This window comes from Triturus cristatus, chromosome 2_2 (assembly GCF_964204655.1).
Source record: "Triturus cristatus chromosome 2_2, aTriCri1.1, whole genome shotgun sequence".
NCBI classification, from domain to species: Eukaryota; Metazoa; Chordata; class Amphibia; order Caudata; family Salamandridae; genus Triturus; species Triturus cristatus.
The window spans coordinates 178,561,876-179,715,308 of NC_140582.1; the positions used below are offsets into that span (position 1 = coordinate 178,561,876).

The 1,153,433-nt window shown below is 44.2% G+C and overlaps 1 protein-coding gene across 5 annotated transcripts; it reads left to right on the forward strand.

Annotated features, from left to right (window-relative positions):
- Window positions 1–169,638: 169,638 nt before the first annotated feature.
- On the forward strand, window positions 169,639–734,930 carry PDLIM5 (PDZ and LIM domain 5). 5 transcript variants are annotated; one of them, XM_085641151.1, is made up of 21 exons: window positions 169,639–169,793; window positions 187,356–187,490; window positions 314,709–314,860; window positions 440,190–440,247; window positions 449,414–449,430; window positions 466,869–466,886; window positions 468,310–468,482; window positions 469,100–469,136; window positions 482,943–482,972; window positions 494,064–494,195; window positions 522,892–523,014; window positions 527,571–527,699; window positions 532,221–532,439; window positions 544,270–544,434; window positions 546,535–546,666; window positions 565,296–565,486; window positions 656,992–657,154; window positions 714,585–714,765; window positions 721,163–721,283; window positions 725,627–725,742; window positions 728,013–734,930. In XM_085641151.1, the coding sequence occupies exons 2-21, from the start codon at window positions 187,395–187,397 to the stop codon at window positions 728,100–728,102; spliced, it is 2,343 nt and encodes a 780-aa protein (XP_085497277.1). In that variant the 5' UTR covers window positions 169,639–169,793; window positions 187,356–187,394; the 3' UTR covers window positions 728,103–734,930. The 5 variants fall into 5 exon arrangements, with proteins under 5 accessions (XP_085497277.1, XP_085497275.1, XP_085497278.1 ...); XM_085641149.1 differs by lacking the exons at window positions 449,414–449,430; window positions 466,869–466,886 and adding an exon at window positions 442,016–442,464; XM_085641150.1 differs by lacking the exons at window positions 449,414–449,430; window positions 466,869–466,886 and adding an exon at window positions 442,016–442,464 and having other exon boundaries at window positions 169,786–170,007.
- Window positions 734,931–1,153,433: the final 418,503 nt, after the last annotated feature.

Here is a 1,153,433-nt window from a genome sequence, read left to right on the forward strand (position 1 = left end):
GATACAGCAGCACATCATCCGCATAGAGGGAAATGAGGTCTTTCCAGTTTGGCGTCCATTGGAGTCCACAAATCATTGGCTCCCACCTGATCCATGCCATCAGCGGCTCCAACACCAGTGCGAAGAGCAACGGGGGCAGTGAACGCACCTGGCGCGTTCCCCGCGTCAGTGGGAAGTCTTTGGATATATGACCATTGGCCACTACATGTGCCAACGGTTTAGTGTAGAGCAGTTGTATCCACGCACAGAATTTCGGGCCAAAGCCTAAGTGTCTAAGGACTGCAAAAAGATATGGCCACTCCACCATGTCAAATGCCATCCGTGCATCAAGGGAAAGGATAACCGCCGGCTCCTGAATATGGGACATCCGAGCCATTATGCCCTGCAGCGGCCGGAGGTTGAGAGCTGTGCTCCTATTGGGCATAAACCCAGATTGATCCGGGTGAATTAGGGTCGTAAGATGTGGGGTCAACCGCGTCGCCAACAGTTTGGCTAATATTTTGGCTTCGGCATTAAGCAACGATATCGGATGGTAAGAGGCGCATTCTTCAGGGGGTTTACCGGGTTTCGGGATCGTCACAATGGTAGCCCTGCATTGATCTTGTGGGAGCTCCTCTGCCTCGAGGCTCTCAAGATACATATTTAAAAGATAAGGTGCAGTCGTAGCGGCCATCTTTTTATACAGTTCAATGGGTAAACCATTAGGTCCCACCGCTTTCCCCGACTGTAGGGAGCCGATAGCCACTTGTAGTTCTTCGACCGTTAGGTCGGCTTCTAGGGTGAGGGCTTCCTCTGGGGATAGTTTAGGCAAATTAATATCCCTAATATACGTTTGAGCCTCTCTCGTCTCTATAGTCGTCCGTGACTCGTATACCTGTTTGAAATACCCGGCTAAAGTATTCACTATTTCTTCCAGCCCAGCCACTAATGAGCCATCTGGTTTCTGTAACTGCGCTATCGTTCTTTGCACTCGCTCCTTTTTATCAAGCCAGGCTAAAAGTTTACTAGCCTTATCACCTATCTCATATATCGTATGCCACGTGGCTTGGAGCCGAGCCCTAGTTGCCTCCAGCTGGTATTCCCTGAACTCACATTGTTTAGCACGCAGGGTTCGGGATGTCTCCAATGATGGATTCTGTGCGTGTTGATCTGTAGCATTAGTCAGGTCGGACTCTATGATATCTAGTTCAGCTTGTTTTGCCCTCTTGTGACCTGTTACAGAAGAAATGGCCTGCCCACGGATCACCGTTTTATATGCTTCCCAAAGAATACTTCTTAGGGATTTGTAAATACCCCGTATACACGGGATAGACCCACTTCCGCGCTTTGTGATGGTTTATGTATGTTAGCATTAATGGCGAGTGGTCTAAAATACCCCTAGGGCGGATCTCAACGTCCATCACATTCGTGAGATGGTCTGCGGCTGTAAAAAAGTAATCGATGCGGGAGAGGCTATTATGTACCCCGACTGAAAAGTGTATTGCTGCACTTCTGGATGTCTTTATCTCCACGCATCTGTAAGCCCAACGGCATCCAAAAAGCCCCCCATACATGCAGTACCTGCCATGTTCTGCCTGGGAGGATACCTATCACTGGTCCCATCAATGACAGCATTGAAGTCCCCACCAATCAGTATCATACCTGCTGGAAGACCCAATAAAAATGCGCTAAGCGCTGGGTGAGCTATTGAGTGAAGGGCCGGGGGAATGTATACTGACACAATATGAAACAGTTTCCCTTCCCATTGACAGGTAATTGCCGCAAATCGACCCTGGTCATCCGTTTGAGTATGTTGTATTATTAGTGGGAACTGTTTACACACTAAAATACCCACACCTCTTGAACCAGAGGAGAACTCAGAGTGCACCACCATTCGGAACCCCCATCGATCCACAGCCCTGCAGGCCGAGCCCACCAAGTGTGTTTCCTGCAGCAGGGCCACCGCCGGTGCACATCTCTTTAAATACTGTAGGACCAGACCTCTCTTTATTTTATCCCCCAGTCCATGTACATTCCATGTAAGCAGCATTAGTGGGTTAATCGGAGACATCGGAGGCAATTGTGAATTATACTCCATTCGTGTCTGCGTCATCCTTTTCCATCACGCACAATCTGCCTTCTCTCAGGATCATTTACATAGTGCATCCAGAAACCTTTTCTAATCACAGACTGGAAGTGTTCCATGTTTGCCCATATAGAAATCAAAACCAATAACAAAAAATACCAACTAATATATTTCCCTCTCTCCCACCCACCTCCCCACCTCCCCCCCTGTCCAAGCCAAACTTCCGTTGATGAACGCCTGGCCATCATGGTATCGAGGTGGGCGTGCGTGAGTGCAGTCAGTATTCAATGGTCTCTCTTGTAGGATACACAGCAGACCCATTATTCGTTTTAGGAAAGACCGCATCCAGTATACCCGTACTCGCATACACATCACAGTTTGGCTAGCCCACAAAAAGTAATAAAAACCATAACAAACCCAAAATGAAGAACAACCCCCCTCTACCACCCCCCTCCCTGCTTCCCTGCCAGACGGACCCCCAACTATCCGCCACCCCAACTTACAGAGTGCTTTATTCCCAATAACAGTGTGGGGGGGAGAAGTCCGTGGAGTGCTGCCGTCCATCCCCTCCTCAAAGACAGGTTATCAACAAGAACACGCTACAGCCCATCCTTCAATTCTGTTACTCTGGTCCTTTTGCCTACCACCTTCGCGTGGGAGGACCATGTTGTCCATATCTTGGACATGTAGCAGCTGCCCTCCTCATACATGGCGAAGCCGTATAGCCTCTCTCTATACTGGCGTGTCCCACGTATGTAACATCTCCGTACTTCAATCCTTGGTCGCAGTCTGATTCGCACGCTCATCCTCACGCTCCCTTCCGTGGTCCCTGGAGTCATCATCTTCTAGGTGTTGCTGTTGTCATCTCTCCGTTCGTCTGGATCCTTCCACTCGCCGCCATCCCTCGAACCAGTCATGGGCCTCCTCCAGGCTCTCAAAAAACCAGGTTTTTCCATCTTCCACTACACGCAGCTTCGCCGGAAACAGCATGGAGTATGGTAGTTCCCTGCGTCGGAGTTCTTTCTTTATCTCAACAGAACTCCTGCAACGTTTAGTTACTGCCGCCGTGTAGTCTGGGAAGAAGGACACCACTGAGTTTTGGATGCGCAGCGGTGGAGCCACCCTTGCCGTTTGTAGTATAGCATCCCTGTCCCGGGCCAAGACTGGTCTAGGGGGAGCCCCGGGTTTGGGCCTACCCCCCGGCCTTATGTGCGCCCTCTCCACAGAGAAGAATTTCAAAAGTCCTCGGGGTTGAAGTCTGTGTTTTATGAGATCCTCAACGTATAGATCCATGGCTGGACTCCCTTCACTTTCGGGGATACCCGTAATTCAGACGTTATTGCGCCGCGAGCTCCCCTCTTGGTCGTCCAGCTACTCCGCCATAAGTTTATTTTCTGCTTCCAAATGACTGACCCTTTGATGCAGCGCAGTGGTGTCCTTTGACAAGGATTTTGTCACTTGCTCAACCTCCGTGACCCTGGCCGTCATCTTCGGAAAGTCTGCCCTCAGGAAGGCGACATCAGTCGAGATGGCCCCTACTGTTGATTGCACTTTATCAAGAGCCGCCATGATATCTTCCAGCGTCACTTTCGTTGCTCCCTCCAGACCTGAGTCTTTGTCAGACACGTCTTTGCGCTCAGGTAGAGTGAGAAGGTCTTTTTGGTCGGCATACTTATCCAATTTGCCCTGTGAGTTCGTGCGCGGGCCCCTGCCCCCCATTTTCGCCCAATTCTGTATTTCGCCAATCGTTAATCGCCGCCGCCTGCCGCGGGAGCACACTCAGCGCGTGGCCTGTCGGTTTTCGCGCCGCGCTGGTAGCTGGAAGTTGGTGGGGCGGTGGATCATTGAAGCGCTGCCAATAAATATGCACCGAAGCACCAGCGACACCTGATCACTCTGCACGACCTCTCTCAGCCTCTCTAGATCATTAGGTAGTGTTCCCGCGCTCAGTCCCAGCCTCAGTCCCAGGCTACGCCAGCCTTATACGCAATATTGCCGCAGATGTCATCAATGGTGCTAGCCGGGGCCCCAGGGAGAAGTTCGTAATTAATTTATGCCCCCCCCCCGACTCAGCAAGGGCCGGTCCGAGCGCTGCTCTGTGTCTCATGCCACCTACCACAGCAGGGGCACTGCAATCTGTTACCTATTTACGTCCGACGGCCGTAGTTGCACGTCAGTCCCGGGCTTCATCCACGGGACCAGGCACACGTGGCAATGGAGGTCACAGCCTTCCCCAGGCGTCCAGTCCCCTCTCCCATCAGCGCGTTCCAATCTGCACACTGGCTCAGGTCGCGCTTGCCCCAGTGTGTGTACCTCGATGCCTCCGCCTCTGCTCGCGGTCTCTCTAGTAGGGCGCCCCTTCCGCTGTGGTCCGCCTCAGTGCTCTACGTAATAACACAGGGCCCGAAGCAGCCCCGTAGGCACCCTGCAAGTGTGGGGGGGGGAGAAGGAATCACAGAATGCGTTCGTTAGTTTTGGCTGGTACAGCTCCCAGCAGCCACCGCCCAGCAAAGCTCCCACTTTGTTCTGCGCTGCCCAGTTGCTCCAGCTTACATCCGACAGACGCAGCTGCACGGCAGTCCCCGGCTTCATCCGCGCATCTAGGCCGCTTCCCTTGGCATGCACTTTCCAGCTTGCGCGGGACTCTTTCCGGCCAACAAGTAGCACGATCGATGCCTCTCACCTTCGGATTTCATAAAATGTCTATTGAGGCAGGATAATTGCCCGGATTTATGACAGATTATTTGGGGAACCGACACCTCCCTCAGAGCTCCTCTAGGTCGCGGCCATCTTGATAGGCTGCAAGCCACGCCCCCGAGTGCTTAACTTTTTGAACCATATGAATTGCCACCACATCGTAACTTTATTGAAATGTATATTAAGGTCACTTAGCAGTGTAAAATTAGATTATTTTAGGCTGAGTTCTGCAACTAACTTTGAGAGTGCTGAGCTGCACTCACTTGCAGGGCCAAGAGGGCGATAAATTAAATTACCTGAGAGGGTGAATGTGGCAGAAAACTACAAAGAAAATTGCATACATTCACTTCCAGAAACTTTTATAGGGGAAACTGCCCTTCTATATTATTTTTAAATATTATTGCTACCCCTCCTCCTCTCCTGTCTTCGCGATCACATCTTTCAATGGTGTAGCCTTGGGGGAGAGCCATAGTTACGCATTGCACTTTTAGTCTTACTCTGGTATTTCACCCTTCTCTGTCTTTTGGTACCTTTTCCCACATATTCAGGGCTTCGTATTATGTGGGTCTTGGTGCTGGTTTCATTTTTTACAGTTTTTCTTTCAGTTTTACAATGATTCTAAGCTCAAAAGTACCATATTTAGGAAAACTCAATGGACCATCTTTTTCAGTAATCTTGTACCACTGGCGAAGCCGTAAACATGTATGTAATTCCAATTACGTTGTCATATAATGTGCAGGCGTACCCTTGGAAAACGCCTCTTCACCTTTCCATTTTGGAATTGTAACATCACCTTTCACAAAACTTTTAAATTCTTGAAAGGATTTCATTATTTTCACAAAGTTCAACAATAATTGGTATAAATAAATAAAATTTAAATTCAATGATTTGATTGTGTTCTGTAAACGTCAAATCTTTTCTCCAATCCTATCACATTTTGCAATCTTGAGGACCTGTTAACTAATCACAATGCACTATTCACACAACAACTGACCTATCACAGCGTGTCTGTGCCGCCATCAACCAATCAGAGAGCGACGGTACACTAGCCAATGTATCCCAGCACTACACTCTGTGGCGTTTGATCTCACTCTTTGCTGCAGTTCCCTCTCCTTTACAATTTCTCTCATACAAACAATTCTACAAATTTAGGCAAAAGAAAATAAACAATAGTTGTCTGTTGCACTAAAGAAATCAAAGACAATTCACCAATCGGACTATTAAGGTTTTTACATCTGCTGACTTTTTACACAAAAGATCAGTAGGAAATCGCCATAATCAATGTAGCGTCACCCTTTGCGCAATCAGGTTCTATCACCCTCAATCAATTGCAGTACAATCACAACAGTATTCTACACTTTTCTTAATATCCATTAAGTGTCTTCTACACCTATCTCAATATCCCAGGATCTTAGGCTACGCTGAGCCTGATAACTCTCCAACTTCTTAAGAATTAACATATAAAATCATCAAATCATTAAACTCACATCTCCAAATTACTTTTCAATAAACGCAATAATGTATCACAAATCATGACATCACTCTATTAATACTCAAACCATCAAAACAGCAACCACCTTCGAAAAGCGCACCTTATCAGTCTTCAAGTTCTGGGCAATGGGCATTGGGATTCGGGCACTCTAACTCTGGCACGTATTTTATAGCTCCTCTTCTCAAGATGTTAAACCATAACTATGCTACCAGAAACTGCTCGAGCTGGAATCAATATAAATATAGACGGTTTTACACCTCTATCTCACACTGTCATGGTTTATCCCCGCTCAAGGTGTTTTGTCTCTTACTTCTCTGCGACAGACCTTTGCCATTGTTTATGAGAAGATCAAGAGTTAAGCATCACACAAATCACAATGCTATTTCTAAGTTTAGGCAAGAGTTTGGTGTAAGTTTCACGGGTTTTATTTTCATTAAAGATTGAGTAACTTCTCATTCTTTTTATTCAATTATTTAAATGTATCAGTCAAATTACAGAATGTATCATAAAAAATCTTGTTAGAACAAATCAGCAAATAATGCATCCAATGCATTCCATAAAGGAAAGAATCTCTATTCTAAAGAATGAGGCTAAAATGGTGTTAGCATAAACCTATAACGAGTTCAACTCCAAGAGGCAAGCGTAAGATAGAGCGTAAGGCACAAAATTCAATCAGCCAATAACAGCTAAACTGCCCCTAAAGAGATATTCACCAAACTCAGTAAAGTCTCAGCAATGAAGCAAAATAGTTATGCAGTAGCAGTTGGAACTGCATTCAGCAATCAAGTCGGAAAAGGGTATCAAATCACTGCTCAGCATCCAACATAATGGGTATGGAGCACGCATTTTTTTACCTTAGGAACACACAGGAATATAAACAGTTGAAAAGAAATGTTGCAGATGCACTTGTATCTTCTTCTCCTCCAATCCAATCAGCTTTCAGTGTTCTTTTGAGAAAAGACTCTCCTTTTCCTTTCTCACGAGTCCACACAAGGAAATGTCAAAGAATTATTATGAAGTATGAAATATTATTAAAACTATGTCTACATATGAGGCCTTTCGATTTTCGACCTCTTATCCCATTGGTATGATTACATTCTTAACCTTCGAATAAAATAAATTGTATTTTAGCTACACAATAGGCTATGTGAAGTAAAAATAGCAGCAGCGAAATAGTATTCAGCACCATCTTTTCATTATAAAATGAGGAACAATATGCCAAAAGATCAACATTTAAGTTTCATGCATTGTATTTAGTACGTGAAATAACAATTTATTTTATTTAACAATAACATGTTATTATTATTTATCAGGAACATTCTGCAATATTATGTGAAGCTTTTATTAAAAACATGTCAGGGTAAGGTCAGCTTTAAGCATTTTATGCACATCTCAGCACTTGGTTTAGTGGTTGATAAAATGAAGCTCGCTTAAACATTTTGAGGCATAGAACTAATAAATATAGCTACATACTGCAGTTTGCACATTTTAATGTCATGTTAGTTCAATAAACATTGCACGTTAAATTTGCACATGGGGGGGCGTGGCCAACTGTCATGGCCGATTGGACGTGATCCCTAAGGCGATTTCGACGCTTCCTGAGGCAGGTCAGCACTAGAAGACGACGAAGACCGCCTTGGAATCGCCCCGTTGCACCTGCATCGGCGAGAACTTGAGCTGCAAGAACTGGCGGTGTTCGGCAGGCGCTCACAGAAAATGGCACCTGATTTCATAGCAGACTCCGGCAGACATGAAGTGTGATACCCTGGACCGTCTTCAACCGCACCGAAGCTCCGAGCTGGAGGAGGCCCATCAGTGAGGCACTCCGGTTGCATCTCCGACGTCAGCACATTTAATTACCAAAGGAGGCAGCTGGGGAGGAACCGGCTGGAGGAATCCCCATTTACAAAATGGCAGGCACGTTGCCGGGAGGATGCCCGGCGGCGGCTCGAACCCCAAGCTGTGCTTGCATAGGCTCCCTGGGCTTGGACCACATACCCCCCCACCAACGCGATGTCCACTTGAGCCCTATTGCTGGTGGGGGGCTCCAGGGGACTAATCACCCGGTCCTTAAAGGTTGCCTGGAAGTGAGCCATGGGGGCATCAACTCACTATCACGTATGAGGCAGCTGTGAGCGGAGGAGAACGCAGGCATACTAGACAGACGGGCATAAGTTCTGGAGAAGCAACTCCCGGGAGGATTGTCCAGGGGCCAACATCTCGATGTGTTTCTTGATGCCTGACCTTAACATGGCCGACGAGCTGTGACCAGCAAGTTCCTTGGGGAGCCCCAGCAACACTTCGAGGGGTGCCGGTCGGGTCCCTCTGCTTGTCCTCAATTGAGGCCCTGGAGCCCTACTAAACTGGAGAGCTGGGAAATAACACCGTGGGGATATAGAGGGCTGATCACATAATAACAAGACTGGAGGCTGGAGTGTCCCCCCAGGTGGCGAATGAGGTGGCCTGGGGCCTGTCTGCGGATCTGAAGGTCAGAAGAGGCGGTCAGGCGCTGACCAGAGAGCAGATCCCCTTATGCCACCCAAAAAGACCCCCAACAATAAGGTCTCCAACTACTATGCTTCCAAGGGCACTGGACTGGCACTGGACTGGCAGGCGAGGAGGCGACAGATCCACCGGGGACCACGGCGCTAACTAGAGAAGGCCTCCTGTCCTCCCTCAGGGATTTAAAAAAGGAACTCTGGGCGGACATCAAGGCTGACATGGATGCTTCCTTTGAGTCATTCCGCGCAGGACTGACAGAAAAAATAATATCCATACAGGTGGATGTGGACTCGGTGGGCACCAGGACGCGGATTATGAGGCAAAATACCAGGAGCTGGCTCCACAGATCTAAGTGACCAACTGCGAGCCACCCTGCTTAAATGTGAGGACTTAGAAAATCGCTCTTGACGCGATAACATCCGAGCCAGAGGCCTAGTAGAAGATTGTGAGGGCCCAGATCTAGAGGCGTTCATGGTGGGCTTGTTCTCCTCGGTGCTGGGAGAAACGGGCCCTGAGATCTGGCTGGAAAGAGTCCACAGGGTGGGGCCGAGGCTGCCGGGAGAAAAATGTCGGCCCCGTGACGTGCTGGCGAATGTTAGCTCATTCAAAATCAAGGAAATTGTCCTCCAAAAAGCGAGAGCCTCTGATAAGGTCACCTTCCAAAATGTTTCGTACGCACTCTACAAGGACGTGGCACAGGCCACGCTCTTACGACGCCAACAGTTCCGCCCGATCACCGATATCCTGCGACAAGAAAATGAGATACCAATGGACATATCCCTTTGGTATAACCTTCCGATGGGACAATAAGTCTCACCATTGCACAGCGCTCAAAGAAGCTGCGGATCTCCTGTGAATCGAGCTCTCTTCCCCAGTGACAAGTCCCCTTCAAAAGATGCAGACAGCGATCGGCGCTGTCGGCAACAAGGTGGAGGCCAATGGCGCACTATGGGCCCAGGGGGTAAGAAACCCACAGAGTAAAGCTTCTTCTGATGACCCCTAGGTGGTACTTCATGAATCTTGGAGGAACTGACGGACCCTAACTGATATGTTGATGCTTGGAGTCTGGATGGAGCGAAGTACTTGCATTTATCTTGACTGAGAGGCTCGCGCCGGGCCTCCTCCCTTGGGGGCGGCCGGAAGAAACCATGGAGAGCTGGATGGCGCAGAGGACTTGCAAGCGTTGTTCCCGTGAGGGGCCCAGCCGTCTGGGCCTCACAAGACAATCCGGTTCCGGACCCTGTCTTTGGGGTCACTTGGGTGCACGATGCCAGATGTGCGAAAATGTTGGGACTGTCCTATCTCCGCTGCGTTAAGGAAGTTCCAACTGGAGGGTGGTGGATGCGGAGGATTTGCATCTTTTATCCCTGACGCCTGCGGTGCCACCGGGACTCTTAGAGTGGACTGGTTTTTTTCAGGGGTCTTCACCCATATGTTCACTGATAATTAGCTGTATATTGTTAAAAACTGTGTGCCTTGATTTCTGCTCATAGAAGGGCTAGAGAATCGGGAATGGTAACGTTCCACGAGTGCGTCTTAATCGGGGGATTTCCCTCGATTCTCCACAATCGCTTTCATTGTTTGTTCTGGTTAGTTAAGTTAATTTGATGTCATGGTGCGCTTTTAATTTTTTTGTTTGCGGGCCCGGGGGTGGTTGGGAGGGGACCCAGGAGCTTCACTTGGGCAGAGACCCAAGCTCAGGGGGTAAAAGGCCAATCAGTTATTAATGGCGGTCAAGGCTTTAACCTGGAATGCCCAGGGCATGAACTCCCCCAACAAACGCCACTGCTTCTGGAAATACCTTCTGGATCACAATGTCCAAGTGGCGACTCTCCAAGAGATGCTCCTCAAACGATCTGTGGAACATAGGTTGCATCATAAAGCCTTTTCCCTTATATTTAGATCTTACCATTCTGCGAAACAAAATGGGGTGGCGCTGCTGTTTCACTCAGGGGTCCCGTTCCGAGCACAAGACACCAAAACGGACAAAAATGGGAGGTTCCTTATGGTACCGGGAGATCTCAGGGGCCGCCTATGCACTTTTGCAGTTATCTATGTACCTAATTTGGGTCAGCAGGACTTTGTTCTCGCCTTCCTTATGACTTTGGAGAATTTCGCTCAGGGGGATATCTTGATATTGGGGGACTTTAATCTTGTTTGGGATCAGATGTTGGACTCATCACATTCACAGAGAGCTCCAGGTGGGATCTTTGGTAAGGCACTTAAATCACAGCTTCAGCTCATGGGGTTGGTGAATGTATGGAGAGAGGCCAATCCCACGGTCCGTGAATATTCTTTCTTCTCCCATTCCCATTGAACTTTCTCCTGCATTAACCACATTTTCATGAGCCAATCCCTGCTCCCCTCGGTGCTGCAAACCCACTTTCACCCGATTTGCCTGTCAGACAATGCCCCTTTAGAGATGGCACTCACCTGGCCGAAACCGCGCCCAAAACACGCGCGCTGGTACTTCCTCAAAATTCCTCTGCAGGGATAGACTTCGCCTCGATGATCTCTGCAAAACTATTAAGGACTTTTTTGCTCAGAATGACCCGGAGGCTACTTCCCATGCAATCACCTAGGACGCTCTCAAAACAGTAGTACGGGGTAAGTGCAATGAACAGGCCCATAAGGCCAGCCCCTCGGTTCTGACAATGAGAAAAGTCAAGGCTCTAAAGGGGAAACGCCAGGCCATTTCTACCAACAGAGCAGAAAAAAACATTTTACGCCTACAGGCCAGGGGATATGAGGGAGGGAACAAAGTGGGGTCCCTAGTAGCCCGTCAACTACGGGCTAAACAGGAAATGGAGTATATCAAACTTATTGTAGATAAGGATGGCATTTCCCATACGACGGAGGAGGGGAAGGCGCAGGCTTTTGAGAAATTTTACCGAACTCTTTACACCCTGGAGTTCCTAGAATCAGTTGTCCAATCAGAATATCTAGATTCCTTGGAGCTCCCTCAAATCGCCGCTCGTTCCAATGATGACTTGGCACAACCCATAACCAGGGAGGAAGTGCAGAAGGTGATTGACTCACTTAAACTCCAGAAAGCGCCACGGCCGGATGGTTTTTCAGCTCATTTCTATCACACCTTCGTGCCGGAACTTGTCCCCTTTTTAACTCTTCTTTTTAATGTCATTGCCTCTACGCAACAAGTCACCCCCTCCATGGGTGAGGCAATCGTGGCAGTGATTCCCAAGCCGGGCAAGGACCCCACAGCCTGCTCTTCTTACCGCCGATAGCGCTCCTCAAACTCGGTGCAAATATTTACTCCAAAATGTTGGCCTCCCGTCTCGAATCAATCCTTCCCGGCCTCATAGACCCCGACCAATCGTGATTTATTAGGGGTCGACAGACCTATGATAATTTGCGTCGCATTATCCATTTAATTGAAAAGGCCCAAAAGAAAAACATCACAGCAGCACTTCTCTCGCTAGACGCGGAGAAAGCTTTTGATCGCATGGAGTGGTCTTTTCTGTTTAAAGTACTTCAGCGCTTTGGCTTCAACGATGTCTTTAAAGGGATGATGCGAGCCAATTATCACTTTCCTAGCTCCCGGGTGCTGGTCAATGGAGTTGCTTCCCTTCCTTTCAACCTGGCCTGCAGGATGAGGCAAGGTTGCCCACTGTTCCCACTCCTTTTCGCTCTGAGCATAGAACCCCAGGATTAGGGGGAATCCGGACATAAGAGGGATACGTTTTGGCACAGACGATCATAAGATTTCGCTTTTTACCGACGACGTGCTTCTCCCAGTCTCAGAACCCCTGATCTCCCTGCCGGCCATTCAAGACGAGCTGGTGAGGTTCGAGCGGGTAGCAGGATTTAAGATTAATCTAACTAAAGTCCTTCTTACTGAATTTGACCCTCCCCAAAGAAGAGTGGAGACGGGTGAAAGAGGTGTCGCCTTTTTGCTGCACCACTAAGGAGATCACCTACCTAGGAGTTAAGCTCACCCCTTGCTTATGAGACCTTTATAAAGCTAACTTCCCCCCCCCTCCTTCGCCAACTAAAATCTGATCTAGGCAATTGGAGTGTGACATACAACACCTGGCTAGGCAAAAAGGAATGCCATCAAAATGAATGCTCTCCCCCGCTTGCTTTACCTCTTTCAGGTGTTGCCTATCCCGGTGGAGGATGGTCTCTTCAGGGAGCTCCAACACATGATTACAAAAAAATTTCTGACAAGGGAAGAGGGCGCACTTGCCCTATGGCCTGCTCGCGAAACCGCACAAACAGGGGGGCCTGGCATTACCGGACTTTCAAGCACATTATCGGGCGGCCCAAATGTGAGTAATCACGAAATGGTCATTGCGAGCCTCGGAGAAGCATTGGCTTCATATAGATAGATAGGTAACGGGGCACACCATCTGGGATCTCTTATGGAAACCAAAGCAGGATAGACCACTCAACGCTTACATCAGCACACCCACTTCCACCACTTTAAGGGTTTGGGATGTCCTTACTAAAAAGTCACACCTTACAACCTTCCCCTCCCCCTACACAACTATCCATTTTAATGCTGCGTTTCCCCCTGCACTTAAGGAAGGACCGTTTGAGGCTTGGAGGGTCGGAGGGTGCCACATGATTTCTCATCTATTTGACAAAGGTGAACTCCTTACCTTCCAAGAATGCAAGACACAATTCGCACTGCCTGCCAAAGAAGAATATCATTACTTGCAGCTGAAACATTGGATTCAGCAACCCCTGGTGCGGCTGGACGCTACCAGGGTTCTGCTCCCCATTGAGAAATTCGCCCAGTCTGGGTCTACATCCAAGGGATGTATTTCCTTCTTATATGCTCTTATACAAACCCTGAGCCCTAGATCGATCCCGTGTTTTAAGCGCTTCTGGGACGCACTTTTGGATTCCCCCTTAGAAGACAAGCAATGGGAACATGTCAGTAGGGATATAGTGAAATACAGTTGTTCCATGTTCCTAAGGGGAGCTCATTATAGGCTTATGTACGATTCGTATCTCTAACCTCAGAAACTCCACAAGATTTTTCCCACCACTTCGAATCGGTGCTGGCGATGTTGTGGCATGCTAGGCGACTTCCGGCACATTTGGTGGGATTGCCCCTCTATACAGCCTTTCTGGAAGGAAATCCTATCCCATATTAAACTTATGCTGGGCTATCCGATTCCCAGCTCTCTGGAACACACGTTGTTGGGGTTACGGGATCCTTCCTTGAAACGCCAAACACAGAGTGATAGATCTGTCATGTGGCTTTGTCTGGGGGCAGCAAAAATGGCAGTGGCCACTGCATGGAAAAAACAGGACGCACCATCTCTAACCCAATGGCATGCGAGGCTGTGGAGTGCGCTGGCGTTGGAGCGCATGGCTGACATTGTTGATGACGCCAGAAAAGGCTTCGATTATATTTGGAATCCATTGGTGAGCTACCTTTCGGAGGGGCTCCCACTGACGGCCTGCGCCCCAAGCCTTAGGGCCCTCAACTTGTTCCATATCTAATCACTCTGCAGCTATAGGGGCACTAAGCAGTACAAAAGCCACCCAAGTGATGGTCACAGCATCCCCATCCTCCTGACCACAGTATTATAATTTGCACCATAACATCATAGTTTTGCTCATTTTTTTTTTTTATAATGTGTAAGTTTCCTTTGCAGGTTACTCTCTTATGAGGGTTGACGGACGTTCATAAGATATAGACTGATTGCAACATGTAGTGATTGTGCTGATTTTAAAATCTTATTTGCCACAGACCTAGTAAAGAAGCTGTAACCGACATGTGAGATCTGTAACTCTGGGCTGCTTATTTCTTTTTTTTTTTACTTGACTAATGTTGCATATGTCATGCTTCTGTTTCACTCTCTAAGAAAATTATAATAAAAAGAATTTGAAATAAATTTGCACGTGTAACATTAAATAGATTAATTTTGCATTTTTATTAAAAACTTTCCATCACCTGGTTTACACTTTTCAATGGCTCAGCTTGTGATTCGTCTCTTCGCTCCAAGCTAGATCAATGCTTGGCTCTCCCCCAGGGAGTCCATGTTCCCTCCTAGAAATGTAGTGTCTCCTACCCCCCTGTCTCTGGAAAATGTCAGTGCTAGTGCCTGCTACTTTACACCATACTTGACACTGTCTTATCTGTGCAGAATCAAACTTTCTAGCAAAAAGGAGTCGGACAGGAGCTGCCATCTTGTCTGAAGTTTGACTCCTTCTCTTTAATTGCATATAGATCAATAAAACACAAACTGTCATCACATACAGATGAAACGTTGGAAGTTTCTCCTTTTCAATACTAGCCCAAATTAACTTTTATAGAGCCAGGAGGTAAGCCTCAAGGCAGCGAAATTCGTCTTCACACTTTGATCACTGCCAGGCATTCCAAAGCCGGATTTCTGGTCAGGGTATGCCCCCTGTATAAGCAGGAACCACCACTCTAGTCAGGGTAAGCCAGATACACACCAAAAGAAAACCTGTGCCCACTCTCTGGTAGCTTGGCACAGAGCAGTCTTGCTTATCATAAGAAGCAATGTGTGAAGTATTTGGGCAACCCACACACACAAAGTAACACAATGATAACACCACATACATTTTCTACATGGGGTTAGAAAAAATGGATCTAATTTTCATGAGTAAAACAAAACCGAAATTACAAAAATCCAAAAAGTAGTACGAGAGTTATGAATTTTTAAAGATTAAATGTATTGCTTAAAAGCAAATAGCACTTTGGGGTTATATGAGGTTGCACTCTACCTAAGTAAATCCAAAGTTCAGGCTGACCATAATGGAAGGCAAGCTGGCTACTGGACTCACACAGGTCCTGCTGAAACAGGATCTTGGATGGAGGAAGCGTCAACTTCAAAGACTCGATGTATCAGTTCTGATTCGTGCAGACGATGAATGCTTTGTCAACGTACCCCTTTACGATGCAGGCACTGCATCATCATCAAGCTTCACTGTCTGTCATCATTGAACTGTGCAGTCCGTCGAAGCGATGTCGTTAATCAGATCTTGCGTCAGCAGCGAAAGGCAATGCTTCAGTTCTGATCGGCATAAAGGCGTCACTGGGTCGATTTTGATGGTTCTGTACAGCAGAAATCACCTTTCAAGGGCCCAGGACTGGATTGGCTCTACTTGGAAGGCAGGACTCACAGACAGCAGAGTCCAGGTGCTGTTGCAGGGCTGAAGGAAGTTGTTGATCACCTTGAGACTTCAGATCAGGGGGCAAGACAACAAGCCCTTAGACTCACTCTGGGTTCAAGTGAGATGGGTCCAATTCTTGTACTCAGCAGAGAAGAGATCAGCAGGAAGCAGTTTTTCTAGAGGAGCAGTCAAGCAGAGTGGCAATCCTTGTAGCACAGCGGTCTTTACCCCTGGCATCGTTCTTCACAGGTTCAGTAGTGTACTGCACTGGAGGAGTCAGAGGCCAAGTACATATATCCAGTTGTGCCTTTGAAGTGGGGGGGACTTCAAAGCAGGCCCTTTAAGTACACAGACCCCCTTTCTTCTGAGGTCTGACTCCAGGTTTTCAGTATGGCGTAATCAGCCCTTAGTGTGGGAAACAGCACACTGCCTATTCAGGTGTAAGTGTCGGCTCCCCCTCTCTTCCTGCCTAGGAAGAGCTATAAGAAAGCAGATGAATGCAAATGAGTTATCTGTCACACCCACCCTTCCTATGTTTGCGGCTGTTTAGAGGAAATGCAGAAGGTGTAGCTGTCACCAAACCCAGACGTGTATTGGAGATACACTGCAAGGCACACAGATCAGTAGGAGCAGAGAAATGTTCACTTTCTAAAAGTGGCATTTCTAAAATAGCAATGTTAAATCCAACTTTACCAGTAAGGAGGATTTATAATTGCCATTTCAATGATACGAAACATGATGCAGCTACTCCTTTCTAGTTAGTAAATACAGCTTAAAGGTGTATTGAGAAATTCCTAATGCTAGCTATGAGAGTAATATTCCTCACAGTAGTAAAAAACAAATTTGGGTGTTTGTCACTATCTGGCATGCAAAACATAAGAGTACATGTCCTACCTTTTACTTACACAGCACCATACCCTGCGGCCTACCCAGGTCCTACCTTAGGGGTGACTTATGGGTACTAAAAGGGGAGTTTAAAGCTTGGCAAGTGTTTTAAATGTCAAATCGAAGTGGCAGTAAGTTTCAAACACAGGCCTTACAATGGCAGGCCTGAGACAGATTTGAAAGGCTACTTGTGTGGGTGGTACAACCAGTGCTGCAGGACCACTAGTAGCATTATATTACAGGCCCTGGGTATATGGCATACCACTTTATAAGGGACTTATATTAATATTGAATAAATTGATGTCAATGTTTATAATGATACAGTCATATGCAAAAATGAAATCACATTTCTATTATATAATTCATTCGCCATGGACCCTCCATCAACCCGACTCCAAAATACGTGGTCCTGCAGGCACTGAGACCTAGGCATGCGGTTACTGATTGACAGGTCACGCATGTAGCCGGCAGACAAACGCATGAACAGGAAACTCAGGTCAATCCCTCAGATAAACGCAGCAAAACAACAATAGTCCAGAGGGATTGAACCCAATAAAGCACATATGGCCGGAAGGGTGCAACCATGATCAAAAACACCATAAAGTCAGATGCCACATGAAGTCAGGGACATACAGCCAATCAGGACACAGCACTTACATTACATGCAGTGATCATGCACCCCTCATGCCAGACATCTGGACATGTTACCCACTGGCCCCCATTGTGTCCACGCAAAGTTGAGGCCCACCTACATTTGTTATCATGGGCCTTTTTAATGACTCCATAGACAAGGCCCACATTCTTTTACCAAAACCTGGATCGACAAAACACTTTGCGATACCCAAAGAAAGGTTTAAAACCTTATTCAGACTGATTGGAGACAGTACACAGACTCACATTAAACCAACTGTTCCCGTTTTGCGAAACACTTCTTGTCTTTTTTTTAAAGTTATATTCATATTCGAGCATCACTTATAAGTAAACTAAATATGCTAAATGTGTATACACCAATGTTACCTTGTTTGGGGAGAAGCACATGCACTTTAGCACTGGTCAGCAGTGGTAAGGTGCTCAGAGTCCTATGGCCAACAAAATGATACTTCTTCAATCCACTTTATTCGAATAATTAAAATCATAAAAGTACAATGCACAACAATACACAGACAAAACAGACATTTAAATATAATATACAAAAAACACTATCACTTATGAGGTCATCATGTGCAAATTTTCAAAATTTAAAAATTTCCATGAACCTAATTTAAGCAGAATTCATCATAAGGTTCCTGTTTTTCTTAAACCTCATAAAAGTACAATACACAACAATACACAGGCAAAACAGACATTTAAATATAATATATAAAAACAATATCACTTAAGAGGTCATCCTGTGCAAATTTATAAAATTTAAAATTTCCGTATGACTAATCGAAACGGTATTCATCATAAGGTTCCTGTTTTTCTTAAGCCTCACGGCAGCAACTAAAAAGCATGCAATATAAAATATATCCCCTGGGTTACTCAACATCTGTAAGTAAACTAACGCTGGTCTAACCTGTAAAAAACCCATACCTCTCAGAATGGGTAACAAAAATGTCATGCGAATGTCAGTATAAAAATGACAAAACATAATAAAGTGTAGGGTATCCTGAGGTGAGAAGTTGTCACAATGGCAAGGTTCTGCATCCTCAGGCTTACAATACTCCGGAAAATCCCCCAGTGAAATGAATCAAATTAAAACGGAACCTAGTTAGGAGCCAGCGATGGAAAGACTTATTCACCAGTACCAAGTATGGTTCAATGTGAATAGTTGTTTTTGTCAAAAAATGAGTTCTAACCAAAGGTTTGCTTAGCTGCTGATCTTCCCGCTCCAACATCAATAAATTCTTAAAATTCAATTTCACCCACAGCACGTCTTCCTTCCGGATCTTATCTGGTGTTTCATACAGATCAGGTCGCCCTATTTTAGATAACATACATTTAACATAGGACAGCCACTTCATTTTATAAGACTTATCTAAATTGACACAATCCCTTAGGATCTGATGATTCAAGGATAAATCGGGATTTAGCCAAGTTTTGAGTCAGCAGAGCAACAAAATGATACAGCTAAAAGAGGAGGAGGTAAAGAGGCAAAAAGTTTGGGGGAAGACCACCATAAGGATGACAGGTCTAACATGCAGTACAGCATTGCAATTGTTCAGGTCTGGCGCATTTTGAATAGAGTTGATTCAAGGGCACATGTTTGTTGTTTTACAAGCATTGGCCCAGTTGTCACAGTAGTAGAAAGCAGAGAGGAGACACAGTCATGAATGACTCTTGTGGCATTTAGCACGCCCTCAGGAGACCCGTCACTCCAGGGTGAGGCACAGACAGATTCACTGTCTACCCTGAAGTAACCCATGCCTTGTTGCTACAACGGTGAGGTCCTACGCTCTGGATTCTGCAGTACTCATCATAAAGATAGGAGGGCCCAATGGAGTCAGGGGCCACACAGCTTTCACACCAAGGAGAGGCAATTAATTCAGTGATCTGTATTATCACTGACCTTTGCAGTGAAGTACCATTCCCATAATTTGTTAATCAGGAACAGGAATTTGCACACAAGTTACATTTTGTGCACCCCTGAGGAGAGTTGAACAAAACATTTAAGAATTTCGATAGTAAGTTAGCTCAGACAGTTAAGGGCTCACTTGGTGCGATCCATGCATAGTTTACATGTTTGTATTTAAGAACTCAGTGACACAGCTTGTCATTCTTCGACATGTGATAGAATAGGCATCGTAAAGCGATTAAATTGGACCCACGCAGTGACTTTTTCCCCCGCCACAAATCAGCATTAACTGAGGCACAAATATGTGAAACAAAAGAACACCCGCCTCAATAGAAGGTAATATGGAGCTAAAGAGCATCATGGTGCAAATTAGCACACAGAGGGGCATATGTACAAGCCCCTATCGCCACGAGAACGTCAGTTTTTGTGATTTTCCATGGCATTAGGTGCCTTGACATATGTACAAGGCAGCGTTAAGCCACTTTAGCGCTGCCTTGTACATAAGGCCCCCTTTCACGCTATGGTTAGCGTGAAAGGGGTGGGCAGTGGGTGTTGCGGTGGGCGTTCCACCACAACACCCATTTATTTTGATGCTGCCCCCTATGCACAAGGGTGGCGTACATAGGAGGAAGCACCAAAATTAAGACCTGGAAAATGAGGGTTTGAGTTAGCAGAAAATGGGTAATAAAATTCAAAGTTGTTCTCAGCCGGTCCCACTAGATAAACCTTGCCCAGGGCCCCAAAAAATATTAAAATGCACCGTCCCCGCTGTTGTGTAATTCTGCTATCCGTGTCATAAGGTATTGTGCTTGACTTTTCCCCTAAACCCTGATCAGCAGTCCCTGCTCCAAGCGGCCCCGTCACCGTGCTCCATGAAGCTGCAACGCCGGGTTTATTTATAGAGCCGCATACCTCCTTCGGGGACAGTGTGGACTGCTTCACATTTCAGAGATAATCTGCCCCTCCTCGAGCCAAAACTCGCGCAGTGACATCACTGCTGCCATCTTGGTGATTACATGATGGAAGCAGGTAGAAGCTCCCGTCTCTGGAAACGGATTGTCCTTCAATCCCCTGCGCTTCAAAGGTCAAACAAACACAAACGAGGCCTCTCCCGGCCTTTGGCCGCAGGTGTCGAAAATTGTTTCTGTGTGGAACGAACATAACCCGGATGAGGGGCGAATGACGCGTGTTCTAGAGATAGACGCATATAAAACATTCTGGCCGCTGTAGCAGGAGGCTATCGGGCTACACGGGCCGGGATGGAACGTAAGATCGGAGTAAATGCCAAATTTATACTTAGAAGTTCGAGATCAAGTGTAACATGCCGGGTTCCAGCAGGCTACGAGAGCAACATAAGGCTAACGGGAACATGTTGTGGTGATCTTTGAGGGTATAATTCGGCGCCCAGTAATACCTCTTCACATCGTTCATACATACTGTACAGTAGTACTTTCCACACTGCCGACTCTTCCACTTAATACCTCTCTCTTCCTCCTCGCACAGTAAAGTAATCAGAGCGGAGACGTTTTCATGTCTCGTGCACATGAGGCCTACAGCCTCCGTCTGCGGCATTAAATGCCCGGAGCCAAACTAGGCCTAGTTTGGGCTGCTATTCAGACAGCTAGATAAATCCCGATATGGGAAACAATTGGATTCGACTTTTGCATACATACTGCACACCTGTAGTTTTCCCCAAAAATATATTTCACCATGAAAATCCTGAGTCAGTTTGTCTGAGGAAAAAAGGTCGGAAAAAGGTAAACTTGTGATACTCGTGGGGTGAAATTTGGATAATGCATGTTATTTATTTATTTAGGAGCTTATAAAGCGCACTAATACCCGAGGGTGTCCTGGCGCTGGATGTTACACCTTATTGCCACCACCACAACTAGGAGTCAGTGGGTAATATTTCACCAGGTACATAGAGCACTCTACTTTCTTAGTATTTGCCAGGTGTAGTATTAAAACATAAAATAACTGGTCATTCAAAATGAAGCTCTTAGAGTCTCATGCTAAACCTATGGTAGCACCCTGCTGCAGCAGCCGTTAGAGTTTTTTTAAAGTTCATAATTTTGAGTAACAAATAATATTGAGTATTAATGATTTTTATGTTGGCTCAAGTCTGTAAATGGTGAAATAATATGTATGCAGTCGAAACAAGTTTATTGTAAGGTTTAGAAGTATGTTTATTAACATGATTTTGTTTTGCCACTGTTTGGTGAAAACTGCATGTTGGATAAATTGGATGCTGATGCTGTCTTTGTTACCTACTCCTGCATTCACCTCTTCCCGTTAGGTTCCCCTATGCATCACCTCCCCCCACAGGCTCCGCAACAGCAAATACAACTGATGTAATGTTTTTCAGTTATAAATACATAGGTGTATTAGTTAAACATTATGGGGCCTATTAGGATGGCGGGCGAACTTTCGTCCGCCCGCCACCCTAGCAGTGCTGGGACCAGCCGCCAGTGGTGTGGCGGTCCTGCACCGGCAATTAGGATGCCACCGCCACGGTAGCGGTGGCGGCGGTGGCATCCCCATCCACAACATTGTGGCGGGCGGTGCTCACAGCACCGCCCGCCACAATGCTGTGGATGCACCTCGTGTATTTGCATGCACAACGTGGCAGGCACTGCGCGGTGCCTGCCATGTTGTGGCTGCAAACCATGTGCACCCCCCACCCCGCCAACACCCTGGGGGCCCTCAACGTGCCCCCCCCCCAGTCAGGAACCGCATGCCTTTCCATGGCAGCAACGCCACCATGGAAAGGCACTCTCCCACCTGCATTGTAATATGGATGGCCGCCACCATATACAGTCCCTTGTCCGCCCGGTCGACTTGTCGACCGGCGGAAAACCGGCAGACGGTCTTTTGGTTCGCCGGGGCCCCCCCCTGCCATGGTAATATGGCGGGGGAAATGGGATGCTGGAGGTGGGAAATGTTGGGAGGATCGCCACCGCCATGCGGGCGGCGGCGATCCGCACGACATACTAATAGACCCCTTAGTGTACTAGATAGATCACAACAGCAAGGACACTTCCATTGTGCTTCCTTAGTTTAGCCTGGCCAGGCACCTTCATGAATTGCCTTTGTTAAATGTTGCTTATTTGGTTCTAAACATCTCCGGGTGACAGTGATGTGGAAAAGCAGAATGTTTTCTAAAAAATGAGATAGGGTTAATGTATAATTTTTCTGGGAGGAATTACTCTGATCCGCCAAAGAACTGTTACATGGGATTATTCCACACTGAATCTGTGCTTTTAGCTAATTTTCTATGCACAAACTCTATATCTGAGCAACTTGATTCTGTGTGTGAGACAGATTTTTTAGAAGTCTTTCCCAATCCACTAGAGACTTTGAATTATTATTATTTTTTTTTTCTTTTTCTACCATTAGGGATACAGCCTGATTATTTCTTGGTTATAGTGCCTTTTTTGAGTATTAAAATTATTTCTGATATCTGACTACTCTGTAATACTTTTGCACTTTGAGCCTTCATGGCATTTATTCTGTACTACTTTATTTGATATGTCTGTAATAAAACCCTTTAACTTTACCCATGGTCTAGTATGCAATTATTGAGTGGTCTTTATGATTTATTATGTTATTCTGCGAAATTGATGTTGGGTGGGTGTCTTTTTATGCAAGATCGATTGGGACTGGAACCTCCTGAGTTAAATTGTGGTTGGCAGAAATTTTTGGTGGTCATGATTATTGGGCCACAATCATAATTGATTAATGGGATACGTGGTTCCATTTCAACACAGCTGCAGTCACAATTTGTACTGTCATTGCGGACTTATCTTTGTGTTGTCTGAAATTTTGGGCTGTCATGATTATTGGGCCACAATCATAATTGATTATTGGGATACGTGGTTCCATTTCAACACAGCTGCAGTCACAATTTGTGCTGTCACTGCGGACTTATCTTTTAGTCACACATACAGCAGAGATCATGCTGGCAAACCACTTCCTAGAGCATGCCCACATTTACTTTGTTTGACTTTACCACAAGCTCTTCTTTGATGCAGTGGTGCTGCCTTTGTGAAGCCTTATTATGATCATCATTCATGTACATGTTTCTACTGCTCTGAATGAGAACCATTGAGTTGGAGAGAGATACACAGCCCCTATATTGCACGGTAGCATAGTGCCTGGAACATCTCATTTGTGGGTGTAGTGTTTTGTATCCAAAGTCTCTTCATTTTACTAGTGTTTTCCTAGTCATGGTGCTATAAATGGTAAGATAAGGTGTTGCAAATCTGAGAAGGAATTTGTTAGTATTCCTCCTTGCTGGTATTGCATGAGGGAGCACTTTGTTTCAGAATGTGGACCTGTGCACCAGCTTTACATGGACCTCCGTTCGGTGAGACAGTACCTGGCTTGACATCACCTTCTAGCCGAAACAGGCCATATTGATTATGTATGTGTCAGTTAAAGCATGAGTATGGTGGGACGTAGTCACATGGCTCTGGTATGTACAATAGGCCCTTGATGGAGCCTAACCTCAAGCTTCATTGAGCCTAACCTCAAGCGCCTTCAATATCCAGCGGAGATGCTGTACCTACATGACCGGACAATGTGGGGGAACCGACAGCAAACATAGCACTATCTTCACGTGCAAATAATTTAGGGCCATATGTAGGTAGCATTATATTTACCGATTCATAAATACCGAATTTTACCGATTCGGTATTTATGAATCGGTAAATAGTATGTAGGTAATTAATCGGTAATCATTGCCGATTCGGTAAATATCGGTATTTATGAATCGGTATTTACCGAATCGGTAATAATGCATCCCTTTCCATTGATTCCTATGGGCCTGGAGGCCCATAGGAATGAATGGGAAGCCAGTTACTATTACTGAATCGGTAAATACCGAATCGGTAATAGGGGAGGCATTATCATGGGTGGCAGGGTGTCACATTGACACCCTGTTGCACCCCTGATTCGTGCATGTGTGCACATGTGGCGCACATACATGCCCTAAGGGCATGTATGTCTGCCACATGGCACTTCACAAATTGCACAAAAATGCTTTTTTAAAGGTATTCGTAATTTACCATCAACTTGTAGTTGGTGGTAAATAACGAATCCAGACACCAATTATGCACTCACTTGAGTGCCCCCTACATAGCATTTCTGGATTCGGTATTTACCGAATCGGTATTTTACCGATTTCTTAAAATTCCGATTCGGTAACCGAATCCAGAAATCAGCCACCTACATCTCAAGTGCCTCAATACCGGTCGGTAATGGGATATTTACCGAATTTCGGCCGTTACCGACCGGTATTTGGCTTCCTACATATAGCCCTTAGTTTCTTTCTTCAGTCTTGCATCCCCAAATTGAATGTTATCTATAAAAGATCCTCAAAATCCTTAAAATGAGGAATGAAAGATTGACTTTTATTTAAAACTTCTGGCTGTAGCCTCTGTTTTTCTTTCAAGATAAATCCTAATAGCCAACAATAACCAATAACACTGGACTAACCACTAAGCTTGGGTTCTGCCTGGCATAAAGAGCTTTAATGCCTCGTCATGGGTAGTAAGCTCTAAATAAATGTCATCACTATTACAGCGAATTTCCTTCTGTTGGCCATGAAGGAAAATGTATCCGCTGCAAGTAGGATCAGCAGATGGGTTTGACAACGACTTCCAGCAAAGACAATTGTGAAGACAGAGACAATTTATCACAGCAGGCACATCAACATTTTCCTGCAACGTGCACATTCGCTGCGCCCGCTGCTAGCTCAAGAGATCAAATAAATGGCATATCAGAACCGAAGAGGAGTTGCAGACAACAGTGAATGCTGCTGCCAAACAGAGGTGGCTAGCGACATGCCTCACTTGGAGAGCAGAAGCAGACGATAGAGGGAAGGAGTGACTTGATGCGATACCTGCCCGTCCAACCCTTGGTTCCTTGTGTGGACCTGCTGCAGTGAGGTCTAATTGGTTACTGGGGAAACACAAGTATTTACAAAAGTAAGAAGCTGACAACTGTTAGCCGCACAATAGTCGAGGGTCGGCAAATCCTATGCAATAAGATGGAGATGTCAGTGGAAGGACATATAACATCAAAGTGTGAGCACAGGAGAGTGCTTAGCCCCACTACCGCCAGCTCAATTAGAACCTTGAAGGATGAGTTGAGCCTGAGATGGGGAGACGTTTGCACAACCTTGTCCCACTCTCAGGGAGCTGGCTGATAGCTGCAGAACAAACACAGATCCTATGGTATGTTGCTACCCTAAATCTGGCTCACTCTGTGCCACACCATCCTCCTAACTAATGCTTAATTTGCCAAAGACATAAGTGCAGGGGACGTTTTTCTTTGAAGTCCACCATCAGTACTGCCAAATGCAAAGATTGTCCAATACCAAAGCTGCCTATTATTGATTCCGTCTCATGCTTTTGTCTTCCATCACCACTACTGCACTACTCTTACTCAAATCCAACACATATCACGTCTTTTTAATTTTAGCCTTTTATTTCAAATCTTTTAGTGTGGTCTACAAGGCGTTTTCTTTTCTAATTCCATGAACTGGTATTATTTGTTGCTGTAATGGAAGGTAATGCAATCTGATGCAGTCGATAGTCATATAACTCGCCGGACAATATCCTTTATCTTTTGAGAATTATGTATATTGTCAATATGTAATAAAATCTAGCCTGATCTAACCCAGTACATTGGCTCTAGCATGTATCTTTTTAGAAATTAAGCATTGGGTTGGAGTAAGTAAATGGGTGAATGATGGGAGGAGTGGATAAACAGGGAAAACATGCATGGTACGTGGGACTGTGTGGGAAACTAAGCAACAAGGTCATAATGGTTTGTATCAATAACAACACATGAAAGTGAACTTAGCCAGCAGACCCTCTTGTTGGTCAATGAGATAGAAAAGGGACCAGTTAGCACGTTCCTGAATAGGAAAATGTCCTTCGTATTGCACTCGGTCTCAGAGATATAATCTCTTTTATGAAATTAAACTCAGGTAAATCGGGGTTGATTCAAGCATAACTTCAGGTTTATTAAACCGTTATTCCAACTTAATAAAGTCAAAGAATTGTTTTCATTCTTTTTCAATACATCATTTGTCCAACTGCCCAATGCATTTCGGGCTTTTTAAGCCCTTCTTCAGGGGCGGTACTCTGAAAGGATAAGGTATAGGATTCAGTATATGCACAGGATTTAAAGAACTAGGTAGAAAAAAGATTGAAAAAAGATATGTGCTCAAACGGTTTCGTTGTACAGTGAATGGCGGTTATAACAAACGCAATCATGTTTAAAACAGTGTTAAATTGGTGCGTTCGTGATTAATGGTAGGTGAGCACGATAACAATTCTAGTGATTTCCAAAGAAGAGACTCGCTGTATATCAAGGTAATTAAAAAAGATTCACTTGCTTAACATATCGGGACAAAACAATATGGTGTAGATAGGTTTGCCAGTATCGTGGGAAAAAGTAAAGACTGAACAAAACAGGAAGGTCTAAATAGTGGTATAGGTTGGGAAATACGAGTGACAAAGAGAAAAGAAATTGCATGCATACAGCGTGGGTATTAGAATAAACAGTGTAGATTTCAGACGATTACCAGATGAAAGAAGATCGAACTTACGGTTAGTAATGATGGTGTACAGATTCTCCTAAAGCCGGGAGAATCGTGTCGGAGACGCTCCGGTAAGTGTAATGAGTCGTAATCATGTGATATATAAACACGTGATAGAAAAAATGCGGGTAAAAACAGCGGGTTAAATCAGAACTACAAAGAAAACAGACTTGTAGTTCCAAACGTAACAAGAGGTCAATAAAGTTAGATGAAACTGAAAGGGTACGAACACCAAAAATAACGTGGTAAACAACAAAAAATAAAGTGGTGAACAAAGGTAGTACAGTTAAATCCGGGAAACTGTAAGGGTACAGTAAGCGTTATAGTGGAAACGCGAGTAGAATTAAGAAGACAGCGAGTGAAGCTGAAAAAACAGCGCAAGTGATTTGGATAATTTAAACAAAGAGGAAAAGTTCTAGAAATATGAAATTATACATAATCATGATGCTGATTAGCGTATTTAGGGGTATCAATGTCATTATACAGTGGTACATGTATATGTGAAAAAATTCATAAACAGAATAAATGCAAAATTCAACATAGGCATGTAAAGTTACACAAGGTAGTGTTACACAAGGTAGTAGGGTGTCCTAAGCCGGGTGAATGTTCAAATCCCAATTTTGGGTGAGTAAAGAAGACATTAGTTACAGAAAACAGCCCAGGTCGTAACGTTCATTAAGACCTTTTGGATGTATGGAGTTCAGCTTATGAATCCAAAATGTTTCTCTTTGTAATAGATATTTGCTGTTGTCTCGTCCCCTCAGATAGGAAATCTGTTCAAGAACTAGAAACCGTAGCTGACAAATGTTGTGCTGATGCTTGTCAAAATGAGTTGCGATTGGTGATTTTGCCTGTTTAGTGCGTATATTGCTTTTGTGTTCATTGATCCGTATGCAAATTTTTCTCTCGGTCTTGCCCACATAAACAAGACCGCATGGACATTTCAGCATGTAAATAAGGTTCTGGCTGTTACATGTAGCTGTAACCTTGAGTTTAATCGTGTTGCCTTGTGAAGGATGTTGGATGGTGGTACCTTTGATGATAGAGTTGCAATTACCACAATTGAGACATGGTAGAGTGCCTTTAAAGGTACTGGTGGTTGATACATCAGCTTTAGATAGTATTTGTTTGAAGTTGCGTGATCTTTGATATGCAAATCTAGGCGGTATTTCACAGATGTTATTGAAATCCATTTCCATGCTTAACATAGGCCAATACCTAAGGATGGTTCTTTTTATGTTGTAACTTTGTGTAGAAAATTTTGACACAAATGTCATTCTCTGATCGGAAGTTTTTGGTGGTTTGGGTGAAAGAAGCATTTGTCGAGTAGATTTGTTTGACTTCAAAATGGCGTTGTCAAGAACTTTGGTGGGATATTTTCGTTGTTCAAATTTGGAAATGCAGGCCAGTTTACTTGATTCAAACAATTAATTGGTGCTTGAGATTCTTTTCAATCGTAGAAGTTGAGAGTAGGGCAAGTGATTCTTGAGAGATGGTTGATGGAAACTGTAGAAGTGAAGGAGGTTATTGCGGTCAGTAGGTTTCGTGTAAACCTCAGTGGTGAGGTGTCCATGGTGTATTGTAACTCTGGTATCCAGGAATGTTATGGATTCTTTGTTTATACAGTGAGTGAATTGAATTCGTTGGTCAACTGTATTGAGAGATTCAATTAGTGATTCCAGGTGATTGATTGAACCATTCCATAGGATAAAAATGTCATCAAGATATCTTTTATAAAGAGTAAGATGTTGGGTCCACTCGTGTTTGGATAGTATGTTGTCCCATTCAAAACGGTGCATGTAGAGGTTCGCGTCTGTCGGGGCGGCACAATTGCCCATGGAAGTACCGGAGCATTGAATGTAAAAAGTTCCTGCCCATTCAAAGTAGCTGTGGTAAAGGGTAAAATGCATAAGTTCCATCAGGAATACTTTGAGATTCTCTGGTTTATCTGTGATCATTAAAAATGACTCGATTGCCTCAATGCCTTTATCATGGGGTATGGAAGTGTAAAGTGAGTTTACATCGATCGTACATAAGACGGTCTCCATGGTTATCAAGTCACGAATAGACTCCAGAATGTTGAGGAAATCAGTGGTGTCCTTGATATAGGTAGTCATTGACTGAACAGAAGCTTGCAAATGTTTGTCCAGGTATTTCCCAACGGGTTCATGTAGCGAGTTCACTGTAGATACAATAGGTCTGAATGGTGGCCTTGTAGCGTTTTTGTGCATTTTGGGGAGCATATAGATGTAAGGTGTAGATGGGTTACTTTTAATCAGATATGTTTTGTCTTCGTCGTTGATAACTCCCTGTTCTAAGGCCGTGTTAACAATGGCTTTTAGCACAACCATAAATTCATTGGTCGGATCCGTTAGGGTGGGCATGTATGTTTCTAAGTTGTTAACATGATCGTTGACGTTTTCAGTGTAAAAGGTGGTATCCATGATGACCAGTGCTCCACCTTTGTCAGCTTGACGTATGGTGATCTCTGGTTTGTTAGCTAGTTCTTTCAAAGCATGTTGTTCTTTTTTAGTTATGTTAGAATATGCTTTTTGTTGTGGTAGCCAATTTTCTTAAGTTCTTTGTTAACAATTGTTTCGTAGGCATCCAATACTTTGTGACTCATGGGTGCTGTAAAAGTGCTTTTGTTGCGGAGTCCCATTAAAGTGTTCTTCCGTGGTATATCTGGAATGTTAAGGATGTTTCGAAAATAATGTTTAAGTCTCAGTAGACGCATGAATTTAAAGAGACTAATATCAGTCTCTAATTGATTGGAATGGTAGGTGGGGATAAAGGAAGTTCCTTTTTGAAGTGTAGCAGTCCAAAGTCGTGTCAGATCGTAAGATGAAAGCACACCACCATACAAATGGATGAAGATGAGAACACCTCCGAACGGAGAACACAAACGTTCATGTACACCAACGAAGAAACCCAACGCATTTATGCACTCTTTGAGGATACCACAGGGTAGAGTCATAGTACTACAACTGTTCAATCTAACATCAGACAATTACTATATACTTCCAAACGAGCCATCAACCAAAAGCTTCACGCAAGCACATTAATACGTTACCACAAGGTACAAAGGATTCCAAGAGGGTTAAGAATAGCCCTCAAATCTACTCTTTGCAAGAACAACCCACGGTTCACAGAAAAATGGGAAGCAATCCTCAACAAATGTTCACTAGATCTAATACTATTAATAGTAGAAGAGTTATCCAAACTCCTTGTAGACCTTCAGAAAGAAATTGATGAACTCCGTGAAGAAATTGCCAGTAAAATCTCTGATATTGATTGGAATGCAACACTTGCAGACCTTAACAAACAACTTGATGAATACACCAAAGAGATTAACGAAAGGAAAACAAGAAAATTTAAGCGCGACAGCGTGGATTATAAATTAGGAGAGGTCTACACATGGGCAGACGCCTACGCCTATAAAAGACAACAACGTCAACAAACAGGACAAAGATCAGATATAGATACAACATCTTCTGATGACTCATCTATTAGAGACAAGACAACTAGAATACCTCAAACTTCACAGTCAAACCTCAGATCAACAGAAACAGGAGACCAACAGCAAACAGCCAATGAGGGCCCAACAACCAGTGGTTCGGGACAATCTCATTTTTTAGGGGCAAGCACAAGGCCACTCGGAGATCCAGGAGGAAAAACATCAACAAAATCAGTGGCCAAGAGCACGCGCAGTCAGAAAACCTCGTGATAAACATCTCATCTTACGATCTGACACGACTTCAGACTACTACACTTCAAAAAGGAACTTCCTTTATCCCCACCTACCATTCCAATCAATTAGAGACTGATATTAGTCTCTTTAAATTCATGCGTCTACTGAGACTTAAACATTATTTTCGAAACATCCTTAACATTCCAGATATACCACGGAAGAACACTTTAATGGGACTCCGCAACAAAAGCACTTTTACAGCACCCATGAGTCACAAAGTATTGGATGCCTACGAAACAATTGTTAACAAAGAACTTAAGAAAATTGGCTACCACAACAAAAAGGCATATTCTAACATAACTAAAAAAGAACAACATGCTTTCAAAGAACTAGCTAACAAACCAGAGATCACCATACATCAAGCTGACAAAGGTGGAGCACTGGTCATCATGGATACCACCTTTTACACTGAAAACGTCAACGATCATGTTAACAACTTAGAAACATACATGCCCACCCTAACGGATCCGACCAATGAATTTATGGTTGTGCTAAAAGCCATTGTTAACACGGCCTTAGAACAGGGAGTTATCAACGACGAAGACAAAACATATCTGATTAAAAGTAACCCATCTACACCTTACATCTATATGCTCCCCAAAATGCACAAAAACGCTACTAGGCCACCATTCAGACCTATTGTATCTACAGTGAACTCGCTACATGAACCCGTTGGGAAATACCTGGACAAACATTTGCAAGCTTCTGTTCAGTCAATGACTACCTATATCAAGGACACCACTGATTTCCTCAACATTCTGGAGTCTATTCGTGACTTGATAACCATGGAGACCGTCTTATGTACCATCGATGTAAACTCACTTTACACTTCCATACCCCATGATAAAGGCATTGAGGCAATCGAGTCATTTTTAATGATCACAGATAAACCAGAGAATCTCAAAGTATTCCTGATGGAACTTATGCATTTTACCCTTTACCACAGCTACTTTGAATGGGCAGGAACTTTTTACATTCAATGCTCCGGTACTTCCATGGGCAATTGTGCCGCCCCGACCTACGCGAACCTCTACATGCACCGTTTTGAATTGGACAACATACTATCCAAACACGAGTGGACCCAACATCTTACTCTTTATAAAAGATATATTAATGACATTTTTATCCTATGGAATGGTTCAATCAATCACCTGGAATCACTAATTGAATCTCTCAATACAGTTGACCAACAAATTCAATTCACTCACTGTATAAACAAAGAATACATAACATTCCTGGATACCAGAGTTACAATACACCATGGACACCTCACTACTGAGGTTTACACGAAACCTACTGACCGCAATAACCTCCTTCACTTCTACAGTTTCCATCAACCATCTCTCAAGAATCACTTGCCCTACTCTCAACTTCTACGATTGAAAAGAATCTCAAGCACCAATGAATTGTTTGAATCAAGTAAACTGGCCTGCATTTCCAAATTTGAACAACGAAAATATCCCACCAAAGTTCTTGACAATGCCATTTTGAAGTCAAACAAGTCTACTCGACAAATGCTTCTTTCACCCAAACCACCAAAAACTTCCGATCAGAGAATGACATTTGTGTCAAAATTTTCTACACAAAGTTACAACATAAAAAGAACCATCCTTAGGTATTGGCCTATGTTAAGCATGGAAATGGATTTCAATAACATCTTTGAAATACTGCCTAGATTTGCATATCAAAGATCACGCAACTTCAAACAAATACTATCTAAAGCTGATGTATCAACCACCAGTACCTTTAAAGGCACTCTACCATGTCTCAATTGTGGTAATTGCAACTCTATCATCAAAGGTACCACCATCCAACATCCTTCACAAGGCAACACGATTAAACTCAAGGTTACAGCTACATGTAACAGCCAGAACCTTATTTACATGCTGAAATGTCCATGCGGTCTTGTTTATGTGGGCAAGACCGAGAGAAAAATTCGCATACGGATCAATGAACACAAAAGCAATATACGCACTAAACAGGCAAAATCACCAATCGCAACTCATTTTGACCAGCATCAGCACAACATTTGTCAGCTACGGTTTCTAGTTCTTGAACAGATTCCCTATCTGAGGGGACGAGACAACAGCAAATATCTATTACAAAGAGAAACATTTTGGATTCATAAGCTGAACTCCATACATCCAAAAGGTCTTAATGAACGTTACGACCTGGGCTGTTTTCTGTAACTAAGGTCTTCTTTACTCACCCAAAATTGGGATTTGAACATTCACCCGGCTTGGGACACCCTACTACCTTGTGTAACACTACCTTGTGTAACTTTACATGCCTATGTTGAATTTTGCATTTATTCTGTTTATGAATTTTTTCACATATACATGTACCACTGTATAATGACATTGATACCCCTAAATACGCTAATCAGCATCATGATTATGTATAATTTCATATTTCTAGAACTTTTCCTCTTTGTTTAAATTATCCAAATCACTTGCGCTGTTTTTTCAGCTTCACTCGCTGTCTTCTTAATTCTACTCGCGTTTCCACTATAACGCTTACTGTACCCTTACAATTTCCCGGATTTAACTGTACTACCTTTGGTCACCACTTTATTTTTTGTTGTTTACCACGTTATTTTTGGTGTTCGTACCCTTTCAGTTTCATCTAACTTTATTGACCTCTTGTTACGTTTGGAACTACAAGTCTGTTTTCTTTGTAGTTCTGATTTAACCCGCTGTTTTTACCCGCATTTTTTCTATCACGTGTTTATATATCACATGATTACGACTCATTACACTTACCGGAGCGTCTCCGACACGATTCTCCCGGCTTTAGGAGAATCTGTACACCATCATTACTAACCGTAAGTTCGATCTTCTTTCATCTGGTAATCGTCTGAAATCTACACTGTTTATTCTAATACCCACGCTGTATGCATGCAATTTCTTTTCTCTTTGTCACTCGTATTTCCCAACCTATACCACTATTTAGACCTTCCTGTTTTGTTCAGTCTTTACTTTTTCCCACGATACTGGCAAACCTATCTACACCATATTGTTTTGTCCCGATATGTTAAGCAAGTGAATCTTTTTTAATTACCTCGATATACAGCGAGTCTCTACTTTGGAAATCACTAGAATTGTTATCGTGCTCACCTACCATTAATCACGAACGCACCAATTTAACACTGTTTTAAACATGATTGCGTTTGTTATAACCGCCATTCACTGTACAACGAAACCGTTTGAGCACATATCTTTTTTCAATCTTTTTTCTACCTAGTTCTTTAAATCCTGTGCATATACTGAATCCTATACCTTATCCTTTCAGAGTACCGCCCCTGAAGAAGGGCTTAAAAAGCCCGAAATGCATTGGGCAGTTGGACAAATGATGTATTGAAAAAGAATGAATACAATTCTTTGACTTTATTAAGTTGGAATAACGGTTTAATAAACCTGAAGTTATGCTTGAATCAACCCCGATTTACCTGAGTTTAATTTCATAAAAGAGATTATATCTCTGAGACCGAGTGCAATACGAAGGACATTTTCCTATTCAGGAACGTGCTAACTGTTTCTACATTTGAATTCCCTACTCAGGGGGATTTATTCGTTTGCACCAACTAACAACTGCTTAAATCATTGACCTGGAAAAACGTGGAGTGCGCACCTTCTGTTCAAGCTTTTTATAGAAAAGGGACCACACATTTCGGACTTAGCATGAATGATCCATTTTTCAATGTGACAGGCAACTTGTAAAGCATTGTGGTGTATACAAGAGAGCCAGTCTGGCAGGCTACAAGAATATATAAATAGAGCGCCATGCCCAGATTCAGTATATGATATATAAATAAAGATTATCTGCCCCGAGACACGTGGTCTTGTATGCCGTTGCACTATATAAATGGAGTATATGCAGTGTGGTTTGTAACTCTTTGCTCTTACGTGCCGTTTCGTTGAAATACCAATGAAATTCCATCACTATAATAATGTTAATGGTAATTTAACCAAATGTGTATTAAAGAGCCAGGAGGCGAGTATGGGGTTAGAAAAGATAAAGATGAAAGAATAAGCAGAGGAGCAACAAAGAAATATAAAAAAGACCAGGGGAAGTAAATAAAAAAAATACTGTGGGATGAGAAAATAGAAACAATGGGAAAATTAAAAAGGGAACGATAAAGCAAATAAGGAAATAATTAGTGGGGGTAAGTCGGGGGACAGGACAAGAAGAACAAGCATGAGGGAGAAAAATTGTGTGAACAGGAACAAGAACAAGAAAGCGAAACACATGGAGAGCAGTGCACACACCAAAAAAAGGGTTGGATATGGAGGAAAAGAGATATCTTTAGTAACAGGAAATTGTGATTGATGGTGAAATAGGATCAGTGGAGAGAAATGAGGAGGGAGGTGGTCAGAAAGACAAAGAACGGAAAATGAGGGTCGAACAGAATACTGCAATGGAAAGGGGGAGGCACACAAGGAAAGTAGGGGAAGAAAAACAATTTGAAAAAGGTGAAAAAGAAACAGAAAGTGGCAAATAAAAAATAGGAGAATTTGAAATAGGAAATTGAAAGGATCAGACATTTGGAGACTGAGGTGAGATGAGAAATACATAAATGATGAACTAAAAATAGGATCTTAAGGTGGAAACTGGATTAGATAAAGACGAGAGAGAGTCTGGGCAACAGGTACTCGTGAGAGCCTTAGAGATAAGAGTTGGAGGGGAACTGTGGGACATACAATTAAAAGGAAAAGAGAGGTAGCCTCTGTGTTACGGATAGGACCAAGGAGGACGGGGCAGTAAGTCTTGGCTGATGGTCTTTGGTTCCAGAGAGGAATGTGCAGAGGTTAAGGGAAGAATGTGAATTTAAGGGGTCAGTCCTTGGAGACTGGATAGTTTGAACTTTGTAGTGAGCTGTGGGAAGAGTGAAATAAAGTGATTTTCGGTGGTTCATAGTCTGCTGCAAGCAATAAAGTCATTAACCTGTTAGGGGCAGGCAAAGGATTCAGTAATTTACTCCTGGTAAGTATGATATAGGACAGACAGACTTAATTTAGAGAAAATGCGCAAAACATTTAGAAGTACCAAAACAGGGACCTAACAAGCTGCATAAATCCTTTTTCCTGAAGTGCCCAGCTAACCAGTAGCAACTGTAACTGGAATGGACTTTGATGTTGGTCTCTGCTGCAGTGAGTCCTTTCCCCGAAGTGTGGTCCTTGAAGTACTAGGAACCTTAGAAGTGGCCAAGAGGAGCTGCTCCAGAAAGTTCTTTTATTTTATGTTATGATAATTAAATTTAATATAACACACAACTCACCCTAGGGCATCTTGGCGCTGCCTACAGCTACAAGCAAGCATCCACAAGAGAGAAAATACTTAAAATAAGGACGCTTTCAACAGTTTCATGAATTGACAGTAGTTAGTGCAGAGGTGAATATGAAGAGGTAGTATGTTCCATTAAGTTGAGACAGGTAGGAAAAGGCTCTACCACCGCATCAATGCAAACGGTGTATGCTCAACAAAGCTTTGTCGTGGTATCTTAAGCTTCTAGTAGATATGTAACGTTTGAGTTTCGGTTGGAGATATCTGGGTCCTTTACCCCATAAGGCATTATGGATGGAGTGGCAGATTTTAAAGATATTTCTCTTCCTTATTGGTAGCCAATGTAAGGATTTCAGCAAGGGGGCCGAAGGCGTTCCGGACGGAATATTGAGAACAAGCCTGGCTGCAGTATTTGGCACCACTTGCAATTTAACCATAAGCGTCTCATTTGCTGCGGCTGGTGGAGCGTTCGCATGATCCAGTCGGCTAACTACAATGGCATGGACTAGCGTTCTTCTGACAGATATCGGAGAATAAGGAAGGATTCTACGTAATAGACGCATGGTGTGAAAACACAATCCAGTAGGAACCAAAATGTGTTCTTTCATAGAAAGGTCTTGGTCAATTTTTACCCGAAGATTCTTCACAGACTGTCTGGGAGACAGAACGGTGCCTAATTTAGAGGGCCACCACTCAACGGACCAAAGAGTTGTTGCCTTGCAAAACAACATGAACACGGTTCTTTCGATACTCAGCTGTAGACAATTAGCTGTCATTGAACTAGAGATGGCTAGCATTCCCTTTGCAAAACGATATTGGGTTTTGGCCAGATATATGTCAAAAGTGTAAATCAGCTGAGTGTCATCACCATAAGATATTATTTCAAAGCTAAATGGCTCTATAATCTTAGCAAGGAGTGCAACATACATGTTGAAAAGAGTAGGACTCAAACATGAACCCTGTGGTACACCCTTCTCCAACCGCATCTTACTGGAGGTGCAGGGAACACGAGCAATTGTTTGGAATATATCTTCTAGGAAGTTTTAGATTAATTTGAGAGCTGTCCCCTGTATACCTATCTCACGCAGTTTCTGCAGCAGCCTTGCGTGAGAAAGCGTATCAAAGGCTGCGGAAAGGACCAGCAGCACTAACATTAATGAAGCTCCAGTGTCAAGTGAGAGTCTTAAAGAGCCCGTGGTGACCAAAAGGGCAGTTTCAGTGCTAAGGCAAGATCTGAATTCAGATTACAATGGATCCTGAATCTGATTCTCTTCGAGATAGGCTGTTAATTGTTTGTTTATTAAGCCTTCTAAAAGTTTTCCCAGAAGAGGTAACAGATACGGGGCGGTAGTTAGATAAGATATTAGAATCCAAATGAGCTTTTTTTAGGATAGGTAGGACTTGCGCAGATTTCCATTCAGAGGGGATAGTGCCTGTTTCAACAGTTAAATTAAACAATGTCTGAATAGCCGGAGTAACCTGGCTAGAGAGTTAAGCCAGAATAAAGATTTATTTCAAACTTAAAATATTAGTGCTGTAGATTTCATTTCATTTGTTCTACATGTAAAATAAATGCACAAAAAATGTATAATAATATTAAAAATAAAAATATAATTTTACCATACACACAGCTCCACCACTGGGTTAGAGATCTTCGAGGAACATTTCTGCATATTGTATTAAACAGAGAACTCAACATCAACATATATTTATGTACAATATTTTTATGAATCAATTTATTGAAAGTAATGATCATATTAATTAAAAGTAATTAAATTATATTTTGTTTGAATAGAATGTAATATAAATTGAAAAAGTGTTGTTAAAATATTTTTTTTTGTTTGAATCTGTTCATTGAGGATTTTCATTTTTACGATACAATGATAATGCAAATGGCAGGTAATATAGCATACATTTTATGATATATGTCCAAAAGGTACATCTCTATGTATATAATGAGATATCTGTATGGTAACCTCTGCAAGTAAGCATTAGAGGGAGAACGTCAGGCAAACCGCTGATGACATTGGAAACCGATTCATTTATTTAAGTAGGAACATAACAGTAACAACTCTAAAGAGATAACGTGGAACCACATGAATTGGCGCCCTCCCCAAATCTCTCACCCACCACTACTAGCAGATATATTGATAATTACCCACTACTAAGATTTTCAGGAAGTGTGTGAGTGAGGGACTTCATGATGAAAAAGAGGGATAAGCATCAGCCAGTATCCCTAGTCTCCATGTCCAGGGCTCCTTACAATGGGTCTGCGCCATTTTCTGACTCGTGTGAGTGGTTAGACTGCAAGTCAGATAAGATAGTATTCCAGTGGGATGCTTCCTGAGTCCAAGTGTGTCTTCTCTATGCAGCGCAACACTTTCTGCTTATGCTCAATTAAGCATTGAGCACACCCAAGCCACAAACAGTGGGGGTTCAGAGGGTTTCCACCTACGGGTAAATGGTACTTAGCCACTATGAATACCAAGTCTAGAAAGCAGGAATTAAACCTGTGTTTCTTGTGCCTGTGATACAAACCCAGGAGGCATATTTCCCACTTGTGCAGGTCCAGGCGCTCAGTACATGCAGAAAGACCTGATGTGATATTGGACTAGTAGTTATGTAAATGGAAGCAGGGTTGCTAGACATGCCCAGCAAGTCTGCATTTATCTGGGGACAGCGCCAGCAAGTGGCATTAGCCCTGAGATAATATCGATTTACATTTGCGGGAGTGAGATTAGCCCTGTGTACTATATAAAGTTGAATAAGCTTAAACCGGGCATTACACGGCACATGCATTGGGCCCTCTAGCAGGGCAGCCCATTCCTTATCTGTGCACGGGTATGTTAAGTCGGTCACACAGCACAGTCTTAGAGTTATAAGCTGTAGAAAAGTGTGGGAGCGGAGTGAATCAGCAAACCATCGTATGAGGTGTCTAACGCTGCCCCTCACGTGTAGATATTGGACCGTGAGATGGATGGGTATGGCATGTCCCCCCATTGGTTTATGATGCAATCCAAAAGAAGTCCAAAGGTAGCCATGATGTAGGTTATAAGTAAGAGGTTTATTAAGCATAGTTACGGGGTGGTAAGTAGGATAATAAGTTCAGTAATTCAGCAGTTGAGCCCCACTAGGAGCAGCATCCTTGCTGCTCAGTCCACGCACTCCAACTGTCTCTCTATCAACCACATCAGGCACTCCAGCATTCCACTACCTCATCAAGCATTCCAACGTTCCATACACATCACATTCATACTGGCTGAGCAGCAGGAAACAGATAGCTAAGGGAAAGGATGCAAGGCAGCATTACAAGTTACAACAGTTTCCCAATGTGACTATCAGTGAGTTATGAAGTAGAAATTGGCCCAGGGATAGGCCATCCTCCTCCATCAGCATCTCGTATGTTGCCAAGGTATCTTCCCTATATAGGTCTCCCAGGGTGTGCAGGCCAGCAACGTGCCATGTTGTCAGTTCGGTTGTCGATGTGGTCCCTCCACTCCGAGGTGTACCAAGCAGTGCTTACCCCTGCACCTAGGAGATCATGTGTTTAGTAATGTAGAGGCACGGATAATAGCATTGAAAAGCCACCCCCAGCAGCAGGGAGTACGGCATTCTAATTTGTGTGCCGGGGTGAAACAGATGCAGCCATTTAGCTATTTTAGATTCGAGAAGTGAGGTAGTAATGCTCAAAATGCAGTGCGGGTAGATCTTCCCGATCTGTGGGTGAGCAGAGCTTTGTTGAAGCTAACCTGCAACTGGACTTATATATTCCGGAACCTGCCCATCAAACACTCAAAGGAATGCAGCTGAGATATTAAGATGGAGGTTAGTAAAGAACCATAGAAGCCGGGGCAAACCACCATTTTTCATAAGGCCACCATCTCCGCGAATGCCAGTGGCAGCATGCACCAAAAGGTCATTTGGGCCCGCAATGATGTTAATGCATGAGTAACTGTGGGCCCTATTCACAAAGGTAATCTGAGACCAAAGTCTAACTTTACAACTTTTTGTATTCACAGATGTCATTTACGACTCGTATCTTTAGGTCCGCACTCATGCTGGAATCTCCGCACACCTGGAGTTATCTCCACATCAGGGCGAGAAACACCTGTGTAAGTGCTTATCATTCACCCGCTTCACCTGAAACACTCCAGTCCAACAGCCAATACCAGCCCTGCAGCAAACATAAAAGTAGAGCTACCACATACAAACCTTTCAGACCTTTCAACATGTCGCTGAATGTGTTTGTTGCTCTGGCCCTTGCCATGCGTCAAGAAGATTTGAGGAGGAGGAGAGTAGAGAGGATAAACCTATTTTGGATGTTCAGCCAAGGTTTCAGGGCCAGATAACGTTTCCCCCCAGGTGTCATCTTGAAGATGGTTTGTGAGTTGGAGCAGGAACTTGACTCTGTGACCTGTTGCTCCCCTGCCATCCCAGCCTATGACAAGGTCCTTGCTGCTCTCCATGTTTTTGCTACAGGGTCATTCCAAAGGGTTTTCAGTGAACTTCTGGGTATCTCACAGGCAAGCAAGTTCCGATGCTTGCATGCTTGCATCGGGTACTGAGCTGCATCAATAGGAGAGCCCATCACCTCTTGTCCGGCGGATGGCTGCGTGAGAATTTGGCAACATGTAGCTACTTGGTAAGTACCAATCACAAAACATGTGTGAAGTGTTTAAATGTAATGTATAAATGCTATCTCATATAAAACAAGTATTTTACAACAATATTCATGATGCCATATACACAACCTCAACAGACACTGCAGGTACCAAAGTATAGATCATTTACTGTACAGGTGCAAGAGGACATGTAATCATGTTCCCAAATGGCCCTCCCAAGATGATGCTGGGTATGCCCTCAACTCCTCACACCATGCAGACGTACACGTACTGTACCTCAGAGTGGGTACAATAGGGCACAAATACATACTCAAACCTTAATAGAGTGCACTTTTGTCTCCTGAAGTCACGATTCAGATGTCTTGACCGTACAGGGGGTGCTGCTGTATTCCCCTGAAGTTGGGTGCAGGCTCATAGTAGCTTGTCGTGTCTTGCACAACTTAGCTTTAAGTCATTGCTTACACATACCTCTGGACCCTCAGCTAGGTCTCAATCTGAGCAACCGAGCAATTGCACACAACAAACGGCAGGGTATGTAAGCCCCTGATCAGCTGGTTGGCACTTTTTTCACCTGAACAACCTGTTGTGTTATGGACAACATGTGGTTTGCAGTCTGTTGTCAATGATGATAGCTGGATATTTAACATTCTGTCCAAAAATAATTCTATCCTGAGACGACTTTGAAAGATACACTCAATGTATATAAACAACAGCTGTTGACAAGAGCAAAAAGATTTGCCACGCAATATGTCATATGTAGATGTCAGCAAACAGTGTTGACAATGTCTCTAAGGAATCCATTGCCTCAGAGGATTAAATGTCTGTGCATGTGTAAGGCCTCCCAGGACCTTTTAACGATGTGGGCCTGATTCACAAAGGGACTTAACTATCGCATTGTGGAGGATTTGCCCCCAACTGCAACAATCCCCCCTCAACCGAAGGGCCTCCAGTATGAGTGATGATTCACTTTTTGAATCTGGCCTGTGTGTCTGGGGATACAAAGCACTGCTTCCCCCGACTTCGGTGTAACACTACAGTCAACACTGAGGGGAACTAATATTGTGGGCTGCATGTACCATTATGCAAAGGAGCAAACTTTTCTGGGATGTGATGTTGTGTTTGGCCACACCCATTCCCTGTTCAAACTGATTTTTATGACCTGCTCTACCATTTGTCTTACGTTCCTAATGTTCCTTTTAGTAAAAATTGCGTTCCAGACCATTTTCGGAATCTCCACTCCATATGCGGAGTCTCCGCTCTGCATGTGGAGAGTACATGCTCGGGCCAGAGAGTCAGAAAACAGGCTGGAACCCAAGATCTTCAAATAGGCAGGAAATACATCACAGGAAGTTGCTGACAGCCATTTTCTGTTCATTCTGAGCCATCCTCTACACCAGATCAGATCCTCTGCCATCCTGCTGTTCTGAATGCCCAAACTGCCCCCAACATAGCTGAGGGATTTGAGGAGAAAGCACCACCTTTCACTGAAAAGGAATTGGACCAATTAGCAGCGGGGGTGCTAGAAAAGTACCCTCAACTGAATGCGGAGCTCCAGGGACAGCTCAATAATACAGCACGCTGCAGAATCTGGACCACCATTGTGGAGCGCTGCAGTGCAGTGGGTGTGTATGACCGATAGGGTAGGGCATGCCATAAGCACTGGGAGGACCTGAAACGCTGGTCCAGGTTGAAAGCCCAGAAAATACTGGGCCAGTCCTCCCAGCACCATGTTCACCAGATCCACCTCTCGCCACTGTACAGGAGGATTCTGAAGGTACCCTGGCTGACTCCCCTTGCTCAGCTGGAGGAGCATGAATAGCAGACAGCTTGTAAGTACATGAACTGTATTATGTGTTTGAAAGTATGCTGTGAGGGGTGACAGAGATGTGCCATCAGGTGCCCCATGTCTCCATTTACTTAATCTGTTCCAATGCAGCAGTCATTATAAGGCCAAAAGCTCACTGTAGTACATAGAATGCACTGAGTGCATTCTAGGACCTGAAGATTTTGGAAGTCTGGAAGAGCCCTACATGTGCATGTGTATGTAAAACTATACTGACAGCACCATTACTAGTGAACCAAGGGCCTTATAACTGCTGTGTGCATTGGGTGAGGAATGGTACAGACACTGTCCAGTGTGTGGATGAGAGAGCTTTGGGTGTTGGATGCTTTAACTTGCATGCCTTTAGTGTGTATCTCATTTCTCCATTTACCTAATATATGCAAATGCAGCAGCCATTATAAGGCCAAAGGCTCACTGTTGCAAATAGAATGCACTGAGCAGGTTGCATTCTGGGACCTGTAGTGTTTGGAAGCCACCAGGGGAAAAGAGCCTCACATGTGCATTTGTATATAAAACTCCACTGGCAGCACCAATACTGGTGAACCTAGAGCCTTATAACTGCTGTGTGCAGTTGGTGATGAATAGTACAGACACTGTCCAGTGTGTGGAAGAGAGGCCTTTGGGTGTAGGATGCTGTAACTTGCATGTCTTTGGTGTGTGTCTCATCTCTCCATTTACCTAATCTGTGCAACTGCAGTAGTCATGATAAGGCCAAAGGCTCACTGTAGCAAATAGAATGCACCAAGCAGAGTGCATTCTGGGACCCGTAGTTTTTGGAAGCCACCCGGGGAAAAGAGCCTCACACATGCATTTGAATGTAAATCTAAATGGGCAGCACGATTACCAGTGAACCAAGGGCCTTATAACTGCTGTGTGCATTGGGTGAGGAATGGTACAGACACTGTCCAGTGTGTTGATGAGAGGCCTTTGGGTGTTGGATGCTGTACCTTGCATGCCTTTTGTAAGTTTGGGTTAAGATTAAGACAGATAATCATGTGACATGGAGTAAAGACAGACTTTGAGATCCTTGTCTCACTCTAAAGTGATACCAACTTCTCCAAGGGGGTCCATCTACACACATCTTCCCAACAGTGGCTCCTTTGACCTTTGTCCTTTCAAGGTAGCTGTAACAACTAGCCACAACTGTTCACCAGAGTACATCACCAACTAAGCAGTCTTTGAAGGCAAAATGTGACACAAGACTGCCTGCTGCTACGAGGGAATATCAAATTATTAGACTCAACTGTTAGCAAAGCTAATATCCAAGCCCTTATTTGAATATGTACACCCAAATCTGCATTTGCATTGTGTCATACAATGCTACACAGCAGATGACATTTGTTAAGTGTAAGATTAAGAGTGCTAAGACTCCATATCACAGGATCATCCCAAAATGTTCCGGACTGTCTCCCATCTCCTTTTGTAGACTGGCATTAGAAGATGCCTATGCAGCATTGACAGGACACACAGATTATAAGAATGCTGCAGGTGAAGGATGGTCAGTACAGAAGTGTATGCCATCTAAATTCAATTAAGAAGTCAATGTGTAAGTCACACCAGGACATCACAGTGAACCTAAACATACTTGAGACTCCAAATCACTTCTATTTGTATAGTGTGATCAAAGGAGAACAAAGTCTGCCCTTGCTTCATGTAGTTATGTGTGTCGTTCTGATGTGTACAACCACTACATGATTTGTCTTCCATTTCAGTGGGCCCAGCTGGCCAAGACCAACAGGACCAGGACTGGGGCAAACCAGTACATCTTTGGTGCACCAGGGGCTACGACCTCTCTCCACAACTGAAGAGGAGGAGAAGAAGGGACCCTCAGCAGGGGAAATGTGCCCACCCAGACAGAACACACCTCGAGTGCTACAGACCGGGTGGAGGCAGAGGACATTATAGGGGAGATGAAGAACTGGACACCTCCAGCCATGGGGGGGAGTTGACTCTCCCCCTGAAAGTCAACACCTTTCATTTGCCGTGGTGTCCACAGGGCAGGTCACATCACATCCTGGGCCTGTCACCAGCCGCTTTCTGACTTTAGAGGCCCCCATTTCATCGGGGTCTCCAACTGCATCCTCTGTCACTAGTCCCCCTCTAAGTGGCTGCCAGGAAGACCCAAACAAAGGCTTTGAGCCTGACACACCACATTCCTCATGTCAGACCCAAATCCCTCCCTATATTTTAATTCCTCTGGCTGCATTCTAGGAAGTTATAGGGGCAGGTGAGGGGAAGCCAAACATGTCCTCTCAGGTCATATTGCAGGTCGGTGATGAGCTGCGTACGTTCTGTGAGGAACATGCAAGATCCATGGCCACCCTCACTGCCTCTATCACTTCCTTGTTTACAGCCATGTTGTCTGCCCATGCCCAACGTCCCTGGCAAACCACCCTCAATGTGTCACCCTGTATGTTGCCCCACACTGTTTCTCACGTACCCCTTGTCTGTCCCAACCACATGGGGTGTCTGTTCCTGCACTGGCCAGCCAGGAGCCTGCATCTGATTCTGAGGATCTGAACATTGTGCAAATTGCGGATGACCAGAGAGATAGTTGACTTACTTAACTATGACTTTCTTTGGACATTTACTTTACCCCTTGTATATAGACTGGTTCCCCTGACACTTCCTGATGTGTTTTGTTTATGTTGCCCAAACCACCTTCAAGTCACCTTATCCATTCTGTGCAAAGAACATTATTTGTTTTCCTTTCTCCCTTCCAAACTGACTGTATACATAAAGCTATATTTTGAATCAACCTAGCTCTATCTTGTTTACGTCATTGTAAATGTTGTGTTCAAAGTTTGGACATATATCTTGGGAGTAGGTAATTACTCTGTACATGATAGCTTGTTACATTGATGATGTTACACTTTTACGTGTGTCACTCACACACATTCATCGTGTTACACAAGGGTGAACAATTGACCATCACTACATAATACACAACTTAGTCTTGACTTATTATGAAATCTGTTTATTGGCATTTTGTTAATATAGACACAGCATAAATCATAAATGGAACATCTCACAGGCAATGAGTCAGGTACTCGGAGGAGTCTCCGCCAAACAACTTAGTCTTGACTTATGAGGACATTTCTCTTTTATTCACATACATTGTGGATAACTTTTTTCTTGTCATCATGAGGAATCGTGCTTTCAACTTTGCAAATTTGGTGGTGATGATCGCTGTGAGTAAGTGCGTTTTCTATGTTGTTGCCGAGGTGCAGGTTGGTGTAGTGCATCTACCTGTACAGGCAGGGGCTGAAGGTGGTTGTACAGTTGGGGCAAGTACCTGGACCGGGCTGAAGGTGTCTGGACAGGTTGTGGAAGTGCCTGGACAGGGGGGTAATGGTGGATGTGCAGTGGGGGGCAGGTGCAAGGGTGGTGGTGACTAGGAATTTTTGCGGCGAGCCTGTGCACCTTGTGCTACAGGTGAGTGGGTGTGATTTGCTGCAGGTAGATGTGATGGCTCCTCTCCCTACGTTGACCTTGAAGGGAAACTTTGGCTCAGTTTCAGCATGCCCTCCATCATCTTCATGGCCAAGGCATGGTATCTTTCACTCTCTTCCCTATGGATGGATATAATGTGATTTATCTTCTTGGACATGTCTTGCCAAGATTTATCTATCATGTCCAACACCTGGGTCAGTCTGTCCACAACCTGAGGGATTTGGCGCATATCCTGCAGTGCCTCTACATGTCTGACAGAGTAACCGCTACGGCAGTAATGTCCTGCCTCACATCAGACTGCTGTTGGAAGAACACCTCCTCCCGCTGGCCAGCATGGCCTTTTGCTATCCCACGTTGCATGAGACAGCCGTGGAGACGACCTTCAGGTCCACCAACAAGGAGGAGGAGTGGCAGGTGCTAGGCTTTGGACGGGCTTTTCTGCCCAGGGGATACCTGCACCACACCAGGGGTGGTGTGTCCCTCAGAGGGTGGGGAGAATGCTTGGGATGCACTGTGTAGGGGAGCTACTACTGCTGTCCTGGATGTGAGGGCTGTGATTGAGTAATGACTGTGTTGGGGTATGTGAGAGCTGTGGCTAATTAGTGCCTGGGCTTTGGCTAATGAGGCACTTTAGCTAATGAGGCACTTTTGCGGCAGAGCGGGGATTGCCTTAGACATTTTGCCCAGTGGACCTAATATTATGGCCAGGGGAACTGACTCCTCATCCACTGTATGAAGGGGCAGAAAGTCTCCATCATGCTTCAATGTATCTGTCTCCTCCTATACTTCCTCTTCCTTCTCCTCTTGTGCATTACTGGCAGCTGAAATGACTGCTTGTGAGAATAGTGGGTTCTCCCCTTCAAATGCCTGTTATCCGCCACTGGTGGAAGGTCTAGTATCCTCCTTGTCTTCAGCACCGGGGAGACAGAGGTTGCAAGTAACCTAGTAAATGATGTGGTGCAACACAAGGGTTGATTCTTTAAAAAAATATATATATTCTTTATTGCAAATTTCCTTCAATACATATCGCAGTTCATAAAGGTTAACTTTCTCCGCCATCACAGCTCCGCCCACTTCCTCCCTAGATTTGATCCAATCGTCAAATTTGTTGCCAAAATAGGTACAACAAAGACAGAAGAAAGAAAAAAAAATTAAGAAAAGACAAAGGCACATAGATAGCCCTATATATGCAGGATCAAATTCACAGCTCTACAATGTCCACTTCTTGCTAATGACCAAGCATATTTTCTATTCCTCCCACTCTCCTAGTACCAAGGATCCCTTCCTGCCCAAATTCAAAAATCCCTACTCCTCAATCCTCTTAATTCACCAGATGTTTGGATCTATATTGCCGAGCCCCTTTTCTGTGCACTACGTCCCGTCTGTTCATATACAGCCATTGCCGACTGATATATCACTAGAAGTCTACCCAGCCATTGTTACCCAGATGGTGGTTCAGGATCCAGCCAGTATGTGGCCAAGCAGAGTCTTAGCACAGCCATGTTAATAAATAAGAATGTCTGGGTCCACCATGAGACTTCCAGATCGCTCACCTCTAAGACCTTCAGCTGGGGAGAGAGAACCACCCGGAATCCCAGATGTGCTTCCAGCAGCTTACCATCATCTCATTTTAAAATATCGAGTTTCGGGCAGTTTGCAAACATGTAGGTGAGATCAGCAGCAAATAACGATCTTGGCTGGGGTGATATAGAGATTAACCCTTTCCGTGCTCATGACGGCCTGGAACCGTCATGATACACGGTGGGCGTGTGCTCATGATGGCTCCAGGCCACCATGGCACCTACCCATGGGGGAAGCACTGGCACTCCCCCATGGGTAGCCCATATGCACCCCCAGGCAGGGATGGCAGCGGAAGAGTTTCCGCTGCCCCCCTCGACCCCCCCCCCTCGGCGATCCTGTGACGTCAGCGCGCACAGCACGTGCCGACGTCATCAGAAAGCGCTGGGATGCCTGGAAGCCATTTACTTTCAGGCGTCCCAAGGAGGAAGAGGTGAGTTTTGGGCTCCGGTGGGGCCAAGGGGGCAGATCCACACGCCTTGAGCCATCAGGGTAGAGGAAACACTGTTTCCTCTCTCCTGATGGCTCAATGCAGGGCATTCCTGCTGCAGGATCACGCACAGCATCGTGATCGTGCAGCAGGAATGCCCCCCACTAGACACCAGGGATGTGTTTTTTTGTAAAAGGAATCGACCCCTTGGGCAAGGGTCGCTTCCTTAGGGGGATAATTTATTTTAAGACTTTTCTGCCCCCCCCTGGGGACAGATCGCCTGAATTATGCAGCGTTTCTGGCCCGGGGGGGGGGAAAGGCAGAAAAGCCCACTAGAGCCACGGATTTTATTAAAATTAAAAAGGAAGCGACCCCTTGGACAAGGGTCGCTTCCAGGGGGCCAATTTTTAAAAAAAATTTATTCTGCCCCCCCACCCGGCCCTTTTTTTGGCCTTTCTGCCCCCGGCAGAAAACACCACTAGACACCAGGGAGTTCTTTAAAATTTAAACGGAAGTGACCCCTTGGGCAAGGGTCGCTTCCGGGGGACTGATGTATTGGTTATCTTTTATTTGCCCCCCCCCTGGTGGCGGATCGGTACGTTTTTGTGACCTTTCTGCCCGGGGGTGGGGGGGGGGCAGAAAACCCCACTAGGCACCAGGGATTTAGTTTTGTGTGTAAGGTGGTAAAATTTGGTTAATGTTTTTTCTGCCCCATTTTTGGCCTTTCTGCCCTAGGCGGGAGGGGGGAGGCAGAAATCCCTACTAGGCACCAGGGACTTATTTCTTTTGCAAGGGGGACACATTTCTGTCTGCTGTTTTCTGCCCCACCTGGGGGACAGATCGGCCTGGCAGACAACCTCACCCGATCCCTTGGGCAAGATCCCCCCCCATTTTTCTCAGCCCTATTTGAAGGACCATTTGGGTAGTGACATAGCGGGTTATTATGTTAATTGCTTTATTTCTTGTGAATTGCAATTGTAATGCTTTATTTCTCCCTTTTTGTTCTAGTGAAAGGCGTTTGCTCTTTAGACTGTTCCAGGTTGCGGTCTTGTTACTGGTGGTTCTGCTGTTTGTGTAGTTACATGTGTTTGGTAAGAGACTTTTTTTTATACAATGTGTTTCATTTACCTACATAAATGTGTTTTTTGCAAATGGTGTAATAATAGCAGTATGTTTGGCTTCTGTGTTTTGAGTGTCAAAATCTTTTTGCATTAGTGCTCGATGTGTATTGGTGGTCTTATGAGTAATTGGTTTTGGTTTTTCTTTCCAGTGGGATATTGTTGCTTTTTGCTGTGTCTCTGCAGAGTAGGTGCTGGTGAGTGTAGCTATCTTTGGCAAGAGAGTTATATTGTTTTTGAGTATATAGATCTTTGTGCTAAAGCCACACTTTGTTTATTACTTATTTTGCACAGTGTTGGTTGTTGTTGACTTGTGTGTGCAGTTTCCTTTCTTAGTAAGGATAATGGCTAGCCGTAGGATTACTGCTCAGCAGGTTGTTGGTATGCTTTTTGAGTCTTCCTCTGACCATGGTTCAGAGACTGACTCTGATTCTGAGGCAGAGGTGGGAGGGGAAGATTCAAGCAGTGAGTTTTCTCTCCACATGAAATCATCGGGTTATGAAGCTACTCTCAGTGCGGATGAAGCTACTCTTAGTGCGGATGAAGTGCCTGTGTTAGAGGAGGACATTGATGTGCCGATAGTGCAGCAAGAGGCATCTGGGATGCAGCCTGGGGCTGCAAGGCTTCCCGATGGTATATTGCGGCAAGAGGCATCTGGGCTGCAGCCTGGGGCTGCAAGGCTTCCCGTTGAAAGTGCTGACCTCTGGGTTGCCCCAGGCATGGTGCAGGCGGCATTGCCAGACTTTACTGGTGTTCCAGGGTGTAGAGTGAATACTGAAAACCTTTTGCCGATACATTTTTTTCAGTTGTTTATGGACGATGTATTTTTGGCAGAGATTGTTGAGCAGACTAATTTGTATGCCGAACAGTTTTTGAGGGACAACAGTTCCAGCCTTAAGCCCCACTCTAGAGCTACCGGTGGACTCCCACAAATCTGGAAAAGATGAAGAAGTTCCTGGGTTTAACTTGTTTGATGGGCTTGCTGAGGAAGCCATCAATGTCTTCATATTGGTCTACTAGTCCCTTGATAACAACGGCTATATTTCCGGCAGTCATGAGTCGTGATAGGTATTTGCTTCTGCTTCGGATGCTACATTTTGTCGATAATGGTTTAGCGTTGGCACGAGATCACCCTGATTGTGACCATCTTTTTAAGATTCGACCTGTCCTTGATCACTTTATGATTGATTTTCTGAGTTCTATGCTCCAGGAAAAGAAATAGCAGTGGATTAGTCTTTGGTGTTGTTCAAGGGCCGCTTGGTTTTTAGGCAATACATTCCTAGTAAGAGGGCACGCTATGGAATTAAGCTGTATATGCTGTGTGACAGTAGGACTGGATATGTCTTAAATTTCAGGGTGTACACCGGTAAGGAATCCAGGATTAACCCCCCTGGTTGTCCGTCCACTTTTGAAGTGACTGAGATAATTGTGTGGGGACTTTGTAGAGGACTTTTTAACAAAGGCCACCATTTATATGTAGATACACTGGTGTGCGGTTGTTCAGGGAATTGGCCAAAGTGGACACTGTTGCTTGTGGCACAATCCGCTCTAACCTTAAAGGTTTCCCAAAAGAATTTGTTTGTCAACAGCTTGTGCAGGGACAGTGCAGTGCAGTGCTTTGCGAGGAACTTCTAGCTGTGAAGTTTTCAGACAGGAGAGATGTCGACATGCTGACTACCATCCATGATGAAAGCACTTCACCTGTGACTGTTTGGAGTCAGGTTGCTGAAGCTTGCAAACCTGTGTGCATTTTAGACTATATTAGGCACATGGGTGGTGTTGACAGAGTAGATCAGAGGTTGGAACCTTACTCTGCTCTTTGTAAGGCTTACATTTGGGATAAATAGTTGGCTATCCATCTTTTCCACTTGGCAACCTTTAATGCTTTTGTTGTGTTCAAGGATTCTTGTCCTGATGCAAAGATGACTTTTGCTAAGTTTTAGGAGTCTGTAATAGGCAGCCTTGTTCTAGTGGAACAGGCAAGTGTTCCTAGAGTTGGAGTGGTGGAGGATGTGGGTAGATTAAAAGATCGCCACTTTCCTGATCACATTTCTCCCACACCCTCAAAAGACTTTCCCACTAGGAGATGTTGGGTCTGTTGGCGAAGAGGTATGTGGAAGGAGACTTGTATGTACTGCCCCGAGTGTCCTTCTAACCCTGGGCTGTGTGTGCCTGCTTGTTTTAGAACGTACCACACGCATAAGAATTTTTTAGAGCATCCATGAGTGGCAAAGTGAACTGCCTGGTCTGTATTGTTTAAAAAAAAATGTTCTGTTTCAAGGTTGGCATTAGTGCAATGTATTTAGTTTCAGATTTTATGTTAGTAGATGTGTATCTATTTGCAATTTGTTTGTGTTTTCTCTTTTGTATAAAGAAATCCTAAATGTTATGGCGGTGTGTGTAGGCTGGCGCTTGGCTGGTGGTGTGCGTGGACTGGCGCATGGCTGGCGGTGGGCGTGGACTGGCGCTTGGCTGGCGGTGTGAGTGGACTGGTGCTTGGCTGGCAGTGTGCGTGGACTGGCACTTGGCTGGTGGTGTGCGTGGACTGGTGCTTGGCTGGTGGTGTGCGTGGACTAGCACTTGGCTGACGGTGTTCGTGGACTGGCGCTTGGCTGGCGGGGTGCGTGGACTGGTGCTTAGCTGGTGGTGTGCATGGACTGGCGCTCAGCTGGTGGTGTGTGAGTAGTGACTTGCTGCTGGTCACTACACAAACTGCTAGCCGAGCGCCACTCCACGCAATCCATCAGATTGCATGGTTGCTGGTGTGAGTGTTGTAATGTGATGGGCCCACGGCTGGCTGTGTGAATGGTTTTGTATGTGTCACACGTATGAAAGGTGGATGAATGGCCTATAAGGTTGGTGCCTTGTCGTGGCTTTACAGCTCACGAGCTGTGAGTGAATGGTTCAGTTTCTCGTCCTTTCAATTATTAACAGTGCATTTCATTTTTGTGAAATCACTTGTTAATACAATTGTATATACTGAACCATCACTCACCCTCGTGCTAAATCCAACCAGTATGTGTGTGAGCTTGAGGTTAGATGGCTGTGCAGTAATATTTGTCTTTTTTGTCTTCCTCAAACAGGGTGTACCTTGTCCCTTTTTATGAATGTTTTAATGTGTTGGTTTCGAGCCTGGTGGTGTGAATGGTCTTGTGTGTATCACGTATGAAAGGTGTGTGAATGGCCTGTACAGCGGTTGGGGCCTTGACGTGGCTTTACAGCTCACGAGATGCGAGTCACTGGTTCAGTTTTTTGTCCTTTCAATTATTGACAGTGCATTTCATTTTTGTGAAATCTCTTGTTAATAACATTTTATATACTCGCTCTCGTGCCAAATCCAACCAGTATGTGTGTGTGCTTGAGGAATAGATGGCTGTCCAGTAATCTTTGTCTGTTTTGTTTCTCTGCCAAGCTGTACATTTCATCTAAGAATATCCTAACAACTGTAGTTTTTGTTGTAAACTAAACACCCATGGGAGTACATAGTGATGTCTCTCTTGTGGTTCCCAACAAGTTATCTTACCCACAATGTCTGCAAACCTCAAAATGTGACTATGACATTTTCCTTGCATTATTATGCTCAAAATTTCACACTGTAGAAAGTAACAACACATTTCCAACCCCCAAGCATTTCTCCAAGTATCCCAATAGAAATGGTACCTCACTTGTATGGGTGGGCCAAGTACCCGCAGCAGGGAAGGGCCCAAAACCTATTGATGCGCCATCAAAATTATCTAGCACAAACCAACCTGGTTTTGCAAGGGGGGTCCCATGAGTTTTTGGCCCGGGGCTCAGCGGACATCTAGGGAAACCTACCAAACCCACACATTTCTGGAAACTAGATACCCAGAGAGTTCAGCGAGGTATGGCTTGCATGGGTCCCGCAACATTCTCCTATGCAGAATCCCCTGCTAACCTCAAATCTCGCTGAAAAAAATCACTTTTTACTCAAATCTCTGTGTGAGAAAGTTCTGGAATCAGCGTGGATCCACAAATTTCCTCCCACCCAGCATTCCCCCAGATCTCCCGATAAAAATGGAACCTCACTTGCGTTGGTGGGTCAAGGACCCGTGACAGGCAAGGGCCCAAAACCCATTGAGGCGACATCAAAATTACCTATCACAAACCAACCTGGTTTTGCAAGGGGGGTCCCTTGAGTTTGTGGCCTGGGGCTTGGCAGCCATCTAGGGAACTCTACCAAACCAACACATTTCTGAAAGTTAGACACCCGGAGGATTCCAGGGAGGTGTAGCTTGCATGGATCCCCCAAAGTTTTCGTACCCAGAATCCCCTGCAAACCTCAAATTTAGCTGAAAAAAATCACTTTTTTCACACAGTTTTATGTGGAATGGTTGTGGCATCACTGGGCTGACACAAATTTCCTACCACCCGATAAAACCGGTGCCTCACTCGTGTGGAAGGCCCATGTACCCGCGACAGGCAAGGGCCCAAAACATATTGAGCCGACATCAAAATTGCCTATCTCAAAACGACCTGGTTTTGCAAGGAGGGTCACCTGGGTTTTTGGCCCGGTGCTCAGCGGCCACCTATGAAAACCTACCAAACCCACACATTTCTGAAAACTAGACTCCCGGGCTATTCCAGGGAGGTATGGCTTGCGTGGATCCCCCAACGTTTCCTTACCCAAAATCCCCTGCAAACCTCAAATTTAGCTGAAAAAATCACTTTTTTCACACATTTTTGTGTGGGAAAGTTGTGGCATCACCAGGCTGACACAAATTTCCTACCACCCAGCGTTCCCCTGGGTCTCCCGATAATAAAGGTGCTGCACCCGCCTGGGAGGCCCAAGCCCCTGCGACAGGCAAGGTCCCAAAACTTATTGAGGCGACATCAAAATTGTCTCAAAACGACCTGGTTTTGCAAAGGGGGTCACCTGGGTTTTTGGCCCGGTGCTCGGCGGCCACCTAGGGAAACCTATCAAACCCACACATTTCTGAAAGCTAGACATCCGGGGAATTCTAGGGAGGTACGGCTTGCGTGGATCCCCCATCGTTTCCTTACCCAGAATCCCCTGAAAACCTCAAATTTAGCTGAAAAATCACTTTTTTCACACATTTTTGTGTGGGAAGTTGTGGCATCACCAGGCAGACACAAATTTCCTACCACCCAGCGTTCCCCCGGGTCTCCCGATAAAAACAGTGCCTCACTCGTCTGGGAGGCCCAAGTACCCGCGACCGGCAAGGGCCCAAAACGTATTGGGGCAACATCAAAATTGCCTATCTCAAAACGACCTGGTTTTGCAAGGGGGGTTACCTGGGTTTTTGGCCCAGAGCTTGGCGGCCACCTAGGGAAACCTACCAAACCCACACATTTCTGAAAACTAGACACCCGGGGGATTCCAGGGAGATATGGCTTTGTGGATGTAACGGTATATTGCTTTCAAAGAGATGTCATAATTAGAAGAAGTTACAGGTGAAAACGTTGACACAAAAGGCTGTTTTTTTCAACCAATTTTCAATTTTTCCTATATTTAACTGTTAGTTTCTACAAAAAAACCTTGAAGGATCTACACAAATGACCCCTTGCTGAATTCAGAATCTTGTCTACTTTTGAAAAATGTATAGCTTTCCAGGATCCATTAATGCTTTCATACCTATTTCTACCAATAACTGGAAGCACAAAAAATGGCAAAAATCGGCTATGTCCCAGAAAATTGCCAAACTGTGTAAAAATTTTGGTTTTCTGACAAAAGTCTGTAATTTCCTAAAAGCTTGGAAAATGGTGATTTCAGACCCACAAACCCTTTTTTGATACCATTTGCGGGACAAAACCCAGACGCTTTAATTTGCAGCACTTTTTTCCCATTTTGCCCCAAAAAACAAAATTTTGCTGTATTTTGGCTAATTTCTGGGAGCCCTCCAGGGGAATCCACAAACCCTGGGTACCTTTAGAATCCCCATGATGTTGGAAAAAAAGGACGAAAATTTGGTGTGGATATCTTATGTGGTCAAAAAGTTACAGGGGCCTAAGCGCGAACTACCCAAAATAGCCAAAAAAAGGCTTAGCACAGGGGGAAAAGGCCTAGCAGCGAAGGGGGTAAACCAGGTTTTGTAACACTGCATCTGTAAATTGGAAGCAATAAAAAATGTCTGAGCTAAATATAGAGAGTCTTCGCATTCTCCAGTCCCAACTTGCAAAAGCTCTGACCAGCGAGCCATATGCTTAGTGAGAACATCCACCATTTCTTTATTTAGTAATTTATTTAGAGTAGCTAATTAAGATGGAGATTTCAGAAATATGTCAACTAGTGCCACCCAAGAGAAACCTGACCTCCCCCCCGCCCATTTAGCCAACAAATATCTTACCTGTAAATACTTAAAGAATTAGGTATTCCCGATCCCGGACATATACTTTATTGTATTGAAGGATAAAATCCCCCCTTCGTCTATGAGGTCCCCAATCTTCCTCAACCTCATCTGGTCCCAATATTTCATATATCCATCTTTAAAGATGTCTGGGTGTAACTATTTTCATACATGGGGGTATAACTATTCACCCAGCCTAGTCCAGGTTTTTTCCGTACAGCTGTCCATACCTTAAATGCACCTATCAAAATTTAGAATCAGACCATTTTAAAATAGCAAAATTCATTGTGGTGCAGAAGACATCCTCGAGCTTCTATACCCAGTACTAATTCATAAATAGAAATTGAAGGCTCCCCCTCAAAACCAACCCTGTCCCTTGTTAATAGCCCTGCCATCTGCTGGAGCATTGATGCCCAATAGTATAATTGACAGTTGTGAATGACACAACCACCTCGGCCCCTCGGGAGAATCAAAAATGTTATAGCCCTCCGAGTGAGTTGGCCGGCCCGTAAAAATTGAGACATCATCTGGTCTAACAATTTAAACCAAAAGCTTTCTACCTCTAAAGGCATGGCCCTAAAAACATTCACATTTTAGGAAGAAATATCATTTTGATGGCATTGCTCCTCCTAATCAATGAAAGCTTCAAGTTATTTATAGGACCAACGTCAGCTTTAAACTCTCGAAGTAAAGGGCCCAGATTTAAATCTACAATTTTCTCCACATCCGCTGTAATATTTATCCAAGATACCTTCCATTCAAAGCTACCCGATAGTCGTTGAGCAGGGCTGTGCTATTCATCACAATTTGGGTTTTACTCTGGTTGAGTAGCTACCCTGAGATATGCACAAAACAATTGGCTTCCCTTTCAATTTCCACAAGGGCATCCACGGGGTTGGGAGTAAAAATCGCAAGGTCATCAGCATATGCTAAAATCTTCGTGTCCTGCCCTTTTTATGCATAGATAAGATCCCGTTATTCTGCTCGATCTTCCTGATTGAAGGGTCGATGTACAGGGCAAACAGCAAGATAGAGCAAGGGCATCCCTGTTGTGTCCACCAGTAGATCGCGATTGGGTCTCATTGCTACAACCCTAGCAACTGGATTCCGATACATCATCTGAATAGCCGTAATAAAGCCCCTGCCCAAGCCATTTCTATCTAGTATAGCCCATAAAAAAGGCCAGGAGATCGTATCAAAGGCTTTCTCTGCATTCAGCAGAATTAATGCCATAGGGCCTCCAGCATTCTTTGAGGCATTAAATAATGCAATCGTCCGCCGAATATGATTGGTCATACTACGACCGTGGACGAAACCATGCTGGACGGACTAAACCAATTTCTTAATCACCACAAAGATTGATTCTAATGCTCTTTGCATCATGGATGATGCACATGTGACCTAGTTTTGGTACACCTACACTTGACAGCTCACACCATAGTACTGAGGTGTTGAATGAAGATGTGCAATGCACAAGCAAACTCACCAGCTCCAGCCACAGGTCTGTGTTGCTTTGAGATACCCCCTGATATCAACTGCTGAACCTGGCAGCTCCTAGGTGTAGCAGAATATGTGGTCCTTGATCCAGCAGCCTGAGAAGGAAGTGACACCATACTTAATGATCTGCATGGCTAATATGCAAACAGGCACACGTGACACATACATAACTGATTGAGTATGTATGTAACTTTTTACACACCAACTAGAGATGCTATGCAGAATGAGATACATTTGCTTAAGTCCTTCCCCAAGGATTTAGATCTCCTGAATGATTTTGGAATCCATTATCGGGAACACGTTATGGCACGCTTACCTGACAGACAGATGTGACTGGCTTTGACTGATGCAGCCAGGATGTCTTGCATACCCCGGGATGGTGTTGTCTGCAGCAATGAGGAAATCCTGCCAGCCGCTGTAATGAGACAAAAATGTCCATAATCAAGTACACAGGATGAAAGCAATGACTTAACATGTATATGTCATTTGTATAGACCAATGATATGCTATTTATAGCGAGTGTGCAGCATGTTTTCCTCCTGACCGTTAAATGCGGGCTCCTGGTCACCAGCAGCAGTTGCCATCTGTTACCTTCACACAGCACTGACATCAATAAGATATCACGTTAACAGACAAACATGTATTAGAAGGTAACTGATCTTTGAAGGAAGGGGGTAATTAGGGTGAACAACTCCGCCTACCTTTGGAGACACCTTCATTGTTAGGCCCGTCATGCATCGTGAGTATCATGTGGTCTGTTGAAAAATCTAAAGGAGTGTACCTCAACATGCATACCAGTTTCTCTTTTGCAGATCATATCACTGCATTGCAGAGTTAATATTCCCTCCCCCGGAGTCACAATGCCCATTTTGGATTGGGAGATCACACATTTGTTCTGTGCAATCTTTGTGTGACCCGAGTTCCCATTATACCACATGGCACTGAAGGGCACCATACTTAACATCTGGTGATGGATAATCTTCATTAATCCAAGACAGCCTGTTTCTCACTTCATGTTACCAAATTATATTTTCAGAATATAACAACCCTGAAGAAGGGCTATCATAGCCCGAAATGCATTGGGATTGTTTAACCAGGTGATTTGTCTTATTGCTTGGTCCATCAATCGATCCACATATGAAAAATTATCATATCAGGAATGTGAATACAAATTAATGAGGAAATTCATTAATGAATTACATCAAAAAGATAATCAAATTGAGTCACATTGATTTTTAACCAAGATCGAAAAATGTAATCCCTTCCCCAGTGGAAATTCAGTAGTGCAACTAAGGGACGCTTCCCTAGGGGGGAGCACTACTTCTTAAGGTCCTGACCAGATGTTACAGCCAACCTTGTAGCAGATGTCACTGTGGGGACTGAATTACTTGATTAAATCATTGGGCCTACAAAGATGAGTGTATTTGTCAGTTAACATTATAGTTGCTGCATGTGATGCACTAGATTTCTGAGTTTAGTTCACTGTTGATGGAATAAAAGTAATATGTCCATGGGTTGTCTGCTAACAATGTAGGCTTTTGGACCCTCTCCTGACCAATTTTACTTACTAGTTTGTGATGGTGGTATGGCTTGCTGTGGCTCATGTTGTTGCCTCCCAGCAGATTCAGGGACCTCTGCTACAGTGGATGACTGTACTCTGGCTGCATGTGGCAATAGAAGAGAACAGAGAAAAGTCAGCAATCAAAAAATGTACATGTACACCTTGTCACAAATTTCCGCACTGCATCTATATGCTAATAGTAATGCTATGTGGAAAAGGCACTTTGTCTATTGCCATTTACCAGTATTAGGTAAATACACTAGCAGGGCTAGGCTCCTGTTTAGGACTAAGGAAATGGGATTTGCCATTTCCATCACAAAGGATTCTGGGACTTGTAGTGGAATGTACGAAAGGAGACACTATGAGGCTCTGACTCACCGTGCTTTTTACACATACTTGGGACAACTTCCATAGTTACAATTGTGGTACAACTCAGACAGACATTTCATATCCATGTTATTGTCCTTACATTTACCTGGTACCACATCACTTACAGGAAACACACATCGTGCATGCAAGGGTGCATTGTGCTGAGGACATCCTCCTCTAGTAGGGTGAGATATAGGCGGGTTCCAAATTGTTCACCAGGGAGAACTCTAGCCACCTCTATCCTGGCATACTTCTCCTTCACCCACCTTTTCTTGTCCTGCCACTTCTTCTTAATGTCAATTACAGTGTGGATATCCTCCCCTAACGCTGTGAACGCAGTGGCTAAATTCTGCCATAGGGCTGCCTTCTGTGTGCCACTGGAGGAGGCCATCTGGCCTTTTGTGGTACCTAACAATGAACTCCAAGATCATGGTGGTTTCCTCCTCAGTATAGTTTTTCTTCCTCCTCTGGGGTAGCACTTTTTGAGGCAAGGTGCAGAGCAGGAATGCAGGAACTCTGTGTGGCCAAACCTGGGCCTTGTTTGAATGTTGCTATTATTGGTTTGAAGTGCAGGTCTTTCAGGTGGTGTCAAATGACTGCAGGTGTAGGTGATTACACTTCATCTGGCCCGAGGTAGAGATTCCACCCTCACTGAGGAGGTTTCGCGCAACCTGCAGAGATTCTGGTCCAGGTGCGGAGAATTCGCCCTGAGTGCAGAGATTCTGGAACAACTGCAGACGTAAAGATACGAGTTGTAAATGACCTCTGTGAATACCAAAAGTTGTAAAGTTAGACCTTTGACTAAGATTAACTTTGTGAATCGAGCCAATTGAAGTTAAAATATGTTGTAATTCAATAATAACTATCTATACTCATTTTAGACATTTTTCTTAACATTGAATAACATTTAGTTAAATGTTTTTATTTTTAAAATAATGTAATTTAATTTAACGTTATTTACTTTGAGGTTTTATTTTAAGTTCCTATCTCTCCATTATATTCTATGGGAGGATGTTGCTGTACCAGTGGTTGGCCATGTTTGGTGCTGGACGTACTTAAACTCTGAGCTGGAGTAAATTACTACTGTTTTTGTCCCGCTTTGTCTGTAGTAACTTTAAAGTGCATCTTGTAAAGAACAACAGGCTTTTTGTTTTGTGGGTGGGTGCGTGTCCCTTCCAAACGCCCTCCTTAAAATACACTTAACCCCTCCTTAATCCTTCATAGATGCAACCTATTTTGAAATAATATGCCCCATTTTTCAATACCCCTGTTGGTCCCTTCCACATATAATAAAAAAATAGCATTGTGTAGTACTATTGTAGTACTACTAAAGTAAAATGCAAAATGTATTTTGTTAATATGCCCCTCAGTGTTTAATGTGTGTACATGGGGGAACAACCTTTACAACGCAACTTTTACAACGCACAACCTTTACAACGCATTTTTTACAACGCATAATCCATTACAACGCATGACATTACAACGCATGACACTACAACGCATTTTTAAAAACTAGCTTTACAACGCATTCCATTACAACGCATACTACCATTACAACGCATACCATTACAACGCATAATATTACACTACACTATCCAACACTTACCCTACTATTGCACCCCCTGGAGTTAGAATAGTAATTTTTACACCTATACTATCCAACACTTACCCTACTGATGCCCCCCCTGGAGTTAGAATAGTAATCTTTACCCCTATACTATCCAACACTTACCCTACCGTTGCACCCCCTGGAGTTAGAATAGTAATTTTTACCCCTATACTATCCAACACTTACCCTACTGTTGCACCCCCTGGAGTTAGAATAGTAATTTTTACCCCTATACTATCCAACACTTACCCTACTGTTGCACCCCCTGGAGTTAGAATAGTAATTTTTACCCCTATACTATCCAACACTTACCCTACTGTTGCACCCCCTGGAGTTAGAATAGTAATTTTTACCCCTATACTATCCAACACTTACCCTACTGTTGCACCCCATGGAGTTAGAATAGTAATTTTTACCCCTATACTATCCAACACTTACCCTACTGTTGCACCCCCTGGAGTTAGAATAGTAATTTTTACCCCTATACTATCCAACACTTACCCTACTGTTGCACCCCCTGGAGTTAGAATAGTAATTTTTACCCCTATACTATCCAACACTTACCCTACTGTTGCACCCCCTGGAGTTAGAATAGTAATTTTTACCCCTATACTATCCAACACTTACCCTACTGTTGCACCCCCTGGAGTTAGAATAGTAATTTTTACCCCTATACTATCCAACACTTACCCCACTGTTGCACCCCCTGGAGTTAGAATAGTAATTTTTACCCCTATACTATCCAACACTTACCCTACTGTTGCACCCCCTGGAGTTAGAAAAGTAACTTTTACCCCTATACTATCTAATACTTACCTTAAATGTAATTTAATATTATGCGTTGTAATGGTATGCGTTGTAAAGGTAGTATGCGTTGTAATGGAAATGCGTTGTAAAGGTATTTTTTAAAAATGCGTTGTAGTGTCATGCGTTGTAATGTAATGCGTTGTAATGGATTATGCGTTGTAAAAAATGCGTTGTAAGTGCATGCGTTGTAAAAGTGTGCGTTGTAACGTCATACATCCGTGTACATGTAAGTGTTTGTGTGCATGATTCAAAGTAGGGTTACTGTACATGGGGGATACAGGAGTTTGAGCTCACATTGTAAACACTTCACACCGACAGACACCTAAACTCAGTCCCAGGAGAGCCTTTGTCTTTTACAGACACAGGATCCCCTAGTTCTGAGTACTGATAAACTGAGCTATCTCCTACCATGTGGTTGAAGTGCCAATAAGAACTGTTATGTTATGATGATTTGTATAGTGTACTAATCGCCTGAGCGTATCCAGGCCTTTGGCAAGGTGTTTAGGTGTGTAGTCCCCAAGGTGTATATATGAAGAGCCAGGTCTTCAGCTTCTTGCAGATCTCAATACGTTAGGAGCTCTGATGTGTTGAGGGAGGTTGCTCTATGTTTTGGGAGTGATGTAGGAGAGCGACCTCCAGTTTTGCTTTTGCGGGTGCGGGGCCTGTGCGAGTGAGAGTGAGGCATCGCATCGGTGTCTGGTTGGTTGGTGAAAGTGTATGTGGCTGTTCAGGTATTCTGGTCCTGTGTTGTGTAGAGCTTTGTATTTGTGTGTGAGAAGTTTGAATTGGCTGCGCTTGTGAATGAGAAGCCAATTAAGCATCCTGAGATGCAGTGTGATGTGGGTGCGGCGTGTTAGGTTGAATATTAATCTTGTGGATGCATTCTGGATGGTCTGAAGTCTGTGTAGGAGTTGTTTGGGGATTCCAGCGTAGAGAGTGTTGACGTAGTCCAGCCTGCTGGTGAGTGCTTTTGTGATTGTCCATTCCGTGTTCTGAGGCAACCATTTGAAGATCTTTCACAGCATGCGTAGGATGTGGAAGCAGGAGCTGCACACTGCGTTGACTTGAGCCATTATGTTGAGCTTGTCATCTAGGATGATCCCTAGATTTCTTGCATTGTCTGTAGGTATGAGTGCTGGTCCTAGCTCCAACAGCCACCAGGTGGAACCACATGAGGAGGACCTTGTTGCCGAAGACCAGTACTTTCATCCTGTCAGAATTGAGCTTCAGGCAGTTGGAAAGAAATTAAATCTGAATTAAGAACATTTTACTGAAAGAAACTAGAAAGAAACTTTTTGTTAGGAATAATAAAATATTTTTTGAAAATAAAAGAAGCTTAGTAAAGAGACATCAGCTTTTCAATTAATGCCTTAGGAAAAGTACTTAATAGGATCATTTTTTTCAAAGTAAGACAGCACCTCTTCCAATAAATGTGACTAGTCTCTCAAAAGTACACACAGTAATCAAAGCTAGTAAGCAGTCATTAAAAAGTGTTTGCATAATCAAGTATGTGCATGTTCATTAGAAAAACACAACCAGAACAGAGAAAACATAAAATATTACAGACATAGCATGTTAGAACTTGTTTAAAACACCAACAGTAGATGTAAAAAAATATAACCTCTAAACTTGGCTTCAACTATGACTGTGTTACAGGTGTGGCATGTCATGGCATCTCCTGGCCGATGAATGAAAGGCTATGTGTGTTGTGGCTCTGACTTCATCAATGTCACATCAGTTGAAGATAAAAATAAACTATTTCGGGGAGGAGCCTAGCGCGCAACCAAGATGGCCGCGTAGGTGCGAGGCTCCCGAGGACCTCCGCAACCTCCTACGTTTATCCTGTCTTCATCCTGCATCGGTTGAGGGGACTGTGTCTGTGAGCCTGAGCCGAGGTGGTACCCGTTTCCCGTTTTCGAATCGGACCTCGGGTGCCGGAGTGAGCACCGATTGAAGTTTGCGGCCTGCTTCTCTCCTGACCCCGGACTCGCGTTTGGGGGCGACCCGGTGGCAAAGTTAACAACAACGGCGGGCTTGGCCTGGCGAGTCGCGTACCCCGCACTTTCACTTTCACTTTCGTGCCCCCTTGCCGTCTTTGCAGGCGGGATCGCGGCGCTCTTAGTGTTGGGGTGGCCTCGCTGGGAGACCCTGCCTGCCTGCCTGCTGTGGCCCGCTCCGCCGTCCTGGGGTGACCCCTCAGAGCCCGTGGCTTTGATTGCTGGCCTTTTACTGCGTGGCTGGTGAGGGTGTGAGACCCGCGACGATGGCCACGAAACAAGATGCCGATCGGTCGAAGGCCAAGTCGACCCGGCGTGGCGCCGCACATCAGGCCAACATCATGGACCGCTACACCCTCCCGAAGGGATCTCCCGGTGGACCGCACAAGTCCTCTGAGTGCCCCCCGGATGCCCCGGCTTTGCCCACAGATCTGACCCTGCAGGACGTCATGGGCGCCATTGCTGAGATGAAGGCCTCGGTGGGCCAGCGGTTTGACACCTTAGCCCATAAAATCGACGCGGTCCTTGTTGATGTCAACCTGGTGAGAGCGGATCTCTCGAAGACTAACGACCGGGTCGATTCTTTGGCCCACACCGCGACAGGCCTCACGACTGAGGTGGCGGCCCTTCAGACGGAGGTGCGCCGGCTTCGTCAGGCGAGTGCGCTCATGGATCGGCGCCTGGAGGATTCCGAAAGCCGGGCCCGGAGGAATAATATCCACATCATCGGAGTACCTGAGGGACGGGAGGAGTCGGCGGCGGATCTTTTTGTGGAGGACCTGATCACTACCCATCTCCAGCCTCGGGGACTGAGTAAATTCTTTGCCGTGGAGAGGGCTCATAGGGTTCCCGGGGGAAGGCCGAAGATCGGAGCCCCTCCGCGGCCTCTTATTGCCCGTATTTTCAATTTTCGGGACAGGGACGCGATCCTGCAGGCCTCCAGGCTGCAAGGGCCGCTTAAGCTGGAGAACATGGAGGTGAACTTTTATCCGGACTTCACCCAAGCGGTCCAGAAGCAGAGATTGAGCTTCCTGGGCGTCAAGCTGCGGCTTCGGGACATGAACTTAAAGTACGCCATGCTCTTCCCGGCCAGGCTGCGGGTGGAGGTAGATGGTCGCACTCCTTTTTTTGACCGTCCTGAAATGGCCGGGGACTGGCTGGACACTTTGTCTGGGGGTCGGGATCGGGATGGCGGGGGGGGCTGCGGGAGGAGAGGGCCCACTGGACCGGGACTGAGGTGCTGATACTGGGACTCACTCTGGACGAAGATGCGGCCACTTTCGGCCAAGCTTAGGGTCTCGTGTTGTTTGTACTTGTTCTCCCTTCTTTGTAGGTGGTGCGGGGTCTCGAAGGGGTGCTCTTTCCTCCTCTAGGGGGTTTACCTAGTTTCCATTATATAGGGGCGACAGGCACACTGCAAGTTGGGGGGGCTGTCTGGGCTCATGCAGGGGTGCTGGGAGGGGGGAGTTTTGTTGGGGCGGTTGGGTTGGGGTGGGGTGTTGTTTAGTTGTACCACAAGGCAACAGTATTATTGTGCTATTCCTAAAGTGCTCTCGGGGGGACGCATGATTGCTTTCGTTTATGATGGGGGGTAGGGGACTGAGTCTTTTGTCCTGGAACGTTAATGGACTGGGGGACAGGATAAAACGAGGTGTGGTCCTGCAGTTCTTGAAACGAATTTCACCAGATATAGTTTTTCTGCAGGAGACGCACCTCATTGGCAACTCCTTTCGTGCTATGAACACACGCGGCTACCGCCTTCTGGCCCACTCGGGCTTCACATCTGGTTCAAGGGGTGTGGGCATCATGGCCAAGACCTCGCTCCCGCTGGAAGTTGATGAGGTGATCCATGATGACAGGGGACGTTACACGGTTCTGGTGGGTAGAATGGAGGGCAGAGTGATTGTCTTTGTTTCTGTTTATGTCCCGCCAGGGTTGCAGGCGACCACCTTTGCGGATCTGGGGCGCCTCCTCCTTGGCCTTCCGGAGGGGATTCTAGTGGTTGGGGGGGATTTTAACGCTGTGGTTTCCGGAACTGAGGACCGTCACCCCCCTAGGGATCTCCCCCGTGCCCAGGCGTGGTTGTCTGGCCTCTTGGACACCTTGGGGCTGGTGGATTGTTGGCGTTTGAAACATCCTACGCAGATACAGTACACTTTTCATTCCGGGGCCCATGGCAGTCTCTCAAGGCTAGATTACGTCCTGGAGCCGGCGGCGCATGCCGGGACGATCGGGGAGGTGCGCCATTTAGCGCGGGGTATTTCAGACCACTCCCCGCTCTTGTTGCACTTCGATATTCTTCCGAGGGGAGAGGGTAGGGTGGTCCCGATTAATCCCTGGTACCTGCGTGACCCCACCATTCGCGCAGAGTTGATTAAGTCCCTTAAGCGATATTTTGACGATAACGTGGGGTCTGTGTCATCGGCGATATCGCTGTGGGAGGAATTTAAGACGGTGATCCGGGGGGATGCCCTGTCCCTTATTTCCTATTCCCGGAGGCGCGAGCGGGAGGAGGTGACCCGTATTGAAACTGAAATCACTGAGTTGGAGGGTGACCTCGAATGTGGGGTGACGGATGACAAACTGCATGTTCTCCGACTCAAGCAGGCGGCCTATAAGGCCCTCGTCACGGAGGCGGCCAGGGGCCTTAGTAGAGAGCAACAGGGGAGACTGTATGATGTGGGTGATAAGGCTGGGAAATTGATTGCGTGGCTGGATAAAAAGAAGAGAGCGAGTCGAGTTGTCCCGTCGATTGAGAGGCCGGATGGTGTGTGTGTCACTGAACCTGAAGACATTGTAGATTGCTTCGCAGACTATTTCCGTAGGGTGTATTCCCCGGTGTCCTCCCGCTCGGAAGAGGATTCCCATGCCCTGCTTAGAGATATCGCGCTGCCTTCCCTTTCGGAGGAGGACAGAGTGTCATTGGACGCCGCCCCAACCTCTGAGGAAATTGCCCTCGCCATACGCTCGGTCGCTTCCGGCAAGGCCATGGGTCCTAATGGTCTTCCCATCGAATTGTACAAGCTGCGACCGGATACGCTGGCGCCACATCTCCGTGCGATGTTCCTCGCGGCCCGTTCGGCGGGTTCCCTCCCGCTAGACCAGCGTCTGGCTACTATCGTGGTTATTCACAAGGAGGGGAGGCCGCGGGACCGGGTCACGTCCTACCGGCCTATTTCGCTGCTGAATGCAGAGCCCAAAATTCTCGCCAAGGTGTTGGCTAATCGGCTGGTTGGCGTGGTGTGCGATTTGATTCACCAGGATCAGTCCGGCTTTATCCCTCATCGCAACACTGCGCTTAACCTGCGGCGCTTGCATGGGGTGCTCGCGCGTGTCCCGTTTATATGGGAGCCGGCCATTTTGTCATCCCTGGACGCCACTATGGCGTTTGACACGCTTGAGTGGCCATATATTTGGGCGACACTGGCGAAGTTTGGGTTTGGCCCGGGATTCATCGGTTGGGTGAAATTGTTGTACTCTGGACCGCTGGCGCAGGTGGTTGTGAACGGCAGAGTGTCGGCTCCGTTTGAGCTGGGCAGGGGCACGCGGCAGGGCTGCCCATTATCACCGCTCCTCTTCGCGCTTGCCTTGGAGCCCCTGGCGGAGTGGCTGCGGTGGCATCCTTCTATTCGTGGTCTCCGATGGACCCCCGAGTACGAGGACCGCGTATCTCTATACGCTGATGATATTCTCCTGTACTTGGCTTCCCCACGTGAATCACTGATAGTACTGGTTGATGTATTGCACTCATTTGGCCTCAACTCTGGCCTGGTCATCAACTGGGCTAAATTGTGTGTGTATGTCCTCACGGGGGAGGATCCTATCCTTCCGCGGGGTTGCCCTATCCAGATCGCCCCGCGGGGATTTAAGTACCTGGGTGTCTTCATTACCCTGGACGCGGAGGCCCGATACAAACAGAACTTGCTTCCCCCCTCCAGCGCCTGAAGGAGGACGTCGCGCGCTGGGGGCGCTTGCCGCTCTCGCCGCTCGGCCGGGCGGCATTGTTTAAGATGATGTCGCTGCCACGCTTCCTGTATGCTTTACAGAACACAATGGACGTTGTCCCGGCGCGCTACTTTCGTGAGGTGGAGAGTTTGCAGCGCCGACTGTTCTGGGAGGGCAGGCCGCGTATCGCCCTGGCGAAGCTGACGCTCCCGTGGTACGACGGGGGGATCGCCCTCCCTGATATCAAGCAATATTACTGGGCCTCCCAGTTGGCTGCGATCAATCACGGCCTTTACGGGCCAGCTCTCAACCCTGCCTTTGAGATGGATAAAATTTTATTGCCGGGTGGTGACTATAATCTGGCGCTTTATTCGAGCTCGCTCGACGCACGTCTGACGGGCCCCACGCGGGTCATGGTACGAGTGTGGCACGCGGCTAACGTGGCGATGGGGTGGAAGGATCGCTTGACCCGGGCGACGCCACTATACGCATCCGAGAGGCTGGGCTCCTTGTGGACCTCAAAGGGCTTTGAGAAGTGGGACATGATAGGCATCAGCAGGGTGGGCGATCTCTGGACGAGGGGGGGATTCAAAACGTTCGACGTGCTGCAGACAGAATTCCAGCTGCAGGACAGGGAGTATTTTCGATATCTGCAGATCCGTCATGCGTTGTGCTCCGTATTTCCGGACGTTGCATCCATCCCGGAGTACTCCCCTCTAGAGGATAGAGTGCTAGATGGGCATGTCCCGGACGGCACGATTTCATTAATTTACAAGAAGCTCATTAATGACCGTTCGGGACTGCTGACTGGCCTTCGCGAGGCGTGGGGGGCTGATGGATTGGAGCTGGATGACGAGGACTGGGTGTCTGCGGTGGCCTCCCCGAAAGAGGTGGCCATACCGGCCCGCCTTCGCTTCGTCCAGCTCAAGATACTCCATAGGGTCTATGTTACGGGACCGAGGCTGATGCGTGTGGGCTATGCTGTGGACGGGTTGTGCAAGCGTGGGTGTGGTTCTTTGGGGACTTTTCTCCATATTTTGTGGGAATGCCCGAAGGTGGAGCGATTCTGACGTGGTGTGCATGAGGTTTTACAGGTAGTTACGCATGTGCAGCTGCTGCCTGAGGCGAGGAGATGTTTTTGAACGTGTGGGAGCCAACCGACTATTCAGTGCCGCAGACGTGGTGGGCGACTCTGGGATATATGGTAGCCAAACGTGACATTGCGCAATTGTGGGGCTCCCAGAGGCCGCCGACCGTCTCGGCGTGGAAGGACAACATGGACTGGTGTATGTTTCGGGAAAAGGTCGTGTATGTTGCGAGAGGTAAGCCTGGGAAATGGATGAAAGTGTGGGGCCCCTGGAACGCCTACCATGGGGGAATCTGTACCCCGCCGCTATTGCCTGATTCGTCACCGGCCCCGTCTCCTTAGCCTGTTTGTCTCCCCGGTGCTGGGCTGTGAGTCTACTTAGTCCCCGTCCTGACCTTTCCCCCCTTCGATATTCCTACGTGTCAGTGTTGTCCCCCCCCCTAGGGGAGCACATGCTGCTATTTCTGACTGTGGGTTGCCTTGTGGACTTGTTTTTTGTTGATTATTTATATGAAAATGAAGCCGTTGTGTGGGGTCCGGATGGTGTGGCTACCAACGCCTCTTTCAACTACTGTGAATTTCCTTCTGCCGCAGCGTGCGTTCTACTGTCTGTATTATATGCTCCTTCTGTGTGCTAGTGGCCGGCCTGGAGGTTGTAGGCCCATCTTTGTATATTTTTTGGATTCTGTAATAAACGGCTTAAAAAAATAAAAAAAAAATAAAAAATAAACTATTTCAATGGTCTGAAACAGTTTATTGGATCATTAAATAAGATACATAGATGTTACAGTGTATAAGCGTTGAAAGTTCTCTGAGCCCCATACTTCAGAAATTTATAGAAAAACCCAAACAACATAACGTTTGTAGATTTATGGCAAGTTAGCCACATAGGACACATTTTTGGAAACAGTGATACAGAGGAGCGTAAAAATCTTTATGTAAACTGTAAATCAACGTTTTCTAATTTGAAGCACCTACAAAATTATAAAGTTCATGGTCCATTATATGACCTAAAAATCGAAGTGCAGCTGTTGTTTTTTGTATAACAGAAATTAAGTACAACACTTTTTTCTTTCTTATGTCACAAACAGAGCAACATTTGCTTTATTTTATTCATTTGAATAACTGGTTTGCTACAATCACAAGAGCATTTGAACAAAAAATCCTTCAGCAGACGTTATATGGTGCATAATTATTTAGCATGTAAGATGGACATATATAGTTAAAGTATTGGGCGAACTGGACTTTATGACATTAGTTTGACAGTACCAACATATGCATTATCAGCCCTTTTGGGGATTTTACTAGCTAACAATTTCATGCCTAATTAGCATCTCGCAAATACGTGATCTAAACAGAATTAGTAGAGGCCCCAATAAATCAGATATGGTCCCAATGCATAATGAGTATTGTTTTGCACTGTAAAGTGTTTATTAAGACAGAGTTCATACATAGTTGTAATTCTAGTTCTGGAAGCTAACATATGATAAAAATGACAGTTTATTTTTGATCATGAAGACATCTAAAATTGAATCAGCCTGTTAAAAAAGCGTTAGTACATTGCAAAAACATTTGAGTGGCATGCATGCATGCAGAACTCTACTACATGTTATTTATATGTTTTTGTAGAATACTACGATGTTTAAGTTCAACATATGTTATTGTTTCAAAGACACTCAGAGACAACATGAGCCTAGTAATACAGACACTAGCATATTAGAAAATACAGATTTGCTACATTTAAGTAGTCCAGGAGTATAAGTGTTGGTTCAAAAAAACTTGCTCACGATGACGGCGAAACCAACACAGGCAGCCCGTCGGTGGCGGTCACACCGCCATCATAATGCTGATTCTGCCCACCACATTAGGATGGCTTGCGGATGTTTGGCGGTCTGAGAGACCGCCGGACACAGATCTGAAGGGCTCAAGGAGCCTCTCGGTCCACTGGAGGAAGTTGTATCCCTACAATAGTGCTGGTGCCTGCTCAGACTCCGCCGTAGGGATTGCAATGTCCCTTTCCGCCGGCCGTTTCATGGTGGTTAACCTGCCCTGAAAAGGCTAGTGGAAAGGGACTTTGGGGGCCCGCCACATAGTGCAGGGATATGCCAAAAAGTGTATCTTTTATACTGCGGTGTGTCTTTGTAGCCCCAGCACCCGCCGCAATATAAAATATACTCTTTGCCTTGAAGGTGGTCTCATCGTGATACCAGTTGCGGGACCGCAAACAACTAGTCGGGTGCTCCCATTTCTGAAGGTATACGTCCAACTGCCATCGCAATCAGGCTCTTAGTGTGAATTGCTAATGTCTCTTATGATGATACACATATAAATACTAATATTCAAGGGAGAAAACCCCTGCAGCTTCCACCTGTCCGTATGCAGAAGGGGTCTAGTCCTAGCCATTTCACAAAGCTAACAAGGTTGTGTTAAGCGTGAGGGGTGGGCCCTTGAAGATGGTGGACACTCAAAGGGTCCAAACTGTGAAGGATGCCACAGAACATCTCAAACCCTTAACAGAGGTCATCAAACAAAGCAAGATTCTAGAGTACCTTTTGTTGGTGATTGTTAGAGATGCAGAACTAGGTAAAGAGAACTGCTCATGCCTCTACATTGAATGGCCCCTTTAAAAATAAGGCCTCACTCAACAGGTGCACAGGTAATGTGAACAAGATGTATTTTAGTGTTCTCTGAAATCCAAAGAAGTGCAGTTTAATTCTTAGGTATTGTTGCAGTCAGTTCCAGAGGGACAGGTCATGTACAAGAAGTGACCTACCTCTGAATCATTTATTTTCACTGTACAAAAGAAAAGGCAGTAGATTGTTGTTGAACTCGGTTGGAGCACAGTATGGTAGTCCTGGGAACCCTAAAGAGGAGTTCAAGACATAGCTATAAAACAAATAGAGTCTTGAACTGCAGTTTTTCTTTGATCGTCAGCCAGATGAGAGCCTTCAGCCCAAGTGTTGTGTGGTCGGAACAATGTGGGTTGCATATGGGCCTGGTTTCATGATTCTGGATATTTTGTAGCTGTGTGAGTTTCATGATTGTCAGCCCAATGTCAATTGCACTAAAGTTGTCAAAGAAGGACATCACAAACACAAGGATTATGGCAACCTTTGAGGTCTCGCAACCAGTGGCAGTCCCTTTATGACAGATTAAGGTAATTTAATGTGTTTTAATGATTGGGTTTGCTGACACAAGTGAGGCAACACGTTCTAGGGAGAATGCACTAGTTGGAAGGTTTGAAAGCAACAAAATGGCTTGCTCTTGGGTCTCTCTGAAAAAGTCCTCAGGCTCCAAATGCTGTGTGGTGATGTGGTACGCGGGGGCATGGTTCAGGAGAGAGCGATACAACAACACGTTTACAGCTGTTGGGAGGATTTAAGCTGCTCCATTATGAACAATCCTGGTCCCTACCTGGTGCAGGCTTCAGAGACCCACTGCCATTCCACAACGCCACCAAGACACAGTACTACCTGATCTCCTCAAACACCTATACATGAGGCAAATGGTACTCTGCCAGAATATCGAGTTTTACATATCGTCCTGCCAAAAACTCATAACCTGAATACCGACTATCACAATATTATGGAGGTAAATATACAAATAGGGAGGATATATATTTACTATTTTTAACTCTGCTTCTATATATTTTGCCAACATATACATCATCAGGGTATACACATGTGTGTTTAAGAATTATAATTCTATTCTTTCCTAAATATCTCTACCATCACGATATTGTGGCAGTCACTCTTCTGGTCACGATGTAACTGCAGGACGATGTTTTGTCAATCACTATTGTGACATACATCTGAGGCAAGCAAGATGAGGTTAGGTGATTTGGTTGGGGCTCTAGTCCTTGGGGAAGGCTCTGGTGAAGAGGTGGATATAAATTAAGGTTCTAGCTACTTGCTCAGACCTTTCTCTGGGTCACCTGTCCATTTGTCTGTCTGCTTGCCTTATTCCATTGTCTTCAATGCTCATCTCACATAATGCTTCTTATACATGTTTCACTGAGATGGCAAGCTCTCCTGGTTATTTCTTTTTAGAAAACACAAAATATCTAATTTATTCAGTGGTCTATTGCATAAACTGTCGTTTTGTTTGCATAATATTTCTTTTTATCTCTGATTCTAGGGTGAAGTGTATCCATTCCTTGTGTGTTTGTTATCTATGTGTCATGTTCCCTTGTATGAGTGGTTGTTGCTGCAAGAACGGTCAGATGGAGTTACCAAAGAACTAACCTGAAATAAAGAAAGGACAAGCATCATTGATGCCATAAACCATACAACTTCAAGGGGGCGGGGTGGGGTAGAAAGGAGTGGCTAGTGCCTGGATTAGACAAAGCAGTTCCACCCTACTTTTGGGTCTTCTGTACAGACATGGCATGCTGACACAGTGATACAAAAGGGGGTGGTGATGGACGGAGCATCAGAACCAATCAAACACTCACACCCAGTCAACAGAACTGGGTTTGATCCACCACCGTTCTTTAGCCCACTCTGCCACCCCAGTTCAGACATGGCCATATGCAAATCAGTCTGACCCTGTGCCTCATGGGAACAGTCCAGCCCGAACTGCCAAGTCATGCCTTCCCTGGACCGGAAACAAGCTTCCTAGGACCGGTTTCTGGCATTTCAGCCGTCTTCAGCCAGGCTTGCTTGAATCCAGTGGCAAAGTGAGCAAGGGACTCACGTCTGAGCATACCCTGCCAACTTATGGCGAACAAAGCGGTACAAAAGGGGGTGGTGATGGACGGAGCATCAGAACCAATCAAACACTCACACCCAGTCAACAGATCTGGGTTTGATCCATCACCGTTCTTTAGCCCACTCTGCCACCCCAGTTCAGACATGGCCATATGCAAATCAGTCTGACACTGTGCCTCATGGGAACAGTCCAGCCCGAACTGCCAAGCTATGCCTTCCCTGGACCGGAAACAAGCTTCCTAGTACCGGTTTCTGGCATTTCAGCCGTCTTCAGCCAGGCTTGCTTGAAACCAGTGGCAAAGTGAGCAAAGGACTCACGTCTGAGCATACCCTGCCAACTTATGGCGAACAAAGCGGTACAAAAGGGGGTGGTGATGGACGGAGCATCAGAACCAATCAAACACTCACACCCAGTCAACAGATCTGGGTTTGATCCATCACCGTTCTTTAGCCCACTCTGCCACCCCAGTTCAGACACAGTGAGGCACGTCAGATGGTAACAAGAGCCATAGGTCCATGAGGGCTCAGGTCCAGGATTTTGGTTTCTGGTCTATTAAGTCAGCACCATTTTAGATGGATATGGTGATAGATTGTTTCATGGAGACAGTCACTTGATCATAGCCCCAAGATCCCCATAATAGGTGTAGGTGGAAACAGAGCTTAATTTGTGCTGGTGGTTGTAGATATTGGGCACCAGCTCTCAGCATGAGGACTTTATATTATCATCAGACTTTGAACCAGAGAAAAGGAGCGAAAGTCAGGAATAGCAGAAAAGAAGAAGAGAAACATGAGAAAAAAGTGACACAGTAAAAGACGAAAAGAAACTGCTTGAGCGAAATAAAGAGTCAGGAAGTGTAGGGTGGTGAAGGAAAGAAGCATAATGTGGAACCAAGACTAGGCAGCCTTCGTATTTAGCAACTCCTTTATTTAGCAGCACAGAAGGCGGACTCCAAATAAAGACTGAGCTCATGCATGCATTTCTTATAGGTCGAGCCTGGGCAGCGGATGCGCTGCTCTGCAAACCATGATGTATTAGAGTATGGCATAGAAGCCCTGCCCACTCTCCGCCTTTATTTGTTATTGGCATTGCCCTTCGTAAATGCTGGCCTCTGATTCATTAATTAGGCTCGTTAGTCCCTCCTCAGTACATCCTTGTCTTCATTCATAACCTCCCATGAGGACTGGCCTTGTTACTGCGGTTGTTACACAATGAGTCTTTTTAGGTCGAGGACTACCGGTCTGCCGAAGGCAGAACCGGAAGTCGAGATTTAATGTTTCCTAGAGTGGCTATTTAGCCCGCCTCTCTTTTTGCTTCTCCTCCATTGGCTGGCTTCCTAAACGGAGGCCAGCCATTGGAGGAGAGAGCCGTCCCTCCAAATAGGCTCCGTCTTTTTCAGATTCGGGGGCGTGTTTCTTGCTGTTCTTTCCACTTTTTAGCCACGCCCTTTTAGAACAGCAGGAACACGCCCCCGAATCCGAAAAAGTTTCGGAGCTTCCATCCGCCATTTTTTTCCCTATTGTCTTGCCGTGAGGATCCATCCGTCCGGCGCCGTGTTCATGCCCCATGCAAGCAAGTGTGGGATGATGCTCACTGCCGGGAGATGGCGAAGGCTGCTTGTCAGAACCGCTACACGCGCGGATCCATCATCAATTTAAGGCCGGCGCGTGGCCGAGGAGCCCCAAAACAGAACACTGGAGGGGGGCAGAGGAAAAAGGTGCACGATCGACGGGGGAGGAGAGCAGTATACGATGAGGCCCTGCACCCGAGCAAGGCCGGAGAGACAAGTGCATTATTACAGTTTGCAGTGAAAGATTCGCCAGGTGCACTCGGCAATAAACACCAAGCCGGCTCTACGGTAGCTGTGTAAGAGTAGTGTCGGCGCAGGTCAAAGGAGGTGGTGTGAAGGTTGACTCGGAGTACAGTACACCACCACCACCATCGTGGGCGTGGATGCAGGTTCACTACCCCAGGACACTGCACATGGAGTCTGTGGCGGAGGATGGCCTCGGCTCTACGGTAGCTGGGGAAAAGTAGTGTCGGCGTAGCTCCAAGGAGGTGGGGTGAAGGTCGACTCGGGGTACAGTACACCATCACCATCGTAGGTGTGGCTGGGTGCAGGTTCACTACCCCATTACACTGCACATAGTCTGTGGCGGAGGCTGGCCTCGGCTCTACGGTAGCTCTGGAAGAGTAGTGTCGGCGTAGCTCCAAGGAGGTGGTGTGAAGGTTGACTCGGGGTACAGTACAACACCACCACCACCATCGTAGGTGCGAGTGCAGGTTCACTACCCCCGGACACTGCACATGGAGTCTGTGGCGGAGGCTGGCCTCGGCTCTACGGTAGCTGGGGAATAGTAGTGTAAGCGTAGGTCAAAGGGGGTGGTGTGATAAAGATTTAATGTTCAGCCGGAGCTTTGAGTGTAACCCCCCCCCCCCACCCGGCCCCCTGCTGAATATTGAGTAATATCTACCTATAGTTACACTACAGTTAGTGGTCTGGTAGTAAGTATTTATGCAAAGGAAGATAACACACGTGGAAAGTAGTCGTGAAAGAGGACGCCTGACTGCACCGAGTGTGCCGTGTTCACCATCCCTGAATAATCCCGTTGACGTCACGCGCTCCTGCTTTCATTAAAAAAAAAAAACTCTTTATACCCTGGCTGCTTAAAAGAAGAGCACGGACAACTTTACAGTTCCTATTTATAAAATCCTTTTCAGCGGTGCACTAAAAATATACAGAGAATCATGAAAAGATGTAAGGGGCTTAAATAAAAAGGAAGTAAAAAACATACAGAGGGCCAACCGCCCTACAAACACAATCAGCAGAATGAATCATTATTCGGGGTTTATTCGGCGTAAAACGCGAGAATTAACAGCGAATTATCTCCCGTTTTATAAGATATCCGTGTGGAGCAATCCACGGTGCAGCTGCTGTGCAGACAGTAGATTTAATTGTTTAATTGCTAATTAAATAAATACAGATAATCTTCTTTTCATCCGCTTCGCAGTGGCTCGGAAGCGGATTCCAGTTGACGGCCTTGCGGTGCGACAGCTGTGCTCCCAGAAGTCTGCTCTCTGGAGGAAGGCGCTTTGTACAGTCATTCGAACCAGAGCCCAGAGTATGGCCAACGGTTCCACCCTCCTCTCCATAAATGACATTTACCTCCAATTCTGAGCTCCTTGCTTCCAGAGGCAGCCTGGGGAAGCGGCAGAGAGGTGCTGAATCCGGACCTTCGAGGCTGGAATTCAAGTGAGGCTGCCTCTAGCTGCCCATCCCAGGCGGTGACCCCATTGGTTAACCTCTCGCTGTAATGACGCCTTCTGCACTTTTCTTCTCTGGTGTGTTTTTGCTTCCTGGAATGCATGTGCTACTTGCACCCATTCCACACCTACAGAAAACCCGGTCTGGTGGTCGAGCCTTGTACCTAGCTCACTCCTGAAGCCTGGATGGACCCACCGCTGCACTTCACAGCCCCCTCCTCACTGCTTGAACCCCAAAAGCAGCTAAAGGCCTACAGAAAACCCGGTCTGGTGGTCGAGCCTTGTGCCTAGCTCACTCCTGAAGCCTGGATGGACCCACCGCTACACATCACAGCCCCCTCCTCGCTGCTTGAATTCCGCAAGAAGCTGGAGCCTGGTGTTTCGAGTAGTCCCACTGTACCCTCGGTGTGCCTCGACTCACGCGGCTGAGCGCTAGGACACCCTGCCGGGTGACCGCACGCCCTACAACTCTGCAGAACACAACACAGTACATACATCCTCCACCAGAGCAATTCTATTTTCCAGCATTGTAAGCATATTATCAACTTCTTAGGAGTATGTATACCTTCTCAAATATTCTTACCAATCCAACATTTTAGAATATATGGCCTGACTTTAAGATATTAAATAAAGCTTTGGTCTTTGATCTTATAATGGGGGCTGAGGTTCATAGCGACAGAAGAGACCGGATGCTCTTGGAACTGATTACATCCAGGTTAGGGTTATGTTTTTGAAGACATCTTGGGGTGCAGTTGTGAGACTCGCCTCAGTTTTGCTTTTAAATGGCGTCGTCCACTTTCTAGTTGTTCGCCCATGTCCATCCATCCTGTTAAATCTCTTGGGAACTCCTTTGCAGATCGAGCCCTTCGCTAAAGATTAGGAACATTCTGAGAGTACTTCCACCTGTGGTTGAAATGGATTCCCAGGTAGTGGCTATCCATCACTGTCCTTCATTATCTTGTTATGCACAATACCATTTTTAGGTCGAGGACTACCGGTCTGCCGAAGGCAGAACCGGAAGTCGAGATTTAATGTTTCCTAGAGTGGCTATTTAGCCCGCCTCTCTTTTTGCTTCTCCTCCATTGGCTGGCTTCCTAAACGGAGGCCAGCCATTGGAGGAGAGAGCCGTCCCTCCAAATAGGCTCCGTCTTTTTCAGATTCGGGGGCGTGTTTCTTGCTGTTCTTTCCACTTTTTAGCCACGCCCTTTTTCGAACAGCAGGAACACGCCCCCGAATCAGAAAAAGTTTGGAAGCTTCTATCCGCCATTTTTTATGTATCGTCTGGCCGTGAGGATCTTCTTGCTGTTGTGCACGAGTAAGGTAAGCCATCTTGTTCTTTTTTCAGCTCTCTGTGAGAGTGTGTGTTTTTTCCTATTTCGAAACTTGCCTGCCACCACAATCTGCAATAAAAACAGCCAAAAGAAGCACATTTACAATATTGGTAAACCTTAATTAAGTGGGATTTATTTGTTTACGTTGGCGCCTTTCACTGCGTCACTCTTGACCCGATCACAAGAGTGATAATACCTTTTTAACAAATGCTATTTATTTGAAGACAAATAACATGAACGTGGACATACATGGCAGGGGGTGGGCAGCGGTATCGGGGGTTCGCAGAGCTCTTGTTGCCATTTAACTGTCAGTGTATTTGAACAAACGGCTCGTGCTGCCTGACGTGAGCAGTGAATGGCTTTGCTGTTTTCCATTATCTTTATGAAATGTTCCCAAGTCTAGGGGTGCTGCAGCCCCAGCCGCGCCCCTACTTCCAGCGACTCTGTCCGTGGGGGAGGGGGGCTTCGCGCCGATTTACTGCTCTCTTTCTCTCTGTTGGAGGGGTGTTGGGTCCGTTTCCTGCCTAGGGGCCGTATACCAGTCTGTATCTATCTGGTCATGGAAGTATCATGCCTGGTGCCTATCATATCTCTTGGTGCTCATGGGGCACTTTGCGGGTGGGATATGGGGGTTCTTTTCTTCTGTTTGTCCTCCTCGGCTCTTCTGGTCAGAGAGCGGGGCGCCTCTCTTGTCCGAGCTGGTCCGTTTCACCCGCTCTCCGTTGCCTCCTAGTGTTGTGTTAAAGGAGTCTCGCGCCTCTCTCGGGCCCACACTTTTTCGGGGAAGGTGTGTGGGGGTGTGTGTGATGAACGTGTTCTGCCTCGTGCCTTTCTCATGGCCTCTCTTCATCGTAAGGGCCCCTATATGGGTAGGTTATTTATGGCTGTTAAGATCTCGAAATGGCCTGATTTCCCGACACGCTTCTCCCTCTGTCCTCATCTCATTTTGCCCCGCATACACCTCACTCTCTCTTTTTTTCTTTACTTCTCCGTCTCCCTCCCCTCTACTTTTTCCTAACACATTTCTTCTTAACGCATTTCCCTCACTACCTTCCGTCCTTCCCCTCACACTACCCATACTCAACCCCTTTCCTGCACCTCGCAATACAACATTTCTTTCCTCTCTCTCCTCCCCCACACACCTCGATGCTCGTTCACTTTGCTGTCACTGACGTCCCCTCACACAGTTTTCACGCTACCTTCTCTGCTTTACCAATACATCGGTAATCGGAAATCATTGGTGCAGACTGTAAACTGGCCCCGGGGCCCAGGAGTGACGGGGGCCCCTTGCTCCATAGTAATGGCTCCTTTTTAATTCCCAACCATAGTACTGGGGATCCCTTTTCTTTGCTTGCAGTAAGGCACTGGCACCCTTCTACGCCATTGCACTTCATTCTCTTTGCTTTTGTCTTTACAAACTCCATTTTCTTCCTCCTTTCCACCCTTTTACTTGCTTTTCTTTCTTATTATTCCCACACCCTATCCCGACTTTCCTTTCCCCACACATTTGTACACAATCTTATAGGTAATGCAGGTAACTATCCACCTCACTCTCTATCTCACTACCTCACTCTCTATCTACCTCACTCTCTCTCACTACCTCACTCTCTATTTCAATACCTCACTCTCTCTATCTCACTACCTCACTCTCTCTCTGCTAATGCAATAGGTATCACATATGCAAAAAAAAGCTAATGCCAATAGAAATGACAATGCCATTTATTTAGGGATACAAAAATGATAAAAAAATAATGAGCAATACCAATAGCTCTACCTATAATATTGCCGAGACCATTGCATTGTAAATGCTTGTTTAGTCTGTAAGCACTATTTTCTTTAAATAGTTTCTTCTACTGCAGGCACAACATGCTTTCCTGCCGCATTCAGTGTGCCATGCGCACTTTCACCTTCTAAGCAGCCCGGGGACAATGGCGGCCACTTCTTTTAATAGGTCTCGCATTTTCAAGAGTTTGAGCTATTGGCATTGTACATGACAATGCCTTTTATTTATGTATTAATTATCAAAACATTTAAACAAAAGGCATTGTCATTTACAATTCCAATAGCTTAAACTGCCACAAATGTTATGTTATGTTATGTTATAAAGGGTTTTATAGCGCGCTCAAATACTCGAGAGTGTCCTGGCGCGTGCAGTTATCAAAGCCCAATGGAGTGGAGGATATGGATCAGCTAATTTAAGAGAAGGGTTTTAAGCTGTTTCTTGAAAAGTCTGAGATCCTCAATATGCCGCAATTCCAGTGGGAGAGAATTCGAGAGATAATCATCCGACGTTGGGTGGCTGCGCGCAAAGCTCTGCTGGGGACATAGAAGCAAAACCGCTTCCTGATGTACAAATGCCCCAAACCATGCAGAGCTCTATGGGCCACCGTGATGACTTTGAATTGCACTCTTTGGGCCACCGGCAGCCAATGCTGGTCTCGTCGGTGCTGTCTCACGCTAGATCTTCCAGAGATGTTAAATAGAAGTCTAGCCGTGGCATTTTGTATGGTCTGCAGTTTTCTCAACAGATATCCTGGGATGCCACAGCATAGTGCATTAGCATAGTCAATGCGAGAAAGAATGAGTGCACGGGCGACCATTTCCTGGCGAGACCTATTGCATTGCAAATGCTAGTTTTTTTTACAAATGAAGCACTGGGTGCAGCTGGGTGTCGTTGGCATGCACGTGAAGCTGAGGTTGCCACCCTGGACGTGATGTACCTTATTGATATTGCGGATTGGTGAGGGGGGACTTCAAGGATGTACGCTGGAGGCCTAGTTTAAGGTGAGGTACATTTTTCTAGACGCAGCAATATATCATGTACAAAAACGTAATAACGTCAGTGGCTTTATCCGGCTCACTATATTTATGACTGGGAAGAGATTTCAGTCCTACAACTGAAGAAATCACTTGGGGAGTGTTCACACAAGTACGAAATAATTGGCATCTCTGATGTGGAAAAATATGACAACCCCTCACCCCAACCCACCCCCTTGCAAAAGCAAGGGTCCCAAGGGGGGCGCGGCAGAGAGTTACAGAGAGGTATTTGGAAAGTATGCATTGCAAACGACCCCTGTGTTCTTTGCTCCAGGAGGCTTTGGCAGTAAGTAACGTGGAAAAAATAGAAGTGTGCAAAGAAATACAGATCCCAGTGTAGGAAGTTAAGTACATGCAGGTGCTGGGAATATTTGGGAAGAGGGATCCATAGACGTGTTGGACCCAACCCAAAGATAGAGGAGACAAGATAATGCAGACAACAGTGACTGAAAAGAAATAGATTTTAATTAAATTAGACATAGAAAATCAAGGCAACTGTATATTTGCAATGGATAACAGTAGAATGCAAGCAAGCCAAACACTGGGAGCAGGAAAAAGAGGTGCTGAGGCAGGTCCTTCAATAAGTTTCAAGGAATCTACGCGATCGATAAACTCCCTAATTCAGATATTGATGAGGTGGTCGTCACAGTGTGGTCTGCAAGGCCGATAGTTAACAGTAAATTAGAGTTAGCCGCCTTCAGCTACTGGCTTGTTAGGGACCGCCCCCTCCAGCCATTGCTTTGAAACAGTGCCAATCACATCTTGGGTCCTCCCAGAGGCATAGGCATCTATCACCTCATGCTGTTGGCTGTGAGGAAGTGGTTCCACTGCAACGCACCAGATGCAATATTACATCTGGAAAATACGCTCATTCATCACACTTTTGGTCACATTAATTATTCATCTAATACTCAAAGAAAGTTATCCTGTTAGCAGGTTCTAACTCTGCAATACACGTTAGTGCCCTCACAATAATAATCAGACATCGTTATCCTTGGAAGTTTAGGAACGGTCTGAAACATGTAGTATGTTTGGAGGAATTTCCAAACTCCTCTTCATCCCCTTTCCAACTTGAAATGGACAGGGATTTTTTTACGTCAGCTAAGAGCTTGAGTAAATCCCCTTCTGCGATGGGAAGGGGAACACTAAGATGTGGTGGAGGTGTGGGTGAAGAGCTTTCCCAGTGGTTTTTTTTTTATCCTTAGAGAAAAAATAGTGAAAAACGTGCATTCACATGGGAGGTTCCACCCTGCACACTCAGCTCACATAACCAGTACCACACAGTATTTAGACTGTGCTGCATTGCATGTACAGTAAACATTGTCTGACACTGATCCCACAACACCCACATTGCACAATATTGCTCTTATACTGTGTCACACTGGACCTCCCAGCATTACATTGCACCATATTGATTTACAAAGCACGCCACACACTCACACTGCCCTTTCCTGAATTTCAGTCAACAGTGTCCTCAGTACACTCACATTTTTAACCTCTACACACACATCACCCCAATGCATACACACTCCCCCATAGCTATAATTATACAACTAGCAGCAGTGTGTAGCTCTGGCATGAAGTTAGCCCTTTAACCCTGCCTGCATCTTCTTCTCTCATTCCTTCACCTCATAAAGACTGTTTTTGCTCACAGTGATCAGAATAGCTCATTGAGAGGTGGCTAGAGGTGCAGCTAGAGTACACATGGTTTAGCCAGAGCTCTGGCATGAATGACATCATAGTAGCTTAATTTAGACAAGACCAGAAGCATAGTGTAAATCTATTCCCCAAGTATGACTGGATTACCTCAAAAAACAAGTAGTGTCACAAAGAATAAAACAGATCCTAGGAAAAAGATGTTGCAGTATGACAGTATGCAATTTGGTTTTTTAAAGGTAAGACATTGGCTAGGCCTGGGCTAAAATTTCGTTCCGTTCGCGGAAATTGCGATAATTTGACATTTTCGCGTTCCGCGGAAAGCGCGAAAATGTCAAAATTTCCGCATTTCGCAGCTTTTCGATAATTTGGTTCTTGCTCGTGCTGTAAAATAATACATTCTCGCGCGCGCGTGATCGCCTTACCTGAATCCCTGCATTCGCCGACAAGTTTTCTTGATCCGGTTTGCGTTCTCCATGAGATGTTGTATTGTTTTTAGCCATTTGCGCTGTCTTGCGACAGTTCGCGCCCGCAGTGACGTCATGCGTCGCGCGATCACGTCTTTCTTCTCGCGATCATGCACCGTGAGACAACTGAAAACAAGATGGCCGCGCCCGCGGGCAACCGCATGGGTAAGTTGGCGAGCCGCAACCATGCAGAAAATCTCGCGAACATGCGGGGAAAAAAATTCCGCATCTTCGCGATATTTCCGCGTGTTTGCGATAATTTTTTACATTTTCGTGATAATTTGCAAAAGTGGATTTTGCAAATTCCGCCCACCCCTAACATTGGCTAGCATTTTCAAAAAGGTAAGACATTGGCTAGCTCTCATTGAGTCTAAAGTTCAACAAACCCTTCAAAATGTTTCACTTTGACCCTTAATGAGTCACTTTCAGTGCAGTGATTCCATAATGTAAGCCAAGTACAATACGAAGGAGGATGTAGTGGGCAGAGGAGTAGAGTGAGATGCTCTGTGGAATGTATGTGGATTTGTAAAGTAGGGTAAAGAATTTCAAAAGTAACTTGTGTGATGTAATAAAGATGGAGAAAGCTAGGCCAAATATTTTCATGCCTGAGGTACGTAGGCTTAATATCTAGAGGCCTTCTTTCTGAATCTGGAGGAGGAATTGAAAAAGTTACATTTGGTGCAGAATTTGGAAAGTTAGCAACTAAAGCCATGTTAATTGGTTTAGAGTCATGCAGCTGAATAAAAACTAGAGTATCAGCCAAGAGTCTAAGGGGAAGATGGAACATTTTCTGGATGGTGCATGGGTGACTGGGGAGGGTGACCATCAATGTGTAGGGGACAGATATTTTTGCTTGTTGTACTGATCCCAAATGTGATATACCGAAGAGAAAGGGAACATACATTCAGAAGATAATTACATCAAATGTGGAATGGATGCTGCGGATAAGCTGTGCAAGAACAAATAGCGCTGAACAGAGAAGGCTCAGTATTTTTATTTGATTGTGGATTAAGACAGTGAGTATGGCAAAGGAAGCAATGGTTCTTTTTTTTTTTTGTCGGCAAAAGAGGCAGCCAGAAAAGCTAACAAAGGGATCAAGTCAAGAAGAGATTCTATTTGAAGGGAGTAGAGGATAGTATCTAGGGTAGAACACATGGAGCATTTGGAGCCAGTGGCAGCTTGTGAACATTGAACATTGAAAGTATTGAGGTATAAATATTTGGTAATAGTTGCCCCTAGCCATGAAAAGTAATGTTGAACTATTCCAAAATCCTTTTAGTGAGAACATTTCAGGCCTGACCCTCTCAAGTTTGAGATTCACATTACCCATCAAAGTGTCAAAGAAATCCTTGCATTTTAATGTAACTGCATTTATATATCACTTACTGCCCCTGAGGAGGCGTTAAGTAATTTATGGCAGGTAGAATTCTTCTTTATTGCCCAAAGTTAGAGTTTAACTTAGTGGGTATGAATTATAGTTGTAAATATGTTGCCTGTTGGGTTAGTCTTGTGCTCTGCCGAAACTGACGCTCTTCCTCCAGTTTCTAGTGATGGATTAAGTTAATAGGAGTTAGGTGTGATTATTAGAGTGAGTTTATGCAAGTAGAAAAAATTAGATAAGTAAATAGGGTGGAGAAGGTTAGGTACTGTGAGATTAAAAGGAGAGGAAAATTTGATTTATGGGTGGGATGAGTAAATAGCATGGCTAAAGGTGCATTTTAAGGAAAGGTCAGAAACTCATATTATGATTTTTTCTTGCTGTAAACTTAAAAAACAGTCATATACAGCGAGACCTTCAGAAAAGCTATCCTTCACAGAGTCCTAGAAAAAGATACAAATGATGATCAAGACATTTGATCCAATCAGAAACTGACATAGTCCATTACAGCCTTTACTAATGGTAGCATGTTGTCTTTTGTGCTCCTTGAAATCGTTCATTTGTGATGCTGTTGTCTTATATCACTGTATGTTTTTGCATTCTTTGTTCAGGTTCATGGACATATTGTATTCTGGCAAGGTTTTGACTTTAATGTCCTCTCCACATTTCAGTGTTTATGTGTTCCAGTGGCCTCTCAGCTGAGCTATGTGCTGTGCTTCCAAGACCTGTTGCTGATCGATGTTCTCTACGGGGTCAAATGCATGCCACATGTCTTGTCAAATATTTCATTCTCTGCATGACACCTGAATGAGTGTCTTCCTCACCCACTTTGAAAACCAAACTATAAACCTGTATTTAGTTTGTCAAGAATAAGTGCTGGGTCAAAGGTGTTGCTCAGAAGCACTTGTCTGCCACTATTGATGGACGGGGAGTCACAAAATAAGTCTGCATAGTCTTGATTCCACCTCATGCCTCTTTAATCCACCAACAGACACACTCTGCCTGCTTTTCTCAATATTACAGGTTATTTTTCATCCCCGCTTTCTTCCTTTTTGTGTCATTGTTTTTCCTTCTTCAAATTGTTGTATTTTTCAGTCTCCTGCTTTGGACAAAGTCTGTTGAGGAAAGTACTGGTCCCAAAAAATGAGTGCCCGTTGGCCCCTCCTGCACCCACTGGCTAAAGGTAGGCATTGCTTAAGATGGAGACATGATGATAGTATTGGTCCTTCATGAGGAAAAATTGCTGAGCATCTGAGGGAGTATGCTTTCTCCACTACTAATGTAGTGTGGAAATTAAACAAGTCATACTCGCTATGGGGGCTTTTCCTAGATCCCCATTCAACATAGGTTTATTGGTCTATTGAGTATTGTTATAAGAATATTTCAAATAGTTGAACAGGTGGAGGCCCATGAGGAATACTGCAGAGTCAACTTCATTTCATTACCACTACTGGAGATCAATCATCTGTGCATGAAAAACTGGCATCTCCCCTAAGATGAAAGTGACACAGACACTGGAAAATCTGCATCACAAGCAATATCCTCTTCTTTTGTAATGCAGCCTGGTGGCCGAACCAGGTACTGTCATTCCACAGTCAAACATTAATTTAGTGTTAGTTACCTGGGTTTTATATTATTATCTCTCATTTTTACATGCTATTATAACCAGGGTTATGGTTACTTTCTACTCTTGGAATAACCTTGTATTCATTTTTGCAACCAAGTCTTCCGATATAAAAGTATAATCAATTATTGTGTCATGCTTAGAGTTTTTATATGTTGGTATTCTCTTGAATTTGATGGAAAAAACTCATTAGGCATTATTCGGCTAAGCTGTTGGAAACTATCACAAAAAAGATTAGTGCCCGTGCTTGACCTGTCGGATGACTTTAGAGAAACAAAATGTATGTTAAAATCATCAGATTATTAAACCAGCAATCGGTTAACCAAGTACTAGTGTTTTTACAATGCCCCACAAAGTAAACAATTGAGTCATTAAGTTACTTCTTCTCATGCTTAGATACATGTTCAATATTATCAGTGGAGAGTCAAAATGTAATAGTACACATTGTAACCATGCTAACTGTATGTCAATAGCCTCCACCTTAACACCCTCTGTTGCGACATAGAATGAGATCCCTCCCTTGGCAAGGCCTTGATTTGTTGAACATGTGGCTGGAAGGGACACTTCTTTGTAGCCAGACATGGGTGTGTCTAGCTCTTTCCACGTTTCTTGAAACATCAAGATTTCAAAGGTTTGTAGGAAGGATATTGTATCTGACTCTGCCAACAACTGTACAAAGATTGTGTACATTCCAGGAACAAAGACTTGTGGGCTTTTTTCCATTGCTAATATTATTCGTACTTCAGTCCCCCCCACTGGATGCTATGTTGGATACGTTTGCTGGGAGCCATGCCCAGTCCTCCATTGTCACTTTACTTTGGAAAGTAGTTCACGAGTGCGCACTCTTGACATCGAGTTTGTGATTGATAGGCCTATGGCTTTATCTGGGTTATTTCTGATTTATTAGCCTATGGCTTTAACTCGGTTATTAAGGAGACCAATCACTCCTCAAAGTAAGGGAGTTATTTACTTTGAGGTACTTTTTCTTATATTAGAGAAACATCCTTTTTTTGGAATTGCCAGCTCCAACACTGAAGGATATTTTGAGGGGGAAACATTTCTAAACCTCAATACCCTATTCTGTAAAGTATGACCTACAATCGATTATTATGATTACAATTGCTTTGTTGGACCAAATAGTGATAGTGGATTCATTTACAGAATTCAATAGGACTTGCCTAAATTGGACTGATAAGAGATCCTCTGATGTAGTTCTGGAATAGATGATATCAGTTTAAATAGTGTTCCTCAATTCAGAATGTCATGCACCCCTCTGGATTCATAACAGGGAGGAAATATAATTTTTGTATCAATAAATAATTCATTTTTTCACGTTTACCCAACTGAGTTCACTACACATGATTCCTTCCCTACCCGAGTGTGGCCCTTCTACTGTTAAACTATTATAGGGAGCGTTTGTTAAATTATAGACAGAGTTAATTCCGTTTTCTAACCTGCACCCAGGAGTGAACTTGTTGGTGGCATTGGAGCTAGCATTCGTATTCTCTGACAATGAAACAGGAAATTGTGATTGCCAAACCTCTCTGCTACTTAAGACATTCATCCTCTTACCCTTAGCATCCCTTTTTGGGGATTCCACTAATTGCGGCCAAGTTGGAAGTTAGGCTGGAATACTTGATTATATACAGAGGAGGCCTCCCCTAGACCTAGCAATATTGAATCCTGCTGTTGAGTGGGTTGTCCAAAAGTTTGGAAATGGGTAAACTATCCATGGGCTTCTTTTCAGACACCTTTCGAAATATCTGATACCATCTTGATTTTATTCCGGGACATATGAAACCTCTTCTTATGTAATCCGGCCTGGTGGGAGAACCAGGTACTGTCATGCTATAGTCAAACATTAATTTAGTGTTAGTAATCTGGGTTTAATATTATTGTAGCCGTTTCTACGGGCTAGTTGTAAGACCTGGGGTCTCCAGGCCCTAAGGGGGTAACGTGACACGAGCGGCTGGGCACCCAAAGGCCTGTGTGTTAAGCGACCATACAACACACGCATCCTCGGAAGCAGTAAACGCACACAATAATGGACGCCACACAATAAGGTGAATGCAAATTAATCAGGTTTTATCTAATCAAGGGATCACATGCGGTGATTTTGGAGGGCAATGTATCTTAGCTTATACACATTCACATTTGCATTACAGTTTCTCATTACCTGTACACTTTAACCTGTGCATTACAGTTGTTCATGACCTGTCCACTTTAACATGTGCATTACAGTTGTTCATGACCTGTACGCTTCAACATGTGCATTACAGTTGTTCATTACCTGTATGCTTTAACATGTGCATTACAGCCTCTCAGTACTGTTACCTCCGCAACCCCTGCAGTATGAACTTCCCTAGTGCTGCGGGCCGGGGCCTGCACACATGGCGTTACGGGTGTCTACGAAGAAACAAAGGCACATGAGCATAACTGGCGGTCATATACTGCCTGCCTAGCACCCTGAGCATAAGCGTGGTGGGCACAGTAAGCGCCTTGCACTCGGGACCTTCACTGGCGAAAGGAGCGCTCGTGGGTTGGTGAATACACAGGAATGATTAGTGCTACTGAGACATAGAACGCATTGAGCACTGTTGAATACAATGGAACGATCAGCGCTACTCTAACATAGAACGCATTGAGCACTGGTAACTACACTTGAGCGATCAGCGCTACTCTAACATAGAACGCATTGAGCATTGGTAAATACAATTGAGCGATCAGTGCTACTCTAACATAGAACGCATTGAGCATTGGTAAATACAATTGGGCGATCAGCGCTACTCCCACATAGAACGCTTGGAACACTGTTGAGTACAATTGAACGATCAGCGCTACGGGGACATAGAACGCTCTGAACACTGTTGAGTCCGGCGAACGGCAGTCCCCAGGAGAGGGTAATCCCACGGAGGGGAGACTCACAATTACGGCGGGAAATCCCATGGAGGGGGGAAAGTCACAGTTCTTGCATGCGGTGTCGTTCCCACCTGGCAGGGGGTGCACCAGGCCTTCCCACGACTCCCGGGGAGCAGGGGGGTGAGTCTCAGGCCGCCACACGGCCGCGCTACCTCCCAGCCCCCGGGGGGTTACCTTGATCTCGTCGCTCGGTTCCGCTCCGGGTCCTCCTTCCGACGCGCGCAACGGCGCGGGACACTCCCGGACACTCGCTCTTACTTCGGATGCTGCGACGGCAGCGACGGGGCCCCGGGCTTCTCCGCGGGCTCCGACTTGACACTGACACTTCCCTGAGGCATACGGGCCGCGGCGGTGATCGCGTTGCGGGTCCTGGCACCCGGGGGGGGTCACAAATTAAGCGGGAGCTCAGCCAGCTCCGCACTCGACAGCAGATCTGCACAGGGGATCACAGGTCAGGTCTGGCAGCGCAGGAAACACAGCACCAGCACCTGGTCGATCCCCAGCAGTCAGGCAATCAGTTGTTTCACGAAGTTACAATAGTCAGCTTGGCATGAAGTTTCAGGATGGTACTTCTGCAGTTTCAAAAGTCAGTCTTTGTGGCGCAGATGATACTGGCGCTCTTGGGGTTCTGTTCCTTGGGGGTAGGGGATGAGTTGCCGACTAGGTCCTTCCTAGTCAGCCTGGGCAGAGGTTCCCTGGGTCCTCCTACTGCTGGGCAAGATCAGTGGGTTTCACAGGATCCCTCACTCACTTAAGAGGCAGCACCTAAGCCCTGTCACTCTCAGAGGCATAAGTCCCTGGCTAGGCCCTACCGCCTACACTCCTGCGTGGATTCTCCAGCTCTGCTTCACCCCACCTGGCCAACTAACTCCAAAAAGTTCCCTCCCTCACTTATGTATCCCTAGGTCAGGTGACCTCTAGCCAAGGCGGCAAAAGTAAAAACCACACCTCCCTTCTAGAAGGTTCCAGCACATTCCAGGAGCTTCCCCATACTACCTAAGGGACAAAAAAGGCGGCCTGGTGTTGCAACATTGTTGTGGGGTTCCAGCCAGCTCCTGGCAGCTAGGGTGCTACTAATAAAGACCACTCTGCAGTAGCAGGGGCCTGTAGCAGCCATCTTGGGAGAAGTAAAAAAACGAAAAAACTCAGGGAAAAGGGCCAAGTCCAACACTAGTATTCTAAAAAGAACAGTGTATTATATAATGATTTGTTTTTCCATTTTGATTCTTTAGTCTTTCGGTTTGCTGATGTGTTATATTCCCTCAGAAGATAATAGAGGTTTTAAACCATCTTAATGACCAAGTCACCATAAGACAGACAAAGGGCCTGATTCGCAAAGGTAGGTTACAATTTTGAGTAAGTTTACACTTTGTAGTAAGTTTACTACTTTCTGTATTCACAAACTCAGAGTGTAAACTACAAAAGTGTAAGCTACATGTCTTCACCCTCAGAATAATGAAATTGGCTTACTTTTGTGTGGGTGGGTGACGTCCCTTCCTAAACTCCTCCCTGCTTCTTGGTACACCATCTCTTACTCCTTCCTAATCCTATCCCCTTTAGTAGTAATGCTACAAGAAACTCTGCAGTCGGGCGGAGAACTCTGCACATATAAGTATAGGCAAAACGTACACTTTATAGCATGTTTTGTAGTACATTTTATAGTGCAGTTTGTGAGTCAGGACTACAATTTTTAATAAGAGTAGTACTGTAATTCTTGTAGATTGAGATACTCGCCCACATTCAGGTGGGATGTTGGCCTTGTGGACACACATACTGAAAATTGAACTATGGAAACTGGTTTGATCTACTAGACCCGTCGAAAATTAGACAGACATCTACATTTTTATCAGACGTTATCAGAGAAGACGATCCAATGGTTAAAGTAGATGATTCTGTGGATTCAAGGTACCGCATTTCAGTGACACAACATTTTAAAGTCTTCAGAATGATTTACTTTGGGCCATGTTTCCGATTACATTAGATGCCACTTTTGCTCAGCGTTGGCCAAATTAGTCAGAAATTAGTGTACATGTCCGATTTTTCATTATGCAGCCCATTCCCCACCAATTATAGACACAAAACGGATGACTTTTCTAACCAAGGACAAAAAGAACCACAAGTATGGCAAAGAAACATATTAATCCAATTGTCAACATAAACTACATGATGTGAATGGACTCCTTTCGAAAATCGCTGAACCAGCTAGGCAACAGGGTATTAAGATGAGTCTGATTGAGATGTCTCATTTGATGCAGACGGTCTGTGGTTCATGAGAAACATTAATAAAGCAATGTCTCAGACCCATTTGAAGATTTTACTCTAAAAAAATAGATCTCAAGCTAATGCAATTTGACAACCTTGAAGGAAGGTAGGCGCAGTAATTACTCTTCAGTGATCACTTTGTTAAAGAATTATCCAAAACTGTAACAACTTTCACTAGATTATGAAACATCTTTCCTGCAAGAGATTTGGTTCATATTGTTTTTTTTTTGTTTTTTTTTTGGAAAGGCCAGAACCAGTAAAGGTCACCCTGCCAGCCGTTTCTAAATAATGAGTCAGTCCAATACTTTGGAAAGCTTCAACCGAACAGTTACCACTATTAACTAACATCTTTCTTGCCTTGGAAATATGGATTCATCTCTAGAGTTGGGAACAAACCAAGAGCGTACAGGGTAACAGTACACACACTTTGTTTTCCTACCTTAGAAATCGTGTGGAAAAATGGATTTTTATCTAAAACATAGCAAACTATTTCAGCAGATCTTTCCCTAGAGCACATGATTTCCAGTTTAAGTCCTACTCTTCACTCATGCTTCAAATTCACTTCACTAATCCCAGTCAGAAACAACTGCAGTAAAAAAGAACAAGAACTGTTAATAAAAGGGGGTGATCGAAAAACTACCCGTTGTTTGTGTGAGTTCATAAGAAAAATCGATTTAGTTCAAATTCTTTGTTGCATAAAAAGTTCTTCCTTGCAGATAGTTCCATTCACCATAGAGACATGAATGGAAATGAGCTGACGTGATAGACCTACTGGACACCTGGAAAGGTACGGCTATTTTACAAAACTGTGAATCAGTTTTAAATACATGAGGTTGGGTGTTTGGTGTGGCCAGTTCTCAACCGATATTTTCCAAAGTCTGGCTTAATAATCAAGACCTAACTCATAGTCGTTTAACAGCAGAATCTTTGGAATTAATAGTCACGTTAGCTTTGCATTAGTCAGACTTTTTGCAGAAATGTGATTTTCTTGGAATAATCTTGGGCTTCCAGTAATACAAATATGTTCAAATCTGCATGGGTATTCTTTTTTTGGTCTGTTATGTTACTGGGGGCTAATTTATTAGGTTATGGATATGTAAGGATAGGGAACTCAATACATTTCAGTGGATTGTCACTGTCTCTCCTCTATGGGGATGAGGCCGTGCTTATTGCTCACACCCCCATAGGTCTGCACTGTCTATTTTTGGGGGTTTATGCAGGACCTGGGTTTAACAACTAATCAGAGGAAGACATTTGTAATGAGGTGCAGGAAAGTTAATGTGAGAGGTGTTCGTTAAGAACACTAAGTTACATTTTTTCTGACTCATTTTCATATCTGGGGGTTATGATTTCACAGAGTGGGTCATGGAAGGCTGCAATTAATGCTAGGAAGTTACATTTTATTAAATTAATTGCTGCTTTGTCTAATTTTGCAAACAAACTTGGTACTAAACCGATTAATAAAAAATTAAAAATATATAAGACCAAGTGTGTCTCAACAGCATTGTATGGGGCGGAGTCATAGAGACTTTGATCCCAAATGAATCCCCTCTAATCTGTGGAAAATTATTTCTTTACGTCCTTATTGACAGTACACCAGAGCTGTTCATCCTAAATTTGCCACTCAGAATTGAGGATGTCGGTTTTAGTTGAGATCCCATGCACACATCCTATCCTGTTGTGGTACAAAGTGTGGACCAGTGTCCACTCTCTTTCAAATCACAAGGTGATCGAGAACTGCCTTAAACTGACAGCATTTTCTCAAATTACTTGGTTGAGAACCTTAAAACAAATTTGCTATGAGTTGTGGCACCCGGAATTTTCTGTGCCCCAAAACCTTGCACCCTGTGTCAAGGAAAGTCTCAAACAAAATGTGCCTCACACTGTGTGAGGAAGCTAAGTTGTCGACCGAACTAATCAAACTCAGTGTTTTTAGGAATCAACTGACTCTGGCCACTTTTTCCTTGCAACCACATTTAAAGTTTGTTCATAATATTCAACACAAGTTTGTCCTGACCCGTTTTAGATTGGATATTTTCCATTGTCTAGTGACATTTCCGACTCTGAATGATTGGTCTAAAATCCTATCTTAATGTCCATTCGATAATACTTCTACTCAAAGCACCTTACACACCTTGTTCAAAGCACCCTACACACCTTTTTATTTTGCAACTCTTGTAAGGACTTAGGAAAAACGAACATTTTACCAATCTTATGTAAACTGAATTTTAAACAACGTCGCCCCACTTTTTTGTGCTTGTAAACTTTACCTTCCCTGCCAATTCATTACTCTTTTGCAAATTATCTGTGTAGAGTTCTACAGTCCTGGAAAAGAAATGATTTTATAGAATGATTTTATGATGGTGAGAGTTGTTTATTGCTGCTGTTTTATTTTATAAAATGTATGCTTTTATGATTTTCGATTAAATCGAATAAAGTTGATTTGTTTTGACTATGGCACTCAGTGAAAATCGTACAGGACTGTCAACTGACCCAGTGTGCCCAATTCCTTGACACACATCAATTTCAATGCCAAGCCAATAGTTCAACCATTTGTCATCTGTTGAGAGCATTAAACTCCCAAACCCACTTCTCTTATATACTGTTAGCTATGGGAGGTCAATCTGGTTATAACATTATTTTCTACATTGACAGGCAATGAAAAACTATTACTTAAAGTTTTAAGAGCAAATTTTGCCTCATATCCTTTTAATGTATATCTTAAGTTAAATCTGATGACTTATCTCACCAACATTTTTCTCTATTCGGGTCTTAGTGTTTCATTACTAGGTATTAAAAAACAAATTCTTCACACACTTACTATCCTTCCTTTCCAAATCATCCAAAATCATGTTTTGTGAAATGTTTGAAAAATTAAGTAAAATAGAGAAGAGACCCGAGAACATCATCTTCACAACAATTACTATCCTCAGATTGAAAATCACATATTGTTTTTTCACCAACTTTGCTTGTTTGTTCGAGTGGATAATGAAGTTTAATGGGGCACCAACATTTTGCAGGCTCATTCAAAAAGAGGTGCAATTTTCTTCTATGGTATTTTGAGCTTGATGTCTTTTGGAGGATATTTCCAGTACAGCTGACTGGTCTAAAGAATATACTTTCTGAATGTTTCGTTGCAGACTAGTGGTAAATGCTTCTATGACTGTTGTCAAAAATGCTTTTATAAACATGTTTTGTCATAAAGCCTCGTGCCCCTGGTCTCCACACCGTTCTCCCTGCTTCTGCCTAGCACCACTGTCTACAGCATCACCGCCCGCCATGAGACCCGAGTCCTTCCAGGTTCGGCGCCACGGTCCGCCTACTGGTGCTTGCGATAATTGTAATTTTCTTTATTTTTGGCATCCACTATAGTCACGTTTAGTCAATATAGCCCTTCTATGTGATTTACTGCTGACCCTTCTGCTCTCCCGCAGTTTTTCTTCCGTCCCCTGGTTCCCGCTGGTTTTCACCCCAAGCCTCTTGCCTCTTTGACAGCCCCTCCGAAGGACTACTTAGCAGACCACTGTGTGACTTCACCGCAAGTGTGCCAAAGCCAAGCCCGTCTACGCCCGTCTGCACCTGGACCACGCCTAGCACCAGAACTCCTGGCCCTCCCTCCATCCATGCTGCACCACACGGAGCTCCTAGCCCTGGACCCTAGACACTAGAACAGCATCTGCTTCACGGTCTCCAAATGATCAACCAAAGGACCCTTCACCTGCCACCACCGACACTTTGCTTGCCACACAAGACACCATGCCCGCAAGGGAGCCCACACTGCCCCCGCTCAGAAGGCTACTAACAAACCGGCACCGTTCAAATGCATCCTGCTCAATGCCCTATACCTCTGCTAACATGCCATAGTAATCTGGCACACCATCACCATGTTCGCCCCGGACGTTGCCTTTATCACTGAAACTTGGGTCAACCCCTCCTTGAACCCCAACATCACCACTGCCACTCCCGTCTGCTAGAAGATGTTACACCAAGACCACACGGACAAACATGGCAGGGGCATCATCATGATCATCAGGGACACCATCTGATGCACCGCCACCAATAACAACCCAATGTCTCTTATGGAACACCTCAACTTCCAACTACAAACCGAAGCTATGACCACGATAAGAGGCACCCTTGCCTACAGAGCCCGGGGACCCCAACTACCCTTCTGTGATGCCATCTCCAACCCTGTTGCCCCCCTTGCCATTGATTCATTCCACTACATCCTGCTTGGCGATTTCAACTTCCACATCGATGACCCCAACAACGTCAATTCTACCGCCCTCCAGGAGAACCTCAACAACATTGGCCTCACCCAACTGGTCACTTAACCCACGCACAAAGTCGGACACACACTCAATGCCATCTTCACCTCCAGCAACAGAATCAAATTCACCTAGGTCACAGAACTCACCTGGAACGACCATGCCATCATTCACTTTACCATCTCCGTTGCCCAGCATCCCCCACCAAGCACCAAAGCACTTCCCACCGCAGCTGGGGAAAGGTAACCAAGACACTCTGGACACAAGCCTCCAACACCACACAACTCAAAACTTCAGCAGACCTTGACCAGGTCATCCAGAACTTCTCTGCCTGGAGCAACAAATGCGCTGACAGAGTCGCCTCACCAAAGCCAGCAAAAACCAACAAAAGCTCGAAACTGGCCAGCTGGTACAACCCAGAGTACAGAATCACCAAGTGCAACTGCTACCGATTCAAGAAGCGTTGGCGCACCACCAAGGACCCTTCGGACAGAGCTGCTCACAAAGCAACCCTCAACAACTATCACCTGCGCATCAAAGAAGCCAAGAGAACAGCTATCACCACACACATTGACACTGCAGCCAACCACACAAAGAAACTCTTCAAAATCGTCAAAGAATACTCCAACTGGACAGCCACAGAGAATACCATCCAACCCTCCCAAAAACTCTATGACAACTTCTCAGATTATTTCCACAGCAAGATTGCCACCACCTACAACAACTTTGACACCCAACGTCCTACTCTCAGCCTTGATAACCTGGACCAACCAGCGATCACCAGCCAAACGATAACCACGTGGTTGCCACTCACAACTTGGACCACCACAGCATCCTCTTTTTTTTTTTTTTAAACAGATTTTATTGGGGTTTAAGCAGGCATACAATAATGAGGTGCTGATTACAGGTACAATAGGTGAAAGCAAAGAAAAAGAAGCAAACACTTTTGTCACAGTTGCTCAGTACTCCCAGTTGTGGAATGGAATAAGAAAAAGAAACATTTTCAATGGCCTGAGACCCAATCTCGGCAACCTCTTACATGGTAACATTATAATAAAAATCTTTATTAAACCACATAGTTCGCTTCTATCAGTCCTTGTGTTCCCTGTTCAACTCTAACCCTCCCACAACGATCCTCCCTCCCTCACCTCCCCCAAGTCATGTCGCTTACAATTGGTCCATATCTTTGTACACTAGGGTTGCCCTATCTTTGATCCGTCTCTCAACCTTGTGGGACTGTGCCGCTAAGTGCTGGGTTGGAGGGCAATTGAGGCAGTGAGCCCGGACCAATGTTCTGCAATCGACTGGATTCGGTGTTGGTGTGTGGAGGTGTTAGTCGGCGTTGTCAGGGACCTCCTCTACTAGGCTGTCTTCCCTTTCCTCATACAGGTGCTTTAGGAGCTCCACCAATGCTATCCATGCCCTAACTGTTTCTAAAGTTTTCTCGCTCCCGTCCTTTTTGCTATTTGCATTCTAGCTGCTCCCTCACATTCTGCCCATTTTTCAAATTCTCTCATCCATCTAGTTACATTAGGGCCTCCCCTTCCAGTGGCTAGTGATATCCCTTTCAGCCAACACTAGTTAGTCTTAGATCTAAAAACTTACTTGTGACCTTGTTCCTGGCTGTGTGGGGGAACCAGTGCAGCAGACGGTAACCTGGGGATACTACTACCGCCCTATCTGTCACATTCGCCAAGACTGGTGTCACCCCTTCCCAGAAGCTACCCAGTTTTGGGCAGTCCCAGAACATATGCAGGAATCCTGCGACCTCCAGATTGCAGCACCACCACAGCCATCATGTCATCCATCTACTCCAGGGCTTCCAATGACCCCTGCCCCCACCATCTTTCCAATCTTGGAGCCAACCCAATCAGCCCAGAACTCACCAGCATCCTCAACACCCCCATCTCCACAGCTAGCTTCCCAGACATCTGGAAGCATGCAGCAGTCAGACACCTCCTAAAGAAGCCCTCTGCTGGCCCCAGCAACCTCAAAAATTACCAACCAATATCCCTGCTCCCCTACTTAGCCAAGATACTTGAGAAAGCCATCAACCAACAGCTCACCGAATACTTGGAGCAAAACCACCTACTCGACCCCACACAATCAGGTTTCCGTGCCAACTACAGCTCAGAGAGCGCACTGATTGCTACCACAGACAACATCAGGATGCTTTTCGATCATAAAGAGATGGTGGTCCTGATTCTCCTTGACCTCTCTGCTGCGTTTGATACCATCTCCCACCACACCCTCATCAACATCGGCATACAGCAAAACGCTTTTAAGGGGATTGCCTCTTTCCTTTCAGGATGCACACAGAGCATCAGACTGCCTCTCTTCACCTCTGCACCCAAGAATATATTTTGCAGCATAACCCAAGGATCATCCCTCAACCCCACCCTGTTCAACATCTACATGACCCCTTTTGCAGACGTCTTCAGATTCCAAGGATTAAACATTATCTCCTCAGTGGACGACACTCAACTAATCCTCTCGCTCGTCGAGGACACTCTCCCACACCAAAACTAACTTCTGCAATGCAATGACCAACATGGAAAAATGGATGAGAGACAGCTGCCTCAAACTCAACTCCGACAAAATAGAAGTACTGATCTTTGAAAGGAACTCCTCCGTATGGGTCCACAGCTGGTGGCCGGCAGAACTTGGGCTAACACCCACACCAACAGACGATGTATGCGACCTATGCAGCATCCTCAACAGCCAGCTTATCATGAAATGACAAGTTAACGCATTCGCCTCCACCTGCTTCCACACCCTCCGCATGCTCCGCAGACTCTTCAGATGCATCCCCATCAACACCAAAAAGACCGTCATGCAGGCCCTTGCCACCAGCTGCTTCGACTATAGCAACGCTCTATTCGCTGGAATCTCCACCCAGCTCCTCAAAAGACTACAGACCATACAAAACACGGCAGCCAGACTAATTTAGGACCAACCCAAACGGACTCACATCACTCCTGACCTCAGAAAACTCAACTGGCTCCCCATTTAGAAGAGATGTTCAAGATCTTCACGCATGCATACAGAGCTCTCCATGACCATGGACCATCTTACATCAACCATCGACTGAACTTTCACCTGCCCACAAGACACCTGCATTCCACTGCCCTTGCCCTCACACACACTCCCAGCCTCTGTCACAGCAGCAGCGGGGGCAGCTCCTTCTCCTTCATCGCAGCAAAGACCTGGAATGGCCTGCCCCTCCAAACAGCACCCTCCCTGGAGAAAATCAAGACCGGCTTTTTGACAGAGACATGACTCCCTCACTACCCAGAGACCCTTGTGACAGTGCTACGCTATACAAATGCAATGGATTGATTGATAAAATATATGTTTTCTACATCTTAGTGAAGAAAAATCCAGATTTTATAAAAGAGGGAAAGTTGAATATTATTCTGTCTCTGTCTGTTTGTACAAGTCATAAATGAAAACATATTACAGAATAAAATGCTTCCCTTCTCTTTTTGCGAATTGTTGTTGTACCATGTTTTTTTCTGGCTCCTTTACAGTCACTTCAAGGCTCAATCTTAGAAGGTCTTTCCCCAAGTGGGATTATTTTTGTTCTTCATGACACGATTTTCCCTCTGTTACTCTTTTCTATCCTTCATGGATATATACAATAGCTTTCCTTCCATTAAAGAGGAAGCTCTTCTGTCAGCCAGGAAATTGAGTTACTATAACATATTCTTATTGGCACATATTGTGATCACCATTGATTGTTTTTTTCTCAATGTCTCAGGGACAGGTAGTATTTCTACTTATTCTTCATTATAAGTGCAATTAAAAGCATAGAATGTCCATATGTGTTTTAATGCAGCAGATGAAAAAGCAGTTCAAATCTGGGTAAAAGATTTCACAGGACATATAATTTTTCTGACTGTATAGAGCATATTTCTTCATGTCAAAAAATCGATATTCTACTGCTTTACATTTTGTATCTTGCTCTTTTCATTTAACTCCTCATTCACATGGTATGGGTGAGGATATACTTGGAATGCCGAGGGTGTAAAAATATTACATTACCTAGATCATAAAATCTTGGGCTGTAACCAGGAGAGGTAGACAGACCGTACAGGCGGCTCGTAGAACAATATTATATTTCAGGGATAGAGTCTTAGGTGCTTGTACTTCAGAAAACAGGAGGGTTAATGTCATAAAAGGCTTAATATAGCAACTGTGTAATTATTCTTAGGTCAGAGTTTCCATTGAAAACCAGTTTTTTTACTTTCCAAAAATAATGTTTATTGCATTGGGGTTTGGCACTTCAAGTTTTTGCTCAGATCCATTTCGAAGATTGCCCTGCACAAAAAAGTAAAACGTGACATTTCCCATTTTACTCTTATAGAAATCTTTGCTCATTGCTTCAGAAAATACACTGAATAGAATTACACCAAACTTGACATGATACTTGAACTTTACTGAAGGATGTGTGTTTGCTTGGTTTGGTGTACATCCATTTAGTAGTTTTTGAGGAATAAGCATTACAAAAATGTATCTGCAGGTGGAAATGGTTAAAATGTTAGAACTATCCAGACCATTAGTCTACACAGTGTCCTCAAACCCTGGTTTGAGAACCGTTTGTGGATCCAAATTTAAAAAAGAATTTTGGATTTGGATCCAAATTTAAAATATAAATACATTTGATTAAATCTGGGGGTATGTCTCCTGTCGTATACTTGAAGTCCACAAATTCCTCCCTGGTTGGTAGACCTGAAGACTCTAATTGGCTCGCCTCATTAAATTTTATCTTGCTGTCACTATTACAGCACACCGGGTATGGTGCCCACCATCTTGGAGTTCATGGAAAAAATTCCAAAGGCAACAGAATGAGCAGAGTGAACACAACCTAACTGCAAGTCTAGGTGTGGGCCCTAATAGAACCACCCCCCAACCATGCCATATGAAATACTTAGAGCTAAGAGGTTATGTAGTAGAGAGATGAACTTTCAGAAAGAGGCATCCCATATAAGTGAAAGATTTGAAGAGAGATGTTACTCCAAAACTGCAACAAGACAATCTGTGATTAGAGCTAATACAATGGAGTAGAAGGAGCATGACTATTAGGAGAGAGATATCTAATAAAGATCATTAGCAGGTGATAATGACTTACATAAATGTTAGTAATATTGTAAATGGAATTTTATATAAACATTGGCATCTTCTGAAAAGAGACATTTATCTAAGATAATATTAGAAGGAGAAACCTCAGATTACATAAAATGGAGTAAGACGCTATGTTTTCAGACCTAGCAATACTGTAAGTTACAAAGCGAAGTAAGAGCAATTCCACAGGCTAGGACAGGAAAAAGCGTTGTTTAAATGTCGTTGTATGTGTTGCGAGTACACAGATGGAAAGGTGGTACATTCTGTTGATAATCTTAGTACTAAATCATATGAAATAAGAGATTTTATGAACTTTAATATGACCTTTTGTATTTATGCGATCACCTGTGTGTGCAAGACAATTTATATAGGATCAACAATTCAGAATTTATGAAAGAGACAGCAGGAAAGTTTATGAGCCTTAAAGAGTAAAGATCCTAAGTATCACCCTAGTACTGCATTTTTTGAAGGATTATCCATAAACTGAGCTCTCAAAGATTAGGTTTACAGGAATAGAAATGGTTAGACAGTATAGAAAAGAGGGGCACAGGACTCTTAGATTACACAATTAAGACACTAGGTGTATACTTACGTTACAATGTGTTAAAAAAGTTATTAACATGAATTAAGAATTTTATATATACATTAAATTCACGGAAAAAACCATAGGTTTCAGGGGCGTTATAGTTAGCTGGACTTTTCCCTCGTACAAAACCAATGAAATTCCCCCGTTATAGTTAGTTCAGCTAACTATAACTCGCGCACCCGCAATGCACTGCTGATGACGTCACATATTACATCACTCATTGTTGTAAATTGAAACAACGATGTGATTAAGCATTCACTAAAGACATTAATTCCCTTACTTTAGATCATGTTTCCTCTGTTATGTTGACCGAAGTTCGGACTCCATTTTGTATTGTCATGCTTCCACGTGTTCCCCACAAGAAGAGTCCAACCTCTGTGTTAGTTGCTCTTGTAATCTGCCTAGTAACAGTCTATAAATAGCTCTTTTGTCCATCTGGCGCATGCCCAGATTTGACCACATCTGTTATCAGTTAGCCTTGCTTGACCATGTTTTCGCGGGCTCAAGGAGTGTGTTAGCTCCGCCCACATATTGATTCAGTATCGAAAATGACCATAAATGGTAATGTTCTTTGGCCTCATGTTGTATCCACCCACTTATGAGCCCCTCTATTGTGTATAAAAGGGGACCATGTACGTAAGTTCTTTGTGCTACTCTATGCAACACTGAAGAGTGTTGTGTGGATTGTAGGACCACCCTTAAGGGTTAATAAATGCTGTCTTTGTACTTTGCAGTTTCCGTGCCAACTTCCTTATAGATTCCATTACAGGAGAGCGAACCCTTGTGTCCTGCGGGCCTAGCTGGGGCCTGTATTCATCAATTGGCGCCCGTCACGTGGGGCTCATCGGCGACTCGGATGCTCGAAGGACTGGTCGCGACGAAGGTGAGGAATTTGGCCAGGGACGTGATCACTGCCAGCGGCGTCTTAGCTCTGGCATCCCGAGGTTTTTCTTCCCTCCCTTCCGAGCTGACCGTCTGGGTGGCGCCGGTCCTCGACTGAGACCTCTTCTGTCGGTCCTGCCGTGAAAGCCGTTTGGGCAATTTTGGAGCTTGGCAGTTGGAATCTGGACTCTTGATTGGTAAGAACCGTTGTACAGTACTTGCTCCGAGTTTTTGAAGCCTGGTCTGGCTATTTGAGTTTGATTTGTGATGACTAGTCATATTTTGTATTTGTCTTTGTGAAAATATATGCGTTGCAACACATATAGGCAGGTAATGTGGAGAGATTTCTCCGGGGCTGTGTAACCTTGAACGGCGCAACGATTAAGTGCCATTTTCTTCATAATATTGCATATTTTGCATTATTTCTGAGCATGCCTGCTTTTAGCGCACTCCGTAAGTGGTGTTGCTGCTTTGGAAACCGGTTGAACCTCGAGGAATCTGCTCCGGCTCCCCCAGAGGGGACTCCTAATAGGGATATGTATGTGAAGCATGGTCTTTCTTCCATAATGTACAGCACAGTATGGAGGAAATATACTAAGAAAGATCCTGAGTTGCGATGGCCTTTGTATGGATCGTTTGATATACGTAAGATTGAGTATGTGGAACAGTGTATGTGTAAACGGCGTGCTCGGCAGGATATGTTTGAGTGTGTGCGGTTGTGGGTGAAGGAAGTGCGTGAGCGAGAGAAGCGTGAGAAAGCGCTGTTTGATAAAGAACAACGGAAGAATGATCATGTGCGAGCACAGGAAGCGAGGCGTCGGGAGGACAAAGAACAAACGGAGAGACAAGAGAAAGAGCGTAGGCTGCAAGTCTCGGGTCAATATGCTGTTCGGCAGCCACTTTATCCTGTCCTTAATAATCTTGATGATGATTTTTATTTATTAGATCGCTCTCCGCCCCCTTATGTGGGCGCATCTGCTCCGAGGCCACAAGATTCTGACCCGGTTCCGGGTAAGGTAGATACGCGGTCCATGCTGTCGGCCGAGCAAATGGCTGAGCTTCGGCAAGTTTCCTTCCGTGCACTTAAGGGCAAGGTGTCCCTGGATGAATTGTTTCATACTTGGGGGCCGTGGCAGGAGAGAGAGAAATTGTATTTTTTGGGTCACTTTGTTGATGAAGTGACTGCTGCTTACCGGAAATATTCCAGTGTTTTTGAGCCTGATGATGTGACATTGGATGCTAAAGCATTGCATAATGGTGTTTTCTCTCCCTCTAAGGCTCCTGACACGGCTCGGCGGCTGTTCGCTTTGCGGGACGCGGTGCTGACCCTTAAAGGAAAAGCGCGCCAACAAGCAGGGGAGGTGAAGCAGTCGGATCCATGTACAGCAGAAGGCCACTCATCCACCTCCCAGTCAGATAAGGATGGCATAGTGCATGCTAAACCAATGCGAGAGGCGGCGCCTTTGTATGTTCCTCCTAAAGGAGCGGGGACTAGCTCGGATATTACCTCCGCCGATGCTAAGGGATATTTTGTGTATAATTGGGTTTATACTCCCTGGCACAGGGCTGACGTCATGGCATTAAAGAATGCGTTGCCTGATCCCCGCAAGAATCCAGCGGCCTTCTACGAAGAAGTCGAGGGGGCCTTGAATTCTTGCATTATGACCTTAGCAGATATAGACCTGTTCTTTGGCCTTATTCTACCACCGGATATGTGGCGATCTGTCCGAAAGGTAGATGATATAGTTGCCTTCAAGGCTCGGTGGTCTGACCTTGAGGATGAGGATAGGGAACGGAAGCCCGCGCAGAAACCACCCCAGAGTATTTTAGACCTCCCTGCTGCTATTCTGACTAAGTTGAAGACAATTATCCCCCCTAAAAAGATTGACTGGAATATGTTAGCTTCATGTAAACAGAAAGCTGACGAGTCCGTTGCGGACTTCTTTACGCGTTTTGAGGAGACGTTTCATGATTTTAGTGGCCAGTCGCTTACTGATGATACGGGTCGCCACCTCTTTGCGGATAAATATGTGGCTAATCTGCTGCTGGCAGTTGCGGCCCGTTTAAAAGCGAGCGAAAGTTCTTGGTCTTCCGCAACCCCGACGGCCCTCCTGACTATCGCTCAGTATTATGAGCGTCAGGAGCAAGAAGCAAAGGGCCAGGAGGAAAAGAAATCGAAAGATCTAAAAACAAAGGTGATGTTGGCACAAGTATATGGCCCGCCCCGACGGGGTAGTAATAGAGGTAGGGGAGGATCTTATGGTCCTCCCTCGGGCCGATCTGATTTGAATAGGAACCAATGTGCGTATTGTAAGCAATCGGGTCATTGGGCTAGGGACTGCCCGGTGTTGCATGCTTCGCGTCAGGGGCATACTCAGGGTGGCCCGCGAGGTAGAGGGGGTTTCTCGAACTTTAGAGGGAATTTTAACGAACAGGCTCGTTCTGACTCTGCTGGGCAGCACCGAGATAGATCAAATGTTTTCGATCGCCAGCACCAGTATCAAGTGTCGGGGATTGACCGATCGGGGTACCATGACTCTCAGCATGCATAGGAATGCGTTGGATGGGGGTTAGAATCAGTTGAGGTACCGGTCGATCAGAAGGGTCCTTATGTATCGGCTGAGGTTTTGGGCTCTACTGATCAGTTCCTAGTGGATACAGGAGCGACACGTAGTGCGCTGTCTAAGCAATTGGTTCCGGGGGCTCCCCCATCCGGCTTAATGGTCACATCGGTAGGGTTTGACGGTACACTCTCCCGAAGCCCTCTTTCGCAGCCCCTCCTGTTTAAGGTTGATTCTTTTTCTGCACCCTGTCCGTTTCTGCTTGCCCCGTACACACCGGACAACATTATGGGCCTTGATATGTTAAAGCATTTTAGGGCTACGATCCGCTGCTCCCCTGCTGGTGTGCGGGTAATATTAAATGACAATTACCCCCGGTCTGAACGGATGTGTGCAATGTCAGAGGATGCGCTGTTAGCTACCCTCCCTCGTGCTTTGTGGGCAACGTCGGATACTGATGTGGGACAAATGGTGATTCCACCGGTCCACATTAGTGTCCAGGAGGGGGCGGTGTTACCACGCCTCCCACAGTACCGTATTTCCCAGGAGGGTGAGGAGGCTCTCATACAGATAGTGCAGGATTTGATTGCGGTAGGGGTAGTGGAGGAGGTTCCCTACAACCTCTGTAACAGTCCGATTCTTCCCATACTGAAAAAGGATACGGATGCCAGAGTTTATCGGTTTATAATTGATTTGAGAGAAGTAAACAAGATCGTGATACCTCAGTACCCAGTGGTTTCCGATATCACGACGTTGCTTACTTTGGTCCCGCCTACGGCGACTATGTTCTCAGTGATCGATTTGAAGAATGCCTTCTTTTCCATTCCCATTCACCCTGATAGCCGATATCTTTTTGGGTTTACATTAAATAATAGATCTTATCGTTTTTGTAGGATCCCCCAGGGCTACACAGAAAGCCCTAGCATTTACAGTCAGGCTTTGAAAAGACAATTGGATTCCTTTGTTCTACTCGAGGGGGTCGCCCTCATTCAATATGTCGATGACATCTTGCTGGCGGCTGACACCCTGGAGTTGTGTGAAAAAAGTATGTTATCTTTACTTTCCTTCTTAGCATCCCACAATCATAAGGTATCTAGGAAGAAATTGCAATTCTGTAGCCCAAAGGTGACTTATTTGGGTCACCTTTTGTCTAAGGAGGGACGTGCACTCACACCGGATCGTATCCAAGTAATTTTGGACACACCGAGACCGTCCACGCAGAAGGACGTGCGTGCATTTTTGGGTCTTGTTTCTTTTTGTAGACAGTGGATATTGGGGTTTTCACATATAGCTAAGCCGGTGAGCAGCCAAAATATCGAAACTAAAATATCTACCTACACAAATATCGAGTTTTTAATATCGATGGGACAGAATATCGATGTCAATAATATCTATGGACAGAATATCGATCCTAAGGTAAGTATTTTAATATCGATGTTAGTAATATCGAAGTTAGTAATATCGACATCAAATATATCGATTTTACTAATACTGATGTTACTAATATCGATATTTATATTATTGTTATGTATTTTATTATGTATTTAATATGTATGTGTTATATGTTTTTAGTTAAGTGTTCTACTGGTTTTAACATATATGTATACAATTTTTATATGTTAACAATGGTTTTTTAAGTCAATTTTGTGTTTTAGTACCGTAGCGGGTTGTGGGTTTATAGGGGAATAGGGTGGGAAGTAATTTAATTATATGGTATTAATTATACATTTTTAGGAATTATAAATTAATTTTAATTATTTTTTGCGTTTAAGTTCTGTAGCGGGTTGTGGGTTTATAGGGGAATAGGGTGGGAAGTAATTTAATTATATGGAATTAATTATACATTTTTAGGAATTATAAATTGATATTGATAAATTTTTGCGTTTAAGTTCTGTAGCGGGTTGTGGGTTTATAGGGGAATAGGGTGGGAAGTAATTTAATTTTAATTAATTAATAATTTATTCTCATTTATTGGTATTGATAATTATATTATTGTTAATTAAGTATTAATTGGTAATTAATTTTTATTAATTGGCAATTAGTTTTAATTAGTTGATTAATTGATAATTATGTTAAGTGTATTATTTTATTAGTGGAGTGTGTTGTGCGTTTATATGGGAATAGTGTTGGAAGTAATTGAAATCTAATTAAGTAATTATTAAATTAGTTGTTGGGTATTGATAATTAATTAATTGGACAATAATTATTAATTGGTAAATATTTTAAATGATAATATTTTGGTTATGAAAAATAATTAATTGTTGATTAATGATTAATTGTGAATTAAATATAATTAAATATTATGCATTGATATTTCTAATTAATATATTAATAAGTAATTATTAATTGGTAATTAATGTGTAATATTTATTATTTTGGCGTATGAAAAATATTTAATAGTTCAATATTTTTAATTGGTAATTAATGTTTCATAATTATTATTTTGCGGTATATATTTTTTTAAATGGTTAAATATATTTTAATTGGTATTTACTTTTTAATAATTCATATGTTTTTGGTTATGAGAAATATTTTATCGTTTAATATTTATTATTTGGTAATTAATATTTATTAATTATTATTTATTGGTATTTATTATTAATGTATTGTTAATTAATTATTCTTTGGTGGTTATGTTTGTAATAATTATTTATTGGTATTTGTAAATAATTTTGAGTTATTTAATAATTAAATCACTAATTATTTTAAAGAATTATTTTATTTATAACTATGTTATTTTTAACTTCTACGCTATCCAACACTTTCCCTACTGTTGCACCCTCTGGAGTTGGAATAGTAAATTTTATCCCTACGCTATCCAACACTTTCCGTACTGTTGCATTCTCTGGAGTTGGAATAGTAATTTTTACCCCTACGCTATCCAACACTTTCCCTACTGTTGCACTCTCTGGAGTGGGAATAGTAATTTTTACCCCTACGCTATCCAACACTTTCCCTTCTGTTGCACTCTTTGGAGTTGGAATAGTAATTTTTACCCCGTCGCTATCCAACACTTTCCCTACTGTTGCACTCTGTGGAGTTGGAATAGTAATTTTTACCCCTACACTATCCAACACTTTCCCTACTGTTGCACTCTCTGGAGTGGAAATAGTAATTTTTACCCCTACGCTATCCAACACTTTCCCTACTGTTGCACTCTCTGGAGTTGGAATAGTAATTTTTACCCTTACGCTATCCAACACTTTCCCTACTGTTGCACTCTCTGGAGTTGGAATAGTAATTTGTACCCCTACGCTATCCAACACTTTCCCTACTGTTGCACTCTCTGGAGTTGGAATAGTAATTTGTACCCCTACGCTATCCAACACTTTCCCTACTGTTGCACTCTCTGGAGTGGGAATAGTAATTTTTTCCCCTTCGCTATCCAACATTTTCCCTACTGTTGCACTCTCTGGAGTTGGAATTGTAATTTTTACCCCTACACTATCCAACACTTTCCCTACTGTTGCACTCTCTGGAGTGGGAATAGTAATTTTTACCCCTACGCTATCCAACACTTTCCCTACTGTTGCACTCTGTGGAGTTGGAATAGTAATTTTTACCCCTACGCTATCCAACACTTTCCCTACTGTTGCACTCTCTGGAGTGGGAATAGTAATTTTTACCCCTACGCTATCCAACACTTTCCCTACTGTTGCACTCTCTGGAGTGGGAATAGTAATTTTTACCCCTACGCTATCCAACACTTTCCCTACTGTTGCACTCTGTGGAGTTGGAATAGTAATTTTTACCCCTACGCTATCCAACACTTTCCCTACTGTTGCACTCTCTGGAGTTGGAATAGTAATTTTTACCCCTCCGCTATCCAACACTTTCCCTACTGTTGCACTCTCTGGAGTGGGAATAGTAATTTTTACCCCTACGCCATCCAACACTTTCCCTATTGTTACACTCCCTGGAGTGGAAATAGTAATTTTTAGCTCTACGCTATCCAAAATTTTCTTTACTGTTTTTTTGTGGAGCTGGAGTAGTAGTTTTATTGTTGATGCTATTTAATATATTTTGTATTATTTTAGCTAATGTAATATATAATTAATTTTAACAATATTCAAATTAAATGTAATTTTTTAAATGTGTTATATATAATTATTTAATTTTTATTCATGTTATTGTTTTATGTGTATGATGTATTTGTAATTTATAATAATTTGTAACAAGTTATAAGTTATTAAAACAATTATTAAAATTTATTATTAAGTAAGTATATATATTATATATTATATGTATATGTTTAATTAATGTTTTATTACATTATATATATTAATTATTAATTTTAAACATTATAACACATATTTAATTATGTTTATTTTATTTATAAGTATTATTTGGTTTATTTTACATTTTTTTTTTAACTAAAAAATACTTTATATTTTTAATAACGATATTTTTGACATTCTATATTTTATTTTCGATATTTTTGTACTTACCATGTTGTAGATAGGATCTCGATATTCTTGTCATCGATATTTTTGTGTCGATATTTTTGTAGGTCGATTTTCTGTCCGTCGATATTCTGTCAGACATTCAGCTAAGCCATTGTTAGCCCTCTTGACAAAGGACACGCCTATCCCAATCCCTTGGTCAGATGAGTGTGATACTGCTTTTCAGCAACTACGACAGGCCCTTTGTTCAGCACCAGTGTTAGGGACCCCTGATTATGCAAAACCCTTTTCGTTGTATGTGCATGAGAAAGATGGATGTGCATTGTCAGTTTTAGTGCAGATGCACGGCGATAAGCAGCGCCCTTGTGCATATTTTTCGGCTGTACTTGATCCTGTCGCCCGAGCATTACCAGGGTGTTTTCGCTCGGTTGCGGCGACAGCTGTGTCAATACGCCAAAGTGAGGGAATTGTGTTATCCCATAAGTTGTTGGTATTAGTCCCCCATGCTGTCGATGCCCTGCTTAATCAAACAAAGACGCAGCATTTGACCAGTGCCCGCTTGACGGGATATGAGTTGACGCTTTTGGCTCCTCATATTACGTTGAAAAGGTGCGTAACGTTAAACCCGGCAACATTGTTGCCATACCCCGAAACCCAGCCTGAGGCGCGGAGAGCACATGATTGTATTCTTGTGACTGAGGAACAAACAAAGGGTCGTATTGATCTCCAGGATACGCCCTTTCCAGATGTAGATGGAGAACTGTGGGTGGACGGATCATGTCTGAAGCTACCAGATGGTACGACTTCAGCAGCGTATGCAATTACCACGTTGCGAACGATAGTGGAGACTGCACGCATACCACAGAAATCAGCTCAAGCAGCGGAACTGATAGCATTAACACGAGCATGTGAGCTCAGTACAGGATTATGTGTGAATGTTTATACAGATAGCCGCTATGCCTTTGGAGTAGCGCATGACTTCGGCCTACTCTGGAAGGAGAGAGGGTTTTTAACGTCGCATGGAGTACAAATAATGCTTGGGGAGTTAGTTCATAATCTTTTAACTGCATTGACATATCCGAAGAAAATTGCCATTGTTTTTTTTTTTTTTTTTTTTTTGAAAACCTTTATTTCGAAATTCAGGACACAGCTATTCAGCCGACAGCCCGAAGGTTCGGCAGCATTGCAAGTTAGATACAGTAATGCGTCCCGGATACAGTACGAAGAGTAATGCAAAGGTCCAATTTTAAATAAACACAGAAAAAACACACAACAAACCCCAGCAAGGCAGAACATTGAAATCCCATGGCGAAAGCCCCCAGGGGAGGCAGGACCCCACTCATCTACTAAGTATAAGACTGTGTGCGGAGGAAGAAGGGGAACCGCAGAGGCCCAGAACGGGTACCAAAACCAAACTGTGCTGGAAGGTAGGTCAGGGGGAAAGCTGTTCCTCGGGAGGTTCCAGATCCGGGGCTAGACATATTCCACCCCTGTATTGGTTCCACCGCCCCCAGATGGCATGCCACTTCCGGGGACGACCTCTAGAGCAGTAGACCGTCTTCTCCCTAAACATGCTCCAATCCATGTTCTCCTTCCACGCGGTCAGTGTAGGGGGACCCGAGGAGCCCCATAGTCGCGCGATATCCCTTTTAGCTACCATGTTACCCAGAGTCACCCATTGGGTCTGTGCCTCATCGAGATCAGTGGGCCCCCAAACGTTCAGGAGGCAACACCGCGCCTCCGGCTGTACCACAATGCCCGTCACCTCCCCCATAACTGCATGGACTCTCCTCCAAAACTCCACAATGACACCACATTCCCAAATGATGTGCAGGAAAGTACCCACCATACCACATCCCCTTCTGCACAGGCCATCCTCCGAGAATCCCATGTGGACCAGCCTTGGCCCCGTAACATACACCCGGTGCAGTATTTTAAGCTGCACCAGCCTCAGACGCGACGGGATCGCAACCTCCTTAGGCGAAGAAACCGCTGACTGCCAGTCCTCATTATCCAACTCGAGGCCATCCCTGGTCCACTGTTCTCTCAGCCCCAATAGCAAGTCTGCCCGGACGTTTATCAACTTCTTATATATGAGCGAAATCGTGCTCTCGGGCATATGACCATCAAGGACTCGGTCCTCAAGGGGAGAGGACTCCGGCACCTTCTCACCCTCCACTAGGACTGATCGGAGGGCGTAACGCAGCTGGATATACCTAAAATACTCCGAAGGCCCTAGCTCAAACTCAGTCTGCAACTCCTCGAAAGACTTCACCCTCCCCTTATGCAGCACATCCCCCACCTTGGATATACCTATCAGATCCCACTTATCAAAGCCCTTCGTATGCCAGAGTCTTCCCAACCTTTCCGATTCAAACAATGGGGTAGCGAGGGTTAGCCTGTCCTTCCAGCCCAGCGAGTCGGTCGCCATCTTCCATACGCGCACCGCCACACCTGTGGGCCCCGTGAGGGACGAGTCTAGGGACCGCGAATACAACGCCCTGTAGTAGTTGCCGCCGCGCAGCAGCCACCTATCCATGGCATACCCAGGGCTGAGGGCAGGACCGTAAAACCCATGGTTGATCGCACTCAACTGCGTGGCCCAGTAGTACCGTCGGATGTCTGGGAGCGCAATGCCCCCATCGTACCATGGGAGCGTCAACTTTGAAATAGCTATTCGCGGCCGCCCATCCCACAGCAACGTCCTTTGGAGGCCTTCGACCTCCCGAAAGTATTTGGCCGGTACCCAGTCCAAGGTGTTCTGGAGGGCGTAGAGGAAGCGGGGAAGAGACATCATTTTGAACAGGGCCGCACGCCCGACAAGGGAGAGCGGCAGCCTCCGCCAACCTTCAACATCTCGCCTCAAGCGTGCCAAGGGGGGGAGCAGGTTCCTCTCATAGCGCACAACAGGATCCATGGATATAAAAATCCCCAAATACTCAAAACCTTGCTGGGCAACCTGTATCGAACATGTTCTAGGGATCGGTGGGACCTCGCCACTAAGAACGTACAAGTACGATTTGCCCCAATTAATCACAAGCCCCGAGTTCCTACCGAACGATGCGAGTACGTCACAGACCACTATAAGTGACTTCTTTGGTGAGGCAAGATACAGCAGGATATCGTCGGCATAAAGCGAAATACGGTCCTCGTGATCAGGCGACCACCGAAGGCCCCGTATATCCAGGTGCCAACGTATCCACGCAGCCAACGGTTCAAGGGCGAGGGCGAACAACAGAGGCGACAGGGGGCAGCCCTGCCGAGTACCCCTTCCAAGCTGAAACGGAGCAGATGCCCGACCATTCACCACAACATTCGCTAGTGGCCCCTCGTACAGCAACCGGACCCAACTCACAAACCCGCGACCGAAACCAAACTTGGCCAGCACGGCCCATAAATATGCCCACTCCACCGTGTCAAAGGCCATCGTGGCATCGAGAGATGCCACAACAGCCGGTTCACGCAGCGTGCCCGCCCTGGCGATGACGCCATGAAGACGCCTAAGGTTCAATGCTGTGTTTCGGTGCGGGATAAAGCCAGATTGATCCGGGTGGACCAGATCGCCAAGTACCCTAATCAGACGGGTAGCCAGGAGTTTGGCCAGAATTTTCGGCTCAGCGTTGAGGAGTGAAATGGGCCGATAGGAGGCGCATCTATCTCGGGGTTTACCCTCTTTGTGTATGACCACGATCGACGCCAGCCGCTGATCCAACGGAAGGATCCCATCTCCCCGCGCCTCCAAAAACATGGCGCGCAGGTGAGGGGCGACCCTATCCGGGAACAGTTTGTACAGATCGATCGGCAGTCCGTTCGGTCCAGAGGCCTTACCCGAATTCAACGCGCGAATCGCCCCCGCCACCTCGTCAACCGTGATGTCGCCATCCAAATCGTCCCTATCTATGTCAGAGAGGCAGGGCAACTCGATATCACGGAGGAGATCAGACGAGTCTTCGGGCGGCCTGTCCGACACAGAGGAATAAACCCTATGAAAATACTCCGCGAAACACTCCACAATCCCTTCAGGTTCCACAATCGCCTCTCCCCCCTCTCCAATCAACTCTGGCACCACTCTATTGACCCGTTCCTTCCTGTCCAGCCACGCCAGGAGTTTCCCTGCCTTATCTCCAACATCATACAGACGGCCCTGTTGTTCCCTGCAGAGGGTCTTGGCGGCGTCCGTCACCAGGTCCCTATACTCCGCCTGCTTCAAGCAAAGCTCATGTCAACAATGGTGGAGTCCACCTCAAAAGGCAGCGACGCTCTAACGAGGATGCCCACACCCCTGGACCCAGAAGAGAATCCCGAGTGTGCAATGAATTTATACCCCTTCCTATTCAGGGCATAGCACGTATTGCCTATGAGGTGCGTCTCCTGCAGCAGTACAACGTCTGGCATTGAGCGTTTCAGAAATTGCAAAACAATCCCCCTCTTAATGCGATCCCCCAAACCATTAACATTCCAGCTTATAACACTTAGGCCTCTACCCCCCATCCTCAAACGGAAAGAGGCCCACCCCACACCCGAGGCGCCACCATGGAACAGCCCTGAGGATAATCATCATGCCTTGCAGAAATAAACCCCTCAATAACAAACTCAAACTCCCCATAACTCCCCCCACCCTGCACCCCTGCTGCAGCTTAAAAAGCCCCCCCAACTTGCAGTGTGCCTGTCGCCCTACAAAAAGAAAAATCTACAAAAAGTACCCTAAGGGAGGAAAAGAGCACCCCTCGTCCTCCCGCAACCCTCCACAGTTACTGCACTCTGTTCAAATCTTCAAATATGGTCAGATCAAGTCAGGCCGGCTTTGAGTTATCAGCCCTGTCCATCCCGGCCACTGTCTCCATGCTCAGCTGTGTCGTCCCCGGTCCGTCGCCGGGGCAAAGCGTCCAGCCATTCGTCGGCCATAACAGGAGAGTCAAAAAAGAATGTCCGATCTTCATGCACCACCCGTAGTCTGGCGGGGAAAAGCATGGCATACTTTAGGTCCCGCTCCCGAAGCCTTCGCTTCACCCCCAGGAAGCTCTGTCGCTGTCTCTGCACCTGCTGGGTAAAGTCCGGATAAAAATTCACCGACGCATTCTGGAAGGGGACTGGGCCCGTCACCCTCGAAGCTTGCAGGATAGCGTCCCGATCTCGAAAATGAAAGAGCCGGGCGACAATCGGCCGCGGCGGGGCACCCGCCTTGGGCCGTCCGCCCGGCACCCTATGGGCCCTTTCCACCGCAAAAAACTTTCCAAGTCCCTTAGGCTTCAGATGATTAAGGACCAAATCTTCCACAAGCAGGTCCGCCGAAGCCTCATCCGAGGACTCCGGGACCCCGATTACGCGCACGTTGTTACGCCTGGACCGGCTCTCGAAGTCCTCCAGCCGGCGGGCGGCGAGGTCACTCTCGGCCCTCAGCTTCCGGACCTCGTTCTGCAGGTCCGCAACCTCATCAGTGAGGCCCGTGGTCTTGTGGTCCAGGTCCCTAACGCGTTCGTTTGTCTTGCCCAGGTCCGAGCGGATCAAATTGACATCCACCAGGATGGCGTCCACCTTATGCGCCAGGGCCTCGAATTGCCTCCCCATCGAGGTCTGCATCCCATCAAGCGCGCCCATGACATCCTGCAGGGAGAGCTCCGGGGTCCCAGGCGAGTCCTCCTTCTGGGCATCCGGCGCCTGGCTCGATCCACTCGGCGATGTCTTCAGGAGGGCGTAGCGGTCCATACTGTTGACTTGGGAATACGTTCCCCGCCTGGTGGACTTAGTCTTCAGCCGATCTCCTTCTGCCTTGCCCGACATAATGGACTCCAGGCAGTCCAATGCAGTGAGGACCGTCCCCTCTCAGAGAGAGGTATAAAGAGTGAGCAGGTCCGCCTTGTTCTGCCAAAGTAGCCCACCGAGCGTCCCTGGGGTTATAGAGCCACCCAGAGCACTACAGTGTCCGGGCAGACAAAGGGAACGAAACCGAAAGTGAAAGAGCGAGGGCCTCCGTCCGGCAGTTCACACCTCACCAGGCCGTTGTTGTTCAACTAGGAGTCGGGCATCCTGCCAACTCTAGCCCCTGGCATCTCCGGGAGTTAGGCCGCAATCTTTCGCTAGTCATAAGTCCGGTTCCCGATGGGCGATCCGACCGCGGGTAGCATCAATCGCCTCCCTGACAACTCAGCAACACGGTGCCATGCATACCATCAGGATTAGAGTCAGGATAGTCGACGGAGGGCGCGAGGGTCTCGGGAGCTCTAAGCTCACGCGGCCATCTTGGTCAAGCGCTAGGCTCCTCCCCCGAAAATTGCCATTGTTAAGTGTAGCGCCCATAGGAAAGTAGTTGACAAAGTTGGAGAAGGGAATGCGTTAGCAGATCGAGTAGCACGAGAGACTGCGATGCAGCCCGGTACTACTGCCATGTATGTAGTGAAGTCACAAGTAGAAAGATGGCATGATGCGAAGGAAGAAGTGCGAGAAATACAGAGGACCGCTTCTGACAAAGAACGGGAGCAATGGTCCAGTGAGGGAGAATTGGATGATGAGGGCTGCTGGAGAAATAAGCAGATGGATAGATGGAAATTACCCACAGCTTTTGTACAACCTATGGTTCAGATGGCACATGGGCTAGCACATGTTGGAGCTTCCGCAATTGTAAAATTGCTTACCCAAGTTTGGGAGCATCCAGAGATTGCTAGCACGGCAAAGAGGGTGGTACAGACCTGTATGATTTGCCTGCGGTACAACCCAGGAAAGGGGACTCGGACCCCAGCAGGAGGGTTCGTAACGCCTACTGCACCCTTTGAGGTTTTGCAGATGGATTACATCCAGCTCGAGCGTTGTAACAATTTGAAGTATGTCCTAGTAGTGGTGTGTGCCTTTAGCAAATGGGTTGAGGCCTACCCTACGAAAGACAATACTGCAATGACTACTGCGAAGCTGCTGCTGAAAGAGTTCTTCCCTCGATATGGCGTCTGTAGACTTCTGTGGAGTGATAATGGGCCTCACTTTGTAGCGGATGTTATAAAGTATGTCTTGAAGGGCCTGGGCATCACCCAGAAGTTTCACGCGGTATTCCACCCTCAGTCTGCGGGACTAGTCGAGAAGTATAATGGTACACTGAAGCTCAAGATCGCTAAAATTCAAGCTTCGACGTCTTTGACTTGGCCAGATGCTCTACCGCTGGCGTTATTGTCAATTAGATCGGTACCACACTCTCGAACTGGCCTTGCACCGTATGAAATTGTTTTTGGACGCCCAATGAATATTTGGGGTCCACCGAAACCTAAAACTGTGTATGATGTACCTTGTGTAATGATGAACGATTATCTGGCACAGTTAACGGATAACTTGGTTTCTATTCATCAACAGGTCCGAGAGGCGCTCCCTGATCGGTCCACCGGTGAAGGACATGGTCTCCGACCTGGTGACCACGTGATGGTAAAAATATTTGACAGAACAAACAGCTTGGAACCGAGATGGGTGGGTCCTGAGCAGGTCCTCCTTGCAACGAGGACGGCTGTGCGAGTCTCCAACAGAAAGAATTGGATCCATTCCCTGCACTGTAGGAAGGTGCCGCCCGGATTGGTGGAACCTGCCGTGCTGACCGATCAACGAGAAATTCTGGCTGCAGAGACAGGCCGTGCTGCGGAGCCAAACGCCACTGAGGAGCTCTTTCCGGACCACGCGACTCCTGGAGGAAGGCGATATCATCTTCGACCAAGGAAGTGAGTTCTCCAGTACAGGGACATACTGTCAGAACGGCCCTTGGGTTAGTGAAACGGAGAGCCGATGAGGCAAGGGGGGGGGATCAGCCCTGCATTAGTGTAGCGACACCCGTCTTGGCCCGCTGGTGAAGAAATCGACCGCTGCCCAAGGGGAAGAGTTCTGACAGACTTTTAGTTTCAGGAAGATATTGGGTTTTATTTTTGACATGGAGAAAAAGAAAATCCTTTGTGCATTAGGGTTCATGTTGACAGTAGCCATTGTTGGAATAACCACATGGTTTGTGGAGGATGTAACTCCCGCTCGGAAAATACTTGTGTTGACAACTCCGGTGCCTGAGGAGCACTACTTTTATACATTACCGTATCAAGAGTTGAAGCATCGACAGTCTTACTTAAACAACACTTTCATCCAGATGCTGCATCATACCCACGTTGCTACGAACGCTACGAACTGTTGGATATGTGGGATGATGCCAGCCCATCAGAAGAAAGGAGGAACGCCATTTATACCACTTCCTTTCTCTCATAATGGCTCTTGTAGAGCATGGTACACTTTGCTTTTTGCCACTCGGAAACCGACAGTGGGACGATTGCTCTTCAGACTCAATAAAGAATGCCACCAAGATAAAAATGGGTATCCGCAAGCGAATGGGACAATTTGGGAGTGGGAAGAGTACCGACCAGACAACGAATCCATTCCCTACATCTTCACGAACACAAGAGACACTGTGGGAAAGGACAAATTTGTGATTCAAGTAGCACAAGCTCAAGCGGACCTGTGTGTCCAGAGTGTGGGTTTTATTCCTGTTGGTGTTAGTGATTGTATTACTGTTCTGAACATTGATGGGTTGAACAATAGTACCTTTTTAGCCTCCCATAATACGTACTTTGTGTGTGGAAATAAAGGTTATTACCGTCTGCCGGCTGGGTGGTCTGGGGTATGTTATGTATCATTTCTATTACCTCCTGTATTCCTAGCACCCGCATCTTATCATAAGGATCTGAAATTATTGAATAATGTGACTGTAAATAGGTATAAACGTACTTTATCAATTGATGATGTAGATCAGACTGATACCAGTCTGCAACAGTATATTGATTTTAATTTAGGACTGTTTTTCTTTGTTGGAGCTGCCCTGAACAGTAGGAAGATCCGAAGATTAACAAGAGTGGTAGAGGCTGTGACAAATCAGACTGCTGCTGCTCTTGGGAATCTTACGGAGGAATTGCAAATTACTAGAATTGTTGCATTGCAGAATCGTATGGTATTAGACGTTATGCTAGCTGACAGAGGAGGAGCCTGTAAAATTATTGGAAGTAGCTGTTGTGTATTTATCCCTGATCATACGCCATCAGTTTATAATGCCATCAATAAACTGCATAAAATTGCAGCTGAGATCCATACAGAAAACGGCACTTGGTCCTTTTCTGGATGGTTTTGGGCGTTAATTACTGCCTGGGGATGGAAGGTTTTAACTGGTCTCTGTATTATTGTAGCAGTTCTGTTCTCGTGCTGTATCTGTGTTCAGTGTGGTCCCTTGCTCTGTTCTGTATGCGTATCATTCTGTATCCCTGATAAGAAAGCTATTGCCGATGTTGCTCACCAGAAACGTCTAGCTAAAGAAGTTGAAGAAATGATGACAATTGACATATATGATGATTATCCTAGCAAACCGGATGTCTTCAGTAAATGCTGAAAGGGTCGTCTGTTGTAAATTGAAACAACGATGTGATTAAGCATTCACTAAAGACATTAATTCCCTTACTTTAGATCATGTTTCCTCTGTTATGTTGACCGAAGTTCGGACTCCATTTTGTATTGTCATGCTTCCACGTGTTCCCCACAAGAAGAGTCCAACCTCTGTGTTAGTTACTCTTGTAATCTGCCTAGTAACAGTCTATAAATAGCTCTTTTGTCCATCTGGCGCATGCCCAGATTTGACCACATCTGTTATCAGTTAGCCTTGCTTGACCATGTTTTCGCGGGCTCAAGGAGTGTGTTAGCTCCGCCCACATATTGATTCAGTATCGAAAATGACCATAAATGGTAATGTTCTTTGGCCTCATGTTGTATCCACCCACTTATGAGCCCCTCTATTGTGTATAAAAGGGGACCATGTACGTAAGTTCTTTGTGCTACTCTATGCAACACTGAAGAGTGTTGTGTGGATTGTAGGACCACCCTTAAGGGTTAATAAATGCTGTCTTTGTACTTTGCAGTTTCCGTGCCAACTTCCTTATAGATTCCATTACAGGAGAGCGAACCCTTGTGTCCTGCGGGCCTAGCTGGGGCCTGTATTCATCATCATGACATGGTCAGTGACATCACTCATGACATCACTGATGACATCTCAAATGACATCACTGATGACATCACTGATGACATCATCCAGTGAATGTGTGTTTTTCTGAAAATTACATATGTTTTATATCTGTATATCTCAAGGTCGATGGAAGAATAAATGGGTATATAAGTGTCTAAATGGATGATTTGTTTTTGAAAAATTGATTGTATAACTGACTGATTAAGTGTATCTTAGTGAATACATGGCATAGTGAGTAATGTTTAAATATGTAAATATCTGTATCAGTCTCTCACTTTGTGTATAAGTGGCTGCATGGGTTGGTGAGTAGCTACATGAGTGTCTATATAGGTTATTAGTTGGTTTTTTGAGTATCAGTATGAGTGTCTGAGTGTCTGTATGGTTCGGTGGGGGGTATTATGTAGTGCATAGGTGCATGAATGAGTGACTCACTGTTTGTATGTGTTGAAGACAGCATGTGTGCAGGACTGTATGGGTGGATGAGTGTGTGCATGGGTGTGTTGGTGAGTGAATGACTGTCTCAATATTGTCTTTATGAGTAACTACATATGTTTTAAACTAGTATATCTGACTATTGGTGTATATAAGTGAGTATATGTGAGAGTGAGAGATTGAAAGAGTTCTTGTATGAATAAGTATGTGTTTCTATAGGTGATTGTTTAAAAGACTAAGTATGTGTAAGTTTCTGTAGAAGTAAGTGTGGTGGTGTGTGTATAACTGTATATGCAAGTACATGGATGATTGATTCTTTATTAGCATGAGTGACTATGTGTGTGAGTAACTCTATGGATGAGTGGCGTTGTGTAACAGGATGTATAGGTGTATGAGTACATATGATGAGTGAGTACATGTATGAGTGACTGTATAGGACTGTTGGTGAATGAGTGGATGTGTATGTGGATCTTAGAATTACTGAATAGGTTGTTGTAACTGGTATTGGTATGTCCATTGTTTTGGAAATTTTAGTTTCTATTTTTGAATGTGTGTATCAAAGGTTATATTAGGGGGAGAGGAGGTCTGCCACTCTATCAAAAGGATGATGTCATCAGTGATGTCATCAGTGATGTCATTTGAGATGTCATCAGTGATGTCATGAGTGATGTCACTGACCATGTCATGAGTGGTGTAATATGTGACATCATCAGCAGTGCATTGCGGGCGCGCGAGTTATAGTTAGCTGAACTAACTATAACGGGGAAATTTCAATGGTTTTGTACGAGTGAAAACTCCAGCTAACTATAACGCCCCTGAAACCTAAGGGGCCCGATTCACAGAACTAACTTAAGACAAAATCCTAAACTTACTACCATTTTTGTATTCACAGAAGGCACTTACTCATTTTGGTATTCACAGAAGACACTTACTCACTTCTGTATTCACAGAAGTTAGGAGTCCTAACTTTAGGACTCCTAAATGCCTTCTGTGAATACCGAAAGTCTTAAAATTAGGATTTTTCTCAGTTTAGGAGTCCTAAAGTTAGGACTCCTAACTTTACTACTACTAAACTGAGAAAAATCCTAATTTTAAGACTTTCGGTATTCACAGAAGGCATTTAGGAGTCCTAAAGTTAGGAGTCCTAACTATACCACTACTAAACTGAGAAAAATCCTAATTTTAAGGCTTTCGGTATTCACAGAAGGCATTTAGGAGTCCTAAAGTTAGGAGTCCTAACTTTACTACTATTAAATTGAGAAAAATCCTAATTTTAAGACTTTCGGTATTCACAGAAGGCATTTAGGAGTCCTAAACTTAGGACTCCTAAATTCTGTGAATACCGAAATAAGTAAGGGCCTTCTGTGAATACCAAAATGAGTAAGTGCCTTCTGTGAATACCACAATGGTAGTAACTTTAGGATTTTGTCTTAAGTTAGTTCTGTGAATCGGGCCCATGGTTTTTTCAGTGAATTTCTAAGGTTTTTTAAATGCTAATTCCTAACTATAACGTGCCTGAAACCTATGTTTTTTTCAGTGAATTTCAAAGCTAATTTCTAACTATGCCTACAGAGATAGGAAATGTGAAGAAAGAAGAAAAAACGCACAGAAAGAAAAAAAAGAAATGCGGAAAGAAGCAACAGAAGTCCTCAAAGACGAAGAAAAGTGCAGGAAGAAGTAGAACGTGCAGAAAGAACAAACAGAAGAGCACAAAGAAGCCTTGTTGCAAAATCATCCTGTACCCTCAACTTTTTCAGACGGATACTGGTGGCAACTGAGTCTGACTAACCAGTCCTAGAGCCAGTGCTATGTTAAAAGACACTCAGAATACAGTGAAAACACCTACATACACTAGGGAACACTATGCGTTGGGGTCCCCCTGTGATTAGCATGACCTCCTCTGTAAGCCCCTAGTATATAATAGGGCAGGGGATTAAAACTACCTCTTAAAACGCGCCACAGGGCGTCTTTGCACACGTCACCTCAGGCCCCGTCCCCTCCCTTCCACACTGTGTAAACACGCCCTGTGGCCGTTTTAAGTTGGGAGATTAAGTCCCCTTGAATCCTGAGGGTCCCTAGGGTCCAACTAGACCACTAGGTACCTCCAGTAAGTGCCACAGAGCTGCGTTGCAGAGAGATGTAAAAAGGGGCACGGCCTAGACCACCTCTCTGCAACGCAGCGCAGTGGCGCTTACTGGAAGCACCTGGTGGGCTAGTTGGCCCCAGGGTCCCTCAGGATTGAAGGGGATTTATTTCCCCAACTTAAAACGCGCCCCGGGGCTTGTTTGCACACGTTAACTCAGGCCCCGTCCCTCCATTCACCACTGTGTAAACACGCCCTGTGGCCCTTTTTAGTTGGGAGATTAAGTTAATTTGAATCCTGAGGGTCCCTAGGGTCCAACTAGACCACTAGGTACCTCCAGTAAGTGCCACAGAGCTGCGTTGCAGAGAGATGTATAAAGGGGCACGGCCTAGACCACCTCTCTGCAACGCAGCGCAGTGGCGCTTTCTGGAAGCACCTGGTGGGCTAGTTGGCCCCCAGGGTCCCTCAGGATTGAAGGGGAATTATTTCCCCAACTTAAAACGCGCCACAGGGCTTGTTTGCACACGTTAACTCAGGCCCCGTCCCTCCATTCACCACTGTGTAAACACGCCCTGTGGCCCTTTTTAGTTGGGAGATTAAGTTAATTTGAATCCTGAGGGTCCCTAGGGTCCAACTAGCCCACTAGGTACCTCCAGTAAGCACCACAGAGCTGCGTTGCAGAGAGGTGTAAAAAATGTGGCACGGCCTGGACCACCTCTCTGCAACGCAGCTCAGTGGCGCTTACAGGAAGCAGCTGGTTGGCTAGTTAGCACCCAGAGGCCCTCAGGATTGAAGGGGGATTATTTCCCCAACTTAAAACGCGCCATAGGGCGTGTTTGCACACGTCACCTCAGGCCCCGTCCCCTCCCTTTCCCACTGTGTAAACACGCCCTGTGGCCGTTTTTTAAGTTGGTAGATTAAGTCCCCTTGAATCCTGAGGGTCCCTAGGGGCAAAATAGCCCACTAGGTATGTCCAGTGAGTGCCATTGCAGAGAGGTTTAAAAAGGGGCGCGGCCTGCACCACCTCTCTGCAACGCAGAGCAGTGGCGCTTACTGGAAGCACCTGGTGGGCTAGTTGGCCCCCAGGGTCCCTCAGGATTGAAAGGGAATTATTTCCCCAACTTAAAACGCGCCACAGGGCGTGTTTGCACACGTCACCTCAGGCCCAGTCCCCTCCCTTCACCACTGTGTAAACGCACCCTGTGGCCTTTCTAAATTGAGAGATTAAGTCCCCTTGAATCCTAAGGGTCCCTAGGGTCAAACTAGCCCACTAGGTACCTCCAGTAAGCGCCACAGAGCTGCGTTGCATAGAGGTGTAAAAAGGGGCATGGCCTCAGAACACCTGTCTGCAACGCAGCTCCCTGGCGCATACTGAAGATACCTGTTGGGCTAGTTGGCCCTCAGGGACCCTCAGTAATGAAGGGGAATTAATTCCCCAACTTACAACTGGCCAGGGGGCGCGTTTGCAGAGTGCTGTAAGGAGGGGGCGTGGCCTCCGGCGCTATGCCGGTCTTTTATTTATTTTATTTTTTTAATAAGGAGGGCTGTGTGGCCACCCTTCTTTTTCTAATTTATTGGCCCTGGGGACCCCATCCCCCAGGGCCTGCACCCTAATTGTTTTGCTGAAAAACATTAATTTGGCCCTCCCAAGGCCTTAATCGGCCCCGGGGACCCCAATCCCCGGGTCATGGCCTTTTTTTTTTATTCTTTAGGAGGGAAGCTGCGTTGCCCCCCTCCTCAGGCCACTTATGGCTTCGTGGACCCCATCCCCCAGGGCCGGCCTTTGTTTTTTATTATTTAAAAAAAATATATATTTATAGAAACACCTAGGACATGCTGGACAAACCGTATGTACCTATCACCATGACGATTTGCGTGATATTCATTAAAAGGCGACTATGTATACAATGAATCCACGTGGAATGTATTTACACCGCTAGTGAAGCTCTGACGTGTCTGACGCCCTACCGTGCCTAATCCCGGCGCCCCCGCCGGTGGGTACTCTCCAAGTAGACACCCTTGTCGTTTATTTATACAAACATGGGTAGCTATTGACGGGCACATTTAATACACACGCACACCAAGCCATTCACAGGGGATTCGAAAAAAATTCGACCAAACTATGCAAGAAACCCCCCTCACGGTTAATAAAACACACATCCACCGCCGGATGTGTAATACTTTTTATTTTACTCTCTGGAAAGGAGATGAACCTCACTTGAGAGTCACAGCGTGCCCCTGGCTGAGCCCAATGCTGTGTTACACCCACCAGTGCCCGCCGAGTGACACACACCTCTGTGTTGTATTCCACCAGCTAGTGCGTATGCTATGACACTCTCTAGCCCATGTGCACTGTAACACCACCCCGTGAATATGTCATGCCACACTTGCCTTCGCATGGGTTATATTGCCCCATCTAACGTGCCTTCCTCGATGCCTTTGTTATAACGCACAGCGCTGTGCCATACATATTACAATCTGGGATCCATATCTTTGTCAAAGTGCATATGCAACGTTGCACTCCCCAGCACATATTTTATATTACAAATTTTGAGACTAGTTAGGTTACACAACACTGCTCTGTGTATATTTCACTCCAAGGCGCATATCGCATAGAACGCGCTAGTGCCTGTGCTATTTTGCGCTCGCCAATGAATCTGTCATTGAGCACATTGTATTGCATATTATATTTCACACCCCGGTTCATCTTATATCACACTTTTTGGTGCATAGTTTATACCATATACTATATCTAGTTTTCATTTTCAATCGTGCTCTCAGGACTATGTTCTATATAACACTGCGTCCACCTACCCTTTTCACGGGCATTACATTTTGTAATGGGGGGTAGAGGGTCAGGGGGTGTTTCTGCCAAGTGAGCCCGGAGTCATAGTCACAAACGTCCTCTTCTTCCTGAATAAAAGTGAGATTATGCTGCATACTTGTTCATATTTTAAGTAGTTCGCGCAGACACACATTTTAAAAACAATAAAGTTCCTAATACCCACCTTCTCTGAACAGTTAGCTTGCTGCCCCATCCACCTCCTCCCTATCCTCTGTTGTCTGAATCCATGGACTAGCCTCCTCCCTCCTGCCATGCATGGTCTGATGTGCTGGCACTGCCCTCCATTTAGCATGATGTACCAGTCCACTCCTCCTGCCCTCCATTGCCCAATTCTATGGCCCATCATTGACCTCCTGCTTAGCCTCTGTGCTTAGCTTGCTGCCCCTATTCTCCTTCCCCCTGCCCTCCGATGTCTTTGTGCATGGCCCTGCTCCATCCTTTTTGCCCACCATGTTCCATGGACCTGCCACTCCTATCTACTCTGAGTGTTCTGTTGAGCTGCCACTCCCCTCCCACCTGCCTAGTATTGTCAGATGACTGTAACCTGTCCCTGCCACCTCCACCCTGCCTGTCCACATGCCATGCCCCTATCCCCTTCCTCCTGTCCTTCATGGTCCATTTTACTGCCACACCCTTCTGCCCTCTGTGGTACTTTAAAATTTGGGACCGCATAGGAGGCAGGGCCCTACCCTGCCTATTCCGGTATCAGCGAACCGCGAATGGCCAATACAGTATGTACAAGTGCTTTGCATAACGTTTTATCGATAAATGCACTTTGTATAGGATATTACACATTGACTTCGCGGGTTCCATCTTGGAGCGGTGGCCATCTTATGGTTGCCCTCACATAGGCTACACATTAAGGACAAGTACAGGCCTTGAGAACACGTGTGCCTTCCATTGACTTCTCTGTGACCTGTGCGACTTGGCTCCACCGCCCCAGGTCAGTCCGGTTCCACGAGCTGCCCGTCCTACGGCCACCTGTGATTAGCATCAGGGTTTGACACACCATAAAGCCTTTTCATCCCACACAAGCCTCCGGCTAATCTCTTTCACACCTGACTCTTCCTGCTTTATGGCTTGTTTTACAAACAGGAGGTGCCCGTGTTTATTGGGGTCTGCTGATATCTGATGTGGGATCTGAGCCTCGCTGGGTAAATAATTGTGGGCTGGCCGAACTGGAATGTGGGATGGTCATCATGACTCTGCCTTTTCGTTTGTAATGAATACATATGAATGACCATATCGTAAAACAAGGAATGTGTGCCTGAAGCATGATATTTTGTATATAAGGAGAAGGCCGTTTCTGTAAGTTGAAGCAGTCTCCTGAGAACATACATTGTGTTGTACTTCTCGGATACCTGTAATTGGTCTGAAGCCAATAAATACGATCTTTGACTTCACCTAGAAGACTCTGTGTTTCTGTGGGTCTGAAACAGGAAGAACTCGAAGTCCTAGGGTGTGTTCCCCTGCACCGCTGGGTTTTAAAAACCCAGTACTTCACCTCCCTTGTCTGTTTTGCTGCAACTGCTCCTCCTGCCTGCCCCGTGTGGTCTGTTGTGAGGCCCCTTCCCCTGAACTCTCTTGTCTGTGCCCAGGTCCTGACCCTCCCTTCTATCCTCCGTGGTCCTTTGTGCATGCCCCTGCACCATCCTTCTTGCCATTGTGCTGCCACTAACCCTCCCGCTTGCCATGCATGGACTTCTGTGCTGCCATGGCCCCTCCCACCTTCCCTGTGTGGTCAGCTAGCTGCCCCTGACCCCCTCCCACCTTCCCTCTATGGTCTGTGTGTATGCCATCATAGTCTCATTGTTGCTCTCCATGGTGTGTCTTGTTTCTAGTGCCACTCCTGCCTGACCTCCATGGTCATCTTGCTGCTCCTGCCCTGCCCCCTAGCCCCCATCCCTCTGTTTCCATGTGCAGACCCCTATTCCCTCCCTCCTGGCTTGGCTGTTCCATTGTAATGCCCCTGATCCGTCCCTCCTGCCCTTTATGGTCTGTTATGCTGCAGCTTTGTCTCCTGTCTGTCCATTATGGTCAGCTAGCTACCATTGCCTCTTTCCCCTCTGTTCTCTGTTGTCCATGTGCATGGTCCTGTCCCCTCCCTATTGCTTTCTATGGATTGTTGTGCTGCACTCCCGTCCCGCATGCCCTGTGTGGTGTATTGTGCTGCTGCACACCCTGATGCCTGCCCTGTAGGGTCAGTTTGGTGCACCTCTCCATGTCCCTCCTGTCCTCTGTTATCTGAGTCCATGTCCCTACCCCAATTCCTCCTGCCTACCATGATCCAATGTACCATACTTGCGAATATTTTGAACTTGGTAAGAAGGAGATTTTGAAAAAAAACTGGGGTATTGATTTTCCCCTTTGAGTTACATTGAAAAGAGGAGATTGTAGATAGGAGACAGATCAAATAAAGCCCATTTGAGCTTAAAAACATTGGACGTTTCCTGGCTGAAACGGGTCTGTTGGCATGTATGGTTTACTACCACTGCCTCTTCCTTCTGCCCACAATGGTTTATTATATTGCCACTGTCTCTCTTGCCAGTCCTGTATTGTTGGTGTGTTGCCCCTGCCCCCCTTTCCACTGCCCGCCATAGTCTGTTGTGCTGCCACTGCCCTTCCTGCCTGCCCAGTGTGGTCAAATTGTTGCCTCTGCACTCTCCTACCTGCCTTCAATTTTCAGAGTCCGTGCCCCTGGCCTCTGCCTCTCAACAGTCTCCCAATGAACAACTAGATTGCTATCATTCTATATTTATTACAAAAGTGTGGAACGCCTGACGTCATCTTGAGGTAATCAAAACTGTAATACCTAGAGCATTTCCTTTAGAAATTACATATATGAGAGGGTCTTATTTGCATTAAAATTATGGTTAGTGCTCTAATCTTTATGTTTTTTATCCAGTTGACTACTTGATTAAATGTTGCACCTAGGGGAGAGGATGTGGTGTTACTTCAAGAGCTGCAGAATTTGCAACTGGGGAACTAGGTTGGAGTTTCTGCTTCAGCTCAACATTCTGTGATTCTGGTCAAATCACTTAATTTCCCCATGTCTACAACCAAAATGAATTTGATCTTGTGTGATGTAACCAATGCTCATGTAAAGCACTCCAATACCTGACAGGTCTTCACTATATAAAACTGCAAATACACACAAAATAAGGGTGTTGCACACTTTTGTCATTGGGCTACATGTGGGCTACATCTGGGTGATATTTGTGCTGCATTTGGGCTATTTTGTCTCTGGTGGCCATCCTGGGAGATTTATTTGTTATGAAGTTTCCTAATTTCCTCATTTACTGCAGTCTCCTCAGTAGGAAATGCTTTCAGTTTTTTACTTTGATTCCATCAAGAAGGTATTCAGATATGTCACACATTTGCCATAAATTCTGAATGTTAGCACTCTAGTTGCTCATTAGATCACTGTAGTAAAGCTACTGCTCACCACGGAAGTCTGCTGCTGGTATTCAAAGTGCATGTTTCAGTCTGCATGTCAGAATTTTTTTATGAAATAGAAGAGGATTTGAGAAGTCAAAATGTGCCCTAATTTTTCTTTCTGCAGCACTAATCATAATTTCTATGGCACAAAGAGCCCCCTCATTTTGTTCCTTTGTAAATTAAATGTTTTAAGTGTTACCACTTTATTCCAATCAAGATAGCTTCAGGTGTGCCATACTTTTGTCATAAGTAAGACTGTCAGCGCTCTAGTTGTTTGTTAGAACACTCTGGGACATTCTGTCATTGGGCTATACTTGGGCTACATCAGGGTGATATTTGGGCTATATTTGGGCTCTTTTGTCTCTGGTGGCCATCTTGGGATATTTATTTGTTATAAAATTTCCTCATTTACTGCAGTCTCCTCAGTAGGAAATACTTTCAGTTTTTTACTTTGGTTCCATCAAGAAGGCATTCAGATGTGTCACACATTTGCCATAAATTCTGAATGTTAGCACTCTAGTTGCTCATTAGATCACTGTAGTAAAGCTACTGCTCACCAGGGAAGTCTGCTGCTGGTATTCAAAGTGCATGTTTCAGTCTGCATGTCAGAATTTTTTTATGAAATAGAAGAGGATTTGAGAAGTCAAAATGTGCCCTAAATTTTCTTTCTGCAGCAATAATCATAATTTCTATGACAAAATTAACCCCCTCATTTTGTTCCTTTGTAAATTAAATGTTTTAAGTGTTACCACTTTATTCCAATCAAGATGGCTTCAGGTGTGCATACTTTTGTCATAAGTAAGGCTGTTAGCGCTCTAGTTGTTCGTTAGAACACTCTGGGACATTCTGTCATTGGGCTATACTTGGGCTACATCTGGGTGATATTTGGGCTACATTTGGGCTCTTTTGTCTCTGGTGGCCATTTTGGGAGACTTATTTGTTATGACGTTTCCTAATTTCCTCATTTACTACAGTCTCCTCAGTAGGAAATACTTTCAGTTTTTTACTTTGATTCCATCAAGAAGGCATTCAGATGTGTCACACATTTGCCATAAATTCAGAATGTTAGCACTCTAGTTGCTTATTAGATCACTGTAGTAAAGCTACTGCTCACCAGGGAAGTCAGTCTGCATATCAGAATTTTTTAATGAAATAGAAGAGGATTTGAGAAGTCACTCAAAATGTGCCCTAATTTTTCTTTCTGCAGCACTAATCATACTTTCTATGGCAAAATGAACCCCCTCATTTTGTTCCTTTTTAAATTAAATGTTTTAAGAGTTACCACTTTATTCCAATCAAGTTAGCTTCAGGTGTGCAATATGTTTGTCATAAGTAGGACTGTTAGCGCCCTAGTTGTTCTTTAGAACACTCTGGGAAGCTGCAGTAGAACACAAAGGAATCAACTGACAGTATCTGCCCTTGTTGGATGTACATGTTTTACTGAGAATGTCAGACTTCATTCTCGCATGACTGAGAAAGATAATGTGAATTTACAGAAAATATGCTCTCAGTTTAGCTTATAGATCACCTTCCAAACCTCTGTGGGAAAAGCATGAGAAAATAGTTTTCTCTCAAACATGATTCATGATATCACAGCAGAAGGCTTTTCACATGGTAAAATCACCTTAGAACACACCACAATTCCTAAAATGAGTATGGTACCATCAAGAAATGATTTATAATGTAACTAAAGTCTTAAAACCTTCTATTAACTGCTATGCTTTTTAATGAGGTGCAATCATGTATATTGGTCCCAAGATGACTGCCAACACTTCTTGGATGAAGTACTGACAGCCAATCAGATCTCACGATGAGATGTGTGGTTAGGCTCCGCCCAGATATATCTATCTTTTTAACTCTAATTTTCTCAGGAACTACTGAACGGATTTACACCATTTAAGAAACAGGCACGAGTCTGAACTGAGGACTACCTCTTTGCCAAATTTGGTGTAATTCCATTCAGCAGTTCGGGTTGTAGCTGCGTCAACAGGTCCTATGGGAAAAAGCATGGGGAAAATGCATTTAGTGACCCCCCTTTTTTCTCGCCCCCTGCTTGACGAATCACCGTGAAATTTTCAGGATAAGAGCGGACCGTAGCTGGCCAAACGTTTTGAAAATTTTGCGAAGATTCGTCAATCGGCGCCAACGTTATTCCAAATAGAATGTTGCGGATTTCCTATGGAAAATAGGTCATAACTATAACTACCTACTGGCAACTGCCAGTAGGTAATGAATTGAACAGATATCTTAAGAAGGATTTAAATCTCATTTTCATATTATTAAACCAAATATTCAGCATGAAGAATAGGTATGAACTGTTAAAGTGGTTAAAGGTCTAATTCTGATGTTTAGTCATAGTAGGGTAGATGACATGTTTTAATCTAATGGACTAACACTAGTAAAGAGTAGTGATGAACTGAAAGATAGCATTTAGGATATGGCGATGTACCAATAGGAAGATTGGCCTAATGTGTAAACGAATTGTTCATACAATGTTGATTCAGCAGTTTGATCAGGAATACAGATACAATTAAATTAATCATTTCGTTTAAAAAAGTGTTTACTTGAGTTTAAATTGTAATGCAGTTGATTTCTTTACAAATATAGTAGTGTTTTAGATCTTAATAAAAATTAATTTAGTGCGGTACTTGGCTACTAATGTTATCACATCTAGATAATACACTGAACATAACGAAAAAACCGTTGAATGGATGGTCGAATGTAGAGGAGGACCACTCATGAAGTGCCGATTTGGGTGTTCAATCAGGAATATGGACACAAGTTAATGACTTTATTGATTGTGGAGAGGTGTGGCTCACTGTGGAGAGGTGTGGCTCACTGGTTAGAGGCGGCAGACCCGTAAGCAGAGGACGGCCCGGGACCAGGGTTCGATTCCCGACGCGGCAGGGTCATGGACCAGGGTCAGCGGGCTCGATAATTCTCGCCTCGGTGCCTTCTCCAGTCAGGGACCACACTCGGCAACTCTGGGCATTAGCTTGCCTCATCTTCACAACGGCCCCCCCAGACTGCCGGGGATGCTTGGTCGCACCTTAGAGATACCCATTAGGGACCATCTCTCAGGGTGAGCCAGGATGGGTTCCCCAGCGGTCGAAGCGCGGAGATACTCCTCCGGGAGTCGATTCTAGCGCTATATAAACCCACAATTAAATTAAATTAAATTAAATTAAATTATCGAGATTCTAAGACTAGGCTATACCTATGTTTTGTATGTAAAGAAGAGGATTTATTTAATAATTAAAACTCCTCTTGGCCCTGGACATCAAATTCAATATATTGTTCTTTGAAAACTTTAATAATAATCGTACATCTGGTTTAAATATTTTGAAAGGTCTGAAATCAACATCCATTAGATATCACCTTCAGAATAGCGTACGTGGTTACACACAGACCCGATGTCATGGAACATCAGGAGTTTGATTAAGGGCTTAGGTTATAGCATGGATTAATTTGTCTAAAGCAGTAACTTTGAGATCACAGTATTATACCGTATAGTACAAAATGTACATTAGGCATTATATATTTTCATTATTACTTTTATTTTTTGTTAGCGTGGATAAGTAACTAACGATTATTACGAAGATTTTCAGAGATGGAATTAGAGTGGTTACTGGGGTGAGCGATATCTTTGATCATAGAGTAGAAATAAATCATTATCAAGCCCTAGGATGCTACCACCATAGCAGCTAACACAGCCATAAAGTTGAAAGGTATAACCATAAGGTTTCAGAATGCCGAGAACAAGTGGCAGCGAGCATCTTGGCCTCAATGGGAATTAAAAGAATGCCACTTGGAGAGAGTACATTTGATAGAAAACAGGTCTCTAAAGGGCACTATGCCACTTTGAAGTTAAGAGGTAAGCAGCCAGACAGGAGGGGCTATTGAAGAAAGAGTAAATTAGTGTTTTTTTATTATTTATAAGCTACTTCAATTTTAATAAAGTATTTTACATTTGTTGTAGGATGAGAAGAAAACCTCAGAAACACAAGACCATGCTTATGAAGTTATACAATTAGAGGTTTTGGAATGTAATTTCAAATTAATTAATAATTGATTCAAGTGTTGACTTGTTGAAATAATTAATTTACCAAGTAAAGATATTTTCTAAAACAATAAGATTACGAGTTTAACAGTATCCAAGCTGATTGTGCTATGAGCTGAATTATGTATTTTGTGCAAAGGATTTAGACCAAGTTATTAAAGTAGTGAAGTTTAACATTGTAATTGTGAAATGGTGATCGCACTAGATCTTCTCCTTTTTTCTAATGATTAGCTCCATAATGCCAAGAATGGACACAAAATACCATTAAAACATGCACTTTGAAAAGATCAGCTTTATCCTAGTGGATCCATTAAGTCAAGGGTGCCTGCAATGTGTGAACAATGTCCACCATAATGCAAGGGTCGAAACTATGCTAGGGGTATTTACCTGCATATTAAGAATGCCCATAATATGCCGCATATAGCATCCATTATGCTGGGTGGGGGTCACCTGGGGCCACCTAACTCATGAATAAATATTGTTTTGTGTGGAGCAGAAAAGTGAAGAAGATGGTATGGTGGGGCTGTAACCATTTTTCTTGAAAATTGCATAAGTCCCATCGGCTGCATACCCTGATGCCAGCAGAGCCTTATAAAATGGTTTATGGACAAGTAGTCAAGCAGCACGGATTGGGGGTGCTTGGCCTCAGCTAGCAATACTACAAGCGACCACATAACTTCTAAGCTTCTGTATTCCAAACTGTAGGAGGCCACTACAGGCATGCAGGGCAGATTCTATTTTGGGTGTTCCCTCATCTCCTTTAAACCTCTAAACCCCCACCAAACACTTGTAGAATGCCCCCAAACTTTGAACCATTATCTTACTGAAGATCTGAAGCTGTGGACTGATTGAGATTAAAGTTGAGTAGTGGGTAGAATTCCTTGGCCTTTCTTTCTTTTTCCCAGTGGTTGAAGCACTTCTACAAGCCTAAATGAATGCATGGACATCGTTTAGGGATCACTTGTGGTTGCAAGTAGTATTCCTGCACTTCTGCGTCCATCACCTCTCTGACACAGACAGAAGAGCTAATACACTTCAGAAAGAAGCTTAAAACATGGCTCTTTCCAAAGGAGTAGCTTAGACCACCGATAGCTTCCAGCAATTGACATCTGCAGAGAAATATGTGTTAACAACAAGTACTGACGTAATACAACGCCAGGATACCCGTGGGGTGATAGTGTGCTTTTTAAGTAGACGTAACATAACATAGCACCTGCAGGCTATTCTGGTAAATGTGTGATAGATCAATCCCATCAATAAAAGCTAAGTGTCTACACAGACTTAAGATCATTTTTCGGCGTTTCCATTCTACGCATCAACAATGCTCATTAAAATGCCTTTTTTATGCTTGAACTTGTGTATATAGACTGAATTAACATCATTGCAATTTAAAACATTTTCATATGCTATGTATAAATGTTTTTATTCATGTGTTTTGGACAGGCCACATATCTAACATAAAATGCCATCTTTGACAAGAGGGATGCCGTCTCTGTCACTCACTCCTGCTTCCCTCTCTGCAAGCACATCTCTCCCCACAGGCTTTGAAGAGCACACAGCTGAGCGGGTGAACTAAAGGTTATTTTCACTGCAGTAGTTGTCCTGTTAGTGTTGAACCTGCTATGGCGCGGATGTAACATTGCAACAAAATTAATAAACAGTTTATTTTTGTATTGGATCCATTCACAGAGAAGGTCCTATTGTCAATGTTTTCAGGGTACCTTGGCGTGCAAATCAACCGTAAAACATACATTTTTCGATGTATTTACATCTTGGGGTGTTCAGATTTTGGGGTATGGTTTTGCTCTCACACAGTATCACCTATGTCACAAAAGGCAGTCTCCAGGGTGGAGAGAAAGCAATGTGTTTACATAAATACTAGGCCAGGGTGGTAAATTTCGTTCCGCTCGTGGAATTTGTGATATTTTGATATTTTCGCGTTCTGCGGAGAGCGCGAAAATGTCAAAACTTTCGCAATCTGCCGTAAAACGGAAGTATTTTTCTTGTTCGCGCTTTAAAAATGTGTTCTCGCGCGCGCGGTCGCGACTTACCGGGTCCCTTCGCAGATGAGTTTTCCTATGCGTTCGCGCACGCCACGAGATGTTGGATTGTTGGTAGCTGGTCGTGCTATCCCGTGAGAGTTTGCGATCGCGAACACGTCATTGCGATCGTGAACACATCATTCGACCCGGAACAGGAAATAAGCATCGCAAGCAAGATGGCCGCGCCCATTAGCGACCGCATGGACAAGTTGGAGATATATTTCCCCACGAGCACGCAAAAACACATCGCGAACGGGCGGGAAAAGCAATTTCCGCATCTTCGCGAAAGTTCCGCGTGCTCGCGGAGATTTTGCGCAATTTCGCGATAATTTGCGAAAGTCAATTTTGAAAATTTCCCCCACCCCTAATAAATACTTCCCTCCTCTTTGACTAGCTCTAAAGCAGTTAAGCAGCACTGAGGGACTTTGGGTCAGAAACTGCTTTGTCTGGTGTGCTTCTGTTTAGGTACAGTGACCTTTGTGCATACGCCAGTGAGATGGGCGAGCAAGTGTACAACATTATCAAAGAACACTTTATTTACAAAGCACATGTTGAACATGGCCGGGGCGGACACAGTGTTCCCTTGTACCAAGGTTGAGAAGAACGAGAACCCCATTTATAGCTAAGAATAACGCTTTTTGTTTAATGCAGAAAAAAAAACAATAGCAAACAAACTGGGAAGTGTTAACATTTTTAAATTAAACAACAGTCTATGCAGATGGTTTGCTGGGCTGTGTGTGTTCCACAGCCACAGGAAAAATAGAACAGCCTTTCCATCAATGTGGCAGAGAGCCAGACATGGTCTAAAATTACCTCTCTCATTTTATTAGTACCATTATCATTATTATGATTTGTGTGGTGACTATTATTATTATGATTAATGAAAATGAGAATATTAACAATGATAGTAATGATAATAACTATAACAATTATAATATTATTAATAATAGTCATAATAATAATGGTAAGAATACATATTCAAAAGTATCATGATTATGGTGATATTATTTTTATCGTCGTTATAATTATGGGTATTTATTGTTAATAATAATAATAATACAAATAATCCTAATAGTCATCATCATTATCATCATAATCATAATAGCAAAAAATGCCTTTTGCCACTGGCATAAAGTTTTGTAAGCACAGTTTGTGCATTTCTCATGAAGGATATTATCTAGGCAGAAACCATATTAAAGCTGCAAGTTCACAGTGATGACAACACACTGTAGCTTGATCCTCCTGTTGTCATTGGTTCATCCACAACTTGCTGTGAGGTCCGGTCCAAGCCATGGGGTTCATGGGTAGCTTGTGCGGGTTTGTTTATAGATTAGGATGCTGAGGGCATCTTTCCAATTGGCACTGCTGAGGGCTAGTGCCCAGCCGGCCAGCCCGCTGTGGCTAAAACCAGCCTCCTGTGGGCTCATACGCAACGTGTGTCACAGAGAATTCATGCTGATCCTTTACTGGAGAGAGGTATGCTCAGGTTTCTGAGGGCTCTTATCCTGCTTAATGAGTTTGCATGCAGCAGGTATAACTCCTGTTCTTCTGGGAAAATTGAAGCCTCCAGTCCAGCATGTTGATGGCTGCTGGCCAGCCTGCAAGTGTGGAGGGTCCCATTCTGGCGGTCAGTGTGAAAGGGTTGTGTGTAGTCTGCTGATAGCTCTGACAAAGCCTGCACGCTTAGGGTGCCTGTCCAGCAGGCTAAATGATTGTTTCTGGATGGCTTGGGATGGTCTCTAACCTGTGGTGATGAGGGCTACCCAGTGCTTAATTTGCAAAAAGAAAAGTGCCAGGGCTCTTGTCAGGAGGCCAATGCCCCTACTGCCACACATTGCCCCACTAGTTCTTCCAGTGAAAGCAACAACACAAGTACTAACATTCACACTCCTACAAGTATGACAATTCGGACTATTTCAGGCCCCCAAAGCTATAAGAATTGCTTGGGTGGCAGGTAATATTTATTTTAATGTATATTGAGTTAATAATTAACTGTTGTTGTGGTCATCTCTGAATTAGCCAGACAGTGCCATCTTGTGGTAGACTGTTACAGGCCCCGGTGCTGACAATTAAGTGCCGGTTCTGAGCACCGGAAACCACTGGCTCAAATTAAGAGCTGGGGCTACTCCTACCAAGAACTCTTATTTGACATCAGTTGATTCTTTTCTAGCCCTTTAAACGGCAGATGTCTATCTTTCTAAAGGCTACTCTCAGGCATCCTGACACTTCTGAGGGATTATAATAGCCAGCTGATAGCTTTTGTCTAGCCCTCTAAGTGTTAATGTCTACCTGGCTTCCATGTTTGCCATAGTAATTTTCTGTGAATTGCAATATCTTCACACAATATTTACAGACACTCAAACTGGCATGGCATGTGGTAACACTTGCAGTTTGATTTAGTGTACGGATATTCATTTTTGGTACATTTATTGTAGGAGCATGTTGCTGAATGTATGTCATTGTATGAAATATTGGGTTGCTTGTGTTCTGGGTCAGGAAAGATCTAGCTCAGCATTTTCAGCTGATCTGTTCCTATGGGAACAGGGTCAAGACAGATATGCATATGACAGGATCCAAACTAAGGTGGCAAGGTGAGCATATGAACAATGGTTTGAAATGCTACCCGAGTGATTGTCAGTGGTTAGACTTATTGCAACCAATCCTCCTGTTTTTGTACAGCCCGAAGTGCAAGGATATGCCCGCACAATGGGTCCTGTGCTCACTGTGGCACTGGAGTCAAGCTGCACCGGACTGATGAGCCCAAATCAAGGTAAAACTGGTCTTCAGTGGTGTGTGTTATAATTCAGGGAGGACCTTGCTTTGGATTTCAGGCTGGTCTGTTCCTATTGAAGCAGGGTCAAGAGTAATTTGCATGACTGGGTCCAAACTGAGGTGGCAGGGTAGAAAAAGAATAATAAGTTTGAATGCTATCCCGAGCACTTGCCAGTGTTGAGACTTATTGCAAGCAATCCTCCGATCATTTTTTGAGCATTTGTTGTACCGCCCTAAGTGAGAAGCCAATGCCCAGAAGTTCACTGTGCCACTGGGGCCAAGTTGCAACCGACTGACGAGCACTAATTAGGGTGAAACTGGTCTTGGGTCATATGTATTCCACTTCAGGGAGAACCTGGCTTGGCTTTTCAGGCTGGTCTATTCCTATCAGAGACAGTTGAGACTGATTTGCATATGGATGGGTCCAAACTAAGGTAATATAGTAGGTAAAAGAATAATGGGTTGGAATGCTACCCGAGAGACTAACAAATGGTTAGTTTTATTGCAGGCATTCCTACCCTTGCCTTCTGTGTGTTTGATGAACAGCCACAAGTGCAAGGGTATGTCCAGACGTAAGTCTGTGCTCACCGTGCCACTGGTGGCAAGCTGCACCCGAGTGACAAGACCCAATCACAGCAAGAACAGTCTTGGGTTGCCTGTGCTCTGGGAGAACCTGACTTGGGCATTTCAGTCAGGTCTATTCCTATTGAAGCAGGGTGGATAATGAGCTGCTTATGGCTGGGTTCAAACTGAGGTGGGATGATCAGAAAAGAACAATGGATTATATTGCTAACCCAACCGATTGCCAGTGGTTAGACTTTTTTTAAAATAATTTTTAATTCAAGTATTTCACCTTCAACATTACAGGTGCAGTGTAAAAAATAATTGCTTGACCCAATGGTCAACATACTTTAAAAAGGTATGGTCATCAATATTACACGTCTTTCCTACAATCTGAGCATTGAACTACTAAAACTGTTATACCCTACCCCTTGCAGTATTCCTCTTTTCTGCCAGTGGTTAGAGTTTATGCAAACATTCCGCCCATCACGTTCTGTGTGTTTGATGTATTCCCCTACGTGGCAAGTGTATGCCCAGATGTGGGTTTAGTACTTACTATGCCACTGAAGCGAAGCTGCATACGATTGATGAGCCCCAATCAGAGCAAAACCGGTGTTGGGCTGCTTGTGGTTCGATTCAGAGAGGACCTGGCTTGGCATTTCGTGCTGCTATGTTCCTATTGGAGCTGGGTTGATATGGATTTGCAAATGGTAGGGTCCAAACTGAGGTGGCATGGTGGGCAAAAGAACAGTGTGTTGGAATGCAACCCCGAGCAATTGCCAATGGTGAGACTTATTGCAAGGATTCCTCCCATCATCTTTTGTATGTTTAAAGTACCGCCCTAAGTGGCAAGGGTATGCCAAGGCGTGGGTCTTGTGCTCACTGTGGAAATGATGCCAAGCTGCACCTGACTGACAAGCCCCAATTGGGGCAAAACAAGTATTGGGTTGCTTGTGTTCCAATTTTGGAGGACCTGGTTTGTCATTTTGGGCTGGTCTGTTCCTATTGGAGCAAAGTCTAGACTGATTTGTATATCGCTGGGTCCATACTGAGGTGGCAGAGCGGGCAAAAGATGGATGGCCTGGAACGCTACCCAAGCAAATGCCAGTGGTTAGACTTATTGCAAGCATTCCTCCCATCACATTTTGTATGTTTGACTCCATAAAACATAGGCAGGTGAGAGGGGTAACTGAAGCAGGCAAAGGAGAGATAGAGAGAAGGGGTACAGGAAAGGCGTGATTTGAAACAGAATTGATTCAGGAAATGTGAGCAGTATGTAAGTTTTTCAGTGTGCAGTTCAGCTGTTGATGTGGGAAGTTTTCCTTTCTGGACCAGTGCCCATGGCAATCTTGCTATACTGCACATATTAAAAAAGAATCCTGTTGTGTCTGTTACTGTCACAGGTGGAACCGGTGTGATCTCTGTGTTTAGTTCTCAAAAGATCTTAGCTATTGTGATGTCTAGCCGTGAATGAACAGAACATGGAGACAGGCCTGTTGCCTTTCAGACAACTCTACTTCTTGTATGGGAGTTGTTAATTAGGTCATTGTACTCCCAAGCATGACTGACATGGGGACAGAACACTTTGTGTGCATCTCTATTTTCTTACTGGGGTTGTATGTTGAGTGCAGTCATACATGGCCCTGAGGTGCTTCGCAAGCCCTGGGTTGGCTATCTCGTTTACAGATCCTGACACAGAGCTTTTATGTTTCCTATCTGGTGCCCCCTGTCCTGCTGTTTCCCGGCTGAAGCCTGTGTATGCCCACCTGATGGTCTCTTCCTGCCCTGTGAATGCATTACTTCCTGTTTACAATGGTCATGATCCAACCTTAGTGTTCACAGTCAGTGGCAGCACAGGGACACACTGATGTATGGCCAACCTTTTAGCTGGTGGTGAGACAACTAGTTGCTTTCTGTTTTTTCCATTACCTGGCCCCCATTGGTTGGTATGGTCCTGTGAACTTCAGATTCTGTGGCCTGGACCTTTCTTCTCTGGCTCTGTGTATGCAGTATGCTGTCTCTGGTTGGGACATCTATCTCTGCTGATCATTTTGAAGACTTCATGGCAATCTCTGTTGTACTTTTCTACCTGCTTCCTCATCTCTTATTTTGCAGTTTTGATTGCTGTCCTCCCCATCCTTAATTTTCTCATGGAGTGTGGATGGGTCATCTTAAAATGAACATATTGGCAATCAATGAAATTGATGCAATAACCAAGCAGTCCATTCTGCTTCATCCGATGGGTGAACATATGGATGAACTGTACCTTCCACGTCCACAGGTGATGACTACAGTGTGCTGCTTGCTGCACTTAACCAGCAGTTTGGCACACAGTCTAGCATGAACTATGAAAGGCTCATTCTGAGACAGACGAAGCAAAGCACAATGGAACCCATTGTCATTTTCCATGTTTGCTTGCATATATTAGCCAACAATTGTGAGCTTGCAGACCAAGAGACGATTTGTGCCCTAGTTGTCCAATATTGCAACTCTGTAAAACTGAGGGGTCTCATCTTTAGGAACCACTTGTGACACTGCAGGCCATGCTCAAGTTCAGATGCTCTTAGGAGCAGTTGGTGGCACATGCCTGATTACAAGGAGAGATAATTTGCTGCCCCTTCTATCAAATCAGAGTTTATAGGATCAGTGAGTGATGTCAGTACTCACCTGGGAAAGTTGGGTGCATTTATACCAGTGTGGTTTTTGTGGCAATTTGCTACCTCACAAATCATCATGCCCTGCAAATGGTAAGTGTTGCTCCCTGTGTGGCCAGATAAATCAGTTGGCAAAATTATGCTGATCTTTTTTGCATCTCCTTCATCTGGCTGGGCGTGGCCCTTGATATTCCAACAGTCAGTAAATCATCTACAGCACTATGAATGCAAAACACCTGAAGAGGAATCCAGCCTGGATGACGAAGAGGATGAGAGAATCCACCCTTGATGACAAAGGACAGAAGTGAATATCTCTTCCCAAGTGTGAATTCCTGATTCATGGGAAATCGGTTGTTGCCTTGATGGACAAAAGTGCATCAGTGTGTGGCACTGCATGGAAAGACAATCAGTCACTTGATCTGGCTCCAGTGTTGTCACTGGCCTGGATAGAATTCTGAGCATGGCAGTATTTCACTACTCCCATATGCTTCGTGCATTCATTGCCAGAAACACCTATGAACAACGCACTATATTAGCCAAATTCTAACTCACTCACACTCATGATGGCATCCTGATTTGCAGCAGCTGATCAGACTCTTCCGCAGATCATATTCACTTTGGTACTTAGTTTTGTAAACGTAAAGACATGCCAGGTGAATTTCAAGGCCTCTTCCAAGTCGCTGCTTATCTGAAAGGCAAACTCATTAAGCTTTATGTAGACTTGTCAATATAACTATTGGCTTATGTCAAAAGAGGATCATGTTCCAAGTGGGTTGCCAAGAAGAGGGATAACCTGTATGGTCTGAAGATGCTGGGCTCATTGAAATGTTGGATGGTTTCTCTCTATGTTTCACCAATAGCTGTCTTACAAAAACCTCAGTAGCCTGGCGAGTCCCTGTATGACTGAATTGCCTATTCACCCGAGACATCAAAAGGGAGAGGCACATCACTCCTACTGTAAGTGACTTGGTGGTGGAAGTCAACAAACTCGAATGTTAAAAACAAACGTCTGGATATGCCAGAAGGTCTGGTTTCATGACATTGTACAGAAAGTAGAAGAGCTTGTACCTGACAATCTCCTGTGACAAAAGACCACTCACTCTCATCATCACTAAGGATATTTCTCCATCTCCATGATCGCACAGCAGTGCTGATTTTATGCGCCTCGCCAATGGGCGTCACCTGTTTATTGTGGTAGACAGCAACAGCAAATACCCTGATGTTCAATCGATGCACTTGACATCCAAAGAAGAAGTGCAATGAAAGCTACAGAATGTTCTCACTGCCCATATAATACTGAATGAAATCTGAATGGACAATGGTCCATAGTTCCTGGGTCTGTGTAAATCAGACCATGCAAATTGCTGCTTCAATGTACATATGGATGTATCTATATGGGGGATTATGCATGGTGCTAAAACTTTACTTAGTGTCATGTGTATATAGGTGTATTAATGCAGGAATATCCGAACATATTTAGATATGTGGATCTATCTCTATACATCTATATGTTAAGATCAGTAATTTGTTACATAGAAAGAATAATAAACAAATCTCAAATCACTTCAATCTTTATCCCATCTCTACTCCCTGGGTCACCTACAACCTTTCTGACTACTATGAACTGCCAAACATCCTCTTCAAACTTCCCCCTCTTTTATATCCAATTCACCCAATTAAAAGGAGTACCTGTTCACTACTTACAATAACAACTCACAGTTTCCCTTTTCTAATTCCTTTCCATTATTTTATCCCTACTCAAAGCACTACAAAAAACATGAGAATTCAAGAGCACAAATTTAACCACAACTAATCCTCAAGGAAAAAAAGGAAGCACATACTACTAATCTACTAACTTTTTTACTCTAATCTTGGGTTCCAGAGTAGCATGCTCCTTGCTGCAAAGTGCTTCATTGCCTCACTAGGGGTAGTAAGTGTTATATATAAATACAATTGACAATTATGATCACAACTGGAAAATCCTGCCTTATTGCCCTACGTCTAAAGGGGAAGTAGGGTGTTTTTCTTTCAGAATATCCTATACAAAAATGCTGTCTAAAAAGATTTTGTATCCTAAATATTGTTTACAAATTATTGTTTCATTGGGTGTGCATTTTCTATTATTGATGCCAATGGGGCAATATTTTTGTAACCAATATTTATTATTAGATATTTTATGTCCTTCTGACTATGATATTTTGGTACTATTCCAGAAGTAGAGGGGTTTGAAAGGACATTGAGACACTGATCAATGTTAATGCTCAAATAGGAATGCTGGAAGTAGTTGATCATTTACATGTTTTGCATAGTTTGTCTACCCAGAACTCTACTCACCTTACCCCAACCACTATCCTATTGGGGCAAGAGATTGATAACACCATTCCCACTTATCTTGTTTGTGCCACACTGGCAACCATTATGAATAGATACAGAGGTATTGCCAAGTCTCTCATGCTCAAATGAGCCACAAGAGACCACCTGATGACCGTGCTATATGTGTGGGAGACAGCGATTTCCTGAGTGACTGCTACCTTGAAAGAAAATGTATTGAAAAGTGCTCTGTTTCAACATGCTCCCCGACCTAATTTACCTTAATTGTTCTATTTATTTTTAAGCTAAATTACTTTTTTTCATAAAAAACAGATATGTAATTTACAATATTATCTAAGTTTCTTTTGTGCAAGCTGAACATCAACAAGACCGAAATCGTGATTTTCTGGAAGAGCACATCACCGTGGGACCCCACATGGTGCATCGTGCAGTGGCTTGATCCCGCCGATAAGACATCCCAGCATGCTGAGTTCAAACTTTGTGAACAATTTACAGGAGCCAATAAAGGAGATCTGCAAGTACAATCCAACATGGTCACATGAATGTTTGGCAGAAGTATTACATCTAGTGAATAATTATGAGGACATGCACATGAAAGATGAGGAGGTGAAGGAAAAGAAATACAAAGAGCTCAAAACTAAGGTGCTGATGCAGCTGACTGATCCCTAGAATAGGGGAAGGGAGGATATAGAGGCAGAGGAGGATAGCAGAGAGCACAGTCAGTCCCACCTCAGGAACAGGGTGTCCAGCACAACATCAACCAGCAGTATCAGACAGGGCCACAAACTTCACAATCATTTTTCAACTACAGACCATTGTGTATACAATTGCCTATTCCCAAAACCGCCCAGGAAGAGAAGGAGGGGAAGTAATAGAGGAGGCGTATCAAACAGAACAGATGAGGGGAGGCAGCATAGACAGCAAGCTGCTGCTGGAAAGAGTCAGAACTATTTTCATAAAAGGGCACAGGAGACACACATGATGCAAGCAGACCATGATTATCAAGCTTTTGATGATGTTAGCTATGTACGCCATGATTACCCTTAGGGCTTGCCAATCGGATTAGTACAGTGGACTGCTGTACCAGTGGACAAAGCGGGTACTAACGTACTAGTGGAGGTTGTGGGCACACCTGTCAAATGTCTCCTCAATGCAGGGGCCACAAACTCCTCCCTTACAAAAAATACACTAACACAGGTTCCACTCTCGGGAACGAATAAACTATCTGTGGGATTCACCAATGTCTTAGTATCCAGCCCTATGTCAGCCCCCTTAAAATATACCATAGGTCACATCATTGATAAGCGCTCCTTTTTATTTATTTTTTAGAAAAATCGGTGCTAATCTTGCAACCACAATTTGTCAGCATTTCGTTACACGTGTGTTCAGATATAGCATTTCTGGAATTAATTGGCGCCATTTACAGTGTTACAGAGAAACAAGTCATCTCTATCGAGTGGATTATATGCTAGGTACACAGTTCCCCCTCTTTTTCATTAATTTAGTCCCTGACATCAGAGATTGTTTCTTCTTGTGGGGGCTCGCATATGGTACCGCGGTAAGCGTTCCATTTTCCCCAAATGCAGGCCCATTTTTTGGGGCAGCCCCTATGGACGTACACAGCTCGCTCTGTCAGAAGCGCTCATTTTTGATTACTGATAAATGTGCACATAAACTACTAGGTTTGAATATATTGACTAAATAAAGGGCAACAATAAAATGTTCTCCAGATGGAGTATATTTGGAAATAGATGGAGGATCACAGCTGTTCGAAAACATGGGCATTGTTAGATCAGGATTGCAGGCAATACCGTGGCACTACTACGATCAACTGATGACAGAGTTTGGAAAAAGCATCAGAATGATGTAGTAAAAATGCATATCGAACCTGTGAGTATCAATGTAAAAAATAATGAGTTTGCCAAAATGATAGCAAGACATAGTAAGTGACTTGTTAGAGGAGGGCATCAGTGGCAGATAGTGACTTTGGAAAGTGGTGGGAGTAAATATAGCTGTTAACATGTGCAGTTCGTACTGATTCTGCTCCCATAGGTGTCCAGGGTAAAGCTTTAAGACCATGGCTGATGACACCCAATGGGAATTCCAAGACCTCAGCTAATACAGCCTCCACGATAGCCATGCCATTTTTGTACACTCAGGTCCAGGTTGAGGGGCTGCGACCTGTTCTTTGAATAATTCCAGAAGACCGTATGTGATTGTGGTGTGTTACACATTTCACAACCTAACTGTATGAGGAGGGATACTTCTGGCAATAACGTTCAATTACATGTGGACACTCCACAAATTCATGCTCCGAAACTGACCTGGACACATGCTGGAAAACTGAGGAGAAATAAAATCATGATTTACACGTAAGTAGTTTATAAACTGTAATATATTGACACTTTGTATCACAGTGCAGCAATGTTTACTTTCACCCACATGTAACCACGTCCATAGGCATTAAAATTACAGAAAAACAAAACGAAATGAGGTCATTCTTATTGATCAGCGCCCTTTCCTATTCCGCATTCTGCATATTGGTGGTTCTATCGGCCACCGCATGACCATTGAGCATTGGTGGGGGGACAAAATTCCACCATAGGAATGTTTTGTCCCAAAAGAAGACTGGTCTGTGCCTTGCCATGGAGTATCAATGTTCCAACCAGTAACACCAATCTAACTACAGTAGAATGTTCCAAATCCATTGTTGCATTGCTTGATTTTTAAAAAGAAACTGATCGATCTATGACTGCGACAAGCACCGGGACAGTTCTCTGCACACTCTGACATGCTTGTTTCAATTCACAGGTTCATGAGCCGAGCGAGGCCAGCGGCTCTGGAACACTGAACACACCTCTGCCTCATCTGATGGAGCAACGCTAGGTGTAGACCAATGGGACACAGCTGCAACTTGGCCTCACGTAGAGCTCTCTGCCTTGCAGTGAAAAGGGACGGAGCACACTGCGAGAGAGGGGCTGTCACAGTCAAATGGCAAATCACTGTGTAGCTTCAAAACTAAGCCACACACTAATTGGTCATGTTGTGCAATTCTCCTATCACCGCATTGCCGCTTGGGCCCGGGCCGTGGCAGTATAGGCCAGCTGCTAACACCAATACTGGAGCTGCTCTCATACTGGTTATAACAGCAAACAGCATGAGAGCAGCATCAAGTTTGGTTTGGTCAGGCAAATCCTATGTTCCATAGTAGCCAAGGGAGCTGCATCTGTGTTCTCCTCAGCTACTAATACAGTGTGGATTTGAGAGGCTTCAAGTGTGCATGTCAGGCTGGACATACCAAAACAACCGTCCAACCAGACAGGCGCACTTCAGATGCATCAACCATGTTCAATGCAATCTCCTCTGCTACCAATGGTCCTGCCCTGAAAGTCACCACTGACCTGGCACAACAGAAAGAGCCCTTATTAATAATTTATTAATAAAAATATGTGATGCGTGGTTCACAGCAGAGGACGGGGCAATGCCCTTACGCCCAAATGGAGAAACTGCCACTGGAGGACATAGTCAAGGAAATAACCGGTAGCCCCTGCAATAGACCCTATACTCCTGGTTCTTAAGATGCACGTCTATAAAACTGAGCTTGCCTCTTGGAGGTTCGTTGTTGATCTGTGTGAAATTAATATGATTGTGGTATCACAGTTTCATGTAGTTCCCAACATTGTGAACATATTGTCTACATTACCTCTGGATATGGGTTTATTTTTAGTGATTGATTTGAAAAATGTATTATTTTCTATTCCTGTGCATGAAGACAGCATGAATTTGTTCTCGTTCTTTGTAGCTGAAAGTTCTTTTTGTTTCACACGAGTTCCTCTGGGCTATAAAGAAAGCCCATCGATTTATAATTAGGCCCTTAAGAGAGAGAGATAGACACTTTTCAGCTCTCACCAAATTCTGTGTCAATTCAATATATAGATGATTTACTATTAGCCAGTGATTCTGAGGAACAATGTGCCACAGATACTATTAACGTATTAAACTTCCTAGTTGCACGTGGGCACAATGTATCTTCAGATAAAATTCAGTTCATTCAACAAGAGGTTTCCTACCTAGGACACCTCTTGTTGAAAGGGCGGAGACAATTGGATACAGAGAGCATTAAAACAATTCTACAGATACCACCAGCTAAGACTCAGAAAGAGGTGCGTGCATTTTTGGGCAGGACTGGCTAATGTTACCATTCAATACCAAATGTCTCTTCATTGGCTAAGCCGTTACTGGCTCTTACCCACAAGGACACACCTGAACCTTTGAGATGGAACTCAGATCATGAAAGCAGCTTTCTTGACATTTGTTAAGCTCTCTGCAAAGCTCCTGCTTTGAGTCTACCTGACTATACTAAAGAGTTTCACCCCTTTGTTCATGAATCTGACGGATATGCTCTTGTGGTTCTCACCGAGCAGCAGGGTGACCATAAAGCACCATGCGCCTATTTCCCTGCCACTCTGGATACTGTAGCCAGGGCCTTACCCTCAGGCTTGAAAGCAGTACCGGCTGCTGCTCTTTCACTACAGCAAGCTGAGACACTGATTATGGGACATAGAGTACACCTATGTGTTCCACACTCAGTAGACCTAATTCTGAATAAGACAAGAACACAACATTTAACCAATGCACATTTAACACAGTATGAAGAGTGTATGTTTAACCCGCATGTGCACATACATAGATGCAATGTTTTGAATCCTGTCACACTACTACCTCATGCTGAGAGTGCAAAGCAACCCTTTGATGATCACAACTGCATTTACAGAATGTAGGAGCAGACAAAGGTCAGAATAGATATGCAGGACAAGACATTTGACAATGCTGAAGGGGAGCTATGGGTGGATGGTTCATGTCTCAGAACAGACGAAGGCAAAAAACATCTGTGGCATATGCAGTTACAAAGTTACGCTCCATGGTTGAGAGATGTAGAGTAATAGAACAATCAGCACAGGTTGCCAAGATTATTGCATTGACTAGAGTGTGAATTAGCAACAGGCAGAACAGTTACCATCTATACAGACAGTCAGTACACATTTAGTGTTGTGCACAACTTTGGAAGACTATGGAAGGAAAGGGGTTTTATTACATCTCAAAGGATAAAGATGGAGCATGGCATATTGATAACAAGACTACAGAATTCTCTAGCTCTCACAGTGAAAGTGGTGATAGTAAAATATAATGCACATAAGAAAGTAACTGACAAGGTGGGCAAAGGGAATGTCTTTGCAGACAAGGGAGCTAAAGAAATAGCAAGGGACACTTCCAACCTCATGTTTGTGACACAGGTACCTATATGGAGCAAATGACTATTCATATGACATTGGAAGGTATATGACAAATGCAAAAGGATGCTACTGAGGAAGAACAAAAATAATGGTCTGTAACTGGCACACATTTGAGTGGGTGCTGGATGGACAAAGCAGGAACAAGGTACATGCTGCCAGATAAGTATTTCTACCCAATGACAGTAACGATGCATAGCCCTGCACACATAGGTAGAGATGGCTTAGTGACTTGTATGACCATGTTCTGGACTAACAATAACATTAGAAAATATGCAGCTGAAGTATGGCAGAGTTGTATGGTGTGGGCTCAGCATAATGTGGGATAAACCGCTCCAGTACCTAAGGGATTCTTTATACAGCCAAAAGTACCCTTTGAGGCTCTGTAACTAGACTATAATGAGATGCCCACAACAAACAAATACAGGTACATTCTTGTGGTGTTGTGAATGTTTTCAAAATGGACAGAAGCGTATCCAGTGAAAGTGAATGACGCAATGGCAACAGCGAAGTGTTTAGTGAAAGACTTAATACGAAGATTCGGTATACCAAAGGGGGTCTGGACAGACAATTGGTCACATTTTGTCAAACAAAGTGATGAACTGCTGTGTAAAGCTCTAGGGGTGAGCCAAATGTTTTGCTTCGCCTATCACCCAAAAGCAGCGGTGCGGTGGAAAAAAAGAATGGCGTGCTCAAAAATAAGATTGCGAAAATATATGTAGAAAACAAAATTAACATGGATAGACGCTTTGCTTATTGCACTTATGAGCATGAGAAACACCCCTGATGCAAGAACAAATCTGAGCCCCCATGAAATAGTAACTGGCAGACCAATGACAGCCCGGCGGGGTTCCAGAAACAGAAATTAAAGCTGCTATGTCAAATGAAATAATGAGAGACTATTGTTCTGCCTTTCCTAAATACCTTGCTTCTATTAACCAGCAGGTGAAAGTGGCCTAGTCTGAGCCTTTGGAAGGTAGAGGGCACCACTTCCAGCCAGGTGACAGGGTGCTGATATGCAGTTTCCAGAGATCCGACTGTCTCCAGCTCTGTTGGATGGGACCAGAACAAGTCTTACTGGCCACGCAGACTGCTATAAAATGCACCAACAACAAGAACTGAATCCATGCATCACATGTGAAGAGGGAACCACGACAAGCAATGCTGCCACCATCGACCACAACCACAACAGAAGGATTTCATCTACACCCACAAAACCTCAGCAACACGACAGCACCATACAACCTGAGGTCACAGAAGAAGAACGACTGATTGACAACTCAGCCAGTAATGGAAATAACCATCTACTCTTACTGTTCTACAATTACTGCTACAAAAATAAAGACCATAAATATTGAGGAAAACGACGAACGGACACTGGTTATTGGACGCATTAGAGATAAACACAGACCTCACCACAGGCCTGAATGTCACCTCTTTCAATATTGACTAAATAATAGACACAGAGTGAAAGCTGCTAAAAGCACATTTTGGTGGTCTAACAGTGTGATATCTGTGTATAGTCCCCCCACACAACCAGCTAGTAAGTGCTAGAAACATCTGTCAGTCATAGTGATGGTGAAGAAAATTCCTTCACTCTCCTGTCAACCCCTACAATCCAGTTTTTGATTTTGATCAAGGCCGTGAGGAGACGCTTGTCAAAGACAACGTGTGGTAATTTATACCTTGTTACTTTGGTCATACTTTTGATTTGCTTAGCAGCGTTTGGTGCACTGTACATAGCAGAAATAATACTGGGTGAAGAGAAGCTCACAAATGGTACTGAAAAAGAGACAATGGAGAATAGTGATGGCCCAAGTGATGCATTAATAGATGATCATCCCCATGTCTATGAGCACAATGATTTCGTGAAAGTACTGCATGAAAAGCATAAGCTTTGCAAGACTCTCTCAGTAATAAAGAGTACGTTCAAAACAAACACAAAGAAAGAAAGCATCATATGTGAGGTAGAAGGCCCCCCGGTACCTTGGTATTCGTCTCTACCACTCCACCGCAGATATGTTCGAGGGTAATCATTGCAGGGCTCTAGCGAGCATTAGGGCTTCGATCGGATTTTGGAAGAGCCTCCCATTGGCTCCCATTGGGAGAGTGGCATTGGCCAAAATGATCATGGTTCCGAGGTTGCTGTACTTTTTTACCAACCTCCCCGTAATCCCGCCCAGGACCTTTTTCCGGGACCTAGACTCCCTTCTTAGTGCGCTCATCTGGGGGTCCAACAGACACAGAATAGCCCTGACAAAACTACAACTGCCCACCACGCAGGGTGGCTTGGGAGCCCCATCCTTCGAAGCCTACTTCTTAGCAGCACAATTGCAATGGCTGTCTCATTGGACAGCAGACAGGTACACTGTGGAAACTCATACCATCGCGGGACGGGTATCGGTTCCGGAGATCCGTCGCTTGCTCCTCCCTGGCACACGCCCAAAGCCCACGTACCCCTTACAGGTGTTGGTCGCACGTAAGTGTATGCTGCGGATACACCGCATGTCCCCGGGGACCCCGTTGTATTCCCCTTTACTCACTCTAGTAGGATGGCCCAATCGGGAACACTACTACACGAATAGCGCGCTTCGCACATGGACGGGATGTGACTTAACAGAGGCAGCGTCCCTTTTCGAGGACAGGCAATTAAGACCGTTCCTTAGTTTGGTGGAGGAATACGGGCTTCCCCCTGGGCAGTTTCTGCTCCACCGCCAACTCCTAGACAGCTACCGGCCACATCAGGACCTAAGTAGCGGGGAACCACACCCACACCCAGTGCTACACACGATCCTACATATGGGAGCAGGACGCCATTTAACTACGTGGCTTTACAAAGCCATACGGGAATTGACTAATAAACCATTGGCGACCCTCCGGGCCACCTGGGAGGCAGAAATCGGGCGGGTGCTTCATGACGGGGAGTGGGGGAAGGCTTTGAGATACCCTAAGAAAGTCTCCAGAAACGCACGGTTTAAAAACATCCAATATTATATCCTACACAGGGCCTATCTCACACCTGCACGCCTCCAACGATTCTACCCTGACACTCAGTTCCTATGCCCCAGATGTCAAGAACAAAACGCAGACTTTCGACATATGTTCTGGAGCTGCTCCGTCATTCAAATCTTCTGGCATCACATTCACACCGCTTTGGGCACCCTCACTGGGCTAACCTGCATGAACACTTGGGAGGCCAGCGCCATAGGCATCTTTCGCATCAGTAAGCAACACAAGGTGCAGACTCGCTTCCTCTCCTGAGCGGTGCTCTTGGCCAAACGCAGCATAGCCATGCATTGGCGTTCCCCCATCGGCCCTCCGGTGGCAGCGTGGGTGGGAGCTACACTCAAATGGGCGGCGGCGGAGGAGGAGACATTACGGGAGGAGGAGGTGAAAGGGACCCGCAAGCACCCTATATCAATGGAATGGGCCATGTTACTATACCAATTTAGGCAGCTCTCCCCGGGGGCGGACCCGCCAGATGACGCATCTACACAACTAATCCGGAGTACACAATCACAGGCTCTGCCCACCTGAACCCGTAGGCTCCCAGCCGTGCGAGACCTTGACAGACCCTAGCTCCAGGCGCACTGTTACGATTTTCGGTCGCAACGACCAGGATAGGCACACATGGTATTAGAGGTACCTCACCATCATGACGCTGCATTCCCCCCCTAGTGCAATTGGATATATTCTTCCATATTCATCCCCTAGTTTACACCTCTGTTGAACCCCAGTTCCTTTGCCATATATGGAACCCGAGATTGTAGGCTGTGAACGTCACGATGATTGTATACACTGTTTAGAACTCTTGGTAACGAATCATCAATCAATACCATTGTTGAGTAACCTTACAGGATGTATGATCGGATACGACCACTTGACGAATATGTATGATGTACAATATATAAAATGTGAAAATGGCAATAAAAATAAGTTTAAAAAAAAAATATGTGAGGTAGAAGAGAGGTGGAGACAGCAGAGTTACCAGGAGATACGCCATGAAATTTGCTGGGGAAGTAGCAAAGGGTTTGATGTTTTTCTTGAGTCCAGTATTGAACTCTAAGGAGATTTAAAAAAATCTGTGCAGAGTCCTGGAAACAGTGGTTAATGACACTACTGCTTGATAGCAAACATGTAAATAGAGATACAAGCTATTAGATTGGTATCACTTCAAAATAGAATGGTTCCAGACATCATGCTTTCAGAAAAGGAAGGCATGTGCAAGATTGAAGGGTCAGAGTGCTGCATGTATGTACCAGATACTCATCGTACCATAATGAAAGTGCTGCAACATCTACATTCCTTGGAAAACTTAGTGCATCATAATGAGGGAACAATAAAAGACTGTTCCTTCGGCTGGGATGGTTTCGGTCAAGAGCCTGGACAATTTGTTTTTTTAATTAATTACCCAGAGAGGCTGGACAATTTTTAAATGTATAATAATACTAGTAGCAGGATTGTTGCTCGTTTGCTGTTGTGTACACATCTGCCCACTCTGACGGGTACCTGTTGCTCCTCTATCTTTGCAGCCTTACAGCCGAAAGCTGTAAAAATTGCTTTGTCCAATGCTATAATAATGCAAGATGCTGTTATAGAAAAACTATGCAGGATAGAAATTGACTGAGTAAACAATAGAACTGATGTTTAAACAAAGTTTCAAGGGCGGTTTGTCAAAGCATACAATATATGTGAACCATCGTTCAACCTTTTTTTAGACGATCGTCTATTTTATGTTTTTGAAGGCAGTTTTTGCAATATTATTGCTTATTAGAAGCTTGTAAGTTTTTCCCTCAGTGATCACAGACTGTGAGAAATGCAGGAGCAGGCACGGAAACGATACCATATCACAGGAATGCTTTATTGGGGTCTTGAGCCTTGAGAACTAAGAAAAGTAATTAGTTGCAAACCACAAGTTTCCTGCCAAGATGCCTGGCTATGAAACCAGTGACTTCTCGTTTCTGGGTGTTTTCAAGTTTCCGATAAGGGCGACCCTGCAGCTGCATACATTATATGATTTAGCTCTCGCAATATTTTCCAATGTATGATCTCATGTATAAAGGCACAATGAAACCCAAGGAGGGTAAACACTTTGGCAGTTTGGTCGACTTTGTGTTTCTGCTCAAGCTTGGGGTAAATAAATGTTGCGCTTTGTTATACCCGGACTGTGCATTGATTGTTATTTCTTTCCAGAGATAACTTTGCTTTGACTCAAATCATTCCTTTTTGCTCTATGGCGGGTCACAGCTGGAATATAGTCCTGGTCAATGAAATATCATAGAAAGGGGCCGAATATAATCAGAATTAAAAATATAATACAGTTCTGCAGTAGACATCAAAACTTTATTTTCAGTTCTAAGTATTTTGATAAAGACTTCAAGCAGCATCTGTCAAATCCTACCCACATTTCCGCAGGAACGCCATGCAAAGATGCAAAGTCCCCAACCTCTCCTGGTCATCTATTGTACCCAACAAAGTCAAAGTACCAACAGTAACCTGCGGAAGAAGGGAAAAGACAAGGAAGGAAACAATGTCCCACAACTGACCCCACTCTAGGACAGGACCAGTTAGCCAGGAACAATCTCTGTTAAATAAAGGACAGAAAATGTATGTATGGAGAGAATTGCTAATCCTTTTAAGTCTATATAATCATATGTGTAAAGCTTGACTACCTGAATAACTCCCTTCGTCCATTAAGTCTGGTAACTGGTGTGACTGAAGGGGTGTTCACATCTACAAAGGTAAAGGGACGAGTATAAAATAAGGGGTTCAGGGGTTAGAAGGCAGAAGAAACATATAAAGAAGAGCACACAGAAACCAACCTATGGACCTATGATGACTGGATGCATATGTAAATCTCTAACGTAAAGCTATCATAAATTTATGTATTACAATATATTAAGGAAATCCACCTTAACATCGGGTGGACCTAATTGAACTTCCTATTCTTTCAGGGATACCCTGGGATAACGCCAAAGCTGGAAAAAAACACAGATCTCCAAAGACATGGGATCCACATTAGATAAGTATTACAGCAATCCGATAAACATAATACATTCAGCGTAGGAAGCGCTGTTACTGTCGGAAATAAATGTAGCTTTCTTTATTTCCTTTTTCTTTACTGCAGGAGTACACTATGTCATCACAAGGAGTCGTGGAATAACACTGGAGCACAAGGGAGCAGTGCAGGACGGATGAGAGGGAAACACTGAAGGGGAACAGGAGGCCAGAAGATGATGGAACAACGAGGGAGTGAGCCGCCCTCTAGAAGACCGGCGCAAGATCCGCAGGACCAACCACCCGGAAGTACAGGTAAGACCCCGGATGTAGAAACTCTAACCCGAATCTAGAACGCGAAGCATCTTCTCTCGGGATAAGCGGGGTTTTAAGCTTGTCCGCCGGTACCCATGCATGTGCTGTAGTGGGGCCGCCCATCGTTGTAGTTCTCTGACCCACAGCGAGCCCTGCAATCATAACAGCAGCAGCAATTTATCAGACACGAAGCTCGTCAAGAAAATGTTGAAAAGTTGATGGATACACAGCATGCAGACACATGTAAAGGGTGCATGTGGGATATGGATATTGTTTGTCAGCCTACTGAGGTGCTAGTAGGGTGACTGCCCCACAGCCATCAAGAGAAATGTGTCCTCTCTCCAGCGATACATTTGCTGGGGTTGTATGACAGAGGCATGCATGGTTGAACCATGCGTGCCTCTTCCACACAGCTCGAACAACGAATGCATCTCAACAACACATTCCTTTACCACGCATGCCTTTACCACACAATTCCGTGGTGAAGGCATGTTTGGTAAAGGGATGTGTGGTAAAGTTCACGCCCCTTTTCCTCCACCCTGAGTCCTAAAATCCTGGGCCCTGCCCTATAACCCGACTCCCCCAAGCCCTAAAAACGGCCCTGCCGCTTAAATCTTAAATTGTCCTGACTCCCCTTGCCTAAAAACTTCCCCTTGCCCTGAATACTGCCCTCACCCTGCCCTGAGCCCTAAAACTCTGACCCTACTTAAAACCTACCCTGACCCCCCTTACCCTGAGCCTTAATACTGCCCCTCCTAATCTGGAAACTGACCCTTCCGGCCCCCCCTGCCCTGAGCCCCTGCCCCCTACCTCAAAACCAACACCGACCTCCGGCCCCCACCCTGAGTCCTAAAATCATCCCACACTTAAAACCTACCTCCGCCTTGAGCCCTAATACCGCCCCCCTCCTTTAAAACCTTAAAACCTACCCCCAGCCCAATTTACCTTGTTGTGTCCCCGTTCTTCGTGCACGTCATAATTTCTTGTTCCTTTCCCCAGCTGCGACCACCTAGAGTGCTGACTGCCTTAACCACGTATATGCGTGGTTCAGCCATATGTGTGGTTAAGGCAAGCAGTGTTCAGTTTGCGTTGAAATGGAAAGTGTGCATTAGGCCGTGTTGTAAAGTCTGTTTCCCGTTTGCTGGTAAGGAGCTAGGATTTCTGTATGAATCTTGCCAAATGTAGTACTGCTATTTGCTATACTTAACCCCTTCGCTACTAGGCCTTTTCCCCTCCTGTGCTAAGCCTTTTTTGGGCTATTTGGGGTAGTGCGCGCTTAGGCCCCTGTAACTTTTTGACCACATTAGGCATCCACGCCAAATTTGCGTCCTTTTCTTCCAACATCATGGAGATTCTAAAGGTACCCAGGGTTTGTGGATTCTCCTAGAGGGTACCCAGAAATTAGTCAAAATACAGCAAAAGTTTTTTTTTTTTGTGAAAAATGGGGAAAAGTGGCTGCAGATGAAAGCGTCTGGGTTTTTCTCTGCAAATGACATTAAAAAAAAGGGTTTGTGGGGCTGAAATCACAATTTCTCCAGCTTTTAGGGAATGACAGATTTTTGTCAGAAATCCAACATTTTTTACACAGTTTTGACATTTTTCTGGGACATACCCTATTTTTGCTATTTTTTGTGCTTTCAACCTCCTTCCAGATAATGGTAGAAATGGGTAGAAAAGCAATAATGGATCCTGGAAAGCTATACATTTTTGAAAAGTAAACAAAATTCTGAATTCAGCAAGGGGTCATTTGTGTAGATCCATCAAGGTTTCTTTATAGAAACTAACAGTTAAATATAGGACAAATTAAAAATTTGTTGAAAAAACCAGCCTTTTGAGTCAACGTTTTCACCTGTAACTTCTTCTAATTATGACATCTTTTTGAAAGCAATGTACCGTTACATCCGGTGGATCTTCTTGGTTGTGGGGATATATAGGACTTGTAGGTTCACCAAGAGCCCAACGAACCCAGAGTAAAACACTGAGCAGCATTTTGTAATGGTTTTTTTTTTTGTTCCGGGTATATAGCAATTATTGTGGGAAAATGTATACATGGAAAAATCGGTATGAAAGACACCTATGTATTTCTGAAATGGGAACAAATTACAGAGTTTAGAAACAGTGCATATTTGCACATTTTCGAAATTGGGAATACTCATACTTGCATGACAATTATTGGTCATTTTTCAAAATGACTTTTTTTTTACACAATGTCTTTCATTTGGAAGGGAGAAATGCATCAAAAATCAATAGGTAATAACAGTTGTTTTACAAATCTGAACTACCCTAAGTCTCCCGATAAAAATGGTACCTCACTTGTGTGGGTAGGCATAGTGCCCACAACAGGAAGTGGCTCAAAACCTAAGGTGAACACACCACATTTTCACACTGAAAATGTACACTTTTTTTGCGAAGAGTCTAGCTATAGTTTTTTAACCCTAGCCCTGCCGGCACCTAAGGAAACCTAGCAAACCTATACATTTTTGAAAACTAGACACCCAGGGGAATCCAGGATGGGGTGACTTGACTGCCTCCCACCATGGTCTGTTACCCAGAATCCCTTGCAAACATAAAAAATTGACAAAAAAAACACATTTTCCCCACATTTCTGTGATGGAAAGTTCTGGAATCTGCGTGGATCCACAAATTTCCACCCACCCCGCGTTCCCCAAAGTCCTACGAGAAAAATGGTACCTCACTTGTGCGGGTCGGCATAGTGCCCGCGACAGGAAACTGCGCAAAACGCAACATGGTCACACCTCAATTTTGCAGTGAAAAATGACCCCTTTTTGGCAAAGTGACTAGCTGTAGTTTTTGAACCCTAGCCCTGCCGGCACCTAGGGAAACCTAGCAAACCTATAAATTTTTTAAAACTAGAACCCCAGGGGAATCCAGGATGGGGTGACTTGACTGCCTCCCACCATGGTCTGTAACCCAGAATCCCTTGCAAACGTAAATAATTGACAAAAAAAACAAATTTTCCCCACATTTCTGTTATGGAAAGTTCTGGAATCTGCGTGGATCCACAAATTTCCACCCACCCCGCGTTCACCAAAGTCCTACGAGAAAAATGGTACCTCACTTGTGCGGGTCGGCATAGTGCCCGCGACAGGAAACGGCGCAAAACGCAACGTGGTCACACCTCAATTTTGCAGTGTAAAATGACCCCTTTTTGGCAAAGTGACTAGCTGTAGTTTTTTAACCCTAGCCCTGCCGGCACCTAGGGAAACCTAGCAAACCTATACATTTTTTAAAACTAGACACCCAGGGGAATCCAGGATGGGGTGAATTGACTGCCTCCCCCCATGGTCTGTTACCCAGAATCCCTTGCAAACGTAAAGAATTGACAAAAAAAACACATTTTTCCCACATTTCTGTGATGGAAAGTTCTGGAATCTGCATGGATCCACAAATTTCCACCCACCCCGCGTTCCCCAAAGTCCTACGAGAAAAATGGTACCTCACTTGTGCGGGTCGGCATAGTGCCCGCGACAGAAAACGGCGCAAAACGCAACGTGGTCACACCTCAATATTGCAGTGAAAAATGACCGTTTTTTGGCAAAGTGACTAGCTGTAGTTTTTGAACCCTAGCCCTGCCGGCACCTAGGGAAACCTAGCAAACCTATACATTTTCGAAAACTAGACACCCAGGGGAATCCAGGATGGGGTAACTTGACTGCCTCCCACCATGGTCTGTTACCCAGAATCCCTTGCAAACGTAAAAAATTGACAAAAAAAACATTTTCCCCACATTTCTGTGATGGAAAAATCTGGAATCTGCGTGGATCCACAAATTTCCACCCACCCCGCGTTCCCCAAAGTCCTACGAGAAAAATGGTACCTCACTTGTGCGGGTCGGCCTAGTGCCCGCAACAGGAAACGGCCCAAAACGCAACGTGGTCACACCTCAATTTTGCAGTGAAAAATGACCCTTTTTTGGCAAAGTGACGAGCTGTAGTTTTTGAACCCTAGCTCTGCCGGCACCGAGAGAAACCTACCAAACCCACATATTTCTGAAAACTAGACACCCGGCCGCTTCCAGGGAGGTATGGCTTGCGTGGATCCCCCAACGTTTCCTTACCCAGAATCCCCTGCAAACCTCAATTTTTGCTGAAAAAATCACTTTTTTCACACATTTTGGGGTGGGAAAGTTGTGGCATCACTGGGCTCACACAAATTTACCACCACCCAGCGTTCCCCCAGGTCTCCCGGTAAAAATGGTGCCTCACTTGTGTGGGAGGCCCAAGTACCCGCGGCAGGCAAGGGCCCAAAACGTAGTGAGGCGACATCAAAATGGCCTATCGCAAAACCACCTTGTTTTGCAAGGGGGGTCACTTGGGTTTTTGACCCGGTGCTCGGCGGCCATCTAGGGAAACCTACCAAACCCATGCATTTCTGAAAACTAGACACTCGGCGGCTTCCAGGAAGGTATGGCTTGCGTGGATCCCCCAACGTTTCCTTACCCAGAATCCCCTGCAAACCTCAATTTTTGCTGAAAAAATCACTTTTTTCACACATTTTGGGGTGGGAAAGTTGTGGCATCACCGGGCTCACACAAATTTACCACCACCCAGCGTTCCCCCAGGTCTCCCGGTAAAAATGGTGCCTCACTTGTGTGGGAGGCCCAAGTACCCGCGGCAGGCAAGGGCCCAAAACGTAGTGAGGCGACATCAAAATGGCCTATCGCAAAACCACCTGGTTTTGCAAAGGGGGGTCACTTGGGTTTTTGGCCCGGTGCTCGGCGGCCATCTAGGGAAACCTACCAAACCCACGCATTTCTGAAAACTAGACACCCGGCGGCTTCCAGGGAGGTATGGCTTGCGTGGATCCCCCAACGTTTCCTTACCCAGAATCCCCTGCAAACCTCAATTTTAGCTGAACAAATCACTTTTTTCACACATTTTGGTGTGGGAAAGTTGTGGCATCACCGGGCTCACACGAATTTACCACCACCCAGCGTTCCCCCAGGTTTCCCGGTAAAAATGGTGCCTCACTTGTGTGGGAGGCCCAAGTACCCGCGGCAGGCAAGGGCCCAAAACGTAGTGAGGCGACATCAAAATGGCCTATCGCAAAACCACTTGGTTTTGCAAGGGGGGTCACTTGGGTTTTTGACCCGGTGCTCGGCGGCCATCTAGGGAAACCTACCAAACCCACGCATTTCTGAAAACTAGACACCCGGCGGCTTCCAGGGAGGTATGGCTTGCGTGGATCCCCCAACGTTTCCTTACCCAGAATCCCCTGCAAACCTCAATTTTAGCTGAAAAATCACTTTTTTCACACACGTTTTGGTGTGGGAAAGTTGTGGCATCACCGGGCTCACACGAATTTACCACCACCCAGCATTCCCCCGGGTCTCCCGGTAAAAATGGTGCCTCACTTGTGTGGGAGGCCCAAGTACCCGCGGCAGGCAAGGGCCCAAAACGTAGTGAGGCGACATCAAAATGGCCTATCGCAAAACCACTTGGTTTTGCAAGGGGGGTCACTTGGGTTTTTGACCCGGTGCTCGGCGGCCATCTAGGGAAACCTACCAAACCCACGCATTTCTGAAAACTAGACACCCGGCGGCTTCCAGGGAGGTATGGCTTGCGTGGATCCCCCAACGTTTCCTTACCCAGAATCCCCTGCAAATCTCAATTTTAGCTGAAAAATCACTTTTTTCACACATTTTGGTGTGGGAAAGTTGTGGCATCACCGGGCTCACACAAATTTACCACCACCCAGCATTCCCCCGGTAAAAATGGTGCCTCACTTGTGTGGGAGGCCCAAGTACCCGCGGCAGGCAAGGGCCCAAAACGTAGTGATGCGACATCAACATTGCCTTTCCCAAATGTCGCCTCACTACGTTTTGGGCCCTTGCCTGCCGTGGGTACTTGGGCCTCCCACACAAGTGAGGCACCATTTTTACCGGGAGACCTGGGGGAACGCTGGGTGGTGGTAAATTTGTGTGAGCCCGGTGATGCCACAACTTTCCCACCCCAAAATGTGTGAAAAAAGTGATTTTTTCAGCTAAGATTGAGGTTTGCAGTGGATTCTGGGTAAGGAAACGTTGGGGGATACCCGCAAGCCATACCTCCCTGGAAGCCGCCGTGTGTCTAGTTTTCAGAAATGTGTGAGTTTGGTAGGTTTCCCTAGATGGCCGCCGAGCACCGGGTCAAAAACCCAAGTGACCCCCCTTGCAAAACCAGTTGGTTTTGCGATAGGCCATTTTGATGTCGCCTCACTACGTTTTAGGCCCTTGCCTACCGCGGGTACTTGGGCCTCCCACACAAGTGAGGCACCATTTTTACCGGGAGACCTGGGGGAACGCTGGGTGGTGGTAAATTTGTGTGAGCCCGGTGATGCCACAACTTTCCCACCCCAAAATGTGTGAAAAAAGTGATTTTTTCAGCTAAAATTGAGGTTTGCAGGGGATTCTGGGTAAGGAAACGTTGGGGTATCCACGCAAGCCATACCTCCCTGGAAGCCGCCGGGTGTCTAGTTTTCAGAAATGCATGGGTTTGGTAGGTTTCCCTAGATGGCCCCCGAGCACTGGGCCAAAAACCCAAGTGACGCCCCTTGCAAAACCAGGTGGTTTTGCGATAGGCCATTTTGATGTCGCCTCACTACGTTTTGGGCCCTTGCCTGCCACGGGTACTTGGGCCTCCCACACAAGTGAGGCACCATTTTTACCGGGAGACCTGGGGGAACGCTGGGTGGTAGTAAATTTGTGTGAGCCCGGTGATGCCACAACTTTCCCACCCCAAAATGTGTGAAAAAAGTGATTTTTTCAGCTAAAATTGAGGTTTGCAGGGGATTCTGGGTAAGAAAACGTTGGGGGATCCACACAAGCCATACCTCCCTGGAAGCCGCCGGGTGTCTAGTTTTCAGAAATGCATGGGTTTGGTAGGTTTCCCTAGATGGCCCCCGAGCACTGGGCCAAAAACCCAAGTGACCCCCCTTGCAAAACCAGGTGGTTTTGCGATAGGCCATTTTGATGTCGCCTCACTACGTTTTGGGCCCTTGCCTGCCGCGGGTACTTGGGCCTCCCACACAAGTGAGGCACCATTTTTACCGGGAGACCTGGGGGAACGCTGGGTGGTGGTAAATTTGTGTGAGCCCGGTGATGCCACAACTTTCCCCCCCCCAAAATGTGTGAAAAAAGGGATTTTTTCAGCTAAAATTGAGGGTTGCAGGGGATTCTGGGTAAGGAAACGTTGGGGGATCCACGCAAGCCATACCTCCCTGGAAGCCGCCGGGTGTCTAGTTTTCAGAAATGCATGGGTTTGGTAGGTTTCTCTAGATGGCCGCTGTGCACCGGGCCAAAAACCAAAGTGCCCCCCTTGCAAAACCAGATTAACTATTGTTCCTACAGCGTGAGAATTTTGGAATAAAATTGCAAAGAAAATGTGGCAGACATTTTGAGGTTTGCAGGACATTGTGGATAAAAAAAACTTTTTGAATTCACAAGAGAGACATCACCATGAACTCCCACGGGTTTTCGACAATATCTACAGTTGGTGGGTTATTCTTACCAGGAAAGTGTACCTTGGCAGAGAAACTAAAGACAAAGATTCCTGCACAACCATCTATTCCTCAACCACACACACATACTGGTTGGATTTGGCACGAGGGCAAGTCATGGTTCAGTGTATTAAATTTTATTAAATAGAGATTTCACAAAAATGAAATGCACTGTCAATAATTAAATTCACAAAAAACCAAACCAATGACTCGCAGCTTGTGAGCTGTAAAGCCACATCAAGGCACCAACCACTTTACAGGCCATTCACACACCTTTCATACGTGATACAAACAAGACCATTCGCACCACCAGGTACAAAAGCAACACATTACAAAATTCACCAAAAAGGGACAAGGTACACCCTGCTTCAGAAAGACAAATATTACTGCACAGCCATCTAATCCGCAAGCACACACACATTCTGGTTGGATTTGGCACGAGGGTGAGTGATGGTTCAGTAGATACAATTGTATTAGCAAGTGATTTCACAAAACATGAAATGCACTGGTAATAATTGAAAGGGCGAGAAACTGAACCATTGACTCACAGCTCGTGAGCTGTAAAGCCACGACAAGGCACCAACCTCTTTACAGGCCATTCATACACCTTTCATACGTGTGAGACATACAAAACCATTCACACCGCCAGCCGCGGGCCCATCACATAACAAAACTCACACCAGCACACAGCGCCATTCAAGGGCCCATCACTTTCACACACCCACAATCCAGACACAGCAACTACACAGGCTGATGGATTGTGTGGAGTGGCACTCAGCTAGCAGTGTGTGTAGTGACCAGCAGAAAGTCACTACTCACACACAGCCAGCCGAGCACCAGTCCACACACACCGCTAGCAGAGCACCAGTCCACACACACCGCTAGCAGAGCGCCAGTCCACGCACACCGCTAGCCAAGCGCCAGTCCAGGCACACCGCCAGCCAATCGCCAGTCCAGGCACACCGCCAGCCAATCGCCAATCCACGCACACCGCCAGCCAAGCTCCAGTCCACGGACACCACCAGCCAAGCACCAGTCCACACACACCACCAGTCCACGCACACCGCCAGCCAAGTACCAGTCCACGCACACCGCCAGCCAAGCACCATTCCACGCACACCGCCTGCCAAGCTCCAGTCCACGCACACCACCAGCCAAGCTCCAGTCCACAGACACCACCAGCCAAGCACCAGTCCGCACACACCACCAGTCCACGCACACCGCCAGCCAAGTACCAGTCCACGCACACCGCCAGCCAAGCACCATTCCACGCACACCGCCAGCCAAGCTCCAGTCCACGCACACCACCAGCCATGCACCAGTCCACGCACACCGCCAGTCCATGCACACCGCCAGTCCACGCACACCGCCAGCCAAGCACCATTCCACGCACACCACCAACCAAGTGCCAGTCCACACACCCCAACAGCCAAGCGCAAGCCTACACACACCGCCATCACATTTAGGATTTTTTTTAGAAAAAAATAAAAACACTAACAAATCGCAAATAGATACAAATCTTCTAACAGAAAATCAGCAACTAAATACATTGCACTAACACCAACCTTGAAACAGAATCAAATTATCCAAAGAATACAGACCAGGCAGTTCACTTTACCACTCATGAATGCTCCCAAAAATTCTTTCGCGTGTGGTACGCTCTAAAACAAGCAGGGACACACAGTGCAGGATGAGAAGGACAGTCGGGGCAGTACATACGACTCTCCTTCCGCGTACCTCTTCGCCAACAGACTCTACATCTCCTACTGGGAAAATCATTTGAGGGTGTGGGAGGAATGTGATCTGGAAAGTGGCGATCTTTCAATCTAGCAACATCCTCCACCACTCCAACTCTAGGAACACTTGCCTGTTCCACTACAACAAGGCTGCCTATTACAGACTCCTGAAACTTAGCAAAAGTCATCTTTGACTCAGGGCAAGAATCCTGGAACACAACAAAAGCATTAAACATTGCCAAGTGGAAAAGATGGATAGCCAACTTCTTGTACCAAATGTAAGCCTTACGAAGAGCAGTGTAAGGTTCCAACCTCTGATCTACTCTATCAACACCACCCATGTGCCTATTATAGTCTAAAATGCACACAGGTTTGCGCGCTTCAGCGACCTGACCCCAAACAGTCACAGGTGCAGTGCTTTCATCATGGATGGTAGTCAGCATGTAGACATCTCTCCTGTCTGAAAACTTCACAGCAAGAAGCTCCTGGCAACGCAACGCACTGCACTGTCCCCGCACAAGCTTTTGACAAACAAGTTCTTTCGGGAAACCTTTACGGTTAGAGCGGATTGTGCCACAAGCAACAGTGTCCACTTTGGCCAATTCCCTGAACAACCGCACACCAGTGTAGAACTTATCTACATATAAATGGTGGCCTTTGTTAAAAAATCCTCTACCAAGTTCCCAAACAATTTTCTCAGTCACTCCAAAAGTGGACGGACAACCAGGGAGGTTAATCCTAGATTCCTTACCGGTGTACACCCTGAAATTAGAGACATATCCAGTCCTACTGTCACACAGCATATACAGCTTTATTCCATAGCGTGCCCTCTTACTAGGAAAGTATTGCCTAAAAACCAAGCGGCCCTTGAACAACACCAAAGACTCATCCACTGCAATTTCTTTCCCAGGGACATAAATCTCAGAAAATCGATCAACAAAGTGATCAAAGACAGGCCTAATCTTAAAAAGACGGTCACACTCAGGGTGATCTCGTGGCAACGCTAAACCATTATCAACAAAATGCATCATCCGAAGCAGAAGCAAATACCTGTCACGACTCATGACTGCCGGAAAAATAGACGTTGCCATCAAGGGACTGCTGGACCAATATGAAGACATTGATGGCTTCCTTAGCAAGCCCATCAAAAAAGTTAAACCCAAGAACTTCTTCATCTCTTCAACATTTGTGGGAGTCCACCGGGTAGCTCTAGAGTATGGCTTAAGACTGGCACTGTTGTCCCTCAAAAACTGTTCGGCATACAAATTAGTCTGCTCAACAATCTATGCCAAAAACACATCGTCCATAAACAACTGAAAAAAATTTACCGGCAAAAAGTTTTCAGTATTCACTCTAGACCCTGGAACACCAGTAAACTCTGGCAATGCCGGCTGCACCATGCCAGGGGCAACCCAGAGGTCATCACTTTCAAAGGGAAGCCTTGCAGCCCCAGCCTGCAGCCCAGATGCCTCTTGCCGCACTACACCAATGGGAAGCCTTGCAGCCCCAGGCTGCAGCCCAGATGCCTCTTGCCGCACTATCGGCACATCAGTCTCCTACTCTAACACAGGCACTTCATCCGCATTAAGAGTATCTTCATCATCCGATGACTCCATACGGAGAGAAAACTTACTGCCAGAATCGTCCCCTGCCTCCTCTCCCTCAGATGCAGAGTCAGTCTCTGAACCATGGTCAGAGGAAGACTCAAACAGCAAACCAACAACCTGCTGAGCAGTAATCCTGCGGTTAGCCATTATACTTACTAAGATAGAAGACTGCACAAACAAGTCAACAACAACCAACAATGTGCAAACCAAGTAAGTAAAGAAATGTGTACCTTTATCACAAAGATCAATGTACTCAAAAACTATACAATTCAATTACAAGAGACAGCTGCACTCACCAGAAACCAACTCTGCAGTGACACAGCAAAAACCAACGATATCCAACTAGAAAGAAGAAAAAAAAACAAATTACTCACAAGACAACAAAATACACATCGAGCACCAATCCAAAAAGTTTTTGACACACAAAAAACAAACATACTGCTATTATTACACCATTTGCAAAAAAAATTCATGCAGAGAAATCAAACACATTTACATTGTACAAAAAGAAAAGTCTCTTACCAAACTACACAAACAGCAGAACCACCAGTAACAACACGGCAAACTGAAAAGAGCAAAAGCCTTCACCTAGAACAAAAAAGTAAAAAAAAAAACATTACTATTGCAATTCACAAAAAATATAACAATAAACATTATAACATCCTATGTTACTACCCAAATGGTCAATCGGGTTGTGTGCCAGGTGGGGCAGAAAACAGCAGGAAAAAAAAAGCTACTCTGTCCCGGGGCGGGTGGGCCAAATACATATTATAAAAATTGCACCCTGGAAGCGACTCTTGCCAAAGGGGTCACTTCCATTTTTATTTACACTAATTCCCTGGAGTCTAGTGGGCTTTTCTGCCCCCCCCCGGGGGCCAGAAACGGACCGAAAGTCGACCGATCTGCCCCCAGGAGGGGCAGAAAAGTCTTCCAAAAAATTATGCCCCCAAGGAAGCGACCCTTGCCCAAGGGGTCGCTCCCTAAATGAAGAACAAGACATCCCTGGTGTCTAGTGGGCTTTTCTGCCCCCCCCCCCCCTGGGTGCAGAAACGGACCAAGAGTCGACCGATCTGCCCCCAGGGGGGGCAGAAAAGTCTTACCGTAAATTATGCCCCCTAGGAAGCGACCCTTGCCCAAGGGGTCGCTTCCGAACTGAATAACAAGACATCCCTGATGTCTAGTGGGCTTTTCTGCCCCCCCCCCCCGGGGGCAGAAACGGACCGAAAGTCGACCGAACTGCCCCCAGAGGGGGCAGAAAAGTCTTAGCATAAATTATGCCCCCTAGGAAGCGACCCTTGCCCAAGGGGTCGCTTCCCAACTGAATAAAAAGACATCCCTGGTGTCTAGTGGGCTTTTCTGCCCCCCCCTGGGGGCAGAAACGGACCAAAAGTCGACCGATCTGCCCCCAGGGGGGGCAGAAAAGTCTAAGCATAAATTATTCCCCCTAGGAAGCGACCCTTACCTAAGGGGTCGCTTCCCAACTGAATAAATAGACATCCCTGGTGTCTAGTGGGGCATCCCTGCTCCACGATCGCGACGCTGTGCGCGATCGTGGGACAGGAATGCCCAGCATTGAGACATCAGGAGAGAGGAAATACTCTTTCCTCTCCCCCGATGCCTCAAGGCCTCCGAATTCTGCGCCCCGCCACACCGGAGCCAAAGACTTACCCTCTCCGTTGGACGCGCTGGAAGAAATGAATTCCAGCGCGTCCAACGCTTCCTGATGACGTCGGCGCGCGCTGTGCGTGCTGACGTCATCAGGAAGCGTGGGGGGGCTCGGGGTGGCAGCGGAAACTCTTCCGCTACCATCCCCCTCTGTGGGGGCACGATCGATGCCCCAGGGGGGGAGCGCCAGCGCTTCCCCCAGGGGCTGTGCTCATGACGGAGCGGTTCCGTCATGAGCACAGCCCAACCGATGCTCATGACGGAACCGCTCCGTCATGAGCATCGAAGGGGTTAAGGATGCAAGATGTATAAATACATTGTTCGTTTACATGTGTGGGTGTACCTATTAGTGAGTGTAAGCATGTACCAATTTGGCCTCTACTTACGCATTATTGCGGAGGGCAGCAAAAGGTCTTGAGCAGGTCCTGAGTTAAGTCCGCCTCGTGGCTCACACCCTTGGATGATTGGCTCTCATAATGTTTGTGCTGAACATGGAAGCAAACGGGTGACAAGAAATATGCTCCATTTTAAACAGCTGTGGTGAAGACTCAAGGCCGCATAAGCATATGCTAAGGAGCAGTGCTTAATTTGTAAATGAATACGTGCAGTACCCATAACTCTAGTAAGAGTCCCATGGCCAGTGCAGTTTAATGTTGGCGCACTGAATAGCAAGGTTCCATGGTCTTAAATCCGTCTCATGGCTCTTTAATCCAGCACCAGAATCTCCTTGCCCCATTGTCTCACTCTTGCAGGTTCCTGCTTTCTCCTTTTGTGATGTTTTTCAGTCTTTATCTTCCCCTGTCTTTCCACTTAGTGTGTGATTCCCTCTGTTGCTATTGTTCAATATCGAATGTGGAAAATAAATGTAGGTCCCCAAAAACAGCCGCTCAAATGAAATACTGCTGAGGGGATCCAGTGGTGACACTGATTTTGAGAACTCATTGATATCAGGCTTTCCACTGAATGATAATGATAATGGTAAATTGTGGGTGCCTTTTCCAGAGATATCCATGCCTGATTCTATGCCCACACAGGGGAGGACAACTTCAGATACAGAGGTGCAATGGCCAGATACCCATTGTCAGTCGTGGTGGAACAATTTGCAGAGTGGGGGTGTTTGGGCAAGCTGTTGGAAAGTCTATTTAACAAACAACTGACTGACTATCTGGAAGTAAACAAAATCTTGGACTCCTCACAATCAGGTTTTAGCGCTTATCATAGTACTGAATCGGCACTAGTGGCCATAATAGACACCATCAGGAGCCAGCTAGATACGGGCACACCCACTATGGTCGTGCTCTTAAACTTATCTGCAGCATTTGACAATGTGTCCCATGTTAAGTTACTCCAAAGACTCTAAGACGTTGTGATTGTGGGGCCTGCCCTAGCTTGGTTCCAGGACTTCCTGAAAAACAGAATGCAGTGTGTCTCGCTGGGAACTTTAACCCCTTCGCCGTGGGGGTAATTCCCCCGTGGCGCGGGGGGGAGGGGGGCGGCGGTGCTGTGCTCGTGACGTGCCCAGCTCGTCATGAGGCACAGTGGAGCTGTGCTCATGACGAGTTGACCTCGTCACGACTCCGCCCACTAATTGATTCTCCTGCACAGGCGGGGAATCAATCGCGCGAGGGCGGAGCGCGGCCGTTATGACGAGCCCAGCTCGTCATGAGCGTAGCTCCACTGTGCCTCATGACGAGCTGGGCTCCTCATAAGCACACAAGGGGTTAAAGGCCATACCTAGGCAGTCAGATGAAGGGGTCCCTCAAGGATCCTGCTTGAGCTTCACACTGTTTAACATTTATGTGACTCCTCTCGCAAAAGTTGTCAGAGCATACAGCTTTGAGATCCTGTCAAACGCAGATGATACGCAGCTGGTCTTGACCTTTGACAAGGACTTTGACAAAGTAAAAGATCGCTTTGTGGAAGGCATGAAAGCAATTGTAAAGTGGATGTCAGACATCTTTCTTCAGCTTAACCGGGGGAAAACGGAGATTACTCTATTTGGGAAAGCTCAAACCCTGTGGACCCCAGACTGGTGGCCACCAGAATTAGGCAAAGCCCCCTACCTCTAGCAAGTTAGTGAAAATCTTAAGAATCAAGCTAGATCAGAAACTCAACATGAAAGATCAAGTCCAATCTACAACGGGCAAGTGCTTCTATGCGCTGCGTCTACTGAAGAGAGTCTCTCCATTTCTTTTATTATCTGCTGCTAAGATCCTAGTACAGGCTCTTGTCATGAGTCAGCTAGATTACAGCGACACTGTTGCATATACATTACTAAAGTAAGGTGTGGTAGTGCATTGTCTTTTACAGACATAACATTTACATTAAAATGGTGACTTAATTTGCATAGCTTGCACATTTACTGATAAACCTACAGAGAGAACAAAAGATGGGTAATGTGTAGCGTTTCAGCAAATATTTACTATTTGCATATCACCAAGGAGAGTGTTTTGATTTGGTTTGTTCCTATTGAAATGTTTCCATCAGAAAAAAATATGCTTTGTTTGTGCTTTCCTTAACTACTGATACATTTTGAAACGTGTGTAGAGTTTATTTACAGATATTTAAATGTTGTTTCTGTATTAGAAAAAAAACAGAGACATCCGATCGCCTTTCCTTTCTCACTCCCTGTACACTAGCAAGATTGTCACATTGTCCATATTACAACATCCTCACACTGCAGTCAGAGAAAGAAAAGAAAGCAATTTAAAATAGTATTAAAAGCATTAAAAGAATCAGCAGCAATTTTTCATAGCCTGACATTCGAGCTTTGTCTTTGAGCGCACAGAAAATGTGACAACATATAAATTTATAAGCATATTTAGCTTTATTGCTCATTCACCTTTTGGACACGAGCATAGTTATTTTAGGGGGTGCTACAGCATCCATCCACCCCCTATGCCTATTGTGACCTCACGCCCAATCTCCTCACACAATGTATGACTTAGTCATGTAATTTGGAGCTGTGTTTTTCTCGTGTTTGTCTATTCAGTTTCATCCCAGCTACTGCGTCTGTTTCTTGAACCCATATTTGGGTAGGAATGCTTTGTCTATCACAAGTGGCATGGGCTGAACCCTTTGTGCAATTCCCAAATGGTCTCGTCCAATGTAAGGTCACACAGTGAATAAATAGACCGGGGTGGAAGGCACTGCCTGGCTCAGACAACTAACTGTACGTCTGGTGTGCGTGTCATGTCCCTGGTTGTACTGCTAGGGACGTGCAGTCCCAAACATAGGGACAGAACAATGCACTGTCACCGGCCCCTGGGGGAAATCGAGACGGGCTATTTTATTTGATGTTTACTGTTCTTTTTTAAAAGAATGGCCAGCGCGTGCGCTTAAAGGTAAACGTGGAAGAGCTGCACGTGGGCGCTGTATACTTTTAAGATTTCATTTAACTTCTTTCGGGGTGAAATCTTGAATTTTGATGATGCAATTTCAATATGTGCATTTGACAGGCTTGAAAGACTGTCCTATGAAAACTGGTCAGTCGCAGAAAACAGTGTTACGATAATAAAAGCTTTCTCCTCTTTTCCGCTCAGATGCTAATGAGTCACATTAAAAAGCCACAGCACTTAGAACTTTATTTGCATTCAACAAACATTATAATAAAAACTGTTTTTACAAATAAACCACTACATAAAAGCGTGATCCAACGGATCTAAAATATTCCCTCGTGAAGAAAAGTCGGTGACGCCAAGAAATCCCGGCGACCTCATCCATGTACAAATCGGCGATTTTTTTACGCTAATAGGAGCTGAAACCCTCGCATGAGTCGAAGTCTTCCTCTCTGTGAAAAAAAATCCTGCCCTGCAAGCTCTTTCCTAGTCTGCAGGGCTGGGAGGGGCAGAGAGCGAGAGGCGGAAGTGAATGGCATGTGTGCTTGTGAGGGAGGGGGGATATAGAAAGAGTGTGCATGCAGAGAGGCAACCAAACTCCCTCTGCGGCTTCCCCCTGTCACAGCTCATCCGCGCGCCGGCCTGCTGTGCCCTCTCGTCTGAGTTTAGGTGAGTGAGTTTGGGGTGTGGATGTTGTACACAAATCGCCAGCAACAGGTTGCAACGCAAGCGCTGTGGAAGGAGGGGAAACGCTCAGCCTGACACAGCTCAGTGACGAGGCTTACTTTAGCTAAGGACAGGGCTGCTGACTGGAAGCAGAAGGCGGGGAGACTAGACTGGTGGTCACGGAGCAGCTCTGTGTTTTATTTCTTCCTGTGTGCTGGTGAGCTGTTTACCCCTTAGTGCTTACAGTAATTCTGTGGCACGCTTAGAAAAGAAATGCTCTTTTTTTTCGCGCACTCCCTATAAATTGTAGTCGCTTCTAGTAATGATAGTATGAATGTGCACAGCATTTGAACTTCCTGCGACCCTGTTTTATCAAAGTATCTAAATTAAGTCACTGCATTGTTCCATGTCTGCTACATTGTTACTTCCTGTATAGAGCTGCAGATCTCTGGACGTGTAAATCGCACTTTTAGACCGAGGACAGCTGTGTAAAAACACACAGGACATACGTTTTTTTTATACTGCTGTCCACGTTCTAAAAGTTTAATTTAAATCTGTCGCCCCCATTCCAAAATGTTGCTTTAAACTGCTGCCCTAACGTTTAATTCTGCTGTCTGGAGCCCCTGTTCCAAAATCCGTTTTTTAAACTTCTGTGCACCGTTCAAGCGATGAATTTAGGTCGCTGCCTCCCATGTATAGAACGTGTGCTTCTCTGAACTATTTTACACTTTCCTATTATTTTTTCTGGTATTATTATGCCCGGATGTGTCAAAAACATCTCGCATCACCCAGTCCCTTTTTCAGCAGGCAGAGATACAACAGTGGATTCACTGAAATGTGTGGCAGTCTTGTAAGCGCACATTTCACCGTTTCTGCTGGTCTTCGGTTTGGTGGAATTACTGCTTTGCTGCATGGTAATTGCATTATTATTACCACCAGCAACAGGTTGGTGGCAAACGGGACAGATCAGTAGTTGCAGGTTATTGCCCATGTTTTCCGCAGAGCGTTAAATACACCGGAAATCTTAGGATGTAATGTGATTACTGCTGTTGTGCATCTCTGCTGTGTTTAGCCCCCTGCGTTGTGTTTTTACTGTCCTGCTGCTGTTGGTTTTCCATACTGCTGGGAATGTAATAGTTAATGAAATGTGAACCTGCTGTAGGGCAGATGATTGCGTGAGGTGCCCTTTCTACTCGGGCTGGGAGTGGCATGGCTGGCACGAAAAAGAGTAGGTGAGGAGCCTGTAATGTGCAGCAAGTGATTTCCACACAGCTTTAGTGGCGGGGGGGGGGGGGGGTGTTGTGTTGCAGACTCACAACCCTCATAACCATTATGCTGCAACAAGTACTTTCAAACTACTAATAATTACGGGTTTTTTCTAATTTTCTAAAAAAAACACTATGAAATATGACCAGATGTTCAGCTGGATAAGCACTGAAGCTTTTGTATTAAATTAAATAATGACAGTTGTGTAAACTACCTTCTTCCTTTTTTTTTTTTAAATGATGTGAATAGGGTGGCCACCTCCTTACGGGTCATTCTGTGTCACTAAGGACAACAGTTTTAGTTCCTGGACTTTTGTTTCATAGCCTAATGGATTCTGGGTGTTGTAGTCTTCTTGCTTCCATAGAGCTATTTAGACAAACGTTCCTGAAATCCATGACTTGTAGTAGGGTACATTGTTAGAACTGGACACAGTGTCCATAATGCCCTGGTCAGGCTAGATGTGCGCTGTGACACCTAAAATAAGCCAAATGTGTTCTAATATAGACCCAGAATGAACGGATTCTTGCCAGATTTCCGGATCATCACACACTATGTGAAAATGTCTCATTTAGTATCATTGTATGTAAACTTATTCTGTGTAAATGTAATTGTGCGGCGCCTTTACATAATGTATCTTTAGGTGTGTTGAGTTTAAGACTAGGGCCTGTTGGTTGGCTTTACAAGTTGGTGGACATTCTTTGAGTTCACATTACTTATTTTATGAACTTAAACATGGTAGCACTTCTGTGTCACTTTTCCAACAATTCCTTGCTCTGGGGTTTCGTTGGGAAAATAGGAGGTTTGAGACTTGTGCAGGGAAGAGCTCATTAAGACTCCTGGGGCCGTATTACATAAGGTACCCCAGGGGCGCAACAGGTATTTGCGCCCGCTTTGCATGCCCCCAGGGCACTTTGGTATTATAGAAGGGGGTGCAGACGCTTGTGCGTCCCCTTCTATAATACCGATAGCACGGGCACACTTAAAGCGCCAGTGCTATCAACAGAGGGTGTTCCCTCATTTGCATAGGGGCGTACCCTATACAAATGAGGAAATTCCATTGACTCTGCGTCCGCGCCATATCACAGATGCGGGCGTAGAGTCAAAGAAGCCCGCAGGAGGCACACTGACAGTGTGCCATTTTAAAAGGTCGCGCACTATCAGTGCGCCCCCTGAGAGCAGCCCTCCGTAAGAGGTAAAGGGGGTCTCGTGCAGGGCTGGACTGGGAACCAAAACCGGCCCTGGCAAAGTGCTCGGCTATCCTGCAAAAACGGACCTGTAACAAAACCGGCCCCCACCCGTGCGGCGCACCGGGGGATTGCCCGGTGCCCTCTACAGCCAGTCCGACCCTGGTCCCGTGGACCCCCCCCCCAAGACATCCCCTTGCAGGCAGGTACAGTCACTGACTACACCCACCTGCAAGGGGATCTCTAATCCCCTTTGAAAGTGCAGGCCGGTTCCACCTGCACTGTGAAAACACGAAGCAGCTGTTCCATGTTTTCACATGAATGCGCTGCCCCCAGTGCATCGCAAGTTTGCGGCTGCCCCCAGGGCAGCGCATTCACCATATTGGGGTGCATTGGCATTGTTTGCGCCCGGAGCACCTTTTCAAAGGTGCACCGGGCGCAAACAATGCCAACACGTATTAAGGCCCCTGTTCTTCTGGTAATCTATAAGCAGCGAGGGCATTCTTCGTTGACATTGGGTGACAATGGAAATTTGTTATTTGATAAGCCCTAAATCACCTGTGATTCCTGACCTGTGGGTATTGCCAGGAATCCAACTGCAAGACATGCTTGTGTAGGGAGTGACGAGAAAGTGATACAAGACCCCTCACAAAAAGCTCCGCCCCCCATTTAGAAAGGCATAGTAGCTGCCAATTGCTAATAAGTAGAACTCTACAGCAACTTCAGGATATGCAAGGAAAGTCATGCAATGCATTGAGCTTTGCTGGGAAATTACAGCTTCTGACACCCATAACAGGCTTGCATTGTAAACTGACTTGGCATGCAATATGTAAATGCTGCTTTTTCATTGGCTGTGGAGCCGGTTAATAAACCCAAAGTAGTGCAGAGGGTCAGTCCTTCTGGGTGTCCTGATCTAACTCGAAGAGTTTGTTAGTAGATGTGGCTCTGCGCCTATTCTGAAGCTGACACGCTGCTACCAAATGATTAGAATGGCCACCTCTGCTCTAATAGAAAGAGAGGACGGCACCCTCTGCTCCCCAAAGCTAGGGTCCCTCCTGCAGTGAGCTTGGTGTTTTGTTGGCACAGTTGAGAGACTCAAAGAGACGAATTAGGTTATGGGTGAGACCTCTGACAAGAGGCGTGTTTTCGAAAGGAATGTGAAGAAAAAGAAGGCAGGTAATATTGTTGAGGCCGCTCCCCAGATTGAGTTGCTCATTAAGATTCTTGCTGGATCCCCACAGTTTTATTTGAGTTTTTGTTGATTGGGTCCTCGCTCCTCAAAAGTTCCCTGAGTGAACTCTTCAGTGGGCAACATTAATTCAGTGTATTAACTGAGTGCCACAGTTAGAAGGTACATGAGTTGCTAATCTGGTTTTAGAATCATAACATAATCTTGTTTTAACAAAGCACACATTACCCCCTTGAGGCTGAATAACAGGTTTTAACTTCTACCCAAACCAATGGTGCCATTTTTATTGTCCTCGAAAGGCTAAGTGGACCCGCCAGGATTTGTACCAATGGCCAAGGGGTCAAACGGGCTATTGGACAGGATGCCGTATCCACTGAGCCCCACAACCTGGCAATACTGTACTTTATTTTTAGGCCCGAAACCTTTCTTCTGCACTTTGTTTTCCTAAAGGATTTGCCGTCTTAACGATTTTTTCCAATGTGTTTTAAGAGTAAAATCTTATTCTAAATGTTGGAGATGCGAAACTTAAAAAAATATAGAGATTGCATTTGCACAGTGTGCCGTTCACACTGGCATGCAAATACAACTTCTTTAAAGGTCTGGAGTTGCCTGTGCAATTAAAAGGACATCAGTATAATAAAGTAGCTGTATGTGGGTGGGAGCAAGGAAAGCCATGCTGGGAGTGGGTTGGGCAGATTTTGGGTGCGGCTTGTTTCACAGACCAGTCTGGGCGAGAGCAAGGTCCTGGTTAGCAGCTAACAATGTGTTGCAGACTTCATAATAATTGTGTTGTGACAGCCAAAAGGAGGTTCTAAGAGCTCTTCTCGGAAAAAAAAGAACATCCTAGGTACTTTTCAAAAGTGTGATGGCCCTTTTGTCACGTTTAAAGGGAGTGAAGCGTGAAGTAATTAATAAATAAAAAACACATTTTGGGTGTTTTTAATTTCACTTGGACTGCTTCTATAGAAATTGCTCTTTGTTCATCTTGTATTGTGGTAAAAAACTCCTTTAAGGGAAGGCCGGATTTTTTTTCTTAAATAGTTGGGTAGGTCTACTACCATCCCGTATTTGGCTGTAATCAATTCCCAGAGTTTGGATGTTCATGAAGTTTTTTCTGTCGAAATGATCTTTCGTGCCATCACACAACAGAAACACTGGCAATCTTTCAAGATGGCTGCTGCTAATTGTCTTTGGGGGGTCATTCTGCTGGATGCATTGATGGCCTTCAGAATCACTGACTGCTCAGTAATCGTATCTTTCTGCTGGATGCATTGATGGCCTTCAGAATCCCTGACTGCTCAGTAATCATATCTTTCTGCTGGATGCATTGATGGCCTTCAGAATCACTGACTGCTCAGTAATCGTATCTTTCTGCTGGATGCATTGATGGCCTTCAGAATCCCTGACTGCTCAGTAATCGTATCTTTCTGCTGGATGCATTGATGGCCTTCAGAATCACTGACTGCTCAGTAATCGTATCTTAGATTAGAGGGAGCTGTAAAATTCAGCTCAGCAATGATGTCTTCATTCCTTCATCAAAATTACAGTTGCGGTTGACTGTGCTGTCCCACAAAGGTCACTGTAGTCTCATGAACACTTTTATGTCACCTCTGAGGTTTTAGGCAGTGCTTGGTTATTGTAAGGTCCTGGATGAAATGTACACTGATGACATCCAAATCTGTGCTGTTGCCTTTTTGATGTAGCTAGTGTTTCATTATATTTGCCCATGGCGGTGGTCGTAGATTGAATACAATCAGTTGAATGGGCTCTGGTGCTTTGGGAACTTGCATGATTTCAAGATGTTTTGCTGTCTCCATATTGTTAATGGCATGGTTTCTAACTTAGAACCGGTAGTTGAAATTTTAGATGGTGAGTCTCCATAGCTACTTGACATGTTAGAATATCAATTGGGAGCTATGTCTCTAACACACACCTAATTTCGTTGTCTGAAAATTATCTAAGTAAAACCAAAGGGGATGATGGACGTAGTGTTGAACATTGCAAGCACTCGCCCCCAGTCAACTGATCTGGGTTTAATCCATCATCATTCTTTAGCTCACTCCGCCACCGCAGTTCAGACATAGCCATATGCAAATCAGTCTGACCCTGTGCCTCATGGGAACAGTCCAGCCCGAACTGCCAAGCCATGTCTTCCCTGGACCGGAAACAAGCATCCTGGGACCGGTTTCTGGCTAATCAGCCGTCATCAGCCAGGCTAGCTTGAATGGGCATACTCTGCCAACTTAGGGCATGAGACACAGGGTCAAGTCTGATTTGCATATGGCTGGGTTCAAACTGGAACCGCATGGTGAGCAAAAAAACGATGGATGTAGGCCCAGCTCCCTGTACTGGGGTGAATGTATGACATTGTTCTGCATTCTGTCCATCAACTGTTGTTTTTGCATTTGTCACCCCGAGTGGGAAGGGTATGCCCAGACGTGGGTCCCGTGCTCTCCATGCCACTGGAAAATAGCATTTAAAAGCATATATATATATCTATAAGCGCGCACCGTGCGCGTACGGTAAAACTTACTGTAATATCTGACTTCATCAGCAGAGGATTGCGGTCGCGTGAGTTATAGTTGCCTGCACTAACTATAACGGGGGAATTTCAATGGTTTTTCACGAGTGAAATGTCCAGCTAACTATAACGTGTGAAACCTATGGTTTTTTAAGTGAATATATATATATATATATATATATTTATATAATCTCAATGCAAGGCTCCATTTCACCAGGGGCCCCCAACCCTGCAGGGCGGGCTCTGCTGTCAGGAATGGAGATCCTGGAGAAATTTGCAACAGAGGATGTGGAGCCACAACACCGACTTACTTCCAGAAAGACTTTATTAGTCTGTGCAGCATAGTTAACTCAGTGTCCTTACGCGTTTCGGCGGATTTCGCCTTGATCAGAGGTGAGTATAATATGAGCCCAGTGGTCACATGGCCCGTGATAACAATTTGGCTCAATCTCCAGCCTATCCTGTACAGGATAAGACAGCAGTTCTCAATCATAACTACAGATTGAGAGAAAAGGATTGAGGTACCTTCGGAATTCAGTGACGAGAACAGAAGGATTTGTTGTTGCCTCCTCTTTGACACCCTAGAGGCCAGTGTGTGTTCTTGAGGGACACTCCTCATATCCATGACAGGCTGAAAAGTCTATTTCTCATGCTCTGCTGAAATTCTTACTCGCACTTAAGAACTATTTAACCCCTTGAGTGCCCATGACGAGATGGTCTCGTCATGGGCCGCGGTTGCGCTGTGCCCATGACGAGACTATCTCGTCATGAGCCCCGCCCGCTAATGAAACGCCCGGCACAGGGCGTGGAAAGGGCGGGGCACTCAAGGGGTTAAATGCAATGCCGAGGGATGTCCTCGAAACTACGTAAGGCAAGGAGGAGTGCCATGGGTTTTTATAGAGAAATGTTACCAATTAGTATAGGCTGGCAACCTCGGGAAGGCAAACATTCACTCTTGTTTTTAGGCCCCTCTGCTGATACTGATAAATGACCGACTCAGTGATCCAAGAAGGGAACCTCCTGTAAGGATGGTGCAAGTGGTAGTAGAGAAAGGTAATCTCCAATATATCCTATATCAATGCCAGTTGCCATATGAGCCCCACTTGTCCACGTGCTACAGAGCTGGAAACAGGCTTACTAAAAAGACCCCACTGTGGTTGTGGACTTCGGTTAAACAGGTAGGCTCTTTGAGGGACTCAAGAGATGGCATCTATTAGACTTCACAAAAGTTAAGTGATATGGTGGTTTGTAAAATGCAACTGAAAAAACACTTGTTACACCAATACCAGCCTGATGGGTCACTACAGCTAACTTGCAGGAAGTTTAAGAAACAAGATATGGGGGTCTGCCAGAATAAACTAATTGACAATATGCATTTATAAACAAGATTATGGTTATACATGTGCTGGATGCATTTGTAGCCTTCTGGGAACATTGGGAGGAGACCCGGGCGGTATAAGTGAAGAGTTGTGGCATAACGATTAGATGGTAGCTCGGGAAGGAGCAATCTTGGCCATGCTTTGTGCAATGCAGGTCATTTGTTTCTGCCACGTGGACTGTGTAAGGGAAAGGTTTTGCATCTGAAATTAAATCACTTGATGCAATCACTTACCCCAACTGGTTGAGATGTGTTTGTGATCGGGGAGATTTTCTTTCACTTGGCTTTGGTATGCAGAGTGGGTCACACATTTTGGAGAGAAGTCCTGCGTGTACCGTTGAAGGTTCCATGCTGGCAGTTGGAAAATGAACTGAGGGTATTTGTTTGGGGCCTTGTAGAGTACCTGCAGTTGTCGGCAGTCAGCAAAGATGCTGTTCAACATGGATCGGGTTTTGACAAAATACCACAAAGCACAGCACCGGTGAGATGAAGAGGCAGTGATTTTGTGGCATAGATAGGTACAACAAGGGGGTGCTTAGGGAATCCATGAGGTGAGTCATGGTAAGAATACATAAGTACCCTAAATTGGGAGTTGGGAGGCAGGAGGGGTATGAAATGCCCCATAATACTGAATGGTCATTTCTTTCCTGTCCAGGCTTTAGCAACAATCTGGGTGAATGGTGTGTTGTTTGCACAGGTTGGACGGGTACTTCGTTCCACATAGTTATTTTATTGTTGTTACATACTTTAACTGTTTGAGATTCTTACTGACTCCTGTCTCTGATTGAAATGCCATTAAAGTTCCATATAAAAAGAAAGGTTGAGAATACTTGACTCTACAACGGAGGTCTAGGGATGCCTGTTGCATTGGGATGCTTATGCAAGAAGGTTAAGGCTTAAGCTAAAATATCTAGTAGGAACATTCAGTTCCACACCCCCCTGCCTGCGCCATAGAAAGGCTGTGCCAGGCCTTTGCAAGAGTGCGAGTTCATTGCCTGTTTACAAGCCACTGAACACCCTTCAATGTTGTGCTGCATGTCTATAGTGGGCGACCAGTACAAAACTGGAGCAAAATAATTGTGTAATTGTTTCAACCTTTTGATACATTGGAGTCTTCACCAGCATAAAGAATGTTGCATTAATCCAGTCCAGGCCTGAGGTTTCTGAATCCAGGGTAAGTTCTATTTTGGTGCATCCTCACCAAGAGGTAGAGCCGCTTTTAATTACCATTCTTATTTGTGGTAAAAATGAAAAGAATTGATTGCAAACTTTTCAAGATTCCTGACTTTGACTACTTGGGCTGGAGTGAGCCCTAAGTAGGAAAAGCTGTTTTTTTCAGGTCGAGGCTATTCTTGCTCGGTTTTAGATGAAGCAGTCAAAGTTTATTCTCAACATAAACTGTCATCCAGCTCCATCAAGGAGAGTCTAGTAGAGTAAAGCTCACGTCCTACTTTTGACATATCAAAGTCACTGGAAAAAACCAAACGACTAATACAAATAGTGGACCTAGTTAAAAGCCTGCAGGGACCCGCTACTAACCAACACGCAGGAGTTAAATGGGACCATTCTGATGGCATAGTGATATATTTTTTAAAAAGTTCATACCATTTTTTTTTTTTTTTTTTTTAAATAAATTTTATATTATTTTCCATTTCCATCTCCACATCATCTCTTACACAGGTGTTGTAAGCATTATTCAGGAAGATTGTGCTCCACCCTTCATCCCTACAAAGTTGTCATATTATGCAACCACAATGATTTACATTATTACCCACAGTCTCGTTGCCTATTATTCGCCAACTTCCGCCCTACCATACCCCTTAAGCCCTTTTCCCCACAACCCTCCCGAAATCCAGAACTACTATTTCTACCCACCCCTACCCTCCCCACCAGTGTGCTCCCCCCCCCCAGTCGTTAATCTCAATGTGCCTTGATCTTTAGGTGTGTGTTCTCTGTGCACTCTTGCAGTTGCTCGGCTTCTCTCCCCCTGCCACCCATCTTCCTCTCCTTCGGTTGTGCTTTCAATCCCTTCATTCTCCCTTGCGCTGTTAACCACCCGTGGTCTAACTGTGGGCCGGCTCATCGTCTTGGTCTCCTCCAGAACCGCGTAACGCTTCAATTAGCGCCTCCCAGGCTCGTGCCACTTCCAACATCGTCTCCTTCTGGGACCTATGCGCCAGTCGTAGCTTGATCACACTCTCACCCGCTGCCCACTTTAGGAATTCGTGTTTCCACCTCTGCACTCTAGGTCCCTGACTATGCTTCCAGTGGCTGGTTATTTCCCTTTTGGCTAGTATCAGTCCCAAATCTACGAATTTGCTGGTTACTTTATTGCGTTTCGTCCGCGGGAACCAGTGCAATAAACCCACTGCCATATCTTTATTAAGTGTTCGCTCTGTTGCCAGCTCCAACGCCCCGAACACGTCTTCCCAATACGCCGTCAGCTTCGGGCAGGACCACACCATATGCTGGAAATCCGCCTCCTCTAGTCCACATCTAGGGCAGCGAGCCTCGTCCGCCCCGAAGATCCGTTTGATATGGCTCAGGGTCATGTATGCCCTGTGCAGCACATAAAACTGTATGAGCTGGAGAAAAAAAAAAGTTCATACCATGTTTGCTTTGCTTAGGGCTGCAATCATCTGTAGTCTGTTCAAGAGGGTCTTGTGACTCATTATGTCAAATGTCTCTAACCGAAATATCCTCTCGTACACATTCAAGCTCCTCCCTTCTTTAAAGCCCAAATGATAGTCATTCAACTGAAGCGTCCATTCCGTGTAGAGTCATAGTTGTACTATAAATATTTTTTCAGGTGCATCCATTGCAAAATTTAGGACTGTTTGGAAATTTTAGTATGGCTAGAAATGCAGTAATGATATCGAGATAACTCGTTGTTGATACAAATAGTTTTTTTTCTTCTATTAAGGAGGGCTGATTAGTGTCCCAAAGGTCTAGTGGATCATATGGCACATTAAACATTTTGTCATTGAATTATGACTTAAAGTAGAGTACAGCGAGGTGTATGTAATAGTATTCATGTGGTGGTGTCCTGTGCTCCTCAGATGCTTCATGGGGAGTTGTTTATTACCACCTACTCTTTTTACATACGCCGGGTAGCACAGTTCGGGTGCCATTAATCTCATCATTTATGGTTTAGCCAACATTTAAGTTGGTAAACCAGGTGTGTACCAGGAAAAAAAGATTTCCAAGTGCCAGACCAAAGGGCCACTCGGCCTCTCTCTCCAATGGCAATTTTATATTAAAGTTTAAATGAGTTTATTCTAGGCATTACCACAAATATGACAATCCGGGACACTCGAAAATAAATGGTATACTATTTGATGAATGTTTGCATTAACAATTTGTGCCTTCTTTGAGTTCCAGAAACCCCAAGAGTTTCTATGTGCCATATTGTATTATGCTTTACATTTTCATAGACATCAAAGCGGACTGTTGTATAGCACATGCTACAAACCATATCAATACTTGGGGTTGACTTACCTTGAAAGGTGCAAACAAATCAACTATGGTTGCATTTAGCCTAAATAATTGGGATTACCATCACAGTTGAAGATCCAAATAGGAGGGGGGTGGGCGCACACTGTCTCACACTCTAGCACTCAGTTTGCCCCGATGCATCATAATAAATGCGGTGCATGATAACACTTTCTTCTGTGTCAGGCTTTAATTTTTCACCCTTTTTGGTGCAGCCAGTGCTGTGCATCTCTAGACACGTGTTTCAGGATAATTGTCCTTCTTCAGTAGAGAGCAACACTTTATTTGGGGGCTGCTGGAGATGCTGCCCAAAGTCTTCTCAGTACCACTCGCTGGGCGCAGGTGCATCAACCAGAGCGCTGGTTAGCTCAAGGGAGCCTTTTCAAATAGGAGGCGGGTGGGCGCACACTGCCTCACACTCCAGCACTCAGTTTGCCCCGATGCATCATAATAAATGCAGTGCATGATAACACTTTCTTCTGTGTCAGGCTTTAGTTTTTCACCCATGTTGGTGCAGCCAGTGCTGTGTATCTCTAGTCTCTGCTGGGACTGTGAGGCAGTGTGCTCCCAACCCACTACAGTTGAAGATCCACATCTAATTTTGTCTAGAGAAGCCAGCACCGGGCAAACTTTTAACATTCGATGTTGCTGATGCTAATGTATGAGATGGTATCCATGTCATAGAAAGTGAAAGGTCACGGTAATGAACACATTTCTGTATGGTGTTGTACTGTAGCCTTTCTGTAGTGTTGTCCTACATCTAGATGATGCCCCAAAGCACTTTAAAGTCCACCAGCTAATAGTTCTGAGGCGCATGGATAAGAGGAGTGCATTGGTGGTGGTATCAACAAGTAGTTTTGAGTATGTGTCATGCGAGATGCCCAGAGATTGTGCTCCTATCTTGTTGCAGTGGCATGTCATTTAATTTTAGGCACTGAGTGGAAAACAAAGAAGAGTGACTATAAGTTCACAAGCAGCATATGCTAAGCAATCCGGACTGTGGCCTTACAGGTGCTTGAACCTCGGTTATAGGATAGTGGGTGACTCTTCTATATAGTAAATGATGGTCGATAGATCTGTTTTGTTTTGGCGGTGCGTTACAAAATTTGTAAAGAGTAGCAGCTACCTCGTGTCTGTCTTTTGTGGTAAATAGAGGTTAGCAGTGAGGTCTTTCTTGATCTCAGACTTTTTTTCGGTTGTTTGGTTTGTTTCAACTGCAGTAAACTAGGTCCCAACCCATTGCTGCCTACTGAGCAATTCAAAGAGCTTTTAAAGATGATTTTTATCGCCACTGGTAACTTGTGTAGTGTTTTGAGGGCAGGGTTAATATTACCTCGTCTCTTAGGATTTGTGTGCCGAGTTATGTTTTTTTGAGGAGGTTTGGCAATTGATTTTTCTAGTCCAGTCTTGATATCAATAGCGACCAGAAAATTCCATATGACAATGGTTTTGCAGGTTGTGCATCACTCCTCTGCCCAGTGTCCAAGTCCAAGCCGACCCCCAAAAAATCTGCAAATATTCTTGCATTTCATTAGTTCACAAGATAGCATGAATGTTGGCTCTTATGACTAACAGAGGTCAAATAACCACGATTTTTTTTGGGGGGGAGGTTGAAGTGGGTTCTATCAGAGCAAAATGTTGGTGTGTGATATAGTTAAGACCAAATAAGCATTGACAAAGCCAGTACTTGTATTTCTTGTGTGGTGGAAATGTGTTCTCAAGCCTCCCCAACAAGACCAGAGAAGCTGCAGCATGGGCATCACGAGGCCAACCTTTCTCACAGACCAGTATAGCATGAGCAGCAGCAATGCATTCTTCTTTTATCGCCAAAGATCAGGTATTGCATGTGTACCAGTATTACAAACATTATGCGCGCCCACAGAATGGGTAGTAAAGAGTTCAGAGCAATTGAGAACGTTTGTACCCATGCAGTGCATTATAATGAATGTCAGAACAGTGCCTGAAATTAAACGCAGGGAAATCGGAAGTCCTGCTCTTTGGTGGAGCCAACTTGATTTGGGATGCCACTTGGTGGCCACAAACCCTGGGAGATGCCCCAGCACCCAAGCAATGTGGTAAAAGCTTAGGCATCCTCATTGACCACACCCTTTCCATGAAGGACCATGTGCGGGCCCTGTGTGGAAGGGGCTTGGCAACTCTGAAAATGCTAAGAAGACTCTTTCCCTGGATCCCATTGGAGTGCAGACAGTCACACAGGCCCTGCCCATTAGCAAGCTAGACTATGGCAATGCCTTGTTCGTAGGCATGGCAGACTACCTCTTTACACGCCTACAGGTACTACAAAACGCGGCAGCGAAATTTGGTATGCAATAAAAGCATACTGAGCTCAGCATCCATGTGCATCAAACAACTCCACTGGCTACCCATGCGACAGAGCAGTGTTCAAGCTACTCAGTCACGCACCTATGGCACAACACTGCAGTGGACCAAGAATTTTACAGAATAAAATCGAATTTTACGCTCCTACGAGGTGCCTACAGTCACTCTACCAAGCGCAGGCCAGGACAAAGCGCATAAGGAAAGTGAGGGCAGGAGGACGTTCGTTCTCATATCTGACAGCAAAAAAGTGGAACGAACTACCTCAAGACCTACGCCTTACGGCAGATTATTTGGTTTTTAGGAAAAAACTTAAAACCCATCTGTTTCCTAAAACCTAATATCTGACAGATCCACTACTCCCGCTGGTAACTGTACAACCAATTCTTGCTACCTAGTGCCGTGATATCCTTCGGGATGATTGTTAGCGCTCTATAAATAAATAAATAAATAAAAGAATTCCGATTTCCTAACATGAAGCTGTGTTCAGTGGGTAGAATGAACATAAGCTCTTAATGTAATGTTACCAGTAGGAGGGATCTATCTATTCAGTATGGTAAAGAGCAGATCTAGGAGGTGTGTGCAGAGCAGGAAAAGACAAGGGTGCTACGTCCAACAACACTAAGGATCGTGGACAATGCTGCTCATGCCTGTTGCCACTTTCCAGCCTGTCTCATATCTGGACTGATCAGAAGCTTTGTGCTCTCAAGTAAACTCATGAGCCCTTCCCCGCACCCCTGCCGCTTCTAAACCCTACTCCCAACCCGCTCCTGAGACTTCATCCAGTCTCGTGGGCACATACAGGCACGCCTGCAGATCTTGGCACCGTACCTTTTTGCCTCAGATCAGCCAATCTCATGGCAGCGCAACCTTAGCCTGTGTTAAATGTGATCATTGCACCACACTTGAGATTGAATGCAAGGTGCACTCTTTAATGTGGAAGTTTGAAGGAAACCAAACCTCACATACCCTGCCAACATATCACCAGTGCTGCAATACCTTGCCCATGCAAGCGCAGTAGCACTGCAATGACAACCAAAAAACAAGCGTAGTTATCTTTCTTGCCATTTATATGCTGAAGAAATGCAGGGAATCCATTGTCTGTGCTGGAAATTGATACTCCAGATCACTTCCATTACCACTGTATCTGGTATCAGTATGTTGTGCTGAGGCAAACAGTGGTAATGATGTGAGGTAGTATTAATGGTATTGTGGGCGACTGAGCTATAGATATGTGCTCTGGGTTTCAATGAGCTACTGGAACTGAGACTGACAGCATGTCTCTCGATATTTGGTGTCCTGCCCTGCAAAGGAAAAATAGCGATAGATACACAATTGAATAGTTTTAGAGCATAAACTAAACGCTACGGTATCAGTTGCGACTCGTCCACTTGCCCCGGAAGGTGCAGAGAACCTTAGAACGACAGAGAATTAACTGCAAAAAGGAATTGCCAAAAAATGGCATTTGCTTGTTACCGCAGGCATCCTGTTCAATCCCACCATAAAGCAGTGATGTCTCAAATATCCAAAATCCCTGTTCACAATGATTCAGATAATCAAAAAAGTCCATGTACTATTAGCGGATGACTGTGGAAACCACCACTGCTCAGCAGGTTCCCCTTCCTCATGCTTGTCATACCAAATGTGCCTGAATTCTAACATTGTTAGGATATATGTTGAAGGGCAAGAAATCCAGAAAGATACTAGACCTCATTCACACAATTTATGTGCACCATAGTCCAGTGTGGCACTGAGCAAATACATCCGCACATGTAGAAGATAGATGTCAATTTGGAGAATCCGAATCCTTTGAAGTTTTCGCCTGCAGATAGCATCCCCTACCTTTCGGGGGGGGGGGGGGTTCTACTGTACTATGCCTTTCGGGGGGGGGGTTCTACTGTACTATGTTTCATAGAAACAGCAGCAAGATGGGTGTTTGCAGCAGAGGAACAGCAAGCTAGCTCTTGTAAAAAGATATTGAACATTTCCAAAGTCATACCTTTGTTGGAATTCACAAAATGTTTTTCACATTCACTTTACTTATACTCTTTGAGTCAAAAGAAAGTAGGCAGATAGGGCTTGAAAAGCACTTCCTTATTTCTTAGGGTGCAGGAAGATGAATTTCTCTAGCCAAGAGAGGTAATTTCCCTGTAGAGAAAAACAGGTGGGACCGTTTGCAGTGCTAGTGCACATGTCCATCAATCCTACTTCAGCGGATTCTCCAACATGGTGACATTCAGCTGGCTTAAGTGTAGAAAAGATTATGCATGCATAGATTCCAAAGACTTGTTTACGTTTCCACACCTCCCCAGCACAGTCCTTCAAGGTAAAAAAACATCATTACGTGTTCCAAAGGAAAGTGCAGAGTGTTAAATTAAGTATTGGCTTCACCTTTGTGGTGCATGCTTGTTTTCATATTCGAATAACTATATAGAGCTCAACAACGTATTGGTCATCGCCAAGTCCATATGTACCAATTGTGGAGTCAACCGTTTGTCTTTGCAAGTGACAACTTTTGGACCATCGCTAACCCAGATCGAAGCGAGCCACACGCAGTCCGTCTGAACAGCACTAAAACATACTTGGATGCGTGAGTGCTGTGATACTCTGCCATCGAGGAGGACCTTACCTAGTACCTCCTGAACAGCACCTGATGAGTTTAAAAGACTGTAAAGATGCTTGGATAATATGAGCATTTCCTCTCCCTCCATGTCCCCTTCACAGACACTAACAAATCATGTTATATTCATTATTATTATTATTATAATATAAAAAGATTTGTACAGCTACTCCAAGAGTGCCCCGGTTCTAACAGTAAAGTCTAGACACCTTGAACTAAAAGGCAGACCCAAAGACAGCTCTTAAGACGTTTTTCAAAAAGCTACTCTGTGGCCCGTAGTTGTAGTGGGAGCGCATTCCACTCCTTGGCAGCCAGATAGGAATAGGAGCTGCCGCCACATTTTTAACTTATGAACCAAGGGATGACCACCAGCAAAGAATTGGATAACCAATGTAACCCAGCCGGTTGATCTGGAATAAATCTGTTGGACAAGCACTAAGGGCCTTTACGATAGAAAGCTCTATTAATAAGAACTAATCCTTTGAACCTGACCCGTTCAGTCACAGGTAACCGCTGTAGATGTTTTAAAGCTGGATGAATGTGTGCTCTCCTCATCTTCGTAAAATACGTCCGTTACTTTTCAGTAGGAAGACTGTTTACTTAAACCACTGACTGTGAGAAGGGCAGCATTGCATTTTGAAACGTGTCGAACTATAATTTCTAAATATATAACCAGTGCTCCAATCTGGGAGCACATCAAATCCGTATTTCCCTTCCAGAATTATCTATTAGTGTTTATGGCACAAGGCGGTTGTTCCTTGCAACAGGTTGGATCCACAAAGTCGTTTATGGGTATGTGAAATAGTACTATAAGAATGCTACCTAAGATACTCATAAATGCCGTGTTGAATCAACCTTAATGTGTCCATCTCCCTATTGGGTAAAGTACAAAAAAAGGCACATGTGAATCGGTCCTGTGGTCCCACTATTAACACCAGGATGCTTTGTAGGAATTGGAACCCTGATGGCATGACATGATATTCATTCCCTTCCACACCAGCACCTATCCTCAATTCCAAGCCTTGCTGCTGCTGAAAGCGTGCCTAGACTTGGGTAACTTTCTGACTGCAAAGCTCCTGGAGGCAATTGGGTTAATAGCGCAAATGAAAAGAAGATTGTAAACTGGCTTGAGATATCCTGGACCACTGAATTCATGGTATGGACATTTTGGCACAAATTCCCTCAGAATTTCACCAAAATTGAAGAATTCAGCAGTGATGTGGTAAAGCAAAAATGAAGGCAACATACATACGTGATCCAAAATTAGTGCTGTTGGCTCCTGGTTTGTTCACAGCGTTGTTATATACAAATATTTAAAAATCCTTTAATGGATTATGGCTCGCTTCTTTTTTGTTCTATTGCATTATATGTAGACCACACTGAAAATCAGTAATTAGTTTCCAGCTTCCCACTTTCTCTTAGTACTGTAAAGTGTAAAAACGTGTCAACTGCTATACTTTCTCTTATTGCTCCTAAGTCCTTATTTTGAAATCTAAATATTATGATTATACAGTTATTTTTTTCTGAACATTAGTACTTGCACCTCAATTGTTGTTTTTGAATTGTTTTTACCAACAGGTGTCTGTTGTTGAAATTGGAACTTAATCGCTCACCATCATGAGTGTGTACAGTGTTTGTCTATCAGGACCCGGACCATTCGGCTTTAGGCTTCAGGGTGGCAGAGATTTCAACACACCACTGACTATCGCCAGGGTAAGGAATTCTTAACTCTGATATCTGATGTGCAGTATGTTTACCTGACACAAGAAATACTTTGAGTACCAATTTCTAGCAGTCTCACCGCTTTTAACCACTTTATTTATCGTTTGGTCACTTATGTAGGGCAATTCACATTTTCACAGAACTGTATGGAATAATATAAGAGTTTTTATCAGTCAGTTCTGTATAGTCCTGAACCACTCATGGAAAAAGGGATTCAGAATAGTCAGGCTTGCAGTTTTCAATTCGTCTGTTCAGTATGTGAATATTGCAAGCATGGCCTCTTCAAAAGAAATAAACAAATGTCAAAAATCATTTAATAGTATAAGATTGATAAATACACACAAGTATGTCCTATCAAACACTTTTATTGATCTTCACAGTGTATGCAGGCTTAAGCGAAAAACAGTGTCTGCGTAGAGAATTGTTGTCCACTTAGGGTGGAAGAGAACTTTAAAGAGAAACTAGCTAATCTAAGAAATAATGGACAAAATTTGTGTTTTGTGATTCACCTTTTGACGATCTCTGCAAAACTAAACATTATGAGGTAAGAAGGATAACAGAAGAAAGTGGAAAGTAAAAATTGACCAGAGACCAGAAACAAAAGCTGGTTTTGTTGTTGGTATAGCTGTCTTTTGTAGCAACTCATTTAGTTTCTAGATTCTACAGCTGAATTATATAAATTGGCATCTTCAATATGTGGCATCCTGTTTTAAGGTGTGCCTTATCTTAGTGTTAATATAGACTTATGAGATTTATATCTCAAATTGGGGCACCAAGAGCAATACGGCCATATCTCCTGGTTAAACTGTGTCTAGATTGTGCACTTTTACAGGTTGCATGTTATTATTTGCCTTTGAATTTCAAATCTACCCTTTAAAGTATTAGGCAAGTATCCATGGTTTATCTCTCACCCTCCACTAACTTTGTGAGAGTGGCCTAGTGGACATTTACGGCTATGCTCACTTTCCCTTTCCGTCGTTTGCCTCCTACTCATAGTTGACAACATTGTTCTGCTGATCTTTATGGCTACATCAGCTACATTTGATTGCCACATATGAGGGGAGGGTGCTCAGGGCAATGCTTGGAATTCCAGGCTCCGCTTTAAGATCAGATCAAATATAATATTTTTAAGAGAGATAGCAGAATATGTGGCTCCACCATTTTCCCCAATGAGTGAAATTTATCAATGTTACCTGCTGGTACCCACAGCTACTCTCTCTGTCTCCCTCTTTTTAATATTTCCCTCCAATGTCTCAGCAACTCTTATCTACCCAATCTAGGATTTCAAATGTATGTAAAGGCAAGCATATTTTAATGTATTTTGTTTTGGAATGAGGTCTTAAGATTTTATCTTTAACCTGTATTTGGTCACACACAGGTGTGCATGTTTAGCAGTGATACACATACACTGTCGGTTTGGGAGCTGCAAGCAAGGTGGAGGGCTACTGCTCCCCAAAACGTGTGCCTCTTTAAGAAGAAATGTCTCTCTCATTATATCACTGCCAATTTATACCACAGATTTTCACCAGCTTCATGTATTTTGTTAGGAGTCCTACTCCTGTCTAATAACCAAATTTCCACTCCACTACCTTCTGTGTTTTCACTATTTGATATGTCTGTTATCTGTGTCTGTTTGTAGCACGCTATTCACTTCTAGCGCGTAATATATCTTTCTAACTGCATTCAAAGGATGATCGGACTCCGAAATTGCACAGATATTGCACTTGACTGTGTGGGTCAAAGGTAACATTATTTGCTGAAATCTATCTTCTATCTTTCCTTTATTGCACTTGCTCTCTCTTTACTCCCCACGATGATTGGATGAAGTCATTTGCTCATCTGGTGAGAGTATGTTTCTGTACCTTTTCACCAGACTCTCTCCCTACCCCGAATACAGGAGTAATAGAAAATGCTATGGAAGGTCTATGTATCTTTGTTCATATAAGCCAGACGGCCCATTGTGCCATTATAGCCAACAGTACTTTGCTTTCTATGATTCACAGTTTTTGCTTTCCCACTGCATTCTGGGGAATTTTAAGTTCAGATCTGCAAGTGTTGCTGCAAAATGTATACGGATTTACTGAAGGTGTCCTATGGGCCTCTCACAATCTAAGTCTAGTCTGCATTTGTGTGATAATTTAGCATTCTGTTTCGTGGTTTGCAATGAGCACTGGACAATTTTATGTTCTGAGTTGTCACATGGGGTGAATTGCAGGTTGGTGAGACAATTTCCCTTGTTAGTCAGCACCTTGAGACCCTCATGGGTGAGTAGTTGCGCTATACCAACTCCTGATTGATTGATTGATCAGTACCTTTCCCTCAAGTCACAGAGCAATGACATCCTTGGATTTGGGTTATGTTAACTTGAATGTGGTAAACATATTTTTAGGTTGGATCTTAGTGTTGTCAAAACATCTCTAAAAGTTTCCAAACGCAAGCCTACAATTTGCCTTTATGGATTATAAATATTTGCAAAAATTGGAATATGTATATTGCTCCGTTTAATTGTCTTCTTATTTTGCTTTCTCTTGATAAGGTGAATACTTAACCCATATAAAAATGATCTGATGTCCATGGGGCAGTATGTTGATGTTTTGTTACTAAACATTTTCCTTCTGCAGGAATTACTTCATCAAATGACCCTCTCCTTCCTGCTGTTTCTTAAGTTACCTAGAGTTTTGGGGTGCAGGGCATCATCTTAATTGTCCTCACACTCTTGAGTGCTTCACACACAGGACCCTTGATTTTGGAGCCAATCTTTAATATGCTAATACTGTTTTATGTGAACTCGTTCCACTTTTTTGTAATGCAAATTTGCTTTGGAGAGCATTACCTCTGATTTTAGTTCTTGGAAGGGAAATGAGGGCTGTAAGCACGTTATTTCTACCAATTTTATGTTTTCCTTTTTTACCACTGTCCTATATGTGTAGATCCACTTATGTCACCCAAAAATGCCAAGTGTTGACTTTTTTTGAATAAAAGTTTTTTTTTTTGGGCTGCAGTAATCTCAAGCTCTCTTGACAGAATTTAAGAACAATTTGTGAACAAAACATTATTTGTACGGCTCTTGCTATTTTTCCATTGGTTAGTCTGCATCTACACGATCATTTCCGGTTCAAATCTTGGTTCTTACATTCTATAGTATAACAAAGTCTGCCGGTTTGCCCTTTTTTCCTAATAACCTGACTGAAATTTCTGATCGACGCAGGGGCTTTTGTAGCATTTGGAACCAAGGGGGCCATTCCACAAAATAATTGTGTATTACCTCCAGTCTGTTGCATAAACTTAGATATTTATTTATTCATTTGTATCGTTTTCTTAGCGCTAACGTGACCCATGAGGGTATCGGAGCGCTTTGCAAATGATTGCATCACTTTCGTAAAGGTTTTCAGAGCTTATGCTTTTTTCAGTAACTCTGAGGCACACACTCAAAGTTTTCCCTAACGTTCATATCGAAAAAACTGTAAACATTCAGTTTAGCCTTTATACATTTAATTAATTGTCTAAATGCGGCTGCCAATAGTGGATTATTTTTTTTCCAGTTTCACTTGCAGCAGTGTGGGAAGCTTACTTCACTGTTGAAGATGGTTGCGGGAAGGAGTGAAAATATATTGATTGTATATGTTCTTGAGGTTAATGAAGGCTATGCTGCTATTATTCCCTACGTAAGAGAAGCTTTCCAGTTGTATGCATGAGGGAAGCTTGCACTGTGGCTGCGTGTGTGGTACCTGTTCTGGGTGTGAGTGCATTTTGGACTTCAGATTCCATGCTATGCGTTTTATGTGTATGAGGATAAAATAGTGAAACCATTTTTTCAGTATGAAGCAGCCAAACCTCTCACACTTGTGATGCTGGTGTTGTTTTTTCCTCCTCTTACTCAACTCATAAGACCACTTTCACTCACCTCTTCCGAGTTGCACTTTTCCTGAGACGGAAACACCCTGGAGGGAAACTCAGAAATCTGCTGGACCTTAATTATCAAGTGTAGTACTTCGTTTTGAGGCACTTTTGCACTGCCACCCTCCTGAAATATTGAGTCCTCAATCATGCCACGTTCAATATACTTTACTTTGAGTGGCTAGGGTACACTTTTTGGAGTTAAATAGTTTGCTACATTCATTTAATGAGAACTTAATTCCTCCCCTCCCCGGGTTTTAACCCTGGGCTATCTGCTGTACCCACATGCAGCAGTGCTCCATTACTTACCTGCTTAGCTTGTGCTGTATAAATATCATTACAAGTACACAACCTATTGACAGTGTGTCAATTCTCAACTTGTTTCTTTTCATTGTATATTTTTCTAAGAGTTTTAGTTTTCATTATGTTTGCTTCTAAGCATGTTCATTTTCATTTTGTATGTGTTTTCAGAACCAACGTTTGATGTCCTTTTTTGGATTATGAAATCCATACAGATATATATATCTATATAAGAATGTTGCGGATTTCCTATGGAAACAGGGTCCTAACTATAACTACCTACTGGCGACCGCCAGTAGGTAATATATATATCTCACCTTGGCCTAATAACATCTCACCCTTTACCACTACTGTCTGTTGTGACATGTTTTTAACATTGACCTGCAAAGTGCATGAATCAATGGGTGGGTTCAGTGACTTGTTGTAAACCAGCAGTGGCAGCCAGTAGTTCTAGGTTTAATTGCGACTCCTAGTGCGTTAGCACATGACAGCAAGACAGACAGGAGGGAGCCAGCAGGAGTGGGCAGACAGGCTATTTTTGTGAAACTGATCCTCGTGCAGTTGAATGCAGGCAGAAAGATATAACAAGTCCACAGCATTAGCTGAAAGGCGCATAGTCCACTGGGCTGATCCAGTGCGTGAGTGGCAAAGTCTCAAGCCAATGCCTGAAAGAGGCTGGTTGAAGAAAGCCAAAGGTTCAAAGGGGTGGGTCCAAAGCCCACTGTAAGTTTATTGGTGTTCTTGACAGCTGTGCTGTCAAAACCGCCCATCTAAACACGGCTGCTTAATTCATGTGCAAAACTGTGTGTGGCATATGGAGCATTGTTCTATGTGCATAACTGTTCTGCAGAGCGTGACACAGATGTGTAGCCCTAAATGGGTTTCAGCTAGGCTAACATTAAAGATGTTGCTTTTACAGTAGACTTGCATTCAGTACGTTTGGTCCCTAGTGGGTCAAGCTCTGGGGTTTATCACTGCATAGGTCACTTAAGTTTTCTTTGACCAGGTTTGACTCGTTAGAAAGCGATGGATCTCTGGGCTCTGTGTATTGTGTCGAACAATATTTGTGATTGAGTCATTTTTAAGGATACGTTACGAACATTCTTCCCTCTTTGCCAGTTTCTCGTAAATATTCCACTATAATATGCAGACTGTGGCCTGTTTTTGGGACGCATCTAGGCTGGTATACCACATGATAAAACATAAATAAACAAATTGTCTGGGAACCCAGCCGGTCCACATTTGTATTTCTATTTTTTTGTCACATCTGCTCGCTACAGGGTTCTCTCTTTTTAGGTCTCGCCTGGCGTTGCAGCGCAAAGCTTTGCTCGCTTGGCGAGAGATATTGTGAGAGAGCAGATTTCAGAAGGGGACTTGAAGCCCCGCCCTTCATTTTCATTGGGTCGCGTCAGCGTTTATGCTAAACGCTGGCTTCCCATTGAAAAGGATGCTTTTTGGCCACTGCCCTTTCACCCTTTCCTCTGGCCCATCCGGACTGGATCGTCTGCTTCACTGCTGTCGTGAAGCAATTTCTTATCTTTATAGGGGCCATCTGTTTCTAATTAGCGCACCCGGCTCACGGCAGACAATGGAGTTGCTCGGCCTGTCCTGCTCTCTCCACTCCCCCCCTCTCTCTCCTCACACTGGCTCTCCTAACCCGGCGTGAATGTATGTTGTGCTGTGAAGTAAACAACTGCACATATTTCTATGGGTAAAAACCACAAGCGATAAGCGGTAACCGAGCGTTCTGAATTCACAACAACATATTTAACTGTTTATTTTAGCACCGCTGTACAGGGTAGCATTTTTGCAGCAGTGCGTTTTGCATGTATTTAAGCCGGAAAGTAAATATAACAGTATGACGTTTTTCAGCAGTCCACAGTGACGCAAGATTTGCAACGGAATACAACATACATGTTTTGTAGAACTGTACATTGAAGAAGACATTTTTACAGCGGTGGGAGTGCTTTGCAGCAGTGCACAATGGGTGTTGTCGGCAGCAGTGTCAGTGAGCGGTGGGCGCTTCGTGGTTATAGTAAATTGTTTCCCTTTCATGCAGCAGTGCTTGTTGCCTCCACTGCCAGGCTTCGCTCGTGCTGTGCACCCACTGCCATGCAAGGGCAATGGTCGCTACATGTCCACGAAAGCGCGAGGGCACGGAAGCATTGTGCCGTGGCCGGTTGGTGAAGATGGAGGACAGGGACGTGCAAGAGACATGGCTGCTGCTTACCCAAGGCTGGGCACGGCCCTGTTGTTCTCCTGAGGCGGCGCCAGGTCCAGCTCCCACAGGCTCGCTCTACCCACAACACATTGTTTCCCTTTCAAGCAGCAGTGCTTGTTGCCTCCACTGCCAGGCTTTGCACGTGCTGTGCACCCACTGCCAGGCAAGGGGAATGGCCGTTACATGTCCACGAAAGCATGAGGGCACAGAAGCATTGTACCGTGGCCGGTTGGTGAAGATGGAGGACATGGGCGTGCAAGAGACACGGCTGCTGCTTACCCAAGGCTGGGCGTGGCCCTGTTGCTCTCCAGCGGTGGCGCCAGGTCCAGTTCCCACAGGCTCGCTCTACCCACAACGGCCCTGTCATTTGTCGCCGGTAGCGGTGGAGAGCTTGTTACTTCGACCTGCGCAAGTGACTCTGAGTTGCAATGTACGTCCAGAAAAACTGTACACCGACTATCTTAAAAAGTTTTAAGAAATCTACGATTCCTTCTAATTATTTCTTCGGTCGAAAAGATTTCCTTGGTCATATTAAGTTGAACAGATATTTTAACGTCATGTGGCTTAACACACTTACCCATGTGCAAGTCAGTTTCAATCTATATGCACAGAACGTCACCTCGTCGATTTGCATAATGTATAACCTCACCCTTCTATGTAGGCTACAAGACGCCTCACCTGTGTGCACGGCACTATATTTCTCTGTTGTGCACAGAATGGTACCATAGCCACGCTATGCAGGGCACAAGTCCTAAAACAAGCATTTGCAATGCAATAGGTCTCGCATTTGTGAGACTTTGAGCTACTGGCATTGTAAATGACAAACCTAAAAGGCATTGTCATTTCATTTACAATGCCAATAGCTTAAAATTTTGCAAATGCGAGACTTATTGCATTGCAAATGCTTGTTCTTTTCTCCCTGCAAGGCTTTTTAGTCCCGGGCGGCCGCCATCTCCTGACTTGCAATAAAGGTCCAGAGGGGAGGGGCTTCACGCGCCTCTTTTGTGCAGCGGTACCCAGTGAGGTGAATTTAAAACTATCTCTTGTTTTCACACTTAATAAGTGCCATAATGTCAGCTTGTTCAAACTGTGACAACTCGAACTACTGGCTCGCTAGCACAGGAGTGCAATTTTTTTTGTCACATGTGCACACCTGCTTTAAAAAAGAAGTGTTTTAGTGTGGGATCTGGTGGGCCAACACTGTACTTGGCCAATTCTTTATTCTTTCCATTTTGTGTTTGTGTATATAATATCTTTTTATTGTTTTCAGACATTATTGTGTATTTACATATCTATTCAGATTCCAGTGATTCAAAGCCAATAGTAATTTTTCTTTGTGCTAATAAGAATCATATATTTTTTGGATGGCCATTAAAAGTAAAAAGCTTTCCATACCTGTTCTGTTACAATGATACATACTTTTTTAACTCAACATTTTACTGCAGGCACATGGTTACATGTATAGAAGTTGGTAAACTTTTGTTTTTTTACTGCTGTTAATTTTGTTGTATATGCTCGCAATAGCAAACAATGTTAGCGCCAGCTAGAACCACACCTATTGTTTTTGCCACAGCGTCTTTTTTGCCCCTACCAAGTGGAATGTTTTCCTACTCTAGGATCCGAATCCAGCTATTTTGAATTCTGGAAACTACTTAAAGCATGATTGTTCAAAGTGTCCCTTTCCCACTAGCCTTTAGTTGTCATACTCTGGTTGTGCCAAAAGCAAAAATCACCTACGGTGTCCTACTTTACTTACCGCAAGCCGTTAGCACCAAGAAACAGATGTTTGTGCACTATGTAGAAACAACTAAATAAAATGAATCAATAACAAAATGTCACTGTGTGCCCACAGCTGTTAAAGTCCTTTATTCGTTTTCACTATATGAGTGCATTTCCTTCAAGTCACTTTGCATGATTCTTCACGTGTTTACCAAACAAGGCTCCAGTTGTTTCGCCTTCAGCCCAGATGCTTTAGAGTAATCTCAAACTCCACCACCTAAATTTACACTGACATGCAGTGGTGACTGATCAATCTGGGTCCTGAAACCAGTGTTCTGGAATTCACTGCCAAAAAGACTGAGGGCATGAAATTGAAGCAATACTAACCTGCCTCTTTCTCAACACTTTTTTTGTCAACATACAGAATTGTACTTTAAGATTCACATTTTCCTATCTTGACAGCGCCAAGGTATCTTTGGGCGTTGTTTGCCTTTTGCAAAAATCTGTGCCTCCGATCGGGAGGTCAGTCTGCTTACAGGTGGAAATCTCTTGACTGTACTAAGATGTGTTCCCTTGTGTTCTCATTCTTGGGCAAGGAGCAGTGCCCGCTGCTTGCAGAGGACCACAGGGTGAGCTCATTTCCTCCTGAGGGCAGAGAGAAATGTATGCTTCTCGGTACAACCAGCAATGAAGACCTTGAGTGGGGGTTATATCCTGACTGACTAGTCTTTTTGACTGCAAAACTTACAAACATGTGAAAAATGTTTTGCTTAATATTTCTCTTTTGTTGTTTCTTTTGCCATATACATAGGTAATTTCTTGATAACTAATTTGTTAAGGTAATTATGAGCCAGAGTTGTGTGTAATTCAGTTCAGTTTTGTAATTGTTCCTAGTTTTTGCTACATTAATTCATGCATGCCAATGAAAAACAGGTTAAATTAAATGTAAAATCTTAGGGATCGCTCTATTGCTCAGGATCAGAGGTGGCCGAGTATAGGTGAAATGTAATGGCATAATTCTACTAGGAACTGTGATCTGTAACGTTGCTACAGTTCCCTTAATCGACTGGGACAGAGTTTTTTTTATTTTTATAAATCCCCCCCCCCCCAAAAAAAAACGAAACTTTCCAGCTTGGGTACTCTTTGTGGGTAGGTTTGAACAGATGCTTGACTTTATAAGCCTGTTTGCATGTTTCAAGTGCTGGTTTTGGATTCCATAGTAATCAATTTGAATGTGCGTATTAGTGCCTAATAGAGGTGACCTGGTCAATTTTGTGTGAACCCGTCCTTAGACAGTTTTCTGGTTCTCCTCAGTCCAGCAGAGCTGTAACTCCGGCTTACATTACACAACCTCTCGGAATAAATTACTTCCTTTGCTTCAACAAAATGTGTGCTGCTTGACTTAGAAGATAGCTCGAGGGTTTTGTTTTCATCCTTTCTTCTACGACCAGTGACAGACAACAAGACTTGGTTTGATATTGGGTTGGCTTCTCTAAGTGACTGTCAGTGGGGTAGGCCAGGAGTGTCCATTTTAGTTTCAGTAGGAACGGCTGTTTATAATTATTCATTTTGCAAGGGGTTATCCTCAAATTATGCAATGGTTCATGCATAGACCAATAGAGCAGCACACCACATGTGTATACCTTGGGGAATGTTGAGACCGAGAGCAGTGATTAACATTAGATCATAATAACCTTGTTTGCAAACCAATAAACTGTTTGTTCTTTTTTACAAAAGGACGGTGCACCAAAGAAAAGTCTTTTCAAATACTCCAATTGTTGTTCTTTTATTCTTATTCAACTCTTAGAGATATCAGACTCAGTCAACGCGTTTCGTTCTTTACGAACTTCGTCAGGGCTGTGAATAGATACAAATACAAACATATATATGTATAAAAAAACACATTATGTACAACATAAAACACAACATACTACATTATTTCTAATACTTAAAAAAGTGACGTTACTATACATTTCTATACAAATGATAAAAACTGAAGAAGAAACAACAAAGAACATATAACATGAGATTCACGTATAAATACATCACAGACAATATTCAATATTTCGACATATTAGTCAAATATACATACAAAACAAGAGTTAAAACTTTCAAGCAACCACATGTATATCCTGCCTGAGTGTGTTTGTAGTCCGATACCCTAGGCAGAAAGTCCAGTTTAGTATTTATATATCAAGAAACCTCATCTCTAAATGAACTATTAGGTTTATGATAAGAGAGTCTTTTATAGGTACTAAATATCTGAGGTTAATATGATTACCACCCGTATTAAGAAAAGTTTCATGTGCCAATTCTTACCATAGATTGTATTTTAGAAACGACCTCCAGGAATTTCAAAAGGTGGTCAACTTCCAATTGGTATGCTTGTTCATAAGAAATGTCATGTGACCTAGTAAGAGTGAATTGTGAAATTGTTATAGCCTCTTTTGGGCATGATAGATTGGAATAAAAGGAAAAGCGCGAGTAACAAGATATTTCCATAGAAAAGCGAGAATCACCTTACCTCTCCAGGTGGCTGAAAGGTGTATATACAGTTAAGATCCTATGTACACCACCGGTTAGTTCAATTAGAGACCGGACTCTTAGTTTGGTCCATAGATAGCGTAAGTAAAATTGAATCAACACTGTTGTTGTATATTTAAGACCAATGTGTAGGCTCTATTTTTCTAAAAACGAAACGGAGAATATCATGAATACCCATTCTCAATCTTATATCATATCACGAACACCCATTCTCAATCTCATATCCTAACATTAATATTCTGACCCACTATTAACGGATTGGCCATGTGAAAGTAGTCAGATACTACGCATTTATGAAAGTAAAGGGGGCTATTGATTGCGACAGCCAATGTCTCCCACCATGCGTTTTTCTACAACCTAAAAACCGATACTGTCGTATAACATATTTGTCTGTTAGAAACAGCAAAGACAAAAACCAGGTTCCTAGTATTTTTAACAAAACGGTAATATGCAACATATTATAGACTGTAAGTATTTCTTTTCGCATTTTCCATCTTTGTAAGATTCCTCCGATATTATACTAAAAAGAAGAAAAGCCGTCGGTTATTACTAATAATAAATCCGCCGAGCTGAGTTGCTATGATCAAAATGTACAATGAATAGATTCACCACATATTACCCCCAAGATGTCACCTAATTACCGCCATGAAGACCAAACTATATCTGTAAGTCGACTTATAGCGGTACTTGTCGCATAAAAAGACATGTCCCCGATAATCTGCAAAGACCACCTATCTCAACCGTTTAACAAAGGAATATTGCGTTAAAGTTCTGTCCCCGATAATTTGCACACAACACCTGTATCATCCGTTTATCATAGAAATATCGCGTTAATTTTCCATCCTCCGTCCCAAAGATATCACTTTAGTTTGTTATCTTCTAAGTAAACTACATAATTCTCGTCTTACCTTAGAAACGGGCGCTTCCTCGAGTTAGCGGCGAAACCATGCCTCATTGGTCGAGCCTCTTAAGTAAGCCCACCCCTCATGTCACGTGAGAGAACCCGGAAGCATTTGGAATGATGTTACGATATTCAAACAGAGTTCCCGAACATATAGGCGCCATTTTGGAATGGTGTACGGGTTTGATAAACCGATAGGACTTTCTAATCACCAAATGAGCATAACGTTTTATCTAGGCTAAAAATGAAGCCCATTTTTTTATTATTTACAAAAGGTGTATGAGGTAAGATTAATTCGAGAGGAATAATGTAGACGCCTCCCATAATAAATAAGCGACATTTGCGAGCAAAAACACCATATAACAATCAGTGATGTCAGTGTAATTTCATACCTGGTTCGACTCGGTCTTAAATTGAACAATCAATTTCATGAATAATAATTGTGTATTCAATATGAGAATCGTTCATTGTGGAATAAAATTTAAGAGAGAGAATATGTATCGCTTGTCTAAATAGACATGTACCGTTTAGAAACATTACTACCATACCCCTGGTTGGCCCCTAAGCTGGTTGGCCATCATATAGCTTTGTGGATATTTTTTGTAAGGTCTGTCATCTAAAAAAACGATTTAGCCCCCTTAATTGAGTGTAACTGGTATACCACCTTCTGATTTCATAAAATGTTACTTTAATACAGATGTTGCCCATTTATTCGCACAAAGGGAAGCATCTTGTGAGTTCAAAAGCTGCCTTTCAGCCCTAGCCGCCTGGATGTGGAACAGTATCTTTCAGCTTAACGTAGGGAAAATTGAATTACATACGTTTGGCCAACTGTCAGTTTCCTGGCTCACTCTAGGTGGCCCACTGAACTGGACTCTCCTCCTGTCCCTCTGACTCATTTGGCAAACTTTGAGTTATGATCGATAATAAGATGTCTTTTCATACTCGCATGAAGCATACTGCATCTACCTCTTCCTGTATTCTAGAAGTGTTTAAAATGATTGTTCCTTTGCCACCTTCTTCCGGTAGGAAGACCATGATTCAAGCCACCTTATTCATCTGCATAGACATTTGCAACTTCCTCTGCCCAAGTACAGTATTTCCAGACTATATTATAGTCTAAGTTAACGTGGGTGCACGCGTAGTATTTGGTCCAGCTTGCATCCTTGCACTGGCTTCCTGTGGCCAAACAGGGTGTATGGAAATGTCCCTATTCCTGTTATAGAGACATCCGTCATATATTGTATGGGTCCCTACTTCATTAGGCATAGTTAAACAGAAAATGTTATCCCAGGAGGAGCTTCCGGTTCTCTTCCTTTTGTTCTTTTTTGTTCCTAGAATAAAAAATAAAAGACCTGCATTCTTGGGAGAAGTTTTTTTCCTCCTTACTGCCAAAGACAGTAATTCCCTTCTTTTGTGCATTACATTACACTGAGAATGATGTTGTTTTTTTTTTTTTTAATATTAAAACATGCGTATTGCCCTTTTAATATATTTATTTATCATCACTTACTGTCTCGTAGCCCCAGAGCAATAGTGCACAAGTCCTTTTCAGTGTATATACAGCACGCACATTTACAGTTATGTATATCCCTAAACCTAATAGATTTTCTCACAGTAATGTTGTGGGGGGAAAAACGTGTATTATTTTGTTTTAAACGCATGACTGTAATAATTATTTCTGAATGTTGCTGTTGTATCTAAATAGTATTCCGTTGCGATACTAAATGGATATAATGCATTTCTTGAGTTTGCCATTGCAATCAAATTAATATTTTGTAATATATATATTGAAAACACAGCACTCCTGTTTTACCCTGTTTTGCTTCATTGACAAATCATCTGTGCAGTTTAGGAAAACCGGCTTGTGATTCTGAGGAAAGGTGCGTTGAAATGAAAAACTCTTAATATTTGCCCTGCGGGGCACCCGTCGCCATGGAGCCTCCGCGCCAAAGGCTCCCTAGTCAGCGCATGTTCCCTTTCCTAACCTGTTGGTGAGTCAGTGGCGCGAAGTTGCACAATGGCCTCCTCTGTACTCGGCCGAGCTCAGCTAATGAATCACAAGGACTAGTTGTTCGTTCGAAACATAAAAATAAAAATTAATGAACGGTGCTGCCGTCTCTCTCGCAACTTAAAAAAAAAAAAAAAACTCGCAAAATCTCGGAAAGCAAACATTATGAATTGCTTCCTGCCAACAATGTGAAGTACTTCCCAAGATTCATAGAACTTCAAAGTCGCTCGCGACAGTTAACAGCTCTTGTCCAAGAAATACTGCCGCGCCGCGCCGCGCCTCGCCACTCCACTGCACGATTATGCAGCCGTGTAGATTAAACAGACCTCAGTGGGAAGCGGGCTCGGGTGCTTTCCGTTATGGAGAGTCGATCTGTCAACCTTAAAATATTACGCTTACATTAAAGTCCAGCGGATTGAAGTCAGGCGCTATTCTTACTGTGCTTAGTAAGTAGCGTAACCCCTCGTGGCCACACTGTGTTCACATGGAAGAGTTTCAATGTAAAGTCCTTGTGTGCTTGAGCCGGTGGAACCCAGCGGGCAGGCGAGGGCAGCAAACGTTGTCTTGGTATTTGGCTGTTTGGGCGGAAATGGGAGTTTCCGCCCAAATGAGGATTACTGTAGCGTTTTGCTGGATACGTTCTAGTGTCTCAGCAGGCACTAGGTTTACCAGCCACTCCCTAGAGGGCTGGACACACATGCACCCCACACCCATCCACCACAGGCGCTAATAAAAGGGCCCGGGTGCAGGTGCTTGTGGCCAGTTAACCAACTACCACACAGTATCTGTGTGCATTATATAGTAGCATGTGGGCCACTACACCACAATTACCACGTATAGTACGAGATCTGTTTTTTCTCCGTAGTCACATTTTGCAAAATAGCTGTGCGGAGAAGTGCCCAGAATGTCGGAAAAAACATGCATGAATAGTTACAGGTACAACTAGTAAAGTGCAAGCTGTATGGGGATGTGGGCACCCCAGCGCCTCCCTATGGGCCAGCCAGGTAAATGCCATTGTAAGACATAAAGTGGTACTGCTTAGTGGTGTTGATGCCTAAACAGGGCCTTTTCCCTACATATAGGTCTCCTGATTGTGGATTGCAATGTTTTGCTGCCCCCCCCCCCCCACCTTTTTGTTACTTTTTTTGGGGGGTGGTTATATAGCGCAAACTAGACCCGAGATATCGGGTATCAGAGCGTTTTACAAGAGCACAAGTTTCATTACAGATGGACACAATCGAGGTCGACCGCTCTAGCCGTAAGGCTACATCCTCTCCCCTTGTAACACTTGTAATATTCCACCCTTTGACACATCAGGAGTTCAGGATTAATATTGGAAGACATTCGGTCCAGCTTCCACAGAATCTCCTTTTCAATGTTTCCATATTTTGCCAACATATTTTTTCACATTCCTAAGATCTGGAGGTTACTGCTTTGTTTGAGAGCAGACTGAAGCTCTCAATGTTTCACAATATAAGTGTCCAGCAATTACTTTTCACTTCCAACCACTGAACTGATCGACTGACCTTTTAGGAGAGGTGGTCAGTATCCTAGTGTTGGACAGAATGCCTGATTCTAGTGCCTATCAAAAGTACCTAATATAGCTCTATCTGCACATGCAAATAATGTTTCTATAGTCTTGCATCCGCACATTGCCTAGTGTCTCAAAAAACATCTTCCGTATTCCTGAATTCTGGTATGAAATCTGACCGTACTTCTGATTGTCGCCACATTTTTCTTTTTTTCAAATGTCTCTCTCTTTCACTTCCATATACTGCAAACCTTCTCTCGTTGAGCACAAGCTACTCTTTCACATGCATGTTTACCTTCTTCTCTAATATTGCATTTCTGCATATTGCCCACAACTCATTTACAAGATCACAACTCGCCTCCTTTCAAAGTCATACCCCTGCAACCTAGCAATACCTCACCTGCTGTAGCTCCTCTGAGCCTCACCCACATTCTGCATGAACTGACATACACCCACCCCCACTAATGGTCACACCCAAGTCCTAATAAATGAATCTATCACAAAGAAACTGTAGTGAATGGTATCCTTGAACACACAAGACTATTACCCATAGCTAACAATAACCAATAACACTGGACAAACCACTAACCTTGGGTTCCGGAACAGTGTGCTGCCTGGCGTAAAGCGCTTTAGTGCCTCGTCAGGGGTAGTAAGCGATATATAAATTCAATTACAGTTCACTTAAAATACCACACCTGGTAATTACTTTGTCATCTGGTATTGGTAACAATGAAAGGTATATTACTAGAGTGATTGCCTGCACCAGTTGCAAAAAGTGAGTGTATATTTGGATCCTTGAAGTATTGTAGAGATTGAGTAGGTGTTTTCTGAAAAAGCAAAGAGGCCTTTGCGAAACAGTGCCCTCTGCTGGCAATGCTTTTTTCCTAGTTTAACTGTGCAGCAAACTACTGTATGTATGTAGTATTTATATAGTGCAAATCTAGCTGCAAGGTGCTGGAGCGCTGTTCAGAGATCACATCAAAGATACGGAGAGAGGAGAGTGGACTGTTTCAGAGTCATTATATATTGGTTTTCAAAGAGTTGCCTCTCCAGCTCTTCTCTTGGATCAGGGTTGGGGCAGACCTGATGGATATCAAGATCTTGTTCCAGATCCGGGGTGCATAGATGGAGGCCCGTTGCCTTTTTTTTTCTTTGAAAAATTAATTTGCCATCTCCAGTCTGATGGTGTCCTGACTGCAGTTGTGCCGAGAGCTACCAGAAAGGTTCTGCTTGTCATAAATGGGGGCCAGTTGAGATGGGTTTATAGATGATGCAACTGGCACGGGCAGCCATTGGTGTTCCATCAGGGTGGGGCTAAAGAGGCATGCCACTGCAAGTAGGAGGCTCTAAAGTTGGGCCCTGTGTGAAGTCTGGGGGGCGGTTGGGCTGGAAGTTGCCATCATCCAGATGCAAGAGTACGACGGCTTCATACAGCAGTTTAAACCCAAATAAACCGGAAAGGCCTCACTGTAGACCACTATCCATGGACTGTTGCCTGGAGTCATTCCAAGAAAAAATTCATAATTGTGTCCGTGTGTATGGAGGGCTTCTTTAGTTGTTGCCATCGGTCCAAGACTGGCCTTTCTCAACGTTTTTTAAAAATGACTAATACATGCCACATATTTTGGGGCTTCTGAACGTGATTTATTGTGTGTTCTTGGTATACAAAGATGTTAGCTTCATTCTGAGTGATATGATAGTAAAATGGAAATGCAACCTCCTCTGAGGAACCCTTAACAATGGAACGTCAAACAATTCCCTCGTATAATCTTTCTTCGAACAACCTTGGGTGTGGATTCTAGAGGTGTCTTCAACTTCGGCTCGAAACCACACAGCATTGTATATGAGAGGGTTATTTATCTATTGCCCCCCTCGAAAGGCACTTACTCTTGCCTTTAGAAAGAGCAAAATGCATGTCTTAATTGCGGGAAAGCTTCTGCAAGAGGTACGTAAATTCCAAAAACGTAGCGAGTTTTGTGGTATTCACCCACTTGTAAAAAAAGAAATGGCCCAACCAGAAAATGCCCTCGCCCTGAACTCAAGTGTGGCACCCCCCATACCGATTGAGTTTTCTTATTTTAAGTCCCCCCTCCCCCCCCCTCCCTCCAAGAGCATAAAATTACACCGGTCCGGGTTCCATGAATCAAGATGGTGAATTTTTATTATGTTTTTATTTTTATGGAGGGTTGAGCCCATCGTAAGGGCAAACAGGGCTGTTTCTAGGTGTTTTGCCATCCTAGGCGAGAATTGAAAAATGCCACCCCTCCCTTTTTCTCCTAATTTGCTCAATTTTTTCGCTGTTAGATTTCAAATTAAAAACATTTTCCCCCTTTTGCCGCCCTAGGTGGCCGCCTAGTCTTGCCTAATGGTAGAAACGGCCCTGAGGGCAAAACAAACAGAGCAAGTCGGTTCCTTGCGTGTTAGTGATGATAAAACTTGCTGGATGCCGGCGGGTGGAAATACATGGACTTTCCATTGCATCTCACGTTCAGCTATAACCCAGTCCGCTGTTGTAACCTAAACCATATATTTGCAGTTGTTTCAATGTTAATTACGGAATGACCGAATTGATGGTTCCCAGGACTTAATCTATTTTTAGTGGCATTGTGGTGCGTACTCGCTTTACTGATAAGGGCCTGTGTGGAGAGGGGCGACAGGCCGCTGAAAGTTTATCTCTTTGAGACCTAGAGGCAAAGGCTGATAACATTGTTTTCAGAATAAGCTTTTTTTTCTACTTCCACCAAATCGGTAATCTGTCTGGTGTCTCTGTCAGTGTGCACACCCACCCACTTGCATAAACAAAAAAAAATGACAACTCGTTTTGTTTTTAGATGCTGGGCCTTTCGTCTTTAAATATCTGGACCAGGCAACATGGCTTTTTCTGCTGCCTATGTAATAAGCGCACAAAAACTCACTTCAGAAAAAAAGTTGCAGAACAGCAATGTGATGTACAAATATAATTACGCCAACTTCTTAATTTGCTTTCTCTTCTGTTTTCAGTGATGTTTGAAGTTTGCTTCCTTACAGTTCCACCAAGAGCCCTCTCTTTATGTCCCCTTTCCCCCAGCCCCCCACTTACATGTACTCACAGAGTGAGCTCTCGCTTCCAGTTGCATCACCATAGTCCAGTTGTTAATACATTTAGACAAAAAATGCTTGTGGAGTTACATAATCAATCAGCATTTGTAGAATGAGGCACTGACCCTTCTGGGGGTATCTGGGCGTTGGGGTGTGAGGTCTCCGTCCTGTCAGCTCCCCATGCCACTGTTCCTGAGAAAACGGCGGGAAGAGGGAAGAAACGAGCAAAAAAAGACAAGACAGTGGGCAGATAAACGAGGTGGCAGGAAGGCGGGACAGAAAAACGAGCTGAAAAAGCAAAACAGAGGGCAGAAAAACTAGCAGAAAAAGGCAAAACGGAGGGCAAAAGAGCCAGCAGAAAAGGCAAAACGGAGGGCAGTAAAACAAGCAGGAAAGGCAAAACAGGGCAGAAAAAAGCAAAACCGGCCAGAAACACTAGCAGAAAAGGCAAAACAGGGGGCAAAAAATTAGCAGAAAAAGGCAAAATGGAGGGCAGAAAAGCAAGCAGAAAAAGACAAAACAGAAGGCAGAAAAACTAGCAGAAAAGGCAAAAAAGCAAGAAACAAGCTGAAGAAGCACAACAGACGGCAGCAGGTAGACAGGTAGCAGAGGGTAGCGGACTGCAGGCAAGCTGGAAAGGAGAACTGACTCTGGGGACCTGGCTCGAGGACCTCATGTTTTTCCTTGTGAGATTCTGTTTTCCTTGTGAGATTCTGGAACAACTCCTAGTAGTGAGAAAACACAAGGAAGTGTGAAGGTGAAGGCATTTCCTGATTAACATGAAAGGAAATACTAATGCCCACCAGAACAAGTCACTTCTCTAAAAACTGGGACCACATATACGACCATTTTTAGTGGTTGCAAACAGCAAATCAGGCTGTTTGCGACCGCTAAAACGGCCTGTAGCATGTACCAACCCTATTTGGCGAGTCAGTAACCAGGTACGGACTCGCAAAATAGGGTTTGCGGGTCACCATGAGCAGGGGGTGTGACGAGGGCGTCCCTTCCTAGTAGCGAGCCGCAGGGGGATGTACGATTGTTTTGCGACCGGAATGCGGCTGCAAAACAATCACAGTTTGCCGCCTATATAAAGTAAGGTGGTAAGCCAGTCACAAACAAGAAGGGGTCCTCAGGGAACCCCTTTCCCTTTGATTGGCAGCAAAAACATTTTTTAAGAGCAGGCAGTGGTCCCATGCGAACCATTTGGAAATTGCAAACAGTATCTGAGACACTGTTGTACATTTAATTTAGCGACTCGCTAATTGCGAGTTACGAAAAAATTGCAATTTGCGTGTCTCAAAATTAAATGGTCATACATATGACCCTTATTGCCTACTGGAGATGAATGAGGCTGAGAAAGAAGGGGGGGTCCTAAAATGTCGTTTTTTTCCCTGTTAATTCCTACAGGAAATTTTGGGACTCAATACAGAAAAAAAAGACTGAATGGAATTACACCAAATTTGGAAAAATGTTGAACTTCAGTCAGCCTGCTTTTCGTCCTTTGGTGTAAATCCGTTGAGCCATTCCTTGGAAACTTTTGTTTAAAGAGATGCTCAAGGTTGGCATGAAATGGTTAAAAAGACAGATATATCTAGACGATAACAGGGGTTTATGATTGGCAGAGAGACCATTTTCCCCAGTCTGCCTTTTCGGTCCCACAGATGGAATGATCCGATTGGCTGGCTGTAACTTGAAGAAAATGTTGCTGCTGCCATTGGAGGATACAGTTCCCATGTCATTCTGTAGTTAAAAGAATATATATATGTCTAAGGGGGCACGGTAGGGACCTAGAGGTACCACCAGCCCCCCACCCCACCGGGCCAAATATTAACAAAAATTGTGAAGCGTTGCTCCAGTGGTACCTAGCACGGCCCTCCAGTGAGGTGCCATGGTGTTACCTGCACGCGGTGCACTGCTGGACCATTCAGCTTCATTAGGTGAAGTTGCCTGGACCCATAAAACCAAGATTGGGATGCTTGATCACAGTACAGTAAAAAAATCAACTATAAATATACTTGTTGAGTCGGTGTCCATGGGGGGCATTGGCAACCATGGAGGTTTTGGTGTATTGTGTGGCCTCTTGCTTTGTCCTGCGCCCGACTCCATGTGCACAGTTAAAGACTATGCACAGTGAGGGATTGGCTGCGGGGCCCTGTGTGGTGAACTCCATGCACGGCTAAATGTTGTGTACATTGGGGGTTTGTGAGCCCACAGGGTTGGGGGCAGTGCCTCTGCCAGGACCTGCACAAATCCCTCACTTCACTCAGCCCTCAGCCACAGACCAGATCCAGCGATTCCACTCCTTGTCATGCGATGTCATATGAGACATCCTTGGTAATGTTATCAATGATGTCATAAGTGATGTAGTATGTGAGGTTATAAACAGTGCATTGCGGGTGTGCAAGTTATAGTTAGTTCAGTGACCTTACTGTTGAACTTGATTTTTTTAAAGTTTTTTTTTTGTAAAGTATTTTTTTTGCTTGTTTCTACACCTAACTATAACATCACTTTAACCTTTTTTTTTTTTTTTTGTCAGGGAATTTCTATTTTTTTGCATAAGCTAAAATCGTATTACATTACCTAACTATACCGTCACACTAACCTTTTTGTTTTTTTCAGTGAAAATAAATACATTTATATATTTATTTTTTTCACAGAAAAAAACAAAAGGTTAGAGTGATGTTAAAGGTTTTACTCAGATTTCAGTCGTACAAAACCAGTGAAATTTAGCTTTTATAGTTACCTGTGCTAACTATAACCTACGCCTCCTTCAATGCACTGCTTATGACCTCACATACTACATCACTCATGACATGGTCCGTAACTACAAAGAGGTAAATCTCCACTAAACAAGGATGGTCCTTCTTAACTACATAAATTAAGTGCATCTTTATTTGGTGGCGATGTCCTCGTATTGCTCGGCATCAAGAAAGCCTCACCAATATCGGCGGGAAACATGCTGGGGGGCCTCTTATTAAGCTGTCCGTCACCCGGGGAAAAGGCGGGAAGGCTTTAGCATACTACTAAAGTGGGTGGGGCCAAACGGGTGAAGAAAGAACCCACTAATCACAGCCACTACAGATTTCACTCTAATAGATGGCGCTCCAATAGATCAATGATTCGTTCACCCCCAACAAGAATTTCAGATTGTTTTTCAATGTGAAATTGCTGAGAAAACACAGTTGCTTTGTCTTCACCAAGCCCAGGAAGTCAGGATCATGTGTCCTTTATAGAAGGAGGGGGGGGCAATGTGGCCCCCTTCCCCAGGCTGATTTCAGCCCTTGGGGTCAGCCAAGAATTAATTGAGGAGGAACCTGCACAGCCCCCCTCCCTGGGCCGATTTCAGCCCTGGGGACCCCATCCCCGGGACCTGGCCTCTTCGTGGCCTGGAGCCCACCCAGGGCATCCAGTGTGCAATATTGGGGACCGTGGGGGGAGCCCCAATGCCCGCAGCCCCGGCCGGCACCCCTCCTCCAGTGGGTGCCAGCATGCACCTGCACGTAGGGAGCATCCAAGAAATGTGGCTCTCTGTGTGCAGGAGCAATTCATCCATCTGTTTTCATGTGGGCAATCTTTGCCCCACCTCATCATGCTAAGGATGAAGTCAGGCTTCATCGCTTAGACCCTAAAAGGGCACTAAGCTTTTATTTTGATCCCACCAAATCATATTGTGTGCAATATAAGCTCTTTGTGGGCTTCTCCGGGGCAAAGAAGAGAAAGCAGTGCAAAAGTGGACCATCTCTCAATGGATTGTTCTCTGTTTAAAGATCTCCTATGCACTGGCAAAGCATAGTCTCCAAAGGGCTTACAGACTAATTCCACCTGAGGTCATGGTTCTTCAACCACAATAGCACATGAAGTACCTGGCTCGGACAATTGGCAGCTGACTACGTGGGCATCAGTACGTTCATGAAGCACTACTACTTTGACAGTCAGGACGGTCAAGAGAACATTTTGCCTGCTGGGTCATGCAGTAATGGTTGAGCAGAGCCAGTACATAGACCCACCACCTCGGAGGTTCTGCTCTGGTATCTATTTACAAGGTGAAGAATCTGTTAGAAGTATCCATCAGAAGAACAAGTTACTTATCTTCAGTAATGATCTTTCTGGTGCGTACTCTTACTGCAGATTCCTTATTGACTCCCCCCGCGCCCCCCCCCCCCTCTTCCCGGTTCTGTGAACGGGGGCTCTTTTTGCATCTAAAATGGTCCTAATCTAGAGATCTGCACGCTGGTCATGCCAATTTGCTCAGCGTCTGAGAACGCATGCAGCCTCCTAAGAAAGAAACTGATGTACGCGTGCAGTGGTAGCATTTGCATTGAACTCGTTTGTGCGGGCGTGTCTGGTGGTGGATTTAAGAGTCTTGAAGTGGAATGAAGACTACATGCTCAACCTTGGCACCCCACCTTTAATAGTACAGGACAAGGACTTCCTTGCAAAAACGTTCTGCAGCGGGGCTTATTCTTTCAGAAATTAAGTACCGAGTGTTCTGTTGCCCCCCACGTAGATTAGTGCTGTATAAACTAAATATATTAGAGCATTTCTCATTGATAGTGCATATGTGCTGAGACACTTATTCTGGGAGCAATTTGGGCAGACTATAGTTTAGCCCTGAAATCCCCAGTTGACAAAGTGTAGGAGAAAGCATGCAGTCTGTCTGGGAGGCCCCACAGGAAAGAAACCACCCCTGGAGTTTAAAATGCATATCTAGCAAGGGAGTTTCCACACAAAGATAAAATCCAAATGTTTGAATTGTTTGTGTTGCTTGGCTGTGAGTACATTGTGAACAATAACATACCAGTCACTCTCTGTGTGACTCCATACTGAATAATTCTGAGTCATTGTCTTCTCACTGGCTCACTCATATCGGGTTTTAAGAAACTTTAGGAAGAAACATCATTTGTAGTGTATTTCAGGCTTTGCCAAAGAAAATGCACTGTACATCTGTTTTCACCTTAATCTTAAGAATTGCTTAAATTGAATGTGTAGTTGGATTGTAAAAATGGCCACCGGAATTGCACGATTCTGTGACGATGGCATTTTCAACATAATTATTGATTTATGAATCTTGTTACATAACCTATAATTTGCTACCTGCTTTGCAGATTTCACCAAAAAATGTTGTTTCCAACTCTAACAATTTAAAAGTTACAAAAAAAGATATGCTGTATATGGTACCTTCAGACTCGTAGTAAAGGTTAACTGATCATGTATTGAACTGATACAGTAAAGAAAAACCCTTAGCCTAGACAGGTAAAATAGCAAAATAATGCTATCAATATATGTGTCGGCTTATGCAGTAAAATGTTCCTTTTCTTGCCAAATAATGTATTCAACACTGCACATAATTTTGTCCTCAATTGTTGCATAATTCCAGGGCCCTGGCTGTAAAACAAATCCAAAATTCATATGAGGGATGTTCTCTTAAAGGCATTCCTGTTTGAGAGGGGTAGACCCTTGTTCTAAAGCTCACTCATCCATCGTTCACAGACATAAAAAAACATTGTTGGGTGGACACTTTGCTATTCTCATGTCATGTCACTGGTTATGAATAGTTTTTGAACTTCCATATTTATTGCCAAGCACTGATGAGGACAGTGTATACTTTTATTCATTTTAATGCGTAGCTTATTTGTAAGGCCTGTCTTGAATGTGTGCCTTTTCTGCAGGGTCACCCGAGATATTTTTTCCTTTTTGCTGAACCATATTTTTGCTGGCCATACAGCTCTATGCACTTTACCCCTGCTAGCTAACAGCAAATTTAACTTGTCAGAATAACCCATTTTTGACAACCTTTAAACTTTCTTTTTAAATATTAATAAGTCACCGTTAAGGAGGCCTTATTGCCCAGAATGCAGGGTGCATGGGATTTAATAGTAGGACATGTAAATGTTTGATTTTAAACAGGAAATACTTAGGATACAATATTAATGTTACCTCCAGCTAGAAAATGGCTACAAATTTAATTTTTGGACTTGTTGAAATATTTATTACAAGCCCAATCACTGGTGAAGTCAGATTTGTAATAAATATTTTGGAAAGGGGACTTTTAGACTGCTGCCTGAAGTCCCGGAAAGCTAATCTAAATTTTTCTCTCTCATTTCCGGCAGTCAGTAATTCGCATTTGAATAGGTGTGAGTGAGGTGTGAAGGAGCAAACAATAGGCCTACCTGATGGGCACAGATGACCATCTGAACATGACACGTGAATATACGGGATGGGGGTGCAAGGGTCCTTTTGACATTAAAGCTTCAAATTGGCAGATCTACTGGGGTTTTTCATGACACTTGGGGGCACACTTCAAAAAGGCCTCCACTGTCGCAGGCAAATGTTTCCTGACTCTTGGACATGGCCATTCTTTGGTTCCCCCCACTCCTCCACCCCCAGCCAGGCAGGCCCCAATCACAGTGGGACTCTGTCTTAATTTACAGCGTCAAAGTCTGTTTGACTGGTCTTCTGGTCTTGCATAGAACAGTTGAACTGCACTTCAGAGGAAGGAAACAGGATGCCAATACAGTTTGGAATCCCTACTCTAATACAGCATGCTTCGCAGAGCAGCGCATGCGCTGCCCAGGCTCGACCTAAGAACAACAACTGCTATAACACGTTGGCGCTTGCCGCCTTTGGCTGAAGTGAAGAAGTGAAAACAGGTGATGTAAATACAATGTTAGCAATAACTAGGCTGTGTAGGTATTTTTGGACGAATTAATATATTTGAATGTAGAAACTCTTAAACAGCAATTCAGTGTATCTTCGCAGACCATGTCAACCTTCAAAAGTTAATAAAATACAGGATAACTGAGGTTTGTGTCAAAACCTGTTTTAATTGGTGACCAGTGACATGCCTCGCTAGTCTAAAAAGAGAAAGAAACGTTTATCTCCCATGTGTCAACTGTATGGTTTACGCAACTGTTTTAAGAAAAAAATGTAATGCCGGTTCTGTGGCAAATGGGCAGAAATTGAGAATTGTTCACAAAATGTAATATGAATTGCAATGGAATGAAAATGTATGTGGACTTCGAATTGTCAAGTATATTGGGGTGGTGTTAGGAACATTTTATTCTGGTGAAAGGTCCCGACGGGTGTGTGTATATATACTGAGGTGGTTTGATCTGGTTTTGGATGGTATGATATTCAAAACACCAAATTATTTAGTGCTACATTTTCTTGGGGCAGGGGCCTTCAATTTGGGGTGCTGGGCCTGAACTGATCATAGGAGGGCTAGGCATAGCCAAGAGGAGCATCATACTGAAAATAGTGTATTGTTTTTAGTAAAAAATACAGAGTGGCATTGAGTAATGGGGCTTCATAAAACTTTTTCTTCACTTATATCTTGGTTGGGAGTAAATGTCAAAGCAGGAGGGCCTCAAATAACTCTTAAAGCCCCTCCCACCCCCATATCTGATAAAAGATCGCACTGTGGATATGTTTACACAGGCTAATAATCATAATTACTGTCAAACATGTATTTGATTGCAGTTTTAACAAGGCATAAATGAGCATAACTGTACTATTTCAACCATTTATTACGATAAGAGCTGCCAAATTTATAGCACAATTGTGAAAAAATGTTTGTTGTTTGAGGGGTTAATTTTTTTTTCTCTTACACGAGAAGGGGCGCTGCATTAAAAAGTTTGAAGGCCAGTGCCATAAGGATATATAATTGTAGTAAAGCATTCCCTTTAATTTCAGTGTTCCAAGCAATAACTCGTATTGCGGCCTAGGATTGTATATCATAAACCCTGGTTCCAAGTCACTCATGAAACCAGATAGTGAAAACTGATAACATCCTCTGCCATATTGTTGAAAAACAGCTGCATGACTAACTAGTGTAAAGGGTTTGAAAGACTGAATTCTTTAACCCCTTCCCTACGGGGGAAATTCCCCCATGGTGCGGGGGGGAGGGGTCCGCGCTGCCACTGTGCTCGTGACGAGCTCCGCTCGTCATGACTCACAGTGGAGCTGTGCTCATGACGAGCTGAGCTCGTCACGACCCCGCCCACTGATGAATTCTCCCGCACAGGTGGGGAATTTATTGCGCGTGGGCGGGCCACGGCCGTAATGACGAGCTCAGCTCGTCATGAGCACAGCTCCACTGTGACTCATGACGAGCTCAGCTCGTCATGAGCATGGAAGGAGTTAAAGACCGACATCTTGCAAAGAACTTCCCTAGTTACGCACATGGTTTGCTTCTTCTGTTTTTTTCACTGTGATGTAGGTGATGCATTCTGTTTGTGCCCATTAATCTGAGGTGAGATCCCTCGATATGTGTGCCACATGCACATATAGAGGTAAGGGCAAGGGCCCACGGATGCACTTCAGTCTTGTAATGAAGGAAATCGTACCCCTCTTCTCTGCATCGGATGGAAACCCTGATATAGGAGTGGCAGGGCCTTGGCGCTCTGCATAGGCTACCTTCATATAGGCTTGAGGCCAAGGATGTCAGTGGAACATTTCAGTCAATTTCATTGGTCACCAGCAGGGGCCGGTGCAGGTAAGAGCGAAGGGGCCGGGTTTGCTGGGGGGGATTCCACAGATGAGCATTAGGGAAGAATAAATAAACAATTTTCCCTTGTTGTTGTCTGTCGAAATCCCCCCACCCCCAACGCTCTTACCTGCATGGGCCGCGGCTGTTGATCAATGAGCAGCAAACCGCATTGGCCGAAATTCCCCATAGACTTCATGTAAGTGACTTTGCAGTTTAGGAACCCCACAGGTTAGATCATACAACCTCAACAATTTTAGGTGAGAGAATGGCATTGAATCTATGAGTTCTTTTTCACTATAGACACCTATCCAAGGTTTCATACAGCCCTATATGCTGTGGTTTGTCTGTTCCCTAGCACTCCATAATTTTATGGACAAAGGAATGAGACATGGTGAGATAAAGTGATGTCCTTGTAATGAACTAATGAAAGCTGGGACTATACCTGTTGGTCTTTATTTTGGAAAACGCACTGGAACAAGTTGAAACATAAATGTACTGGATTTGGTGGTACTTTCCTTATGGGGCTTTCCCTCATTTTCAAGGGAGAGGTCTGCTCTCTTGAACAGAAAAACAGAGACTGTAGACCAACCATGTGCATAGAAAAAGCATATGTGCCCCCCTCCTCGGGGGAACACTAAAAAGGTTGTAGGAGAGTAATACAGGCCATTGCACCTCCTCGCTTGTTCCCTCCCTGACTGGGTCTGCACTGAAGGGCTTTCCACTCTACCCCATTCAAGCTGTGGCTGGTGGTCCTCTGGCACATATTTGGGTAGCCCTTGCAGCCGAACCTTTGCCTTGCAGAGGCCAGAGGTTCTAAAGCACATCCTTAAAAACTGTGTTTCTGTCCTAACAACTGGGTCACACAGGAAGGCTCCCAAAAGGAGCGTTTGTCAGATTCAGGATACATGCTACTGTGTCACGTCTCCTGGGTCCTCACGTGACGATGTACATCCAGTAGACCAGATCTTCTAATTACGCTGCTATTTTTACTCCTGAAAACTTTGAAATTGTTTTAAAAATATGCAGAAACTGTTTCGACTGTTGAAGATCTGTTGGAAATATGTTGTGGTTTGGGAGAGTAGAGTGGTATGGTGAAAGGGGGGTGGAGAGATCCCACAGTGACAAGTAACTTAATGTATGTAGATTTCCGTGTCCACAAAAAAGAGGACAGGGCTCTTGGAGTAGTCTCACGTTGGTAACGATTTGTCCTTTCGTTGCTTAGAGGTATTTTTAGTCGGTATGGTATAGGCGACATATGGCCTAGATCATACTGAGTTTTGGTTGCTTATACAATTGACACATTTTTGTATTATTAATCCTGTCTAGCTAGTGACAAACCATGGAAAATGTTCTATGTGGAGATTATTTAGCTTTCCTCTTTTTAAAGGAGACGTAATTAATACTTATTGTAGGTTCCTCACTAAATGGCTCCAATAATTCATCAAACCTACCTTAAGCATTATAATTATGCAAATCTACAGTGTTAAAGAATTCGAGATTTCTCCAAGAGGGTGCATGCTTTATTGATGGTTTCTTGTTGGCACTCCTTTTCTTAGGAGTCCATGGCATGCTCACGGGATCGGTGGGCTTCCTTGATTTAAAGGGCCGTAGACATAATATAATAAAGTGTCACAGAAGCCAGAGGTACTTTATTTTGTTTATTATGCAAAAAATTGACATTTTGGCCAAAAAAATACGTAGCAACAAAACCACAGTACTTAACCCGTTCCGTGCTCATGACGGAACCACTCCGTCATGAGCCACGGGTGCGCTGTGCTCATGACGGAGTGGTTCCGTCATGCTGCGGCCGTTGGCGGCCGCTCCGCCCATGCGGCGCTAATTCCCCGCCTGTGCGGGCGATTAGCGCAGTGGGCGGAGTCGTGACGGAACCACTCCGTCATGAGCACAGCTCGCACGTGACTCATGACGGAGTGGTTCCGTCACGAGCACGGCGGCACCGCAACTGCCCCCAAACCCCCCCAGCGCCGCGGCGGAATTCCTGCCGCGGCGAAGGGGTTAAGGACCTAGACAGTTCACCAAGACATTCTGTACTTCTAGAAATATGCATGCCAGATGGATAGAGTACACCAGCCCGTCAAGTATCATTCAACATATCAGTCAGGTTATTGACTATGTCCATCTGTTGCTTTCTAATATTAGTAGATTAATTTTTAAGTCGGTTTTGAACGCGGTAAGCGAGGACGTACTGCACAGTTTGACTTGGAGCCTATTTCAGAGGTAGTGTCCAGATAGGTGAAATGAGTGAAAGAGTAAAGCAGCACAAGGAGCTCTAGGGGGATAAGTAGGCGTTGATTAGTCAAGTGAATGTTATGTAAGAATCCTTATCGCTTCATCATTTTCTGATGCTGAGAGATAGATCATGTGAGGCTTTGAATAAAGAGAAAGTATTTTGGAGGTAGCCCATGTTTTTGCTAATGGCCATCTTGGTGTCCCTCATAGGGAGTATGAGTGTGACTGGAAAGGGAGAGGTTTGGCGCCGCAGCCAGGGCGACTGACGCTGGACGCTGGGGATCACGGTTCGATCCCTGGCTCCGGCGGCAGGGGTCTGGTCAGCACCATGCAATAGCTCGCTTAATCTTCTCAACGGTCCCCAGCTCCAAGATCCCCTTCGGGGTGATTTGTGCGCTATACAAGTACTGGATTTACATTTTTACATTTACATGAAGAATTTATCCATTAGTAGGGGCACCATCTCGAAGGGTACTGTAGTATTTTAGCCTACTTTAGCTTACCAAAGATAAGCACAGCGGGTAGTATTTTAGTCAAGTGGCCGGTCGAGGTGGGGAAAGATTTTGCAGCCACTGAGAAATAATATAGTATGCCAAGGTTTCTGGCTGAGGGTATAGGGGTAAGAATATTCAGGAGAGCTAGAATAGGATGAGGAAGATACAAGGGTTCTGATTAGTACTCTGGAATTATATTTAGTGTTTCCTGCCTTGTAACTCCTTGTGCAAGCGTGAAGCCTTTATTACAAACGCGAGTACAGTAAAAATGTGCGGTTACTACCAATCATTTCTTCGAGAGAGGAGACCGCATGGAGTGAGACCCGAGGAGGCTCGAAGAGTAAATATTTTAACATCTTCCCGCCCTGTATTCTCACACAGTGGAATGGAATAGAACACGATGGCGCCTTTGAGAGCCACAGTGGCCGAGACCGGCCTGCACCGCTCGCGCTGCGAGGCGCACTCATCGGGACACGGAGTTAAAGATATAAAACTGCTGACGATTGCATGCCTGGGTGTCATAAGTTTGCGCTGAACTTGGCGCGAGGGAGAAAACATTGATCCTGTTTTAGCATTCCGTGATTTTTCTCCGTCAGCTCCGGTGCTTGATGCGCCAGGTGGCGATGGATTAAATGTCAATGTTGCCAATATGGCCGCCCTATATAAATGGACTCTCTAGCTCTCGGGGGAAGCACGGTAACATCAAAAAGTATCTGTGCCGTGCAGCTATTAACTGGGCAGCACCGTCTGACTTTTGGAAGCGAACACGTATGCAAATTATGTTTTTTTTATTAATCCGATTGATGACTAAATTAGTGCTTTGTTTAACCAGTTCCTTTCCCACATTTGTGTGCAAACGAAAATGTTGAGATTTGCTCTGAACTAGGAAGCTTAAGAAGTGGTGTTTATTAAGCATTAGGCTTATCGACAAATGAATGAAGTGGGCGCAGTTTTTAAAATATGGAAACTGCATCTAGCCTTCAAGCAACTTTGATGACCAATAACTTCTAGGAGTGGCCCTGAAATATTGCCTTTTTTTCGACCAGTGATTTACAACCAGGGGTTGCAATTTTCATGAGAATTGTGCCATAAAATCTTAGAATTTCGTCGTTTCTTTCAACACATCACAGCTTGCTGCTTGGGTTTTCAGTGTCCTGCGTGCCAGACACTTAATATTGCGAAGGCTGATTAACTTTGTTGCGGAGCGTCCAACTGTGAAAATGTTTTCTTTTTTTTGCTGAGAGTATCTGAACAAAATGCTGCATCTTCATTTCAAACAAGCATTGGCAAAGGCAGTAGATGGCACCTATGACATTGGGGTACAGATCTTTGCCATGCTTTTTCCCCATTTATAGATGGCTGCCATGACCGGAGGCCATATATAGAATTTGTAGGTCTCGCCTGAGCCAGCGCATGCATTGCTCCGACCGAGACATTTAGTGGCTGGGTTTCAAAAGTGCTACCCACAGGCTTTTGCCGGCCACCAGCTTGCTGTTACGCGCACAAGCGCGTGCGACGTGCACAGCTGCCATCTGGATTTCTGTAATGGCTCATTAAGCCTTACAGCGCACGTGTGAATCCCCTCCCCTACCCCCTCCCTTCTCCCACTCCCTCCTCGTCAGCTCCTCATTTTCCTTTCAGTTTCGCGCCACACGGCCGTGTCACTTTCACAGCCGCGCGGCCATTGCTTGTTTTGTAAACGCACTGAAGCATCCTGTTACTGCTGTTGTCTTACCTTTTTGTTAACTCTTTCACTTCTGGCAAAGTCTTTGTATTACCGTAAGTGATTACTGCGTGTGCTCCCTGCCTGCGTCTCTCTGTCAGCAGCCGACAGCATAGCTGCACGTAAACAACGAGGAACAAAAAGCGAATTGTTGACTCCGTTCCTATATTTGAATCTCTTGTGAAGTAAGGACGTTTGTAATATCACTTGGTACACGCATATGAAAATATTTTTTAGCCGTGCTCTTGCTGTGTCATGCTCTCCTTGTTCCGTTTCTATGTTAGTTGAAAAGGCTTTCGTTATTCCGTCGGATATTCCATTGTTATCCCTGATCTCACCAATTAGCAGATGGAATACATGTCAAAACATAAAGTGGAAAATTTACAAAGAAATAAATTAACCACAAAATAAACTGTTTTGGAAGCAGTGGCATGGACGATGGATGCACCAGAGAATTTTCTACGTGCATATAGTCCTAATGGAGAAAGTATAAAAACATTTGCGCCAATTATAGAACTATCTATTTTTTTTTTTTTAACAAAATAATTCCGCAGTGAATTAAAAAGCATGTTCTGCACGGCGGCACTACAAAGGCTGCACTGAGATAATATTATCTACTATTCTCCTCCGTGGTCTGACCTTTACAGCTAATGCCTTATCCTGCTGTCGAATGATGTATGAAAAATTGATTGATTTTTGCAGCTTCGAGGGTAAACCAGCGAGAAAATTAATGACACATTGTAGTTTCTTAATACCGGGAATCCAGATATCGTAGTCAGTGCAAACATGGTGGCTTTCGCACGCATCAAAACCGAAATAGTACAGCGGCGGGAAGCCTGGGCAGTGTGGCCTTGAGGCGGAGACTGGAATCTCGCAGCAGGCAGGCGGTGTTTTTTAATGAGTGTCTGCTCTATGCGTTTATCAAAGTCTTACAGCAAATAACGCTGCTTCCAGCCGTCAAATCAGAGTCCTGGTATTAATCCTTAAAAAAACTGTTTAATGAAAGACTACGTGGAGAAAAAATGAGCCTGTGTGCTCGTTGGTCATCAGAGCATAACGCAGCTGCTTTTGTATGTTTTCATGTGTGTATTTTTTAACTCGCCTTTGTTTCTTTTGTGTTGCTCTTTGTTGCGTCTGGGAAATGACTGGTACTTTTCCATTCATGCATAGTAACATTTATCTGACTTCCACATGCCTTCCTTCCATTAAAATATTCAGATACTTTTGCCAGTACAATTCTGCAATATAGGGTATGCATTTTTCGCATTTCATATCCATGCTGTGGGATTGTCTTTTTACAGCAGTGGACAATTCCCTGTAAGGTAAAAACAAGAGCTGTCAAAATCAGTAACCTTAGGGACGCTGTGTTCGTAGTGGGAAACAGCCTTTTCTACGTAGCAGTTACAACGGCATGCGATTAAATCGCATGCCGTTGCAACGCAAAAGGTGTGCATCAGTGGGAAGAAGGTGTTGGATTTAATTCCAACACCTTCCCTACTGTTGCACACACTGGAGTTGGAATAGAAAATGAATCTATTTCAACTTCCAGCGCTCCCCCGACAGAAAGTTGGGGTAAAGGATTCGTTAGTAGTGTATCTGAAAGATTATTATCTGTTTTGAAATTTTTTCTAAAACCTCCTGGAAACTCCACGCTCTATCTAAATAGGAAAGGCTCTGTAAGGGAGATGAAATATATATATATTTTTTTATTTTTTTTATTGAGCAGAGCATTAGGTACATTATTATCATAAAAATTGTTCTTACAAAACCATTAATCTGTTATCATATTCTTATCATAACAAAGAAATTCTTTATGTACAAATGCGTCTATAACAGCTTATGACATCAGGAATACTTCCAACAAAGTGACAATGTGCAAGAACCTTAGAATCAAATACCATAGAAAAAGTGCTAATGCATCTAAAGTGCAACAATCAGAAAAAAGTGCTAGTGCTTCTACAATAAAAACCACAATAAATACTGGTCTGTTTAACCACAGAAGTCGCTTAAGTCATATTATCCATATCTCATGTTAATTTCCCTCCTTCCGTTTTTCAAGATTATCAAAAAACTTCCAGTTCTTACTAAAGTTTTTAATAGCTCCCACGCGTCTCGCATATGCTTCTTCAAAATTCCGAATCCTTTTCATTTTATGAAACCACTTTAAATGTGAAGGGACATCACTAGATTTCCAATTCTGCAGGATTAGGGATCGGGCTACCATGCAAGAGATAAATAAGAAGGCTTCTTCCGCCTTCAATAGCAATATTCTGCCCTTGTATAGTCCAAACAACACAGCCTCAACCTCGGGCTGAACTCTCTTCCCTATAGCTAATTCTATATCGGCAAATATAGCTATCCAGAAAGGTTCTAACCGTGGACAAGTATAAAAAATGTGGTGCCACCCACCTACTCCATTGGCCTGACATCTAAAGCATTTGTTTTCAACGTCTGGATACCTTTTTGCATAGCTTCCGGGGTCAAATAGGAGAGCCAACATGATAGAAAGGCCATCCTTTTAAAATTGGCCGCACGCAAGGATTTGCTTCCTAAATAGGATATAGCTTCCCAATCCTTACGAGATAGAATACATTGTGTCTCACGTCCTATTTTGGCCAAATGGGCTTCTATCAGAGGTACTTGTCCCTGGTTGTGCAGTAATCGGTACCAATTCCCTACCCCTTTTATTTTGGCCCCATAGAGTGCCACCAGAAGATCACTAGGAATATAAAAAATGCCATGAATATTTTTAAAAAAATGAACAATTTGCAAATATTCGAAAAAAAAAAAAAAAACGGTTTCCTAGGGTTTTCTGACCTAGTCAGAGGAGCCAGTTTTTAAAAAAAGGCCTGCAGTCTTGAAGAATAATCCTTTAATGTCTTGTATCTGGTTCTTTTTGGAAGTTTGGAGGTTTTTAAAAACACTCGACTTTAACAATGAATTTCTTGTAGCATTTTATCAATAAAAAAACTATCTCTATTACCTTTAGATCCTATCAGGCCTGCCACTATGTCCAAAAAAGCAGCCTCATAGTAAGTTTTTAAATGAGGCATTGCTAACCCCCCTTGTATGATTGGTAATTGCACTACAGTCAGCTTTACCCTAGCGTTTTTTTCCCCCCAAACAAATTCTTTCATCAATGTTTCCATTTCTTTAAAGAAAGACATATTTACTTTTATAGGGACATTACTAAAAAGAAATGTAAGCAACGGGAGTATGGACATTTTGATTAAGGAAACTCTACCAATCAATGATAAGGGAAGTAAAAGCCATTGATCCAAAAGTTTTTTAATTTTGTCTTTCATTCTTATATAGTTAAGTTTAAATAACTGTTGATGGTGACTGGAAACATAAATCCCAAGATATCTAATAGGGTCTTGTTTAATAGCTTGAGCCCTCCAACGTTGAGGTAAAAGATTAAAATCTGCGTAGAGGGCTAGGACCTCGGTTTTATTAGAATTTATTTTGTAACCCCCAATTAATTCAAAGACTCTAAATTCCCTCAAAACAGTCTCTATATTAGCTTTATCAGGCATCAAATATAAAATTATGTCGTCCGCGAACAGTTTCAACTTTGACATGGCCACGATGGGGGGTCGAATAGCAGCATTATTCCTGATTTTAATTGCCAACGGCTCGATAACAAATTTAAAAAGTAATGGTGAAAGCGGGCAGCCCTGTCTTGTCCCCCGGTTTATTTTTATATTTCCAGCTTGTTTGGAATTTATAATTACCTGAGCCGAAGCCCCTTGGTAGATATTACGTAGCATACTTATAACCTCAAGGGGAAAGCCAAGATGAAAAATTGCTGTGGGTGTCACAAACAAGACTAATGATGTATAAACGAGGCTGGAGTCACGTGACTTTGTTTGAAACAATCTAAAATAAACATGACAATGGTATGAAGAGCTGGAAGTCAGAAATAACAAGCATTGGCATAGCCAATAGGTCTTGCCTTTGGGAGCTTATAAGTGTTAAGCCATGCAACAGTTGATGTTGTTGCACCAAGGATATGGTGCTGCATAACTAAATACTTATAAGGTCCCAAAAGCGAGACCTATTGGCTATGCCAATGCTTGTTTTCTTTGCTATATGAAAAATCACGTCACTATTATCCAGTAATATGTCCCCATATGCCAGACATCTTGCAATGATTTCTTTTAAAGTTGCATTAAGAGAAGTATTCCATGTATAAGCATACATGTGTGGCGACATCTTGGAATGATTTTTCTTAAAGTAATATAAAATTCATGCATAGATTATTGCCTTCGCAATGGCTATTTCAGAATTGTTTTCCTATGGCTTTAAGCAAGAGTTCTCCAGCCTTTTCTGTTATAAGAGCTACTTATGTTCAATGAAAATTATCCCAAGCTACTGTAAGTGATATAATCCATTCAAGTCTGTCAGCAGTGACAACATCATTGCATTAGGCAGGGTTATCCGCAGTAAAGTAAAAATAACATGATCAATTTGGAATGCATCTACATGGGTAATTCATAACAGCCATAGCTGCTATTCCCCAGCACCAAGATAATAAAATGAGTAATAAATGTCCCCAACTCAAATAATAGCTTTACATTCATTTTTGATAACTGAACTGTTTTTCTCCAATCAACAGCTAATGAGTTATGAAAATACACACATTTTCGTCTCAAATACATGCTTCTTAATTTTGGCATACAAATAATAATATAACCAAGCAAAGGCTTTCATGTTAGTAGTCCAAGATGCACACAAGCGAGCTACTCACAGGTAACTGGAGAGCTGCTGGTAGCTCACGAGCTACTCGGAGACGCCTGCTTTAAGTAAGAGCATTCTGAGGCAGCTACCTAGATGAATCAGAATTGTTTAACACTTAACAGTGAGAAAACGGAGATACTACGGTTGGGTAAAAGCTGGCCTATCTTGTCCAATCAGTATTGGCCTACTGATTTGGGCCCTCCTCCCACACCCACTACTCGTGCTAGAAACCTTGGCTTCTGGTTAGACACCAGTCTCTCTCTTGATGACGACTCCTCCAGGACCTCAGCTCATCTTTTTGTATCCTTTGACCACTAAGAAGTGTTCCCCCTCTGTTTCCAGACACTTACAGGAAATCTATTGTACATGCTTTAGTGGGCTGAAGACTGGATTATGGAAACTTTCAGTATTTGGGTCTACCTAAATAAAGAATGCAATGTCAGCAGAGCATCCAGAACGCTGCAGCCTGATTGGTTCTGAGGCTGCCTCAAAGGGAATTGTTCTCCATCTGAAACAACTGCACTGGCTAACAGTATGGAAGAGATGCTTGTTTAAAGCTAGTTGCATTCTCTTTTGCATCTTAATAACATTGGACTGAAATATTTAAGTTCCAGTAGAAGCCCTACATACAATCCAGAAATGAGATCTGCCATGCTCAATCTAGTTTTTATACCTAGATTTAAACAGGAGCAGATGGGAGGATGATATTTCTCCTTTCTTGCCACCAACTTCTGGAATTCCTTACCTCTCTCTGTGCAGTCTCTGGAAAATTAGTCACTCTTACGAAAAAAGATGAAAGCCTAGTTACTTCAGTCCTAGTGTCTCCTTGTGTGTTTTTTGCTGGCGTACAGACCTCGGCGCCCAGATGCCCTGCTTAGGCTGTAGTGTGCTATAAAAATGTTTTTTCTTTAAATAATTAATTCCAAGATGGCCGCCGTGCATGCCTGTGCAGAATAGTCATCTTTGAATGATTTTTCTAGAAGGATAAGTACAACTATGTAAAGAGGGCCATTGCCTACGTGTTCGTACATGTGCATGCATGGGCAGCCTTTTTTACAAGGTTTAAAAACATAAAATGTCTGCCAGCTGACACAACAGAGCATGAGGGGGTTCTGGGATCAAGCAGGCCCTGGGGGCTCATTTTAATGACTAGAGTAATAGGCTGTACAGGATGAAGAGGATCAGGATGAGACGGAGGGAGAGAAAGTAGTCCCTCATGCGCTGCAGTGCAAGGTTGTGATGTAAAGCAGTGGAAGTATACGGCTCATCCCATCAAAACATAGTGAGGACATAATGCTGATTGAATGGGACTAACACAAATATAGGAAAGAAAGACATTGAAACAGCAACAGGAAACTGAGAGAGCAAAGAAAGGCATCAAATCATGAACATGGGGCAGATGCAAAACCTACTGCATTGACTTTGATCCATCTGTAGCTAAAGATGTAAACGAGACCTAAAAAGTGATTCAATTAATGATCACACAAAAGTAGGAGGTAAGGAGAAAAAAAGTGGCTTGGGTGAAGTACAACCCCCTATATGGTCACACAGAATGCCAACATGTGGTGATAATTCTGTCTATGGAATATGGCTTTAAAGCTAATCTAGGAGAAGGAAGAGGTTATTAAATGCTACCACACATGAGCAGAGTGGTGGTTGACTTTAAGCTCAGAGCTATGGCGTTCCATTGTATCATGAAAGAATATAACTTGATCTGTCCAAACGTAATGAAGAGTAAGACTGGGCTGTTAGTAAAAATAGGCAGATGCTCAGGAGATAGTTTCAAAAAGGTGGATGGGATAAGACTCGGATGATTTGAAGACTGCTGTAAGGAATATAGGAAGGACTCTGTTATGGATTGTGAGTTTGTTGCTGTGATTACAAGATGAACAGAACTGAGAGCATAGTTGCATATTTTCTTGTGAAGGCCAATGTGTGATTTGTTGAAATACTTTACCCTGCCAAGGACCAGAGATCTGAATAGGATGTGGCCTACTGAAGAATGCGATGTAACATCTTGAGTGGATGGAATAAATCGAAAGTAACATTACAGGTTACAAGAGTTTTGTGGCGGAGTCTGAAGAAGTGATATTGTGGGTTTGGAACAAGATTGTAGATGCCATTTGTTGCGTTCATGGTAAAATGCTGTGCGAACAGATAGGCCCATAGAGGAAACCCGGTGAACTATCTGTCACCCGCTTTGGAGGTTAGTTGATTAGGGGCCGAGGGAAGGGACGGAAACTAACGTTTTGATGTGGTCAACAAATGAGGGACGGGAGAATCTGAATGAGGAGAATTTACCCTAGAGTGATTGAGGAGAAGAGGAAGAGTATGGGGTGCAGGACAGACCCAGTGGGAAACCTACTGGTAGGAAGGTTGTTGTAGAATAAGAGGAGCACCATCACACTTACTAATAATGGTCACAATTAATATATGTAGCAGTATTAATTGTTGAAAACGTGGTTACCTTATTTGCATTGTGGGTGGAGGGCGGCAGTGGGAGATTCTGAGATTAGGCAGTATTTTTCTGGCATCTGTTAGACTTTTAGTAATTAATTGGTATCATATCTTTGGGGCTAAGTAAAGTGAGGGTGACCTGTGCCTCTTTCAGTAACCCTATTAGCGCATTATTGTCTTGAAACCTTTATTAACTCCAACACTGTACATACCTGAACCTTTTTTGTTCCCCGGCCTTTGCCTGTCTCTCCCTCCATCATGATTGTACAAAAAAAGCACTTTAATTAAGTACTTCACAACGCAGTCCTATAATATGCCTATTAGTGTCAACGTGTTCATGTTAAAGAACAGTAGATGTTGTAGCACCCAGGATAATGTGCTGCATGGCTAAAAACTAATTAGATCCCTAAGGTGAGACTATTGGCTATGCCAATGCTTGTTAATGCTTGATTTTGATCCATGAATAGGCTTGTTAGTCCCTCCTTAGTACCGCCTTGTCTGCATTTGTAACCTCCCATGAGGACTGGACCTTTTACTTGTGTTGTTACTCGGCAGCTTTTATTACCAGTTTGTGAGGACTATTTACTTAATTAATGGGTTCTTTGTTTAGCTGCAGAAGCAGGCACAATGTGCTGTTTGTGTTTTCCCTGCTTTTGATTTTTTTTTTTTGCACTTTCTCCCCCTCGTAATTAGTGAGCAGGTTTCAGCCTGGCCTGCCTGATAGCACAGCAGCGGAGATAGGCAAACGGAGAGGTAGGGCTGTGATGTTGCTATTGTGAGCCAACTTCTTATTTTCTAACCCATAGACTGTGATGCCACAATATGCTGTTTGCCCTCTGCATTTCGCCCTAGCTTGTTTGTTCTTTTACATGCTTGTGTTTTATTTTCAAATTTGCAGATCATGATGTTGCTATTGTGCACTTATTTCTTTTTTCTAACCTATACATTGTGATACCATGACGTGCTATTTGCCTTCTGCAATTTGCCCTGGTTGGTTTGCACTTGTACATGCTTTGGTTTCCTTTTTGTCCCAGATGTGGTATTGTTGCTATTGTGCGTGTATTTTTAGGTCTCGCCTGACCCAGCGCATGCGCTGGTCTGGCGAGACTTATTGAGAGGGCTCCAAAAAGTGCTACCAGGCCAGCCTAGAGCTACAGTGCATGTGCGCGGGCGCGCGCACCGCATTTTATCGCGATTACTTTCACTTTTGCGGCCTGTTTGAAAGTGATTGCGATTGCATAGACAATAGGTCTCGCTTTGGGGACCTTATAAGTATTTAGTTATGCAACTGTTGCATGGCTAAACACTTGTAAGGTCCCAAAGGCGAGACCTATTGGCTATGCCAATGCTTGTTTAATTTTCCAACTATGCAAAAGACTCGGTAACAACATGCTGTTCGCCTTCTGCAATTCACCCTAGTTTGCATATCATTTTACATACTTTGTTTTCCTTTTTTATCTGGGATATCGTAATGCTGCTATTATGCGCGTTTTTTGTATTTTTTTCTAACCCATACACCGTGATGTCACGAAGAACAGTTCTCATTCAGTACCTCAGAATACATGCGATACTTCTTTTTACATGTGTTCTGGCAGTGGAAGTTAGTCTGGTTCTGTTGTATTACTGATCTAAGTTCTCTATTTCTCCCCCTTTACTTGGAGAATATATAGTTAATGTTATATTTGCTGTTCTCAAAGTCTGTTTTGGTTCTCTTAACCCCCTTAAGTTTACCCTTTTTTCCATTTAATGAGGTATACTTATTTCATAGCCAGTGCTTAATTTGAGCCGGGGCTTTCCGGTGCTCAGCACCGGCACTTAATTGGTGTCTGGTGCTCGGCACCAGCGCCTAATTGTCAACACCATACTTAGAACAGTCCACCACATGGTGAAGGTGTTCATCTAATTTAGAGATGAGCAGAACAACTGTAGTTTAGGAGTACAGTGTACATTAAAATTGCTAATACCTGCCTCCTCAGCCTTTCTTTAGTTTTGGACACCTGAAATAATCTGAACTGTCATGCGAGAAAGATGGTTAGTAGTTGTTTTGGCAGCGATGACGAGGATGAAGGGTGGTGCAAGCTGCCATGGCCTTCTGGTCAGAGCCCTGGCACTTAATATTTTACAAATTAAGCACTGTTCATAGCTCCGAAACTCTGTGCTGCTAGAATGGAAGTATGAAAGAGCCACATAGCTGCAAAAAGTTGCTTTCTATTTGTGGTGAAGGGTTAGAGGTCCCATCCTTTGTTTGCTAACTCTGCATTAATGCATAAAGAGCAACAAAATGGGCATTCCTCTTACCAAATGGAACCACAATTTAGACAAGGAAATAGAAATGGCCATGAGCTAGCTTCTAGTTAAGCTTTTTGTATCACTAACTGGCACGATTGAATTCCAATGGTGTTACTTTTTGTTCTTTCATTATAGAAAGATATATTTGTCACAGACAGTATTTTAACCCATACCCAAACACAAACTTAGAATGGACTTGGGGCCAGTCCCTTGGCCACGAGGGGATGGCTTATGTGTCTATTTAAGTTCGCTCTTCCTGATGCAATGACTTTTCTCCCTGTCGGGTTGTCCTGCCCCTGGAGCATTTTGATTTCACCTTCTTTTTTGACTCTGTATAGCATTCCACTGCTGTCGTCGGGAAACTGTATTTTTTTTTGTAGCATTTGTGGTTTAGCAAATCATGGGAGTGCACGTCCGGCACTGCTCTATCTTGCATGCACTTTGCAGCTTCTGCTTTTATCTTGATCCCCCCTCAACCCATCGCACCTTCCCCACCCCAAGTCATTCTTGACTCTGGACACAACGTGGCAGACATTTTTTAACTATATAAAAAGAACATTTGAAGAGAGGCAAACGTTATTATGTACACTTCCAAGATGGCCACCACATTGCGTCTACATGCAACTGAACAACATTCTTAGAAGCATGAAAAATGCAATTCCAAGTTAGCCGTCTGCCTCTCTTGGCATTGTGAATGCCGGTACAATTTTATAAACCTTCACAAAGCCAGTAGCAGCAAATAAGCATGGGCACAGCAAGACAAGTTGGCTTTACCACTGCTTGTTGTTCATCATTGCCATCTTTTTCAAAATCCTCACATATCAGCAGCACTTTGTGCAAGCAATCCCGGCAGTCTTTTTTCTACTTCCTAAGAGATGGTACCACAGTCTTTCCCGGGCATGCTTCTACGTTGAGTCACCTGCCCATCCAGAAGTGCTTGTAGGCTGCAACTCCTTATAAGGCCATGGTGCCCGATGCAGTGAGTTGCATCCGCACAGCTGCTCCTACTCTGCTGCAAAGCTGTCCATCTTTCTGTCTCTGTGGGTGCAAAGATCAGTAGTACCTCTAGTCCCCCCCCCTCCCCCCCCCCACCCCACAGTTTAGCTGCACTGCTTTCTTTCCTTTTTAACATTATGATGCCAGTTAACCTTTAAAACCTGTACAAATGTTTTCACACTTGATCACATTATACAGTTCACTGTTATTTAAAAAAATATATATATATTTTATTTGCTCTTCCTAATAATTAGCCAGTTCTAACTGGTGTTAAAGCTGAGTCCCGGAGCAGCTGATGTGAAAAATAAATAACTACACACTGCATTTTTTCATTCCACTTCTGTTAATCAGCCAGGGAGGCCAGGGGAGGGAGGATGTGCAGACACGTCTGGTTCATGACCTTTTGGCTACCAGGTGTTTGGTCTGGTTTAGTCACGAGCTCCTCCCTCGGAAGCCAGGATTATAACCTGAGTGATACCTGGAAGCAGAAAAAGGCAGACCGTCAGCTTGCACTGGACTGTAAACACTGCAGAGAAATCGGGGGAGGGGGGGAAACAAGCATTGGCAAAGCCAATATGTCTGGTCTATTAGAGCTTTTGGGATTGGCACTGTTCTGTGGCCATGCTGTACCACAGCGCGGTTGCTGTGCACCATGGCTAAAACAAATTTATAAAAGATGAGGCTAACAATAATGCTTTAAAAAAAAAAATTCAACCCACATTATTGCTGGTTGTGTCATATTGCTTTGGGCATGAGGGAGCACCCATTCAGTAGAGGGTGGTTGAGTGGGAAGGGCTGAAGCCAAGCATACAGACAACGAAGGGTGGATGGGTTGGGCTGGGGATAAGCACACGGACAATGTAAGTTGGGCGAGAGACTGGGTGTAAGCGCAGACAGCAGAGGGTGTGGGGAAACCACGTAGAGAATGGAGGGTGGTCGAGAGGCGCTGGGAGCTACACACGTGCAACAGAGGTGGTTGTGAGAGCCGGCGTAAGCACACGGACAACTGAGAGAGGGCAGGAGCAAGCATATGGACAACAGAGGGTGGGCGGGATGGGCTGCAGCAAGCAGACAGACCCCAGAAGGTGGGTGTTAGGGTCTAGGGTATCCACATGGACAACAGAGGGTTGGCAGAAGTTGCTGGTGGAGAAACATGGAAAGGAGAGAAGTACACAAGGGAGATGGCTGAACACACTCACTCTCATAGAGCGCTTAAACAAAACGAAAATTAGTGCCTGAAAAAGGGAGCAATGGAAGTGCATAGTAATGGTCCATGCTTCATGGGAGGGACAAACACTGGAAGAGAAATTAAGCCTAGGAAGCGGATGAATAAGACACAAGCAAATGAGAGTGACAATGAAGCTAGGCATGATTTGAGGCTGACTGTGATGCAGCCATTATCGGTTGTGCCAATTGGATTGGTCTCTGCGAATGCTTGGAAGTAAAAAAGTTCAAAACTTTTTAAAGTCAAGCTTCAGAAATCGACTTTGTCACTTTTTTAGAAGAAAAATCATCTCCGTGTGGGATGCGACTGAAATTTGTAGCTATTGCAGTGGAACCGGATGCCGGATATCTGAAGGCAGTTGGAACCTGCTCTTGTTCTAGAGATTTGGAGACTTCTCACAGACAAAGTTCTAAGTTCCAGTGCAGAATGGGGATGCAGAGGTCTCCGCAAATGACAAAGCTGAAATCCAATCCGACATTCAAGAGCAATCCAGGAACTGTCGGTTGGATACTTTTCCTGGTGTGTCCTTCTGAAGCTCTGGAGGAAATGTTTCCCAAACTCTTTACAGGTGGCCAAACAACCTCAGGGGTATGCTTCTAAGACCCTCAGGAACTCAGGGAAAGGCATTCTCAGGGTTTCAGGCAGAGGCCAATGGCAAAGTCAAGTCCATGTCTAGTGTCCACTGGTCAACTGGGCCATACATGGACTGTTGCAGCATGTTACGTAGCCACACATGAGGTCAGCCAACTGTCCTTCTTTTCCCTGGGTACAGAAGGGAGCAGGTCCAGTTCTTCAGGGCTCCTCTCAGGTCACAGACAGCAGATCCAGTTCTATTCTGATCTTTCGCAGGTTCAAAAAATGTACTGCGGTGCCTTGGGGTGTCACATCAATGGTTGACACGAACTATTGGGTGGCCTACCTACATTTGTAGTTGTTCCTCATTGCCTTACTGCAAACAGGCCAAAATTGCAACATGCCAGGGCAATTCCAATATGACCACAGCCTTCAGCCATACCTACTTGGGGCTATGAGAGCTGGAGTTGTGTAGAGGAGTGGATTATGGAAGTTACTAGTATCCTCCCAGTTGTGTTCTTGTTGTGTTTTTATCACTTTCAAGGGCACAGCATTTTTACATGTGCCATAGACTGGTGTTTCAAACAGGTTTTGATACTGTTGTGCCAACAGAAGTGGCAACAATCCCTACCCTCAATGTCCAGCTAAGCTCAAAGCAGTCCTCCCTTAACATTCACGTTGACCTATGACTCAAAGTGGTCTATTGTGTGGATCGAGAAATGAATTTCATACATTTAAATTTTCAGTACAGGCCGGGCTGCTGCTGGTAAACTAATGCAAATTAGCGTCCTGGAGCTTCAGGCAGGTTGACAGTAACTTTTTTATAAAGTTACTTGTTCTTAATACTTATTAAAACTCTGACTTATTTTTCTACCTGGTACCAAACACAAGATAGGAATATTAATATTTTAAACTGTACTCTGAGTTCTGTATAGGATAGCCAGGCCTTCTGCAGTAAAAATAGCTTTTGGGACCTTGTCACTGTAGGGGCATGGTGACATTAACATTCTATATATCCCACTTTTAAATACCAAACACACTACCCTGTGAGCTTGCAAGGCCTTCATAGTGGTGCGTTGTTCATACTTAAAAGGGAGGTCTTTGCTTGTTAAAATGGTTATTTTGACAGGTTGCACCGCAGGTTTCACACTTTAGCCATCAGTCTACAATGGTAGGCTGGAAAGTCATTTAACTTCCAGGCGCTGGGTGTATTTTCTACCCCATATTGTAGAGACGTAGCAACAAGATAAATGTGTGGATTAAGAATAAGCCTGTTTAATATGTTTAAAGTTGGAGCACAGGCACTTTACTCCTATCTAGCAGGAGTCACCATGCAAAGAGTCCGAAGTCCAGAAAAAAAGGCCCAGAAAAAGGTGAAAAATCTTGGGTGACCACACAGAAAAGGCGGAGTTCCTACAATTAGCTAGCCTCGTTTGCAGTTCCATGAGCATACTGATGCCTTTTCTGCAGCAGTGAGAAATGTTGCTGCACCTCACAGAGCTTCTGGGGAGGAGCTGTGCAGGGAGTCGCACACAAAAGGTACCCTGGGTGTGGCCATTTTCTGTAGGCACATGAGAGTTACAATCTGCATAATACTCTGCACGTCTCTCTGCACATCAAACAGTGTTACAGATGTTAACTATTGATAAGTTAGATACATCAGAGAAACTCTGACCTAGGTCTGATAATGTCCTGTTTTCAACTTCTTAATGGCAGGAGCACAGTGATACTTTACTTGTAAGATTTTTGGGATTCCTACCCTGAACTTCAGGCAAGCAAATTATTTCCACTTACTTACAAGATTCAACATGTATATCTGCGGGGAGCTGCAAACAGTTGAAGAGTACAACATGTAGTACACAGAAATGGTGAAGGAAGTGATATTTCGGTGGCTCGGCGAAGTGTGATCTAGTTGACTCAGCTGCCGAGGGGAATGGCGTTGGAGGTGGAGTTAAACTCTGTGAATTAACATTTTTCACACTGCGTGCATTTGTATGTGTTCGAATTGTTGGGAGTGAGTGTTCACCAGTAAGAGATTCTGTATCTGGGTGGGATGTTTCCTTGCAACCCAGGAAGTCAATTCCACATATAGTTAAAAAGTGGATGTTGGGAGTGGTTGAGTATGCGATTTCTCTGGAGCGGGTAAGCTTACAAAGTTGATCTCACCATGTATATGGTGAGGTACTTCCTTGCAGTGGCAGTGCCTTGTTTTTACCAAGTGAGGAATGTCTGTGAACCTCTCTTACCACACTAGTTGTGTACTGGATATTTAAAGCATGCTTCCTGGAAAATGTGGCATCTGAAAACTCACTCAGTATGGCAAAGGTACTGGTACTCTTAACAGGTTGTGGTCATGCAGTGTCAAGCAGTATGATAACTGCAATAATTCAGATTGATATATAATTCCAATGGAGTTTTAAAAGGTTTCATTTTAATTAGGAAATGGCTGGTGAATAATTGTGTTAGGACTCTTAGTGGCTGGTATGCACAGCTGTTTCTCTGCGACCGGTAGGTGCTGGTATGACTTGCAGTTAAAATCTTTTCCGAGTGCATTACTTAGGGTGATAGAGTGGCTAGATTGAATCAGTCACAGATTGATTATGTAGACAATCGTAGATAAATTTACCCAAGCTTCCAACAAGGAAGAGCCTGCTGGGATAGAAAAGGACGAGAAAATTAAAAGCTGGAAGGAGCCATCCACCTGGAAGGACTTTGCTTCGTCATCATTGGAGAGGTGGAAATCCGGGCCGTTGCATGAGCTTGGAGATCCCCCCCATCTACAAGGCATGAGGCTGCCCGCTCACACATTATGAGCTATGGGCTGTCTGGGGCAGGTACCGGGGCATAGCCTGCCAAAGGACTGAGAACCCACGTGATATACTAGATGCTGAAGTCCCTCTTACAAGGGTAGGACAAGACCTGGGGCCCAGGTGGGAATGGGACCTGACCCAAGGTGGACTGTAATGTAAGCCTGCGATTGAAGTCGGGGGAGAGGGGGGTTTGTTCGTTGGGATATTAGTCAATGCTAATTCAGCAATTTGTATCCAGGGGCTCAGTTGGAATGGCAGACATAAGTTGGGTTTCAAGGTTATCTTTGCACAAGTCGGGCGCATTGTTTTTGACCGAAAACCAATAAAATGTGTTATAAAAAAACGCCATCCAGTAGATGATGTCTTATTCCATCTCAACACACAAGCGTCATCAATCAAAGGCTCATTCTAGAATGTCTGTCTGTAGTAATTGTTGATGGTGCACTGCCTAACGATATTCTTTGTCTGTATATATGTATGTATTTCAATCAAACAATCTATCTTGCATTATATGTAAAACGCTGTGATACCTTCGAGTCTCGCTAGCGCTATATAAACTTATAAATACATAATAAATGTCTTTATTATGTGGAAGGCCCCTCTAAAGGGACCCGCTAAGGAAGGTTGATGCTCTCTGACGTAGCTCTTGCTTTTCTGTGTTTGGTAGCTTTAGCCACATTTAATATCGGGATGTAAGGTATAATAGATAATGCAATAAACAATAAGACAAAAGTACATATACAAATAGTCTCATTTTGCTTCCAAAATACCACTAAAAGTTCAAGAGTAAAAGTGGCAACATGGTTAAGAACTCTTAAAAGTTATTTTACCATAAATAAATATTTAATTCTGGAAAAATATATTTTACCACATTTGCGAAGCAGTGTAATATGTAATCGAGGAAATCACACCTAACGCAAGTCTTTAAAATGGTGAGCAACTTTCAGAGAGCTCCAGCAAGCCATTCCTGAAAGAAAACGGCCAACCAGGGAGGGATCAGAATAGTCCTCATTGAAGAACTGAATTATTATGGAAAGCTACCGTGGGCCACCAAATTCAGTTCATGGACCTCATACAAGCCATTGGGGATGGATTTTGGTCACCTAGCCATAGAGGCTTGAACTGCAACTGAACTTGTTTCCTTTTGGGAGTGAAACAGATGTTGACAGTGGACCCTGCAACAGACCAGCACCTGAACCGCTATCCCTAAATAATATACATATAGTGGAAATCACCCACCAGAGATGTGTGCACACTGTTAATGCACCTGCTGCCACGGTGCAATCCAATACAGGATTTTAACAATTTCAAAACAGTCGCAAAGGTGCACCACAAAACACAACAAAAAGCAGACACATAAGAAATTATCAGGTCCGTGTCCATAGCATTTTTCTTCAAATATCTTCTTTTATTCAAACTGTGTTAAAAACCATTTGTGATTATACAGAAAAGCCTTTTTGGCCCTGGAACTGGAAGGATGCAAAACAGAAATACCCTGGTTTTTCTTGGACAATACAGTCACAAATTAAAATATAAACAAGCTTTAAAACACTAGCAAGCTCTCTGTAAATTAGCAAGGAAGGACTATGGTTCCTCCACCATTTCCAATGCCCAGAATTGCTCGCGTACCCTGTTTACTATGGTGAAAAAACTTGCTGGCTCTGATACAAAGTCAATACCACATATGTTAAATGAACAACAATGCGATAGTTCCGCTAACTACTTTGTGGATAAAGTAGAGCAAATATATTCCATACTGCAAAATACTCCGCTAGTGGTACCTGCTATGCCGCCCTCTACGATCGAGCCTGGTCACAGGGTGAAGGATTCTACTAGATTAGAAACCTGGGTGCTCCTTGATATTAATTATTTAAAAAAGATTTTAAACAGCATTAAATCCGGCTCCCCTTGTGATCTCATCCCTGTATCTGTGTTGCAGCAGTTGGAATCCCTTCTCTCATGTTAATTATGCAGCTGCTTAATGCCTCTATTCAAGAAGCTATTGTCCCTTCGGACTGGAAACATGCTATGGTTCTTCCCCTCTTAAAGAAGGCCAATGCTGACCCAGCCCAGCCATCTAATTTTAGGCCGATTTCTCTACTTCCAACCTATTCTAAAACCCTGGAAAAACATGTTAACCAGCAACTTACTCAATTTGTCGAATCTGTTAACTTTCTACACTCCTCTCAATCCGGCTTTAGGGACGGCTATTCCACAGAGACAACCCTTCTTGGAGTTTCAGAAATGTTACGACAACGACTGGACTCTGGGGACACCGTGGCTCTTATATTGCTCGACCTGAGCGCTGCATTTGACACGGTGTCCCATACTGTGCTAATTAAATCTTTGTAATCCCTTGGCATTACCGGCTCAGCACTCAACTGGCTTTCATCTTTTCTAGCTAAACGGACATTTCAAGTTTTTTCATCTAGAGCCACTTCTAAAACTCACTCTTCTTCTTATGGGGTACCCCAAGGCTCTATCCTAAGTCCTCTTCTATTTAACTTGTATGTTAAACCTTTGGCGACAATTTCAGAGGAGGCTGGGTTGTGCCTTTTCTCTTATGCTGATGATACCCAAATCATCTTTTTCCTCTCTGCGGAAAAGATGCCTGGACCTTCAGTTCATCAGACTGGTCTGAGGAATATTGCATCTTGGATGCAAGCAAATCTACTCAAACTTAACGGCGAAAAAACTGAGGTCCTAATTTTGGGTAAAAATTAAAATCTCTGGGGTCCCCAGCATTGGCCGAGTGAAATGGGTGCTCTTCCTCAGCCCACTGATCATGTCCGTAATTTGGGAGTCATCATTGATGACAAACTTTCTATGAAGCAGCAGGCAGTAAAGGGGGCAGCCACCTGTTTCACCATTTTAAAATGGTTGAAAAAAATTATTTGGATGCTTCCGGTCTCCACTCAGAAAACCATGGTCCAGGCGCTTGTGACATCTAAAATGGACTACGGAAACATCCTTTATTTGAGATCAAAAAAGGATGTTACACGGAGACTACAGGTGGTACAAAACTCTGCTGCCAGGCTGCTCTGCCAGTTCTCTAAAACATCTACCACCTCCAGTGCTTTGTAAAATCTTCAGTGGCTTAAGGTTGAAAACGTGTTAAGTTTAAGGCCCTGAGTTATACGTACAAAATCAAGGTTGGCTCTGCTCCTAAATATCTGCAAACCCTAGTTCACCCCTACCAACCTCCTTGTTTACTATGATCGACCACACAGGGAAAATTCTTGGTGCCTAGGATTAAACTCACAAGAATGGGAGGTCGCTCGTTTGCCTGTCTTGGCCCATCCATGTGGAATTCTCTTCCCATTGCACTTCGCAATGAAACTTCATACATGAATTTTCGTAAACTTTTTAAAACTTGGTTATTTTACCAATAATTCACTTTTAACTGCATTCCTTTGTTTCCTTTTTTATTCTTTCTGGTTTTCATCAGGTTTAGCGTTGGGAAACCCTTGTTTGGGTAGCTGTGCGCTGTATAAAACTAATTTAACATAACATGTAGCAGTAATGCATAGTCCTTGAACTACCCCAGCTGTCAGTCAGATCACCTTCCTGCAATTACATAGTTTCAGGTATAACCTTAGAAGCAAATTTCTGAGGTTCCATTCTCTTCGGAGTTCTTATTTTATGATCTTAACAAATTTCCTTTGCTCATGGCTACAAAAGCTGGGTCATCACTGCTACCTTGCACTGATCTTAATGGCTTCCAGGAACCTGGGCTTTATGTAAAAGACAAAGCCTTGAGGCCAGTGTTGAAGCTGATTAGCCCACTGAGCTTGAAGATAAGGAGCAGGCGGTCCTACCTTCAAAGCAGTCTTTAGTCCAAAGTGGTTCACTAAGGCAATCTGTAGTTTATCATTGGGAACATTGCTGACTTTGGGGGCGCACTGTAGGCTTAAGGAATTCCTACATTCATTTTGTTCTAACCATAATTTCAGACTAAGTGGACATGACGGCTGTGAGGCTTCTCGGGGAAAAAATTACCTTGCTCTCTAGCTTCTCCCTGTGAACCAGTTCAGGAATCTGACACCTGGATACCAGCTACAAACGGGTAGTTGAACCGCCTGCATCATTGGCATCAATGCCTAATGAGTCAATTTAATAGAGGTAGTGAGTGGTGGTGGATTTAAGACTACAAGCCTTGGTATTTGGCACACCGACAATTTAATGCACTGACCATGAGCTTCTGAGCATAGCTTTGGGCACAGGCTCTCTAACCTTTACAGGTTTAGCACTGCTTTCGGCTCTTTTAAAGTAACACTAGGTTTGCAGTAACCAGTATGGACAGCGGTACTAACATCTTAACTTCTGTACAGTTTCTGCTAATTTTTATTGTAGTGTTGCCATTGATAATGAAATAATCTTGGGAAGGCCTACATAATGCAAAATATTATTTGGCTTCCAGTATCCGCTGAACATAGACTAGAAAGTATATCTCTTGCCTTACACCCCAGAGCAAACTTAAGAATTCACCTTTCTAACTATATCTGTTGGCAGTATGACACCATTGTAGGTTGTACAATCTGTAGATGAGCAAACACAGGAAATTGATTTTAAGTGATGAGGGTTTGTGCAAGTGACCTATGTGGTCCCCTGTATACTGAACAATAAAATCCATAATGCAACCAGCAAGGCAACATAGCAAAATGAGCAGCATTGTTTTCAGAATCTGACACCCAGGTTGGCTTTAAGTGCATTTTGTCAATTGCTGTTGTTAAATATTTCCTCTATTTTTCACCCAAAAGCCTGGAGGGCAGTATCATGGCGCTGGACCAGCATTTCAAGCTACCGACTCGACTTCAAAGGAAGACCAGCTTAAGTGGGCTGCATATTAACCGCAGCCAAACCTTTCATGCTGCCCTCACCAGTAAATCCACAGAAGGGGCTGGGTCAGTGACAGAGCTGGTACAGGCCAGGAGGTGTTGGGTGACCCTTGGAGAGGTCAACTCCAGGCCTAAGATCTTTCGAGAAACGCTCAAAGTTTGAAACCTTTCATGTATGCGTTTTTCTTCCAACAGTGGAAAGTTCACTTAGTAAGTAATACTCGAAAGTCGAGTTAAAACCTTTTTGCAGGGCAGCAGCAACTTTGCAACAGGAGCAGGTTTGTAATTCCCTTCATGAAATTTGACTGCGCAAGACATTTAAATGGAGTGGGTTTAAAGAGAAGTAGCTTCATCTTTAGTTCGTTATCCTACATTGCATCGCATAGTATTTTAATATGCTGTATAGAACTCTGCCATTCTCGTTTAAGGACCTGTTCTAGCAAAGTACTTTAGCCAGTGCTTTATGGTCTAACACAGAAATGGTCCAAAATAGATCGGGGAAGATTTACAAGCCCCTTGCGACATTTTTGTACCACCATTGCGTCACTTATTGTGACACAGCTGCGGCGTAAAAAATGTGGCCCATTTACAAGGTGACGCATCTAGGGAGATGCGTCACGGTGTAAAGCCATGCGTCACATTATACCTGCATCAGGTATAATGTATGCAGGGTGGGTGTTCCCACGCAAAAAAAGCCTTGTAGAAGTGACGCAGTAAAATCTACGAGATGTCACTGCGCCACTTCTAGGACGCCACTGCGTCAGAACCTTACGCCTGCTTGAAGCAGGCGTAAGGAGTGACGCAGTACAATCAGGATAGGCATTCCCATGCATTGCTGGAGTTGCGTCGTGCTTGCGACATGACTCTAGCAGTGCGTGACTTTTGCGCCAACAGATGCATCAGAATTTCTGACGCATTTGTCAAACCTTGTAACGTATTGTAAATACGGTGCATCCAAGGGAGCGCAAGGGTTTCTCAGGGTGGCGCAGGGAAAGTGATGCATCTCTACAGATGCGTCACTTTCTTGTAAATCTGCCTCATTGTGTGAGCTAGAATAGGCAATAGTGAGCAACACATCTTTCGCTGGGAGAGCAAGAATTCCACTCTGGAGCAATTTTTTGATGGCATTTACAAGATGAGAATTTGGCGCTAAATTACCAAATGCCATAAAGTCCCAGCATTGACCAAACATAGGACCCAATTTACTGAGGGTATTGTAAATCCTCACCCGAGAGGTAGTATTCCTCACTGGTGCAAATTTACTGTATTTGCACAATACAACAGCATTACACATGGAAAGCCGTGCCACATGCACTAGCGCATGTCATGATTATTTTTAAAGCTGCTGTTTCTTCAGTGCACAAATATTTATAGGATAAAATCCTGCACTAAACAGAGGTATCCAGTTGTACAAATGCATATTTGTTTCTCTTGCTAGTGAAATCTCTTTTTCTAGACCCCAATAATTTTTCGGGGTATTCTTATTCCTTTTCCAAACTGGAACAGCAGTTACTAAACGACTCTGCTATAAAATATCTTTGACTGTGTGCAGGATTGGTAGGGGTCAGACAAGACTTTGTGAATGCCAACAATCTCACAGTTCTATAGGCATTCACTAACGCTCGCTTCACCCCTCTTGCGTGGGATTTACTTCTGCATAGTTAAACGCAGTCTTGACCACAACTACGCAGTAGTGAGACAATTTATTCCTGACATGCATCCTTTAGTGGGCAGCAGTTAGGAGACAAATTAAGCCTTGTTCAATTGTCCAGTGAGTTTTTTGGCCTTGTGACTCAGACTAGCAGATCCAACAAATAGACTGATGGCCGCTAGTTGTACTGCTCATAAAACCTGCTGCAAGTTTGTTAAAGGTAGGGAATGCTACCACTGCTCTTTTCTTGGTCCTGGACAACGGCGGTGTACGTGAGCTTCCGCTTGACTCCTGCGATGCAAGGAAGCTTTTTTAGGTGGCCAGTAATTTGGAACCACTCTTGAATTTGAAACAGGAAGTGTTTGGTTGCTGAATGAGGGGCTGTGCGGGCTCCATTGAGTGTGGCTTTCCTTCCCTAATTTGAAGGTAGCTTTTTGGAGAATTTTGGAATTTTAGTACTGTATATTTATTTAAGTCAAGTAATTTCAATATACATACACACTGAAAAACTCTCAACTGATGTTATACAGGGGTCTGCTAATACAGTTTATTAGCTTATTTTCTAAGATCCAAGAAGTGTGTGGGTCACTGTGTGCCACATGCACTATTTGACTGAGGAAAAAGTTTAGTCCTTGCTAGATAAAAGGGTTTGTGTTGTATGGGATGTGCAACAGAGAACGTTGAATACGTTGGATTTAAGAGGAACACTGATGGCCCTCATTTAATTTAAATTCTTTAAGCTTTAAAAATAAAATGTTTCTCAAACTGTAATTATAGCACAGCGGACTCCAGCGGCTGGGTGCCAATGTGGCTAGTATGGAAACTTTGTCCTGGAGGTCCTGGTGGTTTCTTGTCAGTGGGCATGTGGCAATTGTAAGATGAGTTAATGAAGACATGTGGCAGTCAAGTGTGTAGGCACCGTGTTTTTTACTTGAAGATAATTACAGTTGCCCAGCAGTACTTGATGGACCCAACATGAATGGGCACACTTTTGAAGGCCCCACTTAAGAGGGGCAGTCGAGAGAGCTGGGATATATACAGGACAGTGGCGTGACATAGGCCCCTTGATGTGGGGGGGGGGGGTAGGCTCCAAGGGCCCCCTCAGCACAGTACGCTAACCTGAGAGCTCCTGATTAATTTCGGAGGCGGTGAGGGGCCCTCCATGTACCTTGCAGGGGAGCCCCCTCAAGCTTTGCTACGGCACTGGTACAGGAGTCACATTATGGAGTCAGTTCCAAGCAGGTAGCGTATGGGTGAGCGGCACTGAATGACTAGGGACCAGGTATCGAATCGAGCATTTATGTTTATTCTGTATTATGAAGACTAAATGTGATTTATTTTGTCAATAGGAGTAGGAAGCCGGACGGTTAACAGGTGGAACAGCTGGCTCAGTTTTGTTGTGTGCTGTTGCAGAGCTCCTATAAAGACAAAACTTGTGTGTAAAAACGTCATCAAAGTCAGAAAATAATCACACATTTTCAAACCAACTTCGCGATATAAAGTAAATGAGAAATAGTTTAAACGGCATCCAATGAAAAAATATCTGTTCTTTGTATCAGTATTTAAGATATTTAAGGAAAGTGCTAATTTCCAAAAGGAACCCTCAACAAGGTGTTCTTAAGGCAACCACTGGAGACCAGCCCCAAACCAAAAGAAGCATTTGCAATGCAATAGGTCTCGCATTAATAAAAGTTTGAGCTTTTGGCGTTGCAAATAATAATGCAACACCAATAGCTCTAATTTTCAGTAATACGAGACCCATAGAGTAGAGTGGGGTAGAGTGAAGTGGTGTAGTATAGAATGGAGTAAAGTATGATAGAGTGGAGTGGAGTAGTGTAGTGTGGAGTGGCGTAGAGTTGAGTACAGTGGCGTGGATTGCAGTAGAGTGGCATAGAGTGTCGTAGAGTAGACTGTCATAGAGTAGAGTGTCGAAGAGTTGAGTGGCATAGAGTAGAGTGTCTTAGAGTGGAGTGCCATTGAGTCATACAGTGGAGTGTCAGAGTGGCATAGGGTGTTGTAGAATGGAGTGTGATAGAGTGGTGTAGAGTGGAGTGATGTAGAATGTCGTGGCGCAGAGTAACGTTGAGAGGAGTAAAGTGGTGTGGTGTTTAGTACGTTGGAGCGGCATAGAGTGGAGTGTAGTGGCATAGAGTGGAGTAGAGTGCCGTAGAGTGAAGTGGCGCAGAGTGTCATAGAGTGGAATAAAGTAGTGTGTCATAATGTGGAGTGGCATAGAGTGAAGTAGAGTGGCTTGTAGCGAGCTAGAGTGAAATACAGTGGTGTGGAGTAAAGAGGCGTAAAGTGGAGAAAAGTGGAGCATCATAGAGTGTTGTAGAGTGGAGTGGCATAGAGTTAAGTAGAGTAGAGTGGAGTGGCGTAGAGTGGAGTGGCGTAGAGTGGAGTGGCATAGAGTTGAGTAGAGCGGAGTGGCGTAGAGTAGAGTATCATAGTGGAGTGTCATAGAGTGGAATAAAGTAGTGTGGCATAAAGTGGAGTGGAGTAGAGTGGCTTATAGCGACCTAGAGTGAAATACAGTGGCGTAGAGTGAAGTAAAGAGGTGGAGAAGAGTGGAGTGGAGTAGAGTATGGTAGAGTGTTGTAGAGTGGAGTAAAGTGGCATTGAGTAACAAAATTGACAGGCCTGTTTACAGAAAGCGGGCACTTCTTGTGGAAGAATACAGTAAACAGGTGCTGCTCCACGGGAGAGTGACAGACTTGCTGAACAACCTAAAACAAGTAAAGCCAGCAAATAGAAAGCAAGCAAATGTGAGTTACAAACTACTAAGCCAATGGAAAGAGAGAGAGGCATTAGCAGAGAGTATTACTAAGGGAGAGTGAACTGGAAGAGGAAGAGATAGAGAGAGGCGAGATAGAGAAGATGGGAAAATAGAAGCAGTGGGGAAAAAAGAGGAGGCGGAGAGAGAGGGGGGACAGAGAAAAGCCAGATTGGTAGTGTGAATGAGAGAGAGACAAAGAGGAAAAGAGCAAGAGAAATGGGCGACAAAGGGTGTGAACGAGAGAAATTATAAGAGAAGGGTAGCGAGGGATAGAGAGAGAAAAAGAAAGAGAGAATGAAAGAGATTGTGTGAGAGAGAGAGAGACTACATTAGCGCTCAGAAGATAATTTCCAATTGTTCTGTTTCTAAGGCCCAGACCTGACTCTAAACCACACAGTAAGCCAAGGACGCAGCTATAACTTGTAACCAGTGACCTCTCCCTGCATTGTGCTGTGAGCAGGATATCTGTCTGGGAACGACCTCAGGAAGGCGTGAGTAGATAAAAGAAGAAGGGCAGGGAGCACGGCGAACACACAAGTAGATTATAATAACGTAGGTCACAAGAGTGTTCGAGTCATGGACACAGGAACAGAGAGGGAACACGAGTGGGAACTGGAAAACGGGAGCAAGAGAGGACCGGGGAAGGACAGGACTGAGGAAGAAGAGGGGAAACGGCGAGAGAGGTCTTACGAGCAGGTAAAGGAAAGCAACAGTTCAAAAAAGAGAGAGAAAAAAGCAGGGGGAAAGTGAGAAAAAAACCGAATGGAAAATAATGAGAAAGAAAGAGGGAGCAAGACACGGAAAGAGTGATCGAGGGTCAGAGAGGAAATAAAGTGGTAAAAGAGAATAAGAGGAAAAGAGAGAGCAAGGTGTAAGCGGAGAAGGAATGAGCCCTTACCTGCCGCTCAGTCTCGGAGCCCATGTCTGTGCCAGCATCAGCGAGTGCATGTGAGGGTTGAAAAGAGGCAGCCGGCACTGGCACAGATCTCCAGCGAGCAGTGATGCTGCCTCAGAGGGCCCCACCAAGAGCACATCGGACATGGATACAACATCCAACGAGCAGAGAGACGAAGATGGCAGTGCAGCCTTTGGGAGAAAAGATGTAAGGAGAAAGGCGTGCGCGCGTTGTGCTGAAACGCCGGAGGGAGGGAGGGAAAGCGAAAGCACACCATGCGCGCATTGAGGGAGCCGAGCCATACGCGTGCACATCTCCTGTCTTCCGTACGCGTGCACAAGTCCTGTCCCCCTTCGGCACAGAAAGCAACAACAATAGATCTTGCCAAGGCGAGCAGAGCATGCGCTGCGTCGCTAGGCGAGACCTAAAAAGTCATTAGCAAGCTTTTTAGCCTCATGCAGGCTGGGGGAGTTGGAGGAGACTGTTACCTTTTTGGCTGGAGTGCGCTTCTGTGTCTGAAGTGGAGCTGCAGGTTTTCCCAGTCACAATGAAACTTATGGACTCTATCCTCCCCAACAAAACGCCTTTTGTTGTCTCCACATAAGAAAACTGTATCTGCACGTGCAGTGTCTCCACACATGCAAGGGCAAGTGACAATGGAAATTTGGCCACCCTAGGTGCTATGTATGAAAACGCAAGCTATAGAAAAAATAGGTTTCTATTTAATCTATATGTTAACACTTAACCTTGTAGCATAGCATAACATGCACATAGGAGCACACTCACACTACCATAGGTGAAGCCAACAGCTGCTTGCTATTAGTTCTCTTAAATGTTAAAATATTTTATTTCTTTGTGTAATGTCAAATATAAATCTGTTACTTTACATGGGGTTGGATGTACTTTATTTCTTATAATACATGACATAGTGCTGCATATTCAGCCTTTCCTTGCAGTTGGTTTGTTCATTGTCCTTGCATTCTTCAGTCCATCCTTGGGAACTGTCTCTAATCTACTTATTAACACCTGCACATGCCCCAGAACCTGTGCTTCCTAAAAGGAAACTGCAGCACTGAAGATTTTTTGAGCAGTAGTTGGAGGGTGTTGGATATTCTTAACGTTTGTTTCAAAGTAGTTGGAAAAAAGTCATTACATCACCGAATACCGCTATATTATCACAACTCACTGTCAATAACAATTTAGTACTAACACATGGATTACAGTTGTTCAATTTAATGTCTGTGTGTACTTTTAAGTATTTGTATGTCATTGGTAACATATAACATTCTGTAACAAGCATTGTCAAAACCAAAAAGTCTTGCCTTTGTGACCTGTTAGTTTTTCCAAAACCTTTTGGCAATGTTCCACAGCGTTAGGCTTTTTCCAGACATTGTGCATTATTATATAAAATATGTAATAATAAACAGGCGTTGTGGCTGGCTAGGCCATGTGTGTGTGATGACGTGTATGCATGTGTGCGCAATCGGAATGAAGCAGGTGACTTTTTCTTCAATTTTCTATTAGCCAATCCAAGATGGCAGACATCACTGGGGGCCTCATGTAGGTAGCCAAATACCGGTCGGTAACGGCCGATTTTCGGTAAATATGCCGTTACCGACCGGTATTCAGACAAGTGAGATGTAGGAGTCCAAAAACGACTTTTCGGTAAATATGAGGCGGTAAATACCGAATCATATTTACCGAATTCTAAAATACCGATTCATATTTACCGAAGACATAATTAACGAATCGGTAAACATGAAGTGGTAAATATGAAGTGGTAAAATCTAAAATGACATGTAGGAGCACTCGGTAATTAAGAAATCCAGGAAAATCGGTAAATAAGAGTCGGTAATTAACACGGATTGAAAGCAGGTGGTAACCATCAACAATGCATATAATCAAACCCAAAATGCAACAGCGTGGACAACATGGCCGCAATGTACGTCATTGCAAGGCGCCTACGTCTACAGGCAGCAGGACTGAGGGTGTGGCGACGGGAGGAACAAATCTACAGACAGCGCATCACACTATTCCAGCTGACTGATGCAGAGATACATGAGAGGTACAGGCTAGACCCCGAAACCATCATGGACTTAATCAGGGACCTACACCCACTCCTGGACCATCCAATAAGAAGGGCGCACGCCATACCCCCACATGTGCAGGTGCTCTGCAGCCTACATCTGTTGGCATCCGGCAGTTATCAGGTGGTGATAGCTGCGGTGGGTGGGGTATCCCAGAGTTGCCTGTCACGTTTCTTCAGGAAGGTCCTGGATGCCATGATGCAGAGAATGCACCACTACATAAGCTTCCCGAACACACAGGCTGCACTGCAGAAAACAAAAACTGACTTTTATCACATGGCACAGTTCCCCCATGTCATCGGCTGTATTGATGGTACACACATCCCAATCTGTCCTCCAGCTGATACAGAGCACATCTACAGGAACAGGAAGTCCACCCACTCCATCAATGTGCAGGTGATCTGTGATGCAGGGAACATCATCACAGATATAGTTGCAAAGTATCCGGGGAGCACCCACGACTCTTACATCTTCCAGAATAGTGGGATCTACACACGACTGAGTGCCGGAGAATTCGGAGAGGGATACCTGCTAGGTAAGTAACAGTGCCGCCCCTTGAAACCTGCAAATCATAGTGTATAGAGGCTTGTTACTGATGGTTCCCTTTTACTCATCCAGGCGACAGTGCATATGCATGCCGGTCATTCATCCTCACTCCCTACCTACACCCAGCAACCCAGAGTGAGAGACGATACAACGTGGCACACAAAACAACACGCAATGTGGTGGAGCGCACGTTTGGACTACTGAAGAGCAGGTTCCGCTGCCTCCACAAGAGCGGAGGCGCACGCCAGTACAAACCCATCACCTGCTGCAAGATTATTGCCACTTGTGCAATGCTGCACAACCTTGCCACGAAAAAAGGTACAGACGTGGAACTGACATATTTTGAGGACAACGAGGATGAGTCAGGCCAGCCAGAGGGCAACGCAGCTAGAGTGCCAACTGCAATCGATGGGAGAGAGAGACGGGCAGTGATCACATGCAACTATTTCTGAGTAAGTAAGGGGACACAGCGAGTTGTGAGAAGTCCTGACGTAGTTTTAATGTGGCACCACGCCATGAACACATGAACAGGCCAATCTGGCAATATACCATCTATACAAGGAGTATGTCCAGGGTTACGTCACCCAATGGGAAGTGGCTAAGCAGGGCCACATCAATGTTTGCGCATACGCGCTGCAGTGGTGGATTGCACGGCCTGTGCATCCTCACTAGAGCCAACCCCAAGCCGCCTGCTGCTCCTGCGTGCTTCTGGGACGGGGGGTGTGATGCTGCTGCTGGTGTCGATGCTCTCCGCAGCATCCCCTGCAGCAGTTGTCGACGCCTGACTAGTCAATAGCACCCCTAGTGCACTTGTCACCTGCACCATCCCCCGAGACAGGTCGCTGCAGCACTGTGTTAGGCCCTCCTGCATCGTCACAGAGCGCCGGCACAGCAGAGAAGTCGCAGTTGCCAGACGGTTGAGTGCCCTGCTGGTGGTGTCCCGTCTCTGGCGTTCCCGGCGCCGTGCATCGATGTCAGCATCTAATTTGCTGCACAACTGCTGGATTGACTGGGACATGTCCCGAATGCCCGCAGCCATGCCGCTAATGTTAGTGTCCATGTTGACTAATGTTGTCTTCATCACCCGCATGTGCCTCTGGACTGACATGACTGCCTTTGATTGCAGGCGCTGTTGCTTCAACATTTGGCCCTCGAGCCCCAAGAAGACACCATGGCCGTCAGTGGGTGCTGGTGGACTCTGGACACGCGACCTGCGGCGCCCTCTTGCTTCCGTCTGTGCTGCCTGTGAGGTGTGGGGCACAGTGGCATGGCTCCCTTCCTGGGGCCCGGTGCGGTCTTCTGGGCCCATGCTGTCGTCTGACGAGGTGTCTAAGGCCCGTAGCCTGGCTGCTGGACGCCTCCTCATTCTCACACCTGCAAGCGGAGATGTGGCCGGTGAGTCGAACATGAGTGGCGATGCTGGCTCTGGTGGTGGTGATGCTGGCTCTCGGTGAGGTGATGCTGGCTCTGTGTGCGGCGAGGCTGGCTGTGTTGGTGGTGCGGCTGCCAGTGGGCCTGCTCCCTGGTCTGCACTTGTGCTGGCTAGAGGTGATTTATGTGGCCGGTGTGCCGTCTCTCCTGCAGCATGCCCTGTCCTGCATGATGTCACATCTGTGGACAGAAATACAACATTGGCTCAGTGTCCCCGAAGGGCTGCATTGCAAGCGTCACAATAAATCATTTCACATTCCAATATGTCCCCTGTCTCCTTGTGCCTCGAGTGCGTGACATGCCATGTTGCCCTGTAACATTTACGTCATGGTTAGTGTTGCCCTGACTACATCTCCCGGAATGCATTGCCTGTCTGCACTGACACGTGTGGACTGCAGTGTGATTCTCGTTTCACAATGGGGGATGTGGGATAGGGGTAGGGGGGGCAACATTGCTGTGCTTTCGTCTTACCTTGGTGTGTTGCGGCTCTGGCAGAGCTGTCGGCGTCCCCAAGACCCACGACGCTCTCTTGCTCGATTGTGGCCGCCACCAGCTCCTCCAGTTCGGTGAGGGCAGGTGCCCTGTTGGTTCCACCTCCGGTCTGGCTGGCCTCCTTCTGGATGTCGCCCATCTTCCTCTTGGTTACAATCCTGAGGTCATACCAGCGCTTTTTGAGGACCTCAATGTCCCTGTGGGTCACTCCCACAGCATTGACCTGCGCCTGGATGGCCAGCCATATGTTGCGCTTTTCAGCCTCAGGCACTTGCAGGGATTGCCTTCCAAACAGCTTCTGGTGCTGCTTCACCACCTCCTCCACCAGCACCTGGAGTTCCTTGGGGCTAAATTTCAGCTTCCTCCTCCTTTCCCCTCCGTCTTTCTGTGTTCTCTGGCTGGACATGCTGTTCGTTTACCCGCTCGCACATGCAACGGCTCCCTGCCTCTCCTCTGCACTCCAAGCCTCTCCAGGGTCGGCTGATTATGTACACCTGCCTGGGTGTGGCCACTTCGGCTAATGATGTACACCTGCCTGGGTGTGGGCACTTCCTGGTTGGGTGGGCTGTCGTTGCACTGGATTGGCTGTTTCGTCAAGTCATGTGATTTGATTTACCGAATCCGTACATACCGATTCGGTATTTACCGATTCGGTAAATACCACCTCGGTATTTACCGATTCGGTAAATACCACCTCGGTATTTACCGATTCGGTGAATTCCGATTCGTATTTACCGACTGTTACCGAATCGGTAACTGTTACCGAATTTTTACCTACATATAACTTACCGATTCTAATTTACCGATTCGGTACGGCTCGGTATTTAAGAACCGGTAAAATTTATTTACCTACATGAGGCCCTGGGTGCGGTTAATAAAAAATAAAAAGACAGCTGGGTTGGGAATTAACAGGGGGCTCAATGGGGGGCAAGGAGAGCAAAAGCATTGCACAGGAAGGAGAGCAACGCAGGGAAGAAACACACCAGTATGGGAGACACAGATGAAGGGTGAGAACAATATATGGAGCATTAGGAGAGACAGGAAAAATTACCCGAGAGAGAAAACTGAGGGCAAGAGTGGGAGGTATCTGGGGGCAGCACACACGGGTGAGAAGGAGATGGAGTGCTTAACCAAAAAGCAAAAAAAGTTCCCTAAAATAAGAAGTAGAAAGATAGAAGCCATTCAACTGGAGAGATGGTAAAGAGGCTATACTCAGGGGACAGGCAATCACAAGATGGACAAGCTGAGACAAAGAAAGCTATTGAGAAAGACGGGAGCAAATGAGTGACAAAGTCACCAGTGGGCAAGCTGTAAGCACCTGCACGTTCTTATAAGCCCACAATAGGGTGTTTGCAGCTCGACAGTGTGCACTGTCTATCTGGTATGGTCGACCTAAAAACAAGCTTTCAAAGAAGTGTAATGTATGTGTTGCGTGTTGCGTTTAGTTCAGGGATTTCCTGCATCAGTAATTTTATTTGACTGTGGTTAATGACCAAGCATAATTATGTATTCCTTTTGACAAGGCATTTGTTTGGATAAGCAGCTTGTAAGAAAGACTTGTGTACACTTTATTTATTCTAAGCAATTAATCCTAATAGTGAATAAAGCGAATACAGTGAAGGAAAACATTTTATGTTGCGCATGACTCTGATTCCAACACCCACTCTATAAAATAAATAAAACACAAACGATTAAATAGACTATAATTTGTAAAGTGTAATTTTCACAGCTTCTGGTTAGGGCCAAATTAAAACAGTATTTATTTTAGCTCTGAGACCCCGTATTATTCCTTTTCTTTCTCTCCAGTACCCTTCAGAAAGAGGCAGTGAACCTTATTTCAGAGCAATCGCTTGTGTTAGATAAAAGCAATTCTTCCATCCCATACTATTTGCACAACTGTAATAGTCCTCGTCCTGACGCACCTCAGTGGGGCAGAACCCTGCTAACTGGTCTGTTGGACAACACCCTCATCCCACTTAAGACTGCCCTCCATAAAGTTGCACACGTAATCACAAGACAAAGAAACTACAGTCATATCACCCAAACACTTGGAAACTCCCACTGCCCATCCCCTCCCACCAACCTGCATCTGTCTGAAATCCCTGTGTGTATTTCTCAGAGCGAACATACACAAATACCTGACTACCTAACAGAAAATGTCTCCCTTACCGATTGTGCATGGAACCTCTTCAGCATCAACAAACTAATCGTAGGACACCCTAAAACAAGGAGAAAACAAACCTTCACGTTCGCAGCAACCCCTTCGACCATAGAATATGATCCTGAGACCTATCCTACAGGATATAAAACATACTCTCTCCCTCTCTCCTATACATCTGTAGGGTTGTGCATTATGAAAGCCCTTGATATTATTGTAATCAAGTGTCTAAAATCCACCAGTACTGATCTTCACCATTGTCTTCCAAGCCATTTCTATGTAACCTGCACCTGGTGGTACATAGGGCATAGTTCTATGTGAACACTTTGCTGCTCCTCAGGATATAGCTGTTACAAGTTTTATTTTAGTGCTCATTTGATCACTAGACCCCGAAGAGTCTCAACATTTGTGTGCTGGTTGATGGTCATCTTTTTAACTGAATAAATGTTAGAAGCATATATTACAAATATATGGCGTTTGTCTGTTTTATGGATGGACTTCAAGATTCATCCACTTTGTATGGTAAAATATAAAGTGTTCCATGATACACAATTCTAGTAGTAACGTTTCCGTTCACCCACAGAGAAAGGTGTGAAACTAAGTTTACGAATTCCAGTGGTGACGTCCATGTTTTAGAGCACATTCACCAGCCACTGCCCTGTTTTTGCTTTGCTGTATACATGATCATTTGAGCTGGTCCTGCTGCATTTAGAACTTACCTAGTGTGATACTTAAAAGTGTAACAATGCACATCTGTATTTATTTTTATCTTGTGATAAAACTACAATGTACTTGTTATGTTGCAGCTTAATTCAGGAACAGAGGAAGGGAAAATGCTGCTGGCTCTCTGTTTCAAATTCCTTCTCTGTCTATACAGCTAATTTCTACCCCTCTAATCACAGGCTTAATTGAGTAGCGCCTTCGCTAACCCTTCATTTGCAGTTACCCACCAGCATGATCCAGCCACGCTTAATGCCCCAAACACTAATGCCCCACAAGAGAACCCCCTCCAGCAGTTCTTTGCGGGCAGGCCCAAGCTATGCCTTTTGCAATACTCTACAGAAGACGAGGTTGAGGCTGAGGTTGAGTGCCACTGGAATCAAGCTATCCTGGCTGAAGAGGGGTGAAACCCCGAAACCGGTCCTAGGATGCTTGTTTCCGGTCCAGGGAGGACCTGGCTTGGCAGTTCAGGCTGGACTGTTCCCATGAGGTACAGGGTCAAGACTGATTTGCATATAGCCAGGTCTAAACTGGGGTGGCATGGTGAGCAAAAGAATGATAGATTTAACCCAGATCTCTTGACTGGGGATGAATGTTCTGATTTGTTCTGCATTCCGTCCATCAATTGTGTCTTTTGCTTTGAGGCCCACAGTTGCCATCGGTCTCGGATTCTAAATTTCAAGGTCTCCCAAAGATCTAACAATGCAACCTAGAAAGAGGTCCATTTTGTATTCCTCTTAACTAGAGAGCACAAACAAAATCTTTCTAAGGCAGACATTTCATTGAAATACCCCTTAAAAGCCAGACCCTGGCTAATGTTTATTTTAGACAATCTCTATGAAAGAGTATAACATAGTATATAATGGTAAAATACAAATAAAAAAATATTATTGAATATAAGACCCGCCCCTTGTTTCCCAACTGAATGTAGTAACTAATAATAGATGGAAAAATTAGCCGAACAAAGGCCAACCAGTACCCGTGGATTGTATGGCCAAATACCATCTACGCAGCATTTGAGTGCCAAACAAGTAGACGCATAATTCTTTCTTTTGCGTAGTACAATTTGTAAATGTAGCATGAAAATTTTGACACAGGCACGGTCTTCGTAAATTGTTATAATAAAAAGCAGTACATGGATAAAGAATTTTCTAGCTGGTGCAAATGGCTTGTGTACGCACAGACAACAAAGACAGCATTCTTGATCATACAAAATATGTATGCAGGTATTCCTAGATATTTTTAGCGAATGACCTATGATTTAGATAAAAATCTTAAAGCAGTTAACACCACATTGGGCAATCTTTGATAATCCACATATAAAAAAAGAAGTTTGTCTGTTCCTGGTACTGAAATGAAAAGTCTTAACCATGATCTACCTTGACTGGATCTGGGGGATTATGGTCTGATTACTCGGTGTTACCTGACCGATCGAGACATTGTGGTTTTGACCCACATACAAATGTGACCGGCCCTGCGTGTCTCTAACCATAGCAGTTTTGTGTCTCATATACGATCCTGACTTGCGAGGGTTGTTGATCAGACCCCTGACGCCCATTTTGTTTTTGAATACTGTCGACTTTAGGTGGACGCCCCCAGCCCCTTTACTTGATGCTCTGCAGTGCAAGGAAATAAAAAAAAAGGACATCCGCCACTCCACTGGTGGCCATCTTGGAGTGGAGCTCCCCCCTCCTTTCGCTCTATCCTGATAGAGTCTAAATCTAAAAAGTCTTGCTCCATACGAGTCTCCTTAGGGCTCCCCCCAGCCTTCAGGACGACTGTTATTGTAAATATAAATGAAGCTATAACCGTAATTGTAGTCCTAACTTGCACACATCACATTACTCACTGTATTTCCTATCTATGATCATTTAGCGCGTGGTGTGGCCCATAACTCAATTCCGTCTGGGTTTTCCAACTACACCCCGGGCTTTTGAGCCACCTTAGCTACCCACCCTGCCTGTTGCCACTCTAATTATTTACCTACCCTTTGCGAGTCTGAATTGCTGCTTTCGGTTGCGTGACAATCTGTATTTTCTGTTGAATAGCTATTGGATATTTTTAACCTTATGTGCTTGATGCACCCAAACTGATCCACCCAATCATACCTACCGCTAATTATAACAGTGCGATCATCCTTATTGAATTACCTCATTTTATTATTCTATTTTCGGATTGTTTAAGTTGTCCGTAATTTTATATTGAATGGTGCTAGTTGCTATTTATTATTGCTTTATATGCACTCATAATGGTCTACCTCATTTTGTCTTCTTTCTTCTTTTTTTTTTTTAGTTTCTAATCTTTTCTGATTGTTACGTAGCCTAACACTGATTGATGAAAACGTACAGCTCCACTTGACACTTCTCACCTCCTAGCTCTTCACTGTTTTGTCTATTATTATTGTCTCAAGGATTTGTTTAACCATCATGCCTCCCCTGAACCATACCCTCATGACACTGGACTCACCTATCTCTAGGCATGGCCCCCAACTCTTGGTCCATCCTTTACCCCCAATACCTTTCCAAAAATGTCAAGAAAAACTTTAAACACAAACTTCTATTACGCCACCAAGAAACCTTATTTGCCGACAACTACCTTAGCCTAACCTCCATCATAAAAACTAACTACATCTTCTACTCCAAACGCCCCTCTAAATGGAAAAGTATCTTTCTCCACCACCTTCCTGTCACAAACTCCTGCAAAATCCATTTTGGTCTGAAACTATCCACCACTCCTTCCCACACTTTTCATGGTAAAATTGACATCTCTATTTTCAAATTAGGAAATATCCTTATACAAGCCTCCGAAAACCACCTCACCATTTTTGAACACCACTTCTACTCCCTATCCCAATATCTACTACCTACTCCTACCTCTAACCTCTCAGCCTCGCAAACGCAAGATGCCTTCTCGTCCCCTCTCACCCCGGCCCCAACCTATCCATTCCCTGACCTATCACTCAACAATGAAAACCCCAATACCCTGTTATATTTTCAACCGGCCTCATCAGCATCTCCCCCTCCTCATGACTTTCACTTAACTCCCACAGCCACCCAAACCCCCCTCCTCCTCTTATACTCCGCCCGATCCCCCAACGGCTCCACCAATAACTCCAATCTCCTTATCTCCTAGGAACCTTCCTACAACTCCCTCAACCACCCTAACCCTCCCTCCTCCTCATGATCTCCCGATTGCTCCACTAATAACTCCAATTCCTGCCTCCCCTAGTAACCATCCCCCCATGATCTAACTAACAGCCTTCAAAACCCCTCCTATGCCCCCTTTTCATCTCATGACACCCAGTTGACCCCTGAGAATGCCCTCTCACACCCTTCAATACTACCTCTATTCTGCAACCCTAACACCCCCCACTCCCCTCCAACTGGCTTCCCACCCCATCCACACCCTAGACTGCCATCCCTAACCAACACGGAACACACCCCCCTCCCCCGCGACCTCCTTGCCCCCCTCCCTATCTCACGTCTCACCCAGTCACTCCTCAATATAGAACTCCACCTCTCAACCCTCGTATTAGAACTTTCTTCAATCAGAAATGACGTTAACTCCCTCTCCTCAAGGATCCCTTGCAATCATACCTATCCCTTAGATTCTGTTCAAACGTACCCCACACTCCATCTCCAAAGGAATACGTCCCCTTACGGTAACTCTCCTTCTATACTGATCTGCAGAAATGGTTTACTCAGTCCACCCCTCTCCCCGAGCCATCTCTCCCCTCCTGACCTCCATGACCCCAATAAAGCTCACCCTCTTGTTACCACGACTACTAACACCCTTTCTCTGCATTCTACTATTCCTGTGATACTGGGGACAAGTAGGATCCCGTCCTCCCCAGTCTCGGCCAGACCCCCACAACAACTCTCTGCAATCCATTCCTCCTCCGCCACAAAAAAAACAACCCTAAACCCCTTAACTGCATGCTGGTTAACTGCCGATCGGCAGCATGTCATGCAACAGAAATCACAAACTATCTTTAGTGAAGGCATTGACATAGCCTTTCTTACGGAAACTAGGCTCAATGCCCACTCAACATCAATCCTTGACCTGCTTGCTCTCCCCGGTTACTCCATCCTCAGAAAAGACAGGCTCGATAAAATCGGAGAGGGACTCGCCATAATCTATAAAGAAGAACTTCAACTCTTACCTGTCAACCTTACTACTTGGTGCTGATCTTATAGTTCAGGTATCCCCCCTATTCGCCCACATAACATCTACCATCCCCCTGGTGACCCTCTTTCCTTTGTGGAAGAATTGTTTGATCTTCTTACTCAATCATCGATTTCCAAATCTAGAAACCTCTTTCTCTGAGACTTTAACCTCCACTGGAACAAAAATGATGATCCCGCGGTTATTCTCATCAATGACTTACTTAAAATCAATGACTTGAAACAACTCTGCCATTCTCCAACACACGCCAAAGGAGCCACTCTTGACGCTATCCTCACTAGCAAGGAACTGGCTTCTCTTTCCCACATCATCCCCATTGACTGGTCCGACAACCACCTCATCCTTTTCATGATCAACAGCTCTGTACCCCCACCATACATAAATTCCATCAACCAAAAGAAGTTGACTAGAAATCTCCACCTTATTCCTCCGGGCAAACTGGAGACTAAAATTAAAGCTCACCTAAGCTTTACTCCTCTCTCCCTAAGTGCTAGTGACCTTACACAACATTACAACAAATTAATCGTTGACGTCCTTGACCAAATTGCCCCAGTCAATTTAAAACAGCAGAAACGTAACCCCTCCAAATCCTGGTTTAATAGCGACCTCAACAGTGAACGACGCGCTCTTAGGCAGACTGAACGCACTTGGAGGCAACAGCCTTCCACCTCATATCTTATCCTCCTCAGAGCCGCAAGAGCCAACTACAAAAAACACATCTTTAAAGAAAAGACTTCCTTCTTCCGTTCACAATTTGACCGGGCAAGAAACCAACCTAGGGAATTATTTAGCATTGTCAAAAGCCAAACTGCATCAGCCCCCCCAAATGTATGGCTACGGTCGAGAGATGTGAATAAATTGCTAGCTTCTTCTCAGATAAAATCAATAAGATCGATCAATCCTTCACTCTAGCTCCCCTTCCACATAGCCAACCACCCTTCTTTAACATTCCCTCTAAGTCTCCACCTACCCTTTCCCCTCCCCCGGACTCTTCCCAACTGCCCCCCTTGACCCCCCTTCTGAATCCTACTACATTATCCCCAAACTAAAAAATAATGCATCCCGGAATAACTTTTGTCCAGTTACGGAATGGGATGTCTTCAACATCATCACCAAGCTTAAACCTTCCTCGCATACCAGAGATCCCCTCCCAGCCTATCTTGTCCAAGATCTAAAACACATCATCGCCCCATATTGAACCACTATCATCAACTCCTCCCTAGCCACCGGGAGTATCCCTGCCTCCCTCCAACTAGGACAAATTACCCCCACCATCAAAAATGCTACAGCTGACCCCAATGACTTAAATAATCTGCACCCTATTTCTAACCTTCCTTTCCTATCTAAGGCCCTGGAAAAATGTGCCCTGCTCCAGTTGGGGAAACACATCGACTCATTCAACCTCCTGGACGCATTACAATCAGATTTTCGTAAGGGCTGCAGCACTGAAACAGCTATGCTCAACATAGTTGATGACATCCACCAGTCCTTAGACAAGGGTGAATTCTCCCTTCTCATTCTTCTCGACCTCTCTGCTGCTTTTGATACTGTTAACCATGCCGCCTTACTTAACATTCTCAAAGACCGTTTTGGCTTAAATGGTGCTGTTCTCAAATGGTTCACCTCCTTCTTCCAACATAGAACCCGATAAATTAAAGTCAGCGACTGCCTTTCCAAACCTCTACCGGTCACCTTGGGGGTCCCCCAGGGCTCTATCCTCGCCCCCACTCTATTCAACCTCTTCATGGAACCCCTCACCCTCATTCTTAAGTAAGCGAACATCAGTTACCACCTCTATGCTGACGACACCCAACTTTATTATAAGATCAAATCCCATGCCGATGTCTTGCACCTTAACGATGCCTTGACTAAGATTCAATTCTGGTTCCATCACAACCACCTCAAACTCAACCCTGAAAAAACAGAAATCATTCTGTTCTCTCCTAAAAACAACTCACTCCCTATTCTACACTGGATCTCTTACATCAAAGCACCCAACTGCTCTCTTTCCATCTCTAACTCAGTCAAATCCCTCGGCATCAGCATCGACCAGAACCTCAGTCTTACTCCCCATATAAAAAATTCAGCCAAAGGTGCTCTCTTCACACCCCACATCTTAAAAAAAATTAAACCCTTTATTCCGGCCGATGACTTTAAATCAGTGGTACAATCATTGGTCCTATCTAGACTCGACTACGGTAATGCCACTCTCTCTGGAACTCCTTAAGTCCACCTAGCCCCTATCAAATCCATTCTTAACCTTGTGGCCAGGTTTATTACTGACTGTAAGCGGTTTGATCACATCTCCCCAGTCCTCAAAGACCTTAAATGGCTTCCTATTGAAGGCAGATCCACTTACAAGACTGCTTGTATCACGCACAAAGCCCTCCATCAAAAAACCCCATCCTACCTCTCTGATAAACTCCACAAAGCGGGCTGTACTAGAACTATGAGGAGCACTAACGCTCTCATCCTAGTCCCGCCCTTATTAAAAAAGAAATCTACACAGTCTTGCTCTTTCTCTGGAAACGCGGCCTCCGTATGGAATGCCCTCCCTAAAGAACTACGTTGCAACCCCTCCTACCCCAGCTTCAAAAAAGATCTCAAACAGCTCCTTCTCAACAAATACTGGGGTCCTTAATACATTGTCACTGGACACTTATTCTCACCCCTGTTCTGACTGAATAAATCCCCCCTACTTTGGTCTCACCCCCTTTCCCCCCTCCCATCAAACTCTTTCATTTATGACCACCCCCCCCTTTTCTTAGCATAGATAACCTTCTTCCACCTTCTTCTCCCTTACCACTCACCCTCCTCAGCAGCCCTACACTTTCTCTCCCTCCCATCCCCTAACTTACCTTAGCTTTCTTCCACACATACTATCTGCGATATGTTGTTAGACTTATTGTTTCTTTGTTAATTTTACCTCATTTGATATGAACATTGTTTGCCTTGTTTTATTACTTCAATGTATAAAAGTTATACTGCAATTCTATATTACCAAATCCTGTAAAGCGCTCTGATACTCTTGGGTCCAGCCAGCGCTATATAAAACCTTTAAATAAATAAATAAATAAATGATCGTCAATGGCATATTAAAGAGGGAAGTGTAGAACAAAATTAATTGGAGTCCTGATACACAGACCAAAAAATACCCTCCTCAAATATATGACTTTCTCTTTACCAATTTTCTGTTGCTCTCCTAATGGCTAAATGCCAAATCGGAAACAGTATTTTAGCTGAAAGGGATTTGCAATGCCTAAGGCAATTTCTAGTCTATCAATTGACAGTGCGATATTTTAGTCAGTAGGCTAGCCCGATATCTGGAACCTCCGTTTTAGCTACCTAATTCCAAAAATAGACTTTAACAAATTCCATTTTCTGGCTAGTTATTTTTCTTAGTAAAGATCATTATGTAAAGAAATTCAAATTTCAAATAATGTACATGTTACCCTTGCAGGAAGAATGTACCCCTAAGGTTGCTTGTACATCCACAGAGACAGTTGTCCAGGGAACAAATGGCCAATGTATGCAACTATACCGTTATCAATGTAAACAACCCATTGACAACTTTCATCTCACCTCTTCACACTTGCTGGTCTTGACTTAGCCAATGGTGCACCCCTTGTTATCTGTGTCATCTCTTGAGTATCTAATATTGCTCCAAAAGGGTATGAGTATTCAGGATCGAATTATTTCTTCAGGATTAAAACTGTATAGATGTATCTGTAGCATTCACTAACATTGAGGCTCCTCTCCTCCTTAGAAGCTGTTTTGACCACAGGCAAAAACAAAAGCCTCTATAATTCGTTAAGTAATTGGTATGCCTATTTTTAAGGACAAAAACTGAAACAATGTTAATAGCTGCTCATCAGTGTAAAACCTTTCCAGCTATAAATGACCACCAACTGTCAACCAGAACAGAAAAAAAGTTGAATTCCTTCTAATTCATTCACATGGATACCAACAACATTTACACAACTGTCCTTGAAACAGACCATATAAAACTCAAACCCTTAAATCAGGCATATGATTCCTAATTGACTTTTAAATGGCACACATCAAAGGCCTCTGCTACTGAACTCTAAAACTCCTGATGTATGTTAAACCCTTACTGCTCTTTGAGGCTCCTCTCCTCCTTAGAAGCTGTTTTGACCACAGGCAAAAACAAAAGCCTCTATAATTCGTTAAGTAATTGGTATGCCTATTTTTAAGGACAAAAACTGAAACAATGTTAATAGCTGCTCATCAGTGTAAAACCTTTCCAGCTATAAATGACCACCAACTGTCAACCAGAACAGAAAAAAAGTTGAATTCCTTCTAATTCATTCACATGGATACCAACAACATTTACACAACTGTCCTTGAAACAGACCATATAAAACTCAAACCCTTAAATCAGGCATATGATTCCTAATTGACTTTTAAATGGCACACATCAAAGGCCTCTGCCACTGAACTCTAAAACTCCTGATGTATGTTAAACCCTTACTGCTCTTGACACTTCAGTGCTTCCTCTTAATGTCTACATAATATACCCTTTAGGCAGGCTGGAATGAGAGAGAGTGGTCGGGGATGTTTACAGCTGATCTTCCACAGTAACTTTGAAAGGGGGCATCACAAAGGAAAAACACGTTTTGTTTGTTGTCTTCCCCTGTAGTGGCATAGGCCAAGCTCAAGCCTTATTGTGAGAGATGCTTTGGTCAGGGCAGCCAGTTGTCTGTGACGAACATTTAGGGAATCTTGACTTATCAAGAACTGTCCGAAGAGTTGTTTTAAAGGGTTGAGTGTTTTAACTTCTCCCTCTTTTTTTTTTTTTTTTTTTAAATGAATTAGCCCAATCTCAACACTTTGGAGCACTTTACATGAGCACCAGTTACATTACATAAGGTCACATTGATTTTGTTTTATTTACTGTCTTGTTTTTTTTCACAAGGAGTAACTAACACCAAAATCGTTGCGTACTAAGTACTCTGTTGAGATCCCTTCTAACAAAACACGTGCCTGTAGGATTTAATGTAAAGTAATAACTTTTCACAAAAATATGCCAGGTCTAAAGCCTTTATTATTACATCTGATAATAAACAGATTAGGCCTATACCCATGATCATTGGCTTGCCAAACACAAGCAACTCAGTCCTGCTAGTCAAAAAGTGCAATACAAGCAGTCTTTTTAGTGGACGCACACAAATCCAACCCAATCAAATCTTGTACTCAGGGGAACCAGCATGTGGATGGAGCCTAAGTCCCTCTCTCAGTAGTACTCTGAAAGCTCTTTTTGGTTGATCACAAATGATGGGGAGAGTTGCAATGTCAAGCCAGACCTAAAATTCCATGTAGATTAGTGTAGTCCTCAACATCCCATGGTGCTCTCAAACACAAAATGTCACTCTGAAGTCTAAAGTTAATGATGGAAGGGGAGGGTGCTAAGGCTGCAACACATTCCTCATAACTACTCCTCCCATCTGTGCTACCGCCAGAGGAAAAAAACACACTGTACGTTACCTAGTTGTCAAAGACATTTCAACAGCGTCACAGTGCCATGTGTGTGCCCCCGAAAGTTCAGCGTTAGTCAGCTGTACTGCTGCTACACCTGGATAAATGAACAAAATAATCACTGCTCCTGTAGGGGGAAGCAGTTTCAGGTCGAGCCTCGGCAGCGCATGCGCTGCTGCGAGGCATGCAGTATTGGAGTATGGACTTGAAACCCCGCTTACTCTCCACCCATATTTTTAATTGGTGTGTGTCATTGTCCTTCGCAAACGCTGGCTTCCTATTCGGTATTAGGGTTGTTAGTCCCTCTTGAGTACCACCCTGTCTTCTATTGTTACCTCCCATGAGAACTAGCCATTTTACTAGTGTCCTAACTCTGGAGATTTCATTAGCAGTCCCGAGAACTATTTACTTTACAATTGTACACCGCACTCACAGGACGCCAGCTTCAGCCATGGTAGCTGCTTCCTAACACACTTTGCACTTGTATTTCGCCGAGAAGCAACTTCAGCAATGGTGGTTGCTTGCATTTCTCCAAGAGGCTGTTTATTAATTTTAAAAAAATAGATGACAATTACCGCCCACACCGAGGCTCGAACCCTGTTACCCAGCTCCAGAGTGACAGCTTTGGATGTTAAGTCACTTCCTGGGTTAAAGACAATATGCTTTTTTTAGGGAATTAATCTCAATTTCCATCACTGAGTCACACTCCCACCATTCATGCTTTGTTCTGTAAATGGTAAAATATATGGTGGTTTCTTGTTCCAAACCCTTTTCAAGTCCTTTGTGATCCATTAGGTACATAACCCGGGATATAGCGTAGTGAGTGAAACATTGAAATGTTTTCCTTTTTCTCCGAAACTTCATTATTGTAATGTTTGGCAAAATATTTTTGAACAAAGAACATAACAAACGGCACACGTAAATAACATTATTTGACACATGGGTACGCAGCTCGGTGCAGTCTCCTCAGCGCCTTGCATGTTTCAATGCCATGCCTGCCTCACCCGACAGAGCAGGTGTTCTCCCAACTCAAAACAAATCGGATGTGTTCCTTTGGTGGGGAGGGGTTGTTTTTCTTGCCTCGAACTCGTCAGGCTAAGACCAGATTGTGTTGCTTTTTTTTCATATTTTATTTTTTAATTTTTTATTATTACCATGGCATTGGCTTCATGTGCACTGGTACCGTGCTTTTTTTCTGCACGGCTCCCGCTTTCATCTTTACAACACTGGCGACGCATTTCCAGCACGGCGCTGGTATTCTGTTGGCAAAGCCAATAAGTTGCAGTTATTGGCTTTGTCAACAGAAGTGGGCACGTGCTGATACAATGTGATGAATTTTTTTTTTTACAACATACTAGGTTTGTACCATTTGTTGCCTCCTCGCTTGCACCCTCCTTCCCTCTTTTGCTCCTGCTCCTACAACATGCCTGCAGCTCTAACACACAGCCCGCCTGCCAGTAGGGAAGAGCGTCGTTAGGAGCACATGGCGGGGGTGCTGTGCATTAAAAGACCAGATCATGTTTTTTTTTGGTTTATTTGCTTTTTTATTAGTACCATGGCACATAGGCGGTTTATGAAATTATGTTTGACTTCAGCTGCTAGAAACATGTTAATGGTGAATCAAGCTGATGTAATTTCACAAACCTTGCCTGATTAAGTATTTAGAGTGATATATATATTCACTGAAAAAACCATAGGTTTCACACACGTTATAGTTAGGAATTAGCATTTAAAAAACCTTGCAAATTCAGTGAAAAAACCATAGGTTTCACACATGTTATAGTTAGCTGGACATTTTACTGATAAAAAACCAATGAAATTCCCCCGTTATAGTAAGTGCAGGCAACTATAACTCACGCGACCGCAATCCTCTGCTGATGCTAATACTGTATTTAGACACTTATTTGCCCATGTCTTCTTCCATTAAATTCTAGCTATACATATATTACAAATATTTTTTTTTCATAAAGACACATATGTCATCAGCAGAGGATTGCGGTCGCGTGAGTTATAGTTGCCTGCACTAACTATAACGGGGGAATTTCATTGGTTTTTTATCAGTAAAATGTCCAGCTAACTATAACATGTGTGAAACCTATGGTTTTTTCACTGAATTTGCAAGGTTTTTTAAATGCTAATTCCTAACTATAACGTGTGTGAAACCTATGGTTTTTTCAGTGAATTTGTACGTTTTTTTAAATGCTAAGTTACTTTACGCCATTCGTGGCGTGCGCGCCCACTTAACGCAGTTCGTTCCGTGCGCGCACGGTGAGTTATAGTTGCCTGCACTAACTATAACGGGGGAATTTCATTGGTTTTTTATCAGTAAAATGTCCAGCTAACTATAACATGTGTGAAACCTATGGTTTTTTCACTGAATTTGCAAGGTTTTTTAAATGCTAATTCCTAACTATAACGTGTGTGAAACCTATGGTTTTTTCAGTGAATTTGTACGTTTTTTTAAATGCTAAGTTACTTTACGCCATTCGTGGCGTGCGCGCCCACTTAACGCAGTTCGTTCCGTGCGCGCACGGTGAGTTATAGTTGCCTGCACTAACTATAACGGGGGAATTTCATTGGTTTTTTATCAGTAAAATGTCCAGCTAACTATAACATGTGTGAAACCTATGGTTTTTTCACAGAATTTGCAAGGTTTTTTAAATGCTAATTCCTAACTATAACGTGTGTGAAACCTATGGTTTTTTCAGTGAATTTGTACGTTTTTTTAAATGCTAAGTTACTTTACGCCATTCGTGGCGTGCGCGCCCACTTAACGCAGTTCGTTCCGTGCGCGCACGGTGCGCTTCGCGCACCGCGCGCCCACTTTACGCAGTTAGTGCCGTGCACGCACGGTGGGCTCGCGGTGCGCTACGCGCACCGCGTGCCCACGTTGCGCTAGATGGGCCATGTGCGCACGGTGCGCGACCGTGCGCACATGGAGGACATATGATGCGCTTCGTTGTGAAATGTAATATTTTAATTTATCCTGTTTGTCATATGCCATGCACGAATGGTGCCCTTCGGGAATGATTTGCACATGGGGTGGGGAAAGTATGGATATTTTTATTTTTTTTAATAATTTTTACCGTACGCGTACGGTAAGCGTAATCGGCGAAATTTTCAAAAAAATTATAATTCCGTTTTTGGCCTTGGGGGATCTTTGGTGACACCCTCAACATGGCTAAACGCTTAGGAGCCGTCTAAAAAGCCCCTTTACATATTTTTGGCCTTTGTTTTTTAACCCCCTCTCAGAGTGCGAGAGAGAAAATGGTGGCCGCTACTTCCTGGTTTCGACCGATTCGAATGTTTACTAAGATCTAACAGCCAATCAGAATCGCGCTCGCGCACGTCACCGTATGCGTACGGTAAGCGCACCGTAAGCTGGCTCAGATATATATATTGATTTAAATGCTATTTTCTCAGGAACTACTGAACAGATTTACACCAGACCTACAAAAGGCACTTCCTTGACCTGAGGACTACCTCTCTGCCAAATTTCAAGGAACTCTGTTCAGCCGTTCGGGCTGTAGCTGTGTCTAAAGGTCCTATGGAAAAATGCATGGGAAAAACGCGTTTTGGGACCCCCCTTTTATCTCAGCCCCCGCTTGACGAATCCCCCCAAGACTTTCAAGGTAGGAGCGGAGCGTAGCACCCCATTAGTTTTGAAAATTTCGCGAGGATTCGTCGACCGGCGCCAAAGTTATTCCAAATAGAATGTTGCGGTTTTCCTATGGAAACAGGGTCCTAACTATAACTACCTACTGGCGACCGCCAGTAGGTAATATATATATATATATATATGTATATATATGTATATATATGTATATATATACATATATATCTATATATTTATTTAATTACGGTTTCTTAATTTAAATGGATTAAGATGCAGTTTCAATCTCTATTCTAACATTTTATGTACGCCTAAACTCTAACTTAAATACGTAAGCCATCTGCAGCTCATATGTTTTGCGTTCAGTTGCTAAAATGTACATGAATATAGTGATACACAGTTTTTATCTTATTTTGTTTTAAACTAATCCCTCAAGGTGTTATAGATTGCACCCTTCCTTTAAATAGCTTTACCTCAATAACTTTGTTTCCGCCGCGTGTAAGGTTGTTGTGTTTACTAAGTAATTCAAAAGTAGATTTTAATTTGGGCGTTGTTTACATTTTGTTAGAACCAACCTTCTTGCTCCACTGGCGTTTTTATACCAGGTTTCTAATGCAATTAGGAAATGTATTCGGGCGTTTTTGGTATAGAATTAACACCCTTTCAGAACAACTCTAGATTACACAACGTCATCCTTTCCGCTGTCATGCCTTTTTCCTGTTTCAAATTGCGAGGCCGTGTAAAATGCACAGGAAGTGTATTTAATGAATGGTTTTCTACCTTAAGCATTTGCAATGCAATCGGTCTCGCCTTTGGGACCCTATATGTATTTAGCTATGCAGCGCATTAGCCTAGGAGCTGAAACATCTACTGTTCTTTAACATGGAGGGAAAGTAGGCACCAAACTGCGTGGCATGCCAGGTATGGGAACAGATGGAGAGAAATATTGCCTTTCAGCAGGAAATGGTATAGTCGTAAGCTCTGTTTTTAATATAAAACCGGGGCCTTCGGTGGTCATATCACTGAAAATACAAGATTTGAAAAAAATATTGTCTAGAGGTGCTCGTGGAAGACAATTTCTATGGACTGGAATCTAGAGAATGCTAAAGTGATTCTGGGATTTTACTGACCTCTGCTGGTCGTTTTTAATCAAGAAAGTTAAATAAAGGCAGTTGCTAGAAAAATTAAAAAAATAAAGTCCCTAAGCACAAAGCTTAAGACAGTGAAATAGAGGCAGTTGAACAAGCAGAAAGCAATTCTGGTATTTTACTGTCCTCTACTGGTCGTTTTCTATCAAGACAATTAAATAGAGGCAGTTGAACAGAAAAAAAAGTCCCTTCGCGGAAGCAGACAAGTCCTAGGGCTGATCTCCAGAGCCCACTAAGTACATAAACATATAAGTATATAGTAAAGTATATACAAGAGGTCTCGAATGCTCGACCTAAAAAGAGCTGTTGAATTTAGAATAATTATACTGTTCCATTGTATCATAGAGGATTCTATTTCTTAACCGATCTATTTACACAATATTCAGCATAAAAATTCTCTTAACACTACTGAGATGGACATACTTATCAACCATATCTTCTAAGACAGTAAAAAATGCTCCATTCTTTGCGTTGCCCAATACCAAGTATTTGTTTCTGCCAGCATTCTTTAGATGCGTCCAAGTTAATGAACTAACTGTAAAGGCCATCATGTGTTGGTTTAATGGGAGTATGTCCTTTATGTTTGCAAATGGAGATTCTTGTCATCTGAAACTTTTGCTTTTAGTGCTTCGGCTAGCATTTTAATATAACGGATTGACTAGGACATATGATTGTTTGTCCGTAGTTCATGTAGAGTTTTTTTTCAAATCGTCATACACTCTTGTCTTCGTGTAGAATTTTTGTAAAAAAAATTGTCCTTCCGCTCTGTGTTCCTCCCTATCTGATATCGGAATCTAGCAGCCTCTGGTTTTTATTCCTCTGTGTTCTAAACGTCTGCCTTTCTTAATGTATTGTATCCAAATTTGGAAATTCCTCATATGAAACACACTCAGTACTATTACACACTATAAGACACATACGACCAATAATACTAACGGAACAGCATTTTAAGCTCACCCAAACTGCTGGTGATCGAACCCAAACATTCTGCAATCATTCTTTAGTCGACTAGTCTAGAGGAGTTTTATTAAGGCACTGAAGACTCTGTAAAAGCCTGATTCAGATCGCTATAGTATAGCAGTTTTCTGCCACTTGCTAGTGGGGAGTCTATTGCATACTCTAAGGATCTATGATGGACAATCGTGTAAGCTAAACAGGTATTTACATAAGGCTGGGGTGCTGTCTTCTATCACCATTACAAATCTCCAGACCTTGAGTAATTAGATTGACAGCCTGCATGCTTGCTAAATAAGCATGCGCAATGCAGTAGGTCTTGCATTATTGAGACTTTGAGCTATTGGTGTTGCAAATGCTAAACATTTTTTTGGGGGGGTTAAAAAATATCTCAGTAGTAGCGTAATAACAAAATATATTCCATGACGCAAGAAAAGGGAGCAGTACTACAGACTGTTACTAGATGTCCCTGTGGAGTTGTAAAGGGACCTTTATTAGCCACATAAGGTACTGCACCCTTTATGCAATTATAAAGAGAAAGATTGCAGCTCACCATATGTTTCTATTTGTTTTTATAGTGGGTGAAATTCTTGTTAGCTTGTGTTTTAAAAATGAATCATTGTTGTTTATTTAAATGGTGCATTTTTAAAATGCAAGCTAACAAAAATCTCACTGTTGAAAAATACAAATGGAAACGTATGCTCAGCTGCTATTTTTATATTTATAATTGCAATAAGGATGCAGTACCTTATGTAGCTTAATAGAGGTCCCATTACAACTTTACAGGGTCCTGTGGTACTGCACCCTTTCCTTGCTCAGTGGAACTTTTTTGTATTACTTTTTCTACGGCTGGGATATTTTTTAACAAAAACATTAAAAACAAATTGCATTTGCAACACCAGTAGCTCTAAGTTTTACTAACGCGAGACCTATTGCATTGCAAATGCTTGTGTTCTATGGAAGCACACGTCTGTCCAATCGAAACATGTACCCCTGGCTGCCAGCAAATGGGCAGAGCCAAAGCCCTTCTCCGTAGTATTCCAGACAGCTTTTTTAGGTTGCTCACATTACATCTGTCGACAGTTGCGCTGTGAGGCTAGACCTAAAAATGGATTGCTATGTGGGACTCTTTTGCTAAAAGCAGAGCAGTTAATACTGAAGTTTATCTAAAGATTAAAAGGGGAATTGTGAAATCCTGGTGACTGCTTCACTTTGCCTTCACAAATCAGCGTTATGACCTTCGATATCTCATCTCCTCCAATCGGTCAAGTTTTGTAACTATATAAACCATTGTCGCATAACGTAACTCAGACATGCACACCCTAAGTTTCAAAGTTTCATGGTGTTCATTTATACTTTGTATTGTTTTCAAACCATCAGTTTGTGGAAAAGGGAACTTTCGCCTCTATAAGTAACCAAACTCTGAAACAACCAGAACAGTGTTCCGGTAAATAACTTCAGTTCCATTTCCCAAATGTAATTACATAGGAGGACAAACAGGATACTGTGATCTGCATTGAATGGGGAGGACATTTCAGGTCACAGTATCAACATTTTGAGACCTCATTAGGTCTGACTCCGTAACGCATCTGTCCAGCGACCTATTGTTGCCAATCCATTGTTCCCAATATGTAAAACATTCTGACTCCTATGGAGCGCTTGCACTGTAAAGCACGAAGGCTATTTTACATTTAAAAACAAATTGAGTCATCACACATTCAATTCTTGATTTTATACATGTATTGCATACAGAAAACAATTTTTTCAAATACTGTTTTAATACGATATTTTTATTTAAATTGTTTTGTCAGTACGCAAGAGTGAGCCATTGCCACCACCAATACCACCATTATTATATACCATATTACTACCACCATTACCAAAAGCACTACCACTAAGATTAGCTCTGTTATCAACGCCACCTTCAGGACCAGACTGGGAAGAGAAACCACCCCTGGCAATTCAGCTGGACTGGCCCTGGTCGGTTGGAGGGCCTGTGGGGGTGCTTGCTGCCACTTTTGTTGCGGGGGCCGATATTGCAGCACTGCTGCAAAACCAGTTCCCTGTAACAAAAGCGCCCCCCACCGCTCAAAAACTGCCCTTTACCGTTCAAAAACTGCCCCCCACTGCTCCAAAACTGCCCCCCACTTCTCCAAAACTAGCCCCCACCCTTCCAGCCCACTGGGTAAATTCCCGGTGCTTGCTACAACCAGTCCGGCCCTGGCCACCATTACCAATATCCCCACCATGATCATTACCACCGCATTTGTGAATGTCTTTGTTTACATGCTTTCTCACTTGAAAGCCAGACCTCTTGGCTTTTTTTATGGCAAGCAAAGCAAAATGGCAGTCCCATGATTAAAGAGGGCTGACTTATTACATAATAGTATAACATGAGCGGTCAGAAAACACTTTCAATGCCCTGCCACGCAAATAGTTTCCACTGTACTTAACATACTTCTGATAAACACTCCTCTGTTTTGCGTAGCTTAACCGATCCATCAGAGCAGATCACTGCTTCATTATACAAGGCTTTTCAGTGTTTAAAAAAATGTATTACGGAGTGTTCTGCGGCCTTAACCAATCTACGATAGAATAAGAACTCTCAGCCAGAATGATGCAGTTGTGAACCTTCACCATGCGCGCTTCCCTCTCTTCATAAATTCTACGTGGGAGGTAGGTGTCCTTGAAATAGGCTGCTGACAGGCCGGACTGGTCGTAGTAGGCACTGGGCATTTCCCGGTGGGCTGCCAGGGTTGGGGGCCGGTTTTGGGCCACTGGGGGCCGATTTTGTTTCAGGGCTGTTGTAACGAAATTGTCCGAAACTGGCTGTGGCAAATAGCTCGGCCGCACCCCAACACCCTGGTGGGCTGGCCGAGCACTTTGCCAGGGCCGGTTTTGGTTCACAGTCCGGCCCACTTCGTGGGACAGCCTAGGTTTTTGGAAATGCCATCATGGTAGGATGATGAGTCCAAAAAAAGACATTTTAAACATTGGCTCACGTTGTAGATGTAATGTAAATGTATAGGTATTTATATAGCGCCGATCACCACTACGGGTATCTCAGTGCTGTACTCATACCGCTGAAGGAACCCTTCCTGGCTTTCCATGTGAGGTGTCCACTCCTGGGCACCCCCATGGTGAGGCCAGGCATCCCAGCGCTGTTGGGGCCGTTGTGGAGATTAAGCAAGGTATTGCCCAGAGTTGCAGCGTGGGACCCATGATTAGAATAGGCACTGAGGCGAGAATATTCGGTCCGCGGAATTTATAGCCCAAGCCCCTGCCGCGACGGGAATCGAACCGTGGTCCCGGACCAGTGCTCTGCATCGAGATCTGCCGCTCTAACCATTGAGCCACAGTGTGAACTGTCTCTTTGTTTATTTTTATAGAACAATTCTACTAACTCTTGCTGCCAAAGCTTTGCACGGCCTCAAAATCTGAATGTGCAACTAGTGGGAGAGTACCTTTTATCTAGTGCAGATTGTGAGCTCTGTTGCCTTTGGATGCATGTGTGGGTTTAGTACTTTTAACAGTTGTGGTTTAATGGTGTTGCAAATCGGTAAACTAATACCAAAGTTTGTATTAGCAAGTACTCTGTGCAGCTCTTTAGAAGCTTAAAAAATAATTTCTGGAAACGGATCACCACTGCTAATGCACTGATTTATTTTAATAAAACACACCTACAGTGGATGATTCAGTCCTTCACTGGCAGTTGCTACCTCTCAGAACCTGACCAAGTGGCCAATTCAGAGTTTGGCAGTTAGTCCGCCAGCCTATCAGCCAGTGGAAGCTACGATCTCCGCTCCTCTTGCCAGTGGAAGCTACGATCTCCGCTCCTCTTGCCAGTGGAAGCTATGGTCTCCGCTCCTCTTGCCAGTGGAAGCTATGATCTCCGCTCCTCTTGCCAGTGGAAGCTATGATCTCAGCTCCTCTTGCCAGTGGAAGCTATGGTCTCCGCTTCTCTGCCTCCGCTCCTCTTGCCAGTGGAAGCTACGATCTCCGCTCCTCTTGCCAGTGGAAGCTACGATCTCCGCTCTTCTTGCCAGTGGAAGCTACGATCTCTGCTTCTCTTGCCAGTGAAAGCTATGGTCTCCGCTCCTCTTGCCAGTGGAAGCTATGATCTCCGCTCCTCTTGCCAGTGGAAGCTATGATCTCCGCTCCTCTTGCCAGTGGAAGCTTTGGTCTCCGCTCCTCTTGCCAGTGGAAGCTATGATCTCCGCTCCTCTTGCCAGTGGAAGCTACGATCTCCGCTCCTCTTGCCAGTGGAAGCTATGGTCTCCGGTCCTCTTGCCACTGGAAGCTACGATTTCCGCTCCTCTTGACAGTGGAAGCTACGATCTCCAGTGGAAGCTATGGTCACCGCTCCTCTTGCCAGTGGAAGCTATGATCTCCCCATCTCTTGCCAGGAGGCTGTCCTCGATTCGTGGAGATCCTGGCCACACAAGCAGGGATCTCTGTACCTTCAGTGGAGCTGCTGCAGTTCTGCTCAGTAAAGCTTTGCAGAATGGCCATCTTGATAGATGCACCTTCTTGGTAAGTTTTTGGTTATTCGGTAACAAACTCCCAAAGATGGTGCTTGTTATGAAACCTAAAACATTAATGGCCTACCATGATGAGAGATTTCACTCAGTGACTGGGATGAGCATTCCTTTTCCTTCCTGTTCAGTACCACCAGGATTTCCCTGCCAGTTCCAAAAAAAAATATTTCTTAATCACTCAAAATAGGGTGAACATTCTTACGTACACTGACCCATAGCCTAGTGGCAGTGAAATGTCTATCAAAGGGTTCCACTGACAGCCAGCTGATACTGTTAAACAGAATGGGGCAACTGCAAGTTTGGCAGAGACAACATCAGCTGCTTTGTGGCAGATGCCCCTCATCTGCCAAATTCTAAAGGATGGCCTACGTTTGTGTGCAAACAAAAGTTATGGCGGTCTATGGCAAAAGGAGCCAGAAGAAAACATCCCATCACCGCTCTCAATAGAGTATAAGCAAAACCATCCTGCTCTCACCTACTTAGTGGTTTACGACTGCCCGGTAATCCTGCAGGATAGGGTTTCGTGTGTTATGTAATGTTTCGTGATAAGGAATTTTGTAAGAAGCAAATCACAATAAGTAAAACACATCATTAGATTGTCTTTTAGACAAATTCTGTAGTTTATCAATAAATACAATATCTCTACTACGTTAGTCCCCATGAGTGGTTTACAATTTAGTTTTACTGGTTTGGTGATAATTAAATAGCTGTACATGCATATATTGTATGTAAATGAACTTCTCTAAGGTTTCAGAAATAGGTGGTACTGATAAAAAAAAAAAGAATAAAAATAAAAAAGTCAAACCTTTTGAATGGTTATTCTTTAATCATCAGCGGATTGACAGTAGCTATTATATACAGTTCTGGGGTACCTGAATACTGCTCGGAGTCCTGTACAAATATTCCAATAACATCAAATAATTGCAAATAATTCTGCCTATTTCCCATTTTATTAAGACACAGCTCTGCTTACCTTAACATATGCCTAACTCACCTCGAGAAAATCACCAGCATTAGTTTCAACAATGACCACATTCAGTACTTTCAGGAGCATTCGCCCTGTGAAAATGGTGGTATATGAGAAGTCCCATTTGAAGGCTTGGGGTGTTGTATGGGTGTGCCTGAAAAGATTTATGGAATACACGAGTTTGCAGTCTAGTTGTTTGCAATTGGTAACTCATACCAATCGAGTGTTATCACATGACAAGATGATGAGGAACAAGTTAGATCTTTGTTCAGTATGTCTTGTGAATCACAACCTTTTGTGAGCTGGGCGGCGGGGCAAATTCTTGCACCCCAAACATTTACCTAAACTTACCGTCCACTGATTGGCAAATTGGAGAGGGTGTTAAACCTCAGTTTCATGAGGCAATGTGTCCTGGAGGTAAGGCATCACCCAACACATCAGAAGTACAATCACTTTAGTAAGTACCCACTCTATAACTTTGTTCTGGATCAGTGGAATTAATGTAAAGGTGTTGACACAAAAATCTTAAATATATGTACAGAGTTATAAAGTAATTGCCAAAAAGGCTGTCCGCAAATAGAGCATTAAAGAGCACTACAAAATCCAAATTATTGTAAGTCCTAAGTGAACAGCAAAATCAATAGAGAAACAGACAACATCCCTAGTAAAATAGAAAGTCTACAAGCAAGTTCTGGCTCACCCCCAAATTCAGAGGATTATGTATGGTATTTTTGCATATTAAATCACTAAAACTGCAGAATCGCTGTGGTATTATCAAAAGTGCTACATTCTCAGCAAATATGAGCACCGCTTTAAAAAAGTAATATTGCCTTAGCATCTAAACACTATCACACTATATGATATTGATTCTTCACACTCTATGCTAATGTTTTCCAGAGATGGTAGAGAACAAACTAGATACATGAACAACGGCAAGCGTTTATGAATGTATAGGGCACAATGAGCTAATGGAAGGATCTTGATAGAAGATTCATTTTGTAAATAAATAAAATGGGTAGATGCATAGAGAACAGCAAGAACAATGCTAACAAACAACCATCTGGAACGTCCTCCCCAGCCTAGGAGCATGCAAAGCGAATACACAATACATGGAGCTCTGTAACAGATTTTTTTATTCTTTAGCATACGATTACACACAGCGCTCTCCTTACATCATAACCGTTAATAACCACACCATATATCCTCAAAGCAAGTAAAGTAATTCCTCTGAGTCTGCCCAGAACCCCAAGGGTCCTAGCGCACTGTTGCACTACACTACCACATCCATTTTGGAAAACATGGCTGCCAAGCCTAAATTGAGACCTAGGGAAAGAGTCAGGAAAACACACTTACACATGTCAGGGTATTTGTTTCAAAAGCACTAATACAATACCAACGTGAACATATGTGTTTAACTACATTCTTAACCTTGTTATTGATGCATGAAAATATAAATGCTCAAAATCTTAAGAATTATACAGACTTAAGGACAATGCACCAATATGACAGTTTGCAGATTGCAAATCAGTCAAAGGCTGTGTTAATGTGACTAGACTTATTATATAGTAAAGTGGTTCTTAACCTTCTGACTTCTGTGGACCATCACATAAACTTTACTGGGACCTAGAACCCCCACTGAATCATTATTGGAATCTGGGGACAAGCGTCGGCTTCTCTGCTTTGGTGGAGGAGCATCACCCCACTTGCTCTGGCGAAGGGGCGTGTCAACCCCTGCTATGGCGGAGGAGCAGGAAATCTTCTTTAGTTTTACATTTTTCTCCTTAATTTATATACACTTAATTAATCTTTTAATATTATTTGATCATCTAAGCAGTCACGAACCCCCTAGCAGACTTCGCGGACCACTATAGGTCCCCAAACCACAGGTTGAGAACTTTCAAAAGGTGTGCCAGGCGCAAACAATGATAATGCGCCCTATTATGATGTATGCGCTGCCCACAGGGCAGCCGCGAACTAGTGCTGCCTTAAAGGCAGTGCATTCATGTGAAAATACCGAGCAGCTGCTTCGTGTTTTCACTGTGCAGGCAGCACCCGCCTGCACTTTCAAAGGGGATTAGAGATTCCCTTGTGAGTGCAGTCAGTGACTGCACCCGCCTGCAAGGGGATGTCTGGGGGGTCCATAGGACCCCCTTTCCCCCCTGCAGAAGGCTGCTCTCACCAGACACACTGACAGTGCGCCACCTTTTAAATGGCGCACTGCCAGTGCGCCTCCTGAGGGCTTCTTTGACTCTGTGCCCCGTCTGTATACAGTCAAAGGAATTCCCTCATTTTCATAGGCCACACCCCATGCTAATGAGGGGATGCCCCCTGCAGATAGCTTTAAGTGTGCAGGAGCTATCGGTATTATAGAAGGGGAGACTCAAGCATCTGCACCCCTTTTATAATACCAAAGTGCCCCGGGGGCTCGCAAAGTGGGCGCAAATGCCTGTTACGTCCCTGGGGCGCCTTCTGTAATACAGCCCCAGATATACTTAAAGCTCCCACTATTATACTGATCTTTACACAGAAATACAAACAGGAAACCAGTTTTGATGTCTGTATTTATTTTTCTTCATGCAGATGTGAAAAACAGGATTCATTTTTAATTGCCCCCCCTCATGCTGTCACTCATGAATGAGGACAATTCCTTGCGAAGAATAAATCACTTGCCATATTCTTTTGCCACATTTGTGATGTTTTAGATGTGTATATTGTGTTTTCCACTGCAAGTATCCAAGTGCAGACAAATGTATGTGGAGATGAAAGTTGCAACTTGTTTTTCTTAACATCAACCAAAAATTAATATCAAAATGTTCTGATACGTAGTGCAAACCTTGTGCGTGCTTTTTAGAGCGGTATCTTCACTGTTCTACCTGTGACTTTCATGCTTATATTGTGCTGTCCCTGCCTCTAAAAGAGTCCTTTGCTCCAACCATTACTGGGACCCACTTTATCTGCAACACATCATCATCTAATAGCATGAATTATAGGTAATTCACCCCGCCAGTGACACCAGAGTCGACAACACAAACCTCTCTCCATAGCTTGTGGGAGCTCAGAGAGAGGCGGATGAGAGGGGTTCCTGCTCCACAAGCTCTGTAAAGTTGCCATTTCAGAGCACTTTATTGGTGAGCAGTGCACCTCTCTCTCTTTGTTTTAAATATAATTTTTATTGACATTTTTAAGACTTATTTTGGTACAATCTGTATGTTGTCACAGCAACAGTACGTATATATTCCATACATCAGAGTCTTTCAACAATATTTACAGTAAACTTCATCAGGGGGCATACAATGATCAAATTGCAATGTTCAGTCAACATCTAGTAGCAATTCCTTGCCCCGCTACAGCCCTTCTTCACTTTGGTATTGATGTTGTGTTCCTACTATGTAAACGTTTCGTGCAGGGAATAGTTGTGTCAGTTGTCCACATCTTATACTCTTGTGTAGCTATGCCCTTTATGTGTCTGTGTATGTAATGAGGAGCAGTATAATAATGAAACAAAGTAAAGAAAAGGAAACAAATCTAAGACAAATGCAACTAAGTCTACCAGGGGTCCAGATACCAACAATCTATGTCATCATTTTCTGTTCATGGGTATTAGCCCACCTGGTGGGCCAGGGAGCCGGGGTGGGGGGGGGGGGGGGGGAGTCAGGAGGACAGAGGGGCGGGCACCCGGGGTGATCACCACAGTAGCACGGCCATATCTCGGTCCACTCATTCCGACATCCCCTTCCTACTAATGCCAGACAGCTGCCACTCATGCTCTTGGCCAATATTTGCCTCTCTCGCAGTTTCGGGCTCTACGTTTTCTGCATGTGGCTCTGTTTCGTCCGTCTTACATGCTTCCCATGCCCCTAATATTGCCGCCCTTGGCTCTGCCAGAGGTTTGCGCCTTTTAGTGACTTTATCTTAGTGGATCTGAGCTCTTTCCTCTTATCTCGCCCAGCTGAAAACATCACTTTACCAATCCGATATTTGGGGCTCGTTGCTGCCCTCCATCTGAGGGCTATCCTCCGTTTAGCCAGCAAAAAGGCTAGGTCTGTGAATCTATGTCCCAACCGTTTGGATTCAAGCTTCGGGTAGAGCCCCAGTAAACACACTTCTGGGCAACATGTCATAGTGCGAACTAGGACCCCATTAATAGTCTCCACAATCATTGTCCAGTACTTCTGGAGTTCCGGACAAGACCACTTCATTTGATCAAAATTGGCATCTGTTGGTAAACATCTGGCACATGTCTGATCATCTTTCCTGTACATGATATTTAATTTGTGAGACGTGAGGTAAGTCCTGTGAAGTAAGTTAAACTGTATAAGCTTGAAGTTGGCAATCCTCAATACCTTTTTTGGGCTCCCCACAGCCTTCTTCCATTCCTTCTCCGACAACTACCTACACGCCATGTCCTCCCACCTCTCCCGTAGTCTGGCCAGGGGCATCTGTAACATCTCGATTATCGCCAAGTACAGCCATTTCACCAGGTGCCCTGCAGAACCTAGCGTCATAATCGCCTGGAGGGCCCTGTGTGGGGCAGGCTCTCGTGTGCTGCCACCCCACAGTGCGGCCAGTGCCCCCCTTACATTGTGATAGTTTAAAAACTGACCCGGTGGTAAGTCATGGTACTCGTGGAACTTAGCTTGCAGAATCAATTCACCATCTTGATAACAGTCTCCGATTGACATCACTCCTGCATCTTCTCAGCCCCGTAACTTGCCCTGTGTGAATTGAGGACCTATCCCCATCTGTGGTATACGTTTTATTGGTAGGTCTGGTGTGTAAAGTGGTATTCCCGGCACCCGCTTTGTGCATCTATCCCAACATGTCACTGCTACTTTGAGTAGTACTCGCGTATTTCTAATCTTCTGGTTGGGACTTAACATCCTGGTAAGTAGTACCCCTCAGGAAGTGTGAGCCGGAAGCGTTAGCATTTCCAACCCCCTTCCACCTAGCCATTTGGCCAGCCATTGGAGCTATGCCGCCAAGCAATATGCCTCGAAGTCGGGTGCTCCCAGCCCCCCCCGTTAAAGGCTGTCTCAGAGTCTTCAGGGATACCCTGTTATGTTCACGGTCACACACTAGGTCTCTCAACAGTGTGTCCATAGTTTTAAACCAACTCTCCCGGATCACCACTGGAAGACTGACAAAATTGTATAGCAGTCTCAGTAGCACCACCATCTTGGATTGGGCTACTCTGGCCATGACTGAGAATTTAAGAGAGCGCCAAAAGGTCACATTAGTCTTCAGTGCTCTCAAGGCATCTCCCAGATTCCCTTCCAATAGGTCTATTTGTCGATGGAACACCTGTATTCCCAGGTATTAAAAAGAGCCCTGCGTCCACGTGAGTTCCTCCAGGAGGTCTAGTGGTCTGTCCAGTGTGGGCCTTGCCGGAATTATTCACGTCTTTTTGGTGTTGACTTGCAGTCCGGACAAATCTGCGAACTCTTCTAGGATGGGCAGCACGGTCAATACACCCTGCGGTCCGTTTTGTATATAAACTAAAATGTTGCCCGCATATAAAGAGACTATGTTTGCAGTCCCGTCCAGCATTATCCCATGTCTCGCGCTTTTCTGCCTTAGTCGTTCTGCCAGCGGCTCCATCGCCAAAGCAAAAAACTGCGGCGACAGAAGGCAACCTTGCTGTGTTCCTCTGTGTATGGAGTATTGGGCCGACACTACTCCACCTGTGCGTACTCTAGTCATGGGTCCGTATATAACAGGTGGACCCATTTCAGCCATTCGTTTCCCAACCCCATTCTCCCCATCACTTCTAACAAGAAGTCCCATCGCAAAGAGTTGAAGGCCTTTTCCAGGTCTACTGCCATCACTACTGCATCAGGGAATGTCTCCAATTCTTTGTGGAATAGTACGTGATATAGCCTCCTTAGATTGTTAGATGGCGAACGCGTTGGGATGAACCCGTTTTGGTCGGTATGGACCAATCACTGCATCTGGGGCAGGGGCCGAGTTGCCAGTGCCTTGCTAAGTACTTTAAAGTCAAGGTTTAGCATTGACAGTAGCCTAAGGTCTGCTGTGCTCACTACCTCTTTTTTGGTTTTAGGCAAGGGAACCACCAGTGCCTCTCTGACTTATGTCGGAAGGGATTCTTCCTGTAATGCCTCCCCATACATTTGCTCCATTTTTGGGGCTAATAAGTCAGCAAAGGTGTAATAAGATTCGGCCGGGAGGCCATCTGGCTCTGGGGTTTTCCCACGTGCCATTTCTTTAATGGCTGTTCTAATTTCCTGCGTGGTGACTGATGGTGCCAGGGTGTCTTGAGCGGCCTGGTCTAGTTCTCCCAGACCTAAACCTTCCAAATATGCAATCATCCTTTCTATGCACGCCTCCTTCGATTTCTCATATAACGGCTCATAATATTCCCTAAATGTGGCGTTGATTCCCTTCGGTGACAAAATCGCTTGTCCGCTAGAGTCCAAAATTCTAGGTATCGGGCATCGCCTGCCTTCCGAGCTAATCAGCCTTGTCAGTAGCTTCCCCACTCTGCCCCCTTCCACATGCTGCCTTTCTTGGTACCCTTGTGAATCTAGAAGTCTCAACCTTTCCCAAGTGGTGCTATAATTACTTTTCATGTCAGCAAGGCGTTTCTGGGTGTCAGACCCATTCCTGACCTCCCTATCCAGTGACCATTTTTGGGCCTCTAGGGATTTAAGTTTCTGGTAGATTTCCTTCCTGGCTCCCACTGTCTGTCCCATGCACTGCCCCCTGACCACCACCTTGAAGGCGTCCCACTCCACCAGGGAGGAGCCAGCTGTCCCCTGGTTCTTTTCAAATTATGTTGCTATTGCCCCGGAGAGCTGTTGTCTGAAACACTCATCTTCCAGTAAATTGGGGTCTAACTGCCATAGTGGTATGGGAGCCCTCTCTTAACAGCTGTTTTGCAGAATATCTTTCTATGTCCTGGCAGGGTAAAAAGTATGGCCTCTCTTTCTCACTGTTTGTGTATTCCTGTTATTCTCTCATACAGATATCTAGGCATGTTTAAACACAGTCTTCCTGCCTACAAGCCACTACTGAAAGATCACTAATCCATAAATATACACTGCAGCACCAATGTGCTGTCATGAGCAGAAGAGGCACAAGAATGGAACCTACCTCTTCACCACAAACCTATAGACAGTCATGGATCAACTGCAGCTGATCATTTATTGTGTTGTCATATATTTAAACTGTGAGTATGAGGAGCAGGGTTGTAGTGAAGTGTGCGCCACATTGTGTTGTTCACTGATGAAAGGCAGCAGATCCTTGATTTTGCCTACTCCACATAGTTAATTTATATTTACTTAAAAATGTGGACTTGACATTTCAATCTACTTGCCATGCCATGCTGTACATTCTTAATGTTCTGGCTGGCTGTGGCTCTAATCTGTGGTGTAAATGTGTGAGGGTGCAGGAAAGGTCAACAGGAGGTTCTGAAGTAGACTTCCTGCTTCCAAATAGTTTCTGAAGAGGAGGTGTTTTATGTGTCATCGGAAACGGTCCGAAAAAGGTCCTTCAGTGTCTCAAGAGTGTGTAAGTCCATACTTGGGCACAATTCCTCTAGATCGGAAGGCAGCATGGATATGGAATTATGACTGGTCTCCTGAGATACTTTGGTGACATAGGACCAGTGTATCATTTCAAATAGCCTAATTCAGGGGTTCTTAACCTGTGGTATGGGGACCAGTGGGGGTCCGCGATGCCTAATAAATGGTGGATGGCAAATTATTAGGAAATTTAAGAATGTTATCAGATTATTATTATTATTTGTTTGTAAAACAATTTTTATTAACATTAATCTCGCACCTTTTGTCATACAGGTTTCATTTTCAAGACACACTTTGTAATCATATCGGTTACATTTGTAATTGTACTTTTTAGCAGCCATACATCATCTTACATACAGCACAGGTAGCCTCATGAAGGTATTCCCATTCACGGATCTTGTCCTCCTTAACAATTAAGTGTTGCCCCTTTGTTATTAGCTTAGGTCGGACTCTGAGCCCGACAGCGGGGGTTCGCATATACGACCCCTGAATGTGTTCCATTTTCCCCAAATCCGCTGCCATCTCCGGGGGCAACCCCTATTACCACATACCACCTTTTCCGCAACCATGGCGCCATCTAAGTCACGACACCACCACGCGTGTGAGGGGGTTGATTGCGCCCCCCAGTGTCGTGCAATATTCCTCTTTGCCAATACTAGCCTTTGGTCACCCAGGTTTGTTCGGCGTGATTGAGGTCGGTAGCATCCCATACATTCAATAAACACATCCGTGGCTCCGGGGGAACATCATGACCGGTAACTCGGGAGACCGTTGCCATAACCTCCCTCCAATATCTAGTGATGTCAGGGCAGTCCCATATAGTATGATAAAAGGTACCCTGGAGGCCGCATCCCCGCAGGCAAAGCGAATCATCCGCCCTCCCTATTTTATGAAGTGTGGATCTAGTGTAGTATATCCGGTGCAGTATTTTAAGCTGCACCAATTTTAGTTTGGATGGGATTGCCACCTCCCGCGGGGACGCCGTCGCCTCCTGCCATTCGTGCTCGTCCATGTCTCCTATGTCTGCCTCCCATTTCCTTTTAAGAAGTTCTGTGGGGTCTTTTTGATGGTTCACCAGCTTACGATATGTCAATGATATAGCTTTCTTGGTTAGGTGATCTGTGAGCAAACGATCCTCGAGTGGGGAGGACTCAGGTAGGGTGGTCCCCCTGGGTATGGCTTTCCTTAACCCCTTCGATGCGGCGCCGATTCCCGCTCAGCGCTGACCGTTTCGTGCGCGGGCGTGGTCATGACGGAACGGTTCCGTCATGGGCACAGCTCAACCGACGCTCATGACGGAACCGTTCCGTCATGAGCACCGAAGGGGTTAATGCATGCTGTATTTGCAGAAATTTGAAACATTCCGTTCGTTTCATCTGATATTCTATCTGCGGCTGTTCAAACGGAACCACCTCACCCCGTCTCCAGAGGTCACCGACCCTAGAGAAGCCTATCAGATCCCACCCCGCAAATTCCTTACTTGGGTGCATCATGCCTATATTGGGGGAGACCCATAGCGGCGTTTGTTGAGTGATCACCCCCTCCCAACCAAACCTGCGCTGCGCCGTGTGCCATACGTGGTTATCAGATTATTTAAGCAAAAACGTAAGTTAAAAATTAAAAAGAATTCTGAAAATGTGAAGAAATTGATGACAAAAAATTCAGTTAGTATGCTCAGATTGGTTTATGGGAGCAGTGCAAGTGCATCAAACAGAATGTAGTATGTAGTAAATTGAATTTTAAAAAGCCCTATCCTCCCCATTAAAATTCTGATTTGTTAATATTGGTTTGTGAATCAAATAAATCGTTTCATCTTCTTTGTATTTATTTGATGAATAGTAGTTTTTGTATTGTTTTGAGGTTGAAATCATTGATAATATTTATGCTGGGGTCCCCGGCTTGTAGTAATGAAGCAGTGGGGGTCCTTGTATTCCAATTACGATTCAGTGGGGCATCTCTGGTTTCCGGTAACAATTAAGTTGCAGTCAAACGTTTGAAAAACATTGGCCTAAAGCAATCGTTGTGGGTGGACTCTCTGATGTTTTTATTTTTGGGCCATCAGTCCCAAGTTAAACCGCTATCCTAAAGTTATGCCTTATTTTTCAGCCAAAAAAAACAAATTCTCTCTATATCGCTCATTAATTCCCCTATTTCTTGATGAGACTTGACAAAACCTTTGTATGAAATAATGTATTTAACATTCAACTGCTACCAATACGGGGCTGAATGCTTCTTTGTTGGCAGCCAGCACCCATTCACCTAATAGCGTAGGTCTTATTTGAAAGTAACCAATTGTTTGGAGTATGGATGAGAAACCGTGCTTTATAGTGTCTCAATCCCACAGGTTTCATCAGTGGATCATCTCTTAAGGTCTGATGTAGAGTTAAGTAGACTGGGTACTCTGACGCATATCTGCCCACCTTATTTAGAGTAAGGTGGACCATAAGATTTTCATTAACGGAGCCTCCATTGGCTCCGTAAACCGAAAACATCTACCAACAGCCCAAACAAGTAAAGGCATTACACCACCTGGCCAATTTAGGGTAGATGGTGTTGTCTCTTTTTTCCGGTCAGCCACCACTAGGACACGCCCGATGGTGAAGGCAGAAAAAAAAACATATTGACCACTATACCCATGGAAAAGACTCCCAAGGTGAGGGGGTATTTTTCATTTTCTTCAAAACAAACCCCCACTTGGAAGTTCCCTTCAAGGAACAGAGATGAAAAGTAGGTTGACAGTTTGCTCTAAATGTAATGGATAGTAGTCAGTCAGGATGGTGAGGTGATGTGCTCCACCATCTTGACGAAGGAGTCCAGTGTGTCAAACTTAAAACCAGACCCTACATTTTAGATTGTCTGCATATGTTTAAACATGTATGATCTTTGTGTGTCTGGATATTGTGTGCAAAAGTGTCTACCCCATACAAACTTCAACTTTACAGTCTTGACAATGCTTGTTTTTAATTGTCACCCCATTGGGAAAAACCCATTTGCTGTCTCCTGACACTTTAAGCTTGGTTTTCGTTTAAATGTTTGAAATGATCAGTTATTGGAGGCAAGCCCAGTATTCAGTTTTGTTTTTCTTCTATCCCATGGAAACTCTGTATTCTCGGACCAGCTCTGTTTTAGGTTTCTGCCAGTTTAAATGCAAAAAATGTTTCCAGCATTTTTCAGTGGGCTTAATATGCATCACCACTCACTCAGAAAAGTGGTATTGCTTCAGACTTCTCCGATTAGTGTTAACAATTCTGTCTGAAAACAATGCTTATTTTGCAACACTGTTCAGTAGTATTTTAGTGTACTCTCGGTAGATTCGTTTTGACGTAAACATGCTTGAATCTGCAAAAAAAAAAGAAAAAACCCACAAAAATTCATCTTTTTTGGAACAGTTTCCTTTGATGTGAGGAATTGTTTTCATGTGAGATTATCCCTGAGGCTTCTTGGGAGAAGTCTTATAGACTGGAGGAAGTTCTCAGCAGTTGGCTTAGTAAACAGAGCTGTGACCAGCTGCCCTTGCTTTTCTTCTATATTTAGAAACAATAAAGAGTCTGGGGTATTGTGATTATTGCAGTTCCACAAAGAAATAAGCATTGGCAAAGCCAATAGGTTTTGCGTTGAATGCCGCCTTTTACCTTTCTCAATCCTTGTTTTGTTTTATCATGATTTTTGCAAAGGTTTATTGTTGGGGAAGCTGCTGGGCTTTTGACAATCTAAACAAAATTGGTTAAAAGCAGAAATAGTTTTTTGTCTCTGATGGCACATTTTGCCAAAGTAGGCCCTGGCACTGAATGTAACTACTAGTGAAATTAGCTGATGGAAGATGTGGGCTGATCCTTTCCCCCAAGCTGCTTGATGTAGTGGGCAGAATACAAATACAAATGACACAAAAACAGACCATCGGATGAACAGAGCTGACTGAAAGCCTCCACAAAAAAGTATAATTTAGTTCAATTGAGTTGAAATGTACTATATTTTTTTACATCTACACATAATTTAGTATCATCAAAAGGTCTTGACTAACGCCAGCCCTAAAAATGATTCTAGCGCAAACTGGTCATAGGTTATCAAAACGCTGCATATGTATTGCAGCACCATTCTCTCTGCACAACAAGTTTGCAAAAGATAACTTGTTGCATGGGAATCTTAAAAAAACTGGCTATAAAATGTTGTTCAAGCTGGTCAGAAAGAATATTTCCTTTTTGATATGAAAATACTTTAACTGTTGATGTCAATTCATCTATTGTCACAAACCTACAGGTCTTTCAAGAATGCTGCTCAGAGTTTAGAAGAATCTCAACAATTTGCATATTTTTTAAGGCCTGATTTGTTGAATCTTTGAATGCCTATTAGTGAGACACTAATGTTCTGCAAGACGTTTTAGGTCTCACCTGCCATCAGCGCATGCGCTGTCCCTGTGAAACATATTATTCACCTTAAGGGACTTGGAGCCCACACTTTACTTGCCTTTCATTGGCTTCATTGTCACACTTATTTGCTGCCTCCTAATTGGGCAGCGCTTTCCAATGTCACTTCCTGTTCTTTCGTTTGGAGCAAGGACCAAGTACTGATTGATTTAATTTGATCAGTGTCCTTCCGCTTTCCATCCACTGCTCGCTGTGATTTAGGTACTGTTTTCTTGTTTCTTCACCTAAACCACTTCACAGTGTTGCTTCTTCACCCTCCCCACCCCATCCTTCTCCATGTTGCTTCTTGCTTTTGTCCGTGTTGCTTCTTCTCTCCCACCCTCCTGTTGTCTGTGTTGAATCTGCCATAAGAAACAAAACGAATATGGCACAATCATAGTGCGTTTTATTTGTACCATCCTCCCTCCCTCTTCCCCCAACCCTCCCGTTGTCCAGGTTTCCCACCCTCCCTCTTGTGGTCTGTGTTTTAACATGTTTTGGGAGCCTCCTTTCACCACTGGTAAATTTATTGAAATTGGAGCAGCTAAAGTCTGTACGTTCTAAGCAGTTGTTCCTTTATGAGCATTGAGACCACCTCACAGAATCCTCTTCAAGTGCATTTAATAATGTGGCCACTGTGCATAGGATTTCTGGTTTGTCAGAGCAATTTGTGGATTAAGAGAAATCACTTCTAAAGATGCTTCAAGATGTGCAGCAATGAACGATGCACTTATTTTCCTCTGTCTTTAGAGAACTATCATCAGTGGCACAAAAACGAAAAAAGACCTGGTTATTAAACATATAGGGAGTAAAATCAAAGCTTGTATCAAACTTGTTTTATTTGCGCACAGTGCATTCCTTGATTAATTACATGCTGCGTTACTAATCCTCTTGCCGTGATTGGCCTGCTGTACATCAGGTTTCTCATTGGCATATTACATCCTCTACTGTTTATCTCAAATATTTGCAGGCATTATTGATTTAGTTTTTGTTTTAAAGGCGCTGCCGCTTCCAAATTAACCCCAATCTTATTCTTCACATGCTGTGCGTTTCACCTACTAAGCGACCAGGGGCCATATTACAGTAGTGCCCTGGGGGTACATTTAGCGTTTGTGCCTGCATTGCGTGCCCCTGGGGCACTTTGGTATTACAGAAGGGGCTGCAGATGTTTGTGCGTCCCCTTCTCTTATACCAATAGCGATGGTGCACGTAATGCGCCAGCGCTATCATCAGAGGACGCTCCCTCATTTGCATGGGGTCGTGGCCCAATGCAAATGAGGGAATCCCTTTGCATCTGCGCCCACGCTATGTTATAGATGCGGGCTCAGAGGTAAAGAAGCTGTCCGGAGGCGCACTGCGTGTGCCAACAATAAGGTAGCGCACTGCCATTGCGACTCCTGATGGCAGGCTTCTAGAGGGGGTAAAGGGGTCCCATGGACCCCCCAAGCATCCCTCTGCTGGCAGGTGCCGTCACTCACAGCACCCGCCTGCAATGGGATTTCTAATTGCTCTTCAATGTGCAGGCAGACTCCCGCCTTCACTGTGGAACATGGAGTGGCTTCAAAGCAGCCGCTCTAATTTTCTCAAGAATACGCCGTACCAAGGGAAACATGACTTCACGGCTACCCTGGGGGCAGTACATTCATCTTACTACAGAGCATTTTTCTTGTTTGTGGCAGGCGCACCTTTTGAAAGTGAGACCGGTGCAATCCAAGAAATTGTGTTGTATCTGTGATAAAGGCCCCTGGTGTTTTCATTGTGCCCTGTTAGATGCTGGAGTGTACAATTTTAGAATTTTGCTGTTTCCTCGTTAGGTTTCCCTCTTGCTCATATTAAGCCATTCATGACCTCATGTTTTAATTCATCTTCATTATCAGTCGAATGCAGAGATCAAAGAGCGATAATGTTAATTTTCAACTACCTGTACTATTTTGTACTTTAGTAACGTGTGTTAGGATGCTGACACAAAGAGCTTTTTATCCTTCTCTATGTAAGAGCTGTTGGCTTTAACAGTGTCTTTTAGCCATGTTGTAGATCAGCATGGTCAAAAGTTATTGAGAAAGCGTGCTATTAGCGCATTCTTTTACCTTCCCGCGTCATAGAGCATTTTAACTAACTTTTATAGCACTTTTTAAAAATACTTCTGGCTATGTTGTACAGCAGCCACGCTGCTCCACAACATGGCTAAAAGACATTGGCAAAGCCAATAGCTCTCACATATGCAAGACCTATTGGCTTTGCCAATGCTTTTTTATGTTGGAAAAGGGTGCTTCATGAGTGCTGTAGAATGGACACGTAAAAATTGACACTGAACTCTAGATGACACGTTTTGAAACAAAGCTATTGGGTATAGATTTAAAGAGCTGCTCCTTTTATTACACCAAACGTGTACGCGAGGTTTGTGTTCAGTTGCGTGCAATATTGTATATGTTTTACGACCAAACTCCCAATGTATCCCCATATCCCTTTAGTCAAAAGAGGAGGTGACCCATAACGTTATTTGAAAAATGTGATATATTGCACTTGGTTGAATGAACCTTCTTTTTTCTGTTTCTGTGTCCTATACTCACTTTGTCTGATTGGATCTGGGAAAAAATGGAGGGTATCAGTGCAAACTTTCCTAAAGCTTAGGGTGATGCTACAGTTAAGCAGGAAATTGCATAAGTGTTAAGTATACCAGGTCCTTTAATACTTTACCTTGAATTGTAACAAGTTATGTCATTTCTTGGCTCAGTGTGGGCTGTTTTACTAATCCAGTGCTTAATGTGTTCGCCTGAAAAAGACGTTTGTGAGGCCACAGTAGTGTTGCTGATAGATTAATGTAGCTCACTTGGAGAGCTTCACCCATAATTAGAGCCCACCCAGAATTCATTTTTAAGTTTGGCTCGACAGACACTGTCTACAAGATCTATTGTTACCAAGTTACTAGTGCTTTAAAATATACATAAAGTGGGCTTTGGCTTCACCCAGAAGAGTTTGTCTCTCTTCTCATGCGATTGGCTGTTAGGTGTATCATTTAGCCTCCGGTGAAGTGCTCGCATTGCAAAGCATGGGACACAATTGCACACCTCAAAAGTACTCTAAATCATCACTCACTAAACACTGTAGTTAATAAATGCACTGTTTACAGTATGCAATCGACTTATGTTTTGGCTTGCTTACTGCAGCAGGCCTTTTACATGTTTAGTTAGACTTAAAATGCAAGCCAGAAACTTTGCCTTTGACAATGCTTGTTTTGTTTGAGATTAAAAAGATCTTAATAGTAATAAAGCAGATGTTGGAAAGTCCCTTATTTAATGTTAACATTTTTCATGTACAGAAAGATTTTGTCCTCGTGATGGAAATTGAGTCCAATTCACAGATTTTCCTTCAGTTGATGTTAAGGTTTAGGGCATGGAAGTGATTGGTAATTTTTCAAAGCGATAAACACCCAATATTTGATAATTACCTGCTGTTCATGAACTTTCCAATTATGTTTCTGTTACAACTTTACGCCTGATGAGCAGCAAATGTGCACTACTGGCTTCAAACCGACCAAAAGATCAAGATAGTTTATGTGGATGTAGACATGTTGAGGAAGCTTTTTGTTTTTTTGCATTGCAGTCTTGAGTTAAGGATAATCCGCTTCAGTTTGTTCCTGTTGACTATTGGGAGAACAGCCAGGAGAGAAGCAACACTCACATCTCAATGAAGCACTATACAAAATGTCATGTCATCCATCTGTTTTGAGTTTTTGGCTTGATCCAATACTTCATCACAAACATAAATGATATAAAGGTAATGCATGACCAAGAGTTTGTTCAGAAAGTAGATGAATATGGAAAATGATGATGTGACCAAATGGTGGGCACCCACCTTTTCACTCTGATATGCCATTCTGTGGCCTACATCTTCTGTTTTGCATGGTGGGGGGGGGTGGGGGCTGGGGGGGGGGGGGGGGGGGTTAAGGGACACAGTGGCTCTCAACACCTCATTGCCCATGCAGTAACATACTGTTCATCCACTTTCTTATGCTCCTTGCCTTACTTTGACCACTGCACTTACTGCATATCTCCCAGCACTTTTTTCTTCCCCAATTCCCTTTTCCATAATGAATTGGACGCCATTTTGTTCCCTGGGGTGGTTGGGCTCTCACTTGAGTGGGAGGGGAGGAATCTGTCTTCACTGAAGTTCTGGTTTGTGCTCTCATTACCACCCACGTGTCTGGTAACTCATTTCACAATCTCTTCTGTTCCTCACCAAGTAGTGACTACTGTGTCCCATCTGGTTGCCTTTTCGCTAGTATGCTGATGCCTGCTATTCCTGTCTACCCAGCTCAGTGTGCCACAACTCTCATTTCACACCTCCCTATCCTTTTGTCCACCTTGCAACTACTTCCTCCTTGTTGGGAGAGAACTTCAGATTAACGACTGGAAGGCCATCCAATCATTGGCTTTCAAGCACCTGCACGGCACCCAGAGTTGTCGTCCAGAGCTGCATTATATCGCTGTGCCATATTGATGGGCCATTGAATGAGGAATGAATTGTCGTCTACAGCAGCTGAAATACACTTAATATGTAAGGTTACGTTGGCTGTGAAGCTGTCACGTCAGAGTTTATGTAATTTCTGTAGGTGGGGGGTTTTCAGAAGACCTTTTAAATCATTGTACATTGCTTTTCTCTTTTTATGCTGTGTTTTCTGTCAAATCCAGGTATCTTACCTGATTTAACATTGAAGAGGAAAGATACAGACTGCCACTTGTTGGCTTAAACCTCCAGTGGCGTCAAGTGGCTGGCTCTCATTGAGCAGTTACTAGACTAATTCATCCCAGCGTTTGGGTTGCCGGAGGTGTATCCTATTTCCTGTTTCTTATGTAATTTGAAGCCCTGTAAATTGAGTCTGAAAATTGCACTCGTGAAAAAGCTGTGAGCACAGAAAATTAGATAGTGGGTTCTCCAGTGTTTAAGGTGTAAGGCTCTCTTGGGTTAGGCAGCACATACATGTATATCCATGCTTCAGAAAGTTCTAGGATTAGTCATGTGTCTCTACATTTCACTCTGCTATGGGGTAGGTGTAAGGTGAGCTCATATAAGACAGAGGAATTGAGAGTAGATTGGATTCCAAACCGCAGTACACCTTGGTTACGTAACTGACTCTGACAGATACCATATTAGGACTCGTGGCAATGTGATATACCAATTACACATGCCCTGTTTCTTATGGGAATTATAGACACACTTTCTATAAACAACTCTAGCCCTGAAGAAGCTCTTCTTGGTAAGAGCAAAATGCATTGGTTGTCTGATGTGTGTACTGAAATGTCATATGTAAATAAAGAAAATGTTCATTTGACTACTGTATCAAGAGCAATTTATTGAGACTACATGTACTTTCGTGAGAAACTCCAAGTGAATTTTGCTGCTACTAGTCGGTGCCTCTCCTAAACATATTAATTTGAAGGCTGGATCTAAAGGCAGCCAGGGCCTAGAGGCGGGCGCAACAACAACCCACCAGTTTTTTTTTAGAACATCTGATCCTTCTGCATCACAAGGCTTTTTATGAAGCTGCGCTCTTGCTTTCAGAGGAATCAGATTTTTTACCTGTCTATTTTCCTAGCTCGGCTCTACCAGAAAAAAACCTTACTTAACCCTTTGCATGTGGGCAGTGGTATTTATGTGAGTGTTTCCTGCACTTTAAGCATCAGGAAGAGTGAGACCAACTTTGATTCTCTACATTTTCAAAGCAGCGTTGACCAAATAACTTGTTCAGTATTCTTCATAGCTCGGCTTTGTCTAAACTGACCTTCACAAAAGTGATTCATGGATACAACACTAGAGGCAACTTCCAGGCCCAAAACACAGATACCCTCAATGCAGGACAGTGACCTAAATATCCCTCTATATTTTTGTCATCCACTATGGTTTTTGGGTAGGTGATTGCCATTCTAACGAATTGGGATGTTGAGATCTGTCTACTGTTTTGTCCGGTTGAACGTTTTGTTTTTGCACCTGCTTCACTCAGTCTTCATTGTTATGGCTCCCTGTTATTGAATGGTTCTGAAAGCACATGTAGACTGAATTAGTAGATCCACATGATCATGTATGAGCAAGGATCAGTAAGATGCACTGTGAACCTTACAGCCTAGTATATATCAACAATTTGCATAAATTCTCTTTTCTCCCAGGACTCAATTAGTGATGGATCTTGACCTCATTATAGAAGATTTCTCACTACTAACATACCCCCCCCCCACCCCTTTGTAGTCTACTGGTCTGGTCTGATCATCTGTGGTTCTCTTCCTCATTCTAACTGGCCATCAACCTCCCCCCTGCACAAATGCACCTGAAAAAACCTGCACTCGTCTAATGGAATAGAAGAACGGTATCCAAAGTCAGTCACACTAAACCATGCCAAACCAGCCCAGGTTCATTGACTTTTTCTTCAAACATAGGACAAAGTTGCACAACATTGAAAATATATGACACAACACAAGCTCAGTGTTTCAGCATCATAAGCTTAAAGCCATCAGTGCAGAATACAAATAGTCCTTTCTGAAAACCAAAGAAGAATTCTTTCAGGAGACAACTTTCAATTCTCCTAATCCAGCACACTTCTCTTTCAGAATCATACATATAGATACCTCCCGTCTGGCCAACTGTGCTGCAGCTGCTTTTGTTGCCAAATAGCTTTCTTGTTTTCTCTAACAAAATTAGCATCCTCAAAGGAGAAAAAATATGCCAAATAATTCCAAACCTCAACCTGATCCTGAAACCTTGTCCCACATGAATCTGTTTTGCCCATTCATCCACAAATGACCCCTCTAAGCCAAAGAAAAGATCAAACCCATAAATTACAAGCAATGTGTCTTTCCATTCAACATCATAAAGTCAAATTGTCACCTTTTTGTAAATGCCTTGTGCCTATTGATGAACATCTGACTTTCCTAGGATTTCCACGACACCTCATAAAAAAATGGGGAAGATCGCCCCAAATAGCTTGTCTTAGTCCCAGAGTTTTAGCTAATTTTAGACCCCGTCTCCAACATGCCATGGTTCAGCAAATTCATGAAAGTGTGTTTCAGCAAACAGCTGATTAATTCAATGAAAATCTCCTGCTTCCTGAATCTCAACATGATTTTTGTTTAGGATTACGTACCGAGTCCGCCACTATGAAATGTGGTTCATGACATACATTATATCTCACAGGAAGGTCGCATATGTTTATTACTTTTCATTGAAACCTGTTGGATTTTTAACACAGAATTGTCTTCCATGATCTAGCCCGGAGAGTGTTGGTTCTCCTCATTTTTTGGCAACAGTTTGTGAAGATTGGAAGAATAGGTCTAAAGTACCTTGCACATGAGATCTTGTGTCCCACAAGACTATGCTGCATCCAGCATTGTTCAACCTTAACCTCCATTCCCTCAATGGTGCACTGGTAGATTCCAGTGTCTATAAGCATCCGTACACCAATGACAGACACACACATCTTAAAACTCCAATCATATCTTCTAAAATAATAAAAAAAGATATCTAAGAACTCGGAGTTAAACCTGTAAAGAACTGTTTTCACTGTCATTTCTTCCAAATTCAAGAACCCATTTCATTCTGCTTTTCTGACTGAACTCACTCTTGATTACCTGTATCCCTGACCTAGGTTCGCCATCAGTGGCACTGTTTAGCTAGTTCTGCACTTTATTTAGCAATCCGGGCCAAATTGCTCATGCCTTTCTTCACTTGTCGAAGAAATTCAAACACGACTAGAGCCCTGAACGACTTGAAATTGTTGCATACACTCTGGACATAGACTGACTCCCTCATTCTGTACTGGCCAAGTGCCATGATTATTGCTGATTCCAACAATCCAACAAGGTTATTATCCATGATGTGTCTGGCCTCTTATCTGATAAGAGAAAATGTGAGCACATATCCGTTCTGAAAGACGTACATTGTTTCCCATTCTAGGAAGGAATTACATTGCCGGTCTCAACAGAAGGCCCTTCATCAAGGTAACCCATTATACCTTTATAAATATCTGAACATGTCTGGAGGATGATGAGGAAGACAGTGAGACTAGAACAGCAATCTATGCTACGTCACTGACCTTGAATCAGTTCTTCACTGGTGCAGCAAACAAATCTTTAGACCTCCCTGTGTGTTGATGGTATTAAAGATTCAACTAAACTTTGCACTTCAGGAAAATGTTGCAAACACATCTCTTTCATCCCCTATTGAACTAGCCACATACAGTGCATTACTTCCTTTATGTTTAACAAACCTGACATTCACTTCCCCTGACTCTCAGATAATGAAGAGATGTTGTTATACTCATTACTCTCACTTCCACATGTGTTACAGTGTAAACTCTAGTGTTTCTTGCAGAGTGCACAAATGCCTCCGGGCACAGCTGAGCTATGGAAAGCATAACAAATCATGAATAAGGAAATAGAGCCCCAGTAAATAAACACATTTCCTCATAGACACAAAATTGGTAAAACACTTTGGTACTCCAGGCCCTGGATGCCTGGTGAGTGTTTTTGCTTAGAACAGCTTTCCCACACATTTTGCAGAGTTTATCATCTTATTATTTTTAATAAGGTCTGGTTTAAGACAGCTTTACCTGCCTCACCAGACTACTAGTTTAAACAAGCATTTGCAATGTAATAGGTCTCTCATTACTGATAGTTTGCGGTATTGGTGTTGCAAATAATAATGCAATGCCAGTTGCTCATACTTTTAGTAATGCAAGACCTAGTGCATTGCAAATTCTTGCGTTGTGAGCCAGGAACCAGCTTTGTATGTCTCAGTGCAGTATCGCAAACTGCTCCTAGAGGTCACTAGTGAGTAAGGCACCAGCACTGCATGTCTAGGTGCAGTACCACTAGCTGCTCCTAGAGGTCCCTAGTGAGCAAGGCAACAATATTGCATGCATACAAAGTTGGAGTTAGTGGCATTATAAATGGCAATGTTTTTCACCTAGCCCATGTTGCAGGGTTCAGTGCCATATGTGGCCTTTTTTGGTCACATATGGTACTGCACCCTGCATAAATCCACCCTACCCATAAGGCATTGCATACAAGACAGTTCTACGAGTACATTCAAATAGCTATGTCCATAAACACAATTGGTAGCTTTGAAATGTGACAAAAGAATTATTACATTAATTTCGGATTAGGTTGTACTCTGTGTGGAGCTGATGAAGGGTAATTTATAGACGGTCTCCTATAAATGTGAGATGTTCTAGTGAGTGAAGTAACCACTGCCAGCCTAGCTTAGGACCAAGTGTGTGTCCTGCCTGAACCCTTTGAAGAAAATAGTGCAATGAGGCTGTAATTAAAACCTAGGGAGTAACAACACATGTGACAGGGGGTGTCCTCATGGGAGGTTACAAGAAGAGACAAGGCAGTACTGAGGAGGGACTAATAAGCCTATTGACCAATGAAAAACCAGTATTCTAAAAGGACAGAGACAGGTGCCAATTAGAAAGATGGGCGGAAAGTGGGTGAAGCTTTATGCCCATATCCTGAATACAGCATGTCTCAAAAAAGACAGCGCAAGCACTGCCTAGGCGAGACCTAAAAACACACAAAGGTGGGTGCTTTTGGTCAGTGGGCTTCATCCATTGGTCTGTTTAAACTGACATTCATATTTTGCTTCCGGCCACCGTAGCATACCACAAGGAGTAATAGGACAGCCCACTTTTCCTGCTAGTTCTCTTCAATTTGAGTGACTGCACGAAGCCTGCCCACATTGTTCATATCCGCCTAAAATATTTTTTTTCTCTTTAGTGACAAAGAGGCTTCAAACTATGTTTTTTTTGTTTTATTTTCCTATTCACTTTAAATAGCAGCTATTTATTTTGCTTGCAATTTTTTACGCTCTGTTTGACTATTTATTTTCCATCTCTTTTTAATGTTGCTGTTGTAAAGGCTTAGGTGACAATGTAACATTGTAGCAGCCTAAGAATGTAATCCTTCCTTAGGTGGGAATTTATTCTGGTCTCCACAAATAATAATTATAGTAATATTAATAAATAAATGCATGCCACAGCTCGAAGTTTGATGTTTCAAAAAACATCACTGGTAAAACAGCTACATCAGTGATGTTTTTCAAATTTGAAATTCTAAGCATATGGCAGCAGCTTCTAGAAACAGCTTGTTTTCTTTTACTTTTTGTGACATTAGTTTAAAATAGAAAATAGAAATATTACCATAGCACCTGCTTGCCAGAGCCAAACCTATTGGCTTTGTCAATGCTTGTTTGTTTTGTTGAGAATATTTGTAAAGCAATGGAGAACAGCGGAGAGCGTCATGTAGGCCTGGAAATTACATGACTGAGCTATGCAGGTGGTAGATGAACGGATGGAGGTTTACATAGCTAATGTGTGCATTAAATAATCAGGATTTGAGGTGTGAAAAGTTGAAGTGAGGTTCGTCCATGGCAAAGTCTAAGTCCATGTTTATAGTAAAGTCCTGCCAGAGGTCCTGAGGGTTATGAAAAGCTAAACTTCCTGTGCACTTACATTCATGTGCCAGTGCTGCCAATAAAATACATGAACTTGCATCTACAAAATGTGTACATCATACCTGCCTCATTTGGGAACGTTTTAGGCACATTAGAGGTTTCCTCTTAGTTGGAAATGCTCAATATGTTTCCTTTATGCTGGCATGACCCACAACATAAAATAAATACTTAGTTGGGTGTGGAACAAACTGTTACATCTTACAGACCGCGTTTTGGTCTAAAAACAACCTTTGAGTTTTTCTGAACAAGATCTTTACCCTATTCCTGTGTTACTCAAATCTTTATTCTTATTTCAATGGGAGACTTTTTTCACTTGCTCCGCTAGTAACATTGGCTGTAGTGTGCCCAGACTGAATCATTACTGGAAGGCAGGTAGCCCGGCCTAATCAATTTCTATGATTCAAACCTATAAACAATAGACTAAATTAGAGAAACAAGTATACATTAGACAAGAAACATGGAATATATTTAAATCACAAATAAAAAGTCAACATTTACATTTGGTTGAGGTTTGGAGCTTTTCAAAATGTTTCTAAAAGACTAAGCAATGTGCTAAAGGTTCTAGCAAATCACTACATCTTTTTTGTTTCTATTGCATGAAGTCTTCTAGTCGGAGCATGCCGGTGCTTCAGATGAGGTCACCAATCGTCGATATTAAATTCTGTCTGATTTTCCTGGGGTGTTCCCACAATCTATGAATACCACTTGACTTTTTATCCTCCTTCCAAATTCTATAACATCTACAGAACGCTTCAGAATTTTAAATTTTACTTAGTGATATTTGTTTCAACAGTGACAAACCTCCTTTGCAGGCATTGTGGACCACACGAAAAGAACCACCGCGGTACAGGCTTATGCCACAAAGCATCTTGATCTGTATGTGGATCCTCGACCGAGGCCTCAAATAACATTTTAACTATTTTACTAATGTTGGACAACGGAAGTAAATTGATCAGAATGAGATCAAACCTATTATTTACATTTTTTGAGTTTTCTCAACTTTGTACCTTTAAAAATCCAACGGGGATTTATTTTCATTTGTATCTCACAGTGGTGAATCTTGTTTTAAGTTGCATATGTGCGTCCCCGCCTGCTGCCGTCAGAGCAGGCCCTGTGGATGTGTGCTCAGATACGCCTTTTTGGCTCGGGCATGAGATCTTCTGTCCTTAGTTACTACCTCTGTGTTTGGAAATGAGGCAACCAACGCATGTTCAGACTGCACTTTTCCATGGGCCTAAGGACTAGTCATGCTGGAAGCATGCAGGCACGACAATGAGGCGCGGCGTCAGCTCCCGCCCACTGCCCTGCCCGGAGCAGATGGCACCTATTCTTGAGCAAGACGACCATTGTCAGCAAGAATGCGAATGATATTATTTGGAACTCTTGTGCTACTGGTTCATAGTTTTGAGAGGGTTTCTGGTTACAACCTTTCCTACTAACAAGCGTAGTTCTAAAACCTGGTTACTGACCAGTATTTAGCGGTGGACTGTGTAAAATATAATTTACAGTTTTGTGCCAGTGCTTATCAGATGGCAAGTGTAAAACCAGCTTCTGCAATGACTGGTCACGAATGTGTTTCATTGGTATTTAGGTAGATTGACTACTGCATGAGTGCACTGTACAAGGGCAACGTTGTGACGTTTGCCCAAGTTCATACTGTACTGAAATAGTTCACCAGATAGACAGTGACACATTGAGCATTATTTCACAGAGTATGCAGTTTCTCCAGGTAGGCTTTTAAAAAAAAAAAAAAATCCCTATATGTAGCTCCCCGTCTGATTGTATTATATATGTCTCTGATTGTAACAACTTTATAAACTGATTATATCAAGCGAAGGTGTATGCAGATAGTGAATGTCTTTTTAGGTCTGGCGTGACTGATTTTGATGTCTGTTAGTGCTTCTGTAATTAAAAAAATATATATATATATGATATAGAATGGTTTTGGGTCAGCCCTTTTAGGAATTGGATGCTGGAAATGTAAATCACGTTGTAGGTCTGGCATAGAGAAAGCTTTAGCTTTCTTGAAGACCTCATGCATTCAGAAAAAGTCCTAAAAACAATGTTGGTCTGTTTAAGTGCCATTCACGTTTTGCTTTTGCACAACACAGCGAACAGCACAGGGGAAAGAGTCCGTCATCTGTTCTCTTTAATGTGATAGATGGCATTTTGTTATGCACTTCTTTAGCCCGATACAGTGCCACAGCTGATGGACTAATCTCTGGTTCGATTTCTTATTTTTTTTTGTGTGTGTATTTTTTGCGATGGGTCATTTTTTCACATTTAAACAGTCACCCCACCTTTAGACGGCAATATTTTTGACTTTTTAAAGTCCTTTTGCAAATGTGACAACAATGAATTGGCCAGACCCATTAGCTTACCAGTCCTTGTTTCTCTTTGTTTCCCAAATGTAAGTCCTCTCAGACTATCTATTTTCTGTGTTCTTGGACAATCAAACTTTCAGTTAGGTTTTCTTCACTTAATTTATACTTTCGCATTTATCTTCTCTGAAAGCAGTACTGGTCTTGCACGTTTCATCTTCGGCCTGCTATGTTAGTGTTGCAGTGTGGACTCTGGTAAGATGCAGTGTAAAAGTACATATACATCGATCCCAATAAGTCCTAGGTGGATTTTAATCCTTTAACCGTTTAAAAATGGGCAGTGTTAAATTGTGAAAAATAAAACGAAAGCGTTTGGTCGTTGACTAGTTGGCTACTTGCGGCCAAATAGTTATTATAAATGCACGGGATCATACTCGGCATAATTTACAGTTCAGCTTATTTGCCAAAAAGTGGTGTTAGGCTTGGTTGACCAGGCACTTAAATATTGATGACTGTAAAGTGTAGTGGCTGATTTATTAACGAACAGACCACAATGCACTGGTTTTAGGTCACACACTGTGTTCAAAGTACACCTGTGAGGCAGCTTTAAATACAGCACTAATAGTGCCAATAACAGTCCTGCAAACTGACGCGGTGCCACCATGTGTCACCCAAAATGATCTTCCTTCACACAACCCAGGTGAGAGCTTCTACACACAGTGAAAAGCAAGGTGAGCTGGGAACCGCTGCATAGTGTGGTTTCACAGATGTGTGTTGAGTCTCTTCTCTGCTGATCACAGATTTTGCAACATTTCCAGGAGGCCAGTAGCCACAGAAGCTTTTGGTTGTATTTTTGGGGGCGAGGTAAGCGTGGCTGTAGTGCAGTTCTCCGCGCAACACCACCTCCCTTTCTCTGGTCCTGGGCCCTTAAAGGCCCCTTCACGTCTGATCAGACAGTAGTGGACTCAAGGCTCTAGATTCCTCCTCCCCCTCCTCTCACATCTTGATAATGTATGTGGGTCATTTGTATAGTCTAGAGCTGATAGCTGCACCAACATACCAGCTCTGTCATGTTGAGAGACAAGTAGCAGCATGTGCTGAACACAGCGCTGGCTTGAGGCCCAAAAATATAACCATGGTCAAATAATACACATAATGTCCTAAAGAGGTTTGATGGTTTGTAAGGCTGAGTAATTTACAGTAACCAAACTGATCCTTGGTTTAAGCTCTGTTTAGCAGTCAATGAGTTTCTAAAATCCACTGCTGGATGTTTTTTAGGCAAGCCCAATATGTCATAACAATCTATGGGCAGCATAACTTGGGTATTGTCATTAAAGGAGAGTACATCAATGGTACAGTGTTGCTAATGTCAAACAGAAAAACTTGGTAGACTTTATCGTGGATGTGTAAAAATGAAATCTTGTATAACTCCTTGAGAAGGTGAAACTTCCTCAAAGTGGAAAACACTCAGTTGGGAGTCTGGTGAACCAAAAATGACTTAAAATATCTCATGGGAGCAGGGGCACCATGGGTCCCAATGAGAAACCTTTTAAACAATATTTGATGGTCCACTGTGTAAAGCATCTGAGATCTAACACATTCAGCAATACGTCTAACCCTTAAAAATGTCACCCATCGCTGAAGACAAGCACGGTTGTGTTCATACTAGGATTTAGCATAAAATCAGACTGCATTTGAAAAACCACCTTCACTCTGTTGATGTTTCCACCACTAATACAGACCGACATCAAACAAGGGAGCCTTAAAGAAAGTCCACATACTATAATGAATTTAGCTTCTCTCAGACGGCTTTCATACAGTGTTTATGGGCTAGATACGTTTCCAAAGTGGTTGACGAAGACGGTTTATTTCCCCACTAAGCTGTATCTTTCCATACAGGTTGGAGACAATCTGGAAACTGTAGAGAACTCCCTTTTCAGGTGACGTTTTTTGTTTAATGACAGTCTTTTGCCAGCTGGCTTTAGCACGGCACTGAGCCTGTACCTATACTCTATGCAAATGTGAAGTGATCAACTACTAACACAAAGTTTATAGGACCAAAAATCATCTATTGGCCTTCTCTGAAACGTATTATTGTATGTATTTTTTGTGAGAACCCCATCACCACCTGTGGGAAAGTGGCTGCTAATTCATTCCTAAGCAGAAGCCCTGTTGTGTTGTCATGGGGACGCTCGTTGTCCTAAGGAGACCTCATGCTCTCAGTGGTTGGGCCAAAACGTTGGCCTTTATGACTTCAGTAAATCCATCACTCGTATTTTCTGGGACTTACTGCTGCATCAGTTGTTTTACCGCAGGAATGCTACTGCAGCCGACGTAACGAGGGATATGATGCTGATGGCCAACCAGTGCTGGTGGATCATCAACGGCTATAAACTGTTGGCGCTGGATAAGGTGAAAGAAAAAGACTGAATATGGTTGATTTATGGTGACTCTGAAACTGCGCTACTGTTCAGTGGTTCTTTCTAAGAATTGGTTGTCTAGGAGGCCTTTAACTGTAGAACTTCCAGAATGTTCTATGTTGAGAAACCCATTCAGGCAACCTTTTCCCACATCTGTAACATCACAAAATGTGAAAAACCTAAATCTTTTCCGAGATTGTAATCACACTATTGATTTTAAATGTTTTTACATTATGTTAGTCTCTCGCTGATAGAGGAAGTTGGCTGACAGATCTGTAGTATAAACATATATATCTGATTTATGCATAAGGCTTCCTTCACTATGTATGTACACCTTTTGCTCTTTTGCAGAACCCATATGTTTGGGTTCATCCACAGATCTCTGGATTGTTTTAAAGTTTGCTTTCTTTTTTCTTTTCTTCTAACAAGCTTATAAATAGTCTTCACTATGCATAATGGGATAGTCTATTTTTAGGCCTCGCCTGACCCAGCGCATGCGCTCGTCTGGCGAGACTTATTGAGAGGGCTCCAAAAAGTGCTACCAGGCCAGCCTAGAGCTACAGTGCATGTGCGTGGGTGCGCACGCCGAGCTTTACCGCGATTACTTTCACTTTGCGGCCGCTTTGATGTTTGATCGCGATCACTTTCACTTTCGCGGCCGCAGAGCCGCTTTGCATAGCCAATAGGTCTCGCTTTTGGGACCTTATACGTATTTAGTTATGCAACTGTTGCATGGCTAAACACTTATAAGGTCCCAAAGGCGAGAACTATTGGCTATGCCAATGCTTGTTTAATATACAAGTGATTTTTTTTTTTTTTTTTTTAGATGTTTAGCATGTTACTCCCTTTTTTCGTCTTTTGGCTGCAGTTTCACTGTCCGCCTGTTATTGGAGAGCTGTCTTTTTTTCTGATGTAACTTGAGTGTTGCAACTCACGTGTGCATGGCTTGTTATCCTTTGTTTTGGCACAACAATGTTAATCCAAGGCTGACTATTGTCGGAGTTGCTTAGATTATCTTAAAATGGTAGTGTTGCACAGGTTTTGCTCCGATCCTTCTCAAGCCCCCCTGTTTACAGATTTGATACTTATTTTCTATGGTGTTGAGATTTATTTTATGGTTGTCTGTTAATTTGTTATTTCGCTCAAGGACCCTTCTAAAACTGTAATAGCTGGGCTGACTACCCGCCCTGGATCTTGATTGTTTACCCCCTTTTGTTTGACAGTGTGTTGACCTATCTACATCATTTGTTCCACTGTGCTGGTTTTATTCATGCTTTTGCCACTTTGCTCTGTGGTCTGATACCCGCAAGGGCCATGTTTGCGCTTTATAAACCTTTTCAAATAAATATTACATGCTGCTGTGGATTGCTTAATTCATTTTAGATAGCTGGTGGAGGAATCAAAAAGGTAGGTAATGCAATTATATTGCAGGGTTTTGCTTTTAGGTGTATAAAAGGTGTGGGAAAGATATAGGGAAGCAAAAGCAGCGATTGAGAGACTAAGCAGGGTCTATGGTGTGACAGGAGACATTTGGATTCGAAGGCTAAAGGGTGAATGAAGCTGCTATTGTGCTGCAGTCATTGTGTCCTCTCATTTGATGTTATTCAGTCAGCACATTCACTCAAACACATGTAATACATCACAAGTACCTTTATATAGGGGTTTAATATAGCACTTATGGTTACATGTCTTGTCATGTAATATAGTGCTGTGCATGTCAGAATAGAAGTTCCCTGATTTTGAGGTAACAGAAGTCCTATCCAATTGGGTGAGGGTTGTGCTGACCCGCTTCAAAACACCTCAGTTGCTGCCACCAAATTTGTGGACTAGTGAAAGACCATTTCACATCAAACGCAGAGTAATATAAAAAAAGGAAGAGATTACATATCCAGTGCTTAATTTGTAAATGAAATGGGGCCAGTGCTCAAAGCGCTGCTCTAAAACACATGGCTAAAGCAACTAAATGAGCGCTCACAGAATTCCAAGGCTCTGTATTCCTAAAATCCACCTCATTCATCTTTAATTCGCTAACAGACACCAACATTTGGCTCGCTTTAATCAGTCTGCTCATGGCTGTCTGTCCATCCACGGCTGACTTGAGTACATGTTCAACAGCGACAGGATACCCTTTGGGCGACAGTGCGCTTTACAAGTGCTTAATACAGTACAATACAATACAATACAATACGACATTTGTCTTTATCGCACTTCTGCATGCCCCTGCTTTTTCCCTTTGTGACAGTTTGTCTTTCTCTTCCTCTGTCTTCCGCTTTTTAAATTTTTTCGTCTATTGCTCTCGGTAAGCATCTATGCAGATAATAAGTGCCGGCTCCCAAACATCGGTGCCCCCAGTTGGAAACCACCCTGCACATAAACTCCCTTATAATACAATATACCACAATGAGTGGGACAATTTATAGTGGTAACCACTACAAACAGACCTATCTGGATAAGGAAACTGCACCCACTTTTTAATGGCACGGTTCATAAGTGAACTTATCCCGTCTGGAAAGATAGTACTAACAGGATGGACTCAACCATTTTGGGAGAGTTCTTTCGAAAGGCTACTGGATATGGAAAGGGATCCAGGTTACTACCATTACCTCAAGTTTGACCCAAAGATATTTATATTTGTTATGGGTACCAATTATTATTAGAAATACAACAAAGGTTATATGTTATGAGTACTCATATCTCATGCATCCATATAGGTGCCAACATGTTTCAGCCTGTATTAATGCACAAACGGGTCAAAGGCTTTCGCCTGGGCTAATAAAGATCCCTATCTAAATACTACCTTTACCCATTTATCCATATTAATTCTAAAGAAAATATGGTTTAATACCTTAGTAGTTCGAATCCAAAAACCCTAACTAGAGGATATCAAATCCTCTTGGTCATGTTGGGGAAAGACACTCTGTAGTCAAACAGTCGTCAATAGGTTGTGTCCATGTTTATACTGTCTGCCATATTTTGCGAAAGGACACAACCCCTTGATTTCTCACTCGGATATAATCAGGGTCAGACTTTGCCTGTTTCCTGTACTTTTCATGTAATAACCTGCATGTACAGCGAGAGAACATAAGAGTTTTAAATGATGACCATGTTCTCACATGCAACATACATGAAGGGAAGTGAAGGAGTTAAGGCCTTTACGCAAAATAAGTTGGTAGACATCCTTTCCAGGGGCATAGGTGAAAAGTCACCAGCCCTCTCTTAAATCTCAACTACCTCCAAGCATCTGTCGCTCCATAATCTGTTAAGGAGCTGGTAGCCATACTGCCCTGCGACTGTCCCTATAGCAATACAACACACATAGAGCGCCTCTAGTGGACTTGCAGATATCGAGGCTGCCGGGGACAAAAGTACACAACCAGAACAGATATTCGAACAGAGGCCATGCAGGAATGAATGTCTTGTCTACTAGTTTTATTACTAACCGATTGATTAGTTTTTGACCAGATACAATCTCATGTTTTCAGAAACGAGCCATTCAGTTTGGTATGTCAGTCCATGTGGTTCGAATAACTTGTGCAGCCAAGACTTGTTCCTGGTAATATTACGTTAAAAAGACAAAAATCCGGTGACTCTTTCCCCTTCTCTATGTGTTCACCGCAGTTCAGTATAAAAGTTTGTACAGCGGCCAGAGAAAGCATTTGAAAAATGTCTGCATTATTGTCTAGCGGAAATAAATCAAGCTTTGCACGAGTTATGATACTGCCTTTTAAAGCATGTGTTTTCCATATTCTTGTACATTCCAAAGTGTTTACTTTTTTCATAATGCTTTTTCGTCATTTGGATTATCCAAAGGTTTACAAAATGTCTCCAGATAATTTCTTGCACGGAATACATCCGACACTCAGAGGTCACTTACAAATCCTCTTCTCTGATGTATGGCACACTACAAATGACACTATTGGCCAACTAGAGTAGTGGTTTTCCAATGTTGAACTAGTTCCTCAGGTGTCCCAGATTGAATTGCGACTACCCGGTGCAGAGGAATCCTCTAATTTTGTAAAAAGAACAAAGGCGATGAGTAACAAGCTCTTGTTTAGCTGACAGTATTATATTATGTGTATCAAGCCAAGACACTGGGCAGAGCAAAGCAATATTTGAATCGCCAGAGCTAATGTGGCGATGCTTTTGAGCATCCTCCCAACTGGCCCTCGAGATATTTGTGGCCCTCGATGAAAATATCCATTTATGGGTTTCCCCGTCCATGCACATGAATACGTTCACACTCACAGCAAATCCTGTGCCATGCTTGTGTTTTGTAAGCCACTTATATTTCATTTAGACTTCTAAGAATAATGGAGTTTAGAGTTCATTCAAGTAAAAACATGCCCCCCCCCCCAAGAAGAATGTCTGTCAAGCTGAACAAAGATCAGCCTGAAGGACAATCTACTTGTTCAGGTCAGGCAGCCAGGAGCTTAACATATGCTAAATGTGCATGCACCTGACTGCCTTAGCTGAACTTTGCCAGGCTGGGGATTTCACAGCACTGTGGGCGTAACCTCCTCAAAATTGCAAAAGGGCCTTGAGTTTCTCCCCCTCATGCAGAGGAGGAACATCACTGATTGCCTTGGACCTGCCTGCTTCAGTTTTAAACCCTGTCAATCTGTGACACCTTGTCACCAAGGGACGGTGGGGGGGGGGGGGGAGGGGGGGTCAGCAGTCTCTCTGAGGTCATCCCACTCTGTGATGAGTGTGGGACTGCTGCCTTACCTCTTCGGCTCACCCAAGGTCAGCCTTTATAGGAGGCAGCAGTCCCAACCCTCCTGGGACCTCAGTGACTTCCCTTCTGGAGGGCTACAGTGAAGGTAAGGTTTATATTTTTTGATTGTTTGGTGCGTGTGTGTCTGAATGTGTATGTGTGAGTGAGGTTTGTGAATGTGTGTGTGTTTGTGAATGCATGGGTGTGAGTGAGTGTGTATGTGTGCGTGTGTGCCCCCTCGGCAGCTCAAACCTAAAATTACCGCCTGCCACTGCGTAGTTCGGATCTGCTGTAAAGCACTCTAATGTTCTTTGGACAGGTTAGTGCTATTAAAAAATTGCCAAAACATGCACTTTTTACAATCATTGAGTAATTAAAACATGAGGTGCTTCCATGTTCATGTTTGGCGTTAGCCAAGAGCTTTTGAATATACAAAAATTATGTGTGTAATTTACTCCCTTCCTTTCAGCCAGCTCTTGTTATCTATTGGTATGTTGTCATTCACATTTTGCTTCCTCCCAGTACAGCATACATATAGCATGAGGTAATGGGTCAGCCTACTTCAGCCACCTGCTCACTTTGACTGTATTTTACTCTGTCACAAGAAACACACGTAGACACAAGGTAGTTCCCTTTACTACCATGAACTACTGTGGTAATGTGTGCTTTTTTGAGACCATAATATATATTGAGATTGGGTAGGACATGGTAGAGCACAACAAGAATACCAAAGCCAAAAGATTGTCGCCCATTGCCAGATACATTGGCTTTGCCAATGCTTGTTATAAGAGGTTAATGTTTGTTGAGAGAGACAGCTGGCATTCAAAACATTACTCTTAAAAAATAAAAGCAGCATGTTATTTGCATCCTGACAGCTAGCAGCAGGCTGCTATTAAAGAGGCGAATATATATCCCTATAGCATCCTTGCTAGTCACGTCTATCTATTTTTTCAGCAGCTTACTCCCTGTCAATAAAACAATCAAAATGGGTTGTAATGATTGGAATGGTTTGATTTATCTGCCCCTTGTTGCCTGCTTCCCAGGACAAATACCTGGGTGTGCCCTGTTGATGAGCCGGCCCAAATGCATCCCGTATTTACATCTGCTTTTTATTAAATTTTCCCAAAGAATTGTAGTGAAGCACATCTAGAGTAAAACAACTAGAGGACTAGCACAAATCTTTGTGAAATAGATAGGTACTAACTGACTTGTGATGGAAAATCCAGAATAACTGAATTATTCATTCACTGTTTTTTATATCAGAGCTACAATAACATTGTGTTACTGTGAATACGGCCAATTCCAACAGGGATCCATATACCTAACCGAGAAGTACCCGTATAGTAGGAAGAATCCTGTACTTCAAGCACCTTAGCAGTGCTGCTGATCCCCAGAATTCTCGTCCTGAAGAGACCCTGTATCACGAGAGAGCCGAAACGTCTTCGACAAGTGAAAGAGGGAGTGCCCCTGCGAATTCAAATTTGTTTATGAAAAATGTAATCTACTATACCCTAAAAGGGCTCCCCTTGTTTAATTACCAATAACCATTGTCACCATTCTTGTATAGCACTACATTTATTGCACCTTTTTGGTTATGGTCACTTCACTGCGTTCACAAAGTCACGCCAAATTGTAGAAATGTATATAGTGTAAATACACAAATGAAATATTTTATGTCTCCTTTTCACTTGAAACACTGTCTATGCAAAATAAATTATACTCACTTCGGCTGAAGTGGGTACAGCTAAAATAATTGTTCTGTGGGTTCCTACAAACTTTGCTACAAAAGTAATAGGCCTAATTGAATTGTGGTTTAATTTCTCATTTTTTCTAGTTGTGTTTAAATCACACAAGGTAAATTATTCCTTGCAAGAAAATATATCAAATGATGCAAATGAGTTCCTTGTGAACGTTGTTTTCTGCTTGAATAGCAATACCCAGTTTGCAAGGACATATGGGCCGCTCGTGTCTCTTTGTGGCAAGAGTAAGAAAGGCACCTGGCAGGCAATGGAATAACAGTGGCCAGAGAATCTTCATATGCTACGAGTTAGTGACCACAGCAACCAGGAGTGGAACTTCCTGAGGAAAACCAACGATTCCTTCAATTTCTGTTTAAAATTTGTAGATTGCGCTTCCACCCATATCTCTCAAGGCACTATGATGGTTGCGTAGGTTATGCTAGTACTTGGATAAAGAGAGAGGTTTTCAGCACTCATATGCTGTGGCAGAGAGTTCCTGCGCTTTGGAGCTGCACCTCAAAAAGAGAGCCCGCTGCTTCTAGTCTTCCAATAATGCGGGATATGGAGTAGTGTAGTGCTCCTCCCCCACCCCTGGAAGATCTCTGGCATTTGAGAGACCAGTTGGTGAGCAGTTGCACATCCCTGGTTTGTGAATGTGGATAGTATCTCTGGTCCATAGTTCCTTTCCTTTTGTGTGGGAAAACTGATCAAATTTTATTAATATTATAGATAAACTAAATATGCAGATTGATTGCCACGTTTGAAATTTCGAGCAATGTATATCACAAGCATATCAATGTACGCTTGCTGTGGAATAAGTACACATTTGTAGTCTGTTTCATGGTTTTTTAGGTCGAGCCTAGAGCCAGTGCTCATGCACTGCTCTGCGAAACTTATTGTAGAGGAGTAGGGAATAGAAGCCCCACCCACTCTCCACCCATATTTGCCATTGGCTAATGTCCTTGTCCGTCCTAAATGCTGGCTTCTGAATCATCAATAGGCTTCTTAGTTCCTCCTTAGTATCGCCTCCCCTTCATTTGTCACCTCCTATGGCGACTGGCCCCTTTTCTTCGGTTGTTACACAGTACGTGTTATTTAGACTGTGAGCACTATTTTCTTTAAGGAGGTTCTCCTACTGCAGGCATGACATTGTTTGGTGCCTTCTTGACTTCCCTCCTTCCCTCCCGTTGTAGTGCTTTCTTTGCCCACGTTGTCTGTGCTTTCTCCCTTCGCCCTCCCTCCCGTTGTCCATGCCTTCGTTGTCCGTGCATTCTCCCCACCCTTCTGCCCTCCCGTTGTCCGTGCCATCTTGCTCCCTCGCCCATACTTCCATTGTCTGTGCCTTTTCCCCCGCCCACCCTTCCTCCCTTCCGTTGTCCATGCCTTCTCCACGCCCACCCTCCCTCCCGTTGTCTGTGATGCCTACCCTTTGCAATGCAATGGGTCTCGCTTAAATGCGAGACCTATTGCATTGCAAATGCTTGTTTTGATTCTGGAGAAACATTTCCTTAAGCAAACCTCTACTGCAGAAGTCTTCTTCAGTAACAAGTCTCTTCAAAGTTTTCAAAACCAATGGCATTCTTTGGATGCTGAATCTGTCCTGGTGAATTCCCTTCGTAAAGAAATATTCTCTGCAGACTCTTTTCACAGGATTTCAATAGATCCATTGTTTCCCTTTTATGACCGAAAGTCCCCATACCCTGTTTTTTTACACGTCTTGGTCTACAGTCTGTCTTCTTTGTCGGTGGGATTGGTCAATAACCTATAGCTCATGTTGCCTTTTGTTCTCTTCATTCTAATTATCCTGGCTGGTTCCTCATGCCTTCTCTATGAACTGTGAGCGTTTTCCTTGAACAAGTTCCGCTATGCCTACCTATACTCGGTCATTGATCTTCTACATACTCTTGTATCTCAATGCTCAACTATAGCCTTCTTACTATTCCTCTACCGTACTGCGTCTATCTCTGCAGAATCCTAGTACGTCTTCCATGTTTCATTAAAGTTTGCAGATCTGCAAGCTGCCTGTTTTAGACCTCTGTTTTGAAAATTGGGAGCGTAATGAGTGAGACACATTTTTACCATGTGTCTCTGACTCAGGGCAATGAAATTTGGAGGAACATTTTTAACTGTTTTTTTAAGCTTCATAAAATGAAGTTAAGCAAGGAATCTACTTTTAATAGGAGAAAGTCCCTCAATTTAAAATATTTTAACAAGTCTGTAATGAGAATGCATTGATCCACATAAAATCAAAAATGAGATCTAGATGTCTTCGACGTCACGGTTCAATAATTGGGGTGCATCAAAAGAGATTTTTTGAAGTCCAATCTGGTACAAACAGCTGGTGTGTATTAGTGGTGTACACAGGCGTGTGTGTTCTAATTTTCCCCAAAGCAGACATTTTTGACTCTGAACACTATAGCATCTTCAGCCCAGTGCTCTTGTGCTAATTGTTTATTGTGTGATTTTAGACAAAAGTCGTTGCCTTCCATGATGTTTAAGTGTATCCTCATAACATACCCAAACATCTTCCTTTTCTAAGCTAGCGTGTGTCCGCATTTCCCATTTTGCATCTGGTAGTTCTCTCCTAATCCCCATCTGCCAGGCCACCTCACTCATCAGCTTCAAATCCCAGGCCATAACATGCCATGTGCAAACCATTCAACTTAACTCAGCCACACGTCGTTTGCTGTGTTTTCACCCCCATACCACTTTGTTTCTGTTGTGATAATATGCCACAAGTCTGGTCAAAGGGTACCGCTTGGCACTTTTTGCCCACATGTTAATCTCCACACCTGTCAAGTTTACTGTGTTAGCTGCTTAAAATACCCCCAGGCTACATCTGTCAGTGGAGGAATGTGTAGCACTCTTTAAATGATAAACAATTCATATTTTGTTGAAATATGAACTACTTCCAAGCTGCTAGAATTGATCTTGGGAAACTTGAACAAGTCTCTCTGGAAAAAAAAAAGCTGAGACATAAAAGCAACCTCTCCTCCAAAGAGGGATCCAGGCATACAAGAGTTGATCCCAGATTTGAAATAAGGAGCACATGTGGAAGGGACTTGGTGCATCATAAGTCCTCATCTGACATACAGACAGCGAGGCATTCCTCTGGCGATCCGGATGGTAAATCTAATCAATCTCTCTCTCTCTCTCTCTCTCACACCGCCCTCATGTACTGCAGCCACAACCCAAGAACATTCCACGAGCAACATATACCGATTTTTTGTTTTTCTGCCTAAGGAGGGACATTCCAGTTCAGCACAATTTCCCACCGGGCTTAAAAATAACTTTAATTCTGTTACTGTATGTTTATGTTGGTTTCCTTCTCTTGGATTGTCAAATAACCTATTATGATGTAGTTCTGACACCTTAAAAAAGACAAACAACTTTCTAGCCAAAGATAGCTGATCCTAGACTGTGAGACGAGCCTTCTGGCCCTTATCAAGAAGCCTGTTTCTAAAATCTCAGGAGTAGTCATCAACTGTTGCATCACATTATTGACTTACTTCCCCTACATGGTGGGTGCATGAACCATCGGCTTCCCTCTGAAATTTCAACAGTCAAATGGTTCCACTTCAAGGGATGACCCATCCACTCCAGTAACAACTGGCAATATGTGCAGCCGGTGATAAGAAATAGAGCCATTGCGCCCTTTTCGAGAACCCGTTGACTAGAAATAAAGAAATTGCATTGTATATGTCCCCACCCTTTAGTGTCTAGGCTGCAGTGTGGCAGAAGACTGTCTTGAAACCTGTGTGCTGACTAGAGCAGGAGGGCTCGGCTGGGTTCGTAGCCCGTAATGTCGCTTCCTGGTTTGTCACCCCTATCCTCCCAAGGAGGTACCACACCCATGCTACAGAAAGTCCTGAGTGGCAGAGTGGTCTCTATAAAATGAGAGCCTGATCATATGTGATCCGTGGCACCTGCGATGTGCTGAAGACTGCCCTGTTCTTAATTCCCGTCGGAGCACAGACTGAACGTGAGGTTGGTACGAATTCGAGACTAGGAAAAAAACTGGCATGTGCAGACAATTTGAAGTGTTTGTCACCCAGGGATCAAAAATACATCTAATTTCAGAGGGAAGTTGTAGAATCTTGGAACGAGGCTTACTGTGTTGCCAACAAGGGGCAATGGTGAACTAAGAATCCCTTCTTGAATTTCTATGCCCAAAGGACTGGGACCGTTTATAGACCAGTAGCCTTTTATAGTTTTGTGGCCTGTCAGAAGCAGATTACTAGATGGAGTGATGCTTGCATGTCGTTGGGTAGTGCTAAACTGTAGTCTGCATTTATCCCCGCCCATAATAAATTGTGCCCTGTGGTCTTAAATACTATACAAGGTCACTCTGTCAGTACGAAGAGGCAAGGCTGGTGCCAACTGATCGAGGAGTGTCAAAACAGACACACAACTGGAGATGCTGAGGATGGTCAGGTGAAAGGGTAAACTCCTTGGAGAATATTTTCCTACAGGAAGTGCCTTGAGGGGTGAGTAGTCAGTAAAGCTTTGAGAGAGCCACTCAAAGACTGATGCCTTGAGGATCTTCTAGTAACGAAGTCCTAATGCACGCTGAATACCCTACCCGTAGGAGTTTCTAATTTTATTGAGAGAGTCATGTCTGGGAAACTGACCATGACTCTGTTTTATGTGAGTTCCCAGTCCCTGTATGTTGGAGCTGGTGTCGGAGTATACTGAGGGTGAATTATGTAATAGAATGTTGGTGTGTGGTCTGTAGTGGAAGCTGGGATATAAGGACCGGTTGAGGGTGGAAGGAAACATGACAGGACCTACCTGCTGTTGAGGTAAATTTACCCCACACTTGAATGGCTCCAGGCTTTTGTATGAAGACCCTATCCAATAACTACAACAGCCTTCCATACCTGACACCACCACTTTTCTCCTGCTTCTGTTCTCCCTCTTAACAACCACTGTCTAGCCTCCCTTTTTAGGTCTCACCTGACAGACCGCGCAAGCTATCTAGTTTCGAAAGACTTTACAGCCCAACCATTGCTATCCATTGGCTAGCTTTGTCACTCTCATTTGCTTGCTTCCTATTCAATGACTTGCCTTCCTCTTCTTTTTTTGTCACTCCTGGAGCCTAGCCTCTTAACGATCCTTTTGATTGGCTGACATTCATTCTTCCTCTGCTCACATTTTGGGAATTAATTTCTATGGTCCCACCTGAGACAGCGCATGCGCTGTCACTTCAAGACATTTTGTGTTAGCTTGAAGGCCATCCAAATCTTTCCATTTGTTGGCTTTATTGTCACTCTTATTTGCTGGCTCCTGACTGGACAGGGCATGCTGGGATATCACTTTCTCTTCTTTTGTTTTCCCTTCAGTGAAGCATGGACTAAGAACTGATCATTATTTTTTTTATTAGGGCCATTCCGCTGGGATTTAGGTACTTTTTTTTCTTCTTCTCCCTTTGTTTTTGTTGCTTGTCCCACCATATCCTTCCTGTATTGTAGCTTGCCCCCTCTCACTCCCACTTTGTTGCTTCTCCGTCCTTGCTTGCTCCGTCGTTGTTCCTTCTCCATTCTCGGTCATTGCTTGCCTTTTGTCCCCTCCTGCATTGTTGCTTGCTCATTGTTGCTGCTTCCCCCTGTTGTTGCTTATGCCATATCACCCGCCTCCAAACCATTGTTGCTTGTCCCATCCCTCACGCACCCCTTCCACCATAGAGCTATTTGGCTTTAGCAGTGTGCTTTCAGTCATGCTGTACGGCAGCATGGCTGCTGTATAGCATGGTTGAAAGTAAAAAACACATTGCTATGATTCAGTCAGCATTGCCCATATCATAGCACTTTTGTTTTTACTTTGTTATGCTCTACAGAAGTCCTGCTCCACAACAGCTGTGCTGCTGTACAGCATAGCTAAGAAAACATTTTCAAAGGTAATAGATGTCACATAAGTGCGACCAATTGGATTTGACAATGCTTGTCTTTTTCCTTAGTCCTCTAGAGTGTGTGTGTTTTCTTGTGCTCTTGCTTGTGTGGTTGTTCACTCACCTCACATACCCCCCACAACTCTGTTTTGCCCACACACTTCTCAGGTTGCAATCCTAACAAGGATATTTTTGCTGGGGTAGGGCTGAAGGGTAGACTTTAAAAGTTGTTTTTGTTATATCTCTTGCATTCCACATACTGCATGAACGCACAAGCTGGTGCACAAAGGCTTTTATAGCGCTGGGGGGAAGGACCATCTGCTACACTCCGTGTATGAGGCAGAAGGTGCATTTAACATGATACTTCTCCGAGAGGTCAATAAATCTGCTCCCTGGGCTACTGCAGACCACCAGATGGATGACTCCTGTGAAAAGTAAATGTAGCCTTGGCACTTATTTATTCACTTTGAATTTCTGTTCAGTGTATCCTGGGTGAAAAAAAATTGAAAAAGAAATCATTGACATTTATAATAATTAAAAACATTGAATTCAGTATACTGGTTTGACATACCATAATCAGATGTATCTGCTTTTCCACCAGTATTTTGAAATGTTTTTTTAAATTTATTTTTTTTAAACAATACTTTACAGACCAACATTGGCAAAGCCAACAGCTCTGTACTCTCATTGTAAGGTGAGACCTACTGGCTTTGCCAACGCTTTTTTCTTTTATAAACCTGCCTCTTACTTTGTCGTGAGATGTAGTATTCCAGTGGTCTTTCCCACCCTTTTTTGACTTTCCTCCCCTCTAGTTTATATGTTGACCCTCCGTGATGTTCCCCACCCAACCATGTCTTCCAACCTGTCCTCCTTAATTTCTGCCTTCCTAGTTAAGGTCTGGGTTCCACAAGCATGGGTGCGTAGACATCTACCTTACAATAGAAAGGAAGGGACTGGTTGTAGAAAATCTAATCCAGCATCCCAAGGCAGACTTTACTAGAGCAGTACCTAATTAGTTAGTATACTATAACAACAAAATGGGTCCTTGATTATTCTTTTCTGTAGGCTGCTTGATCGATCTTAGAGGCTACACTACCAATTATGGGTATTGCTTATTTGCATAGGCCACAGAACAAGATTCTCTTTGCTCTTACAGTGTTTACAGACTGATGCTTTGCTTAAATAAATATAAGGTTAACGAAAGAATCTCAGTAAACCTTTCACTAGCAGTTACGTGTGAGCTGTCGCCACACTATGTAGCCAGGTTTCCACTATCCCTGGTACACAGAGTGACTTGGAGGTTGAGTGTGTGCTCTCGACACTAGACCTAAACTCAGTATCCTGGGTTGATTACATCCCATCTACCCTCTGACCTGGCCACCCTTGTCGGCCGATGCCCAATGACACTAACAATGTTTAAGGAATCTGCGCAATGTTTTTTAGTTGACAAATGTTGGGTACAGACACACATGGAAAAATGTTATAGCATGCACTCTTAACTCATGAAACCGTGGAGAGGGGTTTACCGCCTTCAACATACATGCAAAATACAGCTAGTTCTTGTAATAGTTGCTCCTGTTAAATTGTATCTGAAGTTGTTCACAGCAGTGGCGTGCCAGCCTGTGTATACATCATAGCACTTAGTTACAAACAAATATGTCGATAGCTAATACTTTTAAGAATATTCATTCAGTTGTTGATTGAGAGATGATCAATTAAATTTTAGTTTCAGGTGCTTAGAAACAGCAGGGAAGTGCTGGTTTCTCTGCCAATCAGGGAGGCAGTTACAGATCAGATCAGCTCAGGAGTGAGGTACATCCGGGTTAGTAGGTAATATCGGAATTATTTGGTTTAGATCTTTCCTTACTGCACAGGTGAGATTTGTTTTAGCCAAGTTATCAGTGTTTTCTATAATCTGTAGCAGAGACCTTGGCGTGACTCTTGAGATTTAGAGGCGCGTTGTTGGTGGTGCACAACCACTCGTTCATGATATGTCTGGTATTGGTCATGCCATCAGCTGCCGCTCTAAAGGTTGATTCACAGAATTCCCGCGTCACGTACATTAACAAGCCTGCCTCTGAAACTTCGAGTTTTATTTTGGCCAATAGTTTGAGGGTTATTGCACATGAGGTTATGGTTGGCTGCTAGTGTACACCAGCTTCTATTGGTGCCCGGCTCTTACTGCAGAATTCTTGTGCAGAGTGCAGACGACATTGAATGTATGCTCATGAGTTTCCAGATGTAGACTGGGCCTAACTCCATGACGGTGTATCCATTGTAGACTGTCTATTTCTGTGGACACTGTGTAGACTTGGAATTAACTGCCCCCCCCCCCCCCCCCAAATAGTACTCCTTTTTTTTTTTCCTTTCCCAAAACCTTTATTTTGTAAATCAGTGACACAGCTATTCAGCCGACAACCCGGAGGTACGGCAGCTTTAGAAACACAACACATGCGAGCGTCCACATTTCACTGACAGGGAAGTCAAAGGTTCTGTTTTAAATAAACACAAATCCAAACCTAAACACAAGCAAGGCGATAATTACTATAAGCACCAAAAGGGGTTCCCATAATAGTACTCCTTTTAACAGATTTAGAAGCATGAAATCCTGAGTCTGCAGTGATGGCCTCTGAGTTGGACCATATATGTCTGCAGCAGAATCTAAATGAACTGAGATATTACTCCAGAGACTACTGAGTATTATTCAACACCTCACTCAAGCAGACCCAGTATCTTTTGCATAAATCTTCGCGGTTCTCTAATTCAATGTAAATCAGATTAGAGCACTGTGTATTGTTCACATTAGTGCCTACACTTGTATTTACAGTACTGCCTGTTCTGGAAAATGCTGCTTTTAATGACCAACCAAGTGACTATATTCCTAGATGTTTTTAAAGTCTTTTTGCACTTTTTAATGAGTTTGCCTTTGTGTTTTGTAGCTGAACGATGGTGGCAAGGCGGCCAAGGCACAGGTTGGCATCGGGGACAAGGTCCTCACCATCGATGGGATCAAGACCGACGGGATCACTCACCTGGATGCACAGAACATGATCAGAGCCTGCACCGGTGCCTTGAACATGACTCTCCAAAAGTGAGTACAGCATTTCTCAGATGTTGGCAACATACTCAAGCTACTGATGTCTACTTGTATTGGTTAGCGAGGAAATGTGAACGTGGCAGGAGCTAAGGGTCACTTGAAGCTCAATCTCCACCAGTCGAGGCAGTCGGCAGATACCAATGAGAATCCTTGGTTGCAACTGAAGGAACAGTGTTTGTTGCATGTGTGTCACAGTAGTGATTGTCATAGGTCCCTGAGTGAGGTAAATGTTTCTGTGCTTAAAGTTTTAAGTGGAAAGTTGAATACTTCCCAACAAGTATGGTCTATACAGATTTTGGTTGCGTTTTAGAATTTTATTGATGTGCCTCCTATTATGGAGTTGTCTAGAATTTTTTTTCCAAATAATGTAAATCATAAATTATTTCATGCACCAGTTATTAGAACTTCACTTGTGTTTAAGATGCAAAATATCCGGACTTGTTCGTTGTGAGAAGCTTGATGCCGCCTTAGTATTTTTGTGCCTTCACATGATGTAGTATCTGCATTAACCTACTGTTTTATTTGGCCGGTAAGAGCTTTGCTCAATATGACTTTCTGTGCTGCAAACTCTACACATTGTTTTTCTCCACACGGATTTATTTTAAGTGTTTTCAATGAAAAAGCGATAGGTATGAGGATTTTCTTTCTGGGGATACACTCTTAGTTAGCAGATCAACTGAGTCCTAAATCTGTATTAATGGAAGTTTTGAAGGTGTACGAGTTAGTTTATTTTGTCAAAGATGAAGAAGCCTGTCAATATAAAATATTATTTCGACTTCTCAGAATAATAAACTTGAGCATTTATAAAATTGTGTTTGGCCTAGTTTGAGGATGTGTTTTTGTAAAGTGCTCCTGGACGTATTAAATGGATAGCTTGCAGCAAGAGAAAAATATGTTGAATTAGAGAAATAAGTACATACAGGCATAAGAATTATTTTCTGATAGGGGTAGTGTGTAGTTTACACCCTTGGTCTGTGTCTCCTCATTGAATAAGTGTAAACATGCTTGTAATTTTAAATTAACCAGATTTTTTAGCCAGTATATGTTTCAGCCCTACTAGTGGCAGATCTTCAGTTCCCTTCACCCTTTTCTTGTCTAGTGGTAGATTTCCACTTGTGCTGGGTTCATGTCTTTGTGGCATTGTTTTTCTGTTTGCTGTGTTGTGCTCATTGCCACTTACTGCAGAGTTACAGTGTACTTGTTTTATAGACTGGTTGGCACTGCTGCAGAACTGACAGAGCTACCAGATAGTCCTCATTGCCAGTGGTGCTCTATTGTTCTGAATGTGGTGATGCAGTGAGAGTTCAAACAGATCTTCGACGTGTGTAGTCACTTATTTTTTGTTCTGTCGTATTGGAGCATTTGTATAGTGCTTGTTACCATTATGTGGAATGCTGAAGCACTCACCCACACAGATTGCAAGCTACCCCATGTAGGGTGTGTGGTTGGAAGGGTGGTGTTTTTATTTTGAACCTATGTGGGGAAGTGTTTTTGTGGCATGTGGAATGACCACATGAGGTACGATTATCATGTTGTGGCACACAGCGCCCTGCATTGTGATGGGTGAGGGTATGTGAGAGATAGGTAAATTAGAATTGTAATAAGGAGTGTCTCGCTTCGCCACAGGGGCAGTGGGATGCTATGTACCTGTACATTAGTAAGGGTGATGTGGAAAATCAGAGAAGGCTCAGTAATTCATATGGCGACATGTGCCAGGCACAGATGCGTTTGGATGAGTAAAAGGATTGCAAAAGGGCAAGAATGGGAATTGGTGACATAAACAGTAGCTGTGCGCCATTTTATTAATTTATTTATTAAAGGCAGGGTAGGGTGTGGGAGATTGGGTTGTTGGTAGAGGGGGGTAAAACCCTACTTGAGCAACAACCATAATCCTTGTAAAGGTGAATAACAACAAATTTACTACATTAACCTATGCTTAACCCTCTGGTAGCTTAGCACAAAAGCAGTCAGGTTTAACTTGGAGGCAATGTGTAAAATATTTATGGAGCACTTAAACAGCAACAAAGTGAAAACACAGCACAGGAAAATACAATATTTTTTTTATTAATCATTTGTCACAAAAATCTAATCAGTAGAACTGGAGTTATTAATTTTTTAAGCTTAAAGTGGAAAATTGCGCCTAAACGATCAAAGCGCCATCCGTGGACATGTAGTCACACAAGACTGGGGAAAGGTCTAAATTGATGGCCGGCCACGATGGAACGTGGTTTTCGGTACACAAAGGGAATTGGGCCCAGTCTTGTTTGCCTTCAGGCTTGGAATATTAAAGAACAAATGTCTGCGAAAGTAAAGTTCAGCAAGGCAAGCCAGCTGGCCGTTCTGAAGAGGAGAGTAGGCATTGTCTTCGGGAAGCCACTAGATGAAGATTCAGTGAAGATATCTAAGTTTTGACTTAGTCTCTTTTATGGAATTCGAAAATCCCCGTGGGACGAAGCTACAGGCCGCACCCAACAAGGGCTCCATGAGGCCGGATCCCTCTTCTGCAAGGAGCCGCTGAACATTATTGGCTACTGCTGAGAAGAACATAGTGGGAACTGCCGTGAAGTCAGGCCAACCGGCGATGCACTTTGGGTGGATCGGCAAGCAGGTAGGTGCCATTCTCCTCTCTGTTCTCAAAGCACTTTTAGGCAGAAAATGTTTTAAGTCCCAAGTTTTGGATTTGGGCTATCTGGGCACCTTTAGCACCACTTCCAATGGTCCAGAACTGGAGGGGCACAACCTGGAGGATTAGGACTCACTGAGGCTGTGTCCAGGTGATTTTTCAAGATGGTTGTAGCCTTTTCTGTGCCCAATATTCTGATCATCAGACCTGCCAACTAGCCCTTTGAGTCACTCTCGAAGTTTTCGGTTTAGGCAGGACAGTTCATGGAGGGCACAAAGCAGGCATCAGGTAGCATGGTAGTCCTCTTGGTGCTGCCCTCTGAAGTACACAGCAAGCCATAGGCAGCAGGGCATTCCTCTGAGAGTCCTTACTCATGTCCAGAAGTTAACTGAAGAGTGGATGTGAGGGTCCTATTATTATACCTAGTGCCAGCTTTGATGTAGAAGAAACTTTTGGAGTTTTCCCTCCACATATGCATCTGGAATGTCGAGTTTAGCATCAGGTGAGTGTATGTCTTAGTCACTTCCTGCTCCACTGCTTCTGTGTAGATTGGAATTTGAGTTTAAAAAAAGTGAGTAAATGCTACCGTACACTGTTGGATTATTTTTCTTATCCTGCACTTTACCACTATTCTTTCTTTGATTTCTGCTTGACTGTCAGTCTGGTGCCTCACGTATTTCCTGCCCCTGGGCCCCTGCTTTTCTTTGCTTGTTCTGATCCTCTGCCTCCTGAAGTGGTGTGGTTTGCTGCTTGTTGCCGTGCAACTCATGGCAGACGCACTAGGGTGTGGAAATGTTTCTGGAGTGAAGGAAGAGTAGGTTAAGCCTTTGTTTTCTATGTTTGCCTCTTTCCTACTGAGGCCTAATGCATTTTAAGGGATCTTCTGTAGTTTGCATGCAGCTGGGGTGGCATACGGTTTAGTTGCCTTAGTGATGTTCCTGCTTTTAGTTTGGACTTGAACTCTTCAAGGCAATTGGTAAGGGCTGAAGGTAGCGATTCTAACTTGTCCAATTACAGGGAGCAGGTGCAGATGGGGCGTATGGTGTCAGAAACTTGTTGGGCCCCTATAATGAGACTCTTTAGATCAGCGATGTTTGTAGCGATACCAGGGATGAACGTGTTATCTGAGTGTCCATTTTCTTCGATTGGTAGTTAAGAGCTTCAACTGTCGATTGAAAAGTTCTTAAATGGGAGGCCCAGATGTCATTAGCCTTGTTGGCTGAGCCAATTTCATGTGCCATGGATTTGACATCCTGAGAAGTCCCCGCCGAATCTCCTCCGTATGAGGCTACCATTGCTTCCCATTCTACTGGAGTGAGCAAGGGCATTTTGTTGGCCTGGATGCCTTGGGTGGTAGATGTAGTTGCTAAATGTGTGGTAATGGCTGTGTGTTTGCAATTTTTGTTGTGCGATAGTTCTATCTTAGGTGAATTAATGAGCTTGGCTGACAGAGGAACTAAAGCACTCTGCCTGCTCGTATTGAAGTTTGCGGTTGAGCACCTCCATGTTGTGAGTGGTGTTGCATGTTCCAGGTCACTTTCAAGTGCTTTAACGATGAGGTAAAGGTTGTTGCAGTTGACCAAATGGTGTGAGGTTACCATATCAGTGCTGGCTCAAGGGCCTGCTCCTGTATACGCCTGTGAGACGATTGTTGGTGCGGCCTAGCCTGCCTCATGGGATCCTTTGAAGCTTTAAGGTCTTTTGTCAGTCCTCTGTTGGGCTGTGCTTGGTTTACTGGCACAGGCAATGCCCTGCCCTTGGGTAAAGTAGAAATATTAGGATGCAAGTGTTGGCTCATCTCTTTCAAGCTGGGATTGCATACGAGTAGTGATTTGCTGCATTCGTTCAGTTGTTTCTTGGGCCAGGCCGTGTGAGGCAATTTGTTGAAAAATGGTTTGTTCTAGAGGGGAAGGCACACCTGGAATATCTACGTTTGATGTAAAAAATGCTACTGCTGGATCTTTAAGATAAAGAAAAAATGTGGGTTCGGTGCTTTAAGTGCTTTTTGTCCATCGTGAGGGAAGAAAATACATCCTCACTTAAGTGCTTGGATGATATTTGAGGTATGGTCTTTATGGTACCTGGGTCTGCCACTAATGTTGCCAAAGTAGCGGAAGTTGTGGCAACAACTTTTTCTTCCCCCGTGTGAGGTTTTTGCTTTTGCTGGGTCACTGGGGGAGGTCCTCTCTTTGTTCCAGATTTCATATTACTTGTGTTATCGGGGCTTGCTTTTATATAGCTTATGTAGCTTGTGGTTAAGCTTGTACTGCCTTACTCCTTAGGGTTCCTGTGTGTGATTCTGATGGATATGAGCACAGATATCTGAAGGCAGGAAGCAAGGCGCCAAGGGATTGTATGGGGACCTTGTTACCCTGTGTAACCTATTGGGTATGGGGCTAGTTCCCGCGTCCGTGTCAAGTCTGTATTCAATACCAAAGTCCGATTTGGACATATTGGGAGACTGCAGATGGGCAGTGAAAGTGGAAAGTAGAGCTGGAGGAGGAATTGGGGAGACATTGGTAGGCATGCAGGCTAATAAGTGGTGCAGTATATATCGATGATAGCACGGGCAGCGGGTTGCAGGTAGTGCTGTGTGCAGTACAAGTAGCAATAACAGTAGCAGTAGCGGTGTGCAATGTGTGACTGTAAGGCAGGTAAACGGGTGGAAGGCAGCGGTTTGTGTTAGCAATTCACAACTCAATTGAAGGAGCGGTTTAGAGGTGTGGAATATGCTTAAAGTGTGCAGCCCTCACTAAGAGGCACAGACTGCACCAGCCTAATCCGTCCGCGCCTCACAGTGACGAGTCATGGTCCTAAGGCCTTACCTGCATCTCTTCTGACACTGAATCTCTGTGGCAATCAGTTTTCTTTTTGTCCGGCCAGCCCTATGACAACCTGCTAAGTCAGGAGTGTGGCACCTGCTTTGCATGCCCCCGCCTCCTGTACCTTGCTTTGCGCCTAAGCCGGTGGCTGTGTTGGCTCCCGTCGGCTATTATGGGCTGGGGGGATGAAACTTTGAAAGTCCAGATTTCAAGTAGGCCCGCAGTGCCACAGGTCTCACGTCCCTCGCCTCAACATCACATGTTGCAGACCGTTTTTTCCTCTAATTCTCCCATGAGCCGCCTACCCTCCAGAGGGGCGTACTCGGGTATATTAGAAGGTTCCAAGCCCTCTGCATTCCATGGATAACTAAGCTGCATATATTTGAACTTTTGGGTGTTCTGTAATTGATAATCACTTTGGAGGGAACTGAAAGATATGAGATCACCAATGGTAGCAATGCCTATTAGGTCCCAGGTCCTGAATCCCCTCAACTTCCCCAGTTCCTTAAATCTCTCTCTCTTGTCCAGAGTGGGTCTCTCATGTAATCCTATTAGCCCATCCCATACACCTATTTGCCTTAATCCATGCCTCTATCTTTACCTGGGTTACCGGCACCAATATCCTTGCTCCCTTCCACCCATATAGGTAATGTAAGTAGGACCGGGATTAGAATTAAGTTCTTTCTAATGCATATGTGGGATGGTCACCTTGCACATAACCCCAGACATTGACAACTACTAAGTGAGCTGTCCAATAATAAGCTCTCCTATCCGGTAGGGCGATCCCTCCGATATATGGATTTAGTTGTAGTGTCTGCAGGGCCACTCTGGGGTGTCCATTATTTTACAATAGCTGTCAAATTTCCATCTCAATCTTGGTAAAGATCTCTTCCGGGATCTTGTAATATGTGTTTTGTAATATATATAGGAATTTGGGTAGTGTGATCATTTTGAACATGGCCGCCTTGATTACAGTTGTTGATCAAATCTTGACTTGTGCCAACCTTCTTGACCATACAGTTGGACATGAAACGCAGGTAACACCAGTAAGAGCCCCAGATTCTTTGGTTTGTTTAATGCTTCCTACATCTTGGACCCTGAAAATCAGTTTTTCCTTCCAAAATTACTTTAAAATAGTATTTTGTGTAGATTATATACATCTGAGGATCATCCACATTATAGTTCTTCTTCCATTTAGATTGTGTTCATATATGTCTGCTGTTCTTTTTTCAGTTTACTTTAACATTGCATGTTTTTCCTGGATTGCCACGATCAATCATTTAGACTACTTCTAGATTTAAAGTATCCTGCACTCCTGAGAAATCCGATTAATCAATTAAATATTAACCCTTAATAGTTCACAATGTGTATGCTACCAGGCTATGCTTAGCGTATGCATTCCCTCTCACTGGGACTACACCTACCAGTGCCCAGCCCCCTCCTTGATTCGTTATCTTCCCCACGTTCCCAGTCACCTCCTCGCTCTCCACCTTTGATACTCCTACTCCATGTTGGTTTCTATCAGCAATGTTGTTTGCCCTAACTGTCCTGTCAGTCCCAGCGGCTCATTGTTGCTCACACTTACCTTCTGAATAAGGTTATATCAGGCACAGACTGGTTAGTCTAATGTTGGCTCCTTCCAGCTGTATTCTATCTAATGATCCTTCCTCTCTGTTTGAATATTAATATGATCATTGCATATGAATTCCATTGTGAATTCTTTGTTCTGATGCCTCCTAGACCTGGTCCTCACTAAACTAAAACCATAAATAAATACATACAGTTATAAACCGTGAACAGCTCACTGGACAGTGCTAATGGCGCATCCCGAAAAAGGACCTCACAAAATCCACAAAAATCAAATAAACTTTCAAAACTATATTCATTTGACTTGGAGAAAGAACTAAATTGAAGGTCATCATTATTAAATTGATATTGTACAGTGGCCCAGAATGCTTGTCTTCCTTGGTTGCTTCATATCTGCTGGCACATGGATGTTCTTCTTGGTTAATATGACTTTGTAGTAATCTGGAGTCGAAGATCAGTAGAAATGGAAGTTTATTCAAATTAATAATAAAGTTCCCACAGACGGGCACAGTAGTGTGTGCAAGCACCAAGAATGCTTTCTGCAAACTGTCACCCTGCAACTGTTGTTCCACCAACTGTCACCCATCGAACGAGCTTGCGTACCAACTGGCAGCGCGAGACAACTAGCACACACTGACCTCGCGCGGGTAGCGCGCAAGGTGGAAACACTACATACATCTCCTTTTCTTAAGGGAAGAAAACAAGGGAAATGAAGAGGGAGCAAGAGAGTGGCGAGAGAGAGAGAGATAGAGAGTGAGAGAGCGAGAAAGAAAGTGAAATAGGAAGAGAAAGAAAAGAAGAAAGAGCATGAGCAAGAGAAGAAAACCGAAGAAAAATCTCCTGTACCTCAAGGGTATTCTGATAACTCTGGTACTCCTCCTATGAAACGCAAGAGGGTTATTGAGAACATCAACATCACATTGTCTGGAAACAGGATAGTGTCAATGGTTCACATCAGAACTTACTCTAGACTGCTCATTTGCACTATCACCAACTTTTACAATTTTGTTCATATTCCACCAATTACATTTGTTGACAAGTACTGCACTACCACATATCTTATCAATGGAGACAGGTTCGCTGAACTTAGAATCACCCTTTTTGACAAAACCCTGCCTCTTTATTTTGACTAAGTCACCTACAGCAAATTCCCTGTTGGAGACATGTTTCCTAGTATCAAAATATGTCTTTTGTTTGTTTTGGACGTCACCAACTTTGGTTCTAACCATAACATCAAGCTCTGCTGCAGATGTACTGCGTTTGAACCACTTAGACATCCATGCTGGTCTAAAGTTCGTGCTGGGCTTCCTGCCTTTGAGAAGTTCGAAAGGAGAGACACCCGTGGTTGAGCGGGGTGTGGTCCTGTAGAACCACAACATAGTTCTTAGAGCAGCGGGAATAGAGTTGTTATGATCAATGGCCCACCTTATACAATCCCCAATGACTCTGCTTAGCCTCTCCACCAGCCCATTGGTCTGAGGATGATAAAGTGAGCTTTTTAGATGGGCTATAGAAGATTCATTAAGGAATTCTTCAACATCAGCCAAGACTAAATGTACTCCATTGTCAGAGATAAGTTTTGGGAAACCCTCCCTCATGAAGATCTCTTTCATGAATTCCAAAATCTCTTTAGAATCAGCTTTATGTACAAATTTGACTTCAGGCCATTTAGAGTAGTAGTCAACTAACACTATGGCAAACTGAGTCTGATGAGGTAGAGTGTGGAAAGGACCCAAAACATCAATATCCTCTTTGTCCCAGGGATTCTCAGGAAGGGGTATGGGAGAGAGAGGGGGATTAGATGTGCGTAGTGACTTATCACTACCTGCACAAATAGTGCATTTGCTGACTAGATCATCAATGGCCCTGTCCGTTTGGGACCACCAGAAGTACTCACAAATCCTTCGTTTAGTGAGAGTAGCTCCCAGGTGACCCTCATGGGCTTTAGATAAAAGAGTCTTCCTAATACTGTCAGGGGGAGCTAATTTATCTAATCTGAAAATAAGAGCATCTTCAAGTGACAACTCATCATCGATTTTAACAAATGACTGTATATCAACATTAACATTTCTCTCTTTTGGCCACCCATTGATAATGTATTTCTTTACATCATTCAAAATTCCATCAGAATCCATGGCAGAACGCCAGCTGGCTTCACCAACAGAGCACACATTTTGTAGTTCTACACTTGCATTTATGCAGTCTTCATGCTCATCATCGTCAATGTGCTTTTCATCAACTACAGACTGATTTTGAATAGGAGGCAAGCTTGAGAGCGCATCAGCTCGAACGCTCTTTCCTCCAGAGAAGTGTACGACATCAAAGTTGAATTGGAGCAGTTTGGATGCAAGGCGAGCTATATGTGCTGTGATGTTGTGATGGTTGGGGTCTCCCAAGATGGCCACCAACGGTTTGTGGTCAGTTTGTAGGGTAAACTCTCTTCCCCATAGGTAGCACTTGAACTTTTCAATGGCCCACCAACACGCAAGAAGTTCCTTTTCTATGACTGAATAATGTGATTCACAGTCCCTCAATACCCTCGATGCGAAACCAATGGTGTTTTCTTGAGTAAACACATCCTGGGTCAGGACAGCACCCAGACCATAACAGCTAGCATCTACAGTTACTGTGCAGCATAACGAGGGATCAAATGGTTTTAGAGCTTTGACGGAGGTAAGTTGTGTTTTGAGCATTTCAAATGCGTATTTACACTCTTCATCCCATACAAACTCAGTCTGATGTTTTAGCAAATTTGATATGAGGCGTATTCTGGTGGCATAATCATGTATGAAATGTGAATAGAACTCAGTCAGACCCAGCAGAGATGTTACCCCAGTTTTGTCCTTTGGGGCTGAGGCATCCACTATTGCTTGCACAAGGCTGGGTTTTGGCATGACACCGTTGCTAGAGATTATGTGACCCAGGTATTCCACAGAGTCTTTAGAGAACACACATTTGTCACGCTTAAGCACAATTCCATGGTCTTGGAATGTTGAAAGTACCTGACCCAATGTTGCATCATGTTCGGACTGGTCAGCAGCGTATATTAATACATCATCTTGGAAGATTGCCACTTTTTTTTTTCCTTTTGCGGAGATTTACCATCAGGCGCTGGAAAACTGAAGGCCAAAGGGCATGTGACCGAATTGAAACATGCCGGCGGGAGAATTAAGCGCTGTGAGATGACGTGATTCCTTGTCCAGTTCGACCTGGTGATATGCTGACGCCAGATCGAGTTTGGAGAAGATTTTTGCTCCTGCTACCATGCCCAACATTTCGGATATGTTTGGTAGAGGGTGTGAGTCAACCCAAATGACTTTGTTCAAACTGCGCAAGTCAATGCAAATCCTAAACTCATTGTTTTTTTTTCCATGCTACTACTAATGGAGAAGACCAATCCGAAGAGTCTACAGGCTCGATCACTCCTCTCTTGTGCATGGACACCATTTCTTTTTCCAATTCTTCTCTTATACTAAACAGAACACATCTCAATTTATGTTTTATGGGAATTGCGTTTTCTTTTACTTTTATTCTATGTTGGTAACCTTTGATTTTACCCAGTTCCCCAGAGAAAACCTTGGGATATTTATTAAGGAGCTTCTCTACATCTGTAGAATCTCGAATGGCCAAGACTTGTTCCTTTGCGCCAGGGCATAACATCCTGTCAAACAACCCCTGGTGAAACCATCCAAGGATATTTAACCCATGTGTTGCAACATATATATTCTGCCATGAATGCGTCTGTTTTTGAACTCCATAACATCTTCAAAATAACCATGTAGGTCTATTTTTCATCCTTCATATGACACAGGAGCATGATCCGGGGGAAGTAACTGCCTGTTCCCCCATTTATCTCTAAAGAGGGATTCAGTAATCGTGGTGATCCATGCACCTGAATCAACCAGAAGACGTATTTTTTTTCCTCCGACAGTTATCTCAACATAGGGGTCTACACAGTCATTGGGATCACCTGTCCTGATATCACTGTCCTGTAATACTAGAATCATTTATCTCAGCTCTTCCAAAGGATCTTCCTCCTCCGTATCATTGTTGTCCTTGACACATCTTATCTTTACATTTTCTCTTTTATTACTCTGGCATACTTTGTCAAAGTGGCCTACTTTACCACAAGACCGGCACACTACATTTCTTGCAGGACATTGTCTACCATTTTTTGTATGAACCAAGTTACCACACCTAAAACAGATGCCAGTTCTTCTTAAAAAAAAGTAGATTATGGAGCATCTTTGTTTTTCTTGTAGCTAGTAAGGCATACTGACGTGACTACTTCTGTAGACTTGCTTTCAAGTTCCTTCACCGAAATCTGGTAAGTTTCTATACTCTTGGCAATGCGATTGGACTCTTCCAAAGTTGCATTTTCCAACAACAGTAACTTTTGTCTAATAGCTCTGTCAGAACATTGACTTATAAACTGATCGCGAACTAACTGCTCACTAAAGTTTTCAAATCTGCAATCAGCAATCATTTTCCTTAGTGCAGTTATGTAAGTATCAACGTCTTCATCATTCTTTTGGACACGTTTGAAGAATTTGTATCTCAAAACAACTACACTAGGCTGAACATCATATCTTTTTGCTAATTTCCTTATGGTGCTTTGGTATTCGTCTGGCTCTTCACCTTCTACAACTTCTGTCTCAGGCAAATGTTTAAGGGTAGCCCTCCCTTCAAAGCTCAAGGAGTGTAAGAGTAAAAAATATTTTCTTTCAGGTCTGAACCTGTGCGCCCCAATTGCCCCTAACTAGGTCTCAAATGCGTCGAGCCATTGTCTCCATTTGACAGGTGGTTCTCCAGGAGAGTCTAAAAATGGAGGTGGAGGCTGGACTGCCTGCATTCTGTTAATAATTATATACAGCCATAATAAGATGGACAAATTCGCAAACACCCAAAACAGGATTTTTAAAATGTAAATATATACTCAAAGCATGTATGCTATATACATATATATAGTTGAACTAATAGTTCAGTTGGTGTGCGTGTCACTGTGGTTGTGAGTGCACGCCTAAAATTGAACAGTTAAGGTGGACCGTTTTAAAGAAAAATAAATGGAGTGTGTCTCAATGTAACTCCTTAATGAAAAGATCTAATAAACTGATATGGTGTGCGTGTCACCGTGTAGTAAGTGCACACTATAACATTGCAACAATTGAAGGACTTCAATTAAGCATATTTTTAAAATTTTATGAAATTAATAATGAAAATGGTGTGCGTGTCACCGTGGATGTACGTGCACGCTGTAAGCAGGCTGGTATGTAATAGATGGTGTTGGTGTCACCAAAATCCGTAAAGCAACTTCCCTTAAAACTGACCTGGTGTGCGTGTCACCGTGTTAGTAAGTGCACGCTATTTCGTTGAAAAATGTAGACAGCAATGTGCGTGTAACAAATAGTACTTTCCTCACACTGCCGGAAGTTTTCTTGCAAATAAAAATAGTACCTGAAATATCCATGCGGTGAAATGACTTTTAAAATCAGCACGTACTTCTTTAGATAAAATGTGAGCATTGAGCGACTCTCAGATTGAGCCTGCGGAGACTTTAATTAGGCAATAAGCTTCTTTATCACCTGGGCAACCTAACTCTGATGCCGCGGATTGTATTTCCAGAAGAAATGTTGAAGAAAGCTGCCAAGCCTCCTCCTTGATTGTTGCTGTCCTACCAGCGTGCACTACGTCATGAGCAGGAGGGGATCTGGTGATAAACTTTCGGCCCGAAAGCTTCCGGATACCACACGGCACAATTCTGAAGAGATATGCTCACTCGCTGAAGAGAAAGGATACTTACGTGGCCAGTGTCGTCTACTTCTTTTTTTCTTCCACGTGGGTGCTGTGTGGGAACTTCACGTTACTGCTCGTCGCCATGATGAATGTACTAATCTGGAGCCGAAGATCAGTAGAAATGTAAGTTTATTCAAATTAATAATAAAGTTCCCACAGACGGGCATAGTAGTGCGTGCAAGCACCAAGAATGCTGTCTGCAAACTGTCACCCTGCAACTGTCGTTCCACCAACTGTCACCCATCGAACGAGCTTGCGTGCCAACGGGCAGCGCGAGACAACTAGCGCGCACTGACCTTGCGCGGGTAGCGCGCGAGGTGGAAACACTACACACTTCCTCCTGCATTCTCTGGCAGATACAGAAGAAAGGATGGGCAAGGTATGCTCCATCCCTCAACCAATGTGATCTGTCTGGAAAGGGTTGTCTTGTGCAACCAAGGGCTTACTCTTTCTGGCATGGTCAGAAGGTGGAGTTTTTGGACAGCTAGAAGGGTGGGCTTTCTGAACAAACTGGCAGGAATTGCTACAAGCATCAAGGACAGTGTGCTCTAATTGCTTATGTAAAGGAACGTCCTTCTACATACAGAACCAGAGAGGGTTAGAATTGCATAAATGTAAACGTCAGTAGCAATAGGCTTAATCAGGGCAGGGTGCTCAGCATGGACTCTGTGCTCTTTGATGTCCCAGTAAAATGGCTGCTAATGCACTGTCCCTTGTTCGCTATTGCTTAAAATAGAACATTGGAGACCGAAGAGCGAATTTTAGACACAGTGTGCTGAAATAAGTGGAAGTGCCGTGCACTTTGGCTGGTTGGGTAATTATATACTTTGTGATCTCTGTGCTCCTATAGAAACCTAAAGGAAGTTTAAAACCTGCATATTATCAGACAGTAATACAAATTACACATTGCAGTTTATTCCAGTTGAAACATAGGGATTGCTTAATCAAAGTTCTGCTGGTCCAGTAAGGCCGGTTCTAGGATTTGCGGGGCCCGGGCCAAAAGGGAATGTGCAAGGCCCCTCTAATTGACATAAGTGACACTCCTCCTGGGCCGCAGCTCCTCCTTCCAGCCTCCTACAAGCACCTCTTTCACAGCTCATATCGGGCTGAAGGTGTGAGAATAGCTTGAGGGTTGAAAGTTAAAACTGAGGGGGCACTAAAATGCTGGACAATGGGAATCCTGCAGTGTCTATGAATGGTCTCCTTGCAATTGGGACAAGAGGAAGTGTCCCCCTCCCCTAGGCCTCCCGACACCATCCCTGAGACGCCCGGGGGTGGGGGAGGGGGCCCCTCCCATCGACCCTAATTGCAAGGAGACACCTTTCTTTCAGTTGGATCAGCAGGGATCAAAACAACACACCACCAGTGCGGGGGGGGAGGGGGGGGGGCTCATGCTGGTGGGCTGAGTGCGAGGCTCTGGCAGCTGCCCACAGTGCCCATGCCTAGCGCCGGCCCTGTAGGTTCAGGCAAGTGGATGCAATGTCAAGCGCATGCACGTACACTCACACTGACACACAGCCCTCACGCTCTTGACTGTCCCATATCTCTGGGATTTTCACAGGCATTCGGCTGAAAGTGGCCTGCCTTGAGGTGGGGCAGAAGAGTGGGGTGGGGGGAGGGGTTGCTGCTTAATCTCCTGATTCGTGCTTGTTTTCCTGAAACGGTGGTGCTAACGCGTGCGCCTCCCTCAGCGTTCTGCAGCCATAAGTGCTGTGCGGTCCCACACCCTGGTCACTGAAGAGCCCATGGTATGCCAAGTGTGGCTTTTAATAATTTGCACATGATGACAGCAGGGCCCGCCATCAAATGGGCACTAGATCACAAAGTGTGTTGATAAGGAACAGCGGGCACGGACGTTCCAAGCCACTGCGAGCTTTAGAAATGAACAACACTAATTGTTAACCTCCAAAAAGAAAAAATGTGCCCCCCCCCCACCAGTTCCAAAATAGATAAGGCATTGCACATGCTTGAATAATTATAAATTTTACTGTAGTCTAATTGAGTGGTTCTAAAAAATTAGATAATTATGTAAACGGCAGAGGCTGTGATTCACAGACAAGGGCTTAGCATGAGTTGGTTCTTTCAGAGTTAAAGAGGTCTGCTTTCTAGCTAGTGCCCTGCTCTCACTAGAAGGGGAATGTATGGTTGTAAATCATTCTTCAAAAATCGATTTAGGTGTCTGTCAATCTATCGGTTTGTCTATCTCTCTGTTAATCTCGCCATCAAATGTTAGCTAATTTTCCAACCATCTCCCTTAAGTGGAACTCAGAACTGATTGTAGTTTTTAATTCTGGTAGGTGGCCTGTTTAAATGGCAGAGGTCCTGGCTCGTAAAAAGTGAGAATAACTGAAAATCAATGATGATATCCTTCCCCTAAATATGGTGGGGTAACCCCTACACAGGGACGGCTTTAGCACTGGTGGCGCCTGGTGCGACAGTCTTTTGTGGCACCCCCTCCTGACCTACTCTTTGGATTCTTCCGCTACCACCCAGCAAAATTGCCTCTCTTCTCTCCATATCCCCTCTCTCACATACATTTCAGTTGTTTGAAAGCGCTGGTAAAGGCTGGCTTTACTAATCAACTCAGCTATCAACATAAAATACAGATCTGGTCTTTGCAGCAGGCATATTAACCGTCTGCGCTACTTTTTGGTGAGTCAAAACTGCCCCTAGACAAAGCACCATCTCTCTCCCTCTAGCAGGGACATTAATCACCAGAGATATCTTAACATTTGTATTGCTGCCTGAAAACTGAATGTACAAGCAACTCTGCAGCATGTGCTTTTAAATCATTTCATTGCTAAGCACAGCGCCCCCCTCTGAGTCAGTGCCTAGTGCGGCTGCTCTGGTCACACCGCCCTAAAGCCGGCCTTGCCCCTACAGTCCCCCGTTGTCCAGTGGAGCACGGAGAGCTAAGCTCGACTTTTCTTTGGCACAGCTAGCTCAGACTTAAATGGCATAGTCCCTGCAGTTCGCCACCTCTACATGGGGATGGCCATAGCAAGGATGGTGGGAGTGGCACCCACCAACTTCTACACAAGGCTCCCAATCTGTTCACTAAACAATTTCTGCCCCTCCTGGCCCCACAAGTGCATTTTGGGCCATATGCATAAACACATTTTCCCATAAACACAGAATGGGCAAAACCCTTTGATGCATCTGGCCCTTAGTCTTCATATTTTCTCATATCATTGTCTGTGTAGCGTGAAATCAGTGTCTTATGACAAGACATTGGTTCTCCCTTGGATTTTCGTCTATTACAAACTCCGGTTCCGATCGTACCCGGATACTGTCATCAAGGCGTTTGCTACCTTCGAAGTCATACAAAACGTAACCACTTCTTATTTCACTTCACCCCAGATCTTATGCTTCATCTAAAATTTGTAAGGGAATTTCATCACTGCTTGAAACCATCAGCGTCTGTATTGCTTTCTGTCTAACCTCTACCTCCTATCCCTTTCAACAATATCCTCACAACCATCATTTATAGTGAAGTCTCAAACTGTTTGATTTTCCTATGTGGTTCTGGTCCTATGAAGTAGATCAAAATTATGCTGTATCCTCTATTGGTCATATTATAATTCTCATAATTTTGTGTTTGTTGAAATGTGCTGTAAAATGCCATTGATTATTGAGCTGCATTTGTTTTGTGTGATGCTAGTTTAGGGTGGTGAATATATTATTGTCCCCATTAGGGCGATCACTAGAAGGTTATTATGGTGTTAAATGTTGGCCTCATTATGACCAAGCATGGCTGGGCTTCTTGAACCTGTTTCCGAACACAGTACTGTCTTTATGGCAAATTGGTAGTGCATATCCCTGTTTCGTTGATTATCTCTAGGCAGGAAGTAATTCCAATATTACTGTGCAATTGATTGGCATCAGAAGTTCCTCAACGAGGGAATCGGTGCCGCCAGGACGCGTTTACGTCTCTTCACCCAAACTGATATGGTGAACACATACACGTGTTCAGCCTTGACTTTGCCCAAGTCCGACCTATATGCTGGGAATAATCTTTGCTCATAGACTAAGTGATTTCTTACTGGATTTGACTTGCACTCTACTGGCGGTACTGGCCGTTCCGCTAACCTAATTAAGATTATCATACGACACTTGCTTCTCGAAATTTGACTATGATTAAGTTCTGCTGGGTTGGAAGTACCACCGGCATTCCGATCACGCAATACTGCTGATTCACCTCAGACGCCTTCTTATTATCTTGAAATCCTGAATATAACTTGCACTAGTGCCCTACCGGGTTGGAATTCTCACCGGCCAAGGAACATCACAGAGTTCTGGCAACTCCAGTCAGCCCTGAAGAGTCGTGGGACTACGTTTCCCTAACGAAACACGGGTCGGCTGGTTGCGTTTTTCATCGGAATAAAGAAATCACGACATCACCCAAGAATTCTGTACAATTTGCTTTTTAATGACACTTGTATTTCTTGTTTAACTATGTATGTGTGCACAGGATTTAGCTATACTTGTTTGCTGTAGGGTTTCCCTACACATATTAAGGGGTTACAAGGGTCTGCCCTTCCTAGTTAGCACCATACTCACTATTGTGACCCATATACACTGACGTGAATCTGCTGAGCGCCATTACTTCCTATACACTAAAACCCTGAACCTCTAGTACCATTTTTAGGTCTACCTTGCCAGCATATCTGTTTACATACCTGTTGTTAGCAGTACCTTAAAATGTACATCCAAAGGATTATACCTCTTACCCCGTGCTATTGACAGTTTGATGTATCATTCAAGTCCTTGTTGTGTGCGTTCATCGGAAAGCATGGAGGACTACTTTACTTCTCAAAAGTACTCTGAATCATCACACATTAAATTACTTATCTTACACATACATAGTACACAGAGAGCAATTCTTTTTTGTTTTTTCACTACAGCAAGCTATATTTATGTTTTAGTTAGGACATGTGTGCCTGTTTGTCCATGTGCTTCTTTCTTCCCCATTATTCCTCCCCCGTCTTTCCTATTGATTTTCCATGTATGTTAATTTCACATTGATTTTCTTTGTATGAATTGTCCCATTGTCTCTCCGCCTTTCTCTTATCTGTTGCTTTTCCTGGACTATGTTTTCTCATGCAAAAAGCTGTGCCAAAGCTAATGGGTCTGACTTTATTGAGCAAACATATGCATTTATTAAGGTTGTTTAGATGATGAAGAGCTATACATCCATACGAATTAGTTTTCACATTGCTTGTTGGCATTGTCAGTTACTTGACTAAAACCCAATGTCATTGTTTTAGCGTTTTTGTAGCTCACTGAGTTGTGGTTCCTTGGTGTGTTGTGTGATTTCCATTATGGGTGTTGTTAAGACAAACAACCACCAGCTCCGTGATCTGTTATAAGTTTTTTGTTGAGAAATCCTGTTGGGTGGAACCACTCACTCAATATGAGATGTAAGAGGGCAAAAGAATGGATAGGGATGGTCCACCAGACCACCAGCGCTCTGGCACACCTTAAAGCCCCGATCCCTTGTGGTGAGCGGGGGAATGAGTCTTTTTTCCATTACATTAGAAGTTTTGTGCCTACTGCTTTAGAGGGGCACTCCAGTGAATGATGTCACAATAAACCTCAAAACCTTTGCTGACATCATTAAACAAAGCAACACTCTCTAGATTGCCCGTTGTTGGCGATTGTTGGAGATGCACAACTGGGTTTTTTCTCTGCACTGGGCGGCCCCATAAGACCGGCTTAATCAAAAGTATACGGTTCACAATATTTTCGAGCATTCTTTTCTTAGCAGCAGAGTTGGCAGAAGGTCATTTCTTTCCTTCAACACCAGCTAGGCTTGTCTGAAATTGAAACGCCTGGGCGAGGTTGTTCGAAGAAAGCTTGTTTTGATTTGAGTTCTGTTGAAGTACTTACGCTCCTTCTGTCTGCCTCGCCAGTTTCTTAAAGGAGACACAATCCCTTCTGTAGCAGCCAAACAACACACCCTGCTGCGTTCTCCCAGTGGTCTGCAATATTTAAACCCTTCCATGCATCCCCAGGTTTGCCTGGTTAAACAGGTTTCCTGCTGTACTTGTGCACAAAATTTGTGAGGGACTTGTCTATTGTTCCTCAATCTTATTTGACGAATGCTTTTACTAAGAAGTGTTGCCCGTGGAGTCTGGGCAAGCAGCCACCAATGTCTTTCATCCGAAATAAAGACATAGCAGCCTTCCGCATCGCAGGATCTCAGGCATGGTGGTTTGGAGGGATGGTTCCACCCCTCTGCTTGCAGTGGGCTGCCGGACTGTCTCTCCTTGCCAAACACTTATGATCAAAGAGTCTGTTGATTAACACGTCAGGCTGTACTTACTGGTGGATGTGCTTACTTAACCCCTTCGCTGCGGCGCGAATTCCGCCGCAGCGCTGGGGGGGTTTGGGGTGAGCGCGGCGCCGCCATGCTCATGACGGAACCACGCCGTCATGAGTCACGGGCGAGCTGTGCTCATGACGGCGTGGTTCTGTCATGACTCCACCCACTTGCGCTGATCGCCCGTATGGGCGGGGAACAGCGCCGCGTGGGCGGAGCGGCCGCCAACGGCCGCAGCATGACGGGAACCACTCCGTCATGAGCACACGGCGCCCGTGGCTCATGACGGAGTGGTTCCGTCAGAAGCATGCAAGGGGTTAAAATGTCAATTTCGTAAGTAAGAATAAGTGGGGGAGAGGATGTGGCCTTACGGCTAGAGTGGTCGACCTCGCCCCTGGGGAACCGTGTTAGAGTCTCGGCAGGAATGCTCAACATCCTTTGATTCTGGGCAAATCACTTATTCTCCCTGTGCCTACCAAAAAAAAAAAGAATGTTTCCCTCTGTAACGCAACTGGTGCTCATGTAAAGCGCTCCGATACCTTCGGGTCAAGTTCGCCCTATATAAAACTCAGAGAGAAGAAAATAATGATGATAAAGTGCTTCATACCACAAATATGTAGTTTTACAGTAGTCAGTAACGGGTATCGCTGTTGCACACTTTGTTGGCACTCTATTTGCTGTGTACGGTTCAGTGACAAAATAAGTTGACCTGGATTTGAATTTGTAAGCTGCACATCAGTGAATGGCACAGTGAACCAGTAACTCACTGAACAGTATTGCCAGTTGTGTATCCCCTCGAATAAAGATTACCAGAAAGATCAGCAACTATACTTTTACCATAAGCTAGTCTGGATATTATTCTTCAGTCAATTTTTAGGTCTGGGTGGGCCTTTCATTTCATTAAAATGTTAATATACTTACAGGGGTTTTTTAGCCACCCCTTCTAATCTATTGGTCTGTTATTATGTCATTCATATTTTTCTTTCGCCCACTACAGCATAAAGCATGGGGCAGTGGGGCAGCCCACTTCCTAATTTCACTGAAAGTGACTGCATTCAGCCCTTTCACAAGGAACACAACTACACACAAAGTTGTTCCTTTATGTGCCAGGTTCTACTATAGCAATGTGTGCTTTTAAGACCAAAAAAATCAGTTTTACTTTTAGCCAGTGATTTGTTTTTCTAGGCTGCACTCACCAACAATAAAGTTATTCAAAAAACATTGACGGAGCCACAAGACTGGCAGCAAACACCATACCTTTTGGCGTTGCCAATGCTTTTTCTCCTAAATGTGTGATGAGGTACTGTGGAAGTTTACAGAGTTTAAGAGCAGCACCATTGTGTTGCCTGTCAATTGAGAGTTCAGTTGGGAGACCGAGATGGGCTAAAATTAAGACCCTGATATGACCTACTTAACCAGAGAACATCATTTTACGAGACCCATGTGGTGGACAGAGAGTGATAAATCATACTTAGTACTGTGGGAGGTAATCTCACACTGAGCTTCACTAGATGGCTCTGAGGAATTGAATATTTTGATCGTCTGTATGGCCTGGTTGTACACACAGCCTTATTGGGCCACCCATTTTCTTGTCCACTTCTGACTCAACAACCCCACATGATTTTCAGCTTTAGCCACTCTTTCTCGGAGCCATTGGTCCCTCGCCTCTCTCCTACTGTTCTGGTGTCAGTAGCCCTTTCTCACTCATAAAGCGAGACCACTATTTCATCCTGTTTCACAATGGAGTGCTCCGGGCTTCTAATGGCCAGTAGAAGCCTGGAGCATAGACATTCCAATGTTTAACAAAGGTCTCAAAGAGCTCGAGGGGATTTCAACCCCATTGGGCTCTGTGAGGCCTTTGTTTTACAAATTAGAGCATTCTGCTCTCTAGGGGCGGAATGTTCTAATAGCCTTAGAGTCCTCCGTAGCGGGCTTTACTGGCCATTAAAGGCCTGCTCCCTTATTAACATTGGAGCAGGCCTTTAATGGCCTACGGCGGGCTCTACGGCTATAGTATATTCACGACTGGCCTGTAGGATCAGTTGGCCTTGATTTTTGGGTCTCAGCCTGACGTAAGCAGCACATGCGTTGCTCTCGTCATACGAGGCTTCTTGGAATCGATACGATTCCAGAAGCCTCGTCCCAGCTCCGCCTTAAGTTTTGATTTGTGCGCATCGTTTGACGTCACAAATTAGGCCAAAGATAGTGCAATGACTGCACCGAAGGCATGTCCATCGCTGCTTGCCACCCTGTCTCCTTTGATCCACGCCCAGCGGGATTGGATCTCTTACTGGCAGCGGGAGACAGTGTCTCCTAATTAGCCACTATGCACTTTTTTGTTAGCATTCGCCTTTGGCAAAGGCAGCCGCGTGTTTATTTTTTGCATCGCACTTTCACTTAAAGTGAAAGCGTGATGCAATTATAAGCACGCGGCTGCCTTTGCCAAAGCCAAGAGCTTGTTTCTACAGCTCTCTTTTCCCTCAGCTTTCGTTTCCCTTTCTACACTTCTCACATTGTCATTTGTTCTCCCTGCACCATCCTCCCCCATTCATTCAGCTCTATATATTTTCTACCCCACTCCCCCATCTCCGTTCAATTCTTTCCCTCTAGTCCCACATCTCTATTCTCTCTTCTCTTCTCCTTTATTCGCCATCAGGTCCCCACCTCTCCAGCTCCTGTGACTCCTTTTCTTCTCCTCCTCCCTTCGTGGGTCCACTCCACCCTCTTTGTCTCTTCTTCTTCCCATTTCATCTGCTCGTTGTCCCCATCTCTCTCTTTTGCCACTGTATGCTTCTCCCTCCCTCTGTTTTTGTGCCCTCCACCTCCCCACCATACCGCATGTGCGCACATCCCCTACTTTCTTTAACCTCTTGTTTGATGTGATACAGTGGGGGTCTTGTTCCCGGTAAGGAGGGGTTGGGTGAGATATTATGCTAATGGCGCAGAGTCGCACTCCCCTGCCCGGGGCAGCAGATGCACAGGGCAAGCGGCAGGCAGCGAGAGGGACTGAGGCTGTAATCGCGCTAGACCCAGATGGAGCCCCGGAGCCTGCGCAGGTCCACCCTGCTGCTACTGGCCCTTGTCTGGCTGGGGGCGCTGCTGTCCATGGGAGACGCCAAGGGCACCTACTACCACCGCCCGCTGACCTACGGCAGCCGCTACAACCTATACACATTGGGCAGCATCCCGCAGCACTACCCGGGCAGACCCATGGGGAAGCACAAGTAAGACAGCTCCTTTCTCCTGCGTCCGCTACCTGTCTTTGCGCCGGTCCCTGCACGCGCACTGCTTCATTCCCTAAGAGCAGAGACATTGGGATTATGCGGCAGGGGAATACCAAATTATGGAGCAAGGTTGACTGAAATATGTAATAAGAAAAAGCAAGTTATGATGCCTAATGAGATACATTTTTGAAAAAAATACTGCCTTATGTATTCATGTTTACATGTCAATACTGTCAGGGCAAATGTTTCACTTCATTAGTACCACTTAAGGACCCAAATACATCAATAAGCTACAGAAAGGGGACCAGTCAGCCCTTTCAAAGGGGCCTTCACTGCACAGCAGCACGCGTCTTGAGGTTTTGAGTAGCTTTTGATCTGTTTGAGCTAGAAACATTGTTTAATCTGCAGAGTATGCAGGAGATTATTGACTATGTGGCAAATGGGGCAAGTCCTTAATTATGTGCAAAACCCGTGGCTACAAAAACTCCAGCACTCTACTTAACAGTTAGGTCTAGTACTGGTTAAAAATAGGACTCTCAGGGGCGCTAGATCTAAATATGCATCGGGCGCATGGCACCGGGGCCCAGAGGCTACGGGGGCCCATTGATCCTCCATTTTACATCCCATACGTCTGGCAGCAGGGGCACATTCTCCGTGTTTGCATTAGGACCCCTGGCACCCTTGCTCGCCACTGAGGTCCAAATGGGGACCATTGCCCGCTAGTAACAGCCACGAGGGACAGGATGGGGACTGAAGCAGGCATGTGGAAAAGAGTGTGATGTACATTAAAACTTGCATTTCTCTCAGCTGGTTTGAGTCTCGACTGAAGAACAGTGGTTTTGGAGGGCAACACTATTGGAATCAATGGACAGGACTATGTTATGGCGGGGGAGGGGAAGGGTTTCACGGTGAGTGACCCCCACTGAAGTTTAAGGGAAGTATCTCACTTATACTTATTTAAGAAAGGGAAGACCGGTATAGGGTGAATGGCACCTTCCAATCGAGGGATAGGTGAGTGGGGCATGGAGCCGTATGAAAGGAATTGAGTTGGAACCAGCGTTGGCACGTTGCACAAAATTGAGCCCGGAGCAGCTTCGCCATTTGGCGGACGGTAGGAGGCTTCGGCCAGTTGGGTAGATAGTGCCGAAAGGTCCGAATATTTGTTGCTCTAGGCGCTGAACCCGCCAATGTGCAGAATGGTCCCTAACGGCACGCAGAACCCCTTCAGTAGTGATGTCTCGCGCGTCCTGTGCTGAGTTCTTGGAAGGCACAAGTTTCACTTCCAATCATCAGCCTTCGAGGGTTGATGCAATACTTACCAAGTCTTGTGGGTCAGAACTCTTGCTTCCGATGCAACACAGCACATAGATGCCTCCGATGTGATATATATAGTGTGCTATAATGACGACGGTATTATTAACATTATTCTAACGTTCTCAACCGCCTGTTTTTTTTATCATTTGAAAAGGCAGTTCTATTTTTTCTTACCCGTTTTGACTTACACAACTGACGAGCCCCAGACATTCTTGTACACTGTCGCCAAAAACAAATGAATGTGTCTTTGTGTGACGTAAGTGGCGCTCATGTAAAGCACTCCAATACCTTTGGGTCGAGTTCGCGCTATATAAATCTGCAAAAACAAAACGTTTCAGGAGCGCACTCTTCACTATTGGGAAGGCAATATCAGAGCATGGATGGTGCTGCAACAGCCCCACCAGAACTTCAAGCCGAACTCGGCGAGGTAGCTTAGTGAGTTCAGCGCTAGCTGCTGGCGCCTGTTCCGGGCCATCAGTCGCAACTTGTAATCTTGCCCCCAGCGCCCGCCCAGCCGTTCCTCGTTCACGGTGAGCTTAAACTGAGCACCATCGGGCAGGTGCCTAAACAACACTCATCCTATTTATAGCGTTACCAATCCTTCGACCTGTAGGAGCAAGCGCTATAAAGCCATGTATTATTAATTGTAGTAGCGGTATTTCTATTCTGTGCCACAACAAATAAATCACTTTTATGTTGCTGCTGGCCAAGGGCGCTAACACCGCTGGGCGCGCCTAGCTAGGCTCACATTTCACTTGTCTAGACAAGTGCTCATTTATTTGTATCCTTCTGCTGGGGTAAACTAATTGCTTCTAGGCGCTTGATAGAGCCGCGCCAGGCCTGGGGTCGTGATTGCGAAGCTTGATTTGCCGGTGTCTCGCAGTAGTGAAGGAGTTGTAGGGTCTGTAAAGCCTGGGTCAGGGCCCGGTAGCGTCAGGGTGCTGTAGGGAGTTCGGGTACCAGTCCTGGAAGCCCAACTGGACAGAGCAGAGCCGGACTAGACAGTGTAGAGAAGCACTTTTGTAATGTTTATTAAACACCAGGGGTTACTTTTTAATGATGGTACATGTCAGGATGATGGCTTATGTGATTGTTCTATGTTTTTAATGATGCTGCTTTTCATGTTTTATGGACATGTGTCTTAATAAACTTTATTATTACTCCTACAACCAGAAGAGACTAGATAGGAAGCACTATCCGCCTTCAAGGCACACGCTGCTGAGCTGGGGTATCGGCTCCTGGAAGTGCAACGGCTCCATCTATTCAGAGTGCACTGAGGCGCAAAGTGATCCGGGAGGGAGCTCCTGAACTCACTCTTCGCGTGTTTGTGATGGCTGGGCGAGGTCCTGCTACCTCTTGAGAGATAGCTAACCGAAGATGAGCGTCTGCCCTTATACAGCGCAAAACGTGGAAGGTTGTATCATACGTTATGTAGCGCTTCATACTCATGACAAGGCCACTAAGCGCTCCGATGTGAATATGGGGGCACTGGAGACCGTGTCTGCTTCACTTGCAAGAGGGCCGCCTCCTTAAGAGAGCGCGAGCACAGAGGAGCGTTGGGATTTAGATTCTGGAGAGAGGAGAAGGGGAGGAGAGTACTGAAAGTCGAGGTGTCTGGGGAAAAGAAGAGCGCGCGGAACGTAGACGTCTGTGTGAGGAGTTTGTTGGGCGAGTCTGCGGAGTGGAAGAGACTGGGGACTGGGAGAGTCTGAGGAGTGGAACATGGAAGAGGGTGGGGGGAGTGTTTGGGAACTGGAAGAGGCTGCAGGTGAAGATTCTGGGTAGGGAGAGTCTGGGGAGTGGAAGAGGCCGAAGACTGGGGGAGGCTGCAGAGTGGAAAAATGCAATAGGTCTCGCCTTTCATTAAGTTAAAGCCATTTGCTTTGCTATACAATACCATTAGCAAAGCAAATGGTTTTAACTTAATCAAAGGCGAGACCTGTTGCATTTTCAATGCTTGTTCTTTGTGGGGATTGGACAAAATAATTCTGCTTACTGCAAGCCTTCCTTGTTGCGGGGCCTGTCTGCCTGCTGTCCAAAATGAAACAATTTGGTCGAGTGTGGAGAAAGAGCAGGAGACCTGGAATCAGGCAGGGGGAGTTTACAATTCTAGAAACCATCGAGCTACTGCTGTACAGAACCTGTGCTGCTCGTTTCACTTTGATCGTGTTAAAAGGGATCTTAAGAGTAAAAACTATTTCCTTGCTTGTCTTAGCCAATGTTTGTATGTGTAAGTGTGTCTAACAGGATCGCGTGTGTGTTTAGATGAAAGCCAACTGTTGGTTGAATAATGTTGACAGGTGTGGCCTGACGACTAACTTTTTTAACGGTGCCTGGAATGCATTTTCTTGAAATATTGGTTGTGTCTCAGCTTTCTCTCAAAATAAATTATTTTGTGATAGACACTTAGTACCCCATTCTGTCCGAAACATCTGTTTGGTAAGGCTCTCGGTAGAAACAAGATCCTCCTTCCATTAAAATCCTGTGCTCCTCACAGGTTGTCCGTTCTCAGAGTTGGCAAAGTTGCTGAGATCGGCTAGAATATTTGGCCTGGTCACATGTACGTACCACTCAGGGGATGGAGAGAGTGAGAAAAGGTGAAACGAAATTCTCACATCCCCTAAAAGTAACAAAGGTTGCCAAAGGGTCACTCCAAGTCAATGGTAAGGGATGGTGGAGCAAAATAGCGGTAGCGAGACTCAATCCAGAGCATGCAAGTTTAATTAGAAGACACAATGGCCATGTTGACAACAGTCGTTCTTCTGCTAACTTGTGGGTTTCCTCACCACCGCAGGCTTCACATGGCTGTCAGTCATTTCCTGAAGATGTTGCACAGGCTTTCACCACTGTTACTTCGACGGAAGGTATAACTGAACCTATTTCACAAAAGGTCATGGGGATTAGAGGGTCAGAAGATCTCCTCAGTGGGAATGGTTCTTTTGATACTGATGGTTTGGGGTTCGACACTTCTTTTCAACAGGAACCGTGTGACTCCATTCCCAATACACTTAGTGAATCCACTCATGTTCCAAGGTCACTATGCAGTATTTCTTCACCCACCAGGTTACAAGGTTATTACATCTCCTCGTTATTAAATGTTCCGATTTATGTCATATTGCTTCATTGTAGCGTACATTTGCCTTACAAGTTTAGCTGTAACCAGATGTGTCATCACTTGTTTTGTTTCTGTAAAGGGAGGGAGATGATGTAGTGTTGGGGATAGTGTATCTTTCACATCTTTTTCTTCTCGTGCATGCTAGCTGTCACCCAGCATGCAGGCTGTATTTATGTTTGTACTTACACTCAGGTTCTGTGTTCCATCTCCATGGTTGCCAACTCCAACTCAGCCAGTTGGAGTTGGGAACTGATGGAGAGAGGATGGCCAGGACGTGGGCTCCTTTTGTTGTAATAAAGTAACTGAAGTTTTCTACAAATATCAAGTTGACTCCTAGCCTGCTTTCCTTGATATTACCCACCTCTTCAGAGAGGCACAGGACCATTACATATGATGAATCTTAAACACCCTTCTGCGTCTCCTTCCCTCACATTGGCAGTAGAAGGCCCAAAGGAATACATTGGCATGTCTACAAAGGTCTAACTTTCTGAAGTTTAGACCTGTGTTCTAGTTTGACTCTTTAGCATGAGTTCATGCACTCAAACAATGATCCATCTCAGCACCTGAACCCAAATGAAACCAAAATTAATGCTCCTAAAGATGGAAGGCCTCACTACACGCAAGTTACCTTCCCTATGCACAGGCCTCCCTCTGCATGTAGTTCTTGTGGCATTGGTCCTAGCTTAAGGTAACTTTGTAATTGGCTAAAATTCACAGTTTGAATTAATTCAACAAGTTCTGGCACTAAAATAGTATTGTCCGAGTTCAATGCAAGCAAGTTTTTAGCCTATAACTTTGCAGGCATTGTCCCTCTGGCGACAACAATTCCTTGACTAAATCTAATTTTTATTATACAGGTTGGTTGAAGTTGGGAAAAAACGTAGCTTAAGGCTTGAGATTTTCTTTTTGACCGATAAAAGGGAATGGTAAATTTATTTTTCGACTCTCACTCCAACTGAAAACACTTTTCTTGATTTGTGGTCCTTATCCCGGCCAGCGATACAAATCAATCTTTTTAAACAGTGACCAGACTTTGGATGCAAATCAGATGTCCGAGAATGTGACCGAAGATGACAGTGAGATACTTAATAAGAAGTAATGAGATCGTTGGTTCCTTCCTTCTGATCACTGGTTGACATCCCACTTGGGTAACCAGGCAGAAGTCTCAGTGCTATGACCTCCAAAATGTCTTCCAATTGGAGTGACTCGGCATTGTTTGTGAATAAAAATAGCCAATTATTTGACCAAAGAGCATTAAATCTATGCTTATTCTGGTAGCAGAAGTGCAAGGCAACGCCCCTGTTCAATTAACCAACGCCTTCTGAGACAAACTGCTATAAAGAGAAGGTTAACACATGGCAGTCAGGTGGTGACTTTTACCAGTCCTGGGTTTTTATCCGACAACAGTAAAGATTCTTGGACTTTCAGTCCAACATAATATATTGAATATATGAAACCAGTCCCATCACCCTTAACACTGGTAACTGAAAAGCCAAGACTGGCTGTGGACAGACAGGTGTGGGATTGTGAAGGACAGTGTGCTCAAGAGAACACAATGAGAAGAGGAGGCGGTGATAAGGTCAGCCATTTTAATAAACCGTAAGCACATAAGATGACTAAATGACATCAAGGGATCCTCATTCCAGTCTAGTTCTTTATCAAAGAAGTGCAATTTAGAACTTTTGTCCAATTCAGTCAACCGAGGTGAAGAGGGGTCACAACTCCTACGATTCACTGAACTGTTAAAGGAGCAGTCGAACATTCTGGAATATGGTGTTGATAAATTAAGTTGTTTTCAACTCCAATTGTACCTTGTGTAAAAATATCACTCTGAGACATTTCGATCTGGGGATTCTTTAGTAAACGACAAAATAAAAAGCAAAATACATTAAAAAAAAAACAAGCGTGGATCTGAGCCGAAAGAAAAAAAAACTGATGTAGCACAATATGTCCGTCACTGGCCATTAATCATTAAATGTCAATGCAAGGAAAACTTGCTGCGTTCTTATCATAACTTTTGGTGGGGTTCACTGGAAGGAAACATGCCAGACGGCAGCGGCAGACTCCCGCAGCTAGTAACTGGAGGATCAACAGACAAAATAAACAGCAGGCTGCTAATGACTTCCACCTGCTCGCGTCCGTGTTCGAACCCCATGCCAGCCCAAAAATAACCTACCTCCCACATGCCAGTTTTATCAACATCCACAAAATACAGCTTTTATTTTCTCTTGTTAACGGATAATCCTACATTTTTATTACAGTGTCAATCAATTTGAAGGGAAGGCTTTTGTCGGGCAACCAAAAATAAACACGACAATATTAATCACGGGTCCCTAGGTCAAAGATGTAAATTTAGGTCTGCCCACCTGTGTTGGTGACTTGTACATTTATTGTTAAGCAATAGAGAATGTTCCAGGTATGAACTCATCCTCAGGAAGCTATTGTAAGAGGCTGAAGCTCAGCCAAACACCATGCACCACACCTTTGTGATCTCCATGGTAACTCCAGCACACTGTTGATTAAACATCATCTCCAGTGACAGATTTAACAATCCTGCCAATAAAACTGATGATAGATGTCTACTCCCAAAGAGATGTCGGGAGGACCGCAGTACAGAGACATTCCATCATTTTATGTTATGCTATCCGTTTGCGCACTGTTACCATTGAAATGCACCGTGCCCTCCAGTAATGAGTGTGACAGCAAGGGAATGGGAACAGGACCAGATTCTCCCCAGTCTCCCCCAAATAGTTTCCTTTCAGAGGACAGAGCTTTGATGCAACTATAGTAAATTCTCTACAGCCTGTATTGGGCATACATTATTGCAGCGTCAGGTGTGTGCCATAGACTAAACGAATTACAACTATTGTTGGAATATTGAAGCCAAAATGATGATCCAGTTGCTTATCAACATTTGTGCTGATACGCAACCCCTTAGATTAAACATGGCAAGCTATCGGCAGCCATTTTAGGCATGGGAAGGCTATTTTTAGGTCTATTAGTGCCTGCTGCTAGAGACGTAACAGCATTTTGGATATTTTGCAAGCAATACATTTACTGTTCTGCAATTTCCAGGTACAGGCATTGCCACTGTCTATTCAAGAGAAGAAATTGAGGAGGGGAGCTACCCCAGTGTGTAAACACAGCGGGGCGGGGGTTAAATGGTGAGGAATTTTACAAGATGTCCCTATTTGAACAAATTGAATTGCTTATAGGCAGGGTATTGAGACACAGTTATTCAGGTATATGCAAAACACTATATATCATATAAAAGCACTTTAGAAAAGCTCTATGTGAGACAAAATTATTAAAAATATCATTTATTTTCGTCCATATGTAAAAAATAGGCAAATGCCTATGGCTCCCTAAAACGGGTTACAATCTATAATCCTTTCAAAAAGACAGATAAATCAATGCATATTAAAACATAAAAGTTTAAAAGTCGACGCAGCGTTTCGGTGTTGTGTACAATATTTCACCTTCTTCAGGACTTAACAAACTGTTTATTTCATCTCGTATTAAATTTAAGGCTGTATGAAGTAGTGGAGGATGGCCTTCCAGTTTTAAATTTCTGCCAGGTTATATAATTTTCCTGAATAGTATATCAAATGATCTTGTTGTTTGTACCACGAGAAGCCACCAAATATGAATATTGTTTTGTTTCCTATTCCAGGGCTGCTAAAATAGTCATCGATTCTTGTGGTCTCTTAATTCCGAGAGCAAATCAGATTGGATAATTTCTGATTTGTCAGTTCTTAGGGGCAGTTCCTTTGCGTTAGGTGGAAGAAAATTCAATTTATCTTCAGTCTCATAGACCGCCTCGTCGCATTAGTTCGGCCTCCCTGCTCTCGTGGTACCCGGATTTGGACGTACCACGAGAGCAGGGAGGCCGAACTAATGCGACGATTTTCTCATAATTACCCAGGTTCTGAGGGACACAGGGTTACCCCATTGTAATTATACAGTGTTATATATGCAAGCGAATATGGAAGGACAGGATATTTTACTTTCCTAATACCGCTCCTCGAATATATTTGGATAAAGTGTGTTTTCAGGTGCCTTGCCGTAAATACTGGCATATCTGTTCATGCATTGTATTGTAACAGTTACATCGCGCTTACTACCTCTATGTGGGGCACTGAAGTGCAGTGTTCAAATGTTCATTAGGGGTCATTTAGCATAGACAGACATAGTAAATACCTCAAGTGCAACTGAGTCCAGTTCTGTCAACACAGAACCTTTTGAGCTTCAGGCAGGAGTTTATAGAGCAGTGCTAAAAAGCAGTGGACAGTTCTGTGTACATGTACAATGTGTGTCAAAGTGGCAATTCTATAATGCTAATGGGACCCTCTTACAGGCATTCAGGCATTCAGAGCGGAGCAACAAAACCTACTGGGATTCAGCCACCTCTTTCTACAGAATCAACAGCTCACTCTTGCTATGTTCCTGCTATGTTGCCTACTGAAGCACAATCAACTAATTAAAAAAAATATATAGTTATATATCAATGTGCTCTTATAGGTTTTTAATACAGTATTGTCTAGGCTCAGTGGTGAATTAGGGCTCCTCACAGAGAGCATCAGAATCTGCTTTGACTGTAAAAAGTGGTGGTTCCTTTGACACCTGGACAAGAGAGAAACTCGGAAGTGATGGTTAGGGGAGGGAGGAACATGTACTCTGTACAGTACTAGAAAGCACAGTTCATTTGTACTGATTTATAAAGTCGGGGACCAGACATTGTTAGTTACCAAGAATCACTCAGTTTCTTGTTCAAGGCCCGATGCAGAGATTAGAACAGGTCTACAGGTTCAAAGTTCAACAATTGAGCCATTTGACCACACACGTTATTTGTGCTGCCTGATCGGACTTGTTCAATATAATGGGACAACTCACCTCAGTGTTAATAAACTCGAAATGCTCACAGTAGTATGAAAGTTCAGAACAAACTAGAGTAAAGTGGGCTATCCACATGAATCTGTGAGGGAATGCTTGCAATGTGGATGGGCTTCAGAACAGCACTGCGTGGTGCTTCTTCAGGGCTTTTATCATACCACAAGATATAGTTTGGAAAGTTTTGGGGTTCGTTAAAGCTCCTTTAGATGCATTTTGAGATCATCTGTCTTATCATACTCTCTAGTGATTACCATCTGCTCCAGAGTTTCCTGAGGGTGCATGCATGTGGTTTGGGTCTGGTTTTGGGCTTGAGTTCATGCCATTCTAAAGTCTGGGGCATGGAACTCTGTTGCAACGTTAATTTATAAGAAAACAGCCATGTCCTAGAGCTACAAGTTGATGTGTCATGAGGTTCTGTACTTTTTGATGTGAGCTCTACACTGTTGGAACGAGAGTTGCTTGACCTTGAACGGATGTCACTGGGATGCTTCTGTAATAAACCCTCAGTGCTTTTGTGTCTTAAAGTTTGGTCGCTGAATGAGGTGTGAGTAAGATGCCTATGGTTTTCTACAAGAATGTATTGACAAGTCGGCAGCCAGGTATTCGAGCCCAGTAGACTTTCCATTGCATTATACAGAGTATTCCGAGTTAGATACTCTGACATGCCATTAGGGTTAGTTTCACTCTGCATTACAATTAAAGCCTTCCTACTTCCTAATTCTGTGATCTGTGTGGCCAACAGTGTGCTTTTGTGGGAGCCTGATTTACGTCACATTTCAGTAGTTCAGCTGAACCAACAACGGGTCTTATATCAACTCCATCCAAAAGAGAGCGGGGGCCTTCACGAACATGCTCAGATATAAGTTGCCATCCAGGACGAGGGTTTTAATTTTGGGTATTAACATGGATTTAAGGTCTGCTTCAAATATCATTCATAGATTTTACAATTTTTGTGATTGGCTCAGAGTTTTCCTGGGGTTTTAGGGCCGGTCGAATGAGGGGGCCCAGGTAGGCCACCACTTGAAATTGGGAGCTTGCTTTGGATTTTATTCATATTGAGAGGAGTCTTTTCACTGAATAATAAATGTTGCCTGACTCCCTGTGGTGTTATCTTGACTATTTTGGACTGAAATCATATAAAAGGTCCTTTAAACGTTGGAAGTTTGCACTTGGGGAGGTCAGTATAGAACTCTGGGTCAGAGAATTACTGCAATGTGATTCATGTCTCTCTTGACTCGTTATCTGACTCACTGATCCAATTAAAGTAGGCAGCCTGTTGACACTCTTGATGGTTATCTGGTAGCTCTTCCTCTGTCTCTTGCACTGAGCCTCCTGCGTGTTGGTCAGTGACGTGCAGCACTGTCATTCTGGGTACAGCTCAGACTCAGCTGGAGCACGTCTGTGTGCTACGATTTTTTTGCATGATCTATCCAATGTTTATCTTTTGTCACTATGATTGCAAATCGCTTGTATAGTATATTAGATATGCACTGATGAAGACCTCCTATCATGGTCTCCGTGGACGCCACATGCTGGCGCTTCATTCTGAATGATTTGTAAATCTCATCAAGCTTGCTCCACCTTTTTAGGTCTGGCCTAGCGATTCAGCGCATACGCTGCTCGCCTTGGCGAGACCTGTTGTCGTTTGTTTGGTGGCCGAAGGGGGACATGACATGTGCACGAGTGTGGAAGACAGGAGATGTGCACGCATACGGCTTGAGCCGTTATCACAACTCCTGCTCATGCCATACATGTACACATCTCCTGTCCGGGCGTGGCATGCTTACGTCAGCTGCTTCCATTTACCAGCTTGTGAACGGACAGCATTCCACTTGTCGCTTCTTGTTACCATTTGTTATTCAAGTTATGCATTATACACTGTCTTTGCAATGCAGGCAGAAACCACACACACGCAGGTGAACTCGCTTGGCAGCGCTTCCAGAACTCCTGACTGCCACCGCAATGTTTCTGATCTTTTTGTATACCTGGCGGCCGCCGTGCACATAACAGTTTTTTATGCACGGATGCCGTGTTTTTTCTGAGCACGGCGCCACTTGTATATTTATAAAAGTGTGATTTCCACATTCAGTTATTGCTCTTAGATTTCGTTTTACTTGTCAGCAGGTTGGGAAGTGGCTGAATAGCATGCAGGTAGAGGGTTAATGCTCGCAGTTATTGGTAGGTGGGGGCTCTCAGCCCACCTTAATCTGACAGTTAATCTTCTACCATCACTGCGCAGCTCTCTTCACGGACACGACTCACACAAGTGCAAGGTTTATAGTCAGAATTTCAGAGAACGCGCCACAAAATGTAACCATTAAGTAACCACACATGCAATGATAAAACCAGACTGAGACAACATCTGCAACTATGTGCATGCTGTGGTTTCATTTTGGGAGACTAGACGTTTCAAACCTCCCATCTACATAAAGCCAGCCAGGCGTTTTATTTACAAAAGTGAAGAAGGAAGTGAGCTGAACGTACCCAAAACACATGATAGATAATTCAACAAATGAAAAAACAAAACAAACTAAAACCTACTTGGTCTAAACACTGTGCAGTGCAAAAGCGAAACCTCTCTTCCCTTCCTGAAGCTTCTTGTAACGTTATATGCGATTGGCGGCAGGTGCTCAGTGTCATGCGGTGTCATTGGCTATGATGCAGAAATATTGTTGGTGTCTCCTCGGCACTGAGGCACACGTAGCATGTTGCCCACATTTAATTTTTAAGGCAGCTCTTTTGCACAAAACCAATGGGTCTGGTGCTGGCTGCCAGTCGTTTTCCAAACCATTGTTTTGTCTTCTTTTTTGTAAAACTTCATGTTTAGGGGAGCTCCTGGCCCCAGCGAATTTAAAAAAAAAAAAGCTGTATTGGCTAAAAGTAGAAAACATTGTCATAGGACAGTCTGTCACTGAAGAGACCTACTTTGTCTGTGGATGTGCACAGAACATCTACAGAGCAGAATGCCAGACATTCCAACAGACTCGATTCTGATAGGAGACTCCCGATTTCTAGATCCAACAAGCATTTGCAATGCAATAGGTCTCGCATTTGCGAGAGTTTAAGCTTTCAATGCCTTTTATTTATGTTTTGAAAACCAACACGTAAATAAAAGGCATTGTCGTATACAATGCCAATTGCTCAAGCTCTTGCAAGTGCGAGACCAATTGCATTGCAAATGCTTGTTTTGTCATCTGACTGGAATGAGATTTGGTCAAAGCTGAAGGGTGATGAGGGAGAGATCCAAAAGTGATGCCAAACATAAGAACTTATCACTGGGAAACGCAGCTGTGGTGAACGCGTGACTCGTGTGTTGATGAACGATGAGAGAGCAACAGCAGATTGAGATAGGGGTTTGCTGTCAGATATGTTTTGAGATACTTGTCCATGTACAGTAGCAATGATAAATGCAAAAAGCCACATCAAGAACCGTGAAGATAGCCTGGACAAGTTATGTGCGTCTTAGATTAATTAAATCAGCAGTGGTTGTTTTTGGAAATGTTTGGGACTCATATTTCCTGGCTTAATAAAGGTTCATTTCAAATCAGAGACAGAAAAGCACGCAGAGATGCAGAGTGTAATATGCAATTTATTACCATTGCTGACTGTATAGAAGGGCAGTAAAAAAAGCACGCGCATGAGTGATTCCATGTCTTCACTTAATCTTTTTAGTACATTTCAAGATACTCTCTATATTTATGCATATATGGTTCATGACATGCTGTCTTTTCATGCATAAAAGTTATAATCAAAGATATGTAGCAAGAAAAAGAGTGCATGATGCTGTGAAATATAATCTCATTAAATAGACCTTGGGGTTATAAAAAGAGTAACGTTTTCTTCACTTTGAGGATAGTGAGGATGAGATGTGGTAATTCCAAGGAATTTCATTTTTGGGCTGAAGTAATATATGTAGGAATTTAGGTTTCTTAAAATGCTATCTTATTCTAGGCTTATGTGTGACGTAATCATGCTTCCCAGGAGTAAAACATGCTTCCTCCCAATAAAAAAAAAAGTTTATTAATTCAAAAAGTTATTTTTTATGCGAGCAGGTCTTGCTCCTGGATATTCTAAACGAAACCCCAGGTATACCTGGAATAAGAATTGGATACTCACAGAATACACTTTGTAAATTGGGACTTCATATTCTGGCATAATTCAAATTCTACCAGGAGTAAAAAACTATTATAGTAAACGTTTTGTGAATTGGACACCCAGGGCCCGATTCACAGAACTAATTTAAGACAAAATCCTAAACTTACTGCTTTTGGTATTCACAGAAGTTAGGATTTTGTCTTAAGTTTGTCTTAAGACAAACTTAAGACAGACTTAAGTTAGGATTTTGTCTTAAGTCTGTCTTAAGTCTGTCTTAAGTCTGTCTTAAGACAAACTTAAGACAAAATCCTAACTTCTGTGAATACCAAAAGTAGTAAGTTTAGGATTTTGTCTTAAGTTAGTGCTGTGAATCGACCCCCAGACTTTAGGATATTACGTCTTCTAAATCGTTCCAGATGCTAATGCATCAGTTCTATTATAATTACTAATGAACAACTACATGCCAACAAGGACCCCACAAATAAATTTGTTACAGCCTGGGTTACATCCAGAAAGATGAAATAGCATCTCTAAGTGATGTCAAGACATACTCCATAGTTCTTCCATATGCATAACTCACAGTAAATGGGAGCTTTGAGCTCAAAGTGAAGCTTTGAAACCTGCTGTTAGTAGGATCCCATGTATTGATTCACAGCCGTGACTGTCACTTTCAAAACTTTGATAGGTAGTGCCTAACAACAAACTCATCATGCATGCACTCTTGCCTCGCTCAGTTTCGCAATGCGCAATGGTAGCTAAATCAAGCATTTGCAATGCAATTGTTTTTGCATTTACGTGAGCTTAAGCTATTGGCATTGGGAATGAAAATGCGTTTTATTTATGGTTCAAAAACGAAAACATAAATAAAAGGCATTGTCATTCACAATGACAATAGCTCAAACTCGCGTATGTGCAAGACCTGTTGCATTGCAAATGCTTGTTTGCCTGTGCTACACTGAACTGATGCAGACCGCGCTGCAAATTAATTAAATAAAGCAGTGCAGCATCTAAAGTGAAAGCGGACCACGCTGGAATAAGGTAAGACCATTAAAGAAAATGGTGCTCACCCACTAAATACCAGAGACCGTGTAACGAGCCAAGTAAAAGGTCCAGTTGTTATGGAAGGTAACAAATGGCGACAATGATGTACCCAGGAGGGACTAACAAGCCTCATAATAAATCGGAAATCAGCTTTTACGAAGTAGAATGACACCAGCCAATTAGCAACATGGGTGGAGAGTGGGCGGGGCTTCCACTGCTTACTCTATTACAGCATGCCTCGCAGAGCGAGCAGCGCATGCACGCTGGTGCTAGGCTTGACCTAAAAAAAACATGAAACTAGAAGGTCTCCCCATTCTCAGCTGCTTATAGGATTGTTAGCAGAGAGAGATAGTTTCCTGCTTCTTAAAAGTGTAGCAATTTGCTGGCCTGAGGGGCCTTTATTTATTCCAGAGCTGGGCAACAAGGGTAGAGAGGCATCAACCTTCTTTAGTGGTAATGTGCGTATGTGGCACGTTTTCATATTGCTTGCTAAGGGTCTTATGAAGTGAAACTTTGAGCTTGGCAGAGATTTGAAAGCATTGCTGATTGATATATGCTGCGGAACTTTTGAGGTCCAACAGGGATATTTTTATCATGCCTTCATGACTGAACATTACTTCAAATGACTGTCTCTCTCAATGCAGATACGTTTTTAGACTGGGGCGGAGTGGGCTTTGGCACAGGGCTCACACTTTTCTAGGGGCCCCATCATTAAACTTTCAGGACAGTCCCAGACTTTCTAAAGATTTAAAATAACCAGTTTGTATACTTTGTTTTTTAGCGAGCCCGACTGTCCGGCCAGCACAGCCCCCAGCTGAGGGATAGTGAGGGATAAAGAAAAATACTTATAAAAATCTGTTTAGATTCATGAAGCACTCTGACCTTTTAAAATGCATAGGCCCAGCCCAATCTTGCCTTTATGCAGCATGTGTCACTTACTGTGCAGTAAAGATTGCCACTGAGTAGCATCTATGTGACTGCATTGTCTTTATGGAGCTCCTTTCCGACCAGTGTGATAATAGCCTGCTTCCACCTGACTCTGAATTCCAGTCCCATGTAGCACAGGCAGTGCAATAAACAAAAGTACCCATCAGCACAGTTTGCATTGTTGGTTTGCCTATTCCGGCCATTGAGTATGCTTAAAAAAATAAGTGTAGGCAAAAAAAGTAATAATTCCTCAGGGTGGCAGTATTACTTTTGCCGCATGGGGTGCACTTGGGAAATATCTTGTCCTCCATATGAACAACATGTCCTGTAGAGTGGGTGCGCTTTAATTAGCCCGGCATTGGCTTACTCCGATTTTGCAGGTTTCAGCACCTCACTGCTTGCTTGTCACACTACCCCGTGATTTGATCCTCATGGGGGTTTTGAACCGATGCATGGTAAGTGTTAAGTGCGACGGCAGGAGAACTGTATGCCCAGATCTTACATCTGCAGAAGCTGTCAGATGGGAGTGGACGCGCAGACCTTGAGCTTGGCCTATGGTCTTACATCAGGGTGGTAAGAAAACATTCCCAGTACTAAGCCTGCAATTTTTGTTCAGCCACCTGCACAGTATCCATGATGGGGTCGTGAGCAGTTACATTAAGACACTTGCTAGGTGGCTGGCCAAATGGGGAAACAACCTTTACAGTAAGGTTTTTATCAGATTGTACCTTTCCAAAAAGTTTTTTACCATTCATGTTTTTAGAACGCATGCTTTTACAACGTATGCATTTACTGAGCATGTAAGGTAAGTTCGGGGCCATGGGGGCCTCCCCCCCACAAATACATTGTGTATATATATATATATATATGTTTCTCATCCACTCAGCTGTTTGTTTTTTATCCAGCTGCCTGAGCTTGAACTTTCAGGGGTACACACATGATTTTGTAATGCTGTGAAAGTGTCTGAGATAACTCAATCACAGAAACGTACATTCACCCAAGTGTATCTTGGCGCTGAGTAACAGATATTTATTGTTACCCAACTCAATGGTACTCATTTTATCAACCACAGAAGGATGAAAGGCTGAGTGGACCCGCTGGGATTTGAACCTGTGACCATGAGGTCGAACACAGGCCCCCTACAATAGATGCATTAGTTCACTAAGCTACCAGACCCAGCTAATTTACAGTGTTTATCTCTCTGTGGCACCAGCACAGATAAAAGGAGGGCAGCCATTAGGAATGCATTGCAGTTCTAGCACCCTCCCGTTCCATCATTAACTTTTGACTTAAGGGTGCAGCTTTGTGTTTGAGAGCAGTATGTGATGCCCAGGGCTTTACTAATTTACATAGATTTTTAGGTATAACTTGACTCCACAATTTCCGCCTGACCTTATGTGATCAACGTAAAAAAACTTCAGGGATCTACTAAGAGAAGGGCTTTGGCTCCACCCAAATGTTGGTTCCCCTGAGTGCAGGATTTGATGGGCCGAATTAGTGTGCTTTCACTAAAGTGCTTGTATTGCACTTTTTGGCTTGTGGAAAAGTTTGTGCTTGATACAGCAGGATTGAGTTGATTATGGTGATAAGCCAGCGTTCACGCCTGTATGCCTGATCTGTTCATTATTAAATTTTTTGATAAAGGCATTAGGCTTGACGTACGTTTTGTGAAAAGCATTTGCTGAAGTCAATAGGCATTATGTGTGGTTTGTTATTACTCTACAATAAAGGCTACAGATAAGTATTTTGTTACAAGATGTCTCACAGATTACCGTAGTAGACAATTGTTTAGGTGTTTGTTACCATGTATGACAACCAATGATACAGGAGGTTTGCTCCATGAGAACCTTTGTTAGGCCATCTTGGGAGAAATAGTATTTTCCTCCGCCAATTGTAATTTTACGTACCTTTCAAAATGTATGACTGATGGTTGCCTTGTGAAAAAGCCTACTTTCAAAACAGTGGGCCCTAGTTGTTATGGTGACAAGTTACAGGTCTGATTGTTGCCATGGAAACAGTCTGATTTAACACATATTTCATTTGTTTTCAAGTTATATGTACTTGTGGTACATTATATGTTTTGACAATTATAGTTTCAAACATACAGATATTTGATCTTGCATATGTATCCTTACATCCTGTACAGGTATGACTAGGACAGAGATATGCTACTGTGTTTTACAGCTGTTATTGTACAGTAATTATTAGATACAAGTATTAGGATTCACATTTTAAATGAGCAACGTGCCCAACTCCTATCCCCCCACCCTCCTTGCAAAACAAAACAAATAAAAAAACCAATAAAACCAGCTACCATGGTCCCGTCTTGGAAACATTGTCTGATGCCATAGGTCTGGTTTGTTTATTATAAAAATGTGGTGACAAAGACACATGGTCTAACTTAATAATTAGGAAAAGTATCTGATAACAGTTGGTTGTTCATATTGTGTTACAGGCGATATACTGGTATTTTGTTACATTTAGTCTCACAGATAGGTAAGGGTTTATTTAGGTGTTGGCCACCCTCTCCGACAAATGCTGGCAGTTATCACTGTGATGATTCCTATTAGGCCCTATTAAGTGGGGTTGTATATTGTTTGCAAGCTGTCGGCCACAACTCTCCTGAGTTGTGGCGGCTCGTGCGTGTCTCCCGGGCTCCACCACTCTTCGGTCCAAACGTCGGGGCCCTCCAGTTTATTTATTTATTTATTTATTTATGTCATTTATAGAGCGCATGAATCACCCCGGATGGGGTATCCCCGTGCTAAGGACGGTTGGAGGAGCCGGCGGAGTGCTTAAAAAAGTAATGTTTTGAGTTTTTTCCTAAAGGACAGATAATTATTACAGAGACGGAGATCCAGAGGGAGCTGGTTCCACCATAGAGGGGCTAGATAGGAGAATGCTTTGCCTCCTAGTCTAATTTGTTTTATCCTTGGGATGGTGAGGAGGCCTTTCCCTTGGGAACGGAGGGTGCGTGAGGGGGTATATCTAACTAGTTTATCTGCCAGATATGTTGGTCCCATTTGATTAAGGCCTTTGAACACCAGACAGCAAATTTTGAACTGGATTATTTTGCGTATTGGTAACCAGTGTAACCTGCGGAGTAGGGGGAGGGAGGGGGTTCTGTAGGGAGCACTGGCTATCAGGCGGGCTGCTGTGTTCTGGACCACCTGTAAGCTGTTCAAGGAGGATTCCTTTGCAGCGATAAGTAGAGCAATGTAAAGTCCAAGCGGCTAAGTACTAAGGCATGTACCAGTGTTTTCCGAGTGGAGGGGGGGAGGAAATGGAATACTCTACGGAGTAGGCCAAGGGCATGGAAGCATGTTCATTTTGTGGAAGTTATATGGTCGTCCAGATTAAGTTTGCTGTCAATTAGGACCCCTAGGTTTTTGACCACTAATTTAGGGGAAGGGGGCAGGCCTAGTTCTTCTGGCCACCAGCTCGGTGCCCAGCTGTTAACTGCATACTTAAATAGCATAATTTCCGTTTTGCCTGCATTGAGCTGTAGGAAATTATTCCTCATCCATGATGTTATGGTTTTCATGCCTTCCGAGAAGATATTTTTAGTGTTGGGGGAGTCTTTATCAAATGAGAGGAGCAGTTGGGTGTCATCCGCGTATGAGAGAGGGGTGAACCAAATGTTTCGCAGGAGTGTAGCAAGAGGGGCAACGTAAATATTGAATAGGTAGGGGCTGAGACAGGAGCCTGTGGTACTCCCTTTGTTACCGACGTGGTCATGGATTTAAATGGTCCTAGATTTACTGTTTGGGTTCTTCCTTTAAGGAAGTCTCGTAACTAGTCTAGGGCCACGCCCTGAATTCCTATGGTTTGCAGTCTCTCTAGTAAAATCTGGTGTGAGATGGTGTCGAATGCAGCGGACAGGTCGAGCAGTATTAGAATTACTTCTCGGCCCGTGTCCGTCTGCATTCGGATGTTGTCTATGACATTGACTAGAGCTGATTCTGTGCTATGCCGAGGGCGGAATCCGGACTGTGAATGGTCAAGGCAGCCGGATGTTTCAATGAATGTAGAGAGATGAGTGTTGATATGTTTATCCAACAGTTTGCTGTATAGAGGGAGTAAGGAAATTGGCCGATAATTGGATATCACATCGGGGGGGAGTTTGGTGTTTTTTCTTATGGGCATAATCTGTGCTGCTTTCCATTCGCTGGGGAGCTTGCCTTCCTCCATGGATTTGTTAAAAATGTGACAGAGGAGTGCTGCAAGTTCCGCTGCTAGGTTTTTTGATATTTTTGCTGGTATTAGGTCCTTGGGGGAACCTGATTTGGCCGATCTCAAAAGAGATTCTGTTCCTTGAATCGTGAGCAGAGGGAATTCTTGCAGAATAAGTGAGTTAGATGGAGGGGGGTTTTTGTAATGTGTGAGTTATGGTGCATTGCTGTGGAGGTTATTTTGTTGTATATATCGTTTATTTTTTGTGAAAAATGGTTGGTTATGTTGTCACATAGTGCCTGAGTAGGTTCATCTTCTGGGTTACAGGCTTTAGGATTAATGAGGTTGTTAAGTACTTGAAAAAGTACTTTATGGTTGTTGTTTGTTGCCTCTAATTGGTCAGCTATGTGATTTTTCCGGGCGGATTTTATATTTTTGTGGTAAGAATCCAGGGCTAATTTGTATTCACTCTTGTCCAGGGTGTCCTGAGTTCTACGCCATTGCCGTTCAATTTTTTTGCAGCTGCTTTTTTCTGCACGGAGGTCTCCGGAATACCAAGGGGCCTGAATGCGTTTGGAGGTGGAAGAATAGTGTTTCAGAGGAATTAGGGCGTCTATGGTGGATTTAATTGAGTTCTGAAGGGTAGTTATACATGTATCTAATGAGTCAGAGGCGGATTGTTGAGGAGGAATAAATGTGTCATGAAATAGTGTAGGAGTTAGTTTATGCCATTGTCTGTATTCTCGTGATAATGTTTTTTTTGTGGTTGTATGAACGGAGGGGCCTGTTAAATTAAATTCTATAGTGGAGTGATCCGACCAGATCAGAAGGTTGGTTGATCTATATGCTGCGTGCGGTGAGTTGGAAAAGACTAAATCCAGGGTATGGCCACCAATGTGTGTGGGGGCGGTGTTGATTTTTGTAAGTCCTAGCGTAGAGAGCTCGGTCAGGAGAGTAGCTGCCTCTAGGTCGTTGGGGAGCTCGCTATGGAAGTTAAAGTCGCCCAGAAGAAGGAATCTGTTGGAGGATATCACATGTGAGGCAATCATATTAAGGAGGAGGTGGATGGAGTCAGAAATAGGTCCAGGAGGATGATATACAAGTGCTCCTTTCCAACTCAACTGAGAGTGAATGTCTATTCTGAAGGATAAAATTTCAATTTTATCGCTAGTATGTTGGTCGAGTATTGTTGCTTTTATTGGGTCTTTATATATGATGGCTATGCCACCACCTGTCTTACGTTGTCTGTCAACTTTAAGAAGACGATATCCATCAGGTATTGCAATGGCAATGGCAGGGGTGGAAGAGGGTTTTAGCCATGTTTCAGTCAGAAAGACAATGTCAGGGAGGGTGGAGGAAAGTAAGTCCCAGATGTTAATCGCATGTTTAGGCAGTGAACGTACATTGGCTATGAAACAGTTCCAGCTAGTTCTTATTTCCCTTGTATTATCTAGATGTTGTACTATTGGAGGATCAATAGTAAGGGAAGGGGTAATACTTTGAAAGCCACAAAATAAACATGCTAAAGGGCCTTCAATAACTCCGGGGAATTTGTGGGTGCACATGTGGGTTTTTATATGTTGAGCGTGGAGAAGTGTATGGACTTTTAAATGTTTTAACTCTAAACTCGAGTATTTGATAAGTATGGTAGAATGAGAGAGCGAATGAGTGGGAAATTTATCAGAGTTCCTGGCTCCTGGCGACGACCTGGCGCGGACGGGCGCAGACTGGCTTGCCTGTGGCGCGCCCGCTGCACGCGTCCGCTGCGCGTTCGTCCTGACATGCGTTTTATCCCCGGTGCCTCGGAAGGGAGGGGGGAGAGGGGGAGGAATCAATGCCCAAGGTCCACCCTCCGCTCGATCGGCACTTGCCGCGACGGACCGGGGTGCAGGGCAGCTTCAAGCACAACAACAACAAGGACTGTGAACGCCTTCAACAATATTGCCACAATATTCCAGTAAGTTGTTTTTTAAAAATGAGTTAAAAGCAGTTTCTTACGATATGTGCCAATTTCAAATAACTTCAGGTGCGAGCAGCGCAGCTAGCAGCACTCTACTGCGTTCCTCTGGGGTAGTCTCTTTGGCATCCTCTCGAAGGGGAGCGGCGTCCTTGATCCTTTCAGCGTCCTCTTGAAGGGGAGCGGCATCCTCGATCCTCTCTGTGTCTGCTTCCGTTGCCCCCTGCTTCTTTCCAATGGGCGCGCCGATTTCTCCTGCTTCCGGCTTTTTCTGCCTCCTTTGACCTCCGGGGCCGCTACCGGATTGGTCAAGCCCTTGTGTCTCGTCACTTCTGGGGGGGAGTGACTTCCAGGTCAGGTGGGGCGTACTGTGGGGCGGGGAAAAGACTCAGTGTTATGTCGGCTTCATTGCTGCTAGCATATGGACGGTAAGGAACCTGGTTAACATCCGGCTGTTTACCCCTGTGGACCCGCTCCTCCTCACACACCCATATATTAATGCTTACCCATATTAATACATAGAGGGCCATGGGGTCAGATATGTCCTGCTATTGTGTCAGAGTGTCATTTACACTCTGGTTCTATCCATGACAGCGTATTGCATGGGGTAATGGGTCGGACCATATTAGTTATTGTCTGTGACTGATGGAATTTTCTGAACACATGTACATACACTGGAAAATGAGTGCGCTTCAGTGGCAGGGCTAGTGAGCCTGTTTTAGTTTTCAATTTCTCCTTTTATATTTCTCCTTTCGTTTCTTAGCAACTCCTCTTTTTATTTTTATGTGCTCAAGAGGCTATCGCAACTCTTCAGGCTGCAGTAACATTTCACTGGCTTGACATTCATTTAATCTGCAGTGCACAGCATACCACACACCCACTTCCTCTAAACCAGGTGATGATTATGGAATGCTATTATCCATAGTGTTTCACCTTTTTATTGTTCCAAAAAGACTTGGCTGGGTCATCAGTGTTTGTAAATGTCTGGGCAGTTGGCAGATTTTGAGTTAGTTTAATAAATTTAGCAAATCTTGCCAGCTCTATCAGTATTTCCAAGTTAAATGCAGCTCTTTAGCTTCCCTGCACAAACGACCCCATATTTTAACTAAAGTGGCTTTATTAGAGTGTGGTGAGCATTTAGAAGAACTGGGCACATGCAGATCAAATGGGCCAAAGATTCCTCCTTTAAATGACAGTCTACAAGTATCAATGTACACAAGTGACTTCTTGTGACTATTTGAATCTTTGATTGATAGAGCCATGAGTCTTGCAAAGAGGACCTGCTTTAGTGTTGTCTTGGTTAATACACAGTTTAAGAATGGATGCCAACGCTTTTCTTTGAGCGAGTTTAGTAGGACCTGGATTTTGCTGTTGGACTCTTCAATGGATTTAAGGTTTTCCTGCTTGGATGAGAGCCTTGTTTTTTCAATTCAGTTTTTATGGGGATTGGGTGACTTTATAAATTTTCTCAGCTTTCTACAGCCAAATTTAAGTCAAAGCAAGCTGCAGTCAGATAAACTGACCAAGTGTTCTTCCCATTTGTAAAAATGTCCTTCAGGATCACTTTCAGTGTATAAGGAGGTGAAGCGTGGGCTCCGCAGTAGTACCGGACGATGGCTGCCCAGTTCGCTAATGATTGTTTATTCAGCCCAAACTCAAGACATACTAACGAATTACAGATGTGTGTTGGGAATGGGAAGATGTGTTTGTAGACATGGAATTTGCCTGCTCCATGGTGTCCACTAAAGCCCCTAGGAAGACTATTTGGTTATAGCTGAAGGAGGGTAGAAGTTTTGCGTTTATTGCCTTCCATATGGTATGATGGTTGGACCATGTAGAGTGGAGTACAGTTTACACAAGGCGTAGGCCACTGCCTTACCCTTTTCTTCCGTGCGAGTGATGTGCAACTTAGACTTGCTGTTGCTCGGAACCACACACCCAGGTAATTATAATTGGGAGCACTCTTAATTCCCAGGCTTCCCAGTCTCCACTGCAGCCTGTGCTTATTTGGATAGCGCCCAAAGATCAGAAGCATTGTCTTCTTGCAGTTCGCCACCAATTTGTTGTTGATATTATAGGCATTTATCGCATCCAGGGCTCTCTGCATTCCCACCTTTGTGTGATCCAGTAGTATCATATCTTCGGTGTACTGCATCAAGAAAAGATGCTCTTTTCTGATTTTAGGCACTAACAGGTGTGCAGCATTTAAGGATTTTCCTAGGTCAGAAGTGTACAAATTAAGGAGCATGGGCGCAAGGACACATCCATGTTTTAAGCCTTGCCTCCTGTATACTTTATCGGTTTCCGTATTCTGTGTGAGCTTAATTTGGCCCTAAGTTTGGGAATAGAGTGCGATTATGCGGTCCAGCAGCTTTTTCGGATTTCCCCAGCTGTTTAATTTGTTCCAGAAGACATTCCTGTCCACGGCATCGAAATCTACAGAGTAATAGACGACCCCCGCAAAAAGCAGATGACTATTCGGCTGGTTGGCTTGCTCCACCAACTATGCTAGTGCTGTGATGTTATCCGTGGTGGAAGCCACTTCCCTGTAGTCCGATTGATAGAAAGGCAATGTGCCCTCTTCTCTGACCTAGTTATCTTAGTAATAGGCTTGTGAAAGCCTTGGCTTCAATGTCCAGCAGCGCGATCATTATGTAGTTTGTTGGATCTGCATTATCACCCTTTTTATGTATAGGTTGGAGGATCGAAGCCCTCCAGGATTCTGGGATGGAGGCAGTTACGATGCAGTGTTGATAAATAGGAGACAGAAGAGTGGCCTAGAATGTGTGGTCCTCCTTGAATAAATGCCCAGGTAGCCCATTCAGACACAGACCCCATCCTTTATTATTTTTTTAAGAATTTTAGTCACAGAGCTGCAATCCCTATGCATTAAACTTGTTGGAAGGTTAATTATGCGCCGTCCCGTGTTTTTATCTTGCGGTTTGTTCAGCTCTGCCGTGTCCAGTTCCTCGGGGTGTTGGACGCCACTGACACTGGTGGAAGGCGTACAGTACAGTGCTTGAACATGTTTGATCCAGACGCCTGCGGGGACTCCATTGCATCTGTCATGGGAGTGGCCTATTATGTTGTTGATGTACAGCCAGAATTTAGCTGATTGCGTTGTTTCAGGAAGCTGTATACATATAGCCATTACAACTCTGTTTTTGTGCTCCCTTACAGATTTATTGTGTCACTTTCTGGCTGTGGTGCGTTTGATGCTAAGTTCACCACTCCTGTTTAGTTTGTATTGGCATGTGGCATGCCTCGAGGTTCTTTGGCACTCTTTCACCTCCACGCTGTAGCATTGTTGAGAGCGACACCCCTTTACCTTGGTGCGTAATGTTTGTTCTGCCGTGGAGTAGCTAGTATAAGGCCGCTGCCGGCCATTGCAGGAATATGTCAGTTCCTGCACCATCATTCTTCTTCAGCTGCCAGTTGCTTTTCCAATTAGCCAGGCTCGAGGTGTTTATTTTGTTCCATTTCACTCTTCTTAGCAAGTTGAAGGTACTTCCGCCTTGGGTGCGCCCAGCTGTTTAGTATATGGGGGCTGAGAGAATGTAGAGAGATCACGACCGATAATGGGAGGTTGTCGCTGGACTGCTGCTGCTTTATTGAAAAGTTTAAGAGTTGGACCAAGAGGGTGTTACTCAAGAACACATAGTCCAGCATTGAGACGTTATATGACTTGGGCATTTTTTCCGATTTAAATCCATCTTCTGCTGTCTTCATTTGGTAGGTTTCAAGAAATGGGTTAAGAGTGGTGCCTGCAGGATCAAGAGTATGTTTGCTCTCATGCATAGACCCTACATTGCACGTATTAAAATCGCCAGTGATGATTTTCTCGCTAAAGGGATGAGTGTGGATTAACTCTTCCAGGATGACCATGAAATCTCTCATCTTCTCTAGCCTTGGGCTGTCTTTGCATTTGAAATACACAACTATTAGCAATATGGTTGTACTTGGCCTCTTCAGCTTCAAACCCATCAGTAACACAGCCTGTGCCATATCTGTTGTTAGGTTGATTTTTACTGTTGTTATGACCAGTGGCAAGTTAACATAGTTAGAAAGGCCTCCAGAAGGTCTGTCAAACGGGTTGGATTTTTTGGTAGGATGCTGGAATTCCACAAAGCCCAGGATTCGTGACTGGGACAGTAACCACGTTTCTTGCACGCATAGCAGATTGCCTCTCTGCATGAAACCTAGGGCTTCTCTGTTGTTTATTGTACTCTTGAGCCCAAATACGTTCCATGATATGATTGATAAGGGCTTTGCTGATATTTTGTTGTAAGGAGTTATCCAGTTTATTCCCTGAGTGCTTGCAGTGAGTTGGATTCTTCCCTGCCAGGATAGCAGCCAGACAGCCCCAGTCGCTTGTATGATGTGAGACTGGTGAGTCTGCAGTAATTCTGCATAGTGCCATTGGCTTCTTTGGGGAGCAGGAGCATGTCATTCTCAGATTAGAAAAGCAGGTACTGGGTGGAGCAGACTCCGTTCCTCCTAATATGCCCCTCCCTTACTGTTGCGCTGTCCTTGTGCTGGAACTTCCTGTCAACGTGTGCGGATACCTTTCTCATTGGTGCGCCTGAACCCAGATCCCCCAATTAGCAAATTGATCCATTTCTGCCAGTATCTTTTCGTCTACTGTACAATTTATCCAGGTAGCTATTGTTGATCCCTTTGAAGTCATGTGATGTATAGTAGGCCAGTCAGAATATGTTGTAGGATTTGCAAGATGTTTGCTCAATTTAGAATATCTAAGGTCCCTCGTGAGGTGAACTCTGACGTAAAGACTGTGATGTTGTTTTCTGGTTAAGTATTTGTGGGTTCTCTGTTGCGAGTTAGACCCTGGGTCACAGCCAAAGGTGTTCTAAATTGGTGGGCTGGCATGCACAGAGGGAGCTTTGTCCTCCCTTATGGGATTGTCTACTGAGGGGTGTGTCCTCGCCTCTTTAACTTACAAGATGCGGAATCTTGCGAGTTACCTTCCGTGTATGGAGGTGGGGCATCAGGAATCTCATCTATGATTTCTGTGGAGCTTTGTCCTGCGCATAGCCTGTTCAAAGATGGTGGTGGGGCTTTATTTCTGCGCTTTCTGGTGTGTTTGTGCGTGTGCAATGATTGTGTACGGCCCATGTGTGTGCATCCTGATTAATATGTGATTTATTGGCAGACATCTTGTTTTGGAAAATGGGAACTGCTTCTCGGCTGTATTTGCAGCTGATTGAATCTTGGGGCTAGTCTCGGCCGTTGGCGCTGTGCAAACCTTTTCAGGTGGAGCTGGATGTATATGGAATCCTGTTGAGAGATGGCAGGGCTGAATTTTGTAGTTTTTTGTTAGTGCTTCTTCAAGCGCTTCTTTGCTGTTCTGGATAATGGTTTGACAGTGTCTTTGATTTCAGCTGAAATGCTCGTAGATGCTAGTGAGGAGAACTGTGCGTTGGTTTCGTTTTGGCATTGGCTACTTGTATCCAGTAAGGCTGGGTGCATTGTGGTGATGGAGTTATCAGTATTGCTGTGATTAGCAGATACAGAAGTCGCGTCTGGAGTGTCTTGGGAAATGTTTGTGCACCCTGTGTAAGTGGCCAACAGGTTTAAGTTAGAGATGTTGGGTGGGGCATGGATGGTCAGCAGCTCAGTGACTAATGATGTAATGACTCCCGGGAGCGTGCCAAGTTTCTCCATGTTAGGGTGGCATAGGCAATTATCGACTTGAGAGCCAAGTGAGAGTGTCAATTTTGGTAGCCATCGTGGATATTACCATGGCAGTATTCTGTATAATCTGTAGCTCCAGCTTGTGTGATAGCCACATGCGAACATTGATAACTGCAGCCAGGGTCGAGTTATTGATGGTAGTAGAGTGTCTTGGTGGGGTCGGCTGATTTGAGGCTGACTTTTTATGCTACTCGATAAGTGTTCTGTGTCTCTCCCAGCACTGCTGTCACCATCTACTTTAATGCAGCAGTTTTACTGTCTTGATTTTAACAGGGTGGACAGTCTTTCCGGGAGTGAATCAGTGCAACATTCCGAGTTCTTTTTTTTTTTTGCAGAGTTTTATATAGCGTGAACTTGACTCGAATCCAACCAGGTATCAGAGCGCTTTACATAGCACCAGTTACGTTCCATGAGGACACACATCCATTTTTTTTGTTTTGTTTTGTTAGGCACGGGGAGATTAAGTGATTTGCCCAGAATCACAGGATGTTTAGCGTTGTTACCGAGACTCGAACCCAGTTCCCCCAGGTCCGAGGTCGAGTGCCCTAACCGATAGGCCCAACTCCTCTCCCTTCATGGAACAAGACCGTTCTGTGGGGTGCACCAACTCCCCCTCCTTCACCAATTCTGTCTCGCCATGGTGGATTTCCACTCTTACTGTGTTTGCACCATTGTATTGCGGTCTAGAAGTAGAGATGTGACTTTAAAAATGTAAAAAGATTTATTATGGTCACCCCTTACTACATTTCTAGCTAAATGCACAACTCAATCCGCTTCTAAAGTTTATAACTACGAACATCCTTAAAATTAGAATGGTTTACTTATTGTCCATTTATAGTGCCACATAGTTGTTTATTCACTTGTTTAACCTTACAGTACATTATATTTTGACCTCTCCTTTCCTTTTTCTCCCTTTGTTTTTGCCTTTTCTCTTCCTTTCCTTTCCTTTCACCCTTATAAAATGATTAAAATGCACTTAAGCATTTGTTATGTATTTCAATTCAAGTTTCTTATGTTCATAATCTATTATTATAGAATATGTTTAATTTGTTAAGTTCTTATACGTTCATTATCTTCCTTCTATTATCAGAATGTTATAATATTCTTTCTGCTTGTTCATAAATTCGCTTGGATTGTCCTTCAGATGATTACTTTTATTTGTGTTCATTGGCATCTGTTCCTTAATTTTCTTCAATAAAACATTTGTAAATTCAGAAGTAGAGATGTGAGCATTAAACAAGTCTACTAGATGACAACCACCATGTTGCGGTGTGTATTCTTCGTCGGCATTCAAGAGAGAGACAGAGTGCAGGTATCACAACTTATTAGTTACGCGACCCCCAGCAAACAGAAGACTATGGTACTGCACCGCTCCATTATCTCTTAAATCACGACTTGTTAGTGCCTAAACCTATCAATGCCACAAAAGGCACTTTCATTTATAAGCCATAACTTTTGGCACTGCCATTGCTTGTTGAATCGGGGCATTTATAAGTGTGCCTCCAGAGAAATGAAGCTCAGCTTTTCCACTTTAAAAGAATAACACATAAAAGGCATTACAATTACATACTTAATAACTGATATATTCTAAATTCCCTTAGTGTTAATCATGGTGAGACAGCCTCAATTGTGCCTTTAAGTCAGTAACATGTATGTACAGTATGAAACGCTCCATGGGGGAGTTAGGGTAGCAAATGTTGACTGGTTTCTCCTGATATGTGCATTGATGACTGGGTCTTATATCGGATGCTATTGTATGCAACATTGGTTTATTGGTTCGACGGTTGGAAAACCTCAATAAAATATTTTAACAGTATGAAACGCTCCATGTGCATGCCCTCTTACTGTGTATCACCATGGTTTTAGGTGGTATATGCCTTTGTATCCATGCAAACGAGCAATACTTACTGTTCGTATCTGGGGCTGTAATCAACACTGGTCCTATGTTACATTTTCCTCCAATGGATGATACACCTTGATAGACTCTTAGTTGCTTAACCTATCACGTCGCGAGAACAAACATACATAAGTCTGGAGTAAATGTATATATTTTTTTAATTCTAATAAATTCCTGGGAAACTGACACGTTCTTACTCCAAATAAGAACTTATTCACACTTCCTGAAGGAATATGGCGTACAATAACACCTGTGTAAATGCTTTAAAATGTGCCATTGTAGATGAGATGTGAAAATGTTTGCCAGTATCCACCAACTGGCACGTCTGTGGTTTTAAACCAACTTTCCATGGCCTAGAATGACCACACCCCGCCCATGGAGTTTACACTTGAACAAATGCCTTGTGTCCCTATGAAACGAGCCCTGCATGTATTCCCCTGGAAGAAGGCAGGTCATTATTAATCAGGGAAAGCACGTAATCCATCTGTTAATGCTTTAATATAATGAAGAAAATATTTCGTAGTAATTCACAGTCAGTTATAATCGTTTTTTTGTTTCATATTCAGACTATGTGGTTCCTTCCAGACTTGCTAATCAATTGCATTTTTCCTGTTCTACTTAAACTTGGTTTACAGTAGCAGAAATCAAACAGATTTTCCCTTCAACCCCCCACCCCTCCACTCAGCCTCTCCCACTTAACTCCCCTCCTTCATTCATTGTACCGTGTTCTGGTTTTCTGTAAGGCACTCCGCTGCTCATGTTGATGGGTCCGCCCTATATCGATAGTGTAAGAAAATACGTTTTTGGGAAAACCGTGAGTATTATGTGTGCAAACTCAGCCAGACTTCCCCAGCATAATGATATCATGAAACTAAACATTATGCTACTTCTGGATAGTTTGAGTCGGGAAACGGCCATTGCAATGCAGTTAAAACCACGCAATGCCGTTACTACGAAGCTGTTACAACGCATGTTCCTTCACCACGCATGCCTATACAACGAATTTCGAAACAGACCACCCTACCCCACACTTACCAAAGCTGAAGCTGCTCTTCTCACGGTCTAGTCTTTGTTCTGGTTTTTTAGGCCTCGGGGGTTGTCGCAGTTATCAGGTCGGGTTGGGTTTGGTTTGCTTAGGGCTCAGAAGGGACGGTTTTAGGGCTGCAGATTGAGGGGATGTCACTGGGGGTGCATATTAGGGCTCAGAGTCGGGGACAGGATGTTTTTAGGGCTCTGGGTATTGGGTGCAAGGGAGCCGGTGCGTGCAACCAGCAGAGCAAAGGAGGGCATGTCCGAGGCCCTGTGGCCGGCCTTTTGGTTGTTGTGACGACCGGATGACGGGGGTCTTGGGATATGTGGAGCTACTACGCAACATTTAATTCCCATCCTGGTGCCTGGTGTGGCATTTCTGGTCCCAGACAGTGTGATTGTGTGTTCCTGCGTGAATGGGCTGACCCACAACCAGCCACCATGGTGCAGACGGTGCTGCTTTTCTCACACCGGCATCATCTGCTCACTGGCCCAGACTTGTGTCGTGGAGCACTGGCGGGTTCATGGAGGCCCCCAGATGTGCACCACCCTGCAGAACAAGGTACCTCAGTACACTCGGCCCATGGAGTCCTACTGGCGGCACACATTACTACTTATAACTAATAACCCCCCTCTCTTCACCTCCACCCGACTTCAGAGATTAAATGCACAGTGCATAAAAAGATTCCCAAATACATTCTGAACCGCAACCTGGCCATTACCATGCATGCCGCATTTAGAGCACATATGTGCCTTTACCAACCATGGCTTTACAACAAAAATATTGTTGTGAAGGCATGTTTGGTAAAGGAATATGCATTGTGAAAATAAATCATACTAAATGCCTGCATGGTAATGACGCATGCCTTATATTGCCAGCGTAGTAAAGGCATGAGTGGTAATTGCACGTGTGGTTCAGTCATACAGCCGTTGGAGTCAGTTATTGTATGAGCGTTCTTTGGCTACTTCTACTGGCATGGACCCCGTGCTTCTAGCTACCCTCTTATTAAAAAATACAAGTAAGAAATAGAGGTAGGACAATCTTTTATTTTGAGATTGGCATCCTCCTCTAGCAAGTTAATATCCCAGCACCATGTAATGAGTGTGTATGTTAGAAGGTGAGCTTGGATTTTACAGTAAAATCCACCTTTCTGTGAATTACTATTGGTCAAGGCCAGCTTTCCGCTTTAAAGAGAAAGATAAAATGGTAGATGGAATAAAGAATATTTGGGTGAAGAATTATCCTCTTTTGTCGCAGTCCTAGCTATTGTGAGCGGATGTCAAATTGCATTGACAAGATGATTGAAGAGGAATACGCCAAATACAAACCGGTCATCCAACTGAGCACACCACATAGTGTATCTTGCTCACATCACTCCGCTCGCTCAAAGATGCCACACAATCAGCAGCCCAGGGCCTCCACAATTCATCAGGCACAGGGCACGTTACTGAGTCAAGAGAGACATAAGCAGTTGGAAAAGGCCCTTCAGCAGACATATCCTGCGGAAAAACCACAAACAGTTATTTGCATATGGCACCACCATCCAACCAGAACACAATCCCCGGGACATAATATCGCAAGAGGACTCGGACGCCAGTCGGTGATGGAAATCCTGTAGTTACCTGTGAAGGCACTTGAAGACAACGTGAGTGTGGCGAGCCCTTACTAATGGTAGACTGTTCACTATACAAATGCCAGTAATACACCCTGCACATAGGGTGACCAGGCGTCCCGGATTTGCCAAGACGGTCCTGGTTTTTCACCAGCTGCCCTGGCAGATTTCAGGAAATTTAGCTCATGCCCCGTTTTTCTAGAGGGGGTTGACTGAAAACGGCCAGAGGTGCATTTTTATGTTTTACAAAGCAGGGATAGTTGGCAGTTGTTTCAAGAAAGCAATTTAATTAACAGGCAAGATACTGCGTTTAAAAATTGCGTTTTATATATGTTCTAACTGCCTATTCTTTAATTCTCTGCTGAAGAGCGCTGTCATTTTGTGCGCTCGCTTGAAGTAAAAGTGTAGTCCTTCTTCTATTTTTCTGAAATGTCCTGGTTTTTGGCTTTAAAATTCTGGTCACCCTACCTGCACATCCACTTCGCACATGCGCAGTGAGAGCAATTCCTCGGCCCCAGTAACCTGTGTGTTAACTCTAGGCTGAATAAGCATTAAGAGCAAACACATTACTTGGCAACTGTAATACCCTGGAGGAAGGGGTGATCACAGAAAGATAACTTGGAAAAAAACCTCCACATTTGTGTGCCATTGCTATCTCTACCTGTGGCCCTCTAATTGGCATCTGGTTTTACGCCGTCTTTGCACTGCTGAAAGAATTGTATTGCACCTTAATACTGAAATGGGTTTGTTTTGTGTTTGGTAGATTAGTTTTGCATTTAGCAGTCATTTTGCAATTACCCGAATCACTTGAAAAAAGTAAATGCAGGTAATGCTTGTTGGCGAATGTCAGCTTTACCACCCATGAGTAACTTGTGATGACGCTCAGTGACTCACATGCATGGCCTGTCTTCCAGGTGTTGGCTCCTGGAGGCAAACACACCCCCCTTTCACTGTTCGCTGCTAAATATGACAATTCCCTCATGTGAAAGCAGCATTGTCTGATCTGTCTTGGTTCAAAGAGCCTTTCTGCTCACCTCCATTATTCACCCCGGCAGACACTGCCCCGGGGCCTGCATGTGTTGCCAGTGCAGCTGCTTTTCAAGGGATATACTCACCATCACGTGAGCTTTATTGTCACGACTAGAAGGGCTTGGATGAGGGGTTACAGTGTTGCGCTTCTGTTCTGACCCAAAGTAACACGTACACACTAATGTTGCTGGTTAAAAAGACATGACATTCTGTTATTTCCTAAAATAGTAACACATGGCGATTATTTCTGGCATATCTCCCTGTTCTCATACAATAATTGTTTTTTTGGGGGGAGTCTCCTAACGTTCCAGAAAGTTTCAGGAAATGGTTATCTCTGATTTATTTCCGTATCTCTTGGATAGTGCAGATGACACTGAATATGTTTCTCACTCTCCATCGGCTGGTGTGTGACGGGATGGGGAAGATGACACTGAATATGTTTCTCATTCTCTATCGGCTGGTGTGTGACGGGATGGGGAAGATGACACTGAATATGTTTCTCATTCTCTATCGGCTGGTGTGTGACGGGATGGGGCAGATGACACTGAATATGTTTCTCATTCTCCATCGGCTGGTGTGTGACGGGATGGGGCAGATGACCATGAATCTGTTTCTCATTCTCCATCGGCTGGTGTGTGATGGGATGGGGCAGATGACAATGAATCTGTTTCTCATCCTCCATCGGCTGGTGTGTGAAGGGATGGGGCAGATGACAGTGAATCTGTTTCTCATTCTCCATCGGCTGGTGTGTGACGGGATGGGGCAGATGACAATGAATCTGTTTCTCATCCTCCATCGGCTGGTGTGTGACGGGATGGGGCAGATGACACTGAATATGTTTCTCATTCTCCATCGGCTGGTGTGTGACGGGATGGGGCAGATGACACTGAATATGTTTCTCATTCTCCATCGGCTGGTATGTGACGGGATGGGGCAGATGACACTGAATCTGTTTCCCATTCTCCATCGGCTGGTGTGTGACGGGATGGGGAAGATGACACTGAATATGTTTCTCATTCTCCATCGGCTGGTGTGTGACGGGATGGGGCAGATGACCATGAATCTGTTTCTCATTCTCCATCGGCTGGTGTGTGATGGGATGGGGCAGATGACCATGAATCTGTTTCTCATCCTCCATCGGCTGGTGTGTGACGGGATGGGGCAGATGACACTGAATATGTTTCTCATTCTCCATCGGCTGGTATGTGACGGGATGGGGCAGATGACAATGAATCTGTTTCCCATTCTCCATCGGCTGATATGTGACGGGATGGGGCAGATGACCATGAATCTGTTTCTCATTCTCCATCGGCTGGTGTGTGACGGGATGGGGAAGATGACACTGAATATGTTTCTCATTCTCCATCGGCTGGTGTGTGACGGGATGGGGCAGATGACCATGAATCTGTTTCTCATTCTCCATCGGCTGGTGTGTGATGGGATGGGGCAGATGACAATGAATCTGTTTCTCATCCTCCATCGGCTGGTGTGTGACGGGATGGGGCAGATGACACTGAATATGTTTCTCATTCTCCATCGGCTGGTGTGTGACGGGATGGGGCAGATGACAATGAATCTGTTTCTCATTCTCCATCGGCTGGTGTGTGACGGGATGGGGCAGATGACAGTGAATCTGTTTCTCATTCTCCATCGGCTGGTGTGTGACGGGATGGGGCAGATGACAATGAATCTGTTTCTCATCCTCCATCGGCTGGTGTGTGACGGGATGGGGCAGATGACACTGAATATGTTTCTCATTCTCCATCGGCTGGTGTGTGACGGGATGGGGCAGATGACACTGAATATGTTTCTCATTCTCCATCGGCTGGTATGTGACGGGATGGGGCAGATGACAATGAATCTGTTTCCCATTCTCCATCGGCTGGTATGTGACGGGATGGGGCAGATGACAATGAATCTGTTTCTCATTCTCCATCGGCTGGTATGTGACGGGATGGGGCAGATGACAATGAATCTGTTTCCCATTCTCCATCGGCTGGTGTGTGACGGGATGGGGCAGATGACAATGAATCTGTTTCTCATTCTCCATCGGCTGGTGTGTCACAGGATGGGGCAGATGACAATGAATCTGTTTCTCATCCTCCATCGGCTGGTATGTGACGGGATGGGGCAGATGACAATTAATCTGTTTCTCATTCTCCATCAGCTGGTATGTGACGGGATGGGGCAGATGACAATGAATCTGTTTCTCATTCTCCATCGGCTGGTATGTGACGGGATGGGGCAGATGACAATGAATCTGTTTCCCATTCTCCATCGGCTGGTGTGTGAGGTGATGTGGCAGATTACACTGAATCTGTTTCTCATCCTCCATCGGCTGGTATGTGACGGGATGGGGCAGATGACACTGAATATGTTTCTCATCCTCCATCGGCTGGTATGTGACGGTATGGGGCAGATGACAATGAATCTGTTTCCCATTCTCCATCGGCTGGTGTGTGAGGTGATGTGGCAGATTACACTGAATCTGTTTCTCATCCTCCATCGGCTGGTATGTGACGGGATGGGGCAGATGACAATTAATCTGTTTCCCATTCTCCATCGGCTGGTTTGTGAGGTGATGTGGCAGATTACACTGAATCTGTTTCTCATTCTCCATCGGCTGGTGTGTGATGGGATGGGGCAGATGACAATGAATCTGTTTCTCATTCTCCATCGGCTGGTGTGTGACGGGATGGGGAAGATGACAATGAATATGTTTCTCATTCTCCATCGGCTGGTGTGTGACGGGATGGGGCAGATGACAATGAATCTGTTTCTCATTCTCCATCGGCTGGTGTGTGACAGGATGGGGCAGATGACAATGAATCTGTTTCTCATTCTCCATCGGCTGGTGTGTGACAGGCTGGGGCAGATGACAATGAATCTGTTTCTCATTCTCCATCGGCTGGTGTGTGACGGGATGGGGCAGATGACAATGAATCTGTTTCTCATTCTCCATCGGCTGGTGTGTGACGGGATGGGGCAGATGACAATGAATCTGTTTCCCATTCTCCATCGGCTGGTGTGTGAGGTGATGTGGCAGATGACACTGAATCTGTTTCTCATTCTCCATCGGCTGGTATGTGACGGGATGGCGCAGATGACAATGAATCTGTTTCTCATCCTCCATCGGCTTGTGTGTGATGGGACAGATGACAATGAATCTGTTTCTCATTCTCCATAAGCTGGTGTGTGATGGGATGGGGCAGATGAAGTTTCCTCTTCTGTTTGGATTGACGTGTTCTACCTCCAGTTTGTCACTAAGGATGCACCTGGCCAGCGGCTTTATGTTTTGTACTCCTGACAGAGTGTGGTTGGCTGGAGTTTCAGTGTAGGGATTTCTAACATCTTTGTTCACTTGTGGGTATTATGCCGGCCAGAGCTGGGGCAACAGATCTCTTCAAGTCTCTCCCTCCAAGCAGGAGCCCAGGATCACAAGTATATACAGAATCTCAGACTGGGCAACGCAGTGCAGTAACCAGCTAAGAAGACCATATCAAAAGAAGTACCATAAAGGGACCTGCCGAGCTGTTCAAATGCTACCAGCATACTTAAAACCGTACAACTGCGTGCCTGTCTCTCACACTTCATCATCCACCACACCACTATGCGCTGCGTCCCATAACACGATAACCGCACCTTGGTGGTCATCAAGCATGACATAGAAACACTACCCACATAGGATCAAAAAAAAGACAACATCCTTCCAGCCTCATACTACACACTGTGTAGTGTGCTACCCATGTAGGCAAGTACCTCAGGGCCCCACATAGGAGTGGTAAGCACTATACAAATGACACACTACAATACAATACAGTGTCTTCCTGTAGATGTTTTCATAGCCTGGCAGGTTTTGTTTTTCGGGTTCTGTAATTGCTTCAGCAGTCTTTGTTTTTGTAGGTTAAATACCTGAGTGTTCCCGATAGAAGTGAGGTGTGCCAGAACATACCATGCCATCCTTTTAGTTATCATCTCATCAGGTACTTTAATGACAAACTTAGTGTCTCTGGAGGCATGTGTCCTTGAGAAGTAAGGATGGCGTCTGCCTGGAAATTCAGAGATTTGGGAAACAACACATTTAGGATTTGAAGGACCTGGAAAATCTCCCTCCTCCCTCCCAACCCTACCTTCCCCTGGAGCCGTGCTCTTGAAGAAGTTTCTCATTGGTCATTACTAAGTTTTTCACATCTCTGTAACCTACTGTGTGCTACCTTATCATCATATCCATACTGTATCAAAGCAAGAGACGATAATGAATAACATTGACACATCAGTCCCCAGACCAACATTTTAAAAAGTGAATTTTTTTAAATTTTGGTTTGCTTACAAGCGAAAACATAACCAATACTGTGGCTATTCCGTAGTCCACCTAGAACAAGCAAACAAAGGTTGTGACAGAGGGAATGCTGTGGTGAGTTTGCCTTCTAGTGAGGAGAAGCAGTAATAGACCAGGAATGATCCTTGATGCCCTACTTGAAACTGTTTCTCAGTTAAACAGTAAGAAATGCAAGCCAATGCTTCATAGCTGTTGTGATGGAACCACAGGTGTTGCTGGAAGGACAGAAAGCAGCACTTAAAAATAGCAAAGATTCATTAGAAAGGAAAGGACAACAGAAGCATCTAGTAGCTCGAGAAGGTGAAATGAGTCCAGGGAGGGGGGTGGGGGGGGGGTGTTGAGGAGTGTGGTTGGTGACCTCTTGAATGCTTAGGGATTTTTAGGTTTCTCTTTTATGCTGAACTTACGTGGCAAGTCAAGGAACCTCTGTTTCAGGTAGTTTTAGTTCCATAATTTAATTTTCCAGGAAAATGGTCAAAACACACAAATGCTGTCCTATATCAAGCAGATCTTATTTACTGAGACACTCATTTATAAAAAGATGACTACAACAGTTTTTTGGAAGTGCCAGTGTAAATGCAAGAAATACAATCCTGCACAGCATACTCTGGAGCTTCATCCACCACTGGTACAGGTTCCCAGTCAAAAATATCTCATTCCACTCTCTGCTCTTGGGGCATTGTCTCTCTGACCATGACGACCAGCAAGCTGACGATACACGCATTGCATCTTTTCAAAGATAGAATGTTGGTGTAAGTAATTAGTGTAGAATAGGAATCAGACCCTCTATTGTGCTTGATTGATAGGCCCAATGGTTCATTCCATTTGGCAGCAAAGTGCTAGCTTTGGTCTGATGGCTTGTGGACATTGTATGCTAAGTTTTGGGAGGTGGGATTTCCTTTTGTTTTGTATTGTATTGAGCATTTATATAGCACTTAATACGCCTATGTGGGGTGCTGAAGTACTTGCCTACATAAGTAGCATGCTTCACTGTATAGGGTGTGTGGTTGGTAGATGTTGTCTTTGCTTGTGGGAAGTATTTCCATATTGTGCGTGATGTCCAGTGATTATTGTGTTATGGGACGCAGTGCGTAGTAGTTTGTTAGATGATGAATTGTGAGAGATAGACACACAGTTTTATGGTTTCTATGTATGCTTGTAGGTTTGAAAAGCTCTGCGGGTCCCCTTAAAGTATTTCATATGATGTATTCTGCCCAGCGGGTTACTGCACTAGGTTGTCTAATCTGAGATTCGTGTTGTATAGTTGTGGTTCTGAGCTGGCATGGTTGGAACGAGAGAGAGCTCGCATGGTTGGGTGGGCATTTTGCATTATAATCCCTTATCTGATTGTCTTTGTGAGATGTGAAGAAGCAGTCAGAGTTTGAAGATATTTGGTACCTGCAGTGGTGGATTATATTAAAATCCTCCGAATCGTTCAGTAATATGTGACAGATAGTTTTAGTTATCCCATGCCTGTTCATTTGGTGATGGCTGTATTTTGCTTGTACCGTGCTAGTGATAGACAACTCTCACAGCAGATATGTCTTCTGTGAATGTAAGAGTTATATGCTAGAAGTTGTTGCTGACCACTGCATATTATGGTTTTAGTATTACACTGGACCATAACTGTTAAATGTTCAAGTGCATAACTATATAATGGAACATTGAACCATAGGTCAGCCCTTCTTAGCTTACCTGCTCATGAAAGCAGTTTGCTGGTCAAGTTGTTTCAATTCGTGGGTTGTAATTGGAGGATTGTGCTTGAGGGTGCACTGTTTTTTGGGCTTAGTTGTAGCAGTTATCTAGAAAATAGCCATGATTTCACCTGTCTTCAGACGTGTACATGCTCCGGTACTTCTAATGTTGGCTGGTAGTGAGTCAGAGCTTGGCGGCTTGTACTGATAAAGTAGCGCTATACTATACCATATTTATCCTGCTTTACAGCAAGAGAGGGCAATGAATAACTTACCTGTACAAGAATATTGTCACCCAATCCCCAGAACAGAATTCAAAACTGTGCTTTTTTGAATTCAGCTTTGCTTACAACAGGGAACATAAGCAATACAGTGTTTATTCCATAGTCCATCTGGAACAGGTAAACCTAGTTTGGGTGAGAGGGAATGCTGTGGTGAATTTGCCTTCATGTGAGAGGACACTGTAGTTCAGTAGACCAGGAATGGTCTTTGATGCCCTGCTCAGTTAAAAAGTAGGGCAAAGTCATAGCTGTTGTGATGGCACCAGAGGTGTTGTGTGTGTGGGGGGGACAGAAAGCAGCACTTAAAAGTAGCACATTTTCAGAAGAAAGGAAAGGACAACAGAAGCTATCCAGTAGCTAGGGAAGGCGAAATGAGCCCAGGCAGGAAGTGTGGCTGGTGACCTCTTGAACGCTTGGGGATTTTACGGTTTCTCTTTTACGCTAGCACATTGGAGAACTTCCGTTGTAGAAAGCTCTGTTCCATAACTAAATGTGGACACACATAAATGCTGTCCTACAGCAAGCTGATCTTATTCATGGAGGCACACATTTACTTAAAGGTGGCTGCAACTTGTTTGGGATGTGCCTGTGCAAATGCAAGAAATAGGAGCATGCTCTGGAGCTTCATGCACCAATGGCACACATTTCCAGGCCAAAATGTCCTATTGCAGTAAGAACCGCTGTGTGCTCTGGAGCCATCAGGTCTCTGACCGTGAAGGCCAGCAAGCCGACAAGGCACAGATTACATCATTAGAAATGGTATAATGTTGTTATAGGTCATTAGTGTAGAATTGGAGTCAGGCTCTACATTGTGATTGATTGGTAGGACAACGGTTCAATCCGGATGTTGTTCTGAAGGATTGTGGGCATTGGGTGCTAAGTATTGGGAGTCAAGCCCAGTGAGTTAGTGTGTCAAGCAGATAGTTCAGCAGGGAATGAAGCAGGACCTTGGTCATTTTATTGTTGTTTGATATAATATGTTCTGTTCAGCAAGGAACAACTTTGACGAGCTTGGCACCTGGCAGTTTAATAATAGAACCATGAGGCAAATGTATTATTTCATTCATTGATTCATTTAGAAATTTGCCCCTGACAAAACATTGTGCAGGCTGCATACATTACACCTTAAAGGTGCTGGGCAGCAGTTTGAGGGAAGCAGTGCAAATGTAATCAACAAGCTAAACACCTACAATCAAATTATACAGAGAATTAACTTATATTGTTTCGTTAAATAACCCATGTCACAGGAGAATTGCTATAATGTGAATGGAGGGTGTTCGACCATGTACTTTAGAATTTGGGATATTTTACTCCTCTTCTTGCTAATGCTGGGCTGTGATGTGATTTTAAAGACATTTGATTGCTTTGATTGTAATGTGTCGCGCTCTCCTATAGTTTATTTTTCGGACCCAACATGGAGTCCCCAAGGCTTAATCTTCAACAACTGTTTGGCTTTGTGGTTTAAGCGTTGCATATACATATCCTCTCCAACTTGCAAGTTCTAGTAGAGAGCTAACTTGCCAGCATCCATACCTCAAGGCATAAGCATGCAGGACCGGTCTAGGGATTTGTTTTAGGATTTTTATTGGATACAGATGGGTCAAGAGTAGTCAAGTATAATGCCTCTTCACTCTCGTCTTACAGATCACCGATTGGACCCTGCTGTGTTCTTTCATCTTTGCAATGGTATCTTTGCAACAGTCAAGGCAATAGGGTTAACATTGATCTGCCAAGTGGAAAGCGTGTGGTCACTTTCTAATTTAGAAGAGCTGCCTAGGTCGGGAAGGATCTGGAATCTAAGCGACTGGTTAGCGTCATTCAGTATGGATTGCGATTGGCCCTGTGGGTTTATTTTAAGCTGCCTCGGTGGTGCATGCCACACAAGAGAAACAGGGATAAAGATGTATGTTTGGCTGAGGTTTATCACCGGAGCCCAGAATATCACAGATGCTTGCCTTTTTATACTGGCATTATCTTCAGTGACATTTTAGCCTTTCTGGCATGCATGCAGGGAGCCTCTGAGGACAAATTGCACAGACTGTATGAGCAAGAAGGCCAGTAAAGGAAACCCTTAACTGATGAATGATATATGTTGTTAGAGATATTAATGTAAACTTTTCGAATTTGTTAATAAAAACATAGTGGTGGCAAACCAATCTGATTAGCCCTTCCTGTCTGCATTTTCCAGGGATTCCACCATCTGTTATTGCCCTTTATGAATGTTGGCTATTGGTAAGTTTGCTTTTTTATTGCCAACCAAATTTTTTTTTAAAAAATTACAAATATATTTGTATTCAATTTTTTCTGAACATGAATACAATAACATTGCAGCATTCCACAGTAGGCAGATCCATATACATCGTCATTTGCACGATGCGTGCCGGGGGTCGGCAGCGGGAGGAACAAGGAACAAGGGGGGGTCGGAGAAACAGATCCAGCAGTCCTTTGTGCATTTTTACTTGTGACTTCTCGGTGGGCGTCTAAAAGGAGGGACCACCACTCACTGCTTACAATCATCCCCACATCCATTCAACGGCCAGGCCTGCAGAGCCATACAGAGCCTATGAGAGTTCACTTTCTGAAGATTCAGGCAAAGCTAATGTGTTTTCTGATGTGTGTAACTCATCTGAAGCTATGCCACCCCCATTTACCTCCCCATCTGGTTCCTCTAAGTCCCTCTGGCCCTCATCTTGCTCACCCAGGATGTCCGGCATGCTAGCCCAGCTTTCAAGATCCCTTTCTGCATTTTCATCTGTGCTCACATTCCTAAGCTTACATTCCTCCGCTACCGCCCACTACAACAAGTCCAACTTCCACATGGTGGCAGCCCGGGCGTTAGGACTGGCTCAGTGTATAGCTATCCGGCATCGCGCCAGTAGGAGGCCCAGTTGGGCAAATGTATATTGCATTCTTAGTGTTCCTTATGCATCTGAACAGATCACACATGTGGGTAAGCACCTTTCAAGAAGGCCTGCTTTGAAGTGCTACCCTTAAAATGTAAAGGCAAGGTGGCAACTTGCACAGCAGACTAAGCAGGAGAGAGGCTACAACATTGTTGTGAAACGTGATTTAGCTCCAATACAGCCACATCAGGTGGAAGTTGCAAAAGGAACCACACTTCAGCAAGGCATATTCCACTTTACCTTTTGGTAGTATGACTGACAGTAAAACTACTTTTCAAGTGCATGGCAGGGTTGTGATATGTAATGCATAAAACGAAATTAAGAACTTAGAGACTGACCATTATGTTTAAAAAAAATTATTCACTAGTAGCCAGAAGATCTAGAAAATATGAAGTTCATTTTCAAAAGTATAAAAGAAAGCCCAGCACTCCTAAAGGAATGAATGGTAAATAACTATTCAATAGACATCAATGGGAGAAGATAAAAAATAAAAACTTGGACCTGTGGCTCAAGTTAAGTTGACTCCCAGATGCAGTTCATCAAAGAGTTTGACTTTGTACACATTCTTCAAGATGGAAGAAAAAGGTTTCCTTTTTGCAGAGATTTGAAGGTTGTATCTGAACAGGCCTCTGCAGGTTTGTATAAAATTATGAGGATACCTTGTTTAAGAGATAAAATTTATAGTCATATGGATCATAAGGAGAATCTATATGTTGAAGAGTGAGGTGCATTGAGAAGTTGCGGGTTGATGCTAGTAACTTCACTTGGTCAGTTCTCTTTTTGTTGATTTTCTGAAGCTGAATTAGATCCATATGTCTGTGTTGGCCTATTGTATCTAGAGAAGGCTTTAGAGGCCCACAGTGTGATTGAAAGAGCTTGTCCTGAACAAATGTGAAGGGCTTGTATTTCTTCCAAGCAGAACCAAAAATAATCCCAGTCTGGAACTATAACCCATTTTTGGGCTGGGTGCCGCAGTGCTCCTTGATCCTCCAGTAAAAGTCCATAAAACAGCTGGCCTAATTACTGCCTAGCAGTGTTCCAGGTGTTGTAGTGGTACTACCTAGATGGCATTTGGCAATTATTCAAGACCAGCTCTGATGATTCCAGTCCACTTTGTAACACACTGTGGGAGTACAGCAAGCTAGGCAACTGGTTAAATTGCTCCTGCAATCTGCATATTTTCAAGGCAACAGAAATTCCGTAAAGGGTCATCAAAACTCAAAACATTAGTCAATTCTTACTGAATAGGAGATTTGCAAAACACTGAAATACATGACCAATTGGGGAGGCTCACAACATGAAACAAAATGAAAGCATAACTTAGAAAACATATATATACTTCTAACAGGTCTAGATAGATTTTCCAGATAAGATCAAATAATTCCTCTTGACTTTACATTTTACATTTTTTCTTTTACGTTTTTGGTAGATTTACCATGACCATGAGCCATGTGGCAGTAGGTGGTTTGAAGGAACATTTCCGGTCCTTTAGACGATGATTTTGGACATTGTTACGCCTCATAGCTAGAGTTTTGTTGCGTGATTTTAGATTATAATAATATTAAATAGAAACTCCTTGAAAACAAACACAATATCAGTCCATAGAATGAAGTGTAGCTTATTTTGCTCTTCCGCTTACCAGTTTGAAATTAAATGGCATTCTAGAAACATATCTTTTTATGCAGCTTGCAGTGTATTGCATCTCCCAAGACTTCATGTCTTCCAGCAAACCAAGATACACCATCTTGAATGGAGACTGGGAAAGTCGCATAGCAATGTCTTTCGTGTCAGTATGATTCTTAAGTTAACGCTCATATTCAATATGTTGTTGAAGTAATTAGACTATTCATGTTCAGTTGTAGAACATCCAAGCTCTTTTTAACAGTCATGTTTTTTGACAGGTAAAGGTTGAATGTATTTTACCAAGAGTTTGTAGATGTTAGATTTGGAGGACATTGTACTGGAGCAAGAAAAGACTAATCCTGACACTCTTAAAAATATACTATCTCTTGTATATGGAATAATCATCTTAACATTTCTGAGTCTCTAAATGGCAATTCCACAGCTCTTCTTTGCTTTGGCAACTATTAATTATCAGATCTGCAAATGGAACACATTCTCATTTACTTGTTTATGAAAATATTTGATCTTTCAAAGAGTATAGAATAGGATAAGTTTGTAGAGCAGATGGTTCACCCAAAAGGCATGTAGGCACTAGGAGCAATTGACATTTCAAACCACCAATTCAATGAAGAGGCTTTAACAGAACAGAAATGTCTTCAACACCTCCATAAAGGAAATATGACAGGAGGGCAGATAGATAATATTCCAAGTGATAGACCATTCCATAGTTGGGGGGGGGGGGGGGCAAAACGGAGAGACCGAGTACACACCCACCCTGGCTCTTTATTAATGGAACCGAGAAAAGAAGCTGAGAATTAGACTTCAAGTTTCTCTTAGGGGATATGAGGCCTAAAGTGAGCCGCCAAAGGAGATATTTCCAAATTCTCCTCATAAGGCATACAGCTTTAAATGTTATTTTTCGTCTTATCAATACCCACTGGAGTCCAATGTGTGCTTGTGAAACCCAGTCAGTTTTATTCAACCCAAAGACTACTCACAGCCATTTTTTGATTTTTGTGCAGCTGACGCAAAGAGGACTCAGAAAGACCTAGAAACAGAAGGTTGCAATAATCTCTCCTAGCAAGGATGTAGGCTGAATTGACATAACTTGAAGATACAGCTTGGGTAGTGAGAAGGGAAAAACCTTTTTGATTGTTTTTAGTTGAAAGAAACAGGTGGAGGCGATAGCCTTGATCTGAGATTGCGTAGACAGCATGTGGTCAATGTAGACCCTAAGTGATTAAACTGTAATGGTGGGCTCTGGAGCACTGGCTCAGTAAAAGGGCCAAAGGCAATTTTGCCACCTCTCAGGGTGTTTAGCAACTACTTATATTTCTGTTTTGTTGACATTGAGCTATAAAACGTTATCAGCCATCCAGCCCTGAACTGATGGGAAGCAGGATGTGAAATTTGTCATGGGAGGCATGGTAGTCAAGGCATATAATAAAAAGAGTATCATCAATGTCGGAGATTGTCATGCACCCAAACGATCTGTTGAGGTTAAACTTTGGGCGAATGTAGATGTTAAATAGCATGGGACAAAGTGAGGACCCCAGAGGGTTGAGCAGGGTACTGAAATTGAGGAAGTGTCACAGACTGAGCACCTAGGAACAAAACCATTCTAACTTATGACTATTATAACAGAGCTCCTTTAGCCGATTGAGAAGAATATAATGGTTTACTGTGTCAAAGGCTGACGACAATCGATCTAGTTATCACTGGGTAAGTTGCTTCATATATATGCCATGTTGACTGTTTGTTGCTTTGATTTTAGAACATGTTACACAAGGTAAATACTATTGCTAAATTTCTAATACCGCCACAGATTGATTCTGTACAATATTCATTCGGCAAATCTGTTTCTAATTTGAGTAGGTGTCTTTATGAAGATCAAAAAGGAAATGAAAAGTAGAAAAAATATTCTTTGCCACAGACTTGCACTAGTATGCAATTTAGCCTGAAGGATTAGGTGCCAAAGAGTAGGTTGCAAAGAGCTCAGCATACCAGAGACTTGACATACTTTTTGCTTGAACCATCACAGATGTGTCTCCTAAATGGAGACCAAGACTGGTTGTCTATTCCCCTTCATTTTTTACAGTGTTGGAGGAACTAAAGTTGTGCGCATATAAAGGAGGCAATTGAGGGTAGTTCATCTACACAAGATCCTGTTGGTCATGGAACTGTAAGAGAAGGAAGCAGTACTCTGTGTTTTTGAATGTGGTTCTATGCCAGAGTGCACTGATCCTGAGGAAGCTGGATCGTTGTTGTACCTAAAAATATGACGAAATGTCAACACCTTATAAAAGGTAGATAACATATGGCTTTTGATATTTTTCTTTTAATTTTCTTGAGCCCTAAAAACCTACCCCCTTCCGAAAGTGACCCCCAGACCCGGCCCCAGCCCCACTTACCTCACCGCGTCCTTCCTCCCTTTCGCGATCCTTCCTGCATCCGCTCATTCCAGGCAGCAGCTAGACCGCGCACTTCCTTAATCACGCATATGCTTGGTTAAGGCATATGCGTGATTAAGACAAGCTCTGCCCGCTTTGTTGCGACCGTTTCTTCTTTGTATAGTGCAAACCTAACCAAAAGGAAGTTTAACGTACAGTCAATGAGTGACAGGAGAGGCAGCTGGGTTCTGGGCACACAAGTGTTCTGTTTCTTAAATTGAAGCAGCGGTGGGGCGATCCATATGGATACAGGAACGTTGTTTCAGATCCTGGGTGCATAGATTGAAAAGGTTTGCTGCCTTATTTTGTCTTTTTTACACTTCTTGGAGCTTTAGTTAGAGTTTGGAGGACATGATACTCAGTCACAAATATGGAGGCCATCCCGCCCGCAATATTACAACGCATTGCAGTCTCTGGCACATGTAATAAGACAGAAGGGATATCCGTCCTTCTGTCCAACTCTAAATAGGGCCAGTATGATGCTGAAATCTGAAAACGAGGACTGGGCTCTTTTTGCAGCAGTCGGTTATCTTTCGCCTCTCCATCTTCCTCCAGCTCGGATGCTCTATCAAATCTTATCCATGCCACAATTTAGGTACATATTGCTTATGTGCTGCTTTTGTTTGTTATTACTCAAAAGCAGATACACAAAATCTCTGATGGAGTGGCAAAAAACGTATATTTGTAGCCTTTATTACAAGGAAATGGATCAAAAGTTTACACTTTAGCTGCCAATTTGGCTTGGAGTTGCACTGTTCAGATTTCATGTAGAATAGTGAGTCAAGACAAAAAATGACAGCCTTTGGCTGTCTGGCTTTTTGGGCTGTGACCCAAAGCAAACAAATTAATGGTTCCCCAGAGGCCTTAATTATGTAGGTAGAAGTAAGAATGCCTCACATATAATTTGGGCCTTTACATTTGTTGTTTTTCGGGACGTTGGTATGTTTTGTGGTTGTTTGACATCTGAGTTTTCTTTTTATTGTTTTTTTCTGTGAGTTTTTAGCTTTTTCTCTCCTCCACTCTCCACCCCCTCCCCTCCCTTGTTTGGACCACGAAAACATAGTGTTCAGCGCTGTGATCCTCTGCTGTAGTACAGTGCTGTGCATCCTACAGAGATCCTAGATTCATCTATTTGAGGATTGTTGCCTCAAAATGTCGGTTTGTGATAATGAATGGAGACATAAATGTCTGCGCCAAGGTAGATCTGCAGGACCACTAGTTCTGAGACACGGTAGATATGTGCTATACACTGAAAACATCTCACATACAGGAAGTCAAAGGCAAGTTATAAAAATATTTAGTATCCTTAGCCGTGAATCCGTAGTAGATATGTTCAGTGTTATTTTGTGACATAACCTCTTTGCTTTTATTAGTTTTTAAAAAAACATTTGTGCTGGCGTACACTCCATCCTGTCGTTAAGTATTACTTTATGTTTGGTAACAATTTACATTAAAAAATCTGTCATCACCCATAACTGGTTGCCAGCTTTCCTTATGGAGTACTTGGATTAGATTTGTTATGCACACCAAGACCTCTTGCAGCCAAGAGAGACACATGAAACAATAGATTAGAGGTTGCCTAGCAATGCACAATTTCTAGATGAGACAAATCTGTAAGAGCACAGATAAAGTATGGTGCAGGTGTGTGAAGTCTGGCAGAGAGACTACTGACAGGGCCAGCTGGAAAGAGATTACAAAAACAGGAACGCAGATTTTTCAGAGGTCTGTTGGCCGTGGGAACTTAAAGCTGTATATATTTGAAAAAGGACGACTGTAACATGGCCTAATGGTTGCGTGTGCTGCAGCTGTTACGTGTAAATGCCTTGGGATGTGTACCCATGGCTACGTATTGCTAAAGCAACAAGTCCCAAATACTTACTGGTAATCTTTATTATTTCGAGCCTCTGCTTCATTGTCCCAGTATTTATTCTTGAGGTGATTCCTCACCTGCAGACAGGCAGCTCAGATACCCTGTTAGAAATAAATCTAGTGGCAGCTCCACTTGGTAGTTATAGTTAGGTCTGCTTTTCCATAGAAAGAGCATTTTTTGGTTTGCTACTAACTTTGGCCCCGTTGGACGAATCTTCACAAAACTTTCTAAAAAAAAATTAATCCACCTCAGTTTTGGGGGGGGTTCGGTCAAGCCGGAGCCATGGGCGAGAAAAACAGGAGAATGCCAAAACGCAAAATCCCCATGCACTTTCCATGGACTTCTTCAAGATTGGCTCCAGCAAAAACTGCTGAACACAATTACACCAAATTCGACAGGAAGCTAGATCTTGGTCTACAGATTGTGCTTTCCGTAGTTTTTGAGAAATTTAGGGTAAAAAATAATTGTATATTTAGGTAGTTGGGTCCGCGAGAGACTTGAGACACTCTTGCTGGTATGCCAATTTAAAAAATAGAACATTCTGATTGGTTCAGGGAGCTTTATTTCCCTTGGGCCATTTCGCTCCGGCAGGAGTCACACTTCCGCACGAGCTAGCACGCTGATTGGCTGCCAGCAACATAAGAAAAATGCTTTTGGCAGCTTTTAACGGACTCTGGGACTTAGTCTCCTGTCCTGAAGTTCTAAAAGATAAAGATATATGGGGCCGAAAAATGGCAAAAAATGCTGCAATCCTTCAAGACACTTGCAGGATTAAAAAAAAAATGCCAGTCGGGCGCATTTGAAAACTATAAGCCCTGGAGAGCCAACTACCGGGGCTGTATTAATAATAGGGATGGGGGCTGTGTGGATCCCTCCCGAGCCTGCAGAGGTCATGGGGAGCCCACCCCCAGGGCCAAAAATAGTTGAAATGGAGAGTGGGGGCCACGTGGCCTCCCTCCTCGAGCCTGCAGAGGCCCCAGAGATCCCACCCTGGGTCCAGAATTCCTTTATATGGGAAAGGGAGCCATGCACCCCCTTCTCTGAGCCCACCCCTTGGCAACATTCCTTCTTATGAGGAGAGGGCCCCTCTGCCCCATATAGAGCCTTAAAAAGCCTTTGGAAGCCCACCCCGGGCTGATTACTTTAAAGGAGGGTGGCTACTCAGCCCCCCTCCTTGAACCTTTAATGGCCCCGGGGTAACCATCCCCCTGGGGCCGGCTCACAAGCTATGTCCTGGGGAGTCCACCACCTGTACATAGCGGTATCATTACCCGCATCAGCAGGAGCATTTTTATAACTCCTGCCAAGAGGAAGCAAACGCCAAGTCCACTCCTCTTTATTTAAATAAGTGGCAATGGGATATGGGGTCCCCAGGGCCAATAAAGGCTTTGGGGAGGTGGACGGCGCAGCCACCTCCCTTCGAAAAAAAATAAATTCAAGGCTCTGGGGGATGGGTCCACAAGGCCTGAAGAGGCTTGGGGAAGGGGCCACATGCCCCCCCCTCCCCTTTAAACAAAAAAAAAGACCCTGGGGATAGGGTCCCCAGGGCCAGATCCTGAGACCAAACCCACACTGCACATGGCTGAAGGCTGTGCACAGTGTGGGGTTGGCTGCATGTGGGGGTTGGCCGCAGGGCCTCGCTGCAGGCGGGGTTTAGATTTACGTATCGTAATTAAATGTTACTTTACATTAAAAAAACTAGAAATTTACTGAAAAAAACAAAGGTTAAAGTAATGTTATAGTTAGGTGTGATAAAAAGTTCTGCTTTTATTTAATTTGTTTTAAAAACCTTAGTAATTCACTGAAAAAAACAAAGGTTAAAATGACATTATATTCATTATAGGTGAATATGTCAGTGACACCATTAAAGTTTTGAACTAAAAAAAAAAACAACACAGAAATTCACCAGTTGTAGTAGCAGAGCTAAAAATGTACTTGCGCCCCGCTATGCATTGCTTATGACCTCTCATATGGCATCACTCATGACATGTTCTGTGACATAATTTATGATGTCTCTGATGACATCTCAAATTACATCATTGATGACATCACTCATGACATCATCCAATGAGTGTGTTAGTTTATTTGATAGTTTACATAGAGGCGGGTAACTACAATATTACTTTTCTACCTAATTTGGTACAGTCTGGGTGTAGCTAATGGGTGCAAGTGTTTACAAATCACATGTGCTCCTAATGCATCATAGCTGTGTGTATTGAATACGTTGCCGTGGGACTTCCACTGGGGTTCTGTGGGGGAAAAAAGCAATCAAATTGGTTGGTCCCACAGGAATCCCACGAGCCCGAAGGACCTGATTGGCAGCCGCGACATGAAGAAAAATGTTGCGGCTGGATTCGGGACTCTGTCTTAAAATCCTGAAAAATGAAAATAAAAGGGAGGGGGAGGGGGGTGGCAGGGAAGGGACACACTCAAGCCCTTGTGGGGGCTGGAGCTTAAGAGAAACAACATTTTCAATATCATCATAATCCCGGAGGAGTTAGAGCCTAAGCTCCATTAGGTGGGCAAGCCCCTACTAGGAGCACTCTGTTCTTAGTTTGCAGACTGTGAGTAGAGCCCACTCCTTACAGATACCAAGTGCTTTTCAGGGGGGGCAAGTCCTTTGAGCGCTCAGTGCATGGACAGTGGACAGCGGAAAGGCCACTCCCTCCAAAAGACGCATGCCCTGTTAGGTGGGCAAGCCCATATTGCACGCAGGTTGTGCTCAGTGCGCAGAGTGCGTGTAGAGCTCACTCCCTCCAGATTGGCGAGTCCCATTAGGTGGGTGAGCCCATACTACACATAGTCAGTGCTAGGTAAGGCGACTGTGAGTAGAGCCCAATCTATCCAGAGAACTGAGACCCTTATGGCGGGAAAGCCCCTGCTACGCACAGTCCGCGCGGAGTGTGTGTAGAACCCAAACTCTATTGGCTGGGCAAGCCACTATTGGGCACAATCTGCACTCAGAGCGCACACTCTGGGCCCAATTAACGAAGGGCCTCCGTCATTGTGTCGGGGGCCCGCACCCATGGAGGATGCTCTGCAGTGAGTAGCATAACGGCAGTGCGAAGGTCCCGCCACGAGTGTGGTACCCCTGCCATGACTGTATGGCCTATGCCACCAGTGCAAAGGCCCTTTGTGAATCGGGCCCTGCGTGTAGAGGACACTCCCTTCAGACAGCCAAACACAGTTTGTATTAGCGGCTTGCCCACCCGAGAAAACTGCTCTCTGTGTGTAGGTCTTCAGCAAGAGCACGCTCCCTCCACAAATTCAAGACCCCTTACTTAGCGAAGGAGCTACTATGTACAATTAGGAATGTTAGTAATATTTTACTGTACGTTAAGGAAAAACTTATACATTCACTGAAAAAGCAAAGGTTGACTGACATTTCCACCTAACTATAATCTCACTGTAGCCTTTTATTTTCTCAGTGAATTTCTAGGTTTTCTTTGAAAAGTAGGATTTTACCAAACCTAACTATAACGTCACATTAACCTTTGGTTTATTCGTATATATCCGACCCTTTTGACTAAAATAGGCTGTTTGTCTCTAATCATATTCTGAAAGTGCCAAATAGATGTAGAAGCAAAGCTGAGGGCAAGAAGGTAGGACGAGGAAGCAGGGATTCAAAATAATGGATTTCTGAATGAAGGTGATTGGATTTTTGTTAAATACCTGGGACATTAATACTTAGTCTGCCTTCCTTGTCCCAGTCCTTACCTTTTGAGGACATGCCTAGGAGAAGCAACCTCTTCAGGAGACCAGACAAGAGCCAGGAGAACTGAAACACCGCAGTAATTAACTTGGGGTCCACAACGCACAGCATTTAGAACACCTGAGCCAAAACGAGCAGAGTTAGGCCACCCCCATATCCATCATAGAGGTTACCAGAGGTTTCAATGACAGCTGGGGGTATATCTGTCATTGGTGTAGCGCTGCACTGTACTGAGGCCCCATCTGCCCTGCACCAGTTGACGTTATTTCGGAGGCTGCCTGTTCGGATTCCTCTTTTTACTCACAGTACATGCCAGGGGCTTAGCTGTGTTTACTTTATAGGTGGATTGGTGCAAGGGCTAGTAGAGGATGAGGCAACAATATAGAAGGGACGAAAGAAGCAGAGAGGGTAAAAGAACGGGGAGGAGAGCAGGAAACGGTGACCGAATGGGAGAAGGACATAACGTTTAGCAAGAAAAAGAAAGGAGATGATGAGCAAGGTGAGCAAGGGAAAAGGAAAAGGAAGAGAAAGGAACCAGAAATAAGGTAAGATGGGAGAAAGGAGATGAGGATGAGTGAGAGACAGACTAGGAAGAAGACCGAGACTGAGGAATGGGATATAGAAGAGAGCATTAAATGCATGAAGGCGATGTGAGAAGAGAGAGGTGGAGCTAGAGAGGTGAGAAGGAAAGATGAATAGAATGAGAAAGATGGAAACGTCCAAATTACTTTAGTGTGCCGTGACACTGGGGTACAGGTGTGTGTTGGGCATGCTGCACCTCAAGTATAAGATACATTTTAATACCGGCTGCGGGGCTTGTTTCTCTGCTTGCACTAGGGTCCATGACCCCAAGGCTACACCACTGGGGACAACCCAAGTAGCTGTGTAATAGATCCCTTGCGTACTAATACCCCATAATTCAACCCACAAATCTGCTGCCCCTCAGGTAGACATCCCCCAAAATCGAACTAGAAGGGGGAACCCCAACTGATGCAAATGCCTTGGAAATACCCAAACTTCACCAATTACTCAGAGGGCAGAATGTCTCTCCTTGAGGGACCACCCTTCATAAAAAGTGCATCAGGAGAGTGAAAGGGAGAAACAACCTTTACAAAGCATGCATTTACAACGCAAGTCGTTACAACGATGCGTTGTTACATCGCATGCCATTACAACACAGGTCATTACTACGACATGCGGTAGAGGGCGGAAGGTGGTGGATTTTCAATCCAACTCCTTCCCTACTGTTGCACACATTGGAGTTGGAATAGTAAATTATACTATTCCAAATCTCCCCACCGCAAGTCGTAACGACTTGCGTTGTAATGCCAAGCGATGTAACAACGCATTGTTGTAACGAAATGCGTGGTAAACGCATGCATTGTAAAGAATGCTATTCGTGAAAGGTAGACGTATGATCTAAATAAATAGAGACATGCCTGTGGACATTTACGTATGTGGACATTAACAAAGTATAACAAACATTCTTCATTGGAAGAAGAAGCCCTACAGCATACAAGCAGCATTAACTGCAGGAGAAAAATTGGAATGTCAAAGAGAGTTTAGGATGAAAAGGAGCATAGCAAACAAGTCTCTGCAGGAGACAGATTAAACAGGATATGGCAAATGGGCTATTATAGGCAGAAGGAAGGGGAGGGGTCAAGTTAATTACCTGTTTCCCGGTTAGAGCCCACATCAATTGTAAGGGCTGAGAAAAGGAAGATTAATGAGGTGGCGTATGGGAGCTTCTGCCGCTTTTGCTTTATCCATGGTAATTTGCAAGGTATGTTGATTTGGAAACAAATTTAGATTTCGGGAATATACACCATAGTTCACTCATACTTCTGCCTAGACCATTTCTTTTCTTGCTCTGTATGGTATTGCATAGGTTCTTCTTTCTGATAATGTGACAACAGTCAATTTAGGGAAATAAAATCCACACTCCTGCTCTCCTCCTTGTCATGTCTCATGTCTCCTCAGATTCTCAGTCAGCACTGCATTTGTAGGTCTCGCCTGCGATATCGCATGCTCTGCATGCACTCTCGCTTGCTAGAGATATTGTTTACAACAACAGGCTTGCAACCTGTCCATTCCTTACCATTTGTTGGCTTCATTTTCAATCTTATTTACTGCCTTCTAATTGGTCTGCACATGCTGACTTCACTTCCTCTTCTTTCGGCTGGTGCATTGCACTTATTGCTTCAGCTTGCTTGCTGTTCTTCAACTGATTGCGCTGTGATTGAGATACTATTTTTATTTTTTTCTTCTTCTCTTGTCTCCTTTTCCATGTTGCTTGTTCCACCCCTGTGTCGGTATTGCTTCTTCTACCTACTACACCCTTTGTCTGTGTTGCTTCTTACCCTCCCACCCCATTGTATATGTTGCTTCTTCCCATTCCACCCCACTCCATGTTGTCCTCTTTAATTTCTACAAAAATAAACGCATGCTGTTTGTGATGATCTTGCTTCTAGATCATCACATTTGGGTTATTGTCCAGGCTACCTTAAACAGTAGCATTGTCATGGTCCTACAGTGTGCCTAAGCAGGTACCTGGTGGCTCAGCTTCCCGTGAAGCAGTGCTCCATAACTTTTTATGTCATGCACCTTTGGTACAAATTATTTATTAGCCTTCTTATTTTATGAGGAAACTCCAGACAATAACTCCTATGATACTTCAAGAGCTGGGCTATTTCTCAATGTGCTGCGACATAGTGGTAGATCTAACTAGAGTCTCAATCGAAGAATTTCTGACAGGTCTGGGCTTCTGAAAGTGTGGAGGTGCAAGGATAAGTTGGTAGCATATCTCGCTGGAAAAGGGATATAAATCCTATTTTTTTCTGGAGAGGCACACCTTGATACTCTCTGCTTGGCCGGTGCAAAATACCAAGGGCAACTCTGAGTCAGAAATTCTCTTTCAAAGATTTTGTCTGATTTTCGCATACTGAGATTTACTTTGTATGAGTTTTGTAGCCAACCTCTGTCCTGGCAGTTAAGTTTTGACACATTTTTAAATATTTTAAGTTACTCACTCGTCAGGTTTGTGTCATTCGAACAAAATGGTTGATCATGAGGGCCCAGCAGAAGGACCATGAGTCGCCATGGGCCAACAGCAGGATCAGCTACAGAGCTGAGCTTTGATGGCTCTACCGTGGATTCACCTAGATGTGGATCTGAGCGAAGTATGCCACGTTTTCCGAAAATGTTTTGACTTGAAACCAAATACTTACAGTGCCAAATCACTAATTTCGGTAGGGATTTGTGAAATGTCTGCCTAAAGCAGAACGAGGAGATTTGTTTCTCTATTATTGCATCAGGCTTCTGCAGAATTCATAGGAACTGCCTTTTGCATCGTGCTGTTTTGCCATCTGTAATTCCTGATATTCTACTTGATCCTGTAATTAGTTATATGGCACATGATGTGGCATACTATAAAAAAATAGGTCCGCCTTTAGTATAGACTTTCTCATAGTGCAGTACAGAGTATGGCACGGTGTGACACCGGGATTGACATTAGGGTACCTGATACTACCTGCTGAAGCTCTTGAAATGGCAGACAACATTGTATATGCACACCAAAACCTAAGGAACTGTAAGGAGAACCATTCACTCCCTTGGCTATCCTCGTCTGTTCCATGCACATACTTTTCATAGGCCCTCGTTTTGTTTTATGTTTGGGGAGATATAGTGATGATGGGCATGAGAACACAGCCACCTTACAAACCTAGGCATATCTTTAAGGAAGTCTTCCCTCTGCTTTATCCTACCATCTTGCTATTTCTCAAATTTTGTTCACTTTTTCCTGTTTACATTTATCCCTCTCTTCAAATATATTTTTTATGGCTGCCAAAGGACCAGCACCATTCTGACAGTTTCACCCTTCAACTTTCGGGACCTCTTCCTTCATTACATTATTTCATTTACTCTTTGTCATACTCCATAGTGCTTTGAAGCAGACTTAGTGTGGCATAAGTGCTATAAAAGCAACCAACATGACATGCCGTAGTCTATCTCTGTATGTGCCTTGATGATAGACGTAATATATCATTTTGTAGCACATGATACCTATGCTGTATACCGAAGCAAAGGGTATACAGCATAGCAGCTGACACAACATAAGGAAACTAAAGCACAGGATATGTCATATACAATTGAATGGCTGCCTTATTACCTCTGGATAATATGCAGCATTTAACATTGTTCACCACCAGGCACTACTTTATAAACTCCATCATCACGCGGTATGCGAAAACACTCTGCAATGGATTGCTTCAAACTTGGACAGAGATTGGTTTTCATACCACCTTCCATATATACCTCTCACCCAAACACTGTGGCATTCCTTCGGGATCAAATCTTTTCTTCTCTCCTCTTCAGCATCTACCTAACTTCCTTATCCAAACCTTTCACCTTAGATAGTACAGCTAAGCAGGGGGAAAGCAAAACATTTTACAAATGGATGGCACAGAAGGGCTCTACAAGTCAGAACTGTCTCAGTGGCTTAGGTGCATGCATGATGATTAACCACCCAATGCTCAACACCGCAAAGACTGAGATCAAGACCTGTGGGAAATGCACAAACATCATACTATGTACATATAGCCCAAGGAACTTAACACCTCACTGCGTCAAGAGAAGTGAGAAAACAAAGTTTTCTGAATATCAATTGGATGCTGGTGGCGTGGTTGTAGCAGACAGCACTTAACTAGCTCACATACTATTCGTATCTCCCATTACACTCACAGATGGCAATGTTTCTGTTAACCTTCAGGGAAATGCCTAAAGCTATGCAAGAATAATCCTTGTAATAAAAAAGAATATTTTTATTGAGAATAAAAATGATTACACTTAAGGAGAGGACTTTACAAATTGCCGCATTTCTAGGTAATCACAATAGGTGTTGGGAGTCACCAACCCACCTTGAAGCAGCGCGTAATAAGGACGTTGTTGTTTATAATGAAATTCAGTTTTTGCTGGAGAACTACCTCTGTAGTGTTACCTCTGTGAGATTGTTCTCTGATCTAAGTTTTGTATTAGGTGTATCTAGTTGCACCTCCCGCTGTACCTGTGTCTCACTCTGACATTGACTACGCTTGTAGATTGTTGGAGACGTCCAGGAAAGGGCAGAGTTTTCTGCAGTTGTTCTAGGTTTCCGTAGTTATCTGATTTCACTCGAGGTGTCATTATCAGCAATTCAATAATATAATTTGTGTTAAGTAAAACCCAACGTCTTTCTCTGATGTTTGCGAACGGCTACACCACCTATGAGGACATCACATTCCTTTATTCTTAAAGAAGAAATAAACACAAAGGAACCACCAAGTGTCCCCATCCTCAGACTTAAATTTACCCCAGGAGCCTGGTAAGCAGCTCCTCTGAAGTCACCTAGATAGCCCAAAAAAGAATCAGGTGTACCAGCCAGGGCCTCTGCAGAGGAGTCCAAGATGGTCGTTCACCTTGGTCCTTGATACTAGGGTTGAATGGAGATCAGTGGGGTCCTCCCAGTTCTCTGCCTTACTTAAAATGGTGACCCCGAGTAACGCCAATTTACAGTTTGCATAGACGAGAGTTCAAAATGGGCGGGATCTGTGGGAATCGACAACCTGATATTTTTTTTAATTTAGCAAAAAGAGTTGCCCTTCTTTTTGTGAAGTGACTGCCGTAAATTCCAACGGCTGAGATGCCTCAGTTGAAATGTAAGGGAGGGAGTCTCCTGTGCTGTGAAGCCGAAGGCGGGAGGGACAGACACCCAAAAAAGAACCCACCCTTCCCGCCAAAGAGCCTGCTGTCTGACAGAGATGTAAATGTGTGCAATCGCTTAATCGGCAAATGTAAAGGAGAATTTCAAGCCAGTTTTGACTGAATGATGGTGTCACTTGAAGCTTTGTGATATTAAAGATGTTTTTCTTTTTGAGAAATATTATGAGGGTGTTACCAGCTGCGTGCTGGGATGTGTTTTTATTGGACACATTTGCGGCAACTACAGTTTGATTACGCATTGCTAAAATCAATATTTTGAAAGTACTCTCTTTGTTTGACTACTTACATTTAAATATGTTTGCACGTTTTGCGTCAGCCCACCTCATGTTGAGTGTAATACTGCACAACCCACTGATTAGTTCACCTTGCATTTATTTTTTCTTTAAAGTGTGTGCGTTATTTTTTACACAGTTAACTGAAAGAGAAAGTCCAACAAAATAGTTAGAAAATATTTTACTCTTTTAGACACAGCAGGGAGGAGGAGGTTCAATTTTCTAACAACTCACTTACCCTAAAAGTAGTGCAGTTGAGTTGGAAACTGGCTTCATAAATGGTCTGTCATATATAGGCAGTATAGAAGTAAATTATGCGGCAGGACTGACAAGAAAAGGAGAAATGTATGGCATAAATCTACCACCTGTGTGGCAAAGCCATAATTATGCAGAAAATGCTGCCGGAGCGCTAAACGAGCAGCTGCAAAACTGCATAACTCAAGTGGCCTTGTATATGCGTCCCGAAATAGAAAAAAAATCCTTCATGTGCTCTTCATCAGAACTCACTGTAGCTATAGTCGGAGCGCGGCTCACTGAGTCACACAGCCGACCTGACCTCCCACTATTAGATGGATTACGTTCTATTACCGACCTTCTTTTAATACTTTATGGAATATTACAGCACGCACCTGTTGTTTTCCCATTGAAAAAAAGGCTTCACAAGATTCTCGCCCTTTAACGAGGACCCGCACGTGATGCTGGGAACAGACCGAGTGGTTTCCGAATGGATTGTCGAGAGCTGACCAGGCTTTAGCGCCAGATCGAGGCCGTTTCCAATTACATACAAAGAGACTTTACAAATTGTGTGTCCTTGTAATATTTTCACCTATCAATAATTCAAACTGGTTAGTATTTCTCTGGCTGGTTCGGACATCTGATAATTCGGTGTGTGTGTGTATATACACACACACTGGCAGAGCTGTCTTTAGGGCAGTGTGACTGGTGTGGCCGCACTGGGCGCTGACCTGTCGAGGGGGCGCTGAACTCAAGTTGGGGCGCTGTGTTTAGCAATAACTTATGATTGGAGAAATGTGGGGCACTTTTGCCCAGTGGATAGTATCCGAAGAGGCGGTCATGGGGCGTGGGGGCGCCAAAAGTGATTGTTGCACCTGGCGCCGCCAGCGCTAAAACCGGCCCTTCACACTGGCATAATCAATACGTCTAGTGTTGGATGCCGTCCTTTTTAGGTCTCGCCTCACCCAGCGCATGCGCTGGTTTGGCGAGACTTTTAGTGAGGGCTCAAAAAAATGCTATCATGGCCAGCCTAAAGCTACAGTGCATTTGCGCGGGCGCGCGCTTAGGAGCAGAGGCACCATTTGGCAAACCTCATCATGCTCATTAAGCGCCCGCAATCACTTTCGCAGCGCCCCTTTGATGGACTCGTTCAAAGAACATCAAACATCAAAGAACATGTTGTGTTAATGCTTTGCTGCGCCCGTTTGACTTACAATGTGCTTTCTCTTTCCACAAACTCGATGTTTGTGTTCCTTTATTTTGATATGTGTTTAGTATTACTGTCACACACACAACCACAACCACACACACAACCACTCACACAACCACAACCACACACAACCACACACACACAACCACACACAACCCCAAACACAACCACCCACACACAACCACAACCACACACACAACCACACGCACAACCACACCCACAACCACACACAACCACACCCACAACCACACACACAACCACACACAACCACACACACAAACGCACACACCCACAACCACACAGAACCACACCCACAACCACACAACCACACACACAACCCCACTCACAACCACACACACACAACCACACACACAACCACACACACACAGCCACACACACAGCCTCACACACAACCACACACACAACCACACACGCAGCCACACACACACAACCACACACAACCACACACACACAACCACACACACTACCACAACCGCACACACAACCACACACACACAACCACACACACCCACAACCACACACACAACCACACACACACAACCACACACAACCACAACCACACATGCAACCACACACACAACCACACGCACACAATCACACACACAACCGCACACACACACACAACCACACACCCACAATCACACCCACAACCACACACACAACCACACACACAACCACACACCCACAACCACACACACAACCACACACACAAGCACACACACAAGCACACACACAAGCACACACACAGCCACACACACAACCACAACCATACACAACCATACACAACCACAACCATACACACAACCACACACACACACAACCACACAGAACCGCACACACACAACTGCACACACACAACCACACACACACACACACACACACACACACACACACACACACAAAATACACACACAAAACACACACAACCACACACACACACAGCCACAGCCACACAGCCACAACCACACACACAGCCACAACCACACACACAACCAGAACCACACACAAAACCACACACACAACCACCCACAACCACACACACACAACCAGAACCACACACAAAACCACACACACAACCACACACACAACCGCACACAACCACACACAACCACAACCACACACACCACCACACACAACCACACACAACACACACAACCACACACCCGCACACACAACCACACACACACAACCACACCCAACCACACATCCACACCCCCCACACACACACACACAACCACTCACACAACCACACACACCCACACACTACCACGACCACACACACAACAACACACACACAACCACACACAACCACATACACACAGCCACACACACAACCACACACACACAACCACACACACACAACCACACACACAACCACACCCGCAACCACACACACCACACACACACACCACACACACACACAACACAAACACACACCACACACACACATCACACACAACCACAACCACACACACACACCACACACACAACCACACACAACCACACACACACACAACCACACACACACACACCACACACACAACCACACACACACAACCACACACACACAACCACACACACCACACACACACCACACACCACACACACACACCACACACACACCACACACACACACCACACACACACACCACACACACACACACAACCACACTCACACACACCACACACACACACAACCACACACATATAAGCACACATACACACAACCACCCAACCACACACACACCCAACCACACACACACACACCCACACACACAACCGCACCCACAACCACAACCACACACACACACACACACATACCCACACACACAATCACACACACAACCACACACACACACACACACACACAACCACACACAACCACACACACACACAGCCACACACACAGCCACACACACAACCACACACACACACAACCACACCAAGCATTGGCATAGCCAATAGGTCTCGCCTTTGGGACCTTATAAGTGTTTAGCCACGCAGCAGTTGATGTGGTTGCACCAAGGATATTGTGCTGCATAACTAAATACTTAGAAGGTCCCAAAAGCGAGACCTATTGGCTATGCCAATGCTTGTTTACTTTGTCAGTGCGTGGTTGTTTTGCTGTGTTTTTGTAAAACTTTATTGTTGGGGGTTCTGCACGGCCCCTACCCACCAGCATAAAAAATAAACATTGGCTAAAAGCAAACATGTTTTTGGGGCTGAAAAACCACACATTGTTATAGTAGTTTCTGGCACTGATGAGAACATGAAGTTAGCTAGGGGCTGCAGTGGGTGACACACTGCCCCATTTTGTAATTTGTAGGGGTTGGAAGAAATATGTGACTGATCCAGCAACAGACCACTATATGAAGAAGTCTGGCTAGAAGCCTTTATGATAAATTATATTTTTCATTCAGTTTTAGTACAAACAAACGGCTTGTCTAACAGCAGAGACAATAAAAAAAGATCATTAGGCTTTGGTATGAAGCACAAGGCTCTATGTGTGCTACTGCAGAAGAAAACTTGATTTTTACATGAATGAAAATTCCTGCAAGGATGGGCAGGGCAATTGTTTTGATTGACTTCTCTTTCTCTGATTGGTTGAACCTTACTGTTTACCAGTCTACCAGTTTTGTGTGGTAGATAGCTAAAAGTTACTGCCTCTTAAACTCTCAATTGTACTGAATTTTCACCATCCTTTTAAAGGCGGTTTGCTAAGCATATGTCGTCTCCAGGTGGTCTGGTCATGACTCAATGAAAGGTAGGTATATTTAATCAAAAAGAGAGAGAGGGAAAGTGCAGCCACTCTTATTCCACCTGATAGCACAAAAACAACAAAAGAGTGGAAATAAAAAAGTGTGAAACCAAAAGAAGTCACTCCTATTTTGTAAAAGAACCCTCCCTCACCAACCTAGTTGGTGACATGCTTCATCATATGGTTCCCACCAGAGAGGCCGAGTGCCCCTCTGCTGTGCTACGACGCCTGGTTACAGCGGAGCAGGTTGATTTTACTGTGAAAAAGTGATGGTGCAAAAATTGTGTGTATTAAAATTACCTTTATTCACCCTCTAGAAGTTCAATGATGGGGGAATAAGGTAAAGAATAAAAGCAGTGTGGTGGATGTTGTAGACTGGGTAAATTGGCCAGTTACATCCTGTGGTAAAGCAAAAGCAATGGTCTACATGTTTAAGCCTCCTTGTGCCAGTCGCGAGACTTTTGTCAGGACCAAACTGCCACGGCGGTTTGCGCACGCTAAGGACCCTAACCTGAGGCAGAAACACAGAGGTACCGCGTAACTTGCGGTTCTCTCGTGAAGGATAGAGACAACTGAACGGGAAGCACTGAGTGGAGGAAATGGGAGACGAACAGCTGAGGAAAGCAAAGGGGTTGAACGGCCAGGGGAGGATTGAGGGATATATCCTGAGGGAAAACAGAGGAGGGGAGCGGATGGACTAAAGAAGGAGGTGAATTAAGTTGTGACGGATGAGGGCGAGAGAAAGGGATGCATGTTTTTTGGAAAATGAGAATCTGTGAGGAGGACCATGAATCAAAGAGAATGTAGTGAGGGGGAAATTGATATAAAAGTACTGAGAGTAGTATGAGTGGAGGCAATGCGGTGGAGAAATGAGGATTAGGTGTATATTAGAGGCTAAGTGGCTTGGAGAAAATGCCATTCCGGACAACACTTCAGTTTGCAAAGAGGTCCTTTCTCTTGTATGACATTGTCTATTCTAAGATATTCTCAGAATGCTGTGTTGCGGTCTTTAAATGTACTGATATGGTAAGTACCTTTGTTTTTCAGGTCACCTCTGCATGCTTCCTGATGATCAAAATCCTTCGCAAAATCCTGCCTTTTATCCCTCTGCCCCTAAGGAAAACTGTAGTAGGAGCTCTGGTCCTATCTCGCATAGATTATTGCAATGCACTATACTCTGGGATAGGTGAGTGACAGCTCCTAAAACTTCAATCTCTACAGAATGCGGCTGTAAGAGTACTATTGAACCTCCCAAAGCATCATACCACTTCAGCTTGTATGAAGAAGCTACACTGGCTCCCTGTACGTAACCGTATTCAATTCAAGACCTTATGCCTAGTGCACAAAGCAGTCCATGGTGGAGGTGCTGATGACATAAAAACATTATTCCCTCTTTATGTTCCCAGTCGTACTCTCAGATCCACGAACATGGGCCTAGTTGACATCTCTAGATTTAAAAGGGCCCGATGGGGTGGTAAAGCCTTCTCTTTTCAGGCAGCTAGCCTATGGAACAGGTTACCAACCGAATTACGTCTGACAACAAGTAAGACCCTGTTTAGAAAGTCCGTGAAAACTTGGCTATTCACCAGGCCGTAGTTTCTTTCCTACATCTCTCTTCAGCTCAGCGCCAAGACGCCTCGGCATAAGTGCGCTTAATAAATACCTCAGTCAGTCAGTCAGTCAGTCAGGGTTAGCTTGTCTGTACAACATTACATCCCAGTCATGACTAATTGAGAACTTTTTGATGGTGGAGGGAGAACTAGACCTGGACTTGTGGTTGCAGAGCCCCCGCCAGACCCACAGAGATCAGTGGATTGCCAATCCCATATGTATTAATTTCTAGCCCGACTATTCAGAGTGGTGTGGTAAGAGGTACAGGAATGATTGAGGCATGCTGGGAGGAGTATGCTAGTCATTCAATAGGGGCATGTTTTAAGTGACTGCAAACGTCAACTTGAATATATATGTGTGCAAACATACACACTTTGTAGTGCTGCTGTCTTCAAGGTGGCAGGGAAAATCGAGTCCCACATGTTAAATATATTATGCAGAATTGCTCATGGGAGACCCTTACTACTTTTGATTAGTTCTGATAAAATGTTGGGATTATTGTCACTCTAGCAGGGCAGAGAGGTTCATTGTTTGGGATTCACTTTTGCATATCTTGTACAAGGTTGCTAGAAAGGGTAGAAATTTACCATCAGCAAAAGGGAACTAGGAGTAGGGCAAGCAAAAATGGAGGACAAACTTCCTTGGGGTTAATACTGAATCCCATTTGATGCATCAATCAATCAATAATCTTTTGTTAGATTGTCTGGCAAAAATCATGCAAGTGTACATCATAATAATAGCAGCACAATACCAATACAACATGAGTATATTGTCAAGATGCATCAACTTGAAGAATTAAATGGAAGACAAACCAGCCGTATTAAAATGATCAGATGTCATTAAAACCAGTAAAGGTTTACAATACAATCCAGGTTATAAAAGAACAGACAAATACATTACTATCGACCTGTACGTAAACCCCCAGCCAAAAGAATGTACAACAAAGAAACATATTTTAGGTGTGCCCAAAAGCAGTAAGTAAATATAAACAGGTTTAATCTGTTTTAATATCCAACAATCAGAAGCGGCCTTAGATATTTATAACAAAGGGCAGAAAACTTGGGACACATAAGTACCATGTGCATAGAAGTACAAATGGAGATTTTATCACATGTGCAAAAAGGTAAAGTAGATGGTGTGAACTAAACCCTCTTAGGGAATAAAAGCTGCTGAAAAATCTTTAGCCTAAAAAATGTCAGCTATGCTGATTGGGCATATCCAATTGGAGGTAAGGCTCCAGCCCCATAACCCCCCTCCCCATAACAGAATTAACCAGGACATATCCACAAAACTGCTTAGCCAAAGCGAAATTCTGCCGCCTTCTAGGAGAAAGCCTGCTTAACCCACGCAAGATCGTTTTTCACTATGCCCAAAGGCTCAAAGAAAAGACCTGGGTGGGCCAATTCAATAAAAGACTTCTTAAAGTATTGGAGCCCAGCACTCTGGCCTGCTTTATCTAGTGACAGGCAGTCCTGTAAAATAAGTCGGTTTAAGTGTAGATCCTCTTTATACCAAACAGAACACCAGAGAAGGAGTGGACGAAGACAAACAAAATCAGAAATAAAAGCCATACCCAAATGTGGACAAAGCAAAGTTAATATGTTACTAAGTGGGTGCTTTAAAGAAATTCGGGGCCTTGAGTCTTACAGTTCTTGGGCCACATAATTTTTGAAGACCCCTATGTGGTTCAAAGGAATTTGAAAGTTTCCTAAACGATTTTGGAAAAGGCCAGAGGGCATGTGATAATGGTGACAGTTTGCAGTATTATCTAGGTTCACTCTGGAGAAAACATCAACATGGCAGGTTGCAACTGCATTTTAACAAGCATTTGCAATGCAATAGGTCTCACATTTATGCGAGTTTGAGCTCGTTATTGTAAATGACACTGCCTTTTATTTATGTTTTGGTTTTTAAAACCTAAATAGAAGGCGTTGTCATTTACAATGCCAATAGCTCTAACATGCGTAAATGCGAGACCTATTGCATTGCAGATGCTTGTTTTTTTCAGTGTTTCCCCTAGAACAAAGACCCGGTATCAGTACGTGATTGACCAGGCTTATTTACCAAGGAGCAAACCAGACACCTTTGAGTAAACAGCTCTTTCTAATCGTAGGTTTGAGAAGTAACAGACCGTTTGTTAAGGAGTTGAAGTACCCGAAGTTCTAAGTTACGGTTATCCTTGTAAGTAGTTATTTGTGTTTTTTTGTGTGCAGTTTTTTATTGTGCGAAGGTAACGGTACACTTTACATGAGCATCAGTTACATTACACAATGCGAAATTCATGTTTTTCTTGGCAGGTGGGCGCCTAAGTAAATGCTGGCACCCCTCCCTGTAGGAGAGACCTTCCATGGGTATATATGAATCAATGAATGAATCACCCATCAGTATCAAACAAAATCTTAGCATCTTTCCTTGAGATCTGATCGCTTACCTCTCACAACTTTGAGCCTCGATACGAGCACCTGCTTATTCGGTACGAGGATTTGGGGATCTGGACTCTCCGAGTCTGGGTGGAATCCCTGTACCAACTAAATGTGCATTATATTTTATTGGCCGCTAGAATGTGGACTAACATGCAGACATTGGAATAAGGGGTCTTTTTCCTTGTGCCATACCCTATTACGGCTCTTAACCGGTGCCATTTGACAGCTGCTCATGTTCATTGCTGGCTGAGGCGCACACGCAGTCGTGCAGCACGTCCAGGATATTCTGGGGAGTGTTGCCCGCTCCTTCTGTTTTGCAGGAAGAGGCGTGAGGCAGACTATGTGGGACGGCGCCCCTGCCCGAAGCCCCTGCGTGGAGTTACACATGGGTTTCACCTAGTGCAGTTTTGCAGGAGGAGGCGTGAGGCAGACTAGGTGGGGCACGCGCTGTGTTCAAATGCCAGCCCTACGTAGGGAAAGGAGATGTGCATGCGTACAGAGTGCACATCTCCTGTCCGTAAGCGCGTGCACATCTCCTGTCCCCCTTCGGCAGAGAATCCGACTACAATAGGTCTCGCCAAGGCATGCAGCGCATGCGCTGCGTCGCTAGGCGAGACCTAAAAATTAGAGCATCGAATATGCAGTTGTTACTGGACAAATAAACTTTACCAGCAACGTAATTGCACCAGGGAGGGCCTTCACAAGGAAGATCACATTCTGAATTAGCACGCTTCAAATGCACAGAGGGATACTATTTACAAATAACATGTAGGATGATTTCTAGGTCTGGGCTGCATTTTTGCTGGTGTTTGTTTGGAAACAAATATAGTAGTAGGTTGACGTCCTTTCAGTTGTTGCTAGGCTTCTTGGCTTTTATTTATTCTGGGTCGGAGTGTGACGTTGACTGAGTTGTCAGTGGAATGGTTGGACAAAGTGCACAGCATTGATTTTCTGGAGTATTCATACAGCTGACAGTAGTCCCGTTTTTTGGATGAGGAAAGCTATGGAGAGTTATATAGTTGAGTGAGAAATCGAGGTGTAGTGGCTATTCTGAACAATGCACACTTTCATGGTTTTGACAATGTTGTGGGGAGAAAGTTACTAACCTGGTATTTTGTTCCAGGTGGTTGAGATTCCATGGGTTCATACCAAAGGCAGTGGCAGTGTCTGCCCAGAGGTCTGTGATGGTTGAGCTCTTCATTTAGCCAGTTGAGTTTTGGGGTAAATGTGTTTATTTAGTGACGATGGAGAGATGTTAGCGCTTTTTTTCCATTGTTTGTCAAAAAGTATTTAATTTTCTTTGTTGTGGGGTCAAGAATCAAGAGGTTGTACTAAGTTGTTCATTTTAGTGGATGGCAGGAAGTTTGACTACATGTGGCTCACCAAGTTAATAACAGTCTGAAAGCTGTAGGTCCATTTTTCACTTTGGGCGCTGAAAGCAGAAGACAAGAAGTAGAAGACATGACATAACAGACTATAGGTGGGGCAAGGGTTTCAACCACAAAAACAGAGCTTGGGCCACAAGCTATAAAGTGTTTGTGTACCTAAATAAGTAAGTTTGGAAAATTTAGGTGAGAACAGAAAAAATATGGGATTTTTTCCTTTAGGATTACAGATGCAAGGATAGGACATGATAGGAACACAAGGGAAAAGTATTTTAGAGTGGGTATGAAAGTCTTGAACAGGATGAAATGCTATTTGTCACACCCCATGACGAAAGTTTAAGGATATGATGAATAATTGTTTTGTTGATTCTGCCCACCATTACAAGGCATAAGAAAATGTTTAAGTTGTATGGCAGTATGGCCACTAGATAGTAAAATCAGATGGCATGAAACCATATAAAGAACAATTAGCAGGGAATGTTTGTTGTTTGATGCCTTGGCAGTGATATATTGATGTGTGGGCATAACTGTTCCTATTGGTTTGTTAATTTGCAGTTTTAAAGAGTCTCCTACCCAAATTGACAGTGGAGCATGGTGGGCATAATAATCTGGTATAGGACATGGGCCTATCCCTAAATGAAAAGACAGAAAAAGGACTGCATTGACAAAGTGAACGACGGCAAACTACCAGTGTGTGTGCAACTCAGGAGAACATGAACAGGAGTGACAACGCCAGGAGAGGTGAAGGAGGTGGAATCGGAATTGCTGATGTTTTGAGGGGAAGCATGAAAGGGCAGCTCAGTGGCGAGATGGCCACACTCAAGGGAGACAGAACAGTCCATTTGTGGTTTCTGAGGATGGAGATGCACATAGCTGCACTGCACATGGTACTTAAAGGCGTTTTGGCTAAACAGGGTGCAAGTTAGGGGGTCAACGTAGCACCATCTGGAGAGGGCTCTGGATGGCCCTTGAAATAGTTGTTTAGGACTAGGGGATGTTGGATTTAGGTTTAAGTTGTACAGCAGTGAGTAGGGCATTTTCAGTTGTAACCACTGTATGTTGCTTCAAATTAGGTTTATCTTTTTCAAACCCTGGGGTCCATCCATCTGTGGGGTGCCTACCACCCAGACAGGGGGGGGGGCTCCTCTGCTACGGCAGAGGAGCTTCTCCCCACTGACTTTCAGCATGGCAAAAAAGATAAAATAAAATGCTAATAATGCAACGGTATTAACATTTTATTTTCTGTGCTTAGGCAGTTTTGTGGGGCGTGCTGGGCAGTGCAGGAGGGAGGAGTGGTGGCACCCTCCTAAGTGCACATGAATGTTCTCCACCCAGGCTGCATTACATGCCCAGGCTTCCATTCCCCATCTGAGCGCCAAACTGCGTTTTTGATTGGCTTAGGGAAGCCTTGCTGCTTCCTGTTCGAACAGAAGCCAGAAAGAAGACAGAGACGATGGAAGAGAGGGGGCGGATAGCCAGCCGGCTGGCCGGCCGGAATGTGGTCATTAAAAAAATTATTTTTTTTAACTCCACTCCCTTCCTCGACCCCCCCCACCTCCCTACCCACCCAACTAGTGCTTCGTGTTAGCAGCCGCAACTGCAACCAAAATGTAACCCCCAGGACCTAGGTTGTTCAAGTATTTGCAGTTTGTACTATTGTGTGGCCTGTGTGTGTTGTAATATTGGAGAAAATAAACATGTGTACTTTGTGTCCCTATGAGAAGGCTTTTCCACAGCTCCTAGTTTAGCATGACATGGCCACCACTTCAGCTGCAGGAAGGAAGGGGCCAGCTTCGATTAGCTTATCTACTATCAAAAGGTCACATTCCTGAAGGGCTTGCAAGAGCAACATGTACTTAGATAATAAGTCAAGCAGATGTTCTATTACTGAAGTCAAGGTCTCGAGAGTCACATAGGCTGAGAGAAAAAGACTGTTTTCCGGGGCCACATTGGGTAAATAGCTGGGTGTTTCAGCCAGGGGGATAACGCCCCCCAAAAAGAGTAGCACTCCCAATCCTGAGTGGCTAACGAGAGATGAATAGGGAATCAATAAATATTTACTACTAAGAACAAAACTAAGAGGTAAAAATAAAAGATTATTAAGAAAATCTAGACCACTCTATTGCTATAAATGCAAGTAGATAGAGGCAGCATATAAATCCTAAATTCGAAGATATAAGGAGAAAGTAACATATACATATCTTGAAAATGCTTGCATATCTAAGGGAAGATTATCTTACATTTCAGTTGACCATTCAGACTCCTCATCCTCTAGTGGATTTTTCATGCACATTAATAACTATTAGTATTTAGTATGTTTTCACTGCAAGGCAGGTAATTTGAATGCATGAAGCATCTTTGTTATTACCCAGGTAAGTTATACCAATGCCTCACCTTACAGCTAGCCTCCTCAAAAACAAAAAGAATTTCATCACCTGCTTTAAAAGGGCCATCATGTTCTCATGATGTGTCAGTGTCATAATAATCCGTGAAATGTCTGTCAATAACCCTAAAAAGTTCAGACCTTAGCTCATGATACGCAACATTTGGTGAAAAAAGGGTAGTTTCATACCCTACATAATAAGTAATTAATTAAGTCATTCATGCCATATCAAGTCACTGATGTCATATGTTATACCACCAATAATGACATTGATGTAATTTGTAAAAATATCTTTGATGCCATGAGTAAGACCATGACCACTTATTGGAATGGCTATAACTCGCGGTTTTTAGAATTTTTAACCACACCCACTGTCCATTACCTCTGGATGGTAGTGACCTCAGAGCATGTCCTTCATCCATCTGCCTTGTCCCAGTGCTCCTTCCTCTCAGTACCGTTTGCAGTGCTCTCAGGGCATGACCACCCTAAGCTGTGTCGTATGTTCAATGTACCCGCCCTGAATATTGAACTGTCTGCACCATTTGTCTTGTGAGTAAACAACCATAACTTCCCTTTAGCAAACTTTTTCAGTTAAAGCAAAAATGTAGTTATGATACTTCTTCCTAGTATTGATTGAGCCCAGCCTGTGTCCTTGCCTTGTGTGCACTTGGAGGCCCTCTTCCCTCAGAGCTGACTTGGGATTGGCCTAGAACTGTACCTTGTGGCTTTCATTCATATCATGATGCTAGTCCCCTGCCCCTAATAAAGCCAATGTAACTTCTGTAACTGTTTATTACACTTGTCCTTTACCTGTAATCTGGATGAAGACATCTGGTTGCCAGCTGTGAAAGGATTGGCTTCAGTCTGCTTGCAGTCGCAGATGAGACCTGTTCAGTGTAATTCCAGGACTCTTCTATTCCACAACCTTTGTGAGCAGATGTAGTTATTGATCATGGTTCTTGTCATAGGCCAAATGCAATGTTAAAGTGATGTCATTATGAATGCCATTTGTCATCCTGTGAGGATCCTGAACAGTACATTAGAGGCTTTATTGTTGCAGTTAAACTTAATAATTGGGTCAATCAAACAGCATTTGTAGAGCACAGCACTGTCACCCCTAGGGGTATCTGGGTGTTGTGGGTGAGATGTCTCTGTTGAAAAGCCAGGTGTTGAGTTTCTTTCTGAAGTCCGCCAGGCGGGATGCTATTTGAAGATGAAGGGGCAGGTCGTTACAGGTCTTGGCATCATTGTAGGAGAAGGAGCGGCCTCCGCCGCTGCTGTGACTGATGCAGGGGGTTGCACACGGCCAGTGGGGAGGAGCGCAGGTGTCTAGCATGTAATGTAAGTTCAGTTGGAAGTTGATGCAGGCTGGTCCTTGATTGTGGAGAGCTTGTAGGCGTGAGTGAGGATCTTGAACTGGCATTATTTCCGGATGGGGAGTCAGTGGAGGTTTCTGAGGTGGGGTCCATTTGGGGAGGTCCAAAATGAGTCTGGCTGAGCATTCTGTATGGTCTGGAGTCTTATGAGGAGCTGAATGGAGATGCCGGAGTAGAGAGCGTTGTCGTAGTCGAGGTGCCTTCTGATGAGGGCTTGGGAGACTGTCTTTCTGGTGTTGGCTGGGATCCATTTGAAAATTTTGCGGAGCATGCACAGGATGTACAAGCAGGTGGAGGCGACTTCTTTGACTTGTCGTTTCATGGCCAGTTCCCTGTCAAGGATGATGCCTAGGTTGCATGCATGGTCAGTTGGTGTGAGTGTTGGTCTGAGCTCTGCTGGCCACCAGCTGTGGTCCCCTATGGAAGTGTTCTTTCCAAAGATTAGTACTTCTGTCTTCTCAGAGTTGAGTTTAAGACAGTTGCTTCTCATCCAGTTAGCTACGTTGGTCATGGTGTCGCAGAAGTTAGTTCTGGTGGTGGAGGGGTCTTAGGCGATCGAGAGGATACGTTGAGTGTCATCTGCGTAGGAAATTATGTTGAGGCCGTGGGTCTGAGGTTGTCTGTGAGGGGGGGTCATGTAGGTGTTGAACAAGATGGGCTGGGGGATGATCCTTTGGGTACGCTGCATATGACGTCCTTGGGTTTGGAGGTGGAGGTAGGCAGCTGGATGCTCTGTGTGCATTCTGTAAGGAAGAAGGTGATCCACCTGAGGGCGTTTTGCTGTATGCCAATGGTGTAGAGTCTGTGGATGAGGGTGTGGTGGAATAGGGGAACAACCTTTACAACGCAACTTTTATAACGCACTGCCATTACAACAAAACTGTTACAATGCAAATGCATTGACAACGCATGCCATTAAAACGCAAGTCTTTACATCGACTTGCACTAGATGGTGTGCTAACATTAAAAATAGTGTAGTTTACTATCCAAACACCTTCCCTACTGTTACGTGGACTGGAGTTAGAATAGTAAATTACACTTTTTTAATGTTAGCACGCCATCTAGTGCAAGTCGATGTAAAGACTTGCGTTGTAAAGACTTGCGTTGTCACTGCATTTGCGTTGTAAAAATTTCGTTGTAACAGCATGCGTTGTAAAAGCATGCGTTATAACATCATACATCCGGTGGAATATGGTGTTGAACGCAGCAGAGAGATCGAGGGTAATTGCAGTATGTGTCAAGTTTGAATCATCATGTCTATTCAAACGGGATTTGTTTCAGGAATGTTTAATATAGGTTGGTTACTTCAAAATAATGTCACTGCAAATTATTTTACTTTTTAAGTGCATTTTTTGTGTTTTGCAAAGAATACTTTACAGCATGTCCTTTATTTTCCCTGCATTTTGTTCTACATCATCTGTTGTATGTACTGCACACATGCAACATCTATTGACTTTTGCCAGGTTCTGTCCTTTGTGTGCTCTTTTTGCTTTGATATAAATCTGTCCATATTTTATTTTTAATTTACATTACCGTTTTATATTAACAGCTGGGTTTGTGAAGTAGTTAAAAAATGAACATTTGACTCTAAACTCAAATCTGAGTAATTTTCTTACATTGACCATCTCTTGATTTTTTTATCCTGCTCACCTTAACAAAATACATTTGATCTGGCCCTGTGGTGGTAAAGTGAATACACCAAACCCCATATGGGAATGGGACATAACATAGAGTTGTGGTAAATATTTATTTTTCCTCACACTAAAATCTTATCCTTGAGATCTTGACCTTGTCAGACCTACTAAAATTCAGAAAAGCTCTCAAAACATGGCTCTTAAATACTGTCACTCTTCAGGATACTAGCTTATAATGTAGCTAGCTGCTCTTGAACTGGGGGCCGGTTCTCATCTTTGCTGAATGCAAATACCTTTATAAATTAGCACAATAGCAAAGTCAAAATTTAGATGTGTAGTGTGTTAACCTGCTCTTCGACTTAACTAACTCTTCTCTACAGGCTTTCTTGTTTAACAACTGATATACAAATTCTGCTAGCAACTTTAACACTGTGAGCCTGATTCATAAAGGTGTCTTACACATTCGCGTAATTTACACTGGAGTACGTATACTAGTTTTCGGTATTTACAAACTCGGAATGTAAATTTATTGCAAAAGTGAAAGGTTACATGTCTCCATCCCCTGAGTTTAGCAACTGGCGTACTCTGTTATGGGTGGGTGACGTCCCTCTAAAACCCTTCCATAGCCCTCCCTACGGTCTTTTTAATCCTCCATAATCCCATCCTCTTTTTTGAGTAGGCCCCCCCTTTAAAGCCACTCCCCTGTGTTCCATCTACATTTACTACTAAAATGTGTACTTACCTGTGTGAAGACTGCAGTTGGACCAGAGAACTCCGCACAAAAGTATAGGTAATTTCAGAGGTGCAAATTCCGCACATAGGGCTCATTACGATGGCGGGTGGACCCGGGCCGCCCGCCATCGTTGCGGTGTTTGGGACCGCCCGCCAGACATGCGGTGGTCCCACCACTGCAATTAGGATGCGCCCGCCATACTGGTGGGCGCATCCAGGGCATTTAACATTGCGGACAGTGCTGCTGGCTGCAGCACCGTACGCAATGTTAAAATGTGATGCTGTGCATTTCCCAGCACTATGCCTACCACGCAGTGCAGGAAAATATAGGGGGTACCATAGGTACCCCCCCAGTGCAGCAACACCCCCCCCCCCCGCAAACAAGGGGTCCCGCAACGGGCTCCCAAACCCAATCCCCTACAGCCTTTCCATGGCGGCAAGGCCTTTTTTTACCCACATCCTAATTTGGTGGATGGTGCCTGCTAGGCACTGCCACCATTTTAGGCACCCTGCACCGTCCGCTAGGCTAGGCAATCGGTACGATTGCCTTTGGCGGTGAAGCGGTGGATGGACTTTGCGTCCTCCGCGGTACCCACCGCCAGAGACGTTTTAATGCAGGGGCAAGGTGGGCTCTGGCCCAGGGCCCCAGCCTTTCAGGGGGCCCGCTGACAGTCAGCTCCATTTTCCAGAGTTTTTCCCTAATGACCTTAAATATTTCCTAAACAGTTTGTTTTAAATTCTGTTTTCCATTCATTTATTTCTTATGTACCTGATGTGTGAGTGTCTAGTACAGCCATTTTGCAGAGAAATTTTGTGTTTATGTTTCATGCAATATACATAAAAAACGTTTATTTTAGATCAAAACAAGGCCAACATATAAGAAATGGGAGGGCGTCACAGAGATTATTTGCAGGAATATTGGTGAGCTGCTGCTGTGTTACAATATTGAAAACACAAATAACTATCCCTGAATATTAGATGTAAACACATTCAGGGCCTTATTTATGAGAAGTGATTCATGGCTGTGTGAAAACAGGGATGTGTCAATTCTTAGTGCGCCCTCGTTGCGACATGACGGATGTGTCATATTTACTGTATGACGCATCATGTCGCAAGGAGTTACAGATATGTCAGTATTTCTGACAAATCTGTATGCGCAAAAGTGATGCATTGCTGGGGTGTGTCTGAAAATAGACGCAACTCCAGCAATGTGTCCTTTCACATTGGGCAAGCCCCATGTGAAAGGGCCTGCATCCGTCTTATGCCTGCTGTGTGGCAGGTGTAAGATATTGACGCAATGGTGTTGTAGAAGTGGCGCACTGAGTTCTCATAGATTTCAATGCGCCACTTCTACGAGGCATTTTGCGGGGCAACACCCACCCTGCATACATTATGCCTGGCGCAGGTATAATGCGGTGCAGGGGTTTACAAAGTGAAGCATCTGCCTAGATGCGTCACTTTGTAAATTGGGCGCATCATGGCACATTTTTTACGCTGCCGGTGCGGCACAAAAAGTGACGCATTGGCGGCATAAAAGTGAAGCAAGGTCTCATAAATAAGGCCCTTAGAATTTAGACGAGGGTTCCTTTGCACTGTCAGGGGCCTAATGAAATAGTGTATTTAATAAAGCGCACAGCTACTCAGACTAGAGAGTCCTGGCGCGTGACAGTGGGGGGAAAACATGCGTAAAAGACCCATCAGTTATCAAAAAGCCAGGTTTTTAAGTTCTTTCATGAAAGAGAGTAGGTCTGTGGTTAGTCTCAGAGACTCAGGAAGGCTATTCCACAATTTTGGGCCTAGAAAGCCGTGGGATCTGCCTCCAATGCGGGCACTGCATATTTTAGGCATGATGGCCAGGTTGGCATTGGAAGAATTTAGGGGTCTAGCTGTTGTGTAGCGATTAACGCGCTTATTTATGTAGCCGGCTCCTAAGCCATGGAAAGCTATAAAGAAGATGGTCATCGCTTTGAAGCCGATCCGTTCTTTTATGCGGAGAGACTTAAGAATAGGGGTCATACTAGATCTGGGTTTAGGTCTCAGGATGGCTCTGGCCGCCGCGTATTGTACCACTTGTAGGCGCTGGATAAGGGATTTGGGAAGACAGAGGTACAAGCTGTTGACATAGTCAAGCTTTGATGTCACCAGAGTCTGCACCACGATCTTTCTGCTCTCAAGCAGTAACAGTGGCAGGAGTTTTTTTTAGCATCCAGAGTATGCCAAAGCAAGTGCCATTTAGATTTTGGATTGGAAAGCGCATGGAGAGTGTCTTGTCTATGAAAATTCCTATGTTTTTTACTTTCTCCTTTTCAGCGGGCGGGGGCGGCAGATCTTTTGGCCACCAAGCGCTCCAGTCAGGCGTTTATAAATTACCAAAGAAAACAACTTCAGTTTTGTCAGGATTGCACTTCAGCTGATTGATTTTAAGCCAGTTAAAAACCTTTGTGAGGCAAGACCTAATCATTGCCCCGTCAAAGTCGGTTCCTTTTTCACACGTAAAAATCAGCTGAGTGTCATCAGCATAGGAAACAATTTTGGCGCCCTCTTCCTCTACCAGAAATGCTAGGGGATAGATATATATTAAAAAGGGTATGACTGAGAATGGAGCCCTGAGGGACACCTACATTCATGGCTGGAACTGGGGATAAGAAAGGGGGGAGCCAGATGACTTGAGATCTATTTGCCAAGAAGGATGACATCCATGTTAAGGCAGTCCCCCCACAGACTGATTTTAGCAAGTCTCTCCAGGAGCCTCTCATGTGGGACCATATCGAAGGCCGCCTACGTATCGAGCAATATCAGAACAGTCTTGCCTCCCTGGTCCAGCTTACCCTTGAGAAATTCAGTCACTTCCAGCAGAGCGGACTTCATACTGTAGTTAGCCCTAAAACCGGATTGGGACTCATGAAGGAGCTTCCCATCTTCAATGTGTTTTTGGAGGGCCTTGTTTACATGCTTCTCTAGTACTCTGGAGAGGGTCGGAAGAAGGGAGATTGGCCTGTAGTTGGCAGGGTCCGTCGGTTTGGCGTTAGCCTTTTTTATCAGTTGAAGAATCTTAGCATTCTTCCATTATTTCTGCATGTTGCCCGAGGAGAGAGAAGCATTAAAGAGCTGGTTTACTGTGGGATTTATGGTGGGAGCTAATAGGTTTAAGATATTCCCTGGACATGGGTCAGTAGGAGAGCCAGACTTAATGCTTTGGAGAGGGGTCAGTGACTCTTCAAGCTGAAACTCAGGGAAAGCTAGTAAAGATGGAGGATCCAAGAGGTGAAATTTGCTATTAGAACTAAGGTAGAAGGTCAGTTCTTCCTCTGAGATGTTAGTGAAGGCTTGTTGGATCATGGAGATCTTTTTGTGGAAGAATTAAACTATTTACTTAGACCATTCTTCAGTGCATGGCCCTTCCTTTGTGCCGGCTCTCAGGGCAGTAAAGGATTTAACTATGCTAAAGATTTCCTTCCTCTTATTTTGGGCATTTTCTATCTTGGTTTGAAAGAGGTTTTTCTTGGCTGCCTTCACGAGAATGTAATGAGCATTTAAGGTGTCTTTATACACCTTCCTGTCCTCAGGTAGATAGGATTTACGCCATTCTCGTTCAATTGTTCCACAATTTCTGTTGCGAGATCTAAGGGAATCGTTAAACCATGGAGCTGGTGGGGCTGACCTCTTTGAGGAGCAGCAAACAACCAGTACCACTGCATCAATGTTGGTTCGGAGCCATGAATCTATTGAGAGGGCGTCCAAGTCGGGACAGCCAGACAGCTCTGATGAGGAACGACCGAGGGCGTCTGCTAACATCGGGATGGTTATTTTATGGAACGTCCTGTAATTAGAGACTCTCTGCCCTGTGTTAGCTCAAGGGGCTGTGGCAGAGTTGGGAATGACGAATTTTAATAGGAGGTGGTCAGACCAGGTAATGGGAAGAGGTAGGCTTACTGATATGTCAAAGTTGTGAACGATTTGGTCTAGGGTATGGCCCTTCTCATGGGTGGCCAAAGAAACAGATGGAAATATGTTGCAGGCCTGCAGCGCCTCCAACAAGGAAATTGTTTGAGGGTCTCTTCCATTGTCCATATGTATATTGAAATATCCCACAATGAGGCGGCAGTTGTATTTTAAGGCCAGGGAGGTGGTGGCTGTATTAAGCGTAGTAATAACATTTCCAATAGCACTGGGAGGTCTGTAAATCAGAAATCCAGCTATGCTATGGTGGGGGGATAAGGTACAGCAGAAGCCTAAGCAGTCTCGTTTTTTATTGTAAATTATGGCAACACCTCCCTCCTTCCCATTCAATCGGTCCCTCCTAAGAATGTTATAACCCGTAGGGATGGCAGTGAGAAATAAAAGATCAGACTGTTAGTCTAAAAGTAGGCCATAAATTTATGGTTCATGCTTTTGTATAGAGCGACAATTTAAAAGGGTGGCCTTTAAGTCCTCTGTTTTCTTATTGTTTTTACACTTATTATTGCGTGGGAGGATATTGGGTGCGAGTTTCCTGGGCTGAGAGTCCAGTTGCACTTATTGCATCGAAAGTCTACCTCCAACCACGGATCAGTGGCTGTACAGTGACATAATGGTAGCCGCCTAAGGCTAAGCAGTTTTTCCCTATTGCAATATAGTGGAAGAAACTCACCGGAGGGGAACTGGGCAGCATGGCCGGCGCCGAACGCCTCCGGGCGCAGACAGGCTTAACTTTGGCGCCAGCAGCGCGCCAGCTGTGCACGTCCACTTAGCGCGTCCGTTTGCATCGGGAATATATAGGCTAATGCCTATGATGCAAACTGGATCGCCAACGCAGCTGAGGAAGCGGAAACTGCATAGGCATAAGTGAGGAGCCCGATAGTAGCCCCAGCCCTCCACAATCGGCGTATAAGCCGCGGCGGACCAGGACTGGGGGAAAAGCGAGATGCGAATCGAAGCAGCTAAGGAGGTGTAGGCAAGCAGAATCAAGTAAAGTGCAAGGGCGCATAGGTAGGAGAAATTGTTAAAAAGCACAGAGTAATTCAGCCAGACATATACAATTTAAAAAGTAATAAAAACCTAGTAGCAGGGCAGGAAACACCAAATCCTACAGCTATCAGCTGCGCACATCCGTTTGCATCGGGAATATATAGGCTGATGCCTATGATGCAAACTGGATCGCTAGCACAGCTGAGGAAGTGGAAACTGCGTGGGCGGAAGTGAGTAGCCCGATAGTAGCCCCAGTCCTCCGCACAATCGGCGTATTAGCAGCAGCGGACCAGGACTGGAGGAAAACCGAAATGCGAATCGGAGCAGCTAAGGAGGTGTTGGCAAGCAGAATCAAGTAAAGTGCAAGGGCGCATAGGTAGGAGAAATTGTTAAAAAGCACAGAGTAATTCAGCCACACATATACAATTTAAAAAGTATTAAAAATGTAGTAGCAGGGCAGGAAACCCTGAATCCTACACCTGTAAGCTGCAAATGTCCATTTACATCGGGAATATATAGGCTAATGCCTATGATGCAAACTGAATCGCTAGCGCAGCTGAGGAAGCGGAAACTGCGTGGGAAACAGGGGCTCAAATTAGATCATAAATTCAAAGGTGTCCTGAACAGGGGCCCCCAAAATATGTTTGGCCCAGGGCCCCCCAAATCCTTAAGATGCCCCTGCCCACCGCCATCCTAATTGGGCGGTGGGTAATTTGCGGTGTGCTGGAGGAAGGACCGCCATCGCCGGGCCGGCGGTGGCGGTCCTTCCGTCATCCTAATAGCCTCATAGTTTCTGAATAGCACTTTTTTAGCATGTGGTGTTTTACTACAAAATGTACTACAAAGCAGTTTGTGAATCATTCTGCCATGGTGCACGAAACGCTCAAGGAAATAGGATTTTCTTTAATATTTGAAAGGAATAACTTTAAAATTCTCCGAATTCAGATTGTGTGTTAAAAGATGTTGAATTTATTGTTGCATTTTGTGATACTCGTGAGCAAAAACAAAAGTCTAAATGAGATGCAACGTGCAGGGACAATCCTGCTGCTGTTCCTCAGAAGCAGGCATTCCTTCCCTTTTAAGGACGAAGCACAGGCACCTGTGCGCACAAGGCCTTCAGGGGAGAAGCTTTTAAAATAAGGTGCGAACAAAATAGAGCTCGTATGTAATGCTGCCCCTCCTCTACACAACAGGAATATGAGAAACAAAAGCAGTGCGCAGGAAAACAACAACGTAACGCCGAGTTCAAGAACTCCTCGCCTCGAATCGCAAAAAGAGACAACAACTTGCTATACCGGGAACTATTTTATGGCGCGGGGTCTGGATTTCAGAAGTGAAACACTAAAATATGTAACCCGAAACTACAGAACAAAATCAAACATGTTATTCGGCGATTGAATTACTGAAGGAAGAGTTTACATTTTGAATGTCGATTCAGGGCATTAAGTAATGTACCCACATGCTGTTTTTTTTTTAATTTATTTTTATTCTTTCTTTCGATCTCCGCGGCTTACTTTTAATCAAGGAGGTTAAGTGCACCCTTCGGCTTAGCTGTGCTACGTTTAGAGCACTTTTTGTTCCCAGCGCGAGACTTGGCTGGAACATAGCCACTATTTTCTCCCAGCCAGCCCTCAAATGTGAGAGCGCATTTATCGTTGGAAACATTTTAAACTTATCTTGGCTGCGAGTCAGGCTTCACAGAAGGAACTTACTGTCAGCGGCAAAGTGCATTAAACCATTGGCGTTAACGTTACGGCTTCTCTCTTATGTTATCTTCAGTATTGAGAGATATGATATAATTTTGAGGGGAATGCAACACAAAAAAACAGCCTAGTAGTAAGCTCACGCAGGACTTTAAGTGGTGCCGGGTCCTGCCGGTGCTCAGCGCCGGCAGTTCTAAAAAGCAGGTGCTGGGACGGGTTCCTATCGGACTCTCCGTTTTTGCCCTCACCATCAGGGTGAAAAATCTGAACTCTGCAGCAGTACCACCCTTCACTGCCTGTCAGGTAACTTGAAAGAGACTAGGTATAGTTCTTTCACAGTCTCAGAATTTCAGAACCGAAGCATTTTAAACAAGCATTTGCAATGCAATAGGTCTCGCATTATTCAAGTTTGAGCTATTGGCATTGCTAAATAATGCAACACTAATAGCTCAAACTTTAATAATGCAAAGGCCTATTGCATTTTCAATGCTTGTTATGTTCTGGCGTGTCTCAAGTTCCTCTTTGGGTGCTTTGATTGGGGAGGCCACACAGACGCTGGTGACCTTAGATGCTAATGATTGTCGTTAGTTAATTGTCCCCCATGTCTGCTCTTTGTACCAGTTTCCACATTAACCATTTCCCCTTCCTATGCACTAGTGGGCATTGCACATTTGTATGCTCAACCATGTCCTAAGGAGGCCTTTATGACAATGTCACTGGAAGATCATGGATGAACAGACTGGTTATATTTATCATTCTTATCAGCTAGAATAGGTTTGGGGACCTTATTGTCTGCTTTGGAACTAGGAGACTTTATGTGTAACTTGGACTTCCCCAGAGAACTAAATCGTGTGATCGTGGGCAAATTGATTTATTTACTTGTACCTCGGCTCACCTAGGAGACAATATCAGCAGCACTTACACGCTGCTAACCTGTTTCATAAAATACCACTTAACTGATCATAAAACGTTTCCGGGTTACACTAGATGGATACAACTCTGCCCCCGGGAGGTGAGATCAACTAAAGATTGGGCTTTGATGATGACACAGAAAACACGAATACGTATGTCCTGATGCTGTTTACAACCGGATCAAAAGCTGGTAAACGTCTGGTGTGACGTCACTACGGGACGCACTTGCTTCTGCTTTGTTGTGCCACCTGCCCTGTGTCTCGAGAGATCCGAGCGTGGTGGTAACATAGCGTGGTGGTAACATGGCCGCTGGAGGTCTCACCCGCCGTCTTCCACCTCTCCTGGACCTCCACAGACCTGAGGCAGGCGGTAGAATGCAGGTGGCGATGTGCCTGCTGCAGCCACTCCCTTCCCAGTCCATGCAGGCCTCTGATGACCCGTGCTGAGCCTGTCAAGCGTCTCTCTCAGAGCCACAGACAATGTGGTGCCGCGTTTCGGCTCTCAATATGAGAGCGTAGGACACAGCTGTGCAGTGGGAGAGGGTGGGTGGGTATGAGAGGGTGGTGGGGGGGCAGCGGGGAATTTGACTGGACAGAAAATGGTCAGGGCAGGGAGGCAGCAAGAATCTAGGTAATTATTTTTGAGTTTGGTTGGATTTGGAGGATTTTGCAGAGGTTTGTAGGCGAGGGTGGCAGAAGACCAAGTACTTTTTGCGTAGTATGGGAGAGGGCATGAGGAGTATATGCAGAGGGTGGTGTGGGTGGGTGGCAGGAGGCCAGCTATTGTTTTTTTCCATTTGGATTTGGCAAGGGGAGTATTTAGGGGTTGGTGGGAATGACTAGCAAGGAGCTGGGTATTTATTTATTAATTTGCGGAGTGGGAGGATATCTCTCTGGTGATGGAGGTGGGTGGCAGTGGGCTAAGTTTTATAAAAACATTTTTAATTTATGGAGTTTTATATAGAGCGAACTTGACCCGAAGGTATTGGGTATCAGAGCGCTTTACAGAGCACCAATTGCGTTATATGAGGACACATTCACTCTTTCTAATCAAGCACAAAGATTACAATCAAGTGACACAGCTGAGCGTGCTGTGCAAGAAGTATTCCAAAGTGCAGAAATCTTTCTCTAGTGACCGCTGCATTTCTGCGGTAAATGAACCCTCAAGATTTCGGTCTGCAATACAATTTAGGCAAACCCTCTGCAATCTCTAACCCGACACGGATCGCTGCTCCATCGATTGTTGGATTCACCTTACCACTGCAGTCCTCGACTAGTTCAAGTAATAGGAAAGGCAAAAAGACAAGATTCATTTGTTTCCGGAGAGTCTCTGAGCTCTCTTTCGTGCCTGTAAGCTTTATTGCCAGTCTCATCTTTAATGCAGCTCAGTCTTTTCATTCGTGTCGGCCAGTTTGGATAAATCCAGCAATGGAAGCTCCGCTTAGCTGGCGGCGGAGATTGAGCGGACTAATAGTAGCACGTGTGCGTGAGATTACTGGCTCCACAGTGGGACTCAATAGAGATGTGAAGAAATGGCTTATATTTACAATACAACGTCCAGGCGTCATGACATCATTTTAGGAATTGTGAGTAACGAGGTTAAAGATAAATCCATCACAGTTAAAACATGCCCGCGAGTGGTGCACGCACCACTGCAAGGCATATGTTTTCAATTATCGCGCCCGTGTCTGGGCACAATAATTGAAAACATATGGGCTTTGGTGCGCGTAACAGACACCAATAGGCCATGGGCGGAGCAATGCACCCGCCTTTGGCCTATTGCGTGCTCTGTTACAAAAAACACACACACAAAGCCCAATAGCGGATCCCAACAGGAAAAGCACACGCACGAGCATGTGCGATTCCAGGGTCTGTTTTCAAACCCCGGACAAAAAGGCTCTCGCCTGCGCGAGCACTGCTACGCAGTGCAACGCAGTGCAACGCAGGGCGCGAGCCCTAAAAATGTATACAAGGAAGCCATAGTTGTTGCTCATTTATCTTACACAACTAATACCCATTGACAAAGCCAACAGTCCTGGCTTGTTGTAGGTGTAATGTTACTTATTGTATTTATGTCTAGATGCAAAGACCGAAGCAGCAAAATACCAGTCGGGTGGCACACTATGGTAAGTATAGATTTTTAGCTTAGGTGTTTTTAAGCCACATCTTTAATTATATCGAGTGCGCCCATTTGGGAAAGCCCCACAGTTTTTTCATTCCACCTAAAGCCCTGAGCACTCTTCATCTACATGTTGGTGAAAACAAATCAAAAAGTAGCAGAGTGCAAGACACGCAGACAAGACTGGATCCAGGAGTCAAACCTGATGTAAATCCAACCATACACAGGCTGACTGCTATCACGACTCCCTTACTTGGCCAGAGCGCAATTTAACTCCTACCACAGTAATTGGTGTAATTGTGGTAATAAACTTTACGTAAAATGACCAAGATTACGATATTGTGCCATATTGCGTAGTTCGGGTAGAAATTTGAATGCGAGGTGTTCCGCATTGTCTTAAAACAAGCAGCATTTCAGGTAGATTATTTTTTATCCGAGTGAACTGTTCAGGTCATTTCTGTGACTGGAATTACAAATCCAAATGTGAACGACAGCGTTTTGAACGAGGGCGGCTTTAATGTGGGTGGTCCACAAACACTCCAGTTGGATTATTTTACCCAAGTGGACTGTTCACGTAACATTTGAACACAAAATTACAAATCTGAACGCAGGCAGCAGTGTTTTGAACGCAAGGCAGGAAATGGACTCAAAATGACATTTTCAAGTTGAAATTTAACCCATACAGACCAGGCAATTTTTTGTGTGTGAGATGCATTTTGTGTACTTTTGCTGTGATTTCGCGTAATTACACTACACAAAATTATCAGTTACTCCCAGCCGTAGGCCTTACCGCCACTTCTGTCATCTGACTTCCAGGGAATATCAGATGCACTGAGGGTACAAGCCATTTTTTTTCCCGTTGTGTCGCAGGGGTTGCCTGGGAAACTTCTAGTAGTATAACAGCAAACAGCCAATGGGGCCTAACAGCTGGCCTGACCTCTTTTAAAGCAACCCCCTGGTGTTCAGTTCAGGCAAGCCACCGCTTTATGTGCACGGTTCAGCTGTGGTCTTTTGGACTGGTCAGTTATTCAGGAACAACTTTATTGGTATCCCTTCCACAATTCATACTTCTAATGTTTAACATTTTTTATTTTTTTTATTTTTAAAACTTTTATTGATTCTTCAGAATGTACACTGCTATTCAGCCAACAACCCGGAGGCAGGCAGCTTGAGTACAGAGCGGCGTACCGCTCGAGCTGATCTATGTTGTACATTGAAGCAGAGTGTCCAAAGCAGTGTGTTACGTATTTTGCAACAACAACCTTTATAAACAGTAGTCGAGGAATAACAACATACTGCAATGACCAATATCTCTACCTTCACCGCCCTGTGTCCGTGTGGCACGTCCCGGTATAGCGTAGCTTAGCCTCTAGAGCCTCCGCGACGAATATAGCATCCCCCTCTCTCGCACGCCCCCCGACACAAACCACCAACTCTAATGTTTAACATTAATCCACTATCTACCAACATCCTTTGTAGTCACCGCCCTATGGTCTTTACCAGCACATACCCTCAGTGACAACTGGCTCATATATATTCACAAATCTCAGAGCTATTCTGGTAGTTGCATGACCAGGATTTGAGAACTGCTGTCTTCTTTGCATGAACTGGGGCTCAACAAGCGCCTTATACATGATCCTCAAATCTTTCTTTGGGTGTTAAATCCACAGTGCACAATCTACAGTCGCTTTAAGATTTCCCTCCATAAGGGTACGACAATGCTCCAGTGTCACATAGATCACTGCACTCATTGTAGCCTTTGCCATGGCTATCTCGGAGGTCTTCCACCTTCGCTTGCTTGTAAAAACTAAAGTCCATGATTGTAGGAGATACAAATAATTTACTATCTATCACCCAGCACGTGCATTTCAGGCAGTGCTATGCTTGTGATGCTATCTACTGCTTCTTAAGCATCTGATAGATATGTTATGTTCCTCTTTTTTAAAGTTATATTGTTGTGGTTTTATGTTAATGTGGTGGCATGACTGGGATAAATCAGTCAACCCATGTTTCTAGGTTTGACCAAAATGTTTTGTGATCTCTAAATACAAAAAATGTACATGCATACATAATGGGGCTTTAAGTCCTACCCCTTCGGCCATTTATTTCCCGCCTGGCATTCGCATTTCGTATCAGCCGAAGAGACAGTCATTCAATATTTGCATTATCAGGCAGTACAAGTGGTGGTATTTTACCGCTTTACTGTGCATCTGCATTTCGAGGGCAAAGTAGCGAGAGGAGAAAGGAGTCCACTTTGGGACAATATCTCTTACAGCCAGCTCACTATTTCTTGTTGTTTTCATCTTTTTGGTGTTATTTTAGGAGACTATGTGAGAAAGTTTCTCCTGCTACGCTGCTCCTGCCAGCCTCTACATCACTGTTACTGGGCGGTCACTAATTTATCACTTACAGCACCCAGAGATTTTCCTTCATTATCTGCTTGCTAAGGTCATTGCATTTGCACAAGTCATTTCTGTTTTGTAATCTCTTTCTTTCGTTATCTGGAGATTAAATTGTTTTGTTTTATTAAGGAAACCAGGGTTTGCTCATGTTTCCCCTCACAGTACAAATATTCTAGTGAGGGGCAGGCCTCACTTGGTTAGAGGTTTTAGTCCAGCTCTGCCAGAAGCAGCTGGTCCTCTGGCTTTGTTCCTGCTTGGGAAGCAACAACTTGGTTCCTCAATAATTTATTTCCTGCTAACAATTTGTGCCTGAAAATTTTGTGGCTTTTACATGGTGCCTGTCTCTATGCGCCATGAAGACTGCAAACCTATGGGCTTTGCCAATGCTTGTTTTACTTTTTTGCCGTGTATAATGTGTTTCTTCATATAGCTTCGGATGTCAGAGTGGGGTACAACTAGTCTGACAGGTGCAGACCATTTCACACCAGAGGTTATCATGGCAAGTCTGATAGGCAACTGGGTGAAAACCAAAGCAATCCGACTTCATTCTTTCGTGCAGTCAGACTGAAGTAGCAAAGCATGCTGCAGGGCTTCATCTGTACATCCCATGTCACATAAGTCCTCTCACTTTGAAGTCAGAGAAAGAAAAGTAAAAAGCAAACTCCCTCAGAATACAGACTCTGACATTTGACCTCTGTCGTTGAATGCACAACAAATGTGACAAGATAAGAACAAAATGTAATGCCTGCTTACAGAAAGACAGCACTTATGGAAGAATATAAGGAGCATGGTAAACAATCTATAATCCATTAAAGGGACTAACTTAAGCTGGACAGCCTTAAAAAACATAAAGCCAGCAAAGTGAAAGCAAGCAACTGTGAGTTACAAAACAAAAAGCCAATGGTAAGCAATGATCAACATGGATCTCCATAGAAGCTTTCAGAATGTCCCCAGAAAGTCTTTAGCAAACCAGACAGCACAGTAGTCTGGTAGGCTTTGACCTAAAAATGTTTGTTTACCGCACACTGCCCACAGACAACTTGCTGCAAAAATCTCAGTTGAAATTAAAGTTCCAAACAAATAATGTGTTTCAGTGTGTAATGCATGAAGATGATATTGACTAATACCACTGTTAAAATTTGACAGCATACAGCCTCCATTTTACAGGGTTATGTGGTTTTCTCTCTTCCTTGCATGAACATTTTAGGATTTTGCTCTGTCCTAAAATGTATAGGATTTAAATTCACTGAACATGCATCATTGCATTGGACCAGTACCCAACATTGGTCAGAATGTGACAAGATTTAAGTCTGTGTTATAGTAGCAATTGGAGTTTTCTCCACATTGTCCCACTAAAGCAGATGATGCCAGTCTCCACTTGCCTTGTAATGAGAATGACCAGTATTGCATCCACAGTGCATACACATTCACTTTCACACAAGCACCATTACACACTATCACAAACTCAAACACGGTCTTTCAATCCAGCCTACACTATCACGCACCAGTGGCAACTTTTAAACTCTGTATGTGGTAGAGAAGAATCAACCATGAATTCCAAGGTTGAGCTAGGAAAAAGAAAAAGCTCAATCCCACCAACAGAGATTGGTTGGACCTTTCCGGTAATATATAACCAAAACTGGAGCCATATTGTCAATTGCACTGCAAATTGTCCTAAAAGAACATTTAAAAAATGAAAGGTTTCACATGAAGATATTAGAAATAATTAATTACATATTCCACTACTTCAGGTCTTCCATGGTAGTTGTTAGAAATGGGATCTCTCGTTCACAGAGGTATGCACCCTGTCTAAGTAGGGATCACTACCCTAGTCAGGGTAAGTCAGATACCCTACACAGCATAAAATTAACCTGTGCTCACCCTCTGGTAGCTTGGCACAGAGCAGTCAGGCTTAATGTAAAGGCAATTTGTAAAGTATTTGTGCAATATATTAAATACAGTAACACAGCGAAAACACCTCAAAAGACTCCACACCAGTTTCGAAAAATAGAGAATATTAATCTGATTAAAACAACACCAAAATGACAAAAATCCAATCAGTAGAGGTGGAGATAGGAATAGAAAAATTACATCCCAAACGGTACTTAGAAGTCAGTAGCGCTAAAGGGTTACTCGAGGTCGCGCTAGACCCGGCCAAATCTGAAAAGTCAAGCCGACCGCGATAGAGTGCAGATCAGGCACAGTTACAAACAGATCCTGTCAGAGTTTTACAGTCTCAAGTTGAATCAAGAGTCCCATTCACGGGCGAAAAAGCTAGCCGGGAGCAGGATGAGCATTGCTGGAGATGGTCCGTGGGGTGCAAAGAGCCACCGGGTTTAGCGTACAGACTGATTGGGGCCTCGCGGTCGCCAGCGGAGAAGCTGCTGTGCAAAGGGACGTAATTGCACCCGCTTGCGCTTAATCTTCAAGCGAGTGATGTGGTTCCGGAGAGAATGGGCCCTTTCGTGAAAAACCCAAAAGCTTGATTTAAAGAAACTGTAGTGCAGGAAACCCACTTCTAAGACCCATGACTGTAAGGGGCACCTCAGGCAAGGGTAGGACTCACAGATGGCAGAGTCCAGCAACACCAGCAGAGTGGCAAGGAGTCTTTTGTGACCGTGAGACTTCAGAGACCAGGAGACAAGCCAACAAGTTCTTGGAGAATCTTGGGTTCAAGAATGTAGAGCGCAGGTCCAATCCCTCTCACTCCCAGGCAAGAAGCAGTAAGCAGCAGACCAAAACGGCAGAGCAAGTAACAAAGTGGCAGTCCCTCCTGCAGCAAAGCAGCTCTTCTTCTAGGCAGAATGTCCTTGCTTCCAGTAGAGTTCTCATTTGTTGGTGACAAGGGTCCAGCACTTACACCCAAATGCGCCTTTGAAGTAGGGGAGACACCGAAGAGGCCTTTGAAAATCACATGGTCCCTTCCTTTCCTTCCCTGACTTGAGACACACTACAGGGTATTATGCAATCTTTGTGTGGGCCAAACACTGCCCTATTAAGGTGCAAGTGTCAGATCCTCTCTCCCAATCTACCTCAGGAAGTCCAATCAGCCTGGTGATGGGCCATCAGCATGCAAATGTCACAACCCAGCTACTTTTGTGTGACTGTCTAAAGGGAATGAACAAAGCCCAGCTGTCACCCTAACACAGGCGTGCATTCAGAGACAGGCAGAGGCACAGAATAGGTCATGTAAGAAAATGCCAACTTTCTAAAAGTGGCATTTTCAGACCTGCAATTTAAAACCTACTTTACTAAATGTTGTTTTATTAAATTGTGAATCCAGAAACACCAAACTCCAATTTTCTATCTGCTCCCAATGGGAAATTATACTTAAGAGATGTGTAACGGCAATCCCCATGTCAACCTATGAGAGAGAAGGCCTTGCAATACTGAAAAACACATTTATCAGGATTTCACTACCAACACATGTAAAACTCAAAAGTACATGTCGTACTTTTTAAATACACTGCACCCTGCCCACATGGCTACCTAGGGTCTACCTTAGGGGTGACTTACATGTGATAAAAAGGAATGGCTGAACCTGGCAAGTAGGTTAACTTGTCAGATCTAAATGGCAGTTTAAAACTGCACACGTGCGCTTTGTAATGGCAGGCCTGAGCCATGTTTAAAGGGCTACTGAGTAGGTTTTATAATCAGTGCTGCTGGCCCACTAGTAGCATTTACTTTACAGGCGCTGGACACATATAGGGCACATGACTAGGGAACTTGCAAGTAAATTAAATATTCCAATTGTGGATAAACCAATGTTCCCATGTTTAGAGTACAGAGCATATGCACGTTAGCAGTGGTAAAGTGCCCAGAATCCTACAGCCAGCAAAAATGAAGACAGCAAAACAGGAGGTCCGGGGCGAAATGTCAGGGGAACCACAACAAGGATGCCTGGTCAAACAGTAGAAATCAGGACTTTGCCAGAAACGAGGCAAAGGGAAGTAAATTGATTGTCTCAGGATCGCACAGTTCGTAAACTGTACAAACTGTAATCAAACTCCGTTCTTTTGACTTACCAATCTGCACTGAAGCCACTAGACCACATCTGCTTTTTGTTATGTATTATTTTTGTACTTTTTTGCCTTATCTCTGCATACTATCCTTAAAATTGTATTGAGTGTTTTTCTTTTTTGTTTTACTTGGAGGGAGGAGCGTCATATCTGTCCTTTCCAAGACTTTTGGCCAGTGTAGGTTAAACAAACGGGTCACCATCTTTTCTTGCTTCCTTTGACTGGAACACTCTTACTCATGGTCTAAAATCGGACACTTTCCTAACTGCTTTCAAGCTCAACTAATGTGCAGTTTTCCGTCGCTCCCTTACAATATTCCCTTCCCTCACAGCTCTCCTTTTTGCCTTGGTCGCATAGAGTGCACAATGATCACTGTCCTTGCCATAAGGTGTAACATCTTTGTCATGTACCAGTTACTACCGTCTCTACGTTTTGACTTTGTTACTATCGATAGTACCTATAAAAACCTACGTAGCGATTGAGATAACCACTATGTGACATTTCATTGGAAATCTTCTCCAGTGAATATATTAAAATAAAATGCCATTGAGCAGTGGTTTGAAAATGTCATTTATAATGTGAATACAGACATTTTTGAAACCATTCAAACTATTTGCGGACTGTGTTCTTGACGATTCTTCGTGCCTTATAAGGCAAGGCTGGGCAGCTGGAATGTTTTGAATTACATTAAATGTCGAAAAAGAACATTCTTTCATCAAAAATGAAATGATTTGTTTTAATACGCCATCAGTGGGCCACTTTAGATGTTCATGAATGAAGAATAATGGTTCAGCCATTATAATGTCATTCTGGGACTGACTATGCCGTGACTTAAGAGCAGTTGTACTGAGAAACGTGCCACTAATGCAATGTACTTGTTTTGAATCCTGACCAGGACTGTGCAAAACTTTAATTGTGCTTGCAAATTTTGCAAAATTGATTTAAATTTCGCAGAACACGATTGCATATTGTTTTTGCCTGCAGAGAGTACTTTAAGTTTGAAATGTCTCACAGAGTGACAACTTCCATCCAGGCCAGTGTCCTGCTGGTACATTCGGTATCTTTTTTTTTTACACGAGACGGGCCCGCGTGAAATTTTCTGGCCAGATACTGGTAAATTGCACTTTGTACCATACGAGTAACAATTTCTAGTTTACACAAGAAGAATATATGCGATTTTGTAGATCTCTAATCATGGTAAAGTGCAACAGGCAGGTGGAAAGTGCAAAGAGTGGTTTGGAAAACGTTCAGCAGCAAATGGTTCCCTTCCAGTTTTGCACATGTCCTTTACCTTCTTCGCCTAAATATGCATGTGCAATACCAAATCCCATTATTTCGATTTGTGAAATAACTTGTGGTTTATAAACCTTTTGAAAAAGTACTTGCTATTTTGTAGGTATGATTAAATATTGATGTACGCATCTCTATGGAGTGATTGCGATGCTGAAATCTTCCACACAACTAAGGAGGCTGTAAGGAAGCAATATTAATGTCAACATAAATTTGGGTAGGAATTTCCTTTAGAGCATGGATACTCACAAACTTTCTGTCAGGGGACAAAATTACAGTGTGGTTTGTGGCCGAGGGCTGCACCGGTAGGGGTGGGGTCAGAGGGGGGCAGGGCTACAGTAAAAATAATTCAACCTGTTTCAAAACATTAGACAATGCGACAATGCTGTATTTCAAAAGCAGATGTAACTACAAAGAGCATATTTTGATAATACATTTTTATTAGCAGACAATAGCAATCTTAAGAGGCATTGCAAAGCTTCATACACACTTTGACCCCAATTCCATCACAGTCTCTCTCTCTCTCTCCCTCTCAGTCTGTCAGTCTCTCTCTCAGTCTGTCAGTCTCTCTCTCTGTCAGTCCCTCTCTCTGTCAGTCTCTCTGTCTCTCTCTCTACGTCATTCTCAGTCAGTCTCTCTCTTTCTCAGTCAGTCTCTCTCTTTCTCAGTCAGTCTCTCTCTTTCTCAGTCAGTCTCCCTCTTTCTCTCAGTCAGTCTCTCTCTTTCTCTCAGTCTCTCTCTCTCTCAGTCAGTCTCTCTTTCTCTCAGTCAGTCTCTCTCTCTCTCAGTCAGTCTCTCTCATTCTCAGTCAGTCTCTCTCTTTCTCAGTGAGTCTCTCTCTTTTTCAGTCAGTCTCCCTCTTTCTGTCAGTCAGTCTCTCTCTCTGTCAGTCTCTCTCTTTCTGTCAGTCAGTCTTTCTCTCTGTCTTTCTCTCTCAGTCAGTCTCTCTCTGTCAGTCTCTCAGTCAGACTCTCTCTCTCATTCAGTCTCTCTCTGTCAGTCAGTCTCTCTGTCAGTCAGTCAGGCTCTCAGTCAGTCAGGCTCTTAGTCAGTCCCTCTCTTAGTCAGTCAGTCTTGCTCTCAGTCAGTTTCTCTCTCTTTGTCAGTCAGTCTCTCTCTCTGTCAGTTTCTCTCTAAATCACTCTCTCTCTGTCTCTCTCATTCTCTCTCTCTCCGTCAGTCTCTTTCAGTCAGTCTCTCTCTAAGTCAGACTCTCTCTCTCCCTCAGTCAGTCAGTCAGTCTCTCTATCTCTGTCAGTCAGTCTCACTGTCAGTCAGCTCTCTCTGTCAGTCAGTTGGTCAGTCTCTCTCTGTCAGTCAGTCAGTCTCTCTCTGAGTCAGACAGTCTCTCTCTAAGTCAGTCAGTCAGTATCGCAGTCAGTCTCTCTCTCTACTCTCTCTCTTCACTCTCTCTCTTCACTCTCTCTTCGCTCTCTCTCTCCTCTCTCCACTTTCTCTCTCTCTTTCATTCTCTCTCTCCACTCTCTCTCTCTCTTCACTCTCTCTCCACTCTCTCTCCCTCCACTCTCTCCACTTTCTCTCTCTCCACTCTCTTTCTCTCTCTCTCTCTCTCTCTCTCTCTCTCTCTCTCTCCACTCTCCCTACTCTCTCTCTGGGGGGCGAGGGGTACATTATCTGCAAGGTCCGCGGGCCGCCAAGGAAGGCCTGCTGGGCTGCTGGCAGCCCTCCGGCCGTACTATGAGTACCACGGCTTTAGAGTGTATTAATGGTCACCCAGGAATTGACTGGAGTTGTGGTAACAAGGTTCAATACTGTAGCTCTCTCAAAGCGTGGATAGACTGGGTTTTAAAGGTTAGCCTGTGACTTTCTGAGAAGGCAAAAAGACCCTGTTTGTGTGGTGGTATAAAACTTGTAACACATGTAGTGTGTTTTGAGCTACGCTGATAATACATCACGCTACGTATGAAACCCCTGACTTGTAGTTGGCCACAACCATAGTCAAGGTCTGCAAATTGTTGCCTTTAGTTTACTCCCGCAACGGCAGCTTTTAGACATTAGCCGACAGCAGGCTTTAAAGAATCTAATAACACAACACATTCAATTATGGTCTTTAGGGAGAACCTCCGCAGAAGGTAGTAGGTTTCTTAAAATGAGTTGAAAGGTATAATTTCCTGCTACATGTAGCCTAACTCGGAATTCCATGATAACTCTAGAGTGGACGGTTCCAGGGGCACTCTGCAAGGATGTGTTTGTCACCCGTCCACCTGTCCACAATCGCCACTGCCCGTGATGCTCTGCAGAAAGCTCTAGGAAGGCCTAAATGCTCTCAGCTTTATGCAGTGGAGGAAGACAGTTGTTTGTGCAATCACAGGACAGTAAGAAACAAATAGTGTTTCTGATTGCCCTAAACTTTTCTTAGCCCTTATGCACAATAGGCTATTGTAAAGCTGTAAATATGTTTAGGTGTTTATATCTGCCTTCAAGAATACACCCTTGAGGCGTAACCCCTTGTATGTTAGATTACAATCGGTTCAATTCATGTAACTTGTAAACTAATAACTCGAACATTTAACGTGCGGCTACTTCAAGTAAATAGAGTGTGAGAGTTACTGTGTTATTTTGTATTGGAAAAATAAATGCCTCTTCCAATTTAACTTTCTCTGTTCCATCATAAAACACCGCGGGGCATATGTTTAAATTTAACTTGTACTGTGCTTCACTGGCTAAGAAATGCCAACATCTTTTCTTAGAACCAGTAACTGCCCACTGAGTACTAGAGCAGATGTAAATATCTTAAATAGCTACAGACAAGGCCACCAGTAAACATGCATACTAAGTGTTTTAAGGAACTTGAATTTAAGAGAAACCAGGCCCAAGCAGACGGTTTCGTCACTGAACGCTGTTTTATTCAGCTACCATGGCTTCTTTCATTTATTTAGTTTTCTTTTCTTTTGTTTTGTTTGTAAGTATTGTTAAATTTGCATGTTCATAAACAAGCTATTTTTTCAGTTTTTTCGTATCTATTACAATGGCATCCTTTCCTAATTTCTTAATGCCAAACCATGTCTAAATTGTGATGTGGGACATATATCTTCTTGATATCTTTTGCATCCTTGAGGGCTCCTGTAATGTGTATTTTGATTTTGTGTCCAGTAAGGTAACATTGTGCTTGCTCTACCCCTTTAAAAGTGGACATTTCACCGGTAAATCTATTTCTTCCCTATTAAGAGTAGTATCACACACGTTGAAATGTAACCCGTGTTAATAGCCCTTGTGCAGATTACGCAAAAAATTGGAATGCAATGATTTATGTGATTAACAATGCAGTATTATAATAAAAAATAGGTTAAAAAAGAATAGAAATTGTTCTCTGGTTGTATAATAGTTGAGCATGTTTTTGTAGTGAATGCCTTACATCTCCATTTTCCCACTTCTGGGCCACCTTCGTGTGTGTTACTGTTGTCCAGGTAGTTTACATGAATAGCTCTGCTTCTCATCTCTATACACACCACAGCTTCATGGTCCCAGAGAAGAAGAGCAAGCCCAGGTTCCCTGACTAGCCAAAGCCGGACTGGGAGCCCAACTACACCCTGGCAATTTTGTCGGACCAGCCTCCCCACCCCATAGGCTGCAGAGGAGGAGGGTGCACTGCTGCTTTTGTCACTGGGGGCTAATATTGCACCTCTGCAAAACCGGCCCCCATCCTTCCAGCCTCCTGAGGAAACGCCCGATGCCCACTACAGCCAGTCCAGCCCTGACTCTAGCTTTCTGATACCTAATCATTGGATGAAGGGTTCTCCTTTCAATTGTGTCGAGGCTTCCTGACCCACGTGAGAGCTCCTGCCACATAAATAAAAGCAGAGTTGCCCCTATACCTGTCAGCACCCTAGATCCCAAACAATTGCTTTCTGATTGTTTGAAGCCAGGGTATCTATTTACTGATGGTGTGGTGTCAAAGTATGCCTCTCCTCACAATTGGGTTGAAATTCCCATTCTCCAACCACCCCCCCCACTCCTCCCCAGTTTCGCTGTATGCTCCTTCCCAGTCTCTTGAGTAAAAACCCTCTTTTACACTAGTGTGTGAAACCATCAGTCAGGTACATCTTAAGGATTTTGGGGGCCCCTGTTCGGAACATCTTTGAATTTATGATCCAATTTCCGCTCTTTCATGACCTAGTTGGCTAGGTCACTCACAGTGCAGAGGTACACTAATCCAAATTCTAAATTTATTTACATCTAATATTCAGGGATAGTGATGTGTGCTTTCAATATTGTAACACAGCTGCAGCTCACGAATATTACTGCACCCCGAGATACCCTCTGATTTCTTATATGTCAGGTATTGATCTAAAAGAAACGGATTTTAGGGATGTTGCATGAAACATAAATACAACATTTCTCTGTAAAATGTCTGTAATTCACTGCCACCCAACACCCACATTAAAATAAATTAAAGGAAATCTGTATTTAAGACAATCTGTTTAAGAATTATTGTAGGTCCATCATGGGCCCCCCTAAAAGACTGGCCACTTTGCCCATGCCTTAAAACATCTCTGGCATCAGCATTCTCGGGCAGGCAGAAGGGAACTGCGTCTCCTGCCCAGTGAGCTGAGAGAACTGTCCCATTCTTGCCAAATATGTATGGGGCAAGAACCAGAGCGGCACAGGAAATGACTAGGAAGCCATGTGTCTTCTGTGATTGAAGTGCAAATGACAACCGCATATTATCAATGCCTTATTGGCTGTGATGGAAAAACATCAAACCCGTTGCTTTAAAGGGAGTGTGAATGAGTGTTTCAACAGCCGTAGGTTTTGGTAACACTTTATCTATTTCATGAAGACTGAGTATATTAAAAATGCCAATTGGCTAAGACAGGAAAGGAAGAAACAATGACATGAAAAGTATTTGGGAACTTGCTGAATAGCTGAGCTTTTTTTTTTATTTAATCGTGGGGATAAAGTGAATCGGTCTATTTTAGGAGACCCCAAAAGCAATATTAGTCAAGTGAACTTTCATATTAAATAGTGTAGTTTGTGGTGCTTGTGTATGGCCGTTGCAGTAAAGTCACTTTCCCATGACTGATTCCACGTTATCTAAATATTGAAATAAGAGTCAAAATACAACCTTTTTCAGGTGCAAATGTTCTAACCAGCTGGGGTACAAGTGAAGTAACTGGATTTTGAATATGGTCCATGCATGTGTGCTTCTTGTTTGTGTTGGCTGTTTTCTTGCTTTTGTTGCTTTGAATGGTCAGACCAACAACTGGGAGTGATTTGTGATGCACCACAGTGATTCAATTTCTTGAGGTTTTTGTATTTGAAGAGTGGCTTCCCTAACACTAGCCTTAAGAACTTGGAAATGTATGCTTGACTGGTGATTCATGAGCCCATGGTTACTGCCTTAGACTAGTGGAAGTAATGTCTCACACAAAGCGTTCATTTTTATCTGTGTATACAACCCAGCGGTACACATATGCAACGGATCTAGTAGAAAACATAGTCGGGACAAGGGATAGAGTAGTGGGGATTAGGGAATAATTCCTACAACGTGGTAGGGATTAAGGGAATTGAAGGAGGGTTTGGATTGGGGCATGCTAGTACCAAACAGACATCCATATAATAGTAAGACAGTTGTGATTAACAAAATACACATTTAAATCTTCTACAATAGCACTACTGATGATACAGGCTTAAATGTACTCTACCCTGCCCTTGAAGAAAGTCAAGTATTACATACATAGCAACCACTGGTATTGCAACACTCTCCGATAGTAATCAGTCGAGGCAGGGAATAACAGTAACAGAGTTAAAACATATAAAATAATTTACATTTAAAAAAATTAAAAACTTTGATTTATTGATTTTTTTTTTTTCATCAGAACATAACAAAAACAAGCAGTACTAATTTCAAAGTTCATATCAATAGGAATACCACATCCACAAAACCAGACAGTGGTTTGAATAACGGGGCAAAGCATCTTGCAGTGGTACATAGGTGACAGAAGACGTCCATTCAAAATGACTTCATTTTGAGCCCAAGATATGAACTAGATATATTACAACAAAATACATACGTTATCACACTTGGCCGTCGCGTTCATTACAAATTAGCAGAGAATTCACAACATTTTACAACACAGTTTCCGAGCCATCTTCTGAGCTAATATCACCATCTTCATTCAATGTATTGAGAAGGAGCCCCCAGGTCATAATTGCATCCACAGCATTCTCATCAGTACGGGTAAGGTGTATATGGGCCTCTTCCTCTGCACCCTATTCACATATGTTCCTGGGCCATGAGGTTGTCTGTGGCAGCTTGTCACCCATCCAACCAATGGCTATTCTCCTCTTTGTCAATAATAGTGCGAGCTGGGCAAGCTTGGAGGGGATCTTGTGCTCCTTGGACCTTGTCACCACTCCCAGGAGGCAAGTCAGTGGGGTAAGGGAATCACAATGTCAGTTGCCCTTACTATTGTGGGCACTACATTCCCCCAGAAACTCAGTATCCCAGCGCAGGTCCAGGCTAAATGTATAAAAGAAGACCCCAGTTCTCCACAACACGCAAATGGTCGATCCTATTCAACTGCCCAGGGGTCACATAGGTGCAGTGCAGGAAATTAAAATGCAGCAATTTGAATCTGTGGGTGCAGGACACCTGTCTTACAAACTCGCATGCACAGGACCTATCTGTGTCAGTGATAGGCTCCTCAAAGTCTCTGGCCAAAGCCCTGCACTCTGTGCAGGAGTAACTCTCCAGGTCCTCGCCATAAAACAGGGTGATTAGGTGCCTCAATTTCCCCCATTGGATCAATCCGCTAAGTACCGGAGAAGGCCGGGGCACTGCTGGGAACCCAGCCCACACCCCACTTGCCGTGTTTTCCAATTCAGCATAGTGAAGAAAGGTCTCACCCCGAACGCCTCTTGTGCCTCCTGAAATATGAGGAAAACCTCCCAAGGGTACAGGTCACCTGCCGCTTGTCAGCCTCAGAACTTCCACTGTTCCATAGACATATCCCTGTCAATCACTGGAAACGGTGCTAGATCCCACAGGGTGAGCTGCCTGTCATCGTGTGCTCTACGCAGCTCTTTCGTGACCAAAGCCTGCCAGTCCATCGTCGTCTGCTGTACCAGGTAAGGAACCGGAGTTTCAGATCACCCCCTCTCATCAATAAACACACCAGGATATCCTCACCCAACATATCCATGTACATTCTCTTTTCATACTTGTCTGGTTTGGCCAGTGGCGGCGTAATAGTAATTGCGTAAATCTGGGAGAGCAAGGCCCCAACTTCTATATCACGTTAATTAAATAACGTTTTTGAATAAAAATGTATTTAGATTAATTTTATTCATATTAGTCATTTCTAAAAGATCTAAACATTTTTAATGTACATAAAAACATTCTTATACAGTATATGGTAAATGGTTTCTTTTTTTCCGAATGTAAATCACTTGAATCAAAGGCTGACAAATTCAACACAAATGATACAGAAGGGTGTGTGAGGAAAGATTAACATTTTCATTCATTTTATGTAGTTAAAAACAATTTTTAAATAAACAAGTAAAAAAATGTAGAGTGCATGAATAATTTTAGATTTAGTACAGGTTTAGTACTAGATTTAGTCCCTCGTTACTCCAATTTGCCACGTGGACTACCAGAGAAGGTCAATGACACGAAGGCATCGAGCCAGACAATACACTGTGCAATGGCACTGGAAAGACTCTGAATTTGGGGCTCTATTTAATGGCATCGTTCAGACAGATCCAGTTGCCCTGCTTTCTGGGATGGACTTACATCCATCTGTGTGACTGGCAGGTCATTGAGTAAGCCCTCCTGCCATCAGTGTGTAGTTGACACTGAAAGCTTGAGATGGAGCAATTATGTAAAATATACCAACCTCATCTCTCACTTCCTGCAAGATAAATTCTCCATCCATGCTAGCAGTTGGACATTGACTCCTATCTGTTTCTCTAGAAAGTTTCTCGTCAACAGTATCTCACACAAGTTGGCGAACCCAGGAGATACATTGCTACTACTTTTCTCTTATCCAGTTTTCCAGCACATTCAAGGCAATGTTGTTTTCACAAAGAATTTCACCTGAAAGCCCCATATTTCATAGCCACAAAATTTAAGTGCTATACAGGATCAGAAAATAGGCTTAGGCACCAAAATAAAAGTGTTCACCATTAGATAATTAGATAGCTAAAAAGTGGCACAACGTTTGTGAATTGGGGCAGTTTTTAACTTGTAAAGACATGCTGTATAAGTGCTTTTCCAAGATATGAAAGAATGCATGGGTTTTAGCTTGCTGCAGACAATGTTTGTTTTAATATTAGGGAAATATACCGTAAAAAACGGCCCAGCAGACGATAAAGCAGGCCCACAAACAGCCATAATACCAGCCCACAAACAGACCTGCCTTCGGGTACTTCCTTTTTGCCCTATAGGCGAGACACAACTTCGGTACATACCAGGGAAAGACTTCAGTTCTGCTCATCAATTTTATATTTGTATCCAGAAAGTCTGCATTGTAATGTTTGGAAAGAGGACCTTTTCCTTCACTACAGCAGGATGTTGGAATTCTTTACCTTTTTACTTGTGAGGTGGGACCTCTCAATAGAAAGCAGAAAGCCACTTGAGACATGGCTGTTGAATCGATAGCTACCTCATTCCTAGGTCTCGGAATCAGAGGGACAAGTCTACGAGGGAAATGACCACTTAATGAGGTTCGAGGGAGTATTGTACTTGATCTTTTTTCAAAAGATTCTCATCGATAAGGGCTTTGGCAGTGTCATGGACGAACAGCATGTGTGGCTCATTCTCAGAGTAAGTGTGCGCTGTCAGTAAATGGGCATACGCTGCCCAATTTGTACACAATGTGGAGCTGTTTCAAGAAGTTGATCCTCCGTCTCCTTGAGGGCAAGGGATCTTATGGAAGTTATCGGGATCAATATGGTAGGGCAATGATACATCTGAACATAGACCGATCTGTTCGTCTGAGACGTCAACTGGGCAGGTGTTTTGTGTTCACATTTACTTCTTGGATGAGTTTCTGTCTCTTGATCGCCTTGTTGAATCGTTTGCAGAGTCTCAGACAGTGCTGGGGGTTGTGTAAAAGATTTGAAAATCCCCAGGTTTTAATATTGTCTAGCCAATGCCAGTTAAAATGTAAATCTCCTTAAACAGGAAGGGTGCAGGAGACCGTTAGCTGGTTCAAGGAGTAACGCTAAAACATGTAGGAATGCTTTGTACATTTTAGACAGGAACAACACTGACAAGCTTGGCTCCTGATTACTATTAGAGCAGAAAATAGGTCGCTGACTGGAATTCTCTGTTGAAAGCCATCCAGTTTTCTTCAGGTGAATGCATGTAAGCTTCATTATTTTATCAGCATCTATCCAGGCTACCAAACAGGGCTCGAAGGGACTGATTCACAATCGATTTTGCTTACGGAAATACATTCAGTCTAAATTCAACCTCGTAACTCAGTGTGTGTGTGAATGAGAATATTATGTTACTACGCAGAGGTTCAGTGGCAGGAAAGGCAAGGTCAGTGGTCATGCAAAATGAATTAATGGAACACCCATAATCTTGCAAATTCATAATCGTTCATAAGCACTTTTTCTTCTGTTACTGTTCCCCAGTGCCGACGTATCACACTACAACCAGTGTTAACTACTGACACTGCTCACTCATGCAAGTTCTTCGCAGTGACCAAGAATGTGAACTTCATACAATGCTTACTAGGCACATTAAATTGCCATCTAGAGTCCCCTCCTCACGTTGCCATCAGCTGATGGCTCCTGACACTGTGCACGAGTTCCCGCTCCTTAAACCGCTCATGAGTGTCCGATACTGAGGCTAACCGCTTTCATCAGACCCTCAGACCATTCACCAATGCTAGTTCCTTTCAGTGTCCCAACAGGGCTTGCCCCATACACTGCACACAGAGTTCAAACAGAAGCAAGTTATGTAGAAGTGTATAGTCAACTGCAATTCCCACCCTATTAGAACACTGAGATTGACCCTGTCAATGAAAATGGTAAGCTGCGCTACTTTTTGCCTGCACTGTAGCTTCAGTAGTTAGGATCTGATGTACATATGCACTGTAGATGTAAATTTTGATCTCTTGTAAGTGAGGTGGGTGATGGGCGATGGTAGGTTTTTCCCACACATACTGTTGGGTGTTAATTGTCCATCTCCTCGTTAGCTGCTTTTACCTTTGGCTCACGCCCTTAATTGCCTGGACAGGCAATTAATAGTTAACACCCTACGAAGAAGGCAATAACCTTTGTTAATGCACCGAGCAGAGGGTAACGGCACTTTACAATATACTCCAATATCTCCTTTTGGTTTTCTCAGACCATGTAAACAAGAGCATTATGACAATGTGGTGAGGTGGCCTTAGCAACTGATATTTGAATTTATTTATTTCTGGACTGATATTTCAGCTTGATGCTTCTGATGTATATTATATTTTATATCTTTTGTTAAAATAAGTTATAAAATTAAAGGTCATCAAATCAACTAGCGAGAGATCGCATAAAATCATCAATTGACTGCCTCTGAGCTCTTTAACACAACATTGCCCCATGCATAATATTGCATAACAAGAGCCAGTTGGGATGGCCTGAGAAATGTCGGCGAACACTAGAAGTATAGAGGTAATATACGTTTCCACTCTCTGTTGGTTACATCTTGTATGCTTTGCAAAGTGAGAGGGCAGCCATTTCCATGCTTTCTAATGTTGGGTATGGAGTCCCTATATTCAATACCGTGGTTGCACGCACAGAACTTGAAATACAATTATATTGTCAATCCGTTTTCTTCTCCTGATTTCTGAAAATTGAAATTTTTCTAGCCAGCTAACACGTGTTTTGTTGAACCGCTTAACCCAATGACTTCATCAGGGCTTTACATAGTAAAAGTATGTGCGTAAAGTTAAATCTGAATGGTAATGAATATATGTGTAGGGGTGAACGCTGTTGTTGGTGATGGCTTTAAGCGGAGAAAGTTTATTGAAAAGGAGTGGTATCCTGCAGTGTTGAAGTCCCAAATATTGTGTGCTTGTATCGTACACAAACGCTTACTATGTAAAGCCCTGCGGCTTAATTTGGTTGCACCCATTTTATGAAACACATCTTAGATGACTAGAACATTCACATTTAGAAGTTTGAGAAATCTGAAATAAAATAATTTCTTCATGTGTTTGCACCAACAGTAGTGTATATATATATATATATATCATAGCATGCCTGGAAGTCCAGTTTCATTTGAGGAAGACATGTTGTGTTAAACGATAGTGGCAAAAATCGTACCTTCTTCCCTCAAAACATTGTCACATGGTAGTCTCATATGGTAAAAGCAAAATAGTCCTTTGGTGTATTGAAAGGAAGTGTGTGTAATGTGCATTTCATCAAGAAAAATCAGGCGTATTTCGCCATGGTTTCTGTGAGGAAGCAAATCGCGATCCTGTGTTTGTCAGGAGAATGGCTATGCACACCCCAGGCAACCGCTTATAAAATTAGCGGACTTAAATTCCAGAATCAAATTAAAAGTACTCTTGGTGTTTCGAGCCTTCCTTAAAAATGTTTGAAAAATATGTATGATGAAAACCATTGGGTTGAAGCATATTTAACCCCCCTCTGCCTTGTGGGGTGTCTCAAGTATTTCTCAAAGTCTTTGCACAGTAAGAAACATGGTATTCGGGATACTGAGAGAGCGTGTATCCTGCCATTTATAATGATTTTCAGTAGTAAAACATCATTCGAAATGAGGGATAACTGGGTATTTTGGAATCTCAATGTGGGGAAGGTCATGCAGTTGCAGAAGATATGTCCCATCTGATTATTTATCCATGTGACTCCCGTTACCTGCTTCGCTATGTGCTTAATTTCTGTGTGGTGTTGTCGGATATCAAAAAGAACTAGCAAGACTTGCATTCATCTGCCCTATTAGTGCCTTTTGTGCTTAGACAGGGTTTGGCATTTTGCCCCCGGCAAAGATATTCAGATGACTGATTGTTTGTAATGTTTTGACAATATAGTTTCCTAGTTTATGGATATTTATTTATCTCCCTGAATTGTTAAACTTTCTTTTTAAATTGACATTTCCTTCTTATTTTTGTATTTTCCAGAGCTTCTGCTGCACCCAACACTCCGCAGAAGGGAAGTTCGTCCAACCCGGCGACCACAGTGAGTTATGCAAACCTCTATGTTCTCCAGTACAAGATAGGCTTCACCCTCCCATTCCTAGAGTTTATTCAGCTAAACAGATGTACTTCACCTTGTAATAGAAGAGAAGGGAGACAACATGCACTGCCCATGTCGGAGAACAAGCATCTCCATAGCATAGTGGAAACTCCATGTCAATGGCAGGTCTTGTCGGCTTGCACTGTGGTGCGACCTTCATTATGGTTCCTTCTGAGAAGTTGAGAATGTGATTCAAGACATCTCCAACCACACTTTCCTTGAAAGTGCTCTGTGTTAGCTTCAAGTGCACACAGTTTCCTCTAAAGCTGAATAACATAACTTTTGTGACAGAATTACATGGAACCACAGTGGGACCTCAATATGCACTTGAAATGAGATGTTACAGCCTAGTTGGTCTGAAGATGATCTCTATGCAGTACGTGACTGGCCCTGCAAGCCAATGCAGTGTTCATTCTAAATCACAGGGCCATGACCACCAAATCATTCTTCAGGCAGCATGGGGTTTTTGCTAGCAATGAACAGTAATAACAAAAGTAAAATGTAGAACTTCTTAATAGCCACTGCTGCAGGTCTTATTGTCCCTAGTCAATGGTGCTCATTCTTTTTAATGATAAGCTGAGTGTTAGAAACACTGATTTGCTACTCTCAAACGTAGCTCGCTGATTGTTATTGGCCTTGTTCTCCTCTCCAAAAGAGAGTGGTTTAGTGTATTTTGGTACCATTTTCTGCAGCTAAAGTTGTGGGTTTTCCAGATGGGGCTGCTTGGGAAACTACATGTGCTCAATTATGTTTAGGTGGGTAAGGTGGTCATTTGGTATTTTTCTGATTATCCCATGCATTAAAGCACACATGGTGAGGTTCATAGGATTCTAGGCACTCCACTACCTTGTCTTTATGTTCTGAATTCCTTCATATTGTTAAATCACAACCCACTGTGATTCTGTTATTCTGTCTCACTTAGGTTAGTGAGAAGAGCAGTCAAGAGAGTTATTGTCTCCCACAGTGCACGTTAACATGTTAAATGTTTCCCAACGTGCCATTCCCACTAACTGTGGATTTGTGTCTGCAAACAGCTGTGACATACTTTAACTTTTTCCATTAAACAGTACAAATGTACTTGAATAGCCCTACACACAAAGCGTTGTGTGTTAAAAAGTCAGTGGTGGCTGTAGGTGTCACACATGACGCGGAGAACCCTTGCGGGTTTGCATTACCTGTCCAACCTCTCCTCCTCAGAGATGCCTGGGAGGTTCATGGAGGCAATGCCATTCATGTGCTGCTCCAGTGACAACAAATACTTAAGGGTGGAAAGCATATGGGCCAAGAAGGTACACCCAGAGCAGACCTGGCAATAGATCTAGAGCTTCAGCAGACCCAATTACCACCGTTAATCCCTATCCTCAGAAAGAGGAATGGGATCAGCTCAGCAGGAACCTTAAGAAAGAATAGGCATCATATAGGTCAAACTATGAAGTCTTGCTTATTGTGTTTTATGTTTTTGGTTGAGATGATACTTACTTCATTTGATTGTGTTTCTGCTTATGCTACTGCTGCCAGTGATTGTCATAAATTAAGCATGTTATGTGAATGCAGAATTGTATTGTCACTGATAGGAAGGGTGGTTTGCTACTAACGCCACAGAGCAAAAGTGGCTTTTTGACGCCCTGCACACCTTGTAGATGTCAGCGTAACATTCACTGCATGTGGTTGGAGTGTTTTTCCTTGTGGTCTGTCTTTTTGTTTTAAATAGGAAGAGCCTCCGAAGGAAGTATATAAACCTGTGCCTATAGCGCCTCCTGCTGCTACCGTTCCAAAACTTACGTCAACATCGAGTGTGGCCTACAATAAGGCACCGCGCCCATTTGGCGCTGCCTCATCTCCAAAGGTCACATCCATCCCATCGCCTTCCTCTGCCTTCACTGCCACCACATCAGCATCTGTGTCACCTCGTGCCTCGCCCCAGCCTTCGGCCCTGTCTCTGTTGGGTGCAGTCACCCCACCCACCACACCCGGAACACAGGCTTTGGGCAAGCCGAGAACTGAGGGCTCATCCCCATTACTGGGCGCACCCAAGACTGCAGTGACTGCCCCTTGGCAGCCTGCCACAACCAAAGTGCCTTCTGGTGAGAATGCTGGGAAGGTGTTAGATGGGCAGCGGCAAGGAGCCAGAGAGAGTCCGGGCGACAAACAGCCAAACGGGTAGGTGCCTCAACGGTGATCCTGTTAACCACGCTTGAGTTTTGTAATGTAGAAGGGATGAGTTGTGTTCAAAGGCAAACGCATCATGGGAAATCAAACGATTTCTCCTAAATACGATTTTTCTGTTCATATCAGGCAGAAAACACAACATATAAACATTGGAAGTCCCTTTTGTTGAATTTTCCATTGAGGGCACCGATAACCCATGTGTGCACAGAATTGTTAATGATCAGAAATACATTTGTGTCTGTTATCGATCATGAATTAAAGAAAGCCCAAACAATAAAAAACAGAAAACGATTATGTAATCTGATGCGTTTGAATTTGATCAGAACATTCCTGTTAAAACCTACACTTTCTTTAGAAGTGAAAGAAGCAGCAAGCGCCATTTTGTGCAAAGTGGGGCTACCAAAATATTATGGTTCATTGAAAAATGTCTTCCAGAAGCGCGGGCACGGTGTGAGCGGTGGTGACAAATGGGCCTCAAAATCATCACTTTCCTCTAATATTTAGTGGCTGTGCAGTCTCTGTCTGCACCACAATGTCCATATTCCCAAAGAAGTCTCATTTTTGGCATTGGTTCACTTGCGACAGTGGTGTAAGGAGCAGCGGTCTACTTCTAATCTCTTTTCGCTTGTGGTGAAATACTAGTGCCTCAAAAAACATTGTGAATATTTTAGCTGTTTCAGAGACATTTTGCATTTAGTTATCGAGACAAGATGTGCTCACTAAGTAGCCACGTTAGCGGTTTGGGATAGAGGAATGCCTTGATGCATAGAAGATGTTCTAGGAAGTGAGTTCGAAGACCTCTCCACAAGCCTTCATCCTCACTGTGGTCTGTGTGGTTGGAATCCCCACTGGAGTCTGAGGCTCATCAGCTCACCACAAGATCAGTGACGAGTCGCAATCGAGCTGTGGCAAGTCATGGTCGAGCCGACAAACCCCAAACCCTTCTTCACAATTATGCTGTCCCCAGAACTAGGAATTTCAGAAATTTCTCTCATACACGGTCGTTAATATAACAAAAATAAACATGTATGGAGAAATGCTGACAGAATGTAGGCAAAACCAGGGCAGTAAGATATGATTCTACCTCCCCTTGATTGATGGTTCCACTAAATCTTTTCACCTCCATTTCAATAGTAAATAAATATGAGGCCTTGTTCGCGCCATCAGTGTGTGCGGTACAATACTTTTTCCTGCCAAGTATTGTGCTCCATGGATGGCAGGGCCAACACCACATTACTTTGGAAACACCTCTACATGAAACCTAATTAGCATTAAAGGAATTTGCTGACCAAGTAGTTCTTCTGCAAGCTACTGAAAGGTTAAGACCAGCTATAGCGCCATGTTATTAATATATGTTGACTAGGGAAATTGGATCAGACAGTCTCCGTGATGTGTCTCATACCTTGTTCATATATATTATGAAAAGGCTGTGCTTAGACCCATCGGCACCTTTCGGCTTAACTTGAGAGCTGTTAATGGAGACATTGGCTGCATTGTGCCAACAGTTTATCTTTCAATAGCATTTGAAATCGTTTCAATTTGTAGCGATGAAGGGTAACTCTTGAGGACTTATGTAAGTTGAACTAAACACGATTCCTGCTCTCTGAATAACTTGATTATGTAATAAAATGGATGTCGTGTTCTGGCTCAGCCTTGCCAAGATATGATTTGATATCTACTCAGAGATGCAACTAGATAGGCCACAGCCGTCATCACTCCGCATTCCTGTCACTGTAGCGGGGTGCACTGTCGAGTCAAATGCAGTACATTCAGGACAGGCATACGCATCACCGTTAAATAATGCCAAGAGGTAGTCTGTCTTGTTGACTGGAGAGCACGATTGAGATGTTATTTTATTTAGTTTAAGTTGCTCTATGCACATTCGGAATTAACAGTACATATGTACATATATATTCAGTCTAGAATAACTTTGTGAACATGACTGGCATGAACCAGCCAAACCTACTACACACGAACAGATGTCTGTCTGAACAAATGTTGGCGTGCCCATACTTGCTATGCTTGGGTGCCATTTTGACAAAGCCCAGGAGGGTCAAAAGGACCTCCATCTGAGGCAACAGACCGCCGTGTCATTCAGTGTGTGAAACAAGCGGCTCGAATAGTCGGCAACGGCTCAATGCTCCCTGGTTTAATGAATAAAATCAGCAGCTGGAGCAGCACATCTCTCACAGGTTTCATTGTCCCTTCCTCCAGATATGTACATTTTGACAGGAGTGTAGTGAACTTGATGTAGATATTGATAAAGAATTAAGGTATGTCTGCCATTCGTAGATACCTCTCTGGTGTGTCGACAACAGTATTTCCACTGTGGACCTGTTCTTTGTACCCCTATATCTTTTGACCAGTTATCTTTGGAACGGGTCTCCATCTTTGCCATGTCTTTTAGGACCGTAGTGTACATCAAGGTTAGGGTTATGCTTGCCATTGAGACGGCTGCAGCAACACTGATTAGTCCCCAACCCGCTGGTTCTGTAGATCTGATGGGAAGACCAACCCTCACTAATGCCTTGAGTATGAGGTAAAGGACATGGACAGAGGTGTAGAGCAGCCCTTTTGTAAATACTCATTCAAAGAGATGAACTACAGAGAAGTAAGATGTTGTTTGTCCCATAGGTTCTGGATCATCAGCCGTTTACTGGTGATGGATAGCTTAGGGTTCTGTATCAGTTTTATATGAGGAGAGTATACATTATCTGTCTGACATTCAGCCTAATTGTTCCCATGACCATTTTGTACAATCTGCCACATGTATATCAGTTCAAGGCTGCTTCGGTGGCCTCAGACCCATATTTACATGTCTTTGAGGTGCCGCCAAATCCAATTCTAAGCCCCGATGTGGTACCTGTCTGCTATTGTGAAACCATTAAGTGGCAAACTGTGCTTGCTCAATATTATAGTAAACCACAAAGTGTGGTGCAGCTAAGTTACCTTTTAATATGGTCTCTGTAACAAATTCCAACAGATTCGTAGGTGTTTTTCTACCCAAGTTAACCTGATAAGTGTCGACCTCAATTGTTCGAAAAAGCCTTGGGTTGATGGTATCGGAATGTTTTAGAACGGGTAAAGTAACTGTGATAGAATTAGTATTTAGATATGGGCAATACAACCTGCCAGCGTTATGGGCAATTTAACCCATCCACATATATTAGTCTCTATTTGTCCATGAGTTTTTAATAATTCTTTTTCAGAATCACCACCTGATCTCTATGGACTTGTATACAGAGATAGCGGATCAGTTCTTGTCTTTGCGAAGGATAGAGTAAGGGAGGTGAAGTCATTGCGTCATTAACATTTTTGACCAATTAATAGTAAGTCCTGATCATCTACCAAAGGTAGTGATCGCCGTAAGGATGCGGACTAAGTTAGTCTCAGGATCTTTCACAGGAAGCATTATATACTAGTCATACAGGGATGTCAATATCTTAAGCTCCCCAAATTCGTTATCTTTACCACTGTGCACCTCTCTTTGCATGTTAACCAGAGATTCAATGGCAAATTCAAAAATGATTAGGGACAGAGGGCAGCCCAGCCTAGTCCTACGCTGGATTGAGATAGGGTCGGAGATATGGGTATTTACCCATATAGGCGCCATGGGTTTAATAATAAGTAATCTAATCCATTTTGTAATTGCTGCCTCTAGTCCCATTCTACTCAGCAACATTCTCAGGTAATGCCATTCAGTGGAGTACAATGTCTTGGCAGCATTCAAAAACATCGCCACAGCGTTCAGTCTCAGGTCTATCTGCTGCAACACAGTAAACAACCTTGGTAGGTTGTCTGTGGTAGAGCACTTTGATATAAACCACAACTGCTCCAGGAGGACAAGTCCATGTAAAGACACCAGCCTAACGGCTAATACCTTGGCAATATCTTATTGATTGTATTTATAAGTGATGCGGCCTATATGAACCGCAGTCTTGTGCAGGCTTCAGTTTTAGTAGTGTGATCACTACTGCTTCTTTCCCTGTGGGGGGTAGCTTCCCTCTCTAGGGTGCTTTATTATACATGTCAAACAAATAGGGCGCTAAACATTCTCTATACTCCTTATAACAGTCACTAGCCGTCACTGCCCAGAGCCCTACCATTGGTTAACTCTTTTATAGCACAGATTATGTCCTCTATGGTAACCGAGAGCAAAGGAATTCACTCTCTGTCAACCCCAACCAGGCTAATGTAATCTGCTCCAGATATCAAGTAATCTCGTGTTCATCTCCTTGCAATGTAGAGGCGTATAAAGTCTTGTAATATTTTGTACGTTCAGCAAGGATATCTATGGATTGGAATTTTACTTCTCCCTCTATAGTCTCTGTAGTAGCCATGCAGTTGGAGGCCTATCTAGGCTTCACCAAGCCAACAATGTGTGCCCAGCTCATTCGCCTTTACCGTAAATCTGTCCTGCTGCATATTTCCCAAGAAAATTTGTCTCTCTCTCTCTGTCTGCCTCATTGTGAAATTCTTGCAATTCAAGTTGTATTTGTCAGAGGGTATCCGGTCTGTTATCCCTGATGTGCTGAGACTCGAATTGTGTCAGTTGGCCTTCAATCTTGGTAAGAGTGCATCTAATGAATTGTAATGTGAGCTATCCTCTTGGCATACACTCCTCCCTGGATAAGAGCCTTAAAGGCCTCCCAGACAATTCTGCACCCTTGTAATGACTCAATATTTATATAAAAATTTGAAAATATGGCCTGTTTGATTTCCTCTGTAAGAACCATGTTAAGAAGCATGGTGGGCTGAAGATGCCAAAGTGGGGGAATGCTTGGTGCCTGGTATCTGTAGTGTTAGTACCACTGGTGAGTGGTCAGACAGTGTCCGGGTAGATGTAGTACTTTTTCTGACCACCCATTCACATCTTTGATACCCAGCCAGAAATCCAATCTGGAGGCTGACCCATGGGCTGCCGAATAATAGGTATACTCCCGCTTAGCACTTTCTTGCGACCTCCAGATGTCCATCAAGTCATGGCACTTCATCATGTCCAGCAGGGTGGCACGTGCACCCCCATGAAGAGGCATTCTAGTGTTTGAGATGTCTAGGATATCATGCAGTGTCAAATTGAGACCCCCCTCTCCACAACTCCACACACGGCTGTAACTGGAGGCTCTGTGACATAACCGTGCAATAGAATCTAGTGTCATTGTGGTGGGGTCCATATGTATTAATATTAGTCATATGAGTGTGTTGCATGAGGCCTTGAACAATCAAGTATCTTCCTTTGGGGTCTGTCTCCACATGGAGTGGACTAATTTGTTGCCCTTTTCTGATGATTGTAGCAACCCCTTGAATAGGTGGAATAGTTGACAAAGAACCTATACGATCCCTGTTTAGACACATTGAAAATTCTATGTCTCAGAAGATGTTTCCTCATTCAATTACATGTCTTGTTGCCAGAACTTGGCATATTTTTCTAGAATTATTTAAGCCTCGTGCATTCCATGTCATGCATTTAACCTGGGGGGAACTCTACGACCAATCCTACCACCTACAGACTATAGATGTTTAAATCGTGATAGTGTTCAGTGTAATATTGGAACTGGATTGCAAGGTGCCAAGTGTATCACCTTTCACTAGGTCACTGTGGCACTCTGATTCATCATATTAGAACACATTGTACTCACTTTACATCAGAAATCCTAAATATAGGGACACATCGCCCTCTGTTACAGTGTTACATTTGAGGTTCGATTTTGTTGGATTTATGATAGCTTAAGCGGCAATCAGTAGAACCCTACTGATGAAGAAAAATATGTTTTTTCTTCAGCGGAACACTATTCAATGTAATACATCAATATGTACTTGCTGTATTTCTCTGAGTAAGTACAGAAACACTACGTCTTGCCTAGTCTGATACCAATGCTTAAGAGCAAAAAACTCCTATTTCACATTTTCTATCCGTATTGTGGGACAGCACATTTAAGCATGTAGTAGTCTGGTCTATCACAAACTGAAAGCATTACAGAGAATATGTTTAGAGGTTCAGGTTCCATGCAGTGTCCATTAATACCCCTGTTAGCAACATTACCAGGCAAATATTTAAACTTGGAACAGATCTGGGGTGAATCATACCCTAAATTCCCAGTGATGATTTAAGAATTTGATTATTTCTAGTCTAGCTAGTGAGCCCTCCAAATATCACAAATAGTGCTCGTTGAACTGCTGAGTGGTCAGCTGTGAATTTCCGTGCCTGGTGATAATCTGGGGAGAAGCTTCGTGTGAGAGAGACTGAACCATGATCATATATACGGGTGGGTAGAGGTTTTGCTCTTTCAACTCTATCTTTAATTGCCTTATCAACTGCAAAGTTATCTCAACAAATGTAGTTGACCTGTCTCTTGGAAAACCGATACAACCTCTGTCTAACCTTGAAAAATCATCCAGTTGGCAGTTGAATCCCATTCGTCTCTCATAGTCTTCAAAACACCCCTTGAGTTTGCTAACCCAATGAAACAGGCGAGTGCATAATCTATCTCACTTTTCATATAGGAGAACAATAAAACCATCCCCAAGGAGGTTGGAAATAGGACGAGCTAGATGTAAAATCATGAAAACTGTCAATTTAATCAACACTGGGCCAATAAAACGAACTAAATTTTCTTACATATTATATTTGTACACCGCCACCATGCCGTACAGGTCGGGCAGCAGCTTGAATATAATTACCCCACCGGATTTTTCCACAGGGAAGTTTGAAACCTATGCTTTGCACATGAAGGTTCTTGCTGTTTCATGAAAATGGATTGTGGCTTAGCCTTACACTGCTTTGCTATTGTCTTTACCAATGTTTATTTTAACGCTGATGGGTTATTTTATAGAGAAATTAAATATATTGTTAACACCTGCAGGGTTTCCCCAAAAGGGATCATAACACCCCTTATGGTTGTGTTGTAATGTGAAACACTTTCTTTCTTCTTCGTTACAGGTAACAACAGTGACAAAGTTAGTACCCATATCACCGCAGAGGAAACATGGTGATCTGTTGTGTTTGAGTAACAAGCATGCTCCGTTGAATATTGTTTATGGCATCGTGCAAACATGCTTTTTACTTTGTTTTCTTAAAGTAATGCAGACTTGAGATTCGGCTTGGTGTGATGACTTGTTTTGGGGAATGTTCAAGTCTGGCTTAGGGATTGTGATTCACAGGTTGTTTGAAGTGTGTTACCTTCTGTGTGTCACAAACCTCCATTGCTCACTACTCGGTAGTATGTAAAACGAGGAGTAGCGCAACACCAAAATTAATTTCATACTGAATTGACCTTTTCACATTTTTTAGGCCTATCTGGACCTGGTTCCTTTATGTGTCGCTGATAGTTTGTGTGATGGGCTCTTGTAGGTTATCCTGGATTTCCGTTCTTGTTTGTAGAATTCATCAATATCTGTCAAAAACGAAAGTTATTGTACTGCCTCAAGCCTTGTGGTCTTTGTCGAGCTCTCTCTTGTGGGATTATGTGGTGACTTCTTCCAAGACATTGCTGGGGTGTTCTTTCTGCTGCCTTGCGACCATCTGAAAATGAAGGTACTCATCTAATTTTGGTTCCGATGAGTCGTCTTTAGCAGGATGGTATTGTCAGACTTGCCCATTCTTATGGGTAAACACGTCTTCCTTCTTGAAATGTGTCTTGGGTGAAACCTGTGAGTCTGCATCTGAGACCATCCCTCCAAGTTATAACTTCGAATCTGTATGCTTGATTCTTCCAGAGGATATTTTAGGCAAATTCCCCCAAGTCCTGGAGTTATAAAACAACCTGCAGAAGGATCTGTAATAAAGCAGATACTTGCCATATAACCACCTCCTCTCATATGAAGAAATTACAGCCACCGTATTGCACAGAGTGATGTGGTTCTAAAAGGAACCCCGCGGTGTTAGTCTTAAGGTTATACGAGGCTTTTTAATGATGGGGCACAGTTGCCTGGATTCTATTCCTCCTTCTATTGTGTGGATTCTCCTAAACAGCAACCCATGTCCTAGGACATGCAGCTTTATTTACTTATATTTCTATGGCATTGTACCATCAGCTGCTGTCTTTGATCATCCTCACCTCCATCTGTCATATTCCTTTCCCAATCTCTAGCAGGCCAGATCCTTAAAGCTGTCAGGCAAAAATAGTGGCAATGCTCATAACACCTAGCGCCCACATGACTCCCCCCCACCCTGGAGAGTCTGATACACAGGTCTCCCGGACAGCTCATTAGACTAGCCTAATTCTACAAGGTCTATTTCCCACCCAAACTCCCCTTGACTCACTTCTAATGCTGCCCACAGACAAAGTGTAAAAGGCTAGTTAGCAGGATATCTGCATTGGTAAAGGCCTCAACCCTCGCCAGATGCCTTTAGTGTAGAGTTCCTTTGTTTGCATTCTCATTTCATAAGGTGCCAGCGATCAGTGTGACAGTCTTCACATCTTTGATTTTTTTTGTATCTATGTGCCATTATAGATGATGATGACCAACCGTATCCAAATATTTCCCCTCTCTGTACCCTATGAAGGGTCAGTCCTTCTAAAATTACTACTCCATATTCCCCTATACGGATATGCTAGAAACACCAAATACGTTTTGACTTGATGGGTACTCTTGTTTTACAAAGCTCACACCCTTTCCTGAGTGCTGCTCTCTTTTTGCCCCCACCCAGTGGGCTGTATACCCAACTTCTTGCCTTAGTGACTGTACTACTTCTGTTGAGGTCACTCATCCTACCACTTTCTCTCTTTTAAGACCATCTCTCCCATTTTATTGCTGAATTCACTCTCAGCATGCCAATCATTTAAGGCTAGAAGGCACCATTTTAGACAAAGGAATCCCTATCTCCCACACACTCCAAGACATACGAGACACCTAAGGCTGCTAGGCAGCAATTGTGACTGACTTCATCTTATGTGGCCCACCCCTTCACTCACCCGTTCCACCACCACCACGCCTGGTGCTTGAAGAAGCCCAGCAGACCCACTGCTACCATAATTCATTAAGCTTTCTACCCTAGCTGGTCAGATGCCTATGACAGGCAGCCTGCTCATCTCCTCTCACTGCTAAAGCTTTGCTGTCATACACTTTTTAGAGCCTACATGGTTGAATTCCAATAATCTGCATTGCCTTATCACCATGCCCCCTTTCCACACTTTGTTGTGCCTTCCAGAGTAATAAAGGGCAGTAGATAAACCCCAAATGTATATATAAATTTTCCATTCTGGCACCACAGATTTACTCCTTGGTATTTATTCCTGTCTCATGATATCCATTTTCCCCCGGAAGCCGCTGGACATAGTACTCCTTTCCTTGATTATGAGCTGAACTTGCATCATGCCAAGTGGCTTTCAATGAAATCCCAGTGAGTTCAAAATTGGTCTTTCGGTGAAACAAGAGAAATCAATACCTGTAACCTTTCGTTACCTTGGTGACATGGTTTCCTCCTGAATATATAGGAGGATTCAACATTTCTTCTGCTGGAGAAATTGTCGACCCGCCATGTTTTCATTAGTCTAGTCATGATGTGGACAAATTCCAGCAGCTGTATGGTTCCAGATGTACCCTAGCTCCATGTCCTTTATCTGGATCGAGCTACCAGCTCGTCTGTGGATGAGATGTGTTGAAAAGGCTCTACTTTACCAGTGATGCATGAGATCACAAAAGCAGTCACACTAGTATCTTGAACATTTTTGTCTAGAAACCATTGATCAGAGTCTCCTACACGCCCTTTTCAGATGATGACATTGGTGAATGTCTCGGACTAGGATTTTGAAGGGTTCAATAATCCCCATTCATTGAGTAATCGTTGTATTGTGCTCTTGAGAGAAGGTCTAATGTTAATGCATTATAAAAACCTACATTAGGTGACACACTCCTACCAAATCTTCACGAGGTAGAAGAGTTCTGGTGATGGGCAGTGTCGGACTTCAAGCAGAACAAGTGCCAAACAAGTAGATAGTAAGTGTTAATGGTGTCGAGAATATGTTTTCAGAACTGGGGCGCTCTAGATCTGTATTTCATTCTCATCCAGGAAAGCAAGTCAGAATGCCTTGTTGTCTAGGCTAAGACTCTCCTCTCAACATTTGGTCAATTTGTGCTCTTTGCAATTCACTGTCATTCGCAAAGTAGTAATGACGGTTCTCAGAATTCAGGCTCGTTCATAATTCTCGTTACTCTATGGCATATTCAACTCTCTGGCCTACTTCCATAGCCTTCCACACACCTTTATGCCTTAAGAACTTTATGAGCCAAAGATGTCAGTGGCAATCATGGCGACCAGCATAGAAGCATGGTAACAAACAAACAACCCTCTGACCTGGTTGAATGAGGTGCAAGATAACTTAATTCCTGTGTTTTGGACTATTTATTGTGGAGGAAGCGAAAACAATGCACTTTTTTGAGGTCTTTAAAAAGTCAAAGTATTCTCTGCCTTTCATCTTGCTATTAATGAATGCTGGCTATTAATGACTGCAATGAACCACTGACTCACCGTCTATCCTTCCAGCTGATATCTGAAGCTGAGGCAGGCTGGAACCTCTTGTACCCAGTATCAAGCAGTACTGTTCACGGTCAAAGCCCAGTGGGATCCAGAAGGATGGCATGCAAGAAGTGAGATTAGAATAGAATTAGACTCAAGGTTACGGAAAAAATCATGAAAATGAATTGCGCCATTACGACCATACAGTTCCTCCTCATCACTGTGTTTACTACCAGAGGACATACCTTGACAACGACCAACCACATTTTGGAGCATGATGGGATTTAACGTAAGAGAGAAAAAATATATAATACACGACCATTGATTTGATGATGTAAGTCAATCTATAAGGTACATAATTCAACATATTGTAATCAAAACTACAGAATTGCTTATAACAATAATAAGGTATTTTATAGAGCGCACAGTTACTTCAAATGAAGTGTCCCAGCACTAAGGTTTTTATCCCGGGATCCAGAGTGAGAGAGCCACAAGAGGATAAAATTAAATTGATCTAAAGAGCCACATCTTCAGAACTTTCCGAAAGACTGACTCTGACTTTTCCTGCCTGAGCGAGAGGGGAAGAGTGTTCCACATCTTGGTGGCTCGGAAGCCAATGGAGCATCCTCCAATGTGGGCCCTTCTAGTGGCAGGTATAACAGCCAGGCAGGCCACAGCTGACCTTGAATTTCTCTTTGGGGAGTAGGGTGTGACTAGAAGGATATGGTACTGTGGACATTTGTTGTTAAATTCTGTGGCAGTAGCACAAGGCTTTAAAGGAAACCCTTTCCTTCAAAGGCAGCCAATGCAATTTCACCAGGGCAGGGGCTGTCTGTGATCGTTTTGGAAGATTCAGCTGCAGCCGCGCTGCTGCATTTTGCACTCGCTGGAGTCATCAGTCGTGACTGAGAAACCCCTAAATGTAGGACATTACAATAGTCCAACCTGGACATAACCAAGGACTGGACTACTGTCTTCCTAGCAGACTCTAGCAGAAAGCCAAGAATCTTTTTTAGTGCTTTTAAGATCCCAAAACATTGTTTTGCTTGACTCCTAATTTGATTATCAAATGTAAGCCACGATTCTTGACTAGGCTGAGGAACTGATTGAAGGTTGTTTGCCGAGATTAAGACCCCCAGTCTTCCCAGCATTTACCTTGAGATAAATTAGGTTTATCCACTCAGCCACCTTGGATAGGCATGATCTAGCAGAGCCGCAGTATTGGTCGCATCATGAGATAGAGTAATAATCAGCTGGGTATCATTGGTGTATGACACGATGTTAAATCCATAGCACTTGATGATATCAACCAGGGGCTGCGTATACAGATTGAAAAGCGCAGGGCTCACTGAAGAGCCCTGAGGCATCCCCTGCAGTTGACGAAAAACGTTGGATAAAAAATGTTTTTGTGCAACCTGAAACGTGCGGTTCTTTAAAAAGAAGGCAAGCCACAGGAGAGCTTTATCACCAGTCTCAAAGCCATTCAAGTAGAAAGCTGTGGGAAATGGTGTCAAAGGCCACGCTGAGGTCCAGCAAAAGCCAGGCTGTAGTGTCCCCTCTGTCACCAGCACGGTGAATGGATTCGAGGTAAGCAGTAATGTCAACTCTGTACTTTACTCGAAAACGTGATTAAGTCTTCTGAAGCAGGTCTTTTGCCTTAATGAAGGTTGAGAGTTGTTGATTGATATATTTTTCTGCCACCTTAGATGAGAACGGGGGAAACGAGATGGCCCTGAAATTCTCTGGCTTCATGGGATCCAATAGCGGCTTTTTCAAAATCGGCATTATAGTGGCATGTTTACAAGATTGAGGGACCTGTCTTGACCTAAGAGTTCGCAGAGCAGAGGAGCAATGGCAGTTACACCTCGCTCCAGAATAGCTGGATAAGCAGCGTCAGAGTGAGCCCCTTATTTGATCGTTGCCAACAGTGGGAGTAATACCCCAACAGTGATAAATTTAAAACTAGAGAGACCCTCCCTATTCAATGGGGAGTCAAACCAAACCTTGAGAGTGGGAGCATTTCTGACAATCTCAGGGAAGGGAGAATAGATGATAGCAACTTTATCAGAAACGTATTGGGCCATCACTGTCCTCTGATGGTGGAATTGAGGCTCAGACCTGGTCCAAGGAAGAGAGAGATTTAACTATCGAAAAAGTTTGCAAGAGGAGTTCTTGGCCATCTCAGTTTTACCTGCATAGAAATCACACCGCACGATCCTAATCTGCCTGTGGTAGATCTTCAAGGCCGCACAATAGTTGGCCTTGTCAGTAGAGTCAAGGTGTTTACACCAAGCCTGTTCCAGGCATTTGCACTATTTTTTCAGGTCAAGTAACTCCTTGTCAAACCACTCTGCAGAGGGTTTCAGTCTTTCAACGACTTGAGCGTCCATTGGTGCAATTTAATCCAACGCACCCTTAAACCAGTCTCCTAATCTAGAGTTGGCTGGGTCAACACCATTCTCCAGAACTGTGCAAATCTCTTCCAGGGCTTGGATAAATGCTGTGGGGTTCACCTTTGCCCATCCAATGAATGATTGACCTGAGCTATATGATGACGGCGATGTACTCATGGGAATTTGAAAAGGAGCTAAGGGATCAATAACCTCTGGAGTGGGGAATCTACCACCAGATTGGTTAAATTAGAAAAGATGGGGGTCTCAAAGTTTTCCCATCCTGTGAGTCGGGGCTGCGACTAGTTGTACTAGCTGAAGGGCTTCTAAATCTGCCACCAGAGTGGCTGCTGCCTGACAATCAGCGTCCTCAACATTGAGATTAAGATCTCCGACAGCTGTACAATTTGAGTACATTAGGAAGTAGGCTGGTAAAATATCAACTGAGTTGGCTATAAAATTAGACGCTGACACACAAACAGGAGCTAAGCAGCTCTGCTCCCTTCTGGAAGGCTTCCCTGCCAGGTGGAAGATACTAGCGGAATTAACAGTAAAACAAATTAAAAGGTGAGAAATGCAAATTCGTATACAGATTCAAATGACCGGGTAGCCAGGTAATGCCCAGGTAATAGGGTATGGTACTTGATAACATCATTGATAAATACCCTAGTAACGGAGTAAAACAAATCCATCAAGGCAGCCACCTTGAACTCTACTCAGAGGGTAGTGTTCTGTGGATGGAGTGATTGCTAAAAGGGGCATCCCCATTTACGCATTTGCACAAGTAATAGCGAAACGTAAGCAATTGACTGAGAGTAGACACTTCAAGCTTTCTGCCCTTGTGACAAAACCATATTATACAAATTGGGAATCTGTGGATTAAAAAGCCACTGCACGTCCAAAAAGTATGCAGACACCTCCTGTTGAGGAGAATCGTGAGGCGGGAAAGAAGGCAAAACAATATCTTACTCCAAATTAAAAGGCCACTTCTGGACGAAAGTTGACTCGTTGATCGGAATCATCATTCTGTCACAATTTTGAGGTAAGTGTTGTGATCTACCATCACACTGCCCTTACCAATTCTCTAAAAAAAATGTAACAGCCACAATAAATAAACCTTTAGCTGATGGGGAATTACGGGCAGCTTCATTCAGAGCTTCAAAAAGTGGCATCATCAGAGCTTACAATGTTGAGGACGTATCCCAAGAAGGGAGAATGCACATTGGATCCAACATTTTCAAACTTCTGAAGTAAAACCGAACCAGTGAATCCTGATGATGGCAACAAATATATGTAGCTCTTCTTTCCTGCGCAAATTCAGCACAATCCCTGCAGAAAGAAAACACGTGATTAATTTCGATGTGTTCAAAGGATCCTGATTTTGTAGAAGCCACTGTTTTGTGATGCTGGTACATCAACAACGCACTAGAGTGGTGCTAGTCGCATTAGCTGCCCAAGAAAACATACTAGGTCAGTCCAAATTAGAGGTGGGCGAGCCAGGAAATTACCAGGGAGAGCCGAGCCAATGGTGTGGCTTGTCTAATGCAAGCCAAGTCTGGAAAATATTCAAAATGTAAGTTTAGCAACAGATATCATGTAAAACTGTAAATAAGATCTCATTAAAATTTAGAAAAGTAAATTTGTTTAACATGCAGTGCTTTTGACTTTAGTGCCTCAGGTTATATCACTCCATTGAAAAGCATTTGATAAAAGTGATAGTCTAAGCGACATGAACTTAAAACATGAATACCGTCCACCGGAGACGACAATGCCACCAGTGAGCTAACAGGCAAGTCAGTGGCCATGCATACCTGTGTGTGGCAGATTTGCTCGTGTTGCGGTTTAGGGAGGACCCGGCCTGACAGTTCGGGCTGGATTGTCCCTTTTGAGGAGGGTCAAGACTGATTCGCATAGGGCTGGGTCAAAACTGAGGTGGCATGATAGGCAAATGAAGATGCATTGGAATGCTACCATGGGCGATTGCCAGTGGTTAGACTTCTTACAAGCATCCTCCCATCGCCTTTTGTGTGTGTGTTCTAGATTCTTATAATACATGGTGCAACAATATAGTCCAATTAAACCAAAGAGGTGTTAAGGAAGCTCGGTGAAATAAAATATTTGCCTAGGATCAAACTAGTGGTCAACTGGGGAAGCAGGGATTGATCCCTTATTTTTTGGTTTTCACTGTGCTATTCAGGCACTAGATGGAAAGCTCTCTCTCCTTTTTACATCAATACTCACTGCTTTGTTTTTTAGGTCTCGCCTGACCCAGCGCATGCGCTGGTCTGGCGATACTTATTGAGAGGGCTCCAAAAAGTGCTACCAGGCCAGCCTAGGGCTACAGTGCATGTGCGCGGGCGCGCGCGACACTTTTACCGCGTTTACTTTCACTTTAGCGACCGCACGGCCGCTTTGATGTTTGATCGCGATCACTTTCACTTTTGCGTTTGATCGCGATCACTTTCACTTTTGCGGCGCACGGCCGCTTGGCATAGCCAATAGGTCTCGCTTTTGGGACCTTATAAGTGTTTAGTTATGCAACTGTTGCATGGCTAAACACTTATAAGGTCCCAAAGGCGAGACCTATTGGCTATGCCAATGCTTGTTAATTGTTTGTGTGTGAGGTTAGAGCAGGGGTGTCAAGTAGAAGCCACATAAAAGCCTGGCTCGTTATGTGCATGAGAGTCCAAGGGAACCTCGTTCTGAGCCAGAGCCAGGCTTCTGGCTCGAGCTTTCAGTGCCTCACCTACTGCTAACACAAATATTTATTTATATACACGCGCACAGGCATGGTATATCGGGCGCATTCTTTCTCCGGCGTGGAAGGATATAGATGGGAGGGGGTTGGGGGGTGTTCAGTGTTGCATCCAGAAGAGGGCTAAAAAAATGTTTTACAAAGATGCAAATAATGTTCCGATGTTTATTGCAAGATGCAAGCCGGCTATCTTTTTCACGATTGAGAGCTTATTTCAAGTATGAAGTATTGCCATGTGAAAGAATTAAGATGTGTAATATACGGTCCATATATTTTAAATGTAAAATTGTCTTCAAGTGTAGTTCGTTAGAAGATGTGGAAACAAACTTGCACATCGACATGCCTTTGAAGTTTTTGTCAAACTAGTTGCAACAAAGTAAAAGTGAGAGGCTGTCCACAGCTCGGTGGAAACACTGAACCACAGATCCTGTCTGAGCCACAAACATTCAAGTGTTATTAATTGGAAAGACAAATTAGTCCCAGACCGTGTGAAGCTACTGGAACAGAATTTAAAACCACAGTTCATGCTTTATTTGGTGTTTGTCGCCATCTGGCGGAATTCTTTAACCGTATGGAAATTCAACAGTTTATTGAAGGTATATTTGGTAGATAGACTGTAGTTCACTCACATAAAAAGTTGACAGTCATTTTTTGGTGCCAGCTTTTTCAAATTAATTAATACAGATATGTTGTAATTACTCTCGTCCTCTCTAGTAAGCTCGAGGGCAGCTTTGTAACAGTTTTTGTGGCCCATATAGGGATTGTTGGTTCGGTATTTGTCAGCATCGTGTGATCTTTGCATGACGCTAGGGGGTAGAATGATGTTAGGCAGAGATTAGTACTGCATAAGCCAGAGTGGCTATTTGTTTGATAACGTCAAGTTGAGTTGTAAGCTCTATTGTAATTGTTTTGTACTTTAATTGCATTTATAAAGCGCTTACTACCCCTGACGGGGCGTCGAAGCGCTTTTTCGGCGAGTAGCACGCTACTCCGGAACCCAAGGATTAGTGTTGAATTAGTATAGTGAAATATGAAAGTAATTTGAGTGGTGGTTAGGTTAGTCAGTTATTTGGATTCAGAAGTATAATGGAGGGATAGAAGAGGGAAAAAGGGTTGCATTTATATAGCGCTTGTTACCCCTGATGGGGTGCTGAAGCGTTATTTTTTCGCGTAGCACGCTACTCCGGAACCCATAAAGGATTAGTGGTGAATTAGTATAGTGAAATATGAAAGTAATTTGAGTACTGGATGATATGTTAGTCGATTATTGTGATATAATTCGCTACACGACCCCTTTACAAGAGCACGCATGCTTGTGAACCTACAATTTCTAGGTGGGAGGTGGGTGATCGAATATTCCAAGGGGTATGTTCGACCGGGAACCTCCTTACCTGCCAACAAGCTGTTTGCCTCATGGAGGTGACTTTGAAAGTTATGCGTCTTTGGTCGTTTCCTTTAGGATTAATGCATACAATGAAGGGTTTCTTAGTGTCACATATACTATAATAGATCCATATATGCGGATGACGACAGGGCCAGGACAATTTCAGTGGCTGTTAGGTGCAGATGACTAGCTTCAATTAATAATCTTCGGAATAGCTACGTATTTTCATTAATCTCCCAAGGTATAATGAAGTTGGGCCGTTGGCCAGTGCTTGAGGATCTCAGCGCTAGATCTGGCTGATCAGAAACCTGAAAAAAACTCTTGATCGTGCACTGGCCCGTGCACTCAAGAAGGGACTACGTAAACACTTTTCTATTTATCCTCCCAAAATTCTGACTTAACCAAACGCAATATTAGCATGTTGTCTAGCTTGAGTATTAGCATGTTGTCTAGCTTATGACCACCATGACTCTCTGAGGCACAGATGGAGGTATCATCAGTAACATTTCTGCTGCCATCCACCACACCTTGTGAGTTTTGTACCCGCCTTGTGAGTTTTGTACCCTCCTTGCGAGTTTGGTACCCTCCTCGCGAGTTTTGTACCCACCTCGCGAGTCTTGTACACACCTCTTGCAAGCAGCCATTGTGGCTTGCTGTTCCCCATGCTTCCTCCTTCCTCCAGTGCATTAATGTTGTAAGAGCTCTGAACATTCTCTGTGGCAGGTCACCATATTCCTCCGCTTGGTTTCATATTCTGTCCATCCTAACTCTTCCTCTTGCAGCTATGCAAGAGTTCATCCAAGACTCGCTTCACCTTTGAGAACTAGATCCCTGCCATCCAGTAGCAACTTCCGTGTGCATCACCAAAGTCCCCCGCTGGCTTAAATGACCGCCACCTTGCTCCATCTTGCTCCAACTTTTATTGTTAGCAATTTATACAACAGAAATCTGGTTGCATGTTTCGATTTACTAATTCTTTTTTCTTACATATTATTTTGAAACGTTATCGTTTCTCTTTCAATTTGAACTGTACTAGCTTCTTTTTGTGCTCCTCTGTTTGCGGTCCTTCAGTTTTTATTTTGTAAACTATTCTAAAACCCATCAGATTTGCCCCAGGTGCTATATAAAACAGTGACTATAAATATAAAGAAAGGAAGTTTTCCAGTTTTGGGACTGACTAAGATTACGATATTCCCCCCTAAAAAATAGGGCACAGCATAATAAGACATTAGGACATATCTTACATTAATCTTAGGTTAATTGAAGTCTGAATATGTTAAACTTTTTATTTGAGGTAGTTTGGCCATAGAAGATGACAGCTGGATAACACTGCAGCAATTTTTTTAAATTACTTTTTTGGTCATGAATAATGCGCTCACTCCCTCTGAGACCTGCAACCATACTCTTTCTAGAGTTCTGTACTTCCTGTAACATTAATTTTCCCTGCTCGATTTTCTCATAAAATTTAATATTTACTCCTATATTTGTAGTTTGCAATTTGTTTGGAAATTGACCAAAAGTTATAGTAGTTCTGCTTTGAGTCTGTGACTGACAGTTTTTTTGGCCGACTCTGAGACATATATATAAAAAAAAGGGGTTATGCCCATCTGATCATGTGTAACCTGGGCAACAAATATTGGAAACAAAAAAGTGGTACAGTGTAGAGATAAATTTAGAAAAAACGCTCACGCCACAATGAAATAATTAATTTCCAACAGGGATATTACTTAATCAATCATGGATTCCTTCATCAATTTATTACATGAACCTATCTGTCCATCCATCTGCATTCCATATTGTTAAATATGACTGCATCTCTAGGTAGAAAATTAAGACAAAATAATGACAGCATACGAAAACACGACACAAACATTCCACATATTTTAAGTCCGTGCAGAAAACAGGAAAACTCATTATCCATCTGCTCCTCGCTGCTTCCTTATCATTAAAGGCAAGTGGCGGCTATATAGTTAGTCCAACTTTCATTCCACCAGGAGGTAGTCGCTGAGTCAAGGGAGTCGTGGGGCAACTGCCCCATGCTTTTTCCTTCTGACTGCTCTGCTCAACACACAATATATCTTGCTGGACTCCTCCAAATACAACACCGATGCGTTTCGGCGACAATCATTAAAGGCCTTCTCAGGACTAGGCAGACCAGAGAACCCGAGCAAACGAAGGACTTTGTTGAACCTGTGTATTTGCCACAGTGTACGTACAAATATATGGAGGCTGCAGTGCTATCTAAAACTCCACCGTTTTGCAGATTTGCCCTTGTGTCACTTAATGTAGACTTCCTTCCACGTAGGATTGAAAGAACGAGTGGAGGAGAGGAAAGTTCCATGCTCCCTACTCGGTGAGCCCTGTGCCTGTGATCAGATCTACCAAACTTGTGAGTGCAAGAGAATGCTGGTTTCTAGATGCCACAACCGCCACACTATTCACATTCATAAGCATTTACACAAGTGTAAATGCACATGGTGGAAAATGTTGCTTGTATAAGGTCTTAAGAAAAATGCACTTGCCAGGTTTTTTCTTCTATATATACAGAATCATGTCTGTAGAGAAATCCTTTTCCACCCCAGCAATTTTGGTATGATTAAACCGCAAATACGCTATGGACAGGAGGAAGTTTAGGATTAGGTAATTGATTTTGGAATAGGCCTGCAAAAATGTGTCATCCAAACACAAAAACTGGTGTGACACCCTTTACTGGTACCCAGAACAATTTTCCTAGTACACCTATTGCTAATGTCACTCTCTCCACCTACTATACTCCCTGCAGGTTAAACAAGGCAATTCCAAGAATTGGACGAAAGTAGGCTCACTCACGTAATGAGACATGCTTCATCATTTGCCACTTCGTCCCACCCTGGTAAGATGGTGCTACAAGGGCGGAGTCAACCTCAGGGGGGGCTGGCCTGAGGGAGTTTCTAGAAATTACTCATTTTTCTCTGGATATAACTTGGATCCAGTTCAAAATGTAAAAAAGCCTTAGGATAAGCCATAAAGTACCCTTTTATTTAGGTGGTATCCTGGGCTTATTTAAAAACTGTAAGGTGTTGTCAGAAGATGTATACGGTTACTATGACCATTACGTGCTACTGACTGAACTTGCCAACATGTTTCAGCCCAATTATTTGAGCCATATGGAAGTATACCCTCACCAATAAACTAATAGTGCAGAGTACCAAAGAAAGTATATAAGTAAGGGAAGAGGTGTGGTGCAGTGGCCAGGACGGCTGACTCCGTAACATGGGGACTCACGGTTCGATCCCCGGCGACAGGTTAGCCCAGCAACTTGTGACTTTGGGTAATAGCTCGCTTAATCTTCCCCATGGCCCCCAGCGCCGGGACACCTCTCAGGAGGTACCCGTGTGCTTTACAAATGCTGGTATTTCATATTTCAATAAAAGAGAGAACCTACCTCTCCTATAGAAAAGCATCGGGCACATAAACCTAATGTATAAAGGCTAATCGTCTCATGGTCTGTTCGGGGTGGACGCCTCCTATAGTCACACTTGCATCAATGTAGAGCGTCTGCGTTGGTCCTACAGAGACCCCGTGGACCAGCTGACTGGTACCAACTGCCAACATTTGTCGCTGCCCAGAACCTTGCACAGCTGTGACTTTTCACCTGTGTTTTCAGGTTCCTATGCAGGAGCAAACCCTCCCTGCTCATTCAAGGCAATTTAATCCGACGCAAAATTACAGTATTTGACAATTTTACATGATAGTAAATCAACATGCAGGAGTTTATTGATGCTTTGTGAAAATACTGTAAGAATTGGCATTCGTAACACAAGCCATTTGTATCCCTAAGTTGAAGCTTTGTGAATTGGGCATGGCTGTTTAAAAGTGAATAATTTGAAATGTCAGGAATTCGGTTATTATTTGGTATGAAATACCCCAACCAATTTAACAAATACTACTGTCGTTGGTCTGTTGTTTGTTAGTCGTTTCAGCAAAAGGAATCGATCGTTTTAAAATCTGCTGACTCAGGGCATATTTGTAAAGTCACGCCATAGGGGGAATGTTTTGTTCACCTACAAACAAGGCGACCTCATTTTAATTCAACAGATGGTATGTCGCTTCTCTGCAAATTGTTGCAGCCGTGGGCCACCTTGTGGCAGGATTTGAAAATGCATTCATGGAAATTTCATTAAGCGTGTCTAACGCCAGTCCAGTTGTATGTACTGTATTGTATTGCTAATATATCAGCTCAAGTCTGAAGTATGCACCTCTGGCAGCATTTCTTGCCCATTGCCCTTGGCTACCTCCGTGGCGTCACCTAGAAGGAAAAACATTTCACTGCACGTCGGAGGGTCGCCGCTGCTGCTTTATTGCATGCAGAACCGGGCTCCGGTAGAGGAAAGCGAGTCAGTACGTTTGCCAGAGGCACGTGACATCGTAGTACGCCCCCTGGGCCAAAACATCCGAGCCACAGTTGAAAGAAATTAACTTTTCCTTGTTTGTGGTGTGGGTCGCATGCCTAGTCACTTTTAACATTACTGCAGGTGCAAACGCTGTACTGCAGCTTGCTTGCTAAGGTTTAGCCCGACATCTTCAACTCACACGAGTCAGCTCTTCGGAGTACCCCGGCTTCAGCTTTCCTTCCCTGGTCCTTACCCAAAGGCCCCTTTTCTTTTGCATCATGCGGTGACCATCCGATACTGGGGTAATGGCTGTGCTCAGTAGAGTCACAGATGCTACATGCAATAAAACGACCCTTCATGTTTCTTCCGCTCGCAGGGGCGTTTTCCATATCTTTTGAATTCAGCCGGGGGGGAGGGGGGGGCGTATTCATCGTCAAACAATTCTACAGCCTGCTTTCTCCGGGTGCATGCCCTCCACGGTGCTTGGCGCTGTAGACATTGTCTCTTAATGCAGGGCAGTGGCGGCTGGTGACATTTAAACGTGGTAAGGCGTAAAAGTTGCGGCTCAGTGCAATGTGGCAAACTGAGAAAATTTTGAAAAAAAGAGGGGGCAAATGTTTCATTTTCAAGCAAATGTGAGAAAGCAAGAAGGTTACTAACGCAATTGTGTGTAGCTATGACATCAATAAAGAGATTTCATATGATAACGTTGGTAACTGCTTATTCAGTATAACCACAGAGCTTCATAACAGGCTTCGAACTTGCATTGCACACAGTATAAAATAGGATGCTACAGAATACACAAAAAGTTTTAAGATAAGTGTTTCCAAAATATAGATTTACTGCGGACTGCACTCAGTAAGAGCAGTTTTGTTTATAATGCCACGGTCTTTTAAAAGCACACACTTCACACACCTTAGCTGGTAGCTCCCTTACAATACCCGTCAAAAAGAATAAATATGTGTCTTCAGGAAACCTTTTTTTTTTGGCAACCATCTTTAAAAGCTCACACTTTACATTATACCTGGTAGGTCCCTTACAATGCATCTGAAAAAGAATAAACGTGTACCTTCAAGTTATTCCATCAATCAGCCAAATAACCGCTTCCAACCCAGCCACGGTTTGAAGACGGACGCCCATTTACCTGTCTCACCTCACCCGTGACCCCTACCACAAATAGTGCAACTGTCAGCACCCCACCTTCCAAAGGGAAGAAGGAATGTGACATCCAAGAGGGAGAAGGCAGAGAGAGTTTACAGTGCTCCGGCCAGCGTCAACATGATGCTTCTGCCGCTTCTCGCCGCTGGAGTCTGCCTCTCCCTGTTTGCTCGTCCATCCACCGCATGGTTTGGTAAGAGCGAGGAAAAGTTATTCAATTGTCACTCAACTTCCTGCATCGGGCGGTCTAAGAGCAAGCCACCTGTCTAGGCAAAGTGTACCCCAAAACTGTCCGCTTCGACTGAACACTTTACAAATCTCGGTCCAGCCCTATTGCTTATTACATAATAGACGCCAGGCATATTTTTTGTATCTATTTGTGCAGAAAAACACAAAATCTATTTGCGCACTGCATGCATTTGTAATCCTCCTACAGTTGTTGAATTTCCCATACGGGAGACAGTTGACAGACTTTTACATTGTCCTGCAGAAAGACAGAAGGCCCTAAACTGCTCAGTTTTCATTTTTGTATTTAAGTATACACGTGCCCGGTTTGTGCCGAATTCCACGGACGAAAACAAGCACCCACAAACCGAAACTAAACAAATACAGGCACCCATGAACAGAGGCAGAGAAGATGCAGACAGGTGTAATAAATAAAAATCAAAGACAACACACATCCGAACTTGGCACCCTTTACATTTGCAGATTGTGGAGTTGGCGCGCACATTTACATTTCTTACCGGGAAGCAGGCACACTGACAAGAAGGCTTATGTTCAGTGGCGGTTTGCGGGGGGGGAGGGGCGCGCACGGGGGGGGAATGAAATATATATTTTTTAAAACTTACCTCACAGCCGATCCACGCCACCTCTCAGACCTCTGATCCCCTGGGCGCCTTCACTAACGGTACTGGAGGAGGGGCCTGCCAACCCCTCTCAGCCAATCCTGGCGCTGCCAGCAGCGCCAGGATTGGCTGAGCGCACAGCTTACGCTACGCCCGCCGCCTGCCCATTAGGAGACCGAGGGGCTCCTAATGGGCATGCGCAAGGCAGTAAAAACACAAGTACGCATGACTGAGCACGGACTAAAAATTAATCTCCATGCCCACTCATGCGCACTTGTGCTGCCTTTCCCTGGCTTGTGACAATGCATGTCAGTCAACATGACGCCGGACCGCCCACGGTCCGACGTCATGCTGACTGACATACATTGTCAGTTAGTTCTCCCCACCCTCGGCGTCTCTGAACTTAAGTAAACTAAGTTCGGAGACACCGAGGGAGCTGCGGGCGCGGGCGGGTGCGCGGGGGGGCAGGGGGGCTACGCCCCAACGCCCCAATGGACGATCTGCGCCTGATGCAGGGTTGAAACTGCCCACTAGCCAGAGACAAGTGTAGATGTGAACCAGGCAGGACTACAATGAGATGAAGTATTTTCATAATTGGGATTGTTTAAGAAAGTGGCTGAGCTGGTGGCGTGGCTTTGTTTTCCAGCTGTGCATAAAGAGTGATATGCCCACATGGTAACACAAAGCGGACATGCATTCAACAGAACTGTGAGTCTTTTGTATAGAGATAATCCGGAAAGACTCTGACAAGTCAGTCATTTCTCACTAACTTCATTTGAAATTGTGCTTGCAAATGTTTTTTGGGCAAATGCTTTTTCTAACCTTTTAGTTTGTCTTTATCGCTTCACTGCTTTCAACTTCTTTTTAAGCTATTCTTCAATGGGTCCACCTCTGCATGATTTTCCAGTTTTATAAATTACCTTTCTTGTACAGGCTGTTGATGTTAATAATTTTCTTGTTTTCTTTCACTCTTCCTTTGTTCCTCTCTGGCCTCTGATGTCTTTCTTCCCTGTTCTTCTTTAAATGAAAAGGAAAAATCCACCAAGACGGTAATAGCTTAAAAAGTTCACACATTTTATACTTGTGCGAATTTTGTAGTGAAGTAATTCATTGTCTCAATATTCATGTCATCCAATATTGAGACCATGACAGTCTAAATTCAACCTTTTCGATGGTGGCCATTCCAATTGGGTGTTCGCTAGACGAAACAATAACCACCAGGAACATTTTGTGAATACCCAAGCATCATGCTGCAGGGTCTCTGGTTGCAAATGTGTTGTCCATGTCCTGTGTGGGCTGGTGCACTTGTATTTCGAGATGATGTCCGGTTTACGTGTTCCTTTGAGGTGTCTCTCTACGTATATTACCTGGTGAAACATTGCAGTAATCCACGCTGCTCCAGTGTGTCCAACACAAAGACCAAGCGTTGTGATGACTTTTACACAGGTCGACGTGTGCAACTAGTATTTAGTATTCATCTTTGCAATTCAATGCTTGAAACGGATCCACAGACTCAAATTAGTGAACAAGTGCATCAGGAAGTAGGACATATCCAGTCCAGTGATAGTAATTGTGGTGGATTATAATTTTAGACAAAGTTTCTTTTGCGTGATTAGAGTTCTCATGTAAACTGTTTAAGCCACCCACCAATCATTTGTGACTGTAGCTTTTTAAAAACCATGTATCTCTTTTGTAAAAATATTTTGGTAAATGTGTTCAATATCTTGGTACATTATGTGCACAGATTAAGCATTGTCAACAAGTTGTATTGTTAGCTAAAAAAAAAAGGTAAAACCTGTTTTTATTTGTATTAAAATACCTTTCAAGACATTTTAAAAGTGGGTGGCTTCTTGGAATGATTTAAGCTGTTCCAAAATTCATTTGTTTTTAGAACACCAGTTCCCAATTGTATTTGAACAAGAACTAAGTTCGGTAATTCTTTTTGCCTAAAAATGTGTGCCAGATCTATTACACACCTTGTTTTCAAACATCTGAATATTTTAAGGTAATTGCTAGTTTTTAAAAATTAGAAGAACTTCTTATGCAGACTGCCTTCTGAAAATGTGAAGTGATAACTCCAAGAGATGGTTGGTTCTTTTATTACAACCAGGCACCCTCTGTTTGAAAACAAACTAGGTTCTCAATGTGTAGTATCCAGGATCCAAGAACAGTACTCCATTGATGTTTTGCATCCCTTAAATTCTGTGCATTTTACTTCAATTTATAAGTGGGTGTTTAGAGAAGTAGAGCTGCCAAGTCGATTTTTCTCCACCGTGTAGGTTAAGGCATAATGCCCACATGAGAACTGCCCACTGGGGCATCTCTCATGTGGACTTCATGCAGCGGCATGAAGTTGCATGGAGGATTGAAGAACCATTGATCACATTGTTGACTGCTTTGTTAAACTAATTATGTTAAAGATGATTATATTGGAGATGTACTTATTGACTATTTTATTGTTTACCCATACAGCCCACCCCGAAAACACATTGTGGATACGTACACCGATATTTATCACATACCTTCTCACACTGAAGACAGCAAAACACGGCTGATGGATAACACTGAAGACTGGCATCCAAGAACAGGAACCACCCAATCGCGGTCCTTCCGCATTCTTGCCCAAATCACTGGAACTGAAAATAGTGAGTAACCTGATCAAACCTGTTAATTGGCGTGACCCTGTACCAGCACTGTTTAAAGTCTCTCACCGTTTAAAAAAGATTTTGGGGGCACTTTTCAGCTATGACAGCCTTCATCAACCCAACTCCTAGGAGAGCTTCAAATAATAAATCTCCATTTTGTCTAGCACATCCTACTAATTTAATTGAGAATATTTGTTTAGTGCAAGATCGCATATTTTTGCATCTTTACCTGGCCAATGGAGTGCACACCACTGGATCTTACATTTTATAATAGAAGGTGAATTTGTAATAATCACTAGTCAAGAGAATAAATATTGAATGTGATGATAGTTTACTTTGTCAATAATGCAAATAAAAAGTAATGTTATTTTGTTATTATTCCCACGAGAGATAGTTTCATGATACAAGAGTTTGTCGTGTTCTTATCAGGCCTGAAACAGACTTCCATTTGTTGATTAGTTGCATTTACAAGATTAATTTTTTATATACGTAAGGAATATGCCAATAATTACCTTAAAGAATGTACCTAGCATCTCAAGACATGGTGTATAGTTAATGAGTTGGTGCAGACATTTGGTCTCTAGGGTTTTAAAATGTGTTCCTTTTGTGTTTTTTAGTGGCCGAGGCAGAAACGGAAAATAACAAAAATTCAAAGTAAGTCGAAATATTTTGTTCCTCCTGGTTCAATGTAGTCCATATTGTATGGCATGATGTTTTTTTTCATATGACCTACATACATTTAATATTGTGATTTGATGTGTGCATTTCATTGGTGCTCTTTGATGAACCATGTAACATTCAGTTTGCTTGTGTATTTTGATTATCGTTGGTGTTTTCAGGCATTGTGTTGTGTGACACCATGTGGCTAATATTCCATGGTTGCTTTTGCGATTTTTCTGCAGACGAACATCACCTACATGTTAAAGCACAAATGTGTAATTCCCATGATGTGGACACACATTTGTCCTACTCCCCCCCCCCCCATTTCCCTACATTAACCCCCGATTGTCCTAGGCCCCCCCCCCCCCATTGCCCTGCTCCTTGATCGTGTGCATTATATTGAAAGTAAGTGCACGGTGGTGTTGGGAGAAATCTGGTCTGGGTGGTTTGCAAGAATATTCAAGTCTTGCAACTTCATCGCAATCTTGGATTGAGACACATTATTGGAATCTGTGAGACCTTCATTGCGAGATCCACCCCAACGTTACTGATTTGCATTTTTGTTTTTCCTAAAATAAGGACCATGAGCACTAATTTTGGGCTTTTAGATTTCGTCATTAAAATAAGCCTTCTTCTAAGTAAGATCCGGAGTAGTACTTTTTGGAATGGTCGTGAGAGAGCATGTACAGAAGGCTTTATTAAGACTTTTGTTTTGAAATATAATGAAAAACATAACCATTGAGTCCCAATAAAGTGCCAACAGATGACAGACTACTCCAAAAGTCTGTTTGAAAAACATTTTCCTGGGCAATGATTTTGAAAATCTTTGAAGTAATACAGCATATCAAGTATTTCACACACAAAAAATACATACAACTAAGCTGCTTTTGGGAAACTCCTGGCTGGTCTGATCATCCAACAGAAAAGTGTCCCTACTTTTGGCACTGTGGTAAAATATTATTTCTAACTACAGCATTTACTTTTGAGTGTCCCAGGGAGACATAAAGCTAAGTCCATGGGTGAACTAAATTCCTTCTGTAACACGTTATAATGCCAAATTGCATTGGCTCCATTACACTGGTCACCACCTACAGTAAGTTTAGGCAACACAAAGTAATTGAAGACGATATTTTACTATCTGATCTCAACCACGACGATGCACATTTTGCGTTTACTTATAAGGCACCTCTGGGAAATTCCAGGGCAGATAACCGGTGTTACTGTTTCCCAGTGCAAAGCCACACCTTCTTGCCTATTTTTTCAGTCCTGAATGATATCCTCCAACTTTTACTTTGATACCACTAGAGTTGACGTCTGTTGTAGAAAGGTCTAATTTATACAAAGTAAACCTTCATGAGGATTCTTTGTCTTTGGAGAGAAGTAAGAGAATATGAATCGGAAACAATGCGAGAAGATGTCCTAGGTATTCCATGTACTTAGTGTTAAAATGACATTTGGTGGCATTAACTTATAGCGGTTTGTAGCCAACTTCTGAATCGAAACCTTGGGAGTCGTACGCTACAGTATCTCACACATATGATCAGAGCCCTCCCTGCTCTAACGTTCTCTTTATTCATCCAAATGGTAGGATCTTGCGTCTTGGAGCGGCTTCTTTAAGCCCCTCATTGACTGTCATGAGTTGCTAAGACCGTTAAAGACCGACCTGTTTGTGCTTTGTTGATTTTGTTGTGTTTTGGCTAGCGCTTTGACATGATTGCTGTGTCACTAATGTTTACTAATTAAAGAATACTCATAGCCCAACTTCGGTTGTGTCAAAAGCATATTTTGCAGTTTTTGTGCACATAAGCTTATGTTTTGAAGTTTTTGTTAAAATACTTCTCAAAATGTGAATTAGACCAATACGAGGCCAACAAGGCCAGAACATGTATCAAGTGTAAAACATATAGGGTTTTTTGGAGTTGCTTGTGTACAGATTCATTATCAGGATGTTGTATTATCATGCCACTTACCTGGAATATAAAAATTCTACAGTTGAGCAGTTCCTTTGAAGCGTTGGCGGCAGATTGTGTTGCCAGAGGGGGATCAACGAACCCTATTTCGGATGTTCACATCATAGGATGCTTTTACTACCCCACCCACTTTAACTCCTGGTTTAGAAAACGAGTCCGCTCACTGTTTTTAGCACCTGGCATCAGAAAGACATAGCTGTCGGTTACCAGGCTAATGACCCCAACAGTGCAGTACAGGTCAGGGGCATAGTGTGCATGTGTGCAATGCCATTGAGCGCTTAATGTCATGGGTGAGCATTCTCGACATTACAATTTCACTAGTTTGGCACATTGGTCCTAATATGAGGCTCCTACATGCATTACAGGACAATGATTTTTTTAAAATGATTTATTTACTGTTTCAATGGCAGTTACTATTTTGCTTAGGGCCAATAGTCCTCTGTGTCAGCTGGCCCTGTGAAATCAGAACTCCACTGTAATGCCGTATGTGAAGTCAGATGAAGGGCTGTGCATAAGCCGTTTTTTTGCCAACAAATCCCAGTATATTCGTAAAAATTGCTTGAGGTGCAGAAAAGGTTTTGAGCTGGTGTCTCGCGTGACTTTTCTAGGCGAGGACACAGATTGAGTAAAAAAGTCACTCGAGATTACACCTTGGTTTGAACAGAAAATGTCCCTTTCAGCGAGACAGTTTCCGCTTGATTTCCCAATTTGTGTGAAATTTCTCAGCATGCGAAATGGTGACCTTTTTGCCCATTTCACTTAACATGAAATTGTGGAATTATGTGAGATTACGCTTGGCAGCATGAACATTGGTCAAGATCAGGCTGTGTTGTTTAAATGGATGGTAATCTGTAGTTCTGCATGTCCTTTCCTCCACCCAAGAGTTTACATATACCATGGCTTCCATTCAGCTCGAGATTGCTTCACTGGCTTGTACTCATAACGTGTAAACACATTTATGTTAACCTGTGCATCTGTAGGCTGTGTTTTTTAAAGTGATTTCTCAGTTTATTTTAGTGGCTGCAAAATACAGTGTTTTTTTTGCTCTTTAAAGCATCCCAACATGAGGTTGACCTGGATGGTTTGGTGTTGTACAATGGACTCCGGCCTGCATACCTAGCTTTTGCATGGAAACTGCATGGCTTGGTCTGAGGAGCCACGCGTAAATAGAACTAAAAACATCTGTTTTTCTCTGTTTTTGTCCACTCTCTTTTTCCTCAGGGAAAAGACTCCCACTCGTGTCATTAGCCCAAAGTACACAACATTGCGTGACTGGCACCACGGTGTTTCAGCACGTACTCTCAACGTGCAGTGAAACCTTCACAGCCGATGACAACTTGTTCTAGCTGTTGCGCCTCTCTTTTACTTGCGTGCACTTTGTGTATTTTACTTTGCAGAGAACCCCACACTTCTTTGCATTTCTAACAATGTCCTGCAGCTTTGTGTAGGAAGACATTTTAAGCTCACATACAGCTTTGATTTGATAGGCTAAAAACGAGTGCCAAAAAAATCTCGATCAACTCCGTGTTTCTTGTATTGTGTGGCTTGTGCTGTTGTGTGAGTAGTTGAACAGCCGGTGCAGCAGATCAGAGCATGATTAAATACACGAGGAAAACACACAAACGGGAGAGATTTGTGACATTGCTTTTTGTGGGTTTTGCCAAGTTTTGACAGTATGTGTTGTACGCCTCAAGCGCTGCACCTTTATTTGAATAGGAAACCACGACTTTGCTTTGCGTTTTAATGGGGAGCGGTTGTGCCTGCAGGGCCGGCACAGAGCATGAAGCCGTACAAGCGAGTCACCTGCAAAAAGGGAGACCAGAACGAGAAGTGTCCCTGTTGTAAGTCGGACGAAGACTGTGCCCAGCATTTGTTCCTGCAGGTGTGGCTCAAGAGTGCCTCCATTTTGAGAAGCTAGAATGGATGTAGCAAAGAAAAGACTAGTTGCTTAGGGTTGCAGTGCAGCAATGTGAGAGAGTTCCCTGCATGCATAGAAATATATGAAGTTTTAGGAGATGGCATACATGTATACACATTTTGTTTACAGACGGTCCGGGCTGTCACCTTTCTCAGGTCACTAGGGTGGTTTTCAGAGAGGCGAACCTGAGAAAGTTCCCTGAGGCTTTTAAAGTTAATAATGCCAGTTTGGTGTGAATGAAAGGTGTTTGGTTTTGATAGTATGACGTATTGTTAATTCATTCAATTTATGAGGTGTGCAGCGGATTCCATTCTTGACTTTGTTTTCTTTCTAGGGAATCAACCCTTTCACAGTTGTGTTTTGTCCCAGTTGGCATTGCGTTTGTAAATTCTTATGGTTACAAAAAAATCAAGCCAGATGAGAATGCACCTCTTGAATTCAGAGTGTACAAACTCCATACAGCATGTTTTCCTCTTCACTGCGGGGGAAAGCCGCCCTTGCCTCCCGACGAACCATTTTTGTGGGAAATATTGGGTCCAACAATGTCACATTCAAGGAAAAAATGCAATAAAACAACCATACATTTCATGCACTTTGTTGAAACTATGGACAAAGCTGTGGATTTGTACAAGGTTAGATACCCTGTAAATGATCATAAGGCCTACATTCAAATGGACATAAAGTGAATGGTGCTGATGGGTGACACAAAATATTAGCTGCATTTGAATTATTGACTGGAAGCAGAAGGCACTCATTTTATTTTATTAGTTAGGTTTTTTTTCTAAAGTTTTCAGCTTTTAAAATAAATAGCATTGAGCCATGTAATATATTGTATTATATTATGGATGCATTAATTAACATGTGTTTAAGGTTTGAGAAGATTTTGAATAAAGGTTTGTTTGAGCTGTATTGTTTGCTTGGCTTTCTCTCTTTTTCTAGCCTTCTCTTCTTTTCACAGTGACCATTTAATCGGCTGTCGGGAAATGCCATATTTCTTGTTTCAAATGCTTTGCAGATTTGTTGGCTATGTTTTGGTAACCCTGCCATGGGAGGTAACTGATAGGCATGGAAAATTGACTGGTACGACATTTAAGCCTGCTTCATATACAGCTCAAGAATCTGGCTGACAGTATCTTAAATGGTTGGCAAATTTACGTCTGGTGTAAGTAGGGAGTCAAGACCTGGATTTATTCGCTTCCACAATGGTGCTAAGCAGTAGGTCACACCACAATGTTTACTTTAGAAACTCTGCTGTAGGATTATGAAACTCAGAGGCTCACACTCAGTCCTCAAAAGGATGGAGGGTGGGTGGTTCTGTGGTAGATAGTGTGGTGTGTGACACAAAGGATGAGTCTGTATTCATTGTTTCTTAAGAGCAATTGACTTTCCCTCATCCCACCACCTCCTATCCTGACTGTCTACCAGTGCTTAATTTGTCAAGACATCAGCGCTGTGACCATTTTTCAAAATATTAACAAATAGAAATAAAAGTGGTCTGTGATTTGAGTACCGTGTGTGACAAATGACTGACTGCATTCACCACCGTCACAGCCTAGTGTGTTAAATCCACTTACAAAAAAACGTTGTGTGAGTACAGCACAGGCCTCAGACTGAGTGGAGCTGACACCCTACACAGTGCAGGTGGTGAACGCGGTAATTTGTCACACTCTGTGCACCATCTGACTAGTGCCGGGTTCTATAAAATGAGTGCTGGTGGTAAGTACTGGCGCAAATTAACCACTGTTGTCCTCTGAAATTGCTCCCAGATATTAGATATTGCTCCTCAAAAGTTCATATGAGTGTGTTGAATTACTTTGCCATGTGCCAATCCTTGCATGCAAAGAGAGTTAGATATTGCTGACAGACTCTCCGACTAGTACTTCTCCCATTGCAATGAGTTTCACGGCCCCCTGAAACTCCAAAACAAGCAAAGACTGAGAAAAAACAATTGACAAAGTGTACATTCAGACAACTTATTAATTTATTGAATTGCAATTCACCAAATCAAAATGTTCTTCTTGTCAAGGGGTGCATTAATAATCCATTTGGGTATACAGTGCTACATGTTCACACATCTATTTCAATAATTTAATATTGAAAAAGCAACCTATTCTGACTCGCAGTCTAAAATGGAGATGGATTGCTAGAGCTTAGTGAAACAATTTTTTAAAACATTTAGAGCGGTGAAAAATTAAAATGAATACGAAGAATAATACAATAAGAAAACCAACTTACAATCATTAATTTTCGCATATGTGCAAAACTTCAAATGTACTTCTTAATCTAAAAGGTTTAAATCATGACTTATGCAATTTTTGTCATTAGCAGTTCAGCTATGTAACGTTATTTTAAAAAACTATACACAGATACATAATCTAGAATGATATATGTAGCATTTTGATATATGTAGCATTTCACAACTGTGGCACTAATGTAATGGATGAAAATTTGAAGAAAAACAGCAAAGTTTAACTATTTCACAATACTACGGTAAAGGGAAAGGAGTGAAGTGTTGGAATGTGTATATATTGTAGCATTTACTAAATAGTAGTTTAGTACTCATAAGCAGAACAGCTGCAATCTGCATTCAATTTTAGGTAGCGTAGCTCAAATCTACTCCACCAAATGAATTTTTTTTAAATAAAACTTTTTATTAACAAACATCGGCACATAAGCATTCATCAATCAGCTTAGTATCAATATATGCATGACAAATTGAGGCAATACTACTACACAGTACACACAGTAAGGACCTTTCAAGGAGGAAGCAAATCATCAAGTTCAATACTTTGTGGGGGAACGCGAATGTCTCCACGATATGAGTGCCACGGTGACCATATGCGGGACCAATTTTTAGGACAGCCTCGGGCAGTATACACAGTTTTTTCTCTGAACATGCACCATTCCATACTAGTCTCCCACACCTCCAGAGTGGGGGGGGTGGGGTAGCTGCTCCCCAGGCCTGTGCAATATTTCTTTTGGCAAGCATGAAACCCAAAGTGGCCCATTGTGTTTGATGGGTGTTAAGGTCGGTCGGTTCCCATATGTTCAGCAAGCATCTGCGTGCTTCAGGGTAAATGGCAACAGTGAGGACTGCTCTCATCCCTGCGTGTATTTCCCTTCAATATGTTTGAATGAATGTGCATTCCCATATAATGTGCATAAAGGTGCCGACTTGGCCGCATCTTCTGCAAAGGTCCCCTGTTTCCGCTCTTCCCATCTGCACTAGTCGAGGACCGGTCATATATATCCTGTGCAGGATTTTAAGCTGTACTAGCCTTAATCGAGCTGGAATGGCCACCACTCGAGGAGAAGATATCGCCTCCTGCCACTCCTCATCATCCATTTCTATGCCATCTGCCACCCATTTCTGTCGCAATACTGCAAGAGGATCTTCCAAGTTATGTATTCATTTATTCCACCAAATAAATTGATACAGTTTGTGTGTATGATACGTAAAGTCTACTGTGTGATACTGCAGTATGTCTTTACTTTCAAGACTAAATTTGAAACATTCATTACCCCCTCATCTCCCGCCTCGTTGCAGTCCTTACTTGATGAGCGAATGTGCCCATTCACTAATACTGTTCACCACTTTCTAAAGCTGTTTTCTGATTCTGTCATAGGATCCACCCACAAAACCCCTCCCTTCTTCTAGTACTTCCTGTCCTTTTGTTGTGCCCTCGTCACTTCCTAAGGGCTGTGAGGAGTTCCCAGGGTCAACTCTTTCATTTCTAGGAGGTGCTTGGGCCCTCCTATTGATTTCTCCTGTCAGGGTAGGAAAAGTTACATTTATTTCTCTCTCACAAGAAGCTTGTTTTGGTTAGAGGAGTTTACTCTTCTGCTCATTTCCGTGCGGAAGCTTCTGTGTCATTTGGGTGAGTTCAATTGAGTTGAAGCTTTCTGTGCTTTATTCTTTTTCATTTGGCAATCATCCCTTGTTCATTGGTAGTGCAAGTGTGCTGATGTTGTTTAGTAATATCTAGATAGTCACTGTTTGTTTTTTGATAATGCAGCTGCATTGGTGCTGTTTGTTTGTTAATTCTGCGGCAGCTCAGGTGCCTTGTTCATTGATTCCGCTGCTGCTCAGGTACCACCTAATACCGCAGCTGCACATGCGCCGCTTGTGTTTTTTGATACCTCCGCTGTTTAGGCACAGTTTGTTAATTAATACCGCAGAGTCTTAAGTGCCGGCCACTACTGCAGCCACACAAGCACCACTTGTTCATGAATTCTGCGGCTTTCCTGATCTGGAGGGTCTTCTTTATGGGTTTCCCCCATTGCATTGATCCAGAGGGTCTTAGCAAAACCCTAAATGTAATCAGTGGTAATGGTCTCGGTTGCATCAGTTTTAGATCACAAGACTGTGTTTCTACTCCTCAAGAGATTTACATTTTAACAGTAATAGATTTTTCGATTGTTCCTTGCTCCTCTATTGTAGCTTCTGCTACTACTGAGCTCCCTAGGGCTGTTGCTGTGGGATCAGACAGGGCAAGATTCTTCAATACGAGTTATTCTCTTTCTGTTTCCCTATTTAGTGCAGGTTTAAAAAAGAAAATAATCTAGTAAGGCATATTACTGGGCTTCTTTTGACCCTTTGTGTAGAGAAGGTTTTCTCTCCAGTTCAAACTTCAGTTCTTACAGGAGAACTTTGAACATTTTAGGAAGGTTCCTATGACCACCCTCAAATTGCAGAGCTCCACTTTAGAAACATTTAGTTTTCCTTGGAAGGGGTTGGCCTCTGCTGATCCCTCAGTGTCTACACTGATTAGATTATTTGCCATTGTGGGGCCTAGTGGTCAAATTCCCCCTTCAAATGAGATCTTTCCTAGGTCCTGTCTTCTCTTCCAATGAACTTATTTGAACCCTTGAAGTCATCATCTGGAATGTTTTCTCCTCTCAGGAATTTCTTCTGATTTACCTTCTCGTCTGCTGGACAATTAGGTGGATTAGGTGCTCTGGCTTGTCAGAACCCTTCTTACCTTCGGGTTTTTTGAAGAGTGTGTAGTCTAGTCTCTTGATCCAAACAATTCAAGTTGATTCTATTTTCCATGGGTGTTAGGAGATTATTTGCCCTTTCTTACCTTCACAGACATCCAATGTCTCCTTATTGATTAGTCTTTTGGTCACAGAATGGACTAGTTTCATCTGTCTTCAGAGAGTGGCAGTGTATAGGGTCTCAGATACTCTTTTCTCTCATTTTTTCTTCCCTGTCATCAAAAGAAAAAAAGAATAGAGTGAGAAAAAGTACCATCCTCTTCTTCTGTGGCACGATGATCTGGATCAGTTACCTCCTGAGTCTACCAGGCTTGTGTTTAAGGGGATCCTGGACACAATAAAAACTCATTCCTCCTGAGCAATGGCGGAACGTCCTGGGCTAAGAAGGGAGGGGTTTCCGTTAGAGGGATTTGCAGGGCAACAACATGGGCCTCACCTTTTATTTTTATTTTACGCAGTAGGTTGCAAGTTGCCCTTTATTCGGGAATGACTTGTGAGGTCAAAAGTTATTTTGTGGATCTATGTCAGTTTGATTAGTTGCTCCCTTTCAGGTGTGTAAGATGGGTGGGTACATAAGGAGCAAACCTTGAATATTAATAAGAATTCTTATAGCCCTTATTGGTGTTTCTCTGGGTGCATTCCTCTGGCTGATGAAGGAGTGTGTTATCTTGGGCCATACCTCATCAAGTAAGGCCTGGGACGAGGAGGGAGATGCAGAGGTAATTCTCAGATTACCTATGGGTAATCTTCATTACTCTGATTTTTTTCTTCCTCCTCCCAGTACTTATGAACCTCTCACCCGCCCTGATTTCCTTAATCAGACTCTTTGTTAGGGGCTTGGTGGAAAACAGGAAGTACTAGGAGTAGGGTTGGGTTACATTGGTAGATCTTATGATAGAAACAAAAAAACGCTTTTGGAAGTAGTGAGCAGTATTAGGAATGGGCACATTCACTCATCAAGTAGGTACTGGGACGAGGAAGGAAGAATCGGAGTAATGAAGATTACCGGTAAGCAATCTGAGCATTCGGGCATGCTTGAGAAGAGTTGTCAATTAATTATGGCTGTCTGCCAATGAATGTGATGTATTTCCATACTACGGTAGCTATCCCCCTTTCCTGCTTTTGAGGAATTCCGAGAAGCAGCTCTGTGTGCTAAAACCACGTGGTATTGTTCAGTTATCGTAGGAGATCCAATGTGGTGCCTCGCTGACTGTAGCCCTTCCCTAGGAGCATGTTCAAATACAGCTTAGTAGAAGAAAATGTTGCAGATTGTTTGTAAAAGTGTAAAGCGAATTCCTAACAAATTGTTAAAATAGAAAAAGTTTTCCAATTAAAACGCAAAAAAATCTAAGTACAAAATCCATAGTGGAAGACTGCTGTGAATCCAGTGCTGATGAAGCTTGGACAGGAGATCTGTCGTTGTCAAGGCTCTGCATATAAATGCTTTGAATGTAGAGGTTTTGAATTCCTTTATGAATATGCTACTTTCTACTATATCAAATAACACACACCTGGGTATGGGAATGTACTCCTGTGGTCTATTGGACTCCAACGGACATGGTTCCACGCTTTGTGTATGTGCTCAATTCGAATTGGTTTGTGCACTTATGTCTAAAAGGAATATTAAGTAACTAGTAAATTGGGTAGTTTATAAATGGCTGTCACACTTAAAGGCTGTATTTGCATGGAGGGCTTTGATTAACCTCCCAGACTTAGCACAACCTTTCTATGTTATTGGGTTCTTTTCAGGGATTAGAAAATTGACTAATTGTAAATTCATTGTTGTCAACGTAAGCTGTTTATTTCAATAACTGTTTGACTTTGACACTCCTGACTGGTCCAGAATCACAGATAGAGGTAACTGCAAATTTGGGCATGCTAAGAATTTCTAGAACGTTTTATTCAAAGGCCAAAATTTAGAAATGTTATATGTGTGGTGGTTATAATTATGTCAGAAAAATTAATTCTTAATAAATTATTACTACGTTTTCCCAGTTGTATGGAGCTTAGTATTAGTCTCCTAATTCATTAGCCTCTGACTAAGGTTCTAGTTAAAATTTGGTAGCATTCCCTTGCAGAGTAGAAGGTTGTCTATAATCGGTAAGTTGGCCTTCACTTCTCTCTGCTTGTATTTCAAAGCAGTATGCCTCTAACATTGATTTGCACCGCGTTTGAAAGCAATATTTGGTATTTTCAGTTCTCTGTTATTTTCAGGAGATTTCTGTTCTACATCACATAGATTAACTATCAACAGCTTGCAGCTTTTTTCAGAATAAGGTGCAATTAATATACAACAACCTTGCCAAACATTATGGTCAATAACAACCAATCACCCTCTGTGGCAGAGACAGTGCAGTGCAGGCTAACATGTTTTAAACCACTCCTGGCAGATGAAGTAATAAACCTCCTTCAATCGATAAAATCTGGGTCACCTGATGACCCATGCCCCTGTTGTTATGCACCTGGCTGCCGAGAAGATCAGCGAGGTGCTTACCCCCCTGATCAATCAAGTTCTGGCATCCGGGATCTATTCCGCGGCCTGGAAGAGAGCCTGTATTAGGCCAATCCTGAAGAAGCCAACGTTAGACCCCACTGAATGTAAAAACCCATCGACCAATTTCGGGCCTACCTTTTGCAGCCAAGATCCTTAAAAATCGGTCAATAAGACACTGACCAATTATCTAGACACTAACAGGTTGCTGGACCCTACGCAGCATTGTTTTCGACCATGACACTCTACTGAGACTGCTCTGATTGTTGCCACAGAGGGGATCCGGAGGGTGGTGGATGGGGGGGGGGGCAGGGCCGTTCTCGTTCTCCTGGATTTGTCGGCCACATTTGACACCGTGAATCACACGGTGTTGGTGCGGCGGCTGTGGGATGTAGGAATTGGGGAGTCGGCCTTGGCCCTCCTCTCCTTTTTTCTAGAGGACAGGACACAGAGCTTGAGCTGGGACGGTCTACAATCTGATAGCTTCTATCTTCTCTGTGGCGTTCCACAGGGATCGGCTCTGTCCCCGACGTTATTCAACATCTATGTGACGCCACTAGCTAGACTCGTCAGGTAATAAGGTTTCACATTTGTATCCTATGCTGACGATTCACAATTCGTGATATCTGTTGGACAATCCAGAGACCACAGCTGCTAGTTTTTACACCTGTCTAGCGGATATTATGAATTGGATGAGCCTAAGTTTCTTGAAGATCAACACAGAAAAAAACGAAGTGATAGAGTTTGGCAATGGGAAATCCTTGTGGAATAATTCCTGGTGGCCGGCAGAGGCAGGTGAATGTCCCTGCCCTGTCTCGAAGGTCAGGAATCTTGGAGTCATGTTTGATGACAAGCTTAATTTTTCAGCGCCGGTCAATAGTGTAACGTCTGTCAGTTTCTTCCTATTAAAGACCTTACGTAAGATTATTCCTCCCAAACTACAGAAGACAGTAATGGTTACCGTCTTCTTGTCCAAACTGGACTATTGTAACGTGCTGTTCTTGGGTATCGACAAAGTCCAGATAAAAAAACTGCAATCGTTACAGAATGCCGCAGCACGATTACTCTTGAACCTTTCCAAGGGCCATCCTACGTCGCAGGGTATTAGGGCGTTACACTGGCTCCCTATACAACAGCGAGTAGAATTTAAGGCTCTCTGCCTGGTGCACAAGGCACGTTACGGAGGGGGCTCAGATGACATTCAGGAAATGTTCAAGCTTTATACCCCCTCCCGAAATCTCTGATCAGCCAGTCTCGGCTTGATTTGCACCCCCAAGACTCGAAGAGCAAGATGGGGTGGTAGGACTTTGTCCAGTTGTGCAGCAAAGATGTGGAACAAAATGCCAGTGGCTCTGAGGCTTCAATCCAATCTATTACTCTTCAGGAAGGCTTTGAAAATTAGGCTGTTTACAGCCAAGCAGACTTAGCCTAGTCTCAGCTCTTCGCTTACACACACCAGCCCCAAGACGCCTTGGCATTCGAGCGCTTAATAAGCTTTATATCATCATCATCATCATCAACATAGATTTATGCGATTGCACATGTAGGCCCAAGCAGAATTTTCTTCTGAGATTAGCTTTGTTTTTTTACATACCTTGCAGGTGTGGCAAACCTCTTGATTCTAAAATGGGACACCAAAAATGGCACCTTTCCACAATAGTGGCCTTTATTGTCGTTAAAGCAAAACAAATCGACCATGTGTTATTTTAATTTTAATACCAAACCTTAATATTTCAGAATGAAATGACTCCTTAGTTTATATGACGAATTTGATAAATCGTTTAACACTTACTGTCCTGTAATAGTGTTGAACATAGAGAATGCATAACTCGTACATTACTGGTTGATGACTTCCAGACTCTAGATTTCACTTTGCTGTTCCCGCGCAACCGGCATTTGTTACTCCAACATGTGTACTCTTGCTGCAAGAACTATCCAAAATGAAAACGATATACATTTTATTTTTGATTTGCATGTTTAATACAGTGGTCTGCATGTGAAAGAAGCCATCCTGTGATCTATTGGTTTTAGGTGTAACTGTTTCTTGGAATATCCCATAGACCACTTTATTTCCACCTCACCCACCTCCTGCACAGCTTCTCGGAATTGTTAATGCTACAGGGATTTGGTGAATTAAATAACATTGCAATCAATACAGAAATTAGTGTTGTCTACCTTGCATGATGCCAGACCACTATATTCTGTTCTTTGAAAAGATAGCAGGTGACCTAACACTCAAAAGCTTTTAAAGACATCTCTTTTATTATTTGTGACTAGGAACAATTATTTATTTAAGTCATGATTTTTATTTTATTCGTTTTTTTCATTTTACAAGTGAAAGGAAAGGTTTTTAGTACATAGTATTGAGCTGGCTGTGAACTATAAAGCAAAAGTTAAGTCCACTGTGTCCTTGTTTCCATTAGGGAAAGTCAGACCTTACTCGAAGACTTCAGGTAACTGCTGGGATGTTTGACATTAACAGTCACGTGTATCGGAATGTCACACCACTGAGAAAACCTCACACCCCTAATGATGACACCACTTAACTACTGCATTTTTTACTTAAAAAGATTTTCATGTACACGAATGTGAAACCTCGATCCATTTTTATTATACATAGTGCTATTGCTAATCCACGTTCAGCATGCTAACATAAATAATTAAGCCATAAATGTACAATTTTTGAGAGTTATAAAAGTATACTATCTGCTGTTGGAAGAAAAGCCTGTCAAAGGTATTGAAGGGACTGTCAGCCCAAATAGAAACTGTGATACATGGTATATGGTGGACCAGCATATTGCAGTCGAAAGCTTTGAACATTGGCTGAAATATATGGAGACCTGGTGAAGACCTGCAAATCCCTGGACGCTTAGGCCCTATTCTTTGCACATTTTAGTATTTAAATGTGATGTTTCTAAGTGATGCTGATTCTTACTGTTTGGGTTTCAAATGTTCCCTTAAACTCTGATAATTGACAGTGTGACAGAATCACTTTACAATGTGTTGGAATTTTGTAGGCTGGCTAATTTCTATTCCATTGGCAGCCACACCGTGGGTTTGCACACTGCACTGTGGTTTAACACCACCACTGGGTTGTATACTGCAGAAACAGGCAATGTGAAAGCCCAGGAAAGCATCACAGGTGTAAACATAGCCCTTTCATGTCTGAAACGACCATTAAGATTGTACAGCTATGGACTCGTTACCTCTTGAATTGGTTGTATGACGGGACAACGCAGAGAAATACTCTGCATGCCTTTACCACGCGTTTTCCACCCCGCATCTTTTTAGAACACATATACTTTTACAATGTATGCCTTTACCACACATATTTTATATATAAATATTTATGTATATAAATAATGTATTAGCGGGGGAGACCTCCCACACCGCCAAACTTATCTTAAATGCTTGGTAAAGGCATACGCTGTGAAAGCATATGCTTTCTAAAACCATGCGTGGTAAAGGTACAACGTGGTAAAAACCTCATTGTAAATGCTGTTTCCCCTTAAATTAAATGTGTGTTCTTCCCAAATCAGTCAGCTATGACTGATGGAGGCAAGCACTTCACAGATACATTCAAGTGTCTGTGAGTACTAGGCAATATTTGGTTCATGAAACCTAGTTCCATCCATGTTTAATCTGCTTGTAAAGCATTGAAGGCCAGAAAGCAATCATACCCTGCCAGAAGAGGAGGAGATTACCTATGAAAATAAAAGATTTCACCTGTGTACAAAAGACAATGTGTTCACCCTTTTCACAATTGTGACATGAACAGCAAAATTCCTTACACGTTTCGGCCCTAGAAGTAAGGCCTTACATTGCGATGAAAGTCCTGGAGCATGGCCCTTTAATTTCAGTTAAATAAAATCAGGAGCAGTTCTATATGCAGCATGTGAGTCCTTGGGAAATTTATATGAGATTGGTGCTGAAACAGGTACCCCGTGCAATTGTCGCAGGAATGGAAGTATGCATGCTCTCAGTGGAACTAGAGTACCAATGCATAGAGCTGGTACTCTGATAATTTGTACTCTCTGCAGTAAGCCATTCAAGCTTTGCAGAAAGACATTGCTACTATCCAAATTAGCTCTGATGATCATTCACAAAATACCTTGACAATATCCCAAAACCCTGAAGAGGAGGAGCAACAACATGGATCTCTGTAAACACAAGCAGGGACAGGGCTCCAAAAATCCATGGTCAACAGGGGAGGGTATTCAGAAAGAATAGTACACTTGACTCTTGCAAAACTGCTTGGACACTACAAGAATGCCCCTTGACAAACAACATCTTAGACAAACAGGCTCACACACTGGCACACAAACACAGGGTACATACACACAGCTTGGAACACACGGGCAGGTGCACAGAGGCACATAATCAAGCCCATAACATCAATCACATACAGCAAGATAAACTCAGTTGTTTTCATCCCCAAACACATGGTCACACACATCCCATATGCATACGTAGCCAGGCATAGTCAGGACAGGCACACAGATAAAAGTACACATGCACATACAATTCCACTCCCTGCAAATGCCAGTATTTATGAGGGAGACTGTTTTCTAGAAGATGAGGACCACTCAGCCACACGGATACATTTGAATGTGTAAGAGTGTGTTTCCTTACTGCTGGAATACGTCCCTCTCTCAGTGAGGAGTTGAGTACTTCAACCACTTTATGAAGTATTGCCGCGTCCAGGAGACTGATATGCCTTAATGTTCACACTTAATCGCAACTAATTTAGAAAAATCTGGGCTGCCCACAGAAGACAAGGTCGACAAACCCAATTAATAGAACATACGAAAGGTGCGAAACCCAAAATTGATTAATTTTGACGCAGAATATTGGAAGTTCATGGTCCAGGAGAATGTAATCACATGGACTGGGATATTTCTTGAGCTATAACAAATAACTGGAACACACCAAACCATATGAAGGAGCAGCAGAAGCCCCTGAAGCCCCTGGCAATCTTGGAAAAGTCAGAATGAACATCATCCTTTTCTTTCCAAGGTACTGATCCAGCAGCCGCCATGACATGCGGAACAGTGGAAACATTGTAAATCATCAATTCTCTACCAGGCCTGAATCCAATCTCCTCACATGATCTGTTCTCTGTATGATTGTTGGACCCAAGCTTAAATATAGAGAGTCCACGGAGATGGTGTGGGCCAACTGGAACATGGAAGAAATAATCTTGACCAATCATGAAATATTAGGGAACTGAGGAATAATGTTAGAAATGGGATTTCTGGTTGGCTAGGGCATGCACCTAAGCCAGGCAGAAACTGCCACTCTAGTCAGGGCTAGGGAGTTACACACAAGATAATCCCTGCTCACACCCTAGGTAGCTTGGCACGAGCAGTCAGGCTTATCCCAGAGGCAATGTGTAAAGCGTTTGCGCAGCACATACACACAGCAGCGATACACTAGGCACACCACAAAAGAAACCCCACACAAGGTTATATAAAAAATAGCCTTTGTATTACTCCTAAAACACATTAGCATAGAATCTCATGTATACACTGTGCCACCTGGCACTAGGTAATACCTTAGAGGGGATTATATACATTACAGGGCCAATCGGGCCACTGTCATAATTATTCGCACACACAAGTAATGAGACGTAAAATATAATTGGCAGTGCACCAGACCCATAACACATCATACCCCTCCTATGCATAATCATAACTGCACCTAGCGCAAAGCAACCAGTAACTAATGTTCAAACACTGTACTTAGCATAAATCACATTATGTATAAAACACATTAGCCATAAACCAGCAGTGTACCACAGTAACACTGGTAAGGTGCACACATCACCTTATGGCCTTTCGCCCCAACTGAACACACAGTGATCCCAGGCCACCTAGCCTTCCTCGGGGGCCCGTCGTGGGCTTCCCCACAATGCCCTCTGTCCTCCAAAAGACAGGGCTCTATGAGCACGGGGATTCCACCAGCCCGCACTCTAATGGGGACGAGGGTGCATCTCAACCTTGTTTCTCTCATGAGGCCAGCATGTCCCCCACGTTGCAGCTGCCACGATCTGGCATTACAGCTCTGTAGCCAAAAGACATCGGCACCAACAGTGTGCCCTTCCAGCCCCACTCACCGGGGCTTTCCTTTGTGGTTGCAGCTATCCGCTATCTGGCGGTGTAGCTGTCAGTACAGATCGGCACCAACAGTGGGCCTTCCACGCCCCACTCACCGAGGCCTCTCTTGTCTTCCAGCCGGCTCAAAGAGGGTGGCAGGAATCAAGCACCAACCACGTGCCTTTCAGGCCCCGATCACCGGACTTCTCTTTCTCGCCACCACTCTGCCGAACAAGATGGGTGTGAGGCCGGGAGCCCGCGAGGCTCCGTCAGGCTCTGGACTGCACGTGGGGCTCTCCTCCGTACTCCGGGAGCCCCGCCTTGGACCAGGCAGCTTTTGCCTGTCTTTTGCTCTGACCCCACTTCCTCCGCTCGATCCTTACTGCTCTCGTCGTTGTGGGCCCCGCCTACAATCAGGCGGCCACTTGCCTGACTTTTGGCCTCTGGAGCCCTGGATGCCCATGAAGGCCGGGTAGGTTCCCGCTCCATGGTGATGATTGGCGCGGCCCCTGCCTGACTTCCGGCTTGCCGTCCCACCTCCAGGCAGCACATGGGCATCCCCACACCGGGATTCCTTTGGAGCAATGGGCTGCACAGCGCTTTCAAGTGCAAAGACCCCTGGGGCACTCCTCACGCCCCGGGGAGGTGTGGGCCCCCCTGTGGGGCTCCGGTCACCTTGGGGAGGGGAGCGCGGCCCACGATGCTGGGCACAAGTGCTCCTCCCGTCTTCTGGCACCAGGCAATTAACCCTGAAGCGCTCAGTCCCAAATTCAGAGGGCCAGAGCTGGGCACAGACAGGGCAGCACGTAAGGACCCCCAGGAAGCAGCAGCTGGGTCCCATGGCGGTTCCTCCTTGCACAGCAGTCCTGCAACGCAGCTCCAAGTAGGTACAAGAAGCACCAACACTTACATGGGGCCACAGCCACAGTACTTATACCTCACATGTCTTTGTTCTCTCCCCCTGGCACAGGCCGAGGCCCAGTGAAAACCAGTTCTGGGGGGCACCTTAGGAACATCCTTTCAGTGCACAACACCATCCTTTGTCAGTGTAGGCTCTGACCTCAGACACACCACAGGGGGGCAGAGCCAGCATTGTGTGTGGCAGGCCTGAATAGGACAGGTCCTAATGATGCCCAGGTGCTACTCCTCCCACCACTCCAAATGCAGATGGGCCTATTCAGCCTAGCGCTGACTAGTCCAGCCCCTCTGGAGTCACCGCACCTCCCAAGCCAGACATGCAATACACATCAGGCACAAAGACACATAACACACAGAAATGCCAACTTCTAAAAGTGGCATTTCTAAAATAGGGATAATAAATCTGTGCACACCATTACGCAGCATTAATTACCGCTATTCCAACCATAACAAACTTGATCACAGTACTCCTCTCAGATCAGGAATTATCATTGAAACACTTATCAGGGAATCTCCAATACTTCGTATGAGAGGGCAGCCTCACAGTAGTGAGAAACCAAAATGGCTTTTTGTAACTACCAGGACATGCCACACAGTTAAGGCAAAATGTCCTACCTTTCACCTACATTGCTCCCTACCCATAGGGCTATCTAGGGCGTACCTTAGGGTTGACTGATATGTAGTAAAAGGGGAGTCACAGACGTGGCAGCCACTTTGTGTCACGTCACAGCTTCAGTAAACTGTGCGCACAGGTCCTGCAATGGCAGAGGCCTGAGACAGGTTTCAAAGGCTACTTTGGTGGGTGACGCAATCAGCGCTGCAAGCCCACCAATAGTATTTAATTTTCTGGCTCTGGGTGTATGAGATACCACATTACTGGGAACTGATAGGTCAATTAAATTAGCCAAACAGGTGTAGACCAATCTTACCACGTTTTACCCTAGATCACCTGCACTTTACACTGGACAGCAGTGATAAAGTGCCCAGAGTCCTAACACCACCAACACCAGGTCAGAAAAAATACCAGGAGGAAGGCAAAAAGTTCAGGGATGACCCTGCCAAAAAGGGCCAAGTCCAACAGATAACAATAACCACAGGAAGAGAAGAGCCTTACTGAGCTATTCTAGAACAACCACAAAGGGGGAACTCTGAAATGTCTTTATGGCCTGAAAATCAAACTCACCAAAGCAACAGAAATGAAGACTCCTTGTGCCCTAATAGAAGCAGAACAATTCCTCCTGCAGCTTAATCAACCAATGAGGAATGGTGCCAGCTATCAGAAATTGTCTGAACCATGCACAAATCAGCTATAGGAAACATTCTTAAATGAGCCTAGCCTACGATTCAGTTCATTTCTTGGTAGGAACATCGGCAGGCTTAAATATTTTTTTTTAAAGAGAGACAACAACTGGGTTGGCATTTATAACATCTTGCAGTCTATTCTGTTCCCAAGAAACCTCCATAACGGAAGAAACTGAATTGGTAGGCTATGCTTCCCATTGTGTTCAAGCAATAAGGGCTCACCATAGAGCGGAGCAATTATATGAATCTTCACATCCTTTACATTTAAAATTAAAATAACCACTAAAATTAATAACAGCATACGACATCTAATCTTAAAAACCGACAACTGGTTATTCTTTATCTTCAACATTTACCCTAGAACAAATTATCACCAAGACAACATCTAATAAAGTGCAGAGCAGAAGCAAGAAGGGGAGCCACAACTGACTTAATGTTATTCTGTGGCAATTGTAATACTAGACCACATGCGGTGATGCTGGAGCACATGCTATGTAATGACGAGTCTATATGGAGTATCCCAAAGTTTGTATCTCAGTGGTTTCAGGAGAACAACCCCACTCTAAAATGTCATCACCTTAATGGTCAATGGCGTGCACCTTCTGCAGTCTCAGTGGACGCACTCCATCGGTCATGCCAGCAAATATAACCTTTAGGGGTGGCCGTCATGCACGTCTTGTTGAGTATTGAGCCGTGACACCTTGCTGCTGATATGAATATTAAAAGGAGAATCAAAAGCGTCACAACCAGCTATTTGCCAGATTCCTTCTGCCTGGTCTTAAAATGCACCCGTTTAAAATAGAGACACGTCTGGCTTCTGCTAACTTGATATTGAAACCTAAGCGAAAATCAATCATATATGTAAACAGAAAGCTTGTCGCTCAGTCATGGAGAGAGCGAGCACTGGCAATATCCAATAAACTGCAATTTGCAGTTTTGAGGCTTTATTAAATTAACTCTGCCCAGTCCTACCTAGGACGATGTGTCTAAAACATCGACAAAGCCCCCGGGCGACCTTTACCAAGTGGTTTTATGATGAATGCTTGATGTATAAACAGAACTTCATGATAGCAGTAAAGACCAGCCCAATGGGAGAATAAGTTCTCAAAAGCCTAAGGCAAAATTATAAAAGGTTAAGCAAACTCATAAAGAGGCAGCTCCAAAATAAGAGATGGGAGGTGAAACACAATCTCTTAAATCAAAGCACCCTAGGAAATTCTGGGAATTGGTTCGATGTAGCTGGAAGGTTCCCCTTCTGAATATGGAGGCAGGAGTCTGCTCAGCTGAATGGTCCAAGTACTTCTCATCCTTATATGAGAAAGCCAGAAACTCTGATTCGACTTTTGAGGTGGATTCTATTAATGTGTGCAACACATGTAGGACCAAGAAAGATCCTGGTACCTGAATTCTCAGAAGAAGAGTTTATTACAGCAATGAACAAACAAAGACTATTAAAAGCACCAGGTCCCGACAGATTTCCCTCAGACGTTTTCTGCATCGATTTAATACATCAGGTTCTTGTACTTAAAATAGTGTTTAACACTATTTGGCAACATGGAGAAATTCCATCCTTTTTTGAGAAGTTTAATTTTGGTTCCAGCCCATACAAACGGCTCTCATCTGGTCCTGGAAACTATTGCTTAATTTCCCTGCTGGATGATCCAAGGAAAATATACAGTAAACTGCATCTAAAGTGCGTTCAGGATTTAACATAAAATATGAAGATCTTGTCCAATTATCTAGCTGGCTTCAGGAAAGTAATGGGAACTGTATACAAAGAGATGAGACTTTTCTTCACATGCATGGAAAATATACTCTGTATATGGTCTTCGTAGACCTAAAAACAGCATTGATTCATTTGTCAGAACACTTCTCTGTTTTATACTGAGGAGCAGAGATTACCTGAAAATCTCCTTGCTGCCCTCTATAGGCTCCACTGGAAGAATACAGCCAGGGTAAGGTGCAGGCTGGAAGGTGATGCATGCCTGATTTCAGGAAACAAACTGGAGTCAGGCAAGGCTTTGTACTTGTACCGTCCATTCAGTCTGTTTATAAATTGCATCTGTAAACTTATACTGTAGGTAAATTTGGATGTACCAGCAATGGTAGAAAAGAAAATACCTCTACGATTATTTGCTGATGATGTTGTTCATCATTAACTGAGATGGTTTGAGTCCTAATGCAGCTCCAAAAATCTTATCTGCACCAAGCAAACAAAATTCATGGTATTAAACACAACAAAAAACTATCTGAAGTCCACATTCAAAATTAATGGGGCTACCTTAGACCCAGTCAAGTGCTTCAACTACCTAGGAATACGATTTGACATACAACTGTCATGCTCAGAGCAAGTTGCACAGACTGACTCTGCCATGAGCCTGAATTCAGGTGCTATCCTCTGTTTTTCAAAGAAACGTAGTATAAAATTGATAGAACCCGCTCTTTAAGTCTACATAATGGAATCTCTGGCTGTCTGTATATGTCGCCGACCTATGTGTTTTCAGAAAAGTGCAAGGACAGTAAAAGGTCGAGAATTGCTTCCTGCTACATTTATTACGTCTTGGCCGGAGTACACCGATGGGGACACTAGAGACTGAGTTGGCCCTACACAGTATAGAGCAGGTAATCAGTCCAAAAATGAATGGAAGGTGCACTCTAATAGGAGTCGAACAGGAAATACACTTGGGGTCCAAATCAATTCTTCTTTTATTCACAGTTGTTTTGCTAAAAACGGCAAACAGCCAAAGGGTTTCGTTCCCCAGTGCCACGGGAACTTCGTCAGGGCTTACTAAGAATATCGAAACAATTTCAGAGAAAACATCAATATTCAAGTTCCGTGCTTGTGGTGTATGCAAACACTAATATGGAAAATTCGATTCAATCAATCCATGTATTTCTGAAGAGTAAACCAATGATTAAGAATATTTGACTTGTGTCAAGTAAGAGTTCCTAATAAATAGTCAAAGAAGGCAGGTATATATAAAACCTGAGGTGATCCCTTAATGAAGGGAGAGTGAGATACGAAATGAATCGTCAAAACAGGAACAGTAATTTCACACAGGTAATAATGAACGAGAACCATTAGATCCCGCTATCAATATTCTCGTCAGCAATAAGAGAAATAAGACAGAGTTTATCATATTAATACAAAAAAATGTAGGCATACCTACGTAGGAAAGATAGGAGCAACGGAGCTCTCCGAATGTAGGTTAGTGATTAACATTTTGCAGTACTGTGGAAGTAAAACTGTAGCCCAAAATATTGTCACCTCAAAACTTACCTAATTTGATGCTCCCACAGTTCGACTGGATTGGAGGCATTATTAAACCTCAATTTCGAAAGGCAATGTGTCCCCACATAAGACTCCTTCCTGAACATCAATTTAGAGGGTAAAACTGTTTTAAAAATAATGGGGACCACTCAATAATTGAGTTCTAGATCAATGTAAAGTTAAAGGGTTTTATTACAGACTTCAGAAATGAAGCAATATGGGATAATGCCACATAGATCCTCTGAGGCAGAATTAGACATAGTTTGTAAAAATAAGTCCACAATGAGCAGCAAAATCAGTATATAGTGGGGCAGTATTCCTAGTGGAATAGGAACATCTACTGGCTTCCCAAAATCAAAGGGTTTTTATACACAATTCTTGCATAGAATATTAGCAGTTCAGCACATTCATCATAGTGTGAGCAAATGTATCATTTATATATAAAAATCAGAACACAAGAAAAATAAATGTCATTACCTCAACACATAAGCAGCCTCCCAAGTCTCTAATATTTGTCATCTGGAGATGGTCAAACAAATATGAAACATTTAACAATAAGACTTTCATTGACTGAATAAAGTCAGTAAAGGAACGGAAAACATGGCTACTTGTTGCAATTTTTTCATCTGCACCATAGAATATACAGCACCGGCAGCTGTAGTGGAAATAAACCATTATGTTATCAGATTGACTGTTATCTGTGAAGCCTGTGGGAGGGGATGCACCCTGAGGTGGGGGAGTGGAGGAGCGGAGAAACAGGCATGAGCGACAGAGATGGTAGCTATCTCGTTTAAAATCAAGAATTATACGAGTAGGTGGCCTAACTAAAACATATTTATAACTTCACATCTAAACTTCATTAAAAGTTTGCTTCAAATTCAGGTTTGTTAATTCAGTCTGTATATGTTGAACCATGTGTGAAAATCCATAGTACATATCATTATTAATATCAAATATAAACAGGAACAGCTTTTCCACAGTACGCGAGTGATAACATTGGAGTACTACTAAATGTAATCCTGTGTTTTTGTAGGATGGAGCCGGAGACTGGGAGCACAGGGCACTTTTTTGTTGGGTATGCGCATAGACAGCCAGCCAGGGTTGCGCCAAACTTCTTTTTTGCTTTGGAGGGGCAGAAGATGGGTATCAATTGACTATTTCTTTTTGCATGAGGTTGCCAACCAAAGTGCAGAGAGCTGCTTTGCCATATGGTGTTAATCTTGTACAGGGTGAGGTTAGCTGTCACAGACATGGGGGTCTTGGGCAGTATCGGTTTGGCTGGGAGAGGGCAGAACAGATTCTGCAGGATGGGGATGTGTTCGATTTCGAAGAAAAAGCACCTGGATGAAGTTGGTTTTCATGAGCCATTTCTTCCAAACCTGTGTTTTCATGGATATTTAAAGATGATTCACCAAACTGTGTGTAATAACCTGATTCATTTGCTTTCCCTTCCATTGCCAACTTTCCGTGATAGACTATCTAAGAGAACTTTCTAATTCAGCCTTTTAGATAAAGAAGAGAAACCGCTTGGGGCCAAAGCTTATTTGGAGTCCTGACCGAGGTGCATATTCACAGGGTTTTAGCTAGACTGCTTCTTCATTCCTTTTTAGACTCCCTCTTTAATGCATATTAATTCCATCTTCAAAGATGTGTTATATGATGTGTTATATGATACTGCTTCAATCTAAGATGAATTCAGGATACGAATATTTGAAAGGAGTTCACACTCATTTCAGCCTTAAATGTGCCTTGGTGTAATTTGGTTTTGATTTCACTGGGGTTTAATGTTTAAAGCAAGGCTAATCAGATGTGACTATCTCATTTCAGCGCCTCCTGTTGATTGGTGTGTTTGATTTCAAGAGGATGCTTTTATGGTTTAGAATAAGTTCACATCTCTACTCAGTTGGAAGCTTTGGTTTCTTTAATAGTGTTTTATTTTATCCGAAATCTCCTTCAAGCTCTTCTGCAGATCTCTCGAATGGAATAGATGCCAAGACATCTTTAAACGTTGACATGCAATCTGTTGCCACTCAGACCTGTGACATACCAGTTGCCGTAGAGAGCCCGCCCAATCCAGTGTCAGCCGTAAGGTGTGTGCCCGTAGTGATTCCCTCAAGTGATACCACCAATGTCACCTCCCGGTTAGACTAACTGTTTTACACCACTCTTTAACGCTACTATTGAACAGCGTGTCTGTCCACAAGCCATAACACCATCACATTGTCACACACGTTTTTATTTTTTTACTAAGCCAACCTTAAATTGAATTGTGATAAGTGGCCTGCATTCAGTTGTGATTGTGGATCAGTTTATATGCCATAAAGGTATAGTCAATATTTCTAACATGAAGCTGTGTACTTTGTTCAGTTTGACCTGCTGTCTGTTTTTCACTCCCTCAGTTTGTTGTTCCTTCAAAAAGTAATTTCTAGTCTCCATCAGATTTTTCTTCTTTAAGAAATTAATGTAAAAAAAAAAGCTTTGCTTCCTCTTCCACTGTAGCTGCCGTTCACCCTTAAAGGGCGGGGATTGCCTGTATATTCAGGGCTACATAGAAGAATTGTCCACTTTGTTAAAGTCATGGCTCACCTGGATATGAACATTCAAATGTATGTGTTTCTAAGACTGACGCCTTAACAAACCAATCCCAAGGTTATAATGTAGTTTTTTGTAGGGGAAGCATATTGCCATACGCCATGCATCCTTTACCTATGGCAAGAAAATAATAATGCCATAATTTTCACCTGTGCGTGATAACTATTACTCAAATCTCTCGTACTTGGAGATAATCGCGCTAAGTAGCAGACAAGGTCCAATATTCTAGAATGTGAAAGCATTTTGAAGAGCCAGTGCATTCTGGATGTGCATACTTAATGAGGCAAGAATACAAATGAGCACATTTGTAAAGAGAACATTTCCAAGCAGACAAGCCCAACCAGTGCCATACATGTCCTCGACTATCTGAGCTATCTGTTCGACCTCGAATATCTTTATATAAATGTATGAGGAGGTGCTAGCATGATTGCCTCTTCTGGTTTTAGATGTGAATAATCAAACCTGCACCTTGCTCAGGTCATTCTGTTATTAAATGGAAACCCTGTTAATTCTAAAAGACAGAATACTATCGATTGACCAGTCTGAATTGTGGAGAAAATGTATTCGACCTGGGCAAAATTGCAATTGTTTTCCTGTGGAAATGTGTACAGTTCCGGAAAATTATCCAAAATACACTTGGACAGCCTTCATTGTGAAAATTGTACATGAGGTATGCCCTTATGTGCAAAAGTCGCATGAGAGAACTGCTCAATGTTTTTTCCTATAATGTCTAAAGTAACAGGAAGCTTTTCTTGTACAGTACCAGATGACACAGCACACGTCGATTTGAAATGTTTCTCCAAGTCATTTTATGCTCTAATCAGTCTCTTGGGTACGAAATTTACTGGAAAAGCGTTAACAGGGGGAAAAAACTAAAATCGCATGAAATAAACAAAACCCAATAATAGGGTTTCCCGAAAAAGTTTGCTCACCTACCTAGTCTATTTACATTATGATTTTCTGTATGATCATTTCAATGACAAGGTGTAGGTTTGTACTTGTTTCTAGAATATAATTTTTATGTCAATGCAGCTAACTAATTTTATGAGAGTGTGTGGAAGGAGGGGCAAGTCCCACATGGAAAAAAGGTCGCATAGCTGTCTTGACACATTTGACAAACTTACAAAAAAAAAAAATATGATAATGCAGAATAAGACAGCATAAGTGAAGTTAAGAACTCAAAATAGGTGCCCAGGAATCATAGAATTTGCCTGATTGATGACATCACATCATGTATGGAATAATGAAGTGCATTTGTGGTGATCCCAATGATGCAGTCCTCAGGGCGGTGGAAGTCCGCTCTAGGCAGTGTGGTTTGTGGTTTGTAAACAAAAGCAGGCTAAGCCAAGCCATTCAGTATTCTCAGCCTTTGCTCTGAGATTTTTGAATCCACTCTTACAGTGTGGATTGGTAGTTGTAAGTTTGCCATCAATACCCTGTTTATCGGTGTTGCCTAGTTTCTATACTGCTGTAGTAATTATTGTATTCTTGCGTCCACAGTGATTGTCTTAAACGTTTAGCACCACAGTCATCCGTAATTGATTTGCACCCATTTGTCACGTAGGTGTCTTAATTTTTGATATTGTCTCATGTGCCAGTGAATCAGCCTCGCCTGGAACCAGCTAGATCAGGAACTTCCCCCCTTCCTGAACGAATATCTCACACCAAAGGAAGATTTGCACCAAGCAAGCTGTGCCATGCGATTAAAGGTTTTTACAAGGAATCCCTTTTTACTTTTAAAAGGACTTGACAGTCACCTGTGTGGTAAATGAAGATGCGGGGTAGTAAGTAGTATAGGCGAAACAGGATAAGGTTTATTCTCAAGCAAGTAGGTTCGGGTTACCGGTAAAAGTTGGTAGTAGGGAATCAGGAAGGCCCCACCCGGAGCATCATCCCTGCTGCTGAGCCCACCATTCCAACTGACGCTCACTCGAACCATGCACACATCAGCGTTCTATTTCCTCTCATTGGCTGAGCAGCAGGGGATAAATAACTATGGAGAGAATGCATGGCATAGACCTGAAGATACCACAACATGCATAAGGTGAAGAGGGGAATGTATATGTATTCAGTTATGTTAGCCCACAAAGCCCCTAGCCAGCAGCCACGTGGTTCATATCTCACAGCAGTGATTGCCTGCTCCGAGTGCCTGGAATGGTTTCATACCGTGCCAGGTCTGGTGAGGATGAGTTTATGTGCATTACTGGTGCAAGAAAGCAACGTCCTTAGCCACAAATGTTCAAATTCGCAGGGCCATGTCGAAAAGCATTCGCAGCACCACAAGTTCACGTTTCCAAGTCATACCCTCCTTCCTAACCTGTGCTTGGTGAGGTTATTATCTAGCTGGGAGCCTGTACCAAGTGTCAGGAGTCTGAAGAGAGTGCCTTTGTTACACAGTGTATAGCGCCCAAACCCCTGTGTATTCGGATTTCTGTTCGTGGTCAGGCACGAGGCTCCGTGCCAGTTGTTGGAGGTGGGCATTACCTGTTCGTGGACTTAGGCGGAAGACATTGTGTCAGTCTCCTGTGTTAATACGGGTGTTGCATGGGAGACATGAGTAGTAACTGTGATAACCTGCCATATAGCTTTGGTATTGTTTTTGCAGAGGCTGCCCCCAAAGGGGGCCTCGAGGCCCGGCGCCATAACCAATGCCGAGCCTCGGAGCAAACTGTTTTTTCTTAACGCACTAAGATGCCCAGAAGCATGAAAATCACCGCGCTCCCCCCCGCAGTGGCTGATGGGGCCAAAGTGGGTTGCAAACCTCCCAATGGGGGAACCCACCAGCAAGGCGGGAAAACACTCAGGGGGGATATAAGAGCCGCTCACCCAGGTAAGCTCCTATCTTCGTGGAGCGGGGGAGCAGCATCGGCTCTGACGGATTTTGTCCCACCCACCCACACCTAAGGAACAGCAATGTCACAGTGCTGAGAAGCAGGCAAGGCGTTGGCAAAGAGCTACGAGGACAATGGTTGGTACGGAGGCACACCGGAGGGCGGTGTGCCGGAATATGACCACTCACCTTAGTATGCCTCACGGCTCTGTGAGTTGGCCTAAGGGTGTTGCGTAGGACCACTCACTTAGGGATGCCTCACAGCTGGGTGAATTGGCCTACCTAAAGGGGGTAGAAAACGGAGACGGTGCTCGCAGCCCAGCCCCCGCCGGATGGCAGGGCACAAAAGAGTCCAACAAGGTAGCGAGTTGTTGCCTAACTCTGGTACAGAAGCTACCCCCGTGCAATGAGAGTGCAAATCCAACCATACAAAGAAACGACCCAGAAGGGACAAGAAACAAGGCAAGCCTGCAAATGAACTAACTGTCAGTCTAATTGGCTAATTAGCAATGTACATAGGATTTATGGCAGATATGATGTATGACAAAATGCATGTGATTTATGACGCAAATAAGACAATTCACCAAGTATGATTTATGAACAGGGTTGGCAAAGTATTCCAAGCATATACATATATTCCTAATAAAACTGCGGCCAACATATGACCACTACAAGACACCATGGCATGTTGGCTTATGTATTGTGAAGAACACAGTGGGGGAATGTTGCATGTATTCAGGAGGGAGTGGGCACAGTGCCGGGGTTATAACATCCGTGACAAAGCGAAAGCGGAAAATTCCACCAAAAAAGCTTAAACACATGTGACCCTCTCTGTTGAAAATATGAAATAGGCAGACCGTAACAAGTTCCGAAATTCAGCTAGATTTTTACCTCTTGCAACATTTTCCATCTTCTCTTGAGGTGTCTTTCTTTGTCTGCCATTTTGGAGTTAATGCTCTATAACAAATGGATGAACCATCTTTTGATTGCTTCTTAATGCAATATTGTGTGTAGCAGATTGTTTCCGAAAAGGAGAGTCGACATTTCACGCAGTAAAAGCGCAAACTGACAGTATACAGTTTAGACCTTCAAACACAGTCGTGCCTATCAGATTTCAGATGGAATTCTTTAACAAATGTTTGCATGTTAATTACATCATTTCGGACAGTACTAATTCGCTCAGCACCATTTATCATGGGGGATCTTTTTCAAGCCTTTGAGTCTTCCACTGCTTAATACCAAAAAAACAATGTAGCTGCATACTGCAGTATTTTCTGTGAATTACAGCCACAGTGGCCACAAAATCCACGTGGGCGAAAGCAGCGTCTCTGTGAGCCAGTGGCTGAAGTGGTATTTCAGCCTGGTGTCTACTGTCACCCATTCTCAGTATACTGGAACCTGAGTCCAAAGGATTGGCAAAGAAACTTGTGCTTTTACTGAGGTGATATGAGTGAATGCGCAAACGAGTGAGTGAATAAAGACAAGAGATACAGATATACGGTTAATTCTCAATACTCTCCCAAATGTTGTTAAAAAAAAAAGAAAGAAAAAAAGGCCTTGACACTTAAAAATAGAAAACGCTACCGGGAGTTAACAAGTGACATTTACTGCTATGAATTTCGGCGATCAGAAAGTCAAGAGTTGGAGTTTTGGCAAAGCCGATTAAATATTCAAGTCCTCCTGGGTTGGTGGAGTAAGTACCCTTCTTTTGCTTTTAGCAATAAGTATTAGGAGTAGCACTCTGAAAACTGTGGTATGAAAGTAAACGCAGCATAAAACATGTTAATAATATTATTATTGTCTAACAAAGTAAATGAGAGTAGACTGCTCACCCTTACAAAGATCAATTTTTTCCCACTGATTTTGACCTCTTTCTGAAGTCAAGAACATAAAATCGATAGAAAACTTTGAAGAGGAATACTAATTTCCATACATCATAAAGAACATTTGAAAGAGTGTTACAAAATATTTTTAAAAATTTAAAAGACTATAACATGCAAACTCATTTGCGGGGTGAATTACTAAATTAATCAGTTCACTTTTTGTTATGTTACATTTGAGATACAAAGGATGAATATAACATGTCCTTGTTTGAACAAAAGCAGCATTGGGCATACATAAGGTGCATGCTTTAAATCTTGCACTGTACTGTGGCAAAGATCACGTGCTGTTTAGATTTTGCAGACATGACCAATGCTTATTACATGAATTCAAAGGAAGAAGCATTAGTATAACTCGCCTTGCACTGTGGCCGAGACAGAGGTAGATACTTTTTGGTCTGTTTAAAAACTACAATATCTGGAATAGATTTGTACAGTTTCAGATATCATTAAATTAACTTGACCTGGACCTTCCCAATCGGGCTTCAGACTCAACCACAGCACTGACACCGCTCTCCTTGCTGTTACAGATGAAATCTGCACTGTCCTCGACAGAGGCGAAACTGCTGCTCTCAATCTCCCAGACCTCTCAGCGGCCTTTGACATGTCTCCCACCACACGCTCTGTGCAAGACCTCACGACTCCGGCTTCCATGACAAAGCCCTAGAATGGATCCACTCCTTCCTCACAGGTCAAACACAGAGAATCAGACTCCTGCCGTTCAACTCAGAACCCACAGAGATCAGCTGCGGAGTGCCTCAGGGATCCTCCCTGAGCTGCACCCTCTTCAACATGTACATGGCCCTGCTTGCAGGCATCGTTGAAAACCACCGCCTCAACATAGTCTCCTTCGCTGATGACACCCAGCTGATTCTCTACCACACAGATGGACCTACAGCTGCCAAAAACAACTTCCACAACAGGATGAAGGCAGTCACCACCTGGAAAAAGGACAGCTGCCTCAAGATTAACTTGGACAAGACCAGAGTCCTCAACCTGGGCCCCACCCCCTCTGCCTGGGATGACTCCTGGTGGCCCGTAGTGCTGGGAATCTCCCCATGGGCCACACAACGAAACCTCAGCATCATTCTGGGCTTCTAGCTCTCAATGAACTGCCTAATCAACACTGTTTCGTCCTCCTGCTTGCACATGCTCCACCTGCTTCGTAAGGTCTTCAAGTGGATCCCCACTGAGTCCAGGAAAACGGACACCGATGCACTCACCAGCAGCAGACTCGACTACAGCAATGCACTACACGCCGGCACCAACCAGAAGCTCCTAAAGAAACTGCAGATCATCCAGAGTGCCTCCACCAGACTCATCCTGAACATCCCACACAGCAGCCACATCACCGGCCACCTGGGAGACCTTCACTGGCTACCTATTAACAAAAGAATCACCTTCCTGCTCCTCATGCACACCTGCAGAGCCCTCCACAACACCAGACTTGCATACCTCAACCACCGACTCTTCTTCTGCACTCTTACTAGACATCTATGCTCCATCTTACTAGCCCTGGCCACCATCCTGCAAGACCACGGCTGGAGGAAGATCCTTCTCTTACCTCGCTGCAAAGACCTAGAACTCCAGCCTCTGCACCTCAGGCAATAACCATCACTGCCGCAATTGACTTCAAGACCTGGTTCTTCGGCTGAACAACAGATCCACCCCCCCCACTCTGCACCTTGAGACCCTTACGGGTGAGTAGTCGCGCTTTATTAGAAACCTGATTGATTGATTGATTGAACCTAGAAGTTGTATTTTTTTTAACCCCTTCAGTGGCCATGACGAGCTGGACTCGTCATGGGCTGCGGTGGCGCTGTGCCCATGACGAGTCCAGCTCGTCATGGACTCCGCCCGCTAATGCAAAGCGCGGCACTGGGCGGGGAAAGGGGCGGGCATGCAAGGGGTTAAAAGACAGACCCCTCAGAGTCCCCATTTAGCCATTTAATATGCCCTCTTTTATTGCCCGTCAAAACTCGCTCCACTTATAACCCTTCCTCGCCTCAGATGCTCTCACTGGCCAACCTCTTTCCAGGGCTAGCCCCTTGAACACACCCCTCCCACACAACTTCCTGCTTCAAGCCTCTGATCCCCACTCCAACTCCTAACTCGGCTCCAAGCTGGAGGAGATCACCCAGGCCATCCAACAACTCAAGTCTGATGTTAAAAGCATTCTAATTCTCACCTCGGAACTGGCGAAAAAGGGGTGTCCAAGCAAATCTTTCAACTCCTAACCTTGCCTTACCCGCATACCTCGACTCTAGGCCTCCATCACGTCACCCCCTCTCAAAGCTCTCTACAAATCTCAACCCCCCTCACTTCAAATGGAAAACCTTTTCCCTCCCTAATGACCCTACCCGACCCATTAGATTAACTCACCCTCTGACTGACGATGATATTCTCTCGCTCCTACCCGACACTCGACACTCATCGACAATACACCCTATCACTGTCAAATCGGGGCAATTAGGCTGACCCGCATAGAGAACCCAGGTCTTATCCTAGAGCCTTAAATAACAACAACCTCACACTAGTTTCCACCTCACACTAACCCCCGGTCAACACCACTTCAAAGCTCAAATTCATCCTCTTAAATTGCGGATCTGCTGTAAAACACGCAACAGATATCATTGCCCTCATTCTCGACCAAGAGCCGGATATCATAATGCTGACCAAAACCTGGCTTAATGTCTCCTTTGCTCCTATCCTTGACTTACTTGTCCAGCCTAGCTATGACATTATTAGGCTAGATAGATCTTGCGGGCAAGGAGGGGGTATTGTTTGCATCTATCGCAGCAATCTTGTGGCTACACGACTTCATTCTGCAGCTCTCCCTGCATATGAATACCTATGCATTGAGGTCGCGAGCAAAACCAGACAAGTCTTCAAATTCCACTTGTTCTATCATCCCCCTAGAGACAATCTTTCCTTTAATGAACAGATTATGGAAAATATCTTTACCAACGCAGATCATCACAGCACTCAGATCTTCCTTGGAGATTTTAACCTCCACTGGAATGACTAGAATGACCTTTCCGTAGATAGTCCAAAATCTTTCCTTTGTGAATTCGATCTAACCCAGATATGTGATAGCCCCACACACGTCAAAGGAGCTACCCTAGACCTAATCACTGGCAATCCGAAATCTGTACAACTTGATTCTATCATCCCTTGTGACTGGACTGATCACCACTACATCACCTTCCACATCTCAGAATATGTTAGCACGAGCAAAGCTCAACCAAAAAAAAAAAACATTGGCAAAGATCATTGCGAAACATTAAGCTTGATGCCTTGACAACCCTTAGTAATAACATACTACCCCCGATGCTATGACCAGCATCCACGATCTCACTGAACACCACAGTGGGTCCATGACAAGCATTCTAGACATGGTCGCCCCTTTACAGTTAAAAGGAATACCTTCCAAAGTCTCCAAACCCTGATACAAAGGCAGTCTAAACGATGAGAGAAGGAACCCGAGACAAGCGGAAAGAATTTGGAGATCCTCGCCGTCCCTTGATCATTTCAAACATTTGAGATCATTAAGGAATATCTATAATAAGAGCATAAGGCTATGCAAAGCTAACCTTTTTACAAACAAACTGAACCTAGCAAAAAATCGACCAAAAAACTGTTTGAAATTTTTAAATCTCAATCGAACAGCAATATCAACATCCCCCGGATCGGATCACGCCTATTGCAGAATTGTGAAGATTTCTCCTCTTTCTTCAACGGAAAAACATCTAGGTTGGAACATGAACTGCAGCCTGCTTTGGAGCTCTTGCCAATCTCACCTCCTATCAGTTCATACTCCCCTCAATGTTTGGCACCGTCGCTCAAGAACAAAGCATCTAGGAGCGCTTTCGAAATCTTGGATGATAACATCATTCTCCAAATGCTCTCAGCTTTGAAATCATCCAACCACTTCAACGACCCTCTACCATCGAATTTCTTCAAGGACATCAAATTATCCCTACTCCCTCTTTGGGCCAAGATCGTCAATGCCTCACTGATTCAAGACTCTATCCCAGATTGTTTTAAAGCTGGACAGGTTACCCCCATTGCTAAAAAACAGACGGCAGACCAAGCCAACCTTTACAACTTCTGCCCAATCTCCAACATTTCGACCTTGGCCAAGCTCATTGACAAATGTGCCCACCTTCAGCTTTGCAATCACATAGAACGCTTCCAGCTACTAGACCGATTCCAAACCAGCTTCCGTCACGTTCATAGTACAGAATCGGCCATCACCCACATTGTTGATGATGCACTCAAAATGCTGGATCAGAATGATTCTTGCCTTCTGATCCTTCACTAACTATCGTCAGCTTTCGACACAGTCAAACATGACTTCTTACTCAACCTACTGGAACATAGGATGGGTTTTTCAGGGCCCGTCCTTAATTGGTTTGCTTCTTTTCTCCACAATAGAACTCAAAGATTCAAGGTCAACCAATCTATTTCTAACCCTTCCTCAGTCAATCTCTGGGTTTCGCAAGGGTCCACACTCTCTCCAGCTCTCTTCAACCTGTTTATGGAGCCTCTAACTGAAATCTTAAAACTATCCAATATACACTATCATATGTATGCCGACGATACCCAACTGTACCTGAAAGTCACCTCCCCTGATATCAGCGCTCTCAACACTACCCTACTGAAAGCCCAAAACTAGTAACTCTAAATCATCTCAAACTTCATGGTCTGAAAACAAAATTTCTTTTAATCGCTCCACCCAATCATTCTCCTGTCATCTTTAAATGTATGAATCATTAACAGCTCTTAACTGCATACCACACATCATTGACTCCACGAGTTCCTTGGGCATAATGCTCGACAAGAGCCTGGACATGCAGAAGCATATTGCAGCCCTCACCACGGGAGCCAACATCCAAAGGAGCATCCTAAGGAAAATTAATCCTTTTCTCCCGCCCAACGACTTCAAATCCCCTTTGAAGCAAGGATACAACTAAAAATTGCTTGAATGTCTCATAAAGCCTTACACTACAACACCTCACTATACCTTGCACAAAAACGTGTTCTATCTGGTGGCTCCAGGTCCTCCAGAAGTACCAGCACCCTTCTACTGAAGCCGCAGAAATCCGTAAATTAAAAACGTATGATCGAGCCTTCTCAGGTATCACCCCTAGAATTTGGTACTCCCTGCCTCCGGAAATCAGGGTGATCCTTCTACTATTAATTTAAAAAAGGAAGTTAAAGCGTTTCTGATTAACACATTTTTGCCCTGGAATCCCCTTGCCTTGTTCTCACTCAAAGACTTTTCTCCTCTCTGTTTTTATCTTTTTTTATCTGTCTTTTATCGTACTGATTGGATGCAATTTTGTACTCAATTTTATGCTTCAGGTACTCCTTTAGGACCTTGTAACATGCTTTGTTTATTCTTGCTCCTTTATTCTTCATGCTTTAGACTGTTTATGATTATGTATGTATGCCATGCCGACATAGTTTCCCTGCCCTGGCACTTAAGACAACCATGTTGTTTTATTTTAACTCTCTTTTTCGCTCACCTGTAAAGCGCTCTGATGCCCTCATGGATCTTGTTTGCACTATATAAGACTTTTCAAATAAATAAATAAAATGATGAATGACCAAAAAGGTATGAATTCTGTTCAATGCTCCTATGAGGGCTAAGGCTTTATTACCAATATGAGAGAAGTCTGGCTTTTGCTATGGACTCTGTGAGCGCCCTACCCAGGGTATATTCTTTAATCATTTCTAAGGGACTTCTGCCTAGAGTCCAGTGGAAAGAACAGCACTGCTTTCTCCCTTTCAAAGGTGTCACTTTAGTTTTAGCAATATTGATTCTCAAAATGTTTTCTTTCGCCTATGCAATCAGTGCATTCAAATGACGTTGTAGATCGACTGGGGTAAGATCAAAAACAATTCTACTTCTGCATGTAAATCCTGAGCAGCAACACTTGAAGGACGATTCTTCATATTTGCAAACAGGCGTGGTAAATCATACAAATATATGAAGAGCAATAGAGGAACAATACACAGCCCTGTTTCAGGCCATTCCATGTAGAGATTTTAGGGGTTAACTCTTTGTTCCCTCCCAATATAATTGTGCACCAGGTGGAAGAGTGTAAAGTGCTAGTAACCAGTCACTGCAAATTTAAAGGTATTCCTAGCTTAACCAGTTTCTTCATAAGAGTTGGCCTGTCCATCCTGCTAAAAGCTGTCAGAAAACGAGGAAACCAGAGGACAGAATTTGTGATTTAAACACTACATACTTATCTATCATTGATTGCACAATTTCGACATTATCAGTTACTGAGAATTTAGCTCTAAAACGCACTTGTACATAGGGAATCAGTTCTGTTGCAGTGGTCCACTTTTCTAAGTGTTCCAGGACACTACAAGTGAAAGTCTTTCCTGCAGCATCAAGTACAGCAATCTGGCGATAATTATTGGGAATGGAGCAGGAGTCTTTTTTGTGTAGTGGAACCACTATACTTGAGGACCAAGACTACAGGATTTGACCAGTTTCATAGCAGTATGCAAACAGGGGTGATAAGAGCTTTCCGCAAGCTTCAGGGTCTTCTTTCAAAACTTTTAACGGGATCTGGTCTGGACCCATAGCTGCAGATGATCTTGCTCTTCATATGTATGTGAATATCTTCTTGTCTGCTAGTGGTTTTAGCTCCTCAAAATATGCTGGTTGATCAAGCGTTGAATATGACGCTTCTTGTTTGCTTTTGAGTCAACTTTTACTGAATTATAGTGATAAATATATTTAGACCATTCTGAAGCTGGAATTGAGACCATGACGGGAGCTTGTTAATTTCCACTGTATTTCTCAATTTTTTTGCCTCATATTCATAAAGTGTGTTTTGCAAACTTTTTCATATTTAGCCCCCAACCAGAAGCAATTATCTTGTTCAGAGTTCCAGTGAATCTGACCTTGTTTTAAGTCCAATAATGAGGTATTATTTCCTGCCTCTGGCATCAACTTTGGGGTTGTAGATCGATTGATATCCTTATGACTTTGTGGTCACTCCCAGGATAGAAATGACCAAAAAGTTGTGAAAACTAGGGAAACAAATCAAGACTGTAAATTATGTAATCAATAATTGAAGAACCTGTTGCCCCTCCTCTTCAAATGATGCAAGAATGTCCCTGTTCTTTTTGCCATTCAAAATCACTCAGTTGATGCCCGATACTAAATCGAGGAATAGTCTTCATCTTTTATCAGCGGGCAATGGGGGAAAAACGCTTTAGCTGGTGTGGTGCGAGGTATGCTCTATTAAGTATGACAAACTGTATGTTCTACAAGCGGGCATTATGGGAGACTTTGTGTGGGAATTTTAGGGCTCTGTCCCATTCAGAATCATGGAGTGCCCAACCTATATCCGCATACCATGTGTCTCGGAGGGAGGTAAGTGTAGTTCCTGTGTGATCTCTCATAGCCCTGTAGAGCCAGGTAATAAGACGACTTCCCATAGTGAGCAAAGCCTGAACAACTATATGTTTGGGAGGTTCAGTGTTCGCTATGGACCATTGTCCACGAGGAGCGTGCCTTATCCGGTAATACTTTTAAAACTGACCCTTGGAAGAGCAAAGTCATAGATTAGGTGGTCGATGGGAAGAAGCTGGCCATTGAGGAACAAGTCGCCCACTGTTGTGAGAGAGCAATTGTGCCAGGACATCAGATCCCTGATTGAACGAGAGCCAGAAAAAAGCGGGAGACCTTGCAAGAGGAAAGCCAGGGCATATGGGACCACGTGGCACGTAATGGCCAGCGTCCGTTGAAGGCATTTGTGAGCTATACATGCCAAGTGTGGCAGGAGCCAGGGGGTGGGGGGGTGGGTGGGGGAAGCTGCCTTACACAGCAAAAAGTTCTGCTGATCAGTGAGCCTGGGACCGTGTGGCCCTCTGACAGGTAACGCTGTGCCAGCCACTGAGAGATCCACTGTAGTCGGGCTGCTAGATAATATGCCTCAAACAAAGGTGCACCTAGACTTCCCCTCTCAACGAGCAGCTGCAATTTCTTTAGGGTTACTTGGTGGTGCCTGTTGTTTCAGATAAGCTCTCGCAGTAGAGAGTCCAGATTGTTGAAAAAAAATTGCTGGGGGGTATAACTGGAAGGTTGGTGAAATAAGGAAGGCGGGGTAGCAGGAACATTTAGGATAGGGCAATCTTGCCTGTGGGGCTAGCGAGAGTGATTTTCAGAATTAGACTTGGGTTTTTTAGGGCCGTGTAGGCCCTGTGGAGGTTACCTTCAAAAAGATCCATGGGAGAATGGTATAAGCGGACCCCTAGATAACTAGGGCCAGTGTCTCCTCATCTGAACCTCTACAGGGGGCCTCTCAAGGGAAACACTCTATTTCACCAAATTCACCTGTAATCCGGATATACAGCGAAGGTGCTTAACGTGTTGTGGATGTACGAGATGTCAGTGCTTATGTCTCTAATGTAAAGTAGCACATCGTCTGCATAAAGAGAAACTGCATGGGTTATGCCGTCACAAGGGATGCCTCATGCTCCTCCCTCCAAGTGGAGCCAGGAGGCCAAAGGCTCCTCTGTGAGCACAATTAGCAATGAGGAGAGGGGACAACCCTGTCTGGTACTTCTCTAGACTGGAAACGCCGGGGAGACCAAGCCGCCCTGTCGAACTCTAGATCCTGGAGTAGTGTATAGTAATTGTGTATATGACCAAAGGAACTCACCCACCCCCAACGTGGATAGAATCTGGAAGAGGTAATCCCATTCCAGGGTGTCAAATGCCTTCTCTAAATCAAGAATAGCACAAGCGACATAGGGGAATCGGCTGGGGGCCTGGTCCATTAGGTGGAAAAAGTGGCATGTATTGTGAGAAGTACTCTGTCCAGGGATGAAGCCGTTCTGGTCGGGGTGGACTAAGTCTTGCAGGAGTTGGGCATATCATTCAGCAAGTATCTTTCCCAGAATGTTATAGTCCATGCCGAGTATGGCAATGGGACAGTAGGGCACAAGAAGGGTCCGGTCACAGTCGGGCTTTGGTAGTGACGCAAGGACAGATTTCCAATGGGAAGGGGGCAGACTCTTAGTGCATAGGGGCTCCTCGTATACCTCAGCCAAGCGAGGTGCAAGGAGGGCATTCTCCTGTTGCTTTATGAGCAAAAACTATTTTTTTTCATTCAAATAGTGCGACTTCTACGTTTTTACTTTTAGGAAGGTGCTTAGCTCAGTGTAATAAATGCTTCAGTTGATGAGTGTGCCAGAACAACTCTACAAAGAAACACCGAAATCTCGGATGCTGTTTAAATTGTTAAACTAGTACTTGTTTCGAGTGACAGAAGAAGAAAAAGAAAAAAATGTGAGTGTTGTAAGCACTTCTCACTCTTCCTTGGATGAACCGCGATCATCGCCACCATGCACAGGATGATAAAATTGATATATTTTATCAGACTTATGTTCTTTGGATGGGAAAGTTTCCCACAGCAACTCTCTGATGTTGTTTCTGCTGCTGCTTAGCTATTTTTTGGGCTGTAAGTTCATCCAAAGTTTCTCCAAGTATAGTCTTGTGGGATTGGTTAAAATTAAATTGCAAGGTGCCAAATCCAATCCAATGGACAGTTACAAAGTGCATTGCACAATGGCATGACTTTTCAAGATAACTCGTTATGTCTAAGCCCTTCCTCTGCAGTGCGCCTGTGATGGCAAGGCAAGCCCAAGAGCAAAACCAAGACCGGAAGGAGGGTGCAGAACTGCCAAAGGATAGCCACCCTCCACTCCCGCACCTGCAAACAGAGGGAATTCCACCCAAGTCACAACAGGCTCATCCAAGCACCCTAGCGGTTGTGCCCCCAAGCAGCACAAAGCAACAGAAGGACGGCGGCTAAGGCAAAGAAGAACCGTGCCACCACAGCAACACAATGTTCATGGAGAAAGGCCGAAAAACTCCCTAACTGGTGAGCAGTACACTAAGCTACTTCATCTTCGGGGTTCCAGAACCATCGAGGCAACAAGCTTGCCAATAAGCTTGAACTGTCAGGAGGCTCAAGATCCTCTAGAAGCAATAGCACCCTACTGCTAAAGCCACAGCGTTTCGCCAGGAAGACAACCTACAACAGAGCTTTCTCTGGCATCGCCCCCAGAATCAGGAACTCTCTCCCCCCTGAAATAAGATTGACCCCCTCCACTACCTCCTTTAAGAAAAGTCAAACTTTTATTTATGAACCCATTTCTTGAATAGATCATCATCAGAATTCTGCTTCATGAGCTTGCTGTTCTCTTATCATGTATGTAAATTTACTATGTTCATTGATTTGTATGTGTCTGCCTCATTTACTTGTAAAGCGCTCGGATCTGCTGTAAAACACGCAGCAGATATCATTGCCCTCATTCTCGAGCAAGAGCCGGATATCATAATGCTGACCGAAACCTGGCTTAATGTCTCCTCTGCTCCTATCCTTGAGTTACTTGTCCAGCCTAGCTATGACATTATTAGGCTAGATAGATCTTGCGGGCAAGGGGGGGTATTGCTTGCATCTATCGCAGCAATCTTGTGGTTACACAACTTCATTCTGCAGCTCTCCCTGCATATGAATACCTATGCATCGAGGTCGCGAGCAAAACTAGACAAGTCTTCAAATTCCACTTGTTCTATCATCCCCCTAGAGACAATCTTTCCTTTAATGAACAGATTATGGAAAATATCTTTACCAACGCATTATGGAAACGCCCTGTACCTAGGTGCTCCAGTAGCTGTCATTAAAAAACGTCAGCACGCCCAGAATGCCGCAGCAAGACTGCTCACGGGGACGAAATCTAGGTGCTCGGCTAAACCTTCTCTCAAGGCTCTCCACTGGCTCCCCATCCAGGAGCGAATCGCCTTTAAAACCTTATGTATCTCTCATAAAATCTTACAAGGTAAAGGCCCACCTATACTAAAACCACTCATCAAACCCCATAAATCTACCAGACAGCTCAGGTCGGACTCCCTTTTTCTTGCTAGTGTCCCCAGAATAAGAAGATCACGCACGGGTGGGCGCCGCTTTGCATACAACGCACCCAAGCTCTGGAACAGCCTCCCCTTCAGCATTCGCACAGAAAACAATCTGCTTTCATTCCGCAGATTACTGAAAACTTGGCTCTTCCCCCAATAATCCTATACCAGGAGCACTTTCAGGCCGACACTATAGCGCTGGGACGCCCGAGGGTAGCTACGCGCTCTATAAAACCCAAATCAAATCAATCAAATCAAACGCAGATCATCACAGCACTCAGATCTTCCTTGGAGATTTTAACCTCCACTGGAATGACTAGAATGACCTTTCCGTAGATAGTCTAAAATCTTTCCTTTGTGAATTCGATCTAACCCAGATATGTGATAGCCCCACACATGTCAAAGGAGCTACCCTAGACCTAATCATTGGCAATCCGAAATCTGTTCAACTTGATTCTATCATCCCTTGTGACTGGACTGATCACCACTGCATCACCTTCCGCATCTCAGAATATGTTAGCACGAGCAAAGCTCAACCAAAAAAAAACCCAAACATTGGCAAAGATCATTGCGAAACATTAAGCTTGATGCCTTGACAACCCTTAGTAATACCTTAGTAATAACATACTACCCCCCGATGCTATGACCAGCATCCACGATCTCACTGAACACCCCAGTGGGTCCATTACAAGCATTCTAGACATGGTCGCCCCTTTACAGTTAAAAGGAATACCTTCCAAAGTCTCCAAACCCTGATACAAAGGCAGTCTAAACGATGAGAGAAGGAACCCGAGACAAGCGGAAAGAAATTGGAGCTCCTCGCCGTCCCTTGATCATTTCAAACATCTGAGATCACTAAGGAATATCTATAATAAGAGCATAAGGCTATGCAAAGCTAACTTTTTTACAAACCAACTGAACCTAGCAAAAAATCGACCAAAAAAACAGTTTGAAATTTTCAAATCTCAATCGAACAGCAATATCAACATCCCCCGGATCGGATCACGCCTATTGCAGAATTGTGAAGATTTCTCCTCTTTCTTCAACGGAAAAACATCTAAGTTGGAACATGAGCTGCAGCCTGCTTTGGAGCTCTTGCCAATCTCACCTCCTATCAGTTCATACCCCCCTCAATGTTTGGCACCGTCGCTCACTCCAGGTCTTACCCTCAAGAACAAAGCATCTTGGAGCGCTTTCGAAATCTTGGACGATAACATCATTCTCCAAATGCTCTCAGCATTGACATCATCCACCCACTTCTACGACCCTCTACCATCGAATTTCTTCAAGGACATCAGATTATCCCTACTCCCTCTTTGGGCCAAGATCGTCAATGCCTCACTGATTCAAGACTCTATCCCAGATTGTTTCAAAGCTGGACAGGTTACCCCCATTGCTAAAAAACAGACGGCAGACCAAGCCAACCTTTACAACTTCCGCCCACTCTCCAACATTTCGACCTTGGCCGATCGCATTGACAAATGTGTCCACCTTCAGCTTTGCAATCACATAGAACGCTTCCAGCTACTAGACCAATTCCAAACCGGCTTCCGTCACGGTCATAGTACAGAATCGGCCATCACCCACATTGTTGATGATGCACTCAAAATGCTGGATCAGAATGATTCTTGCCTTCTGATCCTTCACTACCTATCGTCATCTTTCAACACAGTCAAACATGACTTCTTACTCAACCTACTGGAACATAGGATGGGTTTTTCAAGGCCCGTCCTTAATTGGTTTGATTCTTTTCTCCACAATAGAACTCAAAGATTCAAGGTCAACCAATCTATTTCTAACCCTTCCTCAGTCAATCTCTGGGTTTCGCAAGGGTCTACACTCTCGCCAGCTCTCTTCAACCTGTTCATGGAGCCTCTAACTGAAATCTTAAAACTATCCAATATACACTATCATATGTATGCCGACGATACCCAACTGTACCTGAAAGTCACCTCCCCTGATATCAGCGCCCTCAACACTACCCTACTGAAAGCCCAAAACTGGTAACTCTATATGATCTCAAACTTAATGCTCTGAAAACAAAATTTCTTTTAATCGCCCCACCCAACCATTCTCCTGTCATCTTTAAATGTATGAATCATTAACAGCTCTTAACTGCATACCACACATCATTGACTCCACGAGTTCCTTGGGCATAATGCTCGACAAGAGCCTGGATACACACAAGCATTTTGCAGCCCTCACTAAGGGAGCCAACATCCGAAGGAGCATCCTAAGGAAAATTAATCCTTTTCTCCCACCCAACGACTTCAAATCCGCGGTGCAATCTCTGGTGATCTCCAAGTTGGACTACAGTAGTGCAACACCTCACTATACCTTGCACAAAAACGTGTTCTATTTGGTGGCTCCTGGTCCTCCAGAAGTACCAGCACCCTTCTACTGAAGCCGCAGAAATCCGTAAATTAAAAACATATGATCGAGCCTTCTCAGGTATCACCCCTAGAATTTGGTACTCCCTGCCTCCGGAAATCAGGGCGATCCCTCTACTATTAATTTAAAAAAGGAAGTTAACGCGTTTCTGATGAACACATTTTTGCCCTAGAATCCCCTTGCCTTGTACTCACTCAAAGAATTGTCTCCTCTCTGTTTTTACCTTTCTTTATCTGTCTTTTATCGTACTGATTGGATGCAATTTTGTACTCAATTTTATGCTTCAGCTACTCCTTTAGGACCTTGTAACATGCTTTGTTTATTCTTGCTCCTTTATTCCTCATGCTTTAGACTGTTTATGATTATGTATGTATGCCATGCCGACATAGTTTCCCTGCCCTGGCACTTCAGACAACCATGTTGTTTTATTTTAACTCTCTTTTTCGCTCACCTGTAAAGCGCTCTGATGCCCTCATGGATCTTGTTTGCACTAGATAAGACTTTTCAAATAAATAAATAAAATGATGAATTTCCAAAAAGGTATGAATTCTGTTCAATGCTCCTATGAGGGCTAAGGCTTTATTACCAATATGAGAGAAGTCTGGCTTTTGCTATGGACTCTGTGAGCGCCCTACCCAGGGTATATTCTTTAATCATTTCTAAGGGACTTCTGCCTAGAGTCCAGTGGAAAGGACAGCACTGCTTTCTCCTTTTCAAAGGTGTCACTTTAGTTTTAGCAATATTGATTCTCAAAATGTTTTCTTTCGCCTATGCAATCAGTGCATTCAAATGACGTTGTAGATCGACTGGGGTAAGATCAAAAACAATTCTACTTCTGTATGTAAATCCTGAGCAGCAACACTTGAAGGACGATTCTTCATATTTGCAAACAGGCGTGGTAGATCATGCAAATATATGAAGAGCAATAGAGGAACAATACACAGCCCTGTTTCAGGCCATTCCATGTAGAGATTTTAGGGGTTAACTCTTTGTTCCCTCCCAATATAATTGTGCACCAGGTGGAAGAGTGTAAAGTGCTAGTAACCAGTCACTGCAAATTTAAAGGTATTCCTAGCTTAACCAGTTTCTTCATAAGAGTTGGCCTGTCCATCCTGCTAAAAGCTGTCAGAAAACGAGGAAACCAGAGGACAGAATTTGTGATTTAAACACTACATACTTATCTATCATTGATTGCACAATTTCGACATTATCAGTTACTGAGAATTTAGCTCTAAAACGCACTTGTACATAGGGAATCAGTTCTGTTGCAGTAGTCCACTTTTCTAAGTGTTCCAGGACACTACAAGTGAAGATCTTTCCTGCAGCATCAAGTACAGCAATCTGGCGATAATTATTGGGAATGGAGCAGGAGTGTTTTTTTGTGTAGTGGAACCACTATACTTGAGGACCAAGACTACAGGATTTGACCAGTTTCATAGCAGTATGCAAACAGGGGTGATAAGAGCTTTCCGCAAGCTTCAGGGTCTTCTTTCAAAACTTTTAACGGGATCTGATCTGGACCCATAGCTGCAGATGATCTTGCTCTTCATATGTATGTGAATATCTTCTTGTCTGCTAGTGGTTTTAGCTCCTCAAAATATGCTGGTTGATCAAGCGTTGAATATGACGCTTCTTGTTTGCTTTTGAGTCAACTTTTACTGAATTATAGTGATAAATATATTTAGCCCATTCTGAAGCTGGAATTGAGACCACGACAGGAGCTTGTTTATTTCCACTGTATTTCTCAATTTTTTTGCCTCATATTCATAAATTGTGTTTTGCAAACTTTTTCATACTTAGCCCCCAACCAGAAGCAATTATCTTGTTCAGAGTTCCAGTGAATCTGACCTTGTTTTAAGTCCAATAATGAGGTACCATTTCCTGCCTCTGGCATCCACTTTGGGGTTGTAGATCGATTGATATCCTTATGACTTTGTGGTCACTCCCAGGATAGAAATGACCAAAAAGTTGTGAAAACTAGGGAAAAAAATCAAGACTGTAAATTATGTAATCAATAATTGAAGAACCTGTTGCCCCTCCTCTTCAAGTGATGCAAGAATGTCCCTATTTTTTTGCCATTCAAAATCACTCAGTTGATGCCCGATACTAAATCGAGGAATAGTCTTCATCTTTTATGAGCGGGCAATGGGGGGAAAACGCTTTAACTGTTGTGGTGCGAGGTATGCTCTATCGAGTATGGCAAAATTTATGTTCTACAAGCGGGCATTATGGGAGACTTTGTGTGGGAATTTTAGGGCTCTGTCCCATATCATGGAGTGCCCAACCTATATCCGCATACCATATGTCTCGGAGGGAGGTAAGTGTAGTTCCTGTGTGATCTATCATTGCCCTGTAGAGCCAGGTAATAAGACGACTTCCCATAGTGAGCAAAGCCTGAACATCTGTATGTGTGGGAGGTTCAGTGTTCGCTATGGACCATTGTCCACGAGGGGCGTGCCTTATCCAGTAATACTTTAAAAACTGACCCCTTGGAAGAGCAAAGTCATAGATTAGGTGGTCGATGGGAAGAAGCTGGCCATTGAGGAACAAGTCGCCCACTGTTGTGAGAGAGCAATCGTGCCAGGACATCAGATACCTGATTGAACAAGAGCCAGAAAAAAGCGGGAGTCCTCACAAGAGGAACGCCAGGGCATATGGGACCACGTGGCACGTAATGGCCAGCGTCCATTGAAGGCATTTATGAGCCAAGCGTGGCAGGAGCCGTGGGGGGGGGGTGGGAATCTGCCTTACACAGCAAAAGGTTCTGCTGATCAGTGAGCCTGGGACCGTGTGGCCCTCTGACAGGTAGCGCTGTGCCAGCCTCTGAGAGATCCACTGTAGTCGGGCTGCTAGATAATATGCCTCAAACAAAGGTGCACCTAGACTTCCCCTCTCAACGGGCAGCTGCAATTTCTGTAGGGTTATTTGGTGGTGCTTGTTGTTTCAGATAAGCTCTCACTGTAGAGAATCCAGATTGTTGAAAAAAATTGCTGGGGGGTATAACTGGAAGGTTGGTGAAATAAGGAAGGCGGGGAGCATGAACATTTTGGATAGGGCGATCTTGCCTGTGGGGCTAGCGAGAGTGATTTTCAGAATTAGACTTGGGTTTTTTAGGTACCTTCAAAAAGATCCACGGGAGAATGGTATAAGCGGATCCCTAGAAAACTAGGGCCAGTGTCTCCTCATCTGAACCTCTACAGGAGACCACTCAAGGGAAACACTCGATTTCACCAAATTCACCTGTAATCTGGATATACAGCGAAGGGCCTTAACGTGTTGTGGATGTACGAGATGTCAGTGCTTACGTCTCTAATGTAAAGTAGCAGATCGTCTGCATAAAGAGAAACTGCATGGGTTATGCCGTCGAGAGGGATGCCTCATGCTCCTCCCTCCAGGTGGAGCCAGGAGGCCAGAGGCTCCTCTGCGAGCATAATTAGCAATGAGGAGAGGTGACAACCCTGTCTGGTACTCCTCTCGACTGGAAACGCCGGGGAGACCAAGCCTCCCAGGCGAACTGTAGATCCGGGAGCAGTGTATAGTAATTGTGTATATGGCCAAAGGCGCTCACCCACCCACAACGTGGACAGTATCTGGAAGAGGTAATCCCATTCCAGGGTGTTAAATGCCTTCTCTAAATCGAGAATAGCACAAGCGGCATAGGGGAATCGGCTGGGGGCCTGGTCCATTAGGTGGAAAAAGTGGCATGTCTTGTGAGAAGTACTCTGTTCAGGGATGAAGCCATTCTAGTCGGGTGGACTAAGTCTGGCAGGAGTTGGGCATATCGTTCAGCAAGTATCTTTCCCAGAATTTTATAGTCCATGCCGAGTATGGCAATGGGACAGTAGGGAACAAGAAGGGTCCGATCACAGTCGGGCTTTGGTAGTGACGCAAGGACAGATTTCCAATGGAAAGGGGGCAGACTCTTAGTGCGTAGGGGCTCCTCATATACCTCATCCAAGCGAGGTGCAAGGAGGGCGTCCTCCTGTTGCTTTATGAGCAAAAACTTGTTTTTTTCATTCAAATAGTGCGACTTTTACGTTTTTTCATTGTCATGATAGCAGGTGACTGCCAGTGATATACTGCAGGAACAAAACCTTAATTACTTTTAATGAATTAAACAGGAAGGTGCTTAGCTCAGTGTAATAAATGCTTCAGTTGATGAGTGTTCCAGAACAACTCTACAAAGAAACACCGAAATCTCGGATGCTGTACACATTTTTAAACTAGTACTTGTTTCGAGTGACAGAAGAAGAAAAAGAAAAAAATGTGAGTGTTGTAAGCCCTTCTCACTCTTCCTTGGACGAATCGCGATCATCGCCACCATCCACAGGATGATGAAATTTATTTATTTTATCAGACTTATGTTCATTGGATGGTAAAGTTTCCCACAGCAACTCTCTGATGTTGTTTCTGCCGCTGCTTAACTATTTTTTGGGCTGAAAGTTCATCCAAATGAGCCCTCGTTTCAGTTTCTCCAAGTATAGTCTTGTGGGATTGGTTAAAATTAAATTGCAAGGTGCCAAATCCAATCCAATGGATAGTTACAAAGTGCATTGCACAATACCATGACTTTTCAAGATAACTCGTTCTGTCTAAGCCCTTCCTCTGCAGTGCGCCGGTGACGGCAAGGCAAGCCCAAGAGCCAAACCAAGACCGGAAGGAGGGTGCAGAACTGCCAAAGGATAGCCACCCTCCACTCCCGCAACTGCAAACAGAGGGAATTTCACCCAAGTCACAACAGGCTCATCCAAGCACCCTAGCGGTAGTGCCCCCCAAGCAGCACAAAGCAACAGAAGGACGGCGGCTAAGGCAAAGAAGAACAGTGCCACCACAGCAACACAATGTTCATGGAGAAAGGCAGAAAAACTCCCTAACTGGTCAGCAGTACACTAAGCTACTTCATCTTTGGGGTTCCAGAACCAGCGAGGCAACAAGCTTGCCAATAAGCTTGAACTGTCAGGAGGCTCAAGATCCTCTAGAAGCAATAGCACCCTACTGCTAAAGCCACAGCGTTTCGCCAGGAAGACAACCTACAACAGAGCTTTCTCTGGCATCGCCCCCAGAATCAGCGACTCTCTCCCCCCTGTAATGAGATTGACCCCCTCCACTATCTCCTTTAAGAAAACAGTCAAACTTTTATTTATGAAAACATTTCTTGAATAGATCATCAGAATGTTGCTTCATGAGCTTGCTGTTCTCTTATCCTGTATGTAAATTTACTATGCTTATTGATTTGTATGTGTCTGACTCATTTACTTGTAAAGCGCTCTGATACCTGCAAGGGTCACGTTCGTGCTATATAAAACTTTTGAAATAAATAAAACAAACAAGGCAGCAGCATAGTGCCCAGTGGGGGGGGGGCACGAGTACGATCAGGAAAACAAAGGAAGGACACCTTTATGATTCTATTACAACCAGAAAAGTGAGCCACCCTTCATATGTGCATGACCGCTAAATATAGTAAAGTCTAAATACAGAAAGGCTGGTCACATTCGGATGCATGCGTGGTACAAATGTCCTTTTAGAAATGTGCCTGGAAGGTCAGATTTTTCCATATAAAAGCTATTTATTTTCTTTTAAAAGTATTTTCCCACAGTGCCTTAGAAAACGGCGGTTTATACATTCCAGAAAAGATTGCTGTACAAGTAAACAAAAATGCACTTCCATAATGAACGCTCTACACTACAGCCAGAAAGCTGTTCCTTGAAGTATCATTAGGCTAGGTTGAGATTGAACTGAGCTCACACTGTTGAGCATTGTATCCGATCTAAAGGCTATGAGCAACTGAGTAGGCCTGGGCAAAATGTGTGCAATTTCCTTATTGGTAACAACACAAAATTTTCAAAAAATTATACAAATTATGTGTTATTGTACGAAATGCCAACTACGGCATTTTGCTCAATGTTTTAGAGCAAAATGTAGCCTGATGTCCATATTTTGCACAAGGATGCATTTCACTCTTTAAAAAAGTGCAAAATCGCATTAGATTCAAGCAACTGCTCATGTTTGGTTCTCATTCATGTTCTTCCCATGCTTTCGCAAAAGGGATTTTACCCAAATGGTCTTCATTACGTCACATGGTATAATGCCAAACTCTCAGGCATTCCGCATGACAGTCTTAGTGTGAAAAGCCGGATATGATGTGAGATTACACGGGTTTAAATTAAATGAAGTTTCACCGAGGCCTACGTCTGGCAAACAGATTCAAAAGTAGCTCCTTGTGTGTAACTGTGCATGCATTGTGTTGGAATTGCAGTGAGCCAATGAACCATCAAAGTGTACTTTTTAGATAGACTTACCAGCTGCCATAACCACTCCCATTCTAACATCCAGAACTCACACCAAGTTCATCAGTTTGCTCTATACGCGCATCACACATGCTACATAAATTTTCTCATCCACTCACTCCCATTATTAGAACAAGCTACTATTATTTATAAAACTTTTAACACTAGTTCTCTTTTACCCAACTTAATTCAGTTATTCAATCTCTGAACCTCACGGGCAAACCAGAGTTTCTTAAGATCCTACCATTTTTTTATTCTTGTTTATTAACAATATGTGTATAGCGCAAACCTAGCCACTTGTGCAGCATAGAGCTTCATACGTAACCAGAAAACATATTAAGGCTACAACATAGAGTTGAGAAGAGATGGTGAGATGTACTACTGTTACGAAAGATGTTTAAAGAAATTATGAAATTCAGGAGCTATAATTACCTGAGTAGCTATAACTTATGTCCCCGCAATGTACTGCTTATGACCGCATATATTACTTCACTCATGACATGGTCAGTGACATCACTGATGACATCTCATATGATATCACTGATAACATCATCTAGTGTCATCTAAAAGTTTGTGTGTTAAATGTATATGCTAAGGTACCACAAAAGTTAAATTAGTATACTTTGTGTACTACTAATGAGTGATTCCTTTTTAGGTCTCGTGTGCGTTGCAGCGCAAAGCTGTCTGCACACCGTTGCTCCTGCTTTTGATGTTAGTGTGTGGTGGCAGCCTCTTTTGTGCTTCTTTGCTACTGCCTGCAATAGCTTGATTGTTTTGTTTCCCTACTAGTGATGGCTGTGTGTTCGTGCCATTGTGTCACACGATCCTTTTCCTGAATTTGAATGCCCCTGGCTGTATGCAGCTTCTGCCCGTATCTACTTCTCAGAATTTTTCATGACTGGAGCCCGTATCCAGAAAACTAATTACTCTGTACTGACAAGAGACAAACACAGTGAAATGTGGAGTGCACAGGGCGCATAGTTCTGCTTTCTGCCTCACCTGCCATTGACCCAGCCCCACACACCCTTGATTGTCCCTCCGTTTCTGTGCGCCTCCTACTATGCTTCTTGGCACAGTGGTATGTATCGATTCCCGGCAGCAGACATCCAAATGAATCCGGTGGGTCAGTTAAGCGCTGCTCTCGAATTTCCTTGTGGCTTTGCAAATGAAAACACAAACACTCCACAGTTTTTTTGTGCTGTGCTTTTCATGCGTAGCAATCCTTATCACTGGTCACGTTCTACCATACTACACCTAGAACAAGTCTGCTCGAGAAGCCGTGTAAACCTGACAGTTTACACCCGCGTGGTGTCGCGCAAGAGGGCTTAGAGAGTTCTCTGGATTCACTTCTTCCGCGTGACAAGCATTAACTTTTCCACGCCCCAACAGTGTGCTAACCTCTTCTTGTTTTCACTGCCATTTTTCTCATTGTTTGTCTATAAGAGCATGTCATCACCCCGAGCAACGCACGCACAGCTTCAGTTGTGCTGCAAACGTGTAATCACATAGGGCGGCAACACCTTGGTCTAAGGCTTCTCCTGAGCCAGACATAGCTGGAGCCCAGAGCATCGCTGCCATTACCTGATCCAGACTGCACTGAATATGCACTGCATTTACAACCTTAAAGGTCGAAGTGCAGTGAAGTCAGCAGGTGAGCAGGGGCGGGAGTAAAAGGTGAGGGTGTTGATATGGGGTGATCACTATATTGCATTAGTACACCTGATCTGTTGCACCATCTGCCCTTCACGTGCATGCATCTGTAAACATCTGTAAACATCAGTAAAAACGGAAAACTGTGAGCCTTACTTATGTTATGACAAACAAGGGGATACTGCGGTTATTGTATACAATCAGTGCTATTCACATTGCAAATAACAATGCCTTTTATTTTTGTTGGCACTGTAAATGAGAATGCCTTTTATTTAAGTTTTAAAAACAGAAATATAAGGAATTGTTATTTGCAATGTAAATAGCTCAAACTCGCGTAAATGCGAGACCTATTCCATTGAGATGAAATACCGCCGGTGCACGGGTTCCTTTATTTGGTGACAAACGTTGTCTGTTTTTAGGTGAAGTTGCTGTCCGTTCAGTATTCTGAGGTGCTTTCATCTGCGCCAGTCGGGGTGTTTGCTCTTTGACCTATTATCTAAAGCACTCTTTCTGTTGTTATAGATGGTGAGGTTCTTTGCATTTTTTTAGCTATTAGTATTGTAAATAACAATGCGGTACAAAAGGGGGTGGTGATGGACGGAGCATCAGAACCAATCAAACACTCACACCCAGTCAACAGATCTAGGTTTGATCCATCACCGTTCTTTAGCCCACTCTGCCACCCCAGTTCAGACATGGCCATATGCAAATCAGTCTGACCCTGTGCCTCATGGGAACATTCCAGCCCGAACTGCCAAGCCATACCTTCCCTGGACCGGAAACAAGCTTCCTAGGACCGGTTTCTGGCATTTCAGCCGTCTTCAGCCAGGCTTGCTTGAATCCAGTGGCAAAGTGAGCAAGGAACTCACGTCTGAGCATACCCTGCCAACTCATGGCGAACAACGCGGTACAAAAGGGGGTGGTGATGGACGGAGCATCAGAACCAATCAAACGCTCACAGCCAGTCAACAGATCTAGGTTTGATCCATCACCGTTCTTTAGCCCACTCTGCCACCCCAGTTCAGACATGGCCTTGTATTTATGTTTTAAAACCCAAAACATAAATAGAAGGCATTGTCATTTACAATGCCAATAGCTCAAAATCGTGTGAATGCGAGACCTATTGCATTGCAAATGCTTGTTTGACATAGTTTGTGAGACGCTGTATGACTGTGTGTATCGTGTGTGAGTGGATGTCTGAGTGACTGTACAGGTGTATGAGTAGCTGTGTGGTTGACAGTGGCTGTGTGCGTGGCGGCATTGGTGAGTGGGTGTTGGTGGCTGTATGGGTGTGTGAGTGAGTAGCTGTGTCAGTGGCGGTATGGGTGGGTGTGTCAGTGACTGTATGGCTGAGTAGGTGTCTTAGTGACTGGGTGTTAAGTGGCTGTATGAGTGAGTTAGTGGCTGTTTGATTGAGTGCTTGGTTAAGTGAGTTGGTGTGTGAGTGGCTGTATGTAAGAGTGAGTGGCTGTGTGAGTGGTTGTATGGGTGAGTGGCTCTGTTGGGAGGCTGTATGGGTGAGCGAGTGAGTGGGTTGGTGTGTGGGTGGCTGCATAGATGAATAATCCCATCAGAGAACAGAGGTGTAAAAATGCAACCTTGCTTGTGTCACCCACCATCTGAAATCCTTATCTTGTCTTCAGTTTTCATCTACAAGTGCCCAAATCCCTTGGTGCAACTCAAATTCTACCAAGGTCTTTGGAATTAATAAAGAGGAACTCAAGACACATTTTTCTATGCATATAATGCAGTAGAGGTTGCAGTGTATCTTTTCTGTTTTAAATCAGTGGCTTTAAACTTAACATGTATGTTTAAGTTCTAAAGTTGGTTAAAGGTATGTGTACAGGTATTTTCATGCAATACATTTTCATTGTTATGTTGCATATTTTGATGATGTTACTGTTTTAGCTAGACAATCACTGTCAACTTTCTTACTTATTTGAACCTTTATGCTGACATTGAATGTGAATTTGGTATCCAGTGTCCCTTCCAGACTACCTTTGCAAATAATACATGATAAAGACGTAAAGCTGAAAATAAGTGGAGAACTTGCCTTTTTTCTTCTCTGTAGATGAGTAATGGAATAATTGATACAATTCATTTTGCTTTTGGAGGTGTGCACTTAATCTGATATGATTTCCTCATGTTTGCTCTTTGATGTTGTATCTTTAACCATCTTTACTTTTTCCTGGTGTTTGGTAGACGGTCCTCTTCTTTCAGCTCTTCAGTTGCAGAACCTGTTCTTCCTTCTTCTCCACCTCTTCCTCCTTCTCTTTCTACTAGATTATCTCTTGGAGCTAACCTCGCAACCTCCTCTCCAGGAAGGTAAATGAGTGCTGTGCTGTAACTATTCAAAACTTCAAATGTAGTAGCAACCTGGGGAAACACTGCTAGGAATAGTTTCTGTCGACTCAGTGCTGTCATGGAAATAGTGTTAGTTTACCTTGATTATGTGATTTTTATTTTAAAACTCATTGAAGGTACAAAAGCCATTTATTACAGCCTTATAGCCCGTGGCGAAGGGTTGTACTGGTTGCCAAAGGCCCTTAACTGCCTCTAAAGGGGGAGTGGGCCATTAACAACCAAAATAGCTTGAGACCGAAAGGCTGTTATTCTTTTAGAACATTCCACCCACTGAGGGTGACATTTTCTAAATTGAAAAGGGGAAACAGAAAGAGAAACATTGAAATGTTGAAGCAGAGGCTTATACCAGCCATTATTAGCCCTCAACTACTTCATTGTCTTCAGTAGAGCTCCCAACTTTCCAATGTTCTAATATGATATATAGTATTTTTTAAAGCCTATGTCAACTATAGATTAACAGCAGAGGACTTACTAACCGCTCATCCCAAATGTGAGCACTATAATAAAGACAAACCAGTAACAAGAGTATCAAGATAATTCTTCATTCAAAGGGTGCCATATCAGACACACATCTTACTACCGTACCATACCTCAAGTGGAGAAAAGAGAAACCCCACCCAAAACAATACATATTTGGTCTGGACATAGTCTTGAATATGGTCAAGTAACAACAAATATAAGCAAATTGAACTGTGATTGTTAGAAATTTAGTTGCTGGTTGACCGGGGTGTGAGCCCTGGTCAAGTAGCAACCTCAATCCTAGTCAGGGTAAGGCACAAGTAAACCCCAAATTAACCTGTGCTCAACCCCCTGGTAGCTTGGCACAGAGCACTCCCACTTAGAGGCAATGTGTAAAGGATTTGTGCAACACTTCAAATACTAAAACAGTGAAAACAATACACAAAAATCCCACACCAGGTTAGAAAAATAGAGCTTAATTTAATAAATAAAAAAATACCAAATGACAAAAATCCAATCAGTAGAACCGGAGTTATGAATGTTTGAACAATAAACTGCAATATAGCGCATATAAGCATAGATCACCAACCGCCGCTATTTGGTTGCGCTGGACCGGGTCAAAGTCAAACATCCAGGCCGACCACAATGTGCGGGTTGGATATAGTCTCAGTTTAGTCCCACTGAGGATTTACTCTCTCAAGCTTTGTGCAAGAGTCCCGTTCGCGTTGGAGAGGGGAGCAAGAAGAGCGCCGCTGTTAGTGGTGGGCATGACGCGAGGAGCAGGTTGGACTTCGAAGACGGGTGGGCTAGAGCCTCACATTGGCGGAATTCTGTTGCGATTGTTGCTTGCTCTGCGAAGTGATGGGCTGGCTGTGGCATGCATCGATTTTTGGTGCGAGCAGCCCGGTTCTGGTGCGAATGGGCCTGGTGGTGAGGGGCCCAAATGCTTGAATTCAAGAGCTCAAGACCAACACCAAGGGTCCAGGACCTGAGAGGCACCACTTGAGGCTCAGAAATGTGTGAAGACGGGTCCAGGAGATGTTGGGGCGCCTCTTTTGTCACTGAGGCACAGATCAGGAGGCCAGCAGACTAACCCTATGAGTCACTCTGGGGTCCTGGGTTCAAGGTGAATTGCAGGTCCAGTTCTTCCTTCCCAGGTCAGTAGCTCATTCAGAGAAGCAGTCCAGCAGAGTGGCAGTCCTTTCAGGAGCACAGCAGTCCTTTCTGGCAGAGTATCCACAGGTCCAGAAATGTAATGATGAGTTGGTGTCTGAGGTCCTTCTTTATACCTTGGTGCCCTGGTTCTGGAAGGTGGGAGAAGATTCTAGGTGGTGACTTTGAAGTGCATGGAATTCCCTACCTCCCCTTCCCTGACTCCAAGCTGGCTGAAGTGACAATGCAGGGTTGTTAGGCCCTTTGCGTGGAGACATGACACAGCCTATTCAGGTATAAGTGAGTCTGGGCCCGGCTCCTCCCTCCTATCCTGTCAGTAAAGGCCCATCTAGTCCCACCTAAGCTCCCATTCTGTGTGGCTGTCTAGGAGGAATACACAAAGGCCAACTGCCAACTATACCCAGGAATGTGGTCAGAGACAGGCTGTAGGCACCAAATGGCTAAGGCAAGAAAATACCAACTTTCTAAAAGTGGCATTTTCAGAAGTGCAATTTCAAATCCGAATTCACCATAAGTTAGGATTTTAAATTGTGATTCCAGAGATACCCAACGTGAAGGGGGTTATCTCTTACCATTTGAAAATTTCACTTATAAAATGTAATAAGGCAACTCCAATGTTATTCTATGAGAGAGACAGACCTTGCAGTCTTAAAAAAAAAATGTAGGTGTTTTTCACTACCAAGACATGCAAAACTTAAAAGTACATTTCCATCCTTTTACATATAGTGCACACTGCCTTATGGGCCGCCCAGGGACTACCCTAGGGGTGACTTATACGTATAAAAAGGGAAGGTTTGGGCCTGAAAAAAGATTTTGTTTGCCAGGTCAACATAGCAGTTTAAATCTGTGCACACAGGCTCTGCAGTGGCAGGCCTGAGACATGTTCAAAGGGCAAACACAAGGAGATGATGGATGGAGTGCTGAAACTTTTCAAACACTCTCCCCCAGTCACAGATCTGGGTTGAATCCATCATTGTTCTTTAGCTCACTTTGCCACCAAAGGGCTACTTAAGTGGGTAGCACAATCAGTCCTGTATGTCCACTAGTAGCATTTCATTTACAGGCCCTGGGTACCTGTAGTCCCACCTTACTAGGGACTTACAAGTAAATTAAGTATGCCAATTGGGTATAAGCCAGTGTTACCATGTTTTAGGGGGAGAGCGCAAAGACAAAACCAAATTTAGCAAAAAGTAGGAGGAGGAAGGCAAAATATTTGGGGGGGACCCTGCTGAGAGGGCCACTGCCAACAGTGATCATTCGAACCCTGAGGTCCGATTCTATTACCAATGTAAAGGACAAAGTTAATAGTTAAATTGGTAATATGCTATCAAAATTGCTATATGTTTTGCAATGATGAGATCCATACAAAAAGTATATTGTGAAGTTTTGAATGCAATCTTAAATAAACATTGCGATCCAATAGCGAAATGTTGTTTCTTGACGGTGTGCTCCAGATCAAATATAAAATGTTTTAATACCTCAATTTAAATGTAATCATTTCCATTAAAGTGTTGGCCGAATTTTGAGACTATATATACATTCAGTCAGGTGTATGGTGTTTATGTTGCTCTCAGGTGGATTTTTTTTTTTAATTCTGCAAGCATAAAAGCTTTCCTTGTGCCCCATTGAACAGTATGAATTAAGAGATTGCAGTGGCTCTATCTAGTAGGTAATACACAGGGCAACATTTTCAGTGAAGTGTTTCTGCAAGACTGAGCAGCAAAAGTGCAGCACTAATTGAAAATTGGTTGAAATAATAATTTTAACAAATGAAATGAGTTGTGAAAATGTTGCATCTTTGAGGCCTATGAAGTGTGGTTTAGTCATGGGAAATGAGTTTCATGTTTTAAAAGGAATTTTTAATGTAAGAAACACAGGAAAAATTCAAGTTGTGGAAGTTATCACCAATCCATGCTTATTTGAAAACTAAAACTATTAATTTAAAAAGTAACTTTTTACAACTTACTATAAATGAAAAATAAGTTTGCAGACCTTAAAATAGATTATATCACTTTGTATATGCCTTCTATGTGATGATTATGGCTTCCCCCTCCATGTAAATAAGTTACCTGGGAGCTGAGAGATGCCGGAACTTAACTTGTCAGACAAGATAATTTTAGATGTTTTAGGTCACTAATGTGGCTGGATGGTGGATAGTGGGATATAGTTTTGAAACACGTTTAATCTTGGGTAAGAAAAACAGGCTGATTTGACAAGAGTACGACGAGCATGGTGTACAAAAGATAAAAGGAGATTGGTTGTTAGAATTCTGAGTATTCTCATACTGTTTTTGGTGAAGTACTAAATATGAAACAAAAGTACCTTTGCTTGGTAACTTTACAGTGTCTTGTAAACCAATATTTTAAATCAATCTGAAATAGAATACATTTCAAAATTTCAAATGTCAATCCTTTCGCCATTTGTATATTCATGACTGCATTTTATCATTCTGATAACATCACCTTTACAAATATTTATTGAGCCTTATAAGATCTAGTGGGTAGACATCGGTATAAATAAATATAGTGAAATTGGAATGATTTAACAACACATCGAACATTGTTAAAACCTTAACCTACATAGTAAATTCCCTACACCTTCTGTTATCAATGTTGCTTCTTCAGGTAGGGAACAAGGATCTGTTCTGGAGTGTCGTAAATTTGTAATCATTTGCTTAGAATATGACTGAGTGTTGGGATTGACGTAATTGTGTGCTGTGCAAATCAGAGACATATTTTTGTTGCGCTATGGTTCCTTCAAGATCACTTGTTGTTTAATCCATGATATTTTACAGTGTTGCCATCATAGTTTAGGAACAGGGTGCGGTGCCTTTTTGTATCTTCTTTGTGGTATTATAATGTTGTTCCTTCTTTCTTTAAATCCAGAAAACTGCTATTTGAGAATCCCTTGGAAGCCTTGCCAAAGTGTGCACCATTTTCACCTCCTGTTATCCAGGTCCTAAAATTGAGCAGTGAAGTAGCAACAGTGTCCAAAATTGCAACTTCCTACACTAGGTAGATCCTCTTGTTCTTGAATACCACAATCCAACTAATTTTTCAAGTGGTAAGGAAGAAAATGATTGGGCCTCATGACAAACCTTTAGGCAAATTGTTTTTGTCTGAAGTGGACATTCAGAAAATGGTGAAATCAGCTATGTCCATTTTGCTTAGCTTGAATTGTGTCGCCAATTTTATCAGCTCCTCTGAATCCATTTACCGTGAGTTTTCAAATGTACAATTCAGTCATACATGTGAAGTTGCTCTTATTTGTTTTACTATGTTTGTTTGCCATACCAGTTCAATCACAAATTCACCATTTAGTTAACCATTTAGTTAACTGATTTTTTTTTTCTGATTTAATTTGGTGTGGTAGTTTCAGGAGTTTTTATATTTTGATCACACAGCAGGAACGTAAATTGTGCATGTGAAAGAGAAAAAGAAAATGAAAGGCATAAAAAAGATGTAAAGAAAGTTTTGGATACAAGTTATTTTAAAAACTACCGACCTTGGTTCAGAAACAAGTTTATTTAGACAATTTGTCCATAAAACATTCAAAAAATGCTCACTTAACAATTGAAACATTTTAAAAGGAACCTCCTCCTAGCTATGCAACCCCCCCAACCCACTACATTTCATCATTAAAATTCTGTTTAACAGATCGTAAAAACCGAGCAATTCCAACTGCCACATCTAAATAACGCATCTCTGACAATAGCTCCACAGCTTTCCTCCTATGAAGAGCATCATATTTACAAAACAGAGGTCTTAACAACTTGATTTGATTTGCGAAATAAAAGACGCAGTCCATAAGAATATGCGTAAGGGAGCATTTAACTTTCAGGGGGCAGAGACCACTATTATTCTGCACCCTGATCCAACAAAGTGTTAAAGTATCTTGGAGCCTGAGTAGAGGCTGCCATGTTCTAAGAGACCAGATTGCACTCTCTCCTTATGACCTGAACCATGGTACCATGGGGGAGTGATAGGAGTCTTTTAAGCACTACCCCTTCCCATCTATCCCATTCATAGGTTGGATCAAGGGGAAAAAACCTCTCCCCCATACAGGCCTAGCGGAAGTATCTTTCCTTCATAAGCCTCTAATAAGGGAATATGAGATAGCCCCCCAAACCTACCATTGAATCTTGACAGACAGTTGGCCTGCAATAGGGTCATCTGCTAAGTGGCATCCCAATGCTCACCCCAATTCAGGTTCCTCCTAAAAATTAAGCCCAGATATTTATATTGATCAACTTGCTCCCCCACCTGCGTATCTAAATGTCAGGAAAAACTCGTCACTTTTTTTCCAAAGATCATGATCTTGGTCTTTACCAGATTAATACAGAGTTGTTTCTGCTTACTATAAGTTGCCAGGGCATTTAGTTTCCTCTACAAACCAATTGGGGTATAATCCAGTAATCCCAAGTCGTCTACATAAAGCAGACAGACGATATGCTGGTTCCCAATTTTTGGCAAAAAGGACGTAAATTGGGAAATAAAGGTAGTGAGGTCGGCCAAACATAGACTAAAAAGCAAGGGTGCTAAAACGCACCCCTGACGCAGGCCGTTATCAATAGAGATTCTTTGTGATAACCAATCCGACTTATTCAACTCCACCTGGGCTTAATTACCAGAATGCAAGGTTTGGAGTGCCCCAAGAAGGTTTGGTGGGAGGTTCCAATGGCAAGTTTTCCCCACAGAATATCCCTGTCCACAGAATCAAAAGCTGTCCGGAAATCTACAAAGCAACAGCACAGCCTTTGATTTTCCTCCAGAGCGTTTTGAATAATGGCCCATAGAGCAAAACAGTGGTCTATGGTGGAATGTCCCTCACGATAGCCCCCTTGTTGTAATGGGATTCTCTTAGTTTCAATGGCCTAATCTTTCAGTTTAGCTAGGATAATCTTGGAAAAGATCTTTATTGAAATATCCAAGAGGCTAATAAGCCTATAGTGAGCAGGGTCTGTACCACTCCCTTTTTTAAAAATTGGTTTCACTATGGACCCTTTCCAGGAAAAGGGTAAAGACCAGACATAGCAATCCAACTAAACAAGGAGGAGTAGAACATGGCCCACCAGACCCTATTTGTTTTAATTATTACTGCTGGGATGTTATTGGGGCCAGCGGCTCGGGAGAGTTTTACTCTCTCGATAACAGCCTTTACTTCCTATACTGAGAACCATATAACCTTGGGGTGTGTGAGTTTGACAATTACTGGACATATGCCAAAAAGCGGTGGATGTTCCATTCAATCTATTTAGACCATTTAGCTATGAATCCATTCTAAATAGACTGGCTGCCTTTTGGCAGATGTATCACATCCACTAAACTCTACGTTGGCCCTATAACCAGTACAATGTTATGAAAGTGAAGGGAATCAAAGATTTATAGCAGCATTGAGTAGTGGTTCAGTTCCTGCAAATACTACTTCTAAATTAACTTGTAGCCCTGAAAGGAGATAATGAATATCCTTTCAGTAAAAGGGATATTTTTAGGAAGTATGTATGCAAGTGGAAGGTTCTGCTCTCTTGCAGCAGAATGTATCTCTTTTCACTGGGAATGTTTAAGCTAAAAGCAACTTAGCAAAAGTGCAGAAGTTGGCAGGACTGGTTTCTCAGATCTCTGTCTATGGCTTTAAATAGCAAGATCGCTCCTCAACACTCCACTTTTCATATACAGCAAAATGTCCAGTTCACGTTGGTTACTGGAATCTCAATGCAACAGTGCCAGTGTCCTTTGCGTGCTGTCCATTCTCTTCTCCCAAAACACAGGTTAGACCTTTCGGAGGAGAAAGCAGGTGAAATGTCCAGTTGTAACTGCTTCACTGGTTTTCTTCCAGGTTGGCACAGGTTTCCTTGGTTCCAGGAACTGTGCCCCTTTCCAGCCGCATGAGAGAACTTGAAGCAGTAACCAGGCTTCTCTGGTAAAGCCCAGGACTCTTGTGAGTCTGGGTGTCAGTGTGAGGTACGTTTTAACAAACCTTGAGCAGTCAAGAGATTCAGGACAGAACTAGAGACAAATCTCCTGAGTCGTCTGTCAGGCTAGCAGTAATTCTGCTCCTCAAAAAGGCAGCGCAGTGGTCTTTCATCCTTCTGTTCAAGTCTGTGGTCTCTTGGAAGTGGGTCAAGCAGGGTATTTCAAAGGGTAAAACCAGTCGGCTTCTGGGAGAGAGCCTTGAGCGAATAGAAACTAAATTCCCAGGTTTTCCCCTATAGTTCTGCCTGTTCTAGAGAAATGCTTTCTGGCCACAATTGGCCATTTCACCACAGATATTGTCCTGGTGGACCTCCCCACCCTTATCCAGTGCTCAGTAGTTCTTAAAATTCCTCCTTGGGTCGACCCAATCCTACCAAGCTTCATTGGAGGTGTCCACCTGCAGGCCACCATCTTCTCCTTGCCTCATGGTGTTTGTCTTCAGTGTTCTGCGTCTGGTGTCCAAATTCAAAGAGAAGAGTGATAAATGAACTAGTCACAAGCAAATATATCTTTAAAAACCTGGGAGCTTTACCTAACTACATTCTGGTTTAATATTTGGTCTGGAACAACTCTTGACTCATATCCAATGATGTGGAAATGTGTTTGAAGAGTAGGCCATCCACAAATGGGGAAACTTTAACCCACGTTTGACAGGTAGTACTGCTGAACTCAGGCAGACTACGTTCAATTTTTGCTAAATGGATCCCGCACACTAGGTTATACAAACCTAAACAGTTCAATGATGTTACAATACTGTACCACCTAGATACTCTAAAGTTGTTTTTTAATACCACTCCCCTATCAAAGCATACTAAAGAAAGGTTGTAATGTGGGTTATGCACTAGAGATATGGTCATTGCAGTTTTCCAGACTGGCGTCAGAAAACATGCTCCTTCTCAGAACATTCTGGTGGCACCTGGCGATTTGTTTGATGAGGGGAGTGTTAGAGTATAACTGCCGGAGACGCATTATAAAGCTGTTTTTTATTCCTGCTAATGGTGAATTGTGTAATCTGCACAGTGTAACCCATACTATGTTTTTCTCACACATGATCACTTGCGCCATGATAGATTTCCATTGTCGGCAAAAACAGATATTGGATGGACGCAGTGCCTATTTTATATAATGGAGAACATTTGCTTTGTGCTTTCATGTAACACACGTTTTCAATTAACTAAAAATTAAAAACTTTAAATTAACTTAAAACTGCAACCCTTATAATGGAAATATTTCTTTGTTGTCATGGAAATAGCATTAAGTACATAAATACATTCTATATTTCAATACATAATCTGATGAACTTTTCCCTAAATTCTGGTTTCTGTCCCTAAACTGGTTCAAATTGGATGGTGTGAACACTTTCTGAAAAGGTTTTGATACATGTATTGAGGATAATTTTTTTTTATTAGCAGTTATGAGTGGTTCCAAATCGGATAACGGCTTATCAATGGGCACTCTTCAAAAAATGTCCGATGTTTGCCGACTTTGTGAGCCCCTAGTTTCTGTTGATGCGTGCCTGCCTTTTTCATCTCATTGATAATTATTATCCATTGTCAAATCAAGGTCTCGTAAAACAATACCCGGCTCTGCATTGCTAGCAAGTGCTCCTGCTGTGCCAAACCCGCTGACAAATGGATCTCATAACAGGGCTTGTGCCGCCAGCCAATGCACAGTGGCTACCCAGACCGCTGAACCAGCCCTGTTTCCATTTGCATCTGTAACGCCTCCTGGTGCAGTACAGCCGCAGGGGTCGCGAGCGCTTGAGCACTCCTCTTCTGTCAGGTATGTTACAAGTCCTGAAATGCTATAAGAACCCCAGGATTGGTGAATTCCCCCATGTAGTACTGTTATTTCCCATATATATTTCTGTGAAAACAGAGGAACGTTTTTTTTAAGGAATACCATATTTTATGGGGAGAGAGGGAATCTTCCTTTTGAGAAAAGCTTAGTCAAAAGAGAAAGTTTTACACAGACCCAGTGAGGAGCACAAACATAAACTCTCCCCCTACTCCATAAATAGTGTTAAAGCATTTGCTAGCCTTTCTTAGCCCTTTAATGTCTTCTCCTCCTTCCCTGGAGTGTCTCTTGTTGTTGCCCATATTGAAAGCAAAGGTCTGGTAGGATAAATAAAGGCTGAAACCTGGTCCAATACAGTGCATAGTTCCTCCCTACTCTTCACCAATACCCCATCATCCTTCCAATGTGCAGAAGCATCACATTAGTGAAAGGTTTGCGTTCACAAGACGCATAATGAATTCATCCACTTAGTAAATGTAAGCACTATACTGATGGTCAAGCATAGGCCATGCTTTTTTACCCACTAGCCATAGTTTTGTATAAAAAAAAAAGTTAGTTATTGGAAAGAAAAAAAAATGCTGTCTCATTGCTGGAATTGGTTTTGCTGGCCACTCTGTTGAGTATAGCTCCCAAAAACGCTTGCATGTGTTGGTAGCAAAGTTGAGATTTTTTGGGCATTGATTGTGAATCCCATATGTGGAGTGCAATAGCTTGTAGAGTATGAGCGAGGTATGGCTCTCCACTAATGCTCTTTGCCAGCCAATCATCTAGGTATGGAAAGATAAGATTGCTGCTGCTTTGAAGATAAACTACTACATCATGCAAGTATTTGGCGAACACCAGCGAGGCTGTGTGTCCCCAGAAAGTAGCTCTTGAAAATTGATTGTTTGCGTGGAACCTGAGATACTGGTTCGGGTGGGTGGTTGGCGATGTCGAAATAGTCATCCTTGAGACTGAGAGTCCCCATGTAGTCCAGAATGCAGAGAAGTGGAATGAAGTTTTGGAGAGTTGTCCTCTTGAAGACTTCTGATATACTGATTGAGCGATGGAAGGTTGAGAATCTACTGCAACGTCCCATCTTTCTTAGGGATACAAAAGTATAAGGAATAGATTCCGTTCCCTCACTGATGTGGTGAGACAGTTTCTATAGCTAAGTTCTGGAGCAACAGCAGCTATTGGAGGGGTTGGGTGATGCTGTGCTGCATGGTGCTATATGTTGGTGGTGTGGAATTCCAGGCATTAGCTGAGGATGATGATGAAATACACCACTACTCAGAGGTTATATCCTTTTGCCGGGGAGGGACAACCTGTTGCGTTCCTCAACAGGTGTTGAGTGGTTGAGATGAATGTGTGGAAGGTCAATGTTTAGACATTGAGATGCCCTTGTTTTGGCACCTCTGGCCTTACCACAATGGTTGGCCTTACCACAACGGTTGCCACGGAGGTCACCTCTACTTTGTGGCCTGTCCTGCTGAACTTTCTGAGAGCACTGATGTAGCTGATATGGCAGTCATTGTGATTTGCCTACTGTTTTTGCTGCAGCTAGCAACTGAATGCGACAACACCATAGCATTTATGGCTGGTTTCGGAATGCTCCCATGGCCTTGGCAGAGTTGGTGTCTTTTTTTTAATTTCTACTTGCATGATTGATTGAAGTGGTCTTTGCCTTCAAAGGGCAAGACAGTGAGGTGTTGCTGTGCCTCAGGTTGGAAACCAGACACTCCTAGTCGTGCATGACTGTTTTGGAGGATGCTGGTGTTCATCTTGTGTGTGACAGCATCAGTGGTGCCGTGGGTACTCCTGGTGCTGGCATTGGAGATTATTTTGCCCTCCTGGACAATTTCTTGCCCTTCGCTTAGAGAGGGTGCTGGCAGAGCTGTCTATTCTCTGCGCGTGGCAGCTTCCACAGCTACCTGCTTACCTGCAACATCAATCTTCGTACTCTCCTTGTCGGGTGGAGGAATATCCTCTTTAGTCTACATGAATACACTTTTTCACCCCGTATGGATTCCAAGAGAATTCAATAAAAAAATATTGTAAATAAAGATGAGGATCTGCTGACATAACCCTTCACACATTGACTAGGTCTTTGAAATTCTCATTGCGATTTCGCTTACTGTCGGCATCTATGTATCTCACTTAGTTCGCCGCTCCACATATCCTGATGTGAGGCATTGAAATGTTGGTGGAAACAGGCTTATCTCAGCGTTTTTAGCCTGCAGTCCTCAATTGTCCTCAATGGAGCACTCAGCTTTCCAATTTTGTAAACAATAGTAACGTGTTTAATTTGTGAAAGAAGTAGTGCCTGAACCCAAAGTTTTGCTCCGAAGCCCCAGTCCTGTGCCATTAAAGGTCGGGGTTCTGAATATCAACGCTGTGTAGTCTTGATTCCATCTCATGCGTTTGATACACTCCCAGAACCCTCTGGGTCTTTATCTGACCTTTTGCAGGGTATTTTTCATTCTTGCTTTTTTCCTTTCACTGTTTTTTCTTCTTTTCCTTCCTACTTCTTCCACCCTTTTGCGTTTTTCTCTCTGTTGCTGTATATCAAAGTCTGTTAAAGAAAAATAAGTGCCCGTGGACCCCCACCTGCAACCACCGGCTAAAATGAAGTACTTAATGCTAAATTCCTTATATTCAGACCTTAGGAAGAGGGGTTTGGCTAATTTTAACTGGGCTCAAAGGAGTTTTTAAGGGCAAACCGTTACTTCCTTGTTACAGAATAAATTGCAGATGTTGGGTTTGAACAAGAAAGGCCTCAGCTCAGGAGTGTATGGTGCTACACCCTTCTCAGGAGATTACGGTTGCACGGTGATAGTATGGACCCATTATAGCTACTCTTAGCTGCCTGTTATAGAAGTGGAGAGCACTGTTGTTGCACATCTAAATATCATTAACAACTCATTACAACTGAACTATTGAGTCATAACTCATTCCTACACTATGTAAGGGGCATTGAGCCTGCTCCCATGATGTTCTTGAGCAAATACCTCTCCCATGGTCTACTTAAGGTTATATGTTACTCTATGAACATTTTTATGTGAAAAGGTATTTTGCCCTTGTTGATATATCTGCACTACACAGGTGTAATAAATAAATAGAGGAACTAGCCAAACTGTGTTGTGCCCCCTGAAGGAAGTCCAACAACACGCTTGTACTTTTATTTGCAGTCAACAGTGCAAAACGTAGAACATCTTCTTGCACATTAGCACATCCCTGAATGCTTAACATCCAGTTTGGTGTGCCGCCGTGTCTGACCACAGAAGAGGCACTTGTAAGGCGGCCAACTTTTATACTGTGGTGGAGAACTGTTATTGCTTACCTTAAAATTGCAGGATATTCACCCATGTGTTTTGACCAATTTGACTGCAGAAATCTGCATGTGTTTGTGGTTTTTGGTGCTAAAAAACTAAATTATGCCTTTGGTGGCACCTTTACAAAAAGGGAATTATGTAATGTAAATTGGCATTTGTAGAGCACTAACTGTCACTCCGCGAGGAGTATCCTGTGTACTGGTATTGTTTTTGTTTGTTATTATGCCAGAATGGTTCATGTTATCTATGCATGCTGCAGTGTTCCAGGTTTCATTAAGGGCAATGGTTGGAACTCAGTAGTATGGGTTCACAACTGTTATGACTGTACTGGGCTTGAAGAAGGAATAGAACATAAATGCTCTCGTTGCATTTAATAGGTCAAGAAATATTGTGAAATTATGAAACGGATCCTAAATTCGTAGGTTCAGAAAATGTGTTTTGGTAGAAATGTTAGAAACATTCTCTTCTGATGGATACTTCTTTCCCAGGCACCAGATTGGATTGAAAGATTTTCATACCAGTGCTCCGGTGGCCCTCTAGGCTGCACTGTGCATCGCCACATTCACTTATTTCCGCCCCTATATTGATGGAGCAGAGCTGCATATAAACTTCATCCCTGCAGGCTGTCAGTTCCTTTCTTCCCATGCCTTCATGTGTCTGTGACAGATCCACACAAGGTGTGCCCTGGGCTCGGGCATGACTCCCAAGTCATGCGATGCATGTGCCCTCATGTACCCGAAGGCAATCCGGGACCCTGAAGCGAAGCTGTTTGTCGTCGAGCACCGAAAGAAGTCACAAACCTTGCTTAAGTCCTGCTCCAAGTTGAGGGCATGGACCTATTCCTGCTCTCAAGGCAGATCCTGTGACTGGTCTTCTTCACAGTCAAAGTCATCCGGTAAATCCAAGACCAAATCGAAGAGGAAGCACAAGAAGGCAAAGCAGTATTCAAACCCATCCTATCTCTCTCTATCTAAAGAGAAGTGACAAGGGTGCCACAAGGTGCCACTCGGTCTCACTCCTGATCTTTGATTGAGGAGATGATCCCACAGTTGATCCGATGAGTGATGCTTCAACAGGTCGAGGCCTTTAAGGAGGTCATGGTGCATATTCATTACCCCCTTTTGGCTCCTTCTGGATCATCTTCTGACCCAGAAGATCTGCAAAGGGCCTTCAGTCAGGTTACAGCCAGTGGATCCTTACCAGCTTTTGAGCCCCTGGACCGTCCTTCCCCCACCTCGAATTCCGCATGCACTCTGGTGCTGACTTCAGATCTGGCTGTAAATCCTACACTGGTCCCTCTTTTGTCAACACTTGTCCAAATAACGCCGGCGCCCGATGTGGATCCAATGCCCACTCACTCTGGTGTCCAACCCCGAGCCGATTTAGTCTCGACTCCGACTGAGTTGTCTCTTCAACTCCGCTCCAATCTGGTTTCCTTACAGCTTGATTCAGACAATACACTCCCACTACCCAAGAACCATCCTCAGAGGTTCCATTATCTTTTTTGGTTCCAATTCTAACCAAAGTTTACCACTGTCCTGAAAAGACTGTAGTGAAGATGGGTAGGACTTCCCCAACATGATGATAGTTTATACATGGAAGTATAGAAGGCCCGTGGGTTTGATACTTAGCCTGATACCGGGTTGATTAACCCCTTAAGGCGCCAACAGAAGAGTGCTTCCTTTGCTGTCGTAATTAAGCATGCTGCTGTGGTCTCAGATGAAGAACTATCCTCTATTGAAGTTAAAACAAATACCCTTACAGATGTTCTGCAACTCAGACCTGCTTCCTCTGAGCCCTTACTCTCATTCAACGAAGCCCTAACTTACACAGTTGTTGACACTTATTCTAAGCCTTTGCTACCTCCACCCCATCACAGGAATAGGACTCAAAAAGGATTAAGGCATTCAGGAAACAACTGTTCTCTTCAGCCAGCCTAGTCTTGAGGTCAGTCAACACGGTTTGGCTACTAGGCCGTTTTACGCACACACGCTGAGACATAGCCAGAGAGATTTTGCCAGCAGTCCAAGAACAAATTAGGGTGTCCTTGGCTTAAACCATTCAAGATGGTCAGGATTCTTTCTTGTCTAGCAGCAGTAGTGTGGTGCTTTGTCGCCATGTGTGGATGCGATTCACAGGTTTTTAGGGTGATGTGCAGGCATCCCTAATGCCAGTCGTCTTCAACTTTTTAATGCTGGCCCCCCAGTAAAGAAATAAAATGCATGGCCCCCCCCCGATATTTCACAATTATTCCACTTTACTGGCAATGTTTAAATATGTCTCGACTTATTTAAACATTGCAGTTAAATTGTGATAACATAGGATATAAATGACAAAAAAACTAGTGATGGCCCATTACAGAGTGTCTTACTGTCGCTCATTTTCCCCCACCGCTTAAAACAAAGCACTGCTATCAGCATCAGGCTTTTGTTTGGCCAGAGCCTGGCGCCCACCCCCCCCCCCCCACCATGGATCACTTGAGGCCACCCTAGGGGGGCCCGCCCTCCAGTTTGAAGACCCCTGCCTTATGCATATTCCTTTTAAAACATCCCACCTATTTGGCAAAGAAACTGATTTTGCCATAGAACGCCTTAAGGAAAGTAGATCCAAAGCACATTCTTTGGGCCTTTTGACCGCTTCCAGAGAGTTTCTTGATCACTTTCGGCCCCTCCAAGGCTACTCCACAGATTTGGCTAATAGGCAACAGCAGGCCCCACTGTCTCGCTGCAGTGACCCCGTCCTGTTGTGGCCAGTGATGGGAATCAGTCAGGCAACAATCAGGTCACCAGATGCACTGATCTCCCAGTCCCCATCCCCTGCTGCATCAGCCCCCATGTTGCTTTAATTTGCCGTTAGTGTTGCAAATCCATCCTGTGAAAGGCAGGATCCAACATTTGGCAATCCATCGCATCCGACAGATGGGTGCTCCAGATCGAGCAGGGCTATGCTTTTCCATTTCTTTCGGACCCACCACATCTTTCCATCTTGCTGCATGAGGTGCAAGCTTGACTATCCAAGGGGGCCATAGAGAGGGCTTAGACTCAGAAATAGGGATAGGTTGTTACTCCGACTATTTCCTTATGCTGAAAAGGATGGAGGTCTTCATCCTATTTCGACCTCGCCCTCTGAAAGGCTGTCTGTGGAAGGACACATTCATAATGGTCTCACTGGCCCAGGTTCTGTCTGCCATGTATCCGGGTGACTGGAAGGTTGCTTTGAACCTACGGAATGCATACTTTCATGTGCCCGTCGTGCTTTCCCTTAGATGTTACCTGTGTTCAAGTTGGCAAAGAGTATTTTCAGTTTGTTGTGCCTGCCTTCAGCCTCATCAGCGCCCCTTGCTTGTTCACAAAAGAGATGCCTATGGTTGTCACCCATCTTTAGAGGTTAGGGATACCAGTTTTCACTTTCAGCGATGACTGACTGTTGAAGGCTCGCCACAGTTAGACATAGACCACCTCCAGGTGATGGCTGATGGCTCCTGACATTTGTGGGGTTCCCGAGCAACAAGCTGAAGTTGCATCTCACTCCTTTTGAGGGACTTTCTTTTATACAAGCTGTCTTGGACACTATGCAGTTCAGGGCCTTTCCTTCATCGCAAAGAGTCCAGGACCTTCTGGCTATGATCTCCATGTTTCAGCCTCGATATTGGATCTTGGTGAGAGCATCTCGGCCTCATCCACTTCGTCATGTGGCATTTGCAGCGTTTGCATTGAGATCTGAAGAATGTGGGCCCAGCACCAAGCAAACCTGTCAAATGTCATCCAGGTTTCAGTGGGGACTGCACCAGATGTGTAATGGTTGCTGCTCGAACACAATATGAACAGCAGCAGACCCCTCTCCCTCCCTATCCAGAGCTGTTAGTGGTGACAGATGCATCTCTTGTGAGTTGGGGATATCATCTGGGAGAGGTGAAGATCAGAGGACTGTGACCTCTGCCAAAAAAACACTTCCATATCAATCTGTTGGAGTTGTGGACCATTTGCCTGGCGTTGAAGGCCTTCCTATATTTCATCAAAGGGAGGCTGGTGCAACTTCTCAGTGAAAACGCCACCGCCAAGTGGTACTGCACCAGGAAGAATGAACCAGGGTCCTGAGTCCTGTTCCAGAAGGCCTTATGCTTGTGGACTTGGTTGGAACCATCACTTTTCTGGGATTGTGAGCTTCCAGGTGGGATCATTGAGCTCCGGGAGAGATTAACTCAGACAGTTGTCCCTAGTGAATAATAATTGGTGGCTATATCCTGAGGTGGCACAGGGCATCATACAAACATGAAAGAAACTTGGCTTGACCTTTCACTGTGGTCGAGAAATCTCAGTGTCCAGATTTGAAATACTTGTGAAAGTCCTCCCTAGGAAATGTATTTTGACTGGGGTGGAACACTTGTTGCCTGTATGCCTTACTGTCTGTGCCTGCCCTGAGCAGAGGTCTGAAGAATATCACGAACGACCAGCCCAAGTCATCCTACTAGAAACGGATTCGGCCAGGAGAATGTGGCCCGTAACTTCTGAGCATATGCATCTGGTCTATCATGCTACCATTTCATGAAGAATATATGTCCAACAGCAGGGCAGGGTTCTCTACCCATGTGTAGAAAACCCTCCACAATCTACACCTCCCTGTGTGGAGATTGAGTGGTGGCGTTTTACTGTATTTGATTTGCCAGCCGAAGTTGTGGTTCTCATCCTGGCTGCCAGGCACCTTTCAATAAAGTCAGTTTTAGCCGTGCGCTGGGACAAATTAAAGGGCCGGTGTGGAGTATGCAAGACAAATCCTCTGCATCGCAATCTGTCAGATATGTTATTATTTGTTTGTCTTTGGCCCAGTAGGGCCTTGAGTTGGCTACTAATTAAAGGTTATTTATTGGGCCTTTCAGCTTTATTCCATTTACCTGGCTAAACATCCTTGTTCAAATCACCTATTGTCATGTGGTTATTAAATGTTTAACACTCATGTCCCCTCCAAAGCGATTGTGATGCCACTGTGGGACTTTCATTTGGTCCTGACATTTCTCTTGTGTTCTCTCTTTGAACTGATGTACAGCTGCTGTTTGCATCTTCTGACACTAAAGACTGTCTCCCTCGTCACAATCGAATCAGCTTGTCAGTTGAGTGAGTTCCAGGTTCTCTTGAAGCAACCCCTCTACACCCCCTTTTTAGGTCTCGGCTAGCGAAGGCTGCGCTTGCGCAGTCTCGCTCGCGAGATTTAATGACTTGGAGAAGAGGGGCTTGCACCCGCCCCTCTTCTCCCCTGTTCTCCATTGGCTGGCCTCTTGAATGCTGGCCAGCCATTGGAGAAGAGGTCAGTCATTCTGATGAGGCCCCGTCCTTTTCGGATCGGGGGCGTGTTTTTTGCAGAAAGTCTAATTATCTCCTCCAGCCAATGGCAAGAGGAGATAACAGCAAAACACGCCCCCGAATCTGAAAAGGACACTGCGTGTCTCCGAGGCATTTCTGCTCTGCCTCGGAGAAAGGCAGTGGTGTGTTCGTCCGCTCCTCCTCTCCTTTCTGTAGAGTGCTGGCCTCTGCCCAGGGTGTTGCTGCATCCACAGTAGTTGAGTGCTTTCTCCTCAGTGGTTGAGTGCTCGCCTCTGCCCAGCGTGCACTTTCTCCTCGGTGCGGTGTTGGTCCATCTCTGCGCACCACGCTGCTCTCTGCTCGGGGAGATGTGCCGTCCGCCCACAGCACTGGCTGCACGCTCGGTGTGTTTGCAGAGCTGCTCCTCCGTGTCACCGCCAGTCCCCGGCTGCCTGTGCCCTCCACCATGCCCCCGGTCTCTCCTCCTCCCGCCCTCCTCACGGAAGCAGCCATTACTGCAAAAGGTTGTATTCACGTGGCGCGCACAACTTTAGAAGGAAATGTTTTAACAGAGCAATGCTGCATGCTTGGGTGTTCGCTACTGCAGACCTAAGCTTCCAAGTCCTTGCACGAGCAGCTCACCCAGTTCAATTTTTGTTTTTTTTGTATCTGGGACTTGTACTTCTGGTTTGTTAATGGGATAATAGGATTACAAAACCCAAAATGCAAAGAAACAAACCTTGAGTGGATGTGCAGCTCACACATAGAACTGGGTAATCTCGGAACTCTGGTATCGAGACTTTCGTAGGGCCGGCACAGAAAATCAATTTACGAATGCGTTGCCCCTTGCTAGCCCCTTGCTGTTTATCGCAAATGGCTCTGCCAAAGGACGCTCATTCTGATCTGAAATATACCCATTAATCAAGTACTCCGATGCACCTGAATTCTAGCCTGAAAGACCACCTGCTGGTCCAGTACTGACAACCACCGCAGCCTAACTTCTGGTGAAACCCTGCCCTGTAGACACCCGACGAATTCCATGACGTCTCCACATTACGCACAACGCTCGTCTAGTCGCCCTGACTTCACCACATGGATATTAGTGACAGAAGCTGGTGGGCCAGTAGTGCATATCCGTGGCATGCCGGGCCGTTGGCATGTGCTGTTACCGCGCAGACTAATGCTAGCCCTCTCTTCACATGCAGGGACAACATGAGGGCTCGGCCCGGCAGGGACATGATGAGCACGTCTGCAGAGAACTGGGTGTGCAGCCAGCACTTCGGCGCTCACAGGACGAGGGAGGTGCCCGGCAGCTGCTGCCCATATCATGCGCCCTCAGGCGGTTAATTTTTTATCCTGACATCACTCTTCTGGGCCGCTGCCCAGGCCGCACAATGTTCTTCCTTCTTACAGCCCTCGAGCACCCAGACAGCCGCGACACTGGAGCAGGGTGTGCCCCGATCCAACCTACACACACACATCACCGATGTCGCACGCACTGGTACCAGGTACGGTTGGCCCTCGTACCGACCTGCATCACTGCTGCACCATGAGAACCACGGGCATCAGGAATGGGTGGGCCTTGCACTGACCCACAACGCCCACCCCATCGCTTCTCAACCCAAGCCACTGCAGCACTCAAAGAGGCAGTACTATCTTTGGCTGGAGTGCTCAGAACCGACCCACACATTATAGAGCCACCCAGGCATTGGCCCATCCACACCTATATAACACTGTGCCGTCGATGTACATGCCAAAGCCAATCCTGCACCTCGAGTCAATGTGAATCTCTGGGTCGCTGACCGAGCGCAATGTGGGCCCTTGCGCTCACCCAGCCATACCTGCATGGTTCACCAACCCACAACATTGAAAGAGTTTTATATAGCGCGAACTAGACCCAAGAATATCAGGTATCAGAGCGCTTTACATGCGCACCAGTTTCGTTACAGATGGACACATTTATTACACCAGTCCATGCCAGCCAAGGTAGGGTAGGCTACGCATCACCCCCACACCAGCCTTGCATGGAGGATTCCCATACCCGCACCAGCCCTACACACCGGTCCCGTGAGGCCTCCGATCGGTTTAAGCGCACTTACAAATGAGAGAGAAAGCAGAGGCAGAGAGGGCAAAGACAGGCACAGGGCAAACGCTTAGTCAAATGTGCGTACTACACCCTGCCCAATGAGTCATACAAAGATACTTAAATCCAGTCAATGATTAACATTACCATAAGCATATAGAACACTTCCCTCCAATACATGACTGCTTACACATATTTCTGCAGTGGTTTATTTATTTATTATAAGAGTTTTATAAAGACCCGAGGACGCGGTCTGGTTACTTCAGAGCGCTAGATACAGAGGGAGGCATTGCTGCGGTAGTACAACTCTTTCAGGAAAAGCCTTAAAGTCCTAGTAGAAGTAAGTCTCTTACATGGAAGCGAGAGTCAGTTTTGGAGGGGTGGCAGAAAGGGTGGGGCATAAGGTGTTAGTGAAAGTTGAGGGTAGGAACGGCGGTATACCTTCACCTTACCTAGCAGATGGAATATGGGCTGAAACGGAGATGTTGTTCAGTACCCTTCACCCGTCGCTGTTACTGCAGAGACATTGGTGTGCATTGTAAGGCAATGCCATTACAGGGATGAACAAGCATTTACAATGCAATGGTCTCGGCATTGGTAAAGTTAGAGCTATTGGCATTGCTCATGACATTATTTTTGTTTATTTTTTTGTTTTTAAAACATTTAAAGAAACCGCATTGTCATGAGCAATGCCAATAGCTCTAACTTTAACAATGCCGAGACCGTTGCATTGTAAATGCTTGTTCCCAGATAAATTGGGACTGAGAAGCAGGCTGGCCTTATATGCAGGTCCACTCTGTCCATTACTTTCAGGGTGGAGCAAAGCCAAAGCAGGGCTGCACGGCGCCACCTAGTGGCCGTAGGAGCGCAGAAAATGTTCTGAACCCACTTTAGAGCCAGGGAAATATTCTAAAGGTGAGGAATGTATTCACCTGATCTGTTGTCAGAAAAAATAATCTGCAAGAAACGGCCTTACTAAATTTAATTGACTTGTTCATTATGCAGGTTTGGATTTAGTGAACCATTCTCAAAATAGGCATCTTACATTTTATGACATTTTTGTTTGATGTAGCTGAATTCTGCTCTCCTTTTTACTCTGCACGTCATTTCTTTCATTTAAGCTTCCACAGCAAAACTTTGTACCTTGAGAATCCACTGGATAGCTTGCCAAAATCCAGTCCGTTCTCTCCTCCCCTTGAGTCATTTCCAGGTCGGAGTTCAATGGACAGGGCAAGTGTTGTCGCTGCGGTCTCTGCTGCTTCTGCTGCCGTTGGTGTTCAAGCCAGGTAGAGCTACAAGGAGTGGTGGTTTGTTTCCTCACACTGTAATTCCCTTATATAAGGCCAACCCTGTCTTGCATGAACTCTATTCACTTGTGTGTCTGTGCGGAAAGTACTTTCAAAAGTTAGAACAGTTCACTCATAGAATGCAGGCTTCATTGTTTTCCTAAAAACTAGTTAAAAAAAATAAAAAATAAAAATCCACATAAAATTGGAAGGTGACTTCACTTGTCCGTTGGTTGGTGTTCAAATAATAATTTTAAAAATGCTCTTGATTAACAGTTGCAACCAAAGTTTTTCGACTAGAATTTTCTTTTTTCTTGTTCAAACTAAAGGTCTTTTACCCTTCGCCAATCAGTCTTATTATGGCAACTTATGATGATGAAATCTTGAGAAATAGCTGTAAAATCAATGGATTGGGCGTACCAAACGTAAATTGTAATATGTAAAAGCAAGGACTATGTGTTTTCATGATGTAGTGCAACGAGCCCTTTAAATGTCTGGAAGTGCAAATGAGCAACCGGTGCACTCGCTTCAAGGCGGCACAGACGCTTGGGCCACTGATGTCATGTTTGTGGTATGTCTGTGCAAAACAGCAGTTGTGGTGGTAAAATTGTAAGATTTATAGGACCTAGGTTTCCATTTCCCCGTGTGGCAAGTCTGCCTTTAAGAGTTCTTTGGAACTTTCTTGGTGCTACTGAGTGTTGGTGAGAGTGGCCGATGAAGTCTACCTGTGAATTTCACACCAGTGACTGGACATTTCATTAACACACCTCACTGCTCTTCCAGTCACCTAAGGCTGGCTTCCTTAAGATGAGGTCAACTGGTTTGCAGCAGGTCCCTGGCCCATACAAGGCACCACCTTCTTGACCTCTCTTCTTTCTCCTCTGTGCCTTGAGGGGGATGCCAAAATAAATCTGTAATCACCTGAACACCTAGCTGTTTAGCTAACCTAAAGTAGAAGGAATGGCTGCCATTACTGCATGTTTAAATCCATATTACATACCTGCAACTTGGAAGCATCCATTGGTTTTACTACTTCTTTACATAAACACAAGCAACGTCAAATATAACGAATAAATTAGTGAATTTTGATCACTAATAGTCTGTACTAGATTATAATGGTGAGCCTATTGTAGAAGGTTCTCTAGTCACAGCAGCTGAGCTACCAGCTTCTTCAAAGGTTACTCCATGTGATGGCGCAAATGACCACTTTGGCATCACATATTAAATATTGATTCATAAGGGGAAGAAAACAGAAGTATGTAAAGCCAGATCCTCACTTTTCATTTGATGTGAGGAGGCTTGTTTCCAGCTCCCAAGCATCCAGGACACTGTACATGTCATGCTGTCTGAGTGTACTTTTTTGACTGCAAAAGCCAAGTAGTGTTACTGTTTACAGACCCAAACCAGTGGCCACCTGTCACTTATATTGATCAGACGAATTACTCAAACCTACCCTACTCCCGCAGTGTGGTACCAGCGGACATTGTTGTGGCGCTAAGTGTGCCACAACCCTAAGTTAGAGGCATCACTTAAGCTGCATTGAGGCCTAAATGTGCCAAATTGAACCTTTTTAATATCCACTACACTTCTATAAATATTTTTTTAATAAATAAATACATTTAATTTGTAAATTGATGTTTCACCACACTTCTGAAAGTCCTGCCACACTTGTGCTGCGCTATATGTCCAAAAGGCCTCTTGACACAGACAGTTCGCCCTGTGCCCATAAGCTCGCTTGGTACAGACTTATGCCCAATTCCCATTTTCCACCTGTAGAATTTATTAAAACATCACTCAGTAGGCACAGACACCAACCCTTATTAGCGCACTTGCAAATTGGCCATGGACTTAGTTTTAACTAACCTTTTCAATGCTGTAGCTTTATGGTAGTTTTACTGGTGGTTTTGTGCATGGTAACCTGTATTTGTACATGTAATGGGTATCCAGGGTTCTATATTCAGCGTTACATTACTTTTTCTGAAGGTTATCTTGCATGTTTAAGTGGTAAAGAGAAAATAATCCTAATCTAATAGTGCCATAAGGCTCTAGTGCTGTTCAGGGCTTAATCCTCTTACAAGCTCTCTGTAAACGCTTGCTTAGGCTCTCCGACCCTTCTCCATATCGCGCTCTACTGGATGCTCTTCTGATCAACCCTGTCACTAGACCATCTCCACCCTACCAGACATCTTCGAGGAAGTCCATGAGCGCTCTGTGTGCACAGGAAGGTATCAGGTGAGAAGTCAAAACAAATTCACAAATGTGCGGCACATCTAATATTAATTTGTTAGTCGGTTTGAGCTTAACTAACAGGCACTTGCACAGAAAGTGACCTTTTCTGCCCACTTGGTTGTGACATAGTGTGTTTTTTCATGCTTGCGTTTCAACTCCCATCGCACGGATCCCATTGTAGCCCATGCTTGAAAAGGATTTTCTTATCACTCTATATAGTCCACCCCTAACTTACTCAGCAATGTGTAAACATTTCAAAGACCATTGGAGGTTTAGAGGTGACCTTTTACATATTTACCTCCTTTTTGCAGTTTTGAGTTTTGTGGGAGTTTTCACGATGGTGGTATTCTAATCAATCAATCTGTATTTATATAGCGTGGCTTATCACCCTGGGGGTGTGGTGTCCATGCACCTAGGAATGGTGAGCCTTAGTCGAGGAGCCAGGTCTTGAGTCCCTTCATGAAGTCGACGAGTGAAGGGGAGGTTCAGAGGTGAAGTAGAGGGTCGTTCAAGGACTTGGCGGTGAAATGGAAGATCGGATGCGCAGGGCATGTGCGAGGGCGAAGGAGGTGGAATGGCGTTGTCTGGTTGACTAGTGGAAGGTCAGGCAGTGGTCAATGTAGGTGGGGTCCGGTGTTGTAGAGGGCCTTGTAGGCGTGCATAAGCAGTTTGAACTGGCACCTTTTATGGGAGCCAGTGGAGGCTTCTGAATAGGGGGGTGATGCTAGTCCGTTTGGGAAGGTCGAGGATGAGTCTGGCTGAGGTGTTCTGTATGATCAATAGATGTTTGAGGAGATGGGTGGTGTTCCAGCGTAGAGTGCATTTCCGTAGTCCAGTTGGCAGGTGATGAGGCTTGAGTCACTGTTTTCTTGATGCTGGCTGGGATACACCTGAAAATCCTACAAAGCATGCGGAGGGTGTGGAAGCAGGAGGAGGCTACTGAGTTGTCCTGGTACTTCTTGGAGTGGTCACTGTCCAGGTTGATCCAGAGGTTGCAGGCGTGGTTAGTAGGGATAGGTGAGTGAGGGTACGAGTGAGGTGGGTTACTATGTATTCACATGGGGAGGTGTTCTTCCCGAAGATGAGCTCTTCTGAGTATCCATGGTTTAGCGAGGCTAGTAGGATTCATAGTCAATATGATGCTTTTTCATCCACTATCCCTCTCTAGAGATGGTTAATTCAGATATGGACCCACCACGCAAACTTCTGTGCAAACAAAAGCCATTGGCCTGGCTCATGAAGTGCTGAGAACACCCATGACTACTCAATCATTTTGGCATTAGTGATTTTCCTTCATGTAGTGTGACTCTCCTAGTCCTTCAGATGCGAGCAAGGTGCAAGCTTCAGGGGCTGTCCTTCAATGAAAGGTTGATTTTATTATACTTGAAAACATGGACAGCTATCCCCAAGGGTGTGGGTTTTCTCTTTATGCTCCTCAGAAGGGGATATTTAGTATATTCTTGGAAAGGATTGCAAAAGGATTGTTTGATCGTAGTCGAGCATTATGTGTGGGGATCAGTGATGTCTTTTTAAGTGTGGGCCACATCTCTTATTTATGAATCTTAAATTAAGAGTATCTGTCCCCCTCCCTCGTGGTGTGGACCGCAGTCCCCATACCCCCACATTCAACCTTCTTTTTTATTGTTCTCACCGTAATTCTTAATACCACAGTGATCTTTCCATGTGTGCCTCGATTCACCTTCCTTGCACGCACCCCAAACACATTTAAGTGTCTACTAAATGGGAAGGGAATGGAGAGGTGAGAGATACCACCCCAGGGTGGAAGTTAAGATGGTGATACCCATTCTTGTACAAGCGATTGGTGTGATTGTGCATGTGTGTCTGTGAAAGGTTTTGTGGCTTCCATTGCTAACCCCATACCCAACGCTACATAGTAAAGTAGCAGTAATCCACATTGGAAGTGTTGAAGGAAGCTTTCTTGAAAGCCCGGTGAGCCAGAATAGTCCTGAGGAAAGAAAGGAGGCAATGTCCTCCAAATTTAAACAGAACTAAAAAAATGGACTGAGGTACTTTGTACTTCTTTGTAGATGCATGTTGTTGCAAGAAAAAAATATTCATAACTTTTAAGTGCGAGCCAGCTACCTGAAATTGTTAGTTTCTGTTCCAGATAGTTAAGGGAAGGTTAGGCTCTCTGAACTAGGGAAGCCAATTTGAAAACACTTCTCATTTCAGAAACCATTGAAGGGAAAAATGAACAGAAGAGATAGGTTCATAATGTCGAGTTCTTTTGACAAACATGCTTACTGTCTGGATACCTGTGAGTAAAGAGTTTCCATTCTGAGGTCCAGACAGACCAAGGGTCTGGAACAGCCTGGATATCCGTTTCTGTAAAAAAAAAAAAGACTTCAGGCCTGATTTTAAGTTTAACAGAGTCTTGTCCATCGGATTGGCGGAGGAAATTAACTCCGCTATCCCAACAGTACTCCATCTGTCAAATTTAGACATGACTGGCAGCCCAGAGGTCATCTCTATACCTTGTAAGAAACCACCATCACATCACATACAAAAGGTTTGGTGGTTGCCCACTGTCAGTTTTGATGGCTGTCCACTATTGTTAATACAGAGGCAGTAGGCCGGACATATTTATCGTGAAACTCGTATGATAAGAGCTGCAGATCTTTATGAACAACTTGTTATTACACTCTGTTAAACCTTAACATAGGTATTACATGGTTTACCATAATCATCAACGGTTTTGTTGTTGGTTACCTTTCTGCAAACCCTTGCACTGTGTTCTTTCTTGTTAGGCTCTCACAAGAAGGTGGTGTATTGCTTTGCCATCTGCAGTTTTATACATATTTCTTATTTTATTAGTTTATGCCCGATGATTGACGTGTAGGAAAGCTTACTCTCAATACAGTAGGCCTGAGCTGGTAATGGTGAAAAACCAGGGGAAAAAAGCTAGAGCCTTGATGGGTTCATTGGGAAAAGTTATGTCAGATGCCGTATGTCTGTACTGTTCATTATGCAAAGTGATTGCGAAGGCAGTAGACATGCTTTATTTGTTGTGAACAGCATCTATTAAAGCTAATAGACCTTCAAGAAAACATCGGTATTGTACTTTGTTAAAGCCTGTACACAGATATTTTGCTGCAGGGAATCCCACACATTACCATAGAAGGCAAGTGTTTTGTGATGTTTACCCCCTTTGACAAATCCTGGGTATAATACATTTGCAGTACAATAATCCTTTTTAGGTCCTCTTATGAGGGATTGTACATTGTTTTACTAATTGCAATTTTGTATTTGACATTGCTTTACAGAATACCTTATGGCTGCCTTATGGGAAAGTTTACACACAATACAGTAGGGCCGGAGAAGCTACGGTGGCAAGCCAATGGTAAACGTTATAGGCAAGATTGGGTCAGAGATGGCACAGTTGTGTCAGACACTGTACGTCTGAACTGTTTAGTATGGATCGTTATAACAAAGATAGAACACATGGATTGTTAAAAGCATTTGTTAAAACCAATAGGTCTTCAGGGGTGGATTGCAATTACAATGTTTTAAAGCCTGTACAGAAATATTTTCTTATATGGAATCTCACATATTAGCATACAGAAGCAGTCGCACAAATGCCTGGGTAGAATATATGCACTGTGCTAAACTTTGTTGAGTATTGGTTTGCCAAATGTTGTTTTGTGCATATTTGTAATTTTATGGCTGTGTTTGTTGGTTGCTTTTGTGTAAATGCTTTTGCTTCAATACATAAGTCCTGGCTTTGCTATTTAAAGTATTTATATAGCTTAGGCATATCCACCTGGCAAAAGAGCACTTTACAAGCATTAAATAAAGGGTATAGTCTGAAGAGATGTGTTTTAAGTCTTTCCCGACAACAGTTGGTTATGATTTAGCCTTCTGAGGTAGTGAATGTAGTTATGTTGATAGGCTAGCGATAAAAGCAATAGGTCTTATTGGCTCATTGGGAAATGTTATGTCAGATGCCGTTGGACTGATATGTTTATTATGAGAAATTTCTACCTAGGCAGTGGGCCAAATACTACAAGGCCACTACTTCTAAAACGAGCGACATTATTGCAATTATATTGCCCTTAGGCTACCATTGCTTTACCATTCCAAAATGGACACCACGTTTTGAAGCATTATGTAGACCATCCTGGAGTGGTAGAATTATTATACACTATGCACAATACTGTTCAAAAATGGCCACCCAATCAATAAATCAATCAAACATTTGTAAAGTTGTCAAGGCACTGGGGTGTGGGGGGGGGGGAGAGGAGAAGCAGCTACTGATCGAACTGCCTGGTCTTAAGAAGTTTCCTGAAGGTCAGCAGGTCCTGGGTTTGTCGCAGGTGGGTGGGAAGGGTGTTCCATGTCTTGGCGGCAAGGTGGGAGAATGATCTGCCGCCGGTGGTCGTTTGGCGGATGCATGGGACAGTGGTGAGGGTGCGGTCCCCGAAGCAAAGCTGGCAGTTCGGGGTGTAGAAGGTGAATCGTTTGTTTAGGTATGCTGGTTCGGCCTTGTGGAGTGCTTTGTGAGAGTGGGTGAGTAGCATGAAGGTGATCCTCTTGTTGACCGGGAGCCAGTGGAGGTCTCGCAGGTTGGCGGAGATGTGGCTGTGGCGAGGCATTCCAAGGATGAGGTGTGCAGAGGCGCTTTGTATGCGTTAAAGTTTTTTCTGGAGTTTGGCCGTGGTTCCCGTGTAGAGGGCGTTGTCGTAGTCCAGCCTGCTGCTGACGAGGGCTTGGGTGAATGTCCTTCTGGTTTCGGTGGGGATCCATCTGTAGATCTTGCGGATCATGCGGAGGGTGTTGAAGCAGGAGGAGGAGACCGCGTTGACTTGCTGGGTCAAAGAGAGCGTTGAGTCCAGGGTGAACCCCAGGTTGTGAGCGTGGTTGGTGGGGGTCCGGCCGTTTCCAGCGTGGCCGGCCACCAGGAGTCGTCCCATGTGGAGAGGGTGGGGCCGTGGATGAGGACCTCCATCTTGTCCGAGTTCAGTTTCAGGCGGCTGGTCTTCATCCACTCTGCGACAGCCTTCATTCCCTCGTGGAGGTTGGATTTGGCGGTGGCCGGACCTTGGTGAGGGAGAGGATCAGCTGAGTGTTGTCGGCGTACGAGATGATGTTGAGGTGGTGCGCTCGGACGATGTTGGTGAGAGGTGCCATGTAGATCTTAAACAGGGTCGGGCTGAGGGATGATCCTTGGGGTATGCCGCAGGTGATCGTGGTGGCTTCGGATCAGAATGGGGGGAGGCGGACTCTCTGGGTTCTGCTGGTGAGGAAGAAGGTGATCCAGTTCAGAGTTTTGTCGCGGATCCCTGCGTCGTGGAGGCGTGTGGTGGCAGATGGTGTCGAAGTTGGCCGATAGGTCAAGGAGGATGAGGGCCGTGGTTTCGCCGTTGTCCAGCAGGGCCCTTATGTCGTCGGTGACAGCGATGAGGGTGGTTTTGGTGCTGTGTTTGCTTTGGAAGCCGGATTGGGAGGAGTCCAGGATGTTGTTCTCCTCAAGGAAGTGGGTCAGTTGTCTGTTGGCGGTCTTCTCAATGACTTTCGCCGGGAACGGGAGCAGGGAGATGGGTCGGAAGTTCTTGAGGTCCTTTGGGTCCGCCTTGGGTTTTTTGAGTAGGGCGTTGATCTCGGCGTGTTTCCAGCTCTCCGTAAAGGTAGCGGTCTCGAAGGATCTGTTGATGATCTTCCGGAGTTGGGGTGCGATGATGGAGCTTGCTTTGTTGAAGATGTGGTGGGGGCAGGGGTCTGAAGGTGAGCCGGAGTGGATGGTGTTAATGATATTGATGGTGTCTTCATCAATGATGTTGTTCCAGGAGAGCAGGAGGTCGGTGTGTTTGGTGGGCATTGAGTCGGGGGTGTCGGCGTCTGTCGTCAGTGTCTGGGTGCCGAAGCTGTCATGGATACCTGCGATCTTGCGATGGAATAAGGTGGCCAGGGAGTCGCAGAGTTCTTGCGATGGCGGGATGTCATTGGCGCTGGGGGTGGCGAGTTCTTTCACAATGTTGAAGAGCTCTTTGTTGTTGTGTGCGTTGTTGTCGATGCGCTCCTTGAAGGAGGTCCTTTTGGCTGATCGGATGAGTTAGTGGTGCTTGCGTCTGGCATTCTTGTGGGCTGCGTGGTTGTCTGGTGTCTGGTCTTGGTGCCACTGCTTCTCAAATCTTCGACAGGCTTGTTTGGAAACCTGGAGGTCGGCGTTGAACTAGATGGCTCTCGTGTCGGTGCGCCTGTTTGAGGGTTTCCTGATCGGGGTGAGGGTGTTGGCGCAATCGTCGATCCATTGTCTGAAGTTGTGGGCCGCTGCATTGGTGTCTGAAGGCTCGGATGGAGAGCCTCGGTCGAGGGTGGTGATAAGCTGGTCTTCAGTGACTTTGTTCCAGCTGCGGTGTGGGATTCGTTGCGGTTGTTTGTGCGCGGTGTGTTTTTCAAAGGAGAAGTGGATGCAGTGGTGGTCGGTCCAGTGGAGTTTGGTGGTGTGGCTGAAGGTGACGTGGTTGCTGGCGGAGAAGATGGGGTCGAGGGTGTGTCCGGCGGAGTGGGTGGGTGTCGTTATGAGCTGTTTGAGTCCAAGGTTGATGAGGTTGTCAATCAAGGTTGTGGAGTTGCTGTCATTTGTGTTCTCGAGGTGGAAGTTCAGGTCTACGAGGAGAATGTAGTCTGTGGAGGCGAGGGTGTGTGTGCTGATGAGGTCAGTGATGGAGTCGCTGAACTGCGGTCGGGGTCCCGGGGGTCTGTAGACGAGGGTTCCTCTGAGGGTGGTGTTGTGATTGACGTGGATCTGGAAGTGTAGGAGTTCGGCCATGCTGAGGGAATCTTCGGTGTTGGTCGAGATTCTGATGGTGTTCCTGTGGGCGATGGCGATTCCTCCTCCTGGTTTGTTGTTTCGGTCCCTGTGGGTGATCTTGTAGCCGTCCGGGATGGCTATGTCGGGTGTCGAGGAGGCATTCATCTAGGTCTCCGTCAGGAAGGCAACGTCCGGGGAGGATGAATCGAGCAGGACCCAGAGTTCGACTGCATGCTTGTGGACTGAGCGGGTGTTGAGCAGTTTGCATCTGAGATGGTTGTGGTCTGCTTTGGTGGGGTGGGCAGGTGTGCGCTGGCAGGTGTAGCTGTAATTTTGACAGGTGAAGGGTCCGTGGGTGAGCTTTGGGGTGGCCTGGAAGCAGGTGGAGGATCGGCCAGCGTTGAGTGCATGGAGGGTGTTGGCGTTGTAGCAGCGTCGGGTGTTATGGCACTCGCGGGGGCCAGGGGGTCTGGCGCTGGGCGCGGTCCAGGCGCGGGCTGGCGCATACGGGCTTCCCTTAGGTGCGGCACGCGGTCTCGCAGCAGTCGGCATTTAAGTATGGGAAGGAGGAGGGGTGTGTGGCTGGGAGGCGGGAGCAGTGCAGGTTACGGTGGGAAAAAGAAGGAAACGCAGTGGTGGCGTTCCGGGTGCTGGCAACCCTCAGCAAGGAGCGAAGAGTGAGAGGAGCAATCCAAATAAAATAAAAGAGAGGATGAAAACAAAATCGGGACCTAGCGGGGGGGGACTCGAACCTGGTCTGTGGGGACCGAGGGCAGAGCGCTGACGAGCTGAGCTGCGGGGGAAGAGCTGATCACTGACCAAGGGTCAGGGGTCTAGCTTGCACTCCCCGCAGCGGTCTGCATTTAAGTAGGGGAGGGGCGTGTGGCTGGGAGGCGGGAGCGGTGCGGGTTATGGTGGGAAAAAGAAGGAAACGCAGTGGTGGCGTTCCGGGTGCGGGCAACCCTCGGCAAGGAGCCAAGAGGGAGAATAAAATAAAAGAGAGGATGAAAAAAATCGGGACCCAGCGGGGGGAGGACTTGAACCTGGTCTGTGGGGACCAAGGGCAGAGCGCTGACGAGCTGAGCTGCGGGGGAAGAGCTGATCACTGATCAATGGGATGAGCTGCCCTCTTGGAATGGTATTGTGGACTATGTATCATTGTTTTACTGCTCCAGATTGGCCAACTCTTTGCTTCTAATCATGGTGCCCATGTAGGAAATTTTAAAAAAAATAGTATGTGCTATATCAATGCACGATGGTCACTGCTTTTAGGCAGTGAAATGTTTTTTTGTTGTTTTTTGTGTGTGTTTTTTGTGTTTACTTTTACTGTTAATTAACTTGCATATGCTTACTGAGTTTATTTTTCTTTTTTTATTGTGGGTGGTATGTGTGTGAATGAGAATAAGTAATTGGGTCAATAAACCGATGCATGGGTGCAAGGGTGAGTAACAGACGTCATATATGATGATTTATTGAATGCCTAAACACACTAACTGGAGGCACTTTTAAGCCAGACTTTTTGGCATTGCCAATGCTTGTTTCTTAGGTGTGCGCTCGCTCGCTGCTGATGGTTGTTTGTTAGCGTAGAGCATTTGCAGCCCAGAAGCGGCCTTTCCATCAAGCAGCAGGAAGTCGGTTCACACAGGGTTGTTACTGAAGATCACAGCAGCCATGTGTTTGAGGTTATGCTGTGTCAAGTCATGGCTTTACCCCATGTCAGCGGCAAAGTTTCAGACATGACAAGAATTGCAGAGACAACGCCAGGAATGTAAACTATAGATAAAGCATGCTGCGCAGAGCTGGAAGCAAGACGATGCTAATTTCTGTGCTGATAAGAAAGACTTTTTTTTATAGTTGTTGTGGAGCTCCTATGTGTCAACTATTAGTGTTTCGCATCCTTTTGTCACTTGGGCGCCGCAAACTGGCTTTTCTAAAAATAAAAAAAAATAAAAAACATCTTAATCGTGTATTCAGTTCAAGGACAACTATCAAATGTCGGACTTGATACAACCCTGACAGAGCAGAACCTCCAATCAAGGGAAAAGAGATTTCCCTTAAAGATGTGTTATGCATTTAATAGTTCGAACCAGTAGCATAACGTAAAATGACGGGGCCCCACTGCAGAATGTGAAGCGGGCCCCTGAGTCTCCCATACCGCACAGATATTAGTAAGAGTTCACCCTTATATGTGTTAAAAATTCTGTAAAAAACTTTTATCATTTTTTATTATGTCTAAGTTGTGACTTGAAATACAGGGCTACATTTTTTATACTAACAGATGGATAAATAAGCTAAGGGGTAAGTACACGGGTTACTGCAGTGATGCAGATGCAACCATTGAGTGAAATGACTTTTCCATATATTATATATGCATTGCGTCAACCCATTATTGTTAGTGTTGCTTGCCATTGATTTCTCTGCATTTTGAAAAAAACTGTTCTGAGTAGGGGTTGCAGTTTTAGATGTCCAAGGCAGCATCCTGGATAGACGTTGTTAGTGCATTTTCTTGACTGGTCACACTTAAATCCTACTTTTATTGTTCTTTGTCAGATGTCGTAGCGGGCTTAAATGTTTTCTAGCTGAATCAGCATCGACAGAATACTTTCTTGTCTCACTTTTTTTCTTTTTATCTGAGTGATACAGTTGAAATCATGTATGTGTTCAACATTGGACGACCAGTCCTCCTACCATTTTGCCTGCTTATACATGCTACAGTATGTAGTGGGGTTTAGGGTTGCACTTTTAGGTATGCTGTCTGAAGGGTGGTGTATTTTGTGGTGTTTTGTTCGATGTGGTGGTTGATGTGAGGCATGATCTGGTGGTATTTGGAATCATCGCTGATGTGGTGTTAAATGGTGGCATGGGATGCCTTGGTGATGACGAGTAAGACGTTGTGCGGTATGGTTTGTTGCGTTATGGTGTTCAGTAACAAGGGCTCAAATATGGTGTACGTTCATTCAGTATTGGGAATTTGGGTTAGCAGCATTTGCTTTCTGACCTGTTATTTAGTGGAGCCCTTTCATATATCATGTTCCTCTGCAAAGGCTATAGTGGAAGGCAGTGCTGTTGTTTGCAGTTGGAGTGTGACACAGGCGGCAGTGTGAGCAAGTAGTTGTCCAGGTGAGCTGAAGCTACTTCCCTGCTGATATTTTGAACTTACTGTAAATTGTTGTAGACTCAATGCTTGGTTAGTAAAAGTTTTTGGGCACCAGGTTCCTACATGGAGATTTGGGTTTCCACTGCTGCTTAAACGAAATGTAAGGGCTCTTGAATTCACTTGAGACACGTTTGGGAACGCATATGGGCCCTGGTTACAACTGGGCTGGAAAATTCCCGCCTCTGCGCAAACCTCCGTGGATGGAATTATGAGTTGTGCAGAGTTTATTGCACCCAGTAATGACCAGATGCAGTAAAGTCTGTACCCCAACATTTTCTGCAGATACCCATTGGCAGGTCAAAACTGCCGCTATCATGACATATGAATATTAGTGTGAAAAGCACCGAAGTCTGCATGTTGTTCTCCATTTTGAGGGGCATAACTCATACATTTTTTGTCTGTTTTATTCCAAATTGTCATGATTTTAAGTAATCAAACAATAAACAATTATATATATTAACTCATAAAGTGTAATATTTACCAGAATGAGAAATACTCCCTGATATCAGGTTTATTGAGTGCAATAAATATTTTATTACCCTTCGGGTACCTAAAATAATGACCATGGATTGAGAGGTTATGAGAAGCACTGCAGTGGCCTTGAACTTGGACACCAAAGGTTAATGTTTGAAAAATGTTATGCAGGGTCCACCATTTGGCATGTGTTTCTGTACTTTAAGGCTACAATATGATTTGTGTTACTGAGGGAGAGGTGTGGCACAGCGGCCAGGGCGGCTGACTCCAGAGCATGGACTCGATCCCCGTCGCTGGAGGCAGCTCAGCCCAGCACCATGTGACTCTGGCCAGTAGCTCACTTAATCTTCCCGAAGGCCCGCAGCGCCTTGAGACCCTTAGGGGTGATTAGTTTGCGCCTTACAAATACCGGGTTAATTAATTAACACTAGTGGGCCTATGCACCTAATTAAGGGGCAGCACCAAAAACATGTGCTAAGAAATGCCTCCTATTACGAGGATCGGAGTAGTAGAACACATTTACGCACATTTTTTTGGATGATTGTGTTGGAAGAGGAGTTTTGTAGGCCGTGAATTAAAATTATCTGGCCAGAGCATCATGCACGTGCTAGGTGCTGCATTGATAATTTGGGGCATGTCGTTCACCGCACCAAGTGGCACAGATAAGCCAATGTTATTCTGAAGAGGGGACCATTTTTACATTCCCAGGTGGCTTAATAATGTTACATACCATCTTTCATAATCTTGAAGGGTTCTTAATACCAATTTAAAAATACCATTTTATGTTGCGGTTTGCTGTAGAAAGTAAGGATTCCCTCCTTCTTTTCAGCTGCTTAAATGGCCTTGAACAGTTAGCCGACACAAGTGGGACGCCGAGGTCTTGCCTGTGGTACCGCATACGTGTACTGAGTTACACTGAAAGAAACTTTGTTTGAAGACTTCCTCAGCTTATTCTCCAACGCCACAGACTGAAAAGACTAAGAATGCCAAAAGGCAATAGAGGATATCTGTTCGTCGGAAATATTTCGAGAACAGATGTTGCAGTTGGTTTGTGTTAGTGGCTTAATTACGAATGCTGGAGTGTTTGCTTAGCTCTTTTGGACCTGTCTTGGTTTCTTTCAGATTGCATTCCTGCCTCTTCTGCTCTCACCTGGGTCAGAGAACTCACTCTGACTGATTGCCACAATGAGTTCATCTACAATTATCACCTCCCAAATCCCCAGCTGGACAGTTGGCAGCAGTGTCGGAACGTACTGAAAGCAGTTCGGTTGGCGCCTGCCAACTAAAATCTTCAATTTGTCAACGAAACACCTCGTTACGGGAGCTGGCTCTGCAAAAACACTCCTCACCGACCCAAAAAGTGTCAAAGCTCTGTTTGCAGGCCTCACTTTTGGCACCAAGAAAATTATGTCAAAGCATGCGACTAATTATGTAATTCCCGATATTTCTATCAACGTTGTAAACACATCTCACTACCAGCATATGTTTCCAAGTGGTGAAGTCAAGACACTAGTTACTCCACAGCTAAGGATTTCTGAGAATCTATTCAATGGACACAATGAAGTGTAAAATTGTCTACTAATAAAGTTAAGGCACATTGTCTTTTAGAGTGTGGTATGGAAAGGTTAGTATTTTTTCTCTGTTTAGTCTTGGTGTTTAACCTGGATGACCATAAACACATTTATCAAAATTAAAGAGTGCAGCTGTTTTAGCACATTAATCTTTGGTGTGCTTAGCTATTTCAGCCCTTGAGTAAGCTAAGATTGCACACCTGTTGGAAACCACAGTTTGGGTCCTGCAGAGACCTGGGGCAGGTCCTGCAGGAGATCAACCACTCCACAGGAGGCACTATGTAAAAGAATAGACCATTTAAATATGTGATCCTTTTCTTCCCTCTTGTGCTGTGGTGTGCTGTTTGTTTTATCCCAGAGCCAAGACATGGTTTCTGCTACACTGATTCCAGAGAGGGTACAGTATATCCTTTGAGGACAGTACTGTCATGCTCAGTGTTTTTTTTATTTTTTATAAATAATCTTCAAAAATGCCTGTTGGATATGTGAACTGAATTCAAAAGTTGGATTATTTAAAGGGGCCATCCAGTGAATGATTCTAAAATAGGTCTCAAAACATAAGCAGACTTTATCAAACAAATGAACATTCTGAAATGCGGGTTGTGGGAGATTCCAAACTGGATGACCATTTTAACACTATTCGTTTCTTCCCTTTTGTTTTACCATCTCCAGCAAGTAAGTATATATTATCTACTGGCGGTCGCCAGTAGATAGTTATAGTTAGGACCGCGATTCCATAGGAAATATGAAAATTCTATTTTGAATAAGTTTGGCGCTGGTTGACGAATCCTCGTGAAATTTTCAAAACTAATGGGGCGCTCCGCTCAGCTCCTACCCTGAAAGTCTCGGGGTGATTCGTCAAGCGGGGGCTGAGAAAAACGGGGGGTCCCAAAACACGTTTTCCCCATGCATTTTCCCATAGGACCTTTAGTCGAAGGTACAGCCCGAACGGCTGAACATTTTACTTTAAATTTGGCAACAAGGTGGTCCTCAGGTCAGGCATGTGCCTTTTGCATATATGGTGTCAATCTGTTCAGTAGTGCCTGAGAAAATTGCAGTTAAAAGCACATAAATATCTATAAGCACGCACCGTGCGCGCACCTTGCGCGCACCTTAACGTGCGCGAGCGTAATTCTGATTGGTGGATTCATGTCAGTCAACATTCGAATCGGTCGAAATCAGGAAATGTCGGCCGCCATTTTGTGTGTTTTGTGTGTGACAGTGAAAAAGAAAGGTGGAGAACGTGAAAAGGGGGCAGGGTAGAGAGTTCCTGACCCCCTAGCCTTTGTCAGGGGGTCCCTGAAGGACCCCGAAGGGTGAAAAAAACATTTATTTTTTTTTCAAAAAATCGCGGGGTGCACGCACGGTGAAAATCCTTAAAAAAACCCCAAAAAATACATTTTAAACGAGCCATTCCATATTACAGGATACAGTCAATCTATAACTATATACATAGGTAGCTTATTGTAAAATAAATATATAAAAAATATAATAAAACATACATAACTTAGCATTTAAAAAGCCTTACAAATTCACTTAAAAAACCATAGGTTTCACACACGTTATAGTTAGGAATTAGCATTTAAAAAACCTTGCAAATTCACTTAAAAAACCATAGGTTTCACACATGTTATAGTTAGCTGGACATTTCACTTGTAAAAAACCATTGAAATTCCCCCGTTATAGTTAGTTCAGATAACTATAACTCGCGCGACCGCCACTCTATCACAAGGATGATGTCATCAGGGATGTCATGACGGATGCCACTGACCATGTCATGAGTGATGTAATATGTGACGTCATCAGCAGTGGATTGCGGGCGCGCGAGTTATAGTTATCTGAACTAACTATAACAGGGGAATTTCAATGGTTTTTTACGAGTGAAATGTCCAGCTAACTTTAACATGTGTGAAACCTATGGTTTTTTTAAGTGAATATATATATATACATATATATATATATATGTGTGTGTTTACATTTTAGATGTACTTAAAACTATTGAATTATGAAAACACAGTTCGTAGATTATTTGGGAGCAAAAGGTACCCCGATATTTAGGCACCCCAAAATTTTACCTCCATGAATCCTCCTATAATTTACTGGATCAGAGATTGTGTTCAACCTCAATTTCATGATGCAGTATGCCGCTGTATTAAGGTATCTTCCAAAGTAGTTCATTAAAATCATTGGATTGAAAGAAACCTACCCAATCATAAACTGAGTGCTAGATCAATGAAAAGTTCAAAGGGTTTTATTACAAATTTCAAACGTTAGTGCCACAGATTCATTGCCACAAGGAACTCAGATGCAGAGTTATACACAGTATGCAAAAGTCACAAAATATTACAAGTCCCAGTGGGCAATAAAATCAGGAAATAATCGGGCATCATGTCGGGTAGAACAGAAAAGCCTTCTGGATCACCCCCAAAATCGTGGGGTTTTGTACACAATTCTTGTATTGGAAATCCGAATTTTTGCAGAATCATGGTGATGTGAGTAAATGTATCCTTTTTTTCAGCAAGTCGGAGCACATGAAAAATAAACGTAATTACCCTAGCACTATCCCATTTCTTGGAATAATTATTCAACATCCTGTATGCTAATGTCATCCGGAGATGTTCTTACAAACAAGAAGCATTTGACAATAAGAATTTCTTCAAATAAATAGATCCAGTTAAGAAACGGAAAAAATAGTTACATGTAACAAGTTTACGTCTGAACTGTGGAAGGTTCTCTGTAAGTTTGACAACAATGGAAAAAAACTAGTATGCCTTGAGCTTGACTGTATGGCGCGAAACCAGTGGTGCGAGGATGTGTGCAGTGGGGAAACACAAGTGAGTGACAGAGTTGACTTCCAACTTGCACAACATGGCGTTTTACACAGAGATGTGGCCTAACTAGAACAATTTAATGACTACACTTGAATACCCTTGGAACATTTGTTCCAAAAGCAGTTGCTTTAATTCAGTGTGCAGACATGAAATCGTACAATTGTGTGAAATTTTTATACATTGATGTTAATGTTGGGCATAATATACCAAAAGGATAGAGCTTTAGTTCTCGTATTCACAGATCTTAGAACAGAGTTAGCCTACTGCAAATAGGACGCATACAAATGGTTAGATATCGGTAGAGCAGACTGATTTAAGAAATAGGCATGATATTGTGGTACCACTCGTTCAGTAAATCATTAATGTTTATTTTTTCGTGTAATTTAGTTTGAATTGAAAACGGACTGACATGGTTATTGTTTTATATCATTTTAGACCCCCGGTGAAAGGTCAACGCAGACCCGAAATGCATTGGGCTTTGTAAAAAAAATCATGGCGGTTTGATTTTGGATGATCTATTGAATGTATTCAATATGAAATATACAAAAGAAGATTTCATTAAAAAGTGATGATTTAATCGCAGAAGAAATAAATGAATTATTTCATCAAACAAGAATTTTTTTTTTTAACTTTGGAGGAGAAACTCTTAAAGTTTCAGTGTGAAAGTGCACACATCCATTGGGGATTGGTTCTCCAGACCTGACATTCAATTGTTTTCAAAAGGCACTGCAAGACACAGTGTAACGGATTGGAGTAGCACACAATTATATTTTGTTGAACATTTGATCATGGAGTGCACTGAGAAACTACATTAATTTGACATTTTCAGATTGCAAATTTTTGACTCTGCGCCCGTGTCTGTAATATGGAGCAGGCGCAGAGTCAAAGGAATTCCCTCATTTGCATAGGGCACACCTCTATGCAAATGAGGGAACACCCTCTGTTGCTAGCGCTGGCGCACTTAAGCGCCAGCGCCATTGGTATTATCCCTGGTGCGCACAAAGTGGGTGCAAACACCCGTTGCACCCCGGGGCACCGTCTGTAATATGGCTCCAGGTGGGGTACTGCTCCAGGCAAGTACACCTGTTTCCTGGTATCTCTGAACCAGAAATCCAGACCCTCTAATTCTTGGCAATAACTTACTACTAAGTAGTTGCTGCATCGGGCTGCCACCTGCCTATTAAAGGACGGGGGTAGCAGAAACATCTCTTGCCAGTTGCCAGCTGGAATTGTGCCTGATCTGGACACCCACTGCCCGTGCTCAATCATCCTCTGCACCAGGGCTTACGTTTCCCACCTGCTTCAAATGAGTGGTAGATTTGTGTGTATCTGGGCCCTTTATTTCTAGTTAAATGAAGAAAAATAACAGAATTGGACCTGGTAATCACAGGACTGCGTATTATTCCCCGTACTTTGAAAATAACTCGTAATCCCCAGATGTGGGTGTGTAGAATCAGAGATTGCAGACCTCGAGTTTTCTGTGCCTATATCTGGGGAACTCCGTGTAACCCCTAGTAATTCTGCTTCTGAAGGAACCCAGAAGAATTCAAGGTAGAGTCCCCATAGTCAATCATGCAAGATTCCCATATGTATTAAGGGCATTGAAAAGCATGCACAGACTCGAGAAACCCTTCTGCGATCCCCTGCTTTCTGTACCTAGGAAATGGTGAGCCCTGGTGCACTTTGCTCACGTGACAACCAGAAAATTACCAACGTGTACTACTACTGTAGACTTCAAGAACACAAGATATGCGAGTTCTTTAAGGCATCTCTCAGAGCATAAGCCACTCTCAAGTGTTCATGAGACGCTGAATCTTAGCTGGAATGGGTCGATTTGGTCACAATCCTTTTGGGATGGGTCTAGTTGAAGGGCGAATGGGCTTCCCTGCGACGATAGTACCTGAGGTGAATGCAACTTGTTCATTTGACTTGGTGTTCAGCAGGACATTGATGCATTTATTTATTTCTGGCAGATCAGTGTTTGACCCAGGAAAATGTTTTTAAATTCCAAATTTGTATCACGAGGCCATTAAAAGTGAATATCAACCTTTGTAAGTCTGTTGACGCTGAACGCTCCTTTAGTGTGTTTTTGAGTTACCAAGTGTATAAGCCATGCCGTGAGGCTAAGGGAGAGACTGGGCTGTAGCTAAGTGAAAAGTTTTTGTTAAGACAGTTTGGCACTTTTCCTACAGTCATGAATTTAGTATGTATGCACTATTATTATGTAATACGGTTTTTATCTGCTTTTTATTTTTACACATGCTTCAGTTTGTTGTATAAACTAAGATGTGTAATACATCTGTGTTTTTATGGTCTCAGATCGAATGAAACTACTTTGAGATCAGTTTGCAATATAAAGAAAAAGTACTAGAAAGTGAGAGGAGCTAGAACACACCCAAGATGGGCACACTTCTTTGGGTCTCTCACTAACCTATTCCCTTTGGTACACAGCGAAGCATCCAGTAGATGCGGAGAACTCCATGAAGGTTAAGTGCCTGACCCATCAGGTGTACCTCTGGGATCCTGCAGCCTCCTCCCTAGGCTTGGTGATCAGTGCTGGAATGTGAGAGTGGTGGTGGTGAGCTAGTCACCTAGACAGGTCTGGGTGTGGGTCTAGTAGACACTGCCAACATGGTCTGAGAAGTTAAGTTAGGGCACCTGCTGTTAAAGAAGCCCAAGGAGGAGCTGGACTCATGGCATAATGGTTGCGGGCATGCTTCCAGGATGGCAGAGAGAGTTGGCGAAAAATTAGCTAGCAGACTTGGAGCAGGGTGCCACATTGTCTCATTCGAGGAAGGGATCAGATCTTCCATTACCTTCCCTGATCAAGTACCCTCACATGGCCCAATGAGATCTGGGTGTATATACTGTTCAAGCCAATACAGGTGTAATTTACACCCTAAAATATATGTGGAATTCCTGACTGGATATTTGTGTTATTTTTTTTAATGGTGTAGAAGCAGATGTGTTTGCAGTATGGGAGTTTATCCCAGTGTGCATTTTTAAAAATAAAATTGATTTTAAAATCAAACTAAAAAGTACTGGGACCTACCAGTCCTAACTGTCCGTAAGATCGCGGTCGATCTGTGTTCTCCATGATGCGCTACCATTAACGAGGAAAGACTTGCATAGGACACCGGCAGTGCTGAGAGAGTAGGAACGAAATAGCAATATATTCTCTTATTTGAGGTACCGTTTGGTCTCAGCCTTTTAAGAGTGATGTCTCTTTTGAAAATTGCCTGATTGATTGCCATCCTGGAGTTTTGTTGTTCGGACAAGTCAATCCCAACACTGGAGCTTGTGTGGTGGTGGTCTTCGTATTTCTTCTTGAACCATTTCTTGCTCAACTGGCCTGAGTCACAAACTGACACACAAGAACAGAAGAAAAGAATCAGGCATGGGTAGTAACTCGTGGTATGGTGCTGGCTGACTGTACCTGTGCGTTTTTCCCCAGTGTTTTCTCTAGTGACTCACACCACTGTGGCGTCACAGAAAGTTAAACCAATGGTGGCAGACGGCACACTCATACCCTTGCTGGAGCAATGTCAGTCTGCACTTTCCACTTCCCACACAGGAGCCTGTGGGATGCTTTTTTGGTGTTAGATGGCTGTTGTGTTGTGTGTGCTTGCTGTTTTTAAGTGGACTGTAGATTTGCAACCACTTGTAGTTGTCTTTGACTGTCTGCCACTAGGTAACTGTCTTCTGAATCTAACTGACAACAGTATGGGATGGCATTATAAGGAAAACAAAGAGCAATGAATAATACAGGCATCACTGCAGATCTTGGTTTGTTTTTAACAGGCCTGTTACTCCTTCTTTCTAAACAGTGACTACCCAGAGCCTCCACAGCCTCCACAGCCTGGATCTTATGCTGCTGCCTCCACTAAAAGTGTGCCAAAAGGACCAGACGGCGGCAGTAAACCAGCTGTTGTCCACATCGCATCCGCGACATCTGCTAAGCCAAGCGGGCCAACGGGCGCTGTCAAGTCCACGGGTTGGCAACCCATCAGCCAAACAGGTAAAACACGCATATTTCAGTTTTTCAAACACTGTGATGGGGAAGGCTTTCGAGAAGAATGTAACCAAATATTTTGTATATAAACAATTTTTAATCTTGTTAGCTATGAGTTGTGTTGATTCCACAGTAGCATCTAAACTGGTTCTCAACAGTGTGTACATGCATGTTTACATCCACAAAATAAAGGTATTGGAATCACCTCCCGCTGATTAAAATTCCATAGTGTAAAATACGCATGAGACTGGGATGCATAGTTTCATTTTATTCTATACAATGATTACTCTTCATGAGTTGATACTCCATAACCCAGTGCAGTATTGTCATTGAATCTCTTTTCAGTGGTCTCTTGGCTTCTTGCTCCGACTCTAAAATTGTGCCCTAAAGCTCTAAAATTGGAGTTTTAGCAGTAGCCAGCTCCAGCTTAGCGGTTACCTCTGCTGGCTTGGGGAAGAGCTAAAGAAGTCTTTTGTTTTCCTTTCTAGATTGTACTGCATTCCCTCCCCATTGTGTCCCTTCCAGTAATATTGCGTATGGTTAGATTTGCACACATCCTACCACCAAAGATAGTCCTCCTCTAGGAATTTGCCTGCTGAAGAGGTAAAGAAATCTTAGGTCATCCAGCCTGGATTGCAGTGAATTTCCAATTGTCCAGAGTGTGAAATTCACGTAAATTCCTTTTACATAATTAAGCGAAATGCCATCCAAGTTATGAACAAGCATTGGCATAGCCAATAGGTCTCGCCTTTGGGACCTTATAAGTGTTTAGCTATGCAACAGTTGCGTAACTAAATACTTATAAGGTCCCAAAAGCGAGACCTATTGGCTATGCAAAGCGGCCCTGCGGCCGCGAAAGTGAAAGTAATCGCGGTAAAGTGCGGCAGGTGCGCCCGCGCACATGCACTGTAGCTCTATGCTGGCCTGGTAGCACTTTTTGGAGCCCTCTCAATAAGTCTCGCCAGACCAGCGCATGCGCTGGGTCAGGCGAGACCTAAAAATTACATGTCTGAAACACACATTTGTCATTTTGTGTTATTTTATTTTGCAAAATGCATCATTGCGATATTTTTTGCTGCAAGGACAAATTTTGCACCACAAACAGCTTCTTGCATTCTGTTCCTGTGCATTCATGGTGAATTTTTACAGCAAGTTGTGCGTTCACTGTGAATGTTTACAGCGAGTAATTACGCACATCAACATAATGGCTTTGTTTCAGGAATTTTGTGTGAAAAGTGCAACATGAAATTACTCCGATTTAGCTTACGAAATTTAATTTTTGCCTTGGTCTACTTTCAACCCTTGTGCAGATGACAGAATTGGTATAATTGAATGAATAAATGATACCTATTCCGTCATCTGTCGGCTTCCCCCCTGCTGCACCCTGCCCCGCCCCACCATGCTTACCTGAGCCGACCGCCGCTGATTTTCAGGATCATTGCATCAGCTGGGTGGTGGAGATTTGTACAACTGCTTGAGGATCTGTGATTCCTGGGCGACCCGCAGGAATTCTCAGTGTTTCCCCTTCCATAGATCTGATCACTGCAGACCAGTGCACATACAAGCACATGGGTGCCACCAGCTGTCAATCTCCCTATTGTATCACACGAGGGGGCTGTATTCACCGTTGTGAAATGTATTACATAATATACAAAAATGAGCTATGGTTTGTGAGAATGGTTATTGGAAAGATACACAAAGGGAACATGCATGCCTCTAAATCGAACATATGTTTTTGAATATCAGCATATGGGGCACTTTTTAAGACCCTATGTTCAAAGTTCAGTGTTGGAACATGGGCGTAAGCAGGGGGAGGGGCAGGAAATGGGTACACACAAATAGTTTAACTTTGTGGAAAATCCCAAATCTCAGCAGTGCTCTTTAGGGTAAAAATATTTTTTATTAGTACAACAAACAATAGGGAACTACTCAGTTTTCATGAAACCTTACCTAGTAAGGCACATTCAAAAAATATAAAGGTTTACACTCCCTCCTTTTAGAAAATGAACAAGAGAAAAAATTCACTCTAATAAATCATCACAACCTACAGGAACTCAGAATTCCAAATGACTTTAGGCAAAAGCAACTGAGCAGATCCAGTCTGCACTCATGGCCTGGAAGTACTCTGTTCACCAATGTTCTTGGACTTCACAGATACTAGCATTTTTAGCCACTTTCTGATGGATAGACACCCTCACAGAAACATTTACTATCACTTTAATGAATTCCAAAGAAACATTGATGGACCTAACTCCTTTAAAAAAATAACTTAAAGGTTTGACGTGTGCTTCAAGTTGAACATGGCAAATCAGGGAAGATCATGAACTCATTGAGCTTTTCCTCACTCTTTGCAGTCACGTTAATGACAGCCCAAGGCTACAATAATGGTACCCATTCCACTTGGTAGATATTATAACGTCCCTGTATATATACTTCAGTCCGAATAGGACGTGAACTCCCAAAGATGTCAGCACTAAAGCACACGAGTGATTTATTGTTCTCATTGGTGGAGGTTGGCAGGGCCCCCAAAACTCTCACTCTGTTTCCCCTCAATGTTTTTCAGGACTTCAGAATTGGAATTTAGCTTGGTCAATCTATTCCATTCATGGCACAGTTTTTGAATTGTTGCAGGCTTGCTTCATGGGCTTGGAGTTGCAAACCTATAGACGCCGCAATTTTGCTCACAAACCATTGATAGGTTGTCGACCTCTCAAAGGAGTGGGACCCTTACACTTTTGTGAATGAGTGGGCGGTGGTACAGGAATTTGTTTTCCAAAATGCAAACGCATTTCCTTTAAGGAAAATGGGCTCCATTAAAAAGGAATAACAATAATACTTTATGTGAATACAATCACAGACATGGGGGTCTGCTGCCTCCAGCAGGCAAGCAACCCAGGGATGACATCCAGTTGGACTGAGTTGCAATTTGCAGCCTACCTTTTGAATACTGATGAGGTAGGGTCGAATTGTTACCCACTCCGAATGATGATTTTGTGAACTGGCCTATTAGTACATAGGTTGGGTCACAAAATTTGATTTTAGTCCTAAAAAGTTGGTGTGCATTTAGTGGTGCTTTTTGTGATAAATCTTACTGTATTCAGACTCTGTTTCAGGCTACTGGAATTATGTGATTCTGTGGCCACTGCTTTTTCCGTGTAGGTATGGATTATCCCCATTTTCCACATAATCCATTTTCTGTTGCATACTCTGCAAATTTCAATGAAACAAAATTGTTTCTACATCAAACGGATCAAAATTTACTAAAAAGGCAGAAACACATGTTGCCACTCATTGGAAAGCCCTTTGCAAATATTGAATGGTCACTTTCAATTTGCTTATTGCTGTGTTTTAGTGTTAATCTGGATCTTGGGAGTTGAAACCTTTGCCAGGAGATTGTTACCATATGAAAATATGGCAAAATAATGAAGTAATACTGTCAAAAAATGGCCTGTATTATGCCTCATAATTAGTTTTTTTGTTGCATAATTCACTCAAACCTGTCACATAAATTGGTCCTCCCCGCCGCATAATTCCAATTGGCCTGCCTATGTTCTCTGTTGAGTGGAAATTCCATTATAAACAGCTATGGTGAGGATCAACTGATGTCAGTACACTAGTTCTTACATGATGTCAGTAGATGTGATAGTATGTGATTTGATTTGTGTGTGTTTTGTTCTTTTATTAGTATTTCTGGCTCGGCAACGCTTTCTTTAATTTAATCAGTTCAACCCATAACTTACAATAGTGGTCTCCAGCTCCGCACCAAATTCTTCTTCTCTGCAATGGATCTTTGCCACTGTTTTAGCATGGAGCATCAATCATAATAATTTCAATAAACATCATAAATGTAGTCATTTATTTCAGTCAATAATGAGAGTTTTGGATCAGGCAAAAGCCTTTATCGCTTATAGTTTAGTATACTGTATTGGTCTCTCTTTTCAGTTAGAATATCAGGTAAATCCGTTTACAGAAATATCAAGAAAATCATGGTTGGAGTCAATTAAGATAATTACAGTGTGTTCCATAAAGGAATGTAAACCATACTCTACTCCAGGTGTGCAACACCCATTGGACTCACAGGGCTTCAGCCCCCCCCCCCCCCCCCTGTCGCGTGTGGCAGCCCGGGATGAGACAGCTCCCGGGCGTGCACACAGCCTCACCCGAGCACTTCACAGGTCTTTAAAAGACCATTTGCATGTTAATGAGGCCTCGCTGTTGTTTCACCCCTTCTAAGAGCCCCTGCAGCTCCACTCTGCCTATGGCTTGAAAGATTCAGCCCCCCCCCGAAATTTTTTGCTTAGCCCCCCCCCCCCCCCGAAATTTGGCTCTAGTTGCGCCTCTGCTCTACTCTAAGGAGATTCTAACCAAACTGAGCCCATAAAGAGTCTTTTTGGAAAAGAGCAAGATTGAAAGGAGCATTGAAATAGAATCAGTTTGAAGCCGAACTCCTCATGAAGAGTAATTCCAGAAACTCGTCTGAGTCTCTTGTCTGGAATCCGCATCAGCAAACAGTCGCAGTAACAACTGTTCCAAGTTAAGCTATGAAAAGTCATATCAGTAGCCATAATCATTGAAGTAAATAGACACCCACAAAGTAGTAGGCGACGGAAATTCCCGTTTGCAGTGGGTCACAGCGAATGAGGTACAAAGTGTTAAGGGAAAAACGTTGGTCGCTAAAGAATGGACTAGACCAGATTGGACTGCACTGCGTTAATTCTATCTAGGAACACATATAATGTAAGCACAAAAGATATGTAACAATCCATGCTGGTGTTAGGTCATCATAAGCCAATGAAGAAGGATCGCAGATGGTCTGCTGCTTCTTTCTTCATTCCACGGTAGATGTACGAAGTCGGCAAGGTGCTATCTACATGTCTCTACTTGGTTGTGAAGCATTCATGTGCGTTATCTTCACTCCGAGTTCCCATGAGAACCCTACAATCTAAACTATTAACTAATGAGTTTTCCACTTCATAGCAATGATATTCCAAAGGGCAGAAACATTTTAGTTGTAACCTACATGATTAAGTCATGAGATTCACATCTTCATATAAGCATTATTGTTTTAATACACTATTCAGCATTCATCATTGTGCATATATGGCAGCTAGAAAACTGAATTTTGATGAGAACATGTAGCTTCGGAAAAGAAGAAACACATTTTTAAAGTCCGCATGTTCTACAGAGATGACACGTTTAATCAGTCAAGTCTGAATCCTTTATCAAATAATTTAGCATTGTTCAGCATTTCCTAATACCATTTATTTATTAAAAAAGAAAATTCACAGAAAGTTATAAAACGGGAGAGGCCTAGTCTAGCCTAGTAGCGTAATACGATAGAGATGAGTGCTTACTGCAAAAATCATGCTATATGTTGATTTTGCATGTTTAAGAAAAGGCACATTTTCCTACGTTTCATTCCATTATGCATTCTTGTGTTAATGTCTAGTGTAAAATATGGCATTTAATTAATCTAAATTCTTCTACTCTATCAGTGTTCAATTGAATATATAATTTCAGATAGATTTAATCAATACAACTTAAATTTAAAACAAAAGTATGTAGTAACGCATTTTAAAGTGTATTAGTAGTTCACATGTACGCTAAAAAAGAAAGGAAAGCCTGTTATTCATGAAAATAATAAACCACATTCTGTCGTAAACCGATACGAAAGGCAGTATTTCGTTTGAATGCTACATAGTACGCAGGCGAAAATATCTTTACTTACTCATTTAGGACCTCTTGCGCTTTTCGCAAGGAATCTTTTTGAATTAGGTAGCTAATGTACAGCAACTGAAGACTGTACTTTATGTTCGTGATGAGGTCGCGTATGTATTTGGAGCCACTGACGATTCACATTTGATAAAATAAGTTGCCGCTAGGCGGTTCAGTAGGAAGCAGCAAGCTATTGCAATATCATATTGAATGTTTAAATCTGCAATACCTCAAATTCCCACATGGTGGCGGAAGTAGACCGGTGTGAGAATTAGATGGGAATACTGTTGGATCTCGCCTGGACGCGCATTAGAACCCAACAGTTTTTTTCCGGCTGAAGTGATGCAGAAAATTGACGCCAATTCTCGTTGACAAAGCAGCGAAATTACCAAAAAAACGTTTTGCAGCTACTGGAACGCTTTTAGGATTTTACATGAACATGTCATCTTTTGTTTGAGGCGACGTTTTTACATTTAACAAGTTTATTAAATGTACACATTTTGTTAAAAGTCACACAGTATCAAGATAAAATTATCAAAAACGAAAAAACGAGCCACGTTCCAGTTTTTTTGTTTTTTTTGTTTATTGGAGCAAATAAACTTTTAGCCAACAAAACGCGCAAAGCAAAGCACTAGTACTCACAATTATACAAAATTGAGTACGAACAAAAGCTTTGTTGTCCATGTCTCTCTATAGTTGGCAGTGATGCTCTAAAATGTGTCAACTTTTCTCTTTCACTTATATTTGCTTGGTTCAAAACTTTGATATGATTGTATATTTTCTCTCCCCCACACTCGAATTAAATACACTGTTTTTTTGTTTGTTTCAAACACTAGACCCCAGTCTCCATGCTTTACCCACCTGGAACCGCGAGGTTCTGTTCCACAAAAAATTACCTTATTCACAGTTCCTGTTCATAGGAATTCAGATGTCATCACAATTCACCCCACTCCACTGCGCATGTGTGGTTCCTTAGGTCTCTGCTCTTGTGAGGTGCGGTTTTCACCAGTGATCGTTTTCTCACCCCATGCCTCCATCTTTAATTATTCTTGTGTCGGCGTGGCTTGCAGACCTGAGCTCTATTCTCCAGATGAGGCCACAGTTGACCAGACTTGTATCGAAGACTCAATTTTCCTGAGAGTCTATTATCGTCTGCAGAGGTAACCCATCCTTTCTCTTCCCACTGGTTTACATTGTTTTTGAGGGCAATAGATAACATGTCGAGACATTCTCGCCCCTCTTTTACTGTTCTTCCCAATCAGTTTCCGCCCCCTAACTGCCTCTGCGCGAGGCTTAATTGACAAGAGCTGACGCCTCCTTCCCTCAGGTTTTCAAAAGCCTTTGCAATTTTTTGATCTAATTTCAGATATAAAATCTGATTAAATGACAGAGAGGCTTGTCACTCTTAATGCCATCTCTGTGGTGTGGGCTATGAATGCAAATATACCAGACCGAGAAATTGTCCTTTCTGTTCTCCACCTTTCACCTTCATTTCCACAAAGCAGTCTCCCTTTTACCACCTCTGCCTGCTTCCTAGGCAGTTGTGGGCATGGTTCATCAGTGTGGCTCCCAAAAAGGTTCTTCAGTTATGGACCATATAATCCTAACAAAATCTTCGAAGGGCTTACTTCACTTTGGGCCTCTGCCGCCACGGGTCATTCTTTTAAACAAGTGGTGAATAAGGCAGTGAAATTTTCCTCACACTTTCAGGGCAAAAAACTATTGATCACGAAAGCTCATGCATAGATTGTAATTGCATTTGTATAGCGCTTACAATCCCAGACAAGACGTCTAAGCACTTATCGGCAAGTAGCACGCTACTCAGGAACCCATAAAGGATTAGTGGTGAGAATTAGTACAGTGAAATATGAAAGTAATTGGAGTGGTGGAAATGTTAGTCAGTTATTTGCATTGAGAAGGACAGAGGAGGGATAGAAGAGGGAAAAAGGTTTGAATGTATATAAAGCTTGCTAGATGGGTATAAAGTCTTATGGCTGCCTACATCCACAGTCAAATCTGAAAACCTTGTATTCATATTGCATTAAGTTAAATTTCATGATGTTAAGGATGGGTGACCTTCCCAATAAAGACATGATCCCACACTAGGAGCATAGCTGGCCAAAACAAACACGCTGCCTATGTGGTTTACAAACAAGAATTTGCAATTCACATTTTGTGTTTGCGCCCAAGCATGACCAACACCTGTAGACACTTTTTACGCAAGCACTTTAACACTTTACAAATAAGATCTTGTAGGGTGGCTTTGAGTCCATGTCTAAGTGGGGCACACCCACAACTCTCATGCAATTTTGTCAGATTTATGGCTGCCCGGATGCCACTACATTGAAACTTGTCAACAGTTAATTGAGATACACACTTATACAATTTGGTAAAGCATGTGATTGATACAGGTGTCCTTCTCTGTTACTATTTTGCATTGCACAATTGGATAAAAGGGTGTGTAAATGGATGAAGTGACATATATTTTATACTGTTTTTCTGGTAGCTGTTTAAGCAGTGTACATTCATGAAATTCATGTTTTAATGGTTGTTTTTAAGGCCTACGCAGAATATGTTGGTGTATACACTTTTTCCTTTGTATTTGGTTCTGTACTGTATGAGTTTTGAACTTTAAGTTAATTTGTGATGATTTTTATCAACCCAAGCAAATAAATAAATAAACTTAGCAAAATCTTCGAGTCACTGGGATGTGAGAAGGTTTGCCCAGCAGAAGGACTATGCTTTATTTTATCTTGTTAAAAGAGTAGCCGATGGGAGTTTAAACATAAATCCACAAAGATACAAAGGGGGTTGGTAAAATATTGTTGCATCTTCTGTACACTGATTAGGACCTGATGAATACTTAAAAATGTCATCCAAAGCATCGCTTCTCTCATCACCAGTGACGGAGTTGTTCAGAAAAGTATTTGTAGCAGCATCTAAGAGGCTCAACTACCTGTGGTTGATAGTGGTCCAGAAAAGAGCTTCTGAATGTGCCAGTGATTATTCTGTGCTGCAACTTTGCAGTAAATGAGTCTATAGTAGCCAGATTCAAAATGCTTTTTGGGCCTTAAAGTATCGTTTGTGGTATCTGTGTATAATATGTGCATGAAGATCTTGCCTTTTAGTGGAGTGGTGTGGCTCACTGGTTAGAGGCGGCAGACCCGGAACCGACGCGGCAGGGTCTTGGGCCAAGGTCAGCGGACTCGATAATTCTCGCCTCGGTGCCTACTCTAACCATGGATCCCACTCAGCAACTCTGGGCAATAGCTTGCTTAATCTCCACTTACGGCCCCATCAGCGCCGGGGATGCTTGTCTTCACCTTGGAGATGCCCAGTAAGGGACCATCTCACAGGGAAAGCCAGGATGGGTTCCCCAGCGGTTTACAGCGCCGGAACGCCCCGTTGCTGGGGCAGCTGTGCGCTTTACAAGTATACAATATTTACATTTACATTTGTTTAGGCAGCCAATTACAGGTGAGCTTTAAGCCTGATCTAAAGGATTGTATCTTAAAGCATGATGGGTTGGCAAAGTGCAGGGGGCGGGGGTGGGGGGGGTCTCAAAGACGTTCTGCCAGAAGAAATGAACATGAAAAAACCAGAGGCAGGCTCCTTCGAGTACAGGGCCAAAGGCTTTGCTATTCCTTCAACACAGCTACAGTAAGTTGGTCAAGGTATCTTCTTTTTTACTAAACATTTTAATGCTGCAACCTAAAATGTAGACAGGTAATAATAACTACTAGCTTAAGATACCACTGCAGGTAAACCTGATGGATATAGAAAAGCTCCTCCAATGCAAGACAGAGCCATTGATCGTATCTTTCTGGCGAATACTTGTCCAGAGAGCGTCATCTTGCATTGTGTCGTTGTTCAGTCTACCCTAAAACTGCTAAGATCTGCTTCTCTCCTGGGATCAAATCTCAGCTCTGTATGAAGGACTACTACTCAGTACTCCTTGAGTTATGCGTAAGGACAGACAAGAATAATTGTCCAGGAGTAATAGCAGCGGTTTTCAATAGTGTGTCAGGACATAACACCCATTGCCGCTTCTGTGCCAATTCATGACCTCCACATTTAACGTGAGAATATGTCGAACCCTATGAGAATCGATTAGGATGTTTGCCAGGGTGCTTTTAACATACGACTGGTTCTATCCAAGATACAGTCTTGATCAAATGTAGCAGGGTGTGGCCTGGTGCATAAGGAAATTTTCAGGATGTGGCTAGTTATGTGATGCACAGTATGCCACACCGCCTGGGTGCTACTCAAATTTGCCAGAGAACTGCCTAAAAATATTCACCTATAAGTTGCGATCACTTTGCTCTAGGATATCAGCATTGGTTATGGTGGAAGGGGGATGTTTAATGTGCCAGAAGCTCCTGATTGTGCTGGCAGCTGCTTTGGGTACCAGGGCTGCTTTTCAAGGTATTAAGTCTGGTGCAGGTGACTTATTTCCCCCTTTATACATATCTTGGAAGCTCGAATTTAAACAGTAGAATCATCCATTTTCTTACAGATAATAATATATTATGATGCCAGTTTACACATTGGACCTAGGGTGTAAAATACGTCATGATACAACAGGTTCTAATTTACCCCATCACACCAAAACAACAATGCCACATTTATTTTCTGTTTCTCTGTAAGTGTGTAGCTCACTACCTAGACAGGTTTTACATGTCTTCATGTATATGAAGGCTTGTCCTACTTTGCACATTCGACTTCCTGAATGTAAACCATCATTGTCATAGCAATTTCTACTGTGCGCCAGAATGCGAGGTACTTGTGTCGCTGAGAATTCAACATGGTTTACTATGTAAAGCACTCTGTCAGGGACCCCAGTGGGGAAGGCTAGTGTAAGCGAAGGTTTAACCCAATAGGAAAGGAGAGACGCCGCGGGGTTCTTTTTGATGCGGTTTATTAGTTTTCAAGAAAAAAGGAAATCAGTTTTGGTTGCTGTCTGGACCAGTAATGATTCACTGCGTATTTTGCACTATTTATGTCTTCATCTTCAGTAATGACTTTATTTTGGGGAAGAATGTATAGTTATTCATTTTCGGCACTTTACCTGAAATGTGTTTACTCGTGTCTCTTGTGTGATATGTATTTTATAACGTATATGTACTTTTATGGTTTGTAAATGAACCGAAATAAAGTATTTATTGATTGATTGATTGAAATCAGTTTTGGTTGCCAGGAGTCATTCCTGTAGTTCACCAGTTTGGGGTAGGCCAGGTTGGTATGCAGGGAGTTCCGTCGTTCTCCAGCCGGTCTTGGGCGTATGGAAGTCAAAGAGACAACAAAAAAGAAACCACTTGTCAGTGGGACGTACTTCGGTATCTCAGACCCAGGGAAGGGAGTGCGAGGGATCACCGGAAACCGCTACCACGTGAAAAAGAAAACGAAGTATAGAACGGAAAATGGTGTCCACCCTCAAAAGTTACCCATTCCCTCCCAGTGCTTTAGTGAAGCCCTGTATGCGACGACGTACCTGCTCCAGTCACACTCCTCCTGGAGTGTGGCGGGCGACACGTGGGGTCGTTGGCCTCCTGGCGTGGCCCGCTTCTCTGGCTCCTCTTGCGGGGCTCCGGACTCTTCTTCGGTGCACTGGTCTCTCCACGGGTTCTCCGACGCTTGTCTCCCTCTCTCTGCTTCTTCGGTCTGCTCTCTCCGGTGCACTGCTGCTCCTCCCTTTACACTGGCATCTTCCTCTGATAGGAGGGCAAGGTCCGACGTCATGCCGCTGGGCTCCTCCTTCCGCTTCATCAAAGGACAATTAAAGGGGCCGTCCACGTCCTGTGAATGGAGTAGCAGGACATGGGAGCGAGTCCTGTTCCCCGTGCTCCTCCTGACACACCCTTAATCTCCAAACCTCTCTCCGCCACTCAAGTCCTTAAAGCTATGGATGTGTCTGCATTGCCCCCGTGTGTAAAGCATTATTGCCATGCCAGGGTCTGCAATTCCTCAGGTTGTAAACTACATTTGTCATTCTTATTTCCACCCGAGTATGCATTGATTAATTTCAGCTTGTGGTTGCCAATGGTATTTATTTTTGGGGGCCGGTACTTAATAGTCTGCATCAGAAATTTACTAAGAGTACAAAAAAAGATGAGAAAGATAGAAAAAAAATCACAAAGGGAGAAAGCAGGAACCTGCAATAGTGAGTTAAAGGAGCAGGGAGTGTCTGGCAGTGGATTAAAGAGGCATGAGGTGGATTTAAGCCTATGCAACCCAGTGGCATAGTTAGGTTTCCATTGGCCCTAGTGCAAGAAAAGTAACTGGGCCTCCTCACAAGGGTGACATTTCAGCCTCTCAGCTGCCTCAACACTCCTCAACCTCCTATAACAGAACTCACTGCAATTCTCATACACACATTTTTGTATTTACACCCTCTGCATGTCCTAGCCATATGCCTAAAAAGCATTAACAAAGCCGACAGGTTTGGCCCTTGCAAAGTCCATGCACACAAAGACACCGCATGCAGGGACCACACTTTACCACTGATACTCTCACATAGGCACATCCCTCATGCTGAACTCACATAGGTACAACGTTCCCCCGGTAGACCACTTACTCTGCACTCACAAAATACAATATTAATCCTTTCTTCTCAGAGGCTCGCCCCTCATAATGCACTCAATAAACATGGCGGCTATTCTACACTCACAAAGTACACTGCTCACTAGGAAGGAGCATAGTTTGGATTGATGGTGACATAGGAGGTACAGGTTGAGTATCTGGTGCATCGTGTCACTAGTACAGTTCAAAGCTATTGAGGTAATCTACACTGAAACCTGAATGTCCACGGAGGTTATATAATCTCCAATAAGTCACACTTGGACCAGCACTGTCGACCATGTGAGTCTGAGCATAGTGGACATTTGTGGAAAAGAGTCTTAGCTTTAAAAAAAGTCCCACTTGCCTTCTAAAAAGAAAGGTGGCTGATTTTTTTGTAGTTCAAGCATATGCTAAACTTAATAAAGAAAACAAAGAAAACTGCCAGCTATATGTTGAGGACATAGGCTTCAATATAAAAGCTTTACACTGGTGTGCCATTCTGCAACACCAAACGAATGTAAGCAGAGCATGCAGAATACAGTTTCAGGATGATTGCCTGGTTTTGAAGCTTGCAGCAGTGATGCGTGGTTCTCCACATAAGAACGTTGTGGTCCAGTAGCAATGGTAGCGCAGCTGCTGGTACTCTCGTTGCTCAGTTAGCACTAGTCTGCATTTGCATGAGCTGCTGGGGATGAACTTAAAGAAAATATCTTTCAGAGGGTGGACTCCTCAGGATTCAGAGTAAGTAGGCAAAATACTGTTACTCAGACTGCCTGACATCCTAAAGACCAGCGGTTGTCTTACTGGGTAGAGCCAAATATTTGCGGCAAAGATAGTTGCTGAAGAGGGCTAATCCACTGCAGAGTAGGTATGCTGTTCTGAAGAGCTGAATAATTATGTTAATGACATTTTGTCCGATGAATAACTGAAGTGGGCTTACTCTAAGCCCATTTTCTGTACGCAAGATTATGTATTATTTTTGCAAAAATATGAGGCTGGTCAGTCAGCTAAACTAGTCTTGTGGTCAGACCAAAATCATACTGACATTGATGGCACACAGGAAGCAGGAGCACAAGGGGTTCTTGTCTCACATGCATAAGACATCCAACACGAGACAAGTGTGTCACAATCTTCCCTGAAAGACACTGAAAAAGGTTGGTACTGCAGGACCAGTGCAAGCTTTCTTCAAAGATATGGAAAAAATGTGGTACTGCAGGGCCAGTGCAAGCATCAGTCAAAGAGATGGATCAAGTTTGGCACTTAAAGGCCAGTGCAGGTTTCCTTCAAAGATCTGGAACAAGTGCGCTGCTTCGAGCCACTGCAAGCTTCCTTCAAAGGCACGGAACAAGGGTGGTACCGCAGGACCACTGCAAGCTTCCTTCAAAGGCACGGAACAAGGGTGCTAATGCAGGACCACTGCAAGCTTCCTTCAAAGGCAGGGAACAAGGGTGGTACTGCAGGACCACTGCAAGCTTCCTTCAAAGGCACGGAACAAGGGTGCTACTGCAGGACCACTGCATGCTTCTTTCAAGGGAACGGAACAAGGGTGCTTCTGCATGACCACTGCAAGCTTCCTTCAAAGGCATGGAACAAGGATGGTACCGAAGGACCTCTGCAAGCTTCCTTCAAAGGCATGGAACAAGGGCAGTACTGCAGGACCACTGCAAGCTTCCTTCAAAGAAACGGAACAAGGGTGGTATTACAGGGCCAGTGCAAGCTACCTTCGAAGACATGGAACAAGTGTGGCACTGGCACTGTGCAGCACTATTTAACACCTACCTTAGATATAAGATGCAAGCAGTATTTCAGTCAGATATGGTACAAGTGTACGGAACAGCACTGGGTTGTGTGTGAGAATTTGATTCACAAGCATTGTAAGGTTTCCATACATCAAACATGTACATTGTGAGGCAGGAGTGTAGGATGTCCTCACATCCATAGAATACATACCTATCTGGTCAGAAATAATGTAAGGTTCCCTTGCAGGCACATAACATAGACAGCATTTGCAGCATCAGTCCAAGCATGTGTGCAATCTCACAAACAATGTGGAGCATTTGGCAGCATTGAAAGTTTCCCTCTCAAGCAACAACCGTACAAGATGGGCATCAGCTAGGGGTGGGCGGAATTTGCGGAATTAACCTTCGCAAATTATCGCGAGAATGTTTAAAATTATCGCAAACAAGCAGAAATATCGCGAAGATGCGGAAGTTTTTTTCCGGCATGTTCGCGAGATTTTCTGCATGGTTGCGGGTCGCCAACTTACCCATGTGGTTGCTTGCGGGCGCGGCCATCTTGTTTTGAGTTGTTCTCGCGGTGCATGATCGCGAGAAGAAAGACGTGATCGCGCGACGCATGACGTCACTGCGGGCGCGAACTGTCGCGAGACAGCGCAAATGGCTAAAAACAATACAACATCTCATGGAGAACGCGACCGGATCAAGAAAACTTGTCGGCGAACGCAGGGATTCAGGTAAGGCGATCGCGCGCGCGTGAGAATGTATCATTTTACAGCGCGAGCAAGAAACAAATTATCGCCAAGCTGCGGAAACCGGAATTTTTGACATTTTCGCGCTCTCCGCGGAACGCAAAAATGTCAAATTATCGCAATTTCCGCGAACGGAACGAAATTTTTGCCCAGGCCTAGCATCAGCAGTGCACGTTAAAATATCCTCACATACTAAACCAGTATCACACTGGCCAGAAAACCTGGGATCAATCCTGGCTCGGCCACTTGATCAAATGTTGTGATGCTAGACAATTTTGGTTTTTTTTGTGCCTTTTATTTTTTTCATTACTGCATGTTAGGAAACCTGAAAATGCGTGAGGATGTGCGCTGTACAAAACTCTCTCTTATATTTGACGTAATAGACTATAATGTTGCTCTGTGTAAAATGAGAATATTTAGCCCACATAAAGGATTCACATGTCAACTAACTTGCCCATTAGTTCACTAATGGTATTGTCGTCAAAGTGTGTGTGGGGGGGTCATGGATGCCTATAAGTTTAAAAACTCTCTCTTTTAGTAAACACCTCTCAATGCAGTGATATAAACTGATGCACTAAGGTGAAACGCTTGTCAAAGAAATTTTTTTTTTTTAAATTTTGGAAACACTTTATCCTATATTTATATAATATGTGTTGCGTGGTTTCCATGCCAAATGTTCCCATTGCTCAGCTTGTGCCTGGGCTCTTAGTGCCAAGACAGACCCTGTCCATTTTTTTTTTTTACCATAAAATGGAAAAAGCAACCATAAAATCATTTGTTTTCCAAGTTCCATTACTCTGTCTTAAGTGAGTCTATGTTCTTTTACTACTTGCCATAGTTTGTCCTCTACCCATCAGGCTGAACGCAGTGATTACTGTGACGGTCTTGTATTTAAGTACCTTCTGAGGGCTGAAGGGGCTCTTGTAGTTGGGCCGCCTCACACCTCTGGGCTCCGGTGCATTGCACCGGTTTCACCACTGGTAGCCACGCCTCTGATGCTGACATTCCTTCTATCACAACTTAAGCAATGTGAGTATGTAAAGCACGCTTAACACTACAGTTTCCCTGGGCTCTCAACATGTAAAGCACTAGTGATGTGCTAGTTTTCCCTGCCGCAATATTTTCATTTTTATTTTTCTAACATTTTTATTGGCATTTTGTAACTGGTAGTATTCATTACATAACATTCAAGTTTAATGATACATACACGGTGTATTCATAAGTCATACATTATTTGTGTGAATTTCATTACTGTTCGTAGTTTCTATGTCCCTTATTTATTGACAACATAGCTACAGTGTGTTACTGTAAACGTCGCTTTATCTTTGGCCCGATCCTTTATTCACTGACATCTGACCTCCCTGAGGGGGCTCACAGATGTTGCCCCGGAAAGCATTCCATTTTCCCCATATCCGTGTCCATTTCTTGGGGCACCCTCTATGCACATCAAATGTTTTCTCTGCTACCATTGCGGTATCCATATCACAGCACCATTGGCGATATGTCAGAGTATTCCCCGTTCCCCAGTGTTGAGCTATATTTCATTTAGCTATCACCATACCTAACATCGCCCAGTCTTTAGCCATATGGTTCAGATCTGTAGGCTCCCAGATATTGAGTAGATATCTCTTTGGCTCCGGCAGGACAGCAGCCCCACCAACCTGTGAAATCATGCGCATGACCGCCTCCCAGTAAGGTGTGATTCCTGGGCAGTCCCATAGTGTGTGGTAGAATGTACCTGGTAAGCCACACTGTCTCAGGCAGAGTGGTGTGTCCGTCTGACCTAGCCGGTGCATAGTTATTCGCGTGTAGTAGATTCGGTGGAGGATTTTTAGTTGTACTAATTTTAATTTGGAGGGTATCGCAATCTCTCGTGGGGATGCGATTGCCTCCTGCCAATCTGTATCATCCAGTTCTCCTTCATCAGTCTGCCAACGCTCCCTAAGGGTTGTCATGGGGTCTGGTTGGTTGTTTATGATTTTTCGATAGGTTTGGGAAATGGCTTTTTTACTCAGGTAATCCATTAAGAGTCTGTCCTCTAATGGCGAGGCCTCTGGTAGTTGCGTTCCTGGTGAGATAACCCCCATGAGTGCGTGTCTGATCTGCATATATCGAAAAGTTTCCGTTGGTGCCAGTCCATATGTTGCTTGAAGTTGAGAGAAGGCAATGACCCCACCCTTCTTCCACAGATCCCCTATCTTTGAGATACCTATTAGGTCCCACTGTCTGAACCCCTTGGTGTTGCGTAGTTTGCCTAACCGTCGTGTTTCCCAGAGTGATGTGGCCTGTATTAGAACCACTTCCCATCCTAATGCTCATTGTGCAGAGAACCAAATTCGGACGGTGTGTGCTGTTGGACCTGTGAGGGTGTTACCCTTTGATTTATTGTACAGTACCCCCATGATTCCCTCTGCCTCAAGGACATGTCTATCCGTGCGGAACGCTGGTTCCTCTTGGGAGACGTGAATCCACTGGTTTATTACTGTGAGCTGTGAAGCCCAGTAATACACTCTTATATTTGGAAGGGCGATTCCGTCATCATACTAGCCCTTCACCAGTTTATGCATGGCTATACGGGTGGAGATTGCTCACTTCGGTGTCAACCGCTTTGAAGTATGCTGGGGGAACCGTGAATGGGGTGTTTTGTAGGGCGTACAGGAATCTGGGGAGTGCCATCATTTTAAAGAGGGCTGCCCTCCCCAATAGTGTTAGCGGTAGTGATCGCCAATGTTTGACATCACGGCAAAATCTTTTGATGGGCTCCATGAGGTTTTCTTCGATAAATTGCATAGGCTGGGGCGTAATATATAATCTGAGGTATTTAAATCCCTGACAGCAATCTGCATTTCACAGTCCCTTGGGAGCTGTGGAGGGGGACCATTAAGCACATAAATGAGTGATTGTGTCCAATTTATGGTGTAACCTGATACTTTCCCATATGCCGCGCAAATGTCTAATAGGGGATTGATGGAGCGCGCAGGGGATGCCGTGTATAGTAACACATCATCCGCATATAGCGAAATACGATCTTCCCATCCCATTGTCCATTTTAATCCTCGGATAACCGGGTCCTTTCTTATCCATGCCGCCATCGGCTCCAGCGCCAGCGTGAACAGGAGCTGTGATAGGGGGCAGCCCTGTCTTGTCCCCCTTCTCAGGGGGAAGTCAGCCGAGATGCAATCATTCACCACCACCTGCGCCAGGGCTCTTGTGTACAGCAGCTTTACCCATGCGCAAAACTTGGGGCCAAAACCCAGATGCCTGAGGACAATGAAGAGGAGTGGCCATTCGACGAGGTTGACTGCCATACGTGTGTCTAGGGAGAGAATAACTGCATCCTCCTTGATTGTGGGTATGCGTGCCATAACATTGCATAGTAACCTCAGGTTTTGTGCTGTGTTGCGGCCCGGCATGAATCCCGATTGGTTCGGGTGGACCAGTGTTGTAAGGTGTGGTTTCAGCCTGGCGGCTAATGCTTTAGCCAGGATTTTGGCTTCTGCATTTATTAATGATATTGGCCGGTAAGATGTGCATTCCTGCTGTGGTTTGCCTGGTTTGTGTATTGCCACTATCGTCGATAGACGCTGATCCCTGGGTAACTCTCCTCTTTCTAAGCTATCTTCATACATGTCAAGCAGATGTGGTATGAGTTGAGTTGCTGCTTTCCTATAGAATTCAATGGGTATACCATTAGGTCCTAGGGCCTTTCCCGTGTGCAATGCACCTATTGCTCATGCGAGTTCGTCTGGAGTCAGGTCTGCCTCCAGCTCTTGAGTGGCACTAGGGGCTAGTGTGGGCATCTGGATATCTTTGATGAAGGCTAGGTTATCGGCTATTGTAGTTGTGGCTATGGGCGTATATACCGTCTCGTAGTGGACCGCTAATGCTTAACTATCTGCTGTGGATCTGCAGTAATAGTCCAATTCTCTAATCTTAGTCGTGCCACCCATCTACCAGCCCTTTCCCGTCTATCTAGCCAGGCTAGCAGCTTGCCCGTCTTATCCCCGACTTCATAGATAGTATGCTGTGTTTTGGTGAGCCTAGCTTTTGCCTCCTCCCACCCCTGCTGCAATATTAAAAGCACCTTCATCATTTCCCTCTCGTGGCATCTCACAAAGCTGCCTTCACTACTAACTGAACTTCCCCAAAATTAGAGCATAATCTGAGTTCTACCCAGGGGTTATACTAAAATTGAAGCCACAATACCACTAAATCCTACATGCGATTTCATATATCACTCCTAAAATATTTACCACATGTATGTTCAGATTTGTGTATCAAAAGGCTCTGAAGGGTTGACTCAGGTGGTTTGACATTTAAATGCCTTTCACTACTTTGAGGATTTTTTTTCTTCCCTCATCTGAATAAGAACTTTTTGAAATTGTATTTAAGCTTTTTCGCTGTGTAGTCAGTTCACATCCATAATCTAGCTGTATTTTGCAAAGGTAACTAATAGCCACAATGGATATAGATTTGTCGCACCTACTGTTCCTGTGGGTAAACAATGCAGCTGTGGATTCTCTCCATATTTTGTGTTGTGGTGTTTAAAGGTATTGCAATTATTCTTCCATCTTTGAGTGCTGTATGTCCACACCCCAAGGACAATGAAAGACATGTAATAATACTGTTGCTAAGAGTATGTGACCTGAACATTGACAATCAACATTCAAACACTGCCATTTTCCAATTGGCTGTGTTGCAGGCTCCATAGTGTTAATCGTTTTATGAGAATGAGTGCATAACCTTCCCTGCTGCCTGTACAAGTGGAGGAGCAAGATATGGACCATGTGCGTTAGCAAGAGCAATAGTAGAATCCCTCATAATTGCTGCCTTCTGAGTGTGTGTGTGCGTGGTTCGTGCGTGGTGTGGTGCGGCACGGAGTGCTTTACTGCCCTGACACTCTCCCTGTCTGATGGTAACCTGAGCCTGTCCTCTTGGGTCATCCCTAGCAACTAGTGTCTTTTTTGGCATATGGGAGTATCTCTAGCATAATGAGTCTCACCTCTTGTTTCATTTTGGACATTCGTGGCATATTGTCTGCAGCTATGGCATGACTGCCCTAACTGGCAATATGATGGCCCTTCTCAACATATTGTGGGCATTTATTGTGTTTTGGTACCCACCTTTGGCATAATGCAGAAACTAGCATAATGAATGGTGGTCATTCATGAAGTATTGCGGGTAGACTTGCTAAGAAGTCTCTACTAGAATGATGATGGCCGTTCTTCACATATTGTGGGCATGCTTGCCATGATGTACCTTCACATTGCATAGTGTGGACATTGACATAATGGAGGCCATTCTTACCATATTTTGGGCATTTCTCGCGTGATAGGTCCACACCTGGTATGATGGTGGTTATTCTTAGCATAGTGTGGGCATCACTGGCATAATTGTGACCATCCATGACAAAATGTGATTTCTGTCATAACTGTGGCTATCCTTGGTGGTGAATGTCACTGGCAAATAAGCATCCATGGTATTGGTTGGTGATGCATGGACATCTAGGGCGCATTCGTCCAATGTGTGGCAGTAGTACATGTTAATACCTAATGAGATTGACAAGTTGTTTTTTGGGGGGAATAGCAAATATCCAATTACTAAAAAGGAAAAATTTGTATTTTAAGGCAAAACTTTTTTTCCCATGAGAATGCCAAATGTTTACTTGTTGGAATTGCTTCTATTTACCATAAATTAAGCTTTCATTTGATAGCAAAAAAAACAATATTTTAAGAAAGTTAATAATGGATGTTTGGGAGTGACATGGTAGCATTTCAAAAATGCACCGAAAGCTAATCGAGTGATGTTTCTAGCAGATGCTAAACAGCATTTGCTTTTTAATTTGCCATTTTAAAAAATAGGCTCGTCTTTAAATGTCAAAACAGCACCTGAGGTTGATTAAATTTTATATATGAAATTTAGTTTGCATCATTAGAGCTTCAAGGTACGTGCTCTATTGATGGGTATTTCTGTGGGCACAGCCCTTTTCTGCAGAATGATTACTTTCCTTTTAACATGGATCCATGTACAGAATCAGCGTTTTGCAAGTGGTTCGTTGGTTTTGACTTATTGACACTTTAGGACCATCGGGAGCAAACGATTGCATAGGTATTACAGCAAGACTGGGAACAAAGCCGGAATTGATAAACTGCATTATGGCTCCATGAGAACAGGGCCCACAGAACTCATTGAGCATGGTGTATTTTAGGCTTATTGGCGCGTGTCATGAAGATCCAGAAGTTGTAACTGGAGCCGGTTGTTCCAGGCAAACGCAGGTGAAGCAGCTTCCTGGTGGTAGTCCCTTTTCAGTTTCATTTGCCATAAGGAGATTCTTATGGCCCGCCTAACAATTTGAGACCCCCTTGCTTGTACCAAGCTATTACGCTTCAACCTATCTAAGACACTATTGCTTTCCTGAACAGCGGTGCTCATGTGGCCTTTCCTCAATTTATTCCAACTCCAATAATTTCTTTTTAATTGTTCTTTCTTAGGGAGGCGGGTAGAAGCTAGATGATTTGGCATGTGTAAGCGAGGCTTTAACATGAGTGCAATAGCGATGGTGAAAGTGCTTTATTGCCACCTGGAAGGAGAAGTGAGGGAGCAGCACGGTCACTGCAGCTTAACCCGGAAGCAAATCAGAAGTGCACCATGAAACATTGTGTGGTTGGTAATTATTTAAATTGTACAAGTCTTTGTTTTTAGGTCTTGCGTGGCGTGGCAGCGCATGCGCTGCTTGCCTCGCGAGAATTATTGTTAACAAGGACTTTCAGAAGAGGGCTTTAAGCCCCGCCCCTCATTTCCTTTGCCTGGCGTCACCGTTTATGCTAAACGGTGACCTGCCATTGGAAATGAGGGTTTTCTGTAGATGCCCTTTCGCCTCCGAGCCGGACTCAGTAGCCTGCTTTGCGTCTGTCACAAAGCACTTTCTTATCTTTTTGGGGCCATGTGTTTCTAATTTGAAACACATGGTCCCATAAAGACAAGAGATCGAGGCTTGTTTACATAGGGTTGGAGCATTTGTGCTCTTTGCTGGGTGGCTTTCTGTTTCAAATTTATTGATGTGCATTTTCTAGATTATTCCCTTTGCATTACAGCCACCATCTTCATCAAGGAACTCATGTAGCACTACAAAGCTAGGGCTTTCAAGAACTAATGTAATCTAATAAATTGAAAAGATTAGAACACAGAAATCCTAAAATTACACTAATTACGCCGGCATAATTAATTTTTTGCAAAGGCCTAAATCATTATAAGAGGTTTACAGAGTGCTTTGTGCCTGTAGTTGCCCGTAAAATTTGACGTCACTGACCTTGCCTAACCTTTTTAGTACAGATCACAGCAGTCTGTAGCTGTGGCACCATTTTGAATTTTGCGTACGCAGCTACATTTAAACAGGCTGACGAAAGTCATCATCCACCCTCTTATTCATCCATCAATTTACTCACTCCCTATCTATGCACCTGTTCATGAATGCACTGCTATCTTATCATCCATTTATCCACCTATCCAGTCACCCTTTCATTCAAAACCATACCACATGTATCCATCACTCTCCGTCGTACCATTGAAACCTCTCATACTTATCTATCGAAGTACACCCACCCAATCCACTAACTCTTCTACCAACGCCTGCATCCACTTAGTCATTTCCCCATCAGCCCACTGACGATCCACTCATTCATTCACCCTCGTACTCATCAATGCATTCACTGGATTACTTCTCAATCCTTACTCACTTATACATCATCCGCCTGTCTATCCCTTAAGATTTGGTTTAGGAGCTTAACGCAGTATGCCGCTAGTGATCTACAGAACTTGAACCCCAAACCTCATTTTAATACTATGATCTCCCAAACAACTCTTTAGAAATTCTTCCCTAACCTATCACTCCTTTGACTCATCCCAAAACTCATTTTACTACTATGATCTCCCTAACCATTTCTAAAGATTTATCCCTCCTCCATCTCACCTTATACTCATCCACAACCTCATCTTACTACTATGATCTTTCAATAAACACTTTCTAGACTCTTCCCTCTTCTATCCCCCATTATCCTTTTCAATTCAACTAACACTCGCATGTCCACTATTCAAATTTCACTATACTAATCCACCACTAATCCTTTTTGGGTTCCGTAGAAGCGTGCTACTCGCAAAAAAGAGCTTCAACCCCTCGTCAGAGGTAGTAAGCGCTATATTAATACAATTACAATACAATACAATGTGCCTGTAGAGTGCCACCGAACTGAACAGGTTACTCCAGATGTAGCCACTTGATTGGGTCACAGTACTCCAGAGCTTGTCTTCATAGTTGGCCTCCAGAACGGTTGTCCAGTCCTGGACACTATAGATCAAAGGTGACTTCCGGAACATGGACAACATGCCCGAAATGGACCCATAATTCAACTAAGTGCACTAAAGTTGGCTTCCGGGCTTGGGCCCCACATTCCGGAATTTTGAAGAAATACACACAGCACTCCACTCCTCTCCAGAAATGGACACAATATATCCGATTTTTCCTCAAGATGTATTAGGAAAACCCCAGGTGGGTAAATGATATGTAAATGCAATATTCTAAATTGATCTTCAAACTCTAGACACAATATTCCAGATACAAATGAGCCCTCCAGAACTAAACACAAGAACATTTTTAATGAATATTCGTGAACCTAAAAGTGCTTTGAAGATTCGGCATTCGGGAATTGAACACAGTACACGGATGTGACCTGCAGAAACGGACACAGTGTGGCAGAGATGCTCTTCAAAATTTGACGCAAAGCTATATGCGAGGACCCCAGACCTGTCTGGACACAATAGACCAGATGAGGCCTCGGATGGCAGTAGCGGTAATCCAATTGCAGATCGATAACTGGAGACAGTTGTCTAAACGTGACTTCCAGAACCGGAAAATGCACAGACAGGATGTAGCCTCCTCAAGTATAAGATAAGGACAGGAAAATCCAACTGGTCGAGTTTTTTTTTTATTTCTGTGTTACATTTAATACATTAAAAATTAGGAGTGCTATTGTGTGTTTATTTTCAGGTAGTGTATTTTTTCAACGATTTTATGAATATAATCAGCCTTTGGAGGCATGTTGTGAGGGTTATGCTGAGATGCTGTTTGATCTCTACACAGCGGTCAAATTGGTGTCATGTGTAATTAATTCCTAGTTCTAGTTCTAATTCTGAAGCTGACATCACTTATTATGCTGGGATAGTTGGGCTCATTGGCCTAATGCTGATATATCTTAATTCGAAACTACCATTCCCAAAATCCAAACTATTCGCTGGGAAAAAAGCCTGAAAGGGTGAGGTCATACATTATGTAACTACCTGGCAACTAGGCACACCTCTCAATGCAAAAACCAAAGGAAATGATGGACGGAGTGTTGAACATTGCAAGCACTCACCCCCAGTCAACTGATCTGGGTTTAATCCATCACCGTTCTTTTGCCCACTCTACCACCCCAGTTCAGACATGGCCATATGCAAATCAGTCTGACCCTGTGCCTCATGGGAACAGTCCAGCCCGAACTGCCAAGCCATGACCTCCCTGGACCGGAAACAAGCTTCCTAGGACCGGTTTCTGGCATTTCAGCTGTCTTCAGCCAGGTTTGCTTGAATCTAGTGGCAAAGTGAGCAAGGGACTCACGTCTGAGCATACCCTGCCAACTTATGGCGAACAAAGCAAAAACCAAAGGAAATGATGGACGGAGTGTTGAACATTGCAAGCACTCACCCCCAGTCAACTGATCTGGGTTTAATCCATCACCGTTCTTTAGCCCACTCTGCCACCCCAGTTCAGACATGGCCATATGCAAATCAGTCTGACCCTGTGCCTCATGGGAACAGTCCAGCCCGAACTGCCAAGCCTCTCAATTCACCATGCAGTAGTGGCTGCCATAAACAAAGGGTGGTGCCTTAGTAGTACAATATTGATTTTTTTTTTTAAATCGATACGTACCTTTAGCTGCCGGCCGCCTCCAGTCATGTCGCACTGCCTCTCCTCTTCCTGCCTGGTCCAAGCAGCCCCTGGGACAGACTCCCATCCAATCCTGAGCGGCAGGAAAGATGCTCCGCTGAGGCCAGGGAGTCTGTGGGGTTTCTCCAGCCCGGCTGTTTAATGCAGCTGGGCTGGAGAAAACCTAAGTGTGCATGTGTGTTTTGGTCAGCCTGAGACGACTGGCCAAACACACATGAGCACTTAACCCCTTCGACGCTCATGGCGGAACGGTTCCGTCATGAGCGTCGGTTGGGCTGTGCTCATGACGGAACCGTTCCGTCATGAGCCCGCCCGCGCAACGAACCTTCAGCGTGGCGCGGGAATCCGCGCCGCGCTGAAGGGGTTAAGGTGTGCATGTAGCACTCCTCCTCCCCCTCCCATGCCTCGGCCTCACCCCTCCCTTCAGCGCTGGCCTCAGTCGGCAAATGCAAAAGAAAATGGTGCAAGAAAATTGTTTTATTTTTCATTTGCTGACTCTGAGCCAGGCAGTGGGGCAACACTCCTCTGCCGTTGCAGAGGAGCTGCCACTGGCACCATGGGCCTGTTTTGGTGTGCATTATTGGTGTCCACTTGGTTCTTCATTTGTGTCAATGATGGCAGGTGGTCTGCATCCATTTTTGGGAACTGGAACTTATTTTTCATCATCAGATTTTGACCCAAAGGAACAAAGAGAAAGACAGAAAAGGGAGAAAAGTGTAGCAAGAGCAATGGGGAAAGTGACAATGTGAAAAAGCGGTGACGAAAGAGAACCTGCACGAATGAGGTATAGAGGGTGCGTAGGGCGGTAGAAGAAAAAAAGGTACGAATTAGAATCAAGACCAGGCAGCCTTGGTTGGTCTTCGGACATCATTGCATTCATTCACCTGTGTCAGCGACGGGCTTCTGTAAAAAAAGCTTTCGGCCTCTTCATTTTTGTTTTATCCAATTAGCTCTGTGTGTACTCTACGAAACGGCCAAGTGTGGTGTTGACCAACTTGCCGTACACAGTGACAGCGAGCCTTAGCTTGTGATGTATATACTGCAGACCGGCAGGTCTTCCGGGTTCTGGCAAACAGCTTGGACCGGGATAGGCTGTCCAGGAAGGAACGGAAATCCTCTGGCCGCGCGCTGCGTACGGCGTGTCACTTCGCTATCCCATATGGTTTTTGTAGCGCACTGGGCCTGACATTGCTTTGGAAAGCTCACGAGGAAATTCTGGAAGGTAATTCACTCATTTCCTCTACTGTCAAGTGCTTGCAAATACAGACCTCTGTCCCGGTTATTTTTACTTTTATAAGAACCGTTTCAAGAAATTGGGTTGTGGAGTCCGTGAAAGCAAAATACAATAAATATTTGCAGGTGTGACTGAAATTTCAACGCTCATCTCTGCGCGGGCATTCTACCCAGTACGCATTGTAATCACAATGCCGAATTCCAGTAACTTCTAGCTGTCTTGCACCTGGTCTGTTTCGTTTTAAAAAATGAATCTGTTTTGCAGTGATGCTATTTCCATTTTAACCATTTTCGTCTTCCCTTTTTTTCATAGGTCTGTTTTTAAACATTTTATTTTAACTTCTAATATTTCATTATTTTAGTTATGCTATATTTGTTTCACACATTAAATGAATTCGAACTTACATTTAGTACAGCACCTTTGTTGGAAATGAAAAAAAAAATTATGTTGATACCTTACTCCTCCTCATAGGATTGGAGGCAAGACTCCCCACAGGGACCTTATTTTCAATTATAGGAAAAATCTGAAACCTGTGGTGCAATCTTTTTTGACTGTGGCAGTACAGAGGCTTTGTCATTTTAGTTCATTCAGTGCATTATTTTAAATAGTTGTTCTCTCTCTCTCTGACTTGATTGGAGCTCAGAAAGTTTACATGAAGGACTGCGACTGACACTTAAAACACCCGTTTTTACTCCCTTAGACCTGCGCCTATTCATCGGACGCAATTTCTAGTTTCAGAAAAGCCTGTTCCCTAAGAATGGGTGAAAGACAGTTGTAAAGATAATATAATATCAGTTTATGAGGCCACACCAATGGAATTGGTCCTTGGTGCTTTAGTGGTAATAATTTTGTCAACCTTGTAAGGATTAACTACTTAGGGGTTAATATCCCTATTCTTCGCCAACTTTATGGATGACGGCACTTAGAATTTAAAGATCTTCACTGAGATCTCTGAGCCTTCAAAAGAAGCAATCACCATGGCGGCACCTCTAAAGGGACTGTAACTGTGCTGAGCGTTACAACATTTTTTTTTTTTTAAAGACCAATTCTCAGAGCCAGAATTTGTTTTTGAAAAGCAAAAAAGTAATGGCCCTGACACACTGGGAGTTTTCTCTCAGTGTCTAGGTGCCGATTTGATTAAATCGGAATGGCCATCCTAAGTAGGATGGATGGTCTGGCATCATTGACTGGCATCCCAGCATCCCAGTATCCGATAGGTTTCCACCATCAGAGCCAGAAGAATCTTGGGCTGGCAGAAACATAGTGGTCTGGCCGACTCATAATGGAGCGGGCAGACCAACAGTTTGGCAGAACGTGTACTCCACCACATTTACGGTGGAGTTCCCTGGCTTTCAAACTCTAAATAAGGACAGTGGTCTTCCCATCTAGATTCCACCCTGTGACCTTGCGTTGACACACTGAGATTACAGAAGGCTCTGAAAACACCCATCTGCGAGGCAGCCTTCGACACTGGAATAAAATTGTCTACTCTATACTGGATGGATTATTTCTCCATGTGTAATCTTCCGCCCTGCAGGATCAGGCAGGGACTTAACATTTTTTATTATTATAAATCTGCATAGAAGGTTATCCGCTGTGCATTCTCTTCTGATCGGTCACTGCAGATTAGAACAGAGAGAGATTTGCCAGCAGTCAAGGGCAGATAGAATGACTATAGCAGACGTAGTGGGCAAGCGTATGAGGCTCCCACTGCATCACAAATGGAGTTATCTTCCATTCTCCTGCCATGGGATAGGCAGCCCATTTTCCTCGTTTACATTAGGGCCTGTAACCCCATTTTACACCACTGTCAGATTGTTACTTCGTCCCAGGACATCAAGGTGAACCCATCACATTTGCAAAGATTAATTACAATGTTGCGCTTTTTTCTTTGCAATGTGTGCCTGTCCTGCACCAGGGACTCCTGGTACTTTAGGCTGTTACAGATATGCAGCTGCAAGCTGGTTTTGAATTGACAAATTGAGTCTTTTTTTCTCTGTTTAGTTGTCCATTCACAATTTGCTGTCAGTTTTTCTTATGGCACTCCTATAAGCTGTTTAATAATTCCCCCAAACCTGTACCTGTTTACTGCTGTTTTTAAAAGTATAACTGTCCGGGCAGTAAAATCAAATGGAAACAGGGCCGGGGAACTCTTTGGTATCCACTGCTTGATAACACAGATGATTTCAATTGTCAGGGAAGGAAGGATTTCTGATCAGCATGGAGACGAAGAGCTTGCAAACCCAGGGGCATTTAATGGCTAACTAATAAGTTACCCTGAAAAAACTCCTCCATTCAGGGGCGGCTAGTAAACCACCTGAAGTCAAAGTCCCTCCCGCCTTTTTATTTATTTTTTAAATCCCACAACTTTCTGCAGACATCAACCCCTCCCTCTGTAGTGATTAGGAAGGGTAAGTATGGAGAATAATGGCACTTTAGATCACAAGCACTTTATGGACTTTTCTCTCAGATTTTGCACAGATGTCTCTAGACAGAAGGGCTACCTGTGAGTTTAACATTTACAGATTTTCATGTCGTTTCTTTTACTTGTATTTGTTATGCAATAAACAGATAGGTCAAATGCTTTGAAACAAACAAGCAACCGCTTTGGTCCTTTAAAGATTTATTTAGTAATAAAGTGTTTCATACCGCATTTCACTCGACCCAAGTATGTGAATGATAGGCGTTACAGCTGTCCAGTTAAACTGTGTGTTTGCTTCATGCTGTTGGCCCAATTACCTACAAACTATTGGCTTTAAGCTTTTTGACAGAGGGTGAATGGCCTGTCTAAGAGGGTTTCTTGATATTTTCCAGATTTTAAGTGTTCTATTGACTGATTTTTATTGCCCCCTCTTGAAAAGAGGTGCCATTTTGTTCTAGACTTGGTGATCATTGACCTCAATTTGATGGTCTTTGCTGGTGGTATCACTGCTGTGACAATGCTTGTCTTGTCCGTAAAGTTTCACCGTAGGCTAAATAATAACCACTAGCATTGTTACGAGTTACTTTGCTGGGCTTACTTGTCGTCTCTTCATTCAGATCTGAAGTATGTTTCATAGATTATAGATTCCTCGTACTGGTTGTCCCTATCTTGCCACTTAGCTGTTCTGAAACCATGCAGAGGTTTGAGTTGTCTACTCACCAGGTCACACTTCACCATCCTCCAGAGATGATTCAGTAAATTAAACGGGCAATATTGTGTGTATTACCTTAGACAGAGCTCCCCATTAGTTTAGCTCACAAAGACACCCCTGGGTTGAAGGAATAAGAGATCTTCTCACAATTCTTACTTTTTGGCCAAAGGAAGGACAAAGCTCTAAAAAAAAATGGGAATAATAGTAACCGTTTTACACGTGGACAGTGGGGACTCTGTAGCAGAAGACAATATATCTAGCTCCCAAGTCCCTCGTCCCATTGTTGCAGTTGAAGGTAATTCACAATTGTTTTAGTGACGGGTGTAATGTGCGCATCACAAATAAAAAAAACCATCACATAAACAACAAATACAACAGCCTGTTTGTGACAAAAGAGCAAAGTGAGCACATTTCGTTTATAGAGGCTTTACATTCATATTGTTTAAGTGCTAAGGCGGCCAGTAGATTCATCTGGATGCTAAAGCTGAGGACTGGGAAGAATATACACGGTGGCTAAGGTGGTTTAAGTGCTTGACAGAAGAGCCCAGTGCAAGGACACGGGTCAAGCAAAGCATGCCAACATTTAGGAACGCGTTTTTGGTCTTCCTACCCCTGGTGAAACTTTCGACATGACACATAGGATTCGAGGCATTTAGAAACAAGCATTGGCATAGCCAATAGGTCTCGCCTTTGGGACCTTATAAGTGTTTAGCCATGCAACAGTTGCATAACTAAATACTTATAAGGTCCCAAAAGTGAGAACTATTGGCTATGCCAAGTGGCCCTGCGTCCGCGAAAGTGAAAGTGATCGCGATCAAACATCAAAGCGGCCGTGAAAGTGAAAGTGATCGCAGTCAAGCGCGGCGCCCGCGCACATGCAATGTGGCTCTAGGCTGGCCTGGTAGCACTTTTTGGAGCCCTCTCAATAAGTCTCGCCAGGCCAGCGCATGCGCTGGGTCAGGCGAGACCTAAAGATGCTGTTGCTATAGGCACGTGACCACTGTATTGATTGAGAACAGTGACATTTTAAATGTGTCAAATTATTATGCTTGTTAATGCCAACGGAACCCGAAATGAGCTAAAACCATAAACTGGCCTCCAAAGTATTCTGGAAACAACTACTGCAAATACAGGCGCAAGCCGTGAATGGAGTGGGAAAACAAAGTCAGTGGGACAGTAGTTTTTTTCTCTGCTTGAATTATTTTGTCGTCAGACTGTGTACATTAATTAAGAACTAGGCTGTGTGAGGATTATGTAAAACAGCTGTTAAGATAAAACTTGCTGCTTTGATAAAATCATAAAATTGTTTCCCTGGTGACCAAGTGGATCATGTGGGATCGCACTTGATGACATTGAAAGTTTCTTGTCAGCTTTGAGGGTGTTTTAATTTGAACCTCTCGGAGTACTTCAAACCGAAGGTGTGGATGGATTCTTTGGTTCAGGACAGACAGGGCGACCCTGTTTATGGACACAGGCGTCCTCCGCTACTACAGTTTGTTTAAATTGACTAAACTAAGTCCTAACAAAGCAAAGAGCTATGAAGTCACTTTGGAGCCATTACAAAAACACACCTCTTTACACGGCAGAAAATGTTACCATATGCCGGGGAAGTGCAGTGACTTCCAGGCCCAGAACAGCACTTTGCAACGGGGCTGTATTTACATTCCAGCAATTTCAGATAAATAAAAAATCTGACCTTTTGGTTAACAGCTTCAGTGTGTTACAGGTTTGAAAATGTTAAAACCTGAACCTAGTGTAAGCAGAAAAGTGCTCCCAGCGAAATACAAATACGGTAGGGAATCGTGTGATTGCCTCATACTATTTATGGAGTACTGTAGCCCCAGTGGCACAGCACTGAGGTGAGGCAGACGTTTGTGGGTTCCTTTTGCAGTCTAAAAGTAAGCAGTGGTAGGATTTTCTGTGTGCTGACCTTACCATCCTGCTGCAGACCGCTTCAGCGGTTTGTTGCGAGCCATAATGTGATCAATGCATGGCCACGGTATTCCACAAACTGTAACACTGTGCCACTCATTGTAGAATATGGCTCTAGTCAGGGCTTTAAGTGGGATGAAAAAAAGGGGGGGAGGATCTCTCAAATGGGCGTGACCAATGTGATTAGGGCGTGACTTATCATACCGAAGTTAAAATTCTGTGCCGCCTGACTGGTAATTTGCTGCTTCTGTCATTGCATCCAGATATATAATACAAGTAACATTACACCTACAACAAGCAAGGACTATTGGCTTTGTCAGTGGTTGTTAGTTACATAAGATAAATAACAACTATGGCTTTGTTGTATTGAATATTGAAAATGCTTCAATTCTGAAATGATGAGACTGAAAGAAGTGTAACAAGTCTTGTCGAAGTTACATCAAAGGCAGTAGAGGGTGGTACCGCTGCAGAGTTAAGATTTTCTTTTTCCTCTTGCGGGTGAGGGCAAAAATGTACAGCCCGGTAGGGATCGGTCTCAGCACCTACTTTTCAAAACTGCTGGTGCTGAGCACTGTCAGGACCCGGCCCACTTAAAGCCTTGGCTCTAGTGATGTGCAAGAGCAGGCGCGGAGCGTCCATTGGGGCGTGGGGGCGTTGCCCCCCCACCCCCGCGCACCCGCCCACGCCCGCAGCTCCCTCGGTGCCTCTGAACTTAGTTTCCTTAAGTTCAGAGACGCCGAGGGTGGGGAGAACTGACAATGCATGTCAGTCAGCATGACGTCGGACCGTGGGTGCTCCGGCGTCATGTTGACTGACATGCATTGTCAGACCAGGCAGCACTGCAGCACAAGTGCGCATGAGTGGGCATGGTGAGCTAGTTTTTAGCCCGTGCCCAGTCATGCACACTTGTGTTTTCACGGAATTGCGCATGCCCATTAGGAGCCCCTCGGTCTCCTAATGGGCAGGTGGCGGGCGAGGAGTAGGCTGTGCCCTCAGCCAATCCTGGCGCTTGACTGAGGGGTTGCCACTGCAGTGCTGACGTGACGTGCTGTACCATCCAGTTTGAGGAGGGCAGAGGCGCCAACGCGGACCAGGAGCAGAGGCGGTCAGGTACATTTTTTCCTTTTAATTTTCATTGTATTCTCCCGTGCGAACCCCCGCGCGTGACCCCCCCTCGCGACTGCTCACACATTCGTTTGCTTATTCTCCTGTGCGACCCCCCACCCCTCCGTGCATGACCCCCCCTGCGACCCCCCCGCGACTGCTCACACGTTCGTTTGCTTCCTTTGCAATCATTTTACGCCTCACCACTTTCAAATGTCACCAGCCGCCCCTGCGCAAGAGTTAATTACTGTAAGCACAGCCATGGCTGGACTGGCCGTACCGGACATCGGATGTTTCTCCGGGAGACTGCAAGAATTGGGGGGGGGGGAGTGGTTTCGTTACTGGGTGGGGGCGCGGTTTTGCAGCAGGGGTGTAGTATCGGCCTCTATTAAGTAAAGCAGCAGGCAAGCGTAATCTACTCAGCACTCACTTTAATTTGCAGTCCCTGTGCTTTGAAAAAATAGGTTATGGTTTTTAAAAGCACCCCCTGCTGAGTTCCTTTTATATTGAGCAGTTTTCAGAAACAATAATATTGCCAAGAAAGCTCTCGTGATTATTCTTCCTGCTGGAAATTGATGGGAGTTTTTGTCTAGTGGCAGTTTTGGCTCATCTAAGGTAACACTGCAGGTTAATATACCTGCTGCAAAGAACGTGTAACACGCAGATCACAGAACAATATTGTACGTACATAGCTCAGTGGGTTATTGCTTTTGTCACAGAGATCCTTTTGTCATTGTGCATTTTTTAAATTACAATCGAAATCTATCATAGTGAGCTATGAACTGCCATCAAAGAGCTGCATGCAAACTGCATGGTACAGGTAAGAAAGTTATGTTTTTTCACTAGTCTTTCATTATCCTAATGTTGCTAATAGGATTTGTTTGGTAGAAATACATTTTAGTAAAGCCAACCCTTGCCGCTGTGCTATATTTTGAACGCCAAGTTTGTGCTTCTCCAGACCAAGCACGCTTAAAAAAATGCCTTCTAGGATGGATGACTCCTGAATCCTGCACCTCGTAGTTCCATTTGTCGTATTTAACATTTTGTATACACTGATTATTCATTGTCTCTATGTCTGTGTAATGAAAAGCGCTCAGACAACCTACACTGGTATGAGAGCTGCTATAAAACCAATAAAATACATGTGGGAACTAGGGCTATGGAGAGATCAGGGTCACTGTTAGAGGGTGATGCTGAGGGAATAATTGAAGGGCCCAACAAAGATTATCGTATTTTGGTGCATGGTAAGGTCACCATTTACAAGCTAATACATTTGAATATATAGTGAAAATCGGTTGTGGAATGCACCATTTTGCCATTACCCCCAAAATGTGCTGCGAGGTAGAGCCCCCCCCACCTTCCTTGTAGTGATCAGGCTAGCGCTCTAAGCTTACTCGCTAAGCAGCGTTTGGGGCTGGTCTGACAAAATTTGCCAGGGCTGCTTAGGTTCTCAGTCCAGCACACAGCCTGCACAGATGTGTCGGCTGCAACTCTCCAGGCCAGGCAGTAGCTTCACATCGAAGGCGCTGGCTGCAGTCGCCCCGCCAACTCTCACTGGGTAACTCTCTGCAGAACTCGTCACAAGGTGAAAGGCAGTTGTCTTGGTGTTCCTGTTGCTTGTTTACGTTTAGTGGGCCCTGTGTTGACCTTTGGGTATCTATGCCTGTCTCAGTGGTTAATTTGTAAAAAAATAAAATAAGCGCTGGGGCTCTCGTCAGGAGGCAGCTTGAACCACCCATTTCTCCTTTTAGCGCAGCCTAAAACAGAACCAACTGCTAACCATGAAATTGGGGAGATGATGTGGTGTTACCCTCGAGCTTCCGACATTGGAGCTGGGAAACCTGGTTTGTGTTTTTGTGTCGGCTCAACATCCTGTGATTTAAGGCGAATCACATAACCTCACTGTGTCTACCATAAATGCAAGTGTCATTAACTGGTGCTCGTGAAAAGCGGCGGTGTTGATGATTAAGTGCTGGTGCTGAGCAGCGGAAACCACCAGCTCAAATTAAGCACTGCCCTGTCTGAATATTAGAAATGGAGCCACAAGTAAAGTGAAAATTAGTCCAAAAAACACAATAGGCCCACCAATATAAAAAAAAAAACCTGCAACCTCGTTATAAGGGTATGTGAAATATTATGGTCTCAATCCAGATCTTGGTGAATAGATGCAAATGCACCTGTATTCAATATCGAAGTCAGATTTTGTTATTACCGTGCACATCTCATCGTTCAATCCAAATGGCATATAAGGCTAGTTTAGCACGGTAGCAATAAATTAAACAACACAGTATAATTTACATTAAAAAGCTTCCGATCCTGTGCTGCTGCCATTGTTTTTAAATGATTAGCAAGATCCACTTGCCGATGCATGCATTAAATACTTGTGTTCTTCTGTGTTGTGTTGCATGTGTATATAACAGTTCTTAACCAATTGCTGTGTCTCTAACCTATTGTTAGCTCATGTCTGCGACTGCAGTGGAAAGCCTGTTAGTGGAAGGGCGTCTGGACCCTAAATCATGCACTACAACACTTTGATGCATGCAGTCCACTTTTAAAAATAGCTCCTACTTTCCCTGTCCCATTGGGACTTTGTCGGAAATTTGCTGCACTGCTTTTTTTTTTTTTTCTCTTGAGGGAGGAGGTTGGAAGTCAACAGCATGTTTGCCATTCTAAACTGATTCTGGCCACCAACTTTGTGAGAGTAAACAATCTGGTAGCCCATAGCTGTGAGCACAGATTTACACTGGGATTATCTCTCTCAGCCAATAAAACGACTAGTATACTTCAAACCGTGAAATGATAGATAACGTCTTGTGAGCCATATTATCCAATGAGAATCCTCCCCGTGCAGTACATTGAACTGATATATCTTATCTAGCCTAACTCAACTATAAAGTGGCCTGGACTCTTAAAGCACAATAGGACCGTACAAATGGTAGAAGTGGGCTATGCAAATTCTCGTAGCCAGTAGAAAAGATTTTTTTTTTATTTGTTTATTTCGTCTGGTCAGACAAGTGATCCATATCTACATTGTAATCATTCAGTTCACGATGCACAAAAGTTAGATATACATATGTACAAGCTTCATCAGGCAGTTATCAGCTGATACATAAGGTGAATCACGAGTACATTAACATTCTCTGCTGTACAGTGAGGCCTACCATATAGCATAAGTATCACATGACATTATTCACCATGACGCTTGTGCATTTAGGTAACAATCGCATGTCCACACTCAACCCCCCACAATGTAGCAAAACATTACCGCCTATCTCATACAGTTTCCTTCACATCTCCTAATGTATCTTAATCATCACTCTGCATATTCAGGAGATATTGTCTTAGCGGTTCCCAGAAATCCCTGGGCCTAGATGCTTGCGGGGGGGGGGCGCTTGCTGCCCCATCTCATGGCCACCCGTGTTTTTGCCAACAGCAGGGATACCGCTAGGAATTTCCGCCTCTTCGCGGGCTTCAATTTATATATCCCCAGCAAGCACACCAGAGGAGTGTTCGGCACTAGTTCGGCCAGCATTCCTGATATTGCCTCCATTATATCTTGCCAGTATTTGTGTATCTGCGGGCATACCCACGCTAGGTGTAGGAAATCGCGTGCATTGTGTCGCATCTTTGGCATTTTTCATGTGTTCTGCGACCGTATCTATGTAATTGAGTCGGGGAGTAATAAAATTGATGCAGAAATTTTAAGTGTATGATACGCAAATTACAATTTGATGTCAGTAACCTTAATTGCGTGCCGCTATAGTCCCAGTCCTGTACTTCGATGGCTTCTAGCCAGTAGAAAAGATGGAGGTTTCTGTGTTCACATGAATGGGACTTATAACCAAGAGCCTAAGCTAAATTCGGACTGAAAATTGAAAATGCGTTTATGGAAGGATTCTGTGCATGTGGGGAAATATTGGTCTCAGTACATCTGCAAGTACTCCTACAGTATGCAATATTCATAGAAGACCTTTATTAAGGATATTTACTTACACTACAAACAAGCTGCACATTTTATCTGCATGACAATGTGGTAGTCCTGGAGGGAAACGCCCTTTAAGATGAAGCCGGGATCACGCTGTGCCTTCACAGCGCCGGCAACAGAATGAATGCGTCTTTAGCACGCAATCGTTCTGCATACAAGTCGTTACAACGACTTGCTGGGGGGGGGCGCAATGGTGGAGTGGTGTTGGAATTAATGTCCAACACCTTCTCTATTTTGCACAGACTGGAGTTGGCATAGTAAATTAAACTATTCCAATTTCCAGTGCCCCCCTTAGGCAAGTCATTAAAATGACTTTCGTGCAGAACAAATGCGTGCTAAAGACGCATTCGTTCAAATGATGGAGTGCATGTATGAAAAACACAGCGGAATTCCGTCATACATTCAGTGCTGGATTCAATCTCTCAGACTTCAACCATTCCTGCAGCTGCCTAACGGAGAGGAGCTGCTACGTGGGTAACACAATATAAGGAGGTTTCTTGCTTAAAAATAGTAATAGCAATGAGTGACAAGTACGCGAATGTGGCGGGTTGACGCCATTTTGATCTTAACAAAAGTTGGACTTTCTGTTCTTTTAAGAGAAATCTGAACTGCAGTTTCTGAGGAAGCCAGCATAATAATTAAATGTTTAATAAATACGTATTTCTCGTGTTTTGCCCAAAGCTAGTCCGTTTGGGAAGAAACTTTACGAAAATGATGGATACTCAGTGGAGTGTATTCAAAATACGTGAAAAAATCTGCAGTCTCTCACCTGGAATCCTAACATTTTTCACCAAATAACACTTTAAAAAAAAAAAAAAAAAAATTTTAGGGAAAAATGATACATTTTCCTGCAACCGTTTCCCCAAAAAATTAAATGAGCAATATTGTTTTTCTCTTACCAGGTCTATACAGTCAATTACTCCTGCCTTATTTAGAGCTCCTGCTAGGAAGAGTGCAGTTTGTTAACCGGCAACATGTCTCTCCTGTAGCTGAGGCATCCCACAATAACATTGGTTCGTCAGTACTTTTAGGTCTTCATCATTGACCTATTTAAAACAAATCTGCAATTTACTCAACCTAGGTTTCCTCCTATGATCGAGTAGAATTCTGACTGTTGAAGGATACGGTCGGAGGGGGGCCGGCACTGCTCTATGCGGACGATGCCGTAATTATGGCAAGGACCTCATTGGCTTTGCAGAGGGCACTGGACGCTTACAATACTTTCATGCGAGATATTGACTTAAAGATAAATGTCACAAAAACTTATGTGATGAATTGTGGAAAAGGCAGCAAGAAAGGAAAGGACTTATTCCTAAATGGTAGTAAACTGGCCAACACCTCTACCTACCCTTACTTAGGGATACTAATAGATGACAAGGGTACCTGGGGCCAAGCAATTAATACCAGAAAACTCCTTTTCATGAGATCCACCTCAGCCCTTGTCAATTTTTCGCAAAAATTAGGTAAAAGATCATCAACAGAACTAATAAAGATCTATAATGCTAAGTGTACCAGTGTAGCACTGTACGGGGCAGGGATTTGGGGCCATCGTAACGTATCTGTGATACAGAAAGTGGAAAACGCATTCCTTAGATATTTATTAGCTGTCCCGGGTTCCACTTCCACCTATGTCTGCCACACTGAGTTAGGAGTCCCCTATTTAACCGATATTATAAAAATCCAGCCAGCAATCCTATGGCACCGTATCTGGAAGTCACAGAGTAATAAATTTAACCAGTTGGTGCTGCAGGACGCTCTGAAGCTGGACCACTCTCTTGACATAGAATGGATTAGATACGTAAGGGACTTCATGACAGACATAGGAAAACCTGAATATTTTTTTAACCCAGCATCAATTTCTGGTCTTTCACGTAAAGAATTCAAAAAATCGTGTTTGCATCACATGGAGAGGCTGAGTTTTGCGATCGAAGCGACAAATTCCACTGTCCTCTCAAATCTCATGTTAACTTCCTCTTTTGGCATGCAATTGTACCTACAAAACACCATTAAGGGTTATGATAGATTTGTTCTCACTCGATTCAGGCTGAACATTTTTCACAGGTTGGTCACCTTTCCATCAGTTAATGACTGGTCCAAAAATGTATCTACCTGCCCATGCGACGACCTATCTTTACAATCAACAATGCATGTCACTCTGTTTTGTAAATTCTATAATGATCTGAGAAGAAAGTGGATAGTGCCAATTTTAAAAATATGGGGCATTCGACAATGTCGTCCTGCCTTTTTGGCCCTCCAACTTCTCGATAATGAAGGCATAATTATAAATGTCGCCTCTTTCTTAAAGAATCTTATTAAACGCCGGAATCACCTAGACTTGGAGCACACTGTTAATTAATGATAGAGCATCTTATTAATGTTACATATCGAAAACTAGCATATGTATACTAATGCTTTGATGAAGCTAAGACGGATATTATTAAACATAAGGTACCCTACGTTGATTTGGGAACACCCCCTAATGCATCCTAATTTTGCTAGTGGGGGCTCTTTTTTCCGTTTCTTAGTGACATAAAACTTATAAATCTTGATTACGTAAAGAAAAATGACTATCAACTGATTACTTAATTATCTAAGATTGCGACTTTGCACATATTTTTACTTCATTGGTAATACTGGATATTTTTAAATAATATCTTTTTTCTAATCTCTGTGATGGTTTACAAAAATATCAAGTAGGCACATAAATGTATCCAAGTGGTAGATTTTCCAAAAGTTGTGCTTCTTCTGGCAGTAATGCTTATAGCACACCCGAGTTTCCGCTTTTCTTTACACCAGTACAATATTTTTCCTAGTTAAGAATTCACTGCCCTTGCACACACACAAAAAGCGGATTCCATGGGTGTTCCTCACTCCCAATTTGACCCCTTATAGCAGCCTGCTGTGGCACACACTATAGTTGCGCCATTTGTGGGTGAAAATCCATTGAAAACATTCACTCGCTTCCTAGTGACCACAGACTTGCCCCATCACAACCTACGTCAGTGCACCTACCCTAAACGTATTACTGTATAAAGTGAAACATTCTGTCAGATATTATATTGCGCTGACGTATGTTTGTGGCAGTAAACAGCAAATACAATGACTGCTGAACAACATGTTGCCTTTGCAACAGGGACGGAATAACGAATGCATCTCGCAGAGGCAGCCCCCACGGGGGCATGAGAGGCCGGCGCCATAACCAATGCCGAGCCCCCGTTGCAAGAACCGGTTTTCGGCGCCAAGAAGCGCCCACAGAGCGGGGAAGTAACCCGCCCCCCCCAGCAGCAGCTGCCGGAGTGGCACCAACCCCCCCCGGCCAATGGGGGCCCTAGCACCATACGCATGGCCCAATGATGGGCGAACACAAGCTGGGGCGAGTTACGCACGGGGGGGATATAAGCATGGCTCCCCCAGGTTGGCTCCTATCCTTGGGAGCGGGGGAGCAGCACCGTTACAACAACATGCATTAGGCCAAGCGGCGTTGGACTTTAAAGTCCAACGCTATCCCTACTGTTACAGTGACTGGAGTTGGAATAGTACATTATACTGTCCTAAAGTCCAGCACCCCCCTCAGGCAAGTCGTTGTAATGACTTGCGTTGTAAATGGAATGCGTGGTTCAGACGCATTCGTTGGTTTGCCCGCGTTGTTAAGTAACACGTGGAAAATGAATGTGTGGTTGTGTCATACACCCGTTTGTTTCATACATTTCCACAGATGATAATTATGTCAATCTGTATTTTTTGAGTTCCTAAACTGAGCTTAAGTGTGCTCATAGACTACACTTGGTATCCCCTAGGTCCTGGTTAACAATGGTCTTGCATTGTGAGTAACTGTAGCTTACTCCTTCCTTAGATGCCGTTTACAGGAGTAAGTCTCTAATTTTTTAGTGTAAAGTTGTCTTATGAACCGTGCCCTTGGAGAGCAGTTAAGTCTTGCTTGAGAATGCAGCATGTTATAAGATTTGGTGCATACTACATATTTAAAACTTTACATATATGTAACCGGGTTCAGTTTGTGTAAATCTCTAGGGCAATGCTTTCCTCTCGTGAAATATGGACCAGGGTGTAGATACAACAATGAAAAACAGGTTCCACCGAGAAAATGACACAAACATTGGAGATGCTGAAGAGCCCTTCATTGAAAATCACCCATCTAGAAGTGTTATTAAAATGCCTCCAGGACAGCTTGTATATAAACCAATCCATCAGGTTTTGGTCGGCAGCCAAATGCAACATTAAAGGAACATTAAACATACAGAGCCGAGCCTGGACATTAAACAGGCAAACACTACATTTCCAAACACTATTTGCGCGCCTTGAATTGCAATCTGACCTCATGGACCGGCCTGGGCTAATGTTACAGTGAGTGCCGGGGCTGTTTATGGATGGCGGTGTTTTAATGAGATCCTTTCTGCCACTGCTCAGGATGTACTGTATTTAGCCATTTAAAGGGTGTTCACACCTTTGAACAGAATGTGTCCTTTTATCAGACTTGTTTCACATTTTAAAACGTTGCTACCCTGTTCTGTATCATTTCTGGTGTTAAAAAGTATTACAACGTGTTTACGTCTTCATACTGTTTTAACTAGGATTCTTGGCGATGATTAACATGTTAAGTGCATTACATAGCCCTGCATTAGCTAAATCATTAGTACTAAAACATACCCTGTTTGGACTAATTTTCATTTAATTTATAGGCCGATCTTGTTATGATAACTCCTTTTTTTCTCTCAGAACACTGACTCTTGGATTATTGTAAGTAACCACTTCAAGTCTCAAAGCAGTGAGTCAACAGGTATTGTCACAGTGTTTGGGTTCCCTGGGGGCAAATCAGTATTCAGAGCCTTCCCCAAATTCAGTAATGAGTAGGTAATGTTATATATGTGGTGCAAGAACGCAATCAACCACCCGGTTTAGCAGCCACAGCGAGGGTAGAGTTCTTGATCAGCCTCTTCTGATGCAACTCGGCAGAAAAAGGCTTATAAATAACGTGAAAGGGTTGAGTGGGTGAAAGCATGGATGAGTGAAAGGGTGAATGTATAGATGATGGATGGAGGGATGAATGAGTGAAATGATGAATGTAAGGGTGGATGTGTGAAAGAATGGATAGATTAGTGAAAGGGGTGGATAGATGGATGAAAGGGTGGATGGATGGATAAGTGAAAGAAAAGATGAATGAATGAAAGGGAGGGTGGATGAATGAGTGAAAGAATGGGGCTGGGGTGTCATGAACCTTCAACTTTAGTAGCTACAGTGGGGTGGAGTTCTTGATGGGCCTCTTCGGTCTGTGTTGGACCCGGCCTCGTGGCGTGGTCTTAACCCTCTTGGATTGTGCTCGTCCCCCGCACCGGCCTACACGGGCCGCCCTTTCAGGCCGCCAGGGACCCCTCCTCCCTTCGAGGTCCCCCTTGGATTGTACCCGTTTTCCTACACCTGCCTCAGCGGCCCCCTTTTCCAGGCCGCACAGGGACCCCTCATCCCTTCGGGGTCCCCCCCATGCTTGCTCCACGCACCAGCCCACGCAGCCCGGCTCCCTCCGGCCTCGGCCCCAGCGAAGCCCCGACCTCGAGGCACCAAGATCTGGCCAGGGGGCACCGCATGGCCACTTCACCACTCCCGAAGGAGGAGAGTTTCGATGGGACCCCTACCGTCCCTCAACACCTAGGTACGATCGTCCTCCGGCCTCCCCAGGCCTGGCGCCTCTCCCGCTGGGCGTCTGGCCTCTCCCAGCCCGGCCTCTCCGCCCCCCCAGGCGCAAGGGTCCGGACATCAAAGGGCTCCAGACCTATATCTGGGGCAACCCCGCATTGGGACAGCAGTTGTATCCCGGAGTCAAGAGCCCTGCTGATGGAATCGCGGCTGACCCTACGGAGAAGAACTCTTGCTGACACTATACCACGAGCCCTGCTGACTGCGTCGCGGCTCCACCTTATTGAGACAAGGAACCTCACGGAACATCGGGGCCCTACTGACGCTGTCGCGGCCCAACCTCGCTGAAACCTCCCCCAGAGCCCTGCTGACGTCGTCGCGGCTCGAGCTGAACTGAACCACCTTAAGAGCCCTGCTGACCTAGTCGCGGCTCAAGCTCCACGAACTGATCACCAGAGCCCTGCTAACGCCGTCGCGGCTCGACCACTCCGGGACCCAGAGTCCCTCCAGCTTGAGGATCAAGAACTGGGCCTAAGGTACCCTCGTATCCAGCTGCTACTAAAGACTGTCCCGCTACCCCGTCCCTACCAAAGACTTTGAGACTCTTGCGGATCCCTCGATCCCCCCTTGTATATACCGATAACCGTAACTTCCTAAATGCTGATAAAGAATTGCTCGTCTTGATAAACATCCTCGAGTCCTGTGTGGTGGTGTTACTGTGCTAGTACGGTATAGGAGAAGGACCTCTCCTAGGAGGCTTCTCAGCAGCGCTCGGCTACTTCGTACAGTGTGGGGGCCCCCCTGGGTGGTCTCTTCGACTCCCCCGGGGTCCGCCTTCCAACAGTCTGCAACTTGGCAGATAATGGTGAATGAGTGAGTGGAACGATGTATGTATGTGTGAGTGAATGAGTGTATGGATGTGTGAGTAAAAGCATGTATGAGTGAGTAGATGGATGCATGTATGAGTGAATGAACTGATGGATAAGTGAAAGGGAGGGTGTAGGGATTGACGAAAGGATGGATGAGGGATTGAGTAGATGGATGATGAGAAAAATGATGGATCAGTAACTGAGTGAAATGGTTAATGGCTGAGTAAAAGGGAAGATGGACTGAGTGAAAAGATGGATGGCTCGGTGAAAGGGAGGATAGATTGATGGGATGAGTGAAAGGAAGGATGAATGGATGGATGGGGTGAAAGGGTGGATGGATGGACGAGCGAAGTGATGGATGGATGAGTAAAAAAAAAGGATGAATCAAAGAGGGGGTGGATAGATGGATGAAAGGATGGATGGATGAGTGAAAGAATGGATGAGTTTAAAGAGGGTAGATGGATGAATGAGTGAAAGAATTAATGGAAGAGTGAAAGGGAGGGTGAATGGATGGGCGGATGAGTGATAGCGGGATGGATGAGTGAGTGGATGGATGAGTGAAAGGATAAATGGATGGATGAGTTGATGGGTGGAAGAGTGGAAGGATGAGTAGATGAATGGATGAGTGAAAGGGAGGAAAGGTGGCTGGTGTGAAAGAGTGGATGGATGGGTGAATGACCAAAAGGGTGGATGGATGAGTGAGAGGGTGGCTGTAGAGCTGAATGAGTGTAAGGATGGATGGATAGAAAGATGGATAGGTTTGACAAATGGGTCTGGAGATGGATGGATAGTTTTTTATACGGATGGGTGGATGGACGGACGGAATGGTGAAGGACTGAATGATAGATGAAATAATGAATGGATGAAAATATAAAGGTAAAATTGTAGATATTAGGTTGCTGGAAGGAGGATAAGATGAAGGGATAAATGCTTATATTGAAGAGACAAAAGAGCTCTTCTGGGGAAGGTTGTGATGGCTCGCTTTGTTTGCTTTGTGCGATAAGACCTTTGGTTCGAAGTGGGGAAGACATTCTAATTTTCTGGCTACTCCCTTGATGTGGTGTGATGTTGTGGTTTATTGTATTCATAAATCCATCTCCGTTGTTGCACCAAAACTCCATTTGCATGTTATGGTGTTCTACTTCCACAAATCAAAGGAACATGGTCCTTCCTTTTACAATGCTCATGATGGTTACGAATCAGGTAAGGACCTGGAGTAGAATGTCTGTCACGGTTGAGATATGGGCTGTCACGAGGCTGGAGATGATGCTATTTTGGGCAGTGCCCACTTATTGTAGAATGAGATTGGTAGATATGCTGATCTCAGTCATTTGCTTATATGAATCATGCTTGGTCATGCTGGGATGCTGGGTGAAGACAAAATGTGTTGAAGGTTAAACTCATAAAAGCGAAACACCCCATTGTTCCCTTATCCAGGGCAGTGTCCACCAGTGTCACCATGTACTTCCGGGTATTGTTGCTTGCTTCTGTGTAAGAGAGCCATATTTCACAGCAGCCTTCTCCCTGTTAAAGGTTTACTCTTGATAGAGCACTGGGCGCGCTACACCAACAACTGTTAGTGCTAGATCTGCTTCACCCCAGAACACTTGTGTACTTTTAACTCTTTTCCTACCAATAATGGACTTCAGCCCCACCTTGGGCATGGCAGGGCGAGGCAAGATCTTGCAGACTGCGCAATTACCATAAAGAATCCTGGCTACACTTACTGTGCTGCTGCCCCAAACTTGCCAGTGAATGTCACCGCCTGCTAGCCCCCTTATTTCTGCCCCAGGGAATAAGAACTTGCAGAAAGGCCTTGGACTTGTGCTTCTCTAATAACACTCCAATGATCCTAGCAAGGCTGGGGAAATTCACTAAAGAGATTCAATTAGCACTCAAATTGTCACGGGAGGACCAGCCAACTCGTGGAACTCCAATTTTTGGCCTCCATTGCTGGGTAGTCCCCCACTTCCAGCAGGCTCTGTTAAGAGCTTGGGGATTGTGATCAGTAATGATCTGTCCATGAAGGCCCAGATTGGCTCAGTGGTATCTGCTTGTTTTTTCCACCTGCAAAGAATCCGGAAGATCAGTAGATTCTTGACCACTGAGGCTTTGACCTTGGTCATTCTACCTCTGGTAATTTCCTGCATGGATTACGCCAACTCACTATATGTTGGCATCCCAGCATATCAATTACATCGCTTGCAGTTGGTGCAGAACCAAGCGGCCAGGTTAATTTTCCGTCAGCCTAGACGGCATTATGTTAGACCTCTGATGAAGAGTCTACATTGGCTTCCTGTGGCTAAACGCTGTGCCTTTAAGCTGGATTGTGCCATCTTTAAAGCCCTCGCTGGGAATGGTCCATCATTCATCTCCTCAAGGATACTGAGCTATATCCCCTCTCGCGACTTGCGTTCTTCCAATCTGAACTTGCTGACCATTCCTTAATTCAAACGCAAAAAACATGGGGGACTTAAATTTGCTGTTTTGGCCCTGCAATTTTGGAACTCGTTTCCTGTGGAACTGAGGTCTGTGACCTCTTATGCACAGTTTAGGAAACAGCGTAAGACCTGGCTGTTCTCCCAGGCATATGATTAAGTTAACTGTCTCGTTGCTGCAGCCTCACCTTGGTTTCAAGCGCCATGAAACCGTTTTGTGTACGTGCACTTAATAAATATTTTTAAAATAACATTTTTAACATAATAGTTGTCGCAGGTGGGCGCTACTGGACCAGATTAAACGCATGCCACACATAGCCCCCACCGAAGTATTCCTCCCTTAGGCCCCAAATCCGTGCCCGTCCATAGCTCATCAGACTCCCACACAAGCATGTTTCTTTTTTGAAGAACCAACCTAATGACATTTTGGACATTCCCGCCCGCCAAGACGCATCAGGAGCACTTAGCACTTTGAGATGCCACTCCTTTCATCTTTTAGGTATTTTTAACTTCGAGAGACTGTACAAAATGTTTTTTATATCTAATTTTTGTATTTACAAAATATTGTGCACGTCGCTTTATGTAATGATTTCAAGTATTTGACCATGAATACATTCATTCGTTTATTAATCTCAGTTCTGTACCTCTTTTAAGAGCAGCCAGTCTGTTTTCTTTATTTGGAGAAAGCCCTTTAAGCCACATTTACTAATCTTGCAGAAATAGGCAGTTCAACAGAAAACCCATGCCCTCGTCTTCCTCTGAAATCAAACTGTAATCTGTAGATGTTGCAGATGAGCACAACTCTGCCTCCAAAAAGAAAAGGGATCACATATCCCCCTGAAGGAGAGGAGTTTAATTTCTTTTGCACCTTTGGGCACTCGTTAACAAGGTCAACTGCATACTCTTTTAGGAAAATCCCTGCCTCTACCATATTCTCTTCCTGAGCACATATCGCCCCCTGGATCTATTGCCTAGAACCCCTCTTGGAAGAGCTGATGCATCTTCTTAATACTCACAGTGAAAAACGAACACCGGTTCCATCGCCACCTTGGAGTTGCACCTATGACAGCATTGCCCTTGCTCATGTTCTGTGGGTCACACAGCAGACTGTGTGTTTCCTGATCTGTAAAAGCTGCTTTCCTAATCTGGAAAGTATACAGCCAGTATCTCATAGTTGTGCCTTGAGGCTTATATTGCCGGAATTAAATGCAGTAGGCCTCATCATATTTATGAGAATGTTAACAAGGTTCCAACTCCTACAGCTCCTGTGACTTCCTGAATTCAGCACAAAACAAATGTTGTCTTTCTAGACTTCAGGTCCCTTACTAATGCCACCTATGTTCCTCAACATGCTTATTCCATTTCGATTAATTAGCTCCAAAGCTTAGCAGCAATTAACACGGAGTGCAAGCCTTCTTAGGGGGCTCCACTTCGGGTCTTCACACCCAGAGATCTTGATCACAGATTCACCTGCGCACTAATAGGGAATACACTGCACATGATGGCCAATGCGTGGCCTTTGGGACTGGGAGTGCACAAGCTTCTAAATCCACCCTCTGGAGCTAAAACATGTCATTATAGTATGTTCTATACATTGCTTCCCTAGCTTGTCTCAAGAGGAAGGTGTGTGGTGGGGCATCATTTCATGAAAGAGCCATGATTGTAATGTGTGCCTGTGGTCTTGAGTGTCCAGGATGTCCATCTATATCATCATTTCCTTTTTGGTGGGAGTGGAAGACTGTAGGAAAGTAGGATCTGCTTCTTAAGGTTACCCCCACTTTTTGCTTGATGTGATGCTGTTTTTGACTAGTCTGACTGGGATCCTGCTAATCAGGACCCCAGTCTATCTCCTTTCTCCCTACATTGTTGTGTTCAGTACTTGGGTACATCCCAGATTGGATACTGGGTACCCTTGTCAGTTTCTAGTATATGGTACCCATGTACCCAGTGCATTGGTACCCCAGAGGTCTCCCATGGGCTGCAGCATGTATTATGCCACCCCTGAGAGACCATTCAAAATGGAACTACAGGCCTGCCATTGTAGTCTGTGTAAGTTGGTGCATACACCACTTACTAAAGATATAGGTTTACTATATCTTAAGGTCACTGCACTTAAAACCTCTAAGTCACCCATATAGCAGGCCTTGACAATCCTTAAGGCAGGGTGCTTGGTTCTAAGTGAGAGGGTGCCCCTGCATGAGCAGAACACCCCTGCAGCCTACGGAGTCCATGGGTTGTCAGTGAAGCAGCCATATACTATATAGAGGAGCACCTTAAACGGTGTGGGAGGTATGATACCAAGCACTGGAAGAGCCCTCTGTTTGGCTCTCAGTGTTCCCGGTACCAGCCTTCTAGTCCCGGACAGCACAAAATGGTTGCTGCCAACCTGAGACACTTTTCTGCCCTCCTGCTGTTGAGCCAAGCTCGAGCCGGGGATGGCAGAACAATAGGCATCCTGTCACAGGGAGGTGTGACCACCTCCTAGACAGAATGTAGTGTATTAGGACTGGGTGGGTGCTCTTGCCAGCGCCTGAGAGTCTGCATGAGGGGCACATTTGGTGTCGCTGTGCATAGTCCAGTTCAAACCAGCCCTGGGAGACGTTGGCTCCTGCTCTGGCACGAAACTGGAAAAGGAAATAGGAGTAACCTCCCTCCTGTCCAGACCCTCCCCGTTGAGGGTCGTCTGAATCTTCCCAACCCTCTCCATAGGGTACTTAAGGGCTTACCTGGATTTAGGTCAGAACTGAAACCACTGCACTTCCACCATTTGGGCACTCTGGACTTTGCTGGACTTCTTTTGGGCCTGACTTCATCTCCCTTCTAGTCTGCTGCATCGTCTGTCTGTGCCTGTTCATTATACAGGAAACTTCTAAGGCCTGTGAAGCATCAAGGACTACCGAAGTGATCTCCCTTGGAGTGAAGGAGTCACTACCCTGCATTCGCAGGCACCGCAACAAAGTCGACCTGTCTGCAGATCCCAAGCTCCTCCGGACTCTGTGGGCTCTGCAACGCAGGTGGTGGTTTTCCTCAGCTCCAGAGGCCTGCTCGACCCCCTTGTGGGGGTTGCAATAACTGAACCCCTGGGCACCATGACCCCTTTGCAGTTGGAAAGGCTTGTTGATATCTTTGTAAGAAGATCTTGAAGCTCCATGTAGCCCCAAGATTGAGCACCTCCAGTGACCAGAATCTTCGGCCACACCGCATCGTGTGCATTGTGACCTGCATCTTTTGGTGAGCTGCTTGAGGTCCTCTTGCAACTCCTGTGCAGAGAGGACTGTGGGTCCATTTGAAGGTCACTTTTGTATTTCTTGGGCCACCCTGATTGCTCAGGGCCTGCCCTGACTCCCCTGCTTGTGGTGAGTCTCCTGGACCTTGCTGGTTCCAACCGTGCACCGTCTTGACTTCCTGCGTGGGTTGCATTTGCTAAGGCTTGTTGGTACTCCCGCCAGACACCGACCCCTCAGCACTCGACATCCTTCGCGGGGCAGCTTGTATCCGGGTTCTGGTCATCCTCAGCATGGCCAGGTTCTCGCAGCTGCAGAGTCAAGTTTACTGTCATCCTTCCTGAAGCACCTGACATCAGAGGGCATCTGTCTTCCAAGTTACTCCTGGTCACTCACGAATGACATAGACTCTGTCCCCTCTGCTTTCAGGTACTCCTCTTCAAGAATCCACATTTGGATTTCTCCGGACGCTTTCTCCTCTTCCAGCAGCGGCTTTTTTCTGAAGTCCTCCATTGGGTTCGACGACTGTTTCCGACGGCACTTCACACCTTTGCACCCGGCTTTCCTGGGATAGGTAACTTGGGTACCATGGTTTCCACAGGTGGGGTGGCTCTCCAACCTTCTGTGTTCCACGGGGTTTCTTCAGGGTCCACTGGGAAGGGTCCCTATTCTTTAGAATTCCAACCACGACTTGCACTTAGACTTTTATGGTGCACGTGATCATGTTCACACATTGCACACGCTCTCCGTGGGGTCCCTATCTACTTTCCTTGGGTGGTTCTGTGGGTCCCCAGCAATTCTACTTCATCTAAACATTGTCCTGACTTGAGTCGTGGTTCTTATACCACTTTCTTAGTATATCATTTGGTCCCCCCCTGGGGCCCACTGTGTATTAGTGCTATTTACTGTGATTCTTTGTTAAAGTATTGTGCGCTTTGTGTCTATATCCATGTAGGAGATACTGTAACGTACCAGATAGTGTTATATAATAATTGCATATTTTCATTAATACTTTGTGTGGTTCTTTTTCATTTAGTCCATACAATAAGATTGCATTCTGGTAAAACAAGCTGCTTTACACTCCTTCAAGACTAAGCCTGAAGGCTGCTCTCCACAGATACCACTTGGGTAGCTTTCTAAGATTGTCTGAGACCTTCTAAATCACCATAAGGGTTGTCTGGACTGGTGGAAGGTGCCCACTTACATTAGTGGACATCATATACCAGGCTAGCTTCTCACAAAGACCCAAGCCAAGTATTCAATGAGCTTCCGGGCGTTTCATGCATGTTACTATATTGCTTTGAGGCCCTGTAAAGAGGTAAGGAAAGTGCAAAAAAAATGTTGCACACTATTTTCTAGATCATAATGTCTTTCCAGGGACCTCTTCAGCGTTTGTTTTTAAAGAAATTATTTTTATTATATATGCTGTCAAGAAAAATTGTAAGATACCTCTTCACTATCCAGTTCTAAAATCATCCAGTAACCAACAAGGAGCAAACCACTGTTATAATTTTTGTGTTAACCTTTAGAACAGCAAATTCAACCAGCTAAGTAACCAATGTTTTTTTGCATCATCTTAGGCTACTCAAAAAGATTCCTCCCTTTGTCTTTAATAAATGTCTGGCCAGTGATAATAAAGGTATTGCAAGAGCTATGAATCGTCAATATGGCTTTCAAGATAAAGCTATCGTCAAGTGAATGATTAATTAACTACCACAATGTCTCTCTACTCCCATTTTCTTAAAAAATCCCAGAGTGTGGTGTGTTCATTACCATTTTTAATCAACAAAGAAGTTGCTTAACCTTAGCTAGTCTAGTTTGTGGGCATTGCAGTTTGCCAAATTTCTTCACGTCAGCCCATCACAGCAACCTATCTCCCATCCCTGTTCTTTTGAAGTTGTCAGTGGCATTCAGCATGTCTGATCATACCTCCTTGTCAACTATACTTGCCCGTCGAAGTGTCACTGATCATCTCTTGACTGGTTTTAATCCTTCCTTTCTGTTTCTTTCTGTCCCTAGTTCTTCCTGCTTTCCTCCCAGTTCCCAAGTCCAGCCACTTTCCCCTAGTAGTCAGTCCAGGGACCACTCCTCTTTTTTTAGGTCTCGCCTGACCCAGCGCATGCGCTGGTCTGGCAAGACTTTTTGAGAGGGCTCCAAAAAGTGCTACCAGGCCAGCCTAGGGGTACAGTGCATGTGCGGGGGCGCGCGCGCGCCTTGCTTGACCATGATTACTTTCACGACCGCACGGCCGCTTTGATGTTAGATCGCGATCACTTTCGCGGCCGCACGGCTGCTTGTTTCAAGTTTGTGTTCCTGTTTATTGGAAAAATGTCTTAATGGTAGCACCTGTTTGCAAGGTTTACCCTTTTTCATTTGTCGTCTTTTATCTGCACAGACAACTGAGCTTGCAGATGTATGGGAGCTGCACATTTGCTTAATCGTTGGCCCTTAATTGGGCACAGGTTGGATCAAACATTGACGCCAAGAAGGATACATAGCTAAGGCAAACGCACCTTTGTATTGTGTATTTTGCAGATGGTTCTTTCATAAATCTCTTTACGCTCGGCACCCTTATCCTTCCAAGTCAGAGGGAGATTTTTTAACATTTTAAATAAAAATAGTATGAATGTATTGCCCTAGAACATGTCTGGCTGCAAATATAGAAGTACCTCTAGGGGGGGGACATGGTCTGCTGCTTGTGAAGAAGGCTGCAATCGTACGCTACTCCAATATCAAAGGCTGTAGTGTTCACAAGTGAGGTGCTGCCTGCAGCCCTAGGACTCGTGTGATGACTTGGATCCCCAGTAGCTGATTTCCCTCGTGGGACGAACTTAATGAGTGTCATCTGCTCCTCTGCACCAGTACTAAGAGGAAACTCTAGCACAGACTCAAATGTGACAGTGTGAAGCAGCCTGACATGCTTGGACTGCCATGCACTGTCGCATCACCCGCGCGTGTCTTCGTTTTGTGACTCACTGCTTCTCCCGTACTCACCTGGTCCAACAGCCATGTTCCTGCTTCTTTCCTGGAAAGGAGCCCAGAAACCAGTCTGAGAGGTACAGCATGCCTGACATCGATGAAGCTTGAGGAGAAAATCAGTGTTTGAGTCAGAACGAGGAGAAGGGGCAATGGGACTTGATGCTTAGTTTACTGAAGTTGTTGTTAAAGTAGTGTCACAGAGGAAGAAGCCTGGGGAAAGCTTAAAGGAATATTAGCAGGGGAAAGGGAGGACGAGAGTGACAGGGACTTATTGGCCCCCAATAACAGGAACAGGGTGTAGGCCATGACACTTCGGAACAGGCACTTCCTGCGAAGGATCCAATTGAAGATATTCATACACTTTTCATCAACCACTGTTCATTAACATATTGCGGCCTTGGACTTCCAATAAAGATTGTCTAAAAAATATATATTGACCCATCATCGAGGGTGAAAGGTCCTGCTATGTCACTTCCAGTGATGTCCTGGAATGGCAGTGGCCTTGTGAAGCTTTATTGAGGAAATTTAAAGGACGGAAGAAGTTTCTTTCATTTTGTGCATTCCTAGAGTTAGACACATAATTGTGTAGTAGCTAATAAACAGTGAATTTCATACATGTCCATGTTTTAATCAATTTCCAGCCCGTTTCCAAAGACTCGCCTGCCTTTACTTTCCTACTGCCCGAAGAGGAACTGTGCCTGACACTGCTACATCCCACCCCTGTGGCTTTAAATCTGATGAGTGCTCATTGGGGGTTTCCTCTCAGACTTAAGGGCTACAGCTGGAGAACCCTTGGTAGCACTGACATGCTTACAGTCATGAGACATGACTGCAAATTAGCAATAGCTGCAGGTAAGCCATGATTGTCTAGGCATTGACGCTTCCGTGCGGATTCAGGTATGCCTGCTCTGTTATACTGATTCTGCTGTTTGGCTTCTGGGAATAAATTCAGACAGCCAGGAGGAATGCGTGGTAGAAGCCCTTCTCAGCATCATTGTTATTGCATATACCATCATGTCACCTGTGTGTGCCACCACACAGAAACAAGGAGCTGCTGTGAGCAACCATCCCGGGACCGCTGGACCCCAGGATATTCTGTCTGGCACATAAAACCAGACAAGCATTGGCATAGCCAATAGGTCTCGCCTTTGGGACCTTATAAGTGCTTAGCCATGCAACAGTTGATGTTGTTGCACCAAGGATATTGTGCTGCATAACTAAACACTTATAAGGTCCCAAAGGCGAGACCTATTGGCTATGCCAATGCTTGTTCCCTCTTAAAACTGCATCCATCAATCGAATGATATTATTGTGTTCTGTCATCTGTATGTGGAAGGCACCCATAGCTTCATTTTGTATTCCGTCTTCTCCCTTCATCTCCAGAATTGATTTTCCAACATCCTAACGACTTTGGTTGTTGAATGTCTAACTACTACTTCTCTGTTTCTAAAATACAAACATGATTTACTTCATTGAATGCACTGCAGATGACACGAGGTCTGAATCCTTTTACTCACCCCCTTAGATCCGAGCTCAATTTGACTAAAGCCGAAACCTCTGTGTGCTTTTGAGTTTGAGCACTCTCCTCATCTTCTCTCTCTGCATTATATCCACTGCTGCCCAGAACTGAACATAGGAGAATTTCTCCCTGGTCGCGGTTCAACACAACTAAATACTCTAGTCATGAGTAAATTGGAACCATGTAATTGCCTCTGGTTTAGACTACCTCATTACTACCTCCTCTTTTAATAGTAGTAAACTGTGTCGCATGCATCTTTTCAGACATTTCAATCTCCAGACACTTATTTACCATATCATTCGATCACTAGGCAAATTCGCTAGGTGCGGAGTACACAGCTCGTTTCTAGCTCCTAACTCAAGTAAGCAAATCCATCCAAAGCTCTGTTTGAAACTTCATCACACAAAGCCCTCCCTGGCACATTCAAGGTCTACCACTCTGCTCAGCAAACTAGAAACTTCTCCGCTGAATCCAAATTCCACTACTTTAGCCTGCTGGATCAGCCTCATTAGCGTCCACTGCCTCGGACAGACGGACGGCCTTCCCTCAAGATTATCCTTTATACTCCCTTAATGCTACTGGTGATGATAGCGTAAATATGACTTATAGTTAATATTCACAGTGTCACAGATTGTGCCTTTTTCTCATCATTATATCACCAGTATCTCTATAAGTACCCACAGAGGCTGATGTAGTCCCTATGTACCATATTCTTAGTTTGCACAGAATTTCTTTTAGAAACTCTGCGTGTCCAATCAGTTGGCAGAGAAACCCAGAAAGGGACCTGAATGTCAGTTGTTGTTAGACACAGAAGGACGGATATTCCAGTCCTCAGGAGACGTTACCAGATAAAAATGGTACAAGGAATAAAATAAAGAATCTTATCCCCAGCCTTTGCAGAAGCATGCACCGTCCTTTGCTCGCTTTTTCTTATGAGATTTCCTAAATAAGGAAATTATTCGGCATTGGGTACCTTTTCTCTTTCGATGCGCTCCATATTTTTAAGACACTTTCACTACCGCTTAGTTCCTAAACAGATCACTGTAGGTATTGTAAAATCTGGAAATACACCGAGAGACACTTGTATAGTAAGTGGGTTACACGCACCATAATTGATAGATTTATCGAAAGTGATGCCAAAAGCTCTTTTATCACTAGAGCCATAAATTCTTCAAATGCTCATCATATGAACTGCTGTTCGGCCCCACATTGAATTGAATTGACACCAGGGGAAAGCTGCGAGCACCTTTCATGATATGCAGAAAGATTAGCACTATTATAATACGGCCAAGGATAAAATGAGAATTCAACAGAAAGTCGTTAAATTTTACGATTGCAGATTACATGATTTATTTTGCTGAAGTTCATGTATCTATCACATAGATTCTGTTGTCCTTGGGAATGCCCAATCAGAGTATTGCTGTGGTTACATACACATCAACCGTAATTTATCCTCCACGCCATGAAGCCACTGCAGAAGAATCAAAGCTTCAAGAAGCCCCAGAGTCTGGACTCTTTGTTCTTCTGATGAAGGGATCTCATCTTTGGCACGCGTGCAATGGTACCCACAACCGATTGCAAGCATATGCCTGGAAATATCAGAGTCCTCATATGTGCGGAGGAACCAACAGGCAGCAATTCTTAGCATGACATTGCACATTTAACAGTCATCACATTCCTATTGCTCTGGTCACAAAACGAAGTCGTTTCCATCAGTTTTGCATGAGGGTGGAGCTCTGACAGCTCATGATGGGGATTCCAGTGGCCCCTTCCTCTCAAAATATGTCAACTTGGATCGAATGCCATTTCCTGTACTGGTCCTATGCCCATTCCTGTGAGGCCCAGCTCCTGAAGGTTCCTGCTGAGGTTGAGGTATCCTGTTACCCGTCACCTGCTGCTTCATTCTTTTTGGTACCATCTTCATGTTGAGGGTGTGTCACTCTGCCATTCCACCATGGTGTACGGTCTTCCAACCGGTTTTAGGGTTGCACTATCTGCCATTCTTACACTTGTTATGTATGCATTCATTTGCCTTATGCCTTTCCTTTCTCCTACAGTGTGATGCAAAGTTGCTGCAGCGTGTTACTATTATTGCAATCAACCCATCCATAACCCCTATGGCATACGTTTTTTTAAATTGTGGTGTCCCGTATCCGCGAAGCCTAACTGCCAGGAGGTTCCAGATCGAAGTACCCAAGGTTTCCCCAAACCCAGTCTGCATTGCCTATTGTGTAAATGCTCATCTTGACATACATCTTCACTTGTGCTTGCAGTAGTTTTACTATGGCATGGTTGCACTCTCCTTTAAGAGGGGAAGTGTGCACTTCACGATGAAGAGTCATCTCTCTGTATTGAATTTGGCCCTGGGTCCACTGGGTTGTGGGCATCTGAGGGAAGGGCAAGGGTCTGGATTGGTGCTTTGTAAAGGGGGCAGGAGGGAGAGAGAAAGAGAGAGAGAAATTTCTGTTATATCGTGGAATTTGTAGACATATACCCATGAACCTATGCATACATAATCCTATCCTCTCGTAATTCAACAGAACACAGCCACAAGCACATTCTGTTTTCTGTTTCAAACTTTTTTAATCTCGAGGTGTTAGCGTTGAAAGGCCCTGGGCAGGTTTAGGAAACTGACGCGGCCTCCTCTTGTAACTGACACTGGTTCACGGACCTCCAGCCTCAACTACACCTGTTTTGTCTCCTCGGGGCACACATGCCAGCATTCCAAGCCTTTCAGACACATGATAATGTTTTAATCCAGCCTGGGCCGCCTTAATCCTTCTTTAATAGTTGTTTTTGACCTTTGATTGTGCGGCGCACGCTTCATGTGCTCTGCTGTAAAAGGGGCCTCAAGCTCGCCACAGTCTGAGGTGTTTGCTTTTCTTCCAGTGCTCCTTCGGCCTTGTTTTCTGTCTGGAATGCCTTCTGCTTGGCGATTAAGGCCTCAGGCACAGCTCATAAAGGGTACAGCTAACACACACAGACCGTCTGTGGAACACGCACCGCGGGGTGCATTACAGGCACTTTACTTTCTCCAGTGCTCGTCTGAGTGCGGTGTGTGTTGGCGGGAAATTTCTTTTTGCATACTTACCTAAGTGATCAGAAATGAAACACATAAAATGTTTCCAACTCAGTTTAGTTTAAAATACAGTGTGCCATGTTTTTAGTCATCGAGGGAGGGGGAAGCCCGGAATGTGCTGTTGAAACAACACTTTAAAGTCTTGGCCGCCGTAGGAAGAAGAGCTAAGGTTATTTACAGGCTTGACGTAACTCCTAAACTTATGTTCAGCTGAGTGCTAAAGTCTTACCCTGTTGCATTGCTATTATCCACCAGAAAGACTACCAAAATGTCTCTGGCCTTAAAACTCTTCAGCTGTCTTTCTAATTTTTACCCAGATTCGGTTTAGCCCCTTGTGTTTAATTGGACTATGCCATTGTTAATGAAACATACGATTGTGGTTAGCATTGGTGTTTTCAAAGTGGAAAAAGAACAAAATCAACATGTTATTTTTTCATAATGCAATATTTATTTCACTGTGCATCTAGAGTTCAGTGAAATGCTCATTTAGATGTCTGTGGGGGAGTTTTGGTATTCCAACCCGCCATGGTATGGATGGCTTGGCATCACAGATTCCATATTGGTGCATTGAACTTGTATAGACACAGGTCACCCTGCCACAGCTTACACTATGCCAGTGTTAAGGAGCACAAAAGAAGTGTCTATGTGGAACAAGTGCCAGCGGTGCTCGAGACAATATAGAAGCACAGATAAAGATGCTTCTCTTAGTACCTCTTGTAACTCAGAAGGCTGTGTGTGGGAGCATTGGAGCCCCTGTACATTTAACGACTGTAAAAAAAAAAAAAGGCCTCCATGCTCCCCCCAATGCGCGCAGCTCATGTTCACAAGCAAGGAGGCAGTCTCATGCGGCCAGATTCTATTCTTCCAAAAGGATAACATTGCACTTCTTGTGTTGGTTTGCAATCACTGATTTTGGTCCGCAGTGGTGGTAACAAACCATTGATAGTACACACAAAAGAGGAGGGGTGATGGTAACGGACTCGCCTACTCTGGACTCCCAGTCAATACTTTTACAAACCAAGAGGAGTAGGGAGTATTACAAATGTTTTCGTCTAGTGGTGGCACATGCTGTGTGTCTTAATACTGCCCTCACTCACACAATTGTGTGACATGCTTCATCATAGGGCTGCTGCAAAACACCCCTGCGCAGCCAACGCCTGGGGTGGAGCAATAGGGTGGGGGAAGACAAACGCAACACAAAAGAGAAAAACAATGATCTCAAAAGTGACTGGGATCACCGGGAGTGAAAGTGCAGTGTATTGTGAGATTAAACTAACTCGGAGGTGTCACTAGGTCTATACTTTATTCCTGGACCCTCCGGCCATGGTTGAAAACGTGAAGGATGGTGGTGATTGGGAGATGTAATTTGCTCCTTACACTCCTCCTTACTGCCAGTTAGTTTACATGTTTCGACTGTGTGTCTGCACCCCTCTGTTGGGGTCGCGCCGGCCTTCCTCAGGACTCTGCCTGTCCCAGTGTATCTGTGTAACTCCCTCACCTTGATTACAGGTTAGAGGGTGTCAGAACCTCCAGTTCTTGTCCAGAGGAAATCCTTGATACCGATCATTTCATTGCAAATCGGAAGGAAGGGGTAATGCCCATTTGAGGATGGGCATTACCAGTCAAAAATCTGTTTGTGACCCGTAATGCCTTTTCATTCAATGTTGTGAATTATGTTTTGCACTTGCAAAGCCAGAGATTTGGACATCGTAGGCTTTTTAAAGTACGGAAACACTCTGTGTTACATTCCATGAATCAATGAGAATTATTTAATTTTCTGAAAAAATATGTTGGGCCAATTTATTGAACATTTTTGTTGCATATGATACTCTTCTAAATGTAAAATGTGGACATTTTTTTATTAAAAATCTCGGAGACTGTGGGTGTAGTTCAGCAGCAAAGCAGAGCTACACAGCAGTTCTCAGCAGTCCTCAGAGGTCTTTTAAGGGGCTAAGCTCTCTCTCTGATCTTCTGGGCCTACTTCTGGTCCCAGCTCCCGTTTGCATCAACCCCGGAGAGCATCAACGGGTGGAGGGAACAGAAGCATACGGTGAGGTTTTTACAGCGGCCATTAAGTTTTCCTCCTAGGCCTCCCTTGCCTGCTTCCGCTTGATTTATCTTGAAAGAGCAGCATGTAGTGGGTTAAGGCACAGAGGTACAGAGGTCTACAGCAGCTGGGAAACCAGGGAGTGCTCAGGGTAGTGAAACAGACACATGGACTGGGTTGAGTGTGACCTCGTTGAGACGACCCCACCAGGTTAGGGAGCTCAGTGTTTGCTCGCCCATGCCACACCAAACATACCAAAAACAATTAAGCCTCCTGTTGCTGTCAAGATGACAATACAGGCTTGACAAATCAAGGGAACCAAGACGTCTACAGGAAAAGTGTGATCCAGTGAGTTCGGTTAACACTTTGCACAGAAACGACTGGGTCAAAAAAAGATTGCAAGGAAACCTAAGATGGACAGTGTGCCAGATAACACGACTAAAGAAAGTGAAGGCCATGGAAATCCATTGATATCACCAATACAGACATTTGGGAAAATGAACTGTAGCTGTAAATTTATGTTTTTAAAAGACATACATTTATTCAGCAGTCATTTATTCAACGACAGAAAATACTGTGGAACTGTCAAATCCACTCATTCCTCAAAAGCCAGATTCACTATTGAATCCTGTTCAATGGTCCAGCATATGTCCATCAATGAATTTGAAAGTAACAGCACCTGGGAACAGTGGAATGTCAGTGGATAAAATGATCATGATACAGGCCCAGGTTGTTGCACCAAGCTATTCTTATTCAACGCCAAGACCTCACCCAACCCAGCACTATCCGCAGACAAACAACTCCATCAGTGGCTCTGCTGAGGAGGCAGGGAACTCCTGGCTGCACTCAATTTCATTTGCAAACCATATGGACCTAGTACAGGCGTTGGAAGTTAAAAACATCAATCTGGATGATGATCATGAAGGGCTATTAAAATCTCAGATCTGCTACTAAAATCTCAGATTAACCAAAGAAGACCCAATTAATGAACATAAGTTGGCGTTAAGCGACCAAGTAACATTAACTCGCCACAGCAGAAGACATTGGCAGAAATACATTTGATGAATCAAAAGTTGGTCGCACTCTGCTCGTCACACCAGCACACTTATTTTAGCAGCCTACACAGCAACCCTACACACTCCCCTACTCCCTGCTGACGAGAGGCAACTACCTCGAAACACGTGTCCAGGGATGGCTAACGCTACACACACTTGCACTCAAGACTCGGGCATAGGCGTACCCGCCGAAGCTGACTTCAGGGACCACAATTCTTTGGGGCAACACGCTGGTAGGTGGAACAGTGTGCGACCAATTGGACTTTTGTTAATATTCACGCTTCTTGAGCCGGTGGAGCTGACGAGCTCATGGTTACGCACCTGCGCGCTACGAGAGGTACTTTACCTGAGAACACTTATTTTAGCAGCCTACACAGCAACCCTACACACTCACCTACTCCCTGCTGACGAGAGGCAACTACCTCGAAACACGTGTCCAGGGATGGCTAACGCTACACACACTTGCACTCAAGACTCGGGCATAGGCGTACCTGCCGAAGCTGACTTCAGGGACCACAATTCTTTGGGGCAACACGCTGGTAGGTGGAGCAGTGTGCGACCAATTGGACTTTTAGAAATACATTTGATGACCATTCTTTGAAGGCAATTAGGAAAAGAAAAACCCCACATACTGTGTCAAAGAATCCCGAAACCTTAGATTTAAAAAAGCAGTGAATATTTTGAACCCACATCATGCTCATTATTAAACATTTTACAAACATCAATCACGGCACTTAATATGCAGTCAGATAAGCTGGACATCCAGATTTACCTTATGAATGTAATAGCTTCCCACATCACCAGCATAAATACTAACTAGAAAAACTGATGGATTTGGTAATAAGGGTGCAAGAAAGAAATCCTCTTGTTCAAATAAACAGTGCGTGTGTCCCAGTTATTGATAAGTTAAGCACTATACCAGCCATTTTAACGAGCATTTTAAACGAAAGGGAAAACTGCAAGTCCTACCCCAAGTACTGACAGCAGAACAACATCATATCTTGGAGACAAGCAAACTGTGCAGTTTCACAGGAGAAAATCTTATTAACTAGGAGCCGAAAGAGCTCACACCACAGGCAATCGATCGGTGAATCTTGCTGAACTAAATAAACCCATGATCCTTGTTCAAACTAAGAGACAGAAAAAACATGCTAGGAAGACAAGGGAGAACCACCAGTGCATAGTGAAAGAAGCAGCTGGCAGCAGCAGACTATATTCTGTCTTTGAGGCTAAGCAGGAACAAAGAGACATGGCAATTGCAAACGCCACAACAAATCCCCTCAAGGACATGGTAATCAAGGAGAAGTTGTTAGTTTCAGACTTACTAGATACATTGCAAACAATGGTAGATACGAATGATAATATCTCTAAGACACCTGAAAATCTCCCAACTCAAGTTCTTTCTAACAAAAGAATGCAACATGTAAATAAGAAGAAGCACTCCGGCAAAACATCCAGCGATCAGGTCCAGATAGGATTGTGTCTCTTGCAGTATGAGAAAAATCAAAAAGTGAATCTAATTCTATACATGATTATCCTTACCGATCATCAAACATTGGAAGAGATGAGAGAAGAGAAGTCAACCAAGGAAATTTAGCCTGTGGTCGAATAATCATGTTAATATACATTACCAACATCAAGCTGCCTGCAAAAGGCGAGTCTGAATGAGCATATTCTCCTAAACCCACAATATGTTTTACAAGGCCAGTATGACATCCTCAATAGAGGAAATATAATGAGAGTATTTGCTGAAATTCACAGTTTGAAGCACCTTAAATCAACTGATCTGTTGTCGGTTAAATTCTTTTCTAATGAGGATTATAAGCAACTTGATCAAACCCTCACTACGTGGATAACCGAAGAGCTCGCACTTTCAGTTATGAATGTTAGACAACAATTTGAAACATGGGCCATAATGCTGTCAAAACGTACAAAGCCAAGTTATCCTCTGCCCCTGTTGATGACGACCAGGAGATTAAGCATAGAATTGGGAACAAGTTCTGCGTGTTCAGTATTATAGTGTGCCCATGGTAAAAAGTGAAAAAATGAAACAAATGAAAAGTCAACTGTTAAGGGATTTGAGCCAGGACCAGTGGAACTGAGTAGCATTTTTTGGGGCTTGTGATCATTTTTTTGTCAGCCTGTCGATATGGAGCGGCCATAGTATAGTGGGTATGACAGTAGCCTTTGATCTACCCATATTGGACTTGGGGAATGGTAATGGTAATGGTAATGGTAATGGTAATAGTAATGGTAATGGTAAAAGTATTTCTAAAGCGCTAACATTCATCCCAAAAGGATATCATGGCGCTAAAATTAAACAATGTACAGAGAGCTGACACAGGCCGATGATAATTTTAATGAGTGTTAGGGAACAATGTGGTTTTGAGTATTTTTCTAAAAGTAAGGTAGCCGTCGGTAAGTCTTGAATCTGTCGGTAAATTATTCCACAGGTTTGCAGCTAAATGTGAGAAGGCACGGCCACCCGCCCGAACCTTCTTTATTCAGGTGGTTACCGCTCTTGCGGTGAATTGGGATCTAAGATTTCTATTTGGTACATAGAAGTTGATTCTATTTTTTAGGATAGTCGGGCCAGTATCATGCAGTACTCTGTGGGTGATGCACAGCATTTTGAAAGAGGCTCTTTCTCTCATTGGCAGCCAGTGTAAGGCTCTCAAACAGCTTGTAGCGGAGTCATATTTTTGTTTGTTACATACCGCTTTTGCTGCCGCATTCTGAACAAGCTGTAACTTTGAAAATAGATAATCCGCCATGCCAACGAATAGGGAATTCCCGTAATCAAGTCTACTAATTAATAGTGACTGGACTAAGATCTTTCTACATTCCAAAGGAATCCAGGGAAACACTCGTCGTAGCATTTTCAGTAGCGCGAAGCCTTTACCACAAATAGTTGTTACGTGGTTTTTCATTGACAATGCATTGTCAATGTGGACTCCCAAATTCCTCGCCGTCTGAGTTGGTTTGGGGGGTGTACCAAGACTGTTGGGCCACCAAGTGTCATCCCAAAGCTGTTGGGAACCGCCGAACAATAGAATCTCCGATTTATCGGCATTTAATTTCAGGCAATGATTATGCATCCAACTAGATAATTCGGTGAGGCAGTTGAGCAGTCTGTTTTTGGAGTCTTCTTCACCATTTAAGGCAATCATTAGTTGCGTATCATCTGCGTATGAGCAGATGTTGACGCCCCACTTCTTCCCAATAGTGGCTAACGATGATACATAAACATTAAATAGTGTTTGGCTTAATGATGCCCCCTGTGGTACATCATACTTGATCTTTCGAGGTGTGGAAGTATAGCTGCCTAGTCGGACAGATTGCGATCTGTCGGATAGAAAAGAGTTCAACCAAGTCAGGGCTTTTCCCTGTATTCCTTTTGCGGCTAACATTCGTGATAAAAGGTTATGGGATACGGTATCAAAAGCCGCTGATAAATCTAACAATATCAGGGCCACCGTTTTACCCACATCAACCTGTTTTCTGATGTCGTCCAGTACTGCCAGGAGAGTTGTCTCAGTACTGTTGTTAGACCTAAAGCCTGTCTGCGAAACATCAAGCAAGTTATTAGTTTCCAAAAAAATTTGACAGCTGTTTATTCACTAGTTTCTCCAACACTTTTGAAAAATATGGCAGCTGTTAGATGGGCCGGTAATTGGCTGGATTGTTTATGTCCGCACCCGCTTTTTTTTAATAAGGGAGTCACTAGTGCTGTTTTCCAGATAGCTGGGAATTCCGCTTGGTCTAGTGACTGGTTTAATACTTGCGTCACTATTGGACCGATTAAAGGAATTTATTGTAAGAAAATGTGGTGTGGGCATGGGTCCAGTGGGGAGCCCGATTTTTAATTTCTGCCGGTCAGGGCACGGCCACTTTTAACAAAGTAAATGGTCGGTTCTTTTGGACGCAAAAAAACATCGCTGAAGTAGGCTCCATTGTGAAGATGGCTTATGTAGAAAAGCAGGGTATTACTCATTCCAACATTATACCCTTCTTTGAGGCTCAGATGAAGAAGATTTGTAATTTAAGCTCAACATCTTCTGAACCTCGCCTGTATAAACAAGATATGTCCCATATGATATCTTTAAACCAAGCAATTAACCATCTTGTTCGAAAACAGCATATACATTTCCTCTTTGGCCGGCAGCAGGAAATCAATCGCCTTAAGCGAGCGAGAAGACGTTTTATGCTCAGTGAAAAAAGAAGGGAGCTTGCTGCTAAGTGGATAGGGCTGAGGGAAGTGCAAGGGCCATGGATTCAAGAAAATATTGGCACTTGATCGCGGACTATTGTGATTCAAGGCAGAGGGCTCTACCCATACCGATTCCAGAAAAGGACTGGGTGGATTACATTTCTCTATTATATGGAAATAATAGCCCAGTTTCTCTCGTGATGACCGATGGGGTTAAATCCGCGTCTAATGAATTTACTGAATTTGGCCCCCTGTGAGGAAAGGAAGTGGTAAATTATATAAAGAATTCTAGAACATCTGGCGCACAAGGGCCGGATGGAATCCCGATAGCACTAATTAACAAGCATTTGCAATGCAATAGGTCTCACATTTGCAAAAGTTTGAGCTTTTGGCATTGTAACTGACTATGCCTTTTATTTATGTTTTAAAAACAAAAACAAAAATAAAAGGCATTATCATTTGCAATGTCAATAGCTCAAACTGTGCAAACCCACATATATTAGCTGGCTAAAACCGGTTAATTCACGGGTGCAATCTCACCTTGATGATGCAAACACCATAATAGCTGGCCTCCTCAAATACTCGGCAGCACCTCTCAGCCATCTTACACTGCTTCACACTTGGTGAAGAGAGCTAAAAACATAGACATCACATCCATTTAAAGAGACCTACACAGGCAGCTACATGAGGCTAGAAATTAATTCAAAATAGTCTGTTCACTCACAAGGCGATTCACCTTAGCTGGGCCTCCTACTCATACCTAAAAAACAAGCTCCACATCACAAGAGGCCAGAGAAACATTAGACAAAAAACACTATTTCATGAAACTGAAATAAATAAAATATCAAAAGCTCCTTTAACGTTCTCCTATCAAGTCCCAAGACTTATAATAACTTCCTTGAAGAACTGCGATGCAATGGAAACTCCCTAGCCTTCTGCAAGGCTCTAGAACTTCACTGTTCATGCTCCATTTGCAACAGGATAATTATTGGACCCATCCCTTGCTACGGGAGCTTCTATTCTTGTTCTATTTTCCTCGCAATTTTGCATCTGCGATGTGAATCTCTGTGCTGTTATCTAGTTCTATGAAAACTGTCTTTGTATGTGAAGTGATGTGCTACCAATGCGGTGAAGTCCTTGCTATACAAGCAGCATGATGAATAAAAAATATCTGCCACCTGTAATGATCATTACAAGACCTTACCCTCCACAAACGTACCAAAACAAAACACTCACATAAGAGTCTATATTCATGACATGCAAGGACACTACAGCTGAACACTCTTCTGCAGAGTCCTAGATTATTTGTACTTGCGCATTTATTCGAGATTTCCATTCTGTAATATGCAGTATTACTTCTTAGAGATCAGGCAAAATAAATCTTTCACTACATATCAAGCTTTGGAAAAAGTCTAGATGGACGAAACACATATAGGCGGTCACATTCACTCATAATATAAAAGATTCATTCAGAAAAAAAAAGCAAACAGAAAAAAAGACGCTGGTTTTTGTTAAATAACTAAACACGGTCATACATGTTTCCTCTACACTAGTGTGTGGTTGTCAATTAAAACATATTTAAGAATGGGGACCAGTTCCTGGATTGAGGTCACAATCCAAGAACCAGTGCTGCAGGGATGTCTAGTAAGCACAGTGCATTTCATTGCTCCTCTTTTGTACTTACCAAAAAAACATCAATGTCAAGATACAACTACATGAGGATCTGAAGAGAAATAAATGAATGCCTCTTTGCTTCTCAAAAAATAAAAGTTACTTGTGTTTGAATAAACCTCAAGCATGTATCCTTGTACTGGGACATGCAAATTGTCACAACCCCAAAGTATAAATAATACAAAATAAATAAACAACCTCAATGTCATGTTTGAGTCGGACCTTGGCAGCACCTTTCAGGTATATGACATTGCTAAGAATACAGATGGCCAGGTCATGATGCTCAGGAAAGCCCTGTCGCAGTTACCTACTCACTGGAACTCTGGAGGGCCTGGTCAGTGCGTTGCCTGGTTTACTGTACCACAAATAATAGCGATCCAAAAAAAAAGTTACAGAATTCCCAACAGATCCAAAACTAATGACTAGCTATAGTGGTATATTTGTTGTAGGTTTTTGAACGCCACACAGGAAAATAACACTTGTTCAATAATCGAGGTAATAATATCTGGGAAACGGTGCTAACAGGGTGAGGATAACCACCAACCTCCTCAAAACTTTGTGACCTAGGCCAACAAATACATTCTAAATTTTTAACAAATCCCTAGCACACGTCAAAAACAGTAAATTTATGAATCAGAAATAAAAGGTGAAAGAGTAAGCACAAAATATCTTGGACATATGTAAGTGCACAGACTGGTTTCGATCACACGCCTTCCTCGCATCATACACAAGATGCGATAACTGCGTTATTCATGCTTTTCCGGGCCTTAAGAACAATATTGGATTAGGATTGAGCAGATTTTGAATCCCTCGAGGGATGGAATTACAACCACGATTCATAATCTTCTTTCTGAAAGGACAGAGCCTTGAAAAAGTCGCTGGATATTACCCCTTTTGCGACGAAACACGTGTTGGCTGCTATTGTCCTAAGGAGATTTTACAGCCTGGAGATACACTGAATTAAAAAAACAAGAAAACTTACATATATCCAAGATATTTTGTGCTTACTCTTTCGCCTTTTATTTCTGATCCATAAATTTATTGTTTTTGACGTGTGCTAGGGATTTGTTAAAAATTTAGATCCAAAACTAAATTCAGATTAAACAAGCATTTGCAATGCAATAGGTCTCGCATTTGTTGCAGTTGGAGCTACTGGCTTTGTAAATGGCAGTGTTTTTTATCAATGTTTTTGTTTGCAGTGGAGTGATTATTTAAAAATTACACACTATACCATATTATAAGCTATTCTAGCAACTGTACAGTAAAGCTATGGCTATTTTAACGTAAAGGAGTGTGAATGGATGAATAAAAATACAAAAAACAGGATCTAAAATTTTACGATGGAATGTATAGCAGGGGACAGGGACTACCGATCACAACAAATGTACTTGAAGTGATTGGAGCATCATATGCAATAAAAAAAATCGCTAGTACGGGGTGTCAGCGACGCTTGTGCAAATGTTGTTCAGCTGGTGAAGTGGTCAGCTCTGTTTGCAGATGCAAAGTGGTGAAAGGTGAAGTATTCAGCTCTGTTTGCAGGCACAAAGGGATGAATGGTGAAGTGGTCACTCTCTTCAGCGGTGAACATGCTCTTTACTGTTGCTCATGGGCATCAAGAGACTCTGCCAGGTCTAAGGCATTCCAGAGACCTTATATGATGGCTGGGGTTTGTAAATGAACCTACATTAAACACCACTATGAGATGAAGCGATTTCTGCAACATCACATGATTTTTCTCCAAAATATGTTTTTTCAGTTTTAGTTTTGGATTCCTGGGATGCTCTGGCATAAGATTCCCGGTTCCACCATGATTCATTTGGTACAGTAAATAAACACAATAACCAAAAATATTCTCAAACTGCAGTTTAACGGAGACGTGGTTTTCTGTGTAACAGACAAACGCCTGACCATGGTCACAGCAGGGGCACGTGCCACCTAATCTAGAGACACTTCTCTCACAGGAGTTGTGCCACTCACCTGCAGCCAAAGCTATGGGTCACGGGAAAAAGGGATGGGGAGTAAGGGGGGTACAGGGAGAGAGAGAAAGGGGGCACAGGGAGAGAGAAATGGGGGCACGGAGAGAAATGGCGGACCGAGCGAGAACGGGGGAAGAGAGGCTGGAAGGGTGAAAACGAAAGGGAGAGAGGGCACTAGTGAGGGGGGTACCGGAAGGGGAAGGAGGTGGACAGGTGATATACATTTTAAAAAGCAGGTCTTTGGCAGTAGGTGATGACTGCTGGCAAAGACCAACACCCGGAAAGGAGGTTTGACATCCGAGCCCCCACTATTATGATGTGAAACTATCATGCAACTACAATATCACAAAAAGGTGCTAGTTTTCCAAAGACACATGACCCGCCTGATGTACACACTACAAGATTCTTATAAGTCCCAAGAACATAAAGACAAATTCATCTGGCACATTGGAAAAAAATGATACTTTTCAATTAGCCCTCCGTATTAAATTTGCACCATTTCTACGCTCGGTTAACAGATATAACTACTACCCAATCAATGGTATTCAATTGATCCACCTCGGAAGAATGAAGGCTGAGGCAGACTTGCCGGGAGTGTAACCTCTGCCCCTTACAAGTGTACGTCTCACTGAGCCCTTCTGCCGGTATTGTGTTGGACAGCTGGTTACAATTCGATCAGTTGAGCCCCTTATGTGTAGCCTTTAAACAGAAACACAGCAAAGCCCGCTTTTGTATTCGCCAGATAACTAGGAAAACCAGCTATACACGAGGCGCAAGCAGCAACCGGAGTCACAGAGGTAGAGAGACCAGCCTTGGCTCTGCCGGTTATGAATAACTTAACATCCACGTACCTACCAAACATGAATTTGTCCTTCTATAATGGATGTGGTATACATGTAAAGTGCTCCAATACCTACGGATTGAGTTTGCGCTAAATAAAAAAAACTAAAAAATAAATACAAACACCTAACAGATCTGTTCCAGGTCAGGCAGCGGAGTCATAGTTCGCCCGACCCTTGTGAAGACAGAGCAGCCGTCCCTGAAAATCACAAATATTTTATGTATAAATCAAGTTAAAAGGAGTACAGGAAAACCATTGGTTGAGCAATAGATCATGAAAGAAGGGTCAAATCATATCCACATTTCATGAGAGAAAACATCTATTCCAATACATTTAGACAGAGATATGTCTCTTTCTTGAGAAAATAATCAGCTGTATATAACAGATATTATGAAAATAGATGATGAAGTCGACGTTTCGGTCTTGGGTGACATCAATCCGTCAGACCATCTTCAGGACAGTTATTATTGCACATAAAAGACCCCAGATTTTCTTTCAATTTTCTGACAGCAGAAGCATATAGAGGGGAGAGTCCTTCCTCTTTTGTTTTTCAAAAGTGTCTTATTCAGAAATGAAGGCGCACAGGTCTAGCCAGATGGCAATAATAACTGTCCTGAAGATGGTCTGACGGATTGATGCCACCCAAGACCGAAACGTCGACTTCATCATCTATTTTCATAATATCTGTTATATACAGCTGATTATTTTCTCAAGAAAGAGACCTATCTCTGTCTAAATGTATTGGAATAGATGTTTTCTCTCATGAAATGTGGATATGATTTGACCCTTCTTTCATGATCTATTGCTCAACCAATGGTTTTCCTGTACTCCTTTTAACTTGATTTATACATAAAATATTTGTGTTTTTTCACAAAAAAAGATTTCCTGTGTTTTTTGCTCTTTATATTTAATGATTGAATCAGTTGATTGATATCTTTGATTGGTGTTAATTTTGAAATACACCTGCCAATTAATTTCTGCTGAACCATATAATTAGATAGTGTATTAGAAACAAAATCCCTTGTTGGCACCTTTACCTTTCAAAATTGTCTGCCCAAGCCCTCAAGGGTATATTGGGTCAACCCCTTCTTTCTGCATCCGTCCCTGAAAATCAGCAGGGCAAGGGCGAGGATGTGGTCCGTCGGCTAAACTGCCGACTTTGGTGCTGGAAACCAGAGTTTGAGCCCCGAGGTCGCATCAACATCCTGTGATTCTGGGCAAATCACTTAATCTCCCTGTGCCTGAATGTGTGATGTAAATACGGTGCTCGTGTAAAGCGCTCCAATAAACTTCGGGTCGAGTTCGTGCTATATATATATGCAAAAAAAAACAAGTGCAAAGGCAAGTAACAGTACAAGGACATGTCGCCAGCTAGTCACATGCACTCATAACCACACCTACAGGCGACGCAACAGCACAGTGAACCCATCTGCCCAACACCGGACATTTTGCAACTTGCTTTTATATGGTGTACGCATAATTATACATTTGCCACACTTGCCTCATACCATCATCTCCTGCATATTTTTCCTTTTCTCGCATAATTTAGCCAACCCTGCCAGTTATACTATAATAAAGTAAACAAACTAAACAGTTCACAGAACTTACCCCAGTAAAACAAGCGTCTTCAAATAGGTCGTGTCTCCAATGAATGTCGCTGATTCGCCTTCTTTGAAAATGTTCAGTGCTGCACGTTTAAATAGAGCATTGGATGCACGAAAGATATCACTAATAGCACTAAGTAAACAAAGTAATTGCTAAAAATGTCCTAAAACATGCCGCCCTAATTATCGCTTGCCATGCAGCTTTTATGACTAATGAAGGCGTGGCAGTGGTGCCAGTAATACGCCTGCTCCCGATCACACCACAGAAAGTGAGAATTATCACAGCATGAGACCCCACAGTAATCATTAGCACAGCATGTTGACAGGCGCCCCAGGCTGCTGGAGCACTCAACTATAATTAATGCGCAGCACGTCTTCCGGAGACGAGCACTCAACTGGAATTAACGCGCACAAGCTGTTCCACTGTGAAGCGCGTTCACAGACCAGAATCGGCTCGTGCCCAGACCAGAATCGGCGCAGCACGTCTTCCGGAGACGAGCACTCAACTGGAATTAACGCGCACAAGCTGTTCCACTGTGAAGCGCGTTCACAGACCAGAATCGGCTCGTGCCCAGACCAGAATCGGCTCGTGCCCAGGTCTGTCTCCCTTGGGAGTAAACACGGCAACAATAGTCTCGTTGGCGGCAGCGCTTCGCGTTGCAACGCCAGCGAGACCTAAGAAAAGGAGCCAGAAGCATGGGGTGATTTTTTAGAGCCACTTTTTAAATATTGTTTCTTTATTCATAACCACCCCCCCCTCTTGGAAGGGGAGCATTATAGTACCCCTGTATGAAAAGGGACCGAAAACGGTGCAGACTAGTTTTAGACAGATTGCCCTCCTGAATGCCTCAGGCAAACTATTTGCAAAAAGCATATTATGCCATTTACAACAATGGGTTTATGATCAGGATATTCTTCCAACGGAACGAGCTGGATTTATAAAGAACCACGGCACACTGGATAATATAGCGGTTGTTCACACAATTGTAGAGAAATATGTTTTCTCCCGAGGGATGCCAATTTATACAGCTTTTATCGATTTCTCCACGGCATTTGACAAGGTGGACCGCCAGACGCTGTGGAGAAAACTTGTCTTCCTTGGCATACCAAATCATCTTTTGGGTCTGATTATGGAATTGCATACAGACACCTGGTGCCAGGTTCTGATGGGAGTTTTGCGGGGGTTATCATGTAAAATTAGAACGCACAATGGGCTTAAGCAGGGTTGTCTATTAGCACCACTTTTATTTTCTTTGTATATCGCTGATCTCCCTGGCGCTCTGAACTCTGTAAGGAGGGATACCCCCAAAATTGGTAAAATGTCCATTGGCTCTCAATTATATGCAGACGATGTTGCCATATTCGATCTAACGCCCATTGGCCTGCAAAGTCGTCTGGAAGCCTTAAGTAAATATGCAGAGGCTCACTTCTTTAAAATTAATATTGCAAAAAGCAAGATTTTGGCTTTTAGCAAGAAGGGACTCAGAACAAAGAGATGTCTAAGATGGATGCTTGGTTCTGAAAACTGGAACTGGTTGACTCGTATTTATATTTAGGGAAGGTTTTTTCCAAAACAGGTCAAGACTTGGAGCATATAAAATATTGGGTTAGCAAAGCTGTCTCCCAAGCAAGTGCATTAAATAGATTTTATAAAACTTGTGAGAGATGCCATTCTAGCCATGTCTTATCAGTTTTTAAGGTCAAAATCCATCCCTCGTTAATGTATGCTGCGGAGGTGTTGGACATGAATTATTGACTCTCGTCCAATAAGGCGAAATGACGAATCCTGCATCAAATTTGCAATTTAAACTCTTTGGCTGCCCCACATGTACTGCGCCTTGAATTTGGATTAGTCTCGTCCTTCATTTTATCCCAAGCAGCGGTTCTCAGGTGTGGTAACTCCCTCCTTTTGGGGGAAGAGGGTACACTAAGGGCCGCCATGAGAATCGAAATCTTTGGCACACTAAAAGAACAATCAACGTTTTTTAGGTCTTTTGTATGTGCAAATGATACTTTCGGTCTTAGTTTGAATCCCGTTTCTCTTATGTCTAAATCTGTACTGAAACAGCTCTTAAAGAAGCTTAGATCCCCTATCAGTTTGGTGAGAGACGCTGCTTTAAGCCTGTCCAGGTCCAGTAATGTGGCGGTCAGTGGGAGCGCTTTGGGGACTAAACCACAGCCTTATTTAACTTGGAATATCCCTCACGGGATTAGAAGGCTGATACTCTTACTGAGATTCAATCTGCTGCCTCTAAGAGATGTTACTGGCATCTGGGATAAAACACCTAGAGAGAAGAGAATTTGTGAATTGTGCCAGTTGCAAATCCAAGATCTGAATCCCGTCTTATTTGAATGTTCAACGCTGCAAAGTGCTAGACGAGTGTTCTTAAAGCCAGGTTTTACCAAATTTAATATTCGCTCTGCTCAGGACGCACGATCTTTGATTTTGTCCCCTCCGATTGAAATGGTTTGTTTTAAGATATATCACGTTTTTAAAAACATTTCTGCCTATTTATTAGAAAATTTTCTAACAGTAGTTTTATTGTTATGACTTAATATTGGCTGGTTGTTATTTGATTGCTTCATGTATTTATAGCACTATTTGCACATCTCTTATTATGTTTGATACAATACTTTTTTTCTGGTTGGTTATTTGATTGTCTTATGTATTTACAGCATTATCTGCACATCTTTCAGTATGTTTGATATAAGAATGTTTATAGCAATGTATAAGGAAAAATTCTGTATTGTATGTAAAGTTTGTCCTTTTAATTTGTTGGTGTGTTTTTGGGGACCTCCATAGGAGTTCCAAAACAAAATAAATAAATTGATTGATTGAGTAGCATTCGCCTTAGATAGAAGAAAAGAGTGAAATCCTAAACAAAGGTTTGGCGAGCCCCAGGACGCCTTGCCAAACCTCATTTCCTGGAATATCACTGGGTCAAAAATATCGTCTCCCTCCCCACCCCCCAATCCCCGCCACTGAACTGGGGTAAATATGAGTTCATAGCTCTACAGGAGACAAGGCTAATTGAGCCTTTGCACTTGGTAGGCTATATGCCCCATCGTGTTAAGGCCACAAGATCACACCGATTTGGGAGATCAAAAGGGGGGGCCTGCCTGTTTATGTATCAATAGACACACAATTGATGGACGGAATGGACTGTTCCCATTGGGCGCAGGGTCAAAACTGATTTGCATATGGCTGGGTCCAAACTGGAATGGCATGGTGAGCAAAACAACGATGGATTTAGGCCCAGATCTCTGTACTGGGGTGAATGTATGACATCGTTCTGCATTCTGTCCATCAATTGTTGGTTTGCATTTGTCACCCCGAGTGGGACGGGAATGCCCAGATGTGGGTCCCGTGCACTTCATGCCACTGGAGTCAAGCTATCCTGGCTGAAGAGGGCTGAAGGCCCGAAACTGGTCCTAGGATGCTTGTTTCCAGTCCAGGGAGGACCTGGCCTGGCAGTTCGGGCTGGGCTGTTCCCATTGGGCGCAGGGTCAAGACTGATTTGCATATGGCTGGGTGCAAACTGGAATGGCATGGTGAGCAAAAAAACGATGGATTTAGGCCCAGATCTCTGTACTGGGGGGAATGTATGACATTGTTCTGCATTCTGTCCATCAATTGTTGTTTTGAGTTTATGAATCAATAGCGTTAAACATCACCTCAGAGCTGCTTTCTTCCTCTGGCTCTGGCCTACAAATAATTGAGTTCAGTACTTGGCACAAACAATCAGCAACTACAGCATTGTTGTTTAATGTCTACGCACACCCCAATGCACAGAAAAAAAACGTTCTGCTTACAAAATAAATCTCTGTGATAACAGAAGTAAGATTTACAAACCCAACATGAGAGGTAGTTGCGACTGGGGATTTCAAAACAAATTTAATGTATACCCCAGACAAAGATGATCATTTAGTTGTAGATAACGCAATCTGGGCAGTGCAGCCACAGTTCGGCCTTCCATCAAAACGCCATGATCCCAACAGGCAAAAACCAGTCACTGCCTTGGAACATCTAGGTATGAGAGTAGTAAATGGCAGAACCCAGGAGGACACACCCCCAAGGTGTACATACTAGGTTGCTAACTCACGTTCAATAATAGACTGTACAATCCTTTCTTTACCATTATATCCATATCTGAGAAAATATGCTGTCAAATACACCACATAAAGTGACCGTTCTTATCAGCAACTTGAGCTGAGTATAAATCTTCAGTGCCCCAGTAGAAGTGGGCTCATTAAAACTACTAATTTAAAACGCTTGAGGTGGATGCATAATTCATTACCTGGCCTGGCCAGCATGGCAAAAGAGATCCTGGAGTCTATATCGTGCCTGAAAGTAGTGAAACAGACACATGGACGAAATTTACATCGAGATTGCTGCTGCATGCTCCTGTAGTAAAATAAACACTAGGTAGCAAGGCCGACAAGCGGTCAGAAGGCTTTTCAAACAAATGCCAAGTCTTAAGAAGGGGATTAAGAAAGGCAATTGGGAAGTTAAGAAATCCCAACCCCCCTTGCATGCATGGAAGACAAGCAAGCACCTGGGAAAACAATATAGAAAACAACTCTGGGACGACCAGAGAACGAAAACAGATGCATTCTCGACAAAGTTTAATGCTAAGCAAGCCAATTCTAGGGCATTCTGGGAGACTATAAATTGTATTGGCAGGGCTTCAAGCATAATAAATAACTCCAGTGTGATGGAGGAATCTTGGGTCGTCCACCTGACTGAGATGTTCCTTGATGGTACACGCTTCAAAAATCCAGTGCAAGCTGAATATATGCATCATTCTACCCAGGAAAAGGTCGTTCGCCTGACGGAGACGTTCTCCAATGATACTCGTGTCGAGAATCTAGTGTGCGCTGAAAGTATGCGTCATTCTACTAAGGAAAGGGTCCCACTCTATTGAGACGTGTGCCTACTTACAGCAGCATGGAAGAGTTGGTGAAAAAGAAATAAACTGTAACATTGGTGAGACTGCAACAAAAGATATTAGCAATTCTAAAAGAATGGGTAATAGTAACATATATTTGGCTGGAATGCCTTTCTGATTAAGCCAGGGTAAACGTATTTGTTTGCCAGACGTTTTTAGGTCTCGCCTGACCCAGCGCATGCGCTGGTCTGGCGAGACTTATTGAGAGGGCTCCAAAAAGTGCTACCAGGCCAGCCTAGAGCTACAGTGCATGTGCGCGGGAGCACGCGCCGCGCTTTACCTCGATTACTTTCACTTTGCGGCCGCACGGCCGCTTTGATGTTTGATCGTGATTGCGATCACTTTCACTTTTGCGGCTGCACGGCCGCTTTGCATAGCCAATAGGTCTCGCTTTTGGGACCTTACAAGTATTTAGTTATGCAACTGTTGCATGGCTAAACAGTTATAAGGTCCCAAAGGCGAGACCTATTGGCTATGCCAATGCTTGTTGTGTATTACTTTGGACTGTCCATCCAGGCATGGGGTCCAGCTAATAAGGTAGTGAAAGTCATAATGGCATGGCGAAGAGATGGTAGCATTGTTACGGGTTTTATTAACCGAAACAATAAAGATTTTTTGGACCTTCGGTACCTTTCTATACAAAATCCGATCCTGATTTGCAAACTCTGCATTAACACATTTTGGCATGTGGAGATGTCACTTACACCAGTGAAAGTTCCACTTAGTTTTCCACAGTCAGATGTGGCAGCTTGTAAGACTTCCCTGGATGATGTCAAGAGAGTAGCTCATGCATTGAGACTCACACTCACATATTCTATGTTTTTAGATAGTCACACACAGCTGTAATGCCTTTCTAATTAAGCCAGGCTGAACGCATTTGTTTGCCAGACATTTTTGTGTATTACTTCGGACTGTCCATCCGGGCATGAGGACCAGCACTATCCACCTAATAAGATAGGGGAAGTAATAATGAAGGGCGAAGAGATGGAGCGCCGGGGCCAAATGTCATTCCACAGGCTATTTTTAAACAAAATCCTGAATACTGTACAAATCCGCTATCGGCACTAAACAAGGAAGTTCAACTAACAGGCTTGATGCTTTTCTGATTAAGTAATGGTGAACGTATTTGTTTTCCAGGCATTTTTTAAAAAGCCACTCATGGGACTAATGTTCCCACAGGTCAGTATGTGCTCTATAATAATAATAATAATAATAATATCCACATTTGTAAAGCGCGAACACTCACCCGTAGGGGTCTCTAGGCGCTAGGGGCTGTCGGGAAGACTAAGTAAGGTGGTCTTGAAATTACGAGGAACTCATTGCTGGGAGTCCTACCTGCTGCCCTGCTGTACCGCGCTGCTGTGCTGTGTGTAGCCGCCGCTCCTGGGCCTCCCACGCTGCGTGTCTCCCCCGCCGCCGCCATTACAACTCGCGGCTGAAGCGGGGGGAGACTACAGCTCCCAGGATTCCTGCGGCCTGACGTAACTCACGCGCCCGGAGGCGCATAAAAGAACGCGCCAGCCCCCGCATCGCGGGACGCGCGCGGGCGGCGCCGGGCTAAGCCCGGGCAAAGGGTGGGCCGTTGTGTGGCCGTTAGGCGGCCGGAGGAGGTCGGGTCGGGCCTACCCCCTTGACTGTTGAGGAGCACGCTACATCTGCAAGTTCATTTCTATTTTAAAAGGATTCTGTCAGTCATGACTAATTGTTGATTTTATCGTGAGACTGTTAAGTAATAGGTCATATTGTGCAGCGTTGTTATAGTTATTGTTACCCATGCTATAAGAAACAGTTGTGAGTTGGTTATTACTGATACACTTGTGGCAGTTATTGCCTCTGTGTTGGTTCCTTAAACTTGCCACTCTCCTGGTTCTCCCGTTTTATTATCTAGAGTCGTAATTGTTTATTAATGTGGCACTATCATGGCTAAAACTAAAATCACAATGGATAATTTTTTGGTCAAAAGGGTTAGCATGATTAACAGTGAAAGAAGGAAGTCGTTGGGAAAGGAGTCTTTCACAGACAACATGGAGTTACCCTTAGACGCTAGTACTAATACTCCTACCACAGTGGACCCTTTAACTGAAGCTCCCTTATTGGGAAATTCGACTTATTCTCCCTTGGATGATGATGACGCTTTAAGTCAAGATGTATTGGTGTCCCCAAAAGAGCCTGTACCACCCCCTTCCCCCCCGAAAAAAGCTGTTAGAAAATGCAGGAAGCCCCAAACTAAGAGGGGAAGTGTCCACCACAAGTCATTGTCAGACCATCCCCAGAGAAGCAGCGTGGTCCACATTGAAACCCCGACCATTAATGAAGTCCAGAATTCTGCTCTCTCGGGGCTCATTGCCAAGATATTTGAGGAAAAACTAGCACTCATGATTAAGCCTCTTGTAGAGAAAATTGAATCATTGTCAACTGGGGTACTGAGACTGGGAGGTCTTTTAGACAAAATGAAACAGCCCACAAATTTGCCCAAGGCACCAATCCATCCTGCTAATTCTGCTAACTCTGCCCTGCTGCCTATACCTGAGGTTGGGAACCCCATCCGCTCTACGAGATTTCCGCGACCAGTTGGCAGTAGTATTCGAACTAACATAGCTCAATCCAACAGTGTGGGGTCTAGGGCTTTTGTACAAAATCTACACTGTGTTAATCTTCCAGCCTGTGAACCTTACGTTATTGTTCTTTCTAACGTTCCTCCCCTTGACCCAGCAACATCCAATTCCTGAGAGGAATCTCACAATTCACTTAAACGGAAAACAGTTGCTTGGTTAAACAAAAATTGTGGCTTTCCTACAAACTTCTCTGACCAAATATTGTCCTCTAGACGAGTCTGCTGGGTAGGCAATACAAGGAAAACATGTAAGGGGGATTGTGTCATTATAAATTTTAGATACCCACAACATGCTGCAACAGTCCTATTAAGAGCAGCGTCTCTTGTATCATGGCAGAATATTGTGGGTGTACACTCTTTGGGCTATTTCTATAGACATCTAGATAGACCAGTACATATTATGAATAGGGAAAGATTTTTGTGTACTAATAGCCCGTCAATTTTTGAAATCCCTACGGAGAATAGATATACAGTACTGAGTACACTTGATATAAATGATTGACTCCCAGAGGATGATAAAAACATAATCCCAGTACCAGTACTAGCTAACCAATTGAGGGGGACTCCTATAAGAAGTGAAGCTTTTGGTCTTAAATCCATAGCATCTCCGAGGTCTTTAGTCGTGTCAGCAGATGAACAGTCATATACTGCTGAGATTTCCCAAGACCAGCTGGGTGAGCAAGTCGAAGCTGGAGTAGATATGATTCTGAAGCCCCATGCAGTACAGCTGGAGGCATTAGGTAATAACATAGATGATTATAGAGTGGAAGCAGTAAATCCTCTAGTCACACTTATGAATGATACTGACAGTGATGACAATATATTAAGAAAACTTCCTTTATGTGTAAATGTTAAATCTAATTTTAGGTTTTTATCTTGGAATATTGCAGGCCTTTCCAGGAACTTAAAGGATGTAGTATGGTGTTCATATATTGAAAACTATGACATTATCCTTTTGCAAGAAACCTGGATGGTAGAAACCCCCCACAGATTAGGATATAAAATCTTTAGCTCTAAAGCAATACCATCAAATAGAGGGAGGGCATCCGGGGGGTTGGTCATCTGGGTCAAAGTTAACTTGGAAATAGAGGTCAGTCAGTTACCCATCCCCTGTCCTGATTTGTTAGTTCTTAAAATTGTGACTAGTGGGAAAGGAGTTATTTATTTAATAAACATTTACAATAGACCGTATCCATCTAACAAGGAATCAAAGGTGATAGAAATTCTGGACTCCACTTTAGAAGATTTAGGACACAATGCTCAGCTTTTAGTTTGTGGAGATCTTAATTGCAAATATGAACCTATTCAGGGCCTAGAAAGTTTGTTCGACGAACAAGACGCTGCCAATGATATTATAACCCTGGAGACTTCAAGTCTTGTTAAAAGTTCAATAGCTGCCACACAGATTTTACAGATGACTGTGTCACATGACTTAAAAGCATGTAATGGTCGTTTTCGTTCAGATAGACCACCGGTTCCCACTTATTTTAAAGGAAACCTTAGGTCACACATAGATTTTGTAATGGCCTCTCGGAATATATGGGGATTAATAATTGATTTTAAGGTAGGTTCCAGAACGGAGCGTGATCACTTCCCTCTCCAATTATGGCTAGACACTGCACCATTTTTCTCTAGACCATATGTTGAAGGCCCATTAAACTCTCCTGTTGGGGAGTTACAGATATCCAATAATAGGCGTGCTATAAAATGGTCATACATTTTGGGTAAAAAAGATGCATTGACCAACATTTATAATAAATTCAATGAAATCATTGGAACACCCCAGTTGCCCTTATTAGGCACACAGGGTGTTCTTGAATTACATTATAAGTTGGTCGATGCCTTAACCCCCCTCTTGAGCAAAGTTTATAAAAAAGAAGGGAACAGTAAAAAGGAACATATTTAGAACTAGAAAACCAATGGTATAATCAAGACTGTAGAAAAGCAAAATCAAGGCTGATTCTGGCAGTAAAATGTGGGAGCCAAATCGATATAAAAGACGCAAGATTCGCCTATAAAAACATTATGAACCAAGCTAAAAAAGCATGGGATGCTGATCTATGGGAGGATTTACTGAGTGCAGCTAAGTTACATGATCAAACTATGTTCTGGAATCTAATTGCCAAGGGAAATAAGAAGGGTAGATCACCCAAGGATATATTTTTGGATGAAATTACTTGGTGTGACCACTTTTCTAAACTCTACTCTAATAGTAAGGATGATCTGTCCCCTGACAATGTAGAAATAAATCTTGACAATAGTATTGTACCATTACATTTTAGCCTAGAAGAAACCAACCAGGCACTATTAGCTGTTAAAATGGGCAAAGCCCCAGGTCCTGATAAAATCCCTGGTGACCTATTGAAACATGATGTGGAAGTGTGGGGACCATACATACACTTTTTAAGTAACTCAGTTGTGGCTGGCTCACCGATACCTGAATCGTGGAAAGGGGCGGAAATTATAACAATATTCAAAAAAGGTGATCGCCATGATCCTTGCAATTACCGTCCTATTAGTTTAATAGATATTTTACAAAAGAATTTCGCCAGACATATTTTAAATAGGATTTTAGACTGGATTGAGGAGACAAAGATATTAAGCAAATACCAAGCAGGTTTTAGATCTAAAATCAGCACAGTTGATCAGGTGTTTAGATTTATGTGCATATGCTGGAAATATATAAATATCAGGAAGGGTAGTCTCTACGTAGCGTTTATGGATTTAAGGGCCGCCTTCGACCTTGTTCCTCGTAAGTTGTTGTGGTCTACACTAAAGAAGATGAGTGTCCCAGGTGAACTACTTAATGAACTTATTAGATTACACAGAGGGAACTATGCTAAAATCAGATGGGGGAAGGCTGGTGAATTATCAAAAGCCATTCCTGTAGATCGAGGCGTCCGCCAAGGTTGCGTTTTAGCCCCTACATTGTTCTCACTGTATGTTAATGATATTCCAAGCTACCTGAGGAATTGTGTCCATGACTCTCCGAAACTAGATGGTGAAATAATCACGTCTCTATTATTTGCTGATGATACTATTCTTATCTCCCAGACCCCGAGAGGTTTGCAAAATTTGGTTAATTCCTTCCAAAAATATTGTGTGGAGAAGGGGTTAGAAATAAATCCATCTAAAACAAAATATATGGCCATAAACTCTAAAAAAAAAAAAAAAAAAACCCTTAGAAAAAACTTGTTCCTAGAGAATCGTATATTGGAACAGGTAGGAAGCTTTAATTATCTGGGTTTGATGTTGGATAATAATTTGACTTGGAAAGGCCAGTTGAATAAAAGTATATTATCCCTCAAACAAAATTCACTGCCCATCTTAAAAGTGCATGGTGCAAGTTATTCTAAAGCCATTTCTCCAGCACTGGAGGTATTTAAAGCAAAGGCCCAATCAGCAGCTCTTTACGGCGCCGAGGTATGGGGATATTGTAACACCAAAAAATTCGGGAAAATAGAAAACTATTTTGTGCGTAGTCTACTTAAAATACCGATTAGAACCCCCGTTGTTCCCGTATTTTTGGATATTAACCTTAAAAGAACAGAGTACCTAGCATCATTGAGTCCACTGCTGTATTGGGTTAGGGTATGGTCAACCCCAGAGCTGAGGGATTACAAGTCTGGTTTGATCGAACTAATTAAGATAGATGAGTATCAGAAAACCCCATGGCTGAAGTATATATCCATGTGGTTCAAGAGACTAGGGCTCTCACATTTCTGGGAGGAGCCCCAGAACATGACTCAGTCTTCCCCAAAAATTCTTAAGGATACTTTCTGGTCTTATGTTAATGGTGAGCTGATCCTTGGATCTATGACTGGCACATTGACCCAGAAATTCCGAAATATAAAATACACACCTAACTTTGAAGAATTTATGGATGAAATTGCCCCCCATTAGCAAAATCACTATATTTACAATTTAGATATGGGGTTTTATTGATTAGCACTTATACATGTAGGTGGGTCGGGGAAAATGGTTCGGAGCTGTGCACCATGTGTTCTCTAGGGGCAAGGGAAGACGTTGCCCATATACTCTTCTTCTGCCCGGCTTATATGAAACCGAGGCTCTGCTGGATTAAACCCCTTTGTAAAAACATGGGGACTGGGTCATATAAAGCAGCTGAGCACATACTAAAAATCTAACACCTCCCAACTGGTGGTGTTTGGTATAAGCAGATTCCTATTTAATGTGTACATTATTAGGAAACGGTCTGGTTACAAACTGTAAATAGCAGAATGGGGACTTTATGGTTCACCCTTGCTGTATTGTATTACATCACCTAGTCTACCTCAGTTTTAAAGTATTATTCATTTTAATTCTGGTTTTTTAATTAAATTAATATTCTTATTTATATCTTAATTGGTATTGCTTAATCATGGAGATAAAATCACCTTCTGTCTATTGTATGCAATTGTATATCATGACTTTGTATGTAAATGTTTTATTATTGTTACACTTGGCTTTTATGGCTATTTAGCCGAAATAAAGTATTGACTGACTGACTGACTAAGCAAGCTATTGCCCAGAGTCACATGGTGCTGGGCTAATCTGCCGCCGGCACCGGGGATCGAACCGTGATCCCCATATTCCGGAGTCTGTCGCCCTGGCCGCGGCGCCACACCTCTTCCCATCCCACCCTCTTCTATCGACAATAAATTACAACAGACACTTCTCCCAAATCAATACTTTAAAGCCAGGTAATGCATCCAAAAATACACAAGTCCCACAGACCAATAGTTTTCAAAATGTATTATCAAAATATATAAATCATTTGATAAATTAATTTTTGATATCACAAGTATACATCAAAGAATTATTTTCAAAACATCAACATTGTACATCAATTGTTAAGGAGCCCCATTAACATGATGAAGAACAGTGAACGTAATATACACATAAAAAAAGCAACAGAACAGAAAACAATACAGATTTGTTAACACAGATGAACAGAAAAGACAACAACAGTGAAGACATGCATACAATTACATACATACATCAAGTTTCAATAGTAATACACTAAATACATATAAGACAAGAAAAAGCAAGAGAAATGAACCGATGCGCTTTTCGGAAGTGAAATGTACACAAAACAATCCTTCATCAGGGCGCTGAGAGAACAAGTATATCAGTGGCCGCATGCCATCTATATATCATGCACTGTGGCTGGTTATATAGTGCAGGGGGCTCTGTGCCAATATGCGTTAAACACAGGTTTTCGGAATAGTATAGGACGCTGATTCAAAACGTTGGAGTGTTACGCTATAGCGGAGGATGCACACAATCCAAGGCACGAGGCACAGTTAATTCAATTGCCAATAATCCGAATAGACCTGTTCCTAGATATAGAACAGAGTATCTTGGTCCCGTGCTACAAGCAATTATGAACCTCCCAGCCGGGACTCACGCTTGTATGAATAGCCCGAATTTTTTTTAAAAATTAGCATCCAGCTCTGTAGCATTATATATGCATTCGGGGTATTATAGGTAAATCTTCAAGTTTCTTAAGCACAGATCCAAGTAGAAGCCGGTCTACGATGTCAATATGGCTGGTCTGCGGTATCCGTATAGAACCGAAATAGTATGTGCTCCATCAACAAACAGGCAATGAAGAACAGGTCCTGTAGGGCTAAACATAACCTTCCCCATTCCTCCAGCAGCCACCACTTATTGCCACCAAAACCCTATTGCTGCCATTTCTGGTGCCGCACTAATATAATTAAGACTATCAGTTTTTTGTGTTTACTGTTTTTACCTATCAATACAGACAGAAAACACAACCAACTATACAGTTGTCTTTATTTATTTTTAAGTATGGACACATTTTTGAATTTGTTCTTATTCTGAGTGATCTTTGATGGTGTCAGTTATGACTACTAAGCCAATAGTAGAACTTTGGAAGGTTGGGAGTTCCATTGAAAACAATGGAGTGCTTTGGGCTTCTAATGGCCGGAAGAAATCCGGAGCTCCAACATTATAATGTTTGTTCACAGCTATTACTGTGCACAAAAGGTCTCAAGGAGCCCGAGGGTATTTCTATCCCCTCAGGCTCCGTGAGGCTTTTTTAAATGTTTTTTTTACAAATTAGAAAATTCTGCCCTCTAGGGGCAAAATGTTTTAATAGCCTTAAAGCCCCCCGTAACGGGCTCTACCAGCCATTAAAGACCCGCTCCCTTGCTAAAGGCCCTCCCCTTCGGCAGGTGCCGTTAGGGCTGGAGCGGGACTTTAATGTCCAGTAGATCCCTCTATTGTGGGCTCTAATGCTATATTTGAACACTGGAATGTTGGGAGCTGCATTGAAATCAATGAAATAGCTCTGGTCTTAGCCTTTTACTCCAACATTCCAATGCTTGTCTATCTATTTCTCGCTTTTTAATTTAGACCATTCTACCCTCAGTGGGTGGAGTGTTCTAATAACCCTAACACTCTTGTGCCTCGGGTAACACCAGTTGCTAAAGGCCTTCTCGCACGTTATAGGCCCTTGCTTGCGGCTCATGCCTATAACTCGGGTTCAGTGCCTTTAACAACTGGAATAGCACTTGGCAGTGGGCTGTAAAGCTATAATAGGTGTGTAGACTATCACACAGGGCAGTTTATAAACACAAATAAAAACGTTTTTCTAATGAAGCTTTAATGTTGCATTGTACTAAAATGTTAAGTTCTTATGATTGCATTGCAGACGAGTGATGCATTACATATAGGGTCTTATACCACTAAAAGCCACGAGGCGTCCATCGGTTAAATAAATGTGGAAATATAGAAGTTTTTAATTAATCTTTTCACAAAACACAAAAATAATACAAATCAATATATATAAAAAGAGAACTACAAATACATATGGATAATTTCAGACTGAATGCGTAAAAAACAAATACCATAAAACTGGGAGGCCTATAAATAATTGAGGGACTGTTGATTTTCATTGCTGAAGATGGTCCTTTCATTATGTCTGTGGTGCTATGCTGATAATAGGACTGTCTCTTACGTTGCACAAGAGCCCTTTTGTTATAATTTGCATTCTATAGATATAATAAAAACACTGTAATCTGCAAAATAATGCAGATTAAAGTTATTTCTGTGCCAATTTTATAAAGTTTCTGTGGTTCATAGACCACAAAATAACGTAGAAATGTGTGTCATTGAGGAATATGACCAATATGTTCACTAGCTTAATCTGAAAACTACTGTACATGTTTGTGAATACCTACTTCAAGAGGTTACATGGCCGAAGATTACACTTTTTGTGCAGCCATGTGCTGGCCTACTAAATGTTTTGGTGTACCAAAGGTTCGATTAATCTGACCCAATAGTGGCAATATGATTAAATACCTACCACAAATTGAGAAGTGTTAGTACGAGTTGTTTGTAGCTAGTGCAACAATACCCCTTTTCTCCAGCAAAAAAAGGATGAAAAACAGAGCCTTGGCTCTTAGGAATCAAACATGTGTCTTTCAAGTTAGGTGCAGAGCTCTAGAATTGGCTCAGGATATATCATGAATATGAAAGACCACTGAAGAAGACCAAGCCACCAGGGGCTCAGACTCGGGAACACTCTCCACCACCGACTGTAGAAACCGAAGGCTTCCCTGCACTTACATCTTGATAAGGTCCTTGCAGCTATAGCGGACACCAAAGCCACTCTCCGGCAAGACGTAAGTGCAGTGACTGTGGGGCTAGATCTACTGTGTGCCAAATACCATAAACTATCTGACCTAGTCACAGACGTTGAAACTTCGATGGTGGAAATACAACCAGTGCAAAAAGTGCTGACCCACAGGGTAGAGGGTTTATCGGAAGGGTGCGCATCCTGGAAAGGTGAGCCAAGGATGTGGAGGGAGATAACAGCTGCAATAACATTAGAGTGGCGGGGCTCCCGGAGGGCGAAGAGGGGACTGACTTGGTGATGTATTTGGAAAATTGGCTCCTGACAGAAGTGGCGCAGAATCCCTTTATCCCCTTCTTTGCCCTGGAGAAGGCCCACAGTGTTCCGGCTCGCCCGCTGTCACCGGGCTGCCCGTCCCGCCCATGGTGGCTGGACTGTTCCACTATAGAGACAATCAGTATCCTCCAGAGAACGTGTGCAGATGGTCCCTTCTCGGTAGACAATGGCAAAGTCTCGGTGTTCCCCGACTTTACAGCATCGTCCAGGCAAAGCGAGCTTCGTTAAAAAGGTCCTCCGAGATGAAGGATTGCAATACTCCCTGATGTTTCCCACAAAACTTAGGATCATACTGGATGGCACAAATCACTTTTGTGATGAACTGGAAGGGGGTTGGAACTGGCTGGAGGCCTACAAAACTGGATCCACACTCCCCAAGGACCAGCCCACAACCAACTAAGCAAAGATCCAGAAAACATGCATAAGGGACCCTTTGTGGAAGATCCTTGAAGGACCTGCCCCCTCTCAAACTGAGCAGGAGTGGGTAGCTGCCCGGCTCTGGTGACTGAGATAGCCATGACACAGAAGACAAACACTGACACGAGCCTTCACCTTAGAGACCTACTTGCTGGGATTGTTCGCCAGACAACGGACATGGAATGTGGGCACTACATTCTTAGATTTAGTTCTGGCCTTGGCTAAAATACATATAGTCATGGTGTGGAAATCTGGGACAGGTCCCGCCATTGAGACTTGGTTGAAGGGTGTCACTGTTTGGGTGTGAGCGAAGAGAGAGCGCTGCTTAAAGAAGACGACTGTGGTATACGTAGACTCCCAATAGCATGGTTGTGGGCGGAGGTGCTAAAGACTTGGGAGCACCCAGGAGGAGGCTGCAGGGGATGGGGTGGACGGCCGGGGTAGGCCAGCCAAAAGATCTGGAGTTGAGCCCCTTGACAATTCTGTTGAAGATGATGATGGGCTCTAACAAAGACGTGCTGCACTGTGCGTGTGGGGACTCACACTGCAACGCGTGGATGCGGAATTACGGGACACGGGGTGGTTCCTTCCTACTACCTCAAAATATATCCCCCCCCCCTTCTGCACCCCTCCTCGCCACTTATTCCCCCCTATCATATGTCTTCCCTCTGCAACTATCACCTTGGCTGAGCCCTTTCCCCCCTCTACCTCCCAGTCCCACACCCCTCACCTACCGGCCACCACACAGCCTGATATCTCCTTCCTATGTGACACCCATATGGGGCGGGAAGATATTCTCCAAGACGAATTGGATTGTTTTTACTTGTTCTTTGTTTATTTAAGTGTATAGGCCTCTACAAACACACTTAAGAGTTTCATTAAATTGTCAACTTATGAAAATGATCAATTGGCAAAAGCTCTCCAAACAACCTTGGAGATGAACAACTGGTGGGGTTGGCTGAAACATGAGTACACAGTTGAGGGGAAGGGGTGTATTATGTACAGCGAAGTGCCTTGTTGTTCTGCCCGGTGATACCAGGAGATCAGATGCTTTTACACTTGAATGAAATCTACTGTATTAACATATATGGTTTCCTTTTTGTTGCAACAAAACCCTAAGAGTATAGTAATATGTCTGTTAGAGGAAGGACAAGTAACATCTGTGTCTCCCACTGTACACTTTGGAACTTCCAAGATCGGACCAAACATTTCTTCGTCTTTTATGTGAATAATGACATAAATATGTATCTGTATTATTACATTGAAATGCTAGTAAGCATACGTTTAAAAACAAAAAAAGACCACTGAAGAAGAAATGTGCACTCCAAGAACAGATCGGATAGGCATAGTCCCCTTTCACCCCCTGACGTCTGTTTACAATTAAAAAAAAAATCCAGTGTGGTCTGTCCAAAAAAATTGAAAACGTTGAGTCGATGCATATGTTCCTTCACTGTAGTTGAAAGTTTTGTGTAGCTTGCATCATTTTCTTGGCAAATTATCTTCCTGGTAAACGCTTCTGTCATTAAAGTTTCTGTGAAATGTCAGAGCCCGTTTGCTTACGTATCGCATTTTGTTTACCTGATTTATTTTTGATTAAGCCTCTACGATCTGAACGTAGCTTTTTGTTTGAGTAAAGTGCTGACAGGTCTCTTACTTGGAGCAAAAAAAAATGCACCCTACCGTGTTTTTAATATTGACATATGTGCTTATTCATCTTGTCGCACATTCCCCCGTCGGCCTGTCATTTTCTTTTGTTTGCTTGCTTCTGTTGTCGGCATGTGTTTGTTTTAATTCCTCCTGATGAACTTTGTTTCGAACTTGGCCTTTAAGGCACCCTCTTACACTTTCATTTACTCTTGCCTCAAGTTTCTCAAAGCTGCTGTGAGCTCTTAAGAAAACATTCTTAGATGAGTTTTGATTTAGGGCGTGTATTCCATTCAGCATTTATTGTGGACATTTGCTAGGAAACACCATCAAACAAAAAGTACTCATTTATATCGCATCATTTGAAGTTAGGCGATAAGCTACGGAGTACAAGTGACGTGACCGTGATGAAGTGCTTTATTATACCTTCAGAGAGTACAGTTCCTGCCTGCGTGCCTTTCTGTGTGAGTTTTGTGCCACTGGGCCGCGAGGTGCGGCGCGGATCCGTTTTCACAGACCACTGTTTAATTAATAATTCCTTTGTCCTCGGAATAGAGGGTCCCTCGTGTGCCCAGCATAAATATCGCATCTCATGTATCAGAGGCTAGGATTATGAGCTAGAGTCTCGGATTTATAAAACGATGATTTGTGGTAACTTTGAAGAAGCGAACCTCCCCATAGTAACCGGGCGCACCTGTCATTTATCAAAGTCATGTGCTTTGACATCCGCGCCCTACGTTAAGCACCAGAGCACGGAAGACTGATTCCAATGCACGAGAGAAGGAATGTACCAGTTTCCAAAACAATAGGGGGCTTTGTCGAAGAGGCGCAGTAATGCGCACTGCTAAGGTACGGTCTTGCGTAACCTGGCTACATGCAGTGAAACGGCTGTCACGCGCATGTAACTTCTGTAATTATTCACCTCTGATCAGTTCCTAATTCGAGATAAATGTTGACGTCACATGGACACCTCGCTGGTCGCGTCGTCGTCCAGACGGTCTCACCCTCCCTGTGGACCTGTCTCAGGTCTGTCCTGTCAGTAGGACTTGTACTTCCTCTTGGAAACTTTCATCGCGCACCTCGGAATTGGTGCTTTCCGGTCCTTCAGCGTGTTTCCCTCTCTTCCAGGAGGTCTCGCTCTTCTGCCCTCTTCGGGGTCTTCTTCAATTCTGCCCTCTTCGGGGTCTTCTTCAATTCTGCCCTCTTCGGGGAGTCCGTGATTCTGGTGGTCTAACCGACCACTGCTCCGACCTCTTTCTGGTCGCCTCTGCTTGGCGTGCTTCCGACTGCTCCCTTCGTTTTCTCTGCTGGATGCGCTTGCTGCGCATTCTGTTCAGTCTTCTGTTCCTGAGACTGTAGCAGCTGTTCCTGTGTTGCTGCGCACTTGCTTGGTGTTGTATTTCCTGTTCAACAACTACGTGTGGAGTTGCCTCTCTTTTGTGCAGTCTCTGTATGCCCTGGCAGTCTTTACTGTAATTTCACTATGGTGCACGGTCTTACCTTTAGCGCTCTCCTCCCATCACTTGGGTTAGTTTCTCTCGCACTGTGCCCTGTGGGAGCTTCATCGAGCAGGGGAAACCACTGCAGTAAGGGCTGCTTTCTCACCTCCTACCATCACACCGTTCTCTTCACTTTGCCTCAATCGTTCTCTATATTGTAGCAACATGCAGATTGCCTTTCTGTGCACTCTCCTTTAGCCTTGTTTTTACACGCAGGCAGCCTTCATTGTGTTCCTGTCAGCACTGCCGTTTATTTTCTTTCGAAGGTGTCGTACTGCTCTAGATGGCACTGTTTGAACTACCATTGAGAGATCTGTCTCCTCAGCAGCTTCGACAATCCGCCGACCCTTGACCCCATCTTCGCAGGAGGGACAAATATCCGCTTCAGCCACACCACCCAGCCCCTCTGGACAGACCACCACGGCGTCCATTTTACCTTCAACACCACCACGCACCCAAGCCTGCCCCTCACCCACCACGAAGGAACAGAGCAAGGTCACAGAGGAACACCTCAACAGCACCCTCTTTCAAGACCCCCCCCCAGCACCTCGACTGACACCAACTCCGCAGCCAAAGAATTTCACCGCTGGATCTCCTGCTGCGCCGACAAGCTCGCACCCCTCCAACACCCTGCCAAACAGCACCCTCTGAAGGCCGCCTGGTTCACCACAGAACTTCAAGAAGTCAGGCACTCCTGTAGACGCCTAGAGAAAACCTGGCGAAACCAGAAAACCATGGAAGCACGGAACAACCACAGGAGTGCCCTGAAGGAATACCACCAGCGCATAAGAGACACTAAACAGACCTTCATAAGAGACAAAGTCCAGACCAACACGACCAACGCCAAGGAACTGTTCAATGTCATACAGCACTTCACCAAACTGCCAAGTGAAGCCACGAATGTCACACCTTCCCAGGAACTCTGCAACAAGCTCAGCTCCTACTTCCATCTGAAGATCAAGGCCCTCTACGACCACTTCAGTGAACAGATGCCGGATACCACCCCCCTCTCCACCACCACAGATAAGCCAACCGTCATGACCTAGAATCCCGCCACAGTCGAACACATCACCGCAACCATGAAGAAAACCCACTCAGGAGCTCCAACGGACCCCTGCCCACCACACATATTCCACAGGGCCGCTGTCGCAATCGGACCCGAACTAGGACGGACCATCAACGCCTCCCTCAGATCTGGCATTCTCCCAGATGACTGAAAGCGGGCGGAGGTTAAACCCCTCCTCAAGAAGCCATCGGCCGACCTAACAGACCTGAAAAACTACCGACCTATGTCTCTCCTTCCCTTCATGGCCAAAGTCACCGAGAGACTCGTGAACGCCCAGCTGACCGCTTTCATCGAAGAGAACTCCATCCTAGATGCCTCAGAATCTGGATTCTTCAGCAACCAGTGCACCGAGACCGCCCTCCTTGCCGCCACTGATGACATCTACATACTACTCACCCAGGGACACACTGCGGCCCTCATCCTTCTAGACCTCTCCGCAGCCTTCGTCACCATCTCACATCGCACGCTCACAGCCAGACTTCACGACGCGGGGGGTACAAGGAGCCGCCCTTGACTGTATCCAATCGTTCCTCTCCGGCAGAACCCAGAGGATCAGACTCCCTCCCTTCCTCTCCAAACCCACCGATATCAACTGCAGAGTACCCCAAGGATCATCGCCCAGCCCCACGCTCTTCAACATCTACATGGCCCCCCTCGCCACCATCGTCAGACAGCATGGGCTCAGCATAGTATCCTACACTGGCGACACCTAGCTCATCCTCTCGCTCACGAAGAATCCCGAAGACACCAGGCTCTGCTTCCATGAAGGAATGAAGGACGTCGCAGCTTGGATGAAAGACAGCTGTTTGAAGCTCAACTCAGAGAAAACCGAGGTCCTCATCCTCGGACCCTGCACCTCCGCCTGGGACAATACTTGGTGGCCTTCCGCCCTCGGGAAGCCACCCACCCCTACAGACCACACACGAAACCTCAGCATCATCCTCGACTCCTCCCTCACTATGAACCGCCAGATCAACGCCGTCGCTTCCACCCGTTTCAACTGTCTACGCATCCTCTGTAAGACCTTCAAATGGATCCCCCCGATTGCAGAAGGACCGTCACCCACGCGCTCATTACCAGCAGACTGGACTACGGCAACGCCCTATATGCCGGAATCAACAGAACTCTATTACACAAATTCCGAACCACCCAGAGCGTCGCAGCCAGACTCATCTTCGGGACACCACATCACAAGCACATGACCCAACACCTACAAGACCTCCACTGGTTCCCCGTAGAGAAGAGGGTCACCTTCAAAATCCTCATCCACACCTACAAATCCCTCAACAACATCGGACCCAAATACCTCAACAAAAGAGTCTCCTTCCACGTACCCAAGAGGAACCTCTGCTCCGCCGACCTCGCCCTAGCAGAGGTCCCCCGCATCCCCAGAAACAGAGCAGGAGGGAGAGCCTTCTCCTACATCGCAGCCAAGACCTGGAACAAACTCCCTGTGAACATCAGACTCTCCCCGACCCTGCACACGTTCAGGAAGGACCTCAAGACCTGGCTCTTCGACGGTTCCGGAGCAGTCCCCCGCCTCCCCCGCCCCCCCCTCCCTCCTGCCCCCAGAGCCTTGAGAACCTCACAGGTGATTAGTGCACTTTATAAATCCCTGATTGATTGAGGGTTAAAAAGACCTAAAGGTCTGTGGTGGTCAAGCTTTCCCGTGTCCTTCCGCCCAGCTCTAGCTTTACGCCTAAGAGCACTTGGAATACTGGAACTTTTAGGTCCGCCTTGATATCAGGAAGTCCTTGCACAGTGCTGTAGGTGTATAGCTATGACTGGCTGTAGGCATCGCTTCTGAATTTGTGCTCTTGGCAGTAGTGCAAGTCTAAGATGGCATTTTTTTCATCTGGCCTTTGTGTACCAAAGTGGGTCCAGCTATAGTAAGGTAAATGCCATGCTTTTGATTTTATCATCTTTAGATCGCAGTAATAAACAATAGCTGTGTAATAAAAGAAAGATGATGCAGAATTATTGGGGTTTGAAAAGTAAAAAAAGAAAAAGCATATATTTTATGTAAATTTGCTCTACGTTTGTAGATCAGATGTTTATTTCCTCACTCTTTTTCCCCATCTACCTAGCTCCTGCAAGCGGAAAGGCACCAAGCAATGCAGGAACTGCTCCAAACAAGAAGCCTGGGTTGCAGCCTTCAGAGACCGAGCAAGACACACTGGTACAGAAACCAGAGCACATCCCTGCTGGGACCCGAACACCAATGTGTGCCCACTGTAACATGGTGATAAGGTCTGTAGAAAGCAATTACAGTTTAATGAATTATTAGTGACAGTTTTTATGCAATCTGCCAAATAATTGTTTGTTGTTGAAAAATGTTCCGGCTGACACAAAAAAATAAATAATACATAGGTCGTGGGTTGCCTTCACCATCAAAAGTAAAGGTTTCCACATATTTTTGCAAAATCTGCAGTTTTCGGGGAAAGACTTGTAAAAACTTGGAAACAGGTTGATTTCAAGCAAATGTATTAGTTGCCCACTCATATCAAATCTTTCTCCAAGACATTGGTACCTGGCTTTCCAAATTTATTTTCCAGTCACTGATCATCAAACCTGCCCTAGTAAAAATTAAGATTTCTAACTTAAACCTAAACTTATTTTTTTCCTTTTGCGTGATCCATAATCTCCAGGGTTTTCCTCTGCACTTCGTGTGAGATATTTTTAATTCTGAGAAGTGTTCACCATGTGTTTCTTATGCATCCAATTTTCAATGTAATTATTTATTTTACTATTTATGCACCAATGAGTTGCGGTGACCTCTTTATAGTACAAGGAGAAACAGGGGTAGGAATGAGACCCAGTTGGGATAACATAAACTGCACGGAGGAGCAAGAGTTAAAGTGAAGGAAGTGGGGAGTCCTGGGTGTAGATACTTGAGAGTCAAAAACATTTTTGCACACTTTAGTATTGTGCGCACTTTTGAAGGATGTTAGGGTCCATCGCATTTCATAATACTATGCCCCATCCTTGCATGGTTCTACGGCTGACTTTTTCCTGATGGTCGGCATGTCGATCAGGTTGTTGTTGTTCAGTCGGAGAGGCTGACGCTGTGTAAAGTTTCTGGAGATAGTCATTTGGGCGATGGTTTAATCATGTGACTCTTAATTGTATAGAACTGGCCTTTGAAAACATATAATGAACTAAAAATCTTCCTTCTTTTATAATGCCCTTGGTAATGTTAAAAATAGGCCCAAAGAACTCTTCAATCTCATTAAGCAACAAACTTCCAAACCCACATCGACACTAGCAGCGGCCTCCGAAGATCTATGTGATAACTTTGCCAACTTCTTAAATGACGAAATCACCAAGATAGAACTCTCCCTGGACGTTCACCATAGTCCACCTGGCAGTAAATTGCCACCAGTGACGGAAGAGATCACTCCCAAGCACCCCGCAAACCTATGGAAATCTTTCAATCCCATCTCCGAAGCAGAGATAATCAAAATGATTTCCAACTCCAAACCATCAGCACACTTCTTGGATCTCATACCTGCCCAACTGGCCAAAAAGCTCAAACCCTCCCTATCCCCACTCTGGACCGAGATTATAAACTGCTCTCTAAGCATTGGAGTCATGCCGGATTGTCTCAAAATCGGCCAAGTCACAACTCTACTGAAAAAAACGGGCTCCGACACAAACAATCTGAACAACTTCAGACCCATCTCCAACCTCCCTCTCCTAGAGGAAATCCTGAAAAGATGTGTTTTCCTCCAACTTACTCAACACCTGGACAGCACCAACCTTCTTGACCCCCACCAATCGAGTTTCATAAAAGGATGCAGCACAGAGACAGCGATCCTAAATATAATAGACGATATGCACAAATCTCTTGACACAGGTCAATGTTGCCTACTCATACTCCTGGACCTATCGGCAGCCTTCGACACGGTTGACCACAGATTTCTCATAAAGACACTTAATGAAAGGGTTGGAGAAGAAGAGGTGGTCTTACAATAGTTCACTTCTTTTCTACAAAACCACACCTAAAGAATCAAAATCAAAAAATTCTTATCAGACCTACTCCCTGTTAGCAGGGGTGTCCCACAAGGATCAGTTCTCTCGCCGCATCTATATGGAACCACTTACCACCATATTAAAAAAACAACAACATTCCCTTCCACCTCTATGCTGACGATACTCAGATCTATCTGGAAACCTCCTCCATCGAAGACTTTCAGAGACTGAACGACACTCTGAGAGAAGTCCAGCACTGGTTATCACACAACCACCTGAAACTAAATCAAGACAAGTCAGAAAAACTCATCATCTCCACAAAGGAGAAGAACCCCCAAATCACAGAATGGTTAAAAGCTATTGATGCTCTCAATCAGAACCCCACCCCAGCCGATTCTGTAAAATCGCTGGGAATCACTCTGGACCCTAAGTTCGACATGAGTAAACACATCAAGAACACTGCAAAGAGCGCCTTCCTCAAACTACTCAACAAAATAAAACCCTTCATCCCTCCCAATGACCTCAAACAAGCCACTCAATCCCTGGTGCTGTCAAGACTAGACTACGGAAATGCAACCCTCACAGGATCAGCAAAATCTCACCTAGCTCCCCTCAGACCAACTCTGAACGGAGCAGCTAGAATGGTCACCGGAGTCAAGAAATATGAACACATCTCGCCTGCACTTAGAGAGCTAAAATGGCTCCCAATCGAAATGCGTGCCAACCTCATAACTGCCTGCCTCACACACAAAGCACTGCACACAGGAAATCCTGCCTACCTGGCCTCAAAACTCCAGAAGGCCGGTCAGGCAAGAAGCCTAAGGAGTAGCAACACCCTGCTCCTTATCCCTCCGAAAACTCGCAAACAGAAAAATGCACCTAGCTCCTTCGCAGGAAGTGCGCCCAAAATCTGGAACTCCATACCAATCCATATCAGGACCAATCTCTCCTACCTAAATTTCAAAACGCAGCTCAAAGACCTCTTCCTTAATCGATCACTCACTAATGGATAGCTAAAACCTAGCTAACGAAGCCTGCCTATAGCAGCATTCAGACACTTTGACACTAAGACCGTACCTCATTAATCTCGCCTAGAGTCACGGTGCTTTCTTCGACGACATTTCTGTGAAGCGTCATTAGACACGGTACACCCTACTATGCTAACATATCTTATGAAGGACAATGTGCTCTTTTTCGAAGATACTCTGTGATGCGTCCTGACTCACTGTACATATTACTGTGTAAATTTATCTTACGTGTGATAATGCTGTAAAGCGCTCTGATAACCTCGGGTCTAGCTAGCGCTATATAAAACTCTTAAATAATTAATAATAATACTTTGCATCCAGCAGGTTGCATTGCACTCAGCATTAAGTGGGTGGAGAGAGTTGATATTGCACCAATACCAAACATACATTTTTCTTTAAAGAAGCGCTCAAGTCACATTCTCCAGTTTTGTGCATTCAATTGTATAATAAAAAAGAATCTCAATTTAAAACCCCAAAGTTCATTAAGAGCCTTTTAAAATGTAATTTCAGAAAATGTATTGCCTGCACCACCCGAATGGAATACATGTCTAACTCTGAACTGTAAATAAAGTTTTGAAATTCAGCTCTACCATTCTAAGGATGATTGTGATGTCTCAGCGGACCACAGGTTTGAAGTTTTAGTGCTCAGGTTCTCAGACTGCCTCAAGAATATGTTTGGAAGAGCTTACTTCCTTCACTATTTTGCCCAATTCCCACTCACAATCCATTTTTCATCAAACCAAAGATTTTAGAAGAGATGTGCGCATTAGAGATCCTGCAGTGAGGATCAGACGGTCATCAGGATCGAGGTCTTGTTTCGACACCCAGTTCTCCTAGTTTAGAGGAGTCGGCAGTCCATGCATTTCTGAAGAACCTCTTAACAATCGCTTTACTTTTTGTTATATTATTTATGTGTTTATACAGCTTGTGTCTAGAGTCCTAGTTCCTCTGTTACAAAAAAGTTGTGCTGTCTTCAGTTTTGGCACAAGGGTTCATAGACTGGCCATACAATGTCTGGTGACACTGACACGAGCAAAACTGATCCAATGGTGGGAAAGTAGTATCGAATAAACACACACTTGGAGGCGCGCCTGCTCTGCTCAGCCAAACGAAGACATAGGATACATGAATACTGCATAAAAAATACATGATCATGCAAAAGATACAAGACAATATTTGTTCGCTGAGAGTGAGAGCACATACCATCATTGGATGAAGCTATCAGCAAACGTGAGCGTTGAGAACATATACTTTGAGATGATGTCACGACAGCAAGCCATGGTTGGTGAATCATAATTCCTTTTTGGCCTGAAATAAACACCATTAATATCCCTTTGGATCTTTATAGCAAATTGGTATTTCGCTTTCCTTTGTCAAGTATTCTTTACCTGTAAATTATATTCCCTCCAAGCTCGCTTATGTTTTTTTCCTATCACTTGTTAGGCGAGCATATATGTGTCTCTGTTGCAATCAAAAGTTTGACTGAAGGCTTAAAGGGCTGCTTGTGGATAGTGTCATGAATGCATTTCCATGCTTGCCAATTGATCCTTGCCTTATTCAAACATGAAGAAAAGAACAGGGTGTAAAAAATAAAATGAGATGGGAAGAATGAAAGGAGCTGGGCAAGCAAAAAACAAAAGAATGAAAGGAGCTGGACAAGCTAGATTAAAAGTTAATTTTGAGGAATAATGATCAAAACGAAGGAGTAGGTTATTTATGCTGACTCATCGCCATTCCGGAGAATTAATGTGAAGTCCTAAATACAAAAGTAACATTATTTCCCACCTTAGTCTCAAAAAATGTTCCCGTCTTCATGACTGTCATGGTTTGCTTTGTTGGGCGGTCAATCCCTCATGGTATATTGATTTGATATTTCAGTGTTCTTCCTCCAAAATGGTATACAGTTTACCCAGGGGTCACTCTTATCACCCATCTCATTTACTATTTATATACTATTTCCAATACCCCTTGTCCTGCGTTATGGGATCAAATGAAGATTACACCCAATTGCTGATAAAAGAAGATGGTTACTCTAAGCAGGATGAAGCAGGAGCATGTCTTGTATTCCTGCAACTATACTTCACTGGTTATAGGTGCAGGGCAGGATCAAATGTAATTACATACTCTTGTGCAAAAGAACCTGTTAGAGCCTGCCCAAGGCTCTCTCCATATGAGTCTCTTTGCTTCTCAGTCCACTTGCCAGCTGAAGCCATCAGAAGCAGGACTGCCGGAACAGGTTTCATGCAAGATGCAGTCTGACGGTGTGTTGGATCCTCAATTATATGACAATCTTCTTCTCTCGTTAAGGACCAAAACTTGTCTCAAGAATGACTTCCCCATGGCAACTGATGCCCAGTGCATGCAGAATCTGTGACTATAAATGCAGTACTTACTCGCTATGGGCTATTCTATCCTGCAGCTTAAAACTTCGTAATCCATATTGAAACAAACCAAATAAAAGTTCTGTAGGCTGCAAAGAAATTGAAGAAATCCAACATACAGGTATACCAGTGATTAACATCCTTTTTAAAGAATCATACATCACCAACCTCACAGATCTGCTGAGCGAACAAGTCCAATACAGATTTGTGCAAAGTATGTGTGTACATGCTATAGCAAACCAACACATTGGACAAATGAACAATCTTTCCCTTTACCAGCCCAGTTCCAGCCTACATATTCTTAACAAAATTATGCTGGGTCTCTAGTCAAATGCAAAACCCATCTTTATCTGGTATGTTGGTTTCAAGTCATCCAGAGCACAGAGATCTTTGCTGGTACTCAAGCACACATTCTTGCTGGACTATTGCAAGTCAGAGGTGCTGATCTGGAAAGAAGTTTCTACCATTCAAATTTTCTTGAAAACGTTCTCAAATGCTTGAGCCCACAAATAGGTGAGTTATCTTTGCACTACAATGGTTTTGTTTCTTGAACTCGTAACCACAGCCAATGGTACGGAATCAACCCACCATACCTTCAGCAGGAATAATTTGTGGTGGAGGGGGGTGCCAGTAGTCTTCATAATAAACATAAGCCCTTCAAGACGTGCATAGCATATTGCATTCAAATGTGCATAGATGACACACTGCCTCTGAGTGGGTTGTTGTTGTTTTTTAACCTTGGTGTAGCCAAATTCGAACCAAAGTTGGTAGTGTTTATGTGAATTAGCAAGAAAATATGCGTTAAATGTGGTAGAGGATGAAATCCTTAACCACAATCCAAAATTATAAAGGTACTGGAAGTAAGAACAAAAAGGGTAGTTTGGGAGGCTAATGTTTGGATAGTTCCTCAGTGGTTTACAGTTCAGAATATGGTACATTTTAGAGGGAATAGGGTCTTGAAAATTGCAATGTCAGAGAAAGGTATTCTGGCATAAGATGAAAACTGATAACATAAAAGCCAGTGCTTTCTTAAAATTTGTCAGCATGGTTTGAAGTTGAGAGTGGAAAGGGTGGAGCATAACAAATGGTTGCCCTTATATTTAAGAGTTAAAGAAAGAATTTCTTAAAGCAGCATTAAAAAAGGCCTATGTTGGAACAATTTTAGAGTCTATCAGTTGAAGATGGAAACTTAAGTAATGCAGATGAACTGTTTTTGGAGCTGTTGGGATATAGGCATTATGCACAAAATTATTAATTAGAAGATTGAATGATCAGCGACTTCTGTCACAAAATAGAAGTAAAACCATATTGCTTATTGCCCTTCTACAGTCAACAAACTGGATATAATAGAACAAGAGTTTACCCATTGAACATCTTGTAATGTATTGCATAAAACTGGATTGCCTGTGTTTTGGGCCTGGTTTTTTAATCACTTTATGTTATTAAAATGTTGTAATGGGGTTATGCAAATACTAAAAGTAAAATTTGGACTTGATTTAAAAAAATAACGCTGCCAGTTGACAAATATTTTTAAAAATCTTCACTCTCCTGAAAATAAACCACCAGGTAGAAATACAGAGTCCTGGTCATTATACAAACTTCTGTGCTTTTATTTTATTAAAAGATTCATACAGCCTTTCTGAAAAAGGAAAAAAAGGGAATCCATATAATATTTTGTTCAAGGTATGTGTGTCTGTAGATACACATGCTGTGCATACTTCTGCCATCTAGTGTTGGGCCTGGATGTGTGCAAGTTGTTTTTCTTTAAAGAAGTCTTTTGAGTCACGAGGTTCAGTGACTCCTCTTCCTGACTCCTCCTCTTGCTGGTAATCGCGTGGGCATCAACACCAACACATCTTTTCGGTTCCCTCTGTAATTTCTAACTGCCAGTATTGTTTTTAACGTGTCTCCCTTTTTCCTTCTACACAGGGTCAATGGCTCGAACTGTGCCCAGGCCATCCTCGGATCGAACTCGGCCTTCCGACTGGTTCCGTACCATGTCATGAGGGTGATGGACAAACGCCTTTTAGATATTGCCCTCGGTGCCACTCAAAATATCTACGGGCTGACCTGCATCAGGTCTGTAACCTTTGCCTTTCACCTGAGCATAATGAGCTCACTTGCGATGGTTGCTGCCCCTTTAGATCGTAGAAGACCCTCCATGACCATCAAGCCCAATGCGTAGAGATGTCGAAGAGGAGTGGTGGAAAACCGGTGGTCCTCTTTGGCACTGAAGAGGTTCAAGAACACCACAATGAGCTGTCTGCAGCCTACGAGGAGGCATTCTCACCAGATGATAGTGCCGGCTTTGACCTGGAGATCGAGGACCTTCCAGCAGCTTAGTAGGCCATGAGTACACACCTTTTCCACCCCTTGATGTAGCTCGCAGGCCTTCACAGGCTGTCCAGGAACATCAGTGGAAGACCCATCCAGCCACCACTGCCCTTGTAGATACAACCATCAACTTCAGGTACACCACCCAGCTCCAGCAGGGTCCCGAAAAGCACTCCAAGCCAACCGACTCTGCACTGATTGTGACCGGCTTTGCATCCACTAAACCATTGGCGCCTAAACCACCAGCGCAAAAACCAACATTGGCATCGAAGTCTTCGGTGCCAAAGTCTACCACCACTGTCAGCAACTAAACAGTTGAGCCACTCCTCCATTGACTCCAAAAAGAAATTGATACTAGACAGAGACCTTTAGCAATACATCCTTGGACAGGCCGGATCATCGCCCTCTGACCTGGAACTGTCATTCATCCACCGAAAAGGCTGCTTTCTTTCCAGGACACCCTAAATGAAGCCCCAGCTCCGAAACATAGGAAAAAAACAGACAAGGCCACCAGTCCACTACCTGCTCCTCCATCACCAACACAGGCCACACAGGAGTTCTCTTCCCCTCACTCTGCACACGGGGATCATCACTTCCATACATTTTGGATATAGAGGGGAGACCCTACCCACATTCCACGCAACCAAATTCCTGGGACACTTAAGATGCTGAGCCCCCAGCAGACATCGACCCTTATCTTTACCCAGCTTGACCATTCCCCCCACATGATTCCACCACATATCAAGAGCTCCTCACAAAAGCTGTGGCCTACCATAAAGTTTCCCTCCTTACAGATCAGATAGAAGAGGATTTCCTTTTTGAGATCGTCTCCTCCACACAATGAACTACACAATACTTCCCTTTATTAAAAGGTATCTTACGTCACACAGCTGACAATTTCCAGGACTCCGTCTGTGCCAGGGTAATACCTTGAGAGGATAAAAAGTATAAGGCATGTCCTTACGTTAGAGGTCAGCTTCCTCCATACTATCATGATGTACATATGGTGTGGAAGAGGGCTAACTCCTAAACAACCAAAGATGCCCATGCCTGATTAACAAAGTAAAAGACTAGACGTGGGAAAAAGAGTGGCAGTGCAGTCTGCTAACCACTGGCATCTTGCCAACTCTGTAGGTCTCTTCGACAGTTGCAACAGAGCCACTTGGGATGAAATGGAGAAACTCCTTCAATACCCCCCAGTGGAAGATGGGTAAAGAGGGTATGAGTTGGTTTATGAAGGGAAATTAATTTTGAACAACACCATATGATGTTCCCTTGATGCCACCTTCACATTGTACAATTTGCCACAGGCCCCATCACCCTCAGGTAGAGATTTTCCAGAGGCACCTATATGATAATAAGTTCAGAGATAGATGCAAATGTCCCTCCTCAAATATAACCCTTGCCACAGTCATCAAGCACTGACTTCACCATTTTGCCTACCCCCTCCCCCCCCCCCCCCCCCCCCAAGCACATAACACCTGTCGGGCTGTCTGCAAAGGTTCTTCTCCACTTAAAGGAACATCAGCTCTGACTACTGGGTGCTGGACATCATACTGCATGGATACTGTCTGGAGCTAACTACCACACCTCCCACGACACCACCCTGCAAACAGACTTTCAGCTGAGCACATAAAACTGCTCTAATAAAAGGTGCAATTGCTTCTTTACAAAGATGCCATTAGGCTGATACAATCCCAACAACAAGACTCAGGAGTGTACTCCCCATGCTTCCTAATTCCCTAGGGAAATAACTCCCTCAGCCCCATTCTAGAACTTAGGCCCACAACAGATGCATCCACTCAGAACATTTCCATATGGTCACCCTTCAGGATGTCATACCTTTTCTACAGCAGGGCAACTTCATGACTGCTCTCGACCTGAAGGACTCGTACTTTTACATACCCATACACCCAGCGCATTGGCGCTACATCAGATTCATGGTAAATGGCAAACACCATCAGTTCAAGGTACTCCAATTCATGGTCACTACAGATCCACAACTGTTCACAAAGTGACTACCAGGGGTAGCTGCTCACATGCATGGGGAGGGCATTCATGTCTTCCCTAATCTAGACTGGCTCATGAAGAGTTCCACTGCCAACTATGCCACAAATAACTTCAGCCCACTATACATCCTGTACGCAATTTGGGATTGACCATCATTGTTGCAAAATCCCACCTCCAACACTGACAAATTCAGCCTTACTTAGGAGCAATCCTCAGCTCAAAAAGCGGCTGGCCTACTCCAATGTTGCAGGAATACTTTTTTCAGACACTCCTTCCGCACTTTCAATAGACCACCAGGTCACAGTCAGGACAGTTGTGCGCCTCCTAGGCATAATGGCCTCCTGTATTGCAATATTGCCCTGCGCAAGACATCACATGCGTCCGTTGCAGGAATGAATTGCACAGCAGTGGTCTCCAACGGAGGGTCATTGGGAAGATCTAGTGTTGGTCAGCTGCCACACTTGTCATTCTCCTGTGGAGGAAAGCCAAACCCCTTGTTGCAGGGGTGGCCTTCTCTCGACCCAGCTCCTCAGGAGACCATCAAAACTCTCTCTCTGGATGGAGATCACATTAGCAAAATTTGATCTTTGAAGGCTATTGGGAACCCACACACCAGGGCCTCAAATCAAATATTAAGTACTCTTAGCAGTTCACCTTGCATTGAGAGCTTTTCTTCCCCAGCTGGTGGGCAAAGTTATCCTTGTCCACTCGGACAACACCACAGCTATGTTTTGTCCTCAAAAACAGGGGGTGGTGACTCTGGCTCCACAGTTCTCTCAGCTCCTCCAGCACAGCTGGCAGTGGGCTCTCCATCACAAAAATCGCCTACTAGCAGAGTACCTCCCTGGGGTACCTCCTGACCTCCTCAGCAGGATGTGGCAATAAATCCACGAGTGGGACCTCCACCCGCAAGTCCTCGTCCAGTACTTTCAGCAATGGAGTATTACCCAAATAGACCTATTCCCAACCATAGGAAATGTAACATACACACACTTTGCATCCAGGTTCCCACAGTCCTAAGCCAAATCACTATGGATGAACTGGTCAAGGATATTTGCCTACGCTTCTCCTCCTCTCCCCCTGTTACCATTAGGGGTTAAGAGGTTATGGCAGACATCCCTCACTCTTATTCTAGTGGCCCACACTTGGGCTCGCCAGTCTTGGTTCAGAACACTTCTAGAATTCTCAGTGGTTATGTATGGCCGGACCTTCTCATGCAGAACCATGAAGAAATATGGCACCCAGACCCCAAGTTTCTCAAGCTTGCGATCTGGCTCTTGAACTCTTCGGATATCTCAAATTACTTCCCGAATGCATGGCCATCCTGAAGGAAGCACATGGACCCACTACCAAAGCATGCTACGTAGTCAAATGGAAACAATTTTTCCACTACAGTCACTCAAAACATATTAACCTGCTCTTAGCTACAGGACATTTTCTGCTACATCTACAAACTTGCAGACTGGTATTCACTTCTATTCAGCTCCATCTAGCCACTGTGGCCGCTTACCTTAAGAGTAGAGAACATCTTATCAAAGTTTCCGCAAGGGCCTCAAGAGGGTAATTCCTCCCTGGACCCCACCAGCTCCATCATGGAACCTCAGAATCATCCTCTCCAGACTCATGGGTCCCCTTTTTGAGTCTCTCCTTTGCAAAACACTACTGTGTGGATATGCTTGCCTACCACCAGGCCAGAGTTGGCCAGGCAGTACTCTGTACACTTTTTCACTCTACTGCAACACCCACATGTTAGCCACCGCTTTTGATAGGACTGCTTTACAGTCTATGGATAGCATGTGTATCTACAGCCATGCATCTCTCAACCTGAAAATGCTACTTACCCATATGTTTGTGACATGTAGTGCTATAGATTCACTTCCGCCCACCCTTCTCCCTAGACACCTTTTGCCGTTGCAGCTACCTTTATATTCTTTACCACTTTTTTTTTTTTTTGCATGGACATCCCTCTGTACATAGATCAGCATCTCACTCCATCGTCAGCCGCCTTTACGGGAGAACACAATCTAGCAATGGAGTTGATGTCCATGCGCATTACCAGAAAGAGGAGGAGTCACCGTACCTCATGACTTCGAAAGACTTCTTTGAAGAAAAACAACTTGTACACGACCGGGCCGAACACTAGATGGCAAAAGTATGTATAGCACGTGAATCTACAGCACTAGATGGCACAAAAAGATGTCTATTGGGTAAGTAACATTTTCCTTTTCACATTCTAAGGTTATTCTAATATTTTAGAATAATGTTCATCTTCTCATGACCTGGATCTTGTGTACAAGACAGAGGAAGACAATAAATAAAAACTGGCACTTGATTACAGGTTTCCAGACACCTTGAGTGCAGGAATGTCAGAACAATCATTTAAGCAACATTTAGACAACTCAAAATCAGGGTTTAAGTTTGGAAGCAAGGTAGCAGTTATCAGAAATACATTGACCACAGCTGAGAGCATGACAATACCCAACATCAGTGAAGAAATGTATGTTAACAGTCTTCTTCAAAGGGATTGGACCAAACTGTGAAAGACTGAATGATTGTCATATTTCCTTCTTACCCCCCTCCCAGATATCAAGGTATTCGATGCACCCCACCCCCTCCTTCCCCGGAAGGACTTCTCCAGTGTTTACGGCAAGTGTTGGTTAACACGCTATAGGTCAGGAACTGACCTGTATGGGTGCCATATTGGCATGTGATCAATTCAAAAGAAGTTTCCCCTCTTAAATTATATCTCAAAGGGCGTGTAACCCTGCTTCACTTTAGTGATGCAACTCTGTTACGGATAGGTAGCCTTGCTGTTTTGGGCAGCCCAATGGTGGCAAAGTAGGAGCATAGGGGATAATGTGTTTAGTCATTTGTACGCTTTGCTACCAGGCGTGGTAGTTCCATCAGCAATTTTCCCTAGTTTCACAGTTTACATTATTTCGGCATTGGCAGCTCACAAGGAATAAATTTGAGATGCAACAGGTGCCCTTTGTTAGGCATAAATCACTATACTTCTCACTCCAATAAAAACTTTTTCCAGCCTTGAAGTTTTAATGTGCTTTATATGATTTTTATGTTTAACTTTAGTAAATATTGCTGACTGTATATTTAATAAAGAAGGTTAATAATTGTATGGATGTTAGCTGGAACAATTAAATGTATTAAAGGATGTGAATTACGGTTAACCGAAAAAATACAGGATTGTATTGTCCTTAGTGAAACGGGAGCCAAAATAGTGTATTTTGAGTACAAAAATAATATAAGAATGGATGGGTTTGTGGGGTTTTGCAGGTAAAAAAAACGGGAAGAGAAAGCTATGGATTTTAACTCATGGATAACATTCACATTCCTAATCGATACATAAAGTGTAAAACATTAAAACATTTTAACTCCTAAATGTATTAATTTGTTTAATTAATGAATTCATTAGTTCAATTCATTATCAATTTATATTAGACCCAGTGATAATTAAGTCTGAACTTAGTACTTTAGCTAAGTGTTTAAATACATGGTAAGTAATTGACAATTAGTTTTAAATATAGTGTATAAAATTGGGGTTGTAGTCTTCAATAGATACACTATGTTTGTTACTTTATTTTAGCAAAAACATAGGATTCTCTTTAACATGCTTTATTTTTATTTTGTGCAAAAGCAACAAATGGTGGACGGGATGCTGAACAATGCAAACATTCACCCCAGTCCCAAAGATCTGGGTTTAATCCATTGTTCTTTTGCTCACCCCGCCACCCCAGTTTGGACACAGCCATATGCAAATCAATTTTGACCCTGTTCTTCTTGGGAGCAGTCCAGCATGAACTGCCAAGCAAGGTCCTCCCTGGACCAGAAACACGCATCCTGGGACTGGTGTCAGGGTATCACCTCTCATCATGCAGGCTAGCTTGAATCCAATGGTGCAGTGAGCACAGGATTAACGTCTGGGCACACCCTTCCCACTTTGGGCGACAAAAGCAAAAGAAACAAAAAGTGGACGGAATGCTGAATAAATCAAACATTCACCCCCAGTCACAAAGATCTGGGTTTAATCCATCATTCTTTTGCTCACCACGCCACCCCAATTTGGACCCAGCCAAATGTAAATCAGTCTTGACCCTGTTCCTCATGGGAACAGTCCAGCCTAGACTACCAAGCCAGATTCAGTTTAAAATAAAATAAAATGTTGTATGAGTTCATATAGTGTAGTAATGCTATATTGGTCACTATCGCCATTTATAGATTTAGGCAGCATTAATTGTATAGAAAAATTATTGATGTTGCCTCCAACATTGTACCTGGCTGTATCTGAAAAACTGCAAGTGAATTTCTTCTATTGTGTTTGCTCCGAAAAACTGTCAAGGGTAAAGGCCACTCCTTATTCAAATGAGTGCTGTTATTTTCCCACAAGTAAAAGTGCAAGTCAGTATAGTTGATGCAGTAATCGCCATAGAATTAATGTTCCTTTTTGTACACAAATAATGTGCACCGACGTGGTTTAGAAATGAGAAGATGCAGACGTTTCAGTGACTTCTCTTATATGCTCAAAATGGCTCCCCAGTATATTGCAGCTTACCTATAGCAGAGTTAAATTCCCCACCACATAACTGTGAACTGGTAGTATTTAAATCTGGTCACTTGTTCGACTCTCTTTTTGAGAACAAATTCTGGCTTTGCTTAGCTGTCACAGAGGTTCCTTTAAAGTGTTCAACCACAAAGAGATATAGAGTCTTACTTAGACTCCATCCTAGGACCAAATGTCTATTGGGAAATTCAATATATTGGATGAGGCCACTCTACGCCACTCCACTTCACACAATGGCACTCTATGGTACTCTACTCCACTTCACTCTACTCTATGCCGTGCTACTCTCCAGTCTATTCCACTGCTCTCCACATCATGCCACACCACTCCACGCCACTCCACTCAACTCTTTGCTGCTCAGCTCTACTGTACATCACCCTATGCCACTCCACTCTGTGCCACTCTACACAATGGCACTCTATGGTACTCTACTTCACTCTACTCTATGCCATGCTACTCTCTAGTCTATTCCACTGCTCTCCACACCACACCACTCCACTCCACTCAGCTCTTTGCTGCACAACTCTACTGTACATCACCCTATGCCACTCTTCTCTGTGCCACTCTACATTACTCCAGTCTATGCCACTCTGTGCCACTTTGCTGCCACTGCACTCTACCCTATGACGCTCCACTGTAATCTACTCCACTTTATGCCACTCTCCACTACACCACACTACTTTACTCCACTACCCTGTATGCCACGCCATTAACTTTTAACCATGCTGAACAGCAGCGATGCTGTTGTACAACATCGCTAAAAGTCATTGGCGTAGTCAACAGCTCTTGCTTGGGAACCCACTAGGTGAGTAAAAGGCCCCTCACACACCAACCTAGTTGGTGTCATGCTTCATCATAGGGGCCCCAACCGGGTGGCCGAGCGCCTCCCGGTTGTGCTGACATGCGTCACTACCTACAACACAGTGACGCACAAAGTTGCCCAGATTATCAAAAGAAATTGGAAAATACTTAACACAGGCAAACTCAACTGGGAACCTCCACTCCTATCTAACAAGAGAGCACGCACCATCAAAGACACTGTTGTGTCCACAAGACCACTCCTCCTTCCCAGGCCTACCAACACGGTCCTGAACACCTGGGGTCTGCCCAACATCAAAGGACATTTCCCCTGCGGCAATTGTAGCGTCTGCCACATCACAGAAACGACCAAAAGCCTACACCTGGAACCAGGCAAAATATGGGAGCTTCACAAACACACGAATTGCAACACTGAAAATGTGGTGTACCGCATAACGTGCCCATGCAATCTCGTCTACATTGGCATGACCACTCGGAAGGTGAAAACCAGGATTTGCGAACATCGAAGCACGATACGCTGCAAGAAGAACATCACCAAAATGACGAATCATTTCCTGGAGAAGGGCCACACCACCAACGATATGAGATGGGTCGTTTTGGAAGCCCTGGATAACAATCTACCCAATATCCAGAACCGCCTGTTTGAACAAGAGCAAAGATGGATTTATCGCCTTTCTAGCCACCTAAATGGGCTGAACGACAATATCCCCTGGAACAGCCTGAGGAGACCCTAACCGTGTGCCTGCAACTATTTGGCATGTATATTAACATTCCCAGCAGGGGCACTGACGCCCCATCCATCATGGCTGTCTCACCCATAGATATTTTAGCCACTGCGCTAATACAAGTCCGCTGTTTAACACCGACTTTTCCAATTCACACTCCGTTTCCTAGTCCCTGCACATGCGCGCCAGAGCAGCATCCCAGACGCACGCACTCTCATCCTGCACTCACAGCTAATCAGTGTCTCGCTCGCACGCATGCGCAGACTGCTTTGCTTCTCGCGCGATCACCGGACTGTCAGCACGTACGCTATGGCTCCCGCCTCCTTAAAATCCCCAACAGTCTTAGACGCTACACCATCCAGGAGCCGGGAGACCACAGTAGGTGCCAAGCGGGTGCTACTCTCTGACCAAGTAAGGTGACGCGCGCTGACTAATGCTGGCATTGCCGGGCTATTGACTGCTATAACTGCCCTCTCTTGACCCTGTATCGTTCCTTCACAGATTCTGTGTCAGGAGGAGCGCACTCCTCCCCTTCCTGATCAGCGATCAATACACAGCCATAGTGTAATATTTTTTCTTTTTCTTTTACTCTTTAATTCTATTACTCATTTGTAGAGCGCCACTCAAGGGTTATCGCCCCTTTTCTGTACAGTGTACCCTAGAGATAATTTGGTACACGCACAACCTACTTGAATATACAAGTCGCACCCTCGCTCACTCGCTGCGACCCAGCCCGACTATTTTAGCCAGTGGCTACACGCCGTCACCGGCTTATAGTTGCCTGCCACACCGTCCAGGCACCCCACGAGAGCAACCCACACGCTCCTTGCTGGCCTCACTGTTAGCTCACCAAGGGCGTATCCCGCCCGCCTAAACATCTGATATCATGAAGCACCAGCCGATAGCCGCATGTCACCACGTGTGTGTTGCCACCTGTACGACCATCTGCCTTTAAAGATCCTTTCACAGTCAGTCAAAGATTACATTTTATAATTGTTTGGTGCGTATTATAGCATCTTTTGCCATCTATGTCTGTGTATTGTTTTCTTTCCCACAGGTTTTTCGCTGCGGTGTCTGCCAATGAGCTGATATCGCTTCCACACACCTTAGAGAGTGTGTAGGTAAATTACCCCCTTTTTATCTTTTTCACTATTCACGTGGCCCTGTTTTGCCACTCACTGCACTTCCTGGTCCTGAAGAAAGCCCCGCACATCCTAAGGTGGGCTGAAACATGTAGACCACACACATAGTCAACTACGAAATTAAATTCCTTTCTTAGTTGCTCCACATAACTTTTAATTTTAATATATCCTGAGCCGCCATCATTAAATTCCCCCGGCAAGGATTCTCAGAGGTATTTTTAACTTTTCACAACATCACACTATCACACCACACCAGCTCCGCTGTAGTCAGGCGTTGCAGCACAACCGGGAGGCGCTCGGCCACCCGGTTGGGGCCCCTATGATGAAGCATGACACCAACTAGGTTGGTGTGTGAGGGGCCTTTTACTCACCTAGTGGGTTCCCAAGCACTGCTTGCCAGTGATCGTACCAACACCAATGGGTCTGTCCATTTTTGATTAATCTTATATATACTACAGGGGATACGGATGCACCCTTGCCTCCCTAGCTCTCCCATTGTTCTCCTCGTAGTCAACAGCTCTCTCAAAGCCGAGAGCTATTGGCATTGCCAATGGTTGTTTTAGGCGAAAATATGGGTAGAAGCCATATGTTTCCACAAAGTGTTCAGTTTTTGACTGCTTTGTTTTGTATTTTTATGATTGCATCTATCTGCATTGTAGTAGTATTATGAGTATCTCCATCTGCCTGCCCCCCAAAGACTAACCCTTATGTGACTGCTCAATGGACGTTATTGTCGTGCATTAAGCATTTACTCGTAAATTAAACTAAAATTCAAAATATATTGCCTCATGAAGTTAAATCGAAATCCAAGCCTTCCAAGAGAAGGCATATAATCTTTCTCAGCCGTAGTTCTGCTTTAAATCACCATGTTACGTTTGTTTTTTATACAATTAAATGTTTTATTGATAACTAGATTAACCAAACATAGATTTCCTAAACGTATTTCATTGATTAATTTGCTGTCTAATAATTGTGGTGCTTAAAATCCCACTGAGGTCATGCCTCCGCCCAATCTTGCAAAGTTATCGAGCATAATTTAATATAGCGTGCAATTATCCTAAATGACATATCGTTTTAGCATCAAGACACTGTCTGTCTGCGTTCTTGAGCAGACCAGGTTTTTTCCACGTTGAGAATGTCTGACACTAATTAATATCAAATGCTAGTGGCGCGCGGCCCAGCGGTGTTCGAGGCCTGTGATCGCGTTTAGCGTTGGTTTTAGTATAATCACAGTTCGTGCCCTTCTTTGTGGCGCAGCTTTTAGAAGGCTTGGCTCAAATGACATTTCATTGTGCACCTGTTTTGAAGCCAAATTGCAGCCCTCTGCAGACATGGATATTCTAAACCAAGGCATTAAGTAACTCTAACCTGTCACGCAAGGCTGGAAGCTGGAAGCTGAAATACAAATTGCTTTACAACCTGCCCCGCATTGTGCAGAACGTCAATGTGCTGCCGCCGCAAATACTGCGTGTGCCTTTGAGAAAGCGGTGCACGGCTTCCTCGGGGCTGTTTTTAGTGTTATATAGGCTGAAGCCTTCTGTCCACATCAGATGCGCAACTAGATTCAAATTTCGGGGAGGGGGGGCAAAGGCTTCCAGCCATAGGAAGGACCTGTGAAGTACTCGGGTGGGGCTGCAATAAGACGATCGTCAGCCCGGGAAGCTGTCTCTGCGGGGGCTGACACACACGACGGGGAATTGGGGGGGGGGGGGAGGGAAGGGGGGGAGGGGGGCAGAAGCTCTTTGTGCCCAATGGACGTTGCTCGCCTGGTCCACATCCAGTCAGGAAAGCCAACCCCAACCCTCCAGCCTAGCATGTCTGTGTTAATTAACTTCAGTCCTGCTGTTTAGTCCATTACATTTTTTTATTTTATTTTTAACTAACCAAACGGTCATCAAGTAATTTAAAACAGCTAAGCCGTTCAGGAAACATTGCTGTCTTTGCGGAATTGCCTCGTAATCCAGCTGCCTGGGAAGAATATCTCCAATCTATGACCAGAAGCATACATGCCATGTCTCTGACACCGACTCTGTGATTGACAGTCCTCAAGGACTTCTGTAACTCTGTAATTGTCACTCAACACCAAGCTGCTGCGCCGACTGTCCCTTCGGAGGGCAAATTCGGTCCTGTGTCTCCTTGTGCCTCCATTAATAATGTATCTTCGGTTAAAGTGTCAATGATTTTTTATCTCCCTTTTTCCCTTTTCATCTCCTTAGTGTTTTCACTATTGGCGGTAGACCAAGGTGGAATCCTACCATTTGCTTGCGTGAAATTAGCCCACTCTTATATGGTTCCTTTAATAATTTCCTGTCTAGTTTAAGAGGTGCACCACTCATACACAGCAGTAGTCTGTGCATTTAACAGCGGTGGGGCCCCGAAAGGGGGGATTTCAAGGGACGATGCAGAGGGAAAATGAAATAATTAATTTCCCCCTGGCATCGTCCCTCGAAATCCCCCCTTACCCGGCCCCACCGCCCCACCGCTGTTACCTGGTCAGACCGCGGCTGCTCATACTCACTGTTGAAAGGCGAATGTCCTAAATAAAGGGGCTGTTATTTCAGCCTTGTAAGTTTGTGTAGTTGTGCATGGTTCTGCATGACAAATAACTATTCCCATAGTTTTCATTGGAACAACTTCCAATAGTTCATCCATACAGTAGGATGCGAAAATTGCGTATGAAACGGGGCAGAAGATCTTAGAAAACGTTGTCCTTTTTATTTTGCACAGCATTCATATACTTTACTCTTTTAAATAAACTGTAAAGTCCCCACTAGTTTCTGTGAATTGTAATGAATTTGACCATATTACTGCTCCCTTGCACGTCAACGGTTAGAAATTTGTATGAAATACTAATTTATCTTTTAAAGCAGAGATACAGAATTTTAATCTTTATCCTCAGTCTCTTGGTAAAGTTATCAAACAGAATCCCACACTGCTCGTATGGACCTTTGGTAGTCGATTTAATGGAAAGCTAACATTCAGAACTCATTTAAATTTCAATCAAACCAATACAGTTCTACAGTCAATGACATGGCGGATGGTATGCAGCCATAAATATTTATTTTAGAATTAATAGTTCTTCACAATAAGCAAAGCTGCAATGATTAATGAAATGTATTATTACAGGAAAAATGTTAAGGTGCTCAAGCACTCTGAATTTAAGTATTTTGAAGGGCAGAATGCAAATAACCAATATGTAAAGAATGCAAAATATCCACACCAAATGTTTCATAAAGGAACTAGCCCTAGCTAAATTAGGAAATTAAAATGTTAGGGGGATTTCTAAAAGGCAAAAGGGGAAGGTGTCAGCAACATATGAACTTCAATGAAAAGTTCAGAGGAGATGAAAGAGTATTTAGCATGAAGCTTCACACTCTGGAAATTCAGAAAGGTACAGAGATCTGCTCCCTTCCGAGTAAGGAAAAAGGTCTCTGTTCTAGCTACTATGGAACACCTATTAAAAGCACAATCAAAGGTCCCAGACCACCTATATTCACTCTCACAGCCCAGAGCCAATCCCATGGGGGCATTTGCTGTAAGCCAGTAACCCCCTAAATTCCCAGTCCAGTAGAATTAGGTACACACGTGCTCGTCCTTGAGAGTTACATCTTCATGGTACGCCGGGCACAGGCGACTCCTTTCATCGTCATTTCGTTCCACCTGTTGACAACTTTTCGTCTTCATCTCTCACTGTCAGCTAATACAAAATTATGAACATTTCTCTAGCTAATGAGGGACTTGATAACACACCTGTAAAGAAAGGAATAAATAGCATATTAACTGTTACAAAATGTGTAACACTCGGCTAAGGCCTAATGTCAAGCTAAGTTAGCTCGAGAATCAAAACTGAGGCAAATTAACACATTATTGACCTTGGGTAAGCAGCTGTTACCATTATATCCAATAAATGTAAATGCATGGGATTTTTATTCTCTACAATACAACTACTTACAATTTCTAAATGTGCACAGCAGTGCTTATCTACAATAATGCATAAAGGTGAAAGACACAAGTTCAATATACAGATTATATATCGAAACATATGAATGTGTTATAAATTAGATCCACAAAAAATGAAGGGAAGTGAGATTGAGCCTTCCCTTGTTCTCCCATCAATTATGCTACTCACTACACGAGAAGCACTTGTCTTTAAAAGGAGAGGGAAACACTGGAATCCCCTAAGTTTTAGAGAAAGCCAAGAAGTAAAAAATCATAACTCTCTTAGGGAGTCCCGACGGGGTGTAAATACTGCCCTCACCCACTCAATGAGTGGAATGCTTCAACATAGGGCAGCTACGACTCCCTGGTGCAGACCAACACCCAGAGAGAAGCGCTGAGAAAAAAGAATATAGAAAAGAAAGAAATCTTAGAATAGGGATCCCTCACGCAACGAACATTTTAAGACTAAGTGGGTATCCGCCAACTGTATTATGGATCCTACTTGACAGGATAAAAAAAGATTAAAATTGAGGGTATATGGGAAAGTTACGATCCCATTAGCTTATCTGCTGTATCAACATGTTTCTGCCGTAAGTCACCGCCCCTAAGGGTCGATGGCATTCGTCTGGATAAGGATCCCTACAAAAGGTTCAAGATACTTTCCCTCCTAGTTTTGTCACTATATGGTCGGGCACTTAAACATGGCTATACTTTTTTATTGAGCCATTTTATTGAGTTTTCCAATTTCAAACATGGTATATAACAGTAAAAGCATTTACGATTAACAGACAATAGATTGCATTACCTCTCTGGAGTATAGTCCACTGGGGTTTTCTAAGCGTTTGGTTGGGTTGTCTATTGTATGGTCATAATGGAGATGTAATGGGTCTGCATGCACTGCCTCTGGTTTTAAGGCTTAATCATTTGGTGTGTCTACTGTGGGTACGGCATGTGGGCATGGTTACCCAACTAGGGCTTCAACTCAGTGAAAGTGGTTGGGTATTGGGCTTGCGTCTGAGTGTTTTCCTTTTGTGGGACATATTGCATTGGGCACAGAGTTATTGTTGTGGTGTTGAGAGGATATACTGTTTCCGTGTGGGGGGCCGTGGTGTGTCCATATGTGGTAGGTGAGGGGGGAGTTGATGGGGGGAATGCTTGTGCACATTTATGAGTGAGAGGTCCAGGATCAGGTGACCTGTATTGTAGGGGTGTTTCTAGGGGATTGAGGTGGTATCTTATCTTGCTTGTAATTTCGATGGAGTGTTACCCACTCCATGGAAATGGATGTGGCGGTGCCGTGTCCCGTTTGCCTCTTCGAGCCTAATTGCATCTTCTTCCGCCGCACCCTATTTAATTACAGCTCCCCGCCAGGCCTCTATTGGAGGCCCTGCAGGTGCTGGTCTGTGCATTGCGATGCATTGTTTTGCTAGGAGGAGGGCTAGCGATGCAAACCTTTTTTCCACTTTTCTATCTTTCCTATGCCTGGTGATGCCCAATGCACTGGCCTCCCATGTGTTGAGGCCCACGAGGCCTGTGATCTCTTGTAGTATGTTGTGCATTTTCGCACAGTAGGGTTGCTGTGCGGCGCTGGTCCAGATCATATGTTGGAAAGCGGGGTTTGGGAGGCCGCAGCGTGGGCATTGGAATTGTGCCAGAGGATAAAAGCATTGAAGCTTCGCTGGTGTCAGATACACCCTATGTAATGTATTCAATTGAAAGTTTTGAAATTCCTGGTTACGTAACACTTTCTTGTAATGTTCTAATGCAGTGTGACATTCTTAATAGTTCAATGTGTGACCAAATTCCTCCTACCATGTTAGCCTAAGGTGGGTGAGTGGTGTGGCTGTAAGCTCTCGAATAGCTCTATTTAAATGTGGCCATACTTGCCCTTTTGGTAGACACACACACCACAGGAAAACAAAACTTTAATTACAGACATTTTGGGGGACTGATGGCATGGCCGATGGTAGGGAGGTGAAGAGCTTATACTATCGAATTATAATTTTGTTATTTGCTATTTCCATATAGGTACACAGACCTACCAAAAGGGCAAGTATAGCCACAATCTGATAGTCATCTAGCAGCAGATTCCTTAACTTAGAATATCCCCAGGCGTCAGACTGGATCTGGAAAATTCTCTGCAGCAGCACCTCCGTGCATCGGGGGATGGCGCCATACGACCCCGCCCTGACGTCGTCCACGTATGTAATGTCAGCGAGGTCATATAAGTCCCTCCCGGCGCGCTGACAGTTTCCTTCTTTTCCACGTGCAACACGGATCCGGAGTAAGCGGTTCCTCTGGCCTGTTTTCAGGCCCCTTTTGACGCTTCGCGTCTGGAACAGTGTGCGTTGCCTTCGGGCTTTAAAACCTGTACCTCGGGGAGGAGCCTAGCGCTTGACCAAGATGGCCGCGTGAGCTTTGAGCTCCCGGGACCCACGCGCCCTCCGTCGATTATCCTGTCTTAAATCCTGTTTTATATGCACGGCATCTTGCAGATGACTCATTGCTGAGGCGATTGATGCTGCCCGGGCTCGGATCGCCCACCGGGAACCGGAGTTGTGCATGGCGGAAGATTGAGGCCTATCTCCGAGGGATGCCAGGGGCTGGCGTTGGCAGGATGCCCGGCCTCTAATTGAACAACAGCGGCCTGGCGAGGTGTGAACTGGCGGACGGAGAACGCCGTACTTTCACTTTCACTTTCTCGCCCTTTGTTTGCCTTGGCCCGGGAGTGCCTTCTGATGCTTTATTATCCTCTGGACGCCTTGCGCCCTACTCTGCCTGGTTATTGCAGATCTGGCTTCTCCTGTTCCCTCTGACTGAGAGAGGGTCGTCTCCTTGCACCGGATTGCTCGGTGCCAGATATGTCGGGTAAAGCAGAGGTGGATAGGCTGAAACCCAAGGCTACCAGGCGGGGAGCCTATACCCAATCCAATAATATGGATCGCTATGCCCAGCAGAAGGGATCGCCTGGTGGATCGGGCCAGTCGCTGGACGTACAGAAGGCTGCCTCATCCCCGACCTCGGAGCTCTCGTTGCAGGATGTCATGGGTGCGCTCGAGGGGATGCAGGCCTCGATTGGGAGACAGTTTGATGCCCTGGCGCATAAAGTGGATACTATCTTGGTGGATGTCAACCTGATCCGCGCGGATTTGGGCAAAACTAATGAGCGGGTTAAATCCCTTGATCTCAAGACCACAGGCCTCGCTGATGATGTCTCGGAACTTCAGACCGAAGTTCGTAAGCTGCGGGCCGAGAACGACCTCTCTGCCCGCCGGCTGGAGGACTTTGAGGGCCGGGCCAGGCGCAACAACGTGCGCATTACTGGGGTCCCGGAATCCTCGGACGAGATCTCCGCAGATCTGCTCGTGGAGGACTTGGTGCTTAACCATCTGAAGCCTAAGGGCCTTGGAATTTTTTTTGCAGTCGAGCGGGCTCACAGAGTTCCTGGCGGGAGGCCCAGGGCGGGAGCCCCTCCGAGACCGATTGTCGCCCGGCTCTTTCACTTCCGAGATCGGGACGCTATTCTGCAAGCATCGCGGGTGACGGGCCCGGTCCCTTATCAGAACGCATCAGTGAGTTTCTATGCTGACTTCACCCAGCTGGTGCAAAAGCAAAGGCAGAGTTTCCTGGGGGTGAAGAGACGTCTTCGGGAGCGGGACCTGAAGTATGCTATGCTTTTCCCTGCCAGACTACGTGTGGTGTATGAGGACCGGACTTTCTTCTTTGAGTCGCCTGCTATGGCCGGAGACTGGTTGGACGCTTTGCCCCGATGACGGACTGGCGGGGATGCTGCCACAGACGTGGAGGGTGACCGGGATGGGCAGGGTTGATGCCTTTGGGGCCAGTCTGACTTGCTTTGGTTCCGGACAATGACTTGAGCTGATTGCAGTAATACGGAGGGTTGCGGGAGGAAGATGGGAGCTCTTTCCTCCCTCAGGGTACTTTTTGTAGTTTTGCGTTATGGTAGGGCGACAGGCACACTGCAAGTTGGGGGGGCTTTGTAAGCTGCAGCAGGGGTGCAGGGTGGGGGGTGGAGTTGGGATTTTGGGGTTGTTGTTGGGGGGTTTGTTTTTGCAAGGCGTAGTAATGGTTGTCAGGGTTGTTTACTGGTGGCACTTCGGGTGTGGGGTGGGCCTCTTAGTGTGTGGGGATGGGGGGTAGGGGCTTCAATATTATTAGCTGGAATGTTAATGGCTTGGGAGATCGTATTAAGCGGGGGATAGTCTTGCAGTTCTTGAAACGGTCTTTGCCGGATGTGGCCCTACTGCAGGAGACACACCTTATAGGTAATACTTGCCATGCTCTTAATAGAAAAGGTTACAAATTCATCGCTCACTCGGGATTCTCCTCAGGCTCCAAGGGTGTGGGTATCCTAGTTAGAGCTTCACTACCTTTCGAGGTGGACTCCACCATTGTTGATGATAGGGGGAGGTTTGTGGCGGTGGCGGGGAGGTGGGAGGGAAGAACGTTGGTGTTGGTTTCGGTTTATGTCCCTCCTGCCCTGCAGGCCTCCACGTTTGCAGATCTGGGCAGGGCCTTGTTGGACCTCCCGGAGGGTATGCTAGTGGTGGGGGGAGACTTTAATGCTGTCGGCTCTGAGTTGCTGGATAGGTACCCGCCCAGGGACACCGGGGGGGCTCAGAAGTGGCTTCCAGACTTTATAGATACATTCGGTTTGGTAGACTGCTGGAGGCTCCGGCACCCCACACAGAGCCAATATACCTTCCACTCCGGGGCGCATGGTAGTCTCTCTTGGATTGATTATCTGCTCACTCTGGCTGCGCACGCCTCATTGGTATCTGAGGCTAGGCATATGGCGCGGGGCATATCTGATCATTCGCCAGTGTGGGTCCGGCTGGATGTCGGCCGCAAGGGAGGGGGCAGGGTTGCTCCTATTAACCCCTGGTACTTCCGTGATCCCAAGATGCGCAGTGCGCTGCTGAAGACAGTTGATCACTATTTTAAGGACAATCAGGGTTCCGTTGACTCGGCTGTGTCGTTGTGGGAAGCATTTAAGACCGTGTTGAGGGGGGAGGCCCTCTCCTTGGTAGTGGCCGCCAAGCGACGGAGAGATGGCGAGGTTATGCAGGTTGAGGATGAGATCGCGGCTTTAGAGGTGGCCCTGGAGGGGGAGGTTACAGCGGCCTCACTGCATGATCTGAGCTTGAAGCAAGCGGAATATAGGGACCTGGTGACGGATGCCGCCCAGACCCTCAGTAGGGAACAGCAGGGTCGCTTGTACGATGTTGGCGATAAGGCCGGGAAACTCCTAGCGTGGCTGGACAAAAAAGAACGTGTTAATAGAGTGGTGCCGGAGCTGACGAGAGAGGGGGGAGAGGTGGTTGTTGATCCCGAGGGTATAGTACAGTGTTTTTCGGATTATTTCCGTATGGTTTACACCTCGGTTTCGGATAGGCCAACTGAGGATTCGCGTGACCTCCTGCGTGACATCGCTCTGCCCTGCCTTTCTGACGTAGATAGAGATGACCTCGATGGAGATATAACGGTTGATGAGGTGGCGGGTGCTATCCGCGCGCTGCACTCGGGCAAGGCCTCAGGCCCAAATGGTTTGCCGATTGACTTGTATAAGCTGTTTCCGGATAGGGTCGCTCCTCACCTGCGCGCCATGTTTGTGGAGGCGAGGGGGAGTGGGTCCCTTCCGTTGGACCAGCGACTGGCGACGATTGTTGTGATCCATAAGGATGGTAAACCCCGGGATAAGTGTGCCTCCTATCGGCCAATATCACTCCTTAATGCTGAGCCGAAAATTCTGGCTAAAATCCTGGCGGGCCGCTTGGTCAGGGTACTTGGAGACCTGATCCACCCGGATCAATCGGGTTTTATCCCACACCGTAACACTGCGTTAAACCTTAGGCGACTTCATGGAGTAATTGCCAGGGCGAGCACGCTGCGTGAACCAGCTATTGTGGCGTCTCTTGATGCCACGATGGCGTTTGATACGGTGGAATGGGAATACCTGTGGGCGGTGCTTGCCAAGTTCGGCTTTGGCCCTGGTTTTGTGAGCTGGGTGAGGTTGCTTTATGAGGGTCCTCTTGCGAGTGTTGTGGTAAATGGGCGAGCGTCGACTCCGTTCCAGCTTGGGAGGGGCACCCGGCAGGGTTGCCCCCTGTCGCCTTTGTTGTTCGCCCTTGCCCTCGAGCCGCTGGCGGCGTGGATACGCTGGCACCCGGATATACGTGGACTTAGATGGTCGCCTGATCACGAGGACCGTATTTCGCTCTATGCCGATGACATCCTGTTATATCTCGCCTCGCCCAAGAACTCGCTTATAGTGGTTTGCGACATTCTGACATCTTTTGGTAAGAACTCTGGTCTCGTCATCAATTGGAGTAAATCATATTTGTATGTTCTGAGCGGCGACGTCCCACCTGTCCCGCGAACTTGTTCGATTCAGATCGCCCAGCGGGGCTTCGTGTACCTGGGGATTTTTATCTCCACTGACTCCACTTTGCGGTATGAGAGGAACCTGCTCCCTCCCCTGGCGCGTTTGCGGCGGGATGTTGCGGCCTGGCGGAGGATGCCGATCTCCCTCCTCGGACGCGCCGCTTTGTTCAAAATGATGTCTCTTCCTCGGTTCCTCTACGCCTTGCAGAATACTCTTGACTGGGTACCGGCCAGTTACTTTCGGGAGGTTGAGAGCCTCCAGCGATCGTTGTTGTGGGATGGGCGGCCGCGCATTGCGATTGCTAAGTTGACGCTTCCGTGGTACGACGGGGGTATTGCGCTTCCGGACATTCGACGCTATTACTGGGCCACCCAGTTGAGCGCGATTAATCATGGTTTCTATGGTCCGGCTCTAAGCCCCGGCTACGCCATGGACCGATGGTTGTTGCGCGGCGGTAATTATCACTGAGCGTTGTACTCGAGATCGCTGGACTCGTCCCTCACAGGGCCCACGGGGGTGGCGGTGCGGGTGTGGAAGTTGGCGACTGACTCGCTGGGCTGGAAGGATAGGCTCACCCTTGCTACCCGTTGTTTGAGTCTGACAAATTGGGGAAGCTTTGGCATACAAAAGGTTTTGAGAAATGGGACTTGATCGGTATCTCCAGGGTTGGAGATTTGCTGATCAAGGGGAGGGTGAAGTCCTTTGAAGAGCTGCAGAAGGAGTATGAGTTGGGGAAATCTGAGTTTTTCCGCTATGTTCAGGTGCGTCATGCCCTGCGGTCAGTTCTCGTAGAAGGTGAGAAGGTGCCTGAATCCTCTCCATTGGAGGACCGGATCCTCGATGGCCATATGCCGGAGAGTACGATCTCTCTTATCTATAAGAAATTGATTAATGTTCGGGCTGACCTGCTATTGGGGCTGCGGGATCAATGGATCAGGGACGGACTTGAGCTGGATGACGAGGACTGGCAGTCTGCGGTTTCCTCTCCTAAGGAGGTTGCGATCCCGTCGCGTCTGCGGCAGGTGCAGCTCAAAATACTCCACAGAGTCTATGTTACGGGGCCAAGGCTGGTTCATATGGGATTTTCTGAGGAGGGCTTATGTAGGAGGGGCTGTGGTATGGTGGGTACCTTCCTGCATATCATTTGGGAATGTGGCGTCATCATGGAATTTTGGAAGAGAGTCCATGCGGTAATGGGGGAGGTGACGGGCATTGTTATGCAGCCGGAGGCACGGTGTTGTCTCCTGAACGTTTGGGGGCCTGCTGATCACGATGAGGCACAGACCCAGTGGGTGACTCTGGGTAACATGGTGGCTGAGCGAGACAATCGCGCGCCTGTGGGGCTCCGCGGGACCCCCCACATTGGCTGCGTGGAAGGAAAACATGGACTGGAATATGTTCAGGGAAAAGACGGTATATTGCGCTAGAGGGCGCCCTCGGAAGTGGCATGCCATTTGGGGGCGGTGGAACCAATATAGGGGGGGCATATGTCTTGCCCCTGATCTGGATCCCCCCGAGGAGCAGCTCTCTCCTTAGCATTCTTTCCAGCTCTGTACATATGTTTTGATTGTTAATTGACTTCTTGGGCCTCTGCTTTTCCCCTTTTTCCTCTTATCACAGCGCTGTGACTGATAGACGAAGGGGGTCCGGTCTCCCCTGAGGGGCAATCACCAGGTGTATTCAGTGTACTTCGCCTTGCTTGGGTTTGGTTTGTGTTTGTGTTTATTTAAAATAGAACCTTTTTGTTTCTCCTTTCTATGCACTGTGGATGCTTCTTTGTATTGCTCTCTTGAAGCTGCCGCACCTCCGGGTTGTCGGCTGAATAGCTGTGTCCTTATTTTTGATGAATAAAGGTTTTATTAAAAAAAAAAAAAACCTGTACCTCCTGTTCGCGGCAAATGTCCGCGACAGACCCACGTCTTACCTGTATGTGGTGTTTGGGCGAACACCACGACTCAACAGATTGCGACACCTGCCAACACCTCAAGCCGAAGTCCTGGTGGGAGCACCGGATGAAGCTTCTTTCGGCTCGACTGTCCTGGTCAGAGTCGTCTCATCCTCCGGCCTTCTCATCGCCGGCAGGTCCCTCTGGTTTCCAGTTGCAGCGTCGCTCGCCCTTTGGGGCCCGGAGACGTCGTTCACCCCTTCTGGGTAAGTCGCGGCACATGTCTCCGAGGTCCACGTCCTCACTTCCGCCTGTTGTCGGGGGCACTAGTTCCTGGAGCCCTCTGGACGTGCGCCCCCGGGAGTCGCCCATCCCCTATCCGCGTGCTGGGGCGACTCGGACCCAAATGGAGGCCTATACCGCGGCCCTGCAGACCTCCCTTGGGTCCGCTCCTGTCCCTGGGGCGTCCTCGGGGCCTCAGCTAATTGCAGGGTCCCTGACCGACTCGCCGGTGGGTTCGCCCCCAGTGCCAATTGAGCCCTTGCCCCCCAGGGATGAAGGAGATATGGTGTCGTCAGGGTGAGACCTGGCTGGGTCCCCCTCTACGACCCATAGCACCCCTGTTGTGCCGCATAGTCCCATGGGTCTCCCTGTGGCATCGCAGGTGGTTGCTGGTGCTCAAAGCCTTGCTTTGGGCACACTTCGGCCCTCCGGACAGGCAGCCACCTGCCCGGAGCCGAGGTTGGCGCCGAACACTCGTGTCATCAGAATGTGACCCAGCAGGGTCCCCCTCTACAACCCATAGCACCCCTGCCGCACCGCATAGTCCTGCGGGGCTCCCTGTGGCGTCGCAGGTGGCTGCTGGTGCTCAAAGCTTTGCTTCGAGCACACCTCGGCCTTCTGGACAGGCAGCCGCCTGCCTGGACCCGATGTCGGCGCCTTTCGGGGCTGAAGGCTCGGGTCCAACTCCGCTTCCTACTTCGGAGTTGGAGCCTGTTGTGGTTGAGGCTGAGTTGGTGCCGGTGCGGCACCGGAGGCCTGCCTCCCCGGCTCCGACGCCATCCCCTTCTTCGGAAGCGGGGCTTGTCGTGGTGGACGTGGACTCAGTGCCGGATGGAGCCGACCCGGTGCCGGATGGAGCAGAGTCAACGCCAAACGGGGCAGGGTCAGCGCCGACCAGAGTTATTTTGGCGCTGCGTCGGCACCGGGTTGTAGAATCTTCTCTGGAAGCTTATGGGGAGAGTTTGGCATCGCTTTCACGTTTGGCTACGCCAGATCTATCTTTGCCTCTGCCCCCCTTAGAACTTTTGGACCCGGCACGATACCCGCCTCCTCAGGAGCCCCATCAGGACCCCCATTCGTCAATGGGGCTTCCTTCCTTTGGGCATTGGTCACACCCTCAGTGTATTGGTAGACTCAGTGTACAGCCCTCGCCTACAGATGAGTTGCTGTCCCCTCCTCGGAGGGCTACCGAGGCCGGTGCGGCATTTCTTAGAGTAGTCTCCTTAGCCACTCATGTTCTAAACATTCAGCCCCCTTCGGTCCACTTGCCTGTGGACACTCTGCTTGGTGTCCTTCACCATGGGTCGGGGAAGGTGGAGCCGCTTCTTCCCTTTGAAGCTTCTCTTTGTGACGCCCTTTTGGGCACCTGGGCTTGACCGGCTTCCGGTGATCCGGTGGCTCGTTCTGTCTTGCACCGCCACTGGCCTGCTCCACATGATCCAGTTTGCTTATTTGTTCACCCAGACGTGAATGGGTTTGTTTTGCAAACTGCCTTCCCTTCCTTGCCTCAGTTAATGCTTCCTCCCTCCAGGGAGTCCAGATGGCTTGAGTTGTGGGGTCGTAACATCTTCGCCTCCACTAGTGCTGCACTTCGTTCACTAAATACAGTGTGTGTCTTGGCTCAGGCTACCTCTGCATTGTGGGACTCTGTATTGTCTCCTTTTTCGGACACCTCTGAAGGCGCTCGTGTTGACCTCCTTCATCTTCTTCGTGATGGCCGTGACCTTGCTGAATTCACGATCCGCTCGGCCTTGGATACTGCCTATTCCTTAGGCTGAGCTATGGCTGGTTCGGTTGCCTTGAGGCGCCATGCTTGGTTGCGGGATAGCGTCTTCCCGGAGAATATCCGGGAGTGACTTGTTGATCTACCCTTTGATGTGGTTTTATTGTTTGATGCCCACGCTGAATCGTCTGTTCGGCGTCTCCTTGCGGGCTTTCGCCCTCCGCCTTAAGCCTATATTTCCCAGGTCTTCTTTTAGCATGTTCTAGGGTGGTTACCCTTTCATTTAGCATCTTTTCAATGCCTTATGCATTTTGAGCTGGCAATAAGACTACTGTGGCAGTGTTCCACTGGATGTTGTGTCTGGCCTCTGACTGTGGTTTGCCCTAAGAGGTGTTCCCCGTTGTTTGGGGTGTCCATACTCCAAGTGGGGTACTTGTATGCTATTATATAGCTCTGCTTTGTTATGTGGGCCTAGAGATCCTTTGGGCTCTATGCGTCCCCTGGTGCTCTTATCTTGCCATTGTACGGTGTTCGATATTGTGACTTGATGCAATCGTCTATACGTCATGGGTTGTCTTGCTTATATGCGTCGTTCTCCTCCTTGGGAGATTTTCATGGTTTTTTTCACACTTAGAATACTGATGCTACCTGCCATTATATTCTAGGTGTGCTCCTATACCTCCCATGTTGCATGGTCGTGGCTCGTTTACCCTTCTTTGCTACCTGGGGTGGCTCCACGGCTTTACACTGCTCCCTTCTTGGTGTGCAGAAACTGAAAGATATCTCTCTTTCTGGCCAAGGGTTCGTTTTTACCCCCAGTTGGAGGATGTGGTCTACAAATCTCAGATTCTTTCCTACATTTATACGCCTATTGGTACTCGGGTGCCTATGCTGCCACTTCCTCCGGATGTGCCCCTCTCATTGGGTATCACCCTATCCTATGTCCGTTGTGCCTGCGGAACAGCTCTTCTAATGTCAGTCGTTCTAGGGTCTGCACCCTACAACTGTATTTCATGAGTTGGTTCTCACCTTACTCTCCAAGCTGCCTGGTTGGGCAGTCCTATGGCCTTTTTTAGCTCCGCCACCTTGTTGTCTCTGTGGCTATCGGCTCTGTGCATGTTAGAGTGATGGCCCGCATCAGAGTGCCCTGCTCGCCCCTGCCCTCCCTTTTTGGTGCCTAGGTGGGCTCTTGGCATCTTTCTTGTTCCTGCCTGTCCTTCTAGGACATTGTTCAGTTTCTACCTCTTGCCCTTCGGTTCCTGGCGATCGCGTCGCCGGCCTTCCTTCCATGGGCTAGCCTGGTAGGCTCTGGTATGGTTGCATCGCTTCATGTTTTTCCCCAACCTTTGGTTAGTGTCTACATAGTGCGCCATTATGCTGAGGGTGGTCCTACTTCCTCCTTCGTTCGGGACTCTCTCTCTTTGTTTGCTATATAGCTGGTGCCGTTTCTACATCTCATACTTATACAGGTGTGGTGTAGCACCATTATGGCATTTGTTTTGGGACGCGTTGCCTCCCGTTATCTTTTGCTCTTCCGAGCTAATTGGGTTGCTGTCTGGTTGTCCTGCCACAGCCTTACCCATTGTCTGTCACTCTGTTGCCGGCACCGTGCTTGAGCACTTTCTGTTGTTCTGTCGCAGAGCAAACCCCCCTGGGGGAATGCCTATGGTATCTATTCTAAGTTAAGGAATCTGCGGCTAGATGTCTCTATCAGATGTACGAGTTACTTACCTTCGGTAACGATGTATCTGATTCCTTAACGTCCACCCATCCTCCCCGCTCTGCGAGAACCTTGCCAGGTGGGCTTCTCCACTTGCCTTTCAGTTGCCATTGGTTTTCTTTCAAAGGTGCTCACATAGTTGCGCCCCTTTCTGAAATACCATTTGCGGCTGCCTCCCTCCAAGGGGCTTTTTCCTGTAGGTGGTGCCTTTTCATTCACTGTCATCAGGAGATTCTTCTTCTTCTCTGGATGTCTTCCTTCCCGCCCACGTTCTCCATTAACTAGAGGCTCTTGTCTCCTATATAGTCGTCTTCTTTGATGATCTCTTCAGCTCTGTTTCACACTTCCATTGTTATAAGGGAAGATACCTTCTTCAAGTACATTGCTGTACTTTCTGTAAGGAAGATACCATCTTACAGTACATTGCAGTTCTTTCTGTGCTCCCTCTTTGTGGGAAGGTACAGTTCTACATGGTAATACCAGTCACAGTTCTACATGGTAATGGCAGTCTATTTTTTGGTCTGTTGAGATATTCTTCCCTTCTTGCTCACACTTTGGGAAGGACCTACGCTTTGCTATGCAGGGTTCTTTCTTACAGCGTAGTTCTGTCTTTTATGATGGTGCTTTGCACCATCTGGCTTATTTATTTTGCGGAATTTTCATCCTTCGCACACTGTTGCCATACTTTCACAGTTTTAGTTGGTGGCTCCGAGTTGTGTGGCGGAAAAGTTTCTCCGAAGAAAACTGTCGTCAGCGCACCGGGTGGGACTTATATGACCTTGCTGATGTCACGTATGTGGATGACGTCAGGGCGCGGTCGTGTGGCTCCGTCCCCCGACGCGTTGAGGTGCTGCTACATAAACTTTTCCAGATCCAGTCTGATGCCTGGGGATATTCTAAGTTAAGGAATCTGCGGCTAGACAATGTCTCTACCAGATACATCATTATCGAAGGTAAGTAACTCTTACTTTAAGTGCCCAATCAAATGGTGACAAGACTAGGAGGGTACGTATCTTGAACCTTTTGTAGGGATCCGTATCCTGACGAATGCCATCGACCCTTATGGGCGGCGACTTTTGGCAGAAACATGTTGATGCGGCAGATAAGGTAATGGGATCGTAACATTCCCATATACCCTCAACTTAAATCTCTTATAATCCTGGCAAGTGGGATACATAATAAAGATTTCTTTCTTTTCTATATTCTTTTTCCTCAGCACTCCTCTCTGGATGTTGCTCTGCACCACGGAGTCGTAGCAGCCCTATGAAAAAGCATGCCACTCATTGAGTGGGTGAGGGCAATATTTACACCCCTTCGGGACTCCCTAAGGGGGTTATGATTTTTCACTTCTTGCCTCTCTCTTAAACTTTGGGGATTCCAGTGTTTCCCTCTCCTTTTAAAGACAAGTCACTCTCGTGTAGTGAGTAGCTGTGTTATAAATTACACTGCTCCAGTGGTTTGCCAGAGGCCAGACTTAGTGGAGAAAAGACTGACTTGAACATGTTTTCGTTGAATCCACAAACCATCAAACTCATTTGCTAAACAACACCTTTGTTTTTTTCAACATCACAGTGGTGCCTCTAGTTTGTCATTAAAAGGATATGGACATTTAGTGCCTCAGTTATACAAAATTGCTATTTATTTTACGGGGCACACTCCGGCAAAGCTTAATTTAAAAGAAAAATATCTGGGTTGTAGAAGCCCAGAACCTGGTGCTCTGGATACCAGGAATGCCAAATATCAAGATTGTCTAGATTTGATTCCTCTGCATGCCTCTTTCTTCCACCAACTTACACATATTGTCTCTCTCTTTCACTCTTGAAGGTGCTTTCTAATCCCTATGTGCACCTTCCTCCACCGTTTTCTATTTTTTCTCATCCTCTTTCTTCTTCCTTTTCTGCCTTTCCCTCTCTCTTGCGCTGGGTCAAAGTCTGATGAATAATGCATCCTTGTCCCCAAAAATGAGTGCTGGTGGCCACCAATTGCAAACAATGTTGCAAATTAAGTAGTGTGCAATACACAAGATCCATACTGGCTACTTTGTGTGAGGAATGTGATGGTGGATCTTTTTCCCAAATACACTTTAAGATCTCAAAGCTAAGCAGTGCTTATAAGGTTGAAATCTTTACTTTGTGCACCGATAACCCTCAAGCTTGACTTATTTGTTCATGTACAAATTTTACCTGGGCTTCTACACTGCCTCCCTTTCCATTGCCTCTTTTCTAACCTCTTCGCCACCCCGGCCCCCCTAACCCTGACAGACCTGCACAGAGCATGACATGGCAAACTGAAATCAGACCCCCTTCTTTTTTGGAAAGTTTCATACAGATTTGTCGACCAGCGTCAAAGTTATTAACAAAACAAAAAAAGGCTTTTCAATGGTAATTGTGAACTAACCATAATTACATAGCTGCTGTCACCTTCCCTTTAAATATATATATATATATATATATATATATATATATATATATATATATATATTCACTGAAAAAACCATAGGTTTCACACATGTTATAGTTAGCTGGACATTTTACTGATAAAAAACCAATGAAATTCCCCCGTTATAGTTACTGCAGGCAACTATAACTCACGCAACCGCAATCCTCTGCTGATGCTAATACTGTATTTAGACACTTATTTGCCCATGTCTTCTTCCATTAAATTTTAGCTTTACATATATTACAAATATTATAAGTTTTTTAAAATGCTAAGTTACTTTACGCCATTCGTGGCGTGCGCGCCCAGTTAACGCAGTTCGTTCCGTGCGCGCACGGTGCGCTTCGCGCACCGTGCGCGCACAGTGAGCACGCGGTGCGCTTCGCGCACCGCGCGCCCACTTTACGCAGTTAGTGCCGTGCACGCACAGTGGTCATGCGGTGCGCTGCGCGCACCGCGTGCCCACGTTAAGCGGGATGGGCCATGTACGCACGATGCGCTTCGCGCACCGTGCGCACATGGGGGACATATTTTGCGCATCTTTGTGAAATGTATTCTTCGGGCACCATTTGCACACGGGGTGGGGAGAATGTGGATAGTTTTTTTTTATATATAATTTTTTACCGGCGATGTTCCGAAAAAAAAAAATTCTTTTTTTTTTGGGCTTGGGGGTGGTTTGGGGACCCCTGTATCAATGCTGGGTGGTTAGGATCTCATGAAACTGCCTCTTTACATATATTTGGGGTACGTTTTTGCTGCCCAACTCAGGAAGCGAGAGAGAAAATGGCGGCCGCCGCTTCCTGGTTTCGACCGACTCGAATGTTTACTAAGATCTAAGAGCCAATCAGAATCGCGCTCGCGCACGCCACCGTACGCGTACGGTAAGCTTACGGTAAGCTTACGGTAAGCGCACCGTAAGCTGCCACAGATATATATATTGATTTAAAGGCTATTTTCTCAGAATCTACTGAACAGATTTACACCAAACCTACAAAAGGCACTTCCTTGACCTGGGGACTACCTCTCTGCCAAATTTCATTAAATTCTGTTCAGCCGTTCGGGCTGTAGCCCTGTCTAAAGGTCCTATGGAAAAATGCATGGGAAAAACGCGTTTTGGGACCCCCCTTTTATCTCAGCCCCCGCTTGACGAATCCCCCCGAGACTTTCAGGGTAGGAGCGGAGCGTAGCGCCCCACCTATTTTGAAAAATTCGCGAGGATTCGTCGACCGGCGCCAAAGTTATTCAAAATAGAATGTTGCGGATTTCCTATGGAAACGTGGTCCTAACTATAACTACCTACTGGCGACCGCCAGTAGGTAATATATATATATATATATACGCATACGCATATGTGTTATGTTTAATTTTAAGAACATAACATTTTTAAATATTTTATTATGTACCTATACTTACTTTTGAGGTAGTGCTCCACCTGATGTAGTGACTTCTAGTTTAGCGCCTGCGATTTAATGACTCCCAAGGTTGAGCTTTCAATGTAGTCGTGGAATACCGCTGGAATAGCCACCACAGCAATCACGTGTTTGTGGAGCATGCCTCATAAGGGCAATCTTTTTGCCTTTACTGGACTGTGCAAGCTGGCTTGACATGGAAAGTCCTCATTTCATTAGGAAGCTCACCTTAAAAGTTTGCCTTTGTGGGTATGCCAATCTAATATGGACACTGCTTCATTTACATCCATTCGATACAGAGTTAAATACAAGGACCACTGTCTAGTAGACAAAGATTTACAAGGCAAATCCCTCCACAATGTCAGGATCCAGCAATTAGCAATTACTGTTTCTTGCATTGTTCTTTCAGTGATCATGACACATTTGTCACTTTACAAAAACTGTAGAAGCTATTAGAGACTGATACTTTCAAGTTCATATGCGCTCCTGATAGTGATAAAGAGAATAACTTGTTATTTTGCGGAGGATTGGATGGAATGTGGGAAAAGAGATAGAGCAGGAAGAGGATGTGAGCATGATTTGAGATTGGATCACAAAGGTTCAATGCAATGGGAACATTATGGTAGGTAAATAGCATTATGTGAGTTCAGTTACCAAGGGATCTTCAGAACAGGACTGTTTTCTGATTTAGCTAGAAAGGAACTTAAATTGGTTGATTGAGTGGATGAGAAGATCTAGCCATTCAAAGTTAGCTCTGGAAGCGGACAGTTGACAGTGTATTGTTTCTTGTGAAACATTTTTTTTAAAGTAATCACCATAAAATGCTAGAATTTTTCATCCATCCCCCTTTAACTTTTAAATGAACCATCGGTTCCAAGAACTGGAAGCCACTTTTTAAATATAATGCACAAATTGACAAGTACATGCACAGTGTAATGCCTGTAAAGGCCTTTGATACAATCAGCCCACATGCATGTGTTTCTTACATGTTGTACATCTAATCTCTACATTCCTACATAAGTATGAGAGTTCACTTCGTTAGATATTTTCCCCTTTACACTTGGAGTTAAAAAAAAAAGTCCATTCCTAACCTTCTACCCCTACTTTCAGTCATTTACCTGCAGTTTTCTTGTGCAGTTTGAGAACTGCTCAAAGCTGTTTCTGAATGGAATACCTTTGTTTTAGAAGGTGGGCAGTGTACAAACCGTGGTACTTGTTTGGCCACCGAGATAGAAATGATTACTTACATTTTTGACAAAAATGAACCTTTTAGGTAGGAGTGACGTTTACTAAAATGTTACATGTAGTCAGCATTGGTCATGGTATTAAACATGGCATAGACCTTCTTTTCTGGAGTGAATACTGCAACCTTTTTAAGTTTAAAGTGAAAGTTTATTAAAATAATTTGCAAGCATAACAGTTAAAAGAGCAATACAAAATCATTGAGAGTATAATCATGAATCATGAAAAAAGAAAACACAAAATAACACCAGCAGAGAGACATAAATGATAACAATAATATAACGTATGTGAGATAAGCAATGAAATATTCAGAGTAATAAAACATAACATCATAAAATAGAACAAGATTTTTTTAACAAAACTACATCATGGAGGTTTAGGTACTTCTTCAATTCGGGGTTTATGAGAATTAGTGGTGTGAGCCATAAGAGATCTCTTTTAATAGCCAACAAAACAGGGTGTATGTAAGCCCTATCAAGTCTGTGATGATAACATACACCATACCCCCATGCTTGAAAGGATATTTGAGAAGACCCCTTCCAAGATTTGCTAATCTGCTGGAAAGCTACTGCTAGGAGTAAATCAATTATATAAAAATCATCAAATCAAATCAGCTTTATTCGATTTTGTTTTTTTACAATAAAAAATCATAAAAGCACAAATGTTAAAAACTGATAAACTTATTACAGTAGTATCACATGATTCAAGGAAATAAGGATGACAGTTCTTATTTTCATAATTAAGTTACGTGCTACAAAGACCATAGAGACAATCCATATATATATATATATACACAAAGGGCTGCAAAAAGGTGATTTTAACAAAACCTTCACATTGTGTTCCGGTACCTGATAACAGTCTTTAAAAAGGAGAAAATTATCATGATAATATGTTCGTTTTCCAGCAGTTGTAACCTTAAAAAAGCTGTTCTACATTGTCTTAGACCCCAGCTTCTAAGTGTAGGCATTAAAAACTTTCTCCTTGGTGCAACATAATATTTACAAAACAAAGTGCAGTGCAGGGCTGTTTGTATTGATTATGTCGTCACATGGGCATACGGGCAAGTTTTTTGTCCAATCGTTAGTTTCAGGGAATGTAACTAATCTAAAAAAGGACCCACAGCGGAAACAAGCTAGAAGCATACAACAAAAACTTCTCTGTACCAATGCCAGGTAGGGTTGTAAACCTGTGCATGTGGTCATTAGATGGTTGTCGATGACTGATTTTTTTCCCTCTCTCTGATCTTTTAGCGTTTTTCTAGATACCGTTTCCATGCTGCTCGGGGAATCAAAATATACTTGGTGGCCAATTTCATGTGTAAATATTTTTATATAATTAATCCATGCCATGTTTGCCACCCTATCTAATTTGAGGCAATCTGAGATTACATCTCTATTAAAACTAGTCTCCGCAGATTTCCACACCTTATGCCATAATAATAGGTGGTTTATTTTAATATATTATAAAAATCATCAGATTGGGATGACCAATAATCAGAAGCACTACCAAGAAAAAGATTAATAAAATTAAAAGGAGAGTGGGAATTAAAAATTGAATTAATGTTTCCAAACTTTTAACCAAAAATCAAAGGTAAGGGAGCATTCAAATAACATATGTTTAAGATCTGCACAGGGATGAGCACAGGACCAACATTTGGGGTAAAGTGTAGGGTCTAATTTATGGAGTCTAACAGGTGTAATAAATAATCTATTATATATAAAAAATAATGTTTGTGTTGTGTTAGCCGCTCTAGAAGACTTTCTTATTTTAGACCAAATCTTATTCCAAAGAGAAGTGGGAAAGGTAGATTGAAGATCTATTTCCCAACAACTTTAGACTTCAGTTTTATCTCTATCCCCTGGAAGGAAAGTTATATGCTTATATATTTGAGATGCAGAAGGTAGTGTGTCTAATAACTTGCAAAGAGGAGAAGAAGAAAATGGAGATATTTGTTCAGAAGAAAGACTGTGGTAAGCCTCTTGTATTGCTGAGGAAAGTAAGCTATATTTATTTTCATACGAGGCCGGAAAAGAAAATACGAGTTTGAGCTTCAGAAAAATGAAGACTGGTACCATTCTGATATAATTGAGATACTCGTTTTAATCCCTTGGAATACCAATCTTTCCAAAATATAACTCTGTTTTTGACCTTAATCAAAACATTATACCAGATAGAGGAAGCTAAAAATGTATCTCTAGATGACTTGAATGACATAAAAATGGGAGACAGAATCCTGCATGTATTCTTGAAAATTGGAGGAGACAAGAAAGAAGGTTTAGAGGAAAAAGACAAACATTCTAACAAAGAAAAGGGATTGAAACAAGATTTCTCCAGGTCAGCCCATAAAGGTATAGGCACACCATTGTTGTCCTGTAATAAAAAAGCCAACTGTTTAAGACAGAATGCCTGATGATACCTGATGAAGTCTAGAAAATTAACACCACCCAGAAGTTTTGGGTTTTTAAGTGTACACAAAGACATCCTAGATATTTTCCCATTCCATAATAATTTGGACAAAATTGAGTAGATTTAAAAAAAATAATGTTTGGGAATAGTGACAGGCATGTTAGAGATATAAAATAATATAACGGGAACAAGCATCATCTTGATGGCATCAAGACGACCCCACCAGGATAAAAATAGGGGACTCCAGCAAGATGTAAGATCAGGTAGGGATGCAGATAAAGAGTTCAAGTTCAAGATGATAGAATTCTTAACAGAATCTGAGAACAACAAGCCAAGATATTTAATTTGATTTAGATTCCAATGAAAGGAAGACGCAATGAAGTCAGCGTGGAAACATAACTTATTTAAGGGAATAATTTCACATTTATCTGCGTTTAACTTGTACCCCCTCCCCCCCCCCCCCCGAAACCTTTGCAAAACTATCTACTTCTAATAAAAAGGCAGGTAAAGATGATTGAGGATGAGACATAAATAACAGAATAACGTCGACGTAAGCTGAGATTTTAAGTTGAGAATTCCCATAAGAAAACCATTAATTTGGGGATTAGTTCGAATCTTTATTAAAAAGGGTTCTAAGGTGAGAATAAATAATAAAGGGGAAAGAGGACAGCCCCGTCGTACACCTCTACGTAGAGAAAAATAAGGAGACATGAGACCATTAGCAGGAATAGAGGATTTGGGAGAATAATAAAGTAATGACACATATTGAATGAACTTGGGACCAAACCCGAACAAAGAGAGGGTAGTAAAGATAAAAGACCAATTAAATCTATCGAATTCCTTTTCTGCGTCTAAAGAGATTGCTGCTAGGGAGGATTTATAAGATTTGGACTTACTAATAACATTAAAAAATAAACGTATGTTATCAGAAAGAAGTCTACCTTTAATAAACCCACATTGTTCTCTCCCAATTAAATGTGGTAAAACTTTCTCCAGGCGTAGAGCTAAAACTTTTGCCAAAATCTTATAATCTAAATTAATCAGGGAGATTGGACAATAATTCTTACATAATTTATGGTCTTTTCCTTCTTTTGGAAGAAGGCAAATCAGTGTTTCTTGAAAGGAACCGCTGGATGTTTTAGTTGAAATAAAATAAAGAAAGAGTAGATGTACTTTAGGAATAAGGAAAGAAGAGAAATGTGAGTAAAATTTGATAGTAAAACCATCAGGTTCAAGAGCTTTGCCTTGCTTAATGGCGTGAATAGCAGTAGAAATGTCTTGAATCTGTATTTCCTGTTCCAATAAAGAAAAATCAAAGTCAGGGTGTGAGGGTACTGAGATGGAGGATAAATAAATAGAGGCATCATGTGTGTCCGACTGAACTTCTGGGGTATAAAGGGTTTAATAACCTTTTGTAAATTCTAAAAGAATATCCTCACTTTTATAAAGAGTTTGATTAGAAGGAGATAGGATAGAATCAATAACAGTACGTTCTTCCTTGATTTTAAGATAATTTGCAAGAAGTTTCCCTGATTTATTTTGACCACCATAGTATTTTGCACTAGCCTTGAGTAGGAAAGAATTAGAATTGTCGGTAGAGATTCGATTGAATTCAAATTTGGCCTTTAACAGATCATTCAAAGTGTTTGTAGATTGGAATTTATAATAAGAATATTCTAGTATCTTAATCTGTGAAGTGAGAGTCTTTAATTTATAAGCAGCTGATTTCCGTTTTTGAAAAACAAAATGAATACTAAAGTCCATGGAGGCGGCTTTAAAGTGTCCCAAACAATTTGAGGAGTAATCCCAGGGGTTTCATTTTCCTTAAAAAAGGTATGTGCAAAATGTTCATAGGTGCGTGTGAATTGTGGATCTGACAGAAGAGCGTTATTAAACCTCCACCGTCAGGTTCCCTCAAGAGGAGGAAGGAGTCCTAAATCTAAAGTTGCTGGGGCATGATCAGAGATCAATATAGATCCTGTATCAGAATTAATAACTCTCTGAGCAAGATTATTAGAAATAAAAATATAATCTAACCTATATTGAGAAAAGTGGGCAGGAGAAAAGAAAGTATATTCTTGGAGAGTGGAATTACATAATCTCCAAGCATCGACAAGAGATCTTTGGGAAAGGGTTGATGTAAATTGAGAATGTTTGTGAGAGGGTATAAATTTGGTTTTAGAGTGTCTGTCTAGGATAGGGTCAAGAACCATATTGCAATCACCACCCACGATCAAATAATAATCAGAATAGGTCATCAACTTAGATAATACTCCTGGCCAAAAAGATTTATCATGTGCAGTAGGTGCATACAAATTAATGATAGTTACTGTAATTTTATCAACAAGTAAAGAGACTGAAACCCATCTGCCATCACAATCCACATCTTGAGTAAGCATTTGTATATTAAGACGTTTGTGACATAAGATAGCCACCCCGTTACGTTTTCCTGACCCTGGAGAGGCAAAGACCTGACCAACCCATTGACGCTTTTACTTAGCAATTTCTTTTTTCAACAACATCTCCTTTTAAAGAGGAAAGATGAGATAAAACCCTCTGACACTTCTAGGGGAACCTAAACCTTTAACATTCCATGAAATGATTCTTAAAGTCATTTATCACGTAACATTAACTTAAGAACATTACCATATATGAGAATAACAGTAACTGGTGCATTATCAGAACAATAGGAAAAGTAGAATAAAAGATCATTTTTGAAAGTAAAAGGGAAAAGCTTGCAAATAGGAAAAAGAAAATAAATAACGAGTAAGTTTTAGAGAAGAGATGAGAAAAAGAATAATATGAACATCTAGTTTTAAAAAGTATTAGACTGAGAAAAAGATATAAGAAAGGTATAAAGATAATTGATAAGGACCATTGTAGGAAAAGAGAAAGTGAAGAAAAAAGAACAAGGAGAACATACAAGAAAGAGTATCATATAAACAAAAAGGTACCAAAACCATGTATGGGATACAAAAAATGACATACCAAAAACACACACAAAGGTCGAGGGTAGTGGAGCCACAAGGAGGGAGGCTACATCAACCGGAACTCCACTGACAGGAATGGGAGGAGGACAAAATACCATCAGATGAACGGGTAATCACATGAATGAATGTGAGGTAGTTGAACCTAATGAAAAATAAATAAAATAGGTTATATACAAAATAACAAATACATTATATAAACCAACAACTAAAACATTTTAGTAAAGTGAAAAGACATAGCAACATTAAACAGCAGATCTTGAAATGTCCATGTCTTCCTGTCAGCAATTTTCCAAAAATCTTTGAAGTAGACGGGGATCCTCATATGTTGTAGTCTTATTTTTATACGTGACCTTAAAGAGACAGGGATGGATAAGGCCAAATCTGGCGTTGATATCTCATAATGCCAGTCTTGTGTCCAAAACTTGCTTCCTTCTATCTGCTGTGGCTTTGGCATAAATCTGTGAGAAGAAAAGATTAGAACCTTGCCATGAGTTTCTTCCTCTTGCTTTAGCAGCTTGTAAAACTCTCAGCAAATCTGTGTATTCCAAAAAGTACAGTATCACCCCTCACGGTTTAGTTGATGAACTTGTCGAGTGAGAGACATGTCCCAAGCGATGAGCACGCTGGATATTCAAAGGTGGAGAATTGGGGATGTCTAACAGTTTTGGAAGAAAAGATTGAAAGAAGGAGAGCGTATTCGTACCCTCAAGTCCCTCTGTCAAGCCATAAATGCAAAGGTTATTGCGACTGTTGCGATTTTCAAGGTTTTCAACCTGCTTCTGAAGACTTGAAATCTGCGACTGCATTGAGGGACCTTGAACCACAGTAGACTAAAATTAATTCACTTTACTCTCCAATTGAACCACTCTACTCTCCATATGAGACCATTTATCGTCTAATTGCTGAAGACGTATATTAGTCTCCTCCATATAAGGCTTAAGAGCTCGAATTTCTTCCAGAATTAACTCCATTGAAATAGGAGGCGGAGATACTGTTGGTGACGGAGGATCTTGTTTGACCCTCTTCACAGGTGATTGTGTTAATGTGCCAGGCAGCTTTGATAATGTTTTAGGGGCAGGCAGTGGAACATTAGAAACTGGGGGGTTTAAAGAGACCTGATCTGAATCCGCCATATCATCCTGGAGAACACTGAAAGGATTATAGTCCACCACCGGCGTAGAAGACATTGCCTTGGAACGTTGAGCAGATTTTGTTCTCTCCATACATGAAGGTCACACAGTAGCAAAAACGAAAAATTTGAGGGGTGAGAGTTTCAATATAGTAAGTATCCATACAAAAATGCCCAAGGAAGATCGAAATGTCAAAAGATAATAAACATATTTCAAGAGTCATTGATGAAGAGTATCATAAATGCACTAGAGAGCATCCTCATTAAAAAATTATGACGAAAAGGCAATAAAACATGTGTTCCTTATTGCTGAACCATGCTGCCTCATTCTGTGAGGAGAAATTCCGCTCGCGGTAAAAAACAAAATGACGGATGTGAGTTTCAGAACACTCGCGTCGGCACACAAAAGACAAAAGAACTGTGCCTCTTACCGCTGGAACACCACAAGGTACTTCAAATTGTGGGCGTCATGTTCATAGAGGCAGTAGCATCCTGCCTAGCCGTTCGTCGTGGCATAGACCGCCGAAATCGGAAAAAAGGCTCCCGCTCCGTCGCAGAGCTCACGGGAGAGCGGCTATCCCTGACGGCGCCCAAGCCACGCCCCCTGAATACTGCAACCTTGATTTTGTCAGCAAGTCATGGGGCGAGAGTTGTGCCTCAGAGGGCAAAACAATTCAGTACTAAGACACTCCTTGTGAAAGATTAACTGTTGAACGGTTACACTTTCTGCTCCCATCACCAACCGTTGCTGCCCTTCCAACTAATATTTTGTCTCTTGGTGCAAGATGGGCAGAAGCCTTACATGAATATGACTTGGTACTGCTCTGATAGGAACAGTTCAGCCCCATCTGCCAGGCAAGGTCCTCTTTACAAGGGAACAGCAGCAAGTAGGCTGAAGCCTTTGTGAGATTGCTTGTGTTCCACTCCTCAGTTTTTTGTCTCAGTGAGATGCTGTAAGTGTCACAGTATGCCCAGATATATGTCCTGTTCTCACTGTGCCATTGGACTCAAGCTGTACCCCACTGAAAAGGCATGAGTATGCTGAAACAGGTCTAGGGGTGCTTGTTCGCTTGTCTGAAGCAGCGCTGGGCTGGGCCGTTGTGGGACCAGGTCTGATTTCCATAGAAATTATGTTTTCAGGATAGCACAGGAACAACTCCCAAATCGGTGACAGTGTAGGTGAATGTGTTTCTCAATGAGGAAAATGTTCGACAGTCACTTGGCCCCCAGAAATGCTCTTTTAATTCTTTAAACACTAATAAACCTGTAAGTTTGCTCTAAACGCTGGCCCCGGAAATTAGAATTTAATACTTTGAGAGCTAATTTATATGCATTTGTGTTTACTTTTTCTTAGAAGAGCAGCATTTTAAAACGATTGTTTCGGTCACGTCTATGTATTTGTCATATTGTGATTGTCATAACCACATTATGTCGCAATACCTGCTAGTTTTCTTCGGTTGGGGAACTATGTTTGTGATCCCAGCAGCTTTCATGCCTTCTGGTATCATCGTATTACCCGACACTCTGAGTAGCCCAGCTCATAGTGGTTTCTCACGCAAGTAAACCAGCACTGCAGAGGCAAGGGGCATTGAGAAATTCAGCCCCACACAGTGCTTAATTTGAGCTTGGGTGGGGGGCACTTAGATTTTCACATCAGACATTTCTTCCAAGCAAGAGAGGGACAAACAAGTAAAGTGGAAAGACGGAGGAAGCGAAATACTGGAAAATAGTAACAAAGGGAAAAAGCAGGAACCTGCAAGAGCGAGGAAAAATGGGCAGGGAGTGTCTGGTAGTAGATTAAAAGGCTTGAGGTGAATTGAAGACTACACTGCTTTGGTATTCTATGGGCATTTAATTACACTGGCCACGGGCTTCTGAGCGGAGCTTTGAGCACCAGCACTAATTAATTTACACATTAAGCACTGGAAATGGAAAGATTGAAAGGAAAAACGACTACACTGTAGTTTTGTACAGCTGTACTATGAATCAGCATAACCGACCCCCCCAAAAACTAGCCTGACACACCATACCTTGCACACCCAACATGAAAATTAACTTTCAATATTGAGTTGCTGAATGGAGATTTAGTTTCTGATTGCATAATAAAATAATCTTTTAAATCTGCAAGATTTCCTGTTACCAGACCCCTCTATTACCCCCATTCCGTGCGTATGTGTTTTTTGTTAGTAAGGCAAGGGAAGGGCGGTCATGTGGGTTACTGTAGCCCAAAACATTTTAATACAAATATATGGAAGCGTAATGCGGACGCTGAGTTAGTCTTCGTCAGTATCCTGTTATGACTTGCCACTGAGGCAGTGAGGAGGGAGTACTTTGTCACACATGATGACTTTTTGTGGTGTTGGCCTTCTCAACTGCTTGTACAGGTATTGGGAGTGTGGGTTAGGGAGGTCTACAGACTGGCAAGTTTTCTAACAGGGAGGCTGTAAACTGTCAGAATATTGTACTTTTTGTTTGTGGCTGTGAGGAAGTTCTGGGTGTACTATATGATATGGCGGTGTGGCCTTATCGAGGATCACACTCACAGATGCCATCTTGGATCCAGTCAGTATCGTTTACTCAATCTTAGTTCAACCCTGGGTAGCTGTGGCTGCGAGCAGTAAGGCTTGGAAAAGGAACTTAGTGTGAAGCATTTTACAGCACTAAACAACAGAATAAGAAAATCACACACCAATAAAAATACACAACAACAATTTATAAAAATAGAGCGTATTTTCATGAATTTTTAGAGATCTTAATCATTAAAATCCATTGGAAGGTTCCCGGCGATACAGATTTTATAAGCTTTTATCACTTTTAAATGCAACCTCAAACAAACATCTGGTAAACAAAAAGTTAGCAAACTTTTCAAGAGTTTGGAAAAGTTAGTGCGGGTATTCTGGCCCAAGATGGGTGACCAAATCTGACAGGGACGAGGTCTAAGGGGTCAATATGGATGCTTTGGACAGTTACTTAGCGACCAGAGTGCTTTTAGAGCAAGTTTCAAACAGTACAGCACGACCGCCATAGAAGTCAATGGAGTGGTTCTGATGCTGAGGGATGCAGGCAAAGATGCTCAAAAGGATGCTCTGGTTGTGGTGCAGTCAACAGGGGTGTCTCGGGGTTGGTTCCTCCGACCACGAATTTCACGACTTTGGCCACGGAGATCGGGGTCCCTCGAAGTCCTCTACGTTGCTGTAGTCCGGCAGCCAATGCTGCATGACTGGTCTTGCTGCACCGTGGTTGGATGCAACTCTTTGGTGGGGGCTGTTGTCCCTTGGGTGCGGCGAATCCAGACTCTGACAGCACTCCTGGGTCCAGCAGACTCTGGTGCATGTTTTGGCTTTCTCAGATTGTCTTTGTTGTGCCCGTCAACTGATAGTGGCAAAACATCTATGGTGGCTACCAAACATGTCTGTTTGGGTTCTTCCAGCTCTTGGAGGTGGTTCCAGGAGATCAGCAGACTGACCCTCGAAGTCACTGGGGTTGGAGAAGGTGGGAAAACTACATTTCTTTGTTGCAGGAGCTGCAGGCACAATCACAGTCTCACTAGCCCAAAAGTGCAGCAGGTGCAGTCTTCACGACGGTGCAGCCTCTTTGTGCAGGTAAAAGGCAGCAGGGCAGTCCTTCTCCAATTCTCTTCTCTTCTCCAATGTGAGCTGAGGGGCAAGGTGCCAGCGGTCCCCTACTTATCCCAGGAAAGTGCCCCAAGGGGACCACGTGGTCACTAGCCAATGGGCTACTGAGTCCCCTCAATCTAGTGACAGAGTTCCTGTGATGTGTGGCATCTGGCTGTCCCAGAAGTCCCCATTCTTGTCCCCTTCAAAATAGCACTGCCCGTCATTGGGAGCAAGAGTAACCAATCCTAGAGGTGTGGCTACAAGTGGGCTACACGCTAACGGGAAAACAGGTTTGGACACAGGTTTTCCTCCCTTAGCTCTGTCTCCTGATTGTCTGCCAGAACAAAAGGCATCCTGCCCAGGAATGTTGTCACAAGCAGCCTTTCAAAGGCGGCTTCACCTTTGAGGCCTGCCATTTGGACTAACACTCTGATTGGCCATTCTGGGAGAGGACCACTAGCTCTGCACCAACTCATGTCCCCATAGGCAGTCGGAAACCAGTCTATGTAAATGCCTTTGTGGGGTCACTGAAAGAACTGGTGTGCAGAGTGGCAACTTTCTAAAAGTTGCTGTACTTTAATAGTGACTATAAATCTTGCCTGGACATCAGGACAGATTTAATGTCACAATTAATTTGATACCTTACTAGACTTTGTTAGGTTGTCCCATTCAGAAGTTAGACAGGCTGGGGTATCAGTGACGAGCCAATGGGGCTCCTGACCTTTCCAAGGCAAAGCGACAACTTGGAAGTGTTACTGTTAAGACATATAGAAAATCATGTCTTACTTAGTAAGATATAACTTCCTGCCATAGGTTTCTATAGGCCTTCGTTAGGGGAGACTTACATATGTCACTTGAGGGAAGTGGTGGCTTTGCCATTTAGATGTAATCACAAAGTTGAACTGGCAGAGTCGCACACTGCCCTGTCAGTCTGCAGTTGCAGGCTGGGGTTCATTTTGTCTCTGTCAAAGGCAGGTTGGTACAAACAGTGCTTCAACCCTGGTGAACACTTTGTCTTACGTTCCCTGGGTACCATAGGTACCATATACTAAGGACTTATAAGCCAGTACTTGCCAGTGCGGTGTATTCAATTCAACATAACTTGGTACGGGGTTAGAACACTGGCACTGAGGTCTGGTCAGCAGGGCTCAGTGCAATCTCATAGTAAAAAAACAGCAGCATCAGTCCAAAAATGTCGGGGGAGAACATGCAAAAAGACGCATGGTCCCATCCAGACGAAAGGTGATGAGCAACTTAACCCTTCTCCTGGTGATTCTTGTCATCTAAGTAGAAAAACCTGGAGAGGCCATCTGCATTGGCATGTCCGGTCTATTTTACACTGTAAAGTCCATACGCTGTAGGAAAATGGACCACCACAACAGTTTGGGGTTCTCTCCTTTTATCTGCATCAGTCATCTAAGAGGCCTGTGGTCTGTTTGAACTATGAAGTGAGTGCCAAATAAGTAGGGTCTTAGCTTCTTCGGGACCAAACAACAATAAAGGTTTCCCTCTCAATGGTACTCCAACACTGCTCTCTTGGGAGGATAGGGGGTGTTGCCTGCTAGTAAAGGCAACTGTTTGATCTTGACCCTGTCCATTTAGCTGTGGCAGTACTGCCCCAATCCCATGTTCTAAAGTATCAGTTTGGACAACAAACACTTTACTAAAGTCAGGTGCTTTAAGGACCGGTGCTAAGCACATAGCTTCCTTAAAGGTGTCATAGGCCTTTTGACATAAGTGGCCTTTTAGGGTTAAAAAGGCAGACCTTTCCGTGGCTCCAGGTGTGAGGGCTATCTGCCTGTAACCTGATGTCTGGTCAAAGATACTCAGATATTTGACAGCCCTAAACCTATTAATGAGAATAGCTCTGGGGATGGGGTGAGCATCAGTCTTTGTGACTATATTTAGGCCAGTTTGGACAACAAACTCTTTACTAAAGTCAGGTGCTTTAAGGACCAGTGCTAAGCACATAGCTTCCTTAAAGGTGTCCTAGGCCTTTTGACATAAGTCAGTCCATATGACGTTCCTTGTCTTTTTTTTTTAAGGTTAGCTCTGTTGAAGGTGCCACTATGGTACTATAGCTTTTTCCAAATCTCCTATAGTACCCAGTCAGGCCTAAGAAGGCTTCGGAGCTTCCAGGCCAGAATTGTCAGGATTTTGGGTTGGAGGGGTTGTACCTGGCCTCCACCTACTTGGTGGCCCAAGTACACTACAGACCCTTGGCCTATCTGGCACTTAGTTGCCTTGATAGTCAGCCCTGCCTGTTGTAGAGCTTGAAGCGTTTCCCTGAGATGGACCACGTGATCTTCCCAGGTGTAACTAAAGAGAGCTATATCATCCTGCATTAACATTTTCCAGGCCTTGAAAGTACGTTTTTCACCAACCTCTAGAAGGTGGCAGGTGTATTTTTCAAACCAAAGGGCATCCCTTTAAACTGAAAGTGGCCTTTTAGGGTTAAAAAGGCAGACCTTTCCTTGGCTCCAGGTGTGAGGGCTATCTGCCTTTAACCTGATGTCAGGTCAAAGCTACTTAGATATTTGACAGCCCTAAACCATTAATGAGCATAGCTCTGGGGATGGGGTGAGCATCAGTCTTTGTGACTATATTTAAGCCTCTTAGGTCCACACAGGACCTTAACTCAGATTTGTCTCCTTTTGAATTGGGTTTGGGCACCAGAACCACTGGGCTGGCCCAAGGACTATTGGAGAACTCAATCACTCCTAACTCTAGCATTTTTGCAACCTCTGCTTCAACGCTACATTTGACCTGGTCTGACAGTCTGTAAATATTACTTTTGAAAGGTAAACTTTCACCTGTGTCCACATCATGTGTGCACCGAGTTGTCATCCCTCGGATCAAGGAAAACAAGTCAGCAAACTGCCCAAGCAAATTGTAACAGTCTCTCTGCTGCTGATTACTTGAAGTGGTAGAGAGAACTATTCCCTCCACTGAATCACCTTTGATATTTGCTGCCATTAGGTCTGGGAGAGTTTCACTTTTCTCTTCCTCTCACTCATCTGCTTCAATGAGCATTGCAATATCAGCTCTGTCATTATGTAAATTTGAGCCTATTAACATGAATCACCCTGTGGGGATGTCCTGGAGTAACTGCGTCCACCAAGTATGTGACTTCTACCTTCTTTTCCAAGATAGGGTAAGGCCCAGTTCATTTGTCTTGGACTGCTCTGTGTGCTGCAGGCTCCAATACCCAAACAAATTGCCCAGTCTGGTGTTCCACCGAGGAAACCTTTGGTCATACTAATGCTTTACAAGCTCTTGGCTGGCGTCCAAGTTTTTATTTATCTTTTTCATGCACTCTGCCAATCTGGGGCGAAGGCCTAGTATATAATCTAGGATGCCCTGTTTGGGCTTCTAGAGAGATCTCTGCCAACCTTCTCTGACAAAGGTTTCCAAAGAGCAGTTTAAAGGGATAGGACCCTACTCTTTTCTGTGGAACCTCACAGTAAGCAAACAACAGGCATGGGATAGGAATATCCCATCTCTTCCAGAGTTTATGAGGCAAACCCATAATCCTACCTTTCATGGTCTTGTTAAATCTTTCAACAAGGCCATTAACTTATCTAAGTATCTGAAATACCCTCCTTAGGAAAACACACTCTGATAAAACAAATACCAAGTAAGGCTCTAGCAACTGCAGGGACAGTGGCTGTCCTTAGGGGTATGACCTTTGGATGTCTAGTGACATGATCCACTACCACTTGGCTTAATATGTACCCTGAGGCAGTAGGTGAGTCTAGCAGACCAACTATATCAATCCTGACCCTCTCAAAGGGAGTCCCCACCACTGGAAGTTGTATGAGGGGAGCCTTTGGCTTGGTGCCTGTCTTGCCATTAGCCTGACAGTAACACAGGAGCTACAAAAACTCCTTGACCTTTTCTGACATCTGAGGCCAATAAAGCCGATTGACCAACCTGTCCCAGGTTTTGGCCTGCCAGATGTCCAACTAAGGGAATGCCATGGGCTAGGTTAAGGAGGAAATCTTTGTACTGTTGAAGGACCACTACTCTCCTGGCTTCCCCTTGTTTGGGGTCCCTTGCCTCACTGTACAGGAGGTCCTCCTCCCAGTATACCTTATGGGTACCACTAACATCTCCTTCCTCCTGTCTGACAGCCAACTCTCTCAGGTCTTCAAGAGTAGGACAGGACTGCTGTTGTTTACTCAAATCCTCACTGGAGGAGCCCCCTGCACCTTGATGTTTTGTCAGGCCAGTCCTTTAGGGCAGTTCCCTCCCTTTCAGAGACCAGGCCTTTCCCCTGAGGAATGGGCTCCTTCTAGCTCTGAGGACTCTTGGGAGTGGCCTTCCCAGGCTTCCCCCCTCTCCTCTTGATGCTAGGGACTTGGTCCACTGTTTTGGGATCCATAGTCCCTTGACAGTCATTTAAGGCTTTTAGTGCTCTGAAGGAGACACATACCCCCTCAGGGAGACCCAGCATTGCTGCGTGGGTCCTTCTCTCCACCTCTGCCCCAGCAGAAGTTTCAAGGTCATTGCCCAATAGATCCACCACAGGGATGGCAAGGGACACAGCTGCTTACTTTGAGCCAGTAACCCCTTCCCACTCAGTCTACCACAACTATGGGATGCGACTTTTTTACATTGCCAGAGTTCACTATCTAATGCACTTCATCTTGAAGAGTCTGGCTTGGGGAAACCAGCCTGGCTATAACCATGGTTATTGTGGCACCTGTATCCCTCCAGGCCTGACCTTCTACCTCATTGATTCTTGGCCACTGCCTATAATTTACCATACTGGCAGGCCAAAGTCGAAGGATACAACCTCTCACCACACAGGCAAACTAAGCTGCCCTCAGTGCAACCCATGCAATCCCCAGGGCCAACTTCCACCCCAATCCCTACACTGGCAATTCCCTTGGAACTATCACCAGGGGGTGCTTTCTTTGTGCGTGTAGGATCTCCCTTCGTGGGCCTTTCCTTACTGTAGCCAAGAAACTGTTTTCCACAACTGCCTAATGACTCTGAAAAATATTGGAAGTTGAACAAGCGCACCCTTTTTGTGGTCTCTGCTCAGGAGTTCTATTTTCTATGTGTAAATCTATTCCCTTTCAAATACAGTGAGCCCCCCTGTCCTCAGAAGTGTGCGCTTCCTGCGCGGAGTGACATTGAGTAGCTCTCCCGCTCCAAGCTTCCTGCTGCTAATTCAAACAGAATGTTTCCCTGAACCTTTCTGTACACTTGTCCAAAACAAATTGAGCGCATCGGATGGAATTCAAGGGTTCCTGTCACGTGACTGGCAAACATTTCCAACTCACTTGTCCTGCTTTTTACCTGCTCTGTCTTGCTGCAAAGGCGCATATGTATGCCTGGAATATATTTATCCAAGGCTAGTCCTGCGTTCTTTTAGAACAAGTATACTTGACTTCTTGTACTTTCGCTAATGTACCAATGCCTTTCATGATACAGAATCGATTTAAGGACAGAAAAGCCTTTAGCTGGATTCACGTTGTCCTTTCTAATCCATTTGCTTGCATCATCGAAAGGGTATGAAAACCTTATGTAATTGAAGATTACTTTGCCTCCCACTCTACAAAGACATGTCAAGTGTCCAAGTAATGCACACATATAGTACATTCACCTAAGAAACCACTTCCGGTCTCTGGGCAGCACATACGCGCATTCTCATTCACATTCTCAAGCCTCCATCTTATTGTCCTCATAGTTACTCCGGGTAATTCAACTTTTTTAGTAGTGAGGCTCACTTCACCAGCAGTGTTTTTTAGTCCAGCGGTTCTTAATCTTTTCACTTCTTCGGTCCCCCCACTTAGTCATTATTGCAAGCTGGGGATCCCCACTGAGCCATTATTGGAAGCCAGGAACCCCAGGCTAAGCAATTTCTATGAAATGAACCTCAAAACAACACACACAAATACAAAAAGAAGTATACACACAACAAATGCTCAAATATTTAAATATTTTGTTTAATTCACAATCAGATCTAGAAAAAGTGTTCACATTTTCAATTTTGCCTCTTTTGTATACACGTTATAAATGTTGATATTATTTAATTTTGTAAAACAGTCGCGGACCCCCAGGCGTCCTTTGACTACAGGTTAAGTACCACTTCTAGGCAGTGAAAATTATCATTAGTAAAATATATACTGGTAATACAATCAACAAATTTAGTTAAAATGATTCATTATTTTACTAATGCAATAAAATCTACACTTAACAAATTACCGAGTTTTAAGAAGCCTTTGGGATGAAAAGCAAAGTTTTACATTAACTGGAATTTTTTCATGTGACAGGAAGGTAGGGTGGCTTCCATGAGTATTTAGGAAACTGCTGCTCAAACATTTCTTGCATTTATGCCTTCCCTACCATAAAACGAGAAGACAATTGAAACAGATGACATTGGAGTATAAATATGCAATTTTATAACTATTAATTGTCTTTGTGTGGTAATATCACAGTAGGCTTCCTCAAATTATGTGGTTCCATCAATAAATTCCTTTTCCTCAACACCTCATGCTTCTTCTCCCTTCCGAGCGATCCAACGGCTCCATTGTTTCTGGGTCATCCAGCCATTTTGCAGCAGCAAAGTCGAATCCCTGGAAATCACTTTTGACACTAAAAGATTTGATACCCAGATCAGGTTCGTAGACCGCGCTTCCTATCATTACTCACGTTTTTCCATTTTCCATGTGATTCCGAGAACTTCAGCCTGAATCGTACTATGAAATCACTTCAGTGGCTTACACCGATGCACCTGTAACAATGAAGGCTCTCTTCCCGCCACATAAGTGCATCATGGAAAGTCTCAAAAATACATAAGCAACAAACAACATCACTGCGTCTCAGGGAGATCAATATTATCATCCAGTCAGACCACAGTCCAGATCCCCACTGCAGCTCAGTCGGTGGTAGGCACGCCATGCTTATAGGACCATCATTATGAAAGACAATGTCTATTAAAGGGATATATTTGTTGTTTGTGGATTATTGTGCGGTTCTTTTTCTTGTTGCAGGGCGGATTCCAGGAATGAAATTCCACCTCTTTTCATGTGGTACTTAATGAGAGATGTACAGGGTTTGGATACCACACGTTTGCCTCGCAATTATCCTGATAACTAGACAGCTTTGTCCCCTGGCAATTTGTTGCAAAGTGATGTTTTCATGATGGGGGCTCCTTCTCTCTTTGTCTTGCTCTACCAGTTGTTCCTGATGTTTATGCTCCTCCCCGAGATTTAACACACCCAGACAGTGAGGCCTCACTCCACTGATACAGAAAGCCACCCCATACCTGCCAACTCATATGGTGCCACTGTGCGTCATATGATGTCGGCTCCCTTCACACGGCCACACAGTGAGGAGCCAAAATCACACTGTGGCACGGAAAACTAGCTAAAAACCAATGTAAACAGTGGATTTCCAGCTCGTTTTCAGAGGCTGTAAGCAACCGATGTCCATTGAAAGGTATGAAAACAACCCAGGACATCGACGACAGCCTCAATGACCCTTTGTTTTGAGTTTTTGTGGGAGGAGGTGGGGGACTTGGTGAGGGGCCCAGTGCCTCTTGGATAGCACTCGCACCAGGCACTGCCATCTCCTCACACCATGAAGTGATTTTGTAAGTTGGAAGGTACGCGCTCCCCATCGCCTCTGTTTTTCCCTCAGCCATGCTCCTATGCACGGCTTGCAATGTTCAGCATCCGAGCCCCTTCCAGAGTGAAAGCAGGGTCTCTGCTGAAGAAGACATTGCATATCTGCTGCCTTTGTTTCTTTGTCAATGCTGGGATTGTTGGGGAGGGAGGGACTTCACTTTGCCTTCGCCGCCCCCTACCTCATCATGATTGGGACCTGCATGCACTGATAGGTCTCCAAAGACTGAATTCACCTCAAGGACAGTGCACTGTGTTCATGGAAGCCAAACGGGGTTCCCTCCTAAAGATATGGCCAACTCTGAGTTTGCTCTGTCAAACTCATCTACCCCTGTATTTTGAAATATAGATGTTTTTCATGTTGTATGTTTGAGAAAGGCTTTCATTTTTGTGTTGTATTAAAATCTGAGAACTTGACGACATAAAAAAAACAAGCATTGGCATAGCCAATAGGTCTCGCCTTTGGGACCTTATAAGTGTTTAGCCATGCATCCCAAAAGCGAGACCTATTGGCTATGCAAAGCGGCCATGCGGACGCGAAAGTGATCGGGATCAAATATCAAAGCGGCAAAAGTGAAAGTACTCACGGTAAAGTGCGGCGCGCGCGCCCGCGCACATGCACTGTGGCTCTAGGCTGGCCTGGTAGCACTTTTTGGAGCCCTCTCAATAAGTCTCGCCAGACCAGCGCATGCGCTGGGTCAGGCGAGACCTAATAAAAGAGCATGTATTATTGACACATTAAGCTGTTTTGTAGAGTACCGATCAATGCTTTTTGGAAACTTGAGTCAACTTTCTTTCATATCTTTAAAAGCGGATTTCTATTTTGAAAACCCAGATGCAGGCTGTGATCTCAGCCAGCAGATGAACCCCATAGCTCGAGAAGGAGCTTGTAGCCGGTTGAAATACAGGGTATAAAGTGTACAGAACACATGACACTTGCTTTCCAAACAGTGACCTTTTCCTTGCCTATTAGTAATTGCTCGTCAGAGTGGAAAGGCACACAAAGTGAAGAGGTAAATACCAGAAACAATGCAATGAAGTGAACCATAGCTTGGACTACCATACGAGGAAATGCATGTACCACTTAGTTTAATGACATTAGCTGATGTGGATATGTAAATACTCTGAAATTGTGAAGAATGCCAAAATTGGACTGAAGACGTGTTTGGACTCCAAGAATACTGTTGATAATGCTCTCATTTTTCATGGTCATACTGTGTAAACTGCACGGTGCACGTATAGAAGCCAGCTGCAGAGGGCTGCACCGATTTTTAAAGAACCTCTGCATAGTTATAGGCCAGAGGTGAGGGCTTCTAATGAGGGAGCAGGGCTTTAATGACTGCTATAACGCTGCGGTATAAGGACCATGAAGCTATTAGAATATTTCACTTAATGAGGATAGAATGTTCTAAATTAAACAGAAAGACAACCATTCCAGTGGTAGAGCAGAAGGTCAAGATTTTACAGTCTTATGCAAAATTCTTTGCTTAATTTGAGCCGGTGTCGGCCACCAGCATTTATTTTTGCGGACCGTCACTTCTTTTCCTACATCAAATATTTACAGAGTGCAAGAGGGGGAGAACGCACAGATCAGTAAAGATGGAGGAAGAGAAAGACGGCAAAACAAAGAGAGAAAGTTAGAACCTGCAAGAGTGAGAGAAAAGGGGCGTGGAGTGTCTGGTAGTGATTAAAGACTACCAGCCTTCGTTTTTGGCACACCGCCGTTTAATCGCACGAGTCGCCGACTTGTTTGCAGAGCTTCAGGCACCGGCACTCTTTCTTTCACAAATTAAGCATTGGCAATTTTTTTTTTCTATTCTGTATTTTTAGTTTAATGACAATTGCAGTTTTTTCTTGTGTTTGTTTTAACAGAGGACCTTTTCTGTTGGCTTTGGGGAAGTCTTGGCATCCTGAAGAGTTTAACTGTGCCCATTGCAAGAAGTCCATGGTCGAGTCCGGATTTGTGGTCGAGAAGGGCTCTCTTTATTGTGATCTGTGCTACGGAAAGTTCTTTGCACCTGAATGCGCCCGCTGCCACAGGAAGATACTTGGGGTATGTAGCAAAATGTGACATGCAGGGTCCCACACTGTGACACTTCTTGCAGATAAATCAAGCATTACTCTATCCTCCCCATTCTTGCTCCAGCAATGACTTCATAATCTTCTCTCCACCCATCCACACACCTTTGGCCATTTTAGGTAGCGCCATCCACCTCTGTAATGTGTCCCCTCAGCACTTCACAGCATTGCATTACCTTGCGCTTCTGTTTGTCCGCTGTAAATCGACATACAAACACAGACGACCAACACATAAGCATGTTGTGAATGCGATTAACTTAATATGTTAACTGATACATTTACCAATGCCTTTTATGGCAATAACAGTTAAATAGGCTACATCTGCAGCATAAAGGTGTGACGTTGTCCTTGTCAGTTCATAGTGTGCACAGGCGTATAAATACACTGAATGTATGCAACTTATCTAGAAGGAGGTGCTATGTCTCCTACCAGTACATAATTTCACAGGTATCTTTCACTATTATGGGGTAACGGTGCTGAATTATCGTTTTGCAAACCTCACATTTAGTACATCATCTGCTCTAGAAATATTCCTCAATGCAAGAAAACGCCGTGCATTTTGTGGTAGGCCAAAAACTAACACAGCCGAGCGTGGGCACAGGTCCTGCTCATTGCATCGCTTTAGAAAGGCTCCATGTAGAAGTCTTCTTAAGTGTCTTATTTTTATTTTTAATGTTTACCACTTTCCATAGTTACCAACTACTGATTTTCTTCCTAACTTTTTTATGCAACTTCTTGAACAGCAATGTCACTTTCTTATTGTGTCCTGATTTTGTAAAATATTTTCTTTAAATGCATACCTGGTTCCACCTACCATTTAAAAGCTATACTACAATTCCACAACTGCTTACTGGTTTGCAAGGCTTGTATGAGTTATTAGAGTTCTCTGCATAATTGCAGCCAGGACATCATCAGACTGCAGACAAGAAGTGAAAACCGATAAACACAAGGCAGCTGGCCTTTTCCATCTGTGCAACCAGGATCTGGAACAATATCCCCATACCCATTAGGATCACCACAATGCTGCTCCTATTTAAGAAAGAGTTGACCTCTCTAAAGAACACTACATCCTAATTCATAAACCGTCGACAATAAGCTGTAGCTCTGATTTCTCATTGACTATCTGCTTGGCTTTGATGCTGTACAGCGCTTTCTGCCTTTTTGGCTAGGTTTGTGCTATAGGAATGCCATATACATACATTGTGCTACAGGATAAAAAGGCATGCGAGCTGTATACCATGGGATAACTGCAGGGATGAATGTCTATGCTTGGCTAGGAAGCCTGGCCATCCTTCGCACTGTTTATTTTGATGACTACTCCTGTGTTCCGTGGTCAATGTACTTGACCATCTCTGTCTATTAGAGATGGTATTTGTTGAGGTTTGACAGCAAAGCCATAGGATCTACTATCCATGATGTGCTCCCAAAGGGCACGCCCAGCCAGAGTCAGTGGCGACTGCAGCACCCTTACGCCTGTTCATTGAGAGACTAGCAGTTGGAGACAAGTGAATCCCAATAAACCCTTGCACTGCATCAATTTATCAACCCTCCCTAGAAACATCCTTGACTGAGATCCTTACTTACCCCCACTAAATTCCCAGGTCTGTATACCAAGGTGTTTATGTATGTGTGTGTGTGTGGGGGGGGAGATTTAGTCTTCCAGTGTGCATTTGTGTGTGTGTGTGTGGTGTGTGCGCCATGCTGTATGACTGCGAAGATGTAATTTGAGTCCTATGAAAGACACAAGTGTCTGCACAAAATTGCCGCTCACCTTTAGTTTCCTTATTGTATTTCCCTGTGGAAACACCTATCTACATGCTGTGCTGCTCCTGGGACTCTTACGTTTGAAGTCCTGGGGAATTTACACTGCAACAAGCTGGGCCACGAAGGATCCTGGCTCCTGTTCCAGGAGCCCATATGTCTCTGTAGGTGGCCGGACCAGCACAGCAACTTTCTGATAGCCAACCACCTAGCAGGATGTTTGAATCCCAGAGAGGACTATCTGAGCAGGCTGGCAGATCATGAGTGGCATCTTCATTCCGAAGGTTGCAAGAGGCATCTTCAATACGTAGAGCATCCCCTGGATAGATCTGTTTGCCATCGGCGAGAAGGATCAATGTCAAAACTACTAACACTGGAGTTTCTTTCTTGAAATTCACTGGTAGATGCAATCTCACTGTTAAGGAGCATTGGTCTCCTGCCCACGTCCCACCACTGCCTCTCCTGCCTCATGGAAAGCCATGGCAGAACAAGTCCAGATCATTTTATTAGCCCCAAGCTGGGCCAGGGGAGTTGTTACCCAGAGCTCCTGCGCATAAAGATTTGCCCTCCGCGACATACTGCATGCATTGTGATTGAAAGGTGGAAGTTAAATGCATTTTAGCTGGCAGTCACAGTAGTTCTCATCCTTGCAGCTCAGGGCCCTACACTGGCGAAAATCATTGGGTGGTGTAACTTGTCATACCGACTGCCAAAATGCTAAACTTTGAGAACTGTTGCACAGATGCTAACTATGACTAATAGTGCTCATAAAGGTTTTTCTGATTGCTCTAATCTCTGTGCACCACATGAATGAAACACTAGCACGCTCTCTGCAACTGCCCTACACTATCTTCTTCTAGGACAAATTGGTGCGGTTGACCCAGGTAACCTTTTTGCCCCAAATTGTGACACCTTTTCACATGGGTCAGTCTATCACTCTGCCAAAACATTTTGCCACACCTCACTCTTCCAAAAAGGAGGAGAGGTTCCATCTGCTTAATCCCAAAAGGGCCATGAGCTTCTACATTGCCACACTCTGCAGTACTGCACAAAAGACCATTGTGGTGAGCATCAGCTCTTGGTGGAATTCTCTGGAGAAAATAAAGGCTAAGTGGTGTAGAAGAGCACTTTGTCCAGGTGAATAGACCTTTGCATTAAAGTTAGGCTGCACAAGCTCATTCTACCAGGGCTAGGGCTGCTATGATGAAATTAACAAGGGGGGGGCGGGAGGTGCTGTTTCTTGGTATCTGTCAGACTGCACATGGCCATTGATGCACACATTCATAAACCACTGCTTCCCTGATGGGCAGGTCCGTTGTGAGGATCATTTTGCCCCCTGGACTTTCTCATCCGAGTCCATTTCTCAGATCCTCCATCTTTGGGAGGTACTGCTGTTGTACCTATTCTAAAGGTAAGGAATCTGTGGTTAGAAGCATCCATAGACATTAGTTACCTTCAGTAATATTCTTTCTGGTGGATAATCTAGCTACGTGCAGATTCCTCCCTGCCTTCAATCACCTTGTTCTGTGGAGTCGACTCCTGAACATTATAATCAGGTTCCAAGTTAGATTTTGGCACACTGTCACCTACTATTTCTTTGAAGTGCTCCATGTCTGAGGGTACAGAATGAGTAAAGATTGATAAAGTAATGTCAGTGTGTGGGGGCCTCCTCGCCATCATTTCTAGGGGGTATGGAGTTATTGCAGAGTCATATTGCGGTAACAGTGGGTGTGCAGGAGCATTGCTCAAAAATACTCCCGATCCAGTCTGACACCTGGAGATATTGTAAAGGTGAGGCATCTACAGTCAGGGTATCCACCAGAAAGAGTGTTATTTAAGGTTAAGCAACTGGTTCATCATGGCGTTTTTTCCAGTAGGTTTTTAGTAACAGGCATAGGAGTGTTGCATAGCTCATCTCCCAAAACATAGAACAAATATTTAAATACAACTCACCTAACACATTTAAATATAATACTGCAAGTTACACCTGTAAAAAGCAAATGTCTAGGCTGGTTAAAGGGGAGCGTACTAGATCCCAAGGATGCAGCTCCTGTCCTACCTGATATCTGTAGGGGGTGGGCCAGGATAGGTCCAAGAGGATGCAAATGGCAACTCCCTAAAACTTTCTTGGGGCAAGAGCGAGTTCCGCAGAAGCATGAAAATCATGCTATTCGAAAAGTGATGTTTTTAGTACAAGGGTGTTCATGGGGAGTTTAGCTGAGCGTAATGAGAAATGACGCTGGATCTTCATGATGCTGGAAAGATTGCAGTAGTCCACAATCATGGGGCTGAGGTGCATTTTTCTGGTGAGTTTGAAACGAGATGTTTACGTTTTATAGAAGGAAAGGGTTGTGGCAATAATGGCGAAAGGGGAAGATATAGGATAGGGAGGTAATGGGGTGGTGTTGGAGGGGCTAAGTAGATTTTTTCACTCATTGTCCCTAATGTTAAATTTCACTGTTAGATCTGCTTCCTCCCTTCCAGCTTTCAAAATCTTGATAAAAGAACTTTATCTACATAGGGCCTGATTTAGATCTCGACAGGTTATTCCAGTGACGTCACAACAGTGACAGATATCCTGTACCTCGAAATATAAATCTTATTATATCCTATGGGATTTTTATTTCGGCAGACGGGATATCCATCACCGTTGTGACGGAGTAACCCGCTTGCCGCGATCTAAATCAGGTCCTTAGCCCTGATCGTTTGGACAGACGTTATCAATGGCTAATTAATTTCCATTTATCTTATGCCATTTGTTCTAGTTCATGACCAATGCATAAAAGTGCTATAGTAAATATAAATATAATAAATAATTAAAAGAGATAAGTTTGAAAGGGGGCAGTTCATTGCGAACCAGTGCCTAATTCCCGTTAGCCAGTTGATAACTCAATTTTAAAGTTTACTTAAAACATACTTCGGCTTCTCTGGCCTTTGGGTTAATAACTGAATTGAGTTCATAGTATGAGAAGCAGTACATTTGTGTGAGATTACCAAATGTGATTGCAGAAGCCAAATGAGAATATGAAGTGTACGCGAGATATGGTGTGGGCTGAGGGGTGCATGCGATTTCGCATAGAGGTATGAAATTCCCCCACTTTTAAGTTGGTGTTTGGCAATTCTGCCCAGCATTAGAGAGCTGTATATGAAAGGAATGATATGAGAGTGCTCGCTACTTTTATACTCCAGGTTACAGATTGTTAAAGGTGAATATTTTGGTAAACTGTGTCGTAGATCAAGGACCAAAATTAAAAATTAAATAACGCAAATATGAACTATACCCTCTCAAGTGCTCCCGATAAACTTTAAAAAGGCAGTATTCCGACCTTTTGCAGTAACTTGCCTCTGCCACTGGGTGGCTCCCTGGGACCTCATTTTACGAAAGTGCTGGCCCAGGTCACAAATGACTTTAAGATGATACCGATGCGGGTGAAATAGTTATGATGTCTTGCAAAATGATGTCACAATGTTCAGAGGAACTTTCTTGGTGTCACCTCAGTTACAGAGGTTTGCAGACGTGGCTGGGGCGTGCTTCAAACTGAGCCTGTTGAGGAATCCGTGTTCCAAGACTCGAGATGAAAAGGGCACAAGGAAGCCAGGCTGGTAATCTAAGGGTGAAGCAAACCTTACCAAAGATGTTTTGGGTTTTGAAGGCGATCACTACAGTTTAGAACTTTTGCTCAGTATGGCACCACGCAAGTTCAAGATCAGGGAACCCTCTCTCCGACTGCAGAACATATGTATTTTCTTCAGTTGATTAGTTAGATTAAAGTTTCTGTACTACTTGTAAGCGTCACAGTTTAAGTCACAGATAATGTGTTTTGGAAAGAAGGTTCCTTATATACATGGGAAGGATGCAAACCTCTGCTCGGGTAGGTAACCCTGCATAGTGTAAATGTCTTCATGCACAGACGAGGAATGCTGTGCCTTAGGTAGACATTAGCAAGTAATGGCAGCGTATGCATGGTTTATACTATATTTTCAATACATTTGTTTACCTATGACTAGACGTTGAAGTGCTTTCGGAAGTTTTCGCACCTTTCTCAGAAAATGGATGCATTTGGCTTGTAGACGCCATGAAAATAAACTTCTTGGCCATTTTAGCAGTGTAAACTTAATACATGCTTACAAAGACTATTTAGGCTACGGAGTTGTTCCTCTGTCTCCTTTTAGTGAAGTCAGTGAATATCGTTTAAGATCAAGGCTACCATAAAATTAGGTAACCGTTTAAAAAAAAACGTTGAATGAGCCTTGTTACCCATGTTGCCGGGGAAAATGTCATTTTAAAATAATTTGAAATTGAAAAACCGAAACAATTGAAAGTCTTATCTCTGATCGAAACCAAATGCTAGAAGGAAAATGTTATTTTATCGCCTCAGATGATTAATTGCCACCCTTGTCAAAAACGCGCACACATTTCAGAATGGGTAGAGTCAGCAGGCCTGGAAGGGGCGTCAATTATTAATAGGTTTCTCGTGTGGCAGCGCCGTGGGACAGAGAGAACAAAGGCAGAGCGTGACACGTCTTTCGGAACCCGATAACCCTCTGTCCACCCCTGTCGCAGTCGCTTACTGATCAGCCCTTTTCTCCTTGTCTCCTCGTTCCAACAGGAAGTGATCAATGCTCTGAAGCAGACGTGGCACGTCACCTGTTTTGTGTGCGTGGCGTGCAGTCAACCGATCCGCAATAATACCTTCCACTTGGAGGACGGCGAGCCCTACTGTGAGGCAGGTGAGCGCTGGTGTTTTGGCCCATGGCGGATCCTGTTGTCTTGTCTCCTGTACAATCTCTTTTTCCCATTTTGTCCACTGACCACTAAACTTTTGTGCTGTGAAATCAGGACCTTTGTTGCCTAGCTTGCTGGCATAATTGCTTACTGTTTAATAATTTGAGAAAGTATCTGCACAGTCATTAAGATGGGGGAGGGGGGGGGGAGGGGGTTGGTTGTTGAGAGGTATAAAAATATAAAATACATTTCACTATTAGCAGGGTGCATGGGAGGGGCCTAAGGGGCAGTCAAAAAGGAGAAGAATGCAGATTGGTAGGGGCACTCAGTGAGAGAAAACACAATATTTTGCAGCCGGGATCGGTGCAGTTAAGAGCGGTGGGGCTGGGTGATGGGGGGGGCGCCCTCTTACCTGCACGGGACGCGGCTGATATTTTGTAAAATAACCTACAATGTTTTGAGGAATATTAAAACAGAGGGAGAGAGGGTGTATGTGCTTTTTTGTCTGTGTGTATGTAAACATTCCTGGTGAAATTACCTATATTTATTAAGGGGGTGTAACCCCCCATGCCCCCAATGCTAAGCCCCCTGGCCCTGCATTGTTTCAGGCCAGTACTCCTTAATGCGATCATTTTACAACATGTGGCAAACTGCAAATCTCAGTTTTTGTCCCTGAATATATCTGGTCATACCTGCCAACTTGAACAGAAATGTAATTGAGGGGGGCGGGGCCTTGGAGGGGGCGGGGCCTCGTGCCAAGAAGTACCCAGGAGGCACTTTTGAACCCCAACCTGCCCCCAAGCCCCTCCCCCCCCCCAAAAAAAAGCTTGCCGTGGCTGGTGCTGATGTTCTGGGGTGTTTTCACACCCATTAATGAATGTCAGCAGTTCAATGCCCGGAAAAGGAGCTGGAAAACCACTACTTACAGCGATTCTCGGCTCGTTTTTCCTGCCACAGTGTGATATCGGCTCTCCACCGGGTGACTGTGTAATGGTAGCCGATAAGGCGTGTCACACGGTGGCACGGTGGGAGTTGGCAGGCATGTTTAGTTGGTATTTTATAAAGTGTGTAATGAAGGCCTTTTTCTGCCTCTAAGCACGGGGGTGGACAGGAGGCTTGAAAGGCAGGACTAGGAAAGAAGACAGGTATTTTATTCAGTAACTAAATATCCTTTTATTTTAATCAACCATTTAAACTTTAAAGTCTGTAGTTCTTCTATATCTATTGGACGACTATTGAAGAGTTATTAATGCATTAGTAACTGCACCTCACTATTCCTCATACAACATGTGCCGGATCCAGGCCTGGCTCCAGGTTTTATTTTTTGGGTGGGCCAAGTTTACATTTGGGTGGGCCACTGTGGGACCACTTTGTCGCTTCTTGTGGTAAGCTACAAGCCTTAGATGACATCATATCTACTTGCAAACAGTCACCATGATACAATGGATCAATTCTGTGTGTATACAGAGCATGTGGAGAGTTATTTGAAAGTAAGAGCAATGTCTGGACCTAAGTGCAAACCCTCAAATTCCAACAGGCCAGGCTTCAAAACAAGTACTTCCAGGCATGATTATCCACTTTTTTACCATCCCTCTCCTGTGCACCTTATCTCACAGCTGACCTTGGGCCCCAGATCAGCCACCATCCAGCTCCACTTGCCTTATTCCCATTAAAAGAAATAGTAAAATCACCTTCAAACTTAAAACAATGACTATAGCAGTAAATATAATTAGCACACACTTTAATATGTTCCACAGTTGCCCTTAAGCCATGACTGCTAATTAAATAGAACCAGAAAGGCCATGACAGGGCCGGCTTTAGCTCTAGTGCGAAAGTCTTTTTTGGTGCCCCACCAAATACCTCTTTCTCCGCAGACACCATTACTACCACCCTCCAACAGTGCTCTTCATCTCTCCGTAGCCACTCTCGCATACGTATTTCATTTGTTGTAAAGCGCTACTCATATCAGTGTAGGGTGTCACAATACTTTACCTTACGCACATATTATGCAGAGACAATGAATCATACAAGTATGTAAATCAGTCTATAGGGAATGTCACATGAGCTAATGAGGATTACACGGTGTAGGAATTACATCTCATCCATACTGGTGGGCAGTATATTTTAAGAGGGTTTGGGCTGGGGAAGCACAAACTCAGGATTTGAAGCATACCCCAGTGGTTGGGGGTTGGCTTTAACAATAAAAATGCATATCGGTCCAAACTCTTTTTACACAAGAATCTCTGTGACAAAAAGCAGTAACCCACTGAGCTATCCACATAAAATACAGCTTATCTGCATTTCAAAACTACCAACAGGCAAAAGATTGATCTCCAGCAGCATCATTAATCACCAGTTATCTGGACATTTTTATTGTTGTCTTGCATCCATGGCCATGATAATGATAAAAACTATTTAAATGAAGAATACACAAATGCCTTGCTGGGCCTGTGCAGATTTAAAAAATAAAAACAAATAGTAACACTTTCTCTTACCTACTCACTTAGTCAAACTTTGTGTCACAGCCTGATCTGATAAGCAGCTGCAGGGGTCAGGAAAGGTGAATAGGAATAAACAAACTTATTTTCTCCAGCGCTGAACAGAAAAGGAAATATTCACACAGCAGGACGGTAGGCAAAAGTTACTCTGTGGCAAATAAAGAATTTGTACCCTTAGCAATGCCCCTAATGTTCCTGCATGACACAGCCCACCTTTCTAAAAGGAGTTGGGTGATTGGGGATGGCTGTAAGAAAGAGCCCTGGTCCCATCACGCAACTCCCAGAACAGAAAGGAAAACAACGTTAGGAGTAACGTTTAAATGAAAAATGTCATTTTGTATTGGCCTTTGCGCCGTCTCTGCAAGGGCCAAGGCTCACATTTGGGTGGGTCTTGCTCATGTTTGGGGGGGCCTGGCCCACCCGCTCATCCCCCTCTAGAACCGGGCCTGGCCGGATCTCCAAATTGCTTAGCAGCCCTGACTCCTGCCACTCAAGTGTCTGCATCAGTCGGTTCCTGGGGGATAGACCACAGAGAATCCATATTTTCAGATGAACATGGCTGCCACGGGGGAGGAGTGATGATGATTACACATTCCCCTCTTTTCACCTATAATGACTTTCTAGATTTAGAGCCCATAATGTGCGTTTTATTGCTTTTCATCTCTTGAAAAATGGATCCGGGGAATGTTTGTACATACACAACATGGAGTCCAGACGTGCCATCCAATGCACAGCTGCTAGGTAGATTGCTCTTCTGATTAGTAACCAGTATTGGCTAAGATTCTAGTAGTACAGTTCCCTGAAATTCTTGTCCTGTTCATGGCAGTGACGTGGTGATCATGAAACGTGAAACCTTATGAACTGGGTGTTATCCTTGTCATGACAGCAGGTTTAAGTTGCTCCTTTTCTCTTACGCAGAGTCATACTGTTTTGTAGTTGCATTTGTGTAGTGATTCTCTCCTCTTTTGAATTTGAAAAGTGATTCTCTTCGCTGTTGAGAAGCTGAAGTGTATTCAGTGGATTTGAAGTATGCATGGCCCTAGGTTGTGCTTAGTTCAAAGAGTGTGAGTTTACAGTGTGGACTACAGGGGAGTGGTTAAGGGTTGGGCATAATGACCATGGTGCTTTTATCATGTCACGTCACATGTAGATGTACTTGAGTGTGAAGTGGAGGGAAGAGGATTGAGAGTGAGAATTGGAGGGAAGGAGATGACACCTACAAAGCTGTGTGGTTGACTGATTCTTCTTTGTGGACAGTATGGCCTGGGGTCATTTGTTGAGCAATAGTTGCGTATTTACTGCTTTGCTGATTTCATCGGGATCTTAGTTGGTTGGTGTTTGTGCCAGGTAGGAATTCAAGAGTTTTGTAGCATGAACAGTGAAGGATGTTCCACTCATTTAGGGCTTCTTGAAAGACTGATGGTCAATGGGAAGGACCAGTCTAGAGCGTGGGGCACAAGTCGGCATTTTCAATGAAGGATCTTTGGATTAAGGAATGTCTGATGCCAAGGAGGACTGCAGGGTCGATGCAGAATACCATCTGGCCTTGGGACCTGCGTGATGTGGTCACTTAGGCTTAGTGATTGTCTGGCTGCTGGATATAGGATTCTTTGTTGTCTTCACAAAAGGTACAGTATGCATAGTTCAGCTGCAGAACCACAAGAGGTATGGTGGCCTAAGTCATATGTGGAAAACATAAGTGCAGGAAATAGAATAGTGATGAAGTTATACTTTTTTTAAAAAAATTAGGTGGCCCTAGATGTCGTGGCTTGTTTTAGTCGGCCATTCATAACCATGTGCAACTGAAAATTCTAGACCTAACCAACTTCTTCTATTTTTCTGGAATGCAGATTACTACTCTCTGTTTGGTACCATGTGTCATGGATGTGAATTCCCAATAGAAGCCGGGGATAGATTTCTGGAAGCTCTGGGCAGTACCTGGCACGACACCTGCTTTGTATGCGCAGTAAGTATCCCTTTTTTCCTTTTGAAGCCTGTGCAAGCTCATGCCCAACCCAACCTCTTCAGAGATGTGGGAGTGACTGATTATGGGTTCATAATCCCTATTTAACCACACACAAAGGCCACTCGTAAGCTCATTGTGCAAGTGTGCGGCTCTTACAGGGATTTGGCACCGCAGACGCCACCAACAGAACGTAACGTGATCAGGTTTGCGGCATACATTGATGTGTGCCAATTAAAAGAGCACAAGACAAAAAGTCAATGTTGGCAGGAGCTCCACGTACAGTCTCTTGGTGCTTTCTGCAAACATGGCATGTATCACTGTTGCAGTAAACTGACGTTGGTTGGCATTCACACATGGGGAGAGGCAGCAGAGTAATCCTCAATGAATTTCTCATGGATTAGTCTTTTCAGTACTCAGTGACTTTATTCCTCCATTCCCAATTGTTTCTTTTTTACTTTTAATTTGTAAATGTACCGTCTAGAATATCTTAGTTTCTACTTACGAAGGTCATAGATTTTGTTTATATCAAAGCGTGCTCTTTTTATTCAGAGTTTCAGCTTTTGTCCTATGTTTAAACAGCATCTACACAGAGAGATACAGTGCTAATGTGCCTCAGAAACACCAGAGGTCTTTTCCGCGTCTAAAGTGTTAGGATTACAAATAAACAACTCACTCAATGAGGAGGGGGCTAGGTAAGCCTTACAGGAGGGCTCTGGTTTCCTACTGACTTTTATAAATAGAAAAACGTCATTAATTGAGCAATGAAAGTTCTAATTAGCATGGATTGCATAAAAAATACAGTAAAAATAAAGTTAAAACATACCCACAAAATGTGACTAAAACAAGAAGAAGAGATACTGGTATGTTAGAAATTCCCTGAAATGATTGTGGGGGAAATGTGATGCATCTGGGCATTCATCATCATTTACATGTTTGGAGGTGAGCACACAGGTGTTAATCAAAAAAAGCCAGGGGAGACCGGATTGATTGCACATGTCCTTTACCCACAATGACGTTGCATGGTGTGATAATAAAATATCTTTCACCATGATGGCATTACTGGAAGTGACTGCAAAAGTCCTGTGTCCTAACTGACATCACGTGACGTCATATTAATGAGGTTAACAAACAGCAAGGGTAAGATTTATAAAGTGGCAAACCTGTCACTGAAGCAAATCAGACCAGGTTACTTTACACGGATGTATTAACTATTATGCTACCAGGATGTGCCAGAGTAAAGTGCATCACCGACCCAAGTATGTCAACATAGGGCTGGACATATTAATCATATGTGAAGTTCAGCCTCAAATAAACAGGGGTATAATACCCTTGCTACATTTTCTGCATGAGCTTTCTCACGTGCATGGGCAGCATCAAAATGAGCAGTACTCACTTGCCAGGCACACCTTTAGTCTTAAATGGCAAGGGAAGACTCCTGATATTTAGGTGCCTAAAATAACCAGGAAAGCCAGCCCAGAATCTTTGGGTGCTAAATGAGTGATATGGTAACAGCACCCAGTTGATGTCTGGCTGGATCATCTTGTGTTTTTGTGCAGATTTTATATAGCCCAAACTCGACCCGAAGGTATTGGAGCGCTTTACATGACCACCAGTTACATTACACAAGGTAGGAGTGGGGAGGTTAAGTGATTTGCCCAGAATCACAGGATGCTGAGCCGATCCCGAGGCTCGAACCCGGTTTCCCAGTTCCAAAGTCGGCAGCTCTAGCCCTAAGGCTACATCCTCGCCCCAGAATCTTGCACTGAGTTTTACCGCTACGCTCACCGACTCGCTGGTTGGCATTCATAATTGGAATGATGCGAACTTTCGTGAAGTTGAATGGCTCAAAAACACTAAACATCCTCTTAACCACACTGAAAAGTGGCGGTGGGTTGCATTCTTTCACGCCTAGATTATTGTGTGTCGCAAAGTCTGTGGAAGCTATCTCTAGCAAAATTGCAGTTTAATGCAGAACTTTGCAATGTGTAGGGTTACACAATATGATCACATTTCATTAGCTGTCTGAGATTTACCTGGCCTTATTAAGGAATTTGACATTTAGTCTTATTCCTGTAGCTAGTCACGTGATCTGCAATATTTTTGTTTATCACTTACGGTGTATATATATATCTGTATCTCATATATTATGTACGGTTTCGGTTCATTGTGCTGCATGGAACCATTTATGGTATGCCAATGTGACTTTAGTGTTCCAGATTTGGACTACACATTGCACCGCTAAATGAATGTTATTTTTTCTTTTATGCCAGGTATGTTGTGAAAGCTTGGAGGGGCAGACTTTCTTCTCCAAGAAGGACAAGCCACTGTGCAAGAAGCATGCCCACTCCGTGAACATGTAACAGTGACACTGGCATCTGGAACAGGAGAAAGTACATACAGCTGGAGGCAGGGGGAGAAGAGGATATGCACGGGGGTGTCCCCTGTTTATCTGCACCATCAGCTGCTAGAATATTTATATATACGTCTCTGGTTTGAAAAAATAATAGTTGGAGGATGGTCTGCGGGCTTTCTATCTTTCTAGATTTTAGCGTTACGAATATTTTTTGATCATGCATGCATGGAAAGCAGAACCCATATAGTTTAAGATATGCAATACATGAATTGTCCACTTCCGGTTTTGTTTTCACCCGGCGGAAAATTGCATTAATTAAGGAAAATACTTAAAAGGTTGCACCTTGACGCAAATGCAAATAAAGTGCACGGAGTGGTTTGCTGTTTTCCTGTTAATGTGGGGGAGGCGTGTGTCTGTCTGTTGCTCTGAAAGATTAGATTTACTTTGATTTCCTAACAGAGCACTCAAATTGTCGTGCTGGCTTTCCACATAAAATAACTTTAGTAAGAATAATTATATTAGCTGGAGTTTCCTGTGGAAGACAGAAGTGATGGGCATCTGAGCTTCTAGCCAAGCAGTGGATTAAAAACAATAACTCTTTTTATTGCAGCCACAGAACGAGCACAACATGGAGGGGTATTATCCATACATCAGGATAGCACACCACAGTCCTCCATCAATCTGTCAACATTTTGTTAGCGCTCCTAAAAGTCTCTAAGAGAGAAACCAAGAGTATTTGAGTCACTTGTGTTGGTTTCTATTTTATTGCACACGTTGTACAATATAGGAAAACCCGCATACAACCTATACGTGCCTCAAGGGAATGCATTGCAGATACTTTTGTCAGTACTTCTAGTAGGGAGCAGAGGAGTCTATCAAAGTATTTTCAATGCGCCCAATCAAAAGGGAGCCATGTATGGCTTTCTTAACATGGAAAAGTTGGTGCTGAATTTCCTAATTATCCAGATAAAGTTAGTTGCAATAAGTTGAGGTGAAAATGTTATAGTAGAGGGTGTAGTAGTAAAAATTACTGGGCAACAGGTTGTATCCAAGACGAGGACAGAGAATAAAAAAAATACAGAATACGTTCAAATTCCAAGTTAGTTTCCATTGCACAATAGACCAGTCCCACAATAACTAATATATAAGCCTGTCTTGCTGCTTCTACATCTATCTTTAACAAATGTCACCTTTGAGTTGTACCTAAAGAACTTTGATGTAGATGTCGGAGCTGTCGGTTTGGAGGATTCCTCCTCCTCACACTGACGTACCGATTCAAATGGATGCTCTGCTTTATGCATCATGGTAACAAGAATTTTTTTAGTCGGCACAGGCCAGAAATCACTGTTCAGCGATGACAACAACTGGCAGATATTTGTGAGTCCAAAGCCATGATTCGTCCAGTATAAGCATCTGGATCAACAAGACAGATTTGTGACCTTCTAATAATTGTGTTAGTTCTTATCACTGTAGAAGTTCTTCTACAAAAGATTTGTCCCTTTTCAAATCTGCCCAAATCACCCTCCTCTAATTGCACTGTTCTTAACTCAGCCATACTTGTATTGTGAGTGTCACTTTTGAGACGAACAATTTTGTTAATATCTCCCTTGCTTACAGCATTTTTATGCATTTTCTAGTAGGTGGTTCTTCAACACGCTTGATAGTCATTCCACATGTTGCCTCCTTTTGTTCTAATTTTTTTTTTTTTTTTTAGTAAGGGGTACTTATTCTTTCATTATAATTGACAAATAATACAATTGTCAACTCTTTCATCCTCTTTGGTCTTTCCTCAGAGAGAGGACGGACCGCAACCAGAACAACTCAGGAGTTCCCCATGAGATGACGACACAAAATGAGTATTAATGGGCATAATTTACAGTCAAAGTACTTATCCTAAACATTTACTTGTGCTTGGCCCTGTCTGTTCCAACTTTGGATATCGCTGTTCGGATAAATCGTGACTTTTTGCCCACCTTGTGAACTTGCAGGTGTTCCAATAGCACACAATTGAGTAACCAGCTAAAGAGCATTGCCAAGATTAATTGAAAGTCTATGATTAGCAAATATCCCAAACTGCTAATAATGGAGTCAGCCAGTGTTCTTTCTGTTGGGGATTCAGAAAACTTACCTCTTTGCATGTTTTCTGTATTCTTGTAGAGAAGTTGTGTGTTTAGCTAGAGTATAATGAACGTGTAAAGAGATTAACACAGTTGAAAGTGACAACCTGCATTTATCTTTTGTGTCCAGCATCTTACTTATTAAAAGGAGGCGAGTACTTTCTGTCATGAACATGAATGATCCAGTTGCAAGAGTATATATTCATGGCCACAACTAGTAGTTTTCTAATAAATGACACTGTGAGGGATAATCCTTGTTTTTCGAAACATCAGGCCTTTATGGGTCTGTATTCACCAACATTCTGCATGCATCTCAATGCTTGGTTCTTTGCATGACTGCAACACTTGTTCTTCACATGACTGCAACGCTGGCCCCACTCTAGAAATGATGTCGCATGTAATGATTGTAAGGGCAACCTGACTCACCCACATGACCATATGTCAGGGTGCTGAGGTGCTGGTACTAAATACACTGGTATGTCTTGACACTCATCCCCAAAACTAGTCATTGACCATAAACACACAAATTGAAGCTGTATTGTGCAAGACAACCTTCCTCAACCTCATTTATGTTCTATGATTCTAGTAATCCACACTTACCAGTCCTTGTCCCTTTTCCTCATTTAGGCACTCTCACCAATGCTCGTTCACACTCACCTTCACTAACCAACTCTATTCACCACTTCTGTGCATTCAATAACCATTCATTCTTTTTCTCCGTCACTCATCCACTCTCCCCACAACGTATTTACTAGTGGCTCATCCATTCTTCCCTTAATTCAGTCACCATTGGCTCACCCACTCAAAACCTAACCCACTTTCCATCTACTGAGCTACTCCTGATTCCTTATCCCTTCCACTATTAATCGTTGACCCACGATTCATCCTGGCACAACCATGCTTACTTACAACCACACCCCTTTTGTTTCTCTGCTCTAATTGTCCTTTACGTAGTCGCCTGCATGCTCACACTCATCTACGCCCCTTATCTCTTAGTATTGCAGAAACACAATCACCGTCAACCCCCTACGCTCAACATTTCGCATTACTGCTCATTAACTCTTACAATTGATCATCATCTCTTACTACCACTTAATTTCCGTCACTCTCGCATACATTTTGTTTACATCATTCAGTCGCTTAGCACACAAATCTTCCAACAAAGGCACCAACACCCACCCCTCACTTATGAACACCCACCACACATTTCACCTCTTTTTCATTGGCGTTAGCTGGACCGACTAGGGTTATCTGCAATGCTTTCACCAATCAAATGTTGATTTTGAGCAAGACCAGTGTAAATGACATAGTTTTAGGAGACCATTTGGGAAAATAGTATCAACTTTTCAGTTTGAACCTACCTCCCAGATAGTTAGAATGCCTCATTGCATGTTCTATGGGATACTGTACAAACCTGTCTTCTTAGCAAGCTCTGTAATCTGTTGTTCAAGCATGGCATATTAAAGCTTTTTCACAGTCACACTCCCTCTTCAAAACTGTACAAAATCCTGAAACTCACTTTACTGTTGAATAACCTCATTAAACACACTGTGTCAAGCAATACAGTCAAAAGCTGGTGAATTAGAAAATGGGGGTATATGTCAGAATTCCTGCATTTATTTTACAGTGATATACTTGTATCAAAATAGCTGGCTACCTAGCAGTTTGGCTTGTATTGCTCATCCTTGGGGATAGCTCGGTTTCATGGGGTTTCTATTGACTCACTCAAAAGCCATTTACCAGTCTGTCTAGAAGTCATTCTCTCTAGTGCACATAAAAAATGAAAACTCTTGTCAAATTTCAAATTGCACAGTATTGGTGGGAGACTGTGTACGTGTGTGATCCAGACACAAACCACGATAGCACCCCTCAAGCAATGCTCCCTCGGTTTGTAGCAAACTGGTGCTTTTGGAGTCCTGTTGCATCTCATTCCTTCACCATACCAGAGCAGAAGGTCTTGCTTCTGGGGCAATATTGGCTTTCAAAGTGATTACGGAAGGTAATCTCCTGCCATCCCTCGGATAATGCAAAAACTATGGTCTTGGTCACAATAACAGTGATGAGTGCCAACATTACTCCATCCACAGTTGGAGAGAGTAAAATAAAGGGCCGCAAGGCCTCCACACACCTGCGATTCCTCTTGTGGACCAGCAAGTGCAAGCAACAAAGTACCACCAATAAAACCAGCCCCTTTTTGGTCTTCCAGCAGAAGAGTGCAGCACTTTCAGAACCTGAATGCATGCCTATTTTTCATGGGCGCAGCCCCTGTGCAAATTAACCCGTCTCATTGTGAGGATCTTGTTTGTGTGTGTATGCTCTGTGGATCCAGAGAATCTCTCCTTCTGATGTGTAGAAGAGGACCACAGGTGTGAACATACTACTACTGTTGGTGCTTCCCCATTGGGTAATGTGCACATTTATTTCCAGAGAGTGATCCTAGATTAGATCTGGATCGAGTAGCTTCTGCAAGAAATACCAAAGCAAAAGTGCCTCGGACCAAATGGTGTCATTTTCCCAAGATGCCCAGTTCTGTAGTGTTTGCTGCATTATTTACTACACACTAGCCAGAAGACAACCTCATGTCAAATTCCACCGTGCAACCGGTCTCGCTTTTCTCCTAACATCAAGTGGGCCATCATGTCCAACATTTTGGTCACAGCTTACAGCAATGGTTAAAATAATGTCTGTAATTTCCTCTTTGCTCCATGCCACAGTGCATTCACAGCGCTCTTATGCAGCTGTAACGTGATTGTCAATTAAGAATGCAGTGATGTGCTAAGTGCCTCCAACATTGGCATAATATAGAATTAAGATCATTGGGCCCGATTCACAAAGGTAAACCGAAACAAAAGTCTAACTTTATGACTTTTGGTATTCCCAAAGGGCATTTACGAGTAGTAAAGTTAAACTTTTGTCTCAGTCCAACTTAAGTTTTAGTCTTAAATTTATCTGAGACTAGACTTTTGCTCTCAGTTAAACATAAGACCAAAACTTAAGTTAAACTGAGACAAAAGTTTAACTTTACTACTCATAAATGCCCTTTGTGAATACCAAAGTCGTAAAGTTAGACTTTCGTCTCAGTTTGCCTTTGTGAAGCGGGCCCCTTGTGTTTATTTATGCCCATAAGTCTCTTTAAGTTGTGCAGAGAGATAAGTGCCCTGTTCCTCTCCTATCAACCCAAGGTCGACATGAGTTATGAACAAAATGCAGATGATTGGAAACATATCTGGTTAGCTGGAACAGAGCTGTGAGTGTTTGGCACTGAGGAGCCTGATGTAAATCAAAGTTCTTTTCTTGGGTAGGAAGTGCTATATGAATGCTGTAATATGATACGACAAATGGTGCACACACAGAGATGAGAATTCAGAGAGCTGGTGTTGAGAATTTACCCACAGACAGCTAGAGTCCACTACCTGTAATGTCTTACTGGCATCTAATTGTCATTGACGCCCATGGTGAATGGCCAGCTATAGCATTATAAGTGCCAGGCCAAGCACGCAATGCCAATACACAACAAATATCAGCAGGACCATGCACTGAAATAATAGCAGTAGTCTGGGTTTTTAGGACAGCCCCAGACAGAATACACAGCACACTTCTGGCGGAGTTCCTTGCTTCAGTATCCATTGGTGATGGTACAGTTTATAATTTAATAAGTTTAATATATGTGCAGTAACTAGCTGCATGTAATTGTTTTCCTAAGGGAATTCACCTCATTCTGAAAAGCAAGTAGCTACTCCAAGATGTTGCAACTTACTGTACATGTGAGCCTATCAATATACCAATATGGTAATGTGCAGTTCTACTAATTAGGGCATTTTTAAGAAAGTGGAAAACCCTAGCTTATTTTCAGTAACCCTATATGTCAGTATCCCTAACCCGATGGATAGTGGGAAGCCAGCAACTTTATGGGTACTCTCAACTAGCGGACCCCATTTTTATCCTTTTTCCCATGCAGGAAATTTCCTCTTAAGGAGGTACCCTTCAATTCTGTGGTGGTGTGTCTGTCTTTCCTACTCTTGACTGCTGATGTGAAGCTTTGTGAATGGTAGCAAAACTACTGCTTTGTAGGTGTGCAATACCGTCCCAATGGCTGCAGACTGCCGACACCCTACTATAACCTTAAATTTACCTCTGTTGAAATTCATGCATAGTGCCAGTTATTCCCACGGCCACCTGCGGGTTGACACTTTAAATATGGATTTGTGAATTGCGTTTACACGTTCAATGTGTTTTTTGCACACTTTGCAAAGAGTTTTGGTAATTGGGCTGTACCATGATATTTTTTTTATTACATTTGAGGAATTTCGGAGTTGACCGATAAATAGCATTGTGTGACATTCCTCTCATAAGTTATTTGCTGGCATGACCATAGTGCAATGGTTAGGACGGTCACTTCCGGACAACGGCTTGTAATCTAATGTACTCCACAAGGAAGGGCTTTCAAAATGGCGCGGAAGAAGAGCTCCGCGGAACTTATTTTCATTTAGATTGTTTGGAAAGGAAAAGGAGCTTTAGAGGAGAACCACATGTCAAGTGCTCATTTTGCTTGTTCTTTTAAAATTTTCTATTTTGTAATAATCAAAGCATATTTGTATGGTCACGGGTTTCTCTTGCAGAAAATGTGGTGTAAATCATGCTTTTCCTCAGATGAAATGCATAGAAATCGTTGCTGTTTTTGCACTGTTTGTCAATAAATGGCTTTTGCGTGTGTTAAATTGTGCCGATTTTATTTCTTATTGTATTCTAAATGAACACGTCTCCTCTTCAGATGACCATATTGGTGCACTTTAACCTGCGAGCCAACAACCGCTTCGTATTCCAAAAACGAAAGTGTATCACATCAGTACTTGTGTTAACATTCTTGCCGCGACAACCCATGTAGAGTTTATTTTCACAGACGGCCTGAAGAGAGCAGTGCCGAGTAAATGATATTTACAATGTGAATAATAACACATAGGCCACACCAAATTGGTTATTTAAAATATTCAGTTATATAGAGGTTGCACCTAGCGGAAAAACGTTACTCCCTTATGATCCTAATTACAATAATCTCTAGTGAAAACAATAATTCTCCCTTGTACACCTAATGAACAATATGGTGAAAAAACACTACTCTCTAGTACACCTAATTAGAAAATTATATATATATATACCCACACACACTCTCTCTCTGTCTCTCTTTCTTCCCCCCCTCCCCACCCCCCCGCGTCTGATGTCTGCCGGTAGCTCGTTCCAGGTCTTGGCTGCAAAGGGAGAGAAGGATCTTCTACCTGCTCTGGCTCTGTGGATGCGCAGGGTTTCAGCCAGTGCTAGGTTGGAAGATCGGAGGTTTCTTTTCGGCACGTGGAAGTTGATTCTGTCGTTGAGTTATTTGGGTCCGTTGTTGTGTAGGTATTTGCAGGCGGGAGTGAGGATTTTGAAAGTGACTCTTTTCTCCATGGGGAGCCAGTGGAGACTTCGTAGGTGGTGGCTGATGTGGTCGTGTTGGGGGATGCCGAGGACCAGTCTGGCGGCAGTGTTCTGTATTGTCTGGAGTTTGCGGAGTAGGGACTTGTTGATGCAGGCATAGAGTGCATTTCTATAGTCCAGTCTGCTGGTGAGGAGTATGTGGGTGACTGTCTCCCTTGACTCAGGGGGGATCCACTTGAAGGTCTTGCGGAGGATGCGGAGGGTGTTGAAGCAGCTGGAGGTGACGGCATTGACTGGTCGGTTCATGGTGAGTCGAGTACGATGCCGAGGTTCTGAGCGTGGTCTGAGGGGGTAGGTGGGCTTCCGAGGGTGGACGGCCATCAGGTGCTGTCCCATGCAGAAGGGGTGGTTCTGAGGACAAGGACTTCTGTCTTCTCGGCGTTGAGCTTTAGGCAGCTGTTGGTCATCCAGACTGCAACGTCTTGCATTCCTTTCTGGAAGTTGAGTTTGGCAGTGGTGGGGTCTTTGGTGAGGGAGAGGATGAGCTGGGTGTCGTTGGCGTAGGATACGATGTTGAGGCCGTGTTGTCAGATGATGGCTGCGAGGGGGGCCATGTAGATCTTGAAGAGGGTGGGGCTCAGGCATGAACCCTGTGGGACTCCACAGGGGATTTTTGTGGGGTCGTAGAGCAAGGATGGCAGTCTGATCCTTTGGCTGCTTCTGGTGAGAAATGATCGGATCCAGTCCAGGGCTGTTCCTTGTATGTCTGCGTTGTGTAGTCTGGTGACTAGTGTGCGGTGGGAGACAATGTCGAAGGCCGCTGATAGGTGGAGTAGGATGAGGGCTGTGGAGTGGCCTTGGTCCATGAGGGTGCGGATGTCATCTGTGGCGGCGAGTAGGGCAGTCTCTGTGCTGTGGTTGCTTCGGAATCCAGATTGGGATGGTTTGATGATGGCGTTCTCTTCAATGAATCGTGTCAGTTTCCTGTTGACTGTTTTCTCTGCAACTTTGGCTGCAAAGGGGAGGAGCGAGAATGGCCGATAGTTCTTGAGGTCGGTGGGGCCAGCTGTGGGCTTCTTGAGCATGGGTCTGACCTCTGCATGCTTCCAGTCGTCTGGGAAGGTGCCTGTTTTGAAGGTGGTGTTGATGATGCATTGTAGTTCGTGTGCGATGGCGGCTCTAAGGTAGATGTGAGGGGGGCAGGGGTCAGTGGGGGCCCCCGAGTGGATGCTTTTCATGGTCGAGGCGGTGTCTTCGGCCGTGATCCGTGTCCAGTTGGAGATGGTGGGCTGGCTGGTGCTTCTGGGGGGCGGGGGCCATCTGTGGCACCTGGTGGATGGTCGATGAGGTTTTCAATTTTGAGGTGGAAATAGGTTCCAAGCTTGTCGCAGAGGTCTTGGGATGGGGTGATGTCTATGGCTTCACTGCATGGGTTGGTGAATTCTTGAATGACATTGAAAAGTTCCTTGGAGTTGGTGGAGTTGGCCAGGATTTTGTTGTGGATGAAGTTCCTCTTGGTGGCTCTGATCTGGTTGGGGTAGTCCGTCATGGCGTCCTTGTAGGTGGTGTGGTTTTCGGTTGTCTTGGTGTTTCTCCAGTTCGTCTCCAGGCATCTGCAGGTGCGTCTGGCTTCTTGGAGAGCGGTGGTGAACCAGGCGGCTTTCCCGGAGCGTTGTCTGTCGGGGTTGCGTAGCGAGCGAGCTCGTCTGCGCAGTTGGAGTTCCAGGTGTGGAGTTCTCTGGCTGTGTCGTTTGCGTCGGGTGCCCAGGTGTGGTTGTCTCGGGTGAGGGTGGAGTTAAGTTGCTTATCGGTAACCTTGCTCCAGTCCCTTCGTGGTGGGCGTGGGGCTGGTTTGGGTGTCTTGGGTTTGTTGATGGCGAAGTGTACGCAGTGGTGGTCGGTCCATGGCGGCTGCGTTGTGTGGCTGAATTGGACGCTGTTTCCTGCCACGAAGATGGGGTCGAGGGTGTGTCCTGCTCTGTGGGTCAGTGTGTTGACGAGTTGTTTAAGTACGATGCTAGCGAGGATGTCACGAAGGATAGTGGAGTTGGGGTTGTCGAGGTAGAAGTTCAGGTCTCCAATGAGTATGTAGTTTGTTGAGGCGAGGGCGTGGAATGCGATGGAGTCGTGATGGTGGTGGCAAAGGGCTTTCGGAGGCCGGGGGGTCTGTAGACCGGAGTGTGGCTTTGGGGGTTGTCTGGATCTGGAAGTGCAGGCATTTGGCGGAGGGGAAGGTTTCGCTGGAGGTAGTGAGGTGGAGGGTGCTCTTGTGGGCGATGGCGAAGCCCCCTCCTCGGTGGTTGGGGTGGTCTTTCCTCTGGATCTTGTATCCATCTGAAATGGTGGTGCAGATGTCGGGGGCGGAGGATGCTTTGGTCAAGGTCTCTGTGAAGAAGGCGATGTCGGGTGAGAGAGAGTCGAGTAGGTTCCATATTTCCATGGCGTGTTTGTGTACGGAGGGTACGTTGAGGAGGATGAATTTTAGGGTGTTGCCGGTGCTGGCATCGGTGGTGTTGGAGGCCAGGGTGACGGTGAGGGTCTGGCAGCAGGGTTGAGTGTGAGGAGGGTGGTGGTGTCGTATCGATGGGTAGTGGGAAGTCCAGGGTTCCTGGCGCTGGCCGCGGTCGGGTCGTGGATGGGCGCAGACGGGCCTGGCTTCGGCGCGCAGCGGCTGCCATTAAGTGGGGGAGGTGGGAGGGAGGAGAGGCTGGGAGGCGGGAGCGGGGGAATTCTGGGGGGAGGGGCTGCAGGGGCGGCAAAAGGCGAAAGGAACAGACAGGCACGAGAAAATAAAACAGTGGTGGAATTAGAGGTTACGGTGGTTGCAGGCAGTTTGGTCCCAGTTGGAGTGGGCAGCAGGCGCTGGAGTTGGCAGCAGCCTCGAACCTCCCAAGGAGGAAGTCGGGGTCTGGAGGCAAGAGACGGAGCAGGGGAGCCGCGGGGATAGAGTGTACCTACACCGAGGGTCAGAGGTCTTACTACACACTCACACACACACACACTTTCTCACTTGCTCTCTCTCCCACCCCCGACACATCAGTATTGAGCATTCCACAATTCCCACTCTGGTGAGGTAGGTCTGTTCCCAGTTTTGCACTGTTAGATATGTTTTAAAGAATACATTTGGAGAAACATATCCCCCTTTCTGGGCACAGCATATATATAAGATTAGCCGCTGCATAAAAAGGATTTAAAAAGGAAATAATGAGCACGCGAGGAACAATGAATTTAATGGCCTCATAACATTCCTGATGCATAAGAGAATGTTTTTAGCTTAATTGGTACTTTTGTGAATTTTAGCCTTCAAATTTACTCGATATATGCAATGTATTGAATTGTAACCAATGCCAGATACTAATGGCGATGTTGAGTCTGTTTACCATGTCCTTTCAAGCCATGCACCATGTGATGTCAATCCCTGCAGTTTTAATGGTGGAGCTATGATGACGCGTTGTGTGAGCAAGGCAGGAAGTGGCGAAACGCGTAGCAAGCAAAACTGCAATAAACACAGCATTTATCTTGTGATCTACTACCTGCGTTGGTGTCCTTTCCCTAATTGAAGGATTTGGAGTTGGAGCTGATATTATTACTATAACTTGCGCGCCCACAATAAACTGCTGATGACATCACATATTACATCACTCATGACATGGTCAGTGACATCACTCATGACATCAATGATGACATCTGAAATTACACATTGTGGATTACGGTCGCGCAAGTTATAGTTACCTGATCTAACTATAACGTGGAATTTCATTGGTTTTTTACGAGTGAAATGTACAGCTAACTATAACATGTGTGAAACCTATGGTTTTTTAAGTGAATTTGCAAGGTTTTTTAAATGATAATTCCTAACTATAACGTGTGTGAAATCTATGGTTTTTTCAGTGAATTTGTACGGTTTTTTAAATGCTAAGTTATGTATTTCTTTTTCTTTTTTTTTTCTGGTTTTTCACTGTGCGCACACCCTGCGCGCACGGTGCGCTTCGCGCACCGTGCACGCACTGTGGGCGCTCGGTGCGCTTCACGCACCGAGCGCCCATGTTGCGCAGTCCATGCCATGCGCGCCTCGCCTTTTTTAAGACATTAACATTTGTTTTTTTCTCCCTTGTGGGTCCTTTAATTTATTTTATAAATGTGATTTTTTTTTTTTTTAAATTTTTTGCCGTGCGCGTACGGTAAGCTTACCGTACGCGTACCCCGTGATTTTTTTTAAAAATTATTAAATTTATTTTTCGTACTTTTGGGTCCTTCTTGGACCCCTGCCAAACACTAGGGGGTCTGCAACTCTCTTCGTTGCCCCCGTTTCACGTTCCCCACCTTTGTTTCTCAGTGCGAGAGACAGAAAATGGCGGCCGACACTTCCTGATTTCGACCGATTCGAATGTTTACAGTCATGTAACCACCAATCAGAATTGAGCTCGCGCACGGCACCGTACGCGTACGGTAAGCTTACGGTAAGCGCACGGAGCGCGCTTACAGATATATATATTGATTTAAATGCTATTTTCTCAGGACCTACTGAACAGATTTACACCAGACCTACAAAAGGCACATCCTCGACCTGAGGACTACCTCTCTGCCAAATTTCAAGTAATTCTGTTCAGGCTGTAGCTGTGTCTAAAGGTCCTATGGAAAAATGCATGGGGAAAACGCGTTTTGGGACCCCCCTTTTTTCTCAGCCCCCGCTTGACGAATCCCCCCAAGACTTTCAGGGTAGGAGCGGAGCGTAGTGCCCCATTACTTTTGAAAATTTCGCGAGGATTCGTCGACCGGCGCCAAAGTTATTCCAAATAGAATGTTGCGGATTTCCTATGGAAACACGGTCCTAACTATAACTATCTACTGGCGACCGCCAGTAGATAATATATGTATATATATATATATATATATATATTCCCACAGCTCGGCTCAGTTTTGTGAACCCCTGGCGATACTTTACTCGGTGCAAAACTGCAGCAGAGCCATGCCGTAATTCATTCGCCAACAGCTTCCTTCTCAGGAGACCAATTAGTGCGCACTCACAGGATTCTTTGTTACCCCAGTTTCCTTTATTTATTCAATAGCATCCAGTTCCACGGAAATACCAACACCTTTCGCTATTAACAGATAACTTGATCACGGTTAATATTATGCATTTGAATCACCCTATAAAATCATCTGATACCAAACATGTGACTGCTGATGTCACTTATTCGTTTACACAGACTTCTGGTCTTTGTGGTCAACAAACCATATATGATATTAACATATTATTACGAAAAACAGCGGTAGCATGTCTCCAAGGTTATACATATTTTCATAACATGAATTGTCGTATCTTTTTATAAATGAAATACATTTGTTTTACCTAAATATGTATGCTTATCATTTTCCTAATATTAGAACTATAAACGAGTGGATAAGATTATGCTAATAGACCAGGTAACAATCTCCACAACAGTCTATGATGTCTATAGAACTATAGATAGTTTATGTATATGGAAAATATAATAGGATTGCCCTTTAATTTAAGAATGTGGAGGGTTGGTAACTAATGAAAATAAAAATAAATAGAGATGTTTAGCAGGAGTTACAATCAAATAAATGTAAACCCCTTTTTTCTTTTATCATGGAGAGATAAAATGAGACTGATTGGCATATCATTGTTCCACAGATTGCTCTAGGGAAGGAATGTCCTTAAATCAGACAAACTAAAGAGAAGTAAGGATATGATATAAGGTAATTGTCCTTTTTGAGTTTTTCCTTATATTTGAAACATTCAATCCAATATGAATATGAGGCCAATGAAATAAACTGAAAAATTAGGACTCCTTTTTATGATAAGATCATAATTGAATATCAATAAATATAGAGCCCATTTGATAGAACAATTACGAACAACCATATGATGTTTAGAGGGTGTATGAAAATACAAAACAGGACTGTAGAAATTGTAAGTTAAACAAAATGGATGCTTTTATTATTGTTCAATAATCAAGGCATGATAAGAGGAGTTATATATAATTAATAATATCAATACACAGAAGTTAATATGATGTAATTACCAACAGGGGTGTGATACAATGGCAACCAACCAGTGTCAATTATAGGAGAGACATATTTTGGGTCTTGAAAAAGATGGAATATTGAATAAAGCCATCGAAACGCGTCGAAGCTGAAATCAACATAATCCGTTGGAAGAGGTTCTCCTAATGAGATAGAATTATACAAAAGGCTTAGGATGAACTATTGAGAAAAGATCTCTGTGAGAACGGATGTGTTAATTAATGACAAAAATTATTGTCTTCTTTTGTCTCTCTGTCATTTGTTTGTTACAGTAAGTGTCTCAATAGAGGAGGTTATTATCAATTGTATGTGAAACTTGTGTTACATGTATTGTGTTTTAAGATATTAGACAGTTCTATGTATTTTTAATTGCATTGGTAATGTGTTTTTAATACATTTTATATAAATATTCTCGAAATATAGTGATTATTATGGTCTTTTGAAGTTGTGGTTTACGTTCTAACACATGGGCTCAAAATTTGGGGTGTGAATAGGACTGAATTTAATTGTTTAACGAATTATTATTGCCAAGAGATAATACATTTTCACTACCTTTTAGTAGTACCCTAATCCCCTGGTTGCAAAGGGGTCTCTCTCATTTCTCCTTTGAAAGTATTTATTTGCATAAATAAAAGACTTAAACGTTGTATATTGCATCTACTTACCTGAAAAATATTCAGGGGGAATACAAACTAGTAGCCTGGGTGCCGCCCTTGTGTTTTGAACAGGTTTACAGGATTAGAGCCATGCATGCTCAGTATCCTATTGATCAGAGAAGTGAAGCCGTTGTAGTTCCTATCATTTTGTTTTCTTGCTATGCTAATTTATTAAATAAAAACTGGAGAACGAAACAACTATCTCATAATACATTTCTTGGAAAAATATACATTCTAATAAAGAGCACTCAACCCGGTTTCGGTCGGCGCTTTGTATTTGAACCTGAATTAAGTACAGGTAGGCAACCGCATCAAGGCCCGCAGTAGTTGAGAGAAACCAGGATCCCCCACCCCAGCCTAAATTATGGGAATCCATGTACTTAGTTATCCATACTACCTCTGCAGGGGTATAGACCATCGACCAGGACTCTCCAGCCATTTCTTCCTGGCCTTTCGTTTCAATCTGACTCTGGGTGTAACAAATCTCTTTCCAGTCAACCTCAAGGATTCCGTGCCAGGTGTTTCGTGGTCTTCCTCTTTTCCTTTTCCATTGAGGGTTCCAGGCCCCTAGCTTGCCTGGTAGTGTTTGATGCAGGCTTGTGGAGGATGCGACCTATCCAGCCCCAGCACCTTTTCATGACTTCTTCAAGAGCAGGGAGTCAGAAAGTCTGCTGCCATTGGTCGTATTTGCTGATGGTGTTTTTACAAGCAGATATGGAGGATTTTTCTCACAGGTGTTAATGAAGGTCTGGACTTTGTTGGTGGTCACTGTTGTCCTCCCAAGTTTCTGCTCCATACAGAAGGACCAATTTAACGTTGGTGTTAAAATGCCAGATTTTGGTTTGCAGTGTTAGGTCCTTGGAGCTCCAGATATTCTTTAGCTGAATGAAGGCAATATTACTTTCCCGATCCTTGCCTTGAAGTTGGCGTCTGTGCCAACCTGCTTGTCTTTGACATTTCACAGGTGGGTGAAGGCCTCAAATTCTTCCAGTGCATCGCTTGCAGGAGTAACTGCAGTTGTGCTGGCTGTGTTAGTCTTCAGGATCTTGGTTTGTCCCCTGTGGATGTTGAGGCCAGGTTGTGCTGATATGGCAGCCACATTGTCGGTCTTCACTTGCATCTGCAGATGGTATGGGAGAGTAGGGCGAGGTCATCTGCAAAGTCCAGGTTGTCGAGCTGCATTCAAGGTGTCCACTGGATCCCATTTCTTCTCCTTGCAGTGGATCTCTTCATGATCAAGTCTATGGCCAGGAGGAAGAGAAGAGGCGAGAGCAAACAACCCTGGTGGACTTCAGTCCTCAGTTGGCTTCCATCAGTTGGCCTCCATGGCCTATCCTGCAGGTCCTTTCCTCGTAAGAGTTCCTGATGATTCTTACAAGTTTATTGTCACACAGTAGTGGCGGAGGAGTTTCCAAAGGGTCTCTCTTTCCAGGCTGTTGAATGCCTACTCACAGTCAATGAAGTGGACTGCGGAGGGGAGTTCCATTCAATCTACTGCTCAATGATGATGCACAGTGTTAGAATCTCATCTGCGCAGGATCTATCTTTGCAGAAACCAGCTTGCTGGTCTTGCAACTGAGCACCGACTTGTTCATTCATTCTGCTCAGGATGACTCTATTGGACGCTTTGCCTGAGGTTGATAGAAAAGTTAGCCCTGTGTAGTTTGCGCAGTTACTCAGGTCACTGTTCTTTGGGATATTGATCAGACATTCCACTTTCCACTCTGATGGCTCCTTTTCCTATTTCCAGATTCTTCCAAACATGGGGTAGAGCATATCTACTGATGATTCAAAGTCTGCCCTCAGTGCCTCTGCAGCAATGTTGTCTGCTTAACCATTTCTCAGATATTTCATGAATTGCCTTATTTCTTCCTTGGTTGGTCTGCTGCAGTCAATTGGTAATCATCCCGGAGAGCTACACGGCGCCGGGAGGGACAAGTTGTTAGCAACAACTCACCTTGATGCAAGTTTGAATATAGGGAGTTGTTCTCACTCCACGCCAGTTCAAGTGTTGAATTACAAAGAACTCGGTTCCCCACGGAAATCATCCTGACACAATTGTAGGGAGTATTCCTTGAGAAGGGTTTTTTACCCTCTGCTCCTGGACCAAGGAGGTAGGGTTAGTACCCATGGGATCTTTTTTTCTTGTGAAGTCCTGAAGAAAGCCGGGGTAATAATTAAATTAATTATTTTTCGGCTGAAACATGTCGACGTTTGTTTGCAGAGTGGAGGGGAGGTGATTCATGATAGACTACCGTACCTCCATCCACAGGTCTAGTTTTTGACCTTTTTAGTCTGGGCAGGGAGTCCATAATTAAAGTCAGATTGACGACATCGCTGGTCCAGTTTTATATTACCATTTCTGCGCCTTTTTTCACATTTGATCCCGTTCAGTGTACTTTTTATGTTTTGTATTGTCTTCACCCTCCCTATTGCTCCACCTCCAGCGTTGGCTAGCACGGAGGTGTGTTAGCAGCCCTATGATGAAGCATGACACAGCTTGCTGTGTGTGAGGGCAGTTTTAGACACCTGGTTATCTCCCACGGTACCCAATAGATCACAGCGATCTGGTTTTATGAGTCCTACTTCTTTGATGTGTGTTTAGGTCATTATAGGAGGTCAAAGTGGGACATATATTCCTCCTATCCCCTTACTCATTTTGTGTGGGGAAAATTGGCAATCATTATCATCTGGCTGTATGTCTGGTTGAGACTGTGGCACGTGCTGGTTCAACAGTTCTTCAAAGTGCTCTACCCATCTTCGTTGTTGACCTTCATTACCCATGATTGTCTTTACAGCTTTGACTTTAACAGGTCTTTCTGGCTTGCTGTATCTGCCAGAGAGTTTCTTTGTTATGTTGTAAGAATTATTTCAAGTTTCCATGGCTTGCTGCTTCTCAGGCTTCTGTGACAAGACCATCAATGAAACTTCACTTGTCGGCTCTTAAGCTTCTCTTTGCTTCCTTGTTGGTTTGGGTGTATTTGCCTTGAGCTTTTGCTTTTTCTGCTCTTGTTCAGCTGGTGTTGATGGTCGCCTTCTCTTCCTTTCTTGCTTGGATTTTACAGAGAGTCTCTGTTGAGATCCATTCTTTATGCTGGCATTTCTTGGGACCTAGTACCTCCTGGCAGGTTAATGTCACTTTATTTGATCTTCTCCCACTGACTTTCTACTGAGTCTCTGTCATTCTCTATTTCTTGCAGGACTTGAAACTTACTTTCTGAGGGTGACTGAGTATTCACCCTGTTTGTGTGCATCTTTGAGGAGGGTGGTGTGATATCCCTGGCATTGGTTTGTCGGTTTCATTCATGCTTTAAATTTAGCCTGTCCATGACAAAGTTATGGTCTGACACCACATCAGCTCCTCCCCTCACTCTTACATCCTGCGGGGACTTCTGGAACTCCTTGGCAATGCATACATGGCTGACCTGATTCTCTTTTGAATGGTCTGGGAACACTCCTGTTGCCATGTGTGTTCTTTTGTGTGGGAATACACTACCGCCTATCGCCAGACTGTTCAGCGCACAGAGATGTGAGCCTTTCACCATTCTCATTCATGTCACCAAAGCCATGGTTGCCCATGACTTCTTTGTACCCAGTGTTATTGCTTCTAATCTTGGCATTGAGGTCCCCTATCAGTAGAAGTTCAGCTTCCTGGTCAATCCTGGAAAGCGCTCAAAATTCATAAACTCACATCAAGCAGTAAATGGGGTGGTGTGCCCTTCCCCTGGGCCAGGTGTTGGCCCCACCTGGGGTCAGGGCCTGCTATTACAGTGTTGCCCCTTTATTCAATGTAAGGAAATACTACTTTTTGTATTATCACCCCCAAATCTTTAGGCTGATGCTTTTGTTTTTTTTACTCTGAAGTTCACTGGGCCCTGCTGACCAGGACCCTCAAAGTGCATCTGCGTTCGGCTGTTCCTGATTTGTAAATTAAACTTACTTCTAAGTCCCCAGTTAAAGGTGCTCAGTGTACCCAGGGCCTGTAAATTAAATGTCACTAGTGGATTGCAGCACTTACTGCGTCACCACTAGAGTGGCAAAGTGAAAACTTGGCTGTTGGTGGGCCACTGCAGCCTAGTCGGGCTGCTTTTAAACTGCCAACCCAACATGAGAAAATAACCCTTTTGCCAGGCCCAAACCTTCCTTTTTTAATATTTATAAGTCACCCCATAGAAAGGCCATAGAAGCACCAAAAGACAGGGTGAAAAATATTAAAAAGGACGCTTTCGTTGGCATGGCTGGATTGCAGAGAGCAGGCCAATAGAGTGGTAGCAGAACTTAAAAATGAGTCCGGCAATACAATCACTGACCCTCAAGAGATTGCTAACACATTTGGGGATTATTATCATAGTGTTTATGCGTCCCAGACGTCTTATACGGAAGCTGACGTGCTCTCATTACTGCAAGATATTTCTTTACCTACGCTTTCAGACGATGAGCAATTAGATCTGGATAAAGATCTTGAAAGCTCGGAAGTAGAAAAAGCCATTCAGGATCTGCGAGGGGGAAAGGCGTCGGGTCCCAATGGCTTGCCCATTGAATTATATAAACTTGCCCCGAGTAAAATTGCACCATACTTGGGTAACATGTTTCAAGAGAGTTGCAAAATAAGAATGCTCCCAACCGACCAGTGGTTAGCAACCATAGTGGTAACCCACAAGAGTGGAAACCCAAGAATCAATGCTCCTCCTATAGGCCAATATTGTTGCTTAATGCAAAAGCCAAGATTCTGGCTAAAATACATACTATTCGTCTATTACACATTATCACAATGTTGGTACATCCCGACCAGTCTGGTTTCATGCCAGCCAGGAATACCTCTCTTAATCTGCGGAAATTGCAAGGGGTACTGGACCGGGCTCAAACGATACGTGAGGATGCGGTGGTGGTGTCTCTCGCCGCGGCCATGGCATTCGATAAGATCAAATGGTCCTGTATGTTCTCAGTATTAATGAAGCTGGGATTCGGGCCGAGCTTTCTGCAATAGGTACAACTCCTATATGCGGAACTACTGGCCCAAATAGTGGTTACAACCATAAATCCCCAACGTTCACACTTGGGAGGGGCACCAGACAGGTCTGCCCTCCTTCCCACCTGCTCTTCGCCCTTGTACTTGAGCCCTTGTCAATGTGGATATGGAAAGACCCTGTTATTAGGGGGCTCAGGTGGGCTGAGGAATGGGGAGATCACATCTCATTGTATGCCGATGATATTTTACTACACATGGCATCGCCTGCAGCCTCCCTGAACAGAGTGCTACATATTTTGATGGTCTTCGAAAGGTTCTCAGGATACAAAATTCATTGGTCCAAGTCCGTCATTTCTATCCTCAGTGGTAATTTGCTCTCCTTACCTAAGGGATTCACTATCTCTGAAGCAGAAACTGGCTTCGAGTACCTGGGGATCATGTTTATAAGGACCCGACTCACTTTTACGAGCATAACCTTCTCCCCCTGTTGCAAAGACTCAGGAGTGATGTCTTGCATTGGAAGACACTCCCATTGTCCCTGCTGGGGCGCACAGCTTTATTAAACAAGCATTTGCAATGCAATAGGTCTCGCATTTATAAGAGTTTGAGCTATTGGCATTTTAAAATTACAATGCCTTTTATTTATGTTTTGGTTTTAAAACAAATAAAAGGCATTGTCATTTACAATGTCAGTAGCATAAACTCGCATAAAAGCAGTGTGTGGAGTGCAGCAGTGTGTGGCGTGCAGCAGTGTGTGGCGTGCAGCAGTGTGAGGTGTGCAGCAGTGTGCGGCGAGCAGCAGTGTGCGGCGTGCAGCAGTGTGCGGCGTGCATCAGTGTGTGGCATGCAGCAGTGTTTTGTGTAGCAGTGTGAGGCATGCCGCACTGTGTGGTGTGCAGCAGTGTGCGGCATGCAGCAGTGTGCGGCGTGCAGCAGTGTGCTGCGTGCAGCAGTGTTGTGCAGCATGCAGCAGTGAGTAATGCATCAGTGTGCAGCAGTGTGTGCCGTGCAGCAGTGTGCGGCATGCAGCAGTGTGTGCCGTGCAGCAGTGTGTGCCGTGCAGCAGTGTGTGCCGTGCAGCAGTTTCGTGTAGCATTGTGCGGCATGCAGCAGTGTGTGGCGTGCAGCAGTGTGTGGCGTGCAGCAGTGTGTGGCGTGCAGCAGTGTGTGACGTGCAGCAGTGTTTTGTGTAGCAGTGTGCGGCGTGCAGCAGTGTGCGGCGTGCAGCAGAGTGCGGCATGCAGCAGTGTGCTGCGTGCAGCAGTGTGTGGTGTGCAGCAGTGTGTGGTGTGCAGCAGTGTGTGGCATGCAGCGGCATGCAGCAGTGTGTGGCGTGCAGCAGTGTGCGTCGTGCAGCAGTGTGTGGCGTGCAGCAGTGTGCAGCGTGCAGCAGTGTGCGGCGTGCAGCAGTGTGTGGCATGCAGCAGTGTGCGGCGTGCAGCAGTGTGCGGCGTGCAGCATGCAGTAGTGAGTAATGCAGCAGTGTGCAGCAGTGTGTGGCATGCAGCAGTGTGTGGCGTGCAGCAGTGTGTGGCGTGCAGCAGTGTGTGGCTTGCAGCAGTGTTTCGTGTAGCATTGTGTGGCGTGCAGCAGTGTGTGGCATGCAGCAGTGTGCGGCGTGCAGCAGTGTGCTGCGTGCAGCAGTGTCGTGCAGCATGCAGCAGTGAGTAATGCAGCAGTGTGCAGCAGTGTGTGGCATGCAGCAGTGTGTGCCGTACAGTAGTGTGTGCCATGCAGCAGAGTGTGGCGTGCAGCAGTGTTTCGTGTAGCATTGTGCGGTGTGCAGCAGTGTGTGGCGTGCAGAAGTGTGTGGTGTGCAGCAGTGTGTGGCGTGCAGCAGTTTTTCTTGTAGCAGTGTGCGGCGTGCAGCAGTGTGCTGCGTGCAGCAGTGTGCTGTGTGCAGCAGTGTGCTGTGTGCAGCAGTGTGTGGCGTGCAGCAGTGTGTGGCGTGCAGCAGTGTGTGGCGTGCAGCGGCATGCAGCAGTGTGTGGCATGCAGCAGTGTGTGGCGTGCAGCAGTGTTTCGTGTAGCAGTGTGCGGCGTGCAGCAGTGTGCGGCGTGCAGCAGTGTGCGGCGTGCAGCAGTGTGCGGCATGCAGCAGTGTGCGGCGTGCATCAGTGTGCTGCATGCAGCAGTGTGTGGCGTGTAGCAGTGTGTGGCATGCAGCAGTGTGTGGCGTGCAGCAGTGTGTGGTGTGCAGCAGTGTGAGGCGTGCAGCAGTGTGAGGCGTGCAGCAGTGTGCGGCGTGCAGCAGTGTGTGGTGTGCAGCAGTGTTTCATGTAGCAGTGTGCGGCGTGCAGCAGTGTGCGGCGTGCAGCAGTGTGCGGCGTGCAGCAGTGTGCTGCGTGCAGCAGTGTGTGGCGTGCAGCAGTGTGTGGCGTGCAGCGGCATGCAGCAGTGTGTGACATGCAGCAGTGTGTGGCGTGTGGCAGTGTGAGGCATGCAGCAGTGGGAGGTGTGCAGCAGTGGGAGGTGTGCAGCAGTGTGAGGCGTGCAGCAGTGTGAGGCGTGCAGCAGTGTGAGGCATGCAGCAGTGTGCGGCGTGCAGCAGTGTGCTGCGTGCAGCAGTGTCGTGCAGCATGCAGCAGTGAGTAATGCAGCAGTGTGTGGCGTGCAGCAGTGTGCGGTGTGCAGCAGTGTTTTGTGTAGCATTGTGCGGTGTGCAGCAGTGTCTGACGTGCAGCAGTGTGTGGCGTGCAGCAGTGTGCGGCGTGCAGCAGTGTGTGGCGTGCAGCAGTTTGCTGCGTGCAGCAGTGTTTCGTGTAGCAGTGTGCGGCGTGCAGCAGTGTGCAGCGTGCAGCAGTGTGCGGCGTGCAGCAGTGTGCGGCATGCAGCAGTCTGCTGCGTGCAGCAGTGTGCTGCGAGCAGCAGTGTGGCATGCAGCAGTGTGCTGCATGCAGCAGTGTGTGGCGTGCAGCGGCATGCAGCAGTGTGTGGCGTGCAGCAGTGTTTCGTGTAGCAGTGTGCGGCGTGCAGCAGTGTGCTGCGTGCAGCAGTGTGTGGCGTGCAGTGGCGTGCAGCGGCATGCAGCAGTGTGCGGCATGCAGCAGTGTGTGGTGTGCAGCAGTGTGTAGCAGTGTGCGGCGTGCAGCAGTGTGCAGCGTGCAGCAGTGTGCGGCGTGCAGCAGTGTGCGGCGTGCAGCAGTGTGCGGCGTGCTGCAGTGTGCGGCATGCAGCAGTGTGTGGCGTGCAGCAGTGTGTGGCGTGCAGCAGTGTGTGGCGTGCAGCAGTGTGTGGCGTGCAGCAGTCTGTAATGCTGCAGTGTGTAATGCAGCAGTGTATGCGCAGCAGTATGTGCGCAGCAGTGTGCAGCATGCAGCAGTGTGTGTCGTGCAGCAGTGTGTGGCGTGCAGCAGTGTGTGGCATGCAGCAGTGTGCGGCGTGCAGCAGTGTGATGCGTGCAGCAGTGTGAGGCGTGCAGCAGTGTGAGGCGTGCAGCAGTGTGTGGCGTGCAGCTGTGCGGTGTGCAGTAGTGTGCTGCGTGCAGCAGTGTGTGGCGTGCAGCAGTGTGTGGCGTGCAGCGGCATGCAGCAGTGTGTAGCATGCAGCAGTGTGTGGTGTGCAGCAGTGTGGCGTGCAGCAGTGTTTCGTGTAGCAGTGTCCAGCGTGCAGCAGTGTGCAGCGTGCAGCAGTGTGTGGCATGCAGCAGTCTGCTGCATGCAGCAGTGTGCTGCGTGCAGCAGTGTGGCATGCAGCAGTGTGCTGCGTGCAGCAGTGTGTGGCGTGCAGCGGCATGCAGCAGTGTGTGGCGTGCAGCAGTGTTTCGTGTAACAGTGTGCGGCGTGCAACAGTGTGCTGCGTGCAGCAGTGTGTGGCGTGCAGTGGCGTGCAGCGGCATGCAGCAGTGTGCGGCATGCAGCAGTGTGTGGTGTTCAGCAGTGTGTAGCAGTGTGCGGCATGCAGCAGTGTGCAGCGTGCAGCAGTGCGGCGTGCAGCAGTGTGCGGCGTGCAGCAGTGTGAGGCGTGCAGCAGTGTGTGGCATGCAGCAGTGTGTGGCGTGCAGCAGTGTGAGGCGTGCAGCAGTGTGAGGCGTGCAGCAGTGTGCGGCGTGCAGCAGTGTGTGTCGTGCAGCAGTGTGTAATGCAGCAGTGTGTAATGCAGGAGTGTATGCGCAGCAGTATGTGCGCAGCAGTGTGCAGCATGCAGCAGTGTGCGGCGTGCAGCAGTGTGCGGTGTGCAGCAGTGTGCGGCATGCAGCAGTGTGCGGCATGCAGCAGTGTGCAGCTGTGAGGCGTGCAGCAGTGTGAGGCGTGCAGCAGTGTGAGGTGTGCAGCAGTGTGAGGCGTGCAGCAGTGTGAGGCGTGCAGCTGTGCAGCATGCAGCAGTGTGCTGCGTGCAGCAGTGTATGGCGTGCAGCAGTGTGTGGCGTGCAGCGGCATGCAGCAGTGTGTGGCATGCAGCAGTGTGTGGCATGCAGCAGTGTGTGGCGTGCAGCAGTGTTTCGTGTAGCAGTGTGCAGCGTGCAGCAGTGTGCAGCGTGCAGCAGTGTGCGGCGTGCAGCAGTGTGCGGCATGCAGCAGTGTGCTGCATGCAGCAGTGTGCTGCATGCAGCAGTGTGGCATGCAGCAGTGTGGCATGCAGCAGTGTGCTGCGTGCAGCAGTGTGTGGCGTGCAGCGGCATGCAGCAGTGTGTGGCGTGCAGCAGTGTTTCGTGTAGCAGTGTGCGGCGTGCAGCAGTGTGCGGCGTGCAGCAGTGTGTAATGCAGCAGTGTGCGGCGTGCAGCAGTGTGCTGCATGCAGCAGTGGGTGGCGTGCAGCGGCGTGCAGTGGCATGCAGCAGTGTGCGGCATGCAGCAGTGTGTGGTGTGCAGCAGTGTGTAGCAGTGTGCGGCGTGCAGCAGTGTGCAGCGTGCAGCAGTGTGCGGCGTGCAGCAGTGTGAGGCGTGCAGCAGTGTGTGGCGTGCAGCAGTGTGAGGCGTGCAGCAGTGTGCGGCGTGCAGCAGTGTGTGGCGTGCAGCAGTGTGTAATGCAGCCGTGTGTAATGCAGCAGTGTATGCGCAGCAGTATGTGCGCAGCAGTGTGCAGCATGCAGCAGTGTGCGGCATGCAGCAGTGTGTGGCGTGCAGCAGTGTGTGGCACGTAGCAGTGTGTGGCACGTAGCAGTGTGTGGCATGTAGCAGTGTGCGGCGTGCAGCAGTGTGAGGTGTGCAGCAGTGTGAGGCGTGCAGCAGTGTGAGGCGTGCAGCAGTGTGTGGCGTGCAGCAGTGTGTGGCGTGCAGCTGTGAGGCGTGCAGCAGTGTGTGGCGTGCAGCAGTGTGTAATGCAGCAGTGTGTAATGCAGCAGTGTGTAATGCAGCAGTGTGCGCAGCAGTGTGAGGCGTGCAGCAGTGTGAGGCGTGCAGCAGTGTGAGGCGTGCAGCAGTGTGCGGCGTGCAGCAGTGTGTGGCGTGCAGCAGTGTGTAATGCAGCCGTGTGTAATGCAGCAGTGTATGCGCAGCAGTATGTGCGCAGCAGTGTGCAGCATGCAGCAGTGTGCGGCATGCAGCAGTGTGTGGCGTGCAGCAGTGTGTGGCACGTAGCAGTGTGTGGCATGTAGCAGTGTGCGGCGTGCAGCAGTGTGAGGTGTGCAGCAGTGTGAGGCGAGCAGCAGTGTGAGGCGTGCAGCAGTGTGAGGCGTGCAGCAGTGTGTGGCGTGCAGCTGTGAGGCGTGCAGCAGTGTGTGGCGTGCAGCAGTGTGTAATGCAGCAGTGTGTAATGCAGCAGTGTGTAATGCAGCAGTGTGCGCAGCAGTGTGTGGCGTGTGGTAGTGTGCGGCGTGTGGTAGTGTGCGGCGTGCAGCAGTGTGTGGCATGCAGCAGTGTGTGGCGTGCAGCAGTGTGTGGTGTGCAGCAGTGTGAGGCGTGCAGCAGTGTGAGGCGTGCAGCAGTGTGCGGCGTGCAGCAGTGTGTGGTGTGCAGCAGTGTTTCATGTAGCAGTGTGCGGCGTGCAGCAGTGTGCGGCGTGCAGCAGTGTGCGGCGTGCAGCAGTGTGCTGCGTGCAGCAGTGTGTGGCGTGCAGCAGTGTGTGGCGTGCAGCGGCATGCAGGAGTGTGTGACATGCAGCAGTGTGTGGCGTGTGGCAGTGTGAGGCATGCAGCAGTGGGAGGTGTGCAGCAGTGGGAGGTGTGCAGCAGTGTGAGGCGTGCAGCAGTGTGAGGCGTGCAGCAGTGTGAGGCATGCAGCAGTGTGCGGCGTGCAGCAGTGTGCTGCGTGCAGCAGTGTCGTGCAGCATGCAGCAGTGAGTAATGCAGCAGTGTGTGGCGTGCAGCAGTGTGCGGTGTGCAGCAGTGTTTTGTGTAGCATTGTGCGGTGTGCAGCAGTGTCTGACCTGCAGCAGTGTGTGGCGTGCAGCAGTGTGCGGCGTGCAGCAGTGTGTGGCGTGCAGCAGTTTGCTGCGTGCAGCAGTGTGTGGCATGCAGCAGTGTGTGGCGTGCAGCAGCATGCAGCAGTGTGTGGCGTGCAGCAGTGTGTGGCGTGCAGCAGTGTGTGGCGTGCAGCAGTGTTTCGTGTAGCAGTGTGCGGCGTGCAGCAGTGTGCAGCGTGCAGCAGTGTGCGGCGTGCAGCAGTGTGCGGCATGCAGCAGTCTGCTGCGTGCAGCAGTGTGCTGCGAGCAGCAGTGTGGCATGCAGCAGTGTGCTGCATGCAGCAGTGTGTGGCGTGCAGCGGCATGCAGCAGTGTGTGGCGTGCAGCAGTGTTTCATGTAGCAGTGTGCGGCGTGCAGCAGTGTGCTGCGTGCAGCAGTGTGTGGCGTGCAGTGGCGTGCAGCGGCATGCAGCAGTGTGCGGCATGCAGCAGTGTGTGGTGTGCAGCAGTGTGTAGCAGTGTGCGGCGTGCAGCAGTGTGCGGCGTGCAGCAGTGTGCGGCGTGCAGCAGTGTGCGGCGTGCAGCAGTGTGCGGCGTGCAGCAGTGTGCGGCATGCAGCAGTGTGTGGCGTGCAGCAGTGTGGCGTGCAGCAGTGTGTGGCGTGCAGCAGTGTGTGGCGTGCAGCAGTGTGTGGCGTGCAGCAGTCTGTAATGCTGCAGTGTGTAATGCAGCAGTGTATGCGCAGCAGTATGTGCGCAGCAGTGTGCAGCATGCAGCAGTGTGTGTCGTGCAGCAGTGTGTGGCGTGCAGCAGTGTGTGGCATGCAGCAGTGTGCGGCGTGCAGCAGTGTGATGCGTGCAGCAGTGTGAGGCGTGCAGCAGTGTGAGGCGTGCAGCAGTGTGTGGCGTGCAGCTGTGCGGTGTGCAGTAGTGTGCTGCGTGCAGCAGTGTGTGGCGTGCAGCAGTGTGTGGCGTGCAGCGGCATGCAGCAGTGTGTAGCATGCAGCAGTGTGTGGTGTGCAGCAGTGTGTGGCGTGCAGCAGTGTTTTGTGTAGCAGTGTCCAGCGTGCAGCAGTGTGCAGCGTGCAGCAGTGTGTGGCATGCAGCAGTCTGCTGCATGCAGCAGTGTGCTGCGTGCAGCAGTGTGGCATGCAGCAGTGTGCTGCGTGCAGCAGTGTGTGGCGTGCAGCGGCATGCAGCAGTGTGTGGCGTGCAGCAGTGTTTCGTGTAACAGTGTGCGGCGTGCAACAGTGTGCTGCGTGCAGCAGTGTGTGGCGTGCAGTGGCGTGCAGCGGCATGCAGCAGTGTGCGGCATGCAGCAGTGTGTGGTGTTCAGCAGTGTGTAGCAGTGTGCGGCATGCAGCAGTGTGCAGCGTGCAGCAGTGCGGCGTGCAGCAGTGTGCGGCGTGCAGCAGTGTGCGGCGTGCAGCAGTGTGTGGCATGCAGCAGTGTGTGGCGTGCAGCAGTGTGAGGCGTGCAGCAGTGTGAGGCGTGCAGCAGTGTGCGGCGTGCAGCAGTGTGTGTCGTGCAGCAGTGTGTAATGCAGCAGTGTGTAATGCAGAAGTGTATGCGCAGCAGTATGTGCGCAGCAGTGTGCAGCATGCAGCAGTGTGCGGCGTGCAGCAGTGTGCGGTGTGCAGCAGTGTGCGGCATGCAGCAGTGTGCGGCATGCAGCAGTGTGCAGCTGTGAGGCGTGCAGCAGTGTGAGGCGTGCAGCAGTGTGAGGTGTGCAGCAGTGTGAGGCGTGCAGCAGTGTGAGGCGTGCAGCTGTGCAGCATGCAGCAGTGTGCTGCGTGCAGCAGTGTATGGCGTGCAGCAGTGTGTGGCGTGCAGCGGCATGCAGCAGTGTGTGGCATGCAGCAGTGTGTGGCATGCAGCAGTGTGTGGCGTGCAGCAGTGTTTCGTGTAGCAGTGTGCAGCGTGCAGCAGTGTGCAGCGTGCAGCAGTGTGCGGCGTGCAGCAGTGTGCGGCATGCAGCAGTGTGCTGCATGCAGCAGTGTGCTGCATGCAGCAGTGTGGCATGCAGCAGTGTGGCATGCAGCAGTGTGCTGCGTGCAGCAGTGTGTGGCGTGCAGCGGCATGCAGCAGTGTGTGGCGTGCAGCAGTGTTTCGTGTAGCAGTGTGCGGCGTGCAGCAGTGTGCGGCGTGCAGCAGTGTGTAATGCAGCAGTGTACGGCATGCAGCAGTGTGCGGCGTGCAGCAGTGTGCTGCATGCAGCAGTGGGTGGCGTGCAGCGGCGTGCAGTGGCATGCAGCAGTGTGCGGCATGCAGCAGTGTGTGGTGTGCAGCAGTGTGTAGCAGTGTGCGGCGTGCAGCAGTGTGCAGCGTGCAGCAGTGTGCGGCGTGCAGCAGTGTGAGGCGTGCAGCAGTGTGTGGCGTGCAGCAGTGTGAGGCGTGCAGCAGTGTGCGGCGTGCAGCAGTGTGTGGCGTGCAGCAGTGTGTAATGCAGCCGTGTGTAATGCAGCAGTGTATGCGCAGCAGTATGTGCGCAGCAGTGTGCAGCATGCAGCAGTGTGCGGCATGCAGCAGTGTGTGGCGTGCAGCAGTGTGTGGCACGTAGCAGTGTGTGGCACGTAGCAGTGTGTGGCATGTAGCAGTGTGCGGCGTGCAGCAGTGTGAGGTGTGCAGCAGTGTGAGGCGTGCAGCAGTGTGAGGCGTGCAGCAGTGTGTGGCGTGCAGCAGTGTGTGGCGTGCAGCTGTGAGGCGTGCAGCAGTGTGTGGCGTGCAGCAGTGTGTAATGCAGCAGTGTGTAATGCAGCAGTGTGTAATGCAGCAGTGTGCGCAGCAGTGTGAGGCGTGCAGCAGTGTGAGGCGTGCAGCAGTGTGAGGCGTGCAGCAGTGTGCGGCGTGCAGCAGTGTGTGGCGTGCAGCAGTGTGTAATGCAGCCGTGTGTAATGCAGCAGTGTATGCGCAGCAGTATGTGCGCAGCAGTGTGCAGCATGCAGCAGTGTGCGGCATGCAGCAGTGTGTGGCGTGCAGCAGTGTGTGGCACGTAGCAGTGTGTGGCATGTAGCAGTGTGCGGCGTGCAGCAGTGTGAGGTGTGCAGCAGTGTGAGGCGAGCAGCAGTGTGAGGCGTGCAGCAGTGTGAGGCGTGCAGCAGTGTGTGGCGTGCAGCTGTGAGGCGTGCAGCAGTGTGTGGCGTGCAGCAGTGTGTAATGCAGCAGTGTGTAATGCAGCAGTGTGTAATGCAGCAGTGTGCGCAGCAGTGTGTGGCGTGTGGTAGTGTGCGGCGTGTGGTAGTGTGCGGCGTGCAGCAGTGTGTGGCATGCAGCAGTGTGTGGCGTGCAGCAGTGTGTGGCATGCAGCAGTGTGTGGCGTGGTTTGTAAACAACAAGAAAAGCGGACATCAAAGGAAGGGTGGTACGGAACGAGCATATGGCGTGTGAGTTATAACGAAAGTTAATTGTTGTAAGAAGGGATGCAGGAAGTGATGCCGAGCACGTGCTGGCGAAAGCAGTCTGCTGCTTTCAAGTCCGATGCCAGATGCCAGCTTCGCGCTTGAATGCCTCACATGCACTGGCCATAAACCGCATTCCTAAGGTCTTGTGCCCCTTACTAAATCTCTCTGAATGTGTGAGGTGGCGCACGCGCAGGAAGTAGCTGGTGGCAAATGGAATGCACGTGGTGGTGCGCGTAACTGCCACCCGATCCGCCTGGGAAGCCTTTGGGAGCATTTTCTGAAGCCCCTACATTAGTCTCGCCTACGCGATAGCCAGGCGAGACCTAAAAATGATGTCTCGTCTGCCTTTCTTACACCTTGCAGAACACCCCGCATTTAGTGGAAGCAGAATATTTCACAGCTATAGACAGAGCCCTAAGAGAACTGTTGTGGGAGGGGAAACCACCTCGTATATCAACTTAGAAATGCGGATGGTATGATGGGGTTATAGGCCTCTCAGATATCAAGAGGTACTACTGTGCAGCACAACTCACTGCCATTAATCGATGCACGTATAGGCCTCAGGGAGATCCGGGATTTTATATGTATAGATGGCTGCTCCCAGAGGGAGGTTTCACAGGAGGGCTGTTAGCCAATCCCACTAAATTGAAACTATCGGGCCCACTGCACATGCGGTCCAGGTTTGGCAGACCGCCACAATGAGCCTAGGCTGGGAGGGTAAGCTTACATTGGCCAGCCCACTTTGGGATGCTGAGCAACTAGGCAATTTATGACACACCAAAGGTTTCGATCAGTGGGACCCAATAGGCATCGCCACGGTTAGGGATCTATGGGGTGCGGAAGGGGTGGTCCCCTTTGCCCAACTGCAGGAGGAGTACGACCTGGCTGACGCAGAACAGTTTAGGTATTTACAGGGTGGCAGAGTGGGCTAAAGAACGGTGATGGATCAAACCCAGATCTGTTAACTGGGTGTGAGTGTTTGATTGGTTCTGATGCTCCGTCCATCACCACCCTCTTTTGTACCGCTTTGTTCGCCATAAGTTGGCAGGGTATGCTCAGACGTGAGTCCCTTGCTCACTTTGCCACTGGATTCAAGCAAGCCTGGCTGAAGATGGCTGAAATGCCAGAAATCGGTCCTAGGAAGCTTGTTTCCGGTCCAGGGAAGGCATGGCTTAGCAGTTCGGGCTGGACTGTTCCCATGAGGTACAGGGTCAGACTGATTTGCATATGGCCATGTCTGAACTGGGGTGGCAGAGTGGGCTAAAGAACGGTGATGGATCAAACCCAGATCTGTTGACTGGGTGTGAGTATTTGATTGGTTCTGATGCTCCGTCCATCACCACCCCCTTTTGTACCGCTTTGTTCGCCATAAGTTGGCAGGGTATGCTCAGACGTGAGTCCCTTGCTCACTTTGCCACTGAATTCAAGCAAGCCTGGCTGAAGAGGGCTGAAATGCCAGAAACTGGTCCTAGGAAGCTTGTTTCCGGTCCAGGGAAGGCATGGCTTAGCAGTTCGGGCTGGACTGTTCCCATGAGGTACAGGGTCAGACTGATTTGCATATGGCCATGTCTGAACTGGGGTGGCAGAGTGGGCTAAAGAACGGTGATGGATCAAACCCAGATCTGTTGACTGGGTGTGAGTGTTTACTTGGTTCTGATGCTCCATCCATCACCACCCCCTTTTGTACCGCTTTGTTCGCCATAAGTTGGCAGGGTATGTTCAGACGTGAGTCCCTTGCTCACTTTGTCACTGGATTCAAGCAAGCCTGGCTGAAGATGGCTGAAATGCCAGAAACCGGTCCTAGGAAGCTTGTTTCCGGTCCAGGGAAGTCATGGCTCAGCAGTTAGGGCTGGTCTGTTCCCATGAGGTACAGGGTCAGACTGATTTGCATATGGCCATGTCTGAACTGGGGTGGCAGAGTGGGCTAAAGAACGGTGATGGATCAAGCCCAGATCTGTTGACTGGGTGTGAGTGTTTGATTGGTTCTGATGCTCCGTCCATCACCACCCCCTTTTGTACCGCTTTGTTCGCCATAAGTTGGCAGGGTATGCTCAGACGGAGTCCCTTGCTCACTTTGCCACTGGATTCAAGCAAGCCTGGCTGAAGATGGCTGAAATGCCAGAAACCGGTCCTAGGAAGCTTGTTTCCGGTCCAGGGAAGGCATGGCTCAGCAGTTCGGGCTGGACTGTTCCCATGAGGTACAGGGTCAGACTGATTTGCATATGGCCATGTCTGAACTGGGGTGGCAGAGTGGGCTAAAGAACGGTGATGGATCAAACCCAGATCTGTTGACTGGGTGTGAGTGTTTGATTGGTTCTGATGCTCCGTCCATCACCACCCCCTTTTGTACCGGACTGTTTCCATTGGGCGCAGGGTCAAGGCTGATTTGCACATGGCTGGGTCCAAACTGGAATGGCATGGTGAGCAAAAGAACAATAGATTTAGGCCCAGATCTCTGTACTGGGGTGAATGTATGACATTGTTCTGCATTCTGTCCATCAATTGTTCTTTTTGCATATGTAGACAGGCTGGCATCTCTTCCAGAGGGGGAAAACCTGTTGCATGAGCTGGGTTTCCAGGAATTACTCATTATACTGGACACACCTCAGTAGTGTGTCCATAGCTCTGACCAAGTGAAGAAAGGTTCAGACATCTTGGATTTTAGGCAGAGAGGTGCATGGTGGGATAGTATAGTACCAATCCCCTAGGAAGTGATGAGAAAGTGGATAGGGCTGCCTATCCTCCTTGGTTGGGGAGTCCCCGCCACCCAAAAACCCCAAGTTGCCGTAAAAGTGGCACCTCTGGGTACCAGCCTCAGAACACTGTTGAACTTAGAACCTGTGGACTTCAGAAAGAAAGGCTGCACTAAGAAAGACTGCACCTGCAGAAACAAGACAGGGCTTCAAAAAGTAGTGGAAACCATGGTCTAGTAGGCTAGACTGCTGTTAAGCTCCAGCAACACAAAAGCTACAGATGTCTTGCATGTGCTAAGTGCCCAGGTGACAAGTTACACCTGGACTTGCTCTGGGCCCCGCTTATGTACCTAGGAGATATATACCTAGAACTTAAAAGGTGTCCCATAGGTACTGGACCCTTGACCAGTGCTAAAGTGTATTGTTTACTCCTAGAAGCTCAAAGATAACGGTTTTTGAAAAAGAACCAGAGGCTCCCACACTATCTCTACTCAGCTCCCCTTTGTTGTTGAAGCCTCCCTGGGCACCCACTTAAAAGTTTTGCCTGTTTATGTACAGCCTCGAACTCCCATTGAGAACAAAGGCTAACACCAGACCGCTGGACTTCGCCTGACGTTGAGCCCCACTCTGGATCCAACCTGCAGAGGACTCTGCCGACAAGCCCATTGACGAGAATAAGAACGAGAAAAGTTTGGTCGGGTCCCACCCTGCCCCTGCATGGGGTCAGACTGATACTTTGACTTTGGTCCAGATCCTTGCGCTCAAGGCTCAGGAAAATGTGTATAAAAACAAAATCATATCTTTAGCCCCCTTCATCAGATATTTGCCATTTTGGTGTCTATTTAAAGATAAAAATATATACTATTTGTATACATTGGAGTGGGGTGTTTCTTGCTTATTAAGACTTTGGGTACTGAAAAATGTTTTATACTTATTCCCTTTGTGTTAAGACTCTGTGCAAAGCGACCCAGGACTGAGCTACGGTTTAAATCAAAGAAACATAACTGGATACACAATAATGACATTATAATTTGGTGAGGCTGACAACCACCCCAACTAATAATCCACTTTTTCACAAGTAAGAACACACATTACAAAAACAGGAACCAAGGCAAAATCGCTAAATAACAAACAAGACAAAATGGTGCAAAAGCAACTCAAAATAGTATCTGAAACAGGAAGTAAGGGCATAAAGGAGGGTTGAAATTGGAGTGTGAGAGGTAAAATAGTCTGAGACAGCTGGTATTTAACAGTGTAGGGGGGCGGGTCGTGGGGCTGGGAGGGGAGGGAATGAAGGAAAGGAAATGAACACTTACCTGTCTGCCACTGCCTCCTCCTCTCCCTATTTGCCTGCTTTCAGGGCAGGAAGCACCAACCTCCCAATAGCCAATCACAATGCTGCAATGCAGTGTTGTGATTGGTCTGAGCGCTGTGGAGCGGCACTCTGCCAGAGAATGGGAGGCTGGGCATGTTCCCGATGCAGGCTGTAATTGAGAACATGCAAAGTGCGTATGATGGTTCGGCTGACCCAAGCATCCTTTGCACTTGGGAGAGGGAAAACCACTCCTCCCTTGCCCTGCTCTGTGAGCAGAGCAGCCATGTCCCTACCCAGCTGAGCAAGGGAAAAAATTAAATATCTAATAGAGACATCTAGCCCCAGATTCCTTAACTTAGAATATCCCCCAGGCGTCAGACTGGATCCGGAAAATCTTTTTTCCCCAGCAATACCTCTGCACGCCGGGAGGCGGCGGCGCCCGATCCATCCTGACGTCGTCCACGGAAGCTGGCATATTTTGAATAGTGATCCTGAAACCAAAGAGAAAATTCCTAAACCTCTCTTCACACATCGTAGAAATAAATCTGAAAGACCTAATGACACGCTCTAGGTTTATTGAAACTACACCGTTCATTCAGAAAACTATTGATGGTTCAGCACCTATTAAAGGCACATACAGATGTTCCAACTTTAAAGCCTGTGACACCGCAATTGTTGGTGCTATTTACAATTATCATGGATATCTTATCACTCCGCACAACTTCTCTAACTGTAAAAGTAAAAACGTTATCTACCTAATGATCTGCCCATGTCATTTGGGCTATGTAGGAGAGACAGCTCGAACATTTAATATTCGCTATACTGAACATCGTTCAGCTATACACACATCCAAAACAAATGCCACACTAGTTAAACATTGTATTGAAAACAAACCTACATCTAACGACTTCAAGTGGTTTATCATCGAAAAAATAGACAACTCAGATAAGTCCAGATCAGAAGACATACGCAAAAAACGTGAAGTGTATTGGATTTTTACCCTTGATATGTTCAAAAACAGATTAAATAGCGAAATCCCATGGGAGAACGCCATCCGTTATAACTATCATTAAATTTCTGGGTTGTTGACTTTTCAATTCTGGATTCATTAGAGCCATTTTGTGCATGTAGAATACCATCCAGTTTTTAGATTCGTTTGTGGGTTCCTTCGATTCGATTCATATCTGTATTTGTATTTTTACTTGACTGTTCATTACCTAGATATGCCACCGCATATCCTCTCTCTCATCGGGCCATGTCTGTATAGTGGTTATTGCTAGTTCCTTTTGGAAATGTTAGCTATTTTTATACATACTCCACTTACATCGCGCTAGACTTGCATGCTCTTTTGCATGCTGCGAATTTCTATCTTGCAATTAGTAAAGGTAGCGCCTTTGCCCCTATTATACTTTTCATTTTATAGATATCCCTTTAGAGGTTTCCTTTTCTTTCCTTTTCGGTCGTAATCTATACTTGCTAGATTAGTGTTCTAGCTTCCTTATCACCTATCCTGATACGTAGACTCGGTATGGCATTTCCTGTATACGCATCATGCGCCTTACGTGATGATCACGGGAAGTAGACCGTCACGTAATTGGCTGTCTCCCCCTTCATAAACTTCCTGTTTCCATCCGTCAGTTCCGTGTCGGTTTGGATTATAGAGAGGCGAGCGTCTACACGCATTGAAGTAAGTACAACTCTGCACTGTAGTCTCTATGTTGGATTAGCGATTCCTTGACCTTTTCCCTGATGTATCAATCTCTACCTTGGAACTTCAGGTTTTAGTTTATCTACGTTTGGTAACTGATGGGTCCATTCCTAAGTTATGGCCATTATCATCTGTATTCCTCGATATATACTATAATCGATTTCATTACATATCTCTTCACAGTTATTTTTTGCCAGTATCCACTAGTGCATTGACGATTTTATCCTCCCATCCCTCGCATCTCTACATAAAAACTTCTGTTGTTATCCATACAGGTAATAACCAGATTTTGTCTTTTGATTACACCGCTGTAGCTGTATATATCATGACTTTAAGTTCATCTGTTGCTTTCCAAGCCTAGCTCCTCCATCATGTATACGTTGTTTCTCAGCCTTTGAATTTCGTTCTACTAGTCTCATTTTTATTTTCGGTGATTTCCTTGACACTTTCTAATTTATTTTCTTTAGCCTCAAGCAGTAAGTTACTGCCCAGGCCACTTGATGTAATCTTTGGTAACTCTGGTGATTTAGGATTAAGCGCCATCCATGACTGATTTAATCATTACCATGGAACAAGAGTTTGCCTAGGTAAATACATCTTTTTATTTTTTCTAGATATCCTAGCAATATTGGACCAGTGTCCGATCATTTTTTATTTATTCTCTACAGAAATCCTGAGTCTGTTTGCTCAAGACTACTTATAGATCCAGCATTAGGACCTTTCAGTCACGGTTTCTCCGTGAATCTCAAGACCCTGGACATTCGGCATCTTTTACCATATTTGCAGAATGTTAATTGTATCCTGAAAAATTCCCTTCTATGCATGTCCATCAGGGACACAGTAGGTGATAGATCCATATACTTGATTATGCGTCATTATTTGTTGGTGATTGGTATCTCTGGGACTCCTATCAAGCAGCACGTACACTGTTTTGTTTCATCGCTCTCACGTTTTAGCACGGTGGTCTCTTATCTTGAGACAACTTTTCATCTCTCAACTATATTATTATATCTTTTACTTCAATTCTGAAGTATTATACCAGTAACTTTTTATAAGTATTGGGTTTTCCTTTTCCCTTTCTTTCGTGTGTGCCAGCCTCATGCTTGTGAACATTTTCAATATGGATACAGTGTACTCCACTATGTTATATATATGTATATGTGGATGACATAGCATACCCTCTACATAGGTCTTTAAACATCTTTTTAACCCCTTCCCCACTCATGACGGAACCGTTCCGTCATGAGCCACGGTTGCCGTGTGCTCATGACGGAACCGTTCCGTCATGACACGACCGTTGGCGGCCGCTCCGCCTACGCGGCGCTGTTTCCCCGCCTGTGCGGGGGGACAACGCAAATGGGCGGAGTCATGACGGAACCGTTCCGTCATGAGCACAGCTCAACCGTGGCTCATGACGGAGCGGCTCCGTCATGAGCACAGGCCCACCGCGCTGCCCCCCTGCCCCCCCCCAGCGCTGCAGCGGAATGTCCGCAGCAGCGAAGGGGTTAAGAAACAAAGTTCTTATCTACTGATGAAATTGTATGTCCATGTGTTCATCTCTGTCTATACACACCCATTTTTGTCTTTTTATTTAGGAATTATCTTGGCTTTTTCCTGAAGAAGGCATCTTCATGCCGAAACGCGCGTAGAAAATTACATCTCTCTACCGAAATTACCATCTTACTTTTCTTGCTTCATAAGCCAGTATATGTAGCATTTCTTTGTTGTCATTATGTATTTTTTTGGAAACACTGTTTTGGGCCAGTAATGTCTATCCTATGTTGTTGTTATTTATATTGTTTCTTTGTACATATTGTCAGATGTTTTATTGAATATAAATAAAAAGATTTAAATCAATTTTGACCGTAGTGAGAATACACTGTCCCAATTAATTAGAATTTTGACATTGTTTCATAATTCTATAATTCATGTTTACTGCCTAGATATGTTATTTTGTTCTTGAACCATTTCCCTGTTCTAGGAGTACCTATTATTTATAGGGGGCCCTTATTTATACATTAGGTTAGTGACGTCAATGGAGCCATATAAGCCCCTCTCGGCGTGCTGATGTCAGTTTTCTTCTTTTCCGCGTCCTAACGTGGATCCGGGAAAGTAATACCTCGGGCCTGTTATTGTTTATTGCAGGCCTTTTTGATGCCCTTTCGCGTCCAGGAACAGTGTGTCGATGCCCTTTGTGGGCTTCAAACCGTGCCGGTCCTGCTCGACAGATGCCGGCGACGGACCCTCAGCAACTCTGTATATGGTGCTTGGGAGAGCACCATGACTCCGTGGAGTGCGATGTTTGCCGCCATCACTGCGGGAACGCCGCATGAAGCTGCTGTCTGCCCGGATGTCCCGAAAAAACCCCTCGCGACTCAGGTCTCCTTCTCCAACGGAGTCGTCCACGCAGCGGGCCGGTTCCGGCACCGTCGCCATCATTCGCCTACCTCAGGTAAGCATTTGCCCCCCCCTCCCTGGCACGCCTCTGGGCCCTACAAGGGGGGTAGGGACTCAGGTTGGGACACCGCTGGTGGGTTTACCCTCGGCTGCAACCGAGTGCCCTGACTCTGACACCAGAGTCACCGCAACGTCGGGACACGGCCTGGAGGGGCATCCCACGACGTCTAGCCCTTCCATAGCGCTGTCGCACAGCCTTCCGAGGCTCCCTGCGGCATCGCTGGAGGTGGCTGCGGCTGCGGTGTGCACGACACTGCTTCGGCGTACTCTCTCCCGCAGGTTTCCACCTCGGGGAATGTTGAGTCTACGCCGGTCCGACTCCGAGCGGTCGAGGCCTTTTTGGAGGTCACCGACGCCTACTCAACTCGGACGGTCGGGACCTTTTCGGAGGTCACCGATGCCGGCTCGACTCGAGGAGTCGAGGCCTTCGGAGGTCGCCGATGCCGGCTCGACTCGAGGAGTCGCGGCCTTTTCGGAGGTTGCCGACGCCGGTTCGACTTGAGGAGTTGAGGCCTTTTCGGAGGTCTCCGACGCCGGCTCCACTCGAGGGGTCGAGAACATTTCGGAGATCGCCGGCTCAACTAGGGGGCGGTTGAGGCCTTTTCGGAGATTGCCGATGCTTGCTCCACTCCGCCAGTCGGGGCCTCTTCAGAGGTCTCCGACGCTGGCTTGATGTCGCCTCGACGCGATTGACGCTGGTACCGTCTCCAGCTTTAGTGGTGGAGGATGTGGTCCCGGTGGGTTCACCATCCCCTGAGTCTCTTCACTGCTCTCCAGAGCAGGGACCAGTGGAGCATTGGCCTACTCATCCTGCTGCTGAGCCTCTTTTAAGTGGCCGGTTTAGCTTGCGTCCATGCTATTGATGACTTGCTTTCACCGCCTCGTGGGGGCCATGAAGGCTAGCGGGACGCTCGTCAGGGCTGTTTGCGGGGCTGCAGATATTTTAAGGATGTAGCCGCTCTCAGTCTCTAGTCCTTCGGAGCCTTTGCTGGATATTCTCCACCAGGGCGCGGGGAACATGGAACCGTACCTTTTGCGGAGTCATTGTTTGACAACCTTCTCGGAACGTGGCCACGGCCCTCCTCAGGGGACCCGTTGTTCGTGCTGTGGCACAACGGCTGGCTCCCACTGACCCCGCCTGTTTGACCCTCCATCCTGGAGCTGGAGGACTTGTGCTTCAGGCAGCTCTCTCTGTGACTCCCGTTCCATTGCATCCTCCCACTCGGGAGTCTCGGTGGTTGCAGTGATGTGGCAGCGATGTGTTTGCATCCGCCAGCTCGGGACTCCGGTCCCTCAACATGTGTGTATTTGCTCGGGCTACATTTGCCCTTTGGGATGCTGTTGACTGGCTCCTCCCCTCCATGCCGGGGATCTCTTGTGCCGATCTGGCCTGCCTAATCAGTGATGGCCATGATATGGCACACTTTTCAATTAGGTCTGCCATGGACACCACGGACACTGTGGTCGTACTATGGCCAGGTCGGTTGCCATACGCCACCACGCATGGTTGCGTTTTCCCAGAGCATGTTCAGGAGTGGCTTAAAGATATACCATTTAATGGGGTCACTCTTTTTGACGCCCATGCTGATTCAGCAGTCAGGCGCCTCCTGTATATGTGTCTCTTTTCTGTTACCCGTTGTGGGCCGCAGATGTTCTGGGTTGCGTGGCTGCTCAGCCGTGTTGTTTACTTATTCTGGTACAGCTGGTTAAGCTGTATTTACTTTTCTTTTGAGCCTCTGCCTACGTGTTTGTCTCAAGAGGGACCCTTCTTTTGTAGGGTTGTTCCTTGCCCTATGTGAGGTATTTGTTGGCAATCATATTGCTACTCTTCTTTTCCCAGCTACCTTGGTGCAAGCTGCCTCTTCCTACTGTTGTAGTATGGCTCTTCTGGTGAGTTCCATAGGCTTGGTTTCTCTCCAAGTGTTAACATTGGTTATCTACGGTTGGTCTGTAATACATCCCCGCCTCCGTAGGGGTTTTTGTCACCCTGGCATGTTCCTACAACCTCGCTGTGCACGTCTTGCCTGTCTATCGGTGGACATGCGCCCCTGGTGGGGGTGGGGGGGGCAGGTCTTCCCTGGCACGGTCTCCGGTTCCTTGCTTCTTGCAGGACACGGGGTCCGGTTTGGCCTTCCTTTCCTGTGCATATTCCTAGTTCTCATGGAGTGGCTCTGGTCTATGCTTTTCTGCCTCTGGATCTGTGCTCCACCCCTGATGTTTTTCTGGGTGTTAGTTCTTACTCCCATTATGGCACAGGTGCTTCTTTAGGTGGCATTTTTGTGTGTGTACTCTTTTCGACGTTCTCCATTTTGGTAGACGGTGTCGGTCTTTGGCGGTGTAGGCTTTTGGCACCAGGCTTCTGTCTGTGCCTTCTTTCTATCCTTTATGGGCAGTCTTGTGGTCTATGTTTCTGCCGTCTCACGGGAGACAAGGATTCTTCCCCCTCGGGCACCTGTATTTCTTTCTGCATTCTTAACTGTTATGCAGCACACTGGTGCCGTGGTGCTGCTTGCATTACTCCCCTATTTAGGATTTAGTCACTCCACGTACGTGTGTCGACATTCCTGTCTCTTGTGTGTATATCGTGGATTCTACACGCCACTGGGGTGCTCGCATACTAAGTCGTTTTTGCCTTAGTGTCAGACATACTTGGTTACTCTTTCCTTCAGGATAGTGTCCTCTTTGTGTTGATAGCCTTGCAGGTTATCCACTCACAGTGGTGCCTTTTAATTCATTTGGCTGCATGCCTACCTCCTGAGCTTTTGATCAAATGGTGGCTCCTCTGTCTCTGTTGGCCCTAGGCTCTGGGCTCGGCCCTACCACTGCTGTCACATGTCCTAGGCAGTACACATTAAGGTGTTTTTTTCTTCCACCCACAGGCCTCATGCTGTGGCTCTGGTTCTTGGGCGGCCAGTCTTCCGACTGTCCCCTGTTTCTTGTGGCTTCCATTGTGGTGTTTGTTCAGGCGGTATGCTCTACCGTTGTCATGTTGTTTTGACCCTTGGTACTTCGTTCCTCTTGGGTTATAGGGACTGATGCCTGGATCATTCTTTGAAGGTATCGCTGCATTGTTTCTTACGTTGGCACTGAACTTTCTAGTTCTGTTTTCCTTTCGTCTGTGTCTGGGCGAGAGAGGTCTCACACCGTCCCTCGTCGGATTTGGTGTTTTTACCATCCCTTGTTCATGCTCCTTAAGGTGGGTCATGGGTCTGATGCCCGTTGTCCTGTTATTGCGGTTTCCACCGTTTTTTCGTCAGCCTCTTGATGAATATGTTCTCCTGGAACTTGGTGGTTGTTTCGCACACCCTCCTCCTATGGGGTATGGCTTTGGTATCTATTCTAAGTTAAGGAGTGTGTGTGTGGTGAACTTCCTAGTAGTCATTCACTTCTAGTCCCTTGTCTTGCAACATGTTGCTTCAACATTGTGGTTCTTTTAATTTCCCTTCTGTGGTGACAGGCTGTGCCTCACTTGTCATATCTTTTGTGCTGCTATTGTTGCCCTTTCGAGGGGGGGCACGGCTTGGCAATTTGTTGGGCCCTTGCCCGCAGCAAGTACTCTGTGAACTCCCTTCAGCCCCTCCGGGAACTGGGTGCTTTTTCAATGATTTTATTCATTTTTAACACATACTGTTCCTGTGCACTTTTTTACACAGCTCCGCGTTGTGGCGCGGAAAAGTTTCCTGTAGAAAACTGACGTCAGCACGCCGGGAGGGGCTTATATGGCTCCATTGACGTCACTTCCGTGGACGACGTCAGGATGGACCGGGCGCCGCCACCTCCCGGCTTGCAGAGATATTGCTGGGGAAAAAAGATTTTCCGGATCCAGTCTGACGCCTGGGGGGATATTCTAAGCTAAGGAATCTGCGGCTAGACTGTGTGTCTACCAGATATATCGTTACTGAAGGTAAGTAACTCTTCCGATAATAACAATGAGTTCTTTTATTTTTTCCTCTTTGACCTGCTCAGCGGGGTAACGTTCCTCCGCCTTAGCGGAGGAGCTGCCACTGAATAGTGATACAAAGAAGAAACCACAAGTAAAGAGGGAGGAAACTTTTTGGTGCAGCCACAATGGTTGTCTCTTTCTGTAGTCACTTGGAATACTGGAAGCTTTGGCTGAAAGTTGATCCTTTATTGAGGGTTGTATTTGTTCGATAACTGCTGCCTCCGTCTGTTATATTGTTGGCAGTACTTCGGTTAGATTTAGTGTGCCCTTTTGGCACCCAGTTTCAGCCATCTCTGAAAGCAGGCGAAGGACAATGCAAGTGATCTGGGGGGGAATGTCCCCTAACATGGATGCAAGGGTGGAAGCCGCGGAGGAAAGGAACATTTCACTTGTCGCAAAGCATAAACTTAAATCCATTAGCAAACTCTTGAAGGGGCCTTCCCACATTCGACATTTTGATGACAGGTTTTTGGCACCCATCAGCCTCAACGCCATAAAATGTGAGCGCGGCCCCGCAGGAATCGCAGACCTGTCATTCATTCATTAAGGAGCGGTGATCCTAGGCGCTATTTACAGCCTATGACTTAAACAGTCTGTTTGCACCAGAATTCCCCCGTCCCTTACGCCGAATGAAAACAACCATTTCAGTCGCTCCAGTGCTGGTGCTCAAAGCAACCAAAACACAGACCTTCAGGGTGTCCCCCGAACAGGCAGATAAAATACAGCCGCGAGGCAGAAAAACAAATTAAACCAGAGCTCAGCTGTACTTTCCTCAGGGCATCAGTATGTGATGCTAAGTCGGACAATATCTTGCTTATATCAGAAACACGTACGGTCTAATTTATGGTTAGTGACCCGGCGTTAATTAGGGAGACTTGCCAGGAACAGTTTTCCTCGTGTACATTTATTACTGCGTCACACGCTGCCGAAAGCAGAATAGGAGGCAGTGAAAGAGACCAGCTCCTCCTCGTAACCAGCTAATTAACAAGGTGCGAAAATTCCGAAGAGAGCGAGTGGTTCTGGCAAAACTAAGGGGGAACTCGGTCTTGTTTAATGGGTGGGAGGAACAGAGCGTTCGAGGAAAGACTGTTGCTACCCAGCAGTCGTCAAATAAAGAAACTGGAATGCTAACCTTGCTTTGTGTGGAACACATCTAAATAAACGAGTTTAATGGGTTCAAGGATTGCAACTCCCCGCAGAGGCACTAATTGCAAAACCACACAAATGCTTGAGTTAGTTACAGCATTGCCAAGCAGAGGGGTCTAGAAGGGCGGAGGGCTTTGCTAACATGTTTGCTCTACACAGGTTATTTATACTTAATATATGAAAGTATAGTATGGAATTTTCTGTATGCGTCTTTGACAGTCACAGCCCAACTCTGTCGACTTTAAAACCCGATAAAAACGTACTTGCAGCATTTACCAGTCCTGACTTCTGGCAAGTTACGCTGTTTATATATAGCGCATTCTCTGTCACTTCTAATGACCCCCGTTGATTCTGCAAGGTGTTTTGAGAAAACAAGTGATGTGTTGTCTCAAGAGTAGCAGCTCCTGTTGTATTCCATTGTGTTGCAGTATTTATATAGCGCTTACTACCCCTATGTTGGGTGCAGAAGCGCTTGTCTACATGAGAAGCAGGCTACACTGTGCTGCTTATGTGGTTGAAAGGATGTTGTCTTTGTTTTGACCCTATATGGGAAGTGTTTCCATGTCATGCAATAACCTAGGAACATTGGGGTAATAGTTGAGGGTGTCTATGCCAACTTTAATAGGGGTCAAGTTTAAGATGAACCAACCTGTTGGTGGGTTATACCCCTTAATCCAAAGTACAATCATGATTAAAAATTAGGATATAGGTCGGTCTCGTATTATATATTTTACAAATTATAAATGAGCCTTGGAGTCCGTAGGTCATCATTTTCTTGTATAGTAATTTAGTAATATCGTAGTCCTTGATCTCAACACTCAAATTTTACAAGGTATTACACCACGTGTTTCGGTCCATGTGGCAAGTTCGCCGAGGGCTTTTTCAAGGCGTAGAAATGTCACAGATGCGTGTCTTCAAGTCCAGACTTCTGGGTCCAAAAACATGTTGCGAATTGCTGTGTGATTCAGAGCTGAAGTATGCTGTATCGGTCCCTACAGTCGTCTCAACGAGATTAATAAATTACTATACAAGAAAATGATGACCTATGGACACAGATAGTCATTTGTTATATGAAATTTAGAAATATATAATACAAGGGACCAACCTATATTCTAAATATTTGTTGTGCGACCACCAGGGTGCAGTAATTGCGTTATGGGACGCAGCAAATATCAGTGTGGTGGATGACGAAGTGTGAGAGACAGACGTGACGTTTTACGGTTTTCAGTATGCTAGTAGCGTTGTCACAAGAAGGGGGGACTAGGAGCTGGTTTGAGAATAAGAGAGGTCCTGCACCTATGCTCCTAAGACAACATTTTATAACGAAGTGGTAACAGTTCCTAAAGGAATAGAGGATAAGTACTCAATAACCCAACTATTGTTAAGAGTAAATTGTGAGTGTCTCCAAAGGATGGTTCAGTGTGCTTGCAAGGGGGTAGAACTCCTGATATCTGTTTCGCCCTCAAACACTCTTGCAAGTGTAAAGCATCTCTACCGGCGTTACCTGATCGGGTGACAGGTTCATGGGCGCCTCCGCGAGGAAGACACGCTTCCTTCCTCGGCTGCCTGACAAAACGCAGACGCGGCCTTCCGTACTCTTAGGGGCGGGTTCCATTTTTTGAGACAACGGACAACACGTGTCTCGGACGATGAGACGTCTCATCCTACCGGACGATACCGGAAGTGGAAGTATAGGGTGTCTTTCCCCAACTCCCACTAACATTGTCTTTATGCACATGGTCCTGAAGAAGCGCACAGGGATCCATTAGGGACCAATTGCTTGTGCAAAACGTGTCGACCATCACTCACTCTTAGTTCACCACACTTTTGTTCAGGGTTTGAGAGCAGGTGGGAACACACTAGTCCCTCCCTTTATTTAGTCTGAAGGAGAGCCTCCAAACCCCAATACTTTTTTAATTTACCTCAAGGACCTTTTATTAAACTTATCTAGGTACCGAGAGGTAATTTTAACTTCCCTTTCGCCCACTCTCTTGGCCCACACACCCACATGCACAAGTACGGCACCTCCTTAAAAGATCTCCAACAAAGAGCCCTCTTGTAGGGCCCGTGAGGGACTGCAGCACCACCCCCACGAGGAGCACCGCCCTATGATGATGCTTTACACTCGCAAGAGTGTGTGAGGGCAAAAAAGATATCAGGAGTTCTACCCCCTTGCAAGCACACTCAACCATCCTTTGGAGACACTCACAATTTACTCTTAACCATAGTTGGGTTATTGAGTACTTATCCTCTATTCCTTTAGGAACTGTTACCACATCGTTCTAAAATGCTAGTAGCGTTGAACAGCTCTGCAGGTCCTTTTATGGTCTTTCTTATGATGTAGTCTGCTGCTTAGCTGGTTACTCCTGTTGAGGTTCATCTCTTTCTGTGCCTGTGCCCCATGTGCATATTGCTGTCTGATTCTGAGATTATTTTGTCTCTGGTATTCAGTGTTCAGGTACCGTGTACTGATTTGCTCCTTTGATGGTGTCCTCAAAGCTGGTTATTTGTTTTACTCTTAATATCCATGTGCTCCCTGCCTGACTACTGCCTTAGTATTATGGGGAATCACAACAGATGTCGAGAATAAGTTGCGTTGGCGTTTTAGGGATAACCAAGTAACTCTATTTGGGAACTTAACTGGCTTGGTATTGAGGAAGAGCTGACAAGACTCAATCCACTAACACCCTCATTTTTGTGAGGTATTTCTTCCAGAGCAATAAATCTGGGTAGAATGACGCTCCCCTGCAATTGCAAGTATATCCCCGGGGCCAGAAATATCAGGGCTGCATACTCCAGTCAACATTTTCCCAGGCTCAGAGACAATAGATTTGTCTCTGCTGATGTAGGAATAGGGACTGTGAGCTGCTGAACAGTGAGGTCCTACCCCCCCCCCCCCCCCTCTGAGCATGGGGGAGCAGAATATGCCCCCAGACAGGATAAAGCCAACCCAAACCCACTACCTGCCCTCCCATCCCACTCCTTGACCCCCCCCTCCCCCACGGGCCACTTTCCAAAATCTTTCAATCTGCACAGAGCAATCGGAATTGCGGAGAACCCAGTATCTCCAGGTCCATGTGGTTATTCCTCATTTTGGAACGAACAGTTGTAATTAACGGATTTAAACGGGGTGAGTGTTGGAATACCAGCAAGAATCAGGAGTTGCTGCCCTCTGTTATCCCTGCACCAAAGTCCACTGAACTCATTATGAGGGTCTAAGTGGTAGGGGGTTGAATACTCGGATACAGTACGACACTGCAGATAAACTCACAAGAACTTCAATATGCGTCAGCACTTTAGCTTTAAAAAGTAAAAAAAAAAAGACCATTTGGAAAGCTATCTTTAAGGTAGTAATGCTATAACATATTCAGTACGTTTACTGAAAAAATATGGGTCAAATTAAAAGGAAATATAAATGTTTGGACGCTGGGAAGTGGCTCACGTGTAATTAGGTGCACTTTTTGACACCCACGAGCTTTAATTTTGAGCAAGCCTGACAACATTTGTACACTGCCAGTTGTGACAGCCCTCGCAAAGGACTGCGCCCTCCCCACCTGGGAGAAGAGGAAAGTCATTTCCATTTTGATGATGCCGTCTTCAAAAGCAACGGGCCATGGCTCTGCAGCGCGGCTTACCTTGGTGGAGAGCCAACGCACAATCATTGACCTGGAGGAGGGCTGCCAAGCCGGATCACAGGAGCCCACAGGTTCAGGTGAGAAGCCTGACACTGGGAGGCGGGAAACTGCAAGACACACTATTTGTTCTTTAAGCAAGCCCGACCCATAAGCTCTCATTTCAGTGCAGCTCTCAGACAGCCCTTGAAAATGTTTTATTGAAAAGGTGAGGAAGGTGAACTGGGGGTCATGAAGGCAGGAAGAGCATGTCTAGAATGCTGATCTGACAGGAGTAAATCTCAACTCAAAGGCCACATGCCTGCAGACATAGCAGCCATGTTGAATTCTCAGTGGTCACTCTAATAGAATAGAAAGAAAACCGATGGTTCAAAGAAAATTAATTCTAAATAACTGGTGTTCGTCAGTGTATCTGTAACGAGTGCCTATCATTCCTTGCAGCAATGGATGCTCCTCCCAAAGATGGCAGAGGGGCTGGCTTGGCTGTGACGGGAAAGTGGTCAGTGGTGTGTGGCTCCGCCAATTGTGTGCCCCTCACATAGTGGGTTGGGTTGTCTGGGTTTTAAAGGAATCAGGCCAATAGTGTGTGAGAATGGGAGTGCAGGGCTGCTGTGCACATTCCCCTCACAAAGATGCGGAGTTGCTGTATGGGCGGGGAATGGTGTTTGGGAGCAGATGTGTGGCACAGCCCCGCATATGCCATTCAAAAAGGTGGCAGGCAGGCTAGCTGGATTCTGAGGGGAGTATGGGTGCTTCACGCTGAGAAGTGTCACACCACACTGGTTGTCAGAAGGCCATTAGTCCACAGTACATGGACTATGGCAGCGAGTGCAACAGAAGGTGGTAGCACCTTCTGCGGCCAAGATACAACCTTCAATGAGATAAGCACTCAGGTGTCATGACATTGGTCTTATGGGTATTGTTCAAGCTCCAATTTGGTCATGTCCGTCATCTTCACAAATACCCTGGGTCTCCATTCTTTGGCAAGGGCTTTTAGGTGTAATTGCTTCAGTTTTATAACAGGGATACAGATTTGGGGACTCCAGACCCAAATCTAGCATTGTTCGAACCGGAGTCAACTCCATACAGTAAAGCCTCATCTGATAAGTATAAAAGAAAATTAAATAAAAGGTATTCACCAAAATGTCCATATGCCCAAAAGCCCACCGCCAAAAATAGCAAGGGCCCCACTCCTCCGAAATGTTGTGGTCCACCAAAGATCGAGCAATGAACTAAATGGTTAAGCAGAGTTAAGTCACTGTTGTCCAGTTAGGGACACAGACTATATGTTACTGGAGACCACAACCAGTTAGGACTAATTTTTTGTAATCTTTTCATTGGGGCAGATGTAGCACTAGGTCAGCACTCCAGTTGGAGCCCAAAGATTCAGGGGCATGCATCTCAAGATTTACCAGCTATCTATCTCAGTCAAGAATCACTTGCTGCACTAGTTCCTTTAGGAATTCGGCTTGAGGGTTAAGGTTAAGTGTTAAGCCTTGTAACCCTAGAGCGCTGCGGCGTCTGCCGCTTTGCCCTAATGAAGGCAGTATCAATCCAACGGACCTAGAATGCTTTAACTAACGATATAAGGGGCTCGCTGCTACTCCAAGACTGCCAGGCCATCAAGCAATTTTAGTTTAGTTCTTAAAAAGCGTCAATATTTGATGACCCTCGATAAAATACAACTCAATAATGGGCCCAACGGGTAATGCTTTCAATTTTCTATAGTTTTGGGTCAGAAAGGAGCAATCATGTTTGAAACTACTTTTATATTTGTACAGTGGTGTAGTAAGGGTGGTGCGGTGGGTGCGGGCCACTACGTGTGTCATCATTGAGGGGGATGACATAATGGCAAAAATATGTGTTTTAAACACATTTGTTTGCCATTTTGTCAAGCCGGCGATGACAAGAAATCACTGAGTGGGGTGACAAAATGGCAAAAATATATGTTTTTTAACACATTTTTGCCATTTTGTCAAGCCCGGGGTGACAAGATATTTTCCGCACCGGGTACCACCTGACCTTGCTATGCCACTGTATTTGTAAAATAAATTTAGTTCTTCCTTCTGAAAAATCTTAAGGCTCACATACAAGTTCAGGTCCACAGAACAGTAAGGCTGGCAGTGGAGGATCAGCAAGAGTTACGTCCACAACTCAATCTTCACTGCTGAGAGCTAAGATTTCTGGTGCAAGGCTACGATTGAAGAACGATGTTACTTAGGTACTGGCAACAGTGACAGCTTTTCTCTACCACTAAGGGTTTATGTCTAGTAATTTCAAGAGTGAGAAATGTGATATTCAGTGGCAGATTTACCATCCTTTCTCACATTGCAACACAGCAAAGCAACTTGCTGTGCAGCGTTGCGTGAAAGGGAGGGGGCAGAAATGAGGGCTCTATATTTACAAAGATATGCAGCATTTCTGCTCTGTTCTTGCACTTTCATGCTGTGATCGGTCTAGGTTCCTATGGAATAATATACTATGAGGTTATGATACATAAGCACAATCACGATATAGAGGGTTAGATAATGGCAGAGCGCGAAGGAACCACTAACACACCGATTACAGTGTAGTATATTTTATGGATTTTTTAAACAATAAAGTTAGGAGTAAACATTATACATCAAAACAACATTTGTGCATAGTGTCCTAAGTGACAAAGGGAACCTAAACCTAAGTGACAATGTGAATATTAAATACAAGGTTTCCACAGTTTGTACAAGTCGACCATTATCATAATAATTCCATGTGAACAGCAGCTATATACAGTGATATGTGCTGGGGTAATTGTCACTGTTAATCCACAAAGGGATTCTACAACGCTACGGCTGTGACATATAATTAATTGAGGCCCTCTGGCCCACCTACATACCCCATTGGATTGACAGCCTGTTCTCACATTGAGTACCCGGACAGGTCCTCATGTGAGCAAACCTTTTTCCTCTTTTCTTCACATGTGGCACATCATTTTCACAAGGCTGCGCAATCATAAATTCAGATGTCCCTTCATCAATAGTCCTGAAGAGACCCCACATTGTTTTGAGGGTTGAAACGCCGTCAACAAACAGAAGAATTGAACCATTCCCCCAGCACATATCACCGTATATAGCTGCTGTTCACATGGAATTATTATGATAATGGTCGACTTGTACAAACTATGGAAACCTTGTATTTAGTATTCACATTGTCACTTAGGTTTTGGTTCCCTTTGTCACTTGGGACACTATGCACAAATGTTGTTTTGATGTATAATGTTTACTCCTAACTTTATTATTTAAAAAATCCATAAAATATACTACACTGTAATCGGTTTGTTAGTGGTTCCTTCGCGCTCTGCCATTATCTAACCCTCTATATTGCTATTGTGCTTATGTATCATAACCTCATAGTATATTATTCCACAGGAACCATTGTTTTTCCTATATAACTATTACCCTGGTTCCTTAGTGAGTAGGGTTCCCCTGTTTTTTCTTGAACTTCGTGTTCTGTCTAGGGCCAATGCCGGCACCCTTGCATCATAGTGCAAGGGTGTATGCGTTAAGGGTAGGATTGTTGTTATGCAGGAAGGGATGCCTTCCTGCAGAAAAACAATCCTTAGAGGGAAATTCCTGGATGAGTGCTGCGGAATGCAGCACACATGGAGAGAGGAGTTAATGAGGAGAAATAAAGACTTTTCTCCTCATTACAACTCTGTCAAGTAGGCACATAATTTTAGTGCAAACTCAGGTTTACGCTTTTTGTAAACCTGGGTTTGCATCAAAATACATGGATGGATGGATGGGAACGCCCATGCTCCACCCATGTAACTCTTTCCCGATGCAAAGTGGTCCAAGACAGTGCTATATTTCTTATATTTACTAAACCATGCAAAGCCACACAAAGGAGTTTTGCATGGCTTAGTAAATCCCAGTTAAGAACTTGCCTTCCGACTACTTGCATCATACAAAGGGCAATGCAAGTTCTTTGAAAATCTGTTTTCGGCAATTGTTTTTTCAAACTGTAATTTCTTGGCTGTAATCGTGTACCCCGAGCATCGAATAAAAGACCCAAATCAAAAGAGGCTTTATTAGTAAGATTAACCCTTCCAGTACTGAACTGATATTTTTTTTCAATGTTTGGGTAGAGTTGCATGACGTAGGTTTTAGTTAGGTTAACCTTTAGGTCCAGATCAGCTATATAGTCGACAAAAGTGTGTTTAAGTATTTGGAGACCCCTTGGCGTACATGCCATAAGAACTGTCTCATCTACATATACGAGTGTATAGGCTTTTATTTTTTTTCATTTTAACCTAGTAAAGCTTATTAAATAGTCAATCATATATAAGTGTGGGGACCGGAAGTTGCCCAATCTGGGGTGCATCATCCCTACTGTGTTCATCTAGCACTTTGCCCACATTATTGTTATAAAGTGTCAAAAAGAATGGGGCGAAAACAAAGCCATCTCACCTCCGCACCGATCACAAACCCTTGTGTACACTCCACATTAATGCCATACCTCACATGGAATTTTCTCCTGTGTAAATCTCTCTTAAGAAATTCACAATATACTGCTTCCCTCCCATCTCAGTCATCAGGTGCCAACATTTGTAGTGATTAACACAGTCATAATTGAATGACAGATAAGGAAACGGTATGAATCATAAACAAAATTGACGTCTCCTGCTTATATTCGTAGAATTTTAGAGTTCTGTATTCTAATAATCTCATGAGAAATTGTGGTTTATTTGAGTCAAATGACATTTTATTGTGTTAATTTGAGATTAAATATTTGCATATATTGTATATGAGTGTCTTACTTTTATGGTTTATTTAAACCGAATAAAGTTATTTGACTGAATGACAGATCCACGAACCCCTCTTAGATTGTGTAAATTTACTTTTAAAAAGACTTAGATTAGACACTGTGCGACAGTTCCTGACCCCTTCCACGAGCCATATTTTATATCAGAAAATGCTTGCTTTTCTTCTGCCCAGCTTTGTAATCTGGATAATCGTATTCTTCCTCCCACCTTCAATGACGAATCAAGAAGAGAGATTTACCGGTAACACCTTGGATTAGCACAATCACCCTTCTTGTATATTGGAACAATCAAGGACGCTGTCCAATTCTTTAAGAACCCTAATCTACATACAGCTTTCAGGATATTTGTCAAGAGCAGGGCCCATAGTGCCTGATTCATTTTAAAGAGGTCAACCAGGACCCCTTCTGGAGAAGAGGCCTTCCCACTATGATTAGAACCAAAAGCTGCTTTCACTTCCTCAAGGGTGGAAACAAGAGGGGCATTTTCCTTTCCTTCATCAATGGATTCCTCTTGCTCACTTGCCTCAATTGAGTTGTGTGCTTAATTTTTGCAAAATACACAGACCATTCTTCTGGTGGAATGACAATCTCAATCAGGGGATTAGACACACATTTGAAAAAAGGATTAATAAATATTTTCCAGAATGTGGTACTATCTTTTAAGATGCTGGCAGCAATTAATGCTAGTCAGCCCTCATCAATTGTTGCTTGTGTCCTGTAAGTCAGATCGGGCTTATATTCCCATCTACAGGCTTTCATCTCATCTCGAATTCTCTTTGGTCTGTTTAATAACACCGTTAAGGATCTAAGGGCTTTAGTACATCTTGTGTCAAACCAACCCTTAGGTTTGTTGTTAGTAGTTTGTAAGGGAATCCTCAACTGCTTTTTTATTCCCACAGCAATTGCTTTAAATACATTTCTGATGTCCTCATCCTTAGGACCCTTTTCTAGTCATACATTAAATTGGATATTATTATGTCTATTAAGTTTTATTAAAAAATCTTCAGGATCAACTCTGCTCCATTTTAGGGTGATACCATTGGTAGAAGCTATTTCTTTATCGTTGACACATTCTACTTCAATAGGCTTGGACAGATAATGCATACGCTTTGGGCAATATGGTAACTTACTCAATTGAATGTGTCTTAAAGTTATGTAGTGGGTGCCCCAGGATGTGTGTGACTAAAATGAAATCAATTGTTGTTTTACATTCTCTGCCCCTAAAGGTGTATTCAAAAATATTCAAAAGGAGCATGCCTCATTGGCAAAAACCACGTTACATTTGAAAATGATATTGTTTATCTTCCCACCCTACCCTTCATGTGGAAAATGTGTTAAGCTTGAATCTGTACCACATAACCTCAAACTTTCTTTGCCAGTAATGAACATACGTGCATATTATAATCCTACCCCAAATCACATAGATAGCCCCACAGCTTGAGGATAAGATTACTTCTAATTGTCTGTCGACTGATTCAATCACATTTGCCCTCTCTGCACTAGAAACATTATTGTAGAAACTAGATAGATACAACTAATCCTTGACTTGCTATAAGAAATCACTTTGAAATATGAGGGATCTAAATTTGTGCGTATTAATGTCAAGGAAGCAATGTTGAGACATATGTTATCAGCCCCCGCCCTTTGCTCTCCCAGCAACTGAAGATACCACTGGTATAAAGTAGGTCATAAACCCATTTATATGGGAGCATTAATGGCCCATGTTTCCTGTAAACAGATAATCCGCAACTTGTTGGCAAACATAAGCCAAATCAGGTTTTGAATTTTTTCTATCAGACCCGCAATACTCCAACACATGAAACTATTCTTATTTGTTTCCCCACAAATATTGTCCTTTTTGTTTGTGACCAAAACTGTAAACAACTGGCAATTTTGTGAATCCGATTGTACTCTCTAAGGTGTGGAATGTCATGATCATGCCTCCCCTCTGTTCTCACTGTTATTAACGGCGTGTGTAGTTGAGATTCAGCAGATTTATTTGTTCGTCATTCATTTTCATCCAACGCCCCCAGTCCAGAACAACTGTTCTTAATAGGGATTTTGGAGATAATGCTCCCATGATCCCAGTCACAATCAGATCCCATGCAATCCACAGGTTCATAGAATTAACCCAATAGAACCGCCTTCATTTTTTAATTGAAGGGCAACAAAGAAAAGAATGTACACAAAATCAACTTAACCATGTTGGGCTATCTGAAATGTATTAATGTGCAGTCCTCCTGAACAACTTTGGTGCTCTTTCCCACCCAGCTGACTCTACGAACCATAATGCAGTTTCCAGAAATTTGGTTTGTAAGGTCTGCTCTCTTCCCGGTAGATGGATATATTTCTTAAACTCTACCATGATTCCCTCTGGTCATCTTCCACAGGGGACATTTTTCAACACCATTACATCTGGGGTAGCCTGTCGCGGGAGGACTAGAGTTACCAAAAAAACATTATCTTGCACTTTGGCTGGTATACGATTATGTGGTGGGTTGAGACTGGGGCTATGAATCTCATCTTCTCCACACAGTGTGTCAGTCTCGAGATACGGTCACCTACATTGTTGGGATTGGCATAGCTGTCCCTCAAGGTTGGTACAAATGCTTTGGTTGGCAATTCTTTTTTGGATTACTTAACAATGCATTTATATCTTGGATTAAACGTAAACAATTGCTTGCAATTCTTTCAACTGCATGTAGTCTAGACATCATCTGATCCACTGAACATTTTACCATCGCCTCGATTCCACTATAGAGCAGCTGCAAAATCGCCATGTACAGGATCAGGAAAAGACTGATCTTTTGCATGGTTTTCTCTGACTGGGTGACTATCAATTTTTCACCATTCTGCGTTAGCTTCCCTTGCCCCAGATGATTTGTGTATTTTTGAAAGATTTAACCACCATTTTCATTTTTCTCTTCGGTCAGGGAGTAGCCTTTAAAATACTGGAGTTATTTTCCATAAGGATTTCTATTTTTAGAGACTCACTGGAAACGCAAGCATTTAAACTGGCTGTATTATATGCCCCCCTCTCACCCTTTTCAACACCAGGTGAATCAACCCTAGGAGTAGAGATAGATACTCTTTCTGTTTCATTACCAGGAACAAAATGAAGACGAGTGATGGCTTACTTCAGGGCCAAGAGGGGGGCCAGCCCAGCCCAGCAGATGGGTGCAGATGGGCCCATCTTTTTTTGAAAATCTGTTTATTGGCATTTCAAGTAATGTACATATACCTTTGCCAAGCATGATAATATGATAACGACAAATCATAAAACAACGTTGCGATTGCACAGGTATCAAATAACGTAACGCCCACCCGCCCCTCCATACCAGTATATACAGCTGCGTTGACAGGTATCCAGTATTATGCCTAACATCATTATCAATCATTGTCTGAATTATTAACAGCCAGTCTTATCAAATATTTCCGCAGTGGTTCCCAAATGTCTCTGGGTCTTGACGTTACTGGTAATTCTTCCGTATATAATGCTAGGTTCTCCGTGCAGTAGACCATGTCTTTCAACCAGTGATCGGGTTTTGGAGCTAGCTTACCATCCCAGTGTAGGGCCATTCGGCGTTTGGCCAGCAGGAGTGAGATGCGCACTAGTTCACCCGTTGCCCCTTTTACGTGCGGTACATGACATAGTAAGCAAATTGGCGGAGTACAGTGCAGCATAGTCTCGGTCATCTCATGAATTTGTTTCAGTACAGGATCCCAGAATAATCTCACTCTATCGCAGCCCCATACAAGATGCAGAAAGTTGGCATCGAGGCGACCGCACCGTTTACAAGCGCTGGTCTCCCTTAGGCCACATCTATGTAATTTAACGGGGGTGTGGTAAGTCTGATGAATGAATTTAAAATTAATAATGCGCAGGTTTCCATTCGGTGTAAGGGCTCCAGTCAGTTTGCAAATGTGTTCCCAGTCCAAGTCTGATAGTGGTGTATCTAGGTCACTATTCCAGTGAGCCAAGCTTCTGCTCAGGTCGAGGGTCTTGTCATTCCGAATTTCTTTATACAGTTTTGTGACTTGTTTATGCCGTGAGGGCGCAACCAATATTATCTGTAAGGCCCTTGACGTGGGCGGTGTAGCTGGATATGTGACGTAGTGAGCTTTAACCGCCTGTCTCAGTCTGTGGATAGTGAAGTTGAACAATAGAGAAGGGTTGGAAATGTGGGCCAAGTCATTTTTCGTGAGAAAGTGTCCGTCTGGGGAATATATCTTGCATAGTTACCATGCCCACCTCCCTCAGTGCCCTGAGTGAGCCCTCCTCCTGTGTTACTGAGAGTGCCGCATGATGTGCAAAAGGCATGGCTGGTGCATATAATGGGAGTTTGCCAGTAATGTTACCTATAGTTTGCCATGCAGCAATAGTCGTGTCCATGGAGTTTATTTCCGATGTCGGCGTGCCTCTGTGTGTGTGCGTGAGCACACCTGAGAGGGGGACAGGATGGGCATCTCCATCCTCCAATGCAACATGTGGAGTGTACGCATGCGGTCGGAACCAGTAATATGCATATTGCGCTTGTGCACATAAATAACATATGAACATATCTGGAGCGTTGAAACCTCCCAGGGCATAGTCTAGTGTCAGCGTGGTCCAGCTCACCCTGGCCTATTTACCTCCCCATATCAATTGGAGTAGTGAGGATCGTATCCCCTTGAAAAAGTGTTGCGTCAGTTTAATCGGAATGTTACTAGATAAATATAAAAAACGCGGTATGATAACCATTTTAATAACAGCTATGCGGTCAGCTAGGAGGAGTGGCAGACAATTCCATCTGTCTAGGTGTTGGTCTAGGGTGACACATGCTCTGCCATAGTTTTCTCTGATTACTACCTCTGGGTCACAGTGTACCCAAATGCCCAAGTATTTCACTGGGTCCGTGGTCCACACTAGGGGGTATTCTACGCTCGGTGGTGGTGTATTAGTTGTGAGGGGTATCATTATCGACTTATTCCAGTTGATCTGCAAGCTGGAAAAAAGCCTGAATCGAATGTATTCCCTCAACACTCTCGCTAAGTGTTGTGCTGTATCTCTTATGAATAGGACCATATCATCGGCGTAGAGTGATATGCCTACAGGTCTATGCAAGAAATTAAGTGCCGTTTCTCTATGGTGCTGTCGGATTATACATGCTAATGGCTCCAGTGCTAATGCAAACAGTAAGGGTGACAATGGGCTCCCTTGTCATGTGCCTCTGTGTATTCTAAATGGAGTAGACGATAGGCCCCCGACACGTACCAGTGCGGACGTGTCTGTATATAATAGTCGGACCCAGCCCGAAAATAATAGCGGAAATCCCATGCGTCTAAGTATGTGAAACATGTAACCCCATTCTATGGAGTCAAAAGCCTTCGCTGCGTCTAACATCACCGCAACAGCAGGAAGAGCGGGATCCAGGACATGAAACATGGCGAAGATAGTCCTCAAATTGTGTGATGTAGAACGTTCCGGTATGAAGCTCAATTGTTCCGGAAGGACGAGGTTGGGCATGAGGGGCTGCAGTCGTGTAGCTAATATTTTTCCTCAGATTTTGGAATCTAGATTTATTAAGGACAGCGGGTGATAAGATTCGCAGGCGTCTGGGGTCTTGTCTTTTTTTAAAAGGGTGATAATTAGCGCTTCGCGGAGGGATGGTGGCAGTGTCCCGGTCTCTTACGCCTCGGCATACATTTCCAGTAGGGGGGGTGTAATCAAATCAATATATTCCTTATAAAACTTAGCTGTGAGCCCATCTGGCCCTGGAGCTTTTTGGTTGGGCAGTGTGCGAATCGCATCCCTGATGTCCGTTTCGCCTATTGGTTGGTCCAGATATTCTCGGTGGTTATCCGACAACCAAGCACATGCTATTTCTGATAGGTACTCTGCTAGATCGTGATCAGATGAGTGTCCCCGTGAGGCATATAACTCTGAGTAGAAACTGCAGAACTGATCTAGGATATCCATAGGGGTGTAAAGGTCCACTCCCTGGGAATCCGTGATCTTGGTTATATGATGATGATCTTCCTGAGTTTGGATTTTAAACGCTAGGGTGCGGCCCGGACGGCCACCTTCGCCAAAAGCTCACGCTGTGTGTCTACGCCCTCTGTGTCTCCGATTCCGCCAGAGAATCATATTCAGTCAGTAGGTCATGAATGCGAGTGAGTGTTTCGGGGCCAGGCGTGGAAGTGTATTGATGTTCTAGTTCTGCAAGTTTTGTTCGGTCCGTTCAAGTTGTCCCCGAATATCTTTTAATATACCAGCTGTACTACCAATGCACACCCCGCATATGGTTACTTTAAAGGCCTCCCAAAGCGTAGCTGCACTCTTCACGGGGCCCGTGTTAATGGTAAAATATTGTTCTATTGCCTGCCTGATAGTGTCGTTGAAAACGGGGTCAAGTAGAGCCTGGGCTCTGAAGCACCAAGTGTAGGGGCGGTGGACGTTTCCCTCAATCTGAAGTGCAAGGTGTACCGGGTTGTGGTCTGACAGTGTGCGCGGTAGTAAGGTAGCGTCCCTGACCCAGTCGTTCGCCCTTCCACTATGTAATTAATAATCCAGTCTGGACCAGCTGCCTTAAGTAGGTGTAGCGTGTGTACCTTTCCTGGTTATTTCATGACGCAGCTGCCAGACATCAAGTAACCCAAATTCAATCATTGCATCATTGACACTCTGGGCTGTCCTAGGTGTGCGCAGGCCATGTGGACTCGATTTATCGGTGTGTGGGTCTAAATAAGTATTAAAATCACCTCCCCACAGAACCACTGCCTCAGGCCACTCTCGTAGCACTGTGTAGATATGTGTAAAGGTCTCCGGCTTATCTGTGACAGGCCCGTATACATTAATCAGAGTGACAAAGGAGTTACCATGCAGCATGGCACAACGCCCTTCTTTGTCCGTGTGTGTATTAATAGGTGTAAAAGAGATGCCCCTCTTGATTAAAATGAGGACCCCTCTGGCATACGAGGAATACGATGCGGCTAGTTTTTACCCTGTCCATCTAAGGGCAATCTTGGTCTCAGAGGTTGTAGTCAAGTGCGTCTCCTGTGTCGGTCTAAATATGCAAACACTTTTCTAATTTTTTTGGGTGTTTAAACCTCTGACGTTCCACGTCAGGCAGTTATATTTTTCACCCATTTTGAGTTACAGTGAGTAAATGCGCGGATTCCATAACTAGGTCAGAACTGGCAAAGATTGCGGTAACCATAAGGTTGGCGTGGTTGATTGGTGCAATCAAATTAACATTCGCCAACTTGGAACTTCCCCATCCACCCTCCCCCACCCACTTCAGCAAACCCCAATCGCCAAAGCGATCCCAGATTATTTCTAACAGTCTCGCCATCCCACCACCCAACCAAACCCACAATAAAACAAAAGTTTTTGGACGGTGTAATTAAATTTCCAGTCCCCAGGAACTTCTCAATTCGGCAGTCTGCAGTCGGATTAGTATACTAATCCAATTGCAGACTGCCGAATTTTCGCTGCGCTACAAAACTTAACAGAATAAACTTCTTCATTTGAGAAGTTGCTGGGGACTGAAAATTTAATCACACCGTCTAAAAAGCACCAGAGTTCACTTACCTGTATCTTTTGATGATTATTCACCTTAAACAAAAGCTACAGAACGATGATCGATTTGACATATACGTATCAATTGTATTCTATAATTCTTGAATCTTTGGAAACACCATTCAGGGGTCAACTGTTAAATTTATGATAGTCCTGAAGATGGTCTCATGGACAAATGCATAGAGACTGAAACGTCGAAATTCACTCTCTTTTCTGGAAAATAATGTACAATGAGAAGAAGTGTTTACAATAGTGACATTGAAGGATTATACAATTGTATTTATTTTCCTCTTGTTACATTGTTTGTATAACTGTTTAGTACCCTTGATACATTTCAAAAGATAAAACCTTTTTCTATATATACCCGTGTTTTGAATATTTGTTTTGTGATTGGTTCATTGGTTCTTATGTCCTCACAAGGAACAAAAATATTTCTTAGTTAAAATACATTTGAATAATATCTCTCTGGCGAGTTTATCAATAATTCTTGCAGTTAAAAATATATATCAAAAGCAATAGAACCGAGTATTCCAAATAAATCCCTTGAAGGCGCCTTTTACCCGTTCACTACACAGGCTACATTCGGCAGTATGTGGGCAACCCCGCTCAGTAAGAAAGAAAGTTCACTGTACCTGGGGGGAACCACAACAGCACGCCGTCAAGTATTCAGCTCAATAAGCCTCCAGGTGATTAGAGGTCGTATCCCCCAGCGTCCGTCGGCGTGACCAAGCGCGCAACAGGATTAGTGTCTGCCGCAGGCTCAGCGAGCCGCAGCGCGGTCCCCCGCTCTTCACCTCTGCAGACACCTCTTCGGAAGATCGCAGGCAGCGGCTCAGAGGCGCGCACCGGGCAGCTCCCCCCCAACCGAGAGCGAGAAGCGATGACCTCCTCACCCCCTCTGGCTGGTGTGCTGGGCAGAATGTACCGTAGATCGGGGAGCCGTTTATTGTCGTTTTGGGAGCAGTTAGGATCGCATTAACCGGGACACTGTGTCCCCACTATTTTACCGACACAGGAGTCCGTCAAGTGCATTACCGATAACAGGCTGTACATTCAGGATATTTGCAGGATTGCGCAGCGACCACAGGAGCTCGCTCACGTAGCGGCCATTTGCAGGCTCGGCTAGCTCCACCTTCCAGATGGGCCCATCTTTGCACGGGAATGTCCCACGCTGCAGGCGCGAAGCAAGCAGAAATGCCTACCTGCCTCCTCCACCCGCAGGGTTATGGGAGAATGAGTACTTCCTTCCTAGACCAGGAATCCGTGATCCACGCTGCGAGTACCAAGCATGCTCACTGATATATCGCTTGAAGAAATTTCGCCCACTCCTCCACCCGCAGGGTTATGGGAGAATAAGTCCTTCCTCCCTGGACCAGAAATCAGCATCCCCGCTGCCGGGGCCAGGCACTCTGGTATTGCATTCTTAGAAATGCCTTCCCACCTCCTCCATATGAGAGGTTTTGGAGGAATGAGTCCTTCGTCCCTGGACCTGGATTCAGCATACTGCACTGCGCAAGCCAGGTGCACTGATATAGCGCCTAGAAAATCCTCCCTGTCTCTTCCACCTGCGGGGTTATGGGAAAATGATTCCTTCCTCCCCAGAACAGAAGCAGCATAATTGAATCTTATCTTTTGCCCACTTTAAGAAAACAAACAGGGTCCCGTGTTTTTAAAACCAGCACCACCCTGACCCCATCATTCTATACCACAAGCAGCATTATACAATGTTTCTTAGCAGTTCCCAAATGCATGGAGTTTCCTTTGAGCAACATAGAGCTAAATTGGACTCCAACACCAATTGCATTTAAGCCAGATGGAATACGTTGGGAGATTAATCTTGAACAATACAAACAGTTACAATGTTTTTTGTGGCATGACCAACCTGGGCTTTTTATATTGAGAATTTAGGGGGTCATTACGATAGCGGTGAATCCGTCAGTGGCGGATACACCACCATCGTGCGGACATTCTCTGCTGGCCAAATTAGGATGGTGGGCGGTTTGCTGGCAGACAGGAAGTCAGTCCGCCACGGTTCCAACACAGGCAATCGTTATGATTGCCTGTCGGACCTCTAAAGCATACCTACAATGGTGGCGTGCCTAGCAGGCACTGTCCGTCATACTAGGATGCTTCATCTCCGCCAGCCTTGAATGGCGGTTCACCCGCCATTCAAAGGTTGGCGGGGATTTACTTCGGGGGCCTGTTGCAGACCAGCCATGTGCAGGGGCACTGCCTTGTAGCACTTGGAGGGCACCTATGATGCCTCCCCACATTTCCCTGCACCATGTAGCAGGCACCGCGTGGTTTCTGCAACATAGTGCAGGGAAATGTAAACTGTGCATCTTCAACATTGCAGCGGGTGCTGCAGCTAGCAGCACCCACCGCAACGTTAAAGATAGTAGATGCGATCGCCACGCTGGCAGTGGCATTGTGATACCCCTGGTGGGACCGCCGCCTTGTAGGCAGGCGGTCCCACTCCCCGACACGATGGCAAACGCACTGAAGTCCGTCCGCCATCGTAATCACCCCCTTAGTTTTCAGCAGAACAACCTGTCATCCAAAGCAAATAAGTACGCCAGATATTTATCTTTTTGTTCATAGCAACATAAACGTAGTATTGATGCTGTTAAAATGCAGTAGCTCTTATGGCTCCAGAACTCCATCTACACCAAACAGGCTGGCAAGGAACCATACTGTATTGGGTACCATTGTAACATTCAGCCTTATTGCAATCTCAGAATTAGACCAAATTGACATACCCCTTATCTGTCTAACAGTAGAAGGTACCAGACATAAATGTGGAATTGAAGGGGAGAGGGGACCAGATGTGAAAGATGAAAGAAAGAGTCTCTGTTTGACTGTGGCTAGTCAAAGGAGTGACACCACCTCAGATGGGTAACGGCAAATAAAGGAACAATTTTTAACACATGAAGAAGATTATGATCTACTGTATTGAACACTGAAAAGGTCCAACAGCGCAAGCAAAATTAGTTGAACACGGTCTACCAGTTTTCTTTTTTTATATGACTGGGTAGATCCACTAAGATAGTCTGTTTTACGATGTGTATGGAAACTTTATAATCTTGCAACCAGAAGATTGTTATTATCCATATTGGTCTGCCCTAGTCAGCAATAATTGACAATAATATAACTTCATCACCCCCCAATTCCTCCTTCACAACAATCCTTTGTTACTTCCTTCACACAGATGAGGGAGGAGGAAGATCCAAACCTCAGCAAGAAAGTTCAAGCTTCAGACCTAGTCAGGGTACCATGCCCAGCAACAAGCATGAAAAAATCTGTTCTTACTCACTGTAGTGGATATCCCAAATCTCATCAACTTCTCCCTTAAAGGAACAGTACTCAATCACCTGAAACATAAAATCAGAACCCTACTCCTAGAGATCCAAGGGCATACCCAAAAGTCACGAATGAGTGGCTGTATCAACCTCCAATACGTGACCAAACCCATGGACAGAAAAGTTACTAGACGACATCAAGAGTACGGGGAGCAGAACCTGATCTTGAAAGACTACTGGTTTGATTTCAGACCACTATATAGCATTGAATCAACACTGGAAAGTATCAGAAGACCTTCTTTCTGCCCTTGATGATGCAAACAAGTAGTTTTGATTCTCCTGGACCTTGGAATTGAAGGTTATTGAGTAAATGACACTCTACTGGAGAGTATTATCTGACTATTCTGTATTTATTTTGCTCTTACGGGTTATAGTGTATCTACTTGTGAGTCCTCATTTCCCAGCACTCGCTTTTATTTGTTATGGTGTGAATTCAAATTCTGTATTCTTTCACTATCTTCTTCCCTTTTAGGATCATGCTGCAGGGAGTTTTTATTTGCATGCTCACAATTGTTTGATACACTGTAGGCAAGTTTAAATAGACTGCCGAAGGGAAGCTTCTTGCACTAGCCTGCCATTTTGCCTGTATAGGGTTTTTTTGCGGGAGCCAAAATTATGGTTTCTTTTTTCACTACATAGGCCAAATGCAAACACTCTTTTTTGCTGCTAGAACATAGCACAGATTTTTGCACTATCAAATGAAGTATAACGCCTTACACCGACCATATGAAATTTGGTGCTAAACTGCACACAAGTGCACATTATAGATGCTGTCTATTCAATTTTAACACATGTTAAAATTGAATAGACAACATTTATATATGCTATGCAACTTTCTAGACTCCAGGCAATGTGCTACTCAGAACTGACTAGGCAGTTGAAATGTCACGGAACACTGAATGAGAGACTTTCAGATGAGCAAGAGGATTTGGATGCCTTTTTAAACAGCCTACGGGAGAATTCCACCCATAATTTCACAGGAAGTATGTTCTAGAGGCTCCCATTATAGATAAATAACATATGGCCACCCTAGATGGCAGTTCGAATGAGTACACACTGCACTTGTTAGTGGATTGTAACACTCTAAATGCAGTAGGGAGTAGTGCTTTGTCCACATCACTGGGGAGCTAAGCTGTGAAGCCAGGGGTGCAGGTCCTAAGACATTTTTCTACATATAGCCTACATATTGTATGCATATTGCCAGTGGAGTTTACTTCTATAATTGGAGAGCTGGTCAGGCTTTGAGGCATGTAACCAATATGATGCCAGTATTCTGTGCGACCTGCTGTTTCCACTACTTGCCTTTATATATCCAGCATAAGTAGCTAGTATAGTCTAGTCTGAAATTCACAAAGGATCCAATGATTAGTACCCTGAAGGCTGATGGAATAAGATTTTAGAGCCTTTTTTAGGTGAGAAAATGTGAAAATGTTCTACAAATCTCATTGTATTCTTATCTTATTAATCAGGGTCATCCATTTTGTGTACTATTCACTTGTTTTCAGTCCAGGGAGGCCCTGGCTTGGCAGTTCAGGCTGGACTCTTCCCATACGGAGTAGGGTCAAGACTAATTTACAAATGGTTGGGTCCAACCTGGGGTGGCATGGTGAGCAGGAAAATTATGGATTTAACCCAGATCTGTGATTAGGGGTCAATGTTTGATATGTTCAGCATTCCGTCCATCATCGTTTTGTGTTGCTCTAGTCACCCTAAGTGGGACTGGTATGCCCAGGCATGGGTCTCGTGGTCACTGTGCCACTGGGTTCAAGCTACCCTGGTTGATAAGGGATGATAACCCGAAACCAGCCCAAGGGTGCCTGTTACTGGTCCTGGAGGACCTGGCTTGGCAGTTCGTGCTGGACTATTCCTATGGGGAGCAGAGTTAAGACTGCTTTGCATAAGCGAAGAGGTGTGGTGCAGCGGCCAGGGCGCCTGACTCCGGACCACGGTGGCTCACGGTTCGATCCCCGGTGCCGGCGGCAGGTAAGCCCAGCACCATGTGACTCTGGGCAATAGCTCGCTTAATCTTCTCAACGGCCCCCAGTGCCGAGACACCTCTTCGGAGGTAGCTGTGCGCTTTACAAATGCTGGATTTCATTTTCATATGGCTGAGTCCAAACTGGGGTGGCATGGCGAGCAAAAAAGATAATGGATGTAACCCAGATATGTGACTGGGGTGAATGTTTGTTATGTTCAGCATTCCGTCCATCATCTTTTTGTGTTGCTATAGTCACCCTAAGTGGGAAGGGTATGCCCCCATGTAGGTCCCATGCTCACTGTGCCAATGGATTCAAGCTAGCCTGGCTGATGAGGGTGTGGTACCCCAAACCAATCCCAGGATGCTTGTTTTCGGTCCAGGGAGGACCTGGCTTGGCAGTTCAAGCTGGACTGGTCCCATGGTGAACAAGGTCAAGATTGATTTGCCTATGGCTGGGTCCAAATTAAGATGGCGTGGTGAGCAAAACAAATGATGGATTTAACCCAGATCTCTGACTTTGGTGAATGTTTGATATGTTCAGCATTCCATCCATCATATTTTTGTGTTGGTACTGTCCATTATAAAGTCATATCTGATAACCATGTGGTCTCAAGATGAAAAATATCTGCTGTAATAATCTCTATATCTGACCGTATTGCTTTGCATGTTATGTCCCATCTGCAGTCTCTTCCAAATCTCTGCGATATTTCCCTTTACTACATGAAGTCTTGTAAACGCATTATTCACCTGCTACCCACAGGTGTGCTTTTACTGCTAAAAATCACAACAAATACGCCAGTTCCAGCATTATACTGTGGTTGACTCCATCCGTTAAATGCCGAAAATATGCAAAGATTTACCACCATTATGCCAGATTAAGAAGTTTTCCTTTTTTTGTAAATATTTTTATTGAGAAAGAAAAAGAAAGACAGTTTCTCCCCCCCACATTTTTTAGTATATCCCGTGCCCATGCCTGCCCCTATCCTACCCACCATTTGAAAACCATCACAGAAATGTAATTGTAGGTTTCTGTTACACATCTACAATTTCTCACTCATACATTAGTGTGGAATATAAATAGAATACATTTCATTAATAGTATACCAAATCACCAAACACATTTCATCTCTTATATCAATTATATCAATTCCATCTTATAGCAGCAAAATCAAAGTGTCAAAGTGCAATTGGAGCTAACAGACTTAAGGTCCCACCTTGAGGCAAATTATCCTTCACGAATCCATAAAGTGCAGGTGCATAATCATGCCCAGATTCTCTTTCTAAATCACCCTCCGATTTCTTTTAACAACATACTACAAAGTGTAGGTTTCAAGGTGCAAGCGTGCAATATATATAGCAGCAAAAAATGTTGATGGGACTATCAGTTCTACCATCTCCTCGTTACACAGCAGGAGTAAGTTGTTTCATCCAGTTGACAAAATATTTCCAAATTCCTGCCCCTTTCTTTTTGGCCCTATACCCCTTCCGTCAATATATAGCTTTCTCAAGATTATAGGTCCCCAACAGGCGAGCTAGCCACTGATGGAATGGAGGGTGGGGGGTTAGGGTCCAGCCAAGCTAAGGCTATACATAATCTATACACTGCCATTTCCATGCATACAAGGGCCCCTCCATCCTTTACTCCCAAATTAGTTATAACCAACATAATTAGCAAGGGAGTGACATTAAGCTGGAGTAGTAATTTCTTCCTTAAAAATTCATCCATCGGGCCACTTATTTCTCTAATAAGTGGCCCAAGCTCGTTACAAGTGGCAGACATATTAATTGAATCTGCCTTGTACACCGCACAGCGCTGGCAGTGTACACCTTTCCCCTCACCCCACTTGGCAATCCGATACGGAGTGCAGTATAATTCAAAGCAGGTTTTATGATACTGTGCTTGAAGATTAGCAGGTATCACAATCTTTAGAGTGTCTAAGAAGGCACTTTTTGGAAACCTGTATCGTTAATGTCTAAAGTCCCTTGCCACTTAGTCGAGCATTTTCCCAGGTCATTTTTCATATATTCATTCAGCAGCTCATACAGCAACCCGATCCTGGGTGAGACAGGCTGTATTATTTTGTCCACAAATTCACACCTCTCAAAATTCTCAGTCCTACCCTCCTTCCTCTGCAGATAATCTCTAACCTGTAGGTATTTAAAAAAATTCCCTATTGGATAAACCAAATTTCGCTCTTAATTCATTGAATGCCATTATGCCATATGATGTAAAAAGGCAGCCTATATACGTCATTCCTGACTTTATCCAGTTATCAAGACTAAAAATCGCTACAAATATCGGGCAGGTGCTTTTTTTGTAAAAGTGGCGTGTAGTAGTTCAGCTTTCCAAGTCCTAGCACGCGCCCTACAAAGGACCACACTGTAAAGGCCATGAGCAATGTCTTAAAGCGCACCTTTTTTTAATAACCATAATCGAGTTGGCGCCAAAGACATCCCCATGCTTTGGGGCCAATCGGTAGTTCAAAGGAGGAGGTGTAATTTAGCTGTCCCCTACTGATGTCCACCCTCAAGAGTATTTAATATTACACTATTGAGGCTGCCCACCAATATAATTTAAGGTTCAGAAGAGCCAAACCGCCACGCTCCCTGGGTAAAGACAAATATTTGATCGATCTTCTAGGTCTAGAATATACCCAGATGAACTGTGCAAATATGCTTTCAAACTTCTTTAGCCAGAGGTTTGAGAGAAAAAAGGGGATTGCTCTTAAGAAATAATATATTTTAGGAAAAAATACCATTTTGATTAAGTTCACTCTACCAATCAGTGTTAGATGCAAGTTATCCGTCTTTTTTAGCGCTTTTTTTAATCTCTGAAGCACATTGCTCTAAATTCCTTTACCACCTCGTCCAGCTCAGCGGTTATCGTAACCCCTAGATATGCTTTTTAAACTACCCAGTAATCCACAAAAGATGCACATTTGTTAATAACTATCTGTGTTTTGTCTCTATTCAGTGCACATCCCAACAGAGCACCTTATCTCTGAGCCTCTACTTCAATTGCTTTTTGGGCCTTTTCTGGGTGGGAGATAACTAGCGCTATGTCACGGCTTAAGCCAACACCTTATCTGCCTGTTCCAACTTAAATAACAGAGGAATATCTGCAGCCAACTCTGTGTTTCAGGAAAGGATAAATATATAATGCAAAAAGGAGCGATGAGCAGGGACACCCTTGTCACGTTCCTCTAGTTGCTTTGAAGGTTTCCGTCAGTTCCCCATTTATAAAAACTGTAGCTCAGGTTCTTCATACAGGGCTTTAACTGCACCAATAAACTGATTCCCTTTCCTATGCATAGATGCCCATAGAAACTGCCAGGAGACCCTATGAAATGCTTTTTCATCATCTAACAAAATTGCAGCCAGAGGGTCTCCTGTCACTTGCCTGGCATCAAACAGCGTGATAATCCTTCTGATGTGTTCCATGGTGCCTCTGCCTGGGATAAAGCCATGTTGTCTCGTAGAAACGACCCTGTGAATAACCTGTGATACACGAGAAGCAAGGGTTTTTGAATATATTTTCACATCCCCATTTATTAAAGTTATTGGGCTAAAGGATCCCAATTCCTCAATAGATTTGTTTTTTTTTGGGAAAACAATGATCTTTGCTGAAGCCCATGATATTGGTGGCGTCATACCTTCTGTAATCTGTACGAACATAGTTGTCATAATTTCCTTCAGCTGTTCCTAAAAGACCTTATATAATTCTGTGGGGATTAAATCAGGTCTGGTTGCTTTCCCTCTTGGTAAACTAGACATGAGTGTAGGTATCCTATCCCAACTTAGTGGTGATTAAGTTGGTCCCTCTCTTCTAATGACAAGGACAACCGTGCTGTATACTCCAAGTACCTTACTATTAGCTCTTCGCTTTGACTCCCTAGACCCCCCCTGATCTTCTGTATATGAAACCTGATAAAATTTAAAGAAAGCTGCTTGGATTTCATTGGCATCAGAAACTAACCCTATCAAGGAAACATTCAGTGCATTGATTTCACTCTGTGTGAGTTCCTGCCTTGTCCTGACTGCGAGTAAATGGGCTTCCCTTTCACTGCACTCATGCATTTCTTCTTGTTATACAGTTGCTCTATCTATGGCCTTCTTCAGCAGTTTTTCCCCAATTGCTGCCTTATTAAATGCTACATCTATTTGAGCTTCCTCTACTCGTTTTTTCTGCTGCAGGGCCGTAATCAACTTACCTTCAGCCTGGGCCAACCTTAGCTGAAGAGACCAAAGGCAAGCCTTTTCCGTTTTCCTCATGGAAAATGGGATTGTTTCTCCCCGGATACCTGCCTTTAATGTATCCCAGACTGTGCCCAGAGAGGCTGTTCCCAGATTCCTTTGTATGAAATCCGGGATCTACTGCCTCATGTGTCCCACATAGGCCTCATCACCAAAAGTGCCCTTTCAAAAGTCCAGGAGGAAGGCTTCTCCAGAAGGCCCCACCATCTTCCTCTAGTACTAAGGGGCTATAATCTGAAAGATATCTGGGGAAACCATCAATTGTGCTCTTCTGCCTAACCAGAAGTGATACAAAAAGTAGAGCAGCCTTACATGTTTCTGGTGAAGGGCAGAATAGTATGTAAATCCATGTTCAAAGGGCCTCATTTTAGCCCAGGCATAGCTCAATCCATGCACCTAGTAAAGTTGCATATTGCTTGAAAAACTTTAGGTTTTCTTCCTCCATATGTTTGCCCCTGTCCCCAACTACAAGGAAGGTTGATATTGAAATTCCCACACATAACTATAGGCAGTTGCCAGTGTGATAAATCATTCGATAGCCCCTCTGGTAGAGAAGGTTCACTGGCATTACTGCCCTAAAGGGAGCATAGTGTGAAGCTAGGTGGTCCTGGAGCTCTGCAACTTGCTATAACCCAGTGCCCATGTGAGTCCGTCCGGACTAGAGGAAACTGTATTGCTTTACTACGGGCGACAATTGCTACCCCCTTGTGTGGGTCCCTTGTGGTGTTGCCCCCCTATACTATACTCTAGGTGGTTTAAAAGGTCTTTTTGTTTACCCTCTACATGAGTTTCTTGCAATCAGACCATATCTGCTTGTAATAATTGCAGCCTTTGGGATACCATCCGCCTCTTTTTCATTTAATTTAAGCCACAAATATTTATCGTTGTAATCCTTAATTTACCCATCTTTGGATTCTATAGTGCTGCACCACACTTTAAGCCTCATCACCCCCACATTCACCTCCCATACCCCTCTCAAGTGAAACTCAACCCACAAAACCCACATAACCCAGTGCCTGCCTAAATCCCTCCCCCATAAAAGTCCCCCTTCCATCCTCCCTACTCTTCCCCAACTCACCCCCAAATAAACAGACGATCAGGCATAGCCTGAATGATGTGCGTCTGACAGACTGCCCCACTGCCCCTCATAATATAGTATAAATCCATTATCAATACTGACTGCTCAGACTCATTTGTTTCTATAATCACCTTGCACAGCACTACAAGGAGCCACCTACTCACTTAGGGGGTTCCCCCCCTTTTTCCTTCCTTCTGATTACTTCTCTGTAGTCCTGTGCTTAAATCTCTGATGAGAAGCTATGAAAAGTTCCTTTGTATTTGATTTTGAGTCTTGCCAGATTCTGAAGAAAGACCTTTGCCCCTACTTTTTGAAAGGTAGAAAACAACTGTCGTAAGCACCTGTGCCGTTCCACCCTTGCGTGTGCAAAGTCAGGCTTAACAAAAAATGAAACCCCGTTGCAAGATTTTGGAGCGTTGGGACGGGCTTGATCATACACCAAATCCCTCAACAGGAATTTCTTGAAAAATACCAATATAGCCCTAGGGTTTTCTTGAGGTTGCGAATTCATCATTAATGGGATTCGATGAGCACGTTGGATTTCGCTATTCCAGTCTAACTTCAATTGCTCAGGGAAAACATTCTTCAAAAAGTGTACTATGTACGTTCTGGGGTTACTACCTTCCACTCCCTCCTAAACACCCAAAAAGCGCAAGCTGTTTCTTCGCTGTCTGTTTTCCTCCTCTGTAGTGAAGAGAACAAGAATTCCCCTTGGAGATCCTAAAACAAACACACTCATACGCAAATACAGACTCACTTCATTACTTATTACCTGTAATTAGATTCAGCATAAAGCTACAGTGGAACCCACCCTCCAGGCTAGTGTACCACCAATTATGAGATCCAACATCAAGGAATATTTTCTTTGTATAAAAAGCTATTTTAATAAAAAAAGTTGTCATTTCTTAATGTGTGTTGTCACAACATTTAAAATGTCATAAAGTTCATATTTGACATGCAATATACAATTTAAAAACAATGTATGCAGTATATAAAAACACTTTTTTGAAATATCTAAAATGACCAATATCTTAACAGGGAACCCTTTTTGCACAGTTAAAAAAAAAGCTGTTGCATTAGCTGATCCAACAGTTCACATCAAGTGTGTGTCCTGGTTTTCCTGCTCTTCCAGCTTGAGCATTACATCTGATAAAGCATCTCCTTGGCCGGTGTTTTGAGCTTTCATAGATTCAACTTTGATTTCTAATGTCTCTGTCCGAGTTTCCACAGAGGTTTACCGCCCAGCGATATCCCCACATTTTTTATTTATTTTACAGATTCCAGCTTGTACTTTTTTAGTTGCGACTCTGGATCTGCGCCTGTCAGTCCTCATGTCTTCTTGCATCTGCCTGATGGACATAAAGATCGCTGTCAATGTGGGCTCTTTCGATTGTGTGTCCATATTTAGATCTTCTTTTGGGCCTTCTTCTGGTCCCTCTTCTTGGGATACAAGCCGAGTGTCAGAGTAATCGCACTTTAACTTATTACCGGCACTTCGCCTCTGGCTGTCTTGGGCAGTCTTTCCTTTTTGTCCCAGTAACTTTCTTCCTCTGCGTCATTTCGCTCATGTCTCTTGAAGTACGGCTGCTGGATTCTAAGAGGCCTTCACTGCTGGATAAAGTATTTTCCTGTCCGGAGGGATGTGACTCATCAGTTAGCGAGAAGAATTTCTCACCTACTAGGTCAGGCCATACTTCTCCTCTACATTGTTGCACAGTATTGGAGAGTCCGACACTCGTCGGGGTCTCAAGCCTTGCTTTCCCCAGGCTGTCCTTAATTTGACCAGTTGTCTCACCCTCCGCCTCTTGTACTCCAGTCTCCTCCGTGACCAGCTGGCTCTTTTCCTCATTTTCACTTAAAATCTCAGGGCAGGAGGTCAGTGAGACAATGGGGAAAACAGCACCTTCTACTAGCTCACAGGGTTCTCTGTCAACTGCCCCTCCATCATGCCTTATACATGAGATGGGCATCACACCAGAATGCCTCCAGTATGTCAACAATTATAACTACTATATCAGATGTTGACCTCATTGTGCCTCAGATGGTTCCGTGTGTCTCATGGGTGATTGGAGAAAGAGCACCATACATGATTGCAGTCTACCACTTTGCCCTTTGTTTTTCTACTTGTTCGCTAAGCAGGGGCATTAACACAGCCAAACAATGTATGGCTTTGGATGCTGGGTGTCATAAGTCTTGCATTCTGTTGGTGTGTTGTCAAGCCTGCCATTGACTTTGAAGCTTGGGCATACAATACTCTGCTAGAAAGGTGAGAGCAGAACAGTTAGAAATAGGGTTATTGATTGGCAACTCAATAAACCCACTCTGATTAAGTTAAAACTATTCTGTGAGAATCACTGCTCAATCCCTCGTAGCTATGGCATAAGCAACAGTCAATTCCAAGAGAAGTATGTGCTATCTCAAGCAGTTAGACACAAAAAGGTGTGTTGGTTCTCTTGCAGAGACTCAATTGCTAACCTCCTGGTACATCACAAGTATCTAAAGTTATTATGAGAATATACTTAACCCACGATTCTTTGTGGCATGCTTCATCATTGGTCTGTTCTCCCCAATATAAACATTTTTCTGGATATCAGCAGGGATCCAGGTGTCTAAAAATGTCTTATGGTATACTCAAATGCTTTCTCTTTTATTAATAGGCATAGATGAAAGATTACAAATGGGATGTCTATTGAAAACCATGTTACATACATTCACTTTATTTTACCAACATTTTTCAAACATCTCTTCTGCCCAATATGGCCATTGGCCTTCTTCAGGGTTAATTCGATCCCTATCTAATGTGAATTAATTTAACATGCAGACCAAAAGTTGAGGCTTAAAGCTTTCATGTCGTTTTTGTTAAAGAAAATTAGATTAGCTGAGATACGAAAGAAAATACTTAAAATTGTTAACATTATTTAAAACCTTTTTGGGCATGTAAATGTAACCGCACCCTTTGTGTGACCACTGCAAAATACACTTTGTGAAGGCTTCTAAGGTTGTATGTGTACACTGCACAACAATTGTGATAAAATTGTTCATCAAACACACGCATTTTGACATTCGCTAACTTGGGTTGCTGTCTCACTTCCTGGACATCAGAAGGGGGGCACTTCCCGGTATCAAAATAGAGGGTCCCTGAGAAGTAAATTTTATGGAGAAGAATCCAGAGAAGGATACTGTAACAATAAACAAAACTACACACTTCTCCGATTTACTTACAGAAAGAGCAATGCGTCTTTAATGCTAGAAGACCATAAGTCAGATCAGTTCCTTTCATGATTGATTCATAATCAATAGAAAATATGTTTATCAGATACATAAAAAGCTAGTAATATTTGTATTCTCAATATACACAAGGTTTTGTGAGCTCCACAATGAAAAAAAGAGAAAGAACATACCTACAGAGAATTACAACAAAAAACTTTCAATAGCAAGTGGGGAAAAGAAACAATCCCACTCAATCATACTTCACAAGGAAAGTGCATATACAAACATAGTAATGACAGAAAAAATAAAAAACAATTTAAAAAAATCATTTTCCCTTATTTTGCAGTTAAAATATTTGAACAGATTTAAAAAATATTATTATTCAATATAGTACACATAAACAGTAATGGTACATTATTTGGATATGCACTTTGTTTGTGAAGTATGATCTGACTTGATCTGATCTGACTAGCATTGTAAACATATTGCTCATTCTGTAAGTAAATTGAGAGAAGTGTGTTGTTTTGTTTGTTGTTAGGGCACTTCCCAGTAGCCACACACTTACAGAAGTAGAGCATTATTTTACATGTGTTAATATTGTCAGCTCAATACATGGGTTCCATATTAATTGATTCTTACCAGTCTTGTTGTCATTAGAAGAGATACGACAAAAATGCATGCAAGACGGAATGACATTAATGTTTTATGTTTGTTATTCAGTCAAAGCCTAGTTATTTGTTTGTTCAAGTAGTGCCAAAAATGTCAAAGTAAGGAACACAACACAATAAAATTCCCAATTTAGAAAAATATGGAAAAGTTAATGAGAAAACAGCCATCCAGATCATCAAAATAGGATAAGGGGAACCAGAGATATGATTTTTTTTCAATGGTTTTGAGGCAAAATGTACCTGGAAAACTCAAGCACCATGGAAAACCAATATATTGAGGTAGAGTGGAACCTAGGTGCAATGTCAGGGCAATCACATCGGAGCCGAGGTTGCATACACCATGCGGGGTGTCTCAGTCACAGGTTTTACCTTCATACTTAGACTTCAACTGCTAGGAAAACTTCTTCTTGTGAGCCCTGAAGCCCCTAGCTACTCAGAGCAGGCTTCCAGGCACCAGGTCACCATTCAGCCCAGGTATCCTGGAGGGATTAGCCATCCTTAGTCAACTGGGCCCTCTTGGAGTCGGGAATCCTTCTGATTTTCCCCCACCCAAAGCAGATAAACAGGAGGCCAAACAGTTCCAAGTCAAGTCAAGTCAAAAAAACTTTATTTCGGACAAAATGTCCTAGAAAGTACATGTAAATAAATAAAAGCAATACAGTTGTGCATACAATTCCAAATTTAGGAAATCATCGAAACATTGCATCGTAAAATTTGGACAGAGATATCACGGTTTTAGTTAGAGAGTTCATGGAGCAATACATATATAAATTAAACTAAAAACAATTTTCCAATAAAAATAGGAAGAAAGATTCCTATAATTAAAACTAATGAATGAATAGGTAGGTAAGAGATAAAAATACAGCATATGCTAACGCAATCAATTTACATTCTGGGTTCTCAAATGGGCCCTTCTAGTGCACCATACCGAAAATAGAAAACCGGCAACCGAATAAACTATTGGGATACTTGTATCAGATTTCAGTATCCTAAATGCTTCAAAACAAGACCTGGTGCCAAGATTCCTACAGATCTGGGCCAACCAGCGACTCCTTGCCTTCTGGTGTCCAGTGCAACAGAAAAAAACGTGGAGCTCTGTTTCCTCAGGGTGATCACACATTGGACAATGGGTCGGATTTTGTTTACTCCATTTAGATGTAAAACAGCGTAGTGGAAGTACCCCGTATCTAAATTGTAAAAAGAGCTTCCTGGCTGCAGGTGGAGTAATGAGATCAATTGCCGGTTCAAAGCGTGAAAAGGCTTTGATTTCTAAAAAGGCACTAGTACATTTCCCTGTCCCAGAGTAATTATTAAGTTGTGCTAGTTTATAATCATTATAACAAGCCTTCATTTGATCCTTTGATATTAACAAACAAGCAGACTCGGGATGAAGCCAACAATCTCCAAGGCCCAGGCTAGTTAGGAGAAGTCTTATGTGGTCAAACCATGGAATTTTCAAAGAACCACATGACCTTAGTACCTCAGAGAGCTCCTCCCTGTATGATGTAAGCTCGGGTGTTGTCCACAGGCGTCGCCAATACATAATGGCTTTAAGTCCCACTACTTCATCTATTGGCGTTATGCCTGTGTCCAGGCGAAGCGGAACCAGAGGGGTACTACGGGGCAGTTTAAATAGCTGTCTTAAATATTGGTTCTCCACCTGCAATAATTTTGGCGTGTTTAGGTGACCCCATAATTCTGCACCATACAGTGGTCCACCCCTTGCCTGAGCCCTATAAATTTCCACAGCTGGACTGACATTTCTTTTGCTGGACTTATTGAAAACCTTCATGATCCCTCCTGAAGTTTGTGCTAGTCTTAACGTAGATTTTGTAATGTGTGCCCCCCAATCCATAGACTCGGTTATTGTAAGTCCCAAATACACAAAGGATGACACACTTTCAAGGGGTTTACCATTTAGGCATGGATTGAGACGTGTACTTTTTGGGCAATTAAATGCCATAAATTTGGTTTTTTTAAGGTTTATTTCTAAACCACGATCCCTACAGAACTCCTCAAATTTATCCAAAACCTTTTGTATCCCCATGGATGATTTGGCAACCAAAAGGGTGTCGTCGGCAAACATCATGGCCGAGATTCTACGAGTGGCTAGCTTGGGGGCATCTAGGTCTTTTGCTGCTGACAGGGTATCAATTAAGCCATTAATGTAGAGGCTAAACAGGGTTGGTGCAAGAACACAACCCTGTCTAACTCCACGATTGATTGGAATAGGAGCAGTGAGATTTCCATCCTTCCCATACCTAATTTGGGCGTAATTACGTTCATGCAAACGTTTAAAAAGATCTATTAAATAAACAGGAACCCCCATCCTACCTAAAACAGACCATAATTTCTCCCTTGGGACCAGGTCAAATGCTGATCTTAGATCAACAAATATTTTAAAAAAAGACTACCCCCCTGCAGGCACACAGTTTTCCAATATAATAATTGCAGTCTTAAGACTTGGTCCAGGGTTTATAATTTTTCTCTGAACCCGGCCTGGAGGATAGACAAGATGTCCCTCTCCTCCATCCAGGATTGTAGTCTGAGGAGGAGAACTCTCGCGAAAATGTTTTGGGAGATGTCTATTAAGCTTATGGGTCTGTAATTGGTGGGGAGAAGTGGGGAACCCTTTTTAAAAATCTGAATGATTTCCGCACCTAACCAGCTTTTAGGAATCTTCATGCCTTGCATAATTGAATTAAAAAGCATCCAAAGATAAGGAGCCCAAATAACAGATTCGCTTTTAAATAGATCTTGTCCAACCCTGGGGCTTTGCCCGGAGCTATACTAGCTAATGCGGTATTTATTTCCTTTATAGAGATGGTCAATATCAGATCATCTTCGAATAAAGGATTTAAGTCTTCGTTAATCGCTGGGCCAGGGGTTGGTGGATCACAGCCATGAGCGTGGATAACTTCAGGTTCCTTGGCATACAAGGTTTCGAAATGGGTCCGCCAGGTCTGTTCATCTAAATTTGGTTCGACCGCACTGCGTAAAGTAGTTGTACCTGAATTGGCTATTCCCCAGAAGGTCCTCATGTCTCTATCACCCAAAGCGATTTTCATAGTAGCCCAGTTTTCTACTTCCCAGCTTTGTTTTGTTTGATTTATAACTATTTTGTAGCGTGCTCTAGCCATCCTTATTGAGGAACGATCTTTGTTTTTAATAGCTGATACCAATACCTTTTTTGCCTTACGGCAGGAGCTATTATACCAAGGATGGATAGGCTGCTTATCTTTTTTCCGTTTTTTTGTTGGGAAAAAGAAATCATAGGTAATTTTACCTAGTTTATCAAACTTTAATTGGGCCTGCTGAAGGTCTAAACTCTCTTTAGTCGAGTTCGACAGGTTGGACGCATCTATAAAAACTGGGAGCAAGGCATCGTATAAAGTGGCCATTTTTGTTTCTGATTGGATAAAATTAGACCATTTCACTCTCTTTCTACAGTGGGAGACCACAAGCCTAGGGTCAAGGGGGTTACCCATATCCAACAAAATCCCTGTATTCAGCGCTTTAAGTTCCACCACAAGGGCGGAATGATCGCTGCCAGTGCGGGGAATTATCTTAAAATCCAGCATCATGTCCCAAAAATGTGAATTGATTAAAATATAATCTAGTATAGACCCCTTGTTCTTGCTATAGAATGTATGGCTATTCGATGTCACAGATGTTGCTCTCCCATTACAGCCACGAAGACTGTGCCTCATAGTGAGACAACTCATCTGGATCGCCAAAGGGGACCAAATTTTAACTTTGTGGCACCCTGACTCTGGGATTTTTAAAAACTGGTCCTCCTCATACAAACCATCCAGTGGCAAACCTTCCAGCGGTTCAAATTGACAATTAAAATCCCCACCTAATATAATCAACTGGTTAGTATCAATGGTACCAAGGAAGGTAGTTAATTCCTCCAAAGTATTGGATTCAATACCTTTTGGAGACGGGCGTGAGTATACATTTATTAAAACAACGGGGGGCCTAGCCGGAAACTGTAACCTGACACATAAAATATCATTAGAGCCTGTGTCTATTACGGTTGCAGAACACCCCAGATGGGAACGTACCGAAATAATAAGACCCCCAGAGGGTCTTCCTTTTCCCTTCGAGGATGCCAGGATGTTAAAACTGGCATATCCTAGTTTAAAAACCACTTTTCTTGCCCAGGTTTCTTGGAACATGCAGATTTCAAACCCATCAATGAACGTACCCCACTCAGGATCGTCAAGTTTACTAGTCAATCCCGCTATGTTCCAAGATAAAACCCTGGTAATTTCGGCTATAGATGAGTTCTTATATGGTAACATAGCTATTTTATATGGGAGGACTTTTGATGGTTCTACACTAGCAATAGGATTACAAACAAGGTGACTCGGGTGATCTATGAGTTCAGAAGGATCGCAACACAGAGAAGAACAACTTGAGTTACTGGAGCCGCTCTGACTCACTTTAACTTGTTCTTCCCTAGTCTTAAAAGTCATCCCTATTATCCTATCCTGGAGCTCAAAATCGGGTGTTGTCGTATCTGTTCCCACATTGATGATAATGTCTGGGTCCCCATGTCAATCCACGCCTTCAAGTGAACTATACCTATTATTGGTGGGGATATTAAAAATTGGATAATTATAAAATAATTGAGCCGGTTTGGGAGGATCCATCTTTAAAAAAGGAGCTCTCCTTTTTAACTGGAATAGATGTTTTTGGTGGAGAGGCCTTATCGGAGGGTAAAAATATCCCAGAGGAAGTAGAATAATGGACCGCCTGTTTTTTCCGTGCTCTGTCGCTAAAATGTGATCAATGATACATGAATTCCTAAAATTAATTATTACACAGTCTCCTTGAATGTCCTTTTGGTGTTTACCAATCCACCCTACCCTTCTTGTGGTCAAGATCTCATGGGTGAACTCATAGCTAAAATTACTGTGATTAGCAAGCCAATGAATGGTTTTATATTTTAGCTCTTCATGAGATTCGAATGAACCCTCCCTTAAAGCAGGAGTTCCTGCTAAGATCAAAACATAAGATGCAGACTCGGGTGGTAGATTGATAGTTGGGGGACCCTGTGTTTGAATATTTGGAGCAAAATCGTTGCAATCTTGATTTGGAAGAGATTCGACCGGCCCCCGTCTACGTGTGACTTCTAGTGGCGCTTGAGGTTGAACCTGGGACGCCAAGTTGATTGGGGCCGGACTACAACCCGCATTAAGGACAGAACCCACCCTATCGTCAGCAGTTATTCCCTGTGGGGTCATATTGGAGGGGGCCTTGGATACTAAGATCAACCCAGATTGCTTACTACTCGATGGGGCCGGGACATTCGCCATACTCCTTTCATTATTTATATTGATTGACGTTTCTTGATTTTGTGCCCGTGCTTTCCACGTTGATAACAGATTATCCAACCTTGCTAGTACAGGGGTTAGTTCTTCTTTAATGATGAGTCTTATCTGCAATTGCAGATTCATCATCAGAGCAGTAACCCACTCAGGTTGAACATTTGCAATTGCAATATCAGCCTCAGAAGGCCTACCTTGGTTCCCCTTCTCCAAGGACACGGCCTGTCCTTTGGTTTTTTTTGTGGGTGGTTTCGTAATGTGTTTGGTTTTTTCTTTACATTTACGACCAAAGCAGCGGGCAGCATCCTCTCTTGGACAATCTAAGGTTTGGATCACCTCAATTAGGCAATGTTCTTTGGGTGGCTCTGTTTCTGGTGATCGTGTGGTGATTAAAGAATCAGAAACTTGAGTAATCTGCTCTAGATTTGGAGTGATAGAGAGACGCCGTTCAGTGCGTTCTATTTCAGTGGCCACTACACCTAAGACTTTCTCCAACATTCTATCTATGGATGTGGGTTTGGACAAGCTCGTTGAGGGGGTAGAATCGTGTTGTCTCACAGTGCAAGCCCGTTTCCCCATCCTCAGACCAAGGCACTATACACTTCAAATTACTCAGTCCCGAAAACTTTCAGCTGGACAACAGAATAAGAGTGTGAATAACAGTTTCTGGAGCTCACACAAAAGATTGTAAATTGTTCGTTATCACTGTCACAAAAGTTGGTATACTCAGTCCCAGCAACACACAACTTCACATGATTGGGCTACTTACAGTACGCAAACGAAGGAGATGTGGCCCAGCCCTGCCTCAGACGGCCCGCCCTTTGCCCGGGCTTAGCCCGGCGCCGCCCGCGCGCGTCCCGCGATGCGGAGGAAGCCGCGGTGTTTTAAGCGCCTCCGGGCGCGTAGCTGGCATCAAGACCCGCAAGGGAGTCTGGGGGCTGTAGTTTCCTCCCGCTCTCGGCCGCAGGATGCAGTGGCGGCGGCGGGGGAGACACAGCGCAGAGAGAGGCACAGGAACGGTGGCAGCAGCGCTGGGCAGCAGGGCAGCAAATGAAACCCCCAGCAGGTAAGCGATTTCCGAGTTGTCGTGGTTCCCGCTCCCCCGAGGGAGCCGCGGTGTTTTAAGCGCCTCCGGGCGCGTAGCTGGCGTCAAGGCCCGCAAGGGAGTCTGGGGGCTGTAGTCTCCTCCCGCTCTCGGCCGCAGGATGCAGTGGCGGCGGCGGGGGAGACACAGCGCAGAGAGAGGCACAGGAACGGTGGCAGCAGCGCTGGGCAGCAGGGCAGCAAATGAAACCCCCAGCAGGTAAGCGATTTCCGAGTTGTCGTGGTTCCAAGACATCTTACAGTGATCTTGGTGAATGGGAGCTGGAACCGGTGAAATGTTATTTACTGATTTAAGGTTCCCCAACCTATCTTTTACTTCCTCGTTTGGACGTGCAACCATCTCCTGTCCATGGAGAATTGGGGTAAACAGTTCCAGTCCCTAGGTGCCAACAGGATTTAGGGGTCCTTGAGTCAGGATTATTTTCCCAACAGGGCCTTCTTCTTCAGTCAGTCTTCCCAGGTACAGGAATGTTCTGGTAAGGTGGTGGTGGAGGTATCAGATTTCTGTGCACTAATCAGTGATTTGAAGAATTCTACTGCCCAATTATAAAATATTTCTCTTAGCCCCCCTATCTCCTTTTGCAGCAGTGCCTTTTTGCCTTACGGTAAAATTAGACAGGATCTTCTGTTTCAAGTTGGCAGTACCCCATTGCCTACAGACAGACCTGTCTTAGCTCCTTGGCCAAGACCCTACCTGACAGTGTCATGAAAAGTTGTTTTCCCTCCTATTGCGCTGGAACCTAATCCTCCAGGAGGGTCTTGTGAATGAATGCGTGAATCCCTCACTTACAACTCTAAGACAAAAAGAGGTAGTGCTAAATCTGTATTTTGTTCTGTCAACTGTTTATGACCACCTCCAGAGAGTTAATCCCTGCTAAATGGACAACAGTTACCAACCATTGGCCATTCCTTGGCAAGCCATTATTTTATGAGACAGTCATTAACTTTCCCTGCCAAAGATATATGTTCCTGCTCCAGAGGTGTGATGAGTGGCAGAACTGATTTTATGCCAGTTCTGGCTCAGACAGCCTATTGTATATTTTTCCAAAGTTACTTTTCTTCTTATGTTATCAAAAATCTAAACCCCTCCCAGATGGGTGAGTGCCCTCGAGCTCCCCGGCCGATAATACACCCACCTTGCTTTACAGTAACAGAGGAAACCAGCCTTGATGGTGCAAAACGGCCGCAGCTTAGCTTTATTCGCATATAAATTTAACAAAACACAGTCCAAATTCAAACATGCATCACATCATCATTGCTCCGAATTGTCCATAACAGCACCTTGTGACAGCCGACCAATCAGTGCCTGGCATTTTCCAGGGCTCAGCTCCTGCCCGCTCTCCTTTTCCGCCCCTCGGTAGGGGTTTCCCGCGGGCCCTCACTGGTCCGGCTGCACCTCCCCAGCCCGCGTGCTTGTTCCCCAGTAAGCCAGATTAAAGAAAAACTATGCAGAAAGTAACTTTGAAGTATTTTTCTAGCCCTTTTCAAAGCAGAGGTGGAAAATATTAATTTTAATCCTACCTAGGCCTGTTAGGGATCAGTCTAGCCTGGCCTACTAAGTAAAAAAGATTTTAGATTTTATTTCACTCAGGGCACACTAACTCAATATGTAGTGTGTCCTATTTTTATATATTAGCACCCTGCCCTTTTGTGCTTACAATGCAATATTAGTGGTAACTCATAAATATATAAAAAATAGGCTTTTTCTTCATGGTGAAGGCATATTTCTTTGCCATGTGTGACTGCAGTGCATTTAAATGTCAGCCTGGTGCTATTGGCAGAAATATATTCTTGTTATTTATATGGGTGTGTAAAAATACACACTGCAGGCATATTTTCCATGCCACAGGTGCACTTAACACACCATTTACAATGGACTTATAGGGAAACCAAACATGGCGTTCACTTGTAGAGCACATGATTTAGAGTGTAAGCACAGGCACTCTACCACTATGTACAGTGGTGAAGTGCACAGAGTTCTAAAGCCAGCAAAATTAGAGTCCAGAAAACCCCCCAAAAATCCTAGGTAGAAATTACGAATTTGCTTCAAGGGCTTCGAGTCCGCACCCACCAACAGTACACATGGAAGGGACAGACCATGGACCACCGGCTCATCGCACATACCTACTTTGATTATATTTTCTTGTCACGCTAAAGTTCTGAACACTTCAAACTACTGGTGTGATGTAATTTCTGAAAGTGCACAGCCTGAAAACCCTGTTGAATGAGCCATCCCGCTTTATTTCCTATGTGGTTTTTCTGTAAATATGTACCTAAATTACATGAAAAATACTCCTTTGTTTGTGTTCAACAAGTGTGTCATGCTGAAAGCTCAATGCAAAACATAGAGTTACTCTTTCTAAGCTGCTCACAGCGACTTGTGGACAAATGAGCCTATAGAATGAATGGCGTGGAGGTCACACCGATCACAAATGAAGTGTGTGTTTGTGTATTGCCACCATTCCAGAAGTCACCCTCTTCTAACCACCCTGACCACTCTACCAACCATCCAAAGCCCCTCCCCTGATTGCTCTTCAACTGGCTTAAAGTTGTAAGTGTCTGGGCTGAAAATATCAAATTCTATTTTTATCTGGGTCTGGTTGTAACCACAATGCACTCTAGGTAGAAAGCTCCCGTGTAACTGCTCCAAGTAAATGAATGCCCACTTTTAGATTAATCTGCTGTCACTCTATTTAACTTTCTAATTCTCCAGACAGAATGGCAGGTAATTTCATGCCTGCGCGTGCAGTGTTTCTTGAAAGAATGCCCCCTTCCACAAAATTCCTAATGAAACTAGGTGGCAAGTTTACATCAGGACCAATAACTGCAGCACACCTTTAAAACACAAATTGCACAGCACGCGCACTGAGAACGCAAAGAAACGCAATGTTGTTTTACTAGGTGAAATTAGTTATTTGCAGGGCTACTAAAATGATACGAATGGCAGTTTGTGGAACAAATAAATACACACAGGAGGGGCACTTGCTTCCCACACAACTCTTCCAATGAATCTGCAATCCACTATTCTCACTGTGGACTTTATTACTGCACACTGACATCTGACTTTTCCTGGGGTGGTTTTGTGAGGAAAGCAAAAACACCAGAGACTATGTAAAATAAATTAGGCTTCTGGCACTTGAAACTTTAGTGAACATATGGGTTTATTTTCTGAACTGTGGAAAAACTTGTCTTGAAAAAACATTTCATTATATTTTTATTTTTTATTTTATTTTTATAATCAGATACAATCACAATTGCTGTTGCAGGGTTAGCCCAGAATGGCCATGGTCGTTCGTACAGTGGTACAAATGTGACTACTGCTTGTATTTTTAAGAGCGAAAGAGAAGAGAGGAGGAAAGGACAGAAAATTTAGTATTGAAACAAAAGAAGGATAGGACAGGCCTGTAGAGAGGTACAGTCGCTTGGCATTACATTTGTGCATGCTGTATTACATCTCACACAAATCGGGTGTTAAAACACGGAATGATCCTTAATTCTAAAACAGAAACGGCTTTCAAAATAAAAAAAATAAAAAACAGCTATGTCTTGCCTGTATTTTTTTTGTAGAAATCGAATAGCTCTGGTGGTTTTGCTATACCCCCCTCAGATGGAAATGACCTGGTGAAAACGGACTCATAACAAAAAGGTTTATTGTCTACACAAAAGCCACAGGTCTATCTTACTTAGAAAACGCTCCTAAGTCCTATTGCCGCGTTTGTATTTTTTTACACTGCGTTCAAGCCCTTCTGGACAATTTTTGAGTCGTTCTCATATAACACAGTGAAAAAATTAGAACCGGTTTATACCTTCTTTATGTGTGCACTCTGAAGGTTAGACACCTGGGCATCTTGTGCTTGCATTCATATAGATTACGTATTCTAGCCCTGACACGCATAAGGAACAGTGCAATATGTAGCCATACAAGTATGATGTGTATCAGCCATGAATTTATATCCAGATGTGTGTTTTGGATGCTAATAATGCGTTTTAATATAGCGCTTCATACCACATTTCTAAGTGCTTTAAATAACTGATTACTCAATTAAACAGTACTGCATTGCCTGACCGCAGGCTGGAAGGCTGAGTCTGCCTTTCTGGAATTCTCACTGGCTACTTTTAGATCATGCCGATGACGGTGTAGCGCGTTAATTCACTGACCCCTCTCCCAAATGTTTCTGCAGCAGGTGGGTTGCTGAAATCTTATATGTTTGCATCAATAGCTGAGATTCCATCGGTGACTCAAGCAGCCAGTACCAGTCCTGGTCTAGTTTGGACGTAGGGGATATTGACTTTGTACCCTGCAGTGAAACTCCTAGCCTAGGTGCAGACAAGCTATCAAGAATCCACAAATAAAGTATTTACAATCAATGAGAGGAAACAAGTAAATCACCTTGTAGCACACATGGAAGAGAATGAGTCAAGTCGAGGCATGCATTTATTAATTAAATAACTTTAAGCATGTGTGTCTGTGTGTATACTGTAAAGTAAGAACGTGGCTATTTTTTATTTTATTAATCGCTCTTTATTAAATCAGTTGCCTCTAGGCACTCCGATCCAAAAGGGGACAGTGATGGACCTCAGTGAACAAACTATCCTTGTCTGCTGTAGAATCATTGGCTAAACTGGAATGTTTCAGTGCCTTGTGAGCATTATTAGCATAGTGGGCTCAAACGTAATTAATCTAGACAGGTATTTCCATATGACCATCATGAATGTAAACACTACACAAGCAAGCTTAAAAGTGATCTGCTTGGTCAGAGGCAGCCAGATGTGTTCTGATGCCAGCTTATTAGCCTTCAGTATCAGCCTCGCTGCTGCATTCTGGAATAATTGATGCAGCCTGATCTGGCCCATGGGTAAAGCCCCCAGAAAGCTATTGGCATATACCACTTTGGCATTAACAAGGGAAAGTACAATTATTTTGTGAGTTCCCTGTGCAAAGTGTTCAGGAAAGCTACAAAGGAGGAGAAGCAAGAACAGCTTGCTTAGTCTATTCTGAAACTGGGGTCGCTAATTGAAAACCTTCCATGTCCCTGTCATGATCACTAGTTTGGAATCTGTGTCACACTCCAATGTGCAATCACATACTTATTCTTTCGGAAACTAGATCCAGTATCATTTCGAGGGTATTTACCAACTACTGATGCATTATGGTAGTTCTATGCTTTTCCAAGGCTGGGAGGTGGATCCCACTGGAAAGTGAATCTAATTCCACTCTGAACACTGCAGTAGTACCTCCAGCATGCTTCCCTCTGCTTCCTTGCTTGAATAGTTGCCATGTTCTGAAATCAGATCCAAAAACCTTTTTTCGGGTCCGGAGTTTTGTTCTGGACCTTCAACTGCTCTCACCTGCACTGTGTTCAACTAACTCGCACCTTATCTGTGTTCCAATCACCCTTTGTGGTGTGATCTGGAAGGAGGGATTTAAGACTGGCTTCTACATCCAGAATTTGTGCCTCAACTGCCTAGTGGGACCTTCATCTTTCTAATCCAGTTACTTTCACTTTGAATCTTTGAAAACCTGTGAAGAATTCTGTTTCTGGCTATTGACATTTGCAGCATCCTGCTTCCCCCTGCTTGCGCCGTGCAGCGTCATGATTTATCTGTATCTTCCTTGCTTCTCAGTCTCAACATTTTTCTGCCTTTCCTTTCTACCCTGATATCCTGAATTTCAGTTTTATACCTGTTGGGCTTCTGGTCATATATTCACTCATGTGGTTCATTTTGCTTCCTTGAGTCTGTTACCTGGTCATCTTTGTTCTGAATTCCAGTGGTAATTCCATGTATTAGCAGGTCATCAGTTGTTTCAATGCCTGTAGGGTACATTCCTCGAGTTCCTTGTTCTGAATCCTAGTTCCAGTTTCCCTGTACCAACAGGGCATTTCATGGCCCAGTGTTTGTTGGGTACAGCCTACTCTTGATCCCAGAATTCCTGTTCTTGATATCTGAATCTCTGTCTGCAATTCCTTGTCTTGAGTTTCCTCCTGCCTCCTGCCTATCTCTATTTTACCCAGGACTCTTGTTAGTTTAGTGTCTGGCTTCAGTCTGTCGCTGTTCTTTCTGATTGTCTTGTTTCCTGTCCTTGATCTCTGTCTGTCATGTATTCTGGTTATTCTTTCCACTTTGGTTTTCTCCATCCAAAGTTCAGTCCACTGTCTATTGCAGTCCTGTTTCCACTTGCAGTGTGACCTCTGGCTTTGTCTCCAATCTGATCAAGTAAGGGAAGACATCTTTTGTTGCACTCAAATCCTTGGGGTCTTATTTTTGTCAGTCTCAGTCAGTCTCAGTCCACTTTTCACGGAGTACAACAGTCTCTAGAACAGCAAGCTGCATGGCTGTTATTTAGAGCAATCTGTTGATGTCAACTCAGAGGCTTGCCCATAGTTCAGAGACCCCTTGTCACATCACAGCACTTCCCTTATTTTGTTAAAAAATGTTTATCCTGTACTCTTGCGTGTATCCTGTGTCTCTCCTTCTCTCCACCATCTCCTATCCTCTGTACTCCTGTGACCACCAAGGCCATGTAGTAAGTCATTACTTGCATGTCGTATAGTCCTAAAGAAATGGTTGATATTTTCATCGATTCTCGTTTTGGAAGAGGGCGACAATAGTAGTTTGTGGGATATGAGTAAAGATGGAGTTTGCGATCCACAGTGGCTTCCTTACAACTTCTCCTGCCCTAAGCAGTTGCTCCATACAGATCTGTTGCACAGCAAAAGCATCATTTTGAGTGGTAGCGTACACAATATAAGATCATAGCTGGTCCATTGCTAGTTATGCAGAACCACCTTGTGGTTCCAAGTGTCAGCATAGACTACTGGTAATTTACTCTAATCTGATGTCACTTATAACCCTCATGGATACAAATCTTATTATTGAGAGCTTCCCATTTATAATTCTTTATATTTTGTGACACTTTCATTTCCAGCCGTGTACCAGCCGTGAACTCTCATCATCACCATATACAAACTGAATAACGTAGGTATACAATATCTCCGTTTGTCACACTGAAGAGCTGACAAACCTCTGATTTCACAGATCCCATCCTGACACATTGATGACTAATGTCTGAAATGGGTGAAAGTGGCCTGGCATGCTACCTTCAAAAGCCACTGTTTCATGAAAGATTCAGAAGAAAGCCGCAGCCTATTACCAAAAGTTTAGCCAACTAATCTAAGACACGACCTTTGATCACCTTATTCAGAAAAGAAAAGGTGCTCGTTGAGAGCTATTTCAAGAGAGTCCTAGGACACGTAGTAGGGTATTGCAAGTGTGACTTTACCAAGCATTTAATTAAGCAGGGCACACTTATTGACATATATAGTAGAGTTTAGAATATGGACCAAATATATTAACAACAAATGAAAGAGGAATTCATAATAGTAGCTGGGGTAGAAATGAGTGGAAAATCTTTCGGTTTCATGGTAATGATTTTCTTTTGAGAATCTTGTAATGTAACAGGTGTGTAATGCAACGAAAACGAACAATATCCTGAACAACAACAGACAATTAAAGAGAATGGCTCATAAGATACCATTTTTGTATCAGAGTAAAATGTCGGAAGTTTTCACATGTCTCTCCTGCTCCTGTGTTATCAAGTACTTTCATGAATGAGGAGCTTGTCTTCAGTACATTTTGCCAATGAACGTTGAACTTTATAATTGGGCTGTGACGGGTTAGGAACATTATTATGACAACTATATACTTTCTTTAAGAGATAGATATGTTCTGTTTTCCCTATAGCCTTTCACGTTTCTGAGCAGTCTTTCCGGCCCTGGCTTGGGGTCAGAATGACTAAAGTTTAGTGCAGGTGCATACATGACAAAAAGCGACTCAAATGGTACTACCCATGACATTTTTCATGCAAAGAGATTTTTTGCAGTGAGGGCAAATCACCGAATGTAATTTTGTTGTACAGCCCTAAAACCCCGATATTCAATGTAAAGGGGGTGTAAAGGGGTGTACAAACACCCCTAAGAATACACGCATACCTATATGTTTACATCTGTAACATATAAGTTCCATAAAGTTACACAGTGGCTGCCCTGTCGTTATGAGAGCTGGGGCTCTGCCCCTGCTTTTTGAAAGCATGATGGTTGTCTGTCAGGCTGAGCAAAGGTCACCCACCTTGTCCGGGTTAACCGGATACGCACTTTACATGTGCTATTGTGCAGGTGCATGGCAGGCTGAGGTTTGTTGGGCTGAAGATTTCACAGCCCCGGGGAAGTGACATCATGAGCCCAGCACAGTCCTGCGAGGATCCACTCACTCATGACAAGGGAGAGCATCACTGATGGCACCAGCCCTATGTGCTTCAGGTCTAAGCCCTAAGCGCCCATGGCTGACGGTCTACCAGTGGCATCTCATGTCATCCTTCCCTAACTTGTCACATAGTGAGGTGGTAACAGGAAGTCTGAATGGCCCCACCCCCTCTGTGGCAAGTTAGGGAAGGTCCTCCTCTCATTGGCTAACCTTTGACAAGGATAGCTAATGACAGGAAGTGTCAGTAGTTTCCGTTTCCAACTTCCCTCCCAAAGCCTCCAGTTCCTTCCTGAAACATCATGCTTCTCACCTCACTGGTCCGGCCATCACTGCCGAGGTGTGGTAAGTACTATATTGAATTCACGCATGGGTGAATGTATGTGTATTTGTGCTCATGTGCTGTGAATGGATAAGTGCAAGTGTGTGAGCGAATGTGCTTGTGAATGGGTGGGTGTGAGTGTGCTTCACTTGTGGATGAATGGGTGTGAGTACTTGCATGCATCTCTGCTTGTGTATGGATGGGTGTGAGTATGTGTGCAAGAGTGTGCTTGTGAATAAGTGGGTCGTGGGTATGTATGCACATGCTTATTTGTGAATGAATCTTGTATGCGTGCACTTGTGAATGTATGGGTCTGAGTGTGTGTGCTTGTGGATAGTGGAAATGACTGCACATTTGTTCCCACCCCACTACACCTCCAAGTTACCAGCTGCTTCCTGAACTTACACAAGCTTCATGACTTAGCCTTGGGTTGTTGTGTGCAGGGATTTGGACTGAATGGAGCGCCTCACATGCAACCCCCCCCCCCACAAGTTTCACATTGCTTATTCATGTTTAGTTTCGCACACATTAGACATTTGTTTTACCACGAGTGCAGGCAGTGACATAATTGTGCACAATGCATGGTAAATACAGCACTACAGTTTATTTTGTTTGCACCACGTAATACTGTAGATTTTTATGCAGCCCTGTGTTGCATGATTTTGAGTAAATCTGTGCCTAGGAACAAGGAATATTGACCACTCACCCAAAAATGGCTTCTGCTTCACTTCATTGCCTTTTAATTATAAAACTGTAGTCTCTGAAAACGAACTCACCTCATACACTCAACCGTGCCCACATTCTTTAGCATATGCAAGGTTTTTCATCTCTTAAACTTTCAGCTATAAAGTTTAGAGGTTTTTACATTTTCAATTGCTTATATATGTTTGCCTTCTTGCCTTGTGCTGCAGGGATTTCAGGGCTCTATGATCAGGCTGCAAAATGTATTTATAAGTTTTGAAGAAAGCCTGCTTGGTTTATTAAGGACAGGTGAGCTATCATGGCTATACCACTAGGTTGTGACAGATGCTGGAGTTGCCATGTTTTCTCTTGCCCATGATATGTAGGGCCATACATGAGCATTTTGACATTGACCCAAAAATCATGACATAAATTGAAAGTAGAACAGATTATGGTAGTAAATGTGCTTGCAACCGAAGAGTTAAAAAGACTGCTGTACATGTAGGGGGTGTATTTAGGCTTCTGATACCAAGGAGTCCCTCTTTACAACCTCTTCAGTGAAGATAAGGCATTTCTGTTCCTTTAGGCGGCATACTTCCATTCCCTTTTCAGTATAATGGTCCAAGCACAGGATGAACCGGCTGTGCGTGTCCTGGGAATGCTCGGTGAAGCGAGGCATGGGATAAAATGCTGCTTCTCTACTAATCAGATGCCAATTGACCCCAGGTTATGTGTGGAATCTTAACTGCGTCCTACATTTTTAGTCAAAAGCAGATGGCCTTCTGGTACACGTAGTTTTGTTCTCAGTGGTGAAAATATGGGCTCCAGAACCTACCAATCAAAACTGTCAACACAGGCTGAAGATTTCACAGATGATCTGGGGACACTAGGTAGCTAAATTTCATGTCTTCCTTTGGCTGTGCTGTGATACCTCGATGATGATCCATACAGCTGAGGAAGAGAACAGCATAAATTGTGCTTTTATTAAAAGTTCTTCATGCTAATCTCCCTAGTTCATTTTAAAGCTGTGACTGCTAGGTGCTGCTGAGAAATAGCAGCAGCCTTCACAGACCTCAGAACAGTGGCTAGTTCTCATACCTCCCTCAATGAAACACTGCAATAAAAATGCTTTTAAAGTCTGGGTTGGGAAAGTGTGAAAGCAAGCCCTGGTCTGTGCTGATCCGCAAAAACCAACAAACTGGCAAAGGCTCTCCATTAAAGTTAATACGTAATTAAAAGGTCCAGAAAAAAGACATTGGAACAAAACAGCAATTAAAAGGTTCAACAATTAAAAGGGATTTTGCAGAATGTGCCATACTTTCTGCATCTTATAGTTTTATTGACATGGCCATGCTGCACTGAAACGCGCATTTTCTTTGAGTATTCACTGTCTGCCAAATGTTGCTTCCTAAATCATTTTTTATTTTAATTTATTATGGTACCGCTTGAACCCTTTCTTGGAGGCAATACACGCTACTTCTCACTCCCGGATAAAGAGTAATGCAAACTTTAGCTTTGAAAAATGCTTACATGTCAAAAAGAAAATGCTCCTATGTAGTCTCCTGATGACAAGGTCAAAGGAATAAGGCGTAGAAACAATGTCTCTGGAAATAAGCGATTTACAGTGGGGTTTGCTTTATATAATGTAATATTGGGAATACTTGTAGTGCGCACATCTGCCATTAGAATTGCTTGGCGGGCCGTGGTCTAACAGGACGTCTGTTCCTTTAGGGTTCTGCTACCTCCCTAGGTGAATAAAAAAATCTTTACTGGGCCATTTTTGTTTGCATATATAGGCTACACAAGTGTTGCATTCCAGCTGATACTTCCAAAGGCAGACTGGCATCCAAAAGACTGGTATGGATAGGGCAGAGTTGGTGAAGTGTAGGACCATCCTGTTCGCATTTCTCAAAGTGTAGTTTGCAGTCAGTCACTTTCACAATCTTTCCATGTCTATCTCAGAACTTTTGTGTTGTAGCATTTATATAGATATATAGCACTTTGTATCTAGTTGCGGAGCCGCAGAAGAGTGTTAGTACCAGGCTGCCCTGTGGTGGAGTGTGTTGCTGACAAAGTGTTATATTGGTTGTGATCCTATGTGGAAAATTGATGTTGTGTGTGAGAAACCAGAGAGGTGCTTTTATCTTGTCTTGGGCTGCATTGCCTAGCAATGTGATGGATTAGGAGTTGTGAGAAACAGGGTCGGACTGGCACATACAGTAGGCAAGGGCACTAAAATAAAAGTGGCCGCATTAAAGAACTAGCAAGTTAAAAAAGTGTCCCATGTTTGGAAATTGGGTCAGTTTTGAACTTGCAAAGTCATGCTGCATGGTTTTTTTTTGTTGCAAGGTATGGAAGACTGCATTATTTTTTTTAATGCAGGCAATGCTTGTTTTAATATCAAGGAAACCATCAGTAAAAACTGGTCTAGAAGATCCTAAACATGCCCATAAACAGCCAAAATCCGACCCACACACAGACCTGTCAGACCATCCCGGGCACTGACTGATTGCCCTATAGCCAGTCCGATCCTGGTGAGGCATAGTTGTGCGGATTGCAGTTGTAATTATCTGACTGCTAATATGTACTCAGCAGGTTCTGTGTTATGTTTCATGGTTTCCATTATGCTTGAAGCAGTCTGGTCAACCTCTACGTAAAATTTTGTGCGTCTGGAAGGAGGACAAGCAGGAGATAAGGAGAAAACACCAGCGATCTACCTGGATGATCTGCATTAAATGTAAAGGAGTTTGGAGCGGATGAAATGAAGTAACACTTGACTAATAAAACGTAACATTACTCATTAATGGCCTCATTGATGGGTTTTTTGCCGTAGGGCTAGCTATATAGTTCTGAACAGGTAAACCCTTGGCCTCAGTGAGAAGGGCTGCCGACGCGTTTCGACCTTCGTGTGAGGACCGTGAGGATTTTCTGAAGGTCTTCCTCAGGGCTGGGAAATTGTGTGTAGGACTCCAAACTTCATGAGTGCCTTGATATCTCTTATGCTAATGTGTTCGTCCAAAGGGACGGAGCGCTTTTTTGTATTTCTTCTTTGTTGTCGGGGGAGAACCCTCTTCTTTTTGGTGCTCTGTTTTACTCGTCGTCTCCGATTTTCTGGGGCTTTTTGTCATCCAACGGTCCCCACACGAAGGTCAAAACGCATCGGCACCCCCCTCACTTAGGCCAAGGGTCTACCTGTTCAGAACTATATAGATTTCAAGGATTTCTACCTAAGCCGGACTTAGACAGTTTAGCTGTTTCATACTCAGACAGGCTCTCCCTGACCTTAACATTTTGGACCCAAAAATAATTATAGTATAGAGGCCGTATAAACTATTAAGACCCTATACTCTGTAAATATAGTAGGACAATCAATATTGTATTTAAAGACCAATGAAATTTTTGTCATGTATGCTATGTTTCATTGTCACTGCACATAGAGTCTTTGCAATTTGTCTATTGAAAAAGTAATTGTCATGTTTGTACAATAGTCTTCTAAGTTTTGGAAAAGAAAACTAAAGAAAAAAACAAATTAATATAACCCTGTCTTGAACATTTTGACTTTTTAGTTTTGTCTATCCAAATCAACAATTGTATGTTGACTCAAACCTTTTCTCACTAAATTTTAAATGTATTAAATATTGTTTACTAATCTTCACCTGCGGCTAAAAAACGTATCTATTAGATACGGTGCATTCCTGTCTTTTTCCCCTGCGCACACTGGGCTGCCGTGCGCCACAGCAGGCACCTTTGCACCATGGTGCAAAGGGGCCTGCGTTGCGGGGATGATTATTTTTGTGAAGGGAGGGAATCCTTCCCGCACAAAAACAATCACGAGAGGCTTTTCCCTCTTTCTATATGTGCTGCAGAATGTAGCACACATAAAAACATGAAAAATGGGGAGAAATAAAGATATTTTTCCTCTTTGTGCCTCCCGTATGCCTCCCCTGGGGAGGTGTAAGTTTTTGACGCTGCCTCAGACTTACGATTACTCGTAAATCTAGGCAATGTCAAAAAACGATGGATGTTGCTGGGAACGTCCCTGGCAACACCCATGGAACGCCCCTTTACACACCGTTTTCTGCATGAGGGGGCACACATTCATAAGGCCATGAAAAGCCACGTAACGTGGCTTTACATGGTCCTATGAATATGCCAGTGGCACATTGCACCATCGGAACTGTAAAAAAGTGACGTTCTGGTGTCTCATAAATGAGGTCCTAAGGCACTTTTGGCATTTGAATTTTCATAGTATATACACAAGCATTAGGGCATAGATGCAAGTGAATTTACTCACTCAATACCAAATGTGAGTTGGTGACATTAGCAGTGGCGGTGTGGCTTTTTAAAGGCAGGTATACTGCCTACTGGCATTAAAAAAACACCTCATGAGGGAGGAAAGAGATGGAAGAGCAGTCAGGTTTGACAGTCTTGGGAGAAACTACACAATCTTTTGAGAACCAGATTTCGCCTACTCCTGCTAGGTCTATGGAGTCTAAATTTTCAAGCAGGTGCTCAGGCCCACAACGCCTGTCAAACTCCCAAATGTTCCCAAAGGCACACAAGCTCTAGTTAGGGAGGCCCTAGTAAGATCATGGTTTGGACCATAGCAGACTAGAACCCTGCTCAGGGTAGAGAAGAAATGCAAAGGGGGTGGGGGGCAGCAATTTTCCTTACTAATAAGTTCAAAAGGAAATATGTATGTTATCGAGACCCCCGCAACCTCTTCTTGGTGGTGACATTGTTTCATAGCATGGTGAAGCAGGCTCTCCCCCTATCCCCTTTTACTGGTAAATGCCTTTATTCCATCGGATGCTCCTTATGATTCACTTCTGTATAAGGTCTTTACATTCATTTAAAACACACTAGACAAAGGGCAAGCTTGTTCCCTTATATTAGTAGGTGACTTAAATTGTAAAATCTCCAATCAGGCCTTTTTACAATTAGGTGATCTCAAAAAAGAGCAAGCTTTAAATATTCCTCCTATTGCCTTACCGACGAAAATAAGAACATATAAGGGAAGAAAGTCTTTAGCTGAGAAGCAATGGTTGCATAATTGCTAATGGGAGATTACTCTTGGATTCCCCGGCACATTAAATGCTAAATCCCTGAGGGAGGGGGAGCATTTTGGACTATGTGGTTGACTGCTCCTTGTTTTATGTGTTGGGTGACCTAAAAGTAATTGATACACTCCTCAGTGATCACTGTTTGTTAGTCTTCACTTTTGGATTAAATGTGTCTTCCATTTTTCTTGGAGGTTCAATAGGGCCTCCTCTAAATTTGATTTAAAAAAACACAGGGTGAACCCAGTGGGACCATAGAAGGATTGCTAGCCTAAAGAGCTAATATGAAATGGCTCTTAATAAGCCAGATGCCTGGATGGGGGTATATTGAAGGGTTGTAATATATCCATGAAACAGATTTTAGCAAGTGCGAATAGGAAAACAGTAAAGTGTAATTGTAAACTTATCTCTCTTGCGATTCTCTAACTAAATAGAGAAATAAACACACCTGTTAGAAAACAGTACATGCAATTTCTGCCCGAGAGGAATGCTAGAGTGTCCCTATTAAAGAGGCTTAGGAGCTGGTTAAAGGCCGCTTAAAAAACTAGGCAAGTGACAGACTATGGGTTGCACTACGAGAGGCTGCTGTCAAGGTCCTTTTGGTCTTTAGTGGCAGAAGGGTGTGGGTCAAGAGTGAGATGGCCCCCCTCGGTAATAGAGAAGGACTGCTAAATTCAATTTATTTCAAATCTTTATGCGGTAAACAGAGAGGTGGTTAGCTCTGATAACCCAGAAAAAGGCAATTTCACCTATATGTCTCCCTCACTCAAGTAAATTGAACTGCCCAATAAAGGAATGTGTGCATTGATTGCAATTGAGACCAGATGATGTCCCAATTTCTATAATAAAACAGGAAGTATCACTCTGGAGTAGAATTGTATTCCCAGTTTTTAAAAGCTGCAATGAGAATAGGAGATTTCTCACCCACCCCCATGGATTGGCAGTATCTTAGTCCTGTTATTCAAAAATGGAGATTATAAGCAGCTGGGAATTTACCACCAGACGGCCCATCTGGATGCAGCGAGTAAAGTGTTTACAAAATGCTTACTGTTTCAGCTAACTGAGTTAGCTGAAGAACACAAAATTATTCCCCCTGAGCTAACGGGTTTTAGAAATCTTGGAACCATAGATAACATTGCTGCTCTACAGCTGATCAATGATAAATATGTAACCATTAGAGGGGGAGTGAACTATGCGGCCCTTATGGACTTCTGCACAACATTTGATAAAGTTGACCAATCACTGTTGTAGAGGAAGCTGTCAGAATTGGGTATGCTGAGTACCCTTCTGCACCTAGTAATTGCGCTTCATAGTTCCACCTGGCGTTGAGTACTGTTGTAGGGACGATCAATGTTTATCAAAGGAGACAGTAACCCAAAATGGTCTAAAACAAGGGTGCCTTTTGGCTTTGTTACTTTTTCTTTATACAGCTCCGACCTTTCTGCCTTCCTGTACCAGGATAAGGCTTGGCCCAGTCAATTGGTGGAAGAGCAGTAGCTTGTTTGCTCTATGCGGATGACATAGTAATCTTGGACCTTACTCCTAAAGATCTTAATAGTCATCTGGAGACCTTGCAACCGTTTGCTCTGATGCATCACTTGAGATTAACATCTCTAAAAGTAAAATAATGTTCTGCCATGGCAAGAAGAAGAAGAACCCCAAATACAATACATTTCTCTGGTTTTGGGTGCCCAAAATATTGGAGTGGTCTTGTCTTACACGTTCCTCTGGAAAATAATATGGAGCAACAGGAGTGATAAGGCTCATGTTGAGAATAATATAAGCAAAGCTCAATCTCAGGCAAGAGGGCTGGGTGCACTCTACAGGGCAACTTCCCCTACCTTCTTGAGGTCTACCGTGAGAAAATTCCTGTTTTGCTACTCTATGTGCTGGAATCCATTGATGTAGGTAGATGGGGCTTCTTAAACAGACCAGAAGGGAGAGTGTTAGGAAACATCACTTCTTATAATTCTGCGATTTTAGTGGTGGCACTAAGGCTGGAAAAGGGTTTAAAAAGTGTTCTTATTCAGGGTCTAGCGGGGTGGTTCATTGGGTGGTGTGTTTGAAGAGGAGCGATGAAGACACTCTAACGTTTCTCATGACGAAAGAAATTCTGGTTAATAAAAAGGAAAAGTCACTGGTCTATAGGAATTTTTTATAGGCTGTAGATCTGCTCCAATTAGATCCTAATACTGCTCTCATATTACCTGCGCTGCAACTTAAGGCCTGCTTAAAACAAGCTATGCAGGCGGCAAATTTCCGTCTGGATAGAGAGGTGTTTTTTTAACTTGTATTGATTGTAATTGTCTTAGTTCAAGTATTTATTGTATCATAATGCACTTTTAGGTCTTTGATCATGTTCATGAATTTGCTCGGTGTCTTTTTATGTATAAGATTATGTTTATGTATTACGTTGACCTCTTTGGAATTTTGTAACATAAACAAATAAACTTGACTTGGGAGAAGAAGTGCTTTGGCGGTCACTGTCCTGCCAGAACAAGAACAAATCTGCCTGCCTCGTGTTAACATTCTGTCCTTGGCGCTCTATGTGAGCCCAGTGCTTTTTCATCATTTCCAGAGACCCATGCTCTTTATAGGTCATGTGGATACTCCCTACTGCCCTTCTAGAGTTTACTCCCTGACAAATTCTACTATCATTTGAAGTAGGAAATACCATATCAGGGTAAAAAATAGAAGATTTGGTGAAAGGAGACATCCCATGCTTCCATTGTTTCAGCTAGTACAGCAGAATGACATAGACTTGGTAGGTCTCATTTGGTGCAGTCTTAGCCTAGCACTTCTCTGATCTGTGAGCTTTGTGAAAAACTGCTTTTATGTTTGTTTCCACACATTAAGTTTCACTCTGATAGTCTCTGCCTCGTCCTTTCAAATTTCCCTTCCTCCCCCATTGACTCTTCTATGACCTCTAGCAAGAGTCATTTGTTCCAAATTTCAATGCTCCAATTAAGTAATTAGAGGGGTGATGTCCAGGATTGGGACTGCCCAAGTCTTCGTAAGTCCTAGCATGTCTTCGCCTGACTAAGGCCTAGCACCAACTAATAAGCTCTTCACAAGACAAGACTTAAAATTAAAACCATGAAGGTTTATTCAAAATTAAGATTACTACAGAAGGTAAAACAGTGTTAGTCAAATCATTATTTATTTATTTTTTTTGAAACCGTTTATTACAAATCTTAAGAATATACAAATATGGGCCCACAACCTTCCGGCCGGCCGCTAGGAATGGCAGAAACATATGGCATACGTTCATAGAACACTTGGCGTTACAAGGAGCATAAGCAGGAGTTATCAACATCATGGGCCACAGCCATAATACCCCACAGTACGGTTTCATTTTATACAAACAACAAGAAAACAACACCCACAAGGCTACCCACAGTCGAAAATAGCAGCACGTGCTCCCCAATGGGGAACCCCAACTATCAGAAGAGTCCAAGGAGGGGGAGGGAAACAGAGCGAGGACTGGGGGAACCCTGTGCCCGGGGCTAGGGGAAGGAGTCAGCTAAGGGGACGGGGCTGGTGAGGCAGCAGGCAGCAACGGTGGCGCGCAGATACTCCCACGGTAGGCGTTCCAGGGGCCCCACACTTTCACCCATGTCCCAGGCTTACCCCTCGCCACATACACCACCTTTTCTCGAAACATGCACCAGTCCATGTGCTCTTTCCAGGCCGACACCGGCGGGGGGTTCTGGGATCCCCACAGTTGCGCAATATCACGCTTAGCAATCATATATCCCAGAGTCACCCACCACGTTTGCGGAGCCGAGTAGTCAGTTGGTTCCCACACATTCAACAGGCATCTCCTCGCTTCCGGCAGCAGCGCAACACGCGTAACCACTCGCAGGACCTCATGCACACTGCGCCAGAATCGCTCCACCTTCGGGCATTCCCATAGAATATGCAGGAAGGTCGCCACGGCACCACAACCACGCTTACACAATCCATCCTCAGTATAGCCCATACGCTGAAGCCTTGGCCCCGTCATGTAGACCCGGTGGAGTATCTTGAGCTGGACGAAGCGAAGGCGAGCCGGTATAGCCACCTCCTTCGGAGAGGCCACCGCGGAGGTCCAGTCCTCATCGTCCAATTCCAGACCGTCGGCAACCCAAGCCTCGCGAAGGCCAATCAGCAAGCCCGATCGATCATTAATCAGTTTTTTATAAATAAGGGAGATCGTACTGTCTGGGACGTGGCCATCTAGCACTCTATCCTCCAGGGGGGAAGACTCCGGGATGGAGGCGACGTCTGGGAAGACTGAGCCCAGTGCATGACGGATCTGCAGGTATCGAAAGTATTCACTGCCCTGCAACTGAAACTCCGTCTGCAGCGTCTCGAATGTTTTGAATCCTCCCCTTGACCAGAGATCCCCCACTTTACTGATGCCTATCATGTCCCATTTCTCGAAGCCCTTCGAGGTCCAGAGAGAGCCCAACTTCTCAGACGCATACAGCGGTGACGCCCGGGTCAAACGGTCCTTCCACCCCATAGCTGCATTAGCCGCATGCCATACTCTGACCATGACACGCGTAGGTCCCGTCAAGCGAGCGTCGGGCGCGCCAGAGTAGAGCGCTCGATTGTAGTCGCCACCGGGCAGTAGCATCTTGTCCATCTCAAATGCCGGGTTCAAGGCGGGCCCATAGAGGCCATGGTTAATTGCAGCTAGCTGGGAGGCCCAGTAATACCGTTTAATATCCGGGAGGGCAATCCCCCCGTCATACCATGGGAGCGTCAACTTCGCCAGGGCAATGCGCGGCCTCCCGTCCCAGAACAGGCGGCGCTGCAAACTCTCCACCTCACGGAAGTAGCGCGCCGGGACTGGGTCCATAGTGTTCTGGAGAGCGTATAAGAAACGTGGCAACGACATCATCTTAAACAACGCCGCCCGGCCGAGCGGCGAAAGCGGCAACCGCCGCCAGCGCACGACGTCCTCCTTCAAACGCTGGAGAGGGGGGAGCAAGTTCCGCTCGTAGCGGGCCTCCGGGTCCAGAGTAATGTAGACACCCAGGTATCGAAACCCCTGAGAGGCAATCTGAATTGGACAACCCTGCGGAAGGACAGGAGCCTCCCCAGAGAGCACATACACGCATGATTTAGCCCAGTTGATGACAAGGCCTGAGTTCCGGCCGAATGAACGTAAAACATCAACCAGGACTATGAGTGACTTACGTGGGGAGGCTAGGTACAAAAGGATGTCGTCAGCGTATAGGGACACACGGTCCTCATACTCGGGGGTCCAACGGAGACCACGGATGGAGGGGTGCCACCGCAGCCACTCCGCCAGGGGCTCCAAGGCCAGCGCAAACAGGAGCGGCGACAAGGGGCAGCCCTGTCGCGTGCCCCGGCCCAGCTCAAATGGGGCCGAAACTCTTCCATTCACCACCACCTGCGCCAATGGGCCCGAATACAACAATTTGACCCAACTGATGAAGCCCGGGCCGAATCCAAACTTCGCCAGCATCGCCCAAATGTATGGCCACTCAAGCGTGTCAAACGCCATAGTGGCGTCCAAGGACGCCAAAATGGCTGGCTCCCGCACGAATGGGACACGTGCGAGCACCCCGTGCAAGCGCCGCAGATTAAGGGCCGTGTTGCGATGGGGGATAAAGCCGGACTGGTCTTGGTGGACCAGGTCGCCCACCACGCCGACCAGCCGATTGGCCAGCACCTTGGCGAGAATTTTGGGCTCCGCATTCAAGAGCGAGATAGGCCGATAGGATGTGACCCGGTCCCGAGGCCTCCCCTCCTTATGGATCACCACGATAGTAGCCAGACGCTGGTCCGGCGGGAGGGAGCCCAGCGAGTGGGCCGCCAGGAACATCGCGCGGAGGTGGGGTGCCAGTACATCTGGTCGCAACTTATATAACTCGATAGGGATGCCATTCGGGCCCATGGCCTTGCCAGAGGCAACCGAACGTATGGCGAGGGCAATTTCGTCGGATGTAGGAGCGGCATCCAGCGACACCCTGTCCTCCTCCGAGAGGGAGGGCAGCGCGATATCCCTAAGCAGGGAATGGGAGTCCTCCTCCGAGCAAGGAGAGACCGGAGAATACACCTCGCGGAAATAATCCGCGAAACAGGAGACAATTTCTTCTGGCTCGGCGACACTCACACCATCCGTCCTCTCAATCAGCGGGACCACACGGTTCACTCTCTCCTTTTTATCCAACCACGCTATCAGTTTGCCCGCCTTATCACCCACATCATACAGTCGCCCCTGTTGCTCCCTACTGAGGCCCCTGGCCGCCTCCGTAACGAGGGCCCTGTAGGCCGCCTGCTTAAGTTGTAGGACATGTAGTGCAGCATCCGTCACTCCGCCCTCTAAATCACCCTCCAATTCAGCAATTTCGGCCTCCACCCGGGTAACCTCCTCCCGCTCGCGCCTCCGGGCATGGGAAATAAGGGACAGGGCCTCTCCTCTGAGAACTGTATTGAAGGCTTCCCACAAGGAGATAGCCGAAGGGACGGACCCCACATTCTCATCAAAGTATCGCTGCAAGGATTTAATCACAGCGGCGCGAATGGTGGGGTCGCGCAGGTACCAGGCATTGATGGGAACTACCCTGCCCTCACCCCTCGGAAGGACATCAAAGTGGAACAGGAGCGGGGAATGATCTGAGATACCCCGCGCCAGATGGCACACCTCCCCCACACTCCCAGCATAGGCCGCCGGGACAAGGACATGATCAAGCCGTGAGAGGCTACCATGGGCCCCCGAGTGGAAAGTGTACTGCTGCTGCGTGGGATGTTTTAAGCGCCAGCAGTCCACCAATCCCAGTGTATCCATGAGGCCGGATAGCCACGCCTGGGCCCGGGGGAGGTCCCTAGGGGGGTGACGATCCAGAGTCCCAGAAACCACCGCATTGAAGTCCCCCCCAACCACTAGGAGTCCCCCGGAAGGCCCAGGAGGAGGCGCCCCAGGTCTGCAAAAGTGGTCGCCTGTAGCCCCGGTGGGACGTATACTGATACCAAGACCACTACTTTGCCTTCCATTCTCCCCACTAAAACAGCATAGCGTCCCCTATCATCATGGCGCACCTCATCAATTTCCAACGGGAGCGAGTTCTTCACCATAATGCCCACACCCCGTGAGCCCGACGTGAAGCCCGAGTGGGCCACCAAACGATAGCCACGCCGATTCATGGCACAAAAAGAGTTTCCAATAAGGTGTGTCTCCTGCAGGAAGACTACATCGGGTGAGATGCGTTTCAAATACTGCAGGACCACACCTCGTTTGATCCTATCCCCCAGTCCATTAACGTTCCAAGACAACAAAGTCAAATCCCTACCCCCCATCACACACAGGAGCCATCAGTCGTCCCCCGGAGAGCACCTTAAAAACAATACAGAAAAGGGTTTGCCTTGTGGTAAAGACGAACAACACCCCACCCCAACTCCCCCACCCCAACAAAACTCCCCCCTCCCTGCACCCCTGCATGAGCCCAAACAGCCCCCCCAAAGTGCAGTGTGCCTGTCGCCCCATAGATGATGAAACTAACTAGACCCCCAGAGGAGGAGGGAGAACCCCCAAGAGACCCCACACGACCTCCACAGGAGGAGACTTACTCGAACAGGCGAACAGTCAAAAGTGACATCAATTTTGTCCAGAGCGAGGCATAATATTAGTCCCTCAGTCCTGATCCGGCGGGCCCTCTCCCCCCACCGCTCCCCCCCCCCACCCCCCCGATCCCGATCCCCAGGCAAGGTATCCAGCCAGTCCCCGGCCGCTTCGGGACGATCAAAAAAGTGCGTGCGGCCATCCAACTCCACCCGCAGCTTAGCCGGGAAAAGCATAGCGTACTTGAGATTTAGGTCCCGTAGACGACGTTTGACTCCGAGAAAGCTTAGTCTCTGCTTTTGGACCGCTGGGGTGAAGTCAGGATAAAAATTTATATCCATATTGTCGAGTCTGACCGGCCCCTGTAGTCTGGAGGATTGCAGGATAGCGTCTCTGTCCCGAAAGTTGAAAATCCGGGCGATGAGAGGCCTCGGGGGGGCTCCGGCCTTGGGCCTTCCCCCGGGAACCCTGTGGGCCCGCTCCACCGCGAAGAATTTACTCAGTCCCCGGGGCTGGAGGTGGGTGAGAATCAAGTCCTCCACGAATAGATCCGCCGCCGCCTCCTCACGTCCCTCAGGCACCCCGAGAATACGGACATTGTTCCTCCGGGCCCGACCCTCAGCATCCTCCAGGCGACGATCCATCAGCGCGCTCGCCTGGCCAAGCCGGCGCACCTCCTTTTGGAGGGCTGCCACATCCGTCGTGAGGCCCGATGTGGTGTGGGCCAAAGAATCGACCCGGTCATTAGTCTTTGATAGATCAGCCCTTACCAGGCCAACATCCACGAGGACCGAGTCAATTTTCTGCGCCAGTGTATCAAAACGCTGGTCCACCGAGGCCTTCATCTCAGCGATGGCGCCCATCACGTCCCGCAGGGTCAGATCCGCGGGCAGAGCAGGAGCATCAGTCGGGCCCTCAGGGGACCTATGCGGCACCTCGGGAGATCCCTTCTGGAGGGTATAGCGGTCCATGCTGTTAGACTGTTGGACTGCGCCACGTCGGGTCGATTTCACCTTTGCCCGATCTCCATCTTGCTTTGTGGACATGGTTCCAGTCACACGGCCGTGCCAGGCACGTCGTGAGGGCGGGCAAGCCGGTTCACGGGATCCGGGGGGGGGGTCACCACAGGGCCGCGGGGCAAGTCACAGCCGGCGGGCCGGCAGGGCACCCCAACGGGGCCACACCACCTCACAGTGCCCCGCGACCCAACCTCGCCGAGACAGCAAGGAGGGTGCAAAAGCGAAAGTGAAAGTGCGGGGTACGCGAGCCGCCGCACCCAGCCCGCCGCTGTTGTTGACTTTGCATCCGGATCACCCCACAACTCCAATCCGGGGTCCGGCGTGGAGAAGGCCGCAAATCTCAATCGGTGCTACCGCCGGAGTCCGAGGTCCAATTTGGAAGCGGAAAGTGGGTGCCACCTCAGCTCGGGCTCACCAACACAGTCCCCTCATCTAGGACAGGATATTGTCAGGATATATGTAGGAGGTCGCGGAGGTCCTCGGGAGCCTCGCACCTACGCGGCCATCTTGGTTGCGCGCTAGGCTCCTCCTCTAGTCAAATCATTATTAATTAGCATTTATAAATAATCAAAAACAAGCAATACAAGAGGATCAACCTAAGGCGTACTTTCAAAGTAGGCATCAGCCTGAAGCAAAGTATAGAATCTGCTCCCCAAAAAAGAGCCAAAAAGGAATGACACATATCCCAAAAACAAGCCATTTTAAAGGATTTGAGGCAGAAAAGCCATGCATTGTACATAGCGAGAAATCAAATAACATAATAGGGCTGGTTTAACAAAGATACATGCGAATTAACCAATGACTGTTCGAATACAGAAAATACATCAAATACGTTACAAAATAAGTATTGTGCTGAATATTAAAAAATAAAATATGACTAAAAAACAAGCGGAGATGACTGCATATGATAACAAGCAAATGTCATATCCCGTTCAAGCAATACATGGCCCATGCAAGTGCCTCAAGCAAAATACCTTGAATTGGTGCTGGTCGAAGAAATATCTTGCTTATGAGTAAGGTACATTAATATAATTGTATTTTATCACCACACAGACATTGTGGAAACCCCCATAGAGACATTCACATGGAAAGGCTTGTTTATGTAAAATAAAAGTGTACACTTCATTCAGAATGCATGTAAATGCAAGCTGGTTGGTGCCACGACTAATGATGCTAAATTAAACACATCGGAATTAGACAAGAATTTCTAATTTTATTAAAAGCATTTCTACCCAAACAATAGTAGTAAAACAGGTGTAATTTACCAATCTGTACAGCTCCTGATTCAGCTACCAAGAATATTTGCTGCAACCAGCAAATTGTGTTAATTGAGTTTACTGGACACTGAAGCTCTTGGCTGCCCTAGTAGAAATCATCGGTTCTCTGACACAATATCGACACCAGAAATACTGTGGCAAAAATAACAAAAACTAAAATATCATTTTCCTTTAAAATATACAGGTCAGAACTGAGATATTGAAAAGAAAATACCGTTTTGTGCTAATACACAGAAAATATGGACAAAAATATCATTTTTCAACATATATATACTTAAACGTTGTAAATCTTAAATACTTTACATATAAGCTTAATATAATGTAAATTAAATGTTTAGGGAATATTTACAAATATACTAATTTAAACAAATATATATGAATGTGTGTATATTGATACAGATATATCATATTTACATAGTGTCAATTTAATTATTCATAAAGAGTAAACAATAAACACAAATACATTTGACTAAAACTATAAGTACATAATAATATATATATTTAAATAATTTTTTTAACACAACTATCAAATATCCAGAAATAATAAATAAACTATTCCCACTCCAATCAATGCAACACTAGGAAAAAACTGGACTCAGGAGAGATAACATTTTTTACTATTGCCACCCCAGTAGGTGCAACAGTATGGAACGTGTTAGACTCAGAAGGAGTACAATTTACTTTTCCCAAACCAGTTTGTACAACAGTAGGGAAAACGTTGGACACCTGGTGGGTAACAATTACTATTCTCACTCCAATTGGGGCAACAGTATGGAAAGCGTTGGACTCAGGAGGGGTCAAATTTACTATTCTCACTCCAGTCAGTGCAGCAGTAGGTAAAGCATTGTACACCGTAGGGGTAAACTTTACTATTCACACTCCAGTCGGTGCAACAGTAGAAAAAGCGTTGGTCACCGGAGGAGTACAATTTACTATTCCCACTCCAGTCTCTGCAACAGTAGGGAAAACGTTTGACTCCGGAGGGGTAGAATTTACTATTCACTCTCCAGTCTGTGCAACAGTAGGGAAAGCGTTGGACACCGGAGGGGTAAAATGTACTTTCCCACTCCAGTCTGTGCAACAGTAGAGACAGACTAGTTCACCTCAAACAAACAACATATTTTAACAACTCTATAAAATAGTCTAAATATAAGAATTAAATATCTAACGCTTAACAAAAATTAAACTAGTTACATAATTATTGCAATGTTTAATAATTATTAATTGAAACACAAATTATTAACTTAAATAAAATACCCCACTATATTCTCACAACCAGCAATTCAAATGTAAATTGAAGTAAAAAGAGTACAACACGAATAAAATATTAAGTAATAAATCAAACTATTTGTAATAAAAGATTAAATATTTATTTATTTATTATTACTTATAACTTCCCACCCTTTTCTCCTACAAATACAACAAAACACACCTGATATATAACATATAAAAATGAATGATTCAATGTTTTACAAAAGTATACATAAATTAAATAATTCAATTACAATTAATATTTAATTAGTAATTCATTATTACTTAATTAACTTCCAACACTATTCCTCTACAATCTAATGACCACACACCCAAATATAACTTAACAAATATGATAATTTCACAATTGACATAATTATAAATTAAATAATTGAAGATTAATTAAAAATAAATAATTTCTTAATTAACTTCCCACTCTATGCCCCTAAAAACCGAACAGCACACACCTAAACTATATCTTAAAAATAATAATTACCCAATTTACATAATAAATTTGAAATCTAATAAATTATTAATTAATTATAATTAATTTACTTCCCACCCTTTATTAATTTCACAATTTACGTAAATAATGATCAATAAACAATTAATTTGTAATTAAAATCAATTATTAATTATTTATCATTAATTTACTTCCCACCCCTACAAATGTCACAACCTGCACCTAAAATAAAACTCGAAAAATATATTAATTACACACTTTACATAATTAATTATAAATTTATCAATTAATTCTAATTAAAATTGATTAATTATTATTTTACTTTCCACCCTTTACCCCTACAAATCCCACAACCCGCAACTAAAATAAAACTCAGAAAATAAATTAATTGCACAACTTAAATAATCAATGCTCAATTAAATGATTAATTTTCATTAAAATTAATTAACAATTATAATTTAATACATTTAGAAACAACTTAAAATATGCAAACTTTATTTAAAACATTAACAATAATTATCCCAAAAATGTATGACACATACAATTAGAACATACTAAAATACATAAAGATAATAAAAAACTATAGTTTTTACAACTATATTTTTGTAAACGATATTAACAACATAGATATTTTTGACATCGATGTTCCTTACCTTAGAAAATCGATATTCTCGTCAACAATATTCCTGCATCGCGATATTTGTAGATCACGATATTAAAAAAACAGATATTTCTGCATCTCAATATTTTTACCTTGATATTTAGTCCAAATACCAAATCATCTAGGTGTCATTTTCTATTTTAGATAACTCTTAATTCAGCCTCTCTGAATGCAAGCGCCCTCCACTATAATATGTTGATTGAGTTTGCTTGACACTGTTTCTCATATCTGCCCAGGAAGAAAGGAGCCCTTTAGGCCACGTTGTCATTCGAAGAACTCCAATTTGAGGCACTATAGGATTTTTTAATGGAAACTTCGCATCAACTCCTAATACTTCAGGGCTGGATGCAGTATTACAGACTAGCTTTCTTGATTCCTGGGTTCATGGCCCATTATGCTGACCATCACTTTTGAAATTGTATCACCCTGTCAACAATTTAAGGGTAAAGGTCCTTATAAATTCTGCAGATTACCAACTTTACAAATCCCTGACGAGACATGTCTTGGTGGCAGACCTGTTAGTGCAGTCTGCTATACAATGCTCACGCCTGCCTTAGGAGAGAGGAACCTTTTGGTTACTTGTATTGTTATATTGCAATGTAGTACTTATATATTACTTCATACCTGCCCCTTTGTACAGTGTATTTACAACAAATAGCAAATAAATGTGGAGACATCAATTAAAAATATAGCCCACAAAAGACCTCAACATCCAGCCTAATGAATAAAATGACCAGAAAACCAGTGTTTAATATGTGAAAGAAAGAGTGGCGGTGCCCGCAGATCTGCTCAGAAGCTGGTGGCTGGTGCATTTAAAAAATTGGCGTGCCAAATACCTAGACTGATAGTCTTTAATCCACTTCCAGACACTCCCTGCCCCTTTATCTCATTTTTGTAGCGTCCGGCTTTCTCTTTTTGTGACAGTTTTGTTGTCTTTCTTTTCCTCTGACTTTCAGATCTGTGAGTTTTTTCCTCTCTTGCACTTGGCAAATATCTGATGCGGGAAAATAGGCGCTGGTCCCCAGAAAATAAGTGTCAGTGGCCGCACCGGCAACCACTGGCAGAAATTCAGCACTTCAGAAACCTGCCTGCCTGGAAAGGATCACAGTTGCAAGAGAAAGATGATCAGGCATGCCCAAGTGCTTCTCTGGTACCATGCAACTCCACTAACATAGTGTAGTGGAAGGAGAGAAATCAAGGTGTAGGTGGGACTGTGGTAGATGGAGGAGAAGGGTATGCCAAGATCACAATGACCACTCCTGTGGGCAGCTGGGATTTGCATGGTGACCTAAACAGCACTGATCATTTGTGCAGAGCATTTACAAAAAAAAAAGAAACCAGATTGCAGAAAAATACATCTGTCCGTCTCGTAACGTGACAGACTATGCCAGCAGCGTACACATACTATTTAGCTGCTAAAATCTTTTTATTGGCTTCTTAATCAAAAGTGGTTTAAAAATGCATAATTGTTTTGATCAGAAGGATGGTTATGGGTATTCATCTAAAGAGAAGACATAAAGGTACCTTTATTATGAACGCTCTTGCGTTCGTCCTCATGCCTGATTCTTATTCTTGGTTTTACAATTTTTCAATTCAGTAAAACTACTTGAATAAAAAAAAGTGTGATCTTCCACTGGATTATCCAAATTTCACTGTGCACGTTATTTTTATATTCTATGAAGTGTTGGCCAAGTTTACAGTGTTTAAAATGCACCATGTGATAATTATGTTTATTATTCCTTTGGCATACCCCTACAACATCACTTCTCTCTCCTCAAGAACTCTCCAGGGTACCGATTGCGGGAGTGGGTCTCTCATCCTGCCAATTTCACCACTGCATTCCGTACTTGTTGTGTTCAATTTATATTGAAGTAAACATGACCAAAAGAGCTAGAATGACAAGAACAAACTTGGACTGAATGAGCTGCTGACACAGGCAATCTCGAAACTTTAGAGACTGGCTTCCCTCAACCTATCTTTAGATCCGAGCAGGTTTTAACAAACTCTGTTAGCTCAATATATTTAAAACATTCCTTATTTTTCACCATCTTTCTCAAAATTTCTTAGTTGGAAGCATCATTGTATTTTTCTTATTGATGTTGCTGGCTTAATGCATTTTTGGCATTTTGTCATGGCTATTGTGTCTGAACATGCTCAAAGCTGCTGATGTTTGTTAACATCATTGCTAAAGTAAAACACTTAAAAAAACACAAATATGGTCTCATTCCCAAAGATATTTATTGGTCTGGTTTGATAGCACAGCAAGATGTATTGTTACCAAGTCATTAAAATATACATAGAGTGGGCTTTGGCTCCACCCGGAAAAGTATCATTCTCTCACTTTACACTATTAGCTGTTGGTGTATCATTCCATCTTCCCGGATGTTCTAACTTTAAAGTGGATGATGGACTATTTTTCATCATAGTACTTTAACTTGTATATGTTTCCCATTCATGAATTCATCCTTTCGCCACAAAAAATAATACTTTGCTGTATGTGTGAGAGATGTAGTACCTCCCTTCTCCACTAGGTGCACCCTAGAAAGCTACCCACCCTTGCTGTACCAGGACATTTTCACATTTTTTATTTTGTTTAATACAAACCATTTTAAACATGATCTTTGCAACCCAGAAGGAAATAGTGAATGAACAAGTGCAAATATATTAGCCAGAACTATTCCAAGATATTGCTTAATTTGGAGGTTTCAGTTTTGACTTGTGGCACAGGCAGTATCCAAAAACCTGTTTGCCCTAGTGAAATGTTAAACTATAAATGTAAATCCGTAATGGCTTTTTTTACAGCATATGATCTGTGAAAACATGCAGTAATAAATGTATTCGGTTGTAATTTGATGCAGCACTGAAAGTAATACTGTTGTAAAGTAAATAGCTGCATTCGGTGTTAACTGTAACTAATTTGTATGGCCAGTTTAAATATGGGGCATTGGGGGATTGGGTCAAACAGCTTTCAGGTGGAACCCGCTAACACTTCAACAGTTGAGACTGTGAGGCGGTTCATTGCAGACTCGAAAAAAACCACAGATGATTGCAAGACACCAAATAAAAGCACGCACAACGAAATCAATTCCCTGACCGCTGCCACACACAAAAACGTTTGAGCCAATTCTGCACGCAGCGAGCTTCAAACTTGCCTATTATTGATTCATCTGTTGCTCATGTTCTCTTTACTCTATGTAAGGCTCTTAAATCTGAACGCAGGCGTCTCTCTCCAACATAGATTAATGGAAATTCCAGAATTCAAAACTGTGAGCATGAGGTTAAACACAGAGGGGCATATTCTCAAGGAGCTATCGCCGAGTTAACGTCACTTTATCACAGACAAACTCGCGATAAAGTTACTGCCCCATTCACAAGCCGGTGCTAACAGCCCATATCACCAGTTTACCTGTGATAGCAACCTCCAAAAACATCACCACGGATGACCCCGGCAACTATCACTAATGATATGCGTTCCCGAGCAAAAAGCCACGACAACACCACTCCACAACATTCTCAACACCCAGCCACATTGGCGAAAAGATCACAAAACATGTGATACGGCACAATAGCAGCAGGAAACTAACACCTGCTCTGACCTGGTGCAAAGTCGGACCACAGCCTGCACCACAAAACGGAGCCCAGCCCAGAGCCACACCTGAAGGGCAACAGATGCCATGGAGCCACTGAGCATGCAGCTCGGAGCCCCAACAGGGCCACAACACCCACCGCCACCACTCCCAGGACCCACCCCCCCCCTGGCATCCCCCCAGGTCAAAGACATGCCACATTAACCACACGGAATCATGTACCAAATAATCTGCCTGATGTCGCACAATCACCTTTGGTGACATGCATGTGTCGTCACAAAAATGAGCATCACACATTCACCTTCGATGTAGCAAATGAAAATTTATTCACGGAAACACATAACAAAAATGAAGACACATGGCGGCTCCCCTCGGGACAATCCATAGGTCACAGCCTGCAAGACAAAAATTATGATGAGAAGGTGTGTCTTGCGCACATCAAAGGACAGAGAGAGAGAGCGAAGGAGAGTGAGAGAGAAAGAGAGGGAGAGAGAGAAAGACGGACAGAGAGGGGGGAGAGGGATAGACAGACAGAGAGGGGGAAGGGAGATAGACGGACAGAGAGGGGGAGAGAGACACAGATAACAGAAGAGATGTACAGGGAGAGAGAGTGCCAACAATGCGCACCTAGGCCACACTGCTCACCTGCTGCCACCGGTGTGTCTCCAACCACGTACCGGTATGTAGTACAATTCACCATGTCACACATCTGAAACAGATCCATCATCTGAAACAGAGTCCAGATACATGAATGGCAAAGTACATACAATTGCACAAGACATCATTGCCTGTCCGCCCCTGCGCACCCAGGCAGATGCACTCCAGCCCCTCCCGCCGCCCAGCGGTGCAGGCCCGCCCCTGCGCACCCATGCCTCAATGTTCACCTTCCGCCCTTGGCGTGTAGTGATGAGGGCCCACCACGTGCCGCTGCAAGCCACATGCCTGGGGCCCGCAGACATGGCACCCTCCACATCATGCAGACCTGCTCCGCTGGCCATCAGGTCTCACATTTGATGCTGGGTCTTGACTTCACCATGGCAGAGGACATACCAGTGCACCCGGAATTATCGCAGGCTGCACACCCTCTCAGCCTTATAGGTGCCACTAACTCTGTGAACCAGGAGGCGACGCCACATGGCAGTAGGCCCCCACTGGCTCAGGCCTACAGTGCAGTCCAGCAGGGCACACAAAACCTGAGCAGTCCAGACCGCCGGGATTGGGCATTATCGCAGGCTGCACACCCGCTCAGCACTTCAGGTGCCCCTACCTCAGTGCACCGAAAGTCACCGTCCTGTGGCGGTGTGCCTTTGCCGGCCGTTGTGTATCCGGTGCCACCAAGTCTGTGCCCCAAAGTCATGGACCCTCTATGATTGGGTATCGCGGTGGGGACGCCATCATGTCAGGTGGAATGTGATTTTGCAGGCCCCTGGGTCTCCATGCCCACATGTACACCACATGGATACACCTAGAGAGAGGCTGAAAATGGCATCGAGCATGTGCGCCTGGCCCTTTTTATTGGCAGGGTCACATGTCCTGTGACGCATGTGCTGGATGGGTGTGGTGTGGGTGTCTACAAGCCGTGAGGGAGTGGCTGTGGCATGCGACAACTAGACCTGTGATCAGCAGATTACTACAGGACAGACCTGGGACATGTAGCGTTGCTGTCCCCCACCCGTGAGCGTAAGCAGAGTGGGCTTGCCTGGCATATGCCAGTCCAGCATAAGGGTTTGAACAATGACCCCGGGGCCCTGTGCATGGTTACGTACGGGACTGGACAAGGAAGTAACAAATGCTTGTGTCCCTGTTGTTGCGTCGGTGCCACCCGGGCAACATTCGGCAATGTGTCACCCTGTGACCCAAGTCCAATGGCATGAGCCACATGGATGTAAGAGGAATTCACTGACCCTACATTCATCCAAACTCCCATACTTGAAAGACCATAGACACAACACATCTGTGTGATTATGAAAGTTTAATGCACATTCATTGGAGTGTTGCATCTGGAGCAGTACAAGGCCGTGCAAACCCCACATGACAATGTTGGCCCGTGGAGGGCCAGCCAGAGTCCTACAGGTAATGGCAAGTTCAAAGGAAGAGGAAGTGTTCAGTCCGCAGTCTGATTGCTGTGTCATTAGCGATCAAACAGTATATGGCAGTCCATGTCGAGTTCCAAGGTGAGTGTCGCAGCGTGTATCCGGGGACAGAGGAAGGTGATGATGCAGAGGGCAGAACCAAGCAGAAACACGCCCTATGGTGGAGATTAATCCTACTGCGTCCTTCTTAACACAAAGCCAGATTCATCCGCATCTTCATCCTCTGCTGTTTCATGTGCCTCATGTGTGGGTGGTGGTGCCCTTTCTCCAGCACTGTGTGTCAGTGACACCTCAGGGGCTGGAGGTGGAATGTCTGCCGCACTGTGTGGCTCTGACACTTCAGGGGGCGCAGATGTGGATGTAGTGGTAGCAGCAGCATACATCAGCGCCATGCCATGAGGATGGTCTTGAGGTCATTGAGGAACCCAGCTACCACTCGCTGGTGTGCAGCCGTGGCAGCCGCACTTTCCGCATTCGCGCGCTCCATGCTCTCCCTTAACCTCCGCATGTTTCCCAACTCCTGTGTGACATCGCTAGAGCCACTCTGACTAGACAGTTGTTCTATTCTGTGAGTCAGGGCTCCAGCGATGTCAGCCTGGGTTCGTTGGAGAGCATGGAGCTGACTGTGGGTGTCCTGATGGGACTTAGACACCCACGTATGTCTGCCATGCGGTCGAAGTTCAACCGCACCTGTTCAGCTAGTTGCTCCTGGCACCCCAACACACGGCGTTGGAAGGCCATGTGTTCATCGTGGGGGCCCGGGAGGCAGCCATGGTGCCTGCTGTGTGGTCTGTGCAGGGGGTGGGGTCTCCTCGTAGCAGCTGGGCTGACATGCTCCTGGAAGTGGGCTGCAGAGGCTGTCCACGAGCAGTTGGAGGGTGTCGGAGTCTAAGCTGTGGCAGTCCTCTTCGTCATCAGAGAAGAGAAGTGTGTGTTTGTACTTGTACGTTATCAACTCACATTTCTCTGCAATACCAATTGTGATTGGCCAGTGTCTACACCCAGTTGGCACCAGTTGTGTCTTGTGTTCTGTTGTGGACGTGTTGCGGTTTGTGCCACATTGTTGTCAATGTAGATGTGCTCTGCATGTTCTGTGTGTGTGCTGCATTTTGGGAGAGTCGCCCCTGCAGCTATGATTTTGCTGCCCCATATCCCTTTCATGCGGTGTGCCTTTCACTTCTGTGCTGAGATGTTGCATACTTGAGTACATTGGTCTCTTGGTGGGACTTGGGGGCTGGGGCATGGTTTGTCCGCAGATGTGCTATTCTTACTTGTGCATGTGTTCCATTGTGCCCATCTCCCCCCATCCCTGGTAGTTACTCACCCTGTTGCTGTTGTGTCCGGTCCGTGTCCGGTCCTGTTGAGCAGTGTCCGGGCCCCCAACTCCTGCCACCGTATCCCCACTGATGACTGTGGACACCATTTCCTCCATCTAGTCCAGCTCCACCTGTGGTGCAGGACTCCCACCTCCAGTCTGCATTGCAGCATTCCGGTTGTTGGTGAGTTTCAGCTTGGTTTTGCGTTTCACATCATTCCAGCTCCTCTTGACCTCGTCCTTTGCCCTCTTCAGCACTCCGACTGCATTCACCTTGTCCACGATAGACTGCCATAGTCCCTTTTTGGTTGCCAATGACACAGTGGAGGTGACGAACAGTTGTTGATGGTGTTCTACCACCTCTGTTATCAGGATCCTGTTTTCCTGTGGACTGAACCTTTTCTTCCTACCCTTCTTCTCCTTGGCCTTCCCTGACCCCGAGGTCCCAGGCAGGTCCTCTGGGGGGGCTTGTGGGGTTCTGGTTCTCCTCCATACTTGCTCCGGCGACATCAATTGTGCTTTGCTGTTGTTTGGCATTTATTTGTCCGTTTTCTTTGGTGGCTTTTAGGGTTATTTTCCCGCCTGACGCATGTGAATTACAGGCCTGTGGCTGGTTTTCGCTGATTTTTGTATCGCGATTGGCCTCATCGCAGCTTTTTTGGTGTTTGTATTTCACATTTTTGTGGCGTGGCATTGATTTTAATGCAGCCATTTGACGCATTATCTGGTGACTATTGCATGGTACCGCCGTGTTGTGAATACTTAGTTGACATGGCGTAATTTTCCCGCAATAGACTGCGATGTTGAGAGTTGCTTTAAGTTACTTTTGCGATGGTTATTACACGTTCTTGAGAATATACCCCAGATTCTCTTAGGCGGTGGTATGTGGATGCATGGGGGTCTGTAACATCTACTCAGGGGGTTTTCAGCTATTTAAAAAGTAATTATTATTAGAGATTTAATATATACACATAAAAAACGAAATCAAATTATTTTAAATGGTCCGTAAATGTGAAGGAATTTGAAATTGGAGGCTAAAAATGAAGAGAGCACGCATTAAGAGAAAAAAAGACAAATTGATATTCTAGAGTCTAGTATGCTAATTTGTCTTTTAGAAGTAAAGTGACATTTCGCATGCTACGGAAGATCTTCTGGTGGATCCCCACCGATACCAGGAAGACCGTCACCCAGGCCCTCGTCACCAGCCGACTGGACTACGGCAACGCCCTCTACGCCGGTACCACCGCCAAGCTCCAGAAGAGACTCCAGCGGATCCAGAACGCCTCAGCCAGACTCATCCTCGACATCCCACGAACCAGCCACATCTCCGGACATCTGAGAAACCTGCACTGGCTCCCCGTCAACAAAAGAATCACCTTCCGCCTCCTCACCCACGCACACAAAGCCCTACACGACCAAGGCCCGAGCTACCTCAACAGCCGAATCAACTTCTACGCTCCCAAACGCCACCTCCGATCAGCCAACCACGCCCTCGCCGCCGTCCCCCGCATCCGAAGAGCGACTACAGGAGGAAGGTCCTTCTCCTACCTGGCCGCCAAGACCTGGAACTCCCTCCCGACCGACCTGCGCCTGACCCAAGACCACCTCTCCTTCAGGAAGAAGCTGAAGACCTGGCTGTTCGAGCAGTAGCGGCACCCCCCCACCCCCAGCGCCTTGAGACCCTACGGGTATGTAGTGCGCTCTATAAATGTCACTGATTGATTGATTGATTTGGAAAGCTCCAACTTCCCTGTTAAAATTAACATATTTAGGGGCGTGGCTTGGATGATGCGCTGTATGGCAGCTTAGCTTCGCTGCTCCCACCTATGCAGCCGTCAACGGCAGTCCTAAGATACCTCTGAGACGCGGGCAAAACAGAGATGAGCTGATTCCGATTGTCAGGTGCCTCTTCTGATAATGGTATCAGTCCGTCTGGAGGGCTAGTGGTTTTGTATTTTCCCTGTCCTTCACATTCGGCAGCCATGCAGATCCTGAATCTACAAAATGGCTGATTGTCCCAGCGACTGCTCCAGGCAAGCCATGAGGTTTGCGACCTCCAAGTAAGATCTCCTCTCTCTAAATCATTTCTGCATACAGTTGTCCTACTCAGAACCTCTGCTAATGCCTGTCATCCACTTAAATAAGGATTTCCTGAGTCCTGGAGGGCTCCCTTATGTTACTCTGCACTTCCACCTGCTTGCTCCTAAGATGGCCACCACCCACGAGGTTTGGAGATTTTTCCTATGAACTGATAGCCAATGATTAATGATTGAGCCACAAGATCTCTTTTAAACAGACTCTCATGCCCTATAAGCCAACAGCAATCATCTTCTCAGAGTAATACATCTCCTCGGCTGGTGTCTTGCTGGGGTGCTCGCCTCTGAACCCACCTCACCAAACAGCCAGCTCCTCCTTTGCGGAGATTACGAGCACGACATAGACTTTGGAGCAGACGGGTCCTCCACTTTTGAAGTAATTTGCACCGCACTCCTAAGTAAATCTGGGACGCAGAGTGGGTGCCTAATCTGGGTCCTGGTATGCAATTTGGCCATGCTGCGTTATGCTACTCACCACAGGGGTTGGAGATGGGACGCTATCTCCTCGGGTTATTCTGCTGGCTATTCTTCCCTCTTCATCTATAGTTCCTAGATAGCCTCACAAGCTGGCGTGCAATCTACCTTGTTCTGCTGCTGTGAAGACTATGGCTGACAAAAAGTCCAAACCAGGCAACAAATGCACCCAACTGGAGCCACTGCTCCCTGACTCTCCGGTCAAAAGCAAAAACGATGGCAACAACACCATGGACATGATTCTTAAGAAATTAGATATGGTGAATGATTGGGCAAAATCATCCAAACTCAACACAGACGCTATGCAACAAGATCTGTGTGCCATCAAGTCTGAACTCAGCTCCATTAAAAATGGGGTTTCGGAAGCCAAGGGACACATCAGCTACCTGGAAGATTAGTCCAATATCTCAATAAGAGACATCCAGTACCAGTACATTTCTCCAAAATCCCTGAAAAAGGAGGTGGCCGAGATGGAAGATCGCTTCAGCAGGGGGAACCTGCACATCTCTGGGATGCCTGAGGGAGCAGAAGGCTCTCCCGACTCTTGTATCACCTTTCTACAAAAATGGTTCCTGCAAATGACTGGCCTGCCATTCAATATGGACTTCGAACTTGAAAGAGCGCACCGTGTCCTCTCCTTCAAACCCATGGGCAAGAACAACACCCGCCAGATTGTCTGCCGAACTCTGAGATTTCAACATGCAGAAATGATTCTCAACAATGTGCACAAGAACAACCATATTCTTTGGAAGGGTCACAAAATCTTTGTCTCTCAAGACTATTCCAAACCCACAGTTGTAACAAGAAAATGCTTTCTGGCCCTCTGCACCAGACTCAAAGCTTCCAACATACAGTTTTTGTTCACTGGCCCTGCAAAATTCAAAATCACAGAGAATGGAAGGCTCCACATCTTCAACAACCCAAAAGATCTCCTGATGTTCTTAGAGCACAGAGGGGGAACAAGAAGGCCAGAGCCACGAGTTCCATAAGCCCACAAGCCAAACAACGACTTGCCTGAACAACAACTTTGCCTTAACCACGCATGTGCGTGGTTAGGGCAAAGTCGGTCTTGAAATTCAGGATGGGCTGAGAGAAAGGAGCGCTGGAATGTGAACAGCCCAGGTAAGAGGGGTTTGGGGTAGATTTTATTGGGAGGGGGAGTTCGGGGTACTCTCTAGTGGGTGGGCAGTTTGGGGTAGTTTTTAGGGGTGGGGGTTTCGGGTATTTTTTAGGGGGTGAGGGTCCGGGGTAGTTTTTAAGGGGTGGGAGGGGTTTGAGGTAGTTTTTAGGGAGTGGGGGCTTCAGATAGTTTTTAGGGGGTGGGGGTTTTGGGCTAGTTGTTAGGGGGTGGGGCAGGGTTCAGTGTAGTTTTTAGGTGGTAGGAGGGGTCGTTTTTAGTGGGTAGAGGCGTTCCAGATAGTTTTTAGAGGATAGGGGATTCAGGGCATTCGGGGTAGTTTCTAGGAGGTTGGGGGTTCGGGGTGGTTCCTAGGAATATTTCACTCATTCCGGATACACGCAGCTTACGCTTACGTCGTTATTTTAGACCAAGTGCCCATTGATGTCTGGGAGTTGAGGCATATTGCCCTCCACCGCTCTGTTACATGTTCTTCATTTAAGTTTTTCTCTACTGTTGTGCGAGATTCTAACCTTACAAACTGTTCGCTGTCTGTCACGAGCCAGCGGAGGCGGGTTTCACCTATTGTCGTCTACCTCACATATAGCGTTTGGGCTGGGTGGGTCAGGTGGAGGGGGTGGTGGGTGGGTTTATCGGTCTCTTTCTCCCAATGTTCATTTACTTTTTTCCCTCACTGGTAGGCCTATGTCTAAACTGTGTACAACCTATTGGTTTGTTATTTGTACTACTTGATACTTACCTTTTCTTGCAGCTCTTCTTTTAGACTCCTCTCCTGATAATCAGCTCCAGCTCAGAGATCCGCACTACATTCTCAGGGGGTTCCCCTTTATTATCACTGGTTGGTACTCTTGTAAGACCTTCCTTCCTTGTTCTATCTTCACTGACTACTCTGACTTGCCAGAATGCCCCTGGGTGTGGCCTTACTTAGAAGCATTTCTTTGCAGATAGCAGTCAGCTCACCATACAGCCTTTTCCCCGTATCTACATAGCCATGGTTTTACCTCCCCACCACAAACCACTCAGCACTAGATAGTAACTTAAAATGTGTCTCCTTAAATGTCACAGGGCTTACCCACCCAATCAAGTGCAGAAAAATAGAAAACTACCTTAAACTGAAACCAGACGTTATTCTACTACAAGAAACCAAAACTGATCATGGGGACTTGCAGTTTTGGGAGGAGTTGTATTGCAGACATCCTTTGCTTCTCAATGGAATGCAAAAGCGGTGTGGTTGCCACGTTGTTTTCTGTTATGTTTGGATACTTGTTATAACATTTTACTTATGTTGTGGTGCTTTAAATGCTGGATTCTACTGAGTGTTCTAGTGTTGCTATGTTATGCATCATAGCTGTGTTCCTTTACTGTCAGTTGTATGCTGGCTGTAATGGGGATACCAACGTCATCTCTGTGCTCTGAATAAAGCATCTACTTTATTGAATATTGACCGTGTGGAGAGATACTTTGATTACAATAGATGGCGACGATCAGCTAGCGAATAATAAGAGGAGCGCAGAGTGAATCGGATCGTTGTGAAAGAATCCACGAAGGTGTTTAGGAATCGACCTGACACAAGGAAATACAGTGAAGATAAGAGTGAAGCTAGATGACCAAGGACTGAAGCGGAATGAACGTTATAAAAGTAAGAACTCTGTGACACGCGCAAACGGCAGCTATTGTTAGAGTGCTAGTCTTTAGTATCTGTGTAAAGCTTGAAATGAAGAATATGTCTGGAGCGGTCGACGTGATTTAACCTCACTACCGAAGACATAATTACTTGTGCGGAAGTAAATTTTAACATCGATTGAAGAATTTGAGTTAAACGCTTTGAGCATTAACAGATTTCACTTAGAGCAGTTACCTTTTAGATAATCACAACAGCTCTGGAATTCTTAGAGGAGAAGCTTTACGATTGTTCCTGCGCTGGCGTTCTGAGATCTCACGGGAGACTACGTGATATCGACGATGGAAGCGCAAGTGTAATGAGTCACTGAAAAGCAAGCCTGCTGACGTAAGGGACGTGCTCACGCGCGATTAGTGGCCATATTTGTTTAGTGGTTACCACGGGAACTTACTCTTCGGCAAAGGAGCAGACGGTTTACTACGCATCTATCGCTTTTCATCACACGTTACTCAGAAATGGAACTGATATTCATTGAGTAGGAGAGACAGAGTTAAGATATATATATATTTTTTTTGTTATTAAAAAAAAAAAGATTTTTGCTCATATCTTTATTGGAACTATATAAATATATATCACCAATCGTTTTAGCATATTTGCATTGGAACAATAAAAAAATAAATAAAAAAAAGTAAGTATCAGAGAGAAGAAGATCACCAGAGGTGCCACTGTAACATTGACCATATATAACAACACATATATAATATTGTTAGTTAGGAGCAACTTATAGTAATACTGAGTCATGGATAACACTAATGTAATAGCACCACCTTTGTTTCTACAACAACCTGGTGACCTTCCTATAGAGTGGGATAAATGGATAGAAATATTTGAGAATTACATAGAAGCTTTAGATGGTAAAGATTTCAGCGCTTCAAGGAAAAAGCCCCTATTATTAAGTCTGTTAGGAAAAGAAGGGCAACATGCTTTTAGAAGCAAAAGAAAGACTAAAGAAACAATATGCTAAAGAAATAAACATAGTAATGTGTAGACATAAGTTTTATACACAACCACAGAGACATGATGAAACTATTGATCAATTCGTAACACGCTTACGCGAGTTATCGTTAAATTGTCAATTTGTTGGCACGAGGGAAGAGATGATTAGAGATCAGTTTATTGTACAATGTTGTAACAAAAAATGCAAGAAAGATTATGGGCTGCGAAGAATCCTACGCTTACAAATGCTATTGATATAGCGAAAGTAGTGGAGCAATCTGAGTCAAGTATGAAGGAGAGGGAAAAGAAAGAGAATGCCGCAGCAGTAACATGAATAGGTAAAGATGAAGTAGCAGCCTTAAGCACTAACAAAAGGACTGAGGTAAATGGAAAGAAGGGCGTGTTTGGTAAAAAATACAGCAGTAACCCTAGTTTGAATTCAGACACTAGCAAAACATATGAAAGGATGTGTACTAGGTGTGGTAGCACATACCATACGGCAGATTATAAAAAATGCTATGCTATTGACAAAGAGTGCAAGAAATGTGGTCGTAAAGGTCATTTTTACAAGATGTGTAAAACATATAAACCTAAGATATCAGTAGTATAAAGCGAGGTAGGAAATATAACATCACTATGTGAGGTTGAATGTGTTAATAAAATATTGTGTGGGGATGAGGAAAACTTAACAAATCCAGTAGGAAGAAGATTGAGACCCAAAGCAATGTTGGTAATCCATGAAAAAGAAGTAGAATTAATGGTGGATTCGGGTTCGTTCTGGACAATCATTCCTCATGTATTGTTCAAACAGAACTGGCCGAACGAAAAGTTACTTCCTAAAGATATCAACCCCGGGGGTACCAAGGGGAGAAAATAGATATTATAGGATTCATGGTAACAGACATTTCTTTTCATGATAGATGTGTAGGGGGCAAGGTTTATGTGGCTCACAGTGGACCGCCAATATTAGGATGGGCACATCAGTATGATCTACACATAATTATAAACCCAAGAGCAGTATACCAAGTAATGGTGGTTGATGAAATCACAACCAACACAATTATAGAAGGAATGAGCAATGTATTTTAAGATAAAATTGGTGAACTCAAAGGTTACGTTCATAAGATTGTACTTAAACCTGATGCAATACCGATGCAGCACAAAGTCAGGAAAGTTCCCATTATTGCTAGACAGGAGGTCAAACGAATGCTTTTTGAAATGCTGGAACAAGGTATAATAGAGCAAATTGAAACTTCAAGTTGGATTTCACCTGTGGTTATCATGGGCAAACCTGAGGGCAGTTACAGGTTCTGTATGGACTTGCGCACACTTAATCAAAACATTGTGGTTGATAATTACCCGTTACCGAATATAAATGAATTAATTCTATCCTTAAAAGGGGGAAAATATTTTTCTAAACTGGACCTACGCAGTGCGTACCACCAGATAAAGTTACATGCGGAATCAAAACCACTGACGGCATTCATCACCACGGAAGGTATTTTTCAGTTCACTAGGATGCCGTTTGGTTTGGCGTCCGCTGCTGGGGTATTTCAACGAATGATGGGTTCAGTTTTGAAAGACACAAAGAACGTTGTCTATTTTCAAGATGATATTTTGGTATTAAAAGAGAGAAAATTAAAATATTTCTCAGGAAGGGATACAAATTTGTATGTGACATTGAACAACAAAAAGTTTTTGATATGATTAAAAAGGAGATTTGTGAGGCAGGGATTTCAACCCTATTTGACACTAAATTAAGATTGGTTCTTACTGTAGACGCTAGTGCAGTGGGTATAGGAGCTGTATTAGCACAAGTTCATACATCTGTTGTTAAAACTGTAGCATTTGCTTCAAGATCCCTTACCAGTTCGGAAAGGAATTGCTCTGTGATTGAAAGAGAGGCTTTGGCAGCAGCATGGGGAACTGAATATTTTCGTATGTACCTGTGGGGTTTTCAGTTTATCTTACAGACGGATCATAAACCCCTTATCAAGATCTTATCTCCTGGTGGGGCAGGCAAGGGGTCAGCAAGGTTGGCTAGACTTGCAGCTCACTTACAAGAATACTTATACAAAGTTGAGTATATTCCTGGATGGAAGAATTGTCAAGCTGATGGATTGTCTAGACTACCCTTACCATGGAATGAGGTGGATAAAATGAAGGTTGAAGCATTTCAATGTGAGGGCGCGGTTGCAACAGTTGATGAATTAGTGGAGTTATGTAGTGGAGCCATAGATAAGAACAGGTGGAATGATGGCATGTTAAAGGATGAGGTCCTTCAAGCAGTTAAAGATTTAATTGTTAGGGGAAGTAGGAGGGAAAGTACACTTCCGATTGGTGTGAGACCCTTCCTGAAAGTTTTGGAAGAGTTATCCATTTTTGATAAAGAAGGGAATATTATAATGAAGGATGACAAATGTATTCCTCCACAAGGTCTGAGGTTTTCTTTGTTTAAATTGGCCCATGAAGGTCATATGGGGCAAACTCTCACAAAAAAAAAGATTAAGGGAGCATTTTTGGTTGCCCGCAATGGATCAACAGGTGTCTGACTGGGTGGAGAGGTGCGTCAAATGTGTAGAGAGTGAAAAAAGACTAAAGGTAGGCAATCAACTTGATTTAGGCAAAATTGATGTTCCTGATTTACCTTGGCATACTATATGTTTAGACTTTATTGGTCCGTTCGTTAGTTTGAATTCAGAACTGAGATTTGGAGTAGTCATAGTTGATGTGATGTCTAAGTGGCTAATTGTAGAATTTGTAAAGTAGATCACCACGAAAAATACTATCAGAGTTTTATCTAACATTTTCAAGGAAGAAGGATACCCTGTTAAATTAATCACTGATAATGGCACACAGTTAACTTCTGCAGAAATGACTTCATATCTAAAATCATGCGGAATAGTACACACCAGAACATCTTTTTATAACCCACAGGGAAATGGTGTTGTAGAAAGGGCAAATCGCATGGTGAAAGGAGTCATTCAAATGGCAATAATAAATAGGAGAGATGTGAAATCTATGGTCAATGATTTGGTGTGGGCTTATCGCACAACAGTGAATACTGTGTCTGGAAAGGTTCCGTTTGTTGTCATGAGATGGCGTCCTGCCAGTACCAAGTTAATCCCAGCATGGATGAAAGAGTGCATTGGTTTAGCCAATTTGGATTATGACAAATTAGAGGATTGTAAAAAACCTCAACATGGTACATCTATAAGGCCAAATGATTGGGTAAAAGTCAAACCTGGATGGGTTGGGGCTGGGTTTACCAAATTTCGTGGCCCGTACAAAGTGAAAAATGTACATAGTGGACATGTTACATTATGTAATGGGGAGAACTGGAATTTAAGAAGAGCTGCTCTTTACAAAAGGAACATCAGTCAGGGAAAGAATGATGAGATTAAGCGAGACAGCAACCTAAATCCTTATCTTCTCATCAGTGACAAAGAAATATGTGACAATCAACCCCCTGCTGTCACTGAGGATCGGGGTGATACTACCAATAATAGAGTTTTTTCACAGAGATCTAGATGCCCACCAAGGCATCTACAAGATTATGTATGTGGTGACAAGTAACATTGGTTTTTTTTGTTCTTCTCTCAAGGGTGTAAGTTTTTTTTATTGTACATTTTGTTTTGTTATTGAAAGAAGAGATAAAGGGAAGAGGATATGTTATGTTTGGATACTTGTTATAACATTTTACTTATGTTGTGGTGCTTTAAATGCTGGATTCTACTGTGTGTTCTAGTGTTGCTATGTGATGCATCATAGCTGTGTTCCTTTACTGTCAGTTGTATGCTGGCTGTAATGGGGATAACAACGTCATCTCTGTGCTCTGAATAAAGCATCTACTTTATTGAATATTGACCGTGTGGAGAGATACTTTGATTACAACAATTTCCAAGCACTTTGGCCTATCCAAAATAACGCACTTGTTGGATGACAATGGACACTGGTTTGTCTCAAAATTTGTGAAATATTCCTGCCACTTTCACGTTCTCAATGTATGTGGACCAAAGTCTGAAGACCCAGATTTCTGGGATTCCCTGACCCTCCCCCTGATCCAAATTCCAAACAATGATCTTGTAATCTTGCGAGGTGACTTCAATCCTCCCTTAGATGTAACCATTGATAGATAGTCCAAGTCTCCCCTCCAGCTCTCTAGGTCACACAGATCATTACACAAACTATGTGACAGATTTGGTCTACTAGACATGCGGAGACTCCACCACCCTGACACTAGAGACTACACCTTTTTTCCCATCCCTCACAAGTCTTACTCCAGAATAGACTATTTATTGATTTCCAAACCCCATGTCTATCTGGTAGACCAGACAGATATGCTGACTCGGTTAATCACTCACCGCTATGCCATTACACTCTGCCTCACTGGCGCAAATACACCCATCCCTAGCAAAATTTGGAGGTTCGATGACCAATCGATCAAAGATGCTGCCTGTAGGGATATGATTGAGAAAACCATAATAAACTATTTAGAAGACAACCCAATTTCAGATACCTCCCCTTCCGCTCACTGGGATGCCCGTGAAGCTACTATCAAATGTGATTTTTATGAGTGCCTACACTTTTTTTAATTGACTCCTAACCAGTTGCCATATACCAAGCAGATTCAAAGTAAGAAGTTGACGTGAACACATGTCTCACTAAAATCACAATCCACATATGCATCCATATCATCTGTTTGCGACAATCACAGAACTATAATAAAGAACTGTAGTGCTGACTGATGAACTGCCTCCTCTTTTTCAAATGCATGTGTCTTGGTCCATTAAATGATCACCCCAGGACATTTCAATATAAAGCCTATATTGAGCCATTAGAAAGAATGGCAGAGCTTTTTCACCAAAATATTGCATAATTTCATGTTCAGAGTGAACATAGTACCAATAGAATCGCAACACCTCGTGCATGTAGAGGTAGCTCCAAACTAATTTATCCAATCACTGAGTGGCTCATATACTCTGCTCCCGTCCTGTGGCACTTGGAGATTTCCCAACTTGACTCAATCATAATAAAACTCGTTGACATGGTGATGCCATTGTGGTATTACCAAAAGTCAAGTATAGAGCTGAATGTCAGAGACTTTTGAATGAGGCAAGGACCTATAAGAGATTAACCCCTTGGCTGCTGCGGGAATTCCACCGCAGCGCTGGGGGGGGTTTGGGGGCAGCGCGGTGGCGCTGTGCTCTTGACGGAGCCACTCCGTCATGAGCCACGGTTGAGCTGTGCTCATGACGGAGTGGTTCCGTCATGACTCCGCCCACTGCGCTAATCGCCCGCACAGGCGGGGAATCAGCACAGCGTGGGAGGAGCGGCAGCCAACGGCCGCAGCATGACGGAACCACTCCGTCATGAGCACACGGCACCCGTGGCTCATGACGGAGTGGTTCCATCATGAGCGCTGAAAGAGTTAATAAATGACCCCACAACTGACATTATGGAAGAAATACAGTTCATGGTCAACAGGGCAGTGAAAAACAATTGGATAACCAAACAAGAAGCAGAGTTTCATAGAAGAAAAAAGTCAAGCGTTCCGTATTTCTACATACTACGAAAAATACACAAAGAGATATATCCTCCACTGTGAAGACCCATAGTATCAGGTATTGGATCCTTACTGGAATTCACTGACACAAAGGACATAGTGACCCTTCTAGATTGCATTGCATTTAATCCAACATCGAAAATCCTTATGACAATGTCTGTCAAAGCTCTTTATACAAGTATACTTCAAGAAGCTTCCCTTAAGGTATTAGGGTCTTACTGAAAGAGATTAATTGGGATTAAATTACCCCAGTGGAGTTTGTTTTGGATTGTGCACACATGGCCTTGACACAAAATTATTTTGGGTTTGAAGACCAGTTCTATCTACAAATGCATGGGACTTCACTGGGAAGCACTTTTGCCCCAAGCATAACATGTTTGAACATGCACAATTTAGAAATGATGCATATCTTAAACAACACGAATCCATGCTCTGACAACATTAGGATTTGGAAACATTACATCGATGACATTTTCATCATCTGGAAAGGAAGTGAGTCAGAGGCATTGGATTTTAGTAACTGAATAACCATTAAAGGATACATTTTTGAGGTTCACAACATCCTTCATTAAGACAGACATATCCTTCTTAGATCTATGCATACAACCATGGAATAATAGCCTAAATGCAAAGTATGTTACAAACCAACAGACCTCTACAATTTGTTAAGGTATGATCGTTTTCGTCCGAAATCCCTATGTGATAATCTCCCTGTAGGACAATTTCTTAGGCTTAGGATAAATTGCTCTGAAAAGAACAATTTCAAGCTACAAGCGGTCCTGCTGAAAATGAAACTTAAAGAAAAAGAATACCCTACAAAATAAAAAAAAGTTATGAAAAGGGCCCTTAACAATCCCGTGAAAAATTGCCTCAATCATTTGAAAAACTGAAAAAGACAGTATGATTTGTGTCACTGCATATAGTACACACTCCAATCAAATGACGAGGATAGCAAAAAAACATTGTAATATCCTTTCATCAGGCTCATTCACTTTTCCAAAGCCCATGTTCTCTTAAAGACGGGCTCGTTCATTGAAGGACTCGTTGGCCCACACCAGGCTCAGAATTGAGCCACAGGAAAATGCACTGAAAACGGTCTGGAATCTTTCCCTAGTGACTGGACACTTTTCTTGTGGTCACTATGCCAATTTTACCATCACAAAAAAGCTAAGGAACTCGATTTAAGCTTAACAACCCCCTGCAGATCACACAAAGGGCCTGATTATGATGTAGGCAGACAGGCCGTCGGTGGTGGTCCACCCGGCATCTAGGGCAGTGGTCCGAGTGCTGGATTATGATGCTGGTGGTCAGAGTGCAGTGGGCCAGGGTTAGGACCGCCATCTCCAACAGGTTCAAGGAGCCCATCGGGGGTGGTTGGAGCCTAATCCCTACAATGGAGGCAGTGCCTGTGGAGGCACTGCCGTAGGGATTAGGATATCAGTTTCTGACAGCCTTTTCATGGCGGTCCGGTTTATCATGGTTAAAGACTTTTCTGTAGAAATTTCTGACCACATCTCTTATGTCTCCATCTTTTAAGTTTTTGTTATGTATGAAGTAACATAAGGAGCAACAGCTACGAAGTTGTCAGCACAAACTAAATATCCATAGTCGCATTCCACATTTTCAGAATGACAGGATTGTGGTCATTGATATACTTTGAAGCTTCTGTTCTCCTCAGGTTGTAGATGTTTTTGGTTGATTTTTGAGTAATCGTATCTTTTACTGCAGACTAAAAACTGTTTACTCTTCCCTTGGAAATAACAGGTCTTGGAAATCCAAAACGACATTTAGGGGCCCGATTCCGATTCCGGCCGTAAAATGTACCGCCCGGCCCGGACCCGGAACGGAGACTGACCGACACGGACCGGCGCCGTACGACCTGTGCAGTACGATGCAACGCGTGTGAATTACAACCAACACGTACGGAATACAAGCCGTATGACCGAGCCGTAGGGAAAACATTGATTCGCCCGGAAAACGGACGCGATTTACACCGACCGACACGCACCAGGAATGAACCCGACCGACACGTACCCGCAATGTCTGATCCGCGCAGTTCGATGCAATGCGTGTAAACCCAGACCGACTCGCACGGAGCCCAAGCCGCATGGCCGACATGCACAGAAAACAGGGACCTGAAGCAATAGAGATCTCCGAGACGACGCGTATGAAATACAGAAGAAAGTCAGCGTGAAAGACCCGGAGAAGCCCGCACGAGCCAACATCAGCATCCGTCTCGATCAGAAGAACGTCTCCTTCATGCCTATAAAACCCAAAGGAAGAAATACAAAAAAAGGACCAAACAAGCAATGACAAAGTCAATAAATATCAAATAAAAAACTTGGAACAAAGACACACCCACAACTCCACCTATATAAAGGACTCAATCACTACCATGTTCCTTTGCAAATTCAAGACAAGAGCAAGCAGAGAACACCATCACACAGCAACCACAGACACACTCACAACTCACCCATCACCCAACTGTCACACCATTAGCACCTCACCAAAAGCAGTCACACATGCACCTAGCAAAACCTACACTCACCCACCCTCACTTGCACCCTCACACACATATCACTCACCACCACCACCCATCACCATGCCCCCAAAGAAGAATCCAAAGTTCACAGATAGTGAGTTAGAAGTGCTGGTAGACAAGATCATCAGATAAGAGACACATTTGTTTGGTACATTGGTCCAAAGGACCCTCATGTCACAGAAAACAAAGATTTGGGCGAGGATTGTGGACAAGGTGAACACACAAGCACCAACGTTGCGCTCAAAGAACGATATCCAGAACAGGTGGTATGACATGCGTAGGAGGGTCAAGAAACTCATCGAGAAAGATCACGCCTTGGTCCTGCCAAACCAGAATACTTCAGGTCTTGGGAGGAGAAGGTGCAGGACATCCTACCACCAGAGAGTGTCCATGGTCTAGAAGACATACCAGAGCCTGGTGAGTACACAACCAACATACTCAATATTGTGTGGTAAGGGGACAGTGAAACCATGCACCGTTAGCAAAGCCACAGTAACCAATAGATAATCATCCCAAGATGTGTATGCTAGTCAGACAAACACAATACCTGCCATCTCATAGTGACTTGTAACTGTGTCATGACATGTACAAACCTACCAACAAATAGAGCAAGGCAGTGGCACAAAGCCAAATAAACACTGTCAGACAGTTTGCTACCACAAACACACTACCTCACAGTGAAGCTGACTGGCAGGAATGAATAGTGGGTATGCAGGTGAAGTGAGTGTATCCAAAAGCATGATGGGGTTTGTAGTCACAGATAATGCTTCCACTCAAAATTGGCCCATCAAGACCTCTCTGAACCATACCCACATCACAGGCAGTGGCAAATGACTGACAAGATGGCTGACACTGGGTCCTGCTGTGGGGAGCACAAGGCCCTGGTAGGGGTTGTGCGCAAATCACAAGCAGGACACCACTGCCTGACATCCTGAAAGACAAACTTGCACGCTCTCCAATGGACGCACGTTTCATGGTGGGATGTCTTGCCGGGCTTGGAAGGAGGACTGACAGCTCTGACCATACTTACCAGCATGTGGAGACATACACACCCCTCAACACAAACTCCACACAACTCACCGGGTAGAATGCATTGACTCACACTGTAGTGAAATATCACTCAAAGATACACCACACTGGCTGCTGCTGTGTGAAGCACAGGGGCTCTCTTTGGACTTGTAGCCAAACAAACACCAGGACTTCACAGTCAGCCATCTTGCCATTGCTGTCACACTCCTTCACAGGGAAGCAGAGTCAAAAGGAAGGAAGTATGGACATGCTGGGAAGGGGGGTGTAGCCAAAAGCATGATGGGAGTTGCAGTCACAGACAATCCCCACCTACCCACATGGCCCAGCAAGCTCACACTGAACCATGCTCACCTCACAGGGAGTGGAAATGGACTGACAATATGTCTGACACTGGGCTCTGTTGTAAGGAGCACAAGGCCCTGTTGGGAACTGGGCACCAACAAACACCAGGACTGCATAGTCAGCCATCTTGCCATTGCTGTCACACCCCCTCACAGGGAAGCAGAGTCAAAAGGAAGGAAGTATGGGCATGCTGGGAAGGGGGGTGTAGCCAAATGCATGATGGGAGTTGCAGTCACAGACAATCCCCACCCACCCACATGGCCCAGCAAGCTCACACTGAACCATGCTCACCTCACAGGGAGTGGGAATGGACTGACAAGATGTCTGACACTGGACTCTGTTGTGGGGAGCACAAGGCCCTACTGGGAACTGGGCACCAACAAACACCAGGACTGCACTGATGGACATCCTGAAAGTTAGCCGGCACCCACTGCAATGGTGGCACGCTTCATGATGCGATAACTGGCCTGGGGGATAAGGAGGTCCTGACTTGAAAACAAATAACACTGATGCTGGCCATACACACACCTTCTATGCTAAAACACATTGCACATGTGGTACCAGTCACTCACAAAGATAATGCCCGGGCAAGATGTCTGATACATGGGCCTGATAAATGATGTCGCTGCAAATCACACATATGCCCTTGCCAAACCAAACACGGTTGCACACACAGCCATTGCAACCGTATGTTCAAACTCACTGTCTGGGGATGCAGTGTCCAGGGGTGCCCACGGCCCTGGCTGTGGAGGTGTGTCTTGCAGATGACAAGTGTGGAGATCCATATATAGTACATTGCACAAAACACACAGGAACTCACATATACATCACTGACAGGGGACATCTGACAGTGAATGGAATGGACACACCAATATAGCCGACACTGTAGCATGGTCTTATTCACACTCTGCGCTGTTGTGAGCTGCATTCCACTCCTACATCGTGCTGCAACATATGCATCCTTCACACAACACACCACTCACTGTCATAGACACTGTGGACACAAGGTCTAACCTGGACAGCATTGGAGGAGACATGCTACTCACAGCAGCCAAACCGCAACACACACAACACCGGCTCTCAATGTCATGAGCATTGAAAAGCCAGAGAGCTTCCTTGCCCAATCCATGTCACCATGGAGAACATTGACAAGTAAAATCACATATGCAGGTACAAAACTCAGCACCAGACTCATTAACAATGGTGACATCATCACTTGCATGAAATGAGATGGGAACTAGGAACACTGTAAAAAAACACTTTCTCACAAGAGATCACAGGCATACTGGACTGTGACCATGTCGTACCAATACACTAATGTGACACACAAAGAGTGGCAAAATATGCTACCACACATGCCCCAATCTTACACCATATCCTCAGTGGAATTGCACATATGTCCTTGTTAAAGCTCAAATGTGTACAGGGATGACACATCTGTGTCAGCAATGTGATGGCCCAGGTGGACCAGGATAGCACCAGAGTATTTGGCCAGGTAGTGGGGATCCTCAAGGACATTCAACAGGAGCAGGCTGCCCATCATGCCCGCATGAAGGCAAAGTGGGATGCACTTACTGCGGTGCATCAGGACATACTCCTATGCCTCCGCCAGATAAGCACCAACATGTCCACACCTACCTGTGTGGCCACAATATCTGTTGCCGCACGATCTGCCAGTGCCACAGGGAGGGAGGGAGGATGACTGGCGGAGAGTCCTCTGCACCGCAGACGCCTGCACCTGAGGATCCCCCCCCAAGAAGAAGAGGGATCGTCCGAATAAGGACAAGTGCGATGCAGATGTCCATGCACATCCCCCAGGGCCTCTAAACCTGTTCTGGACAATGTTCTTTGTGCGCAAACCGTTCACCTTGTCGTATCTAACACAACTCGCCTACATGACATGGAGGGTTCATGTTGGTCCAGTGTAGCAGATGACTGTGGACTTTACTCTGGACATTTCAGCTACCAACACTTCCAACTCTACTGTGAACTTTGGATTCAAAACCCAATGTACAGCACCCACCATCCTGTGCACTATCCTCACACATGTTTGTAAATAAACTCACCAGTACACTATACTTGCCTCTGTTGTGATTCCAACTTGTCATGTGTCATGGAGATGTTGATCTGCTAAACAACACAGTGCATGCCAAATACTACAACAATGTGATCACTGTTATGTGAGTCATGGTGACGTGACACATGTGAGGGAGACACACCACTATGGCACCACAACACATACTCACCATGTCCATGTAACTCATCCCACACAATGATGTTGACCTGAAATACATTGGAATGCACAGACACCACACCTATCCACAGTCAGTGGTAACAATCCTACAGGTGAGGTAAGCAAATGTCAGACAGATGTGGGAAGACAGACAACGCACCTAACAAAGCATAGCACAGGTTCATTACACATCAGCAACATGTTTATTCCACAATAGTTGCAAGGTAATTGTACGTTACAGTGGACACACGGTCACAAAATGTCGGAGAATTGAAGCCCAGGGGTGTGTGGTACATCACTTGATGGGAATTGACAACTTCCACACTGGTGTTTGATCCTGGGTGCTGGGGGTCAGTGTTGACCAAACAACAGGCAAAGTACCCTGGGAAGGACAGACACAAGGCACTGTCAAAAGCACAGCAGAACAGGAGAGAAATGCAATACACATGCACAAAACATGTCAAAATAAACCTATACAGAAACAAGTAGCAGTTCGACACTATTGTGGAGTACAGACCACCTGAAAGGACACATCATTGCACGCATCCAGTCAAGTGGCACACAGACACACTCAATCAGCAACAGAGCAGCCCCAACACATTTCAGGCTAACTCAATACATTGACATAACAACCCTGTAAACTCACATTCAGGTGAAGAAGTTGTTGATGAGCTGTGTGCGGACGTCACCCTCATCATCATCATCACTGGCATCGTGGCCCAGGCCTGGATCCTCCTCAGGTGGTGGAGGTAGGTCATCGTCATCCTGGATGAGAGGTAACTTCTTCCGCACTGCCATGTTGTGTAGCATGCAGCATACAAGGATAATTTTGCACACCTTTGCAGGGTCATATGGGAGGGCCCCTCTGGTCTTGTCCAGGCAGCGGAAGCGGCATTTCAGGAGACCAAATGTCCGCTCAATCACCCTCCTTGTCCGACCATGTGCCTCATTGTAGCACATCTCGGCTGGTGTCACAGGGTTCCTGAGGGGTGTCAGCAACCACGGCATGTTGGAGTACCCGGAGTCACCTACATACAAACAATTGAACAATTAGCTGAGTTTTGAAAGAGGGTGGAATACAACATTGCCAAACACACACAATGGTAAACAGTCAGTACACACCAACACGCCAGGCATGCTGGTCTGACATCTGTGACATCAGCGTTGCAATGCGACTACTGCTCATGATGTAGGCATTGTGCGCAGAACCGGGGAAACGTGCACACACATGTGTGATACACATGTCTGCAAGACATACCACCAGAACATTGATGGGGTGGAAATGTTTCCTTTTCCGGTATGCCTGCTCATGTGCCCGTGGTGGTACCAGGGCCACATGTGTACCATCAAAAGATCCGATGACATTCAGCATCCTCCCCAGTGTATAAAAAGCATCCTTTATTTCAGTGAGTTGACCTGGGCTAGGAAACTTGATGTACAGGTCAAGGAAATGCAACATCCCCTCCAAGACATCGCGTAGCACACGACTGAACATAGTTTGCGACATACCACCAGCAGTAGCCACAGTGTACTGGAAGGTATCAGTAGCAAAAAAGTGCAGGGCTGACATCACGTTCACCTCTGGGGTCAGAGCTGTACGGTATGTCCTGCCAGGTAGCAGATGTGGCGCCAACTGCTCCGCCAACTCCTCAATCAGTGGCCTGGTGAAGCGGTACCGTCGGATGCTGTTGCGTTCCTGCATGGTTTCAAGGTCTGGGAATGGTCTATGGACAGCTGGTGCCCTGCAGTACAGAGATGAACAAAGGAAGATTGTCGATTCATCCACCCATGTGGTTATGACCAAGCAAAATATCACGATACATCATGGCAATACACAATGTACTGAGGTGTGTGCTGTTGGGTATGGACACATATGTCACCTACATGCACATTACCTCACATCTCAAGTCCACATGTCTACATAAGTTCCATGTAGTGCAATGGCCAATCATTGGGCTGTGTCACAGTACCTATGTACTGCTGTCACATTACAAACACACACCACAGTGACAAGTGAGGCCTGATGTCTCCCAGGCATCACAGCTCTTTGACAGGCAGATACCCAGGGTCCCTGTATTGCCACATGGACACTGGCATGACATGGCGTATCATGTACATGCCACAAAACAACCGTGAGTCCCACAGGTTGTGGCCACTGTTGTCTCTACAGGCCCTACATGGATGTCTCGTAGACACACACACACCATCAATGTTGATGCACAAACCACATGGATGTTGAGACTGTCTCCCATTTGGCACATTTGATCAGCCACATCTGAGACATAACATTCACACAGACTGTGGGTGTACATCAGAATTGGGGCTATAGGTCTCACTGTGACGTACATACCATCACACCCAGGACTCAGGGTGAATGTGATATGTCCTAGACATATCCAACCTGCAACTGTGTCCATGACTCATGACCATAACTGTACAGTTGCACATCACAGTGCTAATGTGCACAACACACAAAGGATTCGGTCCCCATGAACACGTGCACAGCCTGGGAGTGACTGCACAAAAGTGCCACACAACCAACCAAAGTTTTGTCCACCAAAACACACAGGTAATGCAGCCTAACATGCCATGGGACACAGTGTGGCACATGCTGTAGTGTGGTATGTGTGCACCTCAGTCCCTGACAAGTAATTGTGTGTGGAAGCCGTCAAAAAGTCACACCAATGTCAACCGACGCTGGTGACTTCTACAGGGATGCATTGCACAGTTCAGGACCGAGCCATGCGTACGCTTAGCCATTGACTGCAATGCGAACCGACGCGGGTGACTATCATGCGTACGCATTGCACAGTTCAGGACCAAGCCGTGCGTATGCTTAGCCATTGACTGCAATGCGAACTGATGCGGGTGACTATCATGCGTACGCATTGCACAGTTCAGGACCGAGCCGTGCGTATGCTTAGCCATTGACTCCAATACGAACCGACACGGGTGACTATCATGCGTACGCATTGCACAGTTTAGGACCGAGCCGTGCGTACGCTTAGCCATTGACTGCAATGAGAACCGATGCGGGTGACTATCATTCATACACGTCATGCAGGCATGGACCGAGACCTGCGTACACCTTGGCCATTGAATCTTTTGGAGACGGGTGCGTGTTTATTTTCAAACTACGCGTTGTACAGTCAGTTGACTGAGCCGTGCGCACCCATTGGCTCTGGACTGTCATGGAGACGGATGCGGATTCAAAACTTGTACGAGTCATGCGCTGGAAATTCAGTTGGATGCCTACAACAATGTTGCAATTACTAGGGTTTTATGAAGGTGAAGATTTGAACGATGCAGAAGACATGTACGAGTCGTACAATTCCATGGATTGGCCAGATTCATAGAATACAACCGTGTTGGACCTATCACTTGGGACACATGGCACAGATTTTGCCTCTGCAGCACAGATATAAGACTGGCTGGCCCCCAGGGAGGTCACTTGCCTGCACTACATGCTACTGGACCACATCTCTGCTACCACTGCTTCTGTCACTGCATCCTCTGGCTACTGCTATGGCACGTACTCTGGAGAGGGACCCAGCCTTCACTGAGGAGGAGAACCAGGCCCTGCTGGACGGGCTCCTTCCACAGTACAGCAAGATGTATGGGAAACCAGGGGAGCAGGTGAGTGTGCAGTCCACTGCCTTCCTAATTGTGCATGTTGTCTGACTAGAAGTACTAGCAGTGTGTACACTAGTGGCAAGTGTACTCACTGGGTACTTTCATCCCTCAAAGTGTGTAGGTACATGTAATGAACAGGTGTTCTGCAGCTAAAGTGCATTTGTGCAAGCTTAAACTTCCCAGGCTTTGTTAACATGTCAGACATGCAGGGCATTTGTCCATTTCCATGGGTGCACTGCCTGTGTAACTCATTTTCCTTTGTGATGACGACAAGCATATCCAACTGTGTACAGCACAAATATGGGGCATGTGTTTTAATGGAGTTTTTACTTTGTCATCCTCACAGGTTGATGCCCACCAGAAGCAGGAGATATGGCTGACCATTGCCCGGGCAGTTGGATCGGTGGGGGTCTACAAGCGCCGGATCCGCAACTGCCAGAAGAGGTGGCAGGACCTTCGGGGCTGGACCCGGAGGATCGCAAGGGTCCAGCTGAAGCTGTCGCCTCCTCGCAGGAGGGGCAGACACCGGACCCTGACCCCCCACATGCTCAGGGTCCGGTGGTGGTCTTCCCGGACCTGGATGGGCAGCTGAAGTCCAGACAGCAGCAACGAGGGGGTAAGTCCATGCCAAATCTGTGTACTATGTCTGACATGCTATTTTCAGTCTTTTGGCCTGGTCACACTTCCACATTACGTAGGTCTTGTAGTCCAGGACTCATGTCCCTCAATTGTGTGATGCACCCTCATCATCTGATCCACAGGTGTGGACCCTACAGTCTGTGGCTTGTGTCACTAGGGCACTGTGTCCCTGCAGTCAGCTATGCTTCAGGTTCCCGACAGCATCTGTTACCGTGACTCTGTTGTGGGTTTCATGGGTGGGTCAATCGTTTACACAATGCCTGAGATCTGACATGTGATTTGTGTGTGCCCTTGATATGTGTTCCAATTGCTGGTCTGACTCGCCACATGTGCCTGGGTTATTTCAAACACACCCATGCAGCAGAGGACTCCAATTTGTGGGCCTCAGGAGTATGTATATCAAGTGTGTCACACTTCCTTAGCCACCTGACTACTGTCCAGGGCTATACACTGTTTCACGTAGACCTGGGCAGTCATGCCTACTCAAGGGCATTTAGAAACACTCTGTAATCCCACTCCTTTGTATCAACTTACAGGTTGTGCTTAGTGACATGTGCCTTCAGGTGTCTGCCTCTGTGTCATTGTGGTGTGGCTTCCTTTTCTGGACATTTGGGGTGTTCATGAGTTTGAGGGTCAGCAGGACATCTGAGGTGTGACTATGAGAGACAAGACCTGTGTGACATATAGGTGTGTGATCACTTGACAGTGCACAATGGTTTATGCAACTGTGAACTTCAGGCAGCTGTGTTTCATGCATAGCAGACTGTGATGTGCTCATGTACAGGGAGTTATGTTCGCAGAGACTCATATGTCTGTTTTGTAGGATGTGGGGTCTTCTGGGTCCGGGATATGTTGTTTGCAGGGGATGGACAAGTGCACTTCTCAGCTGCAGAGTTTGCTTTACCCATGAGCTATGATTGTGACACAGTGCATACTGTTGTTGTCTGGATGACCTGACCCTGTGACAGGTGACAGTGATGACTGACTTTCCAGGCATGCCAGTGCCATGGCATTTAACTTGCTATGAGTGATCCTGCATTGGTGTCAAATGTGCTCCATGCACCCCATTGTGGCATTGACTATCAGGACATGGGAACATCATAGTGTGTATTGCTGGTATGCATCACAAGCATGTGAAATGAGACTCTGGCCATCTCTTCATCCTGAAACCTGTACTGAGTCAGTGCCAAGACGTGATGTGTGTATAGTGACATACTCCTACATGTTCACTTGCATGTCCAACAAATGTGTAGGTGGTGCATGTCTGCACATTGGGGTATTAGCATCCGACATGTAACAGACATATGGGTGCAAGTCCAGGAGGGATATGAGTGCCATGGTTGATGGTGAGACTGACAATTGGCTTATTCTAAACAGTGTGAGCACTTTGAGCAGTGTTCAGCTGATGATGCCAGGGCTTGCCCTGTGATGTGCTGTACTCACTGTGGTGTGTGCAGTCAGTGCATGTGACAGATGTTGTTCTTTTTTTCCTAATTTTATCCAAATACATCCACGGCCACAGGAGGGGACAGGTCCACAGACCAGGAGGGGCCACAGAGCCTGACTGGGACAGAAGGCGAGGAGTTGGCGGGACCCAGTGGCACGGAGGGCGAGTGGAGCCACACCGAGGAGTCCTCAGCACCATCCCCCCCAGCTGATGGCCACAGCAGCTCGGAGGATGACTCCCTTGTGGAGGCGGGTGTCAGCAGCCACCAAACCCCAGCTAGTGAGGCTGTCCCCGCCACCGCCACCACCACCACCACCACCATCACCACCCTCCCATCGACTCCCATCCCAGAGGTCCATGGAGGCTCCAGTGTTCGGGAGCATGTCCCCTTTGTGCCAGGCACTGCACCCCCTGCCCCTGTGTCTCCTGCTTCCCTGAGTGTGGAGTCTTTGGACTTGCTTCAACAGATCCATGTAGGGCAGACATCAATGCTGAGTGGCCTCCCTGCACACACCAGTCTGTTGACACAACTGGTGTCGTTCATGGAGGGCATTTCATCGGGCATGTCTGCCCTACAGAGGACCAATCAGTCCGTGGCCTCCTCCCTGATGGCAGCAGTGTCCCTCCTCCAAAAGTCCCGCACCCCTCCTACCCCTGCACCACCCACGATTCCTAGCACCCTACCTGTCCCAAGTGCACACACACCAGCACACTCAACCAAACCCAAAGACACGGGCAGCACACAAACACCCAAACCAAGGTCTAGATGTGCACACAAGCAACCTCAGGGGACTGATACCACACTCACAGGGGATAGTTTTCAAACACACACACAGTCATCCACAACCACTCCACAGTCCTCCGATACCTCTCCCTCCCAGCCCCCTTCCCTTGCCTCACCGGCAACCCCATCTCCCCAGAAGCTCTTTCTCTGTGACCTTGGCCTCTTCCCCACCGACCCAGCAGATCCAGCTTACAAGGGGAAGAGGAAGTCTCCACACACAAAGGGAAGTGCCCCTCACACCCGGATGCCCTCCCCCAGGTGCAGTCAGACTAAGGCCTACACCTGCAAGTCCCCCCAGAGCCGGAAGAGCAAGACCCCACACCCGCCCCACAGCTCCACGACAAAGTCTCCGTCCTCCATCCCCCAGGCCACCAGTCCACAGGTTCCCCCGCCACACCCTGCCTCAGGTTCCCCCACCCACAGATACACCATCCCCAAAATGCTCAGGCCCTCCCCCCCTACCACCCCCACCACCCCCGGTCAGACAGTTTGTGCCACTGATGTGGGGACCGTGTCCCCCCCTCTGTCCTGCCGACCTCACCTGAACCCCATTCCGCTCCCATTGAGTTAGGCACTGCAGTGGAGTCCACGACAACCCCGTCTGACTTGGGCACTGCAGTGGGGACCCAGTTCACTCCATCTGGCCTGCCCACTGCAGTTGTGCCGGCACCCACCCCATCTGACTTGTGCCCCACAGTTGTGACTGCACCCACTACTTCAGTCAGCTCCACTGCAGTTGCCAGTGACCATCCTGCATCCACCACCCCTTCACTGCCTCCTTCTGCTGAGCCCTGATCCTGTCCCAGCAGTGCTTGGCCTGCCCCCATGATTGCCCCTCCGAGGGGATGTCCCCAGTCCTTACCAGTGCAGGCAAGCAACGTGTGACAGTTGTCACTCAAATCACATTGTTAACATTTGGACATGGACTGACCATTGGCCTTTGTTTTGAAAGGACTTTGCATTTAAAAATTGCTGAATAAAGCATTTTTCTTTATCCTTGTGAATTCGATTTAGCTGTACATTATGTTGATGATGTTTAGCATGACCTTGCAGTTGTATTGCTGGATTTCCAATGTTGAATACTGAGGTGTTGATGTGAGGTACTCCATGTGGTCCATGAGATATGTATCCTATTCTGGTCGGTATCCATGTCATCCTTTGCAGCTAATTGGGTGTGTCATGATTAACAATTTGTGATCATCTCTGTAAACATTTCATTTGTATGGTCACATCTGTGACTTGCACACATGTACATATGATGTGCTTCCCATTGTCCAATTTGTCTAGTTCCCTGACTGTGGGCGCATCTCCACTGGACATGTAGGTGTGGGCATCATTGGTGTAGGAGCAACTGGGTCCTCTGTGCAACTTGCTGGACATATGTATTGAGTAGCTGCAAATTTCTTAAGGGACACTCCCGTACCCAGGCTGTTGTGACCAGAGCCTTCATTGTGTGGTAACTGATGGCTGACTGACCAAGTGTTCTGCTGACATGACTGAGACCTGCTGGGACTTTGTTTGGCACAGCTGAGCTTCCACATCAGTTGAGTCCCCTCAAGTAAGTGTGTTGTTCCGTGACATTGCCTGGGCCCATGGTGTGTGTTGTGTGAGCATGTGTGTGTGTCTCCACATCCCTTTTCATACACAGGCACTGTTCCCTTGATATGTTCCTGTTGTTGATGCTTGCTGAGTTGTACTGTGTTCATCTCACATCTTTGCCATGGGCTACCAGATGTGTGGGTGAATGACACACTACTGTTAATTGGTGTTTCATCATTGGGATTTGTCAGTTCTGAGTGGTGATGATGTGGTCAGACGCAGATGGGACACAGTCAGGGGACCCCAAGGCACTTCTTTGGTCGCAAGATCATGTATTTGTCCCTAGTTGGTACCTTTCAGTGATTGAGACATGTGTATGTGTGTGTGACTGCTCCCACTTGTCCGGTTCAGGGCTGCAATGTTTGCAGGTGTCAGCATGTGTGCCTTGTGGTTCTCATTGGCTTCTGCATTGTCCAGGGACTGTGTGAGGTATTCTGAAGGTTACGTGAGCTTTGACATCATGGCCATGTACCGCATACTGTGCAGTATGTCTGTCATTCACCAGGGTTGTAAACTGTTATTGTGTGATGAGTCTGTGCACCTTAGTTCCTCCCAACATTCCTGTATTTGTCATGGGTGCATGTGCAATGTCACCTGTCCATGTGGGCTTCACAGATGCACATTGGTGCAGTTCAGGGTGTGTGGTGTTGAGGGTGGACTGATGTAAATGTTTGCATGGATGGGCCCCTAGCTCCCATTTGTCCATGGATGACGGGCCATGCTGAGTGATTTGTGTTTGTGTAAGTGTGATGTACGTTTGTGGCACAGTACACATGTCTGGGTTTCACAGTTTGTACGACATCTACCTTTGTCATCACAGTGGACGTATCATGTATGCTTGTGTCACCCCAATGTATGGTCTCTGGGGGTAGTGCTGTTGTGTGTCAGTCTCTTGCTGTGTTAGTTGCTGTTCATTCCAGCTTGTGTCACATGTGTCTGTTGTGCTCCCTCTCATCTCACAATGCCTGATTGCCCGCTAAGGGGGGGCCAGTGATGAGTTACTTTTGTATGACACTGTGTCCACATCTGTCTCACTGTGGTTCAGCCCCCCTTATGTGTTGTGTAGTTGCCTGGGGATACTGAGACACACACGCACATGTTGTGTCAGATGTGCAGTGTGAGGTTGCCTGTTTGTGCATCTGCACCAGTGCATTGGTATTGCTGTTGTGGGCCATTGTCTGGATGTTGTTTTTGTGATTTTCCCTGCTGTCCCTGTGAGTCATATCACATCATTCTGCACATTCATCCTGGTTGTTAGGTCCCATTGCTGCCATGGAATGGGAGTTTGTGACCTGACACCTACAGTCTACACAGGATGTTTTGATTTGTGTGTCTATTTTCGAGATGTGTGTATGCTTTGTGATGGTCACTCCTGCTTTTGTGTCATTGTACACTGCATGCAATGTCAGCCCCCATAGGGTGGTGCTTGTCTGCACATGGCCGAGAGTATGTTAGGGTTTCACAGCACAGTTAGCCTGACCACATCTCTGTGGGTATGGGGCACAACCACTACTTTGCCACAAAAGTGATTCATGTGTTGGGACCAGGAATCATACATGCTGTTTGGCATTTGCAGCTTTGACCACAATGACACTTACCTTTTGGCAAAATAAGCCCTATGAGTGGGGGTGGCAGTAGTGATGGGCAACATAAGCCCTATGGGTGGGGGTGGCAGTGGTGACGGGCAACATAAGCCCTATGGGTGGGGGTGGCAGTAGTGATGGGCAACATAAGCCCTATGAGTGGGGGTGGGGGTGGCAGTAGTGATGGGCAACAGGTCCCCTATGGGTGGGGTGGCAGGAGCGATGGGCAACAGGTCCCCTATGAGTGGGGGTGGCAGGAGTGATGGGCAACATAGTCCCTATGGGTGGGGGTGGCAGGAGTGATGGGCAACATAAGCCCTATGAGTGGGCGTGGCAGTAGTGATGGGCAACATAAGCCCTATGAGTGGAGGTGGCAGTAGTGATGGGCAACATAGGCCCTATGGGTGGGGGTGGCAGTGGTGATGGGCAACATAAGCCCTATGGGTGGGGGTGGCAGTGGTGATGGGTAACAGGTCCCCTATGAGCGGGGGTGGCAGTAGTGATGGGCAACAGGTCCCCTATGAGTAAGGGTGGCAGTAGTGATGGGCAACAGGTCCCCTATGAGTGGGGGTGGCAGGAATGCTGGGCAACATAGTCCCTATGGGTGGGGGTGGCAGGAGTGATGGGCAACATGAGCCCTATGAGTGGGGGTGGCAGGAGTGCTGGGCAACATAGTCCTTATGAGTGGGCGTGGCAGTGGTGTTGGGCAACATAAGCCCTATGGGTGGGGTGCTAGTGGTGCTGGCCATGCAACTCCGATGGTGGCCTGTTGCTAGTGGCCAGGATATGGATCCCCTGGGTGTGTGTGACATTTTGCAGGTACGTGTCATTTGTTTGTGTGGTGGGTGTCTGACTTACCGTCTGCACCGTCCGCGTCTGTTCCTGATCCGGTCATAGATGTACAGTACTGGTATGACCTGCGCGATGGGATTCATGATGTGTTCATCTCGTACACGCTGCTTGTTGCTCCGTCTCGTACCCGTTGCTAGCTGGTCTGTCTCATAGCCCTGGATTGTGTTCTGGCGCAAATCGTACCTGATATGCTTCTTTTCCGGATGCTGTGACGTGCTGTACGTAGCGACCTGTCTGGCGCGTATGATTTGCGCAACGTACTTGTCCAGCTGGAAACTGCTGTGGATACTGCTTCCGGGTGACTCTGTTTGGCGTTCGGAGGTACGGCTCGGACGGAGAATGAAGCTTGAATCACAGCCTACGTGTCGGTCGGATTTGTGTCAGTTATGCGCATCATACTTCATCGCCCAGACGGACCGGCTCCGGGTGCGAGTCGGTCGCAAGGTAAGGCTACGGACAGCTCTCAGAGAGCTGTCCGACCCGGATCGGAATCGACCACTTAGTATAACATTTTCCTTTCGTTCTGTAATTCAGCCAACAGTCTTTCCCCCATCTATTGAGTTTGAATATGCAAAACTTACTCTTTTAGGTCTTTTTTATCACTGTCTTTTGGAATACTACATGTAACATACTGCTCTATGAAAGAAAGTGCAGGCTCATCTCTGTCTGTTCCAAATTTTAGTGCTTCTTTGATCTATAACAACATATGAATTTCAGGAGCACCTCTTGCTTAGTACTCTTTATGGCAAAGAAATCAGTAAATTCTCCAACAGGTGGATTTTTTTTGTTGCACATGAACGTAAACATGGTGGTTAAAATACCCACAAATATTTGCAGGATCATAGAGCAAAGTTCTTCTTATCTCTTCAGATTGTTGTCCTCAATACTATAGTTTGCTTCTCTCAAAAACTCATGTAAGTTGTCTGTAGTGCTCATTTCTTCAGAGTTAGTTGTATCCAATTTTTTGAACTGTTCACTTGAAGATAAGATTTGATACTCCATGCAAGTTCCATGTCTGAGGACAGCTACATCTTTGTAATACATGCTATTTTGTTTCAAGTAGAATGTAGCATTCTTCACATTCTTCACATGCACTAGTTCTAGCCAGAATATTTGTGGGCACACCATTCACTAGCAGTTCATCTATAGCTCTCTCTACACCCAGTTTCAATATTATGTTTAAATCTAAAGTTAAGCACACAACTCTACTTTTAAGTCCTTTTTGTAGTTCAGTCGGTGGCAGTTTGCCAGTTTTTGGTTCCATGTGATCTTTTGCTTAAAATGGATGTATATATTGGATCAGTATTGTTTCACAAACATTTAGATGATTACGTTCCTCTGGAATTTGAACAAACTCTAACTTATTATGAATTGCTCTTGAAGGCATTTTGTTGTCCTCTATCACAGCAAATTACATATAATCTGCTGTGTTGACAAATCGAACCATTCCTCCACAAATAAATACACAGCAAATTCTAGCCACTTATCTCTATTTTCTTGCTTTGTTTTTGAGAACACATCTATATATTGAATTTGGCTTTTGTAGTGAGTGCGCCAAAAACATATAAAATTATAAAAACAAAATTTGGCTGCTCTGTAGAAACTGCATTAAACTTTGTTATTTCTTGTGCAAACCTATCAGTACTATTATCTGCATTCAGTTCCTCTACTGCGTGGACACCACAACGCCTCATTTTCTTCAGACTGTACTGCAGGACTAAAGAAACAGAATTGAATAGCATCAAAAACGTTTGCAACCTCCGATACTGTACCAGACAAAGGTGCTTGGTTTAATTGCCCTAAACACAATCCAGGAGTTTTTACATAGTAAAGTCTTCTAACTAAACAGTCACATTAAAAAATGTTGAAAGGTGCTTGTGCACATTTTCTAGCATAGAAACGTCAATGAGTGTCTTAAAAATTAGTCAATTTCCTCACTTTGGGGTTGATTAGGATGGCGGGCAGAATGCCACCGCCAGCCGGCAGTGCAATCCGCCCGACATCGCAACCCAATTTACCCCCAGCCATATTATAATGGCGGGGGTACACAGCGGACGCAAAGTGCGTCCGCCCCTTTTCCGGCGGCGGCAATTGTTCTGACTGGCGGCCGGCCGGAATTGGGCCACAATATGGTGGCACCGCCATCCATATTAGGATGTGTGGATATCACGGCCTTTCCATGGTGACGATGTCGCCATGGAAAGGCTGGTGGGGATTCACTTTGGGGGCCCATTGCGGGTCTCCGGGGGTGGAGTGCTGCACTTGGGGGGTACCATACATTGCTCTGCACAAGGTGGCAGGCACCGCGCTGTGCCTGCCATGTTGTGCATGGCAATGCACAACATGGCATTTCACCATTGCGGCAATGTTTAAAATACGGAATGCGACCGGTAGGGTGGCGGTCGCATCCTAATTAGCGGTGCGGGACAGCCGCACGTCTAGCGGCCAGTCCCAGCACCACAAGGGTGGAGGGTGGACTTAAGTCTGCCCGCAATTCTAATCACCCCCTTAGGATGGATGTAAACCTTGCAAGAGTGCAATATTCTCTTTCACACTTTAACTTGGGTATTTCATTTGAAAACCTCTTAATATATCAATTGATTGCTGGCGAACGTTACAAATACTACTGAAGTCCCATTTAAAAAACAGGAGCACATCCATGTCTTTCTTGTACCTCTTGAGCTATCTCCTCCTCTACATTTCTATGTACCATCTCCTCATTTGCAATAAAAGTACCATCATTTACCTTATAGCATCATCAAGTTGTTTAATCTGCATGCAATATTGTGATCTCTTCGCAGAAGCTTTTTTCATTAAAGGAAGCCTCAGTACTAGATTTATGTTTCCATTCTCCTTTAAAAATTTGGCAAAAGTTACTTTTAACAATAGTCCTTTTTGGCATCTTTTCTTCATAGACAATACTGTTTTGTCCAGTGTTCACATTTATTTCGTATCAGGATAAATACTTTAAGCTGCAAGGCAAATGCTTTATCATCTCCACTTTCTATGTGTTCTTTTTGCTTCAATGCTGCAGTTCTTCTCTTATACTGCTTTATATTTCTCACCAAATTCTGTATTACCCTACTTTTAAATATTCTGCTTATTTCTTTAAAATGTTTCTGCCTTGCTGTCAGATGAACTGTTTTTTAGGACATTTTTCACTTTGAACATGACATGCTGCTTTTAGTTTCTAAGTTGTGGTTAAAGCCCTCTTCTTATTGACATCATTTCCCACACTTTTCATTTTTCTAAATACCATTTTAAGAAACTCCTAAGTTCTCTAAGCAGCAGTTCTCCCCCCCCCCCCCCACTACGTTCTGTCCATAATCTCCTTTTGTGTTCAGTTTCTTTCAGGTAGTAATGTTACTTTTGTTTTGTACTCACTTCCTTTCTTGCCATCATAAATTATTTTCTTTGAACACAAGTAGATATCTGAAAAACAATACAGTACACATTTAAGTTTACATTATATACTATTACATTACATACCTCAAGCAACTAAATGCCTACATAAGTCATTGTTTCAGTGTTTCTTTCTATTCCAGAAGTATTAAATGTAACAGAAGTCATTTATATGGAGGAAAAGGAGGGTTTAAAGCATGCCAACAGGTTTTCTATGCCAACTCGACCTGGCAGTAAAAGTATACACACAGGTTCTGTGGTAGCAGGGTGGAGGCATGCTGAAAGGACTACTTCTCTGCATGGGTGACTAGGAGTCTCAGTAATTCAGTACTTATCTAAAGAAGTGTATGAGTCCCTCTTTGAGTGTTTCATTTCATGTGTAAGTAAATATCTCACTGTATGACTGGCTGTGTTCCCATCTCTACGGGTGTGAATATACCCATTGAGACTTACCCAAATTTTGAGTTGGAAATAAAATATTGTGACACAGAAATATCAACAGCAAGAATATCGTGGTTAAGAATTTCAAATTTAAGGTAAGAAATATTGTTTTACAAAATATGGAAGTCGTGAATATTGTTTACAGAAATATAGTTGTTTAAAATATCGATTTTGAAATTAGTGTTGTGTATTTCAGTTTATATTTTAAATGTATCTATTTTTGTATAAGTATTGTATATGTTTTTTAATATATGTGTTACATTTTTAGTAGTTATCAATTTTATTTTAAGTAAATTTTGTGTTTTTCAGTTCTGTAGTGGGCTGTGGGTTTATGGGGAATAGGGTGAGAAGTAATTTAATTATAATAGATTAATGATATTTTTTATTTATTAATTTATTTATTTGAGATTTTATAGTGTTAATTGTGGGAAGTAATTTATTTGTAATTAAATATTGATTGGTTGTTAATTAAAATTAATTAATTCATCGGTGATTAATTATGGTAATTGTGTAATTTGTTTTAGGTGCGGGTTGTGGCGTTTATAGGGGTAAATAGTGGAAAGTCATTTATGCTTAATTAATTATTAATTAGTTGTTCATTTATATTGATTAGTGTATTATAAATTATTTATGGAAATTCAGCAATTATTTTTAGGTGTAGGTTGTGGGTAAGGGTGAGAAGTAATTTATGTTTAATTAATTAATAATTCGTTGTTAATTAATATTATTGAAAATTAAATATGGAAATTGTGTAGTTAATTTTAGGTGTGGGTTGTGGGATTTATAGGGGTAAAGGGTGGGAAGTAATACATGTTTAATACATTAATAATTAGTTGCTCATTATTATTAATTAATTAATTGGCATTTAATTAGGGTATTTTTTTGTGTGTGGGTTTTACTGTTATAGGGGTACAGTGTGGGAAGTCAATTAATTTTTATGAGTTTTAATTTGCTTTAAATTAATAATATTTCCTTAATTGGTAATAATTATTTTAATTAAGGAAGTCATTTTTTTTCAATTTAGATGCGGGTTGTGAATTGTGTGGTGTTATAGGGTAGAAAATAAAAAAAGTTAATTTATGTAATAATTGATGTTTTTATTTCTAAATATTTTCGTATTAAAAATATTTATTTGTTTGGAAATTATTTTTAATTTTATTTAATATAATATTTGTAGGTGTTTGTCATATGTATTTAACATTATAATATGTTTTTTAAACATTGTTATTATTAAATATAATTGTATTTTAATTTTTAACTTATTTAGATATTGTTTATATTTATTTTGCTTTTCAAATATTTTTGCTGTTAATATTTTGTTTGTTTTGAATTTTTAACTGACTGGAGTGAGAATATTAATTGTTACTCCTCTGTAATCCAACACTTTCCCTACTGTTGCACTGACTGGAGTGGGAATAGTAATTTTTACCCCTCCGCTATCCAACACTTTCTCTACTATTGCACTCATTAGAGTGGGAATAGTAATTTTTACCCCTCGCTATCCAACACTTTCCTTACTGTTGCACTCACTGGAGTGGGAATAGTAATTTTTAACCTTCCGCTATCCAACACTTTCCCTACTGTTAGACTCACTGGAGTGGGAAAAGTAATTTTTACCCCTCCGCTATCCAACACTTTCCCTACTGTTGCACTCACTGGAGTGGGAATAGTAATGTTTACCCCTCCGCTGTCCAACACTTTCTTTACTTTTACACTCACTGGAGTGGGAATAGTAATTTTTACCCCTACGCTATCCCACTCTTTCCCTACTTTTGCACTCACTGGAGTGGGAATAGTAATTTCAACCCACCTGCTATCCAACACTTTCCCTACTGTTGCACTCACTGGAGTGGGAAATTTAAGTTTGAAGATATTTACATAGTTTAATGATTTAATTTATAATAGAATCTTTTTTTTATTAGATTTTATGTTATTGGTACATATATATATTCCCAAAGATGCCCATGCACTAGAGACGCACTCCTCCAGCTTGGATGCATGGGCATCTTTGGGAAGATTTAATACACGGCGAGCCTAGCCGTGAGAGAAACTCACCACCCTTCGGATTTGAAAAGGGCCCGATTTTCCTGAACTGTTTGTGGAAACCTGATCGGCGCAGCTGGTTCCTAATTATAGAACAGGACTTTTCATTCTGAAGCCCACTGGAGGGCTTTTATCGATCCTTGAATTGTTTTGAACTGCACTAAAACTACTGGAAGTTATTAATTAAATTTGAGCTAAACCACAAGTTCCGGCGTGCATCAGTATGAAATGCACTAAAGCAGGCACACCGGAGGCCAATCAAAGGTGAAAACGCAGGGAACTGTGGGAGCCAAAGACATCGTGTGCAGTCAAAAAGCCTCTGAAGAAAGAGCATGAATGCTCTGAAACGCGTCAGGCAGGAGGATGAAAGAATTGGGATGAAAATGCCTGTTCTTGTGAAATTAAAGGTTTATGATAAATCACCGGCTGGAGGAGTGCGTCTCTAATGCATGGGCATCTTTGGGAAGATATATATATATATATATATATATATTTTTTTTTTTCTTGCAAAACGGAGTTCCAACTGTGCTCTCAGGTCAAAGAAAAGACACCACACCGCTCCAAGATACTTCAAGGGGGTTTATTGCTTCATAAACCCAACGTGACGCGTTTCACCCTCAACGGGCTTGCTCACACACCGTTATGCTACCGGACCATCGTTTACATACATTGTTCGTACAATCATGGACATGAAAAGGGGACTGTTACGAAGGTTTTACAGCGCCATATTGGAAAAGTAAGAGTAAAATTGTCTCAGATAGCAGTACTTAATGTGCGCCATTACAGAACAGTAAAAAACAACACATATCATGGCAAACACACTTGCAGTCCACTTGTTATTTAATAAAACAACGGTAAATCGCTCCTAGTGAGCTTGGTACTGAAACGTTGCTCCACGGCTCCTGCATACGTGTTTCAATAAACATTGGAAGCACCCCCGGGACTCGTGTCGTGCAATGTGATTAATAATCCACATTTACTCCATAAGCTTAAGTAGCGTTTCGCGATCTGGTGTCGCGTGTCATACTTCCATCGTGAGTATAAAATTAAATGTCTTGGAGCGCAAAAAGTGTGTAGCCTGGTGTATGCTTAATAATGACAGTAGATATGTTAGGTTCGCCTGTATGCGTTCTGTATTGCACCTTAATGGTCAACCATGCTCCCATAGTGGGTACAGCCTTAGTTAATGCCGGTGTCAATAACATATGGGTGGATATTACCGGGTCATTTGGCTATTGTACACTTCCAACCACCTGTGAGATTAATCTCATGTTACTAGGTGTCCTTGTGTATTAATAATTGATTGCGAGATCTCTAAGATCGTGGATCCTACTAATGCATTAATGGAAGCAAGAAAATAAACTGCCTGTCACAATTGCCCCGTCCAAACGTACCAAATTCCATACATTGGTCTCTATTTAGTCCAGATGTAAAAAATACGTTAAATTGTATTGCAATACATTGGTCCACTGGTGCATCCTTAACCAAAATCAAAACAGATTCAAAAGTGCCTAAATCATAAAATTAAAATTGAATTGATCTTATCTGTCCACTGGAGAGCAGCATGGGAAGAAAAGGGTAGGGATCCTGTGTCGCGGGCCCGAGACATAGTCCCTTCCTTTCTTCCTGTAAAAGAGAAACACAAGGTCAGTTTACTCAAACTGAAATAGACATTCAACAGACAGTCAGAGTATAAATCATTCTTTATAGTAACAGTTCATCGTTGTCCTTTCTGGGCCTCTATACATTCCCCCTCATAGTCCACCCTCCTGAGAGTATCCCACCTGTTCTCAAATGTGATCATGTTTACGTCCTGTCTATGGATGGAATCTGCTGTCCCTTTAATCACCATATAAGTGTATGGCCATCTCCTCATCCATGTTATGGCCGTTAGGATATCTGGTCCCCATCCCAATTATGTGACGTGATTCACGTTGTCTAAGTTTAAGAGTACTATCACCTCCTCTCTTATTGGGTAATATTCGTTCAATAACGTAATAGGACAATTTGGTATAGTCCGAAAAATGTTTTGTTTCGAAATGACGAGCAATGGGGTACTGTTGGTCCTTATTCGTAATTGCCCTCATATGTTCGAGGACCCGTTTCTTTGCCATGTGTGTGGTGCTTCCTACGTAACTCAGTTGGCAAGGGCATTCAAGCACATAGACTACGTTGGTGCTGCTACAAGTGAGGAACTGTTTAATGGGAATCATGCTGTTTGTACTGCTGTTCCAAAATTCCTTACGCAAGCGGCTGTTGCCGCATGCCTTGCAGTGTCCACAGGGGTAGAAGCCTTGTAGATCAATGATATTGCTTCTTTCCTTACTGGGTAAATCACTGTGGACTAACATGTCTTTTAAGCTACGTCCTTTCCTGTAACTTATTAAGGAATGTGTAGGTATCATCTTGCCTATAACAGGATCTCCTTTAAGGAGATTCCAGTTCCGGGAGATCATTTTCTTAGTTTTATCTGAATGCCCGTTATATGTAAGAATCAACCTCTTTTCTACATTCTCATTGTTTTTTGGTGAGTTGGAATCAGGGGAGGGTTCCAGAATTGTACCTCTGTCAATTGTTTTGACCCTATCCATGGCCTTTTTGAGTACCCACATGGGATATCCTCTTTCTTTAAATCTTTGTATCATGATTATTTGTTCCTTTTGAAAGCCTTCCTCTGTGCTGCAGTTTCTCTTTGCTCGGAGCAATTCCCCGTATGGGATGCTCCATTTGAGTGTGTTAGGGTGACTGCTAAGGGCATGTAGTAACGTGTTACCTACTGTGGGTTTGCGAAACAAAATAGTTGTTAATTTGTTATTCGCAATTTCTACACACGTATCAAGGTACTCAACCTTCAGATTACTTGTAGTGTATGTGAGTGTTAGATTATTATTGTTCTGGTTGAGTCTGGTGATAAAGTTATGGACTTCTTGCTTGCTGCCTTTCCAGATTACAAACAAGTCGTCAATGTAACGTAACCAGAGTTTGACTTTAGTGAAATCATGCTGTAGGCTGGTTTCCTTCCTGATGTCCTCCTCCCATGCTCCCATGAAGAGATTGGCAAAGCTCGGCGCGAAGCTGGTCCCCATTGCCGTACCGAGGGATTGTTTGTAAATCACATTGTCAAACATAAAGAAGTTGTTTTTCAGACAATATTTGATGATTTCTAGTATCATCAGAGTGTGCTCTTTAAATCTAATGTGTCTGCGTTTGAGGAATCTTTCGCATGCTTCTATTCCTTGTTCATGATTAATGATAGTGTAGAGGGAATTGACATCTATGGTATGAAGTATCTTGGAGCGGTGTGGTGTCTTTTCTTTGACCTGAGAGCACAGTTGGAACTCCGTTTTGCAAGAAAAATTATCACCGGTTTACTCCACCGGCGCTGTGCCACCCCTCGAAGGGCTACGCTTTCCGACAGGAGTGCATCTTTTCTGGATATTGAATGGGAGAGCGACGGCCGGCCACAAACGAGTTACCGACGCATTCCCGTTTACCCCGAGGAGGACCCGACTTCACGCTATCCCTGGAACGGGATACACCGTGAGGTAAGCCCATTGGGTCGGAGGCGGGAGGAATTGTCTGATAAATGCGTGGTAACTGATGTAGCAAGTGTCTTGAGTCCCAGTCGTATGAGCAAACCTCTCGTTAGTTTGGACACATAGCATGATTGCACTTCCGTATTTGTAAACATCCCAAAGCAGACATTACGCTGGCAAGCTTGTGGATCACCGAGAGAGCACGGGTGTTCAGCAGGTCCAGGCGCACGCACAGACTGTGAACAATTTTTTTCGAACGCTGCTGTTTGCTGCTCCGGTAGGTCTATCGGTCGCCTCAGAAGAGTTAGCACGGTCCACAGTCACGGATGGGTGGACAAATCAACAGCTGTCCCGTGTCAAAGCCCAGTTATATCTGGCAGTGTTGTTGTGGAATTGTATTTCAACTATAATACGAGCAAGCACCACGTGACCAGGAGAGGTCTGCATTACGAAGGACTTATTTCTATTCTTTGTGAACAAGGATTTCCTTGTAAAGCACAGTGACACTTGCTCAGATTTAATTGTGGCAAGGGGAACCCTGTACTGTCACAGGGGGGTTTCGGACCGACACACACCAAAACCAAGAGCTAGTCCACTGGAGCGCATCAGTTTTTAAAATGGAAGAGGATGATGAACGCAGAGCAGCAGCACAAACTCTGTTTGCGAGAGCACCTGGGAAAGGTCATAACCCTGCTCTCACCACCACGAGGAATGAACCAACCATTATGGAGACACTAAGGAAATATGAAAAACTTCATAAACAAGAAATCTCAAAGTGGTGGGAAGCGACATCATTACAGGATTACATAGACAAGGGCATGGTCCCTCGTGGATTAAGGATTTACATCACTCCCTCTTATGATTCACTAAATCCCCAAATGTTGGAAGAATGGTCGGCGAACTCTGCAAATAGCTCTACCAATACGTTAAGGATTTTGGTGAAATACGCCTGGGCAGACAGAGACAGTATCAAAATAGAGATTAGACGCATCAAAGAGGAATTAGAATCTAACCCAGAACAAGAACTAATCTGTAAATTTCTGGATGAAATGAAAAAGAGATTAAAACTGGTGGAAGAGGATATAAAGGCTAGAAAACAAAGGAAACTCCACAGAGATTGTGGTGACTACGAGTCAGGAAGAATCCTAACGCACAGCAGAAAATACGACCATCTTTATGAGAAGGATGCAAAAAAGAACATACCGACAACCTCAATACCAGCAACTAATCATGAAGACGAGACCATCTACTCAAGCGATACGAACACTGAAGGATCAGATACGACACCGACATCCGAAGGAACAACGTCGGAAGGGGAAGCCACCTCACGTCCAACTTCTTTTTTAGACGAATACCGGCTCATGAGACGGAGCAGCCAAACTTTGAAAACAAATCAGGAGAATCAGAGAGAAGCAACGCCAACGAGAAGTGGAAGGGGCAGAGGAAGAACAAGAGGACCAAGAGGAAGAGGAGGAAGAGGATCCTACAGAGGAGACAGAAAAGATTACGATTCGGAGCCAGTGGGAAGACAACAGACACGCTCCAAGACCAATGCATAATGGATGACAACATGGTAAATCAATCTATAGTTAACCTCTCCATGAGAAACATTAGTCTCAAAGACAAAAGAACCTTATGCCTTGGACTTTCTTTCTGTCCATCAATCCCCATGAATTATGTGAATGACAGAATTGATATTTTTAAATTCTGCAGAAAATTAAAACTTAAAAAATGGCACACTTTGAAACCAACAAGAAATAGAACTAGGCCCCAAAAAGATAGCTCTGTATCAGAAGAGGAATTAACTATAGGGGATATTGACCTGTTGGTCGCAATGCATGAATTACAAAACAACATAAGTGTTGGAGATGCCAACATTGAGGCTCAACGAATTTTGGATGAAATGGAGATAAGGTGCGATGCATCTACCATTTCTGGTTTCAAACCAAAATCTACTTTTTTACCGACAATGAGCCATGGCAATATTGACACTTTTCAGGAGCAGGTGAGCCAGAACCTTCTGAAATTTAGGCAACAAAACTGGGCCAAGAAAATGCAAACCTTTAAACACAATCTCACCCTTGCACAAAAGAGGGCTATACAAGAACTAGCCGAAGATGACAGTATCGTAATTCGACCCGCCGATAAGGGGGGCAATATTGTCATCCTGTCTAGAGAAATGTACGTAGCAGAAGCTATAAGACAACTGAGTGACACTAGCACTTACTCCAGATCTAACCGTGCAGACTACAATAACAGCATTGTACAGATTTGGGAAAAACTGGGTGAATGGAAGGATAAGGGATTGATTGAATGGGAAGAATTTTGTTACCTGAAGAAAGATTACCCTATCCTCCCTGTGATGTACCTACTTCCCAAAATACATAAAAATAAGGTCAATCCCCCAGGTAGACCCATTATTTCTTCCAGAGGATGTGTTTTGGAAAATCTATCGCGTTATGCGGACCACTTCCTCAGGGAGTTTTTAATCACTCTCCCGTCATATGTCAAGGACACAAAGGATTTCTTGGCCAAAATACATGATGTAACATGGGAAGATGATTTCTTATTGGTAACCATGGATGTCAATTCCCTCTACACTATCATTAATCATGAACAAGGAATAGAAGCATGCGAAAGATTCCTCAAACGCAGACACATTAGATTTAAAGAGCACACTCTGATGATACTAGAAATCATCAAATATTGTCTGAAAAACAACTTCTTTATGTTTGACAATGTGATTTACAAACAATCCCTCGGTACGGCAATGGGGACCAGCTTCGCGCCGAGCTTTGCCAATCTCTTCATGGGAGCATGGGAGGAGGACATCAGGAAGGAAACCAGCCTACAGCATGATTTCACTAAAGTCAAACTCTGGTTACGTTACATTGACGACTTGTTTGTAATCTGGAAAGGCAGCAAGCAAGAAGTCCATAACTTTATCACCAGACTCAACCAGAACAATAATAATCTAACACTCACATACACTACAAGTAATCTGAAGGTTGAGTACCTTGATACGTGTGTAGAAATTGCGAATAACAAATTAACAACTATTTTGTTTCGCAAACCCACAGCAGGTAACACGTTACTACATGCCCTTAGCAGTCACCCTAACACACTCAAATGGAGCATCCCATACGGGGAATTGCTCCGAGCAAAGAGAAACTGCAGCACAGAGGAAGGCTTTCAAAAGGAACAAATAATCATGATACAAAGATTTAAAGAAAGAGGATATCCCATGTGGGTACTCAAAAAGGCCATGGATAGGGTCAAAACAATTGACAGAGGTACAATTCTGGAACCCTCCCCTGATTCCAACTCACCAAAAAACAATGAGAATGTAGAAACCAGGTTGATTCTTACATATAACGGGCATTCAGATAAAACTAAGAAAATGATCTCCCGGAACTGGAATCTCCTTAAAGGAGATCCTGTTATAGGCAAGATGATACCTACACATTCCTTAATAAGTTACAGGAAAGGACGTAGCTTAAAAGACATGTTAGTCCACAGTGATTTACCCAGTAAGGAAAGAAGCAATATCATTGATCTACAAGGCTTCTACCCCTGTGGACACTGCAAGGCATGCGGCAACAGCCGCTTGCGTAAGGAATTTTGGAACAGCAGTACAAACAGCATGATTCCCATTAAACAGTTCCTCACTTGTAGCAGCACCAACGTAGTCTATGTGCTTGAATGCCCTTGCCAACTGAGTTACGTAGGAAGCACCACACACATGGCAAAGAAACGGGTCCTCGAACATATGAGGGCAATTACGAATAAGGACCAACAGTACCCCATTGCTCGTCATTTCGAAACAAAACATTTTTCGGACTATACCAAATTGTCCTATTACGTTATTGAACGAATATTACCCAATAAGAGAGGAGGTGATAGTACTCTTAAACTTAGACAACGTGAATCACGTCACATAATTGGGATGGGGACCAGATATCCTAACGGCCATAACATGGATGAGGAGATGGCCATACACTTATATGGTGATTAAAGGGACAGCAGATTCCATCCATAGACAGGACGTAAACATGATCACATTTGAGAACAGGTGGGATACTCTCAGGAGGGTGGACTATGAGGGGGAATGTATAGAGGCCCAGAAAGGACAACGATGAACTGTTACTATAATGAATGATTTATACTCTGACTGTCTGTTGAATGTCTATTTCAGTTTGAGTAAACCTACCTTGTGTTTCTCTTTTACAGGAAGAAAGGAAGGGACTATGTCTCGGGCCCGCGACACAGGATCCCTACCCTTTTCTTCCCATGCTGCTCTCCAGTGGACAGATAAGATCAATTCAATTTTAATTTTATGATTTAGGCACTTTTGAATCTGTTTTGATTTTGGTTAAGGATGCACCAGTGGACCAATGTATTGCAATACAATTTAACGTATTTTTTACATCTGGACTAAATAGAGACCAATGTATGGAATTTGGTACGTTTGGACGGGGCAATTGTGACAGGCAGTTTATTTTCTTGCTTCCATTAATGCATTAGTAGGATCCACGATCTTAGAGATCTCGCAATCAATTATTAATACACAAGGACACCTAGTAACATGAGATTAATCTCACAGGTGGTTGGAAGTGTACAATAGCCAAATGACCCGGTAATATCCACCCATATGTTATTGACACCGGCATTAACTAAGGCTGTACCCACTATGGGAGCATGTTTGACCATTAAGGTGCAATACAGAACGCATACAGGCGAACCTAACATATCTACTGTCATTATTAAGCATACACCAGGCTACACACTTTTTGCGCTCCAAGACATTTAATTTTATACTCACGATGGAAGTATGACACGCGACACCAGATCGCGAAACGCTACTTAAGCTTATGGAGTAAATGTGGATTATTAATCACATTGCACGACACGAGTCCCGGGGGTGCTTCCAATGTTTATTGAAACACGTATGCAGGAGCCGTGGAGCAACGTTTCAGTACCAAGCTCACTAGGAGCGATTTACCGTTGTTTTATTAAATAACAAGTGGACTGCAAGTGTGTTTGCCATGATATGTGTTGTTTTTTACTGTTCTGTAATGGCGCACATTAAGTACTGCTATCTGAGACAATTTTACTCTTACTTTTCCAATATGGCGCTGTAAAACCTTCGTAACAGTCCCCTTTTCATGTCCATGATTGTACGAACAATGTATGCAAACGATGGTCCGGTAGCATAACGGTGTGTGAGCAAGCCCGTTGAGGGTGAAACGTGTCACGTTGGGTTTATGAAGCAATAAACCCCCTTGAAGTATCTTGGAGCGGTGTGGTGTCTTTTCTTTGACCTGAGAGCACAGTTGGAACTCCGTTTTGCAAGAAAAATTATCACCAGTTTACTCCACCGGCGCTGTGCTACCCCTCGAAGGGCTACGCTTTCCGACAGGAGTGCATCTTTTCTGGATATATATATATATATATATATATATATATATTTCTAAATTTTTATTTAATTTTAAAATTATAAAATAAATTGATATTAATAGTTTATTAATTGTGTTAAAGTAAAACTATAATAATTATAATGTATGTGTGTCTAACTTTCTTAAGTTTATTTGTTATATTTTTTCAAATTTATAATAAATGTGCTTTATTTTTTATATTAGTTTTATTATTTAACATGTTTAGGTGCCGATTCCGATTCGTTAAAAATATTCCCCGTACCAATCGTATCCGGATTTTTTTACGTACGATTCGTACAAGTCCCGTACAAACTGGCAAGTACGATTCGTATGTTAAAAAATCCATACGAATCGCATTGGGAAAATTCCCCGACACATTCTCGGGTCGGAAAATGTGTCCGACACGTCCCCGGACAGTTTTACGTACAAATCGGTAAACTGAAGTCCGAGCGCGCAAGTACAATCCGTCCCGTCCGTCCGAATGCACAACCGTATGGAAAAAACACCGTACGGAGCGAACTCCCATAGCAACCATGGAGACGTCCAAACATGTGCCCGCATATGTGCCGAACACCCCCCAGCCCCCCCATGTACATGCCGTATCCCCAGCCCCCCCATGTACGCGCCGTACCCCCACCCCACCCCGTAGGCATGGAGCGTACCCCCACCCCATAGGTACGGAGCGTACCCCCACCCCTTGTAGGTACGGAGCGTACCCCCACCCCCGTAGGTATGGAGCATACCCCCACCCCACCCCATAGGTACGGAGCGTACCCCCGCCCGTAGGTACGGAGCGTACCCCCACCCCCGTAGGTACGGAGCGTACCCCCACCCCACCCCACAGGCATGGAGCGTACCCCCACCCCATAGGTACGGAGCATACCCCCACCCCATAGGTACGGAGCGTACCCCCACCCTGTGTAGGTACGGAGCATACCCCCACCCCCGTAGGTATGGAGCGTACCCCCACCCCACCCTGTAGGTACAGAGCATACCCCCACCCCAGTAGGTATGGAGCATACCCCCACCCCACCCCGTAGGCACAGAGCATACCCCCACCCCGTAGGTACGGAGCATACCCCCACCCCGTGTATTTACGGAGCGTGCCCCCACCCCCGTAGGTACGGAGCGTACCCCCACCCCACCCCGTAAGCACGGAGCGTACCCCCACCCCGTAGGTACGGAGCGTACCCCCACCTCGTGTAGGTACGGAGCGTACCCCCACCCCCATAGGTACGGAGCGTACCCCCACCCCACCCCGTAGGTATGGAGCATACCCCCACCCCCATATGTACGGTGTGAACCCCCAGCACGTAGCGCTGGGGGTCCGCACCGTATCTACGGGGGTGGGGGTACGCTCCATACCTACAGGGTGGGGGTACGCACTGTCCATAGGGGGTGGGGGTACGCACCGTCCATAGGGGGATGGGGGTATGCACCGTCCATAGGGGGGTGGGGGTACGCACCGTCCATACGGGGGGCTGGGGGTACGGCGCGTACATACGGGGGGCTGGGGGTACGGCGCGGACATGCTGGGGGTACTGCGCGTACATACGGGGGGCTGGGGGTATGTGCTGGGGGACGGTGCTTACATATGGGGCTGGGGGTACGCACCGTCCATACGGAGGTGGGGGATATGCACCGTCCATACGGGGGTGGGGGTACACACCGTACCCCCAGCAACCCGTATGTATGCGCCGTACCCCCAGCCCCCGTATGTACGCGCCGTACCCTCGGTTCCCATATGTACGACACGTACCCCCAGGCCCCTACACCCTCCCCGTGCCTGTACGCACCCTACCCCAGGCCCCTACACCAGCACCCTCACCCAGCATTGCGCATGTACGAGTCGTACCAAGCCATAGTAAATGTGAGCACTGTACAACAACATGGCCGATGTACGCACCTTACAGACGCGAAAAACACACGTACTGAACCAGGACACTGCAAAACACTACAAGGAGAGTCAATCCGAATCGTACAACACCACAAAACACGTCCAACAAGCCCAAATACATCCAATACACTGACCTGCAACAGCCAAACCGGTAAACAGAGGCCCAAAACACAACCACTCCTTATAACACACACACCCAAAGTTCAAACACAGCCACACCCACAAATGGACCAATAAAAAGGGCCCACACACACAAACCATGAGCCTTTGCAACAGACCCACTGCTGCCAGACCCCACAGACAGCCCACAGCACCATACTTGAACCTTGACTACACCTTACACTTGCACACCTTCACACAACCACCTTCACAAACACCCCCTCATCACATTCACACACACACCTTCACAACCACACACCCACACCCACAACCATCCACACCCACACCCCACACCATGCCCACAGACAGGAATCCAAAGTTCACAACAGCAGAGCTGGAGATCCTTGTCAACGAAATCATCAGAGTCGAGCCACAGCTCTTTGGAACATTGGTCAGACAGACCAGCGTAGCAGCAAAATCAGCCATGTGGCAGAGGATCGTCGACAGGGTGAATGCTGTTGCATCCATCAGAAGGACCAGGCATGAATGCCAAGCCAGGTGGTACGATCTGCGGAGGACGGTCCGCCGCAAAATGACTGACGAATATAATCAGGGGAACATCACTGGAGGTGGCTTGCCCCACAGACCGGTACACTACCATCCCTGGGAGGAGAAGGTGATGCGCACGCTGCCGCCGGTGGGAGTACACGGAGTAGAAGGAGTCGCCAAGCCTGGTGAGTACACAAACAACTCACCTCACATGGGGGGAACCGCATCAACAACCCAACTCCCAATAATGCACGCAACTACCCCAAAGCCATCACCGGACACAATCACACTCCAAAAACACGCACATGCCACTAGCGGCTCCATGCCCCATGCACCAAGCAAGGCCATGCCAAGTCACAGGCCACACAAAACACCAACACAAGACAGGATGTCCGTGATGCCGGGAGGGTGGGCCTCCAAAAAAACATTGTGCAACTCAGAAGCAGACACCAATGCCCTCAGCCCATATGGCCTAGGGCAGAGCTATACAAACAGTGTGTCCCAACACGGCACTGTGTTGCCTGCAAATGGTGGCCGCGTCGCAGGATGACATGGGTATGAAGGTCCAATTTGCACATAACAGCAGCTAATGAAGAGGCATCACTGTGAAAGAATGTCAGCACACACCGCCGCAGCAGCGCAGACTCAGAGACACTCTGCCCAATGGGGGCCGGGAGATTCTAAACAAAACCACATGAACAAGCCAATGGCAAAGTGTGTGTGGCCAGGAAGCTGGGCTGAGGTGACAGAGGGTGACAGACAGACGGAGGGAGAGGGAGAGAGAGGGAGGGAGACAGAGGGAGACAGAGGGCGACAGATGGCGACAGAGGGAGACAGACAGAGGGAGGAGGGTGACAGAGGGAGGGAGAGAGGGAGACAGAGGGAGACAAAATCAGCCTTGGGTGGTGTGGGCATGTCCGCTCGTCAGCAGGTGGACTGTGTGCATGTTGACAAGGTCTGGCAGTGCGTGAAACACCCCTTTTTCGTTTGGAAATCACTGGGCCATGTGTCAAACTGTGCACGAGTAGATCCTTGCTGCAGGCACAAACCTAACCTTACACCCAGTATACCCACTCACTGTGTTTGTTAGAACCCAGTCACAAATGCACAAGTTACCTACCTGCATTCTCCAATAGATATGAAAAAGCACCATTTGCCCACGTACAGTGCAACACGTAAGCCGGTTCTGCATCGCTCGTTACGCACGCTCGCTACACTGCTCACTGCGTTAAAAAATGATGCAACAACAAAGAGTGTGTCACACATAGGAAAAGTGTTGAAAGCTGTGGCCAAGGGACATACCCATGCACCATGCACAATGCACAGGGACTTGCCAAGTACAGACAAGGTAGATGACACTTGGCCCAGCTGTAGACAGCACAAGACAATCCTGTGACCACTGTACACTCAAACACCAACTCCACATGCCACCTACCTACCACAGGAACTCACATTCACTGTCATGCCAGCATGCACCATGAGGGGATAGACACATCACCTGAGACCCAATGACAAATCACACCACACCCAACAGCATGCCCGGTCACACACCCCCCTTCCCCTTACACAAGCACACACCCCCGGTGCAGCCAACACAAATTGGCACTCCCACAATGGATATGTGACACAACAAGACCAATCCATAGCCAAATAAGCATCCCAACACTCATTAGACAGACCAAATAACCAGGAGTACATATCAATCTGTCCCCCGCAACATACCCATCCACAAGTGCACTGTGAGAGGAATGCTAGACATATCCAACTACCCATAGGAACTGTGCCAACTTGAGTATGTATGAAACATGGATGTCGCATGAAACACCATTAACATTGTCTCTCTCTCTCACACACATGGCAACGTCGTCGATCTCCCCCCAACACTGGGGGGGAAGAATCACAGGACCAGGCTCGGCGTGACGATGATCCCACCGGCAGCGACGACTCTCACCACACCGTGGATGACCCCCGACCAACCTGGCCCCTCTGGTGTCCAAGCACCTGCAGCACCTGCGTCAGGTACAACTGTGCCAACCACCCCCCCCATTCCTGCCACATCCCAGGATACACACAGGAGCCCTGCTCGCACACAACAACGCAGCCAGTCTGACCAGGAGGGACAAGGTACTCCGGGCACCCAGGAGGAGGCAGGCGACCCCACAAATGCCATCCCTCAGGGGTCCCGGAGATCCGATGTGCCCACAACGGCAGGCCAGGCTCAAGTGGGCAGGGGTGGTGGGAGTGGAGGACGGCGGAGGCGCGAACCTGACCAGACAGCTGAGGAACCCGTTATGTCACACGTCCGCAACATCCTGGACACATACCGGCGTGACACCAGGGGCATCAGCCAGGCAGTGGAGACCCTCAATGAGATTAAGAACCTGCAGGCCGAGCAATATGCCAGTCAACAGCAACACCAAGGATGGATGGAGGCAAGACTGGCTGAGCTCATGGTGGTGCAAACGGAAATGAGCCGTTCACTCCGTCGGATTGCCGAAAACATGGGCAACCCTCCCTGTGCCACCAGGCGAAGATCACCACCAGCCACAGGGAGGGATCACGAGGAGGAGGATTTGTCCGACGGAGCATCACAGACATCGTCACGGCCTGCTTCTGAGGGTCCCCGGAGGAAGGTGGGTTGTCCACGCAAAAGACCGTGAGAGTCAGCAGACCATCACCATCTCCCAGGTCACCTGGCCTGGCACCTGGCCCTCTGGCGCAACAGCAGCACCTCATCCAATGACATTCTCTGCCACATGGACTTGCTGGTCACTGTCCGACCAATGTTGACAAAGACTGTGGCATGGACTCTGATGACTTCCAATGGCAAGGATGCCAACCCGGCGAGCACCTCTTAACATTCCCCCAAACACGTACCCCACCACTAATAAAAATCATAAAAATCACGAGATGATGCCGTCATTTTGCATTATTCCATAACATGTGTGTGTTGGAAAGTCAAACCATGCCTGAGTTTTGAAGTAACTCCAACCATGCATACCCTCGGGTCTGAGTCTGGCACAGGACACACATGGGTCACAATGTATCATCCAATACAGACATGGAGCACCATACTCACCCGTGATGGGCCCAACCAGCTGAGGGGGTGCCTGCACAACTGTGCGGACAGACCTATGTCGAAGAGCAACAGTCATGCGCAGAGGTCAGGGACCATGTGGAGTGTCCTGGGGTGGGAGTCCCAGGTATGTGTAGCCAGGTGGGAGAACTATGTCCTGCATGCTGGAGTCAGGTGGATGTGGAGAATGGTGGCCAGGCCAAGGTTGGATGCATGGAGGTGGCACAATTGGGTCTTGGATGACAGTGCCACAAGGTTGTGTTGGGGTCGTGGGCTGCATCCTGAGTGTGGGCGTGGATTGTGAAGGTCATCCTGCAGCTGACAGTGATCCATTGCAGCTATCTCTGTTGGACAGTGATGTGGCTGGGTCGCCGGATGTTGAAGCACAGCTGTGCAGATGCACCCTGGATGTGGACAAGTATCATGGGAGTTGTAACATACTTCTCCGTAGAGTGCAGGGTAGGATTAGACACGGATGTTGTAGTTGACCTGGGGGATGGTCTGTCTTGCCTTGAGGTGGATCGAACTGTGGATCTTGTGCATAATGCAGAGTGTGCTGAAGCCTGAGGTACAGATGCTGGTGATCAGCATAGCACATGTGAGCAAGCAATCCATGATGCACACCAGCTCGTGTGCGTGGACACTGTGTGCCTGTGCAGGGCCCTTGCGGGTGGGACACAAGCAGTTGACCCAGCTGTAAGGGGACAATCCGCAGATGAACACCTCAGTCGTGTACAAGTCTAGCATCAGGTGGCCGATGTTCAGCCATCTGCCAATGGATACCATGCATTATTCAATATGAGAACTGGCAAGGACTGCGTCTTTGGGGAGGGTGAGGAGCACCTGGCTGTCAATGGGACACCAGATGATGATGAGATGCAGTGCGCATGTCATGGTGTAGAGGGGGATCCTGGACACATTGTAGACTGACAAGCTGAGACATGATACCTGTGCCATGTGTCCCACAATGACACCATACTACATGCAGATGCCTGGAGTACCACTCCCATGGCCTTGTTGGGGTACAGAGCCGGTGGAGAGTAGGAGGGACATGACCTGGTTGGTGTGACAGGGCCTGGAAGGCGTGCCAGCGCTGTGTAGGCAGTTGGAGTTGCACACTCATTATGCAAAGGTGTTGTGTGGGCGATGAGTGCATGCCTGAGTGCATGCAACAGATGTATTGGATGGACATTGCTTGGTGGGTGGCCTCAACATCATGGTGTAGCGTGATGTGGCACATGCAATGTGCACGTAGCATGTGCAGACGGTCCAACCTTTGCCACCGCAACTGTGTCACACACAAGCAGATTACACCAAAATGAAAGGGTGGAGGGAGGAAGGGGGGTGCGTCTTACAGGCGTGTGTGTGAGGCCAAATATAGAAACTCTGTGTGCCCTTGCTGCAGGGCCTGCAGCAGCAGGCGCCATGTCCTGAAAACCATGCCACAAGTTGCACACAAACACAAGCATGTCAGAAAGGACTACTGCAAAAGGTGTATGATAAGGAAGGAGTGTCTGTTTCAACATGGCACACACACAGACAATGGATGCACATGCAGCAAAGTGGCCATTGTGGGGACTGAGATGCCAAAATACCTACACAGCCATGTACATCATGCACAATACATATCATAATCCCTGACAAACAGGTTGCATCTTTCTACTCTACACATAGACTCATATGCACAATCTGTGATAACTATGCCAGACATGCCGCATGCACAGTGGCAAGAGACCTGCATTGACAGAGAAGAGGCACCTTGGAGGCTGAGGGACACCTTTATTAGTCATGTGTGCCGGAAGGCAAATGCATCTATATTTACAGATGCACAGGTCATGTGGATGAACATGTGGGACCTACACTGGCACCCCCCTTTGCACCACAGATGCAGGAAATCCATAGAACTGGCACACAAGTGACGGGTTTGAGGCAAACACCCCGTGCTGCTCACGGAGAAGCTGCTATTCACCATTGAGCCTCTAATAGGGATGTCCCACACTATGTCAACCCGGTGCATCCCGTATGTTTCCGAGGGCAGTGTTACACACATTGATGCCTTCATCACAATCCACAATCACATTACAGATGACTGTCACCAAGTGTGACTATCAATTCAGGTGAATCCAGCTCCATGTCATGTGCCCCATGGTGATTCTACATGTATGCAAAGTAACCAAACATGAACAGGAGCAGTGCATCCAAACAAATAGCACACCCAAAAACCCGTGCTGCATCCCTTACCCTAAGGTGAATTTTCAACATGTCCGTGCATGTTACGCTGATTCAGCACACGTTGCTGTATTCATGAGGAATAGCAGTAGCACAACAATGCCACCAGCAGACAGCATGCACAAATACCTGGGGATGAGAGACACACAAGAAGTGAGCCAAAAGAAGCACATCCGCATGCATGGGCATGTACTCGACACGTATAAGGTTGTCAACATGCGAGGTGAAAATAGTGTCTCAGGAAAGACATTCTTTTATTACACCATCACTGGAGTGACACATCCAAACACACCTCTGACTCACTTGCCATACATGCAGATGGACCCACACATTGCAACACATGCCACACAAGGCTCAATGCGTGCACACTCAGACACTGCAACTCACCACTAAGCAAAGAAGTTGCGTATAAGCCGACTCCGGATGTCCTCTTCCTCCTCCTCCTCAACATCACTTGCCTCGTCACCAAGCCCTTCATCCTCCACGGGTGGATGTTCCTGCTCATCTGGATCCAGGATGAGTGGCACAGCTTTCTCCACTGCCATGTTGTGCAGCATGCAGCACATGAGGAAGATTTTGCAGACCTTCACCGGTGCATATGGGAGTGCGCCGCCGTTCTTGTGGAGGCACCGGAATCGGCTCTTCAGAAGGCAAAAGGTCCTCTCTATCACTCGCCTGGTCTGCCCATGGGCGTTGTTGTACTGGTGATCGCCAGCCGTTCTGGGGTTGCGGAGAGGCGTGATCAGCCATGGCATGTTGGGATAGCCAGAGTCCCCTACATGGAAACATCATGGACAGAAGTGGGTCAGGAGAAGCAGTAAGACAGAAAGATGACGCTAAATACAGGACTAACAGAGTATACCCACCAACAAGACATGCTCGTTCGTTGCGCAGCTGCAGCATCATTTCAGGCACCCTGCTACGCCTCATGATGTAGGCATCGTGTGCTGATCCTGGAAAATGAGCACAGACATGGGAAATCACCATGTTAGCGAGACACACCACAAGGGCATTAATGGAGTGGTAATGTTTGCGATTACGAAAGGCTACCTCCTGTGCCTGTGGTGGTACCAAAGCCACATGTGTCCCATCAATAGACCCAATGACATGGGGCATCCCTCCCAGAGCATAGAAGTCACCCTTGACACCTGTCAACTGCTCAGGAGTTGGGAAATGAATAAACTCATCCAGGTGAACCAACATGGCCTCTAAAAAATCATGCAGGACACGGCTGAACATGGTCTGGGACATGCCACCAACATGAGCTATGGTATATTGAAACGTACCCGTGGCAAAGAAATGTAGGGCTGCCATCACCTTCATCATGGGTCTCAGTGCAGTAGGATACCTGTGTAGCGCTTGGAGGTGTGGTGCCAGCCTTGCTGTCAAGTTCACAATCAACCATTGGGTGAAGCGGTAGCGACGTATACAGTCACGTTCCCTCAGGGCAGCCAAGTCTGGCATTGGTCGGGGGAGAGGCAGAGCCCTGCAGTAATTTTGAAGGGACAACGAAGAGTGAGTACAGTACAACAACAATGTCAATGTACTGAGCACATGTTAAACAGCCAATACACATATGCTACATACAGAGTCAGGTCTGTGCAATATATCCTGGACACGTATGCCAGGCAGGTGACACTCCTACCAAGAGCCAGCTACAAACGTGGATTCTCAAGCTCAACATGACATGGCATGAAACTAGCTGTGGGCCAGTGTAAGTGAACAGGCAGGCGCATTACAGGAGTGACAGACATCCACATATGTGCAGAAGAAGGATGTTTATCATACAGAAAGGTTGCAGAACACTAGAGGCACAGGTCACATGTCCCTGAAAAAAGGACAGACCACACACCTTGCCATGAAGTGGTACATCTCAAGACTGATCACACATACATTTATACTACGCAGATATGTCCTTGTCTCGCAAGTCCATGGTCGATGCATACATACACATGTTACGTCTGATTCCACATGTGTCCTGGTGTGCATAAAAGTGTGCCATGCCCATCTACACACAGGCACATGTTGGATGCAGCAACTGCAGATGCATATGACGGAACACCAACAGCAAGCTTATGAGAACACATGACACACATGACATACTCACATCGTGCAACGCCGGTAGTCACATGTCAGGTGTAATTATCCGTGTACCTGGCATCAGGGGACAGTTGCGGGTGTTGGCGACTGTGCCATGCCAGTGACGCATTGCTCAACAAGTCTGTACTACATGCACACATGTCAAAGGTGTGAAGGGGATGTGTGGCACATAGTGCACCATCACACATGACATGTGTACACAGCTCATCACACATCTATTGGGTTCAAACATGAGGAGATATGTACCACATCACAGCCTGACACACCTAGGCCCGAGACATGTAGGACTGCACTGACAATGACTTGATGTCCAGCCTTGGCCAAGTATGACAGCTCAATTCCTTTCTGTGTGCTGCCTGTCACCAGTGTAAGGTGTGAAACGCACCGTACACACGCTCTGAGGGCGTGCATAGGGTCCGTATCACTATGGTTGTGTTGCCGTAGGCGTACGCCATGGGAATACGGTCTGTACACGGGTGTGTAGGGTCCGTATCACTATGGTTGTGTTGCCGTAGGCGTACGCCATAGGGATACGGTCAGTACACGCGTGTGTAGGGTCCGTATCACTATGGTTGTGTTGCCGTAGGCGCACGCCATAGGGATATGGTCCGTACACGCGTGTATAGGGTCCGTATCACTATGGTAGTATTGCCGTAGGCATACGCCATAGTGATACGGACCCTACACACGCGTGTACAGACCGTATTCCCATGGCGTACGCCTACGGCAACACAACCATAGTGATACGGACCCTACACACGCGTGTACGGACCGTATCCCTATGGCGTACACCTACGGCAACACAACCATAGTGATACGGACCCTACACACGCGTGTACGGACCGTATCACTGGAGTAGTGATGCCCTAGGGGCGTGGAACGCACTGTACCTGTGTGTGTATAGTGAAATTACATAGGGGACACATGAGGGACAAGTATAAGGGCCTAAATGCATGCTGGTTGTCATGGAGACCGAGTTTCAAGTTCAAATATTTTCATCAGGTGGCCAGCTAAAGTCGGTTGGAGACAATATACTATGTTGCAAAGTGGTTGTTGACTTGACATCATGCTCAATTTTTAAACCATGCAAAGCCCCTCACTGGGGTAGGTTTAAAGGGATTGGAGGAAACGTAGGATGCAAATGAGATTGACCAATCACTCTGTACTCCTGTAAATGAAACAGGCCAGCAAGGCAAATATAAGGCAGCCAGGTCCCATGAGAGAGCACTTGCCTGCACAACCTTTCATTCCACACCACTGCTGCTGCTCGTGATTCCTCTGGCACCATGTCCAGGTCTGTGGAGAGGGCCCAGCCATTCACCCTGGAGGAGAATGTGGCATTGCTGGATGTCATCCTCCCACAGTACCCCAGCCTGTATGGGAGACCAGGGGAGCAGGTGAGTGCTGACTCCACTAGCTTAGACTGTGCCCCTTTTTTGTGACTGTCACTTCTGGCATTGTGTCCAGGTGTGACAGACATGCAATGTTGTTTAGAGTGGGTCCCAGGGGGGGAATGCCCCATGTCTCCCATGCAGAGCATGCTGTAGTGCATATCTGCACTCCTCACTTGCATAGTGCTTACTGTGACAATCACTGCATGGTGCATGCCACATTCAGCCTGGCTAATCCTCTTGGGAATGCTGTTTCTACAGCCCTGATGTGATTCTGTGTTCACCCCAGTGTGACAGGTGACTGTACCCACAGATGTGTGTGAGTTGAGTGTTCCTGTGGTGAGAGTGTCCAAATCATGTGTTCGTCCCCTAGACATTGGTGTGTGTGTAAGTCCCCTGTCATGTGGGTGAGTGTCTATGTGGAGTGTTGCAGCCCAGATGCATGAGGGATGCATATGCCCTACCCATCTGATGTGAGCAGGGAGCAGTGCTGTGTGTCTGACGTGCTGGGCTAGCCCAACACCTGTGACACCCCTCAGTCAAGTGGCACATGTGCAGAGTGAGGTTTGTACCCGCAGTTGCCAATGGCAGGTGATTGACCTGTGCCTGTGTGTGTCTGTGTACTCTGCTGAGGTTTCGTCAGTGGCCTGGGGCATGTGACTGCTGTGAGGTGCTGTACATAATCCTGGTGTAGCTTGTGATGCACAGTGTGAGCCATGATCATTGATTGTGTCGCACCCCTCATTCCACCTGTGTACTTTCAATGCCATGTAGTGCATTTTGCCTTCCCCAGAGGATAATGTCCCTATGACAAAGGTGCAATGAGTCTGCTGCATACTATGCCCTGTTCAAACCAGCCAAATTGTTCTAATGTGTGTCTCTGTGACATGTAGCATGTATATTTAAGTTGTCTCACTTTGTCATCCTCACAGGTAGGCGCCTATGCCAAGGGGGAGATTTGGAGGCAAGCCGTCATTGCCGTGAGGTCGGTGGAGGGTCGGAAGCAGCGCCTGGCCCAGGTGAGGAAGCGCTGGCAGGATATCTGGTGCTGGACCAGGAGGATCGCCCGGGTCCTGCTGGGGGACTCACCAGAAGGGAAGAAGAACCGTGGGCGCCGGCGCCTGACCCACATCATGAAGTGTGTGCTGGCGGTGGTCTTCCCTGACTTGGATAGGCGCTTACTGGAGAAGCAGCAGCAGGAAGGGGGTAGGTACATGTGTGTTTGTTGTGTGTCACCAGCTTTTGGAAGTGCGCAGTCGCATGGATACACTGCCAGGGTTTATATGTGCAGTGCATATCCTGTTTCACAAAGTCAACCCGTGCTGTTCTTCCTCCCTTCCCCTCCTTGACATGTGTTCCCGGGTCTGTGGGTAGTCACTCTTGCACAAGGGTATCTAGGCTGGCAGTTAATCCAAGTGCCCAATGCTTGCAACATCATGTGTGGGGGTGGTGTGTTACATGTGTTGTGAGCTTGCCTGAGCCCTGGCCAGTTCAGTCATTGTGGGGTCCATGTTAGTTGGCACTGCTGCTGAGTCCCGACATAGGAGTGTGTCTTAAAAGTGTACTGCCTTACAGCATGCATGACCAATGTTGTGCCCTCAGACATGATGTGCATGAGTGTGAGATATGCATAGTGCAGGGACGGTCGCTTCTGTTGCAGTCATATCCATACAGGACCATGGAGGAGTGTGGCCACTACAGTCCCCTAGGGCACCTTTTCCTAGGTATCATGTGTGTCAGCCAACAATGTGGACATTCTCTGTGTCTTCAGCATAGGTTGGGCTCTGTGGCATTGTACCCTGGCCTCATTTGTATTTACGTTAAGTGTGCTACATGTGTCCACTTGACAGGGTGATCCAATTTGGCTTGTGCATACTTACAGTGGCCAGTGCCTGTGTGTCTTGGTACAACTATCTGATGATGGTTGTTTTTCAATTATATGTGTGGTCAGGCACACAAGGGGTAGTTCGTGTACAATCAGGATTTATTGTAGGGCATTTTTTTAATCCCCGAGTACGAGGTGTAAGTACTTCCTCTGTATCAATCACATTGTGTCAGGTAGGGGGGTGTTTGTGCGGGCAAGGCCTACATGTCCAGACTGTATGTCTCCTTGCCAGGTCTGGCCTGTGTGTGATGATTGTCTGGACATACACTCAACATGCAGTGACCCAGTCATGTTGGGCATGGTTTAATCTATTTGCTAAGCATGCATGTGCCAAAAGTGCTCATCCCTTTTTTGGCAACGATGTGTGGTCCAGATGCTGTGCTCGACTGTCCCCAGACACTAGCTCCTCTGTCTCATTTGATATCAAGTTATTTGCTGTTGTGTCATGCTCTCCATTGTTTCTCAGTGGCATGGTGGGTCAACCCACTGTGTGGTGCAGGGCCTACACATGTGCGTAGTATTGTAGATGTTACTGTAACGCCCTGAACGTCTCAGGATCGTTTAACAGACACGATAATGAGAACGCAACCACTTGTGAAGGTTTAGTTATTTTAATGAAGGCAAAAATAATACAAGGAATAAACAAAGGTTATAGTCACTGGAATCCTCCAGGCTAAGTACGTTACCAGCCCACAGCACGGATGGTCCTAACCGTCCTCTGCATATACACCGATCCCGGCGTATGCCAACAGAGGGCAGAAATGAAATGGCCGACAATGCCAATCGGTAGGCTGTGAGGGGCACGAAGAGTGTTGGGGAGAATCGAGGAGTCAGGGAAACACCCAGCCGGGGTCTCTACCTGAAGGGAGCACCCGCTCAACCTCTTCCTCAGACTGCACCGGGGCGCGGAGTCACCTCCTGGTGATGCGTCACCGATACCCCAATCACAAGCAAAGAAGACTGAACCGAGAGCAGCCGCTCGATCGATCCCGTGGACTTCCGAGTCTGTAACGCGGCAAACACCTCCTGGTGTGCGTTTCAGCCGAGTCAAAAAGCGAAGCTCAATGGTTATCCGGTAGAGCTTCCGGGTCCTTCACAGGTGACGATGGGGCAAGACACGGCCCAGGGAGTAACGACTCGACCTACCTCCGTTCTTGCCTTACTGGAGCACCACTCCGGAACACTGCTCTTCACTAAGCAGGTACGTCGGTGTAAACACAATATCCGACAGCGTTGTACCTCCCGGTTCCTCCCTTTATAGGGCGTGTTTTCCTTGAGTTATGTAACAGCTCTCCTGTTTACATAAGGGCGTGTTTCCTTGAGTTATGTAACAGCTCTCCTGTTTACATAAGGGCGTGTTTCCTTGAGTTATGTAACAGCTCTCCTGTTTACATAAGGGCGTGTTTTCCTTGAGTTATGTAACAGCTCTCCTGTTTACATAAGGGCGTGTTTTCCTTGAGTTATGTAACAGCTCTCCTGTTTACATAACCTCTCAACCGCTAAGCATCCTGGGAGATGTAGTCCGTTTTCGCTGGTTACCGTTTTCCTCCCCTCGCATGACAGGAATTCTTGACAGTACATCCTCCCTCTCAGCGGCTCCCCACGGGTCCAGCACTGGCAGGAAAACGCCAATGGAACAAGGAGACCAAGCGCGGAGCATGAACCCCTTCAGCCGGTTCCCATGACTGCTCCTCCGGGCCATAGCCTTTCCACGCAACCAGGTACCACAGCTTCCCCCTGCGCCATTTGGACGCCCGTATGCCCGACACTTCATACTCCACCTCCGACTCCACGCATACCGGCCTAGGTGTCCCAGACGGCTTGGAGGGTGCTGGTTTGAGCAATGATACATGAAAGACAGGGTGTATCCGCAATGACTGGGGCAAGCACACCTTCACGTTCACGGGACCCATACACTTGGTAATTCGATAGGGGCCCATGTACTTGGGATGGAACACACTGTTCTTTCGAAACCTCATGTTTCTTGTGGATATCCAGACGTAGTCTCCAGTGCGGTACAGTGGCCCGGGCCTTCTCTTCCTGTCTGCCGCAGCCTTGTATCTTCTCTTGGCCTCTATTAGGACAGCCCTTGAGCGCATCAACGTGTCTTTTATGTGTGCCACCCTGTCCGCTGTGGCGGGAATCCTGTCCTCTCTGAACGGATGTAGAAATGGCAAGAACCTGGGATGTTGGCCATAGTTGCTATAGAACGGAGATGACTGTGTGGAGCTGTGAGTGGCGTTGTTATAGGCTATCTCTGCAACCCATAGCAAGTCGACCCATTCTTCCCTGCCCTGGTCCACAAAACATCGCAGATACTGTTTGAGCGTTTGGTTCAGGAGCTCGGTTTGGCCGTCCGTTTGAGGGTGGTAGCTGGTGGACAGGGCGGTCTTAACCTGCAGCGCAGTGCACCAAGTCTTCCAGAATTGCGCAGTAAACTGCGACCCCCGGTCCGACACGATCACCCCAGGTAATCCATGCAGTCGTACCACATTCTTTAGGAGTAGTGACGCCAATTCCCCGGCCGTAGGGACTCTCTTGCAGGGGATGAAGTGCCCCATTTTCGTCAAGTAATCCACCACCACCAGTATTGCCGTCATCCCCTGGTCTACCGGTAGGCCCACCACGAAGTCCAGTGATATGCTATCCCATGGTCTATCCGGGGTCGGAAGTGGATGTAAGAGCCCTTGGGTTCGGCCATGGTCGGCCTTCATGGTAGCACACGTAGGACACTCCTGTCCCCACCTCCTGACATCCACTCTCATGGTTGGCCACCAGAAATGCCGTCCCATGCTAGCCACCGTTTTTTCAAAGCCCAAATGACCTGCGCATGGAGAGTCATGGCACCAGATGAATGCTTGTTTCCTTAGCCTAGGCGTGGGTATCAATAGGCACCTGCCCTTCAGGGGTATCCCGTCCTTCAGCTGCCATTCTCTGTGACTGAGGAGCCACCTCCGCCATGCGAATGACCTGATCCCTCTCTTTATTCCCCTCAGGAAAGTATCCGGTTGGATAACCCCCAATACCATCCTCGGGGAAATGATGGAATGCTCGGTCGCAGGCAATGGTTCCTTAACTGCAGATTGACGGGACAGGGCGTCCACCTTCCGGTTTTCCGTCCCCGGCCGATATGTGATGCGGAAGTTGAACCCCGCAAAGAAGATCATCCACCGCAGCTGTCTGGGAGAAAGGTGTCTTGTGGCCGTCATGAACTGTAGGTTCCGATGGTCCGTGTACACCGATACCACATGTCTTGCCCCCATCAACCAATGCCTCCATTCGGTGAAGGCGTCCTTGATTGCGAGAAGCTCCTTCTCCGCAATATGGTAGTTGCGTTCGGCGTCGTTGAGTTTGCGGGACATGTACGCAACGGGATGAAGCACCCCTGTGTCGTGGTTGCGTTGGGACAAGATAGCCCCCAGCGCCACATCCGATGCGTCCGCTTCCACCACGTAGGGGAGATCCGGATCGGGGTGAGCCAACACCGGCGCCTTACCAAAGGCGCTTTTCAGGGCCTCAAAGGCTGTGTTCGCTTCAGGGGACCAGACAAACTCCTTGGACTTCCTCAGTAGCTGTGTGATTGGGGCCACCAATCCTGAAAATCCATCTATAAACCGCCTGTAAAAGTTGGCGAAGCCAATGAAACTTTGGACGTCCTTCACGCTTTGGGGCACCGGCCATTCTTTCACCGCCTTGATCTTTCGTTCTGCCATCTCCTGTCCCTCTGGACTCAGCATCACTCCGAGGAATTCCACGGATGTGACGTGGAAGTCACACTTGCTGAGTTTACAAAACAGCATGTTTTCCCTCAGCTTTTGGAGCACAGCTTTGACGTGGTGTACGTGCTCCTCCACACTGGACGAATAGATGAGGATGTCGTCGATATATACGACCACGTAGATATCCAACTCCTCTCTGAATACCTCATTCAAAAAGTACTGAAAGGCTGCCGGGGCGTTGCACAGACCGAACGGCATGACGAGGTACTCAAAAAGGCCGAACCTGGTCTTAAAGGCGGTCTTCCACTCGTCTCCGTCCCTCATGCGCACCAGATGGTATGCCCCTTTCAAATCCAACTTGGTGTAGATACGAGCTTTCTTGACCTGTTCCAGAAGTACACTGATGAGAGGCAAGGGGTACCGATTCTTTACGGTTATCGCATTCAATGCCCTAATGTCCACACAGGCTCTCAGCTCCCCATTAGCCTTCGGGATGAAGAAGAGTGGCGAGGCGGCCGGAGACTTGGACGGGCGGATGAATCCTAGCTTGAGGAGTTTATCCAGGTACCCCCGGAGATGCACGTTTTCAGGCTCCGTCAGGGCATACAGCCTGCCGCTGGGAACGCTGGCCCCTGGCACCAGGTCGATCTGGCAGTCAAACTGTCTATGTGGTGGTAGCACTTCCGCCTTCACCTCATCAAATACATCCTCAAAACTGTGATAAGCCTGGGGGAGAGCCACATCTTTTTCTGCCGCTGTAGCCACCGTCTGACTCCCGCTCTCATCTGCGTCAAGGGATTCCGTTCTTATTCCACAATGCAGGATGCAATACGGTGACGTCAGTTCGATGCGATGTGTTGGCCAATCCACAGAGGGGTTGTGTTTCTGTAGCCACGGCAATCCCAATATGACGCCATATTGGGGCGCTCGGATGATGTTAAAATCGATTTGTTCCAAATGGTTCCTCCCACATCTCATCGGAAGGACCCCCGTGTGCTGCCCGATGGGCCCCGTCACCAATCGCCTTCCGTCTACAGCATAGACGTCTTCGGGTACAGCTTTGGGAAGAAGCACTAGCCCTAGCCTGCATGCCTCGTTGTGGTCCATAAACATGCCAGTGGCCCCTGAATCCACCATGGCCACAACGGGTATCCACTGGTCATGCACTCCCACGTGCACCGTGAGAAACAGGTGTCGTTGTCCCTTAGTGACCGAGTTGGAAAGTGAAGGGATGGATGAGTGACTCCGAGATGCCCCTTCTTTGGTCTGGGAGTCCTCTAGTTTTCCGCCGGTACGTCCACCACGGCTGTTACCGACCGGTTGGCCCGATAACGTGACGTCTTCGGTTTGGCAGGGCATTCACGTACGTAGTGGCCTTTTTTGCCACAATATAGGCACAATCCTTGTTTACGGCGTGACTCTTTCTCCGTGGCTGTGAGGCTCGCTCGTATTGCGCCGATGTCCATGGGTTCTCCCTTGGATGCGGTGGCAGTTTCAGGACTTCCCACTGTCACATAGGATGGAAGGGATTTTCCTTTTCTCCCATGATCCCCCTTTCTTTCACTTAGCCTATGTTCCAGCCGTAATACCAGGTTGATAAGGCCCTCACATGTCTTGGGTTGTGGGTCAATATGAGCCACGGCGTCCTTGAGCTCATCGCACAGCCCGTGATGGAAGAGCGCCGTCTGTTTAGCAACAGGCCACTTGGTTTCCGCAACCAGCCTTCGGAACGCGTTGAGATACTGCACCAGGTCGTTGGATCCCTGTCTCAACTCAAGCATTTCACGGTCCGCCGTGTACGAGTCAGCCCTTCTGTCGAAGACCTTCAGGAATTCCTCGCGAAAAGCACCCCAATCACATAAGATGGGGTCGTCCCTGCTCACCAGAGGTACGGCCCATTGTGCCGCGTTTCCAGCCAAATAGGATATAAGGAAAGCCACACGAGCCTGACTCGTGGGGAACGCCCTTGGTTTGCACGATAAATGTAGCGCCACTTGTGTGAGGAATACCTGCACTGTGTTAGGATCCCCACTGTACCTCTCTGGTGTTGCCAAGGGGACGGCTACCGGCATTTCCACTACTACCGCAGGGGTCTGGTTCGTGAGGGAGGTGCTGGGCGTGAGCGGGTCCAATTGGATAGCATCCAGTCTGGCTTTTACATCGGCTGTTTCTTGCCTGGAGGCAGCCAATTCAATTTGCACGGTCGCTAAAGCAGCCAGCACATCATCAAGTGTTGCCATGTCTGTTATCGACCGGGAGACAGTTAGTGTTATTAAGGTCGGATATTTTGTAACGCCCTGAACGTCTCAGGATCGTTTAACAGACACGATAATGAGAACGCAACCACTTGTGAAGGTTTAGTTATTTTAATGAAGGCAAAAATAATACAAGGAATAAACAAAGGTTATAGTCACTGGAATCCTCCAGGCTAAGTACGTTACCAGCCCACAGCACGGATGGTCCTAACCGTCCTCTGCATATACACCGATCCCGGCGTATGCCAACAGAGGGCAGAAATGAAATGGCCGACAATGCCAATCGGTAGGCTGTGAGGGGCACGAAGAGTGTTGGGGAGAATCGAGGAGTCAGGGAAACACCCAGCCGGGGTCTCTACCTGAAGGGAGCAGCCGCTCAACCTCTTCCTCAGACTGCACCGGGGCGCGGAGTCACCTCCTGGTGATGCGTCACCGATACCCCAATCACAAGCAAAGAAGACTGAACCGAGAGCAGCCGCTCGATCGATCCCGTGGACTTCCGAGTCTGTAACGCGGCAAACACCTCCTGGTGTGCGTTACAGCTGGCAGTCCCTGTCTCTCTGGTCGGGCTGGGTGTTACGACTCCAACCCGCAAAAGCGCCACTGCGCTTTGACTCAGCCGAGTCAAAAAGCGAAGCTCAATGGTTATCCGGTAGAGCTTCCGGGTCCTTCACAGGTGACGATGGGGCAAGACACGGCCCAGGGAGTAACGACTCGACCTACCTCCATTCTTGCCTTACTGGAGCACCACTCCGGAACACTGCTCTTCACTAAGCAGGTACGTCGGTGTAAACACAATATCCGACAGCGTTGTACCTCCCGGTTCCTCCCTTTATAGGGCGTGTTTTCCTTGAGTTATGTAACAGCTCTCCTGTTTACATAAGGGCGTGTTTCCTTGAGTTATGTAACAGCCCTCCTGTTTACATAAGGGCGTGTTTCCTTGAGTTATGTAACAGCTCTCCTGTTTACATAAGGGCGTGTTTTCCTTGAGTTATGTAACAGCTCTCCTGTTTACATAAGGGCGTGTTTTCCTTGAGTTATGTAACAGCTCTCCTGTTTACATAACCTCTCAACCGCTAAGCATCCTGGGAGATGTAGTCCGTTTTCGCTGGTTACCGTTTTCCTCCCCTCGCATGACAGGAATTCTTGACAGTTACTCATGTTGCTTTTCATGCTATGCAGTGTGACCTATGTAGTTTTGACTCATGTGTCATATGTATACAGGTGTCTGATTATTTCCTGTCTCTTCACCTTGCCCACAGCATTGTCAGGGGAAACCGAGGGAGACACTGGCATGGACCCTGAGGAGGGATCCAGCACCGGTGCCACCACTGCTGGCGAGTCTTGCGCAGCGAGTGGCACGGAGGCCGAGGGGAGTGAGGCAGAGGACCTGTCCAGTACCACCACCAACTATGACGCTGACGGGTCCGAGGCTGAGCTCCCAGAGGGGGCGGAGGCTGCTCCCAGAGCTGAAAGCAGCACTCCATCTCTCGCCGCCCCCTCTATTCCCATCACCGCCCTCCCACTTGCTCGGGTCCCTTCCTTCGGTGCTAGGCGACAACATGTCTCCTTCGTGCCAGGCACCGCACCCCCTGACCCTGTCTCCCCTGCTGCCGTCAATGCCGAGTCTGTGGACATCCTGCGGCAGTTGCAGGTTGGTCAGACATCGCTGCTTAATGTCCTCCATGGCCTCACCAGACTGCTGACACAGATGGTGTCGTACATGGAGGGCATGTCAGCAGCGATGTCTGACCAACGGATGTTGCTGAGGTCCATAGACTCGTCACTGATTGCAGCAGTGGATCTCCAGCAGCGCTCCGTCCCCCCCCACCCCTGCAGCATCCACACTTCCCACTCCCATGCCTGTCCCACGCACACCCAGATGTCCCCATGCACGCACCCCACCAGACACAGGCAGCACACCACCAGGGAAGGCCAAGCGCACTCCTCCAGTCACGCACACACAGGGTGAAGTAGGCACACCCACTGGGTCGGGGGGCAAACGGCAGCCATGCACCCACAGTGGGAGTCCGCAGTCCTCACGACCCACTTCCTCCAAAACCACTCCCCTTCATGGCCAGTCTGTCCCTCAGCCCCAGTGTGACACCACCCTGCAAGCGGTCGAGGAAGTCCCCAGGCAGGGGAGTTGAGTCCCCCCCTGTCCACCCACTCCCCCAGTAGCGCTGCAACCCATCCCTCCGACACCCCCCCTCCTTGGGGCCTGTGGTTTCTTCGGGTGCAGGGGAGATGCTGGCAGACCTTGCGACCGTGTGCAGCGCCATCCTAACCACCACCTTTGGCGCTGCCCCACCCCCTGTGGTGGAGTCGTCCGTCCCTGCACCCACAACACCTACCCTTGCCCCTCCTGTCCCTGCGGTGCCTGGTCCTTTTCCCCCACATGATGCCCCCCTCTGTGGATGATATGGAAGAGTGAACTGTGCAGGAAAGCTAGGGGAGACGCGTCCCAAAGTGTCCCCCACCAGGATTTCGCACATGGCCTGGCCTATGGGCCCTATATATAGTGGACATTTCTTTTGCTTTAATGTTTTATGCTGAATAAAGCATTTTGGTTTTCATTTGCTTTTCTGGTCTTGCTGTTGGTGGTGCTGCTCCATGATTTGGGGTGGTGATAATGTGTTAGGTGTCTGGGAAATGTTGTAGCGTGCTGCTCATGGGGTGGGCCCTGGTATCTGTGTGCCATCACAAAGTATCTGCAAATAATCTTTGGTCATGTAAGCTCTTACTGTATGGTGACATTGTCCCAAGGTGTGTTCCTTCCTCTGTGGACCCTGACATCTTCCCTGCAGGGTGTTTTCCAATTGTTGTGCTGAGCTCTGTCTACATTCCATGGGTGTGTGACGGATCCCTTCAGCTTTGGCCATGCATGCTCAGCAATGTCTCCACCTGCATCATTTGTGGCATCCTTGGTGGTCACTGTACTTGTGTATGGAGTATATTGACATGACTTCATGTGGACATGTTCCCTTTTACGCACTATGCATGTGTGTACTCCCAGCCTCACACACATGTGTTACGTGTTCTGCAGGGTCTTTGGCCACCTGTCTGACAATTGTGGGCATTGTATCTGTGGGTACTCCACCCTTTTCCTTCCATGGGAGGCAACAACTTGTTGGCTGCCCCAGCACCTGTACATTCCTATCAGTCCTGGAATGTGCGTGACAGTGTGTGTTCCCTTTGGGTCTCTTAGTTTAGTAGGGTGGCACATGAATATACAGTCTTGTTGCATGCTCTCAGTGTGTGTATTGTGCTGCCAGCGCCAGGGGTGGGTAAGCATGTGTCATTTGTCATCGCACCCACATGTGGTGTGTCATGCAGTGGGGGATGGACATCCACCCTCATGGGAGTAGGATATTGCTGTCAGTGATGTGTTGGCATGCCACTCTCAATATAGTCGCACTTTGTGTATGCCTTCATGCACCCATGGAGTTTTGCTAATTATAGGATGGTGTACACACCACCATGTCTCTGTCCACTGCTGGGAGGACTCTGCACCCACCCCTCCTGTGTCTGGGCACTTCTGGGAGGACTCTGCACCCACCCCTCCTATGTCTGGGCACTGCTGGGAGTGATAGGCACCCACCCCTCCTATGGCTGGGCACTGCTGGGAGGACTCTTCACCCACCCCTCCTATGTCTGGGCACTGCAGGGAGTGATAGGCACCCACCCCTCCTATGTCTGGGCACTGCTGGGAGGACTCTGCACCTACCCCTCCTATGTCTGGGCACTGCTGGGAGTGATAGGCACCCACCCCTCCTATGTCTGGGCACTGCTGGGAGGACTCTGCACCTACCTCTCCTGTGTCTGGGCACTGATGGAGTGATAGGCACCCACCCCTCCTATGTCTGGGCACTGCTGGGAGGACTCTGCACCCACCCCTCCTGTGTCTGGGCACTGCTGAGAGTGATAGGCACCCACCCCTCCTATGCCTGGGCACTGCTGGGAGGACTCTGCACCCACCCCTCCTATGTCTGGGCACTGCTGGGAGGACTCTGCACCCACCCCTCCTATGTCTGGGAGTCCTCTGCACCCACCCCTCCTGTGTCTTGGCACTGCTGGGAGGACTCTGCACCCACCCCTCCTGTGTCTGGGCACTGCTGGGAGTCCTCTGCACCCACCCCTCCTGTGTCTGGGCACTGCTGGGAGGACTCTGAACCCACCCCTCCTGTGTCTGGGCACTGCTGGGAGGACTCTGCACCCACCCCTCCTGTGTCTGGGCACTGCTGGGAGGACTCTGCACCCACCCCTCCTATGTCTGGGCACTGCTGGGAGTGATAGGCACCCACCCCTCCTGTTTCTGGGCACTGCTGGGAGGACTCTGCACCCTCCCCTCCTATGTCTGGGCACTGCTGGGAGGACTCTGCACCCACCCCTCCTGTGTCTGGGCACTGCTGGGAGGACTCTGCACCCACCCCTCCTATGTCTGGGCACTGCTGGGAGTGATAGGCACCCACCCCTCCTATGTCTGGGCACTGCTGGGAGGACTCTGCACCCACCCCTCCTGTGTCTGGGCACTGCTGGGAGTGATAGGCACCCACCCCTCCTATGTCTGGGCACTGCTGGGAGTGATAGGCACCCTCCCCTCCTATGTCTGGGCACTGCTGGGAGGACTCTGCACCCACCCCTCCTATGTCTGGGCACTGCTGGTAGTGATAGGCACCCACCCCTCCGATGTCTGGGCACTGCTGGGAGGACTCTGCACCCACCCCTCCTGTGTCTGGGCACTGCTGGGAGTGATAGGCACCCACCCCTCCTATGTCTGGGCACTGCTGGGAGGACTCTGCACCCACCCCTCCTGTGTCTGGGCACTGCTGGGAGGACTCTGAACCCACCCCTCCTGTGTCTGGGCACTGCTGGGAGGACTCTGCACCCACCCCTCCTGTGTCTGGGCACTGCTGGGAGGACTCTGCACCCACCCCTCCTATGTCTGGGCACTGCTGGGAGTGATAGGCACCCACCCCTCCTGTTTCTGGGCACTGCTGGGAGGACTCTGCACCCTCCCCTCCTATGTCTGGGCACTGCTGGGAGGACTCTGCACCCACCCCTCCTGTGTCTGGGCACTGCTGGGAGGACTCTGCACCCACCCCTCCTATGTCTGGGCACTGCTGGGAGTGATAGGCACCCACCCCTCCTATGTCTGGGCACTGCTGGGAGGACTCTGCACCCACCCCTCCTGTGTCTGGGCACTGCTGGGAGTGATAGGCACCCACCCCTCCTATGTCTGGGCACTGCTGGGAGTGATAGGCACCCTCCCCTCCTATGTCTGGGCACTGCTGGGAGGACTCTGCACCCACCCCTCCTATGTCTGGGCACTGCTGGTAGTGATAGGCACCCACCCCTCCGATGTCTGGGCACTGCTGGGAGGACTCTGCACCCACCCCTCCTGTGTCTGGGCACTGCTGGGAGTGATAGGCACCCACCCCTCCTATGTCTGGGCACTGCTGGGAGGACTCTGCACCCACCCCTCCTATGTCTGGGCACTGCTGGGAGTGATAGGCACCCACCCCTCCTGTGTCTGGGCACTGCTGGGAGGACTCTGCACCCACCCCTCCTATGTTAGGGCACTGCTGGGAGGACTCTGCACCCACCCCTCCTATGTCTGGGCACTGCTGGGAGTGATAGGCACCCACCCCTCCTGTGTCTGGGCACTGCTGGGAGGACTCTGCACCCACCTCTCCTATGTCTGGGCACTGCTGGGAGGACTCTGCACCCACCCCTCCTGTGTCTGGGCACTGCTGGGAGGACTCTGCACCCACCCCTCCTGTGTCTGGGCACTGCTGGGAGGACTCTGCACCCACCCCTCCTGTGTCTGGGCACTGCTGGGAGGACTCTGCACCCACCCCTCCTGTATCTGGGCACTGCTGGGAGGACTCTGCACCCACCCCTCCTATGTCTGGGCACTGCTGGGAGGACTCTGCACCCACCCCTCCTATGTCTGGGCACTGCTGGGATGACTCTGCACCCACCCCTCATATGTCTGCGCACTGCTGGGGCTGATGGCCACACACCCCTATGTGTCTGTCTATTGGCGTGGTACGACCCGTACCCACGTCCTTAAGGGATGGGTATGGGCCGTACCCCTACGTCACCCCTACAATGTCGGTACGGCCCGTACCCACGTCCAAAGGCATGGGTACGGGTCGTACCACGCCCACCCCTACATCACCCCAACAATGGCGGTACGGCCCGTACCCATGCCTATGGGACGTGGGTACGGGCCGTACCGCCATTGTTGGGGTGCCGTAGGGGTACGGCCCGTACTCACGCCTTAATAGCGTGGGTACGGGTCGTACCACGCCCACCCCTACGTCACCCCAACAATGGCAGTACGGTCCGTACCCACGTCCCATAGGCATGGGTACGGGCCGTACCGCCATTGTTGGGGTGACGTAGGGGTGTGCGTGGTACGGCCCATACCCATGCCTTTGGGACGTGGGTACGGGCCGTACCGCCATTGTTGGGGTGACGTAGGGGTGGGCGTGGTACGACCCGTACCCATGCCTTTGGGACGTGGGTACGGCCCATACCTCCATTGTTGGGGTGCCGTAGGGGTACGGCCCGTACCCACGCCTTAAGAGCGTGGGTACGGGTTGTACCACGCTCACCCCTACGTCACCCCAACAATGGCGGTACGGCCTGTACCCACGTCCCATAGGCATGGGTACGGGCCGTACCGCCATTGTTGGGGTGACGTAGGGGTGGGCGTGGTATGACCCGTACCCATGCCTTTGGGACGTGGGTACGGGCCGTACCGCCATTGTTGGGGTGACGTAGGGGTGGGCGTGGTACGACCCGTACCCACGCACTTAAGGCGTGGATACGGTGCGTACCACAATTGTTGTGTTGCCGGTTCGCGTCCATGTCGACTTTCGTTGTGGCGGACGCAGGCCTTGGTGGGGACGCCCCCGCCCCCCGAAGTGACCAGGCCCTGGGGGTCAGGTATGTACAGGGCATGTATGATTTTTGACTTGGGTGGGGGTTATGTTTCCTGCCCCTGCCCCCCACTTTGCCCCTGGGTGTTGTTCTGACCTTCTGCGGCGTATGCGTCGGTTCCTGTACACCAGGTGGACTGCTATGAGGGCCGGGATGACACGTAGGTTGGGGTCCATCGCTGTCCGTCACGTACAGGTGCTCCTCTGCGCGTCGTCCTGATTTCCCGGCAGTTTTTCTTAAAATTAGGATTTTTCTCAATTTAGTAGTCCTAAGTCTAAATTTAGGACTACTAAATTGAGAAAAATCCTAATTTTAAGACTTTCGGTATTCACAGAAGGCATTTAGGAGTTCTAAAGTTAGGAGTCCTAACTATACTACTACTAAACTGCGAAAAATCCTAATTTTAAGACTTTCGGTATTCACAGAAGGCATTTAGGGGTCCTAAAGTTAGGACTCTTAACTTCTGTGAATACCGAAATGAGTAAGTGCCTTCTGTGAATACCAAAATGAGTAAGTGCCTTCTGTGAATACCAAAATGGTAGTAAGTTTAGGATTTTGTCTTAAGTTAGTTCTGTGAATCGGGCCCCGAATATGTAAGAGCCTCTGTCTCTGTAAGATTGGGTGTGTAAGTGGCCGTATGGTTATGTAAAGAGTTATCTCAGTGACTGCATACATAGTTGACCTGATGTATAACTGGTTATATCAGTAGGTAAGTGTGTTTCTAAGTAATTGAAACTCCAAACTACATGTTTTACCTTTCAAGCACATACCACCCTGCCCTTTGGCTACCTAGAGCTTACCTTACTGGGTTTATATGTACTAAAGGGAAAGCTTAAGACATTGCAAGGCATTATAAATGTCAATTGAAAATCCCAGTGTAAACTGCACACACAGATACTATGGTAGCAGGCCTAACACATATTTGAAGGAAGGGATACTTCTCTGGGTAGCACAATCAGTAGTAGAACCCCAGTACTACTATTTAATTTGCAGATGCTGGGCACAGATAGAGGAATGAACTACGGACTTACAAATAAATTAAATATACCAATTGTGGACAAGTCAATGAAACCATATTTAGGACAGGGACATGCACTTTAACAATTTTCAATTAAATTTCAATTTCAATTCTTTATTTCGGTTTTAATTTAAACCATAATAGATACACAATAATTGATCACATTCCAAATTAATTAAATACATATAAATACATTTGAGCCTTCCCAAGGTTCCGCTTTAGATCATTTTCAACAAAAAGAGAAATGGTTCATTATAAAGAAGACCGATCATCTGTATGACAGTTTAAAATATAATAAATAAAATAACTACATTAAAAAGCTAGGCATAATTAAATTTATAAAAGGCATTTGAGGAGTACTTGAATCAATTAACCTTGCAATAGCTAAACACTATGGATGACAATCTATACATTCTTTAAGTGCAATTTCCTGGAGAGGAACTTTAAATGTGCAAGTGTTTTAAATAGCCATAGACTGTGGGTGACTGTCTATACATTCCTTAAGTACAACTTTCAGGTGAAAATTTAATCGAAAAAGTGCAAATGCTTTAAGTGCAATACTATGACTAACAGGGCATTCCTTGTAATCTATCATTAGTTTGTTAAGTGCAAGTGCATATCTTATTAAAAACATAATTCCAAATACACGTGTACATAAATCATTTAAAATTTCAAGCCTGCTTTTACTCTTAATATACCCACATTAAACAGATACCTACTAACACTAAAAACAATTTTTTGAGAAGTGTCAGTTTTCAATATTCTTTCCACCTCCAAACAGGACCTAATGCCCATATTTCGGTAAATGGGTTTGATCCATTACTTCCTAGGTTTAGCATAAACGGGGCAAAAGAATAATATATGTAGATCATTTTCTTGAGTATCGGATTGGCATAATACACAGCACTCGCTGCTATTCTCCCCTTGTTTACTGACCCATTTTGATGTGTTCGAGTTAGTTTGTAGAACACCATATCAAAATTTCATGTATAGTGATTTTGCTAACTGTAGCTGCACTTTATCTAGAAATGGCTCAGAGCTCGCTATTGGCTTCATAAGAAGAAACTGGGCTGTTAGGGGCCTATTACGATGGCGGGCGGACTTTGCCCACCCGCCTTTGCAACAGCAAACGGGACCGCCGGCCAAAGGTGCGGTGGTCCCGCCATGCCAATCAGGATGGGACCGCCACCCTGACGGTTGCATCCCGCATTTTTTACATTGCGGCGGGCGGTGCTGTAAGCAGCATCCGCCGAAATGTAAAAAATGCATGTTGTGCATTGGCATGCCCAATGTGACAGGCACCGCGCGGTGCCTGCCACCTTGTGAATGCCAATGTACCCCCCAAGTGCAGCCACCCACCCCCCCAACCCCCGGGGGCCCGCAACAGGCCCCCAAAGTTTAAACCGCATGCCTTTCCATGGCGGAGTCTCCGCCATGGAAAGGCGTCCAACCGCAGGCATACTAATATGGATGCCGGTGCCTGCAAGGCACCGCCACCATATTGTGTCCCTTTTCCGCCCGGTCGACAATACGACCGGCGGAAAAGCGGTGGATGGTCTTTCCATCTGCCGCGGTGCCCCTGCCATACTAATATGGTGGGAGGTGAACAAGGGACATTTGGCGGGCGGATCGCCACTGCCGGGCCGGCGGTGGCAATCCGCCCGATATCCTAATGACCCCCTTAGTGTGCCAGTAGCAGAGTTGTGGGCCACACTATTTTGGAAATACACCCAAAAGGTAGATTTTAATATATTCTTAGAAGCCAGTGTCAATTGGCTTGGTTCTTCCCAGAAGTTCTTCAGCCCTAATTTACCAAACCAATAAAAACATGCTTGAGCCACTGGAGACTCGTACTATGGTCAAACCTTAGGATTTCTTCTAGGCCATCCTTGTAGTGGGCAAGCTCTATTGTGGACCACAGTCGCACTCAAAATTGTAATGGTCTCAATATGGCTTTATGATCTATGCGTTTAATATTTAGGTCCATAGTAATGGGGATTAGGGATGTACGCACTGGAAGGCATAATAGCTTTCTAAAAAATGTATTTTCTCCTACCGCAAAGGTATTCTTGCATGAGGGTCCCCATAATTCTGCCCCATAAAGGGATGCTGATTGTGCCCTATACCTCAAGGGCAGGAGACACAGCCCTAGAAGTACTGCTCCCATGTTTCTTTACGGTAGGGATTTTTGGAGCAAGACAATCTTACTTTTCTCCAATTGTGATATCCAGGTTATTTTAGTGTCCAAAGTTATACCTAAATAATAAAAATTTTGCACATATTCTAGCTTTTGGTTTTTGACCATTAAATTATTTTTAAAAGATCTATGCGGGTTAATTGCAATATATTTGGTTTTGCTAGAATATATTTCTAGGCCTTTAATATCGCAGTATGCACAAAAAGAGTCTAATGAACATTGTAGACCTTTTGGGGTTTGAGATATTAGAATGGTATCATCTGCGAATAAAAGGGCTGGTACTGTCGCCCCCCCTAACTTGGGTGAATCATGTGCACAACCCATTAAGTACTCTGGAATATCGTTAACATACAATGAAAATAGGGAGGGCGCCAACACACACCCTTGCCTTACACCTCTTTGTCTCGGTGAGTTCGCCCCTCGGACCCCATCTAACTTTGCATAGTTATCCTTGTGCAATCTTATTATTTGCACTAGAAGTTCACCTGGCACCCCTTGATCTTTTAATGATTTCCATAGTAGGTTTCAAGGGATAAGGTCAAATGCGGCCTTCAGGTCGACAAATCCAGTCTGGAACTTTGAGAGAATGCAGTTCTCCTCAATCCAGTCATTTAGTTTTGTTCAAATTTGCCTTTCAAAATTTTGGGGGAAAATGTCAATTAAACTAATTGGTCGATAGTTTGAAGGGTCTTGGCGGTTACCTTTTTTTAAAATAGTAGTGATTTCCGCCCCTTTCCATGATTCGGGGATCGGTGCACTCACAGCTATTGAATTGCAAAGAGAATTAGTATAAGGGCCCCAAACAGTTTAGTCATGCCTCAGTAAATCTCCTGGTATCTTGTCAGGGTCTGGTGCTTTACCTGATTTTACTGCATCAATTGCTGGCACTGTATCTTCCAAGCTAAAATGCAGATGGGCTGTGTTAGGGATGATTACACATTCTTGCTGGTTATGTATTGTTTCAATTGTAGATGCAGAATAAAGGTGGGAAAAGTGATTAACCCAGGTATTAGCATCTAGAAAATCGGTCTTTACTACATCTACCTGTTTTGTTACCTTTTGCTATCAATCGCCAAAAACCGGCATGGTCTTTAATTTTTGCTGCACTAATTAATTCCGTCCAGATGTTATCATCCTAGTTTTTGTTAGTTTGTACAAGTAGTCTCTTAAATTTAATCCTTTTCTCCCTTAAGGCCGTAACATTGTTATTTTTTATCCACACGGCACTCCTTGTTGCACTAGGGATTAACTAAGTCACTTGTATCAGTTTTCCCCCGCTGCGCTCTTTAGGGATTCTGCTCAAAATAGGTTTTAATGCATCTACCAATACATGGTGTACAGACAGTATTGGGAATCCTGCGGCAGGCAGATCAATATATGGAGAAATGACGTCTGTAAAGGTGTCGTAAATTTGCGTCATAGCCTCGTTATTTCCCACTATGAGTGGCCATTTGAAGGCTATATGGTTGTTACTTACTAGGGGTTCATCGAGGATAGTGTTGGTCTCTCCATTGCTCCAAGAAGTTGGTTGAAAGGGATGAGCTGCTAATGTCAGATTTAGGGGGTAATGGTCACTATCAGTTCTGACATCAACTACCAAGTCATGTACATTTGACCAGAACCCGATGGATGTCAAAATGTAATCAATGCTACTCTTACAATTACCCCTGTTAAATGTGGCAACATTTAGGCTATCTGAAGGTAATCGACCATTGCAAGCTCTGAGTCCGTGCCCTGACAGCAGTCTCATAATTTAAGCAACTGCAACTGAACAGGGTACTGTCGGACCACTTTCTAAAGGAGAGATATTATTTGCCATGTCTTCATCTTCAAAGACGTTTTCAAGACCCACCACTGCTCAAATTTGCAATTTAGATCACCCCCCACAATTACCATTGCCCTCGAGTCAATTGAACCTAAAAAATGATCGAGCTGATCTATTACGAAAGATTCCTTGCTAGATTGGCTTGGTCTATTATAGGTATTTATTAGTTTTATCTCATGTACAAATCTTCACACCAATTATATCCTGTGATGAATAGTACAACTGGGTTATATTGATACCAAGGGTAATTTTTACCCATATAACAAGGCCACCCGAGGGACTACCTCTAACTGAGGGGGTAGCATTAACACTATGGGGCCGATTCCGATCTCACTCGGAAGGCCCCTGAACGTGATCCGGCTGGAAAAAGTATGAGACGTACGCGTGTTCTCCGCCCGGCTCGTACAGCTGTATGAGCGAGCAAGTACGATACAAGCAACCTGAAATTTGCCGACCGAATCGTTTCCGGGTCTGAACCCCTCCGTACGTCTCGTCCGTAAGCAAACCATGCCGTGCAATAGAGACGATTTCCGACCGAGCCAGTACGATGCACGCGTCGGACAGTCGGATCGAACCGAAGTTTCCGGCTCGCAAAACGTCCGGGAAGCTGCCTTTGGTGGTTCGCTTCGGACCCCCCATCACCCGCAGCCATACGACTTGGACCCAAGGGTCTCCCTACACAGGCATGTATGGTGCAGATGACACCGACGCATACCCGCTGTAGGGGGCACCCTTGTGCAAGACATACCTATTGAGTCAATGGGAGATCATTTACGCGTCGTAAGACCGGCTCCCATTGACTTCTATGAGAGTCCGACCTAACCGAGTCCGGCAGCATGCGGTCGCATCGTACTCGCTCGGTCGGACTGCAGGAGTTCGGCTAGGTCGGAAAACACTCCGGATCCAGCTCGGTCTTTTCCGACCCAGAACGGAATCGGCCCCTAAATGTTTTATACCCAACCTTATGGGGGGTTTCTAGAGCCCAGGTCTCTTGTAAAAGACATATATCACTTTGTTCTATGTACTCCTGCCATTCTGCATCCCTTAGGTTCCTTTTCAGCCCTGCAATATTCCATGACGTGAGTCGTATTTCCAGTTGCTCTTTTTCCCTTATTCCCAGATTCAGTACAGTGTCCATCTCAGTCCGATTTTCATGAACTACCTGGAGTTTAGTGACCAAATCAGGGGGGAAATATTACATTTTTGTGTAATAACGGATATAACTCAGATGCGACCACTTGTTTGTTGGGCCCGGGCACCTATGGTGTATTTGAGGACTCTTGAGGCCTGACTATGCCCTGTTTATTTAATAAGCATAGTCGATCCAAATCACCATTCCTCGAATGAGAGCCTTCTGAGCTCTCACTCAAAATACTTGCATCTGTGCCTACCATGGTTTTAAATAAGGCTAACCGATCGTCTGGCATATCAATAGGGGAGGGAGTTATGGGAGCCTGAAAGTTATCAAGAAAATATAATTCATGTTCTACTAGGGGTGGTTGTCAGTCTAGGGCATCTAAATTTGATAGGGCCTGGAACCTATTTGATAGAGGGGTAGGGGTGCGATCATGTACAATAAACCTAGACGGTGGTTTGTAAAAATAACCAAGAGGGAGAGCACAAATACTGGAGCTTTGGGTAAATGTTTGCTCACTTAAACTTAATAAACAACGAACCATCTGTGGCCTGCGGAAATTAATCACTACGCAGTCACCATCAATGTTCTTGGGGGATTGGCCAACCCACCAAACTCTGCGGACCATAAGGATCTCCTCCATATCAGATGGGCGGATTTTTTTTATATTTTGTTAACCCATTCACCGTCTTGTACGTAGGTTGGCCCAGAACTCATTCTGATCACCTTTAAGGACAGGGACACCAGCCAACATTAGTACATAAGGACACGTGGCTGGAGGTAAACTCAGTACATCAGGGTTAGGTTTTGGACAGTTTTTCTTTGGGCCGCTTATAGTGGGCCTATTCGGGTTACTCAATTTAGTCCCCAAAAGTAAACGTTCAGAGTACATACTATGTACATCTCTTTGCTTTGTGTTGGGGTCCCGAAACATTCCCTGCGTATTTCCCTCCCCGATTCTAGGTTTCAGTATAGGTTTCGGTATAGGGTGATCTTTTGCTTTACAACTTGTACTACATGAATTATCATTTAAATTTGCATCTACTGATGTTGATGAACCCTCCCCTTCGACAACATCAGAGTTTAAAATTACAATATTGCTGCTTAGATTGTCCATAACAATATTGAACTGTTTTAACTTTTCCCTTAGCAGAGTACATTTCTGGTCAACTAATTCTTTGATGTGGGCTAACACAGTTCCCAGAGCAGACTCCACAGCAGAGGCAAGGGCAGAGTCCCCATTAGTCTCTAACGAAGAAGAGAACAGACCTACGTCTGTCTGTGTGCTAACAGGGTTGGTCAACGGAACTACTGGGTTAGCTACGTGAGCTATTACTTTATCAGCGGGTTGAGTTCCTTTTGCGCTCTTGGTCTTTTGAGAGCCAGCACCCCGCTTTCGTTTGACAGGTGGTTCTCTCCCGTTGATCTCCTATGGTGGCTTAGAGACCCGTGTTCTAGTAGCTATACGTGGCCCATTTGACACAGCTATTGAAGGTATGTCCAAAATTGGCACAGGAGAAGTCATGGGCGTGTTTTGCGGTGTAATGGAGAGAGGCAACTGTGATAAGTTCTCCAAGTTAGGGATACCTATGAATGAGAGTCTCTGTAATATTGATGAATCTAATGAAAGACGCCGCTCTGTCATTTCGATTTCATGAGACAACAGCGATTCTGCTCTAACAATAAATGGGTCTAAAGTGCCCGCTACTCCTTTGCGCTTGCTCTTGCTCATGTTGGAAATGAGAGCCTTGAATAGTTCGGTAACCTCTACCCAATATTACGATGCAGCACAAATGCTAGTCTCAAACAAACAGGAAAATAATATAAGGTTGTGCAGCAGTACCTGTAGCCTGGGTTGTGTAATCTAGAGCTGAAGACCAATTGTCAAGGGAATGGCTCATCCCGGGCTCTTTCAGCCTCTGACGGGCACGAACGGGCCCGCCCTTGGCCCGGGCTTAGCCCGGGCATGGCCCTGGCACACCCGCACACATCCCACGCTGCGAGAGCCCTGTGTTCCTTTTGTGCGCATCCTGGCACTGGATCCTGGCATGGGCGGCGTGCGCGCTGCTAAGGCTGCTGGGGATTGTAGTGCTGGACTGGCCTCCTCTCATGAGACCGGCAGACCGGCAGTGCCCCCTAAGTGACTCCGGCGGTGGTGGCGGCAGAAACCAGTTACAAAATCAGGTAAGTTGAGCTCCCGCGCTGCCGGAGCCCTGTGTTCCTTTTGTGCGCCTCCTGGCGCTTGATCCTGGCGTGGGCGGCGTGCGCACCGCTAAGGCTGCTGGGGATTGTATTGCTGGACCGGCCTCCTCTCACGAGACCGGCAGACCGACAGACCGACAGTGCCCCCCAAGTGACTCCGGCAGGAACCAGTGGCATAATCAGGTAAGTTGAGCTCCACTTTAACACTAACTTCCACTAATAAGATTTTCAGTCTCCTATGTCAACTGACCAGTGGCTGTTGGTGGCAAATCAAATTGGGGGGGGGGTGGGGAACGCAAAGAATATACACATAATAAATGCACATAATACACATAACATGAACACATACACATATATACAAATGCACACATACACAAGAAAATACAGATTAACATAAATATACACATAAAAAATCACTTACCTTACACTGCTGCTCGATGTTCTGCAGTACGTCCTTGTTGTTCTGCAGCACCTCCTCATGAGCAAAGCCCACAGCCAACACTTTCATCCAATCAAGATGCTATTCTGAAACGTCTTGACTGGCTGTAGCGGGCTGGCTCCATGCTCCAAAATGCACTGAAGGCCTGTGCCTGCTCTCCAACCCAGCTGTCCAAGACAGCCGGGTTGGAGAGGATTGAATTGTGCATGTTGGTTTGGCCATGGCAAGTTAGCCAGCCAAACCAACTTCCACAATGAAAACTTAAGTGGCCACCCCTTACTGCTGCCAATCACTGACAGCAGTGATACACTGGCCTCACCCTGCCCTCACACTCCATTTGCTGGCAGGAAGTGGCCCTGCAATTGACTGTCTCGGTGTGTAACTAGATTTGTTAGTGACTGTTTCATTGTCCAAATGGGTATGTACCAGTCTGTAAACATGGATTTATCCGTTAATGTACAAATGGGTGACTACTTGTGTGAGTACTTAGATACATATATAGCTAACTATATCAGGGCCGCTTTGCTTATGTGACTGGATATGTAAGTAATCTTCACACTTTCTATCACCTTACATACACTCATAACAGTATATACATATACTTTTTAAAAATAAACCATTATTAACATACCTGTGAAATCTCTTTGCTGTTCTCCAATTTTTAACTCGGTATCACTTGAAATGCTTTGTCAGGCAAAATGTCAAGTCTAAAGTACAAGAATGGTATACCACTCTTGGTACAAAAGAACCAATAATGACAACCTTTCCCACTCTGCTTTCAGTGATACTGATGAACTTTGCAAATCATAACCTGCCTTTCATTTTTTTGTTATTCCACTTCTCAATAGTCAGTTTTCATTAACCCTTTCTTACTCTACTGTTAAGAAGCCCAAGTGTTTGCTTGCGAATTTGCAAATCGGTTGCTCAGTGCGGCCCCCATAGTACCTTCACGCCGCATTTGCAAACATATACAGGTCCGTAAAAGCATTTAACATTGCATTTCCATTGTGCTTTGTAAGAAAGAACTGAATTAGAAGATAAACACTCCATAATAAGCAATGTGTCTAAACAACACTCCTTTTAACTTTCACAGTATAATCACTTGACTACGCTTCCCCACAGGCTTTTTAGCTCAGTTTCCAAAGCAACCCATTTTGGAACACTCTCTTATACCAGTAGGTCAAAAGTTCACAACACTTTTTATAACCAGCATACTAGCTTAAAATTTAACTGTAGCAGGTGTGGTTGACTGTTTGGAGATATAAGCCTTTCCAAAATAGCATAACATTTAAAAACAAAATTCCAGAGCCAATCACAGATCTACCTTTTCCTCAAAATCACTACCTAGTTTTAGCTACATGCATATTTACACCATCCAACCATATGTTATTTTTTAAAGTAGATACTGTCGTCCATTTTAACAGCCTTTCATTTGGAAACTGTCTCATTCAGCTCCAGCCTTCTCTTGTGTGCTACGTCTCCTTGCCTTCAAAATGGTTAGAGTGTGGGTTGTTCGTCATATCTTTGGGTTTTGGGCCAGAGAGTGTGCTGGAGAGAGTGGCATTGAAAGGGACTTGGGTTTGCCTAATGTGGACATTCCTCAGAAAGGGTTAAAGTGGCACTATTGCTGTTTTTGGTTGAAAGCATTGTGAATGGCCAACATCCAGACCTCATGATTGTGCACTGAGTTTGGCAATGACCTAGGCACACTTACTGGGGTAGGACTGGAAATCCAAATGAAGGATACCTAATGGACCTTTCCGTTATATTGCCTTGGTGTTCTCCAACATTTGCCAAAGACAGAAATGGAAGTGGTTAAACAAATTCTGTCCACAGATAGACAAATCCAGGAAACATGTCAATAAAACTGTTTGTTCATTCATCAGAGACCATAAAATGGGCTCTATATACCATAACAATGTACACTGGACGGTATATATTGAGTGAAGGAGTTCATTTCCCAGAGAAAGACAACAGGGTGTTCCTCAACAACTTGAAAGATAGCATCCTGTTTTATGTGTAGCTATCATCTATACACAATAAAAAAAGGCTCTTCTCAGAGGAATTCTTTTTCCCAAACACTGATCCATTTTCTTTTTAAATCCCTTTTTACAACTTCTTATTTGAATTCCTGAATCTATCACAAATCCACAAACCAAAAGCACACTTTCACTGGGTGGGTATGAGAGTGTCTAAGTGGGTCTGTGAGTGGCTGTAAGAGTATCTGAGTAGGTCTCTGAGTGGGTACATGTGGGTCTGAGTGGCTCTGTGAGTGGCTGTGAGAGTGTCTGAGTGGGTCTTCAAGGGGGTGTGTAAGTGTCCAAGGGGCATATCTACAACAACCGGCGATAATTATCGCTAAGCGCACTTAGCGCTAGGATAATTTTGCCAGCTAGCGTGGATTTTTATCGCTGAGATAGCGTGGTATTAGCAACACTTATCTCAAAAGCGATAAAAATCCTCACGCTAACTGCCTAACGTGAGATTATCGCTGGAAACCCAGCGATAATCTCACGCAATGTGGCGTTAGCTTGATGATAGGGACTCACAAACTTAGCCATAATATCCACTTTCCATAGGATATCATGGCTAAGTCAGTCCTGAAGCAGGCGTAAGGAAAGTAGCGATAACAGGGGTTATCGCTACTTTTCTTGCCGCTATGCTTCATAGCGTGGGGCTTGATGATAGGAGAAATGTTGCTTAGCGACATTTCTCCAGTCATGTCAGGTCAGGAACGCCCACTTTGCATCTCATTAGAGATGCAAAGCTGGGCGTTAGGAATTCGTACTCTAACGCAAGTTTTCACGCGTCAGCGTGAGCTTGCTAATTAGGCGATAAAATTATCGCCGCTTTTCAGCCAAAAACAGCCGCAAAAGCGGCGATAATTCTATCGCCTTGCCTTGCTGATATTCCCCTATATGAGTCTGTGAGTGGCTGCATCAATGTCTGAGTGGGTATGTGAGTGGGTGTGTGAGTATCTGTGTGGGTCTGTAAGTGGGTGTATAAGTATCTGAGTGGGTCGGTGAGTGGGTGTGTGAGAGTCTGAGTGGGTCTGTGAGAGCCTCCCTGAGCCTGTTAGTGGGTGGGTGAGTCACATCGTGAGTGTCTGAGTGGGTCTATGAGGGGATGCATAAGTGTCTAAGTGGATCTGTGAGTGTCTGGGTGGGTCTGTGAATGGGTGCATGAATCTCTGAGTGGGTCTGTGAGAAGGTGTGTGAATGTCTGAGTAGGTCTCAGTGGGTGTGTGAGAATATGAGTGGGTCTTAGAGTGGGTCCAAGGGTGTCTGAGTGGGTCTGGGAGAGGGTGTGTGAATGTCTGAGTGAATGGGTATGTGAGTGTCTGAGTGTCCTCTGTTTCCCCTCCTATGATCTGTTTTGCCTTTTCTGCCCTCTGTTTTGCCCTTCCTGCTTGTTTTCTGCCCTCTGTTTTGCCTTCTCTGGTCGTTTTCCTGTCCTTTGTTTTGCCCTCTTCTGCTCTAGTTTTCCTTTCTGCAAATTTTTCTGCCCTCTACTTTTCCTTTTTCTGCGCTCTGTTTTGCCTCTTCTGCTAATGTTTTTGCCCTCTTTTTTGCCTCTTCTGCTCATTTTTGTGCCCTCCATTTAGCATTTTCTACTCTTCTGCCCTCTGATTTTCCTATTTTGCTCTGTTTTGCTTTTCTGCTCTCTTTTCTTCCTTTTTCTGTAGAAGGGGAGGGGGTCATGATTTTGGCCCCGGGAACCCCATAGTACAGGGTCCAGCCATAAACGAATGGGGGAGGAAGTGGCATGGCCTCTCCCATGGCTGAATCCTCCTGGTTGCCCTGGAGCTCACCCGGGGCATCCAGTGTGCAGCATGGGGACCACAGGGGGAGCCTCAAGGCCACCGCGGTCCCAGCCGGCTGCCTGCCTCCTGCGCGAGCCGGCACTGCTATTGCACAGAGGGAGCTGCTGGAAATACAGCCCTTTATGGGCAAGTGCAATAGTTTCATCTCTTTCCCTAGAAAAAGATGAAACCTCCTTTTCTAGCGGGCAGGAGTACTTTGCCATCTCCTGCCCGCTAGAACTGTTGTGTTTGCTTTTGCTTGGCGGGAGCTGTCAGCTCCCACCAAGCAAAAGCAAAGAGCTATATCCCGGGTGTGGGCACCCTGGGACAAAGCAGGAGCCGGCACTGGTGGTCCCCAGGGCCATTAATGGCTCCAGGAGGGGGCCGCGTGGCACCCTCCTTTACTTTTCAGGGCAATGCCCTGGAAATAGTGGTCCCCCAGGCAGCCCATGGCCCAGGAGGAGGGCCATGCAGCCCCTCTTCCATTGTTTTAAATGTATTTGGCCCCGGGGAGGTTGTGGTCTCTGGGGCTCCAAGTGTTACAGGATGGGGGCCTGTGTGCCCCCTCCTTTTATAAGCAATGCCTCCCGGGAACTGGCCCACACAGGGGCTTTTTCCAAAACAAGTCCAGGAGCTGCTGTGATTTTTGGCAAAAAGTTTAAAAAGGGATTTTTGCCCTGCCTGGGTCCCACTGGGATCCCATGACCAGGGCTAGAGGGTCAGGGTATTACTACCCCCCTGCCTCCTTGTCTTTTTCTATCCTTTTTTCTGGGACTCAGCTTCAGCTGAGTTCCAAGATAGCTGCCAACACTTACTGCTTTTAGTGTTGGCAGCCAATTAGATCTCAGCACGAGATCGGTAGGGTTTGCAGAGCCTTCGCGTCCCTAGATATACAAATTTGGTTTTGTATTAATAGCTCTAAAACTACTGATTGGATTTACACCAAATAATAAAAGCACTCTTTTTGGACCAAGAGCTAGCTTTATGTCAAATTTGATGTAATTCCGCTGTGGCGGCTCCTCCACTAATGCAGAGGAGAGTCACCCCACTGCTCGTTTGAGCAGTGCAAAAGAAAAAGAAAATTATAATGACAAGCACTTCTTATCATTTTATTTTTCGTTAGACTCCAGCCAGGTCGGAGGGGGCTGGGCTCCCCACATCAGAGGGAGCAGGAGTGGTTTGCCCACTCCTAAGTGTGCAATGACACTTTGACTGGCCCTATAGGGCTGGCCAAACCGTCACATGCACTTGGCATGTTCTCCAATGAGCTGTGTTCCACAGCCCTGTGGAGAACATGCCGAGCCTCACCAGGCACTGCCTGAGCGTCCAAACACGACACTCATACCAATCACGATAGTGCTCCTGCAGTGTCGTGACTGGCTGGTAGAGTCCGGAAGCCAGGGTGCTTCCGGGGCTGCAGAAGAACAAGGACAAGGAGAGGCATGCTGTGGCATCGGAGAAGGTACGTTTTTTTTCCTTTTAATCCTCACGCCCTTTGCCTCACTATCCCAGTTCAGAGGCAGCCGCCTCTGTAATTCCGTCCAGCAGTTCGGGCTGTAGTTGTGTTCAAAATTCCTACAGGTATTAACATGGGAAACACAATTGTTTTGACCCACCCTTTTTCTCAGCCCCCACTTGACCGATCATCCCAAAATTTTCCATGCACAGCAAGATTCACTGGCGCACTCTTCACACTTTAAGTCTGTCCTAGTACTTTTGGTATTTACAGACGGCATTTAGTAGTAAAGTTAGGATTTTGTCTTAAGTTTGACTAAAGACAGACTTAAGACAGACTTAAGACAGACTTAAGACAGTCTTAAGACAAACTTAAGGTAGGACAGACTTAAGACAGACTTAAGACAGACTTAAGACAAATTTAAGACAGACTTAAGACAAAATCCTAACTTTACTACTACTAAAAGCCTTCTGTGAATACCAAAAGTAGTAAGTTTAGGATTTTGTCTTAAGTTAGCTCTGTGAATCGTAATGTGGTACAGCCCAGGGGCAGTATCATGCATAGATAATGAACACACGGACACAGATAGATAGTGGAAGTGGGTACGGGCATGTGCGCTCGACTCCTTTTTATTACCAGGGTCACGTATCCAGTGACGTCTGTGCTGAATGCGTGTGGGGTGAGTGTAAATCAGCCCCCAGGGAATGGTTGCTGCTAGCATCAACTACATTAGTAATCATTGGATCACACACAGAGATTCAATAATAAAAGGGTCAATAGTTTGTGCTGCGGTAAGGTAGGGACACTAGATGTGAAATAATACAGAAAAGATTCTATCGTAAAAGAACCATAACTTGTGGTATACTGAGATACAGGTAGTAGATCTGAAATAATACACAAAAAGATTGTATCATAAAGGGTCCATCAGGTCTAGTGCACTCAGATAGCCACATCAAAAGCATTCAGCATGTGCACAGCCAGCGATGATGCGTGCTGTGGGCGGGCTGTACTAGGAGCAATGTCTGTTGCCTACAACACTACATCATCTGCAATAGCGACTCGATCTGAATTGTAAACACTGCTGTCTGCAGTGTAGGCCAGAGAGCGGTCAGCAAGGGCCCACAGCCACGTGGCTTTGACTTGAGCTTTCCTGTTTGCCGTACGTGAAGCAACAAAAAACGCGTGCGGACCCTGTGAAGATGCGTATGTGTGGTGTGGACAGAGCGCACTGGAGCAGTGTCTTTTGCCTTCAGGACTGCGTCATCTACAATAGCGACTCGATCTGAATTGTGAACACTGCTGTCTGCAGTGTAAATTGAAGGCAGTAGTGAGCAGTCTTCCATGAATACTTTTTCTCACTTCCTCATCACAAAATACAGCAAAATAAATTACACAAAACTCTGCAATAAATAAATCAAAACAATTCGAAATGCGATCTAGGCTGTCCACTGTGTACACTGTTATTCAGTGTTTTTTTACCACTACCAAGAAGTATTTGGTCATTGTACTAGACCTATAAGGCATCTTAAAAAATTTCTTCAAGCAAGTATACTAAAAGGCTATTGTGTATATTTCAATAGACGTTGTAGTTCGTTGCCTACTGGATTCTGTATTTAAACAATCACCACTCGATCTGAATTGTAAGCCCTGCTGACTTCAGTGTAGGCCAGAGGCAGTGGTCATTAACGCCTCACAGCCACGTGCCGTTGGATTCGGAAGCACGGAGTTGGTTGTAAATGATCGGAGGGGGTACACACAAATCATCACAAAGTTTAACTTCTGACATCCTCAATCACAGAATCAAGACCCCGTTTCACTGTTCCGACCTGCTTTACCGCGATGTAGTCCACTGACTGCTGTCACCAAGCCCAAAAATCATGTGCAGCAGTTAGCTACGGAAGCACAGAGTCTGATGCACGTCAACGGAGGGAGTTCTGTGAAAAACAAGCAGCAGGTAATATCGGACATCGTCCATTTTGGGATTAAGACACCGTTCCACTGTTGGGACCTAGAGTTGGTTACACCTGGTCGAAGGGAGTACCTTCATCTGCACTCTCAGATGCAGTTCTAACATCGTCCATTCTGGGATTAAGACCCCGTTCCACTGTTCGCACCTGCTGTACCGCGGTGTACTCCAGAGACTGCAGTCAGCCAAGCCAAATGATCATGTGCAGCACTTAGCTACGGAAGCACAGAGTCTGATGCACCTCATCGGAGGGAGTTCTGTGAAAACCAAGCAGCAGGTAATATCGGACATCGTCCATTCTGGGATTAAGACACCGTTCCACTGTTGGAACCTAGAGTTGCTTGCACCTGGTTGAAGGGAGTACCTTCATCTCCACTCTCAGATGTAGTTCTAACATTGTCCATTGTGGGATCAAGACACCGTTCCACTGTTGGGACCTACAGTTGGTTACAGCTGTTCGAAAGGAATACCTTCATCTGCACTCTCAGATGCAGTTCTACCATCGTCCATTGTGGGATCAAGACACCGTTCCACTGTTGGTACCTGTTGGACTACTGTGTTAGTAGTATACAGAGCCCTCCATGGCGCTGGGCCTTAGGCTGGGCGCTGTCTGCCTGTGTTGTGGTAGCCAGCGTTGATCTCAGGAGCCTTCCCAGCTTGCACACCTCGGCTCAAAAGCTTCCGCCGGCACGTGGTGGGCCCTCTTTCACATTTGGCGGTGTCGAAAGGTGAACTGTGGGGCATATGTGCGTCGCAGCGGCCATGACGGTTTCTGGGTACCAGCAGGCTGAGAGCATTAATCACGCAGCCACCTTCACTCACGGCGTCAGCCTCATGGCGGTGTAAGCTGCGCAGACCTGACAGACATGTTCGCCATTCCGGAAGAGAACCACACCCAGAGAAATGTGCCTTTTATTCATACCCCTACGCTAGCCTTGCATACGCCGAGCCAGCCCACTACACTAAAGATTTGGGGGGGGGCACGTACGCGCTATGTTTTCGTAAACTTCCCTACTGACTGTACCTTAATGGTTGTGTCCACTGTCCACTTCACTCAATAGACCATCAGTGTATGTTGACATGTACATGTCTGTGCTCTGCATACTCAAGTCTGTCCGGCACATCCCTTCAACACTTTGCATTGTATACTTTTATAATCGAGAATCACTTGTCACCTTTGCACATACTTTGCTCCCATCTCTCCCCGTATTCTGCATTGTGTGGCAGAGGTGCTATGTTGTTGTGTCTGCTAGGTGTACATGTTGTTTGTCATGTTTTATGTGATTATATAAGGTAGCGCGTTTATTTACGAGCAGTGGTTTCTCCCATTTACATATCGCTGTTTTAAAGAGGATACCGAAGTTTTTCTCACAGGTGAAAAGTGGGACCACAATGATAGTCATTCATTACTATGCAAGAATGTCCAACTGCACGACGCTTCTAAGCTTACAGCCCCCAATATTGCGTGCTTTCTAAAAAGCATGCCAACTCCCACAAATAGACCAACATTCACACAGCTTTCTAACGGCAGTTATCTGCTTCTTAATAAAATGGATTGCTAAGCAATGTGAGCTGGCATACCGTATGTCCTTACTGTTTCACACCAGATAACTTCCTCTGGAAATCTCTATTCCCACCCACACAAAGTAACTCCCAAAGTTCAACTTGGCCTTCAATACCTACTTTGAAAACAGATTTTATTAAACGGAGCAAACTGAAAGCGCTTTTGTTTCAAACAGAAGTGTCTCTCACAATTTATTGACTGCAGATAGAACGAACTTCAAGTAAAATACACTCCCTTTTAAACACGAACCTCCCATTACACTTTGTGAATTGTTACACAATTTTCAACACATCTGACATTTAAGGTCTGGCACACTTTTTTAGCACTGTCTCCTCCGGCCTTCTCACAGGCTTTCAAACTGTCTTTGGTCTAAAACCAGACTTCATTCATTCGATCATCTCTGGAATAACAGCAATAGTGCCCATAATTCTCTCTCTGTTTGCGGCCATCCTACTACTCTTTTAGCTTGTTAAAAATGATTGCTCTCCCTGTGGTAACAAGAATGTCTGACAGAATACGCCTCTACGTGAAGCTACATCAATACCGTGAAAAAATGGAACTACTTTTCGGCTGCCTGCCTCTATCTATTATCGGAGCCAGCTACAACATGACTTTTATTTACACATATACAATCTGCGTGCAACCATCTTTTTATTGCAAAACTTGCCCAATCGACTGGCAAGTGGATCTATGCCTTGCCAACATCCCAGCAAATGCTCCCGATATGCAGCAGGAAATGGAGTATCTTGAAAACCATGAACTTGATTGTTCGGGCAGTGGAGCAATGGCGGATGCAACACAAAAAGGTATCCTTGCGGAATGGGATTTCTGCGCAGCCGCGAAATATCTCTTGCAACGTGCGACCTTTGACAACATCACAGATTGCCTGCCAATTCAAATTGCCACTCCAACATTCGAGGAACATTACTGTCCCTTCGAGGATATGAATTGGATCGCTTTGCTTTTCTCACATGATGGCAACAATCGCCTCTTGGAACATTACGCATCTCAAGCCGCTGAAGAACTTCCGGATTGCAATCTCCAAGATTTGTAAGAAATTCACTTTATTCTTGGATTAAGTTTTTTCCTACTTTTTTGACTTTTTCCTATTAAATATTTTCCTACACTTCAATTGAACTATTTTCATATAATAACCTTCTAAGTATGCTTAGGCATTTGAACTGTGTTTTCATTATGGCCCTTATGTCTCCACACTAACCAGGGATGGATGATCTATGGCATATGCAAATCGGCTATTTACTTGCTAAATTAGCCTAAACCCGACATCCATTTTGAAACCATATCTATTCTTTGTACACACGTCTCTCTGCCTGCCTGTTATCCACTAAGCCCTTTCACACAAATTAGCTCATCCTCAGCCTCTGCTCACGAGCTGGCGATCAAGATAAAAAAACACGGCATTGTTTAGGAACTGGTTGGCACAGTGTGGTAATCGTATCCTACCTTTATTTTCATTCTACAATTTACAGTCTTATAGGTATTGTTTATGTCACATGGAACTGTAACATGTAATGTGGAATTGACTGATGCAGGAGCTAAGGTTTGAATACAGCAGAAGCAGTTGGAGTTTGCCACAGCTGGATGCCTTAGCTCTTGCACCAGTGGTTCCATTTATGGCACTTAAATAAAGACACTTTTTATATAACTTGCAGACTCCATCGCTTTATCTCACACAGCCACTTTCTTAAACACACCTGATTTCACCATTTGTCTTCGGTGGCATTGCAACATTCTGCATTATATTCTTCACGATTATTTCTTTATTCCTGCCTGCTAAAACACTCCGTTTGAGTCTTCAGACTGGTAGGGGCGAGTAGTTTGTTTCCCATTCCCGCTATAGACTAAACTCATACTAACACCACTTGCACAGCTATGCTACAGCGGCCAGTATGCTACAGCGCCCAGAGCACATCAGTTTACAGCAATCAGCTCACGGTTTCATCCCCGAGTGTACCGGCACCTCACCTCAGCACCATCTCACTCTGGGAAAAACAGCACTTTCACACCGGTAGGGGTGAATACATCGGTTCTCACTCACTGGGTAGCACACCCTAACCACCCCACAGACCTCACAGCGCTCCTACCCTCCTCTTTCCTACTCTTTTTGCCCTTTTTTCCCCTTACGCGCTTCAACGGAATCACAAAATGGCTGCCAACACTTCCTAGTTGCAACCGCTTGCACCGCTCACAGCCAATAAGCAGCAAGCTCGTGCTCGTAACCCCTCAGCCAATCAGAAGGCAGAATTCCCAAATATCGATATCTGTAAATTTCGATATTTCTCCAAAACTACTGAACGGATTTACACCTAATAAAAGCGTGCTTTCTAGACCAAGACCCTTCTCCCTGCCAAATTTGGGGTAATCCCGTTCACCCGTTCGACCTGTAGCCTTGTCTATAGATTCCTATGGAAATTAACATGGAGAAAACACGACCCCCCTTTTTTCTCGGCCCCCCCTTGACTAATCACCCCTGAACTTTCAACATAGGAGCTGATATGAACAAAGAATTAGTTTGGAAAATTTCATGAAGATTCAACAAGCGACGCCAAAGTTATAAGCAAAACAAAACATGCTCTTCCTATGGAAACTTAGTCCTAACTATAACTACGTACTGGCGACCGCCAGTAGGTAATATATATATATATATATATATATATATATATATATATATATATATATATATATATATATATATATATATATTGTAGTTCCTCGTTCCACTCCTCTCCCAGAAAAAACGAGTGTGGACCCAAATCCGTGCTTCTAAATAAATGTATTTGTATACCACCATGACGCGTTTCGGCCGTCCCTCGGCCTTGATCACATGACACGCTTCGAACTGTGATTGCCATTTTTAAAGTGCTAGTATCTCATTTACATTTAGTTGACATAGACAACATACTATAATTTCATTTATGTAGTAAAACCTTTCTGCATTATATATATATATATATATATATATTTGTATAAATACATTTTTTAGAAAAATATGCATATGGAGTTCTACAATATAAACAACCATTATCCCTGTATCCAACCATAATTATACAGATTGACCATACAGATCCCTGTGTAGCCTAGTAATGTTGCCTAAACCCCCATGGGACGGTATAGTCAAATTAATAAATGCTTAAATGCATAATTGGACTGCCAGTCTTAGTGGGTCTTAATGTTCCAAATATCTTGATGGTGCATTTAAAAATGGCATAAAGTAATAGAGTGATTCCCTATAAAGAATAAAAAAGGAGAAAGAAAAACAAAAGAATGTGCAAAAAATCAAATATTAATAAATTTTAAAGTGCTATGTGCTCCAAGATACTATATATAAATTGTTGTTGTGTTTGTAAATACAACAATATATATATGTACTAATACAATATGATCTTATTAGTTAGGATTTAATTTTACCAATAAGCATAACCAAGAATTTCTGTTAAACATAAATGTTAGCTATATTAAGTAATCGATTATGCTTATATTAATGACAGAAAGAATTGGGACCAAGGATATAGGATATAGATATAGTGCATAAAAGAGGGCCAGTAGCTTGGGGTTGAAACCCATGGCTTACTCTCCTTTCCTATACATTACTAATTATATCCCCTGCTGCTGGAATGTATAAAATTGTGATTAGATTTAATTTACTACATCTAAATACATTAAATAAACATTTTCATAAAACATTCAATATAAAAATATAAATATAGGTAAATATAAATATATATAAAATCCGATCTTATTATCACAACTCTAATACATCTTTCCCTCTAACCCGGCAGGACTATAACATCTTGACATTCCTTAATCCATCTAAGGCACAGATTAAGATCACATTTATCTGAGTCCCCCTAAAAGTGCTGAAAAAATGTGCAAATGAGAGCATCAATCTTCCCATATAATAGAAAATATATATCAAAATTTCATAGGAATCCGCATGATGAATATCAAATAAAAACCAATAAACCAAGATTAAACATTTTCTAAAATAGAAAATATGTATCGAAATCTCATGGAAATCCTCACGATAAACATCCAATAGAAACCATTAAAACATGATAAACTATTTCTAAAATACCAGCCATAAAATATTGTAAAATCATTAATTCATAAATACGTGTGCAAATCCTCTGTTGTGTTGAGACCTTCGGGATGCTTAGCGTCAAATTCTAAAATGTATCTTGTTTCTAATCGTCGTAACTTGCCTTCACGATCCCCACCTCTCTTATGTGGTGGTACTGACTCTATTGCATAATACCTAAGGTCTTTGAGATTGTTATCATGAAACTCCTTGAAATGTCTCGCAACTGGGTAAGTGGCATCATTATTAGTGATGGCCCTAATATGTTGTAAAATTCTTTTGTGTACTGCCAGCTTAGTACTTCCTATATATTTGAGATTGCAGCTGCCCTCTAATACGTAAACTGAAAATTCAGTCTTGCATGTTAAATGCTGTTTGATATTGTGCATTTCATTATCAAATGCAGTACGGCAGGAGCTGGTGTTAATTTCCTGCTGGCAAGCTTTACACCTAGTACATTTAAAGAATCCCTTTCTAGCTGTTAGCCATGTAGTTTTGCTCTGATCTTCCGGGCTACTTTTTACAAATGCATTGCCCATGCTAGAGGTTTTTCTAAAAGTAATTGAGGGATTATTGGGTATAAGTGTCCCTATAATGGGATCATCTCTTATTATTGGTCAATTGCGCCTAAGAATGGTACGAAGTTGTTTTTTTTTTTTTTTTTTTTTTTGTCCTCATATGCCAGCAAGGTTTTATATGAGAAATCTATAGGCTAACAAGCGATATGCTGCCACAGTTCATACCAACTGGAAGGGACAGACATGGAGCGAGGACCGCGTCCCACAGCGATAGGGCTTGATATACCTGCGATCACCATACCATAACCTTAAGGGGGGTTCAGGAGATTCAGCCAGAATACTGAAAGAAGTATCAGAGCACGGCTTTTTCCCAGGAATGGGATAGATGGCTTAATCATTGGACCTGGGAAAAAAAAAAAAACCCAGTCCTTCAATGATCCCATTTCAGGAGGCGCCAAAAGGATCTATTATCTGGGTTCCCTACTCTAGCCAAGTCCAGCTTGGAGACCTGCAGGGCAGAAGCAAACCATTCATTGATAGAAGGGGGTGAAGAGTCCTTCCACTTCCTGCATATCTCCCTTCTAGCAAGTAGTATAGTATAAAAGACTAACTTCTTCGCCAATGTAGAAACGCCCTCTAAGATTCCAAAAATCACCAACTGGGGATCTAATATTATATTGAAGTCTACTGAAGACGACAGGGTCTTGCAAATGGCTTCCCAAAACTGAGACAAAAGAGGGCACTCATAAAACATGTGGATGTCCGAGGCTGCCAAGAGCCCACATCTAGCACACACCACCAAATTCCCCTGAATAAATTTAGAAAGTCGAAGGGGAGAGTAGTAGGCTCTGTGGATAGTAAAGAGGTGGTTCCTGCGCAACCCTGCCGGTTTCACAACATCCCACAACATTCTACATGATGCACTCCATAGCTCTTGCAAGTTAGTGTTGATTATATCTGGCCACCAAAGTTCATCTGGTAACAAGAATACTCCATCCATCTCCTCCAAAATCAGGTTATACCAAGACAAAATCTCCTTCTTAGCAGGGGGTTTATCAATTAGCAAAGTTATAAGGGCACTATAGCCACCCAGTGGGAACTTGCTTCTTAGAGAGGGCTGTGCGGTGTAAGAGCGAGACCAGCTAGACATCTGCAGATATTTTAACCTAGCTAGGCCTTGGCCAATCTTCCTACTCAAACACTCCCAGGAGAGCAATTCCCCCTCAACAAATAGGTCTCCCCAAACCTCCACCCCTGCCTCTCTAATGGGTACTGCGAGTGAATCTCCCAACCAGGGCGGATTATCGGGCAAATCCCATAAGGGAGTCCTGCAGCCATAGTACCCTATTTTAATAGATTTTAATATCTGGGCCCAAGTCCTTGCCATTCCCAGTAGAATCTTTAGTTTAATTTTTTTTTTTAAACTTGGGATCTCCAAATTTTTATAGGAATTCAGACTGGCTAACCCCCTCTCCAATAAGCAAAGTGGTGTATAGAGTTCCCACCCCATATTCTAATGGTTTCTTTAACAGCATCCTGGCATGAGATAACTGGAACGCCCAGGCATACACCTGGATGTCCGGGGCAGCCAACCCCCCCTTTTCCCTACGCCTCATTAACTCTTTCCACGAAATTCTTGGAAGATGTTTATTCCAGATAAAGGTGTTAATCTCGGCCTGAAATGTTTTGATGGGAATTGGATCAAAATACAGGGGAATAGTGTTAGATAGAAAAGAAATCTTTGGCAAAACAGACATCTTGACCAAATTAGCCCTTCCCAATAGTGACAATGGAAGATGGAACCAAGACTGAAGTAACTTACGGCAGTCCTTAACTACCTTGGAGAAATTAGTATTGACTATCTGGTCTATATCCTCTTCAATATCAAGGCCCAGATATCTCATCTTCCTACCTGGCCGAATACCAGCAATACAGACATTCTGGTCCATACCCCAGGTCATCATCTCGGTTTTTGTGGCATTGATCTCATACCCAGACACTTCCCCAAATTCCGAGGCTAGCTTGAATATTTCCGGGAGGGCCATGTGGGCATCAGATGTAAAGATGAGGATATAATCAGCGTACAGGGCCACTTTTCTCTCCCAACCCCTGTACGCGAACGCCTTGATATTAACATTATCCCTCAGACTTTGGGCGAATGGTTCAGCGTATAGATCGAAAAGAAGCGGGGAGAGGGGGCAGCCCTGCCTTGTGCCCCTCGAGATGTTAAAGGGGTCAGATAAAGTACCATTGACCAGTACACAGGCACTTGGGTTCTGATATAAAAGACCAATTGCCCGGCAAAAACCTGCTCCCACATTGAACTTTGCCAGGGCCTACGACAGATACAACCAATTGACTCTGTTGAAGGCCTTGGTGGCATCCAAGGTAAGGACCGCCAGGGGGAGAGACTCCAAAACTGCCAAGTCAATAGCCCCTATTAAGTCAAAGGTTAATTCATATAGCTGCCGCCCCTTGACGAACCCTTTCTGATCAGGGTGTAGAATGTTGGGGGCAACAAGAGCTAATCTGTTGGCCAGAATTGAAGCAAATATTTAGTAGTCTACATTTAGTATGGAGATTGGCCTATATGAACCACATTCAGTGGATGGTTTCCCCGGTTTTAAAATTACTGTTATAGACGCACTGTCCCATGACGTCGGAGGACGACCACCATCCAGTAGAATATTATTAAATAGTACTACCAGGAAGGAGACAGGTTCCCGCTCCAGAGCTTTATATACTTCAGCCGGTAGGCCATCTGTACCAGATGCCTTCCCCTTTTTAGCATTATGTATGGCCTTAATAACTTCCTTCTCCGAGATTTCACTATCTAACATCTCGCCTTGCTCATCAGAAAGTGCTGGAAGAGTAATCTTGCTGAGCCAATCTTTAATGGTAACTAGGCTGATATTCTTGTCCTCACAATAGATAGTTTGAAAGAATTCTGTGAAGGCAGATCTAATATCGTCATCTCGGGAGAGTGGGAAGCCATTGACATTGATCACCTCGATATTATTACGGACTTGGTCCTTTTTGGTTTTCCATGCCTATAGCTTCCCCGCTCCTTCTCCATACTGAAAGTGTGCTAGTTTGCTGGCCTCCTACCTTTCTTGTATCCGCTGATTTAGGATTGAAGCTAGATGGCCCTTTAAAGAGAGTAATCTTTCAGACAGAGAAGAGCGGACCGCTTCTGTATTAAAATCAGCGACTAGATCTAACTGAGTCTTAGCAATATTTGCTTCCACTGATGTCACGGCCTCCCTATATTCCCTCCTCCTATAAGCCGTTTTATTTGTAATAAGGCCTCTCAAAAATGCTTTAGGGAGTCCCACACCACTCCGATGCCTGCCGAGCCTACATTTATCTTTAAGAAATGGCTCACCTCAGACTTAAAGAAAAGAACATCGTCTGGGTGGGAAAGTAAGGAACGATCAAAGGACCAGCTCCTGGCCGGCACCCTTAGCAGCGATATAAGCTCCATAACTACTGCAGAATGGTCAGATAGGTGTAGTGGGAGGTATTTAATATCTTTAACGAAATCCACTAAGGTATGGTTAATTAATACAAAATCTATTCTGGACTGATGGCGATATTTATAGTTTCTATAAGAAACACCCTGCTGTTCACCTGCCCTTAACCTCCAAATGTCTACATAACCATACTGCTTCATTGCGTTTAGCAAAAAGGACCTTGATTTTGATGGAATTCGAGACCGACTATTACGAGATTTATCCAAAGTGGGGTCTAAGACAATATTAAAGTCACCTGCAAAAATTACAGGCTCTGGGAAAGACAAAAGGTGAGAAAAAATTGCCTCCAAGGATGACGGATCGTCCTGATTAGGACCATAGTACCCCACCATAGTAAACTGAGTACCCAAGATGGAAAGAGAGGCAATAACCCATCTACCTGCTGGGTCAACATTAGGATCTAATACCCTAGCCCTGAGATGTTTTTTAAAGATAAGCGATACCCCTCTACAGGTCAAGGACTGAGAAGAAGAAATTGCAAAGTCGATCCACTTATTCCCTTTAACTAAGGCATCCATTTCATCCTGAACCAGACGCGTCTCTTGCAGTATGATGACCTGTGCCTCTGAGTCCCGAAGATATTGTAATATTATCCTGGCCCTAGATTTAGTACGCAGGCCGTTTACGTTCCAATATATTATCTTTAGATTAGCCATAGCCATAACACTTATCCTGACTACTGCCTCTAGCGCCACCCAACCTTACACGGGGGCTTGGAACTTCTTTCGTCTGACCTACCCTTATGTCGGATAGCAGCATATCTAAGATTGACATACGCCAAGCGTAGTACAATAGAACACAAACTTGGCACATGAGGAATTTTATAAAACATTTTACCCCGTGACCCTCCCACCCCACCTCCCTCCCATGGAGAACCCTTGGTGTATCTAACCGGATCGAGTCCAGTAGATGGCACCCCATCTCAAGCTCCCGTGACCCACCCCGATCTCTGAGCCAAGCTTTTCACCAAAGTGACCAAAGTGAGCATTTATGCTAACACAATACATATGTGCAAGTAAAAGTGTATACAAAAAAGAAAAAAAAAAAAAAGGAATCATGGAGATATATGTGTATATGTGTGTGCATATATTTGATATCTCCTTTTTCTTCTTTCTTACCCTTCTCCCTTCTTTATTCCCCCCTTTTCCCCCTTTTCCTTCTACTACTTTCTTCCCACTTTTTTTTCTTTTCCTTTAATAATTATGTTGTAGCCATAAATACAATTTCTAATTAGTAAAGATTATTTGTTTATTTTTCAATACCCACAGTTATGCAATTATCCTTTAACACTCAGGGCCCTTTCTTGGTCTGAATGTTACGAGACATATATATATTAGGCATAAACATATTAGCCTGCCGCCTTATTGCCCAAATCTAAAAGGAGCTCATCAGCAGCTTGTACTGACCTGATATTAAACATCTTATTATTGAACATCACCTTCAAGGCGGCAGGGAACACTAACTGAGCAGTTGCCCCCAACTTTCTAAATGCATCAAGCCGCCTGCCAAACTCCCACTGTTTCTCTAACGTAACCCTAGAGAGATCAGACCTAATAAGAAAAGTAAATCCCTTGCCAGGAAGAGATTTTTGTTTTAGGGCTAAGTTGAGGATCTGCTCTTTGAGGGCATAGGTATGAAAATTGACGAGGATTTTGTGGGGCTTAGATCTTTGTTGATTTCTCCTGAACGGATCTCTATGGACCCTTTGAATGTCGATGGTCAAGTCCTCTAAGGATTGATCTAGACACAACGACTCCTTCAGTAATTGCACCACAAATATTTTGACGTCAGATCCTTCGGAACCTTCCAGTACATTAAGTATGCGGATATTAGATCTTCTGGCATTGTTCTCCAACACCTCCATCCTATCCAGTAGGGCCTGATCCTCCTTCTGCAATTTAACAATATCTTCTTCAGCTTTATCCAGATGCATAGACATCACAGCGACCGTCTCTTCTAGCACCCCCGTCCTGGAGGTTAGCCCGTCGATCTTTTTGTCTAGAGATTCACAATAGTTCCGAATGTCCATCTGATTGGCAGAAGACTCTTCAAACCCTTTTTTAATGTCTCGAGATAGAGTTGAAAACATTGCCAGTAAAGAGGCCGCAGAAATTGTGCGCTCTGTATCAGGTTTTGGTAGAAGAGCTTGCTGCTGGTCAAGAACGAGGGGGCAATCTTCCATCCTCCCCTATTCAACTCTGTGCCCTCAGTTTCCACTTGGGTTACCAGATTGGGAGTATCAAAATTCCCTGCCCCTCCCCCTTCTTTTGCTAGAACATGCCTTCCACCCTCCGGGGACTCAGATACTGATGGCCCGATCAAGCCACTGGTCAATAAGTCACCCTTAGATGGATTCAGTGTCCAAGGCTGAACCGACTCCACCTCAGAGGGAACACTCACAGAAGTGAGCAGAGTGGCCCCTCCTCCGAAGGGGCCACAAGAAGCAGGGACAGAATCTAAGACTGGGACATCCAAGACAACCAGGGCATCTGAAACAGGCAAATCTGCAACACCAGAATCTATTACTGTCAAGGGGGCAGACATGTCCTGTGCCTCTGTCAAACAGAGCACCTGCGGTATTACTTTAAAATATGAGCGCAGGGATGGCGTTATCTTAGAGCCCAAATCCAGTGCCACGTTCAAATCCCTTTTAAGTTTAGCTTTACCTTTGGCCCCGTTTGATTTTACGCACTTTGACTTCACTTCCGCAGACAAATAAGATGAGGCTTTCTTATCTTCAAGGGGTGTAGATCCAGGGTGCACCTGTTTGGCCAATATTACCTCACGTGGGGTGAAGGCAGGCGTCTTTGTGGGCACCCTGCCTCTTTTGCTAGTACCTCTACCCCTATTTTTGGGCGACTGCTGGTGTGCCTGCAAACACTCCTCTGAAAGCCCCTCCACACAGCTTTCCACCTTCTTCGTGCCCTTGGGACACACACCAGCCACTTTGCCCTCCACTGCTCCTCGAGAGGTAAACTCGAACTTTTGAACGTGGGATTTAGCTAAGATGCTACATGCAGCAAGCACCAAACAGCGTGCCTTCCTCCCCGTCGCAGCTCCAGGGCGGCAACGGACCACAGCCTCAGAACGGCCGGTACTTCGGTGTGCTTAGAGCAAGTAGCACACACTGCACCCCTGCTGCCTCAACCACCAAGGATGCTGGAGTCGCCGCCTGAAACTTCCGTCATAGAGAGGGAGGACAGACAGCCACGCCGGACGCCAGGTACGATGGGAGGAATCAGAGAGAATACTCCGTAATCTTCCTTCTTTCTTTTTATAAAAGCCAAAGCTTTTGGCCACTAAAAATGTATCCACCAGATTATAAAAAACTTTTCTATACGGAAATCATTCACATTTTCTCAGGCATCTAGGCGGAGTACAGCGGGAGCTTGATCCCGGAGCAGCCGACTGCCGCCATGTTCTCCGCTCTCGAAGTTGTTTTTCTTGTTTGGAGAAACCTAGTATAAGTCTGATAGGTTCCATTGTATTACTTTTGTTGTCAGACTTTTTCTTATATTGTAGCAGGTCTATTCTCGCTTTTTGCTTGGATTTAACTATAGCTGCTTCAATGACCTTGCTCTTTTATCCTCTTGCTAAGAAGCGGCTGCGGCATTCTGTTTGCATTTTTTCTGCTTCAACCTCATTGCTACATATACGCCGTATACGTAGCATTTCGCCATAAGGGATGCTGTTAATGAGGTGAGTGGGATGAGCACTAGATGCATGTAATAGTGTATTACCTGCTGTATGTTTCCTAAACAGTGTGGTTGTGAGACTATTATATACTATTTTGATTTGCACATCTAAAAATGTAACTTCTGTTTTACTTATATCATGCGTAAATTTAAGATTGACATTATTCTCATTCAAATGTTCTATAAAATCTAACGCACTTTGTTCAGTTCCTTTCCATATGATAAATAAGTGGTCAATAAATCTTAGCCAGCTTACAATAGGTGTCAAGAATATATGTTCATACTGCCTCATGAGGACCAGCTCCTCCCACCAACCCATTAATAAACATGCGTAACTGGGGGAAAAGCTGGCCCGCATGGCAACTCCTTGAGTTTGATGATACATTTGATTATTGAAGGTAAAACGATTGTTATCTAGGCAGAACAGCAGCATGTTCAAGAGCATCTTATTGTGTTGTACATATTGTATGGGTCTAATAGACAGGAAATATTCTACTGCCCGAAGATCATCAATATTTCTGATACAAGTATAAAGTGACGATACGTCCAAGCATAGAGTAAATAATTCTCATTCCATTTTATATCTTTATCCTTTCTCAAAAAATCATTTGTATCTTGTACATACGATTTCAATCCTGTCACATGTTCCTGTAAAAAATAGTCTATATACTTGGACACATTTTCTAAAGGTCCATTGCATGGAGCTATAATAGGTCTGCCCGGTGGTCTGATAATATTCTTATGTATCTTTGGTACAAAGTACATGACCAGAGTGGTCGGATATTCCTTTTTCAAGAATTTATACTCGCCCCAATTAATCAGCCCCACACTCTTCCATGCAAGAAGCAAAGAGAAAAATTGTTCCTGCATTTGCCTCTATTTGGAAATAGAGCTCCTCCGATAACATTCTGGATCCTTTAGATCAGGGTTCCTCATAGTACGGCCCGCGGGCCGCTGGCGGCCCGCCCGGCCTTCATTGGCAGCCCGCGGACCTTGATCGATGACAGTACACTTCCTTGGAGGGAGTAAGCAGGGAAGATGGCCGCAGGAGCAAATGTTGTGAATACGCTTTAATACGTATTCACAACGTTTCCTCCTGCGGCCATCGTCTCTGCTTACTCACTGCTTGCATCTGATTGGCCTGCCTGCCTCTGACGTCACACGAAGCTCACGCCCTTTAAAAGTCAGCTGTAACTAGCGCTAGTTACAGCTGACTTTTAAAGGACCTTTCGGTGAGCTTCCTGTGTCCCTCTTCACGACGTCCATCCTGCCCGCAGCCCCGGAGATCCTTCACGGCAGCGCCTGCACAGGTATGTTTATTTTCTTTAATCGTTTGTGCGCGAGATCTGGGATACGAACGTGCTTTTTAATATAGCGAAGCCATGCGACCAGGAAAATTTGTCATTTATATTTTCCTACATTTAGTCCTAATGGCTCCTGCGCGCAGCCTCCCCAAGTCCCTATAACTGTGAGCACATGCCCCGGTGACGGCCTCTAAGCCTCCGAGTCTTCCCTCTCTTTCGGTCTCGCTCCTCAGTTAGGGAAAACCAAGACTTCAGGAAACAGGTATTACCTTCTCTTTCCTCCTTTCCTTTATTTGCTCCCCTGTGAAATGGATCCAAAAAAGAAAACATTTTTGCTGGAAACGTCTTTTTCTGACACCAGTGCAGCATCGGGGTGGAGAGGAATAAAACATTCCAAATGTCAAAGATAAATAACTAATTAAAGCAAGACAGTGGTTGCAAGGTGGCCAGATTGATTTATTTACACCTAAACACATTAGCGCCACGTTACAGTGTTTGCCAGTGAAGTGATACTTGTGTTTTCTCCCCTCTTTGAACAACATTGTTTTCCCTGTGTGGGAAAGCGCACCTTGCCTGGAGGTACTGAATGGGAATTGGAATTGGAAAACGAAATGTATACAGCGTCTGTGTGTTTACAAATGTGGTCTTTTTAAGCCATACCGCCTATGTTTTGAAAGGATATAGCAATGGGCACTGAAACGGGTCCTTTCCGGGCCCTGTATTCATGGCCTTACCTTTTCATGCGAAAGCACTCACTGCTTACATTTCACATGCTTTACTTAATCTTGCATCCCCTATGAGTGTTTGCGTTTTCTAGGATGTTAATTTTTTTTAGGCAGCATATTGTTCTTGTCAAGTGCGTAATTAGAATTGAGTCACATCCAGGTGTTTATAGCGGGTCAGTGCACTGCAAGTTTCTCTAAGTGGGGCAGTATGGTGATCAGTGGGGGAGAGGATGTGGTGCTATGGTCAGAGCTGCTGAAGTGGAACTGGTGAATCAGGTTCAGCCTTCCTGACCAGGCTCCCAGACCACTCTCCTGAGGGAGCACATTCCCGTGCTAGACCTAAGAAGGCGCCGCAAAATCTTAAAAGCCCTGGTGTCTTAGCACCAGCAGGTGGACCCCAGTGGTGGTAAGTGTTGATTAACCTTGAAGGCCTGTCCACCATTATGTTTGCCTTTGTACTTACTGTTTTACTTTCACTAAATGCGTTCAAATAAAAATGTATTATCAAAATGTGCTCTTTGTAGTTGCATCTGATTGTGAAATACAGCATTGTCTAATGAATTAAAAGGGTTTTTTTTACTCTAGCTCTGCCCCGCACTGATCCCGCCCCCACAGACTCCACCCCTATGAGTGCGGCCCTCGGCCACTAACCACACTGTAATTTTGGCCCCCGACAGAAAGTTTGTGAGTACCCCTGCTTTAGATGATTGTAAGCTTCTTCCAGATATTGGTCTAAGGGCCAGAGCACTATGTTCCCACCTTTGTCTGCATTTCTTATGACGACCTTTTTGTTGTTGCTCAACTTTTTCATAAGAGAATAGTAACTTCTTTCTTGATGAGTATATTTTGTCTTCAATTTATTCAGGGAATAATTTAAACTTTTAATCTGTGCCACCAATTGCTCACTAAAAATGTCAAGGGAATCTCGTGGCATAATGGGTAAAAATGTGGACTTGGTCTTAAATGGAGTACTGGGTTTGGCAGCTTTTACTGGTAATATTTATAATCTCTGACCATGAGCTTCCTGATTTGTTTGCACGTCCATACTACTAGCAGAGTGTAATTGTCCCAGTTGTAGTTCATGCATATCTTGCAATAATTCAAAATCAGATACCAATAGACCCGTTGATCCATTTCCACTGTTCGATATTTCATTTGTATCTGTTTTATCCTTTGTTGCTTTCAATAGATGAAATTTAGCAAGCTTAAATGTTCTGATAAAACAGTAAATATCTGCCCTGGTTTGTACATAATCAAAGTTAGATTCTGGGCAATAAGAGAGGCCTAATGATAATAATTGCTCCTCTGCTTTTGTCAGATTAATGTTGGGCAGATCAATATTAGTATTTTCTGCAATGATGCTGGGATTTGTAGTAGTAGTTTTATCTTTGCCGGCCTCTTCTATCTGCGATTGCCTCGACCTCGCCCCCTCCTCTTGTTTTCTCCTATTTCTCTGAGCTTGTCTTCTCCCCCTTCTCCTCTGGGTACGCCTTCTGCCAGAAGTCCCTTGTTTCGGGGTCGCAGTGTTTCTCTCCGACTTCTTTTTAAAATATCCAGCTCTTCAACCAACGTTAGCCTTATAGCTCCTTGTTCTTGTCTTCTCCTTGTATTTTCAGTGTCCGATTCACTATCTAATGCAGAACTTAATTCGGATCCAGACACCGACTCAGTGTGTTGCTGATTTGATTCTTTATTACTGGCTCCTTGTGTTCGCCGATTCGCTGTTGCTGTTCTTAACGAATCATACCTCCTGGCGAAAGTAAATATTTGGCCATTGGCGTGGTCATCTCTGTCATGCCTAAATGTATATGTTTTTCTTGCTTTTATTTTGTCTTCTTCTTTATTGAGTCAACTTGTCATTTCATCCTGCAATTTCTGTCTGCTCTGTGGGTCCCCTTGCTGTTGAATATCAATTTCTAGTGAATCTATTTTTCCTTGGAGTTCCGTTCTGTCTATTTCCGCATATTTGACTAGTATACCCACTAATCGACGTGAAGATTCCAGGTTAAATTGAGCCCACTCCGCCATCATAAGTGGATTTGGTGTTTCGTAGCTGGGGGCGATCATAATGCGGAGACCCCTGGGGATCCTCCCCACATCAAGATATCTCTGCAATGATCTAGCCTCCCACCTCTTTCATTGTTCCTGTCTTTTTAATTTCTCTAATATCCGATAATTCTCCTTGAGTCCCTTGTTTCTGCCATTGCTGTCTCCTTCAGTCTCTTTATTTACATTGTGTGTTACGGCTGGGTCGTCCGAGAACATTTCCTCCGCCACTGTTTCTCTATTTTTAAGCGTGTCAGCGGACATGCTTGGTGGATATTGTACAATTTATAATTAGTCCAAATATACCTATACTCTATATCTGATATTTGCTGATAGAGTATATGCTTTGGTGCACACCTCCTCCCTTGTTCGTAACAAATTCCGCGTACCTGTCGGCTTTCCACCTTTGGAAAGAAAAGCTCCCGCTCCCGTTGTCACTCCTCCAAGTAATCCGCGAGTTGAGTACTACTCTACCTTCGATGGTGCCTGCCAGGTAATTTTAGTACTTTCTTGTTGTGCAGGGGGCTCCGGTTGTTCCTTTGCGGGAAATCTTTTGTTTGTGCCCCCGGGGTCCCAGCTAACTCCAACTAGTGAGCCCGCAGTGTCGTCAGCGTGGTTGCCTTTCGGGCGGTTGACTTGCCGTTCCGGAGCCTGCTTATTGAGGGGGGGGGGGGTGCACAAAAAGGAGGCAGCCTCTCCGTTCAATAATTGTAGTTCCTCGTTCCACTCCTCTCCCAGAAAAAATGAGTGTGGACCCAAATCCGTGCTTCTAAATAAATGTATTTGTATACCACCAAGCTAGTCCGCCACGACGCGTTTTGGCCGTCCCTCGGCCTTCATCACATGACACGCTTCGAACTGTGATTGCCCTTTTTAAAGTGCTAGTACCTCATTTACATTTAGTTGACATAGACAACATACTATAATTTCATTTATGTAGTAAAACCTTTCTTCATTATATATATATATATTTGTATAAATACAATTTTTCGAAAAATATATATGCATATGGAGTTCTACAATATAAACAACCATTATCCCTGTATCCAACCATAATTAGACAGATTGACCATACAGATCCCTGTATAGCCTAGTAATGTTGCCTAAACCCCCATGGGACGGTATAGTCAAATTAATAAATGCTTATATATATACATATATATATACTTATATATATATATATATATATATATATATATATATATATATATATATATATATATATATATATATATATATATATATATATATATATATATATATATATATATATATATATATATATATATATATATATATATACTAACTCTTCGTCCAAATATTTCTCCAGGAAAAGAACGAACGTAGACCTCATTAGGTAAGATGAATAATTGTATTCCTCCTCGCCTGTCATTACGCATTTCGGCCGTCCAAGCGGCCTTGATCACATGACAATGCTAAGATTTTTTTTTTTTTTCTCAGTATTTAAAGTGCTAGTGCATAAAAAAACCACAGTGCTGAGTTCATGGACATAGAAAACAGATTTGACTTGTTCAATACATATATAGATAAAACTTCCATTTGTTGTTTTGAACATAAGAAAAAGACATGATTAATAAAGGTGTAAATACCCAACATTTGCTAATCCTGTGGCATATTTGATTGAAACTAACCATAATTCAAAACAGTAAAAATACTGATATTGACGTATAATACATGAATGATTGAAAAACCTGCCTGTTAATAAGCCCATGAATACAACAATGAATAAGAACACGTGTTAAAAAAGATATATATATATATGTGCTACCCTGTACCTGAATACAACCCCAAAAAAAAATATACACGTATGTATAATATTACATTCTAAAATACCTGTACATAATGTCACTGGGATAACGTTTCATTTAAATTATTGTACACTATTGTTAGTTTTCTGATATCATAGGGAATGCCTGTCACATAGCTATGATCATTATCTGATATTGGTTTGAAGCCTAAGAGATTTTGAATGAGACAATCTCAATTTCTCTGCAAGTTATCTAGACAACCAATCACTCCTGAAACTATTAACCCCTAGTGATCATATGTTTACAATGTATAAAATCTAAAGGTGCAAAAAAGTGCAAATGTGCTGTATCGGTCAATTATGGACCAGTTAAGTGCAAACATTGAAAAAGGGCATGTGCAAAAATAGATGTCAAAATATGCAAAATGTGCAAGAGCTGATACCGCAGGGGAGAAAAATGAATGCTAGATTCAAAGTATTGTCCATGAATGCATCTAAATAACTCAAGTTGTGCTGCCAATCTTATAAAGTATCCTAAAACTCCGTTCCATCAGAACAATGATAAAGACACACAATAAAAACTATATGTATAAAATCCGTCCTAAAAAGTGTGGGCAAGAATAAATATAAATAAGAACAGTATAAATACTAAAAGGCAATAAGCTATATAAAAAGACATGACCAGTAATGTATATAAAAGTTCATTAAATTAAGGAGGGTGGCAATAAAGACCTAGAGGGGATTCAGAATTTATAGATATGTGTAAAGATCTTTGTTGTAATCTCACTTTCTATATACTAATGGTATGTTCCGCACACCCCTCTGCCATTCCATGTTGGTATGGTCCCCCGAGAGGTGACAGTAGAATGTTGACATGAGATGATTCCATTGTCAGGAGAGCGGATGACTGGAAATAAAGGATATCTTCTTACCTCGTCATAGTGCTTCTGGATTTCTTCAAATATTACAACAATCTTCAGTAGTGTTAAGACCTCCAGGATGTTTGGAGTCGAACTCCAGTATATAATTAGTTTCAAGACGTCTTAACTTGGCTTCCCTGTCACCTCCCCTCTTTGTGACCGGGATCGCCTCGATTACAAAAATTTTGAAATGCCTGGGATTGCTGTCATGAATTGCTTGAAAGTGCCTAGCTACTGGGTAGTTCTGAACTTAATGGTTATAGCCCGTATAGGTTGTAAAATCCTCTTGTGGGCAGCCAATTTTGTACTCCCTATATACTTGAGCTGACAGCTACATTCAAGAACATACACAGAGAACTCTGTTTTGCATGTAAGGTGCTGTTGAATTTCTCTGATCTTGGGCGAGAAAGTTGATGTGTATGTTTTGACATTTGTGCCGAATTGGCAGGCTTTACAGGTGGAACATTTAAAAAAACCTTTTCTTGCTGTAAGCCACATATCCTTACGGCATTCCTCTAGTCTATTATTGACTAGTTTGTTTCCCATGCTTCTAGTTTTTCTAAGTGTAATGGAGGGATTTGTAAGCATCTGATTCCCTATTACTGGGTCGTCTTGGATAAAATGCCAATTGCGTTTGACTATACTCCTTATTTGCCTTTCATGTTTCGAATATGATAAGTCTCACAGGTTGTGCGGTTGTAGTGGCACCTGATAGTGGTGTATTAGCCTTGTATGTTAGGAGATACTCTCTCGCCTTAATACGTGACCTTCTGATGGCTGCATCTACAATCTCTGTTTTGTACCCTCTAGCTAAGAACCTAGCGCGACTCTCCGCCTGCTTGATTTCTGCATCATCCTTGTTACTACAAATTCTACGTATGCGAAGCATCTCCTCATATGGTATGCTTTTAATTAGATGGGGAGGATGGGCACTGGATGCATGTAAAACAGTATTTCCCGCAGTGGGCTTTCTAAAAAGAGTTGTAGTTAAAATATTGTTGTCCACTGAAACCTGCACATCCGGAAAAGTCACTGTATGTTTACTGATGGTGGAAGTGAACTTTAAATTAATATCATTCTGATTGATCTCTTCAATGAATTTAGTAGCACCATTTTCGCTCCCTTTCCAAACAATGAACAGATCATCTATAAAGCGAAGCCAACAGATCACATTGTTGTTATAGATTTGTTCAAATTGGCGCATGAGGACCAGTTCCTTCCACCAGCCCATAAAAATACAGGCGTAGCTAGGAGAAAAACTGGCCCCCATGGCTACTCCCTGAGTTTGTTGATACATTTGGCCATTAAAAAGAAAAAGATTGTTTTCTAGACAGAATAATAACATGTCTAATAACATTCTGGTATGTTGGGCATATATGATAGGTCTACTACACAAAAAATATTCGACTGCCCTCAATCCATCTTTGTTGCGAATACAAGTATATAATGAGCACACATCTAATGTTATCAAAAGATAATCCGGACTCCAATTCAATTTTTTGATTTTGTTCTAAAAGTCACATGTATCTTGGACATATGATTTCAAGTTCTTCATATAAGGCTGCAAGAAATATTCAATATACCTGGACAAATTCTCCAGTGGCCCATCACAGGCCGCAATGATGGGTCTGCCTGGGGGCCTGTTGATATTTTTATGTACCTTGGGTATGAAGTAGGTAACAGGAACCGAAGGATGTTCTTTTTTGATGAATTTGTATTCGTCTCCACTGAGGAGTCCCCGGCTCTTCCATGCCAAAAGATGTTTGAATAGCAATTCCTGTGTGTTCTTATATTTGAAAGGAGTACTTTTTTTTAAACATTGTAAATCATTGAGTTGGATGTGAGCTTCTTTCATGTATTCGTCCATAGGCCACATGACGATATTACCGCCTTTGTCAGAGTTCCTAATAACAACATTTTTTTTTTGCAATTTAGAAATCAATTAATTGTATTTTCTTTCTTTGTTGGTATATATTTTGCTCGATCTGTTAATAGCATAGTTTAATTTTTTGATTCGATTCACAACATGCTCACTGAAAGCGTCTAAACCGTCTCTAGCCATAATAGGTACAAATTTGTTTTACTTCTAAACGGTGTAGTTGGTCTGGCACACGCGCCTAGGGGGACAGATTAAAACTGCTGACTTGTGCTTCCTCCCCCAGCTCACATAAGTCCTGGTAAATGCCCAGATCTGATACACTGAGGCCTGAATAGTTGTCGGCTTGCGTGATTTGCATGTTCCTTTGGTTTTGATCTGTTGAAGATCTCATCTGATGGAATTTGAGCAACTTGAGTTTACGAATGTATAGATAAATGTTTACTCTAGTTTTAGTATATTGGAAATTGGATTCCGAGCAGTGAGATAAGCCAACGGATAAAATTTGAGCTTCGGCTGCCGATAAGGTGATATTGGCTAAACTGATTATAGTTTTGGCATCCTGTTCGGTAGTGGGGCAATCTGATCTTTCGCTACCCTTGTTGGAGTCCCCTACTGTCGCCTTCCCCTGCCGCGGCCCCGTTTCTTGTATTCTCCTTTTTCGGTTGGCCTGGCGTCGCTCCCTTCGCCTTTTGGATTTTGTTTTGCGACTGGCCCCTTGTTGCGTGGTCTCAATGTGTCTTGTCTGCTTTGTTTTAAAATGTCCAACTCTTTCCCCAAAGTGAACTTAATTCCTGTATGGATATTTCTCCTTGCACTTTCATTATCTGATTCACTTTCAGGAACTGAATTTAAGTCAGACATTGGGGACAATTCAGTACGTTGTTGCCCTTTCTTTGTGGAATCATCATTTTGTGTGCACCTGTTAGCTGTTGCTTCTCTAAGTGAGTCATAACGCCGCGCAAATGTAAAAATTTGGCCATTGGCATAGTCATCACGGTCTCTTTTAAACTTATATGTTTTGCGTGTTTTAATTTTTTCCTCCTCCTTTGTCAATCTGATATTCATTTCCTCCCTCTTTTTATGGCCTGCATGGGAATCCCCTTCCTTATCTTTGATGTCATCCTCTAGGGTTTCAATTATTTTCTGTAGATCCACTCTATCAATCTCGGCGTATTTGACCAAAATTTCTACCAAGCGCTGTGATGATTCCAATATTACATTTCCCCCATTCTGCCATCATTAATGGGTTTGGCGCCTCGTAACTGGGGGCAATCATGATGCGGAGTCCTCTTGGTATTCTCCCCACGTCTAAATATCTTTATAGAGAGCGTGCCTCCCACCATTTTGATTGCTCCTGTCATTTAAGTTTTTCCAATAATTTGAAGTTCTCCCTGATTCCATTGGTACTGGCATTTGTGTTCAACTCTTCATTTCCCCCTTTGTTTGCACCGTTAGTGTCTCCAATAGCATCTGAGAACATCTCCTCTGCGGCAAGTTCTCGACTTCTGAGCGTGTCGGCAGACATGCTGAGTGTATGGAAAAATCGTTATAATCCCTCTGATAGAGCCCTCGTAAATACAAATGAAATTCGGGGCTGTGAAGAGAGATGAATACCACCCGACCCGTGTGGTGTTGTAATGCGTACCTTGAGTTGCTGCAGCAATGCACTTCCACAGGTCGGTCACTCCGTAGCGCGTCCGTCTATCTCCCACTCAGCTGAGCGGGATATATCCAACGGAGACGCCGGCGGCCTCCGGCTGTGATGTCCTTGCGTGCCCTCGTACTGCTTGCAAATTTTCGCGGTTTTTCGTTCACGAACATCGAAAGGTGCCCCGGGGGTCCCCGCCGAAGCAGCAACACGCGCCCGTGTCACTGAAGGAAGAGATCCTCACCGGAGCAAACGGCTGTCAATTGAGGAGCCTTCTACTCGGGAGGGGTCCACGAACCGGCGACAGTCAAACAAGAAAGTATTCCAATGTAAAGCCTGAGAGCCACACCGATCCAGTTCTTCAAAAATATCCTTTATTCACGGGCACAAAGACGCGTTTCGAGCTATCCAGCTCTTGGTCACATGACCATGGTTCTGATGCACAGGATTAAATGCTTTTTTTTAAGATAACAAAAATAAAGAAAAGACTCTGGAATTCACCACCCTCCAGAGGCTGGGTGAGTAGTATAGTACATTATTATATACTATTTCAGTAATTACAAAAATTATAAAGATGGGCTTGCTCAGATTATATTTTGTAGCTTGTCAATGTAAATACTGAATTGGGTATAGTACCTTAATCTATAATGCAGTGTATAGTGTTGATAAAACGATATATACTGGGAACAAAAGGGTGCACCAAATATTTACTCAAAGGTCAAAAACAAATCTTAGTACCTAATTATGTATATAGTTAGAAGACTGTTATCTCAGGTCTAGTACCTTAAAAGAAATATATACACATATTAGGTTCTGTATTAAACTCTAAGTGGCTGCAAAATCTTACTGTCTGATGCCTCAAAAAGTTATCTATTAGAGGAGAGTGTGTTTGTAAATACAAACACCTGATCTCCGTGCACGTAGCTTTAACGGTAGTTGGTGACACACTCACTCCATCAGGTCCAATCTATATGGAGGCAAACAAAAGGGAAATATGATTAGTAAAAGGTTCACATCTAGTAATCTATAGACCCATAACATAGACAAAATTGGCGGCCCTCTCTTCCACCCCTAACTATTTTCTCTACTGAGGAGGGAAGTTATCCCGAAACCCGAGCCATGTCTCGGGCGATATTTTAAAACCCGGGACATGTATCGGGTCTAGAGATCATCAGTTCAACAAGTACTTACTTGCACCCACTGGGGTGAACCACTCAAGAACTCCATCAGAGATCATCAGTTCAACAAGTACTTACTTGCACCCACTGGGGTGAACCACTCAAGAACTTCATGTACCAGCTTCCCTTGGGGCGATCCGGAGGAGGAGCTAGCGGAGTGCGGTCCATTGCGGTTGTTTATAGACAAAATTATCGTACACATTTCCTCCCATATCATGATTATCACATAGTACATTTATATCTAGAGAAATAAAGAAAACTACGAAAACCTGAGCAATTCCAAATAGAAAAGTGAAAAATGTAAAACATTACAGAACAAGAATTCCTATAGGGTGTCAGGAGGTTTCCATATAGACAGGTTAGAGCTGCACATGCATTTCTTCATCAATGTTCAACCCTATAGGGGCGATGCTACCGGCTTGAAGAATGAACTTGGATTCTGATCTGCGTAATATATATATATATATATATATATTCACTGAAAAAACCATAGGTTTCACACACGTTATAGTTAGGAATTAGCATTTAAAAAACCTTGCAAATTCACTTAAAAAACCATAGGTTTCACACAAGTTATAGTTAGCTGTACATTTCACACGTAAAAAACCAATGAAATTCCACGTTATAGTTAGATCAGGTAACTATAACTTGCGCGCCCACAATAAACTGCTAATGACGTCACATATTACATCACTCATGACATGGTCAGTGACATCACTCATGACATCAATGATGACATCTGAAATGAAACATTGTGGATTGCGGTCGCGCAAGTTATAGTTACCTGATCTAACTATAACGTGGAATTTCATTGGTTTTTTACGTGTGAAATGTACAGCTAACTATAACTTGTGTGAAACCTATGGTTTTTTAAGTGAATTTGCAAGGTTTTTTAAATGCTAATTCCTAACTATAACATGTGTGAAACCTATGGTTTTTTCAGTGAATTTGTACGTTTTTTTAAATGCTAAGTTATGTATTTATTTTTAATTTTTTTTTCTGGTTTTTCACCGTGCACACACCCTGCGCGCACCGTGCGCGCACTGTGGGCACTCGGTGCGCTTCACGCACCGAGCGCCCACGTTGCGCATTTCGTGCCGTGCACGCCTCGCCATTTTTTACAAAATATCAATTGTTTTTTTCTCCCTTGGGGGTCCTTAGATTTATATATTAAATGTGATTGTTAATTCTTTTTTTTTTATTATTTTTTTTTACCGTACGCGTACGGTAAGCTTACCGTACGCGCACTCCGCGATTTTTAAAAAAATAATTTAATTGTATTTTTCGTACTTTTTGGTCCTTCCTGGACCCCCTCACAAACGCTAGGGGGGTCTGCAACTCTCTTCGTTGCCCCCTTTTCACGTTATCCACCTTTGTTTTTCAGAGCGAGAGACATAAAATGGCGGCCGACACTTTCTGATTTCGACCGATTCGAATGTTTACAGTCATGTAACCACCAATCAGAATTGAGCTCGCGCACGGCACCGTACGCGTACGGTAAGCTTACCGTAAGCGCACGGAGCGCGCCTACAGATATATATATTGATTTAAATGCTATTTTCTCAGGACCTACTGAACAGATTTACACCAGACCTGCAAAAGGCACATCTCTGACCTGAGGACTACCTCTCTGCCAAATTTCAAGTAATTCTGTTCAGCCGTTCGGGCTGTAGCTCGGACTAAAGGTCCTATGGGAAAATGCATGGGGAAAACGCGTTTTGGGACCCCCCTTTTTTCTCAGCACCCGCTTGACGAATCCCCCCGAGACTTTCAGGGTAGGAGCGGAGCGTAGCGCCCCATTAGTTTTGAAACTTTCGCGAGGATTCGTCAACCGGCGCCAAAGTTATTCCAAATAGAATGTTGCGGATTTCCTATGGAAACACGGTCCTAACTATAACTATCTACTGGCGACCGCCAGTAGATAATATATATATCGTCATTGCAGCCAAAGACTTCCCCGCCCCTGCCAAACATTTTTTTAAAGGTTTTTTGCCCTTCCCCCTATTGAGAAAATTCCTTTTGGTGCGAGGAGTTTACGGTGCCTGAGTCTTTAAGGCACCAGCAAACTCCTGAGTTAGGCCACCCAGTAATCACTTCCAGGACACCTCATTAATATGTATGATCCTTTGGCACGTCACACATATATTGGATGGACCTGGGAGGAATTCCCTAGCCATTCCTATGTCAATACAAGAATCAAGGTTGTGGACTGGGATACAGGAGGGGCTAAGAGCAACTGCTACTGCCCCCAGGTCCTCTCTAGCCATGCCCACCTTCTCTGTCTACTATTTCTGCTGGTGGGAGGGAGACAGATGGAAGAGGAGGGGTAAGGAGCAGCACAGCTTTTCCCACCCTTCCACCACCATCCCTCTCACACCACCAACAGCAAGAATGAACCAGGGTTGGGCATTGCAGTAGAAGGACTAGACAAGTTCTTAGTCACTTCCCTTCCAATCTGTCCTTCCTGGTTATTTGTCTGAGAATGCATCGTAGTCTAAGAGAAGCATTCTCACAGGTACGGGTAGCGTGTCTGGAAGGTAGACGCTTTCCAGCTTTTTTCTTAGCCTAAGCAAAAATTCAAAGTTTGTGACATTTTGCACACTAATCTGTGCCCCAGCAAGAAGCAAACAATGGCTGTTTTTTTATTTCTTAGCCTTAAAAATAAATCCAAACAGTATATTGCACCTTGCTCGGGCACAGACGCACACATCTGACATGCATGCCCACAAAATAATTTCCATTACTAACAGAATGTATGAGCTGACATTACAGTAGGTGTGGGGACCATTCTGCCATGGATGCCCACAATATTCCAAGAATTACCATCATTGAGCAATAGTTACTCACAATATTGCAGGAATTACCACCGTAATTCCAGAAGTGCCATTGTGACATGGGTGCTCACAATATGTCTGGAATTGCAATCATTCTGCCTGGATTACCATAATGCCATGTCTGGCCCCTATTATGCAATGCTTTCTGACAATATGCCAATAAATGCTGCCATGCTGCCAGGACCTGAATTATATAATGGGTGAGAACCATTGTAACTACAATTGTATTATGTAGTTAATTAAAGCCTTTACAAGTGAATATCTCAGGTTGCACGTGCAAACAACAGTATAAAGCAAGACTTAAACCACCATTAAAGCACGTAAACATAACAAAAAACCCATGGACTCCCAAGGGGACTTGTTTCGGTCATTAAGCGGATAAACAATACAGAACAAGTGAAAATGTTATAGACATGGATTTAGCCGCAAAGCAAGAGAAGCGCTCCTTAATAAACAGATGCTACGCAGCCCACAATGGCGCCACATGCAGACATTCTCCACCTCATCAGATCAGCCAAGAGATCGTCCTTCAAAGCCCTCCTGGACAACAACGCACACGACAGCAAAGAATTCTTCAGCCTCGTCAAGGAACTCTCCAACCCCAGCGTCAACGTCAACGACATCCCGCCCTCACAAGAACTGTGCGACTCACTGGCCACCTTCTTCCACCGCAAGATCGCTGACATCCATGACAGCTTCAACACCACGACCGCCCCGACAGCGCCAGACCCTACCCCCCCGGCGAACACCACCCGCATCAACTGCCTGACCTCCTGGACCAACGTCAACGACGACGAAACACGTAGGATCATAACTCCATCCACTCAGGATCACCGTCAGACCCCTGCCCACACCACATATTCAACAAAGCAGCCGCAGCCATCGCACCCCAACTTCGGAAAGTAATCAACATCTCCCTCGAGACAGCCACATTTCCAGAAAGCTGGAAGCACACCGAGATCAACGCCCTTCTCAAGAAGCCCAAGGCGGACCCCAAGGACCTCACAACTTCCGGCCCATCTCCCTGCTCCCGTTCCTGGCGAAGATCATCGAGAAAGTCGTCAACACGCAACTAACCCGCTACCTTGAGGACAACAACATCCTACACCCATCCCAGTCCGGGTTCCGAAGAAACCACAGCACCGAGACAGCCCTCATCGCCGCCACAGACGACATCAGGATTCAACTAGACAACGGCGAGACATCAGCCCTCATCCTCCTGGACCTGTCAGCCACTTTCGACACGGTCTGCCACAGCACACTAAAAACACGCCTCCAAGATGCCGGAATCCAAGAGAAGGCCCTGGACTGGACCACATCCTTCCTCTCTGGGAGAACCCAGAGCGTCCGCCTCCCCCCCTTCCACTCCGAAGCCACCAACATCATCTGCGGCGTACCCCAGGGCTCTTCCCTCGGCCCGACGCTGTTCAACGTCTACATGGCCCCCCTCGCCCACGTCGCCTGCCAACATGATCTCAACATCATCTCCTACGCCGATGACACCCAGCTTATCCTCTCCCTCACCAAGGACCCGCACACCGCCAAAACCAACCTCCACGAGGGAATGAAGGCCGTTGCTGTATGGATAAGGAGCAGCCGACTGAAGCTGACAAGACGGAGGTCCTCATTCTCGGATCCAGCCCCTCAGCCTGGGACGACTCCTGGTGGCCAACCACGCTAGGAACAGCACCGACACCCACCGACCACGCACGCAACCTGGGAATCATCCTCGACTCCTCCCTCTCCATGTCAAAGCAGGTCAACGCCGTCTCCTCCTCCCACTACAACACCCTCCGCATGCTCCGCAGGATCTACAAGTGGATCCCCACCGAAATAAGAAGAACTGTGACCCAGGCCCTCGTCAGCAGCAGGTTGGACTACGGCAACGCACTCTACGCAGGTATCCCGGCCAAAAACCTGCGACGACTGCAGCGCATCCAAAACGCCTCCGCTCGACTGAACCTCAATGTCCCTCGCCGCAGCAACGTCACCCCCCACCTGAGAGACCTACACTGGCTCTCCGTTGAACAGAGGATCACCTTCAAGCTACTCACCCATGCACACAAAGCCCTCCACAACACCGGACCAGCCTACCTCAACGGCCGACTCAGCTTCTACACCCCCACCCGCCAGCTCCGGTCCGCCAGCCTCGCCCTCGCTGCTGTCCCCTGCATCCAATGAACGACCGCCGGCAGCAGATCCTTCTCCTTCCTCGCCGCCAAGACCTGGAACACCCTCCCCACCCACCTATGGCAGACCCAAGACCTGCTCACCTTCAGAAGACTCCTCAATACCTGGCTCTTCGAGCAGTAGCAGCACCCCCTCCCCTCAGCGCCTTGAGACCCTCACGGGTAAATAGTGCGCTTTATAAATACAATGAATGATTGATTGATTGATTGATTGATGCTTTGGATCAAAATAGATGAAGGAGAGTAAAGTAAAGTGGCAAAGGGTGCAAGAAAAGTGCAAACGCAGCTTTATGGCCTGTGCAAAGTTGTTATGGTTTGCCAAGACTACCCCCATAGCATTAAATTGTTAGGTAAAATCAAAGAGCAATCGGTCCGGGTGAGAACCATTGTGTCATTGATGCACACAATATGTCAAAAAACACTATTCTTTGGGGACCATCATTATGCCACAGATGGACACTATCAAACAATGGATGACCACAATACATCAGGATTGACCACCATTCTACTGGGACAGCACGGAACCAAGAATTTCCCATGAAGCACCATGATTATTCGAGGTCCAACATTTTACAAGGGTGAGCTTCATGCCATGGATCCTCAGAAGATTTCATGAAATACCACAATTATGTGATGGGAAGCATTTTACCTTAGGTGGGCTATGGGCATCATGCCATGGATGGCCACAGTTGCTGAAAATGATCGCCCAAGTTCCAGGACCAGCATTAGACCACTATGGACAGTGGTGCAACACTCATAACAATGCATGCAGGCAAAAGCACAGCCAAACACAGGCACCACAGATGCACAGATTTCCATGCACGCAATTCCTCTAAAACACAAGGACGAGAGCACACAAACATACAGCCTTTGAGACAAGTTTTTAATACATGCCTTCTCTGCCATCTGGACTCCAGCTCCTTCTCTAGGTTGCCCCCCCCTCCTACATCTGGGTAATTTGCTGATGGTGCGAGTGAGATGCCAGACTGCCATTCCCACAGGACCCACAATGAAGAGACTAGGCAGCTCAGGCGAGGGGACTGGCAGTATCGCCCCTCGCGCCTGGAGGAGAAACCGGAAAGAGGCAGGAGGAAGTAAAGACAGATGGTTGTGATTTGGCATTCGGGATTGGATTTAAGGGCAATGATTTATGAGCTGGAGAAGGGGAGCTGATACACTGGCCATCACTTGGTGCTCTTGGAGTGGGAAGTATAATTTGCACCAATGGAATAATTTCCGGATCTGCTGTAAACTTCTCCTCTCGAGGGCAAATTCAATGTTTTCTTTACTCCCGCACTACATACCATAGTAGGCAGACTCTTTTGTTCCATGTACCTTTGCTGTGCAGGTCAAAGCTTTTTTTCCCTGCTCCAACAGAACAACAGGTAAATATTTTATCCTCAGCATCATGCCATCAAGACCCTGATTGTGAGGTGAGCAGAAGTGAATCCCCCAAGTAAATTTTTCTCAGCTCAGTTCATGTGAGCAACTGCTCTAGTGCCTGGATTTTCTGCTTGTGAGAAGCCTTGGCCGATTTTACCACAAAAAAGTCCTACTGGTAAAATTACATTGGCAATGGGCTGCACTGTCTAAGTCATGCCAGGCCACATCCCTCTCTCTGCAATGCCATTCCTCCCTCCCAGTCCACACTGGCCCCGTCACTTTTACCACTTGTTTAGAGCAGGTGATACATATGTGAGATTAACTCTAAGGAACTGCAAATTTGGGGCCAAATTTACCCGTTTTTCACGCAGCGCAGTGCAGCAGTCGCAAATGCTGCGCTGCACAAGAAGAGGGCAGCGCCATATTTACAGAAATATGCCGCTCTTCACCTCTCCCTAACGCTGGCACACCTTTGCACCATAGTACAAGGGTATCTCCGTGAGTCTAGCATAGGTTTTACACTGGAAGGATGCCTCACCAGTACAAAATACTTTGCTTAGACTATCTTTAAACATTTTCCTACTTTGTATATGTGCTGTACATTGCAGCACCCTTGCAAAATCGGAAAATAAAGGAGGAAAAAAGCATTTCTCCTGTACAGTGCCTATGTGAAATAGGTGTTAATTTCTGACGCTAAGCCTTATCTACTTTTTTAAGTAAATAGAGCTTTAGCGTCAGAAACCTTTGGTGGTTGCATGGGAACGCCCATGCACCACCCATGGTAAAACCCCTTGGTGCTAAGTTTTACAAAGCAACGCCAGACGCTGCTTTTCATTACTTTCAAGTGATTTTCCAGCATAAAACAAGTTTTACGCTGGAAAGTAAAAAGGTATCAAAAAATTTAGCATCATTTTGCATCAATTTTCTGACACAAACTAAGGGGCCCATTAGGATGTCCGCCCGCCACCCTAGCGGTTCTGGGACCGGCCACCAGTAGTTTGGCGGTCCCGCACCTGCAATTAGGATGCCACCACCACCATGGTGGTGGCATCCTCCATTCCCAGCATTGTGGAGGGCGGTGCTCACAGCACCGCCAGCCACAATGCTGGGAATGCACTGTGTGCATTGTCATGCACAAGGTGACAGGCACCGCGAGGTGCCTGCCACCATGTCCATGACAATGCAGGTACCCCCTCCATGTGCACCTCTCACCCCCCAATACCCTGGGGGCCCGCAACGGGCCCCCGAATTCAATATCCGCATGCCTTTCTGCCGCCTTCCTAATATGGATGGCGGTGTCTAACAGACACCGCTACAATAGCAGGCCCCTTTTCCGCCAGGTCACCTGTGTGACCGGCCGAAAACCGGCAGACGGTCTTTCCGTCCGCTGGGGTCCCCCCGCCATACTAATATGGCGGGGGGGAAATGGGTGGAGGGTGGGGAAGGATGTAGGGCGGATTGCCACCGCCATGCGGGCGGTGGCGATCCGCCCTACATCCTAATGGACCCCATAGTGTTAAACCTTAGTAAATAGACCCCTTTGTGCTGAATTCTGCCCACTAAATCCATGCCTGCACAGTTCTTTTCTTTCCTTGCATTTCAATTGTACTGCTTACGATCATTAATGCAAAGGCTACTATGCAAATGTCTGCTTTCAGTCCCTATGAATCTTTAACAGTCCCCCAATAACTTTGCCACCAAGTATATATATTTTCGATGTTTACGAAATTCCTTAGCAAACAAAACATATAGGTTAGGACTCCATCAGGATTAGTTAATCACAGCAACCCAGATGTGGACGTTATCGGTAACCCGGAAACAAATTGTTTGAAACAATCTTATGCAGTGGCCTGCGGGCCGAGGGAAATTCGTGTCTCACAATGCGATTGAGAAATATCGTGTCAGAGATTTTTTTTTATCAGCATAGCAATGTATTTTATGTTGCACCAGAGCTTGGCTATTCACTTTCTGAATCTGAATTTCTCTTGGAATTCCAGAATAGGCCATCTGGCGCTCTTGTGTACAATGAACATGTTTCTGCTTTCACCACACCAGCAGCATTTCATCGACACACTCCCGTTGAGCACATGGGACACATTCTTCCTAGATTTCCGAGGCGTATTACATTTCTCATGCCCCATTTCTAGCTCCGAAACATCAGAAAACATATTTCCCTTTCTTTGATGAAATAAACAGTCCTTTCTCAGAGAGGCTCTCCACAGGCAAAGCATCACATGCCCTTCGGCCCTCTGGCTCGTGGGAGCTCTGGGAACTCTCTGGGCCTGGCCTTCTGTTTTTACAGCTTCGCAGAAACACCTGTTTCACACAACATCTTGCGCAGGCTGTCTCTGGCCATGGTTTGACTTTTCAGTCTTCAAGACTAGTTAAACCAGCCTAGCTGCAGCGATTTACATGCATACAGTTATTTAATGATTTTTACAAACGAGTGTTTCTTAAACAAGAGATTATTGTGTTGACAGCTGAAGAAAGCATGTGTTGTGTGGCTAGACCCCTTTCCAGTTTCATCCTGACAACCTCTTCGGAGTTGTGTGCACAAACCTCTTTCATCAATTTCTAAAGTTTTCATGAACGCTGCGATTATTCCCAATATAAGGCTCGAGAGTAGTTTGATGTATGTATTAAAACTTATTTTGCTCATGGACTTCAATTCAACAACATGCCAAGTGTAGCAAAAGTGACATCGCATACCCTTTTTTAACTCAATGGCATCCTGGGAAGTGACATCAGATTACTTTTGACCTGAATGTCTTCCCAGGAAGTGATAATATCATATGGTGACATGACTTGCACTAAGAACCTTGCAATAAGTGCAAGATTATTTAAAGTTACTGAGGCTGATAAATGCATATTTTAAATATGATATATATTATCACTAAAGTGCTGCTTATTTATGCACAGCCATCACCTGCAAGCTACAGCTAGCCTATTCTGAACCCACTCATATACAATAATAGCTCAAAATGCCGAAGCATTCAGCAACGCTCCTGCCCTATACATGCTATCATCTTTTGCAGAGAATAACATTGATAATGCAAGTATCATATTAACCCCTTGAGTGCCCATGACGAGATGGTCTCGTCATGGGCCGCGGTTGCGCTGTGCCCATGACGAGACTATCTCGTCATGAACCCCGCCTGCTAATTCAACGCCCGGCACAGGGCGGGGAAAGGGCGGGGCACACAAGGGGTTAACAAACCAAATCTATGTTCTTTGATAATCTAATCTTTTTGATATTAACAATGAAAAAGGCTTTAACACACAGACTTGATCATTTAAAAACATGGCACAAACAATGATATTAAGAATATTCTATAGCACCCCGTGCTGGATAAGACTCCTTTATGTTTCTATTCACTGCTTAAAGCCAATGATGCATAAAGCAGAGCACTGAGATGTGTGCATCAGGCTTCTATTGACCAGGCCAATTTCTTCATGCGCAGTCACAACCTCCAATGTCCACTGAAACTTCCCTAGATGCAGTCCCAGCCTCCAGTACACAGTGCACACTCCAATCCTCAGCCCCTGCCTCCCAAGTCTCCATTATCTAGCCTTCCAAGAGTCTACTGCATCCTGATGTTCTACTTGAGGTTCATCAGTCATCCACTTTAATATATTTATATTAACTTGTTCAGAAAAGATCTGCTTACCTTTCTGCTGTCATTACCATCTTGAATTACATTTGTAACCCATCCCTACTCAATGGTGGTAATTTAGGTAAGTGTATCAACATATCCATTGTAGAGCTATTTGTGTAACTTGAAGATCACCCTTCTCGGGCCGAGAAAATGGGTACCAATGAGTTGGGTTATAATTAACACCAGTTACTAGTGCCAAGAGATCAATGTACAGTGTGCTATATGAGTGTGGTAATTATTGTTATTTAATGTTTCAGCCACATATAGTAATGTCCATAATGGGCTAAATCTTCAGATGACACAAGATTCTTCATCTTAACGTCTGCACTGCTCGGATAGCTTCAAAACAGCATCTCATACATTATGCTCAGAGGATATTAAAGGAGTCCAGGCAAATTTATCTTTATAAAAGTCTCTGGATCAGTTCTCCAAAAATCTGGACAACCCCGAAAGGACGCAACTTACTTTAACAATGCTGAGGGTCACAATTGATTGTTTTAAAGAATGAAGTGATACAGGGGCCCTTGATTAGCTGAGAAACTATGTCATGTATCAGGGATAGTTTATTAAATCAAGTAGCCAGAATGACCGCAAGATCATCACATTCTATTGCCAAAGGCACTAGACAATTCACATTGTGTAAAACAGCAGGGACATTTGAAGTAAATTCTAAATCTTTTGTCTGAATTGCACAGAATAATAATTGCCATTTGGATGACAAGTATGAATAAAGTTGACCGCCACATCTAGAATAATTAGGAGTAAGGAAGGATTTAGGCAGTAATATATTTGTTCCTCTTGCCAATTTAATGTCAGTGACATCCAAGAAGATTTTGCGAAAAAGAGACATACCGGAGGTGCAAGGGGCTTGTAAATAAGCCCCAAAGTTTGTTTTTATTATCATGCAAGAACAAACCCCTATCTTTTTCTATGCCGATAATATGATAACATTTGACCAAACATCAGTTGAAATCCAGCGTTTAAATTAGGATAAGGGAATTAATTCACAGCAAATGATATTGACACACAGATTATGGTCATTGAAAATAATAAAAGGAAAAAGTTGTTAATGGTTGTAGGGACACTTGAAACTGAGGGTGATGACAACTAATGATATCTGTGGATTACATTAGAAAGCAAGCTGCATCTTTTAAACGTATTTGACCTGAGAACAAATTGCCTTAATCACCATAATACCATAATACACTGGTCAGTAATCTAACTATTGATTTTAGTCATAATGACCGTTCCTAGTATACACTAAAGGAACACACAAATTGTAATAGTGTTGATGTCATCAATGTGATTAGATGTCCATGTGTTATGAATACAATTTGAATCTTATGTATTTGAAAATATTGTGTTTTTGTGATGTTTTCTCTGCTATACTTTTGTGTTCTCTTCCCTCTTTCAGATATTTGCTTTAAATTCATTGAAATTGAATCAGGATATGTTAGTTGATTCAACTTTGCAAAAGTGGTGAGATTTGAAATCCAACTTCACCATAAAAGAGGATTTCTCATTACAATTCCAAAGACACCAACACAAACTGTTTACTTTTTCCTATTTGGTAGTTATATTCATTAAATGTAGTAATGTCACCACAATGTTATACTTGTGCTGCTGTCTAAATGTAATTTACACAGCTATGTAAACCTTATGTGCAATAATATAAATGAACAAAATACAGTTACAAAAAAAATTCAAACCATCGGTCAGAAAACAATACTTAATATAAAAAAATTGTCCAATATTTGATGATATGCGAGTCATCTTCATATCATCAAATATTGGGCTTTTTTTTTTATTTAGACAGCAGCACATGGTTGGCTCTCTTCAGAGATTTGTGTCGTTTAATTTTTATTTTTACAACACTGTTAGATAATTTTGGTGTGGTTGATCAGAATATACGCAAGCACTACAGAGGTTGGAGAGTTTATGTAGTCTGAGTATTTCTTTCATGTTTATTTGTGGTTAGCTTCCACAGGAATGGAGGGTTTAAACTGCACGTTGTGTTTAAGTGGATGGGCTTCACCTAGGGCGCTGACTAACGGTTGATAATGAACTAGTTGGTTTGGGAGCACTATTTAGTTGGTGTTAGACAAGCAAGATTATGAGGTCACGCTGCCGGTTTTGGTGCTGGAAGGTTTAAAATTGTGAATGTAAACGTGGAGCTCTGTAAGATTTTTTCCATTCATATTAGGTAGGTTCTTGTTGTTTTTTCACAGTTTGTTTATGCACATGGATGTGGTTAAGCTGGGGTGCACTGTAGGATCGGTTTTGGAGTATTCATATTTTTGCATTGTATTTTGTGAATACAACATCTGATTTGGATCTTTGGGCATATGTTTTTCAGGTGGTGGAGTTAAGGGCATGTTGGGCTTGTGAACATTGATTTTGTTCACAGCATGTTTATGGCTTTAAGGGATTATTTACACACGTAATTCTGGGAGATTGAGTATGTTCGCTGATGGATTGTGTTCTTTTACAGCTACCCCTGAGGAATGGGCTGTTCAGCCCAAAATGCATTGGCTGAATTCTGATGTCATCTGTAATGTGTTGTGAATTTGAAATATGCTCTTGAAAAATGCCCGGATGGGCATTTCATGAGCTTTTAAAGTTTATAAATCATGTTGCTTTTTTTGTATACTTATGAAGTACCGATGAACAAGGATAAACATAGACTAAATTTGGAGTAAAAATAGATTATGTGGATGAAAAATGTTTCAAGTGAATAGAGTCTTATGGCTTTCACCTACATAGCTGTGCGGCTAGTTACTGGAGCGCAACGGCGTAACCAACAGTTTTGAAAAAGCTTTTTTTTTTGCCAGGTCAAAATGGCAGTTGAAAACTGCACACACAGGCTGCAATGATAGGGCTGAGACAGGTTTGCAAGGCTAATTAAGTAGGTGGCACAACAAGTGCTGCAGGCCTACTAGTAGCATTTAGCTTACAGGCCCTCTGTATATGTAGCATCACTTTATTAGGGTCTTACAAGTAAATTAAATATGCCAGTTGGGGACAAGCCAATGTTACCATATTTTAAGGAGTGAACACATGCACTTTAGCACTGGTTAGAAGTGGTAAAGTGCATGCAGTACTAAGGCCAAGAAAAATGAGATAAGAAAAATATGGAGGAGTAAAGGAAAACTTTTGGGGGCAGACCACCCAGAGGCTGGCAGTTCTAACACACGCCAAACTCTCTGGGCCTACATTTATCTGCTTGCATAGTGATGGAAGGGAAGAGTGCAATTTGTGAAGCCAGGAAAATTCCAGGCCTCGATAGGGCAGTGCCCTATACTCCCTCCCAGCCAGCTCCCACCACAGCTCCCTGGCTCGGCACACAGTGGGTCCCTGAACCGCGAATGTGTAATCAATATATCCCCACTTACCTCATATTTGTATAGTATTGTGAGCGCCAATAGTAAATTCACTGTGGAGAGGGTGCTACAGAAAGCCACCTGCCCTTTTGTTCAGTTTCTGGTGTTAACCTAATTTTCGTCTTCATTGTGGACTTAATCTACCCAAAACTTAGGTCATCAAGTTTTTGTTATTGATTCTTGCACACACTTAGGAAATTTTGCCCCACTTCCAAAAATCTCGACAACTCAGGGAAGCAACTATAACGTGTCACATATAAATGGACTATTTGGAAAGATAATTAAATGAATAAATGGGACTTTAGGTATAAATGCAAAAGAGGTTAATATATACAATAAAGAATGCATTTGGAATTGCCGAGTTATAGTTGCTTCCCTGTATGAGTAACGTTAAGAATAGATGGGATGCTGTGGGGTGTGGTATAAGAATGCTTCGTTCCACCCATTTGGCCTTTTTGGCCATTCCTCGCTTTAAGAAACAGAAGTCTGGCGGAGCAAAGTTCGCTGTTCTCGCCCCGCTCTTTTGGAACTCCCTTCCTGCTGCCCTTCGCACATCTCCTTCCTATGCACAGTTTCGGAAGGACCTCAAAACCTTTTTATTCCTGCGCGCCTATAAAGTCTAGTCTCTCTCTGCTGACGGCCACCGCATTATTCCAAAGTGCCATGAAACCGTATGGTATAAGTGCGCTTAGAAAATGCTTTTAAATTCAAATTCAAATTCTATATAATGTTGCAAGAAAAAACATAAACAAATAACTATAACTATTGTATTTCTAATGCTTGCCTAGTTTAACTGTAGGTTGTGATAGAAGATTATAATAATAACCCCTAACTTTAACTGACTTGTAACCGTTGTTTTTTGGAGGAATTTCATGGGTTTTTAGAATAATAAGACTCAAATATATGATGGGTTTTGTTTAAAGTAGTGTCTGGAAAAAAGTACAAAAAATAGTACAACATGTCGACCACGGCTGTGAGCTTCTCATCTGAGAATATAAGCTTTGTCAACCATCAAGGAATTTGCCAAACCCTGCAGCGAAACAACAGAAGTCCCACTCTCCCAAGACCTCTGCAACAGACACAGCAACTTTTTTCACATCATAATTCAGATAATCTACAACAATTTAGATAACCAAGACCTCTGCACTGCACCAGCTCCCCTCCCCAGCAACACTACACAATAGACCCTGCTCAATTGGACCCCACTCACAAAAGAAGATACCTTAGGAACCATGAAGAGCATCCACTCCAGGGCACCCTCAGATCCCTGCCCACCCCACATCTTCCACAAAGCCACCATGGCCATCTCACCTGAACTACGCAGAACGATCAATTGCTCCCTTGAAACCGCCACATTTCCCAATGACTGGAAACACACCCTCCTGAAGAAACCCTCCGCAGACCCAACAGACCTCAAGAACTTCAGGCCAATCTCCCAGCTTCCATTTGCAGCCAAGGTAATTGAAAAGGCTGTCAACGCCCAGCTAGCAAACTTCATTGAAGCCAACAATGTCCTGGACATCTCCAATCCAGATTCTGCAGCAACCACAGCACCAAGACCACCCTACTCGCTGTCACCGATGACATCTGCTCCCTCTACGACCAGGGCCAAATGGCAGCCCTCATCCTCATGGATCTCTTGGCTGCCTTTGGCACTGTCTCCCACCGCACACTAGTCACCAGACTCCTCGTTGCCAGCATCCGCGGAAAGGACCTTGACGGATTAACCTCCTTTCTCACAGGCAGAATGCAGCGAGCCAGACTCCCACCCTTCCTCTTGTAACCAACAGAGACCAGATGTGGAGTTCCCCAGAGATCCTCCCTCAGCCCCACCCTCTTCAACATCAACATGGCCCCCCGCAACCATTGTCAGAAACCATGGGTTGAAAATCAATCAATCAATCAATCAAGGAATTTGTAGAGCGCACTACTCACCCATGAGGGTCTCAAGGTGCTGGGGGGTGCTGCTACTGCTCGAACAGCCAGGTATTGAGTAGCCTACTGAAGGTTAGTAGGTCTTGGGTCTGCCGTAGGAGGATGGGCAGGGTGTTCCAGGTCTTGGCGGCGAGGTTGGAGAATGATCTACCACCGGAGGTCTCTCTTCGGATGCGGGGAATGGTGGCGAGGGCACGGTCGGTGGAGCGGAGCTGGCGGTTCGGGGTGTAGAAGGTGAGACGTCTGTTGAGGTATGCTGGCCCGGTGTCGTGGAGTGCCTTGTGTGCCTGGGTGAGGAGCTTGAAGGTGATCCTCTTGTTGACGGGCAGTCAGTGCAGGTCTTTCAGGTGGGGTGTGATGTGGCTGTGTCGAGGGATGTCGAGGATCAGGCGGGCCGAGGCATTCTGTATGCGTTGTAGTCGTTTCAGCAGTTTGGCTGGGCTCCCGCGTAGAGGGCGTTTCCGTAGTCCAGCCTACTTCTGACGAGGGCCTGGGTGACTGTTTTTCTTGTGTCGTTTGGGATCCACCTGTAGATCTTGTGGAGCATTCGGAGGGTGTGAAGCAGGTGGATGAGACGGCGTTGACTTGCTTGGTCATGGAGAGTGTTGAGTCGAGGACGAACCCCAGGTTGCGAGCGTGGTTGGTGGGAGTTGGTGCTGCTCCCAGGGTGGTCGGCCACCAGGAGTTGTCCTAGGCTGAGGGGGTGGAGCCGAGGATGAGGAACTCTGTCTTGTCCAAGTTCAGCTTCAGACGGCTGTTCTTCATCCATTCGGCGACGGCTTTCATTCCTTCATGGAGGTTGGTCTTGGCGGTGAGAGGGTCCTTGGTGAGGGAGAGGATCAGCTGTGTGTCGTAGGCATAGGAGATGATGTTGAGGTTGTGCAGTCTGGCGACGTGGGCGAGCGGGTCCATGTAGATGTTGAACAATGTTGGGCGGAGGGATGATCCTTGGGGTACGCCGCAGATGATCTTGGAGGCTTCGGAACGGAAAGGGGGAGGTGGACGCTCTGGGTTCTGCTGAAGAGGAAGGAGGTGGTCCATTCCAGAGCTTTGTCTTGGATTCCTGCGTTGTGGAGTCATGTGCGTAGGGTGTGGTGGTAGACCGTGTCGAAGGCGGCTGATAGGTCCAGGAGGATGAGGGCTGCGGTTTCGCCCTTGTCCAGCAGGGCCCTGATGTCATCGGTGGCGGCGATGAGGGCAGTTTTGGTGCTGTGGTTGCTGCAGAACCCAGACTGGGATGGGTCCAGGATGTTGATCTCCTCGAGGTAGCGGGTCAGCTGCTTGTTAACGGTTTTCTCGATGACCTTTGCCGGGAACAGGAGCAGGGAGATGGGCCGGAAGTTCTTATGGTCCCTCGGATCTGCCTTTGGTTTCTTGAGCAAGGCGTTGATCTCGGCGTGCTTCCAGCTCTCCGGGAAGGTCGCGGTCTCGATGGAGATGTTGATGGCCTTGCGAGATGGGGTGCGATGGTGGATATGTCTTTGTTGAAGATGCGGTGTCTGCACGGGTCTGACGGGGAGCCGGAGTGGATGGTGTTCATGAATTTGATGGTGTTGTCATCGTTGATGTTGGTCCAGGTGAGCAGGTGGTCGTTGTTGGTGGTGGTAGTGGGGTCTAAGGTGTTGTTGGCTGTCGTGGTGGTCTGGTTGTTGAAGCTGTCATGGATGTCTGTGATCTTACGATGGAAGAAGGTGGCCAGGGAGTTGCACAGGTCTTGCGATGGTGGGATGTCATTGGTGTTGGAGCTGGGATTGGAGAGTTCCTTCACGATGTTAAAGAGCTCTTTGCTGTTGTGTGCGTTGTTGTCGAGGCGGTCCTTGAAGGAGGTCCTTTTGGTGGATCTGATGAGATGATGGTGTTGGCGCATGGCATTCTTGAGGGCTGCATGGTTGTCCGATGTCAGTTTGTGGCGTCATTTCTTCTCTAGTCTTCGGCGGGTTTGTTTGGAGGCCTGGAAGTCCGCGGAGAACCAGCTGGCATTCTTGTTGGTGTGTCTGTTGGAGGGTTACTTGACCGGGGCGAGGGTGTTGGCGCAGTCGTCGATCCAACGCCTGAGGTTGCTGGCGGCGGCGGCGGGGTCGGTGGGGTCGGCGTGTGGTCTTCGGACGAGGGCGGTGTTTAGTTGGTCCTCGGTGATTTTGCTCCAGCAGCGGCGGGGGATCTGTTGGGTGCGGTGGTGCGTGGTGGGTTTCTGAAAGGTGAAGTGGATGCAGCGATGGTCGTTCCAGCGGAGTTCGGTGGTGTGACTGAAGGAGACATGAGAGCTTACGGAGAAGATGGGATCAAGCGTGTTGACGGCGGAGTGTATGGGCGTTGTGACGAGCTGTTGGAGTCCGAGGTTGGCGAGGTTGTTGATTAGGGTGGTGGAGTTGGTGTCGTTGTTGTTCATCGTTCCTACGCCGACGACACCCAGCTCACCCTCACCAAAGAAAGCAACATCACCAGACACAACCTCCAAGAAGGGATGAAAGCCATCGCCACTTGGATAAAGAAGAGCTGCCTGAAACTCAACTCTGAGAAAACAGAAGTCCTCATCCTTGTCTCTACCCCTCCGCATGGTACGACACATGGTGGCCTCCCATCCTCTTAAACCCCGAAGGACCACACACAAAACCTCAGCATCATACTAGTCTCATCACTCACGATGAACTGCCAGATCAATACAATATCCTCGGCCTGTTCAACACCCTCCACTTATTGCAAAAAACGTTCAAATAGTTCCCATCCAAGTCCAGAAAACTGTCATGCACACCCTCATCAGTAGTAAATTGGACTACGACAATGCTCTCTATGCCGAAATCAACAAGAAACTACTTTGTAAACTCCAAGCATTCCAGAATGCCGCAACCACAGTGGTCCTAGAGGTAAGACTTGGCATCTTTGGAGTGGTTTCCCCCTGACTTTGTGCCTCTACCCCCTGCATTTTTGATTCTATGCTGGATTTAGTTTTTGGCTGGCTTAGATGCTTAGGGCACTTGCCACTGCTGATCAGTGTCAAAGTGCAAGTGCTCCCCTGTGCAAATTGTGATTACAATTGGTTCTCCCTGATTGGTATATTTTATTTACTGGTAACCCCTTATTAAAGTGCACTGAAGTGAGCCTGTAAATCAAATACTACTGGTGGGCCTGCAGCACTGATTGTGCCACCCACATGAGTAGCCCTGAAAAGGTATCTCAGACCTGCCACTGCAGTGTCTGTGCGCAGTTAACTGCCATGTCGACTTGGCAAGTGCACCTACTTGCCAAGCCCTAACCTTCCCTTTTCTTACATGTAAGGCACCCCTATAGTAGGCCCAAGGTACCCCCCTGGGCAGGGTGCATTTTATGTTAAAGGTAGGACATGTACTGGTGTGTGTGACATGTCCTGATAGTGAAATACTGCCAATTTAATTTTTCACCATTGAAAGGCTATCTTGCCCCATAGGGTAGAATGGGAAATGCTTTGTAACATCTTACAAGTATAACTTCCCATTGGGACAAGATAGAGAAATAAAGTTCAGGCTCTCTGAACTAAGAATTTAATAACACATCTTTTAGTAAAGATGGTTTTTAAATTGTGTGTTTGAAAATACCACTTTTAGAAAGTAGGCGTTTTCTTGTTTAATCATCCTGTGTGCCTCTGCCTGCTTGTGTCTTGCCCGTCTGGTTTTGAAGTGACAGGGGATGGGGATGTGCCTTCACTGTAGACAGCCACTGGGGGAGTTGAGGTGTGCTGGGCCCTTCCTGGATGACTCAGAGATGAGCTGAACGGGGCTTGGCTGCATTTAGAGTAGTAGGAGCAGATTTCCTTGCACCTGAATAGGGCCTGTCTCGCTTGCACAATGCTGTCTCCACCCCCTGTGGTCATATTGCACCAGTGAGGACAGAACTGGTTTGGACTGGGCTCATAGACCCTTGCACAAAGAAAACAAAGACACATTGAGTTATAAGTATTAGACCTAAACCCCCAGAATTTTAGGCTGCTTCTGAAATCAAGAGGAACCTTTGCCAAGGAGAGGAGCTGGAGAAACTGGAGTAAGAGTACTGCTCCTTTGTTGTGTGCTATCTGGGGCTGGCATGCAGTAGCTATTTCTGCCAAGGAAAGGACAAGGACTTTGTTGTGTGCTGTGTCCCGCTTCTTGAGGAAGATCTCCAAGGGCTTGAGTATAGCTTGCCTCCTGTTCTGAAGTCTCAGGGACACAAAGACTTCACTCCAAGCTCCCCTGAACTTCTTTGCTGTGAATTCTGACCTGTCAAGAGGTGCCTGTGACTGTGTTGGGCCTCTGGAGGTTGTTTCTGCTGTTCGGAGCTGGAAAAGCAGCGCTCTTCTTGTGGCTGTTTTTCCGACGCAGCACCGCTGTGCGAGAAGAATCTTTACGCGTAGCCGCGCTGCTGCAGAAACCAACGCAGCGCCTGTCGCCGGTGTAAGAACCAATGCATCAAGCGATCGCAGCTGAAGGAACCGATGCAGCACCGCTCAGCACCACCGCATCGATCACCGACGCATCCCGGATTTCCACGCACCGTACCTGTGTGGCAAGTTTTCCCAACGTAGCACCTATGGACCAGAACCGTCTTGGGATCGACGCATCACTTCCCCCTAGGGACCGGATTCGACACATCGCTTCTCCTGCGTGCATCAGAACTGTTGCATTGCCTCCCCAGGGTCTCAGGAACTGACGTATCTCTTTGTTTTTTGAGGTTTCCCATCTCTGCGGCTGTTTGGCCTTGTGAGTTTTGTCACAACTACAGGTACTTTGAGAGAAATACGCATCCATAGTTTTCTATGGACCAAGCTGTTTGAAACCTTTTTAAAGTCATATTCTTCTTACATGTACATTGGATTTTTGTCATTTTGGTCTTGTTGATTTAGATAAAGATACTTTATTTTTCTAAGCTGGTGTGGTGTCCGTTTGTGGTGTTATCACTATCACTGTGTTTTGAGTACAAATACTTTACACATTGCCTTTGGGATAAGTCTGCTTGTGCCAAGCTACCCCGGGGGTGAGCAGGGGTTATCGAACGTATGTATCCCTCTTACCCTGACTAGAAGCAAGGGTCCCTATTTGGACAAAGGTACCTACCTCTGCCAACTAGAGAACCCTATTTCTACCACTAGACATCCCCTATCACAACCACATCACCCAACACTTTTGCGATCCCCACTGGCTCCCTATCGAAATAAGAATTACTTTCAATCTCCTCACTCACGCATACAAGGCCCTCCACAACATCGGACCAGCATATCTGAACAACTGCCTCTCCTTCCACGCACACAAGAGACATCTACAATCAGCATACCTTTTATCTGGCCATCATTGCACGCATCTAAAAGACCAGAAAGGGAGGAAAGTCCTTCCCTTACTTCACAGCCAAGGCCTGGAACGACCTCCCCGTCCTCATCTGGCAAGTACCTAGACTGCTCCAGTTCAGGAAGGACCTCAAGACCTGGCCCTTCGGATGACCCAGCACTCAAAGGAGCCACACCTCTGCCCCCAGCACCTTGTGGAAATATGGATTTTTCTGATCAGTTATGTCCCCTATCTTGGACCCCAACGGTTTCATGTATGAATCACAAGTACATGTATGCTCCCTCCAGTTCCAGTTATGAAGACGCAAACACATGTGCGTCCACCGTCAACATGTCCTCTTTCAGATCCGCCATGAATAGGTCGGATATTCCATTCCTAAGTATGAAAGGCCACCGGCTTTATATGGTTCGCTTATGCCATTTTACAGTCCAGGCAAGTAGGCCCTGATTCTGTCATCAAGCTTTTCTTGCTTTCTGCCTCTGAAGCTCCAGTCTGAGCCTGCATCTGTGACCATGAACTTTGTCTCATTCCCTGCGCGGCTCACGAAGCCTGACATCAGCCTGTTGCCTGCCAAGAAACTGTATTCCACCTTCGAAATTATCTGCTCCGCTCCCTGCCCAATGCATTCCTGTCTAGTAGTTTAAGTAAACATTCTTCCAGCTACCGAGCAAAGGCCCGGCTTCTCTGTCTTCATGCAAGTAATTCATAGCCCTATTACTATGGAAGATTCCTGCCCTCGCATCTAGTGTAGACACTTAGACGCTTGTACACGCACTAACAGTCAGTATAGTCAGTATAGAATAAGATTCTACTCTAAGAGACCTCTCTTCTGGATAACATAGTTCTTTAAACATAGGATGTTAGATATGATTTGGGATTAGGTTGACTTGACCCTCCAGACTTCTGTCGCCACATGTAGAGCTAAATGTCAAGTCCCCTTCACCCCCTAGTTGCACGTCAATCACACGTCATACTGCTGCGCGCGCATCTCTGCCAAGTATTTCTGCTGACATTACGAAATTATTTCATAGGTCCACCCATATGTGACATCACAACCAATGACGTTTCCTTGTTACTCCCACTTACGCCTCCTTCAGCTACGCATGTGAAATGTTATCTTTGCTATCAATTGTTACGCCTCTCGCATTTGCTTCACTGTAATGCCTATTGTATAAAAGTGATTAATTATCAATAATGTATGTACTTCACTTCCTGAACCTTCGTGGTGATGGAACTTGGAGCAACCGATTCGAATCATCCATTGGAATAAAGCCCATTCCGAACCTCTAATACCACGGATTCTGCCTCTTATTTACTGAGCTATTTTTATTATGTTTCTGTATCAAATTAAGTCCCGGTAATTAAATTATTTACCACATGAATGGCGCCCGAACAGGGACACTTTCTCATCTCACGCGCCGGCGGTGCGTTGCAGGCCCGGTCTCCTGCCACAGCTGGACGGACAACAACGCGTACCAGCAGGATTTCCTGTATCTCCCTCCGGTCAAGCGGGGGCGACTGAGGCTGCGATCAACACCCAGACGAGGCGGTGAGAAGTGCGAAGTATCCCGACCAGAGCCTAGCTGAGAGAGCAAGATCCGAGGTATACAGAGGCCCACCAGGTTTCCGAAGCTCAGAAGTGTCCGAAGTTGTCGAGTCGAGTCCAGTCCGGTCCAGTTCAGTTCAGTTCCGTTCCGAGGCCTTCCGTTCCGAGCTACCCGGTGAGTACCATTACTGGGGAGGCGTTCTGGCGTGCACATAAGTTGTGCCGGTCCAGACGGGTTTGGGTACACAAATCCGGTCTGCACTGTTTTAGCAGTGTATCTGTACTGTTTAGCAGTATATCTAGTATATCAAGTATATAAATTCAGAATAATTCAGTTAATGCCGAGTATTATGTTTAGTGATTAAGTTTCCTTAGATCGTTATCATCATTGTTTGCTCATTTAAATGTTAAATGTTAAATGTATTAATACGTTCTGCATATTGTGGTATGAATGACTGTTCATTATCGTGTTTATTGTATTAAGTTTGTTCAAGATCAAGTATCAGATCAGTTCTCAATATGCCGCTCTTTTCGAAATTAAGACAGATCACAACTAGAAAAGGGGTACTCGAAGAAGCTGTTCCTATTCCTCCTAGGGACACTCCAGGGTACTTCATGTATCATAAACACGGCTTAGACGCTATATTATTTCTTGATTTATGGGTAGACTACACTAAGGAATTACCAGAAAGTCAGAGGTGGCCCGCAGCTGGGACCTGGGATGCAGAGTGCATCGTGAAAGTAGAGGAAGAATTATGGAAAAAGAAAGCTAGACAATCACAGAAAGACGCCATTGAATTATGGCGTAAAGAATCGTATAGACGTACAGAAAAAGCACGTAGACAGGAAGAGAAGAGTAAAGAGAATTCAAATGAAGTCCGAGAAAATCTATTAATTGAAGAAGGTACACGAGTGAAATCAGAACAAGTAGACAGACAAAGAAATGCCCTTATGAAGGGTATGTATCCCCTTCTGGCCGAGGGATTACCTAAGGCTACTGCGGGGATACCAAAAGACTTGCCACCCCCATTATTTCCAATAAAAGTACATCCCAAGGGGCATCCTAGAACCGCAGAAGATGTTTTTCTTTCCTCATATTTAGATGACGCAGCTCCCGAGTATGCTAACCCCGCCCCACATAGACAGTTGGCCGGGGAGGTTCAACGCCAAGATCCTGTATCTGTATCTCTACAGCACCAAATCCTGACACAAGTTCCGGCAAGCACATCTGTTTCCACATCTGTTCCTACAGCTACTTCTATAGCTGTGCCCACACCTATAGTTGCTGTATCGCGTTCAACGAATCCTTTCACGCCCGATACCCCAGACGGGGCTACGGGAGGTGCTACCAATATTTTTTCTACGCCACCCAGAATAAATAAACTTACTTTTCAAGAGTCAGCACATCCACGTACCCCCAAACTCATAAATGCCCGCACGCTTAAGGAACTTCTTGTAGATTGTAGATATGACCCTGTGCCCGGCAAAGAGGACGAAATGATCATGGCATCATTACGTATCAGACGAGCCGCGGTGTATTTAGGGAAGTTACCAGGAATGACTATGCATCTAGATAATATATATCATTTTGTCCAAACAGGGCGAGATTCTGAATGTATTAACAGAGCTATGGAATACCAGAAAGTGGAAATACAGGGGGAACTGTTACGTTTCCTCATAAATTGTGTGATCATAAATCAAGACCGACCGGGGGTAGACCCGGAAGCAATGCAAATTCTTACCAGATGGAGCCAGAATATATCAGAAGGGAGACATGATAAGCAAAACTGTATAATAGCCATGTGCCGAAAGATCCGTAAAGAAATAGAACGCCTACACGAAGAGAGATTAGCGGTAGACCAGTTCAAACAAAGCGAGGAGGAAGGATCAGGACTGCCCACAGGACAGTCAGAAACCATAGCCTATGTAGGTAGAGGAAGATCTTGTAATAGTACTAGATGTTTTACTGACCCGATACGTCCGATATGCCCAGATAATAACAGGAATTTCCAAACACCTATAATAAATATAAAGTCCCCCGAGCTTTCGTTCCAAGCCACTGACAAATTACTCCGAGAACGAAGGGGTTATCATTTTCTCGATTCTATGGATGAACAAGAATTAGCCAGGTCAGCCGTTCATTGGATTGACAGTCCCGGAAAGTATGATGATGATACAGTAGCACACACATTTTTGAATCTCACCCCAGATGAACAGCGTTTAGCTGGGATTTATATGATTCAACAACTTCTTATACTATATAAAAGCCAACATTCAGATCCTGGTCCCTTACCTGATATATTGACTGAATTACTCACGAATAGATGGAGAGGTTCAGGTACTAAGCTAATTAAAGAAATACTAGAATCAAGAAAGCAGTACATTCTTTTTGTATGTCCAGAACATGTCTCACTGCCCATCAAGGAAAGACCGATGTATTACATGGACAGACAGAATCCCTTACGAGAAGTACACCCAATAAAGGGCGAGGACAATCAGTTTAAACGTGTATTTGTATATACGCCCATATCGAAAATAGAATTGTTAGAAATGAAGAAAGTGGTACCCAGTCATGACAAAGACCCAGCGGGTTTCCACCGAGAAATTAAAGACATGTTACTCATGGGAGAGTATACCTATCCCGACATTATGACAATATTAAAGGTATTGATGCCTGCTGGCATTTATGAAAAACTCAAGGAAAAAGAGTGGGAGGTGGGAGACCAAAAGATAGACTGGACAGCATTAGAAAATGAAGAAAAGGCCCGAGGTCCAGGTTCGGGGCTTGGGGACAAAACTAAAGCACTACCAGGTTTACTAGTACAGGTACTGCCACGTTTATTAACTACGAAAAAGGAAGACTGGGGTGCAATTTCAGCCTGTAAACAAAAGCAAGATGAAGACACTAGTGATTTCTATGCACGATTTGAAAAATGTTTTGGTATAAATAGTGGCATAAAAGCAAGTAGCGAATCATACCCACATCTGTTTGTGACAAAATTAGTTGAAAATTCCTTGCCCCAAGTGAAGAATAGAGTATTAAAATTCGAGAGCACCTGGCAAGGTAACACCCCATCACAAATGTTACAAATGTTACAGTATCATCACAATAGAATTAGAGAGGAACAAGATCATGAACAAAGACGCATGAAAGACACGAAAATGAAAATGCTAGTCTCCCAGACGGTTCCAGCTGAAGGACATAAAAAGGGTACGACACATTCCGGTGATTCAGCAGGACCTGTAAAAGGGACATGCAACTATTGTAAACAACCAGGTCATTATATACACGATTGTCCAGTCCTGAAGCGTAATATCGCCACAGGTATTACAAAAGAAAGACCACGGCCACTTAGACAGGATCAGAATGAACAAGGAGCCTCGCAGCATGCACAGTCCATGCCAGCTCCGCAACAGTCTATACAGTTTGTGCCAGCTGCACCTGCGCTGCCTGTTGCTGCCACACAAACCACGACACGACAGCTGTACCAGACCGCACAGTACGACTATCCTGATTATCAACGATATGCATGAAACAGCCTAGAGAGGGAAGTTGACTTACCCCTTATCGAGGTCCCTGTAGACCAAGAAGGACCTTATGTACATAGTGAATTATTAGGTCAAGATAGAAAATTTTTACTCGATACAGGGGCAAGTCGAACAACCATAAAACGTAGTGAAGTTCCAGGGGCACCCCTCTCAGGCTCACAGAATATTTCCCTTGGTTTTTCAGGAAAACCTATTGTTAATGAAGTATCACAGCCTCTTCCACTTACGATAGGACCCCTGACCAGAACTACAGATTTATTGCTTACTAAATCATGTCCAGAAAACTTGTTAGGTATAAAAACACTGAAAGCTCTAGGAGCTATAATATGTTGTTCTCCGGAAGGAGTAAGATTGTTTTTACGTGATTTCAAAGGTCACTATGTGTCTCGAGACATGGATCCCCGACTGCAGACTTTACCTACACATCTATGGGCACAAGGCCCTACTGATGTTGGTTGCATGAATATTACACCATATCGAGTTACACTAAAGGCAGGAGTGGTACTACCACGAATGTGACAATACAAGTTACCACCAGATGCTGTAGTGGCTTTACTACAAATCATTGACGAGCTCATTGCCCAAGGAGTGGTTGTAGAAACAGACTCCAATGTATGTAATTCACCGATAATTCCGATTCTTAAACGAACAGATCCGAAGGCCCCGCCAGTATATCGATTGGTTATTGATCTGCGCGAATTGAACAAATGCATTGTGCCACAATTCCCTGTGGTCCCAGATATCTCGTCATTACTGACAGCTATTGATTCTGAAGCAACATTCTTTACTGTAATCGATCTCAAAAATGCCTTTTTCAGCGTCCCTATAGATCCGGAAAGCCAATACTTGTTCGGATTTAGTTTAAATGGACGTAGCTTTAAATTCTCACGCGCACCTCAAGGATTTACAGAAAGCCCCAGCATCTATAGCCAAGCACTGAAACGAGAACTCGACAGTATCCACATGCCAGTAAACACTGCCCTGCTTCAATATGTCGATGATCTACTGATCACCGCTAGAAGCGAACCTGAATGTGAGAAAGCATCACTGACAGTTTTACAATTTCTAGCCGAAAAGGGGCACAAGGTGTCCCCTTCTAAGCTGCAATTCTGTGTCCAGCGAGTTGTTTATCTTGGACACTCGCTGTCCAAGGAGGGAAGGCAGCTTACACCCGACCGCATTCAGTTAGTAGCTAACATGCCAATACCCAAGACACAAAAGGAGGTGCGGGCTTTTATAGGCCTCACTTCATATTGTAGGCAGTGGATCCCTCAGTATGCATTTCTAGCAAAACAACTCATTCAGTTGACAACACAGGAGGCAGCCACATCGACTGTTCTCCCTTGGACTCAGGAACATACACAAGCTTTTGAAAGCTTAAAGAAAGCTTTATGTCAAGCACCGGTTTTAGCAACACCATGTTACAATAAACAGTTTACACTTTTTGTTACAGAACGCGAAGGTACTGCCTTGTCAGTACTCACACAGGAACAGGCAGGATCCCACAAACCATGTGCTTATTTTTCTAGTACATTAGATCCCGTAGCTCAGGCTCTGCCTGCGTGCCTAAAATCAGTGGCAGCGACAGCTTTAGCAATCAGACAAAGCGATGCCATAGTGTTAGGACATCCATTGACAGTACAAGTACCGCATGCAGTAGAGGTTCTTTTGAATCGAACGCAAACACAACATTTAACTATAGCACGACTTACAGGGTATGAATTAACATTGTTCCAACCACATATAGAAATCAGACGTTGTAACACATTGAATCCTGCCACACTTTTACCCGTAATTGGAACAGACCCACTAGCGCATGACTGCATTGACGTTATTACAATCACGACGAAACCCAGACAAGACTTGACAGATGTCCCATTGTCAGACCCAGACCTGACGTTGTATGTAGATGGTTCATGTATGAGAACAAGTGCAGGAGAGTTAGTGGCCGCTTACGCAGTCACAACAGACACTGAAATCATTGAAACAAATTGCATAAATACCTTGTCCGCTCAAGCAGCAGAGCTCGTCGCTCTGACACAAGCCTGTATTCAAGCCACAAATAAAAAAGTCAACATATACACTGATTCACGTTATGCATTCGGAGTTGTACATGACTTCGGCGTGCTGTGGCGAGAGAGAGGTTATTTAACTTCTCACGGTGCCCACATTCAGCACGGACCCCTCATTCATGCCTTATTAGATGCAATACATCTACCCACTGCAATATCAATTATGAAATGTAAAGCTCATACGAAAGTTACTGATATCATTTCTCAAGGCAATGATCTAGCTGACAGAACAGCTAAACAGACTGCTCAAACTCAAACATCCGACATGACAAAGACAATAGTCCCGACGCCAACACATTGTATGACGATTAAAGATCCCGCTCTTGACGTAATTGACATACAGACACATGCTACTCCAGAGGAAATAAAGAAATGGACTGAATTAGGAGGGATTCAAACGGACCAAGGATGGATGACGAAGGAAAAATCTGTGTGGTTCCTTCCTGATTCAATGGTCCAAGTTATTATTAACACTATACATAGTCCAGCACATCTAGGAGAAAAAGCTATGCTAGACAGCATCCAACACATTTGGTTCAATAAACATTTATGAGCAGCAGCTAAACAAAAAGTTCGTACCTGTACGATCTGTTGTCAGTTCAACCCAGGAAAAAGCGTTCCCGTAGAACAGGGTGGATTTCAGTCTCCTGATCACCCTTTTGAAGTCCTCCAGATGGATTATATCCAGATGGAACGATGTCGAGGATTCAAATATGTTCTCGTAGTTGTCTGTGCTCTTTCCCGTTGGACAGAGGCATACCCGGTTTCAGATTACACTGCCCCGACTACTGCCAAACAGTTAGTTCGAGAATTCTTCCCACGATACGGTTTACCACGTGCTGTCTACTCAGATAACGGCCAGCCGTTCTCATCCGAACTAATGAAACACGTTTCACTTTTGTTAGGCTATCAGTGGAAATTCCACTGTGTCCGACACCCCGAGGCAGCAGGTCTCGTAGAAAGACATAATCAGATTCTGAAAATCAGATTGTCCAAGATATGCAGAGAGAAGGGTGTCGACTGGGTAGTAGCCTTACCAGTTGCACTCTTTTACATGAGAATGGTAGCACACTCTCGAACAGGGCTATCCCCGTATGAGGTGATCTTTGGCAGACCACCAAATATGTGGGGGACGCCTATACCACGTAAAATAACTGATATTGACTGTAATATGCTGACAGATTATTTGGCTTCCTTGATGTCTGCACTACAATCTTGTCGTTCACAGGTAGCTGCAGCTTTTCCTGACAACACTGAGGTGAAACCCCATGACATAGTTCCGGGGGATCTGGTCCTCGTGAGGAACTTTGATCGAAAGACTCAGCTGGATCCTAGGTGGAAGTCACCGCAATTGGTCTTGCTCACCACAAGGACAGCCGTGAAGATCGAAGGCAGAAAAGGCTGGATACATTCAAGTCATATCAAGAAATTTCATGGACTACCATCGGACGTAAACACCACACCTTGTGTGTCTTCACCCATTGACTCAAAACTTCCTTTGGTTGAAACCAGTAGTCACGAACAATATAAATTAAAACTCAGATCTAACCGGTCGGGAAATTTGATTGTTTAAGTCCTCTCCAAGGTGAAGCGGTTGAATTTGTCCCTGACATGTATCCCTTAGATCTGAATAGAGAAAACACCCGAAAAATGTTGAAACGACATGCATACTGTAAATCACTGCGTAGTCATTGCACAGTGACGTTATTAATTTTGTTTTTCCTAAGTCTTTTAATAATTACTGCAAGTATATTGTTGCACATATATTATCCTATTTCTAGACATGTTTATAATGTTACTGCTGAACATTCTTTTAGTGACCTACCCCCGCATGAATTATCGTATAGATTTGCGCTGCGCAATAACACTTTTATTAGTATGTTACATCATTCCAATCAGGTTAGCAATGCTACAAATTGTTGGATATGTGGCCGACTCCCTCCCTATCAGAATTATAAAGGAATTCTACCTCTTTTTCCATACCCATTCACACACAACGGCTCCTGTGGAGCATGGTTTAGTTTAATTAATTCCCTAGATTCAAATTCTGCAGTTTATCAAGACAACTGGGTATGGGGAAATTTGAACTTAGTTTTACTTAAAGTCTGCTACCCTAACAAGGAGGGACTTCCCAAGAGAACAGGAACTGATCTAGAAAATGAAGTATATGGATTAGGTAATTTTACGCTTAATCTTATGATCCTAAATGTCGAATCCGAAGCTACTCCAATTTTGCCCGCCATGTCAGTATTTCCAGTAAAAGGTGAATTATGTGTAAGAAAGAATGGTTCCATACATATGGGCCATAGTAGATGCACCACTGTAATAGGATTCAGTGATCAAGGCAAGTCGACATTTAGAGCTTCCCGCCATTCCTATTTTATATGTGGTCAGACGGCATATGTACGTTTGCCTCTAGATTGGGATGGTACCTGCTACATTGGATTTCTTTTGCCACCTGTTTTCCTAGCTCCTCCCGATTATCACAGAAATACTCATTTAGTACACCATAGAGAAAGGAGAGATCTCCCAATTGTCGATTACACTGAAACAGCATGGGAAAAATACACAGATTTCAATAAAGGTCTCTTTCCCTATATAGGTACCGTTACTAATAGTAAGCTGATACGTAGATTAACTAGAACCCTTGAAGCAGTAGTGAACGAAACTATTTCCGCCTTAGGCAATTTAACAGAAGAACAGTCTGCTATGCGGATTGTTGTGCTTCAAAATCGTCTTGTCCTTGACGTCATCCTGGCCGATAGGGGCGGAGCTTGTAGGGTCATCGGATCAAGTTGTTGCATTTTCATACCAGAAAATTCGCCATCTGTATATAAAGCCATAACTCGCCTTCATAAGATTGTAAGCCAGATACACCAGAATCCAGGCACCTGGACTTGGTCCGGTTGGTTTTAGAGTGTATTATCTACCTTTGGATGGAAGGTCCTATCCTTCCTAGGTATTGGCTTCCTCATACTATTCAGTTGCTGTCTATGCCTACAATGTGGACCAGCGATCTGTGGTCTGTGTGCCACATCGTGTATTCCACCACCAAGATCTCGTTCGTCCCAGAAGAAAAAGGAAGAACAAATGATGCTATATGAACAGATCAATGGATTGATGAAGATTGATATCTCTTGACGGGCAAGTAGGGGACAAGGAGGGAATGTGGAAATATGGATTTTTCTGATCAGTTATGTCCCCTATCTTGGACCCCAACGGTTTCATGTATGAATCACAAGTACATGTATGCTCCCTCCAGTTCCAGTTATGAAGACGCAAACACATGTGCGTCCACCGTCAACATGTCCTCTTTCAGATCCGCCATGAATAGGTCGGATATTCCATTCCTAAGTATGAAAGGCCACCGGCTTTATATGGTTCGCTTATGCCATTTTACAGTCCAGGCAAGTAGGCCCTGATTCTGTCATCAAGCTTTTCTTGCTTTCTGCCTCTGAAGCTCCAGTCTGAGCCTGCATCTGTGACCATGAACTTTGTCTCATTCCCTGCGCGGCTCACGAAGCCTGACATCAGCCTGTTGCCTGCCAAGAAACTGTATTCCACCTTCGAAATTATCTGCTCCGCTCCCTGCCCAATGCATTCCTGTCTAGTAGTTTAAGTAAACATTCTTCCAGCTACCGAGCAAAGGCCCGGCTTCTCTGTCTTCATGCAAGTAATTCATAGCCCTATTACTATGGAAGATTCCTGCCCTCGCATCTAGTGTAGACACTTAGACGCTTGTACACGCACTAACAGTCAGTATAGTCAGTATAGAATAAGATTCTACTCTAAGAGACCTCTCTTCTGGATAACATAGTTCTTTAAACATAGGATGTTAGATATGATTTGGGATTAGGTTGACTTGACCCTCCAGACTTCTGTCGCCACATGTAGAGCTAAATGTCAAGTCCCCTTCACCCCCTAGTTGCACGTCAATCACACGTCATACTGCTGCGCGCGCATCTCTGCCAAGTATTTCTGCTGACATTATGAAATTATTTCATAGGTCCACCCATATGTGACATCACAACCAATGACGTTTCCTTGTTACTCCCACTTACGCCTCCTTCAGCTACGCATGTGAAATGTTATCTTTGCTATCAATTGTTACGCCTCTCGCATTTGCTTCACTGTAATGCCTATTGTATAAAAGTGATTAATTATCAATAATGTATGTACTTCACTTCCTGAACCTTCGTGGTGATGGAACTTGGAGCAACCGATTCGAATCATCCATTGGAATAAAGCCCATTCCGAACCTCTAATACCACGTATTCTGCCTCTTATTTACTGAGCTATTTTTATTATGTTTCTGTATCAAATTAAGTCCCGGTAATTAAATTATTTACCACAACCTTGAGACTCTCGCGGGTGAGTAGCTACGCTTTACCAACCCTGATTGATTGAACCTGCAATTGCTACACCCACTCTAGTTGTTTTACGAATACAACCTAGCAAAAGCGGGACTGGGAGGTTGGCCATAGGTATCCTGAATACTTTTGATTGTCTCTTCTTGTGGAATAAATGGCACTCAGTAGACTCTCTTGAATCACTCCTACCTCGTGAGTTGCTCATTGGTGGGCCCCGTTTGGCAAACAATGGATTTGCTCTTTTCATCAGGACATCCTATGTTATCTGTAACCCAGTATACAACGAGTTGCTTTTTAATATCTGCGTTTCATATGTTGCCTTTAATACATATGCTATAATTCAATGGTTTAGGAAATCACAAAAATTATAAGCCCTTCATTTGCAAAAAAATTAAAAAGACAAGGCTTTACTGAGGCACGGCTGGCATGGTAAATATATTGAGCAGAGAAAGACATAGACTAATACTTTCATTTAGGATGTAGGTGGTATTATTAGGGAATACTGTTTGCAAAGCTATCCCTGTTGTTTTCGTTGCCTTGGCATCCTGATTATCATAGCAAGCATTGGCAAAGCCAAGGGGTCTGGTTTTATTGTGTCAGAACATGTAAAGACAGGTAGTCGCAAATGTATATATGCATAGCAAGCACAAATGCTGTTGTTTATCAGTTTAAATCCTTATCTATTAGTTTTGCCGCATTTGGGGGAACAAGTAGCAAAATGAAAGGATCTATTTCTATATACGCTGTATATGGAACATACAGAATTGGATGTGAGAAATAATGCATTGATTGGTTGTGCTTTTCATACGTAAAATAGTCCATCACGCCCTTCAAAGGAAGCAGTTCCTAGAAGGAAGACGGGGACACGAAACAGTCAATAATATGAGTAGAGTGTAATACATCTCTAGGAGTCCAAACCCACTATATGCATATTTTAAAGAATGACTACCAATATGTAAGCAGGCAACCCAGACCTAAACAGGCGTTTCTTCAAGGTAAGCAGGCATATGATCGTGTCAAAACAGAAATTCTCTATTCACCTGCCTGTAACCTTATCCACCATCAGGCTAGTTCCTCTTCTTAGCATGACACAGCATTACTTCAATAGCAATTGTAATAAAATACATTAGCGAGGATTTATTTGTCTGTGGGCCTATTGGATGGGGTTTGACCGACAGTGATTTGAAACAGACATGCAAATAATGTCAATCTGTATGCTTTAAGCAAAGCGAAAGGTCCCCAAATAAGAGAGGCTATATTTTTATGGCACTTAAAGGGCATATTTACAATTAAGTGGCTAAGCGTATTGTTAAGTCAAAAATGCTAATGACACGCTTTGTCACTTTATAAGAATATGGTGCAGCCCTGCGTTTCCCCCTGTGCTGGTGCTAACTTTAGCTGCCTAGCGCCAACACAGGCACCCTTGCTCTTGCAAGGGTGCCTTTGTTGAGGGGAAGATTGTTTATGTGCTTGAAGGTCCCCCTTCCTGTACATAAACAACCTTTAAATGCCATTTTGTAACTTCTATGTGTGCTGCTTAATGTGGCACACATAGAAATAGCAAAACTGCATTCTTAAAAAATGATTGTTTATGTGCCTGATGGTGGACCTTCCTGCACATAAACAATCATAGGCAATTTGCTATTTCTAATTGTGTTGCACAATGCAGCATACATGGAAACATCAAAAACGAGGAGAAATAAAGCATTTTTTCTTGTTTCGACTGTTTAAGATCAGGTTTTCCCTGGTTCTAATTTTGGTGCTGCCTCCTATCTGCGCTACCCTTCTAAATAGGGGGCAGCGTCAAAAGCAATGAGTGTTATGGTTGAATGTCCACCGCAACAACCATTGCCCTCCCATTTCATGCTTAACACAGCGTGAAAGGGTGCCTTATTCACAAGGCAGCATTAAGCCACGTTAAGTGGCTTAAGGCTGCCTTGTAAATAAGGCAAGGCCCATATCGCCATCACGTCACTGAAAGTGGCATTGTTGTGGCGATAGGGACTTGTAAATATGCCCCTAAGTGTTTCTGTGCATGTGCGTCTGTGTCTTAGTGTGTGTGTGCATCGGATGGAATGTGCATGTGTGATTTGTGCCAGTGGTTAATTTGGGCCTGTGCCTGCTGAACTGCCTTATGAAAACGGTTTTGAAAATGAATCTATGATTGATAAAGGTATGTGAATACCAGAACAGTTATTCACATAACTGTTGGGAGAGTCCCCTTCACTAATGCCTTGATTTGAAGTGGATCTTGGAAAGAGAGCACATTGGGTAAATAAAGGTAATGTTACCAAGCTCCAAATGGCTTCAGAATTTTTGGCAAAATATGCTTACTTAGAAATCTTGACCAAGGGTACCGTATTAAAAAATGTACTGAAAGAACACGTAATATTTATAATGTAATCGCTGCAAATATTTTTAGAGGAAATAGAAGTTAATAGTACCCCATAAAATATTCTGCCCTTTTCCACCTAAAATACTTCAAGACTGTGAATGTGTAGTTGGGGCACTAGCTACTCCAATGTGTTGACATTGAATAAACACAAATCACACAGTGGGATTTGGCACTGACATAAAATGTTCCATCATTCTATCAATGCCTCTTTGCAGTGACCATGTTGGTTTTCAAGTATGCTGCAGATCAACTCCTACGAGGATGTTTGCCTTTGAAAGGTGCCACTGACAAGAGTGTTGCTTGGTTTTCACCATTCAGTGCAATTTACGTGAAAATATGAATGAAACTAATGTAGCGGGGCAAATGTAGTAATCTTTCACGCAATATAACGCAGCAAGGCAACTTGCTGTGCTGCGTGAAATGAAGAGGACAGAAATATTTCATTTTTACACAGATATGGAGCATTTCTGCTATTTCGTTGCACTGGCGCACTGTGTGCAGCCTAGCGCCAATGCAGGCCCCTTTACACCATAGAGCAAGGTGCCTGCGACATAGGCAGGATTGTTTTTGTACAGCAATGCATACCCTTCCTGCACCAAAACAATCCTCAAAGCAATTTTCCTGTTTCGAGGCAGACTGCAGCACAAGTGGAAAGCAGAAGTAACAAGGGGAAATAAAGATATTTCTCCTCGTTGCGCATGGTTCAGGGAGGTAAAGCGTTTTTGCGTAATCCTAGGCTTACTCACCTTAGTAAATCTGGGATTGTGTCAAAATCCATGGGTGGATGTATGGGAACGCCCATGCTTCACCCATGCAACGACTCACTTACACAAAGTAACGGACAGCAATGTTGTGCCCTTCCTTCCTTTACTTTGTATTTACTGAAACATATTAAGTGGCTTTGTGTGGCTTAGTAAATCTCTAAACTGATTTTGTGTCAGGACTGCAAGACAAAAGTGACACAACCCAGACACCAAATCTTAGTATATCCGCCCTGTGGTGCTCAAAGATTTATATCAATAATAGACAACGTTTCTTGTTAAACCTTTAGGCATACAGAAACAGTGATTATGCTTCACGTTTTACAATTCATTATTTGGGCTGGGCTTACTAAATGAGGAAATAGTACATTCAAATGATGTTTTCAGAATATTCACAATCAATGTAAATGTAGTCAGTTTATATTCTATACATTCAGATGAGATTATTTGCATGGAAGATCATTCCAAAAGTCGTAGGGCCATATGTAGGAAGCCTAATACCGGTCGGTAACGGCCGATTTTCTGTAAATATCCCGTTACCGACCAGTATTTAGGCTTTTGGTATGTAAGGGGCATATTTCAGGATTCGGTAATTTACCGAATCGGTAATTTTACCGATTCGGTAAATACAGAATCCTGAAATGATATGTAGGGGGAGTGTGTCGTTGGTGTGGGGATTCGTTATTTACCACCAACTAAAAGTTGGTGGTAAATGACGAATACCTGTAAAAAAGCATTTTTTTGCAATTTGAAGTGTGCAATGTGGCAGACATACATGCCCTTAGGGCATGTATGTGCGCCACATGTGCACACATGGACGAATCAGGGGTGCAACAGGGTGTCAATGTGACACCCTGCCACCCATGATGATGCCTCCCCCATTACCGATTCGGTATTTACCGAATCGATAATGGCAACTGGCTTCTCATTCATTCCTATGGGCCTCCAGGCCCATAGGAATGAATGGGAAGCTAGTTGCCATTACCGAATCGGTAAATACCGATTCTAAAATACCGACATATACCAAATCGGTAATTATTTACCTACATTACATTTACCGATTCATAAATACCGAATCGGTAAAATTCGGTATTTAAGAATCGGTAAATGTAATTTACCTACATATGGCCCGTAGTCTTGATGAGTAAAGTGCGAGTCTTTACATGCAATAAAAAACAACCTCACTGAATTTGCGCTTGTGTTATCGCCTCATGAGTTACAAAGCCAATAGGTCTGGCTTCGTCTGCCAGCCTTTTGGAAATTCATGTTTTGCTTGTCATGGCTTTTGCAAAACATTTATTGTTTGGGAAGCTGCCAGGAGATTGTCAATGTAAATAATAACATTGACTAAAGGAAATACTGTTTTCGGTCTCAAAAAAGCACACATTACCATTGATCTCCCTGGCACTGAAGTGAACTACTTTGTGTGTGGATGTGGTCCTTGTGGAAGGGCAGCATGCAGTAACTCATAATAAAGTCATCCAATGCCTGAAGTGGTCTTACACATTGAACCTTCATGCATGCCTGGGTAGGTTGGAGACAAATGTGAATAACACAACCACAATCATTTCCTATTTAGCACATCCACACAAGTCAGATGAAATAAATGATTAATCTTTCTCTTCAGGCCCTTCTCCTTGTTAATTCAATCAGTATCTGGTAACTGCAGACATAGAACCCACATTAAAAGATGACATCAATATCACCTGCACAGTTTTCAACGCCATTGTTTTACTTCAACTAAAACATACGTGGAAATAACCTCATTTGTTGATTATCTTTCTAAGAAAAAGTTGAAATACTAAAACTGCATAACACACCTCGAAGTTTCCTGTTTTAAGTGCCATAACAAAAGCATTGAGAACACAAAAACAAGCGATTCTCCAAGCCAAATACAATTTCCACTTACCTCAGTCTGGCCAGATTCTTTACCACTCCCTTACCCCTGGACCTTATCACATTCCTCAATCTCAGAATGTACTCAACATCTAAGCTTCTGAGCAGACAGTGCACCAGCAGATCATAGGAGTTGTACAATTCGATGCTCAGTTCAAATGGCTGTGATATGTTGGGCCCAAAGCAAATGATACTTCCATTCCCAGAAGGTGAACATAATGGGCAAAAGATCCCAATTTGCCAGGGTAATGTTTTGCTTTGCAGACAACTGTTTCTTGGAAAACATGCAACAGGATACAAACGTCCTGACTCTAGACCTGTTTGGTAGAGAATACCTCCAACCTCATGAGGGGGTGCATCAGCTGCCACCACAAAATGTAACATCGGTTCAAGTAAAGCAGCGTTTCAACTCACAGAAGTCATTGTCAGCTCCTTAATCCATGGGAAATTCAATAAGTAAGTGATAGGTGATATTGCTTTCGAGAAACTAGAAAGTTAGTATAGATAAAAATTAGCAAAGCTTAGAAAGCTCTGAACTTCCTTCATCAAGAAGGGGTTGGCATTGCAATAGTGCATCTTCTTTCTTGCCATCATTTTGCCTTCCAGATGGAGCCATGAGGAAACCAAGATACTCAATAACAATGGTAAATCAATTCTGAATAAAAGTGGTTCAACTGAAGCTGATGTGATATAAGAGATATAAGACTTTCAGTGGAGCAACATTGAAATAAAATTGGAAACAAACGGGAGCGTTTCTGAGCCCAAAAATCATAAGACAGAGATCATAGAGACACTGGGCCCGATTCACAAAGGTAAAATGAGATGAAAGTCTAATTTTACGACTAGCGGTATTCCCACGTGGCATTTACTACTTGTAATTGCCCTTTGTGAATGCCGAAAGTCACAAAGTTTAACTTTTGGTATTCACCAAGGGCCTATACGAGTAGTAAATGCCCTTTGTGAATACCAAAAGTCGTAAAGTTAGACGTTCGTCTCAGTTTACCTTTGTGAATCGGATCCTGTGTTTTGTACAGAATGTGTTCTTCCACTGTTCGGTTTTCAGAAATTAACAATGTGGCAAGGATTTACAGCAGTAAACTGTACTCCAGATGAACGTTTGTAACGGCATTTAGATTTTTGGACTGGGAAGACTTAGCCACCAGATGCCCAGAATTGCCCCTAACTTGAAGGCATCAACTAGGTCAAGCAATATGATTACAGAATGACCATTATCCCTAGTTGTATGTAAGGGTCTACTCCGTGGAGTATTGTCCCTGAAGAGAATGCTACGGCATCTAACACCCATACTGGCTCTGGTTTCCCTTTCCATTTCAAAAGAAGGTCAAGCCTTGGGTAATCCTAGAGATTAAGCATACTTCCTATCATAGCTGAGCACGATGGTATTTGGCCATTAACACGCCTTTACAAGAAAAAGAAAAAGTTGATGGACATGGCTAGATGTCTTTGTGTTATATAAGTTACTCTAGCTAGAATTTGGACATGGAAGCATAAGGCAGAACTGCACTTGACCGAGAAGTGACCTTGTTGTCCAGCATCTCTGGGGTTAGATCTCCCACTGTCCTGGCATGCTTGTGTGTTTTGGATTAAACAGGACATTACTTGGCAACATATCCAGCTTTATCACAGTATAAGCACAGATTTAGTCATCCTTTCTTTTTTCCTTCCTCTGACAAGGGCCCCAACATCCCCCAATTTACATTCATTCTAGGGCATTGGTGCCTCTCGAATCACAGTTTTCCTGTTCATTTCATACCACAATCACTTTGGTATTGATGTTGGTCTTGTTCTGTTTACTCTTGTCAGTGAGAACATTGAAACCAAAGGCTGTCTGTTGTTGGTCAAGTTATTTTGATACTGTTGCATTAACGGCTACAGACAATGTTGAGGCGACAAACATTGAAAATCATTTTGATGAGTTGTACAATTACTCTATACTAGTTTCTTATTGCACTGTAAATTGTTTCAGTTTCAAATCACACATTCCTATGTTGGTCTATAATAATTGCTGCTTCGTTGAATATTGTTTGCATGGATATTTTTTACTATTCACTATTGTTAAGATCAGCAATGTTTTACATATGTGGATTGAGAAATTGATCACAACTTTTTCCTATTTTTGATTTATGCCCAGAATAGCTTACTACTTTATACTTAATTATATTGCCATTTTTTCCATTCTTTCTAATTCTCTTTTCCAAATGTCGAGTATATGGTTTAGAGTCGATATTTGTAAAACTCTCCGGTTTGAACCAACAGCATAGTCCTGAGGAATGGCCACATAACCAATACTATTCAATGATGGATAGATAGATAGATAGATAGATAGATAGATAGATAGATAGATAGATAGATAGATAGATAGATAGATAGATAGATAGATAGATAGATAGATAATCTTTATTCGGTTTTTCAAACAGAAAGAACCATAAAAGCACATTGACAAATAAAAACTTGATGTACATAAATAAAAAACCCAAGTGTTAAATATGTATTAATAACAACAGACACAATTAAATATGTATCATGATAGCAGCAATTCTAGACAGTTAACTTGCCCTGGTGTTTCTGAGTTTGAAGGCAGATTTTAAAAAACCCATCAAAAATAAAGTACTTTCGGGGTTTAACATTTGTAAATAACAAAGGGCTGGACTAACCTGGGTATAGTTCTGTTTTTTTAAAAGAGGCTTTAGATAGAACCTCCGGGGTAAATCGTAAAAGGGGCAAATAAATAAAAAGTGCACCAAATTCTGCGGAGACACATTGTCGCAGCCGCAGTTTGGCAGCACTTGACCACGATGACAACCCCTTGGAACAGTTAAAAGAAGATGAAAATAATCCAGCCGGAACCTGATTAACAAGTGTCGCTCGAAGCCCGATAAGGGCCAAGATAAACAAGGCTCCATTAAAGGTGTAGTTTTCAACATGACGTGTTTTCAAACACTCGGTTTAAATAATTCCGCCTGTTCGCGATTCATTGGTCGAGCTAAGGAAAAGGATTTCCTCACAGACTCTACATCAGCAGATGTGATCGACTCAGGGTTAAAAAAAAGTTCTGAACGCCCCACGGCAGAAAAACAGTCCTTCAGATATTTTAGCCAAGGGATATTAAGCATATTATCCATAGATATTGCTTCTCTTAGGAGTAGGTGGTTTAAAATCAATTCTTTATTAAGCCAACATTTTAACCAAAAAGTTAGTGGCCGTAGTGCTAAAGTGTCACTAATAAAAGGTGTACCGGTTTCTTCATGCACTATTTGGTTAGGAGTCCCCTTTGGAACCCCCAACAATTGTTTCAGGAAAATGTTTTCTGCCACCACGATATCATTAACTGCCGCATGCCCCCAAAGTTCACTGCCATAACTCCCTATTGCCACACTCTTTGCCTGATAGATCTTTAATAGTGCAGCAATAGGACGTTTACCCATTTTCCTGGCGAAGTTAAATATTGCAGCGTTAACCCGAGTTATCTCCCCCCTTTTCCTTTGGAGTAGTGGTCCCCATTTCAACTGATCGTTTGAATAATACTCCCAAATAAGAGAATGTTCTTGTTGTGGGGACCTTTTCTTCGTTGACCCTAAATAGGTCCGGTTTCTTATAAAGGATTTGGTGTTGTTAATCGATAGGTCACGAGCATCCATGAAACTATGAAAGGCCTTTAATAGGGTTTGGAGACCTCTTGCGGTCCTAGCCATGAGGACGGCATCGTCCGCGTATAATAATACAGGCAAACCCTTACGGCCGACATAGGGGTAATCGTTACCAGTATTTAATAGGAACTCCTCCAAACTGTTAATATATACATTAAAAAGAAAGGGGGCCAAAATACAGCCCTGCCTAACACCCCTGTGAACACTAAAATCCCTTGACACCCTTAGGTCCTGTGAATACCTCACGTTGGCCTTGGTATCCTGATACAGGTCCCTCTGAATGTTAACCAGATTAGGCTCCACCCCCATGGCTCCCATGGCCTCCCAGAGCTTCCCCTGGTTGACACAGTCAAACGCGGAGGAAAGGTCCATGAACGCCATGTGGATGGTGCCTTGCCGAGCCATGGTATATTTCCCTAGGACCATGTACAGGTTGAGGTATTGCGCTATTGTTGAATGGCTGGGCCGGAACCCATATTGGATTCTGGAGATGATCCCGCGCTCATTGGCCCAGGCTGTTAGCCTGTTCAGGATTACTCCACCCACTACCTTGACCACGGAATCAATGAGCGAAATCGGCCTGTAACAGGTAGTTCTATTACGGTCACCTTTCTTAAATACTGGTACTATCGTGGATGTCCTCCAGGACCTAGGGCAGCCATGTTCCATGTTCCATGTTCTGCAGCTGCGTTAAGCACGGCGGTGAGAACTGGCACCCAAAGGGATACTTTGGATTTAAATAAATCCGATGGCATTCCGTCTGGGCCAGGCGCTTTATTACTTGTTAACCCCAAGATGCCTTTCTCAACCTCGCTGATTGTAAAATGTGGTAGAGATACACTTTGATCACGTCTGTCCACCTCTATCTGGGGGGTATTACTGTTGAAGATGAAAATAAAGTGGGATACCCACTCATCTTCAGTGAAATTGGTGCCAACTGAATTCTCCCCTACCATATCAAACATAGGTTTGTTAATAATATCCGAAAATCTTCCGCTGTTACAAAGGGTATTCGGGTCTAACAGTTCTTGCCAAATTTTGTTTTTTATATCTGCCTTGCGCTTTGCCACGGCCTTTTTGTAGGACAAGCGTAATGACCTAATCAATGTAGGATCCCTGGGGCTAATCTTCAAAGCCGCCTTTAACTCTCGACCTGCTTTTGAGCATGAATGGTCGAACCATCTGGGGTCCCTACAAGGAGGGCCCGACGTTGGGACAGTTAGCATTTCACCTACTTTTAAAATGATCCCGTCGAATGCTGAGAGGATATCTGAGGGAAGGGATACAGAAGACACACAAGATGATATCTCGGGAGCACAGGATTTGTGGATCTTCTCATATAATTGAGCCAAATTCACCTTAGACCATTTTAGGCGACGCCTTCCAGCCGTGCATTTCAGAACACCACAAGTTGGCATCTTTTCCCGTAGATTTAGATTGGCTGGGCCAAAGAGCGCGGGATCATCTCCAGAACCCAATATGGGTTCCGGCCCAGCCATTCAACAATAGCGCAATACCTCAACCTGTACATGGTCCTAGGGAAATATACCATGGCTCGGCAAGGCACCATCCACATGGCGTTCATGGACCTTTCCTCCGCGGTTGACTGTGTCAACCTGGGGAAGCTCTGGGAGGCCATGGTTGCCAGCCATTGAGATACATACAGGGTTATGATCACTATATGCGTTTTCCTGGATTTCAAAGCCTGAAATAGTTGATTGTAGGCCATTAGAGAGAAGGACTCCCCCGAATGCCATTTAAATGTGGGGACGGGCTGATAACTGCAAACATCAACCAAGGACATGGCTGAAATTAAATCAAATTCATTTAATAATTGATTCAGCATGTCTCCCCGGCCAGAGTGTTCCAAATGAAGACCCCTCATCCTGTGGCAACCCAAAGTTCCCATTGCAGTGTTCAAAGGGTTCCCACAAGGGTGCACATTGAAGTCCCCCAAGATGAGGATCTGATGGGACAGACTTTCACAGAGATTCCGAATGAAATCACCCAAATAAACAATCCTACATTCCCCTCTTGGACTTACAGCATTGTAAAAGTTAATCAGGGTCACCGTTTTATTCCCTCTTTTAATTGTCACGGCTTGAATGTCAGTGTTATAGGTGGTTATAGTTTTAACGACACAGACAAGGCTAGGTCAATGTACAATGCCAAACCCCCTTTAGCTCTGCCACTGCTCGACGGTTCAGCCGGCACAAAAAAACATTTATAGCCTTCTAAAAATATATCACTCTCTACCAGCCATGTCTCTTGCAAGCAGATCACCGGGAATGATCTTATAAAAACTACCCAATTAGGATCTTTAGCCTTACCTGCAAGCCCAGCAATGTTCCAGGAGATAACATTATGGACTACTTCCTTACTTGCAGCTGGGTTAAGCACACGGGCCATGGTCGTGTTCCCTATTGAGTCGGCGTTATTGCCTGCAATGGTGACCTTCGACGGCAATAGGGGGACACAGGATGTTTGGCTGCTGCATAACACGGTGGCTACCTTGTGGTCTGTGGTACTTCCACTTTCAGGTGCCCCAAAAGTTACATCCCTGGATTGATGGAGTCAATCGACCATTTCTAGGCTACTATACCTATTTAGTGAGTGTATTTGACTAGGTGTATGCGATTTCGCATACCGACCGCCGACCACCCTCCCTGCGCCACGGTGCTTTACTAAAGTCCATTCACTCTCTGGATCAGAGAGATGTGATGCGGGGTAGAAAAATGACAATGGGAGGGGTTGAATCGAAGACCCATGACTGTGCTGGTTCCAATTACAGATATTTTCCACGGTATGTGGGTCACTAAAGTTCACCAACACACAATCGCCTTGTATAGTTTTTGGCCCATGCCCCACCCAGGACAGCCTGCGCACCATCAAAATTTTGCTGGAGATATTACGGGGGAGTGGTCTATTTCTATTAAGCCAATCAGTAGTTTTATTTTTTAAAGACAAAAATGATTCCTCATTCTGGTTGCTAATTTTAGGGACCCCAGTTAAAACTACCAGATATGGGCTCGATTCTGGGGGGAGATCAATTCTAAGATCCGCAAAGGGGCCTACTTCGGATAAATCCCGTGGGGTTTCTTTAGTCATAATGGCATTAACCCCTGTTGAGTTGTTAGCGGGTAATGACACGGGGGTAGGTAGTTCAGCTGTGGGTACATTTAAAGTGGGTGGTCGTTTCTCTGTTTGATGCACGGCCTCAGCTCCTAAACCCTTTAAAGTTGTGTTGCCGTTGCTAGCTCGTTTGGCAGGTTTAGACTTCCTGCCTCCAGCAGCAGCAGCATTTGGCCCCCGCTTCCTCTTTGGTATAGCCCCTTCATGCCTCCCTCGCATCTGCCTGATATTTATTATCTCAGGTGTTTTCTCGGATGAGCTACTAACGGGCAACATAGGGGATTGAGGCTGATCGGTTGGAACTATGGGTCGGTGAGCTTGAGGATTAGGCGAGCTATGTGCGGACTCGGGGGCGACAAAGGTGTTTGAGCGTAAAAGCGAATCTGGGATACGGGCGTTAGCAAAATGTCCCAAAGAAGATCTTTTTGCCAGTGCAAGGTCTTGAGAAACCCGGCACTCCATTAAGATAATCTCCTGATCGATAACTGAATTTGCTCTGATAATGAAGTTGTCCAATGTCCCTGTAAAGTTCCCACTTGGGTTCGCTACCTTGCTTCTACTTTCACGTGCTGACATTTTACAATACGAAGTAACCAGCCAAGCGTGTACATACAGATGGACCCAGTCACTCAAAAGCAAAGTGCCACGTAAGAAGAGATGGCACGGTCTGGTCTCCAGACTTTTAGACCACGCAGGAGCTGACCTGTCTCTTTAGAGTGCCTCCAGGTACACGGCTCAGCTGTGGCGGCTCCTGGCGTGGAGCAGCCTGGACCTTGAAGTCTCACCCAGTCTTCTGCGGCCCTATGCGAAGATGGAAGAGGCAACGGCGGCGGTGGGAGGGCAGAGAATCAGGAACGGGCGAAAGTCAAAAAGGAGGGAACCAAAAGGAGGGAACCAACAACCGGCAGGACTCCGCAGGACTCCTCTCCTCTCCAACAACAACGGGCAAGTGCAGACCCCCAGCAGCCCTAATAAGCCCTGGTGGGCCCTCCGTCGCACTGTCGAGCACAGACCAGCACTGCCCAACGTGAAATCACCCCCCGATAACACCTGGCTCCGGCTCTCAACCCTCACCCCGGCTCCGGCCAGGGGAGGGGGAGTACGCCGACTGTTAACTGGAGAGCCAGGGAGTGAGGGACTGCTCGAGGACAGTGCACAGCACTGAGAAATGCTCCGAGCAAGGAGACAGTGCAAGTCGAGCTACTCCCTCTGGTGACGGTACAAACGTATTTGTGCCCAGATAGCAAATTGAACAACCAGAGGGGGGGACCACAGGAACACGAACTGCAGCCTAACGAGAACGGGGACCACCAGTCCAATCAGCTGCGGGCGATTCAATCCAGCCATGCTACCACACTCCTGTATAAGCGCTTCACCAGAAAGTATCACTAAAACAAACTATTCAATGGTACAATGGCCGCCATGATATATGTATGCACCAATTGTCATTGTGCAGTCTTGTTTTTGAACTACAGCCTTGAAATGGCTGCTGGTGTCCATGTAGTAGCCATTTAGATTGACATTGTTCTATTAATCATTATGCTCTCTTTCAAATGATAGATGCATTACTCAGCTGTTTCAATCACCATACTACCATGCTGTTTATTTCTGGAGCTGTGCTTAGTGCCCAACTCGCCTTGGCCTCCCTCCCAAAGATCCACAAGACCAGAAGCAGAGGAAGATCCTTCTCCTACCTCGCCGCCACGACCTGGAACATCCAGCCCCTTCACCTCATGCAATCCGCGTAGATTACCCAAATCAGGAAGGTGCTCAAGATCTGGCTCTTCGACTGAACCTCCACACGCAGACGCATCAAGAGCCCCCCCAGCCCAGAGCCTTGAGACCCTCATGGGAGAGTAGCTGAGCTACACAAACCCCTGATTGATTGATCGATATTATACTACATTGCCATGTTGATACAATTGTAAATGAGATATATATCTGTATTTTTTACACTTTAGCACTTCTGGCATGTTCACATTACCAAGCCTTATTGTTTGGATCCACACTATTTGGTTTTGTGCATTTTTGTGTATACTTCAACCCAGGTTTATAACACAGATTTTATTTTAACTTCAGTTTCTCAAGGCATTTGTTTAAGTTTGCTTTAGTTCTATCTTTTATATATCAGTGAAATCTAGAGGGTATTTGTTTCGGAGTATTGTCCTGAGGATGAGCTCGCATATTGATTATACTCGAGACCAAAACATCAGCGTCTGTCCACTGCCTGCTTCTTTTAAACGAGTTTGGCTTTTGTCAGAGCACAAATAATTTTGTTATCAATGGATCTAGTCCCAGTCAAACTATCTTCTTGTAAGAGTGAACTAACAGTACATTTGGCCCTATGGACTTGATGGGACAATTTTGAGTCATTAGTCTGTGGGATGCTGTAGTTTGTCTAATCCTTCATTTCTGTTTGTGTCTTTTGTTTGACCCTTTAAGCAAAAAAATAAAATGTTTTCTTGTATGCACCTGAGTGTTTAATTATTTTCTTTACAATGTTGATGCTCAGTACTAAGAGTTATCTCTATGTATATATTGTTGATCAAGCCTACTTATATTTCAAGAGTTAGGGTTTGAATGATTCCCTTTTCAGCTTTTTGTTATTTGGCTTAAAATGATCTAGGCATCTCCAGAACTCATTGAATTGTAGTGAGCTTAATCTAAAAGGTTCTCTGGTTGATCTAACCTATTTGCAGGGGAATTAATAGCTTTGCAGCTGACTGTAGCTGCTAGTGAGGAAGTGAAAAGCCAGATATCGGGATTCTGCTGTAGTGTCCCTCCTGTTATACACTCCTGTAGGCCACTCACTGCAGCTACCTACCCTACTTGCAATTAAAAGGAGGAAGCTGCTGTTGCAGAAAAGATCACAAGGGGAGCTGTGGCGCAGCGACCAGGGGCAGTTGACTCCGGACCACGGGGCTAAAGGTTCGTTTGCCGGCAGTAGATCAGCCCAGCACCTTGTGACTCTAGGCAATAGCTTGCTCAATCTTCTCGATGGCCCCCAGTGCCGTGAGACCCTTAGGAGTGATTTGTTTGCGCTTTACAAATACCGGGTTATTAACTGTAGCAAGCTTGAAAGGCATGCCAGTGGTTCTGACCCAGTGTGGAGGCTTTGATGCTTTTGAAAACTGTTTTGCACTAGCACTAGGACACCAGACTGCTAGGAGATCTAGAATGTGCAGTAGAGTCTTGACTGAAAATGTTTACTTGCTCCCTGAACCCCCATTTGTCCACCTGCTCACAATACAACAATGAGGCATATGCAGATCACAAATGAGAAAAGTACTCAGCGCATAGTTAATTTGAATAATGTGTTTGTGATAGAACAGGAATGAGGAGATTCAAATTGAGAAGAACTTTGCATACTATTGTGATTTATTTCAGTAACCTCCGCATACTGCCAGAAGTGCAGCTCATTTGAGAATTCGATTCAAGGACAGGATCATGGGGTTTTGGTTGCCGCCTCTGGGGCAGAGACTTTTAAAAAGTGGATGATATTTTTGACAATTAATTTTAAACTATGCTGTTTCTCAGAGATTTTGAAGAGTAGTGACAGTAACGCACATGGTTCAAAATTGTTAGTGAACCATGCACTCAAGTAGTGGGTTGACAGTAATACAAGCTGATCATATCAGGACGCTTACAGCTTCCAGCTCATGAAATGTGCCATGTCAAGAATATTCTTTAAGGCAATGGATGTCACTTGGTCCTGGGGAGGAGGGACAAATGACATATGTATTATTGCTAATTGCCTGTATTGTATGGCATCTACATTTCCCTTTTGTGCAGCCTGTCTTTAGAATGGCAATCTTCGAAACTGGGTATCAAGGGCAAATGTAATTAAGAGAAGAGCTTACCAGTATTGCAGCCTATACTCTTGATTCTTGTAGGGGGTCTCAGAAAAGTAGAATATAATAAAGAGGACTGGTCTTTCCGCATCAGGTCGAACATTTCACGCACCACACAGGACAGGCAGTGGGAGTTGGGAAAACACATACAAGAGCTGAAGAGCGTGGGTGCCACTGCAAAACTCCAATTCCCCACCTCTCTAAAGGTGATGTGGAAAAATAAGATGTATAACTTCAGAGATCCCATTGAAGTCAGCTCTTGGATCGATCAGATTAAAGGCACATCCAACTGAAAAATTTTCATCTTCTCATGTCCGCCTAGAAAGGGAGAGAGAGAGTCCAAAACGGAGGTACTTCAGTATACCTCCAGAGTGGAGGGAGGGTTCCCCAGGGTGGGAAAGGGTGAGTGGGCTCCAAAACAAACAAAAAAACAAAAAGCACAGGGGTTGTTTTTAGGCACAGGGTGGGGGAGCATATGGGATTTTTTTTTTTAAATGTCCTCATTTATGAATAACATTTTTGAAATTTCGATTTCTCAACCGGTGGAGCTACAGGAAGCACATTTAAACAATTTATCTTTCCATGACAGACTAGGGTAGATCAAAAAATCAGAAAATCCTATCCTGGAATGTGAGTGGGCTTATGTTCCACCGAGAAGAAGGAAAATCTGAGAATACCTGCGCCTTGGGAACTAAGATGTGCTACTGATTCAGGAGTCACATCTCTGTAAAGAAGATTGGGTAGGGATACTTAAAAATCAAAAATGGAAAGAGCATTGCGTCTACACATCGCAGACCTGTCCCACGAAAGGAATCGCCATCATTTTCATAAAAACAACATAAGCAATCTTAGGGAAAGTCATTGTAGATTCACATGGTAGGTGGGCAATTGCCAGGGCTAAAATCAATAGCTCTTGGTTTACCTTCATGGGCTATTATGGCCCTAACTTGGATGACCCGTCCCATTTACAATCCTTGTTCCTCCACTTAGTTGACGTCAACGATCCAATTATAATGGGGGGGGGATTTTAATGTGTCCTGGATCCAAGGTATGACTCAAAATCCAAAAGAGCTGCAGGGGTTACACAAAGCACACCAAAAGTCCTGAAACAATTGATGTCAGACATAGGACTTCTGGATATATGGGGAGCAAAGAGACATGACCCTGGGACATCAGGGGGAAATCTTACTTTCCATAATAAAAAATGCGGTCATCGATCTAAAATCGTTTTTTTCTGGTAGCTCGCACCACCAGTAAGGACACGATTAAAGTCACTCATCTCCCAGAACATTTGTCTGACCACTCAGCCGTTCTTCTAGAAGTTGTTTTACCAAAGAGTCCCCCCCTCCCGTGCAGATGGACATTATACCGCTCAATCCTCCTTGAACCATCAGTTATTGACAGGTTAAAAAAAGACACTAATGAATTGTTTCTATTTAATACAAATTCCGCATCTCTTCACATAGATTGAAACTCATATAAAGCCTTTCTGAGAGGCTTACTAACCTCTCTCTCAATAGCCCAAAAAAAGAAAGTGGGGGAGGAAATTAAAACGCTAGAAACAACAATACAGTTAAAGCAGGCGGCATTTGAATATGCGCCTAACGATTCAAACAACATACAAAAACTATCTATGGCTAAAAATGAGTTAGTGGATTGTCGAGAAACAATAACCAAAAGGAAATGGGAAGCAAGTAGGTTGTCTCACCATGAATATGGAGAGGGTTGTGGCAAATTCCTTGCGTGGAAAACCAAGGCGGACCACGTCAGGGATATGGTGAAAGATCTTAAGTGCCCGACCACTGGAAGAATCATTTCAGAGGATACAGAGATTGAGGAGGCCTTTGCCCATTTCTTCCAAGATATATACTCTGAAGATCTAACCCCGAGTGAAGAGCGTATTGAAGCTTTTTTCACAGGCCTGCAACTCCCAACACTACTAGACTCTGATAGAGATAATCTGAGTAACCCAATCACGTTAGAAGAAGTTCTACACGCTATTAAAACCCTAAAGAAAGGAAAAGCTGTGGTCCTGCTGCTACCCCGAATGAAATATATAATATTCTCAAAGAAGAGTTAGCTCCAATCTTGCTCCAACTATTTAATTCTGCTTTTACATCTGCACAAGACCTCCCTTCATCCTGGAACGAAGCCACTATTACCATCATTCTGAAACCAAATAAAGATCCACGAGCTTGCGAATCGTAAAGGCCTATTTCCCTTCTGAACAGTGACCATAAAATATATACTCATATTCTAACTAAAAGGTTAGATAGGCTAGCGGGGTCCATAATACATCCTGATCAGAAGGGATTTATGAAGGGGAGGCAGCTACAGGAACTAACCCATGATCTAATTGGAGCAATTGACCTGGCGAAACTATATGAGATCCCATTAGCGATTATGACCTTTGATGCTGCAAAAGCTTTCAATAGGGTCAGTTGGCCCTTCTTACTCAAAATGATCCAGCGTCTTAATTTAGGAGAAACTTACATAGCAGCAGTGAGAGCCCTATATAAAAATCCATCTGCTAGGGTACTTGTAAACGGCAACCTAACAAAACAAATAAAAGTTTCCATGGGAACCAGACAGGGCTGCCCCCTCTCGCCCCTCCTGTTTAATATGTATATTGAACCACTAGCCTGCAAATTAAGATCTTGCCAGGGCATCTCTTCTTTTAGTTGTAATTGCTGGGAAAAGAGATATGCCGATGACCTCATGATTTTGACGGGGAATTTAGAGCACTCACTCCCCGAGATATGGGAGCATTTGGAGAACTTTGGGAGAGTGTCTGGTTATTTAATTAACCAGCAGAAAACAGAGCTAATGACATGGAATACCCCCTATAAGAGCGATCTTTTAAAACACCAAATAAGATATCTTGGGGTTCAAATAGTTGAAAATATAGATAAGATAGCACATGTGAATTTTGATAAAACAACTATCAGTGTGAGACAACAGCTACGTGCATGGGAGACCCTTCCTCTTTCTATTTTGGGTAGGTCGAACCTGCTAAAAATGTAAATTTTATCCAAATTCACCTTTTTATTAGATTCCATTCCATTAGCATTCCCAGAAACTTGGTTTAGAAAAGTACAGGGGATATTCTCCTCTTTTATCTGGGGTAGAAAAAACCCAAGAATTTCTCAGAGGAAGCTTAGGAGGAAAAAAACCCATGGCGGCATATCCACCTCTGATCTCTATATATATTATTGTGCATTCCACCTGAAAAATTCACGCTAATTACTAAAGAACAGCTCGGCCTTCTCCCCACTTTTTAAGGCTTTAACGATGATTCACAGGAACCAAGCAGATATCTTCCTCTTAAAGTAGGGCCACCCCAAATTATTTAAGACGGTTAGGCTGAAGATTCTTCTAGCTGCAACTAAAGTTTGGTCCCAGGTGAGGACAATGCTGCACGTACCTTATTAAAGCGATGAAACGCACATATGGGATTCTCCAGGCACCCCGGCATGCCTACTGGATGCACTGGCACTTCCCCTATGTATATCCGGGATACTTAAGTGGGGGCAGTTAATTGTGGACAATGAACTGATTCCATGGCAGAGCTTCTCTGTACTATCAAACAACTCAGTTTCAAAATTCAAATATTAACAGATCTTGAACTGGATAAAATCAATAGGGAAGGAAATAGAAGGGAACTGTGATCTGGTGAATGGGATCTGTATAAGATCCACAACTCGGAATGAGGTAGCAGCATGGTACTGGCTGATAATCGAGACTGGGGAAGATAAGCAGAAACCATTCGCAGAGAGCTGGAAGAAGGACCTTCCGGGTGAAGACCTCGAAACCTTGAGGCAAGTATCTATGTCTATTTTGTGGTCTTATGTGAAAGCTGCATCCTTAAAGAGAAACCACCTTTTCACTGTCCATAAGGCATACTGGACGCCACAGAAATTTTCAAAGATGGGGAACAGAGTGACAAAGAAGTGCCCGAAATGTGATGAGAACAATGCAAACGAGTTCCATATGTTCTGGCAGTGTCCTTCAATTCAGCCCTTCTGGAACCAAGTGGGTAAGATCATCTCCGATATTATGGGTAGAGAAGTCGGGTTGTCTGGAACCTCAGTTATTTTTGGGGTGAACACAGGTGGGGTGGAAAATGTAATATTCTCAAAAAAACAGAAGGTGCTGTTTTTTGTTTTGAAACTGCTGGCGCGAAGGGAGATATGTGTAAAATGGATCCTCCCTTCCCCTCCCACTAAAATTGAATGGATTAGCTCAATACAACAAACTTCACAACTTGATCAAGCAAATAAGCGGGTTAAAAAAACTAAATTCTGGGATCTTTGGGACACCTAGGTCACAGCGTATGTATCTAGTCTTTCTCAATGAATATAACCCTCACAATCTGCTTTAGGCACAACTTAATCTTTTTGTTTTGATGGGGTTTATTCTTTTCGCTTCACTAAAGTAATGAAATAAAATATGTGCACCCTATGGTCCAATGATTACCAATTGCTCTTCAGGCCATTATGATGGTGGTTCAGTTAAGTCATAAAACACTGGCCTGTAGAAGAATAGGGGCTATGGTCAACCCAGGAGGTCAACCCTGGCAACAGACCCCGGGGGTTAAAACTACCCACCCTCCAATATGGAGCGACCGGGTGCTCTCTTGCCTTGTTCTGGTCTGACTAGCTCTATCTTTTTGAAACCAGAGCATCTTTTCGTAAAATGAGGACTAAAAAAGAAGGAAAAAATTATATATATACTTTATGCTGGAAACAATATAATGTGACGGTTTGAAATGCTCTGTGATTTGATATATACAGTAATCTACTAAAATACCATTCTTAATAAGGCAGGAGATGATGGAGCATGAGATCAATTGACTCAAAAGTACAGGTGACTCTGGGCTAATGATGCAACAGTAAGCAAACTTTCATCAAGTTAGTATTCCTCGTTTAGGTATTCCTTGGAAATCAAGCGTAAACTATTCAATCAAATGGCAGATGTGAGGATAGTCCCTGATTGTCATCTGATCTGGAGAATATTGACGTGAATAGACTAAATGTGCATAGTTTACTCCACTTAATCAGAAGAGCCACATGTTTGAATATGGTCAATTCATCCTTGAATATTAAATATATTCCTGAAATAAGTTTGATATCCTTTAAAAATCTCTCAGCAATTAGTTTTTTTGCTTTTTGGAGGTTTGTTCTAATCTGCTTGCATAAAACATGGCTTCCAAGCCCGTTAGCCTAAAAGGCATTCAAACACACAATCACTTCTCTAAGAAATCATCTGGTGGTGGAGCTAAGGAGCGTTTGCTGACAATGTTAAAAAAAAAAACTAGAGGGATTACAAATGGTAATATGGACTATATGCGAGCAATGAAACTCAATAGTAACACACAATCTGAGAACCGGGGTCACATTTTAGCCAGCAACATTTATCTCCCTCCATAAATGGTGGAATGATTAACTAATCCACACAGTTGTTTATCTTCTGTAGTTCTTTTTAGCAGAACCCTGGCTCCAGGATATTTGGGCACTTTACAACAGAACCAGACAGAGAGCCAGATGTATGAACATTTTTAGCGGTCCAAATGGAAAATCGGGCCGTTTGTGACCACTAAAAAGGGTTGCAGTATGTACAAACCCTATTTTACAAGTCGGTCACCTATCACCAACTCACAAAATAGGGTTTGTGAGTCTCTAATAAGAAGGGGCGTGCCATGGGCTTCTCTTCCTAATAGTGAGTTGCAGGAGATGTGGGATTATTTTGCAGCTGCAAATGCAGTCGCAAAACAATCGCAGTTACCACCAATTTCAAATTGTTGGAAAGTCAGTCGCGAACGGGAAGGGGTCCCTAGGGCACCCCTTCACCTTTGTGTTTGGCAGCGAAAATATTTTTAAGAGCAAGCAGTGGTCCCAGAGTGAAATTGAAATAATGATGTGTTGTGTTATTGTTGGATAAAAGATGCTTTTGAATATCTGGTCAAATCCAAAATGGGTTATTTTAGCTGTGTTGGTTGCATGTGGTAAATGCTGTCAGTTCCCTGACCCCAGAATCAGCTAACCAAGAAGTGACGATAAAGATGGCATTCAAAGAGATATCTGCCAATAGTGGCCAGTAACATATCTAATACATACAAAGGACGACACGCATGGCATAGGTCTGGCATCAGCGTTTCTTGGTTCTTTGGATCATACGTGCAATATATTGTCACTGGTGCATTCTCCTATCTCCAATATGTCATCATCAAAAAAATTGGTCCAACTATATGATAGCCCATTCCTCTCAGTGCTAGGCGGATGGCAGTCATTGCTGAGAATGAGACAGGATTGTCCTGGCAAATGGAACAAGAAGAGTCCAACTCAACTAAAGTATAAGGGTTGCACTTTGTTTTGCCGTCAATGTCATTTTCTTTTGCATCTTCACCTATTCCACGAAAAAGAAGCAAAAGTACCTCAGCTCCTTCAAACTACTCTATCAATGAAGGGGAAAAGGAATGGACCCATGAGCAGTATTAATCAATTTACAGAATTAAACAATTTGCAAATTGATGGTCGTACTAAATTGTTTTTCAGATATTGATGGCAACTCGAGCTCAATTTAATTGAATTGTTTTCTCAACATATCTTTTTTTAGTAACAGTTTGAGTGACCTGCTCTTAAGATATGCTCATTGATATGACATATGTAATGCTTTCGTTTTCATAGACAGGAAAGGGGGCCTATATTGGAAGAGATGTGGACGTATGAGGACAGCAGTAGACATGATGGCTATAGCTTTAAATACCAAAGCAAATAAAGCCTAATAGAGACACAGCATGTTGGTAGTAAAATTAAAAAGCTTGCATTTTCCTTTTTCCTCCTTGGGCCACATGGATATGGAACACAGTCCAAGAAGAAATCCTAGTGTCATACAAGTGATGTGCTTTTGGTCACCATTAAAACCCTTTTAATCTAAATAAACGAGTAATAACATGTGCCATTCCAGGCTGTTCCACTCACTGTCCAACTATTTATAAAGCGCTATGAGATATGAATCACTAAGTAAGAAAAAAGGCACCCACTTGATCTGTATTTCTTCAGCTGAGCAGCTGTATGCTATTGGTTCTGTTCCATTTATAATTAATTATTACATATATATGATTTTTCATAAGATCAAATTTATTATATTTTTTCCAAAATGTCTCATATCCCATATTTGGTAGTTGAAAAACAGCATCTCTATTTGAACAGTCTACAAATACATTTCAACAATTCCTTCTATGTATTGTGACATGGCTGTTATCTCAAAGATAGAAAAACATATTTTCCATTTCTATAAAAACAAAGTTTCACATTACAAAAAAACTACCCTCAAAACAAATCCTCTCACTCTAACATACACTCAGACTCAGACACTAACATAATAGACTCTCATACTAACGTCCTTGCAGGCTACACATATATCAGAGCAAGCCTCAGCAGAAATACAGAATGAATTGTTATCCACTGAGGTGTTGTGGGTTGGGATCTGTTTTCCAACAATAGGTCAACGTACGTTTTGGTGTGAGCATGTGATACCACCTATCACCTTCTTCAGGACCACACAATAACACTATTTACAACAACACGCATAGCCTCACTCCTATCGTAGTATGTTATCACCCATAACTGTGTCTCTACGCTTAGTATCCTTTGCAGGGTTCTAACTTAGTTAGTATCATATATGTGGAAGTGCCATCATTCTTAGGGTTCAGATCAAATTGGCAGGCTCCGGGTTTAGATAATGGGTTTATTGTTAAAGTATAAAATTGGGTTCCTCTTTCTCCGGCAAAAAGTCTGCAAGAATATTGACAATGTGTATTGTAGGGTTTGTGCTAAATAACTAATGTCAAAATTAATGTTTTTGCATGTTTCAGTGCCAGACCAATGGTTCAGCTCCTGAACTCTACTGCTGTTGAAGGAAGTGTCTTGACCTCACAGATTGCGCCTGTATTTTAGTTTGGTACCTTGAGAGAATGCAACATGCAGAAATTAAAGTAGCTTGTATGCCCCTCAAGCAGGCCTTTCCATGAGCTCCCCGGACTCTACAGACGAATCTGAAACACTCATGAAGAAAACCAGAGGCAGCTAGGTTTAAAAGGAATGTCCTCCCTGTCTGGACTTATATACTCTAGGAATTCCTTCTAGGTGTGAGTCAAATAATCTTAACAATATAGTAACAATATATCTTGCATGCAGCTGCACTGTCAAGCCATACCTTAAAAGAAAATAACATGGGGGCGTGGCCTGATGAGCCAACATGGCAGATGCTAACTAAGAGCGCTTAGGGCAGTCAGGCCTCATTATCTGCCATCATCCTGCCGACACTCTTGATTGCAGACCCAGTTGGACCCGGGCCAGCGGGACCCCATCAGTGTGGTGTGGTGGTGTTGTGGGGCCCGCAAAAGAGGATGAGCGTAGGTGCGGTCTTGGGTGAGGCCGTACCCTGAAATGCTTGTGGTGGGCTGGGCACGGTACCTACCTGCCTTCCCAGCAGTTCATGAGCCAGCTGCTGCCCCTGGAGAGGAGGCGGCCGCATGGCGGCGGAAGATTTCTGAGGCCAGGAAGGGCCGAGCCGCAACCCTGGTGAGCCGGAACGGTGTGTGTGGTGGGGCTGTGGAGGTCGGCAGCCCTGGGCCATGCCTGGAGAAGAGTCCCAGCTTTGGGCCAGGAGCTGTTAAAGGGCCATGGCGTAGAACCAATTGGGGGCCGCGGTTCATCCACAGAATACCCCCAAATACCATATTATGTTGCTGGGTGCTGCGCTTATCCAGCCCAGGAGACCACCTGCCGCATCTGAGTGTGGAGGAGCCCCTGCGATCCGGAGTAGGTAGACCTGCCCTGGTTGGACCAGGCAGCTGAGCTGCTACTGTTGCGAGGGGGAGGCAGCCGGCCTACACGTGGCAGGGCCTAGGCCTGAATTACAGGGGACATAGCTACTCATCTCCCAGGGCCTACAAACATTGGCAGGGACTGAGGCCCGTAGATTGGACTGCCTAGATCGGTAAACAACGTTTACCACAAATCTTCTTCCCCGCAGGGAATCACAACACGGTTGTTACAATGACCAGGTTGTGATTCCGCATACCATTACTCCGCAAGTCGGAATAATGACTTGCGGAGGGAAGGGGGGGGGGGTGTTGGATTTAACATCCAACACCTTCTCTATTGACCTCACAGACTGGAGTTGGAATAGTAAATTATACTATTCCAACATCCAGCGCCCCCCCTCCGCAAGTCATTGTTCCGACTTGCAGAGTAATGGTATGCGGAATCACAACGCAGTCGTTACAGCGGGGAAAAAGACTGCGGGATAACAACATACATTCGCCTAGATCAGGTCTGAGGAGTAGTGCCAGGTCCTATAGCTTCTGGTAGGTGCACTGTGGGCTGGTGGTCCGTAGCATGAGGAGTCCATGTTATGGAAGGTCCCCGGGTAGCAGAGGCAGCCAGGCTAGGCCCCAGTGCGGCTTTTGGTTGCGGCCAGGGACTGGCTAGTTCCATGAGGCCTGGATGGTGATGCACTGACTCAGGCTTGGTGTTGGCCAGAGTAAGGGGCGGTACGGCAAAGTCGTGTTAGTGGAACTGCCAGACTCACCACACGGAGAAGTGAAATACAATACTGCAGATCTAACTGGATTGGAGGGGCCCTCCTGGAGTCGTCATGACAAAGCAGAAATCCTCCACCCACAAAAAAAGCAGAGCACCATGAACCACTACACTACCGTGGGCACGGGGCCATGAGTGGATGGCCCCAGACAATGCTACCCTGCTGGTGGCGATCATGCAATGGCATGGCATGCTCAACACCAAGATCGGGGTGGTGGGATCAGAAGTCACACTACTTTGGCAAGATCTCTAGAAGGCGGTGAACTGCATAACAGAAGCAGATACCAGGTTATCGACATTGGAAGATACTGTGGCATCACTTCAACAGAAATTCAATAAGCTGCCCATGGTTACACAAAGCTGGTTGCGAGAGTAGAGGACTCAGAAGGTCGTGGCCGCCACAACAACCTATGCTTCGTTGGGGTCCCGGAGGGGAGTGAGGGGACCTCAACGGTGGTGCTCCTATCACATTGGCTGCAATCCATCATGCCTGAAGATTCCTTGTCCCCTTGCTTGGTCATTGAGTGGGCTATCAGGGCTCTCATGAAGAAACCCCCCCGGCCCCAGGATCCTGGCCCCAACCAGTAATTGCTAAATTGCTGAATTATCTAGATAGAGATGCCATCCTCAAATTTTCATGGGGCCAAAAAGAAACATTGACACATGACTCATATGCCATTATGATATTTCCAGACTACACTAAAATAGTTCAGCAACAGCTACAGTCCTTTGTGGCAGCAAAGCTGAGACTGGGCGAATTAAATGCCCAATATGTGTTGTTATACCCAGCATGCATGAGGGTTATATATAAGTCACAGTCCCTGTTCCTCAATACACCTGAAGCGATCTTTACATGTACTGATGAAACTGTGTGTCTCCAGCCGCATACGCCCACTCCACTGGAATCCGACTCCTCCCAAAGTGACCAGCAGAATCACTCAAAGAATCCACATTGAAACGTCGCCAACACTCCCGCTCTAACTGGCGATCTCAGATGCAGGGTGAAGATCCATAATACAGTCATAGCTATGGACGCAGTGTTGACCCCCGCCTGGGCTCAGCCTTGGTCTCTGATCTATAGGTTAGGGCCATGGACTTGAACTGACCTGTTCTCATGGGACTCCCAGGACTGACGCTCCCCTGGAAGTATATTTCTGAAGATTCCAGAGACTCCTTTTTCAGGGGGTTGTGTGTTTTGGGACCATTGGCGAGGGGTCCCCCTGGACTCCCATTGGGGCCTTGGGGTACAACTGCCGCAACAGATACTTCATGTTTGCTGAGGTATAGGGGTGGAAAGTGGGGGCTGGTTATGTTGGCTATTGAAGTTTGTGGTTGTATTTTAACTTGGCACAGACACAGATGCACTATGACCCATGAACACTCTGGCTCTACATGGTTTCCTCCTTGAACATAGATGGCTGCACATACATCTGGGGATAGGACCGGAGGTGTCCAAGTCATGAAATGGAATGTGAGGAGTATCCGCGACAAAGTTAAATGTGGGGCGATCCTAAGGCAGGCCAAGAGTCTCGAGACAGACGTCCTGCTTACAAAAGACCCACATGATGGGAACGAAGGTGCCGAGCCTGCCATGGTTTGGGTTTGATCACATTTTCCACTCTGGGTTTGTTCGGGGCACTGCAATTCTTATTCACTGCAGGGTTCCTTATGGGCCTACTAGAGTGTTGGCGGACTTGGGCGGGAGATACACTCTAGTGACAGCGATGTTACATGGGGAACTGTTGACTCTGGGCAGCATATACATCCCCCTTCCTTTGGCCAGGCATTTGTCGACAGGGTTCTGCATCTTTGGGGGGAATTGCCTGATAGATTGTCTGTCGTGGGAGGACTGGAATGATGTGATGGCAACAGAGGATAGATGGGGCACGGATAGGTCCGGCCAGGGTTCTGGTGACTCTAGGCTGCATTTCCTGACATCCTCCCTGGGGTGGACAGATGCATTGAGAGCCTACCACCCAGTGGAGCCCATCTATACCTTCTTCTCTGCAGTCCATGGGTCCCTCTCCAGGCTAGATTATCTTTTTCTCACCAGGCCCCTATGTCCATAGGGATTGAACAATTGTGAATCTGGCACGTGGGTTGTCGGATCACTATCCTGTGGACCTTACGTTACATATTGGTACCCATAGATCCCCGTTTTGGTGGCGTATGTCACCCTGGCACCTGTGTAACACGTCGTACAAGTCCACACTTCATCAATCAGTCACTGAATATCTTTCCCTTAATGTCAACATGGCTTCCTCTGAGGTGGTTCTGTGAGAGGCCTTGAAACCTGAGGTGGCGGCATTGGTATTTACGTGGGGAAGCGTCATCGCATATCCGAAAAACTGGTAGAATTGAAGGTCCAACTGCAGGCGCTGGAGGTTGAGATCAGGGGCGGGGGTGGGGTGCAGGTCCAATGCATGTTGCTCTTTTCTTAGCAAAAACTGCAACAACGGCTTTTAGATGAGGCCTGTATGGCATGGCAGGCGGCGCAGAGTAGGATCTAGCAGTGGGGCGAAAAATCAAGTGAAATGCTACACCGTTTATGTCAGGTTGCACAGATGTCTCAGCCAGTGCCTGTGCTCCAAGATGCTTGGGGTGGACTACGGTCCTTCCCTCGTGAAGCGGCTCAGACCTTTGCAGAATTTTATGCATTTTGGCGGGAAGTCCTAACTCGCGACCAATAAAAGTCTTTGTGCAAACTATGTCTCAGATTCGGTGCGTACACAGCTTGATGAGTCAATTACTGTGAAGGAGCTCGTGGGTGAGCTGGCAAGTCTGCACCCTGGCCGGGCTCCGGAACCTAACTAGTTCCTGTGTGAGTTTCTGAGAGCGCATATGCCCCAGTTGGGGACACACTTGCTGAGGGCATTGCAAGAGGCCTCTGTCATCTCGATTCCTCCACCTGACTGGTGACACATGAAAATAGTGGTCTTCTTCAAGCCGGTACGCCCCCCTTTGAAGAACCGTCTTTGTACCGGTCAATTTTACTATTGAATATAAAAGCTAAGTTACTGGACAAGGTGCTGGCCGACCATCTTCTCCTGCACATCTCTGATCTGATCCATCCTGACCAGGCTGGTTTTCTTTCACAACGGTCCACTCGCCACAATATCAGATGGATTCACAAGCATTGGCAAAGGCATCAGGACTGGGGAGGTCAGGCTCTATCTTACTAGCTGATATAGATAAAGCATTCGATTTGCTGGGAGTATCTCTTTATTCTCCTGCAGGCTCTTAACCTAGGCCCACATTGCCTTGCATATATTCACCTGCTTTACACAGATTTATCAGCATCTGTTCACGTGGCTGGTATGGTGTCCGACCCGTTCCCATACACAGAGGCACTAGACATGGGTGTCTGCTGTCTTCCCTGTTATTTGCGCTTGCTGTTGAGCCACTGGCTGCAAGGTCCCTTGGTGCGCGGGTTTGAGTGGTCCGCCAAGATATCTGACACAGTTGCATTATACGCCTATGATGTTCTGTTTTTTCTTACAGACCCGGTGTTTTGTGGCCCAAGGATACTGCATATCCTACGGGTTTTCGGGGAGACCTCAAGGGGTATACATAAACCCGACGAAGTCAATATTCTTTCCGGTCTGTGGCGACCACAGAAGAGTGGTGTGGGCATCACAACTGAGTCAGGCTGTTGACGGCTTCCAGTATTTGGGGTTTATAGTTCCCCAGACCTGGCTACCTCTTGATTGCATAATATTGGTCCTTTGCTTCCGTGGGTTCGAGAAGAGGTGAAGGCATGGTCCCCCTTGCCTTTGTCGCTGCTAGGCTAGTCAGACATTTTGAAGATGGTGTCTCTGCCTCAACAGTTGTATTGGCTTCAGAATTACCCCTATGGCATCCCATACTCGTGGTTCAGGCAAATGAAGGCAGAACATAACCATTTCTTGTGGGGAGGTTGTGCAGTTTGTGTGGCTCTCCGGACATGTGTCCAGTCTACCTTCTGTGGATGAATAGCCACTGTGGATGTACATTCCTACTACGCTGGTTCTCACCTTCTTAACATTATCGAGTGGTGGTACAGTGACCAGGTTGATCTGGCATATGCTGTGGAGAGATGGGCGATGGGCAACTGGTTGGTACTCGAATTTCTCTATAGCCAGGGGGGGATTGAACACTTGCACCCAGCGGCCAGGGTGGTCATTCAAATATGGCAACAGGCTGTAAGACGAGCGGACTGGTGGGGAAATGAACACAGGAGACCCCGCTGTGGCATGTCACGTGGCGGCACTGCCAGGGTTCTGAGATGGGATCCTATAGGCCTGTCCACGTTGGGGGATGTTATGAAGGGGGCAGTGCTTAAATCCTTCCAACAATTACAACATGAATACCAGCACCATTGTAGCCAATTCTACAAGTACTTACAGTTCCGACATGCTTTATCTCCTTATGTTTGGAGCATGGTAGACTTGCCAGAGTTCAGCCCATTAGAGGGTAGGCTGCTGATGGGGGATTTGGGCTCTCACAAGATCCAACAAATATATCAAACCGTAGTAACACATAGCCACAAACCCTGTCAACGCTGCGGACAGCCTGGGAGGGAGACATTGAAGACTTGAATAATGATGACCGGAATGAAGCCCTGGCGGGTCCCCATGTTGCTGATATTTCATCATGCCAACACCTAATCCAACTAAAGTACCTGCACAGGGCCTACTATACTAGGCACCGCCTATGGCGGATGGGTGTAATATCTTCTCCAGTGTGCCTCCGCTGTGGCGTGGAGTAAGGGACTTTCCTCCACACAGTTTGGAGTTGTACCACACTGTAGTTCTTTTGGCACAGTGTGACCTCTTGGCTGGCCCAGGTATTGTCACGGAGGATCCCCCTTGAGCCCAAGTTGGTCCTCCTTCACAGCACAGAGGAGGTAGGAGGGAATCGATATAAACAACATCTACTGTTTCTGTGGCTAACTCTAGCTAAGCGTGATATCACCTAACACTTGAAGGCAGAGTCCCCACCGTTGGTTGGAAGACAGCTGTGGACAGGTGCATGGGGATGGAGATTGCAGTTTTCAGGTGAGAGGCTGTCCACAGAAGCATGATAAGATCTGGAAGCAATGGGCAGACTACCGCAGTATTGTGTTGCTCCCTGCCGTTCTGCTGAACCCCTCATAGATATGGAGGTACGATTGTATGGTTCTGAGACATAGTAGATGCCTCTCATTTCCAAGACCCAAGTGGCCATGGGCGTCAATAATGTATGGGGTACAGGGGGGTGGTGTTTTGTCAATGCTTGTTTTATGGGGTCATGTAACATTGGTATCATTTAGACCTGTTGCAATAATGGTTACATTTTTATGTGCAAGTCCTTCAGACCTTGATCAGCTAAAAACAAAAACTGCAATAAAATTTGTTATAAAAGAAAAAGAAGATGTTAATACTGAGATTATAAGAGGAGATCCGTTAGGACTCTATGATATGGATGCCATTGCAGACCCGTGCCTCCCTTGAGTCTGACTACAAGTAATTAATAAAACCAGCACTACATATGAGACTCTGAGAGAAACATAGAAGAACAATGAGGGAAGGGAGAAGGACTGTAATGCCACTGTGGATTCCTCAGGACTGGGACGCTCACTGTCCAGTTGTCCACCACCAATTGCGAGACACATATATCATTATTATCATGTGCGAACATTGATAGTGAGCTTATTTAGATATTATTCCAGGTAGCTGATAAGGTCCTGAGAGGAGTAAGACATTACCCACACAGTGAGTAAACTCTCCATAAAATAGATACAGAGGGTCGAAGCAAATGGTAGAAGCAGGGTTCCAGGAACAGGTTTGTAATTGTGGTAAACTGAAGTGAAGAGGTGTAGAGGCTTAGTAGTCTATCAACAAACAGAACTGAAGGGAGCAACAAAAACAACAATGGTGAAGTTGAATTGAAGATCATGTGCAAACCAGTACGAAAGCAATGTAAATCCTACAAAATGCCCAGGTGCCAAGCAAGGAGTTAACCGTTGTGCTAGGTTAAATGCTCTCTCTTCCCCACTTGACATGAAGTACTCTTCTGCCATTTGAATTTGGATATCATTGTACTTTCCAATAGAACAGGTACTGTGATGAAATGGGAAGGATGCTAGTTTTTCTAACACCTCTAGCATTGCGTTATTGGTCTCCACAGTCTCCATATCCTCCTCATGTTTGTGAGGTCTGGTATGTCCAAAAATACAGCGAGACTTCCTACACAACCCTTGTCATACCCCCTCACTCCAGAAACTCACCCTTGCTTGTTAGGGAAATGCTGATGGGATTTGGAACAGTCCGCTGGTACATATTCCTTCTAGTCAATCAGGTGTGCTTATACTTCAAACTTTCTATAGGTGACCTTTGCTTTTAGTAAGCGCTTCATGACATCAGTATTAATGTGTCTAATCAAAGTGATCAAGACTTGGGCTCAAGGAACTTGCACTTGTGGCAGTTTACAAGGAACCCATAAGAACAGAAGAATGGTTACATGTTCAGGGAAGTGTGTAAGAACTGTTATGGAAGAATTTAGGAAATACATTGGCAAAAATCTGGCCAAGGGCCTTATAAGACCTTTAGTCCCACCAGCAGGGGCTCTGATGTTTGTTTGTACCAAAAGATAATAAGGAGTTGAGGTCATGCATTGATTATCGCAAACCTAAGAATATACCATTAATAATTGACATCCATTACCTCATATCTCTGTCCTGTTAGATCAGCTGTGTGGTATTTCATACACTATAGAAATTGACTTACACGTGGCTTACGATAGGCTGTGCATTTGTTAGGGAAACAAATAGAAGACAAGTTTCTAAACGAAATACGAGCACTAAGAATATTTGATGATGCCATTCAGTCTTTGTAATGCTCCAGCTATGTTTCAACATTTCATAAATTATGTGTTCAGAGACTTAGCAATACGTTGGGGTCTACTCAGATGAGATAGTAATAATTTCTTGTGATCTCTAAGAAAATCAACAACATGTAAGAGACGTACGATATCACTTCACAGGCTGTATCCTATGCTTTCAAAATGTGAGTTCAATGCTACTAAAGTCACCATCCCTGCATATGGAATCAGCAAAGATATAACAAAAGTATATGCTGTTTTCCAAAGTCTAATAAAGACATTCTGGGATCTGTTGGCTTCGCCATTCTCATCAGTTAATACCTTACTTTTTTGCCTTGATTGTGCCACTCACTTGACACCCCCAGAAAGGGGTGCCTTTCAAATGGGATACTGAACTGATACACCAATACTGATTATGCTGGACGATTTAATTGCCACCCATCAGCAGTAGGTGAAAAGTATGATTGCACTCCTTTTCTAATACTGCTTTCCAGCTTGCATCTCTGGTGGTTGGAAAGAGCTTAAGGGCTTGCACTGGTCGGACTCGTTGTGACCTAGAAAAGCAGACTACTTTCAAGGGGGGATTTAGTACTAGTGTAATTGACTACATCCTGCTAGATGTAAGGATTTGGTTGCTGCTTAATGACATGGAAATTGTTTTTAGAACAGACAGCAACCACACATGGAAATTGTTTTTAGAACATACAGCAACCACAACCCTCTACTCTAATCCCTGGAAGGAGATTTGCTAAAAATGGGTTAGATAGTGTGCCATACAGCAGCTCTGGAGCCTATTATAACTAACACTTTTAGAAGAATATCATGGCCCTGAGTTTCAGATGATTTTGAACTGTATTCCAAGATCTACCATTTGTTTGTGAACTTTCTTTCTGAATATGACAATACGCCTTCATCTTTAGTTTCAATATTAGCTGTTCATAACAAATTCTTTGAAGCATTACAGCAAGTGTTTCATAAAGAAACAGCACAGAAGAGACCTATTCCTAAAAGGGGACACAAATGGTTCAGTGTAGAGTCTAAGCTATTTAAAAAGGAGCTTAAGAGGACCATTAGATTGTTTAGCCGCCTAGACATACCATTTATACAGTGTAGATATAAGGTTCCACTAGCTAGAGCTAATAACGAACGGGTCGATAGGAACTGGCAAGACATGCTAGTTTCTGCAAAGTCTAACCTCAATCGAGACTTTTGGAACATTGCTTCACATGGGAGCTTAGATAGCACCAGTATGCCTTGCTATTATATCCAGCCAGAGAAATGATTTGAACATTTCTCTGCATTATATGCCAACAGTGAAATGGACACTGCCCCCTCTTAGCGCAGTGGAGCCTAATGCTTTAACCTCTGATATGCTACTGGCTAAGAACAATATTGAACTACTTTTTAGTCTAGAAGATTCTTTTTTGTCCATCAATCATTTAAAAGCTGTAAAGGCCCCTGGCCAGGACCATATACCTGGAGATCTGTGCAAATCGGAACCCTTCATCTGGGACTGATACATTAACCTTTTAACAAATGCAGTGGCTGCTGGGGGCAAGATCCCTGATTCCTGGAGGGGACGAAGATAATCTCAGTATACAAGAAAGGAGATTCTTTTAGTCGCTCTAACTAAAGGTCTATAAGCCTGCTAGACAACTAATGAAAAATCTCTGGTAGGTAAGCACTCGACAAGCTGCAGACTTGGATGGATGACAATCGGTTTTATCATCTCCCCAAGCAGGCTTTCATGCTAAGACTAGCCCATGTGATCAAGTCTTCAGGTCTATTGTACTTTTTTGGAAACTATATGTAGCATTCGATGACTTGAGAGCAGCGTTTTATCTTGTGCCCGTAAGAATCTGTTGGAAGTTGTCATAGAAATGGGAGCCCCTGCAAATCCGGTAACTCTGAGAGCCAGACTGCATGCAGATAATTATGCTTCAGTATGATGGAGGAAAAAGGGTGAACTAACTAGTAGAATACCTATCCAATGTGGCGTATACCAGGGGTGTGCTTTTGCACCCTATTTGTTTACCCTGTACGTGAATGACATGGTCAGCGAACTTACAGGTTGTAGGAATGATTCCTTCACCTTAAATGGAAATAACAAAACTATTTTGCTCTGTGCTGATGATTCTCTACTCATCTCAAAGACTTTGATAGGTCTTCAGAACTTATTAGACAAGTTTTTGTTTTTTCCCTTCTTGGGGTCTGAAACATAATGCAACTACGACCAAATTCAAGGTATTTAGGAAGGACACAACTAACTAGAAGCAGCACTGTTCAAGTTGCCGATTAACCACTTGAGAGGGTTCATAGCTTTGACTACTTAGGCTGAATGATAACCTGAGCTGGGACTCGCCGCTCAGCAAAAGCTGCTTGCTTCTAATTCAAAGATCGAATGCTATACTGAGACTTCACAAGCAGACACAATCGGGATCAATAACGCCAGCTCTGGAGGTTCACCGTGCTAAGCCCCAAAGTACTGCACTTTCTGGAGCTGAAATTTGGGGCTACGCTGATACTCATGAATTGGTAGTGGGCAAAAACAACTTTTTTAGATCCCTTTTTTCGGTCCCAAACAGGACACCCCTCATTTATTTGTTGCTTGATTTAGGTACAAAAAGAATTTCAAAGGTGGCACTATTAAAACCCCTGATGCATTGGATACCGGTATGGTCTACACCTGAGTTAATGGACTATCGAGCAGCCTTGGGGCAACTGTTGAAAATGAGTAGTACTAACAAAATTCCCTGGTTAAAGCACATCGAAATTGGTGCAGGGCACTTGGGCTGGCTAGATTGTGGGACCATACTGAGGAAATACGTAAGACAGATGTAGCTGTCCTAAAAGCGAAGTATTGGGCATGCGTGTGTGACCAATATGCTATGAATGCAACCTCGGGACATTTGACCAATCAGTTCCTGCGCTTCAAGCTTCAATTATTGTATGCCATAATTACCGAGTGTGATAAATACCACATCACTTACAACTATGATCCCTTCATAAACCAGTATTTGTGCCGGGATTTACACACCACTTGTAATCAGACCTCAAATGAGAAGGCACCAACGTTTTCACCTACGTTTGGCTCAATGACGGCACCAAGCAGTTAAGTAAAGTTAAAAGGCCAGATGCATAAGTTACAAAAACCTAAAACCTTGAGATTTGATCAAGCAATCAAATGCTCTGAAATGGATTGCCTCATTCCTCAAAGGCAGACAAACCTTTGTATTTCCACCACCATTCACATCAGCCCCTCCAATCCAACATTTTAGTTTCCCTCAGAGATGCATCATATTTCATATCTTCTTGAACATCTAATTAGAACGTTAAACCTTACCTGTTACATCTATGGAGATGATGCACAAATCATTATAAAAATGGATGACTCAGAAGACTTCTACAAGTCAAGACCTGACATCTGGCTCTGTGCCTCAAATGCATCAAAGATTAGTAATCACCTAAAGCTCAACACTGCAAAGAGGAAGCTGTGGACAACGTCAGAAACAGCAGCCTACCGCCTATGGCTAACAAAACTCAGTGCCACACCAACTACTTCAAAAGATGTAAAACACCTAGGGTAACCATGGATTCAGACCTATCCTTGAAACCACATGTCAATGAGGTAACAAAGAGTGACTTCTACATGATGAAAACACTACAATGCATCTTTCCATACCTTTGATAGCAACAAAAGGTACAATCTATATTCATGTGCATAATCTTCAAGCTCGAATATGCCGACAGCCTACGCACCTAACTTTAACAGAGGACAAATAAAATGTATTAAAATGTTGCTGCAAAATAGAGGTAAACACATTGTCTGTTCCCAAGACAACTATACCATCCCACTACCTTGAGATGGAAACCGGAACAATAATCGCTCCATCAAGTACAATCTATATTCCAGAAATATGGAACAGAACAGCCAGCATATGCTTTTCATGTTGGCAAACAGCATAAAAATGTTATGTACAAGTACGTTATGATGGTCTGACCTGTGTCAAACCTGGATACTATATTGTAATGTAAAATCATACATAACCCTCCTGGCCTTCACTAATACTTTACCACTCAGTAATTGTTCTGCTGATTTTAGTTCAAACTGGCTGCACAGCAATTCCCTTATATTACTTGGCCCTCTTACAGTCACATAAGACAGAACCGCTACACATAGCATTGTATTGGTCCACTTCAACAATCCACCCATTATGATTTGAACTGGCATGAACAAACATGCCACAAACTGCTGGCCACATGAGGACTCTAATTTAGTCCACCAGTAAAGGTACCAAATCACTACATACTATGACCGCTTCTTGGCATCTCACAATAACATTCTTATTCAGGATTAATGAAATAAAGTCAACCGAAGCAGATCTGCCTCAAACCTCCTCCTGACCATAAACATAAAAAAAATCTCATAATGGACAACACTCTGTGGTGACCAGCTTAGTGAAATCTGATTAGAAGTACCACAAAGGGACCTGCAAGGTTAGTGGAAGTTGCCAGATAAAAAAAAACCAATAAAGCACACGCCTATCTCCCACAATTCTCCATCATCATACTGCTAAGTGCTGTCTCATAACACGAAAACCACACCTTGGTGGTCAGGATGCACAACATGGAAATTCTTTCCTCATAGGATCAAAACAAAGACAGCACACTTCCAACTTCACACCCTAAAGGTACAGCATACTACTCATGAAGGCAAACGCTTGAGCAAGGGTAGTAAGCACTGTATCAATTTTACAATACAGTACATTTTATTTTTGAAAAAATTGACCCTAAATGGAAAATATCAAACCGAGGGAGGCTTTATAGAAAAAGATCTTAGACCGGTTGAGGGACAGGATAGGTATAAGAATAAAGCAAACACAAGGGGCCCGATTCACAGAACTAACTTAAGACAAAATCCTAAACTTACTACCATTTTGGTATTCACAGAAGGCACTTACTCATTTTGGTATTCACAGAAGGCACTTACTCATTTCGGTATTCACAGAAGTTAGGAGTCCTAACTTTAGGACTCCTAAATGCCTTCTGTGAATACCGAAAGTCTTAAAATTAGGATTTTTCTCAATTTAGTAGTCCTAAATTTAGACTTAGGACTACTAAATTGAGAAAAATCCTAATTTTAAGACTTTCAGTATTCACAGAAGGCATTTAGGAGTCCTAAAGTTAGGAGTCCTAACTATACTACTACTAAACTGAGAAAAATCCTAATTTTAAGACTTTCGGTATTCACAGAAGGCATTTAGGAGTCCTAAAGTTAGGACTCCTAACTTCTGTGAATACCGAAATGAGTAAGTGCCTTTCTGTGAATACCAAAATGAGTAAGTGCCTTCTGTGAATACCAAAATGGTTGTAAGTTTAGGATTTTGTCTTAAGTTAGTTCTGTGAATCGGGCCCAAGGAGATGATAAACAGAGCTCTGAAACTTTTCAGACACTCACCCACAGTCACAGATCTGGATACATCATCATTCTTTAGCTCACTTCACCACGTCAGTTCAGCCCCAGCTATATGAAAATCAGTCTTGACCCTATGCCTCATGGAAACAGTCCAAGAATAACCTTAAGACATGACCTAAACATTCCCTAAAAAGTGCTCATTACTCAATGGGAGCTCGGGAGTTACTGTATTGCCATGGTTATGGGAAGAGCAATGTCTCCAAAATCCTCTCTTTCCTCTGTATATATAAACCTTTCCAAAGTAAAAACATCAGGCTACATATTTTTAATAGATCCACAGTTAGGCTAAAAAGGGTTCAAAAACGGATATCAAAGATGAAAGGTTGCCGGTGAAAAGCTCAGCCCCAAAAGAGAGCATGAAGGTGTCTGAGAGCATAGTTAACATATTAATTAATGTTCACCAATCTTCTATGTTACCTCAGTAATGATGTTCTATGGATTGTCTGCTAATCCACGCAACCACTGTCTCCCAGTCTCTAAAAACCTACCACACACTTCAACCTCTCTCCAAGGTGAACACTAAAACAGCACTTGACATGGTTCCAGAACTAGAAGCCATTACAATCAAAGTTAGCACCAAGATAACTTGCAGCAGCAGAATTACATTTTAGGACTATAATGCAAAATAGAAACATATAAGTGCCCAATATCCACATCTTTCAAATGGTCACACTTGCAGGGCCGGACTGGGAACAGAAACCGGCCCTGGTAAACTGCTCAGCTGGTCCCCCTGCGGTGAGGGGGAGAGCAGGTGAGCAGTTTGCGAGGGCCGGTTTTGGCCGATTTTGTTACAGGGGTCCGATATTGCTGACCCCCGGTAACAAAAATGGCCCCCCAGGGGCCCAAAACCGGCCCCCACCCTAGCGGCCTACCGGGGAAACTCCCGGTGCCCGCTATGGCCAGTCCGGCCCTGCACACTTGGTTCTCATGTGTGTTTCCTTCTAACCTGTTATATAGTTATCCATCTTTTCCTATTTCTTTTTCTTGTATGCTGTTTGGATTTTATTCTTTAAAGTGTGTCGTAATGTTGGTAACCGTAGGCTTGTAGCGGAGTGTGCTTAAGAAAACTACAGCCTAGATTTAAATATAAGTCATACAACACAAGGCAGCAAGTAAGGTTCCTGTGCTGACAAAAACGGTAGAGTATAGAGCCATATCTGTTAAGATGTGGCGCTGCTCTGTTCTCTCCTTGTCGCATGGCTCACTTTAGGCAGCCATGCGACAACACAGAAACCCTTGTGCCATAGTGGAAGGGTGCTTGTGTTGTTTGAAGCATAGTTTTTGTAAAGGAAAGTGTCTCATCTTGTACAAAACTATACTCTGATGGCCATATTGTTCAGTCTAGCGGCGCATGGCAGCGCAGAGCAGCAAGTCACCTTGCTGCGCTGCTCTGAGTCACAGATCAAGGGCAGGAATGCGCCATATTTACCACTACTGTGTATTCCTGTCCTTTCCCCAATTCAATTTTGACTGCCTAGCACCAACGCAGGCACTGTTGCACCATGGTGCAAGGGTAACTGTGTTGTAGGCAGGATTGGTTTGTGCAGGAAGGGGCACCTTCCTTCACAAAAATCATCCTGAGAGGTTTTTTCCTCTTTGTACGTGTGCTATAGAAAGCAGCACACATACAAAGAGGGAAAAACAAGGAGATATAAACATATTTCTCCTCGTTAGGCCTCCCCAGGGGAGGTATATCTTTTTGTTACATTCCCAGGTTTACAAGGTTTTGTAAATCTGGGAATGCATAAAAACCATTGGAGTTGCATAGGAGAGCTCATACAATGCCCTTGGAATGCCTACCCAGGGCAGAGTTCTCACAATGCTACGATTTGCGCTGAGTTGCATTACTCCATATTTTTGGAGCCACTCAAAGCCATGTAAACTAGCTTTGCATGGCTTCAAATTTATGACTTAAGGTTTGCTTCACTCTTGCACCGCATTGTGGGGTGCAAGAGCGATGCAAACCAGGTCATAAATATGGTCTAAGGCTTTTCCTACTTTGCATGTGTTGTTGTACTGTGCAGCACACATGCAAAATGGTAAAAACAAGGCAAAGTTAAAACTTGTGGAGGCACAGGGCAGAGCTTGCCTGGCTCCAAAATGGCCGCAATCGAGTAGAGCTCCGGTGACCTGACCGCTTATCCGGTAATATCCTAGCACCCATAACTCATCCTGACCAAAATAAAATACGGCACCAGGTGGCTGACTTCACCGACACCGCACAACATGAACGGCTGCCCTGGACACCAGTGAAACATGCATAGGTGAGATCAGGCCCTGGGCGCAGCTGCAACAGCGGGCCCCTGCTACCCTGAAGGCCCAGCACACGTGGGTGGCCGCAGGGCAGGCCCAACAGTGAAGCGAAAGACGAAAAGCTCAATGGACAGCTGAGCGCCCCATTGGCACCGCAAGTAAGATCAGGGCAAAGAGCAGTACGAACTGCCACAAGGAGTGGGCTGGACTGTTACGACCCTGAAGGCTCCACACACAAGAGCGACTGCAAAGCTGTGATCAGGTCCAGTGGAGTAATGAATAGACAAAACGCTCAATAGGCAGACGAGCGTCCCATCACCACCATAAGCAAGGCAATGCAGGTCAACTACTTGGTGCTACCACATAAAAAAATGGAGGGAAAAAGCAACACAGAGGACATATTCAAGGAAGACAAAAACTAAAGTCTGCACAAAGAATATCAGTACCCTAGCACCTGACAGATTGACTCATGAGAACTAAGCGGTAAGGGGGAAAGACACAAAAAAAACAACAATTATAAAGGAAACCTAATCATATGCCGGGAAGATCCAGGACCTCATAGTGTAGCTGAGGAGGAAGCAATGAAGACGTGCAAATCACGAGGTACAGCCGGCGTACACATGTATGGAATAATAGACTGAGCTCAGCCCCTCACTCATTATTTGTTCTAGACAGAGATATGACACAGTGGAAGGAATAAATAGGCACAAAGTGCTGGCCTGTTCTTGGGGTTGCCACATTAACAGAACACAAGCAGCTAGTATAAGGCAGCACACAAGGAAAAAGCAAAAACGAGTAGAAATAATTTCTCCTCGTTTCGCCAACTTAAGACAAGGTTTTCCCTGGTCTTAATTTTGGCACTGCCTCCTATTTACGCTGTCTCTATAAATAGGGGGCCGCTTCAAATACAATGGGTGTTGCGGTAGAACGGCCACTGCAACACCCACTGCTCACCCCTTTCACGCTAAGCATAGCGTGGAAGGGGGAATTATTTACAAGCAGCGTTAAGCCACGTTACGTGGCTTAACGCTGCCTTGTAAATAAGGTAAGGCCCCTATCGCCACCACAACATCACTAAAAGTGATGTTCTGATGATGATAGGGGCTTGTACATATGCCCCCTGGTCTTAAGTTGGCAAAACAAGGACAAATGGTTTAATTCTCCTTGTTTTTGCTTTTTCCGTGTGCAGCACACATAGAAAAAGCAAAATGCCGTGGATTGTTTGTGTGTAGGAAGGTGTCCCTTCCTGCACATAAAGAATCCTTTTAAAAAAAATTACATTTTGTGACTTTCATGTGTGCTGCATTAAGCAGCACACATAGAAGTGACAAAATGGCATTTAAAGATTGTTTATGTACAGGAATGTGGACCTTCCTGTACATAAACAATCTTTCCCCTGCATGCAGGCACCCTTGCACCTGGTGCAAGGATGCCTGTGCTGGCGCTATTCTGCTAAGAGTAGCGCCAGCGCAGGGGGAAATGCAAGGCTGCACCATATCTTTGTAAATATGGTGCAGACTTGCGTTTCTGAAGTGGCGGAGTGAGGGGTTAAGCCCTGACGGCTCACGCCTCACTCCACCACTTTTTTGTACGTATCCCCCCAGGTTTTCCCTGGTCTTAATTTTGGCACTGCCTCCTATTTACCCTGCCCTTGTAAATAGGGGGCAACATCAAAAACACTGGGTGTTGTGGTGGAACGGCCACCGCAACACCCACTGCCCACCCCTTTCACGCTAAGCATAGCGTGAAAGGGGGCCCTATTTGGAAGGCAGGGTTAAGCCACGTTAAGTGTCTTAACACTGCCTTGTAAATAAGGCAAGGCCCCTATCGCCACCACAATGTCACTAAAAGTGATGTTCTGATGACGATAGGGGCTTGTACATATGCCCCCTAGTGTGGGTGGTCGGAACTTGGGGTATGTTAAGTTGTTATTCAAACTTAAGTCAAGGGAAGCGCACATAATGACAACACTTGCCAGAGTAATGAACAGATTGTGTGTATTGAGGGAGACATGAACCTAGAACCAGGAAATGATCCCTCAGGGTCCCACATTTGGTTCCTAACATGGAATGTGAGTGGTCTTAATGACCACAGGAAAGTCTGCAAAGTGGTGTCCTTCCTCAAGTGACACAAAATAGATATAGCTATACTGCACAAAACACACCTGGCGCCAACCAACACAGTTCTGACACAACAACAAATGCAGGGATGCTGCTGTGCAGCAAATTTCACATCGCATGCACGTGGAGTATTAATATGATCATACATTAGATCTGGAGTGCAACTTGTTGGGGTAGTTAAAGCTCCAATGGGTAGATATGTAGTGGCGATCGGCCATAAGGAAGACCTAGAAGTGGTTGGAACATATGGCCCAAATTATGACGATCCACATTTTTACAATACACTTAGTGATAGGCTACTTCAATGGAGAGAGACGATTATAATTGTGTATTAGACCCAGCACTAGATCGCTCTGAAGGCCATCCCTGCCGCCCTTCATCAGCAGCTAAAGCAATACTACAAATAGCGGACAGGATTTTACTAGTAGATGCCTGGAGACATGAAAACCCAGATGCTGCAGGGTACACACATTACACCTCGGTTCATGATGTACACACCCGGATTGATTACTGGATGATATACAAAAGCCTGATCGCACGCATGATAAATTGCAAACTACATCCCCGCTCTTATTCAAATCACTTCCCAGTCTCATTAGACTTAACAATGCAGTGGAAGCGCATTGCACTGTTCCTTTGGGGACTCCCCCCATATTTGTTATTATACCCCATATTCACAGCAGACATAGCACAGGCGACAAAATAATTCTTCCAGTCTAACATCGGATCAGTATTGAGTTTTGCCACGGTGTGGGAAAGATTTAAGGTCTATATTAGAGGGATTAAACTCACGAAGCATGCAGGGGTCTTAAGGTAACTGAGGAATAGATTAACACTCCTAGAAAAAGACTTAACTGAGTTGGAATTGAAAGATAGGGAATTGGGAGATAAAAGCCTTCTAAGAGAACTCAAACATAAACTAGATGAATAATATCACGACATAGAAAATGATGAAATTAAGCACCTAGGGAAATATGCTACAGCAAGATCATATGGTGAAGGAGAGCTATACTGGTGAAGTTATTGTGACCCAATAGGAAGGGAGCGATAATTTTGGGGGTACGGTATGAAGATGGTGAAATGCTTAGTGATTCGGGGCAAATAGCAGACAGATTCCAACACTGAGGAATTATACCGCACAAGAGTACAGCCAGATGAGAATGCAATAGCAGAATATCTAGAGCACATTTGAATGGTGTGGCTGGAGACCCAACACAGGGAGCACCTCATGGCGCCTCTTCTCCCATCTGAGATAAAGGCAGCAATAGCCAACATGCAAGCTGGAAAAGCACCAGGCATAGATGGTCTAACGGTGGCCTTCTACAAGGCCTTCCAAGATCTCCTAATTCCACACTTAGCTACGCTATTCGAAGAGATGGTAGAGACATGTATTATGCCCCCTTGCTCAGAGAAGCCCTAATAGTTACACAACAAAAGTACAGACGATTGTGCATCATATTGACCACTGTCCCTACTGAATTTAGACACCAAAATATATGCAAAAGTATTAGCTGATAGTTTGACACCACTACTGCAGAGAGTGCTATGTCCTGAGGAAACTGGTTTTATCCCAGGGCGAAGTCTACTGTATAACTTGCGTACTCTTTTTGGCACAATGCAATATATTAAGCCGAAAGTGAAAGCAGTTGCAGTATTTTTAGACGCAGAAGAATCATTTGATTCAAAGTCAGAGCAGTCTTTATTTCGATCATCTAGATCATGAAAGACACAATATTATTAACAGTGTTACATAGAAAAAAGGAAAAGCACAGATATACATACAACTGTTGAAATGCACTAAATATTTTAGAAGATGGACAATAAAACACTGTCATGTAAAATACATTATGTACACAAATTGATTTAAAAAATCATCTATGATGTTAAAAGGGTTAAAAGAGTTAATACCATTTCTGTGTTTTGATAATTTAGCAAATACATTACTCAGTCAGCTTGACCTAGCTACCATATCGTGCATGTATTCCCTTTTGTACATGAAGCTCATACGTGCTGCTCAATATTGGAAGGCATGGTCTGGATAACTAACAAACATAGCCCAGTATTGCAAATGGTATGTACAGCAAATGTAAACACGGGTTTCTTTGGATACAATTGCCATTTATTAGCTTCTTAGTTCTTCATGTTTTTGGCTCATATACCCCACATCCAGCTAAAAAATGTGGCCATGGCTATCACTATGGACTCCTGTGTGTTAGTCTTTAGAATACAAAGAGCTATGGCACTGGATCTGATACCCAGATTAGAGCAAATTGGTTTAAACCATTTCTCCCTAGGAAGCCTTTATGCAGGACACACAAATAAAATGTAAGGGATTGACTCAACCTGCTCATGGCAGGAAACACATTTATTATCCGATGAGCCATTCCATTTGTGTGTAAATGATTTAACAGGGAGTGTACCCACCCTGAATTAATGGAATAGCTTTCTATCACATGATTTAGTTATAAAATCCCAGTACTCCTCAAACAGGGTAGCTTGCTTGTGTTCCAGAAAGATGCCTGACTGGGTGGTGTCGTTGGTAGATTTCAGGCAGTTCGTTTTGAGCATATTCCAGTATGCTTCCTTAACGTCTTCTTTGGATGGAAACAAACTACCTACCGGATCTTCCCACAGGTGGCTCATCCCCATATTTACCAGTGTACACTTTATTTTTTGTAACCATGGAATTTTACACGATAAATCTGCCCCTCTTACATCTATTAGCGCATTAGCATAATGTAACAACTCCAGAGTAGACCAGAGCCTTCTCCGGTACGCTAGGGGTCTGTACCGTGCTATTTCTTCTAGGGGACAACAACCCAGATCTAAATATAGTGGCTTAAGGGGGGTAGATTGCGGGAGGTTGGTAAGATCTCTCAAGAATTTATTCTGGGGAGTAGCCAAGGGTGTCAGGTTGTCGAAGCCCCAAAGCTCTGCACCATACAAGACCGAAGCCCTTACTTTTGTATCATATATCTTTAGCGCTGGGCCTACCGGTTTTGTATGGGACAACCTCTGCTCTTTCAATAATGCTTCTGCCAAGCGAGTATGCTTAAGGGACATTATGTCAACCTGGGGTCTCCAGTTTAGTTTCCTACCTAGTGTGATCCCCAAATAAGTAAATACATCTGTCTGTTCGAGTTGGACCTTATTCATAAACACCCTTCCTTTTATCGCTTTATGTTTGTGGAGAACCATGAATTTTGTTTACTCCACATTGACCATTAACTCATGATCTGCACAAAAATCCTCGAATCTTTCCAATGCACTCTGCAACCCTTTTTGTGTTTTCGAAATTATAAGGGTATCATTGGGGAACGTAAGTATGGGTATCTTCATCCCGGCAAATGTGAGGGCGTCAGTTGGATAGGTAGTAAAATAATTGACAACCCTATTGATGAATAGCGAAAATAGGGTTGGCGTCAGGACGCACCCTTGGTGTACCCCTTTGGTTACTGGAAACCTGTCAGTAACGTTGCCCTTCATGCCCCAGCGTTACCTGGGCAAAATTGGACTCATGCAGCTTGACTACCAATGATAGCAGTTCTAGTGGCATCCCTGAGTCTTTAAGTACCCCCCATAGTTTATTAAGGGGGACCAGGTCGAAGGCGGATTTGAGATCAATGAATGCCGCATAGATCGTTCCTCCCCCGATGACCACAACACGCCAATAGATCAATATAAATCTAAACACTTGATCTATAGTACTTACGTGTTGGCGGAAGCCAGCCTGTAATGGGGACAAGATGTCGTTATCTGTGATCCAGGACTGGATTCTGCTCAACACTAGCCTGGCCATGATCTTTTGTATACAATCTATTAGGCTAATTGGCCTGTAGTCTCCGGGGCAGGAGCAATCCCCCTTTTTATATATCAGGAATATTTTGGCGCCTTGCCAAGAGTCTGGGATGGGGACTCCACTAGCTATCGCACTTGCAAGTAACTGTATATATGTCAGCCAGTTATCCTTATCGTATATAAATGGATCTGCCGGGATGCAATCGAGGCCCGGAGACCTTCCTCTGGGAATTGCATTCAGGGCAGATTCGACCTCTCCTCTATTAAAAAACACAATAGTATCTGGTTTAGGTAGTTGTATATTATCTGTGTTGTCCGGGGCTGCATAATTAATGGGAGTTTGTCGACATTCTCCACTGCCCCATTTTACTATCTGCCAACATTTTTGCATACTTTTTTCTTTGCTAGCATGGAGAAGGTCTTGCCATCGTTGTTCATCCCACTCCTTCTTAGCTATGAGCTCGGTTCTTTTATAACTCTTCCGTGCGGTTTTGATTTCATCCATTTTTTTAAGCTTTATAGCATGGGAGAGCCTCTTATAATCTTCTCTACAGGTTTTGCTGTACCAATTTGCTGCTTTTGGGGTAATCTTTCTTTTTAATTTGTGGGGTTTAATAAAAAAGGATTTGAGTTTCGTGAACATATTATCGTGAATGTGCGTGATATTTACATTTATTTCCTCCTGGGAATCTAGGTTTTGGAGGGTTACTAATGTACACTTCACCAATACCGAAATAACCAACTAAGACGGTCCACTGGAAAGCGGCAAGGTCAACTAGGTAGTGTCTAACACCACAAAGTTTGTTTAAAAGAACCCTCACACACCAACCTGGTTGGTGTCATGCTTCATCATTGGGTTCCCAGTTGGGTAGCCGAATGCTACCCAACCTTGCTACAACACTTGATTACAGTGGAGCGTTTTTTTTGGGTGTTTTTATGTGATGGTGCTGGGAGTGAAGTGGCGTTAAAAATAACTTTGGGAAACTCACTACTCAGTACTTTATTCCCAGTGGCCCAGGGTATGTTTAAAAATGATGAGATGGATAATGTGTCAGAACTACAGGTAAGTGTTCTTGATTATCTTTTGGTCAAAATATACATTTATTTCCTCCTCGGAATCTAGGTTTTGGAGGGTTACTAATGTACACTCCACCAATACCTTCATCTGCTCTAACGAGTTCTCATTTTCGACCATCATGGCCCATTTTACTCTTCTCATGTCAATACATAATACGGCATCCACGGTCTCACACTCTGTTACCAGCGGTCGTGCCTATGGAGAACCCAGTACGTGCAAAGTCATCAAGAGTGGATTGTGGTCACATTAAGTTCCCTCAAGGACCACCAAATCAAATAGGGAAGACCACAATTCCAGATTAATAAGAAAATAGTCAATGCGACTACTTCTATGCCCATTACTATCTGTATGAGAGCCCATTCTGTCTGAGGAAGTCATTCCATTTACTGCCCTGATACCCCTTTCCAGGCAGAGGCCTTTTAACTGGAGTGCTGCCTCCGTCCATTTCATTATTGGGGGTAGATACAGAGATGGGATGTTCCATTGGGCATCCTCCTCTACACTAAGGCTTCCATATTCCTGATCAAGGGGCTCGAATAAGCAATTAAATCACCCGCAATTACCAGGTTACTTCTGCCCCTATTATTATCAATAAAACTTTCAAGTAGGTTAACCGTGTTGGATAATTTACCACCCACCATCCCTCTTGCATATACATTTATCACCACTATATTGAGGGAGTGATTCAGACATAAAAGTATAGCCAGGATGTCCGGGCTATCTATTGGTACTTCCTCTACCTTATAGCCCGAATGCTGCCTGACCCATAGAGTAAGCCCTCCAGAGGGTCTGCCTTTTCGTCCGCCTATAGCTGGCTTTGAAAAGTTTAGATACCCAGGGCGGTAGATGTGATTCAGCGACCAAGTTTCTTGAAAGACCCATAAATCGTGGTCCTCTATAAATGCTGACCGGTCTGCTGAGGCTATTTTTGTATTCAGTCCCGCAATATTCCAGGAGGCTAAGGCCAATCTGGTCATAGATGGTATGAGGGTAATGGGAGGGATAACAACCTGGCCATTAGTTTCTTGAGCTAGTGACAATTATCCCAGTGTTACTATCAGGGGGAGTTTTGGGACTGTCAATCCGATTTTCTATGGGCTTACCCAAGCCGATCTCTGACCATGAGCCCACAAGGCCTGTACAAGGATGGGCCCTTATTTGATTGGATAGTTCACCCCCATGCAGCATGATATCGTTTCTGTGTGGTGTTTGGAGGATGTTCCATAAACTTCAATCTACCTTCTCTAGAGATGAACACTCAATACCCCCTTGAGCTGATTTACTAGGGTAATTACTAGAATTAACTGCTGGAAGATTATATTTAATCCTAATACTAGAAGAGGTCATGTGGGAAGTCCTTCAGTCAAATGCCACTAATTTGTCAACCATGTCTGACGTTTTGAGTGTGAGACATACACAGTCTGAACTGGCACCTTTTGATTCGACCCTTTTGGCATAAAGTATATCTTCTCTGATTACTGATCTACAGTTCTTAACATGCCACAACCATTGGATGCTCTTGTTAATCAGTGACTGTTCGTCTTCTTTTATCAGGCTAGGCGAAGGTTTTGGGATGTTGATTAGAAATACTTGGCATTTGCTAGGGCTGGTTAATGTTCTGTGTTCGCCTCTATTTAACCCTTGTTGTACTGGGCCTGAATTCCTTGGGGGAATACAAGATGATCTTACTCGGTCTATATATCAGGTTGTCTGATCCTGGCGGCCAAACTGCTTATCTTGGCTAGTATGGGCAGAAGAATACATTCTGGCGTGGTTCGTTTGGGTTCTTTCAATTTTGCCAGTATTGGTTTCTGTTGACACAGTTGTTCGGTCCTCAATATTTCTACCTTTAACACCAGGGTAAAGCGCACTATTTGGCAAAGACATAGGCACGGGTAATCCAGTTAAATCTAAAGTAATATTTTGTACAATGGGTATCACTGTTTTGGTAAGTTTGTCGATCAGGCCTTTTAGTGAACTTAGTACTTCCATGAATATGCTTGTCTGTGCCATCAAATCTGCTATCCGATTTGTGAGATGACTTGAACACAAACACTTACATGACCCCGGGGGGTCAATGTGATGCTTATCCACAACTAATCCTGTACTGACTGCTTGCTGAGCGGTCATATTATCTTCATTTATGTTTATCAGAGGGTCAAATCTGTTTGAGCACTCTAGTGCGCATACTTCTTGGAGTTCTTTGCTTGTGTCGGCGTGACAGGGATGGGTTAACCTTACTTGTGATACTTTTTCTGGATATACAGGTAGGGGATATTTGGGTGTAGGTCTTTTGAACATGTCCGGTATGGATTTAACAATCCGGGGGGACAAGGGATACCTAGTGGGGGGTGCTTCCGTTGCACCTGTGTCATTACTCTTTGGGGCAGTTAAGATCCCTTCGCAATCACTGATTAAATTATCTATGCGATTCATGACACAATTCTTTTATTTGATGGATGTTTAGTCGACCTTTTGGGCTTCTTACCCTTTCCTACTACTCCCCCGAACGCATCCACTGCTTTCCTTTTGCCCATACTTAGTAACAGCGATGGACACTACACAGATACTAATTAGATACAACCTATGTCTCGCAATACAGATTAAAGGGCAGTCCAGGTACTGTGCTGTACACTTACATACAATAGTGGGCTCGAATTGTTCCTATTACAATAAAAGGAGTCTGCTGGAATGGTTATTATAACAGAGGTGTTCCCACAGGCTATCAGGGGCAAGGACCAAAATGTAGATAACAGTACCTTATTGTTGTAGTAGTTCAGTTTTGGGGACGGTGTTACAGGGGTGGCCCTGCCCTGCCTCTTCCTGACAATGACGGGCAAGGACGGGCCCGCCCTTGACCCTGGCATGGCCCGCGCGCATCACGCGCCACGATGGGAGAAGTTGCGCTTTATGGGCATTGGAGACTCAAGTGCCTCCCCCTCACTCTCGGCATCTCAACGATGGTCGTTGCACCCTGGGAGATGTAGTCTCCAACCAGGGTGATGGCGGTGGCGGCGTGGCTCTTTGGGGCCCTGGGACACCTGTCCCACCAGGGCACAAACGGCAGGACAACAGGCAACCAGGCAAGGACACAGTGGCACAGCAGGCAAAAGTATTAGCTGATAGTTTGACACCACTACTGCAGAGAGTGAAATGCCCTGAGCAAGCTGGTTTTATCCCAGGGCGAACTCTACTGTATAACTTGCGTACTCTTTTTGGCACAATGCAATATATTAAGCCGAAAATGAAAGCAGTTGCAGTATTTTTTGACGCAGAAGAATCATTTGATTCAGTTGAGTGGACCTTCTTTAAGGCAGTCCTCCGCAGAATTGGAGTGGGAGAGATATTTTTGAAACTTACAGAAGTATTATATAACAGCCCAACAGCCAGAGTTGGAGTGGGCAACACAGTAAGGACCCCAATCAAGATCACTAGAAGCACCAGACAGGGCTGCCCCTATCACCGTTACTATATGCGATAGTGGCAGAACCACTAGCTTGCGTTTTAAGAGAATACCACAGATATAGAGGCAAAAGGTTCCCTGGCTATGATCTCATATCAGCATCTGCCAATGACACATTGTTGTATATCTGAGAACCCGAGAGGAACTTATCGTCAACTCTAAGAGGGGTGGTTTGATTACCCTAAGAGAGGTGGTTCAATTCAGAGGTCTATCTGACCTCCAGATCAACTGGGGCAAATCTATCACATTCCCACTCACTCTCGCTCCAACCAAAATTATTCAGGAGTTCCCATTGTGCTGGGTGACAGACTCTATAATATATGTAGGGATTCAGATCCATACAGAACCCTAACAGGTCATCAGAGATAACGATGGGAAAGCTGTACAAAAATTAGGTGAGTATATTGAATGATGGATTAAACTGCCTCTCTCACTGGCTGGGTGCATAGCGGTCATGAAGTTGGTGGTACTCCCCAGATTTGTATTCTTATTTCAAAATATCCCAGTGTCATTCACACGTACATTCTTCCATACGTTACGAACACTACTGTTAAGACTAGCCTGAGCGGGGAAGCAGCCCAGAGTACCATGGAGGGTTCTGGTCCTGCCGTATGACATGGGAGGATTAAATGCGCCGGATTTAGAACTTTATTACAGAGCAGCACAATCTGTCCCAGCCTTTTTCTGGCTCAATGGCCCACAGAATCTACCGCATATCTATATAGAAAGGGATGCTGCACAGTCGGACTCACTCTCTCGTACACTGTTCCACAACCCGTTGCGACTTCGGTCTATGACTCGCTAAATATGACAATATACTTGTGGCAACACTTATTAGAAGAGCAAGCTGGCTCTGTACTGTACTCCCAAGACATAAAGATAAAATGGTGTACCTGGTTCTTGCTAAGCCAAGAGAAAGGATGTGACATGGGCATTTTGAGAATTAGGAATTACCAAAATGGGAGAACTATCCCAGAGTCGTGTAGGTAGAGAATGGGATTCACTACAAGATAATGAAGCACTGTGAAAGCCCCTGACACGGTTGAATTTAGAGTGAGACATAGTGTGGGAGCTGTTAGTGGAAGATATGCAGGAACCTCTGGACATGCCAATGTTAACGACGGTACTAAAAGCAAGCCCCCCCTTGAGGCTGATTTACACGTTAGCACAGAAAGCACGTGGCCCAGAGATCACCAAAGCGCACCTAGAATGGCAAAGAGATCACAATAGAAGTCTGGATGATGAGTGCTGGAGATATTGCTGTTCAGTTGCCAAGGCAGTATAATTTAATGGGAAGCATAGGCTGATGCATTTCAAATATGTCAACAGAGTATACCACACCACCGAAAGACTATTTAGATATGGATTGCAGGAAACGCAGAATGCCACAGGTGCAGGGAACATACTGCCGACTTCATACATGTATCGTGGAACTGCCCCAGAATAGCTGCTTTTTGTGATACTGTGTTAGAATTAGAGAACATTATAGAATCCACATTGCCAACAGATCCAATGCTGGCACTACTGGGATATGATAACTGGGTAAGCAAGTGGAATAGGAAACTGTTAGCCATAAGACTGCTCCTAGCTAAAGCAGGATAGCCATGCGCTGTGCGAGAGGCCCTATCCCAACGATAGCAGAGTGACATATAGATATGACGTATTGCATTGCAACACACAGTTGGATGTACATAGTAGTTTACTACCGATCCAGAGCCATCCCAAAAATATATGGGGACCATATGAAAAGTGCCTGGTGGGTAAAGAGACAAGAGAAATAGAGGGAGAAAGCGAGGACACGACGTAATATGTACACAATGAAGACCCACCAGGGGGTAGAGTAGAAAACCAATGTTCGTACTGACAATAAACAATGAAGGAGAACACATAAGATAAAGGTGAACCTATTTGAATGACAGAAATGGAATCCACATGCAGTATTGAAGGTACTGTAAAATGTAAACGAGGTATAAGGAGCTTTGAAATATAATAGGACAAAGTCTTCCATGATGTATTATAAGGACATTGAAGTATACAATAGTAAGATGGAGAATAATGTATAGAATTAATCTAAGTCGTGGTAATTGAAACTGTCTAATGCTTTGTACCGCTTCGTTTAAAAAAAAATCTAAAACAATCAAGGAGGCACAGGATTTTGGTGCAAATACCTGTCAACAATATTTTCTAGCTACGGATTGCAACACGCGCCCATGCACCACCCATGGAATGCCCCTTGGCGTAAAGCAATGCAAGGCAGCGGTATTGTACAACTTTATGTTACTTTCGGTAATAATCTGATGCAAATTGTTATTTGATTCTATATCCTACCTGAGCAATTTGCTTCGGGTTTTGATTTGAAAAGTGATGTAAACGCAAAGCAAAGCTTTTGTAAATTTGGCCCTAAAGGTTTTTGTTTTGCGAAACATCTAGGCGAAATGTTGTTTCTTTAAACTTGAGCAAATATTCTTGCCTTCCTTTGTGCCAGTGACTCGGTGCAGTGCAAAATTCCTTCATTGGATGTGGATAATCCGTGCACGTAAATTACACTTTTTGTGAATATTTTAGATTCCATTTTGTATCGCCCCTTTTTATATCATAAGCCTTTTAAACATTTTAAACGTTTTACTTATAATGGGATGTGTACTTATAACTGAAGTTAATAAGCATGTTACACTCCATGATGGACTTACATTTTTTTTTTATTATATGGGTCGGTCTAGAATTTTGTAACACAGTTCTGGTGTGGCTTTTAAACAATGTTATGAAATCTTTTATACTATATCCCTCCTGAAAGAACCCCTTTTTTTTCCTTTAAAATTGTTAAATATTTTAATGATGTCTTTTATGATTGAAAATCGAAATAAAGACTTTGAATTGAATTGAATTGACTCGGTGTAGTGTTAATTTGTTCAAATAATAGCATTGGTCTAAATGGTCCTTAGCACCCTCCACCAGGACTGCTGAATGCTGGGATTTCTGCATCCAAAGCCTTCCTTGTTTTAATTTCACTTCAAACCTTTTTCTTCCACCCGCCTATCCTCCTTGTGTCTTTACCTCAATATTGTGGGGTTTTTTAGTCCTCACTTTCTCTCTTGTCAATGTTTTCCTATTTTTCTCTTTCTTCTTCCTCCTGCCTTTTCTCCATTTCTTGTCTTATGATGAAAACGTGGTTATGTTTAGCAAAAATGAGTGCTGGTGCGCTCTAGGTGCAAAGAATGCCACACATTGAGCAATGTCATGTGCTTAGATATTATGGGTCAGCTTTATCGAAATCTGAGGCAAGGTAACGCAGCAAGATAACTTGCTGCACTGCGTCAAATGGGGAGGGCAGGAATGCGCCATATCTATCAAGCTATGGTGCATTCCTGTTCTTTCCTTGTGTTAGCGCACTTGTGGCTGCATAGCGCCAACACAGGCACCCTTGTCGCCATAGTGCAAGGGATCCTGTCGTGCAGGCAGGATTGTTTTTGTGCACAAAATAACACATTCCTGCACAAAAACAATCCTTAGAGGCTTTTTCCTCTTTCTACCTCTTTCTATGTGTTCTACAGAATGGAGCACACTTAAAAAGATGAAACAACAAGGAGAAATAAAGATATTTCTACTTGTTGGAACAGCATACAAATTTGATGCATTCCCAGGTTTACAAGTCTTGGTACATCTGGGAACATGCTGAAGATACATGGGTGGGTGCGTGGGAACACCCACGCTCCACCCACGCTCCACCCATGTAACCCCTTCCCAGTGCAGAGTAATGCAATGTAGGGACCTTCGCTGCCTTGCATTACCCTAGATTTCCCAAGCCACACAGGGCCACACAAGGTGGCTTTGCATGGCTTGGCAAATCTAACTTAAGAATCGGGATGCCCTTGCGTGACACTCCTATGATAAATCTGGCCCTATGTGCGTGGAGGGGTAGTGGTACTGTGGCCCATGGGTGTAAGTTGCCCATTTCACCCATATTACAACTATCCTTTCCTACCCAGCCTTTTGGCTTTTATCACATTTCCTACTATGCACCTCTAAGTGCTGTATTTAAAGTTGGGCATATGGAATACCTTATCACAGATGTGGTGGATTTCCTCTTTATAATATTGCAAGTGCATCATGGCCTATAGCACTTGTAATATGGCGGACTGGATATCCATCATGGTTTGATAGATCATGTTTTCGGCCAAACCCTATATAAGGCCCTATCTCTCTAACATGGTTATCCCGCTAAGTAATGTGCTATCCATCCCCAAAGCACTTCAGTGCCTTGTGAGGGGTAGGAAGTGCTACACACATACTCGTACCATACGAGGGATAAGAGGTAATCTCACAATATACCTTTCTCAACTGAGTGGGGCTAACCTTGGTCCAGGTTGAAAATCATCTTTCATTCATGAAATAAGGGTGGTTTGAGTGACTCACATCCTCCTGTAATGGCAGCAGTGAGGGATCATGTTGTCTAATAAAAAAGAGGCAAGACAGCAAGAAGAAACATGTACTTCCAAGTCAGTGAAGATAAAAACGCAGGCTTTTCTTGAAAACTTTTTAATTGTTTAGTAATGAGAGTACAGAACAGAAAGGCTTCTGAAATGAACTTTAATGACTGTAATAAAATTCCAAAGCAGTTAGTGAAGATTTATGAAAGTAAACCAATTATAGAAAAGGGATGTGCCCGCCAATTATCTTGTTAAAACACCTTCAATTATGACAGTTATAAAACCCATGATTGATGAAATCTCAAATCACGAATCTTGTGTTTTTTTGATATCCCATAATGTCTGTTCTTATTCAATTTGAAAATATGTTATTATGTGGATGTGCGAAAGGGGACAAGATAAGCAAAAATACATCTGACTGCTTGGCTTTTTTTCACATATGATTTCGAGAAATGACATTGAAAAAGGTTATAGTGACTGAAACTATTACAGTAGCCACACTGGCAAGGTCAGTGAGATTAAATTATTATTTAGATTATTTTTACAACAGTACAAGGGGTATCATTTGGATAATATTTTACTTAGAGATACTTTTAGAGTGAGAAATAGGTTGGGTGGCTTCCACACATGGAAAAATTCATGTTATCACGGATAGGAGCCTGGGATTTTTTTGTTACTTTAGCAAAACATAACATGTTTCTCATAAAATAAGCAGAGTTTCTTACTTCTGCGATAAAAGGAAAGTGTCACACGTGGCTGTGCTACCTATGTGTCTTTGTGTTGAAAATAAGTTGGTCTTCACCTGAGATGTGTAGCTAACAGCACGAGTTAACACATCTTTGGTAACTCTTTCACCCACGAATGATCTGATGGGGATTATTTTCAGCTACAAAGGTTGGTAAGTGACACTAAATTGTTGCAAATTATATTCACAAAAGTACAGCATAATGATTTCCTTCAATCAAAGTATAATAGTTCAACCAGCAATAATATGTGTTTTCATCGGATTTTAAAAGTTATCCAGCTGGTGATTCTTGAAGCTGGTCAGCTAAAATGGGTTTGACCCTTCTGTGAAGCTGACATTATACATAGATAACCAATAATTGAGAGCAACAAGAACTAATATTTACATTTTACTGTGGCAGCACCCCAAAGTGACACATTGAAGTATCATAATGATGGATGAGTGCAATTTGACACAATGAGGTTGTTAATTCTAGCTTTTAACAAGCTTGTATTAGTGAGTGAACTAGATCATGAGTGTTTCTCCTCTGGGGTGGTGGTGAACTCACACAAGTAAATAGCAATCTCTGCTACCTTGACAGAACAATATCCTTTATATGATTGATATTTCCTTATTCAAGGAAACCAGTTTAGCTCCAAAACAAATATAACGTTTTTTTATAACTTTATTTATTCCATGGTACAATCCAAGATATAGAACAGCGCCAACAAATTGCAATCATATGTAGAAGAGAAAATCTCTTTACAGTGCCTAAATCGTGTGGTTCACAAGTAGCATGAAAAGACAGGCTTGGTTACATCATATTCGGTAAGCAGACATTATGTTAAGCGTAATATGTGGTTGTGTAACACATCAAAACACCACACAGCATGTTCATCAAACGAGTGTAGGTTTATTAGTCACAATCTTCAACAGCCGTAGGCAACAACTGGCAGACATGGAATCTCCACCTGGAAGACCCTCATCCTACATTCCACATTTCTAAGCAAGGAAATCCAGAATGTGGAATATAGTGAGGGGAGCACATCACCACAAAATCCCCCCTTTACATACATAACAAAATGCATAACACTAAACAGTTAAATAAGTGCATAGATGAAAAGACAGGTAAATTAATAATTTCTTAAGAACATTTCTTCATGGACTAATACACCATGTATGAGATACACATCATACATCACAATATCTTGCTCGTCTGGACACCCCCCATTTACTCCTTCATGCTGTTGGGCAATCAACCTTCTATGACTTGTGTCTGGCCTTTGAGAACATAGTTTATGACTTGGATACATGTCAGCTGCCCTGCCAGAGGATGAAACATCCACTCCCTAACAACCTCCGTCTCCCAGTTCCACTTTCAATACTCTAATTTTGTTCTACTGTTCATGTTCTTTGGTACAAATAACATTACTGGAAACAGCATCAACCCTCTCTAAAGACCTGAACTTGGATTTCCCCTTGGCAACATGAGTGGGATCTTTCACACGTACCCAGTCACCATCCTTAATTTGACTACTACCTTCTTTAACCCTGTGTCTTGCATCATGCCATTCTTTCATTTTGTCTTGAAAAGCTTCTACTCTGGGCCTTATGATCTCGTCTATCGAATCAGCTTAGCCAGATTTATGTTGAAGATCTATCAACCATGCTGGACATAACTTTGATGCCGGTATTTGTCCCATCATGACTTCAAAAGGACACAATACAGTTACCACATTTAGACTTGACTGATGGGGGTAAAGTATGCTCTTCACGGCCTCAACCAACTCAACAATGTTTTGGACAGCCCACTGAATGCACTCCACAGAAGTGTGATTTATTTTCTCAATGAGACAGTTTGCCTAAGGGTTATACAACGCTGTGCATTTGTGTTTTATCACATTGTTCTGCAAACACTTCGTCATCTCTCTTGAGACAAACTGCACCCCGTTGTCTGATCAAACTTCCTTTGGACAGCCTTCCTTCAAGAATGATTTCTTAAAATACTTTATGACTGTGACAGTGTAGGGTTCCTCCATAAAATCTACTTCCCACTGTAGAAATCTACCTCTACGATGGCAAAACTAAATGTTTGTGGTAGGGTATTGAAAGGACCAATAAGATTTATGGCCAGTTTGGACCATGCCCCTCAGGAAGACTGCATGATTTCTGTGTCCATCTCTGGCCACCAATTACTATCCCTAATCTTTCTTTTAGTAATTGTCTGTCCCAGGTGTCCTTCATATCCACTCAAAATGTTCTTTCCCCTTAATCTACTGGGAGGAATAAATGCGCCACCCCACACTAATGTTCCATTTCCACAACAGCTCATATGCCACTTTGAAATAAGCCTGTATCCTCACTGGCAAGGCTTTCTCCTTGGCCCATCCCTCTTTAACATACTTCCTTACAGTCTCTAGTTTTTCATTCTGCAACATTTTGATATTCCCCTCATCCTCTGAAACTGCATTTTCTCATCATGCATCAATCATTGCTATCAAGAACTCTTGATCTTCCTCCTCACAGTTCTTGAACACTCCTTGCTACCGACCGGGGAGTGGGATAAATAATCTGCTCTGGTGTTTTTAACACCTGGAATGAATTCAATGTTAAAATCCAGGGTATGGTCTTTGATAACATTTCCTGCAGGTATATTTACCAATGGCTTGTGATCCACTTTAAGGTAAATCTCCTCCCCTATATGAAGCACTCATAACGTTCCACCGCACAGCAACAGGTCAAAAATTCCTTTTCCATAACAGAAAACACCTTTTCATTTTCTTTTAATGTTCTGGATGCAAAAACCACAGTCATTTCATTATATTCTCTTTTTCAGCAATCGTGGCACCCAGTCCATTGTTACTAGCATCTGCTGTAAAGATACACTACTTTGTGGGATCAAGTGGTGCCAATACACCAGCAGATACAATGCTATTTTTAAATGCCAGAAATTAATCCTGGCGTAGGTCTCTCCAAACAATTTTTTTTTTCCTGGAGAAGTTTTCTCAAATGTACCGTTTTCACAAATACATTTTGAATAAACTTGGGACAGAACTCACATACTCCTTGCAAAGATGCCACATGTTCCTTGTTTTTTGGCCTACGGGCTTTTTCAATGGCTTCCACCAAGCCAGGTCTAGATTCTACCCCTTTATCAGAATTAACATGGTCCAAAAACACAATGCTATTTTGCAAACTGACATTTTTTCATATTGGCTATTATGCAAAATGGCTGTAACCTCTTTAGCGCCAGTTGCATACGTTTATCATGACTCACAAGGCCTTCCTCTGGCACCAGAATGATACCCTAGAGTTCATTTTCCAATACCCGTTGGAAAGCTGAAGCAGCAGATGGCAATCCAAAAATCATCCTTCTGAATTGAAAAGTGCTGACTGGTGATACAAATGCTGTAAGACGTTTAGAGGACTAATCTAGTTCAATTTGATGGTAAGCAGATGGCAACACTTTGGTACCTGCAAACGTGGCAATGATGTAATCTATGTGAGAAAGCGGGTAAGAATCTACCCATATTGCCTCATTTAGGCTCCTCAAATCTACATACACCCTTAACTGACCATTCTTCTTCCCTGCTACCGCCAAAGGAGATAACAATAGTGATGAGTCAATGGGTTAAAAAACCCCATCTTCATGCATTATTTTGAGTATTTGAGTTTAATCTTCATGAACACTAATGGGCACAGTCCTTAATCTGTGTTTAACAGAAGTGACTCCACTTTGAACCTAAATTTTGTACTTAAATCCAGTGATCATCCCCAATTTATTAATGAACACTTCCTTATATAAACCTGTCCACTTATTGCTTGGATCAGGGCCAACAGACACCTGCTCAACTGATTATTCATCTGTGACCAATGAGATTTGAACCTTTCTCCCTGACCTTAGCATCATATCAAATAAACCCTGATGGTACCACCCTACTATGTTTCAATTATTCTTTGACACATACACTTTACTGAAGATAATTTTGGCCTTGAACTTCATGTGACATTCAAAATATCCAATTAGCTAAATTTTCCTCCCATCATATGTTACTGGGTTCCTGTCAGGTGGAACAATTTTGTGTCACCCTATATCTGATTAAATAATTCATCTGTGACCATCGTCATCCTTGCTCCCTAATCAATCAAATCAAAGTCTCAACGCCTTACCATCAACAATGATATTCTCATATGGGTCAATCAATTTGGATTCTCCCCCTTCACAAACAGAACTAAATCCCTTTCTTCTGTCTGGTCATCCTCCGAGCTACCAATCAGCTTTCTGTCGGGTATTGAAAACACCTTATCATTGATAGGCATGAGTGGAGTTCGCGGAGTTTCACTCCGTGGAATTCAATGGAGTCATTGAAAAACTCGGTGGAATTCTGCGGAGTTCCGTGAGGTGGCAGGGTTCCCCTCTATCATGGACATGTAGGACCATCTATGTAATTTTGTGATAGAGGGGAAACAATCAGGCCCCTTTCAAAACATGAATTCATTGCACCTCCTCCGGAACCGGCTTTAGAGGAAGCGAAAGTCTTGGGTGCCCCATTCTCCACCTCACCTGTCAGGGGCCCAGTCTCCACCTGTGGATAGCAGCAGCACCCACTCTCTCCTTGTCTTGGACAACTGCCTCTGCAGGGAAGCTTGCCGTGTGTGGCACCATCGGCTCAAAGTCCTTCACCCCAGACCCTTCGCTGAGGTCGCACCAGAATCATGCGCTGAAGCTGATGCCTGTGCAGCAGGAGGCTATTACTGTGCTCAACCTCTTTCACAAGTAAATGAACATCTCTGCAATTTAACCTCTGTTCACAAAGAGACTGTCTGCATTGAAGGTAAGAAGATGAATACAAAAAATAAATGTGATTTAAAAGTGCTCTGCCAGCCAGGTAAGGCAATGGGAGTGTAGGCTGCATGACCACAGTCCTAGAAAATTGTCAGGGCTGCAGCAAAAGCAATTGTGGAAATTCAAAGGTAGGTGTAGATGACTCAAACTCGCCTTCCCGTGGAGGGAATAGGATGTTGTCAAGTTGGCCTCACACAAGTGTTCAGGAAGATCATCACGTCTCATTCTTATCACAACTTCATGGAGGAAATGTAAATGTAAATGTAAATGTATGTGTTTTGTAAAGCGCACTGCTGCCCTGAGGCGTCCTGGCGCTGTAGACCGCTGGGGAACCCGTCCTGGCTATCCCTGTGAGATGGTACCTCCAGGGTATCTCCAAGGTGAAACCAGGCATCCCCGGCAAATGTGGGGGGCCGTTGTGGAGATGAGGCAAGCTAATGCCCAGAGTTGCCGAGTGTGTTCCTGGTTAGAGTAGGTACCGAGGCGAGAATTATCGAGTCCGTTTTGACCCTGGTCCACAACCCTGCCGCGTCAGGAATTGAACCCTGGTCCCTGGCCGATTCTCTGCTTGCGGATCTGCCGCCTCTAACCAGTGAGCCACACCTCTCCACATTTAATGAGACAATTAAATATCTATTTGATACATGCAACACGTTTACACTTTGAACATGTTTATTCTTTTACAGTCAAGTTACTTATGGTGAAGAGTCGGGGTTTTCACCATGAAAATACGCAGTTTTGTTGCACCAGCACATTCGGCTACTAGGGGTGAGTGCGAGCGTCAGTAAACTCCGTTCTGCCGGCGGTCGGCAGAGTTTTTTTTACCAAACGTGATGCTCCAGGTGGAGTGCAGAGTGCCAAAACTCTGTGAACTCCGCCGGCGGAGCAGAGTTCACCACCCACCCTTAATAATTGACATGCCTTGGCAAAGTGTCCGACTTTACCACAGGTTCTGCACTTTACATTCTTTGACAGACAAGGACGACCATTAAATCCATGACTCGGATACCCACACCTAAAACAGACTGAAAAACCCATCCTTAACTTCATTTTTCTTTACAAACTTTGTACACTGCCCCATCTGTTTAGTCCTCAAATTCTCTTCAAGAACAGCCACCCAATTCGGCTCTTTCTGTGTCAATTCTTTGCAAGATTTATAGGATAACTCTATGCTTCTCACAATATCCATAGGGGCTTATTTACAAGCCCCTTGCACCTCCGGTGCATCACTTTTTGGACACATAAAGCCACCCTGCATGGCTTTTCGTGTCCTTGTAAATATGGCCCCTTTACATGAAACATTTTGCGTGAAAAAGGTGCACCATGGCTTCTGCCGCATTTCCAGATTTACGTGAAGTCATGAATCTGGAAATGAGTCAGACTGCTACGCCTCCCCAGGGAAGGCGTAGGGCGGCACAATGAGGAGACATTTTTTGTTTCTTCTCATTTGTTTCCTCATTCTATGCATGCTACATTTTGAAGCACACATAGTAAGAGGAAATCATCTCTTGTGATTGTTTTTGTGCAGGAAGATAGCCCTTCCTGCACAAAAATAATCATCCACGTGATGCAGACACCCTTGCACAATGGTGCAAGGGTTCTTGCATCGGCCCATTGCAGCTAATTCTGGACAGCGCAGAGGAGAGCAGAGGGATCCATCATGTCATTGTGGATATGACGCATCCCTTTGCTTCAGAATTAATGCAGCGCGGTGCAGCCAAATGGCTTGTGGCCCTACGCTGCATTAATTCCTTGTAAATAAGGCCCGTAGTTTCCAAAAACGTAGGTTTTTTTCAAAGTCAATAACCTGTCTTGGACTTTTTTGTCCCAACAACGTACCACTATCTGATCCTGAATAGTTGCGATGTAAGAGTCTCAAAATTCGCATTCTGCTGCAAGTATACATAGGGCTGCCAAATAACAGTCAATTGTTTCATCTTGATGCTGTTCCCTAGTGGAAAAACATGTGCCTATTCACAATTAAACTCGGTTGGACATCAAACTGCTTCACAAGTTTTCTTAAGGCCAACTGATAATTGTCTATATCAACCTCGTCCTCAACTAACTCATATGGTGGGAAATGTTCATAAACTGATTGACCCTCAAAACCCAAATTGTGCTTTAACAAATATCCTTTCCACTCGGAACAATATCTTTAGCACCCGACAGCACCCGGGTACTTGTCCAATGCTCTGCAAAAAAGACATTCATGGAATAGAGGGGTCACCTGGAGTTTGGAGAAATGAAGGAGGAACATTAATACTCTGCAAGTTGATACTGATTTACACAGACTTTGACTGAAACCCAAAATGTTGCAGTTACCTTAATAGGTATGGAACCTTAAACAGACACAAGATATTTGGGTTGAAAACCCTAAATGTGCAGCTACAATGCACAACTTAAGTGGAAGACCTCGTGGATGCTTATTGTAAAAACACTTTAACCAATGTTGACACAATGCTGCACCATCCTTGCTTGCAGCTGAAATGTCTTGCACAATGAGGCTATTAACAGTCATGGTGACAGCTTCCAATTTCCTTGGTAGAAAGTGTGTGTCACAGTCTGTAAAACGCGGTTAAAACAGTAAGGATGCTGTACTCACTGAAACCTCTGGTGGTTTTTCCTGTGGCTGAATATTCACTGTCCCTGAAAATGCATACACTACACCCTGTAGTCCAACAAATTCAGTGCTCCATGCTTGTGATGCTTCAAAATCCAATGTGAATGCCCAGTATCTGTAAAGCGCAAACAATTACCCGAAGGTGTCAAGGCACTGGGGGCCGTCGGGAAGATTAAACAAGCTATTGCCCAGAGTCAGATGGTGAAGGGTTGATCTGCCGCCGGCACTGGGGATTAAACCGTGAGCCCTCGGGTACCGGAGTCAGTTGCCCTGGCCGCTGCACCACACCTCTTCCAATATGGCATAAAACGTCCACTTACTTGCAACACACACGCAAAGAGTGATGCTTCTTTGCCCTGATGTTTCTTTATCCACGCAGTCTGCTCCCCAAATGAATATTAGAACATTGGAATGTTGGAGCACTCCATTGTAGACAATGGAGTGCTCCGTGCTTCTACGGGCCGGTAAAGGCCTGCAGAGCAACATTCCAATGTTTTCACAAAGCCTATCAAAGCTCGAGGGTATTTAAATCTCCTCGAGCTTTGAGAAGCCTTTGTTTAATTTGTTAGAACATTCTGCCCTCTAGTGGCAAAATGTTCTAATAGCCTTATAAATTAAACAAAATAAGCTTCCCTTTTGTATTTACTTAATATATGCCAATAGTCAGTTTGGATATTATATATTGTGAACCCGAGACCTAAAATCTACAGACCATTACACTGCAAGTATCTAGTATAATAATATTTATTAAAAAGATTTTTTTCTCAAATTTATTTAAAATTGTTACATTCAATGTCACTATAAATTTAGCAATTGACATTAATTCATGGGATTATCAATCATAAAAACACATATTCAGCAATGATAATCACAATTACATACAATTAAAATAAACACTTAATAGATTACTTAAATTAACTCAACATAACCAAATTACAACAATAAAAAACAACAGCAAATATAATTTGTGTCCTCTTGTCGACGCGTTTCGGTGCAATACCTAACATGTAACACCTTCTTCAGGACCAACACATTAAACAGCTCACAATACCGATTAAAAACAGTCTATAAAAAAGAGGATAGATACAATTAGTGTTCATGGTACTGTCTCATTCTCTTGGTTCACAATGTTATATTATTAGGTATTTTATAGGCCCATACAGTAATTTCTATTGCGGACCACTTATAGAAATAAGAGAAAGGGCCTATGTTATGACATAACTCTCATTGGAGGGAATGAATAATTGTCCACCCCCAGAATATAAAAAAGGGGGGGGTTGGTTTTAGTTGCGCCGTCATGAATTACGGGGGTCTCATGAACAGTGTATGCTCATTCAATTAATATTACACTCTATGCTTTTAAACGAAGAATTTTAATGAATTTGGATAGTAAGACAATTATTCATTCCCTCCAATGAGAGTTATGTCATAACATAGGCCCTTTCTCTTATTTCTAAGATAATAAATGGTACTTCGAAAACAATTAATACAGTAACCTTATCCAAAAATGACGATGAGAAATGGAACAACTTATGGAATCTAAAGAAAAAAATGATTCGCACTGAACTCCATTCTGATTTCATAATAGAATACTGTAAAAAGGGTATTATCCCAAAGGGGCTACAAATTAAGAACGAACCTGGTCTCTTTGTTAAAAATGAAAAATTTAAAGAGAATTGGACTCTAATAGCAAATCGCTGTAGTCGCGATTGGATGCTGTTAATAATAGAAACAGCTCAAGAAATAATTATAATAGAAAGGGAAGAAATAGATACCCTAGAAAAACAATTGAAAGAAAATACTGCCCTGGAAGACGCTAAACGAAAATTAGAAGAAATTCAGGACGATATTTAATAAATAAAAAATCGAACAAATTACGTAAAGATATTGCCAAATATAATCCCGAAATAGTATACCCTTATCTACAAAAAGACTATTACGATCTTCCCAAACAAACAGGATATACACCAAGAAATAATCCATATAATAAAAACAACTTTTTTAAAAAAACTGTCACATTCTCTGACACCTCCTATAACAGCACAGACTCCGAGGGAGAAAGAGGGGTTGACACAAGATCTAGAAATGAATCCAGAGAAGAGACAGCAGGCACGAGTAGGGATTACCCGTTTTTTTTAGGACAGCAACAACGGAGACACCCCCAAACCTTCAGGGCGAGAGGGAGGGGTCGATCCGTAAACCATCCAAGGGAAATGGGCCAAAGGAGACCATATATGCGAACTCGCAGCCAGAAAGATTGGGATTAAGCATAGATCCTTTAAAAGCGGCCATCATCAATCTCTCTAGTAGGGTACTCACAGCTGATGAAATTACCACATTAGAAAAGGGTTTAGGCTTTGCACCCTGCACACAGGCCTGTAAATATACAGTGGAAAAAGATGTAAGGGATCTTTTTAGGAAGATTAGAATTAAAAAATTCTTTGAGGATAAGGAATTGAGGCCCATTCAAAATAAATCAGGATTGAAACCCCTATCTACCTGGACACCAACAATTGGTATGGTGGGACAGGAAGTTGACACTTTTGAAAAGGTAGTAACCAAAGGTCTGGAAGTAATGTTTGAAAAGAAAGAATGGACAGGGAGGAATTTAACCCAAAATCAAATAACAGCACTTAGAAACCTCCAGGATTGTGAATCCATCACGATCAAACCGGGGGACAAGGGTGGCAGTATCGTTGTACTTGATACAGCCGATTACAATAGAAGGATGCAAAATTTATTGGATGTTCCATTGCACTACAGGAAATCTAGTATAGAAGAATGGAACAGATTAAAAGTCAAGGTCCATAACCTACTGAGATTAGCCAGAGATGACGACATAATATGTGAAGATGAGTATAGATTTCTACAAAACGATCATCCACTGATACCAGCTTTATATGGACTCCCAAAGGTCCATAAAAATATTGTGGATCCACCCATGCGACCAATAGTGTCGGGTATCAATTCAATCATGGAACCACTAAGTAAATATGTCGACAAGTTCATTAGTCCTTTAGTAAAAAAACTACCGTCTTATATAAAGGACACAAAAGACATGATTTCGAAAATAGAAGGACTTAACTTCAATAGAAATAATGAGTGGTTGGTGTGTTTGGACATTGAGTCCTTATACACAAACATACCCCAAAGTGACACAGTTGAAATGATCAAAGAGATACTCTGCCAAGAGGGAAATGATCTTTCGCCTCTGCAAACTTTTATCGTTGAATGTATTGAAATCATACTCATGAATAACATCTTTTTATTTACAAATGATCTTTATTGTCAGATCAAAGGCACCAGCATGGGAGCCACCTGTGCTCCCAGTCTGGCTTGTCTTTATGTGGGTAAATTTGAAGATCGGCACATATACAACGAAGTTACCCCCTATTTTGAAAATGTAAAACAGTGGTCTAGATTTATAGACAACGTGTTTTTTATTTGGAAGGGAGATGAGGAGGATCTGGTATTCTTCCTCGATTGGCTTAATTGCGGAGATGTCAACTTGAAGTTTACCTCCAATAGGAGTAAAGAATCAGTTGCCTTCCTTGACATTACTATCAAAACAAAAGATGAAAAACTTAGTGTGGAACTTTATACTAAGCCGTCTGATAGAAATACGCTTTTACACCACACAAGTTATCATCCTAAGTGTCAAAAGGATAGTATTCCTTTTAGTCAGTTTTTAAGGATAAAGCGTAATTGCAGTGATAATAGGGACTTTGAACATCACGCATTGTCCCTACAACAAAAACTTTTACAAAGAGGATACCCTAAAATGCTCGTCAAGGAAGCCCATAAGAGAGTGAGATATTACAACCGTGAAAGTATCTTTGAAACTATTGACAAAAATAAAAAAGACCCAGGAATAGTCATGGTTAGTAATTTCAATGGGTTGAGCCACAAACTTAAGAATCTGATCAATAAGAATTGGCACCTGTTGAATAAACCAGGGAAGAGCCCACTCAATAAACCCCTCTTTTCATACAGAAGGAACAAAACCATTCGAAACCACCTGGTAAAAACCTACAGAGAACCGAGTAGGAGTGTACAAACTAACATTCAAGATGGAAAAATATTGAAAGGAAATTTTCCGTGTAGTTATTGTACACATTGCAAATTGATCATCAAGGAACAGAAGGTGGTACTAAATGGAATAACGCATTGGATCAATGAAATGGTCAATTGCCGAACAAAAAATGTAGTATATCTCCTGGTATGTCCCTGTCAGAAGGGATACATAGGCGAAACAAGCAGAGAGATGAGACTCCGCCTAACAGAACATAGATCAGCCATAAGAAATGGCAAAAAGAATGCGCCATTGGTAGATCATTGGCAGGAGATGAGACACAAGGAAGATGATCTGAAATGGTTTATCCTTGAAAAGATGAGAACTTCAGTAAGAGGTGGAGACATTGATAAAAAAAGAAAGCAAAGGGAACAATTCTATATGTCTAAATTTAAAACATATTATCAGGGTTTAAATAACAGAGAGGAATGGGAAAGAATCATTAGATAATATTGGTTATCCAGAGTTTATACTGCTTACGCCATCTGTGATAAGCCATGAAAGAGCACCCCTTTAGGGGGTTAATAATATGAAGAGAATAGTAATTTAAACAAAGAAATGAGGGTAATAATATCTAAACTTTAGTGGTTTCCCTTATTCTTCTATGTTGTTATTTAGGAATAAATAAAATATACGGTATTTATAATGAAGAACACTACCAAAAAGGCCGCTACATAGACAAATGTGCCTAAGCAACCGATTATAGGGTAATAATATCAGATAGAAAATGGTTCAAATAATACTTTCCCTTGTTCCTTCGTGTGGGCACTTGGTAACTAATAAAGTATACGTTATTTAAAGTACAATGAGAAATACCCGAAAAAGCCAAACGTAGACAATTGTACGTAAGCGACTTATTGCAGGGTGATATTATCAAATATAACATAGTTCAGATAAAGAACTTAGAGCACAAATGTTTAAATCACAGTACTTTTTTAGGCTCTTCTGTGTTATAACTTAGCAATAAATAAAGTACGGGCGATTCAAAACATATAGAAAAAGACTACCAAAATGGCCGCCACGCAGATAAACGTACGTAAGCCACAAACGTAAGGTATAAATAAGGAGGAAATGACGTTGCTTTTTATGAAAACATCATCTGGAAACCCCCGTGAGACGTGAGGCAGCGCGGTTCAACGAGGTAAAAACATGTCGGTTTGGCTGCGTTTTGTAATGGCAGCGTATGTTTTTTAAATAAAACGCAGTCTTTGGCAGTTTAAATTGGGAAACCGGTTTATGTGTTAGGTGTTGTGGTAGTTTCGCCAATGAAGAAAAAGCGGACTAAATTGAAAATAATTCCGTATATGTGGTCCTCCCAAATAAAAAATCAGGACTGGAGGACTATATTAAATTGAAAGGATTTCCATAATATACGGGGAATCGTACACGCGGTCCTCCCACTTAAAAACCAGGACTGGAGAACCGCGTACTAATGTTAGAGCAAACCACGGAATAGGGCGCACGGAAATAAAATGGTTACGACAGATCTGTGCCTGTCAGTGGTTTTGTTGTGGTGTGCTGAATTTAAAGAAGATTTTAGAACGCACATCGGGGTTTATAAATTCTTTAGTAATGATAAAACATCTGCGCAGTTTAGTGATAGAAAGTACCGAATTAACTGTTTTGAATGTTTAAAATATTAGGATTATATAACCTGTGAGCACGTATTTTCGTTTCTAACTTTAGATACTGGCCTGAGCTTGAATTTAATTAAAAGCCAAGAACCATAATGTTTGCGACACACAAAAAAGAAAAAAACGCAACATATTGAGTTTTAAAGAAGACAGAATAAATATATGAAACTCAACTAAAGTTCAAATGGTGAGTTCCATCAGGAATCTTGGTTTTAAAATATCGCTGAATTAACATACAGAGGGAATTAATACCTACCATTTCTGTATTTTAACATAGCCTGTTGAACAAAGAATTAATTAACACGGGCACAAGCACTGGGAGTCGTCTTACTTAATCGCTTGAACATTACCTGGGTAAGCGTACTCCCCATTAATTAAAAAAGAAACCGAATTACCACAGCTCAATACCTGGGTAGTTATTTAACTATGACCAGAACTTAGACTATATGTTTGTCTTGCTGTATAGGTATGCAGTGAATTGATACACTCTCCTATGGTTGTCCATGTTATTGGAGCTGAAGCCCAATTTGAGTGTAAGTACTATCACTGAATTGATCCCAACATGGGTCTTACTATCCAAATTCATTAAAATTCTTCGTTTAAAAGCATAGAGTGTAATATTAATTGAATGAGCATACACTGTTCATGAGACCCCCGTAATTCATGACGGCGCAACTAAAACCAACCCCCCCCTTTTTTATATTCTGGGGGTGGACAATTATTCATTCCCTCCAATGAGAGTTATGTCATAACATAGGCCCTTTCTCTTATTTCTATAAGTGGTCCGCAATAGAAATTACTGTATGGGCCTATAAAATACCTAATAATATAACATTGTGAACCAAGAGAATGAGACAGTACCATGAACACTAATTGTATCTATCCTCTTTTTTATAGACTGTTTTTAATCGGTATTGTGAGCTGTTTAATGTGTTGGTCCTGAAGAAGGTGTTACATGTTAGATATTGCACCGAAACGCGTCGACAAGAGGACACAAATTATATTTGCTGTTGTTTTTTATTGTTGTAATTTGGTTATGTTGAGTTAATTTAAGTAATCTATTAAGTGTTTATTTTAATTGTATGTAATTGTGATTATCATTGCTGAATATGTGTTTTTATGATTGATAATCCCATGAATTAATGTCAATTGCTAAATTTATAGTGACATTGAATGTAACAATTTTAAATAAATTTGAGAAAAAAATCTTTTTAATAAATATTATTATACTAGATACTTGCAGTGTAATGGTCTGTAGATTTTAGGTCTCGGGTTCACAATATATAATATCCAAACTGACTATTGGCATATATTAAGTAAATACAAAAGGGAAGCTTCTTTTGTTTAATCTTACACACCCGGTCCCTTTTGGTATACCTGGGAAACTCTCTCCTTTTTTGTCTAATAGCCTTATAGCCCTTCGTAGCAGGGCTATACCGCTATTAAAGTCCCGCTGCTTTTGTTAAAGTCCCTCGCCTTCGGCTCGGGCCTTTAACGCTGCAGCGGGCCTTTAATAGCCGGTATAGCCCGCTATGGCGGGCTATAAGGCTATAATATGGCCACCGACGTCCTCTGCTTACAGCCTCGACATTCACAATTTAGACACGCAAGTTGAAGAGTCCTGGACGCAAACTGACACTCTGAACAGAATGTGCCAAACGAAGATGAATTCACAGAACGTTCGACGCAGAGCCTTTGATGATGACTGCATATTGATCACTGACCTCACCTTGACCGCATAAGGGTGCATGGGGCCTGCCTCGCTCCGGTGGCGCTCCCACAATATTCTTGACGTAGGATGGGTTTGTGGGGCCTGTCTGACACCGATGGGGCTCAGGCAAATCCCAACGGACAGTCTGTCTCCCTGATAGCGCTCAGGCTGAGGTTGCTCCCAATGTTGCCACCTTGGCGCTTTGTCAGTTTCAGGCCAAAATGTACTGAAATGTGCCACCCCCCAAAAACGCACTCAAATAAGCTAGTACTGGCCTGAACGCTAAGTCTTGCGTATAATAACAGCTGGTTCGCCGTTCGTCGATTCCACTGAAAAAACGCTGGAAATAATCTGTCGCTCAACACATCCCAAGGTTAACAAGCATTTGCAATGCAATAGGTCTCGCAGTTACACAAGTTTAAGCTATTGGCATTGTAAATTACCATTCCTTTTATTTATGCTTTTAAAACGAAAACAAAAATAAAAGGCATTGTTATTTGCAATGTCAATAGTTCAAACTTGTGTAAATGCGAGACCTATTGCATTGCAAATGCTTGTTTAATTTAAGGCACTGTCTTCTGAATCATTTTGCTGTCTGGGTGATGTGCGGCAATAGCCAGCAGAAACATTATCTGGGTTATACCCCAAACACTCCCAATAAGTTCCAGATACTGGGTAAACTGCTTCTGGAAACATTAACCCTGGACCAGCATTTCTGAGACAGTCCCAAGAAAGTTTAATACCAGAGCCTCGTATCTGGGGTCTAGCTACAGCAACCTTGGTTTAAAAAAAAATTGATACTCAATTTCACAGGCAGACACAGAATTTGTAAAAAGGAAAGCCCCTACAATTAACCAAGCACACGCGAACGCCAACAAACGGCACTTTATGCCTTGAAAAGCCCATTAAATACTTTCTTAATGATGAACAAGTCAGTTTTCTTTTTAAAAAAGGAACCACAATACGTTTTAGTTTGATTCTTCAATAACAAGCAGCGTCAAACCTACCCACGTATCAGAAATGCCGTCTTCATCCTTGTCACTACAGAAATCAGTTGCCCTCTGCTCCAGAGGAACATATTTCATGTACATTTGCAAATATACGTCTTTCTTTTGAACACCTCCTGGAAGGGGCACATGGTGCGCAATTAACTGATCCCTTAATTTCTCTTTGGTGAAGTGTGCAGGGTCTCCCATGCACACAGGTGTTGGACTTGGCCCTTTTTGCAGGATCATCCCCGAACTTTTTGCCTTCCTCCTGTATTTTTTCTGACTTGCTGTTGGCTGTTTTATGACTCTGGGCACTTTACCACTGCTGATCAGTGCTAAAGTGCATATGCTCTCTATTGTAAATTCCATGTATTGATTAGTGACTCCATGATTGGGTTATTTGATTTACTTGTCAGACCCTAGTACAGTGCACCATGTGTGCCCGGGGCCTGTAAATCAAATGCTGCTGGTGGGCTTGCAGCACTGCTTGTGCCACCCACAGAAGCATCCTGTAAAGTGTGTCTCAGGCATGCCATTGCAGAGCCTGTGTGCAGTCTAATACTGCCATGTCGACTTGGTAAATGCAGCCACTTGCCAGTCACTAAACCTTCCCTTTCCTTCATATCAGACACCCCTAAGGTAGGCCCAAGGGCAGGGTGCATTGTAAGTATACGGTAGGACATGCCCTGGTGTGTCTGGCATGTCCTAATAGTGAATTACTGCAATTTTCGTTTTTCACTATTGCAAGGCTACCAGTCCTCATAGGCCAGAATGGGCAGTTTGATTATAACATCTTATAATCCTAACTGACCCAGGGAACATGGTAGAAATTTGAGTTTAGTATTCCTGAACTCAGAATGATAAAATACATCTTTTAGTAAAGTTGGTTTTAACATTCTGTGTTTGAAAATACCACTTTTAGAAAGTAGGTATTTTCTTACCTAACCATCCAGACTGCCTCTGCTAGCTTGTGTATTGTGTGTCTGGCTTTGTGAGTGACAGGGGTTGGGAGATTCTGGGAGACAGGGAGAGTCAGCACAGGGCTGAATAGACCTATCTGCATGTAGAGTGGTGGGTGGAGTAGCACATGGGTCTGAATAGGGCTGTGCCTGCCTTCCACAATGCTGGCTCCATCTCCTGTGGTGCGTCTGATGACCCTGGCCCACACTGTCAAAGGAAAGAAGGAGTCCTGTAAACAAAGTGCTCCAGTACTGCACAGAACTGGTTTGGACTAGGTACAGGCCCCTCTGCCTTCAGAGAACAAAGGATTTAGTAGTATAAATATGGGGACCCAGACCCCAAGACTTTAGATCACTTCTGGAACAAGAAGACAAACCTCTGCCAAGGAGAAGAACCAACGAAGCTCTAGGAGTTGGACTGCCCCCCTGCCAGCGTGCTGTGTTGCTGGGTTGGCCTACAGTGGTGTCTTCAGTGCCAAGGAGAGGAGAAGGAACTTTCAAAGAACTTTCATCTTGCAGAATATTACTCCAAGGGCTTGAACTTGTGCTTGCCTCCTGCTGAAGTCTCAGAGACAAAAGACTTCACCACCAGCTCCCCTCTGAATTTCCTTGCTGAGAATTCTGTCTGCAGAAGCCTGTGTATCGCTGGGAGCTGGAAGCGCGACTCAACAAAGAAGTAGCATGTCACAGCCGTTGCCGTCGCATCGCCGGAGTAGCGTGTCGCTGCCGCAGAGGTCGCCGCCGCATTACCAGAGAAGCGTGCCTTCATCAAAGCTGTTACCCGACGCATCACCGGAGAAGCGTGTTGCCACTGCAGAGGTCGCCGTCGCATCACCGGAGAAGCGTGTCGCAGGGTCTGTCGTGGCTCCAAAGTTACAGAGTTCGCCGCATGGCCGCTGGGCATGCACGCATCATCTTCACATCGTCGCATCAAGGGCGCCATCTTGTTGCATCGTAGCCGGAACGCAGTACGAGAATCAACGCATCACCTCCCCTCCGGGAAGGACCAAGACGCATCCCCAACTCTGCGCAAGCATTGAGGCGCAAGGCATCGTCTCCCCTGAAGTAAGGAACCAACGCATCTCCATCCTTGCAAACCTTTTGTTTGTTTTGCGTTACGCATCTAGGTACTTTTGTGAGAACTTTGTTGCATTTATCATCAACTTGAACTAAGTGACTGCTACCATTTTTAAGTCTATTTTAAATACAGTATTGTGGATTTTGTCGTTTATGGTCTTGTGTTAAGTCTATATAAAGATTACTTATTTTTATAAAACCTGTGTGGTGTCTATCTGTAGTGTTTTCACTGTATTACTGTATGTGTTCACAAATGCTTAACACACTGCCTCTGAGATAAGCCTGTCTGCTCGTGCCAAGCTACCAAGGGGGTGAGCAGGGGTTATCCAGTAGTGTAATCCCCTTTCCCTGACTTAGAAGTAAGGGTCCCTATTTGGTCAAAAGTACCTACCTCTACCAACTAGAGACCCCCAGTTCTAACATTGGTGGTCAGAGGTGAGGATTTGGACTTGCATTTGTGACTCATATACAGTGATTGGTGTACACTTCTAGTGAATGCAGACTAAACACAACCACATACTTTTTTGGTAGAATTTGTTTTTCTTGGACTGTTATTTTTCCTGAGAGCTGCCAATTCTTACTGCCATGAGCAGACCAGCATCTGTTGCATCTATGGATCTAGATTTTGAGGAAGAGAGGTTGGAAACCTACAATGCGAAACAGCTCAAGCACTTCTGCAGAAAATGTAAAGTTGCTGCCCAAGGCCGTGCCAAAAAGGATGAATACCAAAAGGCGCTGAGGACCTGGGTGGAAGCAAGAAATACCTCTGGACTGGTGGTGGCGCCAGTTGGAGATGCAGATGGTCAGCTGGATAGGCCATTGTTTCCAGCCAGGGAAGGGGTACCGTCACCATCTGGCAGTAGCGTCTTTTCCAAAGGCCTGTCCCCAGGAGAGCTGGAAGACAGGGAGAGAAATAGGTTGCACTAGCTGGAGATGGCCAGGCTCAAGATGGAGGGACAAAGGGACCTAGAGAATAGCAGGTTGTCCTTGGAGAGAGAGAGAATGAGATTAGAGCATCAGTTGAGAATGAGGGAGCTTGATTTAGAGCTCGAGAGTCTTGAGGCCATGAGTGTCTCAGCCCAGCAACAAGAAATGTGTGTAGGTCAGAGAGTGAGCTTTGCTGAGTTGGAGGTGGAATCCAGCTCAGATGGTGGCAGCAAAATTGAATTTTCTAGTGCTGAGGGATTACTACACACTCCCAGAGATGTGGCGCCTGACTTGGAGGGGGTTCATTTACACCAGGAGGTTCTAGGATCTGAGATAGCCCCAGTGGTGCGCAGTGTCCCTAAGGTAAATTGGGAAACTGATGCAGGGGTTCATAGTCCTAGTGTTGGGAGGGACACTCTACTGACTCTAGATGAGAGGTGGAGGGAGAGGGGTTCCCCCATGGTTGAAGTCCTGGTGTGTGAGTGTGAAGACTGCCCAGAAGAGTGTGGGTTGAGTGACAGAGACAGTCAGATACTGTCTTGCCAATCTCAGGAGAGTGGTGTGGAGTATGTGTGCGAGGCACTGGATGGTGAGGTGAAGGATAGTTTGGTTAACCCGTGGAGGGGGCTGTGTGATCCAATTGTGGGAGAGCATATTGTAAGTCCCTGTTTTCCAGACCTATGCCAACACTTGTTGGAGAGTGAGCTCTCTGACCACAGGGAGCTCACCAGGGAGGCAGACCTTTTGGTAGATACCAGAGGTTCTGAAAAGGCATTTGGGAATTAACCTAAGGGGAGTGGCTCAGGTATCTGTCCTGCAGGTCCTGTGGTAGTGGGAGGGGTGTAGGGCCTCACGTCCTGTCTTAAAGGAGAAGGAGTGAGACGGGGATATGTCCCAATAGTGCCCACCCTCAGTCTCATATACAGGATGATTCTTTAATCTAACACCAGGTAGGGATCCTAGTGTCAGGTGAGCTGGGAGTGTCTATAATCAGACCTCCACCAGTTCTGGTTTCTGGCAGTACCACGCCTAAGTGGAGGGTGCAGAAGTCCAGATTGAGGGGTGAGAGGGGGGAAAGAGACCCCAGTGGAAGAACCAGTGGGTCAGGGGCCAGCCAGAAGGGCTGAGTCTCCAAAGAGTGACCATGGTGACACCACTTCTGTCCTGGGGGATCTTCACGCACTGTCGGGTGGACAGGGGTCGGGAGATCTGCGCCAGGCAGACTGTCACATGACACATGAGTTATGTGTTACCCTCGGGGAGGGTATATGTACTCCCCAGGAAGTCATGATTTGCCAGGCAAGTGTTCAGCCACAGGGGTTGGTCCCTGGGTTGGGAAGCCAGGTTCAGGTGTTTCCTGACCTGGAGGGAGGGACAACTGTGATCAGTGTCCCTACAGGTTTGTCTTCTGGCGACACCACTCCAGGTGGGAGGGTTCAGTACTCTGGAAGGGGGTGCAGAGTGAGAGAGTCCTCGCCTCTGACCCCGGTTCAACTGGAGGGTTTAGACCCTAGGTTGGAGGGCCAGGTTCAGGGTGTCCCCTCTGACCTGGAAAGCCCAGGTGCAGGATAGAACCCCTGAACTGGTGGGCGAATTGGGCCGGACACCTGCTACAGGCACCCTGACAATTCTGGAAGGGGGTACCACTCCAAGTGGGAGGGTACAGAGCCCCAAGGAGGAGGAGGACCAGGTGTGGGAAAGCCCACCCCAGTCTCCTGTCCAGCCGCCAGGTACAGGCCCAGGGCTGGTGGGTCAGTGCCAGGATGTCATACCTGACCTGACAGAAGGGAGAGTGGACAAGGGGTGCCAAGCACCTGGGGCTACTGCTCCCCACTCTCTGACGCCACAGAGGTTTGAGAGCCCTGAGCGGCATAAGGCCTGGGTCTCATCGCTGACTACTGTCAGTGGCCACTGTGGCTTGCTGTCTGTCTGTTGGGACACACCTGTGAGCAAGCTAAGGTTAGGTGCTACACAGGTGGTGTCCATAGGTGAGGAGAAGGGTTCCCAATGGGTTAGCTTGGTGGGCCCTGAGAGTATGGATAGAGGGATCCAAATGGGATCAGATTGGCGTAGAACTGGGAAATGCCCCTGCTGTTGCGGGCCAGGGTCCATGTTCTATCGCCCAAAGCAGGGAAGCCCATCAAGGTACTGATTGGTCTACCCTGCGTTTTGGCAGGAAGGGGATTGTGTTGGACTTGGACCTTTTTGCAGGGTCATCGCTGAAAGTTTTGCCTTTCTCCTGTATTTTTTCTGACCTCTTGTTGGCTGTTTTATGACTCTGAGCACTTTACCACTGCTGATCAGTGCTAAAGTGCATATGGTCTCTATTGTAAATTCGTGCATTGATTAGTGACTCCATGATTGGGTTATTTGATTTACTTGTCAGACCCTAGTACAGTGCACCATGTGTGTCCAGGGCCTGTATATCAAATGCTGCTGGCGGGCTTGCAGCACTGGTTGTGCCACTCACAGAAGCAGCCTGTAAAGTGTGTCTCAGGCCTGCCATTGCAGAGCCTGTGTTTGGTCTAGTACTGCCATGTCGACTTGTTAAGTGCACCCACTTGCCAGTCCCTAAACCTTCTCTTTCCTTCATATCAGACATCCATAAGGTAGGCCCAAGGGCAGGGTACATTGTAAGCATAAGGTAGGACGTGCCCTGGTGTGTGTGGCATGTCCTGATAGTGAATTACAGCCATTTTCGTTTTCCACTATTGCAAGGCTACCAGTCCCCATAGGCCAGAATGGGCAATTTGATTATAACATCTTATCATCCTAACTGACTCAGGGAACATGGTAGACATTCGAGTTTAGTATGCCTGAACTCAGAATGATAAAATACATATTTTAGTAAAGTTGGTTTTAACATTCTGTGTTTGAAAATACCACTTGTAGAAAGTAGGTATTTTCTTGCCAAACCATCCAGCCTGCCTCTGCTAGCTTGTGTATTGTGTGTCTGGCTTTGTAAGTGACAGGGGTTGGGAGATTCCAGGAGACAGGGTGAGACAGCACAGGGCTGAATAGACCCATCTGCATGTAGAGTGGTGGGAGGAGTAGCACCTGGGTCTGAAAAGGGCTGTGACTGCCTTCTACAATGCTGGCACCATCTCCTGTGGTGCGTCTGATGACCCTGGCCCACACTGTCAAAGGAAAGAAGGAGTCCTGTAAACAAAGTGCTCCTTCAGAGGACAAAGGATTTAGTAGTATAGATATGGGGACCCAGACCCCAAGACTTTAGATCACTTTTGGAACAAGAAGACAAACCTCTGCCAAGGAGAAGAACCAAGGAAGCTGTAGGAGTTGGACTGCCCCCCTGCCAGTGTGCTGTGTTGCTGGGTTGTCCTACAGTGTTGTCTTCAGTGCCAAGGAGAGGAGAAGGAACTTTCAAAGAACTTTCATCATCTTGCAGAATATTACTCCAAGGGCTTGAACTTGTACTTGCCTCCTGCTGAAGTCTCGGGGACAAAAAGACTTCACCACCAGCAACCCTCTGAATTTCCTTGCTGAGAATTCGGTCTGCAGAAGCCTGCGTATCGCTGAGAGCTGGAAGCGCGACTCAATGAAGAAGAAGCGTGTCGCAGTCGCAGCTCTTGCCGTCGCATCGCCAGAGAAGCGTGTCGTCGCCGCAGAGGTCGCTGCCGCATCACCAGAGAAGCGTGCCTTCGTCAAAGCTGTTACCCGACGCATCACCAGAGAAGCGTGTCGCCACCACGGAGGTCGCTGTCACATCACCGGAGAAGCGTGTTGCAGGACCTGTCGCGGCTCCAAAGTTACAGAGTTCACCGCCAGGCGTGCACGCATCATCTTCATGTCGTCGCATCAAGGGCGCCATCTTATCGCATCGCACTGGATTGTCGCATCGCGGCGCCATCTTGTCGCATCGTAACCGGAACGCAGTACGAGAATCAACGCATCACCTCCCCTCCGGTAAGGACCAAGACGCATCCCCTACTCTGCGCAAGCATTGTGGCGCGAGGCATCGTCTCCCCCGAAGTAAGGAACCAACGCATCTCCATCCCTGTGAACCTTTTGTTTGTTTTGCGTTGCGCATCCAGGTACTTTTGTGAGAACTTTGTTGCATTTATCATCAACTTGAACTAAGTGACTTCTACCATTTTTAAGTCTATTTTAAATACAGTATTGTGGATTTTTGTTGTTTATGGTCTTGTGTTAAGTCTGTATAAAGAAGACTTATTTGTATAAAACCTGTGTGGCGTCCATCTGTATTGTTTTCACTGTAGTACTGTATGTGTTCACAAATGCTTAACACACTGCCTCTGAGATAAGCCTGTCTGCTCGTGCCAAGCTACCAAGGGAGGTGAGCAGTGGTTATCTGCATGCCGAACTGCTGACAATAGGCGAAGGAGCGCCATTGCTAAAGTTAAAGCGCAGCATTTTGCCACTGTTGAGAAAAAATACATAATTGTAAAAGTTGATGTGTGCAGCGCCGTGTGGCGTATTGAAAAAAATAATTTTATTTAAAGTTAAAGCACAACATTGCGGTGCTTTAAAAAAAAGAAAAGCATTAATATGGCAGGGACGGCTAACGAGAAGCGGGCGTTGGTCAAATAAAGAAAGGAACGAGCTAGATAACAAACAAGTGACGGTGTGCTAGGAAAGTGAAAGCACGCCATGCACGTTGTGCATGCCTGCAGTGGGAAAAACTCTCTAAAGAAGGTAGAGCTCACAGGCTAACTTCGGAAACCTGATCCGTCACTACACGCCTCCTTTAGATGAGAAATACCCTCACAACAGCCGTCAAGCAAACGATCCAGTCCGGATGGGACGTCCCAAAAGGAGACAGGGCGGTAACAAAGAAGCCTCATTTTCAATCGTAGGCCACCGTTTACCATAAACAATGACACCAGCCAATGAAAATAATGGCTGGGCCTTCAAGTCCCCTTCTGAAATCTCCTCTACCACAATATGTCCCGCAGAGCGTGCGGCGCATGCACGCTGCAACGCTAGGCACGACCTAAAAATGGGCAATGGCAAGAAAAAATATGGGGTGTTGATATAAAATGGCAGTACAGGAATGAGATATGTTCCTGTCTTAGCTAAATGAAAACCGGGTAAAAATAAACATTTCTGCTTCTACCGGTTCAGCTACCAACCACAGGATGAAGTGCGAGTTCAATCCAAAATATGCAAAAAAAATGCTAGAAAGTCTAAACAGAGATCTATTTCAGCTTTCATACCCTTCACATTGTGCCTCTTCCCAAAGAAAAAGCCCCAAAATTCTTTTATACTGATGTAACTTCTTCAGATAAGCAAAATGTAATTTTTCTCTTCTACTGAATTTCCTTATTTTCTTTACCTATTCCTCAAATGTAGGTGTCTGTGAAGACTTCCAGTGGCTCTTAATAAAGGACTGAGCTACCAGAATGGAAATGGAAATAAATTTGGTGCAGTGTTCCTTAGTCTGTGAAGGAAGAGTGAGGCGGAATGGAATAGTACTGGATGTGGGTTTGACCTCATGACGCAGCTTGAGTGAGAGATTGTAGGAAGCTGGCTCTTTCTATAGTGTACTAAGAAGAAGTACTGTGTACAGAGAGTCTAATGGATTCCTAATTCGTTTACAGAGGCTACAGAAGATAATACTAATGCTCTCTTTTGTGGTAGTGTGGGTGACAGTTAGGCTTATCTGAGGGTAGTGCTAAGCATTTGTTGTAATCACAGAGGCAATAAAGGAGACACGCAAGTAAATAATAAATCCAAGACCAATTTAGAAAAATAACGCTTTTTTTATATATGTTTCAAAACCAAGAACCTCGTTCAAAGGTAAGTATTGTTTTCAATAGCAATTCTTACAGGTAATTAAACCCTTTAAAGTCATGCACCTTTACGCACGATGCAATCCCATGGAAGGAAAAGTCAGAGATGCATAAAGGTAGGTACATTCAGTTTCAGGGGTTCACCTTCAGGGTTCAGAGTTGTAGTGGGCTAAGGTCTGAAGTACTACCAGCAGTTCTTCGGGAACTGCACGGATTCTACCAGGAGGAGAGTGCTGGTGAAGTTTGTAGCTGGTGCGCTACAAAAAACAGGGCCACCCAAAAACAGGCTGCATAAGGGGACTTGGGGACAAGTCAGAGATGTCCCAAACAGTGGCTTGGGTCATACGGGGTAAGGCAGCACAGCCGGTTCAGCGGGACCCGGGCAGGGCGACGTGGGTGTAGAGTGGTTAAGTCAGCTGGGCTGGATGTGTAAAGATGCTTCTCGCTGTCAGGGACAAACAAATGACAGGGGCAACATCAAAGCAGTTGGGCCACTCAAGAAGTGGGTCTCAGTGATGCTGGCATCCCTCAATGGCTGCTTGGCCCTGGTGCAGTGGGAATCTGGACTGGACTCTCACTGTTGATGTTTGGTGTAGAGCATCCGGTACCCCGAGGATTGGTGCTGCACAGCTCCAGTTGGTCCTGGTGTCTTCACAGTCAGTGGGGAGACAGAGCTGACCTTCCAGAGCATGAGTACCTTCTCCTGGTCATGTGCAGTATCGGTCAGGCCGGGGAGCTGCAAGGCGGTGGACTGGACTCTGCTTGTCAGTCCTTGTGGACTGCAGGGGAGTAGCTTTTCTACTGGCAGGCTACCCAAGGCTTTAGTAGTTCCCCAGCTCATGGAACGAGTCACTGTCATGATTGTGGAGAGAGGGCTAAGGAAGTGCAGGGTTTTATGCCAAATGTCCGCAGTTCTTGCCAAGCATTGACTCTTGATCCATCGAGTTCTTGGGTTCAAGGATGCCACCTAAATACTCAATTTAGGCGTATTTAAGGTGAGCGACAGGTAGTAGCCAATGAGCTACCTACCTTTAGGGTGTTGACACCCTCTATATGATCACTTCCTGTGGGAAGTAGGCATAGCACTGACCCTAGAATTCTAATTACATCCAAAACAAGAGGAAGGAATCTGAAACGTTGGGCCACATAAGATGGCCCGTGCTGGGGGTGGTGCTGGCTGAATGTGGGCGCACCTAATCTTACAAATTTTCCTGCCTTTCTTGCTGCCAAAAGTGGCAGCAGGACAGTGGGGTGGGCATCTCCACTATCACGGGAGGCCTGGGTCGCACAACAAAGGTGGCAGGGCTTTTGAAGCTTCCTGCCCCGGAATGCACATCCTGAGTGGAGGAGGTGTCAACACCTCTGCCTCAAGTAATTTTTTTTGTTGGCCTCTTAGAGCAAAGGCTCTCACCTTAGGAGATCAGAAACCTGCCTATCGTGGCTGGCTGGTCGAGACCGGTCAGTCAACACACAGTCGGTAGGTTTTCAGGGGGTACCTCTAAGGTGCCCTCTTGGTTCATTGCTTAATAAATTTGCCACTGGCATCAGTGTGGTTTTATCAAGACGATACAGTGAAGCCATCATGTTGCTGGGGAACTCTTACTCACGAGTGCCCAGCTCATGTACTCATCATGGCTTCCATGAGCATCTGAATTATTTAAGTCTCTGCTTAGATATCACAGGAACTGTAAGGCCTGCTGGAGGGGTGACTTATCTATACCACATGCAGTGCTTTGTTGGCATGGCACACAGGGGTGTGCGCCATGTCATCTCTTATTTTGTCTCTACACCAAGACTTGAAGGCTACGATGGCAATTTGCTTGAGCTTCTTGAGGGGCCCCTTAGGGTGGCACAGTTCAAGCTGCAGGCCTTAGGGACCCCTGTTTAGTTCCAAGGCCCTAGGTACCTGAGGTACCACTTACTAGGGACTTACAAGGATACCAAATGGGTAGCAGTTGTGGAACAATGGTACAGTTTAGGCAGGGAAAGAACACTGGTACAGGGGACCTGGTTAGCAAGAACCCAGTACCCTTTCAGTAAAAGTTGCATTAGATATCACATAACAGGCAAAAAGTGGGGGGGTACTGCAGGAGAGTCCAGTTTTCTCCAGAGATGTTCGAAAATCTGCAGCTAGAACCTGGAAATGACTTTACAGGTCATAAACAAATGTCCCCAATCTCCCACACCTTTGCAATTAGTACACCTTCTTGTGGCCGTGTGAAACATTCTATTTAGCTTCTCTGGGATATAATAGATCCCCCAGGCATTAAAAAACATCATCTTAAGAAACCTAGCCCTCCCTCAGCAAGTTAAAACTGTACTCAAATGGGCAGATTTACAAGAAATTAATGCAGCGCGGTGCAGCAAGTCATTTTGCTGCGCCACACTGCGTCAGTTTTGAAGCACAGGGATGCGACATATGAACAACAATATGTTGCATCTCAGTGCTTCCCCCTGCGCTGGCGCACAAATTGCTGCCATGCGCAGGCACAGGCACCCTTGTACCATGGTGCAAGGATGCCTGCATCATAGGGAGATTGTTTTTGTGCATGAAGGGGCACCTTCCTGCACAAAAACAATCAATTGAGGTGATTTCCTCTTCCAATGCATGCTGCAGAATGCAGCACACATTGAAAGAGGAAAATAATGAGGAGAAATGGAAACATTTCTCCTCGTTGCACCTCGCTACAATACCCATAGGGTGGCGTAGCATTCTGACGCATTTCTAGATTTACAATTGCTCTCAAATCTGGAAATGCATCAGTGGACATAGGTGTCCTGTGTGGGAACACCCACAGCAACACCTATGTCACGCCCCTAAAACGCAAAGTGTTGCGTGAAAAGGAGAGATATTTACAAGCACAGGAAAAAGCCATGCAGTGTGGCTTTATGTGTGCTTGTGAATATCACGCAGCAGGTTGCGCCACCGGTACGTCACGCAATGTGATGCATCGGTGGCGCAAGGGGCTTGTAAATCTGCCCAAACGTACTTAACCAGCTTTCTGCATTGATCTCATTCTGAGCACCTTACAACCATTTATTCCGGAATTTGGGGTTGGGAGAGAATTTGGGGTTGGGAGAGTAGGGGAGGGCTGTGGAATTGTCCGGGTGAAACACTTTAAACTGAAAACTCACTGAGTAATTCACATTCTCCAGCCAGGAAGTTTTCCCAGTTAACCGCGCCGAGCAATAGATGCCATATATTGGAAGAATGCTAAGAACAGAGACCACCTGTCTGTAGGGGAAAATAAAAAAGGCTGCCTGCGAACAACTACGCGAGCAGAACTCTGCCAGCATCTTTACTTTATCATCAGCCAAAATATCCCCAATCTTATAAATATTAAGCCTGGCCCATTTCTTAATAACTGTTGGCTGAAAGCAAGGGGAAAGCTGATAACAGCAAGACAGAGGGTTAGCGGCATGAATCATGGGTATCTCAAACTTGTGAAAAAATGCTGCATCATAGCCCTGAAGATCAAGAAAGTCTTATATCTGACTTTATTTGGCAACTTAATAATAATAATAATAATAATAATAATAATAATAATAATACTGGAGCTTATATAGTGCAAACAGCTACCTCAAACAGAGGTGTCCCGGCGCTCTAACAGCAGGCATTACACACATAGAGGTCCAAGCACTGATCCTACGCCTAGTCAGGCCTAAAGAGCAATGTCTTCAACTTAGGATCATGAATAACACTTAGATCTTGCTATCTTGTAACGTTCTAACAAATATATATCACCAGATTATTGTCAAACTGAGGCCCCTGCAGAGAAAACCAACACACCTGTATGCAGGACAGTAAGTCAGGCAGGGAAGGGCTAAGAGCCCTTCTGTCCTAGGCAGTTGGAGTATTTTCTTGGCATTGCCCATTATTAACCTCGGGTTGTCCTGATAGCATTAGGGATAACGCTATACACTTGGGTTGGCACTGTCACGTTGTTTGCATTGTCACTTTACATTACTCGTTAACTGGGGGATGCTCATTCTTCCTGATAGTTTTAGGTCTTAAGTTGGCACTGTCACTCTATCCGCATTGTCCCTTTATACTATTTGTCAATTGGGGGGACGTCCATTCTTAGTGCTTAGCCTGCATTTATGTGTGGGCTCTTGGATTGTTGTAAAATGTAGCACCAGTTGTATCATCATTATATATTTATATATTTTGAAATGGAACGGCCCCGCTTGGTACAGGTCATTTCAGGAGTTGTCAGCTAGAGGTCGAATAATGTTACAATTGCTATTGCACTTTATGGGATAATGATTGTCTATTGTGTATTCATGTTGCAATTCGCTCAGATGTTAAAATTGCCAAAATTGTTACTGCACTGTCACTTTATTGCTTGTTCTGTGGTTTGTTGCATTGTGTATTTCAATTTGTTTTCCATTATATCTACGGTATTTATGGCATGATAATGCGGAAACGGTGAATGCCTAGAGAATTGATCTGCACCATATCCCAAGCAATAATAAAATAATAAAAACAATAAAATGAGTACTATGTAAAAAACTCTGAAAATGAAATGCTGTCTCTAGTATGAGAAGTGCTCGGGAGACACGTAGATTCTTCACTGTGGCCAGTTCATCGCCAAAAATGTGGTAGTGTAACATATCAAAACACCACACAACATGTTGATCACAAGAGTGTAGGTTTTTTGGCCACAGTCTTCAACGGCCTCAAGCAACAACTGCTAGAGATAGAATGCACACCTGGTAGACCCTCACCCTATATTCCACATTCTTAAGCACATGAATTCAGAATGTGGAATGTAGTGAGAAGAGCACATCACATGGATGTATAATAAAATATTCGAATGTATTTAAATTGAATCAATCTATGCTGACTATTCAAGGAGACAGTTTTGATGGGTGGGCAGCAGAACAGCCATTGTTCATCAGTAAGATTACAATCGAAGTCCCTCTGATGGACCATTAACGGAGTATCCGAAACAAAAATACTGTGTGGACAGAATATTGGGTAAAAAATATAGAAGGATCCACATATGGAGAAGGTAAGTGCAAATAGTCAAGTATAGATTTACTATTCTTAACTAAGGGTGGGCGTAGTTCGCGAAGTAGCACTTCGCGAAGCTACGCAAAGTGAAGTTCGCACTACGCGAGCTACGCGTAGCACTTCGCGAACTGCGAAGTAACATGTTCGCACTGTGCAAGATGTTGTTTTCAATGATTGCACAGTGCGGACAAGCAACCGGCACTGTGCAATCATTGAAAATGGCATCTTGCACAGTGCGAGCTGTAGTTTTCTGCTGCTCGAGTAGATTTTTACTCGAGCTGCAGCTTTCTCAACGCGAACTGGTAGTTTCTCATCGCGAGCGGTCGCGAGCATACGCGACCCCTCGCAATGAGAAACCTGACCTTCTCGCGTTGGGAATCTCGCCGGGAGGTTTATTTTCCATGCTCGCGATCGCGAACAAGGAAAAAGTCTCGCCAGGATGTCATTTTGCTTGCTCGCGGTCGCGAGCAAGCAAAAAATGACCGCAGCACTACGCAACACTACGCTACGCGTGTTCGCACTGTGCTACGTGCAGTTCGCGTAGTGCGAAGTAGCGCGAACTTCGCAAACTACGCGAGCGTAGCGTAGTGCTTCGCCCAGGCCTATTCTTAACTCCACATCTAAGTACCCTGAAGATATAAATATCGTCAAGGTACATACATTTGGAGTTAGATATAGTAAAAACGTTGCTTACCTATAGAAACTTACCTTCATGATATTTTTCTCCTTGATATTCTTGACATGGTATTTTGTCCCACAATAGTTTTGTTTCTGATATTCTGCCTAAACACCCCCTCTGCCACTGTAGGTGGGCACTGGCAACCTCCACTGGTTCACTACTCCAAGCTATGGTGTATAGCTGAGAAATGATGTATCTGGGACTGGCACTTTACAGTAAATGTGTTAGTAAAAAGGAAAAAAGTCAATGGCTTGACAGGAACTTGGCAAGATTTTAACTGAGCATACCATCAATGCTGTAGCATCTAACACCTTTGGAGGTTTGTTTACAAATGACTAACTTAGTTCCAAAATGTCAGTCTCCAATCGACATAAAATGCAATATCTCAAGCTGGGTTGCTATGCCTCTCTCCAGACACACTGGAAGTGAGGTGAACTAATCTGATCTCATCTCAGAGGAATACAGGATGGAAACTAAGCCACAATAGGCAATGCCAGGTTTCCTATTGGATCAACATCAACATATTGGCATTTTCTGGTGGTCTGTTCTAACAGTTCCACTGCAAGAGACATAGGTGAAGCAACATCACTTTCCATCACTTTCCATCTATTGGTGTGGGAGACAGGACCATCCATAAATCCAGTAGTTAGCAAAATGGCCTCGTTTTCCTCGTTGTCACCAGAGGTCGGTTTTCTGACAGAAACCTGGTTGAGTCCCACCACCTTACTGGCAATTATGTTTGCACTTCCAGATTATTATCATATGGTTAGACTTGACAGAGAAGGGAGGAAAGGTGGCGGCATTGCCATTGTTTTAAAGATTCAACCCAATTTTTTTTGATAGACTCTTTAAAAACTGACTGAGCTGAGATATGTATTTTTATAATAAAATTGTCCGCTAAGCATTGCTGGCTGGAAAGGCGGCCCAGTGTACCATCCTACAGGACCCAAAAAAGATTGTAGCCACTGCTTAGTGGAATATATTGTGACCCATGTTTTATCATCTCAAAAGTTTCTCCAATTACGCAATTTTAACTTTCATGGAGAATACTCCTCAAATACTGATGCAGCACAGCTTTCTTCTGATTCAGCAATGCTTGATTTGAAATGGTAGATCAATGGTCCCACCCATGTGTAGGGCACACGTTGGAGTTACTTTTTACAAATTCTACGTTTCTGACTTGTGAGTCCTCTTTATCTTTGCTCTAGACCAGGGGTACTCAAAGTATGGCCCGGGGCCTGCATATGGCCCTCCTGACCTTTTATTGTGGCCCCCGGTGAACAGAAAGAGCAGGAACATTCAGAAGCATTTATTAGCAGAGATAGTTTTCAAACATGATCATGGAAACATTCATGCCGCCCCATTCTGAAAACAATACCATTAGTGAATCAAGAGAAAAGCCATTTGTCAGATGCACCTTGTGTGTAGCCTGGGTTGTTCTATAATTGAACAGTATTATAGTGTATTAAATTGAAACACAAGTGAAGGTTTTTTACAGCACACATCCTGAACGAGTATATTTTAAGGGGCTCTCATATGTGGTAATGAAGACATAGGAGGCAAAGTGAAATTAACCAATTGCCTAGGATCACACAATTTCATCAAGTGGGGAAGTCAGGACAGATACCAGGTTTTCTAGGTTAACATTTTGCAATTCAGCCAGCAGATGAATATCTCTTTTCCTCTTATGTCTAACATTAGAAGTTAATGATTTGACTTTAATTCGTGGTGCATGAGGATAGAAAATTAGTGACAGACAGAAGTTATGTGAAGGCTCGGTTTATTGTCCACACCTTGCATCTTCTTTGGGTTCCGCTTTGCCCACCTTTCATCATCCCGGCCCTTTCATTGCTGGCATCCGTGCGGCCCTGGGGAATGCCACAGACAGTACATTGCGGCCGCGGGGGAAATGTTTGTGAGTACCCATGCTCTAGATGGACCACTCCCTTCTCCATTTCCGGATCCCCAAAGTAGATGACACTGAAAAGACAACAATGGTTAATAAAAGAGCGTTTAGACAGTGGCAGAAGGCTACCCCTCACTCTTTTTCACCCATCATGGTGCAGGGTGCCTGCTTTATGGGCCAGATTGTTGTTGTGCAGGAAGGGACATCTTCCTGCCCAAAACAATCCTGAAATGCAAATTCCTCTTTCTATGTGTGATACAGAATGCTGCACACATAGAAAGAGGAAGTGACAAGGAGAAATAAATATATTTCTTCTCATTACACCTCGCTGGGGACAGTGTAGCATTTGGATGTATTCCCAGGTTTACTAGCTTTACTAAATTCAAGGTAACGCAAGGCAGCTCAATGATCAACCTTGCATACATTTATGTTTATTAAATCAAGCAAAGTGGCTTTGCATAGTTTAGTAAAAGCCAAAAACGATTTTGCAACAGGACTGTGCCACAAAAGTGATGCAACCTTAACGTAAAACTTTAGTAAATCTGCCCCTATGTCTCTTATCTGTAAACATTAGGAGTGTTTAGAAACTGGCTCAATTAAGATAGTGAGTATTATAAAAACAAACTCCTTTACAAAGAGATGTGCAATTCGCTGGGGTTTGCAGACACAAACACCCAACCTACACCCGCTAGACATGGGACAATGAGAAAGTCTATGCACTAGGAGATTTGTAGTTAAAACCTGTCTTTACAATTTTGCCAACTTATGCTAATTGTGTACTTTGTCTTTCAAGTCTGGGCAGGTTACATGCCACAGTCGTATTTCCTTGGTGAGAGTAGTCCAGAAGTCTCACCACGTGAAACACTCACACCCTAGTTGTTGAGTAATGAGCTAGATGGAAACTATTAAACCATAAGCCATGTTTGTTTTATTAATCTCAACCTCTCTTTGCAACAAATTGTGCTCTATTGGGTACTCGCCTTTTGAATATATTTCTCTGCTCTTTTTTAAACAGAAATAGGTAATACGTAAATCAAACTAAACACTAGTAGTAAGTCTGTAATATGAAAACAGGACTGTAGCCCAGCAAACATGTGATTTACCCTTGGACGAGAGAACACCCCGTCTCATAGTCCACTAACTAAAATATAGTGTAGTGGAAAAGTTATGAATTGTGAAACAAGTAGTCCTGCACTATATAGTTGTTACTTCTGCTTCATCAAATTGTTTAATCATGGTCAAAGCAACACCTTTCTATGCCTTTATCTCTCTTATTTCAGTTATGTAATAGAGGTGGCAGAGCCTCAAGGCAAGCTCAAGCCAGATGCTTCATTCAGATTCAGGCTCTCCTGGAACTTTGAGTCCAACCTGAGCTAAGTCATCATGTGATTTCTATCTGCCACACATGCTCTAACCTTGTGTGTCAAGAATTAAAGACAAAACATTACCTTTTGATGTAAAGCAAGAGAGTAAAAGAGATTCCCATATAGTGCTGAATTGCACAATGTGAACCAAAAAACCCGGTATCAATGCTGGCTTCCAAACTTGAGCAAATTATGTGATACAAGGCAATCTTTTATTTAATTTTGCCTCTTTTTTCATCATTAGCACATGGAAGAGCACCTTCAAATACAAGACTTCAGGATACGCACTGTACAAAATCTTCTCCTGTGTTGGGTTTAAAAATTGTTATATATTCTTTTTTATGTATAATCAGTTTAACCTTTCACAATTCACTACATGGCTTCACTGTAAAAGAACTTTAAATAATTGCATTAAAAATATATTTTGAGTCCAAATATATGCATTTTAGGATTTTGAAGTCGTCTGAATTTCACAGAGAATGACACACTTTGAGGAAATTGTAAGCATGCTATAAAAATAATGGATAACTAAAACGAGTCAGGATAAAATATCTTCGGCCATTGTGGTAAAGAAGGGCCTTATTTATGAGATTTTGCCATAGGGCAGCGCCGCAGAATTTAATGCTGTGCTGCCCCATAGCAAAAGTAAAGGCCAGGAATGCGCTGTATCTATCAGATACAGCGCATTCCTGTCCTTTTCCCTTGTACCGGTGCACAATTGGCTACTTTGTGCCAACGCAGGCACCTTTGCACCATGGTGCAAGGGTCCTGCATTGCGGGGATGATTATTTTTGTGCAGGAAGGAAAAGCATCCTGCACAAAATCAATCTCAAGAAACTTTTTCCTCTTTCAACGTGTGCTGCAGAATGCAGCACACATAAAAAAAAGAAAAACGAGGAGAAAGAAAGATATTTCTCCTCGTTGTGCCTACCTCACGCCTTCCCTGGGGGAGGTGTACATTTTTGGTACTGCCTCAGATTTACGATATCTCGTAAATCTGGGGCAGTGTCAAAAAGCCATGGATGGTGCTGCACCCATGCACCCATTGCACGCTCCCTTAACGCAAAAGATTGCATTACAGGGAATAATATTGACGAGGCAGCAGTAAGCCAAAAAACATGGCTTAGTGCTGCCTCGTAAATATAGAGCAGGTTCCTGCATCACAGAACATCACCAAAAAGTGATGTTCCAGCGGCACAAGGGGCATCATAAATGGGACCCTAAGAGTATAACAAAGTGTATTTCAAACACTGGAATAAATAAAGGCACATTGCTAAAATATGTTAACTAATTGCAGCATCTCTTACTTTCCACCTTCACTGATATGATCAGAAATCACCTCAGCCATGACATTACTGTAGACATTACAGATCACTTCACCATTGACATCATTGATGACATCGCAAAGCATTGCTCTTGGCTACAACTATTTGTTGCGTGCGAGCAAAGAAATGTGAAAGGTATACCATGGTCAACTGATGTTCTTGTCCAGGAGCATGCCCTTGAACTGCATAATGAAGGCTAGCTGCATGTTGGTTGACACGCTCAGGTTCCCACCATTTATAATTCTGGACCCCTGATATACCTCCATAAAAAAATTGTTGTCCAGAGATTTTCATTTTTGATTTGTGTTTTGGGATCATTAGAGAAGTAATTTAGCTTAGGTAGACATTGCTGATCGGGGCTGCATTTTTCTGGATTACATTTTTAAAAATTCCCTTGGAGCTTTTCTGTGATCTATGGATTATCTGCTCCTGTTTCATATCTGGAGCCACAACTTTGAACCTTACCTCTCTGTCTTTCACCACAAAATGTCTTTGGATGAATGTTCTGTAGAGGTATGGTTTTTTCACCTCTAGCTTCTTCACTCTTTCCTAATACTACGACTCATATCTCAATCCAAGTGCCGAAACTCAGTAATCAGTGACTCCACAATCTTCATGTGCAGGTCCCAATCACCTTCCCGATCAGCATGTACCAAGTTTTTCACTAGAGTTATCATGTGTAAAACATTTCACCAGTACTTGTAAAGTTCTGATTTTTCTTCACATTCTTTAACAATCTCTACAAACTTGGTTTTCAGGTTTTTTTTAATTTTGAACTGAGTCTATTGAACATTGCTTGGCTTTGCATTATGTGCTTTGTATGAAGTGCACTATGGGGCATCTTCTCAAGAACGTGTGATAACCATAGCAAAAGTTACTTAATGCAACCCTCAACATCGCAGTCCATTGCGGGAAATTTACACCGTGTTAACCAAGTATTCACAACACGGCGGTACCATGCGATAGTCACCAGATAACATGTCAAATGGCCACGTTAAAATCAATGCCACGCCGCAAAAATGCGAAACACGAATGCAAAAAAAGCTGCGATGAGGCCAGCGCGATACAAAGAGCAGCGAAAACCACCGGCAGGCCTGCAAATCCCACGCGTCTGGCGGGAAAAAGCACTATAAAAGTAGAACAAGAATAACGCACCAGAAACAATCCAAAGTGCGCAGCAACATGGATGCACCCTGACCGTGCGCAGAGGCCAACGCGAACCCCACAAGCGCCACAGACCACCAGCAAGGAACGACGGGGTCGGGGAAGGCCAGGGAGAAGAGGGAGAGGAAGACGGGGTGCAGTCCACAGGAAAACAAGGCCAGCGTCACCGAGGTGACAGAACACAACCAGCAACTGACCCACAATCAGACTTCCTTGAATGCAGCCGGAGTGTTGAGGAGGCCCATGGAGGAGGCCAAGAGGCGCTGGCATGACCTGAAAATCTAAACCAGGCACAAAGACGCCGCCAACAGGAAGGTAGCAACAGCGACTGAAGGTGGGAGTCCTGTGCCACAGGAGGAGCTGGAGGAAACGGAGGCCACAGTCAACAGTGCGGAGACGGTGCAAGGAGTCGGGAGTGCGGACACAGCTTGGGAGGACCTGACACAACATCAACAGGGTGAGTAAAGACCAGGAACTGGGGGGACGGGGTGAGATGGGCACAATGGCACACATGCACAAATAAGCAGAGCACACTGCACACCCACAATGACCCTGGATCATGTCCCTCATCCCAGTGGCACACTGCAGCACACACACATAGCAATAACGGCACATCCACATACATTGAAGACAATGTGTTACAATGTGCAACCCTGACACTGCAGAACAGGGGACACAATTGGCTCCGCACACGTGCAGAAACAGGCCCACCACATCTGTCAGAGCTGGAAACTGTGAAATGGGAATGTACGCGTCAAACCTCACACCCGTCATATAGTCGAAATGTACACTGTCCCGCATCTAAATTCTGCACCTACAAAACAGTCTCAATGTACACTGTCATACAGTCTGCATGTAAACAAGAACAATGCACCAACACACATGTCAACATAATGTCAACATGCATCTCCCCTCTACATTGCAGAGGGACACACAACACCTCCAGCAGAGCACAGAAGACCACACATCAGTGATGCCGGAGAGGACCACCACACCTTCGACACCGACGCCCTACAACAGCCCATGGACATCCCACGCAACCCATCACCAGAACCAGGGCATCCAGGCTACTTAGAGGAGAACCCAGGCCCTGAATCAGACCACACAGCAGGAAGCACACGCAAGCACGACAGGCTCACAACACTTCACCGAACCACACATGGCACCCAATGCCAGGTGTCAGAACCCCAAAAGAAGGTGGCCCAACAGGTGCGGGTGTGTTCCGAACCCATGGAAGACAAACTAGAGCACATACGTGGGTGTCTATTGCCCTTCAGGGACCACCTATACCCCACAAAGGAGACACATGCAGATGCACATTCCCAGTACAGAACCACGCCCAGGGGCACGCACATATCAGTCACACACCCATGTTGGCTCTGCGTACGATGGCACAGTCCACTGCCCTTACAAATTGTGTGGGTGACGACAAAGCTACATGTCCAAGCTCCAACCCGCTGTCTGCGGTGACATGTCTGCATACCCTGTAAATCGCACAATGTAATGTCCTAGGGCCCTCATGCATACAACAAGACGACAGGGACACATGCAGATATCAAGTTGAACTGGCTACGGGCACGTGTGCCCGGCCCCTTTATTGGCAGGGCCACATGTCCAGTGACGCCTGCACTGGATGTGTGTGGGGTGAGTCAAAGGCAGCCCACACGGAGTGCTTGGTGCTGGCAACAACTTGAACAGTGGACACCAGTGCCATGGAAACAGAAAACACCTACATAACAGAGTGAACTGCTGAGCAACATGAAGGGAGCCAGAGCAAGGACAGAGGTCACCCAACATACAAACAGAAGTGTCCATGAGTTGCAGTGTGCTGCGGTTGGGGCCCCAGAGCTGAGCATGCACATGTGAAGAAAATGTCTAGGATTGGATCCCTTCTAGACATTCCTGATGAAGCTGCAGTGGGGGGCATAGGCAACATCTATTTATTTTCTTCCCAATATCCTGACATCACGTTGCATGCTGCCAATTAGATTCTTGCGTCTACTATTTAGTAAATCCAATCAACTGTGCTTTGATCATGTCGTACATTAATTACATCACACGACCAAAGACTCTCCTAAAGTAATACTCAATTTTACATCAATTTGTTTGGACTGGCATGCAGTAGCCCACTCGTTAGATAATCTTATAAGTTCTGCTAATTAGAGGGTGAGACTCAATGTTACCAAACTCAGTATACAGTCTATTCATTGTCCTTAGTCATGACCAACCTTATGCTCCTCAATCAATCTCCCAAAAAGTACTGTAGTTCATGATCAAAATTTAAGCCATCTTCTACGGCTCTTAAACGCATAAATTTTGATCATGAACTACAGTACTTTTGGGAGATTGATTGAGGAGCATAAGGTTGGTTATTACTTTAGGAGAGTCTTTGGTCGTGTGATGTAATTAATGTACGACATGATCAAAGCACAGTTGATTAGATTTAGTAAATAGTAGACGCAAGAATCTAATTGGCAACATGCAACGTGATGTCAGGATATTGGGTAGAAAATAAATAGATGTTGCCTATGCCTTTAACTTCACATGGCAATTTACGACTATTTATGAATGAGGTTTAGTTACCCGTGAATAGTGAACAGTGTGTAGACATTTTGTATACATTGGTTAATAAGATGAATTCGTCCATAAATATGGATCGTTATAGGTACTTGTGAATTTACTTATCGTATATATATATATATATATATATATATATATATATATATATATATATATATATAAGGAATTTTTAAAGTCTGTATCTGTACTAGATAATGACTGCTATATCGTTTTTGCACTAGGCTAAGATGGCGCCTAAACTGATTGAGGCTGTAGTAGTCCCTTTTCACTTTCGGATAATAAGTTACTTTACCGCGAATGCGTAAGATGCCGGTCCTTGCCTGTACTCGGGTTAGAATGCTATAGAGAAACGGAGACGCGTTGGCGGCGAACTGCCATTACATCGGGGAATACTGCCATTTGCAATAGAACGGTAGGGACACATTTATTTTGGCTTATGATATGTATTGCTTTACGCAAAATAGTAAGGGCAGCTTGTATATCTCGTTGCTTTGGATTTGTGTTTCAGATTCTGAATACCAAACATAAGCGGCCCAAATTTTTAGTGATTCTGGCTGATGAGATACCTATTCGGCAGAGTGGGGATTCAAGTTACATCATAATTTTCAATATTGGAAGGTAAGGGAAGGAGAATTTAATAATTTAATGGATTTATATTGACGAGTAGGGTTTACTATTCATGGCACTAAATGGAGTGTTACTTGTTTCCTTAGATTTGGAGTTCGTTTTTATCTTGAAAATTTCGACCCTGAAAGGAATATAATATTTGGGAGTAACACAGATATATGCCCGTAATAAGGTAGGATTTGTTGGTAAAAATTATGGAGGTTAATGACGGATTATATATTTTCTGCATTGATAAACCTTGCCTCGCATACTCTGGAATGACAGGCGATTTGTATTTACTTTGTTTCAATAGAAACGCATTCGAGAAACTTAAGGCACCAGCGTCAAATGACGTAAAATCTTTATATATTCTTCACATGGGCTATATAGGCATAAATACACGTGGGTATAACTAATGGACTTAATTGCAGGGCCACAATATCACAATGAACTGGATGCAAAAAACTAAAAGTTATAAGAATGATGAACTGCTTGACATTTATTTAAAGTGATTATATGCTAAAATAAGGATGATATAGCCACTTTAATCTGGGGTTATGTAGAATATTTTGGCACTAACTATAGGTTTGAATAATCCTATGCACGAGGTTGTAAAAATATGGGCTCTATGGTACTAATGTAAAGAGCTACATAGTATGATTACAAATGCTTATTCTCTATCATTTTCAGCCCTGAGGAAGCCGTAGGTTATCCCTACCACGGCGCAACGCGTTGGCATAGGGGATTGGAATTTGGATTTGGATGATATTAAAGAAGAAGAATTATAAAAGCCCAATTGGACTTTGTTGAACTTTTGTTTATTATATGCTTAATTAGATTATATATGTTGTGTGCTCCAAGGAACATTGTTAAAATATTTGTTCAATCTTTGGATTGAGTTAAGGGAAGTAGGGTGTTCTCTTCCCCTTGTTTTGGATGCACCAAAATTCAATATTTATTGCAGTTAACCAAGTGTGATTACTACATGAGCGCCATTGTACCCTATACACCCAATAGTATTGACCACAGACACATGGCATTGATGCCCCCAAGGCCATCGCCTCAGAGGCCATGCAACATCTCAGAAGAAGGGGTCCTGGACCTGACCAGCACAGAGTTAGTGGCCCCGGATGCACTGCGGCCGGCACAGGCACCCCGCCACTGGACGGTGACATGTGATGCAGTCAGATGGGCCACGTGAGCTGAGCGGGTCCTCATAAAAGTCTAAGGTGTATGTGGCGGAGGGTTGCGGGGGACACTGGAAGGTATCCTCCAGGGCATGATGCAGAGGGTGGAGCTGTCCGGAAGCAGCAAATGGAGGAGTGGAATGCCACTGCATCGTTCTAGCCATAAAGTCAGTATCACCGACATGATGGCGACGACAACCCCAAGTCCATGGACTTAGTCGCCACCAAAGTTCAACTAGAAAGTGTCCATGGGTCTCGGGAAACAAACTTAGTGGCACGGGGTCTGAAAAGGGATGCAGTCTGCGTTGAGGCCTGTACAATGACATCAAGTCAGCCATAAATAAATGAAGTCTGAATTCAAATAGTACGTAACCTACTCGGCAGCGGTCAGCGCGGTTCAGCTAGCTCCTCCTTGAACTCTAACACACAACGTTGACATGACATTTGGGGGTGACTTGTGGTTGACCGAGGCAAAAGCACCAGAGCGGAACCGGTGTTCAGTCAGCGATGATGACATGTCCTGCCTGGTACAGACTGGATTGAATTGGCGTGAGGCCTGCTGAACCGCAGTGTAGGCCAACGGCGTAGCCATCAAGGGCCCACAGACACATGTGGTTGGGATGCCAGGCACAGACTTCGAAGGTAGTATAGTGAGTTAAATCTGCCATTCCTGATGTTCTCGGCCATAGTGCAATCAAGACTCAGTTCCAACTGTGAGACATACTTGACCGCAGTGTAGGCCGGAGGCAGCTGTCAGCAGTGGCTAACAGCCACGTGTTGTTGGCTCGCGATGCACAAAGTTGCTGACACCAGGGCAGTTGTTGGTAGTGTTCAAACACCTCCGGGACGATGATCCATTTACCCTCCGGACTGAAAGGCATCATCCTCTTACACCTCTCCTTGCGTGCCATGATATGTACTCTGCCATTCACAAATCAAGACTCAGTCCCACATGTGTGAACGACTCTAACGCAGCGTGGCCCGAGGGCAGTAGTCAGCATGGGCCCACGGATACCTGTGGTTGGACTGCTATGCACAGACTTGTTGGCACCACATCGATGGGAGTATAGTGAGATAAAATATGCCTTAATTGATGTTCTCCGCCATAGTGTAATCAAAACTCAGTTCCAAATGTGTGACCTACTTTTTCACTGTGCATACAGGTGGAGTACCTCAACGAGAAGGGAGTACAGCGTGCCGATGTTGTGGAGGCCGTGATGGTTTGAGAAGGCTGCCAGGTTCGTGGAACTCTGGCTTGGAACTTGCACCGGCACGTGGTGGGCCTTCATCGACACACGCCGGTGTCGGCAGGTGTGCATTGAGGCCTGGGTGCGCAGGACCTGGCAGGACTGGTACAGGCCCTGCCGGTCGGGGTGCAGCAGGCACACAGGAACGCAGGCAACACCTCTCACGGCGATGGCCTCGTGGTGGGGTGAGGGGCGCCGCCCTGGCAGAGTCGTTGGGCATTCCGGAAGAGGACCACGCCCAGAGCTACGTTCTTTTTAGTCACAGCCCTACGTGTGCCCGGCATACGCCGGGCCAGCCCACTCCGCTCACATTTACAGGGAGGGACATAACAAGCTACATTTCCGGGATCTTCCCCACTGGCTGGGATGACATGTTTGCGTCCACTATCCCCTGCACTCCATACACCAGCGGTGTATGTCGACATGGATGTGGGTGTGGTCTGCATACTATAGTCTGGCCATCACTTCGACGCCACACTTGGCATTGTGTACATTGTCATTCATCGGTCAGTTGCCTCCTTCGCACATTCCTGGTCCCCATCTCTTCCCACAATCTGCTATTGTGTGGCTGAGGTGCCATGTAGTTGTTGGCTTATGTGCATGGCTGGCCCAGGTTGCCAGAGTGAGTTGTGCTGTTGTGTCTGGTGGGTGAGCATGTTGTTTGGCATGTTGTATGTGAGTTTGTGACATGTGCATTCCCAGTGTTGTGAGTTGCTTGGTTGTGGAGTTGAGGTGTTTGGTGTGTTCATCTGGTACTTGCCAACGAGCAGCGCATTTCCATAGGTGCCAGCCAGGAAGTGCTGGGTGATGATGGGCAAGAAAATGATTTGTTCCCGAGCATAAGCAAAATCAAACTGTCCAGTGTAGTTTGACAATTGACAAAAATCAAGTCCAATCCCTTTGTATGAGGATTTATCTTTTCTTTATTTTCTCAGTTGTCCTGATCGCATATTCCACAGCATCGAGCCAGAAGTGGATGCGGCCAACACGTGTTTCGTCTTGGGGTAATTGAACCCCCACGACTTCCTCAGGGCTACAAACAGAATGATAAAAAATTTCTTTCAGAGTACAAGAAACAGTAGCACATAAGTAGAGTTGCATTCTGGTGATAGAGCAAAGGAACGACCTGAAAAAAACGACCTGAAAAAACCCGAGACTCCTCAGTGAGGGCTCACTAAAAGGTGTTGTGAGGTAAGTTGAGAAAGTCCCATCACATAAAAGTTGTAGAAAGAAATGAAAAATCGAGTATTAAATCTAAATATAAAAGGGAACCGCATCCACTTCTGGCTCGATGCTGTGGAATATGCGATCAGGACAACTGAGAAAATAAAGAAAAGATAAATCCTCATACAAAGGGATTGGACTTGATTTTTGTCAATTGTCAAACTACACTGGACAGTTTGATTTTGCTTATGCTCGGGAACAAACCATTTTCTTACATGTTCATCGTCAATTAACTTGTTTAATTGAAGATTTGGGGACTCTCTGTGGTTGCTTCCCCTTGAGCATTCTTTCTATGGCTATCTATTTGTGGTATACTTTATTTTGATTTTGCGCAATTTACAACCTAGCCACAACTCGTGAATCTAGTACTGTATAAAGGTTGTGCGACATATCAAAAGAATTTTGTCTTATAATAAATCATATAAAAATGAGTTCTGGACTAGAACGAGAAAAGGTCGCAGAGGACCTGTTCAAAAATATTCACGCTGGGGTACCCATCAACAGAGCAGTTACTCAAGGTGCCCCCAGAACCAATGAGGGTCTGAGAGCTAAATTTGTACGTCTGGAACGACTTAGAAAATTTGAAACATCTAAATGGTGGGATGGTGCAACCCTTAAGCAATATATTAAACTAAATAGAGTCCCACGGGGTCTGCGATCACAAATCTTCCCCACCTACGATGATTTAGAGGCCGATTTACTTCTGGTCTGGGAAAAAGAACTAAATGACAATAGCATGAGATTGATGAATATTCTGATCGAAAATGCCGACCGAAAGGTTACAAAAACAGCCCAGGAAATTGACTCTTTGGAAAAAGAGATATCTGACCTTAATCTGCCAGAACCCACTAAGAAAATTTTTACAATCTTAGAAGAAATATTGTCTAAATTTGAGGAAGATATTAAACAACGTAAAGCCCGAAAACTTAGGAGGGATGAAATTGATTATACCACTGGTCGAATTTTTACGTTTGCCAAAAAATTTGATGATATTGTTAAGAATGACTATACGAAACAAGGCACCAATACACCAACTAATAATATCACTAGTGCTAGTTCCTCCACCAATATTTCCAGCAGTGGGGATGAGGGCCCAAGTAGTGGACCTATGGGGACACTCCCTGATAGCTCTTTTTTAAAGGAGGTCCAGCGGATACGTATGGGCAACAAAGGGAACGAGCAGAGATCGAGACAGGAGACAAAAGGAAAACAAGGAGGGGGAAAAGGGGTGGAAGAAGAGGAAAGGGAAAGAGAGAGAGTACAGACCAGGTCTTGGAACAAGAACAAACAGTAGATAGAGAACAGATTAGGAATGTACAGGTCATAAATCTATCAAGTAAACCCTTATCTGGGGATCTCATTTCAGCTCTACAAAAGGGGATGAACTTCTGCACTACCTCTTACTATGATGTCACTGATTCCAGAATTGATGTGTTTAAGTTTGTTAGACAATTGAAATTAAAAAAAAAATTTGAACAAAACCCTAGGCCTAATTTATCCGGGAGATGTGATGAAACTATTGGGGATGTTTCTATTCAAGATGTTTTGAATGTTACTACACTTTTATCCTTGAATGAGGAGGCTGACTCACCGGTTGATATTCGTGATGTTGCATCCGATCTAGACCATTTGACCAATGTGAGTATAGATAGTGGCCTTAGAAATAAATCTCGCTGGACTCCCCAACTAGCCAGCGGAAACAATATCGACCTTTTCCACAAACAAGTTAACCTAGAACTCGATAAATTAGATAAATGACTGATCCCTACCAAATACACACCTAAAAAACATAATTTGACCCAAAATGAAAGGAAAGCACTTGAGAATTTATCTAATGATACAGACATTATAGTGAGAGAAGCCGATAAGGGGGGAAATGTGGTCATAATGGATAGATCAAAATATGATTTGGAGATTTTGTCACAACTTACTAATGACATCTGGTATAAAAAGATTGATAATAATCCAATGTTTGAAATTACCAAGTTATTCAACCTTATACTATGCAAATGGCAAGAATGTGGCCTACTATCCCCAGAAGAAATTTTCTTTATCAAAACAGACAAACCCAGATACCCTTGCATGTATTCTCTCCCGAAGATCCACAAAAATCTGAGCGACCCACCAGGTAGACCGATTATTTCGTGTATCCGTGGGCCTAGCGAAAGAATGGCGGAGTTTGTTAACACCTTTTTACAAGGATATGTACGCAATCTTCCCTCATATATCAGGGACACGAAACATGTGTTGAACATCTTTAATGACCTCACATGGGATCAGGAAATGAGATTTGTGACAATGGACGTTGTCTCATTATACACCAATATCTCTCATGATCATGGTATACAGGCTTTGAGACATTTTTTATACAAACGCCCAATTGAACTGCTGGAACACTCTGAGATGCTAATTGAAATGTCCTCTCTAATTCTAAAAAACAACGCTTTTCTGTTTAATGAAATATGGTACCTGCAGGCCTGTGGCGTGGCGATGGGTTCCGGGTTTGCGCCGTCTCTGGCCTGCCTATTTATGGGCTGGTTTGAGGCAGAGCATGTCTGGGGCCCTCAAGGTGCGAAATGGCATGATTATATTCTATATTTCGGAAGATATATAGATGATTGTATAATCATTTGGACGGGTAATAGTGAGGATCTTGAGGAGTTCTTTCAACATATGAACTCAAATACTTACAACATGACATTCACGATGACATCAGATCCGTCAAGTATTGTCTTCCTTGATCTTGTTCTTTTTCACCAAGAAGGGAGAATACACAGTAAAACGCATCGCAAAACTACAGCATGTAACTCCCTTCTCCATGCTGATAGTGCCCATCCCAAGAGCCAGATTAATGCCATACCTTTTGGTGAAATGGTTAGAGCCCGTAGAAATTGTAGCATAGAGGAGGATTTCCTTGCACAAATAAACAACATCGAACGCAGATTTTATGCCAGGGGCTATTCAGAACAGACCATTGGTAAAGCAAAGAAGAGAGCCTTACGACTCAATAGATCTGAGACTCTCAAAAATATATCAGGTAAAGATAAGAAAAACACCAAGTCCTTGGTCAGACTTGTGACCAACTATCATCCATGGTCACATAAAGTTTATACCATTCTTAAAAACAACTGGCCACTACTTGGAGCAGACAAATCACTACAACAATATATTTCGAAATCTCCTAGTATAACCTACAGGAGAGGTAAAACAATCCAGAGTATTATCAGCCCGAGTTACCCCAAACAAACTCAAACTAGGAGTACATGGCTTGATTCACTCAATTTGGGTTCCTACGCGTGTGGCAATTGTAGTATGTGTAGGTTTACCAAGAGAGGAATAAAAGATTTTGCTTACAATGGATCACGTAATTTTCAGATCCATGATCATATTGACTGCCTAACAAAATATGTAGTCTATGTGATCCAATGCAAGTGTAGTATGATATATGTGGGGAGCACTATACGTCCTCTTAAGGAACGCATGACAGAACACTTTCGAGCTTTAAAAAATCTTGACATCAGATACCCCATAGGCAGTCATGCATCTACATGTTCAAAACAAACTACCTCATTGGGATTCCAGTTCCATGGCATTGAAATTGTTAAAAATAATTCCAGGGGTGGTAACAGGGAACTGAGGCTTAGGCAGTGCGAGGCCCGATGGATCTCGAAATTACATGCGGTTGAACTCGGAATAAATGTGGACCATGAATTACATTATTTTTTACCTACATGATTAAGGTCCAACTTTTGATCTGGTTGACGTCCAGCTTGTCATGTTATTCTGTCACATAACCTGACTCTCTTTAACCTTTTTTCTGTATTTATGATTGAAAAATATTCAGAATATTAATGCTCATACTGCTGAGACTGTTTTTCTGATGACCTTTTTAGATTGAAATAATATTCTTCAAACGTATGGGCTTCGTTATAAGAACACTGATGTTATCGTATGAAGTAATGTATAATATTTGCCCTGTTGGACATTTCCTGTTTCTTTATTACCTTGGAGGATGTATATGATATCAGGTTCCAATTTGTTAAGATCTATGCTACTCTAGACTATGGTGTTCCTTATATGTTGTCATATAACCTGATATCCTTTATGGTGATCTTACTGGGACGTGTGGTCTGGTCACTCCAACATATGCCTCTATATCACACTGATTCTTCTTCTCCCTATTAGTCTCCTCCAACGGATGTTTCCGAATACTATCTGAATCTTCATGAATCTCTCTGAACCTAATGATCTATATCCAGATTCAATCTTAGAAAATAATGTAGTCCTTTAGATGCCTTTACAGGGTTTCGAGTTGGTATATAACGTATTCTTGATGTAGGGCCTGTTTGGTGATTACCGATTAGACCGTTATCCTTATCAGTACATCTCCTACCGTCCCTACACTCGGTATGTGAGACGATATTAATGATAGATGTATGAGGCCGGTAATTCGGCCTTAACCGACACGATACTTAGCATTTGGAATTTATTTATTTGGCAATTAATAATTAGCTATTGTAATCTTAGGTACCTGTGACAATTTTAATTATGGCGACGCCCAGATCATATTTTCCCTCAAACATGGTGTTTCTGCATAGGGTCTTTCGAGGTGATAATTGAATAGACTCTTACTATGGTTACTAATTTTATAACCGTCCCCTCGTTTACAATGTGAGATTATTTTTATGAGTTATGTATGAGATTCCCCTCCCGTTTCTGTCTTTCCATAATACGACATTGAGTACGTGATGTTAATTCTTTTTCGCCTCTCAATAGCTATTATTGCCTGTTATTGTAGGTATCTATGACGATATTCTGACCGTCTAAAATGGCGATGTCATTTACCAGTTATTCTTGTCAGATTACTAGCCAAGATGGCGCTGCAATTCCTCCACTTCTCCGTTAGTCCTTTTTTTATTAGAATCCTCATGGACGCTCGTGCGTCGCATAAATAAAGGAAAAATATGGCGTTCGCTTGCTTCAATACACATTAGGACCCCAGATATTTACGGAGTACTCTCTTTCACAGGTACAATTTTATAGTTCTTATAACCAGCTACACTAGGTGGACCCTGTGACTTGTCGACCCTCTGTGTAGCTTGGTATCCTTTTTAATTGAACTTTTATTCAGTTACTGAGTGTATATAGTTTCTCATATCTCGTCTTTTTGAATAATATTACTTTTTGAGTACTGTTACTATTAGATAGATTAAATAAATATATTTTTGTACTTTTCAGAATATCAATTGCCGAGTGACACTCTTTTCATTGGGACTGTGCTGTTTGAATTAGAACGGAGGTAATTTTGTACTGACACTGATGTTTGGATTGCTACGTAAAGACTTGGATTAGTTAACACGGTTTGTTTAGATATAGATTTAACCTTACTTTGCCTCGACGGTGACCTGCGTGGCTCAATTAGATAATTAGATAATAATATTTTCTTCTAACTAATATGTCGAATAGGGGACTTTTGTAGACCTTTGGTACCTGTGAATACCTATTTAGGACTATGCCTCATGACCGTTTATCCTTACTTACGCAGATACAGTTGAGATGTTGAGAATATTCCCTGATTTTCAGATTTACCTTTGTCGCTGCATAGATATGTAACCTGTATACTTTACTTTTTAGGTTCCGGATACGTACTATTAGTATTTCTATTCTGATTGACTTTTGCATCGTACTTGTTTTTTGTGATTGACCACTTGATTTATAGGGTGAGTGCTATATACATTGTATCTATATGCATATCGAGTAATTACTCACGGTGCCTCTCTGCGGAATTTGAGGTTACTGTCTTTACTTCTAACGAGTGATTTTTCTTTCACTCTTTCATGGCATAGTTCAGGGTCATCGTTTTTTATGCTATACTATACTTAGTATCCACATCTTCAGACACATTTAGGGTGACATCTTCTGACCCCTATTTACTCTCTATATCAGGGTGTTTTTCTCCTACTCTCCTTCTCTGGTTCTCTTTTATATTTAGATTTAATACTCGATTTTTTATTTCTTTCTACAACTTCTATGTGATGGGACTTTCTCAACTTACCTCACAACACCTTTTAGTGAGCACTCACTGAGGAGTCTCGGGTTTTTTCAGGTCGTTTTTTTCAGGTTGTTCCTTTGCTCTATCACCAGAATGCAACTCTACTTATGTGCTACTGTTTCTTGTACTCTGAAAGAAATTTTTTATCATTCTGTTTGTAGCCCTGAGGAAGTCGTGGGGGTTCAATTACCCCAAGACGAAACACGTGTTGGCCGCATCCACTTCTGGCTCGATGCTGTGGAATATGCGATCAGGACAACTGAGAAAATAAAGAAAAGATAAATCCTCATACAAAGGGATTGGACTTGATTTTTGTCAATTGTCAAACTACACTGGGCAGTTTGATTTTGCTTATGCTCGGGAACAAACCATTTTCTTACATGTTCATCGTCAATTAACTTGTTTAATTGAAGATTTGGGGACTCTCTGTGGTTGCTTCCCCTTGTTCCCTTGAGCATTCTTTCTATGGCTATCTATTTGTGGTATACTTTATTTTGATTTTGCGCAATTTACAACCTAGCCACAACTCGTGAATCTAGGGTGATGATGGGCTGTTGGGAGATGTAGGACTCATTCACTCGGAATGGGGGGTTGGCGTCGAGGTTGGTGAAGATTCCAAGGTGGTCTACTATTGCCTGCACCGTGATGGTATGCATGTGCTTTCGGTTGTGGATATTGTGCGCAGTGTCACCAGGGGGCACAAGTAAGACATGTGTGCATTCAATTGCCCCCTGACACGTGAGGGAATCCAGCTATGGCTTTGACACCTTACTTTGTCTCCAGCTGTTCCTGCGCAGTGTGGGGGAAGGATGGTAGTGTGGTACCAAGCTGATGATGGAATCCAAGACAGTTGGGGGGCTTGGATGTGGCTGGCTGTGAGACTCCTCGGACTCTGGCGGTTGTTGGTTGGGGGTACCAGAGGCCAACAGGTGCGGCACAGCCAGCAGCTTTTTGTGGGGTGGGATGTTGGTTGTCCGCTGTGTTGGTGCCGTTGGCCTGTTGGACGACGATGGTCAGGATGCATTGGATGGCTGTCCTTTTGAGCCTGTGGTGGGCAATGACATCCTCTGGTGTTAAGTCTGTGTGGCTGGTGCATTTCCTGTGGGTCCACTGTCTTTGTCTGTGCTGCCTCTGTGGTGGCCCGGGGGAGGGTTTGGTCCTGGGTGTGGTGGCGGTGGGTGTTGTTGCCCTCTTTGGTGTCCGGCACACATGTTCAGTGGCTCCATGGCATCTGTTGTTCTTCAGGTGTGTCTCTGGGCTGGGCTCCCTTTTCTATTGCAGGCTGCCGTCCGACTTTGCACCAGGTCAGAGCAGGTGTTAGTTTTCTGCTGCTAACGCGCCTTATTACATATTTTGTGGTCTTTTCACCGATGTGGCTGATCGTTAAGAATGTTGTGGAGTGGAATTGTCGCAGCTTCTTGCTCGGGAACGCCTACTCTGCATCTCATTAGCTATAGTTGCTGGGGTCATCTGTGGCGATGTTTTTTGCGGCTGCTATCACAGGTAAACTGGTGCTATGGGCTGTTTACACCAGCTTGTGAATGGGATGATACATTTATCGCAACTTTGGCTTGGATAAAGTGAGGTTAAGTCGGCGATGGCTCCTTGACAATATGGCCCTATGTGCGTTGTTTACTTCTGAGATAAGATATGCAAAACCTAATTTGGAATTCTTGCTCTAGAAAGCATTCCAACGCAATGTTTCTATAGCCTCAGATATGAAGAGCATACCTTGTAACAAACTAACATAATGAGTTCCACTCAGTACTGACTGGACAGTTTTGCTTCTTAAGATTTCAGCGTCAATAAGTGCATCGTCTATGCCACATTCACTGAGTTAACTTCCTGCACACTGCAACATAGCTTTTGTCATGTGGAAAATGCACATCATTGGATAAAGATCAGCAAATTCCACTGGATTTCCCATACAAATGTCAGCTATAATACAGAAAACTCCTTTATCGCAGACTATTGACAGGATAGGCTGGTCTTCAAGGTGACCACAAACATTTTGGACATATGTTAGAGCTATGTATACTGTTGCATAGTTTGTGACTAGAGATGATATAACTGGTAAAAACCCAACCTTCTTCAGTGGGATTGTATTCTGGTAGATCAGAGCATGAATTCCAGCCCACGGAGGAACTGGCTTTTCTTCATCCTTCAGTCTGCGCCAAATAAGCGATATGATAAATTCAGTTAAATCAGATTTGCGGACCGCTACATCAAGTAGAAGAAGATCAATGTCCTCAGCCACTTTGAAACTTTCTGGTAGACTGGGACGTGTTGATGACTTGTAGTGATTTTGCACACGTTGGCAAGACAGTTGGGTTATAAGTTTGCAGCTTTGTTTGCTTATGCCTACAGCTGACACAGCTTGTTTTCTGGAAGCTACTTCATTGGTAGAGTCTTGAAAAAGCCCCATGGAAGTATCATATCTGTTCCAGACAAAAAAGAGCTGTCTTCAAAATCAAAATTATCAAGAGCAGCAATTGTAAATCCTTTCCTGGTAAAGTGACTTGGAAGTAGTGTGCTGTCAGATTCACAAGATTTTAAAGCATGAGCTACTAACAAGTTCCTGCTCCTTACTATGTCATTATAACTTGTTGATACACCAATCCGATTCATTGAAGTGATTAGCTCTCTACTTTTGCACTTGTCATAGATTGCATGGGTAGTCATCATGTGTAGTGGAGTTTTCTTTTTGCCATGATGTAATTCATAAATTATGATTTGGAAAAAACAATACATTTGCACAGCATAAGCCTTTCAGTTCATGGGATTGGCTTATGCTTCTTCACTTATATCTTCAAAGCCATCATCAATCTTGTCAGCTTCTGTTCTGAACTCAAGATCTTTAATTTGTGATAGTTTTGCTTTGCTGATATTAAATAATGATGTAAAACATGTTAAGACAACATCAGGCATTCTTGTTGATTCCTCTGATTTGCAGAGCTCTGGGGCATCACAACATCTGTCATTAAGCCCAAAATCTAAATCTGTCAGTACGTATCTTAAAATCGTTCCTGCTGATTTTACTGCATCCTGTGATCTTATTTTGGCAGCAATAACTTCAGGAGTCAAATCAGCTGAAAACATCATAAGTGGGTCATTCTTTTTGTTTGACTGACAAAATATTAGTCTGGCATTGTACATTCTCACCAAAAAGATCTTAAATTAATTATTATGGATCAATAGTTTCATCGGTGTTGACCATTCTTTCTTTGATCTCACTGAGTGTGAACCCATAGCCAGCACTCAAGAGAGGCTTTTAAACTTAATTTGCCTTTTCAAAGGGTGAAAAGGCTGTAGGCTAGCGGTTACGTTGATGCTGGGAGCTCATTGTACATTCATATTTTCGAAGGTATGCACACATGCAGTTCAGATGGGCATACAAATACACTGCAAATACATTCGCCTCATTCCTCAGTCCCTTTAACCCTTGTTTTGGCTAAACCACAGATAACACATTGAAGATCCTCTGCTTTCTGATCAGTAGTTGGAGGTGGACTAGGGGTACCCATCGATCTTCTAAGTAGATGGGCATTGAGTTTGATTGTAATCGCTTTCTCAGAAGACTTGGATTCTTGTTGTGATTCACTTGTTTTGGCAATTTCTTACACATTTTTTCTAGGCTTTTTTTCATTGAATACAACTTGTAGCACTTGTTGTTACAATAATAAAATAGTTGATCTTTTTCATCCATCAGTTTTAATCTTTTTTGAACTTCATCTTGCCGTATTTCTGCAGCAACTCAAACTCTTTTTTGTTCAGCCATAGTTGATGTTTGCTTTTCTTTTGGATTAGTTTGACATATATACAAAACAAAAATGGAGAGAAAGGGATTCTCACAATGGAAAACCATTGGAGGGGGTACTCCTAGTCCCCTTATAAATACAATATCAAACAAAGCAAAGGAGTACTCCCAATCGACAGAAAACTGTCTTTGGGGTATTGGAACGTAGAGCAGAGGAAAGAAATTATCTTTCTTAAGAAGACCCCTCACTCACCAACCTGGTTGGTGACATGCTTCATCATCAAGGTCCCACCGGGACAGCCGAGTGCCATCCAGGTGTGCTGCGACACCTGACTACAGTGGAGCTGGTTTTTGTGTGAAGGTGAATAGAGAATTTAGGTTAAAAATTGGCCAAATTGAACCCAATCCAAATAATTTATTCTAGGGCAATCTGGACAATGCAAAAAAATTGTATAGATACCGTGATAGGTTAAATTGACCTATGGTATCTTGCAGTGAGACAAAAGTGAAAAAAGGTCTACATGTTTCAACCATCAGTTGCTATTACCGGGTTTTCGTCAGGACCAGTGAACGTGATCCGGGGGGTTGTACACTCGCTAAAGTGTACCCTGCCCTTGGTCACTATTAGAACCGAGCAAAAACCAAAGGAAATGATGGACGGAGTGTTGAACATTGCAAGCACTCACCCCCAGTCAACTGATCTGGGTTTAATCCATCACCGTTCTTTAGCCCACTCTGCCACCCCAGTTCAGACATGGCCATATGCAAATCAGTCTGACCCTGTGCCTCATGGGAACAGTCCAGCCCGAACTGCCAAGCCATGTCTTCCCTGGATCGGAAACAAGCTTCCTAGGACCGGTTTCTGGCATTTCAGCCGTCTTCAGCCAGGCTTGCTTGAATCCAGTGGCAAAGTGAGCATGGGACTCACGTCTGAGCATACCCTGCCAACTTATTGCGAACAAAGCAAAAACCAAAGGAAATGATGGATGGAGTGTTGAACATTGCAAGCACTCACCCCCAGTCAACTGATCTGGGTTTAATCCATCACCGTTCTTTAGCCCACTCTGCCACCCCAGTTCAGACATGGCCATATGCAAATCAGTCTGACCCTGTGCCTCATGGGAACAGTCCAGCCCGAACTGCCAAGCCATGTCTTCCCTGGACCGGAAACAAGCTTCCTAGGACCGGTTTCTGGCATTTCAGCCGTCTTCAGCCAGGCTTGCTTGAATCCAGTGGTAAAGTGAGCAAGGGACTCACGTCTGAGCATACCCTGCCAACTTATGGCGAACAAAGCAAAAACCAAAGGAAATGATGGACGAAGTGTTGAACATTGCAAGCACTCACCCCCAGTCAACTGATCTGGGTTTAATCCATCACCGTTCTTTAGCCCACTCTGCCACCCCAGTTCAGACATGGCCTTATGCAAATCAGTCTGACCCTGTGCCTCATGGGAACAGTCCAGCCCGAACTGCCAAGCCATGTCTTCCCTGGACCGGAAACAAGCTTCCTAGGACCGGTTTCTGGCATTTCAGCCGTCTTCAGCCAGGCTTGCTTGAATCCAGTGGCAAAGTGAGCAAGGGACTCACGTCTGAGCATACCCTACCAACTTATGGCGAACAAAGCAAAAACCAAAGGAAATGATGGACTGAGTGTTGAACATTGCAAGCACTCACCCCCAGTCAACTGATCTGGGTTTATTCCATCACCGTTCTTTAGCCCACTCTGCCACCCCAGTTCAGACATGGCCATATGCAAATCAGTCTGACCCTGTGCCTCATGGTGAGTGCTTGCAATGTTCAACACTCCGTCCATCATTTCCTTTGGTTTTTGCTTTGTTCGCCATAAGTTGGTAGGGTATGCTCAGACGTGAGTCCCTTGCTCACTTTGCCACTGGATTCAAGCAAGCCTGGCTGAAGACGGCTGAAATGCCAGAAACCGGTCCTAGGAAGCTTGGTTCCGGTCCAGGGAAGACATGGCTTGGTAGTTCGGGCTGGACTGTTCCCATGAGGCACAGGGTCAGACTGATTTGCATATGGCCATGTCTGAACTGGGGTGGCAGAGTGGGCTAAAGAACGGTGATGGATTAAACCCAGATCAGTTGACTGGGGGTGAGTGCTTGCAATGTTCAACACTCCGTCCATCATTTCCTTTGGTTTTCACTATTAGAACCTAACCATCTACTCACGGTTAGGACTACCTTCCTTCAAATCGTCGAAAGGGAAAAATCTGTGAAAATAAACATATAAACACAGGACAGACAATTAATACATGTAATAATCATTCGTTGCAGGATCAATGCTCATTGTGGTTGCCAAATAAAGTAGTGTGTGTGAGACGATCATTCAGCACTCAGTGAACCTACTTGTTAGTGAGGAAGTGGACTCACACGATCTTACGCATATAACTATTAGCGATCAGGAGCCACACACATAAAATACATACCCACTCCTCAAAATCAAATTAGTGGGCATCAGTATACCTTGACAAGAGTAAAAGTGTACCGGTGCACCAGTGTAACCTAGAGGCATAACGGGAAATCTCCCGAAGTCCCTGGTTAAAATTAACCCACATGCATCCAGATTAAGTGGTGGGTAATCACACAATCTCACTCAATGCGGTGAGCGTGTCGCTTAAACAAAATCAGAATCAAAATCGCTAGCGCAATAGGGTTCGCAAATTATGTACCAGACCAAAGGTCGAGTTTAGGGAGGAGAACAGGAAAGGGACGCTTACTGAGAACGCGGTATTTGCGTGCCTCATGGGAGTCGGGATCGTACGATTTGATACCTTCAAGATCTAGATTGAGAAAAGTCAATAAAGAGTTAGGTATAAACGTGAGCGGAGCACAAAGAGCGTGGAATACCCGTATATTGCCAAAATACTCACTCAGAGGGGCAAATCAGTCCGTAGTTTACCTAACGTTAGGACCAGCCGTATCTCCCTGTAGAGTACGGAAGCCTGGGCAGCAGCGTCTTAGATACGCTGAAGTTTCCGGGTCACGTGAGACATGGCGGTCACGTGACCTACGTCGGCACGTCATGACGCGCTAGTCAAAACACGATCCGTCTTTTAAGTAATAAAGATTAGACAACAAAACAGTGACAAAAAAAGGAATAAATGATCACATATAAGGGGTTATGAAATGCCTTGTGGTAATTGTTATGGGCCGGCTGCGATACAGAAAAAGAACATTAAATACATAGTCCCCGTTTCTTTAGACACAGTATCTTTTAAGTGGGTCGAGGATTTAAAACTTCCCAAAATTATAAAGACGCGTTTAGTGCGGAATGTAATAGTCATAATTAAAGAAAGTGCAGGAAAATAACATTCCAAATTAAAAGTTAACGCGCTTGGTGTAAAGCATAGTCGCCAATGAATAATATCTTTGGTAGCACAGTCACTATCATCACCAAGATATGAAGGGATGTTGTGTCAAAGTTGTCGTTAAAATAGGGTGTATCAATCGTGAGGGGTCATTAGATACATATATTTAACAACATATCCCTGGAATAGAAAGAGTGGGATCTCCTCAACAGGCATTCTATTACTCAATAAATAACACGTACATGTTCCCATTGAATGTGTAAACCAATAGTATATCCCTTTTCTGGCGTCCTTAACATTAAATGAAAAGAAGGGTAAACATGGAAAGGAACAGTCAAGTACCAAAGTATCACAATGGAGTAAGATGTTATTTCGGCAATACAGAGTTCCAAGGAATAGTCTCGTTGAGGCCAGTGATGTGGGTTGATAGCCTATACACCCACCTTTGTTCCTTTTCGAAAAGTCTTTGTTGCACATTGAAACCGGATTTTATTTGCTCAATTATTGTCCATCGTATATCATTGGTAGTGTGGTTTTTTTCAAGGAAGTGCTCAGTAAGCTTAGTCGTGACCCTTTTACACCTGATGGTACTGCGATGCTCGCATATTCTCTGTTTGATCTTTCTGGTTGTCATTCCCACATATTCGAGATTACAAGGGCACTTTATCAAGTAAACCACGTTGGTACTGTTGCAATTAGTGTGGGTTCTTTGGGTCCATGTCTTTCCTTGTTCCAATGATAATGTCTTAGTATTACTGGTCAAATGGCAAACGCTACAGTTGCCGCATGGATAATGGCCTACAATATCCGGTAATCCCCAAGCATTTAGTATTGTAGATGGATTGACCTTCCCTATTTCTTTAGGGCGAGTGTTGACCAAAGAGTCTTTCAGGCTCCTTGCTTTCTTGAAAGAGAGCAAGGGCTTTTTCCAATGTAGATTGCCAGTATTGATGATTGACCAATGTTTATTGATGGACTTCCTCATCAGATTAGATGCTGTATTATATGTTGTCACACAAGTGAGAGGTATTTCATTTCCCAGGAGATTTTTGTCCTCCAGTAGGGCTTCTCTGGGCTGATTCCGTGCTCGTTTTTGACATTTGTAGAGGATTTTTTCAGGGTAACCTCTATCAGTTAGTTTAGTAGTCAGATATCTGGCTTGGCTGCGATAATCAGTGATTTTACTACAGTTTCTGCGTAGTCTCAAATATTGACCATAAGGTAAGTTCTCCCTCAAGGCTCTGGGATGAAAGCTTTCAAATCTTAGGAGATTGTTCTTCGCACTCGGTTTATGATGAGTTTTGGTTTCAAGCAGACCATTCTCCTTGGTTCTGACCACATCTAGGAAGATCATCGTCTGAGGGTCCACATTGTGTGTAAACCTTAGATCATTGTCACAGGTGTTGATCCAAAGGATACATTCCCTCAGGATTTCAGCTGGTCCTTGACAAATGACAAGGACATCATCTATATATCTCTTCCAAAAAATGATGTGTGAGCGGAAAGGGTTTTGATTGGTCAATATGAACTTGGTTTCAAAATCAAACACATAGAGCCCCGCCACACTAGGAGCAAAGGTGCTTCCCATCGAAGTGCCCCCTGTCTGAAGAAACAGGGTTCCCTCAAACTCAAAATAGTTTTTCTTCAGGGCCAATCTGGCACATTCTAGTATGAAACTTTTGGGTGTCTTGTGTATCCACGTGGTCATATCCAGAGCTTTTCTCAGGACTTTCAGGGTATCGTCTTGTGGGATGCTAGTATAAAGACTTTCTAATGTCTAATATGGCAAATTCCTGCACTCTCCCTGTCATGCAATACAGCACAGCAAGATGTCTTGCTGCACTGTGTTGCGTGACATTTTGATAAATATACCCTTAAGTGTCTGTCTCCATCCTCGGCCCGTGGCCCTTTAGTTTATTTTAGTTTAGTAGCCCTGCAGAACCATGCTTGCTACTGCAGGTGAGGAGTCAGTTACCCATAGCATGAATATGCAGATCTGCTATGAAATGAATCAGTTTATTAATTGTAGACTGTCGTGCTTAGAGCAGGGAACGGCTAAGAGATATAATTATTTCAGCTGGCCCTTTGAAAATAAAACAAAAGAAAGACCAGATGTTTTTTGCTGGTTTCCTGCTGTTTCCTGCACTTTGTGGGAGAGGGTAAGTCAGGTGACTCTGCATGTGGAATGGGTTGGGTATTTATGTTTGTCTGAAAAAAACCTGTTCTGACACATAATATCACAATAAAGCAATGTTTTGCATTCTCTGCGCACATCTGCTAGAGGACAATTTAAGACGTTTAGGAGCATTGATGAAAGCAACAGCGATGGTAAATGAAGATGCAGCTTGAAAAAAAGATTCCTTATTGATGACATGCAGTTCATTCAAGTTCTTCTCATATAAGAGCTTTTCCAGATTCATGTTTATGACCCTTTACAAAGAGAAATATGTGCCGCCTTTGTATAAAAAAAGTCTGTCCTTTTCTCAGTACAGTTTAAATGTAGGATCCCTAGTCACATGTAATAAGAAAATAAACGCTGCCCATCTGTAATAAAGGGAGGTCATGCAGCAGACTTATATATCTGCTGTTTAAAAATGAAAATTGTAACTAGCTGTTTAACCCATCTGAACAATTTTGCTGAAATGAACAGTCATTAGCAGAAAGGGGCCACTCACTGCAGACTATTTATATTTGCACACCCATTGTTCATCCCTCAAGAGCAGGAATCTGTATGTTAGCAATAATTATGAAATATGGCTATTTTTTACAGTGATTTACAGCAAACAGCATACAATGTGATTTTGCAACAGCTTGCTAGCAATGTACTGGTGCGATTAATGTTGTACTACTAGCATATACATGTATTGTATATATTTGCAACCATACACGTTTTTAGAAAAATAAAGTTCCCCCTCCTTTGGGTTAAAAAGATACATTTAGTCAACTCAGATTCCATGACTTGATAAATGAAATAGGCCTTTAGCCTCGCTCCTCTACCCTGTCACTCATCTCCTCTGTTACTTGTGCTTCATTCTGCACAGGTTTCTCTATTTGCGTTACTCCAAATATGTGTACATTTCTCCAATTTAAGAGGGAGTATATGAATTACATTTTGATTAATGAGTGCCATTGGCAGACACCAGTAGTTATGCCACATCCTGTGAACAAGCATGTTGGGAGTCAGCTTTGCCATACTCTGAAAGGGAAAACAAATCTTCAGACTACGGCCCACTTAATGAAGCCCTTTAACTCGTTTCGTGCTCATGACGGAACCACGCAGTCATGAGCCACGGTTGCCGTGTGCTCATGACGGAGTGGTTCCGTCATGTTGCGGGCGTTGGCGGCCGCGCCGCCCACGCGGCGCTAATTCCCCGCCTGTGCGGGCGATTAGCGCTGTGGGCGGAGTCATGACGGAACCACTCCGTCATAAGCACAGCCCAACCGTGGCTCATGACGGAGTGGCTCCGTCATGAGCACAGCGCCACCGCGCTGCCCCCTGCACCCCCCAGCGCTGCGGCGGAATTTCCGCCGCAGCGAAGGGGTTAAAAAACCAATGAGGTAATATCAAACTCAGAGCTACTGATACCAGAAGGTGGGGTAATTATTGAATGCTGTATTGGCAGCCACTGATGGGTTTCCTCATGGAATGGGTTCTTACCAAATAAATTGTGTTTGTACACCTATTTCTGCATGTTGTTCACATATTGTGGGCATGTGTCCCCATAAGTACTCTAGCAGGCATTCGCTGGTGGAATATAATCCAAAGGGGTGTTATTGTAACATATCTTATTTTCCTGAGTGGCGGGTGAAATTTGATTTGCCACTCGAATTACGGTTAGTGTAGCACCATTGATGGGGTTATGAGAAGAATCAGTGACATTAGAAGATATATAGAGACACTAAAACAACGAGTTCATTACACTAAAAACGTGAAAGATCTCTCAAAAAAAGGTTCATGTGTACTAGACAAGCCTTTGGATATCTAGCGAAACTCGTTAGACCACTTGGAGAGGGCGCTCTGCAAGCAGACTTCCCTGGTTTGATTCAGCAGCATATGACGACTTGAATAGTTGGTTTAACTTTCTGTATCTTGGGTCGGTAGGAAAACATCGGTCAGTCAGTTGCTTTTGTTGTATTTCATTCTTCCTTTGCTTATAATACTTAAACCCCGCTCCACTCCTTAAAGCCATACTGAGGATGATAAACAGTTTTGTCTGTGGAAAGAAAAGCTGGAATTACTGCAAGCTAAAAAACACATCCCAGGGAGGTGGGTGTCGCCTAGGACCTCCTGACTTTATTGAATATTATGAAACACAGCGAAGTTTCACCCTAAACTGGGTAAGACAAAAAATGAATAAGCCGTGGTCATCAATCGTATCAAATCTTTATCTTTTACGGCAACAAGCCGTAAAAGTACAAATAAGATAATATAAAATAAAAAACAATAAAATCATGCTAGCATACACCATAAAAGCAATAAAACCTAGCCTGAAAAAGCAACATAACACATATTAGTTAGAATCCGAACGGCCAAAACATTTCAAAACCTCATTAAGAAAAACAAAGAATTATACAAATGCAATCTTGGGGGCATATGTATCAACATCACCATTTGCGATTCTCAAATAGCGATTTTTAAAGAATCGCTATTTGAGAATTGCAAAACGGGATGTATTCAAAAAATTGCAAACTTTTTGCGATTTCTTAAACTTCCTTAATTGCGATTAGCAAATTGCGAAATCACAGTTAAGGAATACCTGCCCATTCATTCCTATGGGCCAGGAGACCCATAGGAATGAATGGGAAGTAATTCTCAAATAGCGAATCGCAATTTGCTAATCGCAATTTGAGAATAATTTCAAAGGTGCAAGGGTGTCATGATGACACCCTGATGCACCCCTGAAATTAGCATGTGTGTGCATATGGCGCACATACATGCCCTAAGGGCATGTATGAGCGCCACGTGGCACTTTGTGAAATTCAAAAAAGTGCTTTTTGAAAGGAAATCGCAAATTACCACCAACTGGAAGTTGGTGGTAATTTGCGATTTCTTAAGGATAATTCGCACAACTTGGGTGCTTTTTACATATCATTTAAGAAATCGCAATTTGCGATTTCTTAAATGCTTACGCAAAATTAAGAAATCGCTAAATTAGCAATTCCTTAATTTTGCGATGGGATTTGCCTCATACATCCCGATTACCGATTTTTTAATCGCAAACGCTGTTATTTTGCGAATCGCAGCGTTTGCGATTAAAAAATCGTTTGATACATATGCCCCTTGGTCATATGTTCAGAAAGTGCAAGTGGAAAAGGGAAGCGATAAATCCAAATGGACCTTAAACATTCTTGACTTGAACAAATACATCCTAATCCATGAATTCTGAAAATGCTAGAGCGTAAAAGAAAAAAACCTCTTAAAAACCCCAAGCTTTCTTGAAGGACAGATGCAGTCTCAAGCCACAAGGGGGTACTAATAAAGCGGGGAAACAGAGTCATTGGTCATCAGTCATACACTGCCAGGAAGACCACCCAGGGCAAGCTTTGAATCCGAAGGACTAAAGAGCTGAAAACCATGATTCCTCTCCAGTCACGGAAGCCCCACTGCACACCTGGGACACAATGATAACAAACGGGATTTTTCCACAGAACTATGGAGAGACAGGTTTGAAGCATGGAGAATGGCAGATGGGCCAAGCTGGGAGCTCTATTTATTACAGGTGATTTTCTACTGGTGAAAACGTGCTTTGGAGGTCTCTGAAAATGTTCTACTTCAATTTGTGCACCTGCGATATTGGGTGCTTCACCCAGCTAACACATTCACAACTTTTACAGCACATCATGACCCTCGAAAAGCATCTTCAAGACAAGACAGACACAATGCATGCAGTTACCTTAATTATAGAATCTAATACCCTGAAGTCCTTCCCAAATGGAAATTCTAAAAACCCGGAAAACAGTGCTAGGGAAAAAGTGATGCAGAAAAGTGGACTGACATTTTGATGAGGGTTATTGACTTTGCTAAGCATGCACCAGGGAAAGAGACATTGCAGAAGATTTTAGATGTGTGGCGCATTACATTGATGGACTATGTACAATGTATAAGAATACATCTTAAAAGTGTAAGGGTGATGCATAGGGGTGGTGACAACCATAGGCACTGTATAGGAATTCCCAACAGTTAGGGAAATCTGGAGTGATCTCGTTAAAGAAATTAAACTAGCCTCACCAATAACATTTCTTTGTACACAATGAGCACAATGTAATTAGTCCAAAGCCTTAAAATGGCCACCTGACACACACATGATGAACGTGTACAGCAGCCTCGACACATGACCCAAGAGAATATAGCATAGCATGCATTTAATATTGTGCACTCCAAGGTCATTGTGTAGTCCCTTAATCATCAGCAGCAATGCGCTGTTAAGTGTGCATTGTACATTTTATGTCAAGACCGAAGGCTTCTATTATTCTATCTAATATTGCTTTTATTTCTATAGCAGCAGTCAAGAATGCTTAAACTACAAATCCTAAGAGGCTTAGCAAAAGGGGAGCCAATGGGAATAAAAAATGTAATGATCACAACAACAGAAAGAATCACATATAATGTGCTGCTTGACTGTGAAAAGCCCTCTCTTCTTGCTGCTCGTGGTCAAGATAAGTACCTTTATATTATGGTCATTATAGTTCTATTGTTATTGCATTAATATGTATGTTCGTTCTATTGTTTAAAGTATTTTTGCTTTGTCGCACCTTTGAGCGCCTCAGGCTTTTTGTTCCTCTTCCTTCCACGGCGTGCGCGGTTCTGCATTTTTCCTCCCACCAGCGCCTGTGTCCACCATATAGGACACTGTTGTTGGTGCCATGACTGGGGTGAAAGCTTTATTTGGCTCCTTGTTGTGAGTGTCCAGTTCTGCAACCATGCTTTAATTTCTGCTCCTTCTCCAAGCTTTGTGCTTCTGCCTGCCAATGCAGCATCACCAGAGGGGCGCGGCCTATTTATCGCCTTTCCTCAGCTCTTCTCTGGACTGTTGGCCAAGTACACATCCCAGGGGGGTGTTTTAGACTCTGGTTTCCACCCTTCCTTGTTTTCCCCCAAATTTAACCCAATCTCTGTCTGTATTATTGTATTCCTTTTCACAAAATGGAAATTGTTAGCTCCCCTTTGTTCAATGAAGACATGATGACGGGGAAGCATTTAAAAATTACTTGAATGATTTTATTAATTCCTCAACTGAGCAGGTCTTTTCGTCTTCTATGGAAAATATATAATAAAAATATTGAAAATTCTATGGTGAGAATGATGTCTATGGCTTTACTGGCCCATTCTGCTGTGGAAAGCAAAAAACGTAAATCGTCTTTACCTGTCAAAAAAGAAACACGTTATGAACCCCAAGACTGATTTTGCACATTTGAGCAGTGAGGTTTCCCCACACCAGACTGAGACTGAGGATGTTGCTCCTCCCAGGCCTCATATGAAGAAGGGGAATACCAAATTGCATGTTAAGTTCAAGTCTAAGACTAAGAATATTCAGGATGCTCACCAACAAATAATTCTTTCTAATATTTTGGACACTGATGATGACATGGGGGATGCAGATGACAATATTGTAATGTTTGGGGTCAATCATCCTTCTTCTTCCCCTCCTCCTCTGAAAAAGTCAAAAATTGATTCCTTTTTAGCCAAAACAGTCCTGGACACAGAAGAAACTCCTTTGTTCAATCCCACTCTATTTTGACATTCAAACTCAACGGAGGGGTTCCCTGCTGCCCACATGGAAAATTATATCTTTTCGAGGTATCATCTACCCTTACACAAGCAAAATAGACATAAATTGAGATCCGACTATCCCAGGCCATCCCTTTCCTCCAACATTACTTCCATCTATCAATTGACCCATCTTTGCTCACCTTCTTTGCAAGATTCAGCAAAGATCCCCCGCAAAGGTGTGCACAAGACCTGGTCGACATGTCAAGATTACTTGATGTAGTATGTCCTCTAGTTCACATTTTTGATATAGCAAAGGCTGCTAGATTGGAAAATCTAGATATTTACCCAAAGATCCCTCTATGTGGACTCAGAGAGTCCACATACTTGGCAACGCCAACCCCAAAATAACTCCTGAATGGAGATATGGTCTCCTCTCAAAGTTGGATTCCAAAGTGGCTAACCTGGCTACTCTCGATCTAGGCATCAAGGCTGATGGTCTCATCTTTAGGGATTACTTTATCAAGGACCTTAATAGATATCTTACCACCTTTTCTTCAATTGACAAAGCCCAACAATCTTTAAAAAAGGTGTTATCACAGCTGGTTTCTGCACAGGCCGGTACAGGCAGGATGCACTTTACCACCATACCTACCGTAATCAGGCATCCAGAAGCTCCTTTAATTCAAGCTGCTGCTATCCAGACTACAAGCCACAGTTCTACCCTCAAAGCGATAGAGGTTACTGAGGTTGCAGACAAAAGAATTTCAGAAATAAGAATCAACAAGGTGAGCATTTCTTCTGGCCATCCTCCTGTGGGGAGCTGTCTTCAGTTTTTTCATACAAAATGGCAAACTATATCTGCAGATCCGTGGGTTCTCCACACAATTTGAGCTTCTTCTATAGAGTTTTATACACCACCTTTCCAAAGTGTCTTTCCTCCTCCACCAAGGTTTTCATCAGATCTTTTTTGTAAACACATTTTTATTATCATTTATAATAAGACATGCATAACATTATTAAACAACTTACCCCCACTTTCACCATTTCACCACTTTGTCCTAAGTCCAGTCCCCATTACAGTATTTATGCAACACATATTTATTTAGCACATTACATTTTTACCCATTTTCTTCCCCCGTATCATGACTCCTTTCTAAATCTTTAGGGCAACCTAATAAATGGTCCCATGAAAAAAAAAAATAATTGATCCTCTTCCTTTCCTCATATCACTATACAATACTGCAATATAATAACCTGCCCAACAAATCAACTACACTTTCCATTTTGCTAATATTCGGACCATGGGTGCCCTACAGTTCATAGTTATTTCACATCTTGCAAGTACCAAAGCTAAATCAATACATCCTGTAGTATTTTTACACTTTATAGGTCTTGGAAATCCCCCCAGCAGACAGACCATAGGAGTACACTCAATTGATATATTTGTTACCTCATTTATACAGAATATTACTTCCCTCCAGTATTCCACTAATAATGGTTCTTGACTGCTGCTATAGAAATAAAAGCAATATTAGATAGCATAATACTCGCCTCTGTGTCTTTAATAAAATTAAGGCTTTAGTTAATAAATTACTGGATAAATCTACATTATAAATAGGGCTTCCGGTTTTATGGTATTATATTTGTTTGACATTTCCATGCGTATTTATCCATATTTATTTTTTGCTAACTTTATCTGTATTTATACGTATTTATTATAGGTTTTGCCAAAGAAATAAAGCTGCAATTGGTATATATTTCCACATTTATTCAACCAATAAATATGCAGTCATGCTTGAATACCTGCCAGGTTTCATTGATATGAATACCCGCAGAAGATAAATCAATGCACTTATATGAAATTATTCATGTTTCAGTATCAGCTTTGTGCAGATCTAATGCTTTTTAAGCCTGTATACTAAAATTCCTTTATTTTGTAACCCCCTTACATATCAATCCACACAGTTATTGGCCTGGGAGCCATGGCAAAGTGTATTTAGAATCACTTAACAAGCATCCAATTTCTGTTTTTATCCAAATTCAAAAATAAATACAGACCAGAAAATAAATAGTTTTCTGTCTGTATTTATGAGTATGAAAAGTAACATATTTCTAACTGCCAAATGACTGCTCGCCTAACAAGCACAACCTCTATATGATCATCATGTGCTTCCTTCACAGGCACCAATATATTTGCAGCATTCAAATAATTAAAATAAGCAGAAGCTAAAGGTAATTTATTAAAGAGAATATCTACCCATAAAACGTCACCAAAATAAAAGTAAGCAAATGACCACTAAAAGCTTACCAAAAATACTAAGCTTGGTGAGTAAGCTTATTATGAAAATTCACCTTTAAATTATAATTAATCACCCACAAAGTCAACAAAGACAGTCATTGAAAATCATCCAAAACTTAGTTAACTTACAACACATTAAAACCAATTATCCTCAGTTACTACTGCACTCCTCTAATTAATTTATGTGTTTGTGAGCAGCAACAACAAAAGAACGTCGATGGCTGCATGTTCTGAGGTTTTAAATAAGGGTGTGTGGAATTTATGTGATTTGTTTTCATGTAATTATGGGAAATTTTAGGAAAATGACACAAAATTACATGTAATTACATTATTTGCAAATCCATCATATAGCACTATATTTAGCACGAAATGTGCCCTCACTGGCTTATCCCAATGCCCTGTCACGCAAGGCTTCGTCAGCAAACTTTTTAAAACATTCTTATTTTCGTACTTCTTGAATTTTGAATTGCCAGGCTTGCCTTTGTTCCATATAAGCAATGTTTATTTTTGCATTGTGAGATACATTTTTGCTTATAGAAGGTTACAATGAATTCAAGCCATTTAGATTATTTCCTCTGCAAGTTCACCTTTAGGAATGTTTTATATGCACTATCGCAAAAGTTTGCAGATTTTGTTCTGTCCGTTTAACTTTTTTCATGCTTTCCTATGACTGGAAATACCATGCAGCAGAACTCTAATATATCTTATGAAGAACAACAGTGTTAGAATAAAAATAAGAATATGTACAACATAAATTGTCACAAAAGTCACATTTTTCAAGAGGAAGTGGCAATGTGAATAACTTTGCGACTTTGGGAAGAGCATTAAGTTTTCACTAGACTGTGAGAAAGTAGCAGAATTTGAAAACATGAAGATTTACACACCCTTACATAAAATGACCCACATGGGTAAACCTCCTTTTTATTGTTAATGTATAGCTAAGCCATTTCATTTACAAATAGCACTCGTGGCTGTCGAGACTACCTGAGCTCAGTTTTCACATTATTTGCAAGCTTTGTTGTATGATCCATGGAGACATCAGGAAGGATCACGCAAGGCAGGTTAAAGATGTAAGTTGTAGGTTTATTCCCTAGCAAGAAGATCCCATCCAGGACCCATCCAGAAGGTACAACAGATCTCTAACACTTTTGAAATATAATATTCCATAACCCCTCATGTAACCAGGTTACCACCACAGAGTACACATTCTCAGGTTACCATGGCACTACAGCAAAGAGAGCTCCAGATGCAGATGCCACGGTTGTATAAGCTATTCCACACAAAAGCCCTGTTTGTCTTGATGGCAAGTTGGTCTAGATTTGGTGTAAGAGATGGGATAGCAAGGAAGCTATCTTATGGTGATGCGCTCATTTTTTAAACTGATTGAAATGTGCATGCTGTACAGTGGCGGCTCTCACAGGTAACGCTGTGGGGCGGTGAGCTGAGGGCGGGGCTGGGTGGGGGGATATTGGAGTGTGACAAACGACGGAAAATTGAGAGTAAAGAAATAAATAAATAAAACATTTACTTTGCGCTCGCAGCATCGCCGACTTGGCGATGCTGCGAGCGCAAAGGGCTTTTATTTATTTATTTCTTTACTCTCCATTTTCCGTCGTATGTCACATTCCACTACCCCCACCCAGCCCAGCCCCGCCCCGCCCTGCCTCACTGCCCCACAGCGTTACCTGTGAGAGCCACCACTGATGCTGTACCATCTCATTTAACCCCTTGTGTATGGAGAATGGAATGATTCTGTCCTCTGCCAAGGTGTGTGTGTGCAGAGGATGGAACCGTTCTGTTGCAGGGGCTAGAGGGGGACGTGACAAACTCGATTTCCCTACCGCCATATGTGTTGACAAGCCAAGGTTCTAGGTCTCATCACTGTATCAAAATGAACTGAAGGTATTCTTTGTTATTTTTAGCATACAGTCAACATATTTGTTTCCAATGCTTGCAGTTATAATGTGCAATAGGATGATTCTTTTAGCTCGCAACCTGTGACAGTAATGGCTTCTTGCTATACACGATGTGCCACCCTTAATGGAAAGAGTCCAATTTATATTTCCTACTGGAAAGCTAAGAATTGTATGAGCACCTTAGAGAATCACTTAACATTTGTCCTTTTTAAGTAAAGGTTTTGATGAAATTGTGTTAGGACCATTTATGGCCTACACCCCACTGCAGTTGTGGACCCTGCAATACTAGTGACAGCCCTTTTCCTACTAATGTCAGTTTACAGCGTTTCTGATGGACTAGGGGTATTATTAGCCCCTAAGGATTTTGTTGCTCCTCAAATGGACCAGGTCATGAAATTTCAATGCTAATTAGAATGTAAACAGTATAGGACATTAGGTTTTACAATGACAGTGAGACCAATATTAAAACAAAACCATGAAGGTTTAATGAAGGTTTTAAATCGTTACAAAACGAAAAATAAATAATAAGAATAAGAATCAGCCAATTAGTCAATCAATCTATTAATCAATCAATCAGATACCTTTATTCAATAATTAAATATGGTGATAAAAGTCATACATAAAATCAAACTTAATTTTAAAACCATTAAAACAGTGCGTTAAAAAACCTGGCATTATTCATTACAAAATCAAAAATCACATGAATCCTAACACAGAGAGCACTTTTAAGAAAGAGCTGACACTAAAAACTAATATCAGTAGTGAGCTCAGTGTCTGTAAGTGCAGTAGGGTGGATCTACATCTGGTTAGCCCTCAGCACCTTATACTGGGATTAGATAGCGTCAGGTAAAACAAGAGTAAAATCTACAAAAAAAACATAAACTGCAACAAACTCTGTGGGGAACTTTTGTGCCATGGGCAGACAAGGATGGAAGAGGATTCATATGGGCCAAGGGAGAAATATAGATGCCATATAATATACTGTAAGAAAGTGCCTTCTTTTTACATGGTTGCCCCCACTTTTTGCTAAACTGCTGATGTACTTTGACTGAGTGTGCCCTGGGTTCCTGCCAAACAGGTACCCAGGGCCTATGCTCTTTCCCTAAAACTGCATTCAGAGAAAACTCAATTGGTACTCTTTGGCCCCAGGTCGCTCCCTGGTAAATGGTTCCACAGGTACCAAGGGCACTGTGGCCAGGGAAGGTCTCTAAGGGCTGTTGCACTTATTGTGCCACCCTTAGAGTCCCTGTACCTTTAATCCCACACACACACACACATACACGCACCCACCCACACACACACACACACACACACAAGCACACGCACGCGCACACAAACACACACACTGCATTTGCAGGCTGCGTGTTTTGGTTCAGAACAAAGTGAAGAGTCGACATGGCACACATCCCTGTGTGCCATGCCTACAACCCACTGCCCTGGCATAGGTCAGCAACCCCTCTAGCTGGGCACACTATACCAGTGGTGAGGGTACAGGTGCATGAGCCTTGTACCCCTACAGTGTCTAAGCCAATTCTTAGACATTGTAAGTGCAGTAATGCTATTAAGAGTATATGGTGCTGGGAGTTTGTCATTACGAACTCCACAGTACCATAATGGCTTTACTGAAAACTGGGACATTTGGTATCAAACTTCTCAGCACAATAAACCAACACTGATGCCAGTGTGGGATTTAATGAAAAATGCACACAGAGGGCATCTTGAAGATGCCCCCTGAAAAAGGTCCTAACACTAGTGCCCAGGCTTAGTGGCTGCTCACCAGCTGCCATGACCAGACATGTTTCTGGACTCCTGGGTTGCGAGCCTGCTGCTCTCTGGGGTCTGAAACAATGCACATGCTGGGACGAGGTGCATGGGATGGGCAGGATCCATGAAGGGGAAGCTTCAAAGGCTTGCCGCCTTTGTGAGCTTCTCTAGGCATTTGCTGCTTCCAGCAACTAGCCCCTACCGGTTCTGACCTCTACTTTGGGTGGGAGAATCGGCAGGAAAGCCTAGTGAGGAAGGGAGGTGTGTCCACCTTTACCAAGCCTAACCCTCAGGTGGGGGAGGCGAGGTGAAGCACAACTCTCAGTCCCCGCCATCTTGCAGATGGGCTGACCCGGCCAACCAGAGTGAGGACTGTTCCCCCCTCCCACTCGAGGGTGGCATAATAGGGGCGGTACCCACCCCAAGGAATGGACCCATTGGTCCCAACCTTTACCTACCTGTAACACCCCTAAATCTAGTATTTAGGGGCACCCCTGAACCTTGCCTCGGCAAACAAGAACCAACCAAGAAGAAGAGAAGAAGAAGGACCGAAGAACCATGCTGAAACTTAGAAGAGGAGGACGCCCACTGACGTGTCCCCAGCCCTACCAGCCTGTCCCCACCTCGAACCTGCTCCAGTGAAATCTCGGTGTGTCCTGCAGCCAGCAGCCTCAAGAACCTGAAGGACTTGCCGTGCCTGCAGCAAGAAAGACTTTGTCTCCCGTGAACACCGGATTTGTTCACCCACAGACTCTGGCTCCAGTCAAATCTGGGAGTCTGCACCACTCTGCACCTGACGTACACGGCCCGACGAGTCGCCCAACACCATGAGGAGGTCACCCCGGCGATCCTGTCCTGAGAGCTGGTGATCTCTGACCTTCCTCGAATCTCCAAGCGAAGCCTGCAGCCTCTTCCAGGAGGGTCCCCCTCACCGCGACTGGAGCTGGTAAGAAAACCCTATGCCTAAAGACACCCTGGCACCTGACGTCCCATGGCCTGGGTGGCCCAACCGACAGAGTCCCAGCATCCCAACTTACCTCTCCAACCAGTGGTCACCTCCAGAAGATCTTCGTCCCCGAGCCTGCAGTCTTTGTTGTAGCCAGATAATCCCCATTGAAACCTACAGGGCACCAGACCCGATGCCAAAACAGCACCCTGCACCCAGCCGGCCTGGTGCTGCTGCGGGGGTACTTTGGGTGCTAACTCGGATCGGTCTGTGCCCTGAACCTAACACCAGGAGCTTTGCTCCCACAACCCTGTGGCCTGCTTGTGAGGAGCCACCAACCGGAGGCCCCCTATCTCCCATTGGATCACATTAGGCCTCAGCACGCTGCACCTAGCCACCCTAGTGCTGCTGAGGATGTTTTAAGAGTGCATCCTTGACCCCGGGGGAACCCTGGTTCTAACCCCAGAATACCAGCTCCCACAACCAACTACTTACCTGTTAACCGATAACTTTGTTTCTCTCCATAGGAATACTTTAACTATTTTTCCTTGAAAAATGTTCTGTGTGTGGAGCTGATTTGTATGAAAACCTAAAAAACTGCAACTGTTCAAAAACTGATTTACTTACCCTTTCTCTAGGAAATGTCCCAGTGTGATATCTAGGCATAATACACTGAGTAGAAAAGGCAACTTAAAAAGTAATCTGAAAAGTAACATACAAAGTAATCTGCAAAGTAACTAAAAAGTAATTTTGACATTTTTAACCTACCTGTATTTTAATCAACTGCATTTGAACCCGCATTCAATTGTAAAACATTGCATACGATTTTGCAAAGCATTTAGATCACTTACCTGCACCAGGCCTGGCTTGGTTCCAGAAATAAAATAACTAAATAATATTTTTGATACAAACAAATTGATCTGAGTTCAGTCCTTGAGTGTTTGACATCATTTGCTGATTGAGTGTGTACAACAAATTCTTAACACTACCCTCTGATAAAGCCTTACTGCTCTCCCACTCTACCACAAACAGAGAGTAAAATGCTATATACTTTTACCCATGCCTACCTTTGGGGTTCCACTGGACTCTGTGCACTCTATACCTCGTTTTGATATAGTATCATTTTGATATAGTATATACAGAGCCAGCTTCCTACATATACCCAAGCCTAAATCTAGTTAAGAGATCCTGGTCCCAAGTGGTGGTCACAAACTCCAAATATTTCTTGATCCCTAAGGTGGTTTGGATTCAACTGTAACCTTTATTCTGGGTCTTAATTAATTCTCCCACTTCCCTTGCTCGCTGTCTCATTTTGAGAAACACTTGTTTCAGCTGAGATCTATTATCCTTATGCAGCCCTTCTGGTCTAAAGAAGCAGTAATGCCTACCCAATAAGTATCACATTGGATAGAACACACCTTTTATGTGGTGGTACGAGAGGAATGTTCAACAATACACCCTTTTCTTGCTGGATTGCCTCAGGGATCAATCTTTCTACAATTTCTCTTTAATCTATTTACAAATTATATTTGCATTGACTTAAAGGAAACCGACCTTGCTCACAACGCCGATGATGTTGCCTTCATCTCCCAATGTTTCAGCAAAAAGAAAGTGGCTAAGAAGAACCTTGATACATCACTGGGCAGAATACCCAGATGGTACAGAGACTGGCAGATAACTCTCAACACACGCAAAAGCACAGCCACATTATTCACTGGACAGCAGATCAAAAAGGATCCACATGTCCACCTCAATGAAGAGGAGATAAAGTGTGAAAACAGCAGCTCATACCTAGGGGTGACAGTTGACTTCATAATCAGCTGGATAATCCACATTGAGAAGACTTTCCAGAAAGAATCAGCCACACTGACTGCATTCTAACCACTTCTTAGCACTAAGTCGATGCCTATGCAGAGCAAAGTGCACGTAATCAACACACTTATTTGACCAACAATTATATATGCCTCACCAGTATGAAACGGTTGCCAGCAGACACTACAATACAAGGCCTTACGGATTGCAGCAGGTGCTCCTTGCCGCACAAGAAAAGCAGACCTCCACAAAGATCTAGACATTGGAATGTTGAACAACCATCTCCGCTAACTCAACAAGAAATTCTACAAAGTACTAGATCAAAAGGAAAACCCACTGATCAAGAAACATGCTGACATTTCTGCAAACCCTTTTGATTGCTATCCGTGATCCAGCATAGTGCTGATAATGTGAACCAACTTCACCTGTAACGTGTCACAGGTCAATAAGAAAACAATACTGCAACATAAAAATCCAGAATCAATATGAAGTAATGAGGCTACAGCCTCAGTATCTAAAACAAACCACTTCAAACGGAATTTGATAGCAAGAGAAGACGAACAGGTGAACATAATCCAGCCCCAGAATTTGTAGACCCATGCTACATGATAAGCAATCCTCACTGATATCCCTGTTAAGCAGGTCTTGAGGATTAATCTATGTAGAGCACCACAGTAGCAATGGTGCCAAGTTGATGTGATCTCCAACATACGCTGAGCCATGCTCACTCTGCAATATGAAACTTGGGCTACATGGTGGGAGGCCAATAGCCTTCTTCATTCTCTGTTTTCCTCCACTTGGAGGCTAGACACCTTTTTGTAGCCCCATATGCTCGAGACGTAAGTTAAAACTGGAAGACATTTCCTTCTATGAACTTGTAAAAAAGGGGTACTGGGTTTTTTACCAATAAAAGAAGCCAGGTTAGAAATGAACCCAATACAATTCGAAAATTGGATTTTAGTCCTGGATATACATGCCAGCCAGGAAACCTGCGAATCAAAAGTAATTCCAAGATACGAAAATTCATTAACTCTTTTTATTGGTTTACCATCTATGAGATTTTAACAATCCTTGGTCCGCAGGCTATGACAAAGGTCTTGGTGGGATTCACTACTAGTTTCAAAGAGGCCATTAAATCATTGTTGCCTTCTATTAACAATTTTAGGGCCATTGTAGTCCTTGCAAGTAGCACCACATGGTCTGCATAACTTAGGACAGGAATAGTGATATTTTTAATCAGGGGAATATCTGCTCCCTTGGCCATCAGTGCATCCTCCATGCCACTGATAAACAAAAGGAAAATTATTGGGGCAATGATACACCCTTGACACAGCCCTTGGCAAACAAATCGGTGCATTTACCACCAGGTCCATACCTGACGATAGTGGAGAGATTGTAATGTAGGGCTCTTAAGAACTCTACAAGCCTTTAACGATCCTTAAGCTCTCCAACTAAATCCGCAATTTGGACCTCACCACACTATCAAAGTCACAGGTGAGGTCCATGAACGCTAGAAAGATAGACCTTCGTTTTTCTACAGTATATTTGTTAATTATGAGATACAAAGTGAGGCATTATTCTATTGTCCCCAGCTCAGCTCTTAACCCATACTGGAGTCTGGAAAGAATAACATATCTTCCATACAGTCTAGCAGCCTTTCTAGAATTATCCTTCCCGGTAATTAACCATGGAGTCTATGACAGATATTGGCAAATAAACATAGGATTACTTTGATAACCCTTCTTAAATACTGGAACAATTAAGGCCATTTGCCACAATTGGTGCAAGGCAGTTTTGCACGCCAAGTTAATAACACTTTTAGCAAGAGGAGCCCATAGTTCTATATTTGAATTCTATGGAGCCATTGGGAATCCATCAGGCCCAGGAGCCTAAATAACTTCTTTTAGGGACAAGTCAATTTCTAGTGGGAATTTTGGTTGATATTGATTCATAACCTCCTCCTTCGAATAATCATTTTAAATCAGAAGACACCATGTAGCTCAAAATAAAGTGAATATATAATTAAATATCAGAACAAAGTCTAGATCAGCTCAAATAAAATGACATAAATCAGAGGCTAGACCGCCAATGTGTCACCTACTTAAGATCAGGGGAGAGTGAGCCCAGGACTTCTTTTATAGTGCAAAACACAATTAGAATGATATATTCAATCCACTTGTGTAAGAATCACATGGTTTGAACAAAACAGGTTAATCAAAGACAATACTGGTTCTGAAACCACATTATTCAGTACTATCCCACAGATTCACATACTGCAGTTCCCATCCCGGGTGCCCTTCAGACACCTAAATTGTTGATACAAATGTTGCTACCTATTAAAAAAGGACTCATGAGAAACAACCGTGGTCCCATTTGGTGAGGCCTTGGGAACATTTACTCTTATTGAAACATTGAGCTATCGAACTCTAAAGAAAAGGGACATCATTCTTGTACCTGGGAAAGTTACATTACATCTCAAAGCAGTGCTTCAAAGGTGCTTGTGCATGAACAGTCTGTGTTCAGGGTGTGGCAGGGACAAAAAGAATTACGTGGTGAAAAATAAGTTGCAGGCAGTACCAATTATTTTGAAATCGAGGCCAACATTAGCTAATCTTAGCATTAGTACAGTTCCCTGAACAGAATGTCTTTATTTTAACTACATGTTAATTTTCTTTTATCATGTTAATGCTATAGCACATATAATTATAAAATTCTACACCATCTGCCTTGCATCTGCTCAGAGGAACTGCATGTACTGGCAGTGCCACGCTTGGTGCTGTGGCTATATAAAGCTCAAACGTCCTTAATCCTCTATTGAGAGAGAGAAACACAATGTTACTGTATTATACCACACTGAATACAAATAGAGAGTTTCCCAGGTTTAGCCAGAAGGGACCGGGTACGTGACAACGTTCAAAATTAACAAACTTCCCTCATGGATTTACTCAATAGTCTCCAATTGTAAATTTCAGATCAATGTATAATGAACCAAAGACAAGGAGTCCATAAGACTTAAACACAACAGAGATAGAGAATAACACCAGTGAATCCGATACGAGGTGACGCTACGCTCCTTGTAAGAAACCGGTCCCCGCCTAAACTAAACACGAGGGTCACAAGCACAGACACCTTGGTCCATAGTGGAATGACCTGCATTTCAGCGTAATTAAAGACAAGGAGAGGAAAGTAATGAATACACGGTTGCTGACTCTATGAATTAACTGAGCTTGAATATGAAAGGCTATATATAACATTGATGAGCGGTTTCAGAAGAGATACGCGCTTAACTAGGATTGGAGTAGGATGCACTGAGTTAACACGCCACTCTGGTCACTTAAGGACTACGACTAAAGGTCCTATTCTCATATTAATTATACTTGATAGTGAGAGCTGTTTTTAATGTATTTGTCCTGAAGAAGGTGGTACATATCACACTTTACACCGAAACGCGTCGACAAGAGGACAAAATTGTACTTCTGTTTTTAAACCAATTTTGTATATATGAAATATATCCTTGACTCTCATATTGAATGTTTGATTTGTTTGATTTAATTATGTGTAAATATTGATTTGAATTGTTAATGTGAATTATTTTTATTGATTATCATTTTTTCATATGAATGTTGTTTATGAAGATGTTTACCCTAATGTATTTGATAATTGTGGATATATCACTATAATACAGTCTGAGGTATAGAACAAGTTTTAAATAAAAAACCAATATACTCTATCTCTGTTGTGTTTAAGTCTTATGGACTCCTTGTCTTTGGTTCATTATACATTGATCTGAAATTTACAATTGGAGACTATTGAGTAAATCCATGAGGGAAGTTTGTTAATTTTGAACGTTATACCACACTGAGCCAGCAAATCATTTTGTGCTGGGGCCTACTACTCGATCACAGATCAAACATCAGAGAATTAGGATCCCTATGTGTGAGGGCTGTGTGCAGGGAGGAGCAGCTTCTCCATTAAGGCAGAGGAGCGCCGCCCCACTAACCAATTTGCCCCCAGATAAGGAAAAATAAAATGGTAATAAAGTTCATTTGTTACCATTTTAGTTTTTGAAACCCCGTCCCGAGCCGAGCATCAGGATGGGGGGCAGGGCTGCTGTGATTCAGGCAGCAGCAGAAAGCAGAGATGGGCAGGGCACTTTAAGTTTAAAGTGCGCATGTCTTTTTGGCTGGCCGTCTTGTGACGGTCAGCCTGATTTGCGCAGTTTATACCTCTCTAACCCAGCTGTCTTAGGGTTAGAGGCAGCACAGGGCTCCAGTGAGCTCGAGAGCGCCAAAGGAGGCCACTCCCTCCAATTCTGGGGCTGCTTTCATGCTGCATGAAAGCAGTGCCATGATTGATTACTGCATTTTCCTGGTCCGGCGTTGGAGCCTGCCTGCCTGGAGAAGACCCGAGCGAGTAAGACATTGTACGAGGATTGAAGGTACGAGTAATTATTTTTAAACTTTATTTGGAACTTTTATTCCCTGCTCTGATCCCTCTTTATATGCCAGCCACCATTGGCTGCAAGTGTGAGATGGCTGATGGGACAATTAGGACCTGGAACACACACTCCGTAGTCCTTGATACACGCCATTGTTTTTTGCTGCATCTGTCCCTAGCATCCAATTTACCAAGATGCAACCTGTGGCTGGAGAGCCTTGGAAATTACATGATTGCAACTAAAAAACGTATGCGAGGAGCTGAGAAGTACCCAAGATGTTCTTCACTGGGGAAATAAAAAATACGTCAAAGACCTAAGAGGAACAGAAGAAGGCACACACCAAAAGTACCTGACCCTGAGAAGAGAATGCATTGCCTTAGCAGCCCTAAAGGAGACCATTTTGAAACTGAGAATATTCAGGAAACAAAATTACTTGTCAAACGTCTTCCACATCTTGTCCTTCCACGTGGAACAGTTTGGATAGTCTTTAGGTGGCACTAATTGACCTTCCTCATCACTTAATTTGTCCAGCAAAATGTGACAAAATAAAATCTTGGTTAGCTATATAAGGCAAGTAAAAAACGTGTTTGCCCAATGTGACAAGAATTTACAAAATAGGCCCTGCATTCGATTCGGTAGTTGCAAGTTACTTCCACCTGAATACATATTGGCTGGCAACAGGGAGACAAGGGTTGCAAGTGAAAACAGCCATTACAATGTGGCCGTTACCACGCATAACCGTTACAACGTGGCTGTTACAACGCGGTACCGTTAGCACAAATTACCATTACCAGGCAGGATTTTACAGCGCAGATGCCTTTCCCACGCATGTCTTTACAACAAATTTTGTTGTACAGCATGAATGGTAAAGGCATCTGCATTTTAAATGTATTAGGTAAGTAATAAACGCATATACATATGTGTATAAGTTTTTATAAAAGGTTTAGAGTGGGCATTTTTAGAGTTTAGGGTGGGTATGGATTTTTGGGAGGCAAGAGTAATTTTAGGATTTATGGTGGGTATGGGTTTGTGGTGACACAGGGTAGTTTTAAGGTTTACGGTTGGTATGTGTTTTGGGGGTGTTATGGGTAATTTGAGTGTTTAGGGTGGGCATGGGTTTTTGGGTGGTAATGTGAATTTTAGGGTTTATGGTGGGTATGGGTTTTGGGGTGGCATGGGTAATTTTACGGTGGGTATGAGTTTTTGGTTTGCAAGGGTAATTTTAGGGTTTAAGGTAGGTATGGGTTTTGGGGGGCAAAGGTTTTTTAGGGTTTAGGGTGAGTATGGGTTTTTGGGTGGTAAGGGTAAATTTACGGTTTAGGGTGGGTATAGGATTTTTGGTGGCAAGGGTAATATTAGGGTTTAGAGTGGGGTGGGTTTTTGGGAGGCAAGAGTAATTTTAGGGTTTATGATGGGCATAGGTTTTATAGTGGTAAGGATAATTTTAGGGTTTGGGGTGGGTATGGATTTTGGGCTGACAAGGGCAATTTTAGGGTTTAGGGTAGGTATGGGTTTTGGGTTTTGGGGTGGCAAAGGATTTTTAGGTTTTAGGGTGGGTATGGGTTTCGGGGTGGCCTGGGTAATTTTAGGGTTCAGGGTGGGTATGGAATTTCGGATGGGAAGGGTAATTTTAGGATTGACAGTGTGTATAGGTTTTGGGGTGGCAAAGGAATGTTTAGGATTTTGGGTGAGTATGGTTTTTTGGGCGGCAAGGGTAGTTTTAGGGTTTAGGGTTGGTATGTGTTTTAGATTGGTAAGGGTAATTTAAGTGTTTAGGGTGGGTATGGGTTTTGAGTCGGCAAGGTCATTTTAGGGTTTATAGTGGGTTTTGCGGTGGAATGGGTAATTTTACGGTCGGTATGGGTTTTTGTGTTGCAAGGGTAATATTAGGGTTTAAGGGGGTATGGATTTTCGGATGGCAAAGGATTTGTTAGGATTTAGGGTGAGTATGGGTTTTTGGGTGGCAAGGGTAATTTTAGGTGTTAGGGTGGATAGGGTTTTTTGGGTGACATGGGTCATTTTAGGGTTTAGAGTGGGGGTGTGTTTTTTGGGTGGCAAGAGTAATTTTAGGTTTTAGGGTGGGCATGGGTTTTAGGGTAGCAAGGGTAATTTTAGGGTTCAGGGTGGGGATGGGTTTTTGGGTGGCAACGGTAATTTTAGGGTTTAGGATGTGTCTGGGTTTTGGGGTGGCAAGGGTAATTTTAGGGTTTGGGGTAGGTATGGATTTTGGGCTGACAAGGGAATTTTTAGGGTTTAGGGTGGGTGTAGGCTTAGGGGTGGCAAGGGTAATTTTAGGGTGGGGAACAGGTTTTGGAGTGGCAAGGGTAATATTAGGTTTAGGGTGGGTATGGGTTTTGGGGTAGCAAGGGCAATTTTAGTGTAGGATCCATATGGGAACTTGGGTGGAAAAGTTAATTTTCGGGTTTAGGGTGGGTATGGGTTTAGGGGGTGTGGGGTTTTAAGTAGATATATATGTGTATTTCATGTATACAAGTACACACACACACACACAGTTTTGCTTCCTGAATGCCTATGAACAAGGACCAGCAGGTCCGAAATGCGTAAGGCAGAGGATTTTCCCCTGGCTGCTCATGCTGGTTTTGCCTATTGAAAGAACTCCAAATAGTTTGTTCTGCTGTCAAGTGCTTCTTTATTTGTGGACAACCTTTGGAGGGATATTTAACAGCAGCCCTGCCGTGAAGAGTGTACTGCATCAAAAACATAGTGGGGACCACAGAGCTTGGAATTATTCCTGGCCTTATTGCTAGACTGCAGATGGCCTTGGACATTGGAAAGTGGCATTTTCTACTAGGAGGCCCATTGGAGGTTAGTAAGTAATTATGTCGATCAGTACGGAATGCGCAGTGCACCCATTGGATGGTATGAATTTTTTGCTTAGGAACCACAGGTTGCAGCATGTAAGTAAAATAGACACAGCCGAGTTGGCTCCACTAGAGGGCAATACAAATCAAAGTTGCAGTTATGCTTCCTGAATGCCTGTGATCAAGGACAAGTAGGTCCAAAACGCGTAAGGCAGAGGATTTTTGTCTGGGTGCTCATGCCAGTTTTGCCTAATAAAAGAACTCTGAAGAGTTTGTTCTGCTGTTGAGTGCTTCTTTGTTTGTGGGCAACCTTGCGAAGGATATATACACTGATGTCATCAGTGATGTCACTGACCATGTCATGAGTGATGTAATATGTGACACCATCAGCAGTGCATTGCGGGCGCGTGAGTTATAGTTAGCAGAACTAACTATAACGGAGGAATTTCTATGGTTTTGTACGAGTGAAATGTCCAGCTAACTATAACACCCCTGAAACCTATGTTTTTTTCTGTGAATTTCTAAGGTTTTTTAAATGCTAATTTTTAAGTGTAATAGTAGTTATACCTATTTTTTGTACTGATTTTCTACAGTTGTTTAACTGTTTGTTTATAAATATTTTATTCCTCACATAACATTATATATTCTTCTGAAAATTTCACCCAAATTTATTTTTACATAAAAACTGAAATACTGTTTCTTTTTTTGTTTTATTTTTTATTTTCATATATTTATATTATTTTCTTTTGAAAAATTTTTTTTCCAATTTTTTTTCGGAGTCGCGCACCCAAAGCATACACATTACGGTGGGTGCGCAGATTCTAGCCACCATTTTAGAAACGTGTACGGTGTGCGACAGCTGCGTGTTTTTCAGTTACATCATATACATTTAATAAGATGTGATGTGCGCGCTTGGAATGCGACCAATCCGCGACTCCTGCTCCCGCGCATTCGGACACATGCACATTACTGTACGCGACGCTTGTGTGGTGGCGGGTCCCGCATGACGTCATATACGTGCTGGGGTCCACTGGGTGCGCGACTCCCGCGAAATGTTTTTATGTTCTAAAATGATATGTATGTGTGTTTAATATACATATTAGGGCAAGAGACTATCTAAGATATTCATAAAAATAATATATTTGTACTTATAATAAACTTATATTATTTTTAAATATATTTTTGCGAAGTCACGTCGGGTGCGTGCTTCGTGAGTGCAGAGTGTGCGGATCCCATGTGTCCTCAAAAAAAAGATTTCATTGGTTCATAACATTTCCCACTGTAACTATTGAAGGACCCCACCCATTTTAATCCTTCTTGTCGGAGCATCTTTAGAGAGACATTTATTTTCCTACAAAAACCCGTTTTGCTTGTTTTTTTGTGTTTTTCAAATAATATCAAACAAAATGGCATCTGGACAGCAGCAGCAGCAGGAGGAAGTATCTACTGAAGAAGAAGGCCGGAATCTGTCATGTGGAAATTCTTCACTTATCCACCTGGAGAGAAGAAAGTAAATGCAAGAAAGGTGACGTGCAAAATTTATGACTGAGTCCTGTCAAGAGGCAGTGAAAAAACAATACTCTTGTGGCACTGCTTCTATGTACAAGCATCTATGGACTACACATCCTCTCAATCTTGCTCGGGAGGAAATGAGGCAAGCTGCTTTGAACCCCTCACCTGCTGTGGCAAGTCATCTGGAGCGTCCTCAGGAACACCTGCAATGGACATTAGGCCAGAATTCGCCTTTCTTGAGCAACACTGTGTGAAGTGTAAGAAACGTATATGCTTCGGTGAGCAGTCGGTGTATGAAGTTTGTGCTGCGCAACGCAACCATCGTTGTTAATTTTTTTGTTTTTTGTTTTTGGAATGAAAAATAATTCCAAATGTTTCCTGATTTATTCGTTCTTTTTTTTGGTTCATTTTTTGAAAAAACACCAAAAAAAAAAAAAGATTGTTCAATTATTTTTTTTTTTAAATACAAAAGAAAAAAGAAGAAAAAAATATTCTTATCAGAACTACCATATCTGGTTAAAGAAAGAACTATAATTGCAAGGTAATGTGTGAAAGTTTGGTTGAATATATGTATACAGCATGATTGACTGACAGAATGCATTAGTAGTGTATGGTGAATTTATAGGTAAAGATTTATGAAGATGTACTGCAGCGTGACACTTCAAGCTCTTTAGGTGCACTGCACTGTGGTGCTTCCGAAGCACATGGATGTGACATATGTACATGAATATGTTGCAACTCTGTGCTTCCCTCTGCACTGCTGCACAAACTGCAGCCTTGCGGTGGATGTCTGTGTCGTGTGGAGATTGTTTTTATGCAGGAAGGGACACCTTCCTGCACAAAAACAATCAGTAAAGGCATTTTCCTCTTTCAATGTATTCTGTGGAATGCAGCATGCATTGAAAGAGGAAAAATGAGGAGAAATGAAAACAATTCTTGTTGCGCCTTGCTACACCAACCCTAGGATGGCGCAGCATTTACACACATCTACAGATTTACGATTTCTCATCAATCTGGAGATGTGTCTTGTTCTATGGGTGTTGCGTGATCCATGATCCAATGTACCATACTTGCTAACATTTTGAACTTGGTAAGAGGGAGATTTTGAAAAAAACTGGGGTATTGATTTTCCCCTTTGACTTACATTGAAAAAGAGGAGATTGTAGATAGGAGACAGATCAAATTAAGCCCATTTGGGCTTAAAAACATTGGACGTTTCCTGGCTAAATCGGGTCTGTTGGCATGTATGGTTGTACTACCACTGCCTCTTCCTTCTGCCCACAATGGTCTATTATATTGCCACAGCCTCTCTTGCCAGTCATGTATTGTTGATTTGTTGCCTCTGCCCCCCTGTCCACTGCCCTCCATAGTCTGTTGTGCTGCCACTGCTCTTCCTGCCTGCCCAGTGTGGTCAAATTGTTGCCTCTGCACCCTCCTACCTATCTTCAATTTTCAGAGTCCGTGCCCCTGGCCTCTGCCTCTCAACAGTATCCTAATGAACAACTAGATTGCTAAAATTCTATATTTATTACAAAAGTGTTGAACATCTGACGTCATCTTGACGTAATCAAAACTGTAATACCTAGAGCATTTCCTATAGAAATTACATATATGAGAGGGTCTTATTTGCATCAAAATTATGGTTAGTGCTCTAAAAAGCTAAAATGAGGACATATTTTCTGAGTTTTCAAATAGCGACAAAGTACTTTTAAATTATTTGTTATCTTTATTTTTTTTATCCAGTTGACCACTTGAATAAATGTTGCACTTAGGGGAGAGGATGTGGTGTTACTTCCAGAGCTGCAGACTTTGCAACTGGGGAACCAGGTTGGAGTTTCTGCTTCAGCTCGACATTCTGTGATTCTGGTCAAATCACTTAATCTCCACATGTCTACAACCAAAATGAATTTGTTCTTGTGTGATGTAACCAATGCTCATGTAAAGCACTCGAATACCTGACAAGTCTGCAATATATAAAACTGCAAAAACACAGAAAATAAAAAGTGTTTTGCACACTTCTGTCATTGGGCTACATGTGGGCTACATCTGGGTGATATGTGTGCTACATTTGGGCTCTTTTGTCTCTGGTGGCCATCTTGGGAGATTTATTTGTTATGAAGTTTCCTAATTTCCTCATTTACTGCAGTCTCCTCAGTAGGAAATGCTTTCAGTTTTTTACTTTGATTCCATCAAGAAGGCATTCAGATGTGTCACACATTTGCCATAAATTCAGAATGTTAGCACTCTAGTTACTCATTAGATCACTGTAGTAAAGCTACTGCTCACCACGGACGTCTGCTGCTGGTATTGAAAGTGCATGTTTCAGTCTGCATGTCAGATTTTTTTAATGAAATAGAAGAGGATTTGAGAAGTCACTCAAAATGTGCCCTCATTTTTCTTTCTACAGCACTAATCATACTTTCTATGGCAAAATGAACCCCCTCATTTGTTCCTTTTTAAATTAAATGTTTTAAGGGTTACCACTTTATTCCAATCAAGATGGCTTCAGGTGTGCAATACGTTTGTCAGAAGTAGGACTGTTAGCGCTCTAGTTGTTCTTTAATACACTCTGGGAAGCTGCAGTAGAACACAAAGGAATCAACTGACAGTCTCTGCCCTTGTTGGATGTACATGTTTTACTGAGAATTTCAGACTTCATTCTCACATGACTGAGAAAGATAATGTGAATTTACAGAAAATATGCTCTCAGTTTAGCTTATAGATCACCTTCCAAACCTCCATGGGAAAAGCTTGAGAAAATAGTTTTCTCTCAAACATGATTCATGATATCCCAGCAGAAGGCTTTTTCACATTGTAAAATCACCTTAGAACACACCACAATTCCTAAAATGAGTAGGGTACCATCAACAAATGATTTATAATGTGACTAAAGTCTTAAAACCTTCTATTAACTGCAATGCTTTTTAATGAGGTGCTATCATGTATATTGGTCTTAAGATGGCTACCAACACTTCTTGGATAAAGTGCTGACAGCCAATCAGATCTCACGGAACAACTAGAGCGCTAACAGTCCTACTTATGACAAACGTATGGCACACCTGAAGCCATCTTGGTTGGAATAAAGTGGTAATTCTTAAAAAATTTAATTTAAAAAGGAACAAAATGAGGGGGTTCATTTTGCCATAGAAACTATGATTAGTGCTGCAGAATGAAAAATTAGGGCACATTTTGAGTGACTTCTCAAATCCTCTTCTATTTCATTAAAAAATTCTGACATGCAGACTGAAACATGCACTTTCAATACCAGCAGCATACTTCCCTGGTGAGCAGTAGCTTTACTACAGTGATCTAATAAGCAGCTAGAGTGCTAACATTCTGAATTTATGGCAAATGTGTGACACATCTGAATGGCTTCTTGATGGAATCAAAGTAAAAAACTGAAAGTATTTCCTACTGAGGAGACTGTAGTAAATGAGGAAATTAGGAAACATCATAACAAATAAGTCTCCCAAAATGGCCACCAGAGACAAAAGAGCCCAAATGTAGCCCAAATATCACCCAGATGTAGCCCAAGTATAGCCCAATGACAGAATGTCCCAGAGTGTTCTAACAAACAACTAGAGCGCTAACAGTCTTACTTATGACAAAATTATGGCACGCCTGAAGCCATCTTGAATGGAATAAAGTGGTAACACTTAAAACATTTAATTTACAAAGGAACACAATGAGGGGATTCATTTTGCCATAGAAATTATGATTAGTGCTGCAGAAAGAAAAATTAGGGCACATTTTGACTTCTCAAATCCTCTTCTATGTCATAAAAAAATTCTGACATGCAGACTGAAACATGCACTTTGAATACCAGCAGCAGACTTCTATGGTGAGCAGTAGCTTTACTACAGTGATCTAATGAGCAACTAGAGTGCTAACAATCAGAATGTATGGCAAATGTGTGACACATCTGAATGCCTTCTTGATGGAACGAAGTAAAACACTGAAAGTATTTCCTACTAAGGAGACTGCAGTAAATGAGGAAATTAGGAAACTTCATAACAAATAAATCTCCCAAGATGGCCACCAGAGACAAAAGAGCCCAAATGTAGCCCAAATATCATCCAGATGTAGCCCAAGTATAGCCCAATGACAGAATGTCCCAGAGTGTTCTAACGAACAACTAGAGCGCTAACAGTCTTACTTATGACAAAAGTATGGCACACCTGAAGCCATCTTGATTGGAATAAAGTGGTAACACTAAAAACATTTAATTTACAAAGGAACAAAATGAGGGGGTTCCTTTTGCCATAGAAATTATGATTCGTTCTGCAGAAATTAAAATTAGGGCACATTTTGAATACCAGCAGCAGACTTCCCTGGTGAGCAGTAGTTTTACTACAGTGATCTAATGAGCAACTAGAGTGCTAACATTCAGAATTTATGGCAAATGTGTGATACATCTGAATGCCTTCTTGATGGAACAAAGTAAACAAGCATTGAAAATGCAATAGGTCTCGCCCTCGTTTAAGTTAAAGCAATTCTGTTTGTAATTAGGTGGCTTTTTAGCTTTGCTTGTATTAGTGTTTTTCAAACTTTCGTGTACATAACATGCATATGTATGCATATATGTATATGTATGCATGCATATATTTGTATTTATATAGATATGCAGATTATATATATGTTTATATATGTGTATATATATATATACATACATATATATATAAATGTATATGCATATATATGCATATATATGGGCATATGTGTGCGTGTAGAGAGAGGTAGAGAGAGGTAGAGAGGTAGAGGTGTAGAGGTAGAGGTGTAGAAGTAGAGAGGTAGAGGTAGAGAGGAAGAGGTAGAGAGTAGTAGAGAGAGAGGTTGAGCGAGGTAGACAGGTAGAGAGTGGAGAGTGAGTGATAGAGAATAGAGAGGGAGTAGTAGAGAGTAGTAGAGAGAGTAGCAGAGAAGGAGTAGTAGAGAGTAGTAGAGAGTGAGTAGTAGAGAGTGAGTAATATAGAGTAGTATAGAGTGAGTAGTAGAGTGAGTAGTAGAGAGTAGTAGAGAGTGAGTAGTAGAGAGTAGTAGAGAGTGAGTAGTAGAGTGAGTAGCAGAGAGAGAGTAGTACAGAGTAGTAGAGAGTGAGTAGTAAAGTGAGTAGTAGAGAGTAGTAGAGAGTGAGTAGTAGAGTGAGTAGTAGAGTGAGTAGTAGAGAGGGAGTAGTAGAGAGTAGTAGTAGAGAGAGTAGTAGAGAGTGAGTAGTAGAAAGTGAGTAGTAGAGAGTAGTAGAGAGTGAGTAGTAGAGAGAGAGTAGTAGAGAGTAGTAGAGTAGTAGAGAGTAGTGGAGTAGTAGAGAGTGAGTAGTAGAGTGAGTATTAGAGAGTAGTAGAGTGAGTAGTAGAGAGTAGTAGAGAGCGAGTAGCAGAGAGCAAGTAGTAGAGAGTGTGTAGTAGATAAGGAGTAGGAGAGAGTAGTAGAGAGTGAGTAGTAGAGAGAGTAGTAAAGAGTGAGAAGTAGAGAGAGTAGTCAAGAGTAGTAGAGTAGTAGAGAGGGAGTAATAGAGTGAGTAGTAGAGAGTAGTTGAGAGTGAGTAGTAGAGAGTAGTAGAGAGTGAGTAGTAGAGAGAGAGTAGTAGAGAGTGAGTAGTAGAGAGTAGTAGAGTGAGTAGTAGAGAGTGAGTAGTAGAGAGAGAGTAGTAGAGAGTGAGTAGTAGAGTAGTAGAGAGAGAGTGGTAAAGAGTAGTAGAGTGAGTAGTAGAGAGTGAGTAATAGAGAGAGTAGTAGAGAGTAGTAGAGTGGTAGAGAGTGAGTAGTAGAAGGTAGTAGAGAGTGAGTAGTAGAGAGTGAGTAGTAGAGAGTAGTAGAGAGCGAGTAGTAGAGAGTGAGTAGAAGAAAGTGAGTAGTAGAGAGTGAATAGTAGAGAGTGTAGTAGAGAGTGAATAGTAGAGAGTAGTAGAGTGAGCAGTAGAGAGTGAGTAGTAGAGAGAGAGTAGTAGAGAGTGAGTAGTAGAGAGTGAGTAGTAGAGAGTAGTAGAGTGAGTAGTAGAAAGTGAGTAGTAGAGAGAGAGAGTAGTAGAGAGTAGAAGAGAGTGAGTAGTAGAGTAGTAGAGAGTGAGTGATAGAGAGTAGTAGAGTGAGTAGTAGGGAGTATTAGAGAGTGAGTAGTAGAGAGTGAGTAGAAGAGAGTAACAGAAGAGAGTAGTAGTGAGTAGTAGAGAGTAGTAGAGAGTGAGTAGAGAGTGAGTAGTAGAGAGTGAGTAGTCGAGAGTGAGTAGTAGAGTGAATAGTAGAGAGAGAGAAGTAGAGAGTGAGTAGTAGAGAGTAGTAGAGAGTGAGTAGTAGAGAGTGAGTAGTACAGTAGTACAGTAGTAGAGAGTGAGTAGTAAAGAGAGAGTAGTAGAAAGTGAGTAATACAGTAGTAGAGAGTAGTCAGTCAGTGTCAGTCAGTCAGTGTCAGTCAGTGTCAGTCAGTCAGTGTCAATCAATCAGTGTCAGTGTCAGTCAGTGTCAGTCAGTCAGTGTCAGTCAATCAGTGTTGGTCAGTGTCAGTCAGTCAGTCAGTCAGTGTCAGTTAGTCAGTGTCAGTCAATCAGTGTCAGTCATTGTCAGTCAGTCAGTGTCAGTCAAACAGTGTCAGTCAGTGTCAGTGTCAGTCAGTGTCAGTGTTAGTCAATCAGTGTCAGTCAGTGTCAGTCCGTGTCAATCTCTCAGTGTCAGTCAGTGTCAGTCTGTCAGTCAGTCAGTGTCAGCTGGAGCAGCTCTGCTGACCTGGTTCTCTGGCTCTAAAGCAGTTCTGCTGACCTTGTTCTCTCCCTCTAAAGCAGGTCTGCTGACCTGGTTTCTCTGGCTCTACAGCAGGTCTGCTGACCTGGTTCTCTGGCTCTAGAGCAGCTCTGCTGACCTAGTTCTTAGGCTACAGAGCAGCTCTGCTGATCTGGTTCTCTGGCTCTACAACAGCTCTGCTGACCTGGTTCTCTGGCTCTAAAGCAGCTCTGCTGACCCGGTTCTATGGCTCTAAAGCAGTTCTGCTGACATGGTTCTCTGGCTCTAGAGCAGCTCTACTGACCTGGTTTCTCTGGCTCTACAGTGGCTCTACTGACCTGGTTCTCTGGCTCTAGAGCAGCTCTGCTGACCTGGTTCTTAGGCTCTAGACCAGCTCTGCTGACCTGGTTCTCTGGCTCTAAAGCAGCTCTGCTGACCTGGTTCTATGGCTCCAAAGCAGCTCTGCTGACCTGGTTCTCTGGCTCTAAAGCAGCTCTGCTGGCCTAGTTCTCTGGCTCTAAAGCAGCTCTGCTGACCTGGTTCTCTCCTTCTAAAGCAGCTCTGCAGGAGTCGCGGACTGGTCGCATACCAATCGCGCACATCACGTAATATTAAATGTATATGTATATGATGTAACTGAAAAACACGCAGCCATATGCGGATCCTTCATGACTTTTCTAAAATAGCGGCTAGAATCCGCGCACCCACCGTGATGTGTACGCTTTGAGTGCGCGACTCAGGGAATGAAAATAATATAAATATATTAAAATAAAAAATTAAAACAAAAAAATTAATCAATATTTCAGTTTGAATTTTTTTTTAATGTTTTTTTGCAATTTTCAGAAAAATATATAATGTTATTTAATTAATAAAATATTTATAAATGACCAGTTAAAAAACTGTAGAAAATCAGTACAAAAAAAAGGTATAACTACTATCACACTTAAAAATTAGCATTTAAAAAACCTTTGAAATTCACTGAAAAAAAACATAGGTTTCAGAGACGTTATAGATAGAAATTAGCATTTAAAAAAGCTTTGAAATTCACTGAAAAAACCATAGGTTTCAGAGACGTTATAGTTAGAAATTAGCATTTAAAAAACCTTAGAAATTCACAGAAAAAAACATAGGTTTCAGGGGTGTTATAGTTAGCTGGCCATTTCACTCGTACAAAACCATACAAATTCCTCCGTTATAGTTAGTTCTGCTAACTATAACTCACGCGCCCGCAATGCACTGCTGATGATGTCATATATTGCATCATTCATGACATGGTCAGTGACATCACTGATGACATCTCAAATGACATCACTGATGACATCATCCACGTGACAATCTGATACACCTCATCATACATTAGTATAACCTTTCATCACTCACTGTAAAATACAGAGTATCATATTTGAAATCATTGACACACCAATACCAGTTACTACATACCCACTCACTGATTCCTAAGTCTACACACACAACTACCCATTCAACAACAGAATCATTTATACATTCAGTCACTAATTAATAGAACACTATCAAATGCACTTATACACATATATAGACATTGACACATCAGCAGTCATCTTAGTCGGTTATGCAGTCATCCTACTCACTCATGAAAAAAATTAATCACACTTACATTTACTCACTTACACAGTTATCCAACAACACCTCATTTATTCAAACACATAGTAACTCATAGTGAATATGTTAAAAAATCACCATTACAATTATACACTCATTCATATAGTTACTCTCACAATCACTGACTCTTACACATACTTATTTATATACATCAACTCTCACATACAATTCCTTTTATTTTTTTACTTTGTTGAAGATGTACAACTAAAACATATATTCGCTCACCAACACACAAAAAATACACTCAGTCACCCAAACAACTGTTTCCACATGCACTCTTAAACCTATACACCTAGTCAATCAACCATTCACACATCTATGCATAGAGTTACACACATCCCATCCAACCACACACAAACTCAGTGTCCCATACAAATACTCACCCAACTAATTAATAACTCATAGACACACTCATGTAGTGACCAACTGATGCAGCATGTTATACAACAACAGAGACAGTGATGCACACATTCACATAGTTTAGTTACTAATCCATGTATTAAGTGACACACTTTTAATTACTCACTTAAACGGACAGTCAGACAGCTACTAAATCCTCCTTCCAGACAGTTATATATCCACTCAATCTTCAATACAGATTGGTATATATATATAATACATATTTAAATTTCAAACTAAACCACATTCACTGGATGATGTCATCAGTGATGTCATCAGTGATGTCATTTGAGATGTCATCAGTGATGTTATCAGTGATGTCACTGACCATGTCATGAATGATGCAATATGTGACATCATCAACAGTGCATTGCGGGCGCGCGAGTTATAATTAGCAGAACTAACTATAACGGAGGAATTTCTATGGTTTTGTACGAGTGAAATGGCCAGCTAACTATAACACCCCTGAAACCTATGTTTTTTTCTGTGAATTTCTAAGGTTTTTTAAATGCTAATTTCTAACTATAACGTCTCTGAAACCTATGGTTTTTTCAGTGAATTATATATATATATATATATATATATATATATATATATATATATATATATATATATATATATATATGTTTGTACCTACCTGGATATTGTTTTTAGCAAGCATATGCTTTTACCTTGCATGCTTTAATCACGAAAATGTAAGTATTTTCCGGGAAGATATAGACCGTTTTTACATATATATATATATATTCAGCTCCACACTGCCAATCGGTAATCATACCGGAACACAGACGACAGCACTCACGGGGGAGAGTTCCAAGAAATGATTTATTTAGGAACTCTGGGCGCTCAAAACAGACGCGTTTCGGCAACTCGCCTTTCTCGATGTTATGGTCGGAACGCCAACATCGCCATTGTTTTAAATTCATAGTTCGCGCTTGAAGGCGGGAGCACCCCCGCCGTGACAAGCACCGTTCATGTGTGCGCTGGGCTGGTGCTAAACTCAGGAGCGAATCATATATATATATATATATATAGAAAGGGTTGATACCTACCTATAAAATACTTATAATTGCTTGTACAATGCAATTTGTTGTAAAGCTATCCGTGGTAAAGGCATATGCATTGTAAAGGTATGCAAGATTATGCATGGGAATGTCATTCATGTTGTAACGGCCATGTTGTAATGGCATGCGTTACAATGGAAAATGCCTGGTTCCATCATACACCTGTTGCAAGAGCTCTCAGAAGGAAGGCTCAACATCATGGCTAAGGATGTCTACAAGGATACCTCTCTAAGATTCCTGGTTTCTAAACAAGCTCACCTGGCAACATTGAAGAAGGCAGCATGCCAGCCCAGCCTGTTTTGAAATTCCTGCCATGCTACTGTCTATTAGACCTGCATCTTCTGAGCTAAACATGCTTTTCCATAGACTGGGTATCTTTACAGGCAGCAACTGTATGAAATAAGGCTGCAGATGAAGGGGGCCACCAATGCCTTGCTTCCTCTTTCACAGCTCGACTGCCCACCACATTTGTCAGCCATACTGCACGGTAGAGATATTGATGAAGCCATCTGATTTTAGACAAAGGCGTAAATCTTAGGAGCTGCCAATGTGCACATTTGCACCCCTCGCAGTATCAGTGGTAGCAATTACTTAACCAGAAGATTACAAATGCCTCCTCTAGCCAAATTGAAAATAAATACCTAGATTTTCCTCAATATCTGATACTTGAGTAACATATAACTTGTTATCCTTCCATTTGCCAACAAGAAGCACTGAAAAAATAGTAAATAACATTCAGCAAATTGTACTCCAATGGTACTACACTTCCTACTTCCAATGGATTTAACCACTGTCGAAAAATTCCCCTCCATTTTGCAGGTGGTCCTTTTTAGGTCAATGTTTATTCACTGTCTGGTTTATAAAGACATCTTGTAGACATTCTGAAACCTTCCCTGGGAATGCATTCCACCCCTTGCTTACCATTTGTGGTTTATAACTCCCATTTGCTGTCTTTCTATTGGCTGGCTTTATTTTTTTCAGGCTGTCCAACTTATCTTTGTTCCTCCCATGGAGCATCGCCTGTTTACTATTGCTCCTTGAATTTTTCCATGAGTGTTCGCTTTCTGTAAACAGGCCTTTACATTTTGTTCTTATCTTGTCACATTTGCTTTGCATTCAAAAGTAGAGACCAAGGGCCAGATGTACGACCATTTTTTTTCAGTTGCAAACGGAAAATCGGCCCGCTTGCGACTGCAAAGATGGGTGGTGTTATTTACAAACGCTATTTTGCGAGCTGGTGACTCACAAAATAGTGTTTGCGGGCCACTATTTGAAAGGGGCATGCCAAGGGCTTCCCTTCCTAATAGCGAATCAGAATGGTATATACCATTGTATTGCGACTGCATTTGCGGTCACAAAACACTCGCAGTTTACCACCTACTTCAAGTAGGTGGTAAGCCACTCGGAAACAGGAAGGTGTACCCAGGCGACCCTTTCCCCTTTGTGAATGGATGCGAGAATATTTTTGAGAGCAGGCAGTGGTCCCACAGAAATGTTACATTTTTCTTTTTTAAATGCAGCTTGTTTTCCTTTAAGGAAAATGGGCTAAATTTAAAATAAAAACCTGCTTTATTGAAAAAGCAGTCATAGAGATGGTGGTCTGCTGACCCCAGCAGGCCACCATCCTTGCAAGTGCTGGCCATTCCTAATGGGTCGCGAATTACAACCTGCATCATGAATATTGATGAGGCAGGTAATTTGTGACCCCATTAGGAGTCGCAAACAGTGTCTGAGACAGTGTCGTACATTCCATTTTGCCAGACACAAATTGCGAGTCGCAAAACGTCCCAATTTGTGGCTCGCAAAATTGAATGGTCGTACTTCTGGTCCCAAATGTCAGGTTCTTTCTTCAGAGGGAGCATTGGGGCATATTTATCAAACTTTAAACAGTGCAGCAAGCTACCTTGCTGACCTGTGTGAAAGGGGAAGGGGAGGAATGCACCACATTTAACATTATACAGTGCATTCCTGTCCTTTCCTTGCACTGGTGCACAATGTGCTGCCTTGCGCCAATACAGGCACGCTTGCACTATGGTGCAAGGGTGCCTGCATTGCATTCAGAACTGTTTTTGTGCAGGAAGGGGCACCTTCCTGCTCTAAAACAAGAATATGAGGCATTTTGCTCTTTCTATGTGTGCTGCAGAAAACTAGGAGAAATAAAGATATTTCTCCACGTTACGCCTCACCTGAGGAGAAATAGCATTTTGATGCGTTCCCAGATTGACCAGAAATGATAAATCTGGGAATGCGCTGAAATCCATGGGTGGATGCATGGGAACACCCATGCTTCACCCCTTAAACGTCTTCGTGGGGCTGAGTAGTTCAACTTAGTGATTTGTACTACCTTGCGCTGCTCTAAATTTCTTAAGCCACTCAGGGCCATGCATGGTGGCCTTGCATGGCTTGATAAATCTAACCTTGGTGTTTTGTCACCCTTGCACCCTGTTGCATGGTGCAAGGATGGCGCAATACTATGATAAATTTGCCGCTTGGTGTTTATTTTCTTTCTTTGGCTACTCCATTCGATGCTGCTCTACTCCACTCTATGCCACTCCACCCCATACTCCGATACTGCACTCTACCACACGCCACTCCACTGTACTCCACTCCATCGAATGTCCTTCCACTCCATGCCCCTCCAATCTATGCACAACAATCTACTCCACTCTGCTTCATTCTACTCCACTGTACTCCCTTCTATGCCACTTTATACCATTCCACACCACTCTATGCCAATCCACTCTACAACACTCTACTCCACTTTATTCTATGCCACTCTACTCTATGGTACTCTGTGACACTCCACGACCTATCAAACTACAACCATCCACATCATGACCCTCTGCTTTACAACTCTCCACTCTACAATCCTTCACTTTATGACCCTCCACAAAACTCTATGACACTTTATGACACTCTACTCCACTCTAACACACTGTACTCTACAACACTCCATGCTACGCCATGCCACTCCACTCTACGCCACTCTCTAACATTCTACAACACTCTACAATGCTGTGCTACTCCACTCCCCTCTACAACATTTCAGTTTATGGCACTATATTCCACTCCATGCCACTGCACTCTATTCCACTCTATGTCACTCCACTTTATGACCCTCAACTCAACTACACTTTTTTCCACTCTATGACACTGCTCCATGCTATGCTACACCACACTATGCCCTTCCATTCTTCACACTCCACTCCACTCCACTCTTCTCCACTCTACTCCACTTTAAAACATTCCACTCTATGCCACAACACTGTATGTCCCTTTACTACACCCCTCCACTCTACGCCCCCTACACCCTACATCCTACACCCCTTTACTCAGCACCACTCTACATCACTCTACTCCACTCCACTCTACACTACTCCACTCCACTCTACTCTACGACACTCCACTCAATGACACTCCACTATACGACACTCCACTCTACGACACTCTAAGCCACTCCATGACTCTCCACAACACCCACTGTACTCCACTCTACACCACTCCATGCCACTCTCCTCTATGCCACAAACTGTTAGGCATGCTGAACAGAAGTCAAGCAGGTGTACAACATGGCTAAAACACATTGGTAAAGCCTTAGGCAAGACCTGTTAGCTTTGCAATTGCTTGTTTAGCTTCTGGCCAGTCTGCTCTCCCTTACACTCTGTTATTGCCCTAGACATTTCTGTTTCTATCATTTCTGTTATAGTTTATTGTTTAAGTTGGTGTAAATGGCAATTTCGGTGTTGGCTGTCTTTGCAATAGATTCTGAGGCAATCAGAGTACAGATAGCATAGGTCGCCTTATCCCCCCTCTCCACCTTTTCATGCATTGGAAGGAAAGGCTTCTCTCAGGACTCTTTTGGACACTTTTTGTAAAAGGAAAGTCCAACTTTAATAAACCCTCAGAAACACAGAACAATCTCTCAAAATAATCACTCCCATTTTCCAAGGCTGTGCTTCAAGTTTCTATTAGTAATTTATTGGAATTTTTCTTAGACATCCCCCACCATCCCATTACGAGTATGCTCTTAAATCTGATTTGGCCAGAAACATGAGTTTCCATGACTTCTTGAGTCATCAGGAAGTAGTGTGGAACTACTCTTTATAGGGGTGGTGGGGCTAAGGCTCATCCATTGCTGCCCACAGTGAATCCCAGAGCAGTCTTTTATGAGAATTATGGGACAATATCCCTGATATCCTGTGAGGGAAGGGTGTTGTGTGTTTGCACATAAATTGGATGACGGCCCACCATTAACCTATGTCCTAATACCCCCATCTCTTTCTTGGTATTAATATGGACTTTTATTGCATTACAGTGTAAACGGTATAACAAAGCCTTGCTTATGTTTTATATGTAATGAAGGTGTGCTTTTCAGTCATGTATTCATAGATGGTATTGTATTTAGCTTTGGCTTTGTGTATTCATAAGCTAAATAAAACATTCACAATGTAGGAAATCTGGCTAATCTTTAATGATCCTCCTTGTTGAAGGTAATGGCTCTGCCTGTGGCAGCAGAAAGGCAGAAGTAGTGTTAACAGTGGCCATTTTGCAGGGATTCTCCCTCCCGAAAGGGGGACAGCAACAGCTGGCAACACAGAAGACAGCTTACACAGCTCTTCTTTTGAAGTGGAGATCTCAAATATGGTTCAAGGGAACTGCAATTATGGATTTAAATAACCTCCCTGAATTTTCTGCAAGTGTCCCTCATAGGAGAGAAAAGCAGTTCTAGCATTAACATAGGGAAGGACATCTTATCTCCTTAGTGGAATGGTTAGAAGGAAGGACTGCAGCTGTCAAAAAGCTAGTGCTATTTTGGTTTAGAGTTTTTGGGAAGGTTTGCAATAACTTGAGAAATGAAGTGCTGAAAAAGGAGGTAGAAATTCTGCAACTAAGTAGCCTGGATTTGGCATATTAAATTGTCCAATCACTGGCTAGGGATCAGGATTCAACTGGCACTCCACCACCACTCCTCGGAACATTCCTGGACTCTTCCTCATTGCGCTCTCACCTGTCTCTCTCCTTCTCATTCTCTCTCTTTCCTGTAGATCACCTTGTGCCTGCTGTTATTATCTGGGGAGGCTGGAAAAAGTGGTAGAGACACCTGTAGCAGCCCCTGCCCTACAAACTGGCCTCCAAATGCTCCAGCTCACCAGGGAAATGCCTGGTGGAAAAAATGGTCAGTTTGGACCTACTGAGAAGAAACATTTTGAAGAGAGAAGACTCTAAATGTAACTGTGACTTTTCAATGGTGTGTTGTAGTTTCATTCCATGTTTTTCTAAAAAAATGTAAGGATTCATATTTCTGGTTCCCCTTTTACAATTGTAATCGTTTTGTGTCAGTTTTATCATAAAACTTTTTCTAATGTTTCTAAATTGGCTTGGGAGTTTTTTATTATAATCAAATTTTATTGTTTTCCAACACATAAAACAGTTCAGCAAGTGCAAGGTGATCATCAACACAGTTACATTCTTATAAGTAATGCATCCCATGGTTGCAAACCCCTTGAGACGTACACAGGTAAGGTATGAAATCAAGTTAATCAGAACCCTCCACAATATTGTTGGACCCTCACACTAGCCTCCCGATTCCTGTGTGCTGCTGCTGGGGACCTTCGTTTGGCAAACCACAGCTCCTATCATTCTCGGCCTGGAGGAGGGGCCGCAATGCTTTGTCTAGGCGCCGGTGTGTCTTAAATCAACAAGAGGAGTCCTGCAGCACGGGAGGCATGCAGGTTGCGCCTGGGCATGGCTTGGGCCAAGACCAGGCTAAGACAGGCCCGTCTTAGCCTGTCATAGCCTGGCAAAGGCTGGGTTCGGCCACTCCTCTTAGTCCTGTAACCTGAATAATTGGAAGTGGATATTCACTAAGGGTACTGTGTGCTTTGTATGTTTAGCTTTGCCTTGGCATTTTGGAATTCTTCTTTCTCTTCTCCTCCAGAAGTCCTACTGCATCTATCAACATGGGAAAAAGGAAGGGTACCTGTGAAGGCCCTAGAGTCCCTTCATTACGCACATGCTCCACTTTCGATAATTTTCTGATGCGGGCAGTGGACATTGTATCCAATAAAATTAGATTGGAAGAGTTTTGTCTATAACTTACAACTGAGGAATGTGTTCCACCTCTACCTTCCTCCCAGGATAACCTTTATGCTGTTGCAGGTACCCTTGAGCCTTCTCTATTGGGGCCTTCGAGTGCTCCTGCAACACATTTACCAGCTGGAACAATTGCTGATATGTGCCTTGCAGACAAGGGACACACCCATAGCGAAATGCTGCGAGGGGCGTGGGTCGAAGTCCAAGTACCATTGTGAATTAATCTAATCATTACATTCACCTAGTCCTGATTTAGATTCTGACCTAGACACTTGGCCAACAGCCACACTCAGGAAGAAAACCTTGAAACCTAAGCCCCCTGTAACTAAGGGTAAAACTGCAATCCCCAGGAGGACTGGTATTGAGCCTGCACCCGTGTCTGCACCTGCCATCACAGAAGATTCCTGTGAGGAGCTGAGTAAATATCTAAGTGATTTGTTAGATGTTAAATTGTGCCCTGGCTTCTAATAAGACTTCTGCTTGCCCTCAGGAAATTCAGTGCTCTTTAGCCGGTCCTGTATCTAATTCTTTTCCATCAACCACGTCAATTCAGGTCCCTAATTCTGGGGGCAGAGTGGCCACCAGCAACCAAGTTTTGGCCACTACTACTGGACCAGCAACGGACAAGGTACTACTGAGTGATGAGGAGCAAGCCCTCCCTGTTAAGCGGGTTGCCAAGCAGGTGGAAAGGAGAAACCCAGTTTGGTTCCTCTCCCTGTCATTGACCACCCTACCTCCTCATCTCTTTCTGTAACTGTTCTAGCTAACTTTCCTAGCCTCTTTGCTGATAGTTGGGAAATCCACAAGGGGTCTCATGAACAAAGTTATACATTGGCTGAACACTAATATGTGTGGCCATTGTGGCCATTGTGATTTCGCTCAAGAGAGACTGTGTGGAGGGCATTGGTGGTATGCACAAGCAATACAATGATGAAGATATAGCCATACATTTCTGAAATCCCATAGTCGTAAATGAAATATTGCGTTTTACTGGGGCTGTAATGGTTCAAACTAGCTCTGTGAACATTTTGCCATTGTTTTTTTTTTTATAGCCATTTGGCATCCCCCATTTTCCAGCCTGGTGGGTCAATGAAGCTCAACCAAGAACTTCTTAGAACCCCTTTGCACCCATTAGTACCCTTGCAAAATAGATTTGCAGTGCTTGCAGGGTTGTAAGACAATGATTGACAGTATAGTAAGGCGTATGACTGTGCTGGAGCCACGGTGAATGGAGGTGCCATTAGTATAGAGACCCCCGTGGAGCACTTGTTAACGCTCCCTCTGTCAATAAGTCCTGGTAATCTGGGCGGGGATCTAGCCTTTGAAAACTCCTTGAAGTCCCAGGAAGGAATAGAAGCGGGTGTACCTGTTGTTGTAGGAGCTGAGTGTTGACCATGTATTAACCTTTTAAGCTGGAATGTGGTTGGCTTGGCCTCAAAGGTGTAAATTGAAGGTTGGCAATCCCTTATTTTAAATTGTGACATAGTTTTGACGCAAGAAACATGGGAAGAGAAAGAGGTGGCATTTGATGGTTATATGTGTTTAAGCCTGCTAGCCATACCGTCACCAGCTGGGTGTGCCAATGGGGGTTGACAGCCTGGTTTAAAGTTAATATTAGCTGTTCAATTTCACCCATTTCTTCAGACCAGGGTGAGGTCCAGGGATTTTGCCTTTGCTGGGGCGGGAAACATAGGGTTTATATGGTGAATTTTTATACTAGCAATTTCTCAAAGCAAGGGTGATTGTAATTTACAGGGTCTATTCTCAGTAAATGGAGTGTTAGCTGAAAAGGAGGCTGGGGCCGATAGCCCTTTTTAATTTGCTAGTGGCAGGTGCTTTTAATGCCAAGTTAGGTCTTTTACCCAGCCAATCACCAATAATCTTTGACCCTCTTGCATAGGAAGCTTATTTCAATGCAATGGATGCCAGGGGCCGTGTTCTCTTTTCTCTGTTGGCTGAGCGTTATCTAGCAAACAAAGTTCAAAATTCCCCTAGGTTAGAAATTCCAACCTTTATTGGGAGGGGCACTGGCAGCATAACAGACTATGGGGGATATTCACAAGGATCTATCGCCGAGTTAACGGCACATTATCGCAGCCAAAGGGCTCCCTCTCCCCGGCACCCCCCGACAAAAGACATGCCACATCAGCTACACCTAAACATGTACAAAATATTACTGCTTGATGTCGCACAATCACAACAGGTGACATGCATGTGTCATCACAAAAATGAGCATCACACATTCACTTTCGAAGCAACAAATGAAACTTTATTAAAATGAACACTGAAATGAAATGAAGACACGGGACGGCTCCCCTTGGGACAATCCGTAGGTCACAGACTGCAAGACAAAATTCATGATGAGAAGGTGTCTTCTGCGCACATCAAAGGACAGAGAGCAAAGGAGAGAGAGAGGAAGAGAGGGAGAGAGAGATAAGAAGAGAGGGGGAGAGAGAGAGAGGAAGAGAGAGAGAGATAGACAAGAAGAGAGGGAGAGAGAGAGAGAAGAAGAGAGGGGAGAGAGAGAGAGGAAGTGAGTGAGATTGAAAGATAAGAAGAGAGGGGGAGAGAGAGAGAGAGAAGAAGAGAGGGGAGAGAGAGAGAGAGGAAGAGAGGGAGAGAGAGAGAAGAAGAGAGGGGGAGAGAGAGAGTGGAAGAGAGAGAGAGAGAAGAAGAGAGGGAGAGAGAGAGAGAGGAAGAGAGTGAGATTGAGAGATAAGAAGAGAGGAAGAGAGGGAGAGAGAGAGAAGAAGAGAGGGGGAGAGAGAGAGAGAGGAAGAGAGAGAGAGAGAGAGAAGAAGAGAGGGAGAGAGAGAGTGCTGCCCCTGCGTACCCAGGCCACACTGCTCACCTGCTGCCACCGGTGTGTCTCCAACCACTTGCCGGTATGTATAGCAGTACACCAGGTCACACATCTGAGACAGAGCCGTCAACTGAAACAGAGTCCAGATTCATGATTGGCACACACTTGCACACACACAGACAATATTCCCTGCCTGCCCATGCACACCCAGGCAGAGGTACCCCAGCCCCTCCCACCGCCCATCAGAGCATGTCTGCCCATGCACACACAGGCTTCACTGCTCACCTTCTGCCACTGGCGTGTAGACAGGAAGTCCCACCACGTGCCGCTGCAAGCCACAAGCCCGGGGCCCACGGACATGGCACCCTCCACACCATGCAGCCCTGCTCCGCAAGCCACCAGGTCTCACGTTTGATGCTGGGTCTTGATTACTCCATGGCATAGGATATACCAGTGCACCCTGCATCATCGCAGGCTGCCAACCTGCTCTGCCCAATGGGTGCCACTAACTCTGGGATCCCAGAAGCGATGCCACGTGGCGGTAGGCCCGCGCTGCCCGCTGGCCCTGGCCTACACTGCAGTCCAGCAGGGCACACAAGACCTGAGCTGTCCGGATCGCTGGGATGGGGCATCATCGCAGGCTGCACTCCCGCTCAGCAGCTGAAGGTGCCACTAACTCAGTGCACCCAAAGTCACCGTCCCGTGGCGGGGTGCCTGTGCTGGCCACAATGCTCCATGTGCCACTAACCTTGTGCAACCCCAGTCAGCGCCACGTGGTGGTAGGCCTGTGACGGTCGCACAGCCTCGGGTGCCACTGACCCTGTGCAACCCAGTCAGCGCCACGTGGTGGTAGGCCTGTGACGTCCGCACGGCCTCGGGTGCCGCTAACCCTGTGCGCAACAACGCATGGGCCCTTTATGATTGAGAATCGTGGAGCATCCGTCATCCAGTCACCACTGGCAGAGGGGAATGTGACATGGTCTGTGACGCCTTAGCTGGATGGGTGTGGTGTGCATGCAAACCTGCCCTCAGGGAGTGGCTGTGACATGCTGACAACTAGACCAGTGACCTGCACACCACCAGCAAGTACACCTGCAACAGGTAGCAATGAGGGCCTCCCTTCAGAGCTTAAGCGGAGTGGTCTGGCCTGCTGTACGCCGGACCAGCGCAGGGCTTGAAACAATGACTCTTGGGATCTGGGCGTGGTTCAATCCATGTCCGGACATGGAGGTGACTGATGCGTGTGTCCCTGTTGTAGTGTTCACGGGACCCGGTACACAATATGCAATGTAGCACCCTCTGACTGGCATCCCACAGGATGAGCATCATTGACGCAAGGGAAATCACTGTCCCTACATTCATTCACACATTCATACAAGAATAAGGAAAGACATGACACAGCAGTGCGTCACTGGATGTTAATTGCACATCCAGTGCAGTTCTGCAGCTGGAGCGGTACAGGGAAATGCCGAGTACACTACACAATATGGGCCCATGGAGGGCAAGCCAGAGTCCATCCGGGGATGACAAGTACTGGCGAAGAGGTAGGGTACTGTCCGCAGTCTGGTCACCGTGTCATTGGTCATCAAACAGGATATGGCAGTCCATGTCTCTGTCCAAGGTGAGTGCATCGGGGGTCAGTGGAAGGTCATGAAGCTATGTGCGGCACCAACCAGAAGCAGGCCAGGTGGGGGAAATTAATGCTAGTGCTTCCTGATCACCAACCCATCCACGTCCTCGTCCCTGGATGTGTGCTCTGCCCCACCTGTGGGTGTTGCAGTACTGGCTGAGGCACTGTGTGCCACTGACACATCAGGTGCCAGAGTGGATACGTCTGCCGCACTGTGAGGCAATGGCACACCAGGGGGCAGAGATGTGGATGGTGGGGGGGCAGCAGCATTCAACTGCGCCACGCCTTGTGGCAGCAATGCCATGATGTTGATCTGCAGGGCATGGTAGATCCCAGTGACATTTTGCTGATGTGCAGCTGTGGCTGCCATCCTTTCCGCCTCCATCCGCACCATGTCCTCCATGAGCCTCCGCATGTGTGCCAGATCACCGCTGGTATCTCTGGTGCCCCTCTGAGCGGACAGGTGTTCTTCTCTCTGCGCCAGGACTCCAGCGATGTCAGTCAGGGCTCGTTGGAGACCATGGAGCGGGCCTAGAGGCCCATGGATGGCGTCCAGTTTGGTGGCCATGAGGTCGAACCCCACCCGCACCTGCTCAGCCGTCTCCCTCTGGGCCTCCAGCACACGGCGTTGGAAGGCAATGTGTTGTTCCTGGGGGTCTTGGGAGACTGCCGAGGCCATGGGTGCCTCCTGCTGGGTGGTTTGGGTGGTGGGTGGGGTCTCCTCGATGCAGCTGGTCAGCCCCGATCCTGGCGGTGAGTCGCGGATGATGTCAATGATGTCTAGGAGGGCTTGTGCATCGATGCTGGGGTTGTCCTCCTCGTCATCAGTGAAGAGTGGCTGGGACTGCTCTACAGGGAGTGTTGACAGTGGCCCTGCAATGTGAAGGGGAGATGGTGTATTGCAATGTGTCCACATGTATGTAGCCGCATGGTACATGTTGACATTCAGACAGCATGGCATTGTACATTGTGACAGTATATAGATCTGGGCGATGACGCAGAGTCATTGAGGTTGTGCACTGTGCTCTGCATGATTGTGCATGTGTGCCATCGTGGCCATCTCCACCTGTCCCCCGAGTACCTGGTGGTCACACACCCTGTTGCGGTTGTGTTGTGTCCTGTCGAGCAGTGTCCGGTCCCCCGACTTCGGCCACAGTATCCACACTGATGACCGTCGACACCAGCACCTCCATGTCATCCAGCACGAGCTGTGGCGCTGGGCCCCCACCTCCAGTCTGCATTGCTGCCTTCTGGTTGGCTGCAAGTTTCTCCTTGGTCTTCCGCTTGATGTCATTCCATCGCCTCTTGACCTCGTCCATTGTCCTCGTGTGCTCTGCGACGGCATTCACCTTGTCCACGATGTCCCGCCATATTCCAGTTTTGGTGCCCAATGACACGTTGGAGGTGATGAACAGTTGTTGATGGTGTTCCATCACCTTCTTGACTATGATCCTGTTCGCCTGCGGACTGAACTTCGTCTTCCTCTTCTTGTCCTTTCCCTTCCCTGTGCCTGAGGTCCCGGGCTGGTCGTCCGGGGTGCTTGTGGGGTTGTGCTCGTCCCCTGCGCCTGCTCCCGCTGCCTCCATGGTGTTTGGGTGTTGGTCAGTTTTTGTTTGGGTGTTTTTCTACTTTTATGGTGACTTTTCCTGCCTGCCAGGTGTGTGCTGCAGGCCTGGAGCTGCTTATCGCTGATTTCCTTATCGCGCTTTGGCCCATCGCAGGTTTTTTTGTGTCGTGGTTTGTGTTTGTATCTCCATCGAGGTGGTTGTATTACGGACATTGTCCGCGGTTTAGGCAGACTATCGCATGGTACCGCGTTGTTGTGAATTCCATGTTGACACAGGGTTATTTTCCCGCAATGGGCTGCGATGTTGAGAGTTGTGTTAAGCTACTCTTGAGTAGTTATCACACATTCTTGTGAATATACCCTATGTTTTTATCTTCGAAGTCTGTCTTCAACTATTATAGGAAGTGAGGTCCTTATTCAGATCTGTAGTGACCACAATCCCATCGCAGTTCAGCTTGTAGCCCCCTTGAAGCATTATAAGCCAAAGCTCATGGCAATTCAAGCACTAACTATTAAGGACGCAGGGAGCAGGGTGGAATGGTGCTCCACGCATATGAAGCACGTTATGACCCAGGTTGTCTGCAACAGTAAGGCATTGGTGAACTCTTATAAATAGAAATACATCATCCAGCCTCTATATTAAATCACTTTATTGATCTCTTAACCCAGATTAAAGGGTTGTAGCTTAGACCCATAATACAGACTCCTTCCTACGTTAAATCCTGGTTTGACAAAGAGTGCAGAGCGGCTTAAATCAACAAGAAGTTTTTCAGTGATGTACTCATCTAGTGATGGGTCTGTAGAAGAATTGCAGATGGCTAGTCAAACCCCAATTTTAGAGAGGAAGGGGTGCCATTAGTAATAGTCATTGTAAAAAGCCTCCAGGCCTGGACGGTGTCCCCTTTCTTCTATTTAGGGAGGACCCAGAGTTTTGGACCACTGTGCTCACCTGTGTATTTAATTCTGTTTGTTGTACGTGGGTGCAATCATCCTAGCACACTTCAACAACTGTTCCTATCTTTAAAAAAGGAAATGCGCATGATCCAAGCTGTTATCGCCCAATATCCCTTCTAGACTCCATGGCCAAAATCATTGGGAGAGTTGTATTGGATCGCCTTCTTGTTTGGCTAAACCAAAATAACATTCTCTACCAAACACAGTATGGGTTTAGAAAGGGCTTGGGACAATCAGTGTCTTAATCTCCAACTTATCATGGCCAAATACAAATATGCCGCGGGTGCTTCCACCCTTTTGGCGTTCATGGATCTATCAAGTGCCTTTGATTGCATCTGTAGATCTAATATGTGGTCCATTTCAGAGAGTGTGGGTGTAGTTGCAGGATTGATCTCTTTTATAAGACTCTTTCATTATGACCTTACAGCATCTATAGGATCTGGCAATGCTGGTAAATGCACCCAAACTTTTAAAGTTAAACGAGGTGTGTGCCAGGGGTGCGTCCTCGCCTTGATCCTTTCCGTACTCTATGTTAATGATCTGGATAGAACACTAGTATCTGCTGGGGCGGAAGTTCCTTATGTAGAGCAGAAGGCCATGTCTGCATTATTGTAAGCAACTGACCCGGTTCTTCTTGCCTGAACAGCCAATGGTCTCAAGATTTTAATTTCTAGTTTTTATTATTTATGAGAGATCTGGAATTAGAGGCTAACTTTACTAAAGCATACACAATGGTATGTGGCCCTAGAAATAAAAAAACACGCACACTAAGTATAGGTGGCAAAAATTGGATAGGGTGAGCTCATTTTCTTGGCTGGAGTTCGATAACGTGTGAACCTAGTCATCCTGCATTAAAAGAAGGATAATCCACTCAACCCGAGCAGTAGGCACTACCTCTTCACTCACCATGTCCATTGGCAAAAAACGTATTGCCCCGATTTTAGAGATATACAACCGGAAATGCCTGCCATGTCTAACATATGATATGGGTATTTGGGGATGTAGAGATGTAGGGGCAATACAGGCGGAGAAGAATAGATTCTGCTGCCGGCTACTAGGCCTTCCCCCTTTAACACCGCATTTTTTTCTGCACCAGTAGCTAGGTATGGAGTACATGAAAGATATTATTATTGCTGCCCCCTCGGTCCTTTGGTGCTCAATTTGGAGAAACAAGGAAGCTGAGCTTAACCGGGCAGTCATTAGAGACTGCTTGTCTTGCGTCCGTGGCCTGACAATTCCATGGTTAAAATACATCAGTGACTTATTTTTAGCTCTGGGTTGTGTACATTTGTTCGAGCACCCCAAGCCCTTTATCAAAAAAGATGAATACTGGGTCCAGGATAGCTTTACTAAGCATAGCCAGGTCACTAGGGAGTTAGTGGAAGTGGCCAAACCCTAGGTTAGAGATTTTTTGTATAATCCACACGGTGCCTGAGACTGCTCCCTATTTACCGTTCCTGACAAATGCCTATGAGAGAACATAATTGGCTAGATTTAGGTTAGGTTCCACATGATGGCTGCAATCATTTCCTATTAGGACAATATTCTATCACAGACATCGACACTTGCCCATGTGATGAGCAATCAAGTCAATCCTTATTGCATTTTGGTTTCTTTTGTAGTTATTATTTGCCGTTTAGAAGGAGGTTTTTATTACTGTTGTTGGTAGGTATAAATTTTCTACGTACAAAGCCGCCCCACTATTTTTACAGCAACTTAATGACTATGACCTCATGCTACTTAGTTGCTTGTTTTCTAAAAAGCATTTTAACACAAAGGAGGAGTATGCTGTTTTAAATATAGTGTTTGAATATATAATTAAACTTTGAGCTGCTGGTCTTCTTCTATGATAATGAACTTTGATTTATGTATTTTAAACTCCCCAAAGTTGATGTTGTGCAATGAAATTCATCAAGAAAGTCAATGCTAATATAAAAATATTGGTAGTGAGTCTATTTGTATTATATACTGCTAGTTACTTATTAATCTGCTGTACTAAGATCCACACACTTTTACCCCCTTCAAATGGAAGTTTCTAATGAACTTTATTATAGATATGGTAATCCTTTTGTCTTTTTATTGTATGCTTTTATCGAAGGTATCTTTTATGATCTGCTTTTGTAAGATCGAATAAAGATTATTATTGGTATTTTTGGAACTTCTTTTTACATGACATAACAAAAATCTGATTGCTTTACCCACCTTAATGGTGGAGAATTGTCTGCTGCTTGTGCCAGTTCTATCACAGTTCAAGCAGAGACTCTTAGCATTGTTGTTGTAATTTTCCCCGGTTCCCTCCCCCCCCCCTCCTTTCCCTGCCATGAGTGGTACCGCCCTGTTTTAGAACGTTGTGGATGAAGCTCACTGTGGAATGTTGGTGACAGTCGACAGAGCGAGGCGCTGAAGGATCTGACCAAATAAACTCCTCTTCCTCCTACTCTTCGCTTGGAGTTTCATTCTTAACATTTTGTCGACGAGTTTCATCTTACCGTGCTGGAGACGGTACGGACCCTTTCCCCAGTCTTCTTGCTGCCTGCTCGCCTGTGTCTCCTGAGGTCTACCAATCCTGTCTTTCATCCTTTCAACGGAAAAGTGGCGGATCTCTTTGCCTACGAGGTAGTGGCGGATCGGACGGTGTATGGTCATTCACTTCTTGCAGGTGAGTTCGCCTATTCCACCTGTCATCTTTCATGCGCAACTGACTTTGACGTCCTTGTATCGAGCTAGCCGCTGCTGCGCTTCTACGGACGTTTGGTATGTCAACTTTCCGCTGCTTTGTTGCCACTCGCTTTGGCCTAGGGCAGTTTGAGCAGTTCCGCTTTTTGCTACCTACACGGCTGCCTGTGGATATCGTTGTGCTTGTGGTTGGTTCCTGCGACCCCTGAGCCGAGAGAGTGACCGACCGCTGTGTGGTTCCTCTCCTGAGCTGGTTTAAGTGCAGCGTTGCCTTCTGTCTCTCCGTCCGTCTTGGCTGCTTCCGTGTGGGAAGTCCGCGCTATGGAGGTTGTTCCCGCCCCTCCCATGTGACTGGATTTTCTCTTTGTTCTCGGCTTCCCCTGTTGATTTTTGCCAGCACACTACTTCTTCCGTTGGGGGTGGTCCGTTTTTGAGGTTCCCGCCCTTCCATTGACAAGACTGTTTCCAGCAGACACTACTCTCTGCAGACACTTTTCCTTATTCACTGCTCGCCTCGTGAATTTTAGCATGCATTCTATATACTAAATTGGCTGACAGGCTCAGCTAGTACCTCGTTGGTCAGTGCATTGTCAAAGTTATTTACCAAGTGTATGGACAAGTCCATTTGGATGCTATTATTCTCATTTGCCTGCCTAATTCAATTCGCTGACAAACACAGCTCGCTATTAGACTTATTTGTGTTGTCCAGCCAGTTTCTAGTTTTCCTTTATTTTTCTCCTTATCCTTCTTAGCAAGATTATTTTCTTGCTTTTCTATTCTCTGTACTCTTTTTTGTGTTAATTATTTTCTTTCTTCCTCTTCTTGTTTCTTTTCTCCTACTTTCCTTCCTCTTTATTTTCTTGCCATTCGCTATCATGTCTGCGCTTTCAATGTCTCAACCTCCTTCATTTCTTGATGAAGCTAGAGAGCCCATCATGCCATGGAAAATATGGGTGAACCTATTTGAATCTTATCTTATTGCTATAGATGGTGACAGGTTTTCTGCTGTGCGCAAACAACATGTCCTTCTGCACAACCTGGGGAAGCAGAGGAGGGAAATTTTCGATGACCTCCCAGATTCTATTATTGAAAATGTTAATGTTGGTGTTGAAGGTGAGGGTGATGTTCAACATGATGTATATCAGTTAACTTTAAAGAAACTGGAAGCGCAATTTGGGGAAAAGATTAATATTGTACTAGAGCGTCACAAGTTTTTCTTGCGTGTTCAGGGGAAGAATGAAAAAGTGATTAATTATATAGCATTGTTGAGGGGTTTAGTCTCTAATTGTGATTTTGGTATTTTAACTGAGTCTCTTATTAGGGATCAGCTTGTAAGATGTACCAGTGACAAGAAAATACAAGAAAGTCTTCTAGCAGAAGCCCCAGATTTGAAAAGCGCCATTGACATTGCTAAGATTATAGAACACACAGCTTATTGTATGAATGAGATGAAGGAAGCAGTTGACGTTAAACTAGTTTCAGAAAACAATGTAAACAAGATTTCTAGTAAGGACACCAAACACAAATCTCCACCTTCAGATCCTGAAATGCATACTACATCTGGGAACAAGCCAAGATGCTACAGGTGTGGTAATCCTAATCATTTAGCTAACAACGTGAAATGTCCTGCGAGAAGCGCTATGTGTAGCAAATGTAAAAAAAGAGGCCATTTCTCTAAAGTGTGTCATGATTCAAAAAAAAGTGTCACCCACATGATATTGAGTGATCCTGCTCCACAGCTTCCTGGTGAGGACATTGTTTTCCAAGTATCTAATTATACAGAATGTAGTAGCTCTTCGTACCCAAAGTGTGTAATATTACTGGACAATGTCAAGTATGAGGTATACGCAGACTCTTGTTCCCCATATACTCTCGTCAACGAAGCTACTTTTCATGCCAATTCAGGTGCAAAAAAGTATAGTCTATTGCCTCCAGACATCAGACCGGGAGGATACAATCAGGATCCTATACCACTTGTGGAGATGCTGCTCATGCACATAGACTTCAAAGACGGATCGACCGTTGGGAAGGTCTACATTACTAAAAATGGTTCTAATTTACTCGGATGGAAACATCAGAAAGATTTAGGAATTAAACTGGAACCGAATGCACCCGAACCTGTGTACCTGGTGGATAGATCTAACATTGGGATGGAAATTTGTGGAAAATTTCCAGAGGTATTTACGGACAATCTTGGTCTTTTAAAAGGTTTTCTTCACAAAATTAGACTCAAAGCAAATTCCAAACCAATTGCCCACAAACCCAGGTCTATCCCGTTACTGATAAGAGAACCTCTTAAGAAAGAACTTGACAGATTGGAAGCCTGAAAAGTCATCGAAAGGATTGAAAGTTCCGAATGGTTGGCCCCCATTGTCGTAGCAGCTAAGGGTGGTGGCAAGGGGACCCGTCTATGTGTTGATCTTAGGGATTTGAACTCCAACATTTGGGTGGATAGACACCCTCTCCCCAACATTAATGAAATGCTTTCTGCCATCCATGGGGCTAAATTCTTTACAGTCTTAGACCTATCCTCAGCCTATCATCAGGTCGCTCTTCATCCGGAGTCAAAACCCCTCACTTCTTTTATAACTCCGTTTGGAGCTTATCAGTTCTCTAGATTGGCGTTTGGTCTAGCATCTGCTGCGGCAGTATTTCAGCGTGTTATGCAACACATACTGCAAGGTCTAGACAAAGTGCTTTGCTTCCAAGACGACATCCTAATTCATGGTTCGTCAGCGGTGGAGCATGACAAAACTTTAGAAGCAGTCTTGTCCAGACTCAGTAAAGCAGGTTTCACCACACAGAAAGACAAATGCAAAATTGGGGTGGAATCTGTAGTCTATCTCGGTCACACTATTTCAAGTGAGGGAATCAAACCCAAATCCAACCTGGTAGATTCCGTCAAGCTAGCTCCAGCTCCCAACAATAAGGAAGAACTTAAATCTTTTTTGGGCTTAGTAGAATACATGTCCAAGTTTGTCAAGAACTTTGCTGATCAAGTTCGTCCCCTCAGAGAACTACTAAAAAAAGGAACATCATTGGAGTGGAGTCAACAGTGTCAGTCTGCCTTTATACACATCAAGGAGGCCATTGTTGAGGCACCCATCCTAAGTGCATTTGACCCTAATGCCAAAACCACTCTGACTACGGATGCTAGCATGAAGGGGTTAGGAGCTTCACTTACACAAAGGGCAAACGGCCAAGAGAAAGTGGTAACTTTTGCTTCAAGAACCTTAAGAGATGCTGAACTCAATTACTCCACAATAGAAAAAGAAGCCCTGGCCTGCTATTGGGCCCTAAACCACTTTAAGTATTTCCTATGGGGAATTCCGTTTTCATTAAAGACAGATCACAAACCGTTACTCCCGTTATTCTCCACTAAATGCCTAGAAAATGCTACTCCACGTATTTCCAAGTGGGTACTGAGTCTACAAGGTTTTAACTACTCCATGACTTATGTTCCAGGAACCGACAATCGGGTAGCTGATTGTCTCTCGAGACTACCTATGACCAGTGAAGATCCCATGTACAACCCTCCTGAGGAGACCATCTTTGCGGTTGAAATTCCAGCCATCAATAAAGAAGAATGGGAGAAATCCTTAAAAGAAGACTGTGATCTCGTTGCACTAAAAATATAATTTGCAAAGGATGGCCTGATACTATAACTGACTTACCTGAAGCTATCCGTAAATTCTGCATTGTGAGAGATGAACTGTCTATTGTAAAAGACCTGATTTGTAGAGGAAGTAGAATTATTCCTCCAAAAAATATGTATGAACGTATAATCCAAATTGCACATGAAGGCCACCCTGGTAAGAACATGACCAAAAGCAAAATCAGACAAAACTATTGGTTCCCCAATATGGACTCTCTAGTTGAGAATCAGGTAAAGAGTTGTGTGGCCTGTGGCACCAGCGACAAAACTAAAGTTGTCTGCAAATCACCACTTTTCCCTGTGTCAATCCCTACCAAACCTTGGGACAAATTAGGTTTGGATATAATTGGTCCTTTGAATCTACTAAGTCATTCTCATAGGTTCATGTTCGTTCTCATTGACTACCATTCCCATTGGATTGTTACGAGAATGGTTTCTTCCATCTCTACTGCTTCATTGATCGATTTCTTGAGAGATACTTTTTCTAAAGAGGGTATTCCAGGCGTTATAATAACAGACAATGGGGTTCAATTCACTTCAGAAGCGATGAAGCAGTTTATGTCCACATTGTCTATCACACATCTCAGATCCCCGCTCTACTGCCCCAAAGCTAATGGACTGGTGGAAAGGGCTAACAGGATGTTAAAGGACACCATTCAACTTGCGTTGATCTCACAGGTACCGGTTGAAGAAGCTGTTAGAAAAATGTTGTGGTCGTATCATACGACACCCAATGCAGTCTCTGGAGTTTCTCCGTTTATCTCACTCAAAGGAAGGAACCCTGGTTCTAAACTCACACCCAACTGGCTAAATGGTGGGTCGCCTGTTTGGGTGGACAGGGATTCTGTTCTTGGAAAAACTGAAAAACATCAACTAGAATATAAGCACAGGTATGACAGACGATGGGGAGCATCTAACAAGTGTTGGAGAGAAGGCCAATGGGTGGTTTTCAAGAAGCCATCTTTGTCCAAATCCAAGATCTCCTCATTTTCTAAACCACTGAGGATAAGACGAGTTCACAACAATTCGGTAGTGCTAGAAGATGGAAGCACATGGAGCATGGACAACATAGCTGGTTGCCCAAGTACTCTTGGTTCCATGTCTACCAGCGGAGACAATCAAAGCATTCCAACTTCCATTAACAACGATCCCAAAAGTACAAGATTACGTAGACCACCAATTTGGCAAGCCGATTATAAGATGTAATCTCTGAGTATAATTTTCTGGGCTTCCTGTATTTCATATTTTTCACTCTCTTTTGTGCGACCATGTTAATCAATGATGTATTATATCCTGTTGTATTTTTCTCTTATAACTTATTCTTCTCTTCTAGGTCTTTTTGGGGATGTTAGTCCATCCTTCTTACTATGTGTTTTTATTCTCCTTCTAGCAGGGAGATGTGTTGTAATTTTACCCGGTTCCCTTCCCCCCCCCCACTCCTTTCCCTGCCATGAGTGGTACCGCCCTGTTTTAGAACGTTGTGGATGAAGCTCACTGTGGGATGTTGGTGACAGTCGACAGAGTGAGGAGCTGAAGGATCTGACCAAATAAACTCCTCTTCCTCCTACTTTTCGCTTGGAGTTTCATTCTTAACAGTTCTTAATAGTTCTATAACAGTTCAAGCAGAGACTCTTAGCATTGTGCTGTGGTCTAACAAGAGTGTGCTTATTAAGTTGGTAGCGGTACCCATTCCCAAAGTAATAACATAATTTCTGGCATATTGTAATGTGTTATTTGCTACCATAAGTCTGCAGATTATGCACAAATGTGGCTTCTAATAAAAAAAAACTTTAATAGTCCTGGTCCAGGTGTCTTGTAAGTGTGTTGCCTCTGAGGAAATGATGAGATGAACCTAAAATAAAGGTGGATCATTTTCCTGGTAATTTTGGGGGCAAAGGCAAATCTATTAGGTGTTACTAACATTAGTTTGGTGAAACGACAAGAGGGGATAGCTCAAAGGGAGTAACCTCTGAAGCCTTTTCCCTATATAAGAAGAGACATCATATCAGTCCAGAAGGAGATGGTGAACTGTAAGGATAAGGCTGATGAGTGATTTCCTAGGAAAACTATTAGATGTGAGAATAAATAAAAAATGCCTGTTACATCCAGACCCTTGACTATGCTTTTACTTATATCCACAACCCTACAAATATGTAGGTCAAAAATGGAGAGTAACATGGTCATTGGTGCAAAAAGACTGATTAAAGGATGTTGGGGCATATTATTAAGGGCCATTTCGCCGCTTTTTTGGCTTTAAAAGCCAAGAAAGCGGCGAAAATGACATTGCCCTATCTACAAGGGGATGCTAGCATGCATTAGCGCATGTTAGCACCCGTTTTCCCAACGCCTCGCTTTGCATCGCTAATGAGATGCAAAGTGGGCGTCACTGGGCAGAACTCCTTGTAAATTATCGCTGACGTGCATATCGCGATATTTACAAGGAGGCCCACACATTTTTGCAGACGTTAGTTTTTGTCGAAAACCGCGGTTTTTGACAAAAACTAACGTCTACAAAAATGCTGACTTAGGTATACTTACCATTGGGGGTGGATTATGCTGATACGACCACACGGTCCTATCAGCAAGGTTATCGCTATTTTCCATGGAACATCGCTGGAAAACCAGCGTTGTTCCATGGAAAACAGCGATATCCCCTCTATCGCTGGAATTTTTATCGCCTCAGTGATACGCATTGTTAATAACAAGATAACCGGGAGAAAAATTCCAGCGATAGACGGCGATAAATAAAAAATTGCTAAGCGCGCTTTGTGATATTTATCGCCGTCTATTGCTAATATGCCCCACAATTTCTCATTTCTCAGGAGAAGTCTAAAGAGTCCAGCATTGCGACAACCAGGATGTACTGATGGCCATGGTATCAATAATTCAGAAAACAGAAAAACCAAAGTGGTATTCTACAATATTCATAATGCAAGGATACAAATGTGCATGAAGCCTTGAAGGTCGGTTTTGTTAATTTAACAGAGTTTATCTCATCTTTTCATTTTCTGGCCAGCAATAAAGCAGGCCATAAACTGCAGGACAGGTGCTGGACATTTATTGGTCGGATGTAAGGAAAATGTTGTACAGCTAGGGATTGTTTGGAGCTTTTTCCATGTTTCACTGTAAATTCGCCCCAAAGTCCACATTAAAGGCACGCAATTGTGGTTCGGATATTTATTTTATATTGACCTTACAAAGAAAGTAAAGTCTGAAGGCATTATTCCATGGCAGCATTTGTTGAAAACAAGTGCCTGTCCTGAAACTTTCAACAACTGCTGCTTACTCTGGTCTTCCCAGATGTTTCTAAAGAGAAATACCTTGAAATGACATCTTCAGCTACAACTTAGTGATGTCATCATGCTTTTGCCTCATGAATAAAAGCATCCCCCTATTCTCTATTAGTCTCAAGGGACTGGTAGATCTAAAGAAACTGGTGTGCAGATTTACTTTTGTTTTCAATAGGATTTTGCAGGTGACCAATTGAAGCAAATGTATGCAGACGTTAGTGTCGATCAACATGTGCATACAAAAGGATTCTTGCACTAAATATTTACACAAGAACAGGACAAAGCTGCATTGTGTTGCATGCAATCCCTGATAATTCATCAAAGTGGGCATAGCGGTATGAACATTGGTATGATTCCACGCAAAGCGGCACCAACTAACTTTAACCTAAGTGTCCTGACTTAGCTTTATGTTTAATATTAGCGCTGAATGAAAATGGGTGCGAACAATGGGCAAATAGAAATCATGTGAGATTTCCATGCATAATGCATGCATTTTTTTTTCAAAAATTCCACATGTTATTATTATGTGATCTATCCTTGGGCAGCCATCTCAATGAAGAGAATTGCATTTGAGGGTGTACTTGAATGTCACCTAAGACTTTGCTCGCTCTGCCTTTGCATCATTGTATAATAGTATTCATAGTTAGCATCACCCAAGCACAACATTATGTCCAGCTGCATGGCTGACGACATCATCAGGGTGAAACATAT

What these genes read in the sequence shown, in the direction of transcription:
- PDLIM5 (XM_085641149.1), top strand. Translation starts at nt 187,395, where the DNA reads ATGAGTGTGTACAGTGTTTGTCTATCAGGACCCGGACCATTCGGCTTT. An exon ending in ACCTTACTCGAAGACTTCAG is followed by an intron (nt 482,973 to 494,063) that starts GTAACTGCTGGG and finishes ATCTCCTTCAAG; the next exon opens with CTCTTCTGCAGATCTCTCGA. An exon ending in CGAGCCCTACTGTGAGGCAG is followed by an intron (nt 721,284 to 725,626) that starts GTGAGCGCTGGT and finishes TCTGGAATGCAG; the next exon opens with ATTACTACTCTCTGTTTGGT.